General features: G+C 42.4%; 10 protein-coding genes and 7 long non-coding RNA genes across 52 annotated transcripts; 8 read left to right on the forward strand and 9 right to left on the reverse strand.

Annotated features, from left to right (window-relative positions):
* The first annotated feature begins 18373 nt into the window (after positions 1-18373).
* FGGY (FGGY carbohydrate kinase domain containing) lies at positions 18374-467191 on the forward strand. 20 transcript variants are annotated; one of them, XR_009965693.1, is made up of 20 exons: positions 171071-171399; positions 175709-175844; positions 231085-231149; positions 336466-336678; positions 338587-338698; positions 340363-340514; positions 352161-352249; positions 378231-378346; positions 392966-393094; positions 397893-397996; positions 421031-421138; positions 424480-424541; positions 429608-429755; positions 431369-431443; positions 435074-435194; positions 438206-438300; positions 465056-465216; positions 465698-465759; positions 466218-466747; positions 466950-467191. XR_009965693.1 is itself a non-coding variant. In XM_062623148.1 (19 exons), exons 4-19 carry the CDS (start codon positions 231096-231098, stop codon positions 467029-467031), a joined length of 1722 nt encoding a protein of 573 aa, XP_062479132.1. In that variant the 5' UTR covers positions 170774-171003; positions 171795-171879; positions 175709-175844; positions 231085-231095; the 3' UTR covers positions 467032-467191. The 20 variants fall into 20 exon arrangements, 18 of the variants coding, with proteins under 18 accessions (XP_062479140.1, XP_062479134.1, XP_062479129.1 ...); XM_062623148.1 differs by lacking the exons at positions 171071-171399; positions 465056-465216; positions 466218-466747 and adding exons at positions 170774-171003; positions 171795-171879; XR_009965694.1 differs by lacking the exon at positions 465056-465216 and having other exon boundaries at positions 171076-171399.
* On the reverse strand, positions 87296-109659 carry OMA1 (OMA1 zinc metallopeptidase). Of its 3 annotated transcripts, none has more exons than XM_062623169.1 (9): positions 109485-109659; positions 108039-108567; positions 107384-107612; positions 106152-106325; positions 105952-106059; positions 103637-103765; positions 100262-100336; positions 97613-97762; positions 87296-91109 (listed from the first exon to the last, which is right to left on the reverse strand). In XM_062623169.1, the coding sequence occupies exons 2-9, from the start codon at positions 108545-108547 to the stop codon at positions 90891-90893; spliced, it is 1593 nt and encodes a 530-aa protein (XP_062479153.1). In that variant the 5' UTR covers positions 108548-108567; positions 109485-109659; the 3' UTR covers positions 87296-90890. The 3 variants fall into 3 exon arrangements, with proteins under 3 accessions (XP_062479153.1, XP_062479152.1, XP_062479151.1); XM_062623168.1 differs by lacking the exon at positions 109485-109659 and adding an exon at positions 109166-109438; XM_062623167.1 differs by lacking the exon at positions 109485-109659 and adding an exon at positions 109051-109438.
* Positions 118469-119827, reverse strand: TACSTD2 (tumor associated calcium signal transducer 2). The gene is given in 4 exon segments (XM_062623177.1): positions 118469-118666; positions 118668-118968; positions 118971-119105; positions 119108-119827. Coding segments are annotated over 4 exon segments (873 nt in total). The 5' UTR covers positions 119406-119827; the 3' UTR covers positions 118469-118527.
* MYSM1 (Myb like, SWIRM and MPN domains 1) lies at positions 125015-143253 on the reverse strand. 5 transcript variants are annotated; one of them, XR_009965691.1, is made up of 21 exons: positions 143109-143253; positions 141430-141505; positions 141168-141238; positions 140719-140796; positions 140557-140583; positions 139944-140022; positions 138376-138474; positions 136613-137376; positions 135293-135423; positions 133665-133768; positions 132681-132758; positions 131946-132034; positions 131571-131625; positions 131435-131485; positions 130716-130790; positions 130261-130449; positions 129920-130052; positions 127749-127854; positions 126970-127027; positions 125812-126326; positions 125015-125440 (listed from the first exon to the last, which is right to left on the reverse strand). XR_009965691.1 is itself a non-coding variant. In XM_062623121.1 (21 exons), exons 1-21 carry the CDS (start codon positions 143180-143182, stop codon positions 126162-126164), a joined length of 2367 nt encoding a protein of 788 aa, XP_062479105.1. In that variant the 5' UTR covers positions 143183-143253; the 3' UTR covers positions 125015-126161. The 5 variants fall into 5 exon arrangements, 4 of the variants coding, with proteins under 4 accessions (XP_062479105.1, XP_062479103.1, XP_062479102.1 ...); XM_062623121.1 differs by having other exon boundaries at positions 125015-126326; positions 136613-136790; positions 136926-137376; XM_062623119.1 differs by having other exon boundaries at positions 125015-126326; positions 126970-127024.
* On the reverse strand, positions 146025-148286 carry LOC134165917 (CARD- and ANK-domain containing inflammasome adapter protein-like). Its single transcript, XM_062623116.1, has one exon. It carries the CDS (start codon positions 148284-148286, stop codon positions 146025-146027), a length of 2262 nt encoding a protein of 753 aa, XP_062479100.1.
* JUN (Jun proto-oncogene, AP-1 transcription factor subunit) lies at positions 168072-170072 on the reverse strand. Its single transcript, XM_062623176.1, has one exon. The coding sequence runs from the start codon at positions 169695-169697 to the stop codon at positions 168753-168755; it is 945 nt and encodes a 314-aa protein (XP_062479160.1). The 5' UTR covers positions 169698-170072; the 3' UTR covers positions 168072-168752.
* LOC134165935 (uncharacterized) lies at positions 246828-254143 on the forward strand. 2 transcript variants are annotated; one of them, XR_009965699.1, is made up of 3 exons: positions 246828-249351; positions 250714-250829; positions 252437-254143. It is a non-coding gene; the product is annotated as an uncharacterized LOC134165935 (long non-coding RNA). The 2 variants fall into 2 exon arrangements; XR_009965700.1 differs by lacking the exon at positions 246828-249351 and adding an exon at positions 249384-249846.
* A 2318-nt stretch (positions 467192-469509) lies between the features above and the next one.
* On the reverse strand, positions 469510-495123 carry LOC134165928 (E3 ubiquitin-protein ligase RNF170-like). 5 transcript variants are annotated; one of them, XM_062623172.1, is made up of 7 exons: positions 494817-495123; positions 492804-492954; positions 480285-480459; positions 477917-478025; positions 472492-472565; positions 471919-472029; positions 469510-470894 (listed from the first exon to the last, which is right to left on the reverse strand). In XM_062623172.1, exons 2-7 carry the CDS (start codon positions 492929-492931, stop codon positions 470589-470591), a joined length of 903 nt encoding a protein of 300 aa, XP_062479156.1. In that variant the 5' UTR covers positions 492932-492954; positions 494817-495123; the 3' UTR covers positions 469510-470588. The 5 variants fall into 5 exon arrangements, with proteins under 5 accessions (XP_062479156.1, XP_062479155.1, XP_062479157.1 ...); XM_062623171.1 differs by lacking the exon at positions 494817-495123 and having other exon boundaries at positions 492804-493314; XM_062623173.1 differs by lacking the exons at positions 480285-480459; positions 494817-495123 and having other exon boundaries at positions 492748-493314.
* LOC134165933 (uncharacterized) lies at positions 470752-487727 on the forward strand. Of its 3 annotated transcripts, XR_009965697.1 has the most exons (3): positions 470752-471813; positions 476268-477341; positions 485374-487727. It is a non-coding gene; the product is annotated as an uncharacterized LOC134165933 (long non-coding RNA). The 3 variants fall into 3 exon arrangements; XR_009965698.1 differs by lacking the exon at positions 476268-477341; XR_009965696.1 differs by lacking the exon at positions 470752-471813 and having other exon boundaries at positions 474694-477341.
* Positions 495124-495281: 158 nt separating the features above from the next.
* HOOK1 (hook microtubule tethering protein 1) lies at positions 495282-524802 on the forward strand. Its single transcript, XM_062623178.1, has 22 exons — positions 495282-495442; positions 501579-501664; positions 503240-503312; positions 503626-503676; positions 505278-505410; positions 506320-506387; positions 507597-507659; positions 508154-508237; positions 510738-510904; positions 511493-511633; positions 512994-513195; positions 513802-513912; positions 514148-514235; positions 514319-514379; positions 514978-515118; positions 517145-517232; positions 517670-517704; positions 518295-518377; positions 518761-518861; positions 519218-519319; positions 520397-520465; positions 521210-524802. The coding sequence occupies exons 1-22, from the start codon at positions 495392-495394 to the stop codon at positions 521366-521368; spliced, it is 2157 nt and encodes a 718-aa protein (XP_062479162.1). The 5' UTR covers positions 495282-495391; the 3' UTR covers positions 521369-524802.
* A 690-nt stretch (positions 524803-525492) lies between these two features.
* On the forward strand, positions 525493-526942 carry LOC134165937 (uncharacterized). The gene is made up of 2 exons (XR_009965701.1): positions 525493-525565; positions 526343-526942. It is a non-coding gene; the product is annotated as an uncharacterized LOC134165937 (long non-coding RNA).
* A 1556-nt stretch (positions 526943-528498) lies between these two features.
* Positions 528499-534511, reverse strand: LOC134165939 (cytochrome P450 2J2-like). Its single transcript, XM_062623180.1, has 10 exons — positions 534399-534511; positions 533770-534047; positions 533018-533180; positions 532733-532882; positions 532020-532180; positions 531415-531591; positions 530952-531087; positions 530567-530754; positions 529937-530075; positions 528499-529155 (listed from the first exon to the last, which is right to left on the reverse strand). The coding sequence occupies exons 2-10, from the start codon at positions 533956-533958 to the stop codon at positions 528980-528982; spliced, it is 1479 nt and encodes a 492-aa protein (XP_062479164.1). The 5' UTR covers positions 533959-534047; positions 534399-534511; the 3' UTR covers positions 528499-528979.
* A 1356-nt stretch (positions 534512-535867) lies between these two features.
* LOC134165799 (cytochrome P450 2J2-like) lies at positions 535868-554578 on the reverse strand. The gene is made up of 9 exons (XM_062622909.1): positions 554510-554578; positions 544055-544217; positions 543136-543309; positions 541390-541550; positions 540415-540591; positions 539107-539248; positions 538769-538956; positions 537218-537356; positions 535868-536765 (listed from the first exon to the last, which is right to left on the reverse strand). The coding sequence occupies exons 1-9, from the start codon at positions 554576-554578 to the stop codon at positions 536587-536589; spliced, it is 1392 nt and encodes a 463-aa protein (XP_062478893.1). The 3' UTR covers positions 535868-536586.
* A 32402-nt stretch (positions 554579-586980) lies between these two features.
* LOC134165992 (uncharacterized) lies at positions 586981-591428 on the reverse strand. Its single transcript, XR_009965725.1, has 3 exons — positions 590439-591428; positions 587291-587587; positions 586981-587162 (listed from the first exon to the last, which is right to left on the reverse strand). It is a non-coding gene; the product is annotated as an uncharacterized LOC134165992 (long non-coding RNA).
* A 27048-nt stretch (positions 591429-618476) lies between these two features.
* LOC134165938 (uncharacterized) lies at positions 618477-626986 on the forward strand. 2 transcript variants are annotated; one of them, XR_009965703.1, is made up of 4 exons: positions 618477-618642; positions 620605-620819; positions 622449-622575; positions 626393-626986. It is a non-coding gene; the product is annotated as an uncharacterized LOC134165938 (long non-coding RNA). The 2 variants fall into 2 exon arrangements; XR_009965702.1 differs by lacking the exon at positions 626393-626986 and having other exon boundaries at positions 618479-618642; positions 622449-623409.
* A 112348-nt stretch (positions 626987-739334) lies between these two features.
* Positions 739335-807971, forward strand: LOC134165940 (uncharacterized). Of its 3 annotated transcripts, XR_009965705.1 has the most exons (5): positions 739335-740642; positions 741827-741908; positions 743634-743704; positions 805914-806038; positions 806181-807971. It is a non-coding gene; the product is annotated as an uncharacterized LOC134165940 (long non-coding RNA). The 3 variants fall into 3 exon arrangements; XR_009965706.1 differs by lacking the exons at positions 739335-740642; positions 741827-741908; positions 743634-743704 and adding an exon at positions 769008-769119; XR_009965704.1 differs by lacking the exons at positions 739335-740642; positions 741827-741908; positions 743634-743704 and having other exon boundaries at positions 804915-806038; positions 806633-807971.
* A 93265-nt stretch (positions 807972-901236) lies between these two features.
* On the forward strand, positions 901237-901963 carry LOC134165993 (uncharacterized). The gene is made up of 2 exons (XR_009965726.1): positions 901237-901510; positions 901672-901963. It is a non-coding gene; the product is annotated as an uncharacterized LOC134165993 (long non-coding RNA).
* Positions 901964-907188: the final 5225 nt, after the last annotated feature.

A 907188-nucleotide genomic window follows, 5' to 3' on the forward strand; every position in this document is an offset into this window, starting at 1 on the left:
CATTATTGAGGCCTCCCTGCATGTGGAGACTTTGGCTTATGTACCCAAAGCAGGGCAAATTACCAGTTCTTTACACAAGTCCCGTCCTTATGGGCTTGGAAACCAAATATCACCTGCGATGCAATGCAAAGGCCTCTAGAGCCAGCAATTAAATAGCCCTCACATCTGAGCTACACTGCGAGTACACTGCTTCCTTTTCCAGTCAGGCATGTTTGAGAATGCCTCAGGATGTAGTGCCTACTCAACCCAAAGATTCCCATAAGGAAACAAAACCCACCTTCAGTGGTGTACTTCAGGTCTCCCTGAACCTTCAAGGCACGTAACTTCCAGGTGAGGATCAATGCAAACGTCTAGCAAACTTCTGCCTCTGCCAGAAAGAGACATTCGATTTGTCTTGCCATCATGCTTCCTCCCAGCTTGGGGATATTTTTCCTTCTTTTTTATGACTTCAGGAAACTCCTGGCTTTCTCAGCTAGGACATGCATCTGCTGATGGCACCTGAAAAAGAAAAAGAAACCTCAGATCTCTGATTTAGTGAGACAGAAGGACTGACAACATGCCCAGGAATGCCACAAGTCTCATGTGCATTGATAAATGTTCTGAATTTTATGCTGTAGTTCTTTTACTTCAGCACTTCCCATCCATGGATCTCATGGAGCATAATACTGGTGTCATTACCCCATTCTAGCAGGCTGAAGTAAGGTAGCTCCTGTATGACTAGTGGCACTGTCTGGAAGTAAACCAGGTAGCATGACTTGATATCCATCAAATACAGAGTGATTTGGATCCTTAGGTGGACTACAAAGATCTTTCTTTCTGGAGGTTTCCTTTTGACCTCTGTTATAAAAAATATCCTGTATCCAACAATCAAAAGCAGGAGACTCTTTCATCAGGAGTGACAGTGAGTAGATGGTAGTGCCTTGTGTCCCTGCTGCTCCCAATGCCGCAGACTCCCCCCAGCCAAGCAGCTCCTTTCTAGGTATTTCCTCTTTAGTCCTGGTGTGGAAGAAGGGAGTATTGGTACAACATCCCTTCCACTTCTATGAGACAATTGCTTAACGTTTTCTTAATGACTTCCTGACAAGTACAGTAAGTTAAAAGTGATTTCTGAGATACTTCCAACGAAATGCATTGCATCACTGTAGCATCCACCACATACTCTTACACTTAACTCCAATCTTTACATCAATATTCTGGTGCCAGCATTAGTCTGGATTTACATCCACCATATACACAAAAGACATAATATATGCAAATATACATGCCCACCCCCTTCATCCACTGAAAGAATAATTTAGTAGATTTATGCAGTAGTCACATCCAAAAAATACTGCTTCCCAAAGCAAAAGTCAAGTAAAACCCATTAATAGTAATTGCACTATTTCTCCCTTACAGTATATTCCTCCATATGATTTCTCTACAGGAAAACACAGAAGATGTCCTTTTCCTGCCTCATGTTCCCTTTCCAAGATCAAACTTTCATAGCTTAACTATGAATTAAGAAAAATAAACTTAAAAACTGGCATTCACATCGGGCAATATTATGTTTGGACACAGTTATACCAGTGGCAATCCTGTCGTCATCCAGGCAGGAAACAAAACCAATACGTATTTCTTCAGTCACACATAAACTAATTCTAAATATCAGCTCTTTCCCAACTGGAGTTTATATTCTCTTCATAAAAATAGAAGGATGGCAGCTTGAGGGGAATTCATACTTACAACTAATTTAACAATAAATTAATGCAAACCATACACAACGTGGAGGGCTGTTTTACACAAATAAAGATGCTACATTCAGCCAGGAAGTTATTTGCTGGGAATTATTCCCTTAGTTCTGTTGGTTCCTGAACCTTTATGAGGGTTCTCTGGAAAGCAGCAAAAAAACTCAAGCATCTGCAAATCAAAAGAGCATCAAAAGTCAAAGGAGTCCCTAAGGGAGATGAACTTCAATCCCAAAGTAGGGTAAACAACTGGAATTATTTACAGTGGAACATTATCATTTGTGATGATATCCGATTCATTATTTAATCGCACACTGGGTCTCCCTCGTAGGCTGTGGTAGACAACAGAGCCGTTTTATTCTGCCTTTCACCTGCCATGTATGTATGGAAATAATACACTTGATTTAACATTTCAGTGCATGGTGCAAGCTCCTGCCTCCTGCCTGCATTTCAAACCTACTTGTTTCCTCCCGCCTGTTCAGAGGGGGTACACAGATCTCAAGGCTGATGAAATGACCCAGTACAGATGACTCCTCATCTCTTTGATCCCTGGATAGCCGGCTGGCACATTTCCCTCTGGACTTCTTCCTCTTTTGAGCAGGGAAAAACCGTCAAAGGGAATTCAAGTCAAGAGCCAGCATGCTCGGTGGCACGTTGGACTGAGACGCTGTTAATTGCCACATGTCACCTTCCACGGCAAACTGAACTGTTCACAACAGCCCAGGAAAACAGGCAGAGGGGTTTATTGCAAGAGATAGAAGGGCAAACAGCAGCAGTACTGTACAGTCCAGCACAAGGAAAAATCCAGCCTGCTTATCACCGCTTGGCATTTGGTACTGTAGCGCTGAATTTTCTTATTGGCAAGCAGAGAAGGAAAAGGCAGGTTTGCATTTCAAGACTGTCTTGCACAACAGCCTAGAAAGGATGAGCTCTTTGTCCTAGAGCACTTCAGCAAAATGGACTCAAAATCATGATTACTTATAACTAAGCCTTAGTTTCACTGTTTATTGCTGTTTTCTGTATGCTCTCACACTGAAGACATCCAATATTCAAGCTAAGTTTCAAGAATCTCATGCTTTCCTTCACAATTTGCATAACCATGTGTGTCAATCGAATGCTAAGCTTAAACACCTCTTGGCTTAATCCCCTAATTTGCCTGGGTGGTGGAGGGGGGATGAAATGAGGGCGGTTCTGTTCAGCAATGCAAAGCAGCCAACAGAAGATGCCGCCAGGATTAATGTAATCCAACTGCTATAACCGTTCAATTTGGAGACTAAAGATGATAAAACCTATTTTCCTTGTCAATCAATCATTGTGATCGACTTGCAAAAAAAATGGGGTGCAAATCAGGGTAAGTTAATGAAATCAGCAAAATGATGTCAAATGACAGTGCTGAGAATGAGGCCTTACATTAGAAGCATCCCACGATTGCTGTGAAGGGAAGTCAACAAATTGTAAGAAACCATATAATTAAGAGCTTATCAAAGCACTTTATCCCATCAAGCACTACCTTACAGATAGCATGTATTACTTTTATTAACACTTAAGGAAATGAACAGCAATGAGGATGCTTGAGACATCACAAGGCACTTGGAGCAAGCCAGGAACGGAAGCTGACATACCACTGTACATCCTAACTGATTGAGGAGGTTACCCAGGGAAACAGGAAAAAGAGTCATCACTGGCTGAAGCTGATGCAGGGTCTCCTGTTACTGCCAGTACCATCTGTGAGCAAAGCCCTGTGTCCTGGGCTGCATCACCAGCAGCGTGAGCAGGAGGTCGAGGGAGGGGATTCTCCCCATCTACTGTGCTCTGGGGGCAACAACACAAGAGGGACATGGAGCTGTTGGAGAGAGTCCAGAGGAGGCAATGAAGATGCTAAGAGGGCTGGAGCAGCTCTGCTCTGGAGCCAGGCTGAGAGAGCTGGGCTGGGTCAGCCTAGAGAAGTCTCAGGGGAGACTTTAGAGCAGCTTCTAGTGCCTGAAGGGGCTACAAAGAAAACTAAAGAGGTGCTTTTATAAATGCATGCAGTGATAGACAGTGAGAATGGCTTTAAACTGACAGAGGGGAGGATTTAGATGAGCTCTTAGGCAGAAGTTCTTCCCTGTGAGGTTGCTGAGGTGCTGGCACAGGGTGCCCCGAGAAGCTGTGGCTGCCCCATCCCTGGCAGTGTTCAAGGCCAGGTTGGACACAGGGGCTTGGAGCAAGCTGCTCTAGTGGAAGGTGTCCCTGCCTGTGGTAGGGGGTTGGAACTGGATGAGCTTTAAGGTCCTTTCCAACCCAAACCAGTCTGGGATTCTATGAACTTCCTAACTGCTGCTGCTGTTAGCATCGTCCCACCACCTGTCCCTAGGAGAACAATTACATGCTCCAGCTCCTTCCTTTCCTATTGGAATGTCTCAAATAATAAGGGTGTTTTCAAATATTGTCTCACAAAAAGCCAGGCCTTTCAGATGGCAATTGCTGAAAATGAGGATTTCACACTGGAAGAGTGAACAAACATCACTAACAAATGCAAACCTACAGGCTGTGAACAACCCTCCATTGCATTACAGGGGATGTCATACTCAGTTTGACTTGATTTTCCAAACTCATTTCATCCTGGTACTGCACACAGCCTAATGAAAACTGTGTTAGCTTCATTGACTGTAGGTGATTTCTTAATAGGTGATTCCCATTCCTTTAATAGCCCATTCCCACCTTCCTCACCTAGGATGTACACAGAGCCGACTGAGACCTTAACACAGAGGTTGACACTGACAAATGCCTCTTTTTGATCACTTGAGGTTGTATGAATCTATCACATGCACATCAAAACCAAACACAAAGCAAGGGAAGCATTAATTAAAGCATATCAAACACAGACTTGACAAGACTATGATTTAAGTATAAAACTACCTGAAGAATTGTGATTCAATATTTTCATTCATAACCTACTTTTTTGTCTCACTGTACGGAGCTGAGAGAAGGGAATGCTTTTCCCCTCCACCTCCTTCATCTGTTTCACTTTCAACTTGAGCTGGTAAGTCTGTCTTAGCATTGCCTATGAAGAAAGGTGACATAAATTGCTCAGAGAGTTGAAAGAGAAGAAAAACTTGTTTACAAGTTACCTATTCTCATACTATCCGTTAATACCAAAGGCAGGAACAGCAGCACGTATTTCAGAGGATGCAGTTTCTTCTCCAAGTCTGAGATTACTCCAGGAAACATTTAATGCTGGTTCCCCTGTGATTCTTCATGAAGATTATCCTAGACCACCGAATCATTCAAAAAGAACACAGCCATTCACCCCCAGAAAATCTATCAGGTATAGTTGGTTTGATCAGTAGGGAATAGCAAGGCCTGATTTACCCAAGCTTTAGCATGGATGTTAATATAGCAGGTACACAAACGTTTTGGACTAGAAGTCTTGAGACTAAAAGCTCCTGATACTCTCTTTCTGATACTCCCTGCTCCAGGTTCAGCTAGAACATGAAAGTCTAGGAGGGGCATGAAATCTACAAAGAATAAGAATTAAACATGCATCTATCTAACATAAATCATGTAAGTTCTCCTAGTGAACTTTGTGGAGGAGTCAGCTGTGGGCAGGAACAGGAGCACACATGGTACAACAAGTAACTGCTGCAACAAGTAGCCCAGAAGTGAGTTGAAGAGGTAGCACTCTATGTGGGCATACAACACCTCCCAGATTAATTTGTTAAGTGCTTTCCAGCCCACCTTCCACCCCTTAATGTCAGAAAGGTGAATACTAAAGGCCAGCCAGGACTGACATTTGACATCAGTGGAGGTCAGGGACACCACCTCGGAGTCGGAGCCTGTTGGGAAGGGAACATTAACATCTCTCTAATACCTTGCCATTTCTCTTCTTTCTCGACTCTAGGTATAGCCTCTTCCTCCCTCTTAATTTCAGACTCGGCTTTTTGTCTTTTTACACTTCTGTGTACACAACCCTCCTCTGTTTGCTTCTGTGACTTCATATACAAGACAGAGAAATAACACCCTTTTTATCAGTAGGAATTCATCACTTGCACTTTTGGATAAAAATAGCTACTCTATTTCTACTCATGTATCACTGGCATCCAAAACTGCCTATCATCCAAGCCCTGGCACTGTGAAAAGATGATCTTAAACCAGACTAAGATGGAAAGTTTTCCCTTAGAGTGGTAAGAACCTTCCCTGGAAACCTCCCCGTTGTTTGCTGCGAACACAGACCTGGCCTATTGCTCACTTTGTAATCTTCTACAATAGCCACAGTCTGAGGTCTTCACATTTCTCCAGTTTCATGACGAGTTTACTACCAAGCTATCTTTAGTGTGCTGCTACTCGCTTGGATATGACAGGGAATGAAATTTCATTCACAGCAGGATCATTATTATTATTATTGGGCTGGATACATCTGAAGGAGCACCAGTGTCACCCCAGTGCTCCCATACATCATTTTCGCTTCTTTGCCATCTGCTCTTGGAGTTGTCAGTCAAAACAGATCCAGCATTCCCTGTTAGCATCTACAAGTTTGCTTCTGCTGACCCAGTTTAATGTCATATTTGCCTCCTTTTATGTGTTTATGTGTGTCATTTATCTTACTCCTCCCCACCCCGAAAACGTGTACTTTTGAGTATTTGATGCTCATTACTCTTTTTGACAGATCCTGGTACAGCTTGAAAATGCTCCACCAGACTTCTCTGCATTGGCCACGTTGATTTATCAGATTAATTTAACTTCTTTGAAGAGACTTTCAGTAATAATCAGCTCTATTGTGTGCAGAAAAGTAATTCTAAATGCAGAAGTGTTAATTAAGATCCAGGGTTCTGATTTGGTCTATTGTTAAGATAAGGACATCTCTTAAATCCAAGCTTCCAAAACCTCAGAGAAGTTCAGAGGTCCCAGAAGCAGAAGACCATCTCTAACTCTCTCCCTTCCAAATGTATGCAGCTTGTTCAGACCTCTGTCCTTAGTCTTACCCTGAATTAACATAGAGACAAAGCAACAATGGCAGTGACAGCATTAATAAGGTAAGACTTCTTGGCACAGATAATGTAATAGAGATGAAGGCTGCCAAACAACAGAAAATCATATAATCTCAGACCAGTTTGGATTGGAAGGGATCTTGAAGCTCACCAGTCCCAACCCCTGCCACGGGCAGGGACACCTTCCACTAGAGCAGCTTGCTCCAAGCCCCTGTGTCCAACCTGCCCTTGAGCACTGCCAGGGATGGGGCAGCCACAGCTTCTCTGGGCACCCTGTGCCAGCACCTCAGCACCCTCACAGGGAAGAGCTTCTGCCTAAGAGCTCATCTCAGTCTCCCCTCTGGCAGGTTAAAGCCATTCCCCTTGTCCTGTCCCTACAGGCCCTTGTCCAAAGCCCCTCTCTGGGTTTCCTGCAGCCCCTTCAGGCTCTGGAGCTGCTCTAAGGTGTCCCCTTAAGAAGCCTTCTCTTCTCCAGGCTGAACCAGCCCAGCTCTCTCAGCCTGTCTTCATAGGAAAGGTGTTCCCTGTACAGAGAAGAAACTAGAAAACAGTAGAACATATGCAGACTATTTAATGAACTACACAAATAGTATTACGATGCACCTAACATTTCATTTCTTAAAGTTTCTCCCTATTCTCAGTACCACCATCACTTAATGAATGATGCCTCCCTGTCTTCCAAATGGTTTTAAATGGAGTGCTCTCCTGGAGACCTGTCCTAATGTGAGCAGTGTTAGCACAACTGTATCTCAGTGTGGACAGACAGTGTCCTTTCAGGGATTTCCTAGTCCCCAAGGGGGAGAAAGGGCTTGGATCCTGTACTTGTTGCTATGGCAGCTACTAAAACTGCTGCTCCCAAGAATTTTTGAATTGCTCTCTGTATTCAAACATGCTTTGAAATAAGGTTAAACCCCAACAGTTCCAGCACTATTAAAGAGCCAGTTATCGACTTCTTTATGTTTTCCAAAATAGAAATAAAAAATGAGAAGCCCTTAATGTCCCCTCTGCATCTCAGTTGTGTTGACGCTAAATCACAAGCAGTCTGTAAAGATTTTTCAGAGCAGAGGTTTGAAACAGCCCTTATAAATAATTTCAGTGATTTATATGATCCAATTAGAATGTGCTGTATTTCTTTTTCCTGATAATTTCAGACGTGCCTGCCATAAATGTGATCCCTGGCTGGAGATAAGCTGCATATCAAACTATACTTGCCAAAAAGGAAGGGTATAAAAATAGATTTCTATGCACTGTGTGTGTATTTCTGGGTTCGAAGAGGTATTTCTGCCACCTTCTCTCCCTGCACACATTGCACACTGGTGGCTGGACCAGAGCGTTGCACTGGAGGAGGCTGCAGATCTGTCACTTGCTAGTCTTGGTTGTGCCATCCAACGCAAGGAGAGACTTTCCAACGCTGTTTCAAAGTCATCTCATTGCATTTTCAGAGAGCTGCTCTCATAAGACACTGTGCTGGACCACCCAAGTACTGTTGTCACAGTCAAGGGTGACAGGGGATCTGAATGAACCTTTGGGTAAGCAACCATGTCTCCCAGGGCTTGCTGAAGCACCCCAGAAGCGGTTTTGTGTCCTTATTACGGTATTCATTTCATTATTATAACTGCTAATTTAAGAAGAAACATTAAAATCGGTGTACTAGCCCAGATGGAGGGGCTGCCTATCCAGGGTTCTGCCCACTTTAACCAAGACCAATGCATGCAGCTATGAGATCCAGATGGAGAGGGAATGGTTGATGCTCAAATAAGACCTAGAGAGAGGAAGATGAACATGCACTGAGGAGTTTTCCTCTACAAGTAGCCCTGCAGAAGAGCGATAGAGGGCACAGAACAAAGGCTGTGGTGTTCAAGGAACAGCTTTGTTTCACATTACTCTCAGAGGTTTTTATCTGAATTAATAAACAATGCCCTAAGGGGAGAGGTTGGAAGAGACTTTGGCAAGATGTTTGCCCTTCCTTAGTTGGGGAGGCAAGCCAGCAGCCGTACAGCAGTTATGGAATAATCTGCCCATAGGGAAGCTGCTTCTTAGCTCTCATTAGTTAGAGGTGGGGTTATACCCTCAAGCATGAAGCGCAAATTTAGGCATTTTAAAAGCATTAGTAATAAGAAATCCACTATTAGCATTGTTTCAGCTCCTTTTAATTGACCATAATGCAAATATATTAAAGATGTTTAAAAGATACTTGAAAGGAATTCCAGAAAACAGCCCTCTCTGCTGGTATCATGTTCAAATCTGTTACAGTTCCCAAAGAAAATTAACTCATGTCTTAAATAATTCATGCATTTATTGGGTCAGAAGCTCTTTCAGATCTGATGCTCTGATTCTCTGACAGCAGAAGTGGCAGAGGTACAAATGAGAAATCAGACAGGAGCATTATCCGTAAAGTTTGAAACTGGATCTCATCCAGCCTTCCTGAAGTAAGATGTGTTCTGATGAAAAGCTGGGGTTTGGCCTCGCTCCTTCGGAAAGCAAGGAAGGTTTTCCTCATAGGTGCACTGCCTTCGGGTCATATTAGCTATAAGTAGAGCCACACAGTTTAGAATGGTAATAACAAATTGCATAAGTTACCTGAATGCAGGCTAGAATTTAACCTAGCAACAGCCATAATAAGTCTTTCTGCAAGTTAACAGCCTGCACTGACTTCTGGAGGTACAGAGATGATAATATGAAGTTTGAAGGTGGAAGTAGTGCTTTACCTTTATAAGAATCAGCCCAGCACCATGGTGTGCACAGTACATACACCAATGGCATTTTTCTTGTTTCGGCTCTCTTTAATAGACTGGCAACTGCTAATGGCAACATTCCTAATAATGGCTTGCTGCAAGTCTGAGTGGAACCAAAAGAGGTGTGCTCAGAAATCAAGCTTTTGCCACACCTCAGCTTGCCCTTTAGCACCCTCAGGTAGCCCTTCCTTGGGTCTCATATAGGAGAGGACTGCCAATCACCATGAACCACTACAATCCATGTCGCTGGTTTGTATTGCAGATAAACATCCACTAGAGATGAGGGCAGGGCCACCAAACCCACTTTGGTCACAACCATAAGTCTGTTGAGATTAAAACTGCATTAGCCCACAGGCTGCAAAGTGAGATACAGCTTTTCCGTTATCCTGCACCCCTAAGTCAGCACAATATAGCCCAGGATGAGCAAAACATGTAAAGACTGAGTTAAAATCCTGGAAGGGAAACTTTTCAATGGGTTGTTACCAGTGAATGTTGGAAGCACTCCAGGGATAGTCGAATTAATTCAACCAGGGTGTTGCAAAAGGCATGGATAAGTGATCCATGTGGGAGAGGTGGTAATGCAGCACTATGCTGTTTGGAGATAATCAAATAGCAGCCTGGCAACTCTGCTGATACAATCATTAAAGATGGGCTCAATTCCATGAACACTCCCAGGTTTTTCATCCTTTGAGATGAAGACAGCTTTACCCCACTTAGACAGAAAATGAATGTTTTACATATATAAAGCTCTTTTATCCCTAAGGACTTTGCTCAACATGGACTAGATTTATAAATAGACTGCCTGCAGGTGTCTTTGGAGTTGGGATCAGTTACTGATGGTCTGGCCCTACGTGCACAGTGGCACCTGCTTGTAGATGATCCCAGTGTAACTGGGAACACACAAAGGGCAAAAGGATTAAGATCCCATTGCTTGTCACATGCAAGTGCTGGGTAGGCAACAGAAGCTCAACTCTGCACAGTGTTTACTTCCCTGTCACTGAACAAAAGACATGTTGAGTAATATTAGAGGTCCAAATATAAGGTTACACAATTCTGATGCTCTGAAGATTTCTGGAAGCATCTTCTAGTACCTAAAGAGGCCTACAAGAAATCTGGAAAAGGACTTTTTACAAGGGGATGTTGGGACAAGACAAGAGAACTAGCTTTAAACTGAAAGAGAGGAGGCTTAGACGAGATATTAGGAAGGAATTCTTCCCTGTGAGAGTGCTGAGGCACTGGCACAGGGTGCCCAGAGAAGCTGTGGCTGCCCCATCCCTGGCAGTGTTCAAGGCCAGGCTGGACACAGGGACTTGGAGCAGCCTCCTCTAGTGGAAGGTGTCCCTGTCTATGGCAGGGGGTTGGAACTGGATGAGCTTTGAGGTCTCTTCCAACCCAAACCAGTCTGGGATTCTGTGATTTTAGAGTTATTGTGTAATGTGTAGCTATTTCTGAATAAAAACGGTTAGTTCAGTTAGTTAACTAATTGCTCCCAAGAGAACCACAAAGCCTACCAGAAAACTTGTGTCTGGGATCTGACCCTGTCATCACATGTAAAACCACTCACTGCCATCCAGACAGTATTTCCCATTAGGAATAAGTACATCTGATGTGACCAGACTCTGGTGTTTATCATTCTTGCGGACCTACTGAAGCTGAAGCCACGTTAATTCTAGCTCTCTCAGAAGGCATCAGCACCAAGTCAAAAGGTTGTAAGAGCACTAACAGAATGCCTGGAATACCCATGCTTCTTTATAAAGGCCCCAAAAGACTAAACCCTGGGATTAAACTCATTAAAAGCAAAAGCTAATTAGGTACCTAATGTGGTTATTTCTTCTTACAAAAAGATTCCTTTAGCCCAACCACTTGTACTAATCCATCTGCACATTAAATGGATTATTACTTTAAGGGGGGACAGGACAGCTTGCTTCTCACTCCTGTGCTAGTAGTAATAGGAAGTTATTTTGCAGTGAAGCAAGAAAGACACATCTATTTTGCATGCATGACATATGCTAACTGAGAGCATATTGGTCAGCAGCTACATTACCATTAACCAACATTTACAAATGAAGGTTCGTAGGAAGAGTAATGAATGCCACAGCATTTCTTTTAACATATTCTGCCATTATAGAGCTATCACAGTAACTTCCCAGGAAAATGAGGAGGTCAAGGGAACAGTCAGAGTTGACAATGCTGAATCTCAAAACCACTATTATTAAACATGGTAATTCCTAAACTGGGAATTGCTGAGAGAAGGGTGATCTGCCAGATAGACCAAAGGTGACCCTGAGGCCAACAAACTACTTGAACAGGACCATCAGCCAGGGCAAAAGAGCAGAGAAAGTAGAAACTGGTCTGAGGCAATTTACATCGGTGTATTTGTAGCAAAGGAGGAATGAGCAATGTGCTAAGTGAAAACAAGTATATAAAACAAAAAGCAAAGTAAAATGAGATGTTGCATCACACACATCTTCCAGCACATAAATACAGATGCTGGAATAATAAGAGGCTGCTGGTCTGAGTCACTCAACTTCTCTTGGGAAGGAAAATCGCTGTACAAAGCACTGAAGCTTCACACAGAAAGTTATAAATAAGGACTCCTAAGAAATGTGCAAACACTTTCCAAAGTCTTTACAGAGACCACAGATGGAATGTGTAAGTGAAAGAGGTCATTTGTACAAGGAAGAACTCTGCTGCAAGGACTTTCCAGAAGCATATGGCCATAGCATGCAAGTGGGTCTCCTGGGAGCTTGTCTGCAATGCAGCTTCTGACGGCTGCATGTCCAGAAGGCGGCATTTGTGGTGGGCACTACTTCGTACTTTCAAGGAGGGTTTCTGATAATGATTTGATCCACCCAAGAGCACACACACATTCATAAAGGTCACCAACAACGCTCTGCTACAGGCAAAGCAGCAAGGCTGGGTTAGCAGCTCCCTCTTCACCTTGTATCAACTTGTCAAATAAGAATTCCTTAGCCACCAATTTCTTCCTTGGTTGTCCTTTCCGGCGACTGACAACAGCTTTACATAAGCACAAACAAGTAAAATACATCTAGTGTTCCTTCCACAGCTTGTAGCCCACTTCATAACCCATCCTGTTTCCCCTCCTTTTGCAAATCCTCAGAGCAACAGGAAAAGAGAATGGGATTTATTGAAGCAGGTCCAGCAGCCCCCAGATGGCAGGAGTCTGCAACAGCCATAAGAAAGAAATAACACAGCTAAGTAAAATCAAGCTTACACAGCTATTGCTAAACTTACCAAATAATTCCCCCCTCCCAGGCTTGAACCAAAAAACCAGGAAGAGCTATTCAGCAGCAAGCCAACTGCAATGAAAACCCTAAAGAAAAACCAAGAGCGTGGTGCTTCTTCACATGCAATACAGTCTTAATGTATATTCACAGGAGCAGGGTAATGTGAACTCAGCATGTTCTGGATTTCAAGATCAGAAACCCAAGTGATCTGTTAGGGCAGAGCAGAGGTTCAGTTGTGCTCTGCGTCTCATCTAGGATAATGATACATAAAGAAATGCTGACTATCTTGAGCAGGAGCAGATCTTCAGATTAACACAGAAACTGTTCCTACAGTAACTTCTAATGTCCACACCTGCACAAGGAAAAATGTCACAGGAGGGGAAGAGGCTCCCAGGCAGGATCACCAAAGGATTTAATTTTACTGGGATGTAGCACAGTTCATGCTGGAAGGGACCTTAGAAGGCCACATAGTCCAGCATCCCACTCAGGGCAGTGTCAGTTATGATTCCAGCTCCTATTCCTCCTCCAAGACAGAAAGAACATCCATCAGCCAGAAGCCTCTTTCCGAGCCCACAGCAGGGACAGGGACTGCTGAGGTACTCTCTAATCGGGGGGCTTTGGTGTCAGTATCTGCTCCCTGTTCTGGCACCTCAGGAAAATCCTTTTGCCCAGCTGCAATAGTTCCAGTCAAGCTTGGAGTCACTGGTACCAATGATCACCTGGCTTGGGGATCACCACTTATGCCCTGTGATAGAGGTCACTCACCTGCTCCTACAAGATGCTTAAGGACCAAGCCCTGATCATATGTATTTGATGTTTTAGAGGGCTGTAAGGTAACAGTTCCAGTATTTTAGATATGAGAAAATTCACTCCTCAACAGTCTTTAAAAAGAAGGGCAGGATTCACCACTGGAGATGCAGTCATGACTGTACTTCTGTAACAGCAGGTAGGCATCAGAGTAGTACATCCTAAAATGCAAACCTGTCATTTCCCATTCATTTCGATTGAAAGGCACTAGGGTTTTACGGAGTGGAACGATGGATTGCTTAAACAAATGCTGACTTCTGTAATCCTCAGAGGAAAGGCAATTTCCCTTTCTTGGTGTTTGCTGAACCTCTTTGTTCAAGCAAACATTAAAAGACTTCTCAGAGAAAAATTTCACTCCCTTCTCCTCCCAATATGCATCTTCCAGCCTGTATTTACAGTACAGAAACATATGCAAGACATAAGAAAGTAGCTGTAAGGCATGGAGCTGTATCATGAGTTGTGGTTGTGGCAGCATAATACATGATTGCCCAGAGTGTCCTTTTAAAGCATCAGCCACGCTGCATATAGCGACTGTGGATGGTGATACACTGAGGGAGAGATTAACGTTACACATCTCTGCCACTCAGTTCTCCAGTTCAGTGGTTTTACCCTTTGCAAATCAACCACCAGAGTGGTTCCGACAATAGCAGATATTGTGAAGGCAGAAGCTTTGTGTCCCATCCCTCCCCAACAGTAAAACAGAAATTAAATACAAAGGAATTCCGTTATCCCAACAGTCAGCCAGGATATTTCCTATTCTGGGACAGCAATGGGAGGTTCCAAGTCTCTAGGAATTTAGCTGAGTTTTTTCTGTTTCATACACACAGCAAAGAAAACCCTTCAGCACCAATCGCGCAGCAGCACTGGAAGTCTGAGATTCTCAAGTCTTCAAGGACAGAAAAGCTGTTCTGCTCCCAGTCCTGTTCTGGTGATAGGATATCAGGATATGATAGCAGCTAACCTGCACGAGTGTCGTTCAGATCTTTCACAGCTTTCTTTCACGCTACTGGTACCACTGAATAAGCACTATAAGCACATACCCAGCATATCTGAGCTCACATCTGCTCCTTATTCAGCCTATTATTGGCTTTAACTAAGTGAAAGGCAGAAATGAGATGTCACATAAGATGGATTCTCCTTGTTACATTATCTAGGATTCACACATATTCAAATCCAGAAGATATGTGCTTGCTTTAGTAGGTCTGACATCCTGATAAGAGATAAAACACTTCGCACATTAGCCAGAATGTTACACTGTCCTGAACTCAAGACAATATCCAGGAGAAAATTCCTTTGCAGACTTTGAAATCTCAGCTCAAAACAACATACCTAATACCTCTCATCATTATCATTTGAGAATGGTAAAACAAACAGAAACCCCATGACAAATCGTAAGTACTGGATACAAAACCAACCCATACAGGTCTTCTTTCCCTTGAACCCTTCCTTACCTCCAAGTACAAAGAACTTTGGTTAACCACCAGCACACATTTGTGCCCTTCTCCCATGTAGTTTCTTGGTTTATACCATTCATTCTATTGATAGAGATTTCACTATGTCCAAACATTCCTTTCCTTATTCTAACATACTATCAAGAGCCAATCAATGTGAATCCAACACTGATAAATGCAAGTGATTCTCTATTTTGTTCCATGTATTTCTAGCTCAGTTAACAAACACAGTCAACTCTTTTTCAGTGTGATGCTCAGCTGCAAGTCAACAGGGATGAGCAAAGCTTCAAAATAAACCCAGTCTCTGATCCAGTAGCAAATTGTTACCAAAGATATAACAAGAATTTCTTCCCACTTCCTGCATTTACGTTAATATATCAGACTAAGGCAGGATCAGATCAGCCTCTAACTCAAGGCTGGGTTCCAGTTTGGCTCCTCCATGTGCACACTCCCAGATGTGGACAGTGTTTCCTGCACTCCAAGCCCAGAAAGGCAGACCAGCCCCAAAGATGCATATCAGTGCTGTGACAAGCCCGCAGAGGAGAGACAGGACTTACTGGTATAGGGGTTGCTTGTGGCCTTGTGTCCACAGCAAGCACCACTGAGTCATGGCCACCTAGCTCAGGGAATCAGCAGGCAACAGATACCTGCCCGTACAGACATATTGGCTGCAGCATCACAAGAAGTGGAGACCTCAGAGCAGCCTTCCAGTATCTGAAGGGGGCCTATAGGGATGCTGGGGAGGGACTCTTCATTAGGGACTGTAGTGACAGGACAAGGGGTAACGGGTTAAAACTTAAACAGGGGAAGTTTAGATTGGATATAAGGAAGAAGTTCTTTACTGTGAGGGTGGTGAGGCACTGGAATGGGTTGCCCAAGGAGGTTGTGAATGCTCCATCCCTGGCAGTGTTCAAGGCCAGGCTGGACAGAGCCTTGGGTGATATGGTTTAGTGTGAGGTGTCCCTGCCCATGTCAGGGGGGTTGGAACTGGATGATCTTAAGGTCCTTTCCAACCCTAACTATTCTATGATTCTACGATTCTATAAGTGAGGCTGCATAGTTACATCAAGTCAGATCAGAAGTCAGCCTGATTCCTCCATGCTCCTAACAAAGTTCTTTCCTATAGGTGAATTATCACTTTCTCTCAAGATGCTTTGGTGGAGCAACATAGAACCACAGAATGGTTAGGATTAGATAATGCTCATCATCTAGTTTATCACTATTACCACACAAATGTCACACAAGCAATGGTGTAATTCCACACACAGCTGTTTGTGTCTAGAAGAAGCAGTTAAAACCAAAGCTGATCCCTTGATTTGCTATTATTCCACCAAGGTCTCATTTATGATGACTACACTCTTCCTTCTGCAGGGCCTTGGCAAAAATGCAGCATAGTTTGAAGAACAGCTTCTAAACCAAACGTCACTTTACAGGATCCCTTAAAGCACTCACTCCTAGCTCCCAGTTCTCCTTAGCAAGCAGTAGTGTCAGAATGATTTCTTTATATCTATCTTTAAGTCTGTGTGTACTTTCACAGCCAACTCTTAAATCATTTCACTCTACTTCAAAGTGAAGAAATAAATACAACCCTAAGCTCCTCACAGCGGGAATTTTCTGACTTCAGTTGTGATGCTTTGGACTTCTCTGGGGCCAGCAGAGCAAGCAATAAACACAACCTATTCACCTCCCTCTTCTCTAACTTCAAGCCTTCATGCTCCCTTTCAGCATGGGGCTGAAATGCCATAAAAACCTCATAGGTTCATAGCCTATCCTTCACAAACAAATATCCCACAATCTTAACATCTTCTTTACCCAGTGGAGTGTAAAGGCAAAGCATGGAACATACGAATCACAAGCTACCTCAGTGTGATAAGAGCAGATCTGTAGATGACAGCAGCTGTGCTGCAGGCCCTGCATTTTGAGGGAGTCATTTCAGACTAGCCCCAGTTTGTTTTGAGTGGGCTAAATGTCCATTAGCTGCACTCCTGGAGCATCTTTTCTGACTTAGTTTCACACTAAGGAAATCCACTTTGTGCACTCCAAGAACCACGGTGCAGTGAATGACAGATTACCTTAAGAGCTTACCCTAATGTTTTAATTCAGGTCAGTGGTAAGTACCCACCTGATAAGCAGGATTTCTTTGCTGTATCCAAGTACTGGACCTGATTTTCAGCACTAGGAAATACAACCCCAGCAGTTGCTGTTCCCTGAGGTTAGTCACTGTTCCCTAATTAAAGAAATATCACATTTAGATAGCTGATGAAATGAGGTCGACAGGTAAGCAAGAAGAAAAGGATGAAATCAACTTACAGATTCAAACTCTTGGGGGCCTTGCTACTTTCATTAAAATACATTTCACCAAGAACGAAACTCAGCGTTTGAAACAAGTTTTCAAAGTCATAAACCTCTATTCTTCTCTTTTTTTTTTAAACTTTTTACTGGCTTTTAACTCTTTTTTTAAGAAATTAGTGCTGCAGTGACAGCTGTGATCAAAGCTTCTTCTGCAGGCAGGAATTAAGGTTGCTACAGCCACCCTGGTGACAACTCTGCTTCCAGCACTTCCACACTCTGTTCTAACCTATTGGCTGCAACTGATTTATAGCCTCTCTAGAATAGCTTTAATATCTGTCTTAGGGTTTTGTTTAGTTATTTAGCATTCAAAATTTCACTTTATTTGCTATGCATTAATAATCTCTGTGGAGGTGCTTCTTTAGCTCCTTTCAACGTGGTTTGCAAAGTAATTTACAGATGCTGGGTGTGATTACTGCCCATGAGGTTCTGCTCTGCCAGAACATACTAGCTTCTCTGCTGAATGATTGCACAAAGCAGGAATTCACCCAAGCTGATGCTGGATGAACGTGGAAGACACCAGTGAGGCCTTGACCCCAAAAGGAGTGGTGTCATGCAAAGATGCACATGCTGCTAACAGGTTATTGAAAACAGGGAAGGAAACAGTCCCAGCCATTACTCTGGGTCATTCCTCGCATGGTTAGAACAATTCTAGGAAGAATATCCAGTCTAACCATGGGAGCTGTGCAGCTGGAGGAAAATAAAAGGAGGTTAAGAGTGACCGATCAGCAGCTTCAGGACAGGATAACATGGTGAACATCACCTATCCAAGGACTAACAAGCTCTGTATAAGTCACTGTCATGTTGTGTGGATGAAGAGATACAGACAGAAATGAAAAATTGCAATCTATGAAGACACATAGCATGCATTGGACACACAGCACATGCAATATAAATGAAGCCTGCATGCACACTTGGCAAATAAATAAAACATTCAACCACTTAGTGAGATAAGAAATAGGTAGATGCATAAGAGGATTAGGCTGTATAAAGAGGAACTCTAGCTGGAGCTGGCTTAGGGTTAAACTCCTTTCCATCTGCCTGATCTCAAGTCCCTAGGGTTATGTTTGCTCTTTACCACAGGGACTTGAACAAAGGTTTGTTAAGCCACTTTCAAACTGAGCTGAATGCCTGGACAAGCCTAAGTAAGTCTGGTGCCCACTATTAGTCCTTGGACAAACATCAGCACCCAAGAACTCCAGCAGGGACCAGCAGGACCAAGCAGCCCATGAGGGAGGCACCCCTGGAAGAGCTGGCAACACCAAGCACATGCATCTCTGATAGGTGTGACAGTATGGGCAATAACCACTTAAGTCACAGATAACTTATTTTTTTCTTGGCCATCCAATAAGCTAAGGTTCTAGAGGTAGAATATTTGCTGTAATATAAAGAAATGAGAGTCTCCATTAATCTATACATGTAAATTTCCATTCAATCTATATGTATTTTTGATAAATGGCAACTGTGGCACTGACAGAACCAAGTAGGCACATTTTTAACTGAAAATACTAAAAATGAAAACCTTCAAAATAACGAGGTCCTGATTTCAGTAAACAGAAAACAAGCATGATAGTATAGATATTAAGAAGTTCTTCCCCATGAGAGTGCTGAGGCACTGGCACAGGGTGCCCAGAGAAGCTGTGGCTGCCCCATCCCTAGCAGTGTTCAAGGCCAGGTTGGACACAGGGGCTTGGAGCAAGCTGCTCTAGTGGAAGCCTTAACTATTAAAAGCACAGTGAAAAAGCTAGTGAAATACCAGACTTGGCTTGGGTATAGAAATAGGCAGTTATAAATCCGTTTTAAATGTATATGGAATTTCAATAAGCCAAAAGAAAGCGATCCTGACAACAATAGCGTTACTGGATTACATCCATTACACTTTTTTCCAACACAAATATATGCATTTTATAAACAGCAAGCAATTTGGTTTTGTGTTGAGATCTAGATCTGTCTACTGAAATTTATACTGGGGAGGTCACAGATTAAACATCCCTGAGATACAGAGGGCTATTTATAGAGCTGGTACAGCATCCAAGAAGTTGGGAATTTTACCATGTTTGATAGGTTATCTTTTTGCCTTTTTTCTTCAAAAATGTTCAAATATTTCAACAAATACAAGGAAGACTGTGCCAAAGCCACAGTAAAATGTATTACAATTGAAGCTTGCAAACACTGCATAGATTAATAAACAAGGGTTACTGAGATGCATGATTTTAATATAAGTACTTACATCAAGCAAATGTCACTTCAAAATGGCAAAGGAGAGAGGAAAACACTCTGCCTGCATGCCTGGCTCTTCAGACAGCTGTAATTCTTCCCAGGGTACAGCCTGAGCTCAATTTATCACTCTCTTCAGTTTCAAGGAGTGCTAAACCAAGGATGTACAAGGAAGAAGAGGTCTTAGTTTAAAGAGCACAGAGAGCTAGTCTGGATCACTCCAGTCAAGGCATCAGCAGGGCAGGCTAACAGCCAGCGCTGGATAGCAGGGGAATGGAGAGAGAGCCAAGGTTAGACTGAAATAAAACCCAAGGCCCAAGAAGAAACAGAGTGAAAGCACTGATCACGGTTGCTGGCCAGCTAAGGAAGAGCTCTAGCACTTCCAAAGGCCACGTGCAGTGGGAATGTTGGCATCTGTTAATTAATTTCCACCTCATCCAAAATCAACTAAATCAGATTCTAAGAATCCCAGACTGGTTTGAGCTGAAGGGACCTTAAAGCTCACCAGGTCTGACCCCCTGCCACAGACAGGGACACCTTCCACTAGAGCAGCTTGCTCCAAGCCCCTGTGTCCAACCTGGCCTTGAACACTGCCAGGGGACAGCGCCTCAGCACCCTCATAGGGAAGAGCTTCTGCCTAATATCAAATCCAAATCTACCCCCTTTCAGCTTAAAGCCATTCCCCCCTTCTCCTATCCCTACGTGCCCTTATAAAAAGTCTCATAAAAAGAATACACCGTGATACTCAGCACAAGGTGTACGACAAACCACAGGACTCTCATTTGGAATTACAACCCAAACACAAATGCAGAACACAGACAACCTCATCATATAATTTCTGTTGCTTATCCACTTACCTAACACTTTGTGAAATGAAAGCCAAAAATATTAAAATCAAGGCATGCTTTAACAGTAGACATGTGTGGATTTCCTCCCTGGAACATACTTTTAACTGGATTTTCCCCTTAATTAAAAATGATACCTTGCAATCAGTTTAAGATAAGCAGAGGAATGCTCAATGCTTACATGCATATAGTCAGTTTAGGGGGTTGGAACTGGATGATCTTAAGGTCTTTTCCAACCCTAACTATTCTATGATTCTATGATCAGTACATATTAGGTCATAGGCATTTTAGCAGTGTGTTGTCCAGCATGTAGCTTATAATGGACCAAATGGCTGATTTTAAGGACAAGGTGTAGGAAAAACTCTTTAAGTCCTAACACAGAAAATGTTGGAGCGTCTCATTTGGTAGCAAGGTGCTCTGAGGACATGGCAGGGTTAATGAGGCTAGTGCTAGGGTATGGCTACATGAGAACACTGCTGCAGGGTAAAGGAGTGCAGCTCTACAGCACATTAGCTGCTCCACAGCTGGCTCTTACCTTGTAGTATAACTCTTCTCCATCTTTCTGCGTAGTAACCTGTTCTTGTAGCCATAACCCCAGGAATACACTGGCAAGCTAGCAGCAGTGCATGCTTATTGAAAGAGGCAGATGTTAAGAATGCTTTGAAAGGTTTAGAATCCCAGCATGCCTGGAATGGGAAGGGAAATATATTGGTTTCCTTTTAGTTAGCAAGATGAGTGCTTGGTCCCCTCTGAAGCCACAGTTACAGCTCCAGTCTTGTTACTGGTGCATGTGCGGTAGAGAACCCAGACTGAAGCTGGGAGACACTGTGGTAAGGATGTGATGTAGTGACAGAAAGAAACAAGTTGCTGGGATCCTGAGGCAATCCTTCACTGAGTGACAAGAGTAGGATCAGACCCTCCGAGATCCTACTCCAGATCTCAGCAGGAGATGTTAAAGGCAGACGAAGGGTGCAAGAGGAGATGTCTGCTCTCACAGCAGTATTTACTCCTTCTTTAGGGAAAAGGTAGCAAATCACATAGAAATATTCCTCAGGTTGGACATGGCTGACAAGCTATGAGTCACAGTATGCTGCGTAAAGTATACCCACGCATCTAGCTGCTATCAGTAGCATAACACTCTAAGGAAGGCAAAGTACCAAGGAGAAGAGCTTGACCTCAAGGAAAACAGAGCAAAGGTCTCAGAACAGAACCAAGTGAGAGGCAAAGCCTCTTTTCCTGCCATGTACCCTCCAGCACAGCTCAGTGAGGACCAGGGATAAGCCAGAACGGAGCCCAACTGAAAGAGGGTGGATTTAAATGGAAGGAGGGGAGATTTAGATGAGATGTTAGCAAAAGAAGTCTTCCCTGTGAGGGTGCTGAGGCGCTGGCACAGGGTGCCCAGAGAAGCTGTGGCTGCCCCACCCCTGGCAGTGTTCAAGGCCAGGTTGGATGGGTCTTGGAGCAAGCTGCTCTAGTGGAAGGTGTCCCTGCCTGTGGCAGGGGGTTGGAACTGGATGAGCTTTAAGGTTCCTTCCAACACAAACCATCCAGTGAGTCCTGTGAGCCCAGGGCAGCAGGTGCTTGCAGGGAGGCCCCTGGTCAGGGCACTTAGGACCTGCTGGTGCACTTGGGTGCTATCACACCAGCAATGAGTGAGCAAACCTTCCCTTTACTGCCTTTCCACAAGAAAGAGTGAAACATCATCTTACACTGTGAGGAGCTAAAGATCTGAAGATCTCTAAAACTTTTTCAAGAATGAGGGTGACGTACAAGTGCCCATTAGCATAAATTCCACTCATCTAAATACATGTTTTAATTAAAATAATTTAAAAAACCCTTCAAAATAATTTTTTCCTGAGGTCAATCAACATAACAGCTCTTCATTCTGACCCTACAGAGTCTGGCATATTCTTTATGCTCTGTTTGTAGTCCCATTGACTTTAACACTACTCCTGCTAGAAGAAATTACTATTAAGGCCATGAAGCACTGTCACTTTGCAGTGCTGGAAGGGAGATCAAGTGCATCTTCCTCATTGCACACTGAATAATGAAGCAAGCTCTGTGCAGTTAAGCAATCATCAGCAATATGGCAAACCTGATGCCCATCCCTCTGTGCTCATGCCAGCCTCTAAACCAGCTCCTCTGCTGGACCAGTTTCCCCTCATGTTATTTTTCACCTGGGCTGATCCCCAGTCACTACACAGCTGTGCTAAGCTGAAACACCAAGAGGGGTAAGGTCAAGTGGAAAGATTAAGGGCTACTTAACCTTCTCTCTATGCTGCAAGCTTCCTGTAGCCTGGGTTGCTGTATTTCACATGATGGCCTTGCTCTCTCATACCACTGAACTCCAAAAAGTTCTGATTTAGAGAGGATAAACAAAACCCCACCTTTACCCATAGGTGTCCATGGCAGACTTGATTTTATAATGTTAATCTGTTAATTAAACTTTAAATTTGTTAATTAGATTTCCTTAGCTAACATATTCTGAAGGTTTTACTGTATTACCATATATTTACATGATGTTACAGTGGGGCTTCTCAGGAGGTGTTCCTGCGGCAGCAAATGCCAGCAGGTTAATTGGGCTTTACTTGCAGAAGAAAGAAGAAGAGCCTAACACAAAAATAATACTCTTTCCTTACAGAACGAGCTTCAGTAATGAAATTAGGACTTCTAACACAAAGCTATAAAGAGTGACAAATCTCCCTTGCAGTTCTTAATTTGTGTTAACCCCTTGACTCTAGAGGGTCTGGAGCTCCTGACATGAAGTGCTAATGCATTTAGCATTAAACATACAAGCTAAATGCATTAGAATTATACCACGCTAATGGAAGCATTCATGGCCTGTCAGATAGGTCGAGTATTTGCTTCACTTGGGTGTTTGCTACGAGCGAGGCAACGTTTCAGCATCAAAGCCTTGTCAGAAACTTTAATGATTGGAGAAATTGCGTGGCACTAACCTGCATTTTGTTGGGTTTTCTCCCATTTTTGCCTGCTGTATTTCATTAAGAACTTCTCTTCTGTTGCATCTATAAAGAGGTGTCTTTTGGATTTAAAATACAAAGAGCTTACTGAATATTGAATGCAATCTATCTTAAGCACAGTAAGAGCAGAGAGTCCCGTGGTGAATCTGTTCCTTTGGGTATTTGAGCTCAGATGGGTAAAAGAAAGAGGAATGGAGACAGAAGAAATTAGAACTATACAATATTCAGTTGGTAAAATATTGCTCCTATAATGTATTATGAAGTGGGCTGTCAAGTAAAAACATGGTACACTTTTTAATACCCAGGGAAACAAGAGTAAGTGTATTGCAGCATGGAACATACTTAAATAAACCTCTGAGTGTTGTTATTCCAATGAATAGATCTATATATTGCCACATATATTACTGTATCAAACAAACACCCTAAAATATTCAAGCTAAGTAATTCCAGATCATATATAAACATATAGATACAGACAGAAACATGTGCTCACCAGAGTAACATGCATTTGGACTGTTGCTCACAGACTGTACTGGAAATGGCATTTGGCTGGAAAAGGGACAGCTTACCCATGACACACACCATGGGTGGGGAGGTTGCTACCAAGCTCTGACTGACTGCTGCAGCTCTCATCCTCTCCACCATGGGTTTATTTATCCACATCACTGTGCAAACCCATAATGCTCTGGAGAGTTTGTGTTTGCTTTTTAACTTCATGCAGTTAGCCACCCAAATTGCTAAGGATTAAGCACAAATCATCCCAGTGGCCACAGAACATGTTCAGTGTTGTCCTCTGGGTGTCAGGTTTTAAGGCCAACAGAGATTTCATTCCAGGCAGGAGCTGACACCCAGTTTAGAGGTGCCATACAGACAGATCAGGCAAATCCAAGTTGGACTAGACCTTCGAAGGTCCCTTCCAACCCAAACTATTCTCTGATGCTATGAAATGTCTGTGGGAGCAAAACACACAGCACAGCAAACTTTCTGCCCATGACATACTGCCCAGGGCAGCAGAAGCTGAGAGCTGATAGTGGATGGCATCTGGATTTTCAGAACAAACCCCCAAACGTTTCTTGTTATTTACAGCTGACAAAGCATCACGAAGACATGCTGCTTTTGATTTCTACCTGTCAGGCTGCATTCCAGCCCCTGTGATGCATCCACCTGGAAAACTCAGAAAGACAATTTTATGATGGGAGAAATAAGACAGCAACTGAATCTTTGCAAATGAGAAAGTGCATGGATTAGTTTCTGTTGTTTCCTCCCAACAACTTTTTCCCATAAACCATCTGACAGCAATGCCTTGAGTAACCTAACTCCTCACTTTCTTCTCTAAAACACTGTTTGTGCTGTGTGAAATGCATGTCCAGATTCAAATGCTCAATAATTCAACATTAAAAGACTGTGACAAACTTGAAGAGAAAAACACAGAGCTGGACTTGGCATGGTACCACTCACAGCCCTTGCTTCCCCACTATCCCTCATACCACTCCTCTGACACCCAAGAGAAGTCTACAGAGAGCAAACAAAACTGCAGGCAGTAGGAGCAGATAAAGGCAAACACTAAGATTTCTGGTGGGAGGACTCTACCCCACACCACGCATACCCAGAATAGCACAAGGGAGAGATGGTCTCCTTTCCTCAGGCAAACCAGAGTATCAGGAGGAAAAAGATGTCAGTCTTTCTTACATTTGTCAGCAGAAAAGTATCTGCTGTGTGAAATCACTCTGTTTTGTGCTTTATCCCTGGCCTCACCCTAAATATATCTTTTTAGACACACTCACTGGGGCAGATAGCATCTCCCATACAGTGCTGGGCACAACGAGGGTCCCTTCTTGGTGGGCTCTTAAGAGCAACCATAAACACAACCAGTAATAATAATCCCCATTTAAGTTACTGAAGGCATTTTTAGGCTAATGCCCAGCTTCAAAAGCATAATTCATTCATAACAATGAATAGAGCCAGCAGAGCATCAGTAATAATCCTCTCACATTACAGAAAGCATACTGAGATGTTAGAATAGCACGGTGACGATAACTTCTCATTACCAACCGCGAGCTGCAATCGGTGGGAGAGATCTTTTTCAACATCAAAAAGCACACAGTTCAGTGCAGGCAGGGGTAAAAGATGGAGATGGATGCCTTACACTGCTGAATTGAAAACTAGGGCATTGACTATAAGCAAAGAAAGCCAACCTTTGGAAATGGTTGGGAAAAGAAATAAAAAGGAAGAGAAAAAATCACCTGCTAGTTTCCTATCATGGTAAAAAGGAACTGCAAATTCCATGAGTCAGCGTATCGTCAAGTAATCTGAATGTAAAAGCAGGAGCTCTGCAAAGAACTGTGAATGCTTCAGTAATAATCGCCCTTCACACTCCCTCATCAGTATTTTCCCTTTCATTAACTGGCATCGTGTTTCCCATTAGCTTATTGCTTCTATACTTACTTCGGTTTCCTCCAGGAATCTCCACTGACTGCCTATCAAGCAGCTCCTCAGTTTCATGGCTTTACCTTCATTTCTGTGAGTCAACTGCATTAGTAAATACTGGGTGTGCAAGAAAAGGAAGCTCTGTGTTTAAAGATATTCATTCCAATGGGCATGTCGTGACTATAAGGTACAGCAATTCCTGCCTCCCCTCCTAAGGCACTTCTGCAGGCACCACACAACACCTCGGCTCTGGTGCTCACCTCAAAATGATTTTGTGCTCCAAGTGCAACCAAATGATTAATATCAGAAATACAAAACACTAACTAAACCACTGCAGCTGGAATAGACTGTTGTTTCCTCCCAGTCATATGTGCTTTCTACCTGCTTCCTTTCAAAATCCTATTTCTAAATAATTCCTATTTTTCATGATAGACCCTTCACCCAGCCAGAAAACCCAGAAATCTACAGGCTAATGGCCAAATTCAGCCTCTGGTAAGTGGGTTTCAGTAATGGCAGGGCACAGTGAGATAAACTACATCTGATTATGAGGTCCAAGGAGTGGGACATGTGCTAAGAGAGCAGTAGGTAAGCATGGGAAACAACCTGTACCTGGAGGTAGCCCATGGCTATGCAAAAGGAGTACAGCAAGAGAAAACAAGTCACCCTCCTGTTTGCAATGCTTAGAAAAGCACAGTGCACTATTTCACCACATACTTTAGGTGTTCCTAATTTTTCTATAATGAGCTTCATCTCTATTAATTTCTCTTACTTTTCCTGAGACCTCACCTACCTCACTTACCCCAGGACCCAAAAAGAGGATAGAAGTAGGAGGTCATTAGAAACTGCAGAGCTCTGAGGATGCTGTGAGGGAAGGGAGCAGGGAGGATAACAGGATGCAGGTCTGGTCACCAGCCTGGCAAATGAAGTGGCAACTCCAGCAGTGCTCAGACCTGAAGCTGAAAATGCCCTGCAGCACTGAGGAATGCTGCAGACATGATGAGGAAAAGGCAGGAGGGATATGGAGCTATAGCAGCATGTTCTGCTTCTTTTCCAGGGTAGGAGAGAACTAATGCCCTACCTTGACAAACTCTCATCCTACAAGTGAGGTAAATCCCAGCAATCGACAACACCTGATTTATAACAGTTCTGGGAAAGAAACATTTATGCCAGGAAGAACACAGAAAAAAATCCAGCAGAAATGCTGCTCTGCACAAAGGGCATTGTGGTTGTTCATGGCAGGTTATAGAATAATTGCAAAACTCTTGCTAATTGATTTGTATCATTTATGCATGATGACATAAATGACATCAGTCATTTTTGTATTGGCATCAGACTACTGAATCTGCGACTTCGGTTCATGGCACCTTCTTGGATATGAGACATAAATGAGTACTGTCCTGCCTGCAAAAGCAGCAATAGACAACACAGTCAGTGCTGTCCCAGAATGAGGCATCCTCTAAGAGTAATGAATAGCTCTTGAAAAATGTCATGTAAGCGAGTAACTGATTAAACTTCATGACAAAAAGGAACATGGGCTGCTTTGACTAATCACTGTTCACTCTCTCTGCCCAAACCCCAGTCCTTCTTCAGGCCAGTGAAGATACATCTGAACGTATACCTGAAATTAAAGTGATCTAATGCATACCAGTAATTGCTTCTCCTCACTTTCAGCAAGAAGCTATAGATTAACTTGTTAATTCGAAATGTAGCACATTGAACAGTCTTCTCTCGGCAAGGATGGCTTCAGAAAGCTCAGAAAGAAACCAGGACATTTGTTATTAAATCCTGAAGATTTCCTATAGTAAACAAGAATCTGTGCAGGTGGTCCACGACTTTCTGGTTTAACTTCCTAAAGGCTGTGGGCTGAATTTGATGAGGTCAATTCAATGATACATATATTCTCAGCTGGCTTTTTCCTTCAAAGAACTAAGAGATATGCATCGGGAAGGGGAAATTTATAAAACCATGTGGATTCAGAGACATTCAGTAAAAAGCTTAGATGCTATCGAAACTTAATCCTGGGTTTTATATGTTTGCATTTCTCTCTCAGTATATTGCAAATACCTATTATGACTTTATTTCTTCTAGACCTAAGGAATGGAATGGGAAGCAGGCTATTTAGATCCCTGTACGTGGAGGTTCCCGCAGAGGTGTCTCATAGAATAAGGAGCATCCCAAGGCTGAAAGATATTTGTTAGCTGGAGAAGAAACAGTTATAGAACAAGGTGCCCAGAGAAGCTGTGGCTGCCCCATCCCTGGCAGTGTTCAAGGCCAGGTTGGACACAGCGGCTTGGAGCAAGCTGCTCCAGTGGAAGGTGTCCCTGCCCGTGGCAGGGGTTGGAACTGGATGAGCTTTAAGGACCCTTGCAACACAAACCAGTCTGGGATTCTGTGATTTCCATTGGCAACAACTTGAGTCCATACTACTGCCTATAACTCAATTGTGCCATCACAGAGAAATGAGCTACTGCAGTAGACCAGACACCAGTCTTCCCCTAACTGTTGAAGGCTGTTGTCGGGTAGGACTAAAGTGAAGAGGTTTTCTTCACACCTTGCTGCAGTTAATCATTCCTGTTCATCAACTCTTCATCCAGTCACCTTTAAAGTTATGCTTCTAGTTTGGTTTAAAGAGCAGAATAACAGAGAGAACTTCTTTCTGCTAATAAACCAAAGCAATCTGATGACTTAAATAGGCATGTCAGGAACATAAAACTTAACAAGCCACCCAAATTTCAATCTGGCTACCACTGCTCCCCTCTCTGCTGCTCAGGGGATGAATCCCTCAGCCTGCACACCTGTGCTGGGAATTCCCTAGGCAGAAATTTAACTCATTTCTGTCCTTTGCATTGGGAAAGGCAGGCAGGAAGAAACAGCCTGGGCTGTTAAAGTAGGGCTCTCACTGGCTGTCTGCTGTTTGTGAAGGAAACAGGATTATCTGACTGCTGGTACTGCTGTAAAATGAATCCAGACCTAATGTAGTCAGGCTTTGGTTGTTCAATCAAGAGCCTAGTTTGCATTTACAGAATACTCACAGTTTGCTCTACAAATTTGTCTTTCCTCAGAGCATATAATGTTTTTAAGGCCTAAACCAGAGTGCATGAGGATGGTATGCAAAGGCTTCTCATAACTGATTCCAATGAGCAAAACTATGTTCTTTTTCTCCTTCCACCTTCATGTTTCAAGTAAAAACACATGAAAGAACCTCAGTCCAAGCATTCTTTCACCTCTCCGTTCACCTCTTTGTCTGCCCCTAAATACAAGGGCCAGAAGCCCCTGCTAAATCTTGTTTTCTTGATTATCTTCTTAGTTTCATGTTTATAATTTATGATAATCATGATGTAGTAGAATAACAAGTGCTTCAGTTAGTATCAAAGCTCCACCATGCTTATAGTAAGCAGCATGAGTTTTGCCTCTAATCTGACTAACCAAGGGGACAATGAATAGCAGACAATATTCCTGGTGGAAGTAGCCAAGACCCAGACTGCTATTTCCCCCCAGTGCCTTTCTGAGCCAGCTCTCCTCCTGTGCAGTCCTGGTGCTACCTTTGCTGCTTCACAAGGGAAGGTGGCTCAGTAAGTGTAAGCCAGAATCACACAACATCCACCCATCTGGGCTTGCCAGTAGCTCCCCTCTGTTGGGATTGAATTTCTATCTCAATTTTAGGAAAAAAATCAGTGGAACTGCCCTAGATTTGTCTTGATTTGTTTGCAATAATAACTCTGCTGTGACCCTCTCCTGTTTCTATCCACTTTCTCTTTGAATTTATATCCACCCAAGGCATTTTGAAGCCCACTATCATTCACCAACATCCTTTCCACCAGATACACAGAGAAGATATGATCTTCTTTCTCTCTGCAACAGTGACCTATCATGGCCCTCTTTTAAACTACTCCTTGGAAAATAGCATCACAGGCTCCTTGGGACTCCACAGCTTTAGGGTGCATGGCTACATCCAGTGGTCCCCACAACAGGGCACATCGAAATGGTTTTAGGAAGCACCGACATTACCTCTGAGGCTTTTGAGAGTACCTCTGACATCTCAGGCTTTAGCAAGTCTTGGAGTTCTGTTCATGATTTGGAAGGCAAAACCCAATTGAATTCAAGTCAGATGCTGCCCACATGTTGTCCCAGTGGAGACATAAAGAATGTTGCTTCTATTTCCTTTTGGTTAAGAAGATCCATGCCTAACTTGTACTTTACATCTTGTACTCTCTGAGCTGGATGGTTTAGAGCTATACCAATTTTTGGCTGTTTTGTGGATGACTTTTTTTCCCCCACAATTGCATATTTAGTGCAAAACTAAATTATAGTTAATAGAAAGATGGTGTTTAGTTAAAAAAAATGGTAGTTAAAGAGTGCTAAATTAACCTGCTGAATTGGAACCTGTGCTATGTTGAGAGCAGAGCAGAGCACTTAGGAAAGCTCAGTATCATCTACAAATACATGTGCTAGAACAGCATTACAATAGTGACTGATTAGTATTTATATTTCAGGGGCAGAAGACAAACTCTAGCTGGAAGCAATCTCATCTCTGGTAGTTTGAAACTGTTAAATGCATCATCAAGGATTTCTGCCTTTCCCCAGCATTAGCCAGTGGTGGAGTCTGAATGGATCATCGATCTGTTTCAATACTGGAAATTGGCCCGAGCTATGGGGGAAACATCTCGACACCTTATCTGCACAAGAACATAAATGAATTTCAAGCCCTGCTTGGTAACCACATACACCGAGACAAAACTTAATTTTCCACCCTCTTTTTTCATATATCTTGATTTTCTCCCCCGTTTGTCTCTGGAAATTTCTGAATTCATCTCTTCAGCTTTATGAATCAGACCTTCGAGGGCAAGAAGATGAAACCTTGATGATCTAAATTAACCCCCTGGATATTACAGCTGCTGCTAGAAATTAGAGCAGACCTTATCTCTAGAGTTGCCAGTCATTTTGTGATATTTGCTTGGAATTAGAAAAAAAAAGACTGCTAATAACAGTAGAATCCAATTAAAAATGCATTTATCAATTCATTGCAAACAGGGAGATGACAGGGAAATGGTTGAGCAGATCAGTGTTGGTCGCACCAACTGGAACATTCTTACAATTTCTCTATGAATATCTAAAAATGAACATTCTCTCTGCACCTTCTCCCTGAAATATGTCCTGAGGGTTTCTAATTGATGGATAGGCCCCTGCCAGCTTTCTTCCCAAATAGGCAAAATCAGTTACCTCAGAATTTAGGAAGTATAAAATCATTATTCACACCATTTAAAACTACACTTCTCTTTCCCTGCTTTTACACTTTACTCCTCCTGTACTCATTTCTTGCTTTTTTGCAGGGTAATAGCAATCAGATATCCAAAAAACCTGTTCCAAACCCTTTCCCTTGTCTTGCGCATTCCCTTTCCCCCCCTCCATGGTTTAGCATTCTACACTTGGAGCAGAATTGTCCCCTAGCTACAAATTCTAACATGCCTTGATCTTTCCATTTCTCAATCTGATCCCAACTGGAAACAAAAGCAATTTTACAAACAATAGGAAAGCCTGATGTTTGGTATGGAAAAGCTGAAATAGGCAAGGGGAAGTTGTGATCTTTCTGTGATGCAAATAATGTTCTGCATCAAATGCATAACCATAAATAAAGCTCCCTGAGGTACATTTGCTAGTTCAGACAAGAAGAAACATCTTTAGCATATAAACACAGGGTGTAGACTGAAATATTTCTCTATGTAAAAATAACCAAGGAGACAATTAACATGGTTCTTGGGCTCCATTGTGTTTTTCTAAATAGTTCAACTTTCTGCTGTTTGCATTGAAAATACTGGCACATTGGGGTCTTTGCACAAAGGTATTTGTACAATCAACCATAAAATGTAACTGGGAGAAATGTTAAACATTTTAAATGCCTTAAACATACAAACGTAAGACAGTTATGGTAAGAAAATGCAAATCAAAGTCAATTCTCTCATCCACTTTTCATCTAATAATACAGGTGTCCAGAACTAGCACGAGAGCTTGGTAATAGGTGGGCTGAGATTCACCAAGCGTACAATGCACAGGAAACCTAAGCTCATCTTTTTAGCCCTTTGCCAGATATCCTGGACTTTTGAAGTGAAAATCAACAGTTTAATGTCATTAAACTTAATAGAGACCATTCATTGACTGATTTAGGGGAATGACAGGTTTAATAAGTAAATTTTTGGTGTTTATCTTACTATAAGGCCAGTTGGTACTAGATTTGACGAGTACATGTGTAGTTACATGACTTGCTGCACTGAAGAACAAAGACAAGGTGGCTACATGGTCATGGCTACTTAGTTTGATCATATAGGCAACTAAATTTCACAGGCAAGACATGGAGAAAGCTAAGCTAATACCCGGACATAGCATTTCCAGCACCTCTTAGAAGAGTCAGTCAGGACCTCTGGAACCTCAGTCCATAACTGCATTTCCAAGGGCAGAGAATCAGTGTACCCTGTTACCTACAGATCTTGGACATGTACCAAAGCACTGAGCCCATACTGCTGTGTTTTCCCAAGAGGCAATCTTTTTGTAGGAGATCTGAGGGAACTTCATGGCCTGTCAGATCTGTCTGAAACCAGCGGAAGCCTTCAAAAGTTCTCAGAGACAGACCACAAGATAATGTGTACAGATAGAAAGATACAACACACCTTGCTTTCCTAGAACATGAGACTAAAAATTAAAGCCTCTCTGACTGCATTCAGCCCCAGATCTAGGAAGGGAGTAGAACCCAGAAAAGTAGCCTACAGAAAGAGCCAAAATAACAGCTCAGAAGTATGACTTGTCACAGTCACACTTGTCACAGAGTCTAACCCAGATACCCAGAGCTGTTCACTTAAATTCCAACACTTTGGAGTGTGTTTAATTCTTCAAATACTGAAGAAGGCTGTGAATCATGGCTCTGTGCAGTTCAGTCTGAGTCAGTCTGGTGCAAGAGCAGCCTGTCAGTCCAAAAGGACAAATACCCAAAACCATTTCTGACAATCCCACGCTCACCTCCCTCAAGGCAAGACCAGCAGGAGGAGGCCAGTGAGTTCCCAGCACAGCAATCAATCACAGTTTGACTCCTGGGAGCAGCTGAGCAGTAACTCACCTGGGCAAAGGTTATCCAGGGACAGGGAATTTTGCTGATTGACTCACGGATCTCATAAGGAACTCTATGCACATGCTCACTTTCAATATTGCAGGAACCTTTTACAATTTATCTGTTGGGATTTTAAAACAAGGTTACTGACTGTATACATAAGTGATGCTGCATTACTATCTCATATATTTCTATTAGCTAGGTTCAGTGTTCAGCCCTGTTGGTGCAGATTCTGCATTATGGTAAGAAAGAGGCTTTTATCTTAATCATGCTACTTAGGAAAACTCAGTGCCATCAAAGACAGCATATAGATCACAAAGGACATAAATATTATTACAACTATGTTTTTTAAAGTCAACTGGAGTGCGGGGAGTGGTATCTAGGTTAAAATGCTTGTTGCTGGGTAAAGATGGGTAAATGTAGAAGAGAATTCTATCAGTTTTGCCATAGGAGAGGCAGCTATTACAGGACTGATGGAACTTCTGACACCATCCCCAGCTTCCTGGTGCTGGCTGCTGCCAGGGAGAGGCTTCTTGGTGAGGATGAACACTAAACTGAGCCAGTATTGACAGTTCTGTACTCCAGCACTCAGAGTGCAGAGTTTAAAAGAAACAGACTTCTGAAATCACTTGGTTTTCTTTGATGTGTATTCTCCACTCAACATCTGTCTCACACCAAAGGATCTCCTGCCATTTCCTCATTAAAATAAAGCAGAAATGTGAACAAGTAAATTCAGTTAATATATATTCAGCCCATTTGTTCAACAAGGCCCCTAGATTCTGACATTACATCAGTTTAATTCAGCTATGGGTCAGATGCAAAGGACTCAGAAGTGGATCTTGATTTTAAGGCAGAGGTAGTGAGCACCCTTTGCTGAAACAAACTCCTTTTCCAGCATGTCAGCAGGAGACAATGTATTCAGCTCCATAATTATGTACTTGGGTACAATCACAGAGCATTAGACACAAAATCACCACACTGCTGATAAAAAAAAAAGCCTGAAACACTAATTAGTTCACAAATTAACATTGATTTGATTTAATGTTGAATAAGGGGTTGCAGCTTATACTTAGGAGAGAACTTCACTTTCAGGCATGCTCAGCTCCCCTGTTTTAAATAACACTGTGCAGCCTGTACCAGGTGCACAGTGGATTCATTATCTATGTATAAAGAGGTAGGACTTACTCAAAATAAAATGAAGCACAGAGGCTGCAGCACAATGTCATCCAGCAATACAGTACCCTTTGGGACTGAGCTACCAAGGAAAAGCAGAGCATAAGCATCGCCTCTCTTTGTGCTGCATCATGTTAGGGAAAAGTGAGCAGATCTTATTTCCATTATAGTGCCCTTTCCTGTCACGGATGTCAGTCCTGACAGGTGAACATCAAAATAATAATGCATATTCTAATAACATTTTGCACTCCTAAGGCTTCTTCATGGAAATAAGTCAGCTTTCAAAGAGCACCACTGATGGTTTCAACCCCAAACCACTCCTGCGCAGGCAGAGATTAATGCCCTCCCCATTCTGTCCTGACTCTGCTCAGTCAAAGGGTGCTTTGACATTGACTGAAACACAGGGGTGGTTTCACCCAGGAAAATGAAGCAGAGGGGAGTTCAAAGGAGAATTTTTAAAGGGGCTGTGAGAGCTGGGACAGAGAATATGAACATTAATTCTGGCTGCTCCAGCATCTGAACAGAGGCAGTGCTGATGATTTCAGCTCCTGCTGCTGGAGTTCTCAATCCAGCCCTGCTCACAGGTCACCTCAATTCAGAACGGGGCTGTGGGAGCAGTTAATGGGGCTGGCAGCTGCCAGTCCTTCAGTCTTGCTCATCCCAAATGCCAAAGTGCCCCTTTGGATCCAGTGCAAACAGAGGTCAAGCTGGCTGAGCACAGTCCATAGAGTGGGTGACCACTGTTGGACAAGAAGAACTGATCCAGAAAGGGGCAAGACATCAGCAGTGCCACTTCAACAGGGGAGCAAGGTCCCTCCATGAGCTAGTTACTGCAATTGCTCTGGCTGCTTAGAAGGAAAATACCAGAGAAGAATAGGCTGCAGTTAAGGAAAACTCCCTCATATTTTAGAGATGCCTACACTGCCAAAGAGAGCAAGAAGCTGCTTTCCTAAAGGCGGTGGTCTGTAAGGCCAAGACAATGGGATGTGGACAGACCAGTCAATTGAAGTGTTCATTCTGGTGAAGGCTGTGGCAGGAGTCCAAGGTACCACAGAAGACTGACAAAGCTGGGCAAAGTGGCATCAACCTGTTTGAAAAGTTCCAGCTTCCAATACATCCAGAGTTAGAGAAAATACTCCTTTAGGACACCTTGGTAGGGGAGTGAGAAACTAATGTCTTTATCTTCTAGATGAAGGAATGGGCATAACTAGAGGAGCAAATGAATATAACTCGAATGATCAGTTTCTAAGATTCCAAGAGCTCCTTATCTTTTACTCTGCAGGTTTGCATTGTCTTCTTTCATGCAGCTGATAAGCATGAACACCTAAAGGCCTACCCTATTACATTCAGGTCCACTTCCAAAGCTCCAACAGCAACCAAAACAGCCTGCAGACAGAGGTTTTGATAAGCACCAGGGAACTGGGAGCAGCAACAGGTCCATGTCCCAGAGGAATGAGCCACAGGGTAAGCAGCACACTAAGCCCATCGCAGTAAAGGGATACGGGATACTGCCTTCCCTTCTTGGCACTCCAGAGAAGACCCACAGACCCCAGAGAATCAGTAGCAAGCTGTCTTCACCAAACCTCAGGACCCTGCTTTCCTGAAGGACTGGAAGGTTTTACTCTGTGTGGCTTGGAAAGACTCACACATTCTGTAGTCTGGGCACAGAGGACAAGGATCACCCCCTGACCAGCAAGCTGCATCCCTCCTCCTATTTCTTATCCATGTAGGTGCTCCCTCCACAACACAAGTAGCCCAGTGGAAACCACAGGATTGTTCTGACATGTAAAAGAAAGCAAATATCAGATTTATAAGGATATGCAATGAAATTATTTGGCTTACACCTGAAAATATATCTAAACACAAATATTGTGCTTCTAACTCCTACTTGAAAACATGTTTCCTTGTTTCTTTATGCTTGATTGACACTTACTGAGAAAACATGGACTGGGTATAAAACTATATTCAGTACAAGAGAGCAAATGTTAAAACCAGGACAAAAGAATCCAAGGATAAATTTGTATTTGGTGGCACAGAAATCTAGATGGGAAACGAATCTGACATTTTTGCTATTCACAGCTGAGGATTAATTTTATTAAATAATTTCACACTTTTCTGGTTCACTGAGTGCATGTTTTCTGAGAACTCCCCAAGAAGGAAAGTATTTTGTATGGAGCAACTCACCCCAATACATTGCTTCATTCAAGCAGCACTTAACCTGCAATACACTCATTCTGTTATAGTTCATTTTTTCACCCTGTTTGGCTCGATCTCTTCTCCATTTGCTTAACCTAGTAAACTACTCAGTTCACATACACCATGCTGCACATAATACAATGGTTGAGTGTCACAAATGAATACCTACAAGGAGACCACCCCCAAAAATACATAAAAGAGGGGAAGTCATTATTAAAAAGGTAATGTTCTTAACTGCTGGTAGCAGTATGAACAGATAAACTCAGGACCTTTTTTTGTTTCTTTTATGCAAAATGTCAGCTTCTGCAGACTGTTGCCCTCTGTGCCCCCCACTAAACATGTTACAATTGCATTATCATAAAGCATTATGTAAAATAAAGGGAGATTAACTTTCAATTATTTGGGTCAAAATTTATTCCAAATTGAAACTCATTCCCCTGCAGTGAATCAGGTCAAAGAATAAAAGCTCTCTAAGGCAGGATTTAAGACCTTGTGCTAACCCACAGACAGTGTCTTCACAATCTGGGGCCAGCACCCATGGCTTACAGATGGCTCAGCCCACATGAGGCTGGCTGCCACCTTAGTGCACAAATGATCTCTTACCCTCAGATAATTTCATATAGCCCTCCCATTTTGAACAGAAAGCAGCTCCATCCCAATGGCAGGAATTGGAAGGCATCTGATTTTTTGTGTTTGCTACACACTAAATGTAATCGCTAATGCTGTGGTCGCTGTTGCATTAATAAAGCAAATCAACTGACTAGAGAAACCTCTTCACTCTCTCTTAACCTTACTGCAATGAGTCATTCCTTGAAGAGTGATCTACAGTTGTATTTTCTGCCAGTAGACTCAAGACTTCAAGAGCTGTTATTTACTGGATGGTCACTGGAGATTTCAAAGGGAAGTAGCCTTGGCTCTGACTCTATATAGTGCAGCACATGGCTAGATTTACATCCAACAAAACAATATACTTACCAACCACTGAGAATGATTTTCAGTACAGAATAACAAATTTGACATCAAAATATATGTACTTCTGGCACAGAGCAAATGTACACGATCCCAGTCACTTAAACTGGTGGGGAAAAACAGCAGGCTTTGAATCACTGCCCTGGCACCAAGCTCTCCTCCTCGTGATAAAGGAGCAACAATAAGCTGGCAGCAGCATATGCCAGTTATCTACTGAAGCAGCTATTAGAAGGGGAACGTGCTTTATTCTCTGAACTGCATTGTCAGTGCAGCCTAGGACCAAATTCTGCTCAGCAGCTCTCAGTAAAGGCAGTGGGAGCTGTACAAAGGCAGGGCACAGAATAGTCCATCCACCTGAAACTACCTCCTTTTGCCTCCACTGCAGCAAACAGAACTGCAGCTAAGCACACAGCTAATAATAAAGGTGGGCTGGGGGAAAGGTTGCTTTTTTTCCTGGCAGATGCTAAACTGAGCCCAGATTTCCTTAGACAAGTGCTGCAGCTTTTCCACAGTGCTGCTTACAACAAACTGGGAAGCAGAGAAGAGGAAACAGACATTTTAATGTGTTTGGCCTCTCAATCCTCCAGCAGAGAAAAGCCCTGACACGTACTGTCCTCTGGCTGGATTTAAGTTGTGATCCTGGGCTAAGGGCAATACATTAGCAGCAGCAGTGCTGTTTGAATTCCTGGTGGACAGTAATCTGCATTAGAGCACTCTGCTTCTTGAGGAAGAGCAGCAGCACATCAAGAAGACAGAACAGGCTTTAATTCCTGCAGAAGGGACTCTTCTCAAGGCAGAAAGAGGTCAATCACGGGACAGAGCACGAAGGAGCTTGTACTCACACAGCTGTAATTCTTAGGGACATCAGGTGCCTTAACCTTCACAGGCGCATTTCCCAGTTAGCCAGAATTTACACAGTAAACATGATTTTAAAGAAGTAAGCCTTAAAAGAGTCCAGTATTTGTGTAAAGAGCTTGGTTCTGTCAGGGTGCCTGCATCACTCTTCTGTCCTCCAACTGGTATTCCACATGTAAAGCCCCTAGAAACACTTCTTGAACTGAAGAATTAATAAGATTGCTGGCATTTTTAAATGTCAGTCAGCTTTTACACAAGCTCTCTGCCTGTGGAAAAATGGGAGAGTCACAATCCATAATTGTCCAGCAGGAGTGTCTCTTTTTAATGGAAATGTTGAGGATTCATTTAGAGGATGCTCTGGAATGGACATCTCTGGCACTGCTCTCTGGGGGCTGCCCCCAGAGCTCCTTTCCAGCATCAGCAGGGATGTCAGCTCAGACAGATGAGAAGATTAAATGCTGTCCTCCCAGGGAAGGCACCAGCACTCCCCACTTCCCTGGGGAGCCTCAGCAGTGAGAGTGCAAGGACCTCCAGGGCTAAGGAAACAAGGAGGTCAGTGACTTCTCCCTGACAAGTATCTGCCTCGGAGGCAGCAATACATGTGTGCACTGCTGCCCCTTGTTCAGTGCTGGGCAGGGCAGGTGCTGAGAGGACGGGTGGGCTCCTGAAGCAAATGTGGTTTTATTGCTTACCTGAATGTAGTGGAAATGGGAAAGAGAAAAGGGGAGAGTAAATTATGACTGGACTCTCAGTCTCAATTTGAAATTCATGTGCCAAAACACTAGGTATGATGCAAAGGGGTGAGATGTCCAGCTCCTCTGAACCACAACCACATTCATGCCTCTAAACCCCAAATATTTCAGAATTAAACAAAATATTATCTGATAGTTGCAGACGCTGACTGTTAGTTTTCTGGTAGAATCCTTCTTGAAGTCACACTGTCAGCAAAGCTCTCAAAGCAGCCTCTCAGATTATGCCTCACTCCTGCAGGGAGACGCGTTATCGAAATAATCTAACCTTTTAATTCCTCCTGTTTTCATTTTCCCTCATCCTTAAAAAACAGCCAAACAGCAAGAACCAGTGAGCACGGAGTTCCTGGCAAATGCAGACACAGATTAATGAATCACAAAATGTCTATAACAGAGTCAGGACATTTGGAAGTAAATACGTATTGAAAGGCAGCTCAGGCTCTGCAGCTAATCCCACAGCCACAGGGGGTCCCTACCTGAGTAGGGATATGCTGATCTTGATTGCTCGTGTGACCTTTCCTGCCTGTGCTCCAGTGCCACATGGTGAGCAGAACAAGCTGCTTGTGCACTGCATGAAAGCTGCAGGGTTAACCCCGGAGGCAATCAGCACATTTCATCCTTGGCATGACTGCCATGTATATCACATGCTACCACTGGTTAGCAGGAAAGCCTCTCCATTTCCTCATTTACATATGCACAAATTAATGATCCTTATAATTCTTATTCTGATAAATAGGCAAGCTCTTGTAATACATGAGAATGTGAATTTCCACAGTCATTTTAGGCTCAAATCCTACCCAAATTGGCACAGTGAAGCAGTTTGGCTGCATGCATAAAAGAAACCACAGCCTCCATCCCCAGGTTCTCAGAGAAGCCAGGATATGGGAGGGAAATCAAACAGCTTTCCTATAAGACCTAGAGAAACTTTCAGCCAAATCTGCATTTATCAATGAAGTTCAACTGCTCTCAATATAAATACTCCATAGGAAAAGGAAAGTTGGTCAGTGACTGTGTGCAGTTCTGGTGTCCTCAACATAAAAAGGACATGGAACTGTTGGAAAAAATCCAGAGAAGGGCCACGAGGATGATCAGGGGACTGGAGCACCTCCTGTATGAAGACAGGCTGAGAAAGTTGGGGCTGTTCAGCCTGGAGAAGAGAAGGCTGCGTGGAGACCTCATAGCAGCCTTCCAGTATCTGAAGGGGGCCTATAGGGATGCTGGGGAGGGACTCTTCATTAGGGACTGTAGTGATAGGACAAGGGGTAATGGGTTAAAACTTAAACAGGGGAAGTTTAGATTGGATACAAGGAGGAAATTCTTTCCTGTTAGGGTGGTGAGGCACTGGAATGGGTTGCCCAAGGAGGTTGTGAATGCTCCATCCCTGGCAGTGTTCAAGGCCAGGTTGGACAGAGCCTTGGGTGAGATGGTTTAGTGTGAGGTGAACCTGCCCATGTCAGGGGGGTTGGAACTGGATGATCTTAAGGTCCTTTCCAGCCCTGACTATTCTATGATTCTATGATTCCTGCAGTCACTCTTCTCCCGCAGAATTCCTCCATCATGGGATTTGGCAAATCACTTCGGCTGCATTCTTACACTATACAAGAGTTGCTTGTCTTTAACACTAACTAGTTCTATGGCTGTAAACTTTGAGCCAACAAAACTTCTATAGAACTACAACTAGACTAAGTCTGCCCTAAGGACAGCTTAGCTTTGCATAGCCATGATATATCTGCAGCACTTTGTCTCTGTTGAGATTTTGCACTATAAAAGCTGTATCCTTCTTTGTAGAGTGAAAACAATTATTGTCTTCTCCGTTGGCAGGCAGCATAAAAACTAATTGTGTCTCATTTAATAACACTAATATTTGCACTCTGTTCCTGTACACATCTATAGGAAGAGGTTATGCAAAAGCAGTGACATGAGAGCTAGCTTTTTCCTGTTCATTTCCATTTGAGCTTTTTCAATACCCTCAGCAGCATCTCCCTATCTGGCAGCCAGCTACAGCATCTAGGGAACAGCAAAACCACAAAGAGCCCCAAAAGAAGCTGCCCAGAGATGAGCCAAGGCAATAATATTTTATAGAAAATACAAAACATGCCTGGGTTTGAATTTAGGAATACATTTGTCCCCGTTCAGAGCCCAGGACTGCAGCAATGATTGTTAATAGACCTCTGTGAAGAGGAAAAAATTACGTTGATTAGTTTCCAGCAGTGCCATTTGCCTTTGCAAAAGAGCCTGAAGTAAAATGAGGGTGAGAGCTTGGCCATTCTGTTTGAAGGCAAGAATTCAAATTCCACAGCACCCTGGGGAACCAGATACAAAGCCAGTACCTGTGACAAGGGCACCCAGCCGAGTACATGTGCGCTGAGCAGCCCGTTTCCTTGGTGCAGACTCTGACTGCTCTTTATTGTCTGTTCAAACTTGGGAGGGTTTTTTAAGGATGTTCACCTCTTTGTAAATGATGGCAGGAAAATCTGCTGGTCAAATGGTCAAATGTTTAATGCAGAAACACTTCTTGCCAACAGTGAAATGCTAAATGCAAATAAACCTACTGCTCATGCAATCCTGGAAGAGACAGATTGATAGTAATACTTTCTAAGATAAAAGAGATCTCTTCTGTTTGCCCCAGCCATCTTTTCACTTCAGTCACATATTTACTGACCACACACTGGCAGAACTGGAATAGAAACTCTGCCAGACTGATATCAGGAAGGCTGAGTGGCTCCCAAAGACAACGTTCTCCTCTAAAGCAAGAAGAAGCTGACCACATGGTTTGGTAGCTGAAGGGTCCTTGCAAGATACAGATATGAGCATCTCATGTAGTTCTGGGTGTACAGCTTCAGACCTTCCTTCAGGAATCTTAAATCATAAGTTTTCTCACCTCAACACTTCAGAAGGATCTGTTCTTTGATCTGTCTGTGATGAAAATCTCACCCTAATGGAACAGCTCTAGACTATCTCAAAGCAATAGACAAGGATGCACTTATTAATGCCTGAGAAACACGCTGGTGCTGTGGTGATAAACAGCATTGAAATGCTTAGGAAGGCACGTGGGTGCTATAGACTAACAGAATTCACAACAGTCTCACTAACCATGACCTTTCTTGTCTTGTCTTTGATTTCAGGGCAACCTGCTGCCATGCAGTGCTGGCCTCAGCCACTTCAGCAAAAAAGCAAAATCAAGACTCACTTCTCAATTGCAAAAGAGTGGAAAATATAAAGCGTTTCCAAACTGTGCAGAAATGCTTTATTCACTGTGTATAAATGATGTAAAAGGCTTTTTCGCTTTGCTGTCCATCTTCAAAAGAAAAAGCTTCTTAAAAAGATGGATTCACCATATCAAACCAAAAGCATGAAAGGTCCAACAACTGTCATAAGTGTGAAATATTTGAAGAATTAAAGCTGCTGTGCAAACACTGCCAACAACTGGAACTACTCATGTCCAACCTCAGCTGTGGAACACACGCTGGGAGGAACGTTTACAGCACAGAACAGCCTGAGTGATGTTCATTTATATCATGCAGCCATCATGGACATGGTAACTCAGCCTATCTCAGTCATATATAATCTAAAGATAAAATGTTCTATCTCTCAGCCTGTCCATAGGGCACAGTGAGACCCTGCAATCCTGAATCAGCTGAGGGGCCACACACATACACGTCAGCATCATTTCCCATTCAAGAGCTTGTGCATATTGGACAAACTTCCTACGATGTGGTTACCTGTCTCCTTGTCACCCTGCTCAAAGGGAATATTAGTTTGACACAAAAGAGAAGTGACATTCATGAGCAGCAGGGAAAAGGAACCGTTTTCTGCCCAAAAACTGGTATAGTTAGAAGATTCCCCTTTCCTATCTCACTCTTGTCCTTCCGCAGCGTGAAAGTGGATGGAAAATACATACACAGTGTCCTGCTCTAGTTCTCTTCTCCCTTGCCTGTTTCTTTATCTTTCTTTAACTGAGCTGTCCTGCTCCAGGAGCAGAGAGTGCAGCAAGGAATAAAGCAGGGAAGACATTCCTCTTCCATAAATAAATCAGGCACTGCCATGGAAGGGCTCAAGCACAGTTGAGAATGGAAAGAACAAATCTCCCAGGTCTAGCAGCTCTGCGTTAAGACCAAGGTGGAACTATCCTCTTTGTACTGCCATAGGTATGGTTCTCTATCTTAACCCTGTACGTTTAATTTGTGACGCTACAAAGAACATATTTGTAATAAGCCCCTTCTAAGATTTGTTTCCTTCACATATACACACAAAGAGAAGGTAAATACTGGTCTATTTTCCATCCTACTGGTCCTGCCTAACAAGGCAGTCTGACAGGCAGACTGACAATAAATGTAATGTGGGGTTTTCCTTCATGCCTGCCTACGCACCAGTCACTTCCATGCTCTGGAAAAAGACATTTGCTACCTGCTGTGCTGGTCTGCTTCATTCCACAGGGTAACTGCCTTAAAGGCACCTGAGGTACCTGGCTTTGCTCTTACCTTGTCCTTCACATAGGTGATGTATGATTTTAGGTGTATTTCTGAGTTATCTTTAGACAGGGCACACAAAAGCACATGTGTGCACATACATCCATCAACGCACACATATTTATGTGCTGTTGCGGAGCTGAATTCTCCTCAACTTTTCAAGATAAATGTGTACTTTGAGTCTGGTTTTCAAAGGTAAATTGCCTTTAAACACGTATTTGCACTCACAAACAGTTAAACACCGCATAATAGTGTTCATGTTTATAGCCACTTCACCAGACTTAGACACTAATGTTCAATCAATAGTTCAGTACATGGAAGATCCAACAAAGTAGCACATGAAAGCTGAAACAAAATAGAGCCTGAATATGCATCACACAATCTAAACTGCAGAGCCAGGGATAAGATCTTATAGAAATCTTTAAGGAAAGATTACAACTGAGTTATTTTCAGGGAGATTTAGGGCTTAAAGTTGCCTGTTTCTAGATAGAGCGAAAGAAAAACCATTTCGTTGGTCAGGACTATGTAGGGACACAGAGATCAAAATGACAGGGAAACATGGGGAGACAGAAAGCTGAGAAACCTATGAGAGAAGAGGAATAGGAACAGGGGTTCTGCATCCTGCCTGGAGCTGGTATTCCTGTTATCTTTGCAAATATATTTGTTCAGCAGCCAAGCAGCCAACTGTATCTCCACTTAAGAATGAAACCAGTAAGTCTTCACCTCACAAGCATCCAGGCCATAATTTTGAGCTTCAGTGTGACTGGCCTCCCTTTAGGATGCCAGAAGCACTAGGCAAGAAAACAGACACTGACTCAGAAGGTCAAACCCATAAAGCTCATAGAGTTAAACACACAGGAGACAACCTGTGCTGGAGTCCTGTCACTGAACTGTTTTTGTAAGATGATGGGTTCTTTCTTTTTAGAGGGGTATGTGTTTATGGGATATGTGTTATGCTGTTACTGGGAGACCTGCTGGGCAGTTGGATACCTACAGCACAGCTGGGTCTAATAAGCAGTAGCCAAAATAACCCCTTCTACAACACCCACATTTGCACACAGAACTGACACTAGGACATGTTTGCACTCTTCATGTTGACCCTCTTCATGGTCTTATTCTACCCATTTAAATTTCTCTGAGATGATTAAAGGTCAAGGCCTGCTGTAAGAGATGGCTTTTGCAGATGTGGGTCTTTGCTACTCTGGTCCACTTTTCCTGTCTGTGAATTGGGAATAATACTTATTTCACAGAGAGACGATGCATGAGGATAAACGCAGCAGTTACCTCACATAGGAGGCCATTCCAAGGGTGAAACACTACTTTCTGAAAGCATTCATTAGCACTGTTTAGTCTAAGGAAATCTCTGTGGCCATATGGGCACCAACAGCCTTATTAATCTGCCTCATTAGTGCCAAGCAGAAAGTTGCATTTATTTGATCAGTATTCTTTTTGGAAAGCAACAGTGTCTTTCCCTTTTCAGCACGTACTTCTGTGTGCAGGATTCTCTTCCTCACATCCCGTGTACCTGCACGCCTTGCTATGCACCTTCCCAACCACAGTGACTGCAGGCTGACACCTAATTTCATTCAATTGTCCTTTTCTAATGCATATTGTCAAACATGTTTTTCCCTGCAGCAAGGCTTAGTCATAAAATCATGTGGAACTTTTTACAGTGCTGTTGCATTTGCATGCTAATCACCAAAGGCTCCATGTCCCAGCCCAGAAGGGTGATCAAGCTGCAGGCTTACAGAAACCCTTTGCTGGCTGGGTTAGGAATCCCTTATTACTCCCTGAGTCCCTCTCTGAGCTCCATTTAATCTATCAGGATCCAAACCTGGCCTTTAGCCTCATTCACCCCCTTTCCCCCAATCCTGGCCACTATCACATTTTAACCTCCCCAGGTCAATACCATGGATTTTCTGCCCCCAGATGTCCCTTTCTATTCCCCTGTGCTAATAGTGGTTAGTACAAGGATAAGATTGGATTTTTCAACTCAATAGTGAAGCACTGAAAAGAAATGACCATTTTAACAACTCCTGCTCACTGATGTCAAAGTGATGATATCATTTTACCATCACTGAGTCCTCTTTTAGGCCTTAGCACTTACCAAGCTAAACAAATCCCACTCTGATCAGTTCTAACAAGGTATAAACGCATATATACACAGGTGATGCAAAATCCATCTCTTTGCATGAGATAAGAAACACTTTGTTGAAATGTTGACTCATTTAATCTTTTTGCTTACAGAAATAATTCAAAGTATTTAAAGGGAAAGGGAAAATTTCCATGTCCCAAATATAAACCTTGATGAGTTCTGCCCTGGTGACTTTTCTGAATGTAACAGCGAAAGCAACTGTGGGTTACCCTTTTAACACCATCTGTGTTGCCCAGTTCCCCAGACTAATAACATGCATGCAGCTCTTTGCACATAGAGTCATAGAATCACAGGACAGATTGTGTTGGAAGGGACCTTAAAGCTCATCCAGTTCAAATGCCCTGCCATGGGCAGGGACACCTTCCACTAGAGCAGTTTGCTTCAAGTCCGTGTCCAACCTGGCCTTGAACACTGCCAGGGATGGGGCATTTACCAGTTGTTTCATTAATAGATCAGGAATAATATAAGGGAAGATAGGGTGACATTCACACAACCTAGCTCTAGGTGTCTAAAAGTTAGTTGCCACAGGCTCTGGAATAAAATTATCTGCCACTGATGGAGATTGAGAAACCAGTTCTCTCTCATTAACTATAAAGGGTACTTACAGCTAACTTCTGGATGATTAAACTCAGTGGGATGAATCCCACCTTTGTAATCCAGTCTCCTGTAAAACAGTAACAGTCCTTCTACCAGCATGCTGCATAGGATCTAAAGTTGAGTGAAAAAGGTGGGTTTGGACACTTCTTCACTGCAGATTTCCACTTCATCCAGTCTCTTGTCTACAAATGATAGTCATTTTCAGACATATCACTGGAGAATGGACCAAGCACTGTAAGTACTAATGTAAATTGTCCTTCTTTTCGCTGGAGGGAAAAATCTTTGCTGACAAGAAAGCCTCTTGCTCCCCTGGGTGAATGTAGTTCTGGCTCTGTCTGTTGAGACTGACATAAAGATTATTGCTTCAGATCCTGCTCTTTGTGCCGTGGACATCTGGGACAGGGATTAAAGCCACTGAGCTCATTTGACATATAAGAGACCACTGCCACCTTGGAAAAGGGTAACAGACACCATCTGATTGCTTTCAAGCCTTAAGGGTGGAAGTTAGTGTAACTGGTTTAATGTTATCTAACAAACACAGTTCTTTAACAGAGCTGGAATTTCAGGAGGACTGAACAGACACATGGAAGTTCCCTGTATACTAAATGAAACCTTTATAAATCTATTTTACAGCAGAAATGTTAAAATTAAAACAGATCTATCTTAATATGCATTTTCCCATGGTGCAAGCTAAAGATAGCTTTTGCTTTTAATGTATTTTCATGTGACTTTAAAGGTGACTTCCACAGTAGCTGTCCTAGATCAGTTCTTCTCCTCTCGTGCTTTCTGACAATTGAACCAGATGCCACTTTAAGGACTGTTAAGCATTACTTATAAACAACAATTGACCACAAAAAAGAGCCCAAATTCTGCAAAGACTTAGACCAGACCAGATACAGGCCCTGAAAACTGTTAATAGCAGAGAAAGAGACCAGGAAACTACAGACACCTTTCAAAGCAGCTATCCCCTTCCTCTCTTTTGGGGTAAGAACTCCTATCATCAGCCTTCTCAATAGGCAAACTCAATTGAAAATGGCTGCTTGAGGTTTGAAAGCTGGTAACCTTAGGGAAGCACATTTCTTTTGAGTATTTCTTCATGTATTTTCAATCCCAGCAATTGACAACCCTAACTGGTGTATAAAAGCTAATGGACCTCAGTAGGCACCCAGCTGAAATAATAACCAGCCCCTGAATATAAAAGAGCAGGAACTCAGAGCATCTATAACAAGTGATTTACCTTGAACATGAGGATTCATGTAATTAGCACACTTTTTCCCCCCATCTCTAAACACACTGGGCCCAATTCTGCATCCACTTACTCTGTCAAGCTCAGTGGATTTATACAGGTAAGGGCATGGGGAGAATCATACTTGCTACATTTAGCTTTCATTTTAAAATAAATGAATTTTCCAGAACAGTGACAGTATTGACCTTACATATTATCCAAATAGAAATTTTAATGAAACAAGTATAACACTGAGTATAGTTATAATAGATATGCAAATATTGATCTTTTCTGAAAGGTCTCCCTATCTGGTCACATGGATTTTTCTTGGCTATGTGGGGGTGAAAGCAGAGAGCATATATTAGAAGCAGAGAAGGAAAGGATGGCTGCAGAGCCATGGAGAATCAGGCCATCAAGTAGATTTTCATTCTTATTTCCTGAGAATTCCCTCTTGAACCCATAACTCCCTGGACACACCACATGGATGTATTTCAATCAGCATATACTGATCACTGAGGTGTCTAAATGTCACTGCCATTAGAAGCAGAGGAGATCCGCAGTGAGAGGCTATAGTCTGTCTTCTCCTGGGTTTTTATCCATGCTGCCTCCTTCCTCCCTCCTTTTTGGCCTGTTCGACTCGAGGTACAGGTTTCCTTTAGGATGCCATAGCCCAGACAGCAATCCATGAACTCCAATGATTACTCAAAGTCAACCCTCTCAAACCCATGTCATATAAAACTAATAATTAATAACTATGACACTGATTCATTTTCCCAAAACTCACTTCTAAATCCTCATGGCCCCTCCATGCAGCCATCACTTCACAGGGCTCAGAGTCCCTCCTGCTCTTTGTTTCCTGGTGAATACCCTGCTCTCTGGTGACTTTTCTGGTGGTGTTGCTCCTTCTTCCTCTTTGGAAATCTTCCAGGGCCTGGGCTGGGCTCTTTTCTTCTCCTTTGTCTCATGGCTCTCTCTTGCTGTTCCACTATCACCTCTATGCTGACAAGTCACAAATCTGCCTTTCCAACCCTACCCCATGTACATAAATCTCTCCAGCCCATCATCCAGCATAACCCCCCTGCCAGCTCAAGGGCAACCTGGACAAAATTGAGCACCTTATTTCATATCCTCCCCCCTCCTCCTTCCTGCCTTTCTCCATTGTTTTCTTAACTTCCCTTCTTTCCCTGCTTCCTTCCCCTTCCCCCAGGCTTCAATGTCAGCACCACCTTTCATTCTTCTGCCACCCCTTTCTCACATGCAAGCTGACAAGATTTAGTGAACTCTCTGCTCCATAATACCTGACCCTTTCTTTCAGTCAGACCAATTCAAACTTTGCCCATACCCTTTTCATCTTCATAACTTTACTATTCTACCAGTCTACCAGTCAAGCTTCCTCCCTCCCTTTAGGCTGTTAAAGATCCATGACGTTTCCTCTCTAGCCCAACAGTCAGAACGTTTTCTCCTTCTGTATTCTGTTTCATTGACTTCTATTGCGACAACTTTCTAGTTGCGTGTCTACAGCTCTGCCTACAGAGAGTCTCCCTTTCCCTGTATTCCTTGTTCCTCCAGTCTGCCAGCTGGGGCAATCCTGGCATCCTCAGGCAACCTGTATAGCCTCATGCTATACAAAGCACATTCTCTGTGCTTCACAGATTCCAAATAACAATGTGCCTTTGTTTTATTTTTGAAGCATGTTTTGGATGGAGCTATTCGCTATCTCCAGAAATCCCTTCCTGAAGTACAACAGCCCATACTGTGTGGAAGCAAATGTAGAGGTAGCAGGTAAGTTTGATTGGAAGAATAGTTCTTTGCTCCCACAAAATGGAGGTAACAATACAACAAGACTTTTCTAGCTGTAAAGATACAGGTGCTCAGTGTAATTCATAGAATCCCAGCATGGTTTGGGTTGGAAGAGACCTTAAAGCTCATCCAGTTCCAACCCCTGCCACAGGCAGGGACACCTTCCACTAGAGCAGCTTGCTCCAAGCCCCTGTGTCCAACCTGGCCTTGAACACTGCCAGGGATGGGGCAGTCACAGCTTCTCTAAGCATCCTGTGTACTTAATGGTTTTCAAAAGACAAAGGCATTTTGACCACATCTGGGGGGAATCCTGTGAACCTTCCCATCGATGTCACTGGGGCTGATGGGAACCCATTCCTGTGGAAGGCATGGTGTATGACTATTACACATGGTATATAAGTACCATGGTGCAGTTTATATATATAGTATATATATTATATATATATGTACTTATATATATATATAAAATTGTGAAGGGAACTTTGGGCCTCTCTTCATCATTTTATACACCGTGGTGAATACACATGGTGTTTAACTGTTAATGCAACCAGCTTTTAGCCCTTTAACATACCTGAGATAAGCTTCCAAGTATGTACCAGCCTCTCCAGAAACATCAGCAAAGGAAGAAGCTCCCTGTCCCACAAAGCAGGAATCATTTGTGCTGGTCAGGGCAGCAGCAGAACTAGGAGGGAAACAAGCAAAGCTTCCACAGCCACTGGTACAGGCATTCCCAGCTCCTGCACGGGTCACAAAGCAAAACTGAAGCTGTTTTGCAGAGGCAGGTGCAGGCACTGCTGTGATTAATCAAACCATAATTAGAGACCTGTCGGCAGGCACTAAATATATGTTCCAGGGCTTCAACCCTCTCAGAAATCTGGGGATGGAAAACTTGCCAAGCAGGGAATTTATAAAAGCACTAAGTCTTTGGATGATGAATGCAATACAAGAAAAGAAACGTCCACGGGGCTGTGACAATGACAAGTCTCTCCACTGCTTCACATCTATAATTTTTGTTTCTGTTTCTCTGAGTTTATTCAAGTATTTTCATACCAACGGACTACATATTGCAACAGATAAATCGCATTCTCCCTCCATTATCACAAGCACAGAATCTACAGAGGAGTAATGGTTTTATTGGTTTACACTTAGACTGCAACAGTCTGAGGAATGTCAGGGTGTTCAAATATACTCTGAGAAAAAAACAGGTCTCCTATTCCACTTCCCTCCCCTTACATATCCATTTGCACTTAGGCAAAGGCAAGATACCTCCACTTGACAGTGCACAGAGGATAGAAGTCCAGTGACATTTATAATATCTCCACATGAATCAGTGCAAAGTCAAGGTTTGAGATATTATTTCCATGCAAATGTAAGCTGGGTTCTCCCTCCACAGGGTAAGTACTACATCACCCTGGGACTGAACAGATCAGTACCCCTGCTGCAGAAACTCTTGGGGTTGCTACCCACCGGGGGAAGAAAGGCAAGTAAATCCTGATTGGACTTGAGAATAGCACAAGGTAGGTCCAGGGAAGCCCACAAAATGAAACAGGGTTATTTGGGGTGTCTGTGCCAGCTAACGCCACCCTGTTCAGAGGCAATGGGTTCAAACTTAAACAGGGTGGATTTAGGTTAGATATAAGCAAGAAACTCCTCACTATGAAGGTGGGTTCTCGGCAGGGTTTTGTAGCAGGTGCTGAATTTACAGCATTTTATTTCAATTGGACATGTTTAAGTGTTTTGAGGAAGGCAAAGTGTTAGGTGGCTGATTGAGCTCAGTGATATTAAATGAGAGGGGAAGTCATCTAATGTCTGTTTAATTGTAGCTGCCTTTGTGAGTAATATTGATGATTAATCAATTGACCAAAGAGGACAAGCTGAGAAGGGGAATAAGGCTGAATTGACGTGCAGGAAAGGATGTGGGGTAAGATGGACCCTGAATCGATGGTTGCTACTTGCTCAGTTAGGCTGGGACTGGGATGTGCCCTCTGCATGAGCTCACGAGCAATGCAAAGAGGCTGCTTCACAACAAAGACATTTCACTGCTTTTTATTTATATTGATTTCCCAGTGAAGTGTGTCTTGGCATTAGGGATTCCCACAGAGCTGGGAAGAAAGATCAGCTTCTTTCCTCAGAGGGTCAAGAAATCCTGAGTGATGAATCTTGTCTTCTCAGGAAAAGAGACAGGAGCAGGGGTTGGGGTCTGTGTTGCCTACTAGAAAGGGGGAACTGAAAGTGTGTCGTTAAATGGGAGGAAAATATAAAAGTGTCTGAAACTGAAAAGCTTCATACAAGCTTTACATGAAATAAGCTTTACATATTCCTAGAGAGCAGGATGTAAAAAGAAACCTGAGCAAAAGAAAGATTGGTGAGGTCAGTGCTGTCAAAAGTCCTATTGTCTGATATGGTGCAAAAGCAGGAGGGAGGGTACTCCCTTGGGCAGCACTGTGATTGTGAACTACTGTATATCAACTCTGAAAGATGTGATGCAGGATGCGGCTATGAAGTTGTTTCAAGGCTTTTCCCTCTTTCTTATTGAAGGGGAAACTGATTAAACACAGAATAAATGGCAAAACTAAGAGTAGTCCGGGCATCCAAGCTCCTACAGAGTATTCAAACTGTCAGACACCACAAATCTCTGCAGCACCAGATTGGAAAGAGCCTCAGTGATACTGATAAGTCACTCTGATACTGTTAGAAATGAAGACACTGTTAACATTGAACTCCGCCTTGCTGCTTTCCTGTACTTACCATAAGCCTTGGCTGCTTTAAAGGAAAATGTGTGTTACACTGCAGGTGAGTAAATACACTTCCCAGAGGAGCTCATGAGAATCAGCAGAAAGAGCTTGGGACTTCTCCCAACTCTGGATAATCCTGGATAACTCAAGTCTTGCAGAGTTTGCTTGTTCATGCCCCCGTAAGTACTACATGGAGTATTTCCCTGTATCAGTGTGTGGTAATAGACAATAAACTTCCCCCTTTAAGCTATTCCTAAATGTCACAACACATCCACCTAGCCTACAAACCAGAACAAATGAATATGTATATTTTTCTCTTTTTTATTTCCCATCTGCATGAAACATATGCCATGTACAGCGATTCCAAAAGATCAGAGCAGGGTCTGAAGTCCACATGTTAAAACTCCTTATAAAATATGCATGACAAAACCTTGCAGAGGAAATCACATTTCAAACCAGGAAAAAAGCCCTTTTTAATGAGGGTTTAATTAATGTCAGATGGACTCAGTCGGTAACACACTTGCCTCTGGTGTAGAAGGTCATGGTTTGGAGCCCTACATCAGGCTCTGGGCTCATAACCAACGCTGACACTGCAATGTACTTCTGCTACACTGTTAGAGGTTCTGACCTTCAAATAAGGTATTTAAGCTAAGATTCCTCCTGCTAGTCTCCGGTGGTTCTTCCAGCTGGAAGCTAAAGATGTCCTGGAACTTTTTAAGCAGCACAGGGAATAGCCCTTGCATCCTAACTTCCCCTTACTGAATGAAGTAGGTTGTAATATACAAAGCTAAGACTCTCAGCCATTACTGACAGTTGACAATACACACCAATGAGACTGCTCTGGTTATTTACATGCTGACTCCACTCATCACACAGGAAATGCTCACTGTTATGTCATAAAATGGTGAAGGACTATTTTTCAGTGCTAGAAGGGGAGAAATATAAGGAAGACATTAAAATTGGTTGAGCTCTAAAATGAGAATGCCCTGTGTATTCCACAAGAAAAATGGTACCACTTAGAATAAGCCAATATTTTAGGCAAGGAGAGAAGAGATAAGAAAAATGGGAGGCTTATGAAGTAGGTAACAACCACCTCAAGGCTTCCTGCAAACTCTTAAGTCACATCAAAATCCTGACCTTCAGCAGCAATAGGGTTAAAAATCTCAGGAAAATTCTTCCTGAAACAGCAGGCAGATTGGTACCAATGTGTGTGATCCTGTTCCTCAGCTGAGTCATCACAAAAGACATCCTATGAGCCCAGCTGGAAATTAAGATCTTTATGATCTGTCCATTCAGACCATCACATGTGATTTACAACTCAATAGCAGAACTGCTCCATTTCCAGCCTTGCCAATCCTCCTGGCCCCTGCCCTCCACCCCTCCTCCCACCACACACCTTGTTTTAGAACCAAAACAAGTTCTGATTTCAGCTCCAAGGTAATTCTTTTACCTAAAGGAGAATTCAATTTGCACCTTAAGGAAGAAAGCAAAAATCTAGTTCTTAAAAACAAAGTCTCTATACGTAAAGTGTTGAACTAATAAGAGAGAAAAAACAACAGTAAAGCCCAGAACTTCATTTTGGTGTTTCCCAGGAGCCCCTGTGAGAACTTTTGCTACATCCACTGAAGAATATTCTATATCTAAACTACTGACTACTCAAACCTAACAGAGGCTTCCTAACATGAACCTTACTGTTTGTGTTTCTCAAGCACCCTGGTGTCCCCTGAATGGCAGCTGCAGGACATACAACCCTTGCAGAAAGCCTTTCAGCAGCATCAAACTTTTTCTATTCACTCTAGCTTGGCTTGGGAGGAAAGCAAAATGGATTAAAAAATGAGCTTGTGTGCACTGAGCCTCCCAGAAAACAACCTGTTGAGAATAAGTGAATATAGTGCAAGAAGCCAAAGCTTTGATTATCAAGAATCTGGTTTATGTCTGGGTAAATAAAATATGATCAATTCCCATACGGCAATTTAATTGGATTTATTTGTAAGACATCCTATCTCCTCCCTTTTGCTCACTCTGCTGGGCCTACTGCCACTTGAGCAGAGCAAATTGAAATGATGCCATCTACCTTTATGAATTACGTCTATGATGTTTACAGAGGCTCACTTCATGAAGATGGACTTATTTATCCTTCAGTAAATCATTTCTGGTCTTCAGGTAACAACTTGAATCTCAGAAAGGCCTGAAAAGTCATTTATGGCTCAGAAAATCAGAGAAGTTTGAAAAGACATGTTTTTATAGAAGGTAAGCTATAGTCCTATGGAGGCCAGCTGAGTTCCCAGCAGGCCTCCCATGGGAATCAGAGACAATGCTTTTGTATGGTTGTGTTATTCAAGATCTGAGCAGTGATAGTATTCTAACACCTTACCTGGCTGTTAGAGCCTATATAATTCTAGGTATTTCTTAGTGCAGGAAAAAGTTTGCTTTCCTGTGATTTTATATGCAATGCGATGTTGAATCAGCTTCTAAAAAGGCACAAGGTTCACATCCAGAGCTGAGCTACATGAACAAAGACTTAAATGTCCAGTTACAGAAGAAAAGTTAATCCTTGACTATTCAAGCCAAACTGGTTGAGTGCAAATGGCATCACTGCTGTCCGAGAGGACACTAGAAAGCAGGTTGCTAAAGCCACGCACAGGCCCTCTGAGCAAGCATGAACTGAACAGCACGGGGCAAGATTTGGCTTGTTGCTGAAGCTGCTGACTGGCCAGCCAGCATGAGCACCTTGTGTGGGATTTATCTCACCTTGGGGTTTCAGTCTAATTTAAACAAGGCATCAGGTGTAAATTAGTTGCCTCAGTTCTCACTACACTTAGTGAAGAGAGGATAGGCTCCTCCCTAAACACTTCACAGGCTTAAAATGAGTGGGATGAATTGTTCTACACAGCTGCTTGTTTCCTTCCACTAACTCTAGAGAGAATTCAAAGAGTTGAATGAAGACCTCAGTGACAAGAACACAGCACATGCCCTTGCTCCCATACTAAAGAGATGCTAGTGAAGAAAAGATGGGAAATTATCAGCAGAAAATGTTGCCCTTTCCTTGGACTCTTTACCACATAATGAATTCAATGTAAAAGATAAAATGAACTATGGAAAACTATGGGATTCTCCAATTTGGACGCTTGCCCCTTTCAAAGTGACTCTCAGACTAAGGCTGATGGGATCACTGGGGGCTCATAGATCTACTTTAATCCTTACAATGAAGTCTCTTTTACACAATGTCACATCCTGCTAAACTCCAGCCAGGGTTTCCCAAGGCTTTTAAGCCGTTGTAGCTATAGCAACAGGACCCCAAACAACTCTGTTCCCTCCATGGCATGACTTTGTTGGGTGTTTCTTACAGTTGGAATTCAACTGTGATCAATGTGCAGGTGACAGCTCTGCTGAGGGGGTATAACACATACACAGCAGGACCTAATCAAGCTGCAAAGTAACCTGAAGAGATTAGAGCAGTGGGAGCTGTAGGCAATACTGAGGAATTCAGGAGCAATGCCAGTTCTGCACCACACAGTGAAGAAATCAATTGCCTTGTCACAAGATGAAGATTACAAAGAGGAGTTTCTTCCTCCATCAAAGTGAGTAACATTAATCCTTTTTATTATGATCTTTTATTGTAATGCTCTCTGGCTTTTAATGAAGGTAGGTGCTACACGTTACAAGGGACATAAGGAAGTGCAAAGTAGTAATTCTCTGGGGAAAATGTAGAAATGGTTCAAGAATCTCTGCTTTGGTGACTTTACATGAAGGCCACCACCCTTGCCCTGCTGTCATGGCTCACTGGCACTACTTCCAGCAATGAAGAAGGCAGTGCCTTGTGTTCATCTTTTGGGAGAAGATATTTATACCAGTATTGATTGAGCAGAATGAAGGGCAGGCAGACTGAGGACTGAGATCTGGCTGCAGTAGCATGACTGCTGTTATAATGTGGCTCACAAGCATGACAGCGAAATCTTTTTTACTCCTTATCATCACCTCTGTCAGTGCATTTCAAAGCAGAGTTACAAGATTAAGCATTTGATTGGTACAGTGCTTTTAACATCTATAAGCCAAAATACAAATATATTCAAAAGCATTTAGAATAAATGAAGCCACAAATAAAATCTCAAGTTATTTAATCATTCAGTTCATTCATTGGTATCCTTCTAGCAAACCAGCAGTGCCTTTTGCTTAGAAATCCTTCTTACATGGAAGCTTATACTGTAGCTGAGCAGCTCCCCCCAGGCTGTGGGAGCATGGCCAAAGGCTGAAGGGACTCCTGTCTGGAAGATGCAGTCACCTCTAGATGGAATATGGGGCAAACAAATGAAAGATAGTGTTCCTTTTGTGAAAGAAGATTGTTTTGTAAGGGTTCCACTTCAAGCTCTTTGTTTAGAATGGAATGGCTGCACATTCAAACATCCAGACCCAACCAGAAGCCTGAGAAAGAGTAATTTCATTGTTTCCCTATGGCTGTGAAGAGAAGTCAGACATACATCCTGGAAATGGGAAGAAAGAAGGTATTATCTCCAGAAGGAAAGGAGAGGAGCTGCAGAAAAGTCTTGTAACAGTAGCATTTCTGGGGACAGCTTTCCAGTCCCAGGAGAATAATTTTAGCTACTTCTTGAGAGAATAGATTATGTTTTCCCCCTGCATGTCACAAGACAATGTGTAGAAAAGAGGCCTTTGGAAACCTGCATGTGTTACGGTTAGGAAGCTGATTCACAGTAGCCCTGGGAGTGTACTGTCACAGATAAAGGCTGCAGCACTCTGAAGAGCTTTGGTAGCATGACAGTTTCTTGCCACTGTGATTAGTTGCCAACCATACCATTCAGAAGATGGAAATAAGAAATCTAGTGGTATTCAGCTACAGTGGGAAGCAATAGGAGATACTGGCTCCCTCCACAAAGTCCCCACATCCCTTTTGCCTCAAATGCTCCATCCCTGGCAGTGTTCAAGGCCAGGTGGGATGGAGTCTTGGGTGACATGGTCTAGTGTGAGGTGTCCCTGCCCATGGTAGGGGATTGGAACTGGATGATCTTAAGGTCCTTTCCAACCCCAACTGTTCCATGATTCCATGAACAGCAGATAAAGAAGGGCTGCAGTACAGGGCAGCTGATATACTACAGAACATGCTAGACTGCTACTAGTCCTTTCCAGATTGCACGTAAAGATATGCTTGTGTCTGACATAAAAACCTACTGACCAAGTCCCAGTACATTCCATTATATGACTTCAATATAGATTCCACAACTCAGTGCCATGAACCCCTTCACTAAGCACTACCCAGCCTGACTCTAATGCAGCAAGTAATGCCAAGTTGGTCATAATTACACCATAACCCTCCTGTTATGTTGTGATTAATTTATTCTTCATTCATATCTGTAGCTAATGAAAATAATTTACACTGATAAATAATTCCTCTAAAGTTCCCTGCAGTGCAGAACAGACCAGGTGTGGCCCATGCCCCTGTTATCTGAATGGTCCTGGAGATGACTTTTAATTTGCCATGAATACTTTATGCTGCATCCTTTACTACTGTATTATTCATTTTCTAGCAAAATGGGAGGCAAGTGATCTCACATGGGAAAAGACGTGGATGTAGATGGATATTAGCAAGGATTTTTTGCTTTTTCCAATCAGCCCTCAGGCTTTCCTGGAAAGCAGAACTGCTGTTGCTGGGAGAAAGTGGCAAGAGCTCCAAGAATACATAGGAAATGTTTTTCCTCTACTGGGAAATACTTCTACTTGTATTTTTCTCCAATCCTGCTAAGAATAGAAAGTGAGAATGTGAATGATATACAAAAATAAAATCCCTTTCAGCCCTGTGAAACATTAAATTTAGATTTCAGATATTTATAGTTACTTCAATGAAAAATCCAAAAGGAGTCACCATTTCATACTAAAAAACAAAAAATCACCTCATTTTCAAAAATATTCCCTATGAACAGTTTGGGGTTTCTCCTCAAAATCTAACTGTAAAGCCAAGAATGCTCCAATAAACTACCACTTCAACAACTTCCATCATGCTGAATTATTGTCCTCTTGTGAAAATACAGCAGCTTTTAGGGTGATTTGTTAATGCCTCGTTCCTTAAAGTACCCCCAAACTCAACAGCAGGTTGAACCTCTCATTCTGTTCTTCCTCAAGTGATTTAACTCTTTAATCTTTAAGCAGCTCACAGCAGCACAGTCCTTCTTGGTCAACACACCCCTGGGCAAGAAAGGGGCCCACTTGCTCCAGGAGAAACTTTTGATGTAATTAATTTATCCTAACAAAATGCACATAGACCTAGCTCAAAGCATACTGAACGTATTCTGAATTGTTCTAATCTGATTATCAGCATCTAAATGGAGGAAAGAAAGGGAAAAAGACAGGGGGAAGGGGAAAAGAAAAATGGAGAGATGAGGAAAAGAAAAAGTGAGAAGGAAAGGAAAAGGGAAAAGGAAAGTGAAAGGAAAAGTGAGAAAGAAAGGGAAAGGGAGAGATAAGGGAAAGGAAAATAGAGAGGGAAAGAGAGAGAAAAAGGGAAAGAGAGAAGGAAAGGGAAAGGAAACCAAAACCCCTGATGTTTCCTAACAAACAAGGAACCTTCAGTGGTGAGGCTCAGAAAATGTGTTGCAGTTTAGAGCTCACAAAACACTCTCAAATCTCCTTGTCTTTCTCCTCTCTTGCTCAGATCCTTCACCTTTCCCCTCTCTGACAAACATGTGTGACCAAGCACGCCTACCCTTAGCACTGTGCCACTTACTTAGTCTATCCTTGCAGCAGGTCTGCAAATCTGCGCATCTCAGTCGTGCTGCTTTTGGAGGCAGTTAGGAAATAAATAGATAATAACAACAACAGAACAAATGGAGTCCAGGATCCCACTTCAGCCCTCCTGAAATTCATTCCTTTTGAGCTACAGGTGCAGGTCTCCTGTATGATCTTTTGCAGAACAACTGACAAGAACAAAGCCCACAATTATTAACCTTTCCACTTGTTCCCATAGTTTATTGTGACAAGACAATGCAATAAGCTTGAAGGTAATCAAAAAGCAATTCTGTAGTAGTGAGCTTAAAATGACAAACCTTTCCTTTTCTAAATAAATCACCATTATTCCCACATGGTCCATGCTTGACAAGTTTGTTTCCTTAGTAACAGAGTACTTAAACAGGGCTTGTGTGCCAAGATTATACCTTTAGCCACAGAAGTGAAAGAGGAGACAATAGGACAGAAAGTGGCCCACCCACCTCAGCTTGGGATTTAAATATTTATCAGCTGGGTAATGACAGGAGAGGAGGATGTGCAGGAGTCCAAGTTTGCCTATTTCCTCCAGGCACCTTGTGCTCTTACTGGAGTCCATGGACTCCACTACAGTGCCTAAACTGAATTTAACACTCGCTGATGTTTGCTCAATAGCTCACCTAATGTTGAGGTCAGCTGTCTTATAAATTATTGAGCAGATTAACAGTGTTAGGACTACAATAGATATAAAGGGTATCAGACAAAGAAGACATAAAGTGTGTCTGGCTCAAAGACAAAAGACTGAATAAGCAGAAGAAAAGATTTAATAGGGTATGGATACATTTAAGAGCTTTCTGTTTTGTTTCATCAGTAATTCAATGACTGATTGCTTTGTAATAGTAAGTGTCTTTGACTGGATGCACAAAACCTGATGCTATGCTTTACTGAGCTCAGTCCACTCCTGGAGTAAATCCTTCAGCCTACTCTGTTGATGCCTAATAAATTCCTAGTTCTCTTCCATCAAATACAGACAAGTGAAGCAAACACTGAACAGGCAAGCCTTTGGAAAGTGTAGCTTGGTCTGTAATTAAACAGGGACAGCTTTTCTAGCACCAGATTAGGCTGGTACAATGCACATTGATTTTAAGCCTTTCAGTATATTTTTTAATGTATTTTCTCCCTTGTCTGCTGATGGATTTCAAATTCCCCTTGATGAGCAAATACCATGAAAGGCACTGGAGCAGGATGCCCAAAGTGGTAAATGCCCCATCCCTGGCAGTGTTCAAGGCCATGTTGGACAGACCCTTGAGCAAGGTGGTCTAGTATGAGGCATCCCTGCCTACGGCAGGGGGTTGGAACTGGAACTTTCCAACCCAAACCATTCTATGATTCTATGTGGATCACTCTAAATTGGCCATTATATAGCCTATTATTTTTACAGTCCTAGATTTAGCTACCAGCCACTGATATACAAAAACCACTGAGCCAATGTCTGTAAAAAGCCCTGTGTATCCATAACACAATGCCCACTTCCCTTCTGATTTGACCATGTCAGCATGGTCACCATGTCCCAAAGAACCAAATCACAGCAGTTTGTCAAGTGCCAAGTAACTTAATGTGTTGGAAGGCAGAGAAAAGAATATCAATGTTTCTATTTCTTGCATCAACAACACCACTTGAAAGGCAGCATTGCTTGTTAACTGCAAGTAGCAGAGGCCAAGATTGTTTCTGCAGAGAAATTATGTGAATGAGTTTAAGCCCAGATTCCAAACTTAATTTCAAATAAAGCTGGTGAGATTGTAATGGTGATGAATTATATCTGTTGTTTACAAGTAAATTTCCTCAGCATATATAAAAGGATGTTTATAATGAATATTAAACTTGTGGTTTATAAAAAAGCCAGGCACGTATATCCTAGCAGACATGGCTTGTTTTAGATTTCAATCAAAAGCAACAGACTCCAACATTCATTATGACTTGAAGTATTATTCATCAACACTTCTAAATTACCAGCACAAGTGGAAGTATTCACCCATTTCCTCAGGCTCCCCAGCAGCCATCCAGCTTGCTCACAGGTTTGAACAGGCTCCTCAGGATAACCAAGGTTGCTGCTACTACTATGCAGAAACACTGCAAAATGAGCTAGCCAAGAGAAGACAAGATGATCTCCTGAAGGTCACCTGATGATAGCTTATTGTAATGAATGACAGAATGAATATTGTTACTTAGGTAGTTTTGAGGAGAGATTTCTCCTCTTCTTCAAAGTTATAGAATCTTAGAATCAGCTCAGCTGGAAAAGACCTTTAAGATCATCAAGTCCAACCATCCCCCAGCACTGCCAAGGCCAGCACTAAACCATATCACTGAGGGCCTCATTAACACCTCCAAGGATGTTAACACCCCCACCACTGCCGTGGGCCGCTGTTCCACCCTTTTGGAGAAGAAATATTTCCTAATCTCCAGTCTAAACCTCCCCTGGTGTAGCTTGAGGCCGCTTCCTCTTGTCCTATCACTTGTTACTTGGGAGAAGAGGCTGGCCCCCACCTCACTACAACTTCCTTTCAGGTAGTCAGAGCTAGCGATGCAATGAGAAGAGCTGGTGCTTTCATTAGCTACTGAGAATTTCCAATTACACTTCAGACAAACCATTTTACTTCATTTGTTACTGGCTTTCCAGTAGTGACCACAACCATGAGTCACTATCAGATGCATCAGTAGCGTAGGGATGTTAGTCCCGCAACCAAAATGCTCTTTTCCTGTATCTCCTCACCCACTCTCCCTCTTTTAGTGTAAACAACATTCAATATTGATATGTAGGATGAAAATCAATACAGAGCTTTGCTAGTAAACCATTTACCTCTATGCATGGGAAATAATGAGCCCTATTCCTTTAACTCTGGGAATTAGGCTATCTTCATAAAAATATATCAAAATATAAAACTTGCTCAATTTAAATTACTGACTTAATAACATATTTGCCCAAACATTCTTGGATGAAATATGAATTTGGAAGAGGTGCCAGATTAGATTCATCAGGAAACATGTTGCAGAGTCATTTAGAAAATATTAAAATGTCAACTTCTCTGCAATCCTCCCTCTGAAATGCAAGAGAAGATATTGTTCAGCTCAGTAATTCTATAGTGTTGTTTGCTTTCCCCTTCCCCCATGTTATGTTCTCTTCTAATTGTCTCCTGTTCCAGGAGAGGAGCAAAATGATCCGTTATTAAATGTTTTTGCTGAGTGCTTTGCTTTTACCCTCTCCAATCGGGAGTGAGACTTTCCCCCCTAGTACAACTTGCATCTTCCCAAAGCATGTACAGAGATTAAATTCTCTTGTTCTACACACTCGGTGAGAACCTGGCAAAATGAGAAATGCTTTCACAATTCTTAAGAAATCACATTTTGATCTTCCACCTGTGACAACCCAGTGTCTATCAAGTCTTTCAGTAAGAAAGTAGCATTCTGCAGAACAGGACTGAAGTAGATAGATATATTTGCAAAAAGATATGTACTGTTTGCACCAATTTCAAGAGCTGCAGTGCAGATTTATGCATTCCCTACTGGCAATTTGCATTAGCAATAATCAGATGAAAAAGCATGAGCCTGCAAGAATGACATTTCCTTCTGCACTTAAGAAATCAAGTGTGCAAAGCTACTTCCGAACATTTTTTAACAGATATTTTTAATCCCATCTATGACAGTCAAAGGTATTTGCAACATTTAACCTGTGCTTTAGAACGCTTTTTCATTAGCAGCTAATAAGTTGAATTAGTTTCCTTACCTTCTCTTTAAACATGAATATTTATACCAAGTAACTGTACAGAGCGTTCAGTAAGGGGAATGATGAGACCACCAAGGTGGATCTTTAAGGCTGGAGTGGATAACCCCCGTTCAGATGTCAAGATCAGCAGAAGGTTTATGAACTACACTGGCAGGATTTAACCTCTGACAGGTAGAGCTGAAACAATTGGGAAAATAATAAACTTCATTAAAATACTAGGCCTGAATCTCTGATCCTTTGACTGCAAACTATTGATGCCAGTAGCTCGTAAGTGTCAGGAGACATCTCTCAAACACATATTGACTGAGCCTGTTCTCATTTCACTGATAAATCCTGGAAAGACCCTGACTCTGGGAATAAGGTACCTTTCTACCACAACCCATTTGTTCCTCCATGCCTTCTGGCACTGGCAATGCCCCTCCTTCCTCTGGACTCCGAAATCTAGCCTGGACTGGGCATATTACACTTGTACCCCCATCCCAGAATCACGCACATCCTCCTCCCAGCACATCTATCTGATTGCCATAGAGTCCAGCCCTGCAGCAGCAGCACAGGGCTGCTGGGGTCTTCATCTGCTCTGGGGCAGGCACACGTTTGTCCTAAGCAGGTCCTGTCCCAGTTTGAGGACACCCTTCAGGGTGCCAAAAGGTCAGTGCTGAAAACCTCTTGCATAGAGTATCATCTGTATTTGGGCTTTTAAACACTCAGTTGCCAAGTAGCAACTTCACTGTCCCATGCTGGGGTTGGTCCCTCTCCAGTCAGTGGGAAAGGAACTGCTTGTGACTGGTATCACTCAAAGACAGGAAAGCTGCTAAGGAGCATTCTTTTGCTTTCTAAACAGAAAAGATAATGACTTGAAGCTTAGGTGCTCTGCTCCATCTCTTAGAAGATCACAAAGTCTTCATCCTGTATTTACCCAGAAACGTGAGATCTTCTGCAAAGTTCTGTGTTAGATCCAAGCTGTCGAGAGCTGTACCACATAAGAAACAAGGCCTGCGACAGGGACTGAAGTTTATAGACAGATCTCTTTGAAAGTCTCTTTGAAATGCAGTGTGTAAGCTCTAAGCATTATTAATACATTCTTAGTTACTGTGCTGATGTGCAGTTCGAATGTTTAGAATAAACTGTTATTCTAGTCATTATTCAAATCACTAGGATAAACTTTAAAACCCTCAAATAGCATTACTAAGTGTCTGGCTGGAATCTAATCTCTTTTACAGCTGAAAATAGCATCCTGATAATGTACTCTAAATGCAACTGATATAGTGGTGTCTGTCTGAATTTGCAGATTCCTCGAGACAATTACTCTGAGAGATGTGAATATCCATGGCTTCAAGACTTTTCTTCAAGAGGACTGGTACACACATGAGAGAGCACACTGACAGTAGCCTAATCTGAAAGGGAGGGGATTCTCACCCTCTGCTGCACTCTGGGGAGACCCTCCCTGCAGTCCTGATCCAGCTCTGGGGCAACAACACAAGAGGGACATGGAGCTGTTGGAGCAAGTCCAAAGGAGGCCACACAGAAGGCTGCGAGGGCTGGAGCAGCTCTGCTCTGGAGCCAGGCTGAGAGAGCTGGGCCGGGTCAGCCTGGAGAAGAGAAGGCTCCTGAAGGGGAGACCTGAGAGCAGCTCCAGTGCCTAAAGGGGCTGCAGGAAACCTGGAAAGGGGCTTTGGACAAGGGCCTGTAGGGACAGGCCAAGGGGAATGGCTTTAACCTGCCCGAGGGGAGACTGAGATGAGCTCTTAGGCAGAAGCTCTTCCCTGTGAGGGTGCTGAGGCGCTGGCACAGGGTGCCCAGAGAAGCTGTGGCTGCCCCATCCCTGGCAGTGTTCAAGGCCAGGTTGGACACAGGGGCTTGGAGCAAGCTGCTCTAGTGGAAGGTGTCCCTGCCCGTGGCAGGGGTTGGAACTGGATGAGCTTTAAGGTCAATTCCAACCCAAACCATGCAGGATTCTATGATTTTCAGCTAGTGGGGTAAGCCCTGGGTCTCTTCTTGATGCTTTTGAAGTCAGTTCAGTGAGCATAAACTAGAGGAGGATGCTGCAGCACTGCCTCTGTGAGGGAGCACTGCAGCAGGGAACAATCAGACTTATGATGGCAGAATCATTGCAGAGAACTATATTCTCTAGAGTCCCTCATGCTCTGAATTGCTTTAGTAATCACTTTAGGCCCAACTGCTTTTAGTGAGTACTTTACTCTTCTGTGCCAGCATTTCTTACGCAGATAGACAATTTTAGATTCATTTCTTGATTGGAAGATCATAGTTATCCAAGTCCTTTACTCATCAGTAGTGTGACATTCACAATCTGCCAACACACCACTCTGGGAGATTAAGTAGAGTAGATTTTAAATGGTATGTTATTGACATTTCAATTATTTAAGCTTGGGTAGAAAGTGACCAGATGAGGTTTAGATTATATGATCTGTCTCACAAAAAAGTTCTGCTGAAAAGGAGCAGATGAAAGAAGGGATAAGGGGCAGCTCAGATGACTACACATCACAGCTGAGAAGAGGCAGACAACTTGGATAGATGCACTAGGGGATAGATCCAAAAGAGCTTTGTAAAATAGTCCAAGTGATGGAAATGCTTTTTCTAAATACCTCAGGAAGACAAAACACCTCACGGAAGAAACATGAAGCAAAAGGCATTAGCGGCTAGCATGAAATAAAGGGTGTTATCAGCCCCAAAACTATCAGTATAAATCAGCCACCAGCAGAATTATAAAGCTAGTTGTGTGGTTTCTCATCATGGGAAGACCAAGATCCTGGAAGACTTCCAGTGGGGGCAAGACAATGTTACTGTGAATGGAATTATAGCACATTCTGGCTAAAGCCAGCAAAGGGCAGGACTCAGGAACTCAGGAAATCTTCCCTAAGCCTATTTTCCTAAGGAACACAGCACTCCATTAAAACCAGTTATCATTTTACTATGACAAAAGTGTAAGAAATGAAAGTATAAGAGGTAAATGATATAAAAGGCTAAGATTCCTGTTCATAGAAATTCACATAGGATATCTTGGAGTTACACAATGCTCTGTGTGACAGAACCTGCAGCCTGGATGGAAGACCCTGACCACAAAATGCCAAAACCACTGAAGTCTGTCATTATATGAACCTTTCATATAACAGTCTGCTTCTGTTTGCTGAAATACTTGTAAATGTTCTGTGTTGCAGAAGGTCAGAACAGCTGTCCAGCAATATCTGCATTCTTATATAGAATCATAGAATGGTTTGGGTTGGAAAGGACCTTAAGATCATCCAGTTCCAACCCCCTGCCACAGGCAGGGACACCTTCCACTAGAGCAGGTTGCTCCAAGCCAGTCCAACCTGGCCTTGAACACTGTCAGGGATGGAGCATTTACCACTTAGATTTTCACCATAGCCAAACAGAACTCAGTGGACTCTCTAAACAGGAATAAAATGCACCAGGTTTTTGATTTTCATTTACTAGAGTAACCTTTCCGTTTCCAGATACACACTGAGCCTCTTGCTAATGACTGCAGAGAGGGGAAGATGCAGTCAAGTGTTCTTTTTTTGTATGAATAATTATAATAATTAAAACTGTCACTGGTAAGCACTAAAAACGTGATGGTCAAAATGTTCAGCCATGGATGTCTTAATGCAGATATGTAATTTCCAATCCAGCCAAATAAGCAGGGGACTATTTTATAGCCAAGCATCTAAGGGGCTGAGAATCTACTTAAGAACTTCGATCATCGTCTCATTGATGAACCACTGCAGAATTAGTTGTCTTTTCAAGGAAGCACTTCAGCACATGCTTAAGTGCTGATGTAAAATGGGACATTATTTGGGAAATTAAGCAGAGTTAGGTCCCTAATTTCAGCATAGAACTTAAAACACTTTGGCATAAATGATGCCTTTCTGTAAAGATACTCTCTCACACATAAACAACAAATGAGACGTGTCTTACACTGTAAAAACTCAAGCCAAAGTATGAAGATTAGGATTTTCTCTTTAATTTTTAGAGGTTATCTGATTACCCAAATCTTATTGCTGGGGAAAACGTTTGTCATGTTACCTGAAGCCATGAAAAGAAAACAGTAAATATAATGAAGCATTAACACCCATCAGGCAGCATGTTTATAGGCAATTGTTTCCTTCACATACCTTGAATTGTATAATGAGACTGAGTGAGTTTTACTATGTATGAAGAACAGTAATCATCCTCAGGTGAACTGCCTGGAAAGCACTACTGCTGTTATGAAATGGAATTTATATGTAAAAAGAATAAAACAGATCTGAGTATTAAGTAGGTCCTTACTGACATGACTGGAAGCAATGGAAGAGAACCAGAAACTGCCTGATTTGTCACTAAAGAGAATGTGACCTAGAAAAGTACTTTTCCACTGTTCTACAGGCCCTGAAACAATTTCTCTTTTAACTTGAACCCTCCTTGATTCATCACCCTTAGGGCACCATCAAGTTTCCATTAGTAGCTAATTGCAAACTTGTCCCTACCTCAAAATCAGTAAATTCCTCTTTGGTCTTAGCTCGAACTGAATTCTTATAAGCCTTAAAACAGGGTTCACAAAGCAGTCTGTGAACTGCCAGCTAGAGAGGTTCGGTCTCAAAGGAGTGCAGAAAGCTCACCTCATGTCCCCATGTGGAGACCCAGAAGCACGGACAGCAAGACAACACCAATCCAAATGTGGCAGCATTACAGGATAATGAAAGAAGAGTGTAGAACAGGAAGCGAGCATGAATCTAAGATAGGTTTGGCTACGAGACTAGATGTTATTTTACAGCTTTCTCCAGAAGGACTGTGATGCAAAGGTGAATAAATGAAGGGGACTGTGTGTGAGAAACCAGAAGCTGAGATGTTGAAACCACCCTTCTCCTTCTCCTTTTCTCTTGGTCTTTCTCTCCTGAGGCTCAGCCAGTTCACTGTTCATCTGTGGCTCATCAAAACAGACATCCTTTCTATTTTATAGAGTCACAGATTGTTGGGTATGAAGATTTTCAAAGGTAATAAAAAACCCCAACCATTATTCCTCACTGTAAAGATGGATGGTTGCAGCTCTGAGAGGACATAATGAGTATGGAGCTAAGTGACCTACCACTTCTGATCCACAAGGAAACACGCTTTCCCTACCTATCTCCTTCAACTCTAACACTTGTCCCTTTCCCATCAGGCTCTGGAAGATCTCTTGGCTTGCACCACTGGCAAAAGACACTGCAAGGTTTGTTCTACTGTAACAGAAAGCCCAGACACAGGTAACTGTGAAATAACTAGATCATGGTGTAAAGATGGTAAGTTATTTTTCTACAAAATCTTCCTTTTGGAAGTGCAAGGAAATAATATTTTGTGTTGGACTGGATAACAGATGTTAATCCCATCTCCTCTTTGTGGGTGCACTCCAGAGCACATAACTAAGAAGTGCATCTCTACATGGAGAGAGCCAGCCTAGCAAGTGAATGGTGCCATTTTGCCCCATGTGTGGCATTCTGCACAGATTCTCTTTATAGGAACAGAAAAGGAGGAACCCAGGTGTTTTGTGAGTTGGGGCAGCTGACAAATGTAAAGATCTCATATATGCAGCCCAGAGGATTTGTTTTCCTAAACAAACTTGCAATCATCTGTCTTTTTAAATATAACTTCTGTGACACACAGAGGAGAAGCAGAAAGCGATGCCGAAAGCTTTCCATGCTCTATTAATTTTATTATGTAAATCCACTCCCCAATTGATGTTTTCATTCAAAAGTAGCACAAGATCCGTCATTATTCCTCAATGTAAAGGAAAGCAAAACAAGTAGTATTCAAGCAACTACTCTCATTTGGATTATTATTTTAATACAGCAGTATTGTCTGTAGGTAATTTTTAAAGCATGTTTGAATAGTGATTCCAGGCTGCTCCTTCCCAGAGGCTCTTTAGCTCTGTCAATATTTATTACTATTGCTTTTGTAAATACAATAGAAAGCAGAAATGTTTGACTTTAACCTAATAAGCAGATTTTGAGAAATGGACAACAAAATCACTTTTCTGCTTTTTGAGTTATCTGTCTCCATAGCTAATAATTCAGCAGCAAAGGGAAAGAAAAACTCACAGAGACTGAAACCCCATGGAAATACGTGCAAAGCATCCTCAATGTTCTAACGTCAGTTCTACTGCCATAGGTGGTTATTAAGTGATAGGACAAAGGGATGATGGGTTCAAACTTCAACAGGGGAAGTTCAGGTTAGATAAAAGGAAGAAGTTCTTTACTGTAAGGGTGGTGAAGCACTGGAACAGGTTGCTCGTGGCTCCCAGTTCCTCAGAGAGCTGTTGGCTGTTCCCTGCTACAGCAGGTTAAAAGGCTGTAATAAGGCCTTAATAATGAAGATATTAATTATGTATGTTTAAGTATTTTACAATAACTGATTGGCTGCAACAAAGATGAGAGTTTTCTTCGTATTCTTACAAGGAAGAGGTGTTTGGAAAATGTGAAAGTCTGCAGCCAAATGAACAAAACGCACTGCCTCCAATACTGGCATTGCTGCTAGAAACCCTAGAGGACAGGTAGTCCTGAGCCAAACAGGAGGTGTTTGAGGCCAAACCTGAGAAACTTCCCATTGTGTGTGAGAAAGGAAAGGTTGTTTCTCTACAGAAGCCTGAATCCAACTTGACATTCACACTCTTCACATGGTCGGTCACTTTTCAAGGTTCACTACACATTTCCTGGCACTGAACAAAATTCCAGTTGGGGGTTGAGGAAGAGTTTGTGAAAAACCCCATGTGAAAGCGCATGTCCCCATTTGGCACTGGGGAACTCAACAGCACCACATTTGTCTCAGTTCTGTTTTCTGCCAGGTTTGAATAGGGTTTAGTTGTTTAGAGTTGCATTTTGCTTATGAGCATACTTTGGGTGTTTGGATTTTCTGGCTCAATTATTTTACTATAGAACAACTACAACAGAGTCTGTGTTTTACCCCACGAAAAAGGCAAGTATATTTTCCAATTATAAGGGCAATGTAGCACTTGTATATCATTATGAAGCTGTTAACAAAAATACTACATTTTCATTAGCTAAAAGGCTATTTATCCCTAATGAGTTAAAGACTTAAGGCAAAATTCTGCTTTCATTTACACCAGCATAAATCTGTAATCCATCTGAGTGCCTTTGGATTTATATTGGTGTCAATGAAAGCAGAATTTGGCCTGAATGCTTTTGGGTTTGACTTTTTAATCTCTTTTCACTTTAAGAAAGTCATTATTCACCAGTAAGGACCAATCAATAACAGTAATACTGGGGGGAAGGAGAAATCAAAGGGACTTCTTTATTTCCACCCCCACGGATACTGTAGAACACATCTATTGAAATACAAACCATAGCCTAAAAGGTGCAAAGAAAGAACAAACTTCAAGAGTGCTTTGCAGCCTGGATGCTGATGCACATCTACATCTGAATGAGAAACACAGAAATTGAAGCTGGCCAAGTTCTAGGACTTCCCTTTGAAAAGAATAGTAACTGGGAAGCAGTTGACCAACAGTAGGATGTGTTCTGGGACCAGTAGGAGCTGTCTGAAGTGTAGCCTACCACAGCAGAACACCTTTGCACAATATTCAGCGTTATCAATCTTTCTTGAGAATTTCACGGTCTTTACATTGGAGAAAAGTTGCACTTGGTAAGACTTTTCCACTGGCTTCAGGGAAACAGTAATCTTGTATTACCAGATTTATACAGAACTGATTATACCGGATACATTTATACAACACAGCAAATCACAGGTGTATACGTGCCTGACAGGCTGTAACACCTCCATTAAAGCAAAGCATGCTATACCAATGATGTTTATATGACCAATACACTTAGGCATTTCATATGCCAAACTCTTGAAAAATGAAATTATAAATATGAAAATATGAATATATATAAATATATACATATATATAAATGTATATGTATTTAAATATAAAAAAAAAGTCAAAAAATAGCAGAGAATCTGTACAAATGATCTGGAAGTAATTAATGTGTTACCTCTTGTATGGGAACTGTAATGCTCCTGTATTCCTGTATGGGAATAGCTCTGCTAGGGATTGACTGCAGGAACCTTAACAACAAAGGATTTATTGATAGCCAGTGATAGTACTACATGTGGCATGGACTAGTGACCTTCACAGCAAACATTCTGGGTTTATTTTTCATCACATTTCTTTCTGTTGCTTTGTAACTGTAGCACATTGTACCTGCAACATCTGGTCCCAAAGCTGAATTAGTACATCTGACTGGTAAATGACCTTCCGTAGCTATCAGCAGTACTTCTGCATCCCATGGGTTTTGTGCAACTCTCTCAAATGTTTGGAGTACTAGGTAAGATGCAATCCTCACTGATGCATTAAATTTCTCCCTAATTTAACATTACATCAACTCAAGAAAGCTTTTTTGCAGCTATAAAGGCTACTTTTTAAAAGGTAGGTAATGCAAAGGTAACATGTCTGCAAACACAACAGAAGTTATTAAAGAATCGGAAATAATAGAGATGGTGATGAGCTGTGAGACCAATCCCAATGGAACATTTTCATGAAACCTAAAAGTTAGATTTAATAAGTCAAAGTATTAAAGAGAAGCTGCAATGGCTGAGATTTCCAAAATCTGTAAAAAGATCAACTTTCTTCTGGTGTGAAGGCTGTATTTCACAACAACATTTGTTAGGAAGTCTGTTGATTACAGATTACTTAAGCCAAGGATAGTTGAAAACCCTAGGAACCCATGGTTGCATATTCGGTCATCTTGCAGAGGCCACCACAGCCGTTCCTCTCCAAGTGTGACCTCCTTTCAGCTAACCCAATAGGTCTGTTCATTCTATAGTCTTGGAGGCAAAGACAAGTTCTGTTTGCAATACTGTATTCATGTACACTAACAGGAGTGAGTGTAAGCAGAAAGCATCAAGTTCTTGTTTGTCCCAGTTTTTAAAACCCAGCAGATTGTTGCTAATGCACATTTTTTCTGTCTTCCCTGATTGATTCAGCTAGTGCTTTTATTTGCTTTCATCCACAAAAGTATTTGCCAGCAGTAAACAAGTAATGTAAATACAATTAAATACAAAAAGGAGGTGCATTCCATTGCCTGAATAATTACCCGGGAAAATATTGTAATAAGCATCAATAAAACAATGTTTAGTGTAAAAGAAGTAGATACATGCAGCTGTAGGAATATTTCTCAGTATGAGTAAAAGCATAATTTCTCACTCTGCTTTACTTAGTTGAGTTCAACTATATAATCCTATTAGCCACTAACCCCTGGAGAGTATAAATAAAAGTAGAGTCACTGAGGGCTAGCATCAATTCACATTACATGGCAGACAGATGCAGTGAAACACAGCCCTTAGGAATCAGTGAGTCCAGTTTGAGCATCTGCATGGAGCTGATGGGGAAAAAAAAACCTTTTCAAGTATGAATTAAGAGAGGAGGTTCCTGCAGTGACAATGACAATGTTTCGAGATGAAATGTCCCTGCATCTTCCAAAGTATTCTTACTTTCTCTTGTTCTGATCAACAAGAACAAAAAGTCTCAAGCAAATAGCAAGGGAATAATACCATGATCCCACCAAACACACTTTACTCCCTGCCCACATCCATCAGATCTGCAGTTTATAACATGCATTGTCATGTTCTTTGGAGTAAGGAAGCAATTGTATCACTTCTCTGCTGCTGGACTGGAGCACAAAGGAACTTGTTTTCCTGGGCTATATAGGAAAGCTGTGACAATGCAACAAAATTAACCTGGGAACAATTAGATATAGTCCCTGGCCTCTGAGCTCTTTGTTCTTCCACTCTTTAGGGCTAAAGGCTGGTAAAGCAGATCTATTTTTCTAGTCTCTAGAGGAGAACAGAGGAACCCAGTACACAGGTTCAGGAGGTTTTGTTCTTCTGTCATTTGTGTTACCGTCTGGTTTCTCCATTGCAGCACACATGTTAATCTGTCACAGGTTTTCTATCGTTACTGAAATTCTCCATTCCTTTTGTTTCCACTAGCTTGTTTCTCCATTTTTTTATCCTCACTACCTCTGTTTATTGGGGTACAGCCTCTTTTCTTCCACTTATTTGCTTTTCTCCCTTTTAGCATGTTTAACACATCTTTGTACGGGGCCTCACTGCAGCAGAAGCCAGTGAAGGAACTGCGCACCTACTGCTGATGTGTAGGATACACAAAAGGTAAGATTAATCTAATTCTTCTTTGCATCTCGGGTACCTGAGTAAGGGATAAATAAGGACTCTAGTGCTCTCTGGCTCTCATAGCTCGTTACTTGTATTGAGGTATCGAGGTTTAAAGTCCTGGGAGAATATCAGCCACTGCAGAATTGGCTTTCAAATTCAAAGAGGGAAAAAAGCACATTCAGTATTCTATCTATAAGGAGAATGATGATTTCAAAGTCATGGGGCATGAAGCTCAAGCCTTTATTGTTTCCAGGTTGTGATGAATATGAATGTCTCAGCAAATGAGCAGACACTCTTTGGGAAACATAAGTGAAAAGTCAGCTTTGAAAGGCAGGCCATGAAAGTGTTACTGAGGACCTTCTAAGTAAGCAAAAGTACTTGCAAATCAATAGGTGTCAATCGTAACAAGCATTTCAAAACTGCACTCGTGCCTCATGTGAAAAGTGAAGATTGGAGTCAAACCACCAAACTAATTGTTATTTAAAGCTTAGCAGAAGATTTAACCCCATATTTAACCCCAGAAGATTTAACCCCAGGCTTCTAGTGCAACAGTTTCATGTGTTTTTTGCCTTCTTTCCCCATTCAGGTTAACTTCCAAGTCTCATCTGACCTTTAAAAAGCATTCTTCATCTCTAACCTGAAAGAACTTACATTGGTTCTGCATGGGCTTCCAAACACCCTCACAGCTTTATCAACCAGAAAGATTTGTTCCAAAGCATCATCCCAATCCCATTGTGTTCATGTCTTTTTACACTTACTTCCCCATTAGTCTATTGGCCATATTAAAGAAGAGGCTCCACTGACGATACTCCTTGCAGAATTTCATGAAATGAAATCTACCATTTCCCACAAGGATCCTAGCACATTTACTTGACCATTTCTGAGGAAAGCTGAATCCTATTATTGATATGCCACTGATTTATATCAGGAAGGCTCAACACCCAGATACAATTTATCTTGGCCTAGTGTTTGGAAAATGAAATATTCTGTATCATGTACTTTGACAAATGTATCTAGGCACTGGATCCCAGAGGTAGCTCTAACAAATAGTTTCATTCTTGCATCCTTCTAGAAATGCCTAGACCCAGCAGCTTCCCAGAATTGCTTTTGGAGACTCACATTAAGTAGTCTCATTGCTTTTGGAGAGAATTAAAACCAAACCACTAACCCTCAAGCTCAAAAGCTGCAGAACTCATTTATTTTTAAACAAAATAATTACAAGAAAAACACTAACCACAAAACCTTCACCTTTAAAGTCAAGCAGCCTGACTGAATTTGTCCGTGGAAATCTTACAGCAGTAGAGAAAGAAGCACACGTTAAAGAAGTGAGGATCTCTTCCACCAAGAACTGAGGATCTCTTTATTTGCTCTGAATGCAGTCATGTATCTAATCCTACCATAAATACTGTATGACTAAGTTAGACTGATTTGATGGCAGCTCTGTAAGTATAAAACCCCTTGACCTGACGTACCAGCTCTGCTGCTGCCATCAAGATGCTGCTGGAGCTGAGGGTGTGGGCAAAGCCTCAGAGCTACATCCTCACCTAGGACACATGCCATTAACAGTTGAAACTTAGATCCCTCCCTACCCAGGTGGCTCAGGCTGAGCTGGGAGAGGGGGGTCTAGCACAAATCCTCATGTGGCAGGACACAGTTTGTGAGTTGCTCATGAGATGCAGGCTGCAGACAGATGTACAGGGATTGCCATTGGGATGATGACATTTACAGTTGGACGTGCTCTGCGTTACCATGGCATTCAGGGTACTTAGGGCGCTGCAGTAGCTCTGTGCTTCTCCAAGTACTCTGGGCATCTGCTCACTAATGTCTAGTTGTTCTTGGCTCCAGAAAAGCCAAGTGGTAGGTTAGATTCACCCATAGTCCATGGCATCTAGGCAATGGGTTCACACCTCCTTGCCTCCCCATGGGATATTTCAGCAGGTAATTTTAATCATCTCTAGATATCAGAGCAAATTCTCCACCAGCTACAGCCATGGAGTAACACTAATTATAGAATCATAGAATCAACTGGGTTTGAAAAGACCTTTAAGATCATCAAGACCATTTCCCCAGCACTGCCAAGGCCAGCTGTAGCAATTGAACTACCACAGGAGAACCAGCTCTGCCTGTGTCCTTTCCCAGCTCCCGCTGACCTGCATGTCCCAAAACTATTAGCTTTTCCAGAGACCTTAATGCTTTCTGCCAGTGAGAGAGTAAACTGGGCTCAAAGGATATGAAAATACATTGCACTATCAGTCCAGAGAACAAGGCTGAGCTCAGAAATTGAAGTCGAGCTTATTGTACAGAGCAGCAATGCATCTGACCAACTGGCTAGCTTGGGTAGTACTGCTTGACTCTGCCTTGGCATTGCCACTAAATCCTCCAGTCTCAATACACCTCTGTGGAGATGACATCGTGGTATCAAAATGAAATGAGACTATTTAAATGCAAGACTACCATGGTGCTAGTACCATGTGAAAATGAAACTAACTCCATGTAACCCCACAGGGAGCAAGTTACAGTTTGAGAGGGAAATAAAACAATGTAAATGGATGTTGCACTGGACTTAATGAGCCCACTGAGGCCAAAGTCTGTTACTGAATTTGTTTGGGCATTCAGCTTAATTTGTGCCATATATCTTGAGCTGGGTGCATTGTTTTACTGGAGAGCTATTAACTAAAATTAACATGCATGTTAGTGTTCTGGCAGGGTTTGACCTAAGCTGTGAAAGCAAAGACACTGGAAGTGTGGCATTTTCTTCCTGAGTGGAAAATGTCACTGAAACAGCTCAGTGATACAGAATGAAACAATGACTATTCTAGCAATGGCAAAGAAAGATGATGACAAATTCATTGGAAATGAGAATGTGAAAACATAAATGATATGGGAAGGTGGGGATCCAGTTGGAATCAAGGCTTTTGGGGTAGGGAGGGGGAAGTGCAAGTGAAATGTCATCATCAAGAATCTGAACGGTGTGAAAGAGCAAAAAGCTAGTCCTTAAGGAAGGTGTAATGGCACAAAGCTGAGCCTAAGAACTATCAGTCTGATGCCCAGGAAGAGTCTTGTGCTAGTGAGAGCTGCTGGGCTGTGACAGCAGGAGGTTCCACCCGGATCTCTGTGAGGTGTGCTGGGATGCCTGGTAAAGAAATACATGTTCATGTGCTGCTTAGCGTACCAGCAGTGACAGACTCATGTACCACATGCTGTAGCTATCCTGAGCAATAGCAACAGGAATATAGAAAAACTTGTATTTTTGACAGCTGGAAGTGATGTCACAGACACTTCACCAGACAGCTTGAGGTCTCAAGGTCTACCTAGGCAAATTTCCAGTTGGAAAAAGGACATAAGGAGGGAGGCCCAGAGCCATGGTCATCCTCCCACCACAGTGCATCTATAGCTCGCCTTTTGAATCTATTTAATACTAAGAAAAATAAAAGTAGATACTAATTACCCAGATGATCACAAGACTTAAATAGATTAATGAGCAAAGACACTAAAAAACTTATTATCATTTATTGAAGAGGAAGCTGAGATTTATCAGGAGTCTCACAGGAATAAGAACATTTCTCTGCTTGCTGGTGACCAAAGGAAGGGATGGAGATATTCCTGACTGAGATTAATTTAGGTCACCCTAGTGCTTTTCTCAACATGCATTTCCACAGCATTCCACAGATGCTCCCAAAGAAGTATTATAGTTCACGAGGTCTATAATGTCAAAAATACTCAGGGAATCTGTAATCCTGGAGTATTTCTACAAGTCCTGAAAGTGCACTTGATTTATGGCAACTGGCCTTACTACCAAATCCCTGGGAAGTTTTGGCTTGGAACTACATGCAGCCACTACACAATTCCTGTTCTATTGAAGGTAAATGTAACAGGTACTCATTTAATAAAAATTATCTTCAAAAGACAGAAAACAAACCAGAACTTGATTGGTGTAGATCAGGAATTACAGACATGATAGATGTTAGAGCAGCTTTCAGGATACAGGAGAGTAAAAGAATATTAAATGTGTGTTTGCTGTGCATCGTCATTCTGAAACTCCCAACTCTGCAGAGAACTGAGAAGAAAAGCACAAGAAAACGCAGCAGAAGCTGGAAACACTGAAGTCTGACCCCTAGATATTGCCTATCTAATTTAGGAATATGACTTCCCATGCCTTTCCTGTGACTGTTCTAAAGAAACACAGCAGATTGTGATTCAAGAGAGAGAATTCCAAAACCAGTGAGCTGAAATGATTCCCTGGATACAAAAGTTTAAAGCTGCAGGCTGCAGGACTAACCTATCAGTTAACTTCAAGAAAGCCAAACTTTCCAGATCATAGAAACACAGAACCCTAGAAGGTTTTGGGCTGGAAGGGACCTTAAAGTTCATCCAGTCCCAACCCCCTGCCACAGGCAGGGACACCTTCCACTAGAGCAGCTTGCTCCAAGCCTCATCCAATCTGGCCTTGAACACTGCCAGAGATGGGGCAGCCACAGCTTCTCTGGGCACCCTGTGCCAGGGCCTCACCATTCGCATAGTAAAGAACCTCTTCTTAGTACCTGATATAAATCTTCCCTCTGTCAGTTTAAAGCCTTCCCGCTTGTCTATCAAAAAAAGCTCCTCTCCAGATTTCTTGTCGGTCCCTTTAGGCTCTGGAAGACTGTTATAAGGTCTCTCCAGAGTCTTCTCTTCTCCAGGCTGAACAAGCCCAGCTCTCTCAGCCTGTTCCACATCCGGGTTTCAGGTCCAGCACCCTCCATTCTCCCTGTTATCAGGTACAGGCAGCCTATTTCCAAGCCATCAAAGGATCAGGCTCTGGGAAGATTCTGATCTCTGGGTATGTGACAGTTACAAATGATCTGTGCAGGCCCTATGACAGGCTGCTTACTCAGTAACTGATGAGCTGGTGTCCCAGAGAGCAGAGCCCATGTATTTAGTAAATGACAGAACCTCTGTGTTGATAGAATCTATGTGAACAGTAAAGAAAATCAAATACAGATGTGGGAAAATGTGGAAAATCAGAGATCACCTCCCCCCAGTTCCCCAAAGTTATATTATAACACTAATGAAACCTTAGTGTAAAATGCAGCTGCTACTTCCAGGATGTATGCACGGAATCTACCTGGTGATAGTTCCCCAGGCAACCCTGCAACCGTGGCATATGCTAAAAGAAACTGAATGGAGAGTGGAGTGGCCAGGCTCTGTTATAGTCCCTGCAAAAGTGGGAACTTGAAAGCATCATGTCCTGATAAACCACACAGCAGCTGGCAAAAGAGGAAACTAGAGTTGTATTTGTAAAAGCAAAGCAAGAGGATTTTACACCCATCTAACAAAGTGTGTATGACTAGAGTCTGACTCAAGCTCCATAGGCCTATAGTTAAAAAGTTGAAACCTGCGTTACTATGGAGAAGCCTGGACAGATCCAAGGCCTCTCACAAGGTCATAGTGAATAACACTGATGAACAAAGAACTGATAGGAAGAGAGAAGGCTTTACCCTTGTGTAGACAGATTAAAAAACAGAGCTAACAAATCTCTATCAGGAAAGGCTATCCTTGAAGCCTGGGACAGCACATGGACATTGTCAACATATGGCTTCACGTGGCAGCAAAACATGACTAGGGTGTCATGATTTAACTTCATGAAACCTGTCTACTCTGTGTCTTGGTAGGAGGGTTACAAGGAGTTACTATCCTCAATTAAACGGTATTAATATGTGAAATTAGGAAAGGGAAAGCAGGGAAGACTCCACTCTAACTTTCTGGATCAGTCCATGAGATCAGTCTGTCTCCTCCACCATAGGGGCACCTACTGGGTAAGAACTGCATCTTATGTGTACTCAGTTACTAACTCATGCCGCTGGTTTTAGTCATTATAATCTGGTTGTGCATCGCTTCCAGCTTCTTTTTGCAGACAGTCTCTGTCACCGGCAATCACAAAACTTTATATGGCATGATTTTATATTAATAAATATTTATTCCATAAACTGTTATTCCATAAACTGTCAGTGCTGGTCCTTTGTGGGTGCCAGCAATCATATTCTTATAAAGTGAGCAGACGCACTGAGGGATCCCCCTTATGCTATTCCCTGAACCAGTTAGTGGAATCACCTCTGATCCAGCAAGAATACTCAGGGTCCCTATAATGGTGCAGTGACAGACTGAGTGGACACAAGGGTCTCAGCTTTCCTGGGGCACTGATACAAGTGTGAGCAAACATGAGGGGTTGAGAAAATCTCCCCTCCACCTTCACATGACAACACGCTTTACACTAAATGCCCATGATGGATAGACTTGTCTTGATTCCAATATATTAATTCAAACTACACATGTAATCCAAAATTTTCCTGAAAGATATTCTTGATTACAGGAATGCTGAAGCACTGTGCTTTCAAGTGGTTGCAAATGACAAAGTGCTACGCTTTGCTCCAGGAAAGGATTTGGGTCCATATTCTGAATAAAGTCTGTAGCACACTCTCGCTAGCTGCAATAAATAAAGGGTAGGCTTCGATTTGTCTATGTGACAGTGTGAATCAAAGGAAGTAGAGGGAACAAGCCCCCCACCACATGGTATCTATGAAATGAGATGAGGAGGGGTGGAGAAGGTGGTTCTGCTTCTCCCACAGAGCTTTGGCCAAAATCTAATCAGATTTGAAAGAGCAAAGAGCTCAAACCTCCCACCTGGAGGGACCTCGGAGACTTCACCTTTGTGTTCCACAAACAGTGCACAAATCCACGTGTTTTATTGTCAACGTTAATCACAACACTGAGATTTCAGAAACATGCTTATACTAAATGAAAGAATTCTGCAAGATCTTAAGTTTCCCAGGTGCCTACTTTGGGGTCTTTGAAGCCCACCTGGGGGAGGGGGGGTGAGAGATACAGATATAGAGATACAGATAGAGATTCCCTTTCCTAAAAGGGAAAGAAATAACTCTCTCCTTTCCACAACTCACACACAGCTTTATGAGGTTCCTTTGTACCAGAACCTCTACAACACCAGGAAGCTGTGGTTTTGCCAAAGTTTGTTGGGGTTGATTTCATTTTATTCTCCATTTAGGTAATGTAGAAGCAAAAATTCCTAAATTAATTGTCTCAGTATCTCAGTTTCTTTGTTCCATTTTTGTTTTTTTCCTCTTACCTTTTCATCAGGTCAACCTGACGGACTAGAGCAGACATGTAAAACCACGATCTCACTGAGGCCAGTGAGGTACTGCAGGCCGAACATCTGAGTTACCTAACCTGAAAATGTTCTGTCCTACATTCAATTTTATTATAAAAGATGCAGGACTTCCTGGATTAGCCTTTTGAACTAACAAAGATACAGAGTAAGCCTTGTCTTACTGAAAACATGAAGTCACTACTATCTGCTTGCCAGTATGGTGTCGCATTCAGATTTGCACAGGCCAACATGCCCATCAGTGTCTGCGACCTGGCAAAGGTTGTCCTCTTGGTGGGTGAGTTTTATGACCTTCCGAAGATGGGGGAATCCAGTCCAATGAGCAGCTGCAACAGCAATCCTTTCATCTCTGACCTCCAGGCTAGATTACTACAACTCATTAGACTGTTACAGTGAAACATGCTAATACATTGCACATTAAGAGTCATTGATGTACCAGCACCTGGGGTGAAAGTCTCTATAGGAAGAGTTCAACATGCCATGCATTACTTGCAGCCACTGCCATACTCCATGGGTTAAGCCACTTCATCTGCCCTAGGCTCTTAGCTGGCAAAGCTTTTCCTGTTATCTTGAAACAGAAGCAGAAAAGAGCAGCAGCTAGAGCAGCTACCTGGATTTAGCCTTACATTTTTCACAAGGAACCAAGTTTAAAGTAGACAAGCAGGGAGTAAGAAATAAGGTTAAATGGAAGAAGCCTTATAGGAAGATAGAGGTCACAAAGCAGCTCTGTCTGGTGTTGGAGAGGATGAGCTGTGCTTATGGATCCTGCATGAGAAGCTTGCATGTTTTGTTCCATTGCTGCAGAAGGCAGAACTGTGTGCATAGTCTATAAAATGACACCAAGTCCAAATGATCATGAGGAATATTTTAGATATAGGGAATATATATACTAAATATATATATATAGAAATAGTACACCATTATAGCAAGCCATTCTTATGCAGGTGAAGTTATACATGGAAAAATGGCATTTTTATTAGTGTATTAAAATGAAGCAAAACTGGTATAAGTGTTTGTGGGGTTTTCCTCTAAAAATAGCTATGTTTTTGTTATGGCATTGTGGTGTGACCATCAGCAGCCATGTCCCTTCACAGCCACACCTGATACCTGTGCAGGTAATGACAGGCAATGAGTTCCAGCCTGACTCCACATCAATGGCAATAAAAGGGAAGTTTAAAGATCCCCGAATCTGTTATTGCTCTGGAAACTGATCAGTGTATCCCATCACAGAATCATAGAATAGAATAGTTAGGATTGGAAAGGACCTTAAGATCATCTAGTTCCAACCTGCCTGCCATGGGCAGGGACACCACACACTAAACCATATCACTCAAAAAACCATGTCAGGAGAACCATCTGAACACCCCTCTGCTTATGCTGCACTCATTCTATTAGCTGCCCTTGTTATCCTCTGCAAATTCAAGGTCCTCCTTTTTAAAGTCCTAGATGTATCAGCTCAATATAGCCATTAAGTAACATCCTCAAGATGTGATGCCTCTTGACATGCATGTCCCACAAGCACCATGAAATGTTAAAACTGAAAGTCCAGAGTTCAGAGATGGAGATTTCTTCAGGGATAGCCTGACTGGGACCTGCTCACAGAGAAAAATCAACACATCCAGAGGTCTCAATGGCTTCCACATCCACGCAGAAAAGTTATTTCAGTGGGTCCTCTCTCTTGCAATACTGACAACAGAGATAAACAGAGGTCAGCATGTCAAAAGTAAGTTAGCATTAAAAATAGCTTGCCAGAATGAGAAGAGAGACAAAGCAGCCATGAGGAATTGAAGCTAGGACAAATTTGAATACTATACCCTGAAACAGACAGTTCTTCTTTAATACCAGACAGAGACATGTTCAGTGTGCATGTTATGTTAGCTATGCCCACAAACACCTCCAGTCACTGAAGCTGCAGCCAAGGCAGGATGGAGCTGCATCAGAGGTGTGAGAGCAGACAATGCAGGATGAGCAGCATTCATGATAGCAGTCACTACTTAAGACAGAGGAGTGCTCTCAGCACAGCCCCAGGATACACTTCAGCTGAGACACAAGAATTTGCCCTTGTAATGCTCAACCCACCATAGTGCCCAAGACTGTCCATCACAGTTATTCACAATAAAAGAAGTATTTAGAGTAAACACTAACACCTTCCATGGACTTACCCAAATTCTGGCTTAAGGGTTAGCATGGGATCAAATTGTGCCATCACACAAGCCACCTGGCAAGAGGGGTTGGAACTGGATGATCTTAAGGTCCTTTCCAACCCTTACTATTCTATGATTCCATGAGCGTGCAGTGCACAAGTCTTGAGGAATACCTGGTATCAATGACTCTGACACACAGCAGCAGCAGAGTGCAGTTGCTTCATCTCGGGTAGAAAATACTCCCCATCATTTGGTAACAAGCTTCCTTGTCACCAAATCATCATAATTAATATAACCACTATCATTAGAGCTGAACTTTCCAGCCCAGTCACATGAAGTAAATCAATTCCTTCTGTGTACTTTTTTTGGATGTTTTCCTTCCTCTGTGGTTAATTATTTAACACTTTTTTTCTAAGCCCTAATTCATGCCTCCTTCCTGCTTACTGAAGATAAAATGTCATCTGTGCAAGAGCTCATAATCAGCTGATTCTGACAAGCAGAGGATAAAGCACAAAGGGAAGAATATTGTTTTAAGGAGGGAGAAATCCAGATCTAACTGCTGGGACTTGTGCCAGGGATTTCAATGAGAACAGAATAGAGGCCTCATTGTTGACAGCGAAAATTGGCCCCTGCTGCTTCTCAAGGGTTTTGTTTCCTTCTAGCTTGTTGGCTGAAAAAGTGGTGAAACACAGACCAGTATAGCCCCACCTGTGTTATCAAAGTAATGGGAGGGTGATACAGCTGAGGATACAGCAAAAAAGTGGGTGAAACCCCACCAAACACAGTGCTAGCTCAGGTTCTGATTGCTTAGAGAATCATTTGCCATTTGTTAAAATTCTTAAAGAAGACATAGAAATCTTCTCCAGGCTCAGCATCTGACGACAGTCTTTGTATACCTGGCAGTCTCTGAAATCCAGTTCAGACACATTCAGTTCCTCTAAATACCAAGCTCAACTATTTCTCTTCACTCTTTCAGTTCATGAAATATTTCACATGGAAAGGGGGGGGGGGGGGGGGGGTAAGAGAGAACACCAAGCACTGAGGCCACAGAACAAAACCAGAGTCTTCCCATTTCACCCCTCCTCAACAAGCAGGCTTGGGTGATGTTAAAGAACCACCATCTCTTCCGCTTTCCATTATCCCTCATAGTATAAATCAGAATTCTAGAGAAGAATATAAAACCAGCCTATCCTAGTATTTTCATTTTCTCTTTGCCTTAGATACATACTCCAATACATCCTTGCCATCCTTGAATTTATTTGCACACATCTCTGTTTCATTGAAGACATACATTATAGAGCATAGGAAACTGAAACCTGGAGTCTCCATTCCATGTCACATTAGTCCATTCTTACATTTCAGAGTCAAAGAGGCTCTCCAGGATGGCTGTGTTGAGATCCAAAAGCACCATCAGGCTTTAATTGCCCTGAGCAGCCTCAGCAGGAGCCTCTGCACAGGTACCTCCACCCAGGGCTCCATGTCAGCTCAACCCTGAGCCCTGACAAGCTTTGCTGGAGTGAAGCCTGTTCCCTGGTGATCTCCACAGGTTGGCTGAGCCTCCAGCTTCTATCCTGGACCAGGTCTGTCACCTACAGTTTGTCTGATAGTCACCAGACTGTCAATGGGACCCAGTTATATCACCAATCCTGTGTGAGATGACCAGCCAGTAACTGTTAGCTCCCAGCTCACTTTCCTTCATAGAGCAGCCTCATTGACTGGTTGTAAGGGAAGAAAAAAACCCCAAGCCCCAGCACATCAGAAACACAGGTGGAAGCACACGTCTTATGTCCTTAGAGCACAAATCCTGCTTTAATCACAAGACAGAGACAAACATCCAGTCAGCACCAAAACAGAATGTTCTGTTTTCGTTACCTTAGGGCTAGAGGAAAGCAGACCAGATATGCAGTAGGGGTTTAACATTGGCTACTCCAAGTGTAAATCCAATGGTGCATACTTGAGTTTTGGATGTACAATTTTTCAGTCAGTCAGTCTCTCCTTTCTGATCATTTCTGCTGAAGGCAAGTTAAGGCTTTGACAGCAGCTTTCTGCAGTTATCTGCTACCCAGATAAAGAACTGAAAGCCTTCAACAGAACCACAGGAGATTCACTGCCTCACAAGGATAATGTTTGGAGTTTACTCTAGGGAAGAGTCACTGCAGTTAACAGTGAAAGGAAAAATCACCTCGATAATTTACTAAAGCCGGACTAAAAATGAAGGTGTTTCAGGGCAGCAGTTTCAAGCCCAGCTCAGGCAGCCCAACTGCCACCTTGTGGCTAACAAATCCTCCTGCTGCAACTTTGCTACTCCATCACCTACTCCATTATTTATTCAATGCACGTATGGAATAAATGTGACTACACCATATCCCAGACAGGAATAAGGAGTTCTGATTGTCTAGAGTCCAAATATACAATACAGAGGAATATTGCTGGAATCATAGGATCATAGAATAGTTAGGGTTGAAAAGGACCTTAAGATCATCCAGTTCCAACCCTCAAGAAGAGGAAAAGAGATTTCATTTCATTAACTCAAGTCTTAGACTGCAGAGGGTGGTAGGAGTGAGAGCATCTGGGTTGGGGCAGGAGTCATCTAAATTCAGGTACTATTCCGTAAACACTGATCTGACAAAGGAAAACCAACTTCAATACCTATATGAAAAAAAAAACCATTCTTTAAAAGCCTGGGGAAAATATTTGACAATTGGGTCAGATACCCAATCCTCTCTGCACTCCTAGAGTTGAGAAATATCACTTTTCTAGCACATTTATGCATCTTTTATGACCCCTTGGATTGACTATTTGTAAAGGTCAAAAGTAGTACTTGAGACTATGTAGAAGCTGCAATGAAACCTGCACAAGAACTTTAGAGCTTCCTCTAAGGTTTATCAAATGTTCAGCTCATTTAGCACCCTCATTAGCTTCTGTTGCTTATGCATGGATCACCCTTTCATCATATTGATTTAATGTTGAAATGTTGGTTTCCTCACCCTACCTCTGTGGCACTTGGTTAATTTTCTACACTCAATTGTGTAGAAAAGGCATGATAAGAAGCTGAGAGAAACTGGAGGGCCTTCACCACAACATCATTCATGAACAGGATAAACCCCAACTTGCAACATAGTGATGGAACTCACTATGGAGAGCAAACAAAAGACAGAAGGACCACAAGGGTGTTTACAATATGCCCCAAGACAGTAATCACTAACACCTCTTTCCCATGAAAATCTACATGCCAGTGAAAGCTGAAGGAAAAAGCAGCTCAGATCATACACCAAATGCCACAAGGACATTTTTAACTTCCACTTGTTAGATGAACTGTTTCTAAGATGAGCTATCAGAGCTGCTTTGTAGATGTGTCTCCGCCGGCTTTTCACAGAAAGGGAGCAGCAAAATGACCAGATTCCTAAATCTTATTACCTTTCTTTTTGCCTGTTCCCTGCAGCTCAACTGAAACCACTGTCCTGAACTGTTACATGGAGCTGTGTGCTCTGTAACAGGTGCCTTCAGCTAAAAGGTTTACAAACTCAATGCTTCAAAATGAATGTGTTTAGCACATATTTTGGTATCTGTCATCTATCACAAAAAAAGGGCTCTCACTGAGCAGAGTTTCGATCAAATTAAGATACAGAAGACAACCATTGCAAATAGAAAAGTATTCTTCAGCAACAAAATACCAATTTTCACATCTGTTTTGCTGGTCTCCAACAACATGAAAGACTGGATTAAGGATATTATACAGGTGACTAAGCTACACACCATGTTTCTATCAAGTGCTGCCCCACCAAATGCTGCTTATGATTTGCTAATGAATCTAGTATTGTCAGAAAACCATTTTAAATTGAAATATTTTAGTAAGCTGCAACAGAAGTTGCACATTTTTAGAAGGTGATAGATATCAAGAAATAGCAGACTGTTTGAAACAACGTTTATGCTTAAAATATGACTACTGCACATCTCCTTTTTGTACTTTCATCGTTGTTTTACAATTGAGCTCTACTGAATTACTTTTCTAGTGGATAAATACTGTACATGCCGCAGTGTGAAGAGACATCATGTAATGTATACTAATGAAGCCATTATATCTGTAGAGGAGATCATATCTGAAATATCAAATTAGCAGGAATTAAACATCTCAAAGGATTAATGAAATGTTATGGAGTCATTCACTTCCAGGTCAACAGGTTCAATTTCAGCTTCGTTTAATAGTTATAATGAATTTATGTGCTGGAGAGAACAGTTCTCTGCATCCGTTAATGAAGCAGGGTAAAAACTCCTGGCTCATCCCAGGACCAGCAGACTTCTACCAGCACAGCCACAATAATGTAGCCAGGAATATTTTGCTAGGCCTATATTTGGCACATAGCCTTAGGCTCTGGGATATCAAACATCACATTGACTGGATGGCTGCAACATGTGTAGACAGCAAAGAGGGACACCAGAGACACACAGTTCTCTTTACAGATCTGCCAGCAATTGCTAACCCCAGCAATGAAGTTATCACCGACAGAACATTCAACCCCAACTTTTATGTGACTTAGTTAAAAGTCAATTCTGCTTACCCAGGTTCCTCTGCCAGTAGCACTTGCTGCTGTCAGCACAGACACCTGCAGCATAAGAAAGATGGGGCAGGGGCACGTGAAAGGAAGAATTGTAGCTGACTTTAATGCAGCATTACCTTACAGCTGATCATAGCATCATATCATAGAATGATCTGGGCTGGAAGGGACCTTAAAGCTCATGCAGTTCCAACTGCTGCCACAGGCAGGGACACCTTCCACTAGAGTAGGTTGCTCCAAGCCCCGGTGTCCAACCTGGCCTGGAACACTGCCAGGGTTTCATGTGACAGTAAATGCACAACAGATTTTTGTGATGGAGCCACAAATTTAAGATTAAAGGGGGTTTTGAGATGAAATAACCACAATGTCAACAGATTCAGGTCCTTAGTGATGATGATCAGTAAAGAAACAATAACCAGCTCAGGCTTAAGAAAAAGTAGTTAAGAAATAACTACATCAAGAACAAATAACTGTATCTTAGTCCTATATACATAAAGAGATATATCTAGCCTCTGCAGACACACAGTGAAAGGTGGCAAACTGTTTAAATGTAACAATCACCCAAAGACTATCACTTCAATTTGCCCTGAGGACTCTGGTTTTAGACACACACACAGGATGGAGCATGCTATAGTAAGCTAAGGAATGATTCAGAATGCCATGTTTCCAGCCCCAGAGTTTTTCACATCTTTCACAAAGCTTTGTTAAAATCACTCTTGTCAAGCTTCAATATCTCCAATAGAACTGTCAGAAAGTTCAGGTATGATAGAAAAACTTAACTATTATTTATGAGGTGCATCAAGGGATCTAGAAATGCAAGTTATTAATATCAGTTCTTACAGTGGGTGACTAAAGCATGCTCTGCAATATGGATTGGAAACCTAAAGAAGTCGCAGTGCACTGCTGACAGGAAAGTCTTATCCTGCTACCTCTGCTACCCACTATACTTTGTGATCATCCTGCTCCCCCTTCAGAAGCTCCCAAGAGCTGGAAAATCAAGGATTTTCAGCAGAGAGAACTGTGTTGTCAGTAAAACAGCTTACAACAGACTGTTTTATTGGAAATAGTTTTTCAGCCAGGGATATTGAGACACAAACCCCACAATGCAAAAACATAGCTGTGGCAGCCTACATAATGTATGAAAAAAAGCATCAAGCTTGCAGGATTGTTCTGCTTTAATGACTACAAAGAGAATTCAAGAACAAAGGGCATTCTAATAGCTGTTTGCTTTGCTTTCCTGGTATTTCAAGTTTAAAAAGACAGTAAAGATGATAAACTCGAAGTTATAAGGAGCAGTTTTTATTATAGGATTGCCCTGAATGCACACCCCCTGCTCAGCAAACTTCTCAACACTCCCAGTACTGTAAATGCATGAAGAGATTTAGTGAGATTTGTATTGGATATTTAGTCTTTCAACAGGAAGCAGTATTGATGTTGGAAATGCAGTTGTGTTGTTACTGATCTATCCTGCCTTTTTCACTTCAGCCACTATCCTCCCCCTTGTATGACATGTGTCTTTCAAGTATTGAATTTAGATCTGTTTTTCCTGTGACATACTAAGTTACACAACTGCAACGAAAAGTTTCTACAGATCATCAGGAGTTTGCAACTAGAGTATTTTCCTACGGGATGTATTTTGAAATGATAATTATTATGATTAGCAAGCTATTAATATATTATGGTTTATATATATTAACATATTAAATATATTATTATACGCACACAGCTTAAAAAATAATTATTATAACCTTTAATTTTAAAAGTGTCATTTTTCCTATGACTTCCCAAATCTTTGGAAAGCAACGTTTTTCTGTTTAAGAAAGAAAACAGATATAGACAGATGTAATGGTTAAGTATTCACTAAGAATTTAAGGGAAAAGTGCCCTCGAGAGGCAGATGAGCATAAGGCATTTTCTGCATTGGATGTAAGATGCAGAAAGAAGAAACCCCTCCTAAAACATCTGAGAAAAATATTAGGGATAATTCAAGAGGTAAAGTAAAACCTGAAATTTTCAGCATCTCATATTGCACTTTAAAACTAGTGGTTTAGCGTAGAGGTCTAACTCTTGTGTTTGGGTGTGTACTGTATGTACCTATGTTCATATATGTATGTGAGGTTTGTAAGGAAAGAGATGTGTTTTATTAGACAAATATAGCTGGAAGAAGTACACAAGCCATTTGCTGGTTATAGCTGGAAGAAGGACACAAGCCGTTTTTTGGTCTAATATAAGCTAATTCTCTCTTGAAACCTTTTCTCTCACATCACCATGATCAGGGTTATGATACTATTTACACACAAATTAAGAACATTTCCCTTGGTGTTAAAAAAACGCACCTCCAGTGTTCCACTGCAATACTTCAGTCACTTAAAACAGTAGAAAGAGGAAATTTGTCTAGTTTCATACTGCAACACTTCAGAAACTCTATGTTGTCCTGAGTCCTAACAGACGCAAGCATCATGTTGCAAGTCGACCAGGAGCCCGGGATAACAAAACAAGCTTTGACACTGGAAGGAGAGGGAGGCAGCAGCATTGGGGTCTCAGTGTTGCTTTATAAGCTATAAGGTCCACAGGGAAATCTAACTGGTGTATTTTTCTGTTTACCTTTAGGTGACAACGTCCAAATGCTTCAACACATCACTGAACGGCTGTTACAAAACCTCCTGTCACTAGAAATAAAAATGGATGGATGAATAATAGTCAGGCTGGAGCTTCTGCATCTTGCCAGAAGTAGTGAGCAGAGATTTAAAACCAGCTTGTAAGCAATATGCAGCCAGTCTAGAGCTATGTAATCAGACCTAAAATCATCAACATTACACATACATCAACTTACCTCTGCATAGGGAGTTGCTGGTGTTTCTCAAAGGACCTTGGTTCATCGACTGAAGTCAGGAAAAGATTTACTTGTTTCACAACCTTTTTTCCCCAACTGTATTCACTGGCATCACTGAATAGGTTGGAGTTTTCCTTTCTAAAAGCTTGTATCCTGATTTAATTGAAGAAATAAGATACAGTCTGCCCCCTATATATATATATTTCAAAATACGATACATTGTAAAATGTCCACTTCATGTAAAATCCTACCATAGATGAAACAGATTTCTGTTTTAATATGGGTAACAAAACCCCCAATAGCAAATACCTCTTAACAGAAAAAAGGAATGGGATTTGCATTTTTATTTCCATTCATTGCCACCTTTTTCTACATCTTCCTGTAAGATCACCACTTCAATACTTTCAAACGCAAAGCAAGGATAACTCAAACATGTGCAAATGAAGAATACCATGCGGTACTGGTTAGCCCATCACAAAAGGCAGAGCTTAACCTATATTGTGCATATTTGCCTCCACAGTATAAAATGTGTGGCTTCAGGGGGCTGGGGACAGGAGGGATGCTCAGCACTGGATGCCAGTTTCCTGAAGAGAAGACACCTTTTAGGATAAGGTACAGCTGCAAAAGCTGTGTAGTCAAGGAATCTTGCTGTATCTGTCTACTACATAATATATTTCCACATCAGCAATCACTTCTATCCAAATGTAGATCAAATGTCAAGGCAGGAAAACTGCACTCTGATGAGGGACCCTGATCATTTTAAAAAGGCAACAGCCATTCTTGCAAAGCATTTAGAGACTGTAGTGATAAGACATGGGGTGATGGGTTCACACTTAAACAGGGGAAGTTCAGGTTAGATATAAGGAATTTCTTTACTGTGAGGGTAGTGAGGCACTGGAACAGGCTGGCCAGAGAAGTGGTGAATGCTCCATCCCTGGGCAGCGTTAAAAGGCCAGATTGGACAGAGCCTTGAGTGACATGGTCTAGGGTGAGGAATTCCTGCCCATGGCAGGAGGTTGGAACTAGATGATCTTAAGGTCCTTTCCAATCCGAACCATTCTAGGATTCTATGATGCCAGTGCTACAAACTATGGTTCTTACACTGTGTTTCTTTCAGAAGAAAGACTTGCTTGAAAATCATTTAACTCCTTTTTTTAAATTGAACTTTGTTCAACCCTTTCAGGTTGCTTTGAAGAAAAATGTTGAATCAATCCATATTCTAAAATGCCTTAGAAAGAAGAAAAATCCCAGCAGTAAATCCACCTAATTAAGCGGGGGTGTATCTCGCCCATAGGCTATTACCACATCTCAGCTTAATATTCTTAAAGATACCAGATGTGGAGCAGGCAGTGAGCTCTCCTCATTATTTCTCAAATGAAGCTGAAGAGATGTAACCCAAATTACAGCAAGATAAACCATACAACTTAAGTGATGAAAACTGTACGTTTTCCTCTGCTTTAGGGACGCTTCTGGCTCATCTGTCCTCTGATCAAGGTGAGCCTGATAAAGCTGAAAATTACACTGTGTGACTGGATTGTATGAGATTATCTTTCCCCTGAGAAGTGATTTATTTTAGTAACTCTTGATGATTAAGAAGCTTTCTGCTCCAACATGCCGCTCTTCTTGTGTGGGCATGGTTCCTTATTGCTTTGAGTGAGAGATCACTTTTAAAAAACATAGAATATGAGTGGCTACATCTTCTTTATGGTTCAAAGACAAAATTGTGTTAGAAGAGAGACCTTCAGGGACCACAAGTTTACAAAAAATTGGAAGTTGTTCTCATTAGCTTGTAGGTTTAACTGCAAAAGTTACTGGGCTATCTTCCACTTTTTGAGGGTGAGGAAAATCCAGTTTGGGTTTTGGGTGATCTCGCTTTGTAGAATTTGGGGCTTCTTGATTCTGAGACGATTCCAGAAGATGTTGCATGTTAAGTTTGAAAATGAGGCGAGGATCTGGTCCAGAAAGAGATGGGCAATTGCAGCTCTCTCTTATTTTAAGAGCCTGTGAATACATAGGAAAACAAATCAAGCTCATTTAAGTAAGAAAAACAAAGGTTTCAGTCAGCACTTTGGCTTTCCGTAAGGTTTGCATTTGCACACAGAACTTAGTGAGTACAATACTGAGCCTGAGTTGTTACCAAACAACTTGTCAACAGAAACCAAGAATTCCTGAAAAGAAATGTAGCAATACAGTAAAACAATGGGAAAAAATGAAGAATGATAATCATTCTCACAGACAATCTCTCAAAGAATGGATACTCCACAGGTACATAATAGATATAAATAGATAGGAAGTTCTCCAGCTACTTTATGCAATACTTGTCTATGTCAGTATCTTTTACCTTTAAATTTACATTCACATGTAAATAAAATAACTGCACCAAGAAAAAAAAAGAGCTCTGAGTAATTTACTTTATACTAGATAGGTTCTATGACTAAAGTGACTACATATAGATGCCCACCTCAGAAAAGGAGGGAAAACCCTCCAATAACATAATGGACACTGAACTGTTTGGCCCAGAGATCCAGCTGGTTGATCAGTACAGTTAAGGACCAGTTACAGAAGTGATCTCATCTCCAAGAAGCATTTGAATACACAGCTTCTAAGTATTGGAGAAAACAATGTCTCTAAAATGTAAAAATTCATCTGGATAAAAAGAGACCAAACTTTATGTGACTCCTGCTCACTAAGTAGGTGCCATTGCTTCCATTCTACACATTAGAAAGTAGAGGCACGAAGGAGCCGAAGAATTTTCCAGAGAATCAAAATCCATTAGTGCGAGCACACTCCCCCCAGGTCATCCTGCCTTGTGGGCAATCTGAGCAAGGAATGACATTGGATGAATCTCATGTCTCAGAGGCACCATGGAGAAATTGATATGAAACTGTATGAAGTCAGCTGCTTTAAAGGATCCTTAAGGTTGTTTCATTTTACCAGTGCTGAAGATACCTTGATTAGTCCATACAAACAGGCAGCTCATTTTAGAGCCAACAATGGATACCACACGACTAAATCTGACACAGTACTTTGCAAGCAGTTGGACACAGACCTACTACATGGATTCTCTTACAAGACCCGTTTAAATTGATCAAGATAAGTAAGATCCCATGTATCATATAGCAAAATATTATATGCAGAATTTGAGGAGGTTCTATGTCTCCACTGAGAACTATTTTTTCAAGACTTGCAAAATGAAACAGCAAGAAAACAAGTCAAAACCTAGCCTGATATTTAACATTCATCAATAGCCACTGTGGTGTAGTCACTTTTATGCATTATTATCTGTATCTTGGCCTCAAGTCACAGCACAAAACTCTGGGCCGATTAACATCCAGCTTTATATTCAACCCTTCTATGGGAAAATAAGTTCAAATGTGTGTTTTATTCCACTTCATAGCCATGGATTCTTTATATACACTAGATTTGGCTGAAATATCATATCGAATACACCAGTACCCCTGTGCACAAGAATTTGCCCACCAGTTTGAAGCGATTTGGTGTTCTCCCACAGGCAACACTGGAAAACTGCAGCAGATTACAAAACAGAAGAGCAGAGCTTCTTAACTCATTTCTTTGCATAAGGGGGTATGAAAACATATTTCTCCCTATCTTTATTACAGCAAGCTGATAAAGAGTTTGCTGTAAATGGCTAGAAACAAACAGCATTTATATTTAACAACTGGCTCTGGAAAAAGATGTGTTTCAGGAATGTAGAACAAGGGTTTCTCCAGCTATTTCTTGTTGAAATGTAACATTCAAATTACTGGATACACAAGTCTGATTTAGGCATGCAAATATTCCTCTTGTCTAACTTTTAAAAGACATGAATAAAGCTTTCAGTATTTGTTTTTCTCCAGCATGACTGTCCATGTAGTCACTAAATGTAACTGTACCACTGAACACTCTTCTGCTTCAGTGACCAATTAATTTCTAAACTGACATTTTTGACAAACCAAGAGTTTTCTCTTGTTCTCTTCTAGAACATAAGCTGCTGCTAGACTGCATTAATGTCAAACAGCATTATTCAAGGCAAATGGAAATATAAAGACTTAGGCTGTATACTGGAAAGGGTAACGTAATCTTCTTTTAAACTAATTTAGCGATTTTATGTCTCTGGTTTTCATGGCTAGATAGTGCCTGGCCTATTTCCATGAGTGAAACCATCTCAAATGCTAAACTCACAACAGCAAAGGTAAAATCCACACTTCAGAGTCAATATTTTTACCTTGTGGATGTCTTTGTGTTCTTGCTAGACATAAAGCTGTGCAAGGGGGGTAAGATGGCATCTATTCAACACCGTCAACTCACATGCCATTAAAGAGACTACAGCTATGAGAATGGGGAGCTTTGTTGACATGTTAAAGACAGCTATGACTACATACTCCAGTGAAAGTGGCCTTTGTGACTGCCATGCAGCATTCAGTCCTAGTTGTGTTCTTCCCCTGGCTCAGCTGACTGACTGCTGCTATATTGTTTTGTGCCAGCAGCTCTGTAACATCCTTAGGAGACCAGTAACAAGCTGAGGAGTTAACAGTATCATTTTTCCTGAAACACAAAGCAGCCCAACATGGTCAAGCACATTGGATCTAATCTAATATTGCTCAAGTCAATTGGGTTTTTGACAATTTGGGTAAGAGGACAAGTAAAACCATTCTAAATGAAGCACATGCATATGGATGTTATATTGATATTATAATCAGAACATGTTCCATTGGCTGTTATTACTGAAGAGTGCTCTTGATAAAGAAGACAGAACTGAGCCAAGGTTAACTAGCTAGACAGAGTACATAGATTCAGCTGGGAACAGAGAGTACTTTAATGCTGGTCATTTCAAGTTAACCTTAAGAGAGAAGTACTGCTGTTCAGAATAAAGACCACCTGCATGCTTACTAGTTCAGGAGGTCTCAAATAAAATATCAAACTATTGCCTCTAAGTAACAAAGGTGAAGCTGTTTTTCTTACCAATACAACTGCAGTCACCTCCTGCAGTGTGCTGGGGAAGGGGAAGGCATAATAATTCGGGAGCTGCACCTCGTGCTATTTCTTTCATATAAAGCCTTCCAGCAGAGACAAATACAGGGCCATGTAATTTTTAGCTGCCAGTATTAATCCTTCATCAGCATCACAGATACCAGGCTAACTGCTGCATCTTGACACCTTATAGTCTTCTGGAGCTCATCCTACATCTCAGGCCATCAGCACTCTCAGTATAAAAGTCACATCATTCTCTTGTCCACAAACCAAGCCAAGGGTTATAGTCTCTTGTGTATTAACTATGATTACCTCAACACGGCTGACTGCAGCTCTGACCTTCCAATTATGACAAAAACTAAGAAACAGCACAAGTATCTAGGGTAAAAAAGGGAAAAATTACCAAATAAGAAATGCTGAGTTGAAAACTGTATTACAATTAACAGGCACAGGGAAGACAACAGGTTCTACAAATGAAGCAGTAGTAAAAAGAGGATTAAAAGAATGGATGGATTTGTTACTTGTTGGAGAAAAACAACATATATATTGCTAAGTCTTCAAATCTTTGCTTCTGTTGGCACAGAAAAATTGTGACCAAATATTTCACAACTTTATAGGGAGGTCAGTATTTTTTTTATTCTAATTTTCCTTTCAGTTTTCACACTGATAGGGATTAATTAGTATATTCTGGTACAAGAACTATTTGAAGCAATCTTCACATCACAAGTGAAGGCCAAATACACCAACCCATTTTTAAAAGGAAGTGAAATAAATGTATCTTCAATATCCCAAAGGCAGCAGACTGAGGAATAAGCAATAACTACCCCCACAGTAATACAACTAATAAACAGCCAATGTGGCTTTGACAGGAACAGGTTTTGCCAAAGCAAATTCATTCACTTTTTGACAAGTTAATTGAGCAAGCAAACAAAGGAGGAGAAGCAGCAGAGCTGGCATGTCCCAACTTAGTATTGCTCTCAAAATCATCTCAGCATGGCATTTCCACAAGAAAGAGTGGGAAACAGGAGTTACAGTGAATGAAGAATGGAATCTGAGCCAACAACATGATGCCAAGAAAGCAAATGTCACATCAAGATAAATTTTTGTGTCACAGGCAAGGCTCAGTACATAACCTTCTGCTTTAGTCAGTATAGCTGAGGCTTCAGCTCATGCACACTGCTCCACTTGCAGAGCTTAGTAGGAAAAAGGCAGACAAACAGTAGCCACAGAACATTAAAAGAAAAGGTTCAGAGACTGAAGATAAATTCTCACTTTCTATGCTGGCATCTTACTGTGGTACTTGCTTAGAAGTCCGTAGAGAAACATCTGTATGGTCTGACAAGCCCAAAACTTTGTCCCTATTTGCCCCAGCTCCAGTAGCTTGTCTAATAATAGATATTGTATTGTCCTGAAAACCATCTCAGTTTCAAATCCATCAGCATATGAAACACAACAGTACTCATCATGGATCTGATACTGATTCATAAGTACAGTTTCTCCAAAGAGAGGTAATACAGAGATAAAAAGGCTATTTTCAAAACCTGGCTTCTCCCCCCCCAGATTCTGAATATGTAATGGCCATTAAATATATATGGTAAAAAGAGTGTTCAAAAAACCCCTTTGTGTGAATAATGAAACAAAAAGGTGGGATATTGAACAACAATAATAACAAAGCCCTGGGATTCCCTTTAAGTGCCTGAGATCCAGCTTCAAGAAGGCAGCTCTCTGATGGAGTCAACACTTCAAACAAGAAGCCTCCAATGACATCTCTACATACTTTATTTAATTTTTATTCTACTTTTGCAGTATCAATCTCACTTATCTAGTGAACTTCTTTTAAAAACAGGAAGCCTTTGGCCCCTGCTTTCTCATCCTACTCCACAAAGAACCATTTAAGGTAAAAGGCAAATGAAAATGTCACATATTAACTTTTGGAAGATAATTTCCTACCCCCCCACTGCTTTTGGAATTGAGAATGGCTATAGAAAGATGAAGACTACTGCACCTGCTAAACTGCAGGAGATAAGAGCAAAGTAACATGACTGCCAGTTCTACACAGTTGCTCAATTATTTAACTTACCTGCTTAGTCCTGGGGTAGAACATAAGAAGTGATCTATTTCATTCCTGTTTTATAAGTCAATCAATAACTGTATGAAACTAAAGGATCCCAAAACCTTTATGTTCAATCTACCTAAACTTAGGACTCCACAACAAGCATAATTTTTCATTCAGCTGCTCCAATGTGTTAAAAAAAATCCATCAAAATAGTCTCACAATCAGCATAGAATTTGTGTATACTCAAAATATTCCGTCAGGCCAGTCTCCAACCTCCTAGCCCTAATGTTAGTTTTGATTTATACCATCATTTAGAGTATTTACTGCATTCCTTTTCATCAAAGAATTCATGAGAATCCTTTTTTCTCCTTTGAAATCAGCAAACACCTCAACATTCCAGGCCTCCCTCTGCCAATAAACCTTCAACTGTCTTCACAGTTTGGAACTGAGAAAGGATTAAAGTGACTGAGAGTTTAAAATAAAAAACACAAAAAGAGGAGAAAGAACTAAAAATTACGAGTTGGTTTCAAGAAAGGGAATTTCCAAACACAGTAGCTTGCTGAAAAACAGTGCTCTTGTGAAATGCTTTAAACACTATGTCTTAAAGAGAAAAAACGAGGCAAAAAGCAACCCATGCTCTTTCTCTGTAGTTAAAACCCCCACTATTTAAAGAAATAGTAACAAACTAGGATTACTAAACTGGGTTCTCTGTCCTTAAGCTACCAATGAGTAGCACATCAAATGAAGAGAACCCCCAAGTAGCTATCCACTTGGCATTCCTCTGAGAGGAAAGAACAAAGACTTCAGATTGAAGGGCAATTGTGTGAATTAGCTCAAGTTCCTTGGAGTGGGGTAACATTTGCTCCTAATTTGACAGAACAGAGACGTGAAGAAAAAAGCAGGCTGCAAAATCCCCAGAGTCCTATCATAACTATTAGGGCTATTAGGGAATCTACTGGGGATCTGATGCTCTTTTGAGGCACATTATTCGAGGCATATTCAATCCCATGTCAGTGAGAGAGACAGGATAGGAAGGAGCATTCTCTATTTGACAGCCCAGGGCTAGCTACTCAAAGCAAGAGGAGCCGAGACAGTTTAGGGATCCAACTTAAAAACTGGCTTTCAAAATGGCAAAAAAGAGAAAAGAATGGATAAGATCAGTGACATGGACACATCTACACAAGGAAGGCCATTCAAAAGCAAAAATACTACACTTTGATCAGAAATCAGGAAAGTAAAGAAATCCTAGAATATGACTGCATTTTATCTGTGCTATGTTAATTTTTCTTCAATTAATAAAACCTTTAACACTGAGAGCTATGTAACAGGAAACTTCTCTAAGGATAAAGAGAAAGATAAGACTGATGCTACGGGAGTGGATTGTGAATTGATATATAAGTAGCTCATGAATCAATACCAAAATAATCCTGGCAACCTTCCTAAGAGAGAAAGACAAACTTCCTTCAACTCTGCTCACCTCTGGGATAAGCCGGTCTAAGTGCTCTGCTCTGTTCTCATGAGAAGGGTGTGTGGAGAGCCACTCTGGTAACTTCGGCTGCCCTTGAATGGTTTCTGCTAATTCCATTTGTTGCCAAAATACGCTGCTTGCTCTTACATCCACACAAGCCTGAAAACAGAAAGGAAACTTATAAACCACTGTATTTTTAAAGTAATACAATAGACATTCTAATGGATATTGAATTACAACAGACTTCCTAAATTTTAAATCTCTAAAGTCTGGTTAGATGGTCCCCCTCATATCTGACAGGAAAACACTGCTCTAAAATATCTGATATATGGTGAAGGATCTGGAGAGTAAGTCTTATGAGGAACGGCTGAGGGAACTGGGGGTGTTTAGCCTGGAGGAGAGAAGGCTAGGGGGGACCTTATTGCTCTCTACAACTGCCTGAAAGGAGGTTGCAGTGAGGTGGGGGTCGGTCTCTTCTCCCAAGTAACAAGTGGCAGGACAAGAAGTAACAACCTCAAGCTGCACCAGGGCAGGTTTAGACTGGATATTAGGAAAAATTTCCTCACTGAGAAGGTGCCCAGGCATTGGAACAGGCTGCCCAGGGCAGTGGTGGAGTCACCGTCCCTGGAAGTGTTCACAAACTGTGTAGATGAGGCCCTCAGTGACACGGGTTAGTGGTGGCCTTGGCAGTGCTGGCATAAAGGTTGGACTTGATGATCTTAAAGGTCTTGTCCAACCTCGTTGATTCTATGATTCTAAATGCAGTGAAAGACTCATCCAGATAAAACACTGGATTTGTTGCTCTTAACATCTATGCAACACCACCAACCTTAAAAACCTTACACCTGAAATACAAAATTCAGGAGAAAAACAGCTTCACAATTTCTGGCCTATACTTGCTCTTTAAAAAAACCAAACTCAGCTGCATATTCTAATTTACATTTGCTAGACACAGTGCAGCAAAATAACAAATTAATCATCTCCACAGATTTAGGCAAACTTACAGGAAGAAATTTAGAGCCAAAAATAGAAAGTGATAATAATTCATACTTATGTATCTCTAAAAATGAGGTGCAAAGACTTCTCTGTAAGTTGATCACACTGCCTTTTTCAAGGCTGATCTGTGTAATCCTCACAGATTAAAATAGTAATTCTGCAGAATTCCTATCTCTCTCCACAGAAGTACATATTTAACCACAGACAGTCATGGAACACTAACTTTAAGAACAGTATTTGTGTATCACCAACAGGCCCCTTTATATTTGCATTTAAATGGAGAGGGGGAAAGAATAAGATTACCTACATTAATTTTCATTTGTTTAAGGGAAAAGAGATGAGTATTCAGAAGGTAAGAAAATTACTTTTCTTTCCCCCCTCCAGAAATCCAGAAGTGCTTTATACTTTGAATGCATTTCTTGAAATTATTATTATAAAAAGATTACCTGCACCAGCAGAGTAATGCTGAGATACCACTTTGCTTGACTCTTCCTAGTATGGCCCCAGATCTTCAGCATTACAAAGCAGTGAGCATCAACACAGCAGTTACTGTTTTTTCTCCCACAGACTGTACTACTCCCTTAGATGCCTTTAAACTACAAATACAGTTTCAACCCTAGAGTCAGGGTTAATTTGAAAAACTCTTCCTTGAAGAAATATTAATAATTATTAAGGAAATTAAGTTTTCTTTGTGAAATATTAACACCAGGTGGTGCTACTCTCACAGTTATCCAACACTTATCTACCTCTAATGAACTCAGTTATGAAAGAGCTGGTTTAGCGTCTGGAACTCAGAATTAAAACACACAGGCACAAAAAAAAAAGTGATTGAGAAAGACTAATTAGAAAAAAAATGCTGAGCAGTTTCTGACCAAATTTGTGCCTGTCTTTAGCAAAGTCACATTATTTTTATGGATGCATTTTGACTAAATATTTAAATCCTAGAACAACGTTGATATACTTCGCAATTATCAGAAATCACAGAAAATATAATCACAATATCAAAAAGTTCTTCAATTTTACTGTATTGTTATGAGAACAGATATTATAAACCAGGTGCACTAAGATATAAGGAAGAAATTCTTCCCTGTGAGGGTACTGAGGCGCTGGCACAGGGTGCCCAGAGAAGCTGTGGCTGCCCCACCCCTGGCAGCAGTGCTCAAGGCCAGGCTGGACACAGGAGCTTGGAGCAACCTGCTCTAGTGGAAGATGTCCCTGCCTGTGGTAGGGGGTTGGAACTGGGTGAACTTTAAGGTCCCTTCTAACCCAAACCAGTCTGGGATTCTATGGTTAGGAGTACTTTATACCTTTCCAAACTATTAAATCCTTCTTAGGAAAGCTCACTGTTTAGCATTCTCCTCTTTATAAATATGTAGGGTTTTTTTTTCCAGTAATAATAAACTGCATAGAAAGTATACTGTGTAGTTAACGATGCACAACTTTATAAACTTCAGTCTTATTACATACAATTTAGCCAGAATGACTTTGTCTTTCCCTATAACTTGTTTTATTTCCCACTACTTCATTAATAGACAGATCTGCAAAAAGTTGGGAATCCTCCCACACAGTTTACCTCTGTATGAAGTATGAAACTCCCCATATTGCAATAGAAACTGAAAAATGGCAGGTAAATTGCTACTAAAATAAACCAGTAGTAGTTACCTTTGCTGCAAACTGAAGTCCCACTTTATCAGCTTCAGCCTCCAATGTTCTGCTGTATGGTCTATCAAACATAAACTGCAAAGAAGCACATCAAAGCTCTTATTTCTTGGGTTTGAATGTGTACAAAGCTAGAACACTGTAGCTATTCTTCTGATCTCATAAGAAATGGTGTTTATCATGTTCACATCGCATCTGATCAGTATTAATTTACTTCATGTAACCTTTAAGTCCATTACATGTAATTCATTGATCCTGTATTCAAATGACACGTATTTTCATGGCCCCTCTCATCAGGCAGCCTCACAGCTCTTTTGCAGCATCTGACGGCGCAATGCCATCTTTAAAACTAGAATTGTTTCACTTCACTCTTTTATTAAGATTTCTGTTGTAGCAATTGTATGTAAAAAAAAAACAGTGGTTCCCTTAAACTTTTATGATGACTGTTTTTAAACCTGGTATGATCTATTTGGTATGGTAAACAGGCTACAGTATGGAATACAGCCATAAACACTTTCATGCAGCAGTCACTCCCCTGTCATGATTATCCACCAACACAAGTTGCAAATTGCTATTGAGAAATGAAACTAGAAGACATAAATCTGACTAACTCTTCTCCCTTTTCCCTATGGTGACATTGTATTAACACACACTAAGAGAGTGATAGCCTTCTCAAATGGTTATGTAGTCATATAATACCAGGATATTCTGGCATATGTAATTCATGTAGATTGGGATAGCCCTGCCCTGGTGTATCAGGTTATAGTAAATACAAAGCAGGAAGTGTTAAAACAGCCCACTCATGCAGAGATAAGGAACATGTCACAACATTCTGGTTTAGGCATTGATTAGGAACTATCAACTCAAGAATGGGCATGTGCAAGGCTAGTGAAGAGAAAAAGGTTTTATCAGCTCTTTATCTGATAGCATTTATGGGGTAGCATCCATTTCCAAAAAGATTTGCAGAAGTTTAAGAACTAGGAAATTGATGTCTGAATGCATGTGTCTTAATAGACCATGTAGATAGAGAGATCTGGGACAGCAAGAAGAGGGTAATAAAAGGATCAGCATTTAAACTCTTACCCCTTAGATTTATTTGCATTTACAGTTAAACAATAGGGTATTACTATTTATCTGTATGTCAATCCCAATACAAATAACATGGGTGTCTTTTTAAAATTAAACACAACACTAATTCAGTCTTTAATTCAGGACCTGCCATGCTGCAGACTACAGAAGCAAGGATATCATCTGAAGAAACTATCGCCCTATAATTGCTGATACTTCCCTTACTTTTCGCCTACATATCTGCTACTGGCTAGTCACAGACAAGATACAAGCATAAAGGCACTGTGATGTGATTCCCTATAGTAATTCTAATGCAAGATACAGCTTATGACCATGCAGGGCTCCTGATCTAAAATCCTGGACATAATAAAGAAGTGGATTTGATTTTTAAAACCAATTACTTGAAGCTGTCTGTACATGTCGAAGAAAAGGAAGTTCCCTTAAGGTAAGTTGACTATCCAAAATCACCAATTTCCACATGAAGTACCTATCTGATAGTGTGTGGTGCACAAGAAAGGGAGTATGAAGTACTGGATCTGTACATACTAGCGTGCAGGATTTGAGTAAAACTCAGTAAAACATGTATTGTGCTATTTCAAGAATAATTACTAGGCTTTAGTTCCTATATAAAATAACCATTGCTGTAAAAACCAACACCTTTCAGTTCAGAACTGCATGACTAAAGAACAACCATGAATGAATTCTGTAAGAGAACTTAATTTTTTAAGGCAAGCAAACCCACTAGGTTTGGAGAAATATCAGAACTGGAGCTCCATGCCAAAAGCCTTACAAAGAGTCACTGGAAACTACTTATAATAATATATATAAATACTTATTATAATAAAAAATAAACCATGAGCCTTTGAGGAAATAACAGAAAAACAAGTACAGAAACAGAAGCGAGCGCTGCAACATGGCTTAAATAACCTTTTCATAGGGTCACATGCTAAAGTTTTATAAAGTAAAATATGGAAGAAGAGGTCAAGAACCATGCTGAGAAAATGTGCAGAAAGATACATTTTCACACAAGCACAATAGGAACTGAGTCCAGGAAACAGACACTGCCCTCCTGGGTGACTAACAGAAAGAAAATATTATATTCAACAACTTTTGTATAGGGGATGCAAGTATTAATCCCTTATTCTGCATTACATACGGGTATGTTTAATGTTACTGAAGATGAGTTTGATCAACGGACAGTCCAGGACACTAGAGTACAAACTCTCATATATGACAGATCTTTCCCATAGCACACTAGGAAAATGAACTGAAACTCAGACTCCATTTGCAATCTGAAGCACAACTCCAGTCCACAATGCCAAAATAGCATTTGCAGTTAGCCTAGAAAAGGAGAAAAGATGCTGACAGGGAGTTAAATCTTGCTGTCTAAATTATGAGCAGTCTCAGGATTGATTCACACTTTTTTTCCAAATTCAGCTCTTCAAAATGTTGGCTAGAATTCATCAATGTATTGGTTTCTTAGCTACTTGTACAAATATCCTAGCTCTTTAGAGATAATTTATGTTCAGAAACCACACATCCACCCATTAGCATAAGAACTACCAAAACAGATTGGTTATGTTTCAGTTCATGCTTATGAGGAACTAGGGGAAATCTCAGGAGAAGCATCAAGAGAAGTCAAAGAAACCAAAGAGCTCTTTCACTTAAATTCAGGTTTGGTTTATGATGTAAGCAGAATTTCTTTTAAACTAAAAGAAAACCCACTTTTTGAAAAAGAAATGGATCAGTAACTGTCTGAAGGCAGAGACAAATTAGACTGAAGAAAACTGGCACCACAAAGCCTCTAAATTTTACTTTATTGGAATATGTGCTATCTGAAAAGATTATTTCAGTAAGTTCTATTATAGCATGTTTTATATTTTAAAGGAATGTTTAGATTCTCAATTTTCTGATCTTGGAAACCATTCTTACCACTAACAATATATTTAAAGAATTCCATATATTTTATTTTGATTAGAAACATTTAACAACTCCTCAAAATAAAACCATAGTATTTCAATATATACAGCTTTAAAGGGGGAACTACATGTCAGAAAGACAATGAGCAAGCAGGTACGCAGAGCCTGTGCAGCTCAATCTAGTCATTTAGGGAGACCTGAGGTTCTTCAGCATGACAAATGAAAATATGCATCAACATTTCATTTTAAACATACTCAAATACTAATTTTTGCTAATATTTCTTCTCTTGCCTTTTCCCCCCAAATATATTATTTAGTAGGACTATCTCCCCAAGATTAAAAATGTTTTTACATGGAACTCAAAAAGGATGTTGTGAAGTGTCAGTCTTACCTCCTGCAACTTGCTCTGAAGCCACTGGCCAACAACTGCCAAACTATCTCGAGGACAGATGGCCCAAATCATAGTGAGAAAGATGAGTGATAGAAAATCCAAGAAGTGAACCAGGCTGGCTTTCTCTGCCTGCAAACAGAAATTGTCCCATTTTCATTCCTGTCTGACATGTCTGTAGAACATAACAGGATTTGGAAACGCTTTAAAAAAGGGTGGGGGAGTTTATGCAGGAACAGGGCAAGCATAAGGTCCCCTGCTCACACGAAAAAAAAAGCTCTAATGGTTGGATACAAGGTACTTCCAGTCAAGAATCCCTGCCACCTGCATAAATACAGCTAGAACAAACACAGTTTGAGAGATTCAAAGCTTGAGATAAGATGATGGCAACATGCAGACAGAGTTCTTTAGTACAAAGGCCATAAAACACCTCAACTGGAATGAAAAATCTATAGGAAGACCTGGAAGACTGTTTTTTTACATTAATTTAAGGCATCATTTAGACAGGAACACTAATGGGATAAGGTGACAAGAGGCATTATATATTTATTGTCTATTTTCTGCTACATTACTTTAATCTCCAAAACTGAGATCCCAAAGAAAGAAATTAAAATTCTTTTGGATTCAGAGTTTTATTTGAAATGCAACAACTTGAGCTGAGCACTCACAAGCTGGATCGGGCAATACTTTTCTCTCTGCCTGTTGGGTAACACAGGTTCCGCACAAACAAAGTTAAGTTTTTTTTTATTATTAGAACTATTTTTTTTCTACTTTTTAGAAGTTTAGCAAGTTACTTGCCTCAGCTGAGCCCAAGAAGCTCTGATGTGAACTGTTGGTCATCCAGAATCATACAGGATGAAGTAACTAAATTCTCCTGTATTTCCACTGCCTTTAAAATTTACTTTTTAATTTTAATTTACCCATTTCCAGATTTTTTTGCAATTTTAGTAAGATCTTTATGTTTACAGATTATGTCTCCTCAAACTGACATATGCATACATAGGAAGAAATTACATGCATACATAGGAAGACATCAATCTGGAGGTAAACAAGCACCTTCTAGCAAATCCCCTCAGTCTAGAACAGTATGATCCATATTTCTATACCATCCTCTTTTTTGCATAGTTGTACCTTGTTGTGGTTTAAGCCCTGCTGGCAAGCCAGTCACACAGTTTCTCTCTCACCACCCACCCCTTCTTGCCCTCCACCTGCTCCCGGAGGGATGGGGAGGAGAATCAAAAGAATGCAGCTCCCACGGGTTGAGATAAGAACAGTTGAGTAACTAAGGTATAACACAAATCACTACTGCTACCACCAATAACAATAAAGGAAATAAAAAGGGAAAAGAATACAACACCTCACCACCCGCTGACCGATAACTCGCTCCACCTTGCCAGACTGAGCACTGACCAATACCTAGTCCAACCCTGCAGAGAACTAGCCCTTCCAGGTAACTCTCAGTTACATCCTGGGCATGACGTGCTGTGGTATGGAATACTTCTTCAGTCAGTTTGGCTCAGGTGTTCTGTCACTGCTTCTTCGCAGCTTCCCCTCCTCCCTGGCAGAGCATAAGGCTCAGAAAGTCCTTGGTCAGGCTAAACATTTGAGCAGTAACTAAAAATATCGGTGTTATCAGCCCTGTTCCCAGGCCGAAAGTCAAAAACACAGCACTGCACCAGCTACCAAGAAGGAGAAAAAAGGAGCTACTGCTGAACCCAGGACATACCTACACAGCCCAACAAAATTATTACATTCATTGTAATTCAAATGGCAAAGAACAACCAAATTCAACATATCCAGGTCAGGATACAGAAAAATTAAGTCTGTGAAAGCCATTCTCTGTAAATGCAGACTCAAGCTCCAGGCATTCTAAGACTGGGTAGTACTATAATAAAAATATCATGCATGTTAGAATAATTTATTAAAGTATATCCACTTCTGTAGATATTAGCAAGTGTGGGAGTAACAAAGCAAGCTGCTGAGTGCCTCTAGATCCTTATGTCTGTGCTACAGGAGAGGCATCTGCAAACCAAGTCCTAAAGGACTGTTAATAGCAAGCCATAATCCATCTGTACAGCTATGAAAGAGACACTGGCAGACTTTGTGCTAACACTAACTGCTACAGCACTTCCAACAGTTATTAAGTACTACATGAGTAACAAGCATATACTGTAGCAGAATACGTTCATGTCAAACTCCATTTTTCACCAGGCTGAAAGAGTCACACTGAAACTATGTTTGGTAGTGATAGGAAAAACCTGAATTAAAGTAATTAGAATGAATATAAGAATTTTAGACAGCTTTCTTTAAATACTTACTGCATGTTCCAGCACAGCGTGAGCTATTTCATGTCCCAGAATGAAGGACAGCTGATGAATATCAGAAACTGCATTTAGCAACCCAGTGAAGACAAATACTTGACCGTTCTGTAAAGCAAAAGAGTAAAAAGTAAGTATAAGACACATAAATAAAAGCTCTTTCAATATGACTAATAATTTTTGTATTGGGTTCAACTTACTGGAAGCACAAAAGCATTAACACCTGGTTCCTCTACCACATGGATAACCCACTCGAGTGCAGAGACCTGTGGGATGTCCTTATTGCTTTCAGATAAATGACCAACAACTCTCTTCACAACCTGGTAGCGTGGATCTGTCTCAGGTAACATTTTACTTTTGAATTCCTCCATCCACTTAAAAACAAAGAAAAAATCTTGACTGCCATGAAGGACAAACACATAATAAATGACTAAATGGTAAACTAATTCAGTGACTACACACAACTTAGTTAAAGCGAAATTTTCACACAGTTTTCTTTCATGCAGCCAAAGCCAACATAAGAGTTGAGGCTTTCAGAACCACAAGTTAAGGATTAATAAACTTCAAAGGAAGTAAACTGATGACCACAGATCAAAAATAAGATTGTATAAACTTGGACCTACTGCCTCTTGTATCTGGCATTTTCCTAATCCACAGTTAAGCTTTGTATCACAATTTGGCAAAACTGTCTATACCTTTCTGAATTTCCAGCTGAATTTATGATTTTTCTGTTATCTGTATATTTCTGTTGTAATTTGTAAATCAGTCAAACTTATACAAAAGATATAATTTGAATATATCCTTGTACTTGTTCAGTTCTTATCTCATGTTCCCTGTCAGACAGGAATACAGTAACATTTATATATGGATTATCACATTTCACTGGCCTTAGAACAGAACGTCACAGAACTCAAAGTTACAGAAACTAATGCAGTGGACAGCTTAAAGGAAAGCAATTATAGAAAAATGAGCTGATCCAATGAAAAACTGAATGTGGGTAGAGAGTTATTACCTTACAAATTGACAGCATAGAAGAGGACCTTAAACAAGTGTCAAAGAACGCTCAACTCAGCATAGAACATGAGACAGATCTCAGCATATACCCATTAGCTGTGCTTTTACTGCTTCTACTAGACTTCTGTACTTGTTAGATTACAGTAACACAGTTAGAAGTGTTTGCTACACACAGGTAATGTGCTCTTTAACTATTACATGCCCCTGAGCAGTTTGCTGATGTCAGTGCTTAAAAAGGACAGAACAAGAGCAGGGAGTAGCTGATATGCATCCTTTGCAGGGTTCTGAGTATGAAGTTCAAAATATATCAAGTACATGACAAGGTTTGTTTGCCCATCTCATTAACTGGACTATTTCAGCACCATAATAAAAGCATTAACAGTTTTGGAGTATTCTGAATGTTTCTTTAAAGTCTTACCATCTTATATTCCATCTGGGACAGTTCCCTAAAATGTTCTTTTCCAAACACCAGCAGTCGGGGGCGCCCAGTGATGGGTGTCTCCTCCAAGTGAGTAAAATAAAACACAATGAATAAAACTCCAAAGCTACTGACACTCAGGAGTATCTTCCATTTATTTTGTCTTGCATGTTCTTTAAAAAGTTCCCGTTTATTAGGAGGAAGTGCCTTCCACCAGTTTCTTATGCTCCTGTAAGATATAAATACTGTTAACTTCGGATTCAGTTTAAGAAGAATTTCTTAGTGTCTGCTCTTGCTGTATTCCCTATTACAGTCCAACCTCACGTCAGAGTTCAGGGAATATTATACTGTAATTGGCTTCAACTCCACTCCGTTTCTTACCTCCCACAGAAGAAGGAATGCCCCTTAGTGTCTCGGTTCATCTCCCTCTACCACACATAAATAAGAATGGAAAGAGCAAAAGATATGTCTAACACCTCTGATAATGGAAATGATTTCTTGTTGAGCAAATTTTCAGCCTAGGCCCCAGCCCTATAAAATCTTGCAGCTATTGAAATGAAAATACTACAAATACACCTACCATTCTTCACAAACTCATGCACACATCTTTGTATAACGGTGTCTTATACTGAGAGGAAGTGACATAGTGTTTTACCTGCCAAGAAGAATAGCAAATAATTTCTGAGCTGGCTTAACAATAATCCAGAAAAGAGGAGCTGGTGCAGCCTGAAATGATGGTGATGTGTGAAGAGACCTGACGATCTGAATGTTCCAAGCTGGGAAATGGTGTGGGAGTTCCCCTATGGAGCTGATCTGGAGGGATGTGACTGTCTTTCCCAGGGGATGAGATGCCTGGAAGCAAAACCTTCCCAGACTGTGCTGTGCATTCTTGTGTACTGCTGTATTTGGGACATTCAAAAGACATCTCAGTCCTTTACTGATGAAGTTTCTGTCAGAGTCAGGGCTTCCAGTCAAAAACCAGTTTCTAGCATTTCCACTCAAATCCAGCCTTTGGCCCCTGTCTCGTGTACAACTGACTTGAGTTCGGCAATACCCTGCATAAGGCTTATAGAAGTTATTGCACTTTGCCTCCTTTGTCAAAGAAGCCAAACGAAAGGAAATACAGTTCCTGCCCAACAACTTTAAACCACGGATGATATTCATAACTTCTTTGGTTGGTTACCCTGAAACAAAGAAAACAAAATAGCAGAGACGTATTAAGGAACTCCCTCAAACAGGGAAGTCTGAAATACTACTTCATTTCACCTGAACAGATACCATGTATTTGTTTGCAAACAGTTGCATTGCACCAAAAAGTCAGTTACAACTGCATCCTGTTGCAGTTTTAAGGTATCAATTTGCTTCTGACTCTGAAAAACCCTATCTTGTATCACTGAGAATACAACAAAGCGTGATTTTTTGCTTTCACTTTTATTATCACCACACCACAACAACTACAGGTGTCCCTGTGGAAGACACGTGCATATTAACTTTTCCCTGCTGGGCTCCTTGCTGTTCATCCATACTGAGGAAAACCAGGATCTACGGAGCGTTTTGTTGATACTTCGCTCCCGAACACAGGGTGCGTTTCCAGGCACCCGGCCTAGAAAACAGAACGGCTCAAAACAGCTAAACCAAGCGTGTCCCAGCCGGCACTCATACCCAACGGGGCATGCCTTCCCACCGGGAGGGCCCCGGTCATCCCCTCCCGAGGGGCCCCGCGGCGCTCGGTTCCAACAGCAGCCTCGGCTCCCTCCCTTCCCCTCAGGAGAGGAACCGCACCGCCGGCTTCCCCCGCCTTTTCCTTGTTCCTCCTTTCTGGCAGCGGCCTTGAGGACTGACCTCGGCTGCCAGCCGTCAGCGCCCAGCATCCCGCACGCAGGCAAGCACCCCCCAAACTCGCTGCTGGCGCGACTATCGTGATATAGGCAGACGTGAGGAGACGGGGGAAAAAGAGAAAGGGGGAGGTGAGAAGACGTGTCACTATGAGGCGGCCGCCCGGGGCGGGGCGAGCAGGAAGAGAGCTCTAGCCGCCGCCACAGCCGGCCGTCCTTGGCCTCTTCTCCGTAATGGACCTCTTCCACCGGGCTCCCCTACTCACCTCCCCGGCAGGCGGAGGAGGAGGAGGAGGAGTCAGACCGCGGAGACGCCGTCGCTGCCGAGCGGGGGTAGCGGGCGGGAGGCGGGACGGGCCCGGCACCGCCTCAGCGGCAGCCGCCGCCCCGCGCCCCTCCCCTCAGGCGGCCGCGCCCGCCCGCCCGCTCGCGCCCCCTTGCGGAGGCTCCGCCCCCCGCCTCGAGCCCCGGCGCGAGGGGTGAGCGGGAAAGCTGAGGAGGGTGGGCCGCCATTTTGTGTCTGCTGAGGCGGCCCCGGGTCGGCTGTGCAGGGGCAAGGGAGGGGTGTCCCTTCGGGAGGCGCAGAGCTGCCGCCGTCCTTGCTCCTCTGCTGCCTCTCCTCTGGCTTTACCAGCGGTGTCTCAGTGTTGAGGCGTGTGTGGCCCTGTCTCACCTCACAGCTGGGGTTGGCCCTGACTCCTGTGTCCCTGGGGCTGGGCAGACCTTGACGTCCCTTCACCCTTCAGAACTCATGGGTTCTATCATAGAATCATAGAATGGTTTGGGTTGGAAAGGACCTTAAGATCATCCAGTTCCAACCCCCTGCCATGGACAGGGACACCTTCCACTAGAGCAGCTTGCTCCAAGCCCCTGTGTCCAACCTGGCCTTGAACACTCCCAGGGATGGGGCAGCCACAGCTTCTCTGGGCACCCTGTGCCAGCGCCTCAGCACCCTCATAGGGAAGAACTTCTGCCTTATATCCAACCTAGATCTTCCCTGTTTCAACCCATTGCCTCATGTCCTTTCACCACAGCCTCTGATGAAGAGCCCCTCTCTGGCATCCTTGTAGACAGCTGCTTGCTGCTGGTTTTGGAGTGCTGCAGTGCTTCCAGCTACCAGAGAGGGTTGGTGACACCCCTGTGGGAGGGAGCAGACAGCTCTACAGTGGTACCTGAGGAGGTGATGTTTGGCTCTTCCCAAACCTGCTGCTAACTTCATCGGTAAGTGTGGCCTGCTCAGCTAGCTGACAGAAGTACATCTTAAATAGTGGGAGGTGAAAAACAGCTTATTTGCTGACTGAAAGTTTGGTAATGACAGGACAGCCTAAGCTTCATCCAAACCCTGAGGCTTTGCATGTAAAAGCGCCTCTCATTGCAAAAGGTAAAGAAACGCAGATCTTTGCCTTCAGCAGCGTGTGTGAACACAGTCAAATATTTAGTGTTTGCTGATATACTTCTAAGTCCACCCCTTTTTGATTAGAGGCCCTATGTATATGTAGTGACCAGATTTTGGGAATACAGGCCAAGAAGAAACTTAATGTACTGACAGGTAGAAAGTCTGTTTTCTCAAGACAAAATTCCTTTAAAACCTGCCCAGCCTCCCTTATCCTCAGAGGCATGAAGAGTAAAATCTGTCAGAGATTAGCACAGCATTAATGTGTGTGACTGTCAGCTCCAGTCACAAAAACAGCTGAGCTGTAGCAGCCGCAAAGCACTTTGTCTAACCTAAGGCTTGTGTACGTCCCAGCTGCCAAGAAATGAAGAAAGGAGATGGGAGCTCTCATGAATGTCTCCTGATGCTTCCTATCCTTATTTCTTAGACTTGGTATTTGCTTGCTTTTCTTGTTCTTTATTATCTAGAATTCTCCATTCCTAAGCCAAGCATGAAGGCTTTCTACCATTTTGTTCCATGGAGCAAATGTCCTTCTTCCCCCTTACAGAGTCTCCACTTTATTTCAAGTCTGCTGAAAATGTTTTTTCTTTGCATATTTCTTTTTGTTATTTGTTTCTCCAATTGCATTATTTAACTGTCTGCCTAGAGGGTATAGGAGCTATTTCTGCATTCCAGACTCGCCTAAATTCCTGTTAACTCAGTGGATGTTTTGAGTGTGCAAGGATGGGGCTAAGAGTTGTGTTCCATATTCTGCACTTCTGAAGTCTCCCCAAGTATCAGCACTTACAATTAAAACTTCAAAGCAAACAAGCAGCAGATACAGCACAGGTAAATACAGGATCTCTCTATCAGATACCAACACTAAATATCTATATGAAAATCAGGTAAACAGTTGAGCAATCAGAGAGTTCTAAAGTGGTGTTTTTCTCGAAATAGACATGCAGTGAAAAAAAAAACATTCTAACTAGTCATTTATACCATGGTTCCTCTTGAATTTTAATGAATCTATGTGCATATAACCATTTATTTCTGAGGAAATAAGGGATAAAATTCTATGCTTTAGAGAGATAGGTTAAGACTTGTTTTGTTGCTGAGATTTTGCTTGTGAGCCTCATCTCTTAAAAGGCTAATTCACATTTCTGAAGAACACCAAAAGGCAGCCTTCATGCCTTGAGACTGCATAGGACCTACTTAGAGGTCCTAAGTGATGTATAGGTTTTCTGATGAACCTCAGCATGGCACTGAATCTCATTGCTGAAAAACTGATCTGTAGAGTGAGTTCAGATCATGAAGTATTTTCACAGCTGTCTTTTTTTTTTTTCTCCCCAAAGATGAAATGCATATGAAATGCCTCTGAACTCCCTGCGTGGTAGGATGGAGCTCACAGAGTCATTTATCATCACCTGTCCCCAAATCCTTGCTTCAAGTTGCTGTGGAGGAAACCACTTAACATCAAACCCCCCTGACTGACTAGGTATGAGCTTATCAAAGCTTTTGCTCTCCGCATACACTGTACAAACACACTATGTCCTTAGTGCAATTAACCATTTAACACCTGCTGTTAATTCTGCTTAACAGGCAGAATTCTCCTGTATAGATGCGTCCATGAGTATTTGTGTATCTCTCTATGTAAGTAGTTGCACTGAACTGAACGAGATTTTGTATATGTATCAAATTATTCACATAAGCAAATGTCATATCCAGTAGAAGTAATGAAGATCAGTGTAAGTGTAAATATTAAAAATATCTGTATATTCAGGTGGAAACAGTTTGGTAATAAAACCTCTCTGCTATGTGTTTTGATCATCACAGTTCAAAAGTCAGTTAAAATGTACAGTCTTTAGCTTCAAATGAAAAAAATTATTATAAAATATTTGCTTTTCTATAATTCTAAGCTAAAATTAAATATTAATTAACGGTTTTGTCATTCAGGTTTCAGTGTAATTCACTTCTGCTTGTTAGTGTCGGGCTAAAATCTTGGCAGGAACAATGCTTGCTATGTAATGCCACTCAGCCTGTTTGGCCAGTTGAAATCTCAGGAGTTCACATTCACTTAAAAGACCATTCAGTGCTTTTCATAAATATCAAGATTTTTCCAAATGTTTTTCACTAGAATATCCTGCCTTGATCCACTGAGTGTATTGTATTGGGTTCTAGCTGACCCTTGCCTTCCCTTGCCCCACTGACATATCAGTCAGTAGATGCTACTTAAGAATTCGATAGGTAATAACTATTTCTGCTTTTTATCTGTTGTTGATGTAAAAGTAGATTTAAAATCCAGAAGATGAAATTACTTAACCAAACAGAAGTTCACTGCAAAACTGTTCCTCTAAAAGTTGTTCTAAAATTCAATACAGTCTTTTCTTTCCAAAACATGTGTGAGCTTGTAAGTAAGGAGAAGTCTTTTCTTCTCTTGCTATGTTACAATATTTTAATGAAAGACTCTCAGTAAAAGCCACAAAAGTCTATTGGAGCTCTTCCCACTAAGGAATTGATATCCTAGATATTTAACTTGTTGGTACCATTTATTGAGCCCTGGCATTCCCAAGAATCACTTGCCAGTGATTCTTGATGCCAGTCTTAACATGCTGAGTACCTTGCTGGCCCAGGATGCCAATCAACCAGAGTTGAGTGTGTCACCTGTTTTCTTCTTTGGAGCAAGAGAAATATAGACAAGATTAAGGAAACACATATACAAACATTCAGACTACATTTTAGGAACTTCTGATTTTGAGGGCTTTAAGAATTAACGAAAATGAGCTCTACCATTACATATCGCTTTCATCTTGCCAGATCTGTCAGACATTGTGCTTTAGAGGGCAACTTGGATGCTTAGTAGTTGCAAAAGTGACAGAAATTCTGAGAATCTATCACTATAACTTTTGTTCTTCTAATCCTTGCACATAATCTGTAAACTGTGTTTGCAAGTGTTCAAGGCCAGGTTGGATGGGGCTTGAAGCAACCTGATCTAGTGGAAGGTGTCCCTGCCTATGGCAGGCGGTTGGAACTGGGTAAGCTTTAAAGGTCCCTTCCAACCATTCTGTGATTCTATAAACTGTTTTTAAAGCAGCTGACTGCATAAAAACATCAGTGAAGATAGTAAGTAGCACAGAATTCTTCTACTAGATATCTAAAATGCAAGATTTATTTGTAGAGACTGAAAAAAGGAAGCATTCATTAACTTTCTATATACCCAAGACATTTTACTTAAGTCCTTCAGCAGGATTGAAACAAAGTCATTTCCAACAACAGAAAAGAGCACATGAAGATAAGAAGAAAAAAGGAAAACTTAGCAGACCTATGCAAAAAAATGAGTGTGTCTGCACACAAATGTGTGTGTAACATAGCCGCATCCAGTTACTTTCTTCTTGTTCCACTTAGCTTTCCTGGGTGCAGCCAGACTAGCAGAAATGCTGAGATTTCTCATTTCAAGCCTTACAAGGATGCTTACTTATTTAAAATGAAGAATAGCTGGAAAAGTTGAAAAAGGTTGAATTTATGTGCCACCATATGTCCTGTGGAGCCCACCTGTGCAAATCCCAGTGGAAAATCAGAAATGCATTCTCATTCAGTCTTTCATTTAGAGAATACCACATCTCCCTAATTGTTTCTGTGGCACTTGATTTCTGCTGGAGTAGGACTGTAAGAGTGTTATCCCTCAGGGAGCAGGGATCCTCATGGAAATGAGATGTGAATCTTGTCAGGCTGCCTGGTATGTGTGAAATTTTAACTAGCTAAATCCTGGTGTAAGGAAATTTGTTAGAAGTGCTGAATAAGAATTGTCAAAGTTCTGGAAGTTGATTTTTCCTGCTCTGATAGCAACTGTAATGATTTAAGATTAATTTTAGCATTAAAAAAAAAAAAAAAGAGAGGTAATTGCAGTACTTAAAAGCCTGAGGCAAAGCTTTGGAAAAGATAATTATACCTGTCTGTTTAATAGCATTAACTGCTCCAATTAAGGAGAATTGGAGGAAGGGACAATTTGTTTCCTCTTTAACTATTCTGTGAGGAAGTGGATTCGATAGTCAAGCAACAGAAATTGGTTTGATTTTTTCTAAGGTGATTCCGAAAGGTTTAAACATTTTAAAGACTACTGGGGGGGGGATCTTATCTCTTGTCATTAAGTGCTTAAGTTTATAGATATGCTGGTGTTTTACTGTCTAAACAGGAGAGGGGTTGGGTGTATTTTTGTAGTAAGCATTTTGTTTCACATCATTACCCTAATCTGGCCGTAATCCCAGTCTAAACACCCATAAACAGATTATTCTTAATCGGGGGAAGATGGGACAAGAAGAGGATTCCCTGTTGTTCCAAAAAGGCAGCAGGTTTGGGCTAGTTACTACTGATAAGAGCTAGAGCAGGCTGCAGGCTTGCTAAGTGGGGAGTAGGATTTGCTGTCCAAAAAAGCTTTCCCTAGGGCTTGCCTACTCTAACAAACAGTGATGCATGTGTCTTTAAGTATAGGTGCACACACACACACACACACACCAGTCATTACCAGGGATTTTGTGTCAATGCATTCCAGAATGCATACTTGCATATATAAGCAGGCATGGATTTTACCAGGGGGAACAAAGGGAACAGAGTTTAAGAGGGTTTTCATCCTTCTATGAATTGTTATCTTTCATTTCCTTGCTGTAGTGCTGGCATTGCTCCTGGCACTGTCCTCAGATCTTGAGTGGTTACTTAAGCTTTAACTAAAAGTTAAAAGCAAAGGCCAAAACTCACTTTGTGTGGTTGCACAAAGGCAGTAGCCCTGAATGAAAGGGAAGCACTATCCTCTTCAGAGTTGTATCAGAGACAATGGATATTTTGAGCTTTTCAAGGCAGCCCTTCACCAGCTGGAATTGCAGAGCATAATTTAGGCAACAGACAGCTTGATCTTTGTTAAAGCAAGCATAACCCTCTGTTACACAATCCAGGTAGGCAATGGCACAGAGCACTCTTTCCTATCAGCTATGCATTTATTTCTCTATCTACATAGATGAATAAATATGGATGTATTTACACCTACAGAGTATTCAAATAGCATTCCAAAGCAAAACAACCCCCTGAATACATTTATGCCTGAGCCACAGAAGCTGATACCAGATTGATGTTAATCACATTGTTCCAGGCACCGATTGAAAGCTGGCAGCCAGTGCCACTGAGAACATAAACCCACCATTACTATCACCATGCTGCCTGTACCCACAGAACCCAGTGCAAAGAATATAGAACTTAAATACAACAAACACACTATTAAACCAGGAAAGGCTAACTAGGGATTCCAGTTAGAAATTTCTACTTTAGAATGAATAATAAAAAGCATTTATTTTTTGTTAAATATAAAGCTATTTAATTTTCTCCTTTTCAGTGGAGAAACATCAGCAGTAGACAGGAAGTCAAACAAGCTCAACATCATGAAGTGTTCCAGTGAAATACCTGACTTACCATGTGCAACAAAGACATTAATATATAGCCTGAGAGGCCATATGACTGGAGCAGCAGGAGAGAAATGAGCACTTAGCAGGAGCAATGGGTATGTTTAGTTTATTCAAGTCCAAAGCCTACAGTAGCTTTATTCAAGGAAATGATCTAGTCCAAAGAGAGGTTCTTTGAGCTCTGCACTACAATTAATCTTCCCATTCTGGTGATTAATTGCAGACACACACCTTATCACTCCTATTAAATAACCCTCGTGCATTCCCCATCCCCTAGCAGCATGCGCTCTACTGGTGCTTGGTGATTAGCAAGGAAATAACTGACCACGACATGTGGTTTCCATTTATTAATCCTTTAATGATTAATAAAAATATGAATGGCACCACAACAGCCTCTTTTCTCAATCTCGGCCTCTGAAAAGAAAAGCCAGGAGCCAAAGAAAGCTGCTGAAGCTGTTACCTGCTCAGATTTTTTCAGCTAGACACTTTTGCTTCTCCCAGTCAGAATTAAATGTGTTCCATTTTAATATGAAATCTCATCATTCACCTTCACTTTTTTTTTCTTATGACAGAAGTGAGAAGAGTGCAGTGATTTTAGGAGTCGAAAGCCACAGTAGATCCCCAGAGAAGACTGCACATCTCGTAATCTCTGATGAAGAGACAGCACCAACCTCTCATAAGTTACATACTTGTAAAATTTATACTCTCATCCTACATTTCTTCATCACTAAGGGCTACTCGGCTCCGGAGTTTTAATCAGTTTGTAAAAGCCTGATTGGAGATTTGTATGGAGTTAGCCTAAGTTCTGATTTTTCCTATGACTTGGGAAAATCCAGCCTAGATACTAAATTCTTACTTTGTCTTCTGTCACTACTAATGTATATACTTGACTGAAAACCAACCAGTTTGAATGGGGTGCCATAAGGCACACAATAAATGGCAGATCCTGCTCCAAAACTTTGGGAACACTGATGCAGTTGCATAAAAAACTTATTTTAGGTTTGCATCTGCTGCGTTTTATGTATTCAAAGGTCAGATTTCTCCAGCAGGTAAGCTAACAAGGATTAGCTTAAAGGAAAATGATGTATATTGAGCCAAAAAAATTAAACACCCCCAAACAAGTCTCTTCCTCTTCTATCTGAATGAAGGCAGAAAAAGAATCAAAGCACCTTCACTTTTTCTGCTATCCTGTTCCTTCAGTAGAATCAGAGATGCATATTTAACAGTTTGCCCTGGAAGTAGCACATTACTCACTGTTAGTAGAATTACAAGCTAGTAATGTAGAAACTAATGAGCAGAACAAAGGAGCTGCTCCTGCTGCAGTGCCTTGGTGTAGCAGTCTCATCTCAACATTACCAGATTAGAGTGATGGGACTTCTGACATCCATATGCAGTATGGAGAATGTAACTGCCGCTATTTCAACATTTCACAACTACTTTCTTTCAAGTGTCCTTCACGGTGGACTTGACCTTCCAAACATGGAATGCAGCAGATGAGGAGGTAGCAAAGAAGTCCAGTTCTAGTGTCTTGGCCAAGTTCCAACTTCAGTAATTACACTCTGCTCTTTAAATTCCCCCTGCAGCTCTAGTAGAATAAAGCTCTTTTTCAGCTTGCCCTGAAGCATTGTGGAGTATTTCTGTCAAGCTGTACAACACTGAAAACTTATCTCCTCCCATTAAAACTGCAAGGGGAATTTAGGGAGACAGAAAGCTATTACCAGAGCTGGAGTTTGGGCAGAACACCAAGGTTAACTTACACTTGCACTGGGATCAAGGGATCTTTGCTGACTAGGAGTGTCAGACCCCTATTAAAGAGCACAAGTGGGAATAGCTCACTGTGCTGCCTGAATGCAAACTTGGAAACTTGGGATCTCTGCACCTGGAAGGGACTGCAGGAATGTTTCCTAACAAATGACTCTGTTTAAAAGCCTCTGGTCTCTCATCACCACCCGATGTGGTTATTTAGTAATATTTATGACATTCTTTGTTGATTAAAAAAAAAAAAGCTCCAGCAACAGCAACTTTAAAAGAAACACAACCTATACTTTAAAAACAGCCTTTACTACAGAAAAGCAACTGTACAACCCAATTATGCCACAGCAAGTGTTTGAGTATCAGTAAGCAGATACACCAAGAACCACTCTGAGAGTGTTGAGAAAAGCTGAATCAAGCCTGCAGTAGCAGGGTAAGCATTCTGTTACATAGACAGCTGCAACAGTTTTCTGAGGCTCTCAACTGGGACTCAGTTAAAATATTTAGGTAACTGCCTCCCAAGTTAGTTTATACCCAACACTAAACAAGCCATTCTTGCTAAAGTAGAATAATTTAGGGCAATCACTATACAAATACCTGTAGAAAGGAAAAGATCTCTTCAAATCCATCCACTGGCAGAGTCTATTTGCTGTTTATATTTTGTGCCTTTTTTCTTTTCTTCCTGTTGTTGCCTTTCCTTTTCAGAGCTGTAAGCTCAGTGCTCCCATTTCAGCCATTTGTTTAATCACCTTTCTCATATTTTCTTGTCTTCAGCCACCTCAGAAGAGCCAGCACAGTGATGCCCATGCCAGCAGCCAGCACCACCCCTGTCACCGCACCACCAAAGCCAGCACCCAGCTGCTGCATGCAAAACTCGGGCCTTTTCATCAACGTAGTAAATCTGTAGTTTTTCAACATCCAGAGCATCTCCATTGACACAGACAGTTCATGTACTGTTAGAATGAAATATGGAGTCATCTTTTATATCTTTTTCAAAGTCATAGACTACATGAGCTATATTCACATCACACCTGGATTTCTCATGCTGGTTCAGGCGGATTTGGATAACTGGGGGCATGTTATTACCGGCTGTGATGTATTTGGGGTGCAGTTTGTATCGGCTCTCAAACAGATGTTTCAAGGCATTCACTACATCAGGACCATCAAAGGAACTGGACCTGTTTCGTGCTTCAGCTCAATGTAGATCCAGTTTGTTCTAATCAGTTCACCACTACTGAGGTTTTCGTCACCCTTTTTAGTTCTTCTCACTCAAGCATTGTTCACGCACCTGCAAGCGTTGGTATGACTGAACTGCCTGCTTTGAAGATTCCAGTGTCCTTCCAGACTGTATTGTAAATGCCATCATTACTTAACAGCCCATGGAGATGGGCCCTGATGCTCTTCTCTTTGCAGAGGATCATTTCTGCCTTCATTATCAAGCATCTTGAAGTCAGTGTTGAACAGTCTAACTTGTGATTTGAACCTACCGGTGTGCAGGTGCAGTTGTCAGGTCCATGCTGGGCACACACCATCCACTTGTTGGTCTCACAGGTACAGCTGTTCTGAGCTGATGGAAGTACACCAGAAACAAACCCAACAAAACCCCAAACAGGCTCCATAGCACAGGGTTGCTATGGATGCACAGCTTGGATGCTGTCTGAATGACAGCAGTCAATACCTGAAGCTTTAATTCATTTGCTGAGTCTGCTCATCTCTACACACTGGTGTGCTGCTCCCTTTACCAAGATTCAAATCAGACCCACCAAACAGGTTCTTGTTCTGGTACCCAGAGAAGTCAACAAGGTTCAGGGAGCAGCAGCAATGCAACACCTGCCTCCAGATGTTTGTCATCCTTCCTTCTTAGTGAGGAAACAACAGGGGAGAGAGAAAAGCCAACTGGAAACATAGCTCCCACCTTGCTTTGCCTTCCCACATGGATTAAAGCACAAGCAGCTTGCCCTTTTCCTTCTTCAGACTTCTTACAGACTATGTAAATGCATGTTTGAGGAATTTTTCCTGTCTGTGGAAGAAATCCTACTCTACCCCCCATCATCGTTTTTCCTGCCTCTTCCATCACACAGTTTCTGTATAATTCCACTGCCTGGCTTACTGCCAGTTATGGACTTCCTCCTTTCTAATTCCATATATTTATGAAATAAAGTCTTTTGGAGCTTTATGTATGCTGCCAGGAGAAGCTGACAATTCAAGAGGAACAACTGTTCGCCAGGCTGATGGCTGCTCTCTGACTTACAGAGCACAATTCTTATCTTCCAGCACGGAAAACTTCTCTCCCTGTGTTTCTTTGGCAATACTCATCCCAGGGCACCACTAGGAATGATGACTTTCATGCTTGCATTACCCTTACAACATTGTTAGTCATTTCTAAAGAAATGTTTCAATCTGAACTTTGAGTAATGCCTTTCAAGTATACTCCAATAGCTCCCAAGCATCCTAATGATCTACAAAGTGTGAGTTACCATTTCCATATGTTTTGGCAGCAGCTGAAAGGTGTTTTCCAGTTTGCATTAAGCACCTCCCATCCATCTGATTTGTCAAACACTGTCAGCCACTTTATAAATCCTGATTTTGGGACCAGTGACGACCACAGAACAGTGGATATGCCATTCTCCCATACCTGCAACTCACCCACTGCCCTGCAGTCAACCCCTTCTATGTGTGCTGCTGGTTCCTGAAGGCCTGAACTGCTTCAGATCAGTGCAAGATGGGCTACCTGTAGTAGCAGCACTGACTGCTTCCATCTGAGTGAAGAGGGGGAAGTTACCCTGGCTATCAGTGTGTATTTATAACCCAGTAGAGGTTTAATATATGAGCTCCAGATGTAAATACCCAATAGAAAAAGGCACAATCCTAAAATGGTTTGGGTTGGAAGGGACCTTAAAGCTCATCCAGTTCCAGCCACCTGCCACGGGCTGGGACACCTTCTATTACTATTAAATGGCTGGCATTTCACATTGTCATCTTGATGTTTTGCTAAGAGTTTAGTAACTCTTCCCATTTCCCTCATTCATTTGCCTATCAGAATCTGCCCTTTTTTCAGTTTCACATCCCTCCTTCATAGTCAAAATCCATTTAACTGTCACCCACATACTCGCACCTTGTCTTTCATTTCATGTTACAAACTTCGGAGGGAGGGTTTGGAAACTGGCTTCCATGGAGCACTGTTAGCTTCCATATAGTCAAGAGCTGCACCACCCCTGTGCTTAGAAAGAACCATGAGGCTGAGCACAACCAGGGTGTTTTAGTGAATAGCACTTTGCTTGTGTGATGTTTCCAGGTGTTCACACTTGGTCTCAGCCTCATATTGTCATCTGACTGCTTTTCCCTTCTTACAGACACTTCCAACGAAGTAGAGAAAAAGGGGCTGTCAAAAGCTGCATATGGAAGGAAGGAAACCCATCAGTTATGCAACAAGGCAGTCTGGTCTCACTGGTGGAAGATTCTCATTGCCATTACCTTAGTTATAAACCACATTCATTGGCTCTTCCCTCAAAGGTGAGCAGCAGCACAATGACAGTTTTACAACACACCCACCACCAAGCAAAAATTGTAGAACAGTGATAAGAACAGGGCAAAGAGGAACAGTTCTGAGTTTCCCTGATGGTGCTGCATTAATTGCCAAAGTGCACTTCATTGTACTGGTGGATTTTCCCCTCTGTAAATAGGAACATGCATATTATGAAGATAAAAGTCTTTCCAAATACCTATATACATCTATTACACTATATATATATAGTGCCTCTATGACACTAAAAAATAAGTATTATTCCTTTTAATTCATGCTAAGCTGTAATGGTACTACAAGAGTTAATTATTTCAAACAGCAGGCTGTAAAAGGAATAATCCTGCAGAAGCTGTGGTGTGCCTTATTTCTTTAGTGATCTCTGCTTCCATGGAAACAATTTCTCAGCACAATTCTAAATCTCATCAAAATAGGGCACTAAGTCTATGTAAACCAGCAAGACATTGCCAATTAAACAACCTGAATGCTTTCATCTAGGACATTAAATGCTTTGGCCAGTATCAGACACTATTACCATGTTGGCTGGGATGTTAACAACCAGCTACTTCGATGTGCCGGCTCTGTGGGCCAGATAAAGTCTCTCTGCACACATCCTGACTCACCTTCTCAGCAGGCCTCGCAGTGCATTCCTTTCCATTTGCAGGACCCTGGAGACCACTGCTCTGGTGTTTGGGGTGAGCTGCTCACCTCCATGCTGCTTGCTTCCACTTCTGTGGCATCTCCTTCCCTTACACAATACGTTCCATAATGCCCAGCAGAATAAACTCTGCTAGCGCAGCAGGAAGGAGTTAATCTTGCTCCTACTGCTGGCAGAGATAAAGCTAAACCATACTTAGATTAAATGGTTGATGATGCCCCATGCCTGGCAGTGTTCAAGGCCAGTTTGAACGGGGCTTGGAGCAACCTGCTCGAGTAAAAGGTGCTCCTGCCTGTGGCAGGGCGTTGGGACTGGATGAGCTTTAATGTTCCTTCCAACCCAGACCATTCCAGGATTCCGTGAAGATAATCTGATTATCATCTTCAGAATTCACTGTAGTTGCCCATGAAAACAAACCCATTACCTAAGTTTCATGATCCTACAGCCAGGATTCTGAGTGTAGAAAATACTGATCCTGGCATCCCAGCCACAAAGTACCACTGGGGAAGTTTCTGCAGGAGACTAAACAGGGGGTTTGTAACAGAAGAAAGAAACAAGCCTGTATCAAGGTACAGTGCTACTGCCCATAAAATGTGATCACTAGCCAGAAGTTTACATGAACTAGTAAAAGCAGGGTGGCTCTTCCTTGAAAACCCTTTCTGTATCAGTTGTAGCAACGCTCCCTCTAGTGGTATGAAAGTTGTGGAACCACTTGATCATAGTTAACTGGCTTGGAATAAGGAAATACCAGATCTGACACTCGAGAGACAAGAAGACATTACACAGGTGGAATACAACCATGTATAGCCTTGCTCAGTAGAGTCTTGTACACCATCCCTCAGGAACAGCAAAGTAACTTAAAGGGAAAAAGTATATAACAGCAATGGCCAACACTGTTAACTTTGGTGTTTAGTTTTGTTTGTTTGGGGGTTGCTTGGTTAATTTTTCTTCAAATGAACTTAAAAATATTCTTTGAAAGTTAAATTCTGGTCATTCCCCTCCTCTGGAATACAAGTCCCTGTGTGAGGCACTGCTGGTAAGTAGGACACAAACCTTCACACAGGCCATGAGGGATTTGTGCAGGAATTGATATCTGAAGGATCTGGATTTTTTTTGGTGATTCTTTCTTAATTTTTCACATTGTTGTCTCTTCCAGTTTAAACTGTATCACTCTACTTGCTACTCAACCATCAACCATCTCCTGAGCAACAATGTGGCAAGGCCAAGAGTGGTCCAACGTAAAGAACAAGCACCTTAGTCCTCAGGAGGTATGCTAACCCAAGCTGGCATGGAAGGAAGAGCTGGGTGAGGAACAAAGAAATGGAAGTGAGCTTTGCAATAAAAAACAAAATAAGTTTCAAATGTTAATAGCAAAAATCAATTTAATGCCTTATCTGTGTGTTTGGTACCAGCAGTGGTGATATTACTAACATAGAAGAATGCAACTTTCAGACTCATGTTATTAATCACAATCAATATGAATTGTGAAAAGGAGGTTGGTTATTTTCTTCCTACTCAGCATCACAAGTGTGGTAGTTGTAGTTCACATGCAACAGCGTGTGGCAGTGATGGAGTATGAAGGTACTACAGGTACATTTCCTCCCACACCACCCTTCTAACCAACCCTTAAGATGATCCAGAGTCCGTATGTGTGCATCAACAGCTCAACACTGCACCACATCCTCTTCTGAAGAGACAAACCACTTCAAACATAGGTTTTACTCCAAACTTTTGTTGTGTAACATCACTGTTAAACCAAATTAGCACAACCATATTACTTGAACTCGTTTTAATCATTTAACAGAGAAGCAGCCAGCACATTGTTATCACTCCTTGAGAAGTATCAACATACATCCAGCACTGGCTTAAACCAGACCGTAAGTGGAGAATGAACATGATTACTTCTTATTGCTGTTACACAGGAGGTTCAAAATTCCCTTCCTATAAACCAGACCTAATTACAGCTTGTAGTACATTTACAGTGGGTATTTTTTCTAGAGAATAAACCTATGCAAAGCTGCAAGAGAATACCTTACACTGCAGACCACTCCACAATGAAGAAGGGGAGAAATGCTTGCTCACCAAGAGTGCAGCTTCAACTGGAAACACAGAAAGCCATGCAATGGGTTTCATTTGGAAGTCCTAAAGATGGCATGTCAGGATAGATGCAGTCTGAGTCAACATGCCTTAGGTAGATGGATACACCAAGCTTGTAAGTGCGGTACAGCGGTGGGATCTTGAGCTGCTCAGCAGCAGATCTGAGCATAGGTGAGAGCACAGAACATTCACAAGTGCTTTTAAGTCCACAGCTCTTGGGAGAACCACCCAGTACCAAGGGCCTCAAGTCTTCGGATGAGCAGGCTCTGCACCTTCCACTTAGTAAGAGAGAGACACTTACCCACTTCATGAGGTGTGACCTGAACTGCCTGTACAGGACCTCCCGCCTTGGGATGCAACTCTACAATTGTAAAGCTTTTCAGAAGTCTTTATACAACTGAAAAACTGAAGTTAAAAACAAACATACAAAATCTTAAAATCCCATTTCTGTTATGTAGAACTAGACATATACACATATATATTTTTAAGATAGGAACCGAGTCCATCGCCACCCCTCTAGATACAAACTCAAGGTCTTGCTTTTCAAATATATTTTAGACCTCTCTGATAAATTTTGCCCAAGATAAATCTGCATAAAGAGCACTAACTGTACATAAGTTGTTGTATGACTTAAAAGCTAAGTTTAAAGCACACATTTTATAAAGATTCACAGTGATACAGCTCAGGAAACTCATTTCCAAGTTGCAGTCAAGAAACTTCTCACTCAAGATCAATCATAGAATCACAGCACAGTCTGGGTTGGAAAGGACCTTAAGATCTTCCAGTTCCAACCCCCTACCATGGGCAGGGATGCCTTACACTAGACCCTGTCACCCAAGGCTCTGTCTAGCCTGGCCTTGAACACCACCAGGGATGGGGCATTTAACACTTGTGCCAGTGCTTCACCACCCTCACAGTAAAAAACTTCTTACTTAAATCTAACCTGAACTTCCCCTGTTTAAGTTGAACCCGTTACCCCTTGCCTTATCACTACAGTCCCTAATAAAGAGTCCCTCCCCAGCATCCCTATAGGCCCCCTTCAGATACTGGAAGGCTGCTATGAGGTCTCCACGCAGCCTTCCCTTCTCCAGGCTGAACAGCCCCAACTGTCTTATCCTACCTAACTCATCTGGCTGTGGACTTGTATGAAATTATAACCACAGAACTGATACAAACCAGCGTGTTTTTCTTCTGAGCTGCACATTAGAGAGAAGACTCTGAATATAAAAATTGTTGGGCTTTTCTCTTTAAAAAGACAACTACTTTTCTGCTTGTTGCACTCAGTTTGCTGTCAATCGAGAGCTCTTGTTTCCACAGGAAACAGCAGCCATTAGAAGCGGACAAATCACACTGATGTGGCAGAACAGCAGAACACCTCCCTGCAGAATGGAAGAGCAGAAAGACTGCAGCCTGTAACAAGACAGGAGTTATCATTTCCACTGGAAACAAGTACAACCGCTACTGAGAAGTCAGCTTTTTCTCCCCAATACAAAAGCAAGATGGCAAAGAACATGCCAAGAAGCTACATGACCTTCAATATGTGTGTTGGGGGGGAGGGTGTGTTGAAATAAAAGAAAACAATGATATATTAAGCTAGAACCAAGCAATGCTTCAGACTGGATATCAGGGAAGTTTGTAAGCAGGGAGCTACAAACCCTTCATTTCAGTTAACTTTCTCTGTTGCGGATTCATTCCAACTTACAATGAATAAAGCATTAAGGAGCAAACTCATCCCAAGCGAGATGTGTACCTGTAGATAAAATTCCCAAACTGACTTGAAAGAGGATAAACTCTCCTTGAAGCCTGAAGCCCACTATTCCTGGCAGGATGTCCTTCATCCCAGACATCACACTGTCAATCAGTTCCATCCTGTGGCACTGTGTGCCACAGTATTAGTATGAAGCGTTCCTCCCTAGCCAGGTCACATGCATTAGGAGGCTTTCAAAGTATCTTTGTACCTTAACAGCAGGATGACACTGGATTCTGTAACAGTTACAGCTAAAATGGATGGGAATTCTGAAGGTGTTAACATAGTGGGGAGAAAGGGAAGAAAAGAAAGCTATAAAATCAATATTCCATCAGCTGGTTTGGTTAAAGCCATCACCCAGGCAGTTCATTCGAACTCTGATTCCCGTTTTCTTCGGCATCTCTCTTTTTCTCACTCTTGTATGTGGAAAGGAACAAGTTCTCTATCTGAGTCAAGAACTCTTCAGCAATAAGGCAGTTTGTGACCTTGCTCAAAGTCTTCCTCATGCACTCCAAAAGCTGGGCAAAAGAACAGAACATTTTCTTTTAAATGGTTATTTTTCCTGAGTTTATTTTTAACCCTTCTAGCTGGTAAGTATTCCAAAGGGATTTCTACTTGTTTATTTAGGACTCACACCAGTCACCTCAGAAGCATACAATGGTTTGGGTTGGAAATGACCTTAAGATCATCCAATTCCAACCCCCTGCCATGGCCAGGGACACCTCACAACTAGGCCATGTCACCCAATGCTCTGTCCAACCTGGCCTTGAACATTGCCAGGGATGGAGCATTTACCACCTCTTTGGGCAACCTGTGCCAGGATTAACACTAGTGAAGAGTTCAACTGTACAATATAAACTGCAGAAACAGGAACACATGGGTGATATAAAACCAATTATACAAGAATTAAATTCCATAGCATTCTAACATTTAACTCAACTGGAGACTGAAGTTGTTTATAAGCAAAATCATATTGAGAGGAAAGACAGAATTAGCTGTGGGTAATTATTGTGCACGTGTTTTCTGTTTATGTCTTCTGCTTTCGGCACTATTTCTGTCTTGTTTGTGTGATTTATGTTCCAGCTGCAGATTTGTGGCAATCCAAACAGTTGTATTTAAGAAAAACATTTAAAATCAGGAAAGCTGAAAGAAGAAACTTACTTTCTGCAAACAAGTCAGGTCGGAATCTCTGTGGAAAATTTTATCCATGGGAACACTGCTGTTGAAAGAAAAACAAATCATAGAAATAAAGAATCACTGAACTGTTTGGGACTGGAAGAGACCTTAAAGCTCATCCAGTTTCAAATCCCTGCCATAGGCAGGGACACCTTCCACTAGAGCAGCTTGCTCCAAGCCCCTGTGTCCAACCTGGCCTTGAACACTGCCAGGGATGGGGCAGCCACAGCCTCTCTGGGCACCCTGTGCCAGCACCTCAGCACCCACACAGGGAAGAGCTTCTGCCCAAGAGCTCATCTCAGACTCCCCTCAGGCAGGTTAAAGCCATTCCCCTTGGCCTGTCCCTACAGGCCCTTGTCCAAAGCCCCTCTCCAGGTTTCCTGCAGCCCCTTCAGGCACTGGAGCTGCTCTCAGGTCTCCCCTTCAGGAGCCTTCTCTTCTCCAGGCTGAACCAGCCCAGCTCTCTCAGCCTGGCTCCAGAGCAGAGCTGCTCCAGCCCTCGCAGCACCTTCATGGCCTCCTCTGGACTCGCTCCAACAGCTCCATGTTCTTCTTGGGTTGTTGCCCCAGGGCTGGACACAGGACTGCAGGGGGGAGAATCCCCTCCCTCACCCAGTTGCTCACCCTCCTTTTGATGCAGCCCAGCTCACAGCTAGCAAACAGTAATGCTGTAGTGAGCAGTCACATATTTGCATTGGCACAGTAGTGATAAACATGCAGAAACTCTACCCTGGCTGCTCTTTGTAACAGAAGCAGACACTTACCTATGGCAGAATCTGTATTTTTCAATTATCCACCTGGTTTTTGCAAATATTAATTCCCACTGTGGTTCCTCCAGCATCTGCTGGACTTCAAACTTGTAGGGCAGGCCTGGAACAATAGAACAGGGGTAGCTGGTGTTTCTAGTCCACTCACCATTTGCTTTCCCTTCTGTTTTAGCTTTAGGCAGAAGCCCTTCCTTCCCCATAACCACTCATAAGTTATTACTGACTGTGAAAGCTGACAGTCCTGTTACTTGCCAATGTTGAGGTTAAACTAAAAGCATGACATATTTTGTATTCCAAATTTGGTTTTGGTGGGGGTAGGGAATAAACCTGTTCTCACCCTCAGCAATTCCTCATGCCAGAGGGAGCACCCAGAAGCCTACACCATAACAGAAAATGCCAGAGTGGATGGAGGTTTTTCTAACTTAGGGAGACTACAAAAGCGATGCTAAAATCTATGCAGCTGTTCAGTGAATAAAGGTTTGGGGTTTATGTATGAAGTGGTTGACTCTTATCAGAGGGATTCTGCTCCTCAAGGAAGAAAATCTTCTAGTTTATTGCAGGTAGGGAAAGAGGAATTTAGGAGTATTTTAAGGAACACCAGAAAATGACTTGCAGAACAATTCAGTTACCAAATATCAGCACGAAAGGGACTGTAAATCTGAGTAATTCATTAATAAAAGCCTTTTAAGAACATAAAAATTTAATGAGAACTCCAGCTTTCCAACTAGGAAGTGAAAAGAAAGTAGCAAATACCATTTGCTAGTTGAACACATCTCAAATATGCTAAGTGTTCAGTGCAGAACACATTCTGAGAGTAAGACTTAATCTATAGCAATACTTACTCTCACATGAAACACTAACTGCGGTTCATTGAGCAGTGCTGTGCTATCGCTTTTCCAAAGAAAAAGAGGAGACACCATTTGGGAAAGAGTGGATTTCAGGAGATAAGCATCGATATGAAGCCCCCTCAGATAGAAAACGTAGCGACCAGAACACGTCTGCTTCTGAAGGCAGCAGTTCCTAACTCCACCACACAGGTGGGGTGCATGGGAAGCGGGGTAAAGTCACAGCACCATCAGCACGACAGGAACCTGGGCACAGATGGGGCCACTTCTTCACTCCCCCTTGCCCTGCGAGGTGAGTCTGCAAGCAGATGTGTTCCCCTGCTTCCTGACACAGGGGAAAACGGAAGCTGCTGGCTCACACAGCCTCTGCTAGTGCCTTGCCAAGAAAACTGGAACCTTGGAGTTTGGATGCAAAAATCAGGATTAAACAGGCGGAGGGGAAATGGAGAGGGGAGATGCAGCTACTATAACCCTGTACTGTTATCAAGGGAATTTCTCTCAAATTTACTGTACTGATAGGACAAGGGGTAATGGGTTAAAACTTAAGGAGGGGAAGTTTAGATTGGATATAAGGAAGAAGTTCTTTACTGTGAGGGTGGTGAGGCACTGGAATGGGTTGCCCAGCGAAGTTGTGAATGCTCCATCCCTGGCAGTGTTCAAGGCCAGGTTGGACAGAGTCTTGGGTGACCTGGTTTAGTGTGAGGTGTCCCTGCCCATGGCAGGGGGGTTGGAACTGGATGATCTTAAGGTCCTTTCCAACCCTAACTATTCTATGATTCTAAATTAGTGTCAGGGAGTGAGCAGATCCAATCATCCCTTGAAATCCCATGAATTTTATCTGGTGGGTTCTGAACTTGGGTTTCCCTGGACACCAGGAACTTTGATCCTCTGACCTTCTGCATGCTAAGTTACCCAAACAAGCATTTTCGGCTGCTATAGCAGCCAATTCTTAACTATCTCACTTCTGCCCCCTCAAACAGAGGGTCTGCTCAGGATTTTGTTACACAGCAGAATAAGTGATCCACGTGAAGCAGCTCCTCAGCTTTACGTCTGGACACTGTATGTAAGTAACAGTGACTCTTGTCCCAACCCTTTAATTCCTGGATTATGGGAAACACCAAGACATTCTTCCCTCCATCTGTACCTGTATATTCTTGTCATGACAGCAGGGACTACCTGCAGGATTACTCCTTAAGTGAAATTCCTAGGTTTATACAGCACATGTTACCAATACATAAATCTCTACTTCCAAGCTCAAGAACCAGCAACGTTCTCCCCATCAGTATCCAAAAGGAAAAGACAAAATAAAACACTGGTACTTACGATAGGAACCGTCAGAACTGAGCTCATCACTGATCACTAGACAAGTCATCTGAGAGTATGGGAGAGGATTATTTCGGTTGTAAGGACTTATAATCATCCCAATGAACATGGCACCACCCCTGGAGAAGTAACTCTAAAAAAAACCAAAAACACACACAAGAAATACAACTTTTTTCAGAACAGATTCTGAAATTAACAGACTTTTATCTCAATTTAGGAATGATTTTAAGATGCATTTGAGTGATAATGTGCATTAACATTGTAAATACCAGGGAAGCTTCAGGGTTGTTGGGGTTTGGTTTTGCCGTTTCTTCTTTTGTCATGTACAGAGCAGCATTTACCTGGTATTTGGCTTGAGTGTCAATGTCTCGGATGGAGGGGTTGGGGTCAAAGGCGGGGTGGGAATGGTACCACCCAATGACACTGTATCCTCTGGCAGCCAGTGTTTCCGAGGCTTGTGTTTGAGACACTGGGTCCATCTCGCACTGCAGCCCTGTACTGAGACTACTGCAGGGCTCCGCTGCACAAACCTGTTAAGAAAGCCTCCAGATGGATAAATGCAAGAAATCTCCCTCAGTTCAATACAACTGAAAGCATTAAGTCATACACCTTGTGTTCCTCATGTCAGATCAAAAGCATCTCAGATCTTCTGCATAACTTTAACACCTCAAGACTAATCAACTTTAATATATCTAAGTACTTACCCTTCAGAAATAACCTTTCTATCTATTCAAATTAATATAGATGATCATAACGGGTCTAATACTGTAGAGAGAATGTAAAGACAAACACTTACTTCCACAATTTTATCCGCTTCCGAGTATCTTCCACCCAGCAGCCCTATTACTTCTGCCATAGACACGTGAGAGTGCTAAAACGATATTAAACAAGTATTAAAGCCCAAGTTGTACAGTGTCTCCCAGTTTTGAGCTACACATGACAGAACACATCAGCTGCAAGGCAGTAACTTCTCAATGATGTTTAGGAGGAAACCTTAGGATAACTACGGATTCTCAAACATGTAGTGTTTCAGTTTAAAGCAAACTGAAGAGAATGTTTGCTTTCTTATATACACAGGCATTCACTTATATACACACTTGTAGAGCACCTCCAGATGTGATGCAGTGCTAGCTGCAAAAACTGAAGCTCAATAACTGCACAAGTCTTGTTGCTCTTTAACAACACCCCACACATTGATTTAGAACCACAAGACTGGCAGAAAATGAGCCCCTAAGATCTCAAAATGGCAGTCTACGTTAGACAGAAGCTTTAAGCAAACTATATTTAAAATATGACAGAGTAATAAGCAGTACAGTTCATAGTTTTCCTAGAAGGTAAATGGTTGTACACTGAGCACAACAGTAACAAAAACAACCTTTAGAGGCTTTATTTAATCCCAGATTCTCGCTTCTGGGTCTGGATGCAAACAAGCGCTGCATTTCTCAGTCTTATGTTGCCCATTAAGAAGTAACACAAGACAGCACAGCTTTCTGAAAGATACAACTTGATCCTCACCAAATCCATTATTAGAAGTGCTTCAGAAGATACTTTCACCTGAAAGGGTTCCTGCAATGATAAACACAACAGTGAGCATGAGAAACGTGACCCAAGGCAATGAAGCATTCTTGATCATTCACTCTTGGGTACGTACCTGCTTCTCTGCAGTGAACAGGCAGCACGGAATCAGCTGAAAGGGATCAAAGGAACTATAAAATGAAAGAAAATCTCTCTAAAGATGTAGGACAGTCAGGAAACTTCCCAAGTTTCCCACTGTCTCCTTGGTAGAGGAGGAACAAGCACTGTTTCTTTACTGAATTTTCTCATCCCACAGCAGGATGACTGCCACCAAGTACAGAAACTTCACTACCCACACTCACAAATGTCTGTATGAAACAGTTGAAACACACACGTGTTATTTCAGACCACAATAGGTATTAATGATTTGTGGCATTCCAGCCTGACACCATGCAAGGCACTAGTCTCATATCTACCAGCTCTACATTTGACCATCAGGTACATCATATACCTTTTTGTTTGTCTTGAACCTTTAGAAGATTTTGCAGGTTTCAGTTTCTCCTCCTCCCTTCTTCTTGCTAATTCCTCAGCAGAGAGATGCTAAAAAGGGATGAAAAAGAGTCTTAAAGTCTTCAGTGTTCTTTCAGCAGTGATTCATCTCGATCTCCCCTCTGTCAGCCTAAAGCCATGTGCCCCTTGGACAAGGACCTGCCCTTGTCCCAAGCCTCTCTCCAGCTTTCTTGTTGGCCCCTTTAGGCACTGGGAGCTCCTCTAAGGTCTCCCTGGAGCCTTCTCCAGGCTGAACAACCCCAGCCAGGAGCAGAATTAATATCAGGAACCCCTATCACCTGCATTATAAACACAAAGAAGCCACATAAGACTGAAAAAGCAACATTTACATCTTATTCTCCTATCTACTACTGTCAGCTTTCCATTACTGCAGGTAATGGAAAACAAAGGGTCATGAGATCTCCTCCAAGACAAGGCGAAGAGCTTTATAGGCCTAAAACAGCACAGGGTGACACATGCTCACAACAAACACCTTTGTAAACACCCAGCTCCAGTTGTGTTTATCAGCAACATAAAGATGCGACAGCCACTACGTTATTCTCAAGTCATTGCTTCCGCCACCAGAGGTTACATACCCATGACACAACTGTTTCCCTACACATTTGATGCAGCAGCACCTGACAGCCATGAGCAAGAATTAGTTCTTCAAGGACAGTGTAGACCCCAGCAGGGTTACCTCAAATGTCTGTCCTTCCAAATCCTTTGCATCACACCAGTTTCCCCAAGGGTCCCGCACTCGCCGTCGTCTTGTACGCTGCAGCAAAGCGAAGCACCACAAGTCAAGGATCCTACTCCTGAGAACACTGCATTACAGTAATCAGCCCTAAGAACACTGTCCGAAAGGTGTCCAACAGGGTGCTGTATTTGCAGGGAAGAAAGAACACCCTGGACAGAGCTGTGTAGATTTAAGTACTCCACAATCTGTCATCAAACATCATCAGTCAAGCTGTCATTTCTTAAGGCTGTAAAGTGTAACGCCTGGTTGACGTTCCATGGATCATCCACATCTGACAGCAGCAGTGTGTTATATCCAGCTCTGAATTACAGCTCAGACAATCCAAGCACCCAGTACATTTACATCTAGCGGATGCTGCAGTTCTTTATATTTCAACTTATTATTTTCTTCCCAGTGAGACTGACTTTGTTTTTCTCTCATCAACTGGTTTATTTTGCTGTGAAGCACTTAAAAATGTCACATTATTTAAACCTGGCAAGCCTTGGTAATTCATGGAGTTATAAATGAGTTACCACAGTGCTTCACTGCGTGCGTAAGGCTCTCAGCAAGCCGTATCATATACCTGTTACACTTAACAGTTCAAGTGCAAGCACCCCCATCACACACTACTGACACACGCCACTATTTTCTGGCTAATTCAGGCTAGTAAGTTATGGAGAGGTGGGGAGGAAGAGCAAAGACCGAAACACAGCTGTAGTTAAGTACCTGAACAGCAATCAGATGGGTAACATGGCCAAAGTTAGGGCAGAAACCTGTCTGATAGCAGACCCTGCACTTAGCCTGACACTCAAATGACAGAGCATCCTAATGCCACTGCGAACTGAGTGAGAGAAGAAACCTCCCGAGATGCCCCAGCTTGAAGACAAAAATCAACCAAGACCTTCCCCATGCTGCATGTTTCTGGCTGCCCCCACCACAGCATACCATGGACTGCAAGCGCTGGGCAAGCTGATAAGCTTCCACAGTGTCTTTGCCTTCCTTGGCCCGGGTCCTGTCCGCTGGCTGGGGGCGGTTGTAGACAGCCTGCTCTGCAGGAGACAGGGGAGACACTGCTCTTCAGTGAGGAATGAAGCCACTTACTCCCGGTGCAGAGCCAAGAATGACACAGAGAAGTGGTAACAAACACCATAAAGAAGGAAGCAACAACAACAAAACAACCCACAGTGAAAAGACATCTTGATGGTGGTGTTACTGACACTCTCACTACCACAGTGCTTTTAAGATGGGGAAACCTCCTTCTTTATTGTTAATAACCTTTACTTCAGCCAAAATGTATTTGGAGGACATTCCTCCTCCCCTAGGCGACTGTCATTCAGCTTTAGAGTCTCTGGATTGATTTTGGTCCAAACCAACATTAAGTTATAGGTGTATCGATACTTCGTGTATATATACTTTAAACACGTCACCTAATTTTAACACTTGAATCTTGTAAAAATTAGCCCTGAGGATGAAGATACTGCTTTTTATTTAGGAAAAAAGTTGTAATTCAGTATAGGAAAAGAAACAGCAACGTCTTAGCTCCGTCTGATGCAGAGGGAGGGCAGAATTCCAGCTGGTATCAGGAAAATGCATCAATCCCATGCTGACACACAGAAAAGCACAAAGCCACCTCACAGCTGGTGTGTGGTGAACATGAGGGAGGGGGGGGAAAAAGGCAGAAGAAAGTAATAGATATGGATAAAACCAAAACCCCATAATCCTGTAACAGGTTACAGACTCCTCCAGATTTCAAAGGTCACCAGTGACAATCTGCTCAGAAGGTCCTCCCTAGCAAGGATTAATGTGTATCCTCTGTGCACGCAGCACACCCTGACATGAAGTCATCTTTCAACACTAGCACCAAAACAGACCCCAACCACAGGGGCTGGAACACGGGACACAGTCCAAACAGAGGTTCTCTTCTACAGAACTGAATTGTTCCGACAGTTACTATTTAAGACATTAGGAGTACAGAGAAGTTGGATTATCCACATGGATGCTTGATTCCGATGAAGTGCAGCCATACATACTTCAACCAAGTGAACTTAGGAGTTTTCTTTTAAAGACATAGAGAATCACAGAATCAACTCAGTTGGAAAAGACCTTTGAAATCATCAAGTCCAATATATATATTGACTTTATACCAGCACTGTACGTATTGTGTGTATATATATGTATATATATATATATATTGCTTTATACCAGCACTGCCAAGACCACCACTAACCCATGCCACTAAGGGGCTTATCTACACTGTGAACACTTGCAGGGACAGTGATTCCATCACTGCCCTGGGCAGCCTGTTCCAATGCCTGAGCACCCTTTTGGTGTAGAAATTGCTCCTATTCTTCAGTCGAAATCTCCCCTGGCACAGCTTGAGGCAGTTTCCTCTTGCCCTATCACTTGTTACTTGGGAGAAGAGACCAGCCCCCCCCTCGCTCCATCCTCCTTTTCATCTACTTAAACTTTCCTGTTCAACCTTCACAAGGAATCATTCATTTTAATAAAAGAAGCTGACAGACACATGTTGAGCATGCACTGAAGAGAACTGATCCCAATAACAATCTCTTTACCACAGCCAAAGTTAATTGCTCCGATTAATTCCAGGTACGTGTGGATGCGCCCAATGCAGTTCACGTCGCCACAGTTCTTCAGGCCCGGCCGCACTGATGTCTTGTTCAGGTACTTGGGTTTACACCTCTCCCTAAAATAAAGCACAGCACGTTGTCAGTAAGTAAAACAAATCCTGAGGAGAGGGAGGAAGGAATTGTGTGACCTGATGTGAGGTTAAAACAAGGCACTGGCGGTTTTTCCCTCTGTGATGCACACACTATTTACTACTGCTCAGGGCAATGACAGCAAAAATACAAACTCCTCAAACCACACTACTTACTTTAGGTTATTCATACACATTCATTCTTAGGCAGAGTGAGACTCCTGCTCCCTGTGCTAAGACAAACTCCTCAACCTAAGCCATGCCAGGAAGCAATGAATTCCTCAGAAGAGCTACAATACTGTTTAACTGATACAAGAACATCTGCATTAGATTAGTCCAAAGAGCTCATACAATCACTGGCCTCCTTAGTGGAATGAATGAAGCTGCTCTTATTCTCTTTGCACTTATCACTCACTTTTAAACTGACACTGAATTGTGTCAGTGCAACACTTCTCTGCGATGGAATTTCAGGGCATAAGCTATCAATACACAAGACAACCGGATGGGAACAGTTAAACTCAGGAATTCTTCCTATTGAAATGCAAGTTACCCAGCACAGCAGGCACCAAACCACAGATGCTAACAGAACAAACTGTACACTGAGCCTGCTGCCACCAGGCACTTCACTTCTGAAACTGATTCTCTGGAGACGGAATAGAAAACACTCAAGTGACAAGCGCTGCCCCCAGTTGATTTTCAATCTGGGGTAATTTCTGGTCAACATCATTTGCTCTAGCACAGATAATTTCTTTTAGGTGCCCTTCTGTAAAGGCAATACTGCAATGCTACAGACCTCACTATGGAATTAATTTAATCATTTTGAGGAACCATTTATTACAATAACATAGGCACTCTTACATATAGGATGGCAAAAACGGGAAGAAAATTACGCAACCAAATGGATGCATCTTGTTCTGATACAAAACACTCATATTCCTCATGCTTTAAAGTATTTTCATTGCTTAGCTTTCAGAATGCCAGAAAAAAAAAAAAGAAGATGCAGAGGAAGCGTTAATAATCAGTGCTGTTCACTGGCAATCTTCATAACGCTGCCATAAAATCAGTTTTACCCTTTTCAGGAGTAAGCTATTGGTACTAAATAGAGTTTAACTAAAGCAGAGCAGGACACGGGTTATCTTAATCACTTATTTCAGTAAATGAAATTAATGCACCTTACCATTGATCCAAAATGTAATTCCTAATTTTCAGGTACCGCTCTGGTGTTTTGGCCTGGCGCCCCTCAAAGAACTCAGGAATAGCCTGCTTTTCTTCATCCAGAATGATGCTCCTGTCAACCTCCACTTCTTGTTCAGGTGGCTTAAGCTCCTCTGCTTCTTCTTGATGATCTTCATCCCCTTGGCAGGGAGAAGGAAAGAGCAATCCATTATCAGCCAGGTCTCTCTGTCTCTCATGGAGCTCCCGATCAGCTTCTTGTTTAATACCACAAGATGTTGCTAGTCTGCCTTGGTCGCTTTTGTCCAGAAACTTACTGTACTGCTGGTAATGTAAGTTCATAGGTTTATCACCATTCAGGTGCTGAGAACAGGTTGCCACGACACTCGGGAATACCAATGCATCCACTGTATCTTGCTTGGTATGGTGAGGATCTTCTTTACGTAAAGAACCTGTAGAACTATGTCCAACAGTTGAAGAGCCATGTTCCACTCCCTTTGTTTCTTCAACAGCACTTTTGGAAATAACAGCTAATTCAGGGTTTCTGGTTTCCTGCTGGGAACTAGGGGAAAGCAGCTCATCCATGTCATCAGTTATGTCCACTTCTTCATCATCTGACAGCTGCTCAATTTTCACTGCATTCAGATTGGGGTCTGCACGGCCTCTCAAGCTTCCAGCTGACCATGCTTCTGCCTTTATCCCGTCTTCAATGGGAAGGCTGCTCCCACATTGACTTTGTGCTTCTTTTTCAGAATCACCATTTTTTGCCTTTGGGAAATAGAAAATAGTTTTAGGAAGAAAAATTAAAAAAATCCCCCTGCCTCCCAAATAGTCAGAACTATTTCACTCAAACAGCAGATATTTAGAAGTGTTTCTTCCTCAATTATCCTTTTAATAAGCTTTCATGGAATCCCAGAACAATTTGGGTTGGAAGGGACCTTAAAGCTCACCCAGTTCCAAGCCCCTGCCATGGGCAGGGACACCTTCCACTTGACCAGGGTGCTCCAAGCCCACCACAGGGAAGAATTTCTTCTTAACATCTAACCTTAATCCCCCTCTGTCAGTTCAAAGCCATTTCTCCTTGGCCTGTTCCTACCTGCCCTTGTCAATTCCCTCTCCAGGTTTCTTGTTAGCCCCTTAGGCACCTGAAGCTGCTCTAAGGTCTCCCCTTAAGAAGCCTTCTCTTCTCCAGGCTGAACCAGACCAGCTGTCTCAGCCTGAAGCCACAGCAGAGCTGCTCCAGCTGTTGGAGCATCTCAGTGGCCTCCTCTGGACTCACTCAAACAAGTCCATGTCCTTCTCATTTTAATCCATTGCAACTGACTCTTACACAGCATTACAGATATATGTTAATTTACACTTTAGCTAAAAGTGTATTTCCATTTAAAAACAACTAGACAGTAGTAATTAAATGCCCCAGAAGTCTCAAATGAGGCTAAACCTTTAACTAAAAACACAACTAAAACAGCTGTACAGTGGGAAAACAAGTATATTCAGACTAACAACCAACAGTGTCAGACTACAATTATACTACAGTTACTGTTTAGTTATAACAGGAATAAAAATACCTAAGTCATTCTAGGAGTTTGGAATCCGTTTTATCTTTAAATCTGCAAATAAGCACATTCCACTTTTCTGAATATGGGAATAAACAGAGTACGTGCTTTAACAGCAGTACCCTGAAAAGACAGGTTAAAATCAAGCTATATGTGCAACAGCAGACTTATCAAACATCCTTTCTGCTAACTACAGAGACACTCTATTTACCTTGTTCTTAAAATACTGCCGAGCATAGCTCTTCACCTGCAGCACAGTACGACTGCCAATCAGCTTGGCAATTTTCGTCCACCGGCGGCCAAATTTCACCTGGTACAACACAACACATTTACGTTACCCAAACTCTAACATTCCAAACATTGCACTTTACATGCCAAGAGTTTAATATAGAATCATAGAATAGTTAGGGTTGGAAAGGACCTTAAGATCATCAAGTTCCAACCCCCCTGCCATGGGCAGGGACATCTCACACTAAACCAGGTCACCCAAGGCCTCATCCAACCTGGCCTTGAACACTGCCAGGGATGGAGCATTCACAGCTTCCCTGGGCAACCCATTCCAGTGCCTCACCACCTTTACAATCTCAGTATCTCAATTACTCACTACAAATGCACAAATTATTCACTGAAAATGCACAAATAGCACAGCAAATCCTTAGTAAAGAACCTCGTTATTAGTGTTCTACCAAGAAAATTGCATCCAACAGGAATAATTATTGCTGTTCTTCTTAACTAGAGGATCTTCTTCACTCAATTCAGGCACACTGTAAATTGTGCTGCCTTCTAACCCAAGGAATCACACTGAAATGATGTTGTGGTTTAAGTCCAGCCGGTAACTCAGAACCACGCAGCCGCTCACTCACTCCCCGCCCCGGCTTTTCCCTCCCCCCCTGTTACCAAAGGGATGGAGAGGTAAGTCAAAAGAATGTAACTCCCATGAGCTGAGATACGAACAGTCCAGTAACTAAGGTATAAAACAAATCACTGCTGCTGCCACCAATAATAACAATAAGGGAAATAACAAGGGAAGAGAATACAACCGCTTACCACCCGCTGACCGATGCCCAGCCTGACCTGAGCAGTGATCTCACCCTTCTGGGTAACTCCCCCCCAGCTTCTATCCTAGGCATGGTGTGCTGTGGTATGGAATACCCCTTTGGTTAGTTTGGGTCAGGTGTCCTGTCTCTGCTTCCTCCCAGCTTCCCCTCCTCCCTGGCAGAGCATGAGGCTCAGAAAGTCCTTGGTCAAGGTAAACATGACTGAGCAGCAACTAAAAACATCGGTGTTATATCGCTGAAAGTCAAAACCACAGCACTGCACCAGCTACTAAGGAGAAAAATGACTGCTACTGCTGAACCCAGAACAAATGAATTTATACTTGGCAAAGCAAACCCCATTACAGTCAGCACTGTACAACCATAAAACCTCCAACGACCTTCCAACAATAGCTAAAGGGTTTCACTTTATTCCCCGATTTGCCTCAAGAACACACTATACTTCCTGTAATTAACTACAGCATTACAGCTGTACAGTTCATAAAGCCGTATATTTGATATATTCTGTGATCTCTAAGTGCAATCAGCCTCACATGAACAAAACCAGATTTACAGTGATGAATCCCCCAAAATTATTTATTATTACGCTTTTGGTAGATGGCAGGTGTTGTTAAACAATCAGAAGTACAAAGGCTGAAGCAGATGAATATAACATGCTTATACTATTATTTTGTTAAAGATGAGCTAATTAATTCTGTTCCATATATTACATAAACAAACCTACCAGTCCTTGTTCAAATAGTTCTTTCTCGTCTGGCGTCCACTTTAATGAGTAGTTAGCTGGTTTGGTAGGTGATCGGACCCTAGGAAAATACGAAGTAGAAGTGAAAAACATAAATATTAATATTACTATTGATACCAATGTTAATAGTAACAATACATTCTCAAATCCCAGTAACTGAAGGCAACTTCTGACAGGAGAACTACTCCCAATCTTTGATAAAACTCAAGGAATTTGTTTAAACGTGAATATGACTGATAAAATCTTGATAATTACATCAGCTTCTCCATCACAAAGGAAGATTTAAGTATTCCATCGCCATCACAAAGATTTAAGGCAACACAACATTCATCAGTGACCAGCAGCACAGAAATACATGCAAGCAGCAAACAGAAAAGTTCAAGCAAGAAAGCCAACCAGAATTAACAAGGTTTTTCTTCCCCTAAGGACCACTGTGTAACAAAAACCAAGCTGGTTTACCACAGGCCTATTATTATACACAACAGTATTTCTTTGTGTTGCAAGAGCTCCAAAACCTTTTTTGAAGTAGTGTCTGGTAATTCAAAAACCAGACCCCACACTTAAAAATGCAACTAAATCATGAAGATGTACGTACATGACTTTTCCAGTTTTCTTATGTGGGCTGCAAATATAAAACAAAGTGAAAATACAGATTAATAATTGTGATGCAGTTGCGTATCTCAGAAAATAAGCTGATTTTAGAAGGACTTTTCATGGCTTGTCATCCAACTGAGAATTTTCCCCTGAGAATGCTCACCTTTTCACAGATCGTTTCTCCACTTCCTTTTGATTGAGCCATAATTTTTCAGAAAGGGATTTATTAGATAAATAATATCTGAAATAGTTATTAAGTTTGCAAAGCACCCAAGATGTGTACACGTGAGGATTCTAATAACCACAGAAATTATACTGGTTCATAATTATTCAGCTCTAGAAGCAAATACTGCACTGCTACAATAGCAATTTCCCACACTAATATAATGAATAAGCAAGTGACATTCGGCTTCTGAACCTCCATGCTCACTTTACTTGCAGCCAAGTGGGTATCCCGCTTCCACAACAGCATTTCTGCAATCTACCTACAGGATGACAGTGCTTCAGTCACCATAACAAGAAAAAGATTGCTTTGGAAATCCAGTTCCTTTGGAAACAGGAAGTTTTTTATTGTTCCACAGGAAACCATGCAGCAAATCAGCAAAAGGATACTCCTCTTCCAGCAGCATTTTCTCAATGACAGCCCTGTTTTCTTCACTAATGCTGCTGTCCAGCGTCCATGGCTGCAAACAATACAAGCATGATTTAATATCCAAGTTCTGTCATGCTGTGACTTCAGGATCAAGAAGCAATATATAAATGTTTCAAAAAGTCAGCAAACAGCACTGCTTAAAAACAAGCACAGACATGAGAATGGAGAAAACAGAAGTTCTGATAACCTTGCTAAAGTAGCATCTATATAAGAAAAACTTACAAGACTGTTGTCAGTTCTCCAGGATGAATCAAGGTAGTGATCCTGCAGCAAGTTTGAAGCCGTGTTTCCATGATCTCTGGAAAAGATCCCAGTGTTCAGAACAACACAAGCAGATTCAAACAAAATGAATGCTGTCAGAGTTAAAGCAACAGTGCAGCAAATGACAGACTTCAACAGAAGACAGAATTAGCTACTAAAGCTAAATTCACATACTGCAGGCTATTATATAATGTTACTTTCTCGTAACATTACATTAGATGCAACATAAACGCCCCTCGGTAAGTCCTATTTTTCAGTAATCTCAGCAGCAGCTCCTCAGCCTTTTCACTGCAGACTGTACAGGATACAAGTGAAACTCCAAAGAGTAAAAATTCTCATCCAGGATGAGTGACAGCAGGAAGGCCCATGTAAAATTTACACCAACAAAAGAAGTCAGAATGCCACAGACAAATGAACTGTATTTTTAATATCACAGGAGTTATCGAGTTCTATTATCTCTACTTAACATCCCTACATCTTTCCCCCAATAAGCTAAAACCCCTCTTGTAAACACAAATCTGTTTTCGTGCCAAAGAAAGCTCATATTTATACAAGGTTTAATAGAATCCTATCACGTTGGGTTGTTGCTGCTCTTAGAGAATTCATCCTGATTATACTTGACCTTTTCTGTGAAAGAGTATTAAAAGGGGCTGACAAGACATCTGGAAAGGGACTTTTTACAAGGGCATGTAGACAAGGACAAAGGGGAATAGCTTTAAACTGACAGAGGGTGGGCTGAGATGAGCTTTTAGGCAGAAACTCCTCCCTGTGAGGGTGCTGAGGCGCTGGCACAGGGTGTCCAGAGAAGCTGTGGCTGCCCCATCCCTGGCAGCGTTCAAGGCCAGGTTGGACATAGGGTCTTGGAGCAAGCTGCTCTAGTGGAAGGTGTCCCTGCCCATGGCAGGGGTTGGAACTGGAGGAGCTTTAAGGTCCCTTCCAGCCCAAACCAGTCTGGGATTCTGTGAAATGGGTCAGATCCATAGCCTCTCTCCTCAGTATTGTCTCCAGCAGTGGCAGGTACTCCTCTAGGCCTCTGGTACAACCCTCTTATACTCTGCCAGCAACTGCAATGCCGGGTTTGCAGTGTTGCAGCTGCTGCCCTTTCTCTTCAGCGTTTGTTTACAGACCCCTCAAATGTGAATTTGTTGAATCAGTTTTCTGAACCCATCTGCAAGCTCGCCAATAGTTACACAACAGAGTCCCTTCTCTCCGTGTTTTAACCGAGTCTCTCCCAGCAGCCTCACCCAGCTCCCTGGTTCCGGGTACCGCTGGGTCCCATGGCAGCAGCTCCGCGCTCACCCCACGTTAACGCCTCCACAGCCCCCATTCTCGATGCCCTGCCCGATAATGCCCCACACTGCCGCTTCCCCCCGCCCCCAAGGGCCCTCAATGAGACTCCAAGGTCTCTCCCCAGCGGCGCCCGGCAGCGGGGAGCACCAGAAGCGGCCGAGGCCCCGAGCGAGCGCGGCCCAGCCCGGGCAGCCCCTCAGCCAGCGGCAGCCTTCCCCTCGCCGTCCCCTCACACAAACCCCGGCCGCCGCGGCCACGCAAGCCCTGCGCGCCGTGGGCAGAAGGAGCACGGGACACGCTGACGGCAGCGGCAGAGCCACCAGCCCTCAGCGCGGCTCTCTCTCACTCACCCCGGCCCCGCGGACCCGGGCACGGCCGCCGGGTCCCCTTCGATATCCACCTCCAGCTCCTCAGCCGCCGCCATCACCGGCCCCGGCAGCGATCTCGCGAGATTTGGCGGGAGCACGGCTTCCGCGCGTGCGCGGGTTACCTCAGTGAGGCCGCGTCCTGAGGGGCCGCCGGGGCGGAGGCGGGGCCGTGGCGCTGCGGTAGGCGGGGCGCGCGGGGGCGGCTGAGGCGGGACGGGCCCGAGCCCGAGGGGCTGCGGCCGGCGGGAGAAGGGGTGAATGTGAGGTGGGGATGGGAGAGCGGGGGTCTGGCCTGTGCCAGCCGTGATTGCTCCCCTGCACTGGGCGCTGTGGTGAGGCCGCTCATTGAATCCTGTGTTCGGCTCTAGGCCCCTCACTGCAAGAGAGACATTGAGGTGTTGGAGCGGGTACAGAAATGGGCAGCGACGCTGGTGAAGGGTCTGGAGCACAAGTGTGATGGAGAGCGGCTGAGGAGCCTGGAGGGGGTTTAGTCCGGAGAAAAGAAGGCTCGGGGGGGACCTTATCACTCCCTACACCTACCTGACAGGAGGTTCTGGTGAGGTGGGGATCGGTCTCCCAACGAACAAGGGAGAGGACAAGAGGAAACGGCCTCAAGCTGCACCAGGGCAGGTTTAGACTGGAATTTAGGAACAATTCCTTCACCAAGAGAGTGCTCAGGCACTGGAACAGGCTGCGCAGGGCAGCGTTGGAGTCACCGTCCCTTGAAGTGCTCACAAACCGTGTAACCGAGGCCCTCGGTGACACGGGTTAGTGGTGGCCTTGGCAGTGCCTGGTTGACGGACGAACTTGATGATCTTAAAGGTCTTTTCCAAGCCAGTTGATTTCTATGATACCATGAAGCGCAGTGTGGGAGGCGGCTGGAGCCTGCCCAGGCCGCATGCCCCGGTGTCACCCACCCCCGTCTGCCCCTCTCGCTGTGGGGTGGGAGCTGCAAGTGGATGAAAGCCCTCTGGCGATTTGCCTTCCTTCGGCTGTAGTCGAAAGCGCGCTGGGGGAGTGGTGGTTTGTGAGTGGCCCGGGGAGAACCGGGCCGTGGAAGTGTGGAGTGATGGCTGAAGAGGGACGCTGCTGACTGGTGCCGCTGGGTACCTCCTGCTGCAGGTGCTGTGGTTGCTGGGCTCTGCCTGTGTGCTTCCAAGCGTGCGGTGATGTCTTTTAAGCAGCGGTGTTGTGTGGGTCAAGTTAAAGTGTTGTAATATGGCTCTAAAAATTACAGTTTTACTCTCGTACATTCTTAAATCAGTGTTTGTGTCGCAAGAAGTATTTGTCTCTTTGTGGCAATTTGGCTTCCGGTCATACACTGGTGAGAAGTGTGAAGAATCGAGAGGCTTGATTATCATTATATAGAGAATTACCACAGAGAACCTTCTGCTGCCTGGAGAAAGTGTTTCTGTTTTAAGAGATGGCAGTACAAGTGTTTTGAACCAATAAACTCCACTGCAACCTTTTTATTCTGAAAATTTCATCATTGTGCTGGAATTGATTTGAAAGTGAAGTTAATAAACAGCAAATATGATTGGTTTAATTATCTGTACATAAAAATGCAAAATCTAGATAAATGGTATCGTGAAAGATAGAAGGAAAAATGATTGTTAGAGTCCCTAGAGCTGTCAGTGCCATGTTGAAGAGTATAATATAGAAGAGTCTAAAGAGGGTCCATTGCAATATTGAATGTCAGTGTATCGCATACCAGTGTCCTAAGGACAGCGTCATTGTGTTAGCAAAGTTTCGGAACACACACTTCTCTGGTTGGTTTATACCAAGGCTCTTGGTAGGATTTATAGGGGCTGCAGGAAATCTGGAGAGGGGCTTTTGACAAGGGCCTGTAGTTACAGGACAAAGGGAATGGCTTTAACCTGCCAGAGGGAAGATTAAATTAGGTATTAGGAAGAATTTTTTCCCTGTGAGGGTGCTGAGGCGCTGGCACAGGGTGCCCAGGGAAGCTGTGGCTGCCCCATCCCTGGCAGTGTTCAAAGCCAGGTTGGACACAGGGGCTTGGAGCAAGCTGCTCCAGTGGGAGGTGTCCCTGCCTGTGGCAGGGGTTGGAACTGGATGAGCTTTAAGGTCCCTTCCAACCCAAACCAGTCTATGACTCTATGATTTATTAGTGTGGGGAAAGTATCTAGTAAATCTGGAGTAGAGCAGCCCCACACTAGTACATTTTGCAAGAAATGCCTTCTGATCTCCTGTTGACGCAGAGAGCAGTGCTATAATCAGCCTAGACCAAGCTCATATCACATTACCCTCAGGAGAGCCAGTGCTGCTCTTCTCTTTGCTATCCTGCTTCTCCCTGTGTTCAGGTACGGCTGTGGAGTAAGTTGGATCAGATCACACATACAACCTAGAGCAGGGCTGGGATGGAAGGGAGGGCAGATCAATCTCTCTTGGCAACACTCTGCAGTTAGGACTGCCAAAGTTAAACAAAACTAGGTTCATCTACTCCAACGTCTCTATCTCAGTGTCCTTGAAGATACTGATATCCCCTTATTCATAATAGACATGGCTTTTTTAAAAAGTGATTTTACCAAACAGCACTTAAGTAATACAAACTGTTCATGACAGATACATAAACAGTTATTTTCTATCTTGTTTTTGCAAGTCTTGATTTTTACTGGAAGAGGTCATACACATTCTGTTTAAGAGTGGTGCTTTTTAAATAGATTCCAAGTAGGAGATTTGTGAGAGAAGCAAAAGGCTAAGCAATACTTTGAAGTTAAACAGTGTCTATAAGATACGTTTTTCTCCATGGCCACCTTTGATTGCTAACTTAATTCTGCCTGCCCTAGCATAGTTACAATCATACTGGGCGACAGGACTATCCAAAATACATTACAAGAGAATTATGCATTTAAGTTTAGATGTTTTAGCTTTACATCTTCATTTTGTTATTAACATTTTCTTCTTCAAAAGTGTTACAATTTGAGCCTGATTTTCTGTTATATTAAACTCTGCTACTTGCAGTGGGGTCTTTTGAAGACCGTTAGCAGCCAGTAAATTTGCTCTTTCTCCTTGTGACCAGTTCAGGAGGGCATTCACAGCATTCAAGTGACCAGCCTTGCATGCACAGTGCAGCGCCGTGTCCCTGCTGCTGTCTGAGGCATTAATGGCTGCCCCGTGGCTCAGCAACACATTGATCAGGTCACTGTGCCCGTGCTCTGCTGCAATATGCAGTGCAGTCTTTCTCCAAATGTTTCTATCATCAATATTTTTATTTTTCCCTGATGCCAGAAGAATTTTTACAATCTCTATGTTTCCCTGGTTGGCTGCATAGTGCATTGGAGTGCATCCATCCATGTCCTTAACTCCAAATCTTGCTTTTCCTGCTAACAGAACTTCCACAATGCCGAGATGTCCTCTCACAGCTGCGGTGTGCAGGGGAGTCTTCTTCTCTTTATCTTGTGCATTGGGGTCAGCTTTAGCATTCAGAAGCATCTCTACCATTGTTCTGTCTCCCCTTTCAGCAGCAAAATGTAAAGGGGATTTTAACTGCTTATCCTTAACATTAACATGGGCTTTGTGGTGCAAGAGCTGTTGGGCAGCATCAGTGCTACCTCTTTGACTTGCAATATGCAGGGGAGTAACAAACTCTTTAGTGCCAGCATTAATTTGGGCCCCAGCATTAACTAGAAGTCCAACTAATGCACCTTTATTATGAAGGGCAGCAACATGGAGTGGGGTTTCATGGGCTTGGTTCCTCAGGTTAGTTTCCATCCCCTTGTGCAGAAGCAGATGTGCAGTGGAAGCAGCCCCAGCTTGAACTGCCAAGTGCAAAGCTGTGTCTGAAGCAGGAGTCCTCATTCCAAAGTTTGCTCCCTTCGTGATTAGAACTTCTGCAGCTTCAGCTTTGCCCATTTCACATGCCAAAAGTAAAGGAGTGTACCTCATGTCATTGAGAGCATCGATATCTGTACCTCTGTCGATTAAAGCAGCTATAATACCAGGCAGATTTTTCTGCACAGCTCTAAAAAGAGCTGATTCCATTACTTCAGATGGAAAATCTTTGGAATATTCTAGTAGTATTTTGAAGATGGATGGGTGGTTGCTGTTGAAGGCTCTTTCAGCCATGTTGGAATCAACACTGGCTCCTGCTTCTAGCAGTACTTTTGCAGTGTTTTCAGACCCGTGAGACACAGCATGACTAAGAGGAGGCTGTCCCTTTTCGTCTTTTCCATCAACGGAGGCACCAGCCTTCAAAAGCATTTTTGCCAGACTGCTTTCATCTTTAAGAGCTGCCATGTGCAAAAAGTTGTGCTGGTTCCTGTAGCTTCTTGCCTCTTCTTCCACGAGTATCTTCACTATGTGACTGTGGTTATTCTGTGCAGCCAAATGGAGTGGTGTCTTGCCTTTCATATCCAAACTGTACAGATAAGCACCAGATTGGAGCAGCGCTTTCACTGCATCAGCATGGCCTTTCTCAGCAGCCCTGTGCAGTGGTGTTCTTCCATTATTGTCTTTCACATCTACCTTTGCACCTTTGCTGATCAAATATTCCATTACAGTTGCATGTCCATTAGCAGCTGCAACATGCAAAAGTGTTTCACTTGAGGAGTTTAGCGCATTAATGTCATTGTCTTTCAATGTCTTTTCTAACTCAGAAAGATTGCCCTTAGTGACTGCATCAAAGATGCCAACATCAGTGTGATCTTTTCTAGGTTTTGCTGTCCTTGACAGTTGAAGTTGTTTTCCTTTCTTCCTAATAGTCCATTCTTTCCTTTTTCTTCTAGGACTGTCCTTTTTTCCCTGGTGCCATTCATTGCTACTTTCAAACCAAACCTTGTCTTTTTCAAGTAAATATCCCACTAATTGTCTTCTAGCATCTCCAATGCTTTCATTTACTTCACTGACATATTTTCTTATCTTGCTGTAAAGTTTTGGCTCCACTTGCTTTAAACATGGATAAAAAAAGAGCCTACAGGCTCGTTCACCATGAGACATCAGTAGGTCTAAAACTCGAGAGTTCTTTTCTGTTCGTGTCCTGTAGAAACTCATGACCATCTTTTTCTCTGGGGTAAAAACACCATTGTCTATCAGCCAGTTCAGAAGATGGTCTGGGTGGGTTATGCCTTCTACGAGCTCTTCTTTTTTAGTCTTTAGGACTTCAATTGCATATGGATTTGTGAATAGGCTGGTTGAATGCATGATCACATTGCTAAACAAAAAGTGAATTAAGCTATTGTTTGATATTTGAAGTCAGATAGGAAATAGCAAAGCAGGCTCACATCACTTCACACATTCTTTTCATACAACTATGAACCAACAACCGTTGTACTTCAGTGATAAATCTTTAAAGAATGAGAAAGAAATCAAAACTCCCTCACCTTTGCTTTGCTAGTTGTTAGAAGTCCTTTGATCTTCTCTGGTCTTCCTTAGCAACAAGTGAAGTTTAATAACAAAACAAAAATCGGTGATACGCAAAGATATTCCACGTGGAAGATTTCTTCCAGATTTTTTAATGAAATAATTAGGGAGGAAAAAAAGATGGTTTTGTAACTCTGGTATTTGAATAGCAGATATTTGTTTATCGAGTTCCTGGCTCCTCTGGCCAAGCTGTGTTTTGTAGGTGCCTAAATGACCAGTCTATTAAACATGACAAAAGAAAATGCACAGCATAGTTACTGTTGCCGTGATTACATACCTTGTATGATCTTCAATGAAAGAGTACACATTGCCAGCTATAATGTAATGAAATAAAAAGATGAAGACCTAGATAAAAATAAACTGTATAATCAGCTAGTTATAAAAAGGGATCCAGCCTTTCTAATAGGAGTTACGTCTTCAGTCTATGAGGTATATTTAACTTAAAGGCTATTTAGACTGTCATTCCTGCTGTAACCTGGAGTCTGTCTGGAACTTAATTCTTCTCCATGAGGTGGATCAAGGCGTGTGATTCAGTATGCAACATTTAAAGTATAATTAAATAGAGCTTCAAGACTGTGAATATGTATAGTCTCCAGTATGGGTGTAGGGCCTTTGAATCTGGCTGTAATTAATTTAACTTATTGGTGTTAAAATTCCTTATGGAGAGAAGGAAATAATAATCACCTACACATTTTGAAAGCAACTGAGAGAGAAATGGAGATTACAGAGTTCTGTAAGAGCTAGAAGTAAAATGAGCTGAGAAGCTGAAAGCTTGACCTTATTTAAGCAAATGGGAAATGTTGCCATGTGTTTCGTAGCTCAGCACCCTTTCTGCTGGGTCCTGTTGCCTTTGATGGGATTTTTTTTAATAGTATGTACAATGTGACTGATAAGAGTTTTAATTTGTTTTCTGTTGACTTTAGTTTTATAAGTAAGATCACAAAGCTTATTTTATATATATAGAGAGAGATTTATTGAAGAAATAGCCATGAAAGGTGAGATTTTTAATATATATTTTGAAAAGCAGCCAGTTACCAAGTCAGCAAGTTTGACAGCCAGTGTAAAAGCCCAGTAATTCCTCTGAAATGCAAAGAAGGGCACTACACCAAGAACAGCAAAACCTTTGTCATTTAGGTAATGATTAGTAACGCCTAACATGGAAAACCTGGCTTTATTGTAGGGAGTCAGGAGGCCTAAATTGTGTTCCCAAATCTGTGAATGACTCAGTCTGTGATCCGCAAGTTATTCAGTCTGAAGATTTGACTTAACAAAGTACTGAAGATCTATCCATGTCTTGGATAAATTAATAGGCCTCACTCAAAGGCTGCTGAAATGGGATCTTTACATCGTTATTGTTCCCATGCAAAATAGAGATAACAATACTTGATCTTCATCAGACTCTAGTGAAAAGACAAGGGGTAATGGGTTTAATCTTCAGCAGGGGAAGTTCAGGTTAGATTGAAGGAAGAAGTTCTTTACTGTGAGGGTGGTGAGGCACAGGTTGCCCAAAGGAGTGGTAAATGCTCCATCCCTGGCAGTGTTCAAGGTCCGACTGGACAGAGCCTTGAACAACAAGGTGTAGTGTGAGACATACCTGTCCATGGCAGGGGGTTGGAACTGGATGATCTTAAGGTCCTTTCCAACCCAAACCACTCTATAATTCTATAATTACCTTCACAGCAAAGTTTTAAGTTCTGGCAATGGGAAATATTATGTTAGTTCTGAGCTGTATCATTGATACGGACAGCACCAGGATGTTTGGAACTCCTGAAAACTTCTAAACCAGAGATTGTGATACTCTTTTTAAGTCTAACAGCACGGCAGTAGTTTTCTGGTGTTCTGGATACAGAAGTTTTACTGGCAAACAGTACAAAAGAAGGGTGCAGTACTCCTAACTGGCCTTGAGGAGGAACATTTGATCAGTATATCCAGGCAGCATCTCTCAGAGTCACTGAGGGACTTCATCTGGGGAAAATAATATGCAGCACATCAGTTATTACTAGATGCAAATCAGTGTTTAAAATAGAATAATGCATTTTTTTAAACAAGTTCTTCATGATAAGCATGTGACTAACGAGGAAAATTTGTCTTAAAACAAGAATCACATTTGACAAGGAAATTTTGGAAGCCTGTGGTATAGTTTCAGTTTTAGAAGTTGTGCTTGAAAAGCTCTTATTTTTTAATTAGTATTTAGCTACTTTTAGAATTGAGCCTATGTTCCAACAATGACTTCACAAAGAGAAGACTGAGAATTGGCTCTTTGAAGCATGTTTTTTGTTTATATCTTTTTTTAACATATTAACTCTATTTATTTGACATAAATGTTTTAGAGAAGGGAGAAATATTAAGGTTCCACATCTCTTCTCCTTTAATTAAGTGCATGAGACCACAGACTTGTGGAGTTGTCAGAAAGCTCTTCATTAAAAACAAGAGTGGCAAAATTTAATATTACTAAAGATCTAAGAAGTAAGTTGGAGAGAGGAAAAAGCAAATCTTTTACATTTATCATTATCCTTTACATATATTTGTTGTCTGAGGGGCATAAGGTGATTTTTCTTTTCCTTGCTAAGCACTTCTATTTCTTCTGGCTGCACGTGCCCAAGGACTGTTCCCTGTTAGGTTATTTTGCAAAGAAAATTAAGGTGTTTGCTTCTGTCTTCTTTGGCAGATAGCACTTAAGGATCCTTGTGCTCTGCATTAAGGGTGTATATCACAGGGCTATAGATCAGATCAGGTGATGTGCATTGAAGAGATTTTATGTTTTACTTGAGAAGAATGTAGTAAAAAGTTCTGATTGGTACTACTGCAGCTGGAAACAACATGGTAGAGTTTAGAGCAGGACTCTGAAAGGGCAGGTGATGCTGTTGATGGGAAATATCTCTGTTTTGGCCTCTGCCAAGTAAGTGCCCTTATAGGGAACTGTTTTAATGCAGCTATAGCTGGGAGGCTTGAGCCAGCTATTTCTGATATGCAATCTCAGTTATGCTACTAACTTGTGTCCTTGGGCAAATCACTTAATCCCTGTGCCCTGTTTACACAAGCATTAAAAAAGGAAATATTTTCTACCTCACAGACATGTCCTAAGTGTTTATTAATATTGGTGCAGTGCTTTGAAGTTACAGAGTGCTTTGAAGTTTTTGTTCTTTGAAGTACTGTTTTCTGACTTCTCAAAGATGGACATTTATGTCCTAAATTAACACGTGCCCGTGTTTTCTAGCTTATTTTATGTTGCTAGGTCATCATCGAATATACATTTAATTTTCTCTAGTTTAATTTCTCCAAGATGAAAGCAACCCAAACTACACCTTGCAGGCTGTTAGGTGGACCGGGAGGTGGTGTGGCCGCCGGAGTGAAGAACCTGTAGAGGTCACCATTTCTCCACCGAGGCTTTCTCACTGAGCCTGCTATTGCTGTCTTCTGCTAAAACGGCATGTAATGCAACTGAATGACTTCCAGTAACTCCTTATATTCTCTAGGGCATTTTCTCGATCAAACTGATGGAAAGTCAAACATTAACAACGCAGTTTCACTCACCGTGATATTTTTATGTTTCCCAATGTGTAATTTCATTTATGACAGTTGTTTGCAGTAATGCCAACTGCTTATTGGGAACATATCTCACTGTAGAATAACCAGTCTGTAAGAGATAATAAAGCCAACATCATTCTCTAAACATCATGAGCGATGGAGAAACATATTTTCATTAATAAACATGGCTCCTGAATAAATCTTTGTTTTGGATAACCAGAAATCTAAGCATGGCCTAGCTGGCTGAGGTTGAACTATATTTAGATATAACTAGATTGAGAAATAGGAGTGCTAGAAATGTTCACAATGATGATTAGAGTGCACTTGACTGATTATAGCACTGGGAGAGAAGCTGACTAGTCAGAATGTCTGCAAGAGAGACAAAATGTAGTGCTTAGTTTTGCCTAAAGATGAACTGCAGTAAATCAGGAAAGTCAAAGGGGAGCCTTGGCACTGAGTGATCTTGTTTGTGTTAGTCATATTGTTGTAGTGACAGACTTGGGGCCTTCCTGGTGCTGAGAAACCTCTACCCTGGCTGGTATTTAAATGTGAGGTGTTCCCTAGAGTGGTGCTATCCTTTGAGCGGGACTGGCACAAACAGAACATGTGTATCATCATCAGGGGCTGAGCAGGGGCCTGCTGGAGGGAGGGGAAAGCTGATCTATCCAGTCTCATGTTTTGAATCTAGTACTTGCACTCCAGGCTCCCATCTTATGCAGTCTGCACCTTAGGCATTGGCAGGGCACAACCACCCCTTCAGAGTCCTCTGCCAGGTCCTATCCTTGACAGAGGTGCCTCACAGAAGTCACAGCTTCCCTGTTTTGTCTCCTTTTCATGGATGCCTTCAAAATACTAAGTAATAATGCAACAGCTGATATAATAATTCAGGTATTTTATTCTATTTCCAAACCAAGTCACAATGTTATCCCCACACTGTAGTGCTATTTCCTCAAGTATAAACAAAAAATGACGACCCTGTTAAGTGCTGCACCTGTACGATGCAAAATGTTCTTCTTTCCAAAGATTAGTGTATACTTTTATGACATTCCCAACCTGAGGTAACTGTAAGTGGATGATCCACATCTGCAAAGCGCCTCGATGGTGTAAATGCTGATAGAGTAGAGCAAGCTGTTTGTCTGGATCCAAGTGTAGGAATGTGGCTTAACAACCATAACTCAGCCAAAAGTTAGGATGAGGGTTGTTTTGCAGCTTACCGTACATATATTTGTACATTTTGGAAACCATATTTTTGCCATTCAGGTTTTTGAATCATGAGATTTAAGTATTTTTCCACAGTTCTTAATGCACTTACTTGCCAGGGAGTTTTTGGGGAAGCTACATAGCAGAGATAGGAGGAAAAAAAGCTTTCTAATTGAGCTTCACAGAGCTAAAGCAAGGCAATAATGGTCATGATTCAGAGCATAATAAAGAAAACAAAAGTTGGTTTGAAACAAACAGAACAAATGTCAATGGTGATAAGATATATTTAGTTACTGCAATTTTCGTAATGCAAAGTAAGAAAAAGAAACAGTACATTTTCTTTTGTGTCTAAGTGATGAGTATTATTAGTTATTTGTTTCTACATATATTTATTCTGCAGAAGTTTTACTGTCACAAGCTTAATTTAAATTTGACAACTAATTTTCTTATTTAATCTATTGACTAAACCTGGTCACTAATACTGATTTTATTAATGAGATACCATTTTCCAATTCATTGGCTTAAAGTTTTATTAGTATCATGATTTTTATCTTAAAATTTTATAGGTTTGAATGTGTCCTTTCAGACCAATGCTAATAGAAAGCAGTTATGGAAAAATGCTAACCCTTATATGATTAGCATAAATGTAAGTGTTTGTAAAAGTATTAAGTTACTAAATGCTGAGGCAGCTTCAAGGAACAGCAAAACCAAATGGAGTCTTGGAGAGGGCCAGAGGTTTTCTCCAAAATGGGCAGATTTCTTTTCCAAACCAGCTCTTGTGGTTTTGAGTCGGGAACATGCACTGTGTCAGTGCATCTTACAGAAGGAAATACTGTACTGAAGTTCTTTAACTGTTAAAGGCCAAGATCCTCCTTACACCCCCTGTACTAACATTACAGGCAGCATTGCTCCCAGAAGGTGAATATGGTGCTGCCTCTGCATGTCCCCCAGACCCTTTTGGCCAGATTTGCCCTGTAGATGTAATTTGTGAAAAGCCATTCTGAATGTACACAGGTACATGAGCAGGATTTTGTTCTTCTTGATTGTAAAGTGCTGTAGATACGACTAGAGACTAATATGACTTTGAAAGGAAATCGTGTTTTGCCACCTCATAAAGCAGTTTTAATTGCTGTTATTTATGAAGTTCTTACAGTTAGATGTCAAGCATCAGACATAGTACAGACATTTGCCCAAACAATGTCTTGCTAATGAAGTCTCCACACACATACTTTGAAATTTTGCCCTCTCTGAGGAATCCATTTACAGTAAAACATGTATAAATTGTATTTATTGTGTCAGAGTAAATCCATTTATTTAGTTCTACAGCGGTTTTTTTCCTGAACGTGAAGAAAGGTAAAACTTACTTCAGCTCAGTGTGGAAAACAATCTCAATATTTCTTTATTCTGGTAAGAAAAATTGTGTTATAATTGCTTTGTAAAAAATGCAGCGAGAGTTCTTCCTTAGCAATAGGAAGCTTAGCTTTTAGTACCACCACCACCAGTAGCAGCAGCTGCAAAAAGACACTGTAGTCCTGCAGGAGGGAGAGCAGAAGGTAGTAAATAGGGGCTCAGTTAATTCCTTCTTAAACCTATTAAAGGGCAATTGAAACAGTTGAGCCTGGCTGAGTCTTCCTGATAGACTTCATGTAATACATCAGAGAAGATTTCCTGCATCTGCTGCCTTCTCCACAGCTGTCAATTCAGGGCTCCATAAGTTCCCCCCCCCTCCTTAATAGCCTAGCTTTGTTTCTTATTTCTCCATTTATCTTGAAGCTGTTTTCTGCATTTCCTTCTCTTTGAGCCTGGGGAGGTGGCTGTTGTACTGTGAGTCCTGTATGGTTTTGTTACTGCCATGGTTTTACTGATAATAATTAGCAGCATTTAAATAAGATCTGTGCAAGTTTCTTTGTGCCCTGGAGTGACTGTAATTCCTATGTTAATTCTTTGCCTCTCATGTTTTCAATAGCATTGGTCTCTACAATGTGGAAAAGCAAGGCAACTCAGGGTTAAGAAAGACTCTCTGTCAGTGCTGGTTTAGCTTAGCTTCAGTACTCTGTCTAGAAAGTTCTGTTTAGAGGAGAAGCAAGTTGATTTTGGTTATTTCATGTCAAATGGCTAAAATGTAACTTTGATTTAAATTCTACTTACCTTACTATTCAGTTATCTATCACCAGTGCATCTTCTTTCTTTCCTGATTACCATTCTTAGCATTCAGTTGTACTCCATCCTGATCAGCTAGTTAAAATCATCTTGGATTTTTAGTTGCATTCAATCCATGTTTATTGTACGTCAAAATGAAATGTAACTGTCCTGGAATAGCAATGCTAGAAAATCATTGGGGTGTAATTATTTCTTTCTTATTAGTGCTCACAATTCTATCATTTGATGAGTACCTTTTGTTCAGTTTTGTAGTATTTCTCATTACTAGAGGGATTTCTGAGGCTTATAGACTTGATGTTTTCATGTTATCTCCTCTTTCTGATTCCAACAGTTTTCCCTGTTTTCTGTTTGAATCCTCTGGCTTTGACTGACTCCTTTGGTTTTCCCAGAATGTCTATGTCTTCTTGCATGTCAGGATCTGTATTCCTGCACCTCACATTAGTTCTAATTCAGCAATGTATATAATTATATATCTAACTATGGAGAGGTGCTTCAGTAGAGTGTAAGGTTGACTCCCAGAAACATCAGTAGGACACTGGCACCTCCTGTCTTTGTCTGATTTCTACTGTAACATTAAGGAAGTGATGAATTGGAGCATTGAATCAGGACCTCAGCTCTACCCCTGTCTGTTTGACTCCGTGAGAAATAGCCTTGTTGATTTGGATAGCTCCCTAAATCACAAAGTCCTGACAACTCCTCCAGATTCATGGTGTTTGCTTTCCTTGGCATATCCCAAAACATCCTTCTCTGCTCAGCTGCACCTGTGATATTCCAGCAGCTCTCTTTGTTCCCAAGCCATTATGTCTTCCTACTCAAATTTCCATTCAAAGAGTGATTCATGCAGCAGGGGAAAGGCATGACCTAGCTGCCCCCTCAGTTTCCATCACTTTGCAAATCATGTGCAGTCTCATCTGAACTGGAGTTTTCATGTTAGACTTCTCTATTCCCATTCCTACAACTCCTTTATTCCTTATTCCTGTATTGTACATTGTGAGCAGGCAAATGTTGGCTGAATAAAGAGACTTTTTCAAAAACCCCAAACCTGCTTTGGTCACAGGAGCAAAGAAAACACATCAGCATGGATTTTCTTTCCTCTAGTAATGCTTTTTCTCACAGCACATGAACACATCTGGTTAGTACCTATGCTGTAGCTATGTTGTGGACAAAGCACAAGCTTGACTCATTATACCTGCATCATAATAATAGCTTTCATACTCTGAATGTTTGTTCTGATGTCCAGCTGGAGAGAATTGCCTCAACAGTCTTTACAAAATCTCTTCAGTCGCTAATGTTTTTGATGTCTTCCATTGTCCTCTGTACTATTTTCCTCTCTATCCTTTGATTACCCACTTCTGCCTTTCTGAGTCTCCTCTTCACCATTATTCCTGTATCTCTGACCCTCTTGTTTACAACTTCAGTCTCCTTTACTGTGCAGTAGAAGCATTCCCTATTTGAGAAAGCTTTTAAGCTTTATTTTGGGTTGGTTTTCCCCCTCCCATTGCCTAAATAGCAGTTCTGTGTTTACAGGATGCTTGGGGTTAAACTGAGACTTGTAGGACTCCTGCCAGGTGACATGGTAGGTGTTGAAGAGGCATCTAGACCTGTTGTAGTCTACCTGTAGGTAGATTTTCTGCTGTTAGACTTCCCAGTGAAGCAAATTCTTTGGCTCAATATGTATAGCATCATAGTACACAGAACAGTAACATGGCTGCCAAGGGTTTTTAGAAGACCCAAATTAAGGAAAGAATAGGGATTTTTAGCAAGTACTTGCACCATAAATTAGCTACAATAAGTAAAGAGATGAACTCAAGAATCAACCTTATTTTTCCCTCATGTCACAAGGTATCAGGAAAGCTTAGATTCAACTAGCAGTTAAAATAGTACCATGAAAATGGGATCAATGTGACATTAAGAAGTGAAAGAAGGGATATTGTTGTGACAGCCCAAGTGCTATTAGTAACTTCATGTTTAATTCCATAAAATATCACTATTTAAAAAGTATCTGACACAGGCAGAGCTTGCAGTGGAATTCAGAGCAAACCTACTAGAGAGTGTACATGGCCATGGCATCCCTGCTGGAAATACTGGCAAATTTAGTGTTAATTGTAGCAGAATCCATCTCAGATTTGTGCTTTCTGTAGGGTTTTGGTTTGGTATCTATATTACTTTCTTTCTGAATCTTTTAAAGCTACTAAACATAATCTGTGCTCTGTAGGCTTGCTTTGTGTTAGTTTATTTTACAACAGGTTGCACTAATGCTCTCTAGATGTGACTTTCAGTTTTGCATGGCTTGGCACTAAACCCACCAGAATGGCAGTTTGTTTCCCCTTCCCCTCTTTTACTCACTGGCATAATTTCCATGCAACAAAGCTTTTCAAAAATAAGGAAGGAAAGTGCCTTCCTGTACAAGCTTCCTGTGAATCCCATCCAGATAGAAAAGACTTGTGTAAAAGCTTGGCAGGCAATCCCAGCATATGCCACTTAGTGACTTCCTTATTTTATGCCATCATTCCACGTAGAGCAAATGCATCTGAAAATCAGAGTAATTTCCATTCATTTTCAAATAAGAAATATGAAATGGTAAATTTCCTATCTGTGTAGAACACCCACGTTTTCAATTAAAAGTTTTGAATGCTGACAGCATTAGTCATAGGAAATCCTGTGTGAACATCCAGCACTTCAGTGGGACCTTCCCCTGGATCATGCCATAGAAGGAGTTTGCAGGAAAACATTCTGTTACTCCGAAACCCTGCGTAGATTTTTAACCCTTTACTTGGTATGACACTGCTTTTCTCTTTTCCAAACCCTCTTTCTCATTGTCTTGTGAACAAAATAGTATTGCAAACCTATCTGTTTCAATGCTAAAGCTTTCTGTGTTTTAATAATGTACCCGTAGCATTCTGTAGATACATATGTGTATGTGTATATATATTCATTCTAAATAATCATTTTTGGTTGTGTAGGCCAAAGTGATCATTTTTACTTGGCTACATGTTGAGTGTCTGTTTCTTTTCTACCTATACTTATAAAGCAACTCTTTTTTAACTCGTGGATTCACAGGGTCATTTAAATTGAAGTTTAGATGTCCATGAACACCAATATAGGCTATTCAGAAGAAAATGAACTTGAATTAAATACATTGGTTTAGATTATTGGGTATAAGGGAACCAAGTGCTTCTAATAGCAGGATGTAGAACTTCTTTATAGTTGCATATATATGGTTAATGCTCATAATATATTACATTAAATACTATATATACTATAAATATTTAAAAATGTTTGGTGCTGAAGTATTTTATTGAGCAATTTTATTGCTCAGCCAATCCCCGGTGGACTGGGACAGGGCATGCGACCTCATGGAGGGGATGTTAGAGACCTGTCCCCCATCCTCTCCTGCAGCTGCCACATCAAAGGTGGCCATGAAATGTAACAAGCTGTTGGTGGAGGTCAAATTGTAAGTTGGGTGCATCAGTTTGAACTCGTTTTCTGTTTCTGAGACACTGTTTTGGACAAAAGGATGCAAAACAGGAGGTTACCACAGAGGGTAATTCCGGCGCGCCTTAGGCACTGTGGAAGTAGCCTGTGAATGGCAGTGGGGCTACCACTGTGCTCAGAGGAGGATTAACTGGACATGAACTTCAGTGTCAGCAGCACGTTACTACCTTAAAGAACAGACTCGGACTGTGATGCTGAGAGGGCAAATACATCAATATTCATGTTAATTATTAGCATCAAACAAACTGCACAGCTCAGTAAAAAAAGGAAAACTGAAAAAGCCAACACAACTTTGTAATTCAAACTGTAACATGGTCAAGGCATTGATGAATACAGCCACGTTGCACAGGATCATTTTCACATCACATGGGTGAACCAACTTTGGCAGTTTCTTTGCCTTTATTTAAAAGGGGCCACCTCCTAATGGACATTGTATCTCTTAAAAAAAATAAATAAATAAATCCTAGTTATCATTTTCATTTAGTGGGAAAATCCCACACATGTTGAGATCTTGTGGAACAGCTGGCTTAGATTAAGATTTCAGAGTTAAGAAAAGGATCTCAGAGCATCAAGTATCAAATAATAGCTAAAATCAAGGTTAGAATGAGGCTTGTGATGTTAGGCATGGCAAACATATATTAGGCAAATGAACTGAAAGAATCAAAGGGTTTTAGTGATGTGGTGAATCATAGGACTCCAGGTTTAGCTCAAAATACAGCAGTGCTTAAATATAGTTGAAGTGAATCAAAAAACATTTAAATATATCATTTTTTTATAGATGAGAGGCTTTAGAATATGCAAATACTGATGGATGACAACAAAAGAAATAGAAAGCTGTTAAAAAGTCTCAGTTTTTGAGAGCTCTGTTCTTATTCTGGCTCTTCTCCTGAATTTCAAGAGCCTGTCATATATTTTTGGAGCTACATCATTCTGAATAATCATTTTTGGTTGTATAGGCCAAAGCTATCATTTTTACTTGGCTACATGTTGAGTTTCTGTTTGTTTTCAACCTATACTTATAAAACAACTCTTCTTTAACTCATGGAATCACAGGGTCATTTAAATTGGAGTGTAGATGTCTGTGAAGTCAGTATTATTCTGAAGATCCAAAACAGAGGGAGGATTTAGGCCAAGACATAGGGGTTTTGGTTATTTTTTTTTTTTTGGATTTGGGGGTTTTTGTTTTGTTTTTTAAGCCAAGACCTGAAAAAGGAGTTCAGTATTTCTGTGCTATAAATCTCCCCTGTGCTTTACACAATCACCAGTGATGGAAAATCATGTGCCAGACTATGGGTACCTCCTCATGTGAAACTATAGGTGGAATTTGAACTCAAATTCGTTGCTTATTGTGCCATTGTCTGATGTAGTATCAGCTGAACCCCAGAAACACCAAGGAACCTGGTTTGATTTTCGTGTGCTTGGTGCTAGGTCGTGCTTGTTCCCATTTCTATACAGTTGTACAAGACAAGGAGTTTTATTTCTTCCTAATACCCTTAAATCTCCAGTGCCACCATAGAAGGTAGACCCTCCTCAAGAGGCAGGGAAGGGCTGAGGATAGGAGTGTGCTTCATAGAGTGGTGGGCCTGGCTTCTCTGGTGTTATGTGTGATGCATTCCCAAACGGATCACATCAGCTTTCTCTTGTTAGATGGGGTGGTGGATGTGTCAAAACACTTGTAACTAAATACCACTAGAAAGGCTACAGAATATCAGTGGCACTAGACTTCAACTGAGTTGCTGGTGTTCCTAATTTGCAACAGATTTGGGAATTGAGCTGTTTCTAACAGAAAAAGTATAACTTTGTCAGATCTTTCCTACCCTAACCTTAAGACTTTGTTGCCTTTGTTACTATATTTTGTCATAGTTACCTTTAGAATGTGTAACTGGCTTTGCTAGCAGCAAATCGATATCATAGTAAGTGTGAGAGCATTTTGGTAACTGAGTTGCCACGTTCAACCCATTGACACATGGAAGCAGTAGCAATTAACATTAAGTTAAACCCAAGCCTCTCTCTTGTTGCCAGTCTGGCATTTCCTGTCCAGTGGAAAACACAGAAGTGATTTCTGCGCATAAGAATGATAACACAGTGCGCAGAGGGGGGCAAGGAAATAGCTTGAAACTAATTTTTGGGTGTGGTAGTGTGTTTTTTAAGTAAATTCAAAACAGAACATGGAAGCCAATATCAGGACCATGTGCAAGAAATTCCATTTTGAAGGCTTTGAATAATAACCTCACTGCCCTCTTAAATAATTTCAAATATATATGCATAAAGTTAGTCATCTAACAAAAACAGTTTCATAATAAGGTATACAAGGACTCACAGTTCTCCTTCAAGTTAATGGGGGCATGAAAAATGTGCCCTGTGAAAGTCAAACCATGGTTTATAGGTTTGTCCATATGGGAAGTAGAGCTTGTTTAACCCAAAGTGTGAATTCAAATGAAGTTGGTAAAACTGGTGCAAAATCTGCCTGGGCATTTTTGTACTGTAATTTAAAGTGGGAAGAATGAATTTAAGAGTTCTGACTCAATCTGCGGTAATTTGAAGACTGCTGGCAAGCATTTCTTTCAGAAGATGCCACATCCCTACTGCTTGTACTTGCATTTATGTTCCAGCTCTCCTATTGCCCCCTGTCATTTCAGGTGTTTGTAGAGCTGTGTGGTTACAGAATAAGGGAAGTAATGCACATCAAAATAAATGTCCTGCAATATTCCAAACAGCACTACCAGCACAAATGAGGGAGTGGAAAAGAAGAGGCAGAGGAGGAGGGGAAAAGGTGGCTGCTCAGCCTGGCACCCATGTACAAACCCTGCTTACACACATCAAAGCTGAGCTCCCTCAGGCCAGGAGGTGGATCTGTCAGTGCTCGCCTGGCAACACCGGCCCTTGGTGCGGTACTGGCCAACTGTTTAGTTACTGCAGCTCCCAAACTGGCATTTAAACCTGAACTGCTTTACTGGCAGCTTCTTAAAACACCACAGCTGAAGCTGTCCGAGGTCGTACAGCAAGGCCACAAGTTGTACTGAAGAAGTAAGGCTGTGCACACTTGTGTACCAGTTTGAAACAATTGCTTTTAAAGAGCTGGAGCTGTGTAGCTTTCTTGTAAACACAAAAGTTCAGTCTGAGACAAAGCAAATTCCTGATAAGGAAAAAAGTCTCTGGGACAAAATGCTTTACTTTTGCTAATTTTCTTTCTTTCTACTCTGGGAATTCTGACATCCTTCTTTCCCAACATACTAGGTACAATGATTTTTAACCATGTTTTCTTTCCAGTACTTCTCAGTGGCCTGATTTCCAAACCTGGCATATCCAGCATCTGCAGGACTTGTCCTACTTTTGGTAACTATCAATCAGGATTTTGAGAAAGACTCAAACTGATCAACTTTATTGTTCCTTTCACAAAATTACACGGAAGCAAAAGCTGTCAGTAGTTGTGGAGCTTTGTTAGGGTCTCTTCCCTAAACATACTAAGCTGAGGTGGGTTGGGAAGTATAGAAGTAGGGAGTAAACTTTGCTGTTAACTTGGCAAGGGTTAGCTTTGGTCAGTAACCAAACTGTCAACTCTTGTAATGTCAGTACTGAAGTCAGCTACACTTATTGTATAGCTTTACACAGTTTTTATGTCATTTTGTGTATAAAAGCACTTTGTTAACTGGTTATAATATATATTAGAAAGACTTTATCTGGCTCAGTCAGGAAGCAGGAGAATGGACAAACTGTATGATAGCAAAGCCAAACAAGAAAACTAGAGATGAATTTTGCCTTGAGGAAATTGGGTTCTTTTTCCACCCTTCAGGTATTTTGGGTCAGACACTTGGTGATTATTTAGCACAATAAAGAGCAAATCTTGATTTGGGCCCTGAGATACCACTGGAGGGTTCATAGTAAGTCTGTTAGTGCCTTCGTGTAAGGAGTTTTGTGCAGTTAATGTTTGGGAATACCTTAATGTTTGTATAGGGAAAAAAAGAGTGTACTACATGTATATGATGTAGTAGAATAAAACTTTGTGTATGGAAATTTGTTCATCACTTACACGTGTACTAGGGAGTGCTAGGCTGTGCTTTTAAACCTGCCACTAATCCACTCAGTGGAGATTCAAAACTTCTTCAGCTCTCTCTCTTCAATGTGAGTGCTGTGAATGGCTTTTTGAGTGAATAGCAACATTCCCTGGATTCTGCCTGCACCATGCCTGTGTTCATAGCATGATAACAGCAGTCATCTAAAAGATCTGCCCTCATCATGGGTGAAAACTCAGGAAAATAGCCATGGATGCTTGGGTTTGAGCCCTTAGTGTCCTCTGAAATAACTATGATTATTCTATGATTAAAATGATGCAGGATCTCCCTTCTTGCAGTGATTATTGTAATAATTCAGGGAAGCTCTTAAAATGAATCTTTTCTGTATGTTTTCGTGGTGGTGGGTTTCATGTGGAGGCTTTTCTGGCAACTACACTGTCTGAGCAAAGGCTCGTGTTGCAGGCATCTGTGCAGCTTGTTCCAGGACTGTTTGCTTTTGAGCTCCATCTGCTGGAATTGTATTCTGTTTCCCACATCTTCAGTGTTATTTTGCTGCCAGGTTTCACAGGAATTGCTTTTCATTCAAGACTAAGGAACAAAGTTCACAGCTCAGAGGAATTTCTAGCAACTTGCTGGTCCTTTTGCTTGAGGAGTCAAACTAAGGATTGCTTGGAGAATACAAAGCTCAAAACACAAACTAATTGTGAGACTGAGGAAAAGAAATAGCAGGTTTTTCTTCACTTTTGTCTACAGAGTTAGTTTCTGGGTGTTTTATGGAGATTTGGATTAATCAGATCAGTCATAACCTTCCCATTGTAACTGTTTCTCAAATGTCAGAATATTCAAGGACAGAAGGGACCGTGGTGAAGGTCTAATTTGATTCTTGTAGTTCCATTGTTCTTTAACAAAAAGGGACTGCAAAGAATAATGTGCAAAATTGGAAAAGAGGGTCCTGCTGTGCAAAACCACCCTTAAAAGTGTTGAAGTAGTCAGAGGCTTTCACAGTAAATTATATGATGAGTTTCTACAAGTTTTCTTTGTCAGCAGCACTGTTCTCTGTTCAGAGAATATATTATACTGTAGTGACAGGACATGGGGTGATGGCTTTAAACTTCAGGGGAAGTTCAGGTTATATATAAGGCAGAAGTTCTTCCCTATGAGGGTGCTGAGGCACCGGCACAGGGTGCCCAGAGAAGCTGTGGCTGTCCCATCCCTGGTGGTGTTCAAGGCCAGGCTGGACACAGGGGCTTGGAGCAAGCTGCTCTAGTGGAAGATGTCCCTGGGGATTGGAACTGGGTGAGCTTTAAGGTTCCTTCCAACCTAAACCATTCCATGATTCTATGATTCTTCTCAACAATAATGTGTATGTCTAGAATCAGGACTGCTACCAGCTCTTGGGTGCAGACACTGGTGTTGGCAGCATGTGTAATTCTAAAGATCAAGCATGCCTCCTCAAAAAGCAAACCACCCACATCTGGAATTTTTCTTTTCTGTCGTTATAGGATTAATACTACCTTACTTCCCCTATCCCTAAGCTACATCCCTACATGTTACTGAGGGATATTCTGTCTCATCATGAGTTTGTGTGTATGGTAATTTCAAATATTACTGCCTTGCTGTCCATCTGCCTGTTAGCAATATTTTGTATTCACTTATGATGTTTACAGATTTTTCTTTCCTACACAGCAAACTTTGCCTGAACTGGTATTAGTTTCTTGATGTGGGTAGCTCCATGTTGTTATACCCAAGTCTTGGGTATAGGAGTAGGGAGATGGAGAACAGAGAAGCACTAGGGTTGATATTAAAGATAAGTGTTCTTTTCTTTGCAGTTCTGCCTTGTGCTTCTCATGGATATGGTATACCTCATTCTGTGGTGTATTCAACTGGTGCCCAAGCTTGTCCCAGCCTGAGTTGGTCCATCTGCCCCCACATATTTCAGTGATGCTGCCCAGCTCATAACCCCAGAGACCGGGTCAGGGTGATGCATTTGGACAAAACACTGTACTGATCCAGCTCTGTAACTTCCAGGTTTGCCAATGGTTCTGGCTCCACTGTGCAGTGCCCATATGTGCTGTGTGACACTAGATAAATGGTGTAAGCCTGCTTCACAGTAACCTGGGTGCCTGTCACATTCCTTGCTTCCTGCACAGTTGGGGGGATAAGGTCATTAATGGGTATGCAGCGATGTACTTCACTGAAAGACCTATTTACTTTCTCAGAAAGTAATCACTGTAATGGATTTCTTAGGCTTTTGCATGGGACAAAGCTGTCAGTCATTTTTCACATAGGTTTGGAGGAATATTGTTTGTATTTCCTAACAGCTTCCTATAAAATGGAAAGATAGCCAAGGCATTTCTTGGTTGCTAAACTTCATTGTTAAATGGGTATGTGCTGCCTTAGGTTGGTATTTAAAGTGCCATGTTTTGAGGGCAGTATTTCTTAGAGAAAATTTCTTAGAGAAAATCTCTTACAGAGATGTAGGCAGTTGAGGATCAGGATTCTATTAGTAACTACTACTGTGTTCTGAGATTGGAACTGACTGGTATGTAACTCTTTCCTGCTGTAGAATAAGTTAGATATTGTGACTGTTATTTCTGTAATGACAAGTACTCAGGATTTAAAAGCATGCAGTGAGTAGTCATGGTCAACCCTCCTTATAACTCACTTCTCTTTGTGGGATACAAGCGTGAGGGGTTTGCTGGGTTTAGTAGAGACCCAAATTCTAATTAATATTCCTGTATCCCAAACATGTTGTTCTGATTAGAGGCTCTGTGCTAGGCATTTCTGTGGAGCCTGCCCTGTTTGAAACCCTGCCTTTTTCTGACTTCACTTCCTGAATCCGTTGACAACACTCACAGCCAAACAAAATACATGTTCACAATGCTGTTATTTGCAAAATATTCCCTTGTGAGTACAGCTGGGGCAACAGAAAGAGAGTTTCTCTCTGAATCTCAAAGAAAACTGGCTATTCCTCATAGAAGCGAGGCACATAGCGCATTAGGCAGTTTTAATCTAAGCAGTTAAGTAAGTGTTAAAACTTTACATTTCACCACATACAAATGCAGGCGCATCTCTCATTACAGTTTGTGTGTATTGATCACTGAGTGACTTAGTGATATACTGAGAGTGCTGAACTGTAATCTCTGCTGAAGTGAACCAGATAGCAACAGGCTCATAGCCCACTACACTGTTTACAAAACAGATGGAGGCAGAGGGAATATAAACTTACTTTGCCCTGTCTTAAGCCTGATGCTCAGATGAGATGTGGACCAAAGATTCATCTAAATCGCTCATCTCTTTCTGAAACTCTGTAACTGGCACTAAACCCCACCTTGCTTGATGGTGGTGGACACCAGCACCTGAGCTGGACCAGGTCAAGTAACTCATGGCACAGAAACCAACCTGCCAGGTGATGCCCACCTAAGGAGCAGTGCTATTACTCAGTAACTCTTTAGCTACAGAATGTCATACTTGAGAGAGAGAAGACACATAACTGCAATGCTAAGTGTCCCTGTGTGCGTATTAGGAGAGGGTGGAGCAGACTGTCACTCAGCTGTGTTTAATTAACATAGGATTTTCTCTAATGTATTTATTTAGTATGTAATGAGGTGATGAAGCAGAATGCTTGCTAGTAACATTGAGTCCATAACCCAGCACTGCTGAGAGTTAAACATGCACCTTTGCAGGTAATTAATCTCCTTGCCCTGCTTATTTTGCTAGTTGGCACTTGCTAAATCCCTGTAAAACCACACCCAGCCGTGCTGTGTATTATCCCTCTGCTGTCTATTCCTACATATGGTCAAAATCAACTTACCTTCCGGGTTGCTGACATCAGCAAAATGTACTCTTGGCAAAGTACAGTATCCTCCTAGTAACCCTTTGTTTAGTTGGTGTTGTTACAGTTGTATTCCTCTGACAGCAGCAAACACCATCTAACCGGTGCCTACCTTGACAGTTGGATTTTCTTGTGAAGGGAGATCACCATATAACCCCATTTTAAACACTAAAACAAACCCCTCATGATAAAATGCATATAATATGGGCAGAAAAAAAGCTGGAGGAATGATACTTCTATGCTTCCTGTAAGGAACTGACCCACATTAGTCGCAAGTTTCAGGGTATCATTTTGATAACAGTAAAGGTGTATATGTATCCAATCGTTATCTTGTGAAGTGAGCTTTAATAGGACTACTGCTTGTTTCTAGTTTAATGAGAAAAGACACTTTTAACACTGCTCTAAAAAGTTACCACTCACTAATGATGAATTTCTAATATTTCTGGCTGTCTTTTGATAGCATCTATTTCCTCTTGGCTGTTTGGCTCTAGGCAGCAAGCAGGAAAACATCTGGTCTCCCTGCAAATACATGCTTATTAAACTACAAGAATTGGGCACAGTGTTGAAAACCCTGGTATAATAATTGTGTCTGTCCCCACCCCCCCCCCCACGAGTTAAGCAGCATGTTTCTAAGACGTGTTTATATTGTCATTGTACTAAACCCTAAGTTATTTTATTAAAAGTACATGGGAAGCACCAGAAAAGTTGGTCTTTTCATTAAGTGGCTGAAAACAAGCAATAGGAGTTGCTGTTTCTCAGCAAGTTGCTTTTATTTCCCACTAGGCTGTTTTCCTATTTCTAAAAAGCTTAGAACTGTGACCCCCAAAAGGATTTAGAGAGGAAGGGTTAGAAAATTATTTTACTGTTGACAGCAGCATTGTTATAAGTACTCACAACCAAGGATCACCTCCTACCTAGGAAGGAACACAGGTGAACATCATTGCTGGTTTTGAAGCCTAAAACATATTTTGTTTTGGGGTTTAAGACAACCACTTGCCTGATCTTCTTGAGGGCATTAATAAGAAAAACATGTCAGATCAAGTAACCAGTTGCCCCAGTTATGGAGCAACTTCATGCACTGGCTTTCTACCCCGCTACATGCCATCTAAACTGGGCCAGTAGAATACAGCAGGCAAACTGGTCAGGTTAAACTACGAGCTACTTCCAGACAACCCAAAAAGTTGCTTCAGTTTAGCAACGAGGATTCAACTACTCCCTCTCCTCCTCACCCACTCTCCAAGAGCAAGTTGAATAGAATCCCTACCATCAGAGTTCAGCACAAAGGGCATTTTCCCAACTCAGGTACTATCAAAACAAAAAGTGTGAGGGGGGAAATGCATTTTAATTCTTTTATTTTTTCTTAAATATAATAGAACCTTCTAGATTTTTTTTTCCAGAAACAGAAACATTAAAAAATTATACTTTATTACAAATGGTAAACTCAGAGTGCTAAAAAAAAGCCTCTTATTTACAAACAATACTGGGCAGTGCCCAAATAAACAACATAAAAATAACTTACAAAGTCATGAAGTAGTTTATTGACATTAATCAACTTTCATAAAATAAAATAAAAAAGGATCTGTACATACACAATTGACTCAAGGCAGGCAGAATAGTTCTGGGGTTGTTTATCAGCCTCCCACAAACCTCCCTCCCACTTGGTTTTGTTTTGTTTCTTAAGGAATACTACATAAAGCAATCTACAGTTTCTATTGCAGTTTAACCTTTAATACTGAATGATCATCGAATGTTAGGTCCATGCAGGTCTTGGTCAATGTTAAACGAAGATCTGACATCTCACCGGAGCAGGAACAGCACTTCTCGGCGTGGTGCTGGCCGCTCTCTCGAGCTGAAGGCTCACCAGTCTTTCCACACATGCGCTTTGCAGAGCACAGGCAGGACTCAGCCTTTCAGCTTTTGCCATCAGCTTTACGCATCTGCCACTTTTGGTGGGGTTTGTTTTTTGTTTGTTTTAGTTATACCATAATCTCACAGTTCTCATTTAAGACAGTCTCTTCAAAACGTCTGCAACTGCTGTGTTAGCATTAGCTGGCACCCGCTGTTGACATGGTTCATGACCTTCTGCTTAAGCTGTGCAACCTGTTCTCTGAGCATGTTGGCAGTGGATGCCAGCTCTGAGTTCTGGGCTTTCAAAGTTTTCACTTTTTCTTCCAACCTGGCAATCCTTTCCAACTTCCTTTTCCGGCATTTGGATGCTGCAATTCTGTTTCTCATGCGTTTTCTCTCGGCTTTGATTCTCTCCTGTGACTCCATGTCAATAGGGGACAGGGGAGGAGTTTCCCCTGGCATTTCAGGTACAGTCTGAGGCTCTTCTTTCAAAGCCTGCAGCCTGGGATGCTGCACCGGCATCTGGGGGTTTATGTGATGCTGGGGTGCGTAGCCCATGTTGTTCGCGTTGTAGTTAGGTGCGGAGTTGAGCGCGTTGGGGTTGAAGTTGCTGAGATTGGCGTACACCGGGGGCTCACTGTGCAAATTTGTGTTGAAACTACTGTTGCCGGCCATGGAGGACACAGGTGCCATGCCGCTGTTCACAGGTTGAGCAGCGGAGGTCACGCTGGGCATAGTGTTCTGGTTGTGCAGTTCCGCCAGCGCTCTCACGAAGCCTTCCGCGAAGCCTTCTTGCTCGTCGGTGACATTTTTGGGGCAGAGGAACTGCGTCGGGGTCGGCGTGGTAGTGATTAACCCATTGCTGGACTGGATAATGAGCCGCTCCAGTTCAGGCGAGGCTAGTTTCAAGAGTCCCACGTCCGGGGAGGTGAGGATGTCGGCGTTCTTGTTTCTCAGGTGCGGCTTCAGGTTGCTGGATGGGTCGGACAGGTTCAGCGTCATGTTCTGCTTCAGCACTTTGGCGTTATTATATCCATACCCGCCGCTCTCCGGCGGCACGAAGCTGGCGTTCAGGGCATCCTCGTAGAAAGTAGGCTCCATCTTTGCACTCATAGAACAGAGTCCGCGGAGTGGCGCCGGGAGCTGCGGCAGCGCCGAGAAGCCGCCCGGCCGCCGCTTGCGCCCCGCTCCGCCACCCCAAACCCTCCCGGCCGCGCAGGGAGCGGGAACGGGGAAAGCAGAGCCTTACTTCAGGCCGGGGCGCGGAGAGCTCTCCCGGCGCGGGCCGGGCCCGCGGTGCCTGCGGCCGCCGCGCTGAGAGTCCGCCCGGTGTAGCTGAGCGGCGCGGGGCTCCGGCGCGGTGCTTGGTCCCCCTCCTCCTGCTGCTGCGGGGCCGCTCCGCCGCCACAAGTTGCCGCGAGAACTTTGTCCGCTTCCCTGCGCGCCCTCCCGGCTCCGCTGTGCCGCCGCGCTCTGCTCGCCTCTACCCAACGGCCACAGCCGCGCTCCCGCCTGCCCGCCCCGCGCTCTGAGCCCGCTCCCGGCGTGGAGCCCTTCACTTATCAGCGACCGGGAGCCCGCTAAAAATAGCCCATGATGTCACCCCGCGGGCTCCCCATTGGCTGCCGCCGCCTCTCCCGGGGGAGGCGGGCCGCTGGCCCGGCCCGGTGCGGATCAGCCGGTCGCCATGGCCACCCCGCCCCTAGAAGCTTCTGAGCGCGGGCGCGGGGCCTTGTGGGATGAGGTAATGCTGGCGGCGGCTCGGGGCATTGTGGGCTGACGTCTTGTTTTTGAATAGCTGGTTACCGCGTACACAGCGCGCACCGGGTTGGCCGCCGCCGGCGCCTCCTTAACGGACGCGTACCAACCGCCCCACCGGGAGGGGGGGTTGTGAGGAGAAGCCGCTGCCCCCTTTTCGCCCCTAGGCTTCATCCCGTAACCCATCACCGGCAAGCAGCCGCCTCGCTCTCGGTTTGTCGTCTGTTTGCCCGCCGGCCGGTCCCCGCGGCGGGCTGTGCGCTGGCGGGTTCCTGCCTGTTGCTCCCCCCCCACCTCACACCCCTCCGCCGGCGGTGGTGGTACGGCCCTTCAGGTTGTGCTTCGGGGGAGGCCTCACGTGATTTCCCTTCCTCACCGTCCGTGCGGCTTCCAGGCAGCGCTGGGGGCGGTGCTCGGGGCCGGGGCGGGCACCAACCGCCGCGGGGCGGCCCCCGCCTACGCGCCCGCCCCGCTGAGGGGCCTCAGCGCCTCACGCCATCCCCCCGTCCCCTCCTTGTCCTCCCGCCGGCCGGGCGCGCCCGGGGCTGGCGGCCGCGGAGGCCTCGCCCTCGCTCTCGTCCGCCTTCACCCCCGGGGGAGCCCCGCCGTGCGGGAAGGGCCTCCCGGCTCCCGGGGCGCCGCCAACGCTGCCGGCTGTGAGGTGGGGGGGGGGACGGCCAGCAGCGCTGTGGGGCCGTGTGGGCCTCCCTTCCTCCGTCTGATACCGCCTGGTCGCTGTGGGGTGTCGGCGAGGGCACGGCTTGTGGTGGGGGTTGTCGGGTCCTGGCCTCAAAACCGCGCCAGGACGGCAGAGGAGGAGAGGGGATGTAAAGCCTACAGGAAAAATCCCGGCTCCAGATGGGCTTCCCTAAAGTCGTCCTCCAAGGGGAGGGGACAGCACGGCCTAATTTTAGACAGAGTGCCCTAGTATTACCGTGGATGTACAGGTTAGTCGGGAGGGAGAATAAAGCCTGGAGTTGAAGCATTCTAGTCGAGGAGGAGAGTTTGCGCTGGCATGTTCACCTGGGAGTAACAGATGGGTGATACCTGGTTCGCTGTGACTGCTCCACGCTGAACGTGGCGTGCACATCCCTCATAAAATAATCCTGCTGCCTGGGTTCATTTCTCTTACCTTTCCCCTCCACGCCCTTCTCTCTGGGAGGTGTGAAGTTGTGAATGCTGACAGGCCTCTGGAATAAAGTGCATCAGCTGTTTAAGGACCCGAGATGGCAACACTGGGTAGGACAGGGACTGAAGCAGTTTACTGTTGCTAACAGTGCAACAAGTGCTCCTTAGGCTTGCAACACAAAGCTGATGTTACATGTTGTAGGATAGACCAGTGAAGAGCTTGGTCTATCAGGTTTAATCACTCGTTACGATAGGTGAAGCTGACAAACTTCTGTCTAGGTTTGAAAATACACTTTCAAATTCTCTGGTGCTATTTTTTCCTAGACATAATGACATAATTACCAGTTATGGTGTAGGAAGCAACAATGAAGCAAACAGAAACAAGGGCAGCTGCGACACAGAAGTGAAGGTCTGGCTCCCCTGTTTGAACTTGCACATTTATTTTCTCTGTTTCCCCTGGGTGTTCCCACCTGGCTTCATCTGACCACACGGTGGGCCCTCGTGTTACTTTGTGTGAGAACTGGGACTGTGCAAGTAATACCTGCACTTCTCTATGCTTGCGTTAACAGCCCGTGGCATGAAATGCAAAGCTTTGGCCGGGAAGGGAGGGCTTGCTGCATGTTGCTGGTATACACACAGCCTTCACACAGGCAGCATCTGCCTGTCTTGTAGGTAACTGAGACTCAAACTGCTGTTGGAGCATCAGCTGCCAATGGCTTAGCCAGAGAGCAGTGAGTTGTTGCATATGCATAAGAATCTCTGAAATTCATTAGTGCGGTGAACGCTAGAAGCAGTTGTTTAACTCCTTTTTAAGCTTTACATAAAGATAAATAGAGGCTGGTGACTGACTCTTATGGCACAAGAGCCAAGGGGCATCAAATGAAGCTGGCAGGTTCAGAATAAACCAGAGAAATGTCTTCACAGAAATGCAGCTCAGCTGTGGAACTCCTTGGCAAGAGTGCTGTGTGGACTCAGGGACTCTAAAGTGATTAGGTGAATTCACAGCACAGAAATCACTTGAGGGCTATCAAATACAGCCTGTTGGCTCTGGAAAGCCCAAAGCTTGTGCCTGGGAGAGCATCCTGAAGCAAACCTGCTGTGTGGTGCCCTGATTTTGTGTGCCTCTCCAGGTATCTGTTCTTGGCTCCTGGCTGAGATAGGGGATCTGGTCTGACCTGACGTGGCTGGCCTTGCTGTGCTCAAACTCCCCCGAGATAGCCCATGAAAGATCTGTGTTGTGTCTCGGTGCATTTCTGGTCTTTATAAAGGGCTTGTCTATGCAAAGAAGAAATTCTGGAGAAACGTAAGGAGTGAATTTTGAGTAGTTTGCTGTGTGGATCGTGTTTCTTATGAAATAAGAATTATTTTAGAATTAAGCTAAAAAGCTTTTGTTTTGGTTTTTTTTTCTGGCTTCTGTTACATAGGAAGCCATGCAAATACTTCGCTTCAGTCACTTTTCTGTATTGACAATACTAATTTTGTTCTGATTAATTGCCATATTTAATGTGTTAGAATTTCATTGGTTTGGTTTATCTTTTGGGGGCTTCTCTGCATGTCTCCTTTGTCCTAGAAAGCCAAGGAACATGGTCAGTGTAGCTTTAATCACTCTAATATATATTTGTATCAGCTGAAAAGCTCTGCCTCTGTAGTTTGTCCAGTTCAGCCCCATTCTATCAAATGCAGGTTTTTCATTAGCTTCAGTGTGTGTTAGATCGAGCTGGAGGGATTCATTTAAAGTCATTTAATGTCTTCTCCTTTTTTTTCCTTATCCTCCACCCATTTTAGTTTTCGACTTCCTTCCTTTTGCAGAGGTGGAGTTTCAGGACCAGACATTCCAGTTTGCCAGAGACGTGTTGCTACCGAGGCCTGTAGCTATGGGGGACACCCATCAGTCCACTCATTATGTTAATTGCTACTCACTTAGAGGTTATTTGGCCGAGGCCGGCAACAGACAGTCGAGCTGGTCAGAAAGGTTGTGCATAGCAGGCGAGAGCTCTGAAATCAAAGCCAAATGCTCTTTGCTGCTCCGAGGGGATTTTCTGCCTAATTCGGGACGAGACTGGTGAGCGGGTGCTTAGGGAGGTCTCAGCTTAGATTTCAGCCAAGTGCCCCAAGTTCTGCCCCTGAGACTCACTGAGTGCTGCCCATGAACAGTGATCCTTCCTGGCCATTAGCCAAGGAGCTGGGAATTTTGGTGACTATGCCCTGATTTCTTGAACACCTCTTACTTTAGGGCTTTCCCCCCCTCCTTTCCTGGTGTCCTTAAGTGAATATTCCTTTAGTAGCATGAAGGAAGAATTACAAACCCATTTATAAACCATAGCCATTTACATATCTCACTAACCTAGCTTGTGGGTAGGGATTGAAATGAACTATCTCTCTGTTGCTGTGAGAAGCAGACGCATGGAGCAGCAGTACTGCAGATTTTGATTTATAAAGTTCTCTAATCAATCAATGCAAGCCTTGAGTGAAGCAATCAGATCATCTGAATAATTAAATGGCTTTTCAGGGACAAATTAAAATTTCTTATACATACCACATCCATCTAAATGATATTTGGTGACCAGGAATAAATGGATTTGTTGTTTTCTTCCCCTCCTGTAGCACAAATGCTTTTGGCTTATTTCTAGACCATTTGTGAAAGAAAGAAGAAGGGGTAAATGACAGATTCTGTTCTTTTATATTGGAAAAGGTGCTCATGGAAAGGAAATACTTATTTTCATACAGTTTTCTTCTTTTTTTAAACTTTACTATATTCCACTGTCTTGCTTTTTCCCCTCAGCAGAGATGTTTCCACAATATTCTTCTTATATAGACAATTATTTTCGTGATATAGGGTATATTTAAACTCCGTGCATTCAAATGTGACATCCTGTTTCACCTCTGCATGAGCTAAGTAAGAGTGGGTATTACTGGGTCTTCTCACACTCTTTTTCACTTGCTTAAGGAATTACTAGAGAGCAGGTTTCCCCAGCTGAGGAAGACGAGTTTGAAGAGTCAGAAGGAGCAAGTGTTTCTCTTTTACTTACTGCATCAGAACACAGAAAAAGAAGCTGGAGTGAGAGGGCACAAAGAACAGAGTTTCCTTAGGCTAAAAGGAAGACAGATAATTCCTGGGTGCTCCTGCTCCCAATTCCTCCCTGTGTTTTCATAGTCAGTCCAAGTCCACTGGAGTCTGCAGCACAGCAGAGGTACGGCAAAGAGGTGCCACTTCATCCACCCCCAGCTTCCATGGCCTCCCCTTTTGCTCTTTGCTCCCAGGAGGGCTCATGTGGCCAAGTAGAGATCCAGGAACTGAATCTGGCTGAAAGCTGAGCTGAAATTAAATATATATAATATTTATATATTTGAGGACACAAGGGAGGGGTGGGAATGCATTGGCTGGGGGAAGAGTGGGACTAAGAGCTTGAAGTGAAGGACCCTGGAAGCAGATCTGAAAGCTGGTCTTGAGCTAGTCTGCAGTTTGCGCATGAAAAGTGCTTCTCAGAACTAGAGGCACTTGTAAATGAATATCATGTCCATCTCCTCCACCCTCAGTTACTCATCGCATAACCAAGCCGTCCGCCTTTAGTCCTTTTCATCTTTCTTCTTGTCAAGCCCTTTAGCCTGTCCCCCTCACCTACTCATCCCGCCAATCATTTTAATTAATCTCTGAATTTCTTTGAAACTAATAGTTTGTGGAATGGAGGAAAATGAGTAGGTTAGAAAGACAAGATTGGGAATGACGGAGGTGGGGCCAAGTTAGGAGCCTTTGCAAGACCTGTTGGGTTACCTCTGGGGCAGGACAGTAACACTTGGCTGTAAATGCAGAGAAACACTGCAGAACTAAGGGAGGAACCACTAAAAACCTTTTCCATTTTCTTAAGAATGTTCCCTGAGCAATTCAACCCCTGCGTGTTTATGTGCAGCAACACGTGAATGAAAGACTTGATATGATCATCTCTTTATCCAGTTTTCTCGCTATTACTTTTCCCATTCCCAGGTAGCTCTGTAGAGGATTTCAGTGGTTACTGAAAATGCCCAGGAATACGTTTTCAAACAAGTAATAAACTATATATTTTTTTATTCAAACTGTATGTATTTTATCATTTTTTATCAAAAACCTGACCAAATAGAAGCTAACTGCAGTGTCTAGAGATAAGGCACTCTGGGGGCTTGCTCCCCATGCTTTTTTAGGACGTTACAAATCAAAATGTCACACCATTAATGTCCCTGTGTTCATCATTTCTGTTCCATAGCATAACTGGTGCTCTGAGAAATAGAGAATTGGACAAAATTGCCATCCTGTGGAGCTTACAGTCAGAAAAATCCTCTACACACAAAGCAGGCTGAGAGAATAGCAGCTGATCTGCAGCGGGAGCCCCAGGAGTGCAGGTAAGCGGTCAAGGAGGCACTGGAGGATGGGTGGCATATGGGCAGCAGACGGCTGCCCTCAGTGTTGCGAGCTGGCAGCATGAGAACATTACCCCCACAAATAGAAGCTGCTAATGCTGAGTGGTGGGGAGGCAGATGAACACCTCTGAAAGGATATTTACTGTGTTTGGGAATGAGGATCCCACTGGAAGCCTGCATTTGTTCTGAGGTTGCTGGGCTGTGGTTTCACTGAAGAACTGAAATTTGCTTTCTGGCATTTTGATGGTCCAATAAACACATATTAAAGTCAGTAGTGGCAACAAAATGCATTGATTTATGGTTGCAATTGTGACTGAAAGGCTCAGAAGAACTGGATTTAACCCTTTGGAGCCCTTGGTGAATAGCTCAGTTTTGGTGAGGGTCTCGGAATGGGTACAAAATGCTTGGATTTTTCATTAATAAACAATATGGCATCCTGTCAAAGTTAACACCTCACTGTGTCTTAGCAGCTGTTGGAACAGTAGGCTCCTGGCAACCTGGGATAAAAGCAGTGTTTGCAACAGGAGAAGGAAAGGAAGCAAGTCTGTGTGAGACCAAAAATGCCTGGTGTAAAGCACCGTAGAGTTTAGGTATATCCAGTGAGGAATTGTGCTTTCCTTCTCTGTGCTGTGGGTTCAGGCTTGGACCTGGACACTGAGTTTCTGTCATTGAATGTCACCAGTGGCTGGTGGCTGACAGATGTAAGGACACCTGTCTGAATTAGAGTAATGTTTCTGACAGGAGTAGCAATAAACAGAGAAAGCATTGCCCAGTGAAAGTAGGTCCTGCAGGTTGCTCCTTCCCAGGGATTATAGTGGTGGAGCCTGTAGGGAAGTTTACAGAATGCCTGCTCATGGAATTCAAATGGAAGCATTCACTCTGGATGACAGTCATTTGTGTTGGAGTCATGGTGTGGGAGCACTTGGGGTTGCCAAATAGGCAAGGAAGGCATTGCAGGGAGGAAAGGGCATGGCCTGGGTGGGACAATACCTGAAAGCACAAGCAGAGTTACAGACTTGAGTTTGGGAGAAGATGCTACTGAACAGCTACTCTTAATCCCATCTGATTCATAATAAACCTGATCTCTGATTGCAGCTGATGTATCACACAGCGACTGTGTGGCTGCTCCCCACTGGTCAGGGCAGCCCTGTCCCCTCACAGGGTGGGAATATCCTGGTCTTGTCCACAGCAGCCCCTTAGGACTTCCACAGGAGAACAACCAGGATACTCACACCCCTCAGAACTGCTGTTCTTTCCTCTTTTCTTGGTTAAGAACAGTGTGCAGTTGCCAACACTACAGTGTCTATATGTGCCCTTGTTTCAGAAGGAAGCAGAGGTGGAAAATTTAGCGTGGAATTCAGTATTGATCCCTACCTGAGATCCTGGTTTTCCACAGGAACACTGCTCACATGTGTGGTGGATTGACAGATGCACTGGTCAGCTCACAGGGCTGTTTACACAGTCTGCTGAGGACATACGAAACAGATAAAAAAAGCCATAACATTTGAATACATTAGAAAAAAGTTCATGAGATCAAAGGACATTTTTTGGATAAAAGGGCAGTAATAAAGCAAAGGCCTAAGGCCTTAATGGCTGCTAATTGAAATTCAGGGTTAGTCTGAATTTTGCTTTAGTTTTTTTAGTTGTTTTTAGAGAACACAACTAGAAAGACATTCCAGAAATGGCTGTGTGGTACTTAGGGGTCTGGGTAGCAGCTGCAGCGTGCACATGTTTGCAGAGGCTTCTGTTCAGCTAAGCATGGGCTGTGGAGTCAGGTAAGTCATGTGAGAGAGGTTAAGCACATGTGTTGTAAGAGCTAATGGTACAACGTTGCCTTGTTCTCTCTAAGCATGTTTTGTGCTGATGTTTTCCAGTTGCTGCGTTCCTTACAGTCAGGATAGGAAAAGGTGTGTGGCTGGCAAAACTGCAAGCCCAGACAGAGCAGTTCTGGGTGTGGATGCTTCCAGCCTATTGCCAGGTGCTTCAAATAGGCATTTATGCCAAAGATCTGAGGTCAAGCCAATGATAGCCAATTCCAGCCCTAGGTTATTACATAAATATTAATAAGAACAGGGGTGTATTTCACATTTAGGTACTCTCTGTGAAGTATTCACCTAACCCTGTAGCAGTAATGGTGGGGAATATTTATCCCTTCAAGAAAACCAAGAGAATTTACAAAGTGAAGCAAAAATTTGTTGACCCTTTTAATATAACCTCATGAGTTTAATGAGAAGTCATCTTATTTTCTGTGTACCAGTAGAGAAATACAGGAGAACAGAATAAACTGAAATGGAACAGAAGTGCATTTTTACGGAATCCTAGACTGGTTTGGGTTGGAAGGGACCTCAAAGCTCATCCAGTTCCAACCCCTGCCACAGGCAGGGACACCTTCCACTAGAGCAGCTTGCTCCAAGCCCCTGTGTCCAACCTGGCCTTGAACACTGCCAGGGATGGGGCAGCCACAGGTTCTCTGGGCACCCTGTGCCAGCGCCTCAGCACCCTCACAGGGAAGAGCTTCTGCCTAAAGTCTAATCCAGATCCCCCCCTCCCCCCCCCCATCAGGTTAAAGCCATCCCCCCTTATCTTGTCACTATATGTCCTTATAAAAAGGCCCTCTCCAGATTCCTTGTAGACCCCTTTTAGTCTTCCCTGGTTTTGCCTCTCTGCTGCATGACCTCTAATCATTTTCTTTATCTCTGTGGCTTGATTTCACTGCCTGTAAAATGGGCATAATGGGACTGTAGTTCTAGTAAATCATGCAGGTCTATGGGGAATAAATGCTATGCAAGTGGTATACAAAGAACTATTTTTATTTTTAAAAATGCATTAAGGAAAAAGGTACAGAAAAGGAACGAAATTTTCTGGAAGAAGATCTAGGATTAACTTATTGGTATAAAATATTTGTTACTGGCCCCATTTGCTTTTAGGAGATCAACAACCATTGACATTTTTATTGGTTCATCAGCCTTATAATGCATTTTGAAGCTGACCCAGGACTGTGTAAAGCATATACTGGCACTTAAATTGATGCCATTTTCACTCTCTGGTCACTCTCTTTCTGACCAAACATCTCCCAGTTGCTCTGGGCCTGCTTTTCTGGAGAGGTTTCCTTGGTTTTCTTTACATTTAAAGTCTCTGCTGTGAGAGGCTCTGACAATGATTTGGAATTGTTAATGTCAAAAATGCTTTGTAGGATGTCATGGCAGTTGTGGTAGGGAATAGATATCCCTGTCATGGCCTCTTCCCAGAAGGGGGAAGCTGAGGCACAGCAACCAGCACCTCTCCGGATCTCCAAACCTCCAAGAAAAAGCCTTGGAATTAGTCCAAAGCTTCAACAAGATGACCACATAAAACACAGGAGGAGTTCTGCATTACGCATCCTATGGGGAAGAGAGTGAGAGCCACAGAGCTGGCAGCACTCATCCTGGGGAGGCGAAGCTCCAGCCCCCTTGGATGCTTTCACCCAGTACGCTGGCACCTAAGCTTTCTTGCCTGTTTTTACACATAGGTTAGGTTTTAAAGTGCTATGCACAGAGCAAGCATTTCTAAGGAAAACCAGGGAGTGCACAATTCCCAGAGCCGTGGGTTCCCCGAGTGTCTTGGGCCAAGAGCCTGTCAGTCAGTCCTGCCCTCTTCCGGCTCCCACGCTGTCCCCTCCCTTGCGCTGACACAGCCGTGAGGTGAAGTGTGTTGGGAAATACATCCCGTCCTAATCTAGCCCAGCAAAACATCTGAATGGCTGCGGAGGGAGGCATTTGCTTCTTTTCAGGGTGTCACCAGCACAGCCTGGATTCGAGTCCTTGTGGAGCCACCGTGTCAGTACAATTCACTGCTCCCCGGGAAAGCCAGGAGCTTCGCTAGTTTGTCCCAACAGCTTCCGGCTGAAAGAGGGTTGTGCTGCAGCTGGGAACTCAATCAGGCGAGTTTCGAAACACTCATTCATACGTGGGCCTTCCAGTCCTTAATGCGCCTTTACTACAGTCCGTGGTGCTTCCGAGCCTTGTCAACAGTGCAGTCGGACAAAGGCTGGTCTCAGGACTTCGTGTTGTGTAAATAAACCTTGTGCCTAACAGGGTGTCTCTGAGTTAATGTAAAGCCTGGAGAGGGGAGGGCGTGGGAGCAGCATGCCGGTGCTCACATTCTGTTTTCTGCACTGGATTGCAACAGGATTGCAACAGCCCAGCCTATCTGAGCTGCTGCACGTACCCTAAACATGTCTCTGCGCTTGAATTTGATAGGGGTGCCAATAGAACCAGATACCTTTCTGGGGAATGAGAATGGGCAGCAAGGTTTGCTTTTGAGGGAATGCCGAAGAAATAGCAGTTTTCTTCTTCGAGTGCTGATGCTTTCCAGGTGGCCCAGCAGGCAGCTGAACAAAGGAAATGTATATAGCAGCATCCACTCAAGGGGTTAAAGTTTTAGGGTAAGGAAAGGGAATGTTGAAAATCCCATGAACTTTAATACTTATGCCTTTGTGATAGCTGTGCCCCTTTTTTGCTTCTCACAGATCAGTAATCACAGGACAACTGACAGGAATAACCCCCCCTCTGGTAAAAATACACAACTGTTTCTGAAGCAAAGGGCATTTCATATGCAAAACTGTATGGTGAAGTACATGCTCAGGGTGCTTTTCCATGCATCAGGAAGTTTTACAAAGAGCACGCTACCTTTTAGCAAGTACTTTTCTGTTGGTTTCAACCCCCTTTGTTGTTTTCCTTCTAGGATGCTTTTTCCCACAAAAGGTGATACAAACCGTAAGAAAAGTCTCGGTAGAGTTTACTGCTCCCCCTACTCCTTTCATCCCTCCCTCCCTCTTCCCCCAAACGCTGGGAGCGCTTAAAGACATTTTAGTACCCTGGAGATTGAAAACAGTGTCTTTAACTTGTACTTGTCCTGTACTAGCTCTGACTTTCATTGCCTTGTCCTCCCCTTTACTGGGAGTACACGTGTAAGTACTCCCTCTGATGTTTCTGATGTTGTTTATGCCCCCGCTGTCAGGTTCAATAAGCAGTTTCTTAGCAGGGCACCTTCCCACGTGAAGGCAATATTCCCAGTCCTTGTCCTAGCTCCTGCTTCTTCCATGTGTAGTATCTTGATGGAGCACAGCAGAGAACAACAGAAATATCAGTATCTATCTTAGCTGATAGATGGAAATTACCTCTACAACCTCATGAATCTACTGATAGCTTGGGTGTAGGGCAGCTGTTTACAGGGTATTTTAGAGGTGTTCAGTTATGTGGGTTTTACACAGTGCCTATTTTAACTTCAGGCATTTTATTAGTAGCAGATCTGGAGACTTTTAGACCTGCAGTACACTGATGTATCTGGTAACACTGAAAAGAATGGGGTAATCTGGTTGAGGATTCTCCCCTAAAGAGGGATAAATCAAGGTAAAAGGTAAATGTGAATTATTGCTCCTAAACCAAAGAAAAGTTGGCAAGCAGCTGTATAGAAATTCTACTAGTTTTATATCACGGGTACTAAATCATAATGCTGGAGTCTCAGGTCTGGTCAAGTGAATGGCAAACCCACGCTCAGCTTGTAGCAGAGGATTTCCCCTTCCTGAATGGGTTGAGATAAGTAAAATTTCCCAGAGTAGCAAAACATGCTATAGAAGTGGCCAGATTTTCAGCTTTGAAGAGATACTTTCATTTTCAGTATCTCCATTAGAGCTGCTTTTTTTTTTTTTTACAAGAGCAGGAGTGTGAACTCTTGTGTCTGAGCCAAAATTCCAACCTAAGCAGAATGTACTCATCTAAATTTCCCTTTTGGTTTCATTTGGATAAGGTATTCCTCGGTGTAGTGTTGCTGTGTACTGTTACAGCAGTTGCTGTGTTGGGAGCTTGAAAGAGGTTACATAAAAACGAGCCCATTATAAGCTCAGAGAAACCCCTGAGAGCAAACTATTAGAGAAAACACATCAAAGAGGCTCCATGAGAGTCCTAAAAGGAAAAATACTGATTATATTTGTTTTGATTTTGTCTTACATGAAGTAAAAAGATGTGTGGTGTGTCCTGGGTCGCCACCCTAAGGGGTGTGTGCTTAAAGACAACAGAATCAGGCTCCAAGGCTTCCATGTGGTTTATTTGGGTTGTGGAGCTGGAAAGATAAGATACAATTGTACCATATACATAGTGGTGTTATCAGTCTGATAGATGGTGCTTCCCATCCACCCCTGAGCACCTTTCCTACCCTCTGTCTGCTAATCTATTCCTAGCAGGATCATTCTGGGCTTTCTGACCTTTCAAGTAACTTTCAACTATGGTTTTTAAAACAGGCACAGCAATGTTTTTCTTTCTTCCAATGTGCAGTTCCTCTCTGTGGTGAAAGCAGAGGTGGGAGATGGGGAACATTGATTACTGGAGCTGGAGTGCAAGTTCAGGTTCAATAAATTGTGAACCGTAGGGTGAATTGCATTCTGAGTCTGGGAATTGGGCATATATCGATAGTCCTGTTGTTCACACTCCACTAGCTTCTCATACTGTTATTGCAGAGCAGTGTTACAGTAGTATTTTAAAGTTCATTAGACTTGGTCTGCCCTGGGAAGCATGTTAGAAAAGGTTTGAACTAATAAAATATGCAAAATGTGGGTTTAGGGCTCTCCTTTAATGTGGAAAGGGGAAGAAAGGTTCAGTCACTTACAGCAAATCCAGTAAGAGAGCTGTTTACTTAACACTCTTGCAGTTATATTTCTTTTAATGTGCCTTTTCAGAGCTTTTCAGCTGGGGTTAGTTCATGTGGAGCAGCATTTAAATAGCATTTTCTACTGATGCATGTTTTTCAGTTGTTTCTCTGACTTCAGGAGTTACAGGCATTTTCTTTCTGGCACACTGGTGTAGTAGATCCCCAAAAGCTAAAGGAAAATGGAAGCATAGAATAGTTAGGGCTTGAAGGGTCTTTCAAACCTCATCTGGGCCAACCCTGCTCCAATGAGCAGGGGCATATTCAACCACATCAGGTTGCTCAGAACCACATCCTTGGGGGACTATAAAACCGAATCCCTATAGACTTAGAATTTAGGTGAGGGGGTTGCATCTGAGTTTGTTTTCCCATGAATATATGTAGCATATATAAATTGATGTGGCATTGAGAATATTACAGACTCTTGTTTGATACGGCTTTGTGTGACTTCGTCCTTGAGTGATGGAGCACCTCTCATATGAAGACAGGCTGAGAAAGTTGGGGCTGTTCAGCCTGGAGAAGAGAAGGCTGCGTGGAGACCTCATAGCAGCCTTCCAGCTACAAGGATGCTTGAGAGGGACCCTTCATCAGGGACTGTAGTGGTAGAGCATAAAAAAGGCAAGTCTAGGAACATACTGTGTGCCAGTCAGGTGAGACATTGCCTCTGCTGGTTATACGTATTGGCTTTGAACTTTTTAGAGCTTTCCTGAGTGTGGGTCCAAGCTGCTGAAGAAATTGTCTTGGACTTCATGCTTTTGCATATAAACAAGAGGTTGCTTAGAACAAATGTCCTAGGTGAAAGATCCTTGCATTTTCCTTATATCCTGCTGCCATCCTGACTTGGTGACACACTGTAAAATCCAGCTCTTCACTCATCTGGGACTCTGGAGAGCAGTAAATAAATGAGCCAGCCATGAGGAACAGAATAGACAGCAACACTTCCCTTCAGACCTTAAAGGCTAAAAGGGTATTTTCTATGTCTGGGATCTTCTGCTCTTGTGCATTAGGTAGATTGTCATTCTCTTCAGGTCAGGAGTCTATTTTATTTTCCCATCTTAAAAGAAATATAAAGAAGTCACTCTGTTTATATTAACAGTGAACCTTGTTCATTTAGGTTTGATCTGATCCTTACAAAACATCAGATCTGTTTGCAAAGCTTATAGCAGAGTAATGGCAAGAGCAGCAGAGGCAGATAGCTTATATAGATATATATTATTTATTTTTCTCCTTAATATCAAAGCTAAAAATGTGGTCTTGATTTATAATGCAGGATTACTGAATCATAAAGCTATATAATAATACATCTAAAGCTTAGCACAGTTTATAAATCCACTAAAACATATAACTCCATAGTTACTTGTGCTGAATCTTACCACCCCCTGCATACTCTGTCCTACCTTTGTTACTCAGGGCACTAATGCTGCATTGATGTAAGCAGCAACCAGCTGCAGTTATCTTCATTTTATTCTCCCAAGTCACAGCGAGAGGCTGAAACAAAAGCCATTGTCTGTGGCAAACCTTCTGAAGTCTTTTAAGGGCATCCATCTGGATAGACTTTGTGGTTATAGAAGGGCTGATGCTGAAAGTATTCATTCCACTAATGGTCTCATTGATTTCTATTTACACGCTTTGCAGCTTGAGAGCCTCAGTTTGAGTAAGAGTTGCAGCATATATGCTGGATGCAGGAATTGCAAGGGGATGTTAAACTCAAACAAGCTTTCTGTATCTGTCTTTGGGATGCTTAATCAAAGCAGAGGCTCAGGAGTAGACTGTTCAGTCTCAGCAAAGCAGATGAGAAGCACTGTTAAACCCCAGGTGCTTAAGTTTGAAAATGTTGCTCCAAATCACATCATTATAAGTAGTAGGGAAATGTCAGGACTTACTGAGATGAAACAAAGACCTGCTTAGAGTCTTGTGACTTCAGCTCATAAATGGATTTCATCACTCATTACAGCTGCATAAACAAATGCATGTGGTACATATGCATGTTTTGCTTTGGGAAGTTGTTGTTTTTAAAATCCCCTCAGAAGGTTTTTTTTTCATTGCTCCTAATGAGCCAGCATTCCCTACTTCTGGAGCAATGCCTCTTGTACCTGAGTGGCACAGTCAGTGCTTTTAGGGGAATAGCTTGCCCGCCTTTCTCCCTCTCTGGCTGCTGCACTGCTTTGGCAAGCAAGTTATTTCAAGAAGAAATTTACAGTATGAAACCTTGTGTCAAAACTTGTATTCCTTTTATGAAATTACTACCCTAGTGCTCCTTTGGAGCTATAGACATATAATCCCAGCCCCATCAGCAGCTGGAGAAGGTCCTACACAGTGTCTGACCTCATACTGGATGACTTTGTCATGTATTTAGGTATTTTTCAGTTGTTTAATGTAATTTTTCATGTTGTCTGTGGCCTCTTTTCTCTTGATGGGCCTTTCACAAGGAATCCTGGAAACAGATGCCCTGTGATTATCCATGGATAATTACTACTTCCCCATGTTTTCTTGCCAATATGTTGCAAGTGGGATGTGGCAAGATTAACCGAAGTTTTGGCCTTCCTGCTGCAATTACTACCTGAAGGCACCAACGATGGCACAGTGTGTGATGTAGAGCAGCCACGTGTCTGTGGATTTAAAAGCAGTACAGATCAAAACCATCAAGCAATTCTCCTATCTCCAGGTTAAAAGTTGCTGTTTTCAATTAAACCTGAGCTATTCAGCATCTCCAGGCAGGCTGTCAGCAGAGTTTAGCCTCAAGAAACGAAGATGGCAAAATGTATGGGTAATTTTTTGAGTTTCAGTATGGCATTTCATATTCAGAACTGGGATATTGTATTATTCCTGGATGGGTAGTGTCTCAGTTTAACGTTACACTGCAAATGACTTCTTCTTAACCATATCTTCATTTTAATTCGCCAAAGAAAAATATTCCAGGACATTCCCTTTTTGTTGCCATTTTCTGAGAAAGATCTAAAAATAAAATCTTAAAATGGATATTGTTGAGGGAAAGAAGTTCTTTCCTCATGGCCTTCTCTTCTGAAATCTAGGGTAAGGAAAGTAAGAAGAGCAACAGCATGGGGCAGTTCAGGGTCAGGGCTGCTTATGCATGTACCTGTATAGATGGATTTGGCCTGAGGTGGTTTGGGTTGTTTAGCTCCCTAGGAAAATAAAGCAGAAAATAAAAAGAAATGTAACTTCAACAGAATGGAACTAAAATGGTTTTGCTTTTCCCTCAAGCAGCCTTAAGTTTTAGGCAACTGCGGAGGAGCCCTGATCACGTGTGCTCCTAAAGCTTGCTTAAACAGATTGCTGACTGTCTGAGGCTTCAAGTCCTGCTCCTCCTCTTCAAGTCTTTGGAAAATCCAGTTGCTCATCCCCTCTGAAACCTGCCCTCTCCTGTAGGAGCCTAAAAGATGCCTGACATTAGAGACTTGTGCTCCAAAACATTGCCTTGAGTGCCTTAAAATGTCACCTTAAAACCCGGCACGGTTCCCCCACAAACCATCTGGCTTTTCAGATCTGAAAACGATCTTTCTACTAATTCAACTCTTCTGCTTCCAAATAAGGTCCATTGGAAATGCTGGGGGGCTGGAAGGCTGCACTAAGCAGGAGGGTGGCTGTGGCCAAGGGGTCCCCCTGGCTGGTGTTGGACCAAGCCTTGCGGCGAGCCCTGCCTCACCTTAACTCGCTGTGCGGCTCCTGGCTCCCGGCTGGGGAATACCTGGCTTTCTCCTTGTAAGGCCAGCGAGCTGCTGCGGGAGCCCCGCTCCTGCCCTGGCGCTTCCCGGCTCCGCTCAGCCACAGCCCTAAAAAGGCAGTTCCTTGCTCCTGCTTCCCACAGCGGAGCTCCCTGGGGAGGGCAGCGCTCCCCAGGCAGGCGTTTTGCTTACAAGGAGAGCCCATGCTTACGGGTTTTGCTGTTGCGTCTCAAGGAAGCCGTTGTGTTTACAAGCGGTGCTGGGGTTATCCCCTCCTTTAGTGAATAAGCAGTGCGCAGTGAAACATCTGACGTCTGTGAGCCTCTCCACACGGGCACGTTTCTGCAGTGCTAGAGATCCCTATAGGATCCCGCATAGGAAAAGAGGTGCACGGTATGAAGCAGTGCAGAGCCATAGTCTTGAAATCATTGTATGTTATGGCTTTATAATAGAAAGTACTCAGCAGAAATATGAGCTCAAAGCAATTCCTGTCCTTTTTCCTCCCTCCCCTGGCTGCCACTCCCGCACTGACACTTCACTTGTGCTCACTCAGTTACTGGGGGGGGGCATGCTGTGCTCTTGGTTTGATTTGTTCTGAGGGAGTTTTCTGATCAGATTTACAGTGTGGTTTCACGAAAAGTTGTGCTAGTGTAACTGAGTGATGGAGGGGAAAAGGGGAAAACCCCTTAGTTGTTAATTCCTCATGCTCTTCCTAACATGAACCCAAAGTTCTGAACTCCCCTTCTCAACGGAACCTCTTCAAGTGCTGAATGTTTTATTAGATATTTTTACAGGTTTAACTGAAGCTTCCTGAAGGATCTGATTATTGCCTTATTTATTTCACGTGGCAAGTTACAGCTTAGTTACAGTCTGATAGATTTTTCTGTAAGGACAAGTCCCTTACAGGAGCCAGGGTTTGGAAAGGTTTGCATATGCTAATTCAGAGGAGGTTTTCCACAGGGTGTTTTTCCTTTTGTTAAATGACAAATCTAGCTTCATTTAAAGAATAAAGAGGAGTGCTTTCAAATATAAGGCCTGTGAGGGTGGTGAGGCACTGGCACAGATTGCCCAAAGAAGTGGTAAATGCTCCATTCTGGCAGTGTTCAAGGCCAGGTTGGGCAGAGCCTTGGGTGACATGGTTTAGTGTGAGGTGTCCCTGCCCATGGCAGTGGGTTGGAACTGGGTGATCTTAGGGTCCTTTCCAACCCAGGCCATTGTATGGTTCTAAAAATTCTGGCATGTGCAGTGCACTGAGTGGTCACCTCCTCTTTTCAGAAAGGAGTTTCAAAAGATTCTGTTTCTTTGGGAAAAGCCCTTGGATAAAGCGTGCACTCTTCCGAGGGGTTGGGGTGCAGAGTTTGAGCACACTGTACTCGGGTGCAGCAGTTTGTCTCTTCCCAGCCACATACCTCCTTAGTTTATCAGACTGCTCCTGGCAATTCTGTTCAACCTTTGGACTTTCTGGCCTCTCTCAGGATGTACCATTGGTTCCCTAATATCTCCTCTTGTCTTTTGCCAAGTTTCCAGCAGGCAGCGAGGCTGTGACAAGCAGGGTCACAGGTGTTGAAGGAAGCCAGCAGCACAAACAACTGTTATTACAAAACTGGATTCCACGGTTACAAGGATGAAATACTGCTGCTCTTTATGAACCTGTCACACCATCCCCATCTACTCTTTTTTGTCTGAGGTGATAAGCTGTTTTCTAGCTGATTTTCCTTTTGTAGCAGTGCTTGGGCAGTGCCTGTCGATTTAGTAGGTGGGGTTAACAGCACTGATGGTATAGATTAACAAAGAAAGAAGACAGAATGCCATGCCCTGGCTTAATACATTGGCTGTATTTTTTAATGTTGTTTTTATACTGTTGATTCTGTAAGTCTGTCCTGTAATACATGTTAGAACAAGTTATTCACATGTTTGGTAGTAAAGGAGATACTTGGGAAGAAACAGAGATGGGACAATAAGGAAGAGGGTGATTAGAGAGAAATGTTGATCGAGCAATAAGGAAGAGGGTGATAGCATCTCTGGGATGATGAGGCAGGAGATGGTCTGACCAATAACTATGGAATTTGATACTTTAGGGGGAAAACCCATTTTCAGCTATAGTTTTTAGACACTAAATGCAGCAGAACAACATTTAACAAAATCCTGTTTGGCAAAGGGATGCTCCTGCCTTTGCCAAAAAAAAAAGGTAGGGGGATATTCAGAAAAGGTTGTGTTGGATTATAGGAAATACCACTCCCTAAGGAATTCCTGCCCTTAGCACTTGTGGCCAAGTTGTGGTCGCAGCAAATACACCATGTGTCACTTTTTGTGACCCAAAGCTTTGGAGGATGTATGTTGCTGGGAAGAGACACACATGTTAAATGATAATGGGAGGGCTGCCAGAAGCACAGGAGTTATTCTGAATACAGAAAGTACCCACATGTAGTTTTTAAAGGGAAAAGAAACCAACAGTGTCCTGGGCTGCATCAAAAGGAGCATGAGCAGCAGTCAAGGAAGGGGATTCTGCCCCTCTACTGCACTCTGGGGAGACCCCCCTGCAGTCCTGATCCAGCTCTGGGGCAGCAGCACAAGAGGGACATGGAGCTGTTGGAGCGAGTCCAGAGGCCACGGAGATGCTGCGAGGGCTGGAGCAGCTCTGCTCTGGAGCCAGGCTGAGAGAGCTGGGCTGGGTCAGCCTGGAGAAGAGAAGGCTCCTGAAGGGGAGACCTGAGAGCAGCTCCAGTGCCTAAAGGGGCTGCAGGAAACCTGGAGAGGGGCTTTGGACAAGGGCCTGTAGGGACAGGCCAAGGGGAATGGCTTTAACCTGAGTAGGGGGGAGATTTGGATTAGATATTAGGAAGAAGTTCTTGCAAGCCAGTCTGTGATTCTATGACAAGTTCTCTGTATACACAAAGCACTTGGATGCGCCGAACTACAGTCAGAGTTAACCACCCTCATCTTAGGCTCAGCAGTGCCATTCTCAACCACTTTTTAGGTTGTTTTCTTAGTCCAAACATAGCAGCACTGCATGGGCTATCACTGTTCCTTGTTCAGGTATAAATTTGTAGCAGAGCAACTCAGCTTTAGTGATGTTGTTATTTTTTATAGACTATTCCAACTGCTGTCCTTTGAATCCAATTCTAGTGAAATCAAGGACATTATAGTCTCCTTCCAGTATGTGAGTTAAGTTGAATTGTAGAATCCCATTCCAGACAATACAAACCTACCTCAAAAAGTTTCACTGCTTTAACCATAGCGATAAACCAGTGAAAACTTGTGACTGTTTTGAAGGTGAAGTTTAGCAAAGCTGAGGCCCTTTCAGTTACAGAGGTGGTCTGAAGTCCTGCTGTCTCAGGGTAACCTTGGTGTTAGCCCTGTGTGCAGTCTCAGCCCTTTGTTCATTCTCTAATCATCAATCTCAGTTAATTCAGTGAGACTTGTTGTGGAAAAAGGTGACTAAAGGCATCTGAATTTGCCCTTTAACCATATGAGGAATTCAACTACAGTTCAGATAACACGGGTTAAAAGCACACTTTAGAACAAGCTGATGTTATTAAACCCGGGCATATTCAATGTCATCTCTGCTTAGAAATGGGGCCCTTATCAGGAAACGTCACTAAGAATCTAAGGAATCTTTAACAAACAGCTTATTACTTCCAGGGATGGGCTCTGTGAGTAGTTTATATAAAGCTAACAGGTTGGTGTTAGATTATCTGCTCAGTAAGCAAACACACTTTTGAAGTAAGTGTATTTTGATGTAAACAGTACAGGCTCAGGTGCTCTAAACTGTCAATGTCATTGCCACTTGTGAAAATCAGAGAACTGAATCAGCCATCACAGCTGAGCTTGCTTCTGGTTGCTTTAACATCGTATGTTGGAAATCAGAGCAGAGGAGTTAACATTTATTGTTAGTTGACTCCTGGTAGCCTGTGGATTGTATTCATTGATATTTCTAAGGTTGTTACCATTTCTTTCTTCACTAAGTGCAAATTCTTCTGTTTTAATCCAGAAAATGAACTCTCAATGCAATGCTTGCAATACAGATCCTGAAGGCCAATGAGTTAGTTACAGCACTGAGTAACCTGGTCTGACCTCTTAGCTGACCATGCTTTGAGCAGGAGGTTGAACTAGAAGTCCTTCTGAGGCCCCTTTCAACATGAATTATTCTGTGAGCTTGTGATTTGTAAAACAGATTGATGTTATTTTTGTATCTCCTTTTGCAGTATCAGACTTTGAACCTTTTTGAGATGGTTGCTCTTCAGAAAAGGCTGTAACGCTGAGCTCTGTCACCCGCTGAACTCTAATCACACCCTCAGTCCCATTGGAGTGAAGTGATGGGCATGTTATGTCATGTTATCCTCTAAACATGGTTACTCAACCAAGTATGCCCTTTTCCACACAAGATAGTGGTAGCCACAGGTCCGGGTGTCCAGTGTGTCACAGGAGTGAGACCACAAGTGTGTTATCCACTGTTTAGAAAGATTTCATTAGGAATATCTGATCTGGCCTGCCAAAGCCTTAGAAATGTCTGATTGGGGTTTTGTAAATATTCAGGATTCATTTGGGCTGGAGAGGAAAAATATGTCGTCCTCAGGCATGGGAGATGTCTTCTCTGTATTCTTCAGGTTGTACAATTTATATGCCATTTGCATTGCAAAGGAGTAAAATAGTGTTAGGGTGCTTAATACAACAAACAAGAGTTGTTTTTCTCACGTGCCCGAAGAGCAGCATGTGGTGGTACTAAAGGAGCTTACCAAAAGGAAGATGGCATTTCCTAGTGCTCTCATCACATAGTGTGTACAGCCCAGCTTTTAAAGGTACTAACCAGAGACACCTTGAAGTGCTTGGCTGTACAGTGCAACAGGCCAGCTGCTGTTGTGCAAGCTGTTTGATTCTTGTGGTGAGGATGGGAACCTTAAAAATCAGGTATGGTAGTGGGCAGGAAATGGGAGCCATTACAGCTCCCCAAGGGAAGTGGTTCCACACGTGAATCACAGTCCTGGGTTTGCCCTGCTGGGTGGGAGTGGTGTCCTGTTCCAGGCGGATATTGCTGGCTCCCAGTGCCTGGCAGGTCTAACTGCTGCAGGGGGAAAGGGCAGGAGATTTGGTCCCAGCATCATCACTCTTTTTTGCAGCCTGTTAACCATGGTTTGGGCAGCTGGAGCAGGGAGACTCAGGACACATCAAGCCCTAAATGCTGCGTGAATGAAGTGATATGGTCCATTGCTCTTGGGAAGATAACCATAGTGCGACAAGGACTGCAGTGGTTTACTGAAGAGTCCAGCCACATGCCACATAGGCCTGGGGTTACCTGTGGAGAACAAAACCTGCTGCTGTGTGAGGCAGCCCATGTTGCCAAGTCTTGCCTTCCCCCGTCCCTGCCATGAGTCACCCAGCTCTGACAGAGCCTGGAGCCCGTCTCACAGTGGCACAGGAACCTCCTGTCCTGGCTCGTACTCCAGCCCATCCTAGAGGAAGCCCTCTGTGTGGGCTTCTGGGCCCCTTCTTGCTGCGTCAGAGAGCTGCCACACCTCAGTTTCTTCAGTTCTTGTCAGGGCACCACTGACTTACTCATAACGGATACAGAGATCGAAACCAAGCAGTCCCTCCTCTGCTCTGTGCTCGGTGGCTCCTGGAGGCTTTTTCAGGGCTGGAAGGAGTGTGACCTTTCACCTCATTCTGTCTAGTCTAAAGCCTTCCACAGGAGCTGATTCCAGCCATTCTCAAGAAGAGAAGGCAGAAATGAAACAGATCCGGGTAGTTCAGTGTTGCTGTTATTTATCCTTCCTAAGCCAAATAATGAGATAAAATCCCCAAACCAATGTTCGTCCAAGGTTTGTGTGTGTTTTCTGTAGCAGTACTAGCAATGACTCTATGTTGGTAGCACATGTCTGCTATGTGTTGTTTGGGAGGCAGTGAGTGTGCGCAATGGATGGTGTGGAGAAGGGGCAGAGTTGTGTCTTCCACCTCTCCATCTTTCTGCACTGATTAAGTGCATCTTCTTCCATCTCTGATGCAAAGGTGTGCAGAGCTGTACTCACTGATGAGCAGAACATTTAGAGGTTTCTATTGTTCATAAATCATGGCAGAGGGAAAGGTAACATCTGAGTCCCCAAGGCTTCTGGTAACATTGTGGCTCACCAAAGGTCATTCATCTCGGCCCTTATTTCTTCCTAAGAACTTGTCATCTTAATCACGGAGCTGAAGGTGCAGCAGCACCACTAATTTTGGCAACTTAGGTCTTTAATACAAATTTGAGTTAATTCTGTGACATTAGGAAGCTGATGCAATGGAATTCTTGTATCATGAGGTGTCTTTGCAGCAGCAAAGTCTGTCATTAAATCTTAATGGCAATCCATGAAACTGCCTGCAGTTTGGGACAAAAGGTGGCACTTACCTAGTAAAGTTAACAGGGAGTGAAAGTCTCTGGACCTGATAGCAGTGACCTAGGGCAGGTCTATTGGTCCTTTGTGGATGGAGTTCAGCTTTGTCTGCTCTTATGTCGAGATAGCCAGGTGTAAACTGTTCCTATTAGAGAAGTGTTCATGTTAAAGCAGCTTGTGGCCTGAAACAATAACCCTGCTAAGGGCCTGAGTTTAGTAGGTTAATAATTTACTTCTAAGGCATACAGCTGTGCCTATGTAGGCTTTGAATTCCATGATCCATCTAGCTTGCATCCAGTGAGTTCAGTTCAGTTTGTAAAAGACACTTCCTACCATGAAGGGCTTGTAAAAAGATTTGTTGATGAAACAAAGGGGGAAAACTCACATAAGGAAGTCTCAGGCTACATGGGAGGGGAGAAAAAAAAAAGGATGTACCTTTTCCCCTGAAGTTAGGTTTAGCAGAAGGGCCAGTCTAAGTCATAGAAAGCCGTTTTGGAGGAGCTGCGTGGTTCAGAAGTTCTTTGCACCTGCCTGGATCCTGTACTCTCACAGAGGACCTAATAGAACCCACAGAATCTGCTAGAGCTGTAAGGAAGCTGGGACAAAGTAATCTGCACACAGTTGATTTCTGTTTTTTCAAGAGAAGCTTTACACATAACTTCTAAACCCACAGCTGGTCTGCTTTAGTGGGTTTTCACTATCATTCAGCCCACAAGGGTTCTGCAGTGAGCTGTGGGCTCCTCCTTCAGTGGGGTTACGGGGAAGAGCGCGTGCAAGTTACAGGGAAATCATCAGGGCCAGCAGAGGGTCCTGGATAGAGCAGTTGGACCCTAATTGTCAGGAAGGAGCACTGGAAGGAAGATCCACAACTGTGCTTAGAAAAGCCAAACTAGGTTGATGCTTGGACTTCTCCCACTCCACAGAGACTCACCACACATTGCACCATGTGGATTCAGAAGTTACTTACATGTTCAAACAGGGAAGGACAATCAGGTCTGTTGGCTAGAGCCAGCGCTCATCTCTGCTTTCACTGGCATCTCAAGAACTGTGCTTTCTGTTGAATCCCTCACCTGCCTATAAGCTTAGGTGAGAGAAAACAGGCACATAGTAGAGTCTTAATGACAGGAAGATTGAAAGAAGAGTCTTACAGAGAAGTGGAAAGCATGGAAGGGATTTCAGAGGGAGGTGTGCATTGTGGTCTGAAAGGTAGAAGGATACTTACAACATAGGATTTATTCAAATGGAAACAATTTCTTTGGGGGACATCTAATAATAATTTCCACAGTCAAATATGATTTTTACTTTAAAAAGTGTGAAAAGATTCTTCTCCTTTAGGGTAGACTGAAAGCGACTCAAACCCCTGACTATCCCTCAGGAGCTGCCATTTTCTTAGGTAGCTTTAGCATCTTGGAAGCTTGTTCTTCATGATAAAAGTGGGACACTGTTTAATTTCTATATAATAAAGCAGCCTTCCAAAAGTCATGGTAGGGTTGCACAACACATTGACTCAAACTACGTACCTGAACACAAGGCCCACCAATCTTACAAGTTATTTTGTGTTGGTTATCTTATGTTTTTGTTAAAGTAGTCAGTAGAGCCAGGAGGGGAAGTGCAGTGGCTTGCTACCCAATTGTTGTTATTTTTGATGTAACAGTACCCCAATTCCTGGATGTGGAATACACATGAGGGGCCAGGTGGGTCGGTGCAGATGGAGCACTAGGAAACTGGGAAGTTAGGTCAGGCCACTGCCACCAGGAACTGGACAAGAGCTAGGGCTAAGATTCCTAGTAAACCTTCAATTCGATAGTCAAGCTAATGAAAGAGAGGCTTAACCCTAAAGACATCCTCTTCCTGGGGGTTTCTTCTGCTCCTGGGTGCCAAGGTTTGTGGTCTTAGGAGCACAGATCTGCAGCCTCAGCCTTAATGACTATACATAAATATAGCTTGGCTATCTATCCAGTATCAGGGGAGCTTTAGAATGCATATGGGCTGAGTTAGCATTTCTGATTAACCTCTGTTTTTTGTGCAAGTGTTCCAGAGTGTTAATCCTGATGTTCATGTAATGAGCTGGGAAAGCTTTAGGTTGGAATCCAAGCAGCATCTTAAAACACAACTGATGTTTTTGTCATTGTCTTGACTGATAGACTGAACCCAACTTGGTCTGATCATTTTGCACGTAAGAAATGTGCTCACACTGACACCTTGTATGTGACTTTTTACAGTCTGTAGTTATAAGCTTCAAAAATAGTGTACGTTTATAACCTGAAGACTGCCAGATGTTTGGCTGTTGTGGATAATAGCGAGGCTTAATTACAGCTGTTAATTTCACATGCTGGTACCATGTAAAGCAGTGCTGAAGACTGGTGCCTTAAAGTTGGCTTTTAAGGACACTGGCACCCTAAGAAATGGTTTGTATCTCTCCTGCCTATTCTTTGTAACTCTTTGTAATGCTTCCAGTGACTACAATGATGCACTGAGCTGGAAGAGCTGATCTGCTGAATCCTTACCCTAGAAATGAACTCCGCTAATCAACTTCTCATGACTCCAACAGATGTTTCTGGTTTTCAGACAATTGGAACCTCATGTTCTAGTATTTTATTTTCTCTTCTTTTCATACTAGCAGCAACTGCCCCATTATGCATGTGAGCTTCAGAAACCTGTCACATGATACCAGGAACAAATTGTTAAGCCAGTCAGCAAAGTTCAGGTTTGAAGTGGTGGTCCACTGGAGGCAACTGGGTCTTAGAAGCCGGAGGAGTGGTTTATGGAACTACCATGCTGTGGTTTTGTTGTTAATGCCAATACTGTAGTTGAGCCTCTCATATGAAATTTGGAAATGTCAGATGAACTCAGATCACAACTCTTTTATTTTTTTTCTCAAAGGCTGAATCACTTTAGGATGTGGAGATGAATTGAAGTGATGCTTTTGAGGATATGAGCATTGTACTCTTGAAACCACAGAAACGGGATGCGAATTGTTTATATGATGTTGCTGTATCAGGACTTGTCTCCTGTGACGGATCGAAATCAGTGCGTTTTCAAACATAGTGGAAATACAGATGTAAAGAATTTACTTTTTACTATGATTTGTTTAGTCTGTTGCATTGAACTTTCCATTCCAGGATTTCTGGGTTGATAAGTGACTGATGAATCCTAGATTAATCAATATCTTTGTGTAGTTTGGGCAGAAGGAAAAATGATGTGGGTTGAAAGGATGATACATTGTCACTCCACAAAGATGCAGTGTACTCCAGTGACAACAAAATCAGAACTACTGATTCAGCTTCAACTGCTTAGTGGAGGAAAACACCTGTTAAAAGAGTACAATGGGACCGTTACAGATTGCAGACACTGGAGACATGGATCTTTGGGATTAAGGCAACTCATTTGCAAACCATGTTTCTGTTAGCAGTGAGCAACTGGCCATGAACTTTCCTCTGCCCACACAGCTCACCCGTGCTGGGTTGATTCAGGAGCCATGGCAGAGCACGGCCAAATAGGCAGGATCAGGAAGTTTATCAGTATTCACATTTCATTAGCCAAGCAGGATCCTGACCAAATGTGGGATACCATAACCAGAACTTGTGCTTCTCACCCTTTCCCAAAGTAAATGTGGGATTTGCTGCTGTTGCTGGACTTGATTGTCATGAGGAACACAAGTACAAGGGCAGTGTGACTTGCAGGCTGTTTCATTAAGTGAATGGGAAAAGGTAAGGGTAAAGAGAGACACTCTGCAGTGCCTCTGCAGCCACTCTTGGGATACTACATACTTCTGAAACATTTCCCAGGTGATAGAGATTGAATCAGTTAAAAATATGGCCAATAATATGCATTGGGCATGTTCATAGTTGTTTTCAAGCTGGTGATATGCTCTCTTCTTTGAACATCGCATTCCTTCCTGTTGTTTTAAAGCCAAACCTCCTGGTGCCGTTTGCATGTATGTGATGTAACTTGAACTTGGGTTGAAGGTCTGGAGCACAGAAGGGTTTCTGTCTGCATAGAGGTGCTGTATTTTTTTATGGCTGTGGATGAGATTTCTTCTTTGCTTCTTGTGCTCTCTGTGTAGAGACAGAAACTGAGAAGCCCAGAAAAGATAGGTAACAGAAAGGCAGTGGATGATCCTCATTAGAACATGAGCACAGAGTGACGGCAGTGGGAGAAGAGGAATTGTTTAGAGGAAAGAATCATCTGAGCCAAGGGGTGACTGGAATTGCAGAAGAGTTTGATTAGAAGTGCTGAAGTTGGCTGACAAGCCATGGAGAGAAAAGCTAGAGTATTGATTGGGAACTTTGGCAAGTGCCTTTAGAAACTGAGGGGAGAATGATTGGGTGGAATGAAGGAGCAGGAGGTGGACTGAGCAGAGTCTGGCATGAACCTGGAGGAGGAGAAAACCAGATGTTGTTGCAAACGGTGAGCCCAGTGAAATAAAAGAGAGAGGTGGGAGATGGGGGCACAGAGTGGGTAGTATTGAAAAAGACAAAGATGGGCAAGGAGTGGATTTGGGTCTTTTTAAGTTAGCAGGAATTTAAATGAGCACAAGTGTGTACTGTAGAGAGAAAATCATCACTGGAGCAGAAACGAAGATGTAAGGGTGACAAAAAGAAAACAAGATGGGTTTGTGGCTCAGTGGAGAAGCCAGAGGAAAAGCAGATAAGAGGTTTCTTTATGGGATGTGAGAGGGCCTTATTGGCAGAGAAGAAAAAGAACATATTATGCATTATCAGTTTATCTCTTAGAAGTGATAAGCCACGTCCAATGCAGAGAGAGAGAAGTAGGGGCAGAAGAAAGGGAGTATTTAAGCAGCAGCAGTTTTGAGGGCTGGTCAAAAGAGCTGAAAACACCACTAAGATCATGATGTGAGTTACAACTAAATTAGAGGTTAATTTATGATGGTAGAAAGGTAGCAGGACAGAAAGGGATGGAAGTCTTCAGGGGCAGACTATCATCAGGATATTTCCTCTGCAGAAGCGGAGAAGGCAAGTATGGGAAAAGAAAGGCTGTGTTCTCAATCTCTTTCATATGTTTATGAGAATTACGTTATGAAAAGCACAGATCAACACGTAACTAAAGGAATGTGTCAAGAGGTGATAGCAGTGAATAGAGTTGAAATGCTGAGTGAGTCTTTGGGACTTAATTTTTAGAGCAGTGTTCTCATCCTGGAGACTGTGACCAGTGTTCTACCTTTCAAAGCAGCTAGAGAAGGTAGCTTGTCACCATGTTAACCTCAGCTTTGAAAACAGACCTGGGGTGAATAGAGAGACCAGAAGTCTGAATGGCCAGTGAGAATAATTTCAAGTGGTTCCCCCACTTGAAGATGACTTAGTTCAAATAGCTCCCAAACATGCAGAGATAAGAAAGAAGATACATGGTCACCCTGATAGGAGCCTTTCCCTTCCCCATTCTGGGGTAAAAGGAGTCAGTCAACCAAAGCCAGCTTTGCCTGTAACCCTGATTAAGGAGATCCTGTAGGTTTTTGGAGGCGTATGAGAAAACTCTGTTACCCTCTGCCCTGCTTCCAGCCTTGTGGCCAGGGAGATGGAGTTATTCCTCCTTCCGGGAAGGATTTCCACGAGTCTTAAATCTGCTGTAGGGCTCACTCATAGTAATCTCGTGTGTGTCTAAGGCAAGTCACTTGGGTGGACGAGTCCCCTTGAGAGGGTGACGGTGGGAGATGTGCTCCTGTCAAAGCAGTGGCTGTGTGGGCTACCCACAAGGGAGAGTTCATTCCCTGAGGATTTTCAGCCTGGCAGCTCCCACTGCTGCGTTCATGCTCTCACTCACATACAGCCGGTGCCATTGATGAGTAGTCAGCGACCGGCTGCACGCCTACAGCGTGCACCAGGAAGGAAATGGCTGCTCTGGCAAAGCCAGGAGTGTTTAAAAGAGAGAAAAAAAGAGGAAAAAAAAAAACCCAAAAAACCCGAGCAAACAGCAGCCAGGCTGTGCATTGTACCAGTCCCTCTGGACTGAAGGAATCCTGTGCCCCATGATTCATGCTGAGCTGGCTGCTCCATCCGGCAGCAGCCGTGTCAGGCAGCCACCCACTTTTAACTGGGTGCCGGCTCTGCCGCTGCTGGCACCGCAGCCTGCAGCGTTTCAGGATTCTTTTGTTACTCAGGGCATTGGCACTTCCTTTGGCATTTTTTAACCTTTGCTTTTGTTGTTCCTATTTTGTTCATTTACACGTTTGGAACCTGGAGGGTTTGATTCAGACCTCTTCCGTGCGCGCTGCCGGTTGAAGTCTCTGGTTTCTGATGATTAGCCAATACCGGCTGTTCTGGCACCGAAGATGTCTCAAATCAATCCTATCCTGTCTGGCTTTCCAGGAAGAGCCACCCCTCCCCTCGCTCTCCACAGCCCCTGTCATCCAAGATTGAAATTTATCAGAGCTGCTGGGAGCAGGAAATTAGCTCCTTTACAACTTGTTCTCCACTGCTTCTCATTCATTTGATTGTTTTAACATTGTCCAGAAAATAAGGCAGCAAACAAACCTGCTTCCTCTTCGGGAGAGTTGTGCTGTTAACCTGTGAAATGCTTCTTTCCCTGCCAGGCTGCTGCTTATCTTTATAGCAGAACCACAAGATTAAAATCAGTTAAAGTTGAACTGAGATAATGAAGAGAACACTGGAAAACATTTAGTCATCCTTTAGGATGCTGAAGATAAAGATTTCTGCATATAGGCATCAAAGCTGTAATGAACACCAAGGGAGGGATAGGCTTAGGAAGAACGGAGTGAAGGGTGCTGCCTACAGACTTAGGCATGTGCCGGTGAGGAATTTATCTGGGAGCCTGGGTCTTCAACACCTGGTCCAGAAGAGCTGAGCACCTGCTACTTCCATGCATGAGAAACTCGCTTTAGGATTAACCTTACAGAAGAGTGGTTTTCCCTTATTTGATGTCTAACTTGAAATACGGATATATTCATGTTTTCTCTGTGTCTTTCCAACAGCAAAGTTGTAAGGTTATTTTTTTTTAAGATATGCAGAAGGAAGACACTCTTTTAATTAATATCAGACAGTTTTGGTGTTATTCAGCATTAAAAATAAACCTCTGCCTTTGCCAGAAGTAAATTTGGCAATTGCGTGTTCCCTGCTGCAGGAAAACAATGTCTCTCTTTAGAGCTCAGAACCAAGCTTTGGCAATGGAGTGAGGCCCAATGTCCATTGATTTCAATGGAAAACCTATTATTAGAAAGATCACTGTGACCACATCCTGCCATCATCTTGTACCCAGAACCACCACTGAGGTCAGCAGGGTTTTTGTGCAAATATTTATGGCAGGATATGGCCCACTTCAGGGCATTCTGATGGTTGACAAAGCCATCAGCTGAATTGTTCCTTCTTCATGTTGATCCTATCAGCCCACTAAAATCTGATCCATAACAATGCAGAATCCCACCATCCAAGCTGGTGTTGACTGAAACCAAGCAACTCAGTTTGTGATCGCAGACATGAGGCAAGACTCTGGCATTGCACAATGTCCTGACTGCTTATCCTGTGCCTTCAGCTCTGAATGGGTTGTATCCTTCTGACTACTTAAGAAAGCAGCAAGGAGTAAATTGTTGCTGTGATAGTCAGGTCTGTGGCTTCAGCAAGGGAAAACTGTTGTTAATTGAGTAACTCAAAGAGTTTTGTTTTCAGTAAATGCTTTACATATGTGACTAGCGCAGCTAATTTCCTGCTTGCCAAATTCAGTTCTAGCAACACTTATTGGAACCACAAGCTGGGGTAGTAGAGGGAATGCTCTCTCCTTTATCCTTCTGATATGGGGAATAAATGAATTCTTTTTGGCTTACTGTACATCTGTGTTTTCACTGGACAGCAGAAAACTGTGTCACTGACTCATTGTTTGATCTTGGGTAAATCATCTAATCCTGTCTGTCCCAGTACCCTTGTGTGCATAAATAATGTAATGACTCTCATCTGGCTTTACAAGCTGTTAGAATAACTTGGGTTTATATAGTTTTAGCTTTACTTTAGTCTTTTCCACAGTGTTTTATTGGTGAAAGAAGGAGGCTCTTGCCCAAAGGGTTTCTTACCACCGTCTGGGTGCTGAAACAATCAGTAGTCACAGGGTTTTACAAGTCACATAAATAACAGCGTTTTAGCTAAAGAGTTTCTCATACCTGTAGGGCCAGGCTTATAAGTTGATATGAATTTGACACTGTAGAAATTTCTCTGATAAAATGATAACCTGGGCTTTTGGAAGGTGGGAACAGACCTGTGCTGTGAACCTGAGTTACATTCATCCAAACTCTGTACACAGATTCTCTGTAGAAGGTGAAATAGGCACAGCAATGAATTGATGCTCACCACAAAGAGCATCAATGAACCATTGCCTGCTTCATATGAAGAGTGTATTTTAGATTGAAACCTAAAAAGCTCGTGAAGCAAATTAAAAGCTTGATTATTTCCCTGTGTATCTCCAGCTAGAAAGAGAGAAACAACCCAACAAACCAAAACAAAGCCAAAACCCTAAACCTTGACCCAAACCCATTGCACAATGCAAGCTTGCAAGATATTTTTGACTATAGGCTGCACAAAATGATTCTTTGCATTACAATCTGCATCTTGAGACCCAGGACCAATGTGGTTTATGGCCTCTTCCTCCTGTAGTTACATGCCTAAAGAAAATGGCATGTAATGCTGGGTAAAAATGCCTTGCTAATAACAGAACCTGACGTAGAAATGGATTAGTTTCAAAGCAGTTGGGCTCTTGGAAACCTTCTTCACTCAGAGGTGAAACTTCTGGAGGGGAGATATTGCAGGATATGAAGAGCTAAGAGTACAGGGGATGGGGGGTATTATCGGTAAGAGCACTTCTAAGGGATGCGGGAGAGAAAGGTTGGTGTCTCTCCTTTTTTTACCTGACTTTTCTCTTTGGTTTGGGTAAATAAAAGTTTACTTTTCAGTTTCAACATTATCCCAATGCAAGAATAAAACTAAATGTTAAAAAATGATGCAAAATTGCTTGTTTTCCAGCCAGTTCTAAGGCAGAACCATTCTATGTCTGTGGAGAAGAGAGGTCTCCTCTTTACCCGGAAAAGTGTAACCCTGCTACTGCGCCTTAGTCAGAGGAGATGTCTGCTTCCCCAGCAGCGCTCACTGAAGCAGTTTGCATCGGATCCCACACAGGCACTGTAGCACAGGCAGTCAGCGTGCTAAATGGAGACAGCCTTGTGGTTAATGTGCTGAATCGGGACTCAGACAAGGTTCAGTTCTGGCTTGCCCAGAGATTTCTTATTTAATCTTGAGCAATGCTTTTAATCTGTCTGTGCTTCAGTTTCCTGTCCGTGAGACTTCGCTTGCATGAGGCGTCGCTGACCTGTTTTAAGTACAGATGGGATACTGATTTAGTACAACCTGTTAAGCGAGCTCACCATTTTGATGTTAGTTTAAGCTTTTTTGGAAGAGGTTTAAACTAAACTAAAGTAGCTGATTTTCAACTCGGAGTACATATTTTGCACAGGTGCATCTAAAACTCTGATTGAATCAAGCTAATGAAGCTGAGAAGTCCGTGTGCACATGTCCTTGCTGTTAAAAGATAGGTTTTTCTCTAAATCTTGTTTGGAGGGACAGAATCCACCTTTTATGCAGCTCCCTACATAGATCGTCAAATAATTCTAGGCAATCCTGAACTGTGAGTCTACGGACACCTCCCTTAGTTGGGGCCTTTATCCTGTGGGCTCACCCACCTGAAGAGGCCCTATATTCACACAGGGGGGAGAATGATGTACTCAGACTTCAGGAAGGGCACAAAACCTTATTGTTGATGTTTCTCACAAGGCTCTAATAGAAAGTGAAGGGAGAGAAGTTTTCACATTGGTCTCCATCACTGCAGAGGCTGAAAAAGTAGGAGGCTCTAAATTCAGTGATTTTATTGCTGCCCTTTAAATGAAAATGTGCAGGTTTAATCTGCATAAAGAAGTCACATCCCTGAAACAAAGGGGAATATTTTAGCTGCTTCCTTCTATTGTCTCATTTTACTGTCTGCTTTGCCACCGTGTTCTTTTTTAGTTGGAACTACCACCACATTTTTTTGTTCCCAGGAATAAAAATAATAGCAATAACAGAAAATTACTGCTTTGCAAATGATTTTGGAAGTACATATGGAAATCTTGAGGCGTCAAAATAGCTGCAATGGGTGATAGTTGCTACTAGCAATGAAAATGTTTGTCTTAAGATGTATATATGTATAAAAAAGGAGTATCAGAGATGCTGAAATCTCGTGTGGATAGATATAAGTGTGTAGACTGAGTGCATGAGCTTCTGAGGCACTGGGAGGATAGAGGGGAGATGGTTAATACCCCCAAGTCCTGACCTGCCTCTGTAAAGTTCTCCTCACCACAGGCACTAAGTGTTCTTTAATGCAAGTCAAGCACTCCAAATGAGGGAATAGAGAGGAATTAGTCTGAACAGGAAGCTTCAGATATTCAAAGACTAATTGAGTTTAGATAATGAAGGGGGTTTAGAGCAGTAATTCAGAGGAGAATGGGAGGGGAGGACAGTTTAATTGAGATTGCCTGTGCATCTGTGAATTCTCCATGCAGCCTTCTGTGCATGTCCCTGTTGTCATTTGTATTGACCTTATTAGTTAACCACACTGCAGGCTTTCCCTTGCATTGTGCAGCTATTCACACACTGCCTCTGGTGCAGCCCTGGTAGCAGTTGCCTGTGTTGTCCTTGACCAGAGGAAATGCCTTGTCCTGCCGCATCTGCCCCTTGGGATCACACCATGATTTGAGGGAATGAGGAGCGGTGTATGAACCACAGGATCCTAGAATGGTTTGTGTTGGAAGGGACCTTAAAGCTCATCCAGTTCCAACCCCCTGCCATGGGCAGGGGCACCTTCCACTAGAGCGGGTTGCTCCAAGCCCCATCCAACCTGCCCTTGAACACTGGCAGGGATGGGGCAGCCACAGCTTCTCTGGGCACCCTGTGCCAGCACCTCAGCACCCTCTCAGGGAAGAACGCTGCTTTGTAGTTCAGTAGAGGCTGTTGCATGCGTATTGGAGCTCAGTCTTCATCTCTGCCACAGCAAGGCAGCCAAAATTGGAATCAAAACCCAAACCTCTGTTGGTAGGAGCAGGTTGATGGTGATGATAAGCCTAGCTGGTTCAGCAGGTGAGAGGATACGGCAGCCAAGCCTCATAGCTTGCCAAGGGAAGAGGTTCCCAGTATTTTTACACTGACTGCTACTAAACCAACAATTTAAAGGATGTCATCATGTATTCTGCACCTTTGGAGTGAACATGCTGTAGTGCAGCACCATGGATCCCCTCCTGCTCTGCATCTCCCTGTGTAGATGCAGCTGGTTGATGTCTCATGGATCAAGCTTGCCTGCTGCCTTTTAACAGGCAGGGAACACGACAGAGAGACCCTGGTGTGAGAGAGATTTGGGCCCAACAGGCAGGAAGCAGACCTTTCTGTGGTGCAAGAGATGTGCTGGTGGTTGAGGATGGTCCTGAAGAGCTCACAGCCATTGACTCGCCTACAGTCTGACAGTGTGGGTGAACCTGGAGTGCTGCAAGAGTGATGTTGACATCTGAATTTTGATTTAGGATTCAACAAATGAGAAACATGATGCTAGAGCTGTGTCCTGCTCGACCATCCTTCTCTCAGGCCATGTGTGTAAATTCTCATTTGATGCTGACTGGTGCCCACGGGTACTCCAGTGATTTAAATGGGGCTGGCCCAGCACCGTGCCAAATGTAATGGAGATCAAAATGCTGTTAAATGCAGCAGATCATGTTTCTTTGTTTAGAAAGAAGGTAGCGGATACCGAGATACCGAGCACTGACAGACTGTAATGTGCTGTGTTTGTAAATACAAGCAACTTGGTGCTCCACAGGCTGTTTGCTCACCATAAGGACCTCTGAGCAAATAATAAAGGCATCTGGAAGTGGATTGTCTGGGGGTTTCTTCTTGTCTCCTCCTGCCCTTTTACAAGGGTTGCAGTGGAGGAGCTGCAGCAAAGCATGAGGGGCCCTTTGCTGACAGATCATCCTGCTTGCATGAGGAGTCTGCTCATAAAAAGTGAGGAAACAAACTCTAGGATGTTTTCATGGGGAGAGCAGGGCAAACACTCTGCATAACCTGCTATCATCAGGTGTTTTCCTAGTGATTGCCAGCTTTACTACCCCTCTGGGGCTATTCGGATATGGGGAAGTAGAATAAATAATCAAAGAGGATGTTCCTAGCTGCTAATTTTGAGTCAGATTGGATGTGGGTCCAGGATTTAACACTTCCATTCTGTGGCAACCACATATAAAAACATATTTTCAGGATATTGGAGACCACTAGAAACCCGTGGTATTTGGCACTTGAATATTGCCTTTCATCTGGAGATCTCAAAGCAAAAAGCTGGAGCCTCACTGCACCTCCTTGGAATTGGGAGAATTTGAGACATTTTTGGAACTGTTTGAAACGTTGAGAAATGGGAGACAAAATCTCAGAATGCCCCCAAAAGTTGGAATTCCCTTGTTGGGTGACATCTATTTACAAAAAGAAAAAGCAGCTTTACCTTGGCAGTCTTCTGGGGCTTCTCTCTGTACCTCAGAGCATGGTTAGTGCTTTGTGGGGACAGGGTAGGTATATGTGGTGCATGTAGTGGGGGTACATGAGCCGAGAGGATGGGTTACAGCCCCCAGTAATGGTCAGGGAGGAGTTAATTCACATCCTGTTGTTAGGTTTGGGGTTTGTTTAGGGTTTTTGTCCTATGTGAGCAGGGCTTTAGACTGCCTTCCAGTACTCAGCCTTGTTAACTAATGCTTCTGGCATAGGGAATGTTTTCTTGACAGAGGGTTTTCTTTTTCTTTGCTTTTTGTTTTCCTTCCCTGTACTTTATTTTTCTTTTTGGTCTTAGTCATTGGTAACATGGAGATGGTGGAAGCAACTAAGAAAATAAAGGCACTGTTTGGCTGGAAGAAAACCAGGAGATTAGGTCTGTTTGTGGAGATTGGTTGTAATGTCAGAGAGGCAGAAGGGTTCCCTGCCTGTTCTGCCCCGAGTCTAACGCGTCAGATGGGTCTCCTCAGGCCTTGGGAAAGCAGCTGCCTTTTCTCTGTTGGGAAAACAACACACAGGTGGTGGGCTTCAGCCAAAAGTGCAGTGAAAGAACTTAAATAGAGACTGATCTGAAAGGCAGGCTGAGAGCAAGATGGAAGTTCCCCAAGGAAATGGGATTTCTTTGGATTCTCTCCTTGAGTAGTCGAGCGTTTTTCTCCCAAGACTTAAAGTAGCTGCAGAGCCTCTTCCCTCCTGAGCCAAAGGATAACTGATGATGTCTTGTGTTTGATAGCTTTGATTGCTCTGCTCATTGTGGTAATCTGCTTAAGTCTCTCAAAGCATCTGTAATTGAATCAAACGGGCAGCGGTAATCACTCGCCTGGAAGACAGCAAGACCATTCATCCCATAATGGTGATGCACACATCAGGTCATCGTGGCCATTGCAGTCACTGAGAGCAAAACAAATTCTGCGGGAATCAGTGTCTCTAGCAGCTCATGCATCAGTTGGTTTTCATGTTGTGCCACCTCTCACAAAATGGGAGGTGGATCAAGCCTTGCATTACCACAGATTTTGGGATGTTTTCATTACTGGGAAAGGGTGTTCTTACTCTTTGATGTTGGTGGTGTGATGGCATGGAGATAACTACAAGAGCCTGCTTACTGTGAGCAAGTGTTGGGTTGTTTATTTGACATAAAGAGTGAAGTCACCTGCCTGATGAGAGATTTCAGTGGCAGGGAAATAGCAAAACTACCCACAGCTATCTGATCTGCCAACTCAGGGAAGTTACCATTTCCACCCTGCTTGGGGAAGCTGCTTTTGACATGTTTTAGCAGGGTGGCTGTCCTGTGTTGTCTATCTGACTGTGCACTGAACCAGTTTGTTACCTTCTGCTTGCCTTTTCTCTCCCCATCGCAACAGATGTGAAGGAGCGCAGGTGGATCAGACTTTTTCCCTCCTCAGTATTGATGCCAAGGTACAAGTACCAGGTCTGGTTAGAGATATTTCATGCCTGACAGTTGCATCATGCTCAGTGACCTTCAAACTCTTGCTTGTGCGGAGACTGTGGGGACCTTTTGATTTACAGGGCTGCTATTTAAGTGGTTGTACACCTTGGCAAGGGGCAAATTACTATTTCAGTCCAAGTCTGTGGGTGATGAGTGAAGAGACACATTTTGCTCCCCTGTCGCACTGCTGAGAGATTTATTTATTTTTGAATGTTACAGATTTTACTTCATTTGAAGTATAAAAAAAGGGCTAAGGAAGAAAATGCCACAATGAAACATTTCTGTGTCTCTTCCTTTACTTCTCATGGGTTGCTTCCTCAGGGAATCTCTATCCCAGCTTTTCCTCCAGCTTCTGATTGTTTTGGGCCTTTCTTTCCATGTTGGTGATTTCTGGCTGTTGCTTGGGTTTCTTCCAGTACCCTTCTCTTCATCTTCCACTTGAAATAAAAACCCTCTTTCCTTTGCATCCTGAGTTTCTTTTCCCTTGGCAGAAGACAAAAGGGAGGAAAGTAACCACTTTCAGACCTGTGAACACAGAGTGAGCCTGAGAGAATCACATGCTCTCCAGATCTGGAGATGCTGTGCCTGATGGAGAGATGGAGAGATAGCAGACGTTTGGGCTATTCCAGCATCGCTCCTGGGCTGGAGGAGCAGAAGTGAAAGACAAGACAGCTGTGGTGGGGAGCAGAATTCATTCCCCGTCTCCCTGTCTACACTCTCTGGCCTCCTCAGACGAGGAGCAAGCAGGTGCCTGTCGGCTGAATTGCAGTGGATATTGCTCAAGAAACTGTAGGCTGGTGGAAAGACTCCAGGGAGCCAGCTTCAGCCTACGGACAGTAGGTTTGACTCCCTTAGTCTAGACACTCTCACAGGGATTACGTCAACAATAATTTGTCAGTCTCTATTTATTTTCCAGTGGCATGGTTAGTAGTTACTAGTGCTGAGATTCTCCTTATCCTCTTCCATAGTCAGCATTCAAGATTCACTTTGAGCAGAGCAACTACCTTGGCCACAGTTCCTGTGGTTTTTAATAATATCAGTGATACTAAGGCTTAGGAGAAGGAAAAGCAAAGGATATCCCTAAGCATCCACATCCCACTGAGAGGAAAGAACACCCTGTGTGTATTCTGAGCATCTCCACTTCCAGCTATGGCCCAAAAGCATCAGATATCTTAATAAGAACTGTACCTATTCAACTATGTTCATCAGGTTTGGGAATAAGGTATGAACACACACTGCTGTCACATTAGGAAAAGAATTCCTTTGGTCCCAAAACCAAACGAGTGTCACAATTCCAGTTTTTCACACAACAAACCTACCACTTGCAGGTACCGTAACTTGAGCAAAATTACACACTGTCCCTGGGGAATGTAAGTGCTGCTCAACTTTAAACATTAATTTAGGTGCTTAACATAAGAGGGAACTGTCTCTGGGTTCTCTGTGTAGTTAATGACCAGATGACTCTGAGCTGCCTTTTGTAGAAGCCTTTCAAGTAAACTTCTGCTCTGATTCACCCTCTAGAAGAGATTTCCTATGGACTGGAGAGGAGGTCTCTATTAAGTAGGGTAAATCTTAAAGCTGTGTGAATAGCTGCCCTTTTACTTCCTTTCTTCTTTTCACAACTAGGAATAGAAGGTCAAGAGCTGGCAACATCTTGTATACTAACTTCTGGACTCTCTTGCCTCCAATGACATTATGTCAAGTCTCCATAATACAGGGAGAGGGTGACTGAATAGTTGCATATGTTAAAGATCTGATATGAAAGAACCTAAGTCTACAAAACATGGCCTTCTTAGGATGTGCTTAATGTGGTGCTTGGATTATAATATCACAGAATGGTTTGTGTTGGAAGGGAGCTTAAACCTCATCCAGTCCCAACCCCTGCCACAGGCAGGGACACCTTCCACTAGAGCAGCTTGCTTCAAGCCCCTGTGTCCAACCTGGCCTTGAACACTGCCAGGGATGGGGCAGCCACAGCTTCTCTGGGCACCCTGTGCCAGCGCCTTAGCACCCTCACAGGGAAGAACTTGTGCCTAAGAGCTCACCTCAGTCTCCCCTCTGGCCGGTTAAAGCCATTCCCCCTGTGCAGCAGGATAATACAAGTCTTGATAGATTTGTGCTTAGTGCTTTGGATCCCCTCCAGAGTACTAAAAGGGCATTAAAGTGCAAGTTGTTGGTTGTTGAGGAGAGAGGAACCCCATGGAAAAATAAATCTTTAACTCAAACCAAAAATCACAGAACTCTCTCAAACTCAGAGGATCGATGTTGTTTTATTATTAAACCACTGTGCTGTTGTTCCCATGGAAACAAAGAAACAAATATTTGGAGCTGTGTCACACCTTCCACCAAAATTCCAGTTAAGAATGTTTTGGAAAGGGTTTCTGTCGGTGACAGCCCTCTCTGAATGACTGCTTTGTGCAGCCTTCCTGGACTCCTGCACGGGCGACAAGGTGAAATGCCACACTCACCCTCACCACCATTACTTGTCTTTACAGTTCTTTAAAAGGGATTAATTGCATCAGGAGTTCTTAGCCCAGTACAAATGATAAATGTGACCCAAATGCAGTGTGTAACAGTGGCGGTGTTTCCTCATTTGCTGTTGGTTTGGGTGGGGTATTTTAATCCATAATTTTCTACGGATCCATCCAAGCAACGTGCTGAATGATTTCACCTTGAACCCAGCATGATCTGTTCAGAAACGGAAGGAAAAAAACCTCCTTGTGAAATGCAAGTGATATTTTGGCTAAAAATAATATTTACTTTACTAAGATAATATGATCTATCTCCTCATTAGCAGTGGGAAAAGATCTTTCCTTGCTGCCAGATATCTTTTACCTGAGGCACCCCATCTGTTTGTATTTGCAGGTTGGGGTGAGGAGGAAATCTGATTAAAGGCAGCAGGTGCTCCTTTTATTATATATTTTAAATGAAAATGCTGCTATTGTCTTCCCTTTGTCTTCACATTTCCTTTCACCTGCAGCTCAGCCATCCCATTTGAACCACAAGGTTTTCTTGTTACCTTGTTTTCCAAACAAGGAAAATACATTGACTCTGGTTTTCTGTGTTGGCTTTTTTTCAGTCAATATAAGGTCAAAACCGTAATTAAATAGTTCAGCACTGGGAAAAGCACCATACTTCTCTTTTCCAGCACGGAAAATAGTGATGTCTCATTAAGTGCAAGCCCATTTTGCAACCTTGCCCTTGCTGGAAGCACTAATCACCTTTTGCTTGTCTACCCACATACCTATTTTCACACAGTTCACAGAAGCTTAATATCTTAGAAATCTCTTCTGCTCTGTTAAACATCTTTGAAATCTGCTAGTTGGGTTGGAAGTTATTAAGGATGGGAGGGGGAAAGGACATTTACATAATGGTTTTGCACATTAGGCTAAAATGTAGTTTTCTGATGTGTGAGGAGACACCACAATGAATTCAATTCTAGAACACTGTGTTCCCATTCCGCACTGACGTTCATTATGTTGCATTTTGCGTGATACAGCATGTACATGGATGCTGAACCCTCCGAACGTGAAGTAAAACAGAGTTCTCTAAAACTTCCTAGATTTGAATGGATTTTTTCTCACATTTCCCTCCCTGATGGATGTTGCCACAATAGCCCAAAACCTGCTCGGAGCTGGAAGGTTTAAATTGTAACCAGCTCTAAAAATCATCCTTTTCAAATTACAGGCAGGCTGAACTTCACCAGCATGTGAAAACCTTCCTTCCCTGGAGGGCAAATGAGTGCTTCCGATGCCTGTGAGGGACCACGCACTGGAATACCTTTCAGTATTATCAAATAATAACTCAGAAACCCTTGGCCATGTGCTGTTTGAACTGAAGTCAGAGGGCATATTTGCCATGTGGTTTGTGGCCCCTGAAATATATCATGATGGGTGGAATATACCAAAATGAGGAGTTAGGAAGTAGTGCTTTTTCAGTTGTAAAATCCTGCTTAGATAGTTAAAAGTACAGCAAAAGGAAGTCTTTTGCCTGGGCTAGTGGTTATATGTGTATCATGGCCTAGCATGTCTCCTGTCTCAAAGGGGTATGTAATTCAAGAAGTGTCCCTATGAAAAGGAGAAGTAGCATTTGTTCTCAAGCCCAGCGTTGTCATGATTGAGGCCACATGTTCCTTTATGGCCCCTAATCAGTTGGAGGCTGATTCCTATTTAGTTCCCTTCAAGCACTGTTATTCTAGCTTTGTGTTACTGTAAATCTGCTCATTCTCATCAAGATACACTGGAGAGACTCTCTGGTGTGTCAGGCTCTAGGTATAGAGATAGTGATATCCTTTCGAAGGTGCTTTTGGTGCCTTATGCTGAGTAGTATTTATCTACATAATGACTCACGTAACAGTGCCTCAGGCAGTAGCTTGAGCGTGAAGCTTGTGCAGCAAAGCTACAATGCTTTTAAAATATCAGTTTTGGTGTTAAAGAGTTGTGTGAAGAGGGAGGGGTGTTCTTGGGTTGAGAACGGTCCACGCAATTTGACCATGTTGCAGTATGGGCAAAGATAAGCCATCATTTTGCAGAGAGACATTCTGAAAACTCACAGCTTCTAAGCAAAGATTGTGCTGCAATTGAAGTTACTAATGGAATCCTGGAATGGTTTGGGTTGGAAGGGACCTTAAAGCTCATCCAGCTCCAACCCCTGCAGGGACACCTTCCACTAGAGCAGCTTGCTCCAAGCCGCTGTGTCCAACCTGGCCTTGAACACTGCCAGGGATGGGGCAGCCACAGCTTCTCTTGGCACCCTGTGCCAGCACCTCAGCACCCTCACAGGGAAGAGCTTCTGCCTAAGAGCTCATCTCAGTCTCCTCAACCTCTGGCAGGTTAAAGCCATTCCCCTTGGCCTGTCCCTACAGGCCCTTGTCCAAAGCCCTTCTCCAGGTTTCCTGGAGCCCCTTTAGGCACTGGAGCTGCTCTAAGGTCTCCCCTTCAGGAGCCTTCTCTTCTCCAGGCTGAACCAGCCCAGCTCTTACTGATTATGAACATTTGAGGAGGCACACTCAGTCGATCAGGGTGGCCGTGCATTAATATTTCATAATTATAGCTTATTTTTCAGAACTGCTGCTCCCTATTAGTTTCATCTTTATTTTGTCTGATAATTGATAATAGTTTCTTTATTGTGAATGCATCACCATTTCATCAAATACTAATAATTAGATTTATAGAATTAAAAAATAGCGAGTTTAGTAAAGGGAATTCCTACCCAGGCTGTAGGGATGCTGAGTTCTAGTCCCTTTTCTCCACAGGGACTTGAGCCTCTCTCTCCAGCTTCCAGGAGTGGCCTTAATCAGTACACTTTAGGACTGGGTTTTCATGTTGAAGAGAGAATATTATGTTTTCTGGATCACTGGAACTGGTCTCTTGCCCTCGAGGTGCCTCTTTAATCCACAGGGCTGCTGATTTACAGGTCATTCTCATTCCCACTCTCTGGCTTGATGCTTTCTGAGGTTCTTCAACTAAGGCTGGAGTTCAAGTAGAAGGGGCTTATTGGGGACAAAGCCCTGAATACACTGTATGGCCCAGTTGGGAAACTGGTCCATATGCACTTTCTGGGTATACTTTGGTTAAGGGGCAGGGAGCCAATGTGTCAGTTCTTTGCTCCATGGAATTTAACAGGTGGATTTTGTCTGCCAAGCATTTTCCCCCCAAAGTCTTCATAGTACTAACATGAACTAAAATAATGCACTCTGCAATTGCTGTTATTAAACCCAGCATGACTGTATTCCAGCCAGTGCATTTGTGTTGAAACCAGTGAACTGATGATCAAATCCACAGCTTCTAATTGCAGGCAGTCCATGGTGCTGTAAACATGATGCAGATGGCCTGTTAGCTTCCAATTAAACAGAAATTAAACTAAATTTACTGGTCACTTAACCCTGGATGTGGAAGTCTCACCATGACTCGCGTCAGTGTATTGTTGACTGGAGGAAGGCACTAGTATTTCCCTCCTTGCACTCTTACTCCTCCTTCTGTGAATGTGATCATTTTGACTTTGACGTTGGCTGCAGAATCTGCACAACTTAAACATGTAATTTTTTAGGGAAAAAAACAGAGTTGCTATGGAGTAGTAAAAATGATTATTCCTCCTCGAGCCTGAGTTACTCCCTTAGCAACAGTCCTAAACTAGATCTGCGCAGCCTGAATTGATGCTTCTGTGGAGTTGTTTGCCTGTTAAAAATATGAGAGTGTCTTTATTCTTTCATGAATATTAATAGTACCTTCATTACTTGATTTTCTTGGAGACAAACTCTGTCCCAGCAAGTGCTTTTCCTTGACTGATCCAACTGAGCTAACTCCAGTAACTTGAATACTATGACTAACTAGAGTATGCCTCTTGTCCTTAAGAGATTGTGAATTTTGGGTGGGTTGGGACTGTTAGGAGCCAGTTCATGCTTAACATGGTTTTTGTAAGGATGGTCAACTATGGGTTTTTTTGTATTTTTGACAAATTAAAGATACTTTTGATAAGTCCTGTAAATATAAATAGAGGAAAGGAGTACTTTGGGAGCAAGAGAGCCCTTTTCTGTTCAGTTCCAGGTGCAGTTTTTATCTGGTAACTGTGATGAAACAGCTTTGCTCAGTGCATGTTACTGTGACTTGAATCAGCTCTGTTTAGGTCCGATCCATGTAGATTCTCTGAGCTTTGCTGATTTACTCCAGTTGATAGTGGTTTAAACCCTGTGAGCAGTCTGCAGTGAGCTTTGGGAGACAGCATGTCTTTTGGCTTGAGAAGTACCTACCTTCAGTGCACCTTTTGCAAATAGAGCTCACTGCTGCTGCTTTTTTACCCAAAACAGATTTGGGAAAAGAAAACGTAAGCAGTAGCATGTAGGAGGAGAAGGGATGTTCAGAGGGAGCACTGGGATCTCTGCAGCTCTGACAATCAGGCCACCCACATAGGGGTCAAAACCACTGTAGGAGTGCAAAGAAGATGATACAACATAAGCTGTAATTATTGCAGTAAAATATCTCCCCATAAAATGTGAAGTGCTTTGAGACCTTGAAAGTCTGGTTTAGTTAGAATCATAGAATCATGGAATGGGTTGGGATGGAAGGGACCTTAAAGCTCATCCAGTTCCAGCCCCTGCCACGGGCAGGGACACCTTCCACTAGAGCAGCTTGCTCCAAGCCCCTCTGTCCAACCTGGCCTTGAACACTGCCAGGGATGGGGCAGCCACAGCTTCTCTGGGCACCCTGTGCCAGCGCCTCAGCACCCTCACAGGGAAGAGCTTCTGCCTAAGAGCTCATCTCAGACTCCCCTCGGGCAGGTTAAAGCCATTCCCCTTGGCCTGTCCCTACCAGCCCTTGTCCAAAGCCCCTCTCCAGGTTTCCTGCAGCCCCTTCAGGCACTGGAGCTGCTCTCAGGTCTCCCCTTCAGGAGCCTTCTCTTCTCCAGGCTGACCCGGCCCAGCTCTCTCAGCCTGGCTCCAGAGCAGAGCTGCTCCAGCCCTCGCAGCATCTCCGAGGCCTCCTCTGGACTTGCCCTTTGTTCATGCAGCGCCTGAAGCACCAGAGCACCTCTGAGAGGGGCTTCTTGTGCTGCTGTGAGGTAAAAAGAAAAACACTGAGAAACACGCTGGTGGGGCAGAACATGAGATTCTCCATGTTACTGACAGTGCAAGACACAAGGACCTAAGCCTGTGTTTGACAGTCTGTCATTGTAACCACCGAAACCTGAAAGGTCCCGTTAAAACCTCATAAAGAGTAATTCAGTGATGTTTGCATATGTAAAACAAAATGCTTTCACAGCTCGGCTTTATGAGCAGGTATGGGCTTGAAGAATTCTGAACGCATGTGTGCGTTTTTATGAATGTTATGAATTCAAAATCATTTAGCAGATTTTGCCACTTTTTTTTCTCTCCTCCCCAGGCTTTCACCGTTGCTTACAGCCCAAACCACAAAGAAAGCATTAAAATTATTGATGTGAGCTAAGCAGGAGGGCCACTGCCAAAAATAGCAGTATTCACTCAGGCTCATTCTATGGAGCTCTGGAAAAATTATTCCCATGCTACAGCAAAGATCACATTTTTTCCTTTCTTCACTAATAGCAAAAATATTACCTTTCAAGTGGTCTGTTATTCCTGCAGCTGGGGGATAAGCAGGTTGGATGGAGTTTGAGGTAGCTAAATGAGCAAGGCTTGCTGATCCAGCCTCCTGCTGATCCAGTGAATGATTTATGATGCTTTTCTCTCCAGGTTCCTTATCACCCCCTATTTTTACCTTCAAGATGATGGCAAAATGAGGCAAATGGGCAAATGAAAGCTCATGTTTGACCTACCTGAGCTCCAGGAGCATTGCTGGGTTTCCTTTCCCCTTTAATGAAGTGTATGGGAGCAGTTTGAGTGCATGTTCGGGCTCTCAGTATGTTTGGAATGGATGCTCAGTCCTGCCTTGCTGGGATCAAAAAGACACTTGAACACCAGAAAAAACATGGGCAGTCTGAAGAGTACAGGTATGCACCTGCATGAGACTTGTCTTGTGTAGTGTGTCAACATCCCCTCAGAGAGATTCAGTCCAGATGTTTCAAGGTGGCTTCACACAGGAGCTGATAGGTCTTAACTTCCACGAAGCTCCCCCATGTACGCACATGTCACATACATTAATGTTGTGGCTTTGATAGTGGAGCTCTGGGCAAGAGGTGTACAAGCAGCCAGCTTTGCTGTGTGAAGCCCATCTCTCACTCTGCACCATAGCTGCTCTCCTGTTTCCTTCAGGAGAGCACAGCACCCTTCCTGACTGGTCCCTTACTAATCTGTGACACTCTCATCAGGTGTCTGCATGGGAGGAGCTGACCTAGCACTTGGCATACATGGTCTTTCAAGCCTCCAGAAGTGAAGTAGCTGTTTTATGGGGTTCAAACTGCAGCCCTGGGAGCCCTAGCGACTTGTACAGGGTCCCAGGCTGAGTCAGTATCAGTGGTAGAAAGAGCCCACCAGTGCTGCTGTGGGGGGAGACAGGAGACTCTGGAAAGCAGGTGGAATTTACAGAGAAATAGAAGTGATCCAATAAAGTGCTGAGAAAGAAGGTGGGACATGTAAAAGAAAAGGTGAGATGTTTATAAAGAACCTGATAATCCCAAAGTGTGTTATATTGTTGAAGGGAAAAAGAGGTGAAGAGTTGATATTGTCCACTGGAGTAAGTTCCCTCTGATAGGTACAACTCTAATTACTAAGAAAATGCACTTTTATACTTCCTTTGGTCAGTGAGGTCAGCTTTTGTGCTCAGCAGTGCTGCTTTCTGCACTGAGATTAACCATGGCAGAAAGCCTCTGATGATTTGTTAGCTGATGCTCCTAGAAGATGATCTGGGGAGCAGGTTTTGGAGCTGGGTTCTCTCATCACCAATGCCCAGCTTTGTCATTTGGCAGACCTGTAACTACCTGTAGTAAGATGAATATAACTCTTATGTTCCCCAGATGATTTGAAAGGCTAAATTCATTTGGGTGACAGTATAGGGTTTTGAGATCTTAGAATGGTGTCAGTACAAGAAGGGATCATTGCCAGGTTTAAAATCCATCCTTGAGTCCATGATTCAGAAATCAAATGATCACGAGCAAAAATGAGAGAGAAACTCGATGTCTCTGTAAAGCTCAACCACAAATTGCTCATCCTGTTGATGAGCTATTAGCAGGGATGGGATAGCAGAGAAAATGGATGAATGCTGTTTGGTGTCTTAGCAGTGACCCTGGAGCCCATTCTGCCCTGATGGAAGCCAGCTGGGCTTTTGTATTTGACTTCAGAAACCCCTGTGTTGTACTCAAGCAGTAGACAAATACACAGTAATTAAGAACTTAGTAAGCATCGCACATCAGGTTATGTGAAGTGAGATTGAGATCATTCCTGCACTTGCTTGTAAAAGGTTATATCTTGGAGAATAGTAGCAGCAGTAGACGGTGGGGTCAAGTGATGTGTGGGGACTCTGATGGCTGCGTGGTGAGAGCAAGAAGAAATCATCATAGATCATAGAATGGTTTGGTTTGGGAGGGACCTTAACTCATCCAGTTCCAACCCCTGCCACAGGCAGGGACACCTTCCACTAGAGCAGCTTGCTCCAAGCCCCTGTGTCCAACCTGGCCTTGAACACTGCCAGGGATGGGGCAGCCACAGCTTCTCTGGGCACCCTGTGCCAGCGCCTCAGCACCCTCACAGGAGAGAACTTCCTAATGCGTACTGTAAATCTACCCTGTTCTACTTTAAAACCATTCCCCCTTGTCCTGGCTCTACATATCCTTGTAAATCTCCAGGTTTTTTCTTGTCCTCTTTAGTCACTGGGAGCTGTTCTAAGGTCTCCCCAGAGCCTTCTGTTTTCCAGGCTGAACAAGTCCAGCTCTCCCAGTCTGTCTCCATAGCAGAGGAGCTCCGTCCCTCTGATCATCTTTATGGCCTCCTCTGGACTTGCTTGAGCAGCTCCATGTCCTTCTTATGTTGGGGGCCCCAGAGATGGATGCAGTAATGCAGGTGGGGTCTCATGAGAACAGATTAGAGGGGTAGAATCCACTCCTTCGCCCTGCTGCTCATGCTTCTTTTGATGTAGATTTAGGGCTGAGGGAGAGGAAAATTTAACAAGCTGAGAGCACCATGGCAGCAAAAGTAGGACCTACAGAAAAAGTAGGATCCTGGAGAGAAGTGTGCTTCCAAGCCCCCTTGCTAAATAATATGGAAAGAAACACATGCACATCATTGTTGTAGGAGTTTTTCTCATTAGATCAAAAGGACAACATCACAGCAATCTGTTGCTTCTGTAGGAAACACAGCATCCAAGAGGAGGAGGAGGAGACACATGTGGGCAGCAAGAACGCTCTTGAAAAACAACCAAGGAGACAGCATGAAAGAAACAGCATATGAGGTGGGGTCAGAGCAGTCCCAGTGCAGTCAGAGAGGAATGAGAAGGCAGATGAGTGGGTGAGGACAGACACCCTACTGAATGTTGATCATGGCACAGCCTCCATCTGTCCTTCCTTGGTGCACCCACTCCTAGTGCTAGGAATAAGTTGTGATACCATGGAATCAGATTGCTATTTGTAATGGTAAAACTGCTGCTGAGAAACACAATCTTTGTTTCCTAGTGAGTGATAAAGAAACAATAATAAATGGTGTTTACAGGCTCAAGTTGTTTGCCGCAGCACTCTTCTTCTCCACAAACTATTTTGCCTGTGCTATCACAGCCTGGAGGTCCCCTGCCCTACATGCATGGGTAACTTACCATTCTGAAGCTCCAGTAATTCATCGCTGTGAGACAAGGCATGTAGATACCAAACAAGCTCCACATTCAATAATCACCACAGGAATTGATGCTAATACAAAACTACATCCAACAATGCAATAACTTTCATGTTGACAACCCAGCAGAGGTTCAGCAGTTAACACCTTCCTGCTGTGATGATTCTACTTGAGGACTGTGGAGTAAAATAAGTCTAGAGTTGGTTAAGTTAATCTAAAAATATAAGTAACCTTCAGGAAGCAGAGTACTTTCAATCTCATTTAATTCTTGATACATCCATCAAAAAGACTTTTGTCATGTTATCTTCACATCAAGAGACTGGACAGGAACATCAGATGAAAAAGAGGGTTTTTCCTACCTTACTCTTCTTTCAGACAGTAGAGGAGAGGACAGAACCATCCAGAATCAGCCATACTATGCCTTAGCTATGGGGTGAGTATTCAAATGTCTGCAATACTATTGGCATAGTACATAAAGCAGACAAAAAAGACCAAGTTCCAGCCCCCAGGTTTGCTGTTAGATTAGTTCTGTCTTGACTTGTGTGCTCAACACTTTACCTGTGATGGCCTTGACATTGAAGGTGGCTGCACAGCTCCAGATGTCTGAACTTTGTGCTCCTGTCTCTGGGAACAATCCTGCTTCAAAACCTCATAAGCAGTTGCACAAGGGCACAAGGAAATGTCAGCAGTAAGTAAAGACATGCATTTTTGTTTCAGCACTGAATTTCCTTTGGAAGGCTTAGCTGTCACTCTCGGTATGAAATGACTGACTGCTCTGCATGAGGATGTTCTGTTCTGAACTTTAATGGGGTCCCCATTAGAGCCAGGAGAGGTCACCAGCAAAGGTGCGCTGTTATCCCTGAGGTAACAGTATGAGCTTGGGGGTTGGTTTTAGGCATACTTAAGGTGAGAAAAAAGAAATCTAGAGAGAAAAAAGTAGCTAAATCTTTATGCACGTTTTCTTTTTGCAGGGAACACCTGTCTGGGCTGATACTTCATTGCATGCATTCACCAGCAATAGGAAAGTTGCTCTATTTCCTTTGACTTCTTTAGTGGCAGCTTCTCACCTGAGCACAAAGTTTCTGTGTTTTTTTTGCCAGCTCCAGACAGATACAATGACTACTTGGTAAATTCCATGGAAACTTTAAGACTTTCAATCACAGCAGTAAGTGCTACTGTGCCCCAGCTCCTGCTTTTACTAAATGGTATTATAAGCACCTTAATTATAGTCCATGCTGGCTGATGGGCCACGGAAAAGGTCGTCTTCCAAAGAGCATATGATAACAAGGGTGGAGTGATACCAGTTGCTTTTTGTCTGTTGGGAGAGAAAGGGCTTTGCAAAGAAGACGATTAATAGTAGACAGTGTTAATCTAAATATATCTCAGACACAAAATACCACATTCCTTCAGGCTTGCCTTCTCAGGGGGTACTGCCATTAACCTTTACTGTGGGAATACCAAAGGCATCTCCTCCTCTTCGGAGCAGAGCTAGAAACAAGGTATGTTTTTGTTGTGAAGCTGCAGCAGTACAATGAAGTCTCTCACTTGTGCTGCTTTTAACAGTTGAGTTCAGGGCTTCCAGGTTGAGGTTTAGTTCAAGGGCAGAGAACAGAAACATTCACAGTGACTTCACGGTGGCTTGAACAAATTCTCCACGCCGCTGCCAAAGAATCAGACCTGGCTCTTACAGATGGATTAGTCCCCCATTATAGCCCATGTCTGCCTCTCTACTTACTTTTATAGGTCAGATCAAATATAAGTTGGAGGCAGCTTGCTTTTAAAGTCTCTGCTGTACTCAGTAGAGCAAAGCATCTGGCAGGACGATTTAATTTCTGACTCCCACTGCTAATGGCATGGTGTTGGGCCTTGGGGTAGGCAGGCTTTCCTTATCACCTTGGAAGGCTTCCAGATCCAAAGAATCATCATTAATGTCTGCCCTGCTGGCATTCTTGCCAAATGCAAGGGATATCTGTTAAATAAACACTGGCAGTTCCCAGTCCAGGGAAAGAGAAAGGGAGTAGAGGAAAAACAATCCTTGACATTTCAGTGACTCTAGGGCTGGCTGACACCTGGTACCACCCTTATCTGCGGGTGTTTGTGCAGAGCTGCAAAACACAGCTTCTTCTCTTGGCTCTTTTGCTTTCTTTAAATAGAACTGGGAAGACTTGTAATGATAGGAGTAACTTTCTTGGATAGGAACTCTTTTCTTTGTCTTGTATTTTTTTCCAGCCTGGGGAGACCCCTGTGTTAACATCTGTGCTCCTGTTCTGCTCTGAAGTACAGCAAGACAAGCGTTGCAGCTTGCGTGCCTCGGGCTTTGCCAGCAAAGCTTTTCCTACAGTTTTTTTTTCCTCCAGTTTTCCTCCCTGGTGGATTAGATACAATGCAGATTTACTTTTGTGGGAGCACTTTCCCACCTGACTTCCTATCTCTTCATCCATCAAACCAAAACAGCCCCACTGATCTGCCAGTAATCAGAGCAACTGGGGCTCACCCCATTCTCAGCGTTCCTCGGGAAGTGCTTTCTCTGTTTGTTTCAACCAGTTCACTTTCTTTCTTTGTAGCTGAACTCTCAATGGCAGCTGGAGGTTTATTTTTCCAGCTGTTCTATTTTGCTTAATGGCAATAAAATTACTTGTTTGGATATTTCACAGTATCAATAAATGAGCTGTCTAGGTTTTAGTTTCGCAGTCCAGTTAAGATCTGGAAGAAGATTCATTCTTTCAGAATGGAATTGGGAGACAGTAAAATATTTATTGTTCAAAGAATAACATAGGGTCAGACCTTGAGTTCGCTACCCAGGTCTGGAACTGGATTTCACTTCTGCTTGTTTTGCCTTGATTCACTGATTGCACTGATGCAACCTTAGTGTGTATCCGAGGTAGCTCAGGGCACAACCAACCCTCTTTAATGCTATCTTTGTAACAAGTTAATGGAAAGATTGGCCGGTAATTAGAAGGATTTGATGTCTTGATTGTAAGGATATTTTTATACTTGATTCTTTCCCGATAATGATTTGGGATGTGGTTTGCAACTGCTCCCTTGCCAAAGTTTCCTCAACTTCTATATTGCATTTACAGGGTTGTATTTTGCTCACCCCTTTTCCTTGCAAGGGTTGAGGCTGCTCCCATCTTTCCCTCAGCTTCAAAACAAACACCATCCCCACCCATGATGAAACTTCCCATCAGGTTAACGTTATTCCTGCATTTTCTGACGTGCTGCTAAAAGTTTCCTCTTACTTGTGGGTGGGATGGGGCAGGGGGAGGCACCCTGACTGCTAAGGGGCACTGACAAAGTGCAGAATGCAGTTTTGACCAGATCCTCATTTGGGAGCATGAAACTTTTATGTCTCAACACTTCCCTTTCTGAAGCGTGGTGACATTTGAATACATGAATGTGTTTTCAATGAGGATAACTTCATCACCAGCACTGCGAGCTTGTGTATCTCCTCATTAAACCAGAACCAATCTGAATCTCCCCAAATGAATCTTTGGTGTATTTTTAGTTCAAGATTTAGCTCCACCCCTGGCCAGCCTGTATATGGGAAACCTGCTATTTCCTGCTTAGCTATTCAACGATGGAACCAAGCTAGTTTCAGTTCCAGAAGCAGAACCAAGCAAAGCAACTGTGGTTAGAGTGGAGTTAACTGGGAACATTCCCAAAAGATAGCAGATTTGCTCCCAAGCACATAGTGATCCACCTACAGTGGAAAAGGAACATCATCTGCAAATCATAACCTCTTCACTCTGTGTAGATTCTGCCTGGACACTTACAGGCTTCTGGTAATAGTCTGTATGTAAAAAGAGTTATGAAGAGCATGCTGTTGGCTCTTCACAAGTATTGAAAATACTAGTAAGTATCTTTGCAGTGGAAGTTATCCCCGTAGTTGTCAAAATATTGCAGCTGAAGCATAAAAAGATGGCAAGGAGTGTATTCTATTGACAGACTGCTTGAAATAGGCAAATGCATATTAAGTAATTGTAGATCCCTAAACTGAATTAAGGTGACACATATATTGCTCTACTTTAATTGTTTTATTAGACTGTCCCAAACCCTAGCTGCTGGAACATGGCTCTAATGTTGCTACCCACGAGGATCCTTAAATGCAAGTGTGCTCAGGTAGGGAGGAAGGAGGCACCTGCAGTTGCTGTGTGGGCTAATAAAACGCTTGGGTGAGCAGATTTAGCAGGGAGGAGCACTCTGTAGCAGCATCCTGAGTCCAGATCTAGAGCTGTTAGCAGGCTTTAGATTAGTCTATGAGGGTCTTCTCCAAGGGAAACAGCACTGTGAGCCTCCCCCTAAATATGAGAGTGAAGGGTAAATAAATACAGAAATGCTGCATCTAGTAGAGGCTGATGACTTGTGCCAGGTGAGGTCTGTATTCTGCTTTCAGAATACTAGAGGGAAAAACCTCTTTGTAGAGTACTCCAGTGGATTTCTGCAGAACTCTCACTAGCACCTTCTTCCTAGATGATAGAGCTTGCAAGGCATAGGGAATATTTCCCATGATTTGCTAAAGATAAGTCAGAATTTCTCCTCCAATAACTTTTCAACCAAATTAGAAGGGTACAGAGCTTGAATCGTAGAATCACAGAGTCCCAGACTGGTTGGGATTGAAGGGACCTTAAAGCTCATCCAGTTCCAACCCATGCCACAGGCAGGGACACCTTCCACAAGAGCAGGTCCCTCCAAGCCCCCTCCAGCCTGGCCTTAGAAATAAAATCCTGGCTATTTAGTGAAAATAAAAAGTTGAATAGAGTGCAGAGGCCCAAGTTGTGTCTCCCACTCTTATGCCTCCTCCTCTTCCCTGGGTTTGATTGCAGTAGAGGTGAAACACCAACACGACGCTGGGAAATCCATGTAGGAATTAGTCTCATGCAACAAAATCAATAGCAAATCTGGATCTGGCTTCAGTCGCTCTTCTGTTCACAGGGTTAATTGTTTACATAAGGGAATGCAGCAATAGAGACATTTTGCTTCGGAACTCTGGCGTTTAGAGCCTCCATAAGTGTTTTTAACCCAGATTTCAAGAACAACAATGTGTGGCTGTGCTGGAACAAGTGCTATTTTTAAGTTTCCTGTGGTTTAGAAATTGTCAGATTTCTCTGTCTAAAGAATTGAGGGATCCAGAAAACCAGCTCTGAGTTTCTGGTGCGAACATTGAATGAATACAAAAATGAATAGACACTGATTTTCTGCATTGTAGCAGATGAAAGAAGATGAAAGGTCTCAGCTCTGCTCATGTCAGTCCAGAGCAGCTCTGGCAACTGCAGGCTTTAGTTAAATATCTATTATTTAACCTAGTTTGGGAAAATCCCTCCACTACTACAAAACAAGTTTTTCCACTCTTACGGGTCATGACCGTGTACGGAAGCACCCACGCTGATAACCTGTTGCACAACTGATACTGAGTAAGAGCCCTCAAAGAGCGAGTCTGTGCACCTGCTGACCTCTGCTCTGTCTCAAAGCCCTGCCCAGGTTTACCTGATGGAAGCTGCCATCTCCTGTGCATATCCAGTTCTAGCCATTAGCTGGTTGTGCACAAGAGTTGCATTTTATTGGTGCAAGCAGAAACAGTTCACATGCAGAGATCTGTATCATAGAATCATGGAAGGGTTTGGGTTGGAAGGGACCTTAAAGCTCATCCAGTTCCAACCCCTGCCACGGGCAGGGACACCTTCCACTAGAGCAGCTTGCTCCAAGCCCCTGTGTCCAACCTGGCCTTGAACACTGCCAGGGATGGGGCAGCCACAGCTTCTCTGGGCACCCTGTGCCAGCGCCTCAGCACCCTCACAGGGAAGATTTACTTTCTAATATCTAAACCAAATCTGCTCCCTTTCAGCTTGAAGCCTTGTCCTGCCATGCTCCCTGTGACACAGCTTTTCTTGTTTCACAGCCAGCAGTGCCTATGAACATCTTTCTTCTTTGTCTCTCCTGTCCATGTATTCACATGCCCCATAAATATCAATAGTTATGATTAAATATGAAAGAGACACAGTGCCAGTACTTGTGTATTGGCATAGGGGAAGAAGAGGACAGAGAAGAGGTAAGAGTTTTGTTTTTATGCAGACTGAAACATTACAGTAGCATAAACAGTGGCACTTACAGTAATGTCACAATCGCCTGCATAATATAATTCTATCATTGCCTGGAAACTTAGCACTTAGACAGGGATGTATTTCACTCCTGAGTAATAGTATAGCATTTCAGCAAGTAAGTATTACCTTATATACCTAGGAGATCATGAGCACTTCTTTCCAGCAATGCTACTTGCATAGGCCTTCCCATGCACCTTTGGAGCAACTTTTAGACCATGGGTCACTCTCTGCCCTCTGCCTCTGCAAGTGGAGGGACTCTGGTGAGGTTCTGATGGTTCCTACTGCTTACTCTTGTTAGATCAAGTAAAAGCACTGCATTGCTCTTTGCAATTCAATACACCAGACTTGGAGGCATTTTTTGTCTTTGGTATTCTGTTTCCTCATCTGAATGGGCTTCAAGGCACTGGCACTTTCCCATATCCTCTGAGTTTAGGTGATGCCTTTCTTAAGACCTTCAGTAGTGGAACACAGCAGCAGTCATTTCTGGCTCACATGAACTTAGAAGAATCCAGAGCCTTTTCTGGCTTATACTAGCCCAAAGAAACCAGTGGTATGGTTCTACCCTTCTGGGGGGCAGAACCAGCATATATACAATGCTCTTAGCAGGGACTTCTGCAGGAGAAACGTCACATTTTATGCCATATGATGCACCAATCCTTTTAAAAATCTGATATGGGAATGGCACACAAATGAGCAGTTGCCTGGCTTATAAAATTCTGGTGTGGTTTTACAATGCAAAAGGACACATCTGGCATCTAGCTGAGAGAGCTCAAAATGCCTTCTCCAGGGAATAAAATACTAAGTCAAATTGCTGGAAATAACATGCTTTCAGCATTAGCAGTATATGCTGTCTGTGCCCTGTGAAAGTGGAGAGAATATCACATACACAATCAGCACATTATGTTGTTGACCAAAACAAAACTGGAAAGTTTTAAGAGCAGCCACTGTCTAATGTCACATTACCACGGTGTCTGGTTTTTGGGAGCCTCGTTCTCTTCATTGAGGGTTATTATGCCAACATGTGAGAGAGAAGACTAAATGGAAACCAAGAAAGGTATCATTTTCCCTCTTTTTCACCCCGCCTTTCTTTTCCTGTCGGGAGTGTTTCTGTCTCAATAAAACTTACCCATTCCAGTACCTAACTACTATTTAAGATTGCTTGCCAGCCGGTGAAGTTGTCATGCAGGGTGCCCTTAAATAGCTTGTGTTTGACTGCACAGCACCTGTTAGTTGATTGGGAGACAGTAAAATTCAGGGCAAAGGCTTCCCAAACACAAAGGATTGCTTGTGGAAAAAGACCTTGTTGATCTTGGATGAAGTTATAACCACCGCTTGATGCCTTTAGTGAGGCATTGTATGGTTCCCTAAGTCTGTACATGTGTTTCTGTGTGTGAAAAAACACCTGAGCTAAACAGAACAGAGCTAAACCGAGTCTCCTCCTAATGGTCTTTCTTCAGGGGTATTTTATGGAGAACTTCTGAAAGGACTTTTTGTGTAAACCCCTTGGAAAATCTTTTCCAAGCCCCTGTGCAGAAGTGCTGGGGCCTGTGGCCACCATCCTGCTCCCAGCTTGCATCTTGCAGCTCACATCTTTCCAGCTGAGACTTCGGTCCATCAGATCAGATGTTCCAGACCCTGCAAGAGTCGTTTGTCCTGGTGGGAGGTGGAGGAGCTTGAAAGAAATGAAGATTCTTTCTTTATCCCAGTCCCTGTTCCTTCACTGTTACCACACACGGCTGCACCCTTAACTTCACTCCATGCCTCCTGCTTGCTGTGGCATTTATCCCTTCTTTTAGAGTCATCTTCGTCTTCTGACTCACTCACTATTGTGTTTGTGGTTAATTTTATGGGGTGAAGCAACTGGGATAACCTTGTGAAGATCAAACCCGAGTGCTTTTAAGTGACACACTGCTAGAGTATTAATTTCCAAATACATTTAGGAATAATATTGACATTCATTTGCTCTTTACAGGAGCGTGCTTGCTTTGAAAGATACACAAGCAAAAGCTTTTCACAATAACATACTTCATCTACAACTTAACTTGCTCATTTTTAGGCATCTTGTTTCTAAAGAGCTTCTCTGCACTGCTAGGATTCATCAGAAGACATCAGCCTACCCCAGAGCCCACTGGAGTCTTTGGACATCTTTTGGTTTTGCTGACTTGGCTTCCAGGAAAGGGCTGAGTTATGAAACATGGTGACACTTCTTGGTCATGCTGACTTGTATCTGTAGGACCTCGCTCCTCAGGACCTCTCTTTTTGTGGTTCAGCTGTAGTCTGCCAGAGTAATTGTGACTTTCTTAGCAAGAGTTGTACCCACTGCAAAGCTTCTCAACGTTTGTGCTCACTTTCAGAGCCCATTTGGTGAATTGGTGCAATAAGAACAACGCTGCCCAAAATGCTTATGGTGAACAAACCCATACCCAGTGGTTTTTTGGCTAACAGCTGTATTCTGAATACTTGCAGGATCTTTTCAATAACTGCTGCATCCTCTCCCAGCTGTGCAACCTGATGGGGAGGCTGCTTTGTGCAGAAGTGAGATTTGCCACCGGACAGGGTACCCTGCTCTATCCCTAGAGCCTGAAGGAACCGTGTAGGATCTGGTAGTTATTTCTTACCATTCAAGTTTGCACCTTACTTTTAACATTACAACCAGAAATGAGTTATTTCTTCACCTGTACAAGGCAGCACCTCTGCAGTCCTGCTGAGTTTTGGATTTCCCACCCCACCACATGCACACAATACTTTTTACCCCACTCCAAATCATAGAATGGGTTGTAAGGGACCTTCAAAGAACATCTAATCCAACCCCCTGCGATGAGTAGGGATATCTTGAACTAGATCAGGCTGCCCAGAACCACATCCAGCCCGGCCTTGACTGTCTCCAGGGATGGTGCATCCAACACCTCTCTGGGCAACCTGTGCCAGTGTTTTACCACCCTCATTGTAACAAATTTCTTCCAAATGTCCAGCCTGAATTTCCCTTTGTTTAATTTAAAGCCCTAACCCCTCATCCTGTTGCAACAGGCCCTGCTAAAATGTCTCTCCCATGTAAGTCTTTCTTATAGGCCACTTTTAAGTACTGAAAGGCCACAGTTGGGTATCCCTGGAGCCTTCTCCAGCTTGAACAAGCCCAGCTCTCTCAGCCTGTCTCCGTAGGAGAGGCGCTCCATCCCTCTAGTCATCTTTGTGGCCCATGAACACAATCCACATGTTTGAACGTAAGGCATCCGGGCCCAGGTTGAGGGAAAGCCAGGGGTTACCCCAGTCACATGCAGCAAGCTGATCTTCTGCTGCACTTTCTGTTCAAGACCTGATTATTTGTGCAGGCTGGATTCTGAAACATTTGGCTTGGAGCTGAACAAGCACAACTGACAAACGGGACGGTTGCCTGGTGTGCTACAGCACAGGCAGAGAAGGAAGGAGCCCTGGTGTCATTCAAGTGCTTGACTGTTCTTTTTCAGCAGGTATTTTTTCAGTTCACAGCAGGCCATTGACACCAGAAAGTGCAGCAGCAGCAACAATTTCAGTGGTGAAACTGCCGATGTTACAATCAGAGGGAGATAAAGTGAAGTATTTGTTGGAGTGGCAGTACCAGGAAATGGCTGAGACATCACATGGTGGAGGATGTGCACTCTGCAGCACAGGGACATATTTACTTACAGGCTAGACTTCCACCAGGCTCAACCAAAGGCAGTTTTGGCTAGTTATTTGAGTTACCTGACCCACTTGCAGTAGGAAGTCATTATATAGATAGTAAATACCTACCCCACCCTTGGTAGGCAGACAGACTCTCTGCCAAAATAGTCTAACTCAGCTTAACAGAATATAAAATACTGTGACTTTCTAGTTAAAGTGTCACTGCAAAGACATTAGAAACTGCTGCTGTTCCAGTAAACTGCTCCACTTCTTGGCATTCAATCACTGTGAAGAAAGCCTCTAGGATTTACATCTTACCACCACCTGGAACACAAATCACACGCAAAGTCTGCGTATATATAGGCTGATATTTTTCTTAAGGTGCAAATCACTTGCTTCTCCCACTGATGAGCAAAGCTCCCTCTGGCATCAGGGAGGTTGCCTGTGACAGAGGATTCTGATAAGAGCTTTTACACAACCATTCATCTGAAGTGTTAAACAGAGACTCCAAGAATTTGTTCTTAGACTTCTTTGTATTATTCCCCTGTAATGAAAGCTGCAGCTGACTTAGCACACAGAACATGCTTGGTGATGAATACATTGATGGGTGGGTTTAAAATTTCAAGCGAGATGCTTGAAACATCGTCTACAAGTCATCATTAAAAATAAAATCATGGTACTGTTATAATAATTCAGAACTGTAAATTCTTTTCCCCATTAATAGATGAGATTTCCCCAAAATCTGTGGCCTGCACCAATGTTGACTCTGCAAATCATCACCAAAATAAGATTCTGGTCTTGCTTACACCAGAATATAGTTGGAGAAGGTCCATGTAAAGAGAGCAGATCTGTACTAATGCACCTAAAAGCAGGTCTGGTCCAAAATACGTTTTAAAGTAAGAGGACTTACTTCAAGTTAGAATGATGATGACCTTTGCTTGGATTGTAGGAACAGGTGGTGATAGAAAAGGAAGAAAAGCACTGTCATGTCTTCTACTGCACATATATCAGTGTAATTTTACTTATATTTTGTGTGTCTTACATGAAACTTCAGATACCGATGCTGAAGATCCTGGGATGGGTTGAAGCAGTTCATTTAGCAGAAACTGAAGTGAAAATTCTGTTTCCTTCAAAGGTCACTTCTTAGAGTTCAGGGGGTAATTTTTCATTTGATAAAACCAGGGAATGAGCTTGTTTGCGCTCTGCAAACCCAGGAGCTATTCACTGAAATCGAGCAGGTCTGGGTAGAGCATAGAGGGATAGGACAAGGTAGAGTGGCTTTAAACTGACCGATGGTGGATGTAGGTTAGCTCTTAAGCAGAAGCTCTTCCCTGTGAGGGTACTGAGGCGCTGGCACAGGGTGCCCAGAGAAGCTGTGGCTGCCCCACAGGTTGGACACAGGGGCTTGGAGCAAGCTGCTCTAGTGGAAGGTGTCCCTGCCCGTAGCAGGGGTTGGAACTGGATGAGCTTTAAGGTCCTTTCCAACCCAAACCAGTCTGGGATTCTATGATTACATGACTTGTTCTATTTCTATGCATGGGGCTTGTGTATTGCTGCTGCCTTTTCTGCACACCATGTGCTTGCTGCCTAGGTTGGCTAGGCTTAGGAGAGACCATGGATAAGTTAAAAAGGATTTCTGCTGCTATTCTGCGGATCATCTATTACATATCTATGGTGTTAAGGACAATGTGTCACATGGGGCTCAATGGGGGATTTTAATGCACTACAGCAAAGATCCATAAAGGACACAGGCACCCAGCTCTGAGGCTGAGATTCAGGAGCCTTAATTAGGATGCTGCTTTGCCTGCACAGTGAGCTGGGAGAAGCTAGTGTCTAGTAATGGAATTCACATGTACCAGTGCTCTGAGCAGGGGGCTGAGTTAGTGAGATGGAAAATGCTGAAGAAATGGATACACTTCTGCACTTGAGTTAGTGCCTAAACCCTGTTCTTGTATCGGACCCTGAGTGCTGAAGTTTTAGCAACATGGACCAGTCAGCCTGTGTTTACAATTGCCCTGACTTTCCTTAGGGAAATAAATCATTTGTTCTCATTTGAGCCTGCTATTAAAGTAGAAAGCTGCACACCAAAGCACACTGGAGCCCGGTGCTATCCTGGAGCCACACTTCCCTTGTTGTCATCCTATTTAGGAACACCCTTCATCAAATAATCACTGTTTGGCACAGTACTAAATTAAATCACTGAACTCCAAAACGTTGTTATGTGTCTACCTACTCCATGGTTCCATTGGGATGGAAATTCTCTATCTCCTTTAAAGACTGTTAGAGCCCTGCCTTTCTTGCTCACAACAAAAGGGGATTGTTGACTTTGTTTGTCGTTATTTTCCTGTTCAACAAAAGATGCTTATTCTTTCTCCCCAGTGCTGAGATCCCTGGGAGCCTGTAGACCTCCTCTCTGCTTGCTTTTCTTTCCCCTGGTTGACTACAAAATAGAAAGTCTCCTTCACCCTGGAGCTTGTGTTGAAATGCACAAAAGCAAATATTATCTATCTAAACTTTCAAGGTTTTCCTGATGAAGGTAGTAATTAAAAAGTCGATGTGAGGCATAATTGACTAAGGAAACAATGTTACAAGGCACAGCAGAAGTGGCAATGAGATTAACACACATTTATGATTAAGAATTAGTTGTTCATGAAATAAAAAGTCGTTTCAGTCAAAACCTTTTGACCTTTAAGAGATGCAGCAAACCCACGGTCGTGTAGTTGTTTTGTTGGAGCCTATTATTGCTATCCCACTGGAACCTTGAGAGAATAGCTTTTCTGATCCTACAACTAGGCAGCCTGTGGGCAGGAGAGCAGGGTTCTTGCTTTTTGAGAGCTAGCAGCCCATTCAAGGTGGGTTGACTTTCTAAAAGACCCATTTATTGAATGACGCAAGGTACAAATTATGACTCACTGCATAGGTTAAGTTGGTAAAAGTCAACCTGTATTCATCTTCCTAGCACCTACACAGCTGCATGAAGTATTTCATAATGGATTTAAGCTGGAAGATGGGAGATTTAGATGAGACATTAGGAAGAATCTCTTCTCTGTGAGGGTGCTGAGGCGCTGGCACAGGGTGCCCAGAGAAGCTGTGGCTGCCCCATCCCTGGCAGTGTTCAAGGCCAGGTTGGACACAGGGGCTTGGAGCAAGCTGCTCCAGTGGAAGGTGTCCCTGCCTGTGGCAGGGGTTGGAACTGGATGAGCTTTAAGGTCCCTTCCAGCCCAAGCCAGTCTAGGATTCTATAATTTATTAGCTCTAGAGTCCCATTAACCCTTTTAGAGGCTTAAAAATGGTTTGCAATAGAACCCAGAGAAACTGATGTACTTATCTGGTGAACTGAAGTTTTTCTCTTTTATCAGTGGTGATCTAGCGAACAGCAGATTTGCTTCTCTCTGGCCAGGATTAGGTCACAGAGTGGCCCAGCAGACTGGCTTTGAACATTTCTTCCTGTTTAACAGCCCTCAAAACACGCTTTGATTGCTGGTGTTTGCTGATATGTGACACTGTGTTTTCCAGGTCTCAACCAGATGAGCCAGGTACTCTTCAATCTCGGAAGCCTCTCATCATCTCACAATGATACTGTAAGTGATTGCTGTTTATTATAAGCAGCTTTTTAAGCACAAGCTTGGTGCCAGTCCAGTGCATTTTATTAGTTGAAACATTTCCTTTTATTTCCCACTTGTATTGCAACCTACTTTTTATGGTAGATTTAAAGCAATGGAAGCAGTTTTGCTGTGTTTGCAAGGCCTTTAAAAGGACTGACCCACCTCTTCACGTTCTCCACCCACCTCCTTCCCCATCTTCTCTCCTTTCAAAGGGAGAACATCAGCAAGTTTAGAGATTCAGATGTGGTTCCTAAACCTGTGTCAATGCGGAAGATCTACTATACTGCTGGAAATGGTGTGCAGCCACTTGTTCCTGTATTTGAGCTCTCCTTCCTCTCAGGAAACACAGATTTCAAGGGAAGGAAAACCACAAGTGACCCTTGTGCATGTCAGTGCAAAAAGTGGTGGTTGCTTAAAAAGAAAGGTGTTAACCTTATGTGCATGGCTTCATTTCTCCACCTATTCCTCTACTGTGCATGTTACAAATGACAGCAATGACAGGCTGCATGAGATGCCCATTGAGAGGTGAAGCATCTCTTTCTTTGACCCCCTGTCTGTAGTCCTAACTCAGCAGGATTTTCCTTGTCTGGTAATATGGCTGGACTAGAGGAGGGACTGTGCCTTCTCTTATTGCTGTGGGTGAATAAATACTGGCAATAGCCTTTCTCCAGTGTTGAATCAAACACTGAAATTCATTTACTTCTTCTCTGGTCATAAATACTATGTGTCAGCTTTCTGCAATCCACACTGTACTAACCTACTTGCAGAGATTCCTACATAAAGGAAGTGGCAAAATTGCATGGAAGATTATTGACAACAAACTAGTTTGAAACATGAACATTGGCCAGACACTTGTCTGTGCCTTTACTCAAGGAACACGTATTACCTTGTGACTTTCATGGTCAATCACATCTAAACCTAAAATGTGAGTTTCAGAGCACATGTAAAGACCAGATTGGAATTGAGTATAAAGATATATATACTGTTGGGTTTAAGCCCATAATAAAACTTGCTCAATGCTGATGAATAATAGATGCATTTAAAGGAAATTACGATCTGCTCCTGTTTAATCCTTGAAAGGAAAAAAAAAAGCAAATTTGCTTATAAATTCTCTGTAATGGTTTATTCTTTAAGACAGAACAATGGAGGCTTGGTATGAAATCAATAAAAGGGCCTCATTTTATGCCCCAAGTTTGTAACCTACACAGAAGTCTGTTATGGCAGCTGCCGCCTTCACTAACACACCAGGGTTCAGACCAGGTTCCTCCAGGGCTACAGTGGTAATGGCTCTTAAGTCTGGCTGAAACAGGCTGGAATTCCCTATGGATCAGGCACAGAGGTGGACCTGTACCATGCACTCACCTGTGCGTTACGTCAGTAAGTCTAATATGTGCCATTCCAGTTGTAGCTCTTGTAAATTAAACAGAGAAATAAGCTGCTTTTTTCAGTTCATGCCACCGCTGAAATACGATCCAAGGCTCAGGTAGATTGCAGCTGTGATCTTGCTCCTTGGTTATGAACATACATTTATGTTCTCAAGACATGAGAGCTCCTTCTACACAGGCAAAAACTGTAAAACCGAAATGAACAGCGTTCTCTGTGTACAGTAGAGTTATTTCAAGTGCCTGAGGGTTTGAACATAAGCAGACACTGTGTTCGCGTACAATCTAAGCAAGACTTCTGGGGTTTGGCATTTCAAATGACAATTAGAAATACAGCAGGCATGTTTCAGCAACTTTATGGGATCCCATAAACATCCAGCAAAGGATTCCAGACAAAAGCAGAGATTCACAGGAAGGATTGTTTGCTTCTTTTTGTGTCCTACTTCGGTTTTCAGTGGGATGTGTTGTCTCACATCACAAAACTAATGAAACAAAAGTAAAGGGCAGAAGGTTTCTCACTCCTTGGATGCTGTTGTATGAAAGAAAATGCTTCTTTGGGAGTGTAGAGTCTGTATGGCTCTGTCCAGGTGACAGCTTTAGCTTGAGGAGAAACAAGTCTGGAAGGTGAAAAGCACTTTCCTTCCTCAACACACAACAGACACAGTAGACTCCAGGCCTCCCCCTGGCACGATTTTGTGTGCCATGACAATACCTGAATTTTGCTGGATATATTTATGTAGTGATAGGACAAGGGGTAATGGCTTCGAAGTTAAACGAGGGAGACTTAGGTTAGACCTTAGGCAGAAGCTCTGTGATGGTGCTGTGATGGTGCTGAGGCGCTGGCACAGGGTGCCCAGAGAAGCTGTGGCTGCCCCATCCCTGGCAGTGTTCAAGGCCAGGTTGGACACAGGGGCTTGGAGCAAGCTGCTCTACTGGAAGGTGTCCCTGCCCATGGTAGGGGTTGGAACTGGATGAGCTTTAAGGTCCCTTCCAACCCAAACCAGTCTGGGATTCTATGATTTACCACAGGAATGACAGTATTGCATAGTCACTCAGCTATTCCCACTGTACCCTCCTGACAGCATGCCATGGGTTATGAAATTGTATATTATATCATGTACCTTTAAGCAACATCATGTTTACAAATATACAAGGCACCTCTTGTGACTGTGTTTAGACATTAACCTAAGGTGAGAAGAAGAACCTGAATCTCAGGTTAAGGATTTAATTACAAGACCTTTCTTCCTCAATGCTTTTTTTTCCTGCCACTTGTAAACCTTTGGCAAAAAGAGATCCTCAGCTGTGGTGGGTTTTTTGTGCCTGAATTTCTCCTTAATCAATTCCTAAATCTCCAAATTTGAAATTGCTGTGATATTGAGGAAAATTGGTCAGCTCTTTCCTAGCCTTGAGATGGGAGACAAACTGCAGTTTGGTTTTAGGTAGTTCTGAAAGCCCTCTTTTTATGACACTTTAGCAATGTGTTTTGTTCTGTGCATGTGCTCAAACCACGTAGGCATCAACTGAACCACCTAATGATGCTCGGCCAGAACTCCTCCCCTGCTCTCCTGGGTTTCTTTTAGTCCCCTCCTCACCATAGGAGCCACAGATGGCTCCTCTTTGTTTCCCTACATCTCACCTTTGCATTCTGAAAAATGCCAAGTATGGTATAAATTTGGGGGTATTTGTAGGGAATTTACCTTCTTCCTCCATGCAGAGGCCAAGGAACTGTTAGTCTCTCCTTTCTTGTCCCTGGAAACCAGCACTGGGATTATTTCTCAGGAGTCAGGGCTAAGTGAGAATTAGGTTCCTGCCTGGGTTAAGCAGCACTCCACATTAGTGATCCCATGTCCCAGTCTGGGCAGGAAGAAGTAAGGAAACTGTTTACTTTATCCTCCTTAGCGCACAAACCAAGCCACAGGAACTGGGAACAGGCCATCTGCCAGAAAAGAGGGAGATAGGAGGTATCTTAGGGTTACATTTGTTTCCTGTGGCTGTTGCTTTGCTTTAGTCCTTTCCCCTCCTCCGTAACACAATTCAGGACTACATAGGAGCCCTTTCCCCCTTTACCTGTATTTATCTCCTTTAATTACATGATACTTTTGCAATCTGAGGGAGGCAGAGGCGATCCCATCCTGCCTTTCTACCTTGCTCGTTGTAGCTTCATGTTCCTGACCCTGCCGCGGTTGCGATGCCATGCAAAACTGATAGGTCCTTTTTGTTTTGTTTGCCTTTTGCTTGGCATTCCTTCCCTTTCCCCTGCATTCCTCTTGCTCAGTGTATTCCCAGCAGCGATTTTTTCCCATGTGAAGGAGCATCAGGCGCGTCCCCCAGGCCTTCCACTGAAACCTTTACTGTGACATGGCCTTGGGCTGGATCTCACCCCTCATGCAGGTGCTTAACACAGAATGAAGGTCAAGTCCATTTAAGAGCTATTTCAGGGGCTTAAGTGGGCATGAGATAGGGTGCAATTTTAACACTCATCCTCTGTGCAGGATAAATTTGATGTTAATTGTAATGAAACTGCTGTGGTGGAGAGTCTTTCTAGCTCTGAGTAATGTTGTGTGCTTATTCCTTTGCAATAGCAGCTGTGTGACTTCTTCATTTATACAATCAACCTGAAACTGCCTTGATTAAATAAGGTTTGTAATTGCTGCTCTCACAAAAATCCTAAAGGGAAAAGCAGTTGCAGTATGTCTCCAGAATGCTGTCTCCAACTATACACTTTGCTGAACATTGCAGATAGCTTCTGCTGCGATGGAGATGTGGAGCTCATCTGAACGTGGGATGGATTTGAATAATCTCTTTCACTTGTCCAGCACCACAGATTTGTTCCTTGCCTTTCTTTTGCTTTGCCCAGGCTAGTAGTCCCCACCACCAGGACTTCAGCTGTTTGGACAAATGTATCACAAGCCACTGCACCTCAGCCTCAGGAAATATATCCTGCTGTTCAAAACAATTCCTCATGCTCCTTGACGTTTACTCCTATGGGTATTTGTAGACTGTTATGTCTGCCATTACTTGTTGTTTAACCTAGCAATAAGCATTTAGCTCTGTCCTCATAAATCATTTCCCCTCAGACTGCCTGTGCTCTGAAGTATGAAAAGCCCAGGCTAAGCCTACCCTTTCAATGACTATTCCCCACAGGATTTCATTGGTGGCACAGAATCATTGCTCAAGCCATGATTTCATTCCTGGCTTATTTCATGATCCTTTGCTGATTATACTGACCTAAGGATCTATACCAGAAGTTCTCTGCTTTTCTTTCCCCTGTCTACCCACATAGCCTTCAAGACTTGTTCGACCTCTTCCCCCAACTTTAACACCAGTAATTCAGGCTGCTTGTCCCTTCTCCCTAAGAGTACGTCATTTGGGAGTAGCAGAAGCTGCAAGGTGTATTCCCAATTCCTTCATATTCCTCACTCTTTGCTGAAGGACTTCTCCACAGCCACAAGCTGGTTGCCAGGGACAGCAGAAGGTGGACTTCCATAGCGTGTCTCCTTGGGTTGGTGGCTGATGGGTACAGCTGCCTGGAGCAGGGTAAGGAAGAGCAACTGGCTGGATTCAGACCTCCTCTTCCCAGTTCTGCGGTAGGCAGGGAGCTGGGCCACATATTTACCAGCTGGTTGGGGGAACTCTTGCATTTTTGCCCCTCCAGTGGGTACCTGTTTGCAGTTTTGAAGTGGCTCATCTGGACTAAAGACATATGAATTTCAGGAGCTTTGTGGTGAGGCCAGAATCTGCTGTTGATTAAAGCATCCTCGAAGATACCTGGATCTTTAAACAAATCAATTGCCACAAGATATCACCAGGAATAACTCAGAAAAGCCCTCAAAAAGGTGGATTTATCCAGTTTATGGGGACACTTCCAGTGACTACAGCAAGGATTGAAAATAATTAAGAGTTGTATAAGGCGCAGGAATGACTTCAGGCTTTGGCTTCTAGGGAGAAGAAAGAAACTTCCTGTGGTCAGAGTTGCCCATAGCTGCCTATTGCAAACTTCTTTTTACTCTTCTGTTAAAGTTTTGTTAGTGGCTACAACCACAGATAAAAGAAGGAGCAGAGAGATCCCTAATGTAGCATAGGATATCATCTCACCAGCATAGGGCATCATACCATCATGTGCAAAGTAGAGTGCTGTTCTCTTTTTAGCTGGTAAGAATTTGCTGGTAAGAATTTGGACATTGCAAAATGCTCATGAAAGCAAGAGACAAGATGTGATGGAAGACATTTCTTTTCCTGAAACCTCAAAAACTTTAGGCAAGCCTCAAGTCTATGCATGTGTTTCTGTCCTACTTGCACATTTGCTGTAACTCCTCCACTCTCATCTCATTTATTACTGTGTTAAACGTGGCTGATCACTGCATTGCATTTGCTTTCAGGACTCTTCCATCCCCAGCTTGGAAGAATCATTCATTTGCCTTGCAGCAGAAGAAGAGTTTGGTTCTAAATTTGGGACAACTTGATGAAAAGCTGCTTCTGTTTCACCTTTGAGACCCACCCTTTAAAACTGTGAACATTCATTTTGGTCCTTCTGAAGACTGAATTGTCTTCTCACATGAGCGATAGGGTCCTGTATGACCACAAATGAAGTTAAATCATATAACTGGGAAGTTTAGTCCTGTTTAATGGCTTTGTTCAGTTATTCTACCTGCTCATCTTTACATAACATTAAAATCATACACATCATTTTCTCCTCTAAAATAAAGGAGGATCTTATAAGAAGTCTATCTCTCTGCATGTTTTCTCAGTCTCTGCAGGAGTATCCACAGGCGCTTGTAAGTTGTGTTGAATAATTCCTTTAGCCACGTTTTTCCCCCTCTGTATACATCTCTTCAGGCACAAGGCACGCACAGAAGAAGAATTTCAAGTGTAAAGAAGCAAAATCTGCTTCCTCCCTCAGATCTTCCCGATCATGGCAGCGCTGGATGTCTGTTTAGTCTGTGTAGAAAAAGCCACTGGTGCTCAGCAGATTGTATCTGGCTTTTCAAAACCACAGCATCATTTTCTGAAGGTTCATTTTCTAGGTCTTAAATGAGAAAGAAGAAATGCAATAATCCCCTTGGAAGTGAGGGTCTTTCATTTCTGCCTGGTTAGTAGGATAGTAAAGGTTTAGCTGTAAGCACTTACTCACCAGGAAAGGTTAGTCATTGCCATGCTTTCTTAATGCTCTGTTAGTAGCTTTTATGGTCTTTTTCTGGATGTTTCTCATCAGGTCCATGAAGTCTGACCTCTCTTACAAGCTTCTTGTATTCCTTCATTATGTATCGACCATTATGACCTCTGTGGGAACTCCTGGAAATAGGTGCATTAAGAAGAGAGGCAGCCCTGGAACTTGCTACACATTCATCAGACTAAATCAGAAGCAAGGCTGAAATCTCTTCTGAAAGCCAGGTTGAACATTTAAAATGGACCAGAAGAGCTCTCATTGGAAATGTCTATATGATCACTATCCTCTTGTCTTTAAAAAGCATGAAGGCTGAATCAGTCTGTCTGCTAGAAGCAGTTCTGCACTAGTACTGCACAAACAAATCTGGAAACACTGCAGTTTAAGGATAGACTAGGATCTGCAGACATACACTGAGATCCCTCAGAGCTCCTCATGAGGTGTGAGCATCTTATAGGGGGAACTGTGCGACCAAGCTAATAACCTTTGTGTTGGCTGTGTGAAGCAGCTCCAGCTAGATCAGCTCTGGATCTAGTTGAAGATGTCCCTGCTCATTGCAGGGTGGGTCCATGACCTTTGAAGGTCCCTTCCAACCCAAACTATTCTGTGATTCTATGAGTCTTTCCGTGCTTCAAAAAACATGGGAATCCTTGGTTTAAGGTCGATCCCATGAACTGCTAAATGACTCAGGCAGTGTGTACAAATTGGATAAGCAATGAAACATCTTTCCTCTTGAATCTGGATGGGCCGTTTTGTCCCATGACTAACTGCATGTCTCTTCACTTACATTTGATCCCGCCTCTGCAGGAGGCAGTGGGAATTAGTTTTCTGCTTTTCCTGCAAAAGAAGTTGGACACTGTCTTTAGCAAGTTCAGTTCTCTGCAGAGAGTTGTTTAACAGTGCAGTCAGAGCAGGAATTCTGCAAGAGCCACAGGCTGATGGCAGTACTCTCGGTCCCACGCAGGAGAAGACATTGGGCAGACAGGTCCACCCTCTTAGCAAGCAGAAGCATATACTTCTGTGGCTTGGTTTGCAAGCACCTTCCCCTCAGAGACAGTGCCTTTAGAGCACCAAGGGTTGAGGGAAGTGTAAGGGGGTTTCTGTCTACTTTGCAGACCATTTCTAAGCAAAAGTAAGAAAGCAACTTAGAATTCAGCTGACTTGAACATTAAATAGAGTATGTTTAAAAAGCTGTGACATTTTTTGAGTGAGGATGCATTTAAAACCTTCCTTTTTTAAAACCCCCATGTTTATACTGGGCGTTGTGGCCACAAAACTATTACAACTTCATACCTGCAACTGAAGAAGGAACCGTGTAGCTCTGAATGTCAAACGTGGCTTTAATCTGCTTCGCAGCTTGTTTTGGTTTGGTTTTCTCTGTTTCATTTCCCTTTGCGGTGTTAAGTTCTGACCCTGAAAGGTGAGGAAGTGAAGGAAATGGAAGAGTGAAATTTGGGGAGTCTGACGCTGAAAAGCCAAGGGAACCACAGGGCAGCCTGTCTGCTTGTGAGATTGAAATGTAAGTGGACTCCCCAAATTAATTACTTTGGAACCCACTTACTTATGTATGTGGACTCCCTTAGGCATAAGCCTTATATTATGTCACCGAGATGGCATTTGGGCTTGATTTATGTTGGCACGAAACTAGCTATAAAGTGCACATGTGTGCCCATAGTAGCCCCTTTTCAAACAGAGCATGTTTATAGAAACAGGAAACATGGCTGCAGCAGGAGTACACCGAGCCTCTGCTGTGTCAACAGCCGCCCAAATACTACAGGTATCCAGGATCTGCACGCTGCGTTCATTTTCCATGTATTTCAACCCAGTCAGTAACCTGGAACACCAGTACCAGAGACTAGTGGTTGGTTAACAGAAGAAAAATGACTTGTTGGGTGAAATTTACTCCACTAAAGATGTGTATCTGAACAAGAGCCACAATCCACATTTTAATCTCTTGCTTTCATACTCTGTCTAATCTGTGGCTGATATGTTGTGGTGATTCTCTCTCTCTTCTTTCCCCCCTTGGAGAGTGTTAATTATATCTGATTCTGTAGTGACAGATCTATCTTTAAAGGGGTATGTGCTTTCTGAAGCCTGCAGGTCATGCCCCATCCCTGGCAGTGTTCAAGGCCGGGTTGGATAGGGCTTGGAGCAAGCTGCTCTAGTGGAAGGTGTCCCTGCCCTTGGCAGGGGTTGGAACTGGATGAGATTTAAGGTCCTTTCCAACCCAAACCATTCTGTGATTCTATGATGTTCAGGGAGATGCAAGCTCTTCACTGTTCTTTATAGTGCATTAGAAACAGTTAAATATATCTAAGCACCATTCGAGATTTCTTCTAAGAAATTGAAAAATAGACAAAAATGAGGATCAAGAAGAGCAGAACGTTTTTGGTGTCTGAGAAAACCATATTTTTTCATTCCTCAGATGCATTTATTTGCATATTCAGTTTTCAACCTGTTGAGTTGTGAAGTGCTACAAACTGGTGCAAATAACCTTCTCCATCATCCACTTGGATCTGCTGGGCCTGTAGTGAAGTAAGAGGGGGTTTGTGCTTCAAGAAAGCAGCACCCTTGAACATCTCTATGACACTGATGAAACCCTTCCCAGAAGGGGAGAGAGGAAGGTGAAGCAAGCCATGCGGGCCCTGTCTCCTCCATCTGGGTTGACCTAAAGGCAGACTAAATGCACTGCGCACTGTAGGAGTTCCCTTTCACAACATCCCTTTCTTCAGACTTCAAAGAAGTCTGTAACAGAGACTGTGTTGTTATGTACACAGAACAGTCTCCTCTAAGTTTCTAAGGAGAACTGATGATGCAGGAGGGATCCTTTCTTTTCATGTGGTAGACGCCCCCCTCTTTCTCTCCCTCGGGAGAATCCCTGTGTTGGTATTTAAACCATCCGGGAGATTTTTTTAAGGCACATCTTACACTGGGAGTTGGAAGAAAAAAGATCTTCATGTCGTCTTGGAGAGACGGAGAGGAAATGCATGTGAATCCTAAAGCCCAGCTGCCAAATAAATGCTGTTTGTCAGAGAAGATTAGCTTGAAATAGAAACTAGTACCAAGTCTTTACAATGGATATACTCTACCTCTTGCAGCTTTAGAGCTCATAGAAGGGCTGGGTATTGCTCATAGGAGCACACGGTAGCGCATTAAACTATAATATGAACCCAGTAACGCAGAGAGTTTGGTCTGGTCTCAGATCTTACTGGAAACCAGCAGTAACTGTGTGTTGCACTTCTTGCTCAGTGGAGAGAGGTAATCTCAGAGACAATATGAGCAGGCTATAGGAGCAGGGCTACTGTATTACTCACTGAAGACTTACACTCCCTTTGGAGGTGGTATGGGAATGCATTTCTACCAGGGAAATACAGTTCCCACATCAAGTGTCTCAGACTTGCATATTTACTGATTGCAAGTCAGATTAGTTTATGAAAACATCTGTAACCTACAGCATGAAAACCAGAGCCAGACAACCCGCACTTGGGGTTTTGTTGCATGGAATATTCCAAGTGTGATTGCTGAATGTAGCCCTGCTGAATGTAGATCATGTAGTCCTGGCGTGATCACTGTTACTAGAGGGTCACAAGCACTAGTCAGTGGCTGTGGTGCTCTGTTGGGTTTGAGCTGGGATATCTTTTTAGCCTGTAGTTAAATGCTTAGTTTGAGTTATCATAGAATCATAGAATCTCAGACTGGCTTGGGCTGGAAGGGACCTTAAAGCTCATCCAGTTCCAACCCGTGCCATGGGCAGGGACACCTTCCACTAGAGCAGCTTGCTCCAAGCCCCTGTGTCCAACCTGGCCTTGAACACTGCCAGGGATGGGGCAGCCACAGCTTCTCTGGGCACCCTGTGCCAGTGCCTCAGCACCCTCACAGGGAAGAATTTCTGCCTAATGTCTAGCATAAATCTCCCCTCTCTCAGCTTACAGCCCTTTGTCCTGTCACTGTCCTCCTTTGCTGTTTAACATAGGGGCATACTGTTGTGTTTGGGACAATATTAGAACAGAATAACAGGCACACTTCTCAGAAGGACTGGGAAACAGATACTGTTGTGCTGAGTGGGTGTCATGGGGGAGGGTTTTTAACTTCCCTGGATTAGTGCCCAGCACAGCAGTAGATGGTAGGAAAAATCATGTCGGGAGAATCGCATGTTGAGTCTTTGTGGGTGTCAGTTGAGGACACCCCACAGAAGCCTGAAATCCCACCTCTGCAGGCGTAGGCAGCACGGTTTGCAGGAGCTCTCTGATGGCAGAAAGGGCTGTGGTAGCTGCCCTGTCGCAGGAATGTCCATGCAGCAGTATGGCCTTCAGATGCAAAAAGGTCTGTTTATTAGAAATTAAAACATTTCTTTCTCACAGGTAAGAGACAGGATTTTCCCTACAAAAGAAGTGGTGAAGGTGGTAAAATCTCTGGCAGTGTTCAAAGCCAGGTTGGACAGAGCCTTGGGTGACATGGTCTAGTGTGAGACATCACTGCCCGTGGCAGGGGGGTTGGAACTGGATAATCTTAAGGCCCTTTCCAACCCAGACTGTTCTGTGATTCTATGGTTCTATGTTCTGACTATTTGAAAGAAATGTTTCCTTTCAAATTCATTGATCTTGTGTCTGTTAGGGCTCAATGTTCCCATTTCACAGAGATCCACTGCCTCTGAAGGACTGGCATCAATGCAGTTCATTGGGAGGAGTAAAGGTTACTGGCTGTTGCATTCAGTTTGTGATGTTTGTGAGGACTCTGAAAGTTAGGAGATCTCCAAAGGTGCACATTGGAAGGTTGTTGGAAACCACTTATTTTTGTGCCTTAGCTGTCATCTGAAATAGAACTCATTGTGCCTTGTGTCCACGTGTATTTGTGTAGTGGGAGTGTGGTTTTAACACCAAGCTTTATTATAACCCCTGACAAATTCTCAGCTTTTATAATCTTCAGGCATACCGACTTTTTCCCCCACCCTGTGTGTACTTGAAATTAATCCACATGATAAATGGAGAGTGGTCAGAACAGGATATGAAACAGGAACCTCTGGAGTGCGCGTGAGTAGGACACAGATGTAATAGCCTTCAAAATCACACGCTGCTGCTGACGTTTGTCAGTAAAGGAATGGCCTGGAATCCCAGTCCAAGCAGATATGTTGCAATAGGCAGAGGAAGAGATCAGCCTTAGTGTCCCTTGATGGCTTCTCCTGAAGATCTGAGGTTATCCCAGCTGCTGCTCCAGCCGCCAGCTTTCGGCTGTTGTTCCAGCCTGGATGTGGAATGAAGCATTTCTTCCCAGCCCTGATGTGTTCACAGTTTGGTATCTGTGAAGCAGAGACTCGATGTAAACCTGGATGGGGGAGCACAGCTTCGTGTAACTGGACCTTGCCTCTGTTTGCATCAGAATTAACCAGAGGGAAAAACAATGTTTATGCTCTTTTTGCATGTGAAGTGTAGAAAGTGAAGAGATTCACACTGAGATCTGCCAGCTGTGTTGGTCACAGGGGTTTGTGCAGGCCATGCTGCACATTTGCCCCACAGTATCTTACAGTACAATTCAGCTCCAGCCCCTGGTCCTGTGTAACCTCCTCCCTGCCCTCCCCCAGGTCCCTCCATCTTCCTTATCTCCAATACCCCTCATCTGACCCCTCTCTTCCTGGTTTCAAAGTGTCTCCTCCAGAAGCTGGACAAATCAACAGATCTGTCAGGAGATGCAGGAAGGGAACCGGGGCTTATCTGAGTGTGCAGGTTATCTAAGGGGTTGCTCTCAAGAAACACTATCCATAAGCAGTACAAGTTATTCCAAGCCGGAGACAAGTAGAGGCTGGGCCTGAGTTCCTCAGGGCCAGATGTCTTGTGGATACAAGTGAAAGATGAGAACTCTGAAAACAGTGATAGAGTTGCCCTGAAGCCAGAAAGAGGTGCCTGAGATTGAGAAACATGGAAGGAAAGTTATCTTTTTGGTATGTATCTAGGGACTCTGAATTAGCTTCCTTGGTAAGGAAGAGCTTCCTGGAATTCTTCGACCAGTTTTATACCCAGAAGGGAATTATTTGGCGCTGGATTCAGCACACACATGGGATTTTACTTTGCAGTAAGACTACCCTGTGACAAACCCCCTCCAAAATATCATCAGCAAAGCTCTCCTCAGATGCAAACTCTGGATCTGCTTCCAAGTTGGACTCCCGCTTGCTCATTCCTCAGCTGGGTTTGTCAAAACTTCACAACATTTAGTCTTGCTTTTCCTTGCAGTGCTGAATCACTCTGTGATTTGAGTGAGAATTGAACTGCTTGTTACTGTAAATGTTGCTAGCCCCTGTCTGAAATCCAAGCGAAAACCCCTGCAAGGTCAGATTGCTCAAAAACGAGAGCACTTTTATCCTCAAGACTTTCATATGTAACACTTGCACGTATTTTGCTTCCTTTGTCACTTGTGGTCTCTTTAATGACACCATGGGAATCTGAACTGGGGCAGGATCAGGCACAGAAAAAGTGTGACCAAAGGAAAACAGATGTTTTATTGGTTTTAAATAGATTTTTCAATGTAAGAGGTGACTCTCTTGGAGAGGCAACACAGCATCCTTCTGTCGGTGAAGTTTCCTCTCAGTCTTGTAACAAACTGTTGGATTTTTATGCCAGACTGAGCCCTTTTTGGCTGTTTATAATGCATTGTTTGGGGTGACGTGGTTTAGTGGTGGTCTTGGCAGTCCTGGGGTAGTGATTGGACTTGATGATCTTAAAAGTCTTTTCCTATCTAGTTGATTCTATGATTCTACACTGGTCTTTAGTAGATATTTAGAGACTTGAGGGTTTAGCTGTATAGCTCCTTATTTCTGCCCCGGTCAGGCAGGAAGCACATAAAAGGTGGTTGGAAGAGATCTATCTGTACCCACAGAAGTTGGGTCGCAGTGCAGGTGTGTAATGCACCTTTCCCTGAGCAAAAGGTGCTCCCCTCAGGCAGGCAGAGCTTACATCCACTGAAATCCCAGAGGCACATGCAGTGACATGAGAGCTGACACTGGGAGATGTGCTGGGGATCCCTGCACATCCAACCTCAATCACAGTTGAGCTACAGCCTAGAGAACTGCAGCTTTATGGCTGGAGCAGCAATCAGGGCACCCCAGTGCATGGAGTGACTGGTGGGGTACGTAACCACCACAGAGATTTTGCTACGTACGGGGTATTGCACAAACAGAACCAAAGCCCTAATTTGAAGGATTATACTCATGCACACAGAGGGAAATGGAGTTTTCAGGATTCTTTACGGGTGATGAAGCACAAGCCAGGAAGAACACTGTTGGGTTTTCTGATGTCAGTGTGAGCTGACAGAATTGGCAATAAGGAAAATTAGCCTTCAATTATGGGCTAAACAAGTTTTAAAGAAGCCACTGAAGACGTAGCTGGTACAGAGCCCCATATTGCTGGTATTATTTTTGCCTCTCAGAAACAAGACACGCTTAAAAGTCCTTAAGCTGTTCCCTCTCCTTCTCCCTCCTCTGTTGGAAAATTAGTCTCTTGTCACATGTAAGAGCTGCATAAGGAACAGGAACAAAACATGTAGGTGTTCTAATTAAAGTCATTAAACAACATGCGATTTGTTAAGCACATCAAGTTCTGGACAAATTCACACTGCAGCTTTTCTGTTTCATGTGCCCAGGTGATAAAGAACGTCCATCGGGAAAAATTCCATATCTTGCCTTGGATCAGATCTTGACTGAGATTGAAAATGTCACTGAGATATGGGCTGTAGTGGGACTACATGACCACTGTTTCTAATCACCCTGTAATTAGAAGGGGGTTTTGTTGATGATACATATGCTGAGATAATCTCTGCAGGGCTAAGACAAGAGTTAAACTCTGCTTTCATCAGAAAAGACAGTAGTTGATAAGCCACAAGGTGAAAAATGTTACATTCAGTGGTTCTTCTTCGAAAGGGCACTGTTAATGATACAGAAGCATTTAATGGTAAGAAGTCTGTCCCCCTAGATGTTACAATGGAATGGAAATACTTTTCTTCAGTTATTACATTTTGTTCTTCTAAATAATCATTCTAACTAAATTATTTCTGAATCTTCTTTGATCTATGGTATCACATAATTATATCATGTTATTATGATAAATGATGAATATTAAATACTAAATGTTATATGTTCATATCTATAATACAGCGCTGGTTTTGGCAGTGTTGCCATCAACACATATGTCCATGAGGAAGCATCCAGCCCTTTGGCACTGTTTATACACCAGGGAAGTTTGGGACCTTCTCATCTTGTGGTTGAAGGCACCCACTAGCATTGTACTTCATATGAACTCCCACTTAGGTTTGAGTCTACCTACCCTCTCCTTAGAGTTTTTAGAATGGCATTACCCAGAATGATGCATCACCCACATAAAGAGGGAGGAATTCAAATCAGATGGGGAGCAAAGCTCTCTCCACCAGGAACAGGAGGAGATGGGGCTTCTGGCGATGGGAGAAGTGGAGGAGGAAGTGAAACCACTGATAGGGAGAATGGGGTTCTGCGGTAGGGAAGGGTATGGATGTAGTTAAGTGGGACCAGGATGTGGGAGCAACAATTAGCAGTGGAGAAAAGGAAAATGGATGTTCATCAAGCCCTAGCCATAGGAAGAAAATGGAGGAAAACACAGTGATGGGGGGAAAGAAAAAAGCCTGGCTTTTTCCACGAGGATACCCAGCTTGCCTATTTAGGGTAACACTTGTCTTTCTGGCTCCTTCCAAAACTGAAACCCCTGTCTGGAAGAGATGATGCACTTTTGGCCTGCTCTTTGATTTCATTGACTGTAGCACTGAGAATCCCAAAGCAGGAGGTGGGAAAGATCTGCAGCAGGAAAAGAAGTATCAGGGGAAAGTTGATACTTGGTTGAGGGTGTTTTCATTATAGAGCTATCTTTAATGGATACTTTGCTGTATCTCTCTTGCTGTGAACTGAGCCATTGCCCCTATTGCTTGACTTCACTACAACTTGATTACAAGATGCAATTTTGATCCCATCATGTTTTGGATTTGCTTCTGACCTGCTTATCATCCTAAGTGAGGGTTATGGGAAAGGGAGCACGGGAAGATGGCCACCAGTGCAAATGCTACCGTGACACGATCCAAGGCTCTAGGGATAAAATGACCTATACTTTATTTTAGCATATAAGCATGACCACAATTGTCTGTGTCAAGTATCCACAGATTGGCTTTTGCAACATGTTCCTAAGATGCTTATGAAAAATTCCTTTAGAGTGCTCCCGATTTCCCTTCTTGTTTGCGACTCTTGAGACTGCAGATGGGCTGCACTTTAAGTCTTCATGCAATCGAGTTTGAGAACTTCTTTTTTAGACATAATTACATCCCCCCAGGAGCTGGATCTCATTCAACATGCAGAATAAATCACAACACTTAGTAGGACTGTACCAGATTGAAGAAGTCCAGAGAGGAAATCTCACACATTTGTGAAATGCCTCACTTGCACTAGTTGCTCTTTATTTATGTATTTATATTTCCTGCAAAGGTAGTGCAGACGTACAAGCTGTTGTCTTTAGATAGAATCAAAACATGTCCATTCCTCGAAGCGAGAGAGTGAAATCAGATTCTGATTGCTAAATGGGGACAGCTTCACCATCTTTTATCTACTGCTGCTTTAGGAAGGACAAATGGAAAGTACCTGCTCTTCATTCTGCAGTGAAACTAGAAGCCAGACAGAACATTGGGCGATCTAAGCTTCTGGTTTGAAGTGCGTCTCCTGCCTCTGGAGCAGAGAGGCACTGACTGAGCTGTCCATGCTGTTTGGCTACCAAGGAACTTTCCACATCTCTGACTGCCCCTGTTTCTTGGTTCCTCTCTATTCTGAGACGGTTCCGAATGCTTCTTGCGTATGGTCTCTGTGCTTTGAGATAACATGTGAACAGGAAACTTCTTGATTATTTTTCTTCCTGTTAGTTGTTGGGGAAGTCTTCTCTTTTTTCCCTTCTCAGATCCACATGACTACCAGAAGTCGAGGAGCAGATAGGTAAGCACTAAAAACAAACGCAGCAGAGCGAGCCATCTGGTGTGTGGAGGAGGGCTGACTCCTACAGCTCTGATCTCAGCACTAACGTGCGGCATCTGTGCAGGACTGGGGACCGGGATGTGCAGCACAATTAGCCACATGAAGAGCTGGCATCTAAACATCCTGGGGGATGAAGTGCCTGATGCTCAGGCAGCTTTCCATAGCAGACTAAGGAGCAAAACCAGCCCCAGGGCAGTGGGGAGAAGTCTTGGGATGCAAATCTCTGTTCCTCACTGGAAAGCATTGGTCATGGGCATCGTTCTCTGCACTCACACTGTGGTTTAAGTGTTGTGTTTGTCCCTGCAAAAAAGTGTCTTGACAAAAATGTCAGAAGTGGTTACTCAGCCCAACTAAGTTTTCAGCTTCCATCCTCAACTTACCCGATGGGCAGAGCATTCCCTAATGGGATGTGGGGATGACAGAAATTCCTCATAGTTGCTCTTGTGGGAGCTTCTTCAGGCTGTGTCAATGCCAAGTAAAATGGGTTCACAGTATCAGTGTTCCCGAAATCTGACAGCCTTGTAGACAAACCAGCCCCAGCCCAATGTTTCTCCATGCTCTGCTTCACCATGCAACGGCTGACTGAGATGAACTTGCTGACTCCTCACACATCCATTGAGTAAAACCAACTGAGCTTCCAAAAAGATGCTGCTGCTTCTGCTGTCTGGTTTAGGGTTGTATTAAGCCCTTACTCTAGAGCTTCTACTGAGAGGGAGCTTCTCTCAAGGGGAGTGAAACTGATGGTTTCCAAGCTTAGGACAAGATGAACTCTCACAGAGCCAGCAATAAAATTGTGAGTGCACAGCAAGCTGTTAGGCAGTGATCCCTATTCTATCTAAAGTCATTACCTGCTGGTTTATCTCCCCTTCTTAGTGAGACAATAACCTAAGGATATGCATGAATCATAGAATAATGAAGTGGTTTGGGTTGGAAGGCACCTTAAAGCTCATCCAGTTCCAACCCCTGCCATGGGCAGGGGCGCCTTCCACTAGAGCAGCTTGCTCCAAGCCCCTGTGTCCAACCTGGCCTTGAACACTGCCAGGGATGGGGCATCTATGGGCAATCTGTGCCAGTAAAGAAACAGAAGTGAAGGGGTAAATAGTTCATATTCACATCAAGCTTCAAAGACATAAATGGCTAGAGTTGCAAAGTGTTATTATCTGCCACTTTGGAAAGACGCTCCAGATTCTGTGGGATTCAAAGCAAAGTAGAAAATTAGGCTGTTTATTCTACAATTCACTGGAAAAATAAGTTTCTATAGAAACTACCACTTCAGAGGTATTTACATTTCTCTACTATGAAGCATCTTAAGAAAGAGCATTCCCATAAATAGCAAATAGAAGTTGTTGTGTTTGGTATAATAAGCTACTACTTACAAAAGGCTGTGTACATTCTAAGTATTATGATGGGGTTGCTGTATAAACCGTGGATCCATTGAATATATTCGAAGAGACTCAAAACACCCCATAAGAAAAATGAGATAGTGATGTGTAAAGTAATGTGTAAGAATTCCTTTGTGCCCTTCCGGTGATGAATCTGCACTCAAACAGAAGATTGAATTAATAGCTCTGGCAGAGCTGATTCTTTAAAAGTCCATTTATGAGTAAGGTAACAAGAAAAGCACTGACATTTTTAGCTGTAGATGAGGTGCTGCCCATGTATGCGTGTGCTGGCATTTAGAATTTGGGTATATGTTAATGGTACTGAGCTTTGCAGTTTCCTTCAGCTCTCCAGTTGTAAGGCACTGCATGAGTGTATTGCTCTTTATTATCTACTAGTGAAAACTGAATAAATAGAATAAAGAAAATACAAATATCATTTGCTGTATTTGCAGGGCTGGTGAGAGAAGTACATTTGGAAATGCTGATGAGCAGTGGATTGTGTATCCCTACTTCCATCCTGTGTCTATCGTTTTCAAGGAATAGATAAAGCATTGCAAGAGTTTTAAAGCTTCCTTTCTTGTATATAGGGCCAGCATGATAAATGAGATTACAACCCACAGAGAAACCACCTGCCAGTGTCTGCAATCTCATGCTGAGGTTGATGATAGAGAATTCGGGTTGTTGCTGTTGCATACAGTCGAAACTCTCCCAAAGGGAGAAGGTCTGGATCTGGGGTGCCCTCCCAGCATCTGGCAGTCAGCCTTTGTCATGACTTGCTGGGCTGGAGATTGTACCCAACCGTTTAGTATGCATTGGTAGACTGAGGCCTTGGTGAGTGTGATTTCACACTTAAGATGTGTCCAAGGAATGCCATCAAGATGGAGATGGGAAGGTACCAAGTACTGAGCACACCCCACTTCCTCAGGAAAGCAGATTCCCTTAGGAGTATTTATTTGAAAACACATCTGAAAGATTCAGATGCCTGAACATTATTGATGTCTTCTCTGCAAATTGGATACTTTGAAATGCATTAACCAAAGCCTTTAATCAGCCCAGTAGCAATGGAGGTCTATGCTCCAGATGGAAATTAATCACTCCTTTGATAAAGAATGGCTGAAATGGTTCTTGGTACCAAAATACCTTATGATGGTTGCTGCAGGTGCAGAAGTAAAAGCCGCCTAGGTCCCGGTATCACCTGTTCAAGGTAGTAGTTAGAGTCAGTTAACAGACAAATGCAACCCCCAAATAGCAGTCAATAAAAAACAAAGGGCCAAGCTGCTGCTTCCTAAATTGGGTTTGTTCTCTGGCAAATGACTGAATTATAGCTCTTAATAACAAGGAATGCAGTGTATCGGTGCTGTCTTGACCCATTTACTAAATCATGGTGTCTCTCCCATGCCTTTGTTTGGTGGTTTTTCTTGCCCAAGACTTCTCAGAAGTCTTGAAAGCAAGACATAATAACACAGATCCTGCCCTGGTAGCAAATTGTGCAGTCTTTTGTTTCAAGCACACAGCATGCACCCAGACGTGCTCATAAAATATCCATAGCAAAATCATGCAATGCCTGTCTCTCTTATACATTTTTAAGAGCTGTGCCCTAAATCCATTAAAAGACTGTGAGGCTTGAATAGAAGAATAATCCTTCCTACCATATGGGTGAGAAAGGAGTTGAGATCAAGTAACTGGACATTCAAACCGAAACATGTAAATTTGCTGACCACCAATTTTCTGCTGTGAAAATACAGTATCTCCTGAAATTCAGTTCTTTTGTCTAAATTGTTCAAAGCTATTTTGAGTTAAAGAACAGAGGAATCTTGTACATTAAACATGGAGCTGGCATAGTGAGGGGGCAGAGAAATAGAACTGTACAAGAGTCAGAAGATGGCAAGGACTGTGTGTAGTGATAGAAGATGCTTTCTGATTCCAGGACAACTAAGTTAAAGGAAAGGTGTCTTTATGATAGAGTCATAGAGTCAGAGAGTGGTTTGGGTTGGAAGGGAGCTTAAAGCTCATCTAGTCCCAACCCCCTGCCATGGGCAGGGACACCTTCCACTAGAGCAGCTTGCTCCAAGCCCCTGTGTCCAACCTGGCCTTGAACACTGCCAGGGATGGGGCAGCCACAGCTTCTCTGGGCACCCTGTTCCTTACTTTTGAACTATGAGGTGGCTGCCCTCACTTTGGGACTGAACCCTGGAAATCCAATGCTATACATTGGAAAAAAACATGGCCTTCATTGTTTTACCCTGAAGAGAGAAGCAGGAAACCTAATGACATCCCATGTAACCTGGGTAGATGTTCAAAGGAGGAGAAGGGAATGAGCCACTCAGAATGAAAGGGAATTGGGTGTCTGCGTCCCTAAGGCTCTTTATAAAATTACATACCACATCTCTTGCCAGGAGTCCTCTCATCTGATCATTTCTATAGCACTGTAATATATTTAATTTGGAAAATCTACACTCCACCTAAGTCTACGTTCCAGGTACTTCCTTTTCCTATTCAATGTCTTGCAGCTTAGAATCACTTGCAGATGCTTTCAGAGTACATTTTGCTCTTTAGACATATCTGGGATCATTCATAGGATTTCAGAGGTATAAATGGGCTCACAAGCAGTTGGTTTTGCTCCCATGAAAGCTGGGAGTGGACTAGGAGAGGATGGGGACATTGCCTTTACTAGGAGCTGGGTGCTCCTGTCACTGCCCGGGGTTGCAGAGACCCTTGCTCTTTCCAAGGCCCATTTTCCTTAGGCAATGTGAACCTCTTGTCCTGAGGGAAGTTACAGCAATAAATGGTGTTGGTATTTATTGTAAAAGCTTACAGTGGTATGGAAATTCAGATTCAGATGAGCCCCACTCAGCCACCACCACAGGTGGATTCCTTGGTGGGTCAGAAACTCCCTTGAACCCAAAAGCCACGTGCTCTGTTAAAGGCAGCAAATAGTAAACCTTCATAACTCATTCTTGAGAGCATTGACTGTATGCTATGAGTCCACTTTAGTTCAGAGATGCATCATGTATTAACCTCACTGGTTGTTGGTGTCACTCCTCTGAGCTTGGTGGAACTCCTTGGGCGAGCAGAGCCAGTGTTCTCTATAGAAACAGGCTAGGGCACAACACAGCCTCCACGTACCCTAGGGCTTCACTGTGAAGAAAATCCCTGTGACAGAATCTTCAGTAACTCACTTTTCACAACTTTAAAATCAAAGTTTACTGTAAATATGAATTTGGGATTTTTCTATCTCAGTCATCTGCTTTTTAAAATGACTTCTTACTAGAACTGTCTTTGGAGCTTGTGATTCTCTTTTCTGCTTTCAGTTTCCCTTCTGTGCTGCCTTGGTTCTAAGTGGGCCGTGGTTTTCTGAAGCTGTAGCTGTGATGTTTGCTATGTTTTCCTATACAAGACCTGTGTTTAAAAAGAAAACCCAAACAACCAAAACCCAAAATGGCCAACCAAAAAGTAACCTAGCCAAAATCTAATTCTTTTCCCCATGCATTTAAGTTACTACTGTCAAGACAAGTTTAACATACACGGTATAATTGCTTCACCAAGATACTGTGTTCACACCGACCATACTTGTGCCTATTTTGAGGTTTTTAGTCGCCTATGTATTGTTAAATAAAACACACCCCCATTGTGTAGGGGTGTGCATGCACAGATCAACTTGAACATGGGATATGTGGGTATTTGACCATGCCTGGAGGTGATGAAGTCTACACAATCATAGTCTGCTTCCTTTGTTTGCTTGTTTCAGAAGCTGCAATCTCTGTCTTGCATTTATGTCCCTGGACCCTAAGTAATGTCAGGAGGCTTCTGTATTGGATGTGACCTGGTGAGGAATTACAACTAACAGGGAATTCCAGTGAAGATATGAATCAAAGGGTAGGTTCTGCCCTTCTTCCTCCAAGGGAATGATCCCTTATTCCCTGGGAGGTGCCACCCCAGTGGTTTCCTATTTTCCATAAGTCAGTAAGTAGGGACCAAGCAGATGTAAACGTGGAGAGCTGTGTCCCATGTGCTGTGCTCCACACTGGCACTGCAAACACCCTGCCTTTGCTGTCTTGCAAAGCTGCACTTGCCCCGTCGGGCTTGGCAGCTGCCTGAAAATAGCCATTTCCTTCAGCTCTCATTTGCCTGTAACAATCTTGAACTTGTTGACCTTTGTGCCTATTAATTATTGATATAACGTTGCATTATTTAGGCTTGTTTGAGCAGACAGATACATCGTGGCCAGACAGGCTGATGGATAACATCCTAAAAAAAGTCTCAAGTTGCCTTGGTACAACAAAGGGCTGTCACTTCATTACCTTCCCCTTACCCCCTCCTCTCGCTGGCAAAGTACTGCTTAAAACCTTACTAGGAATCTGAAGTATAATAGTGATCTCTTCAGACAAGGGGCTTCATCTTGACTCTGTTGGCGTTGTGGTCCTGATGCTGGTCAAATACACAGAGGAAGCTTCTTAACCAATCCTCTGAGGCTGTGTTTCTTAAGATACGACCAATTGTTTTGTTTTTCAAGCCCTTGCCATGGAAAGGAGACTTGATTTCTCCCTGGTTGCTATGAGCTGTATTGCAACACTCCAGAGACACAGGCACAGCTTGATGTGTATCTCCCAGGGAAACCTGCCTTTGATTTCTCTCAAACCCCGCCGCAGTCATGTTGTCTATGGAGCCAAGAAAAAGGCGTATCACAGCGAACTGTCTGTAACTCAAAACACGGATGTGGAGCAGTTCTGAACCTTCGGGACTGCAGCATAGCTTCAGCTGAAGCAGGAAGGAAGGAACACAGCCCTCCGTGGCAGTCCTATCAGGGTGAGGAGCGCGGGGTGCATCACAGGTGACGAGCAGCACTGAATGCATGACGAGCTTGTGAGTGCCTGCGTGCTGCCTCTTCCCTCTCTGCTCGTCATGCTTTGCTGTGTCGCAACCTGCTCTGATGTCAGAATCCCACTGCTCGATACGTTGTCTCTATGAAAGCAGAACAGGCGGAGAAAGAGGAAGGAAAGCAGGAGGAGGAGGAGGAGGAGGAGGAGAAATGCAGTTTAAGTGTGATAAATCTGGCGGCTCGTTTGTTTTCCAGGAGAAACAGTCGGGTTTAGGGAAACAATTTCAGAAAGACTCATTTGCTGTTTTCAAAGGTGATCTAGAGCCAACTCCTTCGTGTCCTGTGGATCCTTACTGCTGCAGTTGGGCACATACTGTGGGGTTCTCAGAGCCCCTGATGCCTTGGGGGACTGTGTGGAATTCTTTCACCCTCTGTGTAAAAGCAAAGTCAGATTCCCAAATGAGACCCTTCTGTCTCATTTCTGATTCACTGCTACAGCACAGCAGTGCCTGAGTGCCCAGGGAAGCTCCCTTGGTTCAACCTCAACTTGACCGATGTGTTTGACCCCATTACTCAGGGTCATCTCTCTCTTAGGCTCTCCTTACTGTGTGGTCACACTAGCATTTTCCCTGGATTTCAGGAACATCAGCCATGTGCTCTACTCTTCCACAAACCAGGACTTCACCCTCAAAGCTTGTGTTCATTTCCCTCCATTCAAGAGCACTCCTTCCCAGAGGTCCAGCCTTGTTCAGCAGGAGGGGATCTGTTCAGGAGAGATGCTTTAGGTTTGTCAGAAATGATTAACAACAGACCTGAGCAAAACAGTAAATGAGGAAACCTGCGTTGGTTTCCTCACTGCTCTATGCCGTATTGTGGAGCTTGGTCAGCATCTTTGAGACGTCCAGGTTTCCTCCAGCTCATGGCTTCTCAGACATTTTATGCAGTCTCTTACTCTTGCTGACCTTTTGTTGTTCTTTTTCCAGACTGATCAGCCAGGTACCATCATCTTTTATCTCCTTTGTCACATATCTCCTTCATCCAGTGGGTCCATCAGTGCTATCAGGCAATACCAGCCTTCCACTAGACAATCAGTTCCCACCTCTTTGAAACCTCTACTCTAAAGATGGTTTTCTTGAACCATCTCATTTTTCCCAGCACTTCTCCATTTGAATAGCTGAGCATCACGGTTTAGCAGCCCTCCCTTCTAGTCCTGGATAAGATGGAAGAATTTATCCTGCTGCATGTTGTGGGTTTTAGCTCCATATAGGGACAGGGAAGCAACTAACTCCCACACTCCAGTTGAATTTTAAGCCTGACATGAGTACATGTGCAAAATGCAAGTCCCTAACACTGAATTCACAGACTCCCTGTGGACTTTCTGAATTATTTCAGGCTAGTTTACTGAAATTGAATTACATAAAAGCCATACAAACCAGCACATTATTATGTAAAGCTCCACAAAACAAGTGCTGTGATTTTAACTGAGTTGAACAAATAAAACATTAAGTGTCATTTGTGTTCAGGGCCATGTGTTAGCTTTTGAAAACAAAAAGGAAATCAGTGAACCAAGTCACACAAAACATATGTCTGCAGAAGAATGATAAAACATATACTGTATCTGGACATCTTGTGAGGGTGGTTTTAATTCTTGCTGCTGTTGTGGCTGGAGGCTTTTGCTGTGCAAAAAAAAGGCTCCGCTGTGTTCATATGACAGTACAGAATGGGGTTTATTCCTACTGCATCAGGAATAATATAATCCCCTTGCAATAGTGTGGTGGGTTCTGAGTCCTCCAGCTGAGACACCTTCTTGGGTTTGCTGGAACATTGCAGTAAGACACTGTTCAGTCCTGTCTGTGATACCTGTCACCTCAGCCTCCCTGTTATGTGCAGGCTGCATTTTGGGAAGGGAGGCTGTGGTGGTGGCTCTGACCATGCCAAGGAGACTCTCTTGCAATATATGGGATAGGAATGCACTTGCCTCCCTTGGCATGTTACGATTCATGCCAGGATTAACCAAAAAGGCACACTCAGAGGTATTAACCTCTTACCAAAGGTCTCTTTAGTAACTAAAGATCTCTCTGTTCCCCAGATTCATCTTGTCATCTGCCTGAACTTGTCTACTACAGATGCTGCTGCAGCCTGGATCCTGGTCCAATGTGAGGCTGCTGGAGCACAGGTACCTGTATCCTGCAATCCTGCTATGGCATCTTTGTCATGCTCGAGGAAGCAACAGTTGTCATGCATTTCTGTCAGTGTTCAGGGCTTAGGCCAAGAGTATGACATCTCCATTAGCTTCTTCTTGCCGAGCATGCTTTCATAATGTAGGTACGTGTGTTTAGCTGTCAGCTTGATTCTTGCAACAAAAGGAAAAGCAAACGAGTAATAAATAGAGAAGTTGCACAAGTTGCCTTTAAATAATGGCATTGGGTGGAACACGTGAAATAGGAGCTGTGGCTACAAAGCAGATGCTTCCTATTTCTCCTGTGAGCATGATAGAAATTACAGCTGTTTAAACTGCTGCAGCAGCTAAGGAGAATACTGAAAGCCTGAAGATGCCTTTCTGTCCACCCTGCTGCTCCTGTTTGGGGTTGGTAGAGTAAGAAGTGAAGAACTGAGCCCCAAGCTTCATGCTCTTCCACTGAAGACTGGTTTAGTTCCAGTGTACTGAGGAAAAGTGTTGTGAATACACGCTCCTCTTTTCTGATGTGACAGTCACTGGTGCTTCAGAAGGCTCTGAGGGCCCAAGTCATGAAGAACTGACTAATCAGGCACTGAATTTTCAATACTCTTTTGAATGGCTGTGGGAAGGGATCTCTAAATACTTAGAAGAAATCAAGCCTTAAAAATGGAGGCATGGTATTCCAAAAATATGGGAACATGGCTTTTAAAAATCCTCCATCATTTCACTCTTTTAAAGGTCTTACTTTAGCTGTAGAAGGCAATGACTCATTTTTGCAGCATTTCATCTATTACATGAAATATACTTTTTGATGAAGGCAGGTTAATGTGACCAATAGATGCATATTCATCTATCAGTACAGTTGTATTTAAATCAATGAGTAGTTTAAATGATTAATACCAGCCCAGATTTCTTCAAACATTATCATTTAACATGAACCCACAAAGATCTTATTTAAAAAAAAACTAAAATACTTCTTCACATGTTTGGTTTTTAAACTCTGGTGGTATCATAGAAGTGAAATATGAATACATTTAGGCGGGCAGAATGTCCTCATGTGTTCTTGGAATATTAATGCTTCCAAAACTTAATGGAATATTAATGCGTCCAAAAACTTCCAAAATTGGAAAATTCAGATTTTGAAAAGAAATAGTGAATTTTAGTGTTTCTTACACCAGTTGTTGACACAACATCTTTAGACTTCATTATTTACATGCCAGGATCACAGAATTCTGGAAAGAATGGGAAAAATGGGTTCTTTGGGACAGAGATCTGTGAAATACCACATGCCAGAGCGGTTCTCCTAGCCCCCAGCTCATGCTTTGCCATGCTTTTTCCTGGGGTCTTCTGTGTCTTGGGCAGTGAGTTATCATGATGAATTTTCCTGATGCCCCACAGCTGACCCCAAGCTCTTCTCTTTCTAGAGAGCCTCATGTGCCCTTCCTTGTCAGAACATCACACACGTCCACTAAAGATAGGAGCATGTAAGAACAATCTCCTTGCCTCAGAGCAGAGAGGAACAGAAATAACAAGCACTCTGTGTGCATGAGAGAAAACCACCTTCAAACCCAAAAGATCTTGAGACCTCCATTTGAGGGTATTTCAGCTTACAAGACACATCGAAACCCGTGTCCCTAACATGTATGTGTGCAGATACCTCCTACACTTAGCGATAGTACAGTAGTAATCTCTAGGACTTTCTTCCTTCTCATATTAAAGTTACAACCTCATTTTGGTTGTGGTTTAACTTGGATTATCATCTAGAGCAAACAATGCTCTTGATCAACATGCTAACAACAGATGTGTTGTCTGTTTGAATCTAGACATAAACATGACCTTTTCACATGCATTTTTCACCAGAGAAACAAACCCCTGGATATGATTTTATCCACAATGATTTGCTTAAGCAACATCTTTTTTTTAATGAAATGCTAATGTTTTATGGGGGAGGGAGGGATAATTTTCTGGGCAGTTCTGAACTAAACCCACCCGACATGGATCTAATCAAGATTTTACAGCTACTTAAATGGATCAGAGCAAGAGGGAGTCATTTACACTCAGTGTGCAGAGCGGTGCCCATGCACCACCATCAGAGATCCTTGATTGAACCTCAAGAAGGATGCTATTAAGCTTTTCACATTAATTATGCTTCAAACCATCCCTCTAGTGATAGGGGGGCTAATTTTCAATTGATACACTTAAATCAATTCCTTCATGGACAGACATTTGTTCATTATGAACTCGTTTTACACAGGGCCACTCTCGGAGAAAGCAAGCTAATACTGTTCCGTCAGCAGTCAGGTGCATTAGAGAAGCAATCGCTATATGTCTCCTCCTGATGTGTTTTGATGGTGCTCATTTCTTCTGGCATGCTTTTAGTTGCCAGTGATTCAGATGTGTCAGCTACTATAGCTGTAAGGAAACATTGATGAGGGATTTATAACACCCAGGCTTCAAGTTCCTGACCTGAAAAATGGCTCAGTAGTTGCTTTTGAAGCAGAATTGGTTTTTATCCATACAAAAAACCATACTTCCTAAGTTCCCCTATCTGTGTTTTAATGTAACATTTTATCCTGGATATAATTCATGGCTCTTGTCAGATAGTTTTCACTATGAGGTATAGTTGGGGTAGCTACTGAATTTATGGAGAGGAATCAACCTAATCTCTTTAAAAGTGAAATTGTCTTGTAAAGTGTCTGCTGAACTCTCTTGTATGGTGGTTCTGCAGTGTCTCACTGTCTGTATCAAGGAGGAGCTTCTCCAGGCAGAGCGATGCTAGAGCTTTGTCAGGGAATGGTTGTCCAAGGAGGGATGCTCTTCAGAGCAAATGAAATTTACTGTTGTTCTTTGTTATATTGCTTTCAGGGCAGCTCCCATCTGAAATCAGGTCTCACCAAGCTAGGTGCTGAAGAGGTACAAAGGAGAGCACAGCCTCTGCACTTAACAACACCACAGAGATAGGTTAGAAGAGTCGAAGGAATGCAGACAGAGCTTTCTTGCTTCCAGCTGAATTCCAGAGGTAAGATCAGATAGCTGCTCTTCTCATTCCAATAGAAATCTGGTTGCACTTCTGAGTAAGCTCTTCCAGCATAAACCCCAATAGATTATTAAATAATGAATTGGATATATCTAATGTTTATTTTCCACCTATGTTCTTGCAGTGCAGGAAGAGCTCCCTGAGACACGTCAGCTCTGGGTCATTCATGCTAGATTTGTTGAAAGCTTTACTGGATCTCCTGAGACAAAAAGGTAATCTGCCCAACAGCAGTCCCACTGGGTGAAGTCAGGAGATCCTGGTTCACTTTTCAGGCTAAGATATTCCTGTGTGCTTGGATTAGCTGTTCAAGCCCGTTCTTTCTCAATCTACCAGCTGCAAAATGGGAATGACAATATTTCCCTCACTGACAAGGAACAGTCCTCTACTTCAGGTACTATCCTAAACTGTCAGATCTGGGATATGCTCTTGGACTGTTTACTCTCAAGTAAATAGGGTCTCCCATGCACAAGTTAAATGGGATATCTCTCATACAGCCGTGTTTTGAGGGTTAGGTGGATTGGGGAGGACAAGTAAAAGGGTCTGCATTTTTTAGATGGTTTCTCTGCTGCAAATCAGTTTAAGTGTTTGAAAGCTACGTAAAATCATCCCTTGTTGATGCTGGATAGAAGGAGTCAGATTTTTTGGCTTTAAAGTACATCAGAAAGTGGCTTCTTCCCCTCCCTTCTGCAGCAACTACTGTAATATTTCTACCATCCCACAGGGAGAATTTAGCTTCTGGTACAGGCTACCCCTGGAGCACCTCAAAGGGCATCTCTGACAGAGCCACAGGGATTTTGCAGTGTATAATTCATAACCAGAAACACTTCCCTCATGGACAGGTTCCTTGACACACCCCAGACTGAGGGCGAACAGCTGTGGTTTTCCTTTGGTTTTAGGAGACTGGGTTAACCTCCCTTCTGCAAGTCAGTAATGGGGGTGTTTAGCTCTTGTCACCCCTCCTGTTGCAGTGGTGGGCGGGAAATAGAAGTTATTGAGCATTGAAAAAGCAGAAATATGGGAAGAGGAAGATGCCCCTTTCTCCTGCTCGCCTTGAACTTTAGCATTTAATCTTAAGACACATTCTGTCCTTGGCCTCTGGATTGAAGGCACCACTTACAAGAGTGGTTTTTGTGGTATCGACCTCTCTGGAAATAGGGTGGAAGCAAAGACCATCCGGCCATGGTCAGACAGTTGATGGCTTTTGGTCATTACCACACTAGCCTGGACGTCAATCATTTCTGGTGCAGCAGGAGAGTGAGTAAAGGAGCTACTCCCTTCTTGGGGAGACTGAAAGTGTTTGGGGTCCTCATACCAGAGGAATGGGCTGGCTGGCAGGGAAAGCAGAGCTGCATCAAGGTGCTCAGTTTGTGGAACAGAATCATAGAATCAACTAGGTTGGAAAAGACCTTTAGGATCATCAGGGTATGATGCTACCTTACCGGGCCCACAGAGGGAACTGGGAGGTGGCAAGGGGAGCGATGACAGACCTGCAGCTGCAGAGGTGCAGAACCCTGTTCCTTGGCCTGAGGAGACAGCAGAAAATGCTGCTGCTGCTTTGGAGGAGCAGAAGGAAACTGAGCCCACTTCCCTCTCCATCTCCCAGCCTTCTCCCCGTGCTCTGAGCCCTTCCAGGCTCCTCCAAGGGGGCCCCAGACACTTCCCCGCTGCGTTGGGAGTTCCTACCTGCTCACTTGTTTACAGTTCCCCTGCTCAGACCTGATGTCTGCTCTCTCCTTTCTGCTAATTGGCAGACAGAGGCCTCGAGGGGTTTGGTTTGGTGCCATCAGACTCCTGCTAACTCCGGCGGTGGTGTTCTTCCCCAGACAATGACTTCAGTAGCCTCCGGGCACCCCAGAACCTCCTAACAAACATCTCTCATAACTGCCTTATTAACTGATCTCTGTAGTAAGATAATAATAAACACCCTTACTTGTGTCTTGGCTCAGCCAAAAATACTCTCAAGTGGACTTAGCAATGCATAAAATGAATAAATGATTTATGTTTACTATTTTTAATGGAGCTACTTATTAGCAACCCTCTAATAGAGAGCGCCGTAAAAACACTCCTGATTTCGTTACAGATTTAGAAGGTGGTAATGAAAAGCTGTAGGGAATAAAATGGGGAAGCACTCCTTGAGCCAAATTCTGCTCTCAGCTGTATTTAGAGATCTTGCTGAGTTGAATCCTAGAGAGGATTTTGGCCAGAAAAGCATTGAAATGGAGAGAAATCTCTGTCATCTGCTCATTCCAGCTCACCCATTCAGAACCTGTACAGCCAAGAGAAGGCTGCCTGCCCTGGAAGGGCGGACACAAAAACACAAGTGCAGGATGTGTCTATCTGCAGCAGATCAGAAAGGCTGTGTTTACACATGCACTCAACATTGCTGCCTGTACAGGGCATGAGGCAGTGGGAGATTTTACCATGGCAGCCTGAAGCCAGTACCATGGCAGGATGCAGATTGCACAGTGCCAGCATCTCTGATCCCGATGGGAAGTGGGAAGGTTCATGTAACAAATCTTCACTAAGTGCTAAGAACACTAATTAGTTTAGGAAGGCATAGTGGCCCTTAGAGAGAGCCCTGACGTGGGAGTTAGGGAACATGAATGCTGTGCATTGTCCTATTGCTGGGTGACAAGTAATGCCACCCTTCCTCCGTGTCCTCTATACAAAAGTGAAGGCGCTGACCTTTGTGTTTAAGGACCAGGTGCATTTAGGAGCCTTGATGTATGGGAACAGAGCATATGGACTCTTCACATGTATTTCCACAAGCCAACTTCTACTACCCAACTCTTCACAGTGGGTGCATTTACTCTGATTTAATTCCTCAGCCACAAATACTGTTTGCTATACTCTTCCTGAAAGGAAGAGATGGGAGTGCAGCACAAGCTGCAGTGACACAGCACACACAATCCCTACACACAGTTGTTTGACCAACCATCTAAATCATGTTGCTTTATTCCAACTCAGAGAGAAGTCCTATGCCCTGCCTCCTGCTTGCTTTTGAAGCTCTTCTGCTGATCTCTCTTTAGTGAAGACAATGATGTGAGCATATCTCCAACTTGTGGCTTTATCCTGAGATACACATTCAGTATTTAGGATATTTCATTTTGCATGCACCCTGTCCTCCCAAAGCCAGTAAAACACTTTTGCAAGTACCATTAAATACCTGCAGATAGATTCTTGCTGTCTTTGCTCGCTTCTGTTGTGAGAATTAGTAATGTTCATCGGCTGAAACTTCCCACAGAATCTGAAACCTGCCTAGCAGCACCATTGAAGGCATCTGATTTTCCTTGTAGATAGACAGTATCCCGGCACCGTCTGAAAAATCAGGACACTTTCAGGTGCTGCAAGTGTCAGTTCGTTAGTCTCTGGCGATGCGAAAGAATTTCCCAACCTATCATTTATTCACTAATGTGTAAATAAAACATCCTGTGGATATCATCAACATTTCTTAGGCAGCCCTATCTGTCAGTCACATACAAGCCAAAGGCTACAGAATTACACTTGTCATGAAGAAATACTGTATTTTAGAGCTAACTACCATATCGACCTCTCTGATGTTTCTTAAGATGATCTATTGCTCTGGTTTTTTGAATCTGCAGAAATAAAACCGAGTTTGCTTCAGGGCAGAGACAGTCTAAAAGCTTGTGCTAATAAATCTATGCAAGTTTAGGAGCGCTTAATACATATTCTGCTTCAAGTGCTTTTTAAATGCATTATCACCTTTAAGTAAATACAGTGGAAGGCTGCCAAATGGCTGGATGCTGTTCTCTGCAAATTTATGCGTTTGTATCATTAATGCAATGAAATGTTTAAACTTTCATTGGATTTTGCTAACTGATTTGCAGTTTGAATGGTAGTAATTTTATGCATTTATCAATTGCCATTTAAGTAGCTGCTATAATATTTCTGTTTAGGCAGGCAAAGCACACTCATCAAAATACTTTTCATCTAAATTAGATGTGGGATGAGTGATCACAAAACAGAGGACATATCCAAGGTATAGAGTTCAGAGCTGCTCATTCCTGATAGGAAACAATATTGAGCCTTGCAGAAACATATGTGGGGGGTGTCTCGGGTTCTTAGCTTACTGGGCAAATCCTCTGCTGCACACTTCTGATGCAAGTAGGTCTAAAGGGTGCCTTGTCGTAATTATTATTAATCTATCATGTGTTGCTGTTGTGCTGGGAAACCATGGCTCTATTGGTGGCTGTAACAGATTGAGAAGATTTGTCCCTATGAGCTGAAATCCCCAAAATGCATGGCCACTTTAAGCAGCTGGATATCTGGACCTGCTTGAGTGAGTCCAGAGGAGGCCACAGAAATGCTCTGAGGAGTAGAGCAGCTCTGCTCTGGAGCCAGGCTGAGAGGGCTGGGCTGGGTTGTTCAGCCTGGAGAAGAGAAGGCTCCTGAAGGGGAGACCTGAGAGCAGCTCCAGTGCCTGAAGGGGCTGCAGGAAAGCTGGAGAGGGGCTTTGGACAAGGGCCTGTAGGGACAGGCCAAGGGGAATGGCTTTAAGCTGCCAGAGGGGAGACTGAGATGAGCTCTTAGGCAGAAGCTCTTCCCTGTGAGGGTGCTGAGGCCCTGGCACAGGGCGCCCAGAGAAGCTGTGGCTGCCCCATCCCTGGCAGTGTTCCAGGCCAGGTTGGACACAGGGGCTTGGAGCAAGCTGCTCTAGTGGAAGGTGTCCCTGCCCGTGGCAGGGGTTGGAACGGGATGAGCTTTAACATCCCTTCTAACCCAAACCACTCTATTGTTCTGTGATTCTATATGTCTTTACAGAGTTCAAGGTAGTGGTGAATTAAGGATACTATGTTTTGGGTCACTCTACCACATGTCAGCTTTTGCGGGCTGTAGACCCCTTCTGTGCCTTTTGTTCTTCTTGGCTGTTGGATGCCTCTCCACCCAGCTCTCCACCACGTCCTCATGCTGTAGGTGCTTGCCAGCCTGAAGTACCAGGCATAGCAAAAACCATGGCAGCAACTGCTTGAGGAGGGAAGGAAAGGATTTGTGCAGGACCCAGCTGTGCTCCTGTCAGGAGTGGCTGGACAAGGAAAGCTGGTCTGTCGGTTGTGACGCAGGTGGACAGGGCTCTGCCCCATCTCCATCCACCACCTGGGTGGACCAGAGGAGCCCACAGACCACATCTGTATGAATCCACCTCTTTCAACACTATTGGCATGTTGGGCTTTGGTCGCTAATAGGAGAGGAAGTAGACAAAGCTGCAGTGGTATTAAGATGAGAATCCTTTGGTAAAGTGTTCCACCAACTATGTTCTGTAGTAAAGTATGCAGATGTTGTTTTGAACTGTTCCTCCTCCAGCTAGACAGATCTGTAGGTTTATGTGGGTTATGTTTATGTAGCTGAGAGAAGATTTACCTACAAAATAGCAGCAGGCATTCGGACTGGTAGTTTGAGGGCTCCAATATATGTCAATACACAGCAGCAGACTATGTTTACAATTTCTTAACATCAAGCCCTACCTGTTTTGGAGCCTACCCGGAGGTAGACATTATAGCAACATAATTTTAAAGGAGCTGTGTACTCTCTTTTTGACTTTATGCTAATGTACTAAAAGTTTTTGGCAAAGATTAACTTATATGTTAAAAATAGTCTTTAATTTCTAAGTGAGCTGAACCCCCTTAGGGGATGATAATTCCCCTTGAATTTTTACTAGAAGAAGATATAAAAGAATGCATAATGATCCTGTGTACCTTCTCTGCCTGTTTTGCTCAAGTTTCAAGTTTAGAAACAAATGAAGAATGGAGCAAGTGCCTTGTTTGAAGACACGGAAAACCATCTTTCAGCTCTCACTTGGGTTTAGTTTGCAAGGCTGACTAATAAGAAGGTGGTGATTGCTTCATTAGTATGCACTGAACTGAGTGCACAATATAATTATATATTTCAGTTGTAATTAGGCCATATAATTGATTTGTTTTAACTAAATTAACAGGCATCAGGAGAAAGAAAAGATTTCTGGCAGATTTGGAACTGTTTTCCACACATCCAGCTGGATTCAGCTGAGCAGAAATCTCTGCCTTATTTCTGGAGAGCGTTATGAAGATCAAAACCCTTGCTATTGAGAAACTGTTATGAAATAATCTTCCATTTCTTTAGCTCTGTCCTTTAGAAGAGAAAAAATTACCAGTTGAATTTCACATTATTCTTATGAGTATGGATGCCTTTGGGAAGAGAAAAAGCGAGGGGTAGAAATGACTCAAACAGGATATGTGAGATGTCCCAGCCTGTGGCAGGGGATTGGAACTGGGTGATCTTAAGGTCCTTTCCAACCCAACCCATTCTATGGTTCTATGATTCTATGTTTCCATGCATTGCCATAAGAAATAGGGTTAAAATGTAGATTTCCTTCTATTAGATTGGTTAACTGGTAACTCTGCAACCCAGTCAGGCAAATACAAGCATTATTTAGAAACTGTCTTCTTCCTCCTTTTTGGTCACTTACTTCCCTCTGATTTCTTTTCCTGGTTTTGCAACCTGGCTCCACACTTCTTGATTCTGGGTTATTCTAACAAGATTCTTGGCTTTTCACTTCTAGTTTTTAGCATGGAAGCAGAAATGCTGATACAGCATCAGAGGCTCAACATTCAGTGTAGCTGCTAGAGTCCTAGTGGAAGCATTGCAAGGCCTCTTCTATGGCAAAAGAGGCCTTACCAGTCTTGGAGGAGAGGGGGGATATTTAAAGGTGAGCTTGGAAAGTCTGTAAGTTGAAATCCATGCATCCATCTACCTGGGCATATACCCCACATTGGCTGCACAAACTAGTCACTGACCCTAGGGCTAAGATGTGACATCCTAACCCAAAAAGCATTCACACTGTTGATTTTCTGTGTGCAACTGATGTGGCTTTCATTCCTGTTCTATACTATTTTGAGTTTTCCCGATTTCAGTACACCCATGTTGCAAAAGTAATTAACAGCCTCAGAATCTACCCCCATGTGACTTGCCCTGAGAAAACATGCTGCAAATGAGGATGGAGACAAGACATGCCCTGGAGGCAGCAGTGGTTTGCTGCTCATGCATATCTGTAGTAGCTGACTGTAAGGAGTAGTTTAGAAACCTCTGGTGTGAGAATGAGGTGGGGCAGCTGAAAGTGCTGTGGTTCCTAAATGTTCTGCTCTTACATTTGCAAGAATACATGGAATTGAGTGTGTAGCTAAATGCACGGGGGATAGGGGAAAGAAAAACTAAAGGAAAGAGGCAGTAATTGGGCAAAACCTGTTCTAGTTTTGAGGAACTGCACAAGATCCACCGTTTACAAACAGCAGTAACATCAGTGTACAGCACAAATGACTCATATTACAGCAAACCCCAAAATAGTTGAAAAAGAAAGCAAAATCCCCCGGTTACCACCGAGTCCTGAGACAGGGCACTAAAAATAGCCAAGTTCAGAATGAAAGCCACAGCATAGCAAACGGCTCCCCTCTGTTAATGAGCTGTGTAAGGGCTCTGTACTAAATGGGTGAGGCACAGATTCTTCTCTCAAGCGCTTTTCACAGAAAAATATGGTTTCATTTGAACTGAACATTTCTTCAGGAGCTTGTCAGAAATGATTCCATTTCTTTTCGATACCTTGAGGCAAAGAGATCGCTTGATAATGTCAATCAGCTCATGTCAATATTTGCAGTGACTGGTCCATATTTACATAGTTTTCAGTTCCTTCAAGAAATGTTTGAGATTAAGGTTGGAAGTCAGGATGAGATGGATTCATTTGATCCCATGGAAATAAGTCACTTGGTGGTTCAAACTTAAGGAGGGGAAGTTCAGATTGGATATAAGGAGGAAGTTCTTTCCTGTTAGCGTGGTGAGGCACTGGAATGGGTTGCCCAGGGAGGCTGTGAATGCTCCATCCCTGGCAGTGTTCAAGATCAGGTTGGACGAGGCCTTGCGTGATATGATTTAGCGTAAGGTGTCCCTGCCCATGGCAGGGGGGTTGGAACTGGATGATCTCAAGGTCCTTTCCAACCCTAACTATTCTATGATTCTATGATTCTATATAATGCCTTTCTATTTTTGAAGTCTTTATGTGGAGAATAACAACATTTATTGCAATTTATAACATGGACTCAAACAACATTTGCCTTCACAGCAATGTATATTACCAGGAAGTCTTAAAAGGTATGGTTTGTTCCAGAAACTATTTTGTCCTCAAGTGTGTCTGCATTGGGAGTGTTGGCTGGATCATTATGGTTCTGTTTAGAAATGAAAACAAGAAGTTTTGAAATAACAGCTTCTAATGCAACAGTAATTTAAGGTCTTTTTCCCAGCTGTAGGAGAAAGCAGAGTTCCCAAACACCCTTTACAGCAGGAGATGTTCTGAGCTCTACGGTCAAACCCAAAGAGAGTCATGGGGGACACGGAGTGCAAACTGGTACATGTGCTGTTGATTTGCTCATGGACTGGGAGGCTTTATTTTGCTTTGCTGGGAGCAGACAGCTCGACATTTAGAATTGGCAAACCACAGCGGGAGCAAGGGTGTGCCCTGCTTGGGCAGGGCCAGCAGCTGCATCTGCAGGGAGATGCTGCAGGGATACAGTTACATCCACATGGATATCCATAAAGCTGTTCACCCCCCAGCATGTGGATCCTGGTTCTGCTGCTCCTGCCCTACCATCAGCTAAAATCCCTGTTTTCAGGCTTTCAGAATCCTTGTTTCTATAGCACAACGTTAGGATGGACAGAAGCTTAGCATCTTCAGAAATACAGCCTTACATACTACATCTTCTTTCCAAGAGCAAAATGAGGAGATGGAAACTTCCATTGTTTCTTGCCCTCTCCCACCCTACAGGTTAGATTATTGGCTATCCCATGCTAGGTGTTACGAATCTAATCTCCACTTGTGTCTGTAACTCAATATATATTATGCTTCTGCAGGAAAAAAAATACCAGGAAACAGGGAAGGAATTACATATTTGGATCATCAGCACATCAGGATGATTCATTGCAAGGAAAGAGTTGGTCTGTTTTACTGCCCTTTCTAGCACTTAGTAGCCAACGTTTATGGTTTGTAAAAATATTGAAGATATTTTACATCTTCAGTGTAACACTGTTGTTAAAGAGCTTTTCTGTGAGGAAATACATGTAGTTAGTCACTTCGGGGCACTCCAAGGAAATCCAAATATCACATTTTGGTGCCACGTTGCAACAGGAACTTAAAGTGTCTAGAAACAGAAAATGAAAGCCCATCCGCCCATTCTACCTTTCATTTGGAGGGGAGAAACGCAAACTTGAAAAGCCCAAATAGTAATCAGACCTCGGCTTCTCACTTTTAATGAGTATGGATTCCACAGCCAAAGAACAAATTAAAGAACAGTCCCATGAGCCCCTGTAAAAGTTTGAAGTTTACAGTCTTTTCTCTTTTTATTGTAGGAAACCAAGAAACTGTTTATTATCTGTTTATTATAAGGCAAAAAACACTTTCAAATTAAATGTGTTTGAATTAAAATACTAAACCTCTAATTAAATGGGAGGGTTTGAATGCACTATTGAACTCCTGCTTTCTGTTAGCAGCATATAGGAGTTTCTGAAATCTGTAGAGAAATTCTTACAGGAGTAACTGTATTGGTAGTAAATTCAGGTTTGGAGCAATAAATATATGTACAAGGAGTGTTGGAGAAGCCAGTGAAGCTGGCTGAAGTGAGTTTCCTCTTCTGGAAGAAGCTACAATATAAAGACAAAATCCCTTAGACACATTAAAGGTTATATCTTTACCCATATGAGTAGACCACAGTATCAACCAGTTGGAACTTCAGTGGTGGCCTACCACTTTGCACATAGTTAATGATCAGGTCTTCCCTGGGAACTCAGTAGTTCATCCAAAACATGGAAGGAGCAACACAGATAGGAACAAAGGATGTGGATGGAGTAGGAGGGAGCAAGTCTACACCCCATATCACAGTACTTTTCCATGTTACTCCTAAAGCTAGCTTCATAAGCTACTGAGCCTCATTATTTACAGGATAGCGGCTGTGGGTGTGCTTAAATAAGGCATGTGCAGTGATACCTGCAGCCCCCAACCACCCCCCCAGGTCCTCAACATCTGCTTAACCCATAGCTGATATTAGTTAAACCACATTCTGTAGCTTGTCCTGTGTTGTGGGGTGTGTTTTGTCTTTCATCTGTAACTTCCTTCTAGTCACGTGCAGTTTGTGGGCTGAGAAGAGTGTGCTGGGAGAGTGGAGCTTCTTCTTACTCATTAGTGGTGTTCAGAGTAGTCTAAAGGAGGAAAGGCCATCATAAGGGCATCATGTAGGTGCTCTACCAGAGTACAACCTGGGTGTAGTTTAACAGCTGTGAAGAGAAGCTTCTCCTTGTATTGGCTTTGCTTTTGAAATGTAAGTAGGTGTTTGAAGCAAGAGAAGCAGCCTGGGTGCTGTGTTGGATGTAGCTTGTCTCTGGAATGATTGGCTTCTTCACAGTTCTTTGTTTCATCAAGGTGTTGATGAAACACTGAGGTGTTTTGAATGGAAATGCATAAAGCAATCACCTATGAAATACCAGAGTGGATGGAAGCCTTGTGGCTTATGGCGCTAGTGGGGTTTGTTACTCACTGAGACAGTGTTTGGTGGGTAGAGAGGACTATTCCAGAGCTGTTTGACGTTTCCCAGAACAACATGTATAGTCTTCCAGCACCTGGAACTGGCCTAGGAGATACATCCAATGTAAGTGATACCTTACCCCATCACACGTGTCACAGTTTTCTAGTTAAAATGCAGGTTGAGTTTTAATGGGGGAATGGTGGGGGGGTGGTGGATGAAAGCTTGTTAGATAATAAAAAAATATGTATTTAGTTTGGGTCAAGAAGTCAGCCTCAACAAAACCATATTCAGAACAGTTGGGAGTGCTCTTCAGGGCCATGGCAGGTTGCTGTATTGCTGATTCAGGGCTGAAGAGTGATGTGGCCAGCAGCCACATCTGAGAAAAGGCAGCAAGCTTGGGCTGAAGGCACACAGGGTGCCAACTGCAAGACTATAATGAGAGTCTTTACTGCCTAATCCTAAAATGAGACCGTTTAACCTGTATTAGGAGGCATGAGAGCAGCATGTTCCTTAGAGAAAGATACGATATACCTGAATGTTGGACTGCCCTACTATGGGAAGCAAATTATGAGCTGCGTTTGCAGGCTCTTCACGACCAATACAACCACGTATCATCACTGCTGCTGGACATGCTAGGTCTACTGCTGAGAAACTCTGGGGATTAGAAACCTTTCCAACAGGTAGCATACTAGTTACTGGCTCTTGCTTCTTTCTACCCTCCAGGAAAACCTGACTTGCTTCGAGCCCTTGGGTTTGGCAGTTCAGAAACAAAAGGTGCTTGACCACAAGTGAGCCTAGCTGAGGTAACTCAGGTTTTGAGGTCTTTGGATAAAGGCTTGATTTGTTTTTTGGGCAATCTCTTTAGTGATCATTTCAGAAAGCTTCCAATAGCACCTTGCACAAGGGTTACTGGAAAATGCTTAACGTGTTCTTAGCTCTGCCCATTTCCAGGGAAAGGTTGAGTGTCCCTGTTATTGCAGCCAGATTTGGTAAAATAATGTCTGCTTTTGAGCCCTTCCTGAAAGTGTTACATGTTGCTTTGGTAGTTAATGGTAGCAAAGAATCAGACCAAATACTTCAGACTGAGAGAAAAGTATAGTTCTGGAGGATAGTGAGACAGTACAGAAAGGCACAAATATTTGCATTGGAAAGAATCTTATTAACTCCTGTTCTTCCAAGAAATATGACATTTCAGTGCCTGCTGGTTTTCGTTGTTGAAGTCAATGTCTGTACGGATTAAGCTTCCTAATGGAATTATGAAGTGTAATTAAACGAAGAAATGCATAGCCAAAGATCCCAGTTTGTGTTGAGAGATAAAATGGGATCTACAGCAGAGGAAACATACGCTTTATGTGGGGCTGGCTCGTGAAGTATTTCGCATTTAGCATAAGCGGTCTCCTGGCTACTCTGTTGTGTAGATTCCTAATCTCGTTTAATTCAGTTTACTTTCCTCTTGTGGGCAGCTGCAGCACCTTCTGCACCAGCTTTAAGGGCTATAAATCCTGCATTCCTATAGCCAGCTACTACTTTCCCTGGGGGCTGGAGGGAAAACTCAGATCTCAGAGCAGGCGAAACGGGGAGCATTGACCTGAGCTGAAGAGTTAATCTGATGAAAACTTGAGTGTGGCCTCGGCTGAGCTCTGTGCTCACTTGTGGTGTTGAGCCAGGGAAGGACCAAGCCAACCAGCATATTCTGGCATCAGCTCTTGGAGGTTACAAGAACCTTATGTATCATTTTATGTATTTTCTTTTCATGTGTATATAATCAATTCCAGTGGCGAGGCTTGTGTTTTGGTTCATAGAGCCAAGCCAGGCAATTGACTTGGCTCCATTTGCAAACCTCTTGGCTTGCTAAATGTCAGAGCCTAAGCAGGGCTTCTCTTTGTACTCCAATCTCATACAATTGGCCTGAGTTATGTGTGTTCCCTGCAAGTACATGCCCAGCCATGAATACAAATCAAACCTACTTAGGAGCCAAACGCAGAGGTCAGCGAAGCAAACAGTTTTGTCTCCCCAAACTACCTTTGTTGCCTCCTGGCACAGCTACGTGAGGCCCTCGCTCGATGAGTCTGTTACATCCCATGTGCCAAAGACTGAAAATGAAATAAAGTAATAATGCTAATAATGCAAATGCATCAACAGGCTCTGTTAAAGCTCCCCGGTGACTTACTGGATTCTTGTAGTTCTGCACCTAAGGGAAACTATAAATTCTCTGGAAGAGGGAGGCACAATCGAGGGGTTTTCTTGTGCTGGTTTCTTCAGTATTGATTATTTTAGATCTCCCTTAAACAAGGCGGTGGAGATTACAGACTCCTGCAAACAACAGTGATCAGATCACTGAGATATTTAAATTTCCAGCAATACCTACGAAACAATGAGGAAGAGAACAAAGGCAGGTTTAGGGAATTAATATGAAATACATTATCATTAGATGAGTCTTACAGGCTTTGACTGAAGAGACTGACAGATGCAAGTTTGCAACAGCTTTACTGGAGCATGGTCAGAGATGCTATTCCAGTTGCAGCTGAACTGAGTCAAGAAACTATCACTCTCAAGATAAATTAGCTCAAGAAAACCCCTCCAACACACAAAAACCCAAACAATAAACCTCCTAAAAAGTATTTAAGCTAAGCTGGATCATGTTGACAGAGCCAGATCTGGGAGTGTCCGCACATGTGGTTATGTGGCTTATGGAAAAGGGAGGTAACCCCTAATGGGGGGCAGTGGATAAACAGCTGTGGGCAGGCGGGAGGTGGTAATGTCTTAACCTGGCTCAGCTGCTGCTGGAACAGCACGTCGGGGCTGTGTCCTCCCTTACACAACAGTGGGATTTCTTCACAGGCCAGTTCTTAGATGGAAGGGCAAGCTGCTCTCCAAGCTCGCAGTGGGATGTGCTGCATCCCCAAATGTATGCATAAATATACCTTCCCCAAACGTGTGTGCTAAGTGAACATTCAGTCCTTAAAAGCACCAGCACATAATACTGGCTCCAATTCCTCCCATAGCCATTGTGGTTGGAGCACAGTATGTTCCAAACAGCACATTTTGCTGCATGAGTCTCAGCTGTAGATCTCGAGCAGAGAGGCTTCTATTAAATGCATCTGTACTTGTGTGTCTTTGGTCTGTATCAGATTCTCCTTAGGTTATTTAAACTGCTTCCAGACTAAAGCTTTCTCGTCCCTCCACTGTTTCATGATATCCTTAACCCTTTCCTCACCTACCATCCATCAATCAGGACAAGCCACTTGCCTGAACCCCGCTACAGCGCCCAGCACTGTTTTGCCTTGTGGGAATAGATAGTAATTGGTTAAGCATGAAGCTGAAAATCAGGCACTGCCCCATGAGCCTCTCTTAAACACGAGGAGGAACGAAGGGCTGTGCTTTGCTGAAAGGTCATGGTGAGCTCGCGCCAAGAGGAGGACAGTGTTTTGGGCAGGACTCTTGCTGGGTGGAGGGAGCTGCCTGAATCGTTCCAGGGCTGAACTGGCAAGAGGCTGTGTGGAGGTGAAAGCCTGACCACACCAAAAGAAAAAGGGGTGGGGGGAGAGAGCTGCATGTGAGGGCTCCAAGTGTTGGCTTGATCTAGATTTGATGCAAAGAGATGGAAAGATGTGGTTTACCACTATTAATACCTTTGTTTTCGTTTTTTGCCCCCCGAGCATCTAAAAAGCTGTAGCAGGGTAATGATGAGACCGGCTATAGGCTTTATCATGAGGTTTTCCCTCAAGGTTTTTGTCCCATACACTCTGAATCTTCACTGCACTGCAGGACCACAGCGCCTGTGGTTATGTGGATCACAGCAATTAGTCCTAGCCCAGCTCCTGAGAGTCCTCATCAGGAGGAGGACTTCTTGCCAGGCCCCGAGAAGAACCCCGTGCTCTGCTGACTTCTGCTGTGTCTAGGAGAAGGTGGGGTAGGGAAGATCCCATGCTGCACTGCCCAGTTATCCTCCAGGCATCTCCCTTTGTCTGCTGAACTGCTTTCAGTGCTCCACCAGGAAGGAAGCTGTGCAGCACTGGGATACGGATGGGGCTTGGAGCAACTGACCTAGTGGAAGGTGTCCTTGCCTGTAGCAGGGCAGTTGGAACTAGATGAGCTTTAAGGCCCCTTCCAACCCAAGCCATTCTGTGATGCGATGACATTCCCTTGAGGTGTAGCTGCTGACACCGTGTTCTGAACTCAGCAGGTCTCTAGAGCTCACAAGATCTTGTGCCTGTGCCTGTACAGCCCCTCTGTGATGGGGTGGTCCTGTGCTATTGTTCTCCTGTGCTCTTCTGTTTAGGAAGTTTTGCTTTGTCAATGAGGTAGAAGTTTGGGAGTCTCCATATTTCTTTTTTAAGGGTATGAGCCTCGGTGGCATAGATTGCTTTTGCAGGGTGAGTGTCTAACACTGCTGGGATAGGCCTCAGGAGAAGGGTGAATATCAGACTTTAAATTGTATTTTCCCTTAAGGTTTGTAAGGCATTGCTGAATAAGGTGGATGCCCTGTGGAAGACCTTAACTCTTCCCACCTGCAAGTCCTGCCCTGGTAGCCCCAGCGCTGCAGTGGCCAGGCAGTACCAGAGCTGCTTTTCCTGGCTGGCATTTTTGGTGATGCTCAGAAAGACGTGTGTCATTCAAACCTGCTGTGCTACAGGACTTCCCTGGCACTGGTGCTGCTGGGCAGGACCATGTGCTGGAACCTGTAGGACCAGAAGAGTGAATTGCCCTGGCTTTGCACGGGAGCTGTGGAATCTCTTGACCCTGTGTCCTGCTGAGAAAGGAGGATTCCCTGGAGTATTTGTACATGAAAGTGGAAGAGGAGGATTGTGAAGCAGCAATTGGGAAGGCACAAGAGGAAGTTAACCAAGTGGGAGGAGGAACCAATGTGGATATGTTTGCAGACCCAGAGAGGGCGCAGCGCTCTATATGCATCCTATCTGAATGCACATTTAGACCTGTGTAAAGACAAGAAATGACATTGTACAAAGCTTGTATGACTTTCCAACTTGAAGGGCTGAGGTCCAGCTTAGCTTTATTTGATTACAATAGATTTTATTCCTTCCAAGGTTGAAGAAAACCATGGTCTTCAGTTGTAGAGATACAATTTTATAGGATCAGATAGTCACCAGAGTGGCTTAAGAAGGGCATGGAGACAAATCCTCAGGGTGATGGGGGCAGCAAGCTCAGGATAAAGCAGAGGCAGTTTCTTTTCTCTGCAGGGTGTCAAATGTATGTAGTTCTTGGCATAAGTTTTCTGAGTGACCTTAGCCTGGTGATACAGATTTTAATTGCAACTTTAAATGATGCTGTGACCAGATGGATGAAGACTAAAGAAACATTTGTTAGCTCTACCCATCTCTTCGCTGTCAAAGCTTTGCTTGCAGAGTATGGAGAAGGGCTTTGGGAGAGGACTTGGGTAAGGATCACTTGGTTTAGGGATATCAGCAGAGCAGGAACATGTTACCCCCATCAGTTTGTATGTGGATCAGTTCTTACTGCGGAAAAGTTCTTACTGAGCCGCATGTACCACGGCAATGGGTCTGAGCTACCTGAAGCAGGAAGCATTGGTACCTCATCACAGACAGCTGCAGTGCTGGGATCGAAGGACGTGTCTGTAGCTGTCCCATAGTGCAAGCTGGGTCGTTCTGCCATCCAGCAACACCATTTTCAAAGGCACAGGAGAATCACTCTCCGTGCTTGTTAGCTGCTTTTCTGTGAGCAGCTGCTTCCAAGGAAAACGAAAGACTAGAAGCTTTGGGAGAAGGTGTTGCGCATCTGCTGGGGTGATGGTCTATTAATCCACTGCACAGCTAGCTCTTTGCTAGCAGATGCGAGGCATGAGGGTTTCCTATCCCATGTGATGTTTTAAAGAAATGGATAGGTTTATTTCATACCTAAAATTTAATGGTGGTTGCAGCTAATTTCACATGGCAAATCAGGCAAAATACTTGAGCTGCTCCCACCATCTGAACTCGACAACGAATGAAGACAGCTTTTTGGATGGTAACTTGAGAGTTACTTGAGAGGGTTAAATGTGTCTCACCGGTGCTCTCGGTTTGACAGGCTGATGCACTTTGTCTAGATGATAGATATGAAAAACTAATATCTCAGTTTTCAGAGGGGGTTCTGAAACCTAAAATCAAAACCAGATGTGCAACAAAAAAGAGCAGTGTATATTACAAAGTGTTGTGAAATAGCCCAAGGGAGGCAAGTAAGCAAAAACAGCCCTGCTTCTTAGCAACCTGCACAACAAAACAAGTAACAGCTTGGTTGGCATCTGACGGGGCAGGTTTTGGGCTTTGCAGTGGAAAAGAAGACTGGAGAAAATTCAGAGTAATTCTGGAATTTCTGGTGACCCGGAAACATCATTCTTTTCAACAGAACGGTTACCTGGTTTCTGACCTCCTCCCTCCAGATGTGTAGTTGAGAAACCCCAGAACTTTCTTCTTGTCTGCTAGAGCCTAACATGGTGTGGAACACAGATCTCCCTTTTTTCCTCACTTTCCCTCTTACTAAAGTCAATTCACACCCATGAAAAGTGGATGCGGAGTGAATGAAGTGACTGTATCTGAAGGGAGCTTACAGGGATGCCAGAGAGGGACCCTTCATCAGGGACTGTAGTGACAGGACAAGGGGGAATTGGTTCAAACTGAAACAGGGGAAGTTTAGGTTAGATATAAGGAAGAAGCTCTTCCCTGTGAGGGTGCTGAGGCACTGGCACAGGGTGCCCAGAGAAGCTGTGGCTGCCCCATCCCTGGCAGTGTTCAAGGCCAGGTTGGACACAAAGGCTTGGAGCAAGCTGCTCTAGTGGAAGGTGTCCCTGCCCATGGCAGGGGTTGGAACTGGATGAGCTTTAAGGTCCCTTCCAGCACAACCCAGGTTGGGATTCTATGATGTTGCAGAACTGTAAGCAATGAGATAAAGTTCAGTTCCTCAAACATGGAGAAATATCTCAGTGTGACTTATGTGTAGAAATGAACAGAATTGTTCAGTAAGTAAAAAGTTAAATACATAATTAAGGGTTTCTAAAAGAGTATTTAAACCAGTTTCTGGAAATGATGCTTCTTTTTCATGCGACTTCATTCAGTTTCTCAGTTGAACTAGTGCATTCTCACACCCCCACAAATGAAATTCACACCTCAGATCCCCAAATGTTATTAGCTAGGTTTAAAGTTCAGCCCTGAAAGCAAGAGAGGCACTTGCCCACTTCAGTGAGTGCTGTGGTATACACTAGAAAGCTGTATTGTCACAGCTGTGTCCATCAAGAGAGTGGAAAAGTCACACCACCCAGGAACAGCTGTGGCCAGATGTGGTGGGAATGAGCTCCTACCTTCAAACCTTCAAATATCTTGGCAAGGAGCTTATTCTGCTCTATGATGTCCATTGTAGCTGCTTGCAAAGATGCAACTGCTGCTATTTCTGTCTGAGCAAATCCTTTCTGAGAAGATCCTGTCTAGTGCAGGCAAGCCATGGGGTATTCCTGTAATCAGCCTCACTCCAGGACCTGCAGCTTGAAACGAAACCACAGGGTGCCTTGAGGCTTGCAATCAAATAGTGAGAGTAGCGTTTGAGATGGAAGGTGGGTGGATCAGACTTGGCATGGTTATTTGTAGAGAGGCTGAGGCTGCCAGGCAGTGAGGTATTTGTGTTTGCAGGGGGTTGTTTTGTGTTTTGGGGGTTTTATTGTTTTGATTCAAAGAGAATTTCCAGATTTCTTTTGGAAAATGCTGTTTGGGCAGAATTAGAGTTTTGGGGCAAGTTCATCTTGATGAAGCTTTCAACAGAAACGTCGATATTAGTTGAGATTCAAACAGCGACTTTCATTTTGACTCCTTGTTTCAGTGTTCAGCTCTTTTTAGCTTCTAAAACTTACTGATATTAAAGATTAATTATAGATGTGAATGGTTTGACATTATCAGATAGAAATGGTTAATGAACTAATTTTGATCCTTTCAGCTAAAAATAGCACAGAGTTTCCCTTCTGCAAAATACTTGATGTTTTCCTTTTCTATCTGATTAGCAGATAAAACAAATGTCAGCATCAGAATCTTCTATGGGAGAAAGGTCCCATGTTTTTAGCTACCTTGAGTAAAGCCTTTAAGTCAGTACCAAGCTGCCTGGGACTGAACTGGTATCTTTGAAAGAAGACATGGTTTTATTAGTCTTGAGTGCAAAACAAAGGCAGCAAGGTTGTGTTACTGACTTGTCACATATAACCTCGTCTTGAGGCTTCTTGCAGTTCAGTAGGACATGAGGCTTCCTCAGCCTCAAAGTCCTGTTAGAAAGATGTGATGAGACCAATAAAAAGTGATCCCAACGTGATACCTGGAATAGGAGTCGCTGTCTAATCTGGTCCTGTTTCATGGCACCCATGGATCCATCAGGGCTCAGTTTGTTTTCCACCCAGGATTTTAATACTTTCTCTGGTATCTCAGAGCGGCAGAACTTGCCCTCCAGTACTGCTAAGTGTCCACTAGAATCAGTTTAACAATCGATTTCATCTCAAAAGGAAAGCAGCTCACTGGAACAATAAAACAAACCTGGGCTTGAAACTGTCTAACCCAAAGAAAACCAGAAATGATCAAAATGCGTATCCTTCTTGACTACTGAAGCATGTTTTGGGTAGAATTTGCAAATGCATCATGATGCAGAAATTTGTTTTCCTGATGGCAAGGAGACTGCTTTCAGGATCTATAGATTTTGGCAGGCAGAATTGCTGCTACATATATCATTATATTTGTTAAAGTGAGCACCTGTAGAGGCCACGGAGATGCTGCGAGGGCTGGAGCAGCTCTGCTCTGGAGCCAGGCTGAGAGAGCTGGGCTGGGTCAGCCTGGAGAAGAGAAGGCTCCTGAAGGGGAGACCTGAGAGCAGCTTCAGTGCCTAAAGGGGCTGCAGGAAACCTGGAGAGGGGCTTTGGACAAGGGCCTGTAGGGACAGGCCAAGGGGAATGGCTTTAACCTGCCTGAGGGGAGACTGAGATGAGCTCTTGGGCAGAAGCTCTTCCCTGTGAGGGTGCTGAGGCACTGGCACAGGGTGCCCAGAGAAGCTGTGGCTGCCTCATCCCTGGCAGTGTTCAAGGCCAGGTTGGACACAGGGGCTTGGAGCAAGCTGCTCTAGTGGAAGGTGTCCTTGCCTGTGGCAGGGGTTGGAGCTGGATGAGCTTTAAGCTCCCTCCCAACCCAAACCATTCTAGGATTCTGTGAGTTCTTTTTGTATCTCCACATACAACCATTGAAGATGGTTTTCCTGCATGAAGAAAAGAGTGATTCTTAGATTAAAAAGTAACATGGCGGAGAACTGCATCCACCATAAGGTGTTTGCCAGTCTACTGGGTTTGCTGTTTGTATTTAAACTCAGAGTAAGTCTACCAGTAAAGCTTAAGTGCAGTCCAGGCCAAGCATGGCCAGTGAGGCAGGTGCTGCTGATGTTCTTTTGTTGGGTACACTCCTCTTTTGAACTGTGGAGAGCAATGTGGGCATGCATTATCACTGCCTGAGATCCACAATGTTTAATAAATTAAAAGGGTTCTCTTCAAATCGCAAAGGCTTTTACATTCGACTTGCATTGGCCAGCGGAGTCCATTAGTGCCTGAGTAAGTGGTAATTAGTGGTAAGAGCTGGAGGCTTTAGTGTATCTTAGATCCCTCTTTATAAATCACAACTGGCAGCTGTGGGATTCTGCAGCAGCCCTTGACCAGTACCTGGGGCAGGAAGGAGAGGGCTCCATGGGAGCATTTTGGATGTGGCTGTTTCTAGCGGGCTTTTTGCACGCTTGGAATAGGATAACCCATCTGTGGTGAGCAGCTCATTACAGAGGATGTGCTTTGAGAAACTAGGAAGCATCAAGAGAGAATACTTTGGGGGAGATGGCAAATCTAGCAGTTGTAGGATATTCATGTCTTCCTTTGGTGTCCAAGATGCACTGAATTCATTGCAAGCCTGCTGTGTAAAATCAGCCTGCTCCCGCGTGATGTCTTCTGTGCTCCCTCATCAGGCTTACAGATGTCACTGGATGTCCTCTCCTCAGCCTGTGAAGGGTGGCACTCCTGAGATGATGGTAGGAGATGGTAGGGAAGACAAAGGGATGCATTCATATAAATACAATTTTCTCTCATGGCAGCTGTGTCTAAATGAAGCATTAACATGCACGTTTCAGACAGTGAGACTCTACTATTTTCACCTATGATAATATCTTTGTAAATCAGGCAAGGAGATGCTTGAAGCTGTTGTTGAATGGCTGTGCTCTTACCATTCCTTTTTGTGTCAAGGATTTTTCAGAGTGAAAGGGTTAGATTAAACACAGAGTGATTAGTTTCCTATTCTGCATTTGAAAGCAAAGTATTTCTGTCTTAAATCCGCCCTTTTCACTTCATACTGGTGAACTTCAGTATCTTTTGTGATATGGTTCATACTTCCAAGAAAGATAAGCAGAGAGATAGCCAGACCTTGAGACTCAATGTAAAATCATGTATTGGGTTTAACCCAATAGAAGTCAGGTTTAGAGCTTCTCATAGGTACCTGTCCCATCTGTGAGAACATGCAGAAATGGGCAGATGAGGAGCTTCCAGTCACTTTGCAGCTGTGCTTTGTCATAGGATGAAAGTGTGCGAGATACAGATCAGATACAGCTGCTGAAAAACAAATTGAGACAAAGAGTCTCACAAAGAGAATGGCTGCAGCCAGAGTTCATAAAAGGGCTCTATATGCTTTCTAATGTAATAAGTCTTTATTGTGCCTGGCTAGCTCTTTGAGTAATCGTAAGAGAAAAACTGACATCTCTTTTCAGGAGGGAAGAAGAACATTTATTTTATTCCCAACAGTTTTAACAAACCTCTCCATGATGAATTCTGTATTTATTATAACTGCACGCTCCACAGCCACAGATTCTTGCGGTCTCTTTCCAGCTGAAAGCTCCAATAAAAGACTTCCCCAGATAAAGGCCAGAGGATTTGAGCCATGGGTTTTGTACTTAGATTAATTCAGTTACTCTGATTTCTCTGGAGTGGAGATTTCACAGATGAGTCAAGAGTACAGTAGATGAAGTTACAAAATACTAAAAAGTAGTAACTGTGGAGCCATGTGCCTCAACTGCTACTTGCTTCCTTTAATTTTCCCAGTTCCCCCCCCCAGCACTGAATCCAGAGGTGTTAACAGCTTCTAGTCATTCAGAATAGATGCAAAAAGTTCTTTTTGGAAAAAGGTTAAAAAGGAGACATCATCCCCAAGGAAACAGTCATAGGTTGAGGAAGTTGGGGCTGTTCAACCTGCAGAAGGGAAAGCTGCGTGGGGACCTCATAGCAGCCTTCCAGTATCTGAAGGGGGCCTATAGGGATGCTGGAGAGGGACTCTTCATTAGGGACTGTAGTGATAGGACAAAGGGGTTACGGGTTAAAACTTAAACAGGGGAAGTTTAGATTGGATACAAGGAGGAAATTCTTTCCTGTTAGGGTGGTGAGGCACTGGAATGGGTTGCCCAGGGAGGTTGTGAATGCTCCATCCCTGGCAGTGTTCAGGACCAGGTTGGATGAAGCCTTGGGTGACCTGGTTTAGTGTGAGGTGTCCCTGCCCATGGCAGGGGGGTTGGAACTGGATGATCTTAAGGTCCTTTCCAACCCTAACTATTCTGTGGTTCTGTGATTTACCAGCTTGGATGAAGTTCTGGGGGGGCAGAGGGGTCTATTCAGGGAAGCTGTGTGCTCCTGGGAGCAGGAGCACTGGGGAGTAGCCAGAGAGGAGGCAGGCCAACAGCAAGAACTGGAAATGTGGCCATAAAAGATACTGAGGATGAAGGTATGTGTCCCTTGAGGACAGGGGGAAAACAGGCTTTCAACCGGGAGTAAAGAGCCCGGCTCCTGTTGATCTAGTCCTGTTTTGTTCTGGGAAACAGGACCTCATAAATAAGATTACACTGGAGAAATACCTGACAGTGTTCTACTGCTAATGGCAACATCTTAAAAGGCTCTGAATAAAGGCCAAGTATGAAGGTCAGCAGAGAAACTCCTATTTATATTTGGACCTGCCTGTGACTGCAGTGTAATATCCAGCTGTTGCAAACACTAAGAGGACTTGCAGAGAAGTTTTTAGGTATAAAATGCCAAAGGCTTTGTCAGGTGATGTTGCTGTTAGAACTACAGCTTTACTTTCACCTCCTGTGAATTCAGCAGGCAGCTTCTTGGTAGTTCCCTTTTAGCAAGGTTATCTTCAATGTGGTGAGTAAAAAGGACCTGCTCCTTGATTAAAACCTTTGCTGAATCACAGGATAAAACTGAGATACGGAGTAACATACACTGAAAGTGAATATTGCTGTGGGTATCTATGATAAAGTATTTCTATTGACTTTCAGATCCTAAGAATTACCTCTATTAGCCGGCTTGTCAACTCCGTGGCTGTGTTGGGGAAGTTCCCACTCACAGGGTAGAGGATCTCAGGCCATGCATGCTGCAGGCAAGCTCTACACACATAATGATCAGTGTGTTTGGAAAAGTATGAGTTCCCTATCCACAACACACTCTTTGTAAGTGATTCTCCCCTCGTAAAGAACGTCTGTTCCAAAATTTAGGATGTGATGCATCGCTTGTAAAAAGAGAAAGGGGAGAAAAAGGTTGTAGAAATCACCGATGCTGTGAAAAGGGTGTTCATTATAATTTCTCCACAAGTACAAGCAATGAGTGTTTTGGGAGATTCAGGGCTGAGCTCCATTTTGGAACAGGCCCATAGCATCAGTGGGAGCTTTCTCTTGGTGGGGTGGAGGACTTGGATCCCCATCAGAGCCGTGGGGTCTTGCTCCTTATAATGAAAATGTATCTTGCTCTGTTCTCTACTTCATCCATTGATGCAGGACAAAGGCTGTTATTTACAGCCAAGCTGGGCTGTAAGTTTGTGGTTTTTCTTTTCTCTTAAGTTCTTTTATGATGCAAATCTATAAGAAAACAGCCAACATGTAATTCTGCACTCAAAGAAAATGACTTTTTTTCCCATAAATGGAATTTAGACAGTAAATGGACTTAGCAAAGGTTTGAAGGTGTAGCTGGAGACAAAAGTAAAGTGTCATGGAGAAGGGTGTAGTTGAGTGCAAGAAAGCTTTTCCAGAGGACACAGGGGCCTGGGAGGGGAGAAATTGGACATGGGACCTTCCAAACAAGGCCAGAGTGCAAGTTTATTGCAGTCAATGACAGTTTGCAATGCACTGGTGGCTGGAGCTCATGCTGATGGGCCATATTTTGTTCCTTATCAACCCTATCTACTCCTGGTGGTATGTATGAGAAAGGTTATGGAAAGAAGAGTTAAATTCCTTGTATTTAGATATTAACCCTATCCGAAAGTCTTGAAGATGTGCAGGTAAACCCTTCCTGGGAAGTCAGAACAAATGGAGGAATGATGTGCAGGAAAGGTCAAGGCACCAGGGCAAGATGACAAGGTGAGAGCAAGGTCTCGGTCAGGAACCTCCGGTTTGCTCCCAACCACAGCATGCGGCACGTTTCATCCTGGCCGAAGGAAGTGGAAAGAAATGATTTCATGATCCTTTGTCATGGGGCTTGGAATGCTGCAGGTCATGGGGACAAAGCCATTTGTTCAAGTAGCTTGAGCTGAGGACTCCTCGCGAGCTGTTGAAATCTCACGGCCTCTCCTTCCTCAAAGGAGTAAAGTCCTGCTTCCAAGCTAAACACGGATGGCTCCTTCCCCACTTAATCTTGAGCTCTGACCAAGACCTGTTTCCGTGTTCTCATGGTGCCTTTTGTAGCTGAGAGACCTTGCTGGGCTTTCTGCAGCATCTTTAAACCACGGTAAGCAAAGAAAGTCATCTTTCACCCTGAAAATGTGAAACTACTGCAGTTTGTGTCCGTTTTTAAAAGCAGCAGCATTAACAATATTGCGTGTTTTGGAGGTTTGGCCGAGTCCCTCGCTGCTGGTGGTGGTGTTGGTGTGTCACTGTCAGTATTTTGTACTGAACTATCTAACAGCTGTCTTGGCTTCCTTCCCCACTCAAACAACTGCTGCTTCACAAAGAACACAGATAATTTTGTCTTCCTTGATATTAACAGATCAAGAGGGGCCTTTGCCAATACAAACTCATCTTTTATTTTTACAGTCGGAGAGAGATCCTTGGTAGAATTTGTTGTACTCTTTTATTCTGCTCTTGGAGCCTAGCTGACATCTCCTCTGTTCACTGCAAGTGATGCTGAGTGGGTGGGACACCCAGAAGGGGGATAAAAACTCTCACAAAAGAATCAAAGTTAAAAGGAACCCAAAGGCAAAACAAAAAGCCCTGCACAAGGCACCAAATGAAAGGGCTTGTGTAAAGGCAGAACAGTGACAGCACAGTCTTGTCTAGGTTTTAAAAGGCAGTAAAATGAGAGATGCAGCACTGACATTAGTGTTCATCTCCCGCCATGTCCACAAATTCCATGCTTGTGTGTAGGAAGGAGGGTGGCATCGTACACCAAGTGGGAAACTCTGCTACTCCTGCTTTAAAAGCCAGACCTGGATGAAGGTCTGCAGTATCCACAGCAGGCTGTTTTCCTCCTGCATTACAAAGCCTCTCTGTGTGGTGACAGAGGTGTCCATTATGGAGATGTTCACAGAACAGAGTCTATGGAGTGTGATATTGGGATGTTAACAGTGACTTCAGCAAGACTACAATGCAAACTTCACCCTTTGCTTTGCCTAGAAAGGTTGGACCAGCTGATCCTTGAGATCCCTTCCAGCCTGTGGTTCAAGCCTGTGTATGGATGGGCTTGTCTGTGAGCTGCTGGTCCAGTTGCAGGCAGTGGCAGGCATCCTGGCATGGTCAGGGGTTTAATACTCAGTGGGAGAAGAGGGCTTGGTACTTGGCAGTGCCGTGGAAATGTGGGTGACAGGTTAGATGCACCCAGTATCAAACAGCAGGAGAGAGTCCTTCCTGGTGGGAAACTGCCTGCTTCTGTGATCATGCTAGGTCCAGTTTTCAATAGATGTAGTCGATTAGTTTTGGATAAAAGTAAGACAATTTCAATTTAAAAATAGTGGGAATGGGTCAGAGGAAAATTTTAAACTCATGTTACCTTTTGGGATGTAAAATGGAGTAATACTTGGTTTTAATGCCATTAAAAGCAAAACTCCTGTCAAATGCATAGTGTTGAAGGGCTCATCCTCCAGATTGCCCTAAGGGATTTTTAGATGATCCCAGTGATTCAGAGATGACTTAGGTTCTCTGAAAAATCTGCTAAACACCTTGAAGACTTAGCTTGTGATAGTTGCACTCTATTCATTTCCAGGAACCAGCCTTCACAATACCTTCAGTTATGCATTGCAGAACTAGGGTCCTTTCTGGAGCACTCTCATGTCTGCACGCTATATCACAGTCATCTCAAGAGTCACTGACCAGCCAGATGTGTTTTCCAGATGTTTCCTTAATGTCATATTGTGCGATAAAAGATCAGGATCTCTGGGTCTTTGCTATTTGGACTGGTTGAAGGTAAACACAGGTTTCAGTGCCCCTTTGGGTTTATAACAGAGTTTTAGTGGACTTTATTGGAAACTGGACAGTTTGGGGAGCTGGAATTAGCAGAATAAGGAGCTTTTCGGTACCTAGGGTAGAATCCTGAGTTTGAGTGAGAATTTCATGCAATCCAGTTCAAATTTAGAATGCCAGATTCAGGACTTAGCCTTGCATAGATATGCCTGACTTGTTCATACATGCACACCTAGCCACTGGTCTCTATAACTGTGAAGGCTACCTCTTAGCAGAGCTGAGCAGGGACTGTTATTTGCAAGTTGCCTTCTTGGAGTCATGATGGAAGAGAAGTAGTGCAGAAGTGTGGGGGGGGGGGAATCTGCTCATTTCAGCATGGGTAGGTAGGTAAACAGTGCTACTTCTCCCTACTTACTCCCACGTGGATAATGAGCTGAGCACGTACTGTGAGTAATTTGTTTTTGAAGAATAGAAGTTGACCCCAGATCAGAGCATCTATTCTGTACTTAATGTGGTGTTGAAGAAACCTTGAGCTCATTATTTGAGTTTGGGGGGGGGGGCGGCTGCCTTTCTACGAGATGTAATAAGATGAAATTATGTGGGGAAAGGATCTTAGGAGAAAGATGTAAGACATTTTTAAGGGAGTACCAAAGGGCATCTGAATAATCTAGTAGACTATACAAACATACAGAGACTGCAAACACACACGTTACTCCTCCTCCCTTACCCCAGCATTCATCAAGCAACTCCTATTTATTTATCAAGCCACCTCAATGTCTTCAGGTTTTGCAGACTATCAGTGTTTACCTGCAAACCCAAGAACCACCTATTAAATTGGTGGAGTAGTGAGTGAGATGTTTTCTGTTGTGTTCAAGATGTACCTTTACTTATTCTAATGGTACCCAGCAGCCCCTTTGACTTTCTATGTTACTCACTTGCCTGTGTGTAATGTATAAGTAGTTTCTTTACATCTGGTGTTATTTTTGCAGGTCTGGTTAAGATGCCCATCTATCAGATGAATATTTATTTAATGACTAGTGTTAGGTAGTAAATAAGCAACATGTAGATTGCGTGAGGTAATCTGTGTAGAGAGCAGTGTATGTTAGCTAAGTACATTGGTCACCATCAGGTCACCCTCTGACTGCAAATGCCACACAAAGCTTAGAAAAGAAGGCTCTTGTGATGCGTGTGTACCAGAGGGGTACTGTTGGCACACAGGGACTCTTTAATGGCTTTTCTATAAAGAGAAGCAAAATCTCTCCATGACATAATTCCTTCTGGAAGGAATGGGTGCTGGTTTGTTAAATAGATGTTTCACAAGAAGGTCAGGGTGATACCAAGTGGCTGTGCCAGGTGGAAGCATTCAGGAGACTGCTTTTCTGCCTGTGGGCTGTGTCTAGTCACAACCCAGCTGGCCTCCAGGCAGAGAAATGTGATGGAAGTGGAGACCTGGCTTCCACAGCAGCTCTGTCATGAAATCCGGGTGCAGTGAGGTCCATCCATTTGGCTGCTTAAAGCTCAAGCCTGTATTCAAGCAAGGCAATGTAGGCACGGCCAAGATGTTTCTGTTTCATCCCTCAGGATCACAGAAATGCATCCAGGGAATTCCTGTCTCATCCTCCTGCATCACAGGTCTCAGACTTGTGAGGATGAACAAAAGGGAGCTATAGACACAACCTGGAGATGGGAAGTAGAAGAAAGAGCCAGGTTAAACCCTCTTGAGGACTGGTTATGTAAGCACAGGACTCCGGCAGCTGGTGTATGGGATACAGGACCTTCCAGCCGGGTCCTGTATTCCCACCAGGACCTTCCCATATCTCCCAGGCTGCTTCATCCAAGTGCAAAAGATCCTGTTTGAATCACTGACTGTGTTACTGCTACTTCTATGTATTAAAACCAAGCAAGCTGATTCTGGTACATCTCTGCACTGAAACACATCTGCTCTTGTCCAAGCTTCTCTGTGGCTTTCAGGTTCATTTATAAACTCTGTTTCAAGTGTACAGTGGAAGCACTGACGTGATCTCTGCCATGGTGGTGTGACTGAGGCCTAGAAGGTGTAACTTCAGATAAGCATCGCTTGAATAGCGTGCCCAAGCACATTTTAGTGCCTAGTCTTCCAGTGGTGTCTAATAACTTGGGTTTGTTCCTTATAACAAATACTTAGCCCTGACCTTTCCAAACTACTTACATAAAATACAAATATTAAGGCTTTTTAGAGCTTAGGAAATTATTTCCAAGCTGGAACAAAAACTGATAACACCAGCTGGAATTAGGAATAAGCAATCTAATTGTTTCACTTCCCTTGGTAAATATTCAGGTGAAGCACTAAGTTATGATTAGCTATACTTGTTGACAAGCAACCGGGTCCTGGGCAGTAGTTTTGGGGGTGTTTACCACCTTTCAGGACCGCAAGTTCAGCCCCAAACTGACAAGATCCTAAACCACTTGGGTGCGTTCAGAAATTCTCCTGCAAGTCTTGGGTTAGAAACATTGACTCATGAGAGACCTTGAGGGGTTGAGTGGTCTGAAACAAGATCAAGAACTCCAGGACAAGTTAATTAAATCCACTGACGCCTCTTTCTTCCAAGACCTGCTAATCCAAGTGACTTGGCCAGCTGGATGGTAACGTGTTATCCCCTGTGCCGCTCCTGCTGCCATGGCTACGTTTTGTCTTAAGGCAAAACTTTGGCTTTAAGGAAAATAGAAAAGAAAAGCCCCAAAAAGCATCACTCTGGTATGTCTGACTATGTACTAAGATTAGCAAAGATAACCTTGAAATAGCATCGACATTCATGAATCTGAACACTGCTCTAGTCCAAAAATGCTCAGATTACTGACGTTCACTGCAATTTTCCTCCCCACGCCACTATCAATAGCGGCCTTAATAGCAACCTTTGAATATACTAATTGCCTCAAACTGCCTTCAGGCAAATAAATAATTCTGTGATGCAAGAAGAGGGAAAGGAGCTGGGTTTCTGAGTAGGTTAACTTGGATCGTTTCCAGTCAGCAGACACGTCTGTGCCCTCATTTAGCTGTTTACAGATTTTCTGCTATAGGAGTTTGGTGTAATGCATTTTATACCTATAGGTGGAAACTTAAGGCAACCTTGGGCACTCTGGGCTGTCCATCAGCTGGTGAGGTCATCGCAGCTGAGCAGCAATTGAGAGCTCTTCCAGCTGACACCAGATACTGCTTTGAGAATCTGTGAGCTGGCTTTGACCTCAGAGCTCAGCTCCATCTGTAAAGTGGGCTTCATCTATACATTGAAGCCATGAGGAAGTAGTCCTTGTGAAATAAGGTTCCCAGGAAGCCTGTTTTCAGTCTGAGAGGGTGAGAGCACTCTCTAAGAGTTCATACGTAATACAGATCTTAAGTAAATGGCAATTGCTAAACTGTGTGTTACTTTGTCATCAGAATGTCCTCACTCAGCCTAAGAAAACAATCTCTACTACCTACAAAACCAAACTGTTAACTTCTTGTATACAACCATATTTGTCCTCACTGGTACCTGTGAAGTAATTCACGACACCCACATGTAGACAGTTAATTTAGGATTTTAGGAATTATTATTTTTCCTCGTGTTCTCTCAGCTACAGAAATAGCTCCAGGACATAGCTGGTAAATTTAGAAAGGACAAGCAGAGGGGACTTGGTTGTGTCTGGGTCAGTTCTGGTTGATGTCCTGGCTTCGCCATGGTGGAATCCTTGGGATGACAACAGAGCCCTGTACCCATCTCCTTCACTGTTCCTTCAGAAACAGAAGGTGTTCACTGCTGCCACCTTCCATCTCCCCTGAGACACCTCAGACCTGCTCAGAAGAGACACAAACTGGCATTCATCACTCAAGTTGCTCTCACGACTTGTTAGTCAACGGTTATAAATAGGCTGAACAAGATAAGGAGTGATCCTGATAGTTTTATTCAATGCAGTCCTGAACAATGTTGTGCTCCCATTTATTCTTCTGGAAACTGGAAGACCTAATGGTTTTATTAAGCTGAATGGTTTTGGTGACACCATTGACTGGTAGACTGCTTCTAAAATGTGACTTAGTAAAGTGTACTTAGAATATAAATTGCCAGCTTTTCTCTGCAAAAAGACATAGCAACTGGAACTTGTCCTCGTCTGTTTCCTCCCTCCAGTGTATAAAAATGATGAGGTGCCCATTTCATCAAATGCCTCTTTCTGTCTTCCGTAGCTTGCTGATTTTCTTCTGCATTGGCTTTTGAGTCTTGCATCCCTAAACTCAGCATCTTAGGCAGTCATGAGTCACTGTGCAGGAGCTAAATGTCAAAGTTGAAATCAAGTTTACTGCCACAGTTGGTGTGAACAGTGTGACTGGCGGTGTGTCATTCCCATAGTATGGATGTCCGGGCAGGGGAGAGCTGGGTTGCCCCCTCTTAGAGGAGAGTATAATTGCACAGAGGTATCACTGAAAGCACAGCCGCTTCTGTCTTGATGATCTTGGAAACCTACATTTGAAGGGATTCGGGAGACCTTGAAAACAGATGGGGAGAGCCACAGTGATACACAGGGCAAAGGGCCCTCCAGGTCAGGAGAACCACAGCGTGACTGCAGACATGCTCGCACCCATAGCCTGTTTTCCCAGAGCAGCTGCTTACGGATAACTGAGGAGATCTCAAACTTGAGGAGCCCTGCAGAAGGAAAGGCTCTGCTGGGACCTATCCTGCGGCCTTATGCTGGAACAGTATGTGCAAGTTGTCAGTCTTGGGTCCTCGTCTGACCTCCTCTTAACAGAAACGGCTATAGCGCTTAGTGGGGAGAGCTAAAGGGTCGTGATAGAAAACTCTACCCTGCTCCTGTGTTAGGCAGTAACACTCAGGAGACGTGTTTTGACTCATTTGCTCCCCTAATGTCACCCCTGCTATCATGGGTTCCCCTTCTTGCAACTCATTAGTATTGAAGTAAGAGAGGATGGAGGAGTCACTATGGCCTTGCTCATGACAGTAGAGACAGGGCTCTTTCTGCTACTGACTTGCCCCAGGTAGCTCGAGTACAGCACTTGAATGCAAAGAGCCTGGTTTGTCTTCTTAAAACAGTGTGGGGGCTTCAAACTATTTGAAGATCAGTGGCTGAAGCCTCTTGTTTCATTGTTAAGTGCTAAAAACCATAAAAAGTTCAAACACTAAAATCAAAACCAAGAAGCTGAAACAAAAAATGTTGCAAGAATTCCTCGCTGTTTAGATTGAGACTTGTTGGGATCAAGGATCATCCTTTCTGAGCACTGAGCAAGTGTTGTTTGACAACTGTAAAATGATGCTTTAGCTCTGGTTTTAGGCTATGTTGTGCCACCGTGATGAGAACTCAGGGTGTTTGATGTTAAAGGCATGTAGCATCTTGCAGTAGCTTTTTCAGTTATCTGGCTCTAAAGCTTCACTCCCATTCAGCAGAACTCCATAAATAAATAACTTTAAAAAACCCCAACAAGTGACAAACTGCCCTCTTGGTATTTTTAGGTCTTTTCTGGAACCTTGTTTATAGAATGTTATTTATAGATTTTTATAGCTCCCAGCTAACCTGCCTAAGCTGGCTCTTTGCAGAAGCGTCTGCACTACTGTAGTGCATGGCAGCACCCCTGTAAGCGTCAGCATTCCTCTACAAAGTTGGCGCTTCAGCAAGGACGTGCGAGGTACATGACCCAGCTCAGGAGGTACGTATTGTCCCACATAAAGTGCCAGTGCTGAGCCTGTTCCCGTTTTGTTAATTCCCATTGCATACATACAGCTTGAACATTATTGCAGACAGGAACTCATTCTCCTCCTAATTTGTGCTTCCTGCTCATAGTCCATAACACTTCCTGAGGACAGGAATGAAAAGCAGGGAGCAGTGCATCATGTAAGTCTAAGCCTGTGGAATGAAAGTCAGAGCAAGGAGAGTCATCAGTTGCAATCAAAGTGAAATCAAAGTGAATTAGCCAAATCTTTTTACATAGGAGTGAGACAGGGTAGGACTCATGGTTAGGAAGCATCTTGGTAGCAGAGGCTTGGAGGATGCAAATGGTGGAGCTCTGTGATTCTGAAGTGGGTTCCAAATCCGGCCCTTCCCCAGATCAGTCGCAGTTGCACTTTGTGTCGTGGTGATTTGCTGCCTGCTGGGACAAGGCTTGGGCCGCATGCTCCTGGTCTCAGAGAGCACAGAAGGTGCCAGGTCAGAGTCTGAGCATTGCTGACTTGCAGCAGCTGCAGCATGGCTTGGATGCTGTCAGGATATTCTGCTTTGCTGTCAGGCTCTGAATGTCACATTGACTGTTTGGGCACTTCAGGCCTAAAAGAGCAAGGGAGCGCTTTTGGGACTGACTCCTTCCCATAGACTTAGCAGGAGCCATCTGTCATGATACCTAAAAGGCTGGAAGAGCCGTGGGTAATGGGAACAGGGGTTAGGTTCGGCTGAAGGAAGCACATGTACAAAGCAACTTCTTCCGAAACCTGAGAAAAGGTCAAAGCACGTGGAGCTGGTTCTCCGGGACAGCCCCACTGCTCGTAACTCATGTAACTCTATCTGCATGAAGCCATGCCCAGCTTTCAGCTCCTTTCCAGGAGAAAGTGAAACCGCGTCAGCGTTGTGAATATACCTGCACATCGCCACTACCTTACTGTAGACCCCTTACACTTTCACCTCTGTCTCATCAGGCTCTAAAAATAACTGATTTTTGCCTCCAAAACTTGATATCTCTCCAAGCCGGGCTTTTACTGCGTTTGGAGCTCCAGCTCTTGTGAGTCATATCTGCAAATTACATGAGTCGGGTTTCAGTGGTGACCATCTCGAATTAGCTGGCCATTTAAGGTGGAAAACTTCACCATTAGTTCATGTGTTTTTATTTGGTCTGTGGTCTTTGTGTTGGGAGTCTTTGCCATTTTCCTCTTCTCTTGTTTTTTATGGTATAACGACATTCAATTGTAAGTTTGCATTCAGGACCATTGTAAGTAAAAGTTTGCTCTGCTGGAGGCATCATTAACTTCAGGTAGCCTTAAAACAGAAATGTGGGGTTAAAGTTCTCTGGTTTACCTAAAAGTGGTGGAGTTTGCAGGTAACAGATAATACAAGGAGCGTGAGTAGGCCTTGGCGAGCTGGAGGGCACTTGACCAGTGTGGCCGTGCTGAGCAGGAACGATGAATATTGATGTGGAAAGGATGTAGGTGCCTCCAGCTGCTGGCGGGAGCGCGCAGGGACACCGAGACAAGATGCACTTGCCATGCAGAAGGTAACACAGGAAACATTACGTGTCCCGGAGCAGCGGTGGGGAATGGCAAAGAGCATCCTCCACAAGCTCCAGTTCACAAGAAGGAAAGCGTTTTGTCAGCTGCAGCTTCTGACAGAATGAGGATTGTGGGTTTCTGCATTCAAACCCAAATTTCATTGCATTGGCAAGCAGCTCCTAGTGCTACTGTGAAGACTTCATCCAAACTGGGAGAGAGGGAATTTACACCGTGCTGAAAACAGCAATGAAATCACACTGCTTCCTTCCTTGCTGCAGCGAGCCTTTGTACTGCGCTTAACGTGTTTGCTGTTCCAGAGTAGACAGGGCACTGCTAACACTGCTTGTCTGGAAGATAGGAACGTAACATAAGACAGCTATTCAAAGGCTACTGCTGTCTTGTGAGTGATTTGTGGCATGCAGGAAAGATTCTGATGTGTCATGCTGCAGGGGGAAAGGAAAGCGGGATCGGGGTCATGAACAAAAAGGAATTTGCTTATCCAATTTCCGTCTCTTTCTGAATTTGATTGGAACTCACAGTTGTCAGGCTGTGTTTAGGGCTCGTCTTTACCAGCGCCTCCTGAGCTGCGGAAGGTCAAACCCAGTTATTGTTTTGCCTCCAGGGACTTTCCTTCTTCAGAGAGACCTTACAGTGGATGTCCTTTAAACCCTTTTCCTTCCAATTAAGGCAGCAGATTCCCTTTTTAGAGGGTTTTTCAGGGGGTGGGGGGACCGTAATCGGGAGACTGATAGACTTATCAATAGCCTTGCAAAACAAAGCCTGCACGATCAGGAAGCTTGAAGTCTAATTCCTTTCAGTGACTTCTCACTCTGAACTTTAAATCTGTCATTTTCATTACACCGGGAATGGAAAGTCCCTAGTTTTCCCAGGCTGCAGTTTTCCTCTGGATTTTAACCCTCAAATACCATGTGGATTTATGCCTCTGAGTACCTGGTGGTTTAGTTTCTTGTGTAGATAAAAACATTTAAGTTCTCTTTTTGGTAGGAATTTGGAGCTTTATGGAGGAAGGCAGTTGGGAGAGGCTGTACCTGCATCAGCAGCTGTAGTCTGACAGGTAGTTAAGAAGTGTTCCAGATCGTTGGGGTGGAAAGGGAGAGCATCCTGAGACAGTTCTAGACCTTTTTTCCCTTTCCATCCTATTATGGCCAGCCTTGTTTTCAGTTTTATTGACAGTATCTCTTCTGCTCCAATCCATTGACACCGCTAAAGCCTGTCTCAGCAGATGGCTTTATTTTAGTTCATATTTATATCACAGACTGTTGTCATTAACCCTTTAGCCATTGGTGGGGTTAAATACACAGTTCCCCCTATATTTTGCACGTACCACTTGTTGTGGGACAAGCAAGCAGCAGCTCAATAATAATGTTTCTTGAAAGAGAAAATCCAGCTGTAAGGTGAGGGGAGGAAGGCTCTGGAGGAACAGTAAGTACTGGGAGCAATACCTCAGTATTGCAATTGGTACAGTACATTGCAGAAATACTTTGTAATTGCTATTTGTATCAGGATTAACTGTGAAACCATAGCAGTAGGTGAGACGTAACCCCTGTGCTTCACCAGGTACTTCTGTATGCTTTAATGTTTAGGTGGCTGAGATGACACTGACCACACTGGCTGCTCCTACAAAAATACTAGATCATGCATAATATTAGAGGAAGCCTGTTTTTTTGGAGCTGGCAGATTAAATACATTAACTGAAGAGTGGCAGAACTATGATTATGTGATTATAGGGCAGCTGTGGTCTTGTGGACTGAGAATAAGGAGAGGAATTTAAAGATGTAAGTTGTCATCTTGTTCTGTTTCATAGAATCATAGAATGGTTTGGGTTGGAAGGGACCTTAAAGCTCATCCAGTTCCAGCCCCCTGCCACGGGCAGGGACACCTTCCACTAGAGCAGCTTGCTCCAAGCCCCTGTGTCCAAGCTGGCCTTGAACACTGCCAGGGATGGGGCAGCCACAGCTTCTCTGGGCACCCTGTGCCAGTGCCTCAGCACCCTCACAGGGAAGAGCTTCTGCCTAATGTCTAATCTCAACCTCCGCTCTTTCAGCTTGAAGCCGTTACCCCATGGCAGGTCAATTAAAATGCTTTGGCTACCATTTGATACACCTACTTTAGATGTTTACTTCTGGAGGACTCAACTCACTTGACTCTGTTGTCCACAAAGAGAGTGTGGAGTGACTGGCTGAGATGCTCAGGTTCCATCCTTGATGCTGCATTTAATGAGGTAATTCCTATCTGCTGTGGAGAGTGGGGCTGATGAGTGCTCTGTCAGTCAAGATACTATTTGCAATTGGTTTATAAAGGGTTAATCTATTATGAATGTCTCCTTAGTCATTACATATGAAGTTCAATAAGTCTAGAGGGTGCTGATAAATGACTTACAATTTACTGTTCCTGTGTGCAGCTGAAAGGGTTAGCCAGGTACTAATCCTTTCTAAAACACTTCTAAATAAAACTTGAGTGTGGCTGAAATACTCTTAGGTATGACTCTGAAAGCAGAGGTGCAGTGTAACATTTTCCTTTGACCCGGTGCTAGCCTCTAGCCCTGCGGCCACATCTGGACGGACATCACAGCCGCGCTACTAAGAAGTATTTTATTAAAGGCTGATTCCCTCCTTACCCAGTGTAAAGAAACCCATCCAGATCTAATAATAACAACTTGTAATCCTGCCCCACCGGGCTAGCGCAGATAACGCAACGGAAATTTCCCTCTCAGCTGCTGGGAGAGGCTTTTCTTTTGATAAGGTGTCTCTCGGATCCCGCTGCTGAACCAGCCTGAATCAGCACGTCACCCTCGGAGCGCAGGAAGATCCCGGTCTCAGCCGCTGAGTCACATGAATAACTGGAATAGTTCTGCAAAGCAGAATTAATTCCCAGAACCTCTTCGGGCATATACCAGCAGGCACACGGCTTTTGCTCCAGCCTGACTTTACAGCTCTGTGATGCAGTGGAAAGGACGCTACTGGTATTTTTAATGGAGATAAAGCAGTTTACCTGGTGTTAGAGAGTTAAACCTTGCGAGCTCTTTGTTGACACTCTCCTGCTTCCAAGAAGGTTTAAGAATTATCCACGACACAACAGAGCTATTAGGGTTAAGCTCAAATCAACTGTGCGGTGACTCAGAGCTTGTAGTCCTTTCAAATCGAGTGCTGGGGGGAGAAGCTTGGTATTATTAACTATTGAGTAGCTTGTGGTTCATGCAGACTCTTTAGCCAGCCTAAAGATAGCTAAGGAAACCCTCTGGGGTTTTTGATCTACTATACTTGGTCAAAATAGTCTGAGTGAGAACAGTAAATCAACAGCACTGAGGTTCAGGTTGAGCAGAGCCCTTAGAGTAGATGCTTAGAATCTGGCAGAGATTGGAATTCTCTACAGAACCTTTCAGCCCTAAATCTTGTAAATGCAGCCCATGTTTAAAGAAATGAACTTGTCTAGAACAGGGACGTGAGGGAAAAAGGCTCTGGAGCAAATGCAGTATCTAGGTATTGCTCCAAAAAGTGGCAAGGGGCTATAACAGGGAAGTAGGATGAATAGGAAAGCAAGTAGAGAGTTAGTGGTTCATGAAAATCTTGATTATAGGGACTGTAGTGATAGGACAAGGGGTAATGGGTTAAAACTTAAATAGGGGAAGTTTAGATTGGATATAAGGAGGAAATTCTTTCCTGTGAGGGTGGTGAGGCACTGGAATGGGTTGCCCAGGGAAGTTGTGAATGCTCCATCCCTGGCAGTGTTGAAGGCCAGGTTGGACAAAGCCTTGAGTGACATGGTTTAGTGTGAGGTGTCCCTGCCCATGGCAGGGGGGTTGGAAGTGGATGATCTTAAGGTCCTTTCCAACCCTAACTATTTTATGATTCTATGGTTCTATTTTTCCTTTTAAGCTGTATTTTATGTTATCTAAATAATAGTGATAAGCTGACCATGCACACAGGGGAATGAAGAAGAGACAACACTTGTACTTCCACCTGTTGCTCTTGAATAGATGTCATAAATGAATGCAGGGTAATCTGCTCTAGAATCCAACATCACTGATAAGTTGCACCGAGTAATGGCTTTTATTTCTGCCCCCTCTTCCTTGTTCTAGCATATTAAAGTCAAAAGTTTGTGCTGTTTCTGTACAGAATGCTATAGCTTTTAATATATGCTAGTCCTTCCAAACACCTACTCTTGAGCTCTTATTTCCTACAACCATCACAAAAGAATGTGCAATTTAGAAGCTCAACATAGGAGACATTACTCAAGAGGAGGAGCTCAGGGCAAGTGCTCAGATGTTTGTGCTCTGTGTTTTGCCCACAGATGAAAATGTGCCACTTGCCTTGGCTCAAAGGCAGTACCTTTCCCTGTGGTGTGTCTGAATGCGTGCTCAGCAAACCCAAACATTATTTCTGACATCTGTTGCTTGTTTGAATGGCAAAATTTGTGATAATGGTCAGGAGGAATTACACAGGCCGGTAGCCATGGAAACTCCATATCGTTTTTTCCTGTTTCTTTCTCTACTTTTTCTAGTGAATGAATTGCTGCTGAATCCAGCTGGATGGCAGCCCAAGAGACTGCAGTCCTCAGCTTAGCCACAGCACAGGGCAAACCTTGTCAAAAGCAGTGAGCTTTCTCTTTGCATGTTCTCACCCAAGTGCTATTTTCAGTAAGCAACTTCTTTTTTTCAGGAAGAAGTAGTTCAGTGCCTCAGGAAGAGCATCCATTCATTCCCTAAGTCCCGCGGCCATGGCTAGAAAATAAAATAGCCCCAACTCAAAGTAGCATGTCATGACTCATTTCCACATGATTCAGCTCTTTCCCCCCGTTCCTGTGTCCCAAGCAGGTGCCCTCATCCAGACAGCATACTGGGAACAGTCCTTGGCCTTTGCTGTCTCCCAAGTGTGCCCAGGCATCATCTGGGAGAGCTCTAGCTGGGATGGGACAGTGCTGTGCCAGAGAGGGTTCTAACAGGTACACAGCCTGGGAGATCATAGGATGGTTTGTGTTGGAAGGGACCTTAAAGCTCATCCAGTTCCAACCCCTGCCATGGGCAGGGACACCTTCCACTAGAGCAGCTTGCTCCAAGCCCCTGTGTCCAACCTGGCCTTCAACACTGCCAGGGATGGGGCAGCCACAGCTTCTCTGGGCACCCTGTGCCAGCGCCTCAGCACCCTCACAGGGAAGAGCTTCTGCCTAAGAGCTCATCTCAATCTCCCCTCTGGCAGGTTAAAGCCATTTCCCTTGGCCTGTCGCTACTTGCTAATCTAAAAAGTCCCCTCTGCAGCTTTCTTTTTGGCCCCTTTAGGTACTGAAAGGCTGTTACAAGGCCCCCCTGGAGCCTTCTCTTCTCCAGGCTGAACAACCCCAACTCTCTCAGCTTGGATCTCATCACGGATCATGGGTCAAACAGTGCCCTGGTCTGCTGAGTTTACAGTATAGATCTAACCTCTGTGAAAGCTATAAGCAGGGAGGGCAGCTAGTGCCAGCGGTGATTTTGGTTGTGTGAGGAGAACAAGGCCAATGCTGACAATTCTGCTTCAAATGCTAGTTCACAGAGGAACACCTCTCAAACCAGGGAACCCATAGGGAGAACAAGGATGACTGGGACTTTCAGGGACTGCCTGAGGTCATCTGGACCTCTAGGTTTTTTACAGTACCTAGAGCTATAGGACCTTGCTCCATTCCTGCTGCCCTGAGATGCCACTGCAACTCAACTGCTAACGTGTGCTATACCACCGTGCAATTAAGGCGGTTCAAGCATATCTCATACTGTCTCAATATTGTGCAAGGGTTTGCAGTGATGACTTTTAATGTAATGCACAGGACACACTTGCTGTCTGTTGCCAAGAAAATGTTCCTCACATTTGCTTCGCGCTGTGTTATTTTGCAACAGGGAGCACTTGCACAAGGGCTCAGTCCAAGGATTGCTGGTGCTTAGAGCAGTTACTGGTGTTTGTTAGAACTGTTTGTTGTTTTGTGGGGTTGGCCCAGTGTTATTTTCTGAGAATCCAGCCATCACCTTGACCCAAATGAAACCAGTGAGTGGTTTCATCATTGTCCTCAGAAGGAGTTAGAGGAGTCCTTAAGCCGTACAGCCGCTTTGTACGTGCTATGAATGCCTTATTTTGTAGCTCCATTAAGGGAGTGTTAAACAAACATGTAGCACCGTTCTGTTCAGCCTTGCCTTTTGTTTCTTTCCTCCTCAAACAGGAGGTTGATGGCAAAATCATGATTTTAGGGCTGCATGGTTCAGACAATAGATCTGGCTGAGCAGGAAAGCTTGGTTTATGTTCCAAACTGGAGTAGGACAGGTATTTATTATAGGAAAGCCCCTAGAGTGCAATAGTGAGTGGAATGCTCTTTCTATAAAGTTTTACAACCAGTTTATAGAATTCAGCAGAGAATATTGTCAAGATGCAATCTTTATTATATTTCAGTCCAAATCTCTGTGTGGCTCCTAAATATGTGTAGTAAGTGTGCCTCTAAGTGGACCTGTCCCTGGTCACATGGGAAGTGCGTCATGCCAGGATTGATATCATCACTGGATTATCCTACTCGTTAGCACTTTGAATCTTCGTAATGCACTTTGAAGTCTTCAGAGGAAGAGCTTCATGGGAATATTTGGAGAGCCTGATTCAGTTCTTAATTGGACTGACTCATGTTGAGTCACCAGGATATCCATTAGCTGCATCTTTAAAACCCAACACTCTAATTGTCAGAGGGCTGTGGGGGAATCAGACACCCCCAGGCTGCTGCTGAGGTTCCATAGGATTGGGATGTCCACTTCCAGTGTGCTCTGTGGAACATGCTGATTTCTATTACACCAACCAACACAGCTCTGGGGGCCAAGCCAGCCAGTTTCTGTGTTCTTAAGTTGGCCAACTGCTTGCCAGGCAGCTTTGGAAATGAAGTCCTACTCGCCGGGTACAGCATCACTGGCATCTCTTACGCACAAAGAGCTCACTCACCACACCCACACCTTGCCATGCTGCAGGAAGTTCTTGGCTAACAGAAGCACAGTGAAAAGTGCAAGAAGCACATTCCTTTTTCATTTCTAGGAAAGGCTTTTTTTACTCCCTAAATCAGCTCCTTGAACAAAACAGCAATAGGCAGTGAGTAAGGCACCTGATGACTAAAATCATTTAGGTTGTGGGAAACAGCAGAATTTGATGTTGAGTAAAAATCTGTGTGGGATTCGTTTCACCTAACTTAAGCCATCTGAAGTTAAGCATTCAGCCTGACCAAGCCACCCAGCTCTTGATCTGCTGTCAGTGGGGACAAGTAGGTACTCTGAGGTTGTGACTCATCCTGTCTTTGTCCTGCTGGGCTGAAATGATTTGTCCTTTGAAGCTGCTTCATAATACCACTTCCTAATACTCAACAAAATATGTGGAGAAACTGGGGTGGGTAGTTTAGTATTGCAGATTCACGTTAGGCAGCTAAAGTTAGGTGAGATAAAGACTGACAGTAATACATTGCAATATGCAAAGAGCCACATTTAATAAAAGAGAATGCTGTTTATAAGGCCAAAAGCCTGATTTGTATGAAAACAATCATGGAAATTGCCTGAACTGTATGTAATCAAGCAGATATAACTGGTCCTGGAAACAGTCATACTGGCTCTGACAGATGATGTGGGGTAGAACAACTGCCCCTGCTCTGCAGGCGTGCTGGGAGTGCTAGCAGTTTTTCACCTAACCTCGTTCCAGACATGTCCATGTATTGAAGGTGTCTCAGCAGCTTGCTTTTCCTGTATAGGTGGCATTCATAGATTTTTTGCTCATTGCCACTCCTTTTGGGGTGAAGAAAGAGGAGGTATCTAATCTATGGCCCCCCTTCTGAATCTCTGCCCTATGATGCTCTTTCCTAGAGGAAGGCATTTGCTTCATTCTGTAGCAACACCACCACAGAATGATTGAGAGATGAGAGAATGAGCAATTCCAGCTATTAGGATAATGAAGGGAAAAGAATTGGCCCATTCAGTCATAAAACTGAACTTTATCAGACTTGGCAAACCTGTATGTCTGTTCTGGACCTGTTTTATTTTACTTCTTTTTGAGGATCCAGAGAAGGATCTAAGAACCCTGGCTGCATTATAGGGCTGCTGAAATTTCCATCATGTAGATACAATATGGGCTAAGATTTGCGAGCTTGTGTTTGAGAGTCAGGTAGTAATGCTACAGCCTCTCATAAGGTGGGATTTTGCCTTTACATTTTGATAGAGTAAAGCTCTAAAACTAAGAAAAATGGGTCCTAACTTAGACTCACTAAAAAGTCCCAACAAAACAACGCAAGTGATTCTGTGACAATGCTCTCAGCTCAGCAGAAGGCTTGACTTGAGAGTAACTGTGGGCAATTCAATACTGAAATGTAATAAGAATACTATTTCCTTTGTGTTTCTTATGCCATTTCTTCGGTTAATTATATCATTCATGTATTGAATATGGAAAGAGTGCTGCTAAAAACGCTCCACTGCTAAAATTAATATGCCAGAAAAGTAGATGTGTTATGAATAATACTAGAAATGCTACAAATAATGACGACTATGGAGCCAACGGGCCTACTCCCACAAGTAGAAAGCAGCAGGCATGAATAAGAATTGCAAGATGACAGCTGTAATACTTTAAATCTTTGAAACACTTCACACATATTCACCCTAGAGGCACCTTGCAAGAAGAGGAGAGATGCAGGACCTGAATCGGTGGTGTTACGTCAAACAGACCTTTGCCAATGACTTCAATAGGTCTAGGATCAAGCTGTATAATTTGCCTAAGGTTGAACTGGATGTCAGTGGCAGGATGAGCTCAGGCTTCTGGACTCCTGCCCTGTGTACTGTCCATAAGAGCATACCACCACTTATATAGTGTTATCTTTTAGCGTGGTGGTGACCGTATAAATCACTCCTGCCATTCGGTTTCAGAGCATTCTAATACTAACAGGGCTAGAAGTTTAGGAAATAGCATTATGTCCCTTGCAATCCAAACTATTCTATACACACACACATGCATAAGAGCTGGACGTGATCTCCTTTGCCTAAAGCAGCCTGTGGACCATGAAGATTAAGGCCTTCTGTCTGATGGCCACACTTACCCCTTTTTGGATCCTAAGAGGCTGAAGTGAAATATAGCCGGGGTGGTCAGGGCAGAAGCAGACCAAATGGAAGAGTTTAGGGAACAGTGTAAGACCACAGAATCATAGAATCCCAGGTCGGAAGGAACCTCAAGGATCATCTGGTCCAAACTTTCTTGGCAAAGCATGACCTAGACTAGATAGCCCAGCATGCTGTCCAGCTGAATCTGAAAGTGTCCAGTGCTGGGCAATCCACCACTTCCCTGGGATTATTCCGAGGGCTGATTGTTCTCATTGGGAAACATTTTCCTCTTGTGTCCAGTCGGAATCTCCCCAGGAGGAACTTGTGCCCGTCACCCCTCATCTTTTCCATGCAACTCCCTGTAAAAAGGGAATCTCCTCCTTCTTTGTAGCCACCCTTTAAATACTGGAATATGGTGAAAGGGTTTAGTAGAAGTTTTTCCAGAAGATTGATGAATATGTAATTCTGGAACCATAGAATCATCGAATAGTTAGGGTTGGAAAGGACCTGAAGATCATCCAGTTCCAACCCCCTGCCATGGGCAGGGACACCTCACACTAAACCATCTCACCCAAGGCTCTGTCCAACCTGGCCTTGAACACTGCCAGGGATGGAGCATTCACAACCTCCCTGGGCAACCCATTCCAGTGCCTCACCACCCTCACAGTAAAGAACTCCTTCCTTAGATCCAATCTAAACTTCCCCTGTTTAAGTTTTAACCCATCACCCCTTGTCCTGTCACTACAGTCCCTAATGAAGAGTCCCTCCCCAGCATCCCTATAGGCCCCCTTCAGATACTGGAAGGCTGCTATGAGGTCTCCACGCAGCCTTCTCTTCTCCAGGCTGAACAGCCCCAACTTCCTCAGCCTGTCTCCATACGGGAGGTGCTCCAGTCCCTGATCATCCTCGTGGCCTCCTCTGGGCTTGTTCCAACAGGTCCATGTCCTTTGTATGTTGAGGACACCAGAACTGCACACAATACTCCATGATTTGAAGGGAAAAGGGATCAGTAAAGCTAGAGAGGGGAAGGGTCCTACCTGGCCCTGGTTTCAGCTTGCATGTTGGGCCTGTTCCTGCTGTTGTATCACTCAGTGATGTTTGCCATTCTGGTGTTTGCAGACTGTTATTTGTTAAAAGCAGTTGGGCTGAGTGGCAGTGTATGGGGTACGTTGTCCTAGGTACCATGTCTGCTACATAAGCTGATGGCAGACAGAGTACTTGCTTTTCACCGATGCCTGCTTGTGCATGATTCCCACTGATGTTGCTGGCACTTGTTTGTTGAAAAGGCCAAGTGAAGACCCAGTTATTTCCCTTTGCACGATCCACATCGCAGTCTGAACTAATAGCTGAAGACTGATAAGCCTGACTGAAGTCTTTCCATAGACATTGCAGGGCTTTGGGCTGGGTCCTGACAAAGACCACATTCTTAGATTTATTACCATATTGCTTAGTGTTGAGTAATACTTGATTTTGGAAACTTCTTTTTTCTTCCTATAGTAGATTGAGAAATCTGGAAAATCATTGTTTTATGAACAGGACTGGTGAAAAAGGAGTGAGATATCCTGTAACTTCTTCAATGATAAATAAATCCCTCAAGGCCCACAGCACTGGTCAAAAAGAAAGATGTGTCAGGAAGAAGATCCAAGCTTTTCATGAGTTGTGTCCTTATTTTAGGCAATTGTGCCTTGCTGCTGGCTTGTTCGTTGCCAGATTTTCTTCTTATCTTGCTTTAGTTACTGTGCTCAGCTTTCTTCAGAAAGAATGTGTTAGATGGAATGACCTGAATGGTTACAAAGATACTTCAACATAGAATTGCAGAATGGTTTGGTTGGAAGGGACCTTAAAGCTCATCTAGTTCCAACCCCCTGCCATGGGAATGGTCAACATCGTATTTTTGTTCATGAGATAAGTGCTGCTAGAATTATTTTAGGCAAGTTTTCTAAGGAAACCAGACTCATGACCAGGATGTAGGTGGAAGTCTGTTATTCTCTTGTATCAGAGTCCACATGGTAAAGGCAGAGTGGGAAGTAGGTTTCTTTTGTCTCAGTGCTTATGAAACTAAAGAGCGATGAGTTCATCCCTCTCTAAGAAGAAATGCAGCATGTTGGCTAATCGGGTGACTTCTTCATGAGGAAAGATGCTTTGCAGAGGGCTTTAGAGAAGAAGGTACCACCCCCAGATTTAAAAATGAAAGAGAAAGATCCAAATGAAAAGACACAACGATACAGAAATGGCAGGAGCGGGGATGGGGGAAGGATGTTGAGGAATGGTGCCTGGACCTGATGGGTTGGCAGTACCTTCTTGGGTCTGGCTGAAGCACTGGGATGCAAAGCTCCATGGCTTCTTCAGAGCACATGAACAAGGAAAAAGATTGAGTAACAGAGGTGTCATATACAGAAGAGGGAGCGATGCAGCTGATCTTAATGGCTATGTTTTCCTATGTGCGCTGTGTCCTTTTAGAACCACTGCACAATAGAGATGTGATATAAGAGCTCTAAATTTATTGGCAGAAGCAGAAACTGGTATGGGGCAGGACAGGGGATGCTTCCAGTTAAACATGCCTGGGTCTGTCCCTCTGGTTAAGAATCCTGGATAATTTTCCCCTGGATAACACAGTTCCGTTCCCTTCTTCTTACACTTTATCTAGCCCTGGACTTACTGAAAGCAAAGGGAGCTTCCAGGATATTTCTTCAGCTTTTGCCAGTCTTTCACATCTTGCTCTATTTCAGATACCAGAGAAGTTCTTTTAAGGTCTTAATTCCTAGGAGATGTGGAGGTTTATCAGAACTGATTTTTAGTGCCAAATTAATATGCTTGCTCTGTCCCTCTCAGAGGTAGGGAGAAGAGTGAGGTATGGTGAGAACACAACATTCCGGGAAGCCTGTGATAAGTGCCTGGATGTTCCTTGGAAAATGGAAGTTAACTTAGTTCTCTTTTCCTGGAGGCAGCTTATTTTACATTTACTGAAAACAAAAGCAAAACAATAAAAACACTCTTAAGAAGTTCCTTCTACTCTTGGAAGTTCATTTCTGCGCTCATGCTGTTGGTTACCATCCCTTTTGCTGCCAGCCCAACTGTACGTGGAGCTGGGATTTAAATTAGAGCATGGAAATAAGCTGGGATAAAGAGAACAGACACCCCTCTGGGTTTTATTTCAATTTGGTTTTGCACTTAGGTTATCTCAGTGATGCAGTTCTTACCTTGCTTTTACTTGTTTCTGTAGGCACAACTAGGGCCTACTAGTAGCCATGAGCTGTATCGTTCTTAAGCAAACCACCATAAGTGTGTTTCTACTTCAAACATCACTAAAGCTTTTTTAACTTACTGACTTAAAGACCTGATCCTGCTTCCACTGCCATAAATGACAGAACTCTCCTGATAGTGAGGCTGGTCACGAAATTGAAAAGTCATTGTAAATGCTTTAATACCAACGGATTTAGGGATTTCCTCAAGCACTTTATAGTTCTGTTCCCAGCTTTGTCTCTGTTTCACTGTCGATTGTCTACTGTTCTCCCTAATCCTCCCTGGGCTTTCTGGGGCTCTATCTTCCCTTCCCACTGACAGATAGAAATGTATTGTTGCTAGCTTTAGTATTCTCGATGTATTGAGCTCTCACTCCTTTCAGGTGAATATAGGCACGTTTTGGTGGTTTTATCTTGACTTGTTTAAAGATAATTCATTCAGTCTATTACTGTTTCTATTAGCAACCCAACATCTGAGCTTTTCATTAACCTTGCTGTTTCATTACTTAAAGCTTGCTTATCACTTTGAAAAAGGAAAGCATTAAATACATTCACAACATGATTCTTTTATATTTGCTGAACGATTAGCACCAAGACATTTTAAATTTCTCTTTACATCCATTGATGGAGGAATATCCCTTGTTACTTCCCTCCAGAAATCAGACACGTAGACCAGAACCAGCCATAGAGTAATTTTGACTTCTGACAGGCAGAGATTTAGCTCTGTGCTACTTATCATTGTCTTTGCATCACCTTTCCTCACTTTTATGGTCCTCTTTCTACTATGGATCCTTTTCAACTGGTTGCTTAAATGGATCCCAGAATGACTTGGGCACAATGTTGCTGATGCATTTGTCTGCAGCAGAACCCAGTTGCCCATGCCAGGAATGTATTCATGAGGCACTTATTTTGATTTATGCTTTGGCAGATTAAAATTTAGAGCACCTTGCTTGATTATAATCACAGAATTATATCTTTTCTCCAGCATCAGTCACTGTGGAACCAGCTGCCCTGTGTTGGGCTTTGTCAGGGGAAGGAGAGCAGGCAGCTGTCGAGGTGTGGTAAGACACTGGCACAGGTTGCCCAAAGAAGTTGTGAATGCTCTATCCCTGGCAGTACTGGTTCAAGGCCAGGTTGGACAGAGCCGTGGGTGACACGGTCTAGTGTGAGGTATCCCTGTCCATGGCAAGGGGGTGGAATTGGATGATCTCAGGGTCCTTCCCAACCCAAACCATTCTGTGATTCTATGTGACTGAAGCTGTGTGAATATTTACACTGAAATCCTAAACAAGCCCCCTCAGAATCTTCTTTTTTAAGGCAAATTTACCTGCGAGTGAGATGCAGATTTACTATTCAATAACAGCCAACAAGTGATCCTGATATTTAGTCTTGTGGATTACTTGTATTCTCCAGGACTGTTACTTTTAAATGCTAGCTCTTATGGTTACCGCCTGTTATTTACCACTTAAGCCGCCACCTATTGTTTCCTTATCACTAACTGGGTAGCTCCCAAATCCACAAAGACTCATCAGTTTAGTGAGGCTTTTTGCCGAGGCTGATTTATGCAGAGAGTTGCATGAATACTTACAACAGTCCCTGGGGGTGTTCAAGGCCAGGCTGGACAGAGCCTTGGGTGGCATGGTTTATTGTGATGTGTCCCTGCCCATGCAGCGGGGTTGGAACTGGATGATCTTAAGGTCCTTTCCAACCCTAACTATTCTATGGTTCTATGAGCGTACTCCCTCCTGTAACTTGGTTGTGAGCAAGTATAAGATGAGAATATGGTGGAAGCAATTTAGTTTCTACACTTCACCAACTTTTACCATTGTTACAAGAGGTGTTCAGAGAGAGAAATGTTAGAGTTTCTAGTCTACACTAATTGTGAGCCATGGAAAAATGATGATAGGAATAGAAACAGGGAGTTCTTCAGATTCAGTTTTCAAGAAGGCCATTAGAGACTTTTTTCTGATATAATTTCCAATCTTTTCCTACTCAGCTTTGGTAATAAATATCCCTTGAGGACAGCAAACATGAATCTATTGAGAATCTTGGACGAGGGACTTTAATGATTTCATTTAAAGTGCTGGTCGTTCAATTCTCGCAGTCTGGCTGTCTCTCTCTTCAGTTCCTGATGTTTTTACTCAAAGAATTCTCCCTTTCAATTAAGTGAATGAACCTGAGAATTAAGTAAGCCTGTCACAGGAAGTAAAATGAATATGACTGATTTTTATAATATAAATTGGAAGCAATTACCAGTTTTCTATCTTCATGCTTGCTTGGAAAATTTACACTTAACCCAGCAATACACCTTAATTAAAGGCCTATCTATCTATATAACCTTCTCTTTCTAGCAAAAGTCCTTCTGTGAGCTGTATTAAATTTACTGTGGCTTCATCTCTTTATTAATAACCTTTTCCTATAGTTTCAATTAAGTTTCTGGTCACATTATAGCACTGAGGTAAGAGTTCTGTCTGACCTTTAATAGGATATGGATAATAGAACATCTTTGGCTTATGTTCTCCTTTGGTAGCACAACGTCTCCTTTTACTAAACACATGTATGGAATTTGTAGATGGCTAAATGTGCATTTCTCAATGAGAAAGCCTACACCAGACTGCAGTGAAACTGGATGGACATCCATTCACAGCCTCTGCGACCAGACAGTGCTTAAACAATCTCACTTTTCCTTGCTTTTATGGCAAGCACCAGTGGGAGATCGTGAATTACTCTTAATATAAGATAAAAATACTGTATTTTGACTGATGTTTTCCATATGGCAAGTCATGCTTCTCCCCACATGAAGCCCAAGGAGTGTTCTGTGAGGCAAAGGGTGTAGTTACTTTCCGATGATAAGGACCACATTGTATTTGAATTCAGATGTTAATGTTCTGCATTTGGACACCAAGTGGAAAGGACAATTAATGATCTGGAATGATAAGGGATGTTTATGCTTCTTTCAAGCCCAAATTACTTCTGGGTGGGAAGGGTGTATCTGGGAGCCAGCCAGAGTTTTGGCAATATGAATATCTGAACCAGCTGCTTTTCTTGCCGTTTTCCCATGATTGGATTAATCTGTTCTTTGTGTCTCTTCTTTGTAACCTGTAGCTCTTGATGCTCTTAGGAATTTTACAGCCAGAGGCATCTACCACATATTTTTCTCTTAATAGGCGATTATCATTTTACTTCATTAAGTATGAAAACCCCAACTCCTCTTTACCTCCATATCTATGTTCTTGAATCAGCCTGTCCCTGATTTTAATTCAACGAATCATACAACTAGCCTCAGCTGAAAGTTGCCAAAGCAAAAGGACACAGCAAGTTAGATTTGCCAAGGTGACATCTCTCTGCATTAATTCCTGCTGGTATTTCTGTCTCTGCGGATGTCTCAGTGTTTCGGATACCTCATCTGGCGTGTCCACATAAAGTGGGGTCTAAAGATCAAAGCAGTAAATGTCCCATATGAGGCAGAGCTGGATATTTCAGATGAAGAACCCGAGCTGTGGCAGACCCTCATGGGATGCCATGGGAACAGCTCTGGGATGGGCTCAGGGCAGGGATGCCACTCCTGCAACGACGTGACTCACAGTTATTCCCACATGGGTTTGGCCTATTGACTTGAATACACATTACAATGAATTACTGGTTGAACCTGCTGGTAAATGTGCTGTATCAAAGAGCTGTGGAGCAATATCTTCCTCAGGCAGGTGCTTGGCTCCGAGCACTGCTTTGGCAGTGGCTGAGATCCGCAGATAGCGCTCACAGAGGTTGCGTTATTTCCAAGGCCTTGGTTTAGATGCACTCCAATGCTTCTTGCCCTGGAGCAGCAGAATCTAACAGTCACCGTCTGGGCTGTTTCACCCTTAGTCAGCAGGACTCACGCTTCATCACTGCCCAAACTGAAAACCTATTCAACATCATCATCATTTGTACACCTGTCACGATTCTGCCTTCAGCTCTACCGGTATTTCCAGCCCAGTCCACCCATTTACCAGCTTCTTCCACAATCCTTTCCATGCTTCCTTCTGTGTCATAGCCTGTGTTCCCCCATAAACTCCCTGACTTTTTGCTCTGACTCTTCGCGCATTTAGCCTCTCTTAAATACACATTTCACCTTATTTTAATATGGAACTGGATTTACTTCTACATGTATTAGGTTTTGTTCCCATTCTCCTACCCACTTTCTGCTTCCCTATCTGTCCTGAGATTGGGGGTAGAGGCACAATCCCTTGTTTAACATGCAAAGCATGCAAACACATGCTAAAGAATTATGCAAATATTTCCCAATTGCTTTCATTGTGATTTTTATTATCATTGGTTTGGTCTTATGATGGTAAGTGGAAGCCGAGGGAGCCAAAGTTCCTGCCTGTGCATGGAGCTGGGATTAGACTCTGGATGTCCCGGTTCCTGTTCATTCTAGAGCACATGACTGTTGTCTCTCCTGGAAAATCTTCATTTACTGAAACAGAAGTTCTGAGATTTGCATAACTTTGTAGCAGCAGTTTCTGTAGTGTTCTATTCAGTCCATGCCAGGTACATTGCTGCTAAATCATAGCAAAGGAGATTACCCTGAGCACTGAATACTCCAGTACTGTTGGATTTCCCACCATGAATTGCTACGAGTTCTGTTATTTCCCAATAACGAATTCCCATAGGACAAGCTGGCGTAAGAGAAAGTGTACACTGTATATTTTAAACTCTGTGCACATTGGAGTGTCCAGAGCCATGTGTCTGGGAATTGCGTTCAAACTTGTGTTTTGGGGGCTGTTAATGAAGTAGAGGAGGAAAGGGACTGTGAAGCAGCAGATCTCTTTCTGTAGATGAGGCACAGGAGCAAACAGGAGGAAAAGCCAAGGAGGGAGCTGCTGGAATTGGGCCTGGTGCTCTGGGATTGGTCTCCTATTGTCACCAAAGAAGCAGACTTGTCCCTAAGGTGCTGTCAGCTTTGCCCCTGGGTTTCTGCTACTGGTGGGCCAGCACAGTACAGAGTAGCAGGGCTGGGTGCTCCAGAGGTGTGGGGAGAGGGTTCACTGAGTGATTCCTCATCTCCTCTTGTTGCGTGCTAACAGGGAACTGGAAAAGGGAGCTTTATTTGTCATCGCTTTCTTTCCCTCTTCAGGTAAATCCACCTCCCAGCCGGTGGTCACATCCAACCCAGGCCTGAACATGCAGTGCCAAAAGGAGAGGACAGAATGCTCTGGGAGACAGACACATAGTTCCTCCCTGCTGCCAACTCAACCCCTAACAGTTTGTTTTCTTGGATTTAATTTTGGAAAGAACTGGAAGGAGGGGAAACCTTTCCTGCAGCTTTCATTTCTGGAATGAAATAATTTCTGGATCTCATTTCTGGAACAGTTCTGTTTGCTAAGGGGTGAACACAGGGGATTTAAGAGAAGGAACTGAGCTTTGACCTTCTGCCCAGGCATTCCTGCAACTGCTTCTGCTGTCCATCTCCCTCACCCTGCACAGGAGACGCTGGGAGTGGCTGAGGACATGGTAGGAAGAGCCTGAACAGATTGTGCAAAGAAGTAGCCTATCTTCTGGTTGCTCAAAGGGACACTGAGGAGTGCCACAGTGCTGGAATGACATGGTTCTGTGGGAAGACCTTCTGGAAAGCATTTGAGGAGGAGCAGAGATATCAGGCAGCCTGGAAAACGGGATACCAAGGAATTTTGCAAGAGGAGAGCTCAGTTGAGTGAGAATCCTCCCAAGAGGATGAATTAACTGGAAATTCAGGAGATGTATGCACAATATCCAGTTCTTTTGTGATTTAACCCAAAATGGTTCCATGTTCTCCATTCCTCACAAAGCCCCAGTTCTCATGTCATCTGATTATCTGAGGCTTTCAGCCTTCAGTTAGAAATAAGTCTACTGGTTCTTAAGGTCATAGAGAAAAGCTTCACTCAGGTAATCCGGTTTGGAAGGCTGAAAGCCTGGAGTGCAAGCTGCATCCCTTGGGATAGTGTGTGGGTTTCCTAGTGCCATTCACTGTGTTACATTTTTAGAAGTCACCAAGAGCCAGTCTGAGCTGCAGCACATATTTGGGTTTTTAGGCCATGCATTCTACCTCAAACGTGGCGGATCTGTGGGAGGAAGATGGAACAGCCCAGAAATGGCATCATTTTGACACATGGAAGATGGTGATTCAGTTATTTCACAGGTACATGGACTACTGCAAATATGCAGCTCATAAAAATCTTGACTGTTTAAAGAAGCACTTTGAGAGTGTCAGTCCCCTTCTCATCATGCCAGCTGGTCAGTTTGTTTTGCCATGTAAGTGGATGAGGGCTCAAGGAACAGGTGAGCACTGAGGAAATCAAACTGCCTTTCCAAGGAAGAGGTGTTGTGCATGAAGCTTTCATTGACATCTCTTGATCTGAATGAGGAGATCTTGTTCTGTGGATGAGGAGAGGACCTTGGTCTCTGAAGATGCTAATCCAGCACTTCTTGCTGCCCTTAACTTGACCTATGTAGTTTAAACCGAAGCAATGTACAAGTGACAGAGTTTCTGCTGAGAAAGTGCAATATGTGCCAATACTTTTAATATTACACTTTTTTTTCTGTTTAATCTAGTATCTGATGTGAATGGAGGGAAAAAATGATGTACAACATATTCCTTGCACCAGAGCCTTCGAAAAGAGAATGTAAATGCATGGGTATGACACAAACTCCCCTTCTGTTAACACGCACTCACACAGGCTCGCCCAACTTGCCAAAAGCACAGTTAGCCAACCTACAGCGTGTAGGGATGTAATTTACTGAAGGGAGGGGACAGGTCTAATTTATGCACTTGGCCCTCGGAGCATGGTTTACCTCAGTGCTTTTCAATGTGCAAATTCTGTAAATCTGACTGGGAGAAGGAATTTCAGCTCCCGCCAGGCCCAGGACATGCTGAAAATGTCGCTCGCACAGATGATGACTTGTGTTTAATTTGCTGTTGTGGATGGGCCTGAACCAAACTCTTTCATTCCAAACATCTCTAAATTTAGGAGGTTTTGGCATCCTAGTCCAGATATGAGTCAATAGCTCTCTGTGTTCCAAAGAATAACTGTTGGGTTGCAAAGGTGGGAGTCGTTATGTAAATGGGATAATATAAAGGAATATCTATATTAATACTTTCATTATGCCTTGGAGCTAGAGGTTTGCCAAGGCTTAAGTGGACTCAGGATGAGCTGGACGCATCCAATTAATGTAAGTAATGTGACTTTTCTTGAGCAAATGTGACTCCTCGGTGAACATTACAGCTGTTGAGTGTTCCAGCTCTGCTGCATCTGGTCCACGGAGGTTTAGAAATGTGTATTTGAGTGTTGAAACCTGCTCTTAGTTCTCATTTTGTTTGGTACAAAATAAATGTGTTCTGATTTTCAGTGCTTCTGTGAGGGAAATGAAACATATCGGTGTGTGTTATTGATGGATATACGGAATACCAATTCAAGAATTATGTGTTCATATGAAAAGTGTATTGGACCTCCCATCTCTTTCCTGATGTCACTGCTGTTACTGAATCATGTAAAAGTCTTCTAAGGCTTCTCTCAGCATAGCTTCTGAATTTCTCCCACTGATGCCATAAGCAACATCTAACATTCTGCTGCTTCCCTCTCTTGACCTCCGTGCAGTTTACCATGGGGCTCAGGTGCTGGCTCACACAGGGCAGGTGGAAGACAAGACCCTTGACTGTGCAGTTGCACTTGGCACTTTGAAGTTGGACTGTGGGTTTTGGTAAAGCGTGCAGTTCTGCTCAGTTCTAGGGAAAGGAAATGGGACTTCCTTCCACAACAGAACCCTTAATATTATTTAGATGTTTTGTGATTCACCTCTTGTCATATCCCAGCCTTACTCCAGGATGTCTCTTGAGTGACTGGGACTCACCACTGCCAGATAAAAGGGGAGAAAAACAGCACTAAGAAAAGCTATACCAAACCCTCTTATGGTTTCCCAGACTGAGAAAGACAGGCAGTTCCCCCAGCTCCTCCACAGCTGTCTGTGGCTCACCATGATCTCCACCTCCGTGCATGGGGCCTCCTAACTGGAATTGTTCTTTCCAACCCAGTTGTCCCTTGCTGCTGTGACCCATACTGGTCATACTGTGGTGGAAGAAACCAGGTTTGTCCCTTTCTTTGTGCTGTCTGAAAAGCTGAGTGTTTGGAATCACCCCCACATGGAAGCAGCAGGCAGTGTAGTGGAGTAAGCACAATATAATACATGAGGATCAGCTTAGCATGTTGGATCAGTGACACTGCAGCAGAACACAAACTGCTTATTCTTTTTCACAGCTGTTCTCCCAAGCATTTTAAGCATACATTCACCCTCAGCATGCAGGAGATTTACGTATTTCACTTCCATTGACATGGTAGAGGAGACCCTCCTCACTTGCAGATTTGCTCTTTTAATAGGCATCCAGCACAAATGGGAATTAAGTACATCTGTGTGTCCAACAGAGAGGAGACCAGAACCAGCTGTAGGCACAAATAACTGCTTAGGAGGCCCATATTTTCGTGCTGATTTGGTAACTCACAGGACAGCCAAATCTTCCTTTTTAGGAAGGGGAAGAAAAAGAGAGGACCTCATCTTCAGATTGTATCACCCGTGGAAGAGGAGAGTCAGCAGGGAGAGAACTCTGCGTGAGGTTCTCCTCTGCCTGATGGAGCAGCTGGAGCAAATAAGGTTCATCGTGGGCAAACGTGAGCTCATTTTGCCTCTACTCCCAGCTGGCAGAGAAGTCAGAGTGTTTGTTTCAGGCTCTGAGTCAATGCTGTGATAACTTGCTCGCGTGACTTGCTAATTGAAGTTAGAGATCCTTCAAGATACTGCACGACTGTGGCATAGATGTGCTTCTCTGTCTTAGTTGTCTTATACATGAACCTTTTCGAGCCATTCATCTAAGTCAAATGTACTGCAAATGGTAGAAGGACAATGAGGATTTTGGGAGAGACAGGTAAGGCTCCGTACACGTTCTCACTGTTGGGAGATGCAGAGGTGAGTCATCTGCGTTGCGTGAGGAACGTTGCACAAGGAACACAGTCCTCAGCAAAGTCCTTTTGGAATTAGCCACCCAGAAAGATAAATCTCAAAGACAAAAGAAAATGGTATTAGGAGGAGAGAAGTGGCAATGCCGGGAGCCCTTAATTTGATGCCAGTGATATCTCAGAGTAAGCAATTTCCCAGAGGGTTGTCAGAGATGTGAAGCGAATTGTAAGCGCTGCTTTACAGGCATTTGTGGGCACACACACCTGCTTACAGCAAGGGAAAAGACAGTGCGTAAATGTCTGGAATATTACATAAAAGCTGTCTGGTAGACTGGGCAGAGCAATTAAAATCCATCTCGCTGAAACGAACCCTGAGTGCAGGTCAAACAAATCTAATTTTTATTGTTCCTTGAGGAGATGTCTGCACAGGAGACAAAAGGGGGCTGCAGCCATCAGGTTAAAACACCAAGATGCCTTTAAAAAATTAAATGTTCACAATAGTGCTACAGCAAGCGAGATCAATGATATATTGCAGCGATGGTTTAAAACTAATTGATGACTAATGTTGTAATGCATTTGTAGCTACATTGATCTATTATATATCTTGGCCAAGCTGAAGGGACACTTCAAGGAGAAAAATTGCTAACTGTTTTAACCCGATGGAACTTGGGGAAAAAATAGTTACTTTAAGAGATAAATGGAAAGGTTGTGACCCCCTAATGTACATCTGGGTCTTGCAATGCAAAATCAAATTATCATTAAACAGAATGTGATCTGTGATGGAATTAAAACAACTACAAACCAGGACTGAAAGCTCCACAGAGAAATACAATCGTGCAGTCTGAGCCGGGACCATTAGCTGAAAAGCTGCCTGGCTAAAGAACTGGTGTAACAAGTTGGTATGGAATTGTTTTGCTCTATAATGAAAGTTGGTTTAATTGGAGACTGCAGGAAAAATGTAAGCATATTTACAGCAATTTACATATGTAAGACATTCTAGAAACATTGCTTAATTAGTGTATAAATAATTAACAACTTACCCTAAGTTCTGAGTAACATGTGTCTCTCTGGCTCTCGGAGGGGAGACAGGAAGCCTCATTTTCCCCTCCTCATTTTTGTCATGCCTGAGGCTCACGGCTGCTGGGTTTTACCCTTACAGTTGGAATTCAGAGATGTCAGTCAGGCTCTGCTTATTTTCACATCTAATTCATGCAAAACCCAGGTTTCCTCCTGAGGCAGTCAACTGGCCCAGATTTGCTTCGAAGTTTGGCCTAGGTTCAGTAAATGACTCACTTTAACTAAGGTACATCCATCTTCCTGGCTGAAACGTAATATAGGAAGTGTTGTCAAAGAGCAGATACCCCCCTAGAACTACAGTTTACAGATTCAGGACCTTAGACACTGAAAGTAATAGCTTGTTTCATCCCCTGGTTTCCTGTTACCCAATGTAAAGGACATTGAGTGGGTAATCAGAACACTGCTGCTCAACCCAGAGGACCAGTGTGGGTTTCTGCATGCTGCACAAGCTGCAAATGGCTGGGATGGATTCTGAAAGCTGAGCTGGTAGGAGCTGCAGTCAGTAAGCCTCTGTGGTCAGGGGCTCTGTGCAAATTTTTGTGGAACAAATAAGGCAACAGGTTACAAATGCAGATAATATTATGGGCCATTACTGAAATACAGATTACCTTGAAAAGGCCAGGGTTAAAGGCCAAAAATACCACTGAGATCTTTAGCCTTAATCTCTGAATTGGTTCCCTTTAGTAGGAGTATGTCCTCATGGGTCACTTCCAACTTGAGATATTCTGTCAGTTTATACATGGTATAAGATAGCAATCTAACAAAGACAACCCTCACCACTGGTGACACTGATTTCCTTCTGCTTGAGAGGAAGTTCATGTAGGAAGAACATGACCAGCCCGTGATACTATCCAAGTGCCATGTATTCCTCTATGATAAATTCATGTTCCAGTGGGAAGGGAAAATGCTTGCAATACCAAATTGCAAATGTTTTGTACTCTGAAACGTTGGATGTACCAAAACCCCCAAAGCCTCCATGTATTTTAACTGCTGTACATTAGGCTTCCTCCTTTGCACTTACACAGTTTTAATTTGAGGTCCCTGGGCTCTCAGCAACCACACATAGCTCTAGCAGGTGGAGTTGTGTAAATAGGCTTGCTTCTTAGCTGTTGACCCTCAATGGCTGGGATTCCATAAAGGGAAATGTTTGCAGTCCATGGAATAATTATCTGCCATCCTAACTTTCCAGTCCTGCATCTCGCAACATGATGACGACTTTTCAGCGTACGTCACGATGATGAGGACAAGGCGTCAGTTAGAACATCCCATCCTATTTCCATGATTGCAACATAGTGTAGGTAACAGTCTCATGTTTGGATCACACTCCTAAGCAACAATCCCAGCAATTCTTGCAGAGGGTGGAGTTGCGTACTCATATGGAACTCGGAGTCTCATACTCCTCCTACTTTTGAAACAATCAGACATAAGCAACCAGGATGTGATTTTAAAGAATACTTGAAGCAGTTTCAATCTGCTGCTTGTGCTTAACAAAGGAAGAAACTCTGTACTGCAGCTGTCTTCTGTGCCAAAAGGTTTTCTTAACTTGTGGACACATATTTCAAGATGATATGTTTTAACTTACTGATAATATTTGCTCCACTTGATTTATCCTAAGGCTTTATGGTTGTCAGGTTAGTGTAAGAATGCAAATAGGTAATCTAAAATGTACCTCTGAGTGTTCTTTTTCTGTGTTCCCTCTTAATGTCAATATTATGTCAATAGTCTAGAGAAGTTTTTGATGAGATGCGCTGAGTATTCTGACTCATCAGAGAGCTCAACATTGGGTCCATCGTTTACCAGTTCACTGCTGTCAAAAGCTATTGCATCCTTCATCTCTCTTGACCCAGGCTTGATTTATTTTTCCATAGTTTTGGTTCTGATATGGCTTTGAAACAGTGTTGATTTTCCCAGGAAGCCTTAAGAACCAAGGCATCTGCTTCATGCTGTTTGGGCAGCTCAAACAACTGCAGAGGGAATGGAATAATCTCCCACTCTGACCTCTGACAGCATCACATTTCCACTGCCTGCAACCTGCCCCCCATCACGGTGCCCGGTACGTGTAGCACTGCAGGAAGAGCTGGGGAAACTCCTGTTCTCTGGGCCATGACCTATAAAGCTGTATGATTTTAGGGAAGGCCAGGTTAGCTCCAGGAGGAGGGAAGTGTTATAGCTCTTTGTTTCTGATTCTGCACAGAAGTCAGAAGCTTTCAACATCAGTGAGAGCATCAGTGTGCATGTTCCCGTTTCCATCTGTCATGCAAAGCATAAATCCAAAGCACTGTGTGAGCACAGTCATGCCCAAAATATTTAAAGTTACCTGAAATGTTGGGGAATTAACACCTTACATTTTTCTCCAGAGCCCTGAGTGGTGCAGACATTCTGTTAATCGTATATTACAAGCTCAGGCAATATATTAAGTTTGGGAAATAGATGTATATAACAAAGATGAAGAAGAATTAACTGGATCCTCTTTCTGCTCACGGCTGTCTATAATTGTTTCATTACATTTCTTGGGGTTTTATTCTGTTTTGCTGTGACTACCTACTGGCAATGTATCTGTAAGGAAAGATATAAAAGTAAGGGATTCTAACATGTAAGACGTACAAACTAAATCCCGTGACGTGTTCTACTATGTGAATATTCCTAAATGCCAGACTAAACCATCCCTCCAATGGTTTCTTTTACAGACTTCCCTTGTTCCAGAAACTTGGCTTCACTTAGGAGGAAACCCCATAACTGTGCCTTAAAATTTGAATTGCATCAGTGTGGGTAAGATGTTGGGCCAAATTCTTTACTGGTGTAATTCCATGGAAATCAGAAATGCTACACCAGGGCTGAATCTGCCCTGTGGTAGAAAACTATCTCCCCAGAGGCAAGACTTTTGGAGACAGTATCGTATTTTAATTCTAAGCAGACAGTTTGTTTTGGGTTGTATACAGAGCATGAAAATGTAACTGCTATAGGAACTAGCTACATATATGGTGATTTTATTCCTGGTTTAGTGCTGTTTGGTTTATTTGTGTATGATTTGCAGGTGGCTGAACAGCCCACAAACTTCTTTTTATGTAACTGAATGAGTCCCTGTTCAATTTCAGATCATAAAGGATTACAGTGCTGGCTTTAGAGCATCATTTGTATGTTTTGCAATGAGTTTAGGAGAAAGGCCGCGTGTTGTTTATAATCTGGGAAGTACAGATTCCAGTTAACAATCACCCTTGGAGAGCAGGCAATTATATTTTTTATGAGTTAACAGATGCTGATGGTACCGTGCCTCCCAGGACTGTGTTCACTCATTTGGGAATTTGAAGGGCAAAATATGATCTGCCTTTTGTAGCAAGTCTCAGGCATGGCAACTGGTGCTGGTTGAAGTGTGGCTGAGCCTCCTTCAACCCTTCTCCGTGCTGACCAGATTTTGGCATCACTGTGTGATGTCTCACCGCTGTAACAAAGTACTTCACGTGAGCTGGTCAACGTGGAAAAAGGCTTGAAAGGATGTTGCAAAAAATATTTCACCTCTGTTCATTATTTTCCTGGGATGTCAGGCATTGTGAAATTTCAGGAGCTCCATGGATTTTCACAGCTTGGCTTGTGAAATTCCTTTCCAGCAAAACAGATTGTGATTTGGTGATTTTGCACCTCTGGATTTTGGCATAGAGCTGTGGTGGAAGATGTCTCTGGCTAAGCTGCCTCTGGATTTGGAGGGTGGGCAGAGCAGGGCTGTATGTCTGCTTCTGGTCAGTGAGGAATCATAGAATAGTTAGGGCTGGAAAGGACCTTAAGATCATCCAGTTCCAACTCCCCTGCCATGGGCAGGGACACCTCCCACTAAACCAGGTTACCCAAGGCTCTGTCCAAGTCCTCCAGTCTTCTTGTTGAGCTGTAACCTGACAGTCCTCACCACTGTATTTTCTGTTCCAAAGGCAAAGGCTGCACAGCCGTAGCTGCCCTCAACACCAGTGATCTCAGGAATTACTTGAATAGAAATGGTAATGATAAATTCATATTTCTAGTATTAAAGGCATATGCTAAAGTTGTAGGGGTGCCTGCACTGTGTGGGTACAGACAGAATCTGTTCTGGGGAGCAAGCAGAACATTTTCACGTGCGGGCAACAGGGACAGGTACAGGACCAGTGTATGCAAAGACCATTGAGCACTTCCTCTGCACCTCTGCAGCAGTGGGCTTCATTTCTGGCCAAGCCCTTGGGGAGGATGGGGGGGTCTTCTTAACCTATTCTGTGGAGATCTGGCAGACTTCCCAAAGGGGAACCATCTGATAAAGACATGACTTTGAGCCAGCATTCACACCACAGAAGGAGTTTGTAAAGGTGGCAAGCGGTGCATTTTCCTTTTGCGTTATCACTGTATGGCAACAAAGTCATTCTATTTCCCCCCCTCCAGGATCACACTGTGACACAGAAATTCACTTACTCTTATGGCATTGGCAGTGTGGTTTTGAAAGAAAAAGCCCCGTGCTGTCTGGAATGCTCCACTGTTGGGTACCAGAGTCAGAAAACATCCTGCCTGCCGTGAACGTTAGGAAAACAAAGCAGCCCTGACTCAAGTGCCAAGTGGTTTTTTGGAAGGCTGACTCCCCTGAGAATAAAGAATATTGGTATCCAGCCGAGAGGGCGGGCGGGAACAGGCCCTGGGCAACACACTGGAATTTTGGTGGAGCCTGCGATCTTGTGTGCTTGTTTGTATCGGTTTCTGACTCCTGTGTTAAAAGGTGAGCTGCCCAAAACGTAAGGAAATAGGTCACACATTGATAAAATCTGAATTAGTTTTCTACCTATATTTAGAGCCGTGTAAAACAGGGATTTCCTTTTTTGGCTGCTCTACTATCTAGGAGTAGCTTAATATCTCTGTTTAAAACCAGAAAAAGTTCCCCAAAGGAAATTTCCTTTTTTTCCTATTGTACACTCAAAAAAACCCCTTCTTCTTGTTGCATAGTATTCAGTTAGGGTTTACTTCCCTATTTCTCTGTTTGAATAAATAGTCCTAGTCTAATGATTTGGTAAGCGTTTCATCCAGGGCATTCCTCAGCTTCTATTTCATATACCAGTGTTATACTGCTGCCTCAAAATGAGTGTGAAAACCACCCTCAGGTGCCTAAGTAAGGATGTGTTACATGACCCTTTATAAATCTGTTCTTCCCTTCAGTTGTTACGTTAATCAATACTAAGTAAAAGTGCTCAAAGATCTATTTCTGCTTCTGTAAGTAAACCAATTTTCTTACCTGCTTCTATTGTTTTGGTGCATGGATTTGGTTTGGATGAAGTTTTCTGCATAGAAATTCTTGAAAATGCCACATGTAAGTGGGAAAACTGCAAAAGAAGAGGAGATTGTGTATATAGAGATAGATTTTACTTCATTTGTTTCATCTTTATCTTAAATTTAGATTTGAGAGGTAACAGATTAGATCCCTTTGTGGTTTTTTTTTCCAGTGTGGCAAAGCAGCTCAGTGGCCAGCATGGCTAGTGTCTAAGCTTCCACCTCTTCTAAAAACAGGTAATGTGAAGTTGTTTAGTGATGCTGCTTATGCTGTTCTTGCCCTCGCTGAAGGGTATGGGCTGAGAATACACCCCAACAGTCTGTTTTTATCTATGCTAATGTTTGGTGCTGAACCTGCATAAGAACACATTTTCCCCCTCTGATGGTAGTTTCAGTTATCAACATGTACCCAGACTTTCTGGTTTGGGACCCAAAAGAATGCCCCAAAGGCGTTCCTGTTCATCGTCTGGGTTTGAAGTACATCCCGCTGCACTGTGACATCTTCTCTGGTATATTTGAGAATCCTGAATCACTGGATTTAGAAATGCCAACAGTTTTCCCACTTGTTTTTGCAGAATGCCCTGTTGGCTGCAAAGCTAGGCCCAGTATGTGCCTTTCCAGCAGGGTTATGGTGGCAATTCAGCAGGACATTTTCTATTGGGGTGTCTCACTTGTGTACTTGTGCTCTCCTAAAATGACAGTTCAACAGGAGGCTGGAACGCTGGGCCAGGGAGGCTGAGAGATGTTTTTGTGTTGATCTCAGTGGAGCGGGACTGGGTCTTTATTTCCTTGACAAGGCTGGAAAATGTTCATTCTGCCTCTTTCCCCTTCACACACATATTTTCTTTTCTTTATAGAAGAAGTCATTTGTCTTTAGCTCACCATTCACCTCTCTCTTTGATTGCAGTTAATGGAATTGTCACCTTTATGTACTCATGTTCCATTTCTCAACCTGTCTGGACTTTGGCCTCCAAAGGTTACCACTGCTAGTGAAGTAATATGATTGAGTCTTTTTAGACAGATTTATGCAAGATTTCTTCTCCAGCAAGTGTCACATTTAGTCTAGTTCTGCAAAAGAGAATATTTCAAAGATGCCAACTGTCATCTAAAACCACTAAATTGTTCTGCAGTGCTGGTGGAGAGGACTGCGGGCCATCTCAGAGCAACGCTGATTTACACTACATAGAGTTGTATCGTTACAGCTCGAAATACAGGCTTTTGTTCATAATGAAAAAAAAGAACGATCCTGTCTCACAGACAGCACATTTAAAATGGAATTTTCAGTAGTTACTCTGTAATGAAAAGGCAAAAGGGTAGATTTGAAGTGAATCTCATCAGAATCATGGAAAAAAAAAGGGAGGTTTATTTGAAGCAGTAGCATCTGAAGCAAAACTACAAGAGCCCCACTCTAAGCAGAAAAAAAAGTGGCTTTGTTCCATTTAACTACATGCACCTACAAGGTATTTGCAGGTTTATAGAAAGATTTTGAGATTATAGAGGATTCGCTGCACTCATATCTACTCTTCCTGCATCTGATATGAAGCACAAATTAATCAATCATCATTATTCTGCACTAATATAACACCTCTTAACCCTCAGCTTTCAGAATGTTTCAAAGGAGTAATGAATTAAGCCTCACGAGGTCTTGGGAATACGTGGTAATCTAAACTTTGATTCCTTCAGTATAAAAAAAGGCATTTTCAGGACTTTGATTTTGGAGACTGGAGATCTTGTAGTTGTACTTGAAAATATCTTCATTTATCACCCTCTTGGAAAGAAACCATCTACTGCTAAAGAAGCATAATGAAATGGAAAAATGTCTTAAGGAAGAATTAATACATTTGTCTGTATTTACAGACAGATAACTATTTTTTTCTATTTACTGGAGCAAAAATATCTGTATAAATCAAGGTACTAATGTGATATAGGTATAAAAAAGGCAAAATCCCTGCCTGTAACTAAAAGGGTGCACAGAGAATTATTATTGCCGAGGTACAAGTCTCATTGTTTTGAACATTACACATTGTGTTGGGTGAATTCTGACTGAAGCAAGTGCAGGGAAAGCTTATTAGATAACCCCAGATTTGCTGTTATGAAAGAAAATGTAAACGGTTGATGTTTAACTTGGCAAAACAAAAGATAAGAAGGGATTTAAATGTGTCTGCAAGTACGCTGTGGGAGGAGAACAAGTATCATTTATATGAAAAGAAAGTGTCAGCAACGTAGGAGTAAATGAAGACAGAAATAATGTAATTTGTTTTTAATGCACAGAGGAATAGGATCCTGGAACAAAACAGCGAAGAAGGGAGGTAGTTGGGAGGGTGAAGAGCAAGAGCTATAAACCAGAGCTCTATGAAAAGGCTTAGAGGATTTGATGGTCAGAGGTAGTAAAAACACATCTAGGTCCATTTTTCTGTGCTTCAGTTTACTGCTTTTCGGTTGAAATGAACACTCGGGTATATCCACAGGCACAGTACTTTGTTTTGGGTCACCCAGCTAACGTGAAACAGCTTGTTTGTGTCTCTGAACTCTATACTTACTCTCAGTGGTGTACTTCCTTGGTCAGGGTGGTAGCCTTACACTACAATTTGTTCCCATGGGCCAGGTGCCCGCATGCCTGGACTGGTCTGACTCAGACTGGGATGTGCACGTCTCACAAGAGAGAAATCGGCATCCCACGAGAGGAGGTGCAGACCTCCCGGGGAGCAGAGCAGAGCATGAGAGCACACACTCCCACTGTGCATGGAGCTGACTTGGAATTCCAGTCAGGGGGGTGGTATTTCTTAAGAAGATCTATCTATTCAGTGCAAAACATGCGGATTAATGCGAGAAAACACCAAATGATTCAGTTTGGGTCTAATGTCCTTTCCCACCCTGCCTAGATGCAAGGTATTCCCAATGGAAAGTTGATTTTCACCCAGATTTTGGTTTTGTAGAAGTGTTTTCCATCAGAAAATCATCCCTACGGAAAATTACTAACTGCTTCTAATACAAAGTGGCCAGCGAAGCTCTCAGAATGATTCAGTGGCAAAGCTGGAATGAGAACCCACAGCTCCTGACCACGAACCCTGTGCTCCAACCACGAGACAACACTCATCTTTCCCTGAGCAAGGTTGCTCCTGCACTGTTTCTGCCTGGGCCCAAGTGGGGAAACTCTGGAAATGTTGCAAGGGAGCTTTAATTTTGCTACAAGATTTCCTGCTGGAGAATATATGGGGGATAACGGGAAAAATCCCTGTTGGCTCCCTAGGAGCGCTTTGGACATGATGGTAATGTGAGGGTTTCCATGTGCTCCTCCCTAAATGGGTCATGGAGGGATGTGGTGGGATCTGAGCCTGTCCACTGCAGGAGTGCTCTGCCACTGCTGGCCTGTGGGTTCAAGGGGTGCATGGAGGGGGTCCTGCTGTCCCTTTATGTTAAGCAAATCTCTTCATTCCTCACATCAGGAATACTCCAGCTTTACAGGTAAACCTCTCAAGCAGCGTAACCCCAAGCAGAACGTCCAACCCATGGCTTGCAGTCATTTATGTAGATAGCGATTATATACTTATGGGTCAAGGTGGGGGGTGTCCTCACTCCAGACATACCCTTCTGCTTGTTTCCCTCTATTTATTCTTCCCCTGGCACTCAGGGGGGCTTCTTGCAACCCCCACTATTTCTGTTCTGCACTCCTGAAGGGCAGCAGGCCTTCGGCTGAGAAATACGATTTAGCAACAAAGAGTCCACCCCCCATCCACCCCCTTGGTTCTGTTCTAGTCGCTTTGAAATAAAGGAGAAATACGATTCCCTTTCCGAGGCAAAACCACTCGTATCACTTGAATTCCTGACAGGGACAAGTGCGCGCTCGGCTTTCCAGGGCAAGCCTTCGGCGTGACAGCTACGCCTAACACACAGCAGAGCCCTTCCACAGCGCTCGGGGCGAGCTCCGCTCGCGGGCCCCCAAATGCAAACCAGATGCCGGCACCGGCCGGCGCAGCCTTCAAAGGCGAGCGGGGGAGGCCCGGCCCGGCTCCCGCCTCCCCTTCTCCGCTCCACCAAGGGGGGACGGCAGCGCAAGCGCGACCAGGAGGAGGAGGAGGAGGAGGAGGACGTGGGGGGGGGGGAGCGCGGCGGGTTTCCCGGCAGCGGCCGGCGGTCAGGAAATCGCCCTGTCAGGAAAAGCGCGGTTTGTGTAGCCCGCTCCCTGCGCTGCCATTGTAGTGTTTCAGGTCGGACAAGTAAGTGACTGCCGCTCGCCAGGACCCGGCCGAGACTCCCCCCGCCGCTTCCCGTTTCAAGCCTGGTGCCGCCCCTCAGCGCTGCGCGCGCTCCCTCAGCGCCGCCGCCGGCCGTTGCGGCCGTTAACGGCACCCGGCCCGGCCCTCAACGCTCAAAGCAGAAGGCGGTGGCATTCGGAGAACGCCGCTCCCGTTCGTGAGGTGCTGCTGGCTGGGGAGCGCCGTCGCGATTGCGGTGGTTTTGAAGTAAACGCGCTCCCCGCTCCCCCGGGTTTCTCCTCAGGGAGCCCCGCTCGCTGCACCCGCAGGCCGCGCGTTGGCTGCGTGATTAAATTGGCCCGAATGGGTTTCAGAGCCTGTTGTTGCGTTGCTAGTGGGGTATTACAGGATTTATTGTCAATTCTCCCCGCCTGGCTTCCTGAAGTTCGCTTTTGCTGATGTTTCGCCACAGCACAGCCTATATATAAGGCCTAAATTTAATGAGAACTGGTCTGCCCTTTGTCACAGCCCTGAGAGGCTCCAGGTAGCGCAGCGCCCCGGGAGGCTCATAAGGTTTCAGAAAGGGTAAAGCACATAGCTTCTTCCCAGTGCCTCCTCCTGTGGACCATGGCAGAGGAGTCACCATTTTCCTTGTTGTCCCTGCCCGTGCCAGGGGGTTGGAACTGAATGATATTAAGGCCCTTTCCAACCCAAACCATTCTATGGTTCTCAGATGCCTTTTTAAATGGCAGCATTCAGCATAGGCAGATGGGACATGTACATCACTTAAATACTTTCTTAATCCTCCAGGTCGCTGGGAGATTTCCTTAAATGTATCTTGCCATTACTCAAATTGGTAGTTTCCAGGCTTGTATCTGTGGCACAGGTATTGCTGGCACTGGTGTCTTCTCATTGCTCTCTTCTACCACTCCCTCTTTCCTTGTATTGCAGCTCTGCTTTCTCACACCTTCGCAGCACCATCTCCTTTGCATGGCACTTGTTCCTGAGTTCTCGTAAGGCTTGTGGGCTGGCATAGAGCCCATCCTAGTAACCTGGTGGAATTTACTCGTGCTAGGCTCACCATACCAGCTGTATTCCTCACTAGTGACGTGCTTTGGGCCGGTTAGGAACTGGTGACTTTGCAGATTTTTTCTCTAACTGAGGTGCCTGGGACTTGTTAGCTAGTTTAGTAAGTTTAGCATCAGTGCTTCTTCTCTGGAGGACACTTAAGAGAGAGATTTAGGGAAAGGAGAAGAGAGGGCTCTTGTCTCTGAGGTTCTTAGAAAGTAATAAACAGACACATTACTGTGAAGGTGGTCTTATTTTTTGTCCTTACGTATTTCCTCATCCTGGAAGACCGTTAATTTATTGAAATTAACTTTTTTCTAAATGTACTTAAATATAGTACAAAAGCATACTGAAATTGTAAAGTGTCTTTAAATAATAACTCCCCCCTTCAGGAATATGTGCTGGTATATGGTAACAAAATTTTACTGGGATGGGATAGGATGAAAGAGGAAAATGGGGGAATTGGGTTCTTGTAGTGACAGCTGTTCCCAGCTGAAAGGATCAAGCAGAAAGAAATTTATAGTGTCAGGAGAGACTAAATAAACTAGTACTATGCTGATAGGTTTTTATGGGAATTCTTAGCCACTTTTGTTACTCTGTCCAGTGTTTCTAACAGTCCTCAGCTAAATTATCATTTTAAAATGTTGGGTTTTTTTTTTGAAAAAAAAAAAAAAAGTTGTCCTCTTCTAAATATGGGCTCTTACTGATTTTCTTTCTTGTACTTCCTCACAAGTCTTTCTTTTCTTAAGCCATTCTTCCTTTAAGCATTCTTTTGATTCTGTTGGAGATTTATGTTTCCTGAGAACTCGTAGATTTACAGTAGAGGATCACAGTAGCTCTCCTGTGTGTTCCTGGTTTGTATCTTGGGCTTTTCAAATGACTCACATTGAAAGTCTTCCCTGGTACCTGCAACTAGAATATCAAAGATGTGCAAAATCACGGGTAGTGGCATAGCCTTGGTAGAAATGTTTTTCTGAGCTTCATTTTCAAAGGGAAATTTGTGGTCAGCATTGCCTGGTTGCTTGCCTCTTGTTAATACTTTCTGGCTGGTGTCTTGAGCTGCCCCTTGAGTTTCCCTCTGTATTTCTATGTGTGACAGGGAAAGTACTCAGACTGAGCATGAAACAGAATTTGTGACCTTCAGCTGTTGGAGGCAAGCAAATTTACAAGCTCTTGACTTCTGAGATGTTTTGAGAAAGTCATTGAAGGGAACTTAGAGGGAGGTGTTGGCCTGATACCCTTTCAGGCTTGTCGTTGTGGGAGTTTGCAATTGGGAGACTGATAGGATCATTAAGAAGGCAGATTTTACATTGATAAAAACAACCAACCAACATACTCCCCACAGCTGTGTATTCAGGGAGAAGGAAGAGGACTCACTGGGTTCAGATGAACAGATGTGGTTCTTCTTTCACTGTAAAGAAGGGGATATAGACAGGTTACCCATGTATGATCTATCTGGATATCTGATTTTGGTGCAGAAGTTGTGTTTCTTTTAACCTAAACTAATGTGAAACCTCACTTCCCCTTAAGTGCTTGTGACAGCAACTGCAGGGCTAGTGTTTTTGTAATTGCAGCCCAAATAAATGTTTAATTTTAAAATGACAGATTACTCAGGGCTGTCATTCTTCTCATGCTTTTACTATGCAAGAGTGAACAAATACTGTATAGTAAACCGTGGATTTGGCTTATGGACACATTTGCTCTGGGCTGAGCATCTTGAAAGAAGTGGTTTACAGCTTGTCTTTAAAAATTGATTTCGCCATGGCCTCTACTGCTGGCCTAAGTGTTCCAGTATCTGCCAGGAGTAATTATAGACAGTTGGTTCAGATGTTGCTTAAATGTGTAAGCCTTGATGGGAAATGCAGTGGATTTCAGCCAGAATGCTAATTTTGATGTTTTGTCATTTCATAAAACTGTGAACTCAGAACAAATTATTTTTATACTGATCTGCTGATACGTAATCCCACAGCTAGTGCCAAATTCAACCTTGATGTAGCACTGGAATCTACAGATGCAATTAAGAGTTATCAGCATTAACTTCAGCTGGTGAATTTGGTGTCCACAGTAGCAGAATGGCTTTATTTACCCAGGGTGCCAGGTAAGAGTATGTTCTCCAACCTGAAGCTCCTGATGCCGAGGCCGGTTTGCTCCAGGAATGCAGTTTAAAGCTGGTGTGTGTATGGTTACATGAACTGCAGTTGAGCCTTTCAAATTGCATTCTACTCCAAGTTGTGTTTTATAGTTTAGACAGATATTTTGTGAATTAACATCATTGCGCTAGGGGTGTGTTTACTGTATGCTTCTTTTTTGTGTGTTTTGTTGGCTTATTGTCTTTGTTTCTCCAATGCCATTATAGCCTAGAAGAAAATGAAAAAAATACAAAAGTCACAGTAGAGGAATCTGACTCTGTTTTACTGGCAATGAGTAGAAATTATTCTTTCTGTCCAGCATGGGATAGGTTAAAGTGATAAAGACATTGGAATAAGAAAGATCTTCCTTAGCATTAGGTTAAGAAGCTGATGTATCCAACCACTTGGGTCCATCTGTCATTTTGGAGCCTGTTACCTCCTTTCAACTAGTCATGAAGCTGTTACAGCTAGAATTTATGTAATAATCAGATGGCATTTTTTTCCCCCTCACAGGCAATGTAAACAAGATAGTGTCTCCTTTCAGAGCTTCAAGCATTCTGCAGTGTCATTTGGGACATGTCTGTCTGCCAGATCATTAGCACAGCCTTTAGGGATGCACGCAGCTGCAGAGGAGGGAATGGACCTAAATAGGTTGGTGTACGTGAATTCTATCAGTTGCTGTTTTCAGGGTGTGGAGAAGAAAGGGTGCTGCTACATACCCTCTTAATTCCTTAGGTTTTCCAGCGTGAGAATTGTGTCTTGGCATAAACTGATGAATGTTTCCTCTGTTTGACAAATTGTGGGTTATGGCAAGCATTCAAAATGCTGCAGACGTGTGAGTGCACCTGCGATGTTCACAAGTGTCAAGAGTTTAATTCTGAACTGCTAATATGGCTGGGAGTTTTGCCACTGCCTTCAATGAATGCATCATCAGACCCTGCTGTTGAGGTGATGGTCCAGTCCAAGCAGAGCCAAGAGAGCCCCGGCGGGAATTGGAGCTGTTGGGTTTCCCTAGTAGATTGTGTCTTCTCATTTTGTGGCTCTTTGCTCAGCCTTCCTTTTTCCTGAGAGCTCCTCTCTGCAGCTGTTTCCTGCTGTTCCTGGTGTTAGGTGAACAGTGGAGCAGGGAGCTGACCTGGTTCCTTTTGTGCAGCACAGTTACAGGCCGGGGAGCAAACGGGGCAGCCCAGTTAGGCACTGTCACATTGCTAACCTTAGAGTGAGAGCTGGTCTGCCTTTGGCCTCACAGCCTGTCTCTGCCCAGGCAGCTTTGCGAGGCACACTGCGGTATTACTCTCATGCCTGTTGTGATGCAGGGCCTATCAGAGCATGCAAAAAACATGTGGGTGCCTTGATATTCATTCTGAAGAAAACCAGGGTGAGCAGTAGCCAAGTCTTCTCCAAGGGAGGAGCCCCTGAATTCCTCTTAGCCAACTTTGAAGGCAAGTGTTTTGGGAACTGCTTGAAGTTTGAAATCCCTGGCCTGCCGTAGCCACCTCTGTGCTCCAAAGCAGCACCTCTCAGTTGACACCAGCATGTTATTTTTCTGCTGTGGGCATCCCTGAGCAGTATCTCTACTTGCCCAAAGCAGTCTTGGGGTCATTACTAGCTGCATATTAGTACTGGACTACTGCACTCTGTTATGGTACTTAATTACTGCCACATCCATGAACAGTCAGAGAGCAGAAAAATGCTTTTTGACATACCTGACCACATTAAGATTGTCAGTTCAGCTCATCAGCCATGGTCAGTAAACAGCTGCAGTGAGCCTTCTGGGGCCAATTCAGAATGCAATGTAATCGTGACTGCTTGGAGAAGGTAAATATGGAGCCATTGCTTAATGTCTCCTCTAGCTCTGGAACTCAGGCACATCAAACAAAACTAGCAGGTGGCATGCTCAGAACAAATGAAAGGACTTTTTCATTCATTGTTTACACAGAACTTTGTAACTCATTACCACAGTAGTTTGCAGTTAGTTTCAAAAGTTTCCCTGGATTCAGAAAGAGCACAAACAAATTCAGGGAGGAAAAATCCTTCAAGGTCTGCTAATCCTAAAGATAAAATTTCTGGCTCAGGAAGTGCCTCTGCTATAGATAGCAGGAGGAAGAAGGTGTCTTGGGGAAGTATTGCTGGATGAAAAGGGCAGGCATATGCTTTTCTTATGGCTTCTGCTGTTTGTGGCAGGATACTGTACTAATTGGACCCTTCATCTGACCCATTGCATCCGTGCTCTTCTCTTTCATCAGGGTCCAGAATGCTGTTGCTCTTACTTGATCAACAGTACTATGTGCTGTATCTGCCCCTAGTGCAAGTTCAAGACTGGAAGGAGAGCATCATTTTTTTGTTTTAGTACAGATCTCTCCTAGAGCAGATTATAGGGAAAAACAGCTGTGTTCTGCATTTAGGAGCTTGATATTTGTTGACACTGGTCATGCTGTCATCTTTCTGCTCATGAGTGTGATAGCTATGTAGGCAGTAGAAGCTGAAACTAAATCAATTTTGGATCTCATTTCTTAGAATAATTTGCTTACTCATTTTCCTTTCTTTGCTAATCAGTTACACCAGGGTAAACTGGGATATGTCTTGTTTTATTTCAGAGCAGGTGGAAGTAGTTTGGCCTGAAAGTATTTAAAATACAAAAGCTGCAATTAAAGGGCAGAAGGCAGTGATGAAGTAATGCTTTGTCTTGGACACTGATAGAGGGGAAAAAAACACCCATATGGAGAGACATTACAGAAGATTAGTACATAGTGAATTATTTATAGAGAGAAAAGGAGATACTAGAAAGTAGTAGAATATTTTCAGCCCTGTGGTGGGTTTTATTGAGAATGGATTACAGTGTAAGGGGGTGGGTGGGCAATTAGAAAAGTTTTGGTGGAACAGTTAGGAAGGTTTTTGTGGAACAATGTAAGTATTATGGGACTGGGAGTTGGTGTCTGATTCTATTAAAATGAGATCTCTTCCAGTATTTGAAGCTGTTTTTTTGTTGTTCTGAGGTGTGAGAAAGCTCTGTAGAATTCACCAGAGAATGAATGAAATAACCTTGAAGCGCTGGGTTTTTTATGGAGAAGCAAACTTTCTCCAGCTTGGTTTTTAACTTTCTCCAGCTTGGTTTTTAACTTGCTCCAGTTTGGTTTTTAACTTGCTCCAGTTTTGTTATTGTTAACACAGTCCCCACATTCCTAAGGCAGCAATCTCCTGCATGTACGTGTTTCTGTTTTGGAAAGGGAAAAGGGGAGAGGAGGTGTGCTTTTGTTCCTTGTTTTTGTTTTGTTTGCTGTTGGGGAGCTGAAAAATAAATGCTTGTTGATAGTTATAGCACAGTCCCTTGGGCATTTTAAAGGTATTATTCTATATTAGTACTGCCCTTCAACATAGCATTTGAATTCCCCATCTGCTCCCACTCTCCCACGCAGACATGTGCTGCCTTTGTCTTTTTACATCCAAACAGGAATTAAAGAACCTGGAAGAGGAAAGGGAGCACACTGCCTTCAAGAAGAGATTGCTGCTCTACCACCACCACTTTTGTTGGCTGACCGAAACTCTAGAAAGCCAACAAAGCTCTGAATTTCCAATAATATCAAAACCTGCTTCTTGGGTTTTATTGCCCTCCTACAATTGAAAAAGAGCTTTTGTTAAACATGTTTAGATCTTTTCACACTAAGATTATAAAGCCTAATTTGAGTTTGTTAATCTTATTCTTGGTAATCCATAGAAAAGCACAGCTGCACTACTAAAAACATACTGTTTATCTGTGATCCCCTGGTCTGGGCAGCCTGCAGCGTTCCAAAGATCAAAGTTTCAAACAGACATGCCAGTCCTTCAGAATTCCTTGGATTTAAACACGGTACCACAAAATCTATACTTACAGCTGATAAATAACTTGTGCTGAGCTCCAGCCTGCATTCATGTGAGTGTGCAGCGTTCCTCTCCTGTAGCTTTAACAAAGGTATGTCCGGGCACTTTGATAACTCTGTAGCAAGGTAGGACAGACTGAGTTTAATAGTTGTAATGAAGCAGTCCTCTGGTTACTTAGTCATTCCTTTTAGATTAAAATAAGCAATGTTAAGGGTTTTCATTTTTTTATAAAGAAATTTTTGCAAATGACAGTTTCTCCTGTCCTTTTTTTCATTGCCTATGTGGGAAAACTAGCACATTTGTTTAAGGATAAACTGGGAAGTCTGTGGTTTCCAGCATGCACATTTTGAATAATATTTATACAGACTATTATTTAATGGGCCATATAAATATTTATCATATGCTGTAGCCCTTTGATCATAAATGCTTGTTTGAAAAGCCATTCTGTCCCTGCTGTGATTTGCAGAGACCTTTGCTGTTTTAGTGCTTGGAGAGAATTTTGGCTTCTTGTCCTGTATTAGTAGTTATAGTCCTGGACTAACACAGTCAAGCTGGAATTGTCTTTTTAAAATGATTTTTTTTCCCCTCTCTCTCCCTTTCTTTCTGTTTTCAAATTAAAATAAGAAGTAAATGTGAGGCCCTTATTCTGCAATGAACAGGCAAAGTTGCTTTGAAGCTTTGGAGGCCTTTTTCTTGGCTGCAAGAAGCCAGGCTTCCTGAGGTAGATATACTTCAGGGATGTAGAAGGTATTATCACCACTGCTCTTCACCACGGGAAATCCATAAATATGCATCAAACATTTTGGTGTCTTAGGAATATCGTGTGCAAGGAATTGACTTGTCTGACTGGACCTTTAGGGCTTTTTATTTTAGTTGTTTTCCTGGTTCACTGTTTTCCTCATGATTGTATTGACTGCAGAAGCTGTATGCTAAGAACCCAGTAGATACAAAATCCAGACCAAAGTTTTCTTTCGTGCATGGCAATGAAAGTTGGTGTCCAGATTCCAAAGCAAGAAGTTTGTGCTGGGACCTTCTACTACCTCTGAACTCCATTAAAGAGTTTCTTCATTTCTGATTTGGAGCTTCCTCTTGTACCAAAGGAATCTCCTGTAAACAAAACTGAATGGTAACATTTCTCTTTAAATTCTTATTAAAGTACTTTGGGTAAAGATTTTCGACCAACCTCACTGCTGAGTTCTCAGGTACTGGAAAGATACCTGTGGACAGAGTCCCTAATTGGTAATACTTACAACCTAAAGATGACAGTACTTTTTGTGGGTCTGGTTGACAAGTAGGTGGCATGCCAAGTGATTGGTATTCCAGAAGAAACCTTGGCATCAAATCGTGGTTTTGTCAGCAGATGAGATCGTATTGCAGAGACGCTGTACTTTGAACAGCCTCAGTAACTAAGTGCTTGAAAAAAGGGATTAATATTTACTCTGAACCCTTCTTGGTAAGATATCAAACTATTGTTTTGTAAATCTAGGTGAGCTTTACTCAGAGAAAGACCAGTTAAAATAGTTTGGACTTTGTCACTTAACTCTTTCTTATGTTCACTGATTTACAGAATTAAACTAGTGGCTCCACATAAACTGATCTGTGCTGCTTGAGCATAGAAACAAACTCTGCTTCCTGCCCAGTCACTCGCACATGCACATCCTGGTTGCTTAGTAAGGAAAAAAGGAAAGTAAACATTACATGGGCTTATTGGGTTCCAGGTTTCAAATGTTTGTGGGAAGAATCCAATGCAAAGCCATAATTTTAAGTGCTGAGTAGGAGGTACTATGAGCTTAATGCTCTAACATCTGTTAAGCTTATTCTCCAAGTAGCAAAAACACATTAATGAGCTAAAATCAAGGCTGCCATACAAGGAAGAGAAATAAAAATTTAGAGTAACATTGTATGTGTGAGAAGGAGGCAGGATGTAAAATACTCCTTTTGCTAGTTGTATTTTGTGAAAAGCAAGTAAGAAAGATTTGCCTATGTTAAAAAAAAAATAATCTGCTTTGCAGCTTGTGGTTTATTCTCATCTTTTATGAGTCAGCAGCTAAAGGCAGTGCCGAAATAGGGGAAAAACAGGGAAATTCGTGAGACAGTATCAGGAATAGTCTTAGGCAATTTCTTCATAGTACAGTTTCTTGCAAGTAGCCAGCAGCATCTGCAGCCAGCCTCTTAAGCTGTGAGGAGAATTAAAAAGTGATCATCATCTGTTGAAAAGAATGTCTTAAAACTGCTTTTACAGCCAAGGGCTAAAAGGAAGATGCAGAGTGCTGTAAGTATCCCCAGCTGACAGATGCAGTATTAATCACTGATATCAGGAGAATTGTCCTCTCTCTGTCAGAGGCATTAGCTTTTGTTAATCTGACCAGGTCATAGAGCCGGGGCCAAGAAAATAAAGCCAGCTTTCTTGCCAATATGCCTGGGTGTTAGGCTCATGGCACACCATTATTTTTAGCTGATTGCTCATTGCTTGAACAGATGACCTTGCTTAACAAGATTAGTGTGTGTTGCACCTAAGCTACTGGGGAGAATCAGTGTGCTGAAAGAGAGTAGCTAGTATTGCCATCAGTGCTGCAGTATGTTCTATAGCTTTGATTTTTGTCTTGTTTCTGATGTTGTTAGAAGCTAACGCTCTGTACAACTTCCTCTAGTGTCCCTGCCATGGTGCAGAATGTGGTGTGGTACCTGCTTTGGTTTGTACCAGGTTGCTCAGGAGCTTTAGTGATGGAGAGGACTCCTTCATGCTGATGCTAAGCAGAGAAGTTAAAAATTGTCCCTGGCCCCCAGCAGTGGTGTCTAGGCATGGAATGGTAGATTCAGGCAGTACAAAGTGATTGTATGGGACAGGTTGTGGCAGCATCTCCACAGACTAACCACATTTCTATGAACCATTTAAGGGGCAGGATGAGGGAAAGCTGGGCAGGTTTCTTTAGCCAAAGTGTTGGCTTATGCTGTTTTAAATTAAACTTTGTTGTAATTCAGCTATTGCCTAGCTTAGTTATTATCTGGAATGATGCTTGGAGTTTTCTGAGGTAAGGGTCTCCCTTTCTTTAATTCTTTATTTCACCTGCTACCTCTAAATCTCAGTGATTATAAATTTGTAAAAGCCATCCATAGTGGTGGTTACAAGCCAACTGTAGATGTGAACAGCCACTTATATTGTGCCAATACTATGTTCAGGGCCAGAAAAGGGCAACAGAGCTGATGTACAAGTGTGATGAGGAATGACTGAGAAGTTTAGTCAGGAAAAGAAAAGGCTCAGGGGGGACCTTATTGCTTTCCACAGCTGCCTGACAGGAGGTTGTAGTGAGGTGGGGGTCAGTCTCTTCCAAGTAACAAACGGCAGGACAAGAGGAAACGGCCTCAAGCTGCCCCAGGGGAGGTTTACACTGGAGATTAGGAAATATTTCTTCTCCAAAAGGGTGGTCAGGCATTGGAGCAGTCTGCCCGGGGCACTGGTAGAATTACTATCCCTGGAATTGGTAAAAAAGCATGTAGAGGCCCTTAGTGACATAGTTTACTGGTGGACTTGGCAGTCCTGGGGTAAAGTTGGAAAAGACCTTTAAGATCATCAAGTCCAACCTGGTTGATTCTGTGATTCAAAGTGATACCCAAGGATAGATGTTGACCTGCACTCAAGATGTTTTGGTAGTGGGGAAAGAAAGGTTTGGTTTTCTGCCTTGTAGAAATAAAACAAGTAAAAAACATTGCTTCCAAAGTTGAGTACAATTTATGTGCCTCTATGATCAGTATTGTCTGAAGGGAGAGGACTTTCACCAATTTCTGCTCCACTGCTGTTTCTATCAGGGTTTTGGTATGTTTGCTGCTAAATTCTAGTTATTAAAAATAACCCCAGGATTAATTTGAAATGTGGGTAATCATATTGTATTACTAAGCAGTGCTTCCCAAATCTTTCCCCCTTTGCCTATAGCCCTCCCAACCCATCTTTCATATACAGAAGTAATGCAGGTCATTTCTTTGGGAGAGGTGGGCTGTTTTTAGGTAGAGCCATGTTGATGCTGTGTAAATACTGAGTATTCATCACATCATAATTGATCCATCCATTTTCTGGAAATCAGAAGCTATGTCTCAGCTGAGTTTTGTGTGTTTCAGAGGCTTAACGATTCACATGAACACTAACCTTGGTACTTGTCTGATGTTTCAAATACTTTGTATAAGCTCTTCCTTAGTATCATCCCAGCTTGACTAAAATGTAGATGTTAACTATTAATTAGGGACAAACTGTGAGAAATTAAGTACAGTGCATTTGTTGCTGTATTAAATGTCAGATAGTTAACCGTAATATAGTGAAATCAGCAACTCAGTGTGAATAATTAACCTCACTCTGTTCTTGTAGGTTGCCAGAGACACTTTTTCAGCAAATAGTTTTCTGAATCTTCACAATGGTGTGGATTGATGCTGGATAGCTCTTAAAAACTGAACCAGTTTTTTCTTCATGTGGTTCCTCCCTCCCCCAAATTGGGTAAGGTGTACCAGATGCCACATAAAATTATCAGCATCAGGCCGCTTTTTGGGGGAGGCAAACTGTTCAGGTTCTGCAGACATTCAGCCTGACTTGCTGGCTCATTCAGCAGGAATATGCCACTCAGGAGCTGGTTGGCTGTGCGGGAGGCAGCAGCTCTTGGCTTGCCCTTCCTTTTCAGGTGAGGGTTCAGCTGAGCCCATCGCACCGCCCCTTTCACTGCTTTCAGGAGTGTAATTTGTTTGCACTGAGGCAACGACATACCTGTGGTGATTTTTGTTGTCCTTTCTAGAGGTGAATTCAACTTAGCAGGCATCTGATGCTGGAAATCCCAGGAGTTTCCGGGTTGAAATATCCCTTCTGTGTAAAGCACCAGCTCCTGATTTCTGCTGAGTTTGAAACTGTACCTTTCCCTTCCTATCTCCTTCTCTCTTTTCCCCTTTATGTAGACATGATACTATATGACCACAGCTCATTTCCTTGATTGCATTCATGCACATTTATAGTTTGCTTTTCAGGAGCTTCTGTGCCATGTAACTTACACACAGACATTTGAATAAAAAAGGTACAAGTAGTGCAAAACTTGAGCACTCAAAGCAATTAAATGCCAAGTGAAGACTTACTGAAAAAAATAAGCGAACTGCCTCTACAGCATCTCATCCTGTTGTATACAGTTTTCCATCATCAGTCATTTTATCTGTTTTTAACACCTTTTTTATTTCTCCTGACAGGTTGTATTAAAAATGCATGGTAAGAAACAGACTCCAGAAAAATACTATGTTGGAATTGACGTTGGCTCAGCAAGTGTTCGCGCAGCATTGGTCGATGGGCTTGGGACAGTGGTGGCACATGCAGAGCAGCCAATCCAAATTTGGGAGCCCCAACCAGACCACTATGAGCAATCCTCTGCGGACATATGGGCTGCTTGCTGCTCAGTCACAAAGGTACGTGAAGAAAAAGAAAATGAAGGAGATATGTTGCAGGTAGCTCCTCAAATTTGGAAAGTTTGAGGTCTTCTAGTCACTAGCATTTAATATTCAGTTTTGTGCTTGCTGTATTACTGTATAACTTGTAACCATCCTTGTGCATTAAAGCTATCTTGAGGATATGGCTGATATAGTCTCAGTGAATGTGATACAGGTGAGGAACTTGAGGCCAGAGTAAAACAAGCTTGTGCTACAACTGAAAACGGAATGAAAGGCTTTCCTTTTCACTGTTAGTTCAGGTGAAGTACTTGCCCACTGCCCGCAAGAGTCACATCTGTGGGTTTTGTTTCTGTCATGTACGTTATATCCACAAGACAGTTCTTTGAGGAGCAGAAGTTGCTCAGAACCTGGTAATGCATATATTTAAAGATGTGCATTGTGCTCCATTGGAGTCACAAAGCAGTATTTATTGTAGAGAAATTGTAATCCGGTTTGTAAATGGTGCCTACCATTAATGTCTCTTACCTGTGATCCTCATTATAAGAGGATCCAGTATTATAAGGCCAAAATAAATTATATATGTTTGTGGATAGTCTCAAACATAACCATGAATTGAAATAAACCTTAGTAAAAGGGAAAATTTGTACCTCTTTGTACCCTCTGATCCAAAGAGCTGCCTATATGTGCTGGTGGTAAAAGTAAATGAGTGACCTTGTGTGGCAATGCGCATATAGACCATTTCATCTGTCTTAATAAAGCCCTGGCCTGCTCCATGTTCTAAGGTTGGCTTTTTAAATATTCATGATGTGCTTGGTAATTTGCAGGTGGACAGTTCACCCATTCCCTTGTTATTGATCAGCCTTTTCAAACATTCATGAGCTTGGCTCTGCAGAAATGCCCTGAGATGAAGGAGTTGAGGTGAGGGGGTAGGAAGAAGTGAGTGACAGGGAAGAACACCTTGATGTTAAAGCAGAGAGAGTCTTTTATTCTACTTACTTGATTTTTCTCCTTGTGAATTGCTTTATTCTTGCTCTGAACCTGTTTAAATACGATCTCTTATATGTAAGCAATAAAATACAGGCTTTGGAACTATACTGTTACAGAGCCAGTAAGAGACTGGCACTGTAGTGAAAGTCTTTCGTTATAGTATTAATTAAAATAATGATATTTTTATTGTTGCTGAGAAGTGACAATTTATTATAGTGTTACATTTTAGGTGTCTTGCAACCTCATTTGGCACTTAATCCATGTGGGTGTTGTGTTTCTTTTTCCAGTGCTGCTGGAAGCCATGAAGTTCAGCCTCTTTGGGGCAGTGAGTTTTTTGTTTGTTTTGGAAAATCTTCCCGAAAGTATACTATCCAGACTCTTGGTAACAGAGCCTTTGGAAAGGTGTGCCTTACAGAGGTATTATCACTGCTACAGCTTTTGATCAACTTTAGTTTTGGGTCCCTTTGCTATTGCAAGACAAAAAGCTGTGGCGCAATATTACAAAGCAATTCTACAAAGCTTTCACAAGTGGGAACTGAGTGAGGTAACTGATGGGAATGCTTGACCCTGATCCTGTGCCCATGCTTCACTTGGAGCTGAATTCCAAGCTTTTAAAAGAGCAAGAAAATTCACATTGCTGGTTTTCTGCTAGCTTTATTTTCTGATGGTTTTGTGCTTCCTGCTTTTGTGCAGGACTGTGGCTAGTAAAATTAAAAAGCTGTTAAAGAACTTCATGGACCTTTGAATTTAGTTTTGAAAACCAAAGAGTTTTGGTAATTTGGTGTATTTTTGATTGGAGGTGTTAAAGAATACTGAATCTCAGAACTTTTAGAGTTTGATCTTATAATTTGTAACTCATTTTCTGTACTCATCAGTTCACACAGCACCTGCATATATATGGATAATGTTTGTATTCGTGTGTGTTTTGTATATTTACAGAAAGTCATCTCTGGAGTAGATGCTAGCCACATTCGAGGGGTTGGGTTTGATGCTACATGTTCCCTTGTTGTTGTGGATAAACAATTCCAACCTTTGGCAGTCAACTGTGAAGGTAGGACTCCAGCACAAAAGCTGGTGTTACTGTGCATGACTGACCACTGATGTGAGCAAACAATTTCATCCAAATGCCAAGTTACAGGGCTAACTATTGGAGATATAGATGGCAGGAAATCCTTTTTGTGAGAGTTTTACTGTTTTAATTCTAGTGCAAAATTAGATCTGAGATGAGAATTGCTTAGTCTGGCTAAATGTTCAGCATCCTAAGATCCTATTCATTCATCTTGGCTCAAAGAGACTGCTTCTTAGAGAAGTCTATGCTCGTTTTTCTTTCTTGCATGTTTTCTCCTCCTTCAGACTTCACTAATCACAGCTTTTATAAATGCCCATCCACACTGGCTAAAGGATTGCTGAAAATGTTAGTGTGAGTATAGTCTAACAGCTTACTCTGTTATGGGGCGGCAGGCAAGAGATTCAGCTTGTGTATCTTACTACCCTGGTGTTCTGTCTTTGGGACAGTGCTAAACTTCAGAAAGTCTGTGATGTTCCTTTAAAAATTGTAATTTTTTAATTAGTATTTGAGAAGATGATTCATAAGACAAAAAGTCTGTGATGATTTTTTCACTGGATCCCATTTAAGATGAGGTGTGTGCTAACTCAGTAGTTACAGGGCCATAATCACAATTCTGTATATGTTCCCTGTCTGTTCTCAGTTGTATTTGTCATCTCCTCCTACCCTTCACAAAGCCCCAGCTTTGCCCCCCAAAATGTCCTTTGTTAAATTTAGATGGGAGTATTTGTTTTTCAGTTTGAGAGTCTCTTACATTCTGTTCAATGCCTAATGATGTCTGGGGCTATTTTGGGCTAGTGAGTCAAATTCAGTTCTCATTTTTTGTTCTCTGATATCCTCAAGAACTTTGAGTTTACATAGTGGTGGTGTTAAATAAAAAGACAAGAACACACTGAATACTGTCACACTGGTATGGACATGGTGTGGTTGTCTCACAGTTCTAAGTTGTGTTTCAGATCATGTTAGTGGTGTGTCTCATACCTCTACCTTGTCTTAGAGTATGTTTTCAAGATTCAATTTAGCATGAGGAATCTCAAGTGTCATCTGGATTACTAGTCCACCTGTCTAGCAGGTCCTCTGTAGGTTAACTTTGGTAAGATGTTCTCCTTGTTCTCATGTATTCTGCAGACTTGCCAAATGCTTTTTCATTCCACATCCAAAATAAAGGCACTGCAGCAAATTACCCTCCTGAAAGGAATTAGGGTAGTTCTTCTCATAACACTTGAAGAGGGAAGAGAATCCATGTAACCAGCTCACTAGCTGACTAGCTGAGTTAACTTCAGATTATAATGTTGTGTTTAGTTGTTAGTCACTAAATTCCTTCTTTATATTTTTAACTCAATATATGTACTTTGTCAAGAAGATTGGGTTCTTTGAATGAAATGCAGTCTACAAGAGCATGGTGTTGCAAAGTCCTTGGATGTTCACAGCCTGATTGGTTTCAGTCAGCATTGTCAGTGCTCAGCATGTCTTAAAGTTGGCTCAGAGAGCTAGCAATGTGTCTTTCAATATCTACTGTGGTTTATTGCACAGATTTACAGTTTTATAAAGTGAAAGTGTGAAGCAGCTTAGAGTCTAGTAACTTACAGTACTGAGGTGGGGTTAAACCAAACCTAAAATAATCCCTTATTTTTGTCTTCTCCCCCAAGGTCAAAACCATAGGAATGTCATTATGTGGATGGACCATCGTGCAGTCAGTCAAGTTGAGCGCATCAATGCAACGCAACACAGAGTTTTGAGCTATGTAGGGGGAGTGATGTCTGTGGAAATGCAGCCACCTAAATTGCTGTGGATAAAGGAGGTGAGTACATATGAAACTGTGCTGTGTTTTGACTAATGATTAATGCCCTTTGTTTGTTAATTTGAGAACAAAATTTCTAAAACAAAAGTCTTCAGCCTTAGTATTGAGCCCGAAGGCTTGCAAAGTAAGGTCAGCCATAAGTTGGGCTGAAAATGTTTGAAGGTTCATTGTTTCCTCTCACTTACTTAGTAATATCTTTGATTTTGTTGAAATTCAGAGTTTCCTGATAGAAATATTTCATATGCCTTTCTTATCTAATTTTAAGGTTAGATACACATACAAATTTAACTGCAGGTTATGAATGAGTCCTTGAAGTACCCTAGGACATAGTTATGGAGGTGTGTTTCCTGCTCTGTAGCTGGGCATGCTTACAGGCGTGTAGGTGCTACTTCTGGAGCAGATTTATAGCAATTTGAAAACAGCTTCATCTAAGCACTAGGCATCCTGGCCAGAGGGACTGCCTTTGGGGCACTGCATCCAGCAATGAGGGGGTGTGTGATGTCTTTGGCTGCTGGTAGAGAAATTGTTCAGGTAGATCTTCAGTTTAATTCTGTCCCATCTGTAGGAAGCAGAGCGTCTGTAAAGGGAAGGTGCTCTGTTCATAATGTGGAACTCTACCTCTGTCTCTCGTGTTTAAATTTCATGTGTTATAGGATGACATACAGCCTTTTAATAATAGCTGTCAGATAAAAGGAGAAATGCTTGCCACTTGAATTTTTTATAGCCTCCTCCAGTCTGGCTTTTACATTTGATCTCAATGACACTTGCTGTCATTTTAACAAAGCCCAAATGTAAATTACTTGCTGCCAGTTTCAAGCAGGCGAAGTCTCCTGTACTTACAAAGATGAAACATCGTATGATAGCATGGTGTATATTGGGGAAAGTTGAAGGAATTAACTGGTAGAAGCAGGTACTGACATATTAATGATAATAGTGGGTAATTAATGTTTGTGGATGCTATAATGAAATAGGAATATCCATCTACCAGTTCTTTCCCTCTTGAGCCATGAGTATCATATGTCAGTCATTTTACAAATATTAAAAAGTAAGCTGTAAAAACTTTAAATGAATCCACTGTGTTCAAAACATACTTATATTTCAGTCAGGTCTGCAATATCAGTACCTGACTGATGAGGAAGGGCCAGATTATGGGTTCTTCTAAATGCACAGACTTACATAGTACAGATTTACCAGAAGTGTAAGCCTGTGCTATGGCCTCAAAGCCCTCTGACATAATTGCTGTAGTACAAAGAGGGAGAGCAACTATTATTGCAGGGCTTGTTCCCTCCATGGGCAAATGGGTAGGAGATACAATTCACCTTAGCCTACATGCCAGCCTGTAGCAGAGATTGCCTGGCAAAGGGCATTACAGGGCTTGTTCATGTGTCCCTTTTCAGCTCCTGACGTATCAGCTAAAGAGATTATTATCTTTAAGAGAGGGTTTTTTTACCTCAGTATCTGCTGAGCTGCTCACGCGACAGTTCCTGCATTCTGAGTGGACTAGCAAAGACATACTCTTAAACTGCTTAAGCTTACACTGCTTAACTCACTAGCACCTCAGTGAGCTCATGAGGAGGAACAGTAACATTTATTATGGCAGTGGTTGTAATCAGTTGAGACGTGGACGTGTAGTGCTATTCCTTCTAGCTTTGGAGAGAGATGTGACTGAGTCTTTGCTTACTGCTTCTATACTGGTTGCAAAGTAGGAGGAGGGTGAAAGGAATTGTACGAAGAGCAATGGTTTATTTTCAGTGCTAATCACAATAACGTGACAATGTATTACATGATTTAGGGCTAGCAGCAAAGGTTCATGTTAGCATCCAACAGCTGAAATTCAGCCTCATATAATGCAAGTGTTCTCACTTTTTGCCAAGGAGGGTGAATTTTACAATGACTTTGAACGTCAGGTTATATCCTTTTTAACTGAGAATATCTGAAGTCTTTGCAAAGTTGGAAGTGAAATTCCCATTCTGCTTCTGTTGTGACAACTAAAAATAACTGCTCACTGTACCTGGTTCGCAGAGTGTTGAATCAGTTGGCTAGATGAGAACTTCATGACATAAAATTAGACTCTTCGAAAATGTGGCCCCCAGTGTTGCTGAGGAGAAGGCCAAAATGGGATTGTTATGAGCACTGAATGTTAGGGCTGAGATGTGTTGACAGGGCTGCCTGGGGAAGTTCTACACAGTGTCTGCCTACACTGTGTGCCTGGCTGTGATTGTGGCCTTCAGTCTCTCCAGCTTTCCTGACTGCTAAATGTCACCAAATATGCTACCAGCAAAGCTTCTTTGAAGTGTCATAGATCTGAGTAGTTTGTCTTAAATCCTCACCTCTGCTTTTATTTTCTATACCATATGTGAAATAACCTTTCCTACCAAGCTACTGCTTGCTCCAGTGAGCAGTGCAGCCTCTTTCAAAGGAACCGCTTTCAAATAAGATCCCTTTCAAAGCATCCCAAAGTCTGTTGCTGTACTGTAAAACTCTCTCCAGGAATTTGCTGCCAACCTCTGCAAATATGTAGTTAGTTTAGTTGGTTGTTTTTTCCTGAAAACACTCCCAGGATTTCTAGAACTGTTTCCAGCCACCTGACTGCAAGAGGTGCAGCCTGCTGCTTGATACAGGAACGGTAGTGGGTTAGAGCAGAAATCCATTTGACTCATTATTTGTCTGATTAGTAATGAGGTTTAGGCTCTATAAATTTAGCTAATCTTTCCTAAACCCACATGCACTTTGTGAAGCTGCTGTGTCCTGTGGTAGTGAGTTCCACTGTGTTACTGTACTTGGTGTGAACAGGTACCTTTTTTTTTTTCTGAAACGAGTTCCTAAAATCTCATTTACTTTTTAGTTCATAGAATCCTGGAATGGTTTGGGTTGGAAGAGATCTCAGAGATCATCTTGTTCTAATCCCCCTACCATGGCAGGAACACCTTTGAGACTGAACTATATCATTCCCCAGTGAACGTCGCCATGCCATGGACCATATGAGATGTTTATTTTCCTTCCTTATTAAGTTTCTTAACATGCCTTCCTAATGCTGTCATACACCTGACAGTATCCCAGGAATTTAAGCAAACAACGGATAGGGCACATTCTTCTATGACTAGCCATAACCAAAACTGGCAAAACAAAGGTATCTTCAGAAGCTATTTTGCACCTTTCTCTCTTTGGTGGACATCACATTTCTGGGAAGTTTTTGACCAGGAAGCTTGACATGGCTCTATCACATGGATGTTTATAAGTGAAACAAACCCCATAACCATGCACTTTGTAGTCATACTCCAGGTCAGTGGGTACACCCTAGTACATAAAGGTTCGCTCTTGAATTTTTTCTTTGAATTCCCTGGAATGATTTTTGAACTCCCCAGGAATTTTTGCTGCTACTAAATGTTTTTGCTGTTTTCCCCCTGTAAGTCTTTGCCTGGGATTGGTGCTGTGCACATTTCATAACTGCTGGCATTGATCTACATTTTGCAGAGAGGGTGTAGTGGGGAAAATAACTACTTTATATCTGAAGTTATGATAAAATAGCCTGGTCCTAATCATGAAGAACAATTCATAACTCCATTGAAGTAACCAGCAGAGTTCACTTTTGTGTTATTGGGAAAATGTTGGATACTTTTCTTTTGATCAAACTTCATGTATTTGAAGCAATAAACAGCATTTGGAAGGAGCTAAATAAATTGTCCTAATGAGATATGTTCCTTTCAGTGGATCCTTAGTTCTCTGGAACTCTTAACGTTGTTTTCTTGAGCTTCAAAGTTTATTTAGGCTGGCATAAATAAAAATGTTTCTTATAGAGTTTATTGCCTAACTGATACATTTTCAGGATTTCCCTTGACTTTTCCATGTTCCAAGACTTCTGAGTCATATGACACTGCAGCTCTGCTGATTGAAGAGAAATGAGACCGTAGACTCAATTAGTTTGTTAAGAATCATTTAAGAGATTAGGAGTCAAGCTAGATACACTTTTGGAAATAAATTATTTAAGGTATTGGTACTAAATGATTCTTCGGAATGTTGTTACACCCGTAGGTTGATTGTGCATACATTGTCAGCAAAACCTCCCCCTTCCTCGCCAAGATGCTAACCTGACTCTGGGAGGCCACATTAGGAGATCCTGTCTTCTCGCTCTTTGCCCTGAGCTCTCCTAGCTGTAGTATCTAAAAACTTGAGCTCTTGAGGCAGGGTCTGACATAGGTCAGTCCAGCAGGATTGCTAAGCTTGATTGACTGGGCTGTCTCAACAAAGGAAGGAGTTGAATTTCTGTTACTTGAAGAGTTTTCACCTAAGCAATTAAAAATATTGGTGAGGAATATGACTTTGCAAATTTACTCTGAATTGGTTGGAAGTGAGGAAGGAGAAGAGGACTTAGATGACCTAACTGTGCTTTTCCATTTCCATCATGTTGTTCCTAGAACTGATGTTAAAGATGACATCGCTCACTGTGAGGAATGAGCTGACATCATTGTATGAGAAGTAGATACTGGTCCTTATCTCTTATGGCTTTCTTGTAACACTTGACTTGTATTTATGTGCAGAGGGATGTTGCAGTTTTTCTTCAAAGTCACAAGTTACTCTCATCTGCTGCTTTGTGAACTTGTTTTTCCATATAATACTTTCTCTTTAACATTCCCACTTACACAGATAGAGATTTAACTAGAGACTAGAGGCTTTGGGGTGTATTCTGTTCTTCCAACGCTTCATCCCTATTCCATTTTGGCTTTGAATTAAGAAACTAAACTATAAAGGCCATAATAGGCCTTTTGAGATCTTTTATTTGAACTATATTAGCTTATATTCAGCTGAGTTTGATTGCTGCTGAATCATTTTTGCCCTCTGGCACCTAGTGGTTAGTCTACATGAACTTAATTGGGTGGTCTTGATGTTTGTTATTTCAGATAGGTGTTCATATGACAAAGCCATCACTGCAAGTGGAGTTTGTGAGCTGGGGACAGCTGTTTGCCGTAAATGATCAGCTGAATGCAGCTACTGTATAGCCTATGGGGCAGTCTTGTTAAAGTGTGCACATCTGGGGTCCACTTAGGGGAGCATTGTATTTCTCTGCCTGTGTGGACCATGTGCAGTGATAAAGAGAGTCCAGTGTTAAATCTGTAATGGAAACCAAAATGAATATAGGATTTTATAAAAAGCTAATTTCTGTGAATGCAGTCATATTTGACTTTTTAATAAGGTCAGCTGAATGAAGAACATGAAGTTGAAATAAAGAATTATTATCCTTTCACAAATATTTAGAAATAAGAAATATGATAATTCTGACAAAACCTCCCAATATCTGAAGGGGGCCTGCAAGGGTTCTAGAGAGGAACTCTTCATCAGGGACTGTAGTGATAGGACAAGGGGTCATGAGTTTAAGCTTAAACAGGGTAAGTTCAGGTTAGATATGAGGAAGAAGTTCTTTACTGTGAGGGTGGTGAGGTGCTGGAACAGGTTGCCCAAAGAAGTGCTCCATCCCTGGCAGTGTTCAAGGCCAGGCTGGACAGAGCCTTGGGCGACATGGTCTAGTGTGAGGCTCGGCAAGGGGTTGGAACTCAGTGATCTTAAGATCTGTTCCAATCCAAACCATTCTATGATTCTATAATTCCTGGAGTCAGTAAGACAAGTTTGAATGTAAAATTCAATGAAAACAAAAGTAGCTCCTGGTTACTGTTTTTTTCAAAACAACTGCTTAAATTCCCTTCTCTTGCTGTTATTTCCTTAGATTTTTTTCATTGTTTAGAATTACCTTGCAAAACGTTATTGCAGTAGCTCTTTTCTTCTGTAGTTCTTCTGTAGAGATGCTGGGGAGGGACTCTTCGTTAGGGACTGTAGTGATAGGACAAGGGGTAACGGGTTAAAACTTAAACAGGGGAAGTTTAGATTGGATATAAAGAGGAAATTCTTTCCTGTGAGGGTGGTGAGGCACTGGAATGGGTTGCCCAGGGAGGTTGTGAATGCTCCATCCCTGGCAGTGTTCAAGACCAGGTTGGATGAGGCCTTGGGTGATATGATTTAGTGTGAGTTGTCCCTGCCCATGGCAGGAGGGCTGGAACTTGATGATCTTAAGGTCCTTTCCAACCCTAGCTATTCTATGATTCTATAGTTGCAGACATATCTTTTGCAGCTTTGCTAAGAAGGTTATGCTGTTTTGTTGACTTTAGCTAAAGAAATTGGATGTTCATTGCCTGAATGAGTGCATAGATAGTTCTGGTACATAAATGCATGCACTTGAACTGAAAACGTAGGTACATACTCCTTCACTTGGAGTGACAAATGCTTGTCAGCGTAACGTGACCGTCTGTGCTATGGCAAACCAAAATGACAGGAGTGAGAACACAGCTTACACAGTGATGTAAAAGCTGCAGTGAGGTTTTGTCCAGCCTGTCAGTACTTTTTTCCCCAGAGGTAGCAGAAGAAAAAGATCTTGTTTACTAATTTCTGGCTGGAAATTTTCTTGTAGCTTGTGCCAAAACAAAAAGATGCTTGTTATGTTTTCCTCATAGTAATGACGTTACAAATCAGCTATTTCTAAAAAATACTAGTCCCATTAAATCAGAGATGCTGTAGCTCATTCAAACTGGGTGGGGGATGCTGGACTGGGAGGAGGTATGTGCTTGGTAACTGTCTCCAAATAAAATGCAGTCTTCTTATTCTGTGCTTTCATAACTCTGTTCTTGATATGGTATATAAGAGCAAAGAAGAGCCTCCCTTTAGCAAAAAGCTTAGAGTGACTGACTAACATATTCTTCTGCAATTAATAGCTAAAATCAATAGTTTCTGAGTAATTCTTTTTCTGGCACTGTGGTCAGTGATCTTTCTGTGTGTTACAGTTCACATTTCAGTTACAGCTACTGTTGTATGCATCATTGTTTTTCTCTTTGTACACCTGTGTCTTGCAGCTACCAATGGGATAATTTACAGAAACAATTTAAACATCTTCCCCTGGCTATGGAGGAAAGAAGAATAGTGGATGCACCCACATTAGCTTGGCAGCAGCATCTATCTTCTCCATTGCTTGCTGCCTTTGCAGCTGGCTTTTTGTTTTGTTGAATGTGACTGGATATTTTCCCATTAAAATAACTAATAAATTCAGTGTTAAGTGAGAATGAGTCCAAGTACTGAATTTGGAACTGAACTCTTGATTAGAATTGTTTATAAATGCTTTAACAGCTCTGTCTTATCCAAATCCATACATAGTGCAGATGTGTATGCAGAAGTTGTACTTCTGGCTGTTGAGTCTGGCTTTTAGTTGCAGTTGCTGATCAAGTAAGTAAGTACCTACACGTGTCTAAGACAGTGTCTTGGGAGTAGAGGCTGTGTTACAGAGAGGCAGTTCTGTCCACCTTCACCAGTAGCCTTCTTCTAAGAGGTTACCTTCCAAGCTCTCCCCCTCTCCTCCCTCAAGATGAATGTGGTAATTGTCAGTTTATGTTTTACCAATTGGATTGCAACTGGTAGTTGCAGAATTGATCGCTTTGTAGCCTTGGCTCTGGCAAGGGTAGAATTTCTGCTCAGAGCCTATCTTAGGTATCTCAGAATAGCTCTATCACATGGCTTGGCATCTGATCTGAAGTGTGGGAGATCCAAAGTCCTTGCTTTGTCTGAATCACAGCAGGGAATGGGCCATCAGTTTCTTAAATCCCCATGAGTGTATGCATTAAGTCTTCAGTTGCTGTCTTTCTTCCTTTCACACAATGTGTATTTGTTTTTGTCACTTAGAAAAAGAGGGATTGGTACACTACATAGCATACAGATTGCCTGGGAGATTAGATTCAAATTTAGGGTTAAATTGGGAAAAGCAGATGGTTCTTCAGGGAATGAGTCTCTGCTGATTTTCAGATGACTTGGATTTTGACCTAATGTGGAACTTGAATGCTCACACCAGCTTTCTTTTCACTCTAAATGGCAAAACATTTTTCTGCTTCCATCTGTGCCCCCTGCTTTTAATCTGGATTTCTAACACACCAGTTTGGGATGATTTTTGAATTTGTGGGTTTTGGCTGGTAACTAGTGCTGAAATTCAGACTGATACCCTGTGCTAAAGCCCATCTTTAGTTAAACACTTGGCCAACAGGGATCTGATACGAAGGTTGCGTGTATACTTTCATTTAAGATAATATGATTCACATTTAATCTGTATTAGCAATAACAAAAGACATCTTTGCTGTTTATATACACATTATACTTGAGGTGGAAAAAAACACATTTTCACAATCAGATGTCTGAAGATCAATTCATCTTACAAGAAAATTGTACACTTGGTAAGGGCAAAAATCAAACTTTCCTGTAAACTTTTCTCCAGAAATGGGCTGCCTCAGCACACCAATAAAATGTGGATGTGAAAGTTCTCTCAGCTTTCCCAAACAGAATGTGCCTCCAGGTGTCTCCAAAAAGTTGTATCAGGTGCTGGGACTAAGGTGGAATTCTGTTTATGTGTGTGTTTTCAGTCCAACTAAGTAGTGAACAAATACATTTTACACAATATAAAATCATGCAGTATGGCTTCATGGACTTTTCAAGGGGTAAATGGGCAGTGGAGGCCTTTCATATGCTCTGTATCAGTTCCCTGATCCCTCACTCCCCAGGTGCTTCTTGTCTAGGAAGATTAAAAGACATTGTACTTGATAATTCCTAAATGCTTTGCCACCCAAGTATCTGGGATTACCTGTAAGGATCTAAAAAAGTATAGTTGTTAAACTCCAAACCAGCAGAGAAAGATATGAAGAAAGGGGACTCCATAAGTACCCCTGGAAAATAGAAATATTGGATTAGTTTCTTTCCAAGTGAGTTTGGAGGCTGAGTCGCAGGATATGAATACAGCATTGGGAATGTTCCCAGCTCTTTTCCACAATCCTTTTAATGTGGTCACGGATTCCTGCCTGTGAGTGAAAATAAATAACTTCAGTGAGTGTCGAAAACATGGAGACTTTTAAATTTGTTTGGAAAAAGCATCAGGGCATGCAATGTTTTTTTTTGTCTGTGCTAATTAGTGATGACACAGCATCAAGATGGCAGAGAATGAATCATTTGGATGTTCATGAAACAACAGATTTTAATGTCAGTAACGTGGCTTTGGGGAATTCTTGAAGTAATAGAATAAGGATCCAAGGAGTATCTTTGGTGGAACAGATTTGTTTAAGGGGACAGTTATTCTTAATCTTGTTTCTTTTCTGATTAACACTAATAGCCATTCTACTCCTATTGGTTCTTGATGATAGTCACGTGCTTTAACAGTGCATTGTGGCTTTTATTATCAACACGATCAGGCTGAATGACCTTTGTACTAAGCTATGGAGTACCTTTGCACTCACACGTAAAGTTAAATTGGATGGGAGTAGCAGCCACATAGCATCCAGGAGATAAACCTGAGCGATCAGGAGCAGACATCCAAAGGTTGTATGTGCTATGTTAAAAACCTGTAATTGGGGCATTTCTTTCTTGAACTCAATAGAAACCCAGGAAGCTTTAGAAGCTTTTGAAGAACTAAACTCAGAGAAGACAGATTCTTTGTCTGATCGAAAACTAAACAAAATTTTGCCCTTTTTTGTACTTACCCAATTGCATCTTAGTTTCTGGAATTCAGTTTCTGTTGCAGTCAGTTTCTGGACTTGTAAGATTTTGGTTTGATATCACGCAGTATCTGAATTCAGTTGTAGAGCCAAATAGTATTTCTTAAAATGGAATTATCTTTTCTCTTAGTTCAGCAATTCTTGATACTGCATGTAATTAATTTTTTTGCTCCAGATAACTGATGGCAGCTTTTAAAATGCAGATGATTTAAATTATGTTAGTTATTGACAGTTTAATGAAGAATTGGAAAACCAAAGCTTTGGCAAGAAAAGCATAATCACAAAGCTACTAGGACATTTGGTAAAGTACTTCGGCCTTCTGCTCAGCTGTGTACCACAGGTTCTTACCGGGTTTTTGGGGAGTAGAGGGGAAGACTTGGAGTTGCCATTGATAAAGCTTATGCTGTTGAGATACTATTAGCATTTAATACTTTTACTTGTCTGAAGAATCATCTGCCTCACAAATCTTGTACAAGAGACTCGGCCTGAACTTATGGAGAGTAGAGGAAAAAGGTAGGAACTGAAAGCTAGAAGACAAGAAGTCAGATAAATCATCCTTGAAATTTCTTGAGTAGAGATGAAGACCCACATAGTTTCCCACCTCATGCCCTTCTGAAATATCTCTCTAGCTCTGCTTTGGCCTGCTGGGAGCTACTGTTGACCTAACTTGTGTTCTTGCTGAGACTATGCCATCTAGCAGAGCTTCATGGCCAAAAGACCCCACCTAGGATTTGTGTTTCTAGTATAACACCTGCTCTTAAGTGAGATCACTTCTCACTTTTTCAATTATTTAAAAAGCTGGTGGAGGTTTCCAATGGAATCTTATCCTCCTCTGGAAGTCTGATTTGTGCACCGTGTGATCAGCAGCACTGACTTCTGTTTGGTTTTGATATTCTTTAGTTATTTGAATGTGCTGAGGCCAGAGGTGGTATTGTGTTGCAGGACAGTAATGCTCACTATTTATGTCACACTGGAATATAAAGTCACTTTTGGGGAAACTTCTCCCATCTGTCATCATCTGATACCTGTGGAAGCATGGAGATTGTTTTTAAGAATCTGCACTCTATCATAAGCTGAACTCAGACTGAGCTTTGGAGAGCGAAACAGAGAAGAAAGCCTGGCCCAGATGATGTGACCAGCATCTTGTAATGAACTACTTGCTGTCTGCACCACTAGCTCTCTGCAGAGTATAATGTTGGGAACTCTCTGTAAATGATCTATCTTGGTAGAAGAGTGGTTTAGGAGTTTGGAAATAGCATATGTCTATCAGGAGCTTGTACAGATCATACTCTTAATTGGAGGGTTTTCCTGTCACTGTCTTCAGTTATGCCCTCAACTGAGGAAATAATGTTGAACCCCTTCAAATGGGAACTTGGGCATTCGTAGTGCTTTGTGTGGTGGTGTGTATTCAAGGAAATTTTGAGGAGGGGCAGAGTTTGCAAAGATAAGCTTCTGTTAATTGTTCATGTGAATTCCTGGGCACGCTGTGGTGGCAGTTGTGGGTTATAGTGTGGATTTAGAGCTGGTTGTTACTGGTTAATCCAGGCAGTTGAGAGCTCCTGCGTATCCCAGCTGTGGAAAAAAGCTTCATTGAAAGTTTACAGGTTCTTAAATGCTTCAGTCATGCTTCAATCATGTTGAAATACATTCAAAAGCTTTGTTTTTGTGCTCACAGAGCTGTTTTCTTCTTATAATTCAGAGATACTAAATTAAAAATGATTCATTTTAGGAAATGGGGAATTCTTCAAGCATATATGCCTTGAGAAAGTTGTCTGTTGACTTTGAGACTTCTGTCATTGAGCAGCTGAAGAGAAACTGAGAGATCCCCTGTTACTGATCTGAAACATGTGCCTCCATGAACTCTGCATGGGAAACTTTTCTTACCATCAGTGTGTGGTGGAAAAGGCTCAGTTCTTGAGGCAGTAAATCACTGCAAAGCGAGCAGAGCAGACTGGATGATAAGAATATTTGGTTTGGAAAAACTCATTTTTACATAGATGTCAGGTCTTTTAAATGGCATTAAAATAAGGACATCATGCCTGGTCTCTAATATCTGTATTTCTAATAACTGTTTTGTTAGAACCTGCAAGAATCATGCTGGGAGAAGGCAGGCCACTTCTTTGATCTTCCGGATTTCTTATCTTGGAAAGCCACAGGTGTCACTGCAAGGTATGTTAATTACAACAGTATGATTTGGTGGTCTTTGTCTAGTTGCTCATATGTGTTTCTGCTTTAATGCGTTTTGACTGGACACGCTGTGATGTACATCTGTCTGTAATTCAGCCTGCTCCAAAACATCTTGAACCTATCTCCTGCTTCCATCGTGCATTCCTGAACACAGTTGTTCCTGTGAGCAGTGTAATTCACAGATACACTGTGTTGCTACAACTGTCAGTTAATTGCTCTTGTACTCCATTTTGGAACATAAATACGATTGCTGTAGTTACTGTGAAATATGCTTTTAATAATTCTTTGAAGTCTCTTTTTGTTGACAAATTTCTTGACTTTTTTGCGTATTGGAGGAAAACACTGCTCTGTGGGAGGGATCTGGTAAAATCTTGTTTAAAATGGTCACTGCACTGTAAAACACAGCAGCTGTGCTGCTCTGAGAAAGCATCCTAGAATACTTGCTATAGTCTCAAAATTGCTATGAGAAAACCCCTTTAATTGATTAAAGTGACCAGTAAGTGAAGTGCATTTGCAACTGAACAAATCCTTGTGAAAAGTGAGGTATTATGTATTGAAAATCAAGTCTTACGGACCAATTACATGCCCAGCTCAGTGCAGTTCACAGTTATTTCCATTGCAGTTTGTGGAGCTGAAGCTGTGCAAAAATTAGGCTAAAAAGCAGATTGCTCACAGGATAGTTTTAGTCTCTCTGGAAATGGAAGGTACCTTCATATCAGACACAGTTCTTTTTATTTGAGTGCTCTTTCTCCTTAGTTAGTCTCCATGATTGACAGCTACTGTTAAATAGCTTGCATTGTAGAGCAGGGAAGTGCTATGTTTGATTTGAAAAGTGATGAGATGAGTTGTGCAAAGACCGGCTTGATTATAATTGAAAGGCAGTATCTCAAAACTTCCTTCCTTTGGACTTCCAATTAAAGCCTGTTGTCTGATGTATAACTATGAACTGTGTTACAGACAAACAACTCTCACCCCAGAGCAGTCCTGTTACCTGACCCAACTCTAACTCTAAGAGGATAATTCCCAGGCTCCCAGATGAAATGCCATGCAGGGTCTCTGTCTTGTGAAAGTACTCAAGACTTTGATGTAGACTTAGCACCCTTTGGTCAGGAGGTTTTAATTTGGCTTTGTGGCCAGATGATGATTAATAGATGGGATAAAGTGTGTAAGCAAATCATTAAATGTTCACCTTGTGTTAATGGACACCTTTTGCTAGTGGCTGAAGAAGCTAAAATAGAATATGCTCAATGAGAGCTTGGTGTCAAATATGATTTGAAATCTATCTTTTAAAGCAGGGGAAGTAGTTTCAGAGAGAATGATAATACATTTGAAAGGGATCTCCAATATTGCTGAACAGAGTTCCTGCTCTTTCCAGAGCCCTCCCTGATCCATAGCATAGTCTGTTTTAATAGTGGCAGCCATACTATAGAAAAGAAATCCCTTTCTCTGCTCTTCCCTCCCTCCATCTTTCTTGGCCTCCAACCTGGTGTAGCTAGTAGTAGTGTTTGTCTGTTTGCTGCATGTACCTCTCAGTGGTTGTAATTTCTCTGAGGTCTTCAGGAAAGAGGTGTTTCTTGGGTGCATTGTTAGTGCCCAGTACTGGAGGACCCTAATTGCTCTAGAGAACTTCTGTTGCAATAAATACTACTAGTAACAGTGAAAGATAAAACTGATCTTAGGAACTAATGATTGTATTCTCTAGTGCTCATCTAACCTTTATAGGAGTAGAGTCTGAATTCCTGAGATTAAAATTATCAGCCTCCTCTACAACCTTTGTATGCAATCAAAATGTATAGCAGAAGGTTTAAAAGGCAGGAGAGGGGGTGTGTTGGAGGTTAGAGTATGATAACAGAGTTCCTGTCTCCTGTCCCTTGTAATTTAGAAGGCAGTGTTATTTGTGGGTGTGAAGAAGGGAGGAGAAGGAAGGGGTAAGAGTAGTGCTATGGACTTCATGTAGTGGTGCTGTCAGCTGGTGTCAGGCTGTCATGGCTTGTGGTGGACTCTGGGACTGTCTAAACTGAGTGAAGCTCAGGTTTTGCTTTGGAAGTAGGTCTGAGAAGCAAGGGTATAATGGTAGTAACAGCTCCTTGGTCTTGCCTGGCTTTGGCTTAGTATTCTTAGCTGTAACTTTCTAGAGGCAAGGCAAAGAATCTCTCTTAAAAAGAAGTTTTTAATCATTGATGAATGTTGGGAAAAGACTTTTTGGGCAAGCTTCCCCCACCCTTTGGTTGAGTGTCTTCTGTTTTGAATAAAATAGTTCCTTGTACATCCTACTTTGCTTCCTTTAATGTGCTCTCCACAATTAAGCCCTTAGCTTTGGCTCTAGTGAAATGTTTTCTAGGGTAACAAAGGAGGATAATAAGGACAAGAACTATTTTGTTGGCATCAAACCTATTTTTATTTCCTCCCCCTGCTCTCCTGCATGCAGACCTATTTCTTGGGAATTCTCTTGTAGTTTGGTGAAGTAATTTGACCTCCATATACTTATAATACTGGGGAAGTGTGAATTCATCAAGTATAAGATTCCTACCTTTCTCCCATTGAGCACAAAGGAGCCTTTCACAGGGCAGGACACAGTGTTAGTCACTGTGAATCATTCATAACTTGGCCCTGATAAATGAAAGATTTTGTTTATTAAATTTGTTTTGGTGATGGGGATTTTACCAAAACAAATGCAATTCCAAGGACACTTCTGCCCACATTGAAACTGTTACTCTTACTTCTTTACATTTTTAAGGGTCTCTTTAAAACAGTTTGTATCTATTTGACATTTAAAATCTATGTATAGTCTTTTTGACTTCTGGGAGATTACTCAGTGCACAAAGTGTCTAAGATCAGGATCTTAAGTGTTTGAAAAGCAGTTTGTGATGTGTGCTTCTGTGTATGAAATGGTTTGTCATTCACCTTTAATTCTGCCAGCTTGAACTGAATTCTTCTGAAGTGTTTTTCCACTGAATGTGTAATAAACAGTAAATGCTTCTTACCTCAAAGGTGGAGACTCAGACATATGATGAGACTTTTACTGACTGGCTTTGAAATTCCCTTATATCTCACCAACATCCATCACTTGGAAAGGATAAAGTCCAAATTGTTGATTCCCATTGTTCTTGGAAGATTGTTGCCTGTAATATTTCCTATTAAAAAGAGTTATTTTTTTATTTCTCCTCCTTTGAGTTGATGAAAGACCATTGAATTGTTCTGAATGAGCCAGGCAGCTGACTCTTCTGCATGCAAAAAATGTTACTGACAGCTCTTTAGTTAAAATAATTAAAACTTTGGGACTTCCCAGCTCTTGCTTCCCCAAGGCTTCAACAATGAGGATTGGTTTTGCCACTCAAATGCTCTGTTTTCTTATTTATGTTGTGGAAAGGAAGAGAGAGCAGTTTTTTCACAGGCACATTTGCAATGCTTTGAAGAGGCTCAGCACTTTTACTCATGGTGAGCATGACTCATTGCTCTCTTCCACCCACCATCTATAACCACTGATAACTTTTCCTTTATATGGTATTTTGGATAAAGCTATCTGAATAAAATCTAAATACCTATCTGCTTTAGTTACAGGCTACTGTGTTATGAATGGAGAATTCTTACCAGAGAGGCACATCTGCAATTTTACTGTGTTTCTGAAGTCTAGTGAAGGATTACATTGCAGATAAGAATATGGCTGAGCTGTTAAACTGGGTAGAATTTACACACAGATGTGTATTTAGATCCAGCATCTGCTTCAGGGCCACTTCAAATCACAAGCAGCTCACTGGAAAATTAGAGAGTGCTGGATTTACATGGTTTAAGACAAGCTGTAATCAAGGAGAGATTAAACCTGTGGAGGAGGATTTGGAAACATAGGGAAGAATGTCAGGCTGACATTGTGGAGGTAGAGAGAGTCCAACATGATGCTACAAAGCACCTTCCAAAATTACTCCCCCAAAAGTTGGAACAAACTGAATATTTGTGCAGGCTAATGTCATTACACTCTAGATATGTAAATAGCTAGAGAAAGTAATGTATTATCTAGGAGAGAATTCATTTCATATATGAATGTTGACCCAAGTGGAAACACTTGTCTAGTCAGTTTTCAACTGCAAGCCATCATGACAGAGGAGAACGTGTAACAGAGATTTAGATACTTGTGGGGGACCTTTTGTAAATGATCTTCTTCCAGCAGATCTCAGGATCATGAATTTCTCCATAGAAAATCAGTTTTAGAAGAAAGAAACTCATACTGTTACGGTAATTACAGACTACAAAGTGAAAGGCAAATGCTTGCAGTTCATAAAAAGCATTTCTGGGAACTACATAACTAATAGGTGTTGTAGTTTCTTATCTATATCTCTGTGAGAGTGAGTGACATCTTTTAAATATACAGAATATTTTCAACAGGAAGATACCTTGACAAATTGTTTTCTTTCATTTATGAGAAAGAGGCTGGTTCCTTGACCTGTGCATGTTTAAATAGCTGACACTTTACTGTAAGCAGTGAAGTCCTTAAAGTTTATTTGTAACTTGTTGTCAGTTGCTTATCATTAGGCCTAGAGGTGGCTCCGTTGCACTGATCGAAACTCCTCTGATGTTAGTGGTGTTGATGCAGAATATGCTGGGATAAATAGAAGTAGAGTCTGGTCCATGCTGATTTACCACAATTGGAGTTTTTAATAAAGCATAAAAGCTGCAAAGATGCTTTTGAGTCCAAGAATCTGGATTCATGTCCCCTGTGTGATTTGGAGAAGTGAATTAAATCTCCATCTCTGGAGGTGTTTAGGCAGCTGAATACCTTTGAGGATTTGATCCTTATTCACCCCTGTATTTGTTTTTCATCTGTTAAACTGATATGTGCATGCACTCTTGTGAGGTTGCTTGTTTTACCCGCTCGTTGTGAGGTGTTTCATCACTGCGGTTAGACAAGTCCTCACCAAATATTTTATCCAGATAGGCTGGAAAGTGTGAAAAGAGAGAGTCTGGAAGAGAACCTTGTGTTTAGAGGCCCTGCTGAAAAACAAACTGGTGTGAGTTAATGGTTATCTGAAGGATGCCTGTCTCTTTTTAAAGGATTGGGCAATCCTTTCACTGAGATGTGGTAACTGAAGCAGCACAGACACCAGTTTTTTGGGGCCAGCTGCCCTTCCCTTCCTTCCTAGGCTTGCCATGACTAATGTATACCCTTTGGCTGGGCTTCTGGTGTTTGGCTTCTTCTTGTTTATGTTTTGTGCCTATTTTGTGCCTGGTCTAAAAATCAGGCCTCTTTCTGCAAAGAAAGGGGCTAGGGAGTATTTCAGAAAGCTTTCGTGATCAGCCCTGCAGCCCATGTGGCAGTGACGGTATCCTGAATTGCACTCGGGTGTTGTGTCCTGTTTATGAAATGAAACCCAAGACTTCAGACTTGCAGACTTGTTTGGAGAAGTCTCTGGAGAAGGGAGAATTATCTTGAAGGGCTGGTTGGGAGGGGAGGGATGGCTTTTTTGTGGATTGGACAAACAAAGTACCAAGAATTTCTTGTCATGGAGCCAAAAGCAAGTGTCCCTGTGACGGTGCCTTTGCCAAACAAGAGAATTCCACTTCTATCAGGCTTTTAATAAATTCAAACCATGTCCTTTGGAGACTGGGGACACACAGACTGATCCACTGTAAAAAATAGGAAATGTAGAGCTGGAAAAGTTATCAGGACTGTGAAGGGCAGGTGCAATGAGGGCCATTACTGATAGATTTTACTTTGTTTTTATTCAAACCCAGCATGTCCTTGAGTCTGCAGTGTGATCTGAAAGAGCTCTGTGTGCTACATAAGAAAATTGTTAGCAGGTCTCGTTCATGTTAGCCAGGAAGCACACAGGCAAACAGGAAGCTTTAGCTATTGTTATTGTACAAATGCCCTTTACAAAATATTAGCAAAAGAAGCTTAATGTGTTTTCCACAAGAACAGGAGCCCTTGAGAGTGTTCTAACTGTATTTGCAGAGCAAAGAAAAACCGCATTGTCCCTTTGCAGCAGCTTTGACATACATCGAGACGTTGCATTTCAGAGGCTTGCATTCAGATCTTCAAATATTTACTACTTTGCTTATTTTTCTGAAAGATGTTAGGATCTTTAATGAGCTGTGACAGTATCTAGCCCTTCATTTTCTGTTGTGTGCATTTGCTGCTGCTAAAAAGAAAAGTCAGCTAGGTCAGTATAGAAAAGGATTGGGGGCAGGCGCGGTAGTAGATGTATTACTGGCACCTTGCCACAGAGACAGTGAACTCTGAGCCAACCATGAAGTCATTTTGAACTCAGGGAGTCTCACTAATCCAAGGCAATGTGTCTTAATTTGACAAAGCAAAGGCTGCTTGATAAGCAACCCCCACTAGAAATGCTGTTAAACGGGGGTGTTTGTAAGTTTAGATTGTGGACGAGAAATGTGGTGATCCGAAAGGAATCATCTTGTTTTCAGGTTCTTACTCCCCGAAGCCCAAAGGCAGGCTTGGCTCTGTGCTCCCCTGCAGTTGGGGCTGTGCAGTGGCTTGATGTGAAATTTGAGAAACATATGTAGTTTTCTATTTCAGGAAAATGATCTCAGGGATTGAATGTGCATTTTGTTGGCTGTTAAGCTCTGATCTTGCCTAGTGTGGTAGTTTGAGAGTGTGTGTATATGGGTGAGTGTGTGTGTGTCTGTGTGATGGTTAAGACATTCCATAGCACTTAAAAAAAATAACAATGAAAAAATAATCAGAATTCATATATTCATTGCTGTTAAAGGTCTTACTTCTTCAGTCCCGAAATGCAGCATCCTACATCATAAGAAACCTCTTAAATAAGTACACACAGAAAATGTCTTTATTTTTTCCATAACAGTCATTAGCATTTACTTGAGCTGATGAGTGGCACAGAGACAAAGTTTTCCATCGAGGCAAAGGAGCTGTGTTTAAACAACCCTTTCATTGTTGAACCTGTGCAGAAGCACTCGATATAGGAACACTGTAATTATTAGCTTCTCTGAGGGGCAGATAATAATCTCCCCTTAATAAAGTTTGCAAAGAGATGGGTGGGAGTCTTTGAGATCCTGCTTACTGACGTGCTAACTAATGGTGGGACTGGGTAACTGGGCTTCACTGGAGCTGGAGCCAGGGGGGAGGAATGTCAAAGGAGGTTATGGCCTTAAATTCTAAGGAAAGACAAGGCTGAAAGCACAGAGTAGTTTGTTGTCTTTCAGTTCTCTTCATCTCATTTGTTCTGCAATCATCTCTGTTCTCTTCAGATCCAGGCTGGGTGTTCAGGGGTGTATGTTTCTTTTGCATTAGCTTCCGTGAATGCCATCAGGGATCAGACCCTCATGAACCTCAGGCATGTTATAAGCAATCTGTCGTCTTCTTTGAACTCTTCCTTATGTGAAACGCCATGGAAAGCCAATGCAAAGCTTGTCCCTTGTGAGATTGGGTCTCTCTCCAGCAAGAGCTGTGTAACAATTGCTTTCTTGCATAAATATGAACCAGATAGGAAACTAGGCGTGTTTGTGAGCTCCTGGGTCATTCATGTTTCAGTGTGCACTTATATAATGCATGCATTCACAGTAAATTCTTACAAACCGCCCCCTGAAAACAATAACATTCCTGGAGTGCTCTCATCCAGTGAAGGAAAAGAAAGCTATGTAGCATGAAGTCTGTGTTTTGTATGTATACATATAATGCTTAAAAGTATTAGAACTCACTTAACTTGATTATTCCATAATGGGCTTTTATATTTTGGTATCATTATTTAAGGAAAAAGCCCACCTTTATCCCCTCTAGTATCTTAGGTATGAAAATCTTAGTAAATTCTGCTTTAAAATGCTGCTTTTAAGTAAGAAAATGGCATTCTTATTTTATAGACAGGAAAAGAGCTGTGTAATTTTGAGGGTAACGTACTTCTAGGTGTTTAGCTGGGCATCCAGCTTTCTGTCTAACTAGCAGTGAGAATTAGGTGTCCTATTCCGTAGGCTTTTTCACAGATCACACTCTAAATTATTTATTCTGGACCAATTCTTCCTCCAGACTTTCCAAACAAATGCTTTTCACCACTGGAGTGTTCCTCCTATCCCTTTCCCTGTAATACATGGCTGGAACAACAGCCTTGGCATGGAAGGCAGTTTACTTACACGTTTGCTTTATTTTTGTTGGCTGGCTATCTTGATCTGTTTAATGTCAGTAACTTTCACTGGAAATTCTCATCGTGCTTTAAGATGACACTGATGGTGTCAGGGTTGATTTACATTATCTCTTTAAAGTAGCATTAGCTTGCATAGGGCTTTTTCCCTTATTTGTTTTAGCATTCATATTATCCAGAGAGGAGCCTTTTAACTGTGAAATGTAAATAACCTGACAACGAAGACTTCAAAAGAAAATGATTCCTAGTCCATGGCAGTGACACCAGTTTTGCCAACTCCGTAACCTTTAAAATAGTGTACTTTTATGCTTGACCTGTCATCTGCCTATAAAAATAATCTTAGATCAATGATACAGTGCTTTCAAGAATGTGTCTAAAGAAAGCAGACACTTCTGCGTATGCATTCTGTCGTTTCTTGGTTGTGGTAGACCATCTGCTGCTTTAAGTAAGAGCTGGGTATTGATTTGGTGTAAGTGCCTAGCTGTGCCTTCTACTTACATTGAGATAGTGAACACTTTTCCTGTAGCTTGCAAATTGATGTTGCCAGATAGCGAGTCCAATGTTATATAAATATATAATGTGTTATATGAAATCACCAAGGATTTGTTTTTTCCTTCCCGTGTTCTTTATTCCTCTGCCATTCCATTAAGCTGCTCATTAGATGAAAGGTTGTAATTCAGTCTGCAGTGGATGAAATGTATATGTACTTATGGAATCAAAGACATTCCAAGAAAGGTTGTTTATTTTCTTACTACCTTCTTTAATTAAATCTCAATGGTAGGATTTTGACTGACTTGAGAGACACAGATGAAGCAATCATGATTGCAGTGTGATACAGCAAAGATGACTGAAGTTATGCTTACTGCTTGTCAGACCCTGCATAGGAATCTTAATTCTTCTGTGGGTAGGATAGTTGAAATTTCAGACTCCACCATGGCTGTTCGTTTAATGTGAAGTGAAGGGGAAGTTCTGTGTTTTATGCTTTACTATCAGATAATATCTGGGGTTTATGTATGTTTAGTTCAGGTTGTTCACACTCAGCTTTAAAGTGTCCCTGGAGCTGCTAATCTAAGTTAAAACCTGTGTTTGTCCACTTTAGTTTAGTTTGAGTGCTCGATTCAAGATTTGTCAGCCTGAGTTATGAGCTTGCTGATGTTCTGCAGTATAGATACATCCTTGACCTCTCCTGAGTGGGGATTTGGACACAACAAGCATTCCTCAGAGAGCCTGTCCCTGTGTTACCCGGCGAGCTGCTGTCAGCTCAGAGCCCCAGAGCTGTGGCTCATCCCTCCCAGGCTTCATGTGCCAATGTCTCTCTGAGCAGAAGGGAGTCCATGGAAAGTGGCCTGGAAATTGCCTCTGGTACCCACATACAAGGAATTTCTGTCGAAGTGGGAAATAAAGTAGGAAAACCCTTCATATTACAAAAGCTGATTGGGAAAAATGTATCTGAAGATGGGCAAAAAGGCAGATACCTCTTATGTTCAAAACCTTCACCACCCCTAAAACCCACTTGCATTTATGCATATGTAGCACATGCCATTAGATGAAGGAAGGAGCCCCAGCTTTCATTCACTGTAGTTTGAAACTTACACCTTTGACACCTTCCACCCTCATTTTCCTCTTTCTTCTGAGGGATGAGGCCAGATCTGCACTGTAAGGTGCCTTTATATTTAAAGTGATGACAGGGGGCAGACCATGCACAAAATACATATAAGACTTTTCCTGGAGTTTCCATCTTCTGTGAAACTGTACTTGGGAGTTTCTGTTGCTTGTTTGTTAATGTATATAAAATAGCTAATACGGGATCTATTGGGAAAAAACAATGTTATAATATAATCTTACTTTCAAGGGAAAAAACTTGGGTGTGCTTCTTGTCTAAATGGAAAAAGTAGAAGTGGTGTTGTCCTTAGCTCCTTGAACACAGCATCCATATGCAAGGTTAATACTGCATATTGCTTTCCTCTCCCCAGAAGGAAGAGGAAAAGGGGAATGTGTTTAAGAGCAGGATATACCGTTGCCACCTGCCCTTCATCTTTATCCCATTCCCTGCTGCTCAGCCCTCTTTCCTTCTATCCCTGAGCTCTGTGGGCATGCCCAGAATCAGAATCATAGAATGGGGTTAGGGTTGCGAAGTACCTTAAGATCATCCAACCCCCTACCTTGGACAGGGGCTAATACTAGACAATGTCACCCAAGACTCTGTCTGTGTGCAGTCTGGATTTAGAAGGAGCAGTTGTAGTCTCCTTCATGAATGGTATTTTCCAAAGTCATATTGGGTAATGTTTGTCCATGATCTGTGTAATTTGAATGTATGTCTCAAATGTATGTCTCAAAGACAACTTAGAACTCTTGAATGTTCACCATTCCTCACACTGGTGCCCCAGTAGCACCAGGTATCAATATAACAGGGGAGCTCTCTGGAGGGATTCCAATTGGTTTCAGACTTCCTGGGTTTGTATTCTTTGTCCTGTAGCAACTCTTCATTTTGTGTATAAGGGATAGTTCATAAACAGATGTTGAAACTCAACATGGTGCCTGAAATTTCCTGCTCTTTCTGACCTGTCTGTAACAACACAGACAATCCCTATTTACACAGGTTAGTTCCACTGGTAATCTATCCAGATAAATTTCCTGTTAACTCCTTCAGGTTATGTCTCTTTAAATGTGGATCAAAGGAAAGTTGTACCTCCTAAAATACTAAGAGTCAAGAGATTCCTAATTAATTAAAGTAGATTCTCATTTACTTTGGCACAAACAGAGTAAGAGGGAGAGAAAGGAGGAGGGAGAGTAAAAAGGGTGATGTCCAAAATGACAGCCTGAATTTCCTTGTAGCTCTAATATCTGTTATGCTGATGGGAATCACTTCAGGCTGATCTCTAAGGCTTCACTCGCTATCTCAATTACATTTTGGGTTATCTGGAAGGGCCTCTATTTGTGTATGTGTGTATGCACACATGCGTGCATAAAATAGGGAATATGGTTTGACCTTATTAAATTTGAAACTCTGCTTGGAGGAATATTGCTCAAGAAAAACCACATCAGGCCAAGCATTTGAAAATGCAGGCTGCTTTAGAGAAAGCAGTTTAATATACTGAAGCCTCAAGCCATCTACCTCTGCTCCTAAGAGCTCTACCTGAAAACTTCCAGGGCTGAATAAGGTTTGAGGGGGGGGGAGTTAATCTTTCTACAAGAAATATGAGTCTGATGTTTTATTTTCTTAAAGTCTGAACTCCACAGAACTTTTTTTTTTCCCGAACTGTTTATCCTCACTCCAGACATGAACCTTGGAAAGGTGGCAGAAAAAACAAACAGCTGCTGTGTTTTTGGGCAGTCTGCATTCCTTTCAACTCGCTGAGATCAGACTTGTGCTGAGATTTTCAAATTATTTGTCCTAGGGCTTAACCACTTTCACTCCTGCTTAAAAGGCAGTGAGTTTGCCATAGCGGTGCTTGTGAGAGCTGTCATGCAGAGCCTTAATGACTCGAGAACTATGAATATATGATGTGTTCTTAGGGCTTTTTATTATTGTTTCATTCCAACTTCACCTCCCTCCCTAATCATCTTTCCAGTTTTGGACTCCAGCCCTTTCTTAACTTAAGCATTTTCCTGAAGGTGTTCTAGGGAATTTTGTTTTCATTTTGGTTTTAGGGGGTAAATTTGATGCATATAAAAAAGTTTTTAACGGACCAAAGTGGATGTAATAAAATAAGACTGTCACATTCCCATGGCCCAGAGTCGGAAATTATCTTCTGCAAGTTTGGGTTTCTTTCCTTGACATGTGGCAGACAGGAAGAGGAGCCATTGGTCCCATGGTGGTGTTTTGTGCCTTCTTTGAAGTCTCTAAAATACGTTCTGTAGAGTCTGATGTAAGAGGTGAAAGAGTCAGGACAATGCAATACTAAAAGAGTATTTGCTCGTACCAGCCTTCCAGTTTCTGAAAGGGGCGTATGAGAGGGACTCTTCATCAGGGATTGTAGCAATAGAATAAGAGGTGATGGGTTCAAACTAAAACAGGGGAAGTTCAGGTTAGATAAAAGGGAGAAGTTCTTTACCATGAGGGTGGTGAGGCACTGGAACAGGTTGCCCAAAGAAGTGGTAAATGCTCCATCCCTGGCAGTGTTCAAGGCCAGGTTGGACAGAGCCTTGGTTGACATGGTCTAGTGTGAGACATCCCTGCCCCTGGCAGGGGGGTTGGGAACTCAGTGATCTTAAGGTCTTTTCCAACCTAAACTATTCTATGATTCTATGACTATTTAATGGTTGAGGCCTTCATGTGAGGCCTTCTACTGGTGCCTTGTAAGTAACCTAAATCCTGAGCATGTCTTGCAGTCCCCTCCTCTCCAATTCGTGGAACTTCCCTGAGTAAAGAGATTGCTTGTACCAGATCACTATTTTGTGATCCTGGGCAGGATGCTGAGGCCAAACGTGTGTTTACTAGCAACTAGAGTTAATGGAAAAAACAAAACAGTCAGTGCAGTTCTGAAGGGCTTTTCAGTTAACCATGTTCGTCCTGTTCTTTGGGCTTTTTTCCAGCAAAGCACTTAGGCACGTGCTTAAAGTCAAAGCATGTGCTTAAGTGCTTTGCTGGTCTCGGTCCTTTATGTGCTGTCCAAGTATGTTGGTATGAACAGGCTGTTGGTTGTATCAATGTTTGGAGAACTGTTCTTACACTGTTCTTTGTACTCCTCTGAACTTTTTGCCCGTTTACAGCCCTGTAAGATAATTTGTGATTTCAGCATGATACAGGTAATATTTTGCATACAGTCTGTATGTTATTGATTGAGATTAATTTGCAGTGATGATGAAGAAGTTGTATATTTGGAGAAATCAAGGTCAGGCAACCCAGAGAAGTTTCATCTGATGCCTTGCTCCAGCTGCGTAATCTGGCGGGTAGCACATGTTGTATGACAAGTGCATCTTCAGACAGTTAACATACTGCGTGTTTAGGCCATGCTATGAGACATTATTCCTTCTCCCAGAAAATTCTCTTTAACAAGGTGCTGCCTTTTAAGTGTCACTTGCTGTGAGATTTTGATCTGGATGTTATTTGTTTGTTTGTCTGTCTATTTCTGTTTTTCATTTCTGCAGTCCACAGTTTTATATCTCTGATTACTGCAGGACAGCACGTCTTGTGCTGTCCCTCCTCCTCCTCATTCTCATATCATCCGTGGCAAGTCAGGACAGGAGAACTCAGTTAAATTCAGACCTTAGGATTTCTGTCTGCGCCTTCCAGCAGCAAAAGTTGCCTTCTCACCTTTAGAGCCATCTTAGAACATCAGCGACTTAATTTTCTTTGTGCTTTTCTTTGTCAAGGTGCAAAGCACTTTACACTAAGGAAAAAGGCTTAATTAAGGAGGATGTGCAGCCTGATATTGCTGACTTAATTGCAGGAGTTAGTAATGACTATCTATATAGAATAAACAAAGCACAAAACTGCATTTGCTTATGCAAACAAGTGACTTACGTAAATGCTTCAGTTGAGGTCAAAGCCACTCTTCGTTCAGGTGAGGTTACTCACACCTAACTCTTTGTAGGAGCAAGCTCATAGATAAATAATAATTTGAAAAATTGCATTTTAAAAATTGTTCTTAATTTCTCTCACATAAAAATGTCCAGAGTTTCTATGAAGAAGTCATCTTTTAATTCCATCATTTCATTTGGTAAAACACACATTCTTGCCTTTTTTTTCCTTCATTAAAAGGATATAAAGCACTAAAGAGGGAATAAAGCATTCTTTCATAAAGCATTCTTTAGTTCTTCAGACAGCTAACAGGATTTCGAATTGACTTTTAGTTCATTCTTCTCTGTGCTTGCAGCATTTGCAAGTGTATTTTCGGCAAGTAAAATTCAAGTATCAGGAAAGGGAAAGACAAATACTTAGCGTTGTTAGAACTGCATGAAAGGGTTCATTAGTTTAGAGTAGTGGTAAACTCCACCCTTCTGGTTCAACCATCACCTTTCACAGTGTTTAGTGGAAGGCAAGCTGGGGCATTGCCTGGCTTACCTGGGAGGGTTAGCTCTGTCTCTGAGAGAGCTGTGGATGTTCATTCCCAGATGAAGTTGTTTTCAAGATTTAAATGAATGTAAAAACCTCATTCATGTCCACCTTCCTTGTGTAACAGGCTACAACATCTGAAATTAGAAGAGCAACATCTTTCTTTTAGCCACTCTTATAAGAGCCCTTGGGTTGATGTTTGATTGTTATAACAAGTTAAAGTGGTGGGTCATTTTGTCCAGTCTCTTTTACAATGGCAGCAGTAATTGTTTCAGAGGGCGAAAAGGAGGAGGGTATCCTAGAACTGACAACACGTTAACGTCCTTCTGGGGATAGTTCTTCTAAATCGTGCTCAGTTAATGAGGGTTTATGTTCCCTTATATGATTCCTCTCTATCGTTATGGCTGGAAGCAGTCTAGATATCATGTAATGTAGTGGGTTTTTTCTTTTTCTTTCTTTAGTTCTTTTCCTGTTAAGGTTTTTGTCCTAGCAATACCTATATCTCTGTTCAATTGCATAATGATTGCTTGTATTGTTTGAATGTTTTTATTGTTGTATTCTTAGGAATAGTGACATTTGATTTATCTACTCTGGCGCCTTCATTATTTTCTCTGTTGATCTGCCATCCCTCTCCCTACCGATGTTATAAGCTTGTTGTTTTCTTTATGGAAATTTATGAATGCTTTTACTCACTTCTGTTACCTGTTTCAGTGCTCTGTGTAGTTCTACTTGGTGGGGTTTTCTTTGCTATGCAAACAGTACTGTTGATCTCCTCACTTTTGGAGTTTTTACATCCTGTTTTTAACACGAATGCAAGTCCAAAGAACTGTAAACTCAAGCCATTATTATTATTAAATACACTCTAGAAATAAGTGCAGTGATGTTGTTATTTAAAATATTAAAATATCAGCATATGACGTGTATGTACAGTACAGCATATGATGTGTGTGAAATGAGCTGTTTTGCTTTCCCTTTGATTTAAATGCCTTAGCTTAAAAACTAACCATCAGAAATGTTTTTGAAAACCTCTATTGATGACTGTACATTTTGATCAAACATAACTAATATTTAGGAATGACTGAGGATTTTAAGAGTATACATTGACTGAACTGATTTTTGTGACAGGAGGTAACAATACACCTCATTGCTAGTATAGGAATCTCTAACATGCAATTTCGATTCAGGTGCGCATGGCAGCCAAATCCTGTCATCCTAATTCAAGTAAGACTTGAAGGTGGTTTGCCTGAGTAAAGAAGGAGGGCCTAACACTGGCGTTTAGCATGTGAAATTGGATCAGTCTACATCAAAATGTAGTTATTAAAACTTTCTTCTACTGCAGTACTCTTGGCAATTTCCCTGCTTCTGTTCTGGTTTCACTTAGGCTTTGTCTGGCCACAAGTGCATGACAGCCTAGGTTCCAGTTCAGCACAATCTGACTAAGCTGGTAAGAACTCCCATTAACTTTACTGACTTCTCTTCAGGACTCTGTCTTCACACATATGCTTAAGGACCATGCTAAATTAACCTCTCAACAGTTTTGTCTTAGGAGCAGATGTGTTATTTACTCATGAATTAGTCAAATGTGCCTGTATAATGATCTTATGAAGAGATTTCTGGACTAACAGTTCCTTCTCTCAAAATGTCAATGTTAGGGGTTGTAAGGGTGTTTTTTTCATCTACTCATTTATATGAAAACAGCATAAACCACACCATGAAGTATAGCATTGCTCGTGTGGAGATTTCCTTTACTAGTCAGTGTATAGAGTGTCAGTGTCCACTGCTGGCCAGGCATTGCCCTCAGCATCATGACACACTTTCTAAACCACTTGAAAAGTCCACAGTCCTTCCTCAGTCTCTGTGCTCCCTAAACAGGGATGTTGGATGTGCATATTCTATGTTTTCTTTTCACACAATAGAAGGATAAAGTGTCATGGAGGTAATAACTGCAATCTTCCTATAGGTTACTGATGCCAAGCCTATGGAATAATAAAGTCTAGTATAATATAGCTAAAAAATAGTAAAATCAAGTCGTTTGGAAAAGACCTTTAAAATCATTAAGTCCAACCTTTACCCCAGCACTGCCAAGTCCACCACTAAACCATATCACTAAGGGCCTTGTCTGCACCGTTTGTGATTCCTCCACTGTCCTGGGCAGCCTGTCCCAGTGCTTGTCCACCCTTTTGGTGTGGCTATGGGTACTTTCAGTTTTAATTAAGAGTTTTAACTGCCTGAAGAAGGTAACAGGAGAAGATATGTTTTTTACATACAAGCTCTTAATTGGAACAGATATTTGACTTCCTACTGCAGAGTGGTTTGCTTGAAAGAGTATAATTTTCTGAATAAATGGAACTGAATCACTGCTGATGTTGCATAATAGTAGGAGGTAAGTCCAGAGGGCAGGCTGCCGGACTGGAGCAGCTATGTCTGTGGGCTTTATTTCCAGTCTTGCTTTTCACTTGCCATTTTTTTGGATGGTTTTTATAACCTCTCCTCTACTTATTAAGCTTTTAAATCTTGCACTCAATTTTATGTATGTGGATGCTTCTTGTTACTGTCATATTTAAGCATTTAGGCTGTAGCTGTGCATAAGAAGATTTTTTGATAGTCAGCACCACAGTATCTGAATGGTGTCTTTCTGCCTGGGTCTCTGTAGTTGAAGATTTAATTCAGGGGTCTGAATAAGGTTTACTCTTTGATCCTTGGCCAAGTCACTCCATTTCTTTTGCCTCTGTTTGCCATCCTTTAAAGGAATGGATTAATATTTCCAATCCCACATGCTCTGTCTGATTTGTCTAGACAATACATTTTTGTGTCTAGGACTGTGTCTCATTATGTATTTTTCAACAATGCTGAAGACAATGGGCTTGAATCTTGGTTGGGTGTCTGTAATACAATACAGAATGAAGTTAAAATAGCAAGCTGTCTGCTGACTGTGTGCTTCCCCTTGCCTCCTGACATGGGGAGGTGTATGTGGGTGGATAAAATAGTCTTATTTTGTACTTTCTGGGCCAATTTAACATGTTTGGCCAAATGCATCCCTGATATGAATCCACTGAAGTGATTGGATGTACACAAGGGATTAATCTGACTCGATATGTTGCACTTGGGATGGGTGGTTCCCTGCAGGTCTGATGACATAACTTCTAGGAAAGCTGACTTTGAGAGTTTTTAAGTCTTTAAATCTTTTGATAGTGTGTTCCTAAGGAGAAGCGCACTTTTTTCTCTTTTATAGACTCTTACAAATAGTAAAAAAACCATCATCTCATTGTAGTTGGTGTGATTCACCTTCTGCTGTATGACTTCTTTGACATCTGCAATGTTTGATGAATTTATTTGTAGTTTTTAAAGAATGGGTTTAAATAGGTTGCAGCAAACAATCACTGTCAGGTACTTGCTTCCAATCCAAAGTAAATATGTGTATAAAACATGCCAGTTTTCTGACAGTACTTATATATCAAATGCATACTTTCACATCTCTGGCAAGATATACGAAAGTTACATTTTTAACATACCTTATCCAACAGAGCATTTTATTTGTGTGGGTTGATCCTTCAAGTCTGAATGTCACAGAAGTGGTTTTCCCAACAGTCTGTCATTAAGTTTTGAGGTTTATCTGTCTAATAAGACAACATCAATCTCATACCTCTTCTGGAGCACAGGAACCATCTACACTTTCTATTTCTTAAGAGTCTTCTGTGCTTATTGTGGTGGTAATTGGAGGTCACTCTTAACTCCAGTTGGGGTGGTCAGTAGGCTGATACTCCAGTGCTGCTTTGAAGCCTTGTTCTGCTATGTAGTCTTTGAAAATGATCCTATTGTTCTTTTTTTTTCCTTCAAAGTGGCACCCAGGCTTTAAATATAACATGGAATCCTGTCAGGGAGTGGCTGTAATCAGAGGAGATTAATTATAGATGTGGGTGTAGAAAATTGCAGATGTGAATTGTATTTTTCATACAATAAAATCTATCCCTTTAAGTAAGCAATGCATTTGCATAGAAAGTTCTGTGACTTAAAAGCCAGCCAAACCCCTCCAAAGTATTACAGCATGAACACCAAATAGTAGAGCAGGTTTGAGTTAATTACTCCTTTTTCCCCTTTACAGAAGTAATTTTAACTTCTTGATTTACTAATGGAAAGACTTTGTTTCCCACTCACTGGTTGTTGCCAAGGGCTTTGAGTAGGACTTCAACACACACACACATGGTGGTGTATGTTCAGAAGAGTCAAGAGCCCTGCTACGTGCTGTATCCTGACAGAAGACCTGGCAGCCCATGGTAATATGTCTATCTTAAAATGCCTCCTCTCATTAAAGTCCTGTAAAATCCACAAGGTTATAGTTGTACAAGAAATTGTTTTCTGCTATTTTCTTTCTGGGTATCTTTGAGAATTTTTATAATACTGAAATGGTGCAGGACAGCAAGTGGGCATGGAGACAGTCTTTGTGACGTGCTTGGCGAGTGCTTTTCTTCACATCATGCAACCTTTGTCAGAGTTGGAACTTCTCTTACTGCATGTGAAAGCCAGTCGTGGCCATATCTGGCTGTTTTATCTGCCTCGGGAGGCATGGGGACCATTTCTGTGCTTAGATCTGTAGCACAGAATCTGTAGGTTTCCCTAAGCAGTGGCAGGGGGTTGGAACTGGATGAGCTTTAAGATTCTTTCCAACCCAAACCATTCACTGATTCTATGACTCTGAAGGAGTCTGTTAGGACCATACAAGTTCATTGAGTCAGCACTGTTCAGGAAAAAAAGGAGGGAATGGTGTATCTTGTCAAACAAATACTTTAAAGACAGATTTTAAAGCCTCTGAAATCTTTAGACCATATGTAGTATTTTAATATCTTTCTTTTTGTAGTTGACACCAAAAAAAACATACTGGCTTGAAAGCCTTTGGAAAGGTGTTCTATAATCAAATATCAGTATTGTTAGCTTTCATGCATCCAGCTTATAGGTCATGAGCTGTTCACTGTCCTTTGGATTGATGGCTTTGTGTATTGGTATCTTCTACCAAACTTGATATAATGAGATATTAAAAACATCTAAACAAATGAAAAGAAAATCCAAGTAAGTTTTGGAACACTTGCTCTTAAAGGTTGAGATCTGAAGTTTAATCTTATTTCACCTGTGACAAAATTGCCATCCACCTTAGTGTTAACAAATCTTGGCACTGCATCGCATCACAGAGAAGGAAGGAAATTCATCCTAGAGTTTTAAATATGTACTTATATACCCTCTTTTTCCTCTGCAGTTTTAGTGAAGATTCCAAGGTGGGGAGAAAGCTTTGCTTTTGATGTGAAATATAACTACTTTAAAAAACTCTTAAATAGCAGCCAGACTAGTTTTTATTACTTACAATAAATATAACTGTTATTCAGTGTGTTGAAAGGATGAAGCTAATAGGATTGCTAAAGTTGATTACCATTGTTTCCTTGCTACCTTTATTGGCCAGATTAAGTCCTCAGACATGCAAAGACTGAAAGTCAAAGCCTCTGAGTGCACGTGGAATGTGTCTGCTAGTTGTCCCAAACAGGCTTCCCCACCTGTCTTTTCCTTTGGCATGCTGAGTGTTTTGTTAGAAGAAAGCAAACCCTTTTCGGGCAAGAGTCATATTGCCCTGCTGTACTAAGACAATGGGTTTGGGCAGGCAGGAATTTCATAGGCTTTGGGTCACAGGCAATAATAATAAAAAGCAGGGTGTTGCAAATATTAGGAACTTGGGATTTGCACGGTTGGGTGGATGGACCAGACCCTGACATGTTTTGGTTTGTGTACCCGCAATTGAAGAGCTGTTGAGTAGGTGCAGTGAGTGAAATACAGACTGTATCTGAAATACAGCACACCCAGGCTTACTTGGCCCTGTGGTTTAAAACTGACCTGCCTGTGAGATCTCCTGTAGTAGCTGGGTGACAGTAGGTGCAGCTCTTCTTACACCCGTGAGCTCAACCCAATGCTCTTTGATTCCCTTTAGCAAATGCTGAACATGGGCAGCATCTCATACATTTTATACGTTTCAAGACTAAATGACAAGGTGTAACCTTTTTTCTCCTATTACCTGAGAAGTATTCCCTTAGGACAACCTGCCCTCTTCCCATTTCCCCCAAAGCAGCCAAATACAACAAGCAGGCAGAGAGGTATATAAATACATGTATTTTATATATCTAAAATCTAATATATATATATAAATACCAGTGGTGTATGTGGATCTAATAACCTGGTTCTGTTTCAAAGGTCATGTATTAATGTATATGGCATTAGCCATGATGGAGCAGGGACTAATTACCTGTTTCCTATTGCTCCGTGATAACCCCTGCTGTGTTTCAGGCTCTTGTAGTACCAGTACCCAGTTCTGTGTAATATAAACCATTTGGATGCTGGATGTGTGTGTGCTGCATTTTCATTTTTTTGTCTGGACCATTTTTGCAGGAACCACACTCAGATCTGTGACTGTCAGAGCAGTGAATTGCTCGGTTTTGTGGTAGACTGTGGGGTGCATAATTTGGGAAGACATTGACAGCTTGGCTCAGATGTCAGTGTGTGAAGGAGTTCACTTGAGCAGGATTTACGCTCTGGTGTTCAATTTGTATTCAAAATCTGTTTTAAATTGAAAGTTTGCAGAACAAAAGGAAAAACATTTGATGTTGTGACAGTCACACTCCATTGTTTCAGGTCTCCTCCTTGCCATCAGAATGTCATATAGCTTTTGTAGTGCTTGATTCTTCGTAGTTCCAAATAAATCTAGCCAACAGAGCATAAAAAGTTACTTTACCCTACTGCGCAGTATGCCTTTGGGGACCTGACTATATCCCATCCTAGCTTCTGTAGGACTTGGCATTGGTGCAGCAGGTACCTTACCACCAAGTCATTGTCAGTATGACAGCCAGGTTGCAAGAACGTTTTTCATAGAAGTGACCCATTGAATTTATTGGGTGATTAAACTGTTGCACTGATACAGATGCCTGCAAAATTAGTTGTGTCCATGAGTTTAAATTCATTTCTGAGCAGTTAGGATGAATGAAGCAGGTCCTTTTGCTTTGGAATTAAGAGTGAAGCTCCACTTGCTTTAGGATGGTCAAGACAGAGCTCTCTGCCTTTAAAGTTGGTAGCTGACTCATTTTCCAGACTAGCTGGTATTGTACCAACCCTCTTGTATGGTCATTCATAAATACCTTATGGGCTCACTTTTCAGGGAAAACCTGTTTGTTTTAGTAACACCTTGTTAGCAGAACTTTTATATTAACCTATGCTCAAAATCAGGATGTCTTCCAAGAGACCACTGCAGTTATGGAATATCCCCCAACTGTATTTTGTTGTCAAAGACAGAGAATATTTTCCCAGGCAGGGCAGACTCTGCAGAGTTGGGAGTCATGTCCGTGCTTGCTTTATTCCTTTTGGAGTTTGAGAGATGGTGTCAGCAAAGAACAGGCCAAAACATAAAGCTCTGGTAATTCTTAAGTAGCTGTAGAGAAGTTTTATTGTGACCTTAATCTTAGATACATTTTTATGCCATTAACTGGGTCCATAGAGAATTTCCCATTTTTTAATGAGTATCTGATCTACTTCTCTCCAAGAAGTACAACAGAGAGATAGTACTCAGAATGGGTAGACAGTGTGGGACAAGCCACATATGAAGTAACTTTGAACACATGAGTTGCTTTGGCCATAAGTCTTAAATTGCCCTGAATCCTCTTGAAGTGGGCTTAAGTAATTGCTTCCTGACAGCATTGAGGAGTTATCTGTGTGTTCGCTACACCCTCAGTGAACCTCATGATTTTCTTAGGAGGATATATTGCTGGTGGGGTTTTCAGAATGCTGAGATTCTGGTCCTACAGGACTTCACCACATCTGCAGTCAGTCCTCAGCAAGAGCTGGGCAAAAGCTAGACAGGAATAGGTTGTGTAATACACTGTCCAGCCAAAGCTAATGGATGTGGCAGGGATTCTTTCTTTTCTTGAGGCTGTTGGATGCAAGTACAATCCTATAGTTCTTTGTAGACTAGAATTTATAAGAAACTCTGAACATAATCATGTTCCTGTTGAAAATCTGGTTTAAATCAAATAAAAATTTTCCACGCAAAAGGGTTGGGGTGTTTGTTGGTTTTTTTTTTTTTCAGTAGGAATATTCTAAGCAAAACTTTTTGTTCTGAACAGAGAAAGGAAATCTTTCATTTCATTGTCCTGGGAATATGCTTGAGGAGAAGAGTCTTCATGTTCCTGGTATTTCAGCTTAGCTAAATTTGGCCTGTGCTACTGAGGGCTTCCACACCATGTCTTTTCCGGTCCTGCATTACGTTAGGCATCTGGGAGGGGACTGATGCGTAAATGATTGCCTATTAACTCAGCACCTTTGAATCCAGTTGATCCTGGTAGTGAACGTTTGCGTGGACATGAAGGGGAACATTTGCATCTCTCCATCTGGTTCATCCAGCTTCAGCTAGTGCAAGTCTGGTGTTTGTGGCCAAATAATTGAGGCTATCCTGCCAAATAGGAAAAAAAAGGAATATACCACAGTGAATATCAGTGCTGGTTCTGTTTAATGTCTGCCCTTTGTCTCATGAAATTTAGGAGTTGTGTGAAATACAATGTTTTCTAGTAGTGAAGGCTTTCTTTGTAGGTGCAGTGATTTGGTCCCTCTGCTTCCTCTTTACCATCCTTCTGGTTACATTTTTTCCAAGTTACAAGTCATGCTATCTATCACCTTCTTGGTGTGATACTCTGGAGGAGAATTTCAGAGAGATCCCCCATAAAGCTAATATATATCTACGCTATTGGTATTCAAAAGTGGACAACCAGGAGCAAACTGTGCTCTCTACATGCGCATCCAACTCTCTGGGATACACAAATTGAGTAGCTGTGTGTAATTCTCAGAGAGCACCTCATAGGTAGGTAGCAGGGATTTGAGTTCAACACATGCAGGTTCTTTTGAAGCACATTGTGAAGTTGATCTCTTGTTATGGGCATCTCAAATCCTTTCTTGAACTGTTATCTAAGAGACCAGAATGCCTTTCTGCAGTATAATACTTTATCTTAGAGATTAATGATGTGCATAAAGCTATATTGTTCAATTAAACATGTACTTTTTTAGGTGGCAATGAGTGGTGGCAAGGGTGGAATAAGCAGGTTAAATCCCAGAGAAATGTAAAGGCTTGGACTGCATTTACAAGTATTTTGAGGTTCTTGCGACCATGGAAGTAAAAACCTGTTAGCGTTTTAGCTCAGATTTGAGGTTGATCTTCATATCAGAACCTTCCACCAACAGATCTGCCAATTCATACAGAAGAGGTGTTCTTCCCAGTTTGTGTTTTCTATATTGTATTTAAAAATTCAACCAGAAATCATCTGTCCTTCTTCTGTAAGTGCTTTGCATTTGTATATCTACACAGGTAGGATGAAAATGCTCACAGCCTCATTGCCATTTCATACTAGGGTATGTTCAGCCCAGCCATATCCAGTGAGAGAGCTCAAATATGCTGGAATTTGGTGGATTGGCAAGGGCTGGTCTGGCCCTGTTTACTCTGTCTCAGTGGGCCTGTGTATTTAATGTGCTGTTCCTCAGAGTGAGCTGTATGCAAGGATTGGCCCCTGTTTAAAACATGCTCTTTGGGAACCAGCAAGACTGCTCCAGTTTCTCTTTGGATAAGCATGGAGACAGAAGGAATTGCTTTGTGGTCTTCGAAAGTGGGGAGCTGTGACGTTTAGCTCTCATCCTTAGAGCGTTTTTCAGTGTGTGGCAATAGTTCACAGCATTGATCTAATTAGAAAAATACATGTTGAGCTGTGATGATATTTGTTGTTATTTGGTATTTACCGTATTTGGGAAAACTTGATGCATTATTGTTTCACTCTTCATGTCCAACTTTTTTGTGAAGTGATGACTGAGCATTGGAATAGATTGCCCAGAGAGGTTGTGGAGTCTCCTTCTCTGGAGATACTGAAGAGGCATCTGGACACAATCCTGAGCAATGTGTTCCAGGTGACCCTGCTTGAGCAGGGAAGTTGGACTAGATGACCTTCAGTGGTCCCTTCAATCCTCAGCCATTCTGTGATTCTGTGGCATGATCTTTATTTCAAATATCCTGGCTTTATTTTTGCTTTCAATGAGAGGTTTGAGGAATTTTTTATTTTTTTTCCCCCAATATTTTCTTCAGGTTCTAATTAGATTTCTGTGTCTGGCTTTTAAATCCTTGGAAATTGGAATTTCTTGTATCAACACTGTCATTGCTGCACTTACAGGTCATGTGCTTTTCTGATTTCAAAGCAGACACTCAACTGTAATTGTCTGATCTATTCATAACCTGTGTCAAAACTGTTTGAAGAGTAACCCTGAAATAATGCTCAGAGTATAAGGATATAAAGTATATAAGGATATAAATAGTTATCCCTATTTCTTTCCCCCACAAATCTGTAATGTTAATAAATTCTTTCATTGCAAAGAGCAAAAAGTGCACCTTTATAAACAGTAGGATTGCAGATGACATCAGCTCGCCTCTGGCTGTAAACCCCTGGTCATTCCAAAAGAACAGTGAAACATGATGCATTTGAAATACACATTTTTATCCTGGATGCGGAAAAGCATCTTCTGCTCAGGAAGTTGTGCATTGAGAACAGTGCCTTTTAACTGTCCCACCCTGTGAGAATCCAGTTTGATTTGAATATGCATATTCATCCTAATGAAAATAATACATCTGTGAAAGCACACCTTGGCTGAAAATGAGTCTCAAATAAGCTGCCTTGTAAGACATCAGAGCAAATCCATCTCTGAAAGGGGTTTCTCTTTCAAGAACTGTTATGGTGTTCTTTCCTTGAGATGCATCTGAGATGTCTTGCTCTTGATGGTACTGTAGCATGGCCAAGGCTGTAGGAAGCTAAATTTTTCAGTGGTATTCAACATTTTTAATACCTTTTGGTTTGTTGACTTTAGGCAGAATTTAATACTGATCTTTTGAGATACTTTGTAGTGTTCAGACAGAAACCAGTTTGTGTAACATTAAATCCTCAGTACGGTTATTAGTATTTTGAGGGTACTGAGAGGTTGGGAATAAAAAGGAGAACCCCATTTTATTTGTTCTGATAGACATTTTTACAGGTGCTCTTGTCTTTTGTTCATATTCTGCTCCTGAAGTCTGCCCTGTATTGTCGCAGTTAAGTTCAGCATCAGCTTATCAGGAATGAGACTTGAAACAAGAACTTAATTCTGCATTGAGTGGCTCCATGGCTAATGCTGTTTCAGTGTGTCACTGAACTGCCGTCAGCTTCTGCCGAAACGCAAACCTCAGGGGACTGGTACTTGAACACATCCTGTGCAGGAGCTCTGCTAGCTGGATGTGAACTTGCTTATACACATTCACTTGATAAAGGCATTTTGTACCTGCAGGCATTGAAGCAGTGCCATTTCACCTAATTTTCAGTGTACCCATAATCTCCTGTAAATTGTAATGCAGCTTGAACATAAGTTAATAGCATGTTTTCCTAAGGACATACCTTGTGCAAAACATTGCTGTTTAGGTAGAGCCTGGAAAAGCCAAAATCTTTCTCTGAGCTGCTTGCTAAAGAGCTGTTATGCTCATGCTATGCTGTCTTCTAGGCATATGCATGGCCTGTTATTTGACTGATTTATGCAAGGAAGTGGCCAGAGCAGGAGTTGTTTCAGCAGAGAAGAATCTTAAACATAAGATCCTTTTAAGGTCTTCAGGACATACACTCCAAACAGAAACCAACTTTTTCTTTAGTGCTAGCATTATGCTTGGAAATTTTGACAGTGAATGAAGAGGTGATTTTGCACAAACTTCTTTCTAGTCACAAGTTTTAAACCAAATTGTGTTCATTTGCCTCATTCTGTGCCTGTATTGTCTCTTTTCTAGGTCCCTCTGTACAGTAGTGTGCAAGTGGACGTATACCTCAGATAAAGGTTGGGATGACAGTTTCTGGAAAATGATTGGTTTGGAAGATTTGGTAGAGGATAAGTATGAAAAAATAGGTATGTTTTGTACCTATACCTAAAAAGTTATATACATATATATAAAGATATATATATTAAAAGATACATACACATAAAAAGATCTTTTTCTGTGTTATTGTGAATGTCAGGAGGAATGTAGCAGGACTTGATGAAGCTTCAGAGGGGTTGATAACAAGGTTGGATACCATAGGTGACAGCTTTCCTAAGTGCACTTTATACTTTGCATTGTCATGAAAATCTCTGTTTCAGTTTTCTAACTTCTACCCTTCTGAAAGGCCTAGCAAGCCTTTCAGTACTGCTCAGTCTCAACAGCAGAGAAGTAAATGGGAGCCTCAGCAACTGATTCCATGAAGGAAATACTTGATATGGGTGTAGGGAATGGCAGGCTCCAAAAAAAACCCCACAATGTAGTAATTTATAGCTGTTACTGACAGCAGGTTTTGCAACCTGTACCCATCTCCCTTACAGTAGTTTCAAGAGAAGTGCTACTTGTGCTTGTTATCTTCATACCCTTTTTTTCCACTCTCTTGGAGCCTAAGTTTAATTAGAATGGTAGCCTTGCTAATAGTAATTCCTACAGCAGATATTCATTAAAAGTCCATAATGTTAATATACCAGAAAATTTCCAGGATAACTTTATTAGACTTTCCCTGTTAAGTTAATGGACTTTTAATGGATGTCCTAAGCAGACATGTCATTAACAAGAATATTACCAGACATGAACTGAAATCTGCTCATTCATCAAAGTTAATTATCTAAAATTTCCTTTGAGTTTTTTTAATGTCTAGCACTTTGAACAAGTTTGTACAGCAGTTTAAATGCAGTAACATGAAATGGAAATGGCAGAGGGAGGACTGTAGTGAAATGAAATGCAATGAAATCTATTACCTTTTCTGATCATCACAAAATATACCGTAAGTCATTTTCAGATTATCAGAAAATTGTACTTGAAAATTTCCTTGAATAGATTTCAGCTTTTCCCCTGCAACTGAAACTGCTTATGCAAAGGTATTAAACCCACAAGGAATAGGAGGCTTTTAGCTTCCTGAGGTTTTAGTTGGAATACAGTTCTTACAGCATCTATCACATGTGGCTTTCAGCAAATCTTCAAGTTAAAATAAGACTTGCAATAAATACATGTTTTTACCAGAAAAATTGAACATCTCAGCAACTGGTGATCCAATGGAAGAGTATTTTAAAAATGAATTATTTATGAAGTGTAAGCTAAGGCTTTAATATAATATTTATGCAATGCACTTCAAGGACAGTGCAAAGCAATTTGCCATTTCAAGTAACTAAACATGCATGTTTGAAATGATAAAGTAGCCATTAATAAAAAGGGCCTTTTGTTGTGATGGAAGCCTCATAAAACTAATCTATATATGGTTCAACATTTAGCAAGACAAAACATCATTCATTTCCAATATCAGGCTTACATTTTTGTTACAGCACAAGGTTTACAAAATAAATCAGTAAATTAACTTCTGATGATAGGTTGGATATAAAGAAGTTTGTTACTGCGAGGGTGGTGAGACACTGGCACAGATTGCCCAAAGAAGTGGTAAATGCTCCATCCCTGGCAGTGTTCGAGGCCAGGCTGGAGAGAGCCTTGGGTAACATGGTCTAGAGTGAGGCATCCCTGCCCATGGCAGGGGGTTGGAACTGGATCATCTTAAGGTCCTTTCCAACCCAAACCATTCTATGATTCTCTGATAGGGGTTTCTTGCAAGACAAAACTTTTCCTGAATTAATGGGGAAAGTGTCCCGTTCCCTGGGCAATTGTGTTAGTTTTCAAGAAACAAACCATAGAATATCTGGGTGCATCTCAGCTGGTGTTGAAGAAGCAGAATCTGACCTCTGTAATTGCACCAAGCTGTGGGCTGCCACTTGGAGCTTCTGAAAAGCACAAACTTTTCTTCACCTTGGGAAATCCTTTGATTTTCAGATTCTTGGGCTGATTACCTTAGGTGTATCCAAAGTATAAGACACTGAAACCTGGCCTTTGTAGAATATATGCTTATTTTCATGCCCATTTGTCTGACCTTGCCTTTTTTAAAAAGGAAGGCATTACATTCATTATATTTAGCTGAGTGATAAAATCATAAAAAAGCAGGACAGTGACCTTCATTCATGTGTGCTTGAAGAGTGGGGTAAGGAGCTCCTCTATGAACGTGGAAACCAGATAGCAACTACTCCTTCATTCCTTTATCTTCCACACTGCACCTGTTGGAGTCTCTTGGAAGGGTTTAGCTTCAGAAGGAGACAAGACATGACCAAATCAAAGCAACTCTCTCTCCACCCAAGAGCTGCTCAACAGTGCTGAAGTCTGTGTTGAGAGCTGTGTTAGTGCTTCGCATTCTGCCACCCTTAATCTTATCAGTGTCCCTTACATGGGAAAATGGGAATGGTGACATTGTTCCAGTGAAAGTTTGGGAGGTTTGCTTGTTTTAATGAGTAGTGTTGCTGGACTTGGGAAGAGCACCCTGAATAAGCTTGGCTTTCATTTAATGACTTTAAATTGACCAGGACAGCGTGGATCCACCTACTGAGAAAGTGCCATTCCATGCTCAAGCAGCACTGGTCAAACTGTAGTCTTGTATAGTGGGAGGCTGTTTCCTACCAACTCCCAGGGCGTTGGCATTAGTGTTGAGGCACCATCACTGCATAAACCTACTGCCAGGAGCCCACAAGTGCTATGCTGAGCACAAACAACACAGGATCACACCTTGCAAAACTCAGCTCAAGTTGTATTATAATATTGCTTCAGGGCACTGTCCCATAAGTGAACAGCCTCAGCTGCTGTTAACTTCAGCACATTATACAAAAGAAAAGCAATTTGTTTAAGTAACTCATCTGGACAAACAGTTACCAGTGTGCTTCCAGGAGGCACATCATAGCGTGCTACAGCTGCCAGAAAAGAATTTGAAGCAGTAGATTTAGCAGGCTTGCAGATTAAGGAACTCGAACCTGCCAGATAACCTAGGTAGGAGTAGGTTGAAGGGAGATTGTGCATGGTCAAAAACTCCTCCTAAAATGAAAACAAAACCAAAAACTAAGAAGTCTGAAGTAATTCTAGTGGAATTTCCTTTTCAGTTCTCAAGCTTGTCCAAGTCAGTGCATGTCTGCTTAAGGTTTGTTTAGCTCAAATACAAGGATGTATTTTAATGCCTGCATGACCCCCTTACAAAGAGAGATAATGGTATTTTTCTCACATATCTCTCCTAAAAGATTAGCAGGCTCTGAATCATCATTTCTTTCTAAACAAAGCAAAATATCCCAAGATAAAATTGGCAACATTTTCTTACTGTAGCAAAAGTAAATATATGGTTGACCAGTTTAAAATAGGCAGAAAAGTTACATGGTTTTGCTTTTGTTTTATTGGATCTCTTTAAAAAAGTAATTTCCAGTCAGAAATAACGACAGATGAATAGTTATGACTAGATAGTTTTTTATAAGTAGCTTTACCTTTCATGACATTGGAAATATTTATGGAGATTACTTAAGAACAACTTTTCTAATGTGCATAATTCTTTATTCTGATAAACATCTCTTTTAAACATCACTTTTAAAATGGCTTGCCCTTTAAAGGATATATTTACTGTAATCACAGTGGTGCTCGTGGTTCCAGGTAGTGCGCTTCTCCTGGTTTCAGTTTAACTTAACACATGACCTTGTTGATAAGGGGGACCCTCACATCTGACCTTTAGGATCTTCCACAGACTTTTCCCACATCAAGATGTGGGTTCACATATGAGAGTTCCCAGGCCTTTGACATTTTACATTTTTCAGAGCAGATTAACCTTTCAGGGAATCCATGCCATAAGTTGTTTGTGGTCCTTTCTGTACCTCATGGATTTCAGGCTCGTCTGTGAAGGTAAAGAGTCTTATCTGGAGATACTACAAAATTTATTGATACCATTAATTTGCCCACCAAGAGAGTAGAAGATGTCTTGTATTCAAAACCACTCTGAAAGTGTTGTGTACTACAGGCATTAGCATTTATCTGCTGTGGTGATAGTGCATGATGAGCATCTCTTTGTGGTATTATAAAACCTAGAAAGACATTAACAATCCCTTTAAAATTTCATGTACTCCAGACCTTTTAGGGTACTGAAGCATATATTCCATTTGGAGGAAAATGCCTGATAAATTTTCACCACAGCTCTCTACTTCAGGGGCTACTTTAGGGACCAAGTAATGATTTTTTATTGAATGGTAGTATTTCATACCAGGTCTGGTTTTGGTTGAAGATGGGCCTTTGTCTGAGAGAGCATTGCAGGTACTGCAGAATAGGTCTTACTGATCTTGTGGGTTGTGTGTTGAAGGCTAAAATATATCTTTTGTGAAGGGCAGTTCTGTTGCTTTTTTTCAGCTGTGATGGAGCAGTGCACAGAAATGAATAAATACACAGCTCATATTTATGGAATCTTGATGAACAGCTGAGGCTAAACTAAGAAAAGTGTTTGGATTGTTTAAATCTCAGAAATTTTATGGAAAATCAGTGCTTGCCTTGAACTTGGAGTACTTGAAAATAACTCTTGCATGGACAGATTGTGATTTCAGCAGACAGGATAGTTCTTGTCTATAACTCTTAATTCCAGAACTTTGGGGACTGGAAGCTGCTTGTTTCAATGTACCTGGGCACTTGTGTATGCTGTTTTGAATGCGCTGAAAAGAAGGCTCAGTAGAATTGTAAAACTAGATGTTCTTTTCTAATGCTCTTGCATTCTTAGTACTTATTCATAAATCGGTAGCAAAGAAAACTGTAGTTGATTTGGGACTTGATAGCTGTGACTCTTGACTGGTACCTGCTGTCGTCCTTACTGTGCACGACCTTTACAGCAGGCTGGGTTTTCAAATATAGGTGCAGCTCTGTGATCCTTTAGGCATTCAAAAAATGACAAAACAGCAGGCTATTAATTTATCAAGATGTTATTATGTGTAAATGAATGGTTATATTCCTACATGTGCCACTGTCTACTTTTATACATGTCGTGGTTTAAACCCAGTCAGGTAACTCGTTCGCTCACTTCCCCCCCTTTTCTTGCCCTCCCCCTGCTCTCGGAGGGACGGAGAGGAGAATCGAAAAGAATGCAACTCCCACGGGTTGAGATAAGAACAGTTTAGTAACTAAGGTATAACACAGATCACTACAGCTACCACCAATGATAATAATGATAAAGGAAATAACAAGGGAAGAGAATACATCATCTCACCACCAGCCGACCGATAACTCGCCCCCCCAGCCCGACCAAGCTCTGACCGATACCTCCTCCAACCCTGCAGACTCCCAGCCCTTCCGGCTAACTCCCAGTTACATCCTGGGCATGACGTGCTGTGGTATGGAATACCTCTTTGGTCAGTTTGGGTCAGGTGTCCTGTCTCTGCTTCCTCCTGGCTCCCCTCCTCCCTGGCAGAGCATGAGGCTCACAAAGTCCTTGGCCAAACCTAAACATCACTATCAGCTCTGTTCCCAAGCTGAAAGTCAAAACACTGCACTGCACCAGCTACCAAGAAGGGGAAAAATGACTGCTACTGCTGAACCCAGGACAATACACAAAGCTGATGAAGATAACAGTATTGTATACCTCACTTCTTACACTTCAAGTAGAGCCTGCCTGCGTTTTGTGTTTTGTCAGAAGGAGTATTCTCCGTCTGTAGTAGTACTGTTCCAAGTGCTATTCCAAGTAGTACTTGGAAGTTCTATTCATTTATTTACATTTAGGCTGAAAATGGAAGATTCAGTCCAGGGTGGGAGAGTACAGTCAATATTAAGTTATGCTGCAGCAGCTGTGAAGGGAATGGTCAATCTATTAGTTCTGCCAGTTTTCTATCTCTTCTAAGGCCTTTGGTGCCAGATGCTCCTGTGTGTATGAGGGATTCCTTGAAGGCTGAGAGAAAGGGATGATGATTTGTTTTTTCAGGTCAGCTTGTAGCTGCCAGTTCTTCATAAAGCTGGATTATAACAACAAGCTTTATCACGATGCTTTGCAAATGGTAGAGAATAATAAGTAAAAATGCTGTGACATATGGAATCCCTTTACTGTCCGTCATTGGTCTTTTGCTATCCCCAGTAAATTAGAACACGTTACAACTTAAAACAAAATTGAAAGGGTGAATCAGGGGATGTTTACACTTACATGCTGTCAAAATCCATGGAATTTACAACTGAAGAGTGTTCCAAATATGCTAACATTTTTCTGGCTTCCTGTCATTTCAGTCTGTCCAAGAGCTGTAGCAAATATAAAGGCGCTGGAACTGGCACAGTGCAAAGAGGTTTTAGGGTGTCTCCTTCCTCAAAGCTTGAGGCATTATTTCATGATATATGATTCAGCCGTAAGAAGTTAGAAGGAATTTTTCTCAGAAAAGCGACATGTTCCTGTGATTTCTATTTTATTTCATGTTTTTTCCATCGTGAGATCACTGCATCACATGAATGGTTGAAGTTAGAAAGGGGCCTCTGAAATTATCTAGTCCAGCTTCTCCTGCTCAAAGCAGGGACAGCTACAGCAGGTTGCTCAGGGCTGTTTCCACTTGAGTTTTGAATATTTCCAAGAATGGAGACTCCCAATATCTCCTTGGGCAACCTGTTCCAGTGTCATGACCACCTTTTCCCAGCAAAAACATTTTTTCAGTGGTGTCCCTGCCCATGGCTGGGGTTTGGAACTGGATGAGCTTTAAGACCCTTCCAACCCAAACCATTATAGATTCTGTATTTCAGTATGTGTGCCTTGACACTTGTACTGCCACTGGGTGCCCCTGAGAAGAGTCTTGCTCCATCATCTTTACTCCCATCAGATATTTATATACACATTGATATGATCTGCAACCCACCACCACCTTCTCTTTGCTGGGCTTAAAGTCTCAGGTGTCTCAGTCTTTCCTCATATGACGTGGCTCAGTCATCTTTGGGGTCCTTCTTTGGACTTGCTCCAGTACATCCATGTTTCTGTACTGGGGAGCTCAGTATAAAGCACAACATCCATCTGTAGCCTGAGCAGGGAGCAAAGGTCACCCCTCTGGGCTTGCTGATGGCACTCCTCCTAATGCGGACCAGGAGGTTGCTGGCTGCCTGTGCTGCAGGGGCTCATCACTGGCTCATGTTCAATGTGTTGTCCACCTGGCCTCACAGTCCTTTTCTGCCAAGTTGCTTCCCAATTGGCCCCCAGCCTGCCCTGGTACATGGGTCCTTCCACCTCATGTGCAGAACTTTGCTTTTCCCTTTCTTGAATTTCCTGAGTCAGACAATTTTTCCAGCCTGAGGTATTCTTCCTCTTTCCAATAACTGTTCTTTAATAGGCTGAGCTAAATTTGGGTAGCTCAGGTTTCTTCACAGTGCTTCTGGGTGACATTTTCCATTCCTCTTCCACTGTAAGGAAATGAACCATCATTCACCCTGCTTATCATCGGGTTGAGTCCTGCTGGCAGATAGTACCTTTTGACTTCTACCTCTCTGTTGCAAGGAGCGAAAACTATGATGCTCTTTCAACCTCAGGTTCTGTCACAGCTGAGACAACTACTAGCAAAAGCTTAGAGCTTTCAAAAGTAATGATACAAAGATTTCCCACTGTCCGCTTCTGGAGTTCTATATTTCTACATGTGCCACTGATCATGAGTCTGGTCTCAGATTCTGCCTGCCTGGGGAATCATGTTTTCTTCTACTCTGGTAACATTGTGGACTTGTGAACTTTCTCTTTCCTCTTTGAGGAGCTCTTTGCGGAGCTTTTTCCTGGAATCTCTGTTTTTAGAGGCATAGGAGAAGCTTTGAGCAGACCTCTTGCCTGTTGTGATTGCTTAATATTTATATTTCTCAAATATTATCCTCCCTTCTTATTTTTCATACAGTTCTAAAAAAAAAGCATTTCTCAGAATAGTTCAGGGTTATTTCTTCTTTTTACCTGATTCTTCCTCTTTCTGGTCCTGATTTGTTCTTCGTCTTCTTTTTCCTTGAGCCTCACACTGAGATAGCTTTCAAACCGATGGTGTCTGCTATATGAGTCAGGATTCACAAACCCAAAGGACTATGTCAAACATTTTGCCAACTTCCTCTAAGTCAGAGGCTGTTGGACTCCCTAAAATTAATGCTTGAATAGGTTGAAGTGTATCTTGGAACCAGTCTTGATTTTATGGTTTCCTGTCATGGAGAGTCCACTTCAGACTTCAAGCTTTTGATTGTTGGTTGCTGTCATTTCTTAAAATTAATGAATTAATTAAAGAATGCAGTTTATTTTTCACCTGAACTTTAACTTCTTTCTCCTGTCTGGCAGACTGCAGCGACATGCCTGACCTGCACAGACTGAAGTTTCCTACATTAAAGGAAAACACTGAGCTGCTTGAGGTTTTTCCCCCAAATCTGTTATGTGAACTGTCACACTTCTCAGTCCTTGCAATTGCTTTCCTGACCCATTTCTGACCCATTTACAATGCATCAGTATCTCCTCTGTATGGGCACTGGAGCTGGGTACTGTGTGAATGTGGTGGGGACTAAGCTTGTGCAGGTTATCAGAAGCTTAGCTGAAAGATTCAAAAGCATCCTTTCAGTAACTTATCAGGTTATTTTTGGTCTGTTATTTCAGTTTTGAAAAGGGATAATTATTTCTTCAAAGAGGCGTTGCTATCATGTGAATTATTAAAAAAAAAAATCCAGTAATAAAAACCATTCTGTTAAGTAATAATCTGTAATTAACACAAGCTAAATTGCCTGTTCAATTTAGTGATGTGCTGTACCAAACCAAAGTCTGATTACTTGCAACTCGAAGTATAGCAATAGTCATGTCATTACATTGATAATCTTTGTATTTAGAGAGACTGTTAGGAATACTGTGAAGTGCCAGAAATCTAAATTATCAACCTATTGAATTTACTGCTTGCAAGAAAATATGTGAGATAAAGTAGCTGAGTCTGGGTGCAAATACATCACATTTAGTGACTTAGTAAGACACCTAAATGCATGTATTGCATACCCACATGCAGGTCAGCGTAGTGAGTCGTGAACTATGCATTACAAGAGATGTTCATTCTGCACTGCCTCACTGAAATCTAGTAACGAAAACTCAGTCCTGCCCGTCAATGTACATGCCTAATGATCCAATGATGCGGAATGCTTTCTTTCTTTTTCTTTTGACCTTTAACCAGCAAAGCTTATCATTTATACATGAAGTAGCTCCCTTTCATTTGGACAAGAAGGCGGTAGTCTTTGTTGAAGTAGGCACCTATGGTCTGCAGACCAATTTACTTTCCAGCTTAATGAATCAGGATCTGCCTGCACATAGGTTGCTTGCTTTTTCCAGTATTTAGCAACCTAATATGTCTGCCTTCAGTAATTATATGTTAGGTAGTTGAGATGTAGTTCAGCCAAAGGCATAAGCTGCATGGGAGAGTGGGATGGAAAGGACCCAAATTAGATTTGCCTCAAGCTATTGTGGTAGCTCGCATAGACAGAGATGGATTTTGAACTGAAGAAAGCCAAAGTGATTTTGTTTAACCAACTGTTTTTCTCACTTTTAAATAAACTGGCCTATAATATCACAATTTGTCTGGGGTTTCCTGAATGAAAACCCTGACATTTTTAACTGCCAACCAGGAAATTGTATGGAGGGTATTTCCAGGTTAAACCCTCCCCAAATCTGGCTGTTTTAACACCCTTTAAGCACCATGCATTCAGTCCTAAGAAAAAAATAATATTATAATGTTATATTCTATATTGTTATCCTGCTTTCTTCTGATCTTAGTGCTATTCTTGTTGATCAGCTGGGCTACAATTGTAGAACAGCCAGCCATATATATCTCAGTTAAATGTGAGAGTGGTATTTGGCTATGTACTGTCTATGAGATAGGGTTGGAATGATGTGTCAGAAGATTTGTAATATTATTTATTCATATTCCTTATGTATCCCAGAATTTTGTCATTGCGGGGATTGTTATACAAAAAATTAGAGATTGTCTACGAGTTTTGTAAGTAATGGTCAAAGCATTGAGGGGGAAATCCCTCCCACTGCTGTTTGAGATTCGTTTGGATGGGCAGTGCTTCTTTTTACTAAGGTCCTGTTTCGTTTGGTGTTTATTTACCACCATTTCCTTTAACTAGATAACTTCTTCACTGCATGTTATATATCTTTTATTTAACAGGATACATGTTTTGTGCATTGTCTTTTAAATTAAAAAGCATTTAGGTGGTCCAGTCTGGGGGAGGCTGTAAAATGGAGACAGGACAGTAGGGCTTCTTTCTGGTGTTGCTGGGATTTCAGGAAAGGTTTGGTATATCCAAGTTCAAGTTTGCTTGTGTCAAGTTAGCGAGGAAAAGGAACACATCCTTTTGCTTTTCTTCCTTTTATGCACTTACACAGGCAAATGTGAGTGAATGTGAAATGCAGCCACGTTCTGCATGAGAGATGAGAAGCTGTTCTCAGTGAGTGTATCATAGCTGAGTCAGCTGGGCCCCCTGCTGCGCTCGCTTTGTTGGTTTTAAAGGTCTGTGTCCTAAAGTACCTAGTTCTGTTAAATATTAGTAAGCCAGTACAGTGAATTTTGATCAACCAAAGTTGACTGAAGATGTATTGTCTGCCTTGTGTGTTGCGTCTGGTAAACAGCTGGTTGCTGTGGAAACTGCCTCAAAAAGGTAGAGGGTCCTTGGTACCACAAATTCTGTAAACAAAGCCTGATAATAGCACATTCTGACATTAGTCTTCGAAGAAGGATGAAAGAAGAGGAAGAGATTCAGACAGCTTTTTCCTTTTGTAAACTCACTGCTTTATAGGGGAAAAAATAGCTAGAAATAGTCTGTCTCGTACAGAATGAAAAGGTTGGGGATTAAGGCAGTGCATTAGTGAAACAGCTGTATGAATGTGAAACAGAAAGTTCTCCAGCTTCAGCCATTATGGGTTTGTTTGGTTAGGTCTAATTTTGGAAGTCATTATAGCAAAGGTAAATGACTTGCGCAGGAGACTACTGTAAACAAAAGACTCGATACATTTACTTTGGCAGGAGCCCTGAGAAGACTCGGTCCTTTCACTGCCTCTTTTATGCAGCCTTCTGTAATACTCACTGCCCGCCTCTGTGTGCAGGCAGCTCTCATTTCCCTTCCTCCTGTCTGACAGCTTCTTTCCTCTGACAGGTAGGATTTAGGGGTGGCAGCACCTGCCGTTGAAGTGCTGGTGTGGAGCTGTAGAATACCTTTATTTTTATAGCAGCTGTCCCTTGACTTCTAAAGGCACTGTTTTGTGCTCAAGTAAGAATCCATTCATTCTCTCTGGTTTATACTGGAGTACAAATGCTTTACTCTTTAATTGTGGTTTCCCTTTGGTGTTTTTTCTTTTATCATTTCATAGTTTTATATCTACAGATTCTGAGCATACTGATGCTTCACTGAATTTATAGTTTTTCAGTGAAGAGTAAACCATGAGAATTGCAATTCCCTTTCCGGGTCTCTACTCATGTAGTTCAGTCAAGGCTCTACCCATTCCACACCTACTTACTCACACTTATGTGGGTGGGAAGGCAACTTCTAGACTCATATAATCATAGAATTAGGGTTGGAAAGGACATTAAGATCAAGTTCCAACCCCCCTGCCATAGGCAGGGACACAACACACTGAACCATGACACCCAACCCTGCATTCAACCTGGCCTTAAGCACTAACATGATGACAGAGAGTGTCCATGCAGAGTCTGCTTCTTCCCTTTAACAGAGCTCCTCATGAACATATCATATGGCTGTAGGAGAGCTTCCACTGACTTCTAAAGCTGGGAGGATGGAGTAGAGGGGCAGAGTCAGTATCCTCTCCTAGCTGCCCTCACTTGCTGGCTCCTCTTCTGCACTCCCTGTCTGTTGGGTGACCTGGGAGACTCTCCTTCACCCATCTCATGGGTGAATGCTGTCTGCTGCCACTTCCCAGATTCCCAGAAAGTGCTTTCAGTCAAGGAATAATTGTTCGGGTTCACTTTGACTCCTAAACCAGATGGGGCACACTCTACTGTTAATTCAGTATTTTTAAATACAAGATAATTATGCTGCATCACAAGAAACCCATCTCTGCATGTTCTCACATGCTTTATGCCCGTGGGGAATAGCAATGCTGCTGGTCATTCTGATACATAACTAGCATCAAAGCAATCTATAGGGTCATTTTCTACTGCTGCTTTAGAAGAGAGGATTATCTTTATCTCTGAAATTGCTCCCTTAATGCTCATTAACTAGCAATACAGTAATCAAGAAGCTGGTATGAAAAGATTTTGTCTAATAGTAGCCCTGATCTCTGAAATGGAGTTTAACCACATAATAATTACACACTAAAATGTTTGACCAGTCTGACTGATATAAACAAACCAACCATGGAACTGAGTGCCTGGAAAGAGGTTTTATTTCAGATGAATTTCATCTCATGCTGTATATACAACATAGCAGTATACTTTCAGGTCAGGTGACTGATTCTGAAGAAAAAGATGTGGTTTTAACTGCATGAACTCTTTTGAACCTTCTACCTGCAGGGTCTTTGAATGTCAGAACCAGACAGCTTTGTTTTACTGGTATTATTCTCCAAGGTCTTAAAAAGCCAGAAAAGTAATACAAACGTTCTGTTAAAGAGACACATCCTGCTCTTGACTTACTGGAGGTGCAAAAGATGCACATTTTGAGAAAGCTAACACAATGTTCTGACTTTACATTAAGAATTAATAAAATATAGGCATCTTTTTTCCTGTGAGGAGGTACTTCCTTCTGTATAATCTAAATGGTGAGGTTTGGTTACTGCCTCCAGTATGAGAATATAAACCCAAGGTCAAGTGCAAAAGTTTTGGCTATCCGTACTTGTTTTAAATCTCCAGTATGAGATCCAGCCTGGCATTTCAGAGGTGGCAGAGTGGCTTTAGATAGTTTAGAACACCAAGAAGTTGTGCAAAAGTGCTCCATACACAGCAACATTCAGGAAGTGGGCACCTTCCTTGGAGTGAGGAGCCAACATCATTTATAGCACAAAGACCTAAGTGATACGTACAATTGAAGACCCATTTTCCATCTGTGAAATTAACATCATAACCTTCTTTTCCTCTTAACAGTAAGGTAGTATAACTATTTCTAGAAGATTAAACTCATAGGCATTAGTGTATTCCTGATACAATATGCTCTTTTTCTTAATTAATCTTTGGTTTGGAGGATGTTTTACTTCCCTACACATCAGAACGTGCTTTAGATGTACCATGCTCAGTAGAATTAACTGTGAATAAAAGCTTGTTTTATTTTCAAAAGGAGTTTTGTCATCTCTGCCCAGAAGACTTGGTGAACTTATTAAATGCTGCAGACACGTGCTAAAAGCCATGGTATTGATGGGGAGGTGTGCGGTGCCTCTCCCTGTCTCTCACCCACCAAATCCTTCCAAAAACAGGGAAGTGTGTGCGGTTCCAGGAGCTGTCAGTCCATGGTTGTACTCAGCAGTCGGAGAGGAGGCTGTTGAGGGGGTGTCCTTAAATTCTGAAAATCTAGATTTGTTCTTCTAAGCTCTGAGCAATCTCTATCACGCTGATTTAATTAGTGAAAAACTCTCTTTTCGCAAGACAAAACTTAGTGGCACATATGTTTATGATAAGTTTATTTTTGATTTTAAATTTATTTCTGGTATTATTAAATATATATAATAATATATAATATTGTATTTATTACATTTATTGTGGAATATAAATACTTGTGGTATTTAAATGTATTTATGTTTAAAATTAATGTATTTATGGTATTTAAATTTATTTATGTTAAAAATTATTTATTTATGGTACATAATGTCTCATCCCTGGCAGTGTTCCAGTCCAGGTTGGATGGGGCTTGGCGCAAGCTGCTCTAGTGGAAGGTGTCCCTGCCTGTGGCAGGGGTTGGAACTGGATGAGCTTTAAGGTCTCTTCCAACCCAAACCATTCTAGGAGTCTATGATGCTATGGTAGCAGAGCCAAATGCAGGTGGGACTTCCCGCTAGGTGAAAGGACTGAGGGTTGCTCTGCTTGTGGTCATAATGACCATAACGTTCTCGATACTTCCTAAGACCAGTGAAGGTTCAGAAGAGATTATTTAAATCTGTGAGGAAATGCAGCTGCAATAGGAGGAATTTACTGCATAAAGCAGTTTCTCCTTTAGAGTTTCTGTAACTATAGACACCTTACTCCTAGTAGAAACTGCTGAAAAGGACAGAAATGGAAAAAAAAGATGGCCCTTGCCTGATGCAACAGGTGCAGATTCAGTTGCGAGCATGAATCTCTGAGCTGAATCTCATTCACATGCCCAGAGAATGGCTGCAGGCATCTAGTCAGAGCTCCCACAGGAATGTGGGATTTCTGCATAAGTATTTCATATCTCTTGGAAAGATGCCAAGCAGAATTTAATTGCTTGCGGTGAAATCTTTGTGGCTAGATAGGACACTGAATACTTTTGAACTTTTAAATTGCTGTGGGACAGCCTGAGCTAGCATGGTTGTGTTTAATACACAGACAGATAATGAAAGATACTTCTTAATCAGATAGAGTTCTTTGGTGCACTGTTTTGGTTTATATGCACCACACTGACTTGAGGGAGAGGAAGGGAGTTCTTGTAATAACATACACACTTGTTTTTCTGTTTAGTCAATTGACAGGTGTTTGGTTTTTCTTGTGTCTGCCCAGGAAACCACGTCTTGTCTCCTGGAGAGCCTGTTGGAAAAGGTCTAACGCCAGAAGCTGCAAGAGATCTCGGTCTCCCTGAAGGGATTGCGGTAGGAGCATCTCTCATTGATGCCCATGCTGGAGGACTAGGTACTCAGTCACATATTTACTATTCTTGGAAACAGGAATGTCTTGAACTCATTTCAGAAAGCCATTTTTCTCACAGCCTGTTTTGTATCCAACAATTTGCTTTGAAGCTATTCCTATGAAATAGCATAGCTAAAAACCCAAACCCATCACAATAACTGCTAATATTGAATATCTATTTATAGAGAGGGGCTGTCACTCTTTATTTCTTTTCAGCTGGATTTCCATGTTGTTTGATAACTTGTGCTATTTCCACTTTGAATTCCTGAACTGATACACGAGTGTTTTGGCATGTAAACATGCTGAGAGTTTGCATCTTCTGTTGCTCAAAACTTTGGGATAGGGAATTAAAATAAAACCCATAACATTCTAGGGGAGAAGTCTTGTTCATGGTTACTCTTCCTTCTTAGTTTTAGAAGTAATTTGTACTTTGTCTAAATGCAATATAGACTTTTTCTATATATGTTTTTGCTAGCACAATGGGAGATATATAGCAAAAAAACACTGCTTTTGATCTAGAGGGTTTGAATATGTCAGTGATGTGTATCTAAACTTACAAACCAGACTAGAGGGGAAACTGGCCTCTGTACAGCATTCCCCTTCTGCAACTTTTATCCTTAACTGTAGTGGGAGGCTTGTTGCTTAGGTTTTCTCCTTTTCCAGCACTATATTCTGGTGTTCCAGGTTTCAGCTGTGTTGAAATGTATCAGGTGAGGCTCCATGGCTTCATTTTCTTACTATGTTTTTTGGCCTTATCTAAATAAAGTCAATAAAAAGGGATTTAATGTAGCTTTTTCAGCAGGAAATTGAGGTGGGTTTAGTTTGATAGTTCAGAAAAAAGTCTTACCTCAGAAAGTTTCAGTGTTACTGAAATAGTGCTGTTCAGTGGAAATCTATTGCTCATCAGAGGATTTTTCTCTAGATCTAAATGAATATGATTGACTGCTGAAGTACCAGTTGTGCTTCAAGTATTTTCTTGTGGTTTAAATTTCATTTATTCTTCTAGAAATTGTGGCCTGGAACATACAGAATGTTTAAATCCATTTACATTGCTTTTGATAACTGTTTTTGCTGAGGTTAAGTCGTCATGTAGATTGCTTTTCTTATTACCTCAGAAGGATTAGATTATAGATCCAGCTGCAAAAATACCACTGAGTTTTAGTGCCATAGTTGTAGATGTGTTGTGTCCCTGCTATTGTGACTTACCTGAAAATCTGTTTGTGTGAATTAGCATCCTAATTGCATAAAAATGTGTTTAAAACTGTCTGCCCTGGCAGTTTTGTGTTCTTGAAAAGGATGTAATAATAAGCTGAAATAATGAACTTGCTGAAAAACAGGATTGTCACAGAGCACATGAAAATGGCAGTGGAGGGTCCTTGTTTAATTGGAATCATTATGTGAGTACTGGATTCAGAGCACAGAAAGCGTGCCCAGTAAATTTCATGTGCTGAAATCTGAATTGAATTTAAAGAAGAGGAAGGAGCAACTGTCTGTTCATTTGCTATTGACTTACTTATATGAAGAAACTCTAACACTGGAAGTATATAGCTACTGGCATCCATCAGAGTAAGATTTCAGTGGATAGACAGTCTGCTTATGCTAGTCCTGATTATCAGAATATGTTTTCCCAGATGGCACTACAAACACCAGCAGCCTACTGAAATCATTGCCAGGAGGAAAATAAAATGTATAGGTGGTGGTTGTTAGAGAGGGAGAGATGTTATTGCATAAGGATGTCAGTAACCCAACAGGAGGATCTGCGTGCTAATCACATGATAACTTGAGTCTGGGAAAAAAGGAAGATCCTTCTTGAATCCAGGAGGTGAAATAAATAGGTGGGGAAACTATCAGAAAGCACAGTAAGAAGGAAAAGAATCGGATAGCAAAAGGGACAGCAGGAACAGGAGAGCCCAAGAGTGCAAATGTACGTGAAGAAAAGGAATAGTGTGGCTACATCTCGGATACCGAATAGCTCTCCTTCATCCATAGCTGTTAATAACAAGAACCTCAACCTTTCTAAAGTCTACTTTAACCTACATTGTGCAGAACACAGAGCTGAAAATCCTGAAGGAAAAGCAGAAAAGCAGAAGAACACACGTCATAGAAGTGATACTGTTCTGATTCAAAGATGTTAAGAATGGCAATGCACTAAAGCATATTAATCTTTTAATAATGATAAAAGGGGCACAGAAGAAAGCAGAGAAGAGATATTTGAAAGAATGAATTAAAATGTGAAAATATTGGAAATACGTAACTCTTGTAAAACTTTTGTTTGAAAAGGTGCTGATGTATGTTTTAGTGCTTGCTCTTCTGTGAACTGTAGTGAAATATTGAGGGTTACAATTTGCTTGAAGGATATGACTTGCTTATTAGTGAGCATTAGATTAGTCTGTGGGACAACAGCATCCAGTGGGTGTCATTATTCTTATTCTGGAACACATTCTGCTGGTTGTTTAAAAATAGTCTGTAATGGCAGAGTAATGACAAGGGCTCTCTCTTATCCTGCAGGCTAAACCAAATGACATGATGGATGTCTTGTTTTCATTGTTAATAACTTTTAATGCACTGTTCAGATCTGCTTTTGGCTGGATAGAAAGTGTGTTTTTGCTGGACAGGTTACTTAAGTTTATGAAGGTTTCAAAGTTTTGAGTAAATTAAGGTAAAGAATTACTTAATATGCATGTCTGTGGAGGTCATCTATGACTCCTGAATCAGTCCATCTGACACCTATTATGGAAAAGCTGGGTAGTTGCGTCTCACATTTTGACCTACTGTACCGATTTATAAGAGCCTACAGATACAAATGCAAGTATGGAAGGGCAGTCATTTGGGACTGGCCTCATAAAAATCATGTTTACATTGCACCTTTTAAAAAGACATCAGCATTGTTTCAGCAGAAGTAGATTTATTGCACAGTATCTAAAATACTTTGTGGAAGAGATCCAAAAGGACACATGCTAAGCATCACATGCTTTCCTACAATCTCTCCTACACTTTGTCTGCTATACACACTTCTTGTTCTCAGTCTCTCTTGAGAATCTTCAGGATATTTTTAAGTCTGCCTCAGAGTATGAAAAATGCCAACTGAGTTAAAGGTGGAAGTGACTTATAACAGCACTGGTATTATATAAGCTTTCATTGTTATGGGAATGTTCCAGACTTATTTAATGCCTCAATTTAATTAATCTCAAGTAGGAAGACCCCAGCAACTCAACTGTAAGCCCTAGTAAAGCCACTGATCTCAAAAAGGCCCTGCATGCCTGTTTTGCAGAATGCATGTTTTCTTACTGATTAAAAAATATCTAAACATGAAGCTCTTCAGTTCTGTATTGTTTATGAGAATACATTTGCAACATATGCTGCCAATTCAGTTGAATAGATTTGTTCCCTCTGAAGTGTGAACATTATTTTTAACTCCTTTAAGAAATTGTAATAGTGTTGCCTAGTACAGAAAATTGCTTTTAAACAGCCCTGTCCAAAATTCTTAATATGAACACATGCATGTCTCTGAGCAGCAAAAATTAAAGCATTAGAGGTAGAAGGCATACTTTTAGCTTTCCTTACAAATAAACTCTATGACAGCTGTGCTAGTACGTAGTTACAAGCCAGCTAGGACAAAGGACAGATTTTTGAAGACCGTAAAGCTTTAGCCTTTAATTTTCTGATTATTTAGTTAACTTCCAACCATGATGGAATTGCCATAATAACCATGGCAATCATGTAAGACAAGCCCCAGCAGACCAATTTGATAGCAGAATCTTGCAATGGTGACTTAAGCAAGAAAGTGTTCATGAAATGTAGCATACTAACCAGCAGTAACACTTGGCATCTTTTGTGATGTCCGGCAAATGCTTTCATTTCTACTACAGTGAGGAGGAAGATGTTTTTAGGAGGACTGGCAAACTGGTCACCAGATTTCTCGTTGCAGATGCAGTGTGCAGTCTGGTGACCAGTTTGACAGTTGAAAAGTAATACTCAAGAGAAACAAAAGACAAACAACAGAATATTACTTGTTGGGCTGCTGGATTTTGCTGGGTGCAGCACAACGTGATGCAAGAATGCAGCCTAGCAGAGGAGAAAGAGAGGGCAGGATTTCCACTTCAGCCTGCCCTTAAGTGAGTTAAGCAGGCTGTGATGCGTACTGAAGCCTGGCTGTAGGTTTGCCCCATTCTGTAAGCAAGCTCCTGGCTCCTCTCTGGCATCTCCTGGGTATGTGCTTCTGCTGCAGGCTGAGTGCTTGCTGAGTTTGTTCTCTGTCCTGTCCTGCACGCAGAAGCTCCTCAGAGCCAAGCACAGGTCTCTAAGGGAAGGAGTAATATTCCTTTAGATGGTTCTGTCTGACAGGGATACAACAGCAGCAGCAGTCAAGACAACAAAACTGGCAGCCTTCCAGTCTCCTGCCAACTTAGCCCTCATCCCCTGACATAACACATCATGCAGTATATGCGTTATAAACTGTGAACAAATAAAGATATCTGCAGCCTACCAAACTGCCTTTCAAAACTGCCTTTTATTCTGCAAGCTAGTGTACTACCAAAGAGAATAAAGATTAGATTGTAGTCAAAATAACATTCAAAAATTATGGTGATAAACATGAGCATCAGAGGAATCATCTTGTATCTGAAATAAAAATACATTTCAATCTGAATTCATAAAATAACTTTGCTTCTTGACCAAGTAGGTGCTGTTGATTTGTAGCAGTGGTGTGAGATACGCGGCAGTTACTTGTGTGTGGAAAAAGCTGTTTTGTGAGGGTTGGCTTGCTCTTCTCTTAAATAGATTTCAAATTTTATTTTAATAGGAGTAATTGGAGCAGATGTGAAAGGACATAACCTGCCATGTGAGAACCAGCCAATTACATCCCGAGTTGCTATGATCTGTGGAACATCTTCATGCCACATGGGGGTAGGTTGTATGCATAGCCCTAATTTGTGCGGAATATGCTAGCTAATGTTTTCGAAGGGAAAAATGACCTTTGTCCTTCTCACCCTTATCCTTTTCCTTGATTTTTTTTTTTTCTGGTAACTCTATCTTTACCTTTGGATATTAATTATATATTACCATGCATTTGCTATTAAGCAAGAACTTTAATAGTAGTAGAAATCAATACTGAAAAATGACATGGAAAGTAAAAACCACGATGCTGGAGTGGCTTAAAGAGCAGCCTGAAATCTGAGCCAAAGACTCTGAGCCTGAGTTATCTGTCACAAGCCTGTCACCAGTGTGCTACAGAATAGTGTCTTTGGAGAAGGAGTGCATGTCTTCAGTCACAGCCCTTCTCCCCCACCTCTTCACTTAATCAGTGTAAATCCTTCTACCTCTGAAAGTTGCCGTGATGTATAGAATTATGATACGTATCATGACTAAAAAGAAAGAAAAAGCCCAAAAAGCCATTTTCACTTTGCTAATTTTTCTCGGTAAATTAATACAAAAGCTTTTCCTGAGATTGCAATTCAAATTTAGTGTCTGCTTTTGAAATTTATACCTTTTTAAAATGTATGAGTCTAAAAGCATTCCCTTTAGATAAGTACCCTTTTCTGCTGCATTTTTTGTTTAAAACTCATTTTGGTCTTAAATTTAGACTGATTATAGCTTGCATTTTTCCAAAATTAGCAAATGGCAATGGGAGTACTGGAGGTGTTAGAGAGGACTAACATGCTTCATGGAGAGAGCTCCAGTGCAGAAAAATAAAGGAAGCTGATAATAAAATGTCAGACTTAACAGTAAGTTAAGTTGTCTTTGTAGTACAGCATGAAAATGTGGTGATTTTGAGCATGAATAAATGGTGATCTTGTCACACAGACTGTAGTTCAACAAAGCATTTTAGCATATGATTGAATTTAAAGATGTGAATAATCCCACTGTTGTGAAGCAAAGCATTGGAAAAAAAAAAAAAAGCTTAACTGGAGTATATTTGGATTCCTTCCTAAACAAGAGTTTCAAACCTCAAACTCCACGCTCTTAGCTTATTCTGTCTCTGAAAAATTACATGGGTACCTCTTGGTCTACCACAGGGCAGGTAGGGCACCCTGCACATACCAGCTCTGGGGGAAGAAGTCCCCCTTCGAGCCTGCCACTACTTTTATTATTTCCAGGTTTTTTGATGGAGGTTTCTGCCCTCTCTGTGTGAACCCTTCCTAACCTATATTTCATTTACTTGAGTTAGTTTAAATTCTTAAACTGAGTTAGGTAATAGACACATAACACTTGCCTGAAATGAGCTGAGGAGCTCGCAGTTTCCCCCAAAGGTAAGGGCAGTGTTGAGCAGCTGGAAATGGGCCAGCTGGCTCTAACTTACTCCTTTAGTATAACTAGCCCTGGAGGAGGAGATGTGTGTGGTTATTTGTTCATTTTTAATACATGTATATTGGTAAGTTCCAGCGTAGACCCAGGTCACAACTATACTTTGTTTTGCTTCACAAACTAGAGCATGACTTATCAGTATAAACACTTTCACAGCACTTTTTGCATGTGTGCTCTATAACCATGAGAGATGTGGCCCCATTAAACCTGCTAATGTAACAAAAGTGACCCGACAAAGTCCATGTTGATGTTAATCAATGTTCTGTTGTCATTAAACCAACCCCAAATACACATACACAGACTGCACACCATAGACAAGGCAGAACCTTTTAAGGCTCCTAGTCACTTTAAGCAAGCTTTGGTATAGATGCTTGTGCAGTTTTAGGCTAGATTTAACTAGATCTGTATTTAAATGTAACTACTCAGCATTTTATAACCATTTCCTTAGCTGCTTTGCTTCTCTCATCTGCAGAGAAGTCTAACAATCTCTAGGCAGCAGACAATAAGCAAATTCTAAACTTCTCTGGATTTAATCTGTGAAAGGACTTTGCTTTACTGTTCTTTTATCTATTACCTGCATAGACTGCATAAAGTAAATGTCGAGCACACAGAGCAGTTGTATTTATGTTTTAATGAGACCTCTATGCAGCTGCATTTGGCTGAAATTAGCTGTTCCTTTTTTTAATTAGGGCTATAAAATGAAAGTATATTATACTTGTGTTTTGATAGAAATATATATTTTCTCTCTCCCTGTGCACCAAGGGACCCTCAGGGCTACAGAGATTAATCATCGAGTTTAATTTAATGCAGTGGGAGAGAGACCTGTGTGGTCAGGCGGGCATTAAAAAGTGCCTTTGATCTGCCTCAGGTGCACTGAGCCCCAGTGAGCCAGCAACAATAATACCTTTGTGAGATGATCAGAGACGAGAGAGGGAGAAAATGGCCTGTGTGGAAACTCAAGGCCGTCCTTTGTTGTGGTTCTGGCAAACGAAAGAGCCAACTGTCAGGAGAAATTCAGAAAACAGAAAGCAGGGTGAAAGTATGGTTGGATTTCTTTCAAGGGCTCGTAACAGGAAACTGTTCAAAATCATCTGCTATGCCTTGCTTTCCCTCCTCCCCCTCCTGTTCTGGAGAGGGCAGGGGTACTACTGCTGGTGTATGTGTGTTGGTACAGTATTTCCATTCTCTACACCAAATACTTCATGAGTCACAGGAGCAGGTATTGCTTGAACACAGCATTTACTTGAAGAGAAACTGCACCATGACCCAGTTTTTCATTACCTCAAGGACTCTAGAGATCTTGAACAAAAGACTTTGCTAATCATGTCTTTGATATTTTAGAAAGTACTAATGTGGGACCTAATTTTACTCATGGCTATAATAGTTTAATTTGTGGTAGAACTACCATTTTTAAGTGAGGATATGCTTTTGGAATTAACCACTGGCAGTTTGGGGTAATCAGACACACACAAAGCATTTTGTGTTTCTGTTGAGATACTTGAATAGCTCATGAAAGAAGCAAGAAGCAGACTGTAATTAGGTTACTGATCCAAGTCCAGGTCTGAGCTGGTTGTTGCAGAAAGTCACTGCCACCTCAGGGCTCATCCATTATCCATGAGCAAAAAGGAAAGAAAAGATGGTTTTCTGAATATTTTTGGACAGTTATTCATTTTACATGATTCTCTGCTGCCTCCTTTGCCCTAGAAAAGTCATCGGCAGAATCTGCATTTGCCGTGGCAAATAACCTGTCCTTTTACGTGTCAAGGGTTGTCTCTCAGTTTAGGGCTGGGATTCATTGGCTGCAGGTTTGATCTCTCTCTGCAGCATAGGTATTCCTTTCAAGTGATGGATACTCAGTGGCTGACTTTCCTGAGTGGGCTGCTGCATGTCACTATGCTTTGCAGACAGGGCCTCTAAGCTCCAGCACCCACATTCAGTTTTGGAACTTTTAGGAGACTTTCCTTGTGTAGCCATGGAGACTACACAAAATGTGTGAGCAGTTTTTCACAGTAAAATAGCAGCAGGTTTGAAGCATTGAAATAAGAGCTTGCATGTTGTTCCTAGCTGGTAGTTTGCATGGGTCTAACAGACGTGCTCTAACTTCTGGGAATAAGGTAATTGGTTTCACTAAAAGCCCGACTTCCTGTCAATATCTTATGGGGTTTATGGGATATTTAAAAGGTTTCAAAAATCCTTTCTTTTCTCCTGAAACCTTTATGTGATTTAGGAGATGTAGGTAGATATCTGCCTTATTTTGTCCCAGTCCTGAACACAAGCATGCTTGCCCTTTTGCAGATGTGTAAAACCACCAAGAATTGAGTTTACTCTTGGGTGCCAGTTAGCAATCAACAAAAAAGTAATATGAGGAAGCAGTGTGGCAGGGGAGTTGGACACAGACGTTTCCTAGTGTTCTTTGGAGCAAGTGATCTAGCAGTACTGCTGCTGCTTTCTGGTTTTAAACTGAAAGAGGGTAGATACAGACTAGCTTATAAATATATATATAAGGAAGATGTTTTACAATGAGGGTGCTGAGGCGCTGGGACAGCATGCCCTGAGGAGCTGTGGCTGCCTCATCCCTGGCAGTGTTAGGTTGGATGGGGCTTGGAGCAACCTGGTCTAGTGGAAGGTGACAGTGGGTTGGAACTGGATGAGCTTTCCAGGTCCCTTCCAACCCAAATCATTCTGTGATTCTATGATTCTGTTGTATAGAACATGGGAGATCTTAGTATATGGGAAATCTTATAGTATGGGAAATATTGCAGTTTCCCCTACCTGATACCAGCATAGCACTCCTCTTGTGGGCACCAAATTCACAAAATAAAACATCCTTTTTTCCTCAAAGTAAAAGAATCTACAGGTCAGAGGAAACTTACCTGACACTGAACAAACTGGGACCAGACAGGGACTGGTTTTTAGTAGCCAGAGATTATGGAAGGAATTTGCAGAATTAAAATGGTGATATAAATGATAGATCTGTAATGGGAACAGTGAGGGTGCTGAGGGTTATGGAGTCACTAGGAGGGCAGAGTGGCTCTTGCCCCAGACTGGGACTTCTATGGAAGACAAGGAGCGATGTGCAAGTAGAGCTGCAAGGTTCAGAAATACTGAAGCCCATTGTGAGAGGGAGAAGGGATCTTGGGGAACACCCATCTTCTCTTTTCTTGTCTGCAGTATGGGACCAGGCTAATCTTGTATGTGTACAGGATATCTGCTATTTATGCACATTGAATAAGGTAGGAGAGATCCACATAAATTAACCTTGTTGATAAAACACATATAAACTCTCATTTCTGCCTCTTTTGTTGTGAATTAGGCTCAGAGATAAGTGTTGTGCTTTGCACTTGTCCCAGAACAGTTGTTCTGTTATCTAAATATTTGTCATTCTTGCTCTAACACCTTTTTGGATTCACAGCTGAAGGAAGTAGCCAGAGCAGCTTCTAATGGGAACACTGCCTGGCCTGATTTCAGCTTACTGAGGCAGAGGGGGTCTGAATTTGGTGGCATTTTGAGTCCCAAATATACAGGGTTTGTGTTCCCTCCTATGCATGTTTAGGGATGTGTCTGTGTTCTTCTTCAGTCATTCCTTCTTCTTTATCAGCTCTCTATTCCAAACTTAATTTTTGAGGGGATTGTCAAGGAATCTTTTCAGGTTTAGGTGGAGATTCTCTTTTGCATCTGTTTTGTTACTTCTGTGACTCCTGTCATTGTGAACTGCCTCACCTGGCTTGGCGCACAATTCCTTTTTCCCTGGGTGATGATGTGTATGTGGTTTGAAGCTTGTAATTTAGGAATTTTTTTTAATTGGAGAGGCACAAGTAGTTTATCTTCTATTTTTCCTTCAGATTTACTACGTGATCTAAAAGACCGCTTAAGCAACTACATGAACAGCAAAATAAGCTGATAATTTTGCTGTCCCAGTGTTTACTATGGATTATTTCAGGAAGAATATCCTATGCTCTCTTTTATCAAGCCTGCCTAGTCTTTGCCTGTTTTCTGCTAAAGAACTTCAGCCCAATTTGCTTATTCTAAATTTGTTCATTTGATTCTCGTGATGACTGGCAAACACAATAGAGCTTCTTTGCTCCACAATATCCGCCCAAGCTGCCAGCTTTGTTCACACAAATAGAGTGTAAAGCACGTTTCCACCCCCAAAAGCATGCACAGTACGTGTCCTTTGCAGTACATCCTGGAGTGGAGACTGCAGAGACATGCTGGCTCAAAGTGTTCTCATAGCCTGATCTCTGTAATCTCGGTGGGAGCCAGACCAGCAAGTGGATTCAGTATATTTTGGCTCTGATACGAGAGTCTCCTCTTCAGAACATGCCACGTTGTTAAAGCAGCAGCCTTCTGAAGTAATTACTGCACAGGGACTTCTCAGCTGCTTAAAATCATCTGTGATGAGGGGAAAGCTCGCAGGGACAAAATAGGCTGGTACTTGCTTTGCCAGCTATATTTAATCTAGTGGGATGGCACTAAGCAGTGTGTTTTGGAGTGAGTCGGAGGGCTGCGTGCAGCACTCCAGCCTCGCACTCTTCACTTGCTGCCGCACATGCAGCCCTGACATGAAACGTGCAGTCTCCGAGGGGACAGGGCTAGAAGCCCAGGGCAGTGCATCCCAGTGCCAACTGGCTGTGACCCAGGGTTTAGCAAAGGCAGCAATTTGTCCTTCTCCTGACCAGGGGAAAGGGGCTGGGCTTGGGAGGGTCAGGCGAGCAAGAAGGGGAGGAGGGGGAAGAAACCAAAAGCAAACCTGTTAAAGCTAGGGCAGCCTAGATGAGTTTTTGAAATGACCTGTATGAGCTTTATGAAAGTGATAAGTCCTCTTGCTTTCTTAATATTCTTCTCTTAAGGCCAGTTCTGCACGAGTCACAGAGCTAGTGTCTTTCAAACGGGAGAAATAAATTAGGAACCTCTCTCCCTTGCTCTGTCCTCATTCAGTTCAGTTCTGCTGGTTTATATATAATGCATTTGGCAGCAGTCACGGTGCTGACTTCCCAGCTAATGAAGATGTTTTACATTCAGGGAGGGCTGCATGAAATGAAAACCACATTGACTTCATGACTGTTGTTGCAGGTTGCCTGTCCTCAGTGTACACAGATTCAGCCTTCTCAGGAAAAGGTCACAGAGCCTATTTAGGTGCCTTTTCAGCCTGTGGCCTTAGAAGAGTTATATATCCATAAAACTGCTGCCTTCTACTTGTCCCTCAAAGAAGTCCTCCACACCCTTTCTTAATGAGACTGACTCGTTCAATGTTCTAGCATCATTTGGTTTGAAAAAGAAACAAACAAAACTGTACCATCCCCTTTGCTGGCATTAATTTGACACTCTATGCTTTCCATGCTTTGTTTTGTTTTTAAAAGGCAAGAAGTAAAATATTTCTGCTAGCAGGGTATATAAAAAAATGTTGCTTTTCTGACCTCCTTATTATATTAATAAAAACTAGGAAGACTTTAGTAGTGGTGGGGGATCATGTGCAGGCAGCCTCCAAAACCCAAAGCACTTACTTGCAGAACTAGTAAACCACAAAGCTTAAGATCTTGCAATGTAAATAGGAAGTCAGAGAGTTTACTTTAGAGCCAGCAGTGGTGAGTCTGTATAATGTTTATTTCTGCTTGCCTCCCAGCCTTTCCTAAAGCTTGGCAGAGATGAAAGGGAGGCTTGCGCAGTAAAGGAGTTACTAAAAGGTTTTGTTATGAGCAAGATTCCTTTGTTCCTGGCCTGACATAATTCAAAGCTCAGGTGTATGCCTCGGTGACTGGGAGAATGGGACATTCCTGTTTAGTGTGTGCCTGTCGGAGATGTTCAGGTTTTGCACCCCATTGCTTTGCTGATAATCAGCCTGTTCCGGGGAATGTAGCTGAAAGCAGTGCAATCGCTGTTGTATCTAAACTGGATAACGCTTAGTAATATTTCCTTCCCCTTTGTGAACAGATCATTTGGGTTCAACGACTCAAAGAATAGATGAGGGCAGAGTGAATGTTCTGAAAAATATCCTGCTTGGAGACTGTCTGAAGGCAGATGTTCTAGAGACATCTCACTGACATCAGTGAAAACACTTGCTATGAGAATTCCAACAGTCCTGGTGCTTTCCATACTGGGGTTAACTGTCAGCTACCCTGTGTGACACAAAGTTGTGTATTAGGGTGTTGGATTTATAACACAAACCCTTTCTGCTCTGTCTTCTCTTTGGTGGTCTTGGGGAATGAATGGGTTCTCATAGGAACTGTTATTCTAGTTCTGTTGGGTGGGAGTCTGAGGCGCTGCATAGTTTAATAGGGTTTTAATTGTTATGTCTTTACTTTTACAAACTGCTCCTATCCAGTGCTTTGGGAGTGGATGACATATGAGCTGGAAATTTTGCCTTTTATGTTGTGAAGTTCTTCCACGCTCTGAAAAGACAGAATTACACACTGCAGACAATAGCATATTGCACTGTATGATAAACAGTGTGTAAACCAGAGATCTGTTTTCTTCCTTCCTTAGGTTTTCTGTTCTTTCTGATGTAAGCACAATAGATGTAAAGGCTTATGTTGGGCCTCTTCCAGGTCTGACTGCTAATAGGGCTCCTGTCCTGTTCCTTACGCCTTCCCCACATTTTGCCTTAGAAAGAGGGAGTAACAGAGACAGAGCTTCTTATGTCCTAATGTTGCCACTAGTTAGATTTATCTGGTCTGGCTGCTGGAAATACCAGGCTGCATAATCTGAGCCTCTCTACTTCAAGCAGTGTGCCACCGAAGGCTACCTGTTAGTAGATCTAGCTCTAGAAGCTAGCACCTTGCACCTTTATTTCCTAACTATAACAGTTATTGCTTTGAATAGGGTTTGGAGGATTTTGTTTCTTCTGTTGTAGGAAGCAGGTTGTATTTTGGATTCTGTAGCTGAAATGATAAATGAAAAATGCTGAATTTGACTTCTTTCCTTGATGTTCAGATAGCACAGCATCACTCCATTGTAAGGGACAAGATAAAGAATGTTAATATTGATTCATTATCTATCATTATTCTTGTTATTGCTCACAAAAGTCCATCAGGATCAGTGGCCCTTCATTGTACAGAAGACTTTTGTCTTTCCTTTTCTGTATTCTTCAAAGTGATGATATCAGATTTGACAGGTACAACACTCTCGTCAATGCTGCAATCTAACTGCTTCTGACTGCTCCTCTCTAGACCCAGAAGAATGTAGTAGCCTGAAGCCCACAGTCTTGAGCAAACCCAAGTGAATTCCTGGAGTGTTCTATTCTGAGGAGAGCTGGATGGGGGATTCTCTCATGTCACAAACGTATTTATGTGTAAAGAATGGCCTTTCTGGACCTCTTGTTTATCTTGGTTTTGTGAGTAGTCAAGCATTTATTAAACAGCCTGCTTATTCTGTGTGTTTAAATCTCATGGTGAATAAGAATGACTTCTTTATTGATTCTTATTTTCTTACAAGAACTGAACTGAGCTGTAAAAGAATAACTAAAATACAAATGAAATGATATATGATAAGGGATAACTTTGGTCATGAGTTAGGTTGTTTCTGGGTCCTGAAACAAGTAAACAGAGTTTTCAAGGGGATACAACAGTTGTATGAAAAGCAACTTCATAGTTTTCTGTTTAAAGAATTTTGAATTAGCCGTATTTACAATGAGTAATGTGGAATTTGGGGTCAAAATCCCAGGTTTTGTTCAGTGTTGCTGGTTTCCTGTAGGAACTTAGTTTACTTACGTGCAATATGAGCATGAAACTGAAGCTGTGCAGACAGAGATCTCTCCAATGAAAGGTGTGATAACAAGTGCTGGGGATTAAGGACTTTGGTCCACCAAGGTGGTATAGATGCAACAGTATTTCTAAGTATCCTTTTATTTTTCTTAACTGCCCCAGTTCCCCCAGTCAGAGGGAACTGTGTTTTCATCAGTATTTCAGCAGTAGGCTTTTTTTTTCCATTTCCAGTTTTATTCACCCCCTCATGAATCAGTAGTTTTTCATTTAAGCTTCTTGCTCCAGCAGTGGGTGGGGGAATCCTAGAGGGGGCAAGTTTTATTAGGGAGGAAGTAAATCTCTTCTCATATAACCATTCCGGAGCAAAATGACGAGAAGCATTCGCTGCTGCTTTTCTCCCACTGTCAGCTGGGAATCACAGTTTATGCTGAGTTCATTGTTTATAACTGTGGGTGAAGGCCTGAGGTCCTCTCTCAGTGTTTACTCTGTCCTTGGGAGTTTGTCTCAGTAAGTAAGGGCTGAATAAACACCAAGTAAGGTTCTCAGGATTTACCCATTTCGTTATTCAAGTGTTTAAAAATACATTTAAAATAGTGTGTGATAGCATATCCCATATAATGTAAATCTGCTCCCAGTAACTCAGGGCTATTGCAGAAGAAGATTTTTTTTCCCTGTAAGTGTGACATTACAGTTGGTAGTGGGCTTCACTGGTATAGAAGGAATGCTTACCTAAAGGTGAAAAAAGAAAACTCTAAAATGAACTGTATAATACATTAAATAAATAAAAAAGGCCATAAGGTACATGGGAAGGACATCCAGTGTAGATAAATACACCAGACGGTATTTGGAAAGATTTTGGTTTTCCTTGATACTTTCCATTAATTGCATTAAAACTGCAGGTTTCGAAGAGTAATTCTCCCCCATAAATAATAAGGTTAGGAATAATACCTGCATGAAAAAAACCCTCGAGCTTTCTGTTTAAATGCCACATTTGAGATTTGTTTCTCACCCTTGCCTTGAATTCCTGACACATCAGCTACTAAGCTTCAAGTTCTTCAGGACTGTCAATGTCTGATAGAATGAGTTGACTGAGTTGGGGTTATCAAGACTTGGACCACTCAGCATGTGTATTAGAGACAACTATGGAAATAGTTTTCAAGAGAAGACAAAGATCTTATGATACAGACTCCAGGAAAGGGTATGAGGCAGAACAACGTTTATCTTCCTATAATTCACATTTCTGACATCAGCTCTTTGGTAAAAGATCAGTGCTAGAAACCTCTTATGGAGCCCCTCTGTTCCTGTGCTGGTTTTTCTCAAGTATCATTTGGAGATGGAGTTGTTTTTGTATCTGGTGAGTGAGGTGCAGCATCCACCAGTATTTGTGTTCCATGTGCACAGTTCCTAACCTTTCAGGTAGGGATAAGGTGTCCCTAGTCTCTAAAATAAGACAATGCTGCAGGTGGTGTCAGAGGCATGTCTGTTTAGAAACCAGAACTGAAGTTGAAGGGCTAAAGGAGTCATTTTAAGACACTTAAAAAAGTCCAATGCTCTTGTACAAGTCTGACACTTATCTAGAAGTCATCGTTCACCTCAACTCACTGGAGGCTGGGGCGGCATTCTGGGGAAGAATTATTGTATGTTTAACCTGTTTCTAGCCTCTTCCCTAAGCCATCTGTTACTGGCCACTGTTAAGAAGAGGCTTGCGAGCTTTATGGATCTTTGGTTTGACTTTTTGATTCTATCTTTAAACATTGAGAAGAATTAGTTCATATTGTGATAAGCTTTCAGGAATGTAATTTACCATAGCAGCAAACTGTAGTGTTATAAAGTGCATATTTAAAATGGCCTGCAGTTAGTTGTCTCTGCTGGAAGATTTATACATAAACTGGCACTTTGTGACAGTGAGCATCTATCATCGGAAGAGAAGTAAAAATAAATGGGTGGTATAAATTGTTCTAACTCATTTGAGGCCCTATATCCCCAGTGAGCTATTGTTATGAGAGGCACAGAAGTAACTGCTGTGAGTCATGGAGCAGCATTGCTTTAGAAGGGTACATAATGGCATTTCAACAGAGGACACAAGTAGAAGCTATGGTGTAACCAGACAACCTTTCAGTCCATTTATCAAAGCACTTGTAGTTCCCATTTCAAGGAAGGCGACACAGTAAATATGAGCAAAAGAATAAAGTTTATCTGTATATCTGGATCCAGACATTTCACTAAATAAAACAACAAAATAAATCAATGCAGAACTGCTAGTGCTTAAGTGCTTAGTAAAGAGCTTGTGAATCCATCACAAATGTGGGCTGGTTTTTTTTTGTTGCTGTTTTGGATCCTGAAAACAATTTAACAGATTAAGGGTCTTTTTTTGCCAATTTATGTAAGAAACCTTGACCTTTGTAAACACAAAGAAAAGAGTGATATGCTACTGTGTTCCTGGTGTATACTTTCCCAAGCTGAAACATAAAATATGCTTAATGGATACTGATAAAAGGCAGAAGTAAATGTATGTGAACATTTGAGTCAAAATTCATCTAAAGGTTTTGCTTCAAATCTGAGCATGCAATCAGGGTCTCTGATAAGACATTTGAAGTTCTTGCATCTCTGATTTAGACAGATGGAAATGGTGGACATTGAATGAGCCTGGAATGATTACCTATGGATTCATTGTTATTTAACTTCTTCCAGAGCTGAAGCTCTCAAGTTGTCCCAGGCTTTGTTCCAAGTTTGCTTCCTGGAATTAACACAGGAGGTTAACCTCACACCAAAGGAATAAAAACTTACAGGGGTGCACATTTTCTGTTGAGGACAGCAGCGTTGTTTTTCTGTGTGTGGGGAGAGCAAAAACCCAGGCACAGTTCTAGAGGCTCCTTTTGTCATCTCCTGGAGATCTGTCTCATAGAAGACTCTTAATGACACAACTGTTAATCTGAAACTACTCACTAGACCTTCCTGGCATCTCCTTGTACTCATACAGAAGCTGTTTGATCCACTTGTTCCAGCCCCTCTCTGGGGTCATGGATACTTTGTTTGTGATATCTCTAATCCTCCTGACAACTCCTTGGTTATGGCATAGAGACAGATAGTGAGAAAAGGTTGTAGGCTGTCTCTTATGCTATTATCACTATGTACATGGAGGGACAGGCTCTATATGTTCAGTTAGAAGGTTTGTTTGGATGGAAAGGAGCTAGAAAGACAGTGCTGGTGTCCTTGTGGAAGTTCAGTGGCTCAGTACTGTGCGTTGGTTGGATTCCAGCATTATTTCTGAGCTGGAGCATCCACTCTAGTCTTGTTTTGTCCTAGTGAACAGAATTATGAATTGGGAAGGTTTAAAGCAGCCCTCAATGCAGTGAGTTGAACTCGACTTCCTCACAGTTGAGTTTCCTTGTCCTCATGAGGTAGGCAGTATACAGTGAAAATAAAATACATATTCATCCTATTTGATTTAGGCGGGCTTGAGGCGTTCTTCTTTCTCTTTGTCATTTTGCTAACATTTTTTTCCTTGCTGAAAAGGAGATTTATAAGAAGTGCATTTTTTGGCAGAGAAGCGATATTTTATTAACATTTCCCCATTTAAAATTAGATAATGATAAACAAAATGAAGGGGACTGGAGCAATTCCTGTATGAAGATAGGCTGAGAAAGTTGGGGCTGTTGAGCCTGGAGAAGAGAAGGCTGCGTGGAGACCTCATAGCAGCCTTCCAGTATCTGAAGGGGGCCTATAGGGATGCTGGGGAGGGACTCTTCATTAGGGACTGTAGTGATAGGACAAGGGGTAATGGGTTAAAACTTAAACAGGGGAAGTTTAGATTTGATATAAGGAGGAAATTCTTTCCTGTGAGGGTGGTGAGGCACTGGAATGGGTTGCCCAGGGAGGCTGTGAATGCTCCATCCCTGGCAGTGTTCAAGGCCGGGTTGGACAGAGCCTTGGGTGAGATGGTTTAGTGTGAGGTGTCCCTGCCCATGGCAGGGGGGTTGGAAGTGGATGATCTTAAGGTCCTTTCCAACCCTGACTATTTTGTGATTCTATGGTTCTGTGATTCTAAGAGCATTTTACTTCCAATACAATTTTCATTTTTTTCCTATTTTATATTCTGCTTTTGAATTTGGAGGTTTGAGTACAAAGTGAAGAAGTCAGAAGTTTGCAGTAGGAGATAGGAGAGGTAGGTACCAGTCTAGCACTGCATTTTCTCCTCAGGAAAATGGCAGGATTGTATAATGTGAAAAATAGTATTCCATCTAAAGCAGATCTCAGTTGTTCAGATATGCTGGTTAATATTTGAAGGCTGAAATCATTAGTATTAAGAAAAAAGAGAACTTCTAGATCTGTTTGTATGATCAAGTAATAAGAGCACAGTCAGATGAAGGAATTAACTGAGTAATCTATAGTGTGTGTTTGCACGATGTCAGCAACTCTGCACTAGCACTCTTGGCCCTGGTTTCCTGTGGAATGTGCGAGATCCCTGGGATCTGTCACACAATACACCACATAAAGATGATGAGTAGGGGTGGTTTTGCTGGGCAACTGACCTCCTAGTTTTGCCCATAATAATTTATTTGTGTGGCTGTACCCTAAGATATACTAATACCATACATACGTGGGCTGAAAACTGATGCTGCACATTGAAAAGAAGCGTCAAATACCCACAGGTCAGCTCAGATGAAGAGGCTGGAACTGGCTGCTATCTAAAAATGGGCCACTGTGTAGAGGGGTCTGATGTTAAGGTGTACAGTGAGTCAGTTAAGCCCCATAGCATCCATTGTTAGAAGGTTTTCTCAGAAATGCAACTTCAAACTGGCGTCTGATGGCAGACCTCCAGAAAAGCTGCTTATACAAGTGCAGCCTGTGACCTCTTGCCTTCCCTGCGCTTGGTGAGGGCCTCAGCTAGTGCGTTTTTAAAGGTACAATAAAATGCAGCTGAGTAAAACAGGGTGGTTTTCTTTTTGCTAAATTTGATTTTTTTGTTGTTGTTGTTGTCAGTTTTAGTCAACCTTCTAGTTGATGTCTTTAACTGTTAAGAACCAGGATCCTCTGGGTGAGGGGGTAAACCCCAAGCACTGTCTTACAGCTTCTTCTGGTGGATTAGTTGTAAAGCAGTAAATGTTTGAGTGCATGGTCACCCCCCTTGATGAGGAGCCTGTCTAGTAAAGTCCTGTCTGGTTCTCAGTTTTTGAAGCATGCCTAAGGAGATAGAGTGATGTTCTGAGAGACAAAGTGCGCGCGGCTGGAGCTGTCCTCAAGAGCTCTTTCCTACTTTTAGAAAATGAAGAACATGAATATGCAGAAGCAGACAGATTTCTGTCTTATTCTTCAGTATCTAAGAATCTGCTGTCCCTCATTTGAACAGGTGTCTCTCTTCAATGCGTGGACATTTGCTAATAGTCTTAATTATGGACACTAAAAAACTGGGGCCAAAGTATTTCCTAAGGGTAGGTACCTAAGTCCACATTTGGATACTTAAACAACTAGCTTCGTGTTCTAAGTTGCTGAGCCACAAAGCAATAGGAAATGCGTCTGGCTTTTTTGGAAATCAGAGTACTTATTTAAGTGTCTAAATACAAGTGTTAGCCTAGGTCTTCAGACAATAGAAATCAGCATATCTCCATAGAAGCTGATGGTTAATATGCTGGTTTGTGCAAGTTGAGGCTTTGGCTCCAAGGCTGGAAGCACTGATCCAGATGAATTTCTCTTTATACCATAAATATAAGTACAAGTTGAATAAGTAATATTATTGTCATTCAGCATATTCTTTCATTAGAATTCATTTAAAAAAAATTAAATACCTTTCCTTATTTAGCCTCAAATAAAAATCTCACAGTTAAAATGTTTAATAATCCCAGTGAAGTGTTCTTCTAATTGATCCTTGTTAGATATAAAGCCAGGTTGGGCAGTATATAGTCCCACTGCAGAACTCACCTGAAGTATTTTCAGAGATGAGGCAATCAGGTTGCCCTGGAAGTGTGGTTTGTTTACTGGGCATTAATCACACACCTTGTTTGGTCTCTGATTTGTGGACCAGTTAATGTTTTATGGCAAATTTAGAATATTAGAAATAGTTCCACATGTGTGTCATTCACATTTTGCTGCCCTTCTCATAAGGGTTGCTCTTTGGAATAAGAGGTAACAGTAGTCCCTAAGAATTCATATGGGTCTTCTAGTTTTAGGTTGTGTTGTATGTTTTGTCCAGAAAATAACTAAAGCAGGGTTTGAACTGGAAGATGAGCTCCGAATCATCATCAGAAATCCCAGATCCCAGTCTGCATTTTGATGCACGCTCTTTGTATGTTTCTCCTTCCGGTAATTTTGACTGACGGGAGTTATTGTGATTGGTTTGACTTTTGTCATACAAGTTTGTGATATTACCTAGTGCAAAATAAACAGCAAAATGAAAAAAGGCTTTCTATCAATATTGTCATACATCTCCTTTGTGGATCTGCTGGGCTTGAACCTTGCTGAGCTGCTGCACTGGAATGTGCTGGACCTGTGTTCTTAATGTTATTGTGTTGTGTAAATAAGCAATATCTTTGTCTTCTTTCTCCACCTCTCAATTCCATTTTCTGGGGGTAGACTCTCTTCTGAGACCCCTCAGGCCCTGAACTAAACAGGCACACATGCCTCTGCCAGAGCTCCCATCCTGCGAGCAGTCACCCTTTGCACTTGCCTCCCATGAGACTGAAGGCAGTGAGGGGCCATGGATGGCACAAACCCCTGTCTTTGCTACAAGCAACACAAAAGAAACCAACTTGGGCAAAACAGTTCTGAATCATGGAATCATATAATAGTTAGGGTTGGAAAGGACTTTACGATCATCTAGTTCCAGCCCTCCTGACATAGGCAGGGACACCAAACAGTAAACCATGTTGTACGTGTTTCTGTTTCAACTTTCCCTCCATGGGCCACTCTCTGGCCATAAGTTTATGCTTTTGACAGTGCCCAACAGCCTTTGATTCTCTTGCATGATGGTGTTTTCCTGTTTGGATTGTATCTGCCTTTCTGTCTCTTTCAACCTTGGCTGGCTCCAGAGTCAAAAATCTTATCTTGCAGTATCTTATACTGTATAAATATCACCTGATGTCTTTAAATACTGTTCGTTGTTGTTGCACAGCCTCCATAAACATAGTAGGACAATTTTGTTTTGCTTTTATACTATTGCCATTCTCAAATAAATGGGAGTCTCTAAGGCTTAGTAAGTTACCAGAGTTCTGGGTTTGGCAAACCTGTAACAGCCTTGGCAACAGATGATGGAGTGCATATTCTGCAAGGCATTTATAAAAGGGATTTCATCACATAAGCCAGAATTCTTCAACTGTCTATAATGAGATTACCAAAATAATCTGTGGACGGATTTGCTGAAGCAAAATCCTGAAGTCCGCATTCTGTATGTACATTGTTGTCCCTCAAGTAAGTTCCATGTTTCCAGTGGGATAAAGTTAGCTGTGTGCAAAAATTCTTGTGGCCTAGTCTTAATATCGTTACAGAGCAACTCTGTCACTGAGGATGGCCCAAGAGGTGCCAACCTGTCACATGGAAGAGCTTGCCACCACAAGCTATGCAGCTACATAGCAAACTGATGACAGCCAGGGGACATAAGCTTAAAATATAATCAAATCAATGACTGGCAGGTTATGAGCTATAGGAGTTGGAATATTAATAAATTTTAATTCCCTTTTGTGCTCTGAAGCTACTTCTTGTGTTCCAAGACCTTATTTTCTTCAATATATTTTACATCAGGCTAAAGCTTGAATGCTGTTACGTGTTTAATATGTAATTACTGCTAAGGATAAATACATTTAAAGAAGTTGACTGTACTCACCATAGGTTTAACCTAGAGAACTGTCCCCAAAGTTAAGGGGAAGCTTAATTTTCAGTCCATTTAGTGCTTGAGAAATAATACCAGGTGGCTGTTTTAGAGTAGACATCAGTTCACTGCAAATACAATTGCATGCCCCAACTCCACCCAGAATATATATATGCCACCAGAAAGTGCTGTTATTAAATCACACGCTCAGTAGCTATTACTGTGACCTAAGTTTGAACCAGAAACCTAGAAATGAAACTTTCTTGGGTTTCCCTTTGAATTCTCCCCTTCTTCTATGAATCTCTTTCATTCTTTGTCAGAGTGTTGTGGTCAAATAGCTATATAAGACCCATCTGTCAGCAGAAGCAAAATGATACAGTTTTCTTTAATACAGGATTTTATGCATCAATGTAAAACCTCTGCATGGAATGACTATTGGTATTCTCAATCCACACTCAGAAACTTTGGAAGTTAAAAGTCAGTGGAGAACTTAATGAAAGTATTTGACTTGTCAGTGATCAAAGTTCAGAACTGTAAAGAGCATTTATTAGTTGGTGACTGATACAATGCTTTCCCTTGTGTTTTTTTTCCCTGCTTTCCATTAATATCTTAGATCTTTTTTCATACCTGCCTTAGCGTAACAAAAGCAGCTGTTATTCTAAAGTTCTGGCTATAGAAGCCGATAAGTGAAGTGATTTTCAAACAAATTTTCTGGCCTATCTTCTCATTAGCAAATGGTTACTCTGAAAAGGTTGTGACAGTACAATGAAGGCTTAATTTTCCTTTGATGTAAGTCGATGTAAGTCAAGAATAGTTCACATTAATTTGTTTCTTGTTTTTCTCTCTCTAGTGCATACTGCAAGTAAATAGAGAATCTGATATTGATACTAGAATGCTGTTAATATGAGAGGCCCAATATCCAGAAGCAGAAATGAAAATGGAAGAAGATGGGTTATATAGCAGTATACCTTAAGACTTTAATATATATTAAATATAGATATTTTTCAGGTAATAGCTAAATTCTCCAATAGTGTTCTATGGAATTTATGTGAGCCTGTATCAGCAACAAATCAGCTAAAGAAGCAAGTTCTGCTTCCATAAAACTGCTTTTGCTGGTGTGGTGTGTTTTACTTTATCTTGTCTCTGGTTGCTGTAACATTTACATAAACCTGAGGAGGAAACACAAGCATGTGCCTTATGGCTAGTTTAGCAAAACAAAGCTAAGTAAAATAAATCTTGCATTGCAACTTGCTCATCTGATAGGATGGCAGAATGCCTACGTGATGCTCCTCTGTGTTCTGTTCCTCTCCTTGTACCAAATGACAGGCCTTAAAACTGAACTTAGTTGCGATTAAAGGCACTGGCTCCTCTGATTCACTCACATGAGCTGTAAGTTAACCTCTGAGTGGTAAGTAGTGCTTTTTTCCACGTAGCCTTTTACAAGAGAGGTTAATTTTTTTCCATGTTTTTGTTTTAGAGGGAAAGGCAAGCGGGAAGGACTAGACTAAATGAAATACATGACAGATCTCACATATTAGTGCCATTTAAGCAGGTCCTTTCATACTTTAGCTTAGTTCTACGTAGCATTATATATTTTGAAGATGTTTTTTCATTTCTGTGGGCTGCCAGATGGACTGCTGATACCTTCTGATTTTAGATAATTTGACATTGATTTTCCTAGCACACGTCAGGGTTGAAATCTGGTCTGTAACTCATCCAAATGATCTATTCATAACACAAAGTGCCTTCTGGCAGTTGCACCACAGCTGAATATTGTTAAACCAAATTCATCATTTCATTTGTTTCTGATTGCTCTATAATGTTTACATATCTTACATATTAGTATGATCTTTTATAAAGCACACACTGAAGTTAAATCCTCCCAGGCAGAACTTTTTTCTCCTTCCTCTCCCTTTCACAAGGTGTTGAACTCTTTCTCCCTTTAAATGAGCAGGAATCTTGGGAGTGCTTAATGCTCGTCTGAAATGACGGGCTCAGCAAGTAGGACTGTGTGTGCTGGGGAGACATGGAAAGGTGACATTTTCCTGCACAAAAGGAATCTTCCCCCTCCACACAGAATAATTATGAGGCGGAATTGCTTGTCTGAGTGTAATACTTTTGTAAGTAACTATCAATCATCACATGGCAATAGGCTCCTGTGAATACATTCAACTGAAAAATTTATAGACACTGCTTATGACTGAGTGAGTGAATAGGCTCAGATTCTTCTCATCGCCCCTTTTCAAACTCCTGATGCAATAACTGGTGCGCAGAGATCACTCTAACGTCCAGCAGAGGATATCCTCTCAGTGTTTCACTGTATGTAAAAGAAAATAAACATTAATATGTCTCACAATAGGATTGTGTCACGGGATGAATTTAAGTTAAATAGAAGGCAGAATATCGGAGGCTCCCTTTGAATTTGGATTTTAACTTTCAAAGAAGGATGACATCTCTTGTTTGCTTTAAAAATAAGAATCGATTGCCCATAAATCTAAACCAGATGTTGTTTTTCTATGAAAAAGATTAAGGATTTTCTTAAGCTCATTAAAGGGAAAAAAAGTAATGACAACACAGTGATCCTCCTATATCATCATAAGAATGTCTGAAGGCAATGGAAAGCCATGAAAACAACCTGGTATCAGTGCAACAAAATGAGCTCTAAGTCTGGCAAATCGTGCTTGTCTTCTGGGTTCTGCAGCAAACTTTGCACTCTTTCTCCAGCCTTACGCTTATGTCTAGTGTTGTGTTTTAGTGGGATGGGGTGGTATGTGTACTCAAACACAAGTTGGACTTTTTCATGTGAAAATACCGATGCCAGCTCCTGCATGGCTTGAAAGACTGAGGCATCATCCAAATATTTCAAGGAGGGGAAATGGAAACAATTTGCTATTTCTTATGCAGGTATCTATGGAAGAATGTTCATGCTGTTGCTTCTCAGAGCTTGTGTGTCTGTTTTGGGGAGTATGTTATTTCCTAATTTTCTCACTTTCCATGCGTATCAAAACCCAGAGTCTGAAAAACGTGACTTAAACTCTCTAAGTGAAGGAGGATGATGCCGTATGCGGTATCACTAAAGCCCAGTGTTACAGCAAATGTTCCTTATTCCAGCTGAAAGTTTCCACGACAGAAAAACACATGATAACCTAGTACCCCACTGACTGTATTCGTCAGTGTGGCAATATGCAACTCCCTCGTTTGCTCTGTTTCTGTGTTGAAAGTTTGCTGGGTTGTGTACAAATGATGGTTCACTAGTAAGATCATAGGAAACGCTCAGTGTAATTTGAGAAGAGGCAGCTCAGAAATATTCAGTCCTGGTACATTCCTGTGGGTGTCCAAAATACTAGGCCAGAAGTACTGGCTCTGGGGAGAGGTTTGGTCTTTTAAGCCATCTAATCCTTTTGGTGCTGTCAGATCTATAGAACAATTTGGTAAATTGTGGACTAATGATAGAAGAAAGGGTTTTTTTGTGTTTGTTTTAAAATACAGTTCTTGAGGTCTAGAACTTCCCCTGATTTCACAAAGCCTCCTTGTGCCTTTAAGATCCTTAGACTATTTGGTTTCTTCAGACTATACAATGTTAGATTTTAAGCTTGATACATCTGGTGTACCTAGATTCTTCCTTCAGAAGACACAGGAGGCTACTGCAAAGTTTGCTGCATCAAAAATACTTTGAGATGGGACTTCAAAAACCCAGGTCCTTTCTGTCCTAAGTATTCCTTCCCACCTGTAGAGACACATGGTGTGTCCACAGCGGTGGAATGGGAATGAGACGGGACATCTGGGTTCTCAACACGCTTCCATCACTAGTTGGGAGCAGATATTCACTGGGAATTTTGACCGTATTCTGTGTCCTTTGCAAGGTCAGCAATGTGGAATTGGTCTAAAACTCAGGTTATTTTAGGATTTGCTTTCTGTTGCACTTCATTTTGTTATTGAAATTGTAAAAGAAAGCTTGCCCCATAGAGGTGTTGAAAACTCAAAGCTGTAATAATTTGTAGTTTTAAGAGAAAACAAAACAAAACCAAATGTCTTTGCAATGTTTTTGACGTAGCTTCGTCCACTTGGAGTCATAAATGCCTTTTTAAATTCAGCGCAGCTATTCTTGCTCTTTAATGGGTTTAGTCAGCCACGATCTTACGCAGACACACAGGCACATGTGCACGCATGCATCTTTAGTGAGAGTAAGTCAGCGCGTTAGAGCTGATAGAGGAGAACTGAGCAAGACTCTTGTATTTATTAGATGTGTTCCTAAGAGAAATGGGGATTGTTTGACACTGTAGTGGTGTATTTTGAGAAACGAGTTTGTGGTGTTTTGCTTTCCTACTTGACTTCATGACAAGGATCAGCTGTCGTGTCAGTTTATGGCTTGAGCAGACTATTGTTTGTGCAGCACCCTCCCTGCTGCTGTATTTACTAAACATGTGTGATGCACAAACGCCAGTAAACTGCATCTTGGAGTATATTTCCTAGTTGCTAGCAAAAAACTGTCTTTAGAGCTTGGGCTGTTTAAATCTAGGGAGAATGTGCATTGAGTTTAACATGAACAGGCCTAAATTTTTAATTATTCCTCCTCAGACTATTTTGATGTGAAGTCCGGGCCTTAGAGAAATCAATAGCAAACCTTAAGCATCCTTCAATGGATCTAGAATTTTGCTAATGAAGAGCAAGGTTTAAATATATAATAACATTGTCCCATTGACTAAAACCTCTTTTTTGCCGTTCCAGTATTGCAAACATACAGACTTACTTTGTTAGTGGATTCTCTCACTTCCTCCTCTTGGAGTACTTCCCACCTTCTAGAGAACAGCAGTTGCAGATTTAGCCATCCCATTAACATGGACTGGAGGGAAGTGCATTCCTGCTTCATGTGGCAATGTAGGACTGCATTGCTGTTCTCTTTTCCCAGTGCAATGCCTGTGTGTACTTCAAATGTATATACCTCTGTTGGTCCTGGAAGAGAAAACATGAGTCTTGCTTCCAAGAATAGCAGGTAGCCTGCCAGGGGATGGATAACTTGCGTTCAGTCTTTGTAGCAAGTGCTAGGACCCAGGTTCCACTGTCCTGTTCTCTCGTGTGCTGCACCTTCCTTGGTAGACTAGATAGCACACCTCCTTAGGCTTCCTTTCTGAACCAGAAAGAACATCTAGAAAGCCTTTCTAGTCTATGGAAAGTGGAACAGCTTTATAAGAGGAAGGAAAATGCCTTCCACCCTTATAAACTGGTAATTTGCATCTTCTGAAGCAGAGAAAGGAAATGAACCAGTGTCTCCCACATCCTGAGTGGTCTGACCACTAGAATATTGCACAGGAGCAGGATATCACTGTCTATGTGGGTGGTATATTTGATTCAAATGGTACAGTACAGTCCTGTTCAGCTTCTGGAAGATAGGGCTTAGATATATCTGCCTTGGTGGAAAGATTCAAAGGAAGGAGTGGTTTGCGTAAAGCTAAGCCTAAGTAAGGGCAGAATCTAATGTTTATCCAGGCAGATGGTTCCTCATGGCTAACACAAGCAAATCCCCTTTCACACGGCCAGGTTTGCACCTGAGGCACCTAACCCTCCCGGTGGTGCCAGGTGAGCACTGGAGCTTGGGTTTCACTACAAGCCTCAGGAGTCGATGGTGGATCATGGGAACCTCGCTGTCCTCTGTCTGCAGGATCCCCTGTTGCTTCTTAACTCTGAAAACATACAGGATGAGTGCTCTGTTAACACCAGTTGCTGATTACTTTGGCTGTATTTCCTAGTGGCAGTCAAGCAGAGTGTTGTATCCAACTGTTCATTTTAGGTGTTTTTCTGCAGAATCTCTCCCTGTAAAATATTGCTCCTGTTCCTGGTATTTCTTACTTTCTGCATGACCAGACCCACCTGTTCTGTAAATGGAAGTGAGGGGGGGAAGCTGTGCAATCAGTACCTGCAGCTGTGTCGTACCTAAATATGGTGCAAATAGGGACATATTTCTCCACATACTCTTTTGATTATCTACCTATAGATCTCCAGTCATGTTGGTAACTCCAGTGGAGGAGGAGCAGGAATCTTTTTCAGTATTGGACCCTGATAGCTGCCAAACATCAGTTGTGAAGTACCTATTTGACAAGTAGTTTGATTCACTTGAGCTTTCTCTTCCTTTTCCAGGTCAGTGAAACACCCATTTTTGTGCCTGGTGTCTGGGGACCTTATTTCTCTGCAATGGTACCTGGACTGTGGTTGAATGAGGGAGGTCAAAGTGCTACAGGCAAGCTGGTAAGTGTTTGGAGAGGCAAACAGACTCCAAGATGGGAGGTCTTGTGTAACTGCTGTCATTCAGGATAGTTTCCCAGTCAATTCAGGCAGATCTCTGCCTGAAAAACCTTTGTAAGATTACAGGAAATAACATGCTGCTGAAAGCAATAAACAATTAGTTGATTGTTATCTCTCTCACAAACTGATAGGGGATTATATATGGGGCAGAGCACTAAGGGCATGTCTTTTTATGATGATGGTGATGATTATTGTGATTACTTTCAGGCAAATAAGCATTCATTCTTCAGCAGGAGGTTGAGATAGACTTTGAGATAAAGAAAATTATACCTGTTGTGTTATATAGAACAATTTGCCCATTGATGAGAATAAATGAGAGGCATGTTGTATGGACACAGTAGTAATATATTAGTGTGTTACCCTGCCTAGATACTGCATATATTGTCACTTCAATTCTTTCCTTGGGTACAAAGTGTCTAACTATGTTAGGTTAATTTAATTTATCAATAAAAACTGGACTAGATTCTCTAAAAGTGAATTTTCTCATTTACAGGGAGTCAGTCAGAACTAAACCACAGATTTCAAAAGGAAAGAAAAGCTACATGTATAGAGCAGCATTCAGGCTTGAGTCCAAAACTGTCAGCAGGACCTTCGTGACTGCTTAACCCTGGAAACTTCTCAAGCTCCTGGTGTGTGCTCAGTCTGCAGAAATACTGACTGCCCTTAGGGGTGAGCTGCCAGGGTCCTCTTGAGAAACTCCAGGAGGTGGGCGCAGTGCTGCGGGTGTCCCCTGTAAGCTCACCAAACACACAGCTGGGTTGGGTCTTTCACAGATTGCTGGTGTAATTGCCGTCTTACTCACACCTAGCATCACCCACCTTTTGAAAAGCCTTGTGATCCAGTACATGTCCAGGAAGTAGTAGATTGGGCCATCACTGCATTTATACATTCCATACGGAACAGTCACTGAATGAGAAACAGAAATAATCCTGGATTGGGAAGCCCCAACACACCCTAAGTGCTGTGAATTGGTGTTCCCTCCTGTGTTCTCTCCTTGGCCACGTGAATCTGGCATTCCTGTCTGTACAGTGTCAGAGCTTCAATGGGAGAGTCATCCCTCTTCCTCTCCTGCAACCTCCAATTCCCATCCCATCTCCAACTCATCCTTAGCTAAATGGTTAAACCGCTCTTGCAGCAAGTGGGATGTGTGTGCTTTACATGTTTCAGGTTGAGATGGGGCTAGAACCCAAGTGTCTTGTTATATAGATAACCACTACAACCAGGAGTTAGAATGAAATCGCTGCTTATGACACCACTGCTCTAAAAGGAAAATGGCAAATCTTGTGCCCTTCTTTGTAAGAACACGTTTTGAGAGGAGAAGTCCCTTTGTGCTTAATCCAAAGCAGGTAGAGACACTTAACAAAGCTCTAGAGAGGATACAGTAAATCAGCATTTTTTCTTGGCTGGCTCAGGGTGATTCCACACTTAAAACATACCGATGAGAGTTAGGACCTTTCAGAAAGGTGATTTAAAAAATCCTTTCCATTCTAGTAGCAGAGAATAAAGACATTCCTGAGTCATTAAAGAAACTGCTGGAAAAAAAATGTATGGTCTTGTTAGGACTCATAGCAAGTGAGCTCTGAGTCCTGCTCGGTGTATTAGGGAAGCTGTCCTGTTAAAACATTCTTACAATATCTCATGTGGTTTTCTGGGGGTTGTATGTACAGAAGACACATAGGGAGCTGTAAGGAGAAGCAGAGTATGTGCAATGCGTGGAGGATAGATTGCATTCAGTATCTTTGTAATTGTAAAGCTGTCTTTAGGATCCTGCTTTCTCATACTTCAGGTTTTCTGAAAACAAGAACAAAAAGGACATGTTTTGGGATTCTTTTCTTTGCTTGATCTTTGCCCAAAGGTGAATTCTTCTCATGAAATTCGAAGAGTCAGTTGAACTTGTTAAACGTAAACCCGATACACTTCCTTTTCCAAATCTCTAATTAATTTTTCTATTGATACAGCTGTGAAAAAAGTCTGTTGGGCTTTGAAAACTGGTTCAGTTGGAGTCCAAATGAAGAATTAAGAACACTTGCTTAAAAAAAGCAGGTTTGTTTGAGTGTAACATGGGCTTTTGCACTGAATTTTCAAATCTTATAGGAAGGAAGGTACTGCACAACAGACACAAAGGGTGGCATGTCATCATTACAGACTCTGAAATAAAGAATAGCAGAAAAGGGGTTCTAGATGCAATCCTCATGTGGCCATGTCTTGAATTAAGGGCATTTAGATATCTCACTTCCTAACTTCTGTAACGTTTTTGTGCAAGTGTTTCCATAGCACACGTGTATATATGATATTTCTTTATAGATCTAGTTCTGAATTTATGAGCTGCTCCTATGTTCTACGGAAGTTATGCAAGAGTGCAAAGCTCAGACCTGAGCACATTTGACTTGTGTCTTTGATGCAGATCTCAGACAGAACAGGCATGCATTATTTTTATTGCTGTGTTCAGATGTTATGCTTCATTATAAGTTTTCCTACACTGGTTAAGGACTAGGCTCATGCTGTTAAAATTAAATACCTCATGTGGATTCCTGCCAATAGGTATTGCCCAATATACGCAGTGCTCTTGAGTAGCTCTAGTTTAGCCTCCATAGCTTTTGCTGTCACTTCTGATGGGGTATTACCAAGAGGCCACAAAACTTGCTGAATTATTGTCTTAAAAGCCCATGTTATTCTACCTGCTCCTTTGTTTTGTGAGTAATGGTGGCCACTCTGAAGTGAAAGGACAAGCTGATTTATAAATTTAGTCTAGGACAGAGCCTATATTGATCTTTTTTTTATAGCAACAATTGCTTGTCAGGGTATACGTTTTGTTTCCTGCAACGAACACGTGAGCATCTGTCAGGATGACAACCCACACGGTGGTTTATTATAATAGATATAGAAAGATGTAGGGATTTGGGCCAAGAAGATGTTCCTGGTAGAATTCCAATGAGGGTATGCATGCAAGAGAATGGGAGAGGCTGGAGAACATGCTCTCAGGTAGTGTTGGCCAGGAAAAAAGTCATCCTTTAAGCTTGCTCTTCCAACTAAGGAGCTGCATGCTTAGCATTCTGCCTATTTTTGGTGTACAGTTGATTGTTTTTCCTTCCTGCTTTTAAGCCAAATCCTGCATCCAGTAATGTCAATGGGAGTTCTGCCATTGGCTTCACTAGGACTTAACACCTCCTGAGTAATTTAGAAGCTGTCTTGTCTTTTTAAAGTAATGACACTGCATTACCCTTTTCCGGGACGAAAGCTTGAAGATGTAACCGTCCCCAAAATGTTGCTTTGCTCTTTTTCAGGTAGATCATGTGGTCCGAGGCCATGTCGCCTTCCCGGAATTACAGGCAAAAGCTGCAGCCAGGTCACTCTTCTTATTCCTTTATCTCATTACCTGCCTTACAGATTGATGATACAGTGTATTCCCAGCAGTGCCGAACTGCGCTGCTGTATCCCTGTTCTGAAACAAGGGAATTAACAGGCTGATAGTGGGTTGGAAGTATTTACAAAGGCTTGCCAGGGGATTGCTCAAAGATGAAAGCTTTAAACTCCCTTCAGATACTTTTGGCATATCTAAATGGTGATATTAACTTTCTGCTTTTTGACTTCTTTTATATCCAGCCCATTTCTTGATATCATAGCAAGTATGTTCAGCAGACCTGTAGGCCTTAGGCTAATGATGTGTCTTAATTTGACCCTGTTAAGCTTCAAGGATGAGATATAGCTTATTAGGAATATATTATTCAATATTTTGGAGCAGACATCTAAAGGAAGGTAGAGCCATTGTATGCAAAACTCCTGCATGGCAGCTCAAATAGAACAGAGAAAATCAGGATGAATTTCAGACAAAACTTGAGATGTAGGAGTGAATTGGAGGTAATTCCAGGATTCCTTGAGCGGGAGGCTGTACGGTGTGGAATTTAGTTTGGTCTGCTTCAGAAGTGGACGAAGACAGTCCAGACACTTCTGTCAGATCTGGATTTTCTCAAGCTTTTTTTGGCTTGGATTCCTTTAAGATGGTTCATGTCACTCCCAGAGAGATCTTAGCTGAACACTTGGCAGATTGGGTGAAAATCTGATTCTCTTTTAATTTCTTTTTCCTCCTTAGACTAAAGAAAAACCCGGCAAACTCAGCAGTTTATCTTCTGTTTGTCACTCTGATCTAAAAGGCATGGGTCAGTCCTGATAGATGTATCAAGTGCATGCAGTTATACAGTGATTTTCAGTCCTTCCTGGGGGGATAAAGCTACCTGGTTTCTCTGGATGACCCTTTCTTCCTTTGTAGTGCCCAATGCCTTATTTGTTTGTTAGCAGCTTGACCAGCATTCCCAGAAATGTATTGGACTTCGTTCAATCTGAAATAAGATTCATGCTTCCTAGAATTCTCTTTATTGTTCTTTAAAAAAGGAAATCAGGAAATAAATACATCTGTGTATGTTTGGAATGAGGATTGATCTGGGGGCTTGTTTTGTTTGGGTTTTTTTTTCCAAACTTGTGGCTTCCAGGCCTTTTTTCCAGTGCCCACATATGAAGACAAACAATTAGTTTAGTCTGTAATGCCAGGATAAACCACTTCTTTTGTGTGTTGGAAAAACAGTATAGAGTAGCCAGCTTGTCTGTATTAGGTCTAATACTGAACTGACCACAGCTCATAGTGCAAAAAGCATGGATCGTGATGGGAATAGGACCCTAAATACAGAATATGGGGAGCAGAACTTCATCTTACCCAAGTGTATGATGTTATAACTTTGGATTTAGTTCTCCTGTGGTTAGTACAACTGCAAAGGATACAATTGATAAAAAGGTTTCTAGTATTTTACAAAAAGGATGATAATATTTTATAAAGTTAATTTGCTCACTGATATTTTTATGTTTTCCAGCTATTACTCTCCTAATGAAATGTTTGGATAGCTGTAAATTTAGTAAGCAACTTTCTTCCTTGTTTCCCCTATTTTCTTTCTTCCTGTTCTTCACTAATAGTGATTAAATTTATAAAGAACTTCATTTGAACACACAAAAATCAGGAACTTCATGATTTAAATGGAGTTTTTCTCCATATTTCTTCATTTCTTTCTGTACATGGAGCACAAGCTTCAGCCTCATCGCAGGGACTAGCAGCGGTAGCTATGCAAGTGAACAGTGTTAGCCCAGCCTTTGGAGTACGTATTTACTTACATAAAGTGATATACTTAATAAGAACACTGTGTCCTGCTTTGGGGGATTGTTGGTGATGATGATAAATTATTTGCCTAGAAATCTCAGCAGAGTATTTCAGAGAATCAGGTTTTATATTTAGTGTATTCTCTGTGTGGGTGTAGGAATTTCTGTCTTCTGTTCAGCCATTGCAAATGGTCATCAAAAGAAAACAGAATGAGAATTCCATACTTACATGTGCAGCTGTGCATTACCTTCACATCCCATGCGAGGTGCAACACTGTGAAGAGTTAAGCTGCTTTTGTAGTGACAAAAAGCACATGCATGTCTGGATCGCTAAAGGCTGAGGTCACAGATCTGTGCCTCTTCCTTGCCGCTGCCTGTCACCTACTTCTGCCTTCCGAAACCTTTCTTTCCTTTTTCCCAGGCTCCCAATGCTGCTAAGAAGTAGGTTTGGGAATGGCAAACTGCCTGCTGAGCAGCTGATCTCAGAAGCTCCACTGAACAGGCTTCTGGTCCTTTGCCTACACCAGAAGCAAGAGTTTGCAAGCTGCATTTATCGCTGTCCAGTAGTTTGTGGTAACTTGTCAGGGCACGAGCAGCTTAGAAAGACTTGCCAGAAACCAGCTCCTACTGACCACTTGTGCTGAAGACCAGCCTTGTGCAGCCCTCCCAGTGCTATTCCTATGTTCTCTCTTCGCTTCTTTTACTGGAAGTGGAGAGGGTTGAATTACATGTGGATTTTCTGGACAGCTGTAGATTTAGGATTTGGTCTAAGTAATTGGTATACTTGACCAACAAAACTTGTTCTTTTCCCTTGCAATCCAGTCAATTGCAGAAATTGCTGCGTGTATAAGGACTTTTGCTCTTCAATCTATATATTATGTAGGTCTGACACCCAGCCAGCACTAAAATATTGCATCCTGTACAGCCAGGCTAAAGTAGGAAATGAAGAAATAATATGATCATTTCTGCTTTAAACCTTAAATCCTTCTGTTTCCTAGAATCACAGTTTTTAATCTGGAGGAAAAAGTGTCTGTTTGACAGCAAAGAATATATGCCCTTTGGCCCTTTGTGAAGCAAAAGCAGGATTTCCTTTCCTACACTTCTTGATGTCATTTCCCATCTAAAGCGATGTCTCCTGAATAAAGCATTGAGGTTAGACACACGGTATCAGATCAACAAGGTATCACAAAGATCTGGGGTCTTTCAAGCAGAATATAACAGTCATATTTGGCTGTTCTCTGTACCTCTAGATGTTTTAGAGCCCTTTTTTAGATTTAGAAATCTAATATTTTTAGATCTGCTTTTTCCTGAAAGATACCTGCTGGCATCTTCCAGAATTCCTAAACATTCAGTACCAACCTCTCGCTGCTTTCTGCAGTTATGTCCCACATACGAACAAAACCCTGGGCAAACTTGCATTCATCTCTTATTCTCCACTCTCCACGCAGAACCTGTTTAATAGCAATAGCTTTTGCTCCACTCTGCAAGTCAGATCCAGCTGCTACTGATACCTTCTCCTAGGACTGAATAGAAGAAGCTCCAGAGAGCTGATTGTGTAATATTATGTATAACACAAACACAGTAGAAACTGGAACTGGAGGGCGTTTGAAGGCTTTTACCAGTCACTCAGTCCAAACGTAGTGCTCTGAACCCATATCTATATGTAGAGGGCAGAAAAAAAGGTGTGAAAAAAAGTGTAATTCCAAGATTATGTGAGTCTTAAGCCTATTTGGCTGAACTTCAGCCTCTTTTGTACAGCCCTTGTGTTCTGCCAGAGCTGCACGAATGGCTAATCCTCGCGAGGGTAATCAAGCAGGATGGCGATCAGATAGAAGCTGGGATGCCTGGTGGGTCTGTGGTTGAGCAAAGCTCTCCTTTCTTTTCCTCCCTATAGTCAAGGCATGGCTTAGACTGGAAACAAAATGACTTTGTCCTCAGCATGCACTGCTTATAGTGCTGTCCTTAGGGATGTAGAAAACAGGGCCACTTTACAGCAAGGAGGGAAAAATGATTGTGACCTACAAAATTATCATAATTCAGGTCCAGGAAGACACATAAAGTACATTTTAAAGTACGTGAATAATGATGTAAATTAGTTATTTTAATGTCTTCCAAGTGTACTTCATTTTGAATGATACCCTCTGATAGCGTACACATGGTAAGGTATAATTGAAAAAACATGCAGCTCAATGCTTGAATGCAAAGTATAAATATACAGCTGCTAGCAGGTCAGAAGTCAAACTAGTAAAGCATATGCCAAATTCCCTTAGGGATCTCATTAGTGCATGATTGAATATACATGTAGAGGCTAAATGAATATCACTGTTTGGGTCTACAGTGGATGAGACAATGACTAATCAATTGTAATTAGGGTTAGATGCTCTTATTGACCCACATGGCTAGAATGAAATGCCCCTCTTGGAGATTTCCAAGGAGTTGAAAAATATATAGGAATCTGTTTATGATAGTAGGAGGGTTTGGAAAAATATTCCGAGCATAATTGCAACATTTTTTACATGGAATGTCACTGGAGTCACTGCAAGCCAAGGCACTGAAGAATTCACCATTAATCCTAAAATTACTTTTGGTCGAGGAAAAAGTCTGTTGGATATTGTGGCATTGGGTGTAGCATCTGCACTTAGATACAATCATATTTAGGCCCATGTTCGGCTCCTCCCTAAAATAGCAGCCACTTGCTTTCTGTCCTCCACCCTTAGTGCTGCATTTTAATCATAACACACACTGAAATAATCATGGTTTAAAAAAGGAAAGCTCTAAGTCCGGTGCTATTGATTAATCAGAGCAATTCCTAAACATTTGCAAAGGAATTTGATTTTCATTTTTCATTTTCATCATTCCGTATCTGGGATCCTCCTGATTCCTCTCTCTCAGCTTTCTCTTTCACAGTGTCAGCATCTGTTGAAGACAAGCATCACCAGCCCCCAAAATATCAAACACCTCTGGCTCATCTAGTGACCTGTAGGAGTCAATGTACAAGCTCAGGATCACAAACTGCCATTATCTCCCCTCATCCTGAGAAACCAAGGAGTTGGGATAGCCTGTTGAAAGGATGTGCAGATAGACATCCCCACCACCCACACTCTGCAGTGCCATGGGCTCCACAAGCCGTTGGTTCTGCCTTTCCCCTGTTTTGTTTTAGAGCTGGGATTTGCCATTCTTTGATGGGGTTTCTGCATTTGATGGTGGTACCAATGCTTTGTGTTTGATGAATAACCTCCCCCATTCTTTTCAACTTGTTTTTTCTTCCAGTGCTCACAGTATATATACATACTTGAACAGTCACCTGGATCTGATTAAGAAATCTTTGCCTGTGGGTTTCCTCACTGTTGATTTACATGTTTGGCCAGATTTCCATGGTAACAGATCTCCCTTAACAGATCTGACACTAAAGGGCATGGTAAGAAACAGCTTGTCTCTGCAAAAGGGTCAATACTGGGGGAAAAGGGGAAAAAAAAGTTTGGAAGGCGCATACTCCTCCTTTAGCTATTTAAACTATCCCATAGGATTTGGGTTTCTTGCTGCATTTCTAATGTTCCAGTAGAAAATCTGAAGTAGTAGATCCTTGTAGCTGAGATATCACTACAGCCACGTTTCTTTTCTAACAATATGAGGAGTGTTGCGTGTGTCTCTGTATCTTTGCTAGGAATCACATTTCAGAGCACTGACTAGCAGCGTTGCTGTTGTTAATTCACCTGCCTCCTGCATTTTGCAATGAATTTGTCTATCTGGAAAAGGAATGAAATATTCTGAGGAGGGATTGCTTGATTTAAACACAAAGATTCAGTAAATGTGCTGTATTAGAGTTGTTGGGGAGTAAATTTCAACAGACACTGAAAAACTCCTTATTGTTAAAAATGGGCATAAATGCTCTTGTGATGGGAAATAATGCAACTGCGGTGCTTCATACATCTTTGTTCAGAGGTAAACCTGATCTGGTTCTGAGTTGTGGTTTTAAACCTGCTGCTTGTGGAACTGAAAGGGATTGAAATACTGTGTTCTGTGCAAAGACATTTTCAGAGCATTGCAGTCGGGGGCCAGAAAGAGCAGCCTTTGGAAGTTCACCAGAGAATCTCTGCTGGGGAGATTTTTAGCCCCTCTTGAGATGTTGGATGTTTCTCTTCACTGAACTTCACGGTGGTCGATCGGGCAGGTTACAAGCCAGGATGTTACTGTGCAGAACTGTCATAGGAGAATATCATAAGGGTGTAATTTGATAATACCTGGTGATTAATGAAAACATGTACTTCAAAATGGCATATTGTCCTTGAAGTAAGCATCTCAAGTGACTCACCAGCACCAAAACCTGCCGTATTGGAGGCTGAGCTAGGAAAAGGGTAGGTGCAAGAACTACAACACGTTTTGAATCAAAAACAAATGGATGGTTTATGTATTTTTGGGTCCTAATAATACCTGTATTATTTTATGAAAGAATTATATGCCACAGCAGGATCAGAATTCCTTTGGTGTGATGGCTGTGTGCAAATACTGGTAAAAGCCACAATTTTTACTGCCGTAGTTATGGCTGCCTTCAGATCTTGCCTATGCTGATACAAATCCATAGTAACTACAGTGCACTATTGATTTATGTCAGAGTAAAGGAGGTTAAGATACAGTCTTTAATTATTAATCGTGTTTCAGTGTTAGGGTGCTTGGAAGGGAGGGGAAAAAATGCTTTTAAAAAGTTATTTTTATGTAATAGCATTTTCGTATTATTACATTAAATACATTCACGAGCAATATCTGAGTCACAACATAAACCTGTCAGAGTTAATCTGGCTCTAATCCCATACAATATGCTGTTTGTTCTTTATTTCTTTGCAAGAGCACGAACAATGTATGTGGTTCTTCCCCAGATCAGGAATAACATGTTTAACATAACATTATGTGTACAGCTCACCAAAGTAAGGCTTAGAATTAGCCCTTAAAACTTGTTACAACAAGAAACCATAGCAAATAACAGAGCTTTTACTTTGGCTGGATCTTTACATTTTCTTTTTGATCTTTGCACAGGTTGTTGGACTAACATTGTCTCAGGGTCTGGATGAACTTGCCCTTATCTACTTGGCCACGATTCAAGCCATTGCTGTAAGCCATTTTAAGTGCATAAAGGAATAAATGAATTGTCTCATGTTCTGTGGCAGACTGATCATTCCCTTCTGCTAAACAGGTTTCTAATAATAGATGAATTCACTTAATGGACTTCTTAAAGGAGCAAGATGTTATTTACCCACATTGATGACTACTACCAACTGTAGGATAATGTCTCCTAAAAAGTTTTCTTATGGCAATTTTGCGAATGGAGCTTTTGCCTGTACTGCAGATGTGAGGAAAGAGGCTGGTACTGCATGGGGCAGCGTTACCATCATGGGCTGCTAGAGGAAATCTAAGAGAGTGGGGGAAGAAATACCTTTGGCAATTGTATGAAGGAACTTGTGCTCCCCTAAAATGCCTCAGCTTCAGATTGTTCCCAAATCCATGGGTTTCCCCTGCTCGCCTGTTAGATGAGTCACAACTCTGTACCACAGCGAGTCAGAGTGGGGCTGTGATTCAGTTCATAAGGCTACAGACTGAACACACCAAATCTCATTGCTCCCTGGTTTCCCTGCTGCAAGGTGGGCACGTCTCCCGTGCAGTGATTCCAGCCTGTGGTGTGTTTCTGTAAAGGCAGGCAAGGAGACTGTATGAAGCATCCTGGATTGAGACAAGGAGACTGTATGAAACGTCCTGGATAACATGCAGAGATGGGTAATTTTATTGGAACACTTTTGTTTCTGCCCTAATTTTCTCTCCGACCCAGGATTTCCAGTTCACAAGGAGTTCTATTTGCAAGTGAAAACCTGGGTCAAAGAAGTTGTTTTGAAACCTGGCGCAGGGTATTTTCAATGGGATTTGGTGACTGAAATCCACATTTCTTTGACATCCTTTTTGTGATTTTTTTCTTTTTTTTCCCCCTAAGTCTGTAGAACTTGAGGTGTTTCTGCAGACCATTGACAGTTTGATGGATTGGGGAGTTTTCTTGACAAAACTGTTCAGTTGGGAAACTTCCAAACTCCTCTACTGGTTAAACAACAACTTTGCTAGGCTGGGTCAGCCATCTGGGATAGAGAGGGTGGGCGGCTGCTGTAAATTCCCTGTGGATTGTACATCTTATGTGTTAACCCTCCCTCTTCAGCAAATACCTTCACCCCGGCCTGGAATTCATTGTTGTGAGTTTGGATCCTTTTGAAGATGAATGTGGCTTGGTTACACCTGATGCTTCAGTATAATCCCACCATTTCAATAAGAATGTCTAGGAGAGTTTAAACAATGCCAGGGACTGATATTGCCCCTGAAAGAAGCTTTCCAGAGTGGAACAGGTGCCTCCGTTATTATACCGTGCTAACGAAGTGGAAACCTTCCCTGCTGGAAATCCTGGGAAAGTCACCTATTATCTCACTATATGATACAACTCCGATTTCATTGTGAAACACAACTACTCTGTTGAACGCTATATTCAGCATCTTTTTGACAGCTGCTTGTGCTGATGGTGAGATTTAATAGAAGAGGTTTTCTTTAAGTTAATGGAAGTTCATTTTTCCTAAAGCACAATTGAAACAGTAACTAAGAAGTAGACAGAGTAGGCTCAGGTTTGACTCAATATATTTGCTCATTGCTAATGTGATACCTGGGAAATTTCATTTTCCTCCTATACTCCGTCACTCCCAATTTTAGCTTTGCTTTTGTGGATGGAAACAGTTCTAGTTCAGGACAGTCCCAGTCCTGTACCATTAAATGTCTTCAATGGGTGCAAGATAAAACTTAAACCTAAGCAGAAGTGCTGTAAAAGGCTCGGGCCTGCCCACAGAATGTTAATCTCTGGTTTTCTTTTCAGCAGGAGAAGCTTTTTTTCTTTTTATATAACATTTGCATTTGAAGCCCCTCAATTTGCATTTTCTCCAATCCAGGATTAAATTAGTTCCCCCCCCACCCACAGTGAAATAAGTCTGGCTTTAATTTAACTTGCGATGTGAATACAATTTTCCAGGCAGGTAAACACAAAATCATTTTCACAGCGTGTTCTTTCTAAGGGTCTCTGACGTGTGTGTGTTGGGAGAGAAGCTGTTAATAAATTTGAATTCCAGAAGCAGGGGAAGAGAATATCCTTTTAACCATTCATTGCCAACCGCGATGCAACAGTTAAGACGGATGAGAACACGATCCGAGGTATAATTGTGGCTGTCAGGCCCATTCGGAGGAGACGGGCTCTTTTTGGAGCAGTTTATTTTTCCATAATTAAAATGGTGGCTGTGTGATTTGGAAATTAGCCCGCTGTGTCCATAGGGAAGTGATGGATTTAGTCAGCTGCTGTTGCGGCTGCTGAAGTTCCTCCTAACCGCTTGCCTGAGAAACCAAAACATATTCGAAGGCCTCTCCAGAATGGTGCCAGTCATTCATAGTGAATGTCTCCAGTCTGATGGAACTCTGCTCGCTTCAATTTCCAGTAGTTTTATTTGAAGAGGGGTTTATTGCAGGCTGCAGACCTTGTAATGAACCTGCAGCGTAGCATAAAGAAAACTTAGGTGACGGTTGGTGAAGACTTTGAGCAGATCATGTTTTGTAGGGAACCTCCCTATGAAGAGTCAGCCTGGGCAAAGTTTTGGCTGGAATTTGGCGTGTTGTCAAGTCTGAGCTTCAGAATTAACTTCCAAGGTATTATAAAGAGCTGGGAATCAGTTTTGGGCAAACAGTTTGTCAAAGAAATGGAAAATGTTCTTGCAAGAGGAAAGGGGGAGAAGGTTGACTTGGGTGAGTAGTTGGAGGCAAGGAAAGCAAACAGAAAGAGGAAAGATTGGTTTAAAATGGTGAAGCATTTGCTTTCATCATTCACAGAGCGGAACAGGGAGCTGCTCTAATTTGGGTTTCTCAGAATGGGGACTGTAAATGAGAAGTTTAAAAATATGCCTGCATTTTAGATGTTTCAATTAATCCAGACATAAAATGGAACATTTTATTTTGCATAGGGCAAAGGCCAAGAGAAATAGTAAAGCCAAGACAAAATTCCTCAGGTTTTCCTTTTTTTGCTGAAAAGACAGAAAATACAAGGTTCTATTTGCTCCTTTTTTTGTTCTGTTTTCTTATTTGGCCTCAGCCTCAGAATCTCTTTACCAAAAGTTATTTTCAGATACTGTTATCCCAAGTAAATAGAAGGTTTTGGTGGGGATGTCTTTGCCAGACAGGTTTTAGTTTTGGATCTGGAAATGTTTTCCCTACTCAGCTGTACTTGGTCAAAACAGCTGCTTATCACTGCCATCAGCTCTTCCTGGTGCCTGTTCCTCTGTCTTCTCATCATCCCTTCTCGTAATCCCTTATAAACCCAAAGGCTTCAGCTTTGTCAGTACTTCCCTGCAAGCCCCATTTCCCTGTGTTACTGTGTACTGCTAAGCCTCCACTCCCTCAGCCAGCCCCGGGATGTTTCCTGCAATGTGTTGTGCCCATGTATTTCCCAGTTCTTTGTGCCATCCGTTTCATTTTTCTCCTTAATTTCAATGCCTGTTCCTGGCTGGAAGCTAGACAGATTCCATAGCCTTGGAGTCCCGTTCCCAGTCCCCTGGTTACTGGTAGGGGCAGTTAATAGTATCATTCTTTATAGCAAATTGAGCTGTAAGATCTGTTCCCGTGGCTGCTCTCCTGTGCTCATCTGGTTTCTTTTTTGTGTTTTTTTCCCCCTTTTTGAAGTTAGGAACAAGACATATTTTGGAAACTATGCAGGCTGCAGGGCATCGTATCAACACACTGTTCCTGTGTGGTGGGCTGAGCAAGAACCCTCTCTTTGTGCAGATGCATGCTGACATTACTGGTAAGTTAGAGGGAGAGGAGTGTAAACTATTTTAGGTGGCTAAATACTTTGTCTTTGGAAAAATAAAGACTTCTCTTTCTATAGAAGTGTATTTAGCTGGTTGGCCAAGAAGTATGCACTGAAATGTTTTTCGCAATCAGATTTATAAAAGATAATCTGAATTTTCTATAGAAATGATTCCATTCAGTCATATTTCAGGATTTTAGATGAGAATAATGCCCATTACATTTTGTAAGCATGTTTTGCCTAACTTGTGTTTTATTAAAGCCTCCTTTAGCTTCATCCTATTTGAATTCCTTTGGAACTCTGACAGTTCCTGCTCTTGCGGGGCATTGTATCCATTCTGTAGAACAATTCTTTTCCAGATTGCTTCCATGTCTGTATTATTAATAGGGTTTCAGCCACAATTCCTGGATTCTTGCTCCTGCATGGTGCTGCATTTGGATTTGTAGGATAACTGATGGGTGGAAGCTCTGGGTATGTGGTTCATCACAAGAAGTCTCAGGCTTGGTCTCCCTTAAGCCTGTGCGTGTTGGACATCCCAGCACACCTGGGAGCCAGTTGAATATAGTTTTAAAAATGTGGAAAAAATAACAAAATTTAGTGTAAAGGACTTCAAAGCACCTTTGAATGATGTGTGCTTTGGGTATATGTCAAATTCAGACCACTTGAGCTGTCATGAATAAAGTTGAAGGCTGAGATTTGGAGCATTAGGGCTGGAGATCTGACTTGTCCTAACATCAAACCACACTTCATAACCTTGATGCAGGAGGGAAGATGAAAATACACTTTATGTACTTACCTGAGATGAAAACAGAAATGGAGAAGCAAAAAGCATAATGCCTGTTGACCTTAAAATTCACTAAATGCATTGTGAGCAAAGTGACACTTTGGGTTTGTGAGAAACAGTGTTGTCGAGTCTGTGCCTTTCCCTGCGGAACTCAACCGGTTTAGGTGAATTTCAGCTACGTGTTGAGTTGGGATGCTGGCTCACGATGCGTGAAATAAAAGATCTGTGAAAAGGTATTCTGATTAAAATGTAATCAGAAGTTCTTTGACTGTAACTAATGGCCAAGTACGATTCAGTACAAAAAGGCCTTTTTGCAGTCTGGAGTTCTCCCCCATTTGTAAAATCAGTGACTGACAAGGGATGTCAGAGTTCATCTAACTGAAATGCTCTTGGTTATGTTGAACTCATTAGAGCCTATCAGATAAAATAACTAACATTCCAGGATCAATCCCCCATTCTTCCCCCCAAAGAAAAAAAACTGAATATATTATTGTTAGCAGCAAATGCCCATGACTCAGCCATGCAGACATCCAATAGATCATTTCGCAGGGCACTTAAAAAGTATCTTGATCTTTTTGTTTGCCCCGTAAGAATTCTGTATTCATTCTGATGATGCAGGAAATGTGCAGCAAATTTTAGAGCACGCTGGAAATTGCTTACTGCCTCAATGCCTGGCAGCCAGCCACCGAGCTCTTAGCTTCAGTTTAAGATTGTTCTCTTCCAATCTGACCCAGGTCCTGAGCTGTGCTCTGTCTGAACTGGAGGAATGCTCAGGTGACTGATCTTCCACTCGTGTTTTTAAGGTGGATTTGTTCGGTCACAAAAATTGAAGGGGTGCTGTAATTCCACTAGTTCACTGTTAATAGTCATTCCAGCAATCAAACAACAAGGTCTCTCCATATCCACTTTCTTTCCCCATCACTTTGCCTGTGCCAACTGCAGGAAGAAAAGGCATGAAGACCCTTGCGGCACCTATATGTTCCTCACTGGAAGATGGTTGTAAAGAGCTTTACACTGGTGGAACACTGCAAAGTTAGCGTCATGTACCTGAATGCTTGGGGTGCAAAGTGAATATGCTTTTTATCAATATTTGTTTCTTGTATTAATAATTTTACTTCTCATTTTGAAAAGTGTGATGTGCCTTTTCCTCTGTAGAAGTTGCTTGTGGGCCACTTTAGATCTTCCTCCAGATTTCAGCTCCTTCTGATCTTAGAGCTGGCTCTCAGGAGCAGCATTTTTAGGGCCATAATATCATTAAGGCTATTCACTCCCCCCGTCGCTGTGTTTACATCCTCATTCACTGCATGAAATTATCTCTGATGGAAATTCAGACACATGCCAAACACTGGAGGAATGTTACATTTTTTGGCTTAGTGAGACTAAGCATCTAAAGTACAGCTAGAAAAGTATTTAGACTTCTGCTATTGGTTTAGCTTTCTAAGGAGAATTATGAAAGTTCATTAAGAAATGATTTTTATTTGATTAGGCTTTTTCCTGCTGTTTTTACACCAGTAATACAGGGCTTAGAAAGCACTGTGTGAACCAAAGGGAAGCATGTTCATGATAGTACCCCTGGGCGATGAAACAATAATTTTTAATGGTACTTCAGAATATATAGTGAGTTTGTTTGTTTGTTTTCCCAGTGTTTTAATCTTGTTTTCCAGCACAATTTGGGAGACAAGATTTCTCTTCTTATTTCATACACAGCTTGTGAGAGTTCACTCGTCGTATTTTCATGGCTTCCAGCAAAACCAGGCTGCCTTGCTTGGCTATATATTTAGAAAACAAACAGAAACAATCTGGTTTTTTTTGTTCCTTGCAAAAGAAACAAACAGAATACCGCCCTGTTTTCCCCTCGAGCTCCATTTTTAATAGGCACGTGGGTTTGGAGGGTGTGGGTAAACAGGTTTATACCAAGCCCTCTGAGATAAATAGCTAATGTCAAAGATCTGGGGGATTGTTCTTTGTATGCTTCATGTTCTGCCTAAGTATGTTGCTGAAATTGCTTTCTTTAAAGTCTGCATTTTTCTTGGAGCCTGGAACGCCAGAGCAGAGGTTTACATTAATCTATATGGGCTGTAGCTCCAAATGGAGGATGCGAACATGGTTTTCAAGTCCTTTTGATTCCTTTTTTCTTTGTCTTTGCTTTAATTACTTACTGTGCTGTTAGTATATTACTGCTATATTCTTCCTAACAGAGGCCTGTTTTTTTCTTGTACAGGCAAGCCTGTTGTCCTGTCCAAAGAAGTGGAGTCTGTTTTGGTGGGTGCTGCTATTCTTGGAGCCTGTGCTTCTGGGGATTTTGCATCTATACAGGTATGCAGTACCTGATTATTATTTTTTCCCCTAGTTTTAGTGTGTTTTTCACTTTGACATTTGGCACCATTCACAGACTTTAATTCAAGTGGAAAAGTTTGTACCTTCTGCACAGCTAGACAGGAGCCAACATCGCTTTCTCTCTACCCTCTTTTTAACTCTGTATGTTATATAGGTGTGTTGAAGGTTCATTTGTCTTTTGACTGTGGGGACATGCAGGTAAAAGCTGCTGTGTATGAAGTTAGGCCATGCAGATTTACAGACAAAAAGGAAATTTGGCAGGGCTCTGATCCTGCAAGAAGGTCACACTTTCAACTTGGTTATATTTGTCCTACTTTGCTTTCTTCATGCTGAGGGATGTTAAACCTAAGAAACAACATAGCACTATTTATGCAGTAAAAAATGACACACCTATGCTTCATCTTGTCCATAGTGAATGCAGAGTTAATAATGAGAATGGAATTTCATGTTTATTCATGTTATTTCAGTGCATTAACAGTTGCAAAAGTAGCAGTAAGGCTTTTATGTTTAGTGGATCAGCCAGAGCATGACTTAGCTGCATTTATATAAACAACAATAGGATAGCCAAACCCAAGGAAGGGTCTGAATGCCCCAAATCCAATCTGTTTTCCCATCTAGTAATTGCACTAGAATGAGACATGTCCTTTCCTCATGCTACACAGGGACACTAAACAGTACACAGCATTCAGTTGGACACAGTTACTTGTCAGGATGGTCCCTGGATACAATTTTCTCTATAACACAGATACTTGTAGGTGAAATTGTGCACAAAAAACTTATCTGAATGTATTTTCTGAATAGGGAGAGCAGCTTCTCAACCTTGTTCACTCGGTGCAGTTCCACTGGAGTCAATGAACAGCTCAACAGAAGCTGAGGGACTGGGCCTTGTTTGACATTGTTCCAAATGGGAAATTTCCAAATGTGAATATTCTACAGTGCTGCTTAGGTTAGCAGGAAGAACAGTTTCCTTTCATGGTAATTTTGCCATAAAAATTAATCCCATTGCAACAAATATATAATGCAATATATGTATAGCTGTATTTAATAATTTTCCTGCTTGCAAGCAGAACTTGTTTTGATAACTGGAATTTCAGTAGCAACTTTTGATGACAGGACTTCATATTTAATTCTTACTCTCTGTTCATCTTCTGCCTTCAAATACAGAGTTACTTCATTCCAAGTTTAAAATGTTTTCCACTACTATGCAATAACTGAACATCTCAAACCTGATTTTATTGTCTGCCTTCACAGCCATTAGAAAAATCTAATGCTGTGACATTTGCTGTGATGTGTTTTTATAGAATTCTGGTGTGTTCATTACCTTCAGTTTTTAACTCTGCCCTTCCCTATAGCAGTGTTTCAGAAGCATATCCAGTGTCAGAACAGATATGTATATTTTATACATACATACATACAAATATATGTCAGTCTCCCTAGCACACTCAAACAGAAATCTTGTTCAGTGACACTGGATCCTTTGAACCAGCCTCCTCACAGACTTTTTAATTTGAAAAGTGTTTGCCCTTTTACTGTTAAGATATGTCAGGATGTCGCTGCCTCTTTGGTTATCAGAATGGGTTTGGGTTGTCGTAAGTACAGGTTAGGAAGGTCTTCCTGGAGTAAACTTCCCCTAAGGGCTTACTTGTGACTATAGGGAGCTGGACTGCATGACTTTTTATACTCCCTTCTCATTCCTGATTGAATCAAGTAAGTTAATACCAGTACATGAATAAAAAGTACAAATCGCAATCCAGTCCCTCAGCACTCCATAAGGAGTCTGGTTTTCCAAATGCAGTCTCTGCCTTTTTCAGTGCTTCAGCAGCTATTTGTGTAAGGTCTGGTTCCAAAGGTTTTGCTAGTCAGCAGGAGAGTTTCCTATTGTTTCGCTGAGTTACAGGTCAAGCCCGTGGGCTTCCCTGGGATGTCTCTGAAACAGAACAGGGGGAAGTAGTCTGGAAACTACTGCTATTATACATCCCACTGGGCATTTGTAGCATGTTTCTTTCCATCGTACTGCCTGTGGTGATCACTGGGAGCCAGGTGAGGCCCTGAATCCTATTCAGGATGCCGCAACACATCTGGCAGTGTGAAGAAACCACCCACTAAAGGGTTTTAGCTTAGTGTGTGTTCAGACAATTGTCGTTAGAGAGGTTCCCCCTATGGCAATATCAGTTGTATCATGCAGAAAATAGGTTAGATTATGTAAAAATAAAGAATTCAGCTACATGGAATCAAGAAACAAGAAAGTGAATGCATGGCTTTTGGGGGTGGGGAGGCATAAATGCATATGTAGCACTGCAGTTCAATGGCCTTCTCTTCCATTTATTTTTCTGCTAACATATCCTCCAAACCAAACCTCTCTTCGAGGTGCTGCTGCAAGCATTCAGCATTATTGTAGTCTTTGGAAATAATAGAGGTTATTACCTATCCTCTAATAGACGGTTTGTGCTTAATTATTGTGCTGTCCAAAGCTCTTTGTTTGCTCAGTCTAATAGTAAAGGAGAAAATTGTGGGTTTTTTTTAACCAATAACCTCTTACCTTATGTCTTTGGTTGTTTGAAGGGGAATTTTTACCGTATTTGTCCCAGTGATTGGTCACATTTCTGAGAATGATCTTTGGTCATTTCTGCTCAATGTTAAAATCAAAATGCTTCAAAGCTGTCTGGTTTTCATGGGTTGGCTGATCTTCATTTTCTAAAACTCAAGTATCTTTAAGACAACTTGGAAATAGCACCCAAAGCCAGGATCCCTCCAAATCACTTTTGATAATCTTAGTTCAGCTTTAACGTGCTCTGCTGGAAGGACAAAGGGACTGGTTGCTGAACAGACACGTGAAACCCACTTGTGAAAAGCAACAGCAGGGAACTCAACTGCAAGGGAATCTTGTATGGAAGTAGGTGCATGTGTGCTATGTAGTAATGATGTGCACAGTGAGTGATGCTTCAGGGTGAGCTGGTTCGCATGCTAAATGTGATGCCTTGGGGAGGTAGCATGAATTACATGGTAGAGTTGACCTGCTTGTGCATTCTGTCAGAGTAGGGGTTTGGGGCATGGGGCAACCAAGTCAGAGCCAGTGTTCCAGTCTGCTCTTCACTCAGAAATTTGGGCACATGACAAGGTCCTCAAAATCTACCAGGACATTGCTTTCAATAGAGGAAGACCCAGCTCTATGGGTCATCTAGGGAAGACGCAACACTATGGTAACCTTATATAATAATTAGAGTTAGGCTTTATTTAGCTTAACAATTAAGAAATGCATTACAATTGGATCATATTTCCTTATGGGTAAAGTATGTGGCTGTGGGGATTGCTGTTACTCTCATACTGCTGTATTATCCTGATGCTTAGTCCTGTGGCATTCCATCACCAGGATTTGGCTTGCTTACCTACATATCATTGTATGATGAACCTCATCAAAAGTGTTTGTGAGACAACAGGATTCTCAGCCTTCACTTTCTTGGGCAGTTGGTCATAGTGGTTGGAACCAGTAAAGAGCTTTTCCTCCATTCTTTGGTATCAATAAGTTTCAACTCACAAAGAAACAAGCATCAGTGTACCTCCAATCTTTTTTCTCTTTCTGTACTACAGCAATGACTGTTCGCAGGATGCAGCATTTAGTTCTAATTCTTAATTTTCATATCTTGTTAATCATATTTTGAGTGATTCATGGAGCAAAGGTTTTCATGCTTTCTACTGGCCACATCTGTATTAGTACCAAAATTCTCAAAGCAGCATTGGAAATGAAGGTTATGGCAAAAAGGTACCAAAAACCTGGCTTTGGTACACACAGGTTAATTTTCAGGATTCTAGTGTGGGTTTAAAGGCTCAAGCCCCTTGAAGCTGCAATTTCATCTTTAGGTATTTCTATCAAGGAAAGATTTATAACCTCCATCTCTCATGCCTGGTCACCATATGTTGTTGCTTCAAAGAATGTTGACTTCCCTATTTTCCTCTTCATTTACTCTCCCCGCATTTTTCTCCTCTGTGGTAAAACTGGATTAAAACAATTGCTCTATCCAAAAACCAAAAAGAACGTTCAGTGTGGTGAGTTCATCTCCATTCCAACATTCGGTTTAGTCTTTAGAATCAGTGGAAAGGGGAGAAAGTCTGGATTTCTTCTTGCACTTTGGGTTATCTTTATTTGCCTCTACAAATGTTACACCTTTTAAGTGGTTTTGTTGCATCTCGATTGCTGTGCTGGTGAGTGTAACACAGCCTGGCTGGGTCACAGAAGACACTGCTCTGTAAAGCAGAATGCCATAGGGCTTTTTGAAATATATACTGTATTATAGGGATTTGGATTTTTGACATACATGCTGCAGAGAATGAAATCACCTTAACATTGCTGGCTTTGATGGGTCAATTGATTGGCTCTAGCCATTCCTTTCATGCTGAGCAGCAGGATCGTGGTTTTCCATGCGATTGTTTCTGTAGTAAAAATATAGTTTCCGGTTTCGCGAGCCAGCAATTCCTTCTCAGGAAAAATGTTCAATAAATAAATGTCAAAGTTTCCAGTATATCCTCGTTACTCTGCCTCACTGGTACATAATTGAAAATGGGAAGAAGGTGCTGTTTGATTTGGCAGCCATCCAGCTCTTTTTTTGATGGATAGCCTACTCTTTGGGACAAAGCCCTACACCAGGGAACAGCGTTATTACCTTATAAAATCCTGCAGCCCACTCACTACTCCTTAATTGCATATTAAAGCAATTAATAAAATTACCTGTATGAAACCAGATTTATTTCAGGTTTGATATCTTAATGTGGGTCATTGTTACTGGTCAGTATGGAGGAGAAGAAACTTTGTATGATTTACTAGAACACATTATACTTTTAACTTTCTGTGATCATTTTTGGTGTAAAACATTGAAGTAGAACTTAGAGTCTACATAGTTCCAAGAGTTTTCTGATCTAAAATTGGCTTTTAAGGTAGGTGTAGCCTTGTCTTTGTTAGTTTTGGTTGTTATGCAATTTAGGGGTATATCCTGCAAAAAGATGGGGGGGGGGGGGAAGCTTTTTAATTGTTTTTGTAGAGCAGATTGAAGGTACCTAAAAATGAGCTGGATTCTACATAAAGAGGTGTTAGGTAATTACCTAATGTGGATTAGCTGAATTATTTAGCAGCAGTAGCAGTTGAACAAGTGAAATACCCCTTAGGTACACTTCACATCCCTGGAAGCTGCCCTGGAAGCTGCCCTAGAAGCTGTGTGGATCATGGTCTCCTGGTTCACATTCAGGATAACAGGCACAGAGTCTGTAACTATGAGGGAGATACATAGATATATTGCAGAAAGGGTTTGAAGTTGTGACGGTGCAAAGGAAATGATTCACTGTACTGAAGGAACTCGGAGGAGGTTTTTTTTGTGCACTGCTTGGTTATGCTTAAGGTAATGGACATCTGCTCTCAGTTGTCTAAGGAAGTTGTTGGGTGGTTTACCAAAAAGGAGAAAATCAAGTGACAAAACCCACTGATAACACAGGTTTTAAAAGGCTCAGCCAGGAAGACCATGCAGTCTGCAGTGTATTCAGCTCTCAACAATGAACATGTTACAGACTACCATGAAGGTAAAGAACACAACAGTTAGTCCACAACCTTGGTAATGGCCCAACTGGCAGTTGTGTATAGACAGCATTTCATAAGAACACCCATAAATTGTACTGGGGCACATTCAACAGTTTTGCTGACAGAACTGGAAGGGATGAGGCTATTTCCCTTTCTGGATCAGGCATAATTTTGTTCCACTTATTTCAATGGACATGCTTCAGTGGATGGTCTGATCCTCTATTCCTCTTCCAAAGCATTACCTGTCAGGTCCTGGATTGAAATTAATACAAGCGTCGTGTTCATTTCCATATTTTCAAAAGCAAGAACCAAGTGAAAGATCAGGGAGGAGATAGTTTTTTTTCTTAGAAATGGTAATAACTTGGGAAATCAAAAGAGGAAATAAAACAACTTCTCCCGCTTGAGTTAGGGAATGTTGCCTTCCCTCGTCTCATTAAAACTGTAAAGCACTCTTGGTTTTGAGGAGGCTGAATTAGTAATTAAGTGCTATAATCAACTTGTGTAAACATCATAGTGAAGGAGAGCAGCAAATTCATCATTTCGTTGGCTTGCCTCACCCAATTAATGCACCTTTTAGTAAAGGCCTTCCTGTTGGGATAGGGAGTTTTTCCTCCTGTTGCCTTAATCAGAGGATTTTGGAAAGGCAGAGGAAGGAGATGGTTGTTCTTAGGCACCGTGCTGTTCACAAGGAGTGTGTTGCAATGCTGTGATCTTGCCTTCCTTTCTTCAAAAGCTCCAAATCTGTACATGTAGAGTTTGAGCCCAAGGTTTAGTGGAGACCAGCCTTGCGCAAGGCTGTTGGCTGGGAATGGCCTCTTATCTAAGTGAGTTTTCAAACAGTTCCTTCCTGGATTGTATATGATCAGCCTTATTGACAGGACCTGTGCTCCATAAAATAAATACTTTATATTTCAGTGCACAGTTTCTGTATCTACTGTTAGAGACAGTATTCTAGTGGTGAAAAGAGCTGAATCCTCACAGTCCATTCATTTCTTGTTCTCTCCCTCATGCCTGGCAGCAAAGCTATTAGGGGATGTCATGGGCAGTTTGTGATGTGGGCTTTACTGCTTGCTGAAAACCAATCTGTTTTCCACATAAGCAGCTAAGATGTTTGATGGCTGTGGAGTATATTTACAGCCAACCAGGCCTGGACTCGAAGCAGTGGCTCAGCAGTACAAGAACTCTATCCCTTTACCTCTTTCCTTGGTGTTTTCACACTGCAATACATCTTTGCTTAATTGAAAGCTGGGGATTTTTCCCCCTTGTGTAATAAATTTAGATTCAAAATGGCATGCATGAAACCACCGAGATACTGGCAATGCCTCTGGCTTTTGTATAGAGTCAGCTGCCTTCTTACCAGAAATCTTTAGAGAAATATAGATGAGAGAGAAAAATTAAAAGGCAGTGATTTGATGGCCACTGTCCAGTTCCTTGTGGCCTGGTGTTTATGGTACAAAGAGTGCCTTTTTAGTTAGCATATTTTGGCCTTACTGTCAGAAGTTTCTGCAGTAAGGGTAAAAAGCAGATGAATCACAACTACTCTTTTGCCCTAAGGATGATCCTTCTGTATTAAAGCTGAAAAATATAAATGCTTGTCTGTCTCTGCCAAGCGCAGAATGAGCTTTCAATCAGGTTGAGAGTGGGATTCTTTATTTTTTTATCCATTTTCCAAGCCACAATAAATATACAGAAGCATTTCTACTTTCTTTCAGCTGACTTCAGTGGGCAGTGTTTCCATGTGGTTGGAGATCCTCTCTTGGTGGGAGTTAAATCACACATAGAGAGTCAAACAGCTGAGATGTGGCTGGAGCTGATAGCACGATGCTTTCACAAAAGTGCTAAGAAAAGTACCCTCTGTCTTGTTGCTGTTTACTGACATGTGATACTGGTTGACATCTGTTGCCCTTCTCATTTGAGGACTGTTTGCTTTACTAACTTTAACATTTCCACATTGCTATGCTGTTGAAGTGCAGATACACAAATCTCCTTGGAGTCCCCAAGGTCCTCTTATGAGAAGCAGAGCTGCCATCATTTGGTATCATCCCGCTGGCTGCCTTTTATATTGGAGTTGAGAGAAGTAGCTCTGCTGCTGTTAAATGTTCTTGGTGGAGTGCAATGTCTAATGCTATATGTTGTCATACATTTGATGTATTATCAGATCAGTACGTGCTGCACAATAGTGTTTGGTTCATTGTCACATTACATGATTTGTAGTTGGTTTATATCACTTGAAATTATTACAGGTAAAAACTTGTCTGGGAAAATGTCAAAGTTTGTTGTAGCAGGTCATATAGCTACTGAAATGACAGATGATCTTAGTCCATAATCATAATCCAGAATTCTCAGTTAATGTAAATCAGCATTGCTCCAGGATTTCAGAGGAGTGACACCAGTTTACTCCAGTGCCCTGATCCAATCAAGCACTTAGGTACATCATCTCACTTTCAAGTAGGCAAGGAGCTCAGCTGAAGATAAGCAGGACTGCCCATGTGCTGAAGTACTTTACTGGATGGGAGCCCAAACAGGAATCTGACACACAGCTCACTGGTAGATGACACATCTTGAAATGATAAAGGCTATTAGGGCTCTTGCAATTGGGTCATATTATTACCCATTCAGAAACCAGTTGAGGATGCTGTAGGTAATAGGATACAAAGGCGGTGTCTTTTGTTAAGTGCTGGCCTTCTGTGGAAACTTAGCATGCTCCATTTTAAATGTCATCCAGTCCACAAATGTTCAGATTTGGAATTGCTCAGTAACTCTTTCATGACAAGGAAAGGCAGCTGCAGCAACTCAGTGTAATAGATTGGCCATAACAGAACTCCCCATTTATAATAGCTGAGTATTTGGCACAGAAGTACTAACGTTGGAGTCATTATTATTACAATCTCAGAAATGCAGTACTTAGAGATGTGGCCATTTTACTTTTAGAAAAGTAGGTGGTTTAAGGAAATACCACACTAATGAAATGGAATGAAACATGGCCTTTTATTTGGACATCAGTGGAAGGAGACAGGGCACTGTGTCTTGGGATATCAATGTGGCTTTGCAGTTTATTAGTTCTGTCTGAGAGTGGTGCTAAAGATTTTATGACTTATTTTTCACATTTACAAGGCTGGACTGAAGAGGTAATGAAGACCTCTCAGCTGCTCAGATGATGAAAGAAATCTATTTAATCCTCTGTCTTTATGCTGAAGGTGTAGCTGGCTTTGCACATTGGCAGAGCTCCACTGACCTCACCTGAGTTCTCTATCTTGCGTGCACAGACCCGATTACCCTGTTAGAAGCAGCCATATGTATATAAATATAATCTCTTCTGTCTGTAGACTTAACACATATATTGTCACGTCTTTTAGCTTTTAATAAACTCACATCAGCTGATGTTGGCAAAGAAGAAGATTTAAGTGTTTTGTTAATCTGCAAAGTCGAGACTCTTACTAAACCAGTGGTATTCTTCTCATCTGTCGGTAAGGCCAAGACCTGGCAAGCAGGAGAAATATGAAGCCTAGAATAGTTCAGGTTGTGCTGCTGCAGATTCTTGTGACCAACCATGAAATGACCACGATGGGGTTTGTCTGAGGAGAGGTACAATTAGTTTATTTTGTTCTTTTCAAGCAGACTAAGAATAAGATCAGTTTAATAATATCACAGCTTTACAGCTCTTCTAGCTTGCTGGCCCTGTCTGTTCTTGAGGAAAACCATAAATATGAGCAAACCATAAATGTGTCTTCATAATAGATGGATACTTTCTTTAAGATGTACTGTGATCCATTGCCTTTCTATTTTAAGGACAGATTTTACCCACAAACTCAGAGACATAGCTGAAGTCATTTGGACCTTGAGACTCCCCTTCTGTCCCGGCGGTTTAAGCAGGGAAAAGTGTGATAGCAATATTTTATAGGAAGGATGAGTAGAAAGCTGAATACCATGGATCCTTTGTAACTGTCAGGAGCCAGAAAGGTCCTTCTCAGAGTGTGTCTTGTTTAAATGATGTCCGGGATGTCACATAAGTTAAAGTCTCTGTGCCCTCACCTCTTCAGCAGCTGAGCAGAGCAACCTTCAAGTTATGCACTGAAGAATTGGAAACTCAATCTGGCTACATTGTGAGATTAATTTTCCATCTGGGATTTGCACTCTTGCTATGTCAGCCCAGAGGATCAGACTGTTCTGTGGCAGAGCACAAGCATGCAGAGTCGCAGCTTTAGCTGTCTGAAATGCTGGAGGGTTTTCCACAGTAAATGTTTTCAAGGACATTAAGATCACTTCGTTGTGGGATTTGATGCCAGTAGTTCCCACTACTAGAACATACTTTTGCCACCCTGTGTGTTGCCCTTTCTCCTAAAGAGGTCCAAGAGGGGTTTGCTTCTCAAAATTTGCCCTATCTGTATAGTTTAACAAGACTAGTGTTTCCTGTCTGGGTGTTTTCAATATGTTTCATTTTATCGTGGATAACAGTAAAGAAATTTTCTTCATTTTGCTCATGTAATCACGGATCTGAAATAGTAGAGGGGATATCCCGTAAACCTTTATTTGTTTTATTTGCATACTGGCAATCCTCAGCATCCAACTTCCAACTCTCATTCTCCTTTCTTTGTTCAGCTAAGCCATAGGTTCTTGTTTCCCTGGCTTCTTAAATGTAGATGTAAAACAACCTTTCCCACCCCTGCTTTGCTGTCTTGTTTTGAAGCAACTTTTCACACCCACAGTGCTGAAACATTTCTGCGGCACAGTTTGGTGCTAGAAATTGGACAGTGACATGCACAGAGAATCCACATGAAATCGTGTCATGCCTGTGTTCTGGTTTTATTGGGACAAGTGTCCACATAATGATCAGCGAGCCCATAATTGTCACTTTTGAGGAAAGGCAAACCACCAAGTGGGCATGGAAAAGCAGAAGCTGCAGATTTTTGTACAAAGATACTCCTCCAGATGGGGACTGAAAAACACCAGTACACCACAGATAATGAGAACCGCTGTGCCCATATCTTGCTGTGCCTTGTAGACATGTATAAGCAGCACAACTGAGTTAAACTGTCTGTTTTCACAAGTGCAGTTTTCAGCTAAGAATAACTTATAGGGATGTACTTAATGTGTAGCTGCTTTCCCTGGAGCTTGGGGCTGCTTTCCCTGGAGCATGACTAGCCTTCAGTACACGGATACATTTTGACCCATGTGGGGCCAGTTTGTGTGAGCACCTGCTCTGTGTTGCTGGTTTCTGCACAGCTTCCTGATAGTCCTTTACAGGTAGAAATCTTAGGGAGGAGTGTGGGCCTGGAAGCGCTGATGGGAGCACATTGTTTTGCCAAGGGATGGAGTAAAGGGATGTGGCAATGCACTCCTTGCTAAGCAGACTGAGGGGTGGTTAGATCTAACCATGGCACCTCTTTTGGAGCTTTTGGAAGCACAGGGGACCCTCCAAGGGAAAACACTCTGGAAAATAAACCAACTTCTTATCAGCAGTTTTAACTCTTAAGAGTATCTGCATGTCAATAATACATAGAGAGGGCTGTACCGTCACCCGACCCAACCTCTCTTCCCAAAACCATGGGGTGGAGGATGATAATGTGTTGCATTTGGAAGGTTCCTTCTTTGGTGAGCCTTGTAGCTCAGAACTGAGTTAAGCACCTTGGACATATTCAGCAAAATATTGCTGAGGGTAATAGCCATGTATCAGACTCCTTTGCTTTCAGGATGTCTGGTAAGGCTCGATTTTTGCCTAATTTTCCCAGACTAATGTCTTCCTATCTGTTGTCACAAAATCACTCTTTTCTGTGAAGCAGTTTAGGCACAGAATCCTGTATCTTTACCCTAGGCTGAGGGAAGCAGTGCTTAAGTGCCTTACAGCAGATAAACCGGACACGTGTTAGCCTCTATGTTGGAAGCTGGCACTTAGCTTAGGTGAAAGAGATGAGTAATGGCGCTAAAGATGCTAAGCTGTTTGAAGCCCTTCTGATAAATGGGGTCTTCTTGTGATGAGCTATCCTCACTTTCTTCGACTGGTTGGTATAAAAGCTTTGTGTATACAAGCACATTACTCATTATTTACTGGTTGTGGTTGTAAGGTTGTTTAATTTTGCAATAGTCCCATCTAAGGGATGATTCTTGCATTGCATGAAAGGCAGACTAAGCAAGCTTTGCTTTCCATTTGCTTTGTGTAACTTTGTCCCTGGGGAAGCACTGGATAGTCAGCACACTTGCCATAAGACACAAAATGCCAAACTTCCAGCTTTCTGGACATGGAAGTTGCACTCATCCCAGAGGACAACCAGGCATGGGAAGTGAATAAAGGAAACATGATAAAGAAGATAGGTGTGGAGGAGAATGGGGCTTTTCTTTTTTGGCACTAGATCCCCAGTATCCCCACCATTTCCCTCTCCCTAATCCCACTCTGTTGCTGTTTATTCTTTCCTCTTGTATTCTTGCCACCTTATTGTTTGTGCCTCTCTTGTTTGGTTTGGTTTGGTTTTCCACTTCATTTGTCATCTGTTGATTTTCCTATTGTTCCCTTCCTTCTTCCCTTCCTTTTGCCCTTCCTTCTTACCTTTTCCTTTCCCCTTCCTCTTCTATTTTTCCTCTCTCTTTCCCTAATCTTTCCATGTCTCAGTCCCTTACCTGTGTCCTACATAACAATAACCAAAGAGGAAGGGATGGCTGGTGTCTCATTCAGTGCTGATCCCTCAGGTCCACTCTCAAGGCTTATAAAACTTCAGGAAACCATTGAGGTGCATCCTCTGGTTTTATGGGTACAGCACTGATGGGGCTGTGCCGGTGTTCTTGAGCTGGAAGAGGAAAGATTTATGATGGCACTGATCACAGTGCTAAAATAAACTGCCCTTCCTCAGCCAGAGGAATAAGAGTTTGTAAATGACAGTGTTTTGTACATAAAATGAAGGACACTGGCTAAGGGAGCCAGCTGCCTAGGTTAGCTGTTCAGGATCTGAAAATGGCAAGCCTTTAAGAGCAAAGAGCCTGAAGAAGTCATTTATGTTAGAACAAACTCTGTCATGAGTCATTTGACTTCTTTTTCTCTTAGATACATAGTTTATGTCTGAGGCCTTCTAAGGCCTGAGTAACATCTGATACTCTTTAGGCTGAGCTGGCTCTAATAGGAGTAGGATCCTGCTTCCAGTTACAGTGTACCACTTAGAACTCTATTTAATTTGAGTCTTGTGTTTACAGGCTGTAACTATTACTTATTTGTCATTTTTATGGTAATAGAAAAGATTGTCTGTGATTCAGCCCTAGCCATGCTGTTGAATAGGTCTGTGTCCTCAGCAGCAGCAGCAGAGATGAAGTGGCCTGAGAGGGGCTTCTCCTTTTTGCCTCATTCATTTTTCTCATGCAGGTCTCTTGCCATCCCTCCCAACCACTAACTCAGTCCACTAATACCAGCAGAGCATCGCTCCACCTTTCTCACATGGTTTGCATTAGAGCTGTATGTAGTGGTTCTTCCCTCCTACCAACACCAAAGTGTATGCTCCTGAAAAACACAGCCTCACCTCTTTTGCCATTTCTCTTTTCTTGGTCCTCTCCCTTTCCTTCATCTCCTCCTTTCTGCTCCCAGGTTTTTGGTTAATACTTCTGGTCCAAAACTAGTTAATTGTAGGTAGAAGATAGGATGCAGTCTTGGTCACTGCTTGTGCCCAGGCCTATACAGACCTGAAAGAGGAAAGAGAAACACAAAGGTCAGGAAAGCTTTGTCCCACTCCAGAGCTTGCAGGGAAGGTGCTCAGCGCCCCACTGTTAGAAGTGACTGCACCTTAATGAAGCAGCAGGACTCGTGTTCCCTCTAGTGGCTAATTACACGGGATCCGTTTCACAGGAGCGTTTCGTTTTGCTGCCTTTGCACTTCTCTGCCTGCTTATCCTCTCATCCACATTTTTGGCTATGTTTTGTAACTCCCCCATTTCTCCCAATGGTGATATTTGCGGATGTTTAGATTGTGACTTCAGAAAGGAGGGAAACCTACTATGCATAGATACTACCTTATATCTGCGACACAGCAGCAGGATTTAGGCTTGGAGGGAGTTTTGTGCCTCTTCCACCCATGCATGCTGTATTTTTCCCGTAGCATTAGCAGCAAGGGTTAAGAAAGAAGGGCTTTTCTTTGTTAAGCAGCATGCCTGTTCCTATTATAACTCCTCAAGTATGAACAGATAGGAATGTCCAGAACTGTTAGGCACCTCAAATCTGCAGGCTTGTTTAATGTTCTTGAGATAAGAGCTGGATTGCCTGGCTTTACAGATCAAACAAATACCACATAAAATGTAGTGTAGTATTTCTTAGTGATAGAGGGGGAAAAAAGCCTTATTTGCCAATGTAGTTCTTATTAGCAGCCTGGTAATGGGACACACTCTGTCATCAGCAGTACTGGTTCAAATCTAACATAAACTGCTGTAGTATTGAGTTCTTCTGAGTTTACTTTGGTATAAATAAAAGCAGAATTTTGCACTGAGAAAACAGGATATGTTACCTAACCCAAGAGTCAGAGCACAGGAGTTTATTCCCAGCTTTGCCACTGCCTCTGTCTGTGACTTTGGGCAAGTTGTTTAACTTTGTTCTTCATCCAGCTGGTTTGTGAAGCAGATCTAGTGATGTCTGAGTACCTCAGAGGCTGCTTTTATACTTATGGTAAAGGAGCTAGAACGCAAAGTGCAAGAAAAATCTCTGCTGATGCCAGTGGTGTTGCTCTGGTGGACTAAAATAAGTCAGAGTGGAAAGGCCAGCAGACTGACAACTCAGTTGCACATAACTGGAATGTCTTTTGACTTCTGAATGGGAAAAAACAACATCTGACTTTAGAACTGAAGCCAGTTTATGATGTGTGGTAATTTGCATTGCCATGTATATAATATGAAAGCTGTCCTGTGCAGTATGACCTGACTACAGCTCTGAAGTTTACATCAATGTTTAATATCTACAGCATTCATCACTTTTAAAGCTTGTGTTATACAGTTACAATGAAACACACTTTCATACGCAGAATTCCTGGTTTTAGAAAATATTTGGGCAGGAACAGGAGACCACATCCCTTAAAGCACAAATTCACTCACGGTTTGTATTGGCAATCCCTTAGGAACAACAGAGGCTAATTCAGGATCAGTGTTTTCATTCACAGGCTTGTAGCTTCAGACATCTAACGCTGTATCTAACACAACTGAGAGACTGGGCAGTCTTTTTGCTCATGTGTGGAGCCTTCTAAACTGGAGTTGTAGGCACTTGCTGGAGACTGCTGAAAATCAGCTGTTCTGCTTTTTTGACTGCAGTGGGATCAGAATTAGCAGGAACAACAGATGCGCCTTGCATTGCCGAGCATTTTGTGATTTGCATCTGAAAGTGGTTTGTGACAGGTCAGTAACCCGATGACTGTAATGTAAAACATTCCACAGGATAAGGCCTCCTGGATAGAAGTGTATCCTTTTCCTTGCATGTCTGGGTTGTATTTTTTTAAATTGAGTTACTGAGCTGTCCAATGGTCACATTCCTTCTACTCCTGTAAAAATGAAATGACTGACAGCTTCCCAGTTGCACATGGTCCTCCTGTTTGTTGGAAGAGGAGGGGGCAGGATAGGACCCTACCACATTTTTGATGTATTATATAGAGAGAATTGTATTATATAGAGAGAATAAAGATTGTGGAGCATAAGAAATTAGTTGGATCTCTTGCTAATCCAGGCTGGGTTTATATAGATCTCCACAAATTATTCTAATACCAATAACCACACCAGAGCAGAACAATGGGTAAGTGTGCTTAGAAAAGTTGTATAGTAAAAATAAGACTTTCATCGGATAAAAGTAAGTTAATTCCCCTCCTCCCATTCTAGACTTGTCACAGGCAAAGAAATACCTTTGAGCAAAACCTAGCTTTTTTGTTTTGGATTTGCCATATTAAGCAATTTCCAAAGTACAAAATTGCTGCTAATGGAAAAGCGAAACAAATCTGGGATTTGGAGCTAGGGGAGTATTCGTGCAAGTAATTAGCTGGTACAAAAGGAGCATTCATCTTGAAATGACAGATAAGTGCTAAGGACAGGATTGAAACTGTAAATATGTTAGCACTTTAAGCGAGAGCACAGCTTCAGCACTTGTTAGACTCATCAGCTGCTGTAAACAATATGGATCTTTGAAATGATCTCTGCTGAGATCTCAACACATTGGATAATGATAGAGTTGTTCATTTTTGCTTCTTCTGTTTTGTTTTTCCTTTCAGAAAGTACTTTCTGCAAAGAATAGGCCTGTGCTGCTGCCAGCACACACACTTCTCTTTCTCCATGAGCAGACCCAGCGAGGGCTGCAGGGTCCCTGTGGGGAGTAAAGAACAAGCCTGCAGAGCTGGGCTCTGCCTTTCCCGATTTATGCATGAGCGAGGAACAGTATGTACAGCTGCAGTACAACTTTCCTCTCATGGCTGTGCCTCTACCCAAGCCTAGGAAAGGCTCTTTGAGGTCACCCAGGCTCAGTTCACAGTTAGAACGCTTCTTCAAGTATAAATTTAAGAGGCGAGCTGTTCAGGTGGTGGTAGCAGTTTCTCTTGCGTAGCTTTGCAAAGGGTTAACAGGGAGTGAGCTGTAACAATGGAGGGTTTCATGGTGTGAAAACTGCATGCAATAGAAATTAATCTGAAACCAATAAATCCCCTTTGCAAAGGACACTATAAAAAGCTTGCATGCCACGAGAACTCGCAAACGCTGACCTCGCCGAGGTTCTGATTGGTGACCTACAAGTGAAAAGCTCCATGAGCCATTTGAGTCTCTGCTATTCATCTCTTCTCTCAGCTTGCTGTCTTTAAATAAAAAGGACAGATCCTCAGCAGCAGGAATTGGCTCAGTTCTTAGGATCAGCTGAGTTGTGAAGCACAAAGTGGTTTTCCTTCAGTTGGGTCCTACGTTGGCTAGGTTTCCTTAAGTGTTTGATGTTAATCTAGTGTTGTTATTGATTCCCATGAAATGTATGTGAAACTGAGGTGCTGAAGGCTTGTGTGACTTTTCCAAGATCAAAATTTGGGAGTCGAGGTATCCGATCCGACTGCCCTCCTTACAGTCACTGAAGTTGTGCTGGAAAGAGCTTTCCCCCACAGGCACTTAAGGAGCAATGTGTTAGACATTTCTCATGGAGTGAAGGGGCAAGGTTTGCTTGGAAATAGGAGCCACAAGGTGCAGATCACTGGGGGCTTCTTAAAAAATGGGTGATAAGATGGGACAGCAAAGTAGGGATGGCGACTGGCTGGGTGTTGTGAGAACCTTCTGGAGGGGTTCAGTTTGTTTGTCTGGAGATAAAAAGGAGAGCTTATACACAAGCTCACCAGCCCTCCCACCCAGCCAAAACGTGGAGGTGGGAAGGTGGAGTGTGTCTTGTGTGCTCTTCTCTGCAAGATCTCAGCTTTAAAGATAACCCCTGGGGCAGGACGGTGCTATATTAGATCTTGGGCTGTGAGCCAGCCAAACTCTGTTACCGCTTGCTGACTGACTCACATGTTGACTGCACTTTGAATTCAGACTGGGGTGTTTGCAGACAGAACCAGCCATTGTTTTGGGCACAGTCAATTATAAAATGTGCTCCTTTTCTGTTTGCCAAATGAATACAAATGCTTTCTTAGAAGATCTCCTAAGGAGGAAGATGCCTTGGGTACCTTGAACAATTCCTGCTGGCAGTGCTGGGTTTAGATATGCTCATTAAAAGAGGTTATGTAGTATTGCCATAACCAAAGGCTTTTCTATGGCTCTGGGGCAGGTGGGCATTAATAGCCCTTGGGTTTGGTTTTGTATAGAAACACGTCAGGCCAGACAGATAACTAGAACAGTGAGGAGTGTAACTTTTGACGTTCACCAGCAAGAATAGTTTCTTCCCAATGAGTTTGTGTATGTTGGTGCCTACAGGTTTTTCTGTGTAATAACCCTGTAATTGTAATACACAGAGAGGTTGTGCAAGATAGAGAGGTTCCTATTTACAGAGAGGTTTTAATGCTAGAAAACTGGATTTACCATTTCCTAATGGTCTTCAAGAGATACAAGCCAAACATTTTAGGAGCAAGGGGATCAGAACACCTATTCTGAAGTGACTGTTACAGTTTCCTCACATAAATCTCTCTGAATTCTGTGTCTACAGGTATTCCATAGTTCCGGTTGAGCACCTTTGGCTACAGACTGGCTGACCCATCTGTCAGAGCAGGCTTCCCAGGTTTTTAAGGAATCAAGGGCTTTCCAAACTTTTGTAGCAATAAATATCCAGTATTTAAACTGCTTTTAAGGAACAGCACTCTTCTTAGAGGACAGTTTTAATGGCACAAGAGCAAATGGGAGCAGTAACTCCTCATCCCTGTCTGCCTCTGCTTTTCAGACCTAAACAAAACAGGACAATATCATCAGCTGGTTACAGAATCATCATATCACAGGATAGTTTGAGTTGGAAGGGACCTTTAAAGGTCATCTTGTCCACCCCTCTGCAATGACCACAGTGCCTTGCTTCAGCTCTCACCCAGTTTAGTCACTTGCAGCCTCTAATTTGGGAAAGAAAGATCCTTTCTGGAACTGTGTGTAGAAAAGGATGCTATCTGCTTGTTTGTGGCAGTCAGAGCAAGGACACCGGATGCCTTTTGACACACACTCTTCTCTGTACTGTGCTTCACACGGAGAAATGGCTACTCAGTCCAGCTTTAACCTCTTAGATGTCTCACTTCTGGGTTTTACTCTCTGCCCACCAGACTTTGGGTATCTATAAAATACCAGTTTTCAGTGATATTTTAATCTTTTGTTGGAGATAGGATGTCTGTAAGGTTACTAGAATGGCTCTCTCCATATTTTAATGCAGTTTTCCTCCTGATTTAACATTTGAACCTTCCACCAGTTTACAGTAGTGAACTTTCTTTAAAGGTCTCTTGGTTTTTATGAGCCCCTGTCCAGGGTAATTTCCCAAATGCAATCCAGGCTGGATAAAATGTAAGCATATTTCTGAGGTGCAGGGTTGGGGTTTTTTTATAGTAAACCACACATCAGATTCACTAGAAAAAAAAATAATCCCAAATCAAAACTCACAGCAGGGATTTACCTCATTAGCCTCAGGTAGACACTGGAGCATGGCAAAGGATATATGTGAAGGATGAGGGAAAAAGGGAAGTCTCCTCAGCCAGTGGTGGAAATAGGGACAGAATAATGAGACAGAGAAGAGTGAAGTGCTGCAAATAGATTCATTTTCTGGATGGAGTAGCCCTAAAGCAAAGTGCAGGCAGAAGTTGCTGTTATAACAGGATCCCAGCTAGATACCCCCCAAAATGCTTAAACCCCCCGAGTGGGGAAATGAACAGAGAGACGTGTGCAGATTAATTAGATCTGAAAAATGTTTTGACAGCAGAAGTGAACATATGGAAAGAATTGAGAGAACCCAATCCCGGTCCCCATGTGTAAATGATGCCTTGGCCATAGCTCATAAAGCAAATACAGATGCAAAAAGGAAAAAAAAGGGGGGGGAAAAAGCCCCTTTCCTATCCCCTTCCCCCAATTAACCCCCCAATCCATTGCCAGATGGCAAATAAAAGTTTGAGCTCAATGGCTAAACGCAAGGAAAGCTCTATGTTCATTCATGCATGTTCAGCAGGAACGTGGAAAGAGATCAGCTGAATAACTCTGAGTTTTGCACCTTTAAGGAAGTGGTGCAGTTCAGCTAAATATTGTGTCAAGTACACAGCCCAGTGTCAGGATATCCTGTGCGGATGCTTGTTCTACAGCTTCTCTCGCTTACCCTCCCCTGTCCAAATTCTGCTTTCTGTCCACCTCATTTCTTCTGTTGTGCAAGTCAGTGTGGAATCACACACCTGCCCTGCCTGCCCCAAAGGTTTTACCACCTGAAATTGATGGGAGAAGCATTAGGACAGGTACTGTAAGCAGAAGGTAAGAAGGGAGCAAGAGAAGCACAATAACTCAGGTTATGCAGAGGAGCAGTGCTCCCAGGCTTAGTTTATCCATCACCAGCAGCAGTGAGTAGGAAGAGTGCTGATTTAGCTCAAAGTAATGTAGTGCCCTGCATCACATCTGCTCTCTTGCCTCCCAGGTGAGCTTGCTTGCCATTAAATAGAGCTGCCTGTCAGTGTAACATTTGCAAGCCTGAAGAGTGGGTTAAAATCCTTAGAAGTGTTCAGGGCCAGGTTGGACGGGGCTTGGAGCAACCTGGTCTATCAGATGTCCCTGCCTGTGGCAGGGGGTTGGAAGTAGATGAGCTTTAAGGTCCTTTTCAGCCCAAACCAGTCTGTGATTCTATGATTTTCATGTGGTTTATATGGACAAACCTCAGTCTATTGTCACAGTGATGCTGTGCCTGGTTAGCAGATTTATTCCACCTCAGAAGGGGGTGAGGGAAATGTACTGTTGCTGTTAGTTGGTGGGTAGTCAGGGTGCTTCTCTTTTGGCAAGGAAGCTGCCAGCTGGGCAGATCACTGTGCTATTGTGATTGTATCTTATCAGTGTCTGTGCTGGCCATGGTAAAGCTATCTCAGTTCTTCACACACGGACACTGTGAAGTGGACACATGAATAAGCCATAAAAGCTCTTATGAGGGCAAGTGCTGCTAAACTGTGCCCCAGCTCTGGTGCAGACTGCTTAGGTGTTGCCCATCGACTGTTGATTCATGGCACCCAGTCCCAGCAATCTGTGAAACTGAAACAGGAGCTGAACACTTGGGCTCTTTCCATTGCCCAGGTAAACTGAAACCCCTGCTAAGCTGTCAAGTTTGCATCCAAGCAGCTTTGGGCACTGCGAGGTGCCAGCAATGGAACCCTCACAAAGCAAACTGCTTAATTATTTGATAGTAAAAGGCAACTCAGGGGAGTGCGGAGTCAAATCAACAACAAACCAACCTATATTTAGTGGCAGTGTGGCTGGACCTTAGACCCAAACATATTTTCCAGCTGATAGATGATGTGGCAATCATAGCTGACCCTCATCCCAGTCTAAATTTGGTCTGCGGAATAAGTAATGAGTATCATGGCTGGGGCGACACACCACCCTTCACAGCAGCTGCATTGCCACTGCTGCTCCTCTTATGGCTTTGTCTGTCTGGCTGAAGCACAAGCTCTGTGTGCCACTGAGCTACGGCCTGTCTGACACTCAGTCTAGTCACTGAAGCAGAGTAAAAGAAGTTGCTTGGAGGTAGAAGTAGTACTGTGGCCTTATCTGCACTTGTCACTGCTGTTACATTTGTTCCTGTCTCTGACACTAAGGAGTGAAGACCATGCTCCTGTTGTACAGGACAGGTCAAGCAATACATACTTCGATGAGGTGTGAAGGGCTGTGCAGGACTGAGAGCTCTGTGTACCATCCACAATACAAAACTAGGGACAAACATGGAGTTTGCAACCTCTGTGTACGAGCCAAACCAACCAGGGGAAAACAGTGGGTACAGCCTATTTCAAAGAGAGGTAACTGACAATTAGAAGAGGAAACTGTGTGTCCCAGGTCACTCAGGGAATCTGTTGCAACCTTTCTGGATCCTGAATCAGTGCTTGAACCAGAAAACTACCTTGTCTCAGTACTAAGGATCCATCCAGTTGGCCTCTGTCATCTGAAGCTGCATGGTTTAGGGCAGAGTTTGAGCAGCCTGCTCTAGTGGAAGGTGTCCGTGCCATGGCAGCGGTTGGAGCTGGATGAGCTTTAAGGTCCCTTCCAACCCAAACCATTGTAGGGTTCTAAGCCACCAGCCTGATACCCATAGCAGTCTTCAACAAACAAATGCATAAAATATTCCTCCAAGATGAATCAGTGCTGTTCTTGTACATAGGGATAGCAAGATTCAGAAGGCCAGTGACTCTTCCTGAAAGACTTATTTGAACTCAAGTCCTGAGCTGGTGTCCTGCTCACTGAACCTCCATCCTTTAGTCCTCTTCTCCCTCCTTCTCTGCAGTCTCACTTACAGACGCAGACAGTCAGAAACACACTCTCTGAGGTTTGATACAAACACAGAAATCCATGTTGAAACAGAGCAAAAGGAAAATACAAGCTTGTGTGAAGTTTTCCACCTTTTCACTAAGCGAATGAAAGCCAAATTTTCACACTTTGGTCTTAGGTGTGAAATTTTTGCTCAGCTCTAATATTTATCCATAATGTGTTTTAAAACTTGGCTCACTCCATTCAGAATACCACAGAGAATTGAGTTACAGATTTGGGGCTTTGTGCGTGCTGCCAAGATCTGCCCCTATAACTCAAACAAATTTAAGGGGGGGAAAGAAACCACTAGAAAAATATGGTATATGGTCCATCACATGCTTTCTTCATGCAGTCATATACCACTAAGAAGTAATGTGCTGCTAGGGCTGTGTTACATAAATATGTTCATGTCACTCCTGTAAGCACAGATAAGGTGAATTTTGCATTTCCAGGCTATTGAGTAAGCAAAAACATAAGAAAATAGCAGCCTTGCTTACAGTTCTTAGAAAAGTTTAAAAGTATTTCTGGAGCATCAGCATTTCAAGGAGTTTGTTTATTTCCCTCAAATCCAAATACATCTCTGACTGGACTTCTTAAAATGATGTGGGTTAGCTTCCGTTAGGCTCAGCTTCTGTGTGTGTGGAATAGAGATGAGTGACAGAGAGGTTCTTCACTGTTGAAGAACAGAGAAATTATTACATGTAACGTTATTTATGGTATTTGCTATGAGGACTTGGAAGTGTGAAGAAAGCCATGTTCATTTAAAGGTACTTCCACCTGCTGAGGTCTGCAAATCAGAACCAGTCTGGTGGGGAAGAATGTTCCCACATTTCAGTCTGTTGTGAATGGGGCAGCTTTTACATAGTTTTCTTCTGATGCTGGATCTGTGACAGCAGAGCTATATAAACCACTAGAGAGTCAACACTGGCCTGAATGGGAACCTGGGTAGTGTTTTCTGGGTAATGAAGGTGAAATTTGTGTTTCAGAGCTCTGTGTCATTCAGATATTGAGACTGGCCTTGCACACATACACTCGTGTCATTCTCAGGAACATGTGAAGAAGCACATTTGCTGGTATGGATTTCTTACCATGTTTGGCCATAAGAATGGCAGCATTTGATCATGTGGCTTATATTGGCACAAGAAAACTCACTATAATTTCCTCTTTTTGCATAAGTAGTAAAATGAGGTGAATTAACAACTTCAGATGAGGAAAAAGAGTAAAGCCAAGCATCTCATTCCAGCTTGTTCCGAGATTCCTGAATTAGTTGTAAGTTACAATCCAAACTGGTTTACAGCAGAGCTGTTTTTCATCCTTCCCATCATTCATAGGCCATTCATTCTTGGTGCAGTGGCTGTCACTGAACAAGCTATAAACCAGTGGTGTTGACTGAGAAAACTTACTTCATTTGCACTGGAGTCTTCCTCTCGGTTTTCTTATTGACCAAGGATCCTTCCTCCAAGTAGCCATTGCTGTCACTGGAGCATGATGTACTCCCACAGTTTGGTGAGCTTTCCTGGGTGTTTTTGTATGTGCAGGCCAAATGCTTTCAGCCACTGGAATTGTACAGTAAAATTTGAGATGATATATGGTTGTTTTCACCATTAGTAACTCTGTTAGGTAAAAGTCCAAACATTTCGGGGGATTATCAAAATGACTGTGTGGGGAGAAAACAGCTGGGAAATTGCATTTATGCTCAAATGCCTCATCCATTTAACTTCATATACAATTTTAGAAGTACCTAAATAAAGCAAAAGCCCAAATTCTTAAGGGAATTGATGTTCCCAGCTCATTCATTTCAATGGGATTTTGTTACTTGACTTCCTTAGCCAAGGCTGACATCCCTAAATCTGATTTCTTATTTGATGTGTGCTTTTAAGGGCCTACATCCCATTAATTTTCAGTAATAATCAGCCACAGAAGTCCTGGAGTCACTACTGAAAAGCAGATTTAGGACTCTTCACGAGTGGGCTCATCTTCCTTGGCTCCCTCTGTAGTCCAAGGGAGATGGGCTTCTGTTGTGGGATGAGCAGGATTGTGCTAGTCCTCTGAGACAGATCTTATAGGAGCCCATTGGGTAGGGAATTGGAGAAGACTGGTCTCCCAGTCTAAAGGGAACCCTTGTAAGCACTTTCTGAGGGCTCCTGGTGCCGGGCTGACATGCTTCCCTGGTGCCTCCTGGCATGAAAGAACAACTTGCTGCACAGTGGCTGCCACACAGTGTTAAAAACCCTTTCCATAATTAAAGTGAGAATGGTTGAAATGTCCAGCTTTCACATGCTGTGTTAAAGGAGGATCTTCTTAGGAGATAGGTTTTTCTCCGAGTTCCAGATAGGGTTTCCTCTGGGAGATCTACTGTCTTTGAAGCTGCCCTGGTGTCTTAAACGTATCCCCTGCCTCAGATCATACTGAAGAGTAGAATTCAGGCACCAGCACCAAGTGAACTGGAATGGCTACTCACCTCCCCAGCTGGGTCGCCTTTCCAGCAGCAATCCTGGTGGGCCCTGGAGAATTTGGTTCCCTGGGCCTGGGTTCCTTGTCCTGGTCAGGGTAACCCCATTTGACTGACTCTCTCCATGGTAAGCGGAGTGTTTACTGGCTTGTATCTGTCTCAGCTTTGACACTCTAACAAAAGGTTAGAAATCATGAATGCATCCCTTTATTTCTGCTCCACAGTGCCTCTCTTTTCTTCTGTGTAAACCCTTCACTTGCCTCTTGCCCAGCCTTTAGAAACGATGATCAAATGCGAACTTTCAGGGTTTATTTATAGCCGTAGCCTTTATGGAAAGAGAGAAAAGAAATGATTAAAAAGCAATTTTACAAAATATTTTGTTTTAAGAGAGAATTCATTGTGTTTAAGTCACTGTATTCATTGTACAGTCTAGACTGGCAAACAAAAAAGATGATAGAGCGTCATTCAAATTAAGACTGTGAAATTCTTGGGGACTGGAATTATGGATTTGGATGTCAACCCTCAAACAAACTGTTTCTGAACAGCAGTATTATCACTTTGCTATATTTAAGGCTTTGTTGGAGAGAGAACAGCGCACAAGGTTGATCTGATTCAGTTCTGCGATTCTAATGTTCCTTTGTTTCCCATTTCATTATAAATTCATATTTTCAATGTTCTGTTCCTCTTTGTCCTCAGAAAATTGTTGAAAAGACTCTCCTCCGGGAGTAAAGTTTTTGTTCAAACTAACAATGACCAAACTGACTTTAAACAACACAAAAACAGACAGCTGAAAGGCAAATTAAGAGAGGGAATTCATTTAGGGCATTTGGAGCAACCTAGAATGAGTGAGTTGTTGAAAATTGCTGGCTGGGTATTTTCTTCACATGTTATTTTGCGTTGGCATGGTGGTTGCTGTGAGACCTTAATGCTCTGGATCTGGATCCTCAAAGTATGTATTTTCAAGTGGATTTAAAGATACAAGCAAGTTTTTAGCTGATAAACTGGAAAGATTGCTTTGGCATCTGCTTCCTTAGCAAAAGGTGGATAGATGGGTAGGCCAGCAGAAGATTAGCAGCAGCCAGGCCTGGTTTCCTAGTGTGGATGAGGCCTTGAGGGAGCAGTTTTCCTTTAGGGACCTCTCTACCTTTCCTGCTCCTGGTCCCATGGGAGCAGTATTAGCTGCCCAGCAGGGAAATAGGATCTCTGTGCCAGAGGTTTTGGGTTTGGGGAGATCTCACAGGGAGCATAGGAGGCTTTCATCAACCTTGTGGAGACCTGGCTTCACCCTTTGAACACCACTGCTGCAAAGCACTAGGTCTGAAAGCTGGTGTGTCACATGTGCCGTGTGTGGTGTTGGGCACCAGCAAGGTGGTTGGAGAGGTGGAGAGCAAGGGGATGTGCAGGAAGGAGCCTGAGCCAGGGTTGGGGCTGCAGCGGTTGGCGGGATGGCAGAACTGAGCCAGGCTGCCCTCACACCTTCCACATCTGGTGGCCTCGGCACTGGGGTGTGTTCTCTCTCAAACCAGCCTGAGGAGACCTGGAGTTAGATGAGTAACAGGATAAAAATAAAACCCGTCTGAAGATAGGTTTATCTCAAAAGGCTGGCTGATCTCCCAAAGAGGCAGTAATGTGTTTTTCAGCACTGGAAGTGGTGAGAGGCCCCACAGTAAAGCAGAACATGAGTGTGTAGAGCACTTGCGGCAGAAGCAGAACATGTCCTGAGAATGGTGCTGTTTGTATCCTGTCCTCTTAGTGATGCCCAAACAGAGCAGCAGCAGCCAGTCCTGCACGTGCATGGAGGAGTGAGTGGCAAAGTCTGTTCCTCCCTTTCATGTTTCTTTGCACATGTGGGAAAAAGTGGATCTGTCTGAGACTTTTTAGATGTCTTAGTTTCATTTTCATGCAGTATCTCCAGGGCAATTGAAAAGGGGACATAAAGCAGAGAACAGAAAGCAAAGTGACTCTTTCCATTAGTGAGAGGGCTTCAAGGGGCTCTGCCATAAGCCTTCTTTAAGAGGCAACGCTACCTGGAAAAGCAGTATTGATTGCAACAGAAGGAATTGTCTTTGAGTTGGGGTTTTTCTGGGTATTCATTCATTTTTTTTGGGTAGCCTCTAAATCCAGCTGGCCTTGTAAGGGATAAGTAAAAGATGGGCTATTGTAAGCAGGAACAATGCTTGAGCTAGTGTCCCCTGTTAAAGAACAGGGAATAAAATGCCCATTACACTTACTGGGAAAGATATCAACCTTTCCATGCCAGTACTTTAATCTGGCTGGTGTGCAGAGTCTCAGTGCCAGCAGGCTCACATGCCCCAGAGAAAAGAACACCCTATCTCGCTGGAAGTGTTATTTCAAGGGTGTTTCTCAGGGAATCAAAGTACAAGCAACTTCTGCACATACAAAAGAGTATGGGCATAGGAGTGCAGAGAAATGCTCCCTGCTGTTTTACCGGAAGCCCTGGCAGAGTAAAACCCTGACTGCACCGTCACTGGCAGTGCTTTTTGCTTTGGTGGAGCCATGATTTCATCCAGAATTAACCCCTGAAGTTGACAAATATAGAAAGTAGGTGTTCCACATGTAAAGTTGGTTAGGTGGCTTCCAGCAGCAGCGCAGGCTGACTGATGTCCAGGTTCATTCCAATATGCTCTGTGCTGTGCTTTGGGCAGGAACATGGAAATAGATTTAGGGTGCTGCGTAGAAATGACATAGACTGAGATTTACTCAGACACTGGTTGTTGAATCCTGATCTTTTATGTTCAGCCCTGTTCCATCTGAAAGCTATTGCTTTAATGCTTCTTTTCATTCCAGTGGGATTGCTCAGGAGAATGCACAGAAATTCAGAATCTCACAGAGATAATTCCATCCTCTCCCTTCCACATGTGACTCTATCCCAGAGACTCCTTCTGCAAGGAATTCTGCTGCATCCCTTTGTCTGACTTGGCTTTGGCCAAAAGCAGAGTAGGATCAAAGTCAGTCTCCTACACCTTTTATACTGGAATGTGAGGGTAGCTGTGGGCTCCATAACAGAGCTTTGCAAGTCAGTTTTAGCCTCTGGAGCACATTTAAGCCTCTCTGGCTGCAGGGAATTGATACTTCATGAATATGATCAAGGGATCTCATGTACAGTATCATTTTATTTGAGAAATCTCCCCTCCGGGGATGCGTTGTCAAACATTTCCTTTGGTTTGTGTAAATAACAAAAGATAAGTCTGTTCTGCATCGGACTCCCAGTAAGAAAGAGAAACAGATTTTGGTTTACTGAGGGGTCTGCAGTACTTTGTTCTCATGACTACTATATAATGGGATTGAACATATTTTATGCCATCTGGCCTGTTCAGCCGAAACAAAATACATCAGTAATGTTCCGATTGGTTTTGAAACATCTTGTTCTTGTCAAAAAGTATTTTAAATCAAACCAGGCTTTACCACTTTGTGTTTGTCTTTTACTAGGAGGCCATGGCGAAAATGGGGAAAGTTGGGAGAGTTGTGCAGCCCAACCATGAGCATAAAAGGTAATCCTGACTTTTGTGGGGTCCTCTGTGAGGATTTATGGCGTGTGAAGTTAAGGCCTGTCTCTTTATAGCCCTGACTGAATGCAGTAGTAGTTATCACCCCCATTTTTGAAGGATTACCATGGAATCAGACTGGTTTGGGTTGGAAAAGACCTTAAAGCTCATCCAATTCCAACCCCTGCCACGGGCAGGGACACCTTCCACTAGAGCAGCTTGCTCCAAGCTCCTGTGTCCAACCTGGCCTTGAGCACTGCCAGGGATGGGGCAGCCACAGCTTCTCTGGGCACCCTGTGCCAGCACCTCAGCATCCTCACAGGGAAGAACTTCTGCCTAATGTCTCATTTCAATCTCCTCTGTCAGTTTAAACCCATTCCCCCTTGTCCTGTCCCCCTATGCCCTTGGGAAAAGTCCTGCTCCAGATTCGTTATAGCCCCACAGATTACCACGCTTGCCCCCAGGTGAAGGCTGTGATTTGCTGTCAGTGGGCTCTGAGCTGCCCTAAGTCTCTGCCCGCGACGGCTTTCCTGAGCAAGTGAGCTCCAACCCGCAGCTGCAGGGATGCGAGGAGCTGTGCCGGGGCCGCGGGAGCTTTGAGCGGCTGAGACTGCGGGCCCCGCGGCACTTGGAGCTTCGCGCATCTTCACCCCTGCCCCGCCGAGGGGCTGCAGAAGCCCTGGAGTACTGGGGTCCCGGTGCCCGGTGTCCGGGGCGCTGCGGGGCCGCTCCGCCCGCTGCTGCTCCCGGCGGCGGCGCACGGCGGGGCGCGGGCACCCCCTGGCGGCGGCGGGCGGCGCCGGGGAGCGGACTCCGACAGCAATGGGTGCTCCGGCAAGCGGGGACCGGGGGCTGAAGGATGCGGGCCGCGAGTCCCGGGGCTCTCCGGGCGGTGTAAACGGGCAGGAGAGCAGCGAGGTCGCACTGTGCCCATGCTCCCACAGCGAAGGGCTCTGGAGGTAAAAAGCGCCTGGAAATCAAAGCCTGCTGTGGGGTGAATGAAAGGTGTAATTATAACTCGCAGTCACCCGTTTGGGTGGGAGCTGCGCTTTGGGAGGACACTGATCCCAGTAAAAGTTGTAATTTTGAAAGAGTCAAAGCTGCTTTGATGCTACGCAATGGATGTAAATATGTATAATACAGGGGTTTTAAAACTTAAAACCTTGGGCTCTGTTGAAATTAACTTTCTGATACAGATTTTACGACAAGAAATATGAAGTATTTTTGAGACTGGTGGAACATCAGAGAGAGTATCGGTCCATCATGAACAGCTTCTGATCTGGAGTCATGTAACCTGGGAACAGCAGGCAGAGCGAATCTCCAGCTATTTGTGATGAGGGTAATGTCTTCTCACTGTACCGTCCATGGCAAAAATACACCTTTATCATTTAAAGTGTACATTTTAACTTGGAATGAGAAATAAAATGCACTCACTGGCCATGAAGCACTGGGTGTTTTCTGTCAATAACCTCTGCACTTCAGGACAAGGAATGTTCATTTGCCCCAGTCAGAGGAGACCAGATAACCAGCTGCGGGTACGCCGGTGCTGTATTCAGACTGGCCACAAGCAGGAACAGCACAAGGAACACCATAACTGATTTGGATGGACTCAAATCGCTGCCCTTTGCCATGTTTTTCAGAGGTAACTACACCTGGCACCACACATGGTCCTTTTAATTTCACTGTCTGCTCCAGCTACGACCTGACCACGAATTCCATTGGAAAGTTCTGTTTGGTTTTGTAATTTTGACTCTGATTATAGTACTTCTTTGGCGGCTGATATTTGAGAATCACTTTTGCAGCTGTGCAGTCTTGTTCTCTCTGGGTTTTTTTTCAGTTTCCTGCTCTCTTTTTTTCTGTCTCCATTCTCACAGCACAGTCCTTTTGCTGTCAGTACTTGGTGCCATTTTGTCTTTTGCAAGTCCCTCACCCTTTGCATGCAGTGTCGCTGTGCTGATGTCAAACGGCCCATTGCTGACACTGAAAGATGAGGTTAAGCAGACACAGTTGCTGAAAGTATGTTCCCAATGCAGGTGCATTCCTGCCATCGTGCCAGCTGCCTCGCAGGAGTCAGCCATGAAACAGCCCAGCTCTCCTTGTCCATCCTCAACACATTGCTCCAGCCAGACCCAGTCACCAGCTCTGAGCTGGACACAGAAAGTACAGGGAATGCAAAGGGAGAAAGGGGTTTCCTTCTTCTGATTTGCAATTGTCAATGCTCAGACACCTTCCTGGCTGCCTGCTAGCCAAATCCAGTCAACAAAAAGGCTTTTACTTGTTCCCAGGTGGTTTTGAAGGTGGCCCTGCATAGTTAACTGTGCTGTGGAAGGAGAGAGTCTGGATACTCTAGTTGTATACAGCAAAAATGTTTCACCTTTGACAGTATAAATTGTTTTGATCTTGCAAGAGCCAAACATTGCCAGTGCCATCAGTGAAATGCTCTCAGAAATTCTTTCTTTCTCTGCCATTTGTCTGTGTCCTGGGTTCAGCAGTAGCAGTCATTTTTCTCCTTCTTGGTAGCTGGTGCAATGCTGTGTTTTGACTTTTGGCCTGGGAACAGAGCTGATAACAATGATGTTTTGATTTGGCCAAGGACTTTGTGAGCCTCATGCTCTGCCAGGGAAGAGGGGAAGCCAGGAGGAAGCAGAGACAGGACACCTGACCCAAACTGACCAAAGAGGTATTCCATACCACAGCACGTCATGCCCAGGAGGTAACTGGGAGTTCCCTGGAAGGGCTGGGGGACTGCAGGGTTGGAGGAGGTATCAGTCAGTGCTTGGTCGGGCCGGGGGGGCGAGTTATCGGTCGGCTGGTGGTGAGATGTTGTATTCTCTTCCCTTGTTATTTCCTTTATCATTGTTATTATTGCTGGTAGCAGTAGTGATTTGTGTTATACCTTAGTTACTAAACTGTTCTTATCTCAACCCATGGGAGTAGTATTCTTTTCGATTTTCCTCTCCATCCCTCTGGGATTAGGGGGAGGGAAAGAAGGGGAGGTTACTGAATGAACTGGCTGGCTGGGTTTAAGCCACGACAGTCTGTTACTTCTTAATAACGGATCCTATTCTGTTTGAAAAGCAAAGCCAGGATCCCCAGCTGAAGGAGAGGGTTAAGAAGCAAGGGGGGACAGAACAGAAGAGCATATTCAGATCAACTACAACTATACTATAGGTCACTCAGGAGAACCCTTCCTTTCTTCAAATTGCCACCCTCTTGATGAGCCTGCATTGTGCAAGAGAAACAACCTATGGTCTGTTTCCACGGAGTCAGTATTCCTGTAGATGGGCTCCAGCTTTATGCACTCAGCTTGATAGAAATTCCATTCTGTAGTATTGTCATAGGCTGTAATTCCCAGTTAAATGCAAACAGAAGTTACACAATAACAAAACTACACTTAGAGAACTTGGAAAATAATAGTTTCTGGGTTGCTTTTTTTATGTTAGTAGTCAGCACTCAAAAACATCTGGTAATTTTTTTAAAGAAACAATGCACTTCCTGCCTTGTAGTTCATGGAAAAGCAATTGTTGCCATTTCCAAAGTACCCATTGTTAAAAGAAACAGCTTTACAAGTTCAGGGACATAATTAAAGACAATGAAAGTTGATGGGAATAAAATGAAGAAACATCATAACAAAAAGGATATAACAAGCAAGAAAACGACTACAACATAATGGTGTATCGTAGCTTACAAATCAAAGGCACAAGAAAACATGTCAGCTGAAAATACAGAGAAGGAACAAGCAGTTGGAGACCAGTGTATTGTGAACAATAAATATTTATAAATTTTAATGCATTTATTTTAATATACAATTCATACATAAAGTCCACTGACTCCAAACACATAGCAAATGTACAGATTGTACAGGGACAGATGAGTAGGGGGGTCTGGCACTGCGCCAACCTTTTTAACTCTGCAGCTCCAACACACACAGACATGCACACACACACCCCCCAACTTCAGCAACCTTTCCATAACCTTCCTCCTATTTATATCATAGAATCATCATCAAATCGGCCTTGACCTCTCTGGCTGAACTGGCACAAGACTTACAAGGCAATCACAAGGAGTGTATGAAGTCTAGAAAAGAAACAAGTTGTCATGCTGACGTTGTTGAAGCTCAGAGGCACAGAGTTCAAAAGGAAGCAATGTACCTTGCATAGACTTATATGAAAAAGAGATTTGTTCACATTCCTTGCATGACTTTTAATGCTTTCCTCCCCTTGTAATACCTCTACTTCATAGATGCATTTGTGTTGCAAGCCAGTGTTATTACCAGTTCCATATTATCCATTTTAAAATCAGGGCTATTCTCATTGCAGAGCTGTAAGAAATCTGTATTCCTGTGGATGTGTAATCACCTGTGATAACACAGAGCACTGATACAAGATTCTGTAGCGATACCATCTAACATTCCTTGTGTTATACAAGCCTTAGCAAATTACACAGTTTGCTAAATTCTCAAATTAAGATTTTATTCAAATGGAGCCAAGGTGTAAAATGTTAAAGCTCAAGAGTTCTAAAACTCTTCAACTGCAAGTTGTTTGGCATTGTTAATTTTAAGCTTTATTCATAGCTTTAGGCATTTTCAACTCAGGCACTTTGTATGAAGGTAAGTTAAAGAAAAATGTAGCATGAAAGAGTCCAGCAAGTATCCAGAGTAAAACTTGCTTTCTAAATGCTTGCACATTGAATCATTTGGCCATGCCAAGTATTGCTGAGTCCTGCTTCAGCCTTTGTCAGAGGCATAATGACAAATTATCATCTTCTGCCCCAAATAAAAGAGAAACCTGTCACTGCTTGGTGAACTTTGACCAAGGAATCCAAGTTTGAGTCAGTCAGGCTTCTGACAGCATGCTCTGAGCTGCAGACCTTGCCACACTCACCCCATTAGGTGCAATTTGCTGACATATGTTTATCATGCAAATTAAAAGAAGGGAAACAACCACCATGTCATCAGCGGTTCCAAGTGTCCTACAGAGAGGCCCAGGCTTCATGTCAAATGGGGAAGACAAGCATATGATAGTTCCAAAGGAGCAAACAGCAACTCGCAGGAAAAAAAGCCATACCAGAACACCCCAGGTGAAGATTCCTCGCAAGGCAAGAGTCAGGAATAAGGGCATGTCATAAAGGTAATCTGCAAACTAAATATTCAGATTAATTACATTAGTTTGCATTCTGATGCACGCAGGTCTTTCAGTTCAGTGTCTCTCTCAAGCACTTTTAAAGGTCTCTTGAACGCAGAAGCTTTCTGTGCTGTCCAAATTTCCCTATGTTGTTCGATTGCCCCATTTCTGAGAGGAATCCCCACTCTCCCCACTTTGAAAAGAAAGTATTGTGCTTGACACTGAATCCATTTGGAAACTGGGTCCTAAAGCCTGTGCTGAGTATATGCCTGTCTTTAAAATCTGGCGTCAAGTGCAGGCTATGAGTGCTTGAAAATGAGGCCTCAAGTCTTGCTTTGGTATGGGCAGGAGCTATAGGACTGAGTGATTATTCCTCATTAATGCTAGTTTGTTGGGTTGAAAGATAATACTCCTATCCACAGTGCTTAGTTTAGTCTGTAGATTGAAACAGACTCCACAGCCCTTTCAGGCCCCATGATCTTTTAGGAAGATTTGTTTTGATGATATTCTACACCCTCACTTGTGACTTCCACCCTCATCTTTCACTTCATTTCCACTGCCTGTCACATCTTGTACCAGCTGGGATTCCAGCTTTAAGAAAGTGCAGAGCCAGTGTGGGCTATTTGAATTTGGAAATACCTTGGGGAAAAAAAAAAACAGCAGCTTTCTAAGCTGGAATCTGATTTGAAATTTTAGAGGCAAGTTAAAATCCTGGAGTTCAAATCTGAGTTCATATTTGAAAGTTCCAGCCTGACCATCCCTAGTTCTGCTTTGCTTCCTGTATGTCATCCCACACTGCTTTCTCCTCTCTGCCACGATGACTGGAGGGGGACTCCTCTGAGCTAGGAACTCCAAGAAGCACCTTCACTAGAAGGTGCTGGACCCAGCAGTGGATGGTAACACTTCCACTGTGGCATTGCCAATATGTGCAAAAAAGGTAATTCACATAATGATATAAACTAGTTTTCATTGCTGGGTTTCTTTCAATCCTCTACGTGTTATGCGCTACTGACAACGTAAATGTAGATTTATAAATACTTACAGGTCGAGGTTGCCCTGAGAAGCGCTTGTTGTAATCTCTAATGTCATGTACAATTTGTTTACTTGGCTTATCATGTTTCTTTTCACAAGAGATGCTATCCAGAAGAACCACCTTCATAAGAAAAAGATAAGCATTAGCACAGTGTATGTGAATATCCAGTATAAAGGACAGTGTTCTGTAGTGCTGGTCTCTCCAGAGTCTCTCTTTCACAACTGGATTTTTGTCCAGCTCTGTCAGTTCCACAATAGCAAGAACATTCTCCATTTGCAGCCTGCATCCAACCTTCCAGTACAACAGGCAGCCTCTGACCAGGGTCACATGAGATTGGGAACTTCCATATTGCTTTTTCTGGTATGTTATCCCAGAGACTCAACAAAATATACAGAAGTAAAATGCTGGAAGTCTGTTTAATATTTCACAGAGTTGCCTGATGGGACGTGTCAAATGCAGGGTCGCTGATGTCTAAATGGGGTTTGAAATGCCATGGAAAATCAGAGAATAAATAAAGTTGATCTTAAGAGCTCAGGCTTGTCATTTTGTACATATCATAATGCAGATAGAGGTAAGTCTTACCTTTTGTCTGCAGAGAGGGCAGGTTATTGCTGCTAACCAGGGACTGTGTTTCCAGTAGGTGATCAGACAGGAACCTACCAACAAAAAGGAAATCAAGATACGTGAAATATATTTGAGGATCTGTAATTTTTACAGGAGATTATCAGAATTAATAAACCTTCTTTCTACAACTAATTGTGAAAATGACTAATTTTATTTTCATTTCATAATTAATTCATAACATTTAATTTCAATATGTGGTTTTACTCTGCAAAGTGGCTGTGTAAAAATGGAGCCTCAGCTCTTCCACACTGGTATATGCAGAGATGCAGGGACATCCCAAGAAAGACTTTGATTCAGTTTTTTCTCCTGTGGATAGGGTCTTAATCTCAAAGCTCCCTGGACTGCAGTTTGGAGCACTCAGGAACATGGGTACCTTTCAGAGTGCAGTGGTGGGCAAAAGCAGTGCAGGTACGTAGAGACTGAGTTCCTCCAGAGCCATATGGTTTTTAATGGCTATGAGGGCCAGTTACCCCAAATAAGCAGCCAGGGCACAGCCTGGTCATGTAGCCTCCCTGTGGCACAAGAAGTCTGGAGAGGAACTTTTTACAAGGGCCTGTAGGGACAGGCCAAGGGGAATGGCTTTAACCTGCCAGAGGGGAGACTGAGATGAGCTCTTAGGCAGAAGCTCTTCCCTGTGAGGGTGCTGAGGCGCTGGCACAGGGTGCCCAGAGAAGCTGTGGCTGCCCCATCCCTGGCAGTGTTCAAGGCCAGGTTGGACACAGGGGCTTGGAGCAAGCTGCTCTAGTGGAAGGTGTCCCTGCCTGTGGCAGGGGATTGGAACTGGATGAGCTTTAATGTCTCTTCCAACCCAAACCATTCTAGAACTGTATGAGATGCATAATGATGCATCGTGGTGATGAAGTGCCATACATGGGGCTATTTTGTCTGTTTGTCCTCTCTTACCATATTTCAGCTCTGACCCTTCTGGAACTGTGTATCTTTGAAAAAGTGAGTTGCTCTATTCTTTTTGATTCCTCTAACCCAGACAACTGCTATTTTCCAGATATAACCTGCTGGGGTCTCAGGTGTGCAAAAGGGGCAGAGTCTGAGGACAGTGCGATTAGACTGCATATACAGCTGACAGCAGAGGTTGACATATGTGACTGGCACTAACAGCAAAAACAGCAAAGCATAAATAGCATCTAATCAGAAGCAGCCCAGCTTGACTTTTGGCTCCTGGGCACAGTGTGCAGTGTGACAGGTCAGGGAAAAAATCTCTCAGCATTGAAACTGATCAAATTTGACAAGGACCCCAGTGAGAACAGAAGCAGAACGCTGCACTGCCATTTTGATGGAATTGTTTTGCTGAATTGAACAATGCTCTTTGTTCTTCAGAATAACCAGCTAGTAGTTTCTTGTACTCCACGTCCTTAACAAGAAGTCTTTAGGAGCCCTCAGTGCAGGGTTTTTCTGCACCCGGACTTGCTTCGTCTGTTGTCACTGAAAAGGCGAATGTTGGAGAAACCATTTTTGAGATCAAGTGTAAAACTGTTCATGCTGCCATCAGTTATATCTTCTGTACTAGGACTGAGGATGTTAAATTTGGCCCAAAGTTGTTTTTTATGAACCTTGCTCTGATTTGTGCTTTTAACTTTCATTTTCATCTGAGTGCAGGGCTTTTCTTTCTGACTCTTGTATTTTGTTTGCACACACAGAGCCACTGGCTGAGCCCATGGCTGTGTTTATAGCTAAATACTGGTGTGGTATGTATAAATGCAGTCTGGCAGCAGCTTCCAGTTTTCACTCCACCATTGGCATTTGACAAGGATCACACCTGATTTCAGGAACCACTTTGACCTGCTGGGTCCAGATCCTGTATCATAATCCACAAGGCTGTAGTGCTGCACCTGTGTTCAGTCCCAGTGATAGCAGTGCTGAGAGATCCCATAGTTCAAGGGCTTTCAGAAAAGCCCCCTGTGCCCTATGAATACAGGCTGAGAGTGCTGGGCTTGTTTTACCTCCAGAAGAGAAGGCTTCCAGGAAACATTGTTAACAGTCTTCCAGTATGTAAAGGAGGCCTACAAGAAATGTGGAGAGGGGCTTTTTACAAGGGCCTGTAGGGACAGGACAAGGGAAATGGCTTTAACTTGACAGAAGAGAGACTGAGATGGGCTCTTAGGCAGAAGTTCTTCCTTGTGAGGGTGCTGAGGCGCTGGCACAGGGTGCCCAGAGAAGCTGTGGCTGCCCCATCCCTGGCAGTGTTGAAGGACAGGTTGGACACAGGGGCTTGGAGCAACCTGCTCTAGTGGAAGGTGTCCCTGCCTGTGGTAGGGGGTTGGAACTGGATGAGCTTTAAGGTCACTTCCAACCCAAAACATTTTAAAGTTCTATGATTTTCTGAAAGTAAAATTTACTGCATGCAGAATCCTTTGTTGAGTAGAAGAGGAAGGGAAGGACTCCTCTGAAGCTGACCTATTTGTGCTTTGGTGCATTTTTCATAAACTAGACAAAATCCCAATTCAATGTAGGCTGCTGCACGGCCTTGTGAGGGAGGCTGGAGGTTTCTCTAAAATACCTCTGTGGTTATTGTTAATTAGAAAAAAATAATATTGCTCAAGGATCACTTTTCAGTTGAACTTCCTGAACATATGGTTCAAACTGAAGCTGAAAAGGAAAACTTCAGGACAAACTGTATGAATTACTACTAATAATAAAATCAGACATTTTTTATAAGTCCACATTAATCTTGTTTAAAAGCTTTGGGTTGACCACATTTTTTAAATAAAACTTTTACCAGAGTGGAATTTATTAAGAGAGCTCAGCAGTGCCTTAGCTCTGGTCCACAGGGCATCAAGAGAAGTTTTATTACTGACTTCAGTCACACCAGACTTAGATCTACACAGAATGGTTTTGATAAGCCCAATGTAAAGTTTTATTGGTTTAAGACATGAAAACCAGACATGTTACAGAGGCCGCTCCTACTATATAAACATAGTCCTAACATATAATGCAGTGCACTGGAGTTGATGCTTGAGAGCGTAAGTGATGGTGTACTTCAGGAAGTAAAGCCTGGCTAAGTATATACAGCTAACAATAACAATATATTCCAAGCTTGTATATGGCAATTCTCCTCTGTAGATCTCAAAATAAAATCAAAATCACGTCTGTATCATTTTGTCATACTCACAGATGGAAAAGGGAAAATTAACCAGGCCAGAAAAGAGGGAAGTTTATGATCTTTGTTGTTAATGTCTGTCTTTGTACTTGAAACTGTAACTACTGTGACATTATTTGAAACATGTTTTGAGGCCATATGCTTACTGTTTGTCTTGGAGTGAGTTACATTCAAAGCATCCTTTTCCTGTATGTTATAAAACAGTGTTATAAAAACATGAAACAACCTCAAGTATTAAATGGTGTCACTCATGAGGGAGATGAGCCCTACATAGTGTCCCTAGCTGTTGGTGATCCACTGATCTGTTGTGTTTTCAGAGGATGGAGAGAGTGGCAGGGGTGATGAGGAGATGGGCTGTATGAGAATCATTTCAATCTAGAGAAAAATGACACTTCCTAAAGATAAAAATGTGCTTTTATTGCACTAAGCACCAACAACACAGCCCCTTGTTTTCATTTATGCTGATGTCTTTTTATAACATTCTTATATGGTAAAAAAAAAATGTAGCTCGCTTGTAACTATAATTTGCCCTTGCTTTGGGTCTCTGTAAAATGCCAGAGCAGTAGAAAGAAGCTTTATGATTCTGAGCAGTGTCTCCTGATGCATCTTGCTCTTGCAGTATCAGACAGTACTGCCTCCAGCTGCCTGCCTTCCCTTCTGCCAGACATTGCTGATGTTGTGCTTCACAGTAGCCCTGAAAAACCTCCTAGGGCAGCTTCAGCCTCATCAGATCATGGTGAACTCTATTTCTCTTCCCAGCCCTGCTGTGAGGATGAGGGCATATAGAAAGGAACCTGATTAAGCAGCTGGGGCAGGGAGGTTGTAAACTTCACCTGTAAGTTCACTGGACGATGTATCTCAGAGGTATGAGATGAACAGTGTTCACTCCAAGTGTGCTGGTGGCCTTATTCTGCTGCCTTTCAAAGCAGGAGCAAAGCTCACACTGGCTCTAGCAGTGCAGAATGTGAGCCTTAAAAATCCTGAAATCCCCTTTATAAATGCAATTATGAACATAACTCCCTCCAGTATTCCATGCTTCATCCTTGCTTTCCCTTTGAAAAATGATTTAAATTTTGTAATCCTAACCATATGGTTTAGCAGCCTCAAAGAAGGCATTTAGCAGACACATTTAGCTAGAGAATTCTGGGTTTACTTAGATTATCCAGTGACTAGAGATGCGCTGGGGAGAACAGGGGAGTGGGCAGCCTCAGCAGAAGGACCCTGTGAATTTGGATCTGTCTGTTTCCTGTTAAGCCAGATCCTGGGCTGCAATACCCAGTTACTGAGCATGCATCGTGATGAGACGTCTTTGAACCCACATTTACATAATGTGGTCATAAGATTTTAAAATTTACTCAAAAATCAATAAAAAAGTTAGAAGTTGTTTTATACATGACTAGAAACTCACTTTTTGAATTGTTTAATATGTAACTTCCACTATTTTTTATTATGTTTAGAAAGCTTTTACAGGACCACAAGCCAATGTAATGATGCCACATTGCTCTAGACCATTTCTTTATTTTACACAATTGTTTCTCAAGGGAAGCAAGTCTGGAACAGAATCAGACCTAAGCCTAGCACGTCAATTTTCACCAGTAAACACAATCAGAATTAATTTTATGGGCTAGCTGGATTTTTAGGCTGTTGATTAAAAAGACAAGCTGTCTGCCCAGAAGTGAGTTCATGCTTGGAGGTAAGACTTCGTGTTTGTTACATCTCGACCTATCTATCTCAGTTACACAGTGTGTGATTATTAGACTGTTGAGTTTTATAACTGTGGTGTTTTTTCTTTGTTTGTTTGGGGTTTTTGCACAGCTGAATACAAATTGTGTGATTTTGTGGTGTGTTTTACCCATTCCATGAGTTTGTGTTGTAATTTAACAGTATCCTGTGAGATAGATAACCTATACTTTACTGTGAGGGTGGTGAGGCACTGGAACAGGTTGTGCAAAGAAGTGGTGAATGCTCCATCCCTGGCAGTGTTCAAGGCCGGGATGGATGGGGCCTTGGATAACATGGTCTAGTGTGAGTTGTCCCTGTCCATGGCAGGGGGGTGGAACTGGATGACCTTAAGGTTCTTTCCAACCCAAACCATTCTGTGATTCTGTGTAAAAATGGGACTTCTCCTGCTTCTAGTGACAGCACTTACATTATTAGTTCCAGGGAGAATGGCTTGGTCCTGGTTCTTAGTAGGACATGAGATTCCTGTAAGAACTGCTTTATTTTGTAGCCTGGTTGAGCACTGCACCATCAGTCCAGGAAACTTACCACAGAATAAATGTCCACAGTTGGTTTCTACTGGGAGAGTAGCTGTCTGGAGACAGATGGGGCAGCTGAAGTCACTGTGATTACAAGATTGCCAAATTTGGAGGGATTCCTGGAAAAGAAGTAGTACAGAATCTTCAGTAAATTAGTATTTTGATTGACATATTCAGTTCATTAATAGTAATTTGCTATGATTAGCAGAGAGTCACAGAAACTAAGTATAGATTTCATGCATAAGTGAGCATTACCATTTTTCTTCCTCCTTTGCACTTATGTCTATCACTTAAATGTACTGAAAGAAAGTTCAGTGTGTTCCCTGCCTTCCCTGGGTGGCAGAATGATATTCTTAGTGCATACCATAGGCTACGTAGCAAAAAGACTCCTAAAGTAAAGAAATTACTTCCAATCAATCCCTTTTGTTTGCTTAGCTAAGTCTATAATTAGGAATAGTATTGAGCTTTGTTTTTAGAGAGGGAAGGTGAGAATTCTGTAAGTCTGAGAAATGATGAAATGGCATTTTGAGATCCAAAGTGTATGATCATATATCTGAAGGGAAAAGCTGAAGTATGTATGTTGGTCTTCCAGTCTTTGCTCCTAGTTCATTGCCTGTAAGCAGTAAAAGCCTGTTTGGCAATATGTTCATCTTTGCCAGGATTGTTTGATATAATGAGAGGTAAAACAGCTGTTCTTACTTGACACTGATTCCTTACCACATTGGAATTTTTTTGCTGCCTTTATTATGATGCATTAGCCAGTCTGTAATGGCTGACAGACCTGCCTACTCCATCTTAGCACACCACAGACACACTTAAATTTGACTGTATGTTCAATTGCCATAACCACAATGAGATCAGTCTTTAAAGAAAATGTAGTACAGTATGGTTAATGTCCTTTCTTTCTTGAAACAAAGTGATTTCAATGTTTCTATCAATCCCAGAAGCAGAGAGAGCAACTTCTGAAGTTGGGAGAGAGCTTCCAAATAAGTTCCTTGCCTTTAGGGTAGAGTCTTGAAGGTTATTGAAGGTTCTCCACTGCCTACACATGGTTAGCAAGGTTCAAAAGGAGATGGGATCAATTACAGTTATGTTTTGTATGGTGATCAAAAAATGATGACGTTCACATGGTCTTAATGTGGTCTTAATGACCACAGAGGTCCAGCACTATATGGAATGGGTATTATTTTTCCATTACTGAAGTAAGGCATTCAGATGAGGAGATGGCATACTTACAGATTATGGTATTGCTGTATACATGCTGTCCCTTGTTGCCCAATTTGGCCTGCTTATTTGTTTTCCAAATACCTGGTTGGCACTTGCCTATATGACAGATCAATGAGTGCACTTCCAGGTATCTGACCTATTTATAGAAGTTTTTATAAATAGAAAACTGAATAGAATCTGTATTTTGCATGTAATAATTCCAAGAAAGAAGAGAGGGGTCATCATGTCAGTCTGCCAAATGAGTGTTCAGGAACCCAGATCTCTTGCCAGAGCCATGCCTAAAACTGTGAGTTAAAATTAGCAATTTTAAATCAGCACCTTTAATACCAGTCTTTCCTTCCTGTAATGAGGATCTGTAAATAAGGACTGAAGGTTCCCAAACAATGTGCCACAACTACTGGAAAAAGTCTTTCTCCTTTACTGTTTGTTAAGGTATGAATGTATTTGTTTCTGATTCTCAACATAAATATTTCAGATGCTGAAGAAAACTGCATTGTTTTCAGGTTTTTCCCTCTATGCACTGATAAGATTATCTCCTGCTGAGAAACCAACCCCACACTAGCCCAGTAAAGCGGCAATGACTAAGAATAACTACAACACAGCAATGATCGCATGCAAGTCCAGTACACTGACAGGTGAAGTCCAGGCAAGCATGTTTTAACACAATGCTCCCTAAAATTCATATGGCACACCATATGCCTATATTTTGACTTCCCATGCAGTACTGATGGTGTATTTGCAGGTTCAGAAGAGCATTATTTCAACTCATGCAAGCTGTAATAGTTCTGAGGAACTGCCCCAGATCAGTTGTGTTTATAAACACTGCATCCATGACATAAGCTGATTAGGTATCTCCTCTTTATTTTTGCAGAGTAATAACACATTTCTTTAGCTTTGTCTCATACATGAAACGGAACTGAATGTGTTTCTGATTATGCAATAGATAGGGAGTCAAGGGAAACCCAGCATTCCCAGACCATAACTGATGGAAACTTTGAGAAGCTCTTTTGCCCTTTGCAACCTCAAGAAGTTGAAACCACTCATGTATTTTGTATTAGACTGTGTTGTACAATAATTAACTTGCTATATGGCTCCTAGGGGACAAATCATTAGTCGTTTGTTTCCAGATGACTCATCTTCTGCTGACTTACAAAAGCAAGTCTGCAGAAACAGAGTTTGTGCTGTTCTGAAATTGGGAAAACTGAATGTTGCTGCGTTGCTATCTGATAGCAGTTCTGGCTGCTGAGGTAAGCTACCACGTGAAGCATCAGCTGGGTGCGGGTTCCTGTTGAGACCTTGAAAATGCTCAAGCTCTGAGAGTTAGGACTATGAATTAGAGCAAAGAACCAGGAAATGATCCTGTATTGACAGCACAGAACTAGGCAGTTCTTTACACATACAGTTAAGCAGTGGGCGTTCTTAGGGATGCTAGAAATTTCTGAGTTCAAGAGGTACAGGGCATCAAATACTATTAAATGCAAAGGTAATAGCTCTGACTGAGGAAGTTCCTGAAGCATCAGTTGCTAAAGAATGAAAGAGTATTCTGCAGAAGCATCATTCATGTTTCTTTATTCTTCTGTAGGCATCCATTGCTGCAGAGCAGGCAAGCTGGCTTTTGCGTGACGTGGTATAGCCATTCTTACATTAATAGAGCATTTTGGGGAAAAAGATGCTTGGGGTCACCTTCAGCAGAGATATGAGTGGCTTAGTCTTGTCCTGAGTAGATAGGCTAGGAAAAACATGCCAGATTTTTCATTTATTTCTAATAGCTTATGTGCACATAATAAAATCTCTGATTTATTGAGTCCAAGCACTCAAACTGGTGTTCAAGCTGTCTGTAGCCTGGTTTCCAGGGGACCACCCAGCTGGATCTGATAGAAACAGAAGACAGATGATATCTGACATAGCTTTAAGTCTGCCAGAATTAATTTACCCCTTCCAAAATCTTGAGCCAGCCTTTGAACATTTGAACTAGCAGATTGAATTAGAGATTGAAGTAGTGATCATGGCAGTTAGTATTTTGTGTCATAAGGCTTTGAGTTTTAGATGGCATTAAAGAGTCTTAACAAAATGAAGTATTTAGGGTGACTTTGCCTAAACCAACAGATTTTTAAGGAGCTTCCTTTCATATGGTAGTTTTACATGTAATTACAAACAGCACAATTAAAATTGTCATTCCTGGTAACATTAGGCAGAAGCTCTTCCCTGTGAGGGTGCTGAGGTGCTGGCACAGGGCGCCCAGAGAAGCTGTGGCTGCCCCATCCCTGGCAGTGTTCAAGGCCAGGTTGGATGGGGCTTGGAGCAAGCTGCTCTAGTGGAAGATGTCCCTGCCTGTGGCAGGGGTTTGGAACTGGATAAGCTTTAAGGTCCCTTCTAACACAAACTGTTCTATGGTTCCATGGTTTTAGGCCAGAAACTTTGAGAGTGCCCATAAGAACTATTATTTCATAATAGGATACTGATACTGTAAAGCAGCTTTGATGAATCAAAAGGGGACAATGGAAGTAGGTTTCTAGGGAGCATATGGAAATCAGGCTTCTCTGCCAGAAACATCTCTGCTATGGGAGAAATGGGGTGAACTTGCACCACTTGTCACCAGAAGCATCATGTTTTAGTAACTTGATTAGCTGCAAATTAGGGCATGCCACAAATCTAGCACAGTAGATCAAGTATGAAGTTCCTTCAGGATTCATGCTGGTCTCACTGGTGAGGTTTGAAATGAGTCTGTTCACAAGTCTGTGAGACAGAGGGAAGCTGAAGAATTCCTCATACTTCACAACACAGAACTCCCATTGTATTATATTAAGATACTCAAGTCAAGATTTTCCATACAATTTTCTTAATATCATTTTTAACACCTAATGTTAGTCTAAGATTTATCCTATATGGATGCTGGAGAGGGACTCTTCATTAGGGACTGCAGTGATAGGACAAGCAGTAACAGGTTAAAATTTAAACGGGAAGTTTAGATTGGATATAAGGAGGAAATTCTTTACTGTAAGGGTGGTGAGGCACTGGAATGGGTTGCCCAGGGAAGTTGTGAATGCTCCGTTTCTGGCGGTGTTCAAGGAGATGTTGGACAGAGCCTTGGGTGACATGGCTTAATGTGAGGTGTCCCTACCCATGCCAGGGGGGTTGGAACTAGATGATCTTAAGGTCCTTTCCAACCCTAATTATTCTATGATTCTATGATTTATCTTTAAAAACCCTAAAATACTGGTGTTTCTAATCCAAATATTATCATAGACTCATATTCTTGGAATCATGCCACAGCCAGAATGGGATGGTACAGTGTATAGTCCAGTAGAAGTCAATCTACTTCATTTGGAGGAAGCAAAAAAAAAAAAAAACCAACCAAAACCAATCAAAACCAAACCCCACTGTTCAGGAGTAAATTATTCTGACAAACACGCTTCAAATGCAAAGATCTAGAGAAAGCCTTAAATTCTGCCACCTCAAATTTTAAGTAAGAACTGCCACAATACCTATCTTTTGGGTATCTCCCTACCATGAATTCCCTAGTGCAGAGTTAGACTCCTGAGCACCTTATACAGCAAAGAGAGAAACTGAGATATGTGAGAATTGTCCCTAAATCACCCAGCCAATTACTAGAGACACCTCCCAGGAGCCAACGCTAATATGGCCTATATCCCAGCTCTCACCAGTTGCAAGGTGGTGAGCAATACCACGGTGTTGTAAAGCTGATGGCCGCATCTTCTCACGTGCACACGAGTATTCTTTGAAAGAACTGGGCAGGGCTTAGCATTTTCAAGAGTGGAACTGGTCACCTTTAAATAATACTTAGTGCTGAAAGCCTGAGAATTCCATAGGGAATGCTGGTGTAGTGCTTTTACTGACCAAAGAGATTCAGCCTCCATGTCTGATATGGACACCACTGGCAGTTTTCACCAGACCATGCACCTAAATTAGATAATGGACATAAAGTGACTCTATGTAAAAAGTAGTGAGGGGAAATGACTCCTCTACTTTCAAACTAGCAAGATGATAGTAAGTTGAATGTACTGCGACACACATGCTTCTGTATGATAGAAACAGGTTTTGACAACTTACATTAAGATTACAAGGGTTGCAATGGATGATGATGTACAGCTTCATGTCATATTTTATATTTGCTGGTTGGCAGTGACCATGGGAAGTTTACATGTTTATTTTTAAACTCGGTTTTAAGATCAAAAATCAGGTCCTTATGCTTACATCCCTTCCTCAGTAAGCACCACAGGTTTTGGGGTCAGATGTGCCAAAGAATTCTCCATGTAGGTACCTCATCAGAGGCCAGGCTTTGGAGCTGTTCAAACCTAGAAGTTCCCTGTGTGACAGTCAGACTTTCGAGAAAAAGGAGATCTTTTCCAATCTGGATACATCTTTTGGCTTAAAATGAATGCTGAGCATTTCAGAAAATAATTCTAGTGGAACTCTGCAAAATCAAGCCTATTCTATTAAAGCACAGCCATTACATTTGATACATTTTTAATACTTGCATGCAAAAGAAAGGTGTGAAGTAGTGATCAGATTGTTGATTATGAAGCCAGAAGCTGCTGGGTATAAACCTTTTTCTCTCTGGCTCAGCCCAGCTCACAACATCTTTCAGTTGTACCTCAAGGAAGTTTAGTTTTAGAGCATCAGTGATGAGTCCATTCTCAGCAACATGTTTCAAGAGAAGGAATTAAGAGTTTAAAAAGCACTTGGCAGATTCAAGTGCTAACAAACAAGTTAGTATGTTTTTCCATGAGCATGTGCTATTGTTTAGAAGTAAAATAGATCTTGCTTTGAGGATTAAATTTGTTAGGAAGGCATGATACTGTGTGACCTCATGGTCAGACTTCTTTGATAAGTGAGCAGCTGCTCCCAGTCTCACATGCAAAACAAATTCAGATGATCAGGGAGGATACACTGGACAGCTCATTATCTGACATATTTGATATTTAACTAATCACAAGAGAAAGAAAAATTTGATGTACCTGAAAGGGAAGAATTGTTTCATGTAATTTTTCCAAAAGTAATCTAATGATTGAAAGTATAAATTTTCTATTTATGGTAATACTAAAGAACACTTCCTACCGTGGTTCAGAAGACCTGCATAAAGTTGGGCTTACCATTCCTCTTTCCAGAAATGCTTGAGAGGTGCTGAGTAAGTTACATCAGCTGACAGTGTTGGGGTGGAATCATTCAGTAAGGCCAGCTATGCATCTTTGTCAATTATTAACTTGGTTGCCCAATGGCAAGGGTATGACAGGTCTTCTAAATCATGGTTATGAAAGAAATGATGGGTTTTCTATTTCCTCCTAGAATAAAGCAAATCTGCCTCAAAATGGAGAGGAATCCTGAGGAAAACAACCAACAGCTCTCCCTTTCTAAGCCATCTAAATAAGTCTTCTCCTTCCAAAAGATGTTTAAAGTAACTGAAAAGATACCTGAGCCTAATAAAAAAATTGCATTACTATTTTTAAATATTAACTTGATCAAGGGCACACTACAGGTATTCTGATCATCTGAGAGAGTAGCAGCTTATCAGTGCTGTTGTGAAACAGGCTTAAAACTTGCCAGACACTTGTGATCCTTTGGAATTGCGTAACTGCAGAATCAGATAGTGTCCATCTATTGAGTAAAGTGAAGAATTTAAGCAGAAAGTCTAACATGCTAAAATAATTTTAACTGAGGGGCATATATACTTCATAGGGTACTTATTCTTTGTGATGCTTTATGGTCCTTAAGAAAGGCTTGTTTTCTGTAAAGATATTCTCCAATTTAATGCAGCAAAATTAGTAAGGAAACCTGTTCAGGTTTTGTGCAGTGTTAACCACCCTGATCCTGACTGAACAAGGCACTGAAGCTCATGCCTGATTTTCAGCCCTCAGGTAACACATAACCTCTTATGAAGGGGTGAAATGGGAGTCAGTAATACTGGAATAGAAATACACTTACAGAACAAAAATAATGCCCCTGGCATTCCTGCTGAAGCGCTGATAAGTTAAACAAAGCACTTTTCAAAGCCTAATAACCGGATGGGATTTGTAGCATAAACAAGGCTCCTTGTTAGTCACCAGTCCCCAGGGCATCTTCCTCACTTTGTTACAGATAAATTGGCAACAAATGAAATAGTGTGTGTGATTTCCTGCCCTGGGTATGCATGCATGCTCGCATGCCAGTGTGATAGCTGTCATTTATTATTTATCCAAGTATGTATACAAATCTACAGTGTGATTTAATTACTTATTGAAGGTGCCAGACTGACAGATGCAGAAGCTGGAGCCGTTTCGTTATCCGGAGAACTGACACAGTGGAAGGAAGCAGTAGCATCCTCTCCAGGCTGTTCTAATACAACACTTCACCCTGATGGACTCCCTAAATATGTGAGCATAGCTCCTGTTCTCCAGCGTTTTCCTAGCTACTCTGCTCAACATGTTAAATTCGTAAAGGCTGCTAACAAAGATGTCAATTTTTCCTGTGATTTTTAGACAGTAATGTTTATACACTGGAAAAGGGGTTTGAACACATTCAATCTATTTGAGTGAGGCCATCAAGCATTTGATTAGTACTAAAAAAAGGATGTGAATGGTTTTAATACAGAGGCAAAACCCTTCAAACTAAATAATAGCAGAAAGATTACAGACATTTTGTAAAGGTGAAATGACCCAGATTCCTTTTACTTGCTAGGGGCTGCAGGTGTAGTGCTGTGGCTCTTTTGCAGTCACTTACCTACCAGACATGATAATCTTCGAAACTGGCTGCTAAATTCTGCACTGTTTCAATAAGCAGGATTTTGGTTCCATTTTTTATGTCCCTCTAAACCTATTATTGCTTGGTTACCACTAGAGTTCAAAGCACTTCCCCCAGCCCCCAGGCACAGCAAGATGCAGGGCAGCAAGGAATCTGCGCTCTTCTTGCACTTTCATCAGCATCCAGTCTTTAACTGGGAACCTGAGATATTATTAGGCTTGACTCATTGAATTTGACCATACCTGTTTGAGAAAGACTGTTAAATAATAGCAAGGTTCCCTTCACATATCTCCAGAATATTTTGAGAAAGATAACAGACAGAAGAAAATCTCCTAAAAATCTATGAATCTATACGTAAAATCATTAAAAACATGACTGTCTAAGGCCTGACATTCCTACTGACCTTTTTTGGTCTCAGTTCATGCTGAAAGTTGCAATCCTGGATCCATTTTGTCCAACTGTAGGTTGGGCTTTTTGGGTGCTAGGTCTTTTATTGAGGCCTTAAAGCACAACTACAGTGTAAATAATAATGTTTACTGATAATAAGTGTGTAATTTTGGCTTTGGAGCTGAAGCTGGTGAATACTTATTTGTGCTTGAGTTATTTTGCATAGTTGAATAGTCCCATCAAAGCCAACAGGTCTGCTCATGCCAACGACTTGTATTATTGCATTATTATTTCCCAGTTTTACAAATCAGGGTTCTTATTCTACTCCACAAAATCCTACCTAACCAAAAATTGGGGTTGAGAAGTATAAAGATGAGGTTGAGAAGTACGAAGATGTGAAATCACATTTCCTGGCAATGTTCTGGAATACAGCCTCTCTAATGGCATCTGACACAAACCAGGGGTTTTTAACTGAGATGGAGGTTTGCAGTATGCACTCTCAGTGTGTCCCAGCTGTGACCTAATTCCATCCTGGGATGTAAGAGTGCTGGCTGCTGGATACATAGGCAGACTTCCCAGTGTTCTGCTGAAATAAAGAGCTAAGCGATCAGAACTGCTGTGAACCTGGTTCCTATGCAAAAGCAAAACATGTCAGCCCAGCTGTCAGTGAAGAGCATCAGGAAAGCAAGAGAGGAATCTCTCTAAATGGAAACATAAGATGAATGGTTAGTGGAAACAGGCGATTGTAACTTTCACCTCCAAAAACGATCTGAGTGCAAAATGTACTTTTGTTAGAAATACATATAAAAATAATTGTAACCTCCCTGTCACTGCCTTAAAAAGAGGCTCCACCTGCCTGCTGCAGGAGTTGGCTTTCACTCTTTGGAATATGCTGTATCAAGAGAACCTTAAAATATGGAGGGGGGAGAATAAAATTCAGACAAACTGCAGTTTATGTTCAAAGAAAAGAAAAAGGGAAAATGACATTGATATAAAAATAATGGGAAATCTGAACTCAGTTTTGCATGCTAACTTCCTTATTTAATACATAAATGTTGTGGTGAGTATCAGGATAATTCTTCTTATGCTCTCCATACCTTCAGCTTGCCTACTCTGTTTAGCTATGGTGGGGTTTTAGACATTTCTGTGTTATTTAATAGCAAGTGATAGCTCTGACATTTTCACCTATGTTTCTATTTCTGAACATAAGACTTTTCTTCAGCTAGAGAATACTATTTACATCCTCCATTTAACAGAATCATAGAATCAACGAGGTTGGTAACATGTCTTCTACGAATTTTTCACACTAACTTACAGATGTTGAGAAAAAAATGCTTTTATAACTTAGCTGTTCATTTTCTACTTAAAAATAACGAACAAGTTACGAACATTTTAGTCAGTGAATCTTCTATACTGATGATAATGTTTTGAATAATAAGATAATGGCATAAAACAGACACAATGAAACATAGAGTCGTGAAAACTATTTTGTATTTAGAGAGATCTTAGCAGAATTAGTTTCTCCGTACAAGACTACATGCCAGTGCTTTGGCACAGAATCAATTTAAAGGGATTATTTGGTTTTGGAAATTAAGTTTGGATTTCCCTGATCCTGAATAAAAACCCCATGCTCGTGAGCTTACTCAAGATGTAAGCCCAAACTGTGGTGAAAACTGGAGATGCTTGGTGTTCAGTATTAAATAAGGAAATTTTCAGGATCTGAATCTACAAACCAAATGGTCTTCTTGGGACACAAAACCATGTGCCAAACCAGTGCCTTAGTGGTCAGAACTGTCTGTTCAACACTCTTCTGGAAACAGGATTTGAAAGTGTGTGTTTGTGGCAACTCCACCTCTGTCACAGTTCATATTCCACTACTGAATTTTTTGTTATGGGCACCAACTGAAATTGTATCTGAGAAATTTAATACATGTGAACTTGTAAAGCCAGGAGCTGCTACCATGAGAGAGCAAACAGATCTGTTATGTCAATTCATGTCAGCTAGCTAATAGTGGAATTGCCAAAGCCCACTATCACTTGTGACCTTGTTTGCTGAAAAAAGGATGAGTACTAAAATAGAAGGGCAGAGATCTGCGAGAAAGTAAACAAAAAGCCAGAAATAGAAAAGCACAGATAGGAAATTGATACTGTTAGGGAAACAACCGAGGCAGTGAGAGAGCATGTGAGGAGGGAAGGTTGCAGTGACAAAGTGGGGTCTGGTTGAGACAAAAATGGTGTCGTAGAGGTGTAAATATTTTACCCTGCTTGAGTTGCTGTGCATAAAAGTTCCTGGTTCTGAGATGTTTTCCTGAGATAATCGAGGAAGATCATTCCTTAAAGATGTTAATCATTCATCTCCTCCTGTATGAAGAAAGTAGAGTTACAAAGATCTGGCCATAGTCTATTTTGTAAGTGTGGGTGGGTGGCTTCCCGCTTCTGATCTGCTTTGTTTCCAGTATAGCTTGTTACGGAATTTAATGAGATATCACAACTTTTAACTCTGTGACATTATTTCCATCTTTTCTCTATCCTCCTTCTCCTCCTCCTCTCCATCCCCAATGGGAATTGCATTATACTAAAGCAAAGATAACCCATCATTCTCACATTCATCTCCTAGTTCTTTAAAAAGTGACCAGGTAGGGTAGTCCTCATGTAGACTATCTTGTCTTTTCCCTTTTCACAGTGCAAAGTGAATTTCCTTTTCCCAGGAGAATTTAGAGACAGTGGCCTGTCAGAAAAACTCACATATATAATTTAAAAAGAAGCCACATCTCTACAGAGCCTGTGACTCTGAAGAGTACAAAGCTCCTTTCCCCTTCTTTCTGTAAGAAAAAATCCCACAAGGGCTTTTTTTTTTTTATTTGCCTTAGACACAAGATTAACAGGAATCGTATTGCAATTTAGTGTTCTCTGTGATAAAATGGGATTTGCAGAGCTCATGTTAGTAATATTGTTAAATTAACAATTTTATCAATGCCTAACTCACTGGCATATGATAAACCTTAACTAATATTTGTAAAAGTACTTGCTATTTTTTTCTGAAACTATTATAATATACTAAATATTATTATTCTGTGAAACAGGTGTAGATGCCTTTGTGCTCTATATACACACTTGCCAGTCCAAGCCATCATAGTTTTAATGACTATTTCTTACCATCATTAAGTCTCTGTGGATGAAAGAAAATGTTCCTTGAGTTAAGATGTGCTAAGAAAAGCATACAGGAGAGCATAAATGGCTCAGGAATTCCAGGAATCCCACTGGCTTAAACAATCCCTTATTAAAAGCAAGTGTTCTCATAGTTGAATGAGTTCCAGGAAGGGCCTCAAGTGATGAAAGTATTTCTGTCTAATGTGAAAATACGTGAAAGATGCTTATTCCATGTGAAAATATTTTTACCTTTCAGAAAAGCCTGAATACAAGACTCCTTCAATGAATACACTCTCATACAAATTATTAGTTTTTGGAATTAATATACAAAATATATAGAATTCGTACTATTTTGATAGTGAATAGATTATAATGACTTTCATCTCCTATAACAGCCAGACAAAATATTTCAAGAGGATTTTATAAAATCGATACTTCAGTTACATAGTGGAAAATTCTACATTCATCACCATGACATTGCTCCCATTTCTCACAGAGTATCATTGACCTGGAAAGTCCATAGAGCATCTTCAGAGAAAAAGCAATGGGATCTCCTTCAAACACATCACAGCACAGTAGTCAGTCCTGTTGGCTCATTGTGCAATATAAATATGCCCTACATACCCTGTACCTTCCTACTCCCCTCACCTAAAACACCAATATTGGTACCTCCTGCCCTCACCAAAAATCATACAAGAGCCTGGATGAGAAACACTGTGAAACAGTCAGCTACCCCCAGTAGTATTTCAGCCATCGGGACTGTCTCTTTTTATGCTTTCTGGTTTTACGCTTTCTTCCCACCTCCTCGAGCTGTTTTTTCTCAGAGGTGAGAGGTAACCAGTATCAGGTGCCCAAACAGCTTCTTTTCAGATTATGCTAAAGTCTCCATGTCTCAACCACTCCCTGCCCTGACAGTTACTAGTCTTGTAGAATGTGATTCTTGGTGAGATTGGAAAACAATAATGAAATTAAGCTGTGTCAGGCCCCATCTCTCCCTGTTTTTACACCCCAAAGGAGTGAGGAACCAATTGGCATGACTTTCACAGCTGCCACAGGTCTCTTGGGTAACTTTCCAGGGAGCAGTCAGGCCTTGGGGTGCAGCAGCAGTCAGAAGACTGTAAGTGCTGACTCCCAGTGACCTGCTGGTTTTGGAAACCTCATCTGACTCTTGTGCAATCAGGAAACACAAACCTGCAAGGTACTGATAACCCTCTGCCAGTCAAATAACATGAGTTATTTGAGAGGTTTTTTATTGCATATTTTTGATTTTTAGGTATTCAGTTGTGGCGAATAATGTCCTAAATTTGCCATGTTTGGAGAATAATCACATAGCCAATGCCTTTTTCATGAAAATACAACTTCCAATCCACACAGAGCTTGATTCAAAAGTAAGTGGGAGTGTATATGCCAGGAAGGTGTAGATTACAACAGGACATGAAGGGACACATGGCCCAGGGAATACAGCAAGTATGAAACCACTTTGTATTGTGCAGTAATTAACTGCACATATTTTGGCCCCTGGTTAGTTTCTAATTTCAGCATCTAAAAAATTCAAAAACACCTCAGCACCACAGAACAACATGAGGCTTACGTGATGCTTCTAAAGCAGTCTTCTAAATGCTTTCAAAAGAAAGATGCCTGGGAAATACAGACTTCCATAAATATATTGTTCAAGCTACTAAATCTGAATGAAAACCTGAGGATCATTTTGCGTCTCATGTATGCTAATGGTGAGAAGCATGCAAGTTACGTAAGTAACCACCAAGTGTCACTGTTCGGTATTTTTACATTCTGACATCTCTGTTCCCATTAGAAAAAGCCTTTTAGACGCAGTCCTGTAAATTAGGATTTTCCAAGAATAAGAACATTTTTAAAATAAAAGAGACTCTGCCACACAAGGCACAGGAAAACTCAAGTATCTGGATACTTGGCTTTCTTGAGCAAGTCATCAAGTAATTCCTGAACTAAATATTGATCATATTACTGGATATAATAATGTGAGTCCCATTGAAATTAAGACACCCCAAATGTTAGGGATCAGATTTTATTTTTAAGCCTAGCAATTTAATTTATTGTAGCAAACACCATTTTTTGTTGTTGTTTTTGTGAAGAAAGGTAGACAACCTGAGATTCACTGAGATTGTCAGATGCTTTGTCAAAGATCCTTTTGGCAAGGGATGCATTATCAAAAAGATTGAACACATTTTAAGTAAGTAATTTTCTATTGTGAAAAATAATTTAACCTGACTTTAAATTAGACATCAGAGATTGAATTGCAGTCCTGGCATGAGGTGCCAAGCCAGTTCTCCCAGTTTCTAGAATGGTAATATAGGTCATAATCTTTGATTGGCACCAAACCATATTTTGTTGACAGGCATTCACGTAAGATGCAATTCATGAAGGAATTTCCAACCAGGCTTAATAAATAAAATCAAACCACCTTACTCTACATAACTTACATAGCTTCCCTTTGTTATTATTTCTTCTACACCACTACTGAACGCTAAGCGCATCTTGCCACCGCTGTGGTGTTCCTGATGTGCTCCTGCTTAGCTGCAACTTGAAAGATGTAAAATAGCTGCATAAATTTCCATTTGTATTTGTGTTTTATTTCTCTGTAGAATGCCTTAAATTTAACATTCCTTAAGAGAGATCCGTGCAGGGTGCTAATACTGGTTTATCTGGGTGAGCAGTCAGCCATTAGGAGTCAGGTGTGTGACGTAGATCCAACAGCTAGGGTATGTGGGTGAGACAATCCCTCCTGACATAATCTCAGATTACCAAACCTGAACAGCCTGCCTTCTTCACAAAAGAGTGCCTCTCCCACAGATCTCAGCCACGCTCTCCACGCTACGGACAGTCTGTAACACCTTTCCAGCACAGCCATCCCTTAGGAATAATAATTTCTACATGCTTTTGAATGAGGAGCAACCCTGAAACAAGGATATTAGCCCTCTAGTGGAAAAACATTGTCTGCAGTAGGTTTTGTATGTATGGAAGATCACCCCGGTGAAACAGTGTGTTGTCAGGGCTCTGAGCGCATGAATAGACCTTAATGGTTTCTCTTTGTGCCTCCATCCACACCCAGTGCCTATGGGACACTTTATGTAAGTTCAGCACTGTATTTAACTTCAGCAGAGTCACAGTCAGGTCTGTGCCCTGCCATGGACCCCACTGATCTGGACTGTGACCTGTGGTCTGAGTTCCTACCTTGATCTTCAAAGTGCCTCGTCACTGTGCACCTGCCCAGCGATCACGGGGCTGTGCCTGACTCTGGTTACCCTCGCAGATCCCAACCCTGACTGGCAGGTTGCCTTCCAGGCTTTACCTTGTACTTGCCTCATCACCATCAACTTGCCTGATCCTCTGAACATCACTGGACCTGCCCTGCTCACCTTGCTTGGATACTGTGGGATGGAGTCCTGGCTGGTGAAGCTCTTGCCTTGCTGGCTGTGTTCTTACTCTTGGCTCCATATTCCCTGGGAAGCAGCTGGCTTTTGCTGCTCCCTGGCTTGTGTAGCATAAACCCAGGAAAAAAGGAGCATCCTGTAGAAGCCATATAAAGAAGTGTGAGAGAGGTTAAATCTGCAGAGAAAGAACGTATGAAATCAAAAAGCTGAAATGCAGAATTATATGTTTTTGTCAAATGGGTCATCGGAGATTGAATAAAGGTTGTTAGGAAGTGACAGATGCTAGGATATGATATTTCCTGAGAAGGGCAAGGACATAAAATTATAGAAAGGAGAAACAATAAGCACATGAAAAGGGGTAAAAGAAAAACTAGCAAAAGCTCCTAGAAATTATAAAAGAGTGAAAATACTAAAACCCTAAAATTAGCATGCTCAACAGCCCAAATCCCAGCACAAAACTCTCTGGGATTTTACTGTAAAAACCTTTTATTCCTTATTCTATTTTTAATAAGGATTTCTGATGATCTTCCATGGCAACCAAATCTCTTTAAGAACCTTTGGCGAAGGAAACTGTCAAAGGGTATTCAGAAATCCAAGTTCACTCTTGAGCCTTTATCAATTCTGGACAGCACTATGAGGGGAAATAACCATATAAATACTGTCCATGCCTCCACCACAATTTTAATTGCTATGAGTCAAAGTAGAATTCGTAACAGAAAATTAAAGTATGTATCTCAAAGTAGAATAGCCAAAAAAGGAGCATGCAATGCCAGTAAGAGCTATTTATTCAAGTTATTTAGTCTGCTCTTCAGCTGACCTAAACATTGATGTGATTAATGACATCCACATTGAAGTAACAGGCAATGTAAGAATCTTCATAAAAGAGAATCAGCTAACAAATACAACAGTTCAAGTCAATTAGTAAAAGAGGCTGTTGGAATGAAAAGGTACTGAAGTTCTTGTGCTGAAACTGAAGAGGGGCAGAATTATCACATCCTCTTAGTTTAAGGTATTTAGGCTTTTCACCGGAGTGCCTGAGGCAGGGTATTAGAGAAGACAAGATTCTGAACCTGGCATACCTGAGAGCTAATCAAATAAGGCAAGTTTTTCCTTTGAAAAAAAAATGTAGTAGAGGAAAGCAAGTAAAAGAATTCTGGTGTGTTTTTTTTCTGAAACAAAAAAGATCAAACGAAAAAGTACTCCCACACTTTAGGTATCATGTAGTGAACTATGTAAGATGAAAAGAACGTGCACGGTGCCTGTCTGGTGGTGTTTGACGTGCTGTGCAGTCAGTGATTACAGGGCTGCCTGTGGAGAGGTGGCAGTGTGCCCGGTGCTCTGCCAGGTGGATCAAAGGCTTGCTGGGGAGGACCAGCCCAGCAGTGCCCCTCGAGCCCACAGGCCTATGGGAGACTGGAGTATGGTGGGGTTTGAGTGGTACTAACAACAGCCTCTGAGGCTGAAGAGAAACAAAAAAAAACACCCTAAAAATGTGTTGCCTTCTTATTCCCACCTGAATTTCACTGTGGGAGCAGTCACTGGATGCTTTCAGTTTTGGAGCTGGGCTCTGGGTAGCATGAAAAAGCTTGAAAGGAACATTACGTGGCACAGCAAGCACAGATCCCTGGTGCTGCTGGCGCTGTTCCGGTGCTTGCCAAGTAGGGTCCACCAACAGCCTTCTGCCCTGGCACCTTTGCTGTGGAGCAGTGGCTGCATGTTTCCACTTTGGGACTTGGGCTCTTGGGTGGCGAGTTGGAGGCACAGTCAAGGCCAGGCTGGATGTGGTTCTGAGCAACCCCATCTAATTGAAGGTGACCTAATTCGTTGCAGGAGGGTTGGAATTAAATGACCTTTGAAGGTCCCTTCCAACCCAAACTACTCTATGATTCCATTATTCAAATTGGTATGTTTGATCTTACTTAACAATGTTATTTTTAGGCAATTCCGTACCCTGCTCTGTAAGCAACATTTGTGGCTGGCACAGGTACACTGACCTACCTACACTTCAGGCACAGTAAGTGGTGCTTGTCAGCTCTTCACCTCCCACCTCCGCGGCCCGTCCGCCCCCCGCCTAGGCTCTGACGGCCAGAAGGCGGGAGGAGGCAGCGGCCGCCATGTTGGGACGGAGCGGCGCTTCCTGTGCGTGCTCAGAGCAGCGGAAAGACAACAGGGGCTGTACCCGCTGAGTCCCCGGCCCACATTTCACCCGGGGGTAGGGGACAACACTCCGGCCGTGCCCGCGGAACCGGCTCCCGAGGCCGCACCGAGGGGCGGCAGTTGCGGCAGGAGCTCTGAGGAGCCGCTGAGGCGACGCGTGTCCCCGCCCCTAAGGACGACGCCCCCCTCGTGATTGGCTCGCACGGCTACGCCTCCCCTGTGATTGGTGGCACCTGCTGCCACTCCCGGCAGGGGGCGGGCGGTTAACTCAATTGGTCTGACAACACCCCCTATCCCCGCGCGCGCGGCGGTGCGTGCCCCTGGAGCCACGTCACGTCGGCCGCGCGTGGCGGTCCGCGTAAGCGCGCTCGGTGCCGCGGGTGCTGAGGCAGCCGCCCGGAGGAGACGCGGGCGCCATGGAGGCGAAGCCGGCGGAGCTCCGGCTCTGTGACAGCCTCATCCTCTGGGTGAGTGGCCGGTGCCGCCGCCTCGCTGCCCCGAGGGGGCCTCCGGGAGCGGCGGGGGGGATCGCGCGGGAGCGGCGTGTCGTGGCGGAGAGCCCGGGGCTGTTGCCGGGGAGGATGGATGGGGCCTGCCGGGTGGGGGGCAGCTCCTCAGTGGGGCTCCTGCCCGGTACGAGCGGGCAGCAGCCAGCGGCGGTTTGGGCACAGGAACCGGGCCTGGTTGTTGGGATGGGGCCTAAGTGTGAACCGAGGGTGTTCGCAACCGGTCAGGCGTTTCCTTGAAGTGTAGATGTGGTCGTTTGAATACCAAGTGGTGGTTCTCCAGCTGTGGCTTCGGTGTGGAAGCTGCTCAGTAATTAATAATAGTAAATATGTCTAATTAATTTGAATAGAGTTGACAGGACCAGAAACCTCAGAACATCTCATACCAGCTTTCAGTTGGTTAAAGCATTTATTAGGCAGGCGTAGCACACCTAAATGTGCGGTGTTTCCTGTGCAGGAAGCTTGTATTTAGTCTCATAGACTTATGTACGTGGTAAGACCTTTAACATAATAGAATCACGGAATGGTTTGGGTTCACTTAGTTCCACCCCCCTGCCACAGATAGGGACACCTTGCACTATAGCAGCTTGCTCCAAGCCCTGTCCAGCCTGGCCTTGAACACTGCCAGGGATGGGGCAGCCCTAGCTTCTCTGGGCACCCTTTGCCGGCACCTTCAAGATCGTAAAGTCCAACTGTATTTAGAATCCTAGAGTCATGGGATGGTTTAGGTTGGAAGGGACCTTGAAAGTGGTCTATCTCCAATCCCCCTGCCACGGGTAGAGACACCTTCCACTAGGTGAGTTTCTTCTGCTTCCTAGTTTGCAGTTTTGGTCCTGAAGGTGCAATACCTTTGGTTGGGAGTGAGCTGCACTAACTAGAACTTCTGGAAGAAACCCTGGCAGGGAAAGCCACATTTACCTGATGTGAAATAGCAGGTGTCACCTTTAGAAATAGCAGGTGTTTTGCCTGTGTGAATTGTAAACTGGAGAAGGGAGTGTTTTAGAAGCATTGTGGACATCTTTGAATGAAATTGGTGGAAGTGATAGCAACAGCTACTAGAACAGGAGCTCCTTTTACTTTCTACGTGACAGTACAGAAGTTGTAACAAGTTGACGTCAGTACTAAATCAATGAAAAACAATCCCCTTCTTTATTTCCCTTCCTCTGTTTTCCTTTTAGTGATCTGTTTTGCTGACTCAGGCTTTGTCTTATGCTTACCTCTCTGGATATCTTCTGTCATTTAGTCTATGCGTACTTTGGTTTGTCTTTTTTTTGGCTCTGTAACTTTGTATTTTCCTCTCAGTAGTCAGGTAAGAATAGCTCTGTCATGATTCAATTGCAAAATAAATCAGTGCATTCCTGAACTCTTGCTTAGAATCCCATGAGCACTGCTGAACTTTCTGTAAGTTTTACAATTCGTATTTAAAAGATTATAAGCCAAATTCTCATTTTCTGTATCCTCACAGTGCATAGCTGAAATGACATTATAGATCATGAAAGGAATTGTAATGGAACTTTAGCCTTAAACTGTAAGAGTTCTGTGTAGTGGCAGTAGTGGAAATGAACATTCAACTCTGTGTGCTCAGGTTTTCTGTAAAACACTCAGCAGATGCATTTGCAGATGCATGTTTTTAGATCTAACACCCTATTTCTTGGACCTAGTTTACAACTTAGAAACTGTTTGTTAACACTAAGATTGTTTCAAACATCCTTTCTGCTTGAATTTCAGTTTGAATAATAGGGGAAATAAAAGGTCTGGGGAGGCAGGAAGGAAGTGCTATATTTCAGAAGAGAAGTGGGTTCTGTAACTGTGATTCTAAAGCTTTCTTAATATATCTACTGTTTTAGTATAGTGAAGAGATGCTCATGATTTTCTGTGTTCTGCTGAAAGATCTTGTGGTTTGTTTATGTATTTAATTTTGGCAAACTCCATATTAGAAAACATACTTTGTCCAGAGAGGAAAGAGAAAATTCAGATAAAACTGTTATTTATTGGTTCTGCAACACAGATGTCATTAAAGTCTGAGGATATTACAGGAAAAAACTTAATGGAGTTAAGTTAAATTATAGGGGAAATGTACATGAGATTCCAAGGAAAATCGATGTAAGTAGTATCTATTAAGTCTGAACTTACAAGTGTGTTCCAGAAACAATTTTCTAAGTCAGAAAGACAAACTTCAGTTAGGATATGTGAAGTAAACCTGAGTATTTTCTGCCTCTGGGTAGGAGTGAAGGAGTAAAAGCAGCAGTAGGCCTAGTGGTGCAGTAGAATATTCTGTATTTATGTGCCATTACATAGGTGTTTACTGTAGCAGAGAAAAAGTTGGTTGAATGTCTTTTGGTACTGGGCTGCTCTGAGGCTGCTTCTGTCTTTGTCTCCAAACTAGAAATATGTGGTCACATCTTAAGCAGAAAGCTTCCACAATAGATGTACTGTTCTTTCGCACTGGAAGCATTGGTGATGTTAAATCTGTCCAGTGGCTGAGTTGTTTTATTAATGTTCTGGCATTAAGAATGGGAATGTTCATTGTTACTTTAAAATCTCTTTGACTGACTCTATAAAACTTCTATCCCTAGTTTGTATAGTCTGGGTATAAAATGGAGAACCTTAGCTCTACATTGTCTGGATGAAATTGAGGGCATACCTTCCCAAGAGGTTGATTTCTGCTGGGTAGCACTCTTTGTTTCATCTACAGCTCTTTGGTGGTAGAGCCTTCAGCAGACCCAGAGAAAAGGCATTAAGTGCTACATCTACAAACTTGAATTTTCAGATGATTATTGGAAGCATGACAGCTGTGTCTGAGAGAAAAATACTTGCTTCTCTTGTAGCAGCAAGTGGCAGGCTGTATTTAAGCTAGATTCATGAAATGGTTTTCAGTGTGAGTAGCAGTATGTCCTTGAAGCTATATTTAGTAAAACTAATCAAGTTTGGGGGGAAAAAAAGAGTACTGCTACAGTTGTGAAGTCTGTGACTGCTTCTGCCAGCCTCCTCCCCGTGCCTACTGTGTTCATTAGTTTTGCAAGTACAGTAGAAACCTGTCTTGAGGAAATGGTTGGGCTGGCACAGGGTTTGGAGAACCCATAATTAATGTGTCTACTCTCATATTATTTCTAGGTGCTTAAGTAACTTCTAAATATACAGAGAAACTAAGATTCTCAGCCCTGCTTTTTGCTTAATTAGCTGTTTCTATTCTGGGAGATACTGGCATACATAAAGCAGTGTCACAGGGCTTTGTAAGGCCTTGTTTACCTGCTCTGACAGGCTTGGGTGAAATGGTAGTACCTGTGCTTAGCAGTTTCTTTGGTTTCCAAGGAGGTATTTCCAAATGGCAGCTTCATAATCTTGGTGCCATGAAACTCTGTGCTCAGTCTTGACTTGTAAGCTTGCATGCCTGTTCTTGTGTTGGCATTAAGGTTGCTATAGTATTAGAAACCAGTGCTGTCAATCACAGCTGCTTCAATCTGTGTTGTTCTACTTAGTCTTTTATGTAACCTAACAGGGATTACGGACTTCTCACCTGCTGTAATACAGGATTTATAAAATGCTTTTTAAATTTAAAAACAAATTGCAAAAACCCCCTTGCTTTGCATAATTTTCTCATATTGGATTTATTAGACTCTTTTTGAAGCAAGCAAACAAATATTCAGAGTCTGTGGTCACTTTTATAAGCATAGATGGGACACCAACTGCCTCAAATTCTTACTCCTGGACACTGTGCTTTTCCACTATGCTCGCGTAAGTAGCTCCAACCCAAGCCATTCTATGATTTCCCCAACACCCCTGACAAGGCTGTTCACTGGTGACCTCTGAGGAACCTTATGTTTCACAGGATGCTTGGGAAAGCCCTTTCACAAGTGGACAGGTAATTTATGACATAGGAAACATAGTAACTTTAAGAAGTTGGTTTTCACAGCAGACAGAGATTGTAAGGATCTATTCTTGCTTCCATTCTATTCCTCATAAACATCTTTTAGTATTGTTAACAGCAAAGTTTCTCTTGTTTGTTTTATTCATCATGGTAAGGAAGGCTGAGCTTAAAAGAACTGCTGATGAACTCTTACTTCCCTGAGTAACTGTGTGATGAACTGGCTGATGTGTGTGGAAACAGCTTTCTTACGTGAAATAGTTAGTTCCAAGCTGATTGAGTTTTGGAGGGAATAAAATACTGCAATTGTAATAGCTAATTATAATAGGTAATTCTGGCAAAATAGCTTTTTAAAGCTATCCCCAATATACCTTAGGGATAGCTTTAGAAAAAGATACAATATCCCAAATGGAGAAACATGTTTAACCTGAGGTAATTGCATCCTACATATCTTAAATGTGGGGAAAACAGCAAACTAAGGAAAAAATGTCTGTGCTCGTCGGAGATATGGAAGAGCTTCCATGTGAGATCTGTCTGTATAGATGAGGACTGTTGGTCCTGGGAAGGCAGTGGGAGGAGATGGGGATGGATAGGGAGGAGAGGTTGATACAGACTTGAGCTCCTGGAAGGGGCAAGAAGAGTCTGTTTACCATGTGCACAATGATGCAGAGATGGGAGAGATGAGGCAGAGCTAATAGGTGACAAGCTCTCACAAGAGGGGATATCCTGCAGACTGTATGGATGCTGAGTTTGTGACTGCAAAAAGTGCCTCAGCCACGTTCATGGAAGAAAACTTCATTGGGGACTGTTAAACAGGAATGTAGTGTCTGTGCTCCAGGGGTTCTCCAAGACACAAATTTCTGGAGCCTAATGAAGTGTTTTGAGAGTTTGGACTCACTTTTTACAGTCTATGGATTGATCTGAGGACCTGGGTTACCTCAGTGTTGTAAGGCTTTATACATGAAGCAGTCCAAATTGAAGGCAGAAATGAGCAGAGCAGCAGAAGAGCTGCCCATGGATGTGTGATAAGCTAGTATTATACATCAGGTTGATGATGGGGCTCATGTGTATAGAGCTGTCTGCTGGGTGGTTGTTGCAGTACTGTGTAAGGACATAGACATGTTGAAAGTATTCCTGGCATTTGTGCTGCAGAACACTTGTGCTGTTAGATTTTGTTCTTTAAGATGGGAGTTGTATCTTGTTTGTACCAGTCCTGCTACAAAGGGTCTTCAGTTGTACTTGTGCCTGGAAGCACCAGTTAGAATACAAAGATTGCATTCAACAATTCATATAGAATAGATCAGACAACTTACTATAAAATGCTTTCATGTATAATCTGATTTTGTAATGGAGGAGAAGAAGGAAAACTGGGGCTTTGTTGCTTAATCTTTAGACAGATATATGTAGGTTGGATGAAACTGCATCCAGCCCTGTGTTCAAACACTAGGTACTGTGATGCTTAGAAAATAACAAAGTGGTGGTGGAAATACCAGGAAAAATATATAAGTAAAATATAACTGGGAGAAGATGCATATCTTCAGGCTATAGTGAAGTTTCTTGGGTTTATAGCAGTATTTTAAAGTTGCATATTTAAATAGGAACATGTTTAGGGTATTTTGGAATCCTGCATTGCAGGGAAATATCTTGCCAGCTTGCAGAACTTGAAGTGGTTCAGTCTTTTCCCGCTGTCTTCATATCCTTAAAGTGCACAGCAGACAACTGTTGGGGTTTTTTTTTTTCACTACTTTTGTACGATTTTCCCCCTTCCATTCTTAACTCCCCAGATAATTTTGGGGGTCTCTGCTGTTGACATGACTTCTGTTACTAAATGTTTGGAATAAAAGACTGAATAGTTTCCCCCCACTCAACTTTCACCCCTTGTTGTGATCCTGTTTTATGTTTAGGTAGTTATATGTCCAGAACTAAGCAGTGTAATATGATTTGAAAGATGGATAAACATGACTTTAGTTTCCCAAGTTAGTATTCCATAATTTGATTTACAATAAAAGGACCAGTGAAAAAGTGGAGTGTGGCTGTACTAACTTTGTAAGTTACTATTCAGAAGAACTGAGGTGATTGGGATGGCTTAAAAACTGTACAGTTCAAAAAGCGTTTTGGCTGTTTCAGGTGGAGAAACATCTTGCTAAATGCTTGTGCCTTAAAGATGAAAATGGTAACTGATTTCCTGTTCTGTCTCCTGAGTAAGAAATGCAATGTTTTTCCCTGTCTTAGTTGCAGACATTCAACACTGCTGCACCTTGCAGAGATGTTCAGGACTTGACTAACGGGGTTGCCATGGCGCAGGTACTTCACCAAATGTAAGTTGATACTGGAGGAAAGGTATTTAATTTCTTGAGGGTTCTGTGTTTGCCATGCCCAGTTTTTAAGTAGGCAGAACCTTGGGGGGGGGGGGGGACAGTTTACAGGAGAAGATAAAGTATACCTTTGTATTGTTGTTTTGGGGATGGTATAGTAGTTGAATGTGATAGACTATCTCCTCATCGCCTTCTTCATTCTGATACTGCAGTATTAAATTCATACTTAAGGGTAATTGGGCAGGAATGATAGGACCTTTCTCACTTTTTCTATCAACCCTCTTTCCATGGATATCCATACTTCAGGCAATATGTTCCACTTTATGAGGAACTAAAAGTTCAAGTGATGTCTTTGTGTTCTCTTCCTTTGGGATTGCTCAGTTGATTTAGTTGCAAGTTCTAAGATTTATATAACTGTTTGGAAAAAACAAATTGTGACACGTCAATGGCAATTTTAGTATTAAATAATTAACAGTTTGCTAATCAAAATAATTCCTGTTGTATTGGTGTGATGACAAAGGGTACTGGGTTGAGTGACATACTAGGTGTGACAGTTATATTTCCTTCAGAGAGCTGTAACACAAGTATCATGCTACAAGTCATTGCTGCAGCTTTATTGTTGTTGGCTCAGATATAAAGCAGAAGTCTGAATTACTATCTCCTGTTCAAATTGTATTTTTAATTACTAAGAAATTACTTAATCACCACCATCCCCCTAAAAAACCTCAAGCCAAAATAATACATAAAAGTCACCCCCAAACCCATAAACCCCACCCTGTCTGCTTGAAAAGGTTTTAAGCATGCTGAGTAAAGACAGAGCTCACCCTTTTCCTGGGAATAGCAAAAATTGATTTAGGATTACTTAGTGAAGATTCACTGAGCAATGTGTGTGGTATGAGGCTGCTGCAGGTTTTGGGCATACTTCTTTACAACCACATTGGTTGATGCTAGTGGGGATAATAATAATTGGGTGTAATACATAGGTGCTTTGAGACCAGTGAACAAACAATATGGTGTGAAGAGATATTGTTAAATATACTGTGATTGTATCGTGCTGCAGCTCAGTGTGTGTTAACACTTCCCTCAGCAACTCATCCTTGTTTATGCTGGCAAAGTGAATATAATTCTGCCCAAGGGAACCAGTGACATACAAAAAGATTGAATGCCAGTAGCTTAAACCAGTTTGTTTCCTAATAAACACCTTTGACAAACTGTGGCAAATATTGGAAAATGGAAATGTATGAGAATAGGTATCAAGCATAACATCAGCACTAGTCAAAAGAGGATGTTTGCATCATTATGATCACTTTGTCTGGTATAAAAATTCAACGTGACAAAGGCCTTGTGTTCCTAGCTGTAGCTAGCTCAAGCATGTACAGGAATTCTTCTTGCCCTGGAATGTGGCGTCTTAATGCAGCCAGCAGGATGGAAATTACTTCTGACATAAGTATAATTTGCAGTCTTGAGGAATTCATGCCTCGTTAGACACTATAGTCAAACAGCCAATGATTTAATGCTGGGAATCTGATACCTTATTTATATAAATGTGCTTATTGACATTTAATCATTTCATTTCAGAGATGTCGCTTGGTTTGATGCATCTTGGCTAAATCGCATTAAAGATGATGTTGGTGACAACTGGAGAATAAAGGTATTCAAAATTGAAATTAGTGGAAGTTTGTGGGGTTGGATATGTTGTCTGTCCTGAGAGTATTGAGCAGTCCAAAACCCACAAAATTAAGCTCAGACTTTTTAAGGTTATTTTAAATGAAATTGAATTGTCTGTTGATAGTTTTAAGTGCCTTCCAGCATTGTTTCATGGGGATTTTCTTCTGCATTATTTCTCTTCCCCTCTCATTATAGATTCATATCATAGAGCTGTTATGTGAACATGTTGTTCTAAATTATTATTTAAAGAATTTTAGTGAAAGCCTGTAACCTTATCTTTTATGTACAACAATTAGGCCAGTAATCTGAAGAAGATACTGCAAGGAATTATGGACTACTATCATGAGGTATGGAAAAAACAGCTTTTTTTTCTGTTGTTCTAATTATTAAACATGATTATTGTCCTCTTCACCTAGCTTATTTGTTTTCTTGGCAAACTAATTTATTTGAAGGACTTTCTTGGCAGGAAGTAAATGAGAATTAAGTGGTTAAGTGGGAGGTGTGAGTGATAATAACATTAACTCGTGCAGGTGTATTTTAGATAAGGTTCTTGGAGTGTAATCTGGAAACCATGTCTCTGTCATTGCCCAGGTAAATGTCACAAGGACTGAGCTGCAGAATCCTGTTGGCTTTTGTGCATGGATTCATATTTGCTCTTGTCTAATGAAGTTTTAATCCTTTTTTACACAACAGAACAGATTCAGCAAGCCTAATCTAGGTTTTACGGCACTCACTTGGAAGCCGAGAGAGAAGTTACAAATCCTTCTGGACACAGAAAGGATGACAGTTTGTTCTCTCATGCAGGATGCATGGGGTAGCCATAAACAGGTGCTATTTATTGAGGTTTTTTTAAACAAATGCTGATTTTTGTGTGGAGCTTGATTACAGTAATGTAATGGGTATGGTATAGAAAAACTTGCCAGATCATCTTATGGCTTCCTGGTCTCACTTGGGTTTAGTTGTGATGTTGAGCGCCAAGCCCTTCTGTATTGCCGGGATTTTGCTCCATCCCTGGCAGTGTTCAAGACCAGGTTGGACGAGGCCTTGGGTGATATGGTTTAGTGTGAGGTGTCCCTGCCCATGGTAGAGGGGTTGCAACTGGATGATCTTAAGGTCCTTTCCAACCCTAACTATTCTATGATTCTATTCTATGATTCTATGACTGAGGCTCTCTCACAAAGCCAGAAGCAGAAATTCTTTAGGCTTATGAGGAGCTTTTTGAAGGCTTATGGAACAACCAAATTTGGAAGCATTTTTTAATTCCTTTTTTTTATTATACTGGTAGAATAAGTTGATTCTCTCATTTGAAGTTTAGCCCAAAAACTTACTAACTTCCTGCTGTCACTTTTCCCTGTATAAGTGGTCAATTCGCTAAACCCCCAGTTAATTAACTTTCAAAATATGTGGTTTTGCCAGAACAATTTTATACTAAAGTGCATAACTTCATTACACTAAATAATTGCTAGGTGGTTTGCGTGTATATATTTTTAATGCTGTCTACTTTAGATTAAATTTAGGCCTATTCAGAGAAAAAACTGAGGTGCCAAGTATGGTTAAGGTCATTGGCTAACAGGGGATTGAATATGTGTTTCCCTAAAACATATCCACACTGAGGGATGGAGAAAGACATTTGGAATAGCCTTTGCTGGTGCAGGAGAGGCACGTTGTATGAGTTGGTGTTTCATGTATGAAGCCCCATAACAAATGATTTAAGAACATCTGCTTTATCTAGGCCTCTTAAGATTTCCTAATTTCTGTTGCTCTCCGCACTTAATGTTTAAGGTCTCTTTTCCTTCCTTAAGTTTTACAGTAACAACTTATTAATAGACCATTTTGTCTGGATGGCTGAGTCTAGGTTTCTTACATGATATCAGATTTTCATGTACAGAAGTGGGAGTCTACTTTCTGTCTTCTTTCCTATTATTTTTTAATTTTTTATTTTCTCCAGTTCTTGGGTCAGCATATTTCAGAAGAGCTTATTCCAGACTTAAACCAAATATCTGAGAACTCAGATCCCACTGAACTGGGGAGGCTTCTGCAGCTTATTTTAGGCTGTGCAGTCAACTGTGAAAGGAAACAAGGTATGCACTGCCCTAACCTGTTGAACAAACAGCAGACTGCTTCGGGTGATTGCTAAGGTGAATCAGATGTAGAAGCTTTTCTCATGTATTAAAAAAATCTCTATTGTTAATCTGTTACGTGCCTATTCTGAAACTGGAGTTAACTTAAAATCTGTGGGGAAATTTCCTTGTACAAAACTCCTTTGCTCAGGTCAGGTTTAAAAAAATAGTCTGAGGTGTCTGTGAATTATTCATATTTGTTAAAATATAAACCAAGACCTAAAACTTGCTATTCAAATGCCAATCAATCAAATTAAATTAAAAAATTATATTAGCAATTGCCTTTTGTTTGTCTGCAGAGGCTCAAGACTGAATTAGTTGAGTTTTCTCTCCCCTTCTCAGAGCTAATGCTCAGTGCTTGAGTGGGTATGGAATCCTCAGTACTAATCTTCTAGTAGAATGGGTGTGATTCTTATGTAGTCTGAAATGACTTTATCTAAGGGTGTTTGGAAAGCCAGCTGTCAGGCTGCACTGGGAATGAAGATGCCAACAATTACTTTTTTCTATGAAGTTTTGTTTGTTATCTTAGTTGCAAGCTTATCGCTCTTTGGAAAAGCTTATATACATACATACATGGATGAATGTATGAAAAAGACCCGTGGAAATACAGATGACTTAAAACCTCCTTGGTGTATTATGCATAGTATTAATTTGTTCATTTAAGAGATTATAATCCCTTACGTTTATCTACCATATGACTGTATAATAATGTTGTTTAACACTAGTGCTCTGTATAAAACGAGCACTACGTGTTTTGGAGAAGCTTCATAAAGAATAGCTTCTCCTGGATCTCTCTGCAAACAGTATGTCGTGTTACTTAAGCCATTATGATGAACGTTGTCGTGACTCACTACAAATTCTTGTTAACAGAACACATACAAAATATCATGACCCTTGAAGAATCTGTTCAACATGTTGTCATGACTGCCATTCAAGAGGTAAGTAATAATTCGTAGCCTACAACAACAATCAACATCTGTTTGTTGATTTTTGTGAATTTTTTATCCAAGCAAGGGTCAGGGAAGAGCATAAGTACTTCCCTAACTATCTGGAAGGGTCAGGATTAAGAGGCTCCAGACCCCAACCCCGGGGTCTTGGATTTAATCTTGTATGCCCAAACATGCAATTTAGAGAGACAATAAATGCTTAAGATTTCTTGTTTCATACAAGAAATGTATCTTATTACCAACCATCCACTGTGCTGGAGTCAGGTTCTGAAACACCTCTCTCAGTGCTCTAGTTAAGCTGGTTGTAACTGTTTGTGAGGCTACATTCTTCTCACAGACCGTTCCAGCATCAGATTTACAAACTCCCAGCTGCATCTCTTCTATTCTTGTCATGGTGTACTCCTCTTGCACTCTTGGCTTGTCTTTGGTTGGATCGTCTTAGTGATCGTGCACATGGCACAGCTCTACAGTCAGTCTCATCTGTGAGCTTCAGGACTGTGAAGCAGAGTGTGGACGGAGGCAAAAACTAAATGCTAACTTTGAAGAAAATGTAAGGTGTAATTGCACTCTCATCAAGGTAACAGTGGAGTTGGCAGTAGGCTTTAAAACTTAGATTTAAATTGACTATATAATCTTTAAAACTCTGAAGTATCCTATTTGGAGAAATAAATCCATAAACCTCTTGTTTGTTGTATTCTGACAAATCAAACTTTATTTCTGAAGAAGGTCTAGGTATAATACTGTAATTCTCAAATAAGTAAATCCTTTTAATTGCTGATGAACATACTGTGTACATCTGTGTACTGGAGATCTGAGAGAGCTATGTGAATGTTTCGGGTGTTTGCTTAATGGCAATTAAAGTGACACAAACTGTGATAACTATAAATGAATTGCCTGAGACCGCATCCTCTGTTTCACTCTGTTTTAACTTGACTAGTGGGGAGCAATAACTTCAACAGATCACAGATTCATCCAGTAAGATGTTACTGCTAACTTTGTTAATTTGGGGAGGAGGGTGGAGTAGAAACTGTCATCTTATCTAAATTTGTTTACATCCTTAACGAACAATAAGATGGCTTTTTTTAGTATTATGAGTCTGTTTTGATGTATTCAAGGGATGCAAGGACATGTGGAAAATACAATTGCTACTTAGCAGGCAATGAATTTGCAGATACTTAACCTTCTTTTTACTTTCTGTAGCTCATGAGCAAGGAAGTAACACCTCCTTCCACATGTGATGCATCAGGTGACATGGAACAGCAGGTAACTGCATAATATTTGTTGCTGTTGTAGTTCAAGCCTGAACAATAAGTTGGTATTTTGCCATCCTTTGAATAAAGAGGTGTTGCACCTAAAATGAAGTTGTCTTTATGTTTGTAAAAGTAGCTGCCCATAAAGGAGCCCCAGCATTTCTATTTTGAGATGAAGGGTGATGGATATAAGAGGCAGGGATTTTGAAATTGTGACAACACGTACCCGTATTTGGTTTTGTTATGCTTTTAGCCTAAGTTGTTGTGTTGAATCTGGGTGTTACTCTGAGTTTCAGTATTTCACTTTTGACATGTAGTAGTCATTTAAAATGAAGGTAAAATGAACAGAGATTGTTATCTAACACGGTACATACAGGATTCTTTGTCAATGTGTGCACCTAAAATCCTGCTTAAACAATTGTAGACACAGTTGAGATGAATTGGAAGCTAGAAATGTGAGTTGTTTGGATATGGGCAGAATGATTGACTATCTTATTTTTTTAAAAGCTTAAAAAAGCTTTGGAAGATCTTCAGGAAGCACTAGCAGAAAAAGAAGAGTTGGCACAAAGGTGTCAAGAGCTGGATTTACAGGTAAGAAACAGCAAGTTGCTTATTTCTTTAATACGTAGTGGTGCTGCTGTTAAGATGCAGAAGTTCTGAAGGACAAAGTGAATTTGAATTTGTTTAGTTATATGAGAATTCTTAGCTGTTTGTGGGGGGGAAAGCAATCCTGTACTCCTGAATGCAATTGCTGGATATACAGTACAATCAGAAACTAAGCTGAGGTCCTCTGTCAGCTGTTAACTCAAAGGTTGTTAGGTCTGCTAGCTTTATGTTTACCCTTAGTAGCAAGTATCATCAAAGCAATGTTATGGTGGCTTTAAAAATTGCCTATTTAATTTTAAGTCACTGCTTCCTCTAGTCTTTTGAACTGTGTCCAAAACATCCACTTCATATAATCAGTCATCAGATTTAATCATAGGAAAATGATGCTGTTTTCAATGGGAGTTGATGGTAGACTAAAATGTGAGATTTATTTAAAAGTTACTAATTTTTTCTCATACAGAGCTGAAAGATGGAGGATATTTTGGGAATTAAAGAGAATGGAAGCTAACAGCCCCTTGTTAGAGTTTTCAAACCATACTGATAATAGTAGTTAATGAGGTCACTCTTCGGAAAAAGGAGAGAGAACTTCATAACAAGAAACAGGAACTTGCATTTCAATCCCCTTGTTTAAAAAAAAAAATAAATCCATTTGTTAGCCCTAAGTCTTGAACTGATATTTCTTTTCCTTTTTTCTTGAGGCAGTAATAAGGCTCCCTAGTGAAAGCAGAGATCTAAAATGGCTTGTGAGCAGTATTTGCAGGCAAAAATTTATTTTAAATGGGGAAGGGGCTTGATTTGACAGCTGAATTCACAGTTGACAGTTTTTAAACTTCAAAGTGTCTTCACTGTTCAAAAGCTTTCCCTTCTAGAGGTGCTGGGATAACAGTTTACTCACACTTTCTGCTTCCATTAGGAGTCTTAGACTTTGAGTAGTCCCAGGCTTTCTCCTGTCTCCCACAAACCTCTCTTTTGAGATTTCTCAATGCTAAGTTATAAAGCCAGTTGCTTGTAACATAGCATGGGCCAGGTGAAGGCATGAAAGATGTTTGGAGGAAAGGTACAAACACATGAGTTAATGGCACCAGAGATTTTTAAGACTGTGGTGTGTTTTTAAACTATCTGTTCATAATTTATGTTGACTTTGACACCAATTCTATTATGTTGAAATAGTAGAAAAGAAGACAAGAAAGATAACAGAAAGGGACCGAGAAAAGATGAAGAACTTGCTCTGGGTTGTGCAGTAGTTGTTTTTTTTCCTTTGTGATTGTTGTGCATGTTTAAGGAGTGGCTGAACCTTGATCAGGAAGTATTGTGCTGAGCAAGGCTCAGGTATGCCCTTTACTCACAGGTGCTTTGTGTGCATGTATATTGTAAAGTTCCATTTGGTATGTAAAAAAGGAGTGAACCTGAAAGCCAGTACCCAGTGAAGTGGGACATTACTAATTTGGTTTTTACATATATTTGTCTGATAGACTTTTAAATGATGATCACAAGCTGTTTCTTAATATTGCATACTTCAGGTTATATCTGATGCTTAATCTAATAATGTCACCATGATATGTTTTTTATTTTATTGATTTGAAGCCGTAATATTGACTGACGCTTCTCATTTAAACTAATTCTTAATAAATTCACTTGTAAGGTCTCAATCTTCCTTGATATTTTCCAAGAGTATAAGAAAGGTAGGTTTTCTTTATGATTCAGGAAAACATAACCCAAAAAGCATATTGTCCCTGTTTAAATGCCAGTTAACTAACACATGCTACATGCTCTTATGTTTGACAGGATGTTAAATTAACACAGCAGCTTTCACTAGAAAAACTTTGAAGGTTCTATCCTCTTAATCCTTCCCCATTTTATGGCTGTTAATACACTTACTGTTCCAACAAAGTGTTGTATTCTCATTTGCTTAGCTGTGAACACTTTTGATATCAAACCTGTTTGACTGTTGCAAACAAAATGCATGCTCTCTATGAAGCTGCCTAGGTTTTTTTGTTGCGTGTGTGCTTACCAGCTTACGGCGCCTGAAACCGCTTCTTGCGCTACCATCCGCTGCTGAGCGCACGGCAGTACTGTGGTAATGTGCTAGCCAGTGCCATCCTGCTTCTTATTGTTAAGCACAAGCAAGATGGAGAGTACCTTTACACCAGTTTATATTATATAATTACTTTTTGGATGGTGTCCATGGTATCCTTTTTAATGAAAGTACCAGTCTCTCTCCATATCACATTGTCTGCCTTTACCATGGTGTGTTACAAAAACTATGTCGTCTTGTTATTTTTAGAGGGACTTTTCCTGTAGTGCTTCATAACTGTCATACACTAAAGCATTCGTATGCTCAAGTATGTTGTGTAAATTACATTCTAAAATCTCTAAACACTCAAACCTTTTTCATAAACTAATTTGGTGATGCACTGCTGTCTTGCTTCAGCTCTTTCCAGTTGGACAAGTCTTAAAATTGGTGATGCTGTTTTATCTGCACTAGGTGGCTGCCCTCCAGGAGGAAAAAAACAGCTTGATGTCAGAAAATGAGATTATGAATGACAGGCTAGAGCAATTAGATGACTCTCTTGATGATCCAAATACTGTGGTTGCAAAAAAGTATTTTCATGCACAGTTGCAGCTGGAACAACTGCAAGAAGAAAACTTCAGGTATGAAATGATTTCTCTCAGTCTCTCACTTGACTTGCCAAATATATCCTGAGAATTTCGGGTACGCTTTCAGGGTTTTCCATCTCGGTTTCTTTTGTGATAAAAGCTTCTTGGTACTGGATAAATATATTTTAAGCACTTTAAAAAGAAACTGTTTCCTGTTGTAGAAGGTATTACTTTGTAATTGCCGTATTGTAGCCATTTTTCACTTCCAAAAAGGTGATGGAGGGCAGAAGATGAGTGCCAAAGTGATTTGTGTGTAAACAAAAACAACCCTAACCCCCTCAAACCCACTAGTATCTCTTTACTGTGCTGATTTCTCCTACATATTAGTCTCTCCCCCTGTGATCTGTAGGGGGGGATCAATTTTCATGCAGTCCTTTGGTACTGATATGGTAAATTCTCAGTGTCCAATCCATTATGATTTAAAAGGTGGACAATAAAATATTCCATACTTGCAGTACCATTTTCCTGGCTACTCAAGTCAATAGGTTTCTTTTGTCTTAGTTATTTTTAGTAGTTCTAGCACTAAATGACAAATGTGTGATAATGCTGAGTTCTTAACAGAGTTCTTTTTTGATCTGGTAGGCTTGAAGCTGCGAAAGATGATTATCGCGTCCATTGTGAAGACCTAGAAAAACAGTTGATCGAACTGCAGCATAGAAACAACGAGCTAACCTCCTTGGCAGAAGAATCTAGAGCCTTGAAAGATGAAAATGATATTCTTAGGTGTGTAATAGAGCTCCACACACACTAGGAGGATTTAATGACTGAATTCAAGGCTTTATGTTTGGGCTTTGTTTCTGAGGTGTTAGTTCTGCAGGTCTTACCTGCATGAGATCTAAAATGTTGGAAAAGGGCCCTTTGACAAAGCAGAGGTGGAGCACAGGCTTTCAGGTCTAGCCTCTATTGTTTGTATAAGGAAAGCAACTTGGAATTTTTCTGTGAAGTAGGATGGATAACTACAGAAATTATTATTATTGTGGGATGGAAGGTTGAAGTTCCGGAAGAATTAAGAAATTTTGAGGGGAGTGTGTGTGCATTTCTATTAAGGGGACATTTTTGTTGGCAACAAGCTGCCTTTTCTGATGTAGAAAGCCATATATTCTGATATATGTAAGCCATATAAGCAGCTAGAATCTTGACATAACTTCTGGTGTTAGCATTCTAGGCTAGATTTAGGTTAGCAAAAGTGAACAAAATGAAGATGAAATACGCAGTAGCCTTGATGAGAATTTAACATTCCAGCTTGTGCAAACCAAATTAAATACCAGACCACCCAAGGAATATCAAAAGCAAATCATACTGCAAAGGCAGGTCTGCTATGCATAAAATAACATGAATAAAACATGGAAAGAAAAGTGGTTTCAGGTGTTTAAGTTGTAGTGGTTCTTAAATAACATCTGAAACATCTTAACTATGAGTTTTTTTCCATGATTTTCTTGTACTAGTTTCTAGTGATATCATATGAAAGGATTAAACGCAGATCCTAAATTTGTGTATTTATGATCCAAATATTTTCTTACCACATAGATTTTTGTTAATGATCAACTGGTGATTCTTGGCCGTATCAGCTCATCATAATTTGCATAGTGCAGTTACATTCTAATTATGTATAACCCCACAATGAGAGCATCATCTGTGTGTGTTTTCCGAACCAGGGGCCAGTGCTTTGAGATGACTACCTAGCATGGGATGTTGTGGTGCATTTACATTGCACTCCACAGAATTCCCTGGAGATATTTGACATACTGACTCTTGCATGTACTTCTGGCATACAACTGTTAGTCTTACTCCCACTTAAAACCTTGTGGTGATCTCAGTGTTTATAAGCAGTCTTTGCATAATGCAAGTTTGCCTCAATTATGCATTTAAAAATAAAGCAGTAAGATTTAACTCTGCTGTTAAGCATGTTTTATAGCATCATAGAATCAACTACGTTGGAAAAGACCTTTAGGATCATCAAGTGCAACCTTTACCCCGGGACGTTTCTCTTTTTGAGAATAGCTTGAATGTGCACAACAGCACAATTTGACTTTTTTAATCTTTTGAAAAAACATGCTCCTCTAGTTTCTGTTTCTACTTTAAGGGCTACTGCAGACAAGGCAAGTAAGCTGGAATCAACTGTTGAGGTGTACCGTAAAAAGCTGCAGGATCTGAATGACTTCCGCAGGCAAGTCAAATCCCTGCAGGAAACCAACATGATGTACATGCACAATACTGTCAGTCTGGAGGATGAACTGAAGAAAGCCAATGCAGCACGTGCCCAATTAGAAACCTACAAAAGACAGGTAAGGCTGCATCTATACTTAAGATGTTGCTTTTTCCTCAGGTAGTCATCTTACCTAAATAAAGTTATTTTAATTATGTTTCAATGAAAAAAAATTAAACAGCTTCATCATGGGCTTAGCCTGTGTTGTCCATTTTAAAGCTTTTACTAGTCTCTGCCATTTACTTGCTGTTTTCCTCTTATTTATTAAACTATCCACCTTAACTGTAGTTGCCCCCTCGAATGATTGGTTGTCTATGGTTTGCAGGCTTTTCTTCTCTGCTTTAACTGAGGTAGTTTCTGTGTCTGGGAGGTCACTTGTGTGTAATATTCTTTACTTGCTTCGTGGAAATTTATTTTAAACTGTAGAAGTTTAATTGTGATTTCACTTAATTCAGTACTAATTAAGAGATGCAGGAGTTAACTATTTAAAAAACCAACCAAATAAAATAACTTAAGCAAAACACCCCCAAAACCACAGCGCTAATCCCATCTCTGTCCCCCTGAGCTTGGAGGACCAGGTATTTGTCTGAACTGGGCAGGAGTGAAGGTTTTAACATAGCTTTTAAAGGTAGCATCTTGCAATATTCATGTGCTGAATAGATACACACTTAATTTTAATAAAAAGGTCCAGGAGCTTCATAACAAGCTGTCTGAAGAATCAAAAAGAGCTGATAAGTTTGCATTTGAAATGAAGAGACTTGAAGAAAAGCATGAAGCTTTAATTAAAGAGAAGGAGGTAAGTCTCTCTTGAATTATTTGAATACCTAATAAATTTCTGAAATGCTCTGCTTGAGGAAAACCTTCCCAGAAGTAGTGCTACCATAAAAATACATGTATTAAACATAAATACATGAAAATACACATGAAACATGTCTTAAAATGTGTGTGTGTCAGTACTATTCCTGATTAATATTATTTGGTCTTAAAGTGATGCACTATGACTTAATCCCACCTCCAATATATCACCTTAGAGACTGATAGTACAGTGTGATGCGTTAAAAGAAACAAACGAAGAGCTCCGGTACTCACAGATGCAGCAGGATCACCTGAGTCAAACAGGTATTGCTTATTTTTCAGAGGCTTTTTATGTATATTTGTGATTGCTTTAAGTTTGTTAAATTAAACTTCCCATGCAATTTCAGGTGGATCTCATGTTAAAAGCCATGAGAATCTTGCTGCTGAAATTCTGCCAGTGGAATATAGGTAAGGTAAAAAGGTTGAGGTTGGGATTTACATGGATAATGTTGCTGCCATGAAAGTTCAGTATTTTCAGCAACATGACTCATTTCCCACTTCCTGCTTTCTTTTCATGATTCTTGTTTGGACCTCCAGGTAGCTGTTAGTAATTAATTCCCCATACTATAATTGCTTTGCATTCTTTCTTAAAAGCATATGAGATTGCTGTATATAAAGCTTGGCTTGAAACATCCTCTCTAAGGAGCAGAACAATTCCTATTTTGCCACTGGCAGACAGACTAAATAAATAATACAAAGCAACTAAGACCATCGAAAAGCTGGCTACCACTGCTTTAAAGTCTGTCAGAATGAAACGTAAAGGTACAATAAAATCTGGGTTTGGAGCGACTTAATTTAAAACTTTGCTCATGTATTTCATAAAACTATTGTGATGTTTGAAAATTTGAAGTTACCCTTAAATAAAAAATTGCAGTTAGCCCAACTATATCCTTAAGCAGAACTTGGTTTGCTCACTTTAAGGTTGGCGGAATGAAAAGGAGTGTAGTCTACTCTTAGTTACCTTTTTCTTAACTAACAGTGACTTCTTTTGTTGTTTTTGATTCAGAGAAATGTTTATTCGGCTGCAGCATGAAAATAAGATGCTCCTATTAAAACAGGAGGGATCAGAAAATGAACGTATTATGGAGCTCCAGGAACAGCTGGAGCAAAAGCATCGCATGGTGAACGAGCTAGAAACTGAGAAAAGGTGATGGGTGAAACAGCATCTTAAAATAAACTTTCTTAAATTGAAAGAAGGCAGATTTAGATTAGGTATTAGGGAAAAATCCTTTGCTGTGAGGGTAGTGAGACACTGGCACAGGTTGCCCAGAGAAGCTGTGGCTGCCCCATCCCTGGCAGTGTTCAAGGCCAGGCTGGTTGCAGCTTTGAGAAACCTGCTCTAGTGAAAGGTGTCCCTCCCTATGGCAGGGGGTTGGAACTGGATAAGCTTTAAGGTCCCATCTAACCCAAACCTGTCTGTGATTCTGTGAAAATGTATCAAAAAGTGATTTCTGGACCTTCAGAGTGGCACTTGCAGGAAGCCAGTTACCTGTTTCTTTCACCAGTGTGACTATTAATGAGGGGCTGAGAAGCAAGCGAGAAGATAGCTTTAATGTGGTGGTGTAGAATGTGGTAGAGCTATGTGTAGTGCACTCTGAAGAGAGTGTTGCTTATTGGATGCTCTTAGCTCTGAATGGTAGACCAAGAATGGATGTAAACTCTATTTCTAGAACTTCAGACTAACCGTGTTGTAACACTGGGTTATGCTCTGAACTTGTCTATCAGTTAATATTGAAAGCAGTTTACTAGTTTATGAGAATTTTAGGTAGGTAAGTTTTGAGAAAACTTAAAAGGATTCTGAGTCTTTCATTATAAAACGTTTATAAAGCTACTATGTGTGTGTTCCAGCAGGAGTTCAAGTCAAACTAAGAGCATTTGAAATCAATTTCATTGTGGCTTAAGTCCTGCTGGGTAGACTCTGAAAAATTATCATCCAGACATGAAACAAAAATCTGTCTGTTGTGATCTATTTAGAATCATAGAATTGTTAGGGTTGGAAAGGACCTTAAGATTATGCAGTTCCAACCTGCATGCCCTGCCATGGGCAGGGACACCTCGCACTAAACCATCTCACCCAAGCCTCAGTACAGCCTGGCCTTGAACACCGTCAGGGATGGAGCATTCACAACCTCCCTGGGCAACCCATTCCAGTGCCTCACCACCCTCACAGTAAGGAACTTCCTCCTTATATCCAATATAAACTTCCCCTGTTAAAGTTTGAACCGGTTACCCCTTGTCCTATCACTACAGTCCCTAATGAAGAGTCCCTCCTCAGCTTCCCTCTAGGCCCCCTTCAGATACTGGAAGGCTGCTATGAGGTCTCCATGCAGCCTTCTCTTCTCCAGGCTGAACAGCCCCAACTTTCTCAGCCCGTGTTCATACAGGAGGTGCTCCAGTCCCTGCTCATCCTCGTGGCCCTTCTCTGGACTTGTTCCAACAGTTCCATGTCCTTTTTGGTACTGAGGACACCAGAACTGCACACAATGCTCCAGGTGAGGTCACACAAGAGCAGAGTAAAGGGGCAGGATCACCTCCTTCGACCTGCTGGTCACGCTTCTTTGGATGCAGCCCAGGATACGGTTGGTTTCTGGGCTGCAAGCGCACACTGAAGCCGGCTCATGTTCATTTTCTCATCAACCAACACCCCCAAGTCCTTCTCCACAGGGCTGCTCTGAATCTCTTCTCTGCCCAACCTGTAGCTGTGCCTGGGATTGCTCCAACCCAGGTGTAGGACCTTGCACTTGGCATGGTTAAACTTCATGAAGCTGGCATCAGCCTACATTACAAGCGTGTCAAGGTCCCTCTGGATGGCATTCGTTCCCTCCAGGGTATCAACTGAACCACACAGCTTGGTGTCATCAGCAAACTTGCTGTGGGTGCACTCAATCCTACTGTCTGTTTCACCGACAAAGGTGTTGGACAAGACTGGTCCCAACACCGATCCCTGAGGGACACCACTCGTTACTGGTCTCCAGCTGGACATTTAGCCATTGACCACAACTCTTTGTGTGTGGCCATCCAGCCAGTTCTTTATCCACCGAGTGGTCCATCCATCAGACTGATGCTTCTCCAAATTAGGGACAAGGATGTCGTGTGGGATAGTGTCGAACACTTTGAACAAGTCCAGGTAGATAACATTTAGATAGATATAAACCGTCTTTTCTTCCTAACAGGCTAAATGAAGAGCGTATTGGAGGGTTACAGCAGCAGATTGAAGATCTGCAGAAGACTTTACAGGGGCAGGGATCCAAGACTGAAGGAGTAAGTGAATGTTCTGGCTTGACCTTGAAGACATCTTGCCAGTTTTGTTTAAAATGCTTCAGTGTAACACCAAGTATGAGAATTCACAAGACCCCCGCACCAACTGCATTTCAGTTGAAAAGCTCTTGTTTTAGGTGATTCCTTCCCCAGACCTACTTTGAGGAACTGTAGCTCTTCTACCTTCTCTTTACTTCTAAAAATCTCTAGTTTTGTCCTTAAATGGTGGTATAGTGAGAAGGCTAGTTTTAAAGAAAAAAGGTGCTGGAATTGGTATCTGTGCAGTCAAAAAGTTTGAATGCAGTTACAGAAATGCATGAAAAATGCAGTTTTCTCAGGATTTATTTGGTTTTGCTTATTTAGGTGTGCTAAGAGTTCTTTAGCATTGCATGGTGTGAAGTACTGAAATATAACAGAATTTTAACTCTTTCCTTTTACAGTCTAGCAACCTGAAGCAGAAGTTGGCAGCACATATGTAAGTAATGCGCATGCATCTGCTATAGCTTATTTATACAAAGCAATTTAACTGTTGTAGCACAGAAACTACCTAAGTCTTTGTAGGGATGTCTTGTTTTTCTAAGCCAATGATGTGAGAATCCTTCATGTAGTGAGTTAAGTATTAACATACTAGTTTTGTCTACTCTGATCATGATAATCTTGTAATACTAGTATCCAGTTAACTGTCTCTTCATCGGCAATACTGTTTTAACTGTTCTGATTCTACAACAGACTCCTAAAAACATCACTCTTCCTGGACTCAAAATATATAGTTAATTCTTCTGAAATATTTCCATCCTTTCAGCAGGCGTAGTTCCTGCTAAGTAGATGCTGGAGGGGTTTCTGTTCATTTGCTTTTTTGTTTCTAGTTTTATGTAAATGATACTCAATTCAGAGTCACAACTTTTATGGTTCTTCAAAAATACATACTACTATTTCTATTTAAACTTTTTTGAGTTTAAAATAGTTCTTTAGACACTTTCACCACTAAGTTTCAGCTTTCAACTTGTAACACTGTACATGGAGTTGCTTATGAGTTTAATCCTCAGCCCAGCATTCTGTTTGTAGGGAAAAGCTAAATGAAGTTCATGATGAGTTACAGAAGAAAGAGGCTGATCTTGCAGAGCTCCAGCCTGATGTTAGTCAGAACCGTAAGTTGTTCTGTGTGGCTTTGGGGTGTTTCTTATAAGACTATGTTAGGTTTCTTCTCAAATGATTTCCATAGTCAGTGGGCTCTGGGATACTTGTCTGGATAAAGCTCTCCACTACAGCATAGCTTTAAGCCTGAAATGGGGCTGGGGCGAGGTTCATGGGGGCTTAGTTTTGTTAAACAGTACCCTGCAAAACAGGAATCTCAGGTCAGGTAGGACCTTATGGTCTGAAATAAAAACCTGATAGACTGAAACAAAAACTCAGGAAATCATGTAGTAGCTAGAAAGTTAATTTGGGGGTTGGTTAAATTAAAACACAGAAGTCTTGAAAGTACTATATCTGGTTTTATTTTATGTCTTTTGTTGATAATTTCTGTCCATAGCCCAGAAGATTGGAGAGCTGGAAGCAGCTTTGCGTAAAAAGGATGAAGATATGAAAGCAATGGAAGAAAGATACAAAATGTATCTAGAGAAAGCAAGAAATGTGAGCAGCATATTTCTGAGCATACACTTTCCTCCCTCATAAATTGTTATACAGGTTGAGTCCTCTGCTCTCCAATTCCCAATTAAAATTGGTAGCTACATGTTGAGGTTTTAGTCAAACTATTCAACTGCAGTCAGCTAAGTGTATGAGAATGCTGTTTAGACTCCAGTGTGAGAGGCATTAATGATTATTCCTTTGTACCTTTTGGTATCTTTTTGTTGTACAGTTCAACAGCCTGGTTTTCATCATCCTGACTAATGCTCGGTCTGTTTTCATGTTTCTGCTGTGAGCGAATGAGATGCAGAGCTGCTGAGAATCAAACCTGACTTGTAATGCTTTCGTTTTACCTTGTGCAGGTGATAAAAACCTTAGACCCCAAACTAAATCCAGCATCAGCAGAAATTATGTCACTGAAAAAGCAGATAATGGAGAAAGACAAAAAAATTGAAGCACTGGAGGTAAAAGTTTATGTACTTAATAATAACTCCTGAAATGTTCTGTCTGTGATATCAGACACTCAAGTTACTGTTTCCTAATGGTCCAGTACCATTCAGTGCTGCATTCAGTTAGAAACTGAACAGACCATCAAACCTAGAGATTTTTAGTTTGGCTTAATCAACTTTGTATCATAGTATAAGCCTGTCAGAGCAGTTTACTTTTAAACAGTGTTTTTCTGTGTACAACTGAAACACTAATATGGATTCTTTCTAAACTCCCTGTAAGTGAAACACTTTCTAAGACTCACAGTTTTTCTGTGTTTATGGTAACTTGTATAGAACTGCAGAGTCTGACCTTTTTCAGTAGTAACACAGCTTAGTTTGTGTGAAGGATTAGATATTCAAGCAGTGAATTGTTTAAATTACTAGACCACTGATATCAGTTCTGGAGTTCTTGAAACTAGAAAGCAGAGTAAAACCTATTAATTCAATAAAATCTGCTTGGCTGAAATCCTGATTGGTGATAGTAGTCCAAGTACCAAGGAAAATTCCATTCAGTTTTATAGCAATAATGATGAGACTGGTTAGAACAGTTACCTGAGCAAGTATGAAATTCTCCAGCATGAGTTAGTAGGCTGAAAGGTCTGACTTTATAAATGCTGTGGCCCCAGGTTTCTTCTATGTGTATGTACTAGTTACATATACTATGTAATAACAATTCAGTAACATAGAAACTATTCAGCCCCTATAGAGATATCTTGTCTTTTGACTTTTGGGTCAAAGAGATAATAAATCATATATAGATTTTTCTGATACACTCTAGATTTTCATGTATTCTCACATATACACACACCTTCAAAGTATGTTTCTAACTTGAACTGCAGCTTATGTAAAAATTAGCCTCCTCTTTGTAGTCCATAATTTCTCTCCTAGTCATTTGTGGAAGTATCTTTATTTACACTTCTAAGTCTTATGTTTTTTTTGCATATTTAAGCTTTTCTGCTGCATGTGTTTATTTCATTCAGTGGACTGCAGTAAGTTTATACAACTAATTTTTGTGGTTTGATTTAGATTGTCTTCTCTATTGTCTCCTTGCAGGCTGAATACAAACTTGCTAAGTTACGTGATTATGAGGAGAAGCTAATTGTAACTGCATGGTATAACAAGGTGGGTTGAAAGTTTGTTTGCTGGTATCTCAGCAATCAGAAAACCACATTTTGCTAAATGTGACAGCTAAATCTTACATCACATCTAGTATTTTTTTTTTTTAGGAATATTATAACAATCAACTAGTTTGTATAAGTTGTTTTCTCCTTGTCTTCTGTGCTTTGGAACAGAAGACCTAAAATTTGGCATAGGCCGTGACTTCCTTGTTAGTGATGGAAGCTTGTGGCAGCAAGTAGTACATCTGGATTGCAAATTCAATAGCATTTGTTGTTGAAGTAGCATTTGCTGTTGAAGTTTCTGAGCTTAAGATAAAGGGAGGCTGTGGCTCAAAAGGTTTCCAGACTCCTGCTTTAGATGCTCAGTGTTTTTAGCACAGTATTTGTGATATAAAGCTAGAGGCATTTTCTCATCCTGCAGCAGTGTTGCCAAGGTTGTTAGGATGTTTTATGTTAACATTGCTGTGAAAAGGACTGGAGAAAGTTGTTTATCTTCACATGTTTAAATAGAGGTTCATGATGAAAAACTGGAATGGGAAATTAGAAAAGCAAAGCAAAATTAAATGGCTTAATAAAGGAACAACTTTACAATAACCTAAATGAACACATTGCATACGCATGTGAATGAATCTTTCTTTCTACAGCCTTGGTTCGTATCTTTTATGGCAGCAGTTCTGTGTGTATACTAAGCAAGCATGAGCTCTGTGTATGAAAAATGGCCAGTAAAGGTTGTTTAACTTATTTGCAGAGCATAACTCTTCAGAAGCTAGGTATGGAAGCAAGACTGGTTGGCAGTAGCGGTGCCTGCAGAGACGGTCCCGGACGCTCATTTCTAGCTCAACAGCGTCACGTCACCAATACCAGAAGGAATATCACTGTTAAAGTACAAGGTGCAACATCCGATTAAACCACAAGGACCATGAGGAAAACGATGCTAAAGTGTCCTTAAATGTTTTATAGCTTCCACTCTTAACTACTTGATGAAAGAAGAGGTTAGAATGGTGGGCAGCTGTGAATTCAACATCAAAACCTAGCAAGAAGTCTGAGTCAATCAGTGGTGTGTCTAGAAAGTAGCAGATAGATTTCCAAGAGTAGATTTAATAGCTGCAGTATGTATTTACAAGCACAACTTAAAGATTTATATTTGCTTTCAGAATATATTGTAAATATAAAATTTGGCACTATATATTTAAAACTTTATCCAATGGGTTTGGGCTAGAAGGTTCACTTTTTGTAAGATGTTATGCAAAAGCATTCTGCAGGAAACTGGCAATATAGGGCATTTTCGCTGGGGTCTTCTCAAAATAAAAGATTGGTACCAGGGCTTAAAGAAAAGCTTTTTTTTTTAGAATACAAAGTACAGTGATTTTAAAAGCAAGGAAAATACTTGCATTTAATAGAAAAAGAAAAAAGGTGAAGTACCAGTTGACTTGTTTACATAGCAGGAGGCAGGATTTGTTTTGTCATCTCAGGTGAGAAGCAGAATTACACAGTTTACTTAGAAAAGATTAAGTTTGTGCATATATACATTCAGGAAAACCTGTCTTGAAGATGTTGAATTCCCTAAAGCCAAATAAACTGTCTTTTCCTGTGTGAAGAAAAAGAGCTATTTATAAGAATTCAAAAGTCTGGGCTATGTTTTAAAAGTCTGGCATGTCGGTACACTGCATTTATTTGCAGAAAGGGAGTTAGGTGGGAAGGAACCAGTTTATTTCCAGCTATTTATGCAACCCTGTGCATAGAAATCAATTTTCCTCATTTTTTTAATGTAGTTTCACTTCAGTTATTCTGAACTGATTGTGGTAGGCAGATGAATGAGATAGCTTTGCTAGTTGTTGGCAGCAAAGCTTGTTTGTTGGCAGGGAGAAAAATGCATAAACTATAATAGTTTGCAGGATCTAGATCAAAGGAAATGAAATGGGGATTGATATTTGGAATTCTTGTGTGGGAAGTTGCTATCTTTCACAAAAATTGTGTCACTTTATTTACCAAATATCTTATTTCTGTTAGGAACTGTATTTTTAGGAAACTTGTTAATGTCCATTCTTTGCAAACTATCTAGAACAAACTCATTATACACATAGTTAAATAAAAGTACAACAGCCCTTAAAATAATATGAATACACTTCAAGTATTTGAGGGTGCTGTAGCAGTCTGTGATCTAAATATAAAACTCAGCCATATGTGTCAATGAAAGCATATGTCTGCCTTCACCATTAAGGCCATCTTTGATTCAGCTTTGCAGGGTTTAAGTTTTGAATTGTGAACTTTGAGTAGTTTTCCATTTTGCATGCCCCTCGGTATGGCTTGTTGTTTGATTTCTTCCTTCCCCAGCCTCTTAAATTATTTATTGGGCATTGCATGCAATGCAATGCAAAGAGAAAAGGGAAGTATTAATTTTTAACGCTGAGTTAGCATTGCTTCTTAGTTGTGATAGTTTTACAGTGCTCTATATTTAGGCATTCAACAGACTTCCTCTTTCAAAACTTCTGTCTACATAAGGCATTGTTTAAAAGCCAGTCTCATGCTAAATGTGGTGTGAACAGAGAATATGCCAGACAAACCATCACTGGAGGGTTTTGTCTGTCAGGTTGTGTTCTTCAGGACTTTATGCTCCTTTGACTACCTCCTGGGTTTTGAGGTCTTTCATTGCTGCAGTAATGTTGTTTGTATTTTTAACATACAATTGCTTGTTTAATCTGCTAGTGGTGTGGGAGATGGTGGTGAGCAGTGGAACAGGAGACTAAGTCTTAGCAAGATGCTTGTAATTCTAAAGCCTGGTACTTTGGTGTGTTGTAGTGAAATGTGAAACTGTTGCTGATGGTGTTGAGTGGGTCTCTTAACCCTCGTTCTTTACAGCATGGAAACTTTAATGGACACCTTTCAAATACTCATCTAGTTAAGTAGGTTTGATGCGTTTGTTGTACTTCTCACGGTAGTAGAGCTGTGTCAGTAGTCATATTGGGTGCTGAATAGTGAAAAATTGGAGCAAATGTCTCTGTATACTTCTCAAAACTGCAATCCCTGGGACCAAAAGTGACCAAGAACCTCCTTATCATTTAGCTGCAAGTTTCTCTTCTGACTAGCAGTGGAACTAAAGACAGGGATCAGCCTTCTTCAGGGGCAAGGTTGTCCCCAGTAGTCTTGTTGGGGGTGCCAAAAATGAATCGAGTTTTCAGGTATTAAATGAAATGTTACTTATTTGGGACTTTTCCAAACTGTTGGAAGTTTAGCCTGTGAATACAACTTAAGTGTTTCTTTGGGATTGAGAACCTGTTCAAGAGTGACTGCTTGATAACTGGTTAGAATTGGGTTACGTCCTATGAATGAGGAATCAATCTGTAGAAATAAATATTTGATTATAAGCCATGGTGTTGTATTCACCTCACCTCATCTGGCTGTGCAGAAAGGATCATTAGAATAAGTATCATTTTAATATTAACTTCATTCATGTCAAAGGTACTAATAGCGTTGCTGTGTTGCAGCTGAGTTGTATGCAATATGGTGCAGCAGCACATCAGTACAATGTTCTTTAATGCAGTGTGAGGCAGCACAAAGAAAGAGGCTCCTTGTCTCTGCTGCAAGATGAATTCATATCATGTCTAGACAGCACAGTTAGGAACAGATTAAAGTTATGAGATGAAATCATTGAATCTTGCTGAAGCTAATCAGCATTATTAGTAACTTTAGCCAGTTTCCAGTAAAATGGGTAATATAAATCCAAAGAGACAAAAATATGTGCTGATTGACATATCATCTGTGAATATTTTTTTATGTAAGATTAATTAATATGGAAGAGAAGTATTTTATAGCAATAATACAAATTTTGGACTAGTAGGTTCTTTTATTCAAGGCGGATCAGGCAGCAGTTTTGAGAAGATTCTTTTGCAACAACTGTATTATAGTGGATTAAAAAACAGTCACTGAAAATGAAAATAAGTTTTCACCTGATTTTCTTATTGTTCATTAAAATATATATATATGGGTATTCTATTTTCTACAATATACACTTACTTGGAAATGAGTAATATAAGCAATACTGATGTTTTATTTAGGTGGCCATAAATAGCTTAGGAATTAGGAAATGAAAACAATTGTTCAAGAGTGGCTAATGTGTACTAAGATAATTTTCTTAACTTTTATGTTTTTCTCCCTTCTCCCCCACTAGTGACGCTAGAGTTCAGGTTTTCAGTGTATCAGTGTCTACATCTTCTGTTTAAAACAAATGTAAACACTGTGTTGCATAGAACTTGGAAAATTGCACTAATTTTTAAACTTTTGGGTTTATTTTTTTCTTTGGAAAGAATTCTTTTATATTCACATAAAGATTTTTAAAATCAATTCTCTGGTGTCTTTATTGCAAGCAGTGTATATAATGGTCCCTAGCTGCTGTTACCATGATGTATCCATAGTTTTGGGCAGCATATGAACTGGGTCTGCTTGTTGATAGAATTGCACTGTCTGAAATGTCATGTTACAGGATCTGTAACATGTATGTGTAACCCTTTGTATGTTTTGCCATAACGACAAATCAGTTGTACTGCCTTCCCCTCCTCTCTTCAGTTCATTCCTACATACAGTTCTGCTCAGTTAGGCTCTCTGCCTACCCTCCCCAGCCCTAGCTAAGAGGACACAGAGGACAGGTATATGCTTCTAAATCACCCCACTTGTTCTTATCTGGAAAAGAAAACTGACTACTCCCTTCAGTCTGCTTTGCAGGCTATTTATGTGCCCAGTTCTTAGTCTTGTTGACAGCTTTCCTGTTCCCTGAGCACTAACCTTAACCCAGAAGTGAGGTTGGGAATGAGAGCAGGCAGCCATTCAGCCCTCCAGGCTGAAGATCAGCAGGAAGAAGGTGTCGCAAGTGTCCTTCAGGGCCTGGTTTCAGACCTGCTTTTAGGACAGGTTTTCCCTCTCTCTGAACCATAATTCATGGCTTGACTATCCTGACAATGTTAAGCATCGATTTTTATTGCCTTGGGCTGCTACCCCTGTGAGGATGGGGAGCTCTGTGGTACCTCGGTGTGGAAGGGCAGAAGGGTCCCAGTGACTGTGAAGTGTCCAGATACAGAAGAACCATTTTTCCTTCTTTCTGAGGCTGGATGTAAGTGTTCTCAGACACCAAAGAATGAAAACTGCAGGTGTGGGTTTGAGGGAGGAGGGAAGGGAAAAGACTTTCAGCTGCGCAGGAAGCCTGTGCTGAGCTGCAGGATGTTTTCAGCCCATGTGTGAGCAGTCATGGGACACACTGTCAGCTACCACTGCCTTCCTGAGCACAGGGTTAAGCGAGGGGTGGCGTGTGGGTCATTCCCAAGTGCTTGGTCATGGGAAGCTCTGTTCAAATGCAGACCCTGGCTTTTCTAGTAATCATGGCTGCCCCATCCTTGGCAGTGTTCAAGGCCACATTGGACACAGGGGCTTGGAGCAAGCTGCTCTAGTGGAAGGTGTCTCTGCCCCATGGCAGGGGGTTGGGACTGGATGAGCTTTAAGGTCCCTTCCAACCCAAACCAGTCTGTGCTTCTGGTAGCTCCTTACAAGCCAAGCAGAAGGTTTGTATGTTTAAGCAAGGGCTGTCTGTGGCAGAGCACAGTGCAAGGAAAGGGAGGAGGTGAGGTCCTCCAGAACCATGGAGATGGTTCTGTGGAGAACATAAACTATTCACGGAGCCCCTGTGCAAAACAGCCCTGTGAAATGCGCTCGTTGCACAGAGCGCTGCTACCCCAGCCGAGGCCCACGGAGGAGGGGGAGGAAGCTTTTGGGTATAGCAGCAGCCTGGGAAAGGAAATGGGAGTCTCAGCCAACAGATGACACCTGCAGACTGGAAGTGCTGTGGGAGCAACGCTGCGCACAACAAACTTGTCACTGCGCCCCTCTCTTTCAGTCGATTCCAGGCATGCAGCCCACTTCCAGCCTTCCCCTTCTGCTTCTTCCAAGGAAGGAAAAGAAAGAACATAAGGTCTAGAAAGTCAAATGAACTTCCTTGTTTTTACTGTGAAGGGAAGATGTGGGAGAGCCTTGCCAGGAGCAAGTTGGTTGCAGGGTGAGAAAGGGTAGAGAGAGCCTAGGTTAGGGAAGTCTCATCCCACTTGTATTGAGAACCTGGTCAAGTCTCCTGCGTTTTGTAAATAGGTTGGTTTGGTTCCCACCACGTCTTCTCCCGTCTCCACCTTATGGATCTGTAAAACAGGAGCCTCAAGTGCCAGAAACAGCATCTTAATCCAACCTCTTATTTCCACCTGGCTGTGCCTGCGACAGAAAATCAGAGGAGGGGGAAGAGCCTCCCCTCCAAGCCCTGTGCGAGAAGGAGCTGTGCCAGAAGCTGTGTTCACCTCCTATAACTCTAGCTTTATGTTATACAGCTGTGCTTGGCCCCAGTGTGCAGCAGTGGGGCCCAAGGGTGATCCCAGCCTTCCCTGGTTCCTCCCCTCTGTGCTTGGAGGAGAAGAAAATGCAAGTTAAAATAAAAGGATTTAAAACCTACCTTGGTGTTCATGCTTGCATGAAAAAGGATGCCTTTAATTCCTGCAGATGACGACTTAATTTTCCTAAGTGACAGTGGGAAAAATTTGCTTCCTATAGGAACACATGCAAAACTGGAAATGAGCAGGAAAAGATTGCTTTCCCCGTTCTTCCTCAGCAGGTGGAAGTGAGCTGGAGGTGTTTAGTGGTGCCTGTTGAGCCGGTGCCTTCCCACCTTGTGCACTCTGTCCTGTTCCCAGGAGCTGCAGCTTTCACTCAGAGGCCTTGCCAGGGTCCCATGGTGTGACTGTTACTGAGTCCATGCCTTCACTGGTGTTAACCATTGGTGTTGTCGATCTTAGAACTGTTTCACCTTACACAAACTCTTAAGACTGGTTTGTGTTGGAAGGGACCTTAAAGCTCATCCAGCTCCAACCCCTGCCGCCGGCAGGGACACCTTCCACTGGAGCAGCTTGCTTCAAGCCCCTGTGTCCAACCTGGCCTTGAGCACTGCCAGGGATGGGGCAGCCACAGCTTCTCTGGGCACCCTGTGCCAGCACCTCAGCACCCTCACAGGGAAGAGCTTCCTTGTATCTGATTTAAATCTTCCCCTCTTAATTTAAATCCATTCCTTGTCTATCACTACATGCACTTATAAAAGCCCCTCTTCAGCTTTCTTTGTAGCCCCTTTGGGCACTGGAAGCTTCTCTAAGGTCTCCCCTGAGCCTTCTCCAGGCTGAACAAGTTCAGCTTTTTCAGCCTGTCTCCATAGAAGAGGTGCATTTGATCATAATTTAAAATAATAGGAAGTATTTACTGATATTTTCCAAGGGTCCCTTTTATTCATAGAACCATAGAATAGTTAGGGTTGGAAAGGACCTTAAGATCATCCAGTTCCAACCCCCCTGCCACGGGCAGGGACACCTCACACTAAACCATCTCACCCGAGGCTCTGTCCAACCTGGCCTTGAAAACTACCAGGGATGGAGCATTCACAACCTCCCTGCGCAACCCATTCCAGTGCCTCACCACCCTCACAGGAAAGAATTGGATTGGATAATCTAAACTTCCCCTGTTTAAGTTTGACCCTGTTACCCCTTGTCCTGTCGCTACAGTCCCTAATTCATTAGCAGCCATTTATCATGTGTTGCTGGGCAGGTAAATGGGGAGGGTTTAGTTTATTCTAAGAGACAGGACCCGCAACTTCTATAGCAAGAAGTACAGATGTTTCATAGAGGTATCTGTCAGTAGAGAGCCCTCTCTGTGGGTGTTGCACGTGTAACTGCTGTGGCGCACCAGGACCCTGCCACAGGCTTTAATAGTTTCCCTGCTCATCCATTTGTACTGTCAGGGTCATTTGTTTTCAGCACTTCTGTAGGAATTGCCTTTGCTGTTACAGTGGCAACCTCTCTGCTGACAGAGCAATGCTGCAGCAATGGGGATTTGGTGCTGTGCTGCTGCCTCTGCCCGGATGGGCTCGCAGTCCCCCTGCCATCCACTGCCCCGAAAGCTGGGGCATGGCCAAAGGCTACAGCCAACGTTGGTCTGCCCGTTGCAGAATGCTTCATGACAGAAATGTTTTGGTGAGGATTTATTGATGTGCGAGATGTTACAGAGTGACTTTTGGTTTGAATTGATTACCTGTCAGTGATAACGAAACCAAGGAATCTTGGCAATCAATACCTGTACTAATGTTATCAAGCGAGGGTGGTTCTGCTCTTCCATGGTACACAGCCACAGCCGGAACACTGCAACCTCTGAAGTGTTGCCTGTTTTCTTGCTGCTCTGAAGCATGGCCATCCATCATAAAATGAGCAAAGCCCCAAGCCCCCCATTCCTTTGCAGTGCCATAGGGAAGTGCCCTGGCAGGTCCCAGGCTGATCACCTGCCTCATGTGACGCAGGGTGCGAGGTCCACTTGTAAAAGAACTGATTTTGCAATTGCTTTAAGGGAAACAAACAGGAACTGGGCAATTGTTGCCACCACGCAGGGGAGCTGCTGAGGGCTCATCGCTACCTGCTAAAGGCTTTTCCCTGTGTGGATGGCAGCCAAGGCTTCCCTACCGAGGAACGGCACAGATCTTGTAGGGCTGTGGGGCCACTGCGATGCCCAGCTGGAACTCGAGGCTGAGCGTGGTGTCCGGGGGTGCCTGGAAAGTGAATTTCTGGAGCAGAGACGTGAAGAAAACGAAGAGCTCAGAGCGGGCCAGCACCTCACCCAGGCAGGAACGCTTCCCTGCGGAGACAGCCACCAATGGCATCATAGAATCATAGAATCATGGGTTGGAAGGGACATTTGAAGGTCATCTAGTCCAACCCACCTGTGTTGGCTGATGAAAAAGCTTCTGTGTCCATTGGGACCATAGTTCAGCTGTGTTACCTGCTTCCCAGGATGAGTTTTGCAGCCCAACCTGAGCACCCCAATAATGGTGCTGGTGTTAGGGCATGGGCTTCCTCCCTGGATTGCATAACTTTGTGAGGGCATGTGTGTGTAACTGACTATGCACTGTATCCTCCCCTGCTTGGATAAGCTCTGCTGACACGTATGGTCTGCATATGTCCATGCTGGGAGAAGTGGCTTATATGAGCTACACCAAAGAGAGGTATCAAAGAAGGTGTGTGATGCTGGGATGGAAAACAGGGATGATAAAAGCATTGTCTATGGGGAAGCTCTTGCTTGGAGTACCCTGTGGAGCCCTTAGTGAACCCACATGGGAGGTGGAACACAGGACCATGCTCTTCCCTTTCTTAAGGTATTTCTGGGATCTCTGGCATTTTTATGGTCTTTTATTCATCCTCATCTCTCCTCAGTGCATGTGAAGAGGGACAGGAAAGGGCTCAGTGTAGTCATGGTGCTTTGGGATGGCCACATCAGCACTGCTTCTGTGGCACCACCTCCCAGTGTGCAGCCAGTGTCTGCTCTTTCCATTGCTATTTTCTTCCGTGTCTCTACTGTGCAGTTGGAAGCCCCATCCCACTGCCTCAGCACAGAAGCATCACAATCCAACAGATCTTACCTATAGAAAATGGTATAAAATGCTCGTTTTTGTAGAATTGACCATCCTTCAGGAAATGCTCAGGGTTAAAAGCATCAGGGGTTTCCCACACGTTCTTGTCAAACAACACAGAGGTTAAACTCGTTGTCATAATAGTGCCCTAGAAGGAGAAAAACAAATTGCACTTTTCCTGTTGCTGACAGCAGGAGGGGCATTTTTATCTTCCAGTCTCCTCTCCATGAAGAACATCCACAGTCAAATCATGCTGCAATTACTTGTCCAACACCGCCCTGCATGGCCAATTTCCTACTTCTAATCTGTTCAGAGGTACAATGATTATATACCCTCAGTTTTCCCTCATCAGCTTCATTTTTATCCGCTGTAGTGGTGGGTCAAAGTTCTTGTAATAGCTCTGAGATGGAACCTGTGCCTCGATAGCGTGCATGGAGAGAGTGTCACCACACAGCGCAACACTGCTCCTGAGTGCTGGGACTTCAGCAATTCCCAGCTCCCTGGGCATGAATCCCTAGGCCAGGTAGGGCAGAGCCACAGCATCTCTGCCCTGTCCAGAGTTCTCTCCTAGTGGACATCTGCTTTTGCCATCCAAGCAGTGTTGCTTACTGAAGTCTCAGCACTCAGGAGCAGGGTTACCTTTGGTATGAAGAAGCCGTCCACAAACGTGTCCTTTATCGTCATCCTTGGCACATTGAATGGGATGATGTTGCCTTTCCTCTGCACTTCGTGGATGACGGCGTTGGTGTAGGGCATGCTGTCTCTGTCTTGCAGGGCTGGCTGCCGTGCCTGCCCGATGACCGTGTCGATCTCAGCTTGCACACGGGCTGGTGGGAAAGAGCAGGGATCAGTCAAGGTACAAGGAGGTTGCTGTGAGGGTCCCCCAGGGACCAATCTGCTGCTGTTTGCACCTCTTTTAGGTGAGTGCAAGGAGGCTCCCCATTTTTCCTCTCAAAAAAGAGAGTTTCTCATGAAGGTGTCAGCGTAAATGCAAGGGAAGGCACTGAGCTTTTGCTAATTGTACCTTGAATTTCTGGATATTTGGCCATAAAGAGCAGAGCCCAGCGGATGGTTGTGGAAGTGGTCTCGGTCCCAGCCAACAGCAGGTCCAGTGTGCAGGCCACGAGGTTTTCCTCTTGTAAGCTGCCGCTGGCATTGTTCTGCACAAAAAGGTGAGATGGGTTTATACTTACTTATATAGGGGAAGTTCAGGTAGGATACAAGGAAGTAGTTCTTCACTGTGAGGGTGGTGAGGCACTGGAGCGGGTTGTGCAGGGAGGTTGTGAATGCTCCATCCCGGGCAGTGTTCATGGCCAGGTTGGACAGAGCCTTGGGCAACATGGTCTAGTGTGAGGTGTCCCTGGCCATGGCAGGGCGGTTGGAACTGGATGATCTTAAGGTCCTTTCTAACCCAAACCCTTCTATGATTTCTCATCCCTCCTTATTTCTAAGCCCAATTGCAGAAGGGCTTACTCTACATTGCTGACCTTGGCCATCTCTGTCAGGTAGCTGTCAATGAAGTCCTGGTTCTCCGAGGGGTTCCAGTCCTCCTTGTGCTTGTCGATTTTCTCTTGCACAAAGCTTTTCATACACTTCCAGTTTTTAAAAATGGTTTGGTGGGATCCAGGCAAGTACTTTATTATAGATGGGAAAGAGTTGTACAGCTTTGGACACAAAAGGAGAAAGGCAAATTTAATAAAGGACTGAAAAAAAAACCTTTCTGTTATCAAAACTTGAGGAGCCTTCAAGCTTAATAAATTACTAGAGTTGGTGGAAACAGCTCGGCTCCAGAAGGGCTTTACAAGGGACTGGTGTGCCTATTACAGAGTGACTTGTGCATTACCCGGTGTTACAGCAGGCAGGTTGGCAGTTGATGGGCAGGATGTGGGGTGAAAGAGAGCAACATGAACATGCACAGCTTGAAAAGAAGGCAGGAGGAAATTACAGGCAAATCTAACCCCGTGCAAATGAATAAGGAACAGCAACAGCATCTGGTGATGCAAATGATACAGGTTTAGAGGTTGACTCCAGAGAAGAAACTACGGCCCTGCAGAACTGCACGCCATCCATGCTGGTGGCAGGAGGGCTGTACCTGGCTCATGACAGACCCATGGAGAACAAATGTCTCGTTCAACAGCTCCAGCAGTTTTTGGAACTTCTCATCGTGGTAGTCAAACCGATTGCCAAAGATGACAGAGCAGATGACATTTGAAACAGCGTTAGTGACTTTATATTGAGGGTTGAAAGGATTCCCTGGAGAAGGAAAAGGGAATGATCGATTCACTTCCAGGCTTCACAGAAAAGAAGGAAACACAACTGTCAGAGGTAAAATGTTCAATAAATATGAGTGAAATGAGTGGCTGTTGTGGCTTTAACCCCAGGACAGTGGAACCTTGATGGGCATCATCCTGTGTCACTGCTCTCCTGGCCTTGCCCCCTCCATGCGCTGGTCAAGCTCGGCTGGGTAACCAGAGTGGTCCCAGTTCAATCAGATAGTGAAGATGTTTGTTCAGCGTGCAAAGCAGAGCGGACGTCATTTGAATTCGTTGGGAACATTGGTGTTTACACACATGGGATTTTCCAGGGATCTCAGGAGAGCAGCAGGTTGAAGGTGGGCTTTGAATAACACTTGGGGTGTTACCTGGCTGCGTTCACCAGTCAGTTTGAAGGCAAAGCACCTGCAACAGGGAGCTGGCATGCTGGCAGGGTGCTAGCATCGCGTGCAAGGGAAGGTATATTTCAGCATACAGTGAATCATAGATGATACCTGCCTTCAGCACAGCATATGAGGGCCACAACACTCACCCTGTTCTTCCCCAAATGCTTCCACAAGGTATCGGCACTCCTCCTGGATGCGCTCTTCCAGGCCCCTCTTCCCGAAGCCAAAGTTTCGGAGCGTGGTCAAGGTGAATCTCCTCTGCTGCTTCCACAAGTGCCCGTTGGAGGAGATCAGTCCTGGCAGGAACACCCCACCATGAGCCAAAGCAAGGCAGATCTCGCCACCGTGGGGAAAAAGCTTCAGGGCTCTCCCTTATCTCAGCTGTCTTGGACCTCTGCAGGACCAGTGCTTTCACCTGAGGGATAACTCACCCAAGCTGCTGAAGATCTCCTTGTCAATAGGAATTTCGGGGCGATCCATGAAGTTTTCCGCTTGGTTTACAAGAACTTCCTTAATCATCCGCAGCCCACTTACACACACAAACGGTACATGTCCCATATACATGCTGAAGATGTCCCCGTATTTTTCATGAAGCTGGGAAGGGGTGGGAAATAAAGAAAGGGGTTTCATTTGCAGTGGATGTGTCTGTTGGGACAGGGACAGCCCTGGCAGAGGACACGGGTGAGACTAAGGGAAGCTGGGAGTGGGAGGGGAGACGGGATGTTTGCACAAGTGTCTGCTTGCGTGCGTGTTGTCTCCTCTTATTTCCTCTTATCCCAAGTCACTGAGCAGGCGTTGGTGTTAATTGGCCATAAATCAAGTGAAACTCGACAGGTTTGATTTTTCAGTCCTGCGTTTTTCCCGCTTTTCTTTCACTCCCTTCCCAAACACTCTTCCAATCCCTGCTCAGACCTGTGGAGCTACTACTGCTGCGACTGCACCCATGGTATCGTGTCGTGCCCTTTGCCCAAAGGATCACTCTGCACTTGCCCCCCTCCTCATATGAAGGCAAACTTCATACACGTTGCTGCTGACTGAGGGCAAACCTCCTGCCTGCCCTGGGCTTTGCTTCTCTGAGTCCTCATGGTCCGTGGGGCTTTGGTTAACCCTTCCCCACACCACAAAGGTTGCATAGCTCCAGTGTTCCCCATTCCCTTCCCCAAGGTGCCCACGTCCTTTGTACCTTGTTCACCACGGCTTGGGGATTGCTGAAGTCCATCAGGTAGATGTGCCCCAGAAAGGGTAAGGAGAAGGGGCCGGGAGGGAAGTGCTTTGGCTTTCTGCGCTTCATGTAGTCGGCGACGAGGAGAAAGACAAATAAGAAGACGAAGATCACCTGGAAGGAGATGCTGTCCCACAGGAAGCGCAGCATGGTTGGATGGTGGGGTCAGGGCAGGTCGAGCTCAGGGGGCACCACTGAACCCCCAGGGACAGGGGGAGATGGTCAAGATGCTGGCACAGCTGTGGGAACACACACATGAGACAGCATGGAACAGCTTACCCTGACCTGGCTTTGGAGGCTTCGTTCGGACTCCTGCTTTCCCAGGTTTCATTTGATCAACTCCCTTCTTGATTAAACTCAGGCATTTCCTCTGAGCTCATTAAAAACAAAAAATCACACACCAAAACACCCCAAAGCTCCCCCTTTCCCCTCTGGCCTCCCACCACTGCATTACAAAACACCAGTGATCCACGTCCTTGTCTAAAGGACAGAAACAAGCTTTGCGGGGCCAGGATTAAAACCTTCTGGCAGCCTCCCCATGCCCATAGCTTGGTGCAAGCTCTGCTCTCCCCTTCCCATGGTTCTCTCACCGTGCTGTGTCCTGGTGTCAGCTTCCCGGTGCTGGGGAGGCTCCAGCCGCTCTGAGCACCTTGCGTTTCTGTTGTTTGCGGAAGCTCTGCCACTGGTAGGAACAGTGCCAGACCGAACCCTAGGGCAGCAGGGACACCCGAGATAAGGTTGCACAATCCTTTCACAAGCCACCATCTGACTCACGGGCTGGGGTTTCAGTGCGTCAGGGTGATGTGGGCTGAAAGCCAGCACCCATCCGGGATCTGCAGTGGTTTCTAAGCACTGTGACTGTCTGATTTCTGATAAGCAAATGCAAGCAGAACAACTTTCTCTGGCCATAAAGGTGGCCTACACTGAGCCCTCCAGCCACCCCTTCTCACCTGCCTCTAAGCCTATAGCCCGTGCTGGAGCTGCTGAAAGCCCAACAAAGCTAAGGCAGGAGCTGGGAAGCTAAAGCAGACGCTGTGGCCCTTTGGGTAAGCTGGTAACAGGCTGTGTTAATTTTCCCTTCTGAGAGTGGCTCTGGGACAGGTAGTCGATCTTGCACATACTCCACACTGAATTTTGATGTATGTGTGGTGTTTTATTGTGAAAGAAGCAGGGGTGTTTGTCAATTTAAAGCCATTCCCTTGTCCTGTCCCTACAGGCCCTTGTCCAAAGCCCCTCTCCAGGTTTCCTGTAGCCCCTTTAGGCACTGGAGCTGCTCTAAGGTCTCCCCTTAAGGAGGCTTCTCTTCTCCAGGCTGAATCAGCCCAACTCACTGTTTTATTGTGGAACTGAAAGGCAACCCTCCCGTTTTTTTCTCTTTTTACTTCTGGCTTTTAAGCACACTTAGGCTTGAAATGAGGCATGTGTTCCCCTTCCCTCACGTGAGATATTCCACTCAAAAGGGTAAAAACAAATCCATGTCTCCTGCCTTTATGTGATCATTACATTGAAAAATGGCAGGGAGAGAAGGGTGGTTTTTTTCCCAATAGATTTCAGAGAAAAAGAAGAAAAAGAACCCTTCAATCATTTACTCACTCCATGAGTAGGGAAGGAAGCCCTAAAGTGACAGAGAAAAGCATTTTATAATGGGACGAGATCAACATTTATTTGCTAAGCCAGTGAAAATAATACAAGCTGTAGTGTCAAACCAAAGGTCAGACCTATGCCAGAGTGGAGAGAAACCAGCGCCTAGTCCTGACTGGCTTTGAAAACCTCACAGGTGAAAAAAGCCACCGATCTTTTCTCTTTTAGACAGGAAAACCCCAGCCACCGGAGCCTGTAACTGCGAACCATCCATTCAAACTGCAGCAGGTCCAACCCTTAGATAGCGACCAGTTAGAAGGGCAGCAACTCATTGACAAACCCTCGAGTGCCCGGCGTGGTGAGGATGTGATGTGATGTGATGTGCAAAGGACTCTCCCATGCGGCGTAAATCCGCCACTGCACAGGGATTGCTTTGCAGCGCAGCAAAGGCGGTTATTGCCAGAGATGGAGGCTGGAGCCGGCGGAAACGGAACTGTATTTAATTCTCTTTTCCTGTGAACTATTCCGAATCCTACGTGGGTGCCCAGAGAAAAGTCACTTCTCATGAAAGGTGAGGAGGAAAGAGGAAAGAAGCAATCTTTGCTATGCCTATATTCCAAACAAAAGCACACAGGGAACTGCATTTCTAAGCCTTAATGCTTGGTCGCATAAATGGAAACAAAATCTCTTCGACTTGCCTTTTTAATTAACTAACTCGTGCTCATTTAATCAACTTTTAATTAATTAAAAGCCGTGGACCCAACTGTGCCCATGGTTTTGCAGCTGGCAGACACCTTCCTGGAAGTTGCTAATGGCTGAAATTAAGTAATAAGGCTTTTAAATTCAAGCACTTTGTCAAACTGACAGAGGGAAGAGCCGCAAGGGTTGTCCTCATTGCAGTGTGCAGGATGTGTAGATGCACATCCCTGGAGACACTGGAGGCCAGGCTGGACGTGGTTCTGGGCAACCTGATGTAGCTGATGTCCTTGCTCATTGCAGGGGGGTTGGACTAGATGACCTTTGAAGGTCCCTTCCAGCCTAAATTCTGATTCTATGTGTCCCTCCTGTCCTGCCCACCGCCACCCACATATTAGTGTGTGCTTGATATCCGCGGCCCATCATTCCAGCCCCAAATCTATGGGGCTGATAGCGACACTTTGGGAAGCAGGGAGGGTCTGGGGCAGCCCCAGGCTGGCCTCAATCACGCGGCAGTGCACAGATCTGGAAGGGCTTGGGGCAGCGTGTGAGGCTGAGTGTGAAGGCGAAGGTCAGCATGGCAGCCTCTGGCGCCCGGAAGGTGAACTTCTGCAGGAGGGCTGTGAAGAAGATGAAGAGCTCGGTCCTGGCGAGCTGCTCCCCGGGACAAGCCCGCTTACCTGGAAAAGGAGCCGGAATAACCCCCCACTGAGTCTCGAGCGGGCTCCAAGCACCTCTCGGGCGCCTCTCGCATGCGCTGCTTTGCGCAGGCTGCGGGAGCTTTTCTTCCTCGAAAGGTTAGGTGGCAATGTTCACCCACACATCCTTGCACAAACCCTCCCCGCAAGTTTACTGCCGAGCTCGGAGAGACCGAGGAGGGGAACGCAGCGCAAGAAAACAACCTCCCCGCAGCTTGCGCAAGAGGAAAAAGCCTTGTTTTATCAGCCCGCAACACCAAATTGATTCCCCTCCCGCTCCGAGCAGGCAGTGTGAACTGTGACTCGGGATTTTCACTGCGGGGATGGGCTGGAAGCTGGACAAGGAGCAGTGCCCCCTACTCTGGAGGAGGTGTCTTGAGGGGGTGGAAGAAGCATTGCAACAGGAAAAACCACCTCCCCATCCATCATCCTACCTGCAGAGAAGGGCAGAAAAGCCTCCCGCCTCCTGTACTGGCCGTTATCCAGGAAATGTTCAGGATTAAAGGTGTCTGGAGTCTCCCACACGTTTTTGTCGAACATTATCGAAGTCAGGCTGGGCATCACGGTGGTGCCCTGTGAGAGGTGGAGAAATCAGGCGATTACATGACAGAGAGCAGCCGACGTGTTGTCAGACTAGTTTATTATTAGCTCCATTCCACATGCAATACCAACTACATCTTTTTTAAAGGCCAAAACGTGTTTTTTTTCCTGAGCTGTGTAATTAAACGAGGGTGAAAGCCTACAGGATTGTTCACTTCTGTGCGCCTCTATGTGTCACCAGAGTGTTGATCCTTGCCTCGTGCTGCTGTAACTGGGGATGTTGATATAAACCAGCTTCAAATTGGTGACACCGTGTTCCCATTGGAATTTGGAAAAATTTAACCAGCTAATTTTCAATCGATCTGCTTTCTTGTTCTTTTATTTTAAACCTCATCTGGTTAATCTCCACATCTTCCATCAGAAAAAGAGTTATTCTAGTAAGTGTGGAGCAAAATGAACAAACTTATTACTTTTAATTTTCTTTGATGCAACCAGTCATATACATGGAAGAGAACAGTTATATCTAAATCTTATCTTTGCTTTCACAGTTACAGAACAGTGTGTACTCATCAATACCATTACCTGGCTTTTATCAAGTGATACTGTTAATAGATGATTTTTAGTACTCTGTGGAATTAACAAACATGAATTGCTTTCATGTGTCTTTTGGCCCTCTATTTTGATAATGTGTGGAGGGCATCTTTTGTAAAATTTAAGGCAAAAACCTTTTACAGTTGAAATCTATGACTATAGAATCATAGAATAGTTAGGGTTGGAAAGGACCTTAAGATCATCAAGTTCCAACCCCCCTGCCATGGGCAGGGACACCTCCATGCCAACACCACAATATCTCACAAATCTCACAATTCTCCATAAGGATGTGTGACCCGTAACAGCCGTGCAGCATTCATCATGGGCTCATAGAATTAGGGCTGGAAAGGACCTCAAAGTTCATTCGTTCCAGCCCCCTGCCAGGGCAGAGACACCTTCCACGAGGGCAGGTTGCTCTAAGCCCCTGTGTCCAGCCTGGCCTTGGGCACTGCCACAGCCATAGCTTCCTTGGGCAGCCTGTGCCAGCGCCTCACCACCCTCATGATAAAGAATTTCTTCTGAATATCTAACCTAAATCTCCCCTATTTAAGTTTGAACCTATTATGCCTTGTCCTGTCGCTACAGTCCCAGGTAAAGGGTCCCTCTCCAGCATACTTGTAGGCCCCCTTCACATACTGGAAGCAGCTCTGAGGTCTCCATGCAGCTTCTCTTCTCCAGGCTGAACAGCCCCAGCTTTCTCAGCCTGTCTTCAGATAAGAGCTTGTATTTTCTATATAAGTGTGATATTTCCATAAGATCCTGTGGGTTGGCTCCCTTCCAGGTGAGATCTGGGAATTGAGCCATGAAGACCCTGCTGTGGTGGGATGAGGGGAAGGCTGGTGGCCTCCACGTACTTTGGGCAGGTGAAAGCCAGCCAGGGTGGTGTCACTGGTGGACATCCTGGGCACCCCCAGGGGTACCACGTTGCTCATCCTCAGGACCTCACTCAGCACCGCGCTGGTGTAGGGCATGTTCTCCTTGTCAGCCATCGTGGGTTGGCGGGATTGGCCGATCACCATGTCGATTTCAAGTTGCACTTTCTCTAAGGAAAGCAAAGCGATATCTGTGTTCTAAAGGTTTCCAATAAGAAGCCTGGGGCGCAGGCATGTCCAGCATGTGGCAGAGCTGGAAATAACTCTGAGTTTCACTTATCTAGTTTTGGACCAAACGAAGGACCCATCCACAGCCCTACCCTGAATGTGGGGGTACGTGGCCATGTAGAGCAGAGCCCAGCGGATGGCGGTTGCCGTTGTCTCAGTCCCGGTTAAGAAGAGGTCCAGGGTGGAGCACAGCAGGTTTTCCTCATGGAAATATGAGCCGGTGTCACCCTTAGACTTGGGGAAAAAACATAACAATGAGAACTCTTGTTAAGGAGAGGATGGTCTCAAAAACCCAACCCCAAACCACCTGTATGTAACTCAAGTCCTGCTTCCAGTTTATTACCCACCAACCCTGCTGTGGTTGACCCATCTGGTAAGTCATCACCATGCAGCTGTTTGCTCACTTCTCTCCTTCCCTTTCTTCCCCAGGGCAGGATGGGCAGGACAGTCAGAAGAATGTAAACCCCACGGGTTGAGATAAGAACAATTTAATAACTAAAACAAAGTAAAATATACCACAGACACCAATAATAATAATAATAATAATAATGATAATAATAGGAAACAACAAGAACTGAAAGCTCAGAAAACACAAGTGGTGCACAGTTGTTCACCACCTGCTGACCAGTACCCAGCTTGACCTGAGTAGCAATCAGTCCCTTCCTCTTAACTCCCCCCCATTTCTGTACTGGGCATGAGGTGCTGTGGTATGGAACATCCCTTTGGCTAGTTTGGGTCAGTTGTCCTGTGTTTGCTTCCTCCCAGCTTCTTGTGCCCCTCCTCACTGGCAGAGCATGAGAGACAGAACAGTCCTTGATCAGAGTAAGCATTACTTAGCAACAACTAAAACATCGGTGTTATCAGCATTGTTCTCAGACTAAAGCCAAAACACAGCTACTAGAAAGAAAAATAACGTCACAGATTAACCCAGGACAAACCCAGACTTGGAGATTTCCACTCCTTATTTCCATTGAATTTCAAGCCCTACAGACTGCTCTGAAAGACATGCTGGTTGCTGTACAGTGAGTCTTGAAAGCAGGTAGAGTTTTCAAATGAGAAGTTTCACAATAGCAAACACAGGCCTGTGAGCTCTCCTAGAAACACGAACACATTCCCTGAGAGCCCTCCTACGCCGTGTGGCAGAATGAAAAATGGAAGAAGGCAAAGTGTAAATACTTCCAAATGAAAAAAAATCTGTGCTTTCAAACTGATCAGTCTCCTGCTGTTGCTAAAAAGTTTGGCGTGGAAGAAGTAGGGAGGAGAAGGCAACAGGGGAGGCAAGAGCTCCTCTGACAAAGCAGCCTTGAAGCTTCTCTGCTCATTTTATGGGTTAAGCTTTAAGTATTTTCGTCTTACCTTCTAAGCATTTCCCTCTTACCTTCTAAGTGTTTTCCTCTCACCTTTTCGATTTCCTTCAGGTAACAGTCAATATAATCTCTTGCCTCGGACTGGTCCAAATCCTCCTTGTGCTTTGCGATCACTCCTTTTACAAAGCACTCAAGTTTCTCCCAGTGCTTGAAGATTTTCCTAAAGGGTCCTGGCAGCCATCTCATGATGAAGGGGAAAGCATTGTACAGCTGGTGAGAAATCAAAGAGATCAAAAGAGTATTTCTTGGGTTAAAAAAGAGCAGGTATCATAGTTGGAACGATAGTACAATTTATTAGCTCTGCTTGCTACCAGAAAAACGCCAGTTTTGCTACAAAGGTCAATTTAGTTACACAGATGCAAACAAATACAAACAAGATAAGAATCACCCCACTGTTTTCTGCTGATAAAGTTCTCTTGGGTGGCCAAAGTTGTCACTTAATGTGAGGTGGCCGCTGGAGTCAGAAATCAGTGTGAATGCAGAAAAGCCCCTTAGTACTGGGGTCCACAAAGGGGCAGAGGTAAGACTTGACCTATGGTGTGTGGCCATGAAGAAGCTATGTCCCCAGATCCACCTGTTTTGGTTGTAAACCTGGACTCTCAGGCAGTTTTGTCATGAATAAAAGTTATGTAAGAAATTGGTTGGGAAAGAGGTGGTGGAAAAGGTGGGAATCTTCACAGAGAGTGCTATTTATTGGCCCTTCTTTTTATAGAAACAGGTATTTTAAAGGTTTTCCCATTGTTTTTTGGTTATGTCAGGTATAAGATAGGCTTCACAATCCTGTAGTGTTTTATTTCCATGTGCCTCAATAATTTATCTTGGTTCATTACTTTCCTGATGAGTTTTGGGTATAAACCCAGTCTAATGTGAAAAAATACTCATGGTCATTTCCCTTATAACATGACTTTTTTTGTACAGGGAACAGCAGATTACGTCAGTGACTTAGAAACTCTGGTTTCTGAGAACTCACATGCAGCTGAAGCTAGAAAAGCATCCAATTGGCCTTACCTGGCCCCAGAAACTTCCGATGAGCAGAAGCGTTTCAGCCAGCGAGTGCAGCAATTCCTGGAAACGGTTGTCATGGTAGTCGAAGCGGTTCCCAAAAGTTATGGAACAGATGATGTTCGAAACAGCGCTATTAATTTTATAATGAGGGTCAAATGGCTGGCCTGGAGCAAACGAAATGAAAGGCAGATTTATCTTTTTTCTTTAAAGTCTCAGGCAAAACCACATTCTCTACCAGATCAATGGTTGTGAAGATGCGATGAGACCTCATCCACTTCTCATCCATGGTATCCCCACCATCCCCACCACCTCCATCCTGCTGGAGATTGGGCACTGTGAACCACGACATCATTTCTCCGAGGACATCCCCTCCTTTCTCCAGCCCAGGCTGCTGGCACACACTGATGTTAGGACAGAGCTGCTGAAGCAGGGTTTGAACTGTTTTCCAGGGAAAACAACCAGGAGCGTGCCATGGTAAGGCTGCTGGGTTTGCCTGCTCTAATGTGTTTTCAGTGCCAGTTTTAAACACCAGGAGAGAGTCCCTGGAAGCTTAATGCAAGGCAGGGAGCTCGTGAGTAGCCACACTGCAAAACAGCCATTACACTGTCCACCACAGAGAAATGAAGTGAGATGGAGGAGAGAGGGAAGAAGGAGAGGACTGTAAGTCTCTGCACCCACCTCTAAAATCCACCATTGGCTCACATGGCCCACCTACGTTGTGATGCATATCAGCTCCTATGAGAGCAAACTGTACTGTGATGTTTGTCACATCTCATTCTGTGGAAGAGCTATCATCTCCTAGGGCACATTTAGGCAGCCTGGAGAGCTACTTGCCATGATATGAGATTCTAGAATGAGTAAAGAATCTGGTCCAGCCCTGAGCTGCTGTGGGTATGCTGGGGAGCATCGCTTTGAAATGCAAGGCACAGGACTGCTGATAGCCCCACTCTTCAAGAAAATAATTAAAGTGGGCTGGTGCTCAGATATTAGAGTGATGGACATGATCGCTATTTGTCATTGCTAATGGAAGAAAGGCCCAAACCAGCAGCTTAATTAGTTTATTGATTAGGGCTATAAAGGACTATAATCAATTGGCAACATGAAGTATTTGGCCTGTTCAGTGCAACAGCAATTAAGATGGAGCAAGTTCAGTATATAATTTCACAATTCCTATTTAGATCTTTCTTGTTTACTATATATAGCTCCATAGAATTAGCTAAACCCCATCTGCTTCTATTTAAAGCTGAAGTGCAACATCACCCATGTACCAACATACAAATTATTCTTACTAATATCGCTCTGGCAGTTCTTAAAAGCTGGGCCATAAAAGAGCAATGCGCACGCTTCATCTGTGCATGATACAAAAGGAAAGCCTGACTAAACAAGTTTTAAAATACTTTGCAAAACCAAGGACAAGCAGAGGTTAACTGAGCTTCCAAGCATATGTGCCTGACAGCAGGACAGCTGCATTTATTCCTTCGCAGAACACAGGAGAGGCTTTCTTAGTCATATAAACATGCAAGGTCTAATAGGTACCTAATATGTGTTTGCCTAATATTAATAAGGAGGAACTAAAATATTAGGCTTTGGGGTCTAAATAAGTGCTAAAAGGCACAGTATAGAAATGTAAGATTTGAGCTGAGAAATGTTTTGCATGTTAGGAGCTGCATCGGAGTGAGAGTTTTACTATTCATTATTCACTGAGCTGGAAGCTTTACCTTAGCATGGTGCTGTACCTTAACCACCTACCTTTCTCCTCCTCAATCGTCTCCACAAGGTACCGGTTCTCCTCTTGCACTTTCTCCTCAAAACTTACAGCAAGGCTTTTCAGTGTTGCTAGAGTAAACTTTCTCTGTTGCCTCCAAATATGCCCATTTGATGATATGAGTCCTGTAGGCAGTAAAACCAAGCAAACTAGTCTTGCTGTGGTTCATATAGAATCATAGAATGGTTTGGGTTGGAAAAGACCTTAAGAACATTCAGTTCCAGACCCCTGCCACGGGCAGGGACACCTTCCACTAGAGCAGCTTCCTCCAAACCCCGTTCAACCTGGCCTTGAACACTTCCAGGGATGAAGCATATGAATAGTAAGATTCAGAAATGGCCTTTCACCTTGAATAAGAACCCCAAACCAAAGCAAACAAACCCTCCCAGACATGGAAAAACTATAGCTTTCCCTGGGAATTAAAATTCAGGAGTAATTGGCTTATGCTAAAGATCTAGTTTTATGGATTTGCTTTAATCTGCTACTTTGTCACTTTGTGTGGGAAAAAAAAGTGTAAGCCAAAATACTATGAGTACTATCACGCTGTTGGCAGAGCTGCAAGCAGGAGCACCATACCCTGTCTCTGGAGCTATATGCAACTGATGGAGAAAAAGTAAAGGAGAAATTAAAACCAAGGGGAAAACTCTTCACGTGTATCGATCCCTGGGCAGCTTGCATTTGTTTCTCTTCTTTCATCAAGAGCTGACTTTGATCCCATCCTTGTCATTCTTAGAGAGATTAAAATGTGCACCTGTGTGATTATGAGACTGAATTCAGTTACTGCCCTCCTCTGTGCAAGCTTTTATGGGTGCAGTTAGCAAGATTCTAGTTCAACCTGGTTGTTTCACTCTAATTGTTACCACTGCAAGTGGATGAAACATTTGTACCAAAATCCTAGCTTACCAAAGCCTCTGAATATTTCTTGGAGGAGTGGAATATTTGGCCGATCTGTAAATATTTCAGCCTGGTGGACAAAAGCTTCTCTCACCATCTGGTACCCGTTGACTACCACAAACGTCAGGCTTCCAAACTGCACGCTGAAGATGTTCCCATACCGAGCAGTAAGCTGAAAGAGAGATCATCAGCCTCTGAGAGCAAGAAGGGTGAGATTCGCAAAACTCACCTGGGCAAGACCTCAGGCACTAGCATCTAACTGTGAATTTAGCCCTGTTTGAAGCAAAGGGACTTATGAAAAACCCAAACCCAAGTTGTAGGTCCCATCCGGTCTAAACTATTCCATGTATCATAGAATCATAGAATAATTAGGGTTGGAAAGGACCTTAAGATCATTCAGTTGCAACCCCTCTGCCATGGGCAGGGACACCTCACACTAAACCATCTCACCCAAAGCCTCGTCCAACCTGGTCTTGAACACTGCCAGGGATGGAGCATTCACAACCTCCCTGGGCAATGCATTCCAGTGCCTCACCACCCTTACAGGAAAGAATTTCCTCCTTATATCCAATCTGGAGATGGCATAAAAAGTGCTAGAGAGCTGTAGTGTGGGAAAGGTGGTTTACTTATGTTTCTGTATACAAGGGTATGAGAGGTCACCGTGCCCAGACTCTTGCTGCAGAGGGCAAGGCAAAACAAATGATCCCTCTCATCAACATTGTGTCTAACACAGTGTGGTTTCTTGCTTCAGCTATCCCATTTAGAAAAGTGGGTTCAACTGCTGATGGCTAGAAATCTACTTCTAATTTTAAGCCTGAATGAATTTATGGTCAAATTATAGCCATTTTCCTTGCATGGCCTTTGCTAGCATTAGTGTCTCCTCTGCAGCCTTCCACTCCCTGATGTATAAGAGCAAAAGGTGACCATATCATCTCTCAGGTCTCACTCTGCCACAGAGCTCAGGCCATTGTCTTTTTAGTATGAGTTACATGAAAAGAAGCCCACGGTCACCCTGAACTGCTATGGGGACTCATGAAACCAGTCTGGGACCAAATGGGTGTCTCAGGCATTGTGTGAGATTATTTTTTTTAGTAATGATGGTGTGTATATGTGACAAAATATCCTGAGCAGGCTGCCTCAGCCTTCCCAAAGGGTCCCCTCCCAGGGAGACAACTGTGCTAGTGCCCTGTTAAATAGGCTGGTGTCAGCTTGCTAAGTAAAAGTCACTGGAAAGGATATTTCCAACCAGCAAGTCAGAACTTCACCTTCCACTCTTGCAGTCACTGCCTCTTTCTGCAACAGGAATGGTCAACTCAGGGTCTTAAAGGTTTCATTCAGATCTAATGGGGTGAATCGTTGGCCTCTGAGCAAGGACAATGACAAGACAATTTCCAGAGGTGATCTTTACAGTCCGAACAGTTCATTTCTCACTCAGCACTTGCCAACCATCCCCCAGACTGGCCCGGCCCCTCCAAACCCTTCCTGGGCTCCAGCAGAAAATAGTGATGGTCAGATGGGAAAAAGAGGAGGAAGATGTAAGTCTTCCTCCATGATGTGTTTCTTTCCCATTGGACCTTCCCACTCCCATGGAAGAGGACATGATAATAAGAAATAAAACTAAGAAGGGTGCCTATCATATATGGCTACTACATAGGTAGTTCTTCAGAGGCTGCCCTTGCATCACAGGTTTAGTGACAAAAGTCACTGAAGAGGTAAAATACTGTTAGTAGGAGAAATGTTCATGGAACTCTTACCTTCAGCAGCACAAGATGGAGGGGCTGCCTAAGGTCCACAATGGTTCCAATAAGAGGAAAGAGCTGTGGCCCTGGAGGGAAATTCCTGGGTCGTCTCTTTTTCACAAGGTCAATAATCAAAAGAAAGGTGACCAGAACCACCAAAAGCATCCAAATATTCAGCTTTTCCAAGAGGGAAACCAAACCAGGCCAAAACTGAAGCTCCATCTTGGCTGATGAACTCCAGGAAGGTATTTGGTGCTGGGGTTACTTTTGCTAGAACAGGAGTAAGAAAGGACTGGAAAGAAAACAAAACAAGCTAAGATGCTGATAACATACTGGGAACAGGACTTGCCATGGGCAAGCTGCTTTCTTATGTCCAGCTACTGCCAGATCACCTACGGAATAGCTACGTTTAAACACTGGGATCTCCGAAACCAACCCCAAAACCTCCAAACATTTGGCTGAACAAAAGCAATCCTGCAAACCTTTAGCTTTACATGTCTGTCAACAACTCCCTAATTTTCTTGTGGAAGAATATTGCTCCCTTCTGCCCCTAACATGGAGCTCCTTTATACAGACACCTCGCTGGGATTATAGGCATTTACAAACAGTTGAGGTTAGGAGAAAGCAGCTTACTTGCCTAATTACATATGGTGGGCGTTGCATAATATAAAAACCAGTAAGGCATCTGAGGTGATGGGCACCATACAAGCCACTAAGGGGCTGATCCTGTTAAGTGCTAAACACCATCTGCAAAGGACTGGGTGCCTTCAGCATCCTTCAAAGCCTGGCTGGCTTTGCCAGAGCCATCAGAGGAAGTTCAGGCAAGGGAAGCACTGCGAGAGCCCAGGGCTCTGCCTAACCACTTAAATGAGAGTTAAAGGAGCTTAATTTCAAGAGTGAGAATGTAGGCTCATGCGCTTGCCAGCTAAAGAAGAGATGATTGGAATTTATGCATTTAAATCTCCTGGGTTTTCTGACAATCTCCTTTGAATAAAGCTACGTGTCCCAGGGAAAGGCTTCAGTGGACCCACAGTGACCCCCCTGACCAAGAATCGACCTCACATCACTGGCCAACATTTTAGCTACAACTTGTTTCCACCCCTTTAAAGAGATCCACTGTGCAAACAACCAAAATTTATACCGAAGCGAAATGGTCACTAATGATTTTTTAAATTATTTGCCTAGAAGTTATGATGAGAAGTTCAAAATAATGGTAAATTTTCATTGTCCTTAACGTTTTAGCAGAAAGCTTTTATTTTGCAGGGAAAAAAAAATTATTTCTTAGGAAATAATAATTCCGAAATTATTTCAAGTGAAGTGTTTCACCACTTTCAAGAGCTTTGCTGTCCATGTCTTTCATTGCCTTGGTGACGGCAGTGCCAGCAGAAGCACACACAGGCTGTATGAGAGACCTGCACCTTAGTTATTGCAGGAGTCCTTTTTGAGTGTAATACCTATGTGCAACCCAACACTTCCTGGTCTGCAATATTATTTACAAGTTTCTAGATGGTATTAGGCACCAAATGGGGGGCATTAATGGGAGAAACATCTCACATCAGCAGTCTATAGAGTATATTTACATGTCACCATAGCACAGCTGTGAGCAGCAGTGGTTGGACATGCTTTGCTGTCCCCAAGCTGGTGCCCCCGTGCTGTTACAGTACATTTGCATCAACAAACCTATTCCACCCTTCCTGGTGTGGCAAGCCTTGCCTTGCTTACCAGAGGCTAAATCAGGATAGTGGGCTCGTGCTCTTCATCCTGGCATCAGGGAGATGACTCGGTTGGTGGAGGTGTCAGCCTACAGCATGCTCAAAGGGACTGTGATGATAAGGCGTCAACTTCTGCTAGCCCAGTTTCACTCCTCTGTTCTTCGCTATGCCATATGATTTGTCAGCATGCACACAGAGTGCAGATCCCTCTACCACTTGTGGCTGCTGTGAATCGGGCTACGTGCAAAGCCAAGGTGTTAATGTGTTCTTCTGGGTGGTGTTGTGGGGGTGGATGCATCGTGGTTGACAGGAGAAATGTTATTTTTAGCAGGAGGAGCACATTTTGCATGTACTCACATGTGTCTTGTCAGTCAGAAACCTCAAGCCTATTACTTTGCCTTGAAGCTTCACATGTCCAAATGCATCTCTTCACAAAGTTCTTAACACATCACACTTACTAAAAATTGGGGAAGAGCTTTCCAGTATTACCGGGGCTCTCCTAACCTCGGTAGACAATAACACCAGCGTGTTACCAAACTGTGTTGTGACGGTGCTATTTTGGGTCCCAGGCTTTAATCAAATCAGTTCTCAGCATGTGGTGATGTGCAAATCCCCAAAGCACTGAGGAAGTCATATCACCGCTGTGCATGGGCAGTACAAAGCAGTTGGACAACTCCTGGCTTTGCAGTCTCAACAAGACCCTTAGCTGTAAGATCCTGGTCAACTGGAAGATAAACCTGTGCCTCTGGCCAGCACCACAAATACAGGAACATTGGTTGTCTGTGGTCCAAGTAGCCAAAATGTGAATTAATATAAGGATGGACACCCACACATGTAATATGGAGCAGGATGTAAACCCACCTTCCCCAACTCCTCCTTGAATATCTAACCCCAGTACACAACTTTTTGACCACCTCACCTGAGCTTATGGCTACCGTGTAGATAAATTGTGCCATATTGCATGGACACACACATATCACTGCTTGAATATTAAGGCATCTTGAACAGCCAACAGACAGAAATTGGCCCATATGCTTTGTACCTTCTTCCCTGGCTACATGTCTAACTATGTGCAGAAGGTTTTGAAACACAAAGAGAAACATTCTGTTAAAAATGCAATTACCATTTGTTTTTCAAGATATAGTATCCCATTATTTTTTCCAGAGAAGTGAAATTCAATAAGGTTACAACAGAATGTAGTCCAACAGTTACCGTGCTTTCAGAGCATTATTTAAGCTACAGAATTTCTTAATGATTAGAAACATATGTAGGAAAAAATCACATGCAAAAAGAGAATGACTGGAGACAATTTTCCCCCAAAACACTATTTTTTCAGGCAAGTAACAGCTCATCCACCACTGTGGTTCTATCCACCACGTTGGAGGTGTGAGACACCCACCCAGCTGGGGAGCCATGTGCTCAGGTCACATCAACAGAGAGGCTCCAGGCAAGTCCAGGGACCCATCCTGATTTACACCAAGGAGTATCTTGCTGCTTCTTTCCTTCTTATGTCAGATCCAAAGGAGTAGTGCCATTCTTAGCAGAGGCAAGCTGGTGAACATCAGCCACCACCCTGATGTGCGTGTTACATCCACATCACAAAGGGCTTTCATGCAAGTTTAGATGCTGTTTCATGATCCAGCCCAGGTGGGTCCTAATGGAGCTGGAGGTAACGGCAGCTTTGGACACTAATTTCCTTTTAGGATTTGCTTTACTGGATCAAATAAAATCTACAGAAGCTTTGTACATGCAGAAAGACACGAATGGAGAACACTGGAGCACCCACACTTCCCTGAGCAAGCTCAGGAATGACATGGTTGAACCCCATCCTTAAACTTAGGTTCCTCACTTGGGGTGATTTAACTAGGACATAAGTACGCCCATGGAAGCTCAGGGATCAACTCTGACCCTGAATCCAAGCCGAGTCCGTGTTTACTGCTGTGCCTGTGTGGCAAATCCTAAAGTGCCTCCAATTTTGCATCTTCTCTCTCTCCTACCTCATACTATATCTAACTATTCTCTAGGCTTTCCTTAGACTATCATAGACCTAGGTTTCTGGACACAATGACATTTCCAGCAGTAATTAAATTTATAAGACAGGCAACTGTCACCATGAAGGGGTAAACTGAGGCATTATGAGCCTAAAACAAATGGTGTAAGTAGACCTACAAAGAATCCCATCGTGCAATCCAGGAAGGATCCCCAAAGATGAGATGCTTGGTGCCTTCCTACAACAGACCAAAATGTCTTTTCACTGCTGTAGAATACAGTTGTGGTGATTTGTCAGCCAGATAATTCAATATAGGTAGCAGAAAGCATTGCAGGAAGCACTCCCTGTGCCTCCAGACCCTGCCTCACCCCTGACTTTTTGGTCTTTGAGCCAAGACTTCATTCCCTTCACAGCCAGGAGCCGCATCGCCTTTGCCAGCCCTGCGCCATCCCGCATGGCAGACCCCATACGGACGTATGGAATCAGGCTTTGGGGGGTGCCGGGTGCTTCCCCTGAGGGGGCCATGCCTGCGGCACTGCCGGCGGCAACCACCTACGATCCCTTTGGCAAGACCCTGCCACCGTCTGCCGCAACCTGGCAGAGCTGGGGCTGCAACCCCGGCTGTTCGCATGGGGCGGCTTCCCGCATCCCAGCTCTTCCTCCGGCTCTCCATAAACCTCTAAAATACTCTTCCCTCCGAAGATGCACCTTTTCAGTATTCACAGAGAAGAGTACAGTCACATATTCCTCTCAAAGCCACAAGGACTTGACTAGAGCTAAAATGTCATTTATGTACATATCACAAGCGTTTTTCTAGGCACAGATGTCTTTCTGGTGCCAATATGCTGTTTATGTACTTATCTGTCACAAGCACATGTCTACATACATATGCCCTGCTGGCAGAGGCACAGAGCATTTTGAAACTCTTATTAGACTGCTAATGAATAATACGCATACAAAGGAGAAAACAGAAGGTGGGTCTATCAGGAACAGCCTCTTTCTTAACTACCTTTTAATTGTAGGAGAGGAAGAAAAGAGATGAATTTTGATATGCTGGCATCTGTGAAGGCCTGCTTAGCAGCATCAAACACCATCATTTTAAAAGTGGATTTTTCACAGGTTTGGGTATTTTGAAAAGGGGGGGGGGGGGAGATTTCTTTTTTTTTTTTCCCTTAGGGAAAAAAAAAAAAAAGAAGGAAAAAAAACCCACAAAATTTTGACACTGAGAGTATTGCAAATCCTGGTGCCAATGATGTACGATAGTGTGATTGTCACCATGGAATGCTGAAAAGCCCGAGCAGCTGTTTGGCATATTGACAGTGTGAATTCGGAGCGTTTTAAATGCAAATGACAGTATTCAATTGATCGCAGGAAAACAATGGGTCATAGCCTTACCTTTCCTTGGCTACACTCTGAATAATCAGTCTGCAAATCCATGCACATAATAGGGATATTCTGGGGATTTTGTTCCCCATTTACATGTGGGTCCAAAATGATGATTCTTTTGGGCAGAGCTAGAGCAGAGATGTTACTGCGCTGTCCTGGGCACCGCACTGGGGTGAGGTAGAGAAAGGGGTATAATTTGCTCCAAATCCACTGTATCCTATATGTCAGCCTGTTTTTAGAATCATAGAATTCTAGAATGGTTTGGGTTGGAAGGGACGTTAAAGCTCCTCCAGCTCCAACCCCTGCCACGGGCAGGGACACCTTCCACTAGAGCAGCTTGCTCCAAGCCCCTGTGTCCAACCTGGCCTTGAACACTGCCAGGGATGGGGCAGCCACAGCTTCTCTGGGCACCCTGTGCCAGCGCCTCAGCACCCTTGCAGTAAATGATTTCTTCCTAATATCTAATGTAAATCTACAGTCTTGCACTACTTGCTCTTATAAAAAGTCCCCCTCCAGCTTTCTTAATAGTGCCCTTTCAGGTACTAGAAGGCTGCTATGAGGTATCCCTGAAGCCTTTTCTTCACATCTATCCTTTTCTGCTTGCTCTTTAATCATTCCCAAAGGTGGCTGGCTTTCTGCCTGGCTTGTCTCCATTATGCCCTGCTGCAATCAATATGTCAAGCAGAAATCAGCAGGAGAAGACATGTTCTGGTCTTGCTGAGAGCTGATGGGAAGGAAGGTGTCTTGATTTTGACTAGGATAGAGTTAATTTTCTTCCTAGTAGAGTGCTGTATTTTGGCTTTAGTCTCAGAACACTGCTGATAACACACATGTTTTAGATGCTGTTCAGTAGAACTTACTCTGATCCAGGCCTTTTCAGTCTTCCATGCTCTGTCATGGGATGAGGGCAGAAGAAGCCCCTTCATGGTGTCTGCTGCCTGGCAGGTAGCAGCAAGTTAAGGTTTTCCTGCTTCTCCCAGCCCAGAGAGAAGTCCCAGGTTGGCCATGTTAAATCAAAGGCAGTCACTGGCACCCTGAATATCTCCAGCCATAGCTTTTTTTATTTTCAAGACCCTGATTTCTTTAAAAACAAGTTCAAAAACATGCAGGAGTGCTGTGGGTGAGGACATCACCAAGCAGCACTACCTACACATGGCTTTGTCTTGCAGAATGCACATATGACATCTCCCTCCCAGAATCTGAACTTGCTGAATTTCTTCCCTTTCTTTATTTTGTAAGCCTGAAAGAGCTTTTCAGGGTCCATTCTATTCCTGCAGTTCCCTGGTTGCAGCTAAATTATAGCAATAAGCAGTGCTTTCCTGTCTCCTGTGCTTCCATCCACCCTTCTGGTGTTTCATTTTGGGTCAAGCAGTGGTTTTTTTGGACCTCCTTGATCCATGGGTTGTGTGCTTCTGCAAAACAACTAATCTACAAACAGCATCACAGTTGCCAGAGCAGTTGCTGAGATGTCAGCAAGATGTCCCTGCTCAGATTTGCACCTGGAATCATAAGGGTGAATCAAATATCACACGTGGCTGTCTGAATGTGTGGTCTGCATGGTGGGCTCCTTGCACCCAGCTTCTCCATTGGATTTGCCAGTTACAGCAAAATTACTCCTATTTCAGCATTCAGCCTTTCAGTCTCTGAAGGACGGCAACGAACAAAACCAGCATCATTATTACCTTTGCCTTCCGAAGATAAATCTGTTTACCTGTAAAACAGATGCATTAAAAAACAATCAGCCAACAGAAATAATTAGTTACAACGTAGGCATGTGATTTGCTCAGCCTCTGGAACAGGGTAATCTCTTACTTAGCTTGAACTCATTGCTGATGGATGCTTGGTGAAAGGTCTTGGAGACTATGTACTCAGCTAAATGCTGGGGAGACAGAAAATGATTACTTCAGAGAGACATTCCTCAAGTCAGCTCTGCAAGAAATTCATCACCAACAGCATTGGCACCACACATGAGCAGCAGCGTATGGAAACTGAACTGTAAGAAGGAACAGAGCAAGCGAACTAAGGGAATATTTCATACCATGAGCATGAGGGATGCATCATTACCCAAAGGGAGAAACGTTCTTACTTAGCAGGCTTTTGTTTAATGAAAAGGAAATCTTGGGGGGGGGGGGGGGGGATTTAGCTGTTAACACAGAGCCTTTCTTTTCTGGGAACAAAGGGAACCAAACCAGCATAGGTCAGTAATGGACAAACCTTCTATCAAATTATGCTGAACTGGAAGGTAGAGCCTTGAGCTTGTTATCAAACACGCATGACTGTCCTCTTGTGCCTAAAACCCACAGTCCAAACAGTTTTCCTTGGAAGTAAGTTTACCACTCACTGCTGCTTAGCTCCAAGTGGCCAAAGACCACCCTAAAATAAAGCCACCACCAAGACCAAGAGCAAGGGCTGCTGCAGAAGGCTTCTCCCCCCTGCTCATGCACTTAGCCAGGTGCTCTCTTTAAGTATAAACCTTTAAAAGAAGCAGATGTTGCCTTTAGGTTGGGAGGCCGGCGCTTGATATGAGTCCTCCTGCATGGAAACAAGGATCTAGGATCTCCTTTGCCCCAAAGGCTTTCCACAAACCCTTTTACCTGAAACCTGGAGCACATCAGTCTTCAAAGGCTCATGAATATGCAACAAATGCTGAACTTCGTTGAATATGGAAAAAGCACATCTGGAATGAAGAAGAAGATGCCTTGTCTTTAGCTAAATTGAGGGTCTGGTCTCATTCTAACAGAAGGAGAAGGGCAACAATAAAACCACACCACAACTGTCTCTTGTGATGACAGAACCAGTAGAATTTTCCCCATTTTCCTCCTGCTGGCAAACAGTAGAAGGCAAAAGTCTTGTGGAGACAGAAGGAATAAAACCAAAATGCCTTGCAGAAGGCTAGAAAACTTTCCCAAAGCATTTTTCTTTAAGCTTAACCACATGATTTACAAGCTTGTTATTAGTTCCCCCCTCCTTACAGAAAAAGAGAAATTTAAAAAGTGTAGATTAACACATTTTTGGATGTCTTCCAAGCTCTCGATTCCTTTGCATAAAGGATTATTATGACAAATTAAAGATCACTTTTTGGGTGGCCTGGAGAGAGGCAAATCTGTGCTCTCTGTGTAGCAGAAATGGTAGCTTCTCGAAGGGTGCTTGGTTGGGTCTCTCAGACAATTACAGAGATGAATCCAGTCCAGCTTCTGATCTAACTGTAACAAAATACTGGTTAGTAATTCCTGAGAATGTTTTTCAGATTGGTCAAACACAGTCTGGGGACTGCCTCAGGTACCTTAATCTCTGTGTAGTAAGTACTCAGAAAATACTAGAGGTTCTTAAGTGAAGGGAACCCTTAGGAGATGCTGTAAGACCATCTTCAGTGGATGTCTCTACTGATTACAGGCAGTTTATTTATTGGTAATTAATTATTCATTTTAAATTTATCTGCTCCTTATCACAAGGTCCTTATGTTTCCAAATTGCTTGGTAACTGTTTTTTAAAAGACATCTAGCCACTGAGCAGCACCTGGGTCACACTAGATGAATGCAGCAGTGAGCCCTATTTTAGTGTAACAAAAAGCAACTCACTCCGTAAACCAGGAGCAGCACTACTGGAAATGCCCTGATGTCATCTACCTTTGTGGTACCCAAGTGATCACCATAATGCCATCCATGGGGTATGGTGGGTTTCTCACTGGGATGCGGCTGCGGGTCATGGTATAGCCCTGCTGCAGTGATCACCATGCATCAGACAAGCTGGTGGTCCTAAAGCTTTTGGTCACATTGATGAGTTACAGTGCCCAGGGTAGTACAGAAAGGCAGTTTAAGAACAAGTTGGACCACTGTGAAAAAAGCAATTGTCCTGCAATGGGAAAAAAAAAATATATATATTCACTTAAAGGGAATCTTTGTAAACAGGTTGAACAAGACTATGAGGCTGGAGGAACAGATGGGAAAATGGAACAAACAGATGGAAAAACTCTATTTCTGAAAAAAAAAAAGAAAAAAGATCTATTTGTAAAGCTATAGCTACTTCGAATGAATGTTTCAACGTTAGAGAACTGAGGCATTGGAAAATTCATAACAAGGCCATAAATTCATACATGTGAGATCAATGGGATAGTAGGTCTTTTAGACAGGTGAATAGAGTGCTGCTTAAGCAGCCATGTACATTATTTGTCCATAGTTAATGCTTCCATCCACATGGATATTTTGCTGCCCACTTTACAGTTAAAAAGTATCTTTCAGCTTTTCACCAGCCATCACTGGCTAATATATTAGAAGAAAAGTAGTATGCTCACCTTATTTTCTGTCATCTAATCAGAGGAAATAAATGGGCCTGATCTCATTGACACCGGTGGAAAAGTCATACAAACAAGAAAAGAAGCAGTGAGCCTTGGTATTGATGGAAAGTAAAGGCATCACCACTAAACGCCTCCTATCCATCCAGCTGTTCTCGGTTAGCTCTCCTTGTAGTTACACTGGGGGAGATCAAGACAAAAAGAGGGAGGAAAGATGTGGCGCTAAACCAGCCTCAAGAGGAAACCTCACTTGCAGCCACCAAGGTGCAATGCATGAGAAGAGACACGACCTTGCATGAAAATGTGGGTGTTGCGTTTTAGTCCAAGAGCCACCACCCCACAGAAATAAATCCAGCCCACACTTCTCGCAGTGTTCCTCAGTGAAGATGGGTGAGATGCTTGCTTACATAAAAGATTTCTGGCCATGGACCAGGCATCCAGAAACTCTCCCTGGGATAAATGAGTTCAGTGACCCCCGAGCAGTGACTTGCATTAGCAACAACAAAAAGCATTATACGCAATACTGACTTACTCCAAGGTCTGGGAAGATAGGTGGTTTGAGCTGGGCAGGCAGTGTTAATATGTACTGGTTTATGATCTTGACTTTAATCCCTCTGAATCACAGCTTTGCAGCTGCAAGAAAGGACAGTAGAAATGCTCCAGCTCACTGGGGAGATGTGAAGATTGAATTTTTAACTGAGTGCATTCAGCAGCATGGGGGTAAAAAAGGATGTTTGATTTTAGCGCATGGACCAGGATGGGGATACAGTGGCAGGGACCCAACTGCCAACTGTGTTTTGCTCTCTTCCTTATTTCAGGTCATTTCTTTTAAGCCAGCACAGGGCTTTTAAGGACTGTGTCCCATATCTGGGTCTTAGCAGATTTGCCCACACGTTTTCCTGAGCGTGTCTCTGGGACTCATAAAAGCATCTTTAGTGCTCAAGTAAGTTCCCCTTTGAGGAGGGACTGTCAAAGACGGGCGCTAATGTCATTAGGAGGTTACAAGGGGGAAACAAGAGAGAATTTGCTACAGATCCTCATTTCCATAATCTTGCCTCGACATCCTCGTTTGTCAGTTCTTAACCTCAACTCCTTAACCTCCAAATCTGTGGAGTTGTTGACCTCGGGGATTTGTCTTCAAAGTGATTTCAAGTTTTAGGCAATCTAAATTAGGCTCCCTGTGACAGAAGACAAAACTTGGTCTTTGCACCCAAATGTGAAAGACAGGCCCAGAGTGCAAGTGAAATCTTGCAATCGTTTTTTCAAACCATCTGCCCATCTGCAGTCCCAGAACAATATCAGTTCGGTGCTGCCTTCCCCCTCTCTCTCACAGGAATAAAGAAATTACCATAAACAAAGCAGATCAAGGGGCTATTTAAGCCAAATGCAGCCAAGACACATTGCTTCAGAAGGCAGCAGGAGGAAAAAAAAGAGCTACAGGGGAAGTTTCATCCTACCTCCCTTTAACTCCAGTTTGGCCAGTGACGCCAGACACCACAGTATAATTTGGAGTGGATGGTGCCGTACCCCTCTCCATGGGCACTCTGTTTCCAGGGTATTTCTGCAGCAAACAAAAGTGATCACCACAAAGCATTCTGGCCAAAAAAAGAAAAGAGAAAAAAGACTGCAGAACTGCTCCCTAACTGTGCAGAGGAGGGAGAATACAAGAAAACAGGAAAATTAGGCTGGACACAAAGAGCCTTTTGGTCCCTCAGACCATTTCTGCGTTGCACATGGCAGTCAAACCGATGCCTGAATGATGCTATTTATTTCAGGGTGTAAAGCCATTGTGAAAAGATGCATTATTTCCAAGAGTGTGCTCTGAGTTAGAGAGTCTGCAGCAAACTGGCAGGGCAGCTTGGCACAAGGATTTTCTGGAGCAGCAGGTAGAGATGAACAACGGGAGCTGGACCAGTCCCCGCATGACAGGGGGAAACAGGGAAAGCAGAGAGATTAAATAATTCAGTGTCTAGGTTGATGCAATGCATGGAAAAATACTGCCAGAAGTCATGAAGCTAAATGCTGGGGTAGTTTCGATGGATCGGAGAGCAGGTTTTGGGGATAAAGAGAGGGAAAAGGGCACATTTCTGTAGGGGAGCAGCTTGTGCAGCCACGGTGTGAGCGGTGCTGTGTGGGGCTGCACGCGCTGCAGAGAGGCTGCCCCCGAGGTGCCGAGAGGGGGAAGGAGATCTGCGGGAGCCTGAGCCTCATTATTTTTATGTTCAGCTGCCTAATTACTATGTGTCAGCTGTCTGTTGGAAGGAACGATGTACTGCAGCCTCTCGTTTGGGAATTTATAGTGATTAATGGGCCTGGAGGGAATGACTAACGAGGAAATGTTAGAATTAGTAAATATGCATCACCGTGCAATGAGTAAACCGGGGGACATGACAAATGAGCCCAAGTATGTGAAAGATGTAAACGTCGCAGAGGGACAGCCTTTGGGAGGCCTCGGGGACCAGCAGAGACAGACAGGAACAGGAGGATGGGGGCAACAGAGGTGTGATCCCAAGGGTTAACAAAAAACCCCAAACAAGTAAGGAAGATCCCCCTGAGCCTTTCAGACAGTCCTACACAGACCTGAAGGAACAAACTCAACCTGACATGGCACTGCAATAGGACTATTTCTCTTCCACACTGTTGCCTCCTATGGAGCACAGCAACGAGCATCAGTGTGACAGCCCCATGTTGGGCAATCATGGTGATCAGGACTTTGAAGATACTTAGACACTGCAAGACATAAACTACTTCATTTATCTATTTAATGTGCAGAAATTGCTTTCAGTCTGACTGTTTCAGAAGTATCTGTCTCCTAAATGACAGCTTTGCTGCATGCCAGAGAACTATAGCTAGTCCAAAATCCATGCTAAGTAACACCTGCAGGTTCAGTCTTACAGGGAAGGAAAAGAGAGACGACAGCATCATGGAGGGTCCTGGATCTGGGGGCTACTTTCCTGTATATTCCTATATAGGAGAGATGTATAATCCCTCAGAATTAGAGCCTGCAGGTGTTCTTGTATGGCTGGGGCTTTAAAACTTTATCTCTTGGAAAAATGATACCAATTTCAGTAAATTCTATTAGAATCAGTGAAATCATTCAGATGAACAGGGTTTAGGAAATAAAACATCTCTCTTTCTTACTTTCTTGGTCTAAAATCTCATTGAGATCATCTGGCAATCACTGGTCTGCTACATCTGTCCATCACCAGCATCTGCTGGTGAGATCACACTCCGAGCAGCCTACTGTATACCTTTGTGTCAATGTTGCTATATGTGGTTATATGAAGAAAACAGAACCCCAGATTCAAATGCTCTTGGATTTTGGGTCGTGGAAACTCTAGAATTACATATGCTACAGAATTCTGAAATTTGGTCTCTTTTGCACCTACCAGATCAAATCCCTCGCTCCATGTGGCTTTCCCATTTTATTTCAAGCACAGCAACACCATTCAAATTTCACCCATTTGAAAGATGCAGCTGTTTCTATTTTTGGTGAATCCCTGATAGAGAATAGGAAACAAGCAACAATTCTGCACTGCGTTTGGTGATCAGCCATATTCTGTCCCTAAGATATTTGTCACTCATTGGAAACAGAAGTCAGGGGAGCAATAGCTTAGGAGCTTCTACCCTTTAAATACTGCAGAACAGCTGTAACAGTATGTTTTCTCTACAATAGATGTTTCTGAAAGCTGAGGCAGTTTTCAGAGGACATAACTGACCATGGATAAGGCTCTAGTTATGGAATAGGTAATTATCCTTTTCCAGCATGCCTAGATGCGAAAAATAAAACCATTTGTAGACCAAAAACCCAACAAAACCAAACAACAAAACAAACATCCCCTCCCCATACCAACCAACTAATCTCCTTTGTGGATATTTAACAATCTAAGTTACTCTTGCCTTTGTTAGTGTACAGCATTTAAATCCCACCAAAAGGAGGGCAAGAAAGGAATGAAATAATCTCTGACAGTATATTGTCATTCAGTCTGTGTATTAGCACATACTTAGCATGCACTCTGACTTGCCAAAAAACAAGATGCTGCAAACAAGAAGAGTCACACAATCCTAGAAGACAGCTCAGATCCCATGGTTTTAGGAGCCATGTGCGCACCCAGCTACATAAACCTGGTCTGATCAGATCCAAACATATCCATCATGCAGGGCATGAGTTTCAACACCCACACCTTGGCTGGCACATGTTAGCTGCTCACTGTCTGGAGGAAAATCAGAAGCCAAATAAAAAAGTAAGATAGGTTAAAGGAGGGCCAAATGCACCAACATGGTACATGGAGATGAAGTTATTTGATCATGGTCATGCAGCAAAATCACCATGCAGCTGGGAGGAGAACAGGTATTTCTTGACTTTCAAGGTTGTACTTTACCCAGAGCACTATGACTTGGCCTTTGAAGAACCTCTCCAATGAAGTCTTGGCTTGGAGAATGCAACTTTGGAAAAAAAAAAAAAGGCTTTTAAAACTCTTTAGTTTCATTTGGAGAGATCTAATTCCCAATACCCATGTTGTGTAAGCAGAGCCCTGAATACAGCCTGTATTTTACCTTCTCTTTTATTTAAATGGTGTGCTAACTCCAGCTTTCTGTACTGGTGTCTTCTGGTCTCCCTCTTCTCACTCTGACTAAAGTACATCTGGAGCTCACTCTCTGTCCTTCCTGGCCATGTCATTTTGTGCTTGGGTCTCTCATGGGCTTCTGCAAAGGAAATGATTGAGAAGTACAAGAGAAAGAACAAACCGCAAATTATTTTTAGGGAGCTGAGGAGAGGTGAACTGATGGGGATGATGAGGGTCCCTGTGAACCCCTACCGACAGCAACAGGATCACTCTGTGTTTTAAAGTCCTTCAGGACTTTGACAGCAAAGCAGAAGCATCAGTGCTGTTCACCTTTAACTGCTGACTGGATAGCAATGATTGCAGAGTCCTTCTTTGGTCTCTCCTAAAGCTGAAATAGCAATAAAAAGGCTTCTGCAACCACTCCCCTCCATACAAAAAGCACTCACAAAGGCTTGTTGGGCAAACCAAAGACCTTCTCCAGTACTCCTTCTGGGTGGTGGGAAGTATCTCATAGACGCAAGCATACCCTCAGGAGCAGCCCAGTGCTGCCCCTTTCTCTGGGAACAACGTTGTAAAACATCAAATCTCAGTCTTGAAATCAGGACTCTTCCCTTTTCCATAAGTCTATGGCCTCAGCCAAATGCCACTTCCCACCATTGATAACAGAGCAATGGCCACTGCACACTGTGTGAAGGAAAAGGTCATCTCCCATTAGAAGGTGCAGGACTGAACCATGGCTCTCAAATCCCCCACTTTCATCACTGACAAATGCAGTTCAACGCTTGATTGAAATGATGAAAAATAGAACATTTAGTTGAATAATTACAAGCGATTCAATCCCAAACAAAATCTTGAGTTTCAGTTTTCCCAGCGATGGCTTTGTTTGGGGGCTGTGTATACAGGGGAAAGAAAAAAATTCCAACAGCAGAATTTGATGTTTTTTGAATCCACTTTTTCTGTTGGAAATGACAGGATGGAAAATCCACAGCTATCTCTACTTATAACACATCATGGTTAGGTGTGTGTGCATAGCACTTAACACAGCATAAAACATAACATTGCACATAACACATCCAGGTGGGTGTGCATATGGCATGGGCGCAAAAAGTAAGTTTTAAAGACAAAGTTTGAGGACACAGAAACTATTGGAAAAGGAGGGTTAAATAGCATTCAGATCAGATGGTACAAAGCAAGCTGTATTTTCTTGATCTCGGGGAAGGTTAAAATACAAAAACCAGCTTGCAGGTGACACTGAAAAGACTTGGAGGTCCCTTCATTTATTCCTGGGTACAGTAATTTGGGCTGGGAAAACAGTATGCACCCCTCAGTAGAGGTGAAGTCAAAACTGAGCTGATGTTTCTGAGTTGAAAGCAAATGCAACTGGTCAGACATGCCACATGCTTTTCCCCTCTCCATCTGAAAATCACACTTCTGCAGCATTTTCCGGGAGCATGAACATTCCAACAGCAGCAGCACCAACATAGGATCATAGAATCATAGAATAGTTAGGGTTGGAAAGGACCTTAAGATCATCTAGTTCCAACCCCCCATCATTCCCCTATGCTGCATTTTTCACTCTGGAGGGGAATTGTTGACTGATTGTCATTCTGACATGTGAGATAAACCACTCTACTATCCTTTTACTCAATAAAATCTTTAATTTTCCTAGTTTCTTGTGTGATTCAGGAAGGAACTGTTTCTAAATGCCAACCTTTCCTGCTGAGGGGTGGAAAACGCCTGCTTCTGGCTTGGTTTAGCAGCAGGCTGGCAGCAGATTAGACTTTCCAAAGCCTGAGGCGTAGACAGAGAGAGGTGCCCAACCCTTGGCCAAAATAGACCTGAATGTTGCCCAAACCCAGGGGAGGAAATATTTTAATAGCTCGCCTATAAAAAGCAAAACTATTTGCCAAAGGTTCCAGCAATATCACAGTTAACGCAGACACTTCCCGTGGTAAAGATGGGGAATTGCCTGAAATGGGTCAGTTCTCCTGCTGGGACCTGCTGGCCAAGCCTGACCTCTCCACCTAACACCTGGGTGTAATTTCCAGCAGCCCAGCCGCTGTTTCCAGTGGAATCAAAGCCGATACAGCTGTTGACTTCTAAGATCTCCAATAGGGAGATCTCAGCTGCGGTTACCAGCTGGGCTCCGCAAGTGTCCTTTTCCAAAAAGCCCATCTGCCACACTGAGGCTCCAGTAGCCAAGAATCTGCTACTTGCTGCCACAGAACTGCTCCAGATTTTCACAGGGGTAGCTACCAGCATTTACATTTTGGGAGGGACAGAGAAGGTGGATTTTAGAAACTGTTACTTTCAGCGTTGAAGGGAAATTTTCATCTTCCTGCATCAGTCCAACCCTGCCTTTTTCTCTGCTGCAATCTTGTTTTGCTACTTCATTTTTAGGTAGGTGCCTCTAGCTTCCCAGCACTATGGGCCATCTCATAGCTTTGATTTTTCTTGACATTTTGCATCTGTTTTATGTCTCTAACTGCTGCCTTTGCCTTCAGCCTTGCTTCCTTTTTCACATATTCAAGCTTAGAGGCAGAGGCAACACAGCTGAGATTCACATCTCCATGCGTGTTAGATGTCTCCGGGGTTGATGTCTACACTGGAGCTAGTAGTCTAGATTCCCTTTAGCATCAATCAAGAGAAATGAATGGCTAAAGCATGATTTATCTGACCTACTCGAGGCATTTGAACTTAGCAGGAAGTAACTCCTGCATTGCAAGCATCTCTTTTGCTCTATTAGCAACTGATGAAGAAGTCAGTGTCAGGAGATGTGACTCCTGTCATGTGTCACTGAAATGAGTTTTAAAAATGCTCTGAATGTGCCTTTCCTTTTGGAGGATCCTGTCCCCTCACAGGTGCCTTCCTACAACCCCTTGTCTTGAATGATTTACAGGCACCTGCTTTCCCAGGTGATGCCACCAAGGTGCATGGATCTGGTTGTGGATTTCTGCAAGGTCTGGCAAATTAACCTACAGTTATTGCCAGGGTATCTGGTGTGGGTTTTCTCCAACAGGCCATGTGGAACCTAAACAGCCATCACCAACCCTATTTGAAGCTTATGGTCATTTACACTGAGGGAGGTAAGCTGCAGAATGAAGGTTTGTTGGTAGAAAAGGGGACTTACCATGATGGATGAAGGGCATTTTTAGCTCAAGAAGCAGCTGGTTTCCCTGTGGCCATCTGGCCACAAGGTTCAGGCCAAACTTTGCATCTTGACCATGCTCCAGTGTGATGATTACAACTGACTGAACGCAGGGTTTGGCCACTTGGAGAATATTAAACACCCCAGAATGGTTTCTAAAGATTGTAAGATTAGCATGGCACCTAGCTCAGCATTTTACCCCTGAGCTTAGAAAAATGGGAAGCAGAAATCAATAGCTTTAAAACAAAGGAAGCAGTAAGAAGTGCTCTCTAAGAATGAGACACTAAGCTGTGAAAACTGGACCAGGATGTGCATGCTGAAGCCCACTTAACATAGAAGGAGATTATTCAATGTACCAAATCTGGGCTCAGATCTGGTTCCCAATTTTAAAAATGTGCATTTGTCAATAACAGCACTGGCTACAAACCTCTCAAGACCTTCTGGTTCTCAAAATTTGGCTTGGTACTGAGATTCTGATGTTTGAGGCACCTCTATTATTTCCTCATAGAGATGGCATATGATTATCCAGAATTACATCCCAAACCATTGCCATAAAATTCAGCTTGAGCTCCCCTTATGCTAAACATCTCAGAAACACGTGTTAAAACCTGTTAGTTGTAATCTTCACATTACTTTAGTAAGACAGCTGAGCATGGTGGCATCTTGGGAACTTGCTGTCAAGTAAATCTCTGTTTGGGGAGCGTCAGGAGGAAGGGGGAAACCAGGTCTATCCAAAGGGGCAGGATGAAAACCTGGTACGTATCTGGTCATCTGGTATTAATCTGCAGCCAGGTGTCTGTCAAAGCTCCCACATTCTTTGGGTATCCTAGAGACAGCTCAGAGATCATGCATGAAAAGGAAGCCAGCTCTAAAAAATCAGTCCTCGGCATGTGGTACAGCCTGGGCACCCAAAACCCAAGGCAGAAACCACTTCCTTTTTTGCACAAAGGCAGACCTTATGCCTGTGTATAATACGTATGCTAGGGGTGAAACACATGGACCTGATGAACCACATTGACACAGAAAACAAGGAGAAAATAAGAAGATAAAGAAAAGTAAAACCCAGCTGAATTAATTGTGCTCATAACGTAAGCTACGAGGGTGACCACGGTATATAAAACGTCTTAGGAATGAGTAGTCCCCCTAACAGCCAGTGCAACTGTGATGCCTGCAACTGGCTGCTGCGAATTGCACAACGCTGCTCCTTGATGCATCCCAGCGTTTCTTCATAGAGGGAGGATCTTCCTCAATGCATCTGCACTTCGTTAGAAGTTTGTAGACTGCTAAATGAGCAACAGACCCCAGCATGAATCCGCATTGTCTGAGCTCGGCTGATCACACTGTGTGATAAAAGGGAGTGTTAAAAAAAAAACTGCTGTTCTTCAGTAAACATAGGAAAAGAAGACTGGAGATTAATTCAAGCAGCTTGGAAAACTGAAACAAGAGAAATGAGCTGATTATTTCCAAATATGGGCTACCTTACTCCAGTATCAAGCCAGGAGAACCTTGGGGCATGTGAGCCAACTGAGCTGCAACTCCCTGGATAACAAGGCCTTAATTAAAAGCTAAATTGCACATACATAAAAAAACCCCACAGGGCTCACTCCAGCCACAGAGGTCATGAAATCACAGGCAATCATATGACAAACATTAATCCAAAAGGGTCCAGGGAGCAACTGCTCTGCACACACTCAACACAAGCCACAAAAACACTTCGCAAAAATGCCATAACGAGCTTAAGGCTTTTAGTACAAATAAATAAAGCCACAAATAGTAACACCAAAGGAAGAGAGAAAGGGAACCACCAAGGGCTCTGGTCTTCTGTGACAAGGATTTGCTCAGTGAAAACGCCAAATTAATTCTAAGAGAGAGGTTATATCCAATGCTCCCACCGCCCCGCAACGCCTCGCTTCCCTGCTTCGCTCCCCCAACAGCTCCTGCTAATCTGATCTGGAGGAAAAAGTCTTCCCCACTCCAAATCTGGCACTCATTTTACCCACACATATAATCAAAACATGCCAGCCAGCGCTTGAGATGTTTTTCTTTAATACCATTAGGAGCAATAACACACCATGTTCAACATCCCATCTCCAGCTGCTTTGGAGAAAAGCAAGAAAACCCCAACTCAGACACCAAACTATGCACAAGGGGCCCAGGGAGAGGAATAATTAGCTGGTTTATGTAATTCCCACAGTCAGCTCTGGGTTTTATTCACCACCTTGTGTTGGATGGGCCTGATTCCGACCACCTCAAGTAGCAGATCTCCCCACATGTGCCATGGCACTGAGGTTGAGCGCAGATGGTCCCATGTTGCAGTTGGATCCAGGAGGTCAGTGCAGGGTGATTTATCTCTCAGAGCACAGCAGACCCTGGGGCTCAGCTGGTGTAATTTGGGGGCAACCCAGCTACCGCCATGGACATCTGCTGAGGATCTGCTCCTCTGTTTCTGCACTATTTTTTTGCCATTAAAGAACAGCAGCTTGCAAGAACAGCAGTAAGAAAACCCATTAGAGAGAAGACATTTATATAGGGTGAACAAGGTGCATTGCCCCCATTGCTGTGCACTACCTTTGGATGGGAAGTGACATTCCTGTGTTGGCAGCACTGACCACCAATGTTATAAGGCACAACCTACAAGGGCTGTGCCTCAAGGGCTGAGTCTGGACTGTTAATTTTGACTCAAGAACACCATTTAATGAACTTTCTTTGCATTTGCATTTCATCTGGAGGCTTGCAAGACCTTTTCATTTAGAAGAAACACCAAGCCAGAGCTCAGCGTGGTGTTTGGAGATGGTGGGGTTGTCCACAGTAAGGCTCCTCTTAGGAGAATGTTCTCTGTGCCTCCAGGTCCATTGCCCAGGTTAAATACAGCCTTGCTTGGTGGCTCCTTTCATCTCCTAGGTGTAGCACGAAATGAGCTCTTATGCCAGGGACCAGGCAAATGAGGGGTCTTATGGAAATGAGTTGTCCTGATCAGCTCCATGTACAACTTCTCTCTGCAGGAGGGAACATGTCAGGATTATATACACAAGGAAAAGGAATCAGATTTTGCCAAAAATTCCTGAGCTTCACTCAATGGAAGGGCCAGAGCCTTGCCGAGAGCAGGAAATGAGCATGTGGATGTACTCTTGAAATAAACAATGCCCTCCCAAATAAGCCACAAAACAATACAATTAAACACAGGCTGCCAGCGGAAATACATTTGGGACACTGCTTCCCAAGCCTCCCCTCTTCACCCACCACCATGTGCACATTGTGTCTGTGGGGTTCTTTTGTTCTGCTTACTGAGATAGGAAGAAAGCAGCCCCGGGAGCATCGCTGTTAGGGCTGGATCCGGAGGCAGCACCCAGCAATACAGCTGGATTTTCCTTTGAGGGACCAACCAGCAGGGATGCGGTCACACAGCTGTAAGTGAAGTGAAGAAGCTGTAGCTATAAATGAGTGTTGTTCTCCATCTCCTGACGTCAAGGGAAGCTTTGCAGGGGAGCCCTGCCAAGCGCCGAGCTCCAGAGAAGCTCTCCCACCCCACGCAGCCCCCACGCACCCAACGTGAGATCGCAGCCGTCTCCCTCCCAGCCGGGTGCTGGCACACCTCCGCCCCGCAGCCCGAGCTGATGGGTTGCGGGGGGGATGCTGCCAACAAACACTTGCCCAAAAAGCCACTTTCCATCAGCAGCACCTTGTGCTGGACCCCAAATAGATGGAGGCGTGGTGGTGTGCGTCCAGGGGACCCTGGAGCAGGAGTGTTGTGAGTCCCCCCAACACACAGCAGTGTGATTGACCCTCTAATGCTTTTCAATCAACACCTGGTCTTGAGCTGCTGCTGCTCTTTCTATTACTGATAGTGGATATGGCATTGCGTTGCTACCTTTCTCAGACAGAGAGAAGAAAGAAGGTATTCCCTTCTGCAACTAGTCAGGACTGAGATGGAGAAAAGGTGATGCCAGGAGAAGAAGGTAACTCTCCCACAGTTGAGACACAGGATTAAAAAATGCCATTCCCAGCATATCCTTAAACAAACCCACAAGAGGAGCCAAAGCCGCCCCAAACTTTCCCCTTCAGCCTGTAATTTTCAGACAACAAATCGATCCTTTCACTTTTCTAAAGGAGTGAAGAGAAAGGCAGAGAACTGGAAAAACCCTTTATAGAAATATCAGCTGTTCCTCCTCATTCCCACCCCCAGTTCTGTTTTTTGACAAGTTAAAGTGAGGCCATAACTTATTCTGCTTTGTTCGACAGGGCTAATCACACGTGACTCTAATCACTCATGATGTTTTATTGATTTTAAGCACATTTAATCAGAAATTGGCTCTGAGTTAGATTCCTGCTAATTACTGAGAAGCAGCATTTTGAATGACTTCACAATTGGACTGCAGATTAGAATGGACAATATGTACTAAAATAATGATTCATGCATTCAGCTCCCTGGATTTATTTTGTTTATATTGGATTTTTTAATCTTTAAAGACATAATTCTGCATATGGGCAAGCAGCATTAAAAACCCTTAACAAAATGGGTTTAATTTAACAGGGTAGGCTTTGGCCAGAGATGGGATATGTGGGGAACAGTTTATCCCCTGCAAATGTAATTCTTTCCCTGAAGGTCACTGGAGGTGCCTTGCCCATGGTGACACCACGCACGGGTGGTCATGGAACCACCAGGAGGTGGGAGGCCACTGCATGAGGCCCCTTTAGCATCACCACTGTGCACATGGCTCGTGTTTCTGGGTGAGAGTACAGATGGGCAGATGGGTGTGCTGTACTTTGTTGCATCAGGCTCCCACATTGAATGCATCAGTTCCGAAGGCAGGGTGAGCTTTTCTGGTGCAGACTCTGCCTTGTCCCTATCCGCAGCCTCAAACCCTCCTGGAAATGCAAATGGCTCCATAAGGCAAGGGGATCCCAGCTCCAAGAGATGGATGGGGAGACCAGAACCACCCTAGCTGAATTCAGCTACCCCCAGCCACATCACCACTCCTTTAAGCAACAGAGGGTTAAAGATTTCCGTATTTCTTGACCTAAAAAACACCTTCACATTGAAAAACAGATTATTACTGATCACAGCCTGGTAACAGAGTTATTTTTCAATCTCCTCTCCATCAGTGCCCAGGCATGAGATCCATGGCAAACCCACTGCAAATACTCCAGTGACATTGTCCATGCTCAAAAGCAGCCACAGCCAAGCATGGACTGTTTCTCAGCTCTGCAAGACTTCCACTTCCTACTGGAAAACACTGATCCGCAAGCAACAGGGAAGCCAGAGGCTAGCAGATAGGCCAGGCTAGAGGCTACCAGCTATTTGAACTGGTAAGAAACTTTCCTTCTAAATGAAAACAGAAACTTTCCATTTCCATCTATGCTATTTTATTTCTGTTGGAAAATAAGAAGCCAGATTGGGGATGGCTCCTGCAGTTTTCAGCTAAATTTTTCAAGTTTTGAGTTTTAAAGTTAAAATTTTCCATGAAAAAAAAAAGGAATCTTTTTTTTTTCCCTTTTCCCCAACACAGCTCTACTAGGAACACTTACAGTAATCTTGCCAGCCAATTGCTTTCGTATGAAAACAAGCCCAAATTCAGAATGATGCACAGAATACTCTGCAATAACCGGCATCTAAAAAGCAACAGTTCTGAAGTCTCCTGTTCTGCTCCCACTCGTTTCCGCAGGTCCATGACACTATGATTCAGTGGGTGGAACTTGCTCACGAATGATGTGAAACCTCAGTTTCACAGAAAGCTTGAAAATTCACCCCAGAATCACCACTGGCTTCCTAAGGAACCAGCCTGCAAATCTGTACTAATTCATCTGTCATTGAGAAGTAGTGATTTTTAGTCTTTAAGTACTGTTGCTCTCCTTGGATATAGTATAACAAGACTCTACCCTTCATGTAGCACTCAAATCACAGTAAATCCAGCATGTAATTCTGACTTCTCCATGCTTCTCCACATCCCCACAACCCTCTCCGTTTCCCACTGAGACGTTTTATTATCACCTCAGAACAGGATTTAGAGGCAAAGGGAACTCTCACCTTGATATAACTTCACAGGTTATAAAAAGGAAACATCTCTTTGAATTGGGTCCCTATAATACTTTTTTTCTTTCCTCCTTTTCACTTGTCTATTACTTCTTTAACTCCTTCCTTTATTCATTCAGTTGTCTTTCATTCTTTTTTTCCTTTGCATAAAAGTACTGATTTGAAATATAGAATCATGTTCTGTGAAAGGAAGAATGTCTGCCTTATCCATATTTCTTGACATGCCATTGTCTTCAATGACACCAGGGGTTGCAAATGTGGCATGTGTGGTGATGTAGTCACAACATGCCCTGGCCACACAAAGCCCTGAGAAATACTCAGCTTCTTTCTGAGAAGTCAAGGTCAGCCTTTCTGTTTTCAGTTCTTCCCTATATACCTTCAAAATTGGTTTCAAGGTCTTTACCAGGTCTTCAGAAGACAAAGACCTAGTACTGGTGTAGGTAACACCAGTTCATCTTACATTATGAAGAGTTGGAGAGAGGAAGCCACTGAGTACCAGGATGCACAACCTCAGTGCACCAGTTTCAGGTCCTTGGCCTGAGCCCTGGCTTGCCTGTACTATCACTGCTCCCAGGCATAATGCAGTGCTGCCTGGGCAGCCAGACATGGATAACAGGAGGAAATACCCTTCTGGTCTGATGTTCACTGGGTCATGGCTCACCTAACAAGGATGATGTTGTTATGGTACATTGCGATGGCTAAATATCTATCAGGATAGGGAAGGTCAAGATCCAAGCACCCACTAAGGGACCCCACCTCCCTCCACCAACTCTAGAGACAGCACTTGGAAAACAGCCCCTCCGAGCTACAATCAGTCATCAGGACTAGCCCTAGGAGAACTCAAGGGATATGTGGCCTCTTTACACCTCTCTAGTGTATTGTCCATATAACCTTGGGGAAAGCATAGAGAAAAGCCCTAGAGTAGGACCCATCTGTGGTGTTACTGCGTGGAAGTGCACATCTGTTCGTAATGCACCAGGACAAACCTCCCAGCCTGAGCTGAGGCTTGCAGAGAAAGGTCACCTACCAATAAAACTAGAAGATAAATGAAGAACAGAGGATTTAACTTCTGCAATATTTTTAATCATAAAGCTACACAAGAGGGATTCTGTAGGACTCATCATGTCCAGTATTACTGCGTGTAGGTGTTCACAGGCCTGAGGTGTGTTGCTTTAGTAGCTTTCTGAATGGACATGGATGGCACAAAAGCAAATCTGTGTTCTTGCACTCACTGGTTGACTTCAACTTCAGTCTCCTGTGAAAAGTACGGGCTTGAAATTATTCTGAAGTTATGGCACCTACCAGATAGAAACCTAAACCAAGATTATTTCTCAGCTGTATTTCTCATTTGTTCAAAGTAATTAGTAAATGTAAAACCAAAACCAGACCCTTTACCCTTGATCTTCTCCAATTGGATTCTATGCATCATGACCCATGCATGTATCTCTGCTTTGTTCTGAAACTGCTTCAGTTTTTATTCAAAACCAAACCAGTGTTTCACGTCTCACCTACAAAAATGTAAATGAAGATAAGCCCCACCAAAGGACACTGCTGAGCATCAACCTGTCCCAGCCCCTCACATTTTGCATTCTCCTGGGGGAAAGAAATCACATGCAGGCTTACTTACAAAACTTTAAGTGCCCCAGTGATGAGCCTGTGCTGTTCTCCTCTGGTTATTTAATCATCTAGTAAAAATCCACTCTGAAGTGAGCAGCTAAGGTCCTTGCAGTCTCTTGAAGTCAATGGCAGCTCTCTCTTTGACACCACTAGCTTTGGGATTAGCTCTTTATATATAGCCTAGGGCAAAGGGTGAGGAAGAAGAGCGGTTTTCAGGAGATGAGGATGAAAAGCAGAGCAGATGGGGCCAGGGTAGAGCTTGGCAGCAGGTGCCCATGTATGTGAGAGCTAAGGGGAAAGCTGGCAGCAGGAGCTTGAGGGGTGCTGGGTATGGGCTATGTCAGGAACACCCAGCACTACCAAAGTGACCCAAGAGACATAGGGCTTCTGCACCTCAGTTGATTCCTCTAAAAAAAAAACCCCAGGTTTTTAATTTAACCAGGAAAGGTTAAGATAAAGGACAACCACATGAACTCATTTCCCATCAGTGCCTGGAAAGACTTGTCCTCCTCATATGGCTTTGCTCCCCTTCAGTGGGTAATGTGGTACCAAGATCTGGCCTGGCTACACAGCCAGGACTGAAACAGAGAATGGGAAAGCTGGAACTCACACCGCTGGACAACTCTTTTGGCTTGTAGCAAGGCTTCAGCACAAAAATACAGACCCAAATACAACCAGCAGCAAGTATTTCATCCACCCCAGCAGCTAGTGTGCTGAGGCCAGCTAGCAGACGACAGAGCTGCTTACACCAGTCTGGTGGGGCCATGGTCATGTTTCCAGCTGTACATCTGACAAGCCTCATTCTTTATGCTGAGCATTAGCTTTGATATCCTGCATTAGAGATTAGGGTAATACTGCATATTACTTGCAACAAGGGATTAATTAAATCTCAACATTTCTGAGAGGAAACTGGTATAAAGGAAGCCATTCATTTCAGCAAGATCCAAATTAACAAGTTTCTCATTTGTTTCTAAACTTGCTCCATGGTGGGGTGAAATGTAAGCTGAGAACTGCCTCCTGCAAATGCTTTAAAATGCCTAATAATAATATAGATTAGCTACTTCCAGAGGTGTTATGTGCCAAACACTGCTTCTTTCTCTCCAGGACCTGCTGTAGGCTGTCCTCCCTGCATCCCAGATGCAACAGCCATGTCCCACTCAGCAACCCGCCCAAATGATCTCTGCAGTGCTTTATTCCTGATGTTCCTTGGGCTGGAGGGAAGCAGCATGAAGCCCATGGCACCATGCTAGGAGCATGAGAAAGGCCTGTTTGAGGTTTAGCATGGTGAGGGGCAACAAGGGGGGATAGGACCGTGTGTAATGCTCCAACTGGCTGCAAACAGGGTGTATGGACAAGACCCAGGAGGGATGCGGATGGGGCAGCAAAGCTGATGTGCCCTGGGGGACTTTTCCAGGAAAATAGGATGGATGTCATCAGAAAGCCCCAAAGCTGAGCCAAACACAGGCTCCACTACGACTCTTCACTGCAAAATTGCTCATGCGGTGTCCTCATTTGTCATGTGCTCATGGTTGTATGCACATGGCTATGGAGACAGCTGGGAATCTCTATTCCATTCAACATAACATGGTGTTTTCCATGGATTCTTGGCTTTTTCCAGGGCATCTCAAATAGCTGGGGCTGCCCGTAGCTGCTCACTTTGCTTTCTCAAAATCTGCTGTTTCTTGTTTGGGCTTGTTTAAACTCGCTTTCTTCCTGCTCGCTTTTATTCTGCTTTTTGTCATCAAAGTCCTGATTGGGCCGATGAGGGCTTTTGAGACCTGGAGGGTTTCCACAGATCTGGCTTGTATTAGAGGGAGACAATTTCCTAACTGCCGGCTGAGTTTCAACGTTCCCGCTCTCCTTGCCTTGCTAAGGAAAACCAGGGGCACACATGAAGCCTCCTGCAAAGACTTACTCTGTTTCCAGCAGGATGGGAGCACAGTGGGGGAATTTAGACCAGAACAACAGAGTGGGCTGGGTTGGAGCTGAGATTTTCAGCCCGATGATCATTTCTGCAGGTTATCGTCTATAGTGGGATGGAGTACTTCACCCTCTGCATGCAGAGAGCACTCAGTGCAGATGGGGACCACTGTGCTCACAGCCTTGCAACCATCCCTCCTTCCAGTCTCAACCCCATGCTCACAACCTCACAACCATGTAATCACAGCCCCATGCTCACAATCCTGCAACAGTTCTTCCTTGCAACCGCAGTCCTGTGCTTGCAGCCTCACAACCATCCCTCCTTACAATCACAGCCCCATGCTTGCAACCTCACCACAATCTGCCCTTGCAATCACAGCCCTGCGCTTGCAATGCCACAACCATCCCACTTTGCAACCACAGGGGCCTCCTTGCACAGCCCTGCCTCACTGAGCTGGTTTGAAGCCTGGAGTTTTTTTTTCCCCTGGGATTGAACACTGCTGGGAGATGTTAAAATGAATTTGAGAGCAGTTTTTGACAGACTTTTATAAACTGTAGGTGCAAGGCATGTCCATAGGAATAAACATCATTGTAGGCTTCACAAAAGCTACACCTTTATGTAAACAGAAACAGTAGCGTAAGTTGAAGTGATCATTTCCAAACTAGTGCCATAATAAGAATGTAATAAATACCATAAGTCTGGGGGGTCTTTTTGCCCTTCACAGTTTCAGTGCAGCTCAGACTAAGCAAAGAAGTAAAATGATGTGGAAAAAAAGGAATTACGTGTACAAAAAAAGCAATACATAGACACCAGCAAGCTGTATATCCTAGTCTAAATAACACCCTTGCTGTCTTTCATCACTTGGAGAAGAGTTTGCTCCTGGTCCTTCCCATGGATCAGGATTCAGCCCATACCCAACTTTGCATTTGCAAAAGCCATCAGGTGATGATATCCAGCATTCCCAAGTCCATGTAAGACAGGGGGGTGAGCAAGGTAGCCATGGACCCACTCGTGGACCGCAGTGTGGAAGGCAGCACTGAGCCTTGCAAGCACACAGATCGTAATTGAAGTGCCCCCATCTCCCCTCCCCAGCTTCACTGCCATGGCCCGGCTATGCGGTATTAATTGCAATTACCCGTGTAGCTCGTGTCCAGAGGATATTACCTTTTAATAGGTGCCACCGTGCAATTAAGCGCCACTAGTGCGAGGCAGGGATTCTGCAGCGCCAGCAGCTTTTGCAGAAAGCCACGAGATGGCGATGCAATAGAGATTTACACCGAGAGAAAAAGCACTTAGGGGTTACAGAGGAAAGCCCGAACCCCTCATCCCCTGAGCCCCCACCACAGAGAAGTTTTACGTTATTTTCCTTGTTTTTTTTTTTTCAGGGGGCATTGCACACAGTGGCTCTGCATTTACTGTGTGTTATTAAAGACCTGAAGCGCAGCACAGTTTGCATTTTGTGTTTATGTTAACAGATGCTATGAAATCTGCTGTTACAGCAGCAACTTAATCCTGCCATGACCAAGCAAGTCTGCATGAAAGGGCAGTAAACTGCAGCCCATTAGAGTTTGCTGTATAACAGTAATTTAAAAACAGTATCTTCCCTTTCTCTAGCAAAATGCCCTGTTTCCCATGAGATATATCCATCACTGATAGTCGTGCTGAAAGAAATTTTGGCACAAAGTGAAAAATTAATTAAGATTTTTAATTAATATACAGGGAGGCATGGAAAATGGAGAGCTGGCTGATGTAGCACATGCAGTTGCAATCCCTTTACCCTCTGAGCTCACCCCTTCCCCTGGGATGGTGTGACTGAGATGTGTAAGGTGTGGTGAATAAATGTGACTTGAATGCCTGAGCTGGATGTCAAGATGGATCTGAATATTGCCTCTATTAATCCCTCTATCACCTTATTTTTGCTTATAGTCTGTCCCCTTTACTGAAAACATAGAATTATAGAATCATAAAATGGTTTGGGTTGAAGGGAGCTTAAAGCTCATCCAGTTCTACCCTTTGCCACAGGCAGGGACACCTTCCACTAGAGCAGCTTGCTCCAAGCCCCTGTGTCCAACCTGGCCTTGAACACTGCCAGGGATGGGGCAGCCACAGCTTCTCTGGGCACCCTGTGCCAGTGCCTCACCACGTGTACCCATAGGCAGAGGTGCAGTCCCCTTTTATTTAGTAAATGGATATTGAATGTCTCTGTGGACCAGCTTCAGGGTTGGGGTTTTACATGGTGCTACCCCACCCTGAGGGACTCAGGGTTGTAACTGCTCCTCTGCAACCCCAAACTGAGTGGCTTATGGTCTTCCTAGCTCTGCTGTCAGGGATGGGGTTCTTAAGTAACAGCGCATGGGGCAGCGGCTTGGAAACTTCCTTCCCACCAGTCCCCTGGTGCAACAAGGTCCCATGGCTGTTCCTATGACTATTCTCAGCATCCAGGGGTAACATAAAGAGTTTTACACATTGGCAGTCAAACCAACAAATATTGAACTGTATTCAAATGCTTGTGAGGCAGAAGGCAAGACACATGTTCAACATCTCCATGCTCCTTCTATCATGCTCCTTCCTCCATGAACAAATATGCAAACCCTAAAGCCATCACCAAGGGTGAGTTTCCTTTTTTAATGCGACTTCTTAGCACAATCCCATTAAAAAATTCCCTGCCTCTTCTCTGGGTCTCTGCTCCTCTCCAGCCTCCACGCTGCGGGGCATGGCTCCAGCCAATGCTACCCCAAAGGTGGTGCCGCGCACTGCCAGCCAGCCCTTCCAGTTTACCTCCAAATTCAGTCCTCGCCTGCTCATACAGCACTCAGCCCTTCATCACTGCACAGGGACAGGGCAGCAGCTTTCACCTTCCCTCTGTGGGAGCGATATTTCTACTGCCAACCCTGAATGTGGGGCCCCTTTGAGCTGAATGAGGACAAAGCACCAACTTTTGAGCCCACAATTCCATTAGGATTTGCACAGAGGCAGCTTCAAAGTGCCCTCGTGAAAATTTGCCCTGCAAATTAAAACTCCCCTTTGCAAATCTGCCCTTTAGGTTCCTGCTTGAAAAGGAAATAGGAGGCAGTTTGAGGAGATTCATTTTTCCTCTAGTTTATATATAACTTGCTAAGCATTTTATTTTTTTAAATGAGCTTACTATGTTCAATTTAAGTCCAAATTTAATGATCCCTGCAGTAATTCATTTATGGGTACAGCTTCAATAAACGCCATAGCAAAAGTCAGGGAATAACTGTCCTTGTCCGCAGCACAATGATTAATCAACTTTATTAAAATTAGGATTGGCTGAGGAGATTTGCATAATATAAGAAGACTTACCTTCTCGAGGACAAAAATGGACCTTAGAACAAATTTGGGAGCTTTCCTCCCCACTTACCCAGGCTCTCTGTTTCCATGTATCCTGGGAGCATGGCTGGTTTGGCTCATGTGTGGAGATGGATGATACAACAGTGGTCCTAAAAAGGGTTAAAAAAGACCAATAAACCCTATTAGAGACAAGCAGGTAACAAGGCACTTTGGGCAGGAACAGGATGTGGGAAACATCCCATTTCTGACAATTTAAGAAGTGTTTCTCAATGATTTGGTGTAAGGATGCTTTCAAGATGAGGCATTAATTGGAGCAATCACTTGAAGCTATATTATTTTATGTTATTTGATATTATTTTATGTTATTTGATATTATTTGATCTTACTTTATATTATTTTATGTCCTCATCTTGTCTTCCAGATTGACAGGACCCTGGATGCCCGTTCTTCTTAGTGAGCAACCCGTGTTCATGCTCAGAGTGGTTTATCCCCGTTGGCAGGTCAGGGAAAGCTAAAGCAGCCCTGCTCAGGGCAGCTCTGCACCCCCAGCTCTGGAGACCAGTGCCCCAACATGGCCCGGGCCATGGTGCCAGAACAGTCCCCTGCCACCAGGCTGCCAAATCGAGCAGACCAAGCCCCCGCAGACTCCACATTACTGCTGCAATGACCCTATATGTAACACCAGCCAACCATGAGGGACCAATTAGATTTCTGGATCCAATTAGCAGCAGCTGTGATTTGTGTGCATCCCTCCGTACATATGGCTACGCTGAACTTTCCCTCAGTTTCAAATGTCCCCGTCTAGTGCAGGCAAAAGGAGGAAGGACCATTTGTCTCGTTTTTTCCAAGAGCCTTTATTATGATGGACGAGGAACCTTTTACATCATTCACCAACTTGCAAACAAATTAGCTACCTTCATCACCTTCCCCTGATAGCAGAGCTGGCAAGTGATGGCCCAATGAGCTGTCGGGGAGCGGGTAACTGGTGTATGTGTGTGGGGGGGTGGACAAGTGTTTCATTGCACATGATCAACTAAGTTTGCTGGAAATGAAATATAAGTGAAGTCAGATGCTGAGGGCTTAAGTGTCCATGCATTAACCAAGATGGTTTCCATCTCACGGAGCAATTTGGGCTCTGGCCATTTAGGGCGGGATAGGAATTGTTACTCATTTTAATGGATGCTGGGCATCCAAATCCCTTTGGTGGGACTGAAAAGTCTCATCCCTAATTTTTATGTGCCTCTGTCCCTCACATAGCCAACTCTCGCAGGGAGCTCCAGGAAGCCTGATAAAAGTGTTACTAGTATTACTAGCAAAGATTTTTGATTTCCTTGAAAAGATCAGAGTAGGAAGAAGAGAAAGGTCCAGGCCTGCTGACAGAATGACAGGCAGATGAATGGAGCTGGCTCCTTCTTTCCCATCAATGGTTTCAGCCCAGAAATAGAAGATCCCATCAGCTGCAGCCCACCAGGAGCTCCATGCATGCAATAAGACCACATCACTAATGGCATCAGAAGGGGATGATGCAGATGAGTGCAGGTCCTGCTCTGAATGATCCTGGTAAGGGCAGTAATGCTGCCAGCACCGACGAGCAAAGACACAATAAATGGGACTTAATGGCAAGGTATTCTGCAGCATTGCCCAAGGGATCAGACCCTGTCTCCCCTATCTGCAAGGCTTTTATGGGCAGGCCACTGTCGTTGGCAGAAGGTGTCAATAATGGAGTGGATCACCAGCTGCAGCACAAAGGGAGAAGATAAAACCACTTTATGGGGTGCTTTAAAAAAGAAGACATCTCACTGGAAAGTATCTGTTAAAATAATAAGGTGGTGTTGGAGAAGAGACCCCTGTACACATGCATAGCCTTGACAAAACTGCTCAGGGTAGAGGCACTAGAAATGAGGCCCTGGGTCATTTTATTGCACAGTAAACAACTCTGTGTCTCCATTGCTGGCAACGTTTGGAAATGAGCCCTTTTACACAGCAGTCTTTCGGCAGCTGGCTCCTGGGGATGAGCATGGGGAGGGGTTGTGAGTAAATTAAGAGAGCAGGAAAGGGGCTGAAGGTTGCATGACATCTCTCCAGAGCAGAGTCTCTGAGAAAAAAGAAGAGTTTCTCCCTATTTGGCTGAAAAACGAAGGGGACAAACCTGGTGATGGCTGTTCCCCATCCCTCCTCTTACAGGCTGTTCAACCTGTGTTTCATTGGTGGGGAGAGGTGAAGGAGGGCAACGTTATTGATAGAAGTGAAGGATAAACTGGGTGATGTTTTCCATGGAACTGGAAAATTCAAGGGAATTAAACTTAACCCTTGGGAGACGATAAACATGTTTGAAACCCCAGCCCAAATGCTGAAGCTACCGTAGCTGACCTGCAGAGAGGAAGAATGGTTTTGTGGTTAAGGCACTTTGCTGTGATCTGAAAAATGTGGGTTTAATTCCAGTAGCCACAACCTCCTTTTGTTCTCTTGGACAAATCACTTCATATCTTTTAGTCCAGCTAACTGTATCAAGTGGGGGAGATAGTTCTTCCTTTTCAAACAGACAGTGCTCACTATGAAGAGTTTGCAGTTGTGATTAAGTCTACACATTGTGGATTGAAGCAACAAGTTTCAGGATCATGTCACCTTGATAGCAACAGCAAGGTTTTATTCTCCTTCATGGAAGGAGTTGAATTCCCTGCTTGAAAGCAGAATATTATATCTGCAATTCACTGCTTTTCGTGGGTCAGTGTTTGAAACTCATTTCTGTGTTAAAAAAAAAGCATCATAGCACAAAAATGGCTTCATTAGCTTTGTCGACAGCCAGTGTGAGTACAGAATACCCTGAGCGAGGGTCCTCTCCAGCCAAATACCGTCCTTTAGGGAACTTGGCATTCCTTCCAGGCTGTGTGTCAAGGAGACTGAGCAACTTTACATCAACACAGCATGGATTTTCCTTCTACCAAACTACTCGGCAATCTGTAATTTTTAACCTCACAAGTTTGAGATTGTACCTTAACATTTGCAGGAAGCAGATGGCTTCTGCATACTGCCAACCTGTTGTTACAAAAGCATCTTCCAAGAATTGTTTTCTACCCCCAGTCGCTAACCATAATTAACCTTTCATATGATTTAATAAACAGGAAAAAATATTTGCTATCTCATATTAATAAAGAGAGCTCTTTAGGACCCCCCCCCCCCCCCCCGAACATAGAAGCTGTGGTAATATTTTTGTGCGCTTGTGTGCTTATTTATTGCCTTTTAAGCTATTTAAGGATGCAGCTTACCTATGCAGATTAAAGCTGCAAAGGACAGCATAATAGTGGATGTGAAGAGCATCTTCTGCCGTGGCACAGAATGACCTCTTCTTTGAGGAAAAAATGTCAAGACCAAGTGAGAAGAGTGACTTCTAATCCCAGGGCAGAGATGGAGAAGAGAACTCACAGCCAGCCCCAGTGATAGCAAAGCAGACAGCTGCAATTTACATCTTTCCTTACACTCATAATCTTAATGCCTTGTGGAGTTTTAAGTGATAATAATAGAGTCCTGTATTGCTTTGACCTTTTTTGATATTCAAAAACTTTACTGACTGGTCATTTTTGGATGGAGGAACTCGCTATATATACATACACCACAGTGACAAACACCTCCAAAGTGCCTAGGAGAGAGCTAAGTGCAAAGTGGTATTATTGCCATGATTTCACTAATGAATGAAAATGAAGACGTTGGCTAAGACTTTTCCCCCATATTACGAGGGAAATGAAATGACAGACGTAAGTAAAAAGCTGGCATGGGGGACCAAAGTACATCTCTCAGTTCCTGATGGGCAGTTGCTTTGCCTTAGGACATCAAAGGCTTTATGAAAAGCTGAAAATTATAAAGGAAATATTCTCTTGGTTTAACCAATTTTCATAATGTTAGGGAACACTCTCACTCTTAGGACAGGAGAACCTCTTTTTCAATTAATGTTTCTTGTGACTGTTGAGTGCTCATTATCCATTAGAATGATAGTGCACCCTTGAAATTACAAATACCATTATGATGATAACTGCTTGGCAATAAAGAATAAAATAAAGTCATATACATACAAAGGCCGATTTGCTGTTCAGGAACCGATTCCAGGAGACCATCACAGTTTTTCTGCCTTGTCCTTGGTTTTGCTGGTGTGATGGAGTTCACCGGGTGGCATTCCATTCCCTTTCGTTATCGATATGCTGCCAAGATTGAAATGCATCGACTTGAATTAAGATGGATGCACATCAAATTAATGCAAGCCTAAAGAGACTGACTTTGTGGCTGAAAACTGAAAATGGACAAATAATGACAATAAAAGAAAAGGTTTTGTTTCCTGAGGCTAGGAATTAAACAAGCAAAACCAAGGATCTCAAAGAGGCAAGTCTTTTTTATTTTACTAGGGATAAAACTGTCTTTATAAATGTAATACGTACCTGGAAACCACCAAGCAGTTGCAGTGTTTTCTCTTCATCCTATTATCATCTCAGATGTTGATTGATATATTTGTTTGCCTGGAATATAGCAGAAAACCACCATTCTGTTATAGCTGCCTTCCTTTTCTTTATTGTTTTAAGTAATTAATTCTTCAGTTATATCAGACTGTGGGTACACTTTCTACTCTGCTTCCTTTCGTGATTATTTTGTCCTAGTCTTGGTTTAGAAAAATATTTTGTTGGTGTTCTCAGATTTTCCCCGGATGAGAACAGATTTTCTAAAGATTTTCCCATTAAAAAAAGATCATTTTCCTACAGAGGCTGTGATCACAAAATGTGCATTGTGTTATCAACACAAGTTTAAAAATGCAAATATGGATTTACTTTTGTAAATCTCGGCGAGATACAGGGTAGAAGCAGTACAGGATCAGATATCTTTTATACAACACGTTATCTTTTTGCATGGTACCTTACAGTGCCCTCTCCAGCTCTGAAGATTCAGAACTTTGGTGCTGCTGCTGTCCTTGGAGGGCATTTTCATTTTTTAAACCCCAAGTCCCGTTTACAAGGTCTGACCATTTGAATTCAATTTTCACTCCTTTATTTTCCAATTCAGTTCAAGATTCAGTCTGAGGTTTAGCCTTTGGCCTTCTGAATTTTCTTTTTCCTGGCCACTGTCTCAATATTATTCTTTTTTTTAAATATACACTGATTTTCTTGCTGTTGTTTCTTAGTTCACTTTTTTGCTTTGTTTAGGTTTCTTTTTCCCTTACAGGATGGGTTAAACAGTCTCTCCGAGTACTTTTGGGATTCACTGGATCCAGCCCAAATCCACAGGACAAACATTTTGTTGCCTCAAGAGCCTCACGGATCTATAATCTGCAGCTCCTTTCACTACCCTGGCAGCCTTTTCAAGTCAGGATGTGTTTGATGGGTTTTTGGGGAGAACACGTTTTCATTCAAGAGATGTTACAGCAGAATTTGCGCAAGGTCTGCGGTGGTCTGTGTCTGAAGGCAACAAAGCCAGCTTTCTCCTCCGGTCTGGGGCTCTTTTCAACACTTACCAACTTTGCCTCACAACACCCTTGAGGAGGCAAATGTACTTTTTGTTCCTTTATTAGCAGCGAGGGAACTGGGACATTAAAATCCCAGTTTTGCAGTGGGAAGCAGCCCTGGGTGGATGCCCCAGTGGGGAAAAGGGGGTTTGGTGTGGAATGCTCTGGGTACCCCTCAGTCCCTGCTCACCTTATCCACCCTAACCCCCTCTCTCAAATCTATTCCTCTCAAAACTGACAGCCACAAAGCTGTGGAAGTGCTGCTTCAGTGGAAGGCAGAAGGTTTGTTTGCTGTTAACATCTTTTTTTTGTTCCTTTCCAGCCAGTTTTGTTCCTCTGCCGTTGCTGCCACTCCTCACCTGTTATAAGGCATTTATTTGTACCAGTCTCCATGGAGGAAACAGACTCTTTATCCCATATTGCAGATAGAAGCTATGAGAGAAGAAGATTTATTATGTCACTTGCCCACCTTCACCGTGGAAGTCTTCGGTAGATATTTGCAGCCCAGTCTCCAAACTCATACTACCTGTCACGGGTAGTGACATTGCTCCTGTCCTCCCTGATTTCACTTCAACCTCTCTTCTCTCAAAGCAGAGATAAGCATCATTGCTACCTTTTACCATTTTATCATGAATCTCATGATAATTTATTATTATTATTATTATTACTATTATTATAATACTCCCTCTCTGAAGTGGTTTAAGAGTGTGAGAAACTCCACTTTCATTAAAAGGAAAATCAAGTTATGGACAAAAGGCTGAAGCAGAAAGACTAGAAACTGCAATACTAACAGAAATAATTCAACATTTTAAAAACATTCAGCTGTTCGAGGGTCATCCCATGATTTACATGGAGTGACTCATGATTTTCCAGCACAGTTGCTGGGCAGACCTTAAAGATCATTGCCTAAGTGGGAATACTAATTTTAAAAAGCATTCAGCTCCTCATCAGATGTTGAGGAGCACGGCCCGTTTTCATTCTCCCTGCACATTAGCCAAATTAAATCAAAATAAATATCAATGAAAATATTGCACAGGACATAAAACCCCATCCATTTGCACTCTATCCATATGCTGCTTTACGAGATGCTGGGTTTCACTCCTGCTCTGGCTCTCCGCTGCCAGCCTTGAGAGCACAGCAAGGCGGGGAGTCCCCGATGTGCTTTAGACATTCATCCCTTAAATACTGCACCCCGGGGCCTGCCTGCATTTTAGTTCTCACCACACATCCTCGCCAAGCTTATTTCTGCCTGCAGGCAGCAGCCGTGGCTGGGCTAACGCTTGCCAGCCTGGCTCTAGCCCTTGCCACCGGCTCGGGACGCACTGCCGCTGCAGGCTTAGACATAAGGAGCGTTTCTGCCAGCAAAAAAGTACAGTTGCTAAAAGATGCTTTGTTCATTAATTATCTTAGGGTGGTTTGGACAAAGCAAACATTTACATGCCCGGGAAGTTGTTTCTTAGGGATGCTGGCGTGTTCACTCCGGGGTCCTTCGCTCTGCATCTGTATCAGAGATGCTGCTGTTCCCGGCGTGAGTGCAACCTGCCTGCGAAGCAAAGCACGAAACACCCACTAAAGAAATCATAAAGCAGAACTCAGATTTAAAAATGCAACCAATTTGTGTCTGCTCGGGAGCAAGAATAGCGATTTCTACTTTTAAAACCGGTGCATTTTAGGGTAGTGTGATTAGAGATTCCACATTTCCCCCTCTCATTATTATTTAGCTCCCTCATTTGAATGCTCAGGTTTGAGGGAAGGGGGATTGCTTGGAAATTACACACGCAGCCAAATTTCTTCCTTCCCCTTTGACAGGGCAGCGCTGATGGTTATTGTTCTTTTCTAGCTGCATTACGCTATCCTTGATTTTTGTTTCAAGCAGTCTAATGGCATGATGTCAAATCCTGCTAATTGGTTTAGGATTAAAATGCAGGGCCACATCACTCTCTTGATTAACCAGCAGCAAAACTGCTTTTGTCTAACGATCGTTTCCGAGGAGAAAGAAAATAAAGCATATAAAGGAAGCTTCAGGCTTTTGTCAGTAAAAATACATAGGAAACTGCTTTTTTTTTTTTTTAAAGGGAAAAAAAATTGCCACTGCTAGGCCCGCTAAGTTTTGACTTGTACCAGTTTAAAAGCAGCCCTGTGGGGAAAGATTGATTCCTAAGGAGCAGAGACTGTGCTTTTATCCAGCATCCAGCCACTCGCTGCGCCGCACCGGAGCATCCATGGCTGGACCTTCTCATATTTAATATACCAGCAGCAAAACATCAATGGGAATGTCTCAGCTCTGTTTCTGGCCTCCCTGACACCCCAACGGGTCCAGCTCCAGCTAAGTTTGCACTGGGATAAATAACCCAGGACTGAGCAAATGCTGCAGCGGCCGATGCAGCTCCAGGGAGATGCTGGGAGCTGCAGGCACTAGCGGGGACCTAAGCAGGATGCGGGATGCCCGGAGCCATGGTTTTGCATCTGCAGCATCCCCCTTCACTCACTCACAACCACAGAAACCAGTTCTGCAGCCCGAGATGGAGCTGTGCTTGTCGGGACTGAGCTCACCTGTTGGGTGGTTAGCACAGAGCTGGAACAAGCAGTTTTGCCCCCGTGACAGCAAGGATAAGGGATTGTTGGGAGGGGAAGAGGGGGAAAGCATGGCTCAAATTAAAATGGGGACGGAAGCAATGCTAAACCACTACTTTGTTACCCCTCTGCTAAAAAATCCCCCAAACAAGCACACAAGAACTGCCTCCGTCAGCCCCTAGAGATTCTCCCTGATGCACTGTTTAATCTCTTTGGCTCCTGTTTTCCCTGACCAGCTGAGGGATTTAATTTCCAGGGAATTAGACGTCCGATTCAGGGCATTGTTTCGGGAGCTGTGCACATGATTTGCCACACACAGTCCTGAAAGTCACCGTCGGATCCAGAGCTCCCAGCCCGCTCCCAGCCCAGCCCCGCTCCTCTGGGAGGTGAAAGGGACTTTATTGGGAAGGTTTTGATGCATTTGGCATGTCTTTGAACCTGGCTCCCCCAAAGGGAGAGAATGAACTCAGGCGGAGAAAGGAAAAGGAAATAAAAGGGCCCTTCCCATCTGCCTGGTTGCATTCAATGGGGAGCTTTTTAAAAGGTATAATAGAGGTTTGTGTGTTCCTGCTGAGATTTGTTCTGGTCAGCTTCTCCGGGGTGCTCAGACAGGGCACAGAGATGTGTCTGCCCTTCTCCAGCACCCTCAGAAAGACATGATGGTGTTTTTGGGGTGTTCTTTTGCTAGTTGTATTTTTCTGCTGCCACATATTGCTCTCACACAAAAGCAGCTCAAGCCAGCCGTGCCGAAAACAAAAGTAGCTTTTTCTCTGGGCTCTCACCAGCAGCGTTGCTAAGCCTGGTGTTCTGAAGCCAAACCCCAAACATCCCCGCAGCATCCAGCCCAGGTTTTCCTAGAGAGCATCTCCAGGATAATGGGGAGCATCTTAGGGCTCAGCCCAGTTTTACAGGACCCCATCCTGGAGGTAAATCACGAGCAACAGTGGCTGCATTCCAGAAGTTGTCCTGCTCTTTACTGTGCTCTGTGACTTGTTGGTGCAATTATTAAAAGCAAGGTCAGGTACAAAGCTGATACTTTAAAACATGATGCTGGCCCCAGCACAGATGAGATGACATTTAACAACACTCAGCACTCAGGAATGGGCCCTGTGTCAGCACCCACCAGGTACAAAAAAGCCTGAGAAGTTCTTGGCTGTCATGAGCAGCTTTCTGCTTTGCAAACTATGATAGGAAGAGTGGAAATATGTTTTGTCTGCTTTTCCCTGACTCTGGGACTCCAAAGCAGGAAGATGAGAACATCCTGCACACATGTTAATTAGTCATTCCTTAAAACCAAATGTCACAGCGCTCATATTTAATTCCAAGAACAGACTGATGAATATGTACGTATAGTTATATTTCATTTACATACTCTGGGATTTGTTAAGAGACGCCTAATAAAACCATCTAAAATGAATTAGGTCTTCTCCTACCAACATTTACGTTGAATATGCATATATCAGAGGAACATTCCCAATACTGTAATAGGAGATTTTCACAGAAACAAAATACATATATTACATTTCATAAAGGCAGATAGTGAGTTAAAGCAGACACCCTCTAAGTGGGATTTGATTTTTGATGTAGGAAGCGCACAAAACAAGGGGCTTGAGAGCCAGTGGGAAGCAGTGATTGGGTTTATAGGAGAGGCTGAAGCTCTTACCAAAGAGGCTGAAGCTCAGCACATAGAAGGCTGTAAGAAAGCATCCACTTAAGGGAGATGTTAAAGGAATTGAATTATCTCCTTAAAGCCAGCAGGAAAAGAAAAAGCCTTTGAGACTTCTGTATCCTCTATTTTCAACTCCCTAGTTCTGCATCTAAGGCTATTGTTTTAAAACATGTTCTTTTCCCTTGCTTGGAGCTCCTACCCCTGGAGCAGGGTGGCATCCAGGCAGCTGCACTCAGAAAAGCCCTTCCACCCCAATAGGCCTTTCAGGGACTTCTTTTTCTTTCCAAAACAAACCAGTTTATAGGAAAACCACTGTGGGTTTGGTACCTTCTATATCATCCCCCCTCAACTGCCTTGCACCCTATGAGCTCTGGGACATGAAAGTGTGGCTGCTTGTCCTGGCAGGCACATCATCCGCTCGACAGGTCCTGCTGCAGGGATTCAGCTCACACTCCCGCTGATGTGTGAGTCTGGAACAAATCTGGCTCACTTGCCCCGCGTTGGCTGGCCTCCGTAGGGCTAAGAGGGGTGGAAAGCAGTAAAATCTCCTTTCAGTCTATAAAAAATCTGCAGAGATATTTGGAATGTGCAGAGGGAGCCGATCTCCCGAGTAAACCAGAGCAATGATTAAAATAGTCACTTTTGTGACCGTAATCGCAATTTAAATACTGGGGCTTTTGTTTGCAGAGTAGCTATGGTTTATATTCCAGTGACAGTCACACAACTCCAGGGGTTGTTTTCGGAGTTAGTGGCAAAAACATGTGGTTTGAATTTAAAGTCTTAAAGTTAGAGGATCAATGTTACTCCAGCAAAGATATTGCCAGTGTCTCTGCGAGTCATAATTCTAAATCATCAGGAACCTGAATGCTCCTCATTAAATGATTAAAGGGAACGGTGATGAAAAAGCTAAAAGAGAGGGTAAATATACAGCTGTATAAGCAGGAACATCTATTTTCAAAGCAGAAAAAAAATACTGCAATCCTGACAAAGGGCAATAAACATACCAAACTAACTCACATCTTTTCTTCAACCGAGAACGTAATCTTAATAAAGCAGCAAATTTTAGATGGCAGGGTAAGATTACAGCTCTTCTAGACTAGGACTAGAGTTTTCCCATAAACAGGTTATTGCTATGGGTTCTGGTCACAATTAACTCTGTCTTTATATCCCACTTTTTGGGAATAAAATGATCCCCGAGATGAAGTGCTTTGAGGGTGAAGTTTTCCATTGGGGCATCAACCTCATTTCCTTACTGTGAGCTCTATGTTTGCATTTACCCCAATCACAACAGCCTCAACTCAGCCTTCCCAGACCTGAGCCAGTTCCTTTCTTCCCTCCTGAACAGACAGTGAGACATGCAGCTTGAAGCTGGACTGGGTATAGCAGAGCATCATCAGTATACAAGGCAGAGGAGCAGCAATACCTTCCATCCCAACACTGGTTCATTGCTGTTGTCACCCTTTTGCCCTCTCTCTGTGTAAGAACATACCTCAGCTGAGCTGTTTTTTCCTTCGTCAAAGTCAGACAGGTCATGGGCTGCCCAGCACTCCAAAGCCATTCTGACCAGTCTGGAAATGGGAATGACCACAGTTACCAAAGACATCACTTGTCAAGCCATTGGTACGTTGTGTGTACAGGGATTGCACTTGGTGTGCTGCAGTTTTGGTCTTTCAGTGCCTGTTTGAGAGAAAAAATGTGGAAAAAAGAGATTAAAAAAATATGAAAACTTGGTAAATGCATTGACTGAGGCATTATATAATATATATATAAATATACAAGGCTTGCTAAAAGGGGGAGAACCTTACTGTATTGATACATTGACAAGAATGCAAGGGTTATTTTTGAAAACGTACAAAATCCAGTGAGTCATCTTCTGTGTGCCTTGGCTTGCCATCCTCTTCCATTTTCACTTTGACCCAGGAGGGCACAGCACAGAGCCTGAAAATAGGCAGTGAGATGATGTGGTGTGGCTGTAGCACTCAGCTCCTTGCAGGGAAGTGCATCAATCCCATCCACAGGCATTCATGAGGGATGCTCAGAAGTCTGAGAAAGACTGCTGTCATAGGCGTTGTCATGCTTTTCTTTAAACTGTGTTCCAGCACCTAACAGAAATAAGCAGGTTAGAAGAATACACCCCAAAAGTAGCAACAATAATGATGATAAAGACCTCTGGCACATAGAAACACCCAAAGGCAGTGTGTTTCTATGGGTAAAGCAGCCATGTGTTACCTTGGATTACAAACTGAACCAAGACAAAATCAGAATAAGAAACTGGAGGCACAAGTGTTAAACATGAAAATGAAATATTGCACTGTAACATTTGCAGATGTAAACCAGGATTCAGCCTCAGGCTCCATTACAGATGACCCATCCATGACATCCTGTGCAAACTGGATCAGCTACTTACCTCCCCCAAATGGATTTTTCCTTAAAGATTTCCAGAGCCAGGTCATTTCTTCCAAAACAAGATTGCTGTGCTCTGCCCTGAAAGTGTCTTAATGCAAATGGCCAAGGTGGGCGCCCAGATTCAGAGAGATGGACCCAAATGCTGGTGTGGTTTAAACCCAGTCAGCCGTAAATCAGCCATGCAGTCTCTCTCTCACCCCCCCCCCGCCTTTTTTCCCCTCCACTCCTGGAGGGATGGGGAGGAGAATCGAAAGAACGTAACTCCCATAGGTTGAGATAAGAACAGTCCAGTAACTAAGGTATAACACAAACCACTACTGCTACCACCAATAATAATAATGATAGAGGAAATAACAAGGGAAGAGAATGCAATACCACCCACCAACCGATAATACCCAGCCCAACTGAGCACTGACCGATACCTAGTCTAACCCCGCAGTGAACTAGCCCTTCTGGGTAACTCAATTACATCCTGGGCATGACGTGCTGTGGTATGGAATACTTCTTCAGTCAGTTTGGCTCAGGTGTCCTGTCTCTGCTTCCTCTCGGCCTCCCCTCCTCCCTGGCAGAGCATGAGGCTCAGAAAGTCCTTGGTCAGAGTAAACATGACTTAGCAACAACTAAAAACATCGGTGTTATCAGCACTGTTCCCAGGCCAAAAGTCAAAACCACAGCATTACACCAGCTACTGAGGAGAAAAAATGACTGCTACTGCTGAACCCAGGACAGCTGGTCACCAACGTCTCTTCCAGGTGACTTTTTATGGCTCTGCTCTCCCAGCTGCATGAATAAGCTGCTTTTAGAAGGGGCCAGGACTGCCCACTGCATCCCATGGTCACCAAGAACCGTGGCAGGTGATGCCTTGCTCCCCAGATAGGGCACTGAGCACTTAAATTATCTGCAAGTGACCCTGTCTGGTTCGGCTGGAGACACCTTCCACTCTCCAGTGTCCTTAAATATGAAATGCAACCCCCAGGAGAGAGCCTGTGCTCATGTTTGTGTATTAATCTACTGCCGTTCTGGAGATGGAGTCTGACAGTCCTGACTCACCCTGTTCTGCTCCTCCACTACTGAGCCCCAGACCCCTGACTCTCAGCAGCAAGGACAAGTCAAAGGACTGAACTTATATATGTACAGATACACACATGCAGACACACACACATACATGTACAAATAGATTCACAAGATTGTAAGCAAAAGTTATTTAAAACTCTATGACATTAAAAAGCAATTCCTCATCTATATTTCATATCTAAACACCCAAGGCATGATATCATAGAGGATTTTAATGAGCACAACATTTTCTCTTCATCTCACCAGTCTTCTGTCCTTACTCAAGCTTGACTACCTGATATAAGCCATGGGGCCCTTCATGAACTACCAACATAGTATGTTCCTATTTAGAATATCAATTGCATCCAGTCTTTATGCAGCTTATGATCTGTGTGCTTCCAGTCCTAAAGCATCCATACATGGGGACTTGATAACACAGGTGGCTGGCTGGGGAATGCTTGCTAAAGCAAGCTTTCTCCCCCAGCCTGTCATCTTTCCAGCTTTCATTTTTCATTATGGATTTTTCCATCAAAAGGAAGAAACATTAAAAAAAAAAAATTGAAGTCTTAGGACCTATATATTCAGGCACCATTATTTTTCTTTTGCACATTGGCATAAGTTATCTCAGAGATTCATCAAGACTTCTTGTTCCTTAATTTATCTTCTCAGTCCAACAGCCAGTCACACATGGGACCAGAGGGTTTGGTCTCAGCCTCAGCTTTATGCACAAGAATATTCCCTTTTCTTCTCTGCATCCATACACACATGAACTATATTTACAGTATAGATGCCTGCTAAAAAGCAGCGAGGTTTTCAGCACATTCACTAAAGAGCTTGGGTTTTTAATCACAGCATCATAGAATGGTTTGGACTGGGGAGTACCCTAAAGCTCACCCAGTTCCAACCCCCTGCCGTGGGGAGGGACACCTTCCACTAGAGCAGCTTGCTCCAAGCCCCTGTGTCCAACCTGGCCTTGAACACCACCAGGGATGGGGCAGCCACAACTTCTCTGGGCACCCTGTGCCAGCGCCTCAGCACCCTCACAGTAAATGATTTCTTCCTAATATCTAATGTAAATCTTTCATCTTAAAGCCAATCCCCGTTCTCTTACCACTGCATGCCTTTGTAAAAAGTCTCTCTCCAGCTTTATTGTAGCACCCCTTTAGGTACTGGATAATATAATAATTCCTCCATGCATGAAAAAGTAACCAAGTACTCAGTCCAGAAGTATCCGCAGGGCCAATCTGGTTTTACTCTGCCCTGTTCTTGGTATATTGGTGCTTTGCAAGTCATAGCCCAAGTAAGAAGAATGCTTATGCATCAGCATAAACCCCTTTGGTGTGCTACCCTTGTCTTCCCTGTATTACAGAGAAGCTACAAAGAGGCAATATATTTGGGACGGTTGATTAGAGGAATATTGCTCACATAGGCAAAACATAACATTTTTAATCCCATCCTCATTCAATTTTTAGGAAAAATAAATGATCTCTGTACCTTGGCATATGCATCATGATGAAATGGAGCCATTACTCTGGACAGCTTTTTCACAACGACTCGCATAATACGGTATGAAAATCAGGTACAGCTCCTGCGTTTGCATCTCAGAAGGAAAATAAAAGGCAGTTAAATCATTAAGCAAGGACTAAGCTATGAATGGGTGCTGCATTCAAGGAGTCTAATGCTTAGGACGGGGAAATGACAAGATATTTTTTTTTCTGCTGTTCCAGATATTTTATCCTTGCAACAAGCTCAACCGTCAAATGTTTTGAGAGAGGTCAAAACTAGTCTATCTGTCTATTTTATGCAAGTTTGTGAAAGGAATCTCTCCTCGTGGAGTTGTACAGGAATTGACACGATAAACCTAAATGGCTCCTTTACAACTGTTAGGGTTTTCTGTAAACACATGCTGTCCTGCCAGCCAACCAGCTTCAAACCCGGGTGCTGAGCACAGCAGATGGTCTATCCTGCCGATACACACGCTACTAATCCATATTTCAATACACAGCTTTGTTGCCTAAATGAAGCCCCTGAATCTTACAAAGTTTAAAAACTTCCAATAACTGGTAATTCGGGGGGGGGGGGGTTAAATGTGTTGGGAGGGGAAGGCTGCAAGGAGAATGTGACTGGCTCTTACAGGAATGGGCAGCTTGGAGGTGCTTGTCGCAGCTTGATGTGTTGTAAACAGGAGTCCTGCCATGCAGTGCCGCCTGCCAAAGGGAAACCATGGCATGGCTGCGCTGTATTAACAGAGGAATAAATAAAACCAGAGTAACCAGGCCTGCCCAACTCACAAACAACATGGACAGAACAAAAAGGGTAAGTGGTGATGAAAAATGAGGCTACTTGCAACAGTCTTGGTCACAACATCTTGCCATGAGAATTGCCATGTCAGACAATCAGGATTGTCATGGGGAAGGCATATTTGCAGAGGGATGAAGGATAATGAAGTAACTCAAACAGCTGCCTCAACCCTTCCCCATTTGAGCTCTGCTACTGTGTGCAGGAATACATTTTGGCATCAGCACTTCACCTCACACATCCTTCTCACCTCCTGCATCCTCTGATTATCACCCAACAGATTTGGGTAAGACGAGATCATTGTCTTTCCACTCCTGCCAAAGCAGGACATGAAGAAGAAATTGTTATTACACCTTGAAAAAGAAAGGAGCAGGTTAAAAACCAGGTTCTTGTTCTTTTTCTGACTATATGAGGTGTGAAATGTGGAGTAGTGGGTTCATGGTGCTGAAGGTACTGGAAACATCTGTGCACAGGCCCCTGGGCATGTCAGCCTGGGGCTCACAGCTTTGCTTGGCCAAACTTACCTGGAGCCAGGCATGGTGTGTCCTGTGGCCAGGGTGTTTTGGTGTCACCAGCCAGTGGCTCTGAGGGTGAAGCTGGGAGCTGCCACTGATCAGCCCTGGGCTCACCAGTGTTCTTCCAGAGGAGGACATGTGAGACAGACACATCCTAAACACCTCCACAAATGCCTTAAGACAAATATTTCATATACTTGGCCTGAAGTCCCCACACTGCTGTATAAACTCTCCTCCTCCATCACTGACAACAGCTTGTACCAGAAAGAAGAAAACAAACAACCAAGAGCTAAAGAAGGGAAGAAGTAGTGATCCTCTGCACAAAGAACCCCCTCCTTCCAAGGGGATCGCTTCTTGAATTTCTCTTGTTATGGTTTAATCAAACGCTACACCTCCTCCACTAAACCGTGATAAGCTGGGCAACTTCATCAGATGCAACACTAAGCAGGAGCAGAACCTCCCTCTTAATTCATTAATTCTTTCTCCCAAAGGAGAAACATGGATTAATGCTCACTTTGTCTTTTTATTTCAGTTTACTTACTTTCTCTTACAGGGACTAGGCTACAGAGATGTTTCCAAATCCACAGTTTGTTTCTCTGGCCATAATAGCGATTGAACAAGTGTGATCAATTTGTTAGAGGGGAAAACATAACCAGTGTGGCCCTAAGAGAGAAAGCAGCCCTTGTTTTCGTAGGAGAGTGTCAGATGTGTAGTTGGATTTATTCTTTAAAAGAACCCCAAATTTGGAGGTCACTTGTCTTGTGAAGAGATAGAAAACTAAAATCAGGAATTGTTTCAGAATTCATTCACACTCTAGCTAAACAACATAAAGCAACAGAGAACTTGCAACAGAGTCTTACAACTTAACCGCTAATTAAAAGATACTGCTTTGCAATTAAAGAGTGTCCTTTGATAAGCATGCTGCAGTACGTGAATTAGCTCTATGCAGACCCTTACATAGCATTGCATTAATACAGGATTTTTATATCCTAGGCACAAATGTATGGCATGTCTCTGTGTGTGTTATATTGATGCGAGGAATTGCACAGATCTCTAGTGGAGGGTTTCCCTGCCCATGGCAAGGGGTTGGAACTTCATGATCCTTAATGTCCCTTCCAACCCTATTCTGTAACTACTGTAAATCAGATAGATAACTCCCATTTCAATTTAAAGCTTCTCCCTAGCTCCCAAGGAGCAGGAATGAAACACAAAGTGGAACATTTCCAGAAGGAAAAGTAGAAGTTAATGGGAAACAAACACGTATCTGTGCCTTTTCCCCAGTGTGGGCACTGTGGTGCATGGCTCTGTAGGGTGCTTGGTCCGTGGGACAGAAAACATTGCAATGGGCAGTAGCACTGTTTCTGATGGATCAGGGTGTCTTGCCTTTCAGACTTTCTTTTGGTGACTTAATCCACCTTAAAAGTGTTTTAAATGAGACTTATCCACATCTCAGACATCCAATTGCAAACTGAATTCTGCCACTTGCAGCTCAAAAAGCGTTTCCCCACATCCAGCTGCTCTCTCCATGCCTATGACTGAAAACCACCGTTGGCATACATAGCATTACTCACATTTTGAGTTACTGCGGCCATGGTATGTAACACCATGGATGATAGGACCCATGCTGCTGAAGAAGACCTAGAGTAGAAGACAGGAATGATAATAAGATTAATTGATCAGACAAAAGATGAATGGAAGCTCACTGTAAACACTGTAGAATCCCAGACTGGCTTGGGTTAGAAGGGAGTTTAAAGCTCATCCCGTTCCAACCCCTGCCATGGGCAGGGACACCTTCCACTAGAGCAGCTTGCTCCAAGCCCCTGTGTCCAACCTGGCCTTGAACACTGCCAGGGATGGGGCAGCCACAGCTTCTCTGGGCACCCTGTGCCAGCGCCTCAGCACCCTCACAAGGAAGAGCTTCTTCCTAAGATGCAATCTAAATCCCCCCCCCCCCCGTCAGCTCCTCACAGCTTGTCTCGTTTCCCTGATTTCAGGGTGTTTACAGGAATACATTTGCTGAAATTCTCCTCCTTTCTTACTTTCTGGAAAATCCTTCCAGAAAGTCTTGGCTGCCTGCAAGCCCCTGGGGAGGAGGGGGGTGTCTCAGGATGTTGTTCTGGTGGACAAGTGGCTGCGCTCCTGTCTGGAGGCAGAAACCACAGCAGCAAACCACCCCTAGATTTCACGGGAAAAGCAGGGGAAGGGGGAAACGAACAAAAAAACTGGAGATGTGTTAGTTAACTTCGTGTGGTTGTTCGAGCCACTTCCTGACACCCGAGCGAGTCATCTGAATTTAACACATTTCTCTTTTGCATTTTGCAGCTCACCTTTAAGAGAGCACAAGGCGGAGGAGGTGGGAATATATGGACTTCAGCCCTTCCCATCAGTTTCCCCCTGTTACTTTCAAAGATTTTCTATTTAGAAAGGAAAGCTTCTTCTGTTTTTTTTTCCTGCTGTTCATACATTACACATGCTTCCCAGCCAAAATATCTTGCTTGTATACTTTTTTAATGTAGCCTACATTACTCAAAATTGCTCTAAGAATAAATAAAGAGAATCACTTTCCCTGTCTCTCTGATTTACCTGATTTTATCTTTCCGAAGAGCTCTTCACAAAGTAACCGTTAAATAAAGGGGAGAGATCAACAATTAAAGAAAAACATAGCCCCCACATCCTCCTTCTTGTCTGAACCTAATGAAAATGTTTAAACTGCATGGATATTTATCCTTATGGAAAACATATGAATAAAACAAAACCCCCTCTATTCTGGTGAGATTCTGTAAACAGGACAAAACGTTCTCTGCGGAAATATATCATTTAAAGACCTTTATTTCCTTCTAGCTCTTTCCAGACACCAAACGAGCTTTGCATGCAGATTTCATTTCAGCTGAGTGGAATCGTTCTCATAACTATTCTCCAAAGCCCAAGCTCTGAGGTCAGCCCTGCTCCTTCTGCAATGGGATAAATATTAACAAGTGTGACTAACCCATTCCTTGCACCCTTCTTAAATATTCCAGAGTGTGTCAGCAAGCATGAAAGCCAGAGATCAAAAAACGTGAGGGTTTTATTGTGGGAACCGGATGGGAAGAAGGATGCAATACAGACAAAGTCCCAGCACCTTAGAGAATCCAGTCTATAACACCACCAATAAAGAACAAGGGAATTATTGGACTGAAAGAAAATTACCTTGTCCTCCTGCTCAAAGGTGAGTAGATTTTCACTTGCCCCTACAAGAGCATTTTACAAGTTCTGAACCAACATCACAGGAGCAAACTTGGACTTTCACTGAGGGTCTCAAAGGACCCAGGAGAGGACAGAGGGGTTAGGAAGGTGCAATACAGTTTAGTGCCCCCTGGGCAGAGGAGGTGGGCTGTAGTGGCCACGAGGGCCCAGGCTCATTCCCATTTTAATCTTCACAGCTGCTTCTTGTGAAGTTTCATGGTGTCATGGATAATCTTCCCCCCTCCTGTGCGATACATCCTGCTGTGAACTAAGCTTCCCTCCATCCTGCTGTTTGTAAGAAGACCAACAGTCTTGTTATATCACCCAGATATTTCTAGGCGGGGGGAAAACTCTCAGTCTAAAACATCTGGTGTTAAATAAAGCACCTAGAGATGCTTATTACAACTACAGATTGATATCTGTGCAGCAGCAGTGATGCAGAGCCCGGTTTGGAGAGGCATTAGGACACAGAAGCCAAGTAGCTTTGTCCATACTCCTTTGAGTGATGAGAAAGCTGCAGATTCCTCTTATGGCAAGCAGGGCATTGAGAAGGGAGTGAAGGAAAATATAAAGTAAATATAAAGTAAATATAATAAGCATCTATCACACAGCTTTCCAAAGCTGGACCAGTTCTGTGGACATGGGGAGAGCAAAAAGCCTGCCTCTAACGAAGGTTTGTCAAAACCAGATTATAGCTTTGAGAATACTTCCGTCCAAGGTCAGTCCTGATGAAGCCAAGGGAAATTCAAAGCCAACTGAAAAAAAAAAAAACAACAGAAATGATGAACAGAAGTATTTAAGCCTGAAAGAGGTTTTATTCACGTGATCAAACAAAACCTGGGCTCATATGATTCAAAGCTGTTCACTTGTAATGCACAGGCCTCTTGCTTCCCAGAACGTGTTTAATTCTTGCACACATTCTCTCAAACGAAAGGTATGCCCCAGATTTCAGCACCTCTGTTACGTCTACTCCACTGACCCCACAAGAAATCATCGCACTCAGTTTGTTTCCACACCTGGCTTTCTTCTGCTGCAGGATGTCAAACTGCAGAGCAGACTATACCCAAGGACAAACACTATTCTCCCTCCATCTTTTGAAGCCCTCCAGCTCTAAAACCAGCAAATGGCTGAGCATTTTTGGGTCACTGGGTTGACAAAGTATAAGAGTTGAAAAAGAAGATTCATGGATTAGAGTCCTGACCTACACAGTTCCTCTTCCACAGCCTTGTTCCATGCTGGTGCAGTAATAGCCAGAGCTTCTGAATGCTTGAAGAGAACTTGGGATAAAAAGAAAGGAGAAAGAAAAGGTGAAATTGAACCTTTATATCTTATAGTCTGTGACTTCTGGCATGACTTGCCAGAGTATATCAAAACCTACAGACACTGTACAGCAGAGGTGGGCCTGTTCAGAGGTGACACTTATAAAAGCAAGCCTCACGTTCAAACCCCAGATCTAGAGCCCTTATGTTTTTCCAGCCTGGGAAGTGTTTGTATTTGTATTTCTGTTTCTTCACCCAATAGCTCCTGAGATAAAAAATCCTGTGTGAAAACACCAGATGCCCAGCTGAGTCCAAGGAGAGTTAAGAAAGCTGCAAACCAGTGTTCAACGCTCAGCTAAACTCCCCATCCCCATTGCATGGCAGCGTGATTCTCAGCAGCAATGCAAAAGGAGCCATGTGGGAGCAACCGTACGGAAAAGTCCCAGGAAACCTCTTGGAACTTGCATCATTTTTAAACTTTGCCCAGTTAAACTGTGGTTCCATAAAACTTTCCTTTGGCTGGCAAAGGACAGGCTGAATTATTACAGAGAACAGCCCATAGCAATTAAAAGTGAGAGCAACGTTACAAATCTAAGATCTGGTAGATAAAAACCCCTTGCAAAAGCCACAGCCCTATGGAGTTTCAGCCTCCCCAAATGGGGAGAACCGAGTTAAATGAAAAAACCCTATATTGTATAGTATCTTAATTTATATATGAGTTTTTAGACAGTTCCAGATTTTTGGATTAAATGCAATACCATGTGGCTCCATTAAGCCTCACTGGCCTTTTAGAATATTATTGAAAGAAATAATATATAACAGTTTGAAAGGTTTTTGGATGCTTGGTGGCATCATTATGCAATTTATTAATATGTGGGCAGAGTGACTAATACCTCTGAGGATATATTTTTAGTTTCAAACAAATAAATATAAAAAAGAAAAGCATGCTGGGGAGGGGCCAAGAAGGAAAACCAGCTACAAATGGATTTGTACTAGCAGCATGTGATGGCATGCATCATTCTGTCTGTCCCTGCATAAGCCCAGCGCCCAGAATACAGCACTTCTCCTTTCAGCATTTCCTTACAGCATTTCCAAAGGGGCCCTGAGGCCCCAGCAATTGCAATTTGGTGGAATTTGGGTATCTAGCTCCTTCCCTGGCATCTTTCCTCCATTTTTGAGGCTGAGGGACAATTCAGATCATCTAGTTTAACGCTCAATATAAATCCCCAAGAAAATAATTTCACACATTCACTCGCTAATTGAGCTTACTACTATATGTTCACCAAAGTCATCTGGGCTGGCCTCCAGTTCTGATTTCAATATGCAAAACGATGACAAATCCCTTGCTCTCTTCAACAGTCTGCCCCAGCAGTCAGCCTCTCTCCCTTTCCAAGCTCTCTACTTTGTCTGTCTTGAATTTCTAGCCACTGCATCTCATTGTTTTCCCCCATTAGACTATAAAGCCCTTCTGTACACAGTACTGTTTCCTCCAAAGGCATTTACTGCACAGAGTCAGGTCACTGCATGGTCTGCTTTTCTGTTAAGTTCACCAACTTGAGTTCCTTAAGCCTTTCTCCGCAAGATTTCCTCTTCCAACCCTCAAATCATCCTTGTAAAACTGAACCCTAGGCTGAGAGTTTACAGCCCCTATCCTGAATTCAAGTCCCTGAATCTCAGGTTAATAAAGTCTCTATTTTTTAATAAGGCTTCTGTGAAACGACTAGAAATAGTCCCGCAGGATGTGTTATTTGGAGGTAACTGTTTCCACATGGGCTGAAGGTACAGCCCTGCAAGCAAAGCATGGGGAGAGCAGTGGGAGGGCTCTTCCCGCCTCTCCTTACCTTTTTCTGCAGCTCATTTTAATGCTCTCCCGAGTTGCATTTCAAAACCTACTATTTTTCTTGGAAGGTCCATCCCAGTGGACATTTCCTAGACCTTTGGGAAGAACTGGGGTGATTTCACTTCCCTATGCACACACAGAGACCAGCTCCCAAGGAAGCTGCATCCCCTAGCACAAAACCTGCCTGCACCCTCCAGGCCCAGGAGCCCCATGTCTGGTAGGAGCAGAGGCACTGACAGAGTCTTGGCGTGTCTCACTTCACAAACCACTCATTCCCCGGGCCCAAAGTCACATCTATAAAATCTTTCAAAGCTCACCAGAGCCCCTCCTTCTTCCAAAATTAATAGGATTAAAAACAAACCCTGGGGTTTTTCTTCTCCATCCTTTTCCAGCTTCAGTGTTCGCACGTGGGAGCTGCTTCTCACCATTATTAATTGGTTTATTTGCTGTCTGTTAACTGACAGTGGAGGTTCGCAGGAGGCTTGGCTCTAGATCTTTGAAGAAAACATCCCAATATTGCCAAGAATTCAGTGAAATGACGAGACATGGTAAGTTCTAAGCAGTCTCCTTGGGTGCTGGAGCTATGGTTCACTGCTCTGCAGCTTCTGGATGAGATAATATTCTGCCTTTCATCAGCTGTGTTTGATTTTTATGTGAGACTACACACCACATGAGGAGTTTCAAAGATATGCCAGCTCGGTTTCCATTCAGCCTGGCACTTATATACCCCACAGGGACAAACTTGCTGTCCCAGACTGAAACCAAAAATCTCAGAGGCAATCACAAGTGATAAAATAATTCAAGGTAGTGAGGGCAGCGCCAGCCCAGCCACTTTTAAACTTTTTCCTCATTTGATTTGTTTGATTTTCTGTTGCTTGGCTTTGTTCCCAACATTTGTGATCCAAATCCTTTGGGATACATCATTCACTTCACTTCAGGCCACTTTCCATCCTGTAAAGATGCCTACATGTGTTGTGAAATCTTCCTGTGACTTAAGAGGTCTCCTAAACCTATCTTCAGTATGTGGCTTCAAAAGACCCTTTTGTTTCCTCTCTGATGAAAGACCACCAGTTTAAAAGCAAGCCTGGGTAGGTGATACAATTAGAGTAATAAGGGACTCTCTGTTCTAGCTGTGAGTTATCCTCAAAGAATATATAGAATTTATGGATTAGAAGAACTTGCCATTGTTCAGTGACTCAGCATCCCAATGCTGGTGTTACACCCAAAAGATAACGTAGGCTTGTGTAAGCAGGCTGCAAACTCTATTAGATGAATAGGAAACGCTGCGGTTGGGTGTAAAATTCAAGATTTCCACACAGCAAGCACAATTGCTCAAGTAGCCTTAAAAATACTGATGCTAGGCAAAGCCTAAAAGCTTGTTTGTTTGGTGGAAGAGGGCAGGAAAGGGTTAAAAATGCAAATATGCTTGCATGGAAAGCAAAATATAATCTTTGAAGGGAAAGAATATTAGTGGATGTTTCCTAATGGTCACCATTCACCCTGTTCATTCTTTGCACTCTGCTTGCCAAAGGCATAAGGTTTTAATTTTGTTCCTGGTCAATGTAATGTTTAGAGTTTCATCAACTTGAACGATTCTTTGGGGACTGTTTGCAATAGCTACATTTTGGGTTTAAATTGCCTTTTTTTGTTGTTGTTGTTTCTCTAAACTACAACTGAATCTTACCAAGAAGTGAAACTTGGAAAGGATAAAATTAGATTCCTGAACCTTCATCTCTTTTTAGAACCAGACATGAAAAAAACTGCATCCAGTTTTGTTAAATATTTTTTTCCACATCTGGTGTTCAGTCAAAACCAGAAGAAAAGTGCTGGAAATATCACAAGAAGTCTCATACTCTTGTGATTTCCAGTCCAATTTTTGCAGCCACAGGAGATCTGTATAGTTCAGATAAGAATCTGAAGCAGAAGCCAAACCCAAACTGTGAACCTCCTGAGGCTCACCCCACCCACAACAGCTTATGTCTTTAACCATCATTTGCAGCAGATGTTCTCCCAAACTCTCCAGTGAGATAAATTCCATTAAAAGTTTCAGGAGAAAGATTATAAGATACATACAATACAAAATAAAAGTGTCCAAAGGAGCTCATCATGGCCCATTAAGCTATTGTTAAAGACCTTCCTACAGCAGCATCTATTGATTAGAGCAGTTTGCTTCTTCTTACTACTAGTTTTTCCATGCTGGGCTTTGGGGGCTTTTTGATCTAAAGGCCACTGACGTCAGTGAGAGTATTTCCATTGTCTTCAGTGGGCTTTGGATCAAGCCCTTAACAAACTGGTTCTCCCATAGGTCAGCCTGTAGAGTGGGGGTTTCTGCCAGCAGATTGTCCCTAGAACAGTTTGCTGTAGATTTACAGTCTTTATAAAACTTTTAAATGAAGTTCTATAGTTAGATTCATATGGTATATCATAAATTACAGCAGTCTCTGCAAGCCTGGGTTTGAGGGTTGGTTAGGGTTTTTTTCTTTCATTTGGCTCTCGGGAAATGTATACTTTTTTCCATAAGAACTTTTCTCCAAATGTTAATTTTACCTGCTTTCTGCCATTTTGCAATAGAACATGTGCATTTTTCACAGCCAAAGCTCTCAGAGGAAGGTTGTGCCTGTGGCAGCGTTGGCGATGCGAGCAAGCAGGGACTCGCTGTCTTGATGCTAGTTGGTAGGGCAGGCGGTGGCTTTGGGCTCTCCTTGGTACTAGCCAGACTATGAAAAACAAACCAAAAGTAAGTTTCAAATTACTTTTCTCCCTTAAGGAGTAGTTAAAGCTGAAAGTTGATTTTTGCCTGTTGGAGGAGCATCTTATGCGCAATTCTGCCATCAAACCCTTGAGGGATAAATCCCTGGGGCAAGGGATGATCAAGCAGAGCCTTGCACACATGAACACCAATCTTAACTGGGACCTCCACAATTTCAACACTTCCTACGGTGTCCAGGCAATGTGACAGCAGGAGGCAAGGGACAGCCCCCAGACACTTGACTCCTAATTCAGATTCCCTGTCGCCAGAGCCTAAATTTAAGAATCCAAGCAGCATTAACGTGCCCATCTGCAAACTGGGAGCAATAATCCCACAATACCTTCTCAGAAATGCTGTGAGGCCATGAACTCTGTCTACACAGAGTAGTACTGTTCAGTAGTAAATGAAATCTGTTTTCACTTCCAAGGCTATGGCATAAATTACTATAGGCAGCAATCCAGCCTAGCAGGCAATGAACTGGATGGGGCCCACTCAGTTCCTTCCATCTTTAGCTTTGATTTCCATTGTTCTGTTTCATTAACAGAATTTCCATGTCTTTTTTTCTCTTCCCCCCCACCACCCCACGTTGTAATTTTTCTAAGCTGTTAATTTGCCAGCAGAGAGAATGGCCTCATAATTGTATACCAGCTCCTCCAAAGCACCCACAAGAATCTGAGCAGTTTTTAGCAGACTCAGCATTTCCCTCTTTGCTTCTCAGCCCTCATATACATAGAAAAAGAGGCTGAAGAAAGTCTGTTGTTGTGTTCCCACTGGGGGATCCATAATCTGGCTGCCTGGTTTTTGCTCAAAATGCAGAGCATTCTACAGACACTGTCCTTAAAATCAGGACAAGTCCTCCTAAGCCAATGGGGCTGTGGCAATTGGCACAACTGGTTTTGAAGGACATAAATACCACTCCAAACCAAGCGTCAGCTGAGAATGGCTTGATTAATTCTATTCTCTCTTTTATTTGTTTTTATTTTTAAGGAAGGATTCTGCTCAGGTCACCTCTGCATGAAGGAGAATGGGGGAGATGCTCAGGATAATGGTAAGAGATAACAAAATGATTCACGTGACTTTTTCAGCTCTCCCCTTTGCTTTCCATGTTCCTAGTCCCTAAACCCTACCAACGACCAGCTCTGCTCTTGTCCTCTTCCCTGATTACCTGTGTCAGAGGCTGCATTTACACTTCAGGTGATCAGCCATTTCACCACCACTAGCTGCCCTCTCTGATTCATGGTAGATTTTAAAGAAATTAACACCAATAAATTTGATACAAATCCTATTTTTTTCCCCAGTAGCAGAGTTTGTGACCGTGTACGAGCACTCCCACTGGAAAGAGAGCAGGAAAGATAAAAATAGATGAGATGAATAAGAGATTACAGGATAAAGTGATGGCCACTTACCAGCCGAATTTGGATTTGCTGCTGAAGTCTTTTCTTACTTTACAGTTTAGCAGCAGAGAATCTGCTCTGTGATTTTTCTTCAGCAAGCTCTCTTGGAAGTAACACCATCCCTTGGGGCCCTGGAAGAGAAGAAGTTCAATGCCAACCTCTGCAGGAATGGCAGTGTGCAAGGGCACTGGGGTCTTTGGGGTTGGATGACCCTGGGTTTGTGGGGTAAGGTGAGAAGGGTGGTGTGGGAGCCATCACCTAATGCATCCTATGCCTTACCTGAGTCCTTCCAAACATCATTAAATCCTCACCAAGGAGGTTTCTGCAGGGAATTATGAAAGAACAGGACATTATTTGCCCATATCTGAACTCAGGATTTCATCCACGGTTTGGCTTTACCCATCATGAAGGCCCTGTTTAATCTCCACTTTTGAGATACAAACACTCAGGCACAGAAAAGCTAAAAAATCAGCCAAACACTCAGAGCCAGAAACAAAGCTCATTAGTTCTTCATCCACAGGGAGCTCTTTGCTTCCGTCTCATCCAAACTGCCACACAACAACCACTGTCAAAGGCATCTCGAAAGAGGAGATCAATTTTATAGCGGTTTTACTCTTTGAAAGCACAAACAGGGTCTCCATTAGGAACTATAATTTATCTGATTGTGACCACCAACTACAGGTCTATAAAATGTACCTAAATGGATTGCACGTAGCCAGAAAACTCAATTCAAGTATATATGGCACACACATAACAAAGCTCTGCAAATGTGGGAATGCAGAGTATCAGCAAGAGCTCTGTTTTTCTGGACTGATTTGGGAGGTAGGTAGGCTTAGCTGAAGGCTGTGGTTTCTAAATTGGACAGGGTTACCTAAAACTATTGGAAATTTGAATTGCATGTCAGATGTCTGGAATAAATGGACCTAAGAGACATAAGAAAATACATGTGGCCGGGTATTTTTCTTCTTTTTAATGTCTTTTGGAAACTGTTTAGATCTCATCTGGGGCTTGTACAGTTTCTTTGTTTTGTAATTCTGAATTGAAATTCTTCATGAAGCTTTGTTAATTAAAAGGTAAAAACTTGATTACTGCACACAGAGTCCTTCATCCTGAAGGATGCCTGTGCATTTTCCAAAAGCATACTCTGCTTTCCAAGGAAGTAAATGATCCTTTGAAAACTAGGCAGCACAATTATTTTATTTACCTCAAGTCAACCAAATTGAAGCTCCAAAATGGACCATTATGGCCTGATCTTGTTTCTCACTCTGCCAATGGCTGTTGTAGCTGGGCTGCTGCACAGCTCCCCCTGAGCCTCTGCTGTGCCAGGGGGACTTGGGGCTGTGCAACCGTCCAATGCAATGGTGAAGATCAGGAGCAATGAATTTCCTCTGAATTGCAACCACCTCTGGGGTGAAGTATGTAACCTGCTCCATGGCAGACAGCTATATCATCCCACCATGTAACAAGGCTGAAAGGGACATGAGAAGATGGCATGCTGCAGTCAGAGGGGCCTAACCTGAACTAAGGAGGTGGGATTTAGGATTAAATCTTTCCCACCAAGATGTGGCCTTGGGTTTTAAAGCAAAAGAGGGAATTTTTTAGCTTTGCCACGTCTTGGAGATGGTGCACAGCTTCCTGTGCTCACACTGGGGTCCCTGACCACCGTTTTTCACAGCCTGATAGCATTGCCACAACCTTCACTGTTTCCTTGGTGAAGTCAACCCAACCAGCAAACCTACTCTTAAGCCACCAGCAGCCCCACACTCTTTACCTGGTGGATCTTCCCACTTTTAATGTTCACTAGGAAGTTCCCAGGACAATGCAGGCTTTTAGAAGTTTTTCTACTTCTTTTTTTCTGATGCCTTCTGAGCAATTCTGATGCCTGCTCAGGTACAGCCTCCTAGTTCTAAGGGCTAGAGTACAACACATGGAACATCATGAGTACAGTTGGAAAAATACACATTCCTTCATCTTCTAAGAGACCTGATCTCTTATTTTCCATCTGATAAGGATATATTCTCAGGCCTAGATTGATGGGAATGGCATAAAGGCATTAAAAATTGACTTTTTTGCTGTAGGACACCTTTTCCTCCTCAAGATTTTGCATGCAGTGGAAAAGGCAGATCTGCACAGGCTGTCTAGGCAAAATTTGCAGCTCCTCTCAGCAAAAACATATGGTAGTTGGTGCAGTTGACATTACGTTTTCTGAAAGCACTAAGCTATACCAGCTAAAGTAGAGTTAATGGCAGCATATAAATGCCATTGAAAAAATCTATTGCCTTGATATTTACTTCCTTTGTGAGTATTAAGGAATCTCCATCCACTCTCTGCTTTTGGATATATGTATATGTATATATATATATATATATAGGTCTGTACACACTTGGCAGGGTTAAACTGCCAAGGGCAAGAAAGGACATAAACCCTTGGAAGGATTTGGACACCCCCTTCTTTCCCACTCCCAGAACTCAGATGTGCCAAAATGTTATGGTTTCTTTTAGACCCACATAATTAAATGAGTGATGAGGAATTTCTCACCAATATAAAACTGAATTATTTGTTGCTTAAAATAGACCTGTACCCAGCTGGTGTCAATCATCCCATCCTGGGGACAGCACCAAGAGCATCAGGACACCATAGTGCAAGATGGAGAAGGGCCCATCATAGGGACCAGAACAGAAGCAATCCTTGTAATACTGTTGGGGGTTTTGAGGAGCTCTCATGTGTGGGCAGGAATCCTCACCCTTAGGGGGCTGCAGAGGATAGGGAGGGACTGGGAGTTGCTGCAGGGAAGCCCATGCAGTTTCTGTCCCTGTTTAACAGTCTGGGGTCCTAGCTGCCAAGTTTTGTAAGCAGCCAGTAGATTTATGAGCCCCGGCAGCGCACCCGGCTCCAGCTGCTGAGCTAGGGGTGAGCAGCCGCAGGGAGCTGCATGAAGGAACCAAGTGCAACAAGGGAGGAAAAGGCAAAAGGGAACAAAACAGGGGAGTGGGCTGGGATTTGGGACCTATCTCCTCAGGCTTTTACTTTCAAGGGGTTGAGAAACGCTGGTCCCCGCTCACCATGGGGTTTGCAGCGCAAAGCTGGGGGCTTGGAGAGGGATGCGCAAGCAAAGCCTTGGGGGGAAGTAAAGCCAGATTAAAAAAACCCGTAAAGAGCAGCAGGAGAGAAATCCTGGAGGAGTTAGGAAAAAGAGCAACTTGTCCACAGGGTGTCACTCTTGACCCACATTTGGGCCAGCACACAGCCTTGCCTGGGGAGTTTTAGTTCCCCAAGCCTCCGAAAAGGCAGAAGCCTCCCCAAAAGGCGGGCTGGCACCTCTGGGTGTGCTGAGCACCACCACTGCTCCTACCCCTGCTTACCCTCCCGGGTGCCCTCCTCAGCCCGCACTGTACCTTGCCTTGCCCGGCCAGAGGATGGGGTTTGCACTGGCGTCCACCTCAAGCCAAGCTCACAGCACGTCAAGAGAAGGGATGGAGAGTGGAAGCAAACTCCCTTTCCACACAGCCAAACTCTTTCTCACTATTCTGCCCCAAACTTCTGCCATCCCCCTTCAATGTTTCTTTCAGAAGTATTTTAGTTCACTGTGAAATTCTCCCAACATCCCATACTGTCAGCCTGCTCCTTCCCCTAGGAAACCCCTTGTTTCCCAGGCACTACCTCCTGGGAAGATGCAGCTCTGTATGGTGAGTCTTGAACCAGGTTAAATTAGTGCTGATAATCAGTAGCTGTTAGCAGCAGAGATTGGAGGGGTTCTTCAGACAAGAAGCCCTATGGAAAACCACCTCGTTTTCTGTGTCAAGCTGCAGGTTTCTCCAGACAGAAGGGCAAAGCTGGGGTTAAGGTGCTCTGGGTGTAGCCTGAAAACAGGAAGAGCCCTGAGCTTTAGACTGGTGATGTGGTGAGCCCAGGCAAGGCAGGGCTGCCTGCCTTTGCTACCCGAAGGGCTAGCTGACACAATTAAGCTTTCCCAGAACAGGCACAGGGGGATGCGCTCAGATGCTGGGCTTGGAGGGGCCAGTGGGTGACATGGATGCTGGGGTCAGCAGTCAAAGTACAGGCTGCAACTTTTATAAAGCATCAGCAAAGCATGAATTATGGTGTGTCCTCCTGGCAAGGTTCCTGGAGCAGAGGACACACCGGCAAGAATACTATCTCCTCTTCCAGGGCTGGTTGGGACAGGATCTATGTGTAGCGTGTAGAGCACATAATTCATCCCACTATCGTTTACATAGCATGAGCTCAGCACTGCAGCACTCTCTGACATTTTGACTTATTCTACCAGGGGTTCAGCAGCTTCCTGGGATCATTGCGTGAAATAGATCCCCAAAAATATGCTGTTCCCTTGTACAACTCGATCATCTGCTTGGAGGAGGTGTTCCTGAAAATCCTACCTCCATTAATCTTACTTGTCTGCGACTCCCTTTTTTCTGCAGTGACTTCACTCTTTTGCCCCAGGATAGTGTTTTCAGGCGTGCTCAGCATAAGCTTGGTTCTCTTTTGGGCCATCCTGCTTAATGTGGCTGCCCCAAGCTTTTATGGAAACACCTGCAATATGTAAACGCAGCCACATAAATCTCTGTAATGTGAAAAACCATCTTCGGGAAGCCGTATGAGAATGCAGCCATGTGACTGCAAAACTTCTTTTACAAGTATCTAAATATAGATCATAGCAAGCAGCAAAACCAGACTTCAATTTTAAAAGCGAGGGCACAGGGGAGACTGCAGAGTCAGCACTTCTTAAATAAGAAGTTCTTCTTGTACTAATTCATTTACAGCAGCATCTTCCCTTGACACAGCAAATTTGCATCACCGAATCCTGATCACAGAGACATAAAGATTTTTATGGGAGTCGGAAATAGCCTCCATGCAGGCACTGCTGTGGAAACGCTGCACCACCACCGACCTCTGCACCCAGACAAGGGCATGCTGCAGTTTGCACCAAGTGAGCTGCACAGGCTTTACTCCTCCCTGTGTTTTTATCACATCCCAGTTAAATTCCCAGGCTCCTGTTTGTCCAGGTTGCTTCCCAGCACCAGTGGCCATGAGTAGCTGTGGTCCCAGGGAACACGACAGGCTGCTAAGCACCATGCAAGGGGTGCACAGGGCATGCAGACTGAGCAGTGCATACTGAATATATCCTCCATTCCACTTGGCTACAACTGCAGCTTAACTATTTAGGATGATGGGGATATCCCACGCACCATTGTACATCTGTCTATTGTCATTATCTTGGCTGCCATTAGGTATTAAACTTTTTCAAATCATTCCTCTAGCCTCACAGTTTCCATAGAAATACATTTTATATTTAGCAAAAGTCAACTATCCTCTGAAAATCACTTAAAACACTGCAGAGAGACAGTGGCAAGTGTCCTGCCAACATATGATGCTCAAAGAGTGGAGCAGTCCTGCAGGATTCAGCAATACTCCAGGTTTGCACAAGGAGCAAGCTCAGATTAGGCAGCCATAAACCCACCTGCCAGGGCATGAGCAGAGAGCAGAAGTGGGGAACCAAGGTTTTGAGAGCCAAAACTCTAATAACGTGAAATTAGCCTTGTTCTAGGTTAACAGGAACCACCTCCTGAGCCACAAGGGCTGCACCCAACTCACAACCAAGACTGGATCCAGTTGCAGGGAACAGGAGATGTCCTTCCTTGACCTCCATCCCACTGCAAGACGAGTGGTGAGAAAGGCTTGAAACAGACCCAACAGAGAGGCACTTTTCCCACTTGAACCCTCATCTGAGAAAGCACTGCTATTTGAGGATGGGATTTAGGTCTTACAGCATCAACAGAACCTAAGCAGGTACTCAAGTGAATCCCTGTATCTAAACTCACCACACAGACTGCTTGTGAATTCCCAAACATTTTCCACCGGAATATATTGCATAAGTTGGCTGGTTGCTTGAATTTCAGATTTGGGGGCAAAGATCTATGTCATTATCAACCAAATCCCAAATAATTAACGAGCATTTTTCACACTCTCATTCTTATTCACTGATTTCCTATTGAATATACAAAGAACATTAACTGGAGTTTGTTTTTAGCCAAATGATGAAATACTGGAGGTTTTAACAGAAGAAAAAATCAAGTCACAACTCTTTATGTTTGATGGGACTTACAGTGGGACACCGTGGTGTTCTCAAATCAGGGCATCCAGCTGTTGGACTTCAGGACATCAGTATGACCCCAAATCAACTCAGCAATGTGTTTTAATTGCCCCCATCTGATTTTCTGATAGCAAACCTGAGGACAAGGGGTAATGGGTTAAAACTTAAATAGGGGAAGTTTAGATTGGATATAAGGAGGAAGTTCTTTACTGTAAGGGTGGTGAGGCACTGCAATGTGCTGCCCAGGGAAGTTGTGAATGCTCCATCCCTGGCAGTGTTCAAGGCCAGGTTGGACAGAGCCTTGGGTAGGGGGTGTCCCTGCCCATGACAGAGGGGTTGAAACTGGATGATCTTAAGGTCCTTTCCAACCCTAACTATTCTGTGACTCCGTGATTCCATTTTCATGTGGAAAATTCGATTTTGCACAGAAATTTTCTTTTCTTTCAATTAAAAAATCAACATATCTGCTTTACACATCATTCACAATGCTTCTGCATGAGTTGGCACATGACCCAAGAAGATCCACTGCATCCATTTTGCATTTCGCCTTTAAAAAATACAGCTGCATTAGCAGCAGTTCATTGGACTCATATGTCTTCCCCAGTGCTTCCTAATGCATTAAGAGAACTTTCTGCTTTGGTGTTTGGCTAAAATCCCTGCAGGACAACCGGAGTTGCCCCAGCCACACAGACACGGGGCAGGAGAGAAACAAAGAAACCATCAGATGGGAGGAGGTGACAGGGTGCAAAGAACTGGCCAAAGGACCATGACCAAAAGGCAGGGGGCAAAGCAACACTTCCTCCCAACCCAGAAGGGTGAGCAGAGGCTGTTACGCCTCCTATAACACCAGCAATGGAAGAAGCTGCAGATACTTCGTGCTCCAAAGCCTGGCTCCTGCCAACCACCCAGCACACAGCAGCAACACATTAATTATATATATCTCTTTCCAAGAATGACCTGGTAACTGTAAAGAAAGTAACTATATAATTATACTTTACTACTGCTTTTGTTGGACTCATGCTGTAATTACAAAGTAGTCGCTAAGGAAAACCAGCCCATTGGTTTTGCCATGAGCAATTAATGCAGGTTACCAACATGATGGTTACACAGGGCCAACACTAACATTGGCACCCAACCGTGCTATTCATCTATCGGTTGTGGCTCCCCCATAATGAGTGCTCTGCCTCATATTGCACATCCAGAAGCATGAGAAACAAATTGCATCAAAACCCCAACTGTGCTACTGAAAGGAAAACCCAAGGAGCAGAGGAGCAGATACCTATCGTGTGTTATGGTTCCTTTCCCTTGATTTCTGGTTTTGGCAAGAAGGCAGAGCTGGCTCTGCTCTTGCTCCATGGGTTTGTGGCTGAGTACCTCTGCCAGCCATGGATCTTGTGTACACCTTGCTTTCCTCATCCCTTGGATGTGGTTTTCCTATTGCTGCTCCTCTCCAGACACCAGCTGACTGCAGAGATGCAACTATCCCAGGTACCACAACAGCTGGAGCAAGAGTCCTTTGACAATAATATCTTCGGTATAATCTTTTAAGCAGCAGGATTTCATCCATGGCACTTGTACCTTTACACCATGGTCTTCAGCATGAATAACTCCCCACGTCATTTTTTCATCATTGTGTCTCAAGCCACTGCCCAACTGGCTACTAGCAGCTTCGGTGCCCCATCCAAATGCCTCTTAATCTAACTTACTTTCATAGTAGATAAAGAGCTGCCTCTATGGAGTTATCTTTTTTTTTTCATGGGACAGCCTGTCTTGGTGATATCCTCCATCTGACCCACCCATCTCTTATCTAGAGAAAACACACATTGTGGTTATTTACAACACTAGAAATGATGGGTATCTGCCTTTCATTTGAGGCACAGAAAACACAGGCAAAAGCTCCCTAGTGTTCATGCTGGTTCTGCTGTTGCATGTTAAAAACACCATCAGGAAATCATATTTACCACTGTGTTATTTTCTCAGGCTAGGAGAAGGGTGAAAAGTAGTTGAAATGGATTTGTGAAATTTAAACCACATTTGAAACAAGGCTAGAAGCTACAGCAGGAGGATCAGCCCTTTGTACACTTTCCAAGCACATTTGGTATGGGGATTCACACCTCTTCCCACCAGGGCAATAACCATAGCAAGAAGAAGAGTCATGAGGCCAGGACTAAGGAGCAGGTGAGTACAGGAGCACCAGGGTCAGTGGTGGTGCCTTGGGAACTGGTTTCGCACTGGTGAGAAACAGAAATCAGTCTATTGCTCCAGTTGGACCAGACTTAAAGGCATTGGAATAGGAGCAATATTTGCAGTGTATCTTCTATACTGGGTTATAAAAGCACAACTAAGGACTCCAAGTTTGCAGGCTGCTTCTTACAATTACAGCCTCTTTGGTTCCAGTGGTGGTTGTCCCTTGTCCTTGCCTGGAAAAGTGGCCATGTTTCCCTGTCTCTTCCTGCTTTCTCCATGCTGGGAAATGCTAAAACCTCTCCAGATACCAATATTTACCCAAAACACTCAGCAAGTCTGGATCCTTATGGTAAACAATGGGTAAACGCTGGTGGTGGGTCACCTGCACTGTCTTACAGTGGAAAGAACAGGGAATACAGTAAACCGTAGTCCTGCAGGTGAACCTTAACCAGCTGTAGCTGAAACTTCTTCGCCCTTAAAAGCAAAGCAAGACTCTTTAGTCAAAATTAGATGCATCAGCAAGACATTTAGGCTTCATGTCACTAAGAGATGCTAATGACAGCCGGGACATCCTCCACCCAAACCTCTTTCATATCCTACCTTGATGGCTGGTGTGAATGGTGGCTCCACATTCCCACCTGTCTTTTCCACCTGTGACAACATTTTCATGAGTGTGATATAAACTTTGGTGCAGTTCAGTTCTGGACCGTTTTATTTCAAGTCTGGAAATAAAAATCAAGACAAAAGGGATCTTCAGCTATTAAAAAACCCAGGTTTTGCTACAGCTGAGGCTGCTTTTGGCTACTACTGCCTTCTGTCATGCCACAGTGATGGAGATGTCCCATCCTCTGAGTCACCAAGCAGAGGGCATCTATCCCAAAGATACCCCACAACTATGTGAATGCACCAAAGCTATGTTCTTCTATTTCAGGTTAGAATTACAGATTTAACTGTAATTTACCATACTTGATTCTTCAGCATCCAATCTTTTCCTTGTTTTCAGCATCCCCACATTTTTCATTTTCTTTCTCCATCACATATTCATCGGATGCTGTATAAACAAGTGGAGATTGAAAGTGTCCCCATAACATTTTACTTATTCTGTGACTTAATAATAAAAAGCACATTGAATAGAAAGGCTAGAGTTCAATTTCTGGGCTCTGTTGCCATTTGCAAGCTCTACCGTCCTACAGCTCCTTGCTTGAAATACAGCCACCCATTCAGCTTTATGCTAGCTCTGGAGCAATAAACCTGCACTTTGCCAGAGGAATTTTAAATCGTTCTACACCATGCAGAGATCTTTAAAAAATAGATTTTAAAATGTAAAAAAGTAAGGGTCAAAGTGAAACTTTTGGATTTTACTGAGTGGGTCTGCAAATTCTCTATCTTTATAAAGAAAAGAGTCAATTGCTTTCAGAAGTGAAAATGGCCTCTTTTTATTGATAAAGATTTTTATTTAATGTGCCTGAAGACCCCAGTTGGATGGGGCTGGTCTAGTGGAAGGTCATGCTTGGTCATGACAAGGGGTTGGAACTAAATGATCTTTAAGGTCCCTTCCAACCCAAACCATTCTGTGATTCCATGCAGTATTCAAGTTGGTGAACAAGAATTCACCAAAGTGATCTACCATCAGTGGAAATCTCCATCATGTCGATGCATTTAACAATTTAGATTACAGGAGCCTATAACCTAGATTCTGTTCCTGGGGCTGGGTCTGTGCAGCATGCCTGGGCAGCTCTCAAGAGCTCTCACTGTGGCCAATGGGCACAAGAATGTGAGCCTCTGCTCTGCACCAAGGGAACATCACAGGTCTGAGCATTTCGGTGGGTGGTGGAGGTTTATTATCTGAGAGTTGTCACAGTGCAATGTGCAGGGCATGGAGGGGGCACCTCTCATGTCCCATTACACGTGACTTACCCTGTTTTTCCTCTGTGTTCTCTTTGTCTGCCTCGGATTGAGACTCCCTGGAGGAGAGCCCACTTCTGCGCAGTGCAAAGCACCGCAGAGGCCTGCCTGCACCTGGGTTTCTAGGAGCGAAATTAAGCAATTACAAATTGTTACTCTCATTTTTTAGCAATTTCATGCTAAAGTTCTGTTTTTCTTCAAAGCTAAAGGTCAATGATTAATTCAAAACTTACATTTTCCCGAAAATTATGGACTGGGGAAATAATGCAGAAGCAGTGAGAACAATTCCAGTCTCTGTTATACCTTTGTAAACCTGAAATAGCTCACTCCATTTGCACCAGGTCTCTGCCTTCTGATTTTTCCTGGCCTTTTCCAGGGCTGTTACAGGGGTCACAGCTGCAACATTGGCTTCCTATGGAGCTGTGAATCCATTGCCTTCCCACTTGGATGAGCTGAACGGGACACCAGCACTCACAGCCCTGGAAGCATCTTACCTTGCATTCAAAGTTACCTAAAGTCCTTTCAGCGGAGGGGGTGGTGACGGGTTAAAACTTAAACAGGGGAAGTTTAGATTGGATATAAGGAGGAAATTTTTCCTGTGAGGGTGGTGAGGCTCTGGAATGGGTTGCCCAAGGAAGTTGTGAATGCTCCATCCCTGGTGGTGTTCAAGGCCAGGTTGGACAGAGCCTTGGGTGTGAGGTGTCCCGCCCATGACAGGGGGGGTTGAAACTGGATGATCTTAAGGTCCTTTCCAACCCTAACTATTCTATGATTCTACGATTCTATGTATCAGATGCTGCACTGATTTAAACCTCCCTGGGTGAAGGTGTTGTGGACACAGGTACCTGTGAGAGACTACATTATGTTTTAGCAGAGTACAGATTTTACAATCCATTATGGTCATTGCTGTGTTTTTATTATTATTTGTGTCTTGAAAAATAAGATGTTTAGCTAAGCTTACTAATTACTTGAAACTCGAATCATTTAAGCTGTCTAACCTTGTTCAGGATAATTATTTCTATCCATTATCCATCATGCTAAAAAATGACAGCTCTGGGACAAGGAGGCTTTTCAAGCAAATGTTTTAAGACAGTGTTTTAGGTTGCAGGCACTGGCAAATGTTAATTAAATTAGATAAACAATGACTCAGAGTAGCTGCTATACTGAAAGGAAAGATGGGAGGTAATGGAGGAAGGAATTTGGCAGCTCAGAGGTCGAAGCAATATTTTTGGAACTGAGAATCTGTCCCTTGAGCAAGTACTTCGCCTGAATTCAACAGGATGAATTGAACTGGTGCCCTTTCAGTTTTACACCTTTAGACAGAATTTATGTGGGTTTGGTGAGTGCATTTCTGCCAGGGCATGTGTTTTATGTTACCCGTCCAAGGCGTCTTCCAAGTCCATCTGCCAGCCTTGGCCATGCAGTCACAGGAGGACCAGCAGCCCCACAGCAGCCCCTTCCTTGGGTAGAGCCAGTAAGTGCTGACCCAAGATGCATGTTGAATAGTCCCATTTGTGCACTGCGTTGAACTAAGCAACTGCAAGAATAAGGGTCCAAAAGTGACCTGCAGGTCTGGAAACACATCTTCTGATACTTCCTGTGACACAGATATCCTTAATTTCTACAACAATACGGCTTGATATTACTTTGTAATACTTAATACAACAGTTATTATCTTGTGCAGTAACAATCTGAAAATCAAAGTGCTGAAAGGAAGGTTTTTCTACTGAGGACTTGCTGTACTAAAGATCCCAAGTCAAACACCTAGATTGGAGTTTTGCATCTACCAAAAGAGAAAAGGCTGAGGATGAGATCCTTATTTTTGCTGTGAAAGCAAATGACTTGCCAATATGAAGGGGTTTCTGGCATCCCATGCTGACCCTCTCTAGTCCTGCAGGGTGAGGGGGCTTTCTCTTCAGAGGAGTTTTGGAGAGGATTTGTTTTGCTGCTGCATCTATGGAGTTTGTATAGGGAAACAAAACTCCATGAGTGCAGCAGGGGTGCACCTGTATAGGGGTGGAATGAAGGAAAAGAGAGAAAAAAGTCATGCAACACACTTAAAACAACTTAAATTGTGCTACAATTGTGCTACAAGAGTATATGGGCCACCTATCAAAGTTCGTAAGCTTCAGTCTTTTACATATTTTAGCTCAACAGAAGCTTTTACATTTGTTCCAGAGGTCTGAGGGTCTTTTGGACCCAGCTACATTAGGAGACAATGGAGCCTTCCCTCTGCTAGCTCCATGACCATCACCTACCTGGGATGGTAGGTTATTCCCCTATAGGGAATAACCAACACTGACTCTTTTAGTGGCTGGGGAGCAAAGGCTTTGAGAGTGAGTAAGAAGTCATCAGAGAGCAAGCCAGCCAGCTATAGCTCTCCCAGATGAAACCCAGAAACTGCTCAACTAGTCTAATTCCTGCACATCTCAGGTCATGCTCCTTCAAGCATTCAGCTGACTCGCCTTTCTTCCTGGGAACAGTGGTACTGCAGTCCCTTGCCATGCATGGCCCCTGATGGAGGACCTGTGGTGCCCTCACCCTCAGCATCCCTGTGATTCAGACAAGTGTTGTTTTTTTTACTGAAGAGATACTGATCTGTCCAAACTTTTTTCACCTGCTCTGATCATTTCAGCTCCTTGGGGACACACACCTCCATGCCACTGTCCAACTAATTAGTTGCTTCACTGGCTGCATTCTGCAGTTCTTCAGTGATGGGTCCCCATCTGACATCTTATGACAACTGATTAGTAAAGTAGGCCACGAGTTTAAGAAATATGTAATTTGGGCACCACTTACTGTTAACTGTTTGTATGCTCTTTTTTTTGTTTCTTTGGTTTTTAAGACATTTTACCCTTCAGTGTAAATACCGAAGGATGAGAAAAAGGTTGTGAACTGGCAGTTTTACAAAGCAAGATGCAATAAATCTTAAGATCCCTTCAATAACAAGCCTTGAAGAGGCAATAAGGGAATATATGTCCTTACTGCAGCACTATATATTACGGAAGTCTAGATATCAAGACAAAATCCAAAACTGCTAGTCTGTCCTGTAGTCTTGGGCCAGAATGATACGCAAGCTAATTAATGAATTAGGATAAAGTCGAAACAACCTGCCTTCACCCCAGCATCCCCCTGCCAACAGAGCAGGAAAGAAACAATAAATAAAACTTGAAGGTTGAAGCAATGAACACTCCTCTCCAGGTTAAAAGGATGTCAGCAAGCTACAGCACCACAGCGGTTAAATGTCATTGAAGATTTGACTGCCTTTGGTCTGGGATTTGCTCTCACTTGAGAGCTGGTCAAACCAATCTTTCCAAAACACTGACTCCTGAACTTGCCAGAGGTGCCTCTCTCCAGTGACCAGGCAGGCGACATGCTAAACCTGTCAGTTCAGAATAAGCAGAAAAGTGTGCACTCACCATGGGGAGGGCATTTAAAGGCACAGGTTTCCTTCCATGGGTGAGATGGAGGGCTTGCATAGGTACCAGGAGGCTTGCAAATATGAGGAGACAGTGGTGGGTCCCCATTGCCAGTAGGCTGATATGCATCCTGCTGGGGTGAAGTGAGTTACCTTGGCTTTAAAATCTGTCCTTTCTAAAAGAAAGAGCTCTGCTCTTGCAGGATGATGCAAAATCTGATTTCACTGAAGTCTGAAAGATAAAGGGAAAGAAAGAATAACAGCCAGGTTGTTACCAAAAGGAAATTATAAATAAACCCTTGTGTTCTGTGTTCATACACAGGCCTCCTCTATATAAAGGTCTTCAGCAATTTCTGATCTAAGCAACTCTTAACCACATGTTCAGACTTCCTGTTAATTTTGAGGATGCTGCAACCACTGGTAGCACAGGTTATGATCACATTACTGCAGTGGCCACTCCAGAGTGTTATAAGAGACAATCAGTCAACAGGAGCCACCAACAATCCTGATTATAGCACCATGGTTTGGAGGAAGAGTCACAAATTCTTCTCTTGAACCAAACAGTCCCAATGTCATACAGCAAAGGAGTGTTTCTTTGCTCTTTCAAACAAACACCTTTAAAGAAGTCCCCTCTCCACACATGACTAAACTAACATCCACCATGAACCTCTGATGCCTGATCAGCACAGCTAGACTGCTCTAACTGGGAAGCTGAACACTGTTTCACAGTGACCTGTGCACAAACAGGACTCACACGAGACCCAGAGCTGAAACAGCTCCGCTGCCAACTGCCCAAGGTCCCATCCCACCAATGGAGATGATGACATGATGACAATCCACTCTCATCTTTCCAGGTCCCTGTATTTATAGAACACCACATACACCAGGCACTGCCAACTCACCTGCAAGAAGCAACATGTGAGCAAAGTTTAAGCCTGCATCTTTACCTTGGGGTATCAAGTCTGCCAAGACGTATTTCCAGCTCTTTCAATATTTATACACAAGTGAGGGTAAGCATTTTCAGTGCTGGCAAGGCACAGAAAACAAACATGTCTATTTTCTACCACTCACAATCATGCCAATACCAGGAAGAAATACCAATGCTGAGTCAAGATAACCTGAGATACACACAAGAGGTAAGTGAAGTCGAACCCAAGTGAGACAGTTGTCAGTATGCAGAGGACACAATTTGGAAGAGGTTTTGATTAAACCACACATTCATGATTAAACTCCTATTAAAGAAAAAAAAGAAAACAGAAGAATCTACAAGTACATTCAGCTCTCTCATAGCAGCAATTAGCACTTCCAACCATACCCAGTTGGCTGGGAGACTGCATCCCATCCTGGCAGATACTGACCTGGCTTTAGTTTTTCACACCTTGGTCACTTGGCTGTACTACAGCAAACAATATACCTGGGCATGAAGCCTGCAGCACTTACGAAACTCCAGATAGTACAAAATGTTACAGAAAATCTCTTCAGTGACGTTCACTGACACGAATACGTTACATCTATCCTCAACTGTCTACAATAGCTTCATAATTTTAATTTGGAGACATGTTCAAGTTTTTGACCTTTTTCTTTCTGATGCTCCTGAAGCATGGTATGTGCCCGAAACTATCTGACAAACTGTATGAAACTATTGGATAAAAACCATGGTCAAGAAACATGCTTCTTTGGGGCAGTAGAAGCCTTTACAACACAAGTAAAGCTTGCCTATGTGGCGGACTTCACTTCTGCATGAACATGGTATGGACTTGCTTAATCATAGATAATTGTGCATGCTGTAAACAGGAGTCATCTCCCTCCCTTAGCCACGAGTGCTTGTAATTGCTTGATGCATATGTACCATAAAATATATAAATCAGCAAAGCTCTGGAGTAAGCCACTGAGCTCTCCTCCAGTGTAAATTTGGTTGGAGGTATTCCTCGTGTTGGCATTCATGGCCCGTGCAAACCCCCACTTGAAACTTGATGCAAGTAAGCAGATAAAAGAGTTGCAAGCTGCTGAGACATCCAGCAAGATGCAGTCAAAGGGTGTTCCCAAATGATGTTTTCTGCATCTCCTATTTGTAACCAGTTTACAGCAAGTCAATTTTTAGTTATTTCAGATGAAGAACAATTAGACCACCACATTTGTTTAAAATCATTAGGGGCGGCTACATCTCACCAGATAAAATCTCTTTCCTCCCAGATCTGAAGTTTTGGAGCAAAGATCAAACAATTCTGTGTGCAACATCAGAAAAGCTATAGACACTACTGAGCTGTAGGTAAATCATAAGAAAACCCTTTGTGGTTACGCTCAACTTCTTGATTTGTCTGAATAACGCCGGTAAGAAGTGAAGCCTTTCTCTCAGATTTCCAATACGTGGCTGACAAAAAGAGCAGGTGAATATTTCATTTCTAATAAGTTTGGCAGGCTCACAGAGAGGACTCCCTTGGAGATACCAAGAAGTGCAAGTCCTCAGAGAAATTTGTTTTTGTGAGCTGCAAATGTATGTTTGGTCAGAGTTTTGGCAAGCAAATCAAGCTAGTTTTTGTCCTATGTAAGCCCTTTACGTCATGCCCTAGAAACAACAGCAGCTGTTAATTATTTATCAGCTGATGAACACTGGCCTGTTAATTGCAAAACATTATAAAATAGATTAGGCAGCAAAGCTCAATATGTATGCAAGCAGGGTTTTTTGCTCTGCATTGGATGTGACTTGATTAACTATGCAATTTTAGGTCTCTCTTTAATTTACAGGAACTACCTTCACCGGTGATTTGATCTCAGAAACTCTAACGGACCTACAATCTTTAAGTAAGTTTACTAAAAATTGAAAGGTTTTCCAGATTTCAAGTTTTTGAGCCCTTATCATGACTCTAATCTGTCATGAAGATAAGACCTCTAGTATCTGCTACGTATTCTTCTAGTATTCTTCTATGCAGTCATCGTGTTTTGGACCAAACAATTAGAGCTCCTTCAGAAGGGGAAGCGCTAATGAGCAAGGAAAAGACCATAACATTCAAGAGATTGCTTTCTCCAACCTTTTTCATGCTAAATCTTATCCTCTACATTACATTCTTGTCATTCAATACTCTTTGGTGGTGCCATCAGAAGACCAGGGTAGACAGTCAGTGACTCACCTGCATTACAGGTCCCACTGGCTCCTTTCTTGGTCTGTTGACAAGAAAACCACAATTGATTTCATACCAATAAAATAAAAGTTTCCAAATTTCTGATCACCTCCCTTGTGCCAGTGGGGTATTTTCATCCTATTAAATTGTTCCTGACATACAACAGTCTCTTTCACATACAAAAGGGCTATACCAAGGTGAGGAGAATATATACACAAAAGGTGTTTTGAAAGGCTGTGCAGGGCTACCTGGTGAAGGACTTCTGGGAAGGATTCCCTGTGCTGTTGTCCACCATGCAGGCATTTTGATATATGTGAGCATGAGTGGCCTGATATCAGCATTGAAATTATCTCTTACAGTTGCTCATTTTCATCTGCTTGCCCGTTACCCATCATGCTGGGTAAACGCAACAACCGTGCTTGTTGGCCTTCTAACATCATCAATCTGAGGGCTCACAAGGAGAATCTTGCTCTTAAACTCTCATCTCTGATGCATGGTCTCCTTCACTTTTTAAGAAGGAAGGTGATTTTTCATGGCAAAGGCAGACATCCCAAGAGGCCAGTGCTTATTGACCGACATGCAATAAGGTGGATCTTAAACCAGTGCACATTTGAGTAGGTTGATTGATTAAATGAAGCCTCGCCGGTGCACGCCAGACAAGAAGAACAGTAGAAGAAGGGATATGAGATGATTTAGGAGCTGTCCCAGCTGTGAAACCCTTTAAAGTCTGGTTCTCAGCCCTGCAAAACAGAGAACATTATTTGCATGCAGACCAAAACCAGTCCCGAAGATGGTGAGACACTTCCATCAGGGTTTCATCTTACTTGATGGACACATTGTGCCAGTTACAAATCACTGCATATTCCAGCAGTCAAGCAGCTAGAAAGGGTGAGAGACCATGGGCTCTGACAAGCTTCCTGCCGCGCTTGCTGGAGCAGCTTCTTTCACTTCCATTGCATTTTGGCACTACAATGCTTTGGGTTAGCAACCTCCCAAAGAAAAACCTTTAAGCTTTTCAGAAAATAGTACCAAGCCATACCCGTCCTTGAAGGAAACAAGTTAAAAAAACTAAAACAGATGCATGCAAGCTTGGTTTTAAGCAACAGGGGAGGGTGGGAACAGTGTGCTTGTTGCTTTTTACTCTAAATAGCATCAGGAAGCCTTGCAATCCCTGAATTAAAAAGGAAATAAACTTTCAGCGCAGGTTGTGGGACCAGTAGTTTATACACTAAAGCAATATGCACATTTAACAACCTGAAAATGAAACAGCTCTGCACTGCACAGCCAGCCACGCAGAAAATAAACAAAGCCCTTGGAGCAATGTCCTGGAAGGTTTCGGCTCCCAGCTCAGACCAACATTTGCATTGTAGGATGAAGGTGTGACTGCAGGGAGGCCTATGGTCCTCCAGCTGGGACCCAAGAGCTGGGTAAGAGGAGCCAAGTCCCAGCCCTCTCGCCACGAAGCCAGGGTCAGCCTTGCCCTGAACGAAGGTTGCTGGAAGGGGGCCATAATTCACAACATCCTTTAAATGGTTAAATGGACTACACATGTGTTAGAGTGCTCCTGGAGTGGCGAATTTAGAGTGCTGTATTCTATTTAAATAATAAATGTATTTTTTTTCTTTTTCTTTATTTGTTTTTACAGGACTTGCACAGCCTGTAAAGTGTCTTCAAGTATAGAAAATCCCCAATTGCTCTGAATCTGCAATCACCCTGACCACTGGGCTGCAGCCATCTAAACCAGAGCAGAACTGGGGCAAAACCGAAAGGGTATTCATAAAAATATCCCCCATGTAAGATAACCTTAGTGTTTCCCAACAGCATCTGAACCAAGAGGGGCTTGAACTCCAGTTTTCATAGGTACTGCTTAGATCTCTGAATGCTCCTCATGTTCTTAATCACGTCTGCTCCAGAGATGAGGCTATGAATAATTAACTATGCCTCCAACATTACAGTCATAGATTATGGTGGTGGTGACTTGTGGACTGCCATGCGCAGCATAAACCATTTAGGAAACTCTGTTATCCACTTTCCCTTTATATTTGTCTTGCAATCACTTACCGCTTAAAAGGGTAAATCTTTCATAGCTTTAATTAAAGCATTTAAAATAATTTACACTGAAATTGTATGTGCTTGGGTCTGTCAAAATTGATGCTTTAATAACATGTCATCCCTTTTTTCGATTGCCCTGAAATCTGTTAAAATTACCACTAATCTAATTGGGAACAAAGTTGTCAAATGCATGCAGCTCTGACAGTTTGTCTTTCTGCAAACTGCCGACAGATTGCAAGTTACGCATGTGTTGAGCAGATGGGTAAGTTAAAAGGAACACAAAAAAAAAGCAATTTATTAAATCACCTGGAACCAGCAGCTCCATTCCAAAAATAGTGAGAATGAAATATAGCAAGAGCTAGGAGAGTTGGCACTGGAATATGCCAGAAGGTACCAGTTACAAAACAAGATAAACATTTTGAGAAGCCTCAGCTGTGTTGCAGAATAATGAGGCGTTATTTAACCCGATATAGATTACCAGCAGAAATTAATTTAGGGTGCAGGGTTTTGTGAGAGTGTGTGAGAGTGTGTGCGTGAGGGTTGGGTTTTTTTAAGGATTTCTTCTTTTTTTTTTTTTTAAATCCCTGTGTTTTAACTCGTTCATGTCTGAAACACAAGTCCCCCATCTCTCTCCCTCAGCCCCAGCAGGGCTGCTGGACCCACTTCACATCCCCATGGCGGAGGCTGACGTCTCCTTCAGCATCCTCCTACACCTTCCCTTCCACTGGCATCTCCCTCATATTTGAGAGAGGCTAAGGTTGCACGTTCCTCAGAGACAACTTGGCCACTGATGTCATTGGGTTTGGCAGTCCCATACCAGCCCACAAATACTTTCTTTGGAAGGAAATGTGAAGAGGAGGGAGGCAGAGATGGCACCTGCAGGGACAACTGGCCCATCCACTCCAGTTCCTCTCTTTGCAATCCCTTCCTTGGACCTCCAGCTTTCCCCACATTAGCCCCACTGCTGCTCCTCTGCTCCCTGCCCATCCTTAATGTTCCGATCTCTCTGTCCCTCACAAGAAGGTAGGAAACTGAGACGAGTTCCAGGGTCATCATGGGGGTCCAGTCCTCCCCACACAAGTCCACCAGCCCAGGCGGTGTTTATACAGCGCTTAGGAAAAAGCAGACTTCATTCTTGGTTGCTCCATAAGCACTTCACTGTTCACCAGCATTTATTATTAAAGAACAAGATCAAGACTAAACAGGAGTGCAGAAGCACTAGATAAGCATGATTCACCTGCTGAGGCCACCACGGAGGACAGCAGGGTGAAGATGCTCATGTTCTTCCCCTAGATCAGCGCCAGCTCAGCAGGAAGGATGAAGGCATGAGGCTTCATCATGTCACTTTCATTCCCTGAAATACTCTTACCAACATTTAGCGGTGTTGTGGGCAGGCAGTGACTGTTGTTCTTTGTGGCTCTCTAATCTCCTACATAGCTTTGCCAAAAGACCAGCACCAAATCCTGCCTACGGCAGCCAGGTGGACAAAAGAGAGGAAGGACAAACCCTAAACACCACATCACCTTGAGTCCATGGAATGCTCCTTGGTCCCACAAAAAGAGAGGTGAGCTCCCACGACTACAAAATACATTAGAAAAGAGACCCTCTCAGCAACTTTATGAACTAACTTTATAAGCCACAGTTTAAATGGCTACGGCATCATTTCGGCAAATGGAGATACACTGATTTAAACCAGCTGACAACCTTTGGCCCATAAGGCAAGGTAATAGGTACCCCTTTCCAGGGAGCAGGGAGCTGGTGCCATTTCATATATGTGTTCAGGGAGGAGGAAAGACCATAAAAAGAATTGCAAACTGGGAGGTTACAAGTAGAATTGCTTCTCCCTCCCTTTTTTTCCCCCCTCTTTTACCTAAGGAACAAGCATTTTGACCCCTTCTTTCCCATAGAAAACTTGGGAAGGAAAGTCTGCCTAATTTTCCTGCAGTTTAAAGATGTCTTTACGTTCTGGCATGAAGATGGATGAGGCACTCTCCTGCAAAAGTGATGGAATTCCTTGTGTAAAAATTAGATTTATAAGTCTCAATGAGCAAGAGAGATGAAAATCTAGCCCTAGGTTACATTACCACACTCAGCGTGCCATCAGGCAAAATATGACTCTTAATGCAAGATTAAAAGGATAGAATGTAAACCAGTGAACAAGCATGGTGAGCCTAAAATTGTGACTATGAAAGCCAATGAAAAAAATGAACTCTCAAGGCAGAGTGAAAACATTTCAGGTATTTCTAGAGGGGTCAGGTCAGCCCCTGCATTCCTGAGCTCCTGCGCAGAGCAGGGATGGAGGCAGAAGGTGCAATTAAACAACATTTATGCCTCCATGTCCAAAAGCCAGAGCTTTTCTGACCCCTGCTTAGCTGTTTCCCCGCAGCTGGCCTGTAGCAACCAGGAAAATCGCATCCTTCTTCTCTGCCTTGTCCCAGGGTCCTTCCCCAAATCTCCTTCCCTCTTATGTGCCCCTCTCCTTGTACAGCACAAAGGGAGCACTGGTGCTGTCCCACACTTTCCTTTTAACTTTCAGCACAGTTTAAATGGACATTTCCCCCTTCCCCATATCCAAGCAGGTCATCATTTAGAGTCAGTGATTTATTTAATGGTGGTTTTAACCCCACTTAGAAATAGGCTGCTTTCTTGATTTATTGATTCCTTCTTCCCCTTGTTAATTTGACTCATTTCTTTGGAAATTATTCATAGTTAATCATGGTAAGAATAAAATTAGTTATAGTGCCCACTTTGCTGCAAAGGGAGCGTAAATAACTTTTAAAGTGAATCGGAAAGAAAAACATGTTAAAGCAAAGAAAAAAGAAAAAAAGGGAAAAGCCAGAAGAATATATGAAAAATGATGATAATCCAAAGGGGGCAGTAAATTAAACCTCTCCACTGTTACTGGTTAGAGGAAGGCACAAATTTACATTCTGCAGGAGCATGGCTTTTACAGCAGGCTCTCCTCAATTGAATTTTCCATATCTTCTGGGAAAAACACCATTTGGAAGATAAAATCTCCCACCACTCCACCACCACTGCCACCATTCAGAAGATTAAAAAACCCCGCCAACTATGTTGTGAGCCTTTTGTGCCCACTAGAGGAATGTAAAACCATTATATTTAAGTATCATAATGGCCAACATATGCTTTTTCTTAGAAATGACACCACCATCTGGATTAAGTTCTCCTGATCATTTCAGACAATGTTACGATTATGATTTTTTCCCCCTCTTCAGGAGAATGAACTGCCCAGAAAGCAACAGCAGCTGCAGATGGGGAATATTTGTTTTTCCCTTTTTCCACTTCTGGAATCCTCAAAAGAAGTGGTAAACTCTTTATTGTACTGAAATCATTTGATTTCACTTGTCAACTGATCATGGAAGCCTACCTGGGTACACCCCAATATTAAGCCTGCAAGACTCCTGTTGCCTTACAACTTCACTACTACACTTAATAAAGTATGTAATTGCCATAATGATAAAATTACACCATCATAGCCTTTGCGGCAGTGTCTTCACAACCATATCAGTCGTTAAATATTACAGTGACTGGTACAGGGAGAAAGAATCAAACTTAACCCTTTGCTGACTGAGGGCTTTTCAGCACACTGGGGTACAAGGGGGAAGTCTTCTCACCTGACCGACTCCTTACCAGCCCCGTGGCTATTGTTGTGGACGTCGGAGACCTTCTGGGCCACCACATCCAACTGGCTTTAACTGGAAATGGGCACGCCGGGATAATTGATGTGCTCAATCTGACCATGCACAGGTGGCAGGGAGACGGCATACAGCAGCTTCTCGGGTTTGCTAGTGCCATCTGTTGCCACAGGAACATCTGTCGTCAAGGTCACCCTGTCACCCTCTGTTAAAGTTACAGGTTTGGCGAGTAGAACAATGTCACCTAAAAAAAAAAATGAAATGAGTAGAAGTGGAAACAAACAGAAGGGAAATTAAAAAGGGGAATATTCCTTATAACATCCCAGACCAGAAGGAGAGAACAGGATAAAAGTCAGCCCTTCAGTTGAGAGGCAGGAGATGGATTTATCAAAATAGCTTGGGAAAATGGTTTTGCTTTAGGTTTCAGACGGAGACAGGATATTTACAACAGGAAAAGCTGCAGAGGTATCTATCTCGTTTCTTTTCCAATATGCGCCACAATGAGTTTCACTTCAAGGCTGACACTAAGTGGATTCACAACGTTTTTGTCTAATCTGAGCCAGGGTGAGTTTATAGAGGAGCATGTGTATTTATCTGGCTGCATGATTCGTCCAAAATACTGAAGCCAGCTTTGATTTTCTGTTTGGGGAGAGAGAATGACCCAGTTGTTTAGAAAGAACAATTATGTTAATAGATCCAAACGAGCCAATGGACAGAACGCGTTAATGAACTAAACATTAAGCGCAAACGTTGTGTTTTAAGCTGATAGTGATGCTGTAACCTCAGCAACAGAGTTTCTGGCTCCATCAGATTTATTTATGAAGAGCTCCACCGTATCACCCAAGGGCCAGGGCAGTTTTCACATTTACAGAGGAGTAGCCCCAGAAAATTGAGGCTGCTCTAAAATTGAACAATTGCTCTTCTCTGAAGAGGAGTAGCGATTAGATTTAGTCATACCCACTCCATCCTTTTCTATTATAACCCTCCTTGTTCTTAAAAACATATCTGAGTCAGGGTGGCAGCATGAAAGTTGACCTGCCAAAGGCAGAAGCAGACACCAGATTTTATCTGAGGATGTTGCAAAAGCAAGAGAGTAATATCAATCAGCTTCTGTTGTTGCCAGTCAACCTGCTGATGACAATATACAATAGTGGCATTTCTAGCCTGTACTCCACAGGAGCTTGTTTTCTCTTTCTTGCCGTATTATTATGTTGCCAACTGACTTTCAGAAACAACAGGCTCCTATTAAATGGCGAAGGTTGCCAGCAACATCTGAGAATAATGGTTGTCAGGGCTTGGGGTTTTTAAAATTTATTCCCACAACAAAATCTGCACCAATTTGCAAGCTTTCCACCCCATTTGATGGCTCACCTTTGCTATTAACTGTTTTAACACCATTTCTTCACTGCAAACAGAAACTGTCAGTAAGACTTGATGCATTCAATAACTGTTATCTGAGGAAATTAGTCTAAGGAATTGCAGTCATTAAAAATATAAATACAATTAGTTATAGCAAAAATTTTAGTTGTGTTGGAGAAAAATCATCAAAAGAGAAAACAATCAGCCCCTTTCCCAGCACAATGAACATTATCACAACTCACCTGTCTTGGAACACTTGGCATCAGACAAACAATGTGTGCTGTGCTGGAGAAGAAACTGGGTGCGTCTTACTTTTTGGTTGCATCTTTGAAGAAGACTGGGTTTGTGTGAGGTCTCACTGAACAGGGACTGCTTTTCAGGTGCTTTCCAAAAGTGATCTGAGATCAAGGAGGAGTGCAGGGGAGAGAGGACCTAGAAATGCAAAGCATGGGAAGGCACTGCAGGCAGCAGCCAGTGTTGCAACATCAACCTGCTCTGTGTTTTGCTCAAGGATTACAGAAGTCCACAGTCAAGCCCAAGCTGATTAAATAGATGCAGTGTTCATGCTGACTCATTTTTTTTTTACAAGAAATCCAAACAAATAAGATAAAACAAAGAAGCAACAGCAAAACAGACAAATGCAATTTTTGCCCATGCGGAAAAAAGAGCGCAGTTTCTCATAGTGGCTTGTAAGACTTTTTATACTCCCATTTTTTAGATGCTCAGCAGGGGATAGTGATGGTCACCTAGGTTGTCCCTCTTGGAAAAGCTTTTTGTTACTGTCTGCCACCCTGCTGCATTGTCCCATTAGTGACATCTGAAAACAGGAGTCTAACAAGCTTTAAAACACCAAGAGCCTTTCAAGAACCAGAGCCCAACCTTTGCTAAACCCATCATATCTGCTCCAGAGAGATGCAGTGGCATGAAATTGCCTCAAGACCCATGATATGGAGATGACCCTCCTGAGCAGAAAGTTACCAGCACCCATTGCTTAACACTGTGGAGGGGGCAAATCAGATTCCTTATGTCCCTGATTATGAGCCTAAGGATGAAACTTTCCAGCCCATACTGATTAGAATACATTGTGGAGTCAGGATGTCAGCCACCAACCAGCACAGTCTGCTTACTGTGAAGCAGGTATTGTTTAAAATAACTTACTTAAAAAGTCTCCAGTTTTATACCAACAATCAAGAGAATAAATAAATACACATCTGGTCTTCTAGGTAGCCTGGCTCACTGCTTTACTTGTTTCTTTCAGCCTGATACCCATTGTGGTCAGAGTACACACCGCTAAGCAGATGAGACGTACAAGAAGAAGACATGTACATCTGAAGTTGTTCATCTAGCAGCAACATTTGGCCTTAATATAGTATCTTTTTTTTTTTTTTGATTTTAGAGAAAAAGAAACAAACAAAAAAAAACCCCACAAACAAACACAAAACCAAATCATACTTTGAGATTTAGAGGAAAAAAAACAGACTCCAATTGCTAGGATGGGTGAAACCCTGTGACTGGCTGCACCTCAGCATCTCGAGCGGACGCCAGCATCCCCCGCGTGCTCCCTGGGGCCAAGCCGGCTCCTTGCCTGGCAAAGCCACTCGGGCTTTTTGATTCACTTGCTTAAACGTCGTGGGCTTGAAAGTTTGGCTTGAAATATAACGTTAGTGGGTTTGTGGTAAAAGCAGCAGAGAGGAGAGGATGACAGGCAGGGCAGAGGGGACTGATTGAAAGCAGGTGTGGAGGAGGAAGATGGGAGGAGGAGAAAGAGGAAAACATGACTGAGTAAGTAAATTCAACGTTATACATATTGAAAAAGAGCACCCATATATAGAGCACCCACCTGTGATCACTGCTTTTAAACATTGTTTTCTCTAATGTGTACCAATAAAGAGGGTTGAAAAATGAGGTATCAAAACAAGGAGTAAGGGGCAGAGGTTCTCCATGGTGTGTAATTCACTCCTGAGAGGCACTGAGGTCCCATAGGAAGAATGGTACAAGAGAGGATGAATGTGAGAACTCATATAGACTTCAAGGTGGGGTTGGTTTCTGGATACAGGTGGAATTTCGTATTTATATGTGTGTACACACATGCAGAGAGAATAAAATACAGCGGAGACCAATGTTTTGGCTAGTTTGGCCTCTCGAGAATCCTCATCACATTCATTTGACTCCCGCACAAAGCACAGCCTTCTTCCCTTAATAGCTAAAATACATCCTCAAGCAAACAAGCATTCCACTTTTTAAGGGGAAGGAAATGCCCAGGAAGGTAAATTAAAAATTACAGGACATTATTAACCATATGAGGCTGCTTTAGGGAAACTGGTGAACAGCTCCCTCCCTCCACACATCTGCACACCTTCAAACCGTCCCCATTCCATACGGCTTTGCCTAGGCTTTTTCACTACATTTTTACTTGATTGTACATATTATTGTCTCATTAACTGCAAAGCTTTCCAGGGCACTGAAAAGGAGAGAGCATTAAAATACACTGAAAAGTCCTGGAGCTCAATTAACACACACCAGGGGGTGCAAGGGGAGGAGAAGGGAAGGGGGGGGTGGTCAGCTCCAATTATAAAAGGCAAACTTATCTCTTTTTTTTTCCCCCTAATATCAGCTAATTAGACTTTGACAACCAATTAGCAGATTTTTAGCTTTGCTGAGAATCAAGTAAGCGCTGGGGAAGGAGGAGGCAAGTTAAAACCAAACACGCAAAACGCTCCTCTTGTACCACAAATAGGCTGTCCTAAAACCAAATATCCACAGGGCCAGATCCTGCTCCGGGATTTATAGCCCTTTCAGCTGGCTGTCACGCTGGTTACTCGCAGGTGTAAATTGAGCGTAGGACTTGGCCTGCAAACTTAAGCTCACCATAACTCATGCAAAACCCATGGTGGAGAAGCGCTCTCCAGCTTCCTTGCAAGGTTACATTATAAGTTTTAATAACCCTTCCCCCCCCCATTTTTATTCCTACCAACCATGAAGTACCCAGATGATTATTTAGGATTAATGGATTATCAAAAGTGCCAGTTGGCACGCTCCTAGTAAAGAGAGAAAAAAAAAAGGGGGGGGGGGGGAGAAAAAGTGTAACAAATGCAGCTGTTTACTAATAAATAAAGCCTCAGCTGTAACAGAAATAAATTAGATGCGTTTAATTGGTCGACTGCAAACCTCCTCTCTTTATTACAATGCTGCTTCTTGTTATTTTATGATGTCAGGGTAGATGGCAGACTGACAGAGTGTTTATGAATCACAGTTTGCAGATGGCACTCCTGGTTTTTCGGCAGTTATGAGCACAAGTAGCATGAGGACTCAATAGAGGGTTTTTGCCAGGGAGGACCCCCTGAGAATTAGCCGCCTTCATTTCTCTGGTGCCAATCTCCCCCCTGACAGAAGCACTATTTCACAAAACCTACATTCAATAAATTACACCCGCCTGGCAAGAACTTGGGAATATTTAACATTCGGAGGACACCGGCGTCTCCATTTGATTTCTATTCATTTCCAGAGGACGCCAGGCACCGCTTGGAACAGCCCTCGTTTGTGTGCATGCGCGTGTGTTTCCAACCCCAGCTAAGATAAATAAATAAGGTGAAATAAAATGGTTTCTGCAGCCAGGAATATCTTGCGCTGCCTTCAAAATGACTTCAGGTCTCCCGAGGACAGTTTACGGTCTCATGCCCCGGTCCTCTCGAGCTGCCCTGCCTAATGACAGCTTTGTAATCCTGTTGGGAAATAATCTCACATGGCTGCGCTCGGAGCTCGCGAGCTGTAAAACTTCTGGATGGGAACTCCTTCACCTGGTCAGTTCAACGAGCTACAAGCAAATGCGAGGAGGGATACGGTCATAATTGTCAACAGATTTGTAAATTTGTGTCATTAGTTATGCGCATAATGGATTTTATTCTAATGAGCTTGTTCATAAGAATGCCAGCAGGACTTGGCCCCTTTGGAGGAAATAAACTACAAACTTTGCCCATGCATTTTAAAACACATCAGTGCCACATAAAGGAGGTGGGGGGGAGGGGGATAGGAAACGTTTCGTCTCCTTTCAGTGCACTGCGGTTTCCACTTAGGTGAGTCTGATGCAATAAGCCACAGCACCATTTACTGCTCTACACTCACTCCCGAGCTTTGCTGGGGTTTCTCATGGATACATAGACATTTTCAGATGGGGACACTTTTTTTTTCCATCTATGGAATAAAACTGGAAACTATCGCGACTATTTAGGCTCAAGATACTAGTGTGGAAATACCAAAGGCAGCCCTCGCCCATATGCTCCTGGCTGAAATTTATTCCAGGCCACAACACTGTCAAACCTGCCACAGCCTGAAAAGCAGAGAGCTCCCCCTTCCAAATCCAGCTAGAAACCCTGTGGTGCTCAGGGGGTCAGTCAACAGGACCTGGATCAGGTGGAAGAACAATAAAACTAGTTATTATTAAATCAGGCTTTTATTATATCTATTACTAGTAAAGGTATTCTTATTAAACCTAGTTACAGTGTTAGATTTGTTCTCCAGAGACAAAGAATGAGGTTTCTAAGCATGCTCTTTTGGGAAATCTACTCCTGCTTTTCTTAGAAACAACCTGGATATTTTTATTGAATGCATGAGCTGAGCAAAGAAGCAGACAAGCCCATGGAAACCTACTGGCACCTTTGCCAAAATGATGTTCTCTGCGTGCCCAGCGGAGCCCTCTTCCCCTGCTCTCCCTCCTCTCTCTCTCTCTGATCCTGCTTTTCAGCCAACCACACATAAAAATCCCCGGCATGTGCCAAGTACTACAGATGGGTCCATTGTAGCACACCCTAATGTTCATAGCTGACACCCAGGTGTTACAGTTTGTACTTGCTCGCTAGCCAGACGGTGGCTGTATGCCAAGGGGAAGGCACAAAGCACTCAGATACCATGCTGAAAAGCTATATAAGAGAGATTTTAAGAGACAGAAGAACAGGTAAGAGGCTATGGAAAAACAAGAGGAGACCCGTCCAACAACAACCACCTCCCTTTGCTGCCCATCCAGCCTCCTGTCCTGATCACATAAAGCACTGATTTATTATCAGATTACATCTGAGCAACTCCATTTCCCTGACCTTATCCACAATCAGACCAGCTCGTTTCAAACCTACTGCTGATCTGCAAGTTATTTCAGGTCTGGCTAGCAATAAAGCGACCTATTTACATGACGTGAGTGGAAGGAGAATGGGCTGCCCACTTCTAATGTGCTCATCGCACCTGGGCCATGGACACTGCCTGCATGGGGTCTGAGTGTGAAAGGGGCAAAGCTCCTGAAATCACACCAGCTCACTATCTATGTGCATCCAAGTGGCCTTGAGAGCATTTAAGAGCCCTTCCTATGACAGTAGCTGAAAGGGGTTAACACCAGTCTCCAATTTTCTCTTCCATTTTCCCCTCCCAGGAGCCTACTCCCCTTCCAGCCTAATTTCCTTCAGTTTAATTAATTTTCAGTAATCACAAGTCTAGACACCACAAGCTGCAGCTTCACACCCCAGGTGACATGGTAACATTTGTAAGGGACAGGCAAAGGGACACGATGCAGTTCCAACGCACCAGCCCCCCTTACAGAGCTAGAGCTGCCCACGTCTCTGCTAAACCCTTTTTGGAGAGCAAACGATTTTTTTGGGGGAGAACAAATGCTTTTTAAGGATTCAGGTGCAGGGAGCTTTTAGACCATCTGGCTGGCGGGGGCTCCCCAGCTGTCTGCAGCGGGTGCGTTCAGAGCAGCACGTACGAGCAGGTCCAATGCGTCGGAGACGTGCCAAACCTGCGGCACATGTGGAGAGCAACTGTGCGGCACCCGCTCACTCCAGAAAGCCTGGGATCGGCGGCGTGTGGGCTATAAAGCCATGCACCATACATATGCTGTGGCCCATGCAGGGCCCTTGGTGACATTATAGAATCATAGAATGGTTTGGGTTAGAAGGGACCTTAAGAGCATCCTGTTCCAACCCCTGCCACGGGCAGGGACACCTTCTGCTAGACCAGGTTGCTTCAAGCCCTGCTCAGCCTGGTCTTAAAAACTGCCAGGGATGAGGCAGCCACAGCTTCCCTGGGCACCCTGTGCCAGCGCCTCAGCACCCTCACAGTAAAGAACTTCTTCCTTATATCTAACCTGAACTTCCCCTCTTTAAGCTTGAACCCATTACGCCTTGTCCTATCACTGCAGTCCGTGATGAAGAGTCCCTCCCCAACATCCCTATAGGTCCCCTTCAGATACTGGAAGGCTGCTATGAGGTCTCCACGCAGCCTTCTCTTCTCCAGGCTGAACAGCCCCAACTTCCTCAGCCTGTCTTCATATGGGAGGTGCTCCAGTCCCCTGATCATCCTCGTGGCCTCCTCTGGACGTGCTCCAACAGCTCCATGTCCTTCTTATGTTGAGGACACCAGAACAGCACTCAGTGCTCTATGTGGGGTCTCACCAGAGAAGAATAGAGGGGCAGGATCATCTCCCTCAACCTGCTGCTCATACTGCTGGGGATGCAGCACAGGACATGGCTGTTTTTTGGGCTGCGAGTGCACACTGCTGGTTTATGTTCAGTTTCTCATTGACCAATACCCGCAAGTCCTTCCCTGCAGGGCTGCTATTACCAGAGGTGCTTGTCTCACACACACCTGCTATATGGCCACATACCTTGCTATTTGGGGTAAACACAGAAGTTCTCACTTAGATAAAATTTAAGAGAGGAAAGAGAAAAAGGCAAGAGCAGCTCTGATGGCCCTAAGCAAGTCACCCTTTACTGACCAATTTTATTTGCCACACAGAGAAATGTAAGAAAAATTATGAGGTGTCAGGAATGCAAGTTAGAAAATAATAGTGATCTCTTGAAAATACATATATAAAGAAAATACACTTCAGACATACACAGGTCAAGTAGGACTGCAGTATCCCGAGGAGAACAGGAGCTTCGTGTCACTAGAGCATGGAGGAACAGAAATGGGCAAGACGTTGCTTAGCACATTGATAACTTCATCTTTCCCAACCCAGAACCACTTATAACTCACCATGCTGAAGCACCTTCTAGGGCTGTCACCGTATCTGTTGGCTTTTTGGATATGCACTTCCATGCATTAATATTGATTATTTCGCATCTTGACGCTAGCTGTCGCTGATGGCTCTTGGGCTGTTCCCCACTCATCAGCACTGATGAGCTCCAGAAAAGCTCAGTGGTGTTCAAGGGACTTGCACGTATTTGGGATGAATATCCCAAGACGAGAATCAATTGGGGATTCAAAGAGAGAACTAACAGCCACCAGCCCCTGTAGCTGCTGCTTACATAGAGGTTCTGGACCAATTTTTAGCCCTATAAAAAGTACACATTTTAAAACGCATAAAATTGGACCAACTGATAGCCAGCCAACTTTCGGTATAATCTCTCTTTCAGCCTAACTCCAGTACAGAAAGAAAAAGAATACTAATGAAGGAGCTTGACAGAAAGGACAGTTAGTTCATGCATGCATTAGTGAACAGTTATGGTGTGTGAAAAAAAAAAAGCCTTCCTATCCTTTAGTTGCACAATATCACTGCTAAAATATTTCCCCCCTCCTTGCCCCAGTCTGAGATTTAGTATTGGCATTGACAGAGTGCAGTCTGCAGGGGTTGTTTCCCACCCTGTTTCCATGTGCTTCCACCTTCACTAGGACCAAGCAGGCTGAAAAGCCAAGCAGCCATCTCCTACAGTGCTTGGCTCTCCATGTAAAGCCCGGTCCTTATTATAGATTATTGCTCATGAACGTGTTGGCTCACAGCAGGGAAGTGGTCTGCTGCATCCCCAGCCCTCACAGCTCGTATTTAACTCCCACACAACCTATGTATTCAGGTCGGCAGCACAAAGCCTCCCTTAGAGGGTCGCTTCCTTCCTCTTCCAAAATGAATGACTCCACAGATCTGTTGCTTGGGCACTTACATTCCTGCGATGAGAGAGTAAATATTTAGCTGCAGAAATATGTCACCCTGTTTGTAAAGATGGAGAATAATACCATGGGCTTCACTGAGCTGGGATCTGCAGCATCCCAGCAGCTCTCACCACATACCATGACCCAAGATGAATAACACCATCCTCACCCACCCCATAATATTTTCCAGCTTCTGATTATTCTGTTGTATTTACCGAAACAAGACCACCTGACTCCTGAAAGATTTTGTGTGTGTGTGTTCCTGGCAAGCAAAGCACAACAAAATAAATCAGGTCCACGGGACAGAGCACATTAAAGTCTATTTGGGTGTTACAAGCTAGATTTCCTAATGCACTCAGGATGCCCAAAAAAATGGAAGTTCACTTTTACAGCCACCTTCCTCCCCTCTCTCCTCTCCCCTTCCCTTCAGTAAATTATGTGAGACTCATTACTTTTTATAGCTCTGAACAAAAACCATAATTTTACTGTTTCTTACTAATATTAGGCAATGACATAATGCCATTTGCAGAGGTGTCGTGCAAAGAGGCTGACTTTTACTGGCTTCTGATGGCAGGGCTCTCCACTTTATATTCTGTTTTATGTAAGCCTCCTCAGAATTTATTGACCTCAAAGGATTTCTCAAGTTGCTTAATTATAAAAGGAAGAAGACAGCACAGTGGCTTAGCGAACCAATATAAAAGTGAGCTAAAATGTGTCATTACAGAGAGGGATGGTGGAGGGAGATGCATAGCAAGAAGCGCTTTCTAGGGTTGAGCTCAAGAAGCAAAGATTTTCCTCTAGGTTATTCCCCAGCAGGGTTGGGATGCTGCAGGGTGATGCTTTTAGCTTGCTCTAGTGTTACCTGGGTGATGCTTTTAGTTTGTCCTAGTGTTACCTGGGTGTGTTGTGTTAGCTCCAGATGGGACAGGGGCAGCAGCTATGAAGAAACTGAGAAAAAAATCCTACAGGGACCTACCAGAGCCACCAAATACAAGAGAATAAAACCCTGCATTTGGTCTTGCTGCATACCCTATCATCCAAGTCACGAACCAAACCATTTCCAGAGCAAGTGTGCTGCTGCAGGAGGTGGCTGGGGATTTCACTCATCCTCAGGAAAAGGGAGAAATAAAAGCACTAAAGCTACGGCTGCCTTCACCTGTAGAACTGGGCACATGGAGACAGTTTGGTCGAGTTCATCCCCTGGAGCATCCTTGGTGTCTGAGTCTGGTCCAGCACTAAAACTGCCTTTTCTCAGCTGCTTCAGCTTCCAAACCCACACTCCTGGGCAGAAAAAAAAGTAAAAAAAGTAACAGGAAGGGAGGCACTGTGAAAAAACAAACCAGCAGCATTGGTTGTCCTTTTAGTGAGGGGGATTTGACAATCGGGGACTGGAGCACCTCCCTTATGAAGATAGGCTGAGAAAGTTGGGGCTGTTCAGCCTGGAGAAGAGAAGGCTGCGTGGAGACCTCAGAACAGCCTTCCAGTATCTGAAGGGGGCCTATAGGGATGCTGGGGAGGGACTCTTCATTAGGGACTGTAGTGACAGGACAAGGGGTAACGGGTTCAAACTTAAACAGGGGAAGTTTAGATTGAATATAAGGAGGAAATTCTTTCCTGTAAGGGTGGTGAGGCACTGGAATGGGTTGCCCAGGGATGTTGTGAATGCTCCTTCCCTGGCAGTGTTCAAGGCTGGGTTGGACAGAGCCTTGGGTGATATGGTTTAGTGTGAGGTGTCCCTGCCCATGGCAGGGGGGTTGGAACTGGATGATCTGAAGGTCCTTTCCAACCCTAACTATTCTATGATTCTAATTTGAGCTAGACCTCCTCCAGGTCAGCGTGTCTCCGTGTTGCATGGAGGTTACTCACTTTACACACACTCTTGTGAAAACTTAAAGCACAATTTATATCCCAACACCTCCAACATCCTCTTTTCTCCTCAGGGTGGAAGTTGAAGTGCCTAGGAACCAAGAGACTTCTCCAGGCTGGTGTTGGGAAAGCGGTTGTACTGAGGAGAGAGAGTAGACAGATATTAACTAAGCTAGCAAAGACGAGTAAGGATAATTAAAATACATACATGTGCTGCAAGGAAGGCCACTGGCTTTTCTGCATGACCTGCAGCAGGAACAGTATTGATGTGTTGGTGGAGCAGCCAGCACAGGGCAACAAGCAGCAGTTCCTCCTGAGGCTCCTTATTTCTTCAGCTCCTTCTGATTTCAAAGTGGTGGAAGAAGCGGCTCAGACTGTTTAAAGCTGTTATTTTGGTCTCTCTCACACCGTTTGGTACACGGCCCGTGATCGTGTGCAAGAGAGGCAGATCTGGCTGGAAAGACTGAAAGCTGCTTAGTATTTTCCCTGCTGTATTTTCACATCTTGAGGAAAACTGTGGTAGCGAGGGATCTGTACCTAAGCTTTTCTCATTCGTGTGACCAGCACTTACTCGGCATGACACCACAGGTCTCACGTCTCTTGGCAGCAGTACAGGGCTCGCACTTTCATATGGAGGAAGTATTTTTGAGCAATTTCTCCCATTTATTAAGCACGAACAGGCTCCTCTTAGCATCGAGCAGATAGAATTCTTTAAAAACATTTCAACAAATCTGCTCCCACAGCCTGGGACAGAAAACTTTGCCATGTACGCGCATGTGATTTTCTTCTTATGTTGTCCTTCAGCCTCACAGGTTTGGATGAAACCACGAGTTGGATTCACAGCTCTGTGCAGAAGAAGAGCACACTCCCAGCGCTGTGGCTTGATGGAAAACGCCAATACTGGCATATTTCCTTCCCTTACGAAAGGGCTGAATTTGCTCCATGAACGCATAAACAAGATCTGAGATATGAAGCTCACCTCTGACGGACTAGAAAATAACAGGGAAATTAAAAGCCTAAATAAGGGATGTCTCCATGGGGTTGCTCACACTAGGAAGCAACGAACATACGGATCCAGCAAAGCCATTTCACGTGCATGGAAACAGAAATAGCACCAACAACTGTCCTCAGATAGACAACGAGAGGGAAATTGCAAGAGATGTGGGGAAGTAAGGAAAGATGGGAAGCATAAGAAAGCCAGAGCAAGGGAATAGGCATAGAGGAGCAGGATGAAGGAGAAGAGGCAGTAGCAGACCTGAGACTTGCAAGAAGAGGAGCTGGCTTGAGAGGGAAGGGGCAGGCTGGCAGCATTACCCCCCAGGCAAAGGGGCTCGATGGCTGTGCTCTGCAAGCTCCTGAGGAAACACCGGTAGGAAGCAGGGACACGAAAAGTCCATTTTATAACTTGTTTACTACTTCCATGAATTTTTTCAAAACACACACATGATGCTCTGGGAATGGAGCCAAAGCTGTTTTGAGCTTCAATGCCCCCCTGAACACACAACAGGCTGCTGCTCCCTTCCATAGAGGGGCCACCGCACTGGGTTTTTCTGCTTTCCCCTGCAGAAAGGACCCCAGCAAAGGGGCCTCAAGCATCCCCATGCACAACAACGTGGGGTTTTGCATGTGTGTTGATTTATACCTCAATACAAAGCTTGCAGTTATCTTCAAAACGAGGAGTTCACCAGACATTTTGTGATCAAACAGGTTTCTCATGCTCTGACAACATGAATTCAAACCCTGCTAGTGGGAAGAGCTTGACCTGGATGCAAGATTGTGCTTGATTTTCTTCTCTCTTTGAGGCAGAAATTTTACTTTTCAAGTCTATAAAGTTCTTGTGGGATGAGAATAGAAATTATTTTTAGCTCTACAAACTACTTTTGTGAGTCAAGAAAATGTTGTTACCATTGCCATGTAGAGAGGGTACTCAAGTATTAGCCTTACTGATGCTCTTCCCACTATGGCCCATGGAGATGTTATAAAGTCTACATAAGTCAAGAAGCAAAATCAATATTTTAACCTCTTTTTTTTTAGACTGGACCTGGCATTTCTGAAGGGGTTCAGCAGGTCTGCAGGATTTTATCTTTCAACTTGTGAATTCTTAAGAGTAGAAACCCTAATTAGGCCAAAACATGTGTTGCAGTCATTAAGTGAGTGAAACCACATCTCTCGCATCCCAGTCTCACAATGTGCCACCAGACCAGGTTTCTTCCCGTGTTCCTCAAACCAATAAATAAAAGCAAGCTCATGACAGGGTTTAGACCTCCCTTGGCACTGAAAAAACCTTATGGTAGACTATTTTATGGCAAAAGGATGTCAGAAGAACCTTACCGCTCGTGAACAGAGATGATCAATTAATATTACTCTCTGTGTAGCTCCCCCCTCTTTGTTTGAAGCCTTATTCCCAGAGGTGGCACTCTGGCTCTCTTGAAAGGAATGCAAGCATTAAACACTGCCTTCACCTGGCTTTAGACCTTAAATATTAAAAAGTGCCCACACCATGCTCTTCCCAGCAAGATTCACTGTTAAAAATAGATTAAAGGGAATGGAGAAAACATACAGAAGGGAATAAAGGAAGTGGGAGAGAGATGCAGAGTGTGAAAAAGGAGCAACTCTGGCCTAAATGAACACAACCAGTTTTGCCACTAACTCAAGCACAAACAAGGCTCCGCTCAGAGACCATAAACCAGCCCTTTCTGCGTGAATGGGTTTTGTTGGATGGTATTGTGTGGCTTGTCACAGTCCTGCACCAGGCAGCAGCATGCACAGCCTGCTTTCAGGGACAACACATGCAATGAAAGCAAGATCTCCTCTGTACTGCGGGTGGGCTTGGAGGTGCTGGTGGGGAGATGAGCTGCTTCCATTTCTTTCCCTTTTATTATTCCTAAGTCTTTGCGCACTGAATGTCACTTAGATAGCTAACCTGGAAAGATGAGGGATTTCATCGTTGACTGGCATGATGTAGATGTAAAGTGTCCCTTGGACTGTGCGCTTGCCATCTGTCAGCTGCATGGTAAAACTATCCTCTAGGCTTTCTGTGTCATTATGCATGTACAGCAGCATCAGTCCTACAGGAAAGAGGGAGAAATTCAAATTAAAACCCTGGCTGCTCTAAAAACTTAGAACATGGCTATCACATTATTTCCAAATAAAAGCACACCCCAATTCCCTGGAATTTAAGACACTGGTTGTGATCTTTAAATACTGCAGGTTTGGCGTCCCAGAAAACATATCCTGCTTCCACTGAAAGAAATCCTTGTAGTTGCTCTGATGCCAGTGCCAAGTCCTGCAGTGGGACCTGCCTGGCAAGGTCCCACATGCAAACCCCTACAACACACAGCCCCACACTAGCCTGGAAACTGGGTGCTGCACCTCTGAATGTGTCCCCCCATTGCTGGTCTCTCCCACTGATGTGCTTTCCTCAGGAGAGGACATGGATAGTTTTCTTCTATGCTCTCCCACCTTGCAGTGACTTGTAGCTCGGACCCCTCCCAAGGGGTTAAGTCCATGTTTAGCAGCCCTCAGTGGATCCTTTATTCTTGCTGTGATTCCTGCAAATGCAAGAGCAGAAGCAGCACCGCGGGGCTCTGGAAGTCATTCCCTGGCTAACTTACGGAGCAGAGAGCGAGCCAAGCTCAGCACGCTTTGGAGCAGTCCCCATGGGAGGCTTTGATCGCTAGCGAGATACTGGTAATTTCTTCAGTGAATTTTGGGGGCACTTAAAAGAGACTCATACATGATGTGCTCTTCAACACATCTGCTCTGCAGGGCTGGAGCTCACCCCAAAAATCATGCTCCCTGGGCACAAACACAGCCTTGTCACTGTGGCATCCAAGTGCTTCACACTCGGTCGGTGGCCCCGGCTTGCCAAACCCTGCGTGTGGTAGGAAAACACAGGTGAGCACAAGCCAAATTTAATGAGTAACCTGGCAAGTCAGTGACCACAGGAAGATTTGAAACGATGCTCCTGGAGACCTGGTGCAGTTTCCTACCCGTACACAGCAATTCAACCCATTATGGGGCAAGGTAGATGGGAAACATGGGATCAAGCTGTAGTAGATCATGGAATGGGCTTAAACAGCATCGGGGCAGTCATCAGTTTTAAGTGTATATAAGTAAATACATCTAGAGATTGCTAAACTTTAGGTACTTGCGGGGGAAGAATATTTGAATGGCTTTTGAATTGCAGAGATTGCATAAAAGAAAAATCATTCCTCTAAATAATTATCTTAACCCACTAAAAGTCACCCTGGAAAACTAATGAGATGCAGAAACAAGATCTTTAGTACTTTCTTGTTCTCCAATGATTTTTAAGATGCCCTGTAAAAGCAGCCTGCCCCACAATTTAGATTTCCCTCCCCAAAAGCACGTTGCAAGTGTCATGCATTGCCATCTACTGAAGCCACCAGACATCCACCAGTTTGAGAGCGAACCTTAAGTCCAGTCCTCCCAGTCTCATCCACTGTGTTGCTGTTCCCTTGAGCACAGCCTTTGCAGTGAAGAGAGAAAACTCACATCCAGCCATGCCTGCAAAGGAGTTTTAGCTCACAGTCCAGAAGCTCAGGAAACCTCTGGCTCTTCAGAAGCAAAAAGCAATGGATTAGTCTTCACAGCCATGGTGCAAATATAATCCTCTCAAATTTGACAGCGGGAGGGAGGTTTTCTCCTGATAAATCAGTGCTGCGAGACAACTCCTGTTCAATTCAGACTCCGCAAGATTGAAAGCTACATCCTGTCCCAGCCACACTGCCCACCAGAGAGCAGAGTGCACACAGCGGGGTGCAGAAATGCCCTGCACACCTCCTTGGGAGCACCCACAATGGGGTGGCAGCCTCAGACACCCACACTCAGAGCTGACCCAGGACACTGCCAGCCCCAATACCCCCACGACCTCACCGACGTGAGCAGGATTAGATCAGTCCCTGACTACACACACCAGCCCCCACAGGCTTTTTTTTTGTGCATGTGTGGTTTCTGCTGCAAAATAAGTATTTATGGAAAAGTGCATTTACATAACTGAAAAGATCCATTCAGCTTTTAAGTCTTTGTCGGGAAGAGGAAATCACAGTAATTGACAGCAAACTTTCCAGAGGCTTCTAACACCTGCTTTATATCTTGCTTCGAGCAGCTTGTACAGGCTTGAACATTGAACAAAGTGGGTTGCTGTATGAGCTGAGTGCCGCAGCTGAATGGTCCCAGGACACCTTAAGCTCCTCCTGAAAAAGATAAGAGATGGGGTCCCCTTCTCACAACACACTCCACATAGCCCGTATGCAGAAAGTCACCCCTTCATTAGGAGGATTTCGGCTGCTGAACTCAGCCTGCAGAGCCGAGTGGTCGGCATGCTTTTCAATTCCAGCACGGGCTTTTCACATTTCAAACCCCACACACTTTACATTAGCACACGTCGCTTGTTTCTCAGATCCAACCCAAACTGTTTGTGGGCTGTGGGGGTGCCAAATAGCCCCCCGCTTCCTCTCCCCCTGCTCCCGCACTGCTTGGCATGTGTGCTGCACAGATGCCAAGCCAAGGAAGGGATTTTTCCCCCTCTTTTTTTTTTCTCTCTCACCCTCCCCTGCTGCATCTGGTTCCCCAGCACAGTCTGCAGGCAGTTGTGCTGGCAGATGCCTTTGGGTGCCTGCCTGCCTTCCGCTGGGTAGGGGTGCAAAGGCAGCAAGAGCCGTAGGTCTCTGGAGCAGCAGGGTGTGCATGGGGGAAATTAAGCAAAAGCAATGGGCTATGACAAAAAGGAGGCTTTGCACAGAGGTTTGTGCCTCCCTTCTCCTTCCTGGAGGTAAACCCCGGCTCGGCTGGCCCCGGGTGCAGTGAGCGGCGGCTCCCAGCAGAGGCCATCCGCATCCCGCGCATCCCACATCCCGCCCCTGCCCCGCGCACCGCCGGGCTGCAACGGACCCAAACCCCATGGTGGGGTGCTAGCACCCCGCACCGGCCAGCCCCGGCCCCCCGCGTCACAGACTGTCATCCCCCGAGACCAGCGAAAAGCAGCTAAACAATAAAAAGCAGCGGAGGAAAGCCAAGGTGCCATCAAGTCAGACCTTGCTGGAGTTTAGGCAGGGAAACAAGCCGTGAATCTGCGGGTCCTGGTGAGGCACTGCTGAGCTCAGCAGTTCTTGAGTCCGCTTAGCAGCAGCCGAGGAGCTGGTGAGAGGGCAACGATCATAGAATCCCAGACTGGTTTGGGTCGGAAGGGAGCTTAAAGCTCATTCAGTTCCAACCCCCTGCCACGGGCAGGGACACCTTCCACTAGAGCAGCTTGCTCCAAGCCCCTGTGTCCAACCTGGCCTTGAACACTGCCAGGGATGGGGCAGCCACAGCTTCTCTGGGCACCCTGTGCCAGCGCCTCAGCACCCTCACAGGGAAGAGCTTCTGCCTAAGAGCTCATCTCAGTCTCCCCTCTGGCAGGTTAAAGCCATTCCCCTTGTCCTATCACCACATGCCCTTGTAAAAGGCCCCTCTCTAGCTTTCTTGCAGGCTCACTTTACTTACTGGAAGACTGCTCTAAGATCTCCTTCAGATAATGGAGATGCACAGCATGCCTGCTTCAGGTCTTCAGCATTCAGTGTGGTCAGTCCTGCAACATGTGGGGCATCTTCCCCTACCTGCTGCAAGGAAGAAGTCAGGGGGGAAGAAACACAGCCAGGCCAATGATTGAGATTTCTGGACAAGTTAAATAAGAACTTTTAAAACCAGAATGATGGATACGTGGAATACATTTGACCAAAAATATTTCCCCGCAGACCCTCTGCCTTTCTGATAGGAATATTAAAACTCCCAATGGAAGCAAGTGCTTGCCTGTTGTCCGCAAGAACTGCTTTCTGGAGGCCAGATGCAAAGAGAGGGACTCATTCTGCATCCAAGCTGCCTAAGGCTGGCAAACATGCTGCATTTACAGGGAGGCCCAAACAGAGGCTGAGGGGGAAGAACAACTCTTACCCTTCATCACCCTTAGCACATCTCTGTACATGCTTCTCCCTTACGGGTACAAGCCTGTGAAGTCTATAGGTGCTCCCAGCTTTGCTTTCTCTTCCTTTACCCAGGGACTGCCACATATGGAGGCTAATGAAACCTCCATTTACATTACACCATCCTTTCCCATTCGCAGCATATGCTCAGTGGGGAAAAAAAAATTAACTACTGTATTTAGCCCCATTTCAGGACCTTTTTTTTACACTTCAAACTAGTCTATAATCTACGATAGAGCGCCAACGCTTTCATTGACATATAGCTTGTTCACTTGGATGTCATGAGAGAGCAAACAAGTGAGTCTAAACAACACAGCTAGCTAGTTAGATGGCTAATCTGGTGGGTTGCTTTGATTTCACAAATAAATCAGTCTCCCGAACACGGAGAGAACGCAAACCAGTGATCTCAGCAGTGCTGCTGCCCTTCATTACCAAGAGGGCCTTGCTCAATTAGAAATGCCATTTGTTTTGATTACACAGTTTTATGTGAGTAGAAGCAAATTTACCTAAACACATTGATAGAGTAAGGAGTTGTATGAAGAACCACAGCCAGAGATGTTTTCTACTCAAAAGGCAGGACACATGCTGTATGTGAACGGGTAGAGGTAAGGTACCGAGGGCTGGAGGCAGAGTGGGGGTACAGACCATAGGTGTCCTATGTACGGGCTGTATTAACACTAATTGCTGTCAGCTTACTGCTGACCACGTACCAGACACCAGCATGAGTTTTGTTTGGGAATGAACTGCAGGTTTTATTCCCTTCCTTCTCCCTTCTAGATAGAAACAACTCATTAAATATTGAATTTTTCAATTAAAGAGTCACTTGGAAAAAAAACAAAAGTTAATATTCATCCTTTTAACATGTGGTGGGTTCAGAGCAGCCGCGTGAGGACACACATCAGAACCAGAGCTCTGACATGAACAGAAAATGTTTAAAATGCATCTGAACTGCATGATGGGAAAAAAAAAAAAGGGGGGGGGGAGAAAAAAAGGAAGTGCAAAATAAATAAAAATCCCCCAAAACTTGAATAAAGTAGTATGTGAAATAGCAGTACTTAAAAGTGTTTAAAATGAAGTATTTCAGGCACTATTTGAAATCATATATAAACTAAAAGCATTATAAAGGAATAAGGCAAGATGGCATATGAAAACTTTGCATTCCAGAGAACCAATTTTGCCTTTGAATTCAGTTAGCCAGAGAGGGGAAGAAGGTTTTCAGTCTGATTTTACAGAGTCCGTCAAGTTTTCATTGTCACCGTGCGGCCCATTTGCTCTGTTGCAGGAGGATAGCTTAGTGGTTAGCTCAGTGCTTTGAAATGTTGATTTCAATGCATCATCCTTGAGCCAGTTCACACAAGTCTTTAACCTCTTTCATCACATTTCTTTCTCTGAATTGAGGTGGTGGCACTGCTCTTCCTACAGCCCATTGGGAGGACAAATGAAGACTACTGCAGAGGTAACAGGACCACACAGGTATTTGTGGCACACTGAAGCAGCCTGGGAGGTGGTTTTGTGGCTCCAGTCTCAACAGAACTGGAATTACCAAGTCAAACCACTCTGCATATGGGCAGGTTGAAACTCTGGAGGAGCTTTGCTGTACATTTTTTGTGGAACCACATTGACAGCAGCAGCCCCTTCCACCTGGACATTTCCTTGGGTCATAACATTTTCATTTATTGAACCTATTTTAGCACTTCTTAAAAGAAAATGCCTGCAATTAATGCTGCTAAAATGGCATGTTCAGCGGGAGGGAAAGCCGTGCCTTGATGCAGGTTGGGAGAACTAGAGCCAGCTGAAAGAAATATAGAATCATAGAATAGTTAGGGTTGGAAAGGACCTTAAGATCATCAAGTTCCAACCCCCCTGCCATGGGCAGGGACACCTCACCTCACTCCTCTCACCTTGGACTTGAGGCATAATGAAGACCCTTCCAATGACAATGAAAAATTCACTGGAAAAAGCCAATATGAGTGGCAGAGATGGGTGGGCTTGTTAGCAGGGACAAGTGTACTTTAAAGCACCATAAAAGTTTAAGATCTAAGATAGACCTCTGCATGGTTATAAAGTACAGAACTTCTCCCAGCCATTGCTATGTTGAGCCTGATAACCTGTACTTCACCAAGATATTTCTCGGAATAAACCACCCAATCCTAAAATTAAAGCTTAAAAAAGATAAATTAAATGCACACTGTTTCTATTGCATCTCACACTTACCAATTTTGGCAAACAAAAACATGCCTTAAATGGCCCAATTCATGTATGGGGTGTTTCAAGGAACATAGTGTCCATCCTTTAAGCACAACTGAAGTGCAATTTAGTGTAAAAAAGCCAGATTCTACTCTCAGCATTCAGGACAGAGGGAATGATCCCACAGCACCAACCTTAAGTTATTTTATGCCTCTAGCACCAGTGTAAGTAGAAGGAGGCATTCACCTGTGTCACCTTCTAATCAGGAAAGAACTATTCCAGCCTCTAAAAAAAGTGGAATTTCATAGGTGTTTGGAGTACAATACAATGGAAAAGGAGGCATCTAGGCCATGAGCACTCCCTATAAATGAAAGGTGATTGAGGATTTGGGCACAGTAAGTTGGGCAAACATCATTCAGTAAGAAACACTGAGTATTTGGTTGAATTTTAGTAAGTGACTCGGCAGTCTTCTTATGTGGACTCCTTTCATGGAGAGGCCAATTTCAAGCATCCTTCTTCTAGTGTCTATTCTATCAGAGTCAGGGTCCCCTGCCAACTTGCTCCAGCTATGGTATGGTTTATGCTTGACACCCCAGTAGCAACATGCTCCCAAAGTTCTGCAAAAACATAGAGTTGGACAAAGAACCAATCATAGTCTTCATGGTCACAGACCACTTGTCTTCAAAATGATCTATAATCAAAACCAATATGGAAGAGAAAAAGCAGTCAAATTGCTACTTGTTCTTAGGTATACGGCAGTAGTAGGAGGGTGACCAGACAAAGGAGCATGCCAGAGTGGGAAGCTCTCTACAGAAACAAGACACATACTCTGGCCTACAGCTTACAAGTTTTACTTATCTCCTGCTTCAGCCTGAGCTGTTGTTGTCCAAGTCCCAGTGGCTCCCTCCAGCCCTGTTGTGCGATATGAGGGATAAAATATCCATTGAGGGAAGGGAGACAGAAGCACTTCTTTTGTGCAACAGACCAACAAGGAAAACAGTTTAAATATTTATCATAAGGCAATGAAAATTTCCTATTGCCCATGACTAAACTATAGATTTCATACATTGAAACCCCTGCCAAATCAATTCAAAGAAGAGTTGAGAGTCCCTGGCTGCTGGCCGCTCTTGGTCCACCACCTCAGTCCAAGTTGTTCTTGTGATAAATGCAAATAAACTTACAGAAATAGCATCAGGCTTAAAAATTCTCAGTCAAGTTCCCTCAGAATGCTGTGGCAAGGTCAAATCCATGGGGGGAACATGTTTTTACCACCTCTCTTCTGGTAAGCTCTGCTGCAGCAAGGCACTCCAGCATTCTTCCAAACGCTGAGCGGCGACATTTCAAAGGACACAGCTTGTTGGGGATCAAAATACATGGCAGTCATGCCCTTTCTATTTAGGCCTTAAGCCCTGAATCAACAGTAAGAATCCTGGACGTGGGAAAATACAGTGCTGACAAATACGTAATTCAATTAAACAGGCTGACATGGTTGAAGCAATTGCCCTTTCCTCTGATCCATCTCTTTCAGAACTCTTTGTCTTAATATTATGGCCTACTTGAAACACTCAAGCTCATGAATGGATTAAAGAGGGTTTCATTTGTTTTATTTATTATTTTTACTGCTTTGCTTCACTTTTTGCAAACAGGGGAGGCACAGTCCTCATTTAGAATTCACTGTAACATGCACATTCTTCCTTCCTACTCTGTCGAGAGGAGAAAGGGGAAAAAACCAACAACAAAAAGATTGCAACTGTTTCAAAAGTACCAAAACCCTTGGGTAATTCATCGTCAATGCTGACTGATTAACAAAAGCAGCTTTAGAGCACAATCATTTCAAAACACAGAAAGGATACACATTTACTGAACAGATTTTTTAAAGGGGGAAGTCTTTCACCCAATCTTTGTTCACAATTACACTAGAGAGTCAAAACTGCGTATTTGCCTTTAAAGTTTGCATCCTGCTTAAGTTGAGACTTTGATTTTAAAGAGCGAGTCCTCTCACTCTCCCAAATCTCAGCATTGTACTATCTCACTGTGATAGTTGTGTATTCCTTGAAATGTGTCAATGATGCATTATATCCACAAGGACTCAAGCTTCCATTTATCTTCAAATATTTCACAATCCACTGCAGTATATTCTCAGTTGCAATTTTTGCTTTCAAGTTTGGCCACCATGTGTGTAGCATTAATTTCTCTGTTCACATGTAATTCATTCAGGGACTTACACCAGCTGAGAACCACATATGGAGGCCCAGATTTACAGAGCTTTTATTTTGTGCCATGGAAGCCTACAAGAAACAATTTTCTATTTGAATATTGAGTGTTTACAGAGGTCTTGTTGTTCACTAGAGACAGTGGATTATGAAATCATATTCTGCAAGAATCCTATCAAAAAAAAACTGACTGTAACATTTATTAATTCCTCTTTGTTCGAGTGTTCTTTGGGTTCTTAGAAGGAAATTGAACCTTGCTTCTCTCAGGGTTTGTTGTCCCTTATTGTTATTTACTCCTTTTTAACAACTGTTGGTCTGTCTTCAACCAGTTTCTATCATGTCTGCCATTACAACTTAGAGTCACCAAGGCATGGCAACAGAGACAGAGACGAGGAGTGGGATGTGGGACTCAAGCAGACCAACACATTTGTTCTACAGTTTGGCACAGCTTTGCTACTGCTTTTTCTGGGGCTGAAGATATGGGGACCTTTTCTGATGAGAAGCAGTCAAGATATTCTATGAAGGATATTCACACCTTGCAACTCTCTAAGGGCTCCAGTGCAGGTACCTGTACTAGACAGCTAACATTTAGGGTTAATAATATGCTCCTTTTCTATAACATTTTAGTCAACTCCAAACACAGATCTCCAAGACCCTTCCTGTGGCGCTCATTTAGTCTTGCTTCGGGAAAATAATGACACATATTGAGTGCCTAATGTCCCACGTAATTAATCCTGTGGCTCCTTATTTATCAAGATTTCAAGGAAAATGGAACACTTTGATAGAAAGCAAGAAATCTGAAGTTAAACCTAACACAGACAATAATCCTAGGAGAGGTTCCTCAGGGTTAAGCTGACCTGTGTCAGAGACCTGGAGGAGATATAGTGGGTCATTTGGCAGGGGAGCTGGTGTGGAGGTTAAGCATCCCCAGCCTCCCATGAGCTGGGTCACCTCCTCCCCATCACTACCAGAGGCTGCAGAGCTGGGTGGACATGGGGTGTGGTCCTGGAGAGCCCTAATAGCCTCCCTGCAGAAGGACAGAAAGTACAAATTGACTTTAATTAGGGATCACCCCTGTGGCCTCCAACGCCTCAGTTTAAATCAAACATTAGCAACTGTCAATATCTTCTTTCACCCAAGACCCAAATCCTGTAAACACAAGGACCGCAACAAATCCCTGAAGCAGGCTTTAGTGCACATATATGGAAAACATACTAAACTATAAATATTGTATACCATATGGCATTGAGATTATCTAATTTCACTTTATAACTGGTGATAAAATGACCAATCAAATGATGTGCAGAATGAAATGAAAAGCCAAAGATTCAGCTAGCCTTAAGATGTCTCTGAGGTTTCATTGTAGCCTGTTCTGCTTCCCGTAACTCTAAAGGGCTCCCATCCCAGCAGTGAAGTATCAGTCCTCAGAAACAGAATATCAGCTCTTTGAAGACCAAAATCAAAGTTACCGATACATTCCTCAGTTGAAGAATATTCACCACTTTTTGAATTCATGGTGACAAAGAGAGGAACCATCAGGGAGCTGTTGAAGGTTGCTGCTAATAGAAATCACAAAGCAATCTGCAATGATGCCTGAACGTTCACATGCTTAGTGTGAACATAATGAATACAACCTTCCTGGAGGTATTGAAAGTTGAATGAGTCTTGGAGTAATGCAAGAGATTAAAAACATGCAAAGCTTTAAAACTCAGTCTAAATCCCAAATTAGCTTATTTCAAAGTTAAACACCAATGTAATCAGCTCTGATTTTGTGGGGGCTTAGCCCAAGAAGAGATCAATCAGTCCACCCATCCATTTCCCAGGAGAGTTCTGGAAGCCAGCTTTGCTGGCTTATTTAAAATTAGCTTGGGTACAGTAGTTATGAATATATTATGCAGAAAATTGTGCACTGAATGATGAACAAATAGGTTACTATGATTTGATGCCATTTTAATAGCTGGTGATTAACCAAATGAATACCATTTGGTCTGGTCTGATTTGCCAAATGGTTCCTTTCTCCTACCATCCAGGCAGCTGTAAACTAGCGCCCCATACAACCATGCACTGTTACCAGATTAAATGCCAACAAAACATGTTTTAGAGGAATAGTAACATATTGAGGGATATATACTCACATATATTCAGCATTGATCTTCTCATAGTGTGCTGAGGGAAGAACTTTTTCTAGCGCTCCATACTAGGGCTTGTCTTTGACATGAAGTCAAGGTCCTTGGGGTCTGCTTCCTCAGAAACATTGAGATATTTCAAGCGGATACATACTTAAGAACCCATTCACCCCCAAAGCATATATTGAAACAAACCCAGGCTAACATGACTCTAGCTAGTTTGGACGAACTACTTCCTTGCTTTAATTATCAAGAATGGGTCGTCTAATGAAGCCAAGGTCTTACCATACTTCCTTAACAGCCTAATTTTTCAGGCAGTGGTTTTCAGCTTGTGGACTGCGGAGTGTTTGGTGATTTTTAGTACTGAATTCATTGAGACTGAATGCCAGCAAAGGACAATGCACTACTAATACTAAACCAGAAGCAGAAGAGGAATCAAATCCTGTCCTGGTTTCTTGTTCAGTCCGAAACAGGTTTATTTTGTATCCACCATTAATGTAGGCAGAGATCCTTTCTCAGTTACCCCCAATGTAGCTACAGAGCTGGTCGCCCTGAGATTTTATCCTTGCTCTTCATTGGATATTGTCCCAACATGAGGGGAGTGAGTGCTGTCAGCTCTCAGCCTAGGCAGGGCAAATGAGGTCAGCAAGGATGCTACTGCCTGGCCTGGGAATGAAGCTTCTGCGTTTCAATAATGGCAGCTACAGCAGGGCTTTTTCTGCCCTGTATTAATGAACTAGAGATGCATTACTGAACTCACTTTATTATTTGATGTCTAAATCTTATTTTATCTATATTGCTTGGAATTCTGCCTTTTCTTATTTTCTTAACTTGGGTTATTTTTATGAGAGAACATAGCTGGCACCTCAGCACGGACAGCAGTATGTCTCAGGTGTCCAGGGCCAATGCCTCGTTGTGTCCCTTCAGGGTGCATTAATTAGCACTGCTGCACTGGCTCATATCCCTGCCCAATTCTGGCTAATGCCAGAGGTTAAACTGTCCCCTGACTGTGTCACCAGTTTAAGCTCTGAATAACTCTCCATATGCACAATGTACAACAGTTTTTGCTCTTATCAGGATGCTGATACTGAACAAATCAATTTCTTAGTGTCCCTTGCGCCAGCATTGGCTTTCTTTTACTTCACTAATTTTTAACTAGTAATTTACTCTGCACTACACCTCAATTAAAAAGATAAAGAAAAAATACTAACATTTTATGTGAAAATGTCCACTTCCTTAAAAAATGGATTAAAAAGAGAAAAATAAAAGGATGGTTAAAATTGTTTCTTAGTCATTTTAACTATCTTTGCTTAAACTTCTCGAGGCCCTTTACAAATTACTCAGACCCAATGTTACAAAATCCATTAGCATGTATATTGATCTGTGCAGACAGCTGGGGATCTTCTTGTGTACTTCAAACAGAAAGTGCGGGTTGGAATGCTTTGCTGAACTGCACAAAACAGAGTAAATTTTGTCCCTGTTCTATGAAAGATGAAATTGAGGCATGGAAGATTTTAATGTCAACGTTATCAGAAGACTCCACAAATGATGGTTTCTTCCACCTTTTGGGACTGTCAGGGGCACTGGGCAACACCACTTCCTTCTGCCTCCGTAGCTGGACAATGCTTCCTTCTTCCCCAGACAAGCACCATTCCTGCCTTATAGGAGGAATTTGCATTTCATTTCTCCATTACATGAGATAGCTGCCTTGTGTGGCTGCACAAAGAGGGGCTTTGTCTCCCAACCAAAGGCAGGCAAATAACTAGCTATTGAAATTTAAAAGGAGAGGAATAATGTGACAAAATGCCACGTTGCTGGAATGCTTCTGCTCACGAGCGTGCCTGCACAGATGGAGCAGAGCTGTGTCGCCAGTGACCTTGTTCGCTCTTCCGCACCAGTTGCATTTTCCAAGTCCCTTACTCCTACTGCAGCGCTGGACTTTCCCTTCTCTGAGGTATTGCAACTTGCCAGCACACGTCTCTGAAAGGGAAGTCTTGAGCAAATCATTACAAAGGGGGAAAAAATATTACAGAGCAAAATTATATCATGATGAGGTGCCAAATCAAGCTCACTGCTGTTGTAGTGTGTCTCTTGCCCTTCAATGACAGGCAATTTCAGGCTGCATCATCACCACCATGCTTCAGTGCTACCAAACCACAATATTGAATCACCTGGTCGTATCCAGCAGCTAAAAATCAGCAATTCATAATAGGATTGTTTTAATGCAATTTTTGCAAACAATTGGGAATAGATAACTCATTCATCGGTCTTGAATGATTAACTACAGTAAACATGAATCCAAATGACAAACGGGATCATAAGACACCCAAAACATTGGGACTTTATTGACATCTCCCAACGCTTCAGGTGCAGCAGCTAAACGAGCTGTTGTAACCCACACTGGCAGAAGAGACACGGTGGTATGCGTGGCCAAGGTGTAAGACCAGTAAGGAGCTCAGGATATATTTTCCACTTATTACCATGTATGGATGCTTATGCTGCCTCAGTGTTATCTATGATGGCACCAGCAAATGCACTTGCCTTGCTCTAGCGTAACACGTTGCTGCTTGCACTGATAAACTGTTAGGTCCATTTCTATTCTCATGTATGCTTTCTCCCTTCTCTTCCACCCTGCTCCATGTCTGGAATCTGTGTTTGGTAATTACAGTAAGTCTAGATTACATTTCTTCCTGTTGGGTTGCAGAAGGGGAAGGGTGAAATGCCATCACAAAGGGGTTTGTGACAAGTCCTTAGCTATGAGCATACTGTGCAGAGGGTAGGATGCAGCCCATGACCCCATCAGCACTGGTATGGTCCAGTGCTACTGAGCCACTGTTCATAATCACCTGTGCTCCTCAGGACACTCCCAGGACTGCTCTATGTCCCTCTGCTGTGCTTCACCTCCAGCAGGTAGCAAAGAATACAAATAGCTATGAATACATGGACTCAAACAGCCTTAGAGCAGGAAAGCATCTGCATGGGGACCTCAGCACTCAGCCCCCTTGTGCCATGCTTGGCACAGTGAGGTAGGAGACACAACATAGAATCATGGAATAGTTAGGGTTAGAAAGGACCTTAAGATCATCCAGTTCCAACCTTCCTGCCACATTACATCATGTCCCCGGTATTCCTCGTTGCTGCTCGAAGAGCTTCTTTAAAAATCAGTTTACAAAGCATCAATACAGGAGAATTATTCTCAGACACCGAACCCAGTCTTAGCCAGGTAAACTGCTTCAACCTGCAGCATAAGCTAAGACCACGGGGTCACACAAATCGTAATTAACTTGCTAAAGTGGGTCAGAACTGTGTGTATTGCTGTTGCAGGGGTACTCTGGCTTTAATGATTTCAAATATTTTGAGAAGTAAACTGAAAACACTTAGTCAAATTAAGTGTTTTCTTTAAGCTGTCAGCATTGCAAGCATTGCCAAGATGAACAGGATAAATTGGATTAGATGCAGTTTATATGCTTCGAATCCTAATGGCAAAGGATCCAAAATGTAAAGTAGTGCACAAAGGCAAAGCAAATATTATATATTGACTGTAAAGCAGCAGATCTCAGTTTACTGATTATCCAGATAGTTTGAAATAGCATGAGTCATCTCTAGAGAAGCAGAGTGTTGCTGCTGGCTCCCATGCAACCCAGTTTGTGACAGTGTGACAGTCTCCGCCTGCTAAATGATGGGGTTTACAACTGGGGAAACAGTGTGTTTCTGCATCAACCCAGGATAAGTCCTGCCATCAGCCTAGCCCCAAACGATACATGCTTAAATACAGACTTAAAAACATAGGTTGTGAATGCTCCATCCCTGGCGGTGTCCAAGGCCAGGTGGGACAGAGCCTTGGGTGGCATGGTTTATTGTGAAGTGTCCCTGCCCATGGCAGGGGGGGTTGGAACTGGATGATCTTAAAGTCCTTTCCAACCCTAACTATTCTATGGTTCTATATATTCAAGTGTCAATTTAGGTTAAATAGGAAAGTGAAATCGTTATACAAGGTACGCACATGATTATCAGTGGGCAGGGATGCAGCCTCCGGGTTATAAACTGGGAGAGCAGTTTGAGATGGTAGAGGTAGATGAAGAGCTTCATCAAAACAGAAACCATTTACTGTGCTTGTCCCTCTGTCAAAGTGTCCACATGGGATGATACTCTAGGGAGGAACAAGAGCATGGGTCCAGAAATCACACTTGGAACACACGCACTAATTAAAGAGCTGGAAACAGAAACCTGGGGGTTGTGGGGGTTCATTGGTGGTGGGAGGGATAGTCACAGCTAAGGTTTCAAAGGGAGCACCCAGAGATCTGGCTGTCACCTTCTCCCCCTTCCAGGCACCGATAGCCACGACACAAAGCTGCTTTCACACAAAATGTTCCAATTTTGAAGTTTCTTGCCTCCATTTGAGACCTGCTCGGAATCTTTTTTCCTCTATTAAATAGAAACTGTCTTCTAATTGCTAGCCTGTAATTTCTCATGGCCCTTTAAGTCTGTTTGGCTTTGTGCTAATATTGCCTATTAGTCTAAAAAGTTTAGGTTTTACTTATCCCCTGTTTTCTTCCCTCAAGATACTTGGGGGTAACTTAATGAGCATGCTGCAAGTTCATGACTGAATAGAGATATGAGCACCAAGCACCTCAGAGTTAAGGTTAGAAGGTCTCCAAGTTGCTGTGCTCACCCTACCCCTTCACTCTCATCCACCAGCTCCTAAAACTAAGCACAAAAGTCTTAGAAAATTAAAGTCAATGCCAAAATGAGGCATAAACCCCAAATAAGCAGTTTACTTCAGCCACATGAATACAAATATCAAACAAGTGTATCTAAAACATCAACAAATCATGATAAGTAGCTAAAACACAGAAGTTGTCATCACCATGTCTGGGCAGAATTTTGACAAGTCCTCAGATAAATCCTCTCAATCTCTTCTTTTTTTTTCCCCATAGAAAGTTGGTATTTTGAACAGAAATTCTCAAGTCAAAAGACATACAACAATTTTTAGTTCTAGCAAAAAAAAAAAAAAGAAAAAACCCAAGATATACAAAGCAGATGCTTTTTGCAAAGCTTTTCTACATAAAAGCCTATTCTTTCATTGTAAAGGTGGTTTAAAAACCTTCGAACAGCTCTAAACTGTAGCAGTAAATATGGTTCCCAGCGGAGACAGACTACAGGTGCGTGTTAGCATCTGTTCATCTGACAGTGTACAAATCCTTTAAAAACAATAACAAGCTTCTGCTTAGCTGGGGAGTGCCACCGAGCATTACAGAGGGATCAGCTTCAAAGTTCAGCTTTAAAAATGGGCTGTATTAAAATAAGAAATATCAGTTATGTAAGGAAAGATGTTTGCCTGTAGCATTAAAATCTATAAATTGAGCGGGTCTCGAAGCAGTACATAAGTGACTTTTTACCATGTTCTAAATCAATTAAAGATTTAAAGAACTCTTAAATATTTTCTCTTAAGAAGATTCAAAAAATTGTTCTAAAAAAAACAAAGGGATCTCATGGAATAGGTTTTGGAGGATCCAAGAGGCAAAGACCCGAATTCCACAAATGCTTGATGCAGTAGGTCTATCTCAAGATAGATATATATTACTTAACAGCAGTTAGGAGGCACCTACACACAGAAGGCATACCCACCAAAAGCAGTATGTAGACAAGCAGTACAATACTGGCAGTGTTTAAAAAGTCCACTCTGCCTATGGGATGAGTAGCCGTGCTGCTAGGACAAAGAGCCAAGCAGCAAGGAAAGCAGTTTCCTGTCTCAGAAGATGTTGCAGATGAGGAAAGAAACCTTAAGAGCAACATAGAGAAGGAGAGAAGAAGGATTTGAACTTTAAAGAAAGATTAACATGTCTCTTACCCATGCCAGTGACATTTATCAATCTAAACTTGATGATAAGCTTGGTATCTGTACTACAGTAGAGTAGTTGCTGTGGTAGAGAACTGAATGATAACAGGTCTGGGCAAGACATCTCCAAAATAACAAGTTGCTTCTGTTTTTTTTTTCTCTCCTGTATAATGATTATTGTCTTCTAATGCTCTTTCATTTCCCCAAGCATACATGAGAAGAGAAGTAGGGAGAACCTGTGTTGTGTTCACTCGAGTATTTAAGCACAAACTAAAGCTGGGGAAGTTGGGTAGCAAAGAAATTGCCCAGGAAAGGATAATGTTTAAACTCCACTTAGGATGTCAAGGATAACAGGGCAACCCGAGTGGAAGGAATTTACTCCAGGTAATTCCAGGGGTCTAGGGTGAAGTCCTGAAAATCTAAATGGTCTGAAATCGCTCTCCCAAACAGGCTATTCAGTATTTGTTTAGGGTGCCTGTGCAATAGTTTACAGCCTTATGTCATTGCACGGTTATGCAAGCAAGCACAGCAAAACCAAGGTGAGTAAATGCAACTGCCTGACCCCCCCAGACAGGAGTGTTTCTGTAACACAAGCTACTGAGTTACAAGTCTCAAAATCATAAAAATACTCATTATTTAAGTGACTCCATGAGACTACTAAATTCTGCATGTACGATAACAAACAAGAGAGAAACAGGAACACCATTTAAAAAAGTAGCTTGTATTCTGATTTGCTTTTCTAGATTTGTGCCCAAAGTCACATCTGAAATTAAGACAATCTTTCCTTAAACTTACTTTAATAAAACTTTAAAAATAATATTAAAGCAGTACATTTAGGCCACACTACTCCAGCTATTGCATAGGATGGTGTGACCCAAAATACTGACCTTTGAAGGGATAAAAATCAGTTTTTGACAACTATAGCTTCTTCTACATTTTCTTCATGTCAATTTGTATTCATTTCCAACTCAATGGCTGATTTATTCATGTTCAGACACTGGAAGAGCAGTTGGGACACAGGAATGTTTGTTTTCTCTCTTCCAAATGATGAGAGCAGACCAGCATTAAGGTGTGATCTACTACTTCTAAATCCTCAAGGGACAAATGATGACAGAACCATCAGACTGATTAACTCGGGGCACTTTTTCTTTGTCAATAATTTATCAGGCTTTAAAATACAAGGTATTTACAGTTATTTTCTGGTACATCTTGCAAATTTCACAAAGCTTGAGCGAGCAAATAAAATGCCATAAAGGTGGTGGTTTGTGATTTTGCTTAAATTACAGTTTTCATCCAAAAGCACTTTGTCTCATAAATCACAAATGAAAAACATCATCACAGTAATTGGAGAGGTCAAGAAGCATATGCTGAGATCACACAAGGCAAACAGGGACAGGTAGAAGTCCTGAGGTCACGGGGGACAACAGAGACCCTGCAGCTTTCACAGGTCCCAGTGATCAAAGTCACACCTTGAGCTGGAGTTTAAGCCTTTTAGAGTGAAGTATGAGATGATTTATTAAAGGGCATCTATTCACCTCCTAGTACCTAGACAGCTTCTTAACATTTATGAAGTTACGTGATTATGTGTATATGCAATGCATTACCCACCTGTAAACAAGTACTAAATGTCCCATCCTGCTGGTGGCACAGCGAGACTGAACCTCTCCCAAGAAACGCAACTCTGTGCTACAAATATAGTTTTAAAATATGTTATTTAAATCAAAATTAAGGCACGTGCCAATTCAAATAACTTCTGATTCAATTAATTCTCATAAATAAGGAGGAAAAAAAAGAAGAGAGAAGAAAGATTCAAACACTGCCAGAAAGATGAGAAGTATATCTTACTAGTATGTACATTGGAGAAGGACCTCCAGATCGCATCCAGCTGGGAAAATAGGTGCACCATGACTCTTGTCCTTGGTATCATCCCATATGACAGAGCCTGGGCAGCTGTATAAGTCACCTCTGTGTCAACACCATCAAAATCCATTGCATGGAGGAGCTCGGAGGTGATCCTATTTGATCCACCTTCCAGACACCCATCCCTGCCTGCAGACCCTGCTGCAGCTCTGAGGCTTGCTGCTTTACACATATAATCTGGACAGAATAGGAAGGGAAGATAAGAGAGAGATTATTTCCAAGTGTAAGTGAAAATTAAGCAAAAATAATACTTGTCTTCACATTCTAGCAATAAAGTTGTCCTTCCACACAACAGCAATGTGGGACCTCTTACAAACAAGTCATCTTGATTTGTATCCTTAAAGAGACACAATATGTAGAGTCATTTATACTCACAGACCTTTATTTGATTACCATGGTCAATCGATCAGTGCCTGTTTGTTTCTCTCTGGCATACAAGTGCTTGTCAGAAAATAGCACACTGATTTTGCATTGCTAACATGTTCACCTGAGGTTTCTAGTCATGCTCTGTTTTATTTCCAGTCATGTTGAATTTTATTACCTGATCTTTTTTCCCCATCATACAAGATAAAGATATTGTACATCAAGTGGCAGACAAGTTTCCATAGAGAATTCCATTTTTTCATTCCATTTGCAGGGTCTGCAGAGAGCTAGAAAACTAAACAGTTCAGCAAAAGACTAAAGCATTCAGCCAAAGTACTTCATGGGGCTTAAAATGTAGGTATTGATTGCTTATGTTGTTGTTTGCAAGCCTGGTCACTCCGCAGTTCATCATGTTATGCCACGGCCATGGGCTCCCACCAGGGAGGGGAAAGGTCAAAAGGAAATCAATGGAGATGAAGCTTTACCAGATGCCCAAACCCACAGAGAAGAATGTGAACACAAACCACCCATGGAAACATACTCAAAAGAATAATATTTTGGTTTTCACTAAAAATGACATTTTAGTAAATTAAATGTTTTGCCTGCATGAGCTGGAATTGTGCCCTACAGCGAGTCCTGCTCCCTCCATCCCCAGGTTGCACTGGAGCACAGGCCACTTTCTGATCCTACAGATGAAATCCTAACTCTAAATACCATTAATTAAACAATACGAGTCATGGTATGCTACCTGGCATCACTGCTTACCCTGGTCCTGCATGGTCTGCTCGCATGCTAAAGCTCCCCTGAATCACCCGGTTTCAAATACAACCTGTAGGAAGAAGCGCATTTGTACACAGACAATTTCAAAAGGTTTGTACTTTGATGAAATAGTAAGAAATAGCCAAAGAAAGCCCCAACAAACCAACCTTCCCCAGTGGTGCCTAAATGCCAGCTCCCAGCTCTGCAAAGCCTTGGACTCACGGTTCACCTCTATAAATGGGGTTTTCAAATTTCCTGTGTTCTGCCCCAAATCCTGCAGCCAGCCACTCCTGCTGGCAGGATTCCAGCAGCCCCCAAGCTAGGAGGGATCTGAGTTTTACTACTGACTAGTCACCAGCTGAAGCTTAGACCATATGAATGGGGCCCCACCTGACAGCCTTATTAACACAAATGATTTTTATCCTGCATGCCTGGGTAAGCCATGGGCACATGCCTGCAAGATCAAGGCCTTAGTCATTAATAACTTCAGCAATCCTTTCACCTAGAAGCCACACTCTGTCTACACAGAAATCTTTCCCGGAATCTGGTAAAAAGATTGATGAAAATTAAACATCTACTTAGTGAAGCTGAAGTAACCAATATATGATTAATACTTTCCAATTATATTTCAGTACAGTACATTGCTGAGTTTGTTATTACCTGCACTCTTAACACTCCATCTGCAGTGTTAAATCCATCTGTTGCTGAAAATATGACTATATCTTCAAGGGTTTCTGAATCATCATGCTGGTACCTTTTAACATAATTATAATGAAGAGTGATATTCATTATCCAGCGGAAATTAGAAACCTATAAATAAGAGGGGAGGGGAGCAGGGGAAGAACTGATGTCCAGCATTGCCCACTTTTTCAATGGATCATGTCAGCTGCCCCCACCTAAAGTATCCCTCTGGACTCTGGATTTAACACCATGAGTCCCACTGGTTTCACTGGTGTTTCACTGTTGCCTGCCATGGGGAGCTGGTCCCTTAACTTTATTCTGCCAGATGGAGGCGGGCAAGAGAAATGGCTTCGTGACTTGCATCCGCATGAGGATAGCAAAAACCTAGAGTGCACCACAGTCAAGCTTCTGGTGTAGCAGGACAACAAACCTTGGGAAGTTCTTAAGGGAGTGGATGGCTGTGCTCAACAAAGTCTCCTTACCACATGAGTTGCCACCCAGCTGAGTTGGCAAGAGAAAACTCTAGTCATTTCTACTTTCAGAAAGCATTTAAAGTAGAAGGTTCTGTTCCTAAACACTTGGTTTAACTGACAGAATAAATGTATCATAATTTTATGCTATATCTTAGATGTCAAAAAACCCCAACCTCTAATACAGCAACAGCTGGTTTAAATGTGCCTGCAGGTAACAGAAGGGAAAGCTTATGCCACAGTCTTCCTTGATCTTTACTCTCCTCCACCTCCTTCCCTCTGCCCTGTTAGCATTCCAACTCACAAAAGCAGAAGGCTCCTATTTAAAGCAGTTTAAAAACATACAAATTATCAGACACTCATTACACAGTTATAGATGAGATATAGGCTTCACCCTCCTCCCAAAGCCCACAGCAAACTGTCTATTTTGGAAACTCTGGCTAGTAATCAGCGATGGAGATTTTTAAAGGAAGAAGCCAAATACAGCAAGTGGGTTTAAAAGCCTGCAAAACAAAGCTCTTTCCACCATGGCAAATCCATGCAGATCAGTGAACCCAGACAAAGGAGGCTTCTTAATTAGAGAAGAAAATTTCAGATCCTCATAGGAGGATGAAACAGGGTTTTATTTTGGTGCAGCCGTCCAGACCCTACAAGGACCTGACTACTCCACCAGTGAACCTGCCTGCTGTTTGGTGCTGGAAGAGGTCCTCTGATGCTACTGTGCTTTTAGACCTTCCTCAGGTTCTGTCCTGCAGATTTAAAAGCTTGAAATGCACGTCATCATATCTAAAGGATTGGCACATCCCTATTTTTCATCTTAACAGTACTGCCTGGGGTCCTAGGTGGCACAAGTAACCGTTTCTAGTTCTCCGATGAAAAGCTTATACTTAAAAGGATGCAGAGTCCAACTTGCAAGACTAAAATTTGATGAAAGATCATTCAAACTACCGGGTGAGACATAACATTTTTGACCTGCCACCCTGAATCAAAGCAGTGAGTAGAAAACCAGCTTAACTATACATTTCTTCCCATTGGAGTGCTGATAAAATACAACCCACACCACCGAGTTAAACTGTAAGCAGATAATGTGCCTTTCAGTTCATCTGTATTAGCCTCTAATTCTAGTGGAAATAAAAAGCTTTCTTAATCTGTCTGCCCCCCATTTTATGACTGCATCCCAGTACTGCCATCCTCTATCAGATAGTGAGGATGGCATGAGGTTCTTAGGAAACTGCAGAGTGTCCACAGGGCATAAGCTTATGAAGAAGAATGTTATCTCATTCATAAAAGAAATTTCTGCCTCCTGGCTTGAAATATGGACAAAAAAATTCCCAAACCAACCAACCAACCCCAAAAAACCCAACCAGGATGAAAGCACTACCTGCTTCTGTCAAAGGCTGTTGTCAGAAGTGAAGCTCCTGTGACTTCTCAGCAATACAAGAGAATGAAGACCCTTTTCTTCTTGATGTTAAAAGCAGAGGGTGAGTGGGGTGTTACCCCACTGTGATGGTTTCTGAGATTACTGAGAACAAGCTTTCTCATATCTAAAAGAAATCCACAGCGTTAACAGCCAGAGACACACAGCCGAAGTGCGAGTTTGAGAAAGACAAGAACAAGACCAAGCAAAAACCCCTCTACAGATGAATTGCGACGCTTCTACAGAAGAGAAAATGGGCCCAGAGGTTTAAAAAAATCCTCAAAAAAAAACCCAAACCCATAGCAATTAAAGCTACTGAGCTCACTGAAGAAGCTACCGCATTTCTTTCCTCTTACCAAACTTTTATTGCTATTCTTTGGACTATAATGGGTGATCGTATTCTACTTGGAGCCTGACACAAATCTTACAAGTTACCAGAGCTACTTGAAAAAACAAATAGGTTTAGCTTTATTTCTCTCCATAAACCATTTGGATTGGAAGCAATGAAGCCTCTTGAATGCCTTGAAGACTTTCAACTGCCTATTATAATTTCACAAATAATCCTCGTATGGTTGTATGTTCTTCACTGCAAGCATATTCTCACTTCATTTCTGTTTTCTTACTGCTCTGGACAAATTGGTCTTGAGCAGAATTTAACCATTTAGCTGAAGAATATAGCCTTAAGCATTACAGGCTTCACACAGCACAGTCAAAATTCACTCTCTGCAAATATTCATTTAATACTGGCATGAATTTTGCTGATCCCCTTAACATACCTGGGATTTTATTATTCGCTAAAACACTTAGTAAAGAATACATGCATACATACGAACCCCAGATGGAATAAATTCAATGAATAATTCACTTTTGTGTAGAAAATGCCTGCCTGGCTACTTTCAAGTAATGCAAGCACCTTGAACAAGCTTTATGTTCTGACTTTAGCAGGACCTTGCTTACCAAATGATACAAAACCATTTCAAAACTACAGTAAAATGTCAGGCAATAAACGTGTGTGTGCAACAAGCCACATAGCTTATTATACAACAAAGGAATTGGCAAACCTGGCTTTTTCAAGCAATGTCATGAAGAGATCTCACTAAGGTAGAAAACACTTCATACAGTGAACTTTCCTGCCAGATGTGTCGAACTGCTGGCAGGGAACAGAAACAACAGCATCATGTACAGCTCACCGTTTTCATTTTCTAGTGAATGATGTGAGATGTGGGATTTGAATCGTTTGGCACAGCGACTGCAGTCTCATACTCTGTAGAGTCAGAAGTGAGCAGGAATGTGCTCAAGTGTTCAAGGGAACAAGCGCCCAGGAGCTTGTATAGGTCTTTGAAAGATATAGCTTTTCCAAAAAGCTTACTTTCCTGGGAACCTCTGGTGTATGCACAGGTCAAATATCAGTGAAACACCAAGAAAATAAGTTATTTTGACCCTGTTTTGCAAGGATCATAGAGAAGGTCTCAAATATATGCACTGCTGAGGAATGCTGTTCTCTGCAATGAGGGTGCACAATGTTTAGCTCCCCCTTAAAACTATCTGAAGTGGGCTTGAGAAAGTGATGCCACACTTTAGCCCAGGCCTAAATTTCTCCTTTTGTGCTCCTATTTGATCTAGTTCAATGCAAGAATTTAGATTCCAATAAGCATCGTTTGTTCTCACGCCTCTCCCATCATCTCTATGGAAGCAGGGATTTTTTTATTGATGGTGATAATGATTGCAAGCGATGTCAGATGCCGCTCTTGTTCACCTGAGAGATGTTTTGTTTGGTTGGCTTTTAGGCTCTAAAAAATAGGTTCTGCACACTATAAAAATCTGTAAAAGGTAAAAATAAATGTTAGATCTTTTTCCTATCACCTTATAAAGTGAAATTCAGCTTGACAGTTTCATACGTACGCGAAAGAAGTGAGAGAAACAAAGTACTAACAGCACACAGAAGTTAATTGTCTGGAGATTGGGTGTCTGGAGAGTGGAGTTGATGCCTTGTGATGGTGCAAGTTTCTCTGACAAGTTGTGTAGTTCCAGGCTTCCTCTGGCTCACATAACATGAGGCATCAGTCTTGAAGATAGATGAAAGATGAAGAGATCCAGCATACGGTATCTGACCACTCACTGATCCCTTTCTGCTGGTACCAGCTCAGCTCATCAACTCATAAAATTTCTCTTTCAATGGCATTTTTACCAGTGTCTTGGCATTTGTTTTAATTTTCTATTTTTAAGTGTACTAAAAAAACCCAACAGAAAATAAGAAAAAAGTCAATTGGTGGTTTTACTTTTGCTCTAACCTAATACTGGTGAAAATCCAGAGCAACTAGGTTGAGTTTAATGAAGTCATTAATGCAAAACAGGAATTGGACCTATGAAGCATCATGTTATTACAGATGAGCAGCATCTGCCACCTTATTCCTGCACAATTTCCTTCTATCCAGTATTCTTCTGTATAGCTTTCAAATATTTTGAAGGCTATGTCATCTTAAAAAAAAAGCTGTACATAATCAAGAACATTTGATGTTCAAATAGTAGTTAAAATGAACTCACACGCGTCCTGAAAAATGTCCTCTCCAAAATGATGATGATAAACAAGGCTTAGAAGAGATCCCATTGCAAGCACATTCACACAGGGGTATCTTAAAAACACAAGATCCATCACAAATCGTTTTAGGTAGTCAGTTGCTGGTTTTCTCTTCTCCTATTAGTCCTCTATTAATTCCAGCCTAAGGTAACTTAATTCATCACACCACAGGGCCAATAGGTATTATAGATTGTTAGCTGGTGTAGATAACTTACTCTTGTGCTCCCAAATATTGGTAGCTCCATTACTGGGTAGTACCAGGAGACTATCACCTCCACACACTGCAACACTCTGCCTGGTCCATCTGCAGCGGATTCCTTGATAACCTCTCCAGCATTTGTTTACTTCGTTATTTCAGAGAGAGTATAATCATTGCTTGAATAAAAATCATAAACATCAACATAAGTGTTTCAGTAAGAACCATCTTCCCTTTTGCAAGCTTAAAGGTGACACGGCACACCAGGAATAGGAAGCCGTCATCTTTGGGTAGGATAAACCATTACCTAATGGGAAAACACTATTGCCTAATGCTTTTTCTCCCACCAAATAGTCTTCAAACAGCCTAATCCTTGGTTGTGTCACTACCATCATGCTGGTAACAGACAACTGCATCCATGATGGTTTTCGACTGCACACTTGAGGCTTTTGCCTCCTGTTGTATAAATGCAGGAAGAAAGCTACCATGTGCTCTTTCTATCAACATAAATTACCAATAACATTTTCACATTTAAGCAGATGAGACGCACGTCTTCTGTTCACCGTGTAAAGGCTGGATCCACTTAAAACTAACAGGAGCCTTTTCATTCACTTCACTGAACTTTAGATCATGTTCCAAAGAGGTGACAGGTCTATTTTTTCACCCTCAGATATACATTGGACTGTTATTCATAACCAGCCTGAATCTGCATACTCTCACTGCAGAAATTGCAAAAGATATCAAAATATTTTGTTTGTCAAATAATTCCAAAAAATATCTGTTAGGTTTTCTAGAATATGTGCAAAAGAATCAAACCTTGTTAAGGAAAATTAGGAGGTTAAGTGCTACAAGATAAATTGTGCTTCTATTTTGTAAGCATTGCATTGCATCCCATATTCAACTCACATCTGAAACAACATACCTCGCATTGTGATCCATCCACGTTGGGGAACTTTCATCACCAAAATCTGGACAGCATTCATGTTATCATTGCCTGCAGTCTGACATAACAGGACAAAACTGCCCTGAAAAGCCCAGCCTTATAATATACATACAGATTACAACTGAAGACTGATCATAAGGATTTGCGTTACACTTCACAGAGGTACACAGCAGCATACAAGATGCTAAACCCTCTCATATCCAATTCAAGCAGTTGATTTGGTGAAGGGAGGTTTTATAATGGTTATTTGAGCCTGGAGGAACTATCCTGTTACCGCACCAATAAATGTTGAGTCTAATGCCGCAACACTTCTCTGTATCATGGGAATTCTCTCCACACTCCTGTCTGCAGCCTGCGAGGAAGAGCCACAGCTTTCCCCACTTACAGAGCCTGCTTCCTGCATGCCAGGTCTGCACAAGCCTTGGGTCCTTCCAGACCAGTATCTTAACCAGGAGATTTGTCCTTTAGAGGAGAAACATTATTCAAACCAGAAATAAACAACAACAAAATGATTGTGCACATCCCCCTTGCCCCCCCATCCATTTGACACATGGATGTCAAAACATATATATCTTTTTGCATTTCTGCCTTTTTAAACATCTTTATTGTGACTAGGAAAAGGCGCAAGGTCAGGGTAACAGGAAAGGAGAGGAAAATGTCTTGGAAAATGTCTTAGAAAGTCACAAGCCAATCCACTTTGTTCCCCACCTGAAACCTAAAGTTTAAGCAGAGAGTATCTATTTTAATCAAAAATACACTTAAATTATACTGCTGTGTGTTGCCCTACCTTAGGAGAGCTCTTGGCAGAATAGATATGAAGTTAAAGATTTCTTCTCAGCAAAAGTTTCCAGAGGAAGTATGAACGTATGAAACATGGATTTGTGTTATCCCAACGCCATAAAAATCCTTTTGTAGCAGCCTAGCTGCCCAGTCACATTCTTTCAGAGTATGTAAGCAGGCTAAAAGACCTCAAGATCCCAGTTCACCCTCCTATTCTCAACCCTAATGCTAGAACACCCTTGATTTGGGGAAATGTTGCTAGATTTTATTTTGCAAGTCAACAAATAGCATGGAGTTTCTTAAAAAAAAAGAAAAGAACAAAAGTAGTCCAGAAAAATATGTCCTATTTAAAGGTCACACACACCTGAGAGGCTCCAGAAACTCACTTGAATTATAGAATCATAGAACAGTTAGGGTTGGAAAGGACCTTCAGATCATCCAGTTCCAACCCCCCTGCCATGGGCAGGGACACCTCACACTAAACCAGGTCACCCAAGGCTCTGTCCAACCTGGCCTTGAACACCACCAGGGATGGAGCATTCACAACCTCCCTGGGCAACCCATTCCAGTGCCTCACCACCCTCACAGGAAAGAAATTCCTCCTTATATCCAATCTAAACTTCCCTTGTTTAGTTTTAACCCGTTACCCCTTGTCCTGTCACTACAGTCCCTAATGAAGAGTCCCTCCCCAGCATCCCTATAGGCCCCCTTCAGATACTGGAAGGCTGCTCTGAGGTCTCCACGCAGCCTTCTCTTCTCCAGGCTGAACAGCCCCAACTTTCTCAGCCTGTCTTCATACGGGAGGTGCTCCACTCCCCTGATCATCCTCATGTCCCTTCTCTGGAATTCTCCACATCCTAAATGGTATTTGGGTATCTAAACTCCTTTTTTCCTTGGATGGAGTAAATGCAAAAATACCTTGAAGGACGGGGCTTTCAGCGCCAGTGAGAACTATGACACAGCCGGACAGAACAGCAACACTGCAGGTACAAGTGGGAATAAGCCGGACTCACTGTTGTTCACCTCCTGAAATCACAAGCATTTCAGTACTTAAGATCCTGTGACCAATAAAGTGTTTGTCTCCTTTAATCCTCAGAAGCCTTCAGAGTTTATCCTTCAGCAGCCTGAAGGTTTGACCCTTACTGAGCAAACAAACGCACATCTCCCTCGCAGTGAGGTAACTCCATTGGCAGAATTAGCACCAACGGAGAAGGACCATGTCCAAGGTATATTTTTAAAAACACTCATCAGACTTCAAAGAGCCAGAACTCCACTGTCCCAAATGTACCTGCACAGACACATTCACATGCACTCAAAAAGCTCCGTAAGCTCACACATTGAAGCAACACCATATATAACCCTTCAAGCCCATGTTCCACCCAACCTTGGGAGCATTGGTGTTCACATTCCTATTTGAAAAATGGACTGCAACAGGAGACCTGCTCATGAGCACATTATCAGTTGCTTGAAACTCAGCCTAGCAAAACAAGCAAAACAAACACTCCCTGAAAGATTAATGCAGCATTTGCTGACTGGCAAGCTTGCTTTGGATGTAGTGCAGCAGTCCTGACTGCAGACAGCCAGGCTCCATTACTTCATAGACCTGTCTCCTAGAATAAGACACGTCGGGTGGCAGGTAGCAATTCTCAGATCATACAAACCCTGCCAAGTGAAGGGTGTGATGAGCTGTGTACCCTTCTCCAAATGGGTAAATTATTGTTGTAGCAGTGGGGTTAGCAGCATGTGATGTTACTTTGTCCTTTGGCATTTCTGCATCTCGAACCTTGGCTGTAAGCGCACAGGAAGGAACTGGTAAACTTATAAGATGAACCTCTACATAAATGGGGCTTCACATTGTGTTTGTAATGGCTCCCTTTACCAGGGCATAAGTCCAAATATTTTCTGTTTACAAATAAGAAAGCCCAGTGAATCTGTTGCATACATATTAGCAGGAGCATTTGAATTCCCAAAGGTAAGTGTGTGCACATGTGTGGGTGCATATATATAGACATCAACCAACTCTTAGATGCATCAACAAGTTACTGGGATAATGCTATAGAATTAACAGTTAAACTCGACAGTTATCTTCTAAGGTTTGCCTCCACAGTCAATAATCACGTCCCAGTTGATGCTGCTGGTGAAACCCCCATTCAAAGGGGCAGGATTCTCTGTTCACCCCTTGAACAACCACACAAAGAAGGGCGATACATCGGTTAGCATAGATGCACAGAGCAATCCAGTCAAACTCTTGGGGTTTTCAAAATTCACAGAAGTAATTTTGTTTGTGTGCATAAGAGGCAATAGCTACTTCTGATGAAGATTCTGATGGCACTGCCAGTTCCATGAATCAGTGCCATACATTACTGAAGAAAGAATTAACATCCCCCTCAGAAACCTAGCAAGGGTGAAAAAGGTCTGACCTTTACTTTTGCTGTTAGTCTGCCTTGTACAGATTTCTCCCGTATCTTCAGTGTGTAAGCAGCCTTAGAAAACGTTGCTTTTAAACAACTCTTATGTGAGTATAACCAGCTGGATGGCTGCCAAAGACCTTTCTGTCTGAGGAGTATTCTGTCCTTCCTTCATGACCCAGAAAACCCTTTCACATCAGTTTTGCTCTAAGGATTCACCGTGGTTCCGTAAAGAAATCTGCAAGATGGAAAACTGGATGAATCCTAAACTAAGAGAAACCCTTGTCAAAAATCTAGGCAATATCTCCATAACAAATGGTTTGAAATCCAAAAATAAGCTTATCCCAACACATACTGGTTGTTTTCAAATCAGTTACTTCTCTTTCTGCTTGCATTTTTTAGATACTCAGGTAAACGCTCTTTTTCCTCTGCCACTGTTTGACTTAAAGCATTAAGCAATGACTCCAAAGACATGATCCACATATACTACGTCTAGCTCAGCTCTACAGTAATGAAGGCTGAGATGCTTCTGCCCATTCTGTCAGACATGCCAAGCAGTTCATGGACTTCCAGAGGCATTTGTCCAGCATGAGTAATACTTGACTCCAGCTTCCTGATCTGTACATGAGGAACAGGTATCTCTATGATAGTCTCCAGTTCAGTAAACCTGAAAGCAGAGGATTTATTACATACAAGATCAAGAAGCCTCTCCTTTGATCATTTATACAGTGGTATATGAATGAGTGCATTCAGAGCCCAGCTTCAGCACACTCTAAAATATTCAATATTGGCAATGAAGCCAAGAACAATACATCGAACGTCCATTAGAGACCAGATTCTCTGCCGGGGTACATCACAAGGCAATGCTGTTGACTTCAGCAGGAAAACAACAGTTTACACAAGCCAAGATTTATCCTTTTTGCACATTGAACTCTTCTTTGTAAGCAGGACTTTAATACATATCTGTGAGCCAGATAATAAACACTTCAGATAAATCACTGGAAGGTTTAGAGAGCTCTACATACTGTTGCAGGTTTTCAGCTGTAGAGCAGAGACCAGAAGTCAGCACTAATTACATCTCAGTAGCAACTGACTTTGATGGTATAAATACCAAAGTCACACACGTTTGGGCAATTTCTTTGAGCTCTGTGCTGTATTTCTGAAGAGATCTTTTAAGACCTCTGCATATTTCATTCTGCAATACTGGAATGGATACTTACACCAGGTGCTTGAGTAGGGCTGGATGTACCTGAATATACCTGCTTGAAACATCAAATAGGACTGCCAGAACATTTCTTTCTCTTGTCTATCTAAACAGCTACAAGAGGCTTCTTCCCCATAGCAGGGTTTCCCCATGATCCTACCCTTCATTCAGCCATGGCTTGTCCCAGGGCTAGGACAGCATCTGCAAGGTGTTGGCACTTTGAAAAAAGTCATTCATACAGCCCAAGCACTTGTGTTTTTCTGTGTTTTTAAGTTGTGTGGAAGTCCCAGTCAACTGGAGATACCCAAGCACATCAGTGTTTATCAGGGAGTTTTCTCTGACTGTTGGCTCAGCTATAGTTCTGGACTGTTCTTTTCATAATAGGTACCACAAGTAAAAGCTGAGATTTTTCCAGAAGGACATAAAAAGTGAAGTAGCAGACAACTTCCAACAGAGGCAAGCCTTTGAAACCTTAGGTGACAACAAAGGCAAGGACAAGAGTCACTTCCAATTCAGTATTAAAACACAAAGGGAAGCACAAGAGAAGATTTTTCATTGATCCAACACAGCTTATTGGGTTTAAAATGTAAGTTACATTATCACAACTGAGATCTCACCTGTAAGTTCTCAGCCTCACACTTTCTTCTTCCAAAAAGGTCGGCCATTGTCAGTACCCCTTACTTTGCCAGACAAGAAATTGCAATCAAACTTGTGTTAGGATAAATGGTACTAACAAGCCTTTAAAGAAAAACACATCTTTATTTTACCAGCCAAACCCCACAGCATTCACTCAGGAGGCACCTGAAATTTCGCTTACATAAGTACTGTAGGCTTCAGCTCATGTTAAAACAATCTCAACTGTATTTTAAGTTTTAATATCGTAACTTTCATATTATAACTTTATTCAATCATTTACACAGTGATAATTTAAGATAGGAAATAAAGAGGAAAAAAATGCCTTTTTACAAGTTATTCAATTAAGGACTGGAATATTAATGTTATTGGGTACATGAAACCCTGTGCAACCATGGAAACCATTGCAGAGGATCCATCCAAATCTGAGATGTGGCCTATGGTTGCTATGAGAGGATATAGCACACAACCCTCAGCAGTTCCTATTAGAAAGTGATATTTAGGTTCTATTGTGTATTTGTCTACACTTCATCTCAGCATAAAGCTATTTGTGGAACAGAGGTTAAGAAGAGGTTTTTGAAACCTGAAGGCATACTCTTCAGATTAATCTAGGAAATTAGACACTATTTCACATTATTTTAAGGTTTATTTGTGACAGTTTAACTGATGTCTTCCCCTGTTCTGAAAAGACAAAAAAGCGTATCATGAATTCAACTTGGAGAAGTTAGTGATTGCTTTATATTCAAGGAGCATATAAACATCCTTTTCAAGCTCATCCTCAGCCCAGACTAGCTGCAGACAGCCTAAAAGAATTGGGGATAAAGAAACACTCCCCCTATTTTCTGTGGGAATTGCAAAATTTAAAGGAAAAATATAAGTCTGTATCTTCTGCAACCTGGGAAACTCAAAACTAACTCATTTAATCTATATTCTTTTCTAATTGCAAAACCAATTACACTAGATACAATTACATGGCAAATAAAACCATCTCAATGTACCGTAACAAAGCCTGAAAATCAAACAGAAGTTTTCCGAAAGGTTTATGAACTCTCATAATGCAGGGAATATCATCTGCTGGTAGGGCAGGTTGGGAAAAAAACCTTCCCCATGAAAAACATGGAACTTACCTAAACCAACACTTACACTTTTGCTTATGATAACAAAGTCTTCAACGCAGGCAATGATCTCTCCACCAGCTCCTTTCAAGTCTGCTGGGGCTGAACCCTCCAGACAGCAGCTCTCTCCACACCAATTTCTCACACTCAAGGGGCTGCCCTAAGCAGCTTGACAGTGCAGAAGAGCAACTCAGCCCTCTCAGCATCAGAACAATCCCATACGCAAACCACTCACCTGCTTTTTGTGTCACTGGCTCATTTAAGCCTGCTCTTACCTTTCAGGAACCACTCCCTTTAAGAACATTGAACAGTAGTTTGGTCTTGGTAATGTACACCATCTGTCCGCACTCCATGTTGATGCCTCTATTCCCCAAGACAAGTTTTGCTGCTTCTACATATTCAAGATGAACAAGAAGTACCAGAATATCCAACTTGAGAAGACCCAGCACAGCTTTCGAGTCCAAGTGCCTCCTTTAATACGGTTGAACTGTCCAGCTGATGACAGACTAACCTTTCAGCACTCATTTCTGGGTATTAACAGTCAAGAGCAGCCTTTCTGCTCAAGAAAGGCTTGAAATTGCTTCCAGCTTTACTGCTACCAGGAGGAGTTCTGATTCATATTTTATTTTAAAGTCTATAAAAAAGTGACCCACTTTCTTCCAAGCTGTTGTGGGTGCATCTTGCTCCATATCAGTCATCAGCCCGGTGGCCATGGTTGAGCAGCTCGCAGGTGTTGTATGGTGTTAAATCAGCGTAGGTCAGTAGTTCATCTGACAAGCATTCAACAGATGGAGATTGCTCCCCTGGCATGCAGACAGCCTAAGATCACTCTGTATGGAGGGCCACATATTACAGCAAAACAATACAACAGAATCAGAAAAGTCATATGCTATTTAACTGAAGATGTTCAAAACCATACATATAACACCAAAACTGCTTTTTCAGTAAGCAAAAATCATAGAACCTCATAAATTGTTAACTCACATAGACAGCAGAGCATCATTCTCTCAGTTTTGTTTAGTAGGCCATCAGTTTGGAAGATCCAAGCTCCATCCTCCAAGGACAGTTTCCTGCTCTGTGTGAGAGGTCAAAGTGGTTCACATCTGCTTTATTCCAGAAATGACTTTATATCAAGCCTGATTCATTAACAGCAAGGCCACACCCATGGAGGATGTCATACATCCTTAGGATGCTGTTCTCTAAAATTCCTCAGCACCTCCTTTTCCATGTGTGATTTTCCCAAGTGTGATTGTGACGCCCACATCCTATTCGTGCATCATGCTTTGTCTTATCAATCAAAGGCAATGATGCTTAAATAACTTCATGAAAATACATTTGGAAAAGCCTACGTGAGAAGTACTAGGTAAGTGCTCAGCTCCTGATTTACAAAAGGTAGCAAACCCTCAGCCTGGACACTTGCTTTACATTCACAAAATAAACGTTCTTAGGAAAAGCAGAAGCTATGAATGTGCAGAAGAAGGCCTGGAGATGGCCAAGGTCGGTACCCTGGTTCAAACATCAGTACAATTGTGAAAAGCTGGGGAAACCACAGGCCATTACTTGGGCACACCTCCTTTGTCACCTGAAAGGATCCCAATTAAAGGGTTGCCAGGAACAATGAGTGCAGCCCACCACTGTTTGCTTATCAGATATTTCAGCTTTAGAATACAGACCATAAACATTACTTTAAGCCAAAGATGGAAGCAAACATGGACCATAAGGACCACTAAGGATCCCCCTGCTCATTCTGGACCAGAGCTATTTGAGAGACAACTCAGTTGAAGCTTGTTTGCAGCGTGTTACCAGATATAGCCTTAAGGTTTCAGAGTGTGAATTACAGTAGTGACATGCTGAAGCAGAGAGAAATGGCAGTGACCTGCAAGCTGCTGTTAGTACGTGTGTTAACCCATTCATATGCACAGCAATGAGCATTTATTGTGGCTAAAATCATACTGTACAGGCCACTAGATTCCCTGCTTTAAGTGAGTCTTTAACATTTTGGCCAATTGAGACATGCAAAGAGAAGTACTTTCAGCTTAAAAATCAGGAACATTGAATTAATTAATTAATACACAATGTTCCTGTATTATTACTAATAGAGCCTTTCTTCTACTTTCAATCCAAATCATATATCTCACGAACCTCAGTAGCTCTCAGAAGCTGAATTTATCTACATTGCAGCTACACATATTTTCACCAAGATGACACCACCAAAAAAGAATTTGTTAGACAAACTCCCATGTGTAGATGTAGAACAAGCCTTAGCACTTCTATATTAGTACTTCAGCAATATAGGGACCTTTCTTGGCTTTCTGATTTACTCACCAAAAATCAGCAAACTTCCTCACAGCACTAAGTAAATCTTCATTCTGGATGGCAAGATCACCACTCTACTGAAGTCAAAGTAACTTTTGCTTTTAGATACAGACTGAAAGAGGATTTCATCTGCTTTCAGCATTAACTTTTGGGGTTTAATTGTGATTTAGTCATGCATTTGTATTTCAATGCCTAATTTTCAACATGCTTGGAAATCATACATGTTCCAAACTTCAAATCAACATGTAGGTATTGCAGTTGCTATATCTGACCTAGGTTCAGGTAACCCAAAACTCTTCTTACTATGTCTTATGCATATTCTTAGGTCCTCAGAGCTATGTAGAGAATATGGAATATTAGTCACAGTAATTTAGAATTTAGGCCAAGATTGTGTTGGCCTAAATTCTGAGTATCTTATTAATGTGATATATTTATATGTGACAGATTGATGTAATATATAAAACACATTAGATCTTACTGTATTTAATAAATGCTGAAAGCTAGCAATATCAAGATAGATTTATGATTTCCCCATCCTTTGTGATAATCAAAGACTGCTTGATTTAGACCATTTAACTGATTTTTTTTTGTTCATTTTGCAGTTAATGTATGTTTTAGTGTATTTTTCCTTACTTTTAGCAAAATTGCATAGGTTCAGATATGCACACAAATCACAAAGTTGCCTGATAGCTTATTGCATCTTTTTAGGAACATGTTGGTATCTCTCTATTCTGGAGAACATTTCACAGTTCAGTGATGGAAAATAGTTTGCACTTCATTTGTACATGTACTAATTTTAGATTAAACAGGACCACATAAATCCTGCTGAAAAATGATGCAATTAAACCAGACCTATTTGTAAAAAGGACAACATGTGGCTGTAATTATAATAGCTAAGCATTCGGCGACACATTGACTTATTAGTGTGTTAAGAAGAGTTTGTGCAACATGCTGAGTAAGTCTTTACAGGAATAAATCTTAATATTCCCCCAAAATCCATTAAAAACAATCCTCTGTTGCATTTCTGATCAACTTTCACAGTGATCTGCTTTTCCCAAATGGTTACTTTGGTGTAAGCATAGCACTAAGCGTGCTCCGCCCCTACCACTATGATGTGAAGTGTTTGTTATTCACCTGGCTTCCCTTCAGAGCAAAACTATTGTGCAAGAATAACTGAATGACTGGCATGCACACTAAAGCATTCAAGCATATGCTTCAGGTGACCAATGATCTGTAAAGATTTACAGTGCTCATACTTCACAATGCCATTGCAGTTCATACGGCAGTCACCAAAACAACCTATGATAAAGATTGGTTACCACCACACATACGTTCCTGTGTATCTATCCATAACAACAAACACTATGCCCACAGTAATACCCTGATGCCAAGTTAGGGAACTATCTAAGATAATTTTATGTATTTTACAGCTAAACTCAACTCACCATGTATACCTTAGCTGTAAAAATCCACACTACTGTGTAAGCATCCCTGCTTCATGCTGCCCATAAGTGGTTCCTTATATATGTGAAGGATTTTCCTTCTTGAGCCCAGGGCAAACAGGGTAGACAGAAGTGTCCTAGGAAGGTGAAGTGAGCCAATCCATCTAGGATGTTCCCTGGGGTATGGACCTGCAGCGATGCAAGCTGTAATTTTCACATTCAGCAAAAGCCACTGCTAACTTCTCTCCAGAAAGTGTGGATTGAAGGTGTGTTTGGGCTCAAGCATAGGCTCAGGTCCATATTCAAAGTGTAATACATACATACCAAATTCCCTGTACAGGGTTTTTCAGACAGAAGGCCTTCTACTATCTTCTTCACATTCAAATGTTCATGTGCCAAGGGTACAAAGAATGATGCAAGAACCTCAGAACTGAATACCATCAGGTAGACCAATGGTGTTGAGGCTATTTATAGCCCAGCCATGGAAGTCTGGCTGCCACATATAAAAGGAATTTCACTTATTGTTAACCTTTCACTCCAAATTCTTTCTTATGAATGCTGTGGATGATGATCTGGGAGAAAGGTATAACATGGCAATCACCTATGGAGCATTTAAAGCTAAAACCAAACCTAAACGTGTATTATTTTTTTGCCTTTCAATCCCCATCCTTCTGATTTGCCGCTTTATTCTCCAACATAACAAGAAAAGCTTATTTTCATAGTCGCATGCCTTCCACTGAACTAGATCAGAAAATCCCTCTCATCTCCAAAGGGCTCATTTCCTTCAGATCTAAGACACTGAGTCAGTTGCTTCTTCAGTCCCAGTGACCTTTCTTCCCCTACTAGCTGGAGGGCTTGTTTTTTTCACAGGAGAACATGTAATATAAACATAATCAGCCCTTTCACATTGTGTAGCTCTTTGCTTCAGCAGGAGCTTCCTTGCTTCAAGATATTTTTTTCCTGGTTCACTCCCACAGAAGTAAGATCAATCCATAGGAAGGGAGAAAAAGAAATATGAAAGGACGGTAAATGCTAACATGCACTCAAATGCCACTAGAAGTGCACCTGTGTCTTGTCATTTCCAAATTAATGTAAGGCAAGGTATGTGATCCCTTTTGCTAAATCACTCAGCCCTCCCGGGTTCCCCTTTCCCTTCACACTAATCAGCACCAAAAACTCCTCACGCAGATAAATAGACAAAATAGCCACAGGACTCCCTCGTTGAGCAAAGCACTTGCAGGAGGAGAAAGGGCAAAGCTCTGCGTTGCTAATTCAAACACCTGATTGCCTGAAGCGTGCAGGTGTGGGAGAAACGTTGCAGAAGTGATGCAAGCCTCTAAGAATGCCACCACAGTCAGCCCGAAAATCCCAAATCCTCATTACTTGGATGAATAATGCATCAGCCACCCCACAAGGAGGGGAAAGGACACTTTTGTTGTCTGCTTGACTAGCAATGAGATCGCTTACCACCAAAAAACAGGAGGGAGGAGCAAGAAGTCCCTGAAAATTGGGAACTTGCTCTCAGTGTGGTCATCTCTTGCCAGAACTTTTACAGACATATCATAAAGAGACCAGTCATGAATGCGCAGGGTATTCCTTCCAAGGGAGGGAAAGGACTGCTCAAAGCAGTTAATGCACTTTAAAGAACTGCGCTGACTTCAATCCACCTCTTAGTTTAAATAATAGGTACGGTGTGTGTGGAATTAAAGGGAAAGAAATTCAGTATTAGTAGTTAAATATCATCTAAAATGGGTTTTGAATTAACTTGAAGAAGTCTGAAAGTACTGTAAGGAATAAATGTTGCTTTTAATCTTTCAAAGCACAAACTGTAGCATTAGCGTTATCTTCTCCTGCCAAGTGGAAGAAGCGTACCGATCTTTAGGCACCCAGCAGTGTTTCTTGGAAGGGCAATGAAAGAGCGAATGGCAAAAGGCTGCCAAAAGGAAAATCAAAGCCATACCTGCAAGCTGCAGTACAGTTCTAGGAATCCCTTCAGACTTTTCCTTTTCATGTGCTTGAAACTGAAACTTTCCAAAATGCTGGCGTGGTTCTTTAAAATAATTTTTACTTCTTAAACCTGAACAACTTGGAGGGAAGGGGGAGAGGAAGAAAAGATGGGGTTAAACAGCAACCAAAGAGAAAAAAGAACAAGGAAAGAAGTGGCATTAAATGCAATTGGATTGTCCCGAAGCAGTCTCTTCAGAGGAAAAGAGCCTTAAAAAGCAGGAAATCTGTCTAACCCTCTAACTATTCCCACTCAAGCTGCCCCGCAGTCACAGATGTTACTGATTCAGTTAGATAGCAATTCCAAGCTCCCAAAACAGATTCCAAGTGAGAAAATAGGAAAAGTCCTTGGTTGCTATTAGATACGCATTCTGAAATAAAAAGAAGTATGGGCAGGGAGGAATCTGTGGCCTGGATTGGAGGTTTCACAGTAATTAAAGAGCTATGACAAATGGCATCTCAGCTGACCTGTTGAACATGAAGCCACCAGGTTAGGAGCTCAGGCTGCAGTGAGAATCTCTAAGGAAATGTGTCAGGTCTTTTTCCGTGCTGTGATTTACTGATACATTTAACAGGAATTAAACCCATACAGGTCTCTGAAAACGTAACACTGGCCTACAGAGATTAGATGAAAAACTGAAGAATTTAGCAGTGCATGCTAAAAGCCTTGTAAATGCTGTATTTAACTGTGCAATTAAAGTCTATGGCAGGGTAATAATTTATTGCATCATTGCTAAAAAGCTGGAGAAAAGTTATCACTTCAACATTTAATAATTGCCTTTTTTTCTTCCTATGTTGCTGGTGCACCACTTATAATCTGTACAATAACAGTAAAAATAAATAGAAGTAAAAGTCCTGCCACAGTGTTCTTCAAATGAGTGAATGAGTATGTCCCCAGGTGGATGATGCACCAAGTCATGCAAAGCCTTCTTGTATTGGCCATCAGAAGTGGTCTCCATCCTACACGGCCTGTCTGGGGAGAGAAGGTGGATAAGGAGGAGCTGCTAAACAGCAAGGCCAGGCAGACTGGATGTTGGAAGAGCTGCTGATGAAATCTGGGATCCTGGGGTCCTGATCCCTATTTGTTACGTTGTACACACAGCCAGAGTTGGATGGGCAGCAAGACCTAGGGAATGACCCCATCCCTTCAGCTGCCCCTGGCTCTGCTTCTTCCCTCTCCCTACCAGAGGGATATTGAACTCCCCCTGTGGGAAGCAGAGGAGAGGTATCCCTGGTCTTTGCATTCCATGTGCTCATGCAGAGATTAGAATACCAAAGATGAGCATCCTTTCTGGATACAGCCTGGAGGCAAGTCCTACCTGTACATTGAGGGTAAAGCTCTCCTTCAGGACTGTGGGGTCTATGATCCCAGCCTGTCTCATATTCTTTTTGCACTTTGTGACTTCCAACAAACAGCTGAAGGGGGCTGTTTTGCAAGATGATCTGTGTTGGTTTGTACATTTAGATTAAGCTTCTGCTTTATTTTCATGAGAGGTTACCCAAAAGCTCTAGGTGCTCTGGCAATTCGCTAGATTCACAGTCCAACTGGAATAAACACCTGGCAGCATAATTATCCCCCTGCACTACAAAGCAAATTAATCAGACCAGCTGATCAATCAAGTGGCAGAATATAGCCCCTTCCACCCAGCTCCAAATCCCATGCCATTAGGCTTCCTCCAAAGCTGTTGCATGCAGATGGTTTTTACATCCTGCCCAGAAGGGTCAGTAATATTTGGGCTGTTTCGTACTGATGGGGCTGGGGACAGTTTCCAGAGCCAGTGGATCGCTGCAGAATGTGCTGTTGGTAGCTCTCACCCTTTTCTAGGTCTTCTAACTGGAGTCAGCCTGGTCCTGCAGCACCACACTGTGATGCAGGAACTTGCAACTTATTCACAGTGATGGAGAAAGGTTTCATAAGAGTTGGAGAGGCACAAATATTCACCCACTGGCCCACACAGTCTTCCAGCATCAGTATCTCTTTAGCCATCTTTAACCTGGTTTAACTTCATTATTTCTTAGGTATATCTGAAATAGAAAATCAAGGTCTTGCGTTCAAATGGCTCACCCGAGTGCTGAAACCAGTGACGCTTCACCCCATGAATATTCTCATCAGATAAAATGTGGTCTGCAAAAACATTAACACAAGGGAACTGCATTTCTATGAATGATGCCAGCACTTGCAACACTGCTGTACCAGTAACAATATACTAATAGATTCACCACTGAAGAAAACCAACTCAGTACTTAAAAGGAACCTATAAGATGAGGAGAGACGTTTTAGCGGGGTCTGTTGTAATAGGATGAGGGATAATGGCTTTAAACTTAAAGAGGGAGATTCAGGCTGGGCATTCAGGAAGAAATCCTTTACAATAAGGGTGGTAAAACACTGGTGCAGGCTCCCCAGAGAGGTGGTGGATGCGCAACCCTGGAGACAGTCAACGCCAAGCTAGATGTAGTTCTGGACAACCTGATCTAGTTGAAGATATCCCTGATCATTGCAGGAGGTTGGACTAGATGAGCTGTGAAGGTCCCTTCTAACTCGAACTATTCTTTGATTTTATAATTCTATACAGTAACAGCTTAGAATAACAATGTCATTAAAATCATGTATCGTGAACAAAAAGGCTCCAAACATTTTTAGGTAGTTGTGGTCATAAAGCTCAGATGAATTCCTTTCAGGAGAAAGTAGGACTGAATTGATTAGACTGCATCACTGAGACAGCAGCCTTGTATCTGCACCCAGGGACTTAGAGGAGGAAATTTCAGTGTGCCTGATACCATTACAGATAAGAGGTTAAAATACCTTTATTTACCAAGGATAAAACCCCTTGGTAAATAAAGGGCTAACTTTGCTTAGGAAAAAAAGGTTGGATTACAGATAAGCAAGCAGTGGATGAGTTTCAGGCTACACCACTAGAACACCATCGGAGCTAAATAACCTTCCATACGCTCTCCAAGGGCAAAGCAACCTCTCTACAGTGTATTGTTTCCTTGAAGGCAGCAGAACTGAGGTGACAAAAGGAAGAAAAACAGATGGAAAATGAAGCAAATGCCCTGGACCAATGAAAGACATGAGGGCTGGAAAACTTCAGATGACTCCAATCTGGGAGTGTGAGAACCCGCCCAATACTCATCCATTTTAAAAAGGAAATTGTCACCAACATATCCCCTGTGTTTGAACTGAGTATTATGCTACCAGTTTCTCTCATCAAAATCCCAGTTTTCTGGTTAGGGACTGCAAAGACAGTTCTTCCAGCAGCAGCATGCCATTCCCAGACATCACAGGTGCATGCAACTCAATGGTTATGGGGAGCAGTTTTATCTTAATTCCAGGTAAGTTTCTTCCCTTGTCCTTATGCACGCGAGAGCAGATCCCTGAGAACTCCTGAAGTATCAATAGCATCTCTTTAAAAATTGATGTGCAATAAGAGCTGGATTTCTGGAGAGGAAAGTGCAGCCAGAATAATCAGTTTGAATCCTGCTGATTGAAAGCTCAATGCAAAACTCAAGTACAGTACACAGCCCATAGCCACCCATTAATGTAATGAGGAGGAAACATGAAGGCTTCAGAAAATAAAGAACATATTCTGTACCTGAGATGCATTGAGAACATGTCTATGGAGCTGTCCTTCACTGTCAAAGGGGAAATACATTTTATTACATGCATCTTTAGCAAGGACCCAGGATGTTGGGGAGTTTTCCCAATCTGTTTTCTGCCTCTGAAAACTCCATTTAGTCAAAGTCAGACTCAAAGAGTTAGTCAAATCCTGGAGCTGGGAAATACAAGAGGGTTTAATGTCACTGGGATGTCCCAGAGCAAACTGGGATCTGTGATGTCTTCCACAGCCACAGTGGGAGGGCACGAAGTGGCTCATCCCTCTGGTTGAGGAAACAGACAAAGTGGTGAAGCAATGCAGCACTGAATTCAACATCTATCTACATGCAGGGAAATAAGTGCAATTTCCTGAGTATAGAGCTTGAAACTGGCCATGATTTTTGCCAAAAACAAAATGGCCAATTCAAGCAATGAGTCGGGCATTGTCAATTCAAGAAATATTACTGGATTAATTTTATAACAATTTAATAAGTTATTAATGACTATTGGGAGACCTGTCATAAATTAGATAGCATTGCCCCATAGGGTGGTTTGGGATGTAAAGCCTGATTTACATAACAAGTCATGTCATGTCTCTGTCTTCTCTGCTTCTTTTCACTTATTCATGTGTAGAGCCAGGCAGATAATAGAAAAAGTAATTAATAGATTTGGCTTGAAAAAATGTCTTTATATTAGTGTATATTTTATTAATATAGATTATCTGCCCAACTCCAAAAGCTGGACAAATAATGGGCAGAACATACTTTACTTCCTGGAGATACAGCACAAAGTTTATGGCATCAATCTTCTGACAGATACCTTCTAGCCAGTTTTAGCAAGGTGAATAAAGCAAACTGAATACAGGAGAAAGAATGAGAAAGGAGGAGAAAGGTGGCAATTGTGCCTGACTACTTAATCTCACAAACACCAGACTGCTTCTGGAAAGCCAAATTCTCAGCTAGAAAATGATCCCTGGCTGGGGACCAGGTCAGCCACAGAGATATGCATGAGACACAGAAAGGTTGGCTGGAAGTTCCCTTATGGCAGCAGTGATTTACCTTCAGTCTCACAGGTACTGGGGACAGCCCGAGGCACCAATTCCACACAGACTGGTACAGGCATCAGGACAGAAAGCTGGCCGCAGCTTGTGCCTTTCCAACCAGGTAATTTTTCCTGTGGCACAAATAGACTCAGAATATAGTACAGGAGAATAAATAGGAGGAAGCTGACACTGCTAACGGTTATTTATTACCTATTTACTAGCAAGTAATGGCTGACCTGCAGGCTGTACTACAGAAACATACTCAGCTAACTCCTAAATTAACAAGAGTTTCGACTCCTGTGACTGAACTTCATCAACCTCTGCCTTGCATCGGTCAGCTTGGCAATCAGATTAGGCGCTTTGCTGCTGCTGCAGAAATCACTGCATCTGATAAGTATGAGCTATGAAATCAGAGAGTGCATCAATACTGCATGAACATCACGGCTGCCTGAGCATCTCGACTGCCTGAGTATCTCGACTGCCTACATCATGTAGTTATGGTTCAGGTACCCAGTGCAAAAAAGAGACACTTCTATTCCATAATAATCACAGAATCCTAGAATAGTTTGGGTCAGAAGGGACCTTAAAGCTCATCCAGTTCCAACCCCTGCCACGGGCAGGGACACCTTCCACTAGAGGAGCTTGCTCCAAGCCCCTGTGTCCAACTTAGCCTTGAACACTGCAAGGGATGGGGCAGCCACAGCTTCTCTGGGCACCCTGTGCCAACGCCTCAGCACCTTCACAGGGAAGAGCCTTCTGCCTAATACTTGAGAACAAGCAAAAAAAAAATCTATCATCTGGCCACAACAGACTTATAGGAATACCAAAAATATAGCAGTCTTTGAATAGGCTCCATGTGGGCTAGCAGTTATGGCCAATATTTCAGCTCAGAAACATTCTAACTTCATCTTGCAACCCAATAAAAGGGCTGAGTGAGATGCATTGAGTCCCAGTTACATCCCTTGGCTCTAGCCCCTTCATAACTACCAAGTCTCTTCTCCTTCTGCCTTTCCAAAACTGGCTTTCTCCAGGCAAATTAGTGTGTTTTTCAAGGTCCCAGACTCTTTTCCTGGGCTGTCTACACCCTAAGCTATACAAACAGAAAGCACAGAAGATCTCATTTGATGTAAACCAGAGCACAAGGGAGTGTGACAAACAACAAGCAGTACAAGAGGCAGACTATGAAACCAAAGCAAATAAAATAAGATCATATAGCTGCATAATTGAGCCAGCTCTTGTTTCCAAATCTTCTCAAGGGTCTACTTTCAGATGTAATTACAGCAGATTATAGCTAGCAATGCCAACCTACACACCACTGCTTATAGGCACAGCAGAAACTTGGTCATGGAGAGACCCTGGGAAGAGAAAAGCTGTTAAAGGATTTCTGGAAATAGGAGGATACAGGCTTTAAAACGCCCTGTGAATCCTGTATCTGGTCTAATAAGTAAACCAGATCTGGATTAGGCCTGCAGGGCCATGTCCACAGAACCCCAGTGTTAAGGAGAAAGACATTTTGATAAAGCCCAGCATTCAGACATCCCTACAAACTCTTCATAACCCAGCTTTTCAGCAGCTCTGCTTCCCAGGTTGTGCACATACTAATGCAGATGCTGTGCAGGGAAAAAAGGGGAAGAGGGGGTCTGGAGATAATGTCTCCACCCAAAAGGACAGTAGATGAACCCTGGGAATAATGTCTACATAGACAGCATGAGACAGGTCAAGTTCTGCTGAAAAATGATCACAACAAATAAGATCGTTTTTCATTATAACGCAGGCTGTTTTGGGGGAGAAAAGGTCTTTTGAGATCTTTTGCAGAACTTCACAGAGCAACTTGTTTGTTCTTATTGGAGGGATTCAATTTGTTGCAGTGCATCGCTGATTCAAGGCCAGAGTTTTGCTAACCCTAAGCGTTGTGTGATTAATAACTTCTTGCTCCAACAAATTTCTGGTTTGCTGTCTTCAGCAAACCCCTCCTCTTTGCAAAACTGGGTCTGATGTTTACTGCAGAACTTCACATTTTGCATAGGATTCTGCTTCAGGGAAATTGGGTTTGCAGTTTCTGCATCACCTCAACGCAGCCAAAAATAGAAAATCTGATTTTCTTTTAATTCAAAGTAGATCACATTTCAAGTATCACCGAGGAAAAGAAATGTCCTGCAGCTCACTTTGTGATTTATGACTACCCTTTTCAGGACAATTACTATTTATACATTCATTTATCGTGTTTCTTGGTGTCATATTTTTGGCAAAGTCACCGGACAATGTAGCGCGTCCCAATTCTCCATCAGAAAACATTTAACAGAACTGCCTTTTAATAATGATACTGCCTTTTAGCTTTCCAAAATGAGAATGTAGATTGTACCACTTTACTCAGCTTTTCCTTTGATTAATGGGAAAGCACTTCTGCATACAGAGAATGGGGCTTCAAGCATTCTGGCCTGAAACAATTCCAATATAACATTTCAAGTATAAAAAGGGAATTTGGAATGTATTGTTTTAAGGTAGATGCAGGATGAATTGAAAGATAAGGCAGTGGAAATGTGGAGAAAGAGATTCTGTTGGAAACAAGGCTGTTTACGAGAACTGTGTCAGTGCCTGGACATATGTATTGCTTGGATAAGGAGAGAAGAAGAAAGGAAACTGCTGATAATGATAATAGATGATTCTGCTTCGCTGCTGTCTTCCATCATAAACAAATGGCATAGGCCAACAGTTAAACATCATCTATTTTAATTAGCATGTAAAGCATTTAGTTATCTATGTACTGAGTAACTGCAACAGAACTTTGTCAGGCTGGAATGCAAAGGGGGGAGTTTCCTAAGGAAAAGCAATCTGATCTGTGCTCAATGCTGTGGCCTCCCTTTGGATACCTAAACACTTACATGCTAAATTCCAGCTGGCATTTCAAAAGACAAGAAATAAATGGTGCACAAAAACAACCGATATGAAGAAATTAAGTCTTTGGTCCACAACTTTTCAAGGATACATATATGGACCAAACAGACCTGCACACTGGCTCAAAGGCCATCACTGCACAACTGTAACACGTGAACTGATTGATAGATGTTTATCAAACTTCTCCAGCATATGCACTATCCAGAGCATGAGGTATTGTGAAGTACTTAACATCGCCAGGATCCAGTATTCTGATTAGGCATTTTTAGGAGGGTGTTATAGGATTATATTGACCTCTTGCTAGATAAGCGTAACTTTGCCATAAATGTTTGCAATACCAAATCTGATGCTGATGAATAGCACTGGTGTGAGGTAAGCCCTGCTTGACAGCACTCTAACTGTCAATGTGCTGTGGTCCAAGATTAATAAAGACCTGACTTTTGACCCAAAACATGTCCCTAGAGTTATGAGTTGGAAAGTGAGCCCAACGCACTGCATGGTGGTGGGCAATTATAAAGACCTCAAGATTACTGTTTCCCATAATCTTGAGGAACTGAGACTTCTGATAAACAACTGAGCTAGACAGTCAGCCTGTCTTCATATAGGTAAAGTGAAGTTTCAGAACGGAAGCCAAAAGGGACCTCACCAGTTACCATTGCTGGCACAGGATTCACCTCGACAGTCTGCCTAAGGAAAGAGATCCAATGGTATTTATAGTCTCCTCATCATTAATATCCCCAGGATCCAGGCAAACAACCATGTGCATGGCTTAGAAGAGTAAATAGGCACAGGGTCCTCTGGCATTTCCTGCAGAAATCAAAGTCAGTCAAAAAGATCAGAGGGATTTTTGCTCTCCAAAAGCAAAGCCATGCGAAAAAATGGTATGATATAATTCATGCGATTTTCCCAGGTTTTAGAAGATTATGTGGGCACACCTCAGGGTTGAGGATGCCCAGTTTGCTGTCTGTTCTGGGGGACCATGTATGGTCCTCTTTCTAGGGACAGGGTATGCACTAAGGAGAAGGTGGTTTAGGTGCACTCAGCTATGGCATTGCCCTTTTAATTGAAGCATTCCTTCCAGTGTATCTTCTGGGGGGTAGATGGGATCCACAGCCAAGTGCAGAATCTCCCTCTGTTCTCCCACAGGCTCTCCCAGGGCAGGCATGCTTCCTTCCTTGAAGGGAAAGCTTCCCAAATGCTTTCATCACCAACAACATGCAGGGAGACATTCAATGCACTCCCAGGAATCAGCATCCTCTTCCTCACACCACCGCTCTGGGTCTGGTCATGTACCCCTGTGTACCTCCTCCTTGGGAGTCCAGCGGGATGTAACCCTGCTCCCAGAACTGCCCTGTGGATCCAACAGCCCCAGCAGGATCGCTGTGGAGAGCTGCCTTTATGGATTGATGATTCAATTTTGACCAGATTGCTTATCTCAGCTTTTCATGGCAAGCATCCCTAACTAATGGCCAAGTTTTCAACAAGCCTGGAAAAAGCCTGAACTACACTTCTGAGCGCGAGCCTGCTCCGAACAGCTTGCCCAGTTGTAGAGATATTGAAAATGTTTACACATGTAATTTCATTGCAAGAATACACACAACTGTGTCTTTACCCATGGCTTTCCTAGTTATGGAAGCGTTTCACTGCTTCTAAACCCCGCAGCTTACCCTGCAGCCTCCCCAGCTCTATCATGCCCCATTTAACGCTGTTCTAATATTAGCAGACCTCTGTTTTCCACAACCTGGATTTTCCATATTTCCATCCGTACGACCAGGAGAAAGCTCATCACCGAATAACAATGAGCTCATCTCAAATGCTTATGCAGCCAGTGCCAGGTGAACAAATTGTCTATTATTAGACTTTTTCATGCACTGAGAGCTTTTGTTCCCTACTTGCCTGTCTTAACACCTGCTGTTGCAATGTATATCAACTTTCGGAACATCATTCCCAGTAACAGCAGAATATAAAATGTATTTGGGGATTGCTCATACAGAAAGTGATTAGGTTTTGTAAAGGGAGCTTTGTGGAGTAAAAAGGAAAGAAATAAGGCATGTGGTGATGGGACTGGAGTAATTATGAATATAAATAAAAAATCTTCACTGAATCAACGCAACCGAAAGTTAGACATGCAATTGTAATAAATTCATTCAGCAGCCTTCAGGAAAATACTAATAGTTGTGAGAAATGAATTTGTATTAGTAGTAGTAGTAATAGGGATTTTTTTTCCTGCAGTGAGTTTCACACAAATATAGAGTGTTTGACTGGTGTGTGAAAGCGTTGATGGGATTGTGTGGGTTGGGCATATGGAAAAGGTGTAACCCAAACCCAGCAGCTTAAAAAACACATATATAGATATTTAAAAATATTTAGTAGTGTGATCCAAATGTTAGAGAAGGAAATTATAATTAACAGGTTATAAGGTATGTTATGAGCAGGTTTGGCTTTTACTGGAACAAGAACAATCGTTGCTCACGGTACAGAAATGGACTGTTCTTACTTGAGACGGCTTTTTTTCCCTTTTTACATTTTTCTTCTGCTCAGAAAATCATACTTAGATGGCTGCTTTTGCCATGCAATAGAGAGTTGGAGAGAGTAGTGTGACCTGCAAGAGGAGGTTTAGTCACCACCTGGAGTGGGCAGAATTCCTGCCTATGGCTGAATCACTTCCCCATCTCTCCAATTCAGGTGTCCATTTATAATAAATTATTGTTTTATATATCCACTATCTACTGCACCTGCCTCATCTATTTAGATTGTAAATATTTGAGGCCAAGAACTGTCTCTCATCATGTGTTCATACGATGCATAGCACATGGGCACTCCAGGCTCAATTGGGCTGTTGCAGGAGTGTGTTGCACACAGCAAACAGGAGACATCCATGAACAGTGAAACCCAAAAGCATTTGTTACCCCTCCTTACTATGTAATAAGTTCTGACATCTGTTTAATATTGTTATCAGAAAGAGCTAAAGACCAGCTCCTAGAAAACCAGAGTCCAACTTTTGGATTGCTTACTAAATATTCAAATAGCAATTGAGATTTTTCTGACAAATAACCCAAAAACTATTCCCTATAAATAAGTCTTTTTAAACAAACCTTTCTTTACTCTTCCTCTTCCTACCCAAATCACACACTACAAGGATAGGCACACATTCCACCTCCTTCTGCACAGGAGACAATTTATGTACAAACACGCTGGTACACAAGTCTCACGTGGTTCTGGCTACGTTTGGAGTTTATCATTCTCAAATCAAATTGAGGGGATGGAGGACTCATTTGAACTTTTGTTGTTTATTTAAAAAAAAGCAGGACCTGGACCCACCAGTTAAAAATGATTAAAAAAATATTACTTACAAGAAATAGGAGGATACAGAGGAGCGTCTGCTAAAGAAGGAATTGCGTTACAGAAGTTGTTAGTTCAAATGCATCTTCTAAAAGCAGAAAAAAATCCCATGTTCATGTTCACCATGTTCAACATGTTCCTGTTCAACATGTTCACCCCATTTAAATTCAAGGACAAAAAGTTATTTTTGGACAGTAACTAAGGATAGGGTACATTAGAGCCTCTGTTACACTGCTAATAACGAATAAGAAATCTAAAGGCAGAAAGTCAAGCGTTCATCAGAGCTGTTTAAATTTACACTCCGTTAATTGCAGCTATAACCAGGCATGTGCCTTGGCTGTCCCTCCTGTCCCTGGATGGACCACTGGTGTCCCAGCAGGAGATTCAGGTCCACCACAGTGACCACCCATCATCAGGGGGTTCTCACAGAGCAATCTCTGCTTTAAGTTGTTTAAGGTGCTTTTGCAGCAACTTTGTCCTGTCAGGAGATAAAATCTGGGCATAGGTTTGAGAGGGTGATATATCTAAAACCTCCTCTTCAGAGCTGAGCAAAGATTATTCCACAAAGAACTCACCAGCTTGGACCTCCAGCAGGAAAACGTTCTGCTTCCACAAGAAGCTATACAACACGTCGGATGTTAACTTAAAGGTGCATACATATAACCTTTCCTTTCACCAGTAACAGCTGCAGAGCTCAACTTAGGCAAACATTGAAACACACAAGAAAATCCCAGATTAAAGGAAAAGCAAAATACTGAAGAGCCACATAAGAAAGCAGAGGTCAAACAGGAGGACAGCAAAAGGAAGGAGTTTCACTTAGGTGGTCACAGTTTGAGAGCTCAGACAATATGAAAGCTTGGAAAAAACAGTTGCCTGTACAGAAATCCGGTGAGTGCATGCCATGAAGCCTTGCTGTTAGACATAATAATCCCTATTTCATGTGTGAGATTTATTCCAAGCATTTGTTATTACACCTCCAAACATCAACATAAAACACATATGAAAGCTAACAGGCAAGACAATTCACTCCTATAGATCATCCGAAACAGATTTGACATGGTCCCTTGTATCAGGTGGCCAAGCACATCTTTCTTGTAAGATCTTTTAACACGCCATATATCCATCAGCATAAAAGAGACGTTTCTGCCTCTGGTGTTGCACGCTGGTATCACATGGCCGCTGTAAAATAGGTTCAAGGGGCTCATGAATCTGCCTTAGCCACCAAAGATAAACAAATCTGGAACTCATTAGTCTTCGCAAGGCAGTGTTTTGGCACACAGAGGAAAAGGAGTTATCAAGACTAAATTCAGAAAGGTTGATATATGTATCTACATCTCAAAATGTCTGTTAAACTGCCAGCATGCTTCACATAGTCCCTGTGAGGTTTGTATTTTTTCCTTCATTGTTTAAGCTGTCAAATGTTAATGTGTTTCTGGCTTAATTTATTACACTGATATGACAAGTTATGAGCAAATGTATTCTTGTTTACTACTGTTAATATTTTGGTTATACTCATTAAGAGCAGTTTTAAGATTAGTCTTTTTTGTTATAGTGGAAAAGAAGCAAAAGTCTTTAGCAGGGACTGCATCCCACTTCAGCTCGCAGCACAGGCTTTCAGAATGATGTTGTCCCATTATTATTAAAGCATCACCAGAAATCAGGACAAATCCTAACAAAGAGTTGTCCCAGAGCCTGCCTGATGGATGAACTGTCCGGCTGCTCATGGGATCTCACCTGCATGTGAGAGATGGACACTTCCACTAAGTGAAATTCCAGAATGTGCTCCTAAACAGGTAGAGTGGCTTTCTTCACTAGCAGGGAGCTGAGATGCCTATAATTTGCTTTATTGAGGGCAGGGGTATCCTCGCCAACATCAGGGATGGCACAAAGTATTGCACAGAAACCCTTCCGCAGGCTCCAGTAGCTTTTTGTCATATTTGGCCTCTTTAACCTCTTGGGCTTCCTAAGGGAGAGCCCATTTCACTGGGAAGGTGACAGAGCAGTTGCGGTGCAAATATCATGCTCTGGTCAAAGTGTGAAAGCCTCATGAAACAGTATGCAGCACTGCCTGGGGTACTGAACACAAGGTCAGTATATTCCCTAGGAACACAGTGATATGTTCGTGGAGCTCACTGCAGTCTTGCCATTTTAAATACCACCACCTCTTTGTCATTTGGTACAAACTCATGGTCAAAGGTAATCAGAAGCTCTTTAGCAGCCCGTTTCATCAGCCATAGTGTCAGAGATTCCTGGTGTGGAGCTGATAGCACCTGCCAGCTCACGCCTCTTTCAGAAGATGTGTAACCAAGCATACCAGTCCCCCGAGTAAAATACACCATATGCCATGATCACCATCAGATTTCAGCTCTTACAAGCTCCACAACAATAGGAGGCTGATGGAGGATGAATTCACTGCCTCACCCTTACCACTACTGCTGCAGTTTTGCAAGCATACATTTTCCCAAAAGACCATGTCTGCCTGTTGGCAGAACTTAGAACATCTTTACACATATATGGCACTGTGATGAGCACTTATAATGTCAGGCTGTCATTCACACAGCATGATGCAACATGACATAGCTCAGTTACAAACCCTATTGTGACACAAATTTAGAAGGAGAGTTGGATGAAGATATGCAATCCTGGCACAGGACTTATTTTAATATCCTGAAGTTTGTTTTCATTTGGATTTGGAATGAAAGGAGGGTATCTAGAAGGTCTGAAAAATTATCAAACAATTTGGATAAGGTTCTAATTAAAATTCCACTTGCCTGCATAATATGGAGACAGGGACTTGGAAGTCGCAGATGAACGAGAGTCTCAAGGCTCAGGAGCCAATGCTCCTAGGCTCCTGGCTTCCCATATGTACATAAAGCCCAGAGCTGTAGCAATCTGCCCGATAGGCTGTTAAGTTGCCCGTCAGCTTAGACTCCTAAAACTCCTCCACTCTATGTTCAAATAGCTACCAAGCCTGCTCAGACCCCCACAAAAAGCATCTGGAAGTGAGCATCATCTGGGCAGGGGCAAGACTCTTGATATGTGACCTCCCTAATGCAAGGGTGGCCTTGTTTAGGTCCAGAACAGAGCTACACAATATAATGATAATGTGAGTGTGACCCAAAGCACGTCCAAGCCAATGGTAGAATTTTTGTTACCTTCAGTTGTCTTTGGGCCAGCCAGCTGCAACACCTTGCAGAGTTTACTACATATTGCAAAATCAATTGCAAAAGCGAACAATTGCTACAAAGCCTTAGCTCAGAAGTATTTACTCACCTGGCAGGGTTTCTTAGTACTAAAGTTGAGATTTTTCTCTTCCAGTAGCTGAATGAGGCAGATGCTTCTATTCAGTGTGGCTATAGAAAAAGCCAGGGCGATTCCTGGGCCATGTGTGCAAAGTCTTTACACCAGGGATGAGGAAAAGAGTTGTTTCCCCTACTGTAACATTCAACAGCTGTCCCTGAAGAACACTGACAAAATGATGGAGAATGTAGCAAAGAACAAGCATATGAAGCAATTATTGGAATGACCATTGCAGAGGTAGGTCAGCTGGACTTAATGGGCTGGTAGGGTATTCCATCTGTAGCTCACACAGCTCATGGAGGTAAAAGGAAGAGTTTTTAACTTGGCCACTGCACCTCTGTATTATAAGGAATGTGTTTTATGTCTGTGCGCTCTAATAAACACAAAATGCCTTATGGCCATGTCCATCTAAGTATCTTTGAGCATACTTATCCCAAGTACATCAGGAAATGCAGGTAATGGTTAAGGCAGAGCAGGCCTATTTTTATAGTATTTCCTCAGCTAAAGAATTGGAGATGAACTCTGTCCATACGTGACATTGGAATAATAAGAATATAGTTTTGATTGAAGGGACTCTTTTTCCCACAGGCTGTGGTCCCCTTTTGGAAATACACAAACAAGAACTCCATTCTTATCTGTCACTGTGCTACTACATCTTCCACGGAGTATTATAGCATTGCCTATATATTCCACTGTGTTTCACATAGATTAGCAATCCTAGATGCACCCTTCTTATCACTTATAAGACCCACACGCAGACATTATATATATATATATTCAGTTCTCTAACATGCAGGCTGAAACAGGACCAAATTCCATGCTGCCAGAAGCTGGTCCAGCCACCCTGAGAAAACATGCCAATTCACAGAGGTCATTTATATATGTATTTTGTCACAGATAGAGACATTTGATCTGTTTCAGCTATTTTTGTCTGTAATATCCAGGTAACTGAGACTAGGTTCCAGATTAGGACGATGAGGCAATCGGGCTATAGACCTTTGCTTGTTCAGTTGTGACAAGCACCACTCTTCTCCATGGCTTACAGCAAGTCGTTTGTAGAGCTTTCATTCATTTTCCCTTTACCACCATTGTGTGAATTGGCCTACAATGCTGAAATCCTCCTGCCTAAACATGTTTTCTCCCTTTATTTTCTTTGTTATGCTTCCTGACATTTTTATTCTCTGGGTCATACCCCTCTCCACTGCATATTTTAAGCAATGCAATAAAAGTACCAACATAAAACCACTGCAAGAAATGGACCCGTTGCTTTCATCAGTGGGCTCTACTCATATTCAGTCGTTCAGTCCTGAATAGCTGGAATATGTTTTAAGGCATAAAAGCACATTATTTCACATGCTTAGGAAAGTCAGTGATGATGGGTAGATCTCAGCCTGCATTGGAAATATAGTACCTCTCTAACAAGTTGTCAATCTCAATTAAGACATCAACATGTCAAATTAAGAAGGTACTGCTGCACAGCCTATTGTTGAACTGCATGTCAGGTGAAATAAGCACTAATTATACACTTAGCCAAATATGTCTGTTCAATATTACTTCAAAACTAAGGTCACTGAGTTATTGTGAAGTGGTAGTTTACACTATTTTGGATCCCACCAAATGGCAGGTGGCCATACAAATATGCAACTCAGCATGTTCTGCTTGGTCCCCACAGCTGTGCTGCCAATCAGTTAAGGATGGCTGCAAGTAAATGCTAATTAGCTTCTGTTGATCTGCATATTCCAGCAGCCTCCCAGGATTCCCATTTTGATATGCAAGATTGCCAGTTGGGTATGTGATTGAATTAAGAACCAGAAAAGATTTTATCTTCCATGCAGGAAAATGTGGGTCTGAATTCCCAGCAGAGGCTGTTATCACTCTGATTTATGTTTGGCAGTGCCTGTCATTGGAGTGGTAGCAAAGGCTCAGTGCTAGAGGGTGCTACCTCCCTTCTTTTGAAGGAGAAAGAGCCTCCTTGTTAAGAGGAAACACTCACCATCTGGGGTCTGCCCCACTCCTGGCTTTTACATTTGCAAGGCTTCCACATGTCTGCTTCCCCACTCAGGGTCCAGCAGATGCTCTTCTGTAGGCTGACTGGTCCTGGAAAAATAAAAAAGGAGGGAGATGGGGAAGAGAGAAAGAAAATTAAAGAGCAGAAGTGTTTGGTGTTGATGGTTTGGATTTTCGTTTTAGCATCGGTACGGTTGCAAGAGGCAAAAAAAATATACTTAGCAAAGGTGTCAATAGCCCATTAATAGTTGGCTGGTTAAGTCTGCAAGGACTGCTTAAGAAAGAAATAGCTGGAAACTTGCTCTTCTGGGAGCAAAGTGTTTTGATTTTGCACCTGTACTTCATAAGGGAAAAAATATGATCTCATTATGTAAACACTACAATAGCAATGTTCAGAGATTTTGCTTGGCTCTGCTGTTAGTGAGTGCTGGTTCCCTGCTGTGAGGAAGTGATATTTCTCAGAAACTGCTCTCCACATATGATAGCAAAATACAATTTGTCTCATCTTTGTGTTTTTTCTCTTTACGGCTTCATCAGACATTGGAAGAAATACGATTATTTAATGATGTTGTCAAGTTGCTGTAGGTTGTTGTCATGTTGTTTCTTGACTTGAAAATAAGTCAAAAACAAAAGAAAAGGTTGGCTTCAGACTGATGGAATATTGTATGCTGCTTTAAAATGCTGGGAGACTGCTCTTCCTTAGAGATTTCAAATTATTTTCTTCTTTAAATGGTGGCATTCTCCCATTCATAAAGGTTGTCAGCACTCCGCTGTAAACAAGACACTTAAGTACATGAGCAATAGTCCAGGTCAGTAAATTTTATAGGAGAAATTAATAGGTGAGATGGCACTGCAAATTACGGTAGTATATTTAACATACAAAAGGCTGAAAACAGGATTGCAATCTCTGTCTTAAAAGGTTCATGTGCACCCTAACAGTTGAAGTTGAAATCATCATCCTCTTCTATGGAACATAAAGAACAAATAACCGGTTAAGATGCAAAACTTAAATTTGTGCCAAATATTTTCAAAATATCCTTCTATTTCTGTAGTTGTAATGAATAAAACAAAAAAAATGGGGTAAATGTATTTAAAAGTAAGAAGTGACTGCCAAGAATTTTAAGTTAAACAAGATTTGCTATGCCCTCTATTCCATAGGCAATTATAAACTCAACAGAAACCTCGGGCCTAATTGTGGGCATAACCTACAAATATATAGAATATATATAAATATGCATGTATATTACTATATATGTGTTTGTATATATGTAGGATGAACACCAAGCTTCAGTGTGAGGAGAAGCAATCTTGCATATGATTCTATCAGTTGAGAATTTATCCTAGGAACAAAAAAACCCTTATATTTTAGTGTGTTAAAGGAAGACTTTTAGGAAAGTATAATTATTTAAAAATGAAATTGAGTGCTATTAAAGCCTGGTAAGGCCATGCTTTTAGCCAGGACAGTTTTTAATAGGGTATGCATTATTACTGTATCTATGACCCCACTTCAACCAGGCAATGAAGCACATGGTTAACTTTAAGCATCCTTGAAGTCAAGTGAGACTTACACGCTTTGTTGAATTAGGGCCTTAGGCTTCTTGAGATATTAAAAGAGTATATCGTATTTCTCTCTACTATGTAAAATGCAGGGACCAGACAGTTTAGGAGGTGCTTTAACTTTTCACCATGACACTGTGTCAGAGTCAAGGGTAGGATTCAGTTTTGCCCTGCAGATGTTGAAGGTCAGTCAGAGTTGCTCAGTGCTATCCTGGGAGCATCAGAGTCTCTCCAAAATGGGCTACTTCAGTGTTTTCAAGTGGTATTACACTGGAGCAGCACGTTTGAAACAGAAAACACATGCTCAGCTCACAGAGTACTCAAAATATGGATCTTTGTCCTCAAATGCATATGGGCAAGGGTACCTTCATGCCTCAACATATTGCACAAGCCCCAAGAACCTCAGAAAGTAACACTGAGAAAGCAGAAGCCAGGAAATGTCACTAAAAGTGCAGTTTAAGCTATTTTTGTAGTTTTATTACCATTTTACCATTGACACATTTCAGAAGAAGGTTTTGAAGTGCTCTGTGGCCCCTGTTTGTCAGATCACAGAGAGTTACGTCACTTTTCCAAGCTTGGCCAAAACAGACAAGGGCTGAGACAGGAATACATATTTTACTGCAGAAAATGTAAACCAAGGCAAAAAGGGGAAAAAAAAAAAGGAAGAAATAGCCAAGGACTGTTTGCATTTCTCAGCAGACTACAGTTAAAGGCACCTAAAGAACTTACCAGGCAGCTAGTTTCAAATAGAACATTAAATGTTTTTATTTTTAACATACATGCAATAGATGAGGTAGAGGTGATGAAAGGTAATCAAAAGTATTTGGGGTGGACAACCTATGAAACTTATAGCAATTCTTTCGTGTTAAATAACACCAAATCGTTGCACAGAGAGACAAGCTCAGGCTACTGTATTTTGGAATAAATGATTTATCCATTCTTTTGTATCAAGTGAACTGCTGAAATAGTGGTGAATACTGCTTTGCTGAAGGACTAAACAGAGCAAAGATGTATTTGAACAAGGTCTCAATGTATCATTGCTTTCAAGAAAATAAAGGTTATTTGTTCACATACCTAATATGTCACGCTTCAGTTCTGACTGTAAATGAGTGGATTCCCCTAACAAGGTGAAGTCTTATTTTCACTCTTGATAGCTAAACTCAAAAATAAATACCAGAAAATGACAGTAAAGGTAAATATCAAGGAAAAAAGAAAAGCCTTATACGAAGGATTAACTCTTGGACCTATTCATAGGGAATAAGAACTCAAAAGAAGCAGCTCTTACAGTACTGTTCAATTGTAAGACAAAATCTTGCCTTGGCATTGAGGAGAAAGTCCCCTATATGTATGAGCAGTCTTTATGGTGGCAACAATGACAACTGAAAACAGAGCTATTAGGAGGGAAAAGCCTTAAAATGGCAGCATAAATCTGAATAATCTCAACCAAACCATATGAAAGCTAAAACCTATACAAATTAATTTCTCAGGAGGTTGGACTAGACAACCTTCAAGCAGGAACCTGCTTCATTTTATGGATATGAAGTTATAGGATTTCTTTTCCTGATTCCAGGGTGACTGAACTAAAAGGTGGAGCTGAAAAGCCATTGAGATACTCTTCCTGAGGTGGCTTTGATATCTCAAGAGTCTTACATAGGCAAAACATGACATATGCTCCTGTCAAAGTGATCAGAAATTGGTCATTATACAGCAAGCCAAATAAAGACACTGATTTACATCTAAATACATGTTCCAGTCTTGTTTAATTTTACCTTCTCATGGGCATCAGCCCTTAAAACTGACCAGCTGAGACCCCAGCTTCTCTGAAGTTGGAAAGCTTGTAGGAAGTTCAGTCCACAGCCACACATCTCTCAATAAGAACAATGCAGGAGGATACTCAGCTTGACAGCTAGGGCTTAAAACTCCCATTCTTTCCTTAAACACAAAAAGGATGAAAACATTTATTATGAAACATATTTTCCATTACTGTATTGTAGAATGTAAACAAGTTCTCGTGACATATGGGGCCATGTGTTTCCTTAAAGAGGTGTTATGTATGTCAGAAGCAGCATATGTACCGTGTGATACAGCTACCACCATGGTAAGCATTTGTTATTGCCTAGTGAACAGGTGCATAAAATCCCCATGTAAACAGATGTCATAGCTGCACTGACATCTCTTACTCATGTCTCCTCCTGCAGGGAAATGAGGGGGTTTGTTTCCCCCTCTTGGGTGTTTAATGTGGATGGCCTAGACTTGTGTATTTGCATCTTCCCACTTCCATGTATATATCTCCTTAACCGAACAGAAACTTTTAGAAGGAAAAACTCACCCAAAGAACCACCATTTTCTCTAAGAAGCTCCACCTCAGTGCTCTTTCTAGAAGTCCTCACAAAGACAACGTAGACATGCACATCCACTTTCCTTAAACTAACTCAATGCAGAGAGCACTGAAAGGCACAACCAGACTTTCTCTTGCTTTGCCTCTTAGCCCGTAGAAGACAACTTTTGCCTATGAAATAAAAACTCATGGGCAATTCAAGTGAAGCCCATTAGAAAAACTCAAAACATGTGGAAACACTGGGAGGGTGTCTGACCACCACTCTCTAATGTCTCTTCATCCACAAGGGGATGCTCACAGATAGACTAGCATGCCCAGGTGGGACACAACAGATCTCACCAGGAACCACTGCATGGCCAAGAGTCCCTGCAGATGGAGCCAACCCAAACTCACTCTGCTTATGTGAGAAAATTGTCTTTCCCTAACAGCAACCTCAGAGCTACCTGCACGTCTCGTGAGCTCCCCGCACCATTATTTTTACATGCCTTCCAGAGTGCACCCCTCTATCAGGTTGCATTGGTGAGAACGACACGGAAGCTTGCGGCACCGTTCGTACTAACTCTCTGAACCCTTTTAAAAGGCTTCCAAGTAATGTAAGGAGTAAATATAAATATGTCATTTCCTATTATCAAACATATGCATTCAAATCAGGCAAAAAGTCTCAAAAGCTAAGTGTGGTATAGCTTCACACAAACATGTAGGGGTTTATGTGCCAGATCTGGCTCTTTCTTTCTCACACCTCCTTTTAAATAGAGATATTTGCCAGAACTTTTCAATGCAAGCCAAGGCTGTGGCTCTCTGCTGTTCTCAGACATGGTCAGATTTGTGCTTGTTCTTGCCTGGTACATATTAAAATAATATTTTTATCCCCCTTTGATCCCTTCCAGAGCAAAGTAGTTTTTGGTTTTGCTCACATACTAAATTTTTAATGCATTTTTCATTTCAAATTCCTTTAGCACGGTTTCTGTGGCTCTCTTTGCTTTCCTCTCTTCCTCACCCCCCTCAGCTATGGTTTGTTGCACAAAAGAAAAAGCCATTATCAGAGAATTAGGACAAAAAGACAGTATATTATCATCAGAAATCTGGGCCTGATCCAAAGCCTAAGGGAGTCAAGGTTATTCTTTGCATTTATTTCAACAGGCTTTGGATCAGTCACTCCCTCAAAAATATATATACCTGTATATATAATTATATATAGCTATTAACCACATCAGGCTTCTATTCAGCAAAGTGCAGTATGGGTTACACCACACAGACACCATGAATGAGAGCATATAGTAAATATGAGCACCCAAAGCACCTTATTTATGGCAACTTGTGACAGAGCAGCCAGGCTAACCCACGCCCATAAATTCTGGCTAAAGGACACGGGCTAGTTACAAAAGCACCAGCCTATGTGCACCAAAAGCAGCACAGGTGTAAGACATGGCCCTTTCTAGACAACCTGGCTGAGGACATAGTGGTTCTTTAGCTTCCTTGGGGTTTCTATGGATTGGTAATGACAAACCAGAGTGGGGTGCAAGCCTGTCCTTTATACTAAATGTCCTGTGAGCCCCATAGTGCTCGCAGAAATGGGCTGATGCAGAGAAAGGAGCAGAGCACACGTCAAGGAGATGGAAGGTAAATGTGCTGGGGACCATCTGGGAGAAATTGGCTGAAAAGGAGAACTTATCCTTCCATAAAGACATGAACATAGGACAGAAGGAAAACAAATGGGGAGTCTGACCATAACTAGAGGAAGGATTGAAAAAGCTCCCTTTATCCAGAAACAAGAATGGTTTTTGCCACACTGCTTGACCAAAACCACCTAATATCATTACAAATCTCAGCCAAAATGCTCATGTCTCAAATAGGGAACATCTGAGGCTCAATTTAAGTCAGAACAGCAGAGAGCAAACTTTCCTGGTGCCATCAATGTCCCCAGCAGAAGGCTCCAGAAATTAACTCAGCCACGTCGCTCAGAAATGCCACGAATAAACAAGTTGCTCCATGCCATTGAAGAGGCATTAACCAATAGCACAGGTATTAGCACCCCACACCCCATCATCTGCAAAGACCTCGGTGGAATCCTGTAACATACCCATACGGGCGAGAGGCACTGCTCTGTCAGCTGCTCTTAGCTCCAGAGTTAATCTGTGCTGAAGGGGAGAAGATGCTGGTACCCTCAAGTCAGGTACAGACCTCAGGGTTTGCAACAATTCTCCCACCTCCAGCAAGTCCTGTATCTCCTACACTAACACTACTCAGACGACTGCATTGGCCAGCCCAGAGCACTCCCAGCTCTCCAGGTAAGCATGAAAACATCCTCCTTTTTCATTTTATACTCATATACAGTCAAAGTGCTGAGAAAAAGAAATAAATCATTTAAAGTCTTGCTTTCTTGAAAGAAGATGCACAGGGTTTGTGAAAGCTCAATTAAAGGGACTCAAAGCACACTGATCAAAAGACTTCCTTTTTCAGATCAGTAGCTCAGGACATGGAAGATATGGTTCCATGCTTTTGCACTGATAGAAGTGTTTTTATCTGGTCCTCAACAAGATATTTCAGCACCTCACTGCCAGCCTGTAAAGCAGGGCAGCAGCACTTATAAGGTGCAGTGCATGGTGCTGCAAATTCAGCAGCATTGACCCCACAGACTGCCAGCAAGAACAGAATCAGAGCATGTTTTGGGTTGGAAGGGACCTTAAAGATCATCCAGTTCCACCCACCTGCCACAGGCAGGGACACCTTCCACTGGAGCAAGTTGCTCAGTCCCCCATTCAATGTGACCTTTGCTGGTCTGACTGCAGGTGTGGAGCTAGAGATGGCCAAAAGGTCTCTTCCTTGTCTGGGGGAGTCTGATCCAACCCCAGTCAACTACCTTCAGTCACCTCCTGCTTCTGGAAACATCTCCCAGTGTTTTTCCAGGAACATCTTTCAGCCAAGGACTGACCTGATCTAACATGACTGAGCTGGAGAGCAGACGAGGTCACAGTTTAGAGCCAGTTGCAGGCTGTAGCAGGATCCACAGTACACCCAGGGACTGGGGAAAAATCCTCATTTCCTTGCATTCCCCCGTTTCCTCGTGTTTTTGTCTTTTCAACATGCTAAGCACACTGCTGTGACAGAGAAGAAACAGTCTGCTTGGTTATAACAGAATCATAGAGCCTCATAAGGTTGACATCAGCCCACCTCACAAGCATGTCGAGGTCCCTCTGGATGGCAATTCCTTCCCACCAGCCTATCAACCTAACCACACATCTTGGTGTCATTGGCAAACTTGCTGAGGGTGCACTTAATCCCACTGTCTGTGTCACTGACAAAGATGTTGAACAAAACCAGTCCCAACATCAATCCCTGAGGGACACCACTCATTACTGGTCTCCAACTGGACATTGAGCCATTGACCACAGCTCTGCGTGCAGTCATCCAGTTCTTTATAAATATCTTTATATAAATATTGTAATATTATATATTATTATTATATTATTTCTGGGGAGGGACTCTTCATTAGGAACTGTAGTGATAGAACAAGGGGTAACAGGTTAAAACTTAAACAGGGGAAGTTCAGATTGGGCACAAGGAGGAAATTCTTTCCTGTTAGGGTGGTGAGGCACTGGAATGGGTTGCTCAGGGAAGTTGTGAATGCTGCATCCCTGGTGGTGTTAAAGGCCAGGTTAGACAGAGCCTTGGGTGACATGGTTTAGTGTGAGGTGTCCCTGCCCATGTCAGGGGGGTTGGAACTGGATGATCTTAAGGTCCTTTCCAACCAAAACTATTCTATGATTCAATAAATATCTTTATTAAAAAAAATTGTTCATAAATATCTAAATGATATTTATATTTCAATTATTTAAATATATTTAAGAGATGCTCTTCAGCCATTGTTAAGCAAATTTTCACCAGTCCTTATTTCTGAGAAAGGAACAAGTTACTCTTCAACTCTAAGCCCAAAAGAGAAAAATAACCATCCCATTCATATAATCCCATCTTTCTCTTTACCCCTGATCCCTTCATGAAGTGTGAACAAAACCATCTTTAACTGATACCAGGAAATCCATACCAGAGTCTTTTAAGACTGCACTTCTACGATTCATATCAAGCCTGAAAGATCTAAAATTAATACCAAAAATTCCCCTCTGCACTGCCTCTTTCCATTTGCACATCTGTCCTGAGCTGCCCTGGTCTCTCTGGGAACATTTTTATTGTGAAAAATAGATTCATCCATTTTTCTTGGTGGCAGGAAAAAAAAAAATCTTTGAAAAATCAGTGGCTGGAACAAATGAAGGGATTCATCCCAAGATCAGATCCCCCTTTTCAAGCAGTAATGAGCAGCAGGGTTGCGACGGACAGACAGATGTGGAGTATAAGGGGACTTCTGACTCAGCATTCAATTATATATAAAGAAGCACAAAGGAGAGAAGACATTTAGAGAGGAGTGGAATAACTTTTAGGCACAACACTGACTCAGACTTTACACTTCAAGATGGGGATAATGTAACTGCAAACTTCTATAAGAATTGTTAAAGAAAAATGGCTAAATGAATGCTAGGCTTCTTTTTGGATCTAGAAATTGGATCCCAGAATGAGAACTTTTAAGATAAGGGATTTTTATTTACATTACTTCACATAGTTCTGGTTGTCCCTTAGGGTCCTTAGGAAAGAGACAGTAGAAATAATAGCAAAAGTACAAATGAACCACAAAGCAGATGATCTGCAAACTGTCATGCCATTATAAAGCAACAAGTAAATGGGACAAATAGGGCAATATGCTATATGGTTCATAAACTGAAAATTATTTGGGAAGATGGAAGGATGGAAAACCAGATACCCTTGTTGTTATTTAAGAGCTGGCTTTCTAAGTGTAATGAAAGTAGTATAAATATATGCTAAACCATGTTGTATCACCCAAGGTCTATTAAAATGTAATTCTAGTGTCCGGACTTTATCTTCTTCCACTGTGGCTGGTGTTTGTTTTTGTAGAGACTTGACTTGCTACAGAACGCCCCTACTGATCAGGGTCCCTTGAGAAACTCAATCCCTCTATTTTTATAGTTTTCTCTGGTGATTATTTTCTGAAAACATATTTCAACCTTTCAACCTGTAGCACATATTACATTTCACATGGCATGGGAAGCAAAAATGTATTACTTTGGCGGGGGGGGAGGTCTTATTTTCCCTTCCCCCCCAGTTCCTTTATTTGACTAAATAATTTCTTTATCTGAGCAGCATTATAGTGAAGTTTTGCTGTGCTGCCACAGTTTCTACCCTCATAAGGCTGAGACTGCCAACGATATCACCAACCATGGCCAGACATCACTGACCATAGCAGGACTTCACCATACTTCCCCCACACAACGAATGATCCAGCATCCCAATATTTCACAGTACTAACATTACCCAATTAGCTTAAGATAGGGATACATTGACAGAAAACTGGAGGAAGCATATTCTACTTCAGTTTTTTGATGGTTGATTTGCACCCCATGCTGTGATGAAGTGCTGGATGCTGACATGCATCAAATCAAACAGCATAGAGGTAAAGCTGCATGAGAGCTTAAAAAAAATAAAAGGTAGGAGAAATAAGTGATCCTTCATTTCCAAGGACTTCCGTGTCTTATCTTTCCAGAAGATTGCTACAATTATTACTTTCCTGGGATGTCTTGTTTGTTTCCACCAGACAGAAGTAATACAGAATTATGTAAATGGGCTTTCTTGCAGTAAAGAATCATAGACCAGTCAATAATGTTTATGCATTAAGAAAGGGCAGCTCCTCCTGGAAGAAATAACACAGGGAGCCGATCATAAGTAAACATTCTAAACAGACAAAGGGTTGGTCCCTGCAGCACAATATATTATCATATTTCCACATAATTAGTTTGTTTTCCACTTGAAATCAGAAAATGATTCGACATCACATTCTGTGCCTCAGGATGGTGCATACAGTACAATTCTCATGTGCAGGTTCATATGTTGAATAATTAGTAAGAATTAATCTGTTGAAATTAAAGTTTGGAATATTATGGAACTCATGAATAGTGCATGGAACAATCAAGTAAATTAAACCAGAAACAGAATTTAAGAAGCCAGACAATAGCAGATGACTGCTGGCAATCTGTTTTTTAATCAGTGCATTACAAGCCAGAGGGATGAATATTGTTACTAGTTTTGGAAACTACCGTAAAGCATTAGCAGGCACAATAAAGATGACTTCCTAGGTAAGCACATTTTCATTGTACTTGTTAAAGATGGGCACTTCAAAAAGGACCTCCTAACTGAGACATGCATCTGCTCTCCAGGATGCTCAGATCAGAGAAGATTTGATTACAAAGGGTCTTGTACTTGTGGTCTGCCTGCAAGTTCACTAAGGACTTTGAGAGCTCCATCTCTGTTCATTTTAAAGTTCTATTTGCCTATCTGGAGAAAAAATGTTTAAGTTTCTTTTCAGTTTCTTTAAAAGTAACAATGGAGTTGCTATAAATCTCAGCATGAGTCCACTGCAGGGATTTCTTATTTTTAGAATTAAGAGCAGTTATCCCTTAGTTTAATTTTATTCTAAATCCACCTCACCATTATAAAGATTCTAATTGTTTTTTGCTTGCTTTACTGTGAAGAAAACACTAGTCATGTCTTAAAGAAAAAAAAAATGAGAGCAGTCAGAAATCCAGTAAAGCCTAGGTTGATTCATGCTGAAACGTGTATATTCCTTCCCTTGAAGGGAAGAGCTTTAAATCTACATGCACACTTGACTTTTTCTCTTCTCTATGATCCTGTTAAATTGGAAGCGGTTTCCAGATCTATTTGAAAAATGGCCACTACAGTTAGCTGAAACTTCAATCTTGAAAATGAATGAATGGAGCTGGTCCAGTACATTGGCTCTGGACCAGTCTTTAAAATACAGCAGAACAATGAATAACTGAATTCACAGCCAGCTGGTATCATAGTTGGGCAGTGAAAGTGTCAAAATATTAGTGACTTTTTTTACATTTGTCAAAATCATTGCCAATATGGGAAGCATGGGCAGCTTGCAAATGTGAATCTTACACCAAAATAGTTTTAAGATCTTGCCTTAAGAATGTGAGCACAGCTCCTGGTTTTATATCACTCATCACAGGAAAGGCAAAAGGGAATAAAGTATCTTTTACTTAGAAGATAAAAGCTATTATTGATTTATCATCAAACATCAACTACTAATGTGGTTGAGTGGTGCTATATGCCCTGCAGCAATAGTGGATCAACCAGCATTTGTGTGTCTTATTTTCTGGAGTCTAAGTCTGTTCAGTCACTTCTAGAATGCAGCATGTGAGGTCTCATGCAATGTATAAAATTCATATCTGTGTATACATACACACACATACTCACACGGTGTAAAGGAGAAGGAAGCGGAGTTTGGCCATGTTTCAGTTACAGGAGAGAAAAAGAAAAATAAACATATGTTAGTGGAGTCTGACACATCTTTCTGCTCCAATAATTTGGAAAATGTTCGGTTTATTTTTGAAACCAAATTTTGCCGCCGTTCACTGGATGCTGCAGTTGAGACGCTTTCACTCTTTTTGAAAGGAAAAGAAAATCTACATGACCGAGTTACTCCACTGCAGGAGAACAGGCAGTCCCTGTACTTGCTCTCCAGCAAGATGCTGGAGAGTTTTTAGTGTCTACTCTCTGCTTACTGTGCACGTTCTTACCCTCGCTGACACAGATCTGTTCAGGTACCAGGACTTCTAAAGGAGCTACAATTACCCTTCCCCTGGTGATGTACATGGCCACCTAGGACCATTCAAATCATTGAGCATAATGGATTTTCATGGAGAGTTTTGGGGACCCTAATCTGCTGACTATTTATTGATGATCTCTAAAGGCCTGATGTGCAAAATGTGTGAACAATTAACTCTTGTGACCAGTTATATTAGCATCTATGGAGCTAATGAGCTTAGGAACTGCAGCACTCCATCAGGTGCAGATGGATTTGTGGAAGGACAATGCAAAAACCCCCAGTAATGTGTTTGATCCACATATCAAAGCACAGCTCTTCAAGGAACAGAAAATACCTCCTAGATTTCTTCATTAAAAAAGAGAATCCTTTCAAAAGCAAACATATACAGATGAATATTTTTACATAAGCAAATTCATTGCAGAGATTAAGAGAATCTTTTTACTCTCTGCACCCAAACACCTAATCTAGCCCCTCCTCCCTCTTTGGAATTCATTAGTTAAGCAAATCATCTCATTATGATACTTTATTAGTTTTATAGGGAAAAAGCAGGAAATGCTACTATTTCCCCCTACTCCCCTGCAATGTTCTTGTTTCAGCAAAGTAAGGCTTGAGCTGGAAAGTTTCCCTAAGAAGATTTTCATTTCCCATCTTGTCTGATGCAAAGTAAAGTGTATGCCAAGTGCCACTGACCTTAACTCTCCTGAATCAAAAATATCTGATGTGATATATAGAAAACTTTGATGTGTAGATATGCTAATCAGCAGAGAAATGTCAAATTTGCATACATTTCAAGTGACCCAACAATATTTACCTTAGAGCTAAGATTCATATTTTTCTGACAATTGCAGCATTGAACAAGTGACTCATTTAGCATATCTAAGCAGCATTATGTCACAGGGATTTACCTCAGAGTTGTTTGAAAGCATCAAAAAGATGAACATCACTGTCTGAAATTAACAACAAGCCTAATTTGATTTGACAAATGATGTTGATTTAGATAGGGTCACTAGCTATTGAAGACGCGGAGGACAAATAGTGCCTTGAAGCCTTGATAAAACTGAATATTTAAGCAGTTCATTATGCAAATTTGCCCTCTACCTGTCAGTAGTGACTAAAGTATAGGGTTAGAGTGCTGGGGAGGCTCTGTACTAAGGAGACAACCAGGATGCATGTACCTGGCTCTTCTTAAAAACCCAACTCCTTAGACACTTCGGAAGTGGATGCACATGAGCATTGTCCTCCCCGGGTTTGGCAGTGACAAAACAGACAAGGGCTTGATTCTGAAAACTTTCAGCATCAGTGAAGAAAACTTAACTTTACCAAGAGAGCAGGTGGACATGGACAGTTGCCTACTGCATATTCAAGACCTCATTCCGCAGCCCTTCCTCACAAGACACACGTCCTAGGAGCCCAGTGGATTTCAGTAGACCTACCTGCACAAACACTGCTGCTGCTCAGGTTGAGGATGCTGGACAGAAGCTCTATGGGGCTTTCAGACTCAAAGATAGGATCCCATTCTTAACAGCCTGGGAACCAGCAAAGGTCCAGGTTGCTTTACAGCTGTGTATAACCCCCACGCATATGCCTTCACCCTCCAATATCACTTGGCCAACTGGTATCCAAGAGCAGCAGAAAGATAACACTGTCCAAGATAAGCCCTTTGATTGTGAAAATATACCTTGAGCTATTATTGCCCATTCAGAATAACAGCGTTTTAACTCTCAAGGGTCCATTCTAAAATAGTAATCAAACATAATTACATCAACCTTGTGTAGTTCTGGATAGCTGAGAACACAAGTTGTGCAAAGGAAGTAAATGTGTAGTAGCAGATGATTTGGACTCAGTATGGGTATTTAAGTGTTCAGGAATAGTTAACAATATTTACATGTTCAAAACCTACTGTGCTAATAAACATTAATTCTGAAAGCAAGTGCTACAGAGTACTTAAGCTACACAACAGCAACTCCTTAAAAGGTATTACCATCTTTTTTTCCCTCTATACACACACTATGGCTTTAAATGTTTGGTACACTTCAATTTATTAGCATACTGTATGACCACTGATCAGCAGTATTTAAGATACCTCATAGTACAGTAAATCTGGTTATGGTATGCTTTACAAATTAACTTGTTGTAAGGTACCTTCCGTTGTTTTTCTCAGAGCTCAGAAAAGGCCTTTGGTGTAACTCATACCAAATTTTGATGCAGTGTGTTCAGAGATGTGTATGAAAATGTCAGTTTAAGTACTGGCAAGTAGATAATACTGGGACAGCAGACAGAAGCTATTTAATTAAAGTAGTATGGGAAAGCAACCACAATACAGAGAGCAGACAGAAGAATATGTACTGAAATTACATCCCAGGAAAGCCTGGCATGGGGTGAGGTCTGCAACCCATGGGGCAGGGTGCCTGTGCGGCAGATGAGCTATGCTACAACCACAGAAGGGTCTGCACTGGAGTACTCCTATAACCAGAAGTCCTGGCGATGTTGGTCCAGAGGCCAGGCAAGCCAGATATGATTCAGGAGTGGAGCTGCTCTATCTCACAGCCCTGTGCATGAGCACAGAGCCCCCACCGAGAAATGGAATCTCCTAGGGCCCTGGAACCAGAGAAATGTTTATACCACACATGGTAGATTTGAGCTAAGGTATATAGCAGCACACTGTGTAGACTTCCCAGCTCAGGAGTTCATTAGCACCCATGAATCCAAGCCAAAAGCATCAAACTTTTTCTGCTTTATATTTTTATCATACAATCTTATTGACTCATTTACATGTGTTTTGGACTATCTCTGTTTCCTTTATCCAGGTTACCCCATCTCCCCCGTTGCTGGTCAGACTAATTGAGAGATGCCTGTATTTACCATTTCACCGGATCTGAGAAAACATGCCTTGTGAGCAACCTTGATTTGTTTATAAACTAATCCCCTAACTCTGCTGAGCTTGTAAGTTCTTGGCTAATTGCTCTCATGTCCATGAAATGGGAGAAACTCAAGTCTGAAATACATGGAAACAATTAGGGCAGAAGGAAAAACTAGGAAAAAAGGCTTTCCCTGTAAACAGATGTCCATGCCAAGACACCCTACCTAGAGCAACTGGCACGTGGTATGTTTGCAGATGGATCCACAGTAGGATCTAGCCACTTATATTTAGCATGCAGTGTTATTTGTTTTAGCTAGCCAGCTAGCAATAGGCAGGAGTTGGAAGGAGAACCCAGCATTTTTGCACCAGTATCAACATCCCTCCCATACTAATCGCATACCTTAACCCTTAATTATAAAAAAGGCAGCAGCCATTACAGGAATATCCCCTTTTCTCCTGCACAATTAGAGACAGAGGAAAGTTACCTTAGAAAAGCATAGGCAATACCATTTTTAAGGTGCTATTTTGTTACATAGTTCTTTTTCCACATGTGAATGAAATGTCAAAAGAAATACAGCAAGTGTTACAGCCCGTTTCATTATGTTGGTAATTCCCACTGCACACATTTGCTGTAAACTATGGTTAACATGCATGAAATAATTCAGCAGTCTGAAGGCCAGGAGGGATCATTTGTGCATCTAGTCAGTTCCTCCTCCATGACCCATGCCATGGAATTTCCCTATGTTAGTCCACCATTTGTGCTCTTGCCTTCTTACTGAGCTAAAATGATATCAAGTCTTGATTTGAAGCCTACCAAGGATAAGAAAAAATATTTTTTCTAGATAAGCTGTTCAGAGATCAGAATTAATCACTGTACTTTCAGGTTTTTCCCCCCAAATGCATTGATTACAATATCAGAATTGTCTCTGGACTGGACATAATTGTAAAATCATGCAAAAAACTACTCCCCAAAGCAAAACAATACTGCCACAGCAAAGGCTATTTTTTAAATGAAAATAAATCATTTGAAGAGAATAAGAGCACTGAAATATCAGACAGACCTGGTCTTTGGGCTTCCATCCAAAAGGAATGGTTATACATCTATGACCCACAGAACAGGGCTAGGTGATCATATTGACCCTTTCCACCCTAAAATAACCCATAAGTTTAGAAGCTGTCACTACTGTTCCTCTAACAAAGTGCTATTCAAAGTCAGAATGGGTACAAGTATCTAATCCCTGCCAGGTTGATTATGATAGCCTTAACATTAAGGTTTCTTTCCTATAGAAACACATTCTAACACTGATCTCCAAAACAGTTTGTCTTTATAAAACCAAAAGTCAAAATACCTTTTCCTATTGAAGGGTGGCAACTGAAGCCACTATTAGGATGGAAAAACTAAATGCTTAGTCAGTTATTTATGTATTTGGATGCAGATTTCATCTTCACATCCTGCTGAACAAGCACCCCAGCAATCTCTGTATGAAAATGAAAAGGCTACTTTAAAACACTTCAAAATTTCTGAGTTATTGAAAATGTCATAATAATTGAAAGAACTTGAAGGAGTGCACATTTTGCTAAGGTGAAAATCTCTTCTTCCAAGTGTCGTCATTTAGCCCTAGCTGGCAACTAAGCCCCACACAACCACTCACTATCCCCCAGTGAAATGGGGGAGAGAATCAGAAAAGTGAGGAAACTTGTGGGTTGAGATAAAGACAATTGAATAAGTAGAGCAAAAACTGCTCACACAAGCAAAGCAAAACAAGAGATTCATTCACTACTTCCCAACAGCAGGCAGGTGTTCAGCCATCCCCAGGAAAGCGGGGCTACATCACAGGTAACAACTTGATAAGAGAGACACCATCACTCCAAATGTCCACCCCCCGTCCTTTTCTTCTTTTGCTAGCTTTATATCCTGAGCATGATATCATATTGTATGGAATCTAGATTCCTAGAATGGTTTGGGTTGGAAGGGACCTTAAACCTCATCCACTTCCAAACCCTGCCACAGGCAGGGACACCTTCCCCTAGAGCAGCTTGTTCCAAGCCCCTATGTCCAACCTGGCCTTGAGCACTGCCAGGGATCAGGCATCCCTTGCGTCATCTGTGGTCAGCTGTCCCAGCTGCATCCCCTTCCCAGCTGCTTCTGCACCCCCCAGCCTAAACACTGATAGGGTGATAGGAGGAGCAGAAAAGGCCTTGCTCTGTGTAAGCTCTGCGATAGCCAAAGCAGCTAAGATTGTTCTGCTGGGAACAACAGTTTGCTGCACAAAACATAGCCCATACTAACTATTAAGAAAATTAATAGTCTCAGCCAAAACCAGCACACCAAACATTGTTATTCAGGTGTCATTAATTTTGACTGAAAGTACATGGGTTTATTTTTCTAAATCAGTATCTTCAGAGTAGATTGAGTCTTTTGGAATCCTCTTTTGCCATAGGCCAGATTCTCCAAGTCATGCTAGACATATCCATTAGTATTCACTAATGCACATACTACCCCTGAGGAACACCTGACATATTTCAGGGTACCTTATACAGTTACTCTAATAGCTCAGTATTATATCTTCAAGCATAGGCAGGGTAGGCAAATGACTAGTTACTCAGGCTTAAATAGTAAGAAATACGTGATTCCTTGCCATTTCTGGAGCTCTTCAAATGATAAACTGTTTTTCTATAGAAATGTGAATAGTAGTAGCTCATCTGAGCATCTTATAAGGGATGAAGATTGAAATACACCATATTTATACGCTGAGTTTACAGCCTCCTTTAAACTTGCTTTGTGAAGCTTAAAGGACTGTGGTGGCTTGTGAATAAATACAGGTAAACAAACAGATTTTATCATTAGAATTCGTGTTTTCTTACTACAGCAAGCTGAAACCACATATAATTTTTAAATGGAAAAGAGAAAAAAAAAGGATATCTCAACTGTAAAGCAGAGAACAATCAACTGAAGAATACCAGGAGAAGGAAGAGCAAGCAGTGGTCTTCAGAATATTCCTGGAATGAATATCATCCTAGTGACTGGATTGCAGCCAAGACTTTTTATTCTGTGTTTTTAAAAATGCATAGAATAGGGGAGTCATAAAATAATGTTTTGTCTCTGGAATATGCTGGAACAAAAGCCAGATATGATTAGACTCTGACATGGACATTCATCATGGCCCAAGCTGAATCGGTTATTAATTCTGAAAGTATTAAATATGGAATGGGTTAGTGTCTAACAAGCCTGAAATATTATTCAATAACTTTAATGTTAGACTGACTGAATTTTAAGAGACATCTTCCTGTATATTAAGTTGTGTGAACTCAACGAGGCAGCACCCCTAGTCCTAGCCTTACAGAAACAAACTATGTGGACCCCCACCACTTTGCTTGACAAGATGAAGCTGAAGGCACCAGGATTATTGTCATTATCATGGAAAGAGCTTCCATGCATAGAGCACAAGAACCACAAAAAAACATAGAAGCTTCTATTTTTGGTAGCTTACTATGCACTGGCTCCTGCCTCCTGGCCAAATTGACACCTTCATCTGAATACTGATGTTATCACATGGTTGGAACACTATCACAAGGGTTCAACACATCTCCCCCTTTTTTCTTTAGGACCTTTATAAGGTTTCTCTCCCCCCATCCCTCAGATCTCCTCTGGAACACACATGCCATTATTTCTGCTATCCCACATATTCCTTCAGGAAGTTGTTCACTCACATGTACTGATTCATGTAGGTGCTAACATTATTATCTTTACAGTCATTTGACACCCAGCAATCTTATTGTAATGGTAGTGGGAGCACTGAAGTTGTAGCTTTGTCACTTCCACATATTCTGTATCTAAGTGTCATTGCAGTATTCACTGCGATGTTTGTGCTGTATGAAAGAAGAGCAGAGCAGTCCAACTGTTCATTAGCATTGCCATCACCAAGATTAGCTTCTTGAGAGGAGGAAAGCTACACGTATCTCATGCAGGTACAAGAATTCTAAAGGACATGCACCATCCTAATATAAGATTTCAGGATTTTTTGCTCCTAAAATAGTGCCTGTAAAGAAAAACCCTTACATTCAGGAGGAAAACACACCTTTCTAGGCTAAACAACCTGCTAAATGTGGATTAATGTGCATCAGTTTTCAGAACAAATGTATATCCCACAAAAAATAAAGGTTCCAAGACAGCTGTCTGCTTTCTTAAAGTCCTAAGATTGTGTTCAGAAACAGAAAACAGAAGGAAAAAAAACAAACCAGTTTGGGTCGTGATTAAGAGGCTCTGTTAAGCTCTCTTCATTTTCCAATCAGTTTGTCAAGTGATGGCAATAGCAGTCGCAATACAATATTAATATTAGTGGTGAGCAAAGTCACCAATGGAACTCATTGCACTGTGTGCTACAGGAGCAGAGAAGGGACAATCCTTGTGCAGAAGGACTTCCACTCCAAAGCCATACCTTAAAAGTTACGGAAAGTACGCAGGGTCAGTCACCACTCTATGGACACCCTAGGATCCGACTTGATTTTTAGGGAGTTTTGCTTTGAAGACAGTAAGAGACTTCCTGTATTGTTTCATATTCCTTATTTGCAGGGAAATCTCCACAGTACAGAAATGTCCTTTTCTTTCCTCCTTCCCCTACGTTCTCCTGCCAGAAGTATTTTCTCAGAATGGGAAAAACCGTACACATTAACACTGCCTCAGACTCCATTACCAGAGGAAAGTGCCTTCTGAACCATGAATTACTGATACTGAAGATCACCCATCGGAAAAAGCCTTCAGCTTTACCTCTGACATTCAAAGTTGTGTGTATTTCAGTAAGCATGCATGTATTTAACTCAGAGAAGTAGAACACAAATATTTTCTTAGGCCTACCCAATGCAATAAAGAAGATAGAAGAAGATAAAGGAATATTTATGTTGTTCTGTGTTAAACTGAGCTGAGAAGTTCTGGTATTTCCTTTCAATATTAACAGCGTAATAGTAAAAACACAGCTATAATCTCAGTATTTCTCCTGCCTTCACATTTAGGCTGTGGCTGTGCAAAATCTGTAGCATTTAACTGCAGTAATGTTCAAAACCAGTTTGATTAAATACTTGCTGGTTCTGTGTACTGCCCCTCATTTACATGATCAGAAGCTGGTTTTGTTTCACCCAGTAGATACCAGATATGTTCAGCACATGGAATGCTATGCATAAAGAGGGAATCCTTACAGAACTCTTGCATAGCCTGTAGCTTATTAAAGTTAGAATAAAACAGGTCACTCTGAAGCCAGATACACATAAGTCCATACATATAAGAAATCCTCTAGCCAAACTACATTAAAATCACTCTTCCTCAAAACAGGGCAAGCTTGCTTCTAGACATGGTCTACTACTAGAAACCGCTGCACTGTTTTGCACCATTTCTTAATACTTTTGGGCAAGCAGCTTATACATCCACTGTGTGTCTAATATTAATGGCAGAGCTGTAAATCCCCCACAAGGGACTTTGTGGAAGTACTGATATATCCATTACCACCACAGGAAAGTGCTTCCAGTCTCTTCTGCAATTACAGCTTCTTCAAAGGAAAAGTATATCATTTTGGTCTGCAGAGAGAAGCAGTGAAAACCAACATGAGAGGAGACTGGCTGATATGCCAGAAGTCCTGGTGCCAAGGGCATGAGCGCATTGGCACTCAGGCATCCTCACCCAGGCTGCCTCACAGCAGCAGAGAAGAGCAACTACCTCTACCTACCCTCTCCATCGCTTTCCTGCTCCTCTTCTTTATGCTACACCCACTTGCCCTTTTGCAACCCATGTTTCCTCAGCACTCATGAACATCCCAGTCATGCCTTCCCTCTACACAGTGTTTCCATCCATAACTCTCAAAGCATTTTGAAAAAGGCAATAAACAAGCTGCTTCCTCTGCCCAAGATAACTCAGAAGGTCAGGGCTGAGCCCAGGAGCTGAGCTCAACCTCTCGAGACCTGCACCAAGGATGGGACATGCTGTCCCACCCACAGCCACCTGTTAGGAACACCACAGCCCAAGTAATAGGCTGTTACAGGGTGCTTGACACTACTCCTAATAAAGTAAAAATAATGAAAACTATTTTCTGTCCATTTGAGGCACTTGCAAATTACCATTCACTGTCATATCTAAGTGCCAAGCACTATCAGACATACTGACAGGCTTTGAAGGCTTCCAAGATGAGGTGGTATTAATACAAGCCTGCATCACTACAGTACTACAAGAATTACACACTGGATACTTAAATCTTGACCCTTTAAGTGCAATCGGATTTCTGGCAGTCAGTAATAACAAGCTTTGCACGGAGAAAGACAGCTGTAAAAGGGTCATTCAGCTCAGCATCATCACATCCTTGTATGATAATCCAAGAAGAGCATAACATAAGGACACTGTGCTCATGTCCTGCAACTCAAAGGCTGCAGGGGGTACCACATGAGGTCCACAGGAGTAGGCGGCTGTTTCTGAGTAAGAGTATGGCTTTCTGCCAACATGAAGTTTAGCCTGATCTTGGTTACGGTGAAGGCTGTATTTCAGACCTGCTAATAATGTGCTATAGCCTGTCTAGAATCATAGGCTAGTTTGAACTGGAAAGGACCTTCAATAGTCATTCAGTTCAAGCTCCCTGTAATGAGCAGGGACAACTTCACGTCTAACCTCTGATCTAGTCTCCGCATTGTAAATAACCAAGGAAGAAAAGCTGCCTTACTCAGATGCATGGAAAAAAGGCCATACACACACCTGCTCACTGCCCCAGAGTACCAATCAAAATGCATAAAGTCTCTAATTCTGTTGAAAGACATCACAGGGTAGTTGCTTCCAGAGGATGGGAACTTGGGACATGCAATGTCTGTGCCTATCACTGCCATGCAACTGTATCTGAAAGAAATCTGCACTTTTCAGTGGCCAAGGAGAATCCTTTATTCAGAGGAAGTATGAAATAAAGATCCACAGTTTGACATCTAGACTCATACTCAGATCCTGAATCCATGTTTGCACAGTATTGAGCCTTGAGAAAATTCAAGGAGCTTGAACGCATTTTGAGCACACAACACTTCCATGCAAGACTTTGAACATTTTCCACTGTCAGGCATAATCAGCTACTGTTGAAAGAGAACTACTTTGGAGCAGAATTCAGGAGTAAGAAAAGCTATTTTAGTTTCTGAATACTCTAAGGTTAGCAAAACTCAGGTTATAAGTCCAAGTCTTTGCATTTTTTACTGTCTGAATAAATTCAATGATTCCCTAATCAAAGGGTCTAGTTCCTGTCTACTTTGTGAGAATATTCTGTCAGCAAGCAGACGCAAAAATCTTCTAGGTACTATAAGTTCTTACATTTTTAGCCCTGTGACTGATAGAGAGATAAGTCACTACGTACCAGAAAAGCTTCTTTAAGAAAGCTGAATGAATGTGTGCTAGAATGTAAATGTAAGCAAATACTTCTCAAATAAAAGTATTTTTTTCACCAGACTGAAATAATTACCTGGTCTATCTTAAGAAGAAATCTGACCAAAACTTCATTAACAGCAGAGCCACAAAGGGAGACTATATGCTTCATGAAGGATTTCATTATTTATTCAGAGTAAAAACTAAGCCCCAAAATGTGTTCTCTGAGAAAAATACTTTCAGAAACTCACCATGACATTTCACCAAGAATATTCCATGACATTGTTCCATTTTGCATTTTGATTTGAGGTTTGTTGTATAGGCAACTGAAGATTAAGCTGCTTAATTTATAAGTGTCCAAATGAAGCATTTAGACATTGCTAGAACATTCCTCATTTCATCACTAAAGGGAATATAGAAATGAGTGAAAATTTACTAGTCAACTCCCTTTCAGGAATTTCTCAGTTTGACAGAATTGCATGAAATTCAGCTACTAAGTGCTTTCCCCCCTAGCTATATCTGATCAGCTGTCCTACTTGATGGCATCTATAACATTTCTAATTCTCTTTCCATTCTGTAGACATGGATCAGAAGCACTTTTTCCAGCAGCATTTGAAGCAACAAATACATCTAAAAAGTCTAAACTTACCCTACTACAACACGCAGTTGTCTAAAGCCATGCAGAACAGGTGGGAAACATCACCAGCACACTGTACTTATTTATCTATGGTATTCTGGAGAAGATACTGAGTACAGGATAAAAGACAGTGCCTCAGTGCACTCTCTCCCACCCAATTCAGACCTTAATTAAAAATGGGAAAAGGGTTATGGGGCTTTTGGGTTTGGGTTGGTTTTTCTATTTTCATTTAATCCAGAGAGCCATCTTTCAATTCGGACATTACAACACCCAGGCTCAGAATTAAATGCATCTGCTGGCAATCCACCGGCTGCGTGTTTATGGAATAAAGGCTGATGCTGTAAGCAAGGGGTCACCAGATGGCTATTGCTTGCTGGCAGACTAGCTTAACTCAACCTTCGGAGAGCACTGTTGTGTCCTACACAGCCCAGCATTGCTGAGCTTCAAGGCAGAATGTAAGATGCATTATTAGGTCAAACACTTACTTGGCTGAAGACCATTGTGGAACTATTTATTATGGCCAATTGGGGCATATTGCACTGGGCAGGGATGTGCTATAATAAGCACATTAACACTAAGTGTCACATGCCAAGATCTGACAAAGACGGGTGAAGAACATCAGTTAATATTCATCTATTCTTCCTGGGTAACTGCACAAGAGGCTTAGAGAGCTTCTGCCCATACCACACCTAAGCTGTTGGAAATCCCAGGCCAAACCACCATTCAGATCCACCCCATCTGATTCAGCTGCAGTCAGAAAGAAATCCTGACTGAACTACATAGGGTTAAGCACTGGCCAAAATACCAGCAGAAGCAGGAGGCTTGGATGCTTTGAAACTCTGTTCAACATATGTCTGAAGGATTTTTGGGACTGCACAGAACTGTAGTAAAAGAGAAGATTGGCAAGGCAGATGTTCGTTGTTTACTGACCCCTGATGAAACCTGCCCTTTCCTTTACCCATTTGAGATGTTCAATAGATACGTTGGTGCTGATTTTTAAGCCATGTGCTGCCAAAAATCTGGTGTATTTCTACGTCCCTGAGAGTTTGAAAACAAGAAGTACACTAGACTAGTGTGAAAACACACTTCCTTATGGCAGGTTTATAAGCTGATCACTGGAAATGAATTTCTTGCAAAGTAACATGTTGAAAACCATGACAGGCTCATTGACAACAAGCAAAGCCCTCACATTTCTATCTCAGGAAGAGGGTCAGTTTGCAGAGCAGGCACCAAGCGATTGTTTATTGGAGCTTTTGCAGGAAAAAAAAAAAAAAAAAGAAATTTTGCCTTCCGGGTATTTATGTGGAAAAAGCTGATACTGTCACAAACACAAATAACACAAAACCCGGACTGTGAGAACTCCCAACTACACCCAAGCTTTCCTTTCCACGCCATTTTTCTATACGGCTAACATGGCAACCTTGGAAGCCCAGCCAGCATGGTGACACTTCTGTCTTTGGAAGACGCCAGCATTTTGCTTTGTTTGATATGTTTCCCCCACACACACACACCTGTCAAGCATGTCTTGCCCAAGAATATTTCCCAAGCAGCTGAAGAGATAGAGGTGCAGACATGACAACAGAATAACAAAGATGCTTTCTAGAGCAGCTTCCGGGACAGCAGCTAGCGATAACCCTCAGGACTCTCATTCATAGGAAGCCAACACCATGGTGGCCCCAGATGGAGTAATTCAGCATTAAGTCACAGGCACTATTTCTGCCACATATCCACCCCCTGCTTTTAGAGTCACACTTAGCTTGCTCTTAACTTTTCAGGTCTTGTGACTGCAAGAAGGTAACCCACACACAGGTACTGTTGGCAAGTTGTTGTAAATGGGGCACAACCCAAGATCTAAAACCTTACAGACCCAAGTGGCACTAACTAGTATCTTGGCACCCCAATAAGGAAGCCACCAATGTACCAGGCACTCAATCTACTGCATCAATACCACAGGACCAATCAACTCATCCAAGTACACACAACAGCTCTGGTCTTGTGCTGTGGGACATGCAATATTTTTAGTTTCAGTATACAGTGTCCGAGTAGTATAACAAGCTCCACAAAGGACCACCAGTACTGGTAAACATGATGCACAGTGTTCAATTTTAAGCTGCGCATGGTGCAAACAGATTATTATTGAAGAATTCTAGATTAAATGAAGTATCCTTCCATAAATGATGGAATTGATGAATAGTTGCTCTTGAAATCTAGACTGGCTTATTTTACTACCAGAAAACTCTTCAGCAGGGGAAGATTCCTCTTCTCCAGACAGCTGAATGGCCAGCACAAGGCCAGGCTGAATGCAAGGACTGTACCCAGCAGAGATCCTGCATCCTGAGGCCACTCCTGCTCCTATATCCCTACTCATCAGCACATAGTCCATTTTCCTCTTAGCAGGAAGGGAAAGCAGGCAGGTTGCAGGGAAACCAGGGCAAGTTTTAAGCAGAGTTATGAGCAGACACAGAGAAAGGATGCATGGAATACTGAAAAGAGTAGAGGAAATGTGACGGTTGGAGTCCCTGGCAAAACTGCAGCCTGAGAAAGGAAGCAAGAGTTCAGATAAAGCAGTTTGTCAGCTGCCATCGCTGTTAATAGACCTTGCAGTCTTCACTAAAAGCTAAGCTGATGGCCTTCACTGTGTTCTTAACAGAATACATGTGTCACTTATGTTCAGTGATGTGAAATACTGCAGACCCACCAAAGGGTACTAAAGCACACTAAGCTGACCAGGGAGTGAGGAGCAAAGGAAAGTCTTCACTTGTAACAGAGCTCAGAGGAAATTCAGTACAGCAGAGGTGACTTTCCACACCAGAAGTAGATATTCCTATAACAAGTGTTGCTACTGTATCTTCATTAACAAACTCTTCATGCCCACCAGAGAGAAACTTGGCTTCAGTAAGAACCAAGGACTTCAATTTCAAGTCATAAGATGAACTCTTCATCAAGAATAAATCCTTGCTTTGCCCAAGATGGCCCATTTCCTCCTGAATCAAAACCTCCAGCAAGTTTCTCTTTCCATTGAGGTACACTAACAAAGGCAGGCTTCAGACATTCCAAGATCCTGGAGATCATCAAGTGTCTCTGGCAAGCCTAGCACAGGGATTGCTGTCACAGACAACGACCCCACACAATTCAATGGACTCGCCTCACAATACCAAAGAGACACCAAAATAATGCAAGACAGATGAAAGTAAAGAATTACACCAACACCACATTTCTAGGAGTCTCATCTCAAACACAGCAAGCAGAACTCCCAGTACAAAACAGCTTTAGGTAGCAGCAAGAAACTCTAGGAAGTCCTTTCAATATTCCACTCTCAACAGGTTTATCCTTCATACAAGCAGCAGAGCTACCTGTTTTTTACTGGGTTAGCAGACAGCTGCAATATCCAGCCCACTGCTGTCACATGTAGGAAGATTAATTGTAATTACACAAGAGAAGTTTACTGTATCTAGGGATCTGCCATTTGGCTCACTCTTTTTCTTGTGCTTCCTATTTTAGAAATAAGGCTAATGAGCACAAAACAAAGCGCTTGAGAAACAGAACACTGAAAAAGTCCACATCAGATTTGTTGGAGAATGACATAAGTGAGTTCAGTGAATTTTCCCTATTCTTCTAGTGTCATCTTTCCATCTTTTCAACAGATATGGAGGAAATAAGCTACCAAACACCTTAAGCTGTTGTTTTCATTTTATGAATGTATTCCGACTGCCATTTTCAGCTCCTAGTCAATGTCTTTGATAGCTGACACATAGTTTTTGTCACATCTTATTTTGCTGAAGGCATTTTCCAACTCCCTTAAGCTTTTCTATTCCCAGCTTCAGTACACACTTTGATGCCAATATTAATTTAAATGACCTTTCTCCTCCCTACACCTGCTTTTTAAATTTAATGAGATCCCTGTATTTTACCTGTACATACTAACACCCACAGGGGTACAGTCCCCCCTAGACAGATTGTAAAGGCTGAAGTAACTCAGGTTTCTCACAGAGGAAAGAAGCCTTACAGGAAGCATAAGACCGGACAGATGCCACACTCGTACCTCCTTCGCAGTAGCACCCATTAAGTTCCAGCTCCCTGCTTATATTTTGTCTCCCTGGCACATCCAGGAGCTAAGATAAAGGGGAATTTAATGAGCTTGACCCCTAACCCGGTGAACATCTTTTTTCTTCTACATAAGGTATTTGTAATACATCCACAGCAAGCAACAGCACAAATACAAAATATATTAGTAAGCATGGGATTATTGAGAAGCCAGTAAAGTCATATGATAAGAGTGATACAAGCATCCTATCCAATTTAATTTTTTTTTAATTTAAGCTTTATGAAACAGTATTCAACACCTTTGATGTTGCTTCCTTTTCACTAAAGGCAGGAAGATACTTGGGAAGGCTCTTATAAGCCCATTCAACTTTCCCCACCTCCCATAACAGCAGTGAGAATTACTTCTCAGATGGGGAGGTGATGGAAATGAAAGGTCATACAACCAGCATCAGGTCCAAACTTGAAAGTTTCATTCCCCTTCCCATTGGAAAGCAGGGATCCCACACCCACCTTCTCCTCCAGCTTCCAAGCCAGGCTTGAACAAGGAAAGGACCAAGTCTTCCTACCCCTACCAGCCCTCAGTGGCAGGCTAACCTCCTACAGCTTGCCTCTCCAACACCTCGCCACCTACAACTCCTATTCCTGCTGGGCTGCAGGCTTTTATAGCAGCTGTTTTTTGATTGGCACTTTTTCACAGATGGGGGAGGCAAATAGGTCCTTCATTAACCCTTTTCAGGTTCCTGCCAAGAGAAGGGGGGGTGAGTTTATATGTCATTTTTGTTAATGAAGTGCCTTCTGGAGTTGAACCTGTAGCTTCTTTACCATAGCTGTGTAGTTCGGTACATCTAATTGGAAAGTAGAAACAATATATATTCTTGATCTTATTCATTGTCAGCAAATGAGGCAGTGAACTGGCTGGGTGAAAGGCAATGCTCTGAGCAGTTTCCTTTATCCAAGGTAAAATTAAAGGATTAGCAGACCTTGGAAAACAACACAAGTATTTTATCTCCATAGTTCTCTTTATTTGTTTTTTATCTTGCTAAATGTGGTCTAGGATAAACAGGAAGAAAATAAGGAAGGGACTCTCTTCTCCACTTTTTCTTTGTATCTTTCCCTCAAAGGGAAGTCCATGGAGCTCCATCCTGTTTGGATCTATAAGGCAGCACTCAACATGTCGCTGCATGTAAGACTCTTGCATACTGGTAGTGTGGGAGAGAGCTCAACAGTATGTGTGTGCTGCTTGTCTGGCTGACCAATGTCCTGCTTTGCTGTCTTTTTCTGTCCTTGCTTTGCACACCCCTGGCATAGTACCTCATGGGAGAAATAAATTCAAGAAGATTTATTAAAATAAAAAGCTTTCTGCCCCATGTGTGGCTTTGTGGAAGTTTGTTGTTTGTGAAAGAGGAGTGAAGTTAGAGAGAGAAGTCTTCAAAAGTGAGAATTAAGTGATTTAAAGCAGAAGTGTCCAAAAGTATTTTTAAAATCAGTATTTACTCACTTTCCCACCGTGGCTGCAACTACCCAGGGATATATAACCTACACACTCATGACTTCCCAGAACTCTGATCCTTCTCCATTCCTCTTCCTAATGTGGGGTTAGGGACAAAGCTGCATGGGAAAAGGGATGTGAACAGGACAAGGTACTCTAACTGCTGCCTTTGACAGCGAAAATTGAATGAGAAATTATTGATAGTACCTAGAAAAACCCTTCTACCTCTCCTCAGGAGCAATCAGCTCAGGCATTCTGCAGCCATGTGAAAGGGCTGATCACTTAATCTGCACCTTGAACCAGGTCTATAGCTACTTATAAAGCTATGCTTGCTTTGCATTCCATGTTCAAAACTTTGCCTACCATAATAATATTCTCTGCCTTAGGCACCACTACTCAATAGAAGTCTAAGCCATAAACAAGAGTATCACGTTGTTGTAGGTACTTACAGTGAATCATTAACACAAGTAGTCCATTCCACCCAGTTTTGGAGGGAAAACACAGTACATAATTTAACAACTCAGCAAAAGCATCTGATAAAATGTATTTGATGTCTTCTGTATGATGATATAATAAATCAAAGATCTGATTTTAGACTTTCGGACAAGTTGCCCCAGGCTTTATATCAAAATTAGCCTTGTACTGATGCTGCTGAAAGGAGGAAGGGAGACAGCTGAATATCATACATTAAGAAAATAAGCAACTGTATGAAAAAAGTGTTCAAAGTGGAAGTGGTCCCAGTGCTCCAATGGTTCCAGGGATTTATATGACAAACTGCAAACAGACACAAACTCAATCTGTCCACTTTCCAAGATGGTCAAAGCTTTGTGGTTAACACCATGCCAAGCTTGAATGGGAAAGCCCTGCCAGTGACTAAATATATTAACTGGGCTTGGTGCTGTGTTGACGCAGCCACATGGAATTTGGACAAAGTGGAACACAGAGTGAGGCTGTGTTTGCTGGTGAAGTACTGGCAGATGAATTCTACGTTCATCCATAGATGAACATAGAGCAAACAAGTCTTCCTGTACCATGTCATTAAGAAAAACACGCAAGACACCCTTTCCAAATTTCACTATAAAACTGAATGTACAGGCTAGAGCTCCCTGCAAGAAAGGATACATGGGGTACACATTCAGACAGGCTTCTAAATTGCCAGAGTTATGCTTTTTCCAGTAGGCACTGAGTGCAAACTCTGTGTCCCCTCTCATACAAGCATACAAAAAATGTGTCTCATAGGGAAATACAGAGCTTTGCACCTTAATGGGGAAATTACAGCAGAAGTCTCCAATGCTGGTATTCTTCATGATGAAAATGTATCAGCTGCACAGAATGTCAGTGTTTAAACACCAGCACTGGTTCCCTGCTAATTTGGTTTACATTTATGTTTGAAGTCTTGCTTGTTTTGGTGCCCTATGCAGAATAATGCAGGCACTGTCACTATAGACAGTAATGCTGACTTTATAACCCTATAACCACACTTCATTTTGGGCAATGAATATTCTTTCAGTCATGTCATTCTGTCTTAAACTGCCCAAGCTGTTAATTTGTAGTGCTGCTTTTATTATTAAGCTCTGTTTATTGGTAATGGGAGAACCACTCACTTCTCCAAGAGCCTGAACCTGTGCTTGTGAAGCTTCAAGAAGTGGCTTGGTTTCCCTCTCTTGATTTCGTTTACTTCCCTGGTGTAATGCCACATTCCCTGGTTTTAATCAGGAATGGAAGCAGAAAAGTTGAAACAGTATTTAGCAATATTTATTTTTTTATAAAATCAGAAACAGGAAGCATCAAACCTCTTGTGAGGTTTCTTCTCCTGCAGCTTCTCTATCTCAGCTTAGCTTATTCAAATGGCTTTGAGTAAACATCTGGAAGAGCTGAGCGCTTTATCCCATCTTAATATTTGACACCCATCTCTGATAGCAGAGTGGACCATAGCAGAATTAGATCCAAGAGGAATTTATCTGCATTCATGAGTGCTCTGTTCAGTGAAACTTCACATCCATGGACAAAATCCACAAATTGTCACGGTGCCCAGACAAGTTACTTGTCATTATGATGATCTGCAAGGCATCCATAGAAAGAATCATTTTGACTGAGCTTCATTCCTCAAGGACAACGCCAAGGTTAATTTATTTGTTATTCACTTTGTGGCGGGGGTGGACAGTCCCTGGAAGGGTGCTGGTGTTTGCCAAATGCATTTCTGGGAGTATTTGCTCACCGACTACTCTTGTATTCCACACCTTCCCAAACGTCTCCAGGAACGTAAGCTGTGTTCATAAGCTGAGTTTGTTCTCGAGGTTTCCCTCCACTCAAGCTGCTCATGGCTGAATTTTCCAGGATTTGTAATAGTGAAAACTGGAATAGTTAATTGTCAGTGACATGTGACACTAGAAAGGTACTGAGAAATGGTAGATACCATGTTAGAGAGAAATGCTAACTACAAAGATGGGAAACAGAGAAGAAAATTAAATGCTAAAACCAAACCTCTCCCATTTTGTTCAGAACCTGGAATCCCACATTGACTGAAGAGGAAAGTCTTTGGTCCCTTCAAGAACTGCTCTATGCAATAAAGGCAAAATATTTAGCCTTTCTCCATGGCATCTTTCATACTGTGAGGTGATAAATAGCTGTTTGAAGGTCTGCACACATATTGGTGAAACTTCGAGTGGTCTCTTCATCTTTCATCCCCTAAGCTTTCTATTTGATACCATTTTGAGGCTCCATATCATAATTTATAGCCTGTTGTACAATCCAGTTCTGTCAGAACTTAGGAGAGATTTCAGAACTCTTCACTGTATATTTGTAAGCAACTCTTCATTACAATTTGCTTTAGCTTCCAAGGTTCAAAGATGTGTTCATGGGCATACAATAGCCAGCTGCAACTGTGGCTTTGGAAACAAGCCTTTCCTGAAGAACCATTTGCACAGGAAGATTTGTCTCTCAGTAACACCACGATAAATGACCTCGGCTCCAACACACTGTTTCCAAAGCAGAGAATAAAAGTGTGTATTATAAAACCAAAATTATTTAAGGGAAGTTAGGTTGTAGAAGTACTGACTGCACTTTGCACACCCTGTGTGTTTCATGGCAAAAAGTAAAAAGCAAATGTGCCTGTTAGTAAAATCATATTTTCTGGAGTTGAGGTTTGGCAATTAGAAACCACTCAGCATTCGGTGGATTTTTGACCTTCCAGTCCTCACTCACACTCATATGATTTAAAGAAGATTGACCCAAAGCTTCTGGAGGATAGTATAGTTCAAATACTATATCATAGATGATAAATCTACAGTGGCAGAAGAAAGAGTAGAGTAGGCAACACAATAAGTTAGGTACAAATACAAATGATCTCATTCAAAGCAACAGGATGCATGATATAAATGTGATCAAAACCAATCTGATACTTTTAATGGGAAATGGAGCTTGTAATCCAAAATAATAAAGTCAAAATTCAGCCCGACATAAAATGTCCATGCCCCATACATTTGGGACTCAGATCCCCAACTGTCCTTAAAATTACAGATGTGTGTTTAGCGGTAAAATGACTTTTTATTGATAGAGTGTGTCACATCCATTTACTTTCTGGCCAGGCCTCCAGTATTGAAAACCATATGGCTGTTGTTTTGAACAGGTTGAACTCTTTTCAAAATCCATTATAGAAAGAGTGCTAAACACCAGCTTTCTGAAATGAACAGAGTTTGTTTAGCCCTGTCTACATCAGGAGCTACATGTGCAGAGTGAACTGATGGCTGCTAAGGAATGCCAATTTCCTACCTTAATTGGTAACAGAGTATTTTACCAGCCCACAAAAAACATATTTAATATAGTAAGAACATAGAGAGTTCAGTCTTAAATTAAATGTTTTCATTGTGTGACTGTCTATTAAAATTGCTTGATTAAGAAGAAGCAAATGGAAACACAGTGTTAGGGTGGTTGTGCGATCCTAAGATACAGAGAAGGGCTTAAAGGAATAAACATCCCAGTGCCTGGTAAAATAATTCCAGAGATGTGAACTTCTCTGTGGCTTGCGCCTGCACTGTCCCACTGAACAGCAATAATAATTACTATTTATTACAATACAACACAAATAGCTGAGAGTGATACCTGATATCCGATCAAAATCTCTCTTCAAGAAGAGACTTCTCAGATGACATTCTCCCTGCCCCATACATGCTTTCTGTGCAGAGTCACACGACTTCCCTGAATATCTGGGTGGGGATACAGCATGTCACAACACTTCCCAGTCGTTTATTAGTATCTAGTGATACCCATTCCTATTCCACCTGAAAAGCTACTCTTTCCAAGACACTACTTCCCGTGCATTATAACTGCCTGGAATAATCTTTAAAATGATCACTAAATACTGCATCTCTCTTAGGATGTTCTGAGTATTCTACTTGATCCTATGGACATGGAAGAAGACTGACTTAGAAAAGTCCTGTTGAATTCAGTGATTGTTTTGCCCAGGGTGAGTGCAAAATTTGGCCAATATTAATTATCGCACCATGTAAAAGGCAAGGAGATTATTTACAAACTCTCCCTCAGCATGTGGCCAGATGACTCAGCTGTTTTACTTAGTTACATCCTTCTGCAGTTAATTACAACTTGTTGGCCCCACATCACAACCACAGAAAGACACAAGAAGCGCAGCCACAAGGATAGAAAAACACTCCCCAAAAGCTAAAGGCTCCCCAAAAGCTAAAAATTCAGGTTGTCTCCAAACACTCAGAGGGATAAAGAAGAAAATAAACTTGTGCAAGCAAGGGAACAATGTGTCTTCAGGAAGCTCTCACTTTGTGCACCGCATTAGTTCATGCAATACATTAATGTTAACCTGACACAGCGCATAACTGCAGAACTCAAGTTAAATAAATGAAATCAGCTGTCTGACTTCTTTAAGATAAATGATGTTATTACAGCATAATTGTATAACCCCGTATAGCTTACAGCAGCAAAAGGATGTGTATTTCACATGCCCTACTATAATTACATTCCCATTATAATTTTGCAGTTAGTTGCTATGAGCTCTGGTCATGAAAACATGCCAATTTTGTATGGGATTGAAGTCTGCCTAATTTTAGCAAATTGAGAGCTGCACAAAAGAAAAGAGATAAATACTATGTTGTTATTTTTCATTAGAGAATTGCTATATTAAGAGGCTGTGATCCAGCTGTGTTTGTTTAAATAAAAGTGTGATTTGAATACCTCCTACAGCTATGTTCCTGCCAATGAATAAAAGATAAAATGCGGCTCTCGTTGGATGTTAGTCTCTGAGTTCTAGCTGACTCAGAGATTTATTGTTTAACATAAGGAAGTGAAAAGCATGTAGAGCAGACCACACACAGGGCTCTTTTGTGTATTGTTTCAAGCCATACCACTAATAGATTTGTTCCACCAAGGCTTGCAGCAATTCAGCTGTGCTAAAATGCTCCACTTAACTGTGAAAAAAAAAAAAAATAAAATAGTAATTACGTCTAGATGGCAAATGCAGCTTAGACCAACACCATGAGTAATGTAAACAGGAGCTAATACCATTTAAAGCTGTATGTTATCATCATTATGATAATGAAATTAAGCTTTTATTTCCAAAAAACAAGCCTTTTAACAGACTACTATACAGTGTCTGTATAAACACACTGACTTCCTCTCATAGCCTGATATGATTGAAGTTTTTGAGCTAATATCATTCTGACAGTATGTACACATATATCTACATATAAATACGTACACAGAATACACAGTGCACTCCAGTAGCCAGCCTGAAACTTATCGCAGACAACTTGGAACTCTCTGTGCATTGGAAAAGCCTTTTACAATGCAAATAAAATGATGCATATAAATAGTCCTCTCTTTGTAGCAGCCTGTTTTGTAGGTTCCTTCATGGTAATCTTAGATTGAGGCACATCATTCACAGGGAGATGATATGTTTGAATGGATTTCATTATGGGCAAGTGCAGAAGTGAGTGGCTGTGTGCCAGTCTGAATCGACTACCGAAGGGCTTAGGTTGTCAAAGGACTGACTTGGGCTGTCGGAGTTCATTTAAATAACACAGGCATCTCCTGGCTGGGGAAAAGAAAAGGGAAAGGAAGGGAAGGGAAGGGAAGGGAAGGGAAGGGAAGGGAAGGGAAGGGAAGGGAAGGGAAGGGAAGGGAAGGGAAGGGAAGGTAAGGGAAGGGAAGGGAAGGGAAGGGAAGGGAATTTTCCCACTGCAATCTTCACATTGGAATTACAACTGTAATGGATTGATATTGTATATATTACATATATACAGTTTAGTTCAGGAATCGATAACTTTGTTCCAGACTTGGAACAATCTGAAGTGCAGGTTAGCCAGAGAGTTAGCAACTGCCTTGAGTAAAACAGGCCAGAGTGTCTGGTGTATCCATCACCAAAAGGACCATGAATGGTCAGTTTGAGACTTGAACTATTTTGGAGAAAAATCTTGCAGGTTTAACCAGTGAAGGTGCATCTTGCATCTTATATGAGAACACGGAGCTTTGTGCTCAGACTTTACCTACTCTATGAGGGGTGGAAAGCAAAGAGAAATACCAGAAACATGAGTCTACCTGCTGCTCTTTGGGCAAACAGCAAAGTCAGCATGTGTATAGGAGAACCAGCAGTTCTTGGTGCAGCGCAAGCAAATGATCCATTCTCATTCTCTCTCCTCACACCACTGTAGGTGCAGATGATGAACTGCAATAAACGACGATGATGAGCTACAATTCAGCCCCAAGCTGGAGTCCCCAGGTCTCAGGGGCAGAGCAAATGACACACTGCTCTTTGCTGAAGCCTGTGCTGAAGGAACAGCCTGGAGCCTATGAGTATGTTGATGCTGTACTGTGTGTGTTTTGAAGATACAATCTCAGCTCATTCTACAGGACTTCATGCTTCAGACTCTCAAGAGTCTTAATAACAATATCCTGTCTGCTTTTTATGTAGCACCTGTCAACCCGGAGGGACCAAAACCACTTCAAAAACTCTGTGGTTGTTGCTGTTAAAAAACTCAGGAATCACTGCTTGAGTTGCCTGCAGGAGGCTGAAATGTAGGCTATTTAGCATTAAAGAAGTGCAAATAATTAGCTATGAATAATTTATCCCCTCAAATCAGCTTCTTTTTGACTTTATTGAACATCTGCAAATAGGTCTCAGCCTCACTTTTAGCTTTACTTGGCGGTTTCATTTCACTTTTTCTTTCTTACATTACTGCATGCTTTTATGAACCATCATCTACCTAAAACCACTGAAAATAGTAAAGATGAGCAAAATTGAAATTATCTGACTATAAACATGACAGAAGTCACTAATATGTAATGAGGAGAGAGAGAGATTTTTTAAATAAAATGATGGAGAAACAAAACATTGAGTAAAAGGTTGGAAAGAAATAAGCAAGACATGGAAGGGGGTGAATGTCTAGGAGACAGCTGGACAGAGACATTTTATGGACACATTTTAAAGTAATAGCATTTTAGAGCTCTAGGCTGAAAGGAAGAGAGGATCTGTGAGAAACTGGAATAAATGTGGTTATTTGGATATGCATGTCTTGGAGCAGACATCCCAAGGGAAGCTCTAATCATCAGGATGAAAGGAAGGGAAGGTTTGAGTAAAATGTGGGGAGGGAGGCATCAAACCTGTGGCATGACAGAAGCCGTTTCTGAGGCTATGATTAATTCACAGCTTAAAATGGATGAAGTTGGACTTTCTTCCTCCTGCTCAGAACTTGTCTATCAACACAAGTTGTTTATTTGAAATTGCTGAGAAGTTTTCTGAAAATCCATTTCAGTTAGAGGTTGATGACCAGATATTTGATATCACATGTTTTCAATTTGACAGTGTCTATAGTATGTGATGGGATGCCTTGACATACTGATGCTTTTCTAAGCAGGAGAAGGGAAATCATAGCTTGCTATGTAAGCACTTTCTGTCACACTTGAGCATTGCTGGAATGTAATTCTACCTATATATATATATATATATGAATGGTAAGTGCAGTGAAGAATCTGTAGGATGCCTCTTTTGAATCAGTACACACAAGGTTTTATCTTAGGATAAAATTCAGGAGAAGTCTTCAAGGCAAGGAGAGGCAGATTTAGAATGTTAACCTTAATAAATGCTCAAAAGAGAGAAATGGAGGAAAGAATTGCTCTTGACTTCTCTGAATTTCTAACAAAAGCCTTCCTGCAGCTTCCTGGGAATTGCTTGTGATGGAGTACTGTCCCAGGGTCCAAATGGCTTGCTTGGATTTGCTATTCCTGGCTGTCAAACGCGATCATTTTTGCTCTTTGCTGATTTGCTAAGGATCTGCTACCAGCACAGTAATGCTGACATTTCATTATTTCCTAGGCTTTACTGTTTCAACCCTTCACCTTTTCCCCTCTCTTTACTGCTGGCAAAGTTTATTTGCGGTTGCAAAAATACCGAGGAACTGATTTTCTAGCTGTGACTGAACTTAAATAAACTGAAAGAAGAAGAACTATTGTAGGATTAAAGCAGTTCAACAGTTTACAATGTGAAATGATTTAAGTTTTGACACTTATTTCCTCAGCTATCTTTCCTTATCGAAATACACCACAAATAACAGCTCAGCGTGCTCACGCTGACAGCAGTGCTACTGCCTGCCGAAGGTTATAGCACCCTTTGCAGGGATCCCATTAGCTGAGCAGCATCTGCCAAGTGCAGCTCGACTGCCTTTGTACAAGGGCAGGAGATGGCTGGGGGACAACGACAGGAGCTGCTGGGAAAGGCTGCATGAAGCAGTACTTCTGAGCTCCTACAGCTGCAGCTAATCCTAGCACAGATGCTGAATGGATCACAGGTGATCCATGCCTCCCAAAGACCATAAGCAAGATTCAAGTCTTTGCTACAAAAGACTGGAGAGCTGTCTACCATTGAATGGGAGGACTGACTCCAGATTCTGTGAGCTGAGCATACGCAGCTAAACCCAACAGTCAGCGTGAGCTATTAAGATCTTAGAATTAAATAATGGTTTGAGTTGGAAGCTCATCTAGTTAAAACCCCCCATCAAAGGCAGGGACATCTTCCACTAGACCAAGTTGCTCAAAGCCTCATCCAATCTGGCCTTGAATACTGCTAGAGATGAGGCATTGAATGGTGCATGAAGATGCACCAGTACAAACAGGTAAGCATCTTTAGCTACTAGACTTCCAGATACATCTATTCTACTACATACCACATCTCATATCTAGCCAGTTTCTGTTGCTTCAAAGTAGAAGCCCTCAAGCATGGAGTGAGTTAAGTACCACACAGATGCAAAAGAGCTCATGTTCATTGATCAAATCTCTTTTCACCACCCTTTCATGGATAACAAATCAACAAATCAAACAGCCCAGTATTCATGATCAGAAACAGTGGTTTCAAGATTGCTATTACCCCGTTTTACGATCTCTTTCACTAACTCATTAAGTTGCTCTTGAAACACTATCCTTTTGGTAAATCCATTCCAGAACTTCTAATTCCTAGTCTAAAAATATTGAGGAAATATATATATTCATTTTATATTATGCCAGCTTCATGTTACCTCTTTTTAGGTCTAAATAAAACATTCTAATGCTTCAACATAGTGTTAGGGACTACTCATTTGTTACAGCTGCTTCTCAGCAATATTTATGATAATATAGTAGAATGGGAGATCATTGTGCTGGGTGCTACAGAAATACATAGAAAGAAACAACTGGCATTCAGAATAGAAATGGTACCTAGAATTTGGGCTGCGAAGTAATATAATGATGTATGCATTTTTAATGTACTCTCAAAATGTGGGTATTAGTAATCTTTCCTGCCTCTCCAGTTCTCTTTCATTGTCTGATTTTACTTTGTTATTGTCATAGAAGTGAAACTGAGAACCAAAAGAAGACAGTGGCACTCAGTGCACTATGCAGGATGAGGTTCATGAGCATCCGCCATGGTGAATGCAGGTAATGGGTACTGCAGTAAAAGACATAAAATCATAGTAGGGACAAAAGTAAGGAAGGCTCCACAAGGGAATAGAGGGATGATGAGGTGAAATAAGATGACTGACTAGAAAATTTTGTCAGAGGAAAATAACCTTTAATAGTATCATTCCTTTGGAACAAATGTGTAAGAAGTCCGTCAGATGGACAGGAATGAATTCCTTGTTTTCCAGGCAAAAGACTGAAATGAATCAAACCTGATCATCCCATGCTGCAGACCTGAGCAGCAAGGGAAGTGTGGTGTGGCCAGGGATCATAAAGAACAAGATGAGAGAAATATTACAGGTATGTTAGGAGTTAACTTCTGTCCATAAAGCATTTCAGTTATAGCAAAATAGCCAGGAAGACACATCCATGATCTGAGATGGGTGATTACAAACATTTTGGAAGCAGAAGGTCAGAGGATAGTATGTGTAAAGACAGCAAGTGAATATGCTGAATAGCTGGATTAAAAAATAGGCAAAGGGTATGAAGAGAAGGAAAGCACAATTAAAAGCCCTGGGGCACCCTCACTTGGAGGGAGAAAGAAAGGAGAGGGCACAACACAGAGATGAAAAATAAACAAAACAAGATTTAAAGAATAAAAGTCCTGAATATTTCCTGTTAGAAAAAAAATGCTTTCCTGTGAGTCCTATCCAAATTTTCACTCCCCATTGTTTTAACTTTATTTTTCACAGGGATAACGATGTTCCCCATGTATGACTTTTTTTTCTATTTGGTTTTATAATGTTACCTGCTATACTCCACAGAAGTGAAGAATGTTCTTCAAAAATGCCTACTATAATATACACATCAGTTGATTAAATGCATGAATGTTAGGGATGAGAGAGACTACTCAACAAAGATCGATTATTAATGTTCTTGGATCATCAATGCAGCACGAAACACTCATTTTCATTGTAAGTTTTTATCTCTCCTCTCCTTCTGCAGAAATGGTAAGGTTTCTCAAAGGCAAGAGCCACAAAGCAGGTTCAAGACAGAGCCTGGCTAGGAGTACGTATGGATTTTGGATACAGTTTTGTTATGCCTTCCTTCAGCAGAATATCCAAGGCAACAAAGAGAAAGGAAATGTGAAACCGTCCAAAGCACTGGCTGAGCCGTAGTGCCAGGGGGGGAAAGAAAGCGCAGAGAGACAGAGAATGCCTGAAATGTCTGCAAAATGTAACTCAATTATCAGAGATCAGCCATAACAAGGAAAAAAAATCACATAAGGCTGTAAGAGCTATAAGTATCAAATAGTTACGTTTACTGCATTTATAAACAGATATCTTTTGGCAGGAGACTCAAAGAGGCCTCCACAAGGCACGAGAATCTGGGCTTGAATCCATTCACTCTGTGAATTAATTGACTTGGTTTGAACTCTACTGTTTTCAGTTGGAGAATTCACTGTGAACATGTTGTACATATCTCAGATATCAAATAGCAAATGTACTGAAGCCAGATACTGAACTGGAGCCAGAAATTTTTCATTAATCAGTATTGTATGCTTTCTGTGAATAGGAAATAGAACAACAACAAAAAGCAGGCAAGAATGGGGAAAATATTTTTCTCTCTCTCCCTGTTTCTACACCCCCACATATGCTATTATTATTACTCAGTATTTACATTATAGTCACACCCAGTGGTTCCAACTGAGGCAGGAGCCCCACAGTGCTAGGTACTCTACAAAATAAATACACTTCAAGAGACAATGGCTGCTCTCAAGAGCTTAAAGTCCAAACAGATGGGACAGATGAGAGACAAGCTTAGAAAGGTGACTGTTGGCCAGAGGTCAGACAGGGCGTCCGTGGAAAAGCTGAGAATCCTATTCTAAGGGGAAATCCTGAAATCATTGTCAAAACCCATAAGTTTAAGTTCAGACCACAACAGCAGCAACCCAGGCTTGCGCCTTATCCAGCAGCTTCCCAGTGCTGCAGATCAAAATTCACTTCCAGGCAGAATGGGTAGCTGAAAGTAACAATAACAGATTATAATATCACTGTCACTTTTGGGAAAGGGCATTCCTGGGTTACACCATAGAACAGGTCAGACCCAGTATCTTCACAACCCAGGAAAGAATAGTCGATTAGCTTTCACTTCTGTCGCAATTCTCTTTGGCAAAGCATAAATAGAGCAGAAGCACCCCACAACTAGCATCGATCACAAACAAATGCAACCACTCTTTTTCAGCTGCAAGGCAGAAGCCATACATTTTGCAAAGCACTTTCTTTCCTGAGCAGACCCTGCTGCGCAGAACCGCTTCGGTCTCATCCCCCACATAACCTGTCCTGAATAAAGCTTCATTACTGTGTGTTTAGATTATAAAAAACCATGGTCAACAACGTTTATCTGGAAAAGATGAGAAAATCTGCAGGAATATGGGCTAAACACATGAAGTATCTGTTGGAATTTGATGGTGGCTTCTCTGTCTTGCCTCAGTTCTTTAAGCTACCTATTTGCAAGCCAAATATATACATGAAAGAGAAAGCATATTACACAGTTGCTGGAGGGAAGGATATTTCTACTTATACAAATGAGCAGGGGGAAATGGAGACAGAGAGAAGAAGACCATAACCAGGAAAATAAATGAGCAGATGGAGAAAACAACAAATGAGGAAATAACACCAGGCAGAGTCATGGCTGTGATTCCAGACGGCCCACCTGCAAATGTTTTATGGTGAGCATGCATAAGAAGAATATTTCCATTGACCATCTCAGTGTTTGCTTCCCATTACTGGCACATCCTACTTGCCCTAAATCCTGCTGAATGCTGGAAAGAACACAGAACCAAGCAAAAATAACAACATAAAGGATTTATTAATGTCTCTGTGACTTAGGAGGATGCAGCCAGGAAAATGGGGAAGCTTCTCAGGGAACCCACTGACCCAAAGCTCTCCCCATGTCATACCCCCCATATTCTGACACACGCATCCCGTTATCCTCATCTCCAGCTCTTTGTAAACCACAGAAAGCTCACAAAATAATTCGACTTCGTAAGCCACTTACCTGTGAAATTATGTTCACACCTTAAAGAAACAGTTCAGAATAGCCTCATCTGAATAAAAAGACACCCACTGTGTATTTAGCCCAAGAACCACTACTATAGTGTAGTAAATAGAGATTCAATTCATGTTATCTAGCTAAAGAACTCCTAGGAATAAGCCCATTGTTATCCTTAACTAGATAACACATTTTAAAATACAACTGCATTGTCTTCATCAGAATTTTAACACGATTTAGTTCAGACTGGCTTAAAAAATACATTTTTTTTTTTCTTTGTGAAGATTTATGCAGCATTTGAGCAATTGTTTGGAGAAATCTATCATGTTCTGCAGAGCTCATCACCTGGAATTTGTTAAAGGCTGGTGATTCTATCTCATCAGGTCAGGAAGCACGGTTTGCTTTTGACTTCTGAATTTTTCTGGCTTATATAGAGTGCTCAGAACAGTTACAGCTATGTGCATTCCAACTTCCTGGGCAAAAAAATACACTTCAGCTCCCAGCCCTCCTGCACAGTAGCCTGCTTTGCAGATTTAGGAAGGTAGATAGACATGAAGGAAACAGAGAAAGAAAATGAGCACTTCTCCTCATACCCTGGCCCTGTATTTGCACAATTGATTGGAACAGGTAGGAAAGAAACCACCCTTTTCCCAAATGTTGAAAGCAGAATCCCCAAATCTCTCCCATAGTTAAAATTCACTTCTGTTCTGTGCTTATTAAGCTTCTGGGTTTGAGTAGGGATGAAAAATTTTGACAAATGAAAATGCAGCTTAAGAGTTTAATAATATAAGGAGAGGGTTTTGGTTACATTGGGGAGGAGATGTCTATTTTATTACTCTTTTTATTGTTTTGCTTGGTTTTTTTTCCAAATGACCCCCAAAATTACCAAGTTTCCTCAGGCACGAGGAATATGACTCACTAAGAATTGAACTCCAGAAATGTTAAGAGACTCTGACATAGCTATCTATGCTCATAAAGTATGCTAACTGCATTCTTCCTTTCAGCACCCATTTCATCTGTTCCAGAAATAAGTGTATTTGCTTGTAGCAAAGTCTGAAGAAAGTACAGTCAATAGACAGATGTGTTATATATTTGGGTAAGAGAATCTATTTCTTTTTCTCCTCATTTCCCATTTCTGGTAGCTATATACTTTAAATAAAGTATGAGTAAAATCCCTTATTTGGCATGGGGAGATTGCCAGCTGTTGAATCCAAAGCAGTTTAATTTAATCTAGACGACCACTGTCTGGTTCAAATGAAGTATGAATATTTATCATTACTAAATACATGAATTATTTACATTATTTATATTAGCCAGAAAAAGACTTGCAAGCATCTTTAAAAGAAGAGATGGTTATGCTGCTGACTGTAAAGAGACAGAAATATAAAAATATTCTGAAAAAAAATTATTTAGTGATTGAACACACAGTTTGCATAAAAATCTGGTCTTGGGAATATATATATGTATATTTATGTATATATAAATACTCCAAGAAGAACTGAGAAGGGCAATATTCTTCATCCTGAGGGGATCAGGAAAGCCAGGGAAAGTATGAAACAGATGATACTAAGGAAGAAACTGGGACTGGGAAAGAGTCTATGGTATGTCCATATATGGACATACCATATAAGAGTCTATATGTCCATAAGACAATGAGAGGAGGGGGAGAAAAGGGAGAATGCAATAGGAGTTTAAGAGAGAAGCCATAGACCCTGAAAAGAAGTGTAGGGTAATTCACTGAAGTACAGTCAAGTAATAAACAGGGAAGAAATTTGAAGCTGAGAAACTTGTTATAGGTGGTGATCCTGAGAAAGAGGAGCCTTTCCATTTGGTCTATATAGCAGGCAGACAACTGCTGATAACAGCCTGTCTAGAATTTGAAGGGAGGAGCAGGGGTTGCGCGAGTGAAGGCACCCAAGGATTCAGCCTGAATGAGAATGGCTGGAGCGCCGGCTGCAGTCACAGCTTAGCGCTAACCAGTGCTCCTAATAAAGAACACATTTAGTTTTGGACATGTGGAGCCTTCTTGTGTTATTATGCAGCATACTGTATGTACAGAAGTGTCTGAGGTCAGCCTTATAACACTCACAGCACAGAGGGGAGTGATGCCATGAGAAAACAAAACAGCATGGTAGGAACAGAGTAAATAGGCAGTGTTTAGATGACTAGAAAAGCTGGACAGGCTTTGAACACGGAGACGATAAGGGTTTGTCTGCATCTTCACCCTTTTAATTTGACATTCGGACAGTATTTTGCTGCAAGATACACAATAACAGAACTGCTTCAGCTAACAGCCAGGAATGTCCAATGTGGTGAAGCATTTTCCCACATATACTTGTGAGCTTTCTCTCAGAGGGCACCTTTGACTGAAGGTGAGTAATACAAATGCCCTCTAAGAGTTCATGAGCTTTGAAACATGTGGACACAAAGACAGCACTGTCTACCTTTACTGTAAAGGTCTGCACTTGAACCAAAGCAGACAGAATGGGATTTTGATTTGGATTCTTTCACTTTTCCTGAAAAACATGAATATTCTGATTTCAACTAGGGACCAAAATGCTAACACCAAATTACTAAGGAGAAACTGAGGCACAATTGCTTTGTTATGCCAATGTGAAGGACAGCTGCTGTTAAATAATGCAGCAAATATCTGGGATTTTTTTAAAACTTAGAAAAGGCCAATCACTGACTTAAGTTAGAAAAAATGCTTATGAATAGAACATTCCTTAAAAGCCTGTTGCAGAGTTCACTGCATTCGTTTTAGGATTTGTCTTTATTTAAAGTTAATTTGACCTGGAGTTGATCTGAATTTTGAAAGCAAAAGCCATTTTTTGAGTAATTTCATACTAGGCAAGCTGTAATTTCATACTTACATAGCCCCTCTATCTTATCATGTAAAATAACATTGCTTCATTATCATGTTGAATGCTGGGTAGCTAAGTGTACTGATGGTCCCTGCACAAGAAGAGTGACCAGCACAAGACTGGGACTGTCTTGCTGAAACCATCCGATATCCTGTTTTTACCGTTTCTGTACTTCCTAATGCTGGTCCGAAGTCCGCTTTTCCTCCTTCAAAATATATTGGCCACAGAAGAAGCACTATGAACAATCCTGACTTGCCAAAGTGCATGAGAGGCTTGGAAAAGAAGATGGGGATTTGTAAGAATTAGGAAGACGTAAGAACTCGGAAGAGGTTCCTTCCCCCATCCTGAATCTAGGAGATGAGAACAGCTCCAACTAATCCAAATTTTCCTTCTCTTATCCAGTGCATGACCTGTTCAGTGAAAACATACAACACATTATACAGCTGCTATTAGTAACAGAAATCTAGCCCAGAAACTAAAAAGGTCAGATTAATATTAATTATCTTATAGGTATCAAGTTATATGCCACATATATTTCTAGTAAAGGTCAATATGGCATTCCTTCATTTTATATCCATTTGCTTCATTAGGTAAGGAAAAGTAAGCTAAATATAATGGATTTTTGGTAGTTTTAATCAACAATTTCATCAAAAGCACATTTTTCACCTGTGATAACATAATGGAAAACTAGATCAATACATTAATTATATCCATTGCTTTCTAAAGTCTCTTTTTAAATGAATTACGGTAAGTGTTGTTGTGGAAATTGGAAAGAAAAAAAACCTATACAACTAAAAGATATTACCTTTCAGTGCCAGCCAAATGGTCTCAAAAATATGTCTGCCCATTTTTATTTTTCAAAGACTTTTATTATTGCTCTATGTAAAAGACCAGAAATTAGGAAACCTCTAATTGCAATGTCTATACAATAGCAAACAAGTAGTGTAGCTGATTTTGCTAGCACGTGATATGGAATGGGATGAGGTAACAGCAGAGTCCTACATGGTAGGAATGGCAACTGTAATGTTAATCTGGGGAAAATCCAAAATCGTTACTTCATGGGACCTCCTCCTCAGCACACTATGGTGAAGATAAATATCCTCATCACCTCCATCCTCTCTAGTTTCTGTGCCCACCACAAAGAGGGATGCAAGAAGCTGTCAGAGCTGTTGGGAAGCATCTCTACAACCAGGATATTTTCTTGTTAGGAAGACCGTTTTCACACTTAAAGGCTCATTTGTCTCCCCGGATGTTGAGTTCTTATAAGCCTAGAGAGTGGAAAAGAGCTACAAATCAGCTGAGATTTCACTGCAGACCTTAGCAGGGTTTGAAAAACATTTGGTCTCCAGGGAAAGTGGAAGCTGCAGTTCTCCCCAGTTTGCTAGCCTTGCTAGCTCCCCTAGTAACACACCATCTACACTCACAGCTCCTCATATGTCTTGTATGTGTTTCATTGTACAATAGAGCACAGTGCAAAGAGCCCCAAGCAAGCACCAGCTTGGGCCAGTAAGCTTCTACACAGTACTTACACAAAACAGATCCAGAAGCAGTGAGAGCTTATTAATTTGGATGCGAAACTGCAGAAGTATAGCTGTACAGATTCAGATCCAGCTCAGAGAGGAATGTCTTTATGTTGTGTGTCAGTGACTCCAGTTGTAGAGTAAGCCTGCTCCAAGTCAACTGGAACGTGTCTAATCTGCAATCTAAGAAAATCTTACATATATACTATTAACTACTATATGTCTTCCTCTTTTCTTACCCCAAAAGACACTTCTTTCAGCTGCTTCTTTTCCAGCTTTGGACAATATTGGAAAGACTGAAGACATAGCAAGAGATGGATTCAGATGAAAAGGAACAAGATAATCTGACCTAGCAACTCGTCCATACCAAAGTATATTCAGCATCATGCCTTGTTACTGCTTCCATTTCTTCTCTTCATTCTCCCAATAACCAAAAACCAATAACCAATAACCAAAACCAACACATCTTTAACATTTGTTTCTTAATATGCTCACATATTTTAGTTGCCAGTTTAAAAAGGAGAGCTGAGTCCTACATTATTTTCTTCTCCTTACAGGGCTCACTGGTTAATTCCCAAAGATCTCCTGCTTGCAGGCATTCCCTGAAGTTTTCTGATGCAAAAACATGCACCATTTGGGGAGCTTTAATTTCATAGACAAGTATCGCACGATCCTGATCCTCTGACCCAAATGATAGGTCAAATTTGAAAACATCTGGGACCAGGTTGTTTGTCGGTTGCAGGGAAATGGAGAATTGACTGTAGTCTTTTGACTGAGGAGTGAATACTCTGCAAGTATTGAACAAACAGTTGTGTGAGCATGGAATGAATTACATCTGGTTTCTTATGAACTGGAGGTTCATAAAAGTGTGACCTTGGACTGAGGCTTTTCTGTGTAATGGTATTACTTACTGCAGGTCTCAACTCCATGGATTGTCTGGAGCCTCATAAGATGTAAGGTCATGATGCAGCCTTTCCTAAGTTGGACCATATAAAAATCTTTTGTTCCTCTATCTGGACACTTATTTTCATGATATTTGTTAGAACCCAGTTACCCTGAAACTTCTGTCATTTCATCACATTTGGTTGGTAAAGGCCACTAGATTGAAAAATTATTAGGGGGTACACAAGGACAGATACATGCACAGAGACAGCCTGATCACAGATGCCTTGTTTCCATAGGAAACCAAACTAAAAATAGACAGTTTCCTAAGTGTTAAAGATGGAATTTTTATTTGTTTTTGCAGTTGGAAACCAAACAGACCCACTATTCACATGGCTGTAGCTCATGAGGATTGGGAAAGCAAAGTAATCTTCATCTTTCTGATAGATGCCTCAATACATGTAGTACAGTGACCAGTGACACAACAACCAAGTGTCCAAAGGCTGCAGTCTGCTGGGCTGGGTGAGAGGTTGTCTTTGTGGCAGCATATATAAGATTTTTTTTCTTTTAGCCATATCTCTAAAACCATTTGGGAAGTTGTTTGCTAGAAATGCAACGCATGATGACATCAGTCTGTGTGAATTTCATTGTTTCGAGTGTTCCGGGCACAAATAAAGGTCTCTATTTGGTTTTTCATTCATCACAAAATGATAAAACAGATGTTAGCAATTCATTTTCCCCCCCATCGGTTGCTAACTATCAACCTCAATGTGGCATGTGGCAGCAAATGATAGCTAGGCATACCGCGAGTAAGCACAGCTTTCTTTTGTAATCAAAATAATATGGTCATAATAGCATGTGTATGAGCTGTGCAGTACAGCCTTTGCCTGTCACAGAAGCTGACATTTTACATATGGATATCTTTAATGTATCTGAGGTGTTTGAGCTGAATCACTTGGGGATATTATATAAAGATGGATATAGAAGTGAGGTAAGCTTCTCAAGTGACAAGGGAGATGGAGAAAGTGACTGACAACTCAGGCTATCTGTGTATCATCCAACTAAACACGTAGGGGTCTTAGGACCACAAGAACCGTATAAATACAGATAATCTGAGAACACTTGACGGGTCTCAAACAGAAGACTATTTTTAAGGTGTAGTCACAATAACTTCCATGGCATTACGTACGGCCCTACATGAGATTGCTGAACGAAAACAACCTTCTAAACCCACTATTGCTGGGACTGAAGCTGCAGGTAGTAAAGGCTGTCATGCTTATTGCTACCACAGCACCTCAGGTGAGATCTAACAGTCAATAGCTTGCCAAGAGGCAGAGCAAGCCCTTACAGCTGTACAGACACAGGGATGCCTTGGCCACTGCCAGCAGACAGGAGATGTGACTGTGAGTTTCACAGAAAGCAATGTCGTGGTATTCTTTTATATGCCTTCAAGCACCAGCATACAGCCGTGTAACACGGCGTGGAGGTTTGTTACTGTGCAACTCTGAATTAGCTGCTGCTGGGCCTAAGCTTAAGCTTTTACTGTGAGGACTTCCTACTTCCTTCGTCAGACACATTCGAGGTCCTTTATGTTGCCGGAAAACTATAGGGGACCTCAGTCCTGGGAATCATAATTGTGGCTTATAAGCAGAGAAGAGGCTTTTTGGTTTGGACAAGCCCATCCCTCCCTCAGCAGCCACAGCGAAAAAACCCTGTGGCTCCTTCCTCCTCATGCATGTGGCAGCCACAGTGGGCTGGGTTACAGTGAGGGAAGCCATATTGTCACAAGGCTCCTCATGTTCCTGCCATGGCCTTGCTTCAGGGGACAGCAAATACGTCCTGAAGAAAGAAAGTGGGAATATGGAACGAGATCCCAGGTGAGGGGGTGAATGGGGAGGTGGGGAGGGGAGGTCTCTGCCATCCTTTGAGGCAGGAGAGAGGGAGCCAGACCCTGAGGGAGCACAGCTGAAGGCTGCCGCCATGATGGCAGTTGGGAGGGCACTGGTCGCTGCTCATAAGGAAGTTAAAAGTCATGTCTGAAAACTTTATTTTGCACTGGAGTTTGGAGGCTGGGTAGAGAAAAGGTTAGGAAGTGCTAGTTTAAATCCAGGATGGAGTTTTTCAAGGATAGGTTGTTACACACAGATTGATGCCACAGTATTGTCAACATGCCAGGGGTAGTTTGAGCTGTCAGCTCTGTCAGAGTCTGCCAACCAACTTTAACTTGTTTTCTGACTTTTCCAAATGTTTTCCAAGTTTTTGCTTGCTGTGCTGAGGATAAACTGTCCTTCAGTTTCTGTAAAACCACATTTGTTTATTTGTTTCCTTTTTGTCTCCATTTCTTTCTGTGGTTTTCCCTTCTTTGGTTAAAAAAAAAAGCACAAAGCACAAAGCTTACACCTTTGCCCAGTCATAACACAAACACATCTCACAGAAGCTGTCTCAAACCATAAGTTTTTCCTCCTCTATCAGTGGTCACTAGTGCCGAATGCACACTTGCCTCCCTCAGAGCTGGGTGTACCAGCTATGGCTATGGGCTGGTCAGCACACAGAGCCACTCAGGAATAAGCTGTTACAGCCCCTCATTTCAGCATTTTCCTCCAGATAAAGACCTCTTTCCTCTGGAATGAACATTTATGAGGGAAAAACTTCCTTTGTCAGAACTATCTGCCATGTGTGCAAGAGATTTGAACAGGTAAGTTACAATCCTGCACCCTTCTTTTCTCTCTTTCCCAGAGCCTCTCTCTTCCCACTCTGGACTGTGAATAACTCCATTTTGAAAAGCAAATCTCTCATTGCAAACACAGCAATTACAGTGAAATAACATTTAAGGATTGTTAAAAGGAAGGGGAGTTCAAAGATTGTAACATTAGAAAGCTGAAATTAAGGTTGCACGACTTGTGTATATGCATTATTCTCTATTTACGTGACTGCATAGGGTTTTATTTATATGTAAGATAGATGGCACAGACATACCTCTGTTTTGCCTCACAGTTCAATGTGTGGTCCCAGGCCTTGTTTTACTGCCCAGTTATTAATTTCCTCTTCAGCTCTTTTGCAGCACTTTTTACAGTAACATATATATGTGACAAACAAGAATTAATTTATTTTTCTTATACCACCAGAAAGTGAAGAGAAATGAGGTACAGAAAAAAAATATCAATACATCTTCATATTAATTTGGGTTTAACTACAGAAAATGGGTTCTTACAACCATTATTTTCTTAACATGCAGCAAGGTAAAAATCTGGGGCAATTGGATCAGCTGAGTGACATTAATCTGTTAATGAAGTCAGTTGTTTTGCTCTTTGGAATCCACTGAATTCACAGTAATAATATGTACAAAAGAGAGTTTTAGATTCTGGCTACTTTCTATTTTCAGTGTATCTAAAAAAAAAAAACCATCTTTTCAAAGTACTCGTAGCTGATACTGCTTTTTTACTGATACTTGAGTTTATTATAAATCTTTAGTGGAAATACCCAAGTTAAACTTTACATGTTCCCTAGCATGGCCCTCTTTTGTTCCCAGCACTTCAGTGTATTCTAACCCTTGAGGATCAATTTGGCCTTCTGAAAATGAGGTATATATATATAAGTGACCATATATCATTGACTATGCGATTTGCCTATCACCATATGATGACTTTAATAATGGCACTTAGAGAATCCAAATCTCCGTCTTAGGTGGATTTAAATTTCCTATCACTTCCAGGAATCTTTACCTCATTTATTAACTCAATTTTCTCAATATGTGGAGATCCAGAAGAGTGTACTTCACTAGACAACCCTGATTCATCCCAAGGTCGGAACCACACAAGGCATAACACAAGAGACTTGTAGAAAAAAGTAGCAAGCAATTATTTTATTGAAGATATAATGCATATGAACAGAGAGAGTTCCATTTCGACTGAAGGAGTAACATTGATTCTATAACCTCTTCTCCAATGAGTCCTCAGCATTGAAATATATTTAATTTTAGTATAGTTCCTGCCTGTCATCTTTCTAAAAGGCTCATAAAAAAAACTGAACACAGGTCTTGCATCACAGTGATATCCCTGTGGGTTACTCCTGAGTCTGGGACCTTTTGTACCATATTATGGACTTCTCTATCTGAGCAAATGGAGCAGTTAACAGCAGTGACAGCTTTTACACATGCTTTCACCATTGGCTTCCTATTATAGTTTGCTCCACTTACTTCCTTTCTATGGCCAGCACTAGTCCTTGTTTGCCTTGCAAACTTGTCAGACCTGTTTTTTTCTAAACTCTAAGTGTCTCTGAGTTAGAATTTGTTCAGTGAGAGATTAGGAATAAGATCTATAAAAGGCTGCTGAGCCCTTCTCTCTACCACAGTATGGAAAGTTAGCCTAGACCTCTCAGGTATGTCTTAGAAAATTAATCAGGATGAATTTGGTTTAGTATAAGTGTAGTGATGGAAGATAGAGGCATATAAACAAAGCATTCCAGCATAGATCTGAGCGTGAAGTTAGTGAACATGAGCTGCTCTGCAGTATTTGCCTGTGTGTTTATTGTTATTCCATGATAAATAAAATGTAACATAGCCCTGTGTAAAATAAACAATTTCACATTTACCCCTACAGGCTTGCTTGCATACTGGTGGTAATTCTAGTTGATATGCTGTAAATTCACATTCAAGCTTAGATCGCTGTCATTTATTTCTAGTCCTGTATGAGAATGAAGTGGCCTTACTTTGTATGTGTTGCACTTTGCAAGCAAGGTCACTGTTATTCTGTGTCCACCAAGTGTTTTATGAAGGGTAACAGATCCACTACAAATTCACATTTCTAGTTAACTCAGATTTCTTTTCATAAACATTGCCAAGTAAACAAACACTTTTCCACCTCTTTCAGAGTCAGCATCCTTGAGGAAGTTGTCATGTTGTGATCCAGATATACAAGTGGACCTGTCTTTGATGGCAGTGGTAAGTCTAAGACAGAACTATCAGGGTTTTCTCATTCCAAGTCATACAAAGCGTAACAGTAAAACATGCAAGAGGAGGTTGTACATGATATATCACAAAATGTGGTTTGGCACCAAGCACAGTAACAGTTTAGGGAACAGGCTGTTCTTTAAATAATATGCTTTTGTTTTCATGTTTTAATTCTTCGTGCTGCCGATTTACAGCAAAGGCTTTTTCCTTCAAAAAGAAAGCAGACCCACATCTAATGCATCAAGACAAAACAGTATGCAGTTTCTTTGTCAAACATTTCGATAACTGATTCAGCTTCCTCTGGGGTACTTGTAGAATTCACACTGGAATAGGATTGTGGGGTGGCTTTTTTTTTTTTTCATTTGAACCATGGGCTGGATTTTCAAATGTTGAGGAGTGCAGATGTACATGTTCAAATTCACATGCCTGGCTTTGAAAAGATGATCTGAAACATGGAGCAGGTGAGTAGTGATGTGGGAGACTGAAGGAAAACTTCAGTGTTCAGCTAAACATATCAAAAGAACTTTGTCCAGAGGGATGCCCATCACCAAGCTTTATCAGAGGTCAAGGGTATGACTGGTAATTGGCACCTTTTGGCTTTGGTGACATTATGTTGCTAAACACGTACCCAGCAGCTAATCCTAAAAAACATCAGAGGTTCAAACTGCACTTAATATTTTGTCTGGTTTTCTGTCTCTCTTTCCTTTCACAAAGAAGTTTATTTTCTATATTACTGGCTTTTATGCTGAAGACACTCTAATGACTATAGAGCAATGTTCACATGTCTGAGTTAGGTTTAAAGTCAGTAATAGTATTACAGGTAACACATTAGCTCAGAGTATGGTGAGAATACCCTGGGGGGGTGTTGTTTGATCTTGCCGCTCTAGTCAGCTCTCTGGTTTTCTGCGTTCAGCAGAAGTAGCTGACTGATCAATGGATTTTTCAATTCTATCCCAAAATATAAATATTAAAAATGTGTTCTGAGCTATCCTTGAATGTATGATTCAATGTAAATGAATGCTTTTGTTTCATTTTCATAGCACTTAAAATTTCTTGAGAATCTTGTCTTCTCACAGGTTTAGGTTAAATTTTAAATGCAAAATACTTGTTTCTGAGGGAAAATGCTAAAGCATTCTTAACCAGAAAGTACCACCATTCCTGAAATCAAACTTTTTTATTTGGAAAAGGACCAGAAAAAATGTTTTGCTATTTACAATATTTTCTGCATTTTTTTTAAAACTGAATTATTGGCTGATTCTGTTCTAACAAATACTTTTGTTGTCTTCAAAACTGTCAAAATTAAAAAGGTTCTATTTTGTACAACGTATTTGTGAGGGGGAAAAAAAATAGAACAAATTTTGATTTAAAACAAGGAATTGAAAAAGAGACAAGACAAAAAGTAAAATGTATTTCCACAAGATGAACCATTCTAAGTCAATTTCTTGTTTGTATTCAAAGAAATTACTTCTTTTTCACTAAAATGTGGTGAAAGGTAGCAGTGCCAAGTTATCTGGTTTTCAGCAGTGCATGGGATGTTACTAGGTAAACCTCTAAAAATGGGATTTACAGGAATGTGTGAAAGGAAGAGAGTGAGCAAGTGACATATTTGGTAGACACAAAACAGTGAACAGCCACTCAGACTGTTAAACCAAGTGAAGCCTGAGTATGAATGGAGGGGAAACCCTAATGACAATAAAATCTACTTGGGCTAAACTATTTGGATTTAATGCGACTTGAGGCATCGACCCTCATGAGTTCTCTCTTGCTGAAGCCCCTTATGCTGATAAGCACTGCTTATAAAGCTCCATCACGATAATGAAAACCATTGTAAGTGCTGAGGGCAAGGGTGAAACCCTGGCTCTGTTGACATCATTAACAGTTCTGCCATTGATCTGAACCGGATCAGGATCAGCCCAAATTAAAGCAGTAGTTTTGCTGAGAAATGACCACTGGTCAAAGGGAGGCCCAGTCACCAAGTTCATCAATCCCACGTGTTATATTCAACAAAGGTCAGTAGGATGGAAGGTCTTGGGTTGAGATTGCAAGGCAGATAAGCTGCAGCAAGGCTCCAGAGAAATCAAGGGACAGCATTATTTGGATATTTGCTGTATGGCTTGTTTGTGAATTTTTAAAACGTGCTTTATCTATATTCAAATCCAGTATATACTGAAGTAGAATATGATCTCCGTGGGAAGAGGTCGTGGAAACAATATCTGTGCACCTGCCTACAGATCGATGGAAGCATTTTCAAAACAGGCATTTTGGAAACAAGCAGCTACTGCTAATCTATTATTGTTTCCATGCAGATATTTATATAAATCCTCTTCTTGTAAAATGCCACATGCCCTGCTTAGCTTTGAATATAAGCAGAAGCAGCCCAACTTCAGCCTATGTAAATAAAATTTAAAACTTAAATGTGTTAGGGAATTGGATTTAAAAGGGAAAACTGTGTTAGAATTATCTATTAATTACGAAATCATGAATTCAAAAGGATATATATTCCTAATAGTGTTTGCAACTTTTATATTGACTCTTAAACATTTTCTGCTTGATTGTATTTCCTTTAACATCTGAAAATGCAGTCTGAATAGTAGCCGCAAACCTACCTTATCAATCAACTATAACTGTTAACTTAAGATACAATCCCTTGAACACAGTTTGATAATACCTGCTGTAAACCATGAGTGAGTGCACATGCATGTGTTTGCCCACATATGCATTCTTTAATTTTCTTCCTGAGACCAGCACGATTTGGAATGATATTTTAATTTATTATTATGAAAGGAATGGCGACTGGTTTTTAATGGTTAAAGAATAGTGACTCACAACACTGTCCCAGATGCTGTCACCGTCGCTATGAGAGCAGATTTGCAACATCTTGTCATAGGCACACATCAGTGCTCATGCCTGCTGCCTTCATCCCAGAGGACAGCCTAACACCTGCTGCTGGCAGCGTGCCGGCCCTTCGGGGAACAAATGTTCCATTGCTGCTGGGTGATAGGACAGGACAGACTCGAGATTTCAAGTGAACTGGCTAAAGGCACCCTAGGGCTCAGTGCACCCACCCCAGCACCCAGATGGTTGCCATGTCTGTAGGAATATTAGAGAGTGAATGGTATGCCTATAGCTGTCCCCTATAAAGAAAGACACCACCCTGGATTACAAGATTTTTAGCACTAGCTGTAGTTCCCTAGGAAAAATAAAACCAACACCATTTTTCCAGTCAATATTATACTGATGGAATAATATGTGTCTACTCAGTATTTATTCACATAAAGAGCTCAAAAGAGTGTGTTAAAGATTATTATTTTTTTATAGTAGAATGTAAGGGCAAATCCACTTCTGGAAAGACAACACACTTCTTTCCTGCAGAATATATTTAACCTTATACAATTTCCAAATCCGAGACAAAATACACATCATTTTTATTTTTCACATCATGTTCATTTTCACATCATGCCATACCTTTATGTTGCCAGATGTAGTATGTTAAGGTAAGATGCAAGAACAAAAAAAAGTAGTAAGTAAATACATTTGGCAAGTGTTTCGTTTGAATATGTTTTTCAATACACATATCCCAGAGTTCTAAAAATAAAATAGTACTGCAGGCTAGCTCTGGAGAGCCCAAATCTCTCACTGAGGTCAAGGGGAGATAAAAGGGCTCCTTGCTGGAATAGGAAGCTCAGTGCATTTCAGGATCAGGTCTCTTGGATCATATGTTATGTGTTTCCTTCCATTTATTACTACTCCATATCCAGTGGGGTGATAATCGCAGTGTTACAATGTCTTCACTTCATGTGGGTTGAATAGCAGGCTAATAAAGATGAGGGTGGCAATTTTTTCAGCTGTTATACTCAAATTTCAAATAAGACAATTTTTATTCTCTGCTTTTGAAAAGGCTTTTTGTCCACATTATTCCCCAGAGCTTAGATCAAAAACATGTCATGTTTCTGAGAGAGGTACAATCCAGGATGCAGTGCATTAGCATTTCAGCTGTTGTAATATAGGTTTGATACTCTTGTGCATTTCAATCTTTGCACAGGAATTTGCTTCTATGCAAACGTGATCCTTTAAAAAGATTGATCATATACTTATAGGAGGGTGGCTCTATCCGAAGCCTCTAGATTGTTGCAGTTTAATTCAATGTGGTTTAAATCAATGTGCAGGTAATATTTCACTTTCATTGCAGTATGCGGCACTTTTCTGCAACAAATCCATCTAATCTACATCACAATACACAGAACGGCACCCCAAACTACCAACAGGAGAATTCCAGATGACTTTTACCAGTTAAAAATTCCCTCTTTTTCTCTTGTTAGAGAGGTTAATAGTCTGGATATTACCCTGTAAATTCTTAGGGAAGAATGGCATCTCACAGACAGCTTCAGCTCTCTCTGTGGGTCTCTGAACACATGTTCCTATGTTATTCTTTCTGATGGTCTCTGAACAAAGTTTCCAGGAAATGCCAATTGATAACAATCCCTCCATTAGTGATCCCACAGTTGGCCCTCGTCAAATCACATTGTTTTTTTTCTCTGTCTCATAACTGGTTCTCTAAAATGATGCTAATAATATCCATAACAGAGAGATGTTGGGTGAATCCATGAGCCTGCAGAGGACATTAAAGATGAAAAGACTCATTTAAATGTTACATATTACCAGTACTATTATTGAAGATTAAGAGTGCACTCTGCCCTCAGATGGACATGTGCATCTGCTACTGTTCCTATGTCTGTGTTTACACAAATAACCATGTAATGGTGCAGACATGTACAAATCAAGAGACTTAAGTTCATCAAGTCAGCTTCACTGCAGCAAAGACAAGGTTTTCATGTGCAGATGGCAGGCATGTAAATTCGTATGATCACAATCTAGAGGTGCTTGTAAGGCATTTGCATGCAATGAACTCTTTTCAGCTTCTATTTCCACAATGATGTTAACTATAATGAGAAAGAATAGAAGGAAAGGTAAGGAAAAATATTTATGGTCAACCTTTGGGTAAAATTTTTAATCCAAAGTGGCTAGAGCTAGGGAGGTCCTGGTGACAGAGACTGGGATACAATTCAGAGGTCAAGCTGTCACATTTGGGTCATGAAGCACAATTCTTCTCTTTTCCAAGGCTTCCTGTAAACTGCTGACTATCCTGGGTCCTAATGCATCATACTCCAAAGGTCTGATGAATCTTAAAGGGCACTTCTAATCTGGAATTTCTATTCAAACTGAATAAAATGATGGAGGCCCTGTTCTCGCTCAAACATCCATTCTGTTTCAACATTGTTAAAAGCATTTTTTCACTGCCCTGCATATAGTCTTTACAGAGGATTTTCAAGCTAATCCTTCTGACTGGGCCATGTTCCTTTTTCAAAATTCAACTGCATTTCTGTAGTCACGCTGCCTTTGATTGAGTTGCCAGGTGTAACAACAAAAAAATTTGATCTAATGAATAGAAACTTAGCCTTGTACTCAAATAAAAAGCAAAAAGAGAGCATCTCTAAATAGATCGTCATCTTTTCAATATAGACTGCTTTGTTTTAACTCCCTTTTTTTTGGTTGTCAGTACACTTGCAAAATAGGGATCATCTGAATTCAGAATCAGAATAAAGAAAACTGCCACTCAGTTGTCGTTTTAAAGACAGTGTGGCAAATAGCAGAGATGCTTCTTTTACCAAGGAAAGCTGCATTTATTGCTTTATGTTCTACTATACTGTGAAGTGAGCAGAAATGAGGTTGGTCCATGCAAGAGCAAGAGTTTGAGAAATGAAAGAAATAAACAAGTGCCTCCAGTACCTTTCAGTGCACTTTTTAAGGCCAAGAATAAGTAAATCAGTAACAGGAGATATATGCATCTTCAAAATCCAACCACCCAGACCTGCTGTTTTTCTTAATCAAAAAATCAGAAGTGGCTTATGGTTTGAGAACTCAACATTACTACTGGAGACTTCAGCATTAAGATAAGGGAAAACAGAGAGTGTGGGCCAAGCTAGCTGACAGAGCAAGCTAGTGTCTGAGCAGCTGTGGAAGTGCTCAAAGGGCTCTTCTTGCCTTTTAAAGTTTAAGACAAAAACAAGATAAAAAGAAAATCTTTCATTAAGGCTTTGTTACCCTGGATAACCAAGGACAGATTCTGGGTGGTCCCCATAAAGTTTCTTTTAACTTGATAGCCAGCCTCATGGGTACTTTTCCAACAGTTGTAGGGGATGAAATAACACTGAATTAAATTCCTTTCTTTTTTTTTAAATAAAAGGAATGAAAGGAACAGCTAGATCTCTATACACCCGCCTTTGAAATAATCGCTATTGGGCTTGTCTGCATGTTTTATACAATATTATGTATTTGCATGGTGTGTGCCTCCTTCAGGCCAAACAGCTGATCTTGGTAACCTGGCCTGCTGCACTTGAGCACAGCAGATTACTTGGGTTGGCTGCTGTTCAGGAAGGTCACTGCTAAATGCAAAGATTTTCAACAGTGGTAAAATATGTGACTTGCTCACCTGGCTTCCTAAGAAGTGCAGTCATCTGTCGCTTCCAAGACATATTCTCCTGCACTGTAGGAACCACATACACGTAGTGTGAAAATATTAGGTGACAATTGCTAAAGGCATGGGTTGAACTGGCTACTTTATATACAAGGTGCCTAAGCAAGCTAAATATTTGACAAAGTGATGAACAAGAAATCTTTAGAATCAAGAGGGGATTTTTCCTGCTGTTCCTTCAAAATATTAATTATATGTAAATGTATTTTACAGCCATTCCTTTCTTGGAAGAGCTATTCCTGACCTAGAAAAACTGGTTTCATGACTGCTCAAGCGCTGAGCTTGTTCTTGTCTCCAATTCATAATACAGCTGTATCAGCTAGTAAAGTATGTCTTCCTGAGCTGTTCCCCATTACTCCTTCTTGCTTCTTCACCTGATCTTCCCTTTCCAAAAATCTGGTTTGGAATTCCTTTATAGAATGACCTTTGTTATCTATCGGAGACAAAATGAGCTGGATGGTGGGTCTTCTTCAGGTGACCCCACCACCTTTGGAGTGATGTGAGTGAAGGAGGCATCCCAGGAGCTTGCACATCACTGGACAATAGCAATAGCAAGACAGCAGGGGTGGGCTGCAGAAGTTGGGCTGTGACTGCCTTCAGGCCAGGTTCTGCTGAAGGAGGTTATGTGAAGAGGGAGCACTGTGGTAGTGTATTCATACACTCAGCTAGTACCCATGATGCAAAACAGGTGACATAACAGAAGGAAAATAAAATTAACAATCTACTGCAGAGATTATATGAAAGTAAATATCTGGAAAATAGAGCTATTAGGTCTTTATAATTTTTTTGGCAGAAACTAAATACCAGAAATATGCACTTCACAACCTGAAATTACTTTAATGGTTTTCATCCATTCATCACTGTGATTAGGTCTAGACAAACTGCCCTCTAGCACTGCTGAGCATGGGCACAGCCTGCATGATATATATTTCTTAACTGCTTGAAATATTATGTCAATTCTATGAGTTTCTTTATCAGTATTGAATGAAAACAGGTTTAGTAACATTCAGGGCTAATAGAATCCCCTGCCTCTTCATTCTGCTGCACAATTGGCTTTGGAGCATCCTTTCCATTGCACAAAACCAAACAAACTAAAACCCTCCATGAGGCTCTGTAGCAAAAGATTACAAGGACAACACTGAGTGTCAATCTGCTGAAAGACAATTGAAGATCTGTCCCAGTCACCCTGACATAGAGTCAATACACTTGTAAACATGGAGAGACAAGTTTTTACATCATCATCTTGACTTTACCATTACACACATCACAGAATCCCAGACTGGTTTGGGTTGGAAGAGACTTTAAAGCTCATCCAGTTCCAACCCCCTGCCATGGGCAGGGACATTTTCCGCTAAAGCAGGTTGCTCCAAGCCCCATCCAGCCTGGCCTTGAACACTGCCAGAGCCACAGCTTCTCTGGGCACCCTGTGCCAACGCCTCACCACCCACAGGAGGAAGCTTAATCTCAGATAAGTGGAAAGGTGAAAACTCTGTTCATTATTGATGGCAAATAAGCACAGGCAAGAGCAAATGCAAATGTGTTTGTTGGAAAATGTTCATCTGAAATTTGAATTAAATAGTTGCATTGTATTAGAAAGAAAGTCTCTTTGGTAAGGGATATTCTCAGAAAATACTCTTAATTTGACAAAATCTATTTAAGGAAAGGATTTATATTCCCTTGCGATCAAATTCCCAAATGCCCAGATTCTGGGTTGCTTTTCCCAGATGTTCCTTCTTTAGCTGTCAAAGAAGTGAAACAAATTTCTGTAGTTTGCAGGTGTTTATTTTGAGGTAAGGTAGGCTCCAAGTAGTGAACTTCCCTTTTCAAAGATAAAAATTTGAAAAGGTGAAATAAGATGAATGTAGTCTTGTGTCTATTTTTTGCATTGCTACTACTGCTTTGTTATTTATTAATATCTTTAATAATCAAGGAAGAGTTGTAGAGTAACTTTGAGACTAAAAGGCTTTAGTCCTCAGTTTAAAGAGTCAAACCCTCAAGCTATAACTATCTCAAAACTCTTAGGTGATTTTTATGGTATATGTGAATTGTCTTGATTTAGTTCCCTAGGGACATGTTTTTCAACATCTCTCTGTGTACTAGGAGGGTATCCCCTCTGAAGACAAAAGTGAAAATTTCATAGATTTTTATGACTATTCATTTATTCAACTGATTTCTGTTTTCCTCAAGTTACATCCGTTCTTTTGCCTGCTATAACCTGAGAGTGGAGTTTCCTTAGATTGAGGGTCTCCCAAAATATACCGTCTAACTAGAACTGCAAATGTATCCAAGAAAACAAATGCTGCTGGACAGAATCTTGTTTCTGCATTCACCTACACAGACATTAAAATCTTCCATGCAGCCAATAGCCACTGTTCCATGGCTTGATATTTCAAGAACACTTTACAACATAGTTGCTATTCAGTCAAGAGATGAAGTCTGAGAGAAATCATGAAAAAGTACAGTCATAGAATCGTAGAATAGTTAGGGTTGGAAAGGACCTTAAGATCATCCAGTTCCAACCCCCCTGCCATGGGTAGGGACACCTCACACTAAACCATGACACCCAAGGCTCTGTCCAACCTGACCTTGAACACCACCAGGGATGGAGCATTCACAACTTCCCTGAGCAACCCATTCCAGTGCCTCACCACCCTTACAGTAAAGAACTTCTTCCTTATATCCAATCTAAACTTCCCCTGTTTAAGTTTTAACCCATTACCCCTTGTTCTATCACTACAATCCCTAATGAAGGGTCCCACCCCAGCATCTTTATAGGCCCCCTTCAGATACTGGGAGGCTGCTCTGAGGTCTCCACAGAGCCTTCTCTTCTCCAGGTTGAACAGCCTCAACTTTCTCAGCCTATCTTCATATGGGAGGTGCTCCAGTCCCATGATCATTCTCATGGCCCTCCTCTGGACTTGTTCCAACAATTCCATGTCCTTTTTATGTTGAGGACACCAAAACTGTACACAATACTCCAAGTCAAAACAAGCAAATGATCATTAAATATTTGCTCAGTTCTAGGTGACAGTCAAAGCCAGAAAGACCAGGTATTTGAATAAGCATGAAGTCAGATCATCATCATTTGTCCTGTAAGAGGTGCTGGATACACACCGTTGGCTTGCTGGCCTTCCCATTGTGGCTGTCGTTGCAACAATAGATGAACGACCTAGCTTTTGTGTCAGAGGCATTTCACTCACAAAAAGGGATCCAAATATCTTTTTTATTTTTAATTCACAAAAGCAATGGCTTTATTTAAAACCCCAACATTTAGATCAAGGGGAAATTGGAAGAAAAGTTACCAGAGATGTGATTTTCCATAGGAAACTGTTGTTTACTCAAGGATGTTATTCAGATCTCCAGCTTTTCCCTTGCCTTGATTGTCATGTGTTTATGTATCCTACCTTTTGTTTTGTACCATGCTCTTCATTTCAGATTCTGGGCATTTTCAACAGTGATTATTCTGTATGCAAGGACTGGTCATATATTTTTTGTTCCTTTGTTACTAGAAAGGGCAGCCTGTATGATGAGTAGATTATTTGGTAAAGGAAGTATTATGCGGCGGGTTGGGTAGGGCTTGTGTATCTTGAGTAAACACCTATCAAAAATATTGCCATAGCAAATGCTTTTTGGAATATTTCTGGTAATTTCTGCGCCTTTTTTAGCAGAAAACAGTCCTTGGAAAATTCTGGCTATCAATCTTCGTAAGAACATAAGATAAGCCTTTCTGCATTCTTCATCCATCTAACCTAGCATCCTCCCTACGAAAGGGGTCCGAAGGGAATTCTAAGACTAACATATAAGAGCAGCACTAGAATGACCTTCCCGTTGTATGATCATTCTGGTTTTCAACAGTCAGTGGTTTAAGGACTCAGGGCTACATCTGGATCATCCTGTCTAATGGCTATCAGTAGTTATATTCTCCATGAATCTACATCCTTTTTTTGTATTGTCAGATTTATTATCCTTCAGAACACGGATGGAGCTTAGGACTGGATCATTGCAAGAGTACACTCTGCATTATTTATATTGAAAATATTTAATGTCTACCTCAACAACATAACTTCACTTATTCAAAGATTATATATGAGGCTGATATTCCTGCTTGAGTAAACATACATTTAGTAAGGAAAATAACATCTTAACTTATATTGCTTGAGTGCAATTTTCCAGTGACCCATAAGATCAATTGTTCTGGGCTCTCTGTAGTCTTAAGTTCTGCATGAGTTTAACCTCCATCCATGGGTCCACAGATAAAGCAGGCACAGAACAACAGATAAACTTACCTAAAAGAAGAGAGAGCAAAATGCAAGTATAAATTTAAATGAGTGCGTGCATGGTAAAAGCAAAGATTTCCTGGACACTTTTAAGACAGAGGAGGCTCGAATGAGAGCTGAGAATGACAGAGAGGGCAGGTACTTACCCCCTTATTCAAAGACATACAAGAAAGGCATTTGCTAGAAGTTATCATGGAAAGCCTTTTAGACAAATTAATTAAGCAATAAGACATGACAGGGTGTGAATCACTTGGTAATGATTTACGCCTATTGTGTTGTTAGGCAGGAGGCCAAAGGCCGAGTGCTGTCAAATCACCTAGGTGTAAATTATCATTTGATAATTTGAGCCCTGGAGTGCATTATTGTAATTAGAAGGTGTTCTATCATCAAAGTTTGCTACTTCATTCCATTTTTTTCTTTTCCATTTCAGCTGCATTTTGATACTTATAATTCTATCATTAAAAATTGAATTTCTTTTTATTTTGCAAGATTATTTCAGACAACTAATACAGGGAAAGGGTTTAGATAACATCTCTGTCATATACTACAGTGCATAGCAAAGGAGTCAATGCAGGCATGTCATCACTGTCATTTAATCACTGTGCCTTCAGTCATAAAGCCAGTTACAGACAAAGGGAGGTGTTAGGGTTATAGGGGAATGTGCAATTTAAAATTAGTTGGAAGTTCGATGAAGAGTCAATGAAGAGGAATGAGGCAGCTGCAGGCGACTTTTCACATTAAATAACACTAAAAATATGATGAGATAATAGCATGAATTCTTCCAAGTTGCAGCATCCAGACAGCTGTGGAGACCACAAAGAAAAGGCAGCTCAAAACATGATTACTAAAATTGAGAGAAGCCAACTTCAGCATGGGTTGTTCAATACAGAGATGTGAATACCACCTCCAGCTTTGGATATTCATATAGATTGTCAGAACCTGGGAGAAGTTATCACTTTCTACTTGTCGACTTCTGTTCCTGTATGCTGCTTTCAGCTGCACACTACTACTAGAGATAGGATATTAAAGTAGCAAGGTCTCCAGCTTGATTCAGTTTGCCAATCTTAAGTACTTACAGTCATCAGTCACTGAGAAAAAGAAAGATCTTGTCAAGTCTGGCATAGAAAGGTATGTCATGACAGGTCCTTTTTGCCTCTTTTCCATCTATCCCCCGATATAGTTACGGAAAATTATTTCAGCAAATCCAGCTACAGCTTCCTAAACATTAACCAAAGGCACAGTCATATGGAATAGAACATTCTTAATGTTCTTGCATGACTAAATAACAACAGCCTTCACTGCAGAATTCCTAACACTAAAAGGATTGCCCCTGATAAAAAGCAGTCCCAGGATGCAAGTATCAAGGGTGAAATGTCAAGGTCAATCAAGAGTACATCTTCCCAAGCATTAGACATACTTAGAAAAAGAGAATTATACCAAGCTGATAATTCATTTGTCAACCATGATTTCAAAACCAACAAGAAACCATCTTACAAGGGGTGTAACTATAAAAACAGAATGTCTCAAATGCGTTCTGATAAACTACTGGTCTTAAAATTAATTTTTTTGAGTTTACTTTTAATGTTTGCTTATGGATGGCATATGCTCTGGTTTTGTTGTGATTCTTTCTGCATCTATTTTTTCATTCTCTTTTCATGTTGTCACAAAAGCTGCCACACATCCTATTGCATTTATTAATCAGAAGGATCCAGATAGTGTGATAGTTGGTTTTGCCATCCGTCTAGCATATTATTAGTAGGTTACGGTTTGGAAAATTGACAGAGAAACAGATGTTAGGATTATGTTATGCAGCTTGAATACCATAATGATATACAGTTGTCAGAAGCTTCTATTTTCTTTCTTTAGGAAGATGATTACTTTATGGAGGAAATGGCTCAACTTTTTACAAGCCAAAGGGGAGAAAAAAGTAAAATGAGAGACCTGAGGAAAAAAAATCTAAGGAAGGAGTGATGAATGTTTAGTCTGTGTCTAAAAGTCTGTGCAGAACACATGCAATTTATGAAATTTTTCTAAGGCAATAATCCTGGCTGTGCCTGTTTCCCTCACAGATACATATTTAATGAAATAAGGGAAAATAAATCTATACTATCATGATTTGCATATCCTCAGTCTGCTACAAAGTGTGACAGGAAGGAGGCACCATTTTTTGCTAGTGGCAGCTTAATAATGTAATATGCAGAGGTTTCTCCTTTTCTATGAAAACAGTAAGCTTGCAAATAAAGCCCTTGGGCATGCCTGGCATGTCTTCGTTCCCTTTTAGTTATGCTTATCAGTCACAGGGGGGATAAGATCTAGCTGATGTACAAAGGACAAAGGTCAAAAAAAAACTTTATTTCGTCTCCTTCCACCCCCATTTAGTATCTTACTATTGGACTTTTAGATCTGAAGTTATAAAACCAAAGGTTTTTATAATTGCTCTTGAGTTTGCTTGCTTTGTTGCCTGGCCACTTGCTCATATTATGTTTTAGGAAGAAACTTGAAGGACTGTGGAAAATACTATGAAAATGACATAGTACTCAATGCATAAATGAACATCCATTCCTACATTTTTTACTTCTGATTCCTCCTTTTCCTACCTATTTCATCACTTTATGTTAGTGTCATATGTGAATAAGAATTCTGTATCTGGTAAGACATTTATATTTGGTCCCCGTCACTATAATTGAAATCTAAATATTGAGGCACTCACTTCCTTCTGAGGTGAAATAAGTCTCAAAAATAATTCCTTGAGCAGTGGAGAAGCCAGCATCTCTATCTCTTTTCCTCCAACATTCAGTAGGAAGGCTTGATACTTCTGCCACAGACATCTGTGGGAACACTCTGGGAAAAGAGAGATGTATGTGGATTGGTGTGGCACTTCACTGAGTGCAAAGTAGAGAGAAACCTTCCTACCCATACATGCGAGCACACACCCACAGTGAGCTGTTATATGACTTCTGAAATTTCTTATTTAGAAAAATAGAAAAGATGAATGTTCAGTCATTAAAAAGCACATGACATTGGTTATGAATAGAGTAACTTGTACAAGATGATATAGTCAAGTAAATCCCTAGGAAATTTGCAGAGATTTTTATTATTGATACAAAATAATCTCTTTTTTTGCTAAAGACAAATCTCCATAATGAAATAGAGTTCGTTGCTCCAGATTTATACTCTTAGCAGGGGTTTAGATCTTTATGGATACCTCCCAAAAAAATCTAATAAGTAATAAAGAAGTACTGAGCTAATAAAGTCAACAGGTAGTTGATGCAATATTTGAATTTAGACTACACTTTTTAATTACAGGGTTACAACGCATAATACGTAGAACTGCCTCTGGACATTCATCAGAAATAACCTTCTTTTGATTTATTAACTTAGCCATTTATTTCTAGCTAGTATTACTTAATTCACAGGCAACTAGGAAAGGATGTATCTGATAGAAAAAATATTTTCATTAAGATATTTGAGAAGCAGAGTGTCCATTTCTTCCATGCAGTTTTAATCAAAAAGCACTGCTCATTGTGCTTTAAAAAAACCATGGTTATTGCTGGTATTACCATAAGATTATTAGATTAATCCACTGATTAAATTATTTATTCTTTCTTCTCTGTCCTTTTACTTATTTTAAAATATGAATTTCATGCATGTTTTTGACAATAAAGAACAAAGAAAATAGTTGGTTGACTATCAACAGCTCGGTGTTCTCTGGTTCTGTCCTCAAAGGAGCATGTTTTGTGTATTCAGCTATGCCCAGCCATTTGTTGAAGTAAGAAAGTTTAGATAAAAGCAAAAGGCTCAATGAAAATTCTAAATCCAAGAATCCAAGCCTTCTTCACTGTTGGGAAGACCCTGTTTCAAACTTCTGTATCTCTTTGCCAGCATATAGAAGTAACTACAATCTGAGTCTTAGCTGTGTAATTATGATCCATCTCACTAAAATCCAGTGACTACGTAACATCCAACTGCTTCTATAAATCATAGTATCATAGTATCATAGTATCATAGAATCATAGAATCATAGAATAGTTAGGGTTGGAAAGGACCTTAAGATCATCCAGTTCCAACCCCCCTGCCATGGGTAGGGACACCTCACACTAAACCATGTCACCCAAGGCTCTGTCCAACCTGGCCTTGAACACCACCAGGGATGGAGCATTCACAGTTTCCCTGGGCAACCCATTCCAGTGCCTCACCACCCTAACAGGAAAGAACTTCTTCCTTATATCCAATCTAAACTTCCCCTGTTTAGGTTTTAATCCATCAACCATTGTCCTATCACTACAGTCCCTAATGAAGGGTCCCACCCCAGCATCTTTATAGGCCCCCTTCAAATATTGGAAGGCTGCTCTGAGGTCTCCACAGAGCCTTCTCTTCTCCAGGTTGAGCAGCCTCAACTTTCTCAGCCTATCTTCATATGGGAGGTGCTCCAGTCCCATGATCATTCTCATGGCCCTCCTCTGGACTTGTTCCAACAGTTCCATGTCCTTTTTATGTTGAGGACACCAAAACTGTACACAATACTCCAAGTGAGATCTCTCATAAATGACAAACACAGAAATGTTAATAGACTCTTTCAAGGTCTTTCAGGAAAGCTTTAGGATTTAGCAATCATTATTACAAGAGACAAACACAAATAGTAGGTATTTGAGGTATTTGAGATGTGTTAGTGCAGTTTTATGAGATTAAACTACACACCAAAAGAATGGGAAAGAATTAACTGTCAAAGATAGCAGACATTGACTAAGGCTACAGAGAAATGAATTGGGATCACTTCAAACAGACTACTTTATCCTTGAGGTAGATTTGTAGAAGAACTGGATTCTGCGAGTATTCTTTTCCTTGGAGAACTAGCCAGAATCATGGGATACTCTTCATAGCACTGGGTTTAACATAACCAGGAACAGTGATTTAGTGTTCCTATATATTGAGCAGATCTGTACTGGGAAACACTAGATCCAGAAGATAGCATGATACAGATTGTTTTGTATCTTTGACCTACAAGCACATTTTATAGCTGAACTGGTGTCAGGATTCTGTCTGGCTGCTGCACTGGCCTCAAAGTACAGCCCAGCTCCCTTGTACTACTTACAAGCAGTTCAGACACAGAATATTGTGGGGATCATAAACGAACAACATCTATTCCCAGGGTAAGTCAAGACTATTTCACAAGTTACTTTATGGAGCATATGGTTTTACTTGGTTATGTTCAGTCACAAAGCATCACATAAAGCAACTTAATCCAGATATTCAGATACCATGCAATGCAAATGGAGCATCATTTCCAAGCTTTAAAGGAACCTTGTCTTTTCCCCTGGGGAACATGGTGTAGGCTATAGTTTTAAGTCAGACTTCCCATAAACTTCTAACACTCCAGCTTTCCAAACATGTCAGCCTCCAACTTAGTGTGATACAACTTATTATCTGTATGTCAGAGTATAAGAAAGGCACTCTGGTATTCTTCTAAAAGTATGCTGAAAAAGAAAATGAAATTGCAATCAGTAAAGAGAAGAAGCCAGAATTGTTTGGGGTTTCTAGTGTAGTCCTTGCCAAAACCCACAGAGAGTCCCTGAGGCCTCCTTATCTGGTGTGCTGAGTCGAAGCTTTCTGGAAACAGCAGGCTCAAAGGTTGCTAAACCAGACTCTCTCTTAGATAATTTTAAAGCTTATAACTAGGACATTTTAGTACTACACAGGGAAATAGTTCTCAGTCTCTAATATGACAGATATTGGATGTAATTATGGGGTGAGCAAAACACAAAGCATTGCTCAAGAGGTAAGGAAAGAGTTAAGCATTAGGCACTCAAAGGTAGGATTCAGTCCCAGGCTAACAGCCCTCCAACACAACTTTCCATTGTTCACAGGTCTGGTAGGCTCCTGGGGTAAAGTACTTTTTTGGCTGTTGATGTCAGGAATGCTATCACTTTTGTGATATAATTTGGGTTTCTGTGTAATTACATCCTGGCAAAAGCATATTTCTAATAGCACAGCTAGAATTTTCTGTTTCAAATGCATTGTTGACTTTACGCTGGAATGCTGTATTTGGTTACATTCCACCCTCATTATAGAGCTCTCTGTACATCCCAGAGCACAATAGCGTTATTATGCACTACCTTTGCCTCCAGGTCACGAACTATGATTATCTCTTTTCATGGCAACAATCTTTATAACCTAGAAACTACTCCCAGGGACAACATTATAAAGAAGGATTGGCATATGCATAAATAAAGATGAATAGATATTGGCACTCCTCAGAGTTTTTGCCATTGATTATGGAATGTTGATTAATGCCATAATCACTACCTCCCCTCGTAAGCGATAGTGGCATTTTGTGCTGGCTTCACTTTTCTGTCTTCACATCTGCTGCTTTCTCTCCAGTCCCTGGCTCTTGTCACCCATCTGATTCATACTCATAGCACGATGACAAAAGTCACAATGTTTGGTTGCCAGCGAGAAAATTTCAGAGGAACAATTTTGAATCTGATTGTTCTCGACTAACATGCTGCTCCGACGGATTATAGCACTTTTCTATGTGGTTGCTTTTTGCTAGGTCCATCTGTCTGCTCTCCAAGCTGTGCTCCTAAGATTTGACATTTCAGGCAGTTCTGATTCCATTTTCTCTCATTCAGTTTCAGTTTTTCAGAACAAAAATCCAGTCAGGAAGGTTATTTGGGGAGCAGTAAGCAAAAAGTAGGACTATTGTTAGCACTCTTTCAAGCTACTAACCACAGTGCTTTATATATTCTTGACATTATGTACAAAGAAATTATCTACAACACACCTACAAGGCAGATGAGTAAATAGGACCTGCACTTTATGCAATTTGAATCCAGAAATCATCCACAGAAAGACCTTACGAACCCTAACAGCTACTCCCAAAGCACTACCATAATATTCCCCATCCTTATTAGATCAATTATTTGAAAGTTCATCTTTACTTCATATAGGTTGCTTTCTGCATTTACAGGCAACGAATGACCTGTGAAATGCAGCTGCATTTTAACAGACGCGGCCACACAGACTTCACAGCACATGATCAGAACCGCTAGCGATAGAGATTGCTTTGCAGGAAGAGCGCTGTGCTAGAAATGTATGTCAGAGTAAAATAATTAATTTACATGCATTGTCATTTTATGCAACATATGTTCATTTTTTAAATACTTGCCTTGCCAGAAGCTAAGGAACCAGCCATAAAGATAAACTAAACCAGACAATGTCTGGTAAAGTTTAGAGTAAAAATTGCTCCAAGTCGTACCGCACTGTTCTAGCTCTCCTCCTGTACCATCTAAAACCTATAGTCATATCAAGTTGATTAAGTTAGCCCAAATGATGAAAAGTACTTGATATTGGTATCAGGGAAGTCTTCTGATTGCTTGAGAAGAAAATGCTTGAGGGGAGCTTGTTAGCCAGCACCAGCACAGTTTGCGTCTACATGAATGTCCAGTGAGGCTTGTGCATGTCTTCATATCTTGTGTATCTGATGCATTATCATCTGGTATATCTGGGACAAGGAGAACAAATGGACTTTCCCTTTTTGGTGCCTCTGCTGTGGGCAAGGTTTCAGCAACATTGCATTACGCCTAAATGCTAGAGGTTCTCTTTTGCAATCGCATAGCTAGGAGCAGAAAGGGAGTAAAATATGTAGACAAGGGGTGTAAAAATACATCAACACCAGCAGAAATGAACCTGAAAGTTTTTCCAGTTGTACAAGACGGAGAGGAGAGGAGAGGAGAGGAGGGGAGGGGAGGGGAGGGGAGGGGAGGGGAGGGGAGGGGAGGGGAGGGGAGGGGAGGGGAGGGGAGGGGAGGGGAGGGGAGGGGAGGGGAGGGGAGGGGAGGGGAGAGGAGGGGAGGGGAGAAGAGAAGAGAAGAGAAGAGAAGAGAAGAGAAGAGAAGAGAAGAGAAGAGAAGAGAAGAGAAGAGAAGAGAAGAGAAGAGAAGAGAAGAGAAGAGAAGAGAAGAGGAGAAGAGAGAGAAAAGAAAAGCTGGACCCTGAAAACAATTGCATGAAGAATAAGAACATTTAAAGAATAATCTTACATTATCTACAGCAAAAGATTGAAATCGGTTTTGTTTTGTTTTATAAAGGCATGCATCCAATACACAATAGCAGGTTAATGAAAGAACTTATGAAACCTTTCAGAGACAGGGAATTTCCGGAAGGAAGTGGAGGTTTTACAGATGTTGTTTCCCGTTATTTAGGAGTTAGCAGAAGGAAGAACAAATACAGCAGCCCAGCAGTTCTACTTGTCTGACAATGCCACAGTGTGCAGTTGTTACTGTTCTGTTTTTTATGTCCTAGCACAGTTACATGGCATATGGATAAGGAACCCAACTCTTAAATCCTGTCTTTCATGAAGCCTGTAGACCTGTGTCAATATGCTGGCTGTATGAAGTGGCCCATTATTGTGAGCCCCTGAACAGTCAATCCAGTTTCTTTCTAAAATGGGTTTGGCTGCATGAAGATTTAGGGTAAAAAAAAACCCAAGCAAAAGTCCTCAAGATGTATTTAAGTATGTGATAGCACAGGGAATTAATCACACTGAGAAGGACTCCCATCAGGTGGATATAGAGTAAGTCCCTTTAACATTTGCTGTGTACAATCCAGAGGGGTCAGCAAACAAGAACTGTGTCCTCTCCATGCTAAGTGAGATCAGCAGAATGGAATGGCAAGTAATATCCTACTTTGTGCATGGAGTTTGCATCAGAGCAGACTCACTGCCTTGAAGGAATCTTCAAAATCATAAAGTAATGAACAGTTTAAGTGGATGCATGAAAGGGGTGGAATGCAGAAAAGGACTAGCACAGTAGGAAAACCAAGTTTATCTAGTACAGCAGGGAGCATGATACGCTCCCAGCATTTGACAGATGAGCCAGGGGCTGCTGTGTCCTCATGCCTTTCCATTTTTATAACTGCATACCCACACTGAATACAGTCTGATGTAGAAGGAACTGTCTCTGACAGATACAAAATTAGCTTTACACCAGCTCGTATGCTGATTTACACACAAGAGAAACTACAGCTCCCAGTAAGGTCTGTATCCCTTTAAGGAATTCAAGTTTAATGCCTGAAGTTCAGGGAATCTTTATCTACCTGATGAATGACCTTCCCTGGAAAAATAGTATCTGAACCAAGCTGATTTGAACATATTTATGTCCGAGGAGAACCAGGAATTCCTCCCCTATTCCCTCTATTCTTGGATAAAAGCAAAAAAAATAGTTATATCTCTGTTTTTACAGGATGCCTGTTATGGACAGATACCATTTAAAAAGAAGACCAGAATAATACCATTCAGTCTGGTGATAGACTACGTAGGTAGGCTAGAACTGAGCTTAGCTCAGTGTGTCTGTGTGGCAGCAGAGGTGACAAGAGAATACCATGTGCACTAAGGCAGCCAAAGAGCAATGACAGCAGGCATGATGGTAGTTGCAAAGTGCCAGCAGACTCAGCTTTGGAACAGATTTGCCAAGACTGCCGCCCCATGTGATGACACAGATTCCATGCTGAATGCACAGTGACATGGAAAATGTCTCCTAGTGGTGTCCAGGCTTCACCAGTTAACTCCTCTAATAGCTGCTCTCCCCTGACTTTGTACTGTTTCACCAGCTGTTGTGCATCTCCTGTTCTGACGGAGACACTTGCAAAGCAGAAGCCTCATTAGGAAAAAGCAACAGCATATGGGTATGAGAAAGGGGGTGTTTTAAATAATGAGTGTGTGTGCGTCTGTGTTCAGTACCTACACAGGAAGTACCACCTTATTTAGTTACTTGAGCTTGATTCACTGTTTGTACCATTCTGTAACAAGGAGCTTCTGGACGTGTGGAGTGCTCTGAAAGATAAAAGAGCAAATATATCAAGCACAAAGTCAGTTCCATTTGGCAATGCAAAGAAACTCTAGGTAGAGAGAATCCCTATTTGGTGAAGAGTCAGGTCAGCAATCCAGCCTTACACTTCGCTCCTGGTTGTATTTCAGGGCTGAAGACATTCACTGATGCCATATCCCACATGCCCTTGGTCATCGTGCTTGCAGTAAGCGTGGTTAAAGCCCTTCCCAAATCTTCGCTCGCGAAGCCAAGCCGTCAATGCCATCATGATCTATGACTACTGAACTGTTCCTTGAAGTTTATGGCATGCTGCTAGAACTGCCTTTGGGTAGCCTCTAAACCAGAGAGTTGAAACAACCTAGTCTGTAGGAATTAGACCTAAGGAAGGATGGACATCTCTCTGAATTTATGTGTTAGGGTAACTGTCTTTGGCTCAAACTGAATATTTTTGGGTGCTGGGAAGGAACAATCTTCAAGATTCTCTGAGGTCTAATACTGACAGCTTGTGTGATGAATGTTTCCCTTGAGTACGTATAGGTTCACTCAGTGGATCTTTCTCTTCTAAACAAATACTGATTTTTACCTTAAGCACAACTTAGCTATGTTTAAGGTATGTTTAAAATTTGAGAAGTATTAGAAAACACGATGCAGACAGATACCCTAAACCCTGTGCCCTCAGGAGGCAGGTTCAGCAAGTGTTGCTTCTGTATGAAGGGCAGTTTAAGTTATAAGCAAAGTAAGCAGTTTTTCTACACTTTGCTGTCTGGTTTTGCCCAGTTGGTGGGTGGCCTGGCTGTAGCGTGTGAATCTTGGTGCTCTTTGATCTGCTGCTCCTGAAATCCTCAGGAAGATACTGGGGTAAGTTCACTGTCTTTTGCCTTTCCAAGGGCCTATGGTGTGTTCAGCGTCTTAGGGCTGTCATGGACCCAAATTCATCAGTTTTTGAGGTTTTATGATCTTTAAGTTCACATCCAAACAACACAAAATTTATTAGAGCCACACTAAGTTAAAGGTTTTTAACAGTTTATTAGCATTTCTCCCAAGCTTTCTGTTTATAACTGAGATAAGGATGTATTCTGATATGCTGCCTCACACCTGCCCATTATGTGTTCCATTATTAAAAGCTTTCATTTGTAAAATGTCCCAGGAGATGCATGCCTTAGAGAATAACTGAAATCAGGCAGTCATAACCTATCCAATTTAATGTTTCATAAGAAGGAAGCTTTAGGATACCAACTGGTATAGTAAAAAATCACCAGATACACCACCATAACAACGCACTGAAAAAAATAACCATTAAAACTATGTTAATGATGCTGGTATCTTACATTAGGTTTCTCAGGGGTTTCTATACTGTCCTTAGCCATGTGACAGGAGCAGGGAGCAATCAATCAGTGTAATTTAGCAGAATGGTGGAGTTTCTCCTCTAAGGAGAGAAAGCCCTCTAAGGGTTTTCATCCAACATTCTCCTCAAGTTTAGAAGCACACACACAAGCACACTCATTCCTCCTGTGTCAGGAGGTCTGTGTCAGTACAAGTTCTGAGTCCAAGGTAGTGAGGACTTGCCATTTTTGTATAATGGGTGCCACTCACTGGGGTGCATCTCACTACTGAGAAGTACCAGCATTTATAAAGGAGGCCCAGTGGGGCATGGAGCTCAGACTATCAAGACTTATTATCATAATGGTTCTTTATTGACATGACCAGAAGTGGTGAAAGGAGGACAAGAGGAGATAGAGGAAAGCTAACTGGGTCATTCTGAGAGATTATGATATGGTGATTGTAATATAGATTCCAGTAATATATAGGCCAGGTTGGATGGAGCTTTGAGCAACTTGATCTAGTGGAGGGTGTCCCTGCCCAAGGCTGGAACTAGATGAGCTTTAATGCCCCTTATAACTTAAACCATTTTAGGATTCTATGATTCCCCAGCCTGAATATTTGTTGACAACTCATTTGGTTTTGGCTCATATGTATTCAGATTTTGACATGAATTCAAAGGGCAGATCTGCTTTTCTGTTGGCTGGCACTTTGGTTAACATTTGCCTCTTTTACAAAGGAAAGGTAAAATGAATGTATAATACTGCTCAGAATCTGGGCTTGGTTTTGATTTCTGCTAGTTTAACAGAAAAGCCTCTGTACTTTTTCCCGAGTTATCCTTGTGTGACAGCAGTGGAACAATATGACCCTCTTTTGTCCTTGCTCTACTTACATATGGCTGATGTACTCATCCAACTGACTCCAAGCCTCTTCTCTGTCTATAACTGCAGGTCAAAACATCTATTTTGTCAATTCAGCTGCCCTCACTGCCATTTGGAAGGAGCAAGGTGGAGACAGCTGGCAGTTAGGGGAGCACTAGGAAGCATATGGTAGCTCTGTGCAGTGTTGTTGAAGAGCTCGTAGGACAATCATTTGTTTGCTTCACTGCTTTCTAAAATGTACATCTCCTTTTTTTGTCTTTTCCCATAGCCCCCAGGATACCCATCACTTCAGCAAGGGCTATTGTAGAAGAAACTTCATATTTTGAAATTTTTTGGTTCTTTCCATGAAGGAAAATCTACTTTAGTATTATTCCATTCCCATAAATGACTAGAGAGCAAATAGGGTGGCTGATAAATAGAGGTAACTGGCCAGAAACGATTTTTCACACACTAAATAGGACAATAAAATGGTAGAAAATAGCATCTTAAATTTAAGGAATTATGTGTCTTGCCATTTGCAACTTGTGTTTTTAACATGGCAGCTGGTCGGAGGGTGAAGAAAATATGTGGCCATGCAACTTTGGCTGAGATCCTGCCTGATCCTGAGAGTTAAACACAGCCAAGCCCTGTAGTGTTGGATGGGAAACAGCCAAGGAAAATCCAGTGATTCACTAAGTGGCACTCTTCCTGCACGACTACAGCAACCCAAGTGCCAGCATGGTGCTAGGGGATAGCTTTGTTGGTGGCAGTGATGTTTTAACATGAGATATAAACTTGTTTAAAAATCTAGTGACAATTTGCACAAAAATAAGAAAGGTTTGATAATTTCTGTCTTGTAATTTCACCTTCTGCTTTCCAGTGTATGGGGCTTTCTTCCTGATACATCTTGTTGGCTGACCATGGTCGTTGCTACAATAAGCCTAATGGATTCCTCCAAGGAGGTGGCTGCACTGCTGTAGTAAATTCTGTTTCTATACACTGCCCACAAAACATCTACAGCATTTGACGAAGTGTATAATCAGAAGTTTATGCCTGTATAAAGAAATGTCAAGCACTCTAACAAAAGACAGTAATTTGGAATGTTCTTTATACCTTTCTGTGGTAGAATTTCTCTTCCTTCTCTACCATAATCATTCATTCCAGCCTCTGAGTTGCAATGTAACATTCGAGTTGATGCAACTGTGTGGGCTGCTTTCTAAACCAGATCGATGAGCTGACTTGTACTAAAGAATCCTTCAAAAGTGGTTGTGTTTTTTTTAACTCAGATAAGTTCTAGTTAAGTTCAAAATGCAGCCATACAATCAGTTTCACTAGCACATCTTTGAAGGTAATAAATCCCAGTGTGAGAGCCTAGACATAGTGGAGTAGGGAGGCAGGAAAACCTTCAGTTGATCTTTACACCAAAGAAACAGTCTGACACACATTTTACCATTACCATAAGAGTAATGCCTATGTTAAGTTTGAAGTTCTACACATGAACCTCCATTCTTTGTGTGCTTAAGTTTCCATTATCTAATTAGGACTCTGGAGTTCATAAAGGATATACAAAATGCTTTTGGATCCTTGGATTATACTTTTCCCCTGTAATACTCTATGTAATGTACAAATGGGAGTTCATAAATGAACATTTTTGCAGAGGTCAAGCTTCAATTTTGTTATTTCACTTTACAGTTTCCATTTGAAGTAACATTCCATGACACATCTAAATCATTATACACTAGAGTCTATTCTAATAGTAGTAGGCTCATAAAAAATAACAAGACCAAATGATAACTGTCTCCTGACCCATACATCTATTTACAGTAGAAGTACTTTAATAAAGGTAGCTACATCCTCTATATCCCCAGACCTTTATTTGAACTCTGCTGTAGCATAATTGACAGACAGAATTAAAGTGTATATTAAAACCTGGAACTGAACTTTTTCAGTAGGCTCAGCTTCACCCACATCACTCATAATATTAGAAAGAATCTGTGACAATCATATTAAAATGATGCCACCCTGACATAGATTAACATAGTATGCAATTATATTTAAATGCTGTAATTGGAACTTGCTGTTAAGTGCCTACTGTCACTTTTCAATTCCCCTCAAGGCAAGTAAACCATTTCTTCCTTCACTCTATAAATTTAATGCCATATTCTGCGCACAGAAAGAGCTGGTATCTCATCAAGAGCATTTTGTTTGCCTCAAATGCTGTGAAAACACAGGCCTTGTGAACACTGCAGAATATAAATCCATCCTGGAAAATGACTCTGTTAAAAGAAAAGGGCATTTTGCCATTTCATGCTTATGAGGACAACCTGAGTCTCTGCATCTGATGAGTTTGCTAACCTGAGAGCTGTTTTGAGCTCACTCTTTTGTACACAGCATAATTAGGAATACAGCTCCTGCAGGTGAAGGCCTGATGAGCCCAATGTTACCCAGGTGTGCCTTTTTAAGGCCCGTGGATGAGGCCATGTTTTTCTGAGGGCCTCATCTCAGTAGCAGAACAGCTTTTGTTCTGATGGTGTAGACCGAAGGAGAGTTTTGTGTCACCTTCTCAGCAGAGGCTGGACGGTGGATGGGATAGGTAGGAAAAAGTTATTCTTGCCTATGCACTTAATGTAAAGTTTGATGGGAAATTGAAAGAAAATGGTGATGGTTGTTTTTTGTGTGCTTCTCAGGAAAGGTTCTTCTCTGAGTGTTTCTGTAGCTTTTAGTAATGCTGTTGGTTGTTAATTGCGGTTTAGTTGCTCTGTGATTTTTTTACGTTTGAGTCATATGTATCCTCAGTTGTGATATGATTGCTTGTTTTGTTGGATTGCATTAGTGTGGGTTAACATCTCTGCATGCCTTGCAGTGTATAAAGAATAGCAAAGTGTTAATTAAAGCTTGGGCTGGAGTCTTGCCGTTCTCATGGGTCCAGACTGGCTGAAGCTGGAGTTCTGTTTTTCCAGCACAGCCATGAACACAACTACTTTTCCTTCATGTCTGTTATCAAAATGACCTAGGCTTGAACTCTTCTGAGAATGGAAAACTGCTTTCGTATAGTCTCCATACATGAGCAGCCCAAGAGATCATAGTTAATAGGTGTGATGGCCAGTGTATGTTATGTTGGTCATGCGTGAATCTGCAATGTTCACTCTTTCTCACTGGAAACTTACTTTAAGTCATTTCATACTCAAAACCAGCAGATAAACTGTATTAATTTAGAGGTGCTTTGAAAAAGGCTGACTAGAAAATGGTAGGAAGGAAAAGGTGGGATTTCTTTTAATTATTATGACTGACTGTAATTTTACTGTGAAAATTGGTATTATACAGGCTGGGGTACAATTGGATATGCATTCTCAGTGGTGCTGCTTTTCTGTGTACTGTATTTGTGTTAATTCTACATTCTGTCTACAGGCCTATGAGTGTTTTGAAAGTGGTGGCTGTAAAGCTATACATTGATGGCTTTTATATACACACAGGAGACAAAAATCTGAGACTGGGCATTGCTCTGCATTGTACAAGAATCAGTCTACAAATTCCTTTGTATTTTCTGTCTTGAAACCATGTATTTTCCTCTGAGCAATGAGCTAGAAACCAGCACACCCAGATGCTACAGTGAACCCTTGGCTCCTCCACAAAAGTTGGTCTTAAATAATACTTTTGCAGTATGGTATGTCCTAGAACCCCACATGGTGACCTACATGGTATTGGCTGGAGCTTTTCTTGTGAGTCTAATCCAACAATAGCAGCTGTCTCTGAATTAGTAGAGCTGCAAAACCACTAATATCTTAGCACTGTGGTTATTCTTCAGCGTACGTGATAGTAAATATGAATGTTTCAAATGGGCAATAATTCTGTCATTGAGGCTCTAGCATGTGTATTTTTCTGAAAACTGTCTTTTCTTTTTGTTCTGACATTTTTATGTGCATATATATATATTCTAATGCCTTAGTGGAGTGGTGGAAGGTAAAAGTAGTGCAACTGAAAACTCTTAAATAGAACCCGGAGCTTCTCCTCACAGAGTTCAGGTTTTGCTCTGTGCAATAGCCATCATTGTATGCTAATGGCCTCATTAGAAACTACTGGGTAATGAAATGCAAGTAGTAATATGAAAACATGCAGTTGTGCTGAGTCCAAATCCTGTGTGCTCTCCAAATGTACTTGTGTCAAGGCAAGAGTTCAATTTACCAGGAGACCCAAGAATGTCACCCTTTGTAAAAGCTTTCCTTTGCTCTGTTGGAGTCCAACAGCATTATTAACTGGTGGGTTATTTCCAAGTGCTTTGAGCATTCTCCTCCACCCAGGATTCACTACTAGTTTATCAGAGTTTGCAGCATTGGATGCTACTTTCTCAGCCAATATGGCAAGATTATGTAGATTACGTCCTGCCCTAAATTATCTAAGTGACTATCTCCATTATGGAGACAACTGAGGATATTTTAGGGCTGGTGTTTGTTGTTTTTTTTTTTCCACTGTACTTTATAATCTACTTTGTTAATTAAATTCTTTCTCTTCATAGAATATGTAGGGTGAAATTCTGGCCCCAGTGAAATCAGTGGCAAAACTCCCATTGTTTTCAGTGGGTTGAGACATCATCAAAAAGTAAAATCTAAAAGGAACAGATGCAGGCCAAGGGGCTGCAAAAACACTAATAGTCACTTTCAATCTACTGCCATGACTGAGGCTTGTATTCTGGAAGCAAGAAGCTTAATCCCGATAGTAGGTGACAATGCATTTCTCCAAGGAACTAGATGAACTGCTGGTGAGGCTTAGAGGTTGTGACAGGCCTGCTGTCCTAATTAATAACTTGTCAATCTTGGGATGGAGTTAGGCTATTCCTCAGCCTGGGACTCCAAACGTGGGGATACACAAAGGAGGGGTGAATTGAAGCTATGCACTAGCTTAAAATATCATAAAGTTGGGGGGGATTGAAGCATTTGGCATAAATGCTGTGATACTTTAATGTCAGGATATATTTGTAGCAAACATTCTTGTAGTATAAAAGAAACTGGAAGTTCAAAATTCCCTTATGCTGATAAAGGTATGCCTAAAGGAACAGTTATATCTGAAAATATTTTTTATCTAGCAAAAGAAAAACCTGTTGTAGGGTTTTAGTAGTATTTAGAAGATAGGGGGCACATTTCACAAAACCGTTGTAGTGCTGGGAAAGGTATCACTGACAATAAATGGAAGAAGAAAGACAGCATAAAGTAAGTATATGACTTCTGGGGAAATTAGGTATAAACCCAGAGTTTGAAAACAGTGATCTGAAAAAAGATACAATAGCAACTGGCCAAAACTTGTTTCAAAGCTTTGCTCAAACATTTTAATTGTGAAATCCTGCTTCACAGGGAGTCATTTTTGTCACATCTTTACAAAGAGACATTGCCATCCGCATGATTTATATACAATGGGGAATGGAAGCAAAATGATATACCAAAGACTGTAGCACCTACTATGGATTTAGAGCCTGCAATCCCTATATCCTATAACCAACTTTTTAAAAAGTAAATACAACTGTGTAAATGCTCCTGTAACTGCCTATCTACGAGTTGGAAAGTAGATCTGTGTTTAACTGGCAAAAGGTCTCTTACAACTCACAACTAGTGAGTTGTATGATCTATGCCCCATGCGTAGTTTCAGAGTGCAGAAACTTATCTTTTGATAATATGCAATTATTTTTCTCACCAAAATACATTGAAGATGCAAACGAGCCTTGTCTGAAAACTTCAGGAGCTAAAATATGCAGCTTAAATGCCTGTTGTTGAGATATAGTTCAGATTTCTTCGGTTGTCGAGATAAGTAACTACCCGCTTCCAACAGCACACTTGCAGCCCTAAAAAGTTCAGATCTCAGCATCTTCATCTTTTAACTTGGGTTCATCTCTAGTGTATGCTTCAAGTAGTCATTTGGATAAATTATGATTATTACACACTCTTCATCCTTTCTTGAAGAAGACAGTTCTCATCCAGACGGAATCCATCGGCCATTTGGAAAAATAGGGAGAGTGAGAGTAGAGAGGGCTTCAGCTGCCAAATGGTGCAGAAATTGTCTATCTATCTTAGTTATCCTAAGTCCACCAGAGTAGAGTGTATGGGGCTTCAGCTGCCAAATGGTGCAGAAATCATCTACCTGTCTTAGTTATACCAAGTCCATCAGCCCTGGTAGTGGCTGTATTCCTTTGAGGAAGCACTTATTGTATCATTCCAGCAGCCAGCCAGAAGGGGGAGATGACAGCCAGGTTGTTTAAAATGTAGAGGGCCAAAAGCCTCTTAATTCCACTAATCACATCTAGCAGGAATAGAGCTTTTGCTACCCATTCTATTGCTTGGCAAAAAGTAGACTTGTAGCTAGCAGAAGTGAAGTATGAGTGGAAATGGGGAAAGAGGAGGCTTGAAAACATTGGGAAACCACTAGGAAATTCATTTTGGGAAAACCTAAATTCTGCCTGCCCCTAAGGAAAAGGTGGCTGGATAAAGGTTCATGTTAAAGGACTGTGTGATCTGTATAAAGATCATACTAGGTTCACTTTGTTATGGGTAACTGTCAGGGCTCATAGTTATATCATCATCTCTGGAAATATTCTTCTTTCCATCTAGGCTACTACATGTCACTTCTGTATTCAGCAGCAAGGTGTAAAGAGAGAAAGAATGTCAAGTGCATGCAATTTATTAAAGTTAGGTGTGAAAATATTGCATATACATTGTGTCTTGTGCCTGGTAAATGCCTTTACCTCTTCCTACTGACATTTTGCACTATTTGTTGACTATTTTAGATCTCAGTCTTTTTCAGCTGAGATTTTTCTGTTACTCTGATAAAATCATACTGTTTGATAGTAAAGTTGAGAGGGAGCACTGACCTAACATGGGACTTACCTAATGCTGGAAGTGGTTATTTGTAAGCAGATGCCACTACTAAGTGCTTAAATTGGATAATAAATGGTACCTATCTCATGAATGTAATTCCATTTAGTGTGGTGTGCAGTCTGGGATTCTTTTTTTCCTGCTTTTAGGATGTTTTAGGGATGCAATTTGCTTGTGAATCTTGCACAACTGTCACTGGTTCAGTACAGGCTTAGAGGGATTAATTCTTCTCTACACTGTCCCAGGTGGATTTTTTTATTAACCTTTTGGGTAATAAACATTTATCTCATTTTTACAACAGTGTTTAACACTACCTATTTATGACCAAATATCTGTAAATCCATTACATGGGCTGAAAATGCACCTGCTTCAGAAAAAAAGCTCTCTAGAGAAGCCAGAGCAGCACTGATAATTGTAAACAAACCAAAACAAGAGCCCATAAAATAAATATAAAGGTATTACCTTGAGTCTCGTGTCTTATAGAACTGCTTTGAACAAAACCTCAACTACATCATAGCATGTCTATTAAAACATAAGAGGATGAATGATTTATTGTGAAACTGAGGTGAATGCTCACGTGTCCAAGCTACAATGCCTGCATCTGGGATATTGGATGTATATCAATGAATGCATGCCATTGTGCTATTAATATATTACATTGTGATCTGTCAAACCATTGTCTGCCTTGTCACTTATGAATTTATAGACCCCAAAATTGTTTTGAGTGCTCTGTATGAAGAAATAATAATGCAGGTCAGCAGTGGAATCAACCTCACTATATCCCATACCTGCTCTAGTCTTTGTTCCCAGAGACCCTGGAGAATCAATATGCATCTTAAGAGTAAGGATGGCAAACTAATAAAGGAAAATGAGCCAAGATACTGCTTGCCATCTGAAGAACATCTCATGCTGTGTGTTGGGAATACAGCTATCCTAGAACACAGAGGGCGCATGCCAGAAATGAGCAATGCTCTTTTCAGGGGGAACAGATTCGGAGCATATGTTGATTCAATTGTCATCTTGTTTTCTTCAAGGTAAGCATATGTTTAAGAGCTCTGGATCAGAGTCCTAGTAACAGAAATGGCTATTGCCATTATTCTTTTCAAGTGTAATTGAATCTCAGGGTACAGTAGTATTCCTCTTGCAGGTCACAGAATTGGAATGGTTTGAGTTGGAAAGGGCTGTAAGCTCATCCAGTTCCAAACCCCTGCCATGGGCAGGGATGCCTGCCACTAGAGCAGGTTGTTCCAAGCCCCATCAAACCTGGCCTTGAATACTGCCAGGGACGGGGCATTTAGCACTTCTTTGGGCAAATGTCAGGTCTATTGGACCTTAAAACTTTTAAGTTGAAGCTAACTTCAAGTTTGATCAAAAGCTTGGATTTAGTCAGAGCTGGGTTTCTCCTTAATAGTTAACTGCTGACCTGCTAACACATTCTGTGTGGATCACCTTTCCTAGAAGGTGATATTTCATTATTATGAAACACTACAGTTTGTCATAGTTCCCATGTCTTCCCAAAGTTGTATAAAATTTGGTTTCCTGAAAACATACTGAACTGGAGCAGCATGACAGGAGGTACACAATACACACGACATTGAGGCAACCTGAAATTTTGCCCTTTTAGAAACATGTGTTTTTCACCTATTAAAGTAATTATTCTGGCACTTTTCCTGCTAACAATGCAACAGTCACCATTTCTAAGTGAGCCTCTTATACCTAAAAGGTAGAAATAGGGTCAAAGAAATTGCATTGTTGCAGCATGAAAGAAAGAAGCCCTCTTTTTGCTGGGCTGATCAAATTAATTATGGTAAGTAGCTGAAAATAGAGGGAAATGAAACAGAATTAGCCCTTCAAATGATGCTCAAGGCAAAGCCAGAAATGAGCCTACTGCAGAGTGGTCCAGTGATATTTACAAATTGGTATCTTCTGCTGTTCCCTCTGGCTCTGGCTGACGTCAGTTTTGGTTGTTGATACAGGTGTCAGTTGTGGAACTGAACCATACAGGAGCTGAGGGTGAGAGCTGTGAAGTTCTGGGATGCTGCTACCACTAAGCATGCAGGGTTCTAGGGATTTTTCAGCAGTTACTAATGCTGAATTTTGATCTTTCCATTTACATAATGTGATTTTTCTGTAAGTGGAAACTAAGAGCTTCTCAAGAAGTCTTGTGTTTGGATAGAATAGCTGAAAGTGTGTCAAGCCAGATTTCTGTAGCTTGTATACCTGTGCAGCCCAGAGGAGCAACTGAATCCAACTCATGTAATGGAGGAACACATGTAAAGGGAGTGTGTGGGGTGGAAACTGCTGTGAGCCTTTATTTATATCAGAATAAATTATAACTGTTTATCTCCAACACTGAATCCATTCACAAGGTGATTTTGATTTAATGAGTTGTCTTCCTCCAGCTGCAGTGCTCTGAAAATGAATGACAGTGTTCCATTCCCAACATAAGATATCTGATAATACTATCAATTTAGTCATATATATATATTGCTTAAAATGCTTGTCATACAGACATCAGTATTCATCTCCATCCTTACCAGAGTTAACAACATAATCAATAAACCAGATGGACTCATGTTTTGTAGAAGGTATTTTCTTAGTGCACAACTTTTGACATAATCTCAAGGAAAATAGAAGGCAAGTTAATGCATAACCAAGGAACAGATCAAGAGCATTTGCTTTGGGTTTGGGGTTATGTTTTGCTTTGGTTTTGGTTAATACAAGGCCCAACTTTCTTTGCGGAAGTCAATAACCTATACTCCCAACATCAGCAGTGGACTAAATTTTTCCCCTCCTGTCTTTATCAGTCAGTAAATGCATTAATAGGAAGTAGAGACTGAAGCATAAAGTGTTCCCAATAGCTCTCATAATTCAGTAAAGGTCACTGGTTTTGTACTCGACCAGAAGAGACTTAACATGAGAAATTAAACAATGACTGTGTTGAAGGTTAAAACTCTTCTGTACAAGGAATTATTCCAGAGTATATGCAATAATAAATGTATATAAGGTTTGTAAGACCCTTTTAATCTAAAATACAATGTGTTTCTTGATCTAAAGTCCCGTATATTTCTTTACATTTACATATGGATGGTTATTTCCACTTTCTAAATAGAGAGCCTTAGGCTTAGAAATACTATTTCATTTGGCTAGGTCATGTAGTGTATCCACAGAAGAATAAAGAATACAAAACTGTTCTGCTTCCTGAGCCTGACTGTACATTAACCGCTACCCAAGACTGGGTAAATAAAAGGCTGATGAAAGAGCTTGTAAAGGCCTTAAAAGCCCTTTCAAGAGTGGGAAATCAACCCTTGCATAAAGAAGAGTATAAAACAACTCTTGAAGGGATGCTGAAAAATGGAGCTGTTACTTCTTGAAGGAGATGGCAAGAAAGCCACTGTAGTATCAGTATTAGGAGGTGTTCTTGAGACAAGATGAAATGTTCCTTGGGTGAACCTACTTAGCTAACATGGTTGTGAGGATTATTATGATAGGAGTTCCTCTGAATAATGTGTATGTAAATCTCAAGAGTTATCTATTACTAATAGAGTATTCTGCATGCTGCAGAGAACTGCAGGAAAGGACTGAAATTGAGGATGACTGTTAATATTGATGGGATTTAAGTTATGCTTATTCCCACCAAGAAAACCTTTGAGGAAAATTTACTTGCTGATTGCCTGAAATGTACGATTTTAAACTTGAAAGGTTTGGAATAGTCTAGAAACATGAATGACTTCTTGAATTCAACATAAAGAAACCTGAAGTAATGAGATTGAGGGGAAGGTAATTGAAAAAAACAGGTTTATTATTTAAAACCAGGTTTATTGTCATTTCCTATATGTTATGGGGACATGAACAAAAGAAAGATATTGTAGTGATTTGAAATAAGCCATCTGAATAATAATAATTTTAAATAGCAATAACAAAACTTTGGGAAAAAGTGAAAGTTTCCAGGTTAACTACTTCATTTATTAAACCAAGTATTTCTATGGCAATCAAACCCATGGGGCAAAAGGTTATTCTTCTGGCGGTGTTCTGTGCTATGTTAACAGTACAAATGCAAGCCTTAGACAACAGAATAAGCTCCTGAACTCTGTTCCAGAGTACACAGTACGCATGATTTCATAAGCAAGTTCAGTACATCTTGGGGGGGAAAAAGAAAACGTGGAAATAAAGCTTGTTATCAGACTTCAGCAGTTACAAACACACTGGGTTTGTGTTTTCACTATCCCAGTTTCCAAGTGATTTAGATTTATCAGAAAGAGTTGTGGCTTTGTCTTCTCTGTTGTAGTCACCAATACCATGAGGTAACACAGGTGTCTAGAGTTGTGCTTATGTATTTCCTGAATCAGACCTGCAGAACCCCCTTTTCCCTAGAGAGGTGATCTGATAGGAAATGCAGAGTAATGTCAGTGGGGCTTCTTGTTTACCAAGGTAAGAATTTCCTGAACTTGAGCCCAAAACTGAACTGGTCTCTAGTTTGTATAGCTGATTGCCCAGCTACAGTAGTTAATTACGGTCAGATTGAAGGAAAATGATCAAACAACTCTTGGATTCTTCAGTTATCTGCAGAGTCCTCTTTCTCTTAAGATGTTGAGAGCTCTTGAGGGATATGTCCCTAGTTTATCTATATTACTGCCTCACTGAACAGGAGGGACTCTATAAACGTGTTAAGTCAAAGCACTTTGATACTGGAAGCAACAAACATGTTTGTTTTGATAATATGTAACCATGAAGACCTGACTTATATTACGTTCCATTTTAGGTCAGTATCTTTGAGTGTCATAATAAACCTAATGTTGCTCAGAGCTTGCCTTATGTCCTCTTCACATCTGTGTAACCCTTTCTTTTCCCTCCAGCAAACTCTTTCCCCCAACAACTTAAATTTTATCATCTTTTGTATTCTGTGATTCTGTGAAGACAAAAACCAGCCATGTTAGTCATCTTTAAGACTGTTAGCATAAGCCTTAAAGATAGAACTGTGATCCTTGCTGTCCTGCAAGGCCTCAGAGAAGCTTTATTCCTCACAAATGAATAGTTTCTCTTGTTATAAATACTTTTTCCTGTTAAGAAGTCTTTCTGATAAATTATGTTTGAGGGACTACAAGTTGCATTTGCCAGTATTCTAGTAAAACAAATTAGAAAAGGACTTTTCAAGGAGAACGTGTACTCGGGGACTGCTGGGACATCAGGCAAAGAACCACAGGATAAAATGAACATGCAATGCAATTACTTCAAGTTTAGTAGATGAAGAATTGGAAAAATTAAATAGCCCCCTACTTTGTGGGCCACAGTGTCCTTCAAGAATATGCTTCTCAGAACTTCAGTACAGTTACTCAGTGAATACAGTGTGACTGGTAAAGAAACTTCATTTTCCAAAAGGTAAACGCAAGGTCTTGACTAGGGTTGATAACTAGCAAAGAAAGGACAAATAACAGGAAAAGAGACATCACAACTGAGTGAACAGGTGCCAAAATGACACCCGGAAATTCAGGTTAGTAAGTGTGGAGTAATGCAGGGAAATGGAGCTGCTGCACAGAATGATTGCATCTAATTTCCCTGTTGTCCCTTTGAAATGGGATATTATTTTTGAGCTGTTGCAGACAATTCTGTGTAACTGTCCACCTTGCATTGCAGACTGACAAAAAGAAAACATTGCTAGGAACTGGGGGCACAGCAAGGAACAGGTTTATGTTGTTGGGCCCAGTGCAGACCCTAATCTGAATGCAATGAACTGTTCTTTGATCCAAATGCTTGAGTGTTTTTGAGGACAGGGCTGCTGTAAGCCTTGATGTAATTCATAAGTGATTGTTTAACATGGTGCCAGCATAGATCAAGCAGAGCTGTTGACCTGCAGCAGTCCCACTGCTATCCCAGCCACAGCCAAATCCTTGCAAAACCACAAATAACTACCTGTAAAACTGGTTTAATCAAACAAGAACAAAAACAGGTTTACATGAGTGAAAAGAAATAGGTTTCACCTCCTCTGAGCGTTACAGGTGCTTAGTTAACCTCTGCTGCTGCAGGAGTTCTAATTTGCTGTGACAGTTCCAGAACTAGTGCTAAAATGGCTGTGGCAAAAATAAGTAAATAAAATGGCTCCGATAGAGTGTTTTCCCATTGCAGCTTTGGCCTACCTAGAAGCCACTCGAGGAAAGCCATTTCTCACGGTGTTTCTGCCCTGTTTTATATTTTTTTTTTTTTTCTTGAGTGTTTGGTCAAATCAACCTTCTGAACCAATTCAGCCTTTGCCCGCATTTAGAGATGTCAAATCACAACTGAAGGATGGAGAAGCACTCAGTTTTAATTTTTCCCATTCACAGCTGCCAAGCTACTGTGTTTTAGCACCTGCATGAATTAGTGTACTCTTCTCCAGTCGAGTACTGACTTCCAGACATCTCTAAAGCTCTTATTATGGGCTAAACCAGAAATTACTATTGGCTTCAGAAATGCTAGCTCTTCTTGTGGTCTGGATTTCCTTTGTGTCTCATCCAAGCAGAGCAAGGATGTATTCTTAGCTGGTGAAAATTAATCTGAATACACAAGAGCCAGTGATGCTTTGCTGATTTACATCTAATAAAGATCTGACCTATCTCTGAACCCCTCAACTGTGGTGTTGGCTTTCTTCCAAAATGTATTTTTTTTATAACATGGTCAGGTGAGCCTTTTCCAAGCTTTAACTTCTGTAACAAATGTGTTTTGAGTGTATAGAAAGTGCTGTATTTCCATCAAGAGAGTATCATTTGCTTCTCTGAGTGGATATGGCTTATATCAAGTTTACCTTTGCATAGTCAGTTTAAGTCTCTTCTTCAGGCAACCCAAATCTTATACAAAACATCCTTCATGGCCCAGCCCCTCTAGAGTACGCAAAATTTCTGGACTGTGCTGTCAAGCTTTGATAAATACCAACCTGTGTGTCTGCTGTTAGTAAGCTGGTGCACTGGGATGAGCCCTGACTCTGTGAATTCTTCTAGCAAGCCTCTCGCTTCTATTCATAGCTCTACACACAGATGTAGCAGAAAGCCCAGTTAAACCAGAGAGAGCAGACATAGACCAAGACTCTTACAATTTGGCTGTAAAAAAAAAAAAAAAAAAAAAAAGGCAAGACTAGGAAATGATTTGTTTAATTTGAATTGAGTTTACATAAATACCCTTTTTGAAGAAACCTTCCTGACAGCTTAGTATGGTGCTTGGAGTCATTTATTTTGTAATATACTTGGGGTAGCACTTAGCTGCCTGTATTTCTGTTCTATCCTGCATGTGGGCTCTTGTCTGGTTTCAGTGCCAAAAAACTGAGCCCCTGCTATTACTAATGTACCAATGCATCAGGAAGACCATTAACCTCTCCTTTTACATGCTCAGCCCTGGAGTGGTGGTTATTCATCAAGCAAAGCATGTTGCAAATATTCTCGGCAGGTTTTTCAGTTCTGTTTTCCTTTTGCTGACAAGCTATGGTGTACTATCTTCCCCTTGTAAAGAGGAGTGAATTATACCAGATATTTCACAAAAAAAAAGGAAAAAAGGCAAAATAACTATTTGAAGATGTAAAAATATTAGTATATGAGGTATTACAATCCTAACAGATGGTTTTAAGTTGTAATCTCTCGTTTTTCTGAAAGTAGCTAGAAAAAAAATTGCACCTTACAGTAGAAACCTTTCACTACTTGCTGAGAACATGCAGTTATATTAAGTTGTCATTTTTCTATAGGCTTTTCATCATTTTTCTTTTGAGGAAAAAAGACCCATAGACATGATACAAAAACTATTTTAATAAGCATTTGACTTTCAAAAAACTAAGTATATTATTTAGTATGTTATGAAAATGTTCAGTATTGTTCTGATTTCCAACAGTTTACTATGAAGGTCATGCTGTATGTTTTGTCACTGTATTCAACCATAACATAGAATAGCTGAAAAAAATCTACACACGGAGGATGTCCCAGCCATTATTTGAAGAACTTCTAATGAGAGTGGGGAAAAAAAGCAGAAGCAGCATTATGTGAAGAGGGGTAGTGCTAAATCTGTCTTTTTTTGCTTGATGAGACAAGGTGGCAAATTCAACAGAGGGAAAACTGCTGGGAGTCAAAGCCAACTCCTCCCAGCCATGGGGCACGAGGCTGCTTCTGTTGGAAGCTGTGCTGCTTTTTTCAAGGCTACCACAGCCTGGGGGGATGGTTCTTGGGCTTTTGCTAGCCACATCTCCCTTTTTTCCTGCCAGCAGCCCTGGCCCCATTCCCATTTCAGTTTTAGCACTGTGAATAGGACTAGAACCTTGGTCAAGATGCAGGAAAGCAGCGTTAATAATAAGGGGGTCAATTGTCACTCTGCACCCCATCATGACAGAGTTCAAAGAAACTTTTCTTACATGAAACAGTTCTTCAGAAAGCATGCAGCCCTGTCCTTTAAATGGCAGGGTGCAGGAAAGGGTGGTTATGTATCTGTATAGTATATCAGCTTTTGTGTTAAGAGATGCTCATACTGTTGTAGGTCTAAAAAAGACTGACTTGGTAGGTATCTAACACAAACATCGCCTTTCCATTTATCTTCTTGAAGACATTTGCTATGGCAGTTATAGGAGCTGACAGAGCTAAAGAGTTTCAGAATGGTGAGGGAGAAATAGCTTCAAATATTGTCCAAGTGGCAGGACCTCCCCTTTGCCCTGAATTCCTTTCTGTGTAATAGGGTTTGTATTACAAAGGCACCTTACACCTACATAATGACCCTCTGATATCCATGACCTTGGGACTATGAGAGGAGAAGTGGGATATAAATCTGCTGGAGTTATCCCTGTGTCCTTATACACACACAGCATTTTTAATCTTCCCACATCAGACACAATGCATCTGATTCTGATCTCATTTATAGTACTACAAAATGGAGATTAATTCCATCTTGATCACACAGCCAAGTGAAGTTTTGGAAGTGTACCTTTAAGAAGCATATGGCAGAACACAAATGCATTGAAGTCATCAATATTTATGGAGCAGGTAAACGCATATTAGACAGGCTAGATGCCATCTGTCAAAATAATCTTGATTCCAACTTGCTATCCAAAATGATGAAGAGTAATTCTAGGGCCAGCTCCTTAAGTCAGGTTAAAAGACAACATATTCCTGTGCCAACAAAAGTGAGATTACCACACAAACGAATATGAAAGGATGTCCTGATGTATTGAGTCACTGTCAATTCCAGACATGTACCAAAAATCTCAGACTCTGAACACGTCATGGAGTGGCCCCTAGGCACAACTTTGTCAAAGTAATTTTTTCCTTCAAGACCAAAGTGCCGATTGTTCAGAAGTATTCTGGGCAAGTTACACCAGAAATGAATTTGCTAGTGACTCGGTATCCTGTAGCTTAAATCACCTATTAGAAGAGTGGACCATATAAGAGCAGCAGTGGAATAGATTAATTTTGGTAAGGAACAGTCTGAAATTTTCCCCTCTCTAGATGAATTCCAGGAAGTGTTGGGATTTAAATATTTAACGGTCTAATCCTGCATCAGTTTATGTTAATAAAAACTGTCATTAAACCTGGGGGAAGAAATTTCAGACCCTGGAAGGTAAATTTATTTTAATCCTGTTACATGGGGCTGTTTATGTTCTCCGCAGAAATCCCTAAAATAAGTCAAGTGACTTGGCTTTCAGATTTTGGGGCGATTTCTTTTTCTCGCACTCGAACTTGGAGCTTGGATGGTGTTAGCCAATTAGGCTAGAATTCCAACTAAGCTTAGAGAAACAACAAACCTAAGTTATATCAGGGATTTCATGTGATTTATAGTTTTAACTCGGATAACTTTAAGATCTTTTGGTTTCCTTCACAGCACAACAAAGCAAACAGTACTTTGAAGGAAAGGGGATGTGAGCGGTGATGCAGCCCAAGTGGGTTGGTAGTGTAAGACTAAAGGGAAGCCCTTCCCGTAGTCATTATCAGGGTAGGTGCCAAAATACCCATTTTCGATGTTAAAGACTTGCGTATCTTGGTGAAAAAAAGCATTTACAATTCAGTTGGCTGAGACAGTGTCAGCTGCTGGTTTTTCCCCCTCATCCTTAAGAAAATCCAAGTTTAGATATTTTCCATATATTTAGAAAAGTTTTAAAATGCCAGGAAAAGTGTCGCACCCAGTAACCAATGGACATGCGGTTAGCAAAGCTGTTATTAAGCAGCACACAACCAAAGCCCCCAAATATCAAAGGGAAACTTTCCATTTGCACCTTGAACCAGGCCTTTAAATACAAGCCAGGTAGTAAAAAAATCAGGCTTGATTATTACATTTATTTCTTATAAATTGCTTATGTCTTCTGCAATGTTATTAAATGCAGACTGTCTGATCGGGGGGGGTTCCCCTCAAATGGACTCCCTGAGTCTATTGTGTGTCGTGGCACATATCCACAAAATTTTACTTTTGCTGATTAATGCCTTCATTAAATACTATTTAAATTTTAAAGATGAAAGCAACTATTTAGTGTTCATTTTTTCTGCTGCTGGCTCCGTGCTTTGTGAGTAATGTGAATGGGTAGTTTGTTGTTGGCTGCACAAAACAACTTGCAACTTTTCATTTTTCCTTAGAGTCTCTATCCTCCTCATGGGGTACTACTTTGAGTGTATCGAGCGTAGTGGTGTTGATCTGTTTTGTTTTCCCACCTTCAGAAGGTGTTTATGGAATAGTAGAAAATGATACAACTTGATATTCCAGCTCCTAGGTGGCAGGGAAACAAAGAGTAAGGTCACTGACAAGTGGAGCATATTTGTTCTGTACAAGTAGAGTTTTGTGTTATCATTTTGATTCTTCAAGTTAAGCCCTTCCTGCAAAGTGCTGAGAGCCTTCAAGTATGGTTCTTCAATGAGAATTGATACTGTTTTGCTCCATCTATAAGCAAGAACTAGTATAAAAACATCCAAGGAAGACCAAGTCTAATTTTATTACATGATTGCGCAAAATTGCTTAACCGCATCAAAGAAGAGGCGGCATCTACTCTGGGAAAGGCCTTGTAAAAGAGCTTTCAAATGCAAAATGCAATCTTACAGGTGATTTAATCATGGGAATGCATCACTGAATGTCTGTTTCATTTATGCCTCTAAACTCAAAACAATGGGACCTTTATCAGAGAAAGAAATATTAGAACCATTTTCTTCATTAACTGTTCTTATTAGATGATATTTAGTTGTCTATTCATCTTTCCTTTTTCCTCATTTAATCAAAGCATTTTGAAAAGGATCATTATTAGAAATAAAGTATCTTCCAAGGGTCAAGAGACATTTTGATTTCTTTTTTTCTTAAAGAGTAAATTAAAATATGACTTGGAAAAGGAAGAGAGGGGTGGAATTCTGAATGAAGTTTCTTCCACAAAGTCCAGTGCATCTTGAGCAAAGGGAATATTTCCTCTATACCAATCTCTTGCTGCAGCCACTGAATGTTATTTAGTGGTTGAAAAAATGGCAGTGTTCTGTTTGGTTTCCACACAAATTGGTTTGAATGCCTGTGTACATCTCACTCCTTGGTTAAGCTGGCAAAATGCACTTAGAAAACACTCAGCAAAATTTGGGGTTTTTTATTTACTAAGTAATTCCTACTTCAGGCAAATGCCACCAGGAAAATTGCCTTAATTCAATGAAACTCTGCCCCATTTTCATTATTTTAGTCTGGCATTCCTGCTTCAGCATGGGAGAGGAATAGCTGGCACAAACCTAAGCATGGCTCTAAGACATCTGACTTCAGCTGGTCTTTGATTTTTGGGGCTATTTACATTCTTTGTTAGAGCACAAAGGGGAGGTTATGGTTAATAACAAGACCTGGAAGAAGCCCGGCCACCACCCTTCCCCAGGCACAGCCCTAAGAGTGATTGCACAGAACTACTCCCACATGCCTCTGATCAGCCCCTGGAACAGATTGATGCAGTCACATAACCAGGCTCATTTCAGATACCAGGAATCTTTATGAGCCATCAGTTACTGAGGGCCCAGCTCCCTGACATCCATCCCACACCATCTGAATCACCTGCCTCATCCTCCAAAGTTTCATTCTTAGGTGAGCTGAAGCATAGCCAACCCCCTCCTCCATGTCAGCAGTGATTGAAGGGGGCAAAGTGCCCAGGAGCAGGGAATTATCCTTCACAGCAGAGTGCAGGAGCCTCAGCACCAGCGGTCCTCACCATGTGTCTTCTGCCTTGCTCACAAGCACAGAGCACCAAAAAGATAAACTGGGGCTGAAGGGGGGAGCAAAGATTGACATTCCCTGCAGAGTATGTTGCAAAGGTCCAGTTCCTGTGTGATGTAGTGGCAGGAATGAGGCAGACAGAGCAGCCCAGCCATAACTTCCTGTGACACTTAACTTTTGCTCAGAACATAGGAAAGTCTAGATATATCCCTCACCACTCACAAATAAATGTGAACCTTGAATAAAACAAGTGATTAAAGGAGAATCTTTGTGGGCCTCCAGGACTCTTGCTCTGTGAAGAAGGTTTGGAGGGAGAGAGATGCTGGCTTCAAGGCTCTGTAAATGCTGACATAGACAGCCAAAGAGCTGTGATTGCAGATGGACTTGAAAATGCTAAGCAGTAGCAGAGCAAGGCCTTAAAGCTTTTTTTTTTTAGTTGTCAAGCTTTTGTTAATAGTCTCTTGTTCCTTGATTAGGTCCAGAACCTGTGAAAACACTTAATTTAGATAGTTTTAAACTAATGATAAAAGGCTAAAGAGAACTCTTACTTCTGATTAACAAGTGACACGCAATTTGTCACTTCTGAGAATCCCGTGTAGTAGCGCAGTAGCTATATGCTCAGGTGTATAGTTTCAAGCTCAGATGTATTGTTTTACTCTCAGATGTGAAGGTGTTTCTGTTTGTATGCAGGTGAACTGCATAACTTCAAATGCCAGCACTCACTGAAGAGTGAATTTCTTCATCCAACTCAATAGATGCCCTGAATATAAGAGCTTATACAGAATGATGCCATGCTAAGTATGGCAGCAGAACTCCTGTATGCTGCACAGCAGATTCAATTGTGCTTCTGCCAAGAGCACCTTGATGGTCTGGTTTGCATGTTGTGGTCTTCTTTTAGCTCCAGTGTGCTGCAGCTGAACACAGTGGGTTTAGCAAAGGTCTCATGATTACCCTGAACTGAACAATGCTTCTGCAGCAAAAGCAGCCTGGGGGCAAGCAAGTTGTCCATATTTCTCAGTGAATGAAGCTGGTATAATGTTGTCCATATTGATTTGTATTTAAATATGCAGAAATCCTTTCTCATTCTTTGTTAATTGGAGGAAGCTGACCATGACAGCCAAAGCCACAGAAGTCAAAAGGCAGTAATTTAAAGCACAGAGTAACTGAAGGAACAAGCACACTAACCTACATATTAGGAAAAACTGGGTAGAAGAATGTTAGTGCTTTCAAATTCTATTTTAAACCATAAAAAAAAAAATCACTTAATTAAAATCCCTGAAACATCAACTTCAGGGTCTAAATTTAGCTGACACTGTCATAAATCCGAATCACCTCTCATAAGACAATCATTTTAAATAGGTATAACCAAAGCCTAATTTTGTCTGCATTTGAAATTGCAACCACAGTATCCATAGAGATGGAAGTTGAATTGTGACTTTGGCCTTTTAATAGCAAAGCTATTTCATTTGTGACTTCAGTATGCAAGCTACCTCTCTACCTTAGTGTAGAGAGGCAATGCACAGGAAAAGAAGAAGAATTAGGTGGAGGGGAGCTTGATTCTGAAGAGTAATTATTGGTGAATACTAGCAAATACTATCCTTTGTAAGCTTCTGAACACAACAAACTTGCAGCCTCTGGAGTACCGTGCAGTGTGGAGTCCCACCGCTTGCTTCCTTAAGCAATTTTACTTGCTGCCCCAAATCTCCTCTTTCTTTAAACTTCATGAGCTAAGTGCTAGTGAAACATGCTGGCACATTATAGTCAAAGCTCAGATGTTTCCTCTTTCCAGAAATTAATTAGTCTGGACCTTTGGTCTGTAGCACATTGGAAATCCTGATGGAAAATTAGTTCAAATCCAGATTGTGAACAGTCTCTCTACTCTTATAAGAGCAGACTGTAGTTCCCCCTATCACCCATAAAAGCACATAGAAGTATTGTGTCTTCCTTATGTTCTTTCTGGTGATCCTCCAAGGATTTTGATGTTTTACATAGACCCTTGCTCAGAGTTGGGATTTAAAAGGCACAGTTTAGCTGGTATGTTTAATGGCAAGTAATAATTTTTCTATGTATATGTCCTATGGACCCTCAGCATTAACTTGCTGCTAGATAATAATTTGCAAAACCAGTGAAAGAATGACGGTCTCCTTCAATTCTTTCCTTTCCTTGGATGTTTCTGTTTTCATCCTTGTAATCTAGGCTTTTTCCATGAAGAATTAAAGTTCCAGCAATAACAACTGTGCTGGAAGTGTTCTCTGGCTGATTGATAGTGCCAAAAAGCTACTACTGGAAATCTTGAAGAGAATGAGCTTATATGATTTACACCCAGTCTTCTGCATTCATGTTTTTATAGATCACACGTTATCACCAAATAAAAAAATTCCCCATTGGGTACAAAGAACACACAATAACATACTTCTTGCCTATGCATAACAGCTTTGCATAGTCAGTATACTGGGTAGTTTGAGGAATAAGAGGAGTATGTAAGATGGTGCAGAAGCCCCAGCACTTGCTTACTACACCATATGGTGTTTCTGGTCTTCAGGACATGTATCTGTGTCCATAAGAATAGAGCTACAAAACGTAGCCAATCATTGTGCATATGTTGGATCTTATGAATCCTTCTAGTAGTTAGAGATGGTATAATTAGCTGCAGAAAGCATAACTGTCCGCCTCATAAAGAAAGAAAATCATCCTTTATGCTTAACAAGCTTTAAATCTTTTATTTGAAGCTGTAGCTGCTACGTTACCTGAGTGTCTGCAGGCACTAAAACCATAGAGAACACCCCAAGTAAAATGTTCAGTGTTGGGAAGTCAAGGGAAGACATGAATGTGGTCTTCAAACTTCAAACTCCCATAATTGTGTTGTCCATAGCCTGTCAGTTAAAGGGCAATAACTAACAAATGTGGAAGCTTTTATCAGTCTTTGTGCAGAGTGGGAACCAAACCAACCAATCTTGCAATTTGTGAGTGCTTAATTGTGCTTGCAGGCTAGGCCTGCTGCAGATAGTAAAACAAGTTGAATTACATCCCACAGTGAAAGGTCTAAAAGTCTTTTAAAAGGTTTTACAGCATTAAAAATGCACTTAATATTTTGCTTATTGCTGGACACAATAAACTACACACATTCTGCTTTGCATATCTTCTCAGCCAGCAAACTTTTGGACTGATTGGGGGATATTTGAGAAGAGGAAATGATCCATTGCCCACTACCCTCAGTGCATTTTACAGGGACTCCCTGTCCAGAGGTACATATCCTCTCACAACTGTGCCTTCTGTAGCTAGTAGGAGTCATTTCTTTTACTTCCTGATCTCAGGCTCCTGCTGGACTGTGTTCACATCTGTAGCAGTGTGGTTGCTAGGAAATTTCAGAGGGGCTAAGGAGGAAGCAGGAGGTGGTGACTTTGTTTAGGGCACTGCACTTGACCAGAGGGGGGGATCAAAAAGTATCATCTTGGAGGGGATTCTCCATCTAATTTCACTCCAGAGCCATCTGACAGCCAGTTGTTATTCCCCTCCCTTCTTCCTTTGTTCCAAGGAGGAAAGAAAGGTGGAAAAGGAGCAGGAGGCTGCAAGCAAAGTAATTAAAGAAGGAAGTCCCTGCAGAGGATGTATCTTGTCACTGTGCCTGGCCTCTGCCTTCAGCAGCGTCAGCTCGCACCACAGCACACAATGCATCCCTGTATCTGCTGATGCTGTAGCAGATGTGCAGGCCCCCAGCTCTATTAAACCCCAGATCTCTCCCTGCCTTAACTTCCCACAGATGGGTCCCATCTTGGATACCCTGTCAAGAAATACCACAGAAAAAATACACTGAAGTAGTTGTGAACCTTCCTCCACGGTTTTTTACCTTGAAATCCAATTGGCTTGATTTATATCTGCTTTAGTCTCTTTCAATCTTAATTCTTTTTTTTGATGATTGCTTGCCTTTATAAGCAAAGAAGCAGTTGACCTTGCTTCCAAAACCATCTTGTCCAGTGTTGGCATCTTCACCTTCAACCTTCTGAAAACTAGACCAACCTTTGGAATTTTAATTAAAAGATGCATATGCATGTAAAGCTTTTTCTCACTACCACATGGCACCTGCTGACCCAAATGCCTACTGTGCCAAAACGATGCAACCATGTATTACTAGAGAGTAATCACTAGATGTGATGCCATCCAGTTAACTCTTGTATCACTTGTACTGACTGGAAGGCTAGGGAGGGAACTGGAGAGATGAGATCTTTGCTGCTCATGTTACCGTTTGTTTTAGCGTTGCAATACATTGAGGGGAGGCAGTGATTAAATCAAATGTAGTCCCACAGCTAATGCAAATTATAGGTTATATACAGAAATGTACTAAACTGCGTAAGATGTTTAAACAATATGCTGACTAAACACAAAGAGCATTCCCGTATGTGGTACACAGCACACGCCAAGGGTAAAGTGGTCAAATAATTGTCTGCAGAAATATGATTTTAAGTTACAAAAGCCAAAATAATCTTATCAGTCTGAAACTGAAGGAAATTTTCTATCAATAACCACCAAGGGGCAGTTTTTCCACTGCGGTTAGGAAAAAATATCGGAGGCTGCACCTACAAATTCAAGGGCTCTGGATATTTCTCTAGAGATGGCTTCCAGCTCTGGACTGGCACAAACATGCAGCCTTTAGCACACATTCCCAGGTGATCACATCTGACCTGTGTGGATCCCAGTCCCTGAGTCCTGAACCAGCACATGCAGTGTCTGCCTTGTAGCCGTAGTCTAACTCTGGATCAGGAAGCCACCAAGAGAATTCTTAGAACACGAACCACTGACCTGTTGTAGCAATAATGCTCTGATGCATGGACGTCCTCAGACTACTGTTACCTTGTTCTCCTTACATTTCACAACTTCTGCTCCCAAAATGTCTTTTAAGACCCTCCTGTCCTTATAGAGCAAGTATCTCCAAGGCTACACTTAACTCTTGGCTATATTTTGCTATCAAATGCTCCACTATTTTTACAGAGCTGGACACAGTGGAAATGAGAAATAATTAGGAGTAAGACTGATTTCCTTTTGAACTTATTGCTTCCTTCAGATTTTGAGATAAACTTCTTATCTTTAACGTTTAATTCTTTCAGATAGAGGCTGAAGTTTTGAGTTTACTGGAGGTTTTGAAATCCCCAGTCTTTCTTTGCTGAGAAAGAAAGTACAAAATTGACAAAGACAGACATTTTCTTCTGCAGCTTTTAAAGAGAGCAAGGGCATTGCAAGTGATAGAGATTAAGAAAAGAAAATTAAACTGTAAAGAAGTACTTGACAGTGTCTCTTCTGCACTTATTGGAATATGCTGCTCAAGCTAAAAGAGAGGGCAAGAGGTAATCTGCTCTGCTATTTGCTTTTAATATGATCATGTTCTTGGCTCCCACTATATCTAATGCTGCTTGTATCATTCAAATACACACCTCATTATCTCATGCAAAACCAATTGTAGTGGGTAGGATGCCTCTGAAGTTATGATATGCACAAAATATGTGAGCTCAAAGTGTATTTGCAGTCAGTGATAGTACTGCCTGCTAATATATTGTTACCCTATTCTTGGTAGTAAATATTTCTTTTCTTAAGCTTTAAAGCAGCTCAGTGGTGGAGGTTAAGTTTTGTGTAACTGATTTAGTTATTGCTGCTCTGACATGTATCTTGGATCCACTAACTTGCGCACAGTTGCAAAATCAGTAAATAAAACATGTAAATGTAGCTGGAGATTAAGGGGTGTCTTTTAAGCTCTCTTCATATGGTGAGTATAGGGCTAATTTGAAAATCATGTGGCTAATTTGACCAAGGGTGAGGGAGAAATTAGGTTTCACTCTAAGCCTTGTTTTCAGGGAATGAAAAGAGAGGTCCAGGTTCAATGCAGCTTTCTCGAAGCATCGAACAAAATCAGTCTTTGTTCTTCAGTGAAACTTATCTGCAGAGAAGCTGCATTGCTTCCTGTGAAATACAGCCCTGCAGATGTGCTTTGCTAGTCGTCCCTCTGCTTTTGCTTCCTTTGGTCAAGTAGTCAAGAATAGCTACTTTGTGCTGGAGTGAAAATGATGCTGCTTCATTTGCCCTCTGCTGAGATGGAGCCCTGCTCACCAAAGGGACATGACTTCCTGCCAGTTACTCTGCTGTTTGTTTATTTGTAAAGTGTAATGGGATATCACCCAGTGAAACTAAAGTCTCCTTCCTTCAAACCCCAGAAAAAGGGGCAGCAGGTTCTCAAGCAAGTGCAAAGAACCTGAACTGATGCTTTAAATGCATAAATATAGGCAATATGCAGCTGGATGCAGTGGATATGGTAGATAATGATTAGTTTAGCTTTAAGAAGCATATGAGCAGAGTTCAGGAGGTAGCAGGTCCCACTTTAGTAAGTCAGAATATAACAAAGTGAATTGTAGCAAATTAAGGCTTTAAGTGGTTGGGCTATAAACCAGAATAGAAATTGATTTTATAATAGTCTTGCATACTGCAAATATCCTTAAGTGCTTTATGTTTTAAATAGAGTAAATGCATAGTAAAATGAATTGCCTATTATGCACTAAATAGTACATTTGTTATTAAATCTTAGAGCAGGACAGATTTTTACTGGTATCTTTACTGTAGGTATTTATTTTGCATAAAATTCATTTTATAGCATGAAATTGTCCAGAAAACAGATTGACATTCATGGCCTCTTTGTTGGGCACAGTATAAATAGAGTCGGCAAGATCCCTACCCCAAATAATCTGTGTTGTTAGATGACAAAAAGCAGAGAGGTGAACACATTCAGCTGTATTTGTCTCTATGTATCTTTGTATTATATTGCCCTATCTAAGTGGGATGAATCAAAAGTTTGCTGACTTGGGTTGCCACAGAGGTGGGTTTCAAAGCAGAGGGTGTAAATTCTCTGACATGCAGGGTGCAGGATGAAACTGCAGTCTCAAGCCTGGGGTTAACTATTGTGTTCCCAAGGCTCTCTTTTTATATCCACTCAGAGTTTCCCTTTCACCAAGTTGCATACCTGGATTTAGCAGCAGTGGCTCTTAAGTATTTCCATTATGCCCCTTTGGGTGGGCCTGGGCACGACACAATGACAGAATAATGTAGGAGGAAAAAGAAACAATAAATGCATTGAGAATGGAAAGAGGACAGAGCTATGGAGCAAGGGAGGTTTGAGCAGAAGCTTGGATATGTGGAGAAATGGGAATATCTGTGGGATTAGTCTGTGTTACTGCTGAGAGCAGCTAAGACTGCTGAGCAAAATGATCCAGATTTGTGAAACTGATGGCTGCTGGTCTGAGAAATAGTGAAGTGCAGAAAGGGTAGGACAAGGGAATGTACGGATGTGGGAGGATGAGACATGCAAAATCCTTAGAGAGGGTGAAAAACTGCTAATGCTGTCAGGGAGATACTGTCAGAGGTACAAGTGGAGAATACAGGAGTCCAGACCCACTGAGGTCCCATAGAGCTGTGTGTTGCATTGTTTGATACATAACACTCTCCCATTTTCTCTAATTTTACATTGGTTCAGTCATGTCTTCTTGGTTCATGTTTGTGGCATGGCATTTTTCATAACTGCTGTCTGGGTCAGTCCACTCTGTAATATTCTTTTTGGATTACCCACTGGAGCCCTGTTCTTCCAGCACAAACACAAACAGACTCTAGCTAATGCTGTTTCTCTTTGGGGAGGTGATCATTATATTCTCAGGTGAAGCAATTACAAGAAGGAATCTTGATTCTGTGGTTTGGGTTTTTTTTTTCAAGACAAAATGAGGTCCTCTAGGTAAAATAATACCCATTCTTGACCGAGTGTGTGTATGCGCATAAAGGTGCTGCTTTACTGTTCTCCAAAGACAGAATGAAGGGCAAAAGAACTCATTCTGCCTCATTTGGAACATATTCAGGTACTGTGGGTTTGGAAACCTGACTCAATATGAGGTTTATGTAAACTTCTGAATAAAAACCATGAATGTGTGCCTGCATGCTTGTGTGAAAGCAAATAAACACAATGTGTGCCAAGTATCAGTAATCATTTTGTGACAGGGTGGCCTTACCCGTGGGTTTATTGCAGTACTTACAACAAGCTTCTCTTTAGTTACAAAAACATAATTGTTATTTTAGCTACGTAAGAGAAACCTGTGGACTTGCACTAGTTTGGTGAAGTTTTTTCCCCATCCTTTGATAAACAATTCTCTCTCTGCTTCCTGTCATGACTGTTTCACTTTCAAGAGGCAGGATTTGCCTTGTTACTGGAAAGTATCTGTAATTTGTAGGCGTCTCATTGCTTTATGCTTCATCTTAACATAATGTTGTGCCAATTATTTGCATCCAATCTTCATATTATGATGGTAAAAACTCTGGGCCTGGTAAGTACCCAGAAGCAAGACTTGTCTAACTAATGTGTAGGCAAACAATGTGCAAAACTGAGTGACAAAGCAGATTTTAGTCAACAGTGTAGGTGATGTTGGTGGGAAGAAAGGAGGGGAGGGAAATTATCTCAATTAACTTGTCCACAGTTAACTGACAGGTTTATCTCATTTTATTTTCCAAATATATTGGAACAACATTTTGTGTAAACATGCACGTGTGAGTATACTCGTAGCTCTTTCTGTTCTGTTCAGGCCTTCTTTAGAATCCGCTGTCTATAGAGCTTGTGAGAATAATTTTTATCCAGTGGAAAATAAACTGGTGGTGTGACAGGTTTTGCATTGCCATGACCTGGCTCAAGTTGGGGGAAAGGGAAGGTTATGCAGGCGGGAAAGTGTGTCCCATGTAAGCCAGGGTTATCAAAGCTCCAGCATCAACCCCAGAAATCTGTTCTAGTCCCTCCATAGCTGAGCATCAGGTTCATAGTTTAGTTAGGTTGCAGGAAGCTGAAGTAGATTGCAACTATCTGAAAGGAGGTTGTAGCCAGGTGGTCCTTTCTCTTGAGTGACAAGAGAAAGCTGCCCCAAGTTTGAACCAGAGGAGGTTTAGATTGGTGATTAAGAACAATTTCTTCACTGAAAGGGTGGCACTGGAACAGCCTGCCCAGGGAAGTGGCTGAGTCACCATCCCCGGAGGGACTTAAGAGATGTAGATGTGGCATTTGGGGACATGGTTTAGTGGTGGACTTGGCAGAGGTGGGTTAATGGTTGGACTCGACCTTAAAAGTCTTTTCCAAACTGAGCAATTCTATGATTCTAAGTCTGGGATCTCTGAAATGGGAATATTGCCATGTAGGTCTTGACATAGAGGCTCAGCAGAGTGCTGATGAGGAAGGACTCAGATTCTTCATTTTACCATCTGGTGTAAGCCATATTCTTATCCCTGTATTCCCTTCTTAGCAAACAGTTTTCTAGTCTTGCTCAACTATAACAAGCTATTCTTGATAAGCTCAGCTTGTATGCGAAGTGTAGGGCTTGAAATACGCTCTTACCTACTTCATGTAGTTATTTGTCTGTATTATCTCATGCAAACAGAGGAACTTCTTTCTTTTGCTGCTTATTGATCCCAGTAGGTGACTTACACTGAAGGAAGAAACATCTGATTTATTAGTCATTGGTCCCCCTTCCTGAGGACTCGGCATCTGAAATAAATTGAATGGGTTTAATGTCCTTAGACCCAGACATAAATGTTTGTGTGTCTTGTCTTTGCAACAAGAAAAAAACCTCTGAAGCAAATTCAAACTGTCATTAGAGTCATGTTACAAATAAACAAAATTCTACACAGATAAGTGTGACACGTTTCAAATTCTGGAAATGGTTTGCAAGCCATTAGATGCAGGATAAGATACAGGAGCACAGATGTAGAAAGGAAAAGTAGGGACTCTTCATCAGGGACTGTAGCAACAGGATAAGGAGTAATGGGTTCAAGCTTAAGCAGGGGAAGTTCAGGTTAGATATAAGAAGTTCTTTACTGTGAGAATGATGAGGCACTGGAACAGGCTGCCCGAAGAAGTTCAAAACCAGGTTAGGCAGAGTCTTGGGTGACATGGTCGAGTGTGAGGAGTCCCTGCACATGACAGGGGTCTGGAACTGGATAATCTTAAGGTCCTTTCCAACCCAAACCGTTCTATGTCTCTATGATTACTCCTAAGGAGCAGAAGGAACAAGAAATCTGTGACCATGATGTCCAGATTTTCCATCCCGAGATGGAACTATTTCCTCTAGAGACATGAGGAGACAGAATTTTTTGGCAAGATGTGCCTTGTTCTATCCTCCTTCTGAAAATCAGTCAAGGAATAGGAAGCTGAACACAGTTGATCTGATGGAGTTTCTCCCTCAGCAGGAGAGTTCCAGTGGCAGCTCTGGGTCCTCTCTTTCTCTCCATGAAGCCTCTAGCAGTAGTTAGGTGTCAGGAGGTTGGATGGGGAAAGACTGGGAACATTCTATGTATTATGTGGACTGATCCATAATATCTATGGAGCCAGATCTTACAAAGAAAGGCTTGATCCTTCTGCATCTCAGAAATCAGGGAAATGTAACACTGTTTGTGTGCTTTTTCTTTTTTTTCTGTATATGGTGGTCAAACCAACTTTTTTTTTTTGGTATGTTGGCAGCCCAGTAGATAAGAGAACACCCCCCACCCCCCCCCCATAGTGAAGGAGACTCATTCCAACCATTTGGTTTGAGTTGAATGGTTGATCTCAGGGAACACCTTTTTCATTCATAAAAAGAAAAAGCTACTCTCAATACTTTCCGGTGTCATCCTCTGGGGCCTTGAAGGCCATGTGTCACACCCCCTTACTTTGTAGGTCTTGCTTTTATAGACTCTGTTTTTCACTCTCAGAGATTTATTGTCCCAGTGAAGAAACGGTCTGGATATGCCTCTGCAGTAGAAATGTAGCCATGTATTTGCTAAGAACAAGCTTGTGGTTTACCAGAATATTTCTGTTTCCTTCTGAGGTTTCCAGCTAATGAAGGGGAATTTATCCAGTACATTTATGGACATTAAAATAAGAGTTGCACTCCATAAATACTCCCATTGTTGTTTTAGTTTGCAGTTTAAAACATTTTGTCAGCAGCATTGTCATCTACTGTGACTCAGCTTGTGTTTTTGCTCACAGTATCAGAGCAGCTTGCTTGTAACACAGACGTACGTTCCAGCTGTTCCTACCAAGTAGGCTTCAAAGTACATTGTAAAAGCATTCCTGAGCCTTTCAGCACTGAGCACATCTGATCCCTGAGCATAGAGACAAGTTCACAGTTACTCCTTATTTGATGTCTATGAAGATAAAAGCACAGCATCTGGACTGATTTCTGGGTTGATAGAAATTCCTGCCAGCATAGAGCTGCAAGATAACCTGTCAGGGACAGGTGCTGTGACAGCAGAAGGACCACCACCTCTGTTTTACCTGCAGGTATTCAAAATGACCAGTCACCTTCTGAGAAGTTATCAGTGCTGGCCAGAAGGGGCTCCTGGTTAGGCTGAATATAGGGTGCAAGTTACTTGTTAGCAACTTCTAGAAACATCCCCCAGCCTGGCCTCCCTCCAGAGGAGGAGTCATAGACAGAAAGTGTCCTCATCTTTAATGGTGGATACCTGCAGCAGGAAAAGACCCCAATGCATCAAGGTGCACTCTGTAATCACAGCATTCAGAACTTTTAATCTGTGTCCTAGAATGCTGCCCAGTGCTTTCACATCTGTCAGTCAGAGTTATCCTTTGAAAAAGGAAGTCCCTTAGCACAAGGAGGAAGTCAGGCCTTCAGAATTGAGGCAATAAAGAATTAAGTGTTTAATAGGTACATTGTCTAATTTTAACAGAAAAGTCCAGTGAGTACAAGAACACTTTAAAAGTTAGAAGTTCTTTATAACCTCCTCTTTGCTAGCAGTACACTGTGTTTTGTATTAACTTGATTTTCAAAAGTCTTAAAAAACAGACTTTCATCACATTTAAACCCATGAAAATTTTTCAACTTGATTAGTTGAAACTTGGTCCCCTTCTTGCTGTGTTGGGTTTTTTTGCTCAACTAAAACTGCTGCAGATCTTCAAAACCTGTCTTGAAAAAGAACAGGAACCATGCAAGGAGGCAGAAGTGCAACAGAGTTCACCTCCAAAGTTTCTGTGCCTGTATGGCATGTTAACTGAAAAAAAGGATGTTTCTAGTGGTGTATTTTGAATAAACTACATTCAGAGATTTCTCCTCTACAAAGGGAGGTCCAGTGTATAGATTACACAAGAATGTAAATATGTTTTGTTGTCACCAAAGTGGTGTCTTGCTGTGTTCAGTAATCCAGAGCCACTTCAAAGGATTATACTGTCTTGAGAACAAAATTTGCTTACATGCAGCTCAGCCCTTCCCAAAGCACTTCTTTAGGTATTTACCTACAGTTTTCAGCCTGCTGGCTGCCATTCAGCTGGTATTATCAAGAGGACAAGTTTGATGCTCAAGAGGTGAAGCAAAGAAATAGGCAGGTATTTAAATAGAGACATGAGCCAGCAAACAAAAGTGGTTTTAATATTAGTAACATTTTAATCTTGTTCTCTAAACAAAAGAGGATTTACTTATTCATGGCTCAAGAATTACAAATTAATGTGTGGAACTGGTGTTAGTACTGAGGGCCCTGGAAATTCCTGTGATTCAGTGTATTTATTGTTTTAATTGTTCATATTTCCTTTGCTTTGAGGGATTTGGTCTTTGAGATTAGTACGATGGTCACTGCCACATCTGTCTTGGATTCCTTATTCGTCAAGAATAGCCCTAAGCAGAGAGCGTTACAGAAGTCTCTCATTAGGAAGAAGAAGTGGTTGTCTTTTATGTAGCTATAGATGATAAAAGGCACTGATTTAGCACTGCTGCCTGAAAGTCCACCAGCACTGTTGAATTCCCAGATACTGCAAGACAGTGATTTCCAGGGAGACGTTGAGGACTTGTTTATCCCTTCTGATTAATAGTAAAATCTTTCTTTCCACCATGAGTCACTTGCAAATCCTTACCAGAAACTAGAAAAAGTAAAAATGGAAAGCACAGATTCAGATATCAGTTTCCGATGGTGTGTGACACTGCAGTCTTAGAACCCAAACATAGTCCTCAGTTCCATGATGTTACCTACAAACTCAAAGGAAGTGGATATGAGACTTGCCTGTGCCTTTACAAATGTATAGTGCACCCTAGTCACGTATACAGCAAGCACCAGTTCTCAGTCTCCGATTCTGACCAAGCCTAATGATGGAAGTGTGTAGAGCTTCACCATTTTTACTTGCTGGCTTCTCTCTCCTCCCAAATCCTTTAGATCTCAATCGTAGAAAGAAATTGGAGCAATCCCACAGTTCCTACCTGTGGTCTTTGGGTCCTTTTGCACCCTTCTTCCTACTTTACCTACATTGGGAACAAGCTTGAATAGAGAGATCCAAAGGATTGTTTCTTACAGCATCACGAAGTCTGAAATACATTGTACTTATGGCAAAACAGGACATCTTAAAGATGGGGAATGATGCAGCTGTGGCAGATGTTTCTGAATACACAGAAAAGCTATGATGCTATGATTTGTGTTAATACTAGCTTAGCCATACCTCAGTCTCCTGAAGCAAAACCAACCAGTGTCCAGTTGCACCCCTGAAGATACTCAGAAAAGACAAAACCCAAAGAAGAGGCTCATCAAGTAATTAAGTTTCAGGTGCCTCAAAGTTATTCTTTATGTCTGGTATCAGCCACTCAAAACAATGGTTTCAGACTTATGAAAACAGATTGAAAGGGACTAAGAACAAGCTATTCTGTATTTCCTTTTATGACAGCATTACTTTTGAAAGAATAAATTATTTGGGGATAAGATGGTGAATGCTTATGGCTACATTCAGCAGTTGTGCCCTCCTTGAGAAAGGCTTAAATATTGACTCTCCTCTGGTAAGTCAGGAATCCATTTCATGATGATAAATTCCTTCCTTAATTATCTGCAATTGATTTGCATAAGAGTCATATTGAGATTATTATATGACATGAAAACTGTCAAACATTGTTAATTTAAACAAGTTTTTAAATCAGCCAGTCTTAACCCAACTACATATTATCGAGAGTTCAACAGGAAAACAAGAATTCTGTCCTCCTGAATGAGATCTTTTCCAATCAGCTGGCAAACGGCACAAGTTCACCTTATATATGCCAATGTACAAATATATCCAATAATAGCAGAGGGAGCAACTGTTCCACAGCTCTGCCAGTGCTCATCAGGCACAGTGACAGTAGCCACATCATTAATCTCATGGTATATTAGAAATAAAGCCACTGGAATGGAATGGTGTCAAAGGATAAATGTTTCCCCCTTTGAAAATAAACTTCTCAGTTTCGCCTCATTGTGTAGTCTCCCCCCCCTTCCCCCCCCCCCTTCCCCCCCCCCTTCTATAAATCCTTTGGTTTCACCTGGCATTTAGGTAACAGGAGGAGACCAATATCCTATGTCAGAGCTCATTCTGCAGTTATCAGTTTAGCATATCCTTAAATCCCCACAATTGCTGTGCCAAGACCAATCCTTTCTGGGAGAGGTTAAACATATGCATTACATATTGAAACAATGTAAGTAGCATGTAATTAGCACTGTTTATGCATTCTCACTTTAAATTATACTTTAAAACCTATGATGTTTTTCAAGGCACTAAATGTTAGAGACGCTTAAATGAGCATTCATCTTGTCATTTTTAACTTTATTCATAAATAACACTCTAAATATATTTGAATGGTTTATTGCATTAGATCCCATGAACTGACGTGCACATTCTTCCCTTAGAGGATATAGTTCTTAATCAAACATCCTTTAAAATTATAAAACCCGTGAACATGGCAATTAAATTTACAAACAGTGTCATCGACAACTTTAACAAAAGATGTTTGGGGGAAGGGGGTTTTGGTGGGGGGGGAAGGGAGGGCGCTTTTTTTTTCTATCCTTTTTTTTTCTTTCCTCCTCTTTTTTTTTTTTTTCCTTTTCTCAAGTCTTGTTCCATAAGGATTATAGCTCCCCTGCTGTTTGGAAAAGATAATTTCACTTGTAACACTAATAACTTGAGCAGGGAGAAGGCTGGCTGGGTGAATGGAATGCACTTCACTGCACATCTTGGCTTCGCTAGAAATCGGAAACAGATGGTCCTTGCGGCTGGCTTCCCACTCGGGCCCGCTCAGTGCCAGCCTGTGGTCGTTGGCTGGTTGCTGCTGGCACTGTGTGACTTGAACATAGTAGGACAGTGGCAAAAGAAATCAAATCTTTTTCATTGAGCAGCAAACTGTAATGAAATTTGACAGATCTGACATTCTATACCCAACATCTAGTTAGAATATATTAACCTTTTAGTTTTCTTGAGCTCCTCTCTTAGTAGTTATGAATCTCCTTATAGCAGTGGCTCTGGAGGTGGCAGGAAAGCAATATCTTCTGGGTGCCCTCTAATGTTAGAGCTAAATACATAAATAATAAAGGAAACGCAGGGCTTCTAACTCTTCCCAAATTCGTATGCAAAAGAAAAAAAAAGCTAGTAATACAAATAGTAATTGGATGCTTTTGTTAATATTTCATTCTAGGTAGAAAAAATAAAAGTCAAGTGATATTCCACTTCTATGTCATAAGAGTATTTTCCGGGTACATCTTATACCTCCTACTTCAGTGAGGTAATAATATCTTTGATCCAGCTGCACCAAAACTGAGTTTGCAGTTTTTATAAATACTTTCATTTTTAATTCTATGAATTTGCATTTACATAGATGGTTTAGATTAGTCCGGGGGCAGGAGTCTTTATTTCCCTCTAAAAGGTTCTCCCAGACATGAGCACTATGCTTGATATTAGTTGCCATTTAGTCTTTCTCAAGACGGTCATGTTGGCTGTCGCACACTCCTAAGGGAGAGTTAGCTCTCTTGGGTGAAGAGCATGTTGAAATGTGCTGAGTTATGGCCACAGATTAGAAAATAGTTGGTTATATTTAGGCTTAAAAATAAATCTGTTTCATGTTCCTTTACATTTTGGATTGATAAAGAAGAATTTTTTGCTTATTTTTTTTTTTAAATGTTTGCATGTGTCATTCCATTCCTTTCACTCCTTTCATCTGTTCCTCCTGTTTCCTTCAGACATGAAGTCACAGCACTGTCTGTGATGTCAGTGTGTTTCCATATTGACAGACCGTTCTGTCAGAAACAAGATCTTGATGCTTGTTTCAGATGAGGCAAAAGGGGAATACAGATGGCAAGAAGAAAATCAGAGGAGTGAGAGGGGAGTGGGGAGAAATATACACAACACAGCTACAGGGGAAAATGCAGAGTCCAAAGACAACTTTCCTGCAGGACCTTCACCATGATTATCCAAAATGTGTGTGTCATTTTGAGTATCTAGCAGAAGCTTTGCTGTTGCACTCGTTTTGGCTCAAGAGTCCTTTCAAGGTGCAGGAGCAGTGGTCACATGCTACTTCTCTCCTTGTTTACGCCTTCAGCAACAGCAGATCCTCTTGATTGAAGCCAGGATTATAGGATTTCCAAAAGCTAGAACACACTCGTTGTCAGCAACTTTGCATAAGTTCAGAGGCTGTCCAAAAATCAACTGCCTGCTCTCATGTGGCTCTTGAAGTAATTGTCGCTGTTCAAGATAAGGAAATCCTCTTCGTAACTCATCGAAGTTCAGGCTTCCCAAGGAAAACGCCTCCCAGATTAGGAACAGATCTAAAATCACACTGTTGCAATCTGCTGAAAAGCTTCTGAACAATTGGAACTGAAGAAATAGGGGAAGTGGAAAGAATAAAGAGTTAATGAGTAATGAGTACCATGCAATTAATAGATGATCTAGTAAAGAGTACTAAGATCCTAAAAACACATCTAGCAGCGAGAGCTGCCTGCAGTTCTGCTGTGTTTCTTTTACCAACATGAACAGTAGAAGCCAACATTTGGAGAAACCACCCGCTATGCCAACATTTCTAAATGCTCTCATGCATTCAGTTTCCAGTAGACTGTAAAATGCCAGCTTGATACAGTCATCTGAATTAATATACTTTATTAGCCTTTTTTTAGCATTCGTTCCTGGGTTTGTACACTTGATAGCAACAATATCCTCATCTGAATATGCTGCCGAGGGAAGACGGAGAGGGAGATGTTCACGCTGTTTCTGCTGCAGCAAGTAACTCTTCTCAACAATTAAGCAAACTATTTGTGGGTACTTGGCCACTTCTCCAGCAGGAAGTCAGAAAGCAACTGGCAAGTACTTGGATCCATTGCTTGAGGCCTAAAGCTGTCGGAAAACAAATCTCCTCTCCTGTAGCCCACAAACACATACACCTAACTTACTTCCAACTTGAAATATCACTCATATTACAAACATTTTTATTCTGCAGCTGTGTCTGTACATATGTCTATGCTGGTTTTCTTTCTTAGGAACAGATCTGATTTAGAAGCAAACATCTTTGTGGCTTATTAGTCTTTGGAAGGCATCGTTTTGTCCCAGTACTATTCACAGGGAGTGTTGTGCAGAATGCTGATTGACAAGAGTTAAATTCAAAACATGTAGCCATTTTCTGGTGTGTGGTTTTTTTCCTGATTGAAGGAAAACTACTTAGATGTTTGTTTCCAAAACGGCATCTGTCAGCAATCAAAGGGGAAAAATTGCATAAAACAAATGCAATTGTTTGGAGTAGCATTTCCTGGATCATGTTAAATGCTTGATTTGCTCCCCATTATGCTCACCAAATAATTTTATTTTCCACAATAATTGCAATATTTAACATGTTGTATTTAATCTTGTTTTAATGCTATTAACAACAGCCGTTTATGAAAGGAATAATTGCTCTACGGGTAAGAACCCACCAGCCCCAGCATCAGAAAGAACAATGGCAAACTTAACTGCACCTAATTGTTGTGAATTTAAAATGCTGTTAACTAACAGCACTCCTCATTTCTTTGCACAGAACTACTATACTCTCAGGAAGGAAATGGTTTCATGCTTCTGTCATTCATAAGCTGGAAAGTGTATGCTCTTCTAACAGTATATTTATTCAGTGTGTTTATAATTAATATTGGGAAGTCTTATATTGGTAGAGGATGATCTAAGCAGTCTGAAAGCAGTGGTTAATACAGCAATCATGGGAGTTTGTCAGTAGATGTATAAGTACATTAGGTGATGAAAAACCATACAGACCTAAGAGAGATTTATCAGAACTTGACTGGAATGGCGTGCAGCACAATGGGTATGAAATACTAAATAAATAATAAGCGGGGTGGGTGAGTTGTTTGGGTTGAGAGGTAGGAGCCGAGAGAGCAGCAGAAAATTGAATCTGACACCGATTCAAAGGCTGATTGTTACTTAAGTATTTTACTTTATATTTAGTGTGATTATTTGGAGGGAGGGATATTTCAATAAGCAGCAAGGCACAGAAAGGACAGGTAGTGTTAACAAACCTGCAGTAACAGAAGACGATAAACGCTTTGGCCAGCCAGAACAAGGACAGTTCCTGGCACTGTGTCCATGATTTGTTTTTTTTTCCCTGGACTCAGACTAAAACTTAACACTTCCCATGCTAGCCAGACCCTTTCCTGTAAATGGCAGTAGGATTGTACCTGCTATCTGGAGCGAAAAAAACAAACTGGGATGCTAAGAAGTTGCCTAGCTCATGCACTAATGTATTTTTTATGCAGTCCAGTTTAAGGCTGGGGCAAAAAAAAGGACTAACCCCTGCATGTTACATCAGCAGTTTGTGTTTACTCTGAATCATTTGCTTGTTATCTCTCGCATCACAGCAATCTGAAGGTATTAGTGGAGCTCAGTGAAAGTTAGTTCTGTCCTGTACTGAATGGCAGTTCTGTAATCTGTGCAGCACAGTATGATCATTTTACCATAGCCCAAATAGTTAAAGAATAGTTAGTACACAAAACAGTCAAACGGAGGATTGTGCGCCCACGAGCTCCCCTCTTTGATACAAACAGAAGTGGATATTGTTTAAAATTGAGTGGATATTTTAATACGTTTTCCTCTTGTGTCCGAATCATGAAAAGATTTGCAGAGTGTGGCTGTTTTGAGTTGTATCGGCCAAAGCTCGATGGACCTAAGGTGTATTCCTGAGAGTCCCTTTGCAGCTTCAAAAGTTCATTTTTTGCAAGCACTTGAGGGAAGGCACCACTGTACAGATCCAAGTGCCCTGTCCTGATGTGGTGGTGGCCACAGGGAAGCAACCGTTGCTTGTGTGATACAGCAGGGTGATTTAAATGGGAAGCATTCCCTGCCTGTTTGATAGTCAGATGTCGTAAAAGTAATACTTCTGTTGCATTTATAGCGCACTAGAAGTGGGAAATGGAGATGGGAAAATGTCTGATTATATTTCACTTTATTTTCCGGGAAAGGATTTTAATAGTGGACAATAGCAGGATTCTATAACTTTTTCAAACTGCTTTGGAGTTGTGTCAATTCCACACCTAAATTCTGGTTGTTGCAGGGAAGTTTTGCAGGAGGGAAAAGCAACCCCCTGTGAGGCTTTGCTGGGTATCACCTGATGGTGGTAGGAAGTGCAACTTTAAAAACCAGCTTTAAAAAATATGGTAGCAAAACTGTCTTAAGAATATAAGGAGGGAATTGTCCTGTTCTTCGGGAGCATTTCAGCCATTTGAACCTTCCTATGAGAAGTCATTCATTTGAACAATAAGATCTGGTATCTAAAATCAAGAAGGAACAAAAAGCCAAAACTTTAAGGTCTCAGAAAAAAAAATGAAAGAGCGTTTGATTCCTTCAGAAAGCTGCTGTCACTGAATCAAGAATAAACTTGAGCAGTTTATACTTTTTGCTTTGCCTTTTACTGCTTAAATGATCAGATGCACAATTATGAGAGAAAGAAAGCAAAAAGCGTTCTTATTTTTGCTCAGTCTTTTTTCTCCCCCTCTCGGTCACGTACATGAGAAAAGTAGCTGCGATAAACAGATACTGAATCAGACTGAAAGTCTTTTTAAAAAAAAAACAAAAAAAAAACCCACCCAAAACATTGCATGATAGTCTCTAAGCAGTTCCATCTGTCAAGCAGAAATTTTAGGCTAATAGCCTGTGGCGATCTCCCTCCGCAGTCCACTACCTGCCTTTGTCCTATTAAATCTCTTTATTCTTCTTAAAAAGGCAAAAAAAGAGAGGAAAGGAAAAGAAAGAAAAACCTTGCAGACCAAAATCATCTGAGTGATGAAGCCCCTAATTTTGACTGCCTCTCTTTGATGTTCAGCAGTGGGTTCTTATTTAGAAAAAAAAAAAAAAAGGAAAGAGGAGTGTGAGAGAGGGAGAGGGGGAGAGACAGGGAGAGAGAGAGAGAGAGAGGAGAAGACAGTGCTTAGGAGCAGATGACTTTTCATCTCCACTTCACCTTGCCACTGGGTCTGTGAGAGATTGGTTCATTGTCAAGATTTTTTTTTTTTACCCATGATTCCATATGGTATGGACCGGGCTACATGTTGCCCAACATGCCAGTGCAAATGTTTTCTCAATTAGGTGTCTTATCTCCCGTGAGTTAGCATCAGATGAAGCTTGCTGACAGCATAATGGCAGGGAAAACCTCCGACGGCTCCATCAAATGGCAGCTCTGCTACGACATCTCGGCCAGAACTTGGTGGATGGTGAGTTGGCAGCAGGGCTGCCTTTTTTTTTTTTTTTTGTCTTTTTTTTTTCTTCCCTTTTCTACTTTCCCTCCCTCTTTGACAAAATGTCCCAGACCTCACATTTATCAAATTAACATTTGATTTTTTTCACACTCTTCAGTAGAGCAGCCTCACACTTGTCCCACTTGTGTGCTTTCCCCTGTGTAACAGGAGACCGTTAATGTGCACTACAGTTTCCAGAGGGAAGCTTTTTCAATTCTCCTTAAGGGGGAAAAGAGGAAAAAAAAAAAACCTATGCAAAGAAGTAGTTTTGCAACGCCTTGTACAGAGAAACTTGTCTCAGTCGGCTGCTTAACGCTCAGTTTGTTTTACTTTATCTGCTGCTTTCAAGCATTCGTGTGCGTGTGCGTTTTTTCCCATGCGGTATTTTGTAAAGAGGGGAGGTGGAAAGTTCAGTCCGTTACAAAGCAAGTTGCTTTCCTGTCAAAGCCTGGACCGGTGCGGGAGTGTCGTGGTGTAAAATCATCACGTGTGAGAGGAGCGTGTTTTGCGAGGTGCTGCCTTTCCTCGGAGACCCCGAGCTAACTTTTTCCCTCCGCCTGTTTACGTTAGAACAGGTTACCGGGCTGTGCTGACCTGGAGCCATGTGTTACAGATCCCGCAGAGTCTGGCTCTAGCTGCTTTTGGGCGCAATTAAAGTTTCCCTAAAAGTCCCAACGTGCTCCGTAGAACGAGTTAACTAGCATGTCATGGTCAGCCGGGCCAGACAACCTTTGACATCTTGAATCTATAAGAGGTATAGTGAGTTAGGAGGATGCACAATAGCCCATTGTGGCAGAAGATGCAAGTCCTGTTGTGAGGAAGAGAGTCCTCAAATCATTACTGCCCTCGTTAGCGTGTTGTCCGTTAGGGATTAATTCGTTAGCAGCGCATTTTTAGTTTTCTGTAATTATTATTCTTGTGGCAAGCGTGAATTCTTCCAGTGAGAGGAAAAGTTTGCTGCCAGGACAATGAATGTATTATCCGCTCCTAACTGGACCGTGAACCTCAGCTCATTTCACATAGATATCAGTTAAAAAAGGACTGGCGAGTGGAATTACAAAACAAGGCATGATCACTTTCATTGTATGATACGCTGAAACAAGTCGGGGGCTTTCCCTCCCCTTCGCCGCCCCGGACCAATTTTGGTATCATTTGGAAAGTTTAAGACCTCTGAGGACTTGAAAGACTTTTAAAAGTGAGATCCGGAAGGTTTTTATTCTGCAGCTTGGTGGTGGCCATTGTGTATATCATGTGGCTTGTATTTAAAGGTGTTTGGGCTCGGGGTTTATCCATTTTGTTTTGTCTAAACTCTTAATTTTTTTTAACCGTCTATTAGAGGTTTGCCAGCGGTTGCCAGTGAAATGTAACATGCAGCTTTTGGTTAATGGCAATAGGGAAGTCTAACCACTTTACTTATAGTACTGATTTTCCAATTAGACTTTCTGCCAGGGGAAGTTGGAGGGGGAAGGGGTATTTGCATGCACATAAACTGTTGATTATTCATGTGACTTTTTTTTTTCTAGCTTGTTAAACCCTTGTAAATAAGGCTATTGATTCTTTGTTATCATTTTCAAAGCGAAGTTTTCAAGTACCTGTTTTAACCACAAGATTTAGAGCATGCTGTGATTTATTTTTTGTCTTATTCTAAGCCATGTGTGTATTTTATTACCACTCCTCTTTTATTGTCTATCGGCTGCTTTTATGATGAGGTATGTCCGTAGTTTACTATTTCATAAGTATCCTCAAATGTTACTTAGCAGTTATTTACACCCTGTAGAAAGTGTCCGAGGAAGTTTCATTTCAGTCACATCTATTTCACACATGTTTTAGTACTGCGAATATAATATGTAATAATGCTGGAAACATTTAGTAATGCACTTGCCTAAAAATAAACAGTTTTATAACCACACATGCTGTTGTTTAGATTAAACGTTGCAGAAAGTTCTCCTTAAACTTGAACGTCACACCATTTATTTTCTAAGAGAACAAAAAAAAAACCCACCCCACTAAAATAGCCTTGTTTTGTAGAAGTTGTGCTAGCTGAAAGAGATGGTATTTTTAACTGAAATGAATAATTCAAGATCTTTACAATAGATGTGTTAATTGCAAATAATTTTCATACCAACTTTCAATTATTGATGGACTAAGAAGCAGTTTTTCATACAGTCAGTGCATCTAAACCGTACAACAAAAAGTAGATATCTGTTTCTTTTTACCCCCTAAACCTCATCACAATTGCCACATTCTTTTAATCAAAAGTAAACTAGAGAGCAGATTTTAATGTTTTAAAGACAACAACAACAAGAAAAGCTTTTAAAATTACCTCATGTATCGTCTGGCTGCACAAAATCTCAGCTGCACAGTGCTAAACTTCGGTTTGGTACTGCCAGCATACAAAGAGATGAGTGAATACCCCTTGCACCCATATGGACTCAGCTGCCAGCACTGTGATATGCAATTTTGCTTTTTAATGAATCGTAAACAATTTGTGTGTCAAACGAGGGAGTTTGTTTTCTTTCTGGAGCAGGTTCGAAATCCATTTTGAGCTCTAGCTGGGTACTGTACTGGAGTATTATGCCCAAATTTAAAGGTTCTGTGTCATTTTGATGAAAAGACCTGTTATAGTGAAAGAAACGGCTTTATAAAAGGCTGGGGGTAGTAATCTCTCTCTCTTTCTTTCTTTCTCTCTCTGTCTCTCAACCTCACACTCTCCCTCTTTCACTCCAGTCTATAGCATGTTTATAGCTAGCTGGAGATAATGGAGATTGGGTGATTGCATGATTAGGAAAATGAATGGATTTTAGCATTGGGCAAAGCAGCTTGCATTTTTGAAAGGTGCCTTTAAAATGCAGAGTTCTAATTTTGACCTTATTTTCTTTCATAGATAATCTTTATTAATGCTCCTTTAATTCGGTTTCCCTCATTGCAGCTAGTTTTTCTCTCCAGCCATCTGATGGAATGGCTAATATATTTTATCTTACTTGCCAAAATAGTGCGAGGTCAGAGTAAAAGAAAAATGTTATTTATCTTTCTTGGAGACAGTTAGAAATGTTTCAAACTATTTCGGTAGAACCCGCAGTATTTGTACGTTTTGGCAATAATTACATCTGTCACCACAGTTTTCAGGCAATCTTTTGACACCCAAATCTATTTTTTCTTATGCTTTTATCAAGTAAATGCAGCAGCAGTTATTTTGGCTATATTGTAATGTGAGATTTTAGCAGAAAACTTCCTCCAAAATGCTGTAAATTTGTGTGAGAAGGAATTATACATCTTTAATGTGTATGTAATAGCAAATACTTTAACCAGGGTAGCGGGCCGAAGATAGGAGATGATTTATTTTGTTGGAAATGTGATCATTATTTCTTAATCATTGGCACTTCTTTGTCAAATTTACTGCTGTCATAGAGACACTAAAGGGTTAGTCATAGAAAAGTTTCAGTACTGTCTTGCGTTTGTAACAAATATGTGCAGCTGTGCTACTCTTATAAACATTTATCTCAAGCTGATTATTTTAATTATTTGCTCTAGCAAGCCAATGTGATGTGACTATTCTATATGTTTAATAAGGGATTGTCTGCAAAATTCCTTTGCACAGGGTTATTGAAATACAAGTGCAGCAAAGGTGTAAACTGGAGGGAAACTTTCCATGACAACACAAAACTAAAGACCTTGGACCAAATTCTGCTCAGGTTTTACACTGCCATCAGCCTGGAGTCACTGTGTTAAGAGGAGTGGAGCGACTACAGGTTTACTTACCTGAGCGCCTGAGAGCCAACTTTGCCCTATAGTTTGAGTTATCTCAGTCCAAAGAGTTTCAAACCCCAAACTGTTTTCCTCTGTGAAACATCTGAGGAAAATGGCCTTATTAATAAGTTAGGAGCCATTTCAAAGGACTCCATGTCCGAGTTAGCGAACTGCTGTTATTGAATGCGACAGCTAACACAGGTCTTCAGTCATTCTCCGAAATAATTGTTTTCTAGTTTTGTTATCCAGTTATCGCTCCATAGTTCCGTGTATATGCCTTTATTTTCTTGAGATACCGTAAGTTTAAAACCCAATTTGTTAAAGACAGTCGGACTGGACTTGGTCATTTTGTTACTTGAAAGGTGTTTAACTCGCCATCATTTTTTCCCTTAAGCTCTTGGTAAATGCCTTTCTTTCACACATCTGCGCTCCATTTTCATAAGGAATAGCTGAAATTGCTCAGGTAATTTATGCAGTAAAAAAATAAAATTTCAGAATGTTACTAGTATTCCCTTCTATTAAAAATTAGTGGAATCTTCACTATAAATCTCATTGTAAATGAGATTAAAGGTAATGGCACACCTAATAAATATTTAATTTCATCATATGGGAAGCTAATTGTTACTGTCAAAGCTAAAATAGTCCAACGCATGAAACACTCACAAGTAGTATTTCTTATTTAAATCCTTGAGTGTATCTATACATACTTGCATATATGTTCTCTCACCTAAGTTTATCCTGGTGATCCCCACATGCTGTGGAACCCTTTGTGGCTTTGCCGATTTCTGCTTCCTACTTATCTGTATATCAGAAATCATACGGGTATTACTAATTATCCTGCTCCTGCCTCTATAAAAACAGTGTTAACAGTGAACCCTTGCAGAATGGGGTTTGTTTTATACAGTAACTCTCGTGTGTTCATACACTGCTCTATAAATGCTTTCAATAAAATCATTCTTTCTCAGAGTTGCTAAACTCCATGTATAACTATTTAACTTGAACATACATATTCAGTGCATGGCTATACACACATTATAGTATCTTCATTTTCTGTATGTGACCTCCTTTTCCCTACAAGGATTTGCCCTAGTTGTTTTCTACTCTTTTCCTTCACCTGTCCTGAATATTGCCATGAATGTTTCTAATTTAAAGCTAGAGGACTCAGTGGCTGATTAGAAGACAGGAAATTGGAGGATTAAACTGTCTGGTTGAACTTCCTTTACTTATCAGTACTGAGTAACTTACACTGGATTATAAACTCATTGGGACAATTTCTACAATGTATCAGTACTTCTGTTTTCTTAGTCTTTATTTTTCTGGAGAAAATATGGGTAGTTTGTGGCTAAAAACAAATACTTTTTAATAACACTGAAGCACTGGAGGCTTAAATTGAATTTGTATAAATGTTTTCAGATATGAGAAGCCATTCAATTTTAAATCGTGCAGGTCTATAATATATATTTTAAATTAAGTTTAGTATGTAAACAACCAAGCAACAGATACTTTTGGGGGGGGGGGGGTGGGAAATGACATCATTTTAGTAAGAGGAGAATGCACCATGTTAACCCTTGTTCAACCCTCTTCCCCTCGGAAACTTTCACATTTGTTGTAACACAATGGTGTAGCTATAGGACACCTTGAGGAAGGGCAAGAGGGAAAAGCCAGTTTATCCAAAAAACTTTGTCTGAACTCCTAGTGCCGCCCTTTGAGCTGGGAGCCAGCGATCTGATGTCTTTGCCCAGCATTTACTGGCTGGAAGGATGTTGTGTAGATAGCTGTCTTACCAGGAGGATAATGAAGAAGAGCACAGCTTTGTACCCTTAAGGGCCAGCTCATTCTCACTGTTGATGTCCATGTTTTATTTCCAGAGTTTGTTGTGGCCGCTGGTTATGAAATTGTTGTAATAGTTGGGAAAAGCAAGTAATAGGAGGATCTATTTTGTGAAGGATAAATAAGAGAACTTCTAATCTCAATCCATGCTATACCTAAGGTATGAGGCAAAAGAACCGAAAAAAGAAGCAGTGCCTGAAAGGTCTGACACCTTGATCTGAATCCGAAGGCTGTGAGACTCTCATATACTGGGTCTTTAAATTGATTGGGATGGTTGTGGTAGTTTCTGACCATCTGATCCTGCCCTTCACTAATACTGGGTGTAATTGAAAATGGAGGTGAGAATAAAAAAATATTCTGAAACTTTCTGCTGGCAAAGTCCCAGTAGTTTCCGTACGAACAAAAAACCAACCTGAAACTTGCTGTAAGTCAGGAAGTAAATATTTGTTTTCCCTTCCTTTATAGGAAAGGAAGAAGGTAACATTTTTGGTTTATCAAGAGGTTCCCTGTGTTTTAATCCCAGTGCGAAAAGAATTCCGCTGTGCTGCTAGAAGTGTGCTTCACTTCTCTCCCTCAGATGTGGTCACTGACACTGCTTAATATTTAAAGATGATTTTAGGATGAATCAAGTTGTTCCTTTGTTGATATTTGAAGTCAAATATGCTACTCCATAATAACATGTTTTGGATTGATAATATCTTTATTCCCGTTAATGCCTGTAGAAACTTCTCTTTCACAAATACTGCAGGTAATAATTACAGGACCCACTGCAAATGTTAGAGCTCCTTGTGCATGTACATGCACACTTTATGTACGCAATACGCTTACACGTTATCCACCCAGGAAAAGTGGAGGCCCTGCCGGACTCCCAAGAAATCCAGCTGATCTCAGAGCAGCAGGAGCTGGTCTGATGGCGGTGTCTTCGGAGCAGGAGCTGTATAAGCCTGCCAGAGCTCTTTTGCAAAAGGTTTTACAACTTCTCTTCACTGTGATGAAGATCTCTGGATCTATTTTCCATAGAGTAGATTATGGAAGAGTAGTTTTCAATAAGATAAAAACCATTAGAATAGATTAAATAGATGTGTTGGCTAATGGGGTGAGATTCAAAATATTTTGCCTGTATAAGCATGTCTGTTGTTCTTCGGTGGTTGTTTTTTTTTTCAGAGGCTGTGAAATGCAAAGTTAGCAATACAACTAGATATGGGTGGAAGTGTTGGATGGTACAGATGGCACTATAAGCTTGTAGACTTTTTACTACCAATAATTGCAATGCCCTTTCTTTCAAAGGAGTGCAGGTTGCCCTTGATGTACGCAAACAGCCATATTAATTTCACAACCCAATTGGAATCGCACACACGGATTGAGGTTGTCAATAGGAGCAGTGTGGAAATTAAGAGCACAAATAGTGCTCACAAATAGGCCTTTCTGCCTTAAACGTGACTAACCGAAGAGACACGGGGTATATCTGGTCACTAACAGTACTTCCATAACTTAGCTGTGAGTAAATTAGAGGGGAGTTTTTCCATGTTTTAGTTTAAATCCAGAATTCAATTAGGCTGGAGAAAATGGGCCTGATTCTGCATGGAAATATGTTAATAAGTATTCCTCTTTAGTGAAGAAAATAGAAAGTACAGCATGGCTTATTATTTTACATCTAGGAAATATAAAGACTAGCCCAACATGACCCATATTAACCTTTTATGTTCAATAAGAAAGGAGAAAAATTGTCCCATTTGATTGCTCACTTATTCAACATTTATATTTGCTCTTGGGAACACATAAAAACAACACACGTGTACTTCTGTTTGTCAGTGTGGTTTTTGTTTTACTAGAAACTTTCTTTTGTGATACTATTTGAAATAATAGGTTAAGAAGAATAGGTTAAGCGTGGTTATTTAGGACAGTGACTGTAGGGGAATGTCTAGGGTTCCCACAAGAGCACAAACAGAACAAATTCTCAAGAATTATAAGCAAACACAAGTAAAACTCTGCTGCTGCTGAGGACTTGCAGTTTAGACAAACTGCAATGCATATAAGCATTGTTTTAGGACTTGTTGCTTCCTCTCCTTTTATCTTGATTTCCTAAGGAAATGAAGCTTAAAAGGTGAGCTGTCTGCCTCTTGCAATGAAGGAATCTGTAGCATAAGACATTATTTAACATGCCCAAGGAATTCCCTCATGTACAAAAGTTGATGAATATTTCTTATACAGTTTGAAAGAAAATAGTAACTTTCTTACGTATTATAACTCTCGCCTGTTTTATAGGTACAGATTTTTCACTATGGAGATACATAGAGTTGTTGAAATTTATTATATTCCTACAGACACCCATTCTTTTCATTCTTTATTAAGTTTTCTAAGAGTCTTCTACAAACGAATTGGGGAAATACCTTCCACAGAAGTACATGGGCATGTAAGAAGAGGACATAGATTTGAAATGGTGGGAAGTCCATGGTGAAGGCCTGGCTCCTGGCAAGTGATGTCGTTTGCCAGTTTATAAGTGTGTTGAGAAGAGAAAGTCTAAAGTATAGAAAGGACCGACCAAAGCATGGGTATTCAGCACAGGCACCGTAAAGGAAACAAAGGAGTGCAGACTTTGATATGAGAACATGTTTTCTGTCACTATGAAGAGGAGTGGCCAAGAGATCCCACCTGAGCAGAGACAGTGAAGCACATTTTTAGCTCCTTCTCCAAATCTCTCTTTGAAGTTGTTTCTTTTTCATTACTTAAAATACCATTCAGTAACATATGGGCTACCAACTGCTCTGGTCCTCCAGTAACTGGACCGCTGCACAGACAAATCATTTTGTGGGTTTATTTTCCTCTCTTCATATGCAAAATCATGGTTTGAATTGCAGAGTAGTAGCTCATTCACCCAAACTTCTGCACTGGGGAAACTCTATAGCCAGAAGCCAAAGAGCCATAGGACAACAGCAATGGCTGAACAAAACAAGGCTCTGTGCCACTCCATGAGATGTCCCTCATGATCAGCAGAGCAACCACTTTGAATTGCATCTGCTCAATTTGAAAATATCATGGAATATTTTAGGGAGTTCTGATATAAACTCTGATGAAAAGTGAGAGAAGGAAAACAAGAAAAAAACAAAAGAGCAAAGTCCAGGCTGATGACATGCTCCTGTGGCACTAGGATTCAGAAAAGACTAATGCTTCATTGTGCATGGTGTCCCACAGCCCTGTGTCCTGGTGTCTCCCAGCTTGACAAAGTCTGTGGTTTCACAGCACATTAATCTTGGGAGCCACGTGCCCTTATGGAACCGATTGCTCCCATCTTTGAATGGTGCAGCCCAACTTTCTGACGCTTGTCCTACCACATCTGTTTTCAGAGGTGCATTATGATCATGAAACTGATCCTGTGTGAAAAAACCAAGATCTTCACTACAGCGATATGCAGAGACACTGGGAAAGGAGTATTTACCTAGTCAGAAAGTGAATGATTGGCTGCCTAAGAAGGGAAAGATTGATGGGATGGGAATTCTTATTTTCCCTTTCAACAGGATAAAGGGCTGGAGACAAAATGAGTTGAAGCTGTACCCTGAAAAACAGTGTGAGACAAGGCCTTCTGGAATCTGAGAAATAAACAGACCGATAAGGGTGGGATGACAGAGCTGCAGAGTTTTGAGGATGGTGACAATTTCAATTTGATGCAAACATCTGTTCATGTGCTTTGGATTGAACTAATCAAACACCTGCACTTCCATGTATGTGTTCATGCTTGCTAATGTCTTTGTTCTAATGAGTTTTCTGGGTGCACGCTCCAGGATGGGTGTGCATGAGCATGGCTTAGAATTATTATTTATAGGCTGTAGGTGTTTGCACCTGCAAAATGCAGGTGCCTGCTTGAATGTGTGTTCTTACGAGCAGCTATGCAATGTGTTTCCCTTGGTTTTTGTAGAGGTCTGCCAAATCAGTCACTAATATCTTCGTCTTATCCTTCCTGTCCGTGGAGTAGAACAATAAAACTCACATACCTCAAAAAAGGGCGTTAGAAGTTAATTAATGCATTTCCAACATTATCTGAGGACAGATACTATGACTGCAGCACATTATTTTATAGAAAAGTTACTTATGATTATAAATCTTTACAGAATTAAGGATCTAAAGACAGCAAAGACCTAATAGGCTGTGGAGTCTTTCCATTTACTAGCAGTCTGTGTTTTACTGTTTATTTATTGCTGACTCTTATTTTGCCTTTAAGCCAAACACTATGGGTTACTCATATAGCATATGCTTCTTCACTCTGCACATAAGTAAAAGCAGTGATCTCCAAATCAAGAAAATATTATAATGAAACTTGACTGGGGATGCCTGAAGTGGTATGTATGCTCACACTGAGTAAGACACAGAGGTCTGTGTGCACACCACTTTCATATGAAGTAGGAGTTTGGTAAATTGAGTGGATTACTGGGATTTCATTAAAAATTAAATGTACAATTATTTAGATGAATTTTTCACATATGCTTGTGGGCAAACAATTTTTGATTAGTTGTTGACATATAGTACACACAGTGCGTGTGTGTGTGCGTGTGCACATGTATATTTACATGCACGATATATAAATAAAATACAGACAGTAATGCAGTGTTAGGGAAGTCCACTGGTAGTCATTAATTTGACAAGTCTCATATATGGGAAGAACAGTCATCCTCAGACTGAAAAATTGTTTTTACTACATCACATGAAGACTTATTTATCCAATAAGTAGTATAAGAGCTCATCCCAGCTCATTTTATCTATCTCTTTGAAGAAGTTTCTCTTCCAAAGGATGCCGTGTAAGGAAAGCCATGCAGTGCCTTTTTTAGCTGTGCCTGTCACTGGCCTGGGGTTGTGGGATTTACATCAGTGGAAGGAACTTTCTCAGTTTGATTTTAATTAGAAATCAGGTGCTAAAGCTGGGGAAAAGATTTGTAAAGATCTGAAGTGTCTGAAGAGGAGCGGCTTGAATAACACTGTATTAGTCATGAGGCAAGGAAGGAAGAATGTTGTCATGATTTGAAAGTAACATTGTTCAGTAAACGAAGATGTGTGAAGCACTTGCTAAACTAAATTAGTTCCGAGGTTTGGTGCACATTTGTATAATTCTGTTCATTGAAGCTTTGAACAATTGAGAAAGAAAAAACAGAAACACATCTATTAAGAAAAAAAACCCCACAACTGCTTGAATTGCGTTCTGGTGGTGTTTATCTGCAGTGATTCAGCTGCCATTTTTCATAGACAGAATAATTAATAGGCACAAATAAGTGAATACAAATAATCCAGTGTAGTTTTACTCTGAATCTTACTTTGTGGTGCTGCTCTAATGAAGACTTTGCTTTACCTCATACAACCTGAAGTTGTAGAGAAGGTTTAGGACAATGTGCGTTCTAAATACTCTACAGAGGCTGTTCCTCAATAGATGACCTTTTTCCTAATGCATGGATTCAGTATGGAGAAAAGGTAAATCTTGCAGCTTGAGTGTCCCCTGTAGAATATCATGAAGTGTAGCCATATACTTTTTATTATATTGTGATTAATTCTTCTAAGAGTTGGTGCTCCCACCTCTTCCTGGGGAAGAGGGATTGCTGTCTGCACTCCTGGGTCATGTTCTCAACTCCTTTAATACACCTCTGACATTTACCTGTCTATTCAGGATCTTTACCTTGGTGCCATTACACTTGTTGCTGACTTACTCGGTTAAGAAGTACAAATAGCCCCAGCATCGCCAGCTGCAGTCCCAGGCTGGATCATTACTCCAGATTTGAGGTTAATCAACTGCAAATTCCATTAGCTTCATACAGAGTGAAAATAAAGAACAGACGGTCTCGCATGTGAGCCAGAAGTCAGGTGCAGCACAATACGGCCAGCCTTCAGGTAGAGGCATTTTTTCCCTTCAGCTAACATCTCTGAGATGAGACCGAAGGATCACATCAGAGATTTTAATGGAGGCTTTTTGGACTCCCATCCTTTCCTCCCCTTTCTCTCCACTTCCAGTTGCTAACATCAGGTCTTTACTTGATTCTGGTGGAGCTTTCACCCCTTTTTTTCTCTGAACACAGAGAAAGTCATTGCTAAGAGTTATATTCTCAGACATCTGTTCTTTACCTACTTGTTGATTGGGCCAGCAACTTGCTTTATTGTTCAAGGAAGTGCTGTGTGAAGTTGGGAGGGTATATGGGAGAAGCTTGCAGTTGAAGACCCATTAAGATCCCAAACTTGCAAATGCTGAAAAATGCACCTCATGAGCTCTGCTATTGATTTCAATAGGACTCACAATAGCAAAGCAGGACACACAGGAGAGCAGTAGCAGGGACCAGGCCTAGACGCTTCCCTGCTGCTTTTATTCTGTGCACTGTCTCCCCCTTACCCCTCAGATAGTGCTTTTGCTTGTCATTGGTGGCTTTCTTATGAGTCCATTTAAAATCTGTTTAATATTCCTCTCCTTTTTGCATGTGCTACAAGCAGTCAATATTTATAGAAATAAAAAAAAAAAAAGGAATCTGAAAATAGTGCCTCTGATACATCTCAGTTCTGTACAGCAAAAGCTTTCCTATCAAAGGAAAGAACTGTAGGAAAGTCAGATCTGTGGCCAGAAGTTGAGATACTGCTGTGCACAGACTGCATGGCACTTCCCAGGCTGAATTCTGACAATTCACATCAGCACGGGGCTTGCCAAAGTTTGTGTGCTGTGGCTTTTCCCTTTTCTTTGCATCTATGTCTCTTCACCCAGTTTTGGTAGGGAAGGGAGGTGCTTGCTTATGTGTATGTGTGTGTATCTCCCTATATACATATGTTAGATTATCACTGGCATGCCATTACAAAAGGTTAGGGAAAATATTGCTGCCAACAGAACTGAAGATTAAATAATTCAATTTCTGGGAACTGTAAACTAACAATCACTATCACAAATGGGCCCTTTCTAATCATAGTTTGTGGAGGAATGAAAGATGCAATTGTCTGGAATTGATGAATATGGGATCCATGCTGGCTTCAGGGTCAAAGGTGACTTCATGCAAAGGTCCCTTTCTCTCTGGCACTGCTTCCTTTGTATAGCATAGCTTGGCAGCTATCTCTTTGCACTTCGGCTACCTGCCAATGCAGCTGGTACTGTGCAACTGTCTGGTACAGACTACAAAGCATCACTCAGCAACCAGCAGCTCCGCATGGGGCCCCTTTTCTAGGATGACAAAGAAAGATGGGCTATACATTCTGCCATCTATGCCCATTAAAAAGACTCTTAAATTGCATTACTACAAGTTATTGTTAATTATGTAGTAGTCACTGGATCTCTATGATCCTTGTAGGGGTTGATAATCTTTACTGTAGGCTGGCAGTATAAGCAATCAAGAGGGAAAAGTCAGTATTTTGTGGTGTAAAAAGTAAGTACTTATGCAGTAAGTTGCTTATGTGTAGCCATATGAATGAAACCTTCATTTGGTTTTTGTACGCCACAGGTTTGTGGCATATGCAGGAACAAAACTGATTGAACTAGACAAATTACTTGTGAAGTTGTGTCCTTATAGTTTCAGTATTCATGTTACAGTGAAGCCTGAGAAGTGTTTTTGTTGGTAAGCATTTATCCTGAAAGCTTTGCTGGTTGCTAAAATGTGCCTTGAGCTGAAACTGAGATGGAAGAAAACAAAGTTCCTTGGCTACAGTAAAATAAACAATTTCAGTTTAGAAATCATAAAACTAACCAGTGTTTAAACAACAGGATTCTGATCATGAAAGTGGCATCACTGGCAAGCTGACAGGACACTGATTATCCTGAATACTTTTTTTTTCTCAGTAGTTCATTTTCTCCCTGTTCTTTTTGTTGGATGCACTACAAACAATTTCTTAAGGAAATCTTTGTGCCTCCTAAAGCTGAGGTCCTGGTTGTCTCCTGAGGAATGGCCAAGCTACTTCTGTTCCTCACTGATGAATTGTATTGCAAGTAAATCTGTGGGCCTGATTCCAGTGGATATTTTCCAACTTCTGTAAGTCCATCAGTGTTAACGTAAATAGCTGGAATAGCTAATCTGGGGCAAGCTTGGATTCACCTTCAATGAGACTTACTACATAGATCCAAGTTACTTGAACTTAAATATCTTTGGCCAACTGCTTAGCTTCTGTCAACTGGCACAGCTCTACTGAAGTTAATGGAGATGTAGCAACTTACTCCTCCTGAATTTTCCATGATGTGTTTTTCCTAAGATTCCAAGGAGAATTCTGTAAAGAAAACGGTGGGACTTGATTACTCACAAATGGGTTTTTTTACCCCCCTTTTTTCCTGCTTTCCCTGTGTTATTTATGATCTTGCACTTGCCTCCTGGAGAGCTGGCAGGCATCCTAAGATGTACACCAAATTGTGGGGAGGAAACAACACCATTTCTGCATAGTAGCACTATGGGAGCTGCTCTGTTGAGCCTCTTTATTTCCTCTTTTGTTCAAATTACACAAAAATCTGAGAGACACAAGATACAACAGGAGGAGATGAGAACCTTCAGTCTTCAGTTTCTCTGTTTCCTCCTTGCGTCTAATATTCCTTTTCTTGCCTTGTTCCGATATCGGCTATTTGAAATAGTTATATATAATTTAACATTATACAAAAGTATTGTCATATCAAACATAGTGAAATGGATTCCAAAAACACCATCTGGTATTTGGGAATGCACTGTGAGTTGGGAACGTGAGAAGAGATATTCTTTGCCACTTTGCTTGGGACCCAGCCATTAGCAGTGTAATTGCCAAGAAAAGGTGACAGGCTTCAGGCTTAATGCAAGTGGGTTTTTTTTTCCCTCTCTCTCTCTTCCCCAGTCTGTTAACTCTATGAGTCCTCAACTCAATGCAAAATAGGCTGTACGGGCAATGTAATAGCAAAAAAAAAAACACAATAGGCTCCCTTAAATTAAAAGGCAGGGCAGAAAATTAAAACAGTTACAGAGCTCCTATAAGAAGACTAGAATAAGTGAAAGCAAAATAAGCTTGTTGAGAGGAGGAAAGAAAACAAGACATGTATGCTTTAAAGCTGCAGTGTGCCGCGCAGAATTGTTCTCTTAAGTAGTGGATTTGTAATGATTAGAGTTTCCCAAGCTTTATGCAAAAGCTCCTTTCAAAGCCATCATTAGTTTCCTCTAATCCACCCAAAATTGCAAAACGCATATTGTGAAGGTCATCTGTGATCATTCTAAACCCGGTTTATTTGATGTTATCTCACTTCCTCCTCTGTATCTTAATCTATCCCTTTAAGGACGGAGGGGGGAGAAGAGAGAGGGTTTAATAAATTAAAATCTCAGATTGATTTCTATGGGAATATTATTCTGATGTGTAAGAATCCAAAGGGCATGCATAGTGCAGTTTATATAATTTCACATTGCTAGACGGCGTGCTACTGTTGGCAGGTGTAATTCTAATAACTTTTGCCAATATTTCTCACCTGAGAACCAAATCAAACATGAGGGAAGTGCAAAATCAGAGATATTTGAACAAGGATCAAAGTCTCTGTATTACATGCAGGCAGGCAAATAAGCTTCGCAGCAGAGGATGAAAATAGGCAAGTAGCACAGAAAGGTTTTAATCTTTATTGATTTCCATCTACCATTTGAATTACAGCCTTATATTAATTCTGAACTTAAGAAAAGGCCACATCGATTTGTTTCGGTATGTCAGAAACGGCGATGCTACGATAGATCTGCTATTAAATTACACAAAATAAAATGATTTCTGGTGGGTGTATCTAATGCTTGCCAAATTAGATGAAATGAAAGCTAACCCTCTTAGTCTAGCTGTTGTTTTTAAATATTTATGTCTTTAACAGACATTTGTGTATGCCATGAGGGGGACTAGAAACTCCTTTGCTATCAGTCAGCTTATGTAGACATGCAAAATTCTTACAATCTCAGTCCCAGACTCACATGAAACGCTTGTCACCGCAAGTTCTTTCCATTTCTTTGCACTAAGCTTTTGCCGATTCACCACGCTGCGTTTTGGCTCCTGTTACTTATTTATTTACTGCAACTGCATTTCACTGCAAATGAGTTCTGTGTGCAACGTTTAGTCTACAAGGTGCAGCGCAGATTTTGTCAGCAAGGACTTCAACCCTTCAGTGCAGGAAAGGTGCTGGCAGGCCCACTGGGTGCCAGATTGCTTGAGGGACTGAGAGAGAAGCTGCGAGCCCAGCGCGTGCCCTCTCTGCTGCCGACCAGCCGCCACGAAGCTTTGTCCCAACAAAAACACCATAGAGGAAAATAAGTCAAACATCACAAAAGGATCTTTCTGTTCTTTAGGAGAGTTTAGGATTGGGGTGGTGTTACCCCAGCCCGGCTCGACGTGACCTTCAGTGTTCTTTGCTTTCAAAAAGACAGTGATGGTCTCCAATGCGTCTTTCATTTAGTACCAGGTTTCTTGCTTTGAAGCTTGTCGATTGAAGCGGTCCCCAATGCACTTAGTGTCCCAAAGCCTCCTGACTAAATAATCCAACCTAAGCAGCCCAGAAGAAAGATAAAGTTCGGATTTTTATCTTACACAAACAAACACTTTTCAGCTAAAATAACAGAGTGTTGTATTCTGAGTCTTGTTCACTATCTGCTGCTCCAGGAGCGCTGGCTTTGGAAGTGTGGCTCTGCTTGGGACAGAGAGTGAGGGATGCATCCAACACGTAGGAACACCGAGGTTTTGTGTGTAAAGAAACGAAGGCCATACGGTCAGTTCAATGACAGAGGGACAGACCACACATGGGATTCCTGATTCCTACTCAGAGAATCCAGAAATGCAAACAAAATGGGTTTGTAATTTAATTTATGAAGGGGTGGACTGACCTATGAAAAGTTCATGTGAGAGATAAAGGCCTTCAGTACGAATGAGATGTAATATTTCCTGTGTTACAGTTCCTCCTGTAACAGAAATTGCAGAAATTCTCTTTTATTTTCTTGATTGTGCTTTTCTTTGACCTTTTCTTATCGAATGTATATTTTATTTAATGGTTTTAGTCAACAACTACAGTTACAAAGAATTGGCTTCTTTAGTAAGTTAATACCACAAAAGTGTGTTTTAACCCTCCTTTAAGCAACTGCACCCTCTGTGAACTAAAACCTGCTGCTGCGATTAGTAGCAGAAATACCTGTATTCAGTCCAGCTCCTTCCTTATTTGTACCCTTTGTACAGCTTGGCATAGCCCAGGGACACCTTGGCACAAGCTGGAACATCCCATTCCTGGCCTTATCCCCATGTATGTGCCACCACCAGCCAGGGACCTGGGTTGGGGCACACGGACACTTTCTTGGGTGGTAAACTGCCAACTCCAGCAGCTTATAGCTTTTTATCACCTTAACAGGAATGTGCCACCCACAGCAATGTGGAATTATTAGATCTTTCCTTCTGCATAGAGGGCTCTGCCTCTTTTTCCCTTCTCATCCTATACCAGGCTGGGGTTTTGTTTCGCTCTCCAGTAACATGATGACAAACTGCAAATGAATAATCAGAAGTACTTAGAATTAAAATGGCAAAAAATATTATTAGTTGCGGCCCCCCCATCCCTACTCCCGCTCCGCTCTCCCGATTTCCCCTCCCTCCTCTTTTGACGGCAGGCAGAGAATGCAGATGCCAAGGCAGCGGAAGATATTTTTAAGCAGGAGCATCTGGCTCCTTGGCAGACTTCACAGGCAGTTGGTTTGGTTGTTTTGGAGTTGCCTCTGGGTCTGTCACATGTTTTGGCATCTGACTGATTGTCTGGGCTGCCTCCTCGTATTGGACATATTTTTTCTTTGACTCACCTTTGATTCTGAATTGTCTCTTTATTTGTGTTTGCCAGTGAGCAGCAACTTCAGCTGATCCTGGGCTTGTTTATATAGAAATAGTCCCTGTCTCTCCCGTCTGTGGCTCACAGGAGCCCCATCTCTGCTACCAAAGGTGCTTGCTACGAGCGTGGCTTCCTTGGGATTTGGGTCAGGCTTGGAGCACTCCCTGGGAAGGAAACTATTCCAAGGAGGAGGATTTTCCTGCATCCAAATAGGCGGCCAAATCATGGAGATGCCGTCCCCACTTTATGCTGCATTTTTGTATGCTTTTTAAAAAATACATATATATCTATATAAGATTATTTTATTGGGGGAGGGTTTGTCTTAAAACAACATTGTTCGATTAGATTCTGTGCAGGGTATGAAAAACTACTTGAACTTACAGATCAGTTCCCTGCTGTTTGGACAGAAAGTTTAATGCTTGCCAGCGTTTCTTTCCTTAGCACAGTAAACCCTGGACAAAGCTATTTTTTTCCCTCAAAAAAAAAACTTTTTTCACCCAGCATCAGAGCGAGGTGGTGTGGAAGCCTGTCCCTGCAACCTGCCCCAGCCCACGGACCTGATGCAGGGATTTTGGGACTACCAGGGCAGCGAGGCTGGCAGAAACAGGTGGGCTCACAGCAGGAAGCAGCAGCAAAAACCCCACCACAAGTTCTGCTGGGATTCTTTTTGAGGTGGCCAAAGTAAATCTAATTAAACCAGAGCATGTTTAAATGAGCTTCATTTAATGTGTGCTTTATATAGCTCTGCTATTAATAACAGCAGTTCTTGGCTTTATCATTAGTGCTACTGTTTTTCTGTCTTAACTGATATTCACAGGGATTGAATGGGTTACTTAGCAGAAAGATTTGGGATGGGTTTATATTTCTAAAATGCTTTGTATCTGTCCTGTGAATTAGTCCTTCTAGTATGTACTCAGGAGGCACAGCAGAGGCTCATAGATGAGAGAGAAATCAGTGCTTTCAAGCTAAAATGAAATCGTATTCCTTAGAGAAAGTGTCCTTTTAAGGAGAAGTAAATAGAAGGGAGAGAAGATACTACTTTTTAAATACATTCGTAGTTCTTTGAAGGTAACTTCATAAAAAAGTGGGTTTTGTTAATTTGACATAAAGGCATCATCTAACTTTAATGTTGTTTTGGAGTTTTCCTTAATTACACCAAATAAAATTAAACTCATCCAGGAGAGGGTAGGGAAAAACATAAGATGACGTTTTAAAACAAAAGCTCCCATATGTGTTTTTCATTGGAGCTAACATATTGCCTAAACGAGAAAGCTTGTCTCTCACTGACTTACCAATTTTGCCTCATCAGGTACACGTTTGGAAGACCTGTGCCTATTATCGCTGTAAATAGTAAGGATGTTGGAGGCTCTAGGGAGTTGGCACATATGAAATAAAGCTATTTCTTTCTAGGGCAGGACATTTTGGCTATATCGCTGGCTCTTCCTTCTACCTGTATACAGCAGTGAACGGCTGAGTAGCTCCAGAGTTAGTCTCCAGCTACTTGGAGTTCACAGAGAAAAATTAATGGAAAGACTTTAAAACATGTGGAAAACTACTTTTGCAGTTACTTGTGTGTGTGGAAAGGAAAAATGATTTTCAAACTAATTTTTGTCCCTAAAGCAGTGACTGAAGGAGCAGGCAGGAAAAAGCCACAAGTCACCACACACACTTGCACATATACACACCTTGCATCAAATTATTTTTACCATCTTATCATGAGTTTTATTCCAGGAAAAGCCCCAGATCTATACAGGAAATTTGCACTGCACACAATATGACGTACAGATTAAAGTATATTTGCAGCCCTCATGTTTGCAAAAGGAAGCCTGTGAGTACAGTAAATGCCTACGTTCTGAAATCTTAAAAAGCAAATTACAGTAAAACTAGCAAAAACCCCCTGTCTGCACTGTGTTTTTAAACTCATTTTGGTATTCGAGGGAATGTGCATCATAAATTTTGAATAGATGGGATTAGCAATATCTTGAAGGGGAATCCTAACAGACCAATCTCCAACAAGGAAGGAACCTTGTAAAAGACATTTGCAATAAATCTTTCCATGGGTCTTGGCACTTGAATGTAACTCTGAAGATTCCCTAATAGGTTTTCCAATGAGAAAAGAAAAACAAAAAGCAAACAGGTCCTTTTGGGCTTTTGATACTGTGAGTTGGTTTTGTGATCTGAAAGCACCATATGGGTGCTTTCACCTTTGTTTCTCAGCACCTGCAGCATTTGGAAAGCAGAAGCAGCAGCCCATAACACAATATTACTGGGAGAGGGGCAATTCTGAACTATATGTCCTCTTGGGACAAGCAAATAGCAGAAAGCAGCTACAGTGCTGTGCCAAACTAGTCCTGTGGGACAATGTGGTTACTATGACTAATTCTTAGATAGCCTTGCTCATGCTACGCCAAGTCTGTGCAGCCTCATCCAACAGGAGACATGGTTTTCAAGGGCGCAGTTCTGAGAGTCCAAGATTGAAATCTTTGTACAAGATTACAGTCTTCAGATGTATTGCAGTTAAAGTGTGGGGCTTTTCTGTCCTGCCCATGAACGGCTACTGGAGTAATAGGTAAGTCTTTAGGAGCATACAATACTATCTTAAATCCCTTGGATCTTTTAATACTGTGGACAGCATGCAGTCCTGCAGCTGGACATATGCTTCTCAAGGAAACGAGAGACACCTCTAACACTTCTGACTTAGTGTCTTGGCTTCTGGAGAGTCAAGTCAACTCCCATTCCAGACCAAGGTAACTGACTGTGTTTCACGGTCAAAATCAAGGTGTTCCAACAACTCCTTCCCTACTTAGCTGTCAGTGTGGCTTTTTTTAGACCTCAGGAACCCCTCAGAACAGGTCCATCTGTCTTGGTGTTTCCTTTACTACGGTCTGCTTTGCAGCAACAATGGGCTTTGAGTCTCTACAAGACTGAATGAAGGAAGACTTCTAAAATATATTGGGAAAAATGATGAAGTGAGCCACTTCTGCTTGGCAGGGAATGGCAGTCTTCAGGTTACCAATAGGGAAAATAGGATAGATTTTTCAACATTAATCACTAGCCTGTGCAAGGCCAAGACTCACTCCATCATCCCGTCAACTTTTTTCTACACCCTTAAGCATCTGCAAGCATGCAGTAAAAGTTCAGTGATGAACTTGACTTCTACTTTGCCAAGATACTTTGTGTCATGAACCCCAGTGATTTGAGGAAGGTGGTTCTTCTGTCCTTTGTAGCTGAACTAGGAAACAAATTCATATGGTTTCTCACAACTCAAAAGAGTAGCAAGGGAAAATATCCATCTGTTTATAAACCATTTCTCATCAAGACACAAAGAGCTGGCTAAGGGCAGACCTAGGATGGAAAATTACCCTATAAATCCCTGGGAAGCCATGGCCAGTTGTGTTGAAGTTAGCAACAGGCTGAGTATCTTGTTACTGCTTAGGAGTGCAGGGAGCAAGGTGAAAATCAACAACTGAGGAAACTGAGTTTTCTAAACCTTTTTTCTACCTCAGATTGAAAGGTGCTGTTGTTCCCAGTCAGACTTTCCAAAATGAGGACACGGCTTGGCCACAGCTGAGATGGATTTAGTCTTCCAGAAAAGTGGTTTTCTCTGCTGCCATCTGACACAGGTGGAGCCATTGCCAATGTAGTGAGTGCAAATTACAGCCAACGTGATGCAGAATATCTTGTGCACAGACCTATGTAGCTGTGTAATTGCTTGGCATGTCTTTGGCCCTTTGCTTGTCCCAAGTGATAGGTGTGTGAATGGGTGTAGAAGAATAATAATTCTCAAACTTAGAGCCAACTCTTTTCCTCCCTCCATTGCCTTGCTGCAAAAGATTTCACAGCTGTTTGCACTCATTGCAGGAACCTGCAGAAGAGGTGAAGTTAATCAGAACTTTGGCTGTCACTCCACTCTTAGCAGAGGTTTTTTTGAGCTGCATTTACGTGTTCAAAGCAATAGAGCTCACCTCACATTTAAAATTGGGGTAAGAGTTGACCTGTGACAAAGAGAGGATAACAGCTTAAGATCTGGATCATCTGGAACCTAGACTGATCCATGAAAACTAATCCGTGGACCTAAAGAAATAAAGAAAAGAATATTAAAATCACATATAAAGCAGGAATAATTGTTCTCCTAGCTATCAAGGTTCACACAGAAACATGTGAAGTTGAAAGGCACAAATTATGGTATAAGTTTCGCTCGCCTGTTGTAGAGCTAAGATCAGTGATATGCTGAGGATATAGAAATGAATCCTGGGGATTCGTTGCAGACGATAGCAAGGAATACCAGGTGCTTCATGCATGAAGTTTAAATGGATGTTTAAATATAACTCAGGAACATGAAAAGAAGTTGAACTTTAAAATGTGAGAACAAGTTTGTTCTCCTGATGCACCACACGTTCACTTCCAGAGCATCAATCACTTTTTCTCTGCTTTCTTGTTGAAATAGATCATATTTTCCTTTCCCACATAGTCTTTCGATAAAGGGCTTGTGCCTCTGCATCCTTCCCCAGGTAACAAGAGCCCTATGCTCCCTCTGTGTTTGCCCTGGGACAAAGCTTGCTCTTTCCACAGAGACCCAAGCAAGATGGAGTCAGAGGATTGCAGAGCTCTGCAAGCGTAAATGCTGCTCTGTGGATTTGGTTTTGTGGGTTCGTGTCTAATCTACAAACTTTACACCACTTAAGTGTAGATTCTCCCTGTGGTTTAGCAGAAGCAACCAAAGGTTGAATTCATACTGTGTTCTCACAGGTGAAACTTTGCTGACTTGTGCCAAGCAATATATTCTGCATGTTCCCAGTTTACATATTAAATCTATAGGGTAGAAGTAGGCAAAATGTAGGAAATCTCCTATTACTTATGTATAGTGAGAAATAACATTCACTGGGTGGATACAATTTCTTAAGGAAATGAGCTGTGTCTCCTTTGAATGAACTTTTAAGTAGAAGGGAATAGTTTGAAACATAAACTGAAGTAGAAGAATTCACTTCCGACTTTATTCCAGAAGCTATCAGTGATATTCCCCAGACAGGACATGAATATGTTACCATTGAGTTCAAGTCATCTGTACACATAGATTCTGACCTTGGTGGAGTGAAGAGTCTACACTGAACCATTTATTCACAGAGATAGAAAAAAATAATTAAGGGTTTTTTTTAAGGATGGAGAAAATGCTTTGTAAGCAACCAAGAATTGTGTTTTGAAAGATGAAGGTGAGAATGAGCAGGGAGTTTTCAGTATTAACATATCATAATGTAGTTTAAAACTCTTTCTATTGCAGCTTATTATTGTTTAAGGTGTCAAAATAAACTCATTCTTGAACTTATGCTGAAGTGCTGAATACCCCCTTTTCTCCCTACCCAGCATTACTGAAGTCAAGGATTATTCTTTATACCGTATTTCTACAGCACCTATCACAGTAGGGTCCATTCCTCAGGCTCCTAAATGCTGTCACAGTAAATATAAATAGCATCAATGAATTTCAGCATCAGTTTCAGAAGTCTTTCTGAGGAAAGAACTGCATTTATCAGGACTTAAGGAGCTGAGCTTTTATTTCCAGGAAGCAAAGAAGGAGGAAATGTCAGGCTGCTTTTGGAGAACCCCACTGACCTGTAAGACCTGAGTTAATTTTTGGCATAAAGTGAAAGCACTTTGCATTGTTGTTATGCTAGTAACTAAAGCCAACAACAAATGCTTAGGGACTTGGTAGGAAGTTAGAAGTGAAAACCCTTTCCTTCAGTAAACACCTTCTTTGGGAATTTTTTAATGAAAATGAATGGAGGGCAAACTGGGGAGACAGTGGGAATTTTTACCACTGCTCTGGTTTATGTGTGTTCAGGTCTTGCCTTTCACTGTGACTCTGGGAAACTCATTTAGTCTGTTTGTTCCTCACTTTCCCCACATTTAAGACATCAGAGCAAACACATCGCTGCTCTGTAAGGATGCTGGGAAGGTAAAACAACAGGAAGAGCAGCAGCTAAGCACAGTGGTGTGAGCAGGCCCACCTCTGCCTGGTGCACACTGATAGGTGTTACCGCTGCCTGCAAGCATGTCAGGCTGTAAGCTGCTTTGGGTAGCAACCCTTTCAGTATACTTGCATAACTTAGTTAAACTGAGAATGTCAATAAATTACATAGATGCTGTGCAAGGTATTGATGAAATCAGCCAAAATGCAGTTCAACTGTTGTAATAGAAAGCTGAGATTTTCCCATTTTCTTTGCGTGAGTGGAGTTTTGAAGGACATAGAAACTTCAGGCAGGCCGAAAAGATTGTCCTTTGAAATTGACTGTCCTAAAATCGTGTTATCCCGTAACAGGATTATCCATAGAAAGATAGAGAATTGATACCTTTATCCTATAAAATAATGACCTTAAAAAAACTCCTCTTGTTAAACTGCTCACCATCTCCAGGGCAAGGAAGTGATGAGTCAGCTACTTCACAGATTTCTGTGGTTTTGTAGGAAGCAGCATATGCCAGACCTGGTGTGATGAGTTATAACATACCTTTGTCATGTTGGAACATTTCTGAGCTCCTTCTGTAATAATTTGCTTTCCCTCAAAGGCGTGAGAGCCCGAGCAGCCCTGCTCAGCCAGTGCTATGGAAGTGACTGTGCCACTCCAGCTATGCCATGCCTGCAGTCTGCGCTCCAGTGATTGATGGATTCTTGAGATCCATCATGACCTTGCTACTCGTATCAATGGGCATCCTGTAGGAACCCCCAGGGCTTCTGTCACACTAACACCCTTCACAAGTTTCATGTTGCAAGTACTTCTCTTTGAAGCCGCAACCCTTCTTTATTTAGCCTTCCCCAAGTACAGTTGTTTTGTCCACCTCCAGTATTGCATCAGCAAATACATCGCTCTGCAGCCTGAGTCGTTACCACACCACAAGGCAGTGGAAAAGCTGTCTCTTTTTGCCTCTTTGTAAGAGGACTTTGGAAACCAGCAGCTGCCTTTCTGATCCCTTTTATCTGTTGTTCTATTTCTGACTTTGATTATTACAGATATATCTTCATATATTAAGACTCTCCAGAATCATGGTTTAGGGAAGCAGGAGATTCACTTAGAATCATCTGAACTCTGGACACAGGACGTGTCTTGGTGCAGCACATATGGAACACTCTATTCACTAGCTAATTCAGGGCACAGCACATGAAAGGGGAGCTGGTGTCCTGAGCACAGTAAAGTGGGTTATGCCACCGAATGCTATGAAAAGAAAGCAAAGACCCAGTAAGGCAAATAGTGCCACAGAAACAAGAAATTATTTCTGCTTGGGCTACCTGAGGCTTCTGATTTCTACAGATACGCTGTGGCTGCTGACCTCAGCTTCCAAGGGCACCTTGTCCAGAGCTAGGTGTCCAGAACATTTCCTTTGCGCTCCCCAATCTGTCCCAGCTTCATTGCTCTCTTCCACTGGCAGAAATCCAGGTGAAGTTCTGCATTCTTCCCTCTCACAGCTGATAAATGCCGAGAAGCATTTTATTTCATTTTTTAGTGGCTTCAGCACAAGGAATGGTACTGATAAAACAACGAAGCTCCTACCAAATATGACATAATGATTCTTCGAGGTCACATCATTCCCTTCCTAGATAGCGGAGCTGTTTTGGGGCTGTCAGCCCATTAGTCTGATAGGATTGTCATGATAACCAGAAAAATACAGTAAGTCCTAGCTCAGAGAAAAATTGTTTCCTCCCGAAAAAGCAAAGCTTTCTTCTATCTCTACATGCCCTGAGCTGCAGGAGGAGGTGACTGAAGCCAGAGCAGTTCCTACAAATAGAAATCTTTATCATTGTAAATCAACTTGGTGAGTAGCAATCGACTTCTTTGTCTCTGGAAACATATAATAAAGTACCCCACAACCTCTTTGTCATCCATTAGTCACCAGATATCGGACATCCCATTTTAAAAGCGCCATTTCTTTTTTTAAATATATAGCCTATGAAAGATCTATATTTTACCTCTTTCTGGATGGACACATTAATAGGACATTCTTACTTCCCACTCTGGATTGAAAGTGCTAAGAAAATCCTGTGGTACATGAAGTGTAAGTGCACATTTAGCAGGAGCTTTGCTTTCCTTTTTTATGGCTAATAAGGCAAACACCTCCAGCCTGATCTGGAGCATTCTCCAGAACAGTTGCTGAAATACAGCCTGCCCAAGGATTTAGGGAGAAAGAGCATTATGGACATGGAAAACCATTGTTTCCCTTTGTATCGTATTTACCAAAACCTGTAAGCTAAAAAATAGATTCAGATTTAGCAGTTGCTTAAATTTATTAATCTGCACAGTTTGAGGAGTGAGAACATTCTCTGCTTTGCTACAAACCTCTAGTTCTGCCTGTGCTGCAAGCAAGTCCTCACTGTAATAGGCTTTAGTCTTCAAAGGCAAGAACTGCCTAAGGTTGAACATGGCACTAATCTGAGCGTTGGCACACAATAAAATACAACCAGGTCTCCATGGAGACAGAGCAAATCTTGAAAATCCTAACCCTAGAAAGTCCAGAAAAGTCATATAACAAATATAAAGGACAATACTAATTGCTCTTGTTTAGTCTCCTGATTCAATAGTCAATGTCATGTTTTTTGTGGAGTTGATGCATGACTTCTGACAGCAATAATATCACTGTTGTCACAACAGGGAGTTTTTAGATGGGCACTTTGCTGTAGGACATCTTGTATCACCGTGTAACTAGACCCCAGCTCCCTGTGAAACTTTCCATTTTTAGCTGTTCTGTCCACAGGCTGATGACACCAGCATTTTCCTTCTGGACCAACTTCTTTCCGATTCCTTACTCTGCATCCCAGAGTTAGACTCCCAAGATGTGCTTCCACAGCAGGGCAGGCAAAGACCTTGCTGACACTTTGCAGTCCGTGAAACATGGTTTTAGCTGCAGCTACTAATTTCGTAAAGCAGTGAGTGTAGGCAGGACTTGACTAAACTTCTGAGCAGTGAGGAATGCCTCAGTTGGTATTTGTATTCTTTGGTAAATAGATTGATATTCACTGTGACAGGGTTTCATTTCTCTGGAGTGCTTTATTACACGTCCTTTATTGGCTTTTTGAGTTCAGATTCTGTGACTGGTATATTAATTTTATTTTTGTATTATATTTCCTCCTTTTATGCTCTGCAATTACATTAACTCAAGCCTTTCCCGATCAATAATAGCTGCAAACAATTTGCCTTTCACTGCACATACAAAATCTGTAATAATGGTTTTCAAGTCTTTATAGTTTCTTTAGTGCTGTTAAATTTATTATACCTTATTAGCATAGAAAAAAGGACCAGTAAATGACCTGCTACAGTAGAAGGCAAGTAGCAGACCTAGCATCCACTTCCTGCAAGGAAATAGAAGGACTCCAGAATGTAAAGTAACCCCAAACAGCTACATATTTTATCCCGAAATTTGTAGCAGGGCTATAATTATCAGCATAAATTCTCTATGGTAGCTTTTAAAATCTGTGCAAGGTCTGTTTAATTTCTCGAGCATGTGATTGGTTTCTCAGTCCATTTCAGTAGTGGACGAGGTCAAACTGGATTATTGTAATGGTCCTTTCTGGCCTTAAAAACCAAAGTCAGTGCTGGGAGGGCTTGACTGTTCCTAGTCCTGACTTGAATGTGCAAAGGCCAAGTGTGGCAAGCCTCTGTCCTGCTGCTACCTGCTCTCTGGTTTATGGTCCTCTTCACTCCGCTTAAGACCAGGAGCAGCAATAAATGTACTGTGAGGGTGCTGAGGCACTGGCACAGGGCTCCCAGAGAGGCTGTGGCTGCTCCATCCCTGGCAGGGTTCAAGGGGCTTGGAGCAAGCTGCTCTAGTGGAAGGGGTCCCTGCCTGCGGCAGAGGGCTGGAACTGGATGAGCTTTAAGGTCCCTTCCAACACAAACCAGTCTGGGATTCTGTGATCCCAGTGCTGTCCCCCTTATCCAGCAAAGCAACTGGGAAAGGGCAGAGCCAGGCAGGGGAAGCAGGAGGCAGGTGGAGAGCTGGGATGAGGGCACCCAGTGCTCAGGGCAGTGGGCACAGTGGATCCTTCCCCATGGGGTGTGCAGGGACAGGTCAAGGCAAGGAATGCTTGGCTTCTCCTCCCTGGGGGAAAGAAAGATTGTTCATATTATTTTGTGTAGACTTCAGGCTAAGTCTTACTCATTTTATTTAGAGAAACTCTTTCAAGCCATAGACTAGAGAAACACTACTCATAGGGTAAAGGAAACAAGAATTTGGCCTCGTGACAACTTTAAAATCCTAGGATTTATGTTGCTTGCATCCCTCAGATATGTTTGCAAATGTTGATGCATACTCCTAGATTTTCACTCATAAAAATGCTGCTTGTGTTTTGGGGCTTCTTAGAAAAATATTTTTAAATCATTTTCCGCCCTTAAGGGCCATTTGAAATTCACACTCCCAAGGCAATAAAACAGCACTACAGGTTTGGGTTTAAGTGGGAAAAGGCAGGAAGCTGAGTTATAGTACACTGCACTCTGAACAGTAGGTGATTTTGAAGACAATTTTGGTGTCAGCTCTGAATATCCCACCGTGTGCTGGTCCAAGCAAGACTGACATGGCTTATTTTTTTCACTTTGGCATTCCAACATTTAATTTTATTGTCTGGAATGAAAAAAAAAGTTGACATAAACTTTTAATGGAAGTGTATGTGAACTGAGACGTCAGGGGCAATTACAAATACATGCTGTAAAACGTAAATCTGCAGGCACTCTGGACAAACCGGAGGCTTTGGCTCTGTGCAGTTTAATGGCCTCAAACATTCTTGTCTGCCACTAAAATAAACATTTTGTCTTCAGTGTGATGTAAACCTAGAAAATAGGCATATATTTTAGTGTGACTCTCATTGAATAGCAATTGAACCCAGCACCTCCCTCACTGAAAAGCAGGACCTTCTGATTGTACTTCCTTTCTGCCTTGTCCCATGGAAGTCCTCACTCCAGGGCACTCATGAAGTGCTCCATCACGCAGGGTTCCAGCAGGAGCAGAGCTCTGCTGCTCCAGCATGGGTCACCCAGGGAGGGAAGAGATCAGTTTGTGCCCTCAGCACACTGGTGTGTGTTTAAGAGTGAAGGGTCAAACTGGAGCATATGATAAGGCAATGCTGCTCTGAGTCAAAAGTCAGAAAAAGCTACCCTTTCCAAGAGACATACCAACACCCAGATGGATTTGTTTGCTTCCACTTACTTTTCCCAGTACTTATGCTGACTTCTGTTGTTATAAGTAGTACTAATTAAGATCACTATGATTGCAATGAAACACAATTCTGCGTGCATGCAATACCATATGTTACCAGGGGATTAGGCACGGGTGCTCTCGCAGCTTCTGTAACCACAGGGCCGTTTTCTGCTCTCCATGGAGCTGCAATGGGATCCCAGCCCTCAGTGCTTCTTCCCTTCTCCCACCTGATACCAGATATGGGATACCCCCACGGCTTTGCCACACCAACACCAAGGAAGTGGATGAGCTGGATTTGGGGCAGTCTTCTCTTTATCTTCTGTTAAGTGGGAGTATTGCAAGAAAGTGCTAAAGAGATGATGTGAATATGAGCCGGTTCTGGTATGTTGGTCCTAGACCTCCTAAGTATATGACAAGGCAAGGGGTTAGGCCAGGCTGGATGGGGTAGGAAGGAAGAAGAGTGTCCTAATGCCATGACTACCAGCCTGCACTGCATCTTTTAGCAGAAGGTGAAAGTTTGGCTTCCCACTGAAAACTGGTCAGCTGCTCCATGTGCTTCTATGCCCAGAGCACCCTGCACCACCCTTGGATTCTCTGTGGTGTCATGACCCTTTCAACATGTTGGCATCAGGAGGGATTCAACTAATTGTTCCTGAAACACATCATTATAGCGCACACTGTTGTTATTTTTCAAGGTGAAGCTTTCTGCCACTTTGCATATGCTCCCCAAGTTGTAATCACGGTCTTTTCAGCCAAGGAGAGTCTCTCAATTCAATGTACTTTGTCCCGTAAAGCTGCTATTAAGCAAGACAAAATGGTGAACATCATATTGTGCAGCTTCTGTTTTAGCCAGAGCTGACAACAGGACTGGGAGAAGGGAATTGGATCCCGATTTCCTATAGGATGGAGCAGCAGTGCTGTAGCCCTTGTGAGCTCAGGGATGTAATTACAAAATGGGTCTATAAACAAAAATTCACCATTATGGAGCAAATAAAACCAAAGGGTAGTTAATCCAGGGATATATCACACATCAAATTAAATCTCACTTTGCCTGCAGTAATAACAGAAATAATTCATTAAGATAAACCTCTAGATTATGCACAGCATCTGGAGATAGAATTAAGACCTTAGCTGTGTGTGCACACTCTCTTCCTCCCCCCTCCAAAAAATGATGCCAGCATAAAAGGCCATTTAGAGTTAACTGTTGAGGCTTTCACATCCATTTCTTTCCAGCACTTACAGAGAAAACAAATATGATTTCCAGAGAGAGCCGTCTCTGGAAGGGTAAAAAATTCCCACATCCTTTTTTGTGTGAAGGAATGTAACATGATGTAGGGGCCCCTGTGCAGAGTCAGGACCACTCAGAAAACCACTGACGTGCAGCCTTGGAACTTGATCTAACTTCTTATGAAGTCAGTGTGAGTTTTTCCATGTATTTCAACAGAAGAGGTCCTTCCTTCCACTCTGCCTCACCTGTACAGTGGAAATAATACTGGTAGTAAGGATGATAGTGGGCTATTTTGAAATGTATATTATCTTAATGCTAACTATGGGATGACAAGTTCCACCTATAGGAGCTGGGTGTGCTAACAGTTAGAACTGAATCTACACCTACCTTCAAGGTATCAGTGTTAGGCCCAGAATCATGTTAAACTGGCTGATGTGATCCTATCACGGACCAAAAGCAGTGCTTTACTCTGCAGCCCACATTTAGCAATTTTCAATAAAGCTTGCTGTTGTAAAGCATTTCTTTCCTGTAATCCTGAATAACGTCAAAGATGGATAAACTGACGGGTTAAATAAAATCAAATCACAAAGCCTAAAAAAACCTAAGCTGAAATGGATACAAAACCTGCTTATCATTTCTGTAAGCTCTGTGGGACAGAAATTCCCTCTTCCATGTCTGTTTTCATAACTGTTGTAGACCTACTCTTTACTACTCTGCACCACTAATGCTAAAAAATATGTTAGGCAAACTTCTGCCAGAAGCAAGCCTGCTTTTGGACAGAGGACCCGACAGGGGATTTCTCAGGTCCAGTCCAACCCTGTTTCCATGAACCCATCAGCAAACCTTATGTTAAAAATTCTTATGGCAAGAATTATAATGGTATAATTGGTAGAGAGGAGATAAATCAACCTCATCCATTTCTTAAGGCACTCTATTACATTCAGACAGTTCAATCACACTCATTTTCTTCTGGACCTTTCTAGAAACAGCCTGCCACCTTGTTTCCCATCCATGCCCTGCAACAGCTGTTACAGCAAATGGATTTTTCTCTGGCTTGTACTGAGTAATGATGGGCTACAAATTAGTGCATGCTTGGGAGCTCCCAAGGAATAGTGGTCATCATCTAATTACATTTCTAATTAAGGTTACAGGAAGACTAAAACCAGGAAAGAATAAATGTGTGGACGTCCAGCAAAATATGTATTTGGAGAATACCATCAGGGCAGCCCGAAATATGGTAAAGAGCACGAGACAAACCGAGACAGTGTGAAGTCCTCAGCGAAAGATGACTGTGTACACAAAGGATCTGACAGTAAACCCATGGGAAAGGATAGGGATGAGTTTGAGATGCAGGCATGAATCCAAGAAAGAGCAAAGGCCTAGCAATGGATGCCTAAGAAAGCAGATCAAGGAGACAGCATCAGGGGGAGTGGGAAAGCTGCAACAAAAGCCAAGGCTGAGAACTGACAGATCGTAGTGTCTGTTGCAGCAGGGCTTTAAAATTACCAGGGGGTGGGAATGGGAAATAACTGCTAACTCGTATGCAAGACAGCACTAAATAGGCTTAAATTAATGGGGGTTTTCCTCCAGAAAAGACTTCTGAAAGGGTCCTCTACTCAGCCTGGTGGCAAATGTCACAAGACTCTGGCCTCAGGGGAAGAAATCCTCTGTATTTGCCATTAATTTTGCTGGCAAAAAGCCCAAGAGGTCGCCTAGTACATTCAGCTGTCCAAAAGCATGGTCAGCTTTCCAGTGTTGTCAAGACCTCCAGTGATGAATAGTCTATGACCTGTCCAGACAGTCTATTTCAGTGCTTCACAGAGGATGTTGAAGCCCTAAAGTCTCTCCTTGCAGCTCCCATTCCTTTTCACTTTGGACACCAGGACCTCTAAAAGAGGTGTTCTGCAGGAAACAGGAAAGGCCTACAAATAGGAAGAAAGGAAGCTACAGAGAAGAAAGAAATTAATCCTCCTCCCATCTATAACCAGGTCATGTCATCTACCACTCCAGTCATTCTTCTTGTTTTCCCCTGACATATCTCAAATTAATCTTTATCATCCCTTGATTTATGGTGCCCAAAACTCTTTCCTCAGTAGGCAATGTTGCAAAAATAGATTTTCACCACTTTAGCTGTCTTAAAGGATGCTGAAAGGGATGCGTGAATATAAGAACTTAAGGTGCAACTTGTTTGCATCAAACTGGATTAAAAGGAGATGAAAGAAATGATGGTGCTGTGGACAGAGGTTTAAAATTGAGCTGTTTGAAATAAACAGAAAAACAGGCTCAGCTTGCATGTAGCCAAATTCCTGCAAGTCTTTCTATAGCTGATAACAGAAACCTAGTAAGAGCCTCTGCTCTGAAAGGTTCCTGTCAGTCTAAATCACTGCCAGGCTGGATGTTAACAATGAGTCTCTAAGTTAACTCAAAAGTAAAATCAAACCTTTACAAATAAAGGTGAATCTTGTTTAAACAATCCAGACTGTGGTTCTAGATATGACCCTCTTGGCTTCCAGGTGTGGAACAAGAAACAAGCTGCTGTCCAGGACTAGGTAGACTTCCCAAGCTGCAGGATCTGATTCAAGCTGACACACATCAAGTCACTTAAGCCTGGAAATCCAATATGAAACTGCTCAACAGGCTTTTCCCTCAGATCCCTCTTAGGCTTTTGCTGCATCTAAAACAGAAAACCCCTCCATAACCAGCTTTTTCCATCATTATTTTTTGTTTCCACTTTAATGTCTGAGCAAAATCATCAAGTGGGAAAAGGAATTCAAAAAGGCAAACAGTCTTGGGTTGAGTCTAGCTTGACACATGGGCTTGACTTGCTCAGAGTGTCAGTGTGTGGTAGGAAATACAAGAGAACAGGGCCAAATGGAACGTCCAAATCTTTAGGAAAGGGGGGAGTTGTGGTAGTGGTGTCACTTGAAAGGTAAAATGGGGAGAGATCACTTGGGCTTTTTGCTCTTCTGCTTCCCACTTGAAGTCCATGCTTTGAGGCATTTCTTTGCTCTCTGTGTTCTCCAGCAGGTCCATTTAGTGCAGCCTTTTGTAATGTCTCATGGGCCATGGGTGGTCAGCAGGCCAACAGGAGTGACAAGAGCAACCTGTATGCACAGGTTTCTCTTCATAGAATCATGGAATCACAGAATGGTTTGGTTTGGAAAGGACATTAGAGCTCATCTAGTTCCACCCCCCTGCCATGGCCAGGAACACCTTTCACTATGGGTTCTTGCATGCCCATAATCAGAAACATTGGTGATTCTTCTCTTCCCTCAAAGAGGCCTTACAGGATTTGAGATATCCCTGCATCCCAGCCCTGCACTGAAGTTAGGAAAAGGTACTTGTTCATTGCCTTCTGCATATTAATGCTCCTTCCACTTTTTTTATCCTTTTATTTTTTCAGTTTCCTGTATGTGCTGAAGCATCCAAATTCCAGATTATTCCTCAAACATTCCTCTTTTGTTTATTTGTCCATTCCTATAACTGACTTGCATCTCTCATACTGTTCTGTCACTATCTCTCTGTGTGATCATTCCCTCTGCGATCATGCCAGCTCCTTTGTACTGGTACTTAAACCTCTTGTCCTCTGCAAGGTAACTGAGCTTCCACATTGAGCACTGACACTTGGAGTTTTGAAACTATCACTTGCTTAATAACTCTACATCCGTCATTCTTGGATGAAATCCATGGCAAACAGAATGTGAGAAAGTGAAAACTAATGAGCGTCTTCAAGAAAGGATAGGGAGCTTCTGTTATTTCATTTAGTCCTAAGAGTTTAACTTCTGCCACCTCCATCACATTTCCAAATGGTAACTAAAGGTTGTTACTTTTTCAAGTTGTGCTGTGTAGCACATTTCATCAATTAAAATGCACCCTCAATGTAAAATCACAACAGGGCCAGCCTGGCATGAAGGATGCTATCATGTCATTTTTTTTTCTTTTTTTAAAGGATACTTTTGTTTCAAATTGCTGAGATCTTTATAGAGCAGATTTAAATTAAAGAAAACACAGATTTTACATGAAAAGAATACAACATGCCTTCATCTCAGAGTACTATGCAATTTACACTCCGAGTGGAGCTAACTCTGCTTTGTGTGCTCTCGTTTCATGGTGTTTCTAATGGTGATTATTAACTTTCTTTGTGCTGAAAGGACAAAAATATCTCTGTGATTATGTGGGCTTTTATGCAGTGACCCCATATGGGTCCCAAGTTTCCATAGCAGTGTTATCAGATTGCGCTTTCAAGACAATTGAGGAGGGTTTAAGATGAAAGACTCGGCATTGCACAGCAGGTAGACAAGGAGGGTGAGAATTAGAGTAGCTGGAGTCTAGCCCCAGCTCTGTACTGACTTCCTATACCACCTCTGGTAAGTAGTGCAGTTACTGCTTTACTGCCCAGAACTACTGTGAGCAAGTCACTTGCTGCTTCCACCTTTTTCTGTTTACCTGGGATTAATAATGTTTGTGGGCAAATGTTTTGCAGAAGCATGGTACATTAGTGGTTTCACCCACTGCCTCTTGTTTATGGCTGCATCTGCACAGCTCTGTGTTGGTACATCCAAGCCTGCTCAGCAAACCTAAACCACCACTTCTCCTCTGTCTTCCCCGGTAATGTTTTTATCTCCTCTATTTCAATCCATAAGAGCTGAATCAGGACAGAACTGGTGATGGATGAAAGCAGTGAAACACAGTCCAGCACGCCAGGTCCTAAACTTCAAAAACTTAGGTGGTGAAAGTTTAAACTGCAAAGGTTCCGGTTTAGGTGTTTTTACCAGTGGACCGAAATCAAAGCCAAGGACCCTTCTTTATTGCAAGACAGCAAATTGGTCTCTTTTCAGGTCCTCATTAACTAGACATTGCCTACCAAATCCTCACCTGAACAGAAATGAAGCCAAGCACCTTGCTCCAGGCACAACCAGCAGTCTCTGGTTTTCCTCTCCTTTGCTCAGGCTGAGCTTTGCACATTTTTGTTGCAGTTGATATCAGGTAACACACCCTCATTAAAGTCCAGACCTAATGAAAATGATTGTCAAACATCCACCTGGCAGAGAAGGCAAGCACATTCCTGGGTACCCAAATTAGACTAGTTTGAGTCAGCCATCAGAAGTAGAAGTGGAGGCAGTCCCCACCTCTTCGCAAGGGTACATCTTCAATCAATCCTGCTTTGATGCTGGCTCAGCTGTCTCATCCTTAAGTGACATTAGGAACAAGGGCACTGGTGGAAAAGACTTCCCCACACCATCCCAGGACATCTTCCCTGGGCTACAGCAGAAATACAAAGCTAAAATGATGTTCAAATCCTGCAGCTTTCACAGCTCAGAGATTTCTTTGAAGTGCTCTAAAACCAAACTGAATAATGAACTATTGTGTTTAAAGTTGTTGACATTTCATGTGTTTTCTTTTTACATCAGACAAACCTACACGGTGATGGTTTCAGCTGCAATGATCAATAAGAGAGGTGGGGCAGCCAGCTAAATAAATGCCAGCCTTGCTGATCTACATGGTAATTGTCATACAGCTGATCCACAGCAGCTTATGTTAGCTGAGAAGATGGCCTTTCATTTCTATTTTAGTAAAGTTTGGGAAAGTTTCAAATACAAGTTTTTGTACTGACTTCTACCATCATTCTGAGTGAAGACTGATCCTTCACAGAAATCTGAAACTGTTCCAAAGCTGATTTATACAAAAAGTGCATTGATTTTGCTAGAGGAACAATTTTGCATGACCTCAAAGTCCCTGACCTACCCAAGTGCACTGGGTTCAAGTTAATAGTTAACTGAGTCTCCTGGCAATGCCTGGAATCATTTGTATTCACTACCATTTTCCAGACTGAATGCAGGACCAGGATTTAGGTCTGATGGAACGAGATGGGGACAAAAGTAGGTCAGGCTTGGAATCCTGCTTCACCAGCCTGCACGCTTCAGGAAGGGTGCAGAACCCAAACATCTCTAGGGCTATTGATGATTTCCATCTGAATCACTGCACAAGATTTCACCAGCAGAACGATGCACTGGTTTTATTTTCACAACTCTGCTCAAGTGCTGGTGCAATAGATTTGGGGGTTTATATACATGTCCTCCTTACTGCAAATACTGTGTGCTCGGAAAGAGAAAGAGCAATTTTTTCGATTGATCAAGCAAGTGAACAGCCATTCATTTAGCAGAGTATCTGTATGTTCTGTACAATTCAGATGCTGCCTATTCAGCTAGTCAAATATCTTTGTTCTATGTCCAAGTAGGCATTTATTCATCACTGCATAGCACTGCAATTCAAAGGCTCAGATGTTTAAAGATATATATAGGCAATATTTGGTTTGCACTGGCATGCCTATATGACTTGGACAGCCAAATCTCATTGGATATCTAAGTCCTCTTGTTAAAGGGAAACAGAAACTGGGTTCTTATCGCTAAGACTCAGGCACCTACATCACTTCCACTGTATCTCCTAGATGTTTAAAGGATCTATTTTTTTGTGACAATAAATAATAAGCGTATGTAGCATAGATAGATATATGTGTATCAAGTTAAGGGATGGGCATATCCGGTGACCTGTTCCGCCTTCTGAAATTTGCTGCTTTAGAACCCAAGTACTTCTTTAATCCATACACAGAAGAATTTGGCTGGGAGGCTACAGCTGGTGTGCTGCAGTTGATGCTTATTAAACACATAATCATTTCAATCTTACCTTGTGCTTTCCCATCTGTCTGTATCTACTCTGTGACTCGTCTTCCAATCAGTCAGGCGCTCTCTGGGATAGGGACTATCCTTTCACCGAGTTTATATAGTGCCAAGTACAACAGAGCTCCAAACCTGCACCCAAACAGAGGTGATGGCACTCACTAGGGAAACTTCCTATGTGGTAGAAGGGAATTATTTTCAGTACTTCCATGTGATGGATTTACTTGGATAGTTACTTGGAAGATGTCTCCGCTAAGTTGTTTAAGCTTTTGAAGGTCTAGTCTAATTTCCTGTATACCACAGCCCCTAGACATTCATCCTTTTATTTCCAAGTGGTGGAGAGTGGTGTGTGTTTGACTGCGGACTAACTTCTGGAAATCCATCCAGTCGTGTTGTGATAAGATCAAAGAGAAGAAAAAGAGATGTTCCAGTGACCCCCTTCCATCACAGCAGAATGTCTTATGCCTTGTTCCTAATTCTAGTGAACTCTCCTGAACATGCTTATCTCTACCAGACAGTTGTATCTTACAGGACTTGAATAATAAGAGTAATAGTAATGAATAAGCACATCATAACTATTTGCATGATATCTGCATCCAATAAGGCAGCGTTCCAAGTGACACAGGTGTTGATATCAAATTGAGTGGCTCAGTCTCTCTTGGCAATAATAAAAAAGCTGCCAGTCTTCTTGCTTCACCAACATCTTCTGTCACCTCCAGAAAACCATAAGTTTCCTTTGCTTTTATTTTGGTTTCCAAACAAACAGAGAAGACACCAACCTTTTCATGTCTATAGAAGCAGGACTACTTATGCATACCCCATAGCTCAACTACCAGTTTTAACTGGCAGCTAAGTTGTCCCTTAGTGTTTCATGAATTTGTTCAGAGCAGAGTTTAAGGTATCTCCAGAGGAATTCCCTTTTCATGGAGCACCTTACAGACAGCACAGTGTGCTCTGCTCACTGGTACCTGCCAGCAGAGCAGATCAGCACTAAGGCCACAAGGATAATCAGAGGTCTGGAGCATCTCTCTTGTGAGGAGAGATTTCAGGAGCCGGGCCTGTTTACTCTAGAGAAGAGTGAGAGGGGATCTCATTAATGCAGATCAACGTCTCAAAGGGGGGTGCCAGGAGGTTGGTGCCATGCCTTTTCCAGTGGTGCCCAGCAACAGGATGAGGATCAATGGCCATAAACTAGAATGTAAGAAGTTTCACCTCAACATGGGGAAGAACTTTACACTGAGGGTGTCAGAGTACTGGCACAGGCTGCCCAGTGGGGTTGTGGAGTCTCCCTCTCTGGAGACATTCAAACCCCACCTGGACACATTCCTCTGTGGTGGACCTGCCTTGCGGGCGGCTGGACAAGATGAGCTTCAGAGGTCCCTTCCACCCTGATGATGCTGTGATTCTATGACACTTGACCTTCTCATCCTTTCTTCCCTTCTACAAGGCAGCAGCTTTGCCTGCAGAAGGCACAGGGAGCACCGCCACGCGTCGCGGTACTATCTTCAACTCGCTATTGTGCGTGTGTGGTTTTTTGGAACCAACTCAATATACGTGAAGGAGAGTTTAACCAGAAAAGGAAATATAAGCAAAGTGGTTGCATCCTTTTGCAATCAACTATTTTCAAGGCTGGCCGTCATGTGCTTAATGAGGAGGCTTTTTCCAGTTACCAATGAACAGTTTTATTTCACGTAATTGCAACCATTTCAGCATGGCAATTAAGATAGAATGTTACCTTTGGGATGGGATCAATTAAAGGTTTGAAAATTGAATTTGGGATCATGATTAGTCTCTTTTACATCGCTTTAGTATTCTAAAATATATAATTGTATGATTCAACCCTTTTTCATACGTATAGTAAATACAACCTTTCAGGGTTTCTTTTTAAGCAGAAACAGATTTTTAGAGGCCTACTGGTAACTAAAACCACAGCAGAATGGGGAAAAAGGGTTTCCCCTATTTGATTAGAGGAGATTTTAAACTTATAGTACATGAAAATGTTGAATTTAGTGTAATTGGTTGTCAGATTTCTTCAGAATTGAAATCATTATGCCCTGGCCACATTCCAAGACATCTTTTCTTTATTTTATTCTTTCTTTTTTTTTTTTTAAGTTACAATTCAAAACAGTGTGGAACACGCTATAATGTTGTACTTGGTCATGTAATGTCACCAAAGCTGACTTTTGAATATAGACAAAGGACTTCATGTACCGGAGTGCTCCAGCAGTGGAAAATTGATAGCAGCATGAGATATGCTATTACAGGCTTTTTGTTCTACCTCCAAAATTGTGCTGACTAAAGTGCTTTTGTGCCTGCACAGGAATAAAAAAATCTGTCTAGAGGAGACTGGAAGCTTAAAACAAATGCGACATGGAGGGCATAGATTGTTAAGCCGGACTGTGTGAATTTAGCTGGAGCTCACTAAATAACAACCTAAGTGCTTTATTTTTGTCAATTACTGTTTCCTGAAAGGACATGAATCACAGGGAAAATGATCATGCAGCAAAGACTAAAATTCCCTCCAAGATCAAAAAAAAAAAAAAAAAAAGTAAAATGAAATAGAAGAATTAAGCAGTGTTTCCTAACTCTTGTCAGTCCAGCTTGGAGTTATTGCCAGGTTTGTACACACCACAATCTATTCAAGCATTACTGAGAGATAGGAACCAGAGATGCAGTTTGAATGCAAATTAAGCATGCACTTTCTTCCAGAGCAGCTTGCAAAAGTCGGCGTGACCATGGATATACACCCCCTTCCTCCACCCTCCTTCCTAACATAAATACATCAGCCAAACAGCACCATTGCCACTGCCCCCGCATCCAAACTGCAGAGAAAAGACCACAATAAACAGTGTTCATAGGGAACAATCCATCTAACCTTACGTTAGGAATATTGGTGGAGTCTTGTCTCAGGGACGAGGCGGTGTATAGCAAGTGGCTATTCCTAGTGTGTGCATTTCAGGTGACTTTTTAGATCCCTAGGCAGTGGAATTGTCCTTGGATAACCATGATGGCCGTGATCCTGCATGTACTCCAACTAGTGCCTTTGTGGAATGTGGGGAATTAAACTGGTGCCCTTTTCTGTTCCCATCTCAAGCCAGCACGAGCAGGCATCTCTGAGGAGATGACCCTTCCTTGCCACACCAAGTGCTGGATTGAGACGCCTCTGCCTTTGGTGCTCTGCTCTGTGGAGCATTTTCTTCTCTTCCTAGCTCTCTCTGATATCACACACTCATTTTCCTTCCCACTTCCAACCCAGTTAAATAAGTGTCTTCCCTCTCTATTCATTTTCCCATTAGCCCAGGGCAGCGCACACTCCGTGTCCCTGTACATTACACAACCCCAGCACTGCCTTAACAAGCAGATCTCTTTTTTCTTCAACACAAGGCTGGGTTGTCCCTCTGACCTGGCAGGGTTTGGCTTTGAATTTTCATGTGAATCACAAGGTGCAAGGTTAGATAGCTACAGACAAGGTCACTTCCATTCACAGCAGCCACAGTGGGAATGCGTAACCTCCTAACCAGCCGCAGCACTTGGTCATATTTATCTATAGCTTTATTGGAGAACTCGTTCGCCTCCACCCAGATAAATGGAGCTGACATCCTGAGGGGTAACTAAATGGCAGTTACAAAACAAATGGACCAATAGTCTATTTAGCCTCGTCAGTGTGATCAGAATATATCCTTCAAAATAAAATACTACTGGATGGGGTATGGGAGTCCTCCAGATGGCCAAGTGGATAGCTTTCTAAGGTCAGCATGAATATTTAAACAGCAGTTTTTACAGTGCAAGCATTAAAGGCACAAAGTTGGAGTTGGTTGTGGTATCCATGGAGCCCAGATCACAGGGAAGGATACCCCTTTACTAAAGAAAGGCAAAACAGGCTTCTGTGATTAATGAAGTATAATTGAAATACAGTTCTTTATCTATTTTAATCATGCAGGTTTTTCAGCTGGGGAGTTTCTTCAGGCTAGCTTTGTTCTAACTAACAACAGCACCAGACTTGCCACATTTGGAGTAGGTGCTGGACAGACATGAGTGGTAGCAGGCTGTTAAAATCAGTGGTGACTGATGGTGACAGTGGCTTCAAGAAACAGTGGTACTTTCTGGAGAGGCTGCAGTAGGCTGTGCAGTGTCTTATGCAGACTCCTCCATCACATTTAGCTGACCTGCCTGGAGGAGATGTGCGGTACCCACGGGCATCATCAGTGGGGATGCTGTGCAAAACAAGGCATTTCCCAGGGTGTTCCACACCATGCAAAGGTTTACGCTCACTCCTTCCCCAGGAAGAAGCATGTGCAGAGGTAGTGCTGACATTAGGAGCCATGTCATAGCATGTTTATTCCCTGATCTTTATACCCAGGTGATTACACTCTTCTTTGTCAAACAAGCAGCATTCTTCACTTAGATGAGCTCCAATTCTTTCCTGCTAGGATGCAACTCCTGCATCCCCCAGGATCCTGACCGTGTGCTCCCACTCTCCACAATCCTCTCCCCAGCAAGAATGTGCTTGCTGTCACCAAAAGAGCCTCCTTCTGAAAATAATCCTGCTTCCATTATTTCCTCCCTTCAAAGAAAAACACAACAAGAAATGAGTTAATGCTATTACAAATCCAATAACCACACATTCATCCTAAAATTATACCCACGGTTTGCAGTCTCTGGGATGAAAGCTCCCAGGAATTCATGGAATATTCCTAACAAGTCCATGAAAGGCCACTAGTGAAGTAAACCTACTCTCATAAAATCACAGAATCCCAGACTGGTTTGTTTTGGAAGGAACCTTAGAGCTCATCCAGTTCCAACCCCCTTCCAAGCCCTGACCAGCCTGGCCTTAAACACTGACAGGGATGGGCCATGGGCTGGAATTCCCTGTGCACCTCCAGCAGAGGTAATCCAAGTTAGAAAAGACTGAAATCCTTTTTCCAGCTCTACACAAGATGTGAACTCAAGCTGGGTTAAGACATAAATACCCAGCCTGATCCTAAAGACCTCTAACCAGGTCTGGGTTCTGCTGTTGTTAACCTGCATTTGGTAAGGAGATCATGCTAACCGCCAGTGCAGCATCCAAATAACCTTCAGAGGTTAAGCTTCTGTGGCCTAGTTGCTTAGCTTACAGAGCTTTGCATGAGGAGCACCGTATGCATATCATTGGGTGTATAGCTGCATGTGAACACATCATCTCACATGGCTCCTCACAGCATGGGGCCATACCTCTCTGATACACAGCAGCCTCCTTTTTTTCAGGGTGAAGGAGACAACAAGGCAGGGGATTGAACCAGTTTCATCTGGGGCAGTGCCAGCCCAGTCCCTACACTGCATCTATCTACCATCCCAGGAGGGAGGGCACATGATGCTGGCTCACTTCCAGAGACAGGGACCCCCGCTCAGACACCATGCAGTAACTAAAAGGCTTTCTTCCTCCTCCTGAGGCCCTGCTATTACTTATATCAACTCTGCTCCTTTGCCAACTGGAAAAGAAGCCAGCAGGCTTTGCTTTCAAAGCTCCGTCCTTTCCCCGATCCTGCATTGCCCAGCTGCAGTCCCAGGACATTTCCTCTGGCTGGGGGGTAGGCAAACAGTGTTCTCCTCAACTGACAGACATCCCTTTGCTTCCTGAGCCAGCCTTGGGTGCTACTCTATGACCGGGACCATCTCTCCCGTTCCAGACACCAGTGAGCTACATCTGGGTTTGATTTAAATCTTCCTCTTGGCCAAAATCTTTCCTGACTTCAAATAACTTTCAGTTATTTGAAATAACTGTTTCCGTCCCAGACTCCTGCCCATCTTCCCCTCCAGTCCGTGACAGAAAATGAAAATAGAAACAGCACTAAAAGACACTCTAAGAGTAGTCATAGGGGGAATTACGTTTTAGTTAGCAAATATGATTACCTGTGGGAATTGATCCTTTGAAACCAAACCAGTAAGAGGAAGAGCTTGATTTCTTCTGCTGGTGCTCAGCTGGCAAATATCTAAGTCAAGTCCATCAGTGACCCCCTTTACAGTCCATGGCTAAAAACAGGCTCATAAATTAAGCTAAATCACATTCAGGATGGGCATATTTCTCCCCACTGGCTAGCAAGGGATATTACTATGATCACAAGTCTCATATTGGTGTCTGGCTCAAGTATCTACTCTTAGGTCAGATGACTGAACCCAAGCCAAAAGCCTGGCAGCTAATGCCTGGTGCATGGTACGAGGCTGAGTTAGCTGTGCTAAACCTACTGAAACCTGATTTCTAAACCAGTTGCTACTTCAGGCTTTGTTTTTTCATGTAGGGTGGTATCACTAGTCAAAGATCTATACCAACAAAGTCGTGTTACGTTTCTAAAGCAGCAGTGTCTGGCCCAGCTTTGTTGCAGCTAGCAGTGTTGGAGCCAGAAGTGTGGTGGCAAATCATCTGTTCCAAGCAGGAAAAACGGGGAGGTGATGAAATGATTATTCGCCTGAGGCTCTGGAAAACTGGAGACAGATGATGGTGCATCATATTAGACAGCACTTGCTGATGAGCAAGGGTATATATATGGTACATGTGTGTATATATATACATCCATTGATGGATACTAGCAGCAGAGATACGTGCTTCCTTTCGTATTGCAGGACTAGCCCATTGCAATCATTACACACCAGAGTCCCTATCAAAATAACATGTGGAAAATGTTTTGGAGTGACTACTTTTAAGGAGCTGGAGGGAGCAGTTGCTTTCCTGCTAAGCAGGAACCTCCTGACCTATTTCTTAATAGGAGCTGAAATCAAAGACCCTTTATGCTGCTGAAAGTCTTAGACTGGGAAGCATTTCCAACAAGCAAGAAGTCCTGAGGCACTTCTCCTTGTCCCTTATATGTTCTTTCTAGCCTTTGGCTACTCATGGAAAGAAATGCCTTTCCACTTAAACATAGTTTGACTAATTAATCTATTCCATCTGTTCCTTCCTCCCAGAATGTAACCATGACACAGAAGTTTCCGAAACAGATTTGGGTCTCATATTGATAAACAGGTCACAGAGAAACAGGAGTGCAGGGAAAGGGATGAAGGGAAATGTTGAGATTTTAGCTCTTATTTCATCCCAACCAGCTTCTGATGCTTTCATGCAGATGGCTGATTTATACAGTATGCTGCATACATGAGGGCAGTCAACAAACACATCTGAGATCATTCATGCAACTAGATCAGAAAAGCTAATCCCTGCTTGTAGAAAGGCCTCAGAAAGTGCAGTGTGTTATAGTGGGGTTTTGTACAAATTTCAGTGGAATTAAGTCATACTGTTGGATAAACTGTGATTTTCCCTTGAAACAACTAGCCAGAATCTACGTGTCATTTACGGAGATTAGTGAATAGGGGTATAGTTTGGTTATTTTCTCTAAAAAGAATGAAATAGGTTCATTTTTATAAGTTCAAAGTGCACCTGAGCTGCTTTGCTGCGGCTCCCCAGCTCAGAGCTGCTGCAGAGCTGAATGCAGCACCACGCTGCCATGTGTAGGCTTGCTTCTAACAAGTTAGCCCTGCTATTGTAGATCAAATGCCCTTCATGTGAACTGACAGCAGGTAACTGATCAAATATTACTGAGTTTGCTTTTAAATTTTAACCTGCGAGAGTTACGCTGCATCCTGTTGGATTTTATGTTTCATGACACAGTGTGCCAGAACTAGGCAGTACAGTGCAGCGTAATGCAACGTGACAGCTAAATTCAAAGGGGAAGGCAGTTCTGCAGCATTGAACCACCTGCGATACTCCGAGAAGCGACTCTGTGCTAACTGCCACCACCAAGGTGTCCCCATAGCAGGGAAGTCACCTGCAGAACTGCCCATCACATTAGAACGTGCAGAGCCAGACCACAGGGGCAAGTTTCCTTGGGGTTCCACAGTGGGATACCAACTTTGAATGTGGTTTTCTCTTCTCTTTTTTAAGGTTCCATTTAGTTTCTCTTTTTGTGCAATAGAGTTTTGTGCATGTCACTGCTCCATTGCAAAAGTATAGTATTGATTATTCCCAAACTTGAAGGGATCATAGGAAAAAAAACCTATTCTCTAGCGAGATCACTGCACTCAGTCCAGACTGCCTGCGATTTGGATAACCTTGACAACTAACACAATAAACAGTGCCATGATTTTAAGTGAGGATGAGCTAGCATGTTCAAATCTCTCTGCCAAATCTAATACAAGCGCCAAGCCTTCCAGGTGTTTCATTGTGTTATCACACACAACTAACATAATTTTTTCTTTCAGTTCTGAAGAGGTGGTCCAAAATGTTTAAACTACAGTAGTTGCAACATGTCAAAGAGGGAATTTATTATCTCAGCCCCAATAGGTCTTAATAAGCCTTACACAACTGTTTAGGCATTTATTCTATTAACGGCTGTTCATTCCAGTGGCTTCACCTGAATATTCATGATCTTACTATTCCCAGTGCTTCAGTGTAGCAGCTGTTTGAAATCCACAGCAAATGTTCAAGAGAGTTCCACAAATATAAACACCCTCACAGCTGAATGTTTGGGGCCTGTGCATCACAGAGGAGAGACATGAAACATTTATGTGGAGTGATTTTTGGAGGACGGCATTTACAAAGCTTAAATAGTCCTCGCACATTTGGGAGCACTTCAGTGTGATTGGGACATTACCATGGAGGACAAAGAGTCTGGAAGAGCCTACATCCCACAAAGATGTTAGGCTCGCCTCTGTGCGATAATTCAGCGTAACGGAGGAATCCTACTAAATTCCAGATTCAGAATCAAACCTAGGCAACTGTAATGCATGGTGAGCTGGGGTGGTCTTTTCTTGCCTCATCAGCATGGGTTTGAATGAGGATGGAAACGGTACATGTGGAAGGGAGGTACCAAGAATGGAAAAAGGAGCAATGTGCTCCGTTAAATTATAAACACAGAAGGAAACAGATCATTATACAATAAATAAATCCTAATACTGTTAAAATCACCCTGACTTGAGTAGGAACCAAGTGTCTAACTCAGGACCGTACTTACTTAAATCATTTGTCTCATATTAGGTAGAAAACAGTTTCTGGTGGAGTCTAAACAGCTAAGACACTTTAATTAGCAGGCACATGGAGGACATAAAGAATTCAAGCTCTCTCAGAGGAGTGGGGATGGGAAGCCAGTGCTTTACCTGTCCTCCCATCTGTTCTGCCGCTGTCTGTGTTGTTGGCATCTAGAAGTTATCATCAGCTCGGGATTATTGGTGATCCTTGCTAAAATGAGTGGATAGATTTAGCCCACTTCTCAGAGGACAGGTGCTCTCCCGCAGGAAAATGATTTGAGGGCACAAGAGGATGATTTGCTGTGAGAAGATGGAGCAGAGGTGCAGGCAGTGGGATCAGAGCTTACAACTGCTGTAGTCTGCATCTAGGACTCAGAGAGAGGAGTAATAATCATGTAATTGAGGAAGAAGGAGGAATCATCAAGGGCAGTGTCCCAGGACCTGCAAATCAAGATTCCTACCCTATTTCATAGATTTCCACAATTGTATGATCTCTGATGCTGGGGGTGGTTTTCACCATAGAAACCAGGAAATGGGGCAGAAAACAGGAAAGCAGAAAACAGGAAAGCAGAAAACCCAGAAAACAGGACTGTCTCTTAACACTGACTTGCAAACATTCCCTTTTCAGTCCATGATGTGGGTCTGCATTTTCTTTCTGGAGACTTTCTTGCTTCTCAGACTGAGATCCACATGTGGGCAGATGCGCTTCCAATGGAAGAGGAGGAGTAGCAAAAATAGAAACTGGGAATGAAACAGCCAGATTTGTTTCCTGTTATCTGAACTGCTTAAATAGGGAATTTTAGAGTTACTCAGGCTGGCCTCTTAAAAGAAGTCTCAAGGTTTGACAAAGCAGCAACATGAAGTTATAGTTGGTTAGATATTTAAAATATAGTCAAATTACAATAAATGTTATCCTAGACATTGGAAATGCATATATATTCACACGTAGGTGTATGTTGCATACACAAACATACTAGTAATAGGATTAACACCAGCTAAATTCATCCTTAACCTATCAAAATGACCATATCCAGCTTTTGTAAAACCCAGAGGAAAGAAGCATCCTTTCAGAGACTTTGTGACCACGCTGATCTCACAAAAAAATAGAGTTCTAGTGTTTAAAGGAAACCTTACAACAGCCACAGGATTTTCAGTAATATACTGGGGCAGGCATTGTTCATATACAGACCTGATCTCTGTGAACAGTAACGGTTCCAGGCTAATAATGAAATAATCCATTTTTACTAGATGAAAGAAGGGGGATCAGAAAAGTAACTTGATCTGTGGGTAATAATGGTGCCAAAAGCTTATAATGGAAAATATCTGAAGAATCCGAGCCTCTCTCGGAGAGATATGAATGATTTCTTTTTTCTTGCGAAAAGTGTATGAAGAACTTGAGAAGAAGTGCCTGAGTGAATTTTATGAGAAAAAGCTCTGTTTGGGGGAGAAAGGGGCAGTGTCAGGTTGCAGTCCAAACGCAGCCCAGCCTTACCTAACAGGAGGCACAGCTGAAAGATGCTCTGATGCCTGCACTGGATGCACTTGCACTTGAACGGGTTTTTCCTGTCTCCTTCTCCACTCATTTTTCATCCTCCCAAAAGGAAAGTTTATAAATCATCAGGAAAAAGTCCCTGTATCTAATTTTTCTATCTATTAACATGCTTCCTAGTTCATACTACAATGGTCTTTCAGCAGTAAGAAAATATGGGATAAAATCACTAAAATCAATGGAACACTTTGTGTTTATCTCAACACCGTCAGGGTTTTGCAATTCTTCCCCAAATACTTTGCTTGGGCAGACAAACTAAATCTCATATACGTCGGCAGAATGCACTGCTCAGCTTTGCTCCCTTGTGCAAACAATCCTTACTCAGACAACCATCCCTAATAACACCTCAGAAGTTTCTCAGCTGAGAAGGGCTTCAATGAGAGACCCCTCTGTCTGTGGAAGGTTTTAAACTGCAGCTGTTGCTGTCTTGTGGCTTTTTCCTTGATTTTTTCCACACCCAACAGGTTCAGGATGGCTCAAAGCAAAACCAGGAAAGGTTAAAATGTTTTTATGGTTAGGCCTTCATAATACAGGCACATAAAGGAGAGTGCAGGCTGGGCTGACCCAGCTCTGAGTGGGCAGTTATCTAAATGCGCCTCTGGCAGTGCAGGTGAGGTTCACAGCACAGAACTTGTAGCTCAGGAAGAGGCCAGAGGACTTCAGCTTTTATTCCTGCAACAGTAATGATTTCTCCAGGACTAATGCTCTTGTACCATAACATTCCTTGAGGTATTTAATGAAGGTAATCAGCCTAACTATCCCTATTTTACAATGGGGGAAGATGAGGCAGAGCCACACTCACCAGGTTCTCTCAGTACTCACAGGGTGCTCTCAGCCATGCTGCGCTGTCTGCCTGGATGAGGCAGAAATGGGAATAAGAAGCAAAAATGAGGAAGGTGGGTTTAGGGCAAGTATAATGAACCTCTTGGCCATTCCTTCCATGAAAATCCCTTTATATCCTGCAGTTTCCTGCTTTGCATCACAGGCACTGGTGTATCGCCTAACTCCCACTAAGTCACTTCAGGCATGCGCTTACTAGTTACTAGGAAGTAAATAATAAAAATAGGGGTATTTCTCTGGCACAATAATTTAAAGTGTATTGCAAAATTTAGCCTCTCTCTCCCTCTCTTTTGTACACATATAAAACTTCCCTGCTCTGTACGTGTGTGCGTGTGTGGGAGTGCAAGTGTAATGCAGATAAATCATTGTATTTCAATGACTACTGGGCTGAGATTGAAATAAGAAATAGCTTGTTGATTACTAAGGCGATTAAAAGGATCATCTTATTGATTCCCACCCAGCCAGGCACAGACCTCAGTAATGAACATCGACTGGTTTAATAAGGGAAAAGGCAAGATTTACTGGACGCATGTGCTTTTCATTAGAGTAAGCTGAAAGGAAATAAAAAATGCTGACCTACCCAGTCATGGGCCACTGTGCCTCTTACTCTTCCGAGTGCAGCTAGTACAGGAAAGTGGGTAATAGAAAGCAGTTTGTGACTGCACAGGGGCAATGACTAATAAAATTACTGAAACTAAAGTAACAGGAATGAAATTATTTTCTTCCATCTTTCCTTCTTCTTGTACTGATTTCCGCTCTCTGTCCTTAGAACACAGGAATTTGGATGTCCATTAAAAATGAAAGCTGACTATGTATTTAAAAATCAGAGGCAAGGTTTCCTTCCCTTGTAGATCTGTTGGGAGATATGAGCTGCCTACATGCAGCTCATCTATTTAGGTTGATACTAGGAACAAGTGATTGTCTAGAAGATAAGCTTGGGGTTAAAAAGGCATCAGTGTGGACGTTTGTGTTGTACGGTTCAGACACTGGTCCTACTTATTCTTGTAACAATCAATGGCTCTGTGAATGTTTCCTTCAGAAAGACTTGTTTTCCTCAGCCTGAGTCAGGTATAACTGCAGATACCTGGTACAAGTGGTGAGCCAGTTTTTCTTCTTAACCACCTGCAGAAGTAGCTGGTTTTGCAATACAAATAACTGTATTTTCATATGTGTAAGTCATACCTCAGCTAACCCACACTCCTGTCAGAGGACTTGAACCTAAGACCTGAAGTAACATACACCTCACCTACACCAATGTGTAACCTCCTTAAAATCCAAGGCAGGGAGGTTGGTAGAGTACAGGAACCAGGCTGGGTAGGCAAGACTTTGTTTCTAGAAGAAAGGAAGGAGATTGCTGAAGATTAGAGACGATGTGGGCTGCTGAGGGAGACAAGACTTTCAAATAAACATCTCTTCACATCACCCTCTGATTCACAGGGCCCACAGTGCTGCTGAAGCACAGGGATTTTTACAAATAATCAAATACCTCGCATATCGCATATACGAAATGTGATGTTCTGACTTGGTAACCCCAACGAGAGTATTCCTTTCTAAAGCAGCACAATGTGTGTTTTCTTTACCTGTTTGAACAGTGAATGATGAGGAAATGATGAAATCTAGTATTATGACCACTTTTCTGCATGAGGAGAGCAGGTTGCCTGAAGCATTTTAAACCAGAGGGGCCAAAGCCTGCTTAAATGTGCAGTCTGCAAATCCAAAGTACCTCCACTAGCGCTAACAGTGTGAGCCAAAGTCTGTCACAGTGTCACAGTGACACGGTGAGAGATCTTTCAGGAAAGGTTAGTAAACTTTTAGAGAATTTACTAACAGACCTTGTTAGTAAATAATTCTTCCTTTAACTAGAGAAATTGGTACAATATTCATGGGTAGATCCATCTGTGCCCTCTGTGAGGGGTTCCCTATCACTGCAACCTTTGATACTGCAGGAACTTGGTTGATGTTCTTTCAGTGCTGATGGTCCTGCTCATCTCTACTGGATGGTACTAAGGCCACTTCATTAGTATAAAGTCCCTTTCTGCCCATGCTTCTTACTGGAGTAGTTTTCTCTGCTCAGTCTTCTTATCTTGTGCACCTTGTGAGCTATCCTATATCCTCCTGGGAACACATGCAGGGTCCCAGGCTGGTTTAAGCTACTTGACTTCGTAGCCCAGGAATCAGAATCCCTTTAGCAGTGGGGTGCAAAGCATTTCTTTCTTCGTCAGAAGAAAGCCATTGGGTAACAGCTCAGCAGGAGTTTGGAGAATCAGCCTTCTGAAGAACCAAGATGCTGATAAGCAATATCCTGCCTCCAGGCAGATGCTCCCACCTCCCAGGAACTGCTGAGCTCCAAATTCAGCAAGAACCGGTGACACTGACATGACATTCAGGTGGGAGAGGCCACCATGGAGGGCATGAAATATGCCTCATAAGGGATATCTCATCAGGAGCTGAGAGTCCTTGCCCTAGCAGGGACATGTCTCTCAGGCCACTCTGGTGGCTGGCCTGGAGCCAGCCTTGCCACGTGCCATTCCAACCTGAGAGCATCCAGTCCTGGTATCATAACCCACAACTCTAAGCAGTTTCCCTTCCAGTTCCACTGTGTCTCCACTTCTGCCCAAGACAGATGGATGGGCCTGTGGATAAATGGCAGTAGCACAGGATCAATCAGTGACAAGAAGGGTTGTTCTGGGAGCAATGGAACACTGCCTGCATGGATAGGTGTTAATATAGAACAACTCAAAGGGCTACAGAGCCCTTTGTGAGCATCTTTCTTTCTGCTTATGAGTGCCCTATTTAAATCAAGCTCAGAATGGTCGAGCCAGAAATAAAATGCAGCTGAAAGCCTCCAGAAGCACGGAGAAAGGATTTTGACCCAGAAGAAATGGCTGAGCTTCCAATCACGCCAACCATCTGTCTGGTACGACTAGCCAAAACCTGCCAGAGCCCTGCCAAAAAGGACAAGGGTCTCTCACCTTGAGTCCTACTTACCACCATCACCCTTTTGCTGGAAACCAGAGATGGCATTTCCAGTCCTGGATACAAACCAGTGATTTAAGAAATGTTGGATATTATGCTGTAGACTGGAAAAAAAAAACAAACGTTGTTCAGGCAAGCTTTTTCTTAGAGCTGATTTCCCTCCTCTGCCTCCTTCCACCCAAGAGGAACCGGCAGCCGGAGCTTCCCCTTCCAAAGCTGGCACTGCCAACTTCCAGCTGAGGTCAGAGTTAAGGTTTGTTCCTCTTGCCAGAGGAATTTGGGCATGTGTTACATTTCTTGGATGCTGGAAATGCAAAGGAGTTTCTTGTGGAGGCTGTTTCTCAGTGTGATCGCTTGCTATAATGTGTGGGCACGAAAGGGTGTCCAAAGCTCTCCTTAGCCAAATATTTCCCTGCATTTTAAGATTTGCATGGGTGGGTTTTGTACTTAAGCAGCCTTTAATGTATTCAAAAAAAGGTTTGGTTGGTGGCTTACATAATAGTGTTGAATCTGACCCAGACGTGTTGTCACAGCACTGCTGTCAGATAGATAGTGAGCTGTCAGATTGAAATATTCACTAGTAATCTAGGTTATTGGGCCCCTTCCTTTGAAAGTGCACCCAGCAGAAAAGCAGCAGTGGTAGGAGCTGGAATTACAGGGCTCTGCAGTGAGGTTAAATTTCCTCAAATCACTGCCTAATAAAGGGAAGATTTCCAGGTGGATTTTGTTCTGAGTCAGTTCCAGTTAATTTGTTTTTTCACTGTTCTCCTTGGATCATGGTTAGAGGTGTCCTGGGTTCATCTTAAACCACAACAAGAGTTCAGGGCTTCACCTCTAGGTCAAACATTTCTAGGTATTTACCACAAATATCCCCAAATAGGAAGTAAAGGGTTCAAGGATTTAGGTTGTCTGCAATCAGCCTTAACCACACGTAAAGCACTACACTATCAGGCACCACCATTATGTAGTTGACCTCTAATTAAAACCTTAAATATCAGAGAACATATAAAGTGCTGACCTTTTCCACTGTGAAAAGACTAATAGTTCTTTGTTGCTAAAGACACATGAGGTATCTTTAAAGACGTAATGTTGCTCATTCCAGAACACTTTGTTAGTAAGGTTCTGCTACAGTCATCAATAGGAGAAGCAATTAGCTATGAAAAACAACTTATGCCATGTAATGGCACTAACATACATTTGAAAACATTTTACTACATATTTCTTAGCTGCTGAACCTTGGTTTTTATTATGCATGATCTCCCTTTTTAAATCAATTTGGGTACCAGAGACCAAAAATGCTAAGGTTGTCTTCAAGAGTATTAGTTCTCCATCAGAGAATGTAATGACTTTTCGTGGATGAATCCTGCCACTTGCTAGGTATAGTCTTTATTCCATAACACAGTAATCCCAGAGTGTTGTGACTGCTTGACACAATATATCACATAATATATCTGCTATTGGTATTCTCATTACAGAAGGAGAGACAAGTGAGATTGGAAAGTGAGAGCAGAACTGTTCAGATCAAAGTGAAAGGCAAGATGGTGAGCAGTAAAAAAAGACTATGTGGAACACCCATACAATCAGGACCTTGAATTCTCCCCAGGTTCAAGTGACACAGGTAGATAAATGGCTTCATTTCTGCCCCATCAAAAGGCAAGAATCTTTTGATCAGAGAAGACAGAGGTTAGAAAAGGATGTGCTTCTTAGGAAGACAAGGCATCTGCAGGAGATATCAATCTGAACCAAAACTATGTGTTCTTCTGCTTGGCTGGAGCCATCTCTCCAGTCTCAGCTGCGGTCAGCATTCCCAACTTGTTCCAGCTGCATTTCGTGTTCTTTGCACCAACATCAAGGCAGCTCCTATCTTGTGTGGGGAAGGACAGGACTCTCTCCCCTTACACACATCACAAATGCTGGCTGTTTTGAACAATTTAGTTAAGCCAGAACTCCTCAGCTGAAGCTTCCTCTGCAGTGATGGCCCAGACAATTCCACTGAAGGCAGGGAAAGGGTCCCAAGCTTCCCACCATCAGCATGTTGTAAAGACTCCAGGACATCCTCGATAACCATCACTTCTGGTTTGCATTTACACTTACACATCTGTCAGAGCTTTGTTTCAGTTTGGTACTATTTTTATTTATGATACATGGGGAATCTAACTCCACCTATAACAATGTGCTTGATTGCTTGATTGTGCTTTGTGTTGGCTTTGCTCGCACGCAACTGAGTTCACCGGAATTAAACATGTGCTCTAACATCTCCATCTTCTGCACAGAAGGAATAAAAGAAACTTTGTCTGAGCCATCCAGCAACTTTCTTCTGTCTCCTTTGCTGTGTTTTCCTAGTTACCTTCAGCCTAGGTACCACCGAAGCTCACTTTGCTGACCCAGCTGTACAGGATGCTGAGAGATGAGGCATCAGTTTCAGACCGGTTCTCTCAAGTTGCCCCAGTTCACACCACTCAGTCCATTTTTACTCAGCACTTCACTCTAACGAAATCTGCTTTGAATTAGCCCAGGCAGGATGAGCTGATACTGGTCCTCACTCAGTAAATCCAGATTCATTCTTTAAATTAAATACTGCAGGGCAGCAGTGATTATAAATGATTGAGGCCACTTGCATCAGATAATTGTGAACTGAACAGTCTCTCCTGGGACTCATCTCCTTTGGGCTGTGGCATGTTCTGCCATGAAAAGAAACATTTGCTAAAGCCCAGTGTCAGCCCACTTGCACAGCCAGGGTGTGGAATAGTCCATACCCCCGGTGTGGACAGGGTCTTCTGCCCTGAAAATGGGCAGTGTCTGAGCACGGACACTCCCCACTGAAGATGAAGTAGGCTGGAGTACCTGCCACTAGCTGCAGTGCTAGTAACGGTACAGGGACCACAGCTGTGAACCAGCAGCCTGGTGTGCATTCACTTCTTCTGTTATATTACCAAAGAGAACCAAAAAAAGAAAGAAATAGGGAGGCTATAAATTTCCTAAAGTGGGGAAGATAAATTTGTGTGAGTAGTCATGAGGAACCTGACAGGAAAGAGTTACTTTATACCATTTTGCGGCAAGGAAAAACAGCCTTAGGTTTTCTATTGTCTGCAGGTTTTTCTCTGTGAGAACAGAAGGTTGGGCACAAGGTGAACTGTCAGGAGGAAAAATCGAGGGAATCATAGAGAAGATGGGCCTTGTACATAATTGATCTGACAGAGTGCTGCCCACTCCATCATTGTGGCTGAAATATGCTTGGCCTCCTGCGCAATAATGCATGCGAGTTTAGCAGCGCAAGACTTGGTCTATTAGGGAGTTTGTTTAATCAGGAATGCTCCCGGCCCTGCCAGTGCCGAACACCGCCTGCAAAACATAAGATCTGCTCTCTGACTGGAAGAGAGAATTCTGCTGTGCTAAACACTTTCGAGAGCAGACATAAAAGCAGAAAGTGACTTTGAGTAAAGTTGGGGGCTATTGGAAGTAAAAGCAGTGTCTCTATGGCCTTCAACAAGGCCAGCACTATGCTTGTAAGAAAGATGAGAGACTTCTTAGCAGGCTCTGTTGCAATAGGACAAGGGGTGATGGTTTTAAACTAAAAGAGCGAGATTCAGGCTGGATGTGAGGAAAAAATTCTTTACAATGAGGGTAGTAAAACACTGGCACAGGTTGCCCAGAAAGGCGGTGGATGTGCCAGCCATCCCTGAAGACATTCCAGGCTGGGCTGGATGTGGCTCTGGGCAACCTGATCTAGTTGAAGATGTCCCTGCTCATTGCAGGGGGGTTGGACTCGATGGGCTTTGAAGGTGTCTTCCAACCCAAACTGTTCTATGATTCTGTGATTCCTTGCTCCCGGGAGAATTCCCTCACTGTTTCTCCCCAGCAGATTTCTTTTTCCTTTTTTTTTTTGGTGTTTTCAGTAGAAGACATTATCATCCCATTGAATTGTCTCACAACTGACCCAGCAATACAGAATATAAGAAGCTGTGTGGTCTTTTATGACTAGTCGTAGGTGTCTTCTGTCGGAGGAGCAAAAGACCTCTGGGGATTGAGGATTTCATACTTGGAGTGTTACTACAGTCACTAACTATCATGGATTTGCTACAGCAAGATAAAGAGGCAGAGCTTAAAAGATGACACACGCTTTGTGTAAGTTCTGATAAAAGCTGGCAACTGTGTTTTGAAGACTCTGGGTGGTCCATGCCTGCAGTCCTCTTTGAGGATCCTCTGTCCTGCCTTGCTTTGGGCAAAGCTTTGACATCTGTCCCTGCCCATTGCAGGGGGGTGGACTACATGATCTTTAAAGATCCCTTTAACCCAAACCATTCTATGATTCTCAAGTGGGCAAATCCTGCCAAGTGCCAGCAGGTCCCTGTGAGGTGCTGGGAGCTTCTGGACTCCGAGGGGGACAGTGGGACTCAGCTGCCCACCGGCACAGGCTGAACAGGAGACACAGATCCACTCAGAAATATAGATCTGAAGAGCTGTGGAGGGACCCTGCTTTTTCCCCTGCACCATGACCTGCACCACTTCTTGCTAAGGCGACAGCAAGTGCTAGATGTTATCATCTGCAGTTTGTCTTACGGTGGAGAAATGAAGCCAGCAACATTGCAGCAGAGTCACCACGACCAATTTTCTAAAAGCCATGCTGTGCTGACATCACCAGAAATTTTACTTAAATCCCTCCTATTTCCAGCTAAAAAATCCCTCGTCATTATAAAAACGACTTGTACCAGACCCCAGCATAATCTTTCCAGAAATGATCACTCCTGATGTTTAAACCAGTTGTGATTTATTTCACCTCTTAGATTTTCCCTTTGGCTAAGCTTGGTGAGAGCTGCCATCATCAACTCTGAACTCCAGAACTGTGCCTAAAAACTTCTGACAAAGAAGGGGTTAAGGATTTCCATGCAGGGTAAAGCTATAAGGAATTAGTGCTCGGGAGTGTAGAACATTCACTTTTACAGTAGGTGGTGTTCTTGTTACACTTTCATACATGCCAGGCTAATTAACTGTCTTAAAGACCACATCATTAAATTATTTCCCCTGCTTAAAACACTGCAACGTTTAATGTACCCCAGCAATTCAATTATGTTTAAAACAATATCCTAAGGATGAACTACTACAGGGTGGCAATTAGAGGAAGTTTTACACTTCACCTTAAACACAGGTAAAAGAGAAGAGCAAAAACAGAATTTGAATTCCAAAATAGCTGTTTGAACAACAAAAAATCGCCCACAAAAACTTGTAAATGAAGCTAGTTATTGTAGTCTGGATGATAGAGTTTGCCTTTACTCTCTTTTGTAAGTGACTAAAGACTTAAAAGAGTTTTATTTTTCCCTCTGTACTTGTTAAAATCTTCCCATTCCATCTTGTGATGTATTTCTATAATTCTTGTTGCTTTACCTTCTTTCTCTGTTGCAGTTTCTCTTGTTTAAGTGGAAAAAAAAAAGTGAGGTTTAATGCAGTATAACATCTTGGAAGCAGGGGGGGGAAGGCAAGATCATCCTGACAGTGTATTGCAGACATTGTTAGGGAGTGAATGCACAGAGGTCTGTTAATTTATCAGAAGGGAAGCAGGCTGCATCCTGGCTCTGCCACCTTCCACAGCAGCATCACTTCCAGGCACCAGCGATGCATCTCCACGTGGCAGAATGAGTGCAAGGCTCTCAGGGAGCTTGCACAAAGGACACTGCAGTCGCTTGAGTCTTGCTCCCTGTCATCGGGGGCTGCAGAGGATGTCCTCTGAGTGCCTCTGTGCTTGGCTGCCAAAGATAGGAGCAGCTTCAACAGCAGAAGCTTGTGTCACTCTGCACCTACAGAAAAAACAGGGCTAGAAGGGACTGGAAGAATATTTTGGAGTACACCTGAGTCCAAAACTGTACTACTACCCTCTGCTCTATCATTTTTATGTGGTGTTTAAGAAATACTATTTCCTGATGTCAGGGAACCAAGATGGTACTTAAAAGCCTCATTGATATTTGGTGTAGAAAGCTCTGTTCTGCAACAGGTTCTTTTACATAAATTAATCAAATTATTGTTTAAAAACTTACTAGTCACCCTTCAGGTCAAGATACAAAGTTTACTGTTGGAGATGGGATAGAACCCATCCAACTAAAATGCAAATCAACCCAATAATTTGGATGGAGTTCATCTCCTTTCATTTCAACAGGAATGCCAATGATCTGATTAGCTTTGGTATTGCTCTGTATGCTGTATGTGGAGGATGCTGCCTCCTGCCCAAAACGTATCTCATTTTCTAAAGCATTGTGCCAAGCCATCTGAGGGTAAATGTGATCTCATAGACAAAATCCACTGGAGCCTAACACAGGTAGCAAACCACAACAAGGGCGTATGGGAACCATACCCACAGAGAGAAGCCACAGCTCAGAGTAAAGGCAGGATTCTGTGTAATGTGGCAGAAACATGTTGCTAAAGCAGCCTGTCAGCATGTAGGAGATCATTATTACTCAGCCATCTCTTGGAGAAGAGCAAGGCAGGATAGTTCTTCTTTCAGCTGGGGCAGGCAGAGTGGCTGTTCATGATGGCATTCAAGAGCCATACAGCTTCTGCCTCTTACTGTTGACCAAAGCTGTAACTATAATTTGCCTAAAACGCTTGTACCCAACATATCATGGCAGGTGTCCTTTTGAATGAGTGAGAAAATTAGGTCGAGTGACCATGTATAGTTCCTACTTGCTGCATATAATCAACCATGTAACAGAAAATACAATCAGCATCTGGCTGTACAGCCCCTTTCCTCTGTGATGCTCTCACGTGAGTAGATGGGTCATAATGGTCAGGGACCTTCTGTGGCCTTGTGGGGGACACTTCAGGTGATGTAAGGTGGGAAGATGACTTGTACTCCTAAAAAAGGCTTCAGTAAGCAAGCTGGTGCCACCAAACGTTCATCCACTTCTCTTAAACTTGATGATCTTTCCTGGTGGGCTGAATCCCGCTTTTAGTGGATAAACTGACTATTCCTGGCTTAAGGGAAATGAAAAGGAACTGCAGTGTCAGTAGGAGCTTGAGTTCATGATTTTAGTGTGAAAGCACCAAGTTGCTCCTAATGCAATTGACAATATACTGTTGCAGGCTGTAACCTCACCAGTGAGCAAACCTTTTCATGGAACAAGGATATTTTCAGGATAAGGAATTTTTCAGATTCTAAAGGTCTAAAATTAGAACATATTTAGCCAGAGGGTTTTGGTTCATTTCCATTATAAAGAATTTCCTCACTATGAGGGAAGAGCATAGGCACAGGCAGTGGCTGCAAGCGTCACAGAGACTTGCTCGTACGGCCGATACCCTCAGAAGGAGCTGCTTCTTCAGCAGGTTGGTGGTGGGTGAAGCATTCTCCTTATGGAGGTCTGTAAGGAGGCCCACGATCCAACTGGATACTGAGTCCTGCTTGCCTATTTTCACACTGCACTTCCCCATACTTCCACAGCAGCAACCAGAGGAGGAGCCCGTCTTCCTTCTCCCAGTGCCGGCTGCCCGCGCTGCTCCCGCTCTGCCGTCACTCCCCCTCGCAGACACTGAGTGAACCCAGGCAAGGAAATGGCCTGTCGGAAAACCAGGTCAATTTTCACTGAGATCAGTTTTCCGATCTCTCCCTGCATGGCCAGAGAAACACCTGCGCCGGCACAGGGGGAGGGAGAGCGAGCAACCATCTGGAGAGCGCGGGGGGACAGGAAACCCATTTGGGTTGCAGAACAGGCTTCTGCCAGCTTAACTAGGCATGGAGTGGTGGCGTTAATCAAGACCTTGAAACAAGCCCCAAGGCAAACCTAGCATGGCATCCCAGGGATTAACTGTGGGATGAAATACATTGCTGACCATATGATGACCCAGAAGTCTTTAAAACATATACAGCTATACTGAGATAGCCAAGCTAAGGGTGTCATCAGTTGTATAGGGAGCTGAAGGAAAAAATCTGATTATGCAGTGGTTTGAAATAAGTATTAGATGTGTTAATGCACAACAACAAAGTCAGAACATAAATACGTATCTGGAACATCAATAGGTACCTGTGTAGTTTCTAAAGCACATAGGGAATAACCCTTTTGTGTCCTGCTTAAACCTCTGCAAAGGCTTTGTCATTAGGACCTTGCCCTGGTGAATTCTGCAGTGATGTGCACATATATGTGACCACCATGACCACGTTTAAAGCCCAGGCACGTTCATACTACATACTGTATTGCCCATTCTTGCATTTGCTTTTGAATTATTCTTCACAATTTTAAATTGGTTTTAATACAATTATTTTCCATATACATCCCTATTATTTATTTAGCATTTCATTCCAATTTTATGCCATTATATAATTAGACTTTTTTTTTTACCTCTTTTTTTTTTTTTTTTACCTTCAGTTTCTGGATCTGTTTAACAAATAAATTGCAAATGCCAAGATCATTCCCTTTCTCAAGAATTTCCTAAACCCTAACCAACAAGTTGCATTCAATATACAGCATGAACTTGAAACATAGGAATGCATATAACAGTCTCTCTCCTAATGCATTTATGCTTATTTAATGCATTGATTCACTTGAAGCAGTCAATAAAATACTTCAGGTAGTAATATATATCCTGACAGTAATATTTTTAATTCAATAGTTCTCCTTTTCCTTGCTGAAGGCTGCAATCACTAGGAAAGTGGAGATGGTGACTGTTACATATATGTTTAAAAGGTATCTCAAGGTCTCATTTAGGCTCTGGTCTGCTCTTGACCCAGGCATTATAGATTTGGGCCCTGAGAGTGTTCCCATAATATGGATATTACTTGGAGTCACTCATACACTATTTTAGTGTGTTACGCTGATTTTAAACCCTCATTTTTATAATTTAGCTGAAATCCAAAAGAGATTTTAAAGCTTTGAGAACCAGTCTCTAAAAAAAAGCTGCTCTGAAATACCTTTAAACAAGAGCAAAGCCCACTTTGAAAGAAATGTACAACCTGTCTGGGACAAGCTCAGTGGATTAGGTTCTGTCTGTCCCCAACATCCATCCGTTGAGAACCTGCTGCAGTCAGAGGGCCTCACAGCAGCAACATTTTGGATAAAAAGAAAAGTCATAGAATCATAGAATCATAGAATCATAGAATAGTTAGGGTTGGAAAGGACCTTCAGATCATCCAGTTCCAACCCCCCTGCCGTGGGCAGGGACACCTCACGCTAAACCATGTCACCCAAGGCCTCGTCCAGCCTGGTCTTGAACACTGCCAGGGATGAAGCATTCACAACCTCCCTGGGCAACACATTCCAGTGCCTCACCACCCTAACAGGAAAGAATTTCCTCCTTATATCCAATCTAAACTTGCCCTGTTTCAGTTTTAACCCGTTACCCCTTGTCCTATCGCTACAGTCCCTAATGAATTGTGCAGCTAGAACATAACCTCGATTGACCCGACTCAGTGAACTTTGGCTTGTGTGGTTTTGCTGTTGCCCCTTACACTCTGCACACCAATCCCTGAGAAACACCATTCTGAACCAAACTTCTCCACAGAGGGCAATGGGAAAATGTCCATTGGGTCGTGTGGGTATCACCCTTGAATGTCCTCTTCTCTCAGGACTGGAGTCACTATCAGCAGGAGCTGAGGACGTGGTACCCCACAGGTCCAAAAGCTGTGTTATGAAAGTCTGGTGTGAGTTAGATCAACTGTGCTTTATTTGGGTTGTGCATTTAAGTTGCTACAAATACACTGGACTGCTTAGTGCAGAAAATAGGCTTGCTGGGATTAGAAAATGGGCAGTAAAGCCAATGTATACAGTGTTGGCGCCTAACTAAACAAGTGTCTCGGTTTCATTTCTGACTTGAACCTGGAACAGAAGGTTACAATAGTTTCACAACGCTGATTTTATTTTAGATGCATATGAGAGAGATGTAAGGAGGTGCTAGAACACCCCCATTCCTAATTTGCAGTTATAATTATTTTGTAATAACAGAGTTCTGCAAAGAAGTTTTTGAGTGACAGGGCTGGAGACCAGAATTTTTCTTCTTTACATGCATTGAAGATGTCAATAGAGCCAGAGCAGGGAACCCACATTGACCTCATCAATCACCTTCACCTCATACCTGCCAGAAAGACGCCTGTGCTGCAAGGGGCTCATCCTCTGCAGGATCCATCTAGTCTTTAGCTGCTCCTCTGTCACTTCCAGATAGGACCAGAATTACAGCTTTGACACAAGCAAAGGCACGAATGTCCTTAGAGCCCTGAGTCATCTCTTATTCTTCTCTGAACCATCAGCTGGGAAAAACTCATCACTGATAACCTGTTCTGGCTTTCCTCTGGAATCAGCAAGGTGAAAGGTCACATATTCCATCAAAAGTGCATTGGCTTTTGCAACAATACTTTGAATTTCCAGCAGTAGATATGCATAGCTAAATTTAAATTAAGAACTGCCAGTGCTCTAGATAGACATTATACCAGTTCTACTGCTTGATAAACTTGTACCTGGAATAAACAACAGACAATCAGAAAGCAAAACGCTGAGCCTCACTTCCCTGCCATGTGCTGCCACCTCTTTCCCAAAGGGAAGATCATCAGCTCACTTCTTTTAAGAGCTGGAGAGGTTTTCTTTGCTATCAAAGCGATGCCCACTGGGTGAGTGTGCCACACGAGTTACACAGCCCTGTCACTTAGAGAGCGCAGCAAACTCATGTTCTCCTAATGATCCTGTCTCAGCCAATTCATGCAGCAGCATCGAGAGAGTTTGCTGCCATTTGTCATTGCCTCCAAGAGAGGAGGGAATGGAGACTACTGCTACTGAAGATCTGAGTCCAATTTGCCACTGTGTTACTCCAGTTTTAAATGAGTGTCTCTGTTGACTTCTTTGGAAGATTACTCTTCAGGGAGTTATATCTCAATAACCTTACACGAGTGAAAATCACAGTCCTGCTGTACCTCATGGCATAGTGCTGCACTGGATTTTAGGCTCTTTGTCCAATGACACTTTATACAGGCAGATTTTACAGCAACTCCACATCTGAATGTGCTGAGCACTTTGAAAATCTTCATGCTGTTCAATGCACTGGACATGCAGCAGCACTGGGGTTCATCTTCATATAGATCCCATCACGTTCTAGTTCTTTCCGGAAACCCTGCCTGAGACAGAGGCTCTGTTTGGGAAATAACACTTACCATGTGTGTGACTGGAGATTGTCTATTGCAGAGACCAGACAGAGCTGTTGTTCAGGTGAGGCAGCACATGAGAAAAGACCTTGGAGGGCAGGGAGGTCTGGCAGTCAGGTGAGAACATGGAGCAAATGCAGTAGTCATTATAAGGAATCACATAAGCAGTTATATGTGTCTGCACATGTACTTTATTGGGCTCTGGGGTCCCCAACACAAAAGAGACAGGCTGAGAGAGCTGGGCTGGTTCAGCCTGGAGAACAGAAGGCTCCTGAAGGGGAGACTTGAGAGCAGCTCCAGTGCCTAAAGGGGCTCCAGTAAACCTGGAGAGGGGCTTTGCACAAGGGTCTGTAGGGACAGGCCAAGGGGAATGGCTTTAACCTGCCAGAGGGGAGACTGAGATGAGCTCTTAGGCAGAAGCTCTTCCCTGTGAGGGTGCTGAGGCGCTGGCACAGGGTGCCCAGAGAAGTTGTGGCTGCCCCATCCCTGGCAGAGTTCAAGGCCAGGGTGGACACAGGGGCTTGGAGCAAGCTGCTCTAGTGGAAGGTGTCCCTGCCCATGGCAGGGGCTGGAACTGAATGAGCTTTTAGGTCCCTTCCAACACAAACCCTTCTAGGATTCCATGATTCTATGACTTTGCTCCAAAATCTCATGTACAATAAACTACAGTTTTGTTTCCAGTCACAACTACTGCAAAAACGGGTCAGAATATTGTGTGTCAAAATAACCTGATAATTCACTCAAAATCTGATCATTTGTCAGTGGGTGTATTGATGTATCCACGGGAGCTGGGGCACTGCTTGAAAATGTTTGAGACAGAAACTCCCACCACCTCTTGTACCCTTTGCAACTGCTTTTCAGGCCAATTTAATGTACTCCCTGTCATAGGGACGTGAAGCTGTGCTTCAGCAGTGCCAGCAGATCGCATTACCCTGCCTGACTGTACCGAAATCACACATTCCTCTCTGACTGCAGTCCCAGAGGTCACAGCTAAGGTCAGGAGAGAACAAAACTGATGCTTTCTGATCCAGCCTTCAGACAGTTATCAACTCATAGATCTCGCTCAGGCTGTAACGACACAGCACAGGACACTACAGTCACACACACACTGAGATGTCCTTAGGAAAATAAGGCAAAACTCTGCTTAAGACAAAGCCTGTACTTAGCATGTGGCAAAGCAGACATGCCTGGTTCAACTGGTTTCATTTTCCTGTTTCCCACTCCTCATTTTCTGCATTTCTAGGTGGGAATGGGAGACTGTGTCACCACTTTGAAATATTTATAGCAGTTAGGGAAGGAATAGCGATCATAAGCAGAATCACTTACAGAACAACACTGAAATGTTTTTCATACTGAAAATAAATGACTCACTCCTTTGTATCTGGCAGCTTGAAATGGGACCTCTTTCCTTAATGACATTCCTCTTTTGCAGCGTGCTTATATTCATTTGCTGTTGTTCATTTGTTCATAGTACCAGTAATACTTGGCACTTACAGTCCGTACTGTCTTTTAATTCAAAGGCTTTATGAACACTGATTAATTAAACTGAGCAGTACGTTTAGCAGGTGAGTGAGTGTACCAGTTTTTCAGATCAGAAAACAGAGAGGGATTAAGTTCTAGGACTGTTGCAAGTTAGAGGTGAATTCCAAAATTCAGAAGGGTTTTGTTCCTCCTGTCACCAGGATTGAGGTCAGCATGGCAAGATTTCTGCCACATGAGACCAACTTGCTTAACAAAGAAACATTGGGAATTATGGCACTGATCTGGGTTTGCACCCTCATCCTAAAACTAATCTGGCTCCAGGTCCTTGTTTGCTTCTTCAGCTCATGTGAGAGTGAAGTTTAAGCTCTGCAGGACACTCCTTCCTCATCTGGAACATCTGGATCCATGTATGCCTCTCTCAAGCTCTTTCCCAAACAGATACTGTAGCCACTCTGGCCTTGCTTGCATTCATTCAGCTTCCTTGTCAGGCAGTTTGATTTCTTCTCTTCTAGTTACTGCTCTTACGTTGGTGAAAGGTATCAGCAAGGTAAGGACACTGCTGAATCAAACCCACAGCTCTGAAGGAGTCCTCAGGAAATCTCCTGTTAAACTTGCAAAGTAGCTTCTGTCTCTCTGGAAGGATCCCAAGCAGAAATGTTTCTGTGAGAGTTTTCTCTCGCCTCCTCTCGCAGCGAGCCCTTCACACTTGTTCTTAGAGAGATGTACCAGTTTGGGGGGGTAATTCATTCAACAACTGTCAGATCTTTCCAACTGCTTTATAGCTTGTCCTCCCCAAGCATTCTTTCAGTAATCCCTATACCAAAGCTGAACCAAATGTGTGTTTATGTAAAACAGCCCATGCTATATGCAGCCTGTGCTTTCTGCATGACCTTTAGTGTAAAATGCAATATGTCTGGTCTCAGTTATGTTATTCTGTCAACATGTTCCAGTTTGGGCTAAGCTGGAAGCAGCGCTCTGTACATCTGGCTCAGGAAGAGAGGACATCTGTGCAACTAGTCTAATAAACCAGAGCAATTCAATGAAATATTGTTCTAGTGTTAGGGAATGAAAAGAATTTTTGCATTGCAAAACACAACAAATGCTGACTTCTACCAGTAAGAGTGACCTCCAGCAATCTGGGAGATAAATCAGCATGAGGGAAAGGCGAAGAAATGTTAAATGATGCTCTTACTTCAAATATAAACATCTTGCAAACACATAAATAGTCTCATTTGATTTAAAGTTATTTAGTTCACTTGGACTTAGGTAAGGTCCCCCTCTTAAAAATATCACTTTGGAAATTTATGGGTGAAAAGTGCTAATTTTGTATTTTAGATGCATTTTACAATTTCATTGTATGGATCCCTCTGGGACCTAATGCTGTCTATAAATCCTTCCCCTCTTGTAGCCAGGATTTTGTGAAGAACACGCTGCTAATGCAGTCTATATTGAACAAAGGCATTCGGTAAGGTCAGAATACTATTGCTTAGAGGTTCCCATTTTATTTTCTTTGGCCATCCTTGAAAGGGTAGCACCTTACGCTTACTCTGATAATGGTGTGCAACTCTGAAGTAACTCATTCTGCAGTTGGTGTTAGCTGGTTTAGAGCCTTTATCAGCCATACTTGTCCTTCTTTCCCAAGTACTCTCAAATGCTGAAAAAGTCCAAAGTGAAGGAAGCTTTTGCCATCCTTGTTTAAGGACTAACTCCTCTTCTTGAATATACTGAGGGACACTGACAACTGGGAAAAATCCCATTTGGCTCTTCCATACTGAATTTCACATTTTGCCTGACTTAAGGTGGTAAAAGCACAACAGTGTCAGGTTTCTCATGCTGTACTTCGCATTCATCTCCACTTAATATAATTATTGATCTTTCTCCTGGAGTTTCTCTACAAATCTCCCCATCCATTCTCCCCATGTATACCTTGTCATTGTCTGCCTATCCCAAGAGGACAATACTGCTCATTTAGTTCAGAATTTGACCAGGAGCTCATCAGGCAGTTTTCCAGCTCTCCTACAGTTTGCTGTCAGTAAACTTTCCTGTTCTGCAGCCACTTCTTTTGGTCTCCACCTCATCTATCACCATAAAATGCCACACTGAACTGAGTTCATCCTGTTCATTAACTTCTGTAAAACTTCCATCTATCCCATTCCCATTGATAACCTTTTTCCAGGGTGGGTGAAGAAGAAAGCCCAGTTGGATGAGTATGATTTCTGGAAAGCAAAGGATACATCTCCACTTATTAAACAGCCACTGCAGTGGGTGCTTGCAGTGTGCGCTGAATAGACAGTACCTTAAGAGAATTCAGGAAGACCAAATACAGTCAGCGGTAAGAAAGCTGCAAACACAGTGATACTTGCAGAATCTCTGTTCTTAAAAGAGTCTAAAATGCTCTTAAAAGTTTCCTTCAGGCATTTTGATTCTAGTCCAAGGGCTTTGAAGAAAACAAACCCATCCATATATCTTGATGCATTCTTGACTGGCCCAGGATATACTTCTGACCCAAGGAAGCATATCAGTCAGGGACAAGGCAACATCAGTGCTGGATCTCTGACAGCATCCATTATGTTTGCATACAGGAATTTAGGAAGGGGAGTGGTGGGGGTGTTATATCACACAGCCCTGGTGTGTAATTGATGGCTGTATTAACAATAGCAATAATGGTCCAGCAGACCAGGCACTTGATGAGGAATCAAGTACTCCTCCTTTGAGCCTTCCCACATGCCAGATTAAGAGGAATCATTCTGTCTTCCTGTACATCCTTTCCCCTAGACATGCTTTGTTCTAAATTATCTGTGAGGACAGGGACCTTGTGCATGTTTCCTCACACACAGCAGTCCAGGACTGACGGCTTGGATGCTGAGAAGTCTTTACAACAGACCCCAGAAGTCTCATAAAGAGACTAATACCTTGTCTTCCTTTCTTAAAAGGGGGGAAAAACCCAGACTTTGCAGCTATAGAACCACAAAAAGTATCCAACTGAAAAAAAAAAAAACAAGTTGGTCTTTTTTCCTCACTAAAAAGTACTGGGTTTAAGTTTTTATTTGTATTGGTTTTATTAATAACTTCCAGATGAATCTTTGAACTTTAAAACTTCATTTCAAAGTGAATTATATTGGCTGCCCTTGAAGCCCTCAGAAAAGCTCTAATGGAAGTAAAGACAAGGCCAAACTCCCTCTCATTTTCCTAAATTCCAGGGAAATGTATATCTGAGCCTGCACTTCCCACTTCAGAACCACTTCCTCTCCTGGCTCCAGAGAGTGGCCAGAGCTTAAATGTATCTGAACTTTGGCAGCATCTACAGGCAAAACACTGCTTTGTTACTAGTAATAAATGTCTCTGCACACTTCAAAAGTAACCAGAAAGCTCCAACTCTTGCTGAATATTTCATTCCAAATCATTTACCCTGAATGGGCCTGACTGCACTGAACAGAGGTCAGTATCATGGTATGGAAACAAAGGTGAGGAGTTCTCTGATGGCAGTAGCATCAAGAAATAGCATGGTAAGAGAGTGTGGTGCAGGCACTGTGCTGCAGCTGTAAGAACTGCAGAAACACACATAGACATGTCATGGTCTGCTTAAAAACCTGCATAAACTCCAATCCTGTTACTTTTCAAGCTGTTAATAAACACAAGACAGGAGCAAATTGGTCTCTGGGTTTGCCAGGGTCTTGGCTGTATGTTCCTCCTGCAGCACTGAGCCCCAGGAGCCTTCCTACCACCTCAGATCTCCCCTGATAAAATCTGCCGTCAAATTGCTTAAAACCATCGCGCTTTAGCATCATCTACCGGGAGAGAGGGGCAACTGACTGGGAGGCTCGAACAGCGCAAATGCTCCTGCTCGCATCTCCGTGCCTGCTCCTGCTGCAGTGCTCTGAGCAGCACAGGGAAAACAGATCATTTTTCTCTTCAGAAGCTGCATTTTAAGGAATATAGCAAATGTTTCAGCGCTAGTGCAATAGACACATGGGAAAGGACTCTCTACCTTGATGCTGCTTCCTTATTAAGGCCTCTGAGTCACAGCACCAGTCAGTAAGAAGCCAGGAGGAAGGGAACAGCTGATCACACAGACCAGGCTGTGTTATGAATTCTGTCACAGAAATCTGAGGTTTAAGGGCAAGAATCCCAGGAGCATTTAGATGCTGAACTGACTGACTACAAGCTGGATGAGTCCCTTGAAACCAATAAGATTCCAGACCTCAACATCTTTAAAATCCTGCCCATGGTGATTGTTCCAGGGTTCACAGGACAACAGTGTGAGAGAAGCAGCATCCAGACCCCAGCAATTGGGATACTTTTAATTATCAGTCTGCACCTTAACTTCATTTCTAAATCTCTGTACATCTTAACATCATACATACCCTGGCTATCAAAACCAGCTTGTCTCACATCTGGGCATGAAGGGTGTATTCACTCCAGTTACATTTTACTGCCTAAAATCTAGATGTCTACCCTTAAAAGGCTATTAGGCTGCCTTAGCAGTCAAGGAATAGAGGGGCACTTCCAGGAAGCAATTCATCTTGCCCATAGCAGGATCATTGCCTTTGGGTACAACACACAATCACCTGGCACTATCTCCTCTAGCTAAAGCTATCAGTTTAGAACAGGTGCTTTCTGATTTTGATTATTCTTTTTGACACCTACATCTTGCCTGCACACATCCCCTACTGTCTTTCCCCATTTCTGGTGGCTTAGCCCTCAGGGAGATCTTCCTCCACAGGCGCCAGAGCCTGGACTTGGCTCTGATGTGGGCCTGTGGCTCCAAGTAGCTCAGACCACGCAGCCAGCTGCAAAACCTCAACCCCCGCAGATTGTTACAGTATTACAATTGATGCTATTCACAAGAGCAGAGCAACAGTTATGGTAATATTCCATGTGTATCAAAAACAATAAAAGAAGTATGTATGTTTTGGAATTCAGTTAGTGACCTTTTGACTAGAGATTAAATACATGGGCTCATCAGATACCCATAATGAAGGCCAGGTCTCTTAGATATGGGGTCTAAAAGCCTCTGCAGGCATTAAAATACATTTTACACTTGATTTTTCAAGTTCCTCGCAACACACGTGATCATTTTTTAAATTTCCAATTAAAAATTGTTTTGCTTCGATTTTAAAAGGAGCTTCTTTGCAGACTTCCTGGGCACCTTGTATTCCTTTTCCTGCCATCTGTCCTCCAGGTGTCTGCACATCTGCCCCTTGCAGCATTAGAGGCCAGGTAACAAAATTGTTATAAGTCATAGAATCCCAGACTGGTTTGGGTTGGAAGAGAGCTTAAAGCTCATCCAGTTCCAACCCCTGCCACGGGCAGGGACACCTTCCACTAGAGCAGCTTGCTCCAAGCCCCTGTGTCCAACCTGGCCTTGAACACTGCCAGGGATGGGGCAGCCACAGCTTCTCTGGGCACCCTGTGCCAGCGCCTCAGCACCCTCACAGGGAAGAATAAATGTTTTACTGCAGTTTTAGAAAGTTGACTAAAAATAAATGCTGAATATTTGAGAATATGGAACTCACTTTGGAAAGTCACTAATCTGCTTCCTAAAATCAGTTGCAGTGACTGTATATTTGTTACACATCTCGTTTTAGGCACAGAAAAGCCCACTGTTCCTCTCGGCTATGAATTTCCCTCAGACTGTGCTACTAACATTGTGTAAAATCCTAGGGCCTGCAGCTGCAAAACTCTGTTTTGTCACTACTAACACTCAAAACCTGCATGCACCTTCAGCTCTTTACTCTAGGAAACAGGTTCATCATTTATCATGCCTGGAAATGCCATGCCTTGAAAAATGAGGTCACCAGATACTGGGTTGAGATCAGCCATAGATCAGCCATAGGCTGGCTTTGCCGCGGCAAAGGGGAGGTTTCTTTGCCCAGCTTTGTATTTTGCCAGGGATAGAGCCAGTCCCATAAACATCTCTACTCTGGCTGTGTGTGGAGAGGTGGCTCCAGGCAGGGTGGCTGCTCCGAGGGCAGGTGGACAGAGCAGACCCTTGCCTCCCTGCCTGCAGAACTGTGCACGCAGATTCCACTCCCAAGATCGTTGGGAATTTTTTGAGGCAGATGTAAGGAATACTGCCCAGCTGTACACTGGCTTGCATGGGAAGGACACAGCCAACATTCCGCAGCTGTCAGTGGCCAGTGTGAAAGGCGGCGGTGGGACGCCCACCTCACAAAACCCCATCACAGCTAACCAAGAGGCCCAAAACAGAGGAGGCACTGGGACTGACCCACTCATCTCCATACAGGGAGCATCCCTACAGACCTGATCCCTGTATGGATCAAATGGTTTTCTCTTCCCACTGACTCTGCTGTCTGTATGGTTACCAATGGGATTATTTTGTAACAAATATGACAGCCCTCCCTGGGTGTCCTTCATTAGCTGGTGGGTACATTACCTGTCCCCTAGCAAAAGGAACTCCAGGATGCCCAACAAGTCAGAAACATGAAGTAGACATGAACTTCCTTCAGATTGTCCATTTAATACTTAAAACAAGGAAGCGTACAAGTTGACAATGGCAGTGAGTAGCATACGGAAAGTGGGGCTGCCCCAGGGGAAGGTGAAATAGGGAACAGACCCACTCGTGCAATTCTAAGATCTCTCCATTAACAAATACAGTGCATCAATTTGGCTTTGTAAGTCTTCGTTCTTCGTTAATCTGCCTCTGGCTTGGTTGTGAGGATAAGGTCTGTTCTGCGCCTGTTCTTGGATGGCAGGAAACTGAAGCCTTCCCAGTGATGAGCTGCTACCTTGATCCCATTAAAGGCCTCACTTGTGTTTTGGTTACATCCAGTATTTAAGCACTTCAGCCAGCCTTATCCCTTGAATGCCTTAGAGCTTTATCTTCTAACCTCGCCACCAGTTTCCTTTTCTGCAGTGCCTAATTCAATGTTCTCACAACTTTGGGGCAGCCAAAAGCCAACACTGGGAGGGGGGAATAACCAAGGAAACAAATCTGATTGCATGAGCAGACACTCAAACTACTTGTTTTCATCTCATGGGGGTTTTTAATAGGACTAACTATAACTATGTGCCTAAGTTTTTCCATCTGTAGAAAAGCCTCCTTGGCAAAGCTCTGTAGAGATGTCTATTCTTAGTGCTGAGATGCCAATATGTAATTAATTTGCCTAATTCTGCTGTACTGTTCTGGAATATCTGGAGATTAAAATGTATATTTTTTGTGACCTGGTTAAAGAGAAAAACAAGATAAAAATAATGGAGTCTTGGGTGCAAATTTATTCCCCAAGTTATTAATACATGAGATAGCATGTGCACTACTGAAGATAAAATATATATCCATCTGAGCACAAAGAAGCCAAAACGTGGTTTACTGAGCAGCTAAAAAAAGAAAGGGTGACATGGCCAATACCAATTTAAATAGCTCTGACAACGGTGTGAGACCTGATTTGCTGCTTCCTGAACACAGTCAGTAATTTTTCCTGTGCGGCTTGGCTGGGTTTGCTTGTGCTTATTTGCTTGACATGCCATCCTAACACCCCAAAGATGCTTATGCTATTCGGTACATGTCAGTTTAGGTGTTGCTACTACAAAGGGGCCAACTGTGCTTACTGGGCATCTTCCTCAGCATGCAGGAGTTGCCATACTCTTTGGGAGAGCCCAGTGTGCTGCTCACTGTGTGCTTAGCCAGCTCCTCAAACCCCAGCCAGCCTCCACTGAAGTCAACAGAGGCACTCCCATTGACTTGGAGCTGGTTTAGGCCATCAGCTGCCATGGGAGAGGAACACGGCCAGGGCTGCTGGCTCAGACTTGCAGGCAGCAACGACTTCAGCATGTGAGGTAGATGGAAATAGCAGACTTCAGCTTCTTAACAACCATTCACGGTCGAGCCATACTGTGTCTATTTAGGGATAACGTTGGGCTGCAGGTTAGGAGGTGTCAGCCATGGGTTCCAAATGGCTTTGGCCTCTTTCCCAGCACCGAGGAACCACAAATCCTCATCTTGCTGCAGATCAGCCCCTGCTCAGCAGTGGACCCCACCTGCTGGGGTCCTCATCAGAGCTGTTTATAGGTCAACCCATAGAAAGTCACACTAGGATGTTTATTATGCTGTGAAAAAAAAGTCAGTTTTGGCCCTTCAAAGGAAGTCCCTCTCCATGTCTTGCTACCACACTAGTGTGACTCGCCTACAAGGTCTGGGCAAGTGGTGGTTCCTGACACTCATGGTTCCAGGACATAAATGGGCTGTCAAACAGGCTAACCAGAATTTTAAGCCCTCCAGGCTCTACCTTTCCCCATCACTATGTCATATTGGTCTTTAGAAAAGACTATCCAGGGCATCTGCCCCTGCAAACCTTACCTGGAGAAATGGACTTCCTCTCCCCCAGCCACCATGGTGGGGTAACTTCTCTTCCAGGTTCTCCCAGCTGCCTGTGCTACCAAGTTCAAAGTGTTACTTGTTCTACCCTTCCTCTGAGAGGGAGGGCAGAGGACACCTCCTCCCCTACGACCCACAAGATCTGGAAAGAACACTTGTACCTAAAACAGTGGTGGGATTTTAATCAACAGATCTGTGTTACTGAACTTTCTCTACAGATCACAAAAATACTGCATGGGTTTAAAAAGTGGTTCAGCGCTCAATGAGTGCTGAGGAGGGGTAGATGCTGCCCCATGCCTGAGTGTGGCATGGCCAAGACAACAGGTTTAACTGTTCTCCAAGGTTCTTCAGTCACAGGAAACTCTTTACTGCCTAAGCTGGTGTGTTGGGCATAGCATGTACTTTAACTGCCAATAGTAAAACAAATACGTAAGAAGCTCAGCCCTGGCTTCAGTAGTTTGGTCACATTTCCAAATACAAACCTAACTGCTTCTACTAATTCACCTCCAGCAGCTCATGAAAACAACTTGTACCTGCTTTCTGTTGCTCTGGCCAGGGAGAGAGGCCATATCCCTTTACCAACTCCAGGAGCCCGCTCCTTATTATCCAGGGAAAATTTATTCTCTATAACTACATTTTATGGTAAATAAACCAAATAATCTCCACTACAAAACCAAGCAAAACAGTTTGAGCAGCTCTAATCTACTTTGTGCCTATGGAGAAGTAGGAAAATTTCCATGGATACACACATATACAAAAGCTTTCTCAGACGTGTGAGGTTTCATGGGAAGTGTGGCCTTTGGAAGTTGAGGGGGTTACTTTATTTAATTGCCATACACACAAACCACATTTCAGACGATGCCAGTATTCTTGCTACCTTGATCGAAACCTTGTTTATCCAAAATCTGCACAGTGTTTTTATTTATGTTAAACATAGAAGCAATTGTACCAAAATAGATAAAGTGAAGAAAGAACCCAACTGACAATGACTGTAGCACAGTTAAGCTTTGGAAGGAACTGGGACATATTTCTCACCATTTACTGTACAAGTTTGCCCTTCTTAACCTCAAGAAGGTCTGGAGATGTGGAGAAGCTTTCTTATTTATTCTTGATTTAGACTTGATGAAGTACTCTTTAAGAACAGGTCTTATTTCTTGTCATTACTATTTTTGTTGTATCTCCAGCATGACAAGAAAATACTTGCCCAAAATACCAAAAAGAAAAACCTCATGAGCGAGCCTGTTCTTGCAAGATTTCCATCCCAATATTTACAGGCCCAGGAGGTCCAGATAAGCTTTGGATATGCATCAAAGCTCCTGGACGGTTATCCAAACAAGGCACAAGCCCTGAGCCTTTTGATGTTTGTCCATCACTAGTTATCACATCCAATTCCTTCCCTTTATGACAAGAATTATAGTCTCTCTCTTCAGGAAGTTCTTACGCTCAGTGACTCCTGATTTTCCACAAAGGGATATGTAGAATTTCACTAATGTCTCTACCAGGCTTTCAAAAGAAGTCATTACCCCTATTATTTTCCAGCACTTAAGTGTAATTTTCTTGTTTAAAACTTGAAACACAAAACTTGAGCTTATGCTTTCAGCTATTACCTTGACAAACCATCTGCAGCTCTCCCCAGTGCAGAGCCAAGAGTCTGCAGGTTCAGAGGTTCAGCGAGGTACAGACTTGGCCTTTCACTGCTGGGACCAAGGCTCAAGTTCATCCTGCACTCTCGAGTGAAATATGGTCAGCAGTTTCTACTCAGTCCCTGGTGAACAGTAGCTCACACAATAAAACTATCATACCTAATTCAGCTTTTGAGAGAAGGGCCTTGCATGCAGGCTGATTTATGGGTTAGCCTGGCAGAAGATACTCCCCACAGGTCAGGTCTGATGAGGTCATTGACAGGGCAACAGCGATGAAGGTTTTGGTTGTAAATTCCCTGTATTTCAAAAGCTATAACAGACAACTATAAACAATTTGGATAAGGTTCCTCCATAACTCACAAAACATATTCTTGCTTTATATACTGCATAAAGGATTGTCATTATCTTTTCTTTCCTTATGTATAAAGTAAGGCTACCAGGACAAATTTATTCTCCACATTGACATAAGTTACAGACTGTCGTCTTAGTACTTTCAAGTTCATTTACAAAATTCAGTGTAGATTGCTTCAATTAGGGTCATCTGGTCATGTATCCCTTGATCCTTTGATCACCAAAGCAGAAATACCATGTTGGTAATCTCTGGGCTACCATTTGGGTTAATGAATCGGCTTGACTTTAATTCTAGCCCAGATGTAATCTTTTATAGCTTAATGGTTTGTTCTAACGTGAACTCCAATTGAATGTAAACAGTTTCTTTATTTAGAGTGAAAATTCTCTTTTTTTTATAACTTGTTTCTCTTCCTAATTAATTCTAGAGCAATTAAATCAAACCTTGATCTGGGGCAATCAAGATTAAATCATAGTATAGGTTAGGCTGCTAATATCGTCTTTGAGTTCATTATTATCAAGGCTAACAGTAATCAGCAAAGGAGGGAGAAACTGATGTAGCGAGGGTTACAGATCTGAGGACTTGTTCTCGTTTTTAATAGCTGATCTGATTTAATGTATGATAATACTTGCACTTATTTAGTAACTGTTTTCCAAGGATCTCAACATACTTTCCCAAAGTTAATTTATTCTCACAACATTGATGTGCAGGAGGTAAATATTATCTCCCAGGGACACAGAGAAGTTTTGGGGCACAGAAGAGTTGTGGGCTGTGTGCAAAGTCACAGATTGGGGCCCAGATCTTAATTCCATTAACAAATCATTAGCTGAGGAGCTTCACTGTGAAGTTTTCTGATAAGAGAGGAACAGCACCTCATCCATAAGCACTCATGAGGCATCCTGCTTAAAATGAACTTGTTGGTCATCGCATTCAGGCATTCCTCAGAGTTAAAAGCCACCTGGCTGCCTCAGTAGATCTCCCTCTATCACACCTCCCCAAGAGGACTTGTCATACAGCTCTGCCCTGCTGTTGCCAAGGGGAATCTGTGTACCCAGAGGGAAAGAAATGTCATTCGTAAGTTGTTAACAAGATGGAGGCTGATGAATTTGACAGATAGTGTAGTTCCAGCTTCACTTGGATAGTCTGACCTGTCCACATTCACACATACCTGCTTTCTGAATCAAACCTGGATTTAAAGGACAATGAAAGGGACACTTTACAGCTCTGCCTGTCCTCAAATCGAGGCACTGCTGTCCCAGACAAGCCCCAGCTGAACCAGGTCTCTGCCTGCCTCTCCATCCGTAATTATATTATCCCATGCTGTGGCAGATTAATTCTGGCTGTGCAGGAAACTTCTGCCCATTTGGGTCATCCCTGTGTGGTGCAGCAGTTTGCAGCACGGACCGAATCACCCCGCTTCAACCCCAAACAAGGAAAACACAAGAAAGCATCACAATGCTGTTTGCACTCCAGTTCTTATATTAGCTAGGAAAAAAAAAAATTACAGCAGTGCCATTTTCAATGCAGTGTTATGCTGGAAAGGTTGCAAATTAATTAGAATTATGCCTTCTTTGTGCCAAGTGATAATTTACTGCAATTAATTATCAAAAGATCTACTGCTGTCAATTATGGTACTTGCTCTTTGGGGTGGGGGGGGGGGGGAGAAGCTATTTACGTATAGCTACATTCTGTAACAAAGTTCCCTTTTACTTTTATTGTTTTCAATTAAACTATCATCATTTGCTTTCCCTCTGCCAAACACAATAAAGGCTCATTAAGAACTAATCATGCTACTGTGACCTTTTTTTTAATCCAAACACTAGCTAGACCTGCACTGAGTCAACACTCCTATTGTTACACCTGCAAAATGTACGTAGAGAGGAGCGCACTTCAGAATTAATGAGCACAGCTGTGGTCTCTCTTACATTCAACACTTGTAAAATAGACCTCTTTAAAGTGCCATTATCACAATATTGATAGAGTTATTTATAGTACTGCAAACGTTCCCAGTCATAACAGAGTCCTTGTTAGCCCCCACAGCAGTTCATGTTGTTGCCATCTCCTGGACTCATTCCACAGTTTGTGATAAGGCACCACGTGGACAATCCTTCACAAATGAACTATAAAAGATATCAGGAAAACTTCTCCACAAGCAAGTTTCATAGCTGGGAATAGGTCAGGTTGTCAAGACCCAGCCTGTGTAAGACTCATCATGTTCCTCTGTTATGTAGTTTCCCATATTTTCTGGGTGGGATGTGAAATGAAATTACAGAGAGTACAAGCTGCAAATGATCTGGATGGTATTGTCCAAATTAGAGCTGCTTTTTGCAGTTACTAATACTGTTTTACCATCATTCAGTAAAACAGATGTAAGTTCAAACTCTTGGTGTCAGTCGCTGAAAACAAATATCACAGGTGCCAACTTTGGTTGCTAAGGGAATACGAGCTTCTTGGGCTTCACAGTATGTGTGCAAACAGCTAGAGATTGTCCAAGGCAGAGGTTCTGCTGTCAGCAGGAAGGTATTTGCCTTTTTCAGGTGTCTTCCTACTCAGCTTGATCTCCCAACATGTTACTGAAGTATCAGCCAATGTGGTTGGAATGAAGTCAGTAGGAGATGTAACAAGCACAAGTTTTCCCAATCTCATAACTCTTCTATTTGTTCTATTATTCTTATTGCAATATTTCATATTACTCTCTAGTTAGGTTTTGTCTTACTTGGCTCTGTATGCTGCTAAAGATCTGGATATGGCCTTCGTGGGGTACATTCATGGGAAGGTCTCCAGAGCCCCAGCAAACAAGCAACTGTGAAATACATAGAATTATTTAGAAAAGACCTTTAAGAACATTGCGTCCAGCCATTAACCTAAATTTGAATGGTTTGTGTTGGAAGGGATCTTAAAGCTCATCCAGTTCCAACCCCTTGCCACGGGCAGGGACACCTTCCACTAGAGCAGCTTGCTCCAAGCCCATGTGTCCAACCTGGCCTTGAACACTGCCAGGGATGGTGCAGCCACAGCTTCTCTGGGCACCCTGTGCCAGCGCCTCAGCACCCTCACAGGGAAGAGCTTCCTTACATCTAACCTGAATCTCCCCTGTTTAAATTGCTAGACCCATACACAGACTTCCATGTTCTGCAACCAGCTGCACTGGGGGGGTTGAGCAGAGGGTGAAAGACCCACTTTTGTAGGCAGGTGACAAAGTTGCTTCCTTGGAAGAGCTTTAGAGGTCACAGATGAGGGTGAGCACAGCTGCTTAGATGGATGGCTGCTCTCCACCCAGCTCATGCAGGAGGCTGAAGAAGAAAGCTGAGGCAAGTCTTGGACCTTGTAGGCATTGAAACCAACACTTTTACTCCCTCCTTCTGACTGCAGTACTTGACTTCTCTTGTTACAGGGCAGGAAATAACTGCTTCTGATCCACAGTTCCTTATCCGAGGCAAATCATTTTGTTGCAATTCAGTCTTGATTTTTGGAAAGAACTGCAGGAAAACCACAAGTCCCCAGCGAGTAAAAATGCAACACACACTTTGCTGCTTAAGAATTCTTTCCTCAGATCCATCTATTTCGTATCTCAAGTACTTCCTGGCTGAAAGGTCAGATCTACAATAACCTAAACTCCTCTTTTTCCTCTGAATTTAAGAGAATACTTTCTTTCTACAGGACAACTCAGAGAACCAGCTGAGCAATGTTAGTCTCACAGGTATTGCTGGTTCAGATCTCCTGCAGGCAAACAGACTTGTGTAGACATTCCCAGCTGATGGCTGTTTGGCTTCTGTGAAGTTATTTGTCAGCTGTTCCCACATCCTTGGGGAGGGAAAAAGGTGAATTCCTGCTCTCTCTAAGGCATATGGGGAGTTAGGGTAGGTATTTCAGCACAGAGTTTTAGATTTCCCCTGGCTGGCATGTACCAAACTGGGCTTCTCAGTGAGGGTTTGAATACATACATACTCTGTTGTTTGTAAGGGCTCTTGCAATATCTGTTGCATAAAAACCTTATCTCCAGGAGCCTCTTTGGTTTTAATTTCTCTTCTTTTTTCACTTCTGAAGGATTTCTATTTCCAGGTTGCCCTGGTTTTGGCTTGATAGAGTTAATTTTCTTCCTAGTAGCTGGCACAGTGCAGAACGGATTTGCTTATGTCTGTAGCTTGTACTTATGTGTATTCTAACCATAATCCGGAGCACCTCTGATTTTGTCAGTGTATTTACCTTCTGCCATATCAGTATGGTAGAAAAAAAGCTCTAGAGAGAAAGGATGGGGGGATTGAGAGCTTTCAGTTACTTTGGGATTTGGAGGAGGTTTCACATTTTGAGTAACTTCAGGATTTTGGAAATGTGGAAACATTTCTTTTTCTCAGTAAAAGAAAAGAAAGAGCCTGCATAGTTACGGGGACAAGGAGTTTTGTGCAAGTGAAGGACAGAAGGCTGGTACCTAGGACTGTCACTGGACCCTGCTCTGCCACTTTCCTCTCAATGAGTGACCTTGTTAGTAAGAAAATGGCTCTTCTAGAGCAGTGCTCCTCTCTAAGGAAAAGCCACAGCTGGGCTGAAGTGGGAGACAGGGATCAGTACGTTGCTTTTTGCTTCCATAAACTCACTGAGGAATGGCACTCAACTCCGGTGCACATGTGATTAAAGTAATCTAGTTAAAATCAGAAAAGGATTTCTCATAATTCAATTGGAGTTGTTTTTAATGTTTGGACTTTGGTCAAGGACAGCTTTATTGATTGAATTTAATTGCATATATTTTCCTGTCCATTTATTGAAGCCCGTTTTTCAAGTCACTTGAGAGGCTGCTAACATTTCAGAAAGGGGATATGCCAAGGCATTGCTTTAATTCATTATCTTTTGGACATACAGTAGTTGCTACTTGGCCCGAATTAAATCCATTGGAGAATGTGATAGCATAATTACTTACAGGTATCCAAAACTGCTTTTAACTGAATTCTCTAGGAGGTTATGTATAAGATTAGTCTTGTCCTTACATTGGATGCAAATGTCTGGGATTTCAATGATAAATAAATACTTCATCTACTGAGGACAGATTTTTCTTGTTTGCCTGCATTGCTGATGGACCCAAATTCTTCTGAGGTCTTTATTTTTCCTCAGTATATAAAAGTATTTCACAAATTAGCTCAGTAACTCTTTCAAAATGCCGAAACACAGTGACCCTGAAGGGAAAGAAACCGTCTGTGCTTCTGACCTGCTTTTGTTCTTTCAAACCATGTTCAGCCCTCAAAGACTTTCTAGACAAAACTGCACATTAGCAAGATTGCTTCACACAGTGTTCTGATGATGTCAAGTCTGTGCTCCTCCAAAAGTTATGTCAGCCCCCTTCCAAACGTAGTGAAGGGCTAGATGTTCTGGAAAGACCCACGGGCTGGAAAATGCTGTAGGAAGGGCAGGAGTTGTGTTATGCTGCAAACCCCCATGCCACAGGCCTGAAGCTTTGCTGAACCTGTAAACTCTGTCCCTGCTTTTTTTTGCCCATTTTCTATGATCTTTTGCTCCCAGTCACAGCTTCCTGCCTTCAAGAAGTTCTCAATCTAGCACATGTATATGTGCATGTGCAGGAGCTTCTGCTGGCAGCTGTGGACCCGTCTGCATGCTGGGCTTGGTTCTCCAGCTCTGTGCTGAAAGTAACTGGCATCATCTTGTTGTCAGTGAAAACTAAAAGCAGCAATACCTGCAGCTGTTAAGGGTGTATTTATCTATAATAGGCCTAAGTAGAAAATGTGAATCTACCTATAAAAAATGAAAAAAAGCACTGGCATCCAGTGCTTTTCAGATACCTGGCTATTGTGTTGGGAGATTCATAAAGCCAGGCTTAGTCTAGGCTCAAGTACTGCAAATCAGACACAATCCAGACTTACTTATTAGTTCTTTCTTATTTAACAAATCATAATGGTTCCTTGGAAGGTTCCCACAAAGAACCCCGGTCTTTTCCTTTTCTTACACAAGCTCTGTGGTTAACAAAAGCTGAAATACCCAATGTGTGTAATACCTCTCCTCCCCCAAAACACCTGCTATTTAAATATTGCCTGATTCACAAAAGTTTTGCTCAGGAATCCAGTGATGGTATCTGATAAAAGGCACAAGGAATTCCTTTCACAAGGAACTGAACCACAGATGGTGGTGTGATTTGAGGGCCACTGAACATCGATGGTTTTACCGACTGAATCAGAATTACAGAAACACCTGCATGACTGCATCTGCAGACTCAGCTAAATTATGCTTCCATCCAGCCACATGATATCTAATGTGTAATTCTACTGCATTTTAATCAAATGCATTGTAATGTCAGTACAAAATTTCAATATGAATGCACCTTAATGTAGGAGTAACTAATAGCTACTATCCATTATACCAGTTAAGAGACATACTTCCTACTAGGCAATAGGGGAACGGTTATTTTAACTCATTACCTGCCTTGTAAATGACATTTAATTGCACAAGAAGAGGGGATGTTCACAGGACAATGTTAGGAATGCAAGACTGAGCACCCAAAAAGTTAGCAACTGGCTAAAAGAACACTGCAGAGGGGTGTCCATGAGACCCCCCTGCAGGGCGAGACAGGCTTTGTGGGCTCTGCCCAAATGTGCTCGTTCCCTATAAAACCCATGCAGATGTTGGCAGCTTAAGGCTGGAAAACTTTAGCTGAGTGTGTGCAGACTCCAAATTTCTAAGGGCTCTTTGGATTTGATGGATTTTTGAGGTTACTATAAAGCTTTTCTTAAGTAACAGATGATGTAGGCCAGTCTTCCAGTTGTTGCTTTCAAACTACAACGTCATCAGAGATTTTCAAGGGAAAACTACCACAGTGATAACACTGAGAGATTTTATTTCCTTTCCTAGCACCTTTCTTAGAGATAAATGGATTAGTTTGGATTAAAGTTTTCCAGAAAGAAATCAGCCTGAAAAAGCATGAATTTCTGGGGAAGATATCCTTTCATGGCTAATACCTGGCAAAGTTATGAGCACTGAAAATCAACCTTTAAAATGGGAAGCGCTGGTCAACCTTGGGTGATGGGTAACACTGCGGGTTACTGCTTTGTGAAATTGTTGGATGTGCCCTTGGCTCTGTCCTGGGATGTGTTCAGCTATCAGAAGTGAGTCTAAGGACCCACAGGAGTGAAATCAAGACTCCTGCCCTGGTACATGGTTCTGCCCACAATGTAGCTGGTGGGACTGGGGCTAAACAGTCACTGTTGTATCAAGCTATCTGTTATCAGCTTGTTCATGCTTCTGGTACCATTAGAGAGAGCCTGAAAGCATGGAGTAGAAAGTGAAGATTTAAACTAAGCAAATTCATTCCTGAAAGGCTGGGTATTGAAATACAGTACTTCCTGCTCATGTTTGACTTGACTTTAGCTCATTGGTCCCTGCTGCACTCAGAATTATAACTCTGTAAACATCTCCAAGGATTGTACATCTAAAAACAACCTTCCAAAATCTCAAAGTGTGGCTTAAGGGCAGAAAACCTCCTAGCAGTAAAAAGGTTGAGAGAATACATATCTTGACTTGGTCATTTCCTCGTTCAGATGTGGGCACATGTTCATTACAAATTACACTGAAATCAGTAATTATTTTCATATGGTTAACAAATAATAATGATTCAACATTTGCATGTCCCTGAATTGCAGTGGAGTGACATTACAGATGGTACGAGATGCATCAGTTTTACAAAACATATTGAAGACTTCAGCTTCATGACGGAAAGTGTTCTGTCATCACTTAACTTATATGCACAGTGTAGCAGGGAGTCCACAGTTACAAGAACCACTTAAGATGCTAAAAACAGGTACAGAGAAATAAAATGGGAACGCTTTAAGTTACCTTAGCTTTCCACTTGCTTTTGTAAGTACTGAATGTTAAAGCTCCAGCCGTCCTGCCTAGATGGAGCCATGGATAGAACCCAAACACCCAATTCATGCCTTAAAAAACCTACCATAATGCATTGCCACGCAACCGTAATGTTGCACGGCAAACAGAAGGGAGCACACAGAATAAAGGTACCTGAAGCAATAACCTTGGCTTCTAGTTTGTGTCTATTAAGTATTTACCCTGAGCATGCAAACCCCACCAAGCAGCTCCCATAAGAGTGAGAAGGAAAAGGAGTTTTCACTCGCTGGTCCAGTAAAGTGCAGTGATTTCTAATAACAACGGTGTTTGCTGTGAGTGATCTGGATCAACATCAAAAAAAAACCCCATCTAGTCAAGTGCACAGCAAGGGGTCTATTCTCATGTCCATGCTCATATGTTAAGTCCCATTGACAAGCATTAGTAGGAACTGCAGGCACATATGGATATGTGAATAGCCCCAAAGGGAACTCCGTAAAGTAGGGTTTGACTGCACAGAGATCACTTCAGTTGCCAATATAAAATAATCTAGGGACAGAAGCCTTAGAAAATGCTGTGAATAAACCAAATAATTTAAAGAAATTGATAAATAATGGAGGTTAAAAAGGAAACAACAGGATAAAAACAGCATTAGAATCTGTTCTTTGAACTAAATAGTAAACAAGAATTAGCTTTCTGAACTAACCCTAGCTAAAACTTACAAAAATGGTTTGTAACTCAGTTCTCTCATTTTTAGAGCCTCTTTTTCTTACTGTTACTCTATATTCTAAGTAGAAATGAGAGACACAGCAAAAACAGCTCACTGACAAGTTTTGCTCTGCCAAAGAACATGGTACATGAAACAGTGGCAGCTCTGCAATAGGTCAATGATAACAATGCTCCTGTGGTTATCCAGCACCAACAGCCACTCTATAAATGTCAAAGCCTTCCAGAAACTCCCTGAGGAAGGTTTCCTGCTACCTGAAAAGCCTCCAGCAGCCAGCCTGCTGGACAACACATATCTCCAAAGAGTTTGGTCTCTATCTGCAGTAAATCTTCACTTTTTTCCCTGAAGCCACTGCCTAGTGCAAAACCCCATTGTGATTTGGAGAACTCTTCTTACTTATATAGGTGAAACTACAAAACCTTTCCTGACAGCCAAACATAAATATGTGCAATGAACAATGAAATCATGTAACATGCTCATCGCTGCTTGGAGGGTTTTAAGACAGTGATAAGTGTCCATATTAAGAACCTAAACTGGTGGGATATGGAGTGGATGATGAGTAAATAACATGTATAAATCAGGTCTAACTGTGATCAAATCACTGGCTTCCTTACCTCATTCTGGTGGCCATAGAGGAATTTAGCCACCGGAATTACAAGTTATTGCAGAGTCCTGTGTGTCTGTGTGTCTCATTGGCTTCAGACCCAGGCCCATACTGCTCCAGGAACACTGCTTTGGAACATCCCAAGGTGAAGAAATCTGTATGACAGAAAATGAAAGCTCTTCTCTTGCATGATGTCCTTTTCCAGTGGTCATTTAGACCATCAGCTAACCTATTAATTATGATAAACCAAAGCTTATTGGGTCCCTGCTGGCCAAAGCACTTGAGAAGACAAACGATACCATGTTCCAGACACCTCCAGGTAATTACACATGATGACAGCGGTGCGTGACAGAACCGTTTGAGAACTGATGCAAAGAAGAGAGGTGCATTTCTGGTTTGTATAGACTGAACTGTGCTCTGATCTCTAAGTGCCTTAGGGTCTTAGGAATCAAAGGCAAATTAAGCAAGGTAAAGAAAATCAGTCACCAGGTGTTCATCCGGAAAAGTGATACATCTCCAGTGAATTTCAGCAGTTCTGGGAACTGATTCCCCTCCCCAGATCACAATGTGCTTTATAAAGCTGTTTTATCAGGCTACTGGCAGAGGGCAACTGCTCCACAGAGACCAGAATCTGGAGGCCCACTCTTCCCAGAGTGTCTTCTCTACCTACCAACAGATCTTTCAGCCTGTCTCTGACGTTTTTGGCTACCAGGATACACACAAAGACAGGCATGCACTTCTAGGAGAAGCTAAATGTGGTACCTGATCCTTTCCTGAAAGACTCCCGAAGAAAAGAGGAGAGAAGATGAGAAGATGGCTCCTCCTCTGGAGAGTACCAGACAACCACAGCCAGGTAGGGGAACTCCAAGTTATGTTCATGTTTAGTAAATATTTATTACATTAGCACTATTTGAATGTTATTAAATGCTGGTTAGAAAGGGAATGATGGAGAATGATCCAATTTAAGCAGTATTTCTTACTAAAACTCAAAATGCACGCTATATTTTCAGTACTGAATTCTGGTTTGATAAAATCCATGATCAGAAATCATTTTTACTCAACTTGTGCATTGTTACAGTAAGTATCTAGAAAACCTAAGTAGAAAATAATGTTGCAAACAGCAACAAAGAGATATGACAACATATTTTGTTTTGTTTTCTAGATTTCCACTTCTGGAACAATAACTTACCCCCATCAGACTTCCTCCTGTCGAAAGAAAAAGACCGATTTACGTTCACAGACTGAGAACTAGTCATCTTCACATCATACCACCACATCCTGGATCTATCAGTTATTTTAAGGATGAAGAAGTTCCTCATAAGCTGCCAAGTCGATCTGCAGGACAATTTCCTGCTTGAGCTGATTATCAGCATCACTGCAAGCCCAAAAGGCAGGTCATCAGCCACTGGAGTGATCTCTGCCTACATCTCTGAGACTCTTTAGCTGTCCAGGCTTTGCTATCACTGACAATTTTAATGTCCCCCAAACTTCTGGCATTTGAGTTATCAATTAATAATGCTGCTCAGTGTCTTTTTTGGTTTGGCTTCTTACTGACTTACCAGTGTCTCTTCTGTGGACAACTTCTCTTCTGTGGACAACTTGTAGTTACAGTGCAGCTACATAGACTGAAATACCATCAGTGACATTCTTCACATATATATAAAGCCAATGAATAAAATGCATGCATTTCATAGAGATCTGTACTGAAATGGCCCTGAAGAACTATTGGGAAATCACCAGGACCACCTGGAGGCATATTTATCTTGCAGTTGGTGGAGCGTGTGAGGGAAGGCCAGACCTAAGTCTGTAAACCCTGACTAGCTACAGACAGTGGGAGGCTGCCTCAAGTAAATAATTAGGAGATGGATACAGAGAAAAAGTACATCACATGAAGCATCATGAGCTGTACTGAATGGAATTACTATGTAGAGCTTGGCTCAATCACCTGAGTTGAGATTTTACAGAGGATGTTTAGTATAGGCTGAAAATGTTACAACAGGCTAGAAATGGCATCTTCCCTGGAGCATCCTTATCCTTCTCTAGGGAAAAAAGCTGATCTTCACCAGCTGTACATGCCAGTGCTGCTCCCACAGAGGAACAGGGCTGCTGAACAGGGCAGCAGGGGTGGCTGGAAATACCACAGGGAGTGGTAGGGGACACCTGAGCATGAAAATATTTCATATCAGATATAGTTACATCCATCTGTAAAATCAGTAACAGCACAGACACCTGGTAGTTATGTTTCATGGACAAATAAATATGTTTAAGGGCAGAAGGGACTGTGCTGAGCACAGAACTGGTCAATGCTATTTGATTTTATAGAGTTTATGTCCCAGCTTTCATCAGGGCTAGCAGGACATTAGGGTAGGCTGAAGTGTGCTTCATCTGAACTTAGATGGGAACCCCCTGAGAACATACTAGAGCTGAAGGAAATGGGGTGAGGTCCCTGCTTTCTCTTCCTTCTGCACTACACTGAGCTGCAATTGTAGGCACCATGTGGTGGTACTGTGGAGTCTTGAAATGGTTTCTGTTTGTTTGTGGTTTTGACAGTTGTTGAATTTTTCAGAAGGATGAGGGAGGAACAGGTTTGTAGTATGCAAACAGCACACAGGATACATGTCTGGGAACTGCTGTGGTGGGTACATATGGCTACAGAGGAAAGAAGCTGTGTGAGCAGCAGGACAAGGGATTGTCACCATTTCTCAGGGAAATCAATTGCTGAGGCAGGGCTGCTTCAGAAAAAAGAGGGGCTTCAGGTGAAGCTTCAGCCTAATATTCTGCCTGTGACCCACTCCAGTCCAAGACTCTCTTATTCACACTGTGAATAAAGCACACTTCCATGTAGATGATGCCCAGAGCTGGATCACTGCTTCTCCTTTACCAGTGAGCAGAGGCAAAGTGCCCTGAGGAATCTGCTATTTCATGCCAGGAGGCAGGCAAAGGGTGACAGACCTGCTGGTAGGGTGCTGGCTTTTGGTAGTTTTGTGTAGCTCCATCAGCACATAAGTTCTGTCTCTATCTTTTAAAGTAATACATTATTAGAGATACATGAATGCGTGATACATGAATATGTGATACCTGCACACCTGGGCCGGGGCTGGAGAGCCCATGAAATGTGTTAGACTTGTTATTACTTGATTATTCCTTTCCACAGGTGTACGTTCCTGCTCCCAAATGCTTATGAAGCATCTCTGCTGATGTATGTAGACTCACAGTGTTAAAGGCTAGAGAAAGCCCTTGATATATTACAGCTCATTGTGTGCCACTGCCCTTGCATTAACTTGGCATTAACTTGGTTTTGGGTACAGCAGGTCTTGCTTTGAAAATATCAGAAAAAGACAGTATCCACTTTGTGCCTTGAAAGTCAGCCTTTCAGCCCTTCTTGCTGTTAAAAACTCCCAAAATTCTCACTCGAGTTTGTTTGACTTCAACTTGCAGTTCTGCAGTTTTCTCTGAAAGATTAAAAGTGTCATCAGTATCCAGCAGATACTTCCAGACACATCTCATAGATACTTACATACTCACCCATTATACTCATGTCACGTCTCAGAATTCTTTCCAGTAAGCTAGGCAGACTGAGTGCTTTAAGTCTTTCACCATTAAGCACTTTCTTCAGCCCTGAAATCCTCTCTGTGGCTCTTTTCTGCACCCTCTCCACTTTTGCAACAATCTTTTAAAAGTGTGAGCACCAGAAACCGCACAATCTTACATTGTCTGTATTAAAACCAATTGTGTTTGAATGGGCTCAGCTCATCAGGCAACTGAGATCACTTGAAGTGTCATTCTCATCATTGTCTGTCACTCCACCAATGTTCCTGTCGCCCTCAAATTAATCAGCTGTGAATTTACAGTGTTTACATCCAAGTCATTGTAGAAAACATCGACTAGCACCTGACCTGATGCCGATCTGAGTAAAACTCTCCCATTCAATAACACTTCCTGATTTGTAGCTACTTTTAAACAGGCTGTTAGCCAATTCCTAATCTAATTAGTGCATGCTCTGTTGCTATTTCTAATGCTTTCTGATCAGAATACCACACAGTGTTAATTCTAATCTCCATAAAAAATGAACATCTTCATTGACCTTTATCATTCAGTCTTTACCTTCATCATATTATTTGATGCGCCTCATCAAAGAAAGAAATTGTGTTTGCCTGATAAGGCTTATTTCTCCTAAAACTGTATTTACCATCATTAATTATATCTCCATTCTCTGGCGTTTCAATCCCACGTCAGCTTTTCCAATACACAGTAACAGCTCATGGTGTGTAAGAGGCCTGTCTTTGAGGTCAGCACATGTGTCACCAACCCAACCAAAGCAGTTCCATTGTTAAACCTACTCTTTGAAAACTGATAGGTTTCATTGTAGTGGCTGCTTATTTACGTTTATATAGCATCAGGTGATTAAGCATGACTACTCACTTTAAAGATAACCTTGGAACAAACTCCAGCAGTATGTACGTTCACTCCTAGTCCTGGCCACTGCTTTCCAAGTGTTTCCCAGTGACCACTCCAACAGAAATCATCACAACCTTAGTTTTCCAGGGAGAGCTATATGCTTCCTGAAGCATGCCTTAGAACACCAGCATGAAAGGGACAATGATGAAATATCAGCTATCATGTAACTATCTATAAATGTAAGATTTCTACAAAGTGATTCCACTGAATTGTAATTAAGGGTTTGAAAGTCGAATGATTTTAAGTGCTAGTTTTAATTACCGCTTGGTGAACTTTAGTGTGTTAGAATTGTCACAACTTTCCTTTAGAATTAGTGTCAAGCCAGGCAATACAGTGGGAAATTATTAACTCATACTTTGGTTCAGCAATTATCTGCATTACAAGGTTTATGCAATTAGCTGTTTAAGATGTCATTATATTTTGCCATCTGGTACACAGGAGTTTATGCATATGAACAGGCACATGTTGAAGTGATTTTCACTATATGACTCTTGATCTCAACCCAAATCATCACTATAATGAGTGGAAGACACAGTGTACAGTACATTAGTGGCAGGTGCATACTATCAACTTCATTTTAATAGAAGACTTTCATGTTTCCATTTTTAAAGTATTCTGCACAAGTGCTGAAAAATTAATTGCTCGTTTGCAATTTAGCAAAAACTGAGGACACGTTATTGCTAAATGCTAAGGAACACCAGTGCTCAGAAAAGCGGCCACTAATTTAAGTTCTTTCCATCTGTAACTTCAGGCCAATTTCTGCTCCAGACAATAAGGAAGTATCACTGAAGTTCAGCTTAAAATGTTCTCTTGTTTCCTGGTGAACAAGCTGAATTACCTCTAACAGTCTCACAGCACTGAAAGCTCTTGAAGCTACTGCAGAGCAAGCTGCAAGAATGCCTTAAAACCCACCTGTGATATGGTACATGTCCAGAACCTACAGCATCACCGGTCTGTGCTAGTGTGCAGGGTGCTATGACCTGCGTCCTTGGTCTTACCTCAGTCTGCCTGATGTCACTTCTGCCGGTTGGGTCACATTTGACATGCAGGTTTTAAGTCTGGGGAGAAAAAGTGCTGCTGTCAGCAGCCTACCACAAGGAAATCCTTGCTTCCAGGCAGTACAAAACGTAAATAACAATGACAGCACTGCAGACTTAGATAATACCTGGTGTTTCTGAGACATACTGCGCCTGGTGCTCTAAAAATACCCACTGTCTTTAATTAATTAAATTGCATGCAGCTATTAACCTCATTTGACACAAGAACGGTCTCTGGAACTGTAAGAGACCTCCTCAGTCACAGGGACGCTGTGCAGAGGCTGAGAGCAAGGCATCAGCAGGGACGGTATTCACAGAACCGCAGTCTGCTAAAACCAGGCTGTAACTGCAGCACTGCCGGTGAGCTGTGAAAGTAGATGCAGTGCTTTGGGGCAGGACAAGGGTTTGGAATCAGGGAACGGATGGAATCGCTCCTGCCGTCTCCTCTTTTGAGCAGGACTGAGCGCTAAATGCAGTACTGCTCATGAGACAAAGCAACTTGCTGGCAAATCTCGTTTCTTGGGGATATTTGTTACTCTGGGTTGTGGTATTACACCCTGGATCCTCCCCAAGTCTCCGGGCAGCAGTGGTTGTCCCAGAGGGGGAGAAGGAGCAGCTCCCAGGCCTGCTTCCAGCCAGGACTCTGGCAGGAAGCAAGACAGTGCAGCTCCCCATGTGCCGCCGCTGCAACTTCATTATTGAATTACATTAACAGGCCGCCCTCTAGTGTCATGTTTTATTACTTGGGTAAAAAAAAAAAGGGCCTTGAACATAAAAACTTGTATTTTCTCCTAATGAGCTCCAATAGGCAAGTCACTCGTAGAAGCAGAAGCAAAACGTTTCTATGGAGCACATCGGGAACTCCTCTGTCAGGTCACAAGCCCCCAAAATTTGGTATAAAAGGCAGTTTGTACTGAGCTCCAGGAACTCAATCCCAGACAGCCTATGGAAAATACCACTCACATCTGCTGAGGTGCAGAATTTGCCTGCTCTCTAAAATCAATATTAATGTTTCTGTGGGTGGTTATAGCAGTACCATAGTATATATGCGTGTCTATACTTCTAATGTGAAGTGTCTCATCCTCTTGTACGTACATCAGTGTAAGTCCGGGATACACTGGGAAATGTCCTTCACGGCAACGCTCCCAGTGCACAGGGAGCATTTTGCTCAGGCTAAAAACAAAAAGGTGATCGACATGAGGTAATAGGCAGGGATTTCTCAGGAGTTTGTCACGTATGGAGCCAGGCTGAGAGAGCTGGGCTGGGTCAGCCTGGAGAAGAGAAGGCTCCTGAAGGGGAGACCTGAGAGCAGCTCCAGTGCCTGAAGGGGCTGCAGGAAAGCTGGAGAGGGGCTTTCGACAAGGGCCTGTAGGGACAGGCCAAGGGGAATGGCTTTAACCTGCCAGAGGGGAGACTGAGCTGAGCTCTTAGGCAGAAGCTCTTCCCTGTGAGGGTGCTGAGGCTCTGGCACAGGGTGCCCAGAGAAGCTGTGGCTGCCCCATCCCTGGCAGTGTTCAAGGCCAGGTTGGACACAGGGGCTTGGAGCAAGCTGCTCTAGTGGAAGGTGTCCCTGCCCATGGCAGGGGGTTGGAACTGGATGAGCTTTATGGTCCCTTCCAACACAAACCAGTCTGGGATTCTGTGATTCTAAACCCAGGAATTACTAACAGCAAACAAACAGATAAATACTTTTTTGTTCTGAAACCCTTACTGGCTTTAGTGGTCGTAGTAAACAGTCTCATGAGGGCTGCCCTCACTGGGTTAGGAAGCAGAAGCAAGATGAAGCACATCCACCTCTAAGACGACCAGCAGGGCATGCCAGGCCAACAGCTGGTGTCGATCAGCACGTGAAGGCGGTGCAAGCCACCCGCTTACATCAGCTGCAGACCCATCCTTGTCTATTAACGTTCCCCAAAGCTGAAGCCACCTGCCTATCTTCCATTAAGGAGCATATTTTGCCTCCCATGGGAGATCTGCTCCTTTCCTTTAGGGAAAGGAGATAAAGGGAAGCACCTCAGCGCTCATTGCAGCGCACCAGGACCCCTCCGGTCCTCACCGACCGGTTGGGGACCAGGGGCTGCCGTCGGCGCTGCCTCGGGGGGTGACACTGATGGATGAGCTGGGCTGTGGGTTTCCCTTGGGTTTCCCCGGGGAGAAACCACGTTCTTGCTTCCCGTGGGGAATGCAGTGTCTGCCTCCTGCTTCAATCCCCCTCTGGAATTACGGAGGAAGGAGCAGGGCACATCCAAGCCTTCCCTTCCCTCACGCAGGTGGCGGGACAGCGAAGCGCTTGGCTGCGCTAACACCGGATCCGCACGCCGCGGGCAAAGCGAGGAGGGAGGTTGCCCGGGGCCACGTTTGGCTCCGAGGCTCTAATTTGGGTGCCTTTACCCGGTTTCGCAGCGTTTGGAAGCAAAGCGCCGGCCGCGCTCGCCGCCTCAGCCGCACCGGCCGGGAGGGGGCGCTGCGGCGCTCGGCCCTACCGCTGAGGCGGGAGGGGGCGGTGGGAGGGGCGGAGGGAGCGAGGGAGGGGGCGGCCCCGCGCCTCCAGGGGGCGCCGCGGTCCCTCCCTGCCGGGGGGGGGGGGGGGTGTGCGGCGGGCGGGGCGGGCGCCCACGCGCGTGGACGCGGGTGCATGAGCCCACGCACGTGTGTGCATGCGCGCGTAGCCACGTGCAAGGGTGCACGTGCACTGCACACACAGGTCTGGTGCGTGCACACCTCCTGGGAGACCCCCCTGCAGCCCTGATCCAGCTCTGGGGCAGCAGCACAAGAGGGACGTGGAGCTGCTGGAGCGGGGCCAGAGGAGGCCATGGAGATGCTGCAAGGGCTGAAGCAGCTCTGCTCTGGAGCCAGGCTGAGAGAGCTGGGCTGGGGCAGCCTGGAGAAGAGAAGGCTCCTGAAGGGGAGACCTGAGAGCAGCTCCAGTGCCTGAAGGGGCTGCAGGAAAGCTGGAGAGGGGCTTGGGACAAGGGCCTGTAGGGACAGGCCAAGGGGAATGGCTTTAAGCTGCCAGAGGGGAGGCTGAGATGAGCTCTTAGGCAGAAGCTCTTCCCTGTGAGGGTGCTGAGGCGCTGGCACAGGGTGGCCAGAGAAGCTGTGGCTGCCCCATCCCTGTCAGTGTTCAAGGCTAGGTTGGACACAGGGGCTTGGAGCACGCTGCTCTAGTGGAAGGTGTCCCTGCCCGTGGCAGGGGTTGGAACTGGGTGAGCTTTAAGGTTCCTTCCAACCCAAACCAGTTTGGGATTCTGTGTTACGTGCATGCCTACATAGTTCCAGTGCATGCACATATATGTGTGTGCATACACAGGTCTTTAACACACACATACATACGCAAGCATGCAGTAGGCCTGGTTCTGGGTTTGCAACTGTGCTGACTGGTGAATGGGGCTGGTTTCAAACCATCCTGGGTGCTCCTGAGCCCCTGTGGCACCACATGGAACACAGGAAGGGAACAAGGAGAGGAAAGCAGGGGCCTGTGGATGTGGTGATCTGTAAACCTCATATGCAAAGTTGGTTTTATCAGTCTTAACACCCTGATCTGTATTTTGCAACCCTGCAGTAACGCAACTGGAATTATTTATTGTTGTTTCTTCTGATTAATTTAATTAAAACTCATTGGTGCAGCGTGTCCCGTCCCCCCCCCCCCCGTATTAAAGGAAATGAAGTCAACATCATTAAAAGGAGTAGAATAGGCGTATGCCAAAGTATTTGTAAGAGCACGTTAAAAATATTCTAATATGAATTCCAGCTGTCTCGCAGGCTGATGGTAACTTTTCCTAAGAAATCCAGCGGCGCCGCAGGCCGTCATCCGTGGGCTGAACGCAGATTTGTCACAACAAGGGGAAGCCACCTTCGTTGTTTGCTACCATCACACTTTTTAGATCCAGCTAGCTAGTCATTTATAAAGGCCTTTGGCATCGCCTTTGGAGTAAGGCTCGTGACATTTCTAATTAAAGGCAAATTGCAGCGACCTCATCTGCTCTGGAGAACAGACACCCCCCCCTCTGTGAGCCCAACCCTCACTGCTGCGTGGGGCACATGGTACGGACAGGTGGCCTGACAGGGGTAATGGGATAAGGGGTACCCATGTGCTGGATACCTGTGTTCCAGGGGATGTATTTTGGGATATCTGCATTGCAGGTACAGCCTTATGCTGGGGTACTGGTGTACTGGAGTGTCTGAGTATTGGGGTATCTGTGTTCTGGGGTACCTGTGTCCTCATGTATCTGCGTGCCAGGGTTCCCAAGTCCTGAGCTACATGTGTGCTGGGGTACCTGTGTACTGTCGTACCTGTGTGTTGGGGTAGCAGTGTACAGGGGTAGCTGTATGCTGGGGTACCCGTGTGCAGATGTAAAGCTGTACTGGGATAACTGTGTCCTGGAGTGTCTGAGTGTTGGAGTACTTGTGTAACAGAGTACCTGTGTGCTAAGTTACCTGAATACTGGGGTACCTCTGTAGTGGGGAACCTGTGAAACAGAGGTGCCCGTGTGCCAGGGTACCTAAGTACTGGGGTAGTTGTGAATCAGGTACCTGAGTACTGGGGTAGTTGTGAATATGGTACCCAAGTACTGGGGTAGCTGTGAATCAGGGGCACCTGAGTACTGCGGTGTTTGAGCACTAGGGTATCTGTGAATCATGGTACCTATGCTGGGGTTCCTGAGTGCTGGGGTATGTGTGAATCAGGGGTACTGTTGTGCTGGCGTACCTGTGAATCGAGTGTACCATCTGAGGCGTACCTGGCCCCTTACTGTCCCAGCTTCCATAGAAGCTTTCAAACTGCCATAGACCCACCTGAAGGGATAAGGCGAAGAAGCTCAAGTGGGGATGTGTCGTGCTGCTGCCTCCTTCATACCCAATGGCCAAGGGCTCCAGATGCACTGGCACTGACCCATTCAGGTGGGAACAGGCTCCTTCCTTTATAGCAACCTGTCCCAGCATCTCAAAGGCCTTAGGATGAACAGCACTGCTGCAAAGTGGCAAAAGCATCTCCACTGCATTCTCCACTGGATGGGGGAGGCAGACAGCCATGGCCACCCTCCCCTTCCACTCAGGAACCCAGTGTCCTGTGCTCTGTCCACTTCTCCTTCACTTACCAATTTTCAAACCATGCGCAAGAGGCAGGGTTTTCCATGGAGATTCAGTGTTTTCCCTGTATTGCACATGCCAAGGGCCTGCCTGCAGGTTCTCTTTGCCAAGCAGGGCAGAAGTCACTTGCACCAAAGTTTGGGGTGACACTGGCACTCTGGAGATGTCTCTGAGGAAAATAAATCAGTTTGTCACTGTGGTGCAACTGCAGAGAACATTTTCAGCCTCCTGCCCTGTGTGCTGTGCGATTACTGGGCGGCTTATCCCAGGTTTTATTATCCATGTAAGCATCTACTGGTGGTGTACAACTGCCCTGCATGCAGCAGCACAATTCTCAATGAACTGCAAATGCATCTGGTGGGCTGCAGGCATTCCTGAAACTTCTCCCCCTCCAACCCTGCCCTGGCTGCAGCCAAGGGGACCTGGCAGAGCCCACAGTGGGACAAAATCCCTATGGACTGTGTCAACCACTGGATTATAGCAATGCCACCAGTGCTTTTTTTTTTTTTTTGATACTGATTTCTTTTTTTCTGTGTTGTTGTATATTTATATATTAGTTTTTAAAGGATGCAATGAGAAACAACAGGAGAACCCATCTGCAGGGCCTAACGGGGCTGGTGGGGAGAGGTCAAGCTGTGCCCCCTCATCCTGATGCCCAAACCCCCAGGTTCAGGGGACCCCTTGGCTTTATCAGTTTGACCTGTGGGCAGCAGGAGCAGCCCTGGGGCAGGAGGGTCCTGCAGTAACTGCACCCAACTTGTATGAAACACCTCTGCTGTGGAAGTGGGAGAGCTGGAGGCTGCTGCCCAGGGGTGTGTGTCCCATTGCCACTGGAGGTCGGTGTCCCATTGCCACCAGGGGACTGTGCCCCATCGCCACTGAGAGTCTGCATCACATTACCACAGGGGGACTGCTTCCCATTGCCACTTGGTGTCTGTGTCCTATTGCCACCGGAGGTCGGTGTCCCATTGCCACAGGGGGACTGCTTCCCATTGCCACTGAGGGTCGGTGTCCCATTGCCACAGGGAAGGTGCCACCGGCCGATACACCGCTCCTCACAGCACGTACCCCCCTCTACAGGCACATACATGTGCTCGATGTATACACAGCCCGTGTGGATGTGCGCAGACACGCGGCTGTGCGCTGGCAGGCAGTACCGTGCTGGCGGGAGGGCCCGGCGGGTCCCCCCGTGACCCCCCTCCACGCCGGTGGCACCGGGCCCGGGAAGCGCAGCAGGGAGCGGCGGCGGGGGGGGGGGGGACCGGGAGGGCGGTGGCTGCCAGGTGCCCCCCTCCCTGCCTGCGTTCTCCCTCCTCCATCCATCCCTGCATCCATCCCTGCATCCATCCCTCCATCCATCCTTCCATCCATCCCTCCATCCATCCCTCCATCCTCCCTCCCTCCGCGCCGCCCCGCTCCGCCGCCCCCAATACTTTAGTGGAGACTTGATTTTGCGGCGGGGGTCGGGGGGCGCTGGCTGTGCCCTGGATTTATCCCCCCCCCCCTTCTTCTTTTCGCATTTATATATATATTATTTATTTATTATTTTGGGGGGGGGGGGGAGAGGGTAGCTCAAAACCTCCCCGCTCTCCGCATGTGCGGGATTTACCGTGACACGATCGGGAGCGGGGCTGGAGCAGCGATAAATCAGCAGCGCCGGACGGACACTGCGGCAAAAAGGGGGTGGGGGAGGGCAAAAAAGAAAATGGGGGGAAGAAAAGTGGGGGAAAAAAGGAAAAAAATAAGGGGGGGGGGGAATTCGGAGCTGCGGAGCGAGCGGCAGGGGTTGAGCGGGCTCGGAGCGACTGGAGTGGCGGCGGTGCCGACCTGCGCTGGCTGCGCTTCTCCTCGTTTGTGTTTCTTATTTTTCTTTCCTTTCTTGGCTTTTTTCTTTTTTTTTTTTTTTTTTTTTTTTAAAAAAAAATCCTTTTTCTTTCCCTGCACCTTAGCTGAAAATGGCTACCGGGGGCTTGGCGATCGCTTGAGGAGGCAGAGATGGCAGGTTGCGAGATTTATTGATTTATTCCCCTCTCAAAACCCAACCCAAATCCCGAAGCCAGACCGAAATCAAACAGCAAACTTTAAAGACTTTTATTTTCCCTTTTTTCCCCCTTCTGTTTTCTATCCCGCTCCCCCCCGCCTCTTCGCGGTGCGGTGCCAAAGCATTGCCGGAGGGGGGGCGCGGAGGACCGGCAGCCGCGACGCCCATCACCGCCGCCCAGGGCGGGCAGCCTCTGCTGGGATCGCGGCGGGTGCAAACCGGGCACAAGCCGCCGGGCTGCGAACACCCTCGGCGGGTAAACCCGGTGCTGCGGGGCTGGCGGATGCTGCAGGCGGAGACTGCGCGCCCGTGTAGGGATTATTCACCTTTTTTCTGTTATTCCTGGGTTTGATTTTATTGCCGTGCCACAGACCTACAACTGTACGTGCAAATAAAAGCGAGAGCTCACGGATACCGCTTTGCTTCCCAGCGAGGACTGAGTAGTTAATCCAATAAGTATATGTATTGTTCGGGGCGGTGGGGTGGAGGGGGGGGGGGGGGGAAGGCGGTTAATCACCTATGGCAATGTATGGATGATATATATGAATATTAAAGCGACGTGGGGAAAGAGTCTCGTCGAGGGGGCTCCTTTTGGGGAGAGGGCAAAGAAGAAAGTGGAAAGAATCTGTTAAAATATTTTCCATTCATAAAAATGGCAGAGGGCTTATCCACCGCTCTATTTCTGCGTCTGACTGCACAGCTAATGCGTTATTGCCAGCTTCAAAAAGATAATTGTAGTGTCGGTAGAGACCTAATAATACAGCAGCACATGTAATTTTAAACAACACCTCATTGTTTATTGGGATGTAACTTTCCCAAAGTTTATTTGTGGCGTTAAAGAGATTTTCAAAGCGCAGAACAAATTGCAAATGAGCAGCTGTGGGGCGATGCACGTTTTGTGCAGCTCCAAGAGTTTCTATATTTAGTGGCAAGCTGAATCTGAAGAGGGTTTAAAATAATAATAATAACAATAATAAATTGAAGATCTGCAAGGAAATGCTTATTTCCTCCTGGAGGAGAGGGGAGCCCGGCTGGGGAATCTCCAAGCTTGGATTTCTAAGGGAGAAATAATATGCTCTGTGTGCCTTTGCCTGTGAGTTTCACAACCGTATGTACACCTGCTCCATAGGCTCAGAAATAACCTTTTCATCCAAGAAGTTAACGAAGGGGTCGGGCATCCGTACGAGGGGCGGTGTCGTGATTTATGTGTTTTTCCAGGAATCCAAAGGCTTTGTAAGGGCCACCTGTGCATCGCGCCTGGCTGTGCCGGGGGTTACCCGCTGGAAACCTTCCCAGCCCTGTAGAGAAGTTCACACAACAGTCGGGTGAGCAGAGGATGGTCTCACCTTCTCCCTGCTGTTAAGAGAGGAGAGCAGTGATTGTGACAGGCAGCCCACACGGATTACACTTCTGGTTTTAAAAAGAAATCCTTCTCTTCTGCATAAAAAACCAGCTTCTCCAGAGAGATCCGGTACCAGCGCAGGGTGCCCACCCCAGGGATCTCTATTGCCAGGGCTTACAATGCGGCAGGTCAGTGAATTACAGTAATAAAGACTTCCCAAAGAAAAATATTTCAGGAGCTGGGACTAACATGGTTCTTTTGCTGTAGGCGCTGGGAAAGGCAGAGCAAGCAAAGTGGACCGGGTGCGCTTCCCTCCGGGATTTTTTAGTGACTTCTTTCAGGCAGAAGCATTGGCTCTTGTGCAGATTTGAGTTCTTATGGCCAACTTCTGCATGTGTACACAGGGCTGTTACAGAATCATAGAATCATTTAGGTTGGAAAAGACCCATAAGATCACCGAGTCCAACTTTAAAACCTTTATAACTCACTCCTTGCGTGTTATGAAGTTGTCTGTAAAATTAGGAAAGCCAGAGATGTGGAAAGCTACTAATGACAGTGGAAGGGTATTACTTTTTATTCCCTAAAATTTCATTTAGTTTAAAGTTAATGGGATAAAAGTGGGGTTTCTAAAATAGCTGTAGTAATGCCTGTCCTTCCTATGAAGAATATAGACCTTACCACGTTTTAAATACCTGATTTGTGTCTGAAAAGGGTAATTTTTATAGCAGAAAACAGAGTTAGGAAAACTTGTGATGGAAAACTTTACTACTCTGTATAAGCCTCGTGTGTGCTCTGGGTCAGCAGGGCTTAAACTGCACTGAAAACAAGAGTTGCAGAAGAGATTTGCAGATGAACTCAATGCGACACACACGATGCCAGAGGAGCAGTAATAAACCTGCACCTGTTCCCGTGCCCGCCTTGCCAGTCTCGAGCTTAGGTACAGAGCTGGGCTGGTTTTCTGCCTGAAAAGGCCACTCAGATTTATTGTTTTTTTTTCCCTTCCCAGAGCTCTAGCATGGATAAGAAATGTGGAAAAACAATGATTTAAGTATTTAAACACGTTGCTGCTTTGATTGTCTTTTATTATTATTTATTTATTGAATTCTATTGAATTCTAAAATTTATTTATTTATATAGGGAAATAATGCACATCTCATTTTGCAAGTTCTGGAGCACAGCTTTGCAGCAAAGGGGAGGCACTTTAGTGAGAGCTAAAATACCCCTCCACTGCTTCTCAGCGGGGTAGGTGATGTTCTTTGCATGTCCCGTTTTCTCTTAGAGGTGCCTTTTTCTCTGTAACACACCTCAGTTTGTGTTACCTGAATCTTACAAAGTTGCTCCAGCGAGCAACTGTTAGGGTTTATGTTTCACACCATATAATGAATCTCAGCTTCTATATGAGCGAACCCTGAATATAAACTGCTCTCATATGAAAAACAGCAACAAAACACATACCTTCCTTCTGAGAAATACATTGCATAAATCAATATGACAATGCACATATATACATATAAAATATGAAAATAAATAGTGTATAGGCATATAAATATAATTTGCCACACCACATTTATACCACCCTTGCGCAAACTTTGCACAAGCAATATTTCTATCGAGGCATTCCACATCAGGTCCAAAGTGTTTATGCCAAACTGCCTGATAAAACATTGGATTTGGGATGGTGGCAATATCAGCACCCCGCACCGTAAGCACTTAGTATTGCCAGAGAATGACTTTGTACCACTGTGAGAGGTGTCCAGCAGCTTCCAGCAGTGATAACACCACAGGGCTGGGTACAAATAAAATATATCCAAAGGTGATTGTACATGTTCGCATCCTGGTTGCGGATTTGGGGGGTTATCCAGCTGGCTAGTGGCATCAAGATGGTGGGCAGGGATTTTGGGTGCACACAGTTGCAGGGCTGGGTCAGCGGGCACTTGCTGAAACCATCAGTAAATCACAGTAAGGTTATTAAACTGTGTTCACTTTCACAGGGAACTTTCGCTTTGTGGTATTTCTGGTTTTCAGACAAATTCTGCTTACGAAGCAGTGTTTATATTAAAATAGTATCATTTCTTTTGCTCCCCTTCAGAAGATCTGCAGCAAAACAAAAGGGGAAACGCTGCCCATCCCGCCTCTTGCCGCTCCGTTCGCTTCCTTTCTGCAGCCTGAGCACTTCTGCTGGGAAGTTATTTCTTCCACAGCGCATTTCGCAATAGTCTCAAGACCCTTTGGAAATGCATTACAAGTCCACAGGCATGTTTGTGATATGCTTGGCTCTGGAGCCAGCACCCCATGTAGGGCCATGCCAGGCAGCAATGCCTCCAGTAACTCATGCTTAAAGTAGGAGATTTCACATGGAAAAAGAAAGGATTGACAAATTCATAGTGCAGAGATTCCCACTTACCCTTAGCACAGCTACTTTAATTCCCATCCCCACATGGATGTGACTTTGGTGATGCACCTATGGACCAGATCCCAAATTCTGGTCAGATGGGGACCACAGCACCTTTTCCTCCTCCTCTCCCGCTGGGAATCATGGTGAAGGGCTGGAAATACTGTGTTCAGTATTACAAAATACTCATTCACATGTATTTAGTGGCGTAAGGTGAGAACTCCCATCAAACCTATTAGTCTGCTTATTTAAGCTGTCCCCTGAAATTCAGAGCCTGGAGGTTGCAAGTTCTGCATCCTTTGTGTTTATGTTGCATCCAGTTCTGTAGCGTTCAGACTGGAGAGGAATCACAGAGCCATAGAATGGTTTGATTTGGAAGGGACCTTGAAGCTCATCCAGTTCCAACCCCTGCCACGGGCAGGGTCATCTTCCACTAGAGCAGCTTGCTCCAAGCCCTGTCCAGCCAAGCCTTGCAAAACCCCATTATGCTCAGCTCCCTGTGTACACAATGAAATTGTAACACAAGCTCTTCCCCACAGACAGTCTCAGAATCTACGCTCATATTTAGTACTTTCACACTATGAATTTCACACAGGATGCTGGGATGAGGTTAAGGATGGCGCTAACCTCTGCCTCCTCCATGACATTTCTGCTGGGCTTTGTAGCTAATTCCACAGTGTTTTTTGTGGGATGGCACAAAAACTTCTGGGCATTGATTTCCATCAACCATAATGGCATTTAAGTCTGTAAATAGTTGTGGAGATGCAAGTCATAGCAGTATGTGGATGTGAGGTGTTGATGGAAAGGGGGTCAGGATTGGACCCCCCCCATGATTTTGGGGAGCTTCGGCATCTCAGCAGGGCAAAGCCACCCCCGTGGGCTTTGGGGTATCTCCCAAAGCCACTACCATGGCTGAGGGCCCCGTTGTCAGGATGAGGCCTTTAATGATTGCTGCTCTATGTTAACAGGCCATACCACATATAGCCCGGCTATTGTCAGCGCTGATCCTTGTCCAACTGACGGGCTATTCAAAGCGCTTCTCAAGCCTCTCCAAAATCCCAGCTTGTTCTACCCCGATGACAGCCATCCCTCCCATTCGGAGTTTTCTTTGTACGCTTGATAACATGGTGGAAATCCCTTATTATGCTTCTTTTAATAATGCTTTCACATGGCGAGGGGACATGATGTTTTAATTTATGCAGTACACATCACCCTTCGACAATTTGCTAAGAGCTGACCTAAGCCTGAGCCCAAGAACAGAACTTTATGCAAAACCAATGGTTTCCAACCTGTGGTATCCAGACCGCTGGGAATCGGCGGGATCCTTCCGAGGGGTCACCATGAGGTAACCGGGAAAGCGGAGATGCTACTGGGAGGTTCAAACACTCCAGTGCGGGGCTGAGCTCCCAAACTTTAAGCTGAAAATCACCATTTGAGTTGGTTTGTTTTTTTTTTATGGTCTTATTTCTTCCCCCCCGGCTCACCCCCCTGCAGCTCCCTGCATCTTTAAATACCTGCCCCAGTCGATTCAAAGCAATACATTCAGAGGCAGAACCACGCCACTCGTTATAAGTTGTGCTGAGTAAAGTCTCATTTTCTTGCTCAAAAAAAATAGTCATTAACCTTCAGATCCACTCTCTTCCCCCCCCCCCCCAAATTAATTTTGCAGTATTATCACGCATCTTGAGGCTTCCAGTTTAAGACTATAATGCTTGTGCTGTTAATGAAGCGGGTATCCACGATCAAGGGGAGCTGAGAGCTACAGACAATTGTTTGTTTGCCTTTATTTCTCACGCCCTTTGAAGGTTTTTTTTTCTTCTTCTTCTTTTTTTTTTTTTTTATTTATTAAGTGACTTTAGCAGATTGTACCCTCGGAGCTGTGAATAATAGGGTTATTCTACAAAA

This window comes from Pezoporus occidentalis, unplaced genomic scaffold, assembly GCF_034315485.1.
Source record: "Pezoporus occidentalis ecotype Australia unplaced genomic scaffold, CSIRO_AGI_Poc_V1 ctg25, whole genome shotgun sequence".
Taxonomy (NCBI): domain Eukaryota; kingdom Metazoa; phylum Chordata; class Aves; order Psittaciformes; family Psittacidae; genus Pezoporus; species Pezoporus occidentalis.

Bases quoted from the DNA above. Each gene is read 5' to 3' on its own strand.
- FGGY (XM_062623150.1), top strand. From the start codon at position 231,096: ATGAGCCAGGTACTCTTCAATCTCGGAAGCCTCTCATCATCTCACAAT. The intron at 352,250-378,230 runs GTATGTTAATTA...TCTCTTTTCTAG, and splicing joins GCCACAGGTGTCACTGCAAG to GTCCCTCTGTACAGTAGTGT. The intron at 465,760-466,949 runs GTAATCCTGACT...TTTCTGATACAG, and splicing joins CCCAACCATGAGCATAAAAG to ATTTTACGACAAGAAATATG.
- JUN (XM_062623176.1), bottom strand. From the start codon at position 169,697: ATGAGTGCAAAGATGGAGCCTACTTTCTACGAGGATGCCCTGAACGCC.
- LOC134165917 (XM_062623116.1), bottom strand. From the start codon at position 148,286: ATGCATTCAACCAGCCTATTCACAAATCCATATGCAATTGAAGTCCTA.
- LOC134165939 (XM_062623180.1), bottom strand. From the start codon at position 533,958: ATGCTGCGCTTCCTGTGGGACAGCATCTCCTTCCAGGTGATCTTCGTC. The intron at 530,076-530,566 runs GTAACCCTGCTC...TTCTCCTTCTAG, and splicing joins ACGGCTTCTTCATACCAAAG to GGCACTATTATGACAACGAG. The intron at 529,156-529,936 runs GTAAGATCTGTT...CTGTCTCCGCAG, and splicing joins TTTTATACCATTTTCTATAG to GGAAGCGTTCCTGCCTGGGT.
- LOC134165799 (XM_062622909.1), bottom strand. From the start codon at position 554,578: ATGACCCGCAGCCGCATCCCAGTGAGAAACCCACCATACCCCATGGAT. The intron at 541,551-543,135 runs GTAGGTGGTTAA...CGTTTGCTCCAG, and splicing joins GACGATTGAGGAGGAGAAAG to GCCAGCCATTTGACCCTCAT. The intron at 539,249-540,414 runs GTGAGAGGAAAA...TTTTTCCCCAAG, and splicing joins ACCTGAAGGAAATCGAAAAG to TCTAAGGGTGACACCGGCTC.
- MYSM1 (XM_062623118.1), bottom strand. From the start codon at position 143,182: ATGGCGGCGGCTGAGGAGCTGGAGGTGGATATCGAAGGGGACCCGGCG. The intron at 132,035-132,680 runs GTAACCCTGCTG...ATCCCTTTTTAG, and splicing joins TGGAAGGACAGACATTTGAG to CATCTCTCTGCTGAGGAATT. The intron at 126,327-126,969 runs GTAAGTTTCTTC...TCTTTTGCCCAG, and splicing joins ACCTGACTTGTTTGCAGAAA to CTTTTGGAGTGCATGAGGAA.
- HOOK1 (XM_062623178.1), top strand. From the start codon at position 495,392: ATGGAGGCGAAGCCGGCGGAGCTCCGGCTCTGTGACAGCCTCATCCTC. The intron at 513,913-514,147 runs GTAAGTCTCTCT...ATATCACCTTAG, and splicing joins CTTTAATTAAAGAGAAGGAG to AGACTGATAGTACAGTGTGA. The intron at 515,119-517,144 runs GTGATGGGTGAA...TCTTCCTAACAG, and splicing joins GAGCTAGAAACTGAGAAAAG to GCTAAATGAAGAGCGTATTG.
- OMA1 (XM_062623169.1), bottom strand. From the start codon at position 108,547: ATGAATATCATCCGTGGTTTAAAGTTGTTGGGCAGGAACTGTATTTCC. The intron at 103,766-105,951 runs GTAAGTATTTAA...TTCTGTTTGCAG, and splicing joins ACGCTGTGCTGGAACATGCA to GCAGAGAAAGCCAGCCTGGT. The intron at 91,110-97,612 runs GTGAGCAGAGTT...ATGTATTCACAG, and splicing joins TAGACCGGCTTATCCCAGAG to GCTCTTAAAATAAGAGAGAG.
- LOC134165928 (XM_062623171.1), bottom strand. From the start codon at position 493,168: ATGTGCTTATTGTTTCTCCTTTCTATAATTTTATGTCCTTGCCCTTCT. The intron at 480,460-492,803 runs GTGAGCAGGGCA...TCTAATTCATAG, and splicing joins TCCCACAGTATCCAAGCAAG to TCCTAACTCTCAGAGCTTGA. The intron at 478,026-480,284 runs GTAAGTCAGCAG...CTTCTTTTCCAG, and splicing joins GTTTCTGCAGACTTGCTTTT to GAATCCCTCCAAATTTGGCA.